Source organism: Cynocephalus volans, chromosome 7 (genome assembly GCF_027409185.1).
Source record: "Cynocephalus volans isolate mCynVol1 chromosome 7, mCynVol1.pri, whole genome shotgun sequence".
NCBI lineage: Eukaryota > Metazoa > Chordata > Mammalia > Dermoptera > Cynocephalidae > Cynocephalus > Cynocephalus volans.
Window position 1 is genome coordinate 55842480 of NC_084466.1, and position 1153433 is coordinate 56995912.

The following is a 1153433-nucleotide window of genomic DNA, read 5'->3' on the forward strand; positions in this document are numbered from 1 at the left end:
GTTTGCTTCATAGAATGAGTTTGGGAGATTTGCGTCCGTTTCAATCTTTTGGAATAGTTTGTAAAGAATCGGTGTCAATTCCTCTTTGAATGTTTGGTAAAATTCTGCTGTGAATCCATCTGGTCCTGGGCTTTTCTTTGTTGGGAGCCTTCTGATAACAGCTTCAATCTCCTTTATTGTTATTGGTCTGTTCAAATTTTCTATGTCTTCACGCTTCAGTTTTGGGAGCTTGTGTGTGTCCAGAAATTTATCCATTTCCTCCAGATTTTCAAATTTGTTGGCGTATAGTTGTTTATAGTAGTCTCGAATGATTCCTTGTATTTCAGATGAATCAGTTGTAATATCGCCTTTTTCATTCCTAATTTTAGTTATTTGAGTCTTCTCTCTTCTTTTTTTTGTTAGCCATGCTAATGGTTTGTCAATTTTATTTATCTTTTCAAAAAACCAACTTTTTGATTCGTTGATTTTTTGAATTGTTTTTTGGTTTTCAATTTCATTCAGTTCTGCTCTGATCTTAATGATTTCTTTCCTTCTGCTAACTTTAGGATTGGATTCTTCCTGTTTTTCTAGTTCTTTAAGGTGAAGTGTTAGGTTGTTCACTTGCCATCTTTCCATTCTTCTGAAGTGAGCATTTAATGCAATAAATTTTCCCCTCAATACTGCTTTTGCAGTATCCCACAGGTTTTGGTATGATGTATCATTGTTTTCATTAGTTTCAATAAACTTTTTGATTTCCTGCTTGATTTCTTCTTGGACCCATATGTCATTAAGTAGAATGCTGTTTAATTTCCATGTGTTTGTATAGTTTCCAGAGTTTTGTTTGTTATTAATTTCTAGTTTTAATCCATTGTGGTCTGAGAAGATACATGGGATAATTCCAATTTTTTTGAATTTATTGAGACTTGATTTGTGACCTAATATGTGATCTATCTTGGAGAATGATCCATGTGCTGATGAGAAGAATGAATATTCTGAGGTTGTTGGGTGGAATGTTCTGTAGATATCTGCCAATTCCAATTGGTCTAGAGTCTTGTTTAGATCTTGTGTTTCTCTACTGATTCTTTGCCTAGATGATCTGTCTAATATTGACAGTGGAGTGTTCAGGTCCCCTGCTATTATGGTATTAGTGTCTATTTCCTTCTTTAGGTCTAATAGAGTTTGTTTCATAAATCTGGCTGCTCCAACATTGGGTGCGTACATATTTATGATTGTTATGTCTTCTTGATGGATCAGTCCTTTTATCATTAAGTAGTGTCCCTCATTGTCTCTTTTTATGGTTTTTAGTTTAAAGTCTATTTTGTCAGATATAAGAATAGCCACTCCAGCTCGTTTTTCTTTTCTGTTTGCATGGTAAATCTTTTTCCATCCTTTCACTCTTAGTCTGTGTGAATCTTTATGGGTGAGGTGGGTCTCTTGTAGGCAGCATATAGTTGGGTCCTGCTTTTTGATCCAGTCAGCCAGTCTGTGTCTTTTAATTGGGGAATTTAAGCCTTTAACATTAAGAGTTGTTATTGAAAGGTGTTGATTTATTCTTAGCATTTTATTGGTTGTTTGGTTGTCTTAGGTGTCTTTTGTTCCTTGCTTTCTGATTTACTGTTTGGTTTCTTTGTTTGTTGGTTCCTTAGGTTGTAGATAGTGTTTTTGTTAGCTTGTTTTCTCTTCATGAATGCCATTTTTATTGTACTAGCGGGTTTAGATTTTTCTTAGGTTTTTATGGCAGTGGTAGTTATTTTTCAGGAACCAAACCCAGTACTCCCTTGAGGATTTCTTGTAAGGGTGGTCTTGTGGTAGTGAACTCCCGCAGTTTTTGTTTGTCTGAGAAATATACTATTTGCCCCTCATTTCGGAAGGATAGCCTTGCAGGGTAGAGTATTCTTGGCTGGCAATCTTTGTCTTTTAGTATTTTGAAAATATCATCCCATTCCTTTCTAGCTTTTAGGGTTTGTGATGAAAAGTCTGATGTTAACCTGATTGGGGCTCCCTTATAGGTGATTTGACGCTTCTCTCTTGCAGCTTTTAAGATTCTCTCTTTGTCTCTGAGTTTTGCCAATTTGACTATGACATGTCTTGGAGAAGGCCTTTTTGGGTTGAATACGTTTGGAGATCGTTGAGCTTCCTGGATCTGAAGATCTGTGATTTTTCCTATACCTGGGAAGTTTTCTGCCACTATTTTGTTGAATATGTTTTCAATGGAATCTCCATTTTCCTCCCCTTCTGGAATACCCATGACTCGGATATTTGAGCGCTTGAGGTTGTCTGATATCTCTCTCAGATTTTCTTCCATGTCCTTGATTCTTTTTTCTTTCTTTTTGTCTGCTTGTGTTATTTCAAACAGCCCATCTTCAAGTTCAGAGGTTCTCTCTTCAACTTCGACAAGCCTGCTGGTTAAACTCTCCGTTGTGTTTTTTATTTCGCTGAATAACTTCTTCAGTTCAGCAAGTTCTGCTACATTTTTTTTCAGGACATTGATTTCCTTGTATATTTCCTCTTTCAGATCCTGTATACTTTTCCTCATTTCATCATGATGTCTAGCTGAGTTTTCTTGTATCTCATTCAGTTTCCTTAGAATTATCACTCGAAATTCCTTGTCAGTTATTTCAAGGGCTTCTTGTTCTATAGGATCTAGAGTATGAGATTTATTAACTTTTGGTGGTGTACTTTCTTGATTTTTTGTATTTCTGGTGTCTTTTTTTTTGGTGTTTATTCATTGTGGCAGGGGGTTTCACAGTCCACCGGTTTAAGACTAATGACTAACTAGGATGTTGCTGTGGTTGCCAATTTGGTATGGCTCCCGCCGTGACTGCTCAGTTGGCCTCTAGTGTCTTGTGTGTGTGGTTGCCTCGGGTCTTGGGCTTCTCCGGGGATCCACCTTTCTGGTCAGCTTGGACTCTGCTGGGCTGGTGGATCACGTACCACAGGGTGTGTGATCTCTGTTGAGCTTTCACTTCCTGTGCAGGACTTCTCCCCGTTCCGTGTGCTCTGGCCCAGGCTGTTAGATCGTGCAGTGGCGACCCCACCGGGTGTGTGGTTTCTGTAGAGTCTCCGCCTCCCTGGCCGCACGTCTCCCCCCTCTGTGCACACTGTGCTGGGCTGGGGTGTGTCTTCTGCACCCCTCGTCTATCAGCTGGGCCTTCAAGACCCTTCTCAGCACCGCCTCGCCCAGGAAGTCTACCAGGTTTCTGCTAGGCACAGACGACCGGTCTCTCTGGGTGCCTTTGTAGCACTGTGTAGATCTTTCTCGGGTCTTGTTCACCTTTGTATCCCCCCGGTATAAACCGAGTCTAGTGCTCTCCGGCAGGTTCAAGCGGACCTGGGAACTCTCCTACCACACTATTCCCAACCAGAAATTCGTTAGGCTTTTTTCCAAACTGGTGGTCGCAGAGATGGTATCTGCCTCCCAGTAACAGGAAGTTTACCGGGCCGGAGTCCAGGGTGTGGTGGAGTGACAGTCGGCCCGCCCGTACTTCCTAGCCCTCCCAACACTGGTCGGGACGCCCCACACCCCCAGCCCTGCCAGAGAACCGTGGAGGGAGTGGGAGAGGAGGCCGGCCCGCAGGGTGCGGAAAGCCCCGCGCCAGGCCAAGCAAATGGGCTCAGTGATGGCCGAGCAGGGCGGAGCTGCCCGCACCTGGGAAAATGGAGGCAGCACCGGGGCAGTGAGTGGCCTGGTGGTGCAGGCGGGAGCCGCATGGCATCCACCCCCCGAACAGAGCTGTGCCAGGGATCACTCACAGTGCTGTGCCAGGTCGGGCGCTCGCTCTGTCTCTGGTTTGTTGCCTTCCGTGTTCTCGGCGCTGCCGCCTCGGGCTGTTCAGTCGCGGCGCCGCTCGGGCGCTCCCAGGAATCTTCTTTAATGCCGGCCTGAAACCTCGAATCCTGAATAGGGCAGCTGGCCGCCTTCAGCGCGGCCCCAGCCTCCGGGATCCTGGCTGCATCCACAGCAGCCCTGGCGCCGTGTTCCCTGTTTCAAGACTCGCTTTTGCAGCTAAGAAACAGTTCTTTTCCTGCTCCACACTTCAAAGCTGTTGCCTGTAAATGAGGCAGCCTCTCCTGCCAGGGGCAAAGTGGCGTTGAGCCCCCACGACCGGCCAGCAGCAGCAGTCCTCCCTTAAGAGATGGCCAGAGGAAGGTCCACAAGTTTCCCAGCTGCCTGAGGCCCAGTGGCCACCTTTTCCACCTCAGCTACTCCGCGCCAGCCGCCGCAGCCGCCGCCATCTTGAAACTCCTCAATTTTACTTCTAATCAGCTATTCTGTTTTTTCCAACATTTCTGATTATTCAGATTTCTATAGAAGAGATTTGTGGTTTTCTCACAATGACAAAACCATACATCCAAGACAAGTTACATTCTGCAGATACAGAAACTTAGCAGGTACGAGAACTGAATCTCTTTAGACTGATATTATTGCTAAAGATTGACAATATGAAAAATGATTTTTTGAACATATTATAAGAACAGTTCCCTGGGAGGAAATAAAAACTACAAATACATAACATGAGTTTGTGAAATATGCCAAAGTCAAACAAATATTTCAGGTAATGTTTCTATGCTTTTATCTTTTTATTTTATGGGTTTCTAAATATGAATGAGGTCATTATTTTTATCCTGAATACAGCAAAAACTGATGAGTAAAAATACATATCATGATTCAAATAAACATTATATTCTTTAACACTTTTGAGACAGTAAAAATTATTTTGCTTCACTCATTTCTCTGAAAAAAATGTTTCCATGTATTTACTACATTGAAATCTATGTTAATTGTGTTTGGACAATGGCTTAGATCATGAGTTAGCAAATATTTTCTTAAAGATTTCAATTATCAGTATTTTAGATTTTTCAGACCATAGGATCACTGTTGCAACTCCTTGATTCTGCCGATGTAGTATGAAAACATTCCTACACAATACATAAATGAGTGGGCATGGTTGTGGTCAGCAAAATTTTGTTTATAAAAACAGATGCTGGTTTGTAGGTCATAGTTGCTGATCCTTGATTTAGATGAATGAAATCCAATAGAACTGTCTGTGCTGATGAAAATGGTCTACGTTTCAATATAGATTATTATAGTCTAAAAATAGTCAACATAAAGGGCAGAAGCCACATGTGACTGTTGGGTATTTGACGTGTGTATAATGCTACTGAGAAACTAAATTTTAAATTTTATTTCAATTATTTTAAAAATAAATGCAAATTACCACATATGGCTAAGGACTACCCTAATCAAGCAAGTATAAGTGTAAAACTGTATGTTAAACATTAATGAACAGTACAATGTTTTTTATTATTAGAATTATTTCTATTTTTATTTAAATAAATTTCATAATTTTTAACTCAATCTCTTCACTGCCAATGTGTTGCAATCATTTTCAACTTGTAGACCTCCACTTCCACAAACATGTAAAAATACTGTTTATTAATGGTAGATTATTTTGTTTTTCCTTTTTCTGAAAACCAAGGAATTTTTATGCTGTAGAATAATGAATGCTATTGTGGACAAAGGTGACTGTAAAACAAAATTATATTTCATTGTGATATATTTAAAATAAGCCCAGTTTCAATTTAAAAAATCCAAATAAAATTAATTTAAACAGTAACATAATTCTAGAATCCAGAAAATTTAATTTTGATTAATACAGGGCTTAACCTTGCATTCAAAGTTCTAATATCTTTCTGTTTGTTCAAGATGCCCTTCTGATATATTCCTTCTTTAAAACTTTCCTGATGGTATCAAGAGAACTACAGCAGTACCAGGCATCATCTGAAAACCTGAAAATATGGTTTCAGAAAAGGAGTGTGTCATAAAATGAACAAGGAAAATTAATCCCAAGGATTTATATTAACATATTTCTTTTTATGTGCAAATAAGCAAATATGTCTTTGAATACTTTAAGCCACTGTCAAGAAGAATTGAACTACTTGTGATTGGACTAGAACAATTGTAATTCCACCCTTAAGTTGAGGCTGTCCCATATATCCTGAATCCAATGGAAGCTAGATACTTGAACAAAATTTGGATGTGGTTAAGAAGGAAGAAGAGACAAAAATGTGTTGATGATAAACCAAAATTATTTGCAACTGAAAGACTGGGAAAAAGAAAACAGAAATGCTGCATTATGGAGTAAAATTCAGTGTTAGGAAATAGGATGGGGAATAAGTAATGTCAGAAAAAATAGATTTCTTATTTTGATATAATTAGGGACTAGCGTTAATCCATTTGATGTAATAAAAGTTGGCTTAAAAAAATCAGTTGACACCATGTCTCGAAAATCTTACTAAGCTATTAATTGGAATTGGCTTGGATATGAGCACTGTCCCATGGACTGAAACTAACTAACAGACCATAAACAAAAACTAATGATAAATGGCAATGCATTGAGGAGAAGCATGCAGCCAGTATTTTAATTTTAGAAAAATTTGTATCTGCATGAATACCACAAAAATTTAATTTTCTTATCAATGTAAATTATAATTGAGTTTTTTCAAAGAAATTATAAATGCAAGTAAATTAATTCAAATAATTTTTACATTGTCTATTTTTATTGCTTTCATTTTTGGATGCTAAAACTTGTGATAGAAAAGAAGCTAGTGAGAGATTACATACAGGAATTTTTCCTTTTTCAGAAAATGCCTGCAGCTGTGAACTCCCCTGCAAGGCTTAGGTTTGTGGTACAGTATTTATAGTTTAAAAGATATTTCTCTTAAATGACTTTCCTGATGCGAATCAAAGTGTGGGTACCTTTGAATGAAGAGATTATTTAAACCTGTCAATTTTCTTGAAGTTGTTTTCTTACACTTTTACATTTTGGATTACAATTCTATTGCCTAATATTATGATTAAATAGAATGTATGTTTCTCTGACCCTTGTTATTCATTTAATTAGTAATGCCAAATTCACTTGGAAAACCTAAACAAAAGATAATCTCTGCCTTCATGATGATTATAGACAACCAGAGAAACAGTTTCTTGGATAAATTCCTAACTTATTTTAAATTTATTTTACAGTTTCTTGCATAGTGCTTTTCATTTGTCCAGCACTGTTCTTAGCTTTACAGTATCTCATATATGATAAAAATTAACAATTATATTGCTCTTTAATAATAGTGTTTTGTCATTTAGAGCAATTCAAGCCTTTCATATTTTTCCCATTCTCTTCCTAAAATTTTCCAGAAAGCAGGATTTCACTAGTCAGTCATAAAACTCATGGAACAATTTACTGAAGATTAGATGACAAAAGACACCATGGAACCATCAGACCATTCTCATATCCTTGGGACTTTTTCACATTAGAGAATAACTTCTGTTTTCTTCAATCCACTATTATTTGAGGCTTTTGGTTATATGAAAGAAAAGTAATACATATTTCAAAAGTAATATCTGTTTCAAACACACACACACACACACACACACACACACACACACACACACCACATATATCCACTCACACATAGTCTAATTTATTCCAAATTAAAATATCAAAAAGTAAATTGAAATATTTAGTGAATGGCTCCCATATTCAAGGTCACTCATGATCCAAACCTGGCTCGATACTCAACTATCACATCTTAATCAAATGCCTGAAGAAGAAGGTGAGAAAGAAGAGCCATGTGGTAAGTAGTGAACGATAATTTTAAAACTTAAAAATTTTTTAAAAAGGAATATATGATCATATTTGGTTTTGTTTTAATTTTTGTGTTTTATGTTTGTTTTATATTGCTTTGACTTTCTTGGTCCAACTACATTACCATGTTCAAAAGAGCCCATCACATTTAAGTTTTCCTAAATACAAAAGCCATGGACAAGGAATAACTAGATTTACTTCAATGTACTATTTTAGTGTAATGAGAAAGGAATTATTATAAAAATGTTTTCAAATACAAGGGAGATATTCTGATTTTGCCAATTCAGCTTACTAGTACCATTATTTTGAGAGGAGTTCCTTAAAAGACATGGATATAATGCAATCAACAATGTACAAATTATCAGAACAATGAACTAAATTATAATTACACAGTTTGATATTTTGATGTGTTCTTAGGAAGGAGAGCATTATTAGGTGATGCCAATTGGGTAAGCTGTAGAAGTAGAAAAAAAAAGGGATAAAAGACAAAAAATAAAGAATTTAAATAAATAAAATTAAAACCTTTACATAATGTGTAACAATTCCCAGTTTTAGTCAAGTGTAATAATAAGAGTTTTGCCTTTTCTGAATGCAAAATAGATTTCTCATTCACTTTCTGACCAATTCCTTTTATCTGGTCAATTCACTCACTGTCTGGTCAATATAATTGTACAGCACACACAGCATAATTGCTTTATAAAGCAACCACACATAGTAATAATGCATAGAATTGTGGTCAAAGTTGATGATGGGTTCTTACATCACAGGGACAGGTATGGTACCAGTTTCTGTCTTGGCACCAATTTTAATTGACTGCCACAAGTTCTCAGGCATGATTCTTAGTACTATTTTCTTAAAATAAATAAAGGGTTAGACTATTTAAAATTTAGGGAAACTATCAATATTGCTTGTTTTTGTAACTTACTATTTTGATATAATTTCAAATGTAAAGTTTTAAGTATCTTTCAAGGAGTTTATATATATACCTTATCCTGATTTATTTTTTAAAATTTTGTTCCATTTCCTTTATTTTCTAGCAGATAGATTGATAGATAATTTGGAGACATTCTGCCTACTTATTCCAAAATATTCTTTTGTGATTTGCTAAGAATATCCCTATTATTGCTACGATAGTATTATTTAATCCATAATCCATATTTAACTAAAAGTTGTCCCAAAAATCTCCTATTCTATGATAAACATTGTGTTAATGTCACTTTATTCTTCAAAAATATGTAAACATTTTTGAACCTTTCTTCAACTTTTTTAAACCTGATTTTTTTAAGAGCATAAACCATTATTTTGTAAATATGTCTACCAATTTGGCTTTGCTTGATCTTTCCTCATGATTAGGCTCATGCTATATATTTTTGAAAGAAAAACCACCACCATAATGTGCTCTTCTAGGTATACCATACCAGGAGGCAAATTATAAAGGTATCTTCCAGTTTTGATGATATCAAGGTTAAAATTGGGCCTACTAGTTATCTACACAGTAAAATTACACTTGTCTTTTTATAAATGATCATTTCTGGGAAGTGTTTGAATCTATGTTCTTTTACTCATCAAAATTGCATGCAGTAGTTTCAAACTCCATTGATAATCTTCTAAATTTTGTATTTTTATTTAATATGTTAATCTAGTAGAACTTTCCTTTTCTTCCACTTATTCATTTATTTGCATCCTTATAGATTTGTAGATTTAAATGTTATCCAGAAGTTATAATCCATTATTTATTTTAATGTATAAATTGTTTCTAGTACTGCCAGTGTGAGACTCGTGAAACTATATCTTCTGTTGTTTTAATATGTTTCCATTATGGCTTGAGGCCTTTTTTCTCTCTAGAATAAATGAACAAGATACTCCAAGCTCATCTTATATTTTTCTCTACCTCAGCCCTTCAATCAGCCTTTTCTTCAAGGAACCATGTCGTGTTATTGCTTCTTGGTCTTCTACTGAAAAGATTACATTTACAGACAACATAACATACATATATATATTCATAAACACATTTGTGTATATGTACTATATTTATAATATATGTTATAAAATATTAAGTTGCTATCTGTAATTCCAACTAGGTATTACAGTGTATAATATAGCCCTCCCCATTTTTATATTTGTAACTCCATTTTCTAATAAGAGGAAACTGGCTCAGGTATTCATAAAATATTTGTCTATTAGCACATGTCTGGAATACAAAGAAATCAGTTTCAGAATTTTTTAGTAATTAATTGGAGTTCAATATTTATTTATAATTATTTATCTTAACTAAAATTTTATTTAGTGAAATGCACAAATCTCAAGTTAGAATTTAATGAGCATTGAAAATTAATAGACCTATGAAATCCAAATTCTTATAAAAACAGAGAACAGTTTTAATAGTTCCATCATATCTCCTCCCCTTTAGCGAGGCAATCACTATTCTGATTTGTTTTCAAAACAGATTGGTTTTACCTGGTTTATACCATTATTTAAATAATCCCTCAGTGGGTATTCTTTAGTGTCTAGCCTCTCCCTCAGTGAAAAATCTATGAGATTCAGGCCCGTAGTAATATGTATTATTATTTTCCAATGAATAGGTACTATTCTATTTTATAATATGCACACATATGTTTATTCATTTTCTTCTTGATAAGTATTAGATATTTTGCCAGCTTTTGATTGTTATGAGTACAGCTGCTGCTCGTGTATGTGTGTGTGTGTGTGTGTGTGTCTATATATGCATATGTATATATAAAAGTAAAATTTCTGTGTTCATAGGGTTGGTGTATGTATTACCTTGTAAGAAAGAAATCAACCAACTTTTTTTAAAGTTGTACTTTTTTACATCCTTATCTTCTATATATTTGATTTCCAGATTTGATTTCCAGTTACTTTACTTACTTACCTTCACATGGTATCATTTTAATTTTGGTCACAACACTCATTTTAAATTAATCATCTCCTTTATGGCTAATAAAGTTGAGCACCTTTTTCATGTAAAATTCTTTGTAAAACGTATTTCAATCCTTTTTTTTTTTTCTTAGCAATTTATTTATTTTTTTCCTTGCTAGTTGACTTCTAAAAGTTTCTTATTGGTTCTGGATACAAGTCCTTTCTCCAACTTATATTTGAGAACATTTTTCGCCCAGTCTGTGAATTTTCTGCTCATTTCCTTACTGATGCCTGCTGAGGAGTAAAAGTTGTTGATTTCAAGAAAGCCTAATTTATTAAGCTTTTTCTTTATGATCATTGCCTACTATGTCCTGTCTAAATTTTTTTTGTCCACTCAGAGATAGTGCAGATATGTTCTATGATTTTTACTAGAGGTCTATGGGGATGCTGGCCATATCGACTCCAACTTTGGGCTTCAAATCTCTCATTTGTCCTCTCTGCATCCTTTTCCTGCACAGGCTACTTAGCAAGTTTAGGCAAACAAGGAATGAAATGCTATGTTAGTTTAAGATAATGAACCAATCATTCTGGATGATGCAAGTAACTCTCTGGATGATGCAAGTAACATTTAGTCTCCCACATCAACAGACTGTTTCTCTTTGGCATAGTTCTGTTTTTGTCTCCAAGTCCCTCATAGGCTCCCAATTCCTTCTAGACAGCAGGGCGTGCAGCTGTTCAAATGTCTGGATTACCACCCACCCAATTCTTCCCGTATATAAATTACCTATCAATAAACTCTTGATAGTAGTGCGCACAGTTGCCTGCCTCATTTTTTGGTCTTAAAACTCCTTCTTAGTTCAGAGGCTATTATACCTTAGATCCCTCCTCAGACAATGCCTTATAATTTTAGGTTTTAAATTTGTCCACCCATATCAAGTCAATTTTGTACATGGTGTAAAGTAGAGGTTCAACTTTTTTGTTTGTTTTGTTTTTTATGTTTTATTTTACTTTATAGTTGTTCAAACACCATTTGTTAAAAAAAAAAAAAATACTAAGAAAAAGACCTTTAGATTTAACATCAGTTGGTTCTATAATTATGCTTTCATTTGGGCAGTTACTACTACTAATTTTTTTCTGAAAATATTGAGATTGATGATCTGAACAAACTTTGCTCAACCATTATGGGTTTTATACCTAGAATTTATTTCATTTTTTCTTAGTGGAGTACTCAAGACTTTTAGATGATATTTATTCTGTTCACTCTTCTTGGCTGGGCCATGGTTGACCTGAATCAAGCAGATTAATACATATTGCCACATTTCTCTTATGACATATAAATTCTAGTCATTTGCTCAGCAAGGGAGATGGAACTTAATGTGTTCTAACTGTATTAAACTAAGGACAGGTGTTGGATGAAGAGGAGAGAAGCTTTCTTCCTCCCAGTTGGATCTCAAAACATGTCATCACAAAAGCCATTTTAGGATCACACCAACATCCTGACAGCAGTGACAACAAGAGGGGAGAAACCTAGTCTTTGATGACATTGATGAGACAACAGATTACCTCACACATGAAAATGATTCACTTGTTCTAATCTCTTAATCATGTTCTAATCTCTTAATCACTAATCTAGACTCAGATTAGTTTCTGACTTTTGCAACTGAAAACATTGTAAAACATAAAATCTACCAGTCTTTTCAGAACCCACATTTCACATTTTAGAGAGAAACAAATTTTGTATGCTGTGTTAATATATGCACAACTCGTATGTGTGTGTGTATGTGTGTACAATTTAGGATAAATTATGTTTATTGCAGCTCTATGTACAATAACCAAGAGTTGGAACCTGCCTAAATGTCCATCATTGGATGACTGGAAAAGGAAAATGTGGCATATTTACATATGGGATAGTATTCTGCCATAAAGAAGAATGAAATATTGCCATTTGCAGCAACATGGATGAACTTACAGAAAAATGTGTTAAGGGAAATAAGCCAGCAACAGAAAGAGAAATACCACATGTCCTCACTCATAAGTGGGAGGTAAAAAACAAACAAACAAAAAGACAAATAAATAAAAATAGAAAAAAAGACACAACAATGCAATAATACATTGAACTTTCAAAAGATGAGAACAGAACTCGGTTTACCAGAGGTAGGAAAGGGGGAGTACATGGGGGTAAGGGAGTTGTTGGTAAAGGGCCATGAAAATTGATTAAATGGTACAATGCTGAATATACTAATTATCCTGACTTAAACATCACATATTGCACACAAGTATTGATATTCAAGTCAGTACCCCATGTATATGTACAATCAACTAGGTTTTGATAATAAATAAATAAACGAATAAAATTACAATTAAAACTCAGAAATGATGAAAGAGGTTTCCCTTCATATTTTCAAAAGACATATTTTATCTTTAATAAAGGAAATATTCATTTTTTCTTGCAAATATTTTTGCTGGCATAGGAAAGCATTTCAGGAAGAATTGAAATAATTAACAGAAAATATATTTCTCATCACTTTCTTTATGTGCTTCTTTCCTTTACACAATACTTATTAAAATTTTGTTATTTCTGAGTTGAATAGCTCAGTGAATTTTTTTTTCATATAGTGTCTAGGCTTATTTACACCATGAAAATTATGAACATATACTCAGATTTGATCAAACATAACCAGAGGTGAGAAAGGGAGGAAAAGAGGGGGTTTAAGGAGAAATTTGTAAGGGGCCACAAAAGGTGATTACATTGTGTAATGATAAATACAGTAATAAGAAAATAAATAAAACAGTATAAAATGAAATGATAGTAAAAACCATTATTTTTAAAAACAAACCTTCTTAGCTATTATAAATACTTTAATTGTAAACAAGGATAAGTTTCCAAAATGAGACACTGGACTTTAAAATAAAAGTACAACAATTTTCAATAATTTGAAACAATTTCAACAATTTTCAACAATTTCAATAATTCAATTTTCATTGTAACTTAATATTGCTGGCTAAATTACCTAGGTTAGGGAGATATGACCTGGAAATATTCATTTAATTGTTTTGATGAAACAAGCAGAATATTACATTAGATGCATTGAAATCAAATGAATTAACAGAAATTGTATTGAAGTAAAAATTACATTTGAAATGAATATATCATTAAGTAAATATGCACAAATTTGCAAATTCATGATAAAAGTGATCATGACAGAATGAAAAGTTTCAATACATCTACTGTAAGACAAATCTGTATGCTGTTACTGTAAGCTAAATATAAGAATAATCTACAGAACAAACTCTGTGTGTTCTGCTGATGAATAGTCTTCATGGAAAATTGTAAATTTTATTTTACTATATCTTTTTCAGGCTGAATTAACCATTAATGAGACATCATATTTTTCATGTTCTCTGGAGGAAAATGTATGTTGTTCAAGATATTAGTTGATTTGGAGTTTATGTAAAATAAAAGAAAATATCATGTACATTTTTCATGAGAAAGGAGATGCTCAGTCTCCCTGGGTTCAGGTTTCCGGCTCCTCCCCTGGGTCTCAAATCACTTCCCTAGGACTCAAGCCCCACCTCTTGAGTCCTGAGCTACAGCGGCTGGTAGCATTTATTTTCAGTACCAACACGTAGAGATTAAGACCACAGGAGACAAACTTGTGTAATCTCAGTGTCTGAGCATGATCAGTAAAAAGGAGTTTATGCTATGAATGACCTTCCACTGGAGGCACAAGAGAGTACCGAATATATTCAGTGCATATTTGAATTTGACCAATAAGTGTGCTCCAGAGAGACCAACTGAGCATGTGAAGACTAGGTTACATAATTGGTACCCACCCCCTTAATTGCACATTCAGAGCATGAATATGTATAGATAGCCAAACTATGAAAGTTGAATCCAAGAAGAAGGTGGGGCTGTTGTTCACTGTCTTTGGAGCCAGCCCGTACTTTCCCTTTGAAGTGTGTATTTCTTACTTTTTGTGTTAAACTTTTTAACAGGCTGCTGCTCACTCTGGAGCCAGTCTGCATTTTACCTCTGAAGAGTGTATTTCTTACTTTTGTATTAAACCTGGTGTGGTTACTGCTCAGTCTCTGAAGCTAGGCTGCCCTTAGCCTGTGAAGTCTGTGTTTCTTTTGCTTTATATCAAACCTGCTTTCACTTTCTACTGTGACTCTGTTCTTTAATTCTTTACTGTGACAGAGTCAAGAACCTGGTAGAGGACAGGGTGGGTTGAAGCCAGCTATCAGGCGTCCCCAGACCCTCTCCTCTGATATCAGTAATACTTTGTTCTACTTTTTGTTAACAATCTTAATATTCTATTTATTTTGTAATTACCAATCTTATCTGTAAATTCTAAGGTTCGAAAGGCCAAAGCAAATCACTTATAAGAAGTCTGTGATCTTTCATTAAAGATCACAATTAAAAGGATTTATGGCAAAAGAAAAATTATATTATCAGAAAATATATTTTCTAGATTTTGCTGAAGACAAGGTTTTTTTTTCAGTTTAAAGCATTGTATCAACTTTATTTTTTGTGTAATAGGGAAATTGTGACAGTTTATCACAACATTTTAATTCTGATCTTAATTCACTTCATGTGTAAATGCACAAGTGATAAAATTGAAGTGATTTTGAAAAAGTAATGTTTTATACTGTGCTCAAAATTACAGTACTGAGAAGTTTTAATTGCCTTTGAATTTTTAGTGAATGGAATTTTAGTTTAAGAATGTTAACATATTTCTGAAGTTGAGCGAACTATTATTATTCACTTACCAACAAATAATAGCTGTGTGGTTTTCTCACCCCTGAGAACTAAATGATTGCATATACACATAAGGGGCCTGCATTTTAGGCTAGGAACACAGACAGCAATTTGTACAGAAGAAAGAGGCAGCTCTTAGCCCTCCCTGTCAGAGAAAATCATTTTGGGAACTTAATTGGATGAATCTTTATTGTAACTGTTTGGTACATAAATAAATATCTTCAGGTGGAAGATAAGCCCATATTTCCAGTTTTGCAAACTTAGGATATCACCATGATCTTTGGTCTTAAATCCTTTGAAATATAAACAAATACATCTGGAATTAAATAAATCTCTGAATTTTATTTTTTATTATTGTTTAATGGTAAATTAAAATCTAAGTCTTGTTCTTTCAGTCCAGATCCCATGTTTCAGCAAGATTTATTCAATAAACCCTAACTGTAGATGTATGCAATTCTTTTCTTATAATTCCACACATGGGAGCTAAGTCACATTTTCAAATTTGGGGTTATGACATTGAGGAAAGAGATGTGTCCTTCCCTTTGTCTTTCACCCTTTCTAATTACCAAAATCTGAATGTGATGGCTGATACATGTGGACAGTGGTATGGAAGCTTCATGAAGAGGATGGCTGAATAGCAAGTTTGAATGTGCCTGGTCCCTGCTCTGATTTTTTCTTTCTATGGAACAAACTACCCCCAAATTTTAGCAGATAAAACCAGCAACTATTGTATTACATCTCATGATTTTATAGTTTAGTGATATGAGTAGCTCTGCTGGCCAATTCTTGTGCTCCACAAGTTTTTGTCTGTGTTTAGTATGTGATGTTCTGCAGGTGGTTGGATTTGTAAAGAGGATGCTTTCATTCATATATTGGCCTGGAAAGCTGGGTACAGCCCTCTTTCCATATAGTCTCAGTGTTTCTCTGCATGCTTTTTTTAGCAGGTAGCTGGCCCTCTCACACAAGCATTGTTAGTTCCAGGAACAAGTCATTCAAGACTAAGGAAGTGAAACCTGTCAGACTTTTAACACCAGGGCCTGGAAACTGGCACAATATCCATTCTGCTATATTCTATTAGGCAAATCAGTTACAGAGCCCAGTCCAATTGAAAGGGAGGAGAGAGAGAACACATCACTTGATGGGAGGAGTGTTAAAGAATGTGTTGCTAGAATCTCTGTGTTAGAAGAGCCTCCCCACTTAGTCTGCATGAATCTGACTTTTATGTTAGACAGAAATAATATTTTATATTTAAACAGCTAAAGTTATGTGTGGTGTCGTTGTTATAGTGGGGTTTTTTGTTATATAGGATTGATGTTTTACTCTTAAGTACTATATCTTAACCAAATATTAAATTCAGAGATAGACAACCTTAATTGAATGTTATATATTTACTTTTATATCTCTAATTCGGACCACTTTGCTCACTCATTTTGTAAATTATTTTCCTCAAAAAAAGAAACTCTTTTTCCTCAAAATCAAAAAATACATATATGTACGACTTTTCATAAGTTGGGCATTTTGCTCTGATCGCATGTCGCAGACAGATTATTTCATTGCCTCCTATTTTCTTATAATAATAATAGTGATAAAATCTCACTATTGGTAATGTTCTCAGTGTTATTAATATTATGTTGATATCAGTACTAAACCATTAAGTTGATAAACACCTTAATATATTTGACAATACCTAAAATATTTGATCATAATAAGTTTTAAACAAACTTTTCCAAAAATGTCAGTAACAAGCATTTTTCTTTTCTTTTCTCCCTAGAATAATGTCTCACATTTCTTTTAGATGCCATATTAAACTTATGGATTTTATGCAGATAAACTTTTAGGACTTGTGGGAGTTTCTTTAGCATGGTGAAGATCAAATGTTTTACATTGACAGAAAAGCTAGAGATAGAAAAGGGCAAAGTTTACAGACTTTCTCATTCTATTTCTATAGCAAAAATGAAGAATTGAGGTATTAAGGTGATGTTCAAAAGGTTTATTTCATGTCATTTGAAGAAAAAGTAATAACGGATAGAAGAGTAAACTGTAGTTCAGGAGAAAGATACAAAAATAAAAGGGTTACAGGCTTTTTGCAGCACTTCAGAGAAGTAATCCTTCTTTTGATTGCTTGACATTCCGGAAGAAAATATTGTGCATGCAATTTTATGCTAGTATCTGAGCATCTATTTTTATGATAAAGACGTTTTCCAAGCAATCAGAACTTCTATAAAAAAAAATAATATAAAAGTCATTTTCCATATGAATGGAAAGTTAAACATATCCTCTATAGACTTGTCTTAAAGCTAGTACCAGAAATTTAGGCACACTTATAAGGCCTAGCCAAAATGTAGAAAAAATAAGACAGATGTCTATATATACACATTTTTTGTTTTTTGTGGCTGGCCGGTAAGGGGATCCAAACTTTTGACCTCAACCTTGATGTTGTCAGCACCATGCTCTAACCAAGTGAGATAACTGGTCAGCCAGGAAAACAATCTTGATATGGCAGTAATAGCCATCTTGAGCTCTTCTGTAGCATTTGCATTTTTAGAATACTCCTATCAGGAAGAAATGTACATATGTATAAACTGAGGTACAAAATTGAGGTGACAGATCTAAGACCACCGTGCACTTAAAAATGAAATACTAATCAAACAATACTAACACCCAAAGACTGACATATAAACCAGTATAAAACAGAACAGGATGTTGATGGGTATGGGGAACAAGCTTTTAATATTGGTAACCTAAGACTGGATCTCTGTTTTAAAAGTCATGTGTCTACAAGGATCATTGCATATATGTGTTTTATGAGTGAGCAAACTTGAGATCTAGGTTATTTATTGTACTTTGATATTACTAGAATTTTGTTACTGTTATAATAATTGCTCACGAGATAGAAAAAAATGCTGTAGAGACTTAAAACAGCAAATGTACTGTCAATGAGGAAAAATTATGTATAATAAAATTCAGGATTTTGATGTCCTTTCACATTTTAAAATTTCATAAGGTTTTCCAAAATATTTTACTATGAACAGCTTCAAACATAAAAGTAGAGATAATTAAAAATGAATTATCATGAATACATTATCTAGATTTAACAGTTATTCATGTTTTTGCACATTTATTTCTTAAATTTTTCCTTCATTGTAGTGTTTTAAAGAAAATTCAAGATATCATGATATTTGATCTACTAATACTTTAATATAATTTTTGAAAAATAAGGATGTTTTCTTACATAACTACAATGTCATTATCATGTTGAAATAAATTTAAAATGTGTCTTCTGCATCTCCAAATTAGTAGCTATGTTAAAATTTCTGTAAGTGCTCCCAAAATTCTTTTCAAGAGTCTCTGTGTTTTCATGGTGAATAAACAAGATCTATACATTGAAATTAGCTGTTCTGTATCTTAAATAAATTTCTCTTTATTTTCACTGTTATTAAAATTGCATTTTTTGTTCTAGTTTTAGTTTGAGTCCACATGATTCTTATTTACTTTTTTACTTCCTTTACTAATTTTGTAATTGTGATGTAATTTAGATACTATAAATTTGACCCCTTTAAAGTGGACAATTCAATCCTTATCAGTATATTCACAAATATATGCAACCACTACTAAATAATTCCACCACCACCCTGCAAAGTAAAACCCCTTAATCACCACCAGTCTTTCCTCAGTTTTTCCCTTTTCCCAACATCTGGCAACCATTAATGTACTTTCTATATCTATGTATTTTCTCACTCTGTATATTTTACGTATATGAAACTATTTAATATGAGGCCTTTTGTGCTGGATTATTTTACATAGAATAATGTTTGCAAGGATCATTTATATAGTATCAAGAATCAGTACTTCACTTTTTATGGCTAGTATTCCATTAAGCAGATATAACACATTTTTTCTATTCATCTATCCATGGATAAACTTCAGAGCTGTTTCTACTGTTTTGCCTATTATAAATAATGCTTCCATAAATATTGATGTTTAAGTTTCTGTGTGAACATCTATTCTTAATTCTCTTGATAACATACCTAAAATTTCTGGGCCATATGGAATTCAATGTTTCACATTTTGAGGAACTGAGAAACTTTTCCAAACTGGCTGCATCATTGCATATTCCCAACAGAAATGTATGATGATTCCAAATTCTCCCCATCCTTGCCAGCAATTTTTATTGCTTTCCTCAATCTTTTTTATAGCCTTCTAGTGGAAGTGAAGAAGTATGTCATGACATTGAGTTGCATTTTCCTAATGATTCATAATGTTATACATCTTTCTATTGCCCACTTATATATCCTCTCTGAAGAAATGCATATTTAAATTCATTTTAAATAGGGTTATTTGTCTTTCTTATTATTTTTATTTTTTAATTTATTTTTTAATTGAAACATAGTGAATTATACAATTTATGGGGTAAAGAGTATATGCAATGATTGAATCATTATTATTAGCATGTTCATCATTACAAATCATAATTACTCTTTGTGTCCATTAGCCAATTTCCCCCTAATCCCCCACACCCTTCCCTCCTCCTTCCTCACCTCTAGTAACCATAAGTCTGATCTCTCCTTCTGAAAGTTCAGTGTATTATTGTGGGCTCTCTCTCTGTCTCTCTCTGTCTCTCTGTCTCTCTCTCTCTGTCTCTCTCTCCATCTCAGCTCTCACTTGTGAGTGAGGACATGCAGTATTACCCTTTCTGTGCCTGATGTATTTCACTTAACATAATTTTCTACAATCTTTTTATTGTTGAATTGTAACTTTTTATTATTGAATTATAAAATAGTAGCTCCTTATATGTTTTGCAAATATGTTTTTCCATTCTGTGGGTTACATTTTTCTTTCTTCCTTTCTTTTTCTTTTCATTTTCTTTCTGTTTTGGCAGCTGGCCAGTACAGGGATCAGACCACAGACCTTGGTGTTATCAGCATTCTCCTATCAACAAAAATAATAGTTGAACAAATAGAATAAAAATAAATTATAAATTGAACGTAAATTTTAATGCTTTAAAATCTCACATTTGAAGAGTGTACTTATGAGAATAAAAAGAACAAACAAAGGTTGTAAAGTATTATGCAGATCCCTGATAATGTTAAACATGAAGAGGAGCCATGTCAGAATAGCCTACGTTTTACCCTGTCACCCATACTATATGTAAACCTTTTGGTTAATATTGCACTTCTGCAACACTTGCAACTTCACAAATTTCAGGAAGTAGACAAATGAAAAAATGTTCCAATGTAAATTTTTAATCTCATGTTTTTTTTAAAAAAATGAGTTAAAATTTATATACATAAAATTAACCGTTTTAAAGTGAATATTCAGAAATACCATTTAGAAATTCTCAATGTTGCACAATTATTACCTTTAGTTAATTACAAAATATTTTCTATCTCTAGAAACATTTGTATACTATTGCCATCTTAAGACTGAGTCATTCAATCCATGTACATGGGATATCTTTTTATTTATTTGGGTCTTCTCTAGTTTCTTTCAGCAATGTTTTGTAGTTTCCAGAGTACCAGTCTTCCACATGCTTGATTAAATTTAAATCTCATTATTTTAGTTTTATAGATGCTATTGTAATTGGAGTTGTTTACTTAGTTTCTTTTTCAGACTGGTGTTTAGGAACGTAAGCAATTTTATTGATTAATATTGTACGCCACAACTGTGCTGAATTTATTTTTAGCTCTAGTAATATTTTTGTGTAGATTACTTGAGATTTGCTATGAAAGGGCTATATTATCTATGAATATAGATTGTTTTATTTATTCCTTTCTAGTTTGTATGCCTTTTATTTCTTTTTCTTGACTAATTATTCTGAATAGAACGTCCAGTACATTAAATAGCATTGGTGGTAGTAAGTATTCTTGTTTTGTTTCTGTTCACAGGTGGAAGCATTCAGTCTTTTATAGTTGACCGTGATGTTGGCTGTGAGTTTCTTCTAAATGTATTTAATCATTCTGAGGTATTCTCTTTAATAGTTTTTTACTTTTTATTTTTTATCATGAAAGCATGCTAGATTGTGTCAAATGTTTTTTCTGCATTAATTAGGATAATTATGTGTTTTCTTGTTTGAGCTATTAATGCAGTGTGTTTAAGAGTATATTTATTAATTTCCATGTATTTATGAATTTTCCAACTTTCCTCTCATTGTTGATTTCTAGCTTCATTCTGCCATTGAAGAAGATGCTTTGGCTGATACCAATCTTTTAAAATCTATTGAGACTTTTTGTGCCTGACTTCTTTCACTTAAAATTATTTTCTCCAAGTTCATCCATGTTGTTGCAAATGGCAGAATTTCATTCTTTTTATGGCTGAGTAGTATTCCATTGTGTACATATAACATTTTCTTTATCCAGTCATCTGTCAATAGACATTTAGGTCAGTTCCATATCTTGACTATTGTAAGTAGAGTTACAATGAACATGGGTGTGCAGCTATCCCCTTGATAAGATGATTTCCATTCCTTTGGGTATATACCCCGAAGTGGGATAGTGGGATCGCTGGATCATATGTTAATTTTGTAGTCCATAAGTGGGAGCAAAAAAGAGAGAGAAAGAACAACCACAAAAATATATCAAGTTTACAGAAGGAGAGAATAGATCTATGGTTACTAGAGGTGGAAAAAGTGAAAGGGGATTGGGCTTAGGGAGAAATTAGATAATGGACACAAAGAATAATTATGATTTGTAGTGAATAACATGCCAATAATAATGATTTGATCACATATTGTACAAAAATACTGATAGTCAACTCTATACCTCATAAATATGTATAATCAATTATGTTTCAATTAAAAAGCTAAATAAAAATAACTAATAAAATAAAATAAAAGATTATGTCCAGGATGTATAAAGAATTCTCAGAAAAAAAAAAAAAAAACGAGCTAAGAAAAGAATTGAAGAGGATTACCAAAAAAAGAGATATACATGTGGCAAATAAGCACATTAAAAGATGTTAAAGATCACGAGAACATGCAAAGAAAAACTCAATGAGATATGCACATTATTAGAATAATAATACAATTATTAGAAATGGACACAAAGAATGATAACATTTTGTAATGAAGAATGTGCTAGTTATCCTGATTTGATCATGGCATACTGTACACAAGTATGGATACTCTACTCTGTACCTCACAAATAAGTATAATCAATTACATTTCAATAAATAATAATAATAATAATTAATTAATTTCAAAATCTATTGAGATTTATTTTGTGGTTTACTGTGTGATCTGTCCTGGAGAATGTTTATTGGGTACTTAAGAAGAATCTGTGTTCTCTTGTTATCTGGTGAAGTGTGCTATATAAGTCCATTACATCCAATTGCTTTACAGTTGTATTAATTATTAGGATGCCATAAAAAAACAGAAATTGGCCAAAGGAAGATACCAGATAGTGTGGACCGCATAGACATTTGTGCGTGAAGATTCAACCAGGAAGGTATATATGATTGGCATGATCAAATAGATTTGTATGATGATGTCATCTCTCCATCTGCAAGTATTGGAGATGCCCCAGAAGACTGAGATTACATGGATACTCCCCCACCAACTGTTGGTGATGATGTGGGCAAAAGAGTGGCACCAAATGTTGTCTACATGTATAGTAGAAAGAGAATTGCATTACATATTGGAAATCTAACATGGTATGCAACAGATGAAGACTTAACTAAAGCACTTCATTCTTTGGGAGTAAATAATAGTTTAGAGATAAAAATTTTTTGAAAATCGGGCAAATGACCAATCAAAGGGGTTTGGATCTGAAGCATCATCAAAAAAGTTAATAGATCTGTTGCCTAAGAGAGAACTTCATGGTCAGATTCCTGTTGTAAGTACATGCAATAAACAGTTCCTCAGTCAATTTGAAATGCAGTCCAGTAAAACTGCATAATGAGGATAAATGTCTGGGGAAGGTAAAGCTGGTCCTCCAGTAGGCAGTTTAAAGTGCAGCATTTCCACAAAGTGGTAGAGCATAGGGCCATTTTCCAGAGGCTGCTTCTGGTTGGGACAGATTTCCAGGGCCATCAGGACCAGGAGGGTCACCCCCACCTTTTCCAGCTGGACAGACTCCACCACATCCACCCTTAGGTCCTCGAGGCCCAGCTGGTCCATCAGGTCCTCCACTTGTTGGTCAGGTTCTGCTTCTTTCTCTAGCTGGACTTCCAGCTAGACTTGTTGGTTGGTTGGTTTTTGCCTGAACGACATTTTGGGTAGCTTCCATTGGGTCCATTTCCTCCTGGCCCTCCACCTCCAGTTCCAGGCTATGGCTCTCTTCTTGGTCCACCACCTCTACAACAGGAATCATTTCTACCTCCAGGTTTCCTTTCCACCTTACTACCCTTTGCACTTGTTCCTACTCTGCATCTTCCTGGACCATCTCCAGGTGCCCTGCCACCAGCTCCACATGTGAACCTGTCTTTCTTTCCTCCACCAACAGTGACATGCCTACATCAGGTAGCTGCGGTTCTCCACCATTGGATCCATATGGATGACCTCTACCATATGATAGGGGTGACTATGGCCCCCTAAACAGTGACCTTCATTGTTTCTTGTAACAATATTTGATCTAACATATATTTTATCTATATTAATATAGCCACCTAACCACACTTCAGTTGCCCCTTGTAGGGAATATATTTTCCATACTTTCATTTTCAACCTATTTTTGTCTTTGGACAAAAAAATGAGTCTCTTATAGACAGAATATAGTTCAATTTTTTAAAATTCTGCTGTCAGTCTCTCTTACAATTGGTGAGTTTAATCTATTTACACTTAAAGTGACTGCTAATACGAAAATACTTCTGCCATTTCCTACTTATTTTCTATGTGGCATATATCTTTTGTTTCCAAACTTGTCCAATGCACTTTCTGTATGTTTAGTTGATTTTTTTCTAGTGCAACATTTTTATTTTCTCATAGTTTCTATATGTTTTCTTTATCTTTAATTAGTTGCCATGGAAATTAAAATTAACTTAAAATTTACAACAATCTAGTTTAAATTGATACCAATTTATCTTCAATAGCATCCCCAAATTCCTTTTCTACACAGCATCATCCTTCCTCACTATGCTTTTTATTGTCATAAACTACATTTTTATACATTGTGTGTCAATTAAGATAGATTTATAATTCTTGTTTTATGCACTGTGCTAAATCACATAGAAAAAAAAAGTAGAATGACAAAGAAAAACTGTAATACTGGTTTATATATTTACCTAGGCAGTTACTTTTACTGGTATCTTTATTTCTTTGCATGGTTTCAAGTTTATTCTTTTCAGCCTAAAGGATTAGCTTTAGTATTTTGTTTGTGGCAGGTGTACTACTGATGAACTCACCCACCTTTTGTTTAACTAGAAATGGCTTAATTTCTCCTTCTTTTCTTTCTTTTTTATTTTGGCAGCTAGCTGGTATGGGGATCTGGACCCTTGACCTTGGTTATAACACCACACTCTAACCAACTGAGCTAACTGGCCAGCCTCTCCTTCATTTTTGAATGAGTAGTTTTTCCACGTATAAAATTCTTGGTTGACTTTCTTTTTTTCTTTCAGCACTTTACCATGCCACATCCCCTGCCTTCTAGTCTCCATTGTTTCCGATGAGAAATCAGATCTTAATCTTATTGAGGACCTCTTGTATGTGACAGTTCACTTCTTCCTTGCTACTTCTAAGAGTTTGTCTTTGGTGCTCAAAATTTGATTATGATAAGTTATGTTTTCATATAGCTCTCTTTGAGTTCATTCTACTTAGAGTTTATTAAACTTCTGTGTTTAAACTTACATATTAAATCAAATTTGGGAAGTTTTTGGCCAATATTTCGTTAAGTAATCTTTCTGCCCTTTCCTTTCTCTCTTCTCTTTCTCAAATGAATATAATGTGTATATTGGTATATTTGATGGTATCTTACAGATTCCTTAGGAACCATTTACTTTTTTTGATTATTTTTTTCTTTCTACTCCTCAGATCGATCATTTCAGTCCTTCTGTCTTCAAGAACACTGACACATGCTTCTGTCTGCTGTTGGACTCCAAAATTATTTTTTTTTTCATTTTAGCTCCAGAATTTATATTTGGTTCCTTTTAGTAATTTACTTCTCTTTATTTGTATTTTCTATTTGTTCAGATATCTTTCTCCTTATTTTTTATTTGTTTTTAGTCCACAAAATTTTTTAGACAGTTGAGAATATTTAAGACATTTTATTTAAATTATTTTTCTTGTAAGCCTAATATCTGGGCTTCCCCACTGACAATTTCTGTCAATTAATTTTGTTCTTTTGAATTGGCCATAGTTTCATGTTTCTTTTGTATGCCTTATAATTTTTTGTACATTTTGAACTTTACAATGTGATAGCTCTGAAAATCAACTCCCCTCACACCAACTTTTATATGCTGACTGTTGAATACTGTAATCATTATTTGTTTATTGACTATTCCAAATTATTTTTGCAGCAGGTGTGTTTCTTATTGTATGTGGTCACTGAAGTCTCTTTTCTGTTACTTTCATGGACAGGCAGTGACCTAACAAATATCTCTTTAAATGCCAGTAACTGAAAAGAAAGCAAAATATATTTATGTTCTGTGTAGACAGGATCGGACACAGACCCTCCTTAGCTCCCTAAACTGTGTCTTAATATTCATCTCCTACTTATCCAGAACCCAAGAATCAACCATTGGCGCGTCCAGGATATTCTCAGATCTTTTCTGAACATATGTCTGCCCGTGAGCATGCGCATTGTACTCTGGAGTTCCTGGTACAGGTAGCAATCTTTTAATTCCATTATTTCCCCAAGAATCTTCGTTCTTAGACTCCTCCTTCCCAGGCTTTCAAGACTATCTCATGTTTTCTTCATTCATTTTGCATTGTCCCAGGAAGTTATGGGTAGTAAATATCTTAAGTTTTTTCAACAGATGCTGCCCAGAATCCACTCCAGCCCAAGGATATGGGAAAAGAAAGGATTCAGATTCTGGTTCCTTGGGTATCCACTGGTGATGTGGGAATGTACAATGACAAATTTTTGAGAGCCAGGCCCATATTGCCCTCCTCAATGACAATACCGACAAGCCATACCAAAATTAGGTGCCTCTATCCCGATATCTGTCTCTTAGTTAAGACATAGGAAATGATAAATGCATAGGCAAAAATGACATAAAGCTTACTTTCTCCTCAATTTTATTTTAAGCATTTAGAAGTATAGAACTCAGCGGCATAAATGACAGTCAGGATGTTGTGTGACCATACCACTATCCACTTCCAAAACACTTTATTAAATGAGAAATTCTGCATCCACTGAGCAATAATCCCCCATTTTTCTTTCCCTCAGCCCTTGTTACCTGTAATGTACTATGTCTCTATAAATTCATTTAGATATTTTATATAAGTAGAATTACATAATATTTGTCTTACGTCTAGCTTATTTCACTTAGGATAATGTTTTCAAGGTTCATGGACGTTATAACATGTAACAAAACTTCATTCTTTTTATGGCTTAATAATATTTTGTTGTATTTACATAGAAAAATTTGTTTATTCATTCAGCTTGATAAATACTTAAGTTGTTTCTACTTTTTGACTATTATCAATAATACTCAATAAACATTCACATACAAGTATCTATTTGGATCAGTATTTTCAGTTCTTTTGTTCATATATATATAGGTGTGAATTTGCTGAGCCATATGGCAATTCTGTGTTTAACTTCTTGTCTTTTTTCCACAGTTGCTACATCATTTTACATTCTCGCCAGGAATGTATGAGAGCTTTAAATTTTTCTCACCTGTGTGATTTATAATTATTATTATTATTTTTTTTGAAAAGGAACTTTTAGACATTCTAGTTGGTGTGCAGTGGAATTTCATTGTGACTTTGATCTACATTTCCTTACTGACTAATGAATGATATTGAGCATGTTTATGTGTTTATTGGCTAATTAATATCTTCTTTAAAGAAATATTTATTCAAATCTTGTTCCTATTTTTTAATTGAGTTGTCACATATATGGATTGCAAATATTTCCTTACATTTTGAACATTGCCTTTTTACTTTCTTGATAATTTCCTTTCATGCACTAAAGTCTTTAATTTTGACAAGTATAATTTATTTTTTTTCTTTGTTGCTCATGTCTTTGGTGTCATATCTAAAACTTCATTACCAAATCAAGGTCATATGATTTATTTCTATATTTTCTTCTATGAGTTTTATAGTTTCAGCTCTTATATATAGTTCATTGAGCCATTTTAAATTAATATTTGTATGTGATGAGAAATATGGGTCAAACTTTATTCTTCTGCATGTGCAAATCCAATTATCTCAACCTCATTTTTGGATAGCAAATTTTTCCCCATTGAATGGTTTCGCACTCATTTCAAAAATAAATTTTCCATAAGTTTATTTCTGGATTTTGATTTATATTTCATTAGTCTTTATTTCTATCTTTAAGTCAGCCTGACAATGTTTTGTTTCCTGTAGATTTGTATTAAGTTTTGAAATTGGTAACAGCAAGTTTCTAACTTTGCCTTTCCCCCCCCAAGATTATTTTAACCCATCGCAATTTTATATAAAATTAAGTATTAGTTTCCATTTTTTCAAAAAAAGACTATTTGAATTTTTGCAGGGATTATATTAAATCTATAGATTGCTTTAAATATATTGCTATCATGACAATATTAAGTTTTCCAATCCATAAAATCAGGGTACCTTTCCATTTATTTACTTTTAAATTTCTTCCAGCAATGATTTGTAGTTTTTATTTTCAGTCTTTCAAATCCTTGGTTACACTTAGTGCTAGATATCTTATCATCTTTTCTCATTTTTGCTATGTTGAATGGAATTGTTTACCAGATATCCTTCTAAATTTTATTCACTATGGGCACATTCAAATATAAATCAATTTTTGCATATTAACCTTATACTCTGAAACTTAGAGGAATTTTTTTTAGCAAATGTAGTATAATTTTTAATGGATTTTTTTGGATATCGTATATATAGAATTATGTCATCTGTGAATAGGGATAGTTTCATTTCTTTATTTTCAATTTAGATAGCTTTTATTTCCTTTTATTTTGCTGAATGAATCTGGTGAGAATTTCTAGCACAAGGATGAATAGCAAAGTTGGATATGGGCATTTTTGTACTTTTCCTGATTTTACCATTGACCATGATGTTAACTACATGTTTTTAGTAAAAGCCCTTTAACATGTTGAGACAGTTCCCTTCTATTCCTTGTTCTCTCAGTGTTTATAGGATTTTCTTACAATCTTTTTTATTTCTATAAGTTTGGTATTAAGAGCTCCACTTTCATATTTGATTTTAGTTATTTCAATTTTCTATCTGTTGTCTTTATCAGTTAGCTAAAGCTTTGTCAATTCTGATAATTGTTTTGGAGAACCAACTTTTGATTTTTACTAATTCTTCCAAACTTTTTTTTTTTTTGTATTCTATTATCTGATTTTTCTTTATTTTTTATTTCCTACCTTTGGTTTTAGTTTGCTTTACTTTTTTTCAAATTTGTCAAGTTGTAAAATTAGATGATTGATTTTACATTTTTCTTTTTATTTAATGTAGGCATTGACAATTCTAAATTTCTCACTGAACATTGGCTTCACTGAATCCCATATGTTTTAGTTATATTGTGTTTTCCTGTTCATTTATATCTGTGTATTTTATAATTTTCTTTGTGATTTTTTCTTTTACCCATTAGTTGCTTAATAATGTGTTGTTTAATTATGCAATATTTGTATTTTTTTAAGTTTTCTTTCTGTTATTAATTTCTAGACTTTTCTCTTTGTGGATTAAGAATGCACTCTGTACAACTTTAATGTTCTTAAGTTTATCAGGAACTTGTATTGTGACTTAACATTTGGTCTATTTTGGAGAACATTGCCTGGGTACTTAATAATATATATTCTGATGTTATTGGCTGGAGGGATTTATATATGATTGTTAGGTCTATATCATCAGTAGTATTGTTCAAACCCTCAATTCTCTTGCTGATCTTCTGCCTAAATGTTATCTTCATTATTAAAAGAGTTGTATTTACATTTTCAACCATTAGTGTATAACTGCCTATTTCTTCCTTCAGCTTCATATATTTTGGGGTTATGTTGTTTACTGCATATATGTTATAACACTTTATTCCTGATATTTGGCAACCTCATTGTTTATTGTGTACTCCAATGGTTGCTATAAGTTTCTGATTAGATTCCAGGATTCCAGAAACAGATTTTGTCAGTTTTTTACCATTTTAATAGTTGCTTCAGCGGAGGAACCAAATCTTAGACCTTCCCTTCTCCACAATTTTTGTGACATCACTGAAACGGTGCAATTTTAAAACTATGTATTATAATAAATATAGATTGCAATTCAAAATTTAAAACTTGCCCAAATAAAATCATGAAAAAGAAAGAAGAATTTTGAGGCAAACATTATTTTAGAAATAGGCCTACAACCGCAAAACTTATTTTTCAGCCACAAATCCTGGCTTATACATTTTTCACTCTAAGCTTTGATTGGGGCAATTGAAGACAAAATGGTTGATAATGGGAATTTTACTATACCTCTCTTAATAAAATATCTCTAAAATTTACTAGATTACTTTAAAATAAAGTAAATTACATTTTTGATGAAACAAGGGATGATTACAATTTTCTTTTTAGTTATTTTGTATATTCATAAAATACCATGAAAGATGGAGGACTAACACAATTCTAATAAATGACTCCATGGACACTAAGCAGGATATAGAGTTCTCCAAAAGCTTGTTATCAGGAAGTCTTATGCCAAGGGTATATAAAAACCTAAATTCCTGCCTGTGTAGGAGGGAAGAGGAGAGTAGTAATTATTAGGTCAAATTGTCTCAGAATATTAGAGAGAGAAAAAAATGCTCCTAAAGATAAAATCATTAAATTAAATTCAAAAAAAGTTGTTGCACCATTCCACAGCATGAAATATTCTGAAAATAATCTTCTAATAAAATCTTAAGGTGCAGGAAAACAAACAGATGTAAAACTAAACACACACATGCACATATACAAAATGAAAAAGAAATAAAAAGATTAATAAATGTAAACTATACCATTAGAATAATTTTCATTCTTTAAGAGAATTTTATTCTACTGAAACAGTGGGCAAAAATTGATAAAGACTACATTTACAAAAAAATTGAGTTGACATAAAAAAGCCTAGTTTCAACTAAATTTTATTACACTACTTTTTGTTTTTACTGCTCTCAATGGAATGTATTGTCTGTGATGTCAGATCAATTACAGAAAATAATGTCATATTGGTTTTGAACACATAAATAATGACTTCTTATGTACATCCTCTCTGGAAAAAGTAATAAATCTAATTTAATTAAATTTAGCAAAACAGAATGAAATCATCATGAAATTTAAAGATGTAAAAGAACATTTCTTTAAGTATACCATATTGTTGCAGACCTTTGATCCTTGTAATATGTTTTACCCTCTGACATTTCTTCTTCTTCATTTAATTAATTGTTTTTGTTTTTAAAACTGAAAGGAATTTTCTATTCCCAGAATACTTTTTTGGCCTTTATCTCTTTATGGAGAAGTTTCTCCTTTTCCTTCTCATATCTATTGGGCCTATTTCCATCATACACTTTGCCTGGCTGTTAATATGATTTTTATTTGTCTTCTTCATTGAAAAAGAGGAGAAGGTCTACAGGATACTTGATTTAGTAGTCCATATAACTATCATAGGTTATCAATAAATTTTAATTGAATGATTAAATATAAGTAATAAAATATGCTTTAGCATTTATCTTACTTCTAGCAGAAATAATTATTTTTCTACTGAGTAGTCTATTTGCTATATAATATTCAGGAGGCCTAGTTTTCTAATTTATATTTTAAATTTGTGTTATTTTTATGGTATTTTAATAGGATTTATAATTTTTCACCATATGAATAATTTTGTCCTGCTAGGTACCAAGGATTGTTTTATAAAGCATCTGAAATAAGGGTAAAACTTTTGGTAAGACCAGAATTGGTTTCAATGTTATTCTAATCACTGTGGCCAGGTGGCTTGCAAACACAAGGGAGGCTAATTATAACAATGACCCCAGAGGCCTTAAAACATAATGGGAAGCAGGATAAAATTCTGCTTATTCATGTCATGGAAAACTGAGAAAGAGCAACATGTTTGGATCACTATACCTCTTCATTGTTGGTCAGTGGGAGTCTGATGATAGGATACTGTCTTCAAATAAATTCACAAGACATCACCACTTGAAGGTAGTAGAAATCAACCACATATTTAGATTTAAAGTGGAATACACTTTGTACTATTTCTTTTGTGAGCAGTACATTAGAAATAACACAATATTTTATTTACATTAATTCTCAACTTGCAAAGCACTTTAGCATGCATTTATTTATCTTTTTGGTATTCCTATAAAATAATAGAGATAGGAATTATAATTCTCAGTTTGTGGAGCAGGAGACTAATAGTCTAATGTAGTAAATGTAATGTTCATGAGAAGTCTCATTCTAGGTGAAAGTCTAACTTGCTCCTCCAACTCTTAACTCTTCCCCTTACATGCAGAACTCAGTTTGGCAGAATTTGTCACAGTGTTTATTACAGCCTGTAACCAGAAGTTTTCATTATGTAATGTGAGACAAAGCACATAAAGTTTTGTATACCATATTGATTATTTTTAACGTGTAAAATTTTCTCATTTTTGAAAATATTTAATACATGGATTTCTTTGAGTAGCATGAGCATTTTAACAATTTTAATGCTTCCAAACAATGAACATAGGGTATCTATTTGTTTGTGTCCTCTTCAGTGCCTTTCATCAGTGTTTTATGGTTTTCATTGTAGAGATATTTCACCTCTTTGGCTAAATTTATTTGTAGGGTATTTATTTCTCTATCTATCTATCTATCTATCTATCTATTTATTTATTTATTGGAGCTGTTATAAATGGGATTACTTCTTGATTTCTTTCTCAAATAGTTTATTATGGGCATATAGAAACAATACTACTTTTTGTACATTGATTTTTGTATCCTGCAACTTTACTGAATGTGCTTATTAGTTCTAACAGTTTTTAATATATGATACCATTTAAATTTATCTATGATGTACCTTAAAAACCACACATATAATATAGCATTTCTGGAACTCAACTTCCAGGAAGATGGCAGACTAGGAATGCCCAGGGCACATTCCTCCCAAAGAAGAAGATGAAAATGGGACCACTGCTACAGCCGCTGCAGTCACTGGAGCCATTGTTTAGTACTAGAACCATTGTACATTGTAGAACAGCTCCCTTCAGAGCAGCGGACATGTGGGCGTCCAGTTGCTGCAGCAGCAGACTCCACACACACATGGGAGGTAGCTGCCACCACTGCCACCATTACTACCACCACAATTTACTGCAGCTGCCACCAAGGACACTGCAGATGTAAGGGAGAAGGCTACATCCACTGGCACCACGGCCACTGCCGAAGTAACCCTGCTGCTGCCAAGGACATCAAAGATGTAAAGGAAGTGGTTGCAGCCAGCAGGGCCTCTGCCACAACCATGAAGTAACCCCACTGTCACCAAACACATTGCAGATGTGAGGGAGGCAGTTGCAGCTGCTGGTGCCACTGCTGCTCCCAAGAGATAAACCCACTGCTGCTGTAGAAACTGCTGATGAGAGTGAGGTAGTTGCAAACACCAGAGCTGCTGCCGCACCCACGAGGTAACCCCACTGCCACAAAGAACACTGCAGAGGACAGGGAGCAGTTGCAGCTGCTGGCACTGCAGCCACCATAGCAAAGTACTCCTGCTGCTACTGCAGACACTATAACTTCACAGGCTACCAGTGTGGACACAGGAGAACCCAGATATATAAAGCAAACACTATTAGATCTAAAGAAAGAGACAGACCCAAATACAATAATAGTTGGGGATCCGAACACCCATCACTCAACATTGGAAAGATCATTTAGGCAACAAGTCAACAGAGAAATGCAAGATTTAAAACACACTTTGGACCAATTGGTCTTGGCAGATATCTATAGAACATTAGATATAACAACCACAGGATATGCATTCTTCTCATCAGCTCATGGAACATTCTCCAGGATAGACCACAAGTTAGGTCGCGAATTAAGTTTCAAAAAATTTTATAAAACTGCAATTATTTCAAGTATCTTTTCAGACCATGATGGATTAAAACCACAAATCAATAACAAACAAAACTCTTGAAACTATACAAACACATGGAAATTAAACAACATCCTCCTAATGATCTATGGGTCCAAGAAGAAATGAAATAGGAAATCAAAAAAATTCTTGAAATTAATGAAAATAAATACACATCATACCAAGGCCTGTGAGATACTGCAAACACAATAATAAGAGCAAAGTCTATCACAGTAAACAATTACATCAAAAAAAATAGAAAAATTTCAAATAACAACCTGATGCTACACCTCATAGAACTAGAAAAACAAGAACAATCCCATCCCGAAATTATTAGATGGAAAGAAATAATTAAGATCAGAGTAGAACTAAACAGACAAACCATTAGCTGGGGGGTGGGGGGGAGAGAGAGAGAGAGAGAGAGACCCTAAAAATAAAAATGAAAAAGGAGACATTAAAACTGACAGTGATACCACAGAAACACAAAGAATCATTAGAGACTATTATAGACAACTGTATGCCAACAAATTGAGGTGATTCTAACAGTATTTTTGTTATATGTTTTCTAGTTTGCTATATCGGTTTTCAGCTATTAACTGGATGGCAAATATTCTGCAATAAAACATTTACTGATTAAAAAAAATAGAAAATCTGGAGGAAATGGATAAATTTCTTGGCACATGCAAACTACCAAGACTGAACCAAGAAGACATAAAAAACCTGAACAAATGAATAACAAGCAATGAGACTGAATCAGTGATCAGCAATCTCCCAACAAAGAAAAGTCCAGGACCAGATGGCTTTACTACTGAATTTTATAAGAACTTGAAAGAGGATTTAACACAATTATCTTCAGACTATTCCAAAAAATTGAAACAGAAGTCATTCTCCCAAACTCATTCTACGAGGTCAACATCACCCTGTTACCAAATCCTAACAAAAACACAACATAAAATAAAACTATAGGCCACTGCCTTTGATGAACATAGATGCAAAATTCCTCAATAAAATATCTGCAAACAGAATACAGCAACACATCAAAAAAATTACACAGCACAATCAAGGAAGATTCATCCCAGGGATGCAAGGGTGGTTCCGTGTATGCAATTTGATAAATGTGATACACCACATCAACAAATCAAGGACAAAAACTATACCATTAATAGACTAGGCACAGAAAAAGCATTTGACAAAATTCAGCATTCTTTAATGATAAAGACTCTCAGAAAATTTGGTATAGAAGGAAAGTATCTCAACACAATTAAAGCCATATAAGACAAACCCACCAATATCATCATGAATGGGAAAAAGCCTTAAGAATGGGAATGAGACAAGGATGTCCACTCTAACTACTCCTATTTATCATAGCATTAGAAGTACTAGCCAGAACAACCAGGCAAGAAAAATAAAAAAAAGCATTCAGATTGGAAAAGATGAAGTCAGATTGTCCCTGATTGCAATGACATGCCCTTATATGGAAAGTCCTAAAGACTCTAAAAAACAAACAAACAAACAAACAAAAAAACCTCAGAGTTGATAAAACATTTTGAGTAAAGTTACAGCATACAATATTAAGATGCAAAAATCAGGAACATTTGTAAACTCCAACAACAAAAGAGCAGAAAAAGAAATAAAGAAAGGTAGCCCATTTAAGATTGTCACCAATAAATAAAATAAAATCCCTAGGAAGAAATTTAACTAAGGAGATGAAAAATGAAAAATCTCTACAGTGAAAGCTACAAATCACTGTTGAAAGAAATTAACCATGACACAAAAAGATGAAAAGGTATCCCATGCTCTTGGATTGGAAGAATTAACATTGTGAAAATGTCCATACTTCCCAAAATGATCTACAGATTCAATGCAATCCCCATCAAAATACCAATGACATTCTTCACAGAAAGAAAAAAAACAATCCTAAAATTCTTACTGAATAACAAAAGACTGCAAGTAGCCAAAGCAATCCTGAGCAAAATCAAGTCATAAGCATCACACTACCTGCCTACAAATTATGCTAAAAAATTATAGTAACCAAAACAGCATGGTAATAGCTAAAAAATAGAAATATATCCACATACTTACAGCCAACTGATCTTGGACAAAGGCAATGAGAACGTACATTGAGAAAAAGAGTACCTCTTAATAAATGGTGATAGGAAAACTGAACCTTCACATATATAGAAGAATGAAACTAGACCCATACCTCTCACCACATGCCAAAATCAACTCAAAATCACTTTAAGATTTAAACAAAAGACCTAAAACAAAAGCACAGGTGAAAAAAGAAAAAAATAAACAAAGTATTATATCAAACTAAAAAACTTATGCACACCAAATGAAACAATCACCAGAATGAAAAGACAGTCTACAGAGTCTACAGAATGGGAGGAAATACTTGCAAACTATACATCCAACAAGGAACTAATATCCAGAATACCAAAGGAACTCAAACAAATTAACAGTAAAAAAAAAAAAAAAAAAAAAAAAAGCAATTAAAAAATGGGCTGCATAGACATTTCTCAGAGGAGAGGATATACAAATGGCCACAGACACATAAAAAAAATGCACAACATAACTAATAATCAGGGAAATGCAAATCAATACCACACTGAAGTATCATCTCATCCCAGTTAGACTAGCTATTATCAAAAAGACAGAACATCAAATGTTGGCAAGCATGCAGAGAAAGGTAGATCCTTCTACACTGTTGATGGGTCTGTAAATTTGTACAGCCATTATGAAAAACAGTATAAAGTTTTGTCAAACTACAGATAGAACTACCATGCAAGCCAGTGATCTCACCACTGGACATATACCCAAAGGGATGGAAATTATCATTTTGAAGGGATGCCAGCACTCTTATGTTTATTGCATCCCTGTTTATAATAGCCAAGATGTGGAACCAACATAAATGTCCATCCACAGATGACTAGATAAGGAAAGTGTGGTATGTATACATGATGAAATACTACTCAGCTCTGAAAAAGAATGAAATTCTGCCATTCACAGCATCATGAATAAGCTTGGAGAAAATTATGTTAAGTGAAATGAACTAGACACAGAAAGAGAAATACTGCTTGTCCTCACTCATAATTGGGAGCTAAAAAATAGGTAGTTGGGAAAGAAAGAAAAAAGAAGGAAGGAAGGAAGGAAGGAAGGAAGGAAGAAAGGAACAACTGTTACAGTAATACAATGAACTTTCAGGAGAGAACTGTGGTCACTACAGGTGGGAAAGGGAGAGGGGGAGGTGGCTTAGGGAGAAAATGTTAATGAACACAAGGGATGATTATGGTTTGTAATGATAAATATATGAATTATCATGATTTAATCATTACAAATTGTACACAGGTATTGATATTTAACTCTAATTAAATCACTGAACAATTGAAATCATAAAACCTTTGAAGGCATGTAATTTATATAATTTTTTTTTTAAATACTGTTTTCAAATAACGTCTTTTTATCAGTTAATTCTTAATTGCTTAAATTTTCAGATAACCTGAATAAACAGTTGTTTTAAATTTCTATTTTATTGTGTGGGGTGTCCAGGGCCTTGGCCGTGCCCCACCCCCCTGACATGGACAACCAGCCCAGAGAGGACAACCGAGCTACGGCAAGAAGGACCCTGGGTTCCTGAGTTGGGGCAGTGGGGGTTGAGGGCTTTGGCCACAGCCCCCTGACATCTCCACCCAGCTCAGCTATGACCAAGCCACTGCTGGAAGCCCCCTGTTCTCCCTTGTGGGAATGAGGAGGCTGCCACAGGCCTCAATCCCGCCCCTTCCTCCTTCTTCCATCCCAATTCCTTCCCCTCTCCTCTCTCCCCCTCCCTCCCAACTGCTCTGCAACAACACTATAGAATGTAAAATAATAATAATCTTTATTTTTAAAAAATTGTATTTTATTGGGTAGTTGTAGAGGAATAACTTGAGGAATTAGTCAAATAAGTGTTTTTAGTTTTTCTTATCTCTACTTCCTTTTTATTTTCCACAGTGTGTTTTATCTCTTAGAGACTCTTTTCAATTACATCAAATGAAAATAGCAATATGTATTTCGAGTTACTGATTGAAAATTCAAGTAAACATATACAAAGTTCTTAGGCAAATGCCTGACTCAATAAATGTCAATTCCCTTTACCTTGGTGTTTTTTCAAATTTTTTTAAAACATTTATAACATTAATTTTAAAAATTGTGAATACACTTAAAAATAGTTTTATGTGTACTGCATTTATAGTGTTTAGTTAAACACAAATTAAGTGAACACACGAATACATTATAGACAATTCATATCTTAAGGCATAGAAAAAGCCAGTTAAAACAAGAGATATATACATGGCATTTTCAAAGTGGAGTTCTATTCCTTCATAACATGAATCAGTAGAGATCTGTCATTAGAAAATGGAATTAAAAAGCCATCGATAAAGTCATGACATTTGATATCAATGTTTACATTTCAGTAGTGGCACAGTAAGGCTGAAATGATTTAGTTCATGGACACAAATATGAGAATCACGTTACCATGTGATGTCAAAATATTGCATTATTACAGGTATTTTAATCTCTAGTAATTTATTTTATCACTTTTTTATGTTTTCTTGAACTTCACCTTGATTTATGATTGCAGTAAACTATGCTTATCATCTTACTCTGATATTTCAGTACATAGTTATTTGAAATTAACATTTTCCACATATTCATTTGTATAGAGAACTGGTTTGATAGAGGGCATTTATGTGGAGTGTGTGTTTGGTTCCATTGATTACAAGCTGAATATAGATTACATCTTTTCATAACATTTTCATTTTCATTCATAACTAAGATTTCTTGAGCAAGCCAAGGAATAAAATTTAAGTAAAAGAAAAATTATTCAGTAGCAAATTTCAGATGTGAAAAGGTTAGTTTATTTTTTCTCTAATATTTCTTCTGTCCAGATATGTAGTTTCGACTGACCCCTCTCCATTCCTTAAGTATCTTAAAGAAAAGCATTTTGAGATACATGAGGAAGTTATTCCAAAGAAATTTATTTCAAATCCTCTAAAATTTAATTGTAAGTTTATATTTAAAAATCTCAGGTTAAGTTTTCTTATTCAATTTGTCATTTTTATTTAATTTTTTAAATATATGGATGATTTTAGGTTTCTTAAAATGCACTGCTGTTTTGCTGATGTCAAGAAGTTCTAAATCTTACAATTGAGAAAATATAAACAAAGACAATTTTTATTAAAATGACTTTTTAAAATTTGCTTTCTTCAGGAAGGAGACAGTTCCAGAAATATTTTTTTAAATTTTTACCTATTTTTAAAAAATATTAATTATTTTAATTTTTAATTAAAACATAGTTAATTGTACATCTCTGTGAGTACAGATTTGAATATCAATAGCTGTGTGCAATATGTGATGCTCAAATAGGATAATTCATATATTCATTGTTATACAATGTAGTTCTTTTTCATGGCCCTTTACCAAATCCTCTCTTACCCCTTATCCATCCTTCTTTCCCACTCTGGTAACCTCAGTTCTGTTCTCTCCTTTTGGAAGTTCAACATATTGTTGTGACTGATGTGTCTTTCTTTGTTTTTTTTCTTATATTTCTTTGTTTATTTTTTAGCTCCCACTTATGTGTGAGGACTTGCGATATTTCTCTTTCTGTACCTGGTTTATTTCACTTAACAAAATTGTCTCTAAGTTCATATATGTTACTGCAAATAGCAGTATTTCATTATTTTTTATGGCACAGTAGTATTCCATTCTGTAAATATACCACATTTTCCTATCCAGTCACCCAGTGATGGACATTTAGGTTGGTTTCCTGTCTCATCTTTTGTAAATAGAGCTGCAATGAACATGGGCATGCAGGTATCCCTTTGACGTGATGATATCCATTCCTTTGGGTATATACCCAGCATTGGAATTGCTGGATCGTATGGCAGTTCTACCTGTTATTGTTTCAGGAAACTCCATCCCATTTTCGATAACTGCTGCACCAATTTGCAGACCCACCAACAGTGTAGGACGGTTCCCCTTTCTCTGCATCCTCACCAGCATTTACTATCCTCTGTCTTTTTGATAATAGCCTGTCTAGCTGGGGTGAGATGATGCCTCAACGTAGTTTTGATTTGCATTTCCATGATGATTACTGATGCTGAGCATTTTTTCATGTGTCTGTTGGACATTTGTATATTTTCCTTTGAGAAATGCCTATTCATCTCCTTTTCCCATTTTTAAATAAGGTTTTTCTGAATTATTAATTGTTCGTTGGGTACATAGTTTACAAATATTTTCTCTCACTCTATAGGTTATCTTTTCATTCTATTAACTGTTTCTTTTGTCATGCAGAAGCTATTTAGTTTGATATAACCCCGTTTGTTTATTTTTCTGTTTGTTGCCTGTACTTTTTGGGTTTTATTCATAAAGTCTTTGCCTAGTCCTGCTTCCTGAAGTGTTTCCCCTATGTATTATATTAGGAGTTTTATAGGTACACTGGGTTTATCAGAATATTCTCAGCTTAAATGAATGACCCTTGGCAGGTTTCGCAGAATCAGGGTTAGAACCCTAGGCTTTAAGGAGGATATGGGGTGCTCAGCAGCCTCTCAGCTAAAGTGGGTGACTCAGTGACATCACTGAGGCTCTGGACAGAGCCCTATCTTCTGGGAGAGGGATTGGGATATTCTGTACCTTCACTATTGAATTGGGCAACACAGACTGGGGTCACTAGAATTGTGTGTGGGACCCTATACTCTCAGAAGGGACACTGGTATGGTTTGAATCGCCATTGTTGAAGCAAGGCACTCTGGGCAAGGCGTTAGCAGTTTGGGGTGGGAACGTTTGCCCCAAGTGGGATGTAGGGGCTCTCTGAAACTGCTCAGCTGGTGTCACCTCTCTGGGTGAAGCCATTGTAGTCATGGAAATGCAACTGTGGCCCTAAGAGTGTTCCTGAGACACTCTAAATCTCCTCAAGTGAGGTGGGCTGCCCCACATGAGGTCTCTGGAGCTATGTGTGGGCTGCTGTGCCCCCAAGAGAGATGCCAATCCCCCTGAAACCTCTTTGCTGGGGTGAACAGCTTTGGGAGGGCTCACTAGTGCTGTAGGTTTGTTTCTGTGCCCAAGAGAGGCATAAAAGTCCTCCACTCTTTCTTTGTGGCTGCAAAAATTGTATGCGCACCTCACAAAAGAAGGTGTGGTTTCTTTCAGTGGCTATAGGCCCTAATTAGGCAGCTGTCTGACTCTGTAAAGTGTGCATGCTGACCTCCTCTGTCCTGAGGGTAGCATCCTCACTGCACCGGACCACTTGTTCACAGGGTGCAGGATGCTGCATTTACATGGATGTGGGAAGCCTGCTTCAATGATGTGGCCTCAGGAAAGAGGGACCATTGCTGGGGTCAGAGTAAAATGTTCTCAGGGGTTGGAGACAATCTCACAGGGGGTCGGGGTGGCTTCTCAGGCATCCTTCCTCATGTCAATTCAGTCACATGTGCTCCCAGGAGTTCCCAGCAGTAGACACATGGCTGCATAGGTCATTCCTGAGAGAAGCATTTTGGTTCCCTTTCCCCTCCTCGTGGCTATAAGTATTGTATGGGCATCCCCCCAATGTAGGCAGGGTCACCAGCCATGCATGAAATACCTGAATAGGCTGCTTTCTAGGTCTGGTGGGTGCACACACTGACCCCCTCTGTCCTGCAGGTGGCACCCTCGCAGCACTGGGCTGTCCGTTCCCAAGGCACAGGACCAGAGACAAATCAAGGGTGTTGGCACAGATCCAGGTCACAAGATCACAGCAGTAGTCTGGGATGCGGAGGTTAGGGGTGGCTCCATGAGTGCTCCTCCCCAGGGCAATGTAGCCATGCATGGCCCCATCAGTTCCCAACACCTGGTGCATGGCCACAAGGGCAGAGAAGACTTCCTTGTCAGTTGGGGTGCTGGCCAGCTCACCTTCCTATGGTCAGAAACTCCTCCTGAGTTCTCACTGCTCCAGCTTGGAGGATGGGGTGCTGGAGGCTGGGGAATTTTCTTCCATTCTCTTGGTGACTATCCTGGGTTTTTGCACTCACCAACATCTTTAGTACTCTGTTGATGTGTTCCAGGTCTCTCCTTTCATTTTTTACCTCTGAGTGTAGCTGCAAATTTGATGTATCCACTGTCTTTGTGGGAGAGATGACCAATGTATACTTCTAGTTGGCCATCTTGTTCTTCCCCTCTAAACTACTAAGATATAATACAATAGTTTTGTTTATTTGAATTCTTTGGAGCTGAAATACTTTGGCTCAGCAAAGCAGCTTGCCACAGTTTTTAATCACAATATTATTTCCTAGGTTGGAATCTTTGTTTGAAATTTTTACTATGTCAAATATTATATAACATCTATCAGCCATAATATGTGAAATAACGGAGATGACATTAAAGTTGGGGTTTTTCTGTTTAAATGTGCATTTTATTTTCAGAGAGAATTTATTTTCTACTTCTTTTAGCATTCTCTTTTGAAAGTCAATTTATCACATTTGATCTCAATTGTTTATTATTTAAAATATTTGCTATTATTGTTTTGACACCTAATGAAACAATCTTACAAAACTGAAAACACTTTTACTGTATCTCATATTCTAATTTAATCTCAAATTATCATATTTCATCTTGCTTGGAGGTATTTTCACTAGTTTTAAATATGGTAGGTTTGAAAATGAAAAAAAAAATTAAAAATTGGTTTATCTTTTATTATTACGAATTTTATCTTCCTGAGTTTTGAATTCATGTACATCCAAACTCTAATTAAATGCATTTCTAATATTTTACACTCAGAAGGCATGCATTTTGGTGCACAAAACAAACCGTTTGAAAGATGAGGTTTGTTTTAATAGAAAGTACATTTCCACCATCAGGGACCTAATTATTTATGCATAAAGAGAAAGTTACAGAATCAATACAGATACACTGTTGGTAAATAAAGTCTTAATTTTAAAAATTTGATACAAAGTAGAGTTGAGATATATTCTATAGAAGTAATGTATCACTCTGCCTTCATAATATATATTTCTGGGATTGCTCATCATTGCCTTTCATGTAGACTTTTCTGAGTGTAGAGTAGCAATTTTGTGTGTGTATGTGTGGAGCAAGTAGGACTTATTTTTTTTTAATTGTATATATTTGCGGGGTACAGTGTTATTTCAATACATGCATGAATTTCTCAGGATATCTCAGGATAGATATCATACCCATTATGTAAACATTTATCGTTTCTCTGTGGTGATTATGTTCAAGATCCTCTTTTCTAGCTATTTAGAAATATACAGTATAATATTATTAGCTATAGTAAGTCTATAGCACCAGAATTTATTCTTCCGATCTACCTGTAACTTTATATCCAGTAATCCACCTCTTCCCCTCCCCTCCACACCCCTTTCCATCTCAATGTCTAGTTAATTATTATTCTACTCTCTAAAAAGTAGTAATTTCTAACATCATTCATGTTATTTTTTCCTTACCTTTTAGAAAATAAGGCATAATTGCATATAGTGAAACACACAGATCTTAAGTATTGTATTTTGATAATTTTTGCAAATATGTCTACTCTTGTAACCCACAATCCTATAGAAATACATTTGTCACCCCACAAAGTCAATTTTTCTCCCCAAACTTCCATTAACCATTACCATACAGTCTCAATTAGTATTTCAAATAGTGGAAATACAAATAGAAACACTGTTTAAAGATACGTTTAACAAAATTATATAACATAAACTCTATAAAACATTTTTTTCTGTTATGCATAAGAATAATATAACACTTGGAAATACAAATAACATTCTACAGAACTTATTTTAGTTTTAATATGTCCTGATTAATGGAAGGTAGATGTTCACATATTTTTATTCTTTGAACATATGCTTGAGTGTTTGTGCAAATCATTCAGATTTCAAAATCATTTTCTCTTCTATAGTCTTGAGTATTTTTAAACTGGTGTTTTGAAATATTATTGATTTTTCATGTTGATCTTATAATTGACCATCATCCTGAGCATCCTTAATAGTTCTAATAATTAGACCTTTTTTTTACATTTTTGTTTTTCTTGCTAGATGAATATGTTTTAAGCAAATTACTCAGAACATTTACTGATAAAAACATGAATTTCACGTTTAAAAAAATTAATAGAACAATGAACAAAAAATACAAAGTTAAAAAATCAGTCTAATTTCCTAACTACTTTTACTGAATTACTCCTTCTCCCCCTTTAAAAATCCATTTACTCTTCTTAAATTTTGATGGGTCCCCCAAATGATAATATTTTAAATTCAACTGTAGTATACTTAACAAACAATACAGTACATTACCGTCTGATCTTTAACAGTCATCACACAATACAAACTATATCTATAACTTCAAGACTCTTCCTGGATTAAATGTTGTACCTTAGATTCCAAACATTATTAATAGTTATAAATAAAATATTTTACACACAGCTATAGACTTTTTTCTCTGTGTAGGAAAACCACCTTATCAAATAAAAGTGTAATACTCAGATTAATACTAAATTTCCTTCCTCTTTGGAAAACTTGGAGCTAGTGTTCTTCAGGTTGATATAAAATACAGTTATGAAAATACTATCATCAGCCATTTGGAATTTCAACAAGCTTCAATTGTATATTTAACTAATAATGACTTATTTTGAAATTTAATAGAGGTTAGGTTTGCTAGCAAGATATTTTTTCCTCTGATCAAATAAATATTTATTCAATTTTTCTTTCATTTCTTTCTAGAAAATGTGTGCTTTAGTTGCTTAGCAAAAACACAAGCATTCCAATTTTCCTGACCCTCTATTCTCCTTACACTGTCTCAGCGAAAGAAAGAGTAAGAAACAAAACCACAAATCAAGATAAATAAAGTACAGTAAAACAGTGCTTTTCTGAGAAGGTCAGAGTACGAAGTAGCCTCTTCACTTACAGAATAAAGCAGTTATTCGATGTGAGGAGCACAGAGTGTTTGGTAAAAACTCCTCTCTTTCGGGCTTTACCTGCTGGTATGTCAATTTAGAATCAGCCCACATTTTTCATTGATTTAAAGAATATGAATGAAGCACTGTGCTAGACATTTATTTTTCTGCATTCATTCATCCCTCAAGCTTTCAACATTTAACCATGCACCAGTCATATTTTAATATTTGAGATCATCTCTGTTATCTGTCTGAGAAACTTGCAGTGAAGTGTGGGAATATTGTCAGTACAATGCAGTATGTGCTACATTACAGATATAGAGACGTACTGGAGAACAGCCCATGGAAGATTCGGTCAGACTGTACGAGACAACACTTAGAAAGATAAAATATTAAAGAGTGACTAAGATTTCCTCAGGAAAAGAAAAGAGAGAGACAATATCTCTGCTTCTGTGATTTTACAGATGTGAAGGAACTACAGTTTCTTACTTCAGAAAATTAATCCAATTAAATAAATGGCACACAGGAAAAGATAAATCTTTGTTTTATCAACATTTCCCTGTATACCCCATGCCATATTTTTTTCAAGGATAAGATATCACACAGTTATACTATTTTTTATGAGCCTTGTCAAAGAAATCTCTATTTCGATGATTTTCCTTCATTTTTCCATTCCCCAGATCTATGAATGTAAAGCATATTAACAACTCAACTGGAAAATAGAGATACGAATGAATATTACCAAGTTATCACCTGAAAATGTTTTCTTTGAAATCTTAGTGGAATTTGGTAATTTTCATTATTCTCATGTACTGAAAAAAAATCTCTCACAGTCTTCTATTCTGATAAATACTCTTATTTGTGCATTTTCTTATTTTTCTTCTCTTATTTTCCACCTTTCTAATAAACATGGACATTCCACATATTCAGTTGTGCAGAACTTTAACTCTATTTTAAATCTTATCTCTGCTCAAATATTATTTGTATGTGAGGTTTTCAAGGGATTTACAGCTCTGAGGGACTGGCTCCCTGGCTGAGAAATGAACCTGGGATGCCTGGGTAAAAGTTTGGAATCTTTAAACATTTGACCATAGTCTGGACAGCCTCAGTTGTTTATTTTCACTTCCATTTCTACACTCTATCCTGCATTATAATTCATTTACTCATTCATATATTCAACCACTTTATTGCCATTTTTCTATTTTTTTTTATTTTGAAACAGTTTCAAACCTATAGAATAGCTGCAAGAACCATGCAAAGAACACTCATAACTCTTTTATCCCAGATATCACAATTATTAGCCTATTATCTTTCCTCTCTTCTTCTCACCTCTCTCTCTGTCTCTCTTTGTCTCTGTCTCTCGGTCTCCTCCCTTCACAGTATAGAGAATGATAAGTTGTTATACTCAGACACACACACAGACATATATACACACACACCTATATGAGAGAATGTTTCTCTCCAGTCTTTCTTTGTCTTTCATGTCCTTGACTGTGGGCTTACCATTCTGCAGAATGACTCTTTATGTGTTTGTTCCCAGTGTTTTTTTAGGGCCAGACTTCGGTAATGCCCTCTTGGAACACAGCAAAATATCTTTATCTCTCAGTGCATTACATCACATGAGTGCTAATAAAACCATGCTCACCACTGGTGATTTACTCTTAATCAGTAGGGCTGTTTTTGTCAGGGTTCTGCATGTATAGTTATCATTTTCCCCATTATATGGCATATGTTTGGGGGAAGATATTCTGATAATACTCTTACCACATGCTAACATTTTCTGTGCTCTTGAGAAATATCAATGGAAAAAACATAACCAAAAAAATCCCTGACTCATGAAGGTTATGTTATGGCTGAAGAAAGGGAAGCCTGCAATATAAATGAGCAAATTGTTCAGTATGTTTTTAAGTTATAAAAATCAAGATAAGTGCAATTGGTAGGTACATGGTGGGTTTTCAAGGATGAGTGGCATTTTTCTGTTGTATTTTTTTTTAATTTATTTTTTTTTGAACAGTTTTAGGTATAATTCACAAACCATGCCATTTACTTATCTGAGGTGTAAAATTGGGTGATTGTTTATATTCACAGGGTTCTACAAAGTTCACTGCAATTGAGTTTAGAACATTTTCATCACCACAAAAGAACCTCCATAGTCATTAGCAGTCACTCTCCATTTTTCCCCAAACACCCCTTAGCCCTATGCAGCCAGTAACCTATTTTTGGTCTTTGATACTAAATATTCCATAAAAAATAAATTCATATAATATGTGTCTTTTGTAACTGTCTTCTTTTATGAAGGAGCGTGTTCTGAAGGTTCAGCAATGCTGTAGCATGTATCAGTAACTCATTTATTTTTGCTTATGAATAATATGACATTGCATAGATATATTACATTTAATTTATTCAATCATCAGTTTATAGACATTTGCTTTGGTTCCAATTTTGACCATGTATAATTCTGCTATAAATGTTCTTTTACAAGTTTTAGTGTGGACATATGCTTTTATTTCTCTTGGCTATGTATGTAAGAGAAGAACAGCTAGCTAATATGGGAGCTCTGTGTGTTTGAGGGACTTCCACATATTTATCATCATGGCTGCACCATCTTATATTACCACATACAGTCTAAAAATGCTTCACTTTTTCCACATCCACACCAACCCTTAATACCATCTGTCTTTTTATATTATGCAGATCCTAGTGCATGTGAAGTGGTATCTCGTTTAGATTTTGAGTTGCACTATCCGAATGGCTAATGAGGTGAATCATCATTTTAGGTTCTCATTACCAATTTGCATATCTCCTGTGGGGAATGTTAATTCAGATACTTCTCACATTTTTTTTTTAATTGTCACATCTTTTTATCATAGAGTTGTAAGTGATCTTTTCACATTCTGGTTACAAGTCCCTTATTATAAATATGATCTGGAAATATTTTCTTACATTCTTTTGGTTGCTTTTTACTTTCTTGATGATATCTTTTTAAGAAAAACATTTCTTCACTTTAACAAAGTACAATGTATCTCTTTTTTATCTTTTGTCCCTTTTGCTCTTGGCATCATATCTAAGAAGGCTATGCCTAAACCCAGGTCACTAAGATTTATCCCTGTGTTTTCATCTAAGAGTTTTATATTTTTATCTCTTATATTTAGGTTTATGATTTATTTTAAGATACTTTCTGTATATGGTGACAGAAAGGAGTCCAACTTTATTCTTTGCATGTGGTTATCAGTTGTCCCAACACCATTTGTTTAAAAGACTATACATTCCAATTGAATTGTATTGGCAGTATTGTAAAAACTTAATTGACTGTGAATATGAGCATTTATTTCTAGACTCCCTCAAAAACAGCTGCTGCAAAAGCTAGCTGGGATTGCTATGAATCTGTAGATCAACTTAGGGATTATTACCATTTTAACAACATTAAGTATTCCAATTCATGAACAAGAGTGTTTTAATCACAAAATGATGTTGAATTTTGTTCAAATGCTGCCTCTGTATCTATTGAGATTATCATGTAGCTTTTGCATTTTATTTTATGTATATAAAAATATAATTATATGTTATTATATTAATTGATTTTTGGATGTTAAATCAGTGTAGCATTCTATATTTTGAAGATTTTGTGAAGAATTAATCCTTATTCTTCTTAATTTCTTTTTGAATATTTGATAGCATATCACCAGTTAAGCTTTCTGAGACTGAGTTTATTCTTTGCAGGATAATATTAATTCATTTTCTTTAACCTATATAGTTCTATTCTGATTCTGTAAATTTTCCTGACTCAGTTTTGGTAGTTTGTATCTTAGGATTTTGTTCATTTTACCCAGGCATATTCCTTGCTCATAATACGGCCTTGTAAACATTGTTTCCCCCTCTCTCTTAAGTCAGAGTAATGCCCCTTCTCTTCCTGCCTTTGGAATTTGAGTCTTCTTTGTGTTTATTCTGGTCAGGTCACCTAAACATATGTTTTTTTTTGTTTGTTTGTTTTTTTAACAGAACCAACGTTTGTTTTATTCACTTTCTCTATTTCTGTACTCTCTTTTATTAATTTTCTTTATAATTTCTATTATTTCCTCTGTTTTAGGTTTAGTTTGCTTTGTATTTTTCAGTGTTTAATGTAGAAGTTTTAGTTATAAATTCGAGATCTTATTTTCTTAAAATAGGCACTTGTAGCTTTAACTTTCATCAAAGCACTGCTCTAGCTCCATCCCATAAGTTTTGGTGTATTGCGTTTTTGTTTTCATTCATGTCAAAGTATTTTATAACTTCCCTTTTGATTTTTTCTTTGACCATTATCATGGTGTTTTTAAGTGTACTGTTTAATTTTCATATATTTGTAAATTTCCCAAAATTCATTATGTTACTGGTTTCTAATTTCATTCTTTTGTGGTCAGAGAATATATCTGCATGCCTTAAGTACTATTAAATTTGTTAATGCTTGTTTTATGTCTTAGTATGTGATCTATATTAGAAAATGTTCCACGTGTATTTGAAGAGAATATATATTCTTTTTTTCTTTTTGTTCTGTAGAGTGCCTCATGTCTATTACATTTAGTTGGTTTATTGTGCTCTTTGAATCTTCTACTTTTTTGTTGTTCATTTCTGTGTAGTTGTTCCATCAATTCTTAGAAGTGGGGTTTTAAAGTTCCCAATTATTGTTTTGGAATTGTGTATTTCTCTCTTCAATTCTCTCAGTTTTTGCTTAATCCATTTTGAGACTCTATTTTTAACTGTATATATGTTTATAAATACATCTTCCTAATGGATTGCTATTTTTTTCATTCTACAAGTAACATTTTTAAATTCTATTTTGTCTCATATATAATTTGCTTTCTTATCTTGCAGTTTGCATGATTTTCTTTTTCTACCCATTTGTTTTCAAACTGTTTGTATCTTTCAGTCTAAAGAGTGTCTTTTTGTATGCAACACTGAGTTGGCTTTATATTTTAATCCAATCTGAAAACTACCTTTTCCGTTCATAATTGATGTAATTATTGATATAGTTTTATTTACATCTGATTTTTTTAGCTGTTTTATAAATTTCTAGTGTTTTTCTGTGCATTTTCTAAATTTTTTGTTTTTCTGTACATTTTCTAAAGCCATTTTTTACACTGAGTAAATATTTTCTACTGCTTAACACTTTAATTCCTTTAGTGACTTTTTGGCTATAGTCTTTGAGTTATGTTCTTAATGGAAATATTATAGGTTTTACAATATATATCCAATATTATTAAAATCTATTTTAGACTTATACTAACCTTATTCAAGTGAGATATGTGGATGCTACTTTTATATACATCTATTTCCTCATTTCCTTTATTGTACTATTATTCTAATGAATATTACATATACAGATATATATGTTAAAACACCAATATAAATTGTTACTAATTTTACTTCACATAATCTTATGATATTTAAAGGAGATGAGAAAAGAAAGGAGAGAAAATATATATATTTTTGGAGATTCCTGTTAACATTTTTGTTTGCCATTTCTGGTTCTCTTCATTTTTTTCTGTGCTTTAAAGTTACCATCTGATGCCATTTTCTTACTCTAATATATATGTACTCCTGCCAATCTCCTTGGCTCTGCTTTTGTCAAAATATGTTATATTTACATATATTATTGTCCCAATACCAATAACTTATGTTGTTGTATGCAATTATTTTAAATGAGTTTTAAAGTAGTAGAAATATGCCATTAAACAGTTTTGTACTTACCTTCATGATTACCTTACTGAACTCTGCTTTTTGTGTAGATTTAAATCGCTGTCTGTTGTCACTTTGTTTCAGCCTGAAGAACTTCTTTTCATATTTATTGAAATAAAGGTTTGGTAGGAATTAATTTTCTCAACTTTTTGTGTATTTGGAAAGGTCTTTATTTTGCCTTTATTATCTTTAACATAGGTATGCTGTATATACGATTCTTGGTTGACAGTTTGCATTTTTCTACCCTTTTTAAAAAAATTTCAGTACTTTGAATATGTTGTCCCAAAGGCTTCTGGTATGCATTTTTTTCTCATGAGAAGTAATATGTTAATCTTATTGGGATTCTTTTGAAATTGATGAATTATTTTTCTCCTGCCTCTTTCAAGATTTTTGCTCTGTCTTTAATCATTTTCACTATGATGTGTCTACATGTGAATCTCTGATTTATCCTACTTGAAGTTGATTGAGATTCTTGGATATGTAGATCAATATTTTGTATATAATATTGGAAGTTTTCAGTTATTTTTTCTAATTTTTTTTCTGCTCTTTTTTCTCTCTACTTCAGGTATGTTGATGTGTTGAATGGTTTCTCACATTTTTTCTGAGGCTCTATTCATTCATACTTACTTTTATTCTCTATGCTATTCAGATTGCAAATCTCCAATGCTCTATTTTCAAGTTTGTTGATTCCTTTGTCTGCCAGCACATATCTATACTTGAGCCCTTCCAGTGAATTTTTCACTTTGGTTATTATACTTCTTAATTCTAGAATTTTTATTTGGCTGTTTTTATATTTTCTATCTCTTTATTGATCGATATTCTCTATTTGATGAGACACTCTCATCATACTTTATTTTTGTAAGCTTAGTTTATTTTAGTTCTTTGAACTTTTTTGTAATAGTAGCTTTGATGTCACATCTATTAAATCCAACAAACGGGCTTTCTGTAAGTCAGTTTCTATTACATGTTTTTGACTCTGTTTATTGGTAACACTCCCTTGTTTTTCTGAATGTCATATAAATTTGGTGCTCGAAATGAACATTTTAGGTAACATGTAACAGCAGCTCTGTATACTGACTTGCCAACTTTCCAGGTTTTTGCTGTTATTGGTTGTTTGCTTATATGTTTGGCAACTTGGATAGACTACTTGAATGATGTTTACTACCTCCATAGTTTGTAATTTCCAATGTTGCTTCTCCAGTGGCACATCTTTGGATATGTGCACAGCTACCTTGAAAAGTCAGTGGTTTTTCTAGGGTTTTTTGTTTCTTTCCCTGGTCTTTCTTTTAAGTTTTCTGATTCTATTTATATCACACCCAACTACTCATCTCTACTGATTGCGGGTTGCTCACTCTATTTTTTTATTTTTATTTTTTGGCAATTCCTTGGGTAATAAATTGCTTTATATTCTGGTAGAATTAAGCCAAGATCCTTGTAGGCATAATATTTGGGGCCAATTTTTGAGTATTCCAATCTTGGAAGGGTCTTCTAGTTCTGGAGTTTTTTTTTTTTTTGTTTTGTTTTGTTTCTTGATTTTATCTTAAATTTCTAGATGTTCTATAGATTGAAAAGTTGCTCTCATGGAGCTACCATCCAACTCTTAGTTGCTAATCATCAACATAGCCATTGTTTTCAACAGTACTCTTAGCCTTAAACTTAAAATTCTGTTCCTAAGGAAGTCAATCTCTGAAGGAAGAGCTTTAGAAGGTATGGCTTTTTGGCTGGGAAGAGGGTCTGTGGAGCTACTCACACTGCCATTAAGGAAGTGTTATATAAACTTTTATAAGTGTGATATGGCATATTTCATTTACTAAATAAAATGTGCAAAGAATCGAAAAAAAAAAAAAAATGAGGAAACTGGCCAAACAAATATATTGAGAAGTAATAGTCCAAGTTAGGGAAATATCAGACATGAAGACCCCAAAATAGTACCGTTTCTGGTGTACCGAAAATATATCAAGGGCCCCTATGTTGATGGAAAGAAGTGACCAAAAATAAATAGATATTTAGCTTTTTTTGGTGATGGTAAAATGAATACAATTATTTAGACATTTTTAACCACCATCTCTGTACCAATGTTTACCAAACATCTCTTTCTGCACAGAAAGTTCTTATTAAATTACCTCCATTACCTGAAACTCAATATGTCTAAAATTATTTATCTTATTTTTTAAAAAAATAACTATAGGTTATGAGGGTGGAGTAAAGGACAGGAGTAAGAACTTGTTTTCTATTTGTCATGTATCCTATTATTGTACCTTTCTATTCCAATTTTTCTTAATTCCGAAACTCACTGTACACTTTCAAGTTTTTGCAGTGATCATGATCTATTATTTCTCTTTTGGGAGAAGTCACAATGAACAATTTATCTCCAGTCATTGATATAAATCAATTGATTTCCAATCATCTCAAAAATATAAACACCAAAATTGATTTTCTGGGCAATTCAATTCATCCAATCTTATCAAAAGTTTGGACTTTGCAAAAAAACAAAAGAAAAATATATGTATCTATAAGTTACCAGACATCAGTGTTCCCTGTAGTGGTGCATGGTCGAAACTATTTAGTTTATGAAAACTTTAGTTTGCTATTTATGTAGCAAAATAAATTGTATTAAATCATATGCAGGCTCCAATAACATAGAAAACTGCAAAGGCAGCTTATTCTGGTACTACAGATACAGAGATGTGTTTCTCCAACTCTTTGGGAAGACATAATATAATTGGTTTAATGTAGCCAAAGAAAAAAAAATTGTTACATAATAATAGCATGTAACCCAACCTTATAGTTTTATAAATGAAATGAAAATGAATTGTGTCGGGTCCGCCGCCGGCCGACCCAAACAGCGCTAGCCAAGTTCTTTGGCGAGCAAATGGCCTGGATTACTCCTTCCCTCCTGTCCCCTTTGGAAGGAGACAGGGGAAGAGAGCCGTGAAGAGAGGTGAGCACACCGCCGGCCCCAACCAGCTCTGTTAAAGGACACTCAGATGCGGCGGGGGTTTGGTCGAGCAGTTCCGTTTATTATCACACAAGCACTTGCTTTTAAAGGCAAATAGGGAAGGGAGGTTTTTACATCCTCCAATCAGTTTAAAGGTGACAAGAGCATGCATCCTATCTCAATGCCTAGCTATCACAACCACGAGTGCAGAAGCTCATATTTGGCCAATAAGGGCTAAGGCAAGGTTCCCGCAGACACTCCCACCCTGTTTCCTCCTGGCGCCGTCTTAGGCTGCCAAGTTAATACGCCCTGTGGGCCCATAATGGCGCCACTTGTAATGTCACTTAAGGTGGTGTTAGTTTTTAAGGCCTGACATCTCCTCCTGTCTGTTTCAATAACGCAGCTGGAGGCGGCTAACCTTCCCAGCCTCACCTCCACTCCCTCTGGTGGCTGTGCCTGTCTTAGGTTGTTTCCCTCTGGAAATCTTACCCATCATTGACTATCCAGCCAAGCGGGGGCAGGGCAGAGCCTTACAGATTGGTGTTGATTTTTTAAAGGGCTATATTGACCCAAGGGCTGTCAGGACTTTCATTATGGGCCACCTCCTCTACCACCTGGGTGAGCATCATGAGATAAGTGGTGTTGTGCCTTATAAGGGACACAACCTGGCAAATGGCATAAGTCCCCAAGATGATTAGGACAAGGAAAATGGCTAGGGGGCCCACCAGGGAGGACAGCAGGGTGGTGAGCCATGGGGAACCTGAAAGCCAGCCTTGGAACCAATTACTATTGGCTTCTTGCTCTTTTTTTGAGCTTTTCTAGCCCTCTCTAAGCTTAGCTAGGGAATCTTCGACCACTCCAGAGTGGTCAGCATAGAAGCAGCACTCTTCTTTGAGGGCAGAGCATAATCCTCCTTGCTGTAAGAACAACAGGTCTAGTCCATGTCGATTCTGTAAAACAACTTCAAAAAGTAATGTTAGCGATTTTTTTAAATGTGATACAGACACCTCCAAGCGGCCAACATATATGTCCATTGCCTCCCTAAGGGAAGCTACCTGTTGATGTGCCAAGGCTATTCCGGCGGTCCTAGTACCCACTCCAATAACTCCCAAGAGGGAGCTGATAGCCACCGCAGCTGCCCCTGCGGCCTGCTTGCTTTGGGTCTGCTTATTTTGGGTTTTTGGGGGCGGTGAGATTTGCCACAGTGCTGCAAAAGGGTTTGTTGGCACCTACGCAGGAACCTTTGCCAAGGACCCATGGAAAGGTGAGTCCGGGGTTCGTGGCATTGGGCAATGCTACTGCTTGATTTATCTCTGCCTGCACATGGCACTCTTTTTTAAAGAAGGCGCAGAACTTGATAAACAAGTTTGTGGGGAGGACAGCCTTACAGAGCATTTTCCAATCTTGGATCATGCAGGGTTGGTGTGCTAAGCCCTGGAGGATGGTTTCTGCCCATGGGGAATTGGGCCCATCCTCTGCGACAGCCTTTTTCAGCTCTTTAAGGTCATGAGGTTCCCAAGGGTACCAAGCAGCCAGCCTATTTCCACCGGGGGCTTTGTCAAATTTGGACCTACAGTCCTTTTTCCAATGTAATCCTTTTTACATGGGGGGGGGGGGGGGAGCAAGGTGTGGTAGGGGTTTTTTTGCCTTTAGCCTTGGGACATTGGCTTTTAAAATGACCTTATCTTCCGCAATCAAAACATTGTCCCTTGAAGGGTGGGGAAGTATTGTTTCCTGAGGGGATCAGGGCGGTAAACGCCTTGAAGGCTTTGGTTAAGTTTTGTGTCTGAGCCTGCAAGGCTGAGGATAAAGTCCTGGCCTCGGCAACAGCCTTTTTTAGTTCTTTTGCAACATTGACCGGATAGGCCTGAGGGGCCGCTTCCCCCCACAGGCTGCGGATGGCTGGGGGTTCGCAGCGAGCCATTACAGGAAAAGCCTGAGGCTCTGCCGGGGATGGTTTTAAAGGTGGGCTAGCCTCCTCCACTTCTTCAGGTGCCACTTTCTCTCCTTCGGCTAAACTTTGGCGGGGTGACAGGGTAGAGGCATAGGTATCACTCAGTGGCTCAGGGCCTTGCATTGGCAGCTTTGTTTCCTTTTTTCTCTCTTCATCGAACTGCGCCCAATCCCGTTCTGCCTCTTCCTGATGCTCGGGATGGAAGCAAAGCTTTAGGGCAGAGATGGTTGGGTAGAAACCAAAGTGGGGGGTTAGCCCGTGACTAATCTTGTTCTTTCTGGCCAGGGTCTGAACCCGGTCCCAAGTCTCATAGAGAGCAAGTTGGACAAAGGTGCCCAAGGGGCCACCTTCACCACATGACGCCAGGCATTGGTGGCCATGGAGTCAGATATTTCTAGGCCTCTGCTTTTTAACATGTACATTAGAGGCTTGCAGACTGTCTCGTCAGATATTTCTAGGCCTCTGCTTTTTAACATGTGCTTTAGAGCTTTGCAGGCTGTCTCGCCACTCTTTCCACACACGCCTCCCATGTTGCCCCATGGGGAAGGGACAAAGGGAGCAACAGGGCAAAGAAGTGCGGGGACTTCCCCCTGTTATGGTACTCACCCTGACATGCAGGCGGATTACTTCATGGTGACTACCGCGGTTGCAGGGGCCACTCCGCTGGTTGATCACCCTTCGTCAACCTTCTTTCAGGACTGAGCAGCCAGGGGCCTCACTCGCTCGCCTTTCACCCACGAGTTTTAAAAACGCCTCATAGGGGCACCACTCTGTCGGGTCCGCTGCTGGCCAACCCGAACAGCCCTAGCCTCATTCCTTTTGGTGGGTGAGCAAATGGCCCGGATTCCTCTTTCCCTCCTGTCCCCTTTGGAAGGAGACAGGGGAAGAGAGCCGTGAAGAGAGGTGAGCACAACCACCGGCCCCAAACAGCCCGGTTTAAAGGACACTCAGACGCAGTGGGGGTTCTGTCGAGCAGTTCCATTTATTATCACACAAGCACTTGCTTTTAAAGGCAAATAGGGAAGGGAGGTTTTTACATCCTCCAATCAGCTTAAAGGTTACAAGAGCATGCATCCTGTCTCAATGCCTAGCTATTGCAACCACGCAGTGTTCACTAGTGTGGAAGCACATATTTGGCCAATAAGGGCTAAGGCAAGGTTCCTGCAGACACTCCCACTCTACTTCCTCCTGGTTCCGTCTTAGGCTGCCACGTTAATACGCCCTTGTGGGCCCATAATGGTGCTGCTTGTAATGTCACTTAAGGTGGCGTTAGTTTTTAAGGCCCAACAGAATTGTAGCATTTGATATCATCAACAGTTCAAAAACCCCTATTTCTCTAGACTCTCTGAAATGAAAGGTTGTTCTGACATAAAATCATAAATTTAAAAATTTACCATGATGTAGAAATTATAATTACATTGACATATATTTGAAATGTTTGAATTAAACTCACTAAAAACTAGCCTGGATATTTTACCATGTCAATCATGAGTTTTAGCTTCTGAAACAAAAATGTGTTGTTTACAGATCATTCATTTTCAAAAGTAAAAAAAAAAAAAAAAAAAAAAAGATACACAAATCTATGTGTACCTCCCTAGCTTGAGTTCAGATTAATATATACCTTTGACTGAGGACAGATTCATTTCTCCTGTACTAACACACAGTGCTATTTCTTCTTTTAAGAGTAGCTCCTTTCATTCCACAGCTCCTCCTTTCTTTGCTGCCTAGTTACCTCTCTGCTTTTGGCAAATTTTTTTTCTGGGCCTCATTCCCAAATTCCCTCTTCTACACCCAATAATCTGATGTGCTAGTGCTGATCATGACTGTTTTGTAGCTGTTAAACATTAACATCTTATCATTCCTTCAAAATGATTATGCTTCCCTTGTATGAGGTCTCAATGCCAACATTTTTATCTACGGATCTTTTAAACAGGTACGTTAACTTATTCTAAATAGAATGGGATGTATGGCTGACAGTGAAACTCCAACAGAACGAGCCTGACAACACACAATGCTGGCACAGAGTAAACTGTCCGACAGGTTCTTAGAGCAATTAACAATACAAACATGTAAATGTCTTCTCTTGTTCAATTAACACAATATGAGTAAAGTAGCAGCCATTTCAAGACACTGCTGGAAAGTTAAGATACTGAAATGAAGAGGAAGCTGTTTATTTTATTTTATTTCTTAGTATCGAAAGGGTCAGCCATGACATCAGGCTTTATACAGAGACTTTATAGTGGTATTTCAAAAGCATTTGACTTTAGGCAGTTTAGTCAGCAAATATATTTTTGAAATATGGGTTACTTAATATTAAAGAGTCACAATTTTGAAGAAGGAAAACACTGCATTTCTTCTAATATTCTATTTATTTTAATTTTATAACACTGTGAGAAAATTGCTCCTATTTGTCTTGAATAGGAAAGTGAGTTCCTTGTAGTTAAAAATGTCATAAGGAATAAAACCTATCTTAATGTTATTTCTTATCAGCTTAAAATAAATAGTTATATGCAATATTTTTCCAGAATAAAATTTTAATATTTTATGAGAATATTAATTTTTCAAATTGATCTTCAATTTATGCAAAAGTAAATAAAATGTAAGAGTCTATTAAGAATACTTTTTTTTCTATCAATACATCTACTTATCTATCTCATTTATTTATTGCTTCTAATTTCTGGACTCAGAGTGGTAGTGACCATTAGTTGACCTGCTCTCTACTTAAATTTGCCTTTCTAGTATAAAACACTGAAAACCTAGCATTTTAATAGATAATAAATACATTCTTTCAGTAAAATAGTTTAACGATAGAAATGAAGACCTAAATCCAATGATTCAATATTACTGATGCTGATTATTCCCGCCATTAACCTTAGCTTCTTTATACTTAAGTACTATCGTCTTTTTAAATAACAAATATGTTCAGCAGAAAGACTACTGCTCAATATGAGTTAATGCAAAGCTCTGTTAGTCAAAGGCTGTAGGTTTTGTGTGGACTTTCGTAGAGAGTGAACCTGACATTTGTGTTTCAGTTGTCTTAGTTGATGTATAGCTTATTTTACATAACATCAGATCATGTTTAACTTATTATTTCACTTGTATGAACTTGAAATAACAATATTTGACTTAGTAGGTATCTAAATTTTATTTTTTCTCAATTCTGTACATTTAATTTATCTTTATGAAAGAACATATAGTAAAATTTAAACTCTGAGATTGGTATCTTATAATGAGAGACTGAAATAGAAAAAGAAATATAGACACTTTTTGTCTTTTCCAGCTTTTTCCTCTTTGTCATTATTTAAAAACTATGCAAGATCTAAAGAAAATGTGCAAATGTGAATGTATAAGTTCATATCCTTTCAACTATATTATAAAATTCTTTAAAAGCAAAAATACTAAGGATTTTTTTGTAGTATATCTTAAATAGCTATATTTTGCAATATTTAATTTCATGGATTTTTGACCCTTTGCCAGGAAAGTAATGTTTAAGAACATTAAGTGTGCCTATAAATGGAAAAGATATTCAGTAAATAGTTTTCAGAACTCTTTTTCTGTTTGTCTCACTGATATTTAGATGAACTCTGTATAAACAAGGTTGCATTTTGTATCTATACTACATAAGTGTGTGTAAGTGTGTGCATTTTCCTATCACCCACATTCAATGTTACGTATCATCGAAGACTGATTATTTGTTATGAATCAGTTGCTCTCAAAGCATACTACTTGACGTAAGAAATTGTGCTTCCACTTAGCATATGATTCACAAGACAATGTTGCTGCATACTAACAATGAGAAAAAGTCAAATTACCTACAAAGTCATATTTTTTGGTGCCCATCAGAAGGCTGAGGTAACAAGGCATACAATTAAACTGAATTCCAAAGAGTGACAGTCACTTCAAAAAAGACGAGCTATTCAGTTTCATGACTGGATGAACATGTGAGGAAAAGAAAGGAGGAAACCATGCAAGTGGATAAAAATACATCAGCTAAAATTTTAACAAATTTTTAAAGGTCAAATATAAGTTTACATGTCATTTTAGAATTGCTGGGACCCTCTAAACCCAAAGGCGGTCATTCATAAGCTCTTTTTCATGGGGCTTCACTTGGAGCTTATGATAAAGAGGAGAGAAGAGTCAGGAGAGAGGGCCTTAAGTTTTGTGCAGGTATACAGAGATGATGAGGTGCCTGAGGAGACATTAGCAAAATACTACTTTTTGTGTGAACTCTGAATCATACAAAGCAAAAGATTTAATGTGCTGGGATGGGGTAACAAACCCTGTGACATCCAGTGTCTGTGAAAGATCTATAGCTTCTGAGGAATAAGTAGAAACAAACAAAAAACAATGATCTGGAGGGACTGGGAGGAAACCTCCTTCAGTAACAATCCTACAAGACTAAATAGATACCTGTTACTGTTGGAGTAGAGGTGGGAAATTTTCTCTGCTTCACGAACTGACAGATAAATACAGCACTGCTTCCCACAAGAGGAGACACAAGAACCCTGAGATGGCTTCATCTTTTAGGCTCCTAAACCAGATTAAAACTGAGGTCTGATGAGGCAAACAGAGAACTACTCTCCTCCTATTACAAGTCAAACACTAGGTATCCAGCTTAAGTAATCTACCTCAGGGAGTAAGACCAAAGAGATAATTGAAGAGATAATGACCAAGAATGTCCAAAAATAATGAGTAAAACAGAAAGAAAGGGAGAGTGACAGGGAGAAATACCCCAGATCCAAGATGTCTAAAGAATACCAAATGCAAACAAATATTTTTTAAAAAACGCACCTAGGCAATGTCATATCAAACTTTGGACAACCAAAAATTAAGGAGAAAATCCTGAATATAACCAGAGAAATAAGAACCACAAAATCAATAGAAGGAAATATAAAATTGCAACAATTTTCTTTTCAAAAAATATGTTAGCCAACAGACAATGGAGTAATGATGTGAAAGTAATGGCAGAAAGTGAAAGAAAAGAAAAACCTTTAAACCACAATTTTGTAGTCTAAGATAAATTGCATAAACAGATAAATATAGGGATTTCTTAAACAAACAAAAGCTGCAGTAATTTATTTCCAGCAAACATGCATTATAACAAATGTTAAAGAAAGTTCTTCAGGCTGATGGAATATAACAGATGGAAATCTGGGAACCAGAAATAAACATGAAAAAGTATTAAAAATAGTAAAAATGAAGGTAAATATAAAAGTTTTTCTACAAAAAAACACTTTAAATACAATTGACTGCAACATAAATAACAATGCATTGTAGGGTGCAAAACATAAATAAATGGTTTATTTCTGTAAAACACAAAAATGAAATTTATGACACCATCAACTGTAAGTTTAAGAAGAAAAAAAAGTAAAGTGTATTTTTGTAGGAATCCCATACCTGACATGATAAAATATTATTTGAAAATAATTTATAAGTTAAACATACACAGTATAAACCCTACAGAAACTCAATTTTTTTATAGCATAAACCAATTGTAGAGACAAAATGAGATTATAAGATAAATTCCTGAAGTAATTCATGCTACCTGATTCTATTGATATGAAATTCTTGAAAAGTCAAAACAATAAGTATGGATTTCAAATTAGTGGATGCTGGAGTCTAAGGGAAGGACTGCAAAAGGCATCAGTCAGGTTTTTGAGTTTATAGTAATTTTCTATATCCTGATGTGGTGTTGACTACCTAATTACATACATTTGCCAAAACTCACCAAATTGTATACCTAAAAAGGACTCAGAAAGTTACTAAATTAACGTCAGGCACTTAACCATAAACTCAAGTTCAAAGAAACAGAAGCAATATTAGAAACAAAAGCAAAAACAAAACTAGGCATATCATATTCAAACTGAAGAAAACAAAGAAAAGTAGAAAATATTGAAGGAAGATTTAAAAAAAAGAGAGAAAACCCTTACATAGAGAGAAACAAGGATAAGAATTTTATCAGACTTCGTATCAAAAGCCATGCAAACCAGGAGTGTCTATGTAAGCATTTCAATTGTTAAAAGGAAAAGAGATCTAGAAGTCTATATCCAATTAGTGTACAGTGAAATTATCATTTCAAAGTGAAAGAAAAATATAGAATTTCTGAGGAAAAAAAAAAAAAATGAGGGAAGTCATTTTCAGTAGACCTGATCTGGAAGAAATGTTAAATGAAGTTCCTTAGGCAGGAAAAAAAAAAAAAAAAAAAAAAGTCAAATTTAGAACTACATAAGGTTAAGAAGAGGGCTGCAAAATGAATAAATGAAAATAAAATCTCATGTTTTCTATTGTTTGTTGATCTAAAAAGTAACTGTGTGTTTAAAACAACTTAGTTATGATATATTGGGTGTGTATGACCTATGGATAAGTGATATAAATGACAGCAAAGTCACAAGGGGTGGGAAGAAGGAATTGAGAATAAACTCTTGGCAGTAACTGAGTCTGGCTTCTGGCTTGAAACCTGTGTGTGATTTTTCATGCTTGACCACAGGCAAAGACAAAGGCTTTCCCTAGCAGGTCTCACAGGGGAAAGCTGCCCTCCCACAGCAGACTTGGTTCACAGCCAGTGCATGACAGTCTCTACAGAGAGTGGCAGTCAAGGACCGAGCACTGTCTGGCCGGTCATGCTCTTTCACACATTTACATTCCTAGTCCCTGTGCCTTCAGTCCTTAGGCTCTTTATCTGCAGCCTTGGACGGAGTTCTTCCTCCGGTGCCTCTGCTGAGGCCTGAGGCCTCCTGATGGGGACTGGGGGACTTGAAGATGCCTTTTCCCACTTTGACTCAGTACCTAGTACTTTTCTACCCCTATCTCTTCTTCTCATAAGACCCCTACCTCAGGGTCCATGAAAGTATGCAAGCTTTTGTTCAGGGCATTCTCAACAGTGAGACGACACCCCTCCGCATCATACACTCCACTGACATCTGTGCTGATACCCCTGCTCCTCCACTGATGTTCCTTCCACGGTGTGGGGAATAAAACGGGGGAGTTGGGCTTCCTCCCAGTTTTAGTGTCTTGCGTATACCAACCTAGTGATAAAAAGTTTAACTCTTTCATTTTTGGCTTGTTGCTTTAATTGGCTACTCCAACACCCAGCTCCCTCCCACACAGCTCAGCTGTGCTCCTCACCGTAAGCGCACTGCACATAAAGTGTTACAATGAAATCTGATGGGTCACATACATAAATACAGAATCTAAACTATAGAACAACCACTAAGGTAGTAATTAAAAAGAGAAGGATAAATTATACACAAAGAGAAAATATAGAATAAAGTCATATAAAAAGTTGAAAGCTTCAATTGGTTGATCAAACAGGTAGAATATCAGTTAGGATAGAGTTGACCTAAAAAGGACTATCAGTTAATCTTGATCAAATTAACATTTATAGAATACTTCAGCATATAGAATCCACATTCTTTTCAAGGATTCATGGACAATTTACAGAGTTAGACCACATTCAGGCCATAAAACCCAGCTTACAAAATAAATTTTAAAAAATCATATAAAATATTTTCTGATTAAAATAGAATTAATCTGGAAATTAATAATAGGAAGATAACTGAAAAATTTCCAAATATTTGAAATTAAATGGCATACTTATAAGTGACCCATGGTTAAAAAAAATAAGTCTCAAGAGGAAATTTAAAAATATAATTGTAATTAAGTGAAAATGGAAATACTCCTTAAGAGAACTAATTGGATGTGGTTTAAGCAGTGCTTGGAGGGAAATTTAAAGTATGATATGTGTATATCAGAAAAGAGGTGACATTAAACAATTAAAATCATTAACTTCCACCTCAAGAACTAGAGAAAGAAGAGCAAATTAAATATTAAAAACAAAATAAAACAAACAAACAAACAGAAGAAGAATGAAAATAGTAAGAGAAATAAATCAATGACTGGCCAGTTAGCTCAGTTGGTTAGAATGTGGTGTTGATAACACCGAGATCCAGGTTTTGATCCCTGTACCAGTCAGCCACCATAAAAAGAAAGAAAGAAAAAAAGAAACAGAAACAAAATGAAGAGAAAGATAAATCAGGAATCACTAAATAACGGAAAAAATAGAGAAAAATAAAACGAAAAGCTGGTTCTGAAAAGATCAATAAAATTGATGAAACTATAGCTAGCCTAGGTATGACAAAGTCAGAGAAGTCATTAATTCCCAATATTATAAATGAAAGAGGAGTCATCACTCTTAACCCTATGACATTAAAATGATAATAAAGACATATAAATAACACTGCTCCACAGATGTGATAACAGATGAAATGAATTACTTCCTTGAAAGACCCAACCTACCAAAACTCACTCAGAAATGGATAACTTGAATAGCTATCTCTCTGGTAACTAGTTGAATTTGTAATTTAAAAAATTCAGAAAATGAAAACACAAAACCCAGTTTGTTTTATCTGTAAACATTTTATAATTTTTTTTTTAAGTTTGTGAAATTTTTAAACAAATTTTAAATAGCTAGTTTTTATTTAAGGATAAAATAATGCCATTCCTGAATAATTTCTTGTTGAACACAGAAGAACATGTAATACCTTCCAACTCATTTTATGAAACTAGCATTAAGTTATTAACAAAACCAGATAAAAACATTATAGCAAAATTAAACTGCAGACTTGGCATTTCTTATGAGCAGAGAAAAAAAAGCTCAATAAAATTGGCAACTTGAATCCAGTGAACTTATTTTTAAAAAAATATTGTAATAGATTAAAAAAAGATTTTAACAAAATTTAATACATATTTATTATAAAATCTCTCATTAGAAGGAAATTTCTTTAATGTAATAAATTATATATACAGAAATCTTACATCTATCATAATACTTAATGACAAGACCTCAAATGTTTTGACCCTGAGATCGAGAACAAGAAAAACATATCCTCTCTCAAAAATTAAAAAAAAAAAAAAAATGCAATAGCATCCAAAACAGAATTTTTAGGTTAAAAAAACAACAAAATATATGTAGAATCTTTGAAAGTTACAAAATGTTGGAGAAACAAATCAAGAAAGATCTAAATAAAGAGATATTTCATATTCATGGATTGTAATAATCAACATCGTTCAGATGACAATTTTTCTCAAATTGATCAGCAGACTCAATGCAGTATGAATCAATATCCCAGTAACCTATTTTGCAGATGTAAACAAACTGACTCAAAAGTTTATGAGGAATGGCCAAACACCAAGGAAAAATCTATACCATATAGAAGAATAAGGTTGGAAAATTCACACTACATAACCTTCAGATTTTTTAGCTACAATAATCTGAGTGCGATACTGGTGAAAAAGTAAACACATAGATCAATGAGACAGTATAGAGAGCCCAGAAGTATGACTATACATATACAGCCAAATGTTTGGGGGGTTTTTTGTTTGTTTGTTTTGGTTTCTTTTGGCTTTATTTTCTAAAGGTACAAAACTAATATCCTTATATCTTTTGGAGCAAGATAGTCTTTTCAAAATATGGTACTAGAACAATTGGATGACAACAGTCAGAAAAAAAAAAAAGAAAGAAAGAAAAAGAAAAAAAAATCTTGACATATACCTCACACCTTTATCAGTATTAAAAATATTAAAATATATAATCCGTGTGACTTTGGGTTTGGTACTGCAATTTAGACATGCCAAAAACACAATTCATGAAGGAAAAAAATAATAAATTAGACTTTAATCTACTTAAAACATTTGGTCTGTAAAAGACTATATGATTAATCACTTGTGTCTAGATATGCAAACACTCTAAAACTAAACTATGATACAAAAAGCAATTATTATTTTTTTAATCACAAAATTTTTGAAAAAAGCATAAAAGATACAAAGTTGGCAAAGAAGCAAGCAAAAATGCTGAACATCATTTGTCATTAAGGACACTCAAACTGAAACAATAATACATCGTTACATTCATTAAAATAGCTGAAATCCAAAATACTGAAAATAGCACTCCAGAAGGATGTGGAGCACAGGAACTTTCATGCATTGCTGGTGGGAATGCAAAATGTCAGTTCTAATTTGGAATGTTGTTTGACAATTTCTTATAATGTTAAACATACAATACACACAATCCTAAAATCACTCTTCTAGATATTTATCCAATAAATTTAAAAACTTTAGTCCACATTTTACCCTACCAACAAATGTTTATAGTAGCTTTATTCATAATTTAGAAAATCAGGAAAAAACAAAAATGTAGTTTAATAGGGTAATTAATAAACAAACTCATTTAATCTCTAATAACTTTGTGACTTTACTATTGCTGCCATTATTATAATTATTTTCTATTTGAAGCCACTTAATTGGCACATGAGAGCTAGTTGCTAAATATTCAAAAATTGTTTAAGACTGTTAAAAATTGGTAGCTTGAAACCACCCAAACAAGAAAATTTACCATTTAGAAACTGAGAAACACTACAAATCAACCCCTGCCCCAAGCAGTTGTACAGCATCTGGTAACATATTTGCCTAAGGTGCAATGATATTAAGTACCAGAGTAGGATTCAAATGTAGCTCTATTTGAAAGTAAACTTAAGAGATTATAAATTTCACCATCTCCTCTAAAAGCAAACTAAGGTCATGGGCAAAGAGGAGAGGCTGTAAGGGTGATCTTTTGCACCAAAAAATATGATTCCACTACTTAGTAATCAGAGGACTGGAAGAGGACTCTTCTCCATGAACATGTTTTTCTTCAATTTGGTGGTATGGTGCAATAAAAAGACTGTGTGTTTTGCAGTTCTAACAGAGTGTCATACTTCCGGCTTTTATTTCCTCAAAAAAAAAAAAAAAAACTTTATAATGTTTGGCATAATTAACCATTAAGAAATGTTAAGTGATTTTCCTCCAAGAACAGGAAGAAAAGGATGCACACTCTGACCACTTCTACTCAACATTGTACTGGCCATCTCAGCCAGAGCAATTAAGCAAGATAAAGAAATAAAAGTCATCCAAGTCAGAAGGGAAGAAGGTAAATTATCTCTGTCATATATTAGAAGCCTTAAAAACACCACCAAAAAACTGTTAGAAGTAATAAACCAATCCAGTAAAGTGGCAAAATTCAAAATCAACAAACAAAAATCAGTAGCATTTCTATATACTAACAAAAAATATCCAGAAAAGAAATCGAGACCAATTCCATTCAGATAGCTATAAATAATAATAATCAAATAGGAATAAATTTAACCAAGAAGGTGAAAGATCTGTACACAGAAAACTGTAAAATATTGATGAAAGAAATTAAAGGTGGAACAACAAATGGAAAAGTATCTCATATTTATAGATTAGAAGAATCAATATTGTTAAAATGTCCCTACCACCCCAAGCATTACACAAACTCAATGCAAACCTATCAAAATTCCAATGACATTTTTCACAGAAATAGAAAAATATTCCTAAAAATCATGTGGAAACACAAAGACCCCGAATAGCCAAAGCAATCTTAAGCAAAAACAAAAAAGCTAGAGGCATCAAACTTCCCATTTCAAAATCTTCTAAAATGCTATAGTAATCAAAACAGCATGGTGCTGGCACAAAAAAAGTACATACCAATAGAACAGAGTAAAAAATCCAGAAATAAATCCACACATTTTCTGTCAATTGATTTTTGACAAAGATGTCACTAACCAAAAATGGGGAAAGTATATCTCATCAGCAAATGATCCTTGGAAAACTGGATATCCACAGGCAGAAGAATAAAGTTGAATTCTCATCTCATACCATATGCCAAAATCAACACACAATAGGCTAAGGACTTAAATGTAAGATCTGAAAGTGTGAAACTCCTGGAAGAAAACAGAGGGAAAAGTTCCATGACATTGGTCTTAGCAATGATTTTTTCAATATGTCCCCAAATCACAGGCAACAAAAGCAACAAATAAACAAATGGGATCACATCAAACTAAAAAAAAACTTCTGCATGGTAATGGAAACAAACAGTAAAGAAACAACCTTTGGAAGGAAGACTATATTTGAAAAACATACATCTGATATGGGGTTAATACACAAAATATATAGGGAACTCAGACAACTCAGTAAGAAATGAATTAACCAGATTAAAAAAATAGGCAAAGGACCTCTACATAAATTTCTCAAAAAAAGGTATATAGCCAAAAGGTCTATGAAAAAGTGCTCAAAATCACAAATCATTAGAGAAATACAAGTTAAGACCACAATGAGATGTCATCTGACACATGTTAGAATGGCAATTATCAAAAAGACAAAAAATAAGTGTTGACAAGAATGTGGAGAAAAGGGAATCCTCACACAGTGTTGGTGGGAATGTAAATGAGTACAGTCATTATGGAAAACAGTACAGAGATTAGTCAAAAAATTAAAAACAGAACTACCATGTGATTCAGTAATCTCACTATCTCACTACAGAGTATATATCCAAATGAAATGAGGTCAGTATGTTAAAGAGATATATACACCTCCATGTTTATTGCAGCATTATTCACAATAGCCAAGATACGGAATCAACCTAAGTGAATGTGCCACACACACACACACACACACACACACACACACACACACACGTACAATGAAATAATATTCAGCATTAAAAAGGAGGAAAATCCTGTCACTTGAGACAACTTGGATGAAACTGGAGGACATCATGTTAGGTGAAACAAGCCAGGCAAACAAAGATAAATACCACATGTTTTCACTTACATGTAGAGTGTAGAAAAGTCCAACTCATAGAAATAAAGTAAAATCCTGTTTCAGAGGCTGGGGGATTAGATGGAGAGATGTTAGTCAAACGTCACGAAAATTTCAGTTAGGAGGAAGTTCAAGATATCTATTATATATCATAGTGACTGAAATTAATAACAATACATTGTATATTCGACAATTGCTAAAAGAGTAGATTTTAAGTGTTCTCACCACCAAAAACAAGTATGGGAAGTAATGCATGTGTTAAGTAGTTTGATTTAGCCATTTTATGTGTATAATGTAAACACATATAAAAACATTATATAGTATACCATAAATATATATCATTTTTTTACCTTCAGTTAAAAAATTATAGACTCCAGATAACTCTATGATGTTTGGAAAGTCTCTTTAAAATGAAATGGAATAAAGAGTCTGACTGCATTTAGTGTTTGACTTCTGATAGCTTGTAAGCCCTGTCTCTCTTTCTTCCTTCCCCCTCTGGACCACATCTGGGCAAGCTGATAAAAAGCCTGGGTGCTCTTTTGGCACTCATAGGAAATTCAGACCACAGAGGCCCAGCCATCACATGGGAAAAAACATTCACCCTAGTTTTAACCTTTTATCAGTGTAGAAATCCAATCCAGTCTCTCCTTTCTTTTTCAAACCATTTTTGGATCTTCTTGGTGGTTATCCCACTCTCTCTCAAAAATGTTGTTGCATTATTTGTAAACTTTTTCATACCATCTTGGTGCAGGTGCAGTGTCGTCAGTCTCTACCTGCAAACCAAATGAGAATGTGTGTGTGTGCATGTCATTTATACACATTTAGGGTAAATATAGAATATAGTGCATGACATATAATAAGTAATTAAAAATATTATCGTAAGTAATTTAATGTTTAGTTTTGCATAAAATAAAAGACAATTAAATATTTTTATATTATTAAATATTCCCTAAGTGGAAAGAGTCGTGATTTCTTTTCACATACATTTTATTTAGAAAAGCTTGTAGATGTTTGAGAATAGACAATAATTTCAATTCACTGGATCTTTCCAAGTGCTATTGGCTTGTTCATCTCATCTGAGGCCATGTTTTGTTTGTTTGTTTTTTGTTTTTTTACCTTGTTTCCCACGTGTATAAAATAATTTTATCTGTGAATCTGAAAATTAAAATCTTTCTCACCCAACATAGATTCCTTTGAAAACTAATAGGAAATAATTGGAAAGAGAGACAGGGGTTCTTCTTTACTTTTCTCTGATCCTCCCTGTTTGATATCTTTCCCTAATGACTTGAATTTATTTTGATGTAGGTTTGTGACCACATGCTAATTTACACAGCTCAATTCACTCACATGTAGCATATGGGGGTAATAACATATTGTTTTAGACACATTTGTTTTCAAGGTCTCATGGTTTATATATTCCCAAGACCAACTTTCTTAAACATCAGGTTGTAATTATTTTCACTAATTCACAAATTATAAAAGTGTTTTTTTTCTATGCCTTAACATCATGTAGCTCCTACTTAATAGCAGTAGATCCTAATAATTCTAGTAATATTAGAAGAGAACAAAAACTCACAAAAGTAGCTTCTTGAAAGAGAATATTCCTGTGGTGAAGTTTTTAGAATGTGTAACATTTATTTATTAGCTTATCAATATTCTGTGCATATCCTCTGGTTTGTTTATCTTGTTGTCACAAGGTTAGCTACTTTAGGAATTAGTGTTTGGTTAATACCTTCAAGGAATATAAAATATTACCTTACACATAAACTGAATGTGTTTATGAGCACATCTAACACCTTTTCCATCCCCCTCCCCGATCTAACACCCTATCCATTCCCCAACTCCCATTGTTTGCAAGTAAATGTAAGACAAAAATCAGTTTGCCTGTGACTTTTAAAATTTAATTCAGAAAGAAAGGGTATTTATTTAGTGGAAATATATGTATTATCTGAGGCAAACTTTGTGATAAATATAGTAAATATATATATTCTGTTTGTTTGTTGTAAGTAGAGGTAAGTCCACACCTTTGCAATGAAAAAGGAATTAATTTTTGATGAGGGAAGCTTTCCAATTTTACTCTACTACCTGACTTGCTTCAATTGAAGTATTTCTACTCCTATCGCCTTCGCCCTGCCACATGTTATGATATTCCCACCTAGATCAAAAGCAGAAGCAGAAGCATAACATTGTCCAGGGCAGCCTAATTTTGCATTGGAAAGTGCCATTTTGAAGTGTCTTTCCTATTTTACTTTTTTGACAGTTGCCACCTTAACAGAAACCAGTATTAGTGCAATGGTGGAAAAATAGAAAATGCCATTTTCCTCATGTAGGTACCTGAATTATGTGCTATCTTTTCCATTTTTCAATGATGTTTCAGATCATTACGCTTTTTTCCCCCCTCTGGGATCTTTAAAAACTATATTGTGATTTGTGTGCCAAATGCGTTAACTAGCAGGGGGTAGAACACAACGATATGATTTCATGATGCTGTGCTCTCTCTATGCACTCCCACTAAGGCTTCATTTTTTCTTCATTCAGATCTTCATATTCATGGGAACAGCGAGAGGAGGTTTTTATAAAATGAAGCTTCCCGAGAAATATTAGTCGTTTTCAGCCATTTTCAGTGTTGGTCAATTATTTAATGATTAAATATTCTCCATTGACTGTGAAACTTTTTGTACAAGATTTCACAGTAGGATAATGGGAAAACAACTAGATTCTGGTTCTTCTGATTCACAATCCAGTTCTCTTTTCCCACATGTCCACTCTGATCACTTTTTATGCATTTATCTGCTACTGATAATCAACCTTGATATCAATAGGGTAATTCATATACTACAATAAAATGATAATTTTGTCATCATGTCTTCCCTAATAAATTGTACTACCACAAAAACAACAACAACAAAAAAATAGAGATAACATTTTAAAATCTCTAGTACTTAGAATGGCCACACTTATACAAATGACTCAATAAATATTTGGTGATCTGAATAAATATGCTATATTAATGACACATTTGTAATGGGTGTATTAAAATGAAATAAATAAATTCCAGATGTAATGAATACATACTGTAATTTAAGTCATGCTGTTTTTGTTCCTCCTCCTACTTAATATTACTATTATTATTACTATTAATAGTACCACCATAAAATCAATAACAAATTCCTAATGCTATTTGGGTATTTCTAAAGGCCATCTTGTAGGCAATATAACATTGTAAATTTTTTTGATACTTGTATCAGAAGACAAAAATACTCAGTCTTTATTAATTCTATTCTATGGAGATCTGTGATGTATTGATTTAGAGGTTATAGTGCTTATAATGCAGATACATAAGAGGCAATAAGTGAATATCTCTGATATTGATAAATAAAATGCCAAAGTAAGGTTTTCTCAAACCTTGATTCCCAAATTATACCTAGTTAATATCAAACTTAGAGATATAGAAGTTTACTTCAGTAGAGAGGAAACTATTTATCTTTTATCTGGGAGCAAAGAAAAACTGTTTGTTACATTTTAGGGCAAACATGTGAATTCAGTCATGGCAGTGCAGTGGTCTCAATGCAATATGATGGGCAAGGACAGAGTCTAGTGTGGAGAGTAAGAACAAGGATTTGGACCATATAGCCACAGCTCGATCTCCGCTTTGCCACTTCCTAGCTATTTATTTTTAGTCTTACTGTGTGTCAGTTTCTTCAGGTGTTTTAAAATGGATGTAATAATGAAATATATAAAATATATGAATGTAGCTATAGTACTGGAAAAACAAACTTTAAGTGTATATACATATTTTATGAGTAAATTTGTTTTTAATTGATTTTCAATTGTTTTAAAATGTTATAGTAAATAGTTTTATCCTTTTAAATTTTATAGCATTTTATTTGTTCTTGAATTTGTGATCATGATAATATGAAGTGGCAGTACAATTTAAAGAGAAGCGCATATGCTTTAGAATAATTATTTGTTTAGTGAATGTTCATTAAATTTTTACTGTGTACTAGACATCTACTAGAAGGTAAGCATTGGGAATTCAAAGGTGGATTAAACAGCCAAAATTTTTTTTCCAGGTACTTATGATTTACCAATGGACAATTAAAAATGTGTTTAATATTACCTGATTTAATTTTAAAGTTAAACGAGGAAATAAAGATCATTACAGAGAGGCAAACTTAATCTTGTCATTGATCAATATCTTTCATATTGCTAAAATTTTGGTATTTATATATCTTAATTCATCTCATAACAACCTTGCCAGGAAAAAATTATCCTAGCACACTAATAGATTAAGATACTGAGAATCAAATTGAAGAGATAAAGTAATTTGCATAAGCCAACCAAGTATAAGGCAAATGAGAATTCAAATCCCAAAGCCTCTAGCTTTTTTGAGGGTAAGTAGATGATTTGTGTAAACTTCAATAAATTGTTTTAACAGTGTGTGATTCTCATGGACTTTTTCAGGCTAGTGCATAATTCATGAATCGTGAGAGTCTAAGTCAGCTGTACATCCATGTTAAAAGGAAATGTTGCTTAACAGAAAGACTAGAAAATGCATTTCATTATGACTATGTCTGCAATTAGCATTCCGACTTCATGCCTAATCTCAGACAAAGTACTAATACATTATGATTTTGTGCCCATTTACTATATAATAAATTTGGATATCAATACTGGTCCCACCTTGCAGACAGTTCATGTAATTCACCAAATGAACTTCTGTTAAATGCTCAGAAGGCAGTAAAACCACATGAAGTTAGCAGAAATAATCTCTGAGTTGTATTTTCTCACCAAGAATGAGTATTGAGTGATGCATATACTATAAGCAATCATTATAAAGACACTAAATGCTTACCAGTGCTCACATTACATCCATTTTTATTTTGAAGACAATTTAATTTTCAAGCAGGAAAAGTAGAAAGAAAGAATGGGGGGGCGGGAGAGAGAGAGAGAGAAGAAGGAAAGAAAAAGGTGAGGCAAGGCAAGTCAGGCATACATTAAAAGATCAAGCATCCAACAAGGCATTAATATCTATAATATACAAGGAACTCAAGCAATTACACAGGGAAAAAAACAACCTAATTAAAAAATGGGTGAAGGAGCTGAATAGATATTTTTCAAAGGAAGAAATACAAATGGACAACAGGTGCATGAAAAATGGTCAACATCACTAGTCATTAGGGAAATGCTACTTTACTTGAGATACCACCTCACCCCACTTAGACTGGCTATAATCAAAAAGACAGTGAATAACAAATGCCGGCAAGGGTGAGCAGAGAAAGGAACACTCCTGCACTGTTGGTGGGACTATAAATTAGTACAACCACTATGAAAAACAGTATGGAGCTTTCTCAAACAACTACAGATAGATCTTCCATATGATCCAGCAATCCCACTTCTGGGTACATACCCAGAGGAATGGAAATCATCATGTTGAAGGGACACCTGCACTCCCATGTTCTTAGGAGCTCCCCTGTTCATCAGAGCTCTATTTGCAATAGCCAAGATATGAAACCAACCTAAATGTCCATCAACGGATGATTGAATAAGTAAACTGTGGTATATATACACCATGGAATACTACTCTGCCATAAAAAAGAATGAAATTCTCCCATTTGCAACAACACGGATGAGCCTGAAGAAACTTATGTTGAGTGAAATAAGCAAAACACAGACAGATAAATATCACATGTACTCACTCATAAGTGGGAGCTAAGAGAGAAAGAAGGAAGAAAAGAAAGATCACAGTGGTGTGTTTGACTTGCAGAGCGAGAGAACATACCTCGTGCCACAAAGTGGAATGGGGGGGTGAGAAGGGAAGGAGGAGAGTGCTTGGGAATAATTGGATGGAAGACACTGGGTACAAATGCAATTTGTGGTAATGGGCATGCTGCCAGGATGGATCTGGCCTTCACATCTTGGGCATGAGGGGTGACAATCAGCTTTGGATCTCATGAATATTCATAGCCAGTAAAGAATGAAAAAATAAAAGATAAATAAAAAATGAAGGACCAAGCACCATGATAGCAGATTACAGCACTACATAGAAATATAGAAGAACATGAAAAGATTAAAAGATGCACTCCAGTTACAGGCAGGGGTCTATTGTGTAGCAGATTTACAGTCAAAATTCTAAATCTAAACCTGCATATAAAACTTATTGTTCTTGACCTTGATTAAATCTCCTTATTTAAACTTCAAATTCCTCATTTTAAATGTTGGGTGATTATGCAGTCTGTGGAGCTGCTGTGAAGGTTAGAAAGAATGAGACAGCTGTAAAAGTCATTGAGCCATCGTGGAGCACACAGTAGAGGCTCTATAAATGCTTGGTCATTTATTTTGAAATCAAATAGTGACAATTAAAGAAGCTGAAACTTGGAAAAATAAAAAGGAAGACAAATACAAACAGAGAGAGCAATTAAGAGAAAAGATAAAATCCTGTTTACTTTATTTTTTTGACAGCTAAATTTAATGAAACTAACTAAATGTGATTGCTCAGAGCAGGAGTTGGTTGATGGATATAAATGTGCCCTGGGTAAAAAATCCTAGGATTACTCACGTTGTAGACCTTTTTCAGCATAGCCTGATCCGTTATACATTAATAATAGTATAATATTATAATTAAAACAATAATGTAATAGTAATATAATAATAATCTCAATAACTCTGCATAGTCATCATCCAGAAATTCAGGGAGTTTCCTTGTTTTTATCTATGGGGAAGAAAAGAATAAAAAGAATAACAAATCAGAATTTTAAAAAACATACATCCAGTGACATAGCTCGTAATCCTGAGGCTCTGAAAAAAATGAAAGTAGTTTTTAAAGTTTGTTGATATGCAGATCTGTCAAAGACTTTCTCACTGATCCACTTTCCTCTTAGTGATGTTATGGGGGCCAGTTGCCTAATTATCCAAGGGATTAGAAACGGAAGCATTTGAATGGTTTAGATATTCATTGTCTCTGCTAAATTTCTTTAGAGCCAGTATTCTTATCCTGGTAATTATAATTTGAAGAATAAAAGCCTAGAAACCTAGTTTTTTTTATCTTTCTAAGTTTAAAAGAAATACCTAGTCAGTTAAAGGGACCACTAGTCTCTTAAATCTCACACTATACAGCCATAGGAGTATTTACTATTTATTTAAGTAACTATAAAGAGAAAATTTTTGATATTTTACTTGAAGGTTTAGGGTTCAGAATGTAAACTTAAAGTACATTTTGAAGATTATCTCATCTGAGTTTCTCTCCTAAAATTACATTAACATAGTTTTGTCAATTTGCCACTTTCAGTAGTTACTGTTTAGGGTACATTGTTCTTATTTTAGAATCTTGATTATTCATTTTTAATCATGCTATAGAGAAGCATATATAAAATTAGGAAAAATAAAGAAGCAGACTCTCTGTTATGTACCACCCATATTGCTTCAGATTATTAAAGTGAGGAAAACAGAAAATAAGGAAAAGAAAAAAAAAAGCAGGAGAGAGGGAGAGGGCTTGAGTAATAGAGAGATTGATGGAAGAAGGCGGGGGGAAGAAAGGAAGGAAGGGACTTAACAGACAGAACTAAAACTTGATCTTCTTTTTCCTCTCTCTTTTTTTTTTTCTCCCTCCTCAGAGGTAATCCATATGCCGAAGTACTATGTATACTTTTCATACTTTACCAAGAATTATTAATTATGAATTAACATTTGTTAAAGAGGAAGGGATGATGCATCTTGTACAGAAAAATGCATTGAAATAAAAATCAGGTATCTTGAATTACCCTTTCAAAATTTTTGTTACCTAGCAAGCTTGATAAAACCAAGTCAGTTAACCTCCCCACCTCTATTTCCTCATCTGAAAAGTAATGGGCTCTGTGTATGCTTTTACATATCTTTCACAGCTCTAAAATAATATCATTCTAAGTTCTTAAATTGTATTATCCCTTATCAATTGTAAAGAAACACAAAGTACAAAAAAGATTTGATTGTACTTCCCTTGTGCATAATCCAGAAAAGATCCCTAATAAAAATATTTTCTTATTGGGCATTAGATTATTTGTATTGTAACTTGAGAACATAGTAATTCTACATATAGAATCAGGATTATGGAAATCTATTAACGTGTAGCATTTGCACATGTATTATATATGTGATGTTTAAAACAGGGAGAGAATTTGCATTGCACGTATCGACATTTAATAGAGAATATGTCAAGAAGTATTAGCCATGATGTTTGCTTGTGTAATATATTCCCAAATCTGTGTAGTTGTGTGTAACCTCACAAAATGCTTGAAGCAAACTAATTTATGATCAAAATTGGAATTCACAGAAATCTCTAAAATTATAGTTCTGTCTTTGCCATATTACATTGTCATATTGTGCTACTTGCAAATCATTAAGTGAATTCACAGTTCTTTGCCTGGTAGCCAAAAGCTTAATTAAGTTAACTCCTTATCGCAGAGAAAAGTGTAGACCATTAATTAGCATTCTAACTCAGAATAAAATGAACAAACAAAAAACAAATTGCAAAACCTCACTCACTCATTCTCTCTGTCTGAAATATATACAAATTGCTTAATCTTAAAATGATAGTGATTAGAGGATTAATTTATCAATTAAATAAATCTGAAGAGATAACTTTTATCTCTTACATATAATAATTTAAAGTCATTTAGATAAGATGTAAAACACACCTATTTCAAGTAATGCTTGACTATGCTTTAGAATTTTAGGTGATAATGTATTAAAATATTTTTGAAAAATAAGTTAAAAAATATTTCTTTAGAACGTTGTTATATTTCTGTGGGCCTTGCTTGTTTCAACAAAAATTTATACAATTTAAACTTATGCACTCATTTACACACAAAACTGTTCACTATTTAAGTATTTAAGGAGTACACTGTACTTGATTATAGTAAACTTCTCTCTTAAGGTTATTTGACTTCCCAAATATTTTATTATGAAGAACAGCAGATGCATGTTTTCTGGATTAAAATACTTGGATGACAATGCTATCCTTTCTCCTCAATGAAACAGCGCATTTTGCCTTATGATTATAAGGAAACCTCATTCTAATGAAACAAATGTCAGACATATGGAGGATATGGAAAATTACTATAGAGATTTGGTGGGTCCTGATGAATCTATCTAGTACAGGAAAATTAAACAGTACCTGATTACTATTTGCTAAGACTGGGCTCATCTATGCACACATTTAATTTATGGTTTTAATTTACCTTTAATGTAAAATATAACTTCCAGGGATTTAATATATCACTTGTTCTTAATAAATCTGTCATGAAGGTGAGTTAGTCTTACATGATTTTTGGAAGCAATCTTGGAGTCTAACATAAGTTCAACTAAATCACATTTTTTAATATTTGCTATATGCATAAAATATGCCTGCAATAATGCATCAGTATTTAGTGGTGACATTTGCTTTGAATGGAAAAGAGCAAAAGATTTTAAAGAAAGGCTACATCCCTTAGAATTTTCTATATTAGCATATTTTAGTAAGTCAGGACACATGACTGTTGAAATGGCTAATCTTCTGGATTTTCAATTTTAAGTTGTTGGTATTTACAGAAAAGAACTCAAGGAGCAAAATCTAGGAGGATGAAAAATAAATGACATGCTATTGTGAGACTCAAGTTCAGAAGTTAAAATCTCTTAATCATGTGCTAAAAGTTCACAAGCATCTGCTTCATCTGTTCACATACATGCTTTTAACCATATTTGGATTCATTAATAATTTTCAAAAATCCTTTCTTAATTAGCACTTCAAAAATATTTTAGCTTGGTTTCCTTTTTAAGTATTTAAGAAAACATTTCACAAACCCAAAATTTTAAAATAAAAATTAAAAAAGAAGAAAAAAATAAAACAAGCCTCCGCACTGTGATCAAAATGCTTCACTGGCTTATCTTGCTTCTGTAAGATGAATAAGATTAGAAATGTAATTTTTTTACTCAGCTTTACTTTTATTTATTGGTCAAGCATGTCTGAGATATGCACCATGTCCTTCTTCTGCTAACATTTGTCCTTTTCTTTGTTTATATCTAGAAAACAAACACATAATTTCTATTAAAACTAAAAGTGGCAATTGGGAAGCCTGAAACTGAAAACTTTTTTAATATTTATTTTCTTTTTTATTTAGAAGCTGTTGTGGAAAATGTATCTAACTAACTTGATTTGAGTACTGAAAGAAAAAATTACAGATACTGCTGAAGGGCCTAGAAGGTAATAGGTAAGTTCTGCCGCAATTGTGAGCAGAGGGACATCCATTATTGGCTTTTAGTGCAGATTCAAGGTAAAATGACCTAGTGCTTACAAGATACAAACACTTTAGTAAAACACTGCTGTTTTTCCAATTGAATAAACAAACAAGTAAGTAAATAAATAAATGGAGGCTATATATTACTTGGGACATAGTTTGTCTTCGTCATTTTATCCTCCATTCTCACTATAGTATAAAAAGAAATTAAAATAGAATAATATAAATACAAAATATAGGATACAGGATTGCAAAGAGCTTCCAAAGAGACTGCAAATTGAATTACAAACAATGAATGGTTCATTGGACTTTGGCATCAACTTGATGAACTTTTTTACATTTAGTTAGGACATAATATTTTCTTTAAAAATATAGTGAAATGTTAGGTAAACCCCAAAGTAGTAATAAATGTAAATTCTTCTCAATTGCATGTGTTTATTTTAATATATATTCCACCGATGTCTGGCCTTAAAAACTAACACCACCTTAAGTGACATTACAAGCGGTGCCATTATGGGCCCACAAGGGCATATTAATGTGGCAGCCTAAGATGGCGCCCAGAGGAAGTAGGGTGGGAGTGTCTGCAGAAACCTTTCCCTAGCCCTTATTGGCCAAATACACGCTTCCCTGCTCGTGAACACTGCATGATTGCAATAGCTAGGCATTGAGACAGGATGCATGCTCTTGTAACCTTTAAGCTGATTGGAGGATGTAAAAACCTCCCTTCCCCATTTGCCTTTTAAAGCAAGTGCTTGTTTGATAACAAATGGAACTGCTCAACAGAACCCCCCACCCCCACCCCCGCCAGGTCTGAGTGTCCTTTAACGGGCTGGTTGGGGCCAGCAGCTGTGCTCACCTCTCTTCAAGGCTCTCTTCCCGGTCTCCTCCCAATGCGGACCAGAGGGAAAGAGGAATCCAGGCAATTCACTTGCCCACCAAGGGAGAAACTGATAACAAGGCTAGGGCTGTTTGGGTTGGCTGGCGGCGGACCTGACACACCAAGTTTATGTTTTATCCATCAGTTTAAAAGATCAATAGACTGTATTTGTTGAAGAATTGTGGTTTTACTAATTATATAACTTCAAGCTTGACAATACATTTTTCACTTAACAAGAAACAATTTAAAAATTGAGAGAAGTGTATAAAGAATAAAATGTACTTAGGCATCTCGTAAAAGGACAATGTAGAGACATGGGTAGGGATACTAGACCTATCTGGGTGTAAATTTCAACTCTTTCTTCTTACATGAACTTGAACAAGCTATGTGGCATTCCTTTGTCTTAGTGTCCTCATTTGCAAAATAGATAGAATTTCTACTTCACTGGATTAATGTGATGATTATATGAATTAATATATGTGAAGAACAGAGAACAGAGCTAAGAATAGTATAAATGTTTGTTATTAAGATATGGAGTATTTTTCTTATTATAGTAAATATGAATATAATGTTTTCCCAAATGTTGGTCACTAAATGTTTGATTATATTCTGTTTTTCTAAGTTACTTGTTTTAGTTCCTATCTTATTTACCTGTAATTTTAGTTCTCTTTCTACATGAGGAACTAAAAAAATGTTGACACAGCATTATTTAAGTGTATTACACATAGAAAAAATTAACTGCAATAAGACAAAATTATATATCTACACAGAAAAGAGTTATATATATATCATTTACCGAAACTAAATATTATATAATTGTTACTTTTCTTATCAAAATAACAGATAACTCCTTATATACTATAGATAAATTATATCAAAGTTTCTATGTGGAAGTCAAATATAGTTTAAGAAAGGGGAGGATGTACTATAATAATTTTCAAGGTAGGAGGAAGGAAAAGTGCAAGCACATTAAATTATGCATTATAAATTCAACCTTATCTTCTAGAATTGTGATAATAACAATAACATATTCATAGGGTACACATTACTTATTTATGCTTACATAAAATACAAGCTTTCTTAAAAAGAAAATAAATGTTCAGTATATTACAATTAATTGGGATATAAGAAACTTAGAATATAAATTTAAACTGGAATAGGCCAGAGTAAAAGCTGAATCCATATTGATCTCTATGAGAAAACAAGGTGTTGAGTAGTGTTTTTCCCATTGAAACAGAACTGGGACCAAGGAAATGCCAAGACTAACCCACGTTTATAAATTGTGAAGTCAGTCGGAGTCAGGAGATTTCATTCGGACTCAGAGGTGGTCATGATTCTCAAATTTCCAGTCTCTACAAAAATACCAGGGAGGACAAAAGGATAGAGGGTAGGGTGGAAGAGAGGAAGACACAAATGCCTCATCACTGGATCAAGTTGTGAATGATATAGAATCTAAGCTTCCATATGGTTGTCTTTCCCATTAGCCAAGTGTATATATGTGTGTGAATATGTCTTCTCTAAAAGAAGGACTGACAATCTGTCCGACAGATCTTTGCTTAAGCCAAAATTTTGCTGACCTTCCCCTGCACATCTCTGATCAACAGGGAAGAGAGTTGGAGAGCCATCGCAGAGCAGTGCGAAAAGGGTAAGGAAGCAGCCAACATTTCTACTGTGTTCGTAGGACAGAAGGAGTACGTTTTCCATAGGGTAAGTGGACACCCCAGTAGAGCTTGGGCTGCCTCTGTGTTAGTTCTCCCAAGAAGGTTGCCTGCCAAATGATGAACACCAACAGCACGAGCCTGTGGGAGTGACTAGGTAGTAGGAGGCAAGTGGATTCGTTGATAGGTAGATCAAGCAAGAACTGGGTCTCCAGAGCCAGGAACCCCAGGACCCTTCAAAGAACTCACAAATGAAAACTTCCAAAGAGCCAGCTTGGGAATTGTGCCACAGAGAGGACACTGATGCCAATCAGTGTCAGCCAAAGAGAAAGTCAAAAATAGCAAAGTGCAATAATGCATGTGCCAATGGATGAAAGACACTTTTTCTTTACAACCTTTCCCGTTTTTCTTCAAGAGTTTGGAAGAACACAGTCTTAAAGAGGGAAAATAGAAACACGTCCTCCAAACTACAATAAATTCCTTCGTTTTATTCCTACCATTTAGACTTTCAGATTAAACATAAACTGGGGTCTGGATATGAATAAGGGGAAAATTAAATCAATTTATCCTTATAGAAACTGACCTTTAAAAACCTTAAAGTCTCCACAGAATTATGGAATCTGCTCAAGATATCGTTAAGAGATAAAACACAAAGATTTGACAGAGCATGATTAAATTTAGTGAATGGAATAAAATAAAATGTTTCATTTATACCCCTCTGGTTTGAGACCTTTCAATACACTAGCTCAAATATTTATAACAGTCTTTTACAGTTGTGTTCCTTCTAATAGAGATGTATTCCTTTTAATATAGTGCAAAGGTTTTATTAAAGGTGTGTGTGTGTGTGTGTGTGTGTGTGTGTGTGTGTGTGTGTATGTCTTTTACATATTAAGTCATATACATGTGAAAGCCTCTATACATTTAAAAGAAGTGGTACAAAAAAAAAAAAAAAAGCATATGTGGAAATGAAATTCAACTAATGGTTGCCCTTCTTTCTGGTGCCATAGATATTTCACAGATGACAATGTCATGCCTAATATAATTTCCCTACATTATATTAGAAATGGACGAAGGAGGCAATAAATAAAATGTAATTCTGTCTTTTTGTTGAATTGGAAAACATGGGAGGAGCACCAAGAAAAGCTAACCCCCCCCCAAAAAAAAACAAAAAAACCCTACCTATTTAGGAAATATTTATTGGCAAAGGAAAACATGTTTCATAATGTTTGAAAAGGTGACTCTTTTAAGTAATATTTATATTATTAATTATTGTTTTCTTTAAACAGTCATCCTCAAACCAAGTGTAAAAATTTATGTCTATAACCCACATAGCATGCTTTCTCAAATTGGTCACCTAGAACATAAGCAATAGCACTGTACTAGGAAACATTTACTTGGATAAGTTAGTTGCTTTTCAGAATATTCATTGAGTCTAAAACTTCTATTACTCCTAATTTAGATTACTTCTAATCTAAAACTTTAATTACTTTTGTTATCTTATTTATGTGTAGTCGACTATTAAATAAAAGTCATGGTTATCCTTGAATGTACATATCTACGTATACACACATATGTACATATACATATGCATATATATAAACATATACATGACATAGTATAAATGAACATAAATTGTTCATTTAAATTTTAGGCATCAGAATTTTTGAATATCAGTCTTAAAATTAATTTTATTCTGATGTAATTTTTCATAAATTATATCCAATTTTGCTCAGTGATTTCTAAAACTATTAGCAATAATGTTGGAGAAATTATAAATGGGACAGGACAGCTGAATATGAGAAAAACATTGTTCACATTCCGAATGTGACAGAATAATCTTTAAAAGTCATAGTTTTTCAAAATATACTAATCCTTTATTTCATTACATCAATATGAGTAATTTGTTAGCCTACTGCTCTTTGTCTGAGGGAAGATGTATAGGAGGTGGCCTGAAAGTGGGTTTCTAGAGATTTTACAAAGAGTTGAGGGACGTGCGGGTAAGGAAATATAAAGGACAATCCTAGAGAAAGAGAAAGAGAAAATGTTTGAAACCTATTTCCTCATAAGAGTTTAAAAATGATGGAAAATCTTCAGGATCTTTGTAGGATATGACAGTAGAATGGGTATCTGAGTATGAATAAATACGGTCTTATTCATTTCAGTGGGATACACTGGGCTCTTCTGTCTGAAGAGAAGCAGCCCAAGTTTATTGATCAGAATAAATATAGGATTGGATTAATTAAATAATTTAATGCTAGGAAGATTAAAAATACAAATAATAGGCAAGTATTAAGTATAATTTACTTTATTTCTTATTATGGTAAAATATCTACAACATAAGATTTGTCATTTTTACCATTTTTAAACATAGGGGTCTATAGAATTAATTGCATTCACATTGCTATGTGACCATCACATGTATTACCAGAACTTTTCATCATCCTAAACATAATCTCTGTACCCACTAAGTAATAACTTCCCGGTATCCCTTCCGCCCATGGTAATTGTATATAGTTATGCAGCACAATGTGATGTTTGGGTACCTTTATGCAGTGTGCAATGATCATATCAGGGTGATTAGCATATCCAACATCTCAAACTTTTGTCACATCTTTGTGCTGGAAACATTCAAAATCCTCTCTATTAGCTACTTGAAGTTAAACAGTAATTTGTTGTTGACTGTAGTCTCCCTATAGTACCATAAAATTAGATCATATTCTTCCTGGAAAGAGAGAGGATAGACAAAGGATACAAAACATTAAGTTCAAATTCTAACAGAAAGTGAAAAATATTTGCTTAGACCAACATAAATTATTTATGCACGTTGACCAATAGCATTAAATTATTACCTCTATCTCAGTATTCTAAAAAGTATATGACTTAACAAATATTTTTTTAAACAATTTTATTTATATTTATTTTTGTGGGCTACAGTGTGTTGTTTTCATACATGCATATACTACACAATGATTCACATAGTAGAGATAGCATAGTTTTGTACCCATTAGTCCACCACTTCTCCTCCCACCTCCACCCCTTCCTCTCTTGTCCTCTGGTAACCATTATTCTACTCTCTACTTCTATGAGAATCACTTTTATTTTTTTTTTATTTTTTTATTTTTTTAGATACCACATATAAGTGAGAACATGCAGCATTTTTCTTTCTGTGTCTGTCTTACCTCACTCAATATGATGGTTTCCAGTTTCATTCATGTTTCTTCAAATGATAGGAAATAATTTCTTTTTATAGCTGAATAGCATTGCATTATGGATATATACCATTGTTTTTGTTGTTGTTATTGCTGTTGTTTGTTTTTGTTTTTGTTCTTTTTATCCATTCATCCACTGATGGGCATTTAGACTGATTCCATCTCTTGGCTTTTGTGAATAGAGTTGCAATCAACATGGGAATGAAGGTGTCATTTCGGTATAAGGATTTCATTTCCTATGGGTATATACTCAGTAGTGGGATAGCTGGGTCATAATGTAGATCTATTTTTAGTTCTCTAAGGAAACTCCATACTGTTTTCCACAATGGCTCTACCAACTTACATTCCCTACAATAATGCAGGGTTCCCTTTTCTCTGCATCTTTGTCAGCATTTGTTATTTTCTTTTCTGTGGTTAATAGCCACTCTAAAAGGGGTATGGTATGGCTTTAAATTGCATTTCCCTGATAATGAGTGATTTTGAGAATTTTTTCATTGCTTGTTGGCCATTTGAATGTCTTCTTTTGAGAAATGTCTACTCGGTTTCGTTGCCCATTTTTATTTTATTTTTTTTTTCCTGCTGTTGAGATGTTAGAGTTTCTTACATATTCTGGGTATTAACTCCTTGTCTAATGTGTAGTTTACAAACACTTTCTTACATTTTATAGTTTATCTCTCCACTTAGTTGATAGTATCCCTTGCTGCGTAGAAGCTTTTTAGTATGATCTAGTCCCATTTGTGTATCTTTGCTTTAGTTGCCTGTGCCTTTGTAGTCCCATTCAAAAAAGCACTGCCCTCTCCCATTTTGTGTAGCACGTCCCATGTTTCCTTGCAGTAGTTTCATAGTTTTGGGTCTTAAATTTAGTTCTTTAATCTGGTTTGAGTTGACTTTTGTATATGGTGAGAAACAGAAGTCTAGTTTCAATCTTTTGCATGAGGATATCCAGTTTCCCTGGAATCATTAGTTGAAGAGGCTGGCTTTTCCTCATTGTATATTTTTCGCACCTTTTTGGAAAATCAGTTCCTTATACATGCATGGGTTTGTTTCTGGGCTCTCTATTCTGTTGCATTTCTCTATCTATATGTTTTTATGCCAGTACTGTGCTCTTTGGGTTACTATAGCTTTACAGAATATCCTGTAGTCAGGAGGTTCTCCAACTTTGTTCTTTTTGTTCAAGAGTACTTTAGCTATACAGTGTTGTCTGTGGTTCCATACAAATTTTAAGATTATTTTTTGTATTTCTGTGAAGAATGTCATTAGTTTTTTGACAGGGATTGTGTTGAATGTGTAGACTGCTTTGGGTAATATGTACATTTTGATGTTAATTCTTTTAACTCATGAATGTAAGATATTTTTCCATTTATTTGTGTCTTCAATTTTTTTACCAGTGTTTTATATTTTTCATTGAAGGAGACTTTTACCTCCTTGGTTAAATTTACTCCTAGATATTTCTTTTTCTTTTTTTTTCTTTTTTTTTTTTTTTTTTAGTATCATTATGAACAGGATTAATTTTCTTTTATTTCTTCTTCTGGCATTTCATTATAAGTACATAGAAAGGTTACTGATATTTCTGTGTTGTTTTTATATCCTGCCACTATAATGAATACATTTTTTAGTGTTTCTTATTTTTTGGTGGAGTCTTTAGGGTTTTCTAAGTATGTGATCATGTCATGCTGCAAACAGGGATAGTTTGACCTCTTTCTTTCTAATTTTGATGCCCTGTATTGCATTCTCTTGCCTCATTGGGTTGGCCAGAGCTTCTAGTGCTGTGTTGAATAAGAGTGGGCAAAGTGGGTATTCTTGTCTTGCTCCATATCTAAGATTAAATGTTTCAAATTTTTCTTGGTTCAGTATGATATTATCTGTGGGTTTCTTGTATATGGCCTTTATCGTATATTGAAGTACATTCCTCCTATCCCTAGTTTGTTGAGTGTTTTCATCATGAAGAGGTATTGGATTTTATAAAATGTTTTTTCCGAATCCATTGAAATGATCATGTGTTTTTTTTTTTTTTTTCCCTTCATTCTGTTGATGTATTATGCTTATTGATTTGCATTTGTTGAACCATCCTTGCACTCCTGGGATGAATCCCAGTTGATCAGGGTGAATAATCTTTTTAATGTGCTGTTGTATTCTGTCTGCTAGTATTTTACTGAGGATCTTTGCATCCATGTCCATTAGGGATATTGGTCTATATAAACAAAAAACAAAGAAATAATGCTGGAAGCCACGAGGGAAAAGAAATACATGACATTCAGCAGAACCACCAAATGTCTCTCAGTGGATTTCCCTTTAGAAACCTTATAGTACAGAAGACAATGGTATGATATATTCAGAGTGATGAAGGAAAAAAACAGTCAGCCAAGAATTTTCTATCCTGCAAAACTAACCTTCAAATATGAAGGAGAAATAAGGTCTTTCCCAGGTAAACAAAATCTAAAGGAATTCATTCACACTACACCTGCCTTACAAGACATGTTAAAGGAAGTTCTTCAGTCTGAAGGAAGACGTCACTAATGAGCAGCAAGAAAACATTTCAAGGTACAAAATGGATTAGTAAAGTAAGTTCACAGACACCTCAGAATACTGCAATTTCAAAAGGAGGGGGTGAATAAACTGTTTACTTCCTTGGTATGAAGACTAAAGGACAAAACTAACAAGACACTAACATATACAACAACCATATAAGAGATAGGCAATATTAAAAGATGTAACTTGAAACAACAAATTGTCAAAAAGTGGGGTATGACACCAAAGCAAAGAATTTTTATTTTTCCTTTTTCTTATATATCAAAGTTAAGTTGTTATTAGTCTAAAGTATTCTGTTATAACTCTAACATGTTTTTTGTAAACCACATGGTAACCATAACTTATAAAATGTGTACTAAAAATAAATAACAAGAAATCAAAATGCACTGCTAGAGAAAATCACCAAATCACAAAGGAAGATAGTAAGATTGGGAAAAAGCAAAAAGCATCAAAAAACACAACCAGAAATAAAGTAATAAAATGGAAGTACCAAGTCCCTATATATTGATAATAACTCTAAATTGAAATGAATTAAATACCCTAATTAAAAAACAGAGAGAGGCTCAGTGGATTATAAAATGAGAATCAATAGTATGCTGCCTACGATAAACTCACTTCACCTCTAAAGAAATACACCAACTGAAATTGAAGGGAGAAAATATTTTTCATGCAAATGGAAACCAAAAAAAGAGCAAGAGTAGCTGCACTTATATCAGATAAAACAAATTTCAAGCCACGAAAGTAAAAAAGGATAAGGATGGTCATTATACAATGATAAAAGGATCAATTCAACAGGAGGATATAACAATTCTAAAAGTATACACACCCAACTCCAGAGCACCCAGTTATACAAAGCAAATTACTATTAGACCTAACAGGGTAAATAGACACAAATACAGTAATAGTTGGGGACTATTAACACCCCACTTTTAGCAAAGGATAAATCATCCAGACCGAAAATTAACCAGAAAACATTAGAATTAATCTCTAATCTAGGCTGATTGGATCTAACAGACATATGTAAAGCATTTTATCCAACAGCTGAAGAATACATATTCTTCTTAGCAGCATATGGGACATATGACCATATGTTAGGTCACAAAAAAAGTCTCAACACATTTTTAAAAATTGAAATCATATCAACTACCTTGTCCAACCACAATGGAATAAAACTAGGAATTAACAATAGAAGAGACAGGAGAAACCATATGAGTATATGGAAACTGAACAACATACTACTAAACAATAATTGGGTCAAAGAAGAAATCAAGAAGGAAATTTAAATATTTCTGGAGACAAATGAAAATGAAAACACAACATACCAGAACCTACAGGACACAGCAAAAGCAGTTCTAAGAAGGAAGTTTGTAGCATTAAATGCTACATCAAAAAAGAAGGAAGACTTCAAATAAACCACCTAATATCACACCTCAAGGAACTATACGAACAAGAAAAAAACAAGCACAAAATCAATAGAAGGAAAGAAATAACAAAGATCAGAATGGAATAAATAAAACAGAGATTAAAGAAACAATATAAAAGATGGCTGAAGCAGAGCTGGTTTTTCAAACAGTAAACAAAATTGATAAACCTTTAGCTACACTAATGATGAAAAAGAGAAAGAAGATTCAAGTAAATAAAATCAGAAATGAAAAAGGAGACATACAACAGATACCACGAAAAACAAATGATTGTAAGATACTACTACAAACAGCCATATGCAAACAAATTGGAAAACCTAGAAGAAATAGATAAATTCCTGGACACATTTGACTTACCAAGGATGAATCATGAAGAACTAGAAAACCTAAACAGACCAATGATGAATAATGAGATTGAAGCAATAGTAAAAATTCTCCCAACAACAACAAAAACATCAGAACCAGATGGCTTCAATGCTAAATTCTATCAAACATTTAAAAAACAAGTACCTATTCTTCTCAAACTCTTCCCAAATATTGAAGAGGAGGGGATGCTTCTAAATTCATTCTACAAGGCCAACATTAACCTTATACCAAAACCAGAAAAAGATAAAACAAAAAAAATATTGTACTCCATCACAACAGCTCATTCTACACATATTCCCACATGTGACAATTTCACCTATTAAATGAATTGCCAATGACTAAAAAAGAGGCATAAATTAATCTTAGTTCTTAAATTCAACCTTTACTTATAGGCTATTCATTCATAGACAAGTTATTTATTTATTTTTCATATTTTTGGTGGCTGGCCAGTACAAGGTTCAAGTCCTGGACCTTGGTATTATCAGCACCATGCTCTAGCTGACTAAGCTAACCAGCCAGCCTTCTGATAGCCAGCCTGTTTTCATATAATCTCATCTGCTTGGTAGCCTGGTTTTCAGTGCAATAAGGAATTAAAGGGTGTAATTTACAATTGGACAGGCTGCTAAACACAGTCTATATACATAAAATGATAAATAAGAACTGATATTATTTTCATTTTGTTTTGTTTTAAATATGAAAGACTAACAGTGACAGCATAAGATACCCAAAAGTGTAAATACCTATATCAACATATGATTTTATGGAATAAACCATAGCATAAGACAGCAACATAACGAAACAAAATAAGTAATTAAATTCTAATGGAAATAATTTTATTTTATACATATTTACCAAGGTCTTGTTAGTGTAATATTTAATTTCTATCTATCACCTTACAAATATGCATACACAAAATCTAACAGCACAAACTCATGATCTGATTGCTACCACATATATGCATCAAAACTTCTCTTGAGTATGTAAACATTAGAATAATTTTTATCATAAAATCTCTCATTTATGTCATTCATATTGTGAAAAGCTCTCCTTCCTATTGGATATTACCCACGTTACTATGATAGAAGCAAATTATAATGTTGAGCAGACTTTCTGATACTTTGAACAGTAGTAGGACTGCTTCAGGCCCAAAGGGAGAAGATTGATTTTGCACACCTCAGACAACTTCAGATGGATTCTCTGAGAATATCAGGATATAGTGACCATTACTATGGACACCTAGCAAATTTGTGTGGAAGAATGGAAATGGAAGCATTCTCTAAGCCATTCAGTCTAAAATGAAAGAAAAAAAAGGAAAAAAGTCACAAAAGATGACAGCATATTTCTTTTTGGAACAAATATAGTCTGTGGAGGATCATTAACAATAACTTGAAACCACTTTCAGAAGTGCTGAAGTCCCATTTTAACACAGTTGTAGACTATTATTGCAGTAGACATTTAAGTTGTACACATTTTGGTTCTTGAAGATGAAACAATTTCTTCAGAATATTTATTTACGTAGACCTATTCATGTCCAAGTAAAGCTGGAAGTTCCTCGCTGTCCTATATTATGATGGCCATACTCAGAGTTTTACAAATTTCAACGCAGAGATGGTTTAGGCAAAGGTTAACATTTTATATTTTAAGAGAAATTATGCTCTAGAATCCTGGATCAATTCCTACTTGGCGATCCCAGCTGGACCTCTTCTTACTTGAAATTCTAGCCCAGAGCTCTAAGCTCTTAGGTCCTTGCTGATTCTCCCTAAGTCCCATGTGACCTCTTTAGTCTCCCTGAATCAATAGTTCTTCTTAAGCAGAGAAAATAAAGCTCCCGGCCAAAAAAAGATAGAAAGACCAAAAAATATGATAAAAGAACTGGCACATCCTTCTTTTATCAGATTCCTTCACTTCATTCACTAAAACTCACACACTCAGGTCTTTTTTTAAAGTCAGAGAATCATGATGGGAAGGAGAAAAATCAATAAAATCTCCTTTTCATTGTAGATTAGGTATTATTTAACATCCTGTCAGTGACTGCAGGTCTACTTCATCATTACATTTTTGTGGTGTTTTTACTATGCTTTAGTCTTTTCTCAGAACCCTTTTTTTGTATGTCCATTATACTATGTGCCCCCCGCCACCACCACCTTAAAGAAAAAGGAATGCATTAGGTGAGTTTGGGGCCAATTTGTATTTTACTTTACCTTGCATCATCTCATTCCTGGGATAATTGTAACATTCAGGTAATGTCTAGTGGGTTTAAACTATTATTTGCTGTAAGTGGATATGGTAAATTCCCTAAATACATCATTTTTTTTTTGGCAACATACTGAACACTGAAATACTTTGTATTAGAACTGTTTTGTGTTGACACTGGTATACAATTACAAAGTCAGTTCATAGAAGTATGGCACACTAATTTAAAAACATGAGCTATGATTTGGCTGTTTTGAATGTACATATGTGGGTGTGTACATGTGAATATCTTTGTGTTCGTATGTATGTGTGTGTGTGTTTGTGTTTATATGAGATAGTATACATATATGTTATAGTATACATGTATAGTATATACTTGAAAAAAGTCATGGAATAATTCATATTATCTTTTATTTCTATTTTTTCACAAACTTTTAAAAATAACCTCGTGTATACATATATATATTTATATATATACAATTTTTTAAAAATTTTGGTAGTGGTAAATTGTAACGGTAAAGGTAATATTAAAGAAGTAAAAAATATGTCAAACTAAATTTGAACTGAATGCTGTACTTAAGTTTTGTATGATTTATTTTTCTGAAGTGTATTGCTACTTTTTCTATATAAATTTCACTATAAAAATGTTAATCAAAGGTATAACATGTCATGTTATTTTTAGGTTGATACAAAGTTTTAAGAAAGTATGCTGTAGGTCAATATAATTGTAGGTCAATAAAATTATAAGAGAATAAAACAAAGAGCAATATTTTATTTTTAAAATCAGTGTAGCTTCATTTTTCTCACAATAAAATACCACACTCTCATCCTAAAAATTTCATGAAAGATAGGAATATAAATTAATGTATAATTTACTCATGCTCCAAAGTTTAACCTTGAAGAGAAATAAAATTTATTAACATCTTGTTATATATGTTTACAATTATATTTATCTGTTTAGCTTTGTACAATGTGGATAGCTATACACACGTTTGTACCCTTCTTGTTTTAACAGTTTGCTATTATTATCTTCAACATGAATATATTTAGGCATACATCTAATAATTATATAGATTACCAAAGCAAGTTACTCAGGAAGAAAAATACCTATTACTGCAAAAATGAAAGCGTTATTTGAATGTTCTCTCCAAATGACTAATTACCCCAGCCACTTCTCTTTTACAGAGGATGACAAATAGCTCATGTTTTTTAAGGTCAGTTATATTACTGTTTTGGCAATGTTTTATTAACACTAGTCTTAAATATAACAGAAAAAAATTTTACTACTGCTATACTAAAACAAAAACAAAAGGAAATATTTTAGAGATGTAAACCTAATGGTACAGAAAAATTGACGTCCAGATGCAATAAAGGATCTGCTTCCTACTTTGGTTAAGGAATTAGTCAGCACATATAGCAGGTTCAACCTCCGTTTACTAAAATTAAGTCTTCTTACCAAACCCTATTAAAACACATGCCTCATAACAATAGGCATATAAAAATACAAATATGAAAATTACAATTAAATCTTTAATTAGTTTAGAATTCATTACATAGTTTCATGAAATGCTTCTCATGTTAGTAGCCCAAATCACTAAAATGTCCCATTGAAATGTCCCATCTATGATTAGTATATTCAATAAGAAATACTGTCAACACACATATCTGTCTCTTTTTAGATGTTGCAATGCATTTTATTTAAAATGTATCGATGCAAGTGTAATAATAACAATTTGATGTCAACTTTCTCATAGACTATTTTTCATGCAAAGGTGATGGTAGAAAATTAAATTTTAGAGAATGAAAGGGAAATACATTTTTATTTAATCTAGATAAACTAAAAGAAACTGTTTTTTTTTCTGTTCATTTTTAATGTGAAAAGAGGGAAATTATATGACTACAAAGAATAATGTTCTCTTCCTACTGGAGTAACTCTAAAAAACATATAACCCGCACCTGGGTTTAAATATCAATCAGAGAATACAAGGGTACTTCAAAAAGTTCATGGAAAAATGCAATTAGAAAATAATATGAATCATTCCATGAACTTTTGAAGTACCTTCATATGAAAAGCAAATAAAAATAATTCTTTAAAAATAAACCAAAAATAAATATTTACCATACCAGTTTCTGTTAAACACAATAGGAAGATTAAGAGGGTCATGTGTGATGTTCAGTAAATAATGTCTTTGGAAAGACTTGATATGTATTCCTGCATAATTTGGAAAATTTATATCAAAATGAAAACAGCCATGTTTACTCCTTTTAATTTGTGTATCTGAAGTGATAATAACTGTAATAATAATGATGATGATGATGATGATGATGCTGGGTATTTGCCTATAGTGTACCAATAAAGCATGATGTAAAATTTTAAAAATATTTTTACAGTCAATTATTCCTAGATGTTCAAAATCCACAGCAATATATTTCCTGATGGCTTTTTGAAGAAAACAATCTAAGGAAAAAATCTCCTTTTTTGAAGGAAAAAAGCTAATAATATGTAAATATCAAAGACATTTATGTTTCCATTGAATAAGATTATAATTATGACATAGCACCTAAGCTCGTGAATATTCAATTTTTAGGTTTCTGTTTGTATAGGTGTGCATGTATGAGTGAGTGAGTGTGTGTGTGTGTGTGTGTGTGTGTGTGTGTGTGTGTGTGTGTGTGTGTGTGTGTGTGTGTGTGTGTACATGCATATATATGAAGTTAACTATCTGCTTCAATGTTCTGGTGTCTTATAGCACAAAAATTAATTGCTACATGTAGAAGTGAAAAAAAAAATGACCGTGATATTTTTGCTTACTTTATGGAGTTGGTGAGAATGCTGAAACATAATATACCCTACCAGTCTGTTTTAATGAGGTAAGAAGCTAAACTTTACTACCTAAAAATGATTTATTGCATATTTCCTAGAGTAATATGCAAGTTCAAATCTGGCCAGGAATCACAGAAAGTTAGGATATTCTATTACTTTTATTTAACTATTAGTGATTTCCTTTTCTTCCCAAAAAATTTCAATGAGAAAACATATTATTGTCATACACGGCATTTTTAGAAAAGTTGTATGAAAAGAATTAAACATTTAACATTTGGTTTAAAGTTGTAGTTGTATATTCATACTTATAGAAAATATTTTATCTATGTGAAATTTTATTCACTAAATTCCTGCTTAATCATTTTCAGCTTTGGTGTTTTCATATCATGTGCCATATTCTATGGGCCTTTTCCCCCCCATTTTTTTATTGTGGTAAAACATATATAACATATGGATTGCCATTTGAAGCATTTTTAAACACACGATTGAGTGAAATTAACTGCATTCACAATGCTGTGTAACCACTAACTCTATTTCCAAAACATTTTTGTCCAAAACATAAACTCTGCACCCATTAAGCAATAACTTCTTGTTATTCCCCCCGCTTCCCCCCATGCCCCTCCCCATTTCTGGTAACCTCTAATCTACCTCTGTCTCTGAAATTAGTTTTTTTTTCTTTTTAATTTATTTTTTCTTAATTGGCCCATGATAATTATATATATTTATGAAGTACAATATGGTATATGGGTACATTATATAGTGTGCAATGATCATATCAGGGTATTTAGCATAGCCATCACCTCAAACATCTGTCACCTCTTTGTGTTGGCAACATTCAACATCTTCTCAACTAGCTACTTAAAGTTATACAGTAATTTCTCATTGACTATAGTTCTATATCCACCGACCACCCTCTCCCCAACATCCCTCTTCTCTCAATTCAGTAGGTTTGAGATGGGGCCTGGCAATTTATGTTTCTAAAAGTTCTCTCGGTGATAGAGGTGGCATAGATAGTACTGGCATGGGACTCACTGCTTTAGGATAATGTTTTACATCTGTTTGTTTCTTGTGATTGTAGAATACCAAGGGAACAATGAAATTTAACTTTTTGCCTTTAGCAAAACAAGTGTGGGAAGATCCATCTCGAACAAAATATTGAGAGATTGTCCCTGTCCTCTAAAGGAGAGAATATAAAACTCTAGGTACAAGCAGCATTCCCATCTGTTTAAAATAATTTATTCAGTTTCCCATGTTCATTGAAAAAGATATTTTCTGGAAATATGATTCCTAAGGCACATAGAAAAATTACATTTACCTAATTATGTCAATTTTTTGAAATAAAAGTCTTACAGAAGTAGCAAGTTCAAGTTGTCTCAGTTTAAGAGGAAATTGTAAGTTGCTTACTTTAAAAATAGAAAAAGTGTAGCTGATCAATCAAATTTAGAAAACTCTATGACATGTGAGCTTCTTAAATGTTTTTAAATTGCATTCTGAATTCAAAGTATTTATGAGATCAGACTTTTTAAAATGTACATATGCTTCCGGAAATTTTGAAAATATAGTTAATATACATTGGCATTAGCCACACATCAACATTTTATTTCATATAGAGTGTATGGAGATGTCTTAAGCATAAATCCTTAAAGTCTTTGAACGTTAGATAATAGAAGGTATATTATGACCTTTGTAACACATCAGCATTTCATAATGGTATACAGAATTTTACATATATGTATGTACAAACACACAGTTCTGGAAAACAGATGTAATGATTCCAAGGTGATGATATAATATTCATCCATGGGAATAAAAGTAATTGCTACCAAATTTAACATGTAACTCCAATATATGTTTTGGATGAGAAAATAACTGAAGAGGATAAAAACTGAAGAATGTTTTGTTAGAACATAAACCCTAATTAGATGTGACAAAGTTCCTTGCAATTTTGTTTTTATTAAGTTAAATGTAATATTTCTGTCAGAAATAGGATGAAAGATGTTCATTTCAGTATGTACAGTGGACTTTGAGCTATATCATTGATTTGAAATTCATCAGAAGTGTGAATCATGAACTCCATTTCTTTCCCATGGCATAGCACATCAACCTTGCATGTGATTGATCATTTTTATTGCTCTCTGTAGGAGCAGACACAATAATCCCTGAATGACGTGCTCTATTCTTGGAATTGCTGACTCCATTGGTAGAGATGCATTATGAGAACGATCACTTGAGAAACTGTATCTGAATTTAATATCTTTACATTAGCTGAACTAAGATTTCTCTTGATAATGAGAAAAAGCAGTTTAAACAAATCTCTTTATTACAGCAGTTGCACATTTCTATCTTCCCTCTTATCAATGATAAATTGTGAGAAGATAAAATATGTATTTATTGTCTTAAGATTATGGCTTATTAAGTAAAACAAAATTAAGTATATGCAGACAGATGTTATTGAACTTGGTAAACTTTAGTTATTCTATTTAAATAAAGCAAGTACAGGGATAGAAATAATTCTCAAACTGCTTCTTGTATTATCACTAACTCTATGTTTTGATTTTAGAAATCTTTAATTAAGCTAACTTATTATTTTCACAATAACTCCCTTGATGTGTATCTGGACTGATTCTATGAGGAAAAAATAGATCATTTTTCAACATTCCATCGGGGAAAATTCATTTTTTCTTGGTAGATTGACAAGGGGAACAAAAAATAATGCATCCCAAGTAATCATATGTATCAGGAACTCTACATATTTTAAAGACACCAGATATTCTTAATTTTACTAATGTGTACTGGCAAATGAAATTCAAAAGGAGCATCTGGGGACTTCAAATGACATATTGAGGAACCAATGACAGAGTCACCTGCCTTAGAAGTTTCCTTAGAACAGTCCTACAGCCAGCACTCCCTTTCCAAATAGTAAAATAACTCTTATGGATAAAATATTTTATAAAATATATTTACTTACCATAGAATGTTTTAAAAATTAATCTGACAAAAATGAACAAAAGATTTTATGTTTATCAAAGATCCATTTCGTATGGATCCAAAATTTAGGGTTGATGATATAGAGTATTTTGCTTCACACAGCAAGACCCTTCATTTGTTAGTGCATACTTTGGATTTCTGATTTATTTTTGTTTTAAAGTGAAAAAGGAAGAGGCTTCATTTTTCTTGAGAAAGAACATTGCTGCTGTTAGCTAAGTGTGGCTATCTCGTATCATTTTCACATTTATTCTAGAATTGTTTTCAAGTGGTGTTTTTAAATTAAAAAAAAAATTACCAATTGATTTCTTAAGAAGAAAATTTGTTCTTTACCAACAGATATTTTAAGTAGAAAATTTAGTCTTTAGAAGTTACTTTGATTAGCAAAACTCAGTGAAAGATAAGAGTTTTCCAGGATAAATGAGGACAATTCTATCAGTTGCTTCCAACAGAATTTTAGAATTAGTGTTCTTTATGATTCCTTATAGAAACTATCAAGAATTGAGGGTATGGTCTATATGATTGTCCATAGGTCATTTTCAAAAAGTATGGAAAGAGAAGGAGAAATTAGTAGCATGTATTGATTATCTGCCCTGGGCAAAGGATCTACTTTTCATTTACTGAATGTTAATTAATGATAATGCTGATATATCGTCAGACATTCATTTTATCATTCATATGGGAAATTATGTTATCCCCTTATTACAGTACAATTCCTAAAAAAGAAACCCTCTTAGAATACTAGAATTGTGAAACACAGATAATACCTGATTTCTAATCTCTTATACATTTTTTTTTTCCTTTTTCTATGCAGTCAGTGATTCCTGAGAAATTATCTGAAAGGTGTGGGGCAATGCCTGTGCTTTTTTTTAAAAAAAAGCTTCTATTGTATACGTAAATAAATGCAACTAACATATTCTGCTTAAGGTCTCTTGTATCATAGTTTTATAGATTTCTGGTCTTATTTTCCCTCCCTCTGAACATAACACAAGGATGAGAAAGTGCATCAAAAATTATGTAAAGACACAGAATATCACAGCTTATTGTCAGTCAAGACCAAACAGGAAGAATAATCACCATTAATGGAAGTTAAATTCCATAGCAAACATCACTCAGTGGAAGCATAATTTTCTCCTATTCTTTTAACAGTGGTGTTCCTTTAACCCTGCCAAAATGTAGGGGTAGAATGTGTGCAGACGAAACACATATTTCTAACAGTAAGCTGTATTGAAAAAACTTTCCTCTTAAATAGACTTTTTCCAATATGTAGCTATAGCGTCATACAATGGCTTGTATTACAGAAAATAACACTTCAGTTGTCATTTTCATTTCCACATGGAGGAGTGTTATATTCCAATAATATAAAACGTAAGAATGATGTCTAGTCCCTTTTATTCATATTTTGTAATGCCACCTAATTTCCAATTGGCATGATATATTTTCATTTAAGGGAAAATATTTATGTAATTAAATTCACAGAAAGACAAAACTCTGCTCTAGTCCTCCGATCATCATATAAGTGATGTTATGGGGAAATTTTCATTGTTTGTTTGTTTGTTTTTTAACTATTAAGAAAAACAGAGAAATTTAAATGGTTAAGTTATCTGTGTTTCCTCTGACAGTCAAAGTTCACCCACATTCATGTCATTTGATAAAATAGTGCATGAGAAAAGGTAACAGAGTGTAGCCTAGTTTATGGACAAATCAAAGTGTTTGAAGTATGGACAAATCAAAGTGTCCCATGAGTTGGTGTCTAAAGTATGATTTTTATTTGTTTTAAGAGGCCTGCTGACAGACAGAATCTTCTGCCTCTGAGCTCACTGACAGAGCTCCAGCAGGATGGAAAACATATGCAAGCGTGAACTCAATAAAACTTCAACAGTGTCTAGAATGTGAGAGAAATACTTTTAAGTGTGCATTTACAGTCAAGAATGCAACCAAATCATGCACATCATGATCTACTTCACAGGGCAAAAACACTTTCTAAAGCAAAGATCAAAAGATACCAAACCACAGTATGAAATTATTTTTTAACCTAGTAAGTAGAAATTAAGCAAATTAAAAACAGAAACATTCTAATGATCACAGTAACATTTTAAACGTAGATAGGCAAATCTACTTATGACATGAACCAGTAAAAGGGAACATTCTTTTTCCTTAACAAAATTTCATATTATTTTTTAATGTAGTAAAGTATATATTTATTTTTGGTGATGGTGTCCATTTGTCAAAATTATCTCAGTTCTGTAAATGAATGTATTTTTGTAGTGATTTCTTTCTGATCATACTCACTCATTTTGACAACTCCATGCGTTTTTTTCTGATTATAATGACTTCACTGAATACTGTGTAGTTCTTGTGACTAAGCAAAAAAAAAATAAAAATAAATTAAAAAATGATGAACAGAGTATTTGTAGAAGCCATTCTGAACACCTGCTTAGAGAACTAGCACATTTTCAAGTAAAATGTTTACTAGAGCCATAACAAAACAAAACACTAAAGTCAGTGTATAGTTGGATACTGGGAGGAAACAATTGAGAAACTAAGAAAAATGCAGACTAGTGCTGAACACTTAGCTGGGTAGTCTCATTCACAGTACTTTTGGGGATTTGGTGTATAATTTGTCAAACTCAGGTAATAGAATGGGTTGAATCTGACAGGCAGTCTTCTTGTGGTACCGAACAATAAAATAAGGTTATTCACACATTGACCCAATTTCCTTTTGGAAATACAGGCATCAAATCCTGCTTTTTTCTTAGAGAGGACTGCAAGAAGGCTGAAGACAGATCATAACGTCACAATTAAACTGACTATTTGCCCAGGAGTCAAAAGTCACATGAGTTATTGTGGCATTGCATTGACAAGGAAGAACAGTAGTTCAGGTTTGTGGGAAGGCGGGTAATATGGGAATGTTGAAATACAATGGTAATATGTTTTTTAATGTAGAATATCAATGGCAAATATATAATATTCAAATTATCAGTTTAAATGTAATACATTGTACCTCACTGGCTGATGTAGCCTAAAATCTTCTGGTTACTCCTGTATTTCAGAAAAAAGTGTTTATGAAATTGTTTCCCAGAGTGGAGAATTCGTCTTCTTCCAAGATTGTGGTTGAGCTGGATGATGCAGATATAGTGCACATATGAGGGGTCTTCAAAAGGTTTGTGGAAAATGCATATTAGGAAAAAACTATGCATAGGCTGAAAATTTTTTGCAGCAAAATGTTATAACATGTCTGAACAGAATCTTGTTTGACACACTAAGAAGGATATCAGTCTTAGAATATCCCCTAGCAGAGAACATAAACTCTACTAAAACTAAAGAAAGAAATAAACGTCACATTTATGGTGAAGCTTGGATTGAAGAATGGTGAAAACATTGAGGCTTTACAAAAAGCTTATGGGGGATGATGTCCACAAAGATCAGCAGTTTACAATTGGATAACTCGTTTTAAGAAAGGACCAGACAATGTTGAACGTGAAACTGATAGCAGCAGACCATCCACATGAATTTGCAAGGAAAAAATTAATCTTGTTCATTTCCTAATTGAAGACGACAGACGATTAACAGCTGAAACAATAGCCAACACTATAGACATCTCAATGGGTTCAGCTTACACAATTCTGATAGAAAAATTAGAGTTGAGCAAAAAAACTGGTGCTCCCAGATCAGCTGCAGACAAAAGCAGATATTCAACAGAACTTTTAGACAAGTGGGATATGATTCTGAATCACTTCTTCAAAGAATTTTAACAAGAGATGATGCATAACCAATAAAATACTGAAGACAAAGCACAATCAAAGCCATGGCTACCAAGAGGTGGAAGTGGTCCAGTCAAAGCAAAAGCAACCAGCAAAGATCAAAGGTCATGACAACAGTTTTGGGAGATGCTCAAGGCATTTTGCTTGTTGACTTTCTGGAGGGCCAAAGAATGATTGCATCTGCTTATTATAAGACTGTTTGGAGAAAGTGAGCCAAAGCTTTAACAGAAAAGTGTCAGGGAAAGGTTCACCAGAGACTCCCTTTTCACCATGACAATCCTCCTTCTCATTCCTCACATCAAACCAGGGCAAATTTGCAAGAGTTTCAATGAGAAATTATTGAGCATCTACCTTAGAGTCCTGATTCGGCTCCTTCTGACTTTCTTTTGTTTCCTAATCTTAAAAAATCTTTAAAGGGCATTCATTTTTCTTTAGTTTATAATGTCAAAAATACTGCATTGACATGGTTAAATTCCCAGGACCCTCATTTATTTAGGGATGGGCTAAATGGCTAATATCATTGATTACAAAAGTATCTTGAACTCGATGGAGTTTTTTGTTGAGAAATAAAATTTTTATTTTTTATTTTTGTGTTTTAATTTCATTTTCCACAAAATCTTTGAAGTCTTCTCATACATGGAAATCTAGTATAATTGCTAAAATTGTGTTGAGATTCAAGATATAAAAATCTCTGGTTAAGCACCGTGTGATACAACTGCATGAATGATAAAATGTTCTACATCTGTGCACTGCATTACAACAGCCATTAGCCACATGTATCTGTTGAGTACTTAAAATGTGGCTGGTTTAATAGAACTGAATTTTTAATTCAGTGTAACTTAAATTAAATTAGTTTAAAATAGCTGCATATAGCTAGTGGCTACCTTTTTGTGCAGTGCTTCTCTGGACCATAACGATATGGTAATTAAAATGAGCAACTCATCGGATATCTAGTTAAAAGACAACCATTTGGCTGCGAATTTGGTCTTTTATATATCTAAGTTTTACTTCTGACCAGAAGTTCAAAGGCAGATAATCAGGTATTTTTTTCTGGAATTCATTAATTCAATCAGAAGCCCAGTTACTTCTCCTCTTTTGAGTCTATCCTTCTTATGGCATACAAGTGTGGCTCTTCATGAATGTATGATATTTTCAGAAGCTCCAAGAATCATGTCCTCATTTAAAATATCTTGAACCAGACAGGAAAAGATAGGGTCCTCTCATATCTCATTCTTTGTATTAAAAAAGAAAACATTTTTAAGAAGATATCTCACAGACTTTAATTACATTCTATTTGTTTTTACAGTTCACATGGGCAGAACTAGCGGTGAAGGTTAATGGGAATGTAACTGTCTGACACTTTTAGACTGAATCATGGGAGGCAGGCTCATGCAATGAGGAAAAGGAGGAAGAAAAATGGTGAGTAAGGCACCAACAGTTTCTGCCAGGCATGATACTAGTCCTAAGGAAAATTTCAGCTGGGAAGGGGAAATGAAAGTAGAAAAAAATAGAATATTCTGAAATATATGCCTCAGTGAAATGTAAAAATGTACCAGGGACCTCTAGAGGTAAACAATGATGAAAGATGTGTTTTTAGTATTTGACAAAAGGATTTGAGAAAGGCACAGAGTATATATAGCTCATTTAGACCGAGGCATGTGGCATGCAGTGAGGTATTAAAAGATATGAACCTGGAGGGCTTGTTAAAGGTTAAGACATCTGAAGCATATATACCATAATACAAATTTGCATATTACATGGTGGGGAAGTGCTGAGCAATTATCAATGGGATTGATATTATTAGATTTTTTATTGATTGCCATAATATTTAACTTGTACCAGAAAGGTAAAGTCTTACAGAGACTTCTCATGTTTACAAACACCACCACACCCAAACTGGTATCACGCCCTACTTCCCAGCTTTATTTTACTCCACAGCAATGATCACTTCATAATATATATCAAACCTTTTGCAATATGCTCATGTCCCTCCTGCCAAAACCTCCCTGGCTATTTATTTTACTATCCTCTTCCTTACTTAGCTTATTCTAGACACACTACTTTTCTTTCTGATCCATTCATGTGCCAGTCATCTCCCTTTTAGGGACATTTAAAATTGCTGTTCATTTTGCTTGAAATTCTCTTTCCTTGGATATTCCATGACATCATTCTTCAGGTATTTGAGAAGTTTGCCTCAGAGAAACCATCCATGAGCAACACATTTAGTGTTTCAACCACTACCTCCCTCCACAGAAAATTCTATACATATTTCTATTTTTTTTTTACATAGGATATTTCTCATTGAACGTAAATATTTCAATCGATATTCTAAATACTGCACTATATGAAAATTGGAGGGTTGGAGAGAGATTGGATAAGGGGCATAAATAATTATTACTGTTTGTAATAGTGAATATGCTAATAATATTGATTTGATCAACATATGTTGTATACAGGTGATGGTAGTCAGTGTTGTACCCCCAAAACATGTATAATTAATTATGCTTCAATAAAAAATAAAAGGCAAAGAAAAAAATTGAAAAAAAATTCTATAAAGTGCAAGGATTTTGTCTATTTAACGCACTACTACCTACCCATGTCAATTAAGCACACAGTAGACTCCTTATAAATATTACTTGAAAGAATATATTGATGTTTTATAGTAATCTAATTCCTGTAACTATCTCTCTCTTACTAATATGGTCCTTCAGATAGAGATGTCATGTTATTGGTTTATTTCAGCCTTAGCATTTCCTGTTTAAGATCCATGCAAAAATTGGCAGACCCTGCACACTAATAACATATGGTATCATACATGTTCCAGCTATGAGCTTCATTTGGTTCTAATAATATTGACTTAAAATATGAACTATTAACAAATACTTAATTTATTTTTAAATCATTATTTTTAATGGATGAATAAAAATTGTATATATTTAAGTTGTACAACAATGTTTTAAAATACGTATACATGTGGAATGGCTAAATCAAGCTAATTAGCATATGCATTACTTCACATGCTTATCACTTTTTCTGTAATGAGATATTAACCAATATTTTTAAATAAGCATATTTGAATTTAAGATCCATATAAGTAGGGAAGCTAGCCCTACTTTTTCACATAGAAAAAATCAGGTAATAATCAACTATTAATTTCCTACTTTACAGATATACTGTAGTTAAAAAGTAGCCATAGTCCTCACTTCACTGTCTTCATTTATATTCCTTGACTTTCTTCATATTTTAGTTTGCAAACTTTGGTATAATTAATCGAAAACTTGAGAATAATGCAAAAAATTACTTTTCACTAAGTATAGAATCTCTTTACAGGAATTGGTTTTAATTACTTCTATTTGACAAAATATAACTATTTGTTGATAGAAGAATTTTACTCTTATTGCATTAATGTGCATGTTTTGATAATATTATAATTATTTTCTGTTTTTCTATTCAGTATATTAGCCAATTCAATGAATTAATTAACTTCAACTCTCTAAGTTAATTAAATCTAAAACATTACAAAAAGTCCTGTTGTCTTTAATTAATAATTGGCCTTAAGAAAATCTGGATAGGAAAAAAAAAAGCAGCAAAGCAAATAAGACTGGGAGTCTGGAAAGCATGAATAGAGGTTGATCGACTTGAAATTTTCTTCAGCAATGGTATCTTTCAATATATTTTAGAGGTAATATAATGCTATGGCAGGTTTTAAGAATAAGCTGAGAAGACATTGAAAGGAATTTGTTACCTTGAACCACAGTGAGAAAGTAAGTTATACATTCACTCACCCAACAAACATAAAGGAAAGCCTACTCTTTTTCTGGCTCCAATCCAGGCTCAGCCACTCTATATTAGACATTTTCTAAACCTTGACTGTGACTCCAAAAATTTGAAAATAGTCAAAGGAGAAATTTATATTTTATTCATTTTCATTTTTAATTGATAGATAAAACTGTATCTATTTTTCATGTACAATATGATGCTTTAAACTATATATACTTTGTGAAATAACTTAATCTAGGTAATATACATATATGCATTACCTCACATAGTTATCATTTTTGTGGTGAGAGTACTTTACATCCACTCTCACAGTATTTTTCAAGAATACAATGTATTGTTAACTATAGTCACCCTGTTGTACAACAGATCCCCAAAAGGAGTGCATTTACATGGTTAAAGTGTATATACAATGTTTGAAATTTGTTGATGTCATTGCTCTAGTAGAGAAGATAAAAGGGTAATTCAAGAGAGGAGCTTACATTTATAAGATCTAATGTTTTCAAGAAGGTGAAAGTAGGTGATTCCAAAGCTCGTGAAAAAGGGATAACCTCTGACTTGAGTTAAGGGACACGGGAAGGAGGGTAGAGTGTGAATGAGATTCAGGTGGTTTGATACATCTGGTTCTGGGAAGAGGAGGTCTTTACTATCCAACTTAGTTCCTATCTGTTATCAATATCTTTGTAGATACCTATTGCAATATCTATATATTGTAATATAGGGAAACATAAGGCATATCATCCACTAAGTGTGGGAAGTGATTTAAAGTACTGGAGGATTGAGGGGAAAAGAGATGGTATAAAAATAGGTGTTGTGAAGTATGAGAGAGCACACATCATAGTGAAGGGAGTAGGATGGCTGGACAGTGTGAAGGAACTATTCGATATCTTTGGTGATGAATTAGGGGAGGTTACTCAACATAACTGTGTGATTTGTTTTTTCCCAGCTGTAAACAATTGCTGAGATTCTGGAGTAAACTAAGCTAATAGTAATATTAATAATGATTACTGCACCATGTGTTGTATTAAACACTTAAAATACATAACAATAATGTGCTCAGGTACAATAATCAATCCAATATCACACACGATTTTGTGAGATTGAACCCACAAAAATATTTGGGTTTATCCAGTGTGAGAGATGGAGGGAAGGAGGGCCAAGATATTAAGAGTGTGGAAATGGAGTAAGTCCTAGAAAAAGTAAATAATGAAATATAAGTAGGTAGTGGGATACGTTATATCTAGATATCAGACATAGCATGGTTACTAAGAAGCCAATATTAAAGGGTCTTTTTTGTTTGTTTTTGTTGTTGTTATTTCCTTCAAATGAGTGACTGATGTTAAGTACCAAAAAGGTATCTGAAAATGAGGCAGTCAAGTACCAATGAGACCAGAGACAGTAGGTAAAGAAAAAAGAAAAAAGAAATAAATAAATAAGAAAAGAAAAGAAAAGAAAAACAGTGGGAAAGGGGTAATGATCAACTATGAATCTGAAGGAACAACTAAAATCATCACTGAGTGTGGCACTGATAACATGATTGGCCACTAGTTCTTATTGTCTTGTAAAAAGTAATGAAAAGTGACTTTAAGAGGCCAGAACGAACATTGAGAGAAGCATGAATATTAAATAAAAGAAATAACTGTATTATAAGTCTTCAATTTAGAGTCTCGACTCCATGTTACCTGTAGAATGCCTCTGGATGTTCTTTTTTTGCACTGCCTAGAGCTAATCCAATTTTCCTCATTTCTATAGCTGCAAACAGACACAAGTTCTCAGATGATATTTATGTCATTGCCTATAAATATGCAATAATACCTTTCATTTCCTGGTGTTTTCTTTTAAGGATACATAATTCAAAATTCTAAAGATGCATCCTTCTCTATTTTAAGCAAACAAGTGCAAATAGTCAATCTTCAGTAGATTTTTTAGCAATATGAATAATGTTACTCTTGCATTTATTTTCAAAGTTTTCTTTTCAAGTTATCTTTTTTGTAAGTGCATATTGGGTTCCTTAATCAATAAATAATTTTATAGAAACTCATACATCTGTAAGTACCATATAACACAGAAAAGAAAAAAAAAAGAAATCTTTGTAATTGGATTAAGTGTACCTGCCAGAATTTTATATTTAAAATTCAAAATTGCTTTTTAGATCAATAGCTACAGGGTTTAATATTGTTCAAAAAGTAATTACTTTCTGTAAATCTTTGTCCAAGCTATCATGTAAAACATTTGTCTGATCATCATGACAGAAAAATGTCTTCAAAGGAAATATATATGTTTCATACAATGGACATTTTATCTACTGTCATAGAAACCTCTTCTTTTTATTTCTTTCAGAAGTTTTAAAGAGAGAATCTTTAAAAGAAACGTCTTTATATAATTGCAAATAATCACTTTTACTTAGGTCATCTTGTATAAAATAGAAATAGTTTTGTCAGTCTTTTGTGTTCCCCATCCTTTTTACAAATGAGGTTTTATATTGAGCTCTACTGAATATTCTCCATTTATAACAGTTTTAAAATGTGCTTTTTTAACAAAGTATAACCTGGTTCATAATTTGCACATATGTAATATGTTTTTTTTTTCTTTATTTTGCTCCCAGGATCCCTATTAACATGCTTTTATTCACTTCACTTCATCTATAGAGTTTGTATGCTTGATATTTTATCATTGATATGTAATAAAGTTAAATCTATTTTGTATTTCTTATCCTAGACTGATATATAGTTCCTTTTTGATTTATTCAACTTTAAACTTACTCTAGCCCTCTGGGCATACTAACTTAACTAAAAACATATTGACTAAACATCAACCAAAAAGCACTTTCAATTCTCCAAAACAGCTCAAACTCAGCATTTCCCACTCACTTCTTTAAGGTCAGGTTCTAAGTTTATTTTGCAATGTTTATTACACACAAATAATGTTTCAGTTGTATTCCCAAGATGCCATTTTATTGTGTTCAGTATCTACTAACATTTGTAGAAACAAAAATACACATATTGTATCATTATTTCCTAAATTAGCATACCACACTTTTATGTACAAATTTGTAAATAAATATCAAACAGTAAGTTTTCTCTAATGAGGAAAAATGATTGTAGAGAAAACTAAATTTCTAGAATGGGTAAGTCAATGACTAATTAATTTTTGTTATACAGCTCCATTTCTGTAGGTTTCTCACCAGCAGATTCAACCAAACATGGATCAAAAATTTAAAAAAGAAAAGAAAAGAATGGTTGTGTCCATATTGAACATACATGCACTTTTTTTCTTGCCATCATTCCCTAAACAATACAGTAAACAACAATTTACATAGTGCTTACATAGTATTAGGTATTATAAGTAATCTAGAGATAATTGAAGGTATACAGAGGATGTGCACAGGTTACATTTACATATATGTGTTCTGTATATGCCATATTGACAAACCTTTAAGTGATACCAAAGCATTTCAAGTTTATTTAGGGTACAAGATACAAAGACAAAAATTTCTAGGTGACAGGGAGTTGTTGGGTAGCAAAAAAAAAAAGAGTAGAGATATACTGGCTGAATATAAACACAGACAGTTTACAATTGGCAGGTCCGACAAGACCAAGAAAAGCATTACAAAGATGGTAATCCACTCATAAACCTGCCAGTACTATGGCTTCACGCCTCCCTACCTTTTTCCAGCCCATTGAATTACTGATCCTATAATGTCCATTATTAATTCAAGCAAACTTCCAACTTGATCTCAGAATGGTAGATATTAAAACAAAAGGCAGGATCTAAGGAAAAGTTATCTACCTTCCTAGAACATTGTTTATATGATTAAAAATAAACAAGTGAAATAATCTGCTTTAAGAGGAGGCATAAATTACTCTAAAACATAGAAGTCAGAGTACATAATGATCAATTATAGAAAATTTATAGAGCTTAAAAATGACAAAATGTGATAATAGTGGGGATGTTTAGTACACATATCTCAAGCATCAAAAATCTAATGGACAAAAAGAAGCAAGCATATAGATACAGTGAAAAAAATGTAATTTAAAAAATGGGTAGTCTAGGTATATCTCAAACTCTCTATCCCACAAACAGATAAAGGTCTATCTCTTCTAATGAACATCAAACACCTTAAAAAAACAAACAAACACACAAAAAAAACCCTCACTATTAGGCCATAAAGAAAACCAGAATAAAATCTCCAAAAAATAAGTAGTATAAAATCTTTTACTCATCCCTTATTCAGATAGGTAGTAAACCCTTTGTCCAGCCACTCGGGGCTATGTGGAAATCAAGCATAACCTAATATTATGTTTGATTCTGTGTTAAATAAGCTCAATAGAAACTTAGAAGATTTGAAGCATAAGTAAAAGAAGAATTCAGGACATCCAGGACATTGGGAAAGAAAAAAAAAATAAATGTCCCGAAATCACAAAACATAAATGAGGTAGATTTTCCATGGTGAGATTTCATTTGCTCGTTGAGAGAAAAAAAAAACAAAACATAGGAGAGCAAAATGAAAGTATGGAATAGGGGTGCAGAAGATAAGAAGGCACCTTTCAGGCTTCCTCATAAATCCTGCAGAAAGTGGAAATACTCAAAAAAAAAAGAAAAGAAAAGAAAAGAAAAAAATGAAAAAAATGCTGCATTGTCTCCAAATGATAGCTTTGGAAATGGATTTGCCATTCTCAAGCATGTCTAAGTAACGTCAGGGAAGGAGTCATCACACAAGAAGGCCTGAGCTGATCTGGGAAATGAACATTTCAGAAACGGATGGACAAATGACCAGGGGACCATCCCAACACATTAGCACTGCAAAAGACTTTGGAACTTTGGCAAATAGTAAGAGAGTGAGAAGAATGGAAAATCTAAGAATGTGTGAAATTAAAAATTTCCATCACTTCAGTGGAGAAACCATAAAAGCAAAACTAGCTTGAATCATGGAAAACATAATAATTTTTGTGAACACTTTATGGACTTCGATTATTATTTATTACAGATTGAAAAAGACTTTTATATGGTGCTTAAACTATGCTATGAATTGATTAGACACTTTAAAATTTTAACTCTCATTTTGATGCAAATGTTTGATCTTACAAATATCTGATGTTCAGAAGGTAGATGTCTTCTCAAAAGTTACTGCTAATTTCGACGGTGTCATTGAACTCTGATGAGATTGAATTAAAAGAGTTCTGTGGAATATTTATAATCCTGACCTGGTGCAACAGCCTGGAGAAGGAAGTGAAAGTGGGTAAATAAAAGCTTTTAAACAATTTCAGGACACCGTGTTCTCTCAATTTCCTGGAGAATATCTAGAAAGAGAAGCAGAAGCAAGAGATTTTTTCAAAACACTTTATTTTAATATCTTCTTCTAGCAGAAACTAAGCACAGTAAGCTAGGGAACATAAAGAATTATCACAAAATTTAAAGTATCTGCTATAAATGCACAAAGTGCATTGATCAAGCCAAGTTTGGCCTAATTATGTAGTTTATTTGACCAGCAAAATGTTAAATAAATGAAAGAAAAAGCAGAAACTGAAAGTAATGTTTTGAATGCTTTATGCAGAGCAGTCATGTCACAATTTTCCTGTTCTGTTTTTCTTTCTTTCTTTTTTTTTTTTTTTTTAATGTTTTGTTACCAAGTTTACTTGTTTCTTTTATATACCTGGTCGTTCAAAAATGGTTTTGCCCACCCTACTTTGCATGTTAACTGGGAGTTTATTTCCAAAGATTATGTATAAATTATTTGCATTTTTTGATTGAGACTTTTCAAAGAATCTGAAACTGTCAACAATTTGAAGGGTCTAAGATTCTACCACTACTTTCATAATAACAAGTAGTAGCACAGTTTCATAGATGTCAGCAAAGACACAAGACTCCTGTGTCAAGAACAAAGGATTTTATTCCTCTCAGCAGAAAAGGAAGCATGAGCTTTAGGTTTTCATCAGCTCCTCTTACCTCCAAAAGTAGATGCTGCACACACAGCAGATTTGTGTTAGAGCTGAGGAACCTCAAATTTAGGAAACCCCATCTTATAATGGGAATGCTAGCAAATCTACCTAACATTTTCCCTGGAGAAAGACATTAGTTTTCTTGTCTCAGTCAAGAAAAAAAAAAATCTGTTCCCTACCCTGCCATTATTTCTACCTGCCAAAGGTGTTTGCTGTACTGAAATTCTTGAACAGTTGTTGTCAGTGTCTCTGAATAAAACTCACAAAAATGCAATAACAGGGAGAGCTATCTCCCAAGAGAATCAATCTGCCATCCATGTGAGGGTGGCCAGCAGCACAGACAGAAATACAAGACTTCATAAAAATTCTAAAGATTGGACTTCTTGGATTTGCCAAGACAATATTTCTAAGAAAGCCTTTAAAAATTTAGGAAAGTGCAAGCACCCCTGTTTTTCATTTGCTTATGCAAAATATAGTCATTTAATGGTAAATTAATTCATTAAGGAAAATAATATTTATACTATAAAACTTAAGATGCTTGGGGTCAACACATGTAATACTCTCTGGTAGAAATAGTAGGTATCCAGATGCTGAAAAGGGACAGTGACTTGAAGGGAAAGGTGGGTCATAATTCAGGTTCCAGTTGTCACCCAGCACAAATACACTTTACTTCCATCTGTCCCGTGCAACCGTCTCGCCAGCAAGAACGACGCGGCACACACAGGATCCTTCTGCAGTAAAGCTTTAATGCGTCTTGAGAGGCAGAGCACAAGCTTATCGGGGCGGAGACCCCAAGTACAGAAACCCGTTCCCTTTTATAGAAAACTGTCCCTCGCCTAGGACGTGTCCCTCTCTGACTGGCGGTCGTGCATCAGCCCAGATGACGCCACGGGAGAGGCAGAGACTGGAGGTCGGGGAATTTCCCAGCACATGCGCTCTAGACTTGTTTTTGCCGATTGTCAGTGTCGGCCGGCGCCATCTTGTAATGGCGATTACGGTGTAACGTGGGCAGCTCCCCACATCCATCCATTAAACAGAGGATTGTCTGATGATGAAAGAATCACCAGTGGCAGGAAGAACTGCTGTCTGCCCCTGTGGCTAAGGTGGGTGGGGGGTGCCACTTATGAGAAGACACTCACCCTTATGGGAATGAGTAAATAACATGTGAAGAAGATCATGAATTTGTGAGTAATCAGGATCACCTACATGATAATCATGGAATCTGGATAAAATAGCACCTGAAGGACAGGTGTATGGAAATCGCTATTCAAGAAAATACTATTTGAAACAAAGATTCAAGACCAAGAAATTGGAAGAGGACTCAAAGTTGGAAAGAGGACTAATTGCAAAATGTTCACCTGGAAATGAAGTAAATTTGCAAAAATAGTAAGAAGATTCTAATAGAGCCACAAGTCAATATACTGTACAAATCCATTTAAATTTTTAATTTTCTGAATCTTCCACTTTTTCAACATTGCTTTCAGTAATTATTCAGTTACTCAAACTGAGAAAATAGGTTACAAAAATCTCTATCTCTTTATTTCTCTTTGTCCACTTAAACACAAAAACACTCATGAAAAAACAAAAAAAGTGTGGCAAAAGTCTCTATATACCAGAGCTGGGAATCATAAGATGAAACAAAATTTGGTAATTTTCCAAAGTTGAAAATTTTAAAAATGCTTTTGAGCTCTCTGCTCTTTCTGCTTCCATAATCTTGCAATGTGAGACCCCTAGGTCATGGTAGGCACCACCAGATGGACTTTGGACTTCCTAGCCTCAGAAACTCACAGGAGGTGGAAAAGCAGCAGAGACCACACACCCGGTGGTACCACCCTGTGACCCAGCAGCCCGGCCGTGTCCAAGCTGACCGGAGAGGTGGCTGCCTGGAAAAGCCCAAGACCCAAGGCAACCACACACGCAAGGCACTAGTGGCCAACTAAGCAGGCACTGAAGTAGCCATACCAAATTGGCAACCACAGCAACATCGTAGTCAGACAATAGCGTCAAACCTGTGGACTGTGAAACCCCCTGCCACAAGGAATAAACATCAAAGAAAAGATACCAGAAATACGAAAAATCAAGAAAGTACACCACCAAAGGGTAATAACTCTAAAGCTCTAGATCCTATAGAACAAGAAGCCCTTGAAATGACTGACAAAGAATTTCGAGTGATAATTCTAAGGAAACTGAATGACATACAAGAAAACTCAGCTAGAAATCATGATGAAATGAGGACAAGTATACAGGACCGGAAGGAAGAAATGTACAAGGAAATCAATGCCCTGAAAAAAAATGTAGCAGAACTAGCTGAACTGAAGAATTTATTCAGCAAAATAAAAAACACAACGGAGAGTTTAACCAGCAGGCATGCGGAAGTTGAAGACAGAAACTCTGAACTTGAAGATGAGCTGTTTGAAATAACACAGGCAGACAAAAAAAAAAGAAAGAAAGAAAAAAGAAAAAAGAATCAAAGGCATTGAAGAAAATCTGAGAGAGATATCAGACAACCTTAAGTGCTCAAATATCTGAGTCATGGGTATTCCAGAAGAAGAGGAAAAAGGAGATTGCACTGAAAACATATTCAACAAAATAGTGGCAGAAAGCTTCCCAGGTATAGGAAAAATCACAGATCTTCAGATCCAGGAAGTTTAAAGATCTCCAAACGTATTTAACCCAAAAAGGACTTCTCCAAGACATGTTATAGTCAGATTGGCAAAACTCAAAGACAAAGAGAGAATCTTAAAAGCTGCAAGAGAGAAGCATCAAATCACCTATAAGGGAGCCCCAATCAGACTAACATCAGACTTTTCATCACAAACCCTAAAAGCCAGAAATGAATGGGATGATATATTCAAAATACTGAAAGACAGATATTGCCAGCCAAGAATACTCTACCCTGCAAGGCTATCCTTCCAAAATGAAGGGCAAATAGTATATTTCTCAGATAAACAAAAACTGCAGGAGTTCACCACCACACGACAACCCTTACAAGAAATCCTCAAGGGAGTACTGGGTTTGGTTCCTGAAAAATAACTACCACTGCCATAAAAACCCAAGAAAAATCAAAACCCACTAGTATAATAAAAATGGCATTCACAAAGAGAAAACAAACAAACAAAAATGCTATCTACAACCCAAGTAACCAACAAATACAGAAAACAAACAGTGAATCAGAAAGCAAGGAACAAAAGACACCTAAGACAAACAAACAATCAATAAAATGCTAGGAATAAATCAACACTTTTCAATAACAACTCTTAATGTAAAAGGCTTAAATTCTCCAGTCAAAAGACACAGACTGGCTGGCTGGATTAAAAAGGAGGACCCAAATATATGCTGCCTTCAAGAGACCCACCTCACCCATAAAGATTCACATAGACTAAGAGTGAAAGGATGGAAAAAGATTTACCATGGAAACAGAAAAGAAAAATGAGCTGGAGTAGCTATTCTTATATCTGACAAAATAGACTTTAAACTAAAAACCATAAAAAGAGACAATGAGGGACACTACGTAATGATAGAAGGAATGATCCATCAAGAAGACATAACAATCATAAATATGTATGCACCAAATGTTGGAGCAGCCAGATTTATAAAACAAACTCTATTAGACTTAAAGAAGGAAATAGACACTAATAACATAATAGCAGGGGCCTGAACACCCCACTGTCAATATTGGACAGATCATCTAGGCAAAGAATCAGTAGAGAAACACAAGATCTAAACAACATTCTAGACCAATTGGACTTGGCAGATATCTACAGAACATTCCATCCAACAACCTCAGAATATTCATTCTTCTCATCAGCAAATGGATCATTCTCCAGGACAGGTCACATATTACGTCACAAAACAAGTCTCAACAAATTCAAAAAAATTGGAATTATCCCAAGTATTCTCTCAGACCACAATGGATTAAAATTAGGAATCAATAACAAACAAAATTCAGGAAACTATACAAACACATGGAAATTAAACAGCATTCTACTTAATGACATATGGGTCCAAGAAGAAATCAAGCAGGAAATCAAAAAATTTATTGAAACTAAGGAAAATAATGATACATCATACCAAAACCTGTGGGATACTGCAAAAGCAGTATTAAGGGGGAAATTTATTGCATTAAATGCTCACCTCAGAAGAATGGAAAGATGGCAAGTGAACTACCTAACAGTTCACCTTAAAGAATTAGAAAAACAAGAACAATCCAAACCTAAAGTGAGCAGATGGAAAGAAATCATTAAGATCAGAGCAGAACCTAATGAAATTGAAACCCAAAAAACAATACAAAAGATCAATGAATCAAAAAGTTGTTTTTGGAAAAGATAAATAAAATTGACAAACCATTAGCATGGCTAACAAAAAATAAAAGAAGAGAGAAGATTCAAATAACAAAAATTAGAAATGAAAAAGGTGATATTACAACTGATTCATCTGAAATACAAGGAATCATTCAAGACTACTACAAACAACTATACGCCAACAAATTTGAAAATCTGGAGGAAATGGATAAATTTCTGGACAAACCCAAGCTCCCAAAACTGAGCCATGAAGACGTAGAAAGTCTTAACAGACCAATAACAATAAAGGAGATTGAAGCTGTTATCAGAAGGCTCCCAACAAAGAAAAGCCCAGGACCAGGTGGATTCATAGCAGAATTTTACCAAACATTCAAAGGGGAATTGACACTGATTCTTTACAAACTATTCCAAAAGATTGAAACAGACGCAAATCTCCCAAACTCATTCTATGAAGCAAACATCATCCTGATACCAAAATCAGGTAAAGATATAACCAAAAAAGAAAACTACAGGCCAATATCCTTGATGAATATAGATGCAAAAATCCTCACTAAAATACTAGCAAACAGAATACAGCAACACATACATAAAATTATTCACCACGATCAAGTGGGATTCATCCCAGGGATGCAAGGTTGGTTCAACATATGCAAATCAATAAATGTGATACACCATATTAATAAAATCAAACACAAGGACCATATGATCATCTCTATAGATGCTGAAAAAGCATTTGATAAAATTCAACATTCATTCATGACAAAGACCCTCTATCAGTTAGGTATAGAGGGAAAGTATCTCAACATAATTAAAGCCATATATGCCAAACCCACTGCCAATATCATCCTGAATGGGGAAAAGCTGAAAGCTTTTCCTTTAAGAAAAGAAACGAGACAAGGATGCCCATTCTCACCACTCCTATTCAACATAGTGTTGGAAGTACTATCCAGAGCAATCAGAGAAGAGAAGGAAATAAAGGGCATCCAGTTTGGAAAAGATCAGTCAAACTCTCCCAGTTTGCAGATGACATGATCCTATATATCAAACAGCCTAAAGCCTCTACAAAAAAACTCTTGGAGTTGATAAATGATTTCAGCACAGTAGCAGGATACAAAATCAACACACAAAAATCAATAGCATTTCTATTCTCCAATAGTGAACATGCAGAAAGGGAAATCAAGAAAGCTTGCCCATTTACAATAGCCACCAAAAAAAAAAAAAAAAATACTTAGGAATTGAGTTAACCAAGGATGTGAGAAATCTCTATAATGAGAACTACAAACCACTGCTGAGAGAAATTAGAGAGGATACAAGAAGATGGAAAGATATCCCGTGCTCTAGGATTGGAAGAACCAACATTGTGAAAATGTCCACACTAACCAAAGTGATATGCAAATTCAATGCAATCCCCATCAAAATTCCAATGACATTTTTCTCAAAAATAGGAAAATAAACTATCCAGACATTTATATGGAATAACAAAAGACCATGCATAGGCATAACACTACCTGACTTTATACTATACTATAAAGCTATAATAACCAAAACAACATGGTACTGGCATAAAAATAGACACACTAATCAATGGAGTAGAATAGAGAATCCAGAAATCAACTCACACACCTACAGCCATCTGATCTTTGACAAAGGCACCAAGCCTATACTCTGGAGAAGAGACTGCCTCTTTAGCAAATGGTGCTGGGAGAACTGGATATCAATATGCAGGAGAATGAAACTAGACCCATACCTTTCAACATACACTAAAGTCAACTCAAAATGGATTAAAGAATTAAATGTACACCCTGTAACAATAAAACTTCTTAAAGAAAACATAGGACAAACACTTCAGGAAGTAGGACTGGACACAGACTTCATGAATATGACCCCAAAAGCATGGGCAACCAAAGGAAAAATAAACAAATGGGATTATATCAAACTAGAGCTTCTGCACAGCAAAAGAAACAATTAACAGAGTTAAAAGACAACCAACGGAGTGGGAGAAAATATTTGCAAAAATCCATCTGACAAAGGATTAATATCCAGAATATACAAGGAACTCAAACAACTTTACAAGAAAAAAACAAGCAACCCAATTAAAAAATGGGCAAAAGAGCTAAGCAGGCATTTCTTAAAGGAAGATATACAAATGGCCAACAGACATATGAAAAAATGCTCAACATCACTCAGCATCCAGGAAATGCAAATCAAAACTACACTGAGATACCATCTCACCCCAGTTAGGATGGCTAAAATCCAAAGACTCTGAGCGATATATGCTGGCAAGGTTGCAGAGAAAAAGGAACTCTCATGCATTGTTTGTGGGACTGCAAAATGGTGCAGCCTCTATGGAAAGTGGTATGGAGCTTCCTCAAACAATTGCAGATAGATCTGCCATATGACCCAGCTATCCCACTGCTGGGAATATACCCAGAGGAATGGAAATCATCAAGTTGAAGGTATACCTGTTCCCCAATGTTCATCGCAGCACTTTTTACAGTAGCCTAGAGTTGGAACCAGCCCAAATGTCCGTCATCGGATGAGTGGATACGGAAAATTTGGTGTATCTACACAATGGAATACTATTCTTCTATAAAAATGGATGAAATACTGTCATTTGCAATGACATGGATGTAGCTAGAGAGAATTATATTAAGTGAAACAAGTCAGGCACAGAAAGAGAAATACCACATGTTCTCACTTATTGGTGGGACCTAAAAATAAATAAATAAATTCACACACAGAAAAATATAATTGCGGGGGGAAGAAGACATAACAATTACAATTCCTTGAAGTTGATACGACAAGCAAACAGAAAGGACATTGTTGGGTGGGAGGGTGGAAAGGGAGGAGGGAGGGAGGTTTCGGTAATGGGCCACAATAATCAACCACATTGTATATCAACAACATAAAATTTAAAAAAATAAAAAAATAAAAACACTCAGAACCATGAAAAAAAATATATAAATAAAATAAAGCTTTTGAGTAAAAATAAAAATATAAATATAAGGTTAAGAAAATTTGCAATGCATTGGTAATATAGTTAAAGTGCTACAGATTCATATTCAGTGAGATAAATCATTGCTATATATGGAACATCTACAAATGCAAAAAAGCATATCAACACCATAAAGAAAAATGGTTAAAGAACATCAGCAGGTAATTCAAAAAACAAGAAATTTAAATATCCAATATATATGAATATATTAAATCTTATTATTTATGCAATAAATACTATTTAAAAACAATTTATTAGATCAGCAAAGATGAAATGGTTTGACAAAGAACTTTTAGTGACAACCCCATAAAATATCAAACAACCACTGGCTAGAGTGTAAATTTTACCATAATTCTGGAGGTCATTTTTATAAAGTGAATACACTTATCACAGGTTTTTAATTTGTTTTAATTTTATTTTTTTACTTTAGTTTATTTGATAGAGTACATGAATGGGATGGTTTGAGTTATAATGGTGTAGGAATAAAACTGAGGTTCATAGTGTTAGTTATTGGAAGCAGTAGTTATTTTATTATTATATATTAAATTTAAAATGTTTCTTTCATGTGATCCAAAGTATTTAATAAATTACACAAAGATATACTCAGATGGAAAGATATTTTAAAATAATGCCTGTATTTTTATAGTATTTCCTAAAATTCAAGGATGTTTATGGCTTTTAAACAACGTCCACCATTAGGTTATTGGTTAGGTATAGCACAGTTCATTCATGCAATGAAATTTCACCATTACATTAAACTTTGTGCATATGTTTTAATATGTTGGTACTGCAATGTTATTGTTATTAGGGTAAAATACACATACACACACAAAAAAACTGTGTTTGTGGGTGTATGTGTGTACATCTGAGTGACTAAACACTATTTCTCCAAATGTCTTGGAAGAGAGCTGACTATGCGTTAATGAACAGATAGGGACTAAAATAAAAGACAAAGTCATAATGCAGGGAGCAATTTTACAAGTACACACTTTGCTATTTCATATGTGATTTGATTCCTTCTCCCATCTTACCATGAGTAGCAAATGGACGAAGTAGTTCAAAAACAGTGCCTTCAATGTGCATAGGAAGCCATTTCTCTCATTTCAGTCCATCCACATTCATTCCAAATATTTCTGTGAAGGTGGCCAGGCTGCTCTGGAACCATGACTGTAAACACAGGATAATCAATAGGTATTGCCTGTGATTTTTTTTTTAATTTAATTTTGTATTACCAAATACAGTTCTTCTTTCTTTTTAAATTTCTCATATTAATTTTTAGGATTATGTAAAACCTGTGGATGTACAGGTATAATTTTAAAAAGCATTTCTTCCTCCTAAATTCCTTTGGGTATAGCAGAGTATCTAATGTATATTGAGGATGTTTGAAATAACAATTATTTACATTTGGACAATTACTATCATTTAATGGAGGTATTTTTTAGATTTCTAAAATATGCATTATTTTTGTAATTAGTTACATGTAATTAAGTACACATATTATATCTGTGCTATTTTAATAAAATGATATATATCTTTGAAAATACCAGAAAGGAAAACAATTACCTGATAAATAACAAATTGGATATTTGCAACATATAATAAAATGTGATGTTTTTATTGTGATGTAAATAGGAGCTATGCATATGATCTACACAATCCATACATGAATGCTAAATTTCATAATGTCCACACAGTGGTGCATTGGACTTGCAGAAGGAGAGAACATTCCTTGGGATACAAAGTGGAGTGCGTGGGGGGGGAACAGCCGGAGGAAGATTGGGGATAATTGGGGGGGGGACATGGGGTACAAACACAAATTGTGGCAATGAGCATGGGGCCAGTATGAATCTGGCCTTCACATCTTGGGCAAGAAGGGTGACAATCAGCTCTGTATCTCATGAATATCCATAAGCAATAAAAAAAGGAATGAAACCATAATAATAATAGTAATAATAATAATAATAAATTAAGCAACAAGGCACTATGTTGCTCAAATTTCCAAAGATTTTGTTTAAAATGTGAATACTCTATATCAGATGAAGGAAGCTCTCATAGAGTCAGAGATGCTATACATAATTACAGCATTTATGAAGGGTAAAACCTTTCATAATCAAAATTCTTTGTAGTATGCTTTGGCCCAGTATTTTTATTTCTATAACTTCATGCATTCTATAACTAGGTATATTGAACATGACATATGGTAAAAGATAACCTAAAGCCATGAGAAATTTTAAACAGTGCCATGTGCAATGGTAAGAATTGATTAAAACGATAGCCACTATTATAAGAAGAACTAGCATGTACTGAGAACTTTCTATTTTAGGTGTTCCCACATGTACTTTACAAATATTGTTTAATTAATAAACATAAGTGTGTATGGGTATTGATAATTATTTTTATTTTACAGAAAGGAAAACAGGTTCAAGGAAGTCAAATTACACACTGAAAACACTGGTTCCAGTGTCAAAAGATCATCCTAAGCTTGTAAGACCCCAAAAGATCTGCTTTTAAGTATCCCATTACAGTACCATTCTTTCATAAAACAAAATGCAGTACAATTCTAAAAGTTATTTTACAAAAATATTTAGAATAATTTCCATAGCACATCAAATACAATGAAACAATTCTAAATATAATATATTAAGTATAATTTTGTGTGTTTGTATGCAGAAATATGTCAAATACTTTTGTTATTCTGATTGCCAGAATACATTGTTTTAAATATTATTGTCATAAAACTCATAATAGGATGAGATGTTCTTTAAATGTATAAGTAATATTAAACCTAAATAAAACAATGTATACAATGAATAAAAGATCAAATGCCAAAAAGTATTTGAATCAACAAAGCAATTAGCAAATTATTTCAACAGTGAATATTTATTCCGCTAATAGGGCTAAACATTTGTTTAAAGATGATGACCTAGTTGCAATAACATCATCATTGCATGTAAACAGTGTGATTATTTTCACAAATATTGTAGAATTACACACATTTTAAACTTCACAGCAGGACTCTATAATCATGGCAGAAGGTCTTTCTAAAACGAACAGTATTTCTTTCCCAATAGAACCACAAGCAGACAAATGAGGATACTATGAATAATCATGGCTTCCATAAAACAGCAGTAATGTTAATTTAGTATTTTTAAGAATTATAGCTCTTGAGGCAATTCCTGAGAAAAAAATAAACAGAATTAGCCTGGAAGCCATTGCATAGTACAAAAAGCTGAATAAAAATGTTAGTACCAGAATAAGAAATGTATTATCTGCCAATTTTTTAATCTATGTATACATTTTTGCAACTTTATTTGTTAACATAAAATGTTATTGAGGTATAAAACTGTATATTCTTTCTGACTTTAGTAAAAATAGATGGATTTTCATGGAAACTATACTGTGTGCAATATATATATATATATATGAAGTAAACAAAAACTGCTGTGGTTAACATTTTGCAAAGTATTTTTTTAATCATGGTAAATTATCTTTTAATTTAAGTACACAGATATTTCTAACATGTCATCTAGAGACCATTTCACCCACCGCCCTGTTTGTCCTCTAGTCTCTTCAGCAATGATTAGGCACATACCTTTTCCTCCGGAAAAAGAAATCCATAGTTTGTTGCCTTTGCCAATAACAAAAATGTTGGAGAGCTGGGAAGCAAATCTGTTGTCTTTGGCATCTTTCACATGAACTACATCAAAAGGACCAGGATATCCCTCTCAGTTGGTGATCATACCAATTCTTCCCAGGTTAGCACCTCTGGTCACCATACACAAGTTACAAGTGTCAAACTTGCTGAAATCAGTGATCTTGCCAGTCTCCAAACCAATCTGAATGGTGTTATTCACTTTGATGAGGGGATCAGTGTAGCCAATGGTGTGGTAATTTCAAAGACAACGCTTCATTCTTCATTCCTATCTTGCAAATATTTGTTTGTTTTTAAATTCACATGTTGGTAAAGAAAGGTCACTCTTGCTCAAAGCAGAACTTAATTAAAATGTACTTATATTCTCCACACAAAAAAATTTTCTAAGCAAGGATTCTTGAAGGTAAAGTAAATAACAACACCAAATTAGAAGATAAACTAGCAAGTGAAGAATAGTGCCCCTGAATGAGGGAATTAATAAAATTTCTCTTGATTGTATAATGAAGTCACTTTATTTAATTATTTTTATCATTTTCTTGAAAAGATAAGGAAATGTGCCATGTAAAAAAAAAATATTTTACTATCAACAACTCTGAAGGATCTTTAATTTTCCTTACTTGCAATCTAATAAATTAGCCTGCCACTGTTTTATTGATTCTTGCAGAAGATAGCATACTCTTGGGTCAGAGAAAATGGACATTATTATTTATAGAAATAGCAATAACTAGAGAATCAGTATTTTCTAGTGCCAGTTTCTAAAGCCCTAATTCTCACAGACTGGCATGAAGTACATGGGGTGATACCAGCATCTTCAGTGGGTGGCATTACATAAGAGGAGCCACCCCATTTTTTTACACATGACAGTAAGTATGCCTACATTTCCTTATGAAGGGAGATACTACCTCTTTCTTCCAAGCTGTTTGCCATACAAATACATTCATGAAGACAGTTCACAGTAAAGGTAGTCAGTATCTCTCACCGCAAAAAGGGTGAAACACATGAATCCATAAACTGTTGCCTCCTAACTCCCATAAGCTGAAAAAAAAATTCTCATTATTAAGATTTCGCATTAATCAATGAATTACATTATGTGTGAGCCTAACATTTTCGAAAAATCATTACAAATTTATCAAAAAGTCCATATTTCTTTTGAGTTCATGTTATCCAAAATTAAAGTATTACATTTATAACTTTAATAAATAAATACATTTTCTATTTTACATTTATTTTCCATGATAGAATATAATAATAATGTAATAGTACACATGATGGAAAATTGGCAGAATAATATACTAGGCAGAGCATAAGACTGGGTGTCAGAATATATGAAATATTGGCCAGCTCCAGCATGAACTAAAAATGTATCCTTTGACAAGTCACAGAGTGAGGCCATGTTTTATTTTGTTTATGTATAAATCATGAAAAATGTACTAGGTGATCTCCAAGGATCTTTTAACATAGAAGAGTTAATAATAAAAAATATGAGGGCCTGCCCGCGGCTTATTTGGGAGACTGCGGTACTGATAACAGCAAGGCCATCAGTGATATAGTGATGGCCGGTTAGCTTACTTGGGAGAGCGTGGTGCTGACAACACCAAATCGAGGGTTAAGATCCCCTTACTGGTCATCTTTAAAAAATAATAAAAATTAAAAACTAAGTAAATAAAATAAATAAAAAAATATGAAGTGTTCTAGATGTTTACAAATATCTGTTTTTTTCCCCCAATGTAATTTGTTTCATTTCAACTCAGTAAAAATGTATGCTATATAAGTAGGTTAATATGCATACACAGAGAAGCAAGATATGAACACTTTCTTCCAGGAAATTTAATATATGGTGAAACAGAACTGTCATGTAGTTGCACAGGTTGTGCATTATGCAAAGCTAGACTGTGACGTGAATGGGATTCCCTAGATTTCTACATTTTGAAACCTGAACTCCTGTATAAACCAGTCTATATCAGTTTTCTATTGATGTATAAGAAATTTCCATAAACTTTGCAGCTTAAACAACACATATTTATTGACTCAAATTTTTCCTGGCTCAGGGGTTCAAGATTAACTTACCTGGGTTCAACTTTCTCTGTTTTAGGGTCGAATTACAGGGCTTCAGTCAAGGTGCTACTTGGATCACGGCTCAGTCAGCTCAAATGGGAAAAATCTGCTTTCATCCTCTGTCAATTTGTCAGCAGAAACTGTGGTTGTAGAACTGTGGTCCCCATTTTCTTCCTGTGTGTTGACTGGAGCCAGCTCCCAGCTACTGAAGGCTGCCCACAGTTTCTTGTCTTTAATCCTCTTTTTAAGGCCTTTCACATCAGGCAGCTTACTTCTTTAAGCCAGCAAAGGAGAAGGTTTATACCTCCAGTCAGTTAAGACAGCATCTTATAAAACATAACTTAATCACAGGAAGGAAGGACATCCCTTCACTTTAGGCATTTAGTGTAACCTAATAGGTGCGTGACTTCTCATCACCTTTGCTGTATTCAGTTGATTAGAGGAACATCACAGGTCCAACTCACCATCAGTAGGAGAGGCACAGCAGCATGGAAAACAGGAAAGACAAATTACTGTGCTTCTTATGAACTAAAGAAAAAAATGCACATATGTTATTAATACCAAGAGTACAGTACCTTTCAATATAATAAGCATGAAATATTATTGATATTAGTTGAAAAGTTGAAAGGTTTTCATGCACATACACATAGCCACGCACACACATAAATGTATATATTTCTAAAATACAGGAGGCATGCTATAAAAACTTCTGCAAGAGAAGCATGTATAAAGTGAAGTTAATAATATCCTACACTTGATCTTAGCCAAAAGGCCGAGAAGCTATGAGGTTAATAATATTCTATTTGAGGTTGTAAAAATAAAATAAGATAGCACATGAAAACAGGTTATTAAATTGACTGGATTATTGAATGTATAAGCAAAAAGTCACTAGCGATGACAAGCATCATTATGCTTTCTTTGAGAACACCAGATTTCTTCATGTCCAGGATAATAGCTTATGAAGCAACCATGGTATTTCCAATCAATTTTTAGTACTAAAAAGTACCCTGGCCAACTGAGTTTGACAAATTTGTAAAGGCACTTCATAGAAAAAGGATAGCCTTCTCAATAAAAGATACTGGAACACTTGTGTGTCAACATACACAATAATGAACCTCAATACATACCTCACACCATATATTAATTCAATATATTAATTCAATATAGACCACAGACTTAATTGTAAAATATAACACTATTTAACTTCTAGAAGAAAATAAAGGAAAAATACATGTGATTTGATGATACAGTTTTTAGAAACAATGACAAAAGCTCAACCCATTTTTAAAACACTTTTTAAAAAATCTGTTAAAAATTGAACTTTATCAAAATTAAAACAAAACCTTTGCTTTATGGAAGACACACTTTCTGAAAGTATGAAAGACACACTGTTAAAAGACAAGCCCCAAAGTATAAGAAAATATGTAGAATCACATAGTTGATAAAGAACTCATCCACAATATATAAAGATCTCTTAAAATTAATCAATAAGAAAACAAACAAAAACACTATTAAATATGAACAAAATGTCTGAACAGACACTATCAAATAAGATATATGATTGGAAAAATAAATGATAAAAAATGATAGAATATGTTCAACATCATTTGTCACTATAGAAACAAATTAAAATCACAAAGTGATATCACTGCTCATCCATCCAAATGACTGAAATCTAAAGCACTGGAAATAACAAATCCTAAAGAAGATGTGGAGCAACAGGAACTCTCATTAATGACTGTATAAATGCAAAATAGTGTGTCCTCTTCGGAAGACAGATTGTCAGTGTCTCATAAGTTTAAACATAGACTTACATGACCCAGCAATTACACTCTTATTTAACACAGGTAATTTAGAAATTATGTTCACAGAAAATTTTGTACATAAATGTATATAGTAGCTTTATTATAATATCACAGACTAGAAGTGACCAAGATGTTCTTCAATCAGTAAATGAATAAACAGTACATCTATATAGTGGAATATTATTCAGAGATATACAAGAACTGAGCTATTGATCACAGACCCATATGGATAAATTTAAATGCAATTTGCTATGGGAAAGCAGCCAGACTCACATAGCTACATATTGTAGTTTCCATTCACATAATGTTCTGGATAAGGCAAGATTATAAGGATGAAAAAAGATCAGTAGCTCCCAGGTATTGGGAGAGGAGTAGGTTGTCTGTAAAGGGAATGAACAGAGGAATTTTTATGGTCATGGATATAAAATTACATGTATTTCTTAAAACCCATAAGATATGTCCATCCCAAAGAGTATAGTTTGAAATATGAAAATTAAATACACACACAGGATGGTGAGTATCACATGGTGCAACGCATAGTCAAAGATTAATCTAACTGTCCCATAAATTTAGAATAGGACTTTACTGAAGGACATGGGGGAAAAGGAGGTGACTTATTTAACTTTGGAAAAATATTGATTTGACTGTAAATTCTAAGGCTAAAAACCAATAGAAACTGTACTATATCTGGTAAATTTTTTATCACATGAATAGAATTTAGCCATTCTGTAAGTACTTTATGTGAATACTAAGGTTGAGAAAAGGAAATAAATGGAAAATAATGACAGCCAAGTTTCTCACTGTCAGAAGAAGTTAGAAATAAGCAAGAGAGGAAAACTAGAATGAATTCTATAATAATAGATTAAAGACTGAGACATCATTATGTATCCCTGTTAAGTTTAATAGACATGCAGATATATCAATACAGAAATGACTACAGATATGTGTATATACATGTTTTTTTTTATGTATATACATGTATTTCCTACCTCTGTCTACCAAGAGGGACTTAAAGCAGTGACACGCCAGCAGCAACAAAAATATGCAAAGATCAGATCTTGGTTCTTAAATACCAAAGTTTTTCAAACAATGACTGATTCCAGGGTGGGTGCAAGGAAAACACAAGGTGAACATAGGGCATATTGTAGTGTCAGAAAATGCTCAGTAACAAAGAGTATGGCAGGTCTAGAGAATACAGGCACCAACTTGAAAGAGTTCCCAAAAAGAGTTGCCAAAACTCAAACAACTTGTGCAATAAAATAAATTAGCTTGTATTGGATTATAACACTGTATTAGTTTTATATTACTACCACAATACACTAATACAAATGTAGTGGCTTCACACAATACAAACATCAGTTCTGCAAGTCAGAAGCCCAAGGGGATCACTGGCCTAAAACTCAATCACTGGCAGAGTTGTACCTTTTTTAGAGACTCTACGGGAGAATCTGTTTCTTTGCCTTCGGCTTCCAAAGGACATCCACTTTCATTGCCTGGTAGTCCTTTTCTTTCATTTTTCAAAGCCAGCAATGTTGCATTCTTCTGACAATGCTTCCTAAGTCTTATCTCCCTCTTACTACAGAGGAGGTAAGTTTATTTTATTTTTTTTATTGAAACATAATTGATTGTGCATATCTGTGGGGTACAGCATTAAATTTCAATAACTATGGGCAATATGTGATGATCAAATCAGGATAATTAGTATATTCAACATTACACAATGTAATCATTTTTTGTGGCCCTTTACCAATTTTTTGCTAACCTCCCTCTCCTTCTCCTGTTCCCACCTCTGGCAGCCTCAGTTCTGTTCTCTCCTTTTGAAAATTCAATGAATTATTGTGATTGTTATATCTTTTTTATTTGTTTATTTTTTAGCCTCCACTTATTAGTGAGGACATGCAGTGTTTCTCTTTCTCTGCCTGGTTTATTTCACTTAACATCATTTTCTCTAATTTCATCTATGTTTCTGCGAATGGCAGAAGTTCATTCTTTTTTATGGCAAAGTAGTATTCCAGTGTGCATATATACCATATTTTTCTTATCCATTCATGTGTAAATGGACATTTAAGTTAGTTACAACATTTGGCTATTGGGAATAGAGCTGCGATAAACATGGGTGTGCAGGTATCCCTTCGACATTATAATTTCCATTCCTTTGTGTATATATCCAGCAGTGGGATTGCTGGATTGTGTAATCTACTTTTAAAGACTTATATAAGAAGAATGGATGTACTGAGATAATCCAGGATAATTTCTTTGTCTCAAGATCTGGAACTGTAGTCACATCTGCAAAGTCCATTCTGCCATGTAAAGTAATATTCACAGGTTTTGGGAATTAGAATGTGGACAAGTTTAGGGAGCCATTGTCCTGACTGCCATGAACACAAATTACAAAATAAATATACATGATCCATACTGATATAAATAATTGAAAATATAAATAAATGGGGGAGAAAAGAAAATTTTTCCTTATAGAAGAATTTCAAATAATATATGTAGCTGTTCCCCCTTCTAGGACAGAAAGCCTTTCTGTGGGCTGGACTTAGTGACTCATTTCTAAAGAATAACTTTACTGAGGAAAATGTAATGTCTTTAGAGTGAAGAAGCCCATCAGACACTACTTTAACCAAGTGATTAAGTTAATGTCACCAGTGGTATCATATTTATATCATGCACCCACTGATATAATATGCTAAGAAGGCATTTAGCCTTGGTGACATCTTCTCCAATACTCATAACTCTAGTATAAGCGTGAGAAAAACAGTAGAAAAATCCAAATTGAGATCATTCTGCAGGCCATTTGACCAGTACTTATTAACACATTTATGTTTTTGAAAAATAAGGAAAGACTGAGGAACTGTCACAGACCAGAGGAGACTAAAGAGACATCATAACTAAATGCAATGAGGTATGCTGGATTGGATCATGGTTTCTATTGATCAACATCCTGTCTGCTAAAATAATAATAGCTAACATTGATCATGTGCCACCCATTGCTGAAGCATTTTTCATGTTCTAGTTCACTTAATATTCAAAACAATCCAATATATCTCATTAATGAGTTGGGAAACTGGACTGAGTTTATGATACTAATAAAAATCAGAGTTGTGAATTTAACTAGAGCTTTTTGACTGCAGAGTGAGTGCTCTTTATCATGTGGCTACACTGCCTCACTCTCCTATGAAGGACCTTAGTCCAGATGCTGTGGGAGTGTAGCTCACTCCCAATAGAGTCCTCTTTCCTCTGTCTTCTAGTAAAGACATTTCCAGCTACATCTTCTTACCTGCAATTATTTCTTTACACCAGTTTTATTGAAACATAATTAGCATGCCATAACAATCTCTGTTTTTTAAAGTTTACAATCACATATTTTTTAGCATATTAACAGAAATATGCAAACATCTCCACTGTCTAATTTTAAAAGGTTTTAATCACCCACAGAAGAAACCCCATTGCATTCTCAATCTTTTACCATTCCCCCCAGCCCCTGGAAACCACTAATCTATTATTGTCTCTGTGGATTCTCATATACAGGACATCTGTTATAAATAAAATCATAAAATATGTGGTCTTTTGTGACTGGATTTTTCACTTAGTATAATGTTTTCAAGTTCCATTCATGTTGTAGCATGAATATTTTTCTTTTCTATTACCTTGTAAGAGTCCATTGAGAGAATGTACAATTCAATATTGTTCATTTACTCATCAGATGATGGACATTTGTATTGTTTGCACTTTTTAGCTTTGATGAATAAGGCTGCTATGAATATTCATGTGCAAGTTTTGTATAAAAATATGTTTTCTTTTGTCTTGATATATTGTTAGAAATAAAGTCACTGAGTCATGTAGTAACTCTATGTTCAACAATTTCATGAATTGCCATTTTTTTAAAGTAGCTGAATCATTTTACAATTTCACCAGCAATGTATGAGAGTTCCAATTTATCCATCCTCACCAACACTTATTATTGTATTTTTTATTGTAGCAACCTAATGGGTGCAAAGTGGTATTACACTGGAGTTTTGGTTTTCATTTCTCTGGTGACATACAGTATTGAGCATCTTTTAATGAGCTTATTGGCTATTTCTATATATTCTTGGGAGAAATGCCTTTACAAATTCTTAGCTCATTTTTAATGGGATTATTTGAGTGCTTTAAATTTTTGAGCTGTAAGATTTCTTTATACACTTTAGATTAAAGTTCATTCTCAGATATTTGCAAGTAGTAGTATTTTCTCCCATTCTGTGGGTTTTCTTTTCACTCACACTCTTGATGGTGTTCTTTAAAACACAAATGTTGTTCATTTTAATGAAGTAAAATATACCTATTTTTTAATCTTGCTTTTGTGCTTTTTGGTGTCATATTTAAGAAATTTTTGCCCAATACAAAGTCACAAAGATTTACTCTTCTGTTTCTTCTAAAAGTTTAGAGATTTAGCTTTTATATTTAGATTGATGGTTCATTTTTGAGTTAATATTTGTATATAATATAAGGAAAAGTTTCAACTTTATTCTTTTTTAAATGAATATTCAGTTGTCCCATAACTACTTGTTGAAAAGACTATTCTTTCCTTCATTGGATTGCCTTTGAATCCTTGTCAAAAATCAGTTAACTATAGGTGTAATTTTTTACTAATGTCCTCTTAATTATACTACATTGAGCTATATATCTATTTTTATCAAATCACTACACTCTCCTTATTAGCATTGCTTTGTAGTAGATTTTGAATTTGGAAAGTTTGGATCATCCAACTTTGATTTTTTCAAGACTGTGGTGGTGATTTTTGTCGCTCACATTTCTATAGGATCGGCTGGTCAATTTCTTTCATAAAGGTACCTGAGCTATTAATAGATATTGCATAGAAACTGCAAATTGATTTTGAGAGTATGTCCATTTTAGTAGTATTAAACCTTTAGATTCATGAATATGGGATATGTTCTTTAATATAGATGTTTAAATTCTTTCAAAATTGTCTTCTAGTTTTCAGGGTAAAAATTGAACTCGTTTTTGTAAATATTTCAAATATCTTATTTATTATGCTATTGCAGAAGAAGTTGTTTCCTCCATTTGATTTTCAATTTTTCAGTGATATTGTATAGAAGTGTAATTAGTTTGTATGTTGATACTGTATCTCATAAACTTTCTGGACTTATTTATTAGTTTAATAAGTTTTGTAAAGTGTTTAGTATTTTCAATGTAAAAAGTCTGTCATCTAAATATAAGATAGTTTAACTGTTTTTCTAATCTTGATGCCCTTTATTTCTTTTACTTGCCTAATTTCCCTGTAGACCCTTCAGTACAGTATTAGGCAGTAAGTAGTTGCAAAAGTGGACATACTTGTCTTGTTTCTAAACTTAGGAAGAAAGCATTCAGCCTTTCACCATTAAGACTGTCAGCTGTTTGTTTTTGAAGATGTCCATTATGAGGTTGAGAAAATTACCTGCCATCCCTACCTTGTTTTTATCATGAAAGATAGTGTGTATATATATCTAGTGTGTGTGTGTGTGTGTGTGTGTGTGTGAGAGAGAGAGAGAGAGAGAGAGAGAGAGATGATTATGTCATTTCTGTTTTGTATTATATTAATATGATGTATTATATACATTTAGTTTTGGATATTAAGAAAAACTTGCAGGCCTGGAATAAATCCCACTTGGTCATTATCTTAGTCAAGGTTCTCCAGAAAGCAGAACCAATAGGATGAGTATATGTATTCTCGTGAAATTTATTTTAAAGAATTGGTGTACACTATAGTGAAGGCTGGAAAGTCCAAAATCTGCAGAATAGGCCAGCAGGCCAGGCACCCAAGAAAGAGTGCAGCTCAAGTTGGAAGACAATGTTCTGGCAGAATGACCTCTTTTTCATGGACAGTCAGTGTTTTTTCTATTAAAACCTTCAACTGATTGGATGTGGCCCACCCACCTTATGGAGATAATCTTTATTCAAACTCTATTAATTTAAATGCTAATCTCATCTAAAAAAAATTTTCACAGAAACATTTAGAATAACATTTGACTGAATATCTGGGTACTATGGCCTGGCCAGATTGAAACAAAATTAACCATCACAATAATATTGGATAACACATTTTTATATGTTACTGTATTTGGTTTACTAGTATTTTGAGTATTTTGTATCTATGTTAATAAAGGATATTAGTGTTTTCTTTTAATGTCTTTGTCTAGTTTGGGTGTCAAAGTATCTATGAGCTCATAGAATGAATTGTGTCATGTTCCTTCCTCCCTCCCATTTTTTGGAATAGTTTATGAATAGTATTAATTTTTCCTTAAATAATCTATTTGGGCTTGAGCCTTCACACTTTGTGTGAAGTGTTTTTTGGTTTTTGGTTTTTGGGTTTTTTACTGATTTTATTTCTTTCTTTTTATAGTTTATTCAGGTTTCTTATTTCTTCTTCAACCAGTTTTGGTGGTTTAGTTACTTCTAAAATTTTTTCAATCTCATATAATTTATCAATTTTGTTGCCATAGTGTTTTTCATAGTGTCCTTTTATACTACTCTATTTTTGTAAGGTCAGAAGACATTACCTCTTTGTGTTTTTGAGATTTGAGGTTTCTCTATTTTTTGTTTTTATTAGCTAAATGTTCATAAGTTTTGTTGAACTTTTCAAATAACCAACTTTTAATTTTGTTTATCTAATATTTTTCTATTTTGTACTTAATTTATTGCACCCTAATTTTTTATCATTTCCTTCCTTCTATATACATTAGGTTTAATTTATTCTTCTAGTTTCTTAAGGTGAAAGCTCAGTAGTTACTGATTTGAGATCTTTCTTTTTCTTAATATAGATAAATAGGAATTTTCCTCTAATCACTGCTTTAGTAGCAATCCATATCTTTTGATATATGGTGACTTCCTTTTATTTATCACAAAGTACTTTCCAATTTCCATTATTGTTGCTTGCTTGCTTTTATTTTTGTGTTTAGTTTGTTTTTTGATACATTGATTATTTAGTGGTGTAAGTGCTCTTTAAATTTGTATGTTTCTTAAATATGCTTCTCATTAATTTCTGATTTTATAACATTGTAGTCAGAAAATAAATTAGATGATTTACATACTTTTATATTTATTGCAGCTTTTTTGTGGCCTTACAGTTGTCATATGTCAACCTCTCTGAATTGTACCTGTGAACAACCCCATGACTGACTTCAGATAAAAGAGAAACATATTTTCTCTTCCTGTGAAGAAAGGACAGAAAATGATATATCACTTCAATCTCTCTCCTTCAACATGTTCTGCTTCCATCTCTTACTGGCAGAAGATAGTTGATTATCTACTAATGACAGAAATATTTCAAAGATACACATTTTGCATGGTTAGAATTAATTTAGAATATAGTAGTAGTGGGGGTTCTTTTTGTTATTAACTTCTGGATTAATACTACAGAATTTGAATTTCCATTATGTATTCATATTATTGTTACTATCAAGTTTTTCAAAAGGTATTAGCTCTTTTTATTCCCCTTTAAGGTAGCTGGTATATTAAATGAAATAATTAAAAAGAATTAGAAATTAGAATAAAGTTTTGAAAAATATTCTAAAATTACTAAAATGACAGAAGAGAAATCTGAGAAAGAAGAGCAAGGAAGAAAGCAAACAGAAGGAATAGAGTCAGAAACAGCTCTGGCGTAAAGATGGGAAATTTAAGAAGGGTGAAGTTGCCTACAAAAAGCAGAAAAGACAAGGAAACTGAGAACCGAAAATAAGTTATGATGCAAAAGCAGCTGACAAATCACAGACCTGGGAATATAAATATTTTATCCAAATTAAAATTTTTTAATCATTAAAATTCTGTTCAACTCTATCTACAGAAGATTAGAGAGCCAGTTAAGCAAAAGTGGTTTTGACCTAACAAATGTTTCCATATAAAAATAAAGCATTTTATAGCAATTCGACATTAATTTACAAGTATCTATTATTTACCATAATTGACCTTGAGAATAAAAAATTGATTGACATGCACCTTGCTTTAGAATAGCTTACAGTATAATATTAGTGCCTAGATAAAACAATAAGTATTTTTAAAAGAATACTGAGCACTATTACAAAAGTGCACAAAGGATTTGTTTGTGTGTTTTCAGTGAACATAAAATTTATCAGCCATATAGAGATGGAACAATAATTATAAAATGGGAATGTCTATATAAATCTGCAACTAAATGTGAAACTTAGACAGAGTTAAACAAAATCAAAGGAGTTAGGAAATACAACTGTGTAAGTGACCACAGAGTACATTTGTTCAGAGGAAACACGTTGATCACATAGGAATAATGGTTCATTACATACTTATATTGCAGAATATTTACTGGACAGTTTTATTTTTAAAAATATATAATATCTGAAAATATATCTAGTGAAGAAAAAATTTTTTAAAATTTTATAAATGGATTGTTTCAATAGACATTGTAACACTTTAAAAATTGTATTTGTCACTCACTTTTCATCTGAGAATTTCAACATGCTTACTAAACTATTAACAGATTATAAATATGAATAGAAAATACAAGTTCGAGTTCACACAATTTTTCTGATTTAAGGTCCTGAGCAAACAATTCACTTTCTACTTTGTAATATTCCGTGTTTATTTCCCATAAAACTTTTTAAATTATTGTTTAAGTTGGTGAATTATTCCTTCAAGAGATATCAGAAATGCTCAGTTTTCTTCGGTTCATATTTCTTTTTTAAAAAAAATGAAGATATAGGCCTCTTCAACTTTTATAATTTTGTAGAATTTATGCAGATTAACCTAGATATATCTCACAGAATTTATTTAATATAAAACTGGATTATAATTAAAAAAACAAAAATAAATGGGTTCCACCCATAATATTTATTTTAGTAGTAATGTGAAGAGACATTTACTACAAAGTCCATGTTTTATTGTGGACAAGATAAGTTGATCTCTGGAATATTGTCATCATTCAGTGATGAAATATAATGATTTATTATATATTCCTTCCTTGTTTTAAATATGATATCTATTTTATGATATTCATTTTAGAAAATACAGACATTATAAGTAATAACATATAATTTGCCTGTAAATACAGGTATCTCATATTTCTCATGAGAAACCAGCAGAAGCCAATGGAAAAGAGTTCACAAGTTTTTGTGAAGTCCCTTTGACTCTGGTGCTTACAGAGCTTTTACTCTCACACACTGGCTCATACATGGCCTTTATATTCATTAATGTTTAGTAGACCTACTATTACACACTTGTATGGCATTCTGCCCTTTCCCTTGCACTCTGCCGTGGGTGAAATACTCCACACCCCAGAGAGAAGCTTGACTTCTCCCTTCCAGGAATTTGGGTGATTTGGTTGCCCTACAATCTGTCCTCACTGATGTGTTCAAAGAAAGTTACGATTTTTTAGTGTTCTCCTCATTTTTTTCCTGTTAGATGGGAGGAATACTCTTTCCAGCTTTCTACATCCAGGCAGAGGTGGAACACGAACCTTCAGAAAATTAAAGTGGAAAAACACTGCTGTAAACAAATTGAAATAAAGCCTCGAAATTTGTACAACCTTAAAATGAACTTCAAGGATTACAGCAGATAAGATTAAGGCATATGTAAGATATAGTTCAGTATTTCTGAAAAATTTCAGAAGGTGCCAGACTGTAGAATTGCAGACTTGCTGTAAAGAAACCTATTAATCTGATGCCTGTCCTTGCTTAAAACCCTCCATAGTATGCTCTCAATGGATAACCTCCATACTACATATGACATGTTCTATGAAGTCCTTAATGTCAGGCTCTTCATTCCTTCAGTCATCCATGACTTTTCCATTCTAATTAAGACATGCTTTCATACTTGTTCTTGAATCCTGCCTCAAGGCAACCATGTTGTTACCTCTGCCCATGTTCTGAGTCCCATGATTCAGAGAGGTCTATTCTACAAAATATCAAAATAAGATTCAATAATCAAAACAAAACAAACAAACAAACAAAAAAACCCTTTTATTCTCTCTATTCTTACATTCTTACCCTGCTTTAATTTTTACTTATGGCTCCTGTACCTAAAATAACACTATTTATTTTTTATTTCTTAATTGCCCCAGCCTAGGACATAATCAGTTGCTTGTAATGACTTAGCACATATTTGTTGAATGTAGAAATATGAATATATTAATGAAGAATAAATGAAGGATTAAGAATATTATTATAAATGCAAAATATATTGAAAATTTCTATTTTTTCCCATCGTGTTTAATATATCATGAAATATTCTGGTGAGACCTTGGAAAAATTCTCTAAATGGGACAGTATATCTCTATAACACTATCTGGTAATGGTTTTTCATTTTATTTTACAAGAAATGAAAGAAATTAATGAGACATAAAAATGAACTTTCAGCAAAGTACATATTTCTGCTGAGATGTATTTGTAATAAACAAGAGTAAGTATAGTCTGTCTAAAGTTCCTTTTTTACAAAATCCCATTTGCTTGAGAATTGCAATAGATTGATTATCTGTCCATCTACCTATCAACGTATTCATCCACTCACTCATCCATCTATGCATCTATCTATTGACCGAGACAATCTTAATGCTCACTGCCCCCCAGTTTTGCTAAAATTTAGAAAGATTTCTTTGTGGCTATAGTCCCCTGACCTCCCTTTTCGAACATTTATGTTAGAAAACTTGCAATTGTAAATTATTTCTTTACTAACCTCTTGCCAGTCTTACAATCCAGGAAAGTCTTTTTCATGGACCTGTAAGCTATCCCTTTGAAATGTAATCATCAAGAAAGTTAGCACTCCTATCTGCCAGTCTCTGTGGGATAGAAGGAGCCTAAGTTAGATTAGTGACATTTGCCAAACACAGATGTTTAATCATATTGACCAACCTCCCCCATCTTCAAGTACATTGCCAGTAGTTGACCTCAACACCTAAAAAAATTTCTTGTCATTTTTTTTTTTCAGAGTAGTTAACTTTCATCTCTCTCTCTCTCCTATTGCAATAGTGCTAAACAAAGTCTTCCTTATCTGTTTAACTTATCTGGTTCAATTTTTCCTTGATGCTAACCAACTAGCTCTTGATAAAGACTGACTGGAATTAGATCCAGATGACCCCATTTATGTGACTTTGAGAAAGTTTTTAATCTCTCTGTGCAATATTCACTCACCTCCATCACACATTCTACACAATTATTGAAAATCAAAGTTGTGCCCCACATGTATGCATAGTAAAAACTAAAATAAATAAATAAATAAAATGAAGAAAATAATGCACTTGTTTCAAAGACTTGTTAAAAGAAGTGAAAGTGATAATGTAATACACTTATAGCAAATAATTTTTTTTTTTTATTTTTATTTTTATTTTTATTTTTATTTTTTTAAATTTTATTTTGTCGATATACATTGTAGCTGATTATTGCTTCCCATCACCAAAACCTCCCTCCCTTCTCGCTCCCCCCCTCCCCCCCGACAATGTCCTTTCTGTTTGCTTGTTGTATCAACTTCAAATAATTGTGGTTGTTATATCTTCTTCCCCCCCCCCCCCGGTTTGTGTGTGTGTGTGTATGTGTGTGTGTGAATTTATATATTAATTTTTAGCTCCCTCCAATAAGTGAGAACATGTGGTATTTCTCTTTCTGTGCCTGACTTGTTTCACTTAATATAATTCTCTCTAGGGCCATCCATGTTGTTGCAAATGGCAGTATTTCATTCGTTTTTATAGCTGAGTAGTATTCCATTGTGTAGATGTACCACATTTTCCATATCCACTCATCTGATGATGGGCATTTGGGCTGGTTCCAACTCTTGGCTATTGTAAAGAGTGCTGCGATGAACATTGGGGAACAGGTATACCTTCGACTTGATGATTTCCATTCCTCTGGGTATATTCCCAACAGTGGGATGGCTGGGTCGTATGGTAGATCTATTTGCAATTGTTTAAGGAACCTCCATACCATTTTCCATAGAGGCTGCACCATTTTGCAGTCCCACCAACAATGTATGAGAGTTCCTTTTTCTCCGCAGCCTCGCCAGCATTTATCGTTCACAGTCTTTTGGATTTTAGCCATCCTAACTGGGGTTAGATGGTATCTCAATGTGGTTTTGATTTGCATTTCCCGGATGCTGAGTGATGTTGAGCATTTTTTCATATGTCTGTTGGCCATTTGGATATCTTCCTTAGAGAAATGCCTACTTAGCTCTTTTGCCCATTTTTTAATTGGGTTGCTTGTTTTCTTCTTGTAAAGTTGTTTGAGTTCCTTATATATTCTGGATATTAATCCTTTGTCAGATGTATATGTTGCAAATATTTTCTCCCACTCTGTTGGTTGTCTTTTAACTCTTTTAATTGTTTCTTTTGCTGTGCAGAAGCTTTTTAGTTTGATATAATCCCATTTGTTTATTTTTCCTTTGGTTGCCCATGCTTTTGGGGTCGTATTCATGAAGTCTGTGCCCAGTCCTATTTCCTGAAGTGTTTCTCCTATGTTTTCTTTAAGAAGTTTTATTGTCTCAGGGTGTATATTTAAATCCTTAATCCATTTTGAGTTGATTTTAGTATACGGTGAGAGGTATGGATCTAGTTTCATTCTCCTGCATATCGATATCCAGTTATCCCAGCACCACTTGCTGAAGAGGCAGTCCCTTCACCACTGAATAGGCTTGGTGCCTTTGTCAAAGATCAGATGGCAGTAAGTGTGTGGGTTGATTTCTGGATTCTCTATTCTATTCCATTGGTCAGTGTGTCTGTTTTTATGCCAGTACCATACTGTTTTGGTTATTATAGCTTTGTAGTATAGCTTAAAGTCAGGTAGTGTTATGCCTCCAGCTTTATTTTTTTTGCTGAGCATTGCTTTGGCTATTCGTGGTCTTTTATTGTTCCATATAAATGTCTGAATAGTTTTTTCCATTTCTGAGAAAAATGTCTTTGGAATTTTGATGGGGATTGCATTGAATTTGTATATCACTTTGGGTAGTATGGACATTTTCACTATGTTGATTCTTCCAATCCAAGAGCATGGAATATCTTTCCATCTTCTTGTATCCTCTCTAAGTTCTCTCAGCAGTGGTTTGTAGTTCTCATTATAGAGATTTTTCACATCCTTGGTTAACTCAATTCCTAAGTATTTTATTTTTTTGGTGGCTATTGTAAATGGGCAGGCTTTCTTGATTTCTCCTTCTGCATGTTCACTATTGGAGAAAAGAAATGCTACTGATTTTTGTGTGTTGATTTTGTATCCTGCTACTGTGCTGAAATCATTTATCAGTTCCAACAGTTTTTTTGTAGAGGTTTTAGGCTGTCCAATATATAGGATCATGTCATCTGCAAACAGGGACAGTTTGACTTCATCTTTTCCAATCTGGATGCCCTTTATTTCCTTCTCTTCTCTGATTGCTCTGGCTAGTACTTCCAACACTATGTTGAATAGAAGTGGTGAGAGTGGGCATCCTTGTCTAGTTCCTGTTCTTAAAGGAAAAGCTTTCAGCTTTTCCCCATTCAGGATGATATTGGCAGTGGGTTTGTCATATATGGCTTTAATTATGTTGAGATACTTTCCCTCTATACCTAACTTATAGAGGGTCTTTGTCATGAATGAGTGCTGAACTTTATCAAATGCTTTTTCAGCATCTATAGAGATGATCATATGGTCCTTGTGTTTGAGTTTCTTAATATGGTGTATCACATTTATTGATTTGCGTATGTTGAACCAACCTTGCATCCCTGGGATGAATCCCACTTGATCGTGATGAATAATTTTTCGTATGTGTTGCTGTATTCTGTTTGCTAGTATTTTAGTGAGGATTTTTGCATCTATATTCATCAAGGATATCGGCCTGTAATTTTCTTTTTTGGTTATATCTTTACCTGGTTTTGGTATCAGGATGATGTTTGCTTCATAGAATGAGTTTGGGAGATTTGCGTCCGTTTCAATCTTTTGGAATAGTTTGTAAAGAATCGGTGTCAATTCCTCTTTGAATGTTTGGTAAAATTCTGCTGTGAATCCATCTGGTCCTGGGCTTTTCTTTGTTGGGAGCCTTCTGATAACAGCTTCAATCTCCTTTATTGTTATTGGTCTGTTCAAATTTTCTACGTCTTCACGGTTCAGTTTTGGGAGCTTGTGTGTGTCCAGAAATTTATCCATTTCCTCCAGATTTTCAAATTTGTTGGCGTATAGTTGTTTATAGTAGTCTCGAATGATTCCTTGTATTTCAGATGAATCAGTTGTAATATCGCCTTTTTCATTTCTAATTTTTGTTATTTGAGTCTTCTCTCTTCTTTTTTTTGTTAGCCATGCTAATGGTTTGTCAATTTTATTTATCTTTTCAAAAAACCAACTTTTTGATTCATTGATCTTTTGAATTGTTTTTTGGTTTTCAATTTCATTCAGTTCTGCTCTGATCTTAATGATTTCTTTCCGTCTGCTAACTTTAGGATTGGATTGTTCTTGTTTTTCTAGTTCTTTAAGGTGAAGTGTTAGGTTGTTCACTTGCCATCTTTCCATTCTTCTGAAGTGAGCATTTAATGCAATAAATTTTCCCCTCAATACTGCTTTTGCAGTATCACACAGGTTTTGGTATGATGTATCATTGTTTTCATTAGTTTCAATAAACTTTTTGATTTCCTGCTTGATTTCTTCTTGGACCCATATGTCATTAAGTAGAATGCTGTTTAATTTCCATGTGTTTGTATAGTTTCCAGAGTTTTGTTTGTTATTAATTTCTAGTTTTAATCCATTGTGGTCTGAGAAGATACATGGGATAATTCCAATTTTTTTGAATTTACTGAGACTTGATTTGTGACCTAATAGGTGATCTATCCTGGAGAATGATCCATGTGCTGATGAGAAGAATGAATATTCTGAGGTTGTTGGGTGGAATGTTCTGTAGATATCTGCCAATTCCAATTGGTCTAGAGTCTTGTTTAGATCTTGTGTTTCTCTACTGATTCTTTGCCTAGATGATCTGTCTAATATTGACAGTGGAGTGTTCAGGTCCCCTGCTATTATGGTATTAGTGTCTATTTCCTTCTTTAGGTCTAATAGAGTTTGTTTTATAAATCTGGCTGCTCCAACATTGGGTGCGTACATATTTATGATTGTTATGTCTACTTGATGGATCAGTCCTTTTATCATTAAGTAGTGTCCCTCATTGTCTCTTTTTATGGTTTTTAGTTTAAAGTCTATTTTGTCAGATATAAGAATAGCCACTCCAGCTCGTTTTTCTTTTCTGTTTGCATGGTAAATCTTTTTCCATCCTTTCACTCTTAGTCTGTGTGAATCTTTATGGGTGAGGTGGGTCTCTTGTAGGCAGCATATAGTTGGGTCCTGCTTTTTGATCCAGTCAGCCAGTCTGTGTCTTTTAATTGGGGAATTTAAGCCTTTAACATTAAGAGTTGTTATTGAAAGGTGTTGATTTATTCCTAGCATTTTATTGGTTGTTTGGTTGTCTTAGGTGTCTTTTGTTCCTTGCTTTCTGATTTACTGTTTGGTTTCTTTGTTTGTTGGTTCCTTAGGTTGTAGATAGTGTTTTTGTTAGCTTGTTTTCTCTTCATGAATGCCATTTTTATTGTACTAGCGGGTTTAGATTTTTCTTAGGTTTTTATGGCAGTGGTAGTTATTTTTCAGGAACCAAACCCAGTACTCCCTTGAGGATTTCTTGTAAGGGTGGTCTTGTGGTAGTGAACTCCCGCAGTTTTTGTTTGTCTGAGAAATATACTATTTGCCCCTCATTTCGGAAGGATAGCCTTGCAGGGTAGAGTATTCTTGGCTGGCAATCTTTGTCTTTTAGTATTTTGAAAATATCATCCCATTCCTTTCTAGCTTTTAGGGTTTGTGATGAAAAGTCTGATGTTAACCTGATTGGGGCTCCCTTATAGGTGATTTGACGCTTCTCTCTTGCAGCTTTTAAGATTCTCTCTTTGTCTCTGAGTTTTGCCAATTTGACTATGACATGTCTTGGAGAAGGCCTTTTTGGGTTGAATACGTTTGGAGATCGTTGAGCTTCCTGGATCTGAAGATCTGTGATTATTCCTATACCTGGGAAGTTTTCTGCCACTATTTTGTTGAATATGTTTTCAATGGAATCTCCATTTTCCTCCCCTTCTGGAATACCCATGACTCGGATATTTGAGCGCTTGAGGTTGTCTGATATCTCTCTCAGATTTTCTTCCATGTCCTTGATTCTTTTTTCTTTCTTTTTGTCTGCTTGTGTTATTTCAAACAGCCCATCTTCAAGTTCAGAGGTTCTCTCTTCAACTTCGACAAGCCTGCTGGTTAAACTCTCCGTTGTGTTTTTTATTTCGCTGAATAACTTCTTCAGTTCAGCAAGTTCTGCTACATTTTTTTTCAGGACATTGATTTCCTTGTATATTTCCTCTTTCAGATCCTGTATACTTTTCCTCATTTCATCATGATGTCTAGCTGAGTTTTCTTGTATCTCATTCAGTTTCCTTAGAATTATCACTCGAAATTCCTTGTCAGTTATTTCAAGGGCTTCTTGTTCTATAGGATCTAGAGTATGAGATTTATTAACTTTTGGTGGTGTACTTTCTTGATTTTTTGTATTTCTGGTGTCTTTTTTTTGGTGTTTATTCATTGTGGCAGGGGGTTTCACAGTCCACCGGTTTGAGACTAATGACTAACTAGGATGTTGCTGTGGTTGCCAATTTGGTATGGCTCCCGCCGTGACTGCACAGTTGGCCTCTAGTGTCTTGTGTGTGTGGTTGCCTCGGGTCTTGGGCTTCTCCGGGGATCCACCTTTCTGGTCAGCTTGTACTCTGCTGGGCTGGTGGATCACGTACCACAGGGTGTGTGATCTCTGTTGAGCTTTCACTTTCTGTACAGGACTTCTCCCCGTTCCGTGTGCTCTGGCCCAGGCTGTTAGATCGTGCAGTGGCGACCCCACCGGGTGTGTGGTTTCTGTCGAGTCTCCGCCTCCCTGGCCGCACGTCTCCCCCCTCTGTGCACACTGTGCTGGGCTGGGGTGTGTCTTCTGCACCCCTCGTCTATCAGCTGGGCCTTCAAGACCCTGCTCAGCACCGCCTCGCCCAGGAAGTCTACCAGGTTTTTCTGCTAGGCACAGACGACCGGTCTCTCTGGGTGCCTTTGTAGCACTGTGTAGATCTTTCTCGGGTCTTGTTCACCTTTGTATCCCCCCGGTATAAACCGAGTCTAGTGCCCGCCTGCAGCCTGCTCTCCGGCAGGTTCTAGCGGACCTGGGAACTCTCCTACCACACTATTCCCAACCAGAAATTCGTTAGGCTTTTTTCCAAACTGGTGGTCGCAGAGATGGTATCTGCCTCCCAGTAACAGGAAGTTTACCAGGCCGGAGTCCAGGGTGTGGTGGAGTGACAGTCGGCCCGCCCGTATTTCCTAGCCCTCCCAACACTGGTCGGGACGCCCCACACCCCCAGCCCCGCCAGAGAACCGCGGAGGGAGTGGGAGAGGAGGCCGGCCCGCAGGGTCCGGAAAGCCCCGCGCCAGGCCATGCAAATGGGCTCAGTGATGGCCGATCAGGGCGGAGCTGCCCGCACCTGGGAAAATGGAGGCAGCACTGGGGCAGTGAGTGGCCTGGTGGTGCAGGCGGGAGCCGGGTGGGCAACCACCCCCCGAACAGAGCTGTGCCAGGGATCACTCACAGTGCTGTGCCAGGTCGGGCGCTTGCTCTGTCTCTGGTTTGTTGCCTTCTGTGTTCTCGGCGCTGCCGCCTCGGGCTGTTCAGTCGCGGCGCCGCTGGGGCGCTCCCAGGAATCTTCTTTAATGCCGGCCTGAAACCTCGAATCCTGAATAGGGCAGCTGGCCGCCTTCAGTGCGGCCCCAGCCTCCGGGATCCTGGCTGCATCCACAGCAGCCCTGGCGCCGTGTTCCCTGTTTCAAGACTCGCTTTTGCAGCTAAGAATCAGTTCTTTTCCTGCTCCACACTTCAAAGCTGTTGCCTGTAAATGAGGCAGCCTCTCCTGCCGGGGGCAAAGTGGCGTTGAGCCCCCACGACCGGCCAGCAGCAGCAGTCCTCCCTTAAGAGATGGCCAGAAGAAGGTCCACAAGTTTCCCGGCTGCCTGAGGCCCAGTGGCCACCTTTTCCACCTCAGCTACTCCGCGCCAGCCGCCGCAGCCGCCGCCATCTTGAAACTCCGTAAGTTGTCCTATAGCAAATAATTTTAATGAGGTAAACCTTAACTATTATATATGAAATTTTCTATCCAAGTCTCAAGTAAGGTAACCTAAAGTTTTATTCAGGTGTTATTATGCTACATCATTTTTTCTAACTTAAACAGTGAAAGAAGTATCATGACTTCTGAGTCTGAAGTGTTGTCCTCACCCCCAACAGGACAGTCACCTTGTCATACTTATAAAGACTCAGACCAAATTCATTCCCACCTTCTTTCCAAGTATTCTGGATCCCCAGACACCAGGATTTTAGAAGTACTTGGACCTAATTCAGTGCAGATTATATCTAATGTATGGGGAAATAAAGAGAAAATACATTTTTAACCATCTCTAGGCTTCTTAGTTCCTTAGAACTCATTTTCTTTGTGTTTATAATAAAAAAAAATAAAATAAAAAGGTCTGCAGTTAAAGATTCTCTATTTTTTTTTTTCCATATCTGAAACACTGCCTTTCTCAAAATCAGGGTACATAGACAAATACTTAAAGGACACAATGAGAGATGACTAAGGGTAAGGGAATCCCTTTAGTTTTATGGGAAATAGCAAATGTTTTGGTTCATCAAACTAGAAGAAGATCAAAATGGGGTCTGTTCCTGAAACTAAGCTGTCCTGTAATTTTCTTTTTTTTTTAAACCGGTAAGGGGATCATAATCCTCCGCATGATATGGTCTGCAACACACTCAGCCAGTGAGTGCACTGGCCGTCCCTATATAGAATCCGAACCCTCGGCCTCGGCGCTACTAGCACCGCACTCTCCTGAGTGAACCACTGGACCAGCCCTGTAATTTTCAAACATACACCTACTAATATCATAAGGTTTCTTTCTCTTTATAATACCTGTGGAACTAGACTCCTTTACATTTCAGGACCACGATACTGATATCAAAAGAGAGAAACAGCTTTGTGTGATCATATCCCCATGTTTTCCTTCTTAATAAAAATAATGATGGGATTTACTTGAGTCTACATTTATTTATCATTTGCTTATACATTTGTTTTTGCTTAAATATTTTGGTGCATTCTTTAAAGTGTTTATTTTTACTCCTTTTTTTCTGAAGCAGATCTGATATTCACCCTCAACATTTTTCTGTTGAATTAAAATATTGGTTTAAATTATAGAGTGTCTAAAGATCCTTTTATGAAAGTACAACTTATTTTGAGAATTATTCTTGCTTGGTTAGATATTCACACAGTAGTTTAATTGGGAGGAAGAAAATAAAATGGACATTAGAAGTTATTTCCTTGAATTAACTACATCCTACCAATGACTGAAGTTTTCTGGAAGGAGTATATACCCTACTAAAAAACTTCAGTTATTCATGAGAGCAAAACAATTTATAGATATCCATTTTCTTTCTAACAGCAGGGATCAATTTTTTTTCTTCAAATCTTTTCAGATATTTGACCAAGAAAAAAGGTTGACTTAGAAAGTTTATTTCATGATGGGAATAGAAAACTTGCCATTTCTGTCATGAAAATTACAATGTGAAAAGCTACAAAGAGTGTCCAGAGTCAGTGGATCATATCTAAAACTTCCCAACCTCTGTAGAATTTATTTTTAAAGAGTGTATATGGAATCTCCAAGCAGCATTGACATTTTTAGACCTTTATTTGTTTTCTCGTTTGAATCCTCAAGGATATGCAGTGGTTTGCTGTGCATTTGGTTAGTCAAGTGTTATTGTTAGCCTCTGTTTTGTTGTTTCATAGGGGGATTTTTGTTCTAATCAAAATAAATAGGCTGTTTTATACCAAAAGTGATCTTATTGACAGATCCTAAAAATGTTAAATGAGCAACCTATCCTAGAAATGTTGTGTTCTAATTTAAAATCATTACAACACTGGAGTCTTGACATGAAGTTATTTGTTATAATTTCTTATTTGGTTAGTGTAAGCTAATTCAGGTATTATTCTTTGATTTTGGCTTTATTTAAAATTATTAGCACAATAGTTACATTCATAGTTACAATTTACTCTGAAAAAAACTATAGCACAAATGAAAACTGTTTCTATTTTATTTGATTTGACAGTTGCTAAATTGGTACTTAGGTATTTTAGTATTTAACAGTTATGAGTTTTTCAATAGTTTCTCTAACTTATCACAGTCATTATATATTATTTTTCCTAGGCATGAAATCATTCTAGTGCTTGGTTTCTTTTGTAATTCAAGCTCAATCTTCCCCACCAAGTAAAACCAAGTAAAGTCTTTTGAATATTATTTTTGCATGTTTGATCATTTAAGACTTTGCTATAAGTATTCTTATTTTCATTTTTAAGATTACAGATGGAGGGCAGCCATAGCTGAATGTATATTACCTAAAATATGTGTCATATTTCCTTCTAGGAAATATGAGCTATTATTTTTTGTGTTATTGGAAAAGTTTTGTAGTGACTAGGAGTGCACAGTCCAGGAGCAAACCATCTGGGTTTGAATCACAGCATTATCTCTAATTACAGTTTTTGACATGTTGCAAAACCTTTTGTGCTTCAGTTCCATCATGTGCAAAGAGTAGAAAATGATAAAATCTATTTCATGGGGATGATACAAGGTACCCTGCATCAATAAGGATTAAATAATTGAATGTAGGCACACTTAGAATAGTGTCTGGCACACATAAAACACTATGTTAACATGACGTTAATATTATCATCTCATTTTGTTCAGTTGACATTATTGGAAACTTATTTTATAGTGTTAGCTTCCTTCCTATTCACAGTGAAGGAGAAACATTTTTAAAAGTATATTTTTTACATAAAGAGAAAAAGAGGAGAGAAAGAAAGAGATAGAGTGTGGGAGGAAAGGAAGGAAGAAAGGAAGGGAGGAAGGTGTGAAGGAATTGCTTTAAAAGGGTATAGACATCTAAAGCCAGAGCAAATAAAATAAATTATAGTCAACATAGTTTTCTATGAAGTAGGTAAATTCTCACAAAAACTCTATATATTATTAAACAAGTAACTATCATGTTATTAGTAAGGGTAACAATTGATAAATTTTTGGTCATTTTGATACTCTTGATCTTGAGTATTCTAGCCTTTGTTACTCAGAGTTCTCCAAAATTCTGAAATTCAAATACATCCATAAAGTGAATATGTATAAAAAGCAGAAAATCAGAAAACCACTATATGAAAGAGAATGACCCAGTTAAAATTACTAAGGTCATCTTCCTTGAATTGTTATAACAACTAAGACATAAATTGAAACAATATGAAAGATAAAGCTTTATATTATGTTTTCTTAATTAAGAATTCTTTTTTCAAATCAAATTTTATTTATTTTAATTTTAATTATTTATTTGCTTTTTTACTAGTTATGAATATTCATGAGATACAAAACTGATTGTCACCCTTTGTGCCCAGGATGTGAGGGCCAGATTCATACTGGCTATATACTCATTACCACAAATTGCATTTGTACCCCATGTCCCCCACCCAATTATCCCCAACCTCCTTCTCCCTCCTCCCTGCCCCCACTCCACTTTGTAGCCTAAGGAATGTTCTCTCCCTCTGCAAGTCCAATGCACTACTGTAAGGTCTTTCTTTCCTTCCTTCTTTCTCTCTTAGCTCCTACACATGAGTGAGCACATGCGGTATTTATCTGTCTATGCTTTGCTTATTTTTCTCAACGTAAGTTTCTCCAGGCTCATCCATGTTGTTGCAAATGGGAGTATTTCATTCTTTTTTATGGCAGAATAATATTCCATGGTGTATATATACCACTGTTTCCTTATCCAATCATCCATCGATGGACATTTAGGTTGGTTCCATGTCTTGGCTATTGTAAACAGAGCTGTAATGAACATGGTAGTGCAGGTATCCCTTCGAAATGATCATCTTCATTCCTCTGGGTATACACCCAGAAGTTGGATTGCTGGATCATATGGAAGATCTATCTGTAGCTGTTTTCTCTATACTGTTTTCCATAGTGGTTGTACTAATTTACAGTCCCACCAACAGTGTAGGAGTGTTCACTTCTCTCCATACCCTTGCCAGCATTTGTTCACTGTCTTTTTGATTATAAAAAGTCTAACTGTGGTGAGGTGGTATCTCAATGTAGTTTTAATATGCATTTCCCTGATGACTAGTGATGTTGAGCATTTTTTTATGTACCTGTTGGTCATTTGTATGTCTTCCTTTGAAAAATGTCTATTCAGCTCCTTTGCCCATATTTAATTGTTTTTTAATCCTATAATTGCTTGAGCTCTTTATATATTATGGATATTAATCCCTTGTCACATGCATAGTTAGCAAAAATTTTCACCCACTCTGTAGGTTATTTCACTCTGTTCACTGTATCCTTTGCTGTGCAGAAGCCGTTTAGTTTGATATAGTCCTATTTGTTTGTTTTTCCCTTAGTAATGTTATAGATTCAGGTCTTATACTTGTCTTTAATCCATTTTGAGTTGATTTTAGTATATAGAGAGGTACATATCTAGTTTCATTCTTCTGCATATGGATATCCAATTTTCTCAGCACCACTTGTTGAAGAGGCAATCTTTTCCCAATATAGATTTTTGTTGCCTTTGTCTTATATCAGATGGCTTTAAGCCTTAGAAGTGATTTCTGAGTTCTCATTTCTACTCCACTGGTCTGAATGTCTATTTTTATACCAGTACCATGCTGTTTGGGTTACAATAACTTCATAGTATAATTTGAAGTAAGGTAGTGTTATGCCTCTGGCTTTATTTTTTTTGCTCAGGATTGCTTTTGCTATTCAGCATCTTTTGTTGTTGCATATGAAAGGTAACATTGCTTTTTTTCCCCCCATTTCTATGAATAAAGTTATTGGTCTTTTGATGGGGATTGCATTGAATTTGTAGATTGCTTTAAGTAGTATAGACATTTTCACAATACCAATTCTTCCAGTCCAAGAGCATGGAATATTTTTCCATCTTTTTATGTCTTCTTTAATTTCTTTCAGAAGTGGTTTCTAGTCTCATTGTTGAGGTCTTTTACCTCTTTGGTTTAATTGATCCCTAGGTATTTATTTTACTTTTTTGTGACAATTGTAAATGGGTTTACATTCTTTATTTCTCTTTCTATTAATTATTTCATTATTTGAGTGTAAAAATGCAACTGATTTTGAGGCATTTATTTTGTATCCTGCAACATTGCTGAAGTTATTAACCAGCTCTAGGAGTTTTTTTGATAGTCCTTAGGTTTTTCTATAAATAGTATCATGACATCTGCAAATAGGGAAAGTTTGACTTCATCTCTTCCAATCTGGATTCACTTTATTTCTTTCTCTTGCCTGATTGCTCTGGCTAGTACCTCCAGTACTGTGTTAAATAGTAATGGTGAGAGTGGGCATCCTTGTCATGTCCTCAGATTTTCTCCATTGAGGATGATACTGGTGGTGGGTTTGTCATAAATGGCTTTTATTGTGTTGAGATATTTTGCTTCAATACCTAATCTGTTGAGAGTCTTTATTATGAAGGGATGTTGAATTTTGTCAAATGCTTTTTCAGCATCTATTGAGATAATCATATGATCCTTGTTTTTGAGTCTGTTGATGAGATGCATCACATTTACTGACTTTCATATGTTGAAGCATTATTGCATCCCCGGGGTGAATTCCACTTGATCATAGTGTATAATTTTTTAATATGTTGATGTATTCTGATTGCTAATATTTTGTTGAGGATTTTTGCATCTCGATTCATCAAGGATAATAGCCTATAACTTTCTTTTCTGTTGTGTCCTTATTTGGTTTTACTATCAGAGTTATGTTGGCCTCATAGAATGAATTTGGGAGAGTAGCTTCCATTTCAATTGTTTGGAAGAGTTTGAGGAGAATTGATATTAACTCCTCTTTAAAAGTTTGATATAATTCAGCTGTAAAGCTATCTGGACACAGATTTTTCTTTGTTGGAAGATTGCTAATTAGCACTTCAATCTCCTTGCTTGTTATTGGTCTGTTCAGGCTTTCCATTTCTTCTTGGTTCAGTGTTTTTGTTTGTAGGTATCTAGAAACTTATCCATATCCTCCAGATTTTCATATTTGTTGTCATACAGTTGTTTATAATAGTCTCTAATGATTCTTTGCATTTCTGTGGTATCAGTTGTAATGTCTCCCTTTTCATTTCTGATTTTTATTATTTGGGACTTCTCTCTTCTTTTTTTTTTTTTTTTTTTTTTTTTTTGTTAACCTAGCTAATGGTTTGTATATTTTATTTATCTTCTCAAAAAACCAACTTTTTGTTTTGTTGATCTTTTCTCTTGTTTTGGGGGTCTCTATTTCATTTAGTTCTGCTCTGACCTTTATTTTTCTCCATCCACTACTGTTAGGTTTGGATTGTTTTTGTTTTTCAAGTTCTTTGAGGCGTAGTGTTAGGTCACTTATTTGAAGTCTTTCCATTCTTTTGATGTAAGCATTTATTGCAATAAATCTGCCTCTTAGTACTGTTTTTTTTTTTTTTCAGTATTCCACAGGTTTTGTTATGATGTGCCTTTATTTTCATTAGTTTCTAGAATTATTTTGATTTCCTGTTTAATCTCTTCTTAGACTTGACAATTTTCTCTTGCTGCTTTTAGAATTCTCTCCTTGTCTTTGAGATTTGCAAATTTGACTATAATGTGTGTTGGACAGGATCTTTCTGGATTGAATCTGTTGGGAGACCTTTGAGCTTCCTGGATTTGAAGGTTTCCATCTCTCCCTACCCCTGGGAGGTTTTCTATTATTATTTCCTTAAATAGGTTTTCTATACCTTTTCCTTTCTCCTCCCCTTCTGGAATACCCACAGTTCAGATGTTAGAGTGCTTGTGGTTGTCTGCTATCTCTCTTAGATTTTCCTCATTATTTTAAACACTTCTTTCCTTTTTTTTTTTCTCTGCTTGAGTTATTTCAAAAAGACCATCTTCAAGATCTGAAATTCTTTCTTCTGCTTGCTCTAGCCTGCTGCTTAAGCTATCTGTTGTTTTTATTATTATATTATTATTATTATTATTATTATTATTATTATTATTATTATTATTATTATTATTCCAATAAGTGAATCTTTCATTTCTAGGAGTTCTGCTGCATTCTTTTTTAAAGTATTAATCTCTTAATAAATTTCCTCCTTCATATTCTGGATATTTTTTTCTTGTTTCCTTGTGTTCTCTAACTGAGTCTTCTTTTATTTCTTCAAGCTTTCTTAAGATCATTGCTTGGAATTCTTTTTCAGACATTTCAAGGATTCCCTGTTCTATCGGGTCTAGAATTTGAGCATTACTGTATTCCTCCGGTGGTGTCATATCTTCTTATTCATTTAAAGTTCTAGTATTTTTTCTTTGATTTTTGGTCATCTAGTAGAGGACTTGTTTCTTCTGTTACTCTTGGATTGACTATGAAGATAAAGACTTTCTCCTCTATTGGCAGGCTCAACTGTTGACTCTTCTTATATCAATGTAGTCTAGTGAGTGTCTAGTGAGTCTAGGCAACAGTCTAGTTGCCTGTAGAGTGGCTGTGGATGCTACTATGGTGGTGAACTGTCCTTGTGGTGACAGAAGTTGTGGCAGTATAGATATTATACCACCTTGGTTCCTGTTTTAGCTTTCCCTGTCTGCAGATTGAGCCCCTCTTGCTGTGCAGGTCTCAACTCACCTCAGTGCCTGCTGGACTGTGTGCACTTCTATCCCCCACCCCCCAGTGTCTTAGACTGGACCCCGGTGCCACACGGGTCTTGGCTCACCTCAGCAGCTGCTGGGCTGTGTGTGCTTCCCTTCCCTTCGGGGTCTTAGATTGGACCCGGTGCCACAAGGGTCTGTTCTAAGCTCACCTTGATGGCGGCTGGGCTGTGTGTGCTTCCCTCCGGGCCTTAGACTGATCATATCTAATTTTAAATGCCTTATAGGTTAATTTGTTTGACACCTCTCAGTACCTTAGGAAAAACTCCATTGTCTTTTTAATGATATGAACCTATATTGCTACATTCAAGCCTGAAACTGGGTCCTGTTCTGACCCTGAATTCTAAATCAAAGGACTTAATTCTCTGTTGAGCACCACTCTGGCCATCATTTTCCTCACCTAGAAAATGGAGCCTTTAGTTGTTTGTTGATAAGAATAACTTACATAATGAATAAATATAAATCCACTTTATTTAATTAAAATCACTTTCCCACTATTTATTAATTATAATACTAATTAATAATTACAATTATCAGTTAAATTTATGATTATGCTAGACATTCAATAAATCTTTCCAGCCAAACTCTACATAATCTCCTCCCACCCTTAATTTCTCCTGTTACTAACATCTTGTATTATTGTGGTTCATTTATTATAATTGATGAAACAACATTGATGTATTATTAAATAAAACCCACAGTTTACATTAGGGTTTGCTCTTTAGGTTGTAGAGTCCTATGGGTCTTTGATTTCTTGCATCAGTTTTGTACTTTTATTCATGCATATATTGGGCATGTTTGTTAGACTTATACCTAAGAATTTCAATTTTTATCTTGATTAAAATGGTTTCGTACTTTTAATTTCAAATGATAAATGTTCCTTTCTTCTATATGAGGAAGCAACTGATCCTTTTTTATTAATTTTGCAACCTTGCTATAATGGATTATTAGTTGCAGAAGGGTTTTTTTCTTGACTTTCTGGGATTTTCTTCATTCACAAGCATGTATTTGTGAACAAGGACAAATTGATGTCTTTCATCAAAATCTGTATAATTTTTATTTCATTTTCTTGTCATCTCATAAACTAAGAAAGTGAAGTTAGCTAAGTAGAAGTGTGAGAAGGGACATACTTAGCTTTTTCTTGATCTCAGCAGGAAAGTATGTACTTTCATCACCAATATGATGCTAGCAGTAGGTTTTGTAGGTGTTCTTCATAAAGTGGAGGAAATTCTCTTTGATTTCTAGTTTCCCGAGATTATCATGAATGGGGGTTGGATTCTGTCAAATGTGTTTTCTGTATCTATTGATGTGATCTTATGGTTTTTCTTCTTATCCTGAAGATATGGTAAACTACATCAATTAATTTTCAAATGCTGAACTAGCACTGCATGCCTGGAAGAAACCCCACTTGGTTGTGGTTCATAATTATGTTGGATTTGATTTTCTAATACTTTATTGAAGCTTTTTGCATTTATGTTCATAAGATATTGGTCTGTAGTTTCCCTTTTTTTTGTAATGTCTATTTTTGGTATTAGAGTAATGTTGGCCTCATAAAATGACATAGCAGGTATTTCCTCTGCTTCTCTTTTGGGGAATAGATTATACTGAAGTGGTTCACTTTTTCTTTAATGTTTGGTAGAATTCACTAATGAAACCATTTGGGCTCACTGCTTTTCAACTTGAAAAATTATTAATTAATGATTCAGTTTCTTTAAGAGGTATAGACATATTCAGATTATCTATTTATCTTGGTGTAGATTTTGTTTATGTGTTTCAAGGAATTGGCACCTTTTAATCTAAGTTACTAAATTTGTGCCAATAGAATTGTTCATAGTATTCCGTTGTTATTTTTTTAATGTCCATGTAATAAGTAGTGATGGACACTCAGTTTTAATACTAATAAATTGCATCTTCTTTGTTTTTTCCAGGTAAACATGGTTAGAAGTGGATCTTCTTAATATTTTCAAAGAATCAAGTTTTGGGGCTATTGATTTTCTTTATTGTTTTCCTATTTTCAATTTCATTGATTTCTGTCCTGATTTTTGTCATTTATTTTTTCTTCTCCTTACTTTGGATGTAATTTGCTCTTCTAATTCTTGTTCCATAATGTGGAAGCTTAGATTATTAATTTTATATTTTCTTTCTTTCTTTTTTACGTTGAACTCCTATTTATTTTTTAGGAATTTATTTTTTAGCTGAAATGTATTGATTGTACATATTTATGGGATACAGAGTTATATTTTAATACATATATTCAGTGTGTAATGATCAGATCACTGTAGTTAGTAAATTTATAACTGTGTTTTTTATCATTGCTTTGTGATGAGAACATTTGAGCTCCTCTCTTCTAGCCATTTGAGAATGTACAATGAATTATTGTTAATTATAGATGCCTAGCACTTCTGTGCACAAATCTTATTTTTCCTAACCAGCTGCAATTTTGTGTCTATAAACCAACTATCCTTCCTCCCCCAATGCCTTCCCACCTTGTAGTAACCACAATTCTACTCTTTACTTCAAAAAGTTGAATTTGCATTTTTTTTTTAGCTCCCACATATGAGTGAGAACATGCAGTATTTATCTTTCTGTGTCTTATTTTTCTGAACATAATGTCTTCAGACTCATTCATGTAGCTACAAATGACAGAATTTCGTTCTTTTTATGGCTGAGTAGTATTCCATTGTGTATATATACTACATTTTCTTTATCCATTGCTCTGTTGATGGGCCTCAGGGTTGATCTTATATCTTGGCTATTGTGAATAGTGCTGCGATTAACATGATGGAGAAATATCTCTTTGGTATGCGAATTTCCTTACCTTTGGATAAATACCCAGCAGTGGGAGTGCTTTTCCTCTAAACAATGCTTCTTTTGCATCACACAAATTTTGGTAGGTAGTTTTTTTTCTATTTTCATTCAGTTAGAATATTTTTAATTGTTCTTAAGACATTATTTTGACTCATGTGTTATTTAGAAGTGTGTTGTTAATCCCAAAATACTTCAGGATTTTCCAGCTATCTTTTTGTTATTGATTTCCACCTTAATTTCATGTGGTCTGAGAGTATACTTTGTCTGAGAAAGTGTTTATTTCTCTTTAACTTTTGAAGGATAATTAAATTTATATACAGAATTCTAGGTGGGTTTTATTTTATTTTATTTTAAAATTTTAAATATTTCACTATACTCTCTTCTTGATTGCATGGTTAATAAAGAGGTGTAGTTCATATCCTTCTCCTTTGGTAAAGTTTTTATTTTCTTTGGCTTCTTTCAAGATTTTCTTTTTATATGTTATGCAGTTTGAGTATGGAATTCATAGGTGCAGATTTTTTGGTGTTTTTCTTCCTTCCTGGGTTTGGAAAATTCTCATTCATCATTACTTCAAACATTTCTCTATTCCCTTCTCTCATTCTTTTCCTTTTGATATATATTACATATATTTCTCACATTTTGTAATTGTACAACAGTTCTTAGATAATGTAGTCCATCTATTTAATTTTTTTTCTCTGCATTTCAGTTTTTTGCAGTTTCTTTTGACATATATTCAAGCTCAATAATTTTTTTTCCTTGCCCATAGACAGACTAATTATGAGCAAATCAAATACATTCTTCATTTCTGTTGCAGTGTTTTTTATTTCTAGCATTTTCTTTTGATTCTTTGTTAGAGCTTTTATTATCTCTGCTTATATAACCTATTTATATATGTTGTCCACTTTTTCTACTAGATCCCTTTGCATATTAATCATAGTTATTTTAAATTTATGATATAATTCTAAAAATCTCTGCCATGTCTCAGTCTAGTTCTGAGGGTTGGTTTGTACTTTCAGGCTGTTTTTTGCTCTTTACCTTGGATTGTAAAAAGCTAGACACTGTGTGTAAAAGAACTGATGTAGAAAGAACTTTATTGTAAAGTTTATGATTATCCGACCAGGAATTAGGCTGTGTTTACTGTTTGTTGTAGCTGTGATGTCAGAGGCTAAAATTTCCTATAGCGCTCTTGTTTTTGTCTCTCCTCTTATCTTTGGGCATTCCTAGAGACTCCTTAAATAGGGTCTGAAGCTTACAGTTCCTTTGGCTATAATCTCTTGCTTTTATACAGCAGCCCTACTGATTTGGTGAGAAGTTGTTGTGAGGAGAGAAAATGTCTCCTATCTTTTGTCATATGATTAGCTCTTAGTCTTTAGTGAGCTTGAGTTTTATATTTCCTTTCCCCATTTCAAAGACTAGAGGAGGCTGGAGTGAGGTATTTTCCTTCTCTCATGTGGTTTATGCTTTGCTAAAATCCCAGTCAGTTAGGCTCTTGTGAAATAGTTTCCCTTGAAGACAGGTCTTGCTAGGGAGAAGTTGCAGTGCTGGGCATATTTCAAAATGATTACTTTTGCCTTCCTCTGCCTGAAGCATGAAAGTATTTTTCTTTGATTTTCACAGTGAGAAACCGGTAGGGCTCCTGGAGGTAATCTCAAAAAAGGGGGAATCCCTAAGATTGGGTCCCCTAAGAGTTTTTAACATTCTAGCTAATTTCCAATGAGCCTCCAGTAATTCATCAATTAAATTTAAAAGTGTTGCTATTGATACTAGCTTCAACTGCAGGCTTCTGCTCCTGAGCTTCTGCTCCCAATAAGCTGTGATTCTCTGTAGCCACCTGTCTGTCTCTTCAGTTTAGGGACATAAGTTTTCCCTATAGCCTAATTATCTGATGTATCTAAGAAAAGTTAGTGATTGTCAATTTGTCCAGCTTTTCTCTTGCTTGAGGATGCAAGAGACAACCTCGATCTCTTTACATGCTGAATCAGAGAATGAAAGTTTCCCCGATTGTTCAACCTCAATAAATGATATTTCCTACAATAAATAATTTCATTTATATAATAACATAATAATTTGTCAAAGCTTATTAGAAATTCTGAGATTCTATATTCTAACACAATCATTTTATTGATCAGAAAATGCAAGTGTAGGGTCAACACTACATTTGTGGCAAAACTACACTTACAACTTAGTTATTTTGTGTTCTAACCCAGAACTCTTTTTTCCTAATACATAAACAAAATGGGCAGAAATGTATGGCTAAGAAATGACTGAAAACTTTGATTACGGCTGTGTTTTCTGAGTGAGAGAATATTAGAGGAATGACAGAGTGACTTTGAATCCAGAAGAACTATCCAGAGAAAAGGTAGAATTAATTAGTTGTGATCAGTGAAATTAGCAAAGTTGTTAGGGCACAGGGCTCTCAATGAGATCAACTTATTCCCTTTGTCTTTACACAGGATAGACAGAAAGAGAAAAGAGGTAATAAATTTCAAAAACTCAACATACATATATGTCACTTGATGAACTGAATGGTATTTGACTGAGAAATCTGAAAAATTAAGAGGGTAGTATAAACCTGATGCATAGAAAAGACATATTGCTCTGTGTAAAAGGTAACAATGACTTATTAATGTTGAGAAGAGATAGAAAACTGTGCACTTTGTGTTTGAATAACCTGGTTCCTGACATTCTTAAGAGGAAAGGTTGTTTCATGCGACTTTACATTTTTATTATGCATTTTATCTTCGGGAGTATAGCACATCTAATTAATGTACCATGATAAATGGAGTTTCTATATCATTAGAACTCACTTATAAAGAACGAAAAGGGACCTTCCATGTGCAAACACAGAAAAGTTAATCCCTAGCTATAAAAGGTTCAACTCCTACAAAGTCATTTCACTTTGCTCATACATTTTATGAGAATCATTTATAGAACAGTCAGGCAATGGGAGAGAAACTGCAAAAAAAAAAAAAAAAAAAAAGGAAAGTTTTAATTGAGTTATTCAACCTTCAATTCAGGCTTGTCAGACTATAAGAAGAGAAATCGAGATAGAAATCCTGAGAGGGGATTTCTTACTTTTAAAAAAAAAGAGCCTAGAAAAACCCAAGTGGATCTATTCACTCTTCTGTCATGGTGAGAGAGAAAACTTGACAATTATTATAAATTTTTAGAAGAGTGAAACACGCAGTGGTGTTCCATTATACTTAGAATTCAGAGAGTCAGCTTCTGTAGCCAGTAATCTATGCAACATTTATAATATGCTTATTAACAATGAGCTTTTATTAAAATAGTATATATTTGATATAGAGAAAAACAGAATAAAGGCAAGCTGAGAAGCATATTTGGAAAATACATCTTCTAAGTATTCTTTATTAGTCACTGCATGGAAGATATTTCCAAGAATTCATGATAGGGAAACTTCATGATATTTTATTTTCATCAGAGACATTGATTAAAACAGTTGATTGAATTCTCCAGGGATAGGAGAGATAAAAGTCTTCAGTTGCTATGTCTGTACAAGTTTACAAGCTAGAACATTATTACCTCAAAAGATACTTTGTATAAAACACACATCAGCCATAATGACTAATATGCCTGTCTGTATGCTGCACTTCTCTTACCTTTCTCTATTATTACTCATATCCAGTAAAAATTTCCTTTTTTTCATTTTAACTGCATTTGGAGGTGAAAAATACAATAGAATTCCTTCATGCATTGGCAGAAAACACAACGAGATAATTATCTATTGCACAAACTGAAATGAAGAGCAAAGGTTCAATGTCACATAAGATTTTTATACATTTCTTGAAACCACTTTTAATAGCTACTTAAAAACAATTTTTTTTAAATAGATAGCTACTTAAGAAACAAACTACTTCTTAGTAAAGCTTGAAGTGAAACCTATCTTTCCATTCCAGCATTTCCCTGCTTTTTACTTTAAAAAGTATACATATTGGGATCTGAGATCAAATTGGAAGAAAGTAGTGCTGTAATAGACAACCGGTTCTGCATATATTTATTTTAAATTTTAGATCTGCCTTACTAGACTGTTTTTTGAGAATAGAGCCATAACTTATTATTCTAGTGCCAAGAATATAAGATCCTGTATATGATGAATGTGTATTGAATAAATGAGTTAGTAAGAAAATGAATGCATAAAACTGGCATAGCACTCTTTTAAGCAAAATAAGAGAAGATATTATGAAAAGAGAATTTTGGTCAGATAGATAGAATAGGAATACAGTTGCAATTAAATTTACAGTATTAAAGATAAACATTATAAAGTCCTATACCTTCTGAAGTTTTGGAATAAGATACTAGAATTAGATATATACAAAAGATGTTCACTGAAATGGATTTTTCCTGTTCCATAGACAGAATAATTTTCTCTCTTGGCCCCTATTGTAAGCCCTAGTTTTCAGAGATAACTATAAAAAATAGGAGGCTAATAAATATTTGTAGAATGAAGGGATAAGTGAATAAATAATAAGATATAATAAGTATTAATTTCCCCTGACCTTGCTCAGAGAAATAAATAACTCTCAATAAATGTATAAATTTTCCGTAGCTACTTATCCTGGAGGTTAATGTCTGCAGTTGTTTAAAAAGAGCAGCTCTGAAGTCAATAACTAACTCAGAGCACTTACCTTTGTGGTATTCAAGTTGGGGTTCATATTTAATTTTTGTTTATGTTTTATGCATGTCATGATATATATGGCATTTGCATATTTCTCAACTGGTAATTATCTTTTGCTTATCATATTTTAGTTGTAGTTACTGAGTGGGTAATTGATGATTTATTTGAGAAGAATTTTGGAATCATCCTGAGATAAGAGACATTCAGTTTTCCTAGGCTCAGATTTCAGGAAACACCCCTGAGTTTCAAGCCACTCCCCAAGGTCTCAAGGACCTCCTCTAGGCCCTCCTCTAGAGGAGAGTTACTGTTGGTTGTTAGATCTATTTTCAGCACCAACATGGGAAGACCACAAAGGGCTGAGTTATGCAAATCCAGTAGCTGAGCATGCTCAGTAAGAGGAATTTGTATAGGCTTATATGACCCCAGGGATCAAGCATGCTCAGCGGAAGGAAGTTTGTCCTTTGAATAACCTTCCACTAGGGGTCCTGAAGAGCACAGAATATCCTTGAATATGTCTGGATTCATGTGATAGACTCTGACCAATGAATATGCCCTAAAAGGAGACCAAATGAGCATGTGCAAGACTATGTTCCATAAATGGGAACCACCCCCTTAGTTGAATATTCATTAGACAGCATGGATATGTATTAGATAGCAAAGCTATAGAAGTGGAATCCTGGAAGAAGGTGGAACTGCTGCTCACTCTCCTAGAGCCAGCCTGCACTCTGAACTAAACTTGTGTATTTCTCACTTTTGTGTTAAACTTTGTGTAGGCCATGTTCAGTCTCTGCAGCTAGGCTGCACTTTCACTCTGAAATCTGTATCTCTGATTTGTTATGTTAAACCTGTTCTCACTTTCTCTTGTGACTCTGCTCTTAAATTCTTTCCTGTGGAGGAGTCAAGAGCCTGGTAAGAGGACAGGATGAGTTGAGGCCAGCTATATTAAGCCTCCCCAGACCCTCTTCTCCAGCATCAACACTATAATGAATAGTTTATATTTTTAAGTCCTAATGCCTTAACACAATCTCCACATATGCTGAAAGTTACTGAAGCACTTTCAGGAATTGAATCTTAGAACGGATAGAATCTTACATTTATGTGTATAGATTAATCTTTAATTATTACATTTGAAATATCTAGTGAAGGACCCCCACAGATCCAAATTTCAAATTGGGATTATGAATCTGAAGCAGAGGAAGGAGAAGGAGGAGGAAGTCTCCTAAATCTTAAACACATGAGAACTAATAATAGTGTTTTGCATTTGCCGATGGAATGAAATGTTTTCCAGATGTAATTTCTACTTTATTATTAGCTGACATATTAAAGGCAACCTTCTTTCAAGACTTACTTTTAAATACACATATTTTTTAATGCTTGATTTTTTATTGATTCATATTACTCATTTGGCAAAGAAGATTTATTATGAAAAATGAGAAAAGAAATAATAAATGACACAATATAATATACATTAACTATATAATTGATCATATCTTTATAACGGGAATTTTGCCATATTGTATTCTGGAGACTTATTTTCTTATTTCCAAAAAGATAGAAAAATGATTTTTGGAAGTTAAGTTAATATCATTTAAGTCTCCTCCCAGGCTGGGTTCAAAAGCTACAAAGTTTAAATTAATAAACAATGAGTTAGGCCCTACTGGCCACTGCCACCAGAGCCGTCCCCAGCCCAGGCAAGTGTGAGTGCATGCCAACCAGAGAGGCACTCATCCTGGAGAGGCCCAAGACCCATGGTGACCATGCACACTCAGGCACCAGAGTGAACAAGCAGGCACTGAGGCTGCCATGCCAAATTGGCAGCCCCAGCAGGATCCTAGCCAGACAATAGTGTTGAACCAGTACACTGTGAAGTCCCCAGCCACAATAACTAAACACCAAAGGAAAGATATCAGAGATGTGAAAAATCAAGAAAATACACCCCCAAGGGGTAATAACTCTCAAGCTCTAGATCCTGTAGAACAAGAAACCCTTGAAGTGTCTGACAAAGAATTTTGAGTGAGAATTCTAAGGAAACTAAATGAGATACAAGAAAACTCAGTTAGACCACACAATGAAATGAAAAGTATACAGGACCTGAAAGAAGAAATGTGCAAGGAAATCAATGCCCTGAAAAAGAGTGTAGCAGAGTTTGTCAAGCTGAAGAATTCATTCAATGAAATAAAAAAACCATAAAAAGAGAAATTAACCAGCTGTCTAAAACAAGCAGAAGAGAGAATTTTTGACCTTGAAGATGACCTATTTGAAATAACACAGGCAGACAAAAAAAAAAAAAAAGAATTACAAACATTGAAGAAAATCTAACAGAGATATCAGAAAACCTTAAGTGCTCAAATATGTGAGTCATGGGTTTCCAGAAGGGGAGGAAAAAGGAGATTGCATTGGAAACATATTCAACAAAATAGTGGCAGAAAACTTCCCAGATATAGGAAAAGACACAGATCTTCAGATTCAGGAAGCTCAAAGATCCCCAAACTTATTCAACCCAAAAAGGTCTTCTCCAAGACATGTTATACTCAAATTGGCAAAACTCAAAGACAAAGGGAGAATCCTAAAAGCTGCAAGAGAGAAGCATCAAATCACCTATAAGGGAGTCCCAATCAGACTAACATCAGACTTTTCATCACAAACCCTAAAAGCCAGAAAGGAATGGGATGGTATATTCAAAATACTAAAAGACAGATATTGCCAGCCAGGAATATTCTACCCCACAAAGCTATCCTTCCAAAATGAAGGGCAAATAGTATATTTCTCAGACACACAAAAACTGCAGGAGTTCACTGCTACACAACCAACCTTACAAGAAATTCTCAAGGGAGTACTGTGTTTGGTACCTGAAAAATAACTACCAAAACCATAAAAAAACACAAGGAAAATCAAAACCCACTAGTAAAATAAAAATGCTAACAATTAAGAGAGAAAAAAATACAATTGAACATTGGATTGTTCAATACTTGTACAATCCAAGTAATGAACAAATACAGAAAACAAACAGTAAATCAGAAAGAAAAGAACAAAAGACACATAACACATCCAAACAAAAATCCATAAAATGCTAGGAGTAAATCAACACTTTTCAATAACAACTCGTACTATAAAACGATTAAATTCCCCACTGAAAATACAAAGACTGAAAGACTGGATTAAAAAGAAGGACCCAACTATATGCTGCCTTCAAGAGACTCACCTTACCTATGAAGACACACATAGACTAAGAGTGAAAGGATGGAAAAAAATATAGCATGCAAATACAAATGAAAAACGAGCTGGGGTAGCTATTCTTATATCTGATAAAATAGACGTTAAACTGAAAACCATAAAAAGAGATAAAGAGGGCCACTACATAATGATAAAAGGATTCATCCATCAAGAAGACATAACAATCAAAAATATGTACGCACCCAATGTCAGAGCAGCCAGATTTATAAAGCAAACTCTATTAGCCTAAAAGAAGGACATAGACATGAATACCATAATAGCAGAGGACCTGAACACCCTATTATCAATATTGGACAGTTCATCTAGGCAAAGAATCAGCAGAGAAACCCAAGATCTAAACAACATTCTACACCAATTGGACTGGGCAGATATCTACAGACCATTCCATCCAACAACCTCAGAATATTCATTCTTCTCATCAGCACATGGATCATTCTCCAGGATAGATCACATGTTAGTTCACAAAGCAAGTCTCAACAAATTCAAAGAAATTGGAAAAATCACATGTATTTTTTCAGATCACAATGGATTAAAATTAGAAACCAATAACAAACAAAAATCTGGAAACCATAGGAACACTTGGAAATTAAACAGCATTCCACTTAATGCCATATCATTCCAAGAAGAAATAAAACAGGAAATCAAAGAAATTATTGAAAATAATGAAAATAATGATACATCATACCCAAACCTGTGGGATACTACAGAAGCACTAATAAGGGGGAAATTTATCGCACTAAATGCTTGCTTCATAAGAATGGAAAGAGGGCAAGTATACAACCTAATACTTCACCTTAAAGAACTAGAAAAACAAGAACAAACCAAACCCAAAGTTAGCAGATGGAAAGAAATCATTAAGATCAGAGCAGAACCTAATGAAATTGAAACCCCAAAAACAATACCAAAGATCAATAAATCAAAAAGTTGGTTTTTTGAAAAGATAAATAAAATTTACAAACCATTAGCACGGCTAACTGAAAAAAGAAGAGAGAAGAACCAAATAACAAAAATTAGAAATGTAAAAGGTGATATTAAAACTGATACCTCAGAAATACAAGAACTTATTAATAACTACTATAAGCAACTGTATGCCAACAAATTTGATAATCTGCAGGAAATGGATAAATTTCTGGACACACACAAACTACCAAAACTGAGCCAAGAAGATGTAGGAAGTCTCAACAGACAAATAACAATAAAAGAGATTGAAGCTGTTATCAGAAGGCTCCCAACAAAGAAAAGCCCAGGACCAGATGGGTTCACTGCAGAGTTCTACTAAACATTCAAAGAGGAATTGACATCAATTCTCTACAAACTATTCCAAAAGTTTGAAACTGAGGCAATTCTCCCAAACTCATTCTATGAAGCAAACATCACCCTGATACCAAAACCAGATTAAGATGCAACAAAAAAAGAAAACTACAGGCCTATATCCTTGATGAATACAGATGCAAAAATCCTCAATAAAATACTAGCTAACAGAATACAGCAACACAGATGCAAAATTATACACCATGATCAAGTGGAATTGATCCCAGTGATGCAATGTTGGCTCAAAATATGCAAATCAATAAATGTGCAGCCCCATATCAATAAAATCAAACACAAGGACCATATAATCATCTCTATAGATGATGAAGAAACATTTGACAAAATTCAACACTCATTCATGATAAAGGCTCTCTACAAGCTAGGTACAGGCAGAAAGTATCTCAACATAATAAAAGCCATATATGATAAACCCACTGCCAATATCATTCTGAATGGGGAAGACCTGAATGCTTTTTCTTTAAGAACAGAAACTAGGCAAGGATGCCCACTCTCACCACTCCCATTCGACATAGTGTTGGATGTACTAGCCAGAGCAATCAGAGAAGAGAAGGAAATAAAGGGAATCCAGATTGGAAAAGATGAAGTCAAACTGTCCCTGTTTAGGGGGGGGGGGGGGACTCTGGTAGTTGATAAATGATTTCAGCAAAGTTTCAGGATGCAAAATCAACACACAAAAATCAGTAGCATTTCTATTCTCCCATAGTGAACATGCAGAAAGAGAAATCAAGAAAGCTTGCCCATTTACCATAGCCACCAAAAAAAATAAAATACTTAGGAATAGAGTTAACCAAAGATGTGAAAAATCTCTATAACGAGAACTACAAACCACTGCTGAGAGAAATTAAAGAGGACACAAGAAAATGGAAAGATATCCCATGCTCTAGGAATGGAAGAACCAACATTGTGAAAATGTCCATACTAACCAAAGTGATATACAAATTCAATGCAATCCCCATCAAAATTCCAATGACATTTTTCTCAGAAATAGGAAAAAAAAAACTATCCAGACATTTATGTGGAATATCAAAAAACCACGCATAGGCATAACACTACCTGACTTTAAACTATACTACAAAGCTATAATAACCAAAATAACATGGTACTGTCATAAAAACAGACACACTGATCAAAGGAATAGAATAGAAAATCTAGAAATCAACCCACACACTTACAGCCATTCGATCTTTGACAAAGGCACCAAGCCTATACACTGGGGAAGAGACTGCCTCTTCAGCAAATGGTGCTGGGATAACTGGATATCCATATGCAGGAAAATAAAACTAGACCCATACCTCTCACCATATACCAAAATCTACTCAAAATAGATTAAAGAATTAAATATACACCCTGAAACAATAAAACTTCTTAAAGAAAACATGAGAAACACTCCAGGAAGTGGGACTGGGCATAGGCTTCATGAATACAACCCTAAAAGCATGGGCAACCAAAGGAAATATAAACAAATGGGATTATATCAAACTAAAAAGCTTCTGCACAACAAAATAAACACTTAACAGAGTTAAAAGACAACCAACAGAGTGGGAGAAAATATTTGCAAAATATACATCTGACAAAGGATTAATATCCCGAATATACAAGGAATTGAAACTAGTTTACAGCAAAAAAAACCAAGTAACCCAATTAAAAAATGGGCAAAGGTGCTAAATAGGCATTTCTCAAAGGAAGATATGCAAATGGGCAACAGACACATGAAAAATATGCTCAACATCACTCAGCATTCAGGAAATTCAAATCAAAACCACACTGAGATACCATCTCTCCCCAGTTAGGATGGCTAATATCCAAAAGAAAGTGAACGATAAATGCTGGCAAGGTTGTGGAGAAAAAGGAACTCTCGTTCATTGTTGGTGGGACTTCAAAATGGTGCAGCCTCTATGGAAAATGGTATGGAGGTTCCTCAAACAATTGCAGATAGATCTACCATATGACCCAGCTATCCCATGGCTAGGAATATACCCAGAGGAATGGAAATCATCAAGTCGGAATTATACCTGTTCTCCCATGTTCATTTCAGCACTATTTACAATAGCTAAGAGTTGGAACCGGCCCAAATGTCCATCATCAGATGAGTGGTTATGGATAATGTGGTAAAGCTACACAATGGAATACTACTCTGCTATAAAAAAGAGTGAAATACTGTCATTTGCAGCAACATGGATGGACCTAGAGAATGTTACATTAAGTAAAACTAGTCAGGCACAGAAAGAGAAATATCACATGTTCTCACCTATTCGTGGAAGCTAAAAATAAACAAATAAATACACAAATAACCTGGGGGCGGGGAGGGAAGATGACACAACAGTCACAATTCCTTGAAATTGATAAGACAAACAAACAGATATGAGGTTGTTGGGAGGAAGTGGGGAGAGGGAGGGGGGAGAGAAATTTTGATAATGGGCCACAATAATAAACCACATTGTATATTGATAAAATAAGACTAAATTTAAAAAAAAGACCTGCCCCCCAAAAAATTAATAAACAAGTGCTTCATTAAATCATGAACTGAGTTTGGCATCCTCTTTAGGTTTTGATTTACCCAAGGCTGATACTGTTCTCAATGAGTTTGATTCTAAGCTCTAAATATAAATGATTAATCACATTGAAGATATACATCTATATAGTCTATTTTCTCTGTTTACACTAAGATCCATTGTTTTATCACCACAGAAATAATAAGCCTATTTATTCACAAGCATTGTATTCTATGATGCATCTAGGACTAATGAATGAGTACTTGAACAATGGGCAATTTAGAAAAACAATATAAATTATAAGATAGCATTATATTTGAAGCTCTGAAAATCTGATATATTACTTTCTTAAATTAAATTTATGGGTATTTCATTTTGAATCATCATGAGCCTTGGCATTTAGATTGCCAGCTATTCAAAATATCTTCTCAACTCTTTATTAAGTATTCTATTGCCCTGTGGAGGCATGAATTTAGTAAAAAAGGAATAATCATTGCTTAGAATCCTTAATGAGTACATTGCAGAACAAAAATGAAATGAGACAACATATAATGTTTTCATCCAGGGTTTTTTCAGTCATCGTAATATTTTCTGGGTGAAAGTTAAAATTGTGTATTTTTGAGGTTTTTAAGTAGGCTTTATTTTCTAGAACACATTTAGATTTACAGGAAAATTGAGAAGGTAGTACAGAGAGTTTCCTTATATGAGTATCACATACCTATTTCCTCTATCATTAACATCCTAAATTAGATAATACATGTGTCACAATCAATGAACCAATATTAATACATTGTTATTATTATTATTAACGCAAACTCATAAATGAGTCTGATTTCATTAGTTCGTACTTAATGCTATTTGTCTGTTTCACTATTCTATCCAGGATATGATACCACATTTACTTGTCATGTCCATAGGCTCCTTTTGTCTCTGACAGTTTCTCAGACTTTCCCTACTTTTAAACACCTTGAAAGTTTTGAGGAATATAGGTCAGGTATTTTGCAGGATGCCATTATACCAGAATTTTTTAAATGTATTTCTCATGATTTTACTGGGGTTGTGGTTGTTGTTTTTAGAGGAAGATCACAGACATGACATGCAAGTTTTATCTCATTATATCAAGGGTACATACTATCAAAATGAGTTTTTTACTGCTCATGTTGACCTTGATAGCTGGTTGAGGTAGTCTTTGTCAGGTTTCTTGACTGCAATGTTTTTCTCACCGCCCCACCTCCACCCTCCTTCACATTGTACTCTGGAGGGAGCTCACTGTGCACAGTCCACACTTAAGAAGTGGAGAGTTACACTCCTTGAGGGTAGAATTATCTAAATTATTTTGAAATTTTTCTGCATAGAAGATTTTTGCCTTCTTTCTATTTATTTTTAATCACTTAGTTATATCAGTATGAATTTATGGATATCTATATTTTTGGTTACAATCTAGTACTAAATTATTTATGTTGCTGAGAGGGTTCCCACTTTGGCCAGGAAGGTCTATTAGTTTGTTCCTATGTCTGTTTAACATACTCCTTCCTTTTAAAATAAAATAGGTTATTACTTTTTGTTACCACAAGACACATCAGGCTTATTTTGTATATCTCCTTTCCAAATCTTAGAATAAGCTCTTTCTCCAAGGAGTCATGGTTCTCTTTATTGGAGAATGGTATTAAAAAAAAAAATCTAGGCACCAGGTATGCTCAGTATTACTGGGTTGTGAGGGTTGTCATTGCAACTAGGTGCTCTCACCTAACAGAGTACAAAAATATATGCATGTACACTAACCTGTATATACAAATATTTGTAACCATCTGTATCTATATTAAGTTAAACAGGAGTTAATTATACATATATAGAAATTCATATATATTATATAATATATAGACATGCTCTGTTTATATTCTTTCCTCTCATTCCATTTAGCATTACTATCATTTAAAATTATTTTTAAATTGACAACATTATTATCATTCATTTAACTTACCTATATGCTATAATCACTCATTATATTGTTTCTGTTATTACCTTAAATGGTTATCATTTAGATCAATTGAGAATAAGAAAAATAAAAAGTTTTATTTTATCTTTATTTCTTCTCTGACAGTCTTTCCTTGTTTACATTGATACAAGTTTCTAACTTCTGTATTTTTTCTTTTTCCTGAAGTTCTTCTTTTAACCCTTCTTGCAGGGCAGGTCTGCTGGTGATGGAATAACTCAGATACATATGAAATAAAGATCTAAAAAGATCTTTATTTCTCCTTTAATTTTGATAGATAATTGCACTGGAAATAGACTGTTAGGTGGTGATTATTTGTAATAAGACAAAACTGGAATCATTCTTTATCAACAGGTGAATGAATAAACAAATTGTGGTGTATGCATAAAGTAAAATAAATGAGAATAAAATGAATGAACAACTGAAACACACTAAAACATGAATTAATTAAAAATAATTAGGTCAAATAAGGAAAACAGACAAACAAATATATATGCTATGTAACTCCATGTATAAAATTATCTAGAGCCTGCAAACTTATCTATAATAACAGAAAGAAGACCAATCAGTTCTTGGGGAGTGATTGTGGAATGGCAGAAGGGTGAGGATAAAAAGAGGCATAATAATACATTTCAGTGTAATGGATATGTGCATTATCTTTTTTATAGTAATAGTTTTAAGGATGTATACATATGTGAACACATCAAATCATGCATGTTAAATATGTATAGTTTATTGGATGTCAAATACACTTCAATAACAAACTGTTGAAATATTTTTACTTATTTTAGATCACTATTAACAGAAAGTGTGTTAAAATGGATCAGGATCTGTCACATCATTATTTAAATTTTTCAGATTAATTTAATTAATATGAATATAAAAATACAAGATTGCTTACAGTATTGAAACATGAAACCAGAGTTGAGAACAAAGTTCATAAAAAAGTGCTTTAGAATTAGGTAGGCTTAAATTAAGCTTAGAATCAATGCTATCACTGATCTAACTGGGAAAGGATGGGCTGGTAGTCATTGTTCATTGGTAAATTCAAGAAAAATTTAAGGTTAATCAAAGAAAGAGCATAGTGAATTAACTCAGAATTTTGTAACCTGTAATACATTCTGAAATTCATTCTGAAGATTGGATATTGATTATTTGAAAAGTATATGTCTTTGGAGTGGAGGTCTAATAACATATTTTAAAGCAATTCCAGGTGTACAACAGTATATTGGTTGATATTTTATCTTTGAAATGATATTCTAAACTATATTTTAGAAATTGTTATATTCAGCATGAATAATGGCTATAAATGTATTTTTAACACTGAAAATTTTTAATGTGTAATGTATGAGTTTATTCAATAAAATTCAAATCAAACTTTGAAATAAAAATAGCATTTTCTAAAGTAAGTATTAAAAACCCACTTATATTTAGCTTTAAGTACAGTTTCAAATGGAAAATCTATCCCATAACCCCAACTCAATTTTTAGATTTTTCTCTTTCTCAAATGCATTCACTGTTGATATGAATATTATCTGACTGGTCTTACAGGTGGGATGGGGAATGATATATCATCCATTCAGATAAAAAAACTAATTTACCTCTGTAGTTTATGAATCTCATTGAAGTTTTTCAAACTCTTGACATTCTCAGAAAAATTAAATTCTGCTCTCCAAAAATGTTGTTTCGTGAGAAGAGTAGCAAATCTCACCCAATAAGAATAGAATTTCAATCAATTCTCATCACTTTTGCATGTGTATGTGTTTTTTTATTATCACAATTACACTGAATGTTAACAAAGATATAAGAACACATCTAATTAATTGTCAAATAAATGAACAAATTTCAGACAAGACCCTGTTGAGAAAAGGTGTGTAGAAGTGTGGAAACTGCAACCCATAATTCCTAACTTCCAGACTAGATATTTGTATTGTTCCACATTACTCTCTACCACATATGATATAAAATTGCAGACTTTCTCATCCCCCCTTCTTTTTGCCATAAGAAAGGTAAGAGGGGTGTCCTTTAGGACAGTTAGGGTCATTTGAGAAATTTTTCCATATCATCACAGATACAGTTGGTATGTTTTGAATATTTTAAATAGTGATGACTAAACACTAGGTTACTTTAAGCATATGAAAAAAGAGGCAAGGTGTGAAAATAGCAAATTGTGTTTTATTTTTATATTTGGGAAAAAAGAATAACTGACTCTAAGGTAAATACTTCAAATGGAAATGAATATAGCAACTATAAATAAAACTTTTGATTAAATTTTTTTCTTCATAAAATCTAGGAACAAGCAGGAATATAACATTTATAAATGTCCTTGGACAATGTCTCTTACTTTTTATTTAATAAATCTGAACTCCCCAACATCTCTTCAGTTGAAACCTGTTGGACTTGATCTTGGCGTTACCCCAACATCGCCTCTGCTGATGTTATTGTCATTATCATAAGCAGTGATTTAAGTCTTTAGTGGGAAAGGACATTCCACATAGAATTTATAAATTACAGAGAGTATATTTACATTTCTGTAGAATAATACTGCAAAAAAATAGTAAATGGTTAGGAAAGTAATATTTTTAGTCCATAGAATATAGTTTAGAATATGGCATTAGGTAACTTCCATGTCTTCATTCTTGGGATAACCTAAAACCAAATCAGGTACAATTTTATTCTTTATTATTTGAAGAGCTCAGGGTTGAAGACAGGGATGATGCACTAGAGAATCCCTATCCTTTAAAATGTGTCCCCACCTAAGGAAATAATAAATACCTGAAATATATGAAAAGCAATCATTTAGCATGTTAAAATCTATGTTTTTTCAGTATAGCAACAAAATCATTTAAATTATTAATGAGCTTGAGTACCTATAAACTCATATAGAAAATCTTTCACAGTTTTCACTTAACTGCTTTAATCTATTTTAAAATTTAGCACACTGGAGAATGGCTTGGGTAATAGTTACATGGACAGGAACCATTAAATGTATTTTCCCAAACTTGTATAAATTGTCCTCTCCATCTAATATAAACATCTATTACATTTTGCGTTTTAGTAGTTCACTAATGGATGCTGTAATGTTAGCATGGTAGACAATTTTATAAATTCTAAGCCCAGTTAACTTTTCATATGAATCAAAATTGTAAAAATTCTAATCAGCCCTTGCCTTTATTCTGTCTTTCAATGACAGATATAGATTGTGGTTAAAAATGATTGAGGTGGGGCTGACCCCGTGGCGCACTCAGGAGAGTGCGGCGCTGGGAGCACAGCGGCACTCCCGCCGTGGGTTCAGATCCTATATAGGGCTGGCCGGTGCGCTCACTGGCTGAGCACGGTGTCGGCGACACCAAGCCAAGGGTTGCGATCCCCTTACCGGTCACAAAAAGGACAAAAAAAAAAAAAAAAAAAAAAAGATTGAGGTGAGTTCCAGTCAAGATGCTAGAACAGATGGTCCCCAGCATCACTCTCTCTCACAAATCAACCAATTTACAACTATAAAAATGTAACAACAGAGAAGCTGAGGCTGCTGGAGCTCAGGGGAAGAGGAGGAGAAACCTACAGAGTTCATGAAGGTGGGCAAAACCACAATGAGAGAAAGAAAAAAACTACTCAGAGCATTTGGGACTGTGGCTGCTTTAAGCCTGGAGCTGCTGAGCACACGGAGCAGGAACTGGCAGAATCTGCAGCTGTGTCCTTTGAATGGAGTTGCTTGGAGTTGGCAGGGGAGAAGGGGGCCTTGGTGGTCCCCAGGACAGCAAGACCACTCATAGGGTTCCCATGGACCCATGCAGGACTGAGGAGCCAGAACAGCTGAAAAAGGGGAGCCATTCAGAGGCCAGTGAGTCATTGCAAGGTACTGATGCATGGCCCATCCCATGGGAAGTGTTTTGAGCATGGGCAGTTGGGTAGACACGCACACTGGGAGAACATTGGGAAACAACCAGGACAGTGGATCTGCCCCAGTCAGCACAGGACCACTGAGAGGAAACTGGTCAGGAATGCAGAATTGCATGGGGTACAGTTTGATGAAAAATCTCAGGCCCAGATCAGAGTTTTTACACAACCCATGTACACTGGGTCTCTAGAGAGCTGCAAGTACCTATAAGGTCAACCATTAAACTCTGAGCTGCACAAAAAGGTTTCCATAGCGAAACAGCAGCAAAGCAGCAATTTAGCTCAACCACAAAGCTCAAGTACTGGTTCCCACAGGAAGTTCCTCAGTTTTAAAAGTAAGCAAAGGACAAAAAATTAGTTCCAGCCCAGGCACACCACCAGCACCTTGGGGCCCACCAGGGGACCTGAGGCTTGGAGCCAGGGACTGGACCCCCACCCACAAACAGACACACTGCTGGTGCCTCAGGGTCTGCCCAGGGGCCCAGGGCATGGAGTTGGGGACCAGTCACCCTCACCCACAACCAGGAACACTTCCAGCACCAAGGAGCATGCCAAAAGCATACTTCCATGTGGGTTGCCCTTCACAGCCACCACAGTAACCATGGCTGCTGTGAAAGTGGCTAGACATCACAACCACCACACAGATGGTCCACCAGCCACTGGAATGCATTGACACAAGGAGAGTCAGCAGCAGAGACCAAAGAAGAGAAGAGGATGTCTCTCTCCACAAAGCCCATTCCAGAGTGACAGAAGAAGCATCTGCTCTATGATAATACTGGGAGAACTGAACACACCTCTCAGCATTGGACAGATGATCTACACAACAAATCAACAGAGTAACCTTTACTCTTTCAGAGGAAGAGAAGAAATCTAGGGTTACCAGTGGTGGGAGCAGGAAGGGAGAGGGGGGATAGGGAGAGATTGGACAAGGGGCATAAATAATAAGTACAGTTTGTAACAATATACATACTGGTAATATTGATTTGATCAACATATGTCAGCATTGAATCCCAAAAATATGCATAATAAATTATGATTCAATAAAAACAAAAACAAAAAAAAACAAAAAAACTAATCCAATAAAAGCAAAAAAAAAAAAAAACAAAACAAAAGAAAACAAAACCACAGGACGGGTCTGGGAGTTAATCTGCACACCAAAACAGTCCAAAAATTATATCAGTAAATAAATAACATGATCAAAAATAAATAAATAAATAAATAAAAAGAGTGAGGTACAAATGAGCAGTGGAAATTTGATTTTGACTTTTACTCAAAAACAGAATATGGCTTCCTGACAGCAATATTTATAAAAACAAGTATACTACTCCATTACTATATGGAAACTAACAAATATAATCTATAGTGCTATATGTTTCTGAAATTAGGCTATTAGGCTATTTTGTAGATTTGTGAAATTGTTGAATAAGATATTTTTATTTCTACCATTAGTCATTTTTTTATTTCTACCATTAGTCAAGGGGAATTACTACATTTGTGAAGATGATATATTTGTTAGAGCTATGTCTTAAATATAAATGTCTAAATTTTACATTAGCCTTTGATATCTTCTGTTTTATATTTATGACTATGTATATTCATGATGAAACACTGTAGTCATACCTTTAGGTAAAACAAATTTGACATTGATAATGGCCTAAGGAGAAAAACAGAATAAAAACGACCAATGTAATCAACAAGGGAGCATCATTTCATTTCACAATAATCAAATAAGAAATTTTTGAGCCCATCACTGAAGCCGGAGCTAAAGTGTGCATTCTACCCACCACTGGAGGCCCAGCCTGAAGACCTGGAAAGCCCGTCCCACAGTCTGAGCAGGAGCTAAGGTGAACGTCCCATGCAGGTACCACAAACACCGTTTCTGCGCAGGTGGTCTGCCACACCTACTGCCACCACAAGGATGGCTCATGACCAAAGAAGTAGCCCAGGCCATCCTACAGGCAGACGGCTGAACACTCAACTGCACTGATACAAGAAGAGTCACCAGTGGGGCCTGTAAATAAAGGAGGAGGAAATCTTTCTCCTCATAGCTCAGTCCGGAGTAATAAAAGAAACAAGTGCTCTACCATATGACCAGACATCAACAGAAAGATACTAGATCAACAAATAAACAAGAAGATATGACACCACTAAAGAAATACAGTAATTCTCAAGTACCAGAACTCATAGAGCAGGAAACCATTGAAATGTCTGAAAAGGAATTCTGAGCAACGATCTTAAGAAACGTCAGAGATATGAAAAGCCTCAATTAGAGAACACAACAGAACAAGAAATTTTTCATATAAGTGGCTTGGTGCTTGTTGTCTGTGGAATCTTGGTTAATAAATTCAATTAGAGAGAGAGAGAGAGAGACAGACGAGAGAAGAAATCTTCAGAATCAGCAAAACAGTAAACTAACGCTAAGTGATCAGAATCTAGAAAGGGATGGTAGATGTCACAAAATATTTATATTTTCTAAGCCATGCTAACATATATAGGCTTTAAAATGTACTGTGCTTCACTCTTCTGGTTTTCTCCCTCACCATCCAAAGGTTGTCTGGTTATTTGTTGCTGCAAAACAAACATGCTCAAAATTTGCCAGTTTGAAATAACAGCCTTGAAAACACGTTGGAATGGTGAAGTAACGACCTCACAAAATATGCTCCTACATGAAAACAATGAGAACGCTGACAGAAATTGTCAAAATGAACTTTTTCGGAATTCTGAAAATTAACCAAAGGCTAAGTGAAAAAGTAGTTATTCCAGAACATTGACTGAATTGTAGTAAGGACAGGAATTGTTATGTTGTTTTAACTCCCCATATTCCCATCTGCCCATCCCCACTCCATTGTAGCTTGAATTTAGCAGCCTTACAACGATGGCTGTTGAAACCAGCAGCCGAACAGCTATTACAGAGGACAGAATGGCTATGAAGGTTCTAAAAAAATCCTCATCTACAGAGATTGTCACTATTTGGCCTGTCTGGAAGTTTCCTGGAAAAGTTGTATTCACAAAGTTTGTTTATATGGGCAAAAGAGCTCTTTCACTGAGAAATCCTAACCCAGGGCATTCACAGAAAATAATCAGTGGTAATTGTTTAACATCATAGCTGCTTGAAGTAAATATACTAATTAGGGCAAACAAGAAGCTTGCCAAACAACTTAAAATCTGGAAAATAAGGTCCTATAGAGACTGCAAAAGTGCAACATATTTCAAAGAACTAGATAGTCATAACTCCTACCTCTCCATAGCCCAGCAATAAAAAGGATCAATGCACCTGCCCCCAAAGGATCAATAGAGATTTAATGGGGAACCTGGGCTTCTGCCATGATTTAGCCATAACAAGGCAATGCACCCCACTGCTAGAACAATGTCAGGAAAGAACAATTAAAACTGAAAATTTTAATAAGATTCAGAGTCTAATAACATAAAATATACAGGGTCCAATAAAAAAATCTACCACTATACCAAGAACTAGGATCCAAGATTGAATTTAAATAAAGAAATACATTTATGCCAACACTTAAATGCCTGAGAGGTTAGAAATATCTGACAGAGATTTTAAAGCAGTCATTGTAAAATTTCTTCAGTGAGCAATTATGAACACTATTGGAAAACAAAAAGAAAATACAGAGAACTTCTTCAAAGAAACTGAACATATGAAGAATCAAATGGAAATACTAGAACTGAAAAATGTAGTCATCAAAATAAAAAAATCTCAGGTTGGGCTCAACAGCAGAATGAAGGTGAGAAACAACAGCAACAGCACAAAGGAAAAAAAAAGACAGTGAACTGTAATAGAACAATGGGAATTATGCAATCTGAATAATAAAGACAAAGCAGACAGAAAAAAATGAACAAGCCTCAGGGGCAATAGCAAAAGATTTAAAACTCATGTGGTTGAAAGTCTGGAAGGACAGGCAAAAGAGAGAGAAGCTGTAAAAGTACTTGAAATAATGACTGGAAACTCCAAATTTGGCAAGAGACATACACCTACAGATTAAAGAGATGGAGTTACCTCCAAACAGAGTAAAGCCAAATAAATCCATGCCAAGACATATCATAATTATTTTCAGAAAACTAAAGACAGAGAATATATCTTAAAAGCAGTTAGAAAAAAAATGAAACTTTACTTATATGGGAAAAACAAGTTCAATTTCAATAACAGTATATTCTTTATCAGAAACTATGGATGCCAGAGATAACTAATACTAGTTTTCATATGCCAGAAGAAAAGCACTGTCTGTCCAGAATCTTTTGGTCTATGAAAACACCTTTAAGGAATTAAAGAGAAATTAAGACATTTTCACATAAAGGAAAACTAATAGAATTTACGGCCAACCAATCTACCATGAAAGAATGGCTAAAGAAAGTGCTCTAAACTAAAAAGCTAAGCCTGAAAGAAGAAATCTTGGAACAACGAAGAAAGAAAGAACACATTGAGCAAAACACAAGTAAACAAAATAGACACTCATTTTTGTCTTGCGTTTTCTAAATTATGTTTGATGGCTGAGCAAAAATCATAGCACTCTCTAATATGGTCCCAAATGTAAGTAGAGGAAATATTTAAGACAATTATATTATAAAGTGAGGAAATAAAGGGACATAAAGTGAGATAAGATTTCTATACTTAACTTGAAAGGTAAAAAAAAAAAAAACACACAAATAGACTGTGATAATTTACATATACATAGTGGAATACCTAGAAGAACACATCCCCACCAAAAAATAAAATAAAATAAACTACATGAAGAGATGTAATGATGTACAGTGTAAAAACACTATAGGTAAATAAAAATAGAACTCTTAACTATGTTTATAGACCACACAAGTAGTTCTCTTTCAGTAAAGTTTCATGAGTGCTATTGTTGGATGGAATATATTCTATACACGACAGTAAAAATCTGTTGATAGATAGTGTTGCTCAGATCTTCTGTATTCTTGCTGATTTTCTATCAGTTTTTTCAGCTGCTGACAGAAAGTTGTTAAAATTCCCAACTATGATTGCAAATTTGTCTATTTCTTTTTTCAGTGCTATCTTTTTTTGCTTTTAATAATTTAAGGTTCTGTTGTTAGGTGACAATGCATTTAGAATCATATGTCTTCCTGATGGTTTAATTATTTAATCATTATTTAATGTCCCTATTTATTTCTAGTTATTTTTGTTACTTAATATTAATATAACCATTTTCTTTTTTCTTCTTTGGTTTTTGCATGCTATATCTTTATTTATGTATTTTTTTATCAAACTCTTGTTGAGTTTGAGATGAGTTTATTGTAAACACAAGACAGTTGGGTTATACTTTTTTTAAAAAAATACGTTCTGCTGATACATGTCTTTAGATGGCTAGTGGGCCGAGCCCGTGGCGCACTCGGTAGCGTGCGGCGCTGGGAGCGCAGCGATGCTCCCGCCGCGGGTTCGGATCCTATATAGAAATGACCAGTGCACTCACTGGCTGAGTGCTGGTCACGAAAAAAAAAAATAATAATAAATAAATAAATAAATAAATAGATGGCTAGTGAGTGTATTTAGACCATTTGCATTTAAGATAATTATTGATATAAAGACACTTATTCTGCCATTTTGGTATGTTTTGTGTTTGTTTCCTCTGGTTCTCTTTCTTCTGTTTTGCTTTCCTTGCATGCTAGTAAGCTAATTAAGCATCTTTTTTTTTTATCCCATCCTGACTTACTTGTAGTGTTTTAGATTGTATCTCTGTATATTTTTGCAGTGATTTCTATAGGTATCAGAATACATGACTTACATAGTCTGCTGTTATGAACATTTTACTAATTCTACTAAATGGTACTATTTTGGGTCAATTTCCCTTTGTTGCTTCTAGATATCATTGTCTGGGTTATCAAATGGTATTATATTTTTTTGTAAACAAATATGGCATAAAAATATAATAAAAAAGATTATCTAATATATCATATGTACCTATATTGCAGATTTTTCTGTTGTTCTTCCTTCCTTCTTAATGTTCCATTTTTTTCTTTCTTTCTTTTTTATCATGTCATTTCTGTTTAAAGAACTTCTTTTAGCCAGTCTTTCAGGATATGTTTGCTAATGACAAATGTTTTTAGTTTTCCTTTAAGAATGTTCTTATTTTCCTTTAATTCCTAAAGGATAGTTTTGTCAAATGCAGAATTCAGTATTGACAGACATTTTTTTCAACATGTGAAAAATGTGGCCCTTCCTCTTTGCCACTGTGGAACCTGCAACCATTTGAATTGATGTTCCCCTTTTTGGTAATGCACTATTTCCCTCTGGTTGCTTTCAAGATAATTTCTTTCCTTCTCATTTTCAGGTGTCAAATTATACTGTGTCTTGGCATGGATTTCTTTGTATTTATCCTGTTTGAGTTCAGTTAGCCTCCTGGATATGTAGGATTGTGTCTTTTGCTGAATATGAGAAGTTTTCAACCATTTCCTGTGTTCTTCTGATATTCTTTCAGCTCCATCCTTTTTCTCCTCCCTTTCTGGGATTAAAATAATACACTGTTGGATCTTTGTTTAAGCTCCAAAGCACCTGAGGTTTTCTTTTCTTTTTTCAGTCTGTTTTCTCTGTGTAGTTCAATTGGGTAAATTCTACTGATCTCAAGTTCCTTCCTTCAATCATAACCACTATGCTATTGAGCCCTTCCAGTGAGAGCTTTTCTTTTCATTTCTCTTTATTTATTTATTATTATTATTATTATTATTATTATTATTTTTGCAATGTTATTCTGGTTAGCTTGGTTTACATGGTGCTGACGAGGTTCCCTTAGGTCCCTGTGGGTGATGCCTGAGGAATCAAAATAAATTTCTCCAGTTTGGGCCACTGAATTTCTCTTGGTGGGGAAGGTGAATCTTAGACCTATGACAGTAAAGAGGCTTTTCTAACCTGGCACTTGCCAAGGAGAAATTTCCTCCACAGGTGCCCCCAGGCAAATAGACATCTCTGGATGGGTTGTGGTAGTTCAGATATACTGGAACAAAGAGGCTTCCCTGGCTAGATCTCTTTTTGTACTGGGTTCTTTCTTGCCAGTGTTGTCTGGCTACCATCATGTTTCCCAAAGGAGACAAATGTTCCAGGATCCCAAGGACAAAAAGCTTCTTGGGCCAGGCAACTACTATAGCAAGATTCTCCTTAACCAGTGCTGCCCAATCACTCTTGTGTCTCCCAGCAAAGGAGGAATGTCTCATACTCATGGGGCTTTTTGACCTAGGTTGATTGTTGTGGTGATATCCATTCCCCACTGGTTTTTCCAGCATTTTGAGGCCACTTGTTATTTCAATATTTTTCTTAGTGATTCCATTTCCTGCTCCAAATCAGTCTGCAGTAGACGGGGGCAATGTTGAGGAAAAGGAAATCTTAAAGCCTAAAGGGAAGTACGGTGCTTTAAGTTCCTAGTTGCCTATTATTAGCAGATTTCCTAATCAATGCTCCTTGCCTGTGGTGCCAGGCTTCCTTGGTTTTGTTGACGGGGGAGGACAGGCATTCCTGTTTGATCTAGGGGAAGAATGAGCCTACATGGGCTTCATTCTGTTGCCAGGTGGTGGGTAGGGGAACCCTGGGTCTGGGTTTCTGTTGGGTCAAGGAACTTAAGACACCCCGACACTGCATTGTTTCTCCATTCCTGGAGACCAAAAACCAGTTTGCCTTCATCGTGATTTTTCACAAATATTTCTTGCATAAGAGTGAATAATGGATGTACTGATTGGCCTATTAGTAGCAGCTACTTTAAGTATTATACAAATTGAAGATTAGGGAGAGAAATGTTGTCTGTAGTTTTTTTATAGCACTACCATTTCATATACATAAAAATTTTTACTACACTAAAATTGCTTCAGTAAAGTTTTATTAAATTATAAAATACATATAGTATATCTTAACTGTACAGCTCAATAAATTATCACACTTATGATGCACATGTTTAATCCCAGTAAGACTAAAGAAATAGAACATTAACAGTATTGTGAACTACACCCATAATTCTCTTGCAATCACAATTCTAAAAGGTAAACAGTATAATGACTTACAGCAACCTAGATTAATCTAGACTGTTTTTGAATTTTACATATGAAATAATATTACATTTATTGGTTCCTACATGGAATTTTTTCTAAATATTATGTTTGGCTAATATGGCCATTTTGTTCAGTCTAGCTACAGTTGATTTTCATTGCTGTTAGCATTCAATTTTTTAATATGGGGCAATTATCTATTTATTTATTTACCAGTTTTACTAATGTACATTGGGATTTCTTTTGACAGTTTTCTGCTATTAGGAAGAGTGCTACAATGATACTCTTGAATACTCTTTGAATGTTTACCTAGGATAGAAATTGCTGGTGCACAGAATATGCATATTCATCTTTGATATATTATGCCTAAGATTTATACCAATATTTATTCAAATTCTGCATAGCATATAACACCTGCCAATGTCTTAGGTGTATAAAGAGATGTACATTGTGCCCCCTAATTTAAGTAAGATATGTAGAGATAGAGATAGATATGATAAGGCATATATTTAAAACTTCAAAACATGCTATCAGTAGAAAATAACACTCAGGCAATAATAATTGGCTATTAATGACAATTTTATCATCATTAATAATATCCACTCTTAAAAACACTAATTTGTGTTCAGTGTTCATTAACTTTATTTATTTCCCATATATTATTTCTAAAATGGATGGTGATTATGTAGTGCTTTGCCTATTTTGTAGGTGGAAAATAATGAGGATATGTGAAATTTAGTGTTTTACTGCATTCTCTCCTTATTTTACTTGTATATTAGACCTTTACACCACGTCTCATATGTCTTTTAGTTAAGCATGACTCTGTTTTCTCCATACTTTATTCTCTATATTTATTTATATATTTTCATCTGATCTATCCTCCAGATTACTCCTTTCCTATTTTCTGTTTAATTTGCCATTAGATTTATCTTATGACTTTTAATGTCAGTTATGCATTCTTCAATGTCTTCCTATTTAGCTTTTTTCCAAAGTTTTTAGTGTTTTGCTTGAATTTTCCATCTAGTTATATAATTTCCAATGCCTTTAACCACAATTATTTTAAACTCCTTACCTAACTCTAAAATCTCAGCTTCCAACTGATTTTTCAATTGCTTGTTTTTCCATTTTTATCTCCAGCATGTTATTATAAAAAAAATTCAAGCATACAGAAAATGCAGACTTAAAAAATATAAAAGTATCCAGAACTTTTTTCAAAGTGATTGTATAATTTTTATACTCCCACCAACAGTATGTGAGACTTTCAGTTTTGTTATATCTTGATCAACATTGGTTTTGCTCATGTTTTCAGTTTTAGCCATTTTTGTGGGTGTGTAGTGATAACTCCTTATGATTTTAATTTGTATTTTTCTAATGGCAAATAATGTTGAGAATTTCTTCATACACTTATTGGCCATTTGTTTGTCTTCTCTATGTATGTCTGCTCAAATATTTTGCTCATTTTTATTAGCTTGTTTTTTCTTTCCTTTCTTTTTTTTTTTTTTAATGTTGGATGTACTTTCTATGACCTGAATTCCAAACTTTATGAGATATATGATCCAGAAATAATTTTCCCAGTCTGTGGCTTGCCTATTTATTTACTTAATGATTCATTTTGATAATCAAACATTTTTAACTTTAATAAAGTTCTATTTATCAATTTTTCATTTTATATATGTTACTTTCTCCTGTTTGAGATGCATTTGCCCACCTCAAGACACTAAGATATTGTCCTAAGTTTTGTCAATAAAAGCTCTAAAGATTTAATTTTTACCCTGAGATCTTGATACATCTCAAGTTATTTTTTACATAGTGTGTGTAGAGATTTATGTTCATTTTTTTCCCCAGTATTGATATACAGTAATTCCTGTTTCACTTGTTGAAAACACTTTACCTTCCCAATTGTCTGCTTTGACATCTTTGTCAAAAGTCAAATGACCATAATAATGTGTATTTGTTACTCTACTCTTTCCAGTTCTCCATTGACTAAATTGTTAGTTCTTATGCCAGAATTAGATTGCTTCAATTCCTGTAGCATTATAGTTAGTCTTGATGTAGAGTGTTGTAAATCCTTAAATTTTGTTCTTCTTTTACAAGATTATTTAGGTTATTTCACGTTATTTGCATTTTTATATAAATTTTATATTCACCTTGTTATTGAAAGATTCTGATGGGATTATAATTGAATAAATATATAAAATTGTGGAGATGTGACATTTTTACAATTTTAAGACTTCTAACCCATGAATATACTATATCCCTGAAATGATTTAGGTCTTCTTTACGTACACTCAGAAATGTTTAGAGTCTTCATCTCTTCGACAAATTGTTTTTTTCTTTTCAGTGTAGTTGTTCTAATATATACTACAACTATCCACTGTCTACTAGTAGTAACAGAAAATTTAAAACTATTAAAACCATTTACTCTTCTCTTCTTGCTGTAAATCCAACACATCATTGTTTCATTTTTTTGTTTTAAAACATTTTATACTTTTAAAAAAGAATGAAAAAGAAAAAAATGCAAAATAAGATTGTTTTTCCTTCATGCTTACCCAGACATTTACCATTTTTAATGCCTTCCATTCCTTCCTGCAGATCCAGATTTCCATCTGCCATCATTTCTTTCAGTCTGGATAACATTTAGCATCACCTTTTGTGGAGATCGGCTGAAAACAAATACATTTAGCATTTTTATTTTAACTTAGAAAATGTCTTCCTTTTGATTTCATCTTTAGTGATGTTTTTGATGGTTATAAAATTCTGGGTTTACAATTTTTATTCCTTTTCTTTCATCCCTGTGTTCTAGCCTTTATTGTTTCTAATGTAAAGTTGGTGGTTTGGGAATTTTTATTCCCCTGTTTGTTTGTTTTTATTCTCCTGTTATGTTTTTTTCTGATTACTTTTAAAGATAAAATGTGCTGAGGCATGGCTTTTCTTTTTTCATATTAGTTTTGCTAGGTGTTTGTTTAGTGCTATGGTCTGAATATGTTCTCCAAAATTCATATGGTGGGTGTTGGGAACTTAATATCCAGTGCAACCGTGTTGGGAGGTGAGGCCTTCTAGGAGGTGTTTAGGTCATAAGGGTAATACCGTTATGAATAGATTAATGCTGCTGTAAAAATGGCTTGTGAGAGTGGATTCACTGTCTTCAGCTGTTTTGCCATGTGAGGACACAGAGTTTGTCCCTTTTGGGCCTTTCTGCCTTTTTATGTAAGAACATAGCAAAAAGGTCCTCCTCAGATGCTGGCAACATTGATCTTGGACTTTCTAGCCTCCAGAATGGTGAGAAATAAATTTCTGCTCTTTTTAAGTTACCCAGTCTGTGGCATTCCATTATAGTAGCCCATACAGACTAAGATACTGAGCTTGTTGAATCTGATCACCAAATTTTGGAAATGTGAGAACATTGTTTCTTAAAATATTTTTCTGTCTCATGTTCTTTCTGTGTTTATTCAGGACACTAATTACACATAGATCCAATATTTTTTTTTTTTCTGTCCCACATATAACTAAGGCTCTGTTCATGTTGTTTATGCTTCAGCAAACTTTTTCCTCTTTATTCTTCAGAGTGATTATGTCACAGTCTACTGTCATTCTACTTCATTGACTTTTTATTCTGTCACCTACACTGTGCTATTAAGTTCATCGAGAAAATCATATTTTTCTTTTTTTTTATAACTTACATTAAGCTCACTCTTTTTATATCTTTTATTTTTTAGCTGAAATTTCTTTTTCATTTCTTCTGCACATATACTTCTTTTCTCACAGGCATGTAATAAAAACTGCTTTAAATAATCTTTTCCTAATTCCAACATTTGAGTTATTTTCATATTCATCTCCATGAATTGTCTTTTTTCTTGAGAAAGGGTCATATTTTCCTTGCTATTCTTGGATGAAGTGATTTTGATTAATATCCTAATTTGACTAAATCTTTAACTCTTGAATGGCTTTTCAAATTGCTTAGCTGCTATGCTTTGAGATTGCCCTGCACACATGTGGCTCAAGGATCAGAGATTAGGAAGTTTATACACAGAATTTGAGGTGATTCCATTTTTTTCTCTGTTTTTGTTTTGTTTTGTTTGTTTGTTTTGTTTGTTTGTTAATGTGATTCCTTTTTTAATTTTCAGTGTCTCTGGTTTTTCCAAACTCTATCATCACGTTCATTGGTCCAGAAAACTGCAACTATTATATCAAAGTTCTATGTAACCTGTGCATACTTACCATAACCTGTACTCAGGCAAAATGTTGGAAAAATGGGAGAAGTAATTCTATATCATTCTTTCTTCTCAGTATTTACTCTCCCCCAAAATCTACTTGCTTTAACAACTCTCTTATAGCATTTGCTTCCATATGTATTTCAGAATTTACTCTCATTAACTATGGGGGTTATGGTACAGTGAGAACTTGCTTGGTCCTGTAGGAGTCAGAGCACTGAACATGTGTTTTGCTGCTACCATTCCTATTAATTTCAGTTGAATTTCTGACATTGTGTATGAAATGTGTAGTGAGATAATTTGAGACACTAGATGATGTTTTATTAATCCTAAGAGAATATTCTCCAGATTTTGACATCTAATTTTACAAAGACAGATGTTGTCCATCCAATCAGAGATTGAATTGAATTAAACCTGCATTTTAATCTTTGTGAGAACTAGTTTATTTTTGGTTTCTCTTTACTCTCAAGCTGTAGCACTTTGTGGTCCCAACTACAAGCCTAGTTGTTTACTGAGGCCTCTGCCTCCTTTTGTGCCTCACCTTCATTTTTGTTTTCCCATTCTGTTGAGAATAATGAAAGTGTTGCTGATTTTCTCAGGCATATAGACTCTACTTTCTGTTCAGCTTCTCATCTTCTCAACCCCCAACTTAATATCAGCAAATATGTTGGAAGACGGAAAGAAAAACTGTGGATCTCTTTCTCACCTTTCTTCTCTTCCATCATATCTCTCCTGCCGGTAGTGTCAAACAGAGATATTTTTGTATTACTGTCAGCCTTTTTAATTATTCTCAGCTAGAGATTTTTTTAACAAGCTATTCTTTTATTTCTAGACATTTTAAATTTATTAAAATAACTTTTAAAATCAACAATTTTGAAAGAATATGGATTGACAGAAGGAACAAATAATGATACGTGATATAGACAAAATTATAGAACTTACGTGCTAAAATCACTCTACATTTTATTTTATTTTTTGCATTTTTTCCTTTCCTTAGATTTTATTTTGGAATAGATATTAGTCAGACCCCCATAAAATTAATTCAGAATGCTTTAAATAATTTTAGGTACAACACAACCAAAGCCATCACTATGTAATTATTCACCAGTCTTACTAATCAATGCATGTCAAATGTAGAGGTTTATAGTAAACAATTTGTCACAGCAAATGTGCCCCTACTTAAATTGTACTGTTTTTCCAACATTCATCTCTTTTGTGCCTCAGATGAAGCAAATGCTATTGAATACTAAATGCTGGGCTGGAAAAGAAAAAAAAAAAGGTGATTTATGTTCCTAAACTGTATTATTTAAAACTAACTAAACTTTTATTCAAGTGTATTAAGAAAATCAATTATTCTACGGACAAGTTATCATTTTAAAAGGAGTTCAGTGGAAAATGTTTAATGTTCCCCTAAACAATGGTTCTTAATACATTTTCAGTCATGTAAACATGGTCAGGAATGTTGTCATGTGAAATGACACATTAAAAAAAAGTAAACATGTAAATGTTATAAAGAACTTCTTTGTAAAATATTTATTTTTAATATTCTTTATTTTCTATGTAAATGAATCCAAAAATGCATTTGATGAAATATCTGTTTTAAAGAAGATCTTAATATTTGGTCCTTTAAAATATTCCTAACCAACAAAAAAGTGAGATTTTTTTTTTCACAATTTTAACCAGATACATTACGCTAAGATTTTATTTAAAAATTGAAAAATATTCTGGATAACAATTCAGGATTTGCATCAGTTCTAAAGATATATGACCTTAATTGAATCCTGGGTGAAGTTAATCATAAAGTGGAACTTATTAGGCTGAGAATGAGGAAAACAATATATTTATCATAGATCTGCGTTAAGCAAGTCACTACAATTCTCTGAGTCTCCATAGCAAGATATATTTTATTTAAATTATCATTTAAGATGTACCTTATTTATTAAACTATGAAATCACTTTTGTAGAATAGTTTTTAGTTTATTTGACCAACTTCAGTTTCTTTATTTGTAAAAGAAAACAGTGTCATTAAAGCTATTCCCCCTTGACCATAAGGATCAATAACCAAATTAGGGTCATTAAGCCCCGAATTTCACTATTGTGACAGGGGCATGGAGAGCACAAAATGAACAGGGCAAGTCACAAGTTCAAGTTCAGTAGAAACATTGCTCTTTTGCAATGTTGGAAGTATTGGTAACTTATGAACTGAGACCTCCATATAAGGAAAGTCTGCGTTTTTGGAAGAAACAGTGAAAGTTTAACAGCATAATGGTGAAATGAGACATTCCGACTTTTATTCATTGATTTCATTATTTATTTAAACTTAGTGTGACAGAGTGCCACATAAGAGCCACTAGTTCAGAGAACATAGCACATCTTGCTGTAAGCTTTTCCATCATGCAAGCTGTTGATTTCTAGCTGGTACCATAACTGGGTATTCAGTAAGTCATTCCACCTCTTACAAGGCCAGCTGCTTCTTGTCTATAATCCTGTAATTTCTAATTCCTAAAAATCCAATAAAACCATTAGCAGCAGTGTAAATACATGCTTGATCACTGCCCTTCTAGGCAAAAATGAACTGCTTGACCTTTATCCACCAGAATTTACTGGTCCCTCAGAGCCGCCCATTAGTTGAATTTTAAAGATATATGTACATTTTTAATACAGTAATGTAAGTAAAAAAAAATAAATCACATTTGATAAAATTTACAAGAACATATTTTTGGCAATAGACAAGATAATACTGAATTATGCGAAAAATAAGCCAAAGATATAAGTGTATAGTCTTAAGCATAGCAAAATGATAATGACACGAATCAGTGAAATCATGTTCAATTACACTGATCAAAAGAGAAATATATCTTAAATATATAATTAGATACAATTATGTATGTGGCATATTGGCAAAAATAAAAACTACTCTCTCATATATTGGTGCTTGGAGTGTATTCTAACGATCCCCGAAGGAAAAGTGACATATCTATAAAATCATTTTAATATGTGTATGAATGTAATTACACATACAAATACATTGTGGACATAAAGATATTTATTGCAGGTTTGCTGGTAATAGCAAATTATTCTGAAAGAGCCAAAGTGACTATCAAGGAGAACCCTTTAAAACTAATTGTACAAATCAGAATTAGACAACTAGAGCCTGCTTGTTTCTGTAACATTTTATTGGAAAACAGCCACACACATTTACTTACCCATTGTCTGTGACTGTTTTCTTCATACAGCAACATTTTTTAGTGGCTGCAGCAGAAACTTTCTGATCCACATAGCCTAAAACATTTACTAGCAGACCCTTTGTGACCCTTTGCAGTATCATAGATACTATGCAGCGCTGAGCTCTACAAATCCTGCAAGGGACCAATCTCCCTGACATATTATGAAAAAACAAAAAATGAAAAATTAACTTAGTATGCTAAAATATACTCACATATTTACATACTTGTAAAATATACATAAATATGTATATTGCTGACTTTCAATTTTGTATAATGTGCCTGCAATATGTATTATTTAAAGAAGTAAAACTTTTTAAAAACCAATGAAACAAATTTTATTCATAAAAAAGTATACTGAAGGATAATTAAATAATAATTTTTTGATATTAGGATGTCATTTTCTGTCTTGTTGGCTTGTTTTACCTAATTCCACTACAGCTAAATGATGAACACTTTTAGTCTATTCATTGATTCTATGGTTAGTAAGATTCCCATAGACCATGGATTAAAGAATTTTTATGTGCATACATCACACTGCTTGCTACTATTACAGGAGAAATTTTTGGGAGAGAGGATTCTCAAGTTGTTTGTAATATCATCACAAATATGTATCACCAGGTTGAGCAAAAAAGTAGCAGTTTTGCCTGTACAATGTGGCTGCTTTATCCATTATGAATGTCATGTTACACAAGCAGGTCTGAGGTCATGTCATTATTTAATAAGTCATGAACTGCTTACAGTAATCTCCACGTTTCACCAAAAAAGATAATCTCCTGTTTATTTATTTATAAATGAAAATTGCTACTTGTAAATAAATTAATATTGTTTTCAGTTCCCTTCATTTTCTCACACCTCAGTTTTTTTCATTATTCTTCTGCAATTGTCTCTGCTTAATTTCTTTTTTGAGACCATTTTTACACATAGAAGAAAAAGTGATTGAATGCGTGTGTACGTGTGTGCATGGGTCTGTGTCTGTGTGTGAGATGTGTCTACATACATATATAAATGTACTTCAAAAAGTTCATGGAAAGATTTGTATTATCTTTTAATTCTATTTTTTCATGAACTTTTAAAAGCAGCTTCGTTAGTTCATCTTAAGAATTTTTTATAGCATTAGAAAATAGATTTATAACAAGTAAAATTATAAAGTAATGAGTACTTTTTCTGGTAACATTAGAGAATGATATATTACAGAGCTAATACTATTTCATTCTTACTATACCCAGAAAGAGCATTTAAAGCCAGTATACCAGAAGACAGACTGCTGATAAGTGATCTTTATATTTTAAATTATGTCTGTACAGTTTATACATTTGATTATAATTGGGACAGTTATTTCCAAGATTGTAAATTAGTTAATGGGTTTCTTTTTAAAATCTAGTTAATAATTAGCTTATTTATTTATATAAAAGTCTTGAAGAATAATATCTGGATTTATCAATAATTTTCCTTAACTCAACAGAAGCTATAAATAAGTGATGAAATATATCTAGTTTTACCATATATTTTTAATATAAAATTCCATGTAATTTTGCAGTAATACATAAATATGATGATATCGAATATTTTTCTTTGGAAAATATCGTTGCTTAAAATCAGAATCATTTTTAATTACATATAATATTCAAAGTAATTAAAACCTTTATATGTATTTCCATTTCATTTGGGCTAAATTTTTTAAAGATTGAGTATTTCCCTAAAAACATTTATCATACTAAAAGGTTAAGTGAGATACATTTCTACTTGCATGCCATACTGGCTAGCCATTTTTAAAAAATTATTTTTATATCTTTTCATCCAATTGTGAAAAAGATTTAAGAATTTCATCCCGAAAGAAAGGTATCCATTGACACATCTCTGAATGAGAGAGGTGAAAAGGAAGATTCATTACATAATTGCTATTGTAACTTAATTCTCCATGCTTCATCTTCATCAAATGACATGGGAATAACACTGCACTGCTTAAATATGATAGATTATTTGATAATATCTTTGCTTCTTATTTTTTCTTTGGTCCTTCTTAATTTTTCTCCCACAAACTTCCTAATCGATGTCCTCTATACTTGCTATTCTTCAATGCCTAGCAAACATTTTCTTAGAATAACAAAAATATTTCAGAATATTGGACAACCACTATATGCACACTCACTCCAAGGAATTTTATGATACGTAAAGTGTGCCAACACACAAAAAATGAGTTTAGTTGTTGGGAACTTTCTGACAATTGAACAAAAACAAACAAACGAAATTACACAATTAGCTAAGACGAAAGTGCTTACATGTATTTTTCCAACAGAAATGTTTATATAATTCACTGAGTAAACAGAACATTTTATTTTACCTTTGTTCAATAACTATGCTTTGTTTTGGATCAGTTCTATTTAGAAATCAATTTAATGTTTTCTCTATTCAGATAATTCCCAAGGGACAATTATATTAGATTGAAATTGTTAAATTTCACATAATAACAAAGAAAAGTAATTTGCAGGTGTGATTTGCCAATAGCCATTAAGAGAAAAACTATGCTGTCCATAATTAACTCACAGTCCTGAATATTTTCAAAATGATTCTCTATTAGAGACTCCACAAATTACTGGGCATACATCTTAAACTCTCAGAAACAGCTACTTAAAATCTTAAATGGTGACCATAAATAATATTTTCTGTTTCTGGCTTTAGACATTTAAATGTGATAATGTTTGAAAAATTACTTGTCAAACGTAAAGAGTTACGCAATTTTTTGTTGTTATTATTATGGCTACAGTTTCATGATCCAGGTTAGTATGAAGATGATCTTGAATGATTCAGACATGACCTAGTTGAAGCTCAGATACAAAAATCACAAATTTCTACTCTAGTAAATCTATATTTTTCTAAAATAAAATCACATCCCCCCCAAACACTATCAAATAATAATTTGTATTTTGTTTAATACTGTTCATATACTATGTGTACTGTTCATACATAATTGTAAAAGAAATGTCACTTGAAGAAATCACAGTCCCGGTTTTTGTATCTCATAAATGCAATGTTAAGAATCGGTGACGCTGTTGGTTAAGTAAAAAATCCTAAGTATTTTAAACTACAGGGGACTAAATGTAATGCCTATAAAGCCTTTCAAAGGACACGATCAAAGGTAAGGGTAGACACCGAAGCTTTATTTTCAAGGTCTGATCTCTGTGCTTGTCATCAGATGTCAGGGGTCTCTCCTGTTACTGTTCCCACTACAGCCACTGCCCAAACTGCCTCAAACCGACAACATACAAGTCTACACAGAGGAATGAATTATATAGCTGCTATAAATGCTCTCATTTGGGGGATTTGTATGTCAGCTGCCATTATCAAGGAGGTGTCTTCTATTTAATTTCGGTTGCCCAATCTTGTAAAGTATCCCTAATTGGCATAACTTCATTCAGGTAAAAGGAATTCTGGGAAAAATTAGACTGTACAAAAAATAATATCCCCACATTCTACACCTCATTTCTACTTAATAACACTGAGAATCATGAAGAGAAAATAGTCAATATCAGAAGCTCTCGTATTGGAGAGAAATAAATATCAAACTAGTCCATACATTTTCAACAATCCCTGGTATCATCAGTCACCCCAATAATCAATTAGCCAGAAAATAGACCATGTTTGAACAGATCATGTATGAGACAAATATATTACAAAACATATCTCATATATCAGTAATAAAGAGAAAAATTAAATATTGCACAGGATTTATTCTAAATATGTATATTTGATATACATAATATTTGATTTATATATAGACACGTGTAGATATAGATTTGATTTATCCTTTACTTTTTTCTAATTCTATTTCTTTTGTTCTTTCTTTTTATTAACATCTCCATCATTTGTAATAAAGAAAATATTTTTCATCTGTTCTGCTTTCATATTTTGTAGAGAAGTAATTCTGTTCTTCTATTTTTTTGCTATAAAAATATTTTATGATGTTTGAAGTCAATAGTTTTGTTCACGTTTTATGTAAAATTAATTTTCTTGTTTAGAATAAGGAATTTTCAAAATAGCCATTTTTGTTTCACAGAATCTCTTCTGTCATATTTTTAGATAATGGTCCAAATGGTCCATCTTGGCTTTTCAGATTTTCTGGCTCTATCATCCTTCTCCCCCCCCCCTTTTTTTTCTTTTCTTACTTTTTCATTTGTTTTTTTACTCTTTATCACATTCAATTTTGTTTCTACCCAACACTTTCTCCTTACTCTGGGTTCCCATGATGGAGCATAGCTCTAGCAGCCCAGTTTCAAGAGGCCACAGGAGACAGACTGCTTCGGCTCTGTTAGTCCCCAGGGCAAACTGGGCTTTCAGATGTTATTGGAATGGACAAAATAATTCCCTCCTCACTAGTTCATGTCCCCTGTTTTCTGGTCTATGAGGCATTTTTTTACCCTCTACTCTCCTTTGTGCAGACATGAGTAACACACATCTTCTAGCTATTTATTTGTCCCTAACACCCCATTTGGAGTTACTTTAGAATATTTGTCACCTAGTATAGTGTTGACACTGTCTTTGAATCCAAGCTTTGCGACTTTATTGCTCTGTGTATTTTTAGGTCAGGATTTGCAGTGAGTAAAATAGTGTGCTCTAGTTATTGCCACCACCTTCCCAGAAACTACATATTATGTTTTTTTTTTAATACAATTATTACTGGGATTGTTTTTCTATTAAATTATTAACTAAATCATTTCTTGCATTTAATAAATGTAATGATTTTTCCATAAAACTGTATTAAAAAATCTGAGTATTTTAATGTATGTATGTATGTATGTATATACATGTTCAATTCTATTTTCCCTTATTTATTTGTGTTTTATAAGTGAAAACTGTATTGTTTCTCACCATACTTTTTAAATTTGATTATGAGTCTATTCAAATTATGCAACTTTTGTTCTATAATTTACCTTTTAGCAAATAACAGAGTAAAGTAGGTGATAATCTTCACTTTATTATTTTACATTTCATCCATTTTGCAGAGGGGTCCTCTTAACTTTTTAATAATAATTAATTTTTGTTCTCAAAATTTAGTCAAGAATTAAACTCTAATTTTTTTACAAAGAATAAATCTTGAATTTCGTAATGTGTCATGATTGATTTCTTGTTACTGTTGTTGTTTTCTACTCCATTATTTTCTTTCTTTTGCCTCATAAAGTCAATTTGTTATGTATTTTTAACCTCTTTCTAATTCCTTAAACAAAATTTTATACCTGTTTATGTTAATTTTTTTTTATTTTCTAGACTACATTTTAAGACTTCTAAGACATTAAGTCTTAAAAAATGTTTTGACTGTTTTTGTTTTTGTTTGATAATATTAATATAAATAGAACTAAAATTGTATAAACCTTTATTTTTAAAGTGTGAAATTCAAGTAATATCAAATTCAGTTAATACATTGCAAAGGGGAATTAATTACATAAAATTTTGAGACGTTGGCAAGGATACAATGTGATGTTAAAATACTACTTATATATAAGAAACACTTAAAGTGGACAAAGATGATTCAAATTTTATAAACGCTGCATTTATGGAACGCCAAGCAAGTACTTCATTTTTCCTTTTGCAGTTGCCTCTATGAAGTAATGAGCACACAGCAAATTCACTATTATTCTCCTGTGAAATTGACACTGCTCATCTTAAATGCTGCTTAAAAAAATCCATCGAAACTTGCATAAATTACAGAGTCCTACTGTTTGAAGATATGAAAATAGAACTCAGGAATTCCTAGAGTTTAATTTTAAATTCATTGCTCCCAGATGCACATCTTTCTGAACAGTCCATTAATCAGAAAAGCTAGAAACTATTCATCATAGTTCACTGTAACAATTCTTTCATATGTTCCCATCTTTGTTGGGCTATACATTTTGAAAATTGCTTACTCTTGGGCATTTTCTCTATTTGAAGATAAAATACCATGCCATCAACCTAAAATCTCTTCTATAATGATCTGAAAATGTGCTGTTCATTTTTAAAACACTCTAGCAAGCTGACAAGATCAAATAGTCAGCACTTGAATCATCATTGGCTTGAAAGATTTGATTATTAAAACATGCTTTCATCATTAAAAAATTCATTCAAATATATAAAAGAAAAAACATTTTTTGTACTAGAAGAATAAAATGATATGGTAAAGATTACATGTGAGGCAACTAATTGCTCTGACCCTTTAGGCTTTAAAGGTAGCATGGCAGAAGCAGGAACCATTAGACAATCAGGTAGATCGTGATATTCCACTGACTACATAACTTCCCATACTAAGATACTAGGGGAGAAACTTTTGTTGCATTATATCTTCAATCTCCAGTCATGTTGTCTCTTACCTCTCTGCTCTTAACAATCCAGAGTCCAGTGTGTTTGTGGGCGGGGGGGGGGGGGTGGCTAATGGTGCAGGCCCTTACTAGGTATCTTACAACAATATTTGTTGATGAAAACAAGCCCACGTTATTTGGTGACAAACACTGCATTTTGCCCCACAGATGCTTCTTACACAGGACACCAGACTATGCAGATACAAGTCTTCATTCTGGAAAATGTATATAGTTGTTACATCCTTGCACCACTGGCTTCTGATTCTGTTAGGTGCATCTGGTTAACCACACCTCAATTCATTGCCATAGCTGTAAGGTGGCCTTGGTAACCAGTATGCAGCCTGTACAGTGGAATTCAATATTTATTTTAAGTGTACGAAATTGCTGAGTCATAGAGAGACAACTCAGATACCATGTAGCCACAAAAAAAAATTAGTCATAAACCATTAAAAGTGTTTCTATTTTATGTCAACAGTTATTTTTGCAAGCAGTTATACAGCAGTAGTATTATAAATGTTTTTATATAAATATTTGACTAAAGAACAGTTTTGTTTTTTGTTTGTTTTTAATATTCCATATAAAAATGAGGGCAAGCCACTGTACTGTAATTCTTCTCAAACTTTTTCATATCATGGAACACATGGTAAATAAAAATAATGGTATGGCATATTGGAGCAGTCTGCCAAGACTGACCATTGCTGCTCCAGAGTCAGTCCAGATATTCCAGTGCCTAAAGATAATCAAGAACTCTGCTCACCTGTCACCTATTCACAGCATCTCACTTGGAAAACTTTACTTACCTTTTGTGAATCACTTATCTCTTGGATCTCCTTATCCTGGGTTATAAAATGGGTTAAAACACACAAGTATATCTATATCTTAAGGAAATAAATATACTAATATCAATATTAGTATACATGGTTTCAAACAAGACCAATATAGCACTAGAATAGTACAATATTAATGTTACTGTTATGTTAATATTATGAAGCATAACTTCTATTAAAGTTGTCTGGATTCATTTTAAAAATATACCTTAATAAACATTTTTCCTTTATTTTTCAATAATGTTTTATTTCAAAATAGATACATAGAAAAATTGCAAAGGTAGTACAGAGAGTCCTCATATACTCTTATGAAGTTTTCCCTTTAATTCAACATCTTACATTTCTATGGTACATTTATCATAATTAATTATTCATTATTCTTAACAAAAGTCCATATCTTATTCAGATTTCATTCATTTTTACCTAATCCCCTTTTTTCAGTTTCAAAATCTCATCCAAGATACCACATCACATTCAGTGATTATGCATCCTTAATTTCTTCTTTTTAGTAACAGGATATATTACATATGCTTACCTGAATAAATTTTCATAAAATATACAGTGTTGTTTTGTATAATTTTTTTATTATATAAATAATATTTTGCTACAGATATTCATTTTTACATTTATCACTGATAATTTTTACCGTATTCCTTTCCTTGGTGTTATTACTTCTAACTGTTGTATTCACATACAATTTTACTTACCTGTTTCCCCAGTGATGAATAAATATATAGCCTGCAACTCTGCTACACCAAAAACAAAACAGTGAATGTCATTGTTTGTATCCCTTTATGGATTTGTGTTAGAATTTATCTGGAATATATACACAGAAGTGATATTTCAGGGCTACACATTTTCCTTCTGCCTACCTTGACTAAAGTCTTCCTGGTTGCTGTCTAGAGTGGTTTCACTTACAGTACACTGTTACCAGCACTTTCTGTATTCCAGGTGACAATTGGCATTATCTAAATATTTATCAAATGAGGAAAGTTTCCTTTCATTCACAAGTTTATCAAATTCTTAGAAAATAAAGAAACAAATTTTATGGGTTTTTTTTTTTTTTTCCTCTTTTAGGCTAATAGTAATTAATTACATTGAAGAGTTTTCAAACATTGAATCACCTTTGCATATTTTGGTAGACAAAATGACACGCTAGATTCCAAACCCCTGTGAACTCACTCTTTATACTTCCTCAGTTTGAGTGTGTGATAGATTTTATTTCTGTGATTAGTTTATATTATGTAACAAAGGAGAAGGGATTTTGATGTAAATTCCCTAATCAGTTAACTTTAAGTTAGAGGATTATCCTGACAGTGTTTGACTTAGTTGGGTGGAAGATAATTCTTGGCAGACCTGACTAAATCAGTTGGAAGTCTCTAAAAGAGGGCTTAGGCTTTCCCTGGAGAGAGAGTGAAGGTCCACCATGAACAGAAGCTTCCTTCTGTGACTGTGCGGTTCCAGACTGCCCATGACCTTCGCTTCCTGATGGTCTCCCTGAAGCACTTGGACTTGCTTAGCTACCTCTCACCTTCATCGAGTAAGCCAGTTTCCTGCAAAAAGGAATGAATAAATAAGTATTCGGTAAGTCAATAAATATTAGCTGGTTATATAAAGTGTATAGATGATTCCAAATTTTCTCAAATTAACAGAAATTTTGGTAATTTATTGAATATATATTTGCAAAGATATTAATATTGGCAATCCACTGATATAATACTTTCTTAAATGCACGTTCATTTCCCTTTTGGTTCCTGTTTTCATATTTTGCATTCAAAGTTTTTACCATATGAATCAATCAGCATTTTAAGCAAATGGCTTTTTTTCTCATTTGTAAGTGTTGTTTTAGTCATAATCTCAAGATAGTAACTATCAAATCTATTCATAACTAAATTAATCGAAATTATTTCATAATTTTAAGTAAAAGTAAACAAACCATTTTGAAACTCTTCAGTGTTTTCCTAGCATATTTTTTGTACTATGTAAAACAGATTTACATGGAATATAGCAAGAACCGGGACAATGTGATTGATTTAAATACTTACAAACTAACATATTATTCATCAGGCAAATTACATGGGAGTGTATCAAGAGGACAGAGTCAGAGATAGCAAAATGACACTAGTTTGCAGTGCTTCCTTAAACATTGTTGTCAAGTTTTCCAATCAATATTCTATATTTTTCTTTCCTATTCTCTTATCAACATTATACTAAAAATCTATTACAAGGTTTTAAACAAGAAACACACACAGACACAAAAAATGGTGATCATGATAAGATTTCTAGATTTTAATATTTAAATTATCATATATTATAGAAAGTGGTTAAACTTACTGTCTCTTGCTTATATTCCGTGTTTATGTTCTTATATTATATACATGATATGGCATTTAAGCACTTTTATATATGTAAACACAGAGAAGTATTTTTTATAAATATTTATAAAGAAATAGTTTGATTATTCAACTACAGTAGTTTATTTCATTTGGCCTATTTTTCTTTCAATTTTTAAAGTTCAATGATATTTCCTAAGTTTAAAATTACAAACTCTGGCAGTTGTGCCTGGGTTTTATTTATAACCTCACCACTTACTTCCTGGTGACCTCTTGTATGTCATCTGTAAAATGGAATATTATTAGCCAATTGCATGAAACTAAGGAAAATAAAATATTTTAATGGTATGCAAAGTGCTTAGCATATTAACCAAGTCATAATATCCTCAATATATATTACATAATTTTAGCAGTTTAATGGTAAAATGTGTTCCTTGTTTAATTGATGCACATGTAACAGAAAATAACAAACTTTTATATCACATAATTTGTATTCACTCCTAGTCCAGGGGCCATTTGAAAGTATTCTTAAAATACAAGTATAATGTGAAAAATTAATCTTTATTTTCAACAGACCTTTGCATATTTGTGAGTGACTGATAAGAAAATAAATGTGCCTGTTCATTTAGAATTTTTAGTTTTATTTTTTGACATCTTTGAAGAAAATATTCTGGGAAATGATTTAAGGAATGATTGGTAGAAATTTTTAAAAAGTTGTATAATAAAATTGTTGAAATGTATTCCATAGTATATTTTTTCCAGATATAGTTTTCATTACCTCCCTTTAAACTTGTTCATTTCTTTTAAGCAATTTGTTTTCTACGGAAGTATAAAATTATTAGTTCTCTGTGTTCAGAAGCTTACTTAATGTGCTATGCACTCCCATATAGCCTTTCCCTAGGCTATTTATTATAGCACCAGCAGATGAATTTTAGATGTCAGTTAATGATGCAAGACGGGTCACAGTGATGACTTTTATTGGAAAATGGGATAGCCTAAGAAAATGAAAATCTAAATCTATACAATTTATACGGAATAGTTAAATGACTTTCTAAATTTTGTTCAAATGTTAAAGACTGCAGCAATCGCAGATTTTAATGAATACTTCTTTGTGAGCTTCCAGTATATACTCTCATATGTGTGTTTTGCCTGTTTGTGTACATCTGCTATTTCTACCTATTTTCATGTTTTAAAGAGTAGGATTCTTTGGGAATCACATTGGTCTATAATTTTTAAGACATAAATTATGAACTTGTTTGTAATTATGAATGATTGACTACAAGCTAGTTTAGCATTAGCCAGTGAAGTCTCAATTATTACTAACCTACTGCATCCCCCAAATCAGATCACTCTCTGAGCCCCAGCTAATCCTACTGCAAAAGGTCAACATCAAACAGAACATAATAAGGTGGGGAAGTTTTTGTACCTCGGCTTTGGTATATGTAAATATTTAATATACTAATTAAAATATAATTTGAATATAACTACACTTATGGAGAAACTTATTTTGACTAATTCACACTGTCATCAGTAGATGGTCAGTATCATTTAAATCATACCCTGCAATCAGAATGCATATCAAAAATAAGAGTAGAGGGCTAATACTTCTGAGCATATTTTATGTGAGAGATGTTCCACGTTGAATTATTATTCACAGTCCATGAGATGTAGCCATCATTTTCCACTTAATAGATGAGGCAGGAAAGACTCAGAGAAGGTGATTAACTGTTCCAGTGTGAGGATTGATTCGAACCTTGTTACATATAATTTCAAGGTCTGGGTTCTTCTGGTATGATACTCTGCCATCCCAAGTAATTGGTCAAAATATGCAGTTGTGAATATTTTTTTTCTTTCTAAACTCATTTTGTTGATATGCATTTCACATATAATAATATGTAGCTGTCTTGAATGCCTATATATATATATATAGTAGACATATGTATACATATAACCACCACCATAATCCAGGTATAGAATACTTCCATTAATCTGTCCTTCTTCAGTCAATTCCCACAGCTCTTAGCCCTAGACACACACTGAACTGTTTTCTGTTACGCTAAGTACGTTTCGTCTCTTCTGGAATTGCATGCAGACAGATCATACAGTATGATTGCGTCCAGCATCTATTCAAAACCTACTGTACATGCAAAAAAAAGGAGGAAAATATGATCCATAACCAGGAAAACAAATGAATAAACAAAGAAAATTAAAACAGACCCAGAAATAACATAAATAACAGAATTATGAAATTAGCAAATGAGAATTTTTACTGTACAAGAATTTTCGGTGGAACTCAGAGCTTGCAGCCATGCTATAATTTTCTATTCCTAGATCTTGGAACTAGTTGATGCTGCAAAAACCACTGCTGTTAAAGTTTTACAGTCTTTTAAAAAAATAAGAGATAAGCTATAATTTGAAAAAGTGCAAATAAATAGTAATATCCAATCAGTTATAATATTCATATATTTGTAACTTTACTGTCACATGGATTGGTTGTTTTTTTTTTTTTTTTCAATTTATATGTGCTGTCCACAAGAAAATAAGTTTATTACTAATCTAGAAACACATTTATTTATATAAATATTTTGTGTAATGGAAATATGATAATGAATATAAAATTTTAAATTTATAGGCCTTTCAAAAAAATAACTATATTTGCATTTCTCCTTACTCCAGTCTCCATGCAGTCTATATTCTGCATAAAAAATAATTCCTGATTCAAAGAATTGATTGAGGTTGCTCTCCATATTTGAACATCGTTTCTGAGATTAGAAACGATGTTCAAAAACATTTCCTTTTAAACATTGTTTCTGGGGTCGGCCCGTGGCTCACTGAGAAGAGTGTGGCACTGGTAGCGCCAAGGCCGCGGGTCCCTATCCTGTATAGGGATGGCCGGTGCACTCACTGGCTGAGTATGGTGCAGACCACATCATGCCGAGGGTTACAATCCTCTTACCAGTCAAAACAAAAAAACGTTGTTCCTGTAGTGAAAGTTATCAATCTAATATTTCATATTCTTAAAATTTACTGTATTATTACTTTACTATAAAATAAAAATTTATTAAATAATTATGAGTTTTAAAAGTTCATTTGAGACAGCTCTCTTTAAATTAAACACTTATCCAACTGATATACATTCTATTAGTATACACATAAAGGTCACTAGAATATTTGTGTATTTGCATATTCCAATATGTTTGATAATTTATTTCAATATTGAGTATACACACACACGTACACTTATTTTTGAACTCATTTATTTTTTTCCTTTTCTATATTGTTGCAAACTCTGCTCTTATAATTCTATCATTTGAATATTGTAGACCACATTTTACTTTTCTGTGTATGTATTCTTATAGTTATTTAGTATAATACATTCCAAATAAGAACTTATTTTCGATATTGCTGTTTGTACGACAGTGTAAATAGGACTTATCACTGAAAATTCATGGATTTCTAAAGATATGATTTAAATACTACTTATTAAACATGCCCTAAGAGAAAATTATGAAAAGTTAAAATCCTTAAATATTATTTATTATAAAGTACTCTCCAAATTATACATTTCAATCGTTTAGCCTAAGATAGTCTTCATTTATATTATTGTACTCAAATCCATAGTGAAATCTAACAAAATATTTCGAACATAGTTTTCATAATATACCTTTTTCTAAGATGTTTTGCATTGGACAGAAGAGGCTATCAAAGATATAATGAGTACTTATTTATTTTGTCATGCTTTTCTTTCCTACATTATCTACAGTACTCATATGTATAACAAAATCTCCTCTAAATCCTGATGTAAAGGTCTTTTGAAATATTTTCCTACATTACCATAAAACAAATTAGCAACAAGATTGCATCACATGGTGATATTGTTTTCCCATCAAACTGTTTATCGTCCTTTCAGTCCACGAAACTTTAGTGCCTTTTCCCAGGAGAAAGCCTTTAGCAATGTAGGAACACTTCAGAGCACAGAACAGAAGAATTATAAAACTGTCATAGATGTCAGAATATATTGCAATCAACGGCAGAGTAGCATTGCCTGGAAAACAGCCATTTCATCTGAGGAGTTCTTTATGGTCTGCTAGATTGCATTGCGTTTAAACAAAATAGAAATGACATTCCTGCACAAAATAGTTTAATCACTCAGTACATGGTTAATTTTTCTGACATACCCTATTTCTTCATTTCATAATTTTTTTATTATTATTATTTACTTTGAATTCAAAAGAGTATGTGGAAATAAACTTTATTTTACCAAAAGGGATGTGAACAAAGCAAGAAAGGAAGGGGGGAGGAAAGCCCCTCCTACAAAAAGAAAACCAATACAGACTTTCACAAAGAAATTATGAAAAATAATTTTCAAATATTAAATCTAAATAATTATAATAGTGTGTGTGTGATAGAGGAGAGAGATGAAGACAAGGGAAGAGAGACAGTAGAGAGTAGAAAATACTAAAACAGCAGCACTAACAAGTGAAATTGTTAACCAAAATTCATCTTGCTAATTTTCAAGTCTTTTATCCTGAATAGGGACCATTTTGAATAGACATTCAGAATATTGAATATAGTGTTTTTGTTAGCATTTTTCTTTCTCCTTCATTTACATTATTTTATTTTTCTTTTTTCTATTATTTAACTGATGCTCACATTTCAAGGCATTGGACTCATTTGGTCTGTCATTAAGAAATGCTGGATTCAGGATTTTATTATTTGATTATTGAGTGTTTTGCACACTCTGAAGCAAATTAGTATTCCAGCTTTGCTGCTCACTGCTAGACACTGTACGCAGATAGAACACATTATGCGTTAGACCAGTTAAGAGGTTTTAAATTAGATTTGTGACTTGAAAGTTTGAATAAGAAAACTAATAGAACACAAAATGAGGCAGAGGGAAAATTAGATTAATTATCTACATCATTCACTGTGAATGGTTGCTGATGTACTGTGCTGTTGAGTGGTATTTTGGTATTAAAACATGCCTTATTTGCCTACATTAAGTTGCCATAATTGTTGTAAAAACACATATACATATTTACTAATCATAATATCTTGGAATATTTTTAAAACAAAAATAATATTCAAAGAGGTTATTCATATTATCTCTCTCTTTCTGTCTAATTAGAGATGTTTGCATTTGTGATTAATCTAAAAATTCATTTTGCATATTTTCTCCATTTAAATAACTTCTCTAACTTGTTAATTCAAGATACTATATACTAAATGTGAAGACATATATTTTCCCTAGTCATTTTTATTCTCCAACCCCTTCCCCCCCAAAATGTTATCTTCCACTCACCTGGAGAAAATGCCAAAGAATATTGGCACCTTCAGTATGGCACATTTCAGTGTAATAACAAAGTTTAAACTCTCTCGATCTATTTCAGAGGCTACTTCCTCTTCCTTTAGTAGTCCAGACAAATTAAACCACTTCTCCTGAAAATCTGTTTCAGATACCTTCAATCCTTATGTCACATATGCATTGGTGAGCCTGTGTGTGTGTGTGTGTGTGTGTGTGTGTGTGTGTGTGTGTGTGTGTGTACCTTTTGCTCTTGTTTCAGTCTTCTCTTAAGGCAATGACATTGATATTTAGTTGAAATAATTCCTGCTCATACATAAAACATTCCTGAATAAACATCCACCTGTTCCTGATAGATGGCATTGGTTGCTCATTCTATGTGACAAGGTATATTTTAATTTTAAATATTCATTTTTTACTACTCTGAACCTTAGTAGGGTGAGATTTCCATAATGCCCTGAGATTGTAAAATAGTGGGAGAAACAGAAAAAAAAAGGCTTGCAATTTTTGCTTGATAATGAGTGAAGCATGACAATTATTAAAGTAATTAAACATAAACACAAGAGAGTTCCTAGTTAATATTTTATTTAGAATTTTATGGATTAATTATATAAGGGCAGAGTAAGGAACATTCTGCTTATCCCTGTAGAAAACAACTAAGTCAATTATGAATTATCTCGCATTCTTTTAAATATGTCTGTGTCTCTATGAAATTTAAATATTTTGAGTAATGAGATTTATTTTCAATTAAATTTCAACTAATTATGGATAAAATGATAAATTACTGTTTACCAACAAAAGTGAGGTAGAAAAACGTGAATTACATAGATTCTTTTAGGTAGAAGTAGAGCACATGTGGAGAATATAAGATCATCAAATCAGACTAACACAAAGCAAAAATTTTACCCAGTATCAAGCTTTACTTTTTAATTTTAGGTAATGATTAAAGACAGCATGCAAGAGAAGAACCAAGATGTGCCTTTACATATCCCAGGTTTTTTCCTGCCTTATTAGGATGCATACAGGCCAAGATTAATATATTTAAAAATAAGTTTTATATGTTTCTCTGTTATATAAATAAAGGAGAGAAGTTCAGTCTTGAAATATATCCACTCTATACTAAGAAATTTGCACAGCACATGTGATATTTCTTATAAATTATGCCTCAAAAATCCATGATTCCGGGTTTGTTTACAGTCAACAATTCTGCAAAGAATAAGTATATGCTGGTGACAATGTTTAAATACATTAAAAGAAAGTTACCCACTGGCATGCTGTTATTCAAAAATATAATAATAACCTATTTTTTAAAATATTTTTCTCACTCATTGCTTCAAATGTGCAATTCAATCTGTTTGGAGCTCACATGCTGAGAACTATCTACATATTATAGAGAAAACTATATTAATATTAATTCAAATAATAAATATCTTACGACCAGGAAGAAATGCTCAATGTCTTGCACAAACTAGACTTGGAAACAGTATCAGGTGGAGCCAAGATAGAGCCTAGAGCCAATGTGTAATATGAATAACGTGATAAGCACGGATCTACGTATGGCCTATGAAAGAGGAACCACAGAAGATACACAAATATAATTTAATTTTATATTTATCCCACCATGAGTGCACACAGAAGACAATGAATCAAGAAAGCAAATAACATAACTGAGTTATCTACACTGAAGTCTTGATTATTCAGAAAATGAGTAAAATAATTAAATAATTATGGGAACAGAAATAAAATGGAGCATGAGCAAAATGGATCAAAGGGCTTGAGAAGGACATCCATATAAATAGAATTGTTTTCCCTATTTTTAACGTAAGTAATCTGAGATTCAGAAGATTCCTACAGAAATGATCCTAAGGCTAATATCCAAAATAAGATAGTGTAAGTAAAGGAGCAGCCAAAATATCACTGAGGGTGTATTTGCATTTATCTCTGTTTATTGCCAATTCTATTTCTATGACATGTGCTTTACTTGGAAACCTATACATGGAGCTTTTTATTCTTTTCTCTAAAAGTGTCCATTATATGAGTATTTCCTAGGAGAAGAGACATACCTGAACATTTATTTACCTTAAATGAAAATTCTAGACTGGGCAGCTATTTTTTCTTTTCTTGCCATCCAGGTAAATGTTTGTTTTATTATATTTAATATTGGCACCAATCTTGTTGAAAGAATGATGCATATTTTTATCATCACTTTTGTTAAAAACTAACAAAAAAGTATTATAGTACTGGGCATTACTTGCTCAGATGACCACAACAAACATTTATCAACATCAGCATATGATAGCAGGTATACAAGGCATCAAGAAACAAGATATTTAGTCTAGCACATAGCCTCAGAAAATAATGTACTAAATTTAATTCAGGAGAAGCACTTCCAGACTGGCAAAGTAAGGACCTTCATAAACCCTCTCACCAGTGAAACTATTAAAACTGCTGACAATTAATAATGATAATAATAATAACAGTATTTGTGGAATTTTCCTAAGAGCACCAAACAAAGGAAGAAATATTGAGTCAACAACAAAACATTAGTGAAGAAACTTCATTTGTTTTTACTAGGTCTCAGTTAGAACAATGAGAATACGTGGACATGGAGTCACTCCCCCCTTTTCAGGTCCGTGTGATGGAGACTCTACTACTGATGGGCACAGGTGAGAAGATGGGGCTCCCTCTCCCTTTCAGCTCCAAATCTAAGGCAGTGAGTTTTTTTCTGGTATGGGCAGACAATAAAAATTTATTATTTGCCTCCCCAGATCCATGTTACTGATGATTTATACCAAGCAAGCACAGCAAGATAAAACAGAATAGTCTGCCCAGGCTATACTCATAGGGTGGAAGACTACTCCAGATGCAGCAGGTTGAGAATCCCAGATCTCTTATCATTCCCTCACAACTTGCTCATATGGCAGATGTTCCACTGTAGGAAAAGCAAGCCAAGAAACTGGGCTATCATCCATGCTGAGTTCTCTGCTTTTAGAGTAGGAGTGTCACTCTCAGACAAATGGACCACTGTCCATGCCTCTAGCTCTAAAATGGAAGCACATTAGTTCTTCCTAGTAGCTTTCCATAAAGGGATTAACTTTATTTGAAGCAGAGTTGGGGAACTCTAAACATAAAGGCACTGTTGGAAAATGGATATTGGTGATAAGCAATTAATAGAAGACTGGCAGCTCCTTGATAGCAACAAGTGAAGTGACAGACCAGGTAGATGTTTATCAAAGAGAACCAATGAAAATACAGTTTAAAAGATCCTTGTAGTATTAGGGCAAGACTACCCCTGCAAAGAATACTGACTTAACTGAACAGACTGTGTAACAATTTATGCATCAGGACCTTGTCAAAAACAACAGAGTGATCAAGCAATAATCACTGGAAGTAAACAGCTGAATGTGATACTAGGCTAACCAGGCAGAACATCCTCCATAGAATATGGGGTATCAGGAAGATGGTATAACTTCTGAGGTACAACATCATAGGCTCTATACTGCAAAGGAAATATAATTCACTGAAAGTCTATTAAAACAACTATAAAAAATAAACAAACAAGCAATAACAGCAAGTCAGCTTTCAACAAAAATCATGAGACATAAAAAAAAAAAAATAAGAAAACAGAAAAGTGTGACTCATTCACAGAAAAACAAAGCAGGCAACAGAAACTGTCTTTGAGGTGGCCCAAGTGTGGTACTCAACAGAAAAAACAAAGACTTGGAAGTGCTGTTATAAATACATTCAAATACTTAAAGACTGAAAACTTGCAGATTTCCTAAAAAATTTGATCAACACTTCCATGCAGCTCAAGTGACTTAAAGGAGGATATACATACAGAGATCTACAATCATACACATCATAGTGAAAATGATGGAAGACAAAGAGAAACAGAAAATATTGAAAGTGACAAAAGAAAAATGATTTGTCACATACAAGGCACTCCAATAAGATTATCAGCTGACTTCTCATCAGAAACAATAGAGGCCAGAAGGCATTGGGATGGTACATGTAAACAGCTAAGAGACAAAATAGCATTCAGCCTAGAAGCTTGTATCCAGCAAATCTATATCACAGAAACGAAGGTGAAATAAACATGCTCCCATATAAACCGCAACTGAGAGTATTAATTGCTACCAGGTATTCCACATTAAAAGAAATTCTTCGGGATTAAAGCAAGTGACCCCAGATAGTAATTTGAAGCAACATAGAAATGTAAGTGATCCCACATAAATCCACATAGAAAATCAATGTGTTACAGAAAAGATAATTATGTAGGTAATTTTAAAAGACAGTATGATTTCATATTTATTATTATTATTATTTTCTTAACTGATTTTAAAAACAGTCATATAAAAAATGAGTATATAATTGTATTGTTAAAGTGATAGCATTATGAAGTATAATATATTTGACAATGACATTCCAATGGAGGCAGATTGGATCAAGCTGCATTGGCGGAAGAAAACAACAGAAGTTGGTAAGAAAATTCAAAAAAATATATATAAACATTACACCTATAAATACCTACAGTGAGGGAAAGAAAGAAAAGTCTAAACACTCTCTATACCCTAAAACATAGCATTCCAAGTTGAGGTACTGAAAAAGATACTGGCAAACTAAGCTTAAAAGTACCAGAAAAAAAGAAATAATAAATATCATAGCAGAAATAAATTGAAGGGAGAATAGTGAAACAATTAGAGAAAATCAACAAAACCAATACTTGGTTTCTTGAAATTGTCAACAAAATAAGTAAACCTTATCCAGAAAGAGAGAGAAAGGAAGGAGAAATTCTCTATAGTTCATTTTATTTAGATAAGTGAATCACTATTGGCCTTACCTGAAGAAAAAGGAATACAGAAGGATACAATGAATAACTGGAAAACAGAAAATTAAGTAACTTAGTTGAAATGTAAAAATGCCCCAGAAAGGCATAAGCTAATGAAGATTACACAAGAAAAAGTACACAATCTGAATACACATATAACAAATAAATAAATTGAACTAACAATGTTCACCAATTGATAATCAAAACGTGTACCAAGAAATTCAATGGGAAAAACAGTTTTATCAATAAATATTGCCGGAACAACTCAATATATATATGCAAAAAATGAAGTTGTATGTCTTCCTAAGCATATAACAAAAATTAAGTCAAAATGGATCAACAACCTAAATGTAAATCCTGAAAATATAAAACTCTTTGAAGAATACATAAGGGGGAATCTTAATAAACTATGGCTAGGCAAATCTTTGTTAGATTTGAAAACAAAGCAAAAGATACAAAGAAAAAAAATGAATAAATTTTGTTACAACCTTACTTACATGTGTGCTTTTAAGTACCCCATCAAGAAAATAAAAAGGCAATAGACAAGATAGTTTAAAATAGTTACAAAGCTTACGACTAATAAGGGATTTGTATTTAGAAGATATGCAGAACTCTTACAACTCAATAATAAAAATATTTCATAGAAAAGTAAAATATACCATGTAAAATGACAAAGAATCTGAATACATATGTATAAAGAACCTATACAAATATCTAGTAAGCACTCGATTACTCAACATCTTTAGATATTAGGGAAATGCAAATCAAAACCACAATGGGCTAACACTTTACACCCTCTATGAAATAGCTGTAATCAAAAAGACTTTTAATAACAACTGTCATTGAGAATGTGAAGAAATTGAAGCCCTCTTCAATGGATGGTGAGAATGTATAATTACCAAACACTTTGGAAAATAATTAGTCAGTTTTTCAAAATGTTAGACATAGAGGTACAGTGTGACCCATCAATTCAACTCTTAGGTATATACTCAAAATAAATGAAAATGTATGTTTATACAAAACATGTACACAAGTCTTTATAGCAGCATTATTTATAACAGCCAAAAGTGATAGCAACACGTGTTTATCAACTAATTATTGATTTAATAAAATATGGCATATCCATATAATGATATTTTATTCGGTAATAAAATAAGTAAAGCACTGGTACATGTCACGCATGGATGAACTTTGAAAATATATGCTAAGTGAAAGAAACCAGTCAAAAAAAGATACATTATATGATTCCAATTATATAAACTATTCAGAAGAGGCAAATTTATAGAAATAGAATGTATATGAATGAATGCCTATAGCTGATACTGAGGTATAATGGAGAGTAACTGATAAGGAACACAGAGCTTCTTTTGGTTGATGAAATTGTCCTAAAATTAATGCTGATTGTTTCATAACTGTGTGAATACATTAAAAAAGCATTGACTTGAACACTTTAAATGGGCTAATTGTTATATTATGTAAGTTATGTCTCTATAAAGCTGTTAAGAAAAATAAAATTAATTGGAACTATATTGGGAAAAGCTTTTGTGATTGTGTGATAACTTAAAAAAATTAAAATAAACATGAAGAAGAAAGAATTGAAAGATTCATTAGATAATATCAATTGAGTTAACAAAATATCATAGACGGAACATTAACTTAATTTCAAAGAAGACTGAGAGAAGACAAGTACAAATCTGAAAGCAAAATCTTGACCTATGTATTTTGTTTTATGTACTCTTTAAAACATTGTAAAGATACTGGCTGTTTTCTCATAATGCAAATTTAATGAAAAATTTGCTTTTTGTAATGAGTATTTGCTCGAATTAAGAGAGAAAGCTACATGAATGGAATACCCCAATCATATAGAACCTAGCAAAACTATTTCTTATGTATCATAGACTATCAGCAATGCTTACAGTATTTACTTATCCTTAAATCAGATGTTGATCTACAAAGTGAAATTATCTAGAAGAGTAAAAAATAAGCTAAATCAAATTTTATGCTGATAAAAAACAAATATGAAATGTCCATTGTACTTTACCTATTTTGTTGAAATATAATTTTAAAAATCCATGTAGATTAACTAATCTTGGGTGTCCTTCATGTTTTTCTGCATCTACCTAACATTGTATTCACAAAAAAAGTGTTAAAAGCATCCTTTTTAAACATGTGTTCTAAAATACATGTGACTGATTTTAAGGATGCTGGTTTGTTGTGCTATTTTTGCAATGCATGCATCTATTGAAAACTGATGCATTGCATTCCTTTTGTAGGCTAAATGACAGTTGTTTCCATGCTTAATGTGGAACCTATTATTTACCTGTCTTCTACATTCCTCCTTCTGATAACTTTCTAAATTATGTTTCGAGAGGCAAAAAAACAACAACAAAAAACAAAAAACAAGCTTTTTAATTAATACTTATTTTTCACTCAAATGATCATTATTCAAAGAATGTTTTAAATTTTCAGGTTCAATGATTCTAATAACAAATGTGATACTGTAAATGTATTGCATACAATTAAAGAAAAAGAATAATAGTCAGTGTCTTAGTCCATTTAGACTGCCATAACAAAATACCGCTGCCTGACTAGCTTAAAACCAGTTGTAGAGGCTGGGAAGTCCAAAATCAAGGCAGTGGTAGATCTGGTGCGTGGTAAGGGTCCACTTCCTTATAGACAGCCTGTCCTCACTCTAATCTCACATGGCAGAAGGGGCCAAGAGTCTCTCCGAGGCCTATTTTATTACAGCACTAATCCCAGTCATGAGGGTTTGGCACCTCCAAAGGTCCAACCTCCAAGAACTGTCACTTTGGGGAAAGACTTCAACATGAATTTTGGGAGGACAAAGACATTCAGACCATAGCAGTTAGATACATTTTTTAAAAAATTCGTACATAGACTTGAGACAAGATAAAGCTAAAAATATGAGGTAGAAAACAAACAAAAAAAAGAATTATCATGTTCGTATTATTTTAGAATAGATTTTGGTATATCATAGTACTTCAACGAATCTGTAGAAAAATCGAATTAAAAAATAATACAAATCTTTCCACAAACTTTTTGAAGTGCCCTCACACTTATATATAAAAATATAAAATATATATTATTTGTTCATTCTGAGAAATCCTCAAGGTTACAATTTAAATTTTTTATTACTTAACTTTGTGAACAGTATATGCCACATAATGACTAGTCAATAAATATTTGCTAAAATAATGTTTTTCATTCTAAAAATAGATATGGAACTAGGAAATGAAAATTTTAAGCTGCTATAAGGATATGTGGTAGTATAAAAAAAGTCCAGTGTTTTTTCTCTGGGTTTAATTTCAAGATATATAATATGGTAAGTTCTAATTGTTGATCTATTTTGGCATCAATTACAAAATAAAATTTCTATATCAAATAAAGCTTTCTCATCTAAACTGTGAAACAGTCATCTGTTTGTGACCTTCATTAATTTATTTGTATTTTTATTATTATCTTAGGTTGGAATAATTCAAGCTTATATGGGTTCAGAAAAGGTGGGTCATATTCTTCTGCTATTGATCTAAAAAAGAAGAAAGGAAGGGAAAAAAGCGAAGAAGAAAGACAGAATAGAATAGAAGTAAATCAATAATTTTACACCTCAATAAAGATTTGGGAGAAATATGGTGACTGTACGATACAAAGAGATAGAATACAAATGTTACACCTCTTCTGTTTTCTGCTGGAACAAATCGGGCCATTTATACATGCCCATATGCTTAAGAGGGAGTATTTTAATGGCCATAATCATTATATAGAGTCATAAAATTGTTAAGTACTCATTTTTCAACTTAATGACTATTGAAAATACTAAGAAAAAGAAGGAAATAATAGGTTCTTTTTTTTAATGACTAAGAAAACCTCCTCTCAAAATCTGTTAAACTGATTTTTCTTCAAGGTTTATGAAAACAAACTAAAATATTATGTTTTCTAATAAAATCAAATTCAATATGTCACATGAATTTTTGTCCATATAACTAACTAATATGTTATTATATGTTAAAGCTCATAGATATAGATATGCATTGGCCTCCTGTTGGTATTGCCAGTAATCATATTTCCTGACTAGAGGAGTAATTCTCTCCACTGTAGGAAACAATCAAGAGATGGAAGTCAAAAAGCAGATCTTAAGGTGTAAAGTCACTACGACATGTTTTGAGTAGTAGGGTCAATCTGTGCCTGAACACAGTTCTATTTCTAGGATTTTCAAGTCATCTGAGCCAATAAAGTTTCCTTTTGTTTTACTTACATGGAGTTAAATTTTGTTCACTGGTACTGGCAGAATTCTGACTCTGAAAATCAAGCAGTACAGATTTTACTGAAAACATATGAGAGAGGGAGTTCCAAAAAGACGAAAAGGATGACATCAATTGGTTTGGGGAAACTAAATAGGAAAAAATAAATAAAAATAGAGGCATAAGAGGGGGATGGCATAGCTGGTTACCAAAGAATATTTTGGAGTATATGTGAAAGAGAAGAAAAGGATTTAATGTAACATTTTAAATTGAATTTTGCACTATTGGGTGTGATATAACACTATCCTATGTAATATCCACTGAAGTATTATTGAAATCATTCCACAAAGTGGCAAGATTCTGTCTGAGAGTCAGAGTATGAGAAAGAAGTAATTTACCTTAAAAAAATAATAATAATAACTCTGATACTTGAGTCATTTTGGGAAGTACTTTAAGACTGATGACACTGTTAAAAAAAAAAAAAAACTACTAAACACAAATGGAATGGGAAGAGGATTACAAAATATTTCATGATGACCATTCTTTTGTTTAAACAAAAGAGGAACCAAAAGCATATTTAAATGGTTCTAAAGGGAACAAATTGTAAAGCAGAGATATTCAGTGTATGAAAAAGCCCATTATGACTAAATTCACAAAACAAGAACATTTACTGTGAAGGTAAATGCACTATATATTATTTATTCAACTGCATTTAGCCACTGTCAAAGATTTTTGGAATTGAGCTAAATATATCATACACTGGAGAATTCTTTAATTTGAAATTCTCATATACTTCAAAAAAGATAAGGGTGAAATCCAAGGTAAAACTCCTTTTATATTATTTGCTATTCTGCACAAGAAGCAGGAGGAGTTTTGCATATTCGTATAACTTTTTGCATGAATATTAAAAGAGACTTTTACATTGATATTGTATTACCTCCAGCAAAGTCAAAAAGGAAAATTTGAAAATGGTTAATATTTAGCTTCCATGTTGATCATTACCAGGGAAGGTTATTACCTGACACTGAACAAAGATACATCTTCCTAACATTCTGCATTATTGTCATAGCCAGTTAAAAAGTATAAAAGAGCAAAACTGTAAGAATAAATAATAAAAGAAAATAAGTGCAGAAAAGGATAAAAGGCCTGTTTTCTTATGTTGGGTTTTATTTCTAAAACATCCCCTCCTAACCTTTATGAAGGCAAGTAATTTACATGAGGCATATTCAGGGATAACAGGGTAGTAATATATGAAGTATGGATTTCTGAATCTGGTATGAAGGATATTGTATACTTAATATTTAAACAGCTTAGTCTTTCAGCCACAGAACGTATAGCTGTGGTGGAATATATGTGTTAAAAATCAGGCAACCCGAGTCCCCCTAATGTTGTTTCTTTTTTCTTTTTTCTTTTTTAAAATTATTTAAATGATATGGAGAAAATTATAGCTGTCTGGCTCTCCTAATACTAAAAAAAAAAAAAAAAAAAAAAAAAAGTTTTGGTAAAGCAATTTGAATAACCTTCTGTATGGGCCAATTTGTCACTAAAAACTTTGATATATTGCAGTTTAGAAGATGAAATTTATCTTAGATACTACTGATAAAGCAGCAGAAAATGACATTATGTTAAACTTGCTTCACTAGTTCCCATCAAAAGAGTCTTAAGGGGATTTAAGGTAACTCTCAATCTTCGAATCCTTTCTAGAAGAAAATCTGTCAGAACTCTGTCATGACTTAGATATATTTCCCCTTCCTAAGGAAAGTCCCCTGCCTGTTCAGTAATGCAAGTCCCAAGTGGAGCCATAAATCTTATTGGAAATAGAAGTTGTACGCTGAACCAAGTAGAAGACTTGTAATGTGTGTTTCTTTGGACTGGAGTATTGTATGGTTATGTAATTTATTTATTTATTTATTTTTTATGTGTTAAGGTTAATTCTAGGTGTCAACTTGGTTAGATGAAGGAATGCTTAGACACCTGGTAAAGCTACCTTTTTAGGTGTGTTCATGCAGGTGTTTCTAGTATGAGAGTCTGAGTGGCCTGGGTGGGAAAGACCCACCCTCAATGTGGATGGGAACTATCCAATCTGCTGGGGGTCTGGAGAGAACAAATGACAGAGCAAAAAGATGAAGCTCTCTCTATCCACTGGAGCTGGGATACAGTCTTCTTTCCTGTTCGTGGACATCAGAGCTCGAGACTCTTCAGCTTTTGGGTTCCAGAATTTACACCAAAGACAACATCAGCTTCCCTGGTCATGAGGCCTTTGGATTTGGACTGAGCCATGCTACCAGCATCCAGTTTATAGACAGTCTATGGTGGGACTTTTCTTCACAATTGCATGAGTTGATTCCCCTAATAAATCCCTCTCATATAATTATAACATCCTACTGATTCTGTCTCTCTGGAGAACCTTGACTAATACATTACGGGAGTTGTTGACACAAATGTGTTTGAACAAGTACAATTTTTTTCCCCAAAGAGCAACTTCAGAAAAAAAGAAACAAGACCTCCCCATATTTATGAAGAAGTGATTGAAATATTATTAATAATATCTTAATTATTTAACATAACTGAAGGCTTAAAGCTTCAATACCAAATGCTGAGACCAAAAGACACTAAGGGGAAAACTGTTAGAGTAAGACAGACACTTAGGACTCATCTAAAGAACACTGGAGCTTGATCAAAGTCTGTTGGGATAAGTTTCAGACAATCTCAGTTGCCATTAAATGACCACAGGCTTCTTGGACAGAAGAATCTCTTTGGAAGAGTTGGCCTTTGTAGCCCCACAGTCTTCTGTCTTGCATGACATGTAAGACATGCACACTCAACAGATCACACAGAATCTCAAATGAATCTATAGTATTTTTGCACACTGGATGAAGCCAGGAGGGTGTAAGGGAAGTGCGGTACTGATGGTTAATGGTTATGTGGACTGAATGAAGCAATTGCATAGAATATTCCAACCCTTGTTATTAATCAGGAAAAACTGATTATTTGGTCCTGTTGAACCTCTCTCTACATGTCATGCTAGTCTAGGTTTGTCAAAGTCTAGTCATTGCAGAGTGGGTTTTCCATCAGAAATTGGCTGAGCTTAGAGTCACAATTCAGAATTCAATTATCTACAAATGAGAATGCATGTATCCTTTTAGAATTGCTGTGATTTTTGTCTTTTTGCAGCTGTTTCCTTCAAGGTTCCATGACTTTTGTCTGGCTTTTATTTTCCTTATATATTGCAATATTCTCATAAGGTAGATTTGGTACCTTTAACAAAAATGAGTCGAAAAAGTATTTTGCTTTCATATTTTATTTAGTTCCAAACTTTCCTGTTAGAAAATACTGATAAAAAGGTTTTGGAAGTGAGTTATCGTCCCACTCATATATCATATTTACCCAATTAAGAAGTCAGTAACTACATTTGAAAACCTATATATCTATGTAGGAACACAAATGCCCCCCCCCAAAAAAAAAGAAAAATGAAAGAAAAGATTATGCTCTGAATGTTTGAGTTTACATAATCATAAAAACAAAATAAAACAAAGCAAGAAATAAAAACTTCCCTTTTACCCTATTATTTTACAATGGGATTTTGTTATCAGAGGGAAAAAAGTATCTTCAAAGTAGACTTTAAGGTATATTAGTTCTTTGTGCATCTTCATAAGTGCATATTTTATTTCTCAAATAAGAAATACTTCTAAATACATTAAAGTGGCTTACAATAGTTTCAATCTTCCTGGAAAATCGTGCCAAGTTAAATTATTAGGAAATGAACCCTATAAAAATATCACTTACTTATTGGATGCAGATAAGATTTGAGAATAAAAAAACATGTTGCTTAATATAAAATGTCAGCCCAATAAATCGTCATCCATAAATTTTCATAAAAGGATTATGAGGAAGCAACTCATTTTTATGAAACAAAAGCAATTATATATTTGAGCCCTTATCAAATCTCTTGTCAAATTTACTTGTCAGCATCTTGTATATGAAAATGCTTAAATTTAATCTGATAATTTGACCCTTGTTTTCCTAAACTCTTGTATGAAGATATCCCCCATTCCTCTCCCTTGCTTACATGCTCCCAATGTTGTCTCTGTACATTCATCTCACCAGGGGGGACAGTGACTATTTACTCAGCAGAAATAGAATCTGAGTGGAGATTTCCCTCACTGCATTCTTTTATTTTCAGTGTTTGTCTGTTATGTACATTAGGGAAGAATGGTAATGTCTGTGACTATAATATGCTATGCATTAACCTCAACCTACCTGTTGGAAATCAGTACCTGTAAATAACTTCAAATGTTTCCAGTAAACTATATTCAAGTGTGTTAAGAAAATGGAGTTAGTTTAGTCAGGCCCTCTCACCTCATATCCAGCTCGGTTTGACTGAGCACATCCATTGTAAACAAGTTATGTACAAGCAGTGTTAGTGCACATACACGCCCATGCATCCCTTGGCTTGTTGCCGCTATTGTGTACTTTTGGTATATAAGGCAGCAGCTCTGAACCGCTGGCAATGGAGCTCAGTCTGGAATAAAGCATGTCTACCTTGCTATCGGCCACCAGAAACTTGTTTCAACTACCTGACTCATGCGACCTTCAAAGGATGGGACAGAAGGATCTGTGATCCAGCCCAACAATTGGCGTGGTTGTTGTTAGGATTCCGAGCAGGTAAGGGAGACAGTAGGCCCTTGGGAGTAGGAGGAAACCTGGCTACCCTCCAGTGTGTGGTATCTGGTGGCTGCTTTCCTGTTGGCCGGGGTCTGGCTGTTGCTCACTGTACTGCTAGTCAACATGGACCAGGCACTCCATGAAGCAACATGGCTTCGAGATTTGCAGCAGAAAGCAGACTTGTTGGAAGCACAGGTACTAGTCCTGGGGGCTGAAGTGCAGCAACAGGTCACTCCTGCTTCTGACACTGTGGACAATGATGAACTCGAAGGTGAGTTGGGTGAGACTATGCGTCCCCTGGCATGACCTATTATGTGTCATAAACTAAAGCATGAACAGTCCACAGGACAAGGCAGGCAACCAGTAGACAACCCACACGTGACCCAATTTACTACTTATGTTCCTTACATTCAAGCTGAGTTGGTGGACCCGGGGAAACAGTTTCGCCAGAAACAGGGCAACCCCCTAGCTGCTTGGCTTTAGCAGCTGTGGGACCTAGAAGTGGATGTGCTCTGGCGAGGAGATGGAAAAGTTGGTTTCCATCACCATGCATCCATCCCTGCAGCAACAGTTCCAGAACAGCCACAGACCAGGACAGGATAACCACTGGGATGAATGCAATGGACTGGGTGAATGCAGCTGTCCAGACCGCATGGACGAATGCTGGGGAACTGCCTGAAACTGTGAGTACATGGCAAATGTATGCCAAGCTGGTTCAAATAATTCGGGAGCTGGGGATGTGGCGGTCCATGTTTAATGTGAACACCCACGACCCAGACAGTTAACGTTTTACTGGCAGCATGAGAGACATAGTGCTGCAAAATGCTCCGTCAACATCCTTTAGGTCACTGATGGCCATACTGGCCCCATATGCTGTGCATCCTGTACATGAAGTGACACCTGTGATGGCCAGTTTGGGTGAAGAAGAGGGGAGGAGACAAACAAAAGAGGTCTGAGAGGTGGTGAATACTAAATCCCCAAGAAATGCTCAGGATTTTACCCTGAAGGGACTGAGCAAGACCAGCCATGCAGATGTGGTTTGACTTGCTTACAGCAGGAGTTGATAGGGAAAAAAATCGACCGGCAGCCAAATGTTTTCCTCTTTGCCTTGTGGCAACAATTGCACCCTGAACAACATTATACCAAACTTCCAAAGGAGGAATATAACAAGGTACACCCAGTGTATTTGAAGGATTTTATGGCTATGCCCATGGAAGCAGATGGACTGTTCCTTTTTGGCTAGGGCCCAGGCCGAGGTGCTCATCTTTTGGGGGCAGATGAGGACTGAAGGCCTTCTGTTGAACTGGCAATACATTGGTCAGGGATAATTGTTCAGCATGTATTAGCGTGGGTGGATACCAGCGCAGAATGTAGCCTGATACATGGTAATCCAGATAAGTTTCTGGGGACCACAGTGAATATGGATGGCTATGGAGGACATTCCATTAAAGTCAAAGTCGTGTCTTTGCCACTGAGCATTGGATGATTCATCCCTTGTGTTTATACTGTGTATGTATCCCCAGTAGCTGAAAACATCTTGGGTATAAATATACTTTATGGACTATACCTGAAAATGACAGTTGGAGAATTCCTATTGAAAATATGGATGGGAAAGCCTGTGCTGCAGGGACATGTCAAGCATGATCCACAGGTGTTACCCAAGCCAAGGTGTGTGGTTAATGTGAAACATTATTGCCTTCCAGGAGGACATGTGGAGATAGGTGCCATTGTATTGGAGTTAGAAAAGTTTGGCTTCATCCGTCCTGCACATACTCATTTAATGCCCTGGTATGGCCAGTGAAAAAGCCAGATGGTAACTGGATGATGACTATGGGCTATCAGGAACTGAACAAAGTAATGCCTCCTTTGCATGCAGCCATACCTTCAGTTCATGACTTGATGGAACAGCTGATGACTCAGCTAGGAATTTATCATTATGTACTGGACCTTGCAAATTTTTTTTTTCTTTATTCCAATCTCAACTGATAGCCAAGATCAATTTGCCTTCACCTGGGAAGGAAGGCAATGTACTTTTCAAGTGTTGCCCCAAGCCTACATGCATAGCCCAACCATCTGTCATGGTTTAGTGGCTGGGGACTTAGCCAAGTAGACCAGGCCCAGCATGGTTATAATGTTTCATTATATAGATGATGTCTTACTAACCTCTGATTCTCTTGCTGATCTAACCAAGGCTGCTCCAACACTGCTGGGTCATTTGGAACAATGTGGGTGGGCTGTATATAAGGACCTTACCCTTTGGATATTTACTTGGAAATATAAGCAGTGGATGGTAGGCCACCAAACCCTGTGGGGACAAGCCAGTGGCAAGAGTTATTGTAACTGGGACATGAGAAGGAAGTAGCTCTTTTCAATGTCACAGGACATTCCCCCTTAGCCAGTCTAGGCAATGAGAAAGCCGATGCATTGGCTGAGGTAAGATGGCTGGAGAGAGCTCCAGCCACTGATGTAGCCCAAGGGTTAAATCAATGAATGCATCATGCTGGTTGCAAGACCATGTGGTTGATGACTCAAAAGTGGAACCTGCCCATAAAATGGGAGGATGTAGTGAATGCCTATAGTGTTTGTCCAGTACGTGCTCAAGAGAGTCCACATCCCTGGTGGGTGCCACATACTGATGGGCAAATAACCAGTGGAAGTGTGCCCCTGACTTGATGGCAAGTGGATTTTGTGGGACCACTTTCCACCTCAGAGAATTTCAGGTACATTTTTTACAGCCATTTATACAGCTGTAGGACTCCTGTTTGTATGGCCCTGCAAGACCCCAAATCAGGCAAGCACTAGGAAGGTATTGAATAGCATTATAACCATGTACAGTTAACCCCTGGTCACAGAGAGTGATAATGGAACCCACTCTACTGGACATGAAGTACAGAAATGGGCTTCTCAGTTGTCCATTCCATGGAAGTTACATGTGCCGTATCATCCCCAGGCAGCGGGAATGATCAAATGGTGCAATGGACTTCTGAAAAGGGGACTAAGGCTATCCGCCCAACCTCCATGCCTGAAGGGGTGGACATGTTGGTTATAGCCAACAGTCGGATCTTAGATGAGAGACCCCACGAGGCGTGGCTCTCTACAGTGGAGGCTTTGTTGCAAAAAGCCGCAGCACCTGTTCCTGCAACCATTCCTTCCAGGATGGTAAGCAGGCATGTGTTCTGCCAGAAGGACAAGAACTCACTCTATTGGTTGCAGCAAACATTTGTCTTTTTACCCATAGTATTGTGGCTGCAGGCACCAGTCGACTAGACACATATGTACATTCGTGTGGCCAATGTGCTGGCTTGCTGAATATGCACCGAGTTTCCTACCAATGTGGCTGCAGGATTCCTGTGAAAAATCACCCCGATGGCTAACCAGACATGTGCTGAGTGGGGTTTTCATGGTTAATAGTTGAAAGGATAGAGCTACGGGGACAAGCATCGAGGTGTATAGAACATACAGTAAGCATGGAGGTTATGTGAATGCAAGCGTCAGCCATCCTCACTCAGGGAACATCACAAAAGATTCTGAATGTGTAGATTGTATGGCAAGAGACCTTGAAGGGGTGGGGTATGAGGAAAGTGGAGATAGTTTAGTCAGGCCCTCTCGCCTCATATCCGGCTGGGTATGGTTCAGCAGATCCATTGTAAACAAATTATGCAAGAGAAGCGTTAGTGTGCACGCGGGCCCATCTACCCCTTGGCTCGTTGCTGATATTGTGTACTTTTGGTACAGAAGGCAGCAGCTCTGAACCTCTGGCAGTGGAGCTCGCATCTGGAATAAAGCACCTGTTATTGGCTGCCAAAAGCTTTTTTCAACTACTTGACTCATGTGACCTGCACAGGACGGAGCAGAGGGGTCTGTGATCCAGTCCAACAACATGTAACATGTATCTCCCATGATAGTGGTTTAACCTATGCTTGGATTGAGAACAATAGCATTCTATTACTATGGTTCTCTCACTTTAAAGGGTTCTGTCAATATAGAAACCAACATATGCCAACTGGAGTTTAAAGTGTAGTGCTGTTTTGTTAAGTATAATACTACAAATGAGGGAATGGCTTAAGGCAGTAGAGAATGCTAGATTTGTCTTTGACCCTTTTTATAACCAACTGTGCCTAACTTTTAGCCATTCTTAGGCTATCAGGTCAATCACAGTGATAGTAATTCTGGGATTAGCTTCTGTGCTGCAAACCTGCTGTGTTGTGCCATGAGGACTTAGGAAATATAGTTATATTGATCATGTATACTTATTTTTCATATGGTTTTACATTTAACAGGTGATCCTTTGACCCTCCCAGTTGATTTTGTCTAAATAAACCATTTTCTTTATGACAATATGTTAGTATAGTGGTTTGAAATTCCTAAAAGCAGAATTTGAGATGGAGACTTAGTGCAAGTTATTTATAGAGATAACACTCTGTGTTAAAACTGTGAGGGCAGAGCAGGAGTAAAAGTCAAGCAAATTTACAGTTTTACCTAAAGTTAAAATCAGCCTGATTGCACAGGGAGATGTATTAATTATACCACAGAGTTGTCCCACTTTGAAATAAAATATTTTGCAACCTATTATTAATCATTCGTTGACTGTGGATAGCTGAAGGTGATTTGAGACACGAGACTTACTAGGCATTTCTTTCCTCCCAAGACAATTCTCTGGAGAAGGATGCCCTGGGAGACTTTAGCAGACAACACTCTCAGAACCTGAGGCATGTGTAAGAAGTCTGGTTAAAGTAATTCGAGTGGATTACTCATTTGTCCACTACACATGGATTCCAGCATTTCATTTCATGTTGTTTTAATCTAGTGGAATCATTATTTCCACAGTTGGCAGCAATCAGCATAATAAAGGTCCAGAATTCAGCCACAAACACCATTACTGACGCTGTTAGACTGGCATCCGCAGCAGGGATCAAGCGTGAATACAATATAAGATTTTGGTCTTTTGAAAACAACATGTGCTCGTGCGTATCAGGGCCCCAGCAGGAGATTTATTCTAGGGGCTCAGAGCAGATGGTACAGTTGCCAGTTGACCTTTATGGAACATTATTCGTTGCTTCACTTTACTAAAATAAAGAGGAAGGAAAAAAAAAATCAGCTTTCCCGTTATCAAGAATCAATTTAATCTATCAATTATTTGTTATGTATTTATACATAAACATTGAAATAATTCATATTTTCCTCAGAATGATACTTTATAAGAATTAAATTCGAGGTAGATAATATTAGGGTTGCCAGAAAAAAATAGAGGATTTCCCAGCTAAGTTAGAATTTCAGATAAATGACAAAAAATTTTTTGGTATAACTTTTCCCATGTCATATTTGGTACAAACTTATACTAAAACTTATTCACTGTTTATCTGAAATTCAAATATATCTGGAGACCTGTATTTTTACTTCCTAAATCTGACAACCTTAAACAATAGCGAGACTGCTCAAAATAGCGTATTCTTACATCACAATAGTATTTTATAATTTCAAACAAGAAAATGTTTTTTTTATCATTTGTCCTGTATTTTTCATTATCAATATGTATATTAAAGGTTAAAGTATGTTTACCAAAAAACAAGAAAAAAAGCACCAAAATATATTTTAAGTGTTTGCTTGAATTTGCTCTTAACTTCCTAGAAACATCAAATGTTAAACATAAATTTTTTCTCACATACATGTGAACATACACACAACTTTTCATCCTCATTGAGTTTTAAAAGACAACTGTTTGGTGGGGTTATGGCACCAATTTATAAAAGATATACAGGAAGGAAAATCTCAGCTCCTCTGCAGTGCCCATTGAAAACACATTGTGTTGCTTTCACTGCTGAGCAGAAAAGTGCCGCACTACTAGCTGTAAGATTGCTTGGAACTGGGGATATCCATCACACTGAGGAACCCCACCAGTTGGAAGGAAAGAAAAGCTTCTTTATGTGCAGTCTCCCTCCAGGAATGGAAGAAAGGAGTCAGTTTTTCTTATCCACCCTTTCTTCTTCCTTTCATTTTTGTGTTATTGTTCAAAAATTTATATCAGCAGTTATTCTCTTATCTACTCACACACACCATTAACAAGATAAAGTGTTTGTATGGGTTTCTTATATGCAACACCACTTTACTGTTATTCAATAAAAAGTTTGTGAGGGAAAAAAGTGAAAAATAAGATGAAAGTTATCTTGAACAATTTAAAATTAACAATAATAAAATTTCTAGCCAGCCAAATACAACCTGATCTCATTTTAAAAGAGAATACTTTTGATTTGTTTGAAACAGACTTCTCTGAAAAAGCTTTACTAAGTCATCTAGTTTAAAGTGTATTTCACAAATAATTTGAATTAATTCATTGCTTAAGAACCTTGGAACTGAGAAAAATAAAACAGATATAAAAAATTTCAATAATCCTTTTACAATACTGGGCATTAACTAGAATTTGATTAAAGTTTTTGATTTGTTACTTTTTACTTGTTGGTTTATTTGCTTCTTTGCTAGTTTTTCAGCTTTGGCCTTAAAGAGTTATACAAAGTTTTGAAAAGTTATACAAATAAGTATAAGTTTCAAATTTATACAAAAAAGTTGAAGGAAAAGTAGCAATAATAATTCAAGTTGTGGAAATAGAATCTTTACTAATGGGGATTATCAGAAAATTAAAGAATAACATTGTACACTCTGTCTTCACTGTGGGGAAATAAAACCAAAGCTCCAAGAGAGAGTGACATCATGGCTTCAGGGAAGCATGCTGGGAGTAGGGAGCATGTGACAACTCTTGGAGACATAGGTTTCTTGCAATTACCTCCTCCCAACTTCTCTAAGAAGCATTACCTGGCAAAAGGCAGTTGTAAAATACTGGTAGATACAATTTCAAAAAAGCTGGGTGGATGGATTTTGACTGGACTGTGAAAGCAAGTAGGTGAGTCCTGATTTTGACATCAATGGCTCTTTACCTCAAGGTATAGCTGTTCCATCTGTTTCTCTCTCTCTCTCTCTCTCAGGATATACAGGCTAGGGAGTGGGATATAGTATCTTAGCCAAATAACATTGAGTCAAAGTACCTGATGTTCCCAATGAAATACAATGAGGGGAAACAGTAAAACATATGAGGAACACAAGTGTTATAAAAGAAATAAAGCATGGAATACAAACATCAAAACTAAAGGAGAAACAGAATTAAGTGGCCTAGACAGAACAATAATTTCAATGAGCATAACACATAACACTGAAGGGAAAAGAGAGTACCAGGGCTATAAGGCTGGAATGAGCAATTGTAAAGAAGAAATAATGGAAAATATGGGACACAATACTTGCAATGGTTAAGTAACAATAACTATAGCAACAACTACAAAAATCACCAATATGTGTTCAGCAGTAAAATGGATTCTGCTAGAAAATAAGTCACTGAGCTGGAAGTAATTCAACCAGACATTATCAGAAAGGAAGAGAAAGATGGTAAAATAAGAATAAAGTTAGCAGATTTGCAGCACAGATGTAAAAATGCTAAAAACAAATATAATACCAGAGTCAGAGGAGGGAATAAAACAAAATTGCAGAATAATATGAACGTAATGTTTAGAATTGTCTAAAAGTAAATAAAAATATGGTATCTCCAATTAAAAGTAAACATAAGGTACCAAAAGGTACTAGGAAAAATAAATTTAAACATATTATAGAGAAATTACATTGCATCAGAACCTCAAACAAAAAGTTTGTAGTTACCATGGAGAATCTTTATTTATAGAGCAACAAGATATATACTGTCATCAAATTTCCTAACAGCAACATTCAAAGACAAAGAAAAGGAGTTGCTGTTTCTAAAATATTGAATGAAAAGACATTTAGACTAAAATTTTACACAACAAAATTAACATTAAAATACCCTGAAAAGATAAAAAAAAAAACAAAAAACTTAAGCATTCAAGTCTTCAGAGTACATACCACACAAAGATCATCTCTAGAAAAACCTTTGAAGATATATCTGAGCCACATAGTGATTCTTCAGTCTAGGTGCCACACTTGTTCTTTCATAAATTTCACTGTATTGCTGGGGATAGAAGTTAGCAAACTACATTTTCCACACTCCTTTGCCAGGCTCCTGGTTTGTTGTTCACTAATGTAGCTTGGTTACAAACTCACTGACAGTCTTGAGTGCTTCACCAGCTTCTGCAGCATAGCCATCTGAGAAATTCAGGAATGTAAATTTTCCTAGGGTAGCCACTGCTTCCTGCAGTTTTAGATACCTGCTCCACTTTTCTTCGCAAGCACTTTCATCACATTTGTTCCTAATTTCCAATTTTAAATTCAGCTGGTTAAAGCACCATAATTGCTGTCTGCTTTCGTGATTGGACATTGACCGAAACAATACTTCAGCAGATGTATGGAAACAAAGACAAATAATAACTTGTTGTCTAAAAAAGTGAAATCATCTAAATCTTTAAATCCTAAGAGTGAATATTGTACAAAAATATGAAAACGGCAGAGAAATAAAAGGGAAAGGTTAGAAGACACTAAAAGCATTTTAATTTATTCTTGGAAGGAATACAAAGGTGAGATAGAAATAATTAAGAAAAAGGAGTAGATAAACAAAAGTATTGGCAATAATAGGATAAGGGTAGCCACCAGAATAATAACTACAATTTACAAAATGTATATCAGCATAAAAAAAAAGTGGATGGTGAGAAAAGATGGAAACAATTTGTAAAGGTTTGTAAATGGAAAACATGATACAAAATGGCCAAATTAGTTCTGGCATAACAATTATTTTCATAAACATAATTGAGTAAACTATAGATCAAGAACAAAAACTATCACATTTTAAAAACTCTTGTTAATATATTTAAAATAAATCAAGAACTGATAAAAATAGAAATTGGAAAATAAATAGATAAACCACTGTGAAAGAAAGAGTTCAACCAGACCCCTTCCCACAAAAAAAGTCAGTTAAGCCAAAGAAACACATTTAAATACAAGGACTTCTTTGTGTTTAAAAAATGAGATAGAAAAACCATATATTATGTATGTATGAACCAAAGAAAGAAAATACTATAAGCCAAACACATATGCCATGATAGAGAGCATTTGAATAACAAAATTCAAAACTTGAATTTATTTATGATTGATATGGAGAAAGAGAGAACTTTAATGTAGTACCTTTGCATTTAAAAGCAATGCATTTGGGTATGCAATTATTTCAAGAAGATGAATATCTGTGTAAAGACAATTTTAAAATGTGGTTAAAAGATTAAAAGGGGCCAGCCCAGTGGCTCTCTCAGGAGAGTGCAGCGCTGGTAGCGCTTCGGCCACGTATTCACATCCTATATAGGGATGGAGGGTGTGCTCAGTGGCTGAGCGCGGTGCAGACCACACCGTGCATAGGGTTGCAAAAAAAAAAAAAAAAAAAGTTAGAAGGACAGTATAAGTAAAGACACAGAGTTCTCATTTTGTGGAATGAATTAACACAATAAAGATGGCAGTTCTTCTCAAAGTAATTTAAAAGTCCAATTCAGTTTCAATTAAATATGTAATAGATTTTTAATTAAAGAAATTCTACAAACAGATTTCAAGAAAAAAAGTTCAGGAATATCTATGAAAATTGGAGATTTAAAAAACTGAAGAGGGAAAATTTGCTCTACAGATGTTAAGACATGTTACAAATGCACGGTGATGAAAATATGTACATACGAGGGTGCATCATAAAGCTCATAGAAAAATACAATTAAAAGATAATATGAATCTTTCCATGAACTTTTTAAAGTACTCTCATACATACACATGTGCATACATATATAAATAAACAAAAAACACAGGCAAACAGGCAACACTGGGAAAAGAATGGAAAAGTAGACATTAGAACACAATGAAGTATTCAACACAAGGCATGTCTATATATGAGAACACAACACATAATCAAAGAAGCATTACAAATTCATGAGGACGTTATTGTTTTAAAACTGTGCAACTACATGGACTGAACCAAATGTGTTTTTATGCCATATACAAACGGTTCTTCCAGGTGGACAAGACCTGTCTGGAAGGACAATAAAAATGTGATAGGAAAAAATATAGAAAATTATCTTTGTCACCTTAAGGGGAATAGTTCAAAAAGAAACCCAAAAGTACAAACCATAAGAAATATTCCATGTATCTGAATTTATTAAAAGTAATTATATCTGATTAATGTAAAATATTATAGATGTTACATTCTAGAGAAGTAAAATTCTGGAACATGGTACATTCTGCAGAAGTTATATATAGAATGTTAAACCAACAGGTACTTCTACATATTAACAAGAAAAATGCAGAAATACAATACCAAAAACAACACACGAACAAAAAAACCCAACAATCTTAGGTTCTGGTTTTGTTTGAATATTTAGACTTTCTTTTCTTTTCTTTTTTTTTTTTGTAAATCCACTTTGTAAATCTACACACACACACACAGATTCACACAAATGTTAATTTAGCTGCTTAACATCACTAGTATTGAAAGAAATGTCATTTTGAACAATCACAAGATTCAGTTAATACATTTCAAATTGCCTAAATGTAAAAGTAAGGTAACACCAAGGTCTGTGGGGATATGGAGAACATGCCTTACATGAACTTGTATAGCTACTCTGTAGACCAATGTGGTAATACTTAATGAAATAAAAAATGCTCCTTCCCTGTGAGAAATCAATTATTTTGCTCCACATGTACCACAGCAAAGCTCTCACATGGGCTCCCAAATATATATATGGGACTTCATTATAGCCTTACTTGTGGTAGTAGTAAGACAGTGGCAACCTAGATATCCATGAGCAAAGAAATGGATAAGAGCAATGTGTTGGGTGCTAAGATGGTAGAGTGTGAAACACATACAAATTCTGAGTTAGACTGTTGGCAATATGGGTAGATCTGGAAAACTGTATGGAATAAAATAAGCAACAAATTGAATGCAATTTCTACCACTATAACAAGAAAGGAAATTAAAACATAGATATATTAAAAGACACTATTTATATTTTCAAGAATACTTAGCACTGTCATATAAACATTAGAGTGGGTATCTCTGGAAAATTTCTCTAATGGGAGAGGTGACGGGAGAAAGCAAACAAAGAAATAAAATAAAAATAAATGTGCCTTTTACAGATAAAAAAGTGCTTTTGAAATGAAGTGTATGATGAACTTAACACTGTATTTAAAATAATATTAGCGAATAGTGGTTTTATTTAAAATGTGCATGAATGCTTTATACTGATATTTAAAGTAATTAATAACTAATGTATTTTTACCCACAGTATTCCTTATTGTTAAACATGAATAGATCTACATAAACCAATAAAAAAAATTAAGGAAACAAACTAAATTTGACTTAACAGTCTTTGATGTACTTTTAGGAGCGAGCTCACTTTCACATATTTTAATTAATATGTATAGTGCTTTGATTGTAAAGTTTTTAAATAAATAGAGAAAATTTTTGACAATAGCATTTGCTTAAAAAGAAGTGATTCATTTGTTAACCTAACAGTTTTAACTTAGAATAAAGGCTATCATATGCTTTTTATTTATTTATTTTTATTTTAACTTATACATTGTAATTGCACATACTAATGGGGCACAATCTGTTCTTTTGATACATATATACATTTTATACTAATCGTATAATAATTGGATCAGGGTAGTTAAACCTCACGTGTTTATCATTTCTTTGCAGTGAAAACATTCAGGAACCAGTCCTCTAGCTATTATGCAATGTACAAAAGTAAACTGTTAATCATGGTCACCCTACTATGCAATAAACACGAGAACTTATTCCTCCTGTCTAATTGTAGTTTTGTACTCGTTGGTCAGCCTCTCTGATTTCCCTCCCCCTGCTATCATATACTTTTACAAGTAATGAAAAGGTTTTTTAAGGATGTTTTATTTTATTACATGTAAAACTCCTATTTATCAGTCTAATGATGTGTATGAACAGATGAAATTATTTAAAACCCCACACTACATATGCAAAAAAGACCTAAAACGACAGCTGCTTATTTACAGAAAACTTGTTTCCGGTAAAGAAATATTTTACTTTTATAATTTAATGAAAAAATAGCAGAATCGAAAACAAATTGTTTTAGAAGTGAAGGAACAGATCTAATTTCATGTGTCTTTCCTTAGAAAAAATTTCAGTTTCAACTTCCTCATCTTATGACTAAACATTTTTTTCTTTCTTAAAAACTAATGATTTTAAAAATTAAAAAAAATTAAAAAACAGAATTGAGATGCACCATTCTGTTTAGTCAACAATGCTTTAACATACATGTACATAATATGCTTTTATCCATTTATTTGTTTAACTGATCATTCAAGCACATATATATCACTATTGATAAACATTTGATCTGTTCTAATTTCAGTGATATCTTCCTTAAACTCATCTTTCATATTACTAACAAGTGATTTGTTTCACTCCTCTATACACATTTATTTCCCTCCTTCACTAACTGAATAAAACAGTATTTTACATGTAAAGAAAGGCCCTAACATAACTCAGCACTACTATCTCTTCAGCTTTCTCTCTCCACTTTCTTTTCCTTGAATATTACTTGTTTGTGTCTGGCTACATTCACCACACATTATAATGCACTGGTGTTTTTCTTAAGCTGTTCTCACAGACAAGAATCTCTTTTCCACCTATTCTTTCCCTTGATAACACTTCCATGTCTTTGTAAAATATAAATATACTATCATACATATGTATCTTTCCTGTCCCCGTTATTCTGACTTTAGTGTCCCAACCCTTGTGTTTCCTAAGACTTACCTCTTATTTCATAGTCACTTTATTTGTTGCTTTGTGTTGCTTTGCCCCCCATGGATTTGTCACCCCACTTCTCCTGGGTGACAGAGATGCAAAGGATTACTCAAAGCCCATTTCTTCTGAGCAGTGAGAGGCCCCGAAGCAGTTAAATTCCCTGGAACCCTCCAGCAAGAGGCATCCCTTCCTCGGGAAATTAACCCCAAATTAGGGTTCTCTTCCTGCATTTATTTTCCAGACCAGGAAGTTACAGGAAGAGAACATAGGTGGGATTATAGTTTAATAATATAGGCTGGTAACTTTCAGTGAAACAAATCAGATGACATCCCATTAGACAATTAAGTGATCTTACAGCAATTTCTCAGTATCTTTACATAACAATCAGTAACTAGTCTGTCCTTGAGCCAGCAACCTTGCTGTGCCACAAATCTTTATCTTACACCAGATACTTATAGCCTGAGGAAAATTTCCAGTCCTCCGCAAGGTCAATATTTGAAACTGCAAGACTTTGGAAAACCAGGACCTGTGAAGTACGTATGCTTTTTAGTATATTCCACACTTATTAAATTTACATTATCAATTTATATGTCAATATCCCACACAGGGTGGTAATTATCAAAAAGAACAAGGCCTTTTCTCATCCATCTGGGTATTACTACTGGCAACATATTGCCTAGAAATAAGAGTGAGCAAAGTAAATATTTTGTATTTAATTGGTTAATCCATATGTTAGGAACATGGCAGATACAGTCAATAAATCCACAGAATCCTGAATAATAAAGTCCAAGCTAATTTTTAAAAAATTTATTTATCAATACATCATAATTGTACATATTTTGGGGGTACATGTGATATTTTGACACATGTATACAATGTGCATGTATATGTGTTGGTAATATTCTAAATTTTATCTCCTAGCTATTTTGAAATCCATAAGTTATTGTTAACTATAGTCACCCTACTGTGCTAACACTAGGACTTATCGCTACTATCCATATTCTTGTACACATTAACCAACCTCTCCCTATCCCCTTCCTTCCCTTTTTAGCCTCTGGTAGACACTATTCTACTCGCTACTTCCTGTAAAATCAACTTTTTTAGCTCCCAAGCTAATTTAATTAATGCTCCAGCTTACAGGTTGATTTTCAAATGCAGCATGCAACTATACAAAGGAGCATTATACAATTAAGTTGACTATACTCGTGAACAAGCAAGTGTTCTTAATCACATCATCTTTTAGAAACAATTTGTATATCCTTTATGTTTTTATAAAGTGCTTGGAAAAGACCATCAAAGATACAAAACCACATTAGAATACACTTGCCACTACAATGTGCTCCTATAGATGAACTATAAAAGTACACTGATTTGGCTTGGACATAATCGAAATTATTATATTTTCTTTTGTATCATTAAAAATTCATAGTAAAAACATAAATTTTCTTGCAATGCTGAGCTATCTGTCTTATTCAGATATTATCATTGTTTTGCTCTGTTCGACAATAATTAAGTACATTGGCAGTAAGAGATATAACAGTTGGATTTCTTTAGAAGATTAACAATATGAACAGTACAGCTAAGAAAGGAATTTTCTCACAGATTCCAGAAATATCCCACCTTTACAAGTCTATAGCTGAGGAACCTGGAGAGCTGCCCACTCTTTCCTACCTACCACCAAATGGCCACTAAATCTTCAATGTATGCAGAACTTTCCAGAGCGTTTTTTTTCCCTACTAAAAGAAGAATGTTTATTCTTGTCACATTACCTCTACCTTGCATCTGTCATTTTCCTCTATTTTCCTCTAATTTCTATCTTTGCTTTTAGTATCAGTTTCTCATTTTCTTTCTTTTCTAATTCCTTTTAATGCTGGCATCTATTTTCATACATGTCTATTTAAAAAATTAGAAATTTGAAATGCACTTTGCAATTGAACTTCAAATATATACTCTTTAGAAACATAAATTTTGTAATGTTTACTAAGGAGATTATTTATTTGCTGTCAATCTTAAACATTTAAATATCATCCTGGTTTTGATTAGAAAAACAGTAATGTTATACGGAAAATTTGGTCTTCATGACCTAGGGATTCCTCCAATTATATTCTTATATTCTTAGTGTCTAAGAATTTTAATTTAGTTATAAGTGGTTGAGAACTAAACATTTCCTAAATTTCTAATTCATTGTGTTAGTACCATTTCACATTTTCTTTTAATTTTCAAGTCCAAAATATAAGGTGTATATATATTTTGTAAATGTATTAAGTTTTATTCTAGAGTCAGATTATATCAAAGACATCCCAACTATCTAGATAAAGGTAGAAAATTGAATTCAAAATATTGATTTGGAATGTGTAATATTAAATACCAAGATTTTCAGTTGAATTTTTCAGGAATTATAAGTGTTTGGTTTTATACAAATAATCAAAGCATGCACGTTGGTGTCTTGGGTCTCTTAGATTTAATTTGTGTGTGTGTGTGTGTGTGTTTGTGTGTGTTTTCTTTTTTTTTTTTTTTTTTTTGCCTTTTTCGTGACCGGCACTCAGCCAGTGAGTGCACCGGCCAGTCCTATATAGGATCCGAACCCGCGGCGGGAGCGTCGCTACGCTCCCAGCGCTGCACTCTCCCGAGTGCGCCACGGGCTCGGCCCATGTGTGTGTTTTCTTTGAAGCCTGCACTGCAACACACATTTGTATTTGCAAACACACAATTGCAAATAGATATCAGATTGATGTAAATGGCAAACCATTTTCAGATCATTTTGTTTCTCTCATTTGCTACAACATTAAGCATTATACTGTATTTATAAGGTATATTGCAATGAAAAATCAACAAAAGAATGTTGTTCCTTGGGTACTCCTCAGGAGTCATTTGTATATTATATAAAAGTGTTTCTTTCTTAATAGCTATACTACAAGTGATCTTGTGATTTTTTTAATCTGTTTTGTAACAAACTTAAATTTGAGACTAAATAAAAATTTTCATTTTCTACAGTTATGAGAAGATACCAAAAAAGAAAAAGACTTTCTCCAAGAATGTGGAGGAAAGTTTACCATACACTTTCACCAGGGGAAGTTAAAGTGAACATATACACAAATATACATATTCATAAATGTTATTTTAAAAATTTGATTACGGATTGATTTTATTGCAACTTTTCCAAATAAATATCATTCCCTGGTAGCCTCTTGACTATGACTTTCATTAAGAAATCCCCAAAATGCTCTTAAACTAAATTAATACATATGAAGTCTCACATTGCATAGATCTATATTAAAATTCAGTATTTTTGTTTTCTGTAACACATATTATGCTGGTAAACTCATCCAGTGAATTCTTATTTTTTAAAATTCAACTATTTTTTATGCAGTCTTATAATTTCTATTTAGTTATTTTTATAGTTTCTGCTTCTCTGTTCCACTTTTCTTTTTTCACTTTGATAAGCATTTTCCATTCCCACCTTTGCATTCAATGAGATACCCTTGTACCCTTACAATGAATCATCCTTTTATTCTTAAGCTTGTTTATTCTTGTTATTTGTACTTTAAATTTTTCTTTTCAATACTTTCCCATAAATCTTCATTTAGTAACACAATAACGCTAATCCTTATTGAGTGTCTGATATACACTGAATATTATTATAACTACCCTATAATCTATCTATGCTATATACTATACTTGATGTACTGTAACATATACTGCACTGCAAATCATGTAGTCTATATTGCCCTAGTTTTCCATATGACAGAATAGTGTAACACAGTCTTGAGAGGCAAATACCTGAGTTTATGTTCTGGCTTATTCACTGCACAATAGACAGCTCGGTGACAAATACAGATTCACTTCCCTCCATAGAAAGAATATGTGTGTGTGTGTGTGTGTGTGTGTGTGTGTGTGTGTGTGTGTGTGTGTGTGTGTGTTTTGCTAGAAATTGGTTGCCATGCTAAGCAATATATTTTATCATATCTTCTCATTTCTCCTATCTTATAGATGGGACTCTGGATTTAGGTCTGTCTCATGTAATGTGTGTCAATTCCTGGTCCTGGCATCGAGTGTATCATGTGCTTTCTTCTTGCTCACTTCCTTCCTGCAGACTGTACACTCCATGGTATTACAGTCAAGTTGAATCCACATGATTACAGAGTTACAACATGGCATCAGCTAGTAACCATGACTCCTACTTCCTGGAATGCTTCCTAGAAGAACTACGTGACCAGGTACATTTTCATTGGATTTGAGATTTTAAAAATCCAACTTTTAATTTATTATTTCACTAAGACTCTGGACTGGCTGGTTATAGCAGTTAACCAATACTAATTCAACTATGACTTTTTACAAGTTATTAAGCCTGTACTATCCTAATACTAACTATGCACAAAGAAAAAGTGAGCTACCATTTGCTGGTCAATTGACCAGCAAATCTCTTGGATTCTCTTCAAACATTCATAAAACATGGTAAGTAGAGATTAAAACAATATTATGGATGTAACCTGATTATTCTTTCACAAATTCTAATTTTAAAATACTTTAAATATACTAAAATATCATAAATGAAAACCACCCCAAATTCTTGTTCTTAAATGTACTAAATAATTCTTAATAAAAAACATAAATACTACTCAAATACCACTTTTTTTTTTTTTTTGCTATCAAGAAATTTTTGTGGTAAGTTAAAGAAATTTTAGCTTATATTGGCAGCACAATTAATGAAAAACTGCAGCATATCTTGATTTATTGCTCATTAATTGAATCTGTTCAGGCTTATCCTTCAGGATGATTGAATCTGTAAGTTATATTTGCCTTAATTGAGGCAAGTTTTACACAGATTGGCTATGTAGCATTTGACATGCAGGATGTGAAAGGAGAGGACAGATCTTTAGAATCCAGACAGTAAAAAGGATGAGAGTAGGGGGTCTTACCCAGGCCTCAGTGTGAAGAATGTGACTTTTATTACCAAGGCTTTGAGTTAACCACTCTGTAAGACTAGGTCTATGATGGACACATTTTTTAAGTTTATCATCATCTGAAAATGTCTTCATTTTGCTGTCATTCCTGAGGTATAGTTTTGCAGGATATAAAATCTATGGTTGACAATACTTTTCATTCAGCATTTGAAAAAGGTTGTGCTACTACTTCTGCCTTCATGGTTTCAAATGGGAAATCTGCAGTTTCTTCATTGATAGTCCCTCACAGTTAATGTGTCATTTCTCTCTGGCTGCTTTCCAGATTTTTTCTGTCATTGTTTTTCATAATTTTATTATCTGTCTGGGCAGGAATTTGAGAGATTTATCCTGGTTATGGTTTGCTGAACTTTTTTGAATCTTTGGTTTATTTATGTCTCCAAATAAGAAATATTTTCAGCAAAAGTTCTTCAAATACTTTTTCGTGTCCATTCTCTTTCTCCTCTTCTCTGTGACTCTAATGATAAAATGATGGATCTTTGTTTTACTCCATTGTCCTTAATCCTTTATTCACTTTTTTTCAGTTCATTATTGTTTATATTATGTGAATTATATCTATGTTTCCATAGGTTTACTGATTTTTTATATATTTCTTTTTTTAATTTTATTTTTTTTTATTGTACATGTTTATGGGGTATAGTTTGTTGTCTCAGTACATGCATATATTGTATGATCTAATCAGAATAGTTAGCATGTCTATCACCTAAACATCATTTCTTTGTGATTATAACATTCCAGATCCTCTTCTCTGGCTATCTTGAAATATACAATACAACTTTGTTAGCTATTATCACCCTATAGCACAAGAACTTATTTGTCCTAACTATAATGTTGTAACTTTGTACCAGTCAACCAAACTTTCCTTGGCCCCCCTTCCCCCTCCCTTTCCCTGCCTCTGGTAACTTCTATTATGTTCCTGTACTTCTTTCTTTTTTTCTCTTTTTAATCTGTTTTTCTTGACTCAACTGTATATATGTACAGAGTGCAATGTGATATTTGGACACATTCATACTGTTTGCAATAATCAATCATATCAGGGCACTTATTATATTATCACCTCAAACATTTGTCATTTCAAGAACATCCAACATCATCTTGACTAGTTATTCAAAGATATACCATATTTTGTTGTTACCTGCAGTCTCCCTATATTACCATAGAACACTAGATTCTGTTCTTCCTATCTCTCTACTATTTTGTATCCACTGACCACCCTCTCTCTCTCTCCTCCTCCCACTTCCCCTCACCAATCTCTAGTAGCCACCATTCTATTCTCTACTACTATGAGATCAACTTTTTTTGGCTTCCACATATGAGTAATAATGTGGTATTTCTTTCTCTGTGCCTGACTTATTTCACTTAACATTTAACATAATTTTCGCTAAGCTCATCCATGTTGCTGCAAATAGCAGAATTTAATTTAATTTTTTTATGGCTTAGTAGTATTCTGTGTGTGTGTGTGTGTGTGTGTGTGTGTGTGTGTGTGTGTGTGTGTGTGTGTGTGTGTGTGTGTGTGTGTGTGTGTGTGTACACACGACATTTACTTTATCCAGTCATCCGCTGAAGAACATTAAGGTTGGTTCCAACTCTTGGCTGTTGTGAATAGAGCCGCAAGAAATGGGAGTGCAGGTATCCCTTTGATATGTTAATTTCCATTTGTTTGGATATATACACAAGTGGTAGGATTGCTGGATCATAGGGTAGTTCTATCTGTAGCTGTTTAGAACCACAATGAGATATCAATTATCCCACCCCAGTTAGAATGGCTATTATCAAAAAGACAGAAAATAACAAATGCTGGTAAGAATGCAGAGAAAGAACTCTTAAGCATTGTTGGTGGGAATATAAATTAGTACAGCCATTATGGAAAACAGTTTGGAGATTTCACAGGTTTACTGATTCTATCTCCATCATCTCCAGTCTAATATTGAACTAATTGAGTGAGAATTTTGATTTGTACTTTTGTTCTAATAATTTATATTTGATTCCTTTAATAACATTTATTTGCTGACTGTTTTTTTCATTACTTTCAAGAGGATTTATAATTGATCACAAAAAAATTTTAATAACAGTTGCTTTAAAATTTTTTTCAGATACATCCAACACCTGATTCACCTTAATATTGGCATCTGTTGTAATTTTTTCCAATTTCTTAGCAAGATGAGTGATTTTGATGTTAGATAAGACAAATTATTGATGATATCATAAACTCTGGGTCTTATTGGGGGGGGCTTGAAACAACCTTCATTTATTTATTTATTTTAATTATGCATTTATTTTTAATTGACAATTAAAATTGTGTATATTTATCATCTAAAACATGTTTTGAAATTTGTAAATATGCTGGAATGGATTATTAAATATGTATTACCTCAAATACTTACCATTTTTTTTGTGATGAGAACACAGAATCTACTCTTAGCAATTTCCAATAATACAGTACCTTGGTATTAACTATATTCATCATGTTGTGCACTAGATCACTTAAACTTATTTCCCTTATATAACCGAAATTTTGTAACCTTTGATAAAAATCATCCTGACCATCCCCCATCCCAGATCCTAGTGACCACAATTCTACTTTCTACTTTTTTGAGTTCAACTTTTATAGATAACACACATAAGTGAAAATATGAAGTATTTGTCTTTCTGTGCCTGGAGTATTATGTGCCTGGACTTAACATAATGACATCTAAGGTTATCCATGTTGTCATAAATGACAGGATTTCCTTCTTTCTTAAGGTGGAATAATATTCCCGGAGTGTGTGTGTGTGTGTGTGTGTGTGTGTGTGTGTGTGTGTGTGTGTGTGTGTGTGTGCATGTGTGTGTGTGTTTATGTAAATATATGTCACTTATTTTTTTAATCAATTCATCTGTTGAGGGAAACTTAGTTTGATTATACCTTGGCTGTTGTGAATAATGCTGCAATGAGCATGACATGGGAATGCAGATATCTCTTCAACATACTTATTTTATTTATTTATTTATTTATTTTGGATATATACCTTATGGTGGGATTGCCAGATCATATGGTAGTTCCACTTTTTAATTTTTTGAGAAATCACCATAGTGTTTTCCATAATGTCTATACTAATTTTCATTCCAAATATAGTGGGCAAGAATTTTGCTTTTCCACATCTTCACTAATGTATTATCTTAGATCTTTTTGACAGCCCCCTAACAGGTGTGAAGTGATATCTCATTGTGGTTTTCATTTTCATCTCTCTAATTATTATTGATTTTGAACATTTTTTCATATATCTTTTGGCCATTTGTCTTCTTTAGAGAAATGTTTATTCAGATTCTGTGCTCTTTTTAAAATTGGGTTATTTTCTTAACACTGAGTAGTTTGACTGCCTTATATTTTTGGATGTTAACTCGTAATCAGATGTATGTTTTTCAAATATTTTCTCCCATTCTGTAGGTTTTCTCTTCACTCTGTTAATTGTTTCCTTAATTATGCAGATACTTTTTAGTTTGTTGTATACCCATTTGTCCATATTTGCTCTTGTTGCCCATGCTTTAAGGGTCATACTCAAAAACTCACTGCCTAGCCCAGTGCCATGAAATTTTTCCCAAATGATTTCTTCTAGTAGTCTTACAGTTTGAGATCTTACATTTAAGTCTTTAATTCATGTTGAGCTTATTTTTTGTATATGGTGTGAGATAAAAGTCTAATTTCCTTCTTCTGCATGTAGATACTTTGTTGTCCCAACACCATTTATTGAAAAGACTGTCTTTTATCCTTTGTGTGTTTTTATCACCTTTGTGGAAAATCAATTGACCTAAATGTGTGGGTTTACTTCTGGGCTGTTTTATGTTGCATCAGTCTACATGTCTGATTTTATGTCAGTACTATGCTGTTTTGATTACTATAAATTTGTAGTATATTTTGAATGCATTAGTGTTATGTCTCTAGCTTTGTTCTTTTTGGTCAAGATTGTTTTGGCTATTCAAAGATTTTTGTGGTTCCACATAAATTTAAGACTTCTATCCATTTCTATAAAAAATGTCATTGGAATTTTCATAGGAATTGCAATTAATCTATAGATTGCCCTGGGTAGTGTGTACATTTTAGCAATATTAATTCTACCAGTTCATGAATGTGGGATGACTTTCATTTATTTGTGTCTTCTTCAATTTCATTCATCTTTGTTTTATAGTTTTTGGTGCAGACATCCTTCACCTTCTTGATTACATTTATTTCTAACTAATTGTTTTGTATTCATTGTAAATGGGATTATTCTCCTGACTTCTCTTTCAGATAGTTTGTTGTTAGCATAGAGAAACACTACTGATTTTTGTACATTGATTTTATATCCTTCGACTTTACTGAATTTGTTTATTAGTTCTAACAATTTTTTGGTGAAATCTTTAGGATTTTCTATACATAAGATCATGTTGTCTGCAAACAGGAACAATTTAAGTTTTTTCTTTCCAACATGGATTCCTTTTATTTATTTTTCTTGCCTAATTACTCTGGCTATGACTGCAAGTACTATATTGAATAGAAGTGGTGACAGTAGACATCTTTGTCTTGTTCTTAGAGAAAAAGCTTTCAACTTTTCACCACTGAGTATTGAGTTTGTCATATATGTCCTGTATTGTGTCAAGGTGCGTTTCTTTGATACCTAATTTGTTTAGAGTTTTTACAATAGAAGAATGTTAAATTTTATCAAATAAGTGATATTACTATTGTCATTAAATTTTCATTAAGAAAATTAATTTTACAGATGAATATTGCAGTGGATTAAATGGCCCCACAAAGTCATTGAAGCTTAATCCCCACTATAACTGCTGAGGGTGGAAAATCCTATTGTGGTAATTGAAACATAGGGCCTAGAAGAGGTGATTAGATTATGAGGACCCTGCCACAGACAATTATTTAATGGTGGTCATGGGCACAGTTCTGAGGGTTGTAAATGGAAAGTACATGAAGAGCTATCTCTCTCTTTCTACTCTGCCATTCTGCCATGTGATACCCCTGCATCACTGTCACCACCACCAAGTTCTTCATCAGATGTGCTCCCAGGACTTCAGACTTTCCAGCCTCTGAAACTGTAAGCAATAAATTTCATTTTCTTACAAATTAACAAGTTCCAAGTATTTTGTTGCAAGCAACAGAAATATATTCTGAAAACTTTTTTAACCACAATTGAAGTAGGTAGTGTGCAACACACAATTTCAAAATTATTTCTGTGGTTCTATGCATAACATTCAAAATCCAGTAATTTTATGAAATATTTACTTATTTAATGGGCAGTGTCTTAAGCACAAGGATTCTATTCAAGGTCTCCTATTTGTTACACTGAAAATCTGTGCAAATAAGCTTAGCTCCACATATTATTATTTAATAGAATATATTAATTATTTGATTACTGTCCAACATAGGTAATATTCTAAATTGGATTAAATTCTCAATAAAGTGATTCTTTATATACCATGCTAGTATTCAAGAATACTACGTGTGATAGTTTAAAAGTAAAAAGCCAGCATCTAATAAAATATATGGTAAAAAATTGTTATGTCCTTTTGAAGACTTGACTTCTTGATCATTTTGTAATGCCTCTCTGCATACCTGATAATTTTCCTTGATCTGAAGTCTTCTCTGTGTGAAATTAATACAGCTACTCCACAATCTTTTGATTAGCATTAGTATGGTATATCTTTAACAAAATATGTGCAGGATCTAAATTTGAAACTTATAAAACAAAAAACTCAGATGAACTAAATCAAAGAGCATCTAAATAAATAAGGAGTCATTGACTTCATGTCTATTGACAAAAATATTCAGCATTTATAATATGACAATTATTCTTAAATTAATTTGTATATGTAAGACAATTTCAATGAAAATCCAAGAGAACTGTTTTACAGATACTAACAAACTGATTCAAAAGTTTGTATGGTAAGCAACAGAAACCCCAAATAACCCAAAAATTCTGAAGAACAACAATGCTGGAGGGTTGATACTACCTGACTTCTAGACTTAATATAACTTTACTTTAACCAAGATACCATGGTATTATTAAAAAGAATAAACACAGAGATTAATGAAACAAATAGTGAGCACATAAATGGAATCACACTAATACAGAAAGCTGATCTTTGCCAAAAGTACTAGGGCAATTCCGTGGAGAAGTGATACTCTTTTCAACATTCTAGAAAATTTGACACCATGTGCCAAAATATCAGTCTAGAAACAGATGACAGATCTTATACCTTTCATAAAAATTAATCTAAAATACATTACAGATCTAAATATAAAACACAATACTGTGAAATTCCTAGAAGAAAACGTAAGTGAAAATCTATGTGATTTTTTGATTTGGTGATGTGATTTTAGATATAACACCACAGTGATCGTCTACCAAAAAAAAAAAAGATTATGTTAAGAGTTTATTGAAATTGAAAACTTCTGCTCTGCTATAAACACTGATAAGAGAATGAGAGCACTAGTCACAGCCTGAGAGAAAAAAATTATGAAAAGTATACAATTTTCTCCTATAACTTAACAACAACAACAACAAAAAAAACAAATTGAAAAATAGGCAAACCATATGATTAGACACTTCAAAAAACAGGATATACAGGTGACAAATAAGAATAAGAAAAAATACTCAGCATCATGTGCCATTATGGAATTGCACATTAAAACTGAGATACCATGAGATACCATGACACATGTATTAGAACGGCTATTGTATTAGTCCATTTCTGTTGCTTACCATAAAATACCTAGAACTGGGTAATTTATAAGAGAACAAAATTTATCACTAACAGTTTCAGAGGTTGGGGTGGTCCAAGGAACACGATGAGGATCATCTTTGGTTGTGGCTTTACAGCACTCCAGGGGTCTCACATGACAGAAAACGGAGGAGCAGAGAAAGAGAGCTCCTGGTGTGCTCCCTTTTTAAAGCCCTCAGAGCCAAGTCCCTGACCACCATTATTAGTTCATTCACTATGGCATGGTCCTACAGTCCAATCATCTCTTCAGGTCCCACCTTTCAATTACCATAGTAGGATTTCCCACTCTCTTTACACTGTCACAGTAGGGACTAAGGTTTGGGGGATATCAATCCACAGCACCTGTAATTCATAAATTTGACAATAATAAATCTTGAGCAACAGGAACTCTCCTACATTACTGGTAGAAATGCTAAATGGCAGAGCCACTTTAGGAGATGTGGACATTTTATTCCTTTGTGAATAAGTGTCTTTATCTGTTGTCTTATGCTTGACCCACCTCTACATTTTGAGAGCAGTTAACTTGTTTCTTAAATTTGAAAAGTTCATAGATGGAAAGGAAGTATGCCTCATGAAGGGTTATAGTCAGATTCTTCCCTATTCCTGATTTAAATGATGACATTTGGGACTATTGGCCTGATGAAGTTTAGATAAGTTTTCAGATTTTGAATTGATGCCCTAATGGGTTATGACTTTTGAAAATCCTGGGATGGGTTGATTCTATTTTGCATGTTGAGAGGGCATGAATATTGGGGGCCAAAGAGTAGACTGTTGTAGGCACAGCGGACCCTCCAAAGATGTCCATATTCTAATTCCTGGAGCCTGTGACTATATTACTTTACAAGCAAAAGAGACTTTTTGGATGTGATAAATTAAGAATTTTGAAATGAATAGATTACCCTGGATTATTTGGATGGACCTAATGTAATCACAAGGATTCTCATAAGATAGAAGAGGGTGACAGAGGTCAAGGAAGGATTGTGGTAACAGACGCAGAGGTTGGAATGATACAATTTGAAGGAAGAATCCACAAGCCAAGAAATTCTGGTGTCCTCTAGAAGCAGGCTCTCTCCTAGAGCCTCCAGAAGGAATGTGCTGCAGCTGAAACCTTGGCTTTAGGAATTCTGACATCCAGAAATATAAGATAATAAATTTTGGTGGATTTAAGCCACTAGAGTTATGGTACTTTGTTACAGCACCAATAGGGGACTTTAAAAAGTTTGTGCAAAAATAGAATTGAAAGATAATACAAATCTTTCCATGTACTTTTTGAAGTACTCTTGTACAGTGGGGGAGGAACATCTCAGGACTACAGGGACAAAGAGACTTTCTTAGGCATTTGCTTTAGTGGGTTCTCTCACAACCCCCATAGCCTCTGAAATGATATGGGGCATAAAGAGCACTTTGCTGGTGGTGTTTATTGTGGTATGAACCTCCCTAGCAGTGCTTCTTGGCTCCTCTGGTTTCTCTGGATGTATTAAGGATGTCTCAGACCCATGCGCGTTGCTTTGTGTTGCTTTGCCCCCCACAGATTTGTCACCCTACTTCCCCTGGGTGACAGAGACACAAAGGATTACTCAAAGTCCATCTCTTCTGAGCAGTAAGAGACCCCAAAGTGGTTAACTTCACTGGGACCCTCCAGCAAGAGGTAACCCTTCCTCAGGAAATTAAGCCCAAATTGGGGTTCTCTTCATACATTTATTTTCTAGACCAGGAATTTACAGGAAGAGAACATAGGTGGGGTTATAGTTTAACAATATAGGCTGATAACTTTCAGTGAAACAAGCCAGATGACATTCCAGTAAGGCAATTACATGATCCACCAACAAATGCTTGATCTTAGCAAACATTCCTTCTTTTAGAAATTTCTCAGTATCTTTACATAACAATCAGTAACTAGTCTGTCCTTGAGCAGCAACCTTGCTGTTCCACTGCCACAAATCTTTATCTTACACCAGAGACTTATAGCCTGAGGGAAATTTCCAGTCCTCCACAAGGTCAATATTTGAAACTGCAAGACTTTGCAAAACCAGGCCCTGTGAAGTACATATGCTTTATAGCATATTCCACACACGGAAACTAAGAGCCACTTGTTATGGAAGGGTCCTTCTTGCTAGTGCCACCTGGTTACTTTACTATCTCTCAGTCAAATAGAAAAGTCTGAGACCCAGTGGACAATGAAAGCATTTTGTCTGGTCTCTTCTTTTTAGCAGGGCCAGTTGTGTCACACTTGCCTGTTACCAGAGGCACTCCCACTTGATCTAGAGAATAAATGAACTTATCCGGGCTGCCTTTAGGTGCTGGGTTGGTGATTGCAAAAATATTGAGTGAGAGTCTTCTCCTTCTGGTGCGTGGAGGAACTTGAGATAACTTTTAATTTGTTCTTCCAGTTCTAGGATGCCAAACCAGTTTGACTTCCTTATACCAACCACAAAGTTGTCCTTTGATTGCGTTTTTGCTTTATTTCCATGATTTTTAGGTGTACTTAGCAGAGAGGAGCAAGGAGAAAGTAGTGTATTACATTTTGGCTTAACCAGAAGTCCTTATGGATTCTTATCTTTTCTAATAAGTTCCTGTAGGTTTTAATAAAGCATTTAAGACACTTATTTTAATATGCATAGATTTAGTTAAATGTATAAGTAAAATATATTTAAATAAAGTTTACCACAAAGAATATAATAAAATGTTCAGAGACGCTCCTTCCCCACATATTTGGGAATGCCCTTGCACCAGCAAATCATACTTTGCACCTCTGATGTACTACATTAGAAGTTCCACAGTGTGAGTAATGACAAGCTCAAAACATGTTATCTTTTCTCATCCCACTTACCACAACAACTGGAGCATGACCTTTTTTAATAAGAATATATTTCAATTCAGTTTAAATATCAGCACTGTATCTTTATTCTGGTAGCCTTCTGTCTGCATGAATGCATTCAAAATAATTCACATTACTCATTAAATATATTTATATTATGCATTTTTTTCTTTACAAGTTTGGTGGAACATCATATACAGTGACTATGAATTATCTTCAGCATTTTGAATGTGTTTTCAACAAATATTGTGGAAAATTATTTTTATTTTCATGAATTTAAGGAGAGTTAGGACACTTCCAGTTTAAGGTGGAACCCTGAAACACAGGTTTAGTTCCTGTATCTCTGAGGATTCTCTAAATCAGTAGTTTGTAACTAGGGTAACAAACTTGAACATATTTAAACATAAATTTATATATCTATTTTCAGTAACCTGAAAATTATCTTTCTTTTGATTATATATGCACGCAACAAACTCTAGTCATGTTAGCAATATTTATGGCTTCTATTATCATTAAAAATCACAGATAGTTTCATATCACATTTTAATTATTGCAGATACATAGAAATTTAATTACACTAATAACCTTGAATTATCGTGGATGTTATATATGCCACTCAATACTTTTATTCAGTGCATGAGTGGAAATACACATATATTGTTACACAAAAAAATACTTTAAAAATATTTGTATTACTTCTTTTCAATGCAATTGTTTTTTGTTGTATTCCTATATATATTATTTCATTAATTAAAACCATTATTTTGAAATGTCCATAGGCTTCACTAGCCTGCCATAGAGATTTAAGGAGTAAATACATGAGGATCACCTTTCTCAAAACAGTAGAAAATATTTTTTAACATAAATTCAAATTTAACGAAAATGGAAGGAAAAAAGGGATATTAACAACACAGTATTAGGAGCTAAAAAGCTGATGGACATGAAGTAATTTAGAAGAGGGAAAGGATCTCAATATGAATCAGAATGAAAAGCCAAAAGATAACTCAATTTATGTACAAAATTTCCCCCTAAATTCAGGAATTGTCAGTGTTAGCTGCTCCTGAAAATGGAGTGAATGTAGAGCTAAAAAGAATTGGTTAAGCAATCTATTTAAGAAGAGATTGGATAAACTTATCTCTTCCGCCACTCTGTGGAACTGGTGACTATTCAGAGCAAATGTGGCAGAAGTCTACAGCTTTACTTTCTGAGGAAGGCAAAAGAAAGGGACACTGGAATAGTGCAGTAAAGGATAAAATTTAAAGCAGAAGTGAAGCATTCTCATACTATAAATGAGAATAACACATGAAAGTTTACATCCAGTAATGTTCACAGGGTTTCTGTATTTGAATTCACCAAACAAGATCATAAGATTAAATAGGCATGGCTGAAACACTTATTTAGTGAAAGAAAGCATGCAGGATATGCAGGGACATGGCATGCACTGCAGCACATGGTGCATTCCTCATGCCTCCCAGACATGTCTTCCCAGTGTCTCCATCACACTGGGACCCAAATGGGAGACAAGGCAGAATGTATACCTTTGTTTGTGTTTGTGGTTTTTATTTTTTATTTTTATTTTTTATGTACTTATTTTTATACTTTTATATTGAAACATAATTGATGGTACATATGTATGGGGTACTGCATTGAATATCAATACCTGTGTACAATACATGATGCTTATATCAGAATAATTAGTATATTCAACATTATGCAATGTAATTATTTTTTGTGGCCCTTACCCTTGGATTGAAGCCATTAGCATTAGGATTCCTTCAGCTTTTATACACTACTAGTCATGTGCTTTCTAAAAGGTACATGACAAGCTCCCATACCCACGTGTAGCTGCATATATTACTCTTCAATTGTAGACTACTCATTAGTTACATGCTCCTTAACAAACAGTATCTGTAACCAGGCAAATTTTCTTGAATCAGTACATAACTTCAGCAGAATCCTCATTTGTCTTTCTTTAGTTTTGAGTTTATGTTGCAAAAAAGTTCTAGGGCTAAATCCTTAGGCATCCTTAATGGTAAAGGCAAGCTAAATCAGTTAGCAAACTTTTAATTAAATATATTAAGTATAGAAACCTCTAGCTTACATCTCACACTCATCTAATGGACTTTTAGATGATAGACCTATACTTTCAGTGATAAGAAGGACTGCAAGAGTCTTCTGGAGATATCCGAAAAACACAAAGGAAAAGACCAAAGGTACCAACATTAATTTCAAAGAAATCATCTGTTGGGATAATATAATAATTTAATCAGGCCCCTTCACCTTGGGTAAGGTTGGGGTGGTGTGGCACATTCTTTGTAGGCAAATTGTGTGTGGGGTGGAGTTAGTGCGCATGTGCGTCTGAGGTGCTCGACTTGGCTGGCGTTTAGTGCTTTGGGCGTCCGCACCATCCGCAGCCACCCTCTCCAACATACGGCTTCCAAGGACTTTTTTGCCGGACCCAGGCTGCCCTGCCCTGTGAAGGGTTTGTGCTCCAGTCAGGGATGGGCTTGAGAGGTCTGTGAGCTCCAGACCCAGCCCTAGCTCGACAATTGTCCCAGTCGGCAGGATCACCGGCAGGTAAAAGAGCTCAACAGTATCACAGTCACATGAACCTCCAGAGAAGACAAGCTACATCTATATGCATAAGGCACGCAATCAGCTTTTGATGATCAGTTATCAAATATAAGAAAAAGCCAAGGATAAATACACATTTTACATAAATCTTTTAATATGAAAATGAGAAACCAAATCACACAGATTTTAAAAAGTATATAAAGTTGAAAAGTTTATAAAATACATTAATATTTGCACGGAGTTGAAATAATGCAGAAACAAATAATAGAATGCAGTGACAAAAGAATATTCTGAAAATGTAACGAGTTTTTGAAAATCGAAGACATGATGGAAGTGCATTTGGGGCCTTAAACCCATTTTACTCTAAGTAAATGTAATTTGTAGAATTACTAATTACATTAAAAGTAGAGTAATTTGGGCCCTTAATCCCATCTCACTGTTGCACTCTTTTAATCTTACTAGTAGATAACTCTCTGTGATTTAGAAGTGAAACCCAGTATTTTTAGGAAATTATTTCTCATATTGTGGCAAAGTCTGCATATTTGCCTCTGCCCTCTAATCCAGCTCTTCAGAACAACAAAATTATTTTGTTCCTATAATAGGAACAAGACCCTCTATGTGTTCAGCTATCCTAAAGCTCTCCAAACATAGTCATTTGGTTTTCTATGGAAACTTTGTTATGTAGGCATGATTGATTAAATCATGGTCATTGGTGATCAACTTAGCTCCTCTCCCATCTCCTGAGGTTGTGGGGGGAGCTGAAAGTCTCAACCTTCTAATCATGCCTATGACCAGTTCCCACCAGGAAGCTACTTAGAGGCTGCAGCTACCAGTTGACTCACTAGCATATGAAAAGATACCTATCAATTTGGAGATTCCAAGGGTTTTAGGTGTTGTGTGCAAAACAAAGGGGAAGAAATCACAATATCACACCTTGTTTTATAATTAAATAATTATTAAAATTAAATTTATAAATATTGGATCAACTTTAGTAGATTGTATTAATATTTGATATATTCTAAATGAGTCTAGAATTACCTTCTCTAAGATGGTAACCAATACTCATATGTGGCTGTTAAAATTAAATTAATTAAAATTAAATAAAATTAAAAGTAGAATTCTTTGGTTGCACTAGCCACATAAAGTGCCCAGTGGCTTTTTTATTTCTGGACTGTTCAAGTATAGCAAATTTCCATCTTCACAGAAAGTTCTTTGAGGGTACTTCAAAAAGTTCTTGGAAAAATAGAATTGAAAGATAATATAAATCTTTCCATGAACTTTTTGAAGTACCCTTGTACTGAAGAATGTGGATCTAGGGTACGGAGTGAAATAACCACACATAACAGCAACATGTTGTTTTAAAATTACATTGGACTGGGCTTTTGAAAATATGAATTTTAATGCCAATTTTATTTATCTATCAGAGTACATCAGGATTCACTCAATGCCTCCCAATATTTGCATTTCTTGACCTACAAAAATGAGAATGGATTGTTAGGTGATCTATAATGTTACTTTTAGCTATAAGATATATCATTCTAGAAAACCATTATATACTTTAGAAAAAAATTCAATATAAATTGGGCTGAACTTTAAATTATATGTGTATTCATGCTGCTTACATATGCACATATATATATATATTCTGTATTTAGAGTCACTGTCACTTAGTTGTCACTTACTGAGTGTAAGAAAATGAAAAGAATAATTTGAACAGTGGTTCTCAAACTTTATATATATAAAAGATAACCTGGATGGCTTGTTAACACGCACGAGATGGCCTCACCCCCAGGGTTTCTGATACTGACCTATTGAAGTAGGTCCCAAAACTTCCTTTCCTCAGAAATTAGCAGAGTGACACTTTGAGAACCACTGACTTACATAATAAGTTATGCTCACTTAGGCTGTTACAAAAAGAAAATAAAAAGACAAATTAATCCATTAAAAAACAAAACTAAATAACACTGATAATATTATATATATAGAGAGAGAGACTATGTATTATATATACTTACTTATATATAACATCATATATAATGCTAAGATGTGAGAGATGTATAAAATGTTCAGTAGTACTTCAGACAAGGGAAGATCATTTCTGAATAAAGAATTTAGTGGGATCATATTTCATAGCAAAGGCATCAATTCAACAAGATTTCAGAAGAGGAGTAGAACTTCACCTAATAAGGGTGGAGATAATGGAAGCATTAGAAAAAATAAATAAATAACAAAATTTTGGAATATGAGTACAGGGTATACAAAAATGATTAGCTAGGAATTTGAGGACAGAAATTTACTTGAAGGACTAATTGAAAAAGTAAGAATAGTTTCTATCCCAATTCCCTGAGACCAGGCAAAAATAATACCACAAAGATGAGGAATATCAGGCCAAAATTGCTTCACACAAATTTTAACAGTCAAAAATGATTTTATCTAAGTTATTGCAGTAGAGGAGAGAGATTGAACTCAATTCAGGTGAAACAAAAATGAGGGGTGGGAATTTAAGCATTAGGGTGAACTAGTGCAAAAGTACTGGAGAATTTAGGGGAGAGGTTAATCAATGGGATGGGTAAAGTACATTGAGTTATTGTTAATTTTGTAAATGATCTTCTCTTTAATATGGCCATTTATGTGTGCTATGTGTTATCTTATATGTGGAAAACAGGGGTGTTGTCCTTTTAGATGTTTACATTTTAAAGAGATAGCGGCCAGCTCCTTGAGAAAGACATTTCCTGGGTTGCAAAACTGGCAAGAGCCTAGAGATTTATAAACATTTCAAAGAGGCATAAAAAGAATTTCCAATTGTAAGTTTTCTAAAGTAAATGCTCTAAGAAAGAGGAAGTCAGAGGCCTAAAGTCAAGAAGATGTCAGTCTAAAGCTTAGCCCAGCTGAAGGGAATATAACACCATCTTGGTCAATGAAAAACTTAAAATTTGGAGTAATCTGAATCTTCTTAAGAGTGTAGGATATAGAAGACTGTAGTAAAATTGTACCCAATTTCATCCCACTTTTAAATTCTTAGCAGTTTCCTTGTAAAAAGTCATCCAGAAGAACATTGTATAAAATCAAACAGAAGTTAATAAAACATTGTCCAAGAATGTTAGGTGACTAATCCTTATGTGTCATCTTGTCTAAGTTTTCATTCTTCCCAAGGTAAAACTAAGTTTTTAAGCATATTTCCTCAAAGTCAAGATTATAGTAATAGCTGAGTTGGAATCAAAATTTAAGTCTCCTGTAATTAACTAGCAGAAGCAAAAGATCCAACAGAGATGAGTTTGTATTCAGAGTTAGCCAATCGTCATGTTCATGTGGGAGGGGAGAGGTGAGAGAGAAAATGAAAAGATAAACAATGCCTTGCACTATGTGATTCAAATGGGAGCTGAGAAAAAGAGAGAGAGAATTCAACCCCACTAAACATGGTATTTAAGAACGTTCACGTACAAATTTATAAAACAGTATAATCTTTATCATGAAATGATGTACTGAGTCAAAACGCTGATCATTTTATTGTTTTAAATTTGCCTTCATAACAAAACATAGCTGGATAACCCTATATTTCCCTTGGATATCAAATTCTTAGGCTATTAATTTTCTTATCAGGGATGTTTTTTCTATTGGCAGAGCACATTATCCATAGAGTTTCTCTATGGGTTTTCTTTCAAATAGACTTAAAAATTATAAGTTATATACAAATTATAAACACTGGTGTTAACTGTGAAGTCTTGTGGATCAAGGAAGTCTTAGATAACAAGCTTCAGGGACAAAGACTGAAAAATACCTGAGAAAAACTGCTCTTTATACATGTTCAAGCTGATTCCTTCTGCCGATCAGGGATGTTTCTTGTATGGACTACAACTTGGTCAGATTGTTTTAATCTGTGTCCCCAACAGCAAGACACAACAAAAAGCTACCAAAACACCATTTGGACTAGATCAAAGGTAATGTTGTGCTGAGTGTCATCAAGGTACTGACAGTACAACACTGACAGTTGTTCCTCTGCTTACTAGAAGACAAAATGTCAAATTAACTGATCTTTCTTTAGCCTTTAAAACCTTATGAAGGCTTTCAATAGCAAAAGTTTACAGCAGATGTTCTGTACAACAGATGAGTTCCTGGAACAATAAGCTATAGTTTTTAATGACAATAATTCCCTTCTGTCTTTATGTTTTTTTCTCTTGATCAAGATATAGGGTTTTTCCTCTTCCTTTGAATGTATGTGAAAATTGTGTGTGTGTGTGTGTGTGTGTGTGTGTGTGTGTGTGTAGTAGTAGCTAAAGGTAATTCAAAAATACAATTATGTCAACTGAGACCTTTTAATTTGTAGCACAAATTAATATCCTTTGGTTTATTCATTATTTTACATAATGGCTGAAAAACAAATCAACAGTGAAATATAGGTTTGAAATTTAGAAAATTCAGGAAAATCATTCTGTTGAGCAAAGGAACTTACTTAAATATTTAACATATTACAAATTTCTTAATCTCAACTAATATTTATTAATATTTTGAAATATATGCCAATTGAAGATTTTAACTTTCCAAAATGCTTGAAATATTCCTTATGTTTCTCTCAGAGACCTGGTTTATATTGATTAGCCTTATCCAGTCTCCTGACACCACTGCTTATTCTTAAAATGATAAGTTACCAGCACATCTATCGTCACAAATATATATATATATACCTATAATATGCATATATATGGAGAGTGAGAGTGTGAGAGAGTGCTCTGAACTAATAATAAATGTATTGATATCAATTTGAGAATAAAATATGATGGTATCACAAGATTTGCATCATTAGTGATGGTTATATATATGGTTAACTCAACATAAAATAGTAACTATTTTCTATCAATCCTTAGTTTAATTGAAAAGTTTCAAATAGAGTCTCTGTTGTTATGCCTATATCTACTTGAAAAGCTCCCATAGAAATCAAAAGAATATTATAATATTCCAATAGCTGCTTAAATTTCTACTTTTTCAGGCTCATTATAAACATTGTCATCAAGATAAAGATAGGTTGTTTCCTTTTTTGTGTATGTGACATTTTCCAGGCTTCAAAAAAAATGTCATTTCCATGCAAATTACTCTCCTGCAAAATTCATTAAACCCTTTCTACTAAGAATCTAGCTGGCTCTCAATCCTCTCAGTTATCTATGAGAAATCTTGGAAGGGTCAAAACAGCAGAACAATGTAACTCTTTTTTAATATAAAATATGAAAAAGCAAGACATTATTCAAAGTTGTATTTTTGTGATGTGAGAATGTTACAGAGGCAGACTACTAAAATATATTCTTCTGTGTTAGAATATTTAATGTAAGAACTGGTACAAATTAATTTTTATTACAGAGTCCATATAACAATTTCATTGATCTTTTTGCATCTGTACTTCCAAGAAAGAGCCTATTTACATCTTTTCAATGACCAGTCTAGCAAGCGTTGTTTTTTCCATTTGTGGTAATGTCTGCTTTTCTAAGGACTGGAAAAATATCAAGTGAACTAATTGTAATCCTCACCCATAGCAATGAAAGCATAACACTTTCCTAAAATAATAACCAGGTAATATTTTGCTTCCATGGTATAATTATCATATCTAAATCATCTTTTCCCAACCATTTTTGACCTATGAACACTTTTCACAGAAATGCGTAATTTCATGAACAACTTGGGGATATTTAATCATTTTTCTATGAGATATTACTCAAAGAAGCCATTATAAATATAAAAATGACTTTAGCAGCATATTATTAAATGTCATTATAAAATTTATGTAAACATTATACTTAGTTATACTCATTACACATGAAGTCCCATTATGTTGTAAGCCATTTAACAAGTGATAAACACTGTGATTAACTTATTTTAATTATGTAAGCAAATACGATCTGTAGATAAGTGGACATAATATGACATAATCCATTTGGAGGCTATCATTTATATAATCATGTTGTAGCATCAGAAATATAAATAAATCTCATTCAGGGCCCACTATTTATAATATCTGAATGCTTTATTTTTAATAAGTTTATTGTGTCATTTTATAATTTCTGTTTTATGCTTAAAAATGGAGCTCAGGCTTTCATTTATTAGCATTTCCCTGTGAGTAGTACATAATAAGTAAACATAGTCTTACCTCTTAAACGATAAAATGGTAAATTGGAAAAATCAGCACTGTATCTTTTTTATGTTTATTTTGCTAGAAAAATTACTTTTAAGAATTAAAGTAACTTTTAATAAGTAATTTTGAAAATTTTATTAGATAATTGTGTCTCAGAATGGACAAAAATCATCTGGAGGAATATTGGAGAATTATTAATATTTTTATGCTAGTTGTTAATTTACATTTTATTACTTGTGTTCTTTTTGCTTTCTGTGTTAGTCCATTTCTGTTGCTTATCAGAAAATACCTAGAATTGGGTAATTTATAAGGAAATGAAATTTATTGCTCACAGTTTCAGAGGCTGGGAACTCCACAATTCAGGGAATACATCTAGTGAGGTGACTCTAAAGCAGTGCAAGGGTGTCACATTGTGAGAATGGCGGAGCAGAGAGAGTTCCTCACACCCAGTCCTTTTAAAGCCCTCTGAACCACACCCCTGACCACCATTATTAATCCATTCACTATGGCATGGTCCTGCAATCTGATCACCTCTTAAGGCCCCACCTTTCAATTGCCATAATAGGATTTCCCACCCTCTTTAGACTGTCAAAGTGGGGACTAAGTTTTAGGGGGACATCATTCCACAGCACTTTCTCTGCTAATCAATGATGCATTTAAAAAGACAGAATACACCTGCTAAGTGATAGACTTTGCTAACTACTTGTTGAGGACGATTATTTTTTCTCTACTAACTGCTCATTTGTTTATTTTTACTTCTTTTTAAAAAATTTGTTGAAACGGCATATGTATTTATTGTGTACAATATGTTGTTTTGAAAATAGGTATACATTGTGGAATGGCTAAATCAAGCTAATTAACATATGCATTACCTCATACACATCACGTTTTTATGGTAAGAACACTTAAAAACTATCAGCAATTTCAAGAGCACAGTACTTATTACCAACTTTAGTCTCAATGCTGTACAACAGATCTCTTGGACTAATCTCTGCTGTCTAACTGAAATTGTGTATCCTTTAACCAACATTTCTCCAACCTCCCCCACCCACTCATTTGTTTCTTGATGCACTCCAAGAGGAATTTAAAAGTTCCATTTAGGAGCTAAGAAACAAAGAAAGAAAGACCACAATAAAACATTGAACTTTCAGAAGGAGAGAACAGACCTATAGTTACTAGAGGTGGGAAAGTGAGAGGGAGAGGGGGATAGGGAATAATTGGGTAAGGGACAGAAAAAGTAATTACGATTTGTAATGATGAACATTCTAATAAATATTGATTTAATCATCACATACTGTACACAAATACTGATAGTCAACTCTGTAGCCCATAAATACATGTAAGTAGGATGGTAAAGGTTAGCTGCCTTCATGTTTCAAAAATCGGATGGGTGAATCCCTTGGATCCCTATTCCAACTGTTTACTCATTTAGACAGGTTAGATCCTCATGTCCACACCAGTAAGATGGTCATCAGAGCAGCAAGCCACCACCTCAATTTTAGCAAAGAAAGATAATTTTGAAATTACCATGAAAATAAACTTTGCTGCCTTCAAGTTCAGTGTTTCTTCAAAAAGACTCATCCACAAAGGTAAGATATCTCACTCTTTCTCCTCTTCCACCTTCTTGTGTACTTCCGTCACATATTTCTTACACATAATTTGGTACATTCTACTTGTAGAGCTAGAGCTGGGGTCTGGAGCTCACAGACCCCTCGAGCCCATTCACAAACCCTTCACACACAGGTCTATGAGTCGGGTAACCAGCAGAAAGGTCCTTGGAGCCTCGGCTGAAGTAGGAATAGTCTTATTCAGCACACACACGTCTAGGAGCTAGGCAGTACAAAGAGAAACAAAGAAACTCAACTGCTACCGGCAAAGTCCAAAGAAAAACTGAGCAGCTGCCAGCAGAGTAAACATGCTCTATTTTTAGACTCGAGCTCTGCTGGCCAGCTCTGCTTCACAAACTGAAGCACACACAATATCAGCAAACTAAAAAGATACATTGGTGTACATGTGCACTAACTCCACTCACACACAACTTGTTTACAAGAAATGTGCTGCTCAACCCACAACCAGACCTGAGCTGAGGAAGCCTGACTAAATTACCCTATTTTCCCCACAATCCACCCCTGCAGGGACCCTCGCCATACAATCTATACATTAAAAATCTCCCACGATGTTCCCTTAGTGAGGATAAATGACCCATTTATTTATACAACATATTGTCTGTTAGATATGGCATAAGGCTTGTCCTGTAGTTCTGTAGTTCTGTCCTTTAGTTGCATGTGTCCAGTTGGTAGTCATCATTGGTGTGATTTTCCATGGGAATCTTATAGTCATACTGACGTGAAGTTCAGTGCATATTCAGTAGATGATCATGCCAACGTATGTATGTGCCCAGTTGACTCTGGTGCAGTGCCTGCAGCCAGAACACTATGGGCAAAAAAACAGAGAGGTTATTGGTATCAACAGGGGAAGTTCTCACCCCACTGGTAAGATATATGCCAGTTTGCCATCCTGAGAAAGGATGGTTGCAGGAATAGGTATCATACCTGGTTTGGGGCCCCACAAGGCCATACAAACAGAAGGCCAGTAACTCTCTGACTTTGGCAGTGGTCCCACAAGATCTACCTACCACTGTGTCAGGGGCACTCTCACATGAGTCACCTGCCCATCAGGGGCACCCGTCTGCTCATCAGGAGCACATCTGCCCATCAGTGGCATTTTTTCTCAGGTTTATGTGCCACCAGGTGAGCTATTGAAAACCCGGTCCTGCAGCCAGCATGCTGCATTCTCCAATGTAGCCACCCAGCTATATCAGCTGCTGAGGCTCTCTCCAGCCATTGTACCTCAGCCAGCTCATCAGCTCCATCATTGCCAATTCAACATGAGGCCTCTGGTCCTCCTTGCCTGCCCCCAAAAGATTAATCCCTTGGCCTGCTCCCTAATTGAAACTGAACAGTTCATCTGCCTCCTCGGGACCCACCAAAACATCTTTTAAATCCATTGAACATACCTTGCTACCTGTTTCCAGACATTTAGCTAAATGCTGTTCAAGGGCACAATTGCTGCCGCAATGCAAACAGAACCACATTTGGCTGCCAGTCAGTTTTCTTCCTCTCAACCCCTGCTGCAAGCAAGTCAAGCCACATCTGCTTACGGCTAGTCTTGCTTGGTCCCTTCAGGATAAAATCCTGAGTATGTCTTGGTGGTTTGGTCTTAGCCACCTTTCAGCCCCCTTTTGCTTGTCTGCTATCCTCTACATCACCCAAGCTGGCTATCATGGTCATTACCTCATGTATAGAATGACCAATATATGGGGCCAGTATGGCCATCAGTGACCCAAAGGACGTTAATGGGGCATTATGCAGCACTATTTCTCTCATGCTGCCTGTAAAATTTTCATCGTCTGGCCCACGAGTGTTCACATTAAACATGGACTGCTGCATCCCCAGCTCCCAAATGATTTCAACTAACTCAGCATATATTTGCCATTTACTAACAATCTTGGGCAATTCTCCAGCGTTTGCCCACATGGTTCTGGCAGCTACACTCACCCATACCATTAAGGAATGACTACCTGGCCCTTGTACATATTTGTGGCTATTCTGCAGTTGGTGCCTCAGGGACAGGTGCATGGTAATGGAGGCCAATTTTTCCATCTCCTCACCAGAGCATATCACACTATCCACCTCTAGGTCCCATAACCACAACAGCAACAAGTAGCCAGGGGCTCCCCCTGTTTCTGCCAAAGCTTTCTCCCCAAGTCAAGTAATTCAACCTGGGTATATGGGACATAGGTGGTAAACTGGGTCACCTGTGGATTGTCCACTGGTTGCTCACCCGGTCACATAGGCTGTTTGTGCATCATTTTCTGATGCATGACAGGTCATACCTGGGGACACACAGTCTCCCCCAGCTCACCACTGGGTTTGATGTCTTCCCTGGTGTGAGAAGCAGGAGTGGTCAGTTGCTGCATGTCATCCTCCAGGACATTCATCCATGCTTCCAACAACTCTGCTGTCTTCTTCAGATCTCAATCAGTTTGCAGCAGAGTGAGCAACATCCAGGCTCTAGTCAGTGGAAAAGTGGCCACTGGGCCCACATGCTCAAGGACAGCCACATTTTCTCCCCTCCCAAGGATTTTTCCACTGTAGTGCCTGGTCTACGGTGATTTGCCGTGCAGCAAGCAGCAACCATATCCCAGTCAACAGGAAAGTGGCCACAGGGCACAATCTGTTCAAAAGAAGCCACATTTACTCCTTCTCCAAGGGCTTTTTGGCTCCTGAACCTGCTCGGAATCCTGCCAACTACACCAATTGTAGAGCTAGAGCTGGAGTCTGGAGCTCACAGACCCCTCAAACCTGTTCACAAACACTTCACATGCAGGTCTATGAGATAGGTAACTGGCAAAAGGGTCCTTGGAGCCTTGGTTGAAGAAGGAATAGTCTTTATTCAGCACACACATGTCTAGGAGCTAGGCAGTACAAAGAGAAACAAAGAAACTCAACTGCTACTGGCAAAGTCCAAAGAAAAACTGAGCAGCTGTCAGCAGAGTAAACATGCTCCATTTTTAGATGTGAGTTATGTTGGCCAGCTCTGCTTCACAAACTGAAGCACACACAATAGCAACAAAACTAAATAGATACATTGGTGTAATGCACACTAACTCCACCCACACACAACTTATTTATAAGAAATGTGCTGCTCGACTCACAACCAGACCTGAGCTGAGGGAGCCTGACTAAATTATCCTATTTTCCCCACACTACTTTTTCTAACAAAACATTCACATATTATCAAGCATGCCCAACTGTAATAATTATATGTTTATATAACCTGTATATTTTATATGGTCACCACATCATATCTTTTCTTAATAGAATTTTACAGTGTTCTCTTCTATTAACTACTATATGGTTTACAGACTTAGGGCCCCTCTGCCACAAGTGAAAAGAAATGACTATTACATAGAAATACAGTGCTCCTGTCTAGTGTGCTGATAATAAAGGATGAAAACAGAGCCTTAATTCTGGAGACTACTCAGTCTGGTAAACAGCATAAAAGAAAATACTAAACAGTTTTTCTCAACATCTGACTTTTGGCTCACTTGCATCAAATCAGAAGGGAAAATTTAAAAAAAAACAAACAAAAACTAGTTTTGAATTCCATCATGAACTGAATGAATCTGGGAGTTGGAGCTCAGACTATTAACAAAACTATCATATTATAATGTACACTAAAGTGTGAGAAACATTAAGGTAGGGATTACATATTAAGGTATAGATAGGTAAATAAGTAGCAAATACTGTGACCACATACCTTCCCTATAGTTAGAATTTAAAATTTATGAAAATAAATGAAGCAGCAGCCAGAAGAGAAGGGTGACTTTTGTACAGATTACCCGTAGTTTCTGAGTCTGAAGACGGAGGCCTCACTAACTTTGGTATTAGATGTTATTTTTGTGTTTGTTTGTTTCTTTTAGGAAATGCACCAAAATGGATTAATAGATGAACAAATATAGCTCAAAGTTAGTTCTCTTGGCAAAATTGTGAAAATATTATTAATCAGAATGAAAATGATATGTGTACTGTATTAGGAATAATATTTTTTTATACAGTTAAGTAGTTGTTTCCCTGAGGGTAGTTTGTTTGTTTGTTCTTTGTGAATGGGAAAACATGGGATTTTTTTCATTTTTGTGTATTTTCCTTTCCTCCTTGGGAATGTGGGTAATAGAAGTGAGTCTGAACTTTGACAGCTTTCTTAATTGCACACACATTTAAATTATACTGACTTATAGTTGAATTGACCATTTTAATATATGTTCTTTATCTCTACCTTAAGAATACTTGTTCTTAAGTCAGTGCTGTGTAATATTAATATTAGGCACAGTTTTCCAATCACTCATGTTTGCATAGTATATATTTTGTCATCATTCTACATTGTGTTTGTGTGTGTAGGTTTAAGGATTATTTCCTTGCAGTAACATATAGTTAGTTTTAACACTCTGCTTTTCAGTTGGGGTATTATTGAGAAAATAGAATGGTTTGGTCAGTGCACTCGCCTTGGGTCCTGTGGTCCAGGACATCCTTTGTAAGCAAATTGTGTGTGTGTGTGTGTGTGTGTGTGTGTGTGTGTGTGTGTTAGTGCATATGCACGCCAATGTATCTTTTTAGTTTTGTTGCTATTCTTGTGTTCTTCAGGGTTGTGAAGCAGGCTGGTGGGCTACTACTTTATATAAAATGTGAGAACTTTACAAAAGTTTGCTTGCTATTATCCCTGACATACACTGTACTCTTGTTTTCACCTGTTTTACTTTCATATATTTAATTTTCACATATTCACACTGCACTGTCATTTTATTTATTTATTTTTTTGCTCTTTAAAATCGATAGTCTTTTGCAGAGATTTAACATCTCAACATTAAAAAGACCTTTATAGTTACTCATATATATTTATATAACTGTGAGTAATATACCCTGTCGTTTTCTCCGGTATGGTTTCCCTTTAGTTCAAAAATTGTTACCAGCAGACTGGGCTTGGCTTGCCCTCTCCCACTAAACAAATGACTCAGAAGTCCAAAAGTTGGTGCAAGGATGGGAAGGTTTATTCAGATTACCAGTACTCAACTAAATGTTTAACCAGCAAACAAAGAGAAAAGAGGAGCAGAGGAGTCCACTTTATCCTAGTTGCAATGGGTGGGGCCAACCTATTCCACTGACACAGTAATTGATAAAAGCAGTTCTCCCCACTGTTGTTGACACAAAGAAGAAAAGTACCACCCTGAGTTAAATCAGAGAAACAAAGTATAGCCAGAAGCCCTCCAGGGTGCACCTATTACAAATAGCAGGAGAGGGCTCAGAAAACCAAAGAAAGGTAAAGAAGAAAAAGGAAGAAAATAGGGAGAGTAAAAGAGAATAAAGCATTGTCTTGTCAGAATTTATGCTGGGGGCTCCAGGAGACACTTACCAGCAGCAGAGTCATGGGGGCAAAATAGTCCCAGTGGCTACTTGCCTCTTGCAGCTAGGGTCTTCTCTGGTGCCCAAAGCTTTCCAATTTTCACTGGTGCAGATATTAGAGCAGCACTTGGGCTGCATGGTGAAAGTCTCAGGGCCATTCCCAGCACCCAGAGTCCCTTTACCTCCTGGCTTGTACCAAATTAGCCTCTTGGGTAATAGAAATGAACAATGCACCCAGCAGTAAAGTAAGCAATACTTTATTAAAAGAGGAGATAGACTTATGCATAAAGGGTAGCTGTAGTAAAGCTAGACCCCTGAGTGGAGGTATTCAGGGTCTTTTATTGTGAAATGAGTTAAGGGGTACAGGTCAGTGTGACTGGAGGTGGTCCATTCTGTTCTTCCTGGTTGCATCATGGCAGCATGCTGTTTTAGGGCTTTGGTCCTTGGGTTTGCTCAGTAGGTCCAAGATGGCAGTGGTGTTCGTTATTGACACTCCAGGAGGGTCATTGTAGTAGTCACCTTGAAGTTTTGTGCATATGAAGGAATGCCTGAAGGGGTCTTAAGGTTAATCTGTAACTTAATTTTTACAGTTGCAGTAAACAAGACTTGGGGAGGGGTTTTGCAACTCAGTGAATATCGGTTCCCCTTTTATCTCAATTTATTTTATCAGGGTGGACCATGTGGTAATCATGTGCCCTGGGTTGGGGGGGGGGTGTCTCATGACTGAGGAGTGGAAAAGTAACAAAGTGTCCTCTGCATGTGTTGATTAAAAGGATCAGAGACTGGAAGGAAGACACAGCAGACCAGATGCAGGTGAAGAGCGGGGGGGCCACTGCTCTCTCAGGCAAGTAGCGCCGACCCAGCGGCTGTTACAGCTTTTATTACATTTAGCAAGCTTGTGCATGCGAGATAAGCATTAATGCATAAATTCTGTTATACTTTTCTCAAGAGCAGAAGGCCGTTACCTCCCCTCTCAAGCACTTGGTTATCTATAATGCACCTCCTGGGAACATCCCAAGAAAGTGTTCTCATAACTTCAAGCGTTCTCAAGGATTATTTGCAATCCTTGACATTTCTTGGTTAACTCGTTTGCGAGTTCACCAAGTGAACACGTCCTTGGGTGCTGACCACAGAAGTCCATTAACCATTTCATTCAGCATGGAAAATGGAGTCAGTTTGGTTCACAGGCCTAGCCTTACTCTGTTTCAAAATCATCTTTGAGCCTATCTTGAGTACATTCAGGTTTACTTACAATACATTCTTTACCATTTAATCTGTCCGAAAATGCTTTTGTGTCACAGTTCTTTTGGATGATAATTTTTCTTAAAACAGAATTTGAAGCAAACAATTCATGGTTGATTGGAGAAACTAGAAGGCTTGCCTCAGTTCTCCTGCCACACCCTCAGCCTTTAGCAGCCTGGCACAGCTTCGCCTTGGGATGTGGGTCCTCCTCAGCACTCCTCCAGCTCACGCTTCTGCATTGGGGCATTTCTCTAGCAAATAACCTGTGCCTCCCACAATCATGGGCATCAGAAGACCTGGAGTACCTGCAAAGTTTCAGTCATTTCTTCTGACCTATCTTTGGACTTCTGCAGGCTCCAAATGAGGGGTCTCTCTCAGCTTTTGCCCTGCACCTAGTCTTTCTTCTGAGGACCTGGTAAATGCTTGCATGGAAGGTTTGGCAAGTGAGTACAGACTCTTTATGTCTGGGGCTCCTAATGATTCTGAGTCATCAGACTGGTGTACACTCAAACATGAAAAATTCATCTGAACTCAAATGTTTTCTTTTTACCCTGTGATTATTGCAGCTTTCCCTTCTCCTGCTGCTCCAGCAAGGATGAAAGTCAGCATGGGTCTCTTCAATGTTAGGAGGGTTTGTTGCTTCTCTGGATTTTAGTACATGTGTTTCTTTGAGCCCTCAGTTCTATAATGGGTTTTTAAAACCTATGATTTTGTGCGTTACCTAGTTTGTAATTGTTATTCTCATGTGTCTATCAACACTCCAATTGAAACAAAAGTCCAACTAGCAAATACACACACACACATTCCAGATTATTTAATTGGTAGGGAATAATTTAACTAGCATATTTATGAGTACATATTTTTGGAAAAAAGTCCCATGTTAAAATATTTTAATAGTATTATTCATTAGGAATAAAACACATAGTCTTATTCTAACAACAACAACATTAGAAATTTAAGCAGTAAGAATATTATATTCTGATAAAATAGATTAAATGTATCATGTGAATTATATTGATTGATATATTTATTGATATAAATTAATTTTGAAGTGCTATCTAAATACCTTTTACATCTTATTTTATACTCATATCTCTATAAATGTTGCCTCAATTTAACTGAATACCATTTTAAATATAAAAAAGTAAATCTATCCAAAATACTTCTGTGAATTTATCATTCTAAAATAACATATTCACTTTGTTCTTATTTACTGATATGCAGTGAAGATAATTTCAATATCTCAAAGAGTTCTGAATAAAGTTGAATGTCAAACCCATTATTCTCCACACACAAAAAGAATTGTTTTATTAAAATACGAGTATGTAAAATATACATGGCATTGACATGTACCATTGTATCTTGAAAGTAGATAACTTGTATTGATTTCACAGATAGGACTTTGAACTTTGGACTTTTGACCTGAAATAAGTTAAGGCTTTGGGGATGAAATGAATATATTTGAATGTGAAAAGACATGCGTTTTGGGGGGCCAGAGGAAGAATGTACTGGATTGAATTATGTCCCCCCAAAACTCACTGACATTTGAATTGTGTCCCCAAGTTTTACGTATTAGAAACTTAGCCTCCACTGTGACTGTTAAGAGGGTGGGAAATCCTATTATAGTAATTGAAAGGTGGAGCCTTGAAGAAGTGATTGGATTGTAGGACCATGCAGTAGTGAATGGATTAAAAATGATGGTCAGGGGCATGGTTCTGAGGGCTTTAAAAGAAGAGAGTCTGTCTTTCTCTCTCTTGCTTCCTCTCACCGTGTGATCTACTTGTACCTGCCAGCTGCCTGCTGCTTTCCGCCATGACTACAAGCAGCCTGAGGTCCGCACCAGATGCAGCTGTCCCAGAATCGTGAGCCAAATAAACCTCTGTTCTTTATAAATTACCCAGTGTTGGGAAAATAGAATAGTTTGGTCAGGGCCCTCGCCTTGGGTTCTGTTGGATGTGGTTTAGCACATCCATTATAGGCAAACTGTGTGTGTGTGTGGAGCTAGTGCGCATGTGTGCCTATGTATCTTTTTAGTTTTGTTGCTGTTCTTGTGTTCTTCAGAGAGAGAGAGAGAGAGAGAGAGAGAGAGAGAGAGAGGAGTTTTAGTGAAGCAGGCAGACATGCATCTGCCTCAAGCGTCCGCCTGGTGCAGCCATGCTTTTCCAACCTATGGCTCCAAGGACCTTTTGGCTGGTTACCTAGCTCATAGACCTGTGTGAAGGTCTGTGAAGACCCAGCCTGGCATGTGACGGGTTTGTGACCCAGTCTGTGAATGGGCTTGAGGGGTCTGGGAGCTCCAGACCCAGGCCTAGCTCAACAATCAGCCCAGTTGGCTTCAGGATTACCAGCAGGAAAAAGAGCCTGACAACTGGCATGGTCACCTAGCTTTACAACTGGTGTCATGAACAGGATTAAGAGCCAGGCAACACAACTGGTGCAGTGAGGATTCCAGGCCTTAGCCTAGCCAGACACCCAGTCTCAGGAATTCTGTATAGCAACACAAAACGGACTAAGATGGAAAATTGCTACAGAGAGTGGGGTGAATAACACTCAGTTCATGATGGGCAGCTCAGGTCTCATGGCAACTTGATGGCCCATAGTCAAGCATTCAGTTTCTACTAAAGCCCAATAACAGGCTAAGAGCTGTTTCTCAAAAGGAGAGTAGTTATCTGCAGAGGATAGCAGGGCCTTGCTCCAAAATCCTAAGAGTCTCCACTGTGATTCACCTAATAGGGGCCTGCCAAAGGCTCCAAACCGCATGCCTTTCTGCCACTGACACCACAAGGACCATTGGGTGCACTGGATCATATGGCCCAAGGGGCAGAGCAGCTTGCACAGCAGCATATTTTCTATATTAGTCCTTTTATGTCGCTTATGAGAAAATAACTGAAACTGGGTGATTTATAAAGAAAAACAAAATTTATTGCTTATAGTTTCTGAGGCTGGGAAGTCCAAAGTCCACCTGGTGGTGATGACAGTGACCCAGGGATCTCACATTGCAAGATGGTGGAAGCAGAGAGAGCAAGACAGACTCTCCTCTTCTTTTAAAGCCCTCAGAACCATGGCCCTGACCACAATTTTTAATCCATTCACTCATGCACAATTCTACAATACAATTACCTATTCAAGGCTCCACCTTGCAATAACCATAATAGGATTTCCCATCTTCTTAACAGTCACAATGGGGGCTAAGTTTCTAATATATAAAACTTGAGGGACACAATTCAAGCTTCAGGGAGTTGGGGGGGGACATAATTCAATCTACTACATGTGTTTACAGTATTACCAAGAACCTGGATTTAATTTATGATTCATCTGTAGCTGATTTTCCTAGGATTTACTTTATATGTTCAACCAGCCTCCCTCCTCCCCCACATACATAGCTACTTATATAAATTTCTCCTTTGGTTTGGTTACTTAATGATTATGTTTATTTTGTCTTCTCTTCTTAAACATTTTAATGCATATTTCTTAATATTAGACTGTATGACATCAAGTAAAAACACAATATTTACTTTTGAATTATCAATCAATGGTAGCTTACTTACACTGCAGCATACATTCTTTTAATCTTGAAAAAAGTATCCCTACAGGCTGCAATTCAATTACATATCACATATAATTTAATGTAAGGAATATTTTGAATACTTCCCAAATCCCTGGAAATACAAAAGTACATGTGTCTCCTCCTGTGAACAATCTCACATACCATTGTAGTAAATAAAAATATGAATGACAAAAATAACATAATAACAAAAACATGAACAAGAACAAACTAACGTGATAGAATACAGTCAAGTGTGGACATATCACGTGGGTACAAGGGAAGTTTATCATTTTATAGGATTTAATAAAGATTTTAATTAATAGATAATATTTACCATTGTGATACGGGTATTGCTTATTTCTACTCTGTGACTCTTCTTGCCTGTTAGACTAAAAGCCACCACACTGAGCCTAATCTCATATATTAGTGGTAGGCAGTTAGTCAGTCATGAGCAGGTAGAGGAAAATGGAGAATTACACTTCCCCATTATTACATTCAAGTTCATCCCCTACAGGGTAACTTAGCAGAAACTCCATCCAGAATCTACCCCTTTTGTGGGCAACTTAACAAAGAAAGAGCCACAATCTGACCACAAGGGTCTGCTAGGGACTTTCCAGGTGGAAAGACATGCACAGAAGGAAAATTCTGAGACTTTAGGTAACCTTTGAACATGCTAATAGTCATTAGGTGTTTATACATATATAATCCAAAAATACATATCATTATAACAGACTGAATTATGGGTAAGGAGATGGGCAGTGGGAAAAAGTTTATATAAACCTAGCCTGTCAATCAAAATGTCAATCACGTCAGCTAATACATATGCAAAATTAGTAAGATAAAACCCTAAATCTGTGTAATGGGCCATTCTCTCCTCAAGGAATTAGCCCGCTTCTCCCTTGAAGTGTATCTTCCTTTGTGCTCATTAAAGCTTTGCTGTTGCTTTTGACTTGAGTCTCTGATTCGTCATTGACCTGGGAAAAGGATCAAGACAAACAGGACTCTCGTCTCCAGTATCACTAGAGCAAATTTATTCTAGACACATGAGTCATTCTGGACTACAAATGGTCTTGTGATCTATCGCCAGGCCTAGAAGAGGCTTATCTAGAGATTTTGTGAATTTAATATTTGTCAGTGCAGATATTTTTCTTTCATTATTAAGCTGAAATGATGTGAGCCTTGATTATAATGTAATCATGTTCTTTGTTGTTGGATACAATTTTCCACAGGAGTGTCAGTGAACAATGCAAGAAAGAAGGAAACAGGAAAGAGAGAACAAAAGTAGAAGGGAATACTGAAGTCAGCTGATGGCTGAATTGGACTCCTTGCATCCAGTTTTATTTTGAAACTATTTAAATACTTTCTCAGTTTTTTTAAACCTTACACACACTGGAATAGTGAAAGATGTTTACAAACAGCAAGACAAGGCACACTTTTTTATCAAAATTTGTTTATGATTTGGAAAACTCTTTTTTTAAAATATAGAGCACAGTTAACACAAGATAAAATTAGTTTCATATTTCTTGAGGATGCCGGTAATGATCCTTTCCACTGACACTGATCTTTACTAGCCAGGAACTTCTTGGGATTTTAGAGCTTTTGAGGTAAGGCCAGGGAATGAGTATTTTGTTTGTTAATGTTTACCTCATTGGGGATTATAGTCTATCTACCATATGATACTGAGGATTACCCCTCATTTCTAAATAATATTAGTCATTTCATCAATATGGTTTTCAGAGGCAGCAAGATTCCATGCCAATAAATGCACATTCTCTTCACTTCTGGATAAGATGGAATAACAGAAACTAGATTTATTTTCCTACTTCAAGAAATTATAAAACAGAGAAAATATACAAAACAATGATTCACAGGACACTGGACAAGAGAGAATGAATGACAGAAACCCCTGAAAGATGGGAAACAGATAGATGAGTCCTGCTCCTGCCCCATTTAACTGCTTTGAGTTCCCAGGCTACAGTGCAGGAGCAGGTAGTCTTACAGAGCCAGACAGTCGGCTGCAGGTGACTAGAGTTGTTATTCAGGGTAGACCAAGGCAGCTAGATTTATCACTACAGAGAATAGGAGACGAGAGACATAAAGGAAGAATGAATGTTGGTACACAAACCAGATGGCAAGTAAGACAATTTACACTATCTTGAAGATTCTTTTTAGTATTAGGCACACTTTTACTTTGGACAGCAAGAAAAAAGCTACTTTGTAAGGAACTTATTTTTTATTTATTTATTTATTTATTTTTATTTTTTGATACTTCTATATGAAACATGGGTGAGTAAATGGGCTAGGAAACTAACACGAATTCCAGGTGACATTAAGGGTCCACTTGGGCCTAGTGATTAAGAATTTAAAGTTAACAAGTCAGCACAGTTATGTGTTGTTATTTAGACATATTCAGATGCTGGAGTGGGCACCAAATAGGTAGAGAATTTTAGTGTAGCCAAGAGAGTACTCATAAATAAGATATAGGCAAGGGAACTGAAGGCATAATCAAGAGAGGTTTACTGTTTTTTAGATGCTACCTACCTTTTCTCTATTTCTTTTCATAATCCAACTTCTTAAGTGACTTATACACATTCATAATGGCTTTAATTTATCTCTTTCCAATAAGTATTTCCATCCTCCCCATTAGTGAATCAGCTAATCCAACGATCATCAATGATTTCCATGTTGTTAAACCTTGAAACTATATTTTTGACTTATGCATTGTTTGAGCACCATTCACACATCCAGTCATTTCCTCACTTTCTTCTCTGGATACCATGACAATACTCTCTCTTTTCCTGAACACTCAGCTCCCGACCTTTTATTTCTTTCTGATTTAAAGCCGCTCTTTAAGTTATTACATCTACATATTTGCTTTTAACTAGCTTTCGTGAAATATGAGTCTCAGATTTATTTCTCAAGCTTGGAATTCTCCTGTAAGTTTCAAATTTATATGCATACCCACCCTATTTTAGAAATCCATTTTTGTATCATAGATTGCTGCCTAAAAGAAGTATCCTTTATATATGGTTGGGGCTCTGCAATATTCTAAAGTAAAGGGCTCAGAAGCAGTCTTAAAAGCAAAGTGTTCCTCTGACCTTCTCCTGCCCGCCTGTCTCTCACCTTCATTCTCCCCTGAAGCAAGCCATAGAAACCAGAATCCCTCTTTCCCAAGGTGGGTCATAGAAACTCAACCCCCTTTCCCCAAAGCAGGCCAAAAAAACTAAAAGTACATGCTAATCTTTCTCCCTGTCTTCCTGCCTTAGAGTTGGCCATAAGGAAATTTTCTGATTTACTTCATTTGATGGTAGATCTTAAGACCCCCATTCCAGAAAGTGACCAGCCTCATACCCTGGAGGAGTGAATGCTATACAGACAGGTCAAGGAGAATCTGAACAGCCAGGCCTGGTTGGATTTCCCCACTCAGTCTATAAGCATTAGATCATATTTTCTTGTCTAATCACATATCTACATGGCTGTGCCTACTTCATAGAACCTAAGCGTAAAAATGAACACTTTTCCTATTTCTTTGGGTCTTCAGTCTGAAGGCTCCCACATCACTTAAAACTATGATCAAGTAATATTTGTTATGCCTTTTCTTCAAATTAATCCATGTTTATCAGGTGATATTTCAGAGAACCTTCAGGGCATTAAAGAGGATGTTTTCCCTTGCCCCTAGAATATAATGATGCAAAAGATTAAAAGTAAGTAAAAGCGGGAAAAAAGGCATAGTATAAAAATTTAAGCAAAAAGGGATTTCATTAATATCACATAAAATAGACTTTCAGATAAAGTATAGTATCAGAGAAAAGATGGATATTTTATAATAGCAGAGGCTCAAAATATGTTCAGAAATGTTAACAGATTAAAGGGAAAAAAAGACAATGTTACAATCAATAAGACAGGCAAGGAACAGACATGTTGAATGATTGCGAAGGGAATGAATAAACTATGTTGTGATGTAAATATTTTATACCTTGATTTTGATGATTGTACATTTACAATTGTAAGAGTTCGCAGAACTGTACACTTTCAATTTTTACCTTAATAATGTTGAAAAAAAATTTTTAAAAATGATCTTTGTTTTTATCATGACAGATTTTATGTGTTAAGGTTCAGGTTCATGTGCATATTTTTTACTGTTTAAATTATGTTAACATTTAGAGGAAAAGTGTGGTTTTCTATTTGTTTTTGTGTTCAGTATTGTAAAGTTATATTTAGAGAAAATGTTTTATTTTATTTATTTAAATATTTAAATTTATGACACAAATTTGTTTTTTAGTTTGTGTTTTCTTCGGTAATAACTTCTCATTTAATCATTTTTTCCTACTGTTTTTAGTTTTTTTCTCTTACTGTTCAAGATGGATTCTCCATACACTGTTTAAAAATTAGTTTTCCCTCTTGTTTAAATTAAATCATTTAAGACCACACTCCTTACTCTAATTAGTGCATTAGTTGTTTCTAAATTTCACACAGTGGTTTTGTTCTTAATTCCAATTAGTTTTAATTTCCATAATGGTCCCTTATTTGTCTAACTCATTAATTATAAAAAATATTTTTAATTACATTTAGGATATTTTAACTATTTTCTAGCTTGATGGAGTTTGGAGGTGTTGTCCTCTCCAAAACTCATGTGGAAATTTGATCCCCAATGTGGCAGTGTTGGAAACTCATTGAGTCATGGGGGTGGATCCCTCATGAGTGGATTAATGCTCTCCCTGGGGGGACAGGGGAGTAATGAGTGAGTTCTCACTTGATTAGTTCCTGAGAGAGCTCATTGCTTAAAAAGACCCTGGCACCTTCTTCCTTTTTCTTGCTTCCTCTCACCATGTGATCTGCTTGTACCTGCCAGCTGCCTGCCACTTTCCGCCATGAATAGAAGCAGCCTGAGGCCCATGCCAGATGCAGTTGTCCCAGAATCATAAGCCAAATAAACCTCTTTCCTCTATAAATTACCCAGTCTCAGGTGTTTCTGTTATAGCAAAACAAAACGGACTAAAACATAGGTATTATATTGTTTTATTTTAATTGTGCTCAGAAAAGTTTGGCTATATAAACTGAAACTTGGTAATTTGCTGGCTTTTGCTATTTGGCCTAAGATGCTTTCCTTTTTCACTAGTATTTCAGATATAATTAAAAATAACAACTGTTTTCTATATCTATTTCTCAAGCATTCCAAATATGATAAAAAAAAAAAAAAAAAGCACACGTTTTCTAATTACTGAATACAGGATTTTATGAATGGTCATTAGATCAATCTTTTTAATTGTGTTGTTCAAATCATCTATTATTGTCAAGTTTTATATGATATATCGATTACTTGTCATTTCACCAGTGATTGCAGTGGGGTTAAGAGAGAGAGAGGAAGAAAGAGAGAGATTGTTGTATTTGTTGCTAACACATCTATTATGGTTATACTTAATTAATACATTGTAATCAATATGTATCACCATGTAATAGTGCTCTTTATCCCAAAACTTTTTTTTTTCCTTTTTTTTTTAAAGTGTATATGGTCTTTCTTTTCTCCCCCTAGCTGATTGTACATAGAATTTTATTTATTATTATTTGTTTAATTTTTATTTTTTATACTTATTTTTGGTACCCTATTTATGCTCTTGATATATCTTTTATTTAGCATATTATTAGAATCTTTTAAAAATCAAATTTTACTATCCTCTATTATTTTACTTGTTAATTTATTTAATTTGCATTTGTTATTTCAATATACTTAGAATTTTTTAATGTCACTTAATGCTTGAGATTTGTCTAGATTTTCAAAATAAAATCATGGATTCTTTGCCTTTATTAAGGTTTTGTTTTCCTATCTTTAATTTAAATTTTATGGGCCGGCCCGTGGCTCACTCGGGAGAGTGCGGTGCTGATAATTTAAATTTTATTTTTATAACTGTTTGAGAAGTTATACATTTCTATCAGTATCTTATCTCCTCCATATTGGGAGCATAGGTAGCTCTACTTACATTGAATAGTTACAAAATTTGTGAGAATCCACATCTTTTTAAAACCAAACAAAAAAGTAGGCATTATTCAAGAGATTTAATTCAAAAACAAATTGTGCATACTTTTACCTTTAAGATATTACTTGTGCCCGGTCCCAGTTGAGAAAAAACAAATGCATTTTTATATGTATGTGAGATGCCTGATCTGTGTTAAGGATGTATCTTTGAATATCCAGAAATAAATTTTTCTGTGTGCTGTAGCTGCTACACAGTACCATCTTTTTGTGAACATCTTCCATTAGGTAAGGAAGGGTTAGCCTTCAATTGCCATGTGATTCATCTCATGAATCTTGTCTTTTTTTGTTTTTTTTTTTTAATGATGTGCACTACTGGACTAAGGTACACCAGAAATTTCAAGGTATTCTTGATCTTGTTCTCGGGAATTTGGAAAATGTATCTGTTAAAAATATGTATTAAAGTTATATAAAATAACTGAAATATCTCTGAAAATATAGTTTTAAAAGAAAATGTTTCATTCTTCTTGTTTTTTAATTAAAATGCTAGCAACCACTTATTACTGAAAGAAGGTAAGTGCCCCTCTCCCGTAACTCAGCAGAAAATGTGAAATTGTTCTTTGTGGTTGCATTTAGCAATATTATTATATAATATTATTATATAATTTTCATTTCTCTCCTTGCTTTGTTTAAAATACAAGCTAACAGTATGTATTTTGGTAAGTTAGCATAAAAGCAAACATTTCACAGGATATAAACAGTTAAGGAAGACTTCATTCACTGTTGCAATAGTAACACCAAGGTCAAGGGTTTGGGATTTGGATCCCTGGACAGGCCAGCCACCGAAAACAAACAAACGAACAAAAAACTATTATAGTATTGTAATAAAGGAGAGGGCCAGAACTAAGTCTAAATTTAGCAGAGTTTTTAAGAGCTGGAAGAGAGGCATAATAGTCTATCTATGTTTGCTAATGGGTTTCACTCAAAAGAAAAATAAACTTTTGCTTATCTTTATGAAGGGAGGTAGTTTTATAATTTGGAGCAAAGCACCCACCGTACTTAGGCCCTCCCACAGAAAATGAGATAGAGGTGCTATTTTCTTTGCTGATTTCATTTCAAAGGCTCCCAGGTCTTTGATGAAAACTTTCCTGGGCTATAAAACTGACAAAAGACTTTTTAAAAAATTTACATATATCTCAAAGGGTCAAAGAAAGAATTTATAATTACGAGTTTTCTAAAGTAAATAGTGTAAGGAGAGGGAGATCAGGCAGAAAGAAACCTGGCTAAAGTCTGGTCAAGCTAAGGGAAATGGTAAGGCTGCCCCGGTCATTCAGCAAAGAATCTGGTAAGGATAATAAAAGCTTTAGACAATAATTTTGTATCAAGAAGGAGCTGTGAGCATCTTCGTCAGTACTTAATTAAAACTGACAAACAAGGCCAGAAAGTTTCATTCATAAGGAGGTCAAAATCAGAATTGTTGCATATAATCTCAATACTGTTAGGAATAGTCAAAGACACCCTAGCATATTTTTTAGTAAATGATATGGTCTTTCCAATTCAGCAATACCACAAGGCACACAGATGATGCTAGCTAGGTTTATTAGTTTTTAAAAAGCCATTGATATTACAGTATGGGCGACTTTATTACCTTTTTGTCTACAATGAAAAATGTAATGACTATGATTGAAGAACATTCTTTACACTATACATGTATCAAGATGTGGAATAAAAATAAGGAACACTTTTATAAGTGCTTTTGGATTCCAATAATAAAGCTTGATCTATAATTAATTTTCAGAAGACTGGCTTAAACATTGATATGTGGATGCTAAAGCAATTACTACACTTATATTTATTTTATTTATATGTAAACAGTTCTATTCTGAGGTGAAAAAGAAGGAAGAAAGGGAGGAAGGTAGCTAAACAGGGTGTGTTTAAAATCTCATTTGCAAAATATATTCATTAGAGACAGATCCATTCTACAAAACTTTCCATTTATTACATCAAGCTTTTTTTTTGGTAGAGAGATGATTTGATCAAACTAATAGATATTTTTAAATTATTCTATTTATAAAAACAAAACCACCTAGAGGGGGCTTCTTCTTTATTATTTCCATCTCTAAATGAACAGTCTCTTGAAGTATTATTAAATTTGTCCCAGATGCAAAAAACCTCCCATACAATAAAGATAAATTAATGCTACGTAAATGCCTATAATCCCAAATAGAGCTATTTTTATGCAAAGAGATTATACATAGCAGCATTGAATGGCCCCCCAAAAATATTTTCAAAGTAAATTAGTTTAGGATTGTGAATAATCTGCTGTTGAAAAGTAAAAATTCTAAGAGATATCATTAGTTTCAAAGCTATATAAAAAAAATATTATACTATTTTCTATGACCAACATTTGTCTTGTAACAAGTGCTGCAGTTAAATGCACTTATACACTAAGGCAATCCTATAAAAGAGCTACTTATTAGTTGTCTGAAAAATATTTACACAAATAAATATATTTCTTCCAAATCCCTCTATTTCTTAATTTGAAAATTGTTTAATTTGACCAAAGAGAAAAGAATTAAAACACAATAAGGAAATGCATGCATTCTAAAGAGAATTTTGTATTTGTTTTTGAATTGCTTTGAAAATATTAAATATCGTGTAAGAAATTTAGTTATATTCTATAATTTATTCTTTTACGAAAGCATATCCATTTATGACTGACTTCTAAAATATGTTCTGTTACTTAAGTATAAAACAAATACTTAGTTCTAGAAAGTATTTTAATTGTATACAATAATTTGATCGAGTAATAAGTTTAAGCATTTAGAAACCCCACTCCATGGTGACAATAATGGTTATAATTATCAATATTTTGATGTATATTTTTTAGGTATTTTCAGATGCACTTAAAGTGTATGATTACTGGGCCGAGCCCGTGGCGCACTCAGGAGAGTGCGGTGCTGGGAGAGTGGCGACGCTCCCGCCACGGTTCGGATCCTATGTAGGAATGGCCGGTGCACTCACTGGCTGAGTGCTGGTCCCGAAAAAGACAAAAAAAAAAAAAAAAAAAGTGTATGATTACTGAGAGGGAAAAGGAGAAATCAAAGTTTGTTTTTAAGAAATGCATTTCTATATAATATTTTGTTATATGATTTCACTTTTCTCTTAACAATATTTCATAGATAATTTTTCAAAGAAGCGTACATAGATTTAAATGGCTTTTAATAATTAAAGAATATTTTATAATACATATTTGCCAGAATGTATTTAAGCTATACTCAATGATGGATAAATATAATATTTATAATCTTACATAGCATTGCAAACATTTATTTTGTAAATATATTGAATCCCTCTGAAGCAAATATATTTCTGAAACATAAGCCTTCATACATGCAATTGTTAAATCAAGGGGATACATAGTTATTCTCATTTTTTTAACAAATATTTTTTGAGTGTGTACTGCAAGCCAGGTTCAGTTTTGAGCACTTGAAAGCGAGAGAGAGCAATTCTGGAGAGCATGTTTTTAGGCAGGTAAATTAAATGTTTTATATTTTATAAAATAGGAGATCAACTTTATTTTTGTGCATTTACCATCCAAAAATATCCTAGCATTGTTTATTGCAGTGTCCATCTTTTCCCCTGTAATCTGCAAACCACCTCATTCATGTAAATGTCTGCTTCTAAGTTCTATATATTTTTTTCAGTAATCTCTTTATCTACCCTTTGACCAGTCCCGTAAGTATTATAGATAATAGAAGATTTTGACATCTGGTGGAGCAAATCCTATCTCAATGTTATTAAAATAACTTACATTGAGAATATATGTTTAAATATTTTCACTTCCCCATGTATCTTTTAGGCTGTTCCCTGCATGTCAACTTAAGAAGTGCTTTATTTACTCTTCATATCATAGTTCAGTTTTACTCTTTCATAGTACTCATCAAATTATCTTCTCTAAATATTGATTTACTTGTTTAAAAATCACACTTACTCCACTAGAACACAATCTCCATAAGAACAGGGACCTTGAGTGAATGCAGTCACTGCTATCTACCTGTAGCTACCTCACTAAGAAAGATCCCTCACACATAGGAGATGATAATAATTGTTGAAGGCATAGATAAATACATAAGTTAAATGCTTGTGAAATATAGTCCACAACTTCTAAATACGTATTTTTTTTTCTGTGTGCTCGAATGCTTTAACAAAACCCAGCTTCTCGAAATGTAAGCAAATACAAACACCACTACTGTTACTAATACCAACAGTGACAAAAATAGTGATTTTAAAAAATTTCCTTAAAGTATTTCAACAACTGGACTAAGAAATTTATAGTGAGCATCAGCTTATCTAATTCTCATTATCACAGCATTCTTATGAAGTGTGTGGTTTTGTTCCCTCTTTATTGGGAAATAATATATCAGCTAAAAAAGCACATAAGCCCTAAAGGTACAATTTAATAGACAGTTATAAGGAATTTACTGTTAAATCTAGAAATAGAATCTTACCTGTATTCTAAAAGCCTCTTAAATGACTATCAATGGTCAAATACTCTACCTTCCCTCTAGAAGCAAATACTATTTTGACTTTTGTTTTAATTTTCTTTTCTATTCTTTTACATAAGTATGCATCCCTAAATAATATAGGTTTATTTTGCCTGTACTTTGAGTTTTCTATGATTGAAATAGTAGCTTAGTTGCACTATTTAGTTTGCTTCTTTCATTCATTATGGTTGTGAGAGCAAACCACAGTGTTGCACAATGATTCTATTTCACTCTTTGTCATTGCTCTATAGTAATCCATTACAAGACATATCTCAATTTATTAGTCCATTTCATAGTTGATAGTTGATGGGCATCTAGTTTGTTTTCACTTTGAGGCTTTTATGTACAAGGCTTCTATAAACATTACTGTGTATGAATCCTGATGTCCCTATATATGATTTTCTGTAGGGCATATAGTCAAAGTGCTGGGAGATATTTCAACTTTTCTAGATAATGTCAACTTTTTTTTTCCATATCAGTTGTAGCATTTACACTCCAAAATGTGTATGATTTGTCTTTATTACACAATCACCAATATTTAGTATTATCCAATTTTCATTTTTCTGTCATTCTGAAGCAAATCTAAGGGAATCTCTAAGGGAAAATAATAAGTTATTATTTTCATTTTAAGTTTAATAATATTAGGTACCTTTTAACAAATTGCCCATTTATACATTCTCTTTTGAAGTGACAAGTATTTTGCTGATATCTATCTTGATTTATCTGTTTTGTTTATTGTTAATTTATTGAATTGCGTTATATACACTTGATATTTTTCCTTTGTTGCTTCTATGAGTGGAAAATAATTTTTCTAACTTTCTTCAATGATAATTTTGATAAGCCAAAACATTTCATTTTAATTTTGATAAGCAAAAATGTTGTCAGTCAAAAGTATTAAGCATTTTCTTAATAACTAGTAATTTTTATATTGTGTTTTAATATATTTTTTGCTCTGAGATTATGAGGATAGTAATCTTTCCTACCTTCCAAAAGCTTGATAAGTTTTTAAAAAATTGGTATTTATTCTCTTAGTAATTGAAATTTGTATATAATATAAAGTCTGATTTCCATTTTTTTGTTTATTTACTACCCAAATATTCTTTTTAAAAATTTTATCATTGTGGCCCAATTCCACTTTCTCCCTAACTCCTTCCCTCCCTTTCCCCTTTCCCCTTTCCCACATCTTCTACCCAAATATTCTCACATAGTTTATGGAAAACCGTGTTCTTTCCCCTCTATTTTGCATACCACCTCATTCAAATATAAAGTCTCTGGAAGTGCATGGGTCTGTTGCTGAGTTCTGTATTTTGTTTATCAATTTTTTAATCTAACCTTGTACCCATAACTAGTAGTTCTAAATAGCTTTGTAGAATGTCTCAACAGCTGGTAGAAAAAAATCCTTCAAAGGCATTATTCTTCTTCAAGAGTATATTTCCTATTCTTGGTCTCTCTTATTTTAAAATATATTTAAAATCAGCTTGCAATATTCCATTTTTAAAAAATGACTATTTTGTAATTTATTTAAACCTGTGAAATCATTTGGACAAGAAATTACATTTTTATATTTTTATTCTATTGAGTATTTTATTCTATAAACATAATGTATCTTTGACTTTGAAAGCTTTTCTAATAAAAACATTTCAATGTTATATATATATATATATATATATATTTTTTTTTTTTTTTTTTTTTTAACGTCTTAGATATTTGTTAGATTTATCTCCTGGTACTTCATATTTTAAACTGCTTTTGTCGATAGCATTGTCTTTTTAAGATTAATTTCACTTTCTAGTTTTTGGAAGTAGAAAGTAGTAGTTGCTTATAGATAAAAATATAATGATATATGTTTTTTTTACATTGCTTTGTAACCTCTAGCTACTTGCCATACTCTTCTTAAATCTAGTAAATATTTCTAGCTAAATTTGGAATTTTTCTTAGGTAAAAAATTATATCATTTATGAACAGTGACAATTTTGTTTCTTTCTAATAATCTTTATAATTTATACATTTTGTTGGGGTGCAGAAAGCTATTATCCCAAAATATGTTGCTTTGACATGCTTAAATAAAGAAGGAAGCTCAGGGTCTCTCTGACCTCATCCTTCCTTCCCATCTTTCAATCTTGTCACTCTTTAAGGAACAGTGTGAAGCTGTTCCCTTACCTGAAAAGCTATTTCCTGGTGTTTCCATAAAGAGGCTTATTGAATTGAGTCACTATTGAATTGGTTACACCACTGGAGATCCTGAATTATCTCCGTCTAGATGATGAGTTCTTTGAATTGACTGTATTAAAAAAAAAAAAAAAAGTTTTAGACAGCTGTCATACATACCTGTAAAAAAATAACATAAAAAATAGCCCTAAAAACTTTCTGGGCAAGACTAAAATACAGAAATCAAATTTAAAACAAGCTAAAATCCTTTGTATATTCTAACTGACTGCTTTTGATTCCCTGCAGGACTTGCAAAAGAAAAAAAAAAATTCCTAGTCAGGCAACCGATGTAAATTTCCTTAAACTGTTAGCATCCAGGAAACCAACTAACAACATTTGAGTTGAGATTAAATTTAAAACAGTTTATATCTATCACAAAATTCCTTTAATTTAGGGAAAATGCATGTATTATTATTATTTTTTTTTTTAAATTTAAAATTGTGGTTTATAACGTGTTAGGAACTTTTGTTGTGTGTTTAATTTCTCTCCCGAGGTAAATGAACAGACCCATTGTGACTGGCATACTGAGTGTTGCCAGCTTTCAAGGCTCTCTTTGGGGGTGACTATGGATCCTGAGAGGGCTTCTTTGAACCTCTTTAGTTTTGTTTGAACATATTTTCTTTTAGACCTCTCTATTTCTCCCTGTTGGTTTTTGTTTCTCCCCATGGGAAATTTACAGTCAACTGAGCCCCTTTTTCTTGAACCTCTACTATCTATGTGTACTCCCTCTGTCTGCTTCTCTTGTTGGCATGATGTCTTCCAAAAATTTCTAGCAACTATGAGAACAACTCTTCTAGCCTCATGAAAAACACAGCCAGGGTGCCAACCAACCTCTCTTTGTTTGGGTCTACTGCCATTCTTTTGAAGCCCAAAATGAAGTTGTTAATGGATTCAGTCCTACTCATTAATGATTTGCTTGTAAAATCCTGTGGTGAATTTCTATGATTTTATCTTGTCTTGGCATTCATTTTCTAATCTTTCTCTTTGTTTCCGCTGACATATCCAAACTCCTTTGTGAAAAAGCTTCCATTTTTTTCTCACCAGCTTACTATACAAGCCCAATATGGTCTTCTTTTTCCTGTGCCAGCTCTGCCTCCTGTCCGTGCTAGGAGGGACAATGTCCTTTACACATTATTTTTGCAGCTATGTTCTCTATCTTGGGCTCCACATCTGATATGTAAATCCAGATGGGCCCTGGTCTTCATGATCACTCTGAGTGCCATGTGGACCCAGGATGGCTAGAATAGACACCTATGTCCAATATCTCAAAATATTGGCTAGAACTGATTGATACAAATTTAGCTGGGTTTTACTTTAAAAAAAAAAAAAAGATTTAATTAAGTGGCTAGCTTTGTTTTCAATAAACAATTCAAATATAATTGTTAAAAATAAGAAAATTAGCTAAGTGTAAATAAGATAAATGCATATACAGAACTTGTCATAGTTTCAAAAATCTTTTCAGTAGTTCAAAATATTAAAATCATGTTATGTTAAATTAAGTAGTAGATAATCATAAATTAGTCATTTTAAAGCAAGTTAAAATCCTAAAACTATTATTAAATATTATTGTAAGTTGGTATACCTTAATGTTTCATTTTTATGGGATACATAAAAACTAAATATATTTAAATCTATTTTAAAATTTTAAAATCAAGTCTCTTCAGAAATTAGGAAACGGTTTTCACTTACAAATATTGATTTTAAACTATTCAAAATTGCTTGCTTCCAAGGTTTTTCACTAAAAATTAGAGGTACTAAGAACTGAAATTTTAGTTAATATATGTAACATGGAAAAACCATTCTGTGTGCAGAGTGCACAAAAAAAGGAGGATGTGAGGGAAGTAATACACGTTTTAGATTAGAAAAAGGTTATAAAAAGACATGAGAATGTCGTTTATGTTAAAGAAAAATAAAATCTAGTTTGGGGGTATTTAGAGATTGTTTCAAGTTAAATAAATAAAAATAAATATTGTGCACAACTCAATAAATATAGTTATAGAAAAACAAGAATGAAAATCTGGTCTTGCATGGGCAAAACTGATTAAAATTAGATGAATTTATTTATAAATTTATATTATAATTAGCTTTAGTATTAATAGTACATTGCTACAAAAATAAAATTTGGTTATATCTTTTAAACAATATTTTTATGTAGTATTGATAAAAGAAGGTAAAAGATTTATGTTCACTTTTTGATTAAACTGCAAAAAGAAGAAATGAGGAGAGATAGTGATAAACATATTTTGTGTCTTTATTAGGTCTTTTATTTACTTTGGAAAACTGAGTTTAAGTTTTTTCTCAAAATATACATTTCCCCTCCCAGCATGTTAAAATAAAATTTGTTATGCCTTCTCTCCATATTAATCTGTTAATTAGTAGATTTTTCAGAGAACCTTCAGGTTTTTGAAGGGGAAGTATTCCCCTAGCCCCTACAATTTTATATTGCCTACTCTCACTAGCTAGGATGTTCAATAAAATGTTGAGAAGTTATAATCATTAATATCCTTGCCATATTCCTGGTGTCAAAGAAATACAATTCAGTGTTTCACGATAAAGTATTATATTTGCTGTAGGTATATGTGTGAAGCTCATCCAAGGTTTCAAATAAATCCTATCAAAATTGGTTTATTTTTCAAAAATGTTTAATATAAGTTATCTTGGTTAATTTTAAAATTCATGCAGTTGGAGGTCATTTTCTTCTATCTAACTTTTTTCTTTATATGTTCTGTTTGAGTATGTTCTGTTTATTGCCTTGAAATTTCTTGTACTTAGATGGTTTTTGTTTTCTCATGCCAAAACTATGGTGTACCATTTTAAGCTAAATTATTAGATTGAAGAGTCTTTTGACATATTTGTGATAAGTAAATCATAAATACATTAAATGTGTAACTTAATAGTGTATCCTCTATGAATGTATTGGCAAACTATTAGAAACTGCCCTATGTCTTATTCACCCTTAATTCTTTTAAAAAATATGAATTTTCAGATATTTATTACACTTAGTTTACTTGGTGAATTAAAGGGAAGTAAATATTAGTTTCACTGATATCTCGATAAACACCAGAAATCAACATTATTCCTTCTACTCACTATATTTTGTTCCAGAATATTTTTGTTATTAGGTTAATATCAATACTCAAACTAATATTTTTTCATACCATGTAGTCTCTATCTATGGTTGATTTTAGTTCATGTTAAAAGTTATGGAAATGAAAAGATGAATTAGAATCATGTAAGAATGACTAAAATTTGTGAGCTAAAAATGAGACAAATTATATACTTTTTAAAACTTAACATATACTACCTATATATAAACAATCAAATATTTAACTGTTTCCAGAAAAAAATCCAAATAGCAAAACTTTATCCTTTACAAAAGTCATTTGAGTAATGAAAAATATCTGGTACAGAACAAATAAAACCATTTTAGTCATGGGTATTTAAGAAAGTTCAAAAGAGAGAAATCATTTTTAATCTGCAGTATATCATCCTCATTATAAAATTTGTGAAGTTCAGGCTGAAATTAATTTCAATAGTTATTTAAACACATATATAAAGTATATTTGTTTTGTTAATAAGTTATATAGATAAAATAAATATATCATATACACAGAAAAAGAGAGAAGAAAACTAATATGAAAAAATTGATTAATTGGTTTATTTTCTGAGAACTTAAGTTTCATTAGTATAACCCACTAACAGAGATAGGTGAATTAAAAATCTGAGGTGGTACAAGGAAAAGGTCTGCGTGGTGGAAATCAATTGAAATAAATAAAGTAAACATTAAAGCTTTTGCAGAAATAGCCTTTATATGGTCACACTTCAAAGCATTACTTTAATGTATAATATAATGCTTTTATACTGGTATACTATTGGTACTATTTCTCAATGTATATGAAAACCAACAAAAACTAGCAATTCAATAGTTACCATTAATCAGAAGTATTAAATTACTTCAGCTCATAAGTCAGAGATCTACATTATTGTGACTTATTTTTTAACATGGATTCAAATAACCATGGATCTAATTATGCATTTCAAATAATTTAAAATATATTAAAATTAAGTATATTTACTATAGTGTGTTTAAATTATTTGATCTGTTCATCAATATGGTCAAAAATATTTGATATAATATACTTAAAAATATCCAACTTAGGTAAAATCAGTGCACAAATACCAACACTGCATTTTTTGTTCTGTGTACCATGCCCAAGGGTAATTTAAAAAGGGCTTTCCCTTATAAGTGTAGAATTTTTTGTGTAAATATTCTTGTGTTTTAAAACTTTGAAATTCCTATCAGGAAGGCATGACTACCAATATTATTCTGACATGATAGACTTTAGCAGTATTTATCAGTATCTACTTTTCCTCCTCTACCGGTCACAGGGAACCCTAAATTTCTCAGCCCTGTTACATTTAGTCAGAGATCTGTACCTATTTTTTGCCCAAGGACATTAGTAGAAGTGATTTATGTCAGCTCAGGGCCGCGTTAATTAAAACTGTGGGCAAAACCTTACAGTCTCCTCTTTCTTCCTGCCACAGTGAAACTGAAGGAGGCGTTGTTGAGAAGTCAGTACTGCCAAACCGTAGCAGCCGAGATAAATGAATTTCTGTGTGGAGGATGGGAGTCTTTCCCAGAATCAGTCAGGCTCACAGTGGTGTTAACATGTGTGAAAACAAGTGTATGTGGTGTTAACATGTGTATGTAGTCTCACTGCCTTGGCACACAGTATTTATTTCCATTTTTGTCTTTTTGCATTCCCATGTTTCCTTATACTTTTTTCAGTTGTTAACTTTCTTTCAAAGACCACCTTCTATTCATTGCTAATTTACAAATAATATTAATTTTTATACATGTTAGAGAGAAATCAAAATAGGAATTCTTGAAAAAAATCTTTTATGCAAGTGTACTTCAAAAAGTTCAGGGAAAATGGAATTAAAAGATAATAAGAATCCTATAAACTTTTTGAAGACCCCTTGTTTATACTTATTGATGTACGGGTGATAACTCTCTGTAAAGCATGCATCATCCTACATGGGGATGAAGAGGAATATTCTCACTATTCGATAGTGGTAAACACATTATCCTACCAGAAATGTTCTTTTGTTTTTAAACATTTTTAATACGTATATAAGTATGTTTGTTTTTTAAGTGGTTAAAAAGCAGGTTTTCCTCAAAATGGTTTAGAGTTATTAGCATGTCTATGCATTATTGGTAAGCATGTGCTGTTTACCACTTATCAATGAGCCAGTTGTGAGAAATTTTGGTGCCTCCAAATATAAACAAGTAGCTACCTTGCCCAAAAGATAAACACCTTCTATTCCCTAAAATTGTAAACATTTTAGATAGTGCAAGCAAGATCAGAAATGTATTGATAAAAAAAAAAAAATAGTAAAAGTAGTTAACTTATAGAAGTGATGATGCAGTGTCATGCAACTGTGGATATAACCAATTAGAATGAGGCTGATGCCACTATGAATGAAAAAAAGTGAGGTTGGCCCAAAGCACGCACTCACCAAAACTGAGACTTTGGAGGATGAGAGAGCACATGGCCACTAGATGCATCAGCTGGGGTTCAATGATGGTCTAGGCACGGTGAAAAACTTTTACTCCCATACCCTTCTTGATTGCTCAAAGCTTGCTGATGGAAATACATAAACGATAGCTGTTAAAACTGAGTTTTATTGTGTCTTGGTATTGACTATTCTTCAACAACGCAAATCCAGGTCATCATTTTAATATTGAGATATAATGCCTCAGAATAAAATACTTACACCTGTAAATAGTCTACATTTGAAAATGTAAGTAAATATGTCAAATTTAGTTTGTAATTTAACATTCCATTTATGTGATTAAAATCTGACCAAATCAATCCAGTACTATATTAGAAATTCTGGAAATCAAGTAAAATTCTGGAATTTTGAAACACACACTAAAGAATTAATTCTATACCCTCATTTTTAAAGAAGAAAAACATAAAAACAAAACAAAACAAAACAAAACTTCTTTATTTGGAAAGAGATAAATATAAGAAAAATCAATGATATGTTGAGATTTTAGGAAAGGACTCCAGATCCCCTCCTCCCACTTTTTTGCGTCTATGTACACTCAAGGGCATCAAGTAATCAATTGTATAGCAAATATGCATCTTTTTGAGTAAACCAGCTAACTGAGAAAGATATTACTGCTTTCAAGTTTTGATAATTATTCTATAATTAAACTTGCAATGTATGTTCAAATGAGCACATCTCAACTTTATTTTAACCTATGATCCATTTTCGTAAACATCAAACTCTTATGTTCTCCATTAATGTCATTTGAGTTTCAAAATAAATTAGGTATTGTCACCAAGAGCTTGTCAAATCAATGATAATATTAGTAAAAAAAAAAATTATAATGTGAAAGATAAGATCATTCTGTGCTTAAGGTCTGCTTGTTTGGCAGGAGGTTCACTGTCCCAGGAAGTAAAGAAGTTTAAACACAATGTAGGTCATTTTCAATGTCAAATCTGTTTTACTCTTTAATTTCCAAGCTAAATTTTTAATGTGAAATTTGTTTGACTTTGTATTTCTTAGACTGATTGACAACAGATATTGGTCCTTCGGTTCATTTTTATTATTTTGTCCTTGGAAGTTAATACTTATTCACATGTCCATAATAAAGTCAAATGCATCAGAAATGCTTCCCTCTATTATTTTAAGAAATTATCAGCAGTCTTCCTGCATTAGTACACCATCTCTGTTTTGATAAACTTGGTGTACTGCTATGACAAACGGATTAAACAGCAAATTCTGTTTAATTACAGGAGATATGGTATATCTAGGCTTCTCAGACAAAAAAAAAAATGTGTGTCTAGAAACAATATATTTTGCATGATGCACCAAATAAGCAGAAGTAGCTGAGGAGAATTAATGTTACAGAGGCTTTAGAAAGAGTGAAAAAAGAAACAAAGAAAAGAAGGAAGGAAGGAAGGCTATCTTTTCACGAAATCAATTTATACATCAAAGATTTTCCACATCCGAGCATCTTTTTAAGTAAACCAGCTGAGGAAAATATTACTACCTTCAAAAGTTACTGTGACAGCTGATTTGATAACCAAGAAGGCTACTATGTGACCAACAGACAAAGGGATGATTCATGACCCAGGCAGGACGGGGCGGGACAGGTTGGAAATTTATCATGCTACTCAGAATAGCACACGATTTGAAACTTATTGTTTATTTCTGTAATTTTCCATTTAATATATCAGACTACGGTTGACCACAGGTAACTAAAATTAAGGAAAGTGTGAGTAAGGAGGGGACTACTATACTTCGTTTTCAAATTATTTGATTATATTAAGGCTTAAACTGAAGGAAGTGGGCCTGCTTTTATAGCTAATGGTGTTGGCACACATCACCATAATTTTTTGCTTAAAAATATGAAAATATTTTAAGCAATTTTGTAGTTAAGATAATATGATGACCCATAATCAATAGAACATATAGTAATATTACAATATCAACCAGAGAGCAGAGATGCACTAGAATTGGGGCCTTCTCTAAATGTAAAACTATTTAAATAAAATAACACCATAAAGTGTTTTTCTGACACTGAAGGAATTTTTTTTTTTCATCTTCCTCCATCTGAAATTTTTTTTTTAATTTTATTTAATTTTGTCAATATACAATCTGATTGATTGTTGTGACCCATTACCGAAACCTCTCTCCCTCCCAACAACCTCATATCTGCTCACTTGCCATATCAAGTTCAAGGAATTGTAATTGTTCTGTCTTCTTCCCTCCCGCCCCCAGGTTATTTGTGTATTTATTTATTTATTTTTAGCTCTCACAAATAAGTGAGAACATGTGATATTTCTCTTTCTGTGCCTGACTCGTTTCACTTAATATAATTCTCTCTAGCTTCATCCATGTTGTTGCAAATAGCAGTATTTCATTCTTTTTTAGAGCAGAGTATTATTCCATGGTGTAGGTATACCACATTTTTCATAACCACTCATCTGGTGGTGGACATTTAGGCTGGTTCCAACTCTTGGCTATTGTAAAGAGTGCTGCGATGAACATTGGAAAACAGGTATACCTTTGACTTGATAATTTCCATTCCTCTGGGTATATTCCCAGCAGTGGGATAGCTGGGTCATATGGTAGGTCTACCTGCAATTGTTTGAGGAACCTCCATACCATTTTCCATACAGGCTGCACCATTTTGCAGTCCCACCAATGGTGTATGAGAGCTCCATTTTCTCCACTGTCTTGCCAGCATTTATCGTTCACAATCTTTTGGATATTAGCCATTCTAACTGGGGTGAGATGATAGCTCAGTGTGGTTTTGATTTGCATTTTCCGAATGCTGAGTGATGTTGAGCATTTTTCCATGTGTGTGTTGGCCATTCGTATATCTTCCTTTGAGAAATGCATATTTAGCTCTTTTGCCCATTTTTTAAGTGGGTTGCTTGTTTTTTCTTGCAAAGTTGTTTGAGTTCCTTGTAGATTCTGTATATTAATCCTTTGTCAGATGTATATTTTGCAAATATTTTCTCCCACTCTGTTGGTTGTCTCTTAACTCTGTTAATTGTTTCTTTTGCTATGCAGAAGCTTTTTAGTTTGATATAATCCCATTTGTTTATTTTTCTTTTGGTTGCCCATGCTTTTGGGGTCATATTCTTGAAGTCTGTGCCCAGTCCTACTTCCTAAAGTGTTTCTCCTATGTTTTCTTTAAGAAGTTTTACTGTTTCAGGGTGTATATTTAATTATTTAATCCATTTTGAGTTGATTTGAGTATATGGTGAGAAGTATGGGTCTAGTTTCATTCTCCTGCATATGGATATTCAGTTATCACAACACCATTTGCTGAAGAGGCAGTCTCTTCCCCAGTGTATAGGCTTGGTGCCTTTGTCAAAGATCAGATGGCAGTAAGTGTGTGGATTGATTTCTGGATTCTCTATTCTATTCCATTAATCAGTGTGTCTGTTTTTATGCCAGTACCATGATGTTTTGGTTATTATAGCTTTGTAGTATAGTTTAAATTCAGGCAGTGTTATGACTCCAGCTTTTTTCTTTTTCTTTTTTTTTTTTTTTCTCACAATTGCTTTGGCTATGCATGGTCTTTTGCTATTCCATATAAATGTCTGGATAGTTTTTTCCATTTCTGATTAAAAATATCATTAGAATTTTGATGGGGATTGCACTGAATTTTTTTTATCACTTTGGATAGTATGGACATTTTCACAATGGATGAATCCCACTTGATCATGGTATATAATTTTGCATATGTTTTGCTGCATTCTGTTAGCTAGTATTTTATTGAGGATTTTTGAATCTATATTCATCAAGGATATTGGCCTGTAGTTTTCTTTTTTGCTTGTATCTTTACCTGGTTTTGGTATCAGGTTGATGTTTGCTTCATAGAATGATTTTGGGAGAATTGCTTCTGTTTCTATCTTTTGGAATAGATTGCAGAGAATTGGTGTCAATTCCTCTTTGAATGTTTGGTAAAATTCTGCTGTGAATCCATCTGGTCCTGGGCTTTTCTTTGTTGGGAGCCTTCTGATAACACCTTCAATCTCCTTTATTGTTATTGGTCTGTTCAGACTTTCTACGTCTTCATGGCTCAGTTTTGGGAGCTTGTGTGTGTCCAGAAATTTATCCATTTCCTCCAGATTTTCAAATTTGTTGGTGTATAGTTGTTTATAGTAGCCTTGAATGATTCCTTGTATTTCAGATGAATCAGTTGTAATATCACCTTTTTCATTTCTAATTTTTGTTATTCGAATCTTCTCTCTTCTTTTTTTTTGTTAGCCATGCTAATGGTTTGTCAATTTTATTTATCTTTTAAAGAAACAACTTTTTGATTCATTGATCTTTTGTATTATTTTTTGGGTTTCAATTTCATTAAGTTCTGCTCTGATCTTAATGATTTCTTTCTGTCTGCTAACTTTGGGTTTGGATTTTTCTTGTTTTTCTAGTTCTTTAATGTAAAGTATTAGGTTGTTCACTTGCCATCTTTCTATTCTTCTGAAGTAAGCATTTAATGTGATAAATTTCCCTCTTAGTACTGCTTTTGCAGTATCCCACAGGTTTTGGTATGATGTATCATTGTTTTCATTCGTTTCAGTAAGTTTTTTGAATTCCTGTTTGATTTCTTCTTAGACCTATATGTCATTAAGTAGTATGCTGTTTAATTTCCATGTGTTTGTATTGTTTCCAGAATTTTGTTTGTTATTGATTTCTAATTTTAATCCATGGTCACCTGAAAAAATACATGGGATAATTCCAATTGTTTTAAATTTGTTGAGACTTGATTTGTGACCTAACCTGTGATCTATCATGGAGATTGATCCATGTTCTGATGAGAAGAATGAATATTCTGAGGTTGGTGGATGGAATGTTCTGTAGATATCTGCCAAGTAATTGGTCTAGAGTGTTGTTTAGATCTTGTGTTTTTCTGCTGATTCTTTGCTTAGATGATCTGTCTAATATTAATAGTGAGTTGTTCAGGTCCTCTACTATTATGTTGTTACTGTCTATTTCCTTATTTAGGTCTAATAGAGTTTGTTTTATAAATCTGGCTGCTCTGACATTGGGTGTGTATATGTTTATTATTGTTATGTCTCCTTGATGGATCAATCCTTTTATCATTATGTATTGGCCCTTATTATCTCTTTTTGTGGTTTTTAGTTTAAACTCTATTTTATCAGATATAAGAATAGCTACTCCAGCTCATTTTTCATTTCTGTTTGCCTGGTAAATCTTTTTCCACCCTTTCACTCTTAGTCTATATTAGTCTTTATAGGTGAGGTGGGTCTCTTGAAGGCAGCATATAGTTGGTTCCTCCTTTTTAATCCAGTCAGCCAGCATGTGTCTTTTCATTGGGGAATGTAAGCCTTTTACATTAAGACTTGTTATTGAAAAGTGTTGACTTAATCCTAGCATTTCATTGATTTTTGTTTGGATGTCTTAAGTGTCTTTTGTTCTTTTCTTTCTGATTTATGGTTTGTTTTCTGTATTTGTTGGTTCCTTGGGTTGTAGATAGACTTTTTGTTTGTTTGTTTTCTCTTCATGAATGCCATTTTTATTATACTAGTGGGTTTTGATTTTTCTTGGTTTTTATGGCAGTGGTAGTTATTTTTCAGGTACCAAAACCAGTACTCCCTTGTGAATTTCTTGTAAGGGTGGTCATGTGGTAGTAAACTCCCACAGTTTTTGTTTGTCTGAGAAATATACTATTTGCCCTTCATTTCGGAAGAATAGCCTTGAGGGGTAGAGTATTCTTGCCTGGAAATCTCTGTCTTTTAGTATTTTGAATATATCATCCCATTCCTTTCTGGCTTTTAGGGTTTGTGATTAAAAGTCTGATGTTAGTCTGATTAGGGCTCCCTTATAGGTGATTTGATGCTTCTCTCTTGCAGCTTTTAAGATTCTCTCTTTGTCTTTGAGTTTTGCCAATCTGACTATAACATGTCTTGGAGAAGACCTTTTTGTGTTGAATATGTTTGGGAATCTTTGAGCTTCCTGAATCTGAAGGTCTGTGTCTTTTCCTATACCTGGGAAGTTTTGTGCCACTATTTTTTTGAATATGTTTTCAATGCAATCTCCTTTTTCCTCCCCTTTTGGAATACCCGTGACTCGGATATTTGAGTGCTTAAGGTTTTCTGATATCTCTCTTAGATTTTCTTCAATGTTTTTAATTCTTTTTTTTTTGTCTGCCTGTGTTATTTCAAACAACCCATCTTCAAGGTCGTAAGTTCTCTCTTCTGCTTCTGCAAGCCTGCTGCTTAAACTCACTGTTGTGTGTTGTATTTCACTGAATGAATTCTTCAGCTCAGCAAGCTCTGCTACATTCTTTTTCAGGGCATTGATTTCCTTGTACATTTCTTCTTTCAGGTCCTGTATACTTTTCCTCATTTTATCATGTTGTCTAGCTAAGTTTTCTTGTATCTCATTTAGTTTCCTTAGAATTATCACTCAAAATTCCTTGTCAGACATTTCAAGGGCTTCTTGTTCTATAGGATCTAGAGCTTGAGAGTTATTACCCTTTGGTGGCGTACTTTCTTGATTTTTCATATTTCTAGTATCTTTCCTTTGATGTTTAGTCATTATTGCAGGAGATTTCACAGTCCACTGGTTTGACATTATTGTCTGGCTAGGATGCTGCTGGGGCTACCAATTTGGCAAGGCTGCCTCAGTGTCTGCTCGGTTGCCAACTGTTGACTCGGGTGCATGGTCACCTCAGGTCTTGGGCCTCTCCAGGGAGGTGTCTCTCTGGTCAGTGCACCCTCGGCTAGGCTAGGGATGGAGTCAGGCGGCAGTGGTGAGGCTTACCTCTTGGGTCACACTGGCACTGCACTGCAGGGTGTGTGGTCTCCACGGATCCTGGGCCCCTCCCACAAGGCACCTCTCTGATTGGCACACACTTGGCCAAGCCAGGAATGGAGTCGGGTAGCAGCAGCGAGGCTGGCACTGAAGGGCGCATGGTCTCCACGGATCTTGGGCCCCTCCACTGTGTGCCTATCTGATCGGCGCACACTCCACTTAAGGAATATTTTAATTCCCATGGTAACTTTATGCAATAATCTACCATCCTTCTATATCTGAAGAAGACATAGGAGAATATGAGATTGGAATCAGAAACTTGGAGGGAAAATCCCATTTTTCCACTCGCTAGTTGTTCGATTATATATATCATTTTACTTTTAAATACTCATTCTCCTCTATCATATGTAGGTGCTGGGGCATAATATATACACAGATTTTGAGAATTAAGTGGTAAAAAGTGTGATACTACTTCATATGTGTATAAAGTCATATCTATTATTTAGGCCAAATTAATCTTCCTAGCATCAGATGCTGATAGTAAAATTCCAACTGTTTATCACTACTTGGTTATTTTATAATTATATTAACATTATTTTTCGGCAGTTGGCCAGTAAAGGGATCTGAACCCTTGGCCTTGGTGTTACAAGGCTGTGCTTCACAGTAACATTAATAACTTTTCTAAAGTTAAACTCTGTGTTCTCACCTATGTTATTGTTTCTCTTGTATAGTTGATATAATAGTACACAACCCACTTTCCAGAGTTTCCCATTATTGAAAAACATTTTCCAGTATCCTACCCATCTATTCTCCCTTTCTGTTCTGACTCTAATAATAGAATTTTTTTGCTATCCTTTGCGCTTGCATTATTTGCAACCTCTTTAATTTTAATCATACTGTCCTCACTGTTTACCATCTGAAAACTCTGAATTACTTTGCAAAACATTGTCTTAGCTTATAGCATAGTAAAATGATCTGTTTACATGCTTATTCCTTTTAACAGATGTTAGCTCTCAAAAGCAAGAGTGATATAGATTATTAATTTTTGTATCCCCAGTGCTTAAAACATTGCTTGGTATGTAGTTGTAATTCAAGAAAAACATGCTGAACTAAATTAATTACTTAATACTATTTCTCACAGACATGGTTAGAGATTAGTTTTCTGGTTTATGAAAATACAGCCCAGTTTTATTTGGGGCTCTCCTTTAATTTAATCTAATATTTAAATTAAAATGCCATCCAAGAAATTTATCATACATTTATCTATTTTTAGACTCCTAAGATTTGGACATACTTATCATAAATAAATTGTTTAAATGAAATGAGGTGTTTTCTTTATCCTCCCTTTCTTCTTCCTTTTTCCTTCTCTCTTTCTTCCCTTTCTTCCTCCATCTCTCCCTCTTTCCTTTCTTTCTCTCTCCTTTTTTTTTTTTAAGTTCTAAAGCCTCTTACCTGTTTGTTTTCCTACGCTTACTGGGATATAGTTTACCTTTCTGTTAAATATGTATACTTTCTTAAATGTCTTTTCCTCCAGATGTCTGCTCAATACCTCATATTATCTGGATATAGTATTCTTGAATTTTTATTTTTATTCTTTGTGGGTGTTCTTCAAAATCGCTATTGTTTGTTTTTAATTCAAGTTAAATATTAGATTATATATTTTCTCTTTTTCTCAATTTTTTTCTGAATTACAGTTATAAATTCAGGATTTTGGAGCTCTCTTTCATATGATTTTTTTTTTCTTGTGATATCTTCATATGGATACTATGCACATTTTTGTGTTACTGTAATTTTAATAAATTGTATTTTGCTATATTAGTTATTAGCATAAGATTCCCATGAAAGAGGCTGAAAGCCAGGATGGCTGACCAACTTAATCAGTTTAAGGGCTTGTTCCTTTGTTCTTGTAGACATGGATTGTTTCACTAATCTGGCTGTATTGTGTAACCACACCTTTTGTACTCTCAGTACTTATTTATTTCAGGAATACTATATAATCAGTGCTTAATTCCCTGTTCACTCATTGGCTGTCTCTACCAAAAACTTCTAAAATGACTACTCCATTTCTGAGATCTTCCAACTCTATGCCCCCCAATCCCTTACCATACCTTCTTTTTTCAACTCCACCAGCCAGAGTGTCCTGGTAAATCTCAGCTCTGCTCAAAGCTTTTCACCTTTAGGCTAGAGTTCTTTGTTACTCAATTGAAACATTTACTTCATATTGACTGCAGAGATCCAACAGATCTAGACCTCCTCTCTTCTCCCTCTATATCCCTTTATCACTTTGTGGTTTACTATAGACTGGTTCTGATGCTATCAGTAACTTTGACTGTAACTTCAAGTAAATTGGAGTTTTCAGTTGTCCAAGTTTCCTAGTTTTGCTAAAGATGTAGTTTGTGGGGTTTTTTTGTTTACTTTCCTTTTGCTGTTTATGATTTCCAGGAGATAAATGGGAAGATTAAAACATGTGCTTCCATCTTATTTCTACCCCTCCTGCTAATATGTGAAATATCTTAATTTCCCAACCATTTCTCCAAATGTTTATGTATTTAAATGACAAACTTAAATAATCATAAAAATCAAACCTGAGTGTACAAGGGATAAACTTAATATCCACAAGCTGAAAAATGTGTTTGAAAAGAGTAAAAATGTGATTTTATAATGCTGGCAAATATCTGTTCTTTTTTATATTTAATATTGTCTTTATCAGGTACCTAAATATTTATATTGTTTTAGAAAGTGCACAGATTTAAGGTACTATTGAATGCTGATACACAGAGTCATATTCATGGAAGAAGTAACCTCTTAAAACCATGAGTTTCTCCTGTAACAACTTGTCTATAATACACGGAAAGAATAGATAGGAGTGAAAATGCATATACACTGGGCAAAATGATAAATTTTTCAGATTTCAAAGTTACTGTTTATTTGCCAAATTATTATGAAGCACTCATGTGCATACAAAATCTAATAGCAAAGCTTGTAACAGGTAGATGTTTATGTAAAAACTGCAACTTAGCTAAAATATCAATCTATCAATCAATAAATAACAATGGTGTAAGCAGTTCTCTGGTATGTTACTGTCATTTTGTTAAACAGGATAAATTAGTAAAATAACCACAGTGGAATTAATTTTCAGTATCTGCATGCTACGTTAAGAACTATGTTGTATTGCATAAATGACGCTTAGTGTGAAATTTATTGTATGAGATAATTTAATTTCTTAAATTAAGTTTCCTTTAAGGACTATCTTATTACTTGGTTATTTCCCCAAGCACCCAATGTGAGAAAAAGAAAAAAATTATTCCTTAAATTCATAAGTACAGAATTAAAACATATTTAATGAGTTGATAAACACATCTAACATGGATCTCTTAGATAATTAAACTTCATTTTGGTTTTATAATTGTCATTTGATCTTTCAGTTTTCAATTTTTTTTTTCCTCAATCTAAATGTACATGATATCCTTTTTCACAAAAAAATTCACAATAATTTAAATTGTTTTTTAAAAACAATGAAACAGTGAATTGAAAGGTGAAAAACTTAATGAATATTTTATAATGTCCTTAAACTTCCAATTAAAAAAATATCATTATTATAATTACAGTCATGCATTGACAGGGATATGTTCTGAGAAACACGTCCTTAAGCATTTTTTTTTTGTTTTGTAAACATCATAGAACATGCCAACACAAACCTAGATAGTATAGCCTACTACACACTTATAATATTATAATTATAATAAGCCATTATAATCTTATGGGACCACCACAGTATATTTGGTCCATTGTTGACCAAAATGTTGTTATGCAATGCATGACTGTATAATTGTTACTTATGTTACAATTATGATCTTATATGGAACTTAAATAAATGTTCAGAATAATCAAAACAGAAAAAACTTAATTTTCTGAAGTAATTTTTCAGCATCCCCGAGGATGCTTAAGTAATGTTTACTCCACCCTTAACATTTGTAATAATGTAGTAGAAAAAAAGCTGACTATACACTAAGATATAATAAATTCATTGTGCTTAGAAGGAAAATTTGCAGCACTTTTTTTCTGATTTCTATCTCTATCATGGATAGTATAAAAGTCTATAAGATTGCTAATAACATGTATCTTTTTTCCTATCGTAGTGAGGAATATTGTAATTCACATTTGATACCTACTTTTGTGGATTTACATCAGTAATGGGGGTAAATTCTGCTTCAGTCTCACTTATTCCAACTATATTTTTCTCTGTCTCATCCAAAAAGGCTTATGTGAGGTCAAGTGACTGAGTGAGACTGACTTCATGATCAGAAAATTTTTTCCTCTAGTTTATTTTTATAAATAAATATTCTCAAGCTTTGCTATTTTAACTTGTTTAGTAAGAGATTCCATATGGCCTATGCCATAACTGATTGAAACATGTTAATGAGTCACATTTCCACACTCAAGTGGCCTTAATACACAGTGCCATGCAATAGAGCTAAAAGAGTAGGCCACAGAATTGTTGAGCATTAAGTTACCAGAGAATTTTTTCTCATCACTTTCATTTACAACAAAGGATAGAAATTTAAAATTCAGAGAAATGTCTTCCCAAATTTAAACCTTAAATTTGTGTCCAAGCTGAAGTTGTTACAATTATTATCAGTATTATTATCAATATTATCAATATTCTGATTTTGTATAATGGCATTATCAATGATTAATATTGATTGTGTATTGATATATATTCAAGGAACTGTTTTAGGATTTTATAAATAATTTTCACTTAATCATCACAATGATTATTGCAATTATACAATTTGTCAAAGGAAGCCAGCTTGAAACTAGAAGAGCCAGGATCCAAACCAAGGCAGTCTCATTTAATAACCCCTGATTTTTAAATGCTGGTAAAGATCTGAAGAAAAGAGCTCTCTCCTATATTCTTGATGGGAAAGTAAATTGATAGAGACATTATGGAGAACAGTACGGAGGTTCCTTAGAGAACTAAAAATTGAACTACCTTTGGGTATATGCCCAAAAGAAATGAAATCAATATATTGAAGAGATACCCTCACTACCATGTTTATTGAATACTATTCACAATAGTCAAGAGAAGGAATCAGCCTAAATGTCTATTAGTTTTACTTAAAAGAAATTAATAAATAAAACCTGAGACACACACACACACACACACACATACACACACACACACACAATGGAATACTATTCACCTATGGGAAAAAAAAAAAGAAATCCTGTCATTTGCAGCAACATAGATGGAACTAGAAACCATCATGTTACATGAAGTAAGCCAGGCACAGAAAGACAACAAATACCACATAATCTCACTCATACGTGGGATCTAAAAAAACCAAAAAGCAGTTTTCAAAGAAGTAGAATAATCGTTCTTCACCAAAGACCAGGAGGGGAGGAGGTGGACATGGTGGATTAACTGGTACAAACCTAGGCTATCTGTGCTAAGTGAATCATTGATTGTACATTATGCACATGTATTGAAACAACACACTGAACCTCACAAATAGGTACAATTAAATATTAAAATTAAAAAAACCTGTTTTTAACCACTAAACACTATTAAATAACAAGCAGTTATTATGTATTATATGATAAGGTTCTTTTTGAATATCTAAGTAATTTAAATTAGACCATAAAGAAAATTTAACAGTTGTGCTCTTAATAAAATTGTCATTTACTCTTATTTGGTTCTGACCACAGCCCTATAAAACAGATTTTACAATTAGGCTCATATTTACAGATAAGGAAACCAAAAAATATGGAGGTTAAAGAATGTGCCCAGAGGGTCAAGAATTTGCCCAAGATAAAAAAGCTAGTAAAAGGTAAAGTTGCCATTGAAAGCTGGTCTAGGACTCCAGAATACACATTCATATTCATTGTTTTTATGACACATAACCTAGAGAGTTGACACGGCACAAGTGACACCTTTTAAGTTACTGACAATGTGATGCAACAATATGGGGATTGTTACAAGGAAATATAAGACTAAGTGTGGAGGTGAGATCAGCAGTAAATATACTATTTCAAACTAATGTTAATTAGTTTGCAGATTCTCTGTATTTTAATGATTGTGTTCATTGATGTAACACAAAGCTCTAAGGTAAGGGTAGAACTGTATGTTGTGTTGTGTTGGAACGAGTATATAAATTAAGAAAATATTACTGGTTAATTCATATCAGGATCAGCAGCTGGTCACTTTGCCTTCCCTTTGTGAAATCTGCTCATTTGTTTTAAGGACATGACATCGCTCGTAACAAAACACTTCTTCAAACATCACTCACTATGTGGCTTTCTCTAAATAAATGTCTGTCTCTCAGTGCTTAGTATTATATGAAATATATTTTAAAATATTTAATTTACATGAGTTCTACCTATGTACATCTCATGTCATTTTAATCAATTTCATAGTTCACTGTTACATACAATGTTATTAATTACCATGTTATAAAAAAGAATTATAATTTTTCCTAAAATAATATTCAGAGAAATTACTCTCAATATTCTATTTACAGTGTGTGTGTGTTCGTGTATCATGTAACTTTGTAAAGAGTTGAAAATTATAAATATATGTATGAGAGTACTTCCGAAGGTTCATGGAAAGACTTGTATTATCTTTTAACTTTATTTTTCCATAATACCTTGTGAAGTACTCTCATAAACACATATAGGTATATATACGCATATTTTAAAGAACTAAAGAATTGAGATGAATTTTGCTTCTTTAAGAAAGCTGTTCAACATCTCTTTCTTCCCTTACTTTTCCTTCCAATGGGGAAAAGTGTTTAGATTTCAAGGAAAAGGAGGCTTCTACTTACATGTTGTTTCATTCTATTTAAAGATGCTTAGTTATTTCCATTCGGAGCTATCATGGCATTTTCACACTATCTCATCAGCTAGTCAATAAAGAATTATGCATAGAGCTATAATTCCTTTTAAAAAAAACTTTTGCATTTTTTTTTTCTAAATTGAGCCATGACTCATACTTTTTGTAATGTAGGCCTTGATTTATCAAACTCAAACCCAGATGTTTGATATTTTTCCATACAGTTTTTTAGCATTACATCTGTCTTACAATTTGGGTCAGGAGTACGAAACCCATGGATACTTAAATAAATCCGATCTGCAATGATCTTTTTAACATTTCTTATATGGAATGAAATACGAAAAATTTTAATATTTTAGTAAAGCATTTTTTGTAATGGCTATGCTAATTGTAATTTGAGGAAATTTTTGTGAAGTAACATACATATTTTTTTCAGAATTACTCTTTCTTTAATGAACTGGAAAGTTTTGCTAGTCAACTTACTAGTATTTTGCATTATTATGGTTATGAACAATTGTACACTCTATGCTCCCAAAAAGAAAATCAAACAAAAGTACATAAAGAAAAAAAGAATATAAAAGAAGAAATCAGTAAAAAAGAAAACAAAAGTGCAATAGAGAGAACTGACAATGCTAATTGATTGATCAAATTGATAAATTCCTGTAAAATGTGACCAAAAAAGAGAAAGGACCAAAGTTCCTAGACAGGAACATAGTAACATTATTTTTAATTGTCTGCCATTATTTTTGACTATATAGAATAATTAATTCCTCAAGAACCCTAAATCCCACTGGAAAAGAATAGAAAATCTAAATTGTTACATATATATTAAAAACAAATCTATTATTTTTTAAATTAGAAAAAAAAGCCAAGATCCGGATAGTTTCTCTAGATTTATTCTATATTTTTTTAAAAAAGAAATAACATAATCTTGTAATTTTTTTCCAGATTTTAACAAAGAACTAATTTTATGAAGCCAACATAACCTTCATACCAAATGTTGACAAGCATATTACAAAACTAAAAAAAGAAAATTTCTTATCAATATATATTATGAACATGAATGCAACTCTGTTGAGATTTGTTTTGTTTGTTTGTAAGTATTCTTGACAAAAACTGTCAAAATTATCAGCAGTTGATGAATAGGTGCTCTCAGCGACAGGGTTTTGATACCACTTTTGATATCAGGCATAAAAATGCTTAAACACTCTCAAAATACGTTAATGGACTTTTCTCTTTGACATTTCTACAAGCAGACTAAAAATGCTTTAAGAGAAGGTATTTATCCTGTCTAGGTTTGTTTGCAGAGAAAGTTTAGGGTACAACAAACCTATGTTTTATAAACTGGTTTTTTCAAGCATTTTATTAGAAGCATTCTAGTGTACGTTTATGATGGAAAGATATAAGGCACTTTAACATTTGTGTCTTCCTGCTTCCATATCAGCAAAATGACTCAAGGTTGAAAAAGCAGTCAATTCTGAAAAATAATGTGTTTGCTGAATAATGACAATGCTTTAGTGTAGAAGATGAATAGAAGATCCTTGAATGTTCAACCTACGAGAAACACAGATAATACTTATAATTTGATGAAATTGCTTTTACTAAGGCCTGGGATTTTTTAAATTATGTCTGGCTACCCCCAAGTCGATGCTGAGTAGATAACTTGGAGAAAATTCAACACTGGAAAAAACTGGACTAAGTAACTATTAGCTTCCTTTCCATAATAAGGTCTCTTTATTCTGGGTGAGTAAACTGTTCTGAGATTCATTCAGCTTTCTTAGCAACAGCAATGGCTCCCACTCAGTCTATTGAATCCCTGGAAGGTTGGCCTGAAGCAATTAAAAAATAATATACCAATCATGTCCTGGCCCTAGGATTTCTGCTGTTCAAATGATCAAAGAGATTTGGTAATAATGTAATGTGATTTTTTTGTGTGCCAGTTGGCTATTTCTATGACGAGAAATATCTAAATATGTGATGAATTGAAAATTTTGTATCATGACATTTGGATATAGCCTTTCTACAGATGGAATATGACTTCAAATGATGTGAACTAGCATCATAAAACACAATGTTTAAAACAGAGACTAGCGTTTGGCAAAAATGGAAGCTGACCTTTGGAGACAATTAAGGTTTATGTGCTTAGATCTCATCAGTCTCTCATGAACATATATTATTTTACTATGTGCCCAATAAAGAAAAAACTTGACTATTTTAGCTATGTATATTGTGCCAATAAAAATTAATACTCCCTGAATTTTATGTTGAAGTGCATTATATATTTCCTGAATTTTAATAGACCTCACTTCTGTGAAAAAAAAGTATTATTACTTTATATTAAAAGCAAATAAGAACTTAAAAGAATTGTGCATAATCAAGAATGAGTTTGTTCCCCAGAAGATATGTGGCAATGTCTGGAGATACTTTGGGTTTTCAGCAAAATATGAGGATACATCAAAAAATTTGTGAAAAAATAGAATTAAAAAAAAAAAAACAAATCTTTCCAGGAATTCTTTGAAGTACCCTCACATGCTATTGGAAACTAGTAAGTAGAGGCCACCAATACACAGGAGCATCCCCCACAATAAAGAATGATTCTGCTCCAAATGTCAATAACTGAGATGTTGAGAAATCCCAACTTAACATCAAAGCAGCAAAAAACATTATCATACTGTTTGCTAATGTGTTTAGTTTATCTTTTAAAAAATCTTTTAAAAAGACAACTCTTAGTTAATATTGAGAGACTGTAAAATAAGCATGGAGCAAAGGAGTTGAACACAGTTCAATTATAGGCAATTTTAAATCTTGGGGAACACTATTTTTGTAATACACATGAATAGATAACATAGAAGAAAATGTTAGTAGAAATAAGCTTTTTTCCAGAAAGGAGAGGACATAAAGATATAATTTATCAGAGAAGGCATAGGTCCCACAAATTTAAATGGGTTAGGAAATTGCTGATTAGTGTTTACCACTATGCTAAGATTCAGCTGATAATTTTCCTCTTCTTCCATTATAGGTAATAGTACATCAGCATGCCAGTAGACAAAACCACAATCATCTCTGGAGTACCCCAGTTCTCAAATGGTCTCTTTAAGTGTTGGGAGTTCTATTTAATTTTCATTTGTTTTAGTTATCATCATTTTGTCCCATAAGTCCTGGAATAATTAATTAGAAAACAAATCTCTTCCTCAACACCCCTTCAGATTTTCTGATTCAATGTCAGAGAAGAAGTACTTCTTCTATATCCATGTTATTTCTTTCCCATCTAAACTAGGAATTCATTGTTTTAGAAACTGAGTATCATTTGAACATATGAAATCCACACATTACCCATCTGATCTCTTCACCAGCAAAATAATTTGGAACAAATATAACGCGGAGTAAATTCCCCATGGTTCTTCAATAATTTTAATTTTAGGTACAATGAAACATCAAATGATGTGATGAAAAATTACAAAAGTTCAAATAACTTTAAATTTACAAAGGAGATCAACACAATAGCTTTTTAACAAAACATATTAGTCTGCTAAATACCACAGGCTGGGTGGCTTAAAATAAATTGTTCACAGGTGTAATTAAAAATATAAAATATAAACTATTGTATAGTTCCTTAGCGGGGCTCCTAATAAATGCCAAAGAAAGATTTACACAGGGAGAAGTCAATGGCTTTAAGTGTAATAAGGAAGAAGAAAAACTGGAGAACTTGGAGTAAGCCCATAGGAAAGAAGGAAAAGTAGTATGGTTGCATAGTACGATATCTAAATTTTAATTATGTTTAGTGAAATCATTTCTAAAGAAAAATATGAATCATGACTGTAGAAACCAGTGACTGAGGAAAAATAAGAAAAAAGTCATTGGAAAATATGACATCAAAATCCTAACAGCCAAAAACGCAGAGACCAGAATGTTAGAGGGTTTTCCATCACCATGAAATGTACCAGCGACATTGTCAGGGTCTGATGTGTCATCCATATACACAAATCATTAATAAATTGGAGGATGGGGATTTGACTAATCCAACATTGATAACAGATGCTCACAAGCTATTACAATTGTTATAAATAATGCTTTCCTTGTCTGTATAACTCGTTGTGGTACAATTTCTCTTTGACATCATAAGGCTAAGCCTGGAAGGCCATTGACTTGGTCTGTTTGGGCTGCTATAACAAAATACCTTAGACTGTGTAAATAATAAACAACAGAAATTTATTGCTCACAGTTCTGGAGCCTGAGAAGTCCAAGATCAAGGTAACAGTAGATTCAATATGGGCTTGTTCTCTGCTTCATAGATGGCAACTTGTTGCTGAGTCCTCATGTGGCAGAAAGGATCCAGGGAGCTCTCTTAGAACCTCTTTTATAAAGGCACTAATCCCATTCATGAGGGCAGAGTCCTCATGACTTAATCACTTCCCAAACCATCATATTGGGTGTTAGGTTTCAATATATGCATTTGAAGAGGGGGGGAAACAAACATTCAGACTATATAGCAGCTGTGAATTTAAAGCTTAGGTCGGTTTCTTTCAGTCCAGCTGAATTCCTTTTATAATATAATGGATATGATTGAAGAGAACTATTTTTTTTTTCTGATTCCTAATAATTGGTCATGATATAATTTCTCATATTTTTTTGTCTCCACCCAGATTTTATTGGATAAATTGAAGTGGCCACCTCAAAAGTATTCTGCAGATTATGTTTACAATGGTTAAGCATTTCCTACTATATATGAAGTTCCTTGATAATACAGAATCTGATTTAGATTTCTTCTTAGCATCACCACATTTGAAAAAGAATGTTGAAAATAGCAGACATTTAATAAATGTTTTGCATGAAGAGAAATTCTGGTAACAGCTGATTCATAGATGGCGAAAATCATCAGAACAGAAAGCAGGTGCAGTGCCACACTAAATACAATTATGGAGATTATTTCATCTGATTACAATCATGATGGCTAATGTTTAGTTATATCCATATAATTTTAGTAAATAGAGTTGATGACCATATGGCAGAGTTTTGACTTACTGACTATGAAATAACACACACACATACACAGATATATTCCTGTGATCATGTTGGGTGCCTCTGCTTAACGTACAGATGTGTCCCTCTACATTTATAGGTGTGTAAACATAGCTCAATATACATGAAAATTTGAAATTGCAAATTAGTTTAAATAATTATTTCTATATAAATAGAGATATTCTAATCTTCACCCAGAACAAAATGATTTACCACTGAGTACATCTCATACCCTATTACATTTAATTGTTTTATGGATCATTAGCTACTTGTGCAATGGGAGTAGGGTTAATTGTCATTAGCAATTGAGGATCAAAGTGAACAAAGATAAAATTTATCCAAAACAGAAAGCGTGTTTTACTTATAGGTATTTTACTTACAGATATTTTACCTACGAGAATTTCATATATATGTGTGTTTGTGCACACATAAATATTATGGATTTTTTATATATGTATATGCAAGTGCACCTGTGTGCATATTTAGTTTTTAAGGCCTCATAATAGGGATTACTCACAATTAAAAAAGAGGAAAATTATTTTTGCATTTCTCAATAAGCTTGGAGTTTAGCATCTCCCAATTTGAAACCAAAGACTGTAAATGTGAAGAAACAGCAAGGAATTTCTATGGGAAAGTGAAGGAAAGACTGGAAATGAAATGATCTTAAGCATTTTATTGTGGTACCCGTTACCTTAACAATCAGTGCTCAGGGGGTATTATGAGACTAACTAGGCAGTGGCCCAGATGTCTCTTCCTCTCTGGCTACACTGCACTTTGTGAAGCAGGTAGGAGTTATTTTGAGTAGCCTTCTAAGCTACTTAGCCCTCAAGCTAGGCTACATTGTCATAAATTCCACTCACAACTTCAAAGTGGTTCTGAGAAAGACAGAATCAAGTTATATTTATAAATATAAGCAAAAAAATTTAATGTTTAAATTTGCAACAACTAGCCTGGTGTTTTCATAGTAGCTCCTATGGTTAGGGATTATTATTCTAATTTGCAAATATGAAAATGGGTTCAGAATGTTTATTAGTACGTCTCAAGCCACATAACTAGTAAATGGTAGACTATGAAACGAAGTAGGGATCTACTTGCCTCTGATGACTGTACAACACTTTCATTCACTCTGTCAAGTACAAAGTCATATTACATAAAGACAGAAGGCAGCTAGAAACAAGAAATTCAACACAGAGGGCAGGTATAGAATCTGGATAGGACCCTTAGTTTTAATACAGAGAGTTACTGTGATTTAATTTCTTATTAATTTGAACAACAAGAAAAGTAAAAGCACAAAATTCTTCTGTTTCTCAAATTCCACCTCACTACAGTTTGTTTCTCTTTTTCTTATCGTTAGTCCTCATCCCAATGTCTTATCAGCAACACCCTAGTTTTTATCAAGGAAATTTGATAAAGCCAAACAGACTCGTTCTTAAACTTGCATTTAGTTATGGCCGTGATCTTTCTGTAACGGCAATTTTCACTTTAGAAGAGTCATGCTCATAGGAAGCCACTCATGCTTAGGAAAAAGATATTTACTATGTTTTATTATCAATAGTTATGTAAAGATAAAAATAAACATCAGGGAGTTTAACTTAAATAATCATCACTATTACTAAGTAGTAAACTTGAACTAACACATTCACACTTATTAACTTGAAGCCAGTCTGCTTACCTCTACAGGATAGCTAACTGCCAAATAATTCTCTGCAAATGGAAATGATGATGTCTGAGTATAGTTCTAAAAAGGTTTTGAGAAAGGTAGATACATAAAAAAGTTGAAGAAGTTAATTCCTAATGACTAATATTTTTTGAATGTAATCTGCCAAATTATCCTGATAAACCTTTCTGTAAAATTTGATAGTAATTATATAATAGTTTACCAATATATTTGGAAATTATATTTTGGCCAGTGATGTCAATGGCACCTTTGATTGGGGAATACTCCATGTGATATACACTTTTTTTTTTTTTTTTTTGTCTTTTTTGTGACCAGCTGCACCGCGCTCAGCCAGTGAGCGCACCGGCCATCCCTATATAGGATCCAAACCCGCAGCAGGAGCACTACTGCGCTCCCAGCGCCGCACTCTCCCGAGTGCACCACGGGGTCGGCCCGATATACACTTTTTAAATAAAATCCCTAACTCATAGAAAAAATAATTATATTCTAAGAAATTTATCTATTAATATGATTAAAATTTCATTTTCATTAGATTTGTATTTTCCTTCTTGAACACTTCTATTAATTTCACTTTCACTTTTTAAAAAATTCTTAAAAATAAGAAAAATGAAACAAAATCAAAATGTCCCAAACACAATAATATTAGGATTTGTGCCTTCATTTCTACAGTGAATTACATAGATTGATGGCACAGAAAGACCCGCTCCAGGTATGTGAGGTATTTTTTTGTTTCATTTTTGATAGCTTTAAATGCTATGTCTTCAAATTCAAAAACCTTTTCTTCTGTAATGCATAACATGCCACTAATACCATTGAGAGTGTTTTCCATTGCAGATATAATAATTTTCATCTCTAGAAGTTTAACTAGAGTCATATATATGTACACATATATGTGTATATATAAATATATAAATCTCCTTCTTAGTTGAGGCTGTTATAACAAAATACCATAAGTTGGGTGGTTTATAAAGAACAGAAATTTATTTCTCACAGTTCTGGGAGGTAGAAAGTCCAAGATCCAGGTGATCTCATGAGGGCTCTCTTCTAGGTTCATAGATGACTTCTTGTTATGTCCTTACATGGTGGAAAGGGAAAGGCAGATCTCTGAGGCCTGTTTAATTTGAGTACTAATCCTAATCATGAGGGTCCCATCCTTATGATCTAATCAACTTGTAATATCATCACTTTGGGGGTTAGGATTCAACATACAAATTTGTGGGAAGGGGGACACAGCATTCAGTCTTTAACAATCTTCCATATCACAATGATAATGACTGTCTTAATGTCTGTGTTGGTAATACTGAAAATTGTTGAACATTCCAAATGTAAATTAAAAGAAATCCTTTGAGTCCGCTACATCATCTGCCATAGAGTGAGGACAAATTTTTTATTTACTTCCTCTGCTATAGTTGCAACAAGTGTGAGTATGCTGAGTGTTGTGGTATCCCTATGTCATCCCTTAGCCTACCTGTTCAATGACTGGGTTGAAGAAACCATAGAGTGGTTAGGATGAGGAGTTAATTTTTTTAAAAAATTATTATAATAATTCAAACATTGTTCTTATTTATTATTATCAGTGTAAAAAATTTATAATGCCAGAAAAGTACTAGATAATAAAACTTCAAAGTACAGAGCCAGTCATCTTAATAACTTTTTGGTAAAAGGTGGTATACATAGAAATAAGTAACACGGTTCCATTGCTGCCCTGTCAAAATAATGGAATATGTCATTGAAATAATTATAGCATAAGATCTGGACTTCAGGATAGAATTGCTAAACTTAAATGTATTTGTAATAAAAAATTTGTGTTCCAACTTTAACTGTAACAAATTTGCTACTTGACCTTGGCAAGCCCTTTAACAAATATGTCTTCATTTTCTGACCTTCCTTAGAGTAGAATAATAATTTTTTACATAAAAGAACTATTGTAAGACTTAACATGATTTATAAGGAAGCTTTTAATAAACACTGAAATTTATATGCACTTACGAGAGGATTATTATTTAAATGTTTGAATTAAGACACATCAAATTCTATGTAAAGAGTAGTTTGTGTGCAAATAATAACTGAATAATAAGCTGCAATCAGCCTGTTGTCTCAAGATGGTGCCTGCTAATTCTAACGCATGCTGTCTTGATTGAAAGAATATTTTACGCTGTTTCTACTTTAGATGGTTTTACTTCCTTCCATTTCTGTTGCTCTAGCAACTAAAAAAATATGCATTTAGATTATCCTATATAAAGTATAATTAAAAGTGTGGGCAGGAAATCTCTAAAGGGAAAATTGGATATATAGTAGCATAAAGATCTTTGGGGTTTTTTTTTCTTTTTTTTTTTTGGTTTTAGTTAGATACTTTCTCTTTTTTCAAACTCTATTAAATATTAAGTACCCTAGCATGTAAGAATTACTATGTCCTAGGGACCAAAAGAACTGAATTCTTGCTTCAACCCTATTTAAAGGTACACTTATAGTCTAAGCAAGTTATGTAAATTCTGACTTTGTTTTCACATCTATAAAAAGAGGGATTGCATTGTATAACTTTAAGTATCTTCTAATTAGGATAATTGTATATTTGGGATAATAGTGCATACATCCAAAATTGTGAGGCTTCAAACTCGTTCATACTAGATAATATAACTTTTTATTATGGAATATTCCAAGTATAAAGAAGTAGAGAGAATATGAGAGTACTTCAAAAAGTTCAGGGAGTCATATTATCTTTCAATTCTATATTTCCATGAACTTTTTGCCTTTTATACCAGTAATTCCCAATGTACAGTCATTTCAGTATAGATAATAACAAACTTTTGGGCAACTTTGGTTTACCTATATATCTACTAGTTCCCACCTTTCAACTTAATCTTTTAAAGCAAATTCCATAAATCATATAATGGTATCCAAAAAATATATTGGCGCATAGTCAGAAAATATATAATAATGATATTTTTCTACCCAAAGATGAACAATAATGACTTAGTTAAAAGCCATCAGTATTCAAATTCCTGTTATTGACCCATGAAGTTTTAAAATTACTTTATATTGTCTAACTTAGAATCTAAATAAGGCTTATATATTCTGATCACTTGCTATATCTCTAAAGTATATTCAATTTTCAGGTTTTCTCTCCTTATCTTCAATTTGTTTGGGAAACTGGATAATTTGCTCCATGGAGTTACCCATAGTCTGAGTTTTTTTTTTTTTTTTTAAATTTTATTTTTATTATTTATTTATTTATTTATTTATTTATTTTTTAATTTTATTTTGTCGATATACATTGTGGCTGATTATTGCTCCCCATCACCAAAACCTCCCTCCCTTCTCCCTCCCCCCCTCCCCCCCAACAATGTCCTTTCTGTTTGCTTGTCATATCAACTTCAAATAATTGTGGTTGTTATATCTTCTTCCCCCCCCCCCCCGGTTTGTGTGTGTGTTTGTGTGTGTCTCTGTGTGTGTGTGTGTGTGTGTGTGTGTGAATTTATATATTAATTTTTAGCTCCCACCAATAAGTGAGAACATGTGGTATTTCTCTTTCTGTGCCTGACTTGTTTCACTTAATATAATTCTCTCAAGGTCCATCCATGTTGTTGCAAATGGCAGTATTTCATTTGTTTTTATAGCTGAGTAGTATTCCATTGTGTAGATGTACCACATTTTCCGTATCCACTCATCCGATGATGGGCATTTGGGCTGGTTCCAACTCTTGGCTATTGTAAAGAGGGCTGCGATGAACATTGGGAAACAGGTATACCTTCGACTTGATGATTTCCATTCCTCTGGGTATATTCCCAACAGTGGGATAGCTGGGTCGTATGGTAGATCTATCTGCAATTGTTTGAGGAACCGCCATACCATTTTCCATAGAGGCTGCACCATTTTGCAGTCCCACCAACAATGTATGAGAGTTCCTTTTTCTCCGCAGCCTCGCCAGCATTTATCGTTCATAGTCTTTTGGATTTTAGCCATCCTAACTGGGGTTAGATGGTATCTCAATGTGGTTTTGATTTGCATTTCCCAGATGCTGAGTGATGTTGAGCATTTTTTCATATGTCTGTTGGCCATTTGTATATCTTCCTTAGAGAAATGCCTACTTAGCTCTTTTGCCCATTTTTTAATTGGGTTGCTTGTTTTCTTCTTGTACAGTTGTTTGAGTTCCTTATATATTCTGGATATTAATCCTTTGTTGAGTTTTACTGATTTCATTCCTAGTTGTCATGAATATGTACTTGTATACCCTGTATTCCCTTCATTTTGATAATTAAAGTGGTTTTGTAATCAGATTTAGGTTTGATTTTCCAGCAAAACGACTTCATAGTTTGGCTTGTAATTTTCTCCCTTTTGTGGTGTTAGTAGTTACTGAGTTTCATTGCCTAAATGTTAGAAATAGTGTTGCAATAGTTTTTTTTGCCTACTTTCAGTATACTTAGTATCAAATCCTAAAAGTGGAATTGTTGTGTCAAAGTAATTTCTCTTTACATTTTCAAATTCCATTTCATAGATGTACATTTTTGCATTTTCATCAGCAATGTGTGAATATTCCTGACTCCCTACCACAAAGACACTAAAGTATGGTGTGACTCTGTTCAATTTTTTAAAATCTGATAGGTAAGAAATTTTGATAAATATACTTTCGATGTGCATTTATCCATGGCAAGAGTAAGTATTTCTGTTTACAGGTCATTTAAATATATTTTTCTGTAAACTAAAGTAATTTTCTGTTGAGTTGTTGGAATTTTTCTCCTTTAATTTTAGGCCCCTTTAATATTAGTATATTAATGCCTTATTTCTAACATAAGTTGCAATTATTTTCCACTAATAGCCATTTTATGTTTGCTTCCTCATAGGGTGTAAAGTCCTGGTTCTTGGACTTGTTTATTTGTGTGTATATGTGTATGTATACATACCATTCCAAAAGCCCGCATATATGTGCACGCACCTTTATACACACATTTATACACGCATTTATACACACACACATCCATTTATATATGTATATATATTCATAAAAGGACGTATCTTTTTATAATAATGTGAGAATTTATAATTATAAATTTACAATTCTCATGTTATTGAGGGTTTAAACATAACTAAGTGGTGAATGTGTTCAAATGAATTTTCTCCTTCTATAGAGATGATTATGTGAGTGTTTCCTTACAGATATTAATTTGATGGAATATATCAATGTGTCTTTAATATTGGAAAACCTTTGGATTCTGAAATAAATCCCACTGGATCATTAGGTATTATTTTTAATGTTTCTAGATTCCATCTGCTAATAATTTATTTAAGATTTTTTTCATCAGTTTCCTTAAGTGAAATTGTCCTGTAACGTTTTCGTATAATATGTTTGAAGATTAATATCGTAGTCATTTATATGGAAGAATTTTGAAATTTGGAATTTTGTACGTTTTCATCCTCTGGAGGGGTTAGAGTAGCATACAATTACATAATATTTAGTGCTTAAAAACATGACAAAATATCCTATTGAAAATATCTGGGCCTACTAGTTTTTGTGAGTGAGCTCTTTAGCTACTATTTTATTCCTCCTTTGTTTATTGGTCTTATTTAGATTTCTATTGAAGAATCATTAGCTATATGTTATATTTTCTTAGAAAATTATATATTTAAATAGTGTTTTCAAGTGTATTTATACATTTGCACAAAAAGTCTATTTTTTATTTACTCACTTTTGATGATTATTTCCTCTTTTCATTTCTAATTTTGTTTCTTTTTTTTTTTTTTTTTTCTTTTCTTGCTTAGATTGTCTAATGTCTTGTCTACTTTAGGTTGTTTTTTCATTTTTTTAAATAATGAAGATTAAATTTTCACAGATTAGTCAGAAAACAAACCTAAGTTTGAATACTGACTTGGTTACTTACTTGGACTTTGTCAAATAATTTAATCTCTTTAAATTTTCTTTATCTGTAAAGTAATAATACACATTGTGAGGGTTTAAAGGGATAAAAAATATAACATTCTTAGCTCACAAATATATACAATCTTACCTATCATTATTATTAGTAACTATTGATAATAATTAAAACAAGAAAAAACATTTTATCCTACTGTATATTTTTAAATTATTTTGGCAGAATCATTTATTAGTTGTACTAAGATACATAAAAATTGTCTTTTTTAGAACAGCTGCAGAGTTAATAGAAGTAGAGTAAATCACTTAATAAAATTGGCATTGCTAAAATTATGAACATTATAGCTCTGAATATTCAGACCTATAGTGGGTCACAATAATTTTGTGTGTAAATCTAGACTATTTCCCATGAAAAGAACATTAATTTTATAATTTTAAGTTCCCACCTTCTTTTTTTTTTTTTTTTTTTTTTTGCATAGCTATCATGGATCATAAATAGAGAAGAAATGAAATTTTTTTAAAAAAATTGAAATGACAAATGTTGACACTAGAAATGACTGATATAATCTGCTTATTACAGGCTTCTGGTCAAGATAGAGGAATAGATGGTCCCCAGCATCACTCTCACCCACAAATCAACTGATGTACAACTATTAAAAAGCAACTACAGACAAACTGGGACTACTAGAGCTCAAGGGAAGAGTAGGAGAGACCTACAGAGTTCATAAAGGCAGGAGAAGCCACAATGACAGAAAAAAAGGATTGCTCCCACCATTTCCAGCCCTAGCTGCTTCAAGCCTTGCACTGGAGCAAGGAGCTACAGCAACAAAAAAAAGGAGCCACTCAAAGGCTGGTGAATCATCTCAAGGGACTGGCACATGGCCTGCCCCATGGGAAGTGTTAGGAGTATGGGTGGTAGGGGATATGGGCCCACCTAGAGAACAGTAGGGCACAACATGGACAGCTGATCTGCCCCCCAATCAGCACAGGACTGCTCTGTGTAGACTGGCCAGGACTATAGAACTGTAGGGGGAGCAGTCTGCTGAAAAGACTCAAGTCTGGGCCAGTGTTTCTACAGAACCCAAATGTACTGGATCTCACAAGACCTGGAAGTTCCTACAAAGTCAACCATTAAAACCTGAGCTGCATGAAAAGCCTTCCCCAGGGAATCAGCAGCAAAGCCACAATTAAGCTCAACCACAGAACTCAAGTGCTGGTCCCCACAGGAACTTCCATAATTTTGGAAGTAAGCAAAGGACAACATATTAGTTCCAGTGCAGAGTTTAAGTAGTGGGAACAGCAAATAATCCAACACAGAACTGAAAGAGAGAACAAAATACGTACAGACCAGAGAAAAAGTTTGATGTTAACTAGTAAAGGTCTTACTTCACCAAAGAACACCTATAAAACCTAGAAGGACCAGAAGCCCCCTTGGTCCCCAAGCCAGGGAGGGGGGAGGGCCAGGGACTGCAGCCATGCCTCACAACCCCCACAATGAACTGCTACAGGAAATGCCCAACACCCACAACCAGCTCAGTGACAACCACCAAGCCACTGCAGGAAACACCCTTGGCTCCTGAGCTGGGCTGGTGGGGGGCTGAGGGCTTTGATCACACCCCCCTGACATCTGCATTCAGCCCAGCAATAACCAAGCCACCACTGGAAGGCTCCTGGTCTCCCATGTATGAATGAGGGGGGTGCCACAGGCCTCAACCATGCCCCCCCTCTTTCCTCCTTCCCCTACCCTATTTTCTTTTCCCTTCCCTTATCCCCCTCCCACCCAACTGCTCTGTAACAACAACTTAGAATCTAAAAACAGATGGAGCCATGAACCTACTCCTCTTCGTGAATCCAGGCACACCGCAGCTGCTATGGGACCCACCCGGGGTCCTGATATATGGAGTAGGGACCGAACCCTCCTCCTGCAACCAGGCAAGGAGCATGCCAAAAACTCCACTTCCATGTGGGTGGACCACCACAGCCACCACAATAGCCACAGCTGCTGCAAAAGTGGCTAGACACCACAACTGCCATGCAGATGTCACGCCAGCCACTCGAGTGTATTGACACAAGGAGAGTCACCCATGGAGATCAAAGAAAAGAACAGGACGTCTCTCTCCACAAAGCCCATTCCAGAGTGATAGAAGAAGCATCTGTTCTATGATAATAGTGGAGGACCTGAACACACCTCTCTCAGCACTGGACAGATCATCTAGGCAACAAATCAACAGAGTAACAATTACTCTTTCAGAAAAAGAGAAGAAATCCAGAGTTATCAGAGGTGGGAGGGGGAGAGAGATGGAGGATCGTACTTATATAAAGAATAAGTACGATTTTTAATAACATATATGCTCATAATATTGATTTGATCAACATACGTCAATGTTGAACCCAAAAATATGTATAATAAATTATAATTCAATAAAAAAATAAAATAACCTGCTTATCACATTATTATGCAGTTAATGTTTGAAATATTATCAATGTCTACTTTGAATGAAACAGTGACCTTCACAATACTTTGTAAGGAGTAAAAAGGAAGAAGAAAACAGAAAAGCAAACGGATTCAACATATTAAGGAGAAAGAAAAATGTTTATCCTTACTCCACAGCGTCTTAGAAAGGGAAATAGATTTGCTACTTCTGCAGAATCAAATGCTAAAAATTACAGTATCTTATTAGAATTATCAGGAACTCTAATCAATATAGAAATTAAGAAAGTTCAAAGTAAAGCTAACTTTATTTCAGTAACCAGTGTAGCTTTATTTTAATAAAATTGCATTATAAGTTTTATATTTGCAATATGCGAAGAACAAAATTAACATGGAGAATGTGGTTGTGCATATCTGCTTGTGTGATGTGCATGGGGAGTGGCAGAGAAAGAGAGATCTGTAGAGTTTTAGAAAACTTCAATATATTAATAAATTATAATTGTGTGACATTTAAGAGCATTTCTTAGTGCAAATTTTCTTTTAATAGTGGGTAACATAACTGCTAGTTTATGTTATTTATTCAACAACAGTTTTTGAGTTGCTACTATGTGCCAGTAGGATATTGAGATCTGGCTCTATTAATATAAAGATAGTAATATTTTATGAGCAACCAAACATACAAGTAAAAGTAAAATAAAATACAAGCATTACAATTGTCAAAGTTTGAATACCTTGGGGCTATTTCTAACAGCTTATAGTCCCATTGCCAGATAGATAGATAGATGATAGTTAAAGTTATCTCAGCCTTTACTAGAAAACTTATAATTCTATAAGTAAACTTTCTATATTTCCATTGTTAAAAATAAATCTCCAGAGTTTTATTTAAATGTGAAATACAATGAATAAGAAATCACAATAACTATGTTCTGAATATAGTAAACAATTTAATATGCCTTTCACAAATGTTCTTGTTACACGAGTTCTTACTGCAGTAAAATGATGTCTTTAAAAAAAGAAAGAAAGAAAGAAAGAAACGCTTGTCCTCTGATTCTGTGTCTACTAAGCAATGGAACCTAGCAAGTCTCTGAGGCCCAGGGCACAAGATTTGTGTGTGAGACTAGGGGATGTGGTATCATTTGTGATAAGGAAAAGTGAGAGGGACAAGGTAAGAGGAAAGGGAATACACACAGGATATAACTTTGACTTTCAGAATAAAACTCTTTATGTAATTTATTTTACCCGATTTCTTCTTCCCTTTTTCCCATTCCAATTATCTCTCTTATTCAACTCCTATTACAGTTATCAGCCACTGGCAAAGTGGCACACACGAATGATGCCTCAGAGGCAGAAGCTCATACTCATCCCAGGATTGCCCAGTAGTCCCTCGAAATTTTGTGGTTTGAATTCCCAGAGCACATTGGCCTTACAATAGGAGCTGGTGACCCCAAAATGATAAGTAGAGGCAAAATGTCACAATTGCTAATGGTAACTTTACTTGCCCAAGGTCAGAACAACCCAGTTATGTGTTTATAAATCCCTGATGAGCAATCAGACTGATTTTCCCTTTCTTGTGAATGAGTCCGAAACTCCAAATGCCTTGTAGAACCAGAACTGTAAATTAGAAAATACAAATCATCTTCATGGCAGCAATGTCTTTAAACTTAAGTACTATACTGAGCATTCTTAAGACTATTAAAGTAAGCAATGATTTGCTTGAGTAAAAGTAGCTAAAAAGAAGAGACATTGCAGGCTTTCTGGGATTTCTTTCTGGGATCTCCAGTTCTACAGAAATAGTAAACCAAAGTAGAGAAAGTCGCGAGAGGTAGATGAATTGGACACAACTTAGAAAATTAGCCCAATGAGGTAGGTGTAATTATAGTATTAATCAAATAAATGGGTTGAAGTTTTCTTATTCCTGTAATATGCATCCGCTCACTTAGAAAATTCTTAATCACCATGGATTTCATTCTCACCTAGCAAAAATAGTGATTACTAATTAGTAAGTAGCTCTACTGCGCAGGTGCTTAATTAAGGATGTTTGACACTATCTTTCTTAGGCATAGAATCTTGATATTTTATGATCAGTACTAAACAGTCAGCAGCTGCAGAATTCTGGACGTCTCCATCCCTCAGCCTCACCCTAGGCAAGTAGCTGAAGGGTTCCTATCAGTCATTGTAATAGCTATAAAGGATTACATGCTCAGTATGAGACATGCATTTTACATGCATTTATTTAATTCTCCAAACTTCAGGAATTTTCTACTATTTTTCTATAATTTTTGTTATGCAGATGAAGAAACTGAGGCTTAAAATATCTTGCACAATCATCTGAAGTCACATTGACAATAAATGGAAAGTAGGTATTTGAAAACCAGGGTTTGAAAGGCCAATGTCTCTCTAGTATAAAATCATGATTTTCTCTGTTTTACAATCAACCTAAGCTTGTGGATAAAGTATGCATTACAATAAAGAAGAAATTCAAGTGTTGTGTTGCCAGGATAAAAATTTATAGGCCTTCAGTAGGGGAAATGTCTGACTTCCTGACTTATCTCAAAATTGCAATCACTGTATAAAAAGCTCCCACTAAGACAGTAAAATATTGGATCCAAACGAGAATTTATAAATATTTAATGAAATTTATGGAAGAAAATAAAATGAGAAGGAATGAGAAACACCCAACTGGCAGATTTGTATACATATATACACACATATAAGCACATATACATACATACTTTGGCATGTATGTGTACACTCACACAGCCTTTTAATGTAATGTTTTGGTATTGTCCCATTTGACTACAATATAATTTGGTAATTACAAACACAATTACTGAATTAATTGATGGTCTACATTGCAATACACAGCACCCAAGCTAATTAACTAAAATAAATGAATAAATAAATTAGCAGATTGCATATTGCTACATATAAAATCTGTAAGTTTCTATTCTTTCATTTTATCCAGTGAAACTTCAAAAGGTTATTGGAAGTAGGTGCTAAAAAGGAAACATTTTGTTTTAAATTATTATGTGTTGTTTTGGGGAAAAATAGATGTATGTGTCTAAAAATACAGAATATTGCTATTTAAAAGCATAGAGAATAATCTCTGTTAACAAATTACTGTATTTTCATTTTACTTACGTTGTGAGACACCAACGCTGCACTGGAAAATAGTTGCCCATATTTCTGGATCGTCGATGACTACATCATTTTATTTTAATACCCTTATAGTTTATTTTTAATGTAATGGGGCATTGATATAAAGGAATGTACCATGCTGTAAAACATAAATTTATAAGAAAGTACATCTCATGTCAACTAGAAATATTTGGGGTAAACAGTTTTGAACTGTTTTTTTGAACTGTATTTTTTTTTACTGCTCCCTCTGCATCTTATCCTTTGAAAAGTTTCTCCTCTACTATGTATACACCATTGTATGTTTTCTACATTAACTTGCTATCCTAACCTTAAATTAAAGTAGCACTTGTAAAAGAAAAAGACACAAATTTTAAGTAAAAATTGCGTTACAAAGCACCTAAAGCATTCTACCCTTGTAAAAAACGTAAAGATTTTCTGAGAAAAAAAACCACAAAAAAGAAACTCTCTATATATTTTAGCATATTTAAATATACTGTATATAATTTAATATATTTTCTTAGAAAACTATTTCTTGTAAAATAATTCTCATTATTATTCTGAAATTTTGAAATATCATTCAGACATTTTGATTTAATAATATCTAAAATTTCAAAAAAGACAATCATTTGAGACCTGGACATGCCATATTCTGAGTTTAAATAATACATGTTCTTGGTGATTCGGTGTGCTGCATTGGATTAGTCATATATTTCTGTATAATAAATCATTCCAAAAGTTATTTGCTTAAAACAAAAATATCAATTTGTTATTCCGCATATTGTTGCAGGTTAAAAATCTGAGCAGGCAGAGCAGGCATTCCCAATGTATAAAGCCTTAGGTGGAGGATTCAATATCAGGTGGCTGGTAGCATCTGAAGTTTCATTCACTTACACATCTGGTGGTTGGTGTTGGCTCTAGGCCACGACTCTAGGTGATTACATATGGCCTTTTAATGTGGCCTGGGCTTCCTTACAATGTGTTGGCTGGGCTCCAAGGGCAAGTGTCCCAAGAAGGAGAGAGAACCAGGTAGAGGCAATATTTTGTTTTCAGTTCCATCTTTGGAAGTCAAGCAGCATCACTTCTGCCATATGCTGTTCCTTAGGTAGTTGCCAGGCTCAGTGAGAAGGAACAAAGACCCCAACCTCTTGGCAGAGGCCTGTCAGCATCACACCCAAAGATTATGTAAGGTGGTATACATCATGCTACCATAGTTTGCTTTGGGGATTACAAAAATTCAAATAATGCTAATTTATTCTCTCCCACAAAACCCCAGTGTTTTTTCTCATTATAATATCAGCTCACAGTCTAGGATCTCATCATGTAAATAAAGTTTAGATGAAGCTGCATCTCCTTTGCTGCAGTGCAGGAGTACAGCTCTGTAAGTACAATTCCTTGCGTTCTGAAGATAACTTGAAATTAAGAGAAAAGTGAGTATGTCCTCCACACCCAATATACAGAGGTTGTGCAGTCATGGCATAATTGCCACAAGCACCTCTATTCAATGAGGGAGAAACCTGAAGGAACCTAGTAGTCACTGGTCTACAGAAATTATAAAATTCAACTGAGAAAATGATGTTTGCTCATTACTTGATTAGTATTCAGTACAACTTCCTAGGAATAATTTTCCACAGCTGTTTGGTACACATTCTGGTTTCTTGGATATATTCTGAGTCATCATTTTATCTCCATCAAAAAAAAAAAAAAAAGGCAAATGTTTGTAGCCTCAATATTTTTCTCAGTCTGCTTCTGTTTGTTATTTGGAGTCCAAAGCCTCTTTTCATTTTATACTATCTCCACTTTTTATTCTGATCTGGTTGTGGTTCTGTATGATTCTTTTAAAAACTTTGCAGATTTTCTATGGAACTTATAGAAATTTATTCTATTTTAAAAAGTCACACAAAAATATTTGGATGGAATATACCTTTCTCTACCTTGGGCTTCTTATAACGCTGTTGTAGGCTGGCACCATTAAGGTTCTTAGAGGAACTTATCTTTATTTGAGGCATCAACTTAAAATCTTCTCTGATCTTAATAAAGACTTCTACAAGCACACCCTCAGCTTGATTTTTAGATTATAATTTTCAACAATACCCTTGGTGTAAAATTACCTCTGGCACCATTTCATAATTTTAGCATCATTTACCATCTGGAGAGGCTAGGGATTAGGAAAAACATTCATTTCAGACACAGAAAGCCATAGCACCTTTATGTTTATTCACTCATTCTTTAGTTTATCTCTCTGCTTTCACATTTTACTAGATAAATTTAGAAGAAGCAAGACTACATCTTCAACACTCTGCCTGGAAATCTCCTTAGCTACATCATCAATTTCATTGCGTGATTTTTTTTTTCTTTTCTTTTTTTTTTGTTACTACAGATGATAGTTTTGTCAAATTTTCTACCACTGCATAGTAACACTGATAAAATTCTCAAGTCTCATCAGTCCTTTGCTAACATGCTCTCCAAGATCATTTCAACCTTCACCAGCCAGTTGATCTCAAAGTTACTGATTTGAATTTTAGTATTTGTGCATGTGTGTGTATGTCTGTGTGTGTGTGTGTGTGTATACATATGTCTGTTTGTGGAAGAACCATACTCAGCTGTGTGGCAGCATATAATATTTGTTATTTTTCAATAAATAACATATTAACCTTAAACTTAATGACTTAAACGGCAATAATCCAACATTTTTTATTTTAAAATGCAGTTGGACATAATTGCGGGGTACAGTATCTTGTTTTAATATATCCATATACTGTACAAGAATTCACTTAGAGTAGATGGCATATTCATCACCTGAACATTTATATTTTCTTTGTGGTGATTACAGTCAAGAGCCATCTTTCTGGCTATTTAGAAATGTACCATATAGTAATTCTAGCTGTAGTCAGCCAAGAACACCAGAACTTATTCTACCTATCTACTTGTAGCTTCATGCTTGTTAATCTAACATTTCCCCTTCCCCCATCTCCCTTCCCTTTCAGGGGGCTGGAAATCATTATTCTATTCTCTACTTCTATGAGAACCATTTTTTAAAAATTTGTTCTGTATTCCAAATATGAGTGAGATCGTGCAGTATTTGTCTTTTTGTGCCTGGCTTACTTCACTTAACATAATGGTCTCTAGTCCATTCATGTTGCTGCAAATGACAGTACTCCATTTATTTTTTTTTTCACCTTAATAGTATTCCATCATGTATGTATACCACATTTTTTTGCCCATTCATCCATTGATGGGCATTTAGGTTGATTCCGTCTCTTGGCTATTGTGAATAAGTGTGGCAATGAATATGAGAGTGCAGGTGTCTCTTCAGTATATTGATTTCATTTCCTTTGGGTACACGTTCAGTAGTGGGATTGCTGGGTAATAACATCGCTGTAGTTTTAGCCTTTTTAGGAACCTCTATACTGTTTTCCATAATGGCTGTATTAATTTTACATTCCCAGCAATAATGTAGGAGAGTTTCCTTTTCTCTGTATCCTTGCCAGAATTTCTTATTTTCTGTCTTTTGATAATAGCCATTCTAGCTAGAGCAAGATGATATCTTCTTGTGATTTTTATATGCATTTCCCTGATGATTAGTAACGTTGAGCATTTTTTTTTTTTTATGTGCCTGTTGGCCATTTATATGTCTTCTTTTGAGAAGGGTCTGTTCAGGTCCATTGCCCATTTTTTAATTGGGTTATTTGTTTCTTTGCTGTTGAGTTGTTTGAATCCCTTATGTATTCTAGATATTAGCCTTTGTCTGATGTGTAGTCTGCAAGCACCTTCTCCCATTCTGCAGGTTACCTTCACTTTGTCAATAGTGCCCCTTGCTGTGTAGAAGCTTTTTAGTTCCCATTTATGTATTTTTCTTAAAGTTTTTGTTGACTTTATTTATTTATTTATTTATATTATTTTTCACATTCTAAGATGTTGTTGTGGAGTAGTTGGGGGAGGGGGAGAAGGGAAAAGGGAGGGAGATATGATGGGAGGAATAAAAAGGAGGGAGGGTGGGCATGGTCAAGGCCTGTGTCACCTGCCTCACTCCAGAAGGGGAGCCCAGTGGGCTTCTGCTTGTGGCTTGGTCATGGCAGGGCTAGATGTAGACTTCAGAGGTGTGTGGCTGAGGTCCTCAGCCCCACCCCAGGATCCTGGGATGCTTCCAGCAGTGACTTGGTGGTAGTTGCTGTGCTGAATGCAGATGTTGGGGTGGCATGGCTGAGGCCCTTGGCCCCCCTGCCATGGCTGGGGAGCCCAGGGCACTTCCAGCAGCAACCTGGTGGTCATCGCTGGGCTGGATACAGACATGGAGGGTGTGCGGCTGAGACCTTTGGCCCTCCCCTTACCCCAGCTTGGGAGCCTGAGGAGCTTCCAGTCCTAGGTCTTATAGATGTTCTTTGGTGGTGGCAGAATTTTACTGGTTAATATCAGAACTTTGTCTCCGATCTGTGGATATTTTGTTTTTTCTTTCAGTTCTGTGTTGGATTACTCACTATTCCCACCACTTAAACTCTGCACTAGAACTAATTTGTTGCCTGTTGGTTACTTCTAAAATGGAAGAATTCCTGTGGGGACCAGCACTTGAGCCCTGTGGTTGAGCTAAATTGTTGCTTTGCTGCTGATTTTCTGTGGAAGGCTTTTTGTGCAGCTCAGGATTTAATTGTTGACTTTGTAAGCACTTCTGTGTCTTGTAAGGTCCAGTACACTTGGATTGTGTGGAAACTCTGGTCTCAGCCCGAGATTTTTCAGCACACTGCACTCCCTTCAGTTCTATGTTCCTGACCAGTCTCCACTGAGTGGGCCTGTGCTGATTGGAGGGCAGATCAGCTGTCCAAGCTGTGCTCCAATGTTCCCCTAATGGGCCTGTCTCCCCCACCCCCTGCACTACAAATACTTCTCATAGGTCAGGCCATGTGCTGGTCCTTTGTGATAACTCACTGTCCTCTGAGTGGCTCCTTTTTTCAGTTGTCCTTGGCCCCTCATTCCTATGTGGGTCCATGGGAACCCTGTTAGTGGTCTTGCTGTCCTGAGGCCACCACGGCCCTCTTTTCCCCTGCAGCCTCCAAGCAACTTCATATGAAGAGCACAGCTGTGGTTTTTGCCAGCTCTAGCTCTGTGTACTCACGAGGGACAGCCTTGAAGTAGTAGGAGTTTGAAATTGTCAGAGTGGTCCTTTCTTTCTCTCATCATGGTTTCTCCTGCCTTCATGAAATCCATAGGTCTCTCCTCCTCTTCCCTTGAGCTCTCGCAGCCCCAGCTTGGCAGTTGTTGCTTTTTAATTGTTGTAAATTAGTTGATTGTGGGAGAGAGATACACTGGGTACCGTCTACTCCTCCATCTTGATTGGAAGTCTCCCCCACTTATGTATTTTTGCTTTAGTTGCCTGTGCCTTTGTTGTCTTGTTCTAAAAAGGGCTGCCCACTCCCATTTCATGTAGTGTTTCCCCTATGTTTTATTCTAATAGTTTAATAGTTTTAAGTCTTAAATGTAGGTCTTTAATCCATATTGAGTTGATTTTTATGTATGGTAAGAGGTAAGTGTCTAGTTTCAATCTTCTGCATGTTAATATCCAGTTTTCTCAGCACCATTTATTGAAGACCTTTCTCCGATGTATATTTTTATGGACAAGGAATTCAAGAAGAACACAATAAACACTGCTTTTGTGAACACTGCTTTTTTCTGCTGCACAATGCCTAATGCCTCATTTGGGAGACTTGGAGACTCAAGACAGCAACTGTCTAAAGACTTGCTCACTTAGAAATTTGGTGGCTGGCAGCAAGTGTTGGTTGAGACACTAGCTAGAGCTGTTAGCTGAAATACAAGAGACAGGCAGAAGCTGTATTATCTTTTATAATGTTTTGTTACCATTTAGCTCCACAAATCATGCAGGATTATTTCTGCCACATTCTACTGGGTAAGGCAGTTACTATGTTCTGTCCAGTTTCAAACAGGGTAAGGGGCATAGACTCTCCTTTTGATACAGGTGTATCAACCTCATAATGTAAGAAGATCATGTGGAAATGGATGTATAACTATGTGGTCATCTGTGGAATATTCAATCTGCAGCATCCAGTAACATAACTTTATTCAAAAAATAACAAGAAACTGAGGAATTAGAGAAGTGATGAAGAGGAACTCATAAGATTGGCAAGTTATGCAATGAAATAAAAGAAAGTACCTTTAATCACACCAGTATTTCAGAACTTATTAAATTATGAGTTAAATTTTTGTAACAATTATATAAATTATGCCTTTTTAAGGTTAAGGAAAAATGCATAGGCTAATATGTGCATACTTAAATTGATCACAATAAAATTTTACTCTACCAATTGATTCCAGCTACTATATTAAGAGTGGCAAATCAAACACATATATTTTAATAAAGGTAAAGGTTCGCAAGTATGTATGATTTATATATGCTTACTAGTAATTGGTCACAAACTGGGTCTGGGCAGCAATCATGAATAAAACTAATAAAATTAGATTATCTATGAAGTGGTTTGATTGAAATCTTTTTTCTGTAAGATATCAATATAAATCATCATAATTCACTTCATTCTGTGCCAGTAGAAGTTTCCATTCTGTGTAACAGGGGTCACAGTCTTCAGCTAAAGATTTGAGGTAGTAAGAGTAAAGCAAGAATAATAATAATGCATACCAAAAGTTTAAAGTGATATAGGAACTTTGTTCCTTAATCATTTACTTTTACTGTTTACTTTTTATTTCCTGGTGGCTAGAGAAAAGACATTATAACTATAGTCAGAATAAATGCCAGAAGACAGAAACGTAAGCTATTTGCCCCCAAATTTTCTGGTAAAAAGACCAGAAAATTTGGATGATGTAAGGTCTAAAATTTTATATTCTTGTGGAAAATGTAAGCTGCAATACAATTTCCCATGAAGTCTGTATACTTGTATGCATACATACCTAGAGATGGAACCTCCCACCCTCCAAAAAAAATAAAAGTAACAAGGAGTAAAGGCAATAGATTTACACTCTAGGTGAACTGCAGATAAAAAATATTTTCCCAATGAGAAGGCCTCATGTCGGGTCTGCCGCCGGTCGACCCGAACAGCCCTAGCCTCGCCTTTTGGTGGGCGAGCAAATGGCCCGGTCCCCGTTGGAAGGAGACGGGGAAGAGAGCCATGAAGAGAGGTGAGCACAGCCGCAGGCCCCAACCAGCCCCGTTAAAGGACACTCAGACGCGGCGGGGGTTCTGTCAAGTAGTTCCGTTTATTATCACACAAGGACTTGCTTTTAAAGGCAAATGGGGAAGGGAAGTTTTTACATCCTCCAATCAGCTTAAAGGTTACGAGAGCATGCATCCCTCTCAATGCCTAGCTATTGCAACCGCACAGTGTTCACGAGTGCGGAAGCACATATTTGGCCAATGAGGGCTAAGGCAAGGTTCCCGGAGACACTCCCACCCTACTTCCTCCCCGCGCAGTCTTAGGCTGCCACATTAATATGCCCTTGTGGGCCCATAATGGTGCCGCTTGTAATGTCACTTAAGGTGGCGTTAGTTTTTAAGGCCTGACAGCCTCATTTTTCTTGCAAGAAGCTTTAACAATACCTATCATTTATTGCATCCTTGGCACTTAAGATAGGTGAATGGCAGGCAGAACAACGTCAAGTAACCACTGTCATTACCATTATACTCATTCATCAAAAGCATATGTGTTTTGTGCATATGCTGAATGAAAAAAAAAAATCCACTTTTAAGTGTAGATTAATGGATAATTTTAACTACCTCACAGCTTTTCCAGTGAATCATCTCATGCAAGAGATTAGAACTTAGCATAAACTCTGTCATTAGTGTAATCAGTAGAATTGCATCATATTGGCTGCTTATTTGTAAAATATGTCGCAATTGGAAACTGTAAAGAAAAAAAAAAAAGGCCCCTTGTGCTTTGTCTCCCACAGGTGCTCAAGAAGCCTTCAGACAAATCATGAATGCAGGCCAATGGGGACGGGGTAGACAAATGTCTGGTCTATACAGCATTTTGTGTTCTTCCAGAAGAGTGAGCAGAAGCTTATTTTTTACCTGGCTTATTTTTTTTTGCTGGAATATTTTAAAATTTTTCACAAGTGTAGGGGGATAGAGTTATTTCCATAATGAGTGCCTAAAAAGGTATTGGTCAAGTTGGCAGTTTAAAAATATTTGTTTTTTACCTGCTGACTTGCCAAAAGTCTCAAAATACCTTTTTCTAATTTTCCCAAAATCCATGTAGAAGTGTAAATTAGAACTGTTTGTTCGAGACCTGCTGTGTACTGTGATATCAGTGGTTATTTCAAAGTCTGGCATTAATAAACATTCAAATCTATTTCACATTAATAATAGTTCTTTAACCTTCACAACAGGCCTCAGGAATGAAAAAGAAAAACTCTGTGATGCTGACTTTGAATTTGAACAGAGGACATTAAAATTTGAAGCTAAACTCTGTAGTGGGCAAATTTATATTTAAGTAGCAGTAAAATAGCACATTAAGGAAGATTTTCCTGCTGTTATTTTTTTTTCCCTTTGCTTATTATTATCCTCCCAGTGTTCCTACACATACTGAAAGTACAATATACATGCAGATGTGAGCCATTTGAGAGTAATCTCAATAAAGAGGCAAGAGTCTTGGACAGTCCATCATACTTACTTCACCCTCATGAGCCTAAAAGGAATACAAAGCCGAGGGTCTTACTCAGAGACTGTGAAACTGACTGAAAACAATGAATCATAAATAACCTTCCATATATTAAATATTTTCCAAAATAAGTTAATTTTATATCTTGATATATGAGGAGGAATATCTGCAGTTAAAAGTATGTGGAAAGCAACATTGATCAATGTTGCCACGATGTCCTGTGTTATCTAGATATCAAGATGTATAAGGATAAGAGACACTAGTATTTACTGATGACTATATGGATTAGTCATCAGTTCAATTGAATCAATAATTTCATTATATGTGTGTGGAATACTTCCAAGCAAACACACTGTGAAATGCCTCAGCATCAATTGAATACAGATAAGAAGGCTTGTATGGCATTTATGTAATGTTTCAAATAGAAACCACATTGAGAAGCTCTTCCCTTTCAAAGCTGTATAAAGCAAAAAAGACCCCAATTAATGAAATATTAAAGTAAATTGATTTAAGCATATAAAGATTAAAGTTATCAAAACAGTAGTGTTACTAGTTTTCCTAAGCTCCACTTGGCTCAAGTATATTGTGTATCATTTTTTCCTCAATCACTGGGATTTTCCCTCCAGGAAATATTCCATGGCTTTCACAAAATGGTGGGTAATAGCTCAGTGTTAACTAGTACACTAATGTAAATTAAAGAGTCTAATATACCATCTCCATTCAATTTGAAGCATCCATCAATATGCTTTCTAAACTCTTGATAAGGGTAAATATTTTACTCTATGACATAAATGAATTTAGATTTTCTAAAATTTATGGCTAAGCCCTGGATTTCAAAGCTACACAAAATTCGAATTTGTGTTGAGATATGTGGTAGGCACAATAATGTGGCCCCCTGAAAGATATCCACTTACTAATCCCCCAAAGCTCTGAATATGTTACTTTACATAGCAAAAGGGATTTTGCAAATGTAACTAAGTTAAATGATCATGAGATGTAGAGATTATCCCGAATTACCCTGGTGGGAAGAAAGTAACCACAGTGGACTTTTTAAGAGGTAGGCAGGAGAGTCAGAGTCAGAGACGAAAATGTGAAGATGGAAGCAAAGGTCAGAGCGATATGACCATGAACCGAGGAATGCCCTGAGTCTCTAGCGCCTGAAAAGGCCGCCCTGCCGACACCTTGATTTTAACCCTGTAAAACCCCTCTCAGGCTTCTCACCTCCAAAACTGTAAAATAAAAAATTGGTTGTGTTCTAAGCCATGATTTTTGTGGTATATTGTTACAGTAGGACAGGAAACAAATACAGGACACAAAAAGGGTTTATAAAATGGGAATAAATGATTGTTTTAATTGTTGATCTGCCTTCTCCTTCGATTATTTCTTCTCATACTGTTAAAAAAAATCAAGTCTCTTAGTAGTAAAGTGATGGGAAATGGAGAAAGGCCTTTTTATGATCGTGCTTTACTATTGAGCATATTCAGTATTTGTTGTTTCCTTTACCATCAACCTATTTCAAAGTGGCATCTAAAATTACAGCATTTACTCTTCCTGATCACATTTTTCCCTTACATCAGTCACTTGGGCTTCTGTCCACTGTACTCTATGAAAACTTTCTCATAGTCATGAAATCCAATATGCTTTTCACAGTATTTGTCCATTCATCTTCTCTGGAGCACTAAATTAAAATGTTCTTTCTCTCCTTGAAATTCTTTTCTACCCTGGATTCTATGACATGAGATGTTCCTGACCCTTCAATGACTTACCACCAGTTTTTCTCCATTTTCATGTATGATGTATCTTCCTTTGGTCAAATATAAGGGCGGGTATTTCTAAAGGTTCTGTATGCAGAGATGCTTTCTTTTTGTTCTACACCAGAAGATTCCAATTTATTTAGTTAGGCTGGTTGGGCCTTTTTGAGTGTGTCTATTGGTAAAATCTATTAAATAACACCAATATATAAAATATATAATTATTCAATGCATGTCTGTTTTGAAAATTCAACAATATAAAGCACAGATTGAAAAATTATACCCCTTCTTGTATTGCCTTTAACATCTCAATCACTGTCTTCCTCAGAGAAACCCGCAAGATCATTCTTCATGCTTTCATGTATTTATTTTTCTTGTTTCTGTTTGCATTAGTTTTTTCCATATTTATGGACTCATACATCCAATTCCACCACTTGCTCAGGTGTCCAATCAAAAGTGAAAATTTAATACACCAAAAATTGAATTTTTTTTAAACCCATTTCTGAATTTCTTATCCGTTAAAGTAACCATGTATTCCAGTTTATCAAGTTTTGAAATCTCAGAATTGTGTTTGACTTTTCTTTTTCATATCCACATTCAACAGTTTATGTCAGCTCTTAAAAATGACTTTTTTCTTCTTCCTCTTGTTGATTTATAAACTTCAGCTCCTTATTAACTCTTGCCAAATTTACATCAATACTTCCCTTTTTCCTCCAATTTCTATACCTTCCAATTTATCAGTCTCTAAAGGCCAAAGCTTATTCCTAAGAAAGAACTTTGAACATTTTTCTCTCCTGCTCCGAAACCACAGGTGGCTCTTATTTTCACACATAATATCTCGAGTTCCTTAGCAGTCCATCCAAAGCCTTCTGTAATCTAATCCTAACAGAAGTTTCTGGTACAGCGATGACTCTCTTTCTTAGAAAGATTGAAATGGACAACTTAGTATTCTTTAACATTATTCTTTCTGTACCCCGTGTTGACTACAAACTGCAGTGTTAAATAATAGCCTTACAGAGACTGCTTAACCAGCTCACACAATTGTGCAAACCAATTCTTGGTAACAAATCTATACACACATAAAAACACACACTCACAAACACACACATAGAGTCTTCTACAGGTTTTGCTTCCCTAGTCAAACCTCGATTGTCACATTTTGAAATCTGGAGTTTTTTACTCAATGTACTGAATATTTTAATTTAAATTTCATATTGATTTTAAACATAATGCAACCAAAATTTACAGGAATTTTTACAGAAGAGTTTAGATCATCATATCAAATATAGAGTTAATCACAAAATATTTTATCAGAGGCAAAATTATTTCTAAAATCCAATTGATAATAAATAAAAATAATTTGGGAAGAAAATGCAAACTATCATGCTTTGTTTCTAACATCAGCCTCACTATAAACAGTTTTGTGGTTCAGATCCTCTAAATAAATGTAGATATTTGTATAAACACAGACACAGACAAACACACACATTTTTATAATACAGTCATATGCTATATAATGATGTTCGTTCAATGATGAACCACACATACAAGTGTGGTTGCATAAGATCACAATGGAGATAAAAATTCCTATCACCCTGTGACATCGTAGCCATCTTAATATCAAAGCACTACACATTACTCAAGTGAGAACATGAGACTATACCATATAGACTAGCTGTATAGATGGTTATACCATCTAGATTTGTGTAACTGCACTCCACGAGGGTGTTATCTACTATCGTGTTATCTTTCAATGCTATTTTTCCACATACTTTTCAGGGAAATTTTGTATGATGTTCACAAAATGATGAAACCTAAAGACACATTTTTCAGAATGTATCCCTATCATTAAGCAAAGTATGACTATATATTTGCATGTTTATAAGTTTAGTTTCTAACTCAATTGTTAGAATATTTTAGCTTGCTTAGATGCAATTATGAATTTGATATGTATTTATGCAACAAAGTTGACTTCAGTCAGAAAACATCTTTTTCCAAACACAATGTGTTTAACAGCAATTTTATATTATCACTATAAAAATAAACATTATTTTCAATGTTGAATTATTAACTGAGTTTAAAATAGCATTCTCGATAATAGTAGAAATATCACCTTTCACAAAATAAATTTCTAAATTTTACTTTGATTCTATTTGTTGGATGAAGAATTTTGAACCATTTCACTGTTGTAAAACTTGGGGCATTTAACTATTTGCTTAGTTCTTACTTTGTTAAAGAGTCATCCCTTTAATAGCTATTGTTTCACTTTTCATACTTACACAAGAAAACCTGGAAACCGGTAAGGAATAAAATAAATTTAGAACTAGTCATTTCATCTAAGGAAAAAGTCATGTAGCAAAGAGTCACATTTAGCAGTAACTCACACAGCTTTGTAACTTGTCTTCATTGGGAGTAGTACTTCTAGAATAACAATTTATTTTGAAAGGGACACTTAATCTTATTCAGTGAGTTTGTGTCTTTTAAGTATCATGTGATCAGTGATAACATTATAAATTCAAAGGTGAATGGTGAAAGACATACGTAAGTTAAACATTTTTATCATTTCTTGAAAAATGGAAGTTTAGTATTTCATTTTTCTTTAAATATATATTTTATTCTTTCTTTGTGCCCCAAGTGTTAATTACAAAAAAATGTTGCTAATAATAAACTTAATAAATAGCTTTAAATATACTGATTACTATAAATATCAAATGACTCAAGAACATATGTTCCTGTCATTCTCTATACTTTCTATTTAAGAAATACTTAGACTATGTTACATTACTTGTTTTCCATTCTTTTTTGTTCTCCACTAATACCCTCCCTTTCCATTCCCTAACTTGGGGACTTTGCAGTTTCTTGCTTCTAATGGCACAATTAACTTGTTAATGAAGAGGCTATTAAGGTCAGTATCATCACATATTTTCCCCACAACCATCCAAGATGTTAAAAAACTAGGAGAAAACTTTGTTTTACCAACCTGGAATTTTTAAAATGTTTTTCTTGAAATGTTTGTCAAGCCCATCACAGATTATTTTAATACAAATAGCCATACTATATTAAAAATATATAAGTCTGAAAAAAATGTTAAGTTGGATGAAAAATTAAAGTCACAAGTATAATATAAAAATGTCAGAAAGCAAGGAACAAAAGACACCTAAGACAACCAAACAACCAATAAAATGCTAGGAATAAATCAACACCTTTCAATAACAACTCTTAATGTTAAAGGCTTAAATTCCCCAATTAAAAGACACAGACTGGCTGACTGGATCAAAAAGCAGGACCCAACTATATGCTGCCTACAAGAGACCCATCTCACCCATAAAGATTCACACAGACTAAGAGTGAAAGGATGGAAAAAGATTTGCCATGCAAACAGAAAAGAAAAACGAGCTGGAGTAGCTATTCTTATATCTGACAAAATAGACTTTAAACTAAAAACCATAAAAAGACACAATGAGGGACACTACTTAATGATAAAAGGACTGATCCATCAAGAAGACATAACAATCATAAATATGTACGCACCCAATGTTGGAGCAGCCAGATTTATAAAACAAACTCTATTAGACCTAAAGAAGGAAATAGACACTAATACCATAATAGCAGGGGACCTGAACACTCCACTGTCAATATTAGACAGATCATCTAGGCAAAGAATCAGTAGAGAAACACAAGATCTAAACAAGACTCTAGACCAATTGGAATTGGCAGATATCTACAGAACATTCCACCCAACAACCTCAGAATATTCATTCTTCTCATCAGCACATGGATCATTCTCCAGGATAGATCACATATTAGGTCACAAATCAAGTCTCAATAAATTCAAAAAAATTGGAATTATCCCATGTATCTTCTCAGACCACAATGGATTAAAACTAGAAATTAATAACAAACAAAACTCTGGAAACTATACAAACACATGGAAATTAAACAGCATTCTACTTAATGACATATGGGTCCAAGAAGAAATCAAGCAGGAAATCAAAAAGTTTATTGAAACTAATGAAAACAATGATACATCATACCAAAACCTGTGGGATACTGCAAAAGCAGTATTGAGGGGAAAATTTATTGCATTAAATGCTCACTTCAGAAGAATAGAAAGATGGCAAGTGAACAACCTAACACTTCACCTTAAAGAACTAGAAAAACAAGAACAATCCAAACCTAAAGTTAGCAGACGGAAAGAAATCATTAAGATCAGAGCAGAACTGAATGAAATTGAAAACCAAAAAACAATTCAAAAGATCAACGAATCAAAAAGTTGGTGTTTTGAAAAGATAAATAAAATAGACAAACCATTAGCATGGCTAACAAAAAAAAGAAGAGAGAAGACTCAAATAACAAAAATTAGAAATGAAAAAGGCGATATTACAACTGATTCATCTGAAATACAAGGAATCATTCGAGACTACTATAAACAACTATACGCCAACAAATTTGAAAATCTGGAGGAAATGGATAAATTTCTGGACACACACAAGCTCCCAAAACTGAACTGTGAAGACGTAGAAAATTTGAACAGACCAATAACAATAAAGGAGATAGAAGCTGTTATCAGAAGGCTCCCAACAAAGAAAAGCCCAGGACCAGATGGATTCACAGCAGAATTTTACCAAACATTCAAAGAGGAATTGACACCGATTCTTTACAAACTATTCCAAAAGATTGAAACGGATGCAAATCTCCCAAACTCATTCTATGAAGCAAACATCATCCTGATACCAAAACCAGGTAAAGATATAACCAAAAAAGAAAACTACAGGCCGATATCCTTGATGAATATAGATGCAAAAATCCTCACTAAAATACTAGCAAACAGAATACAGCAACACATACGAAAAATTATTCATCACGATCAAGTGGGATTCATCCCAGGGATGCAAGGTTGGTTCAACATACGCAAATCAATAAATGTGATACACCATATTAATAAACTCAAACACAAGGACCATATGATCATCTCTATAGATGCTGAAAAAGCATTTGATAAAGTTCAGCACTCATTCATGACAAAGACCCTCTATAAGTTAGGTATAGAGGGAAAGTATCTCAACATAATTAAAGCCATATATGCCAAACCCACTGCCAATATCATCCTGAATGGGGAAAAGCTGAAAGCTTTTCCTTTAAGAACAGGAACTAGACAAGGATGCCCACTCTCACCACTCCTATTCAACATAGTGTTGGAAGTACTAGCCAGAGCAATCAGAGAAGAGAAGGAAATAAAGGGCATCCAGATTGGAAAAGATGAAGTCAAACTGTCCCTGTTTGCAGATGACATGATCCTATATATCGAACAGCCTAAAACCTCTACAAAAAAACTGTTGGAATTGATAAATGATTTCAGCACAGTAGCAGGATACAAAATCAACACACAAACATCAGTAGCAGTTCTTTTCTCCAATAGTGAACATGCAGAAGGAGAAATCAAGAAAGCCTGCCCATTTACAATAGCCACCAAAAAAATAAAATACTTAGAAATTGAGTTAACCAAGGATGTGAAAAATCTCTATAATGAGAACTACAAACCACTGCTGAGAGAAATTAGAGAGGATACAAGAAGATGGAAAGATATTCCATGCTCTTGGATTGGAAGAATCAACATAGTGAAAATGTCCATACTACCCAAAGTGATATACAAATTCAACGCAATCCCCATCAAAATTCCAAAGACATTTTTCTCAGAAATGGAAAAAACTATTCAGACATTTATATGGAACAATAAAAGACCACGAATAGCCAAAGCAATGCTCAGCAAAAAAAATAAAGCTGGAGGCATAACACTACCTGACTTTAAGCTATACTACAAAGCTATAATAACCAAAACAGTATGGTACTGGCATAAAAACAGACACACTGACCAATGGAATAGAATAGAGAATCCAGAAATCAACCCACACACTTACTGCCATCTGATCTTTGACAAAGGCACCAAGCCTATTCACTGGGGAAGGGACTGCCTCTTCAGCAAGTGGTGCTGGGATAACTGGATATCGATATGCAGGAGAATGAAACTAGATCCGTACCTCTCACCGTATACTAAAATCAACTCAAAATGGATTAAGGATTTAAATATACACCCTGAGACAATAAAATTTCTTAATGAAAACATAGGAGAAACACTTCAGGAAATAGGACGAGGCACAGACTTCATGAATACGACCCCAAAAGCACGGGCAACCAAAGGAAAAATAAACAAATGGGATTATATCAAACTAAAAAGCTTCTGCACAGCAAAAGAAACAATTAAAAGAGTTAAAAGACAACCAACAGAGTGGGAGAAAATATTTGCAAAATATACATCTGACAAAGGATTAATATCCAGAATATATAAGGAACTCAAACAACTTTACAAGAAGAAAACAAGCAACCCAATTAAAAAATGGGCAAAAGAGCTAAGTAGGCATTTCTCTAAGGAAGATATCCAAATGGCCAACAGACATATGAAAAAATGCTCAACATCACTCAGCATCCGGGAAATGCAAATCAAAACCACATTGAGATACCATCTAACCCCAGTTAGGATGGCTAAAATCCAAAAGACTATGAACGATAAATGCTGGCGAGGCTGCGGAGAAAAAGGAACTCTCATACATTGTTGGTGGGACTGCAAAATGGTGCAGCCTCTATGGAAAATGGTATGGAGGTTCCTTAAACAATTGCAAATAGATCTACCATACGACCCAGCCATCCCACTGTTGGGAATATACCCAGAGGAATGGAAATCATCAAGTCGAAGGTATACCTGTTCCCCAATGTTCATCGCAGCACTCTTTACAATAGCCAAGAGTTGGAACCAGCCCAAATGCCCATCATCAGATGAGTGGATACGGAAAATGTGGTACATCTACACAATGGAATACTACTCAGCTATAAAAACGAATGAAATACTGCCATTTGCAACAACATGGATGGACCTTGAGAGAATTATATTAAGTGAAACAAGTCAGGCACAGAAAGAGAAATACCACATGTTCTCACTTATTGGAGGGAGCTAAAAATTAATATATAAATTCACACACACACACACACACACACACAAACCGGGGGGGGGAAGAAGATATAACAACCACAATTATTTGAAGTTGATACGACAAGCAAACAGAAAGGACATTGTTGGGGAGGAGGGGGGGAGGGAGAAGGGAGGGAGGTTTTGGTGATGGGGAGCAATAATCAGCTACAATGTATATCGACAAAATAAAATTTAAAAAAAAAACAAAAACAAAAAAGAAATATCAAGATTTGTAAGACCGAATATGTTCATAATAAATTTAAAAATTAAAAAAAAAAAAAAAATGTCACGGATAGTCCTGAACAAAAAAATATTAAAAACAATTGTTTTAGTCTGTCTTTTGGTCCACAGCTCATTTTGCTTATAGCTTCTTGATTAAACATACCAACTATACTTTTTAAATTTAATATCCCTTTGCAAATATTTGACTACTCCAACAAATGTAAGCTCCTTGAAAAACAAAAGACAGCTTATAATTACCTGTTTTGGTTATAGTGCTTTGGACATAGTAGTTGTATAATCAATTGACACAGATTTTAAATAAATTATTTCATTGAAAGTTTAGTATTATGTCTCAAGAGACTGGATTTTGTAGTCACTTATTTCCTCTTAAACACAAAGATTTATCCTTACTAGAGTGAGTATGCTAATGTTGAGAATGCTTCTAACATCCTGTGTCTCATCTATCTATCTATAACACAGATATAGATATCTATACATAGATCTGGATATCTATAGATCTAAATATCTATCTAGATATCTATCTATAATAAATAAGTAATAGCTCAATGAATCGTAAATATAGGTTGCAATTAGGGAATTAGGTAATGAAAATCTATTTTCTGAAAACAATTTTTTTTTTAGATTATTAATGTTGTTGCCTTATTCCTCCATTTGCACCTAATATATTATGTTTAATATGGTAGGTGTTCAAATATTTAGTATTTCCAGCATGGTATTAATACACAGAAGGAAAATATTCTAACTTAATTGCATAAATTAGAATAGAATCTATCTTAATCATTAATGTTAGAAGCAATATTTGGTCAATTAATCAAAAAAGTCAATTAAAGCATAGAATTATAAATAATGACACATACATGATTCACACATTTTATTTTATGTTAAATCTTATAAATGTACATTCACTGTGCAATCTTGCATTGTCAAGAGTGTTTCCCTTAGAGAGTTGTGTATTTTACTTATTTTTGTTAATTTTTTTTTACATAAACAATACCCATACTGGGTTACCTATAATTTCCGGTTTTTGTCTACAATACTTAATAAAAAAAGTAATATTTTATCTTTCGACCACTTACATAATTTTGCCAAATGTTGACCTTAATTTTTATGGAAATGATCATTCTATTTGCAATTAAAATTTTGTCTTGCTAAAAAATGTTCAATTATAAATGGAATTATAGAAACAGTTATAACTGACAAACCCTGACCTGAAAAAAATATACAGCTAACTTGTAATAGGATACAGGTCAACAGGATATAGCAGAAGTGCGCATGGGGTCATGAGTGTAGGAATTACTGTCAGGTGCATCCATCAGTAGATTTTCTAAAAGGGGATGAAGATAAATATTTAATAGTGAAAGCTAATTAAGCCAGTGATCTTGTTAATTTGGGGTAGCACTGTTTATAGCGATGGAACATAATTCCCTCTGGCCCCTAGAGATGACATTTATTATGATGCAATGTATAATAAAGATGTTCAGTAAATGTTTGGTGACTTGTTTTAAAATTATGTAATGGCTATTGACACAGTGTATATATACCAGAGACATGTATTCTTTAACACATGTATTCTTTAACACATTTCTATAAGTAGAACGTCTATCTTCAAGATTTTAGGATGACAAGCAAACATAGCCATTGAGAAGTATTGGATCATAAGTCATTTGGACTTCTCTGTCATTATCTTACTTTTACCACTGTTGTTAATAATTAAGACAGACAAAGGCTCATTCAGTGGACACACAGTGAATCATTTAATTTCTTTTCTATAATAATCAAGGTTCTAGAGAAGTAACAAAAGAATACATCAGGAAAGAATTTGAGAAGACAATGGAAGAAAGCCTAAATTTCTTAAAATTTCTATACTCAGCCAAACTATCATTAAAATATTAGAAAAAAAATCAAGGCATTTTCAGACACATTTGAGCTGAGAAAATAAACTCCATTGCACAATTGTGAATCTAATTGCATTTAAATATTTTTTTACCCTCATTATTAAAAGAAAGTAACAATTTCTTTGGAAGAAAAAGGAAGACAAGTGTTTCACAAATTAAGGGCACAATCTAGAGGAATAGTAAAAAGAAATTTCAGAATGGCAGCATAGTAGCTAACCTAGCTGGTAATCAGTCAGACTGAACACAGATACCTGGAACTTCAGAAGAAATGTAATCAATAAAAGTAACTTATTGAAAAATGATGTGAATTAATAGAAACATAGAATGAAATAAAAATTAGTGTAATACAAAGAATTACAATTAAAACCTTCAGACAAAAGAGAAACTGAACAAGAATAGATAATCATCATAGTATATTACTACTGCAGTATTCCTTTCTTCTTTGAAGTTCTAGTAGCAGATCTTTTCTAATTTCACTGTAATTGTTTATCACACCCTTATAAATTAAAAGCATTCTTGGAATATGATAAATCTGAGAGGCTTTGCTTGTTATCTGTGTGATATATATTTTCAAAGACTTTTTCTTCTTGCTTTGTAGCTGTAATACCATCACAATAGTCTCTGAGCATAACAAATAAACATCTTTCAAATGTCTGAAGAACCCTGTTGAAGTCTATAAATTCAACTTGAGTTTTCAGAGGTTTGAGTGTATTGGTGGAAAAATTTTTTCAAGAGATTATTCTATACACAATTTAAATTTGCATGTTTTTTAGATAAGACCTTATTAGCTAGGATACTACATCCCTTAGCTTTCATATAAGCAACCCCAAGATTTTACAAAGAGCTCTCATAATTTTTTTGAGAGTGGAATTTTCCTTTCTTTCTTTCTTTTTTTTTTTTTTTTTGCTTGATTCACACTTTTGTGGAGGTGGTAGCTGGGGTAAAAGATAAAGGCTTGCATGACTCCCTGACACCTGCAACCAGCCAAGCCGTGATCACCATGCTGATGCAAGAAGCATCTTGGGCTCCCAAGCTGGGGTGGGGGTTGGGGGCTGAGAGCCTTGGCCACAGCTCCTCAACACCCACAACCAGTCCAGTGATGACCACTGAGACACAGCTGGAAGCCCCCTGTTCTCCTGTGCTGGGGCAGCAGGGGACTGAGAGTTTCAATCACACACCCCTGATATGTGCATCCAGGCTAGCAATGACTGAGCCACCACTGGAAGACCCCTGTACTCCCCTGCAGGAATGAGGGGGCTGCCACAGGCCTCAACCATGCGCTCTCTCCTTCCTCCTTCTCCCACCCTATTTTCTCACCCTTCCCCCACTCCTCTCCCTGCCTTTCAACTTGTTCCTTCACAACAACATCTTAGAATGTGGCATAATAATAATAATAATGATAATGAATAAATAAACTAAAAAAGAAAGATAAGGAGTTGGAGTTTGCAAACTTTCCAAATTTGATGAAATTCATTAATCTACAAATCCAAGCAGCTCAATTAACTCCAAACAAGATGAACCCAAAGAGACCCACACTGATACACATTATAATCAAACTAGAGAAAGCCTAAAACAGAATCATTAAAGCATCAGAAACCTTGGAGTCAAGAGCCAATAGGATGATATATTTCAATAATCAAAAGATAAAAATCTGTAAATGTAGCATTTTATATCTAACAAAATATTTTCTAAAAAAAATGAAGGAGAAGTGAACATCTGCATGATACTGGAATAGTAGGATTCAGTTCCCAAATCCCCAAAGAATCACCAATTTTAATAACCACCTGTGAAAGCGAATACTTTTCTGAAAGCCCATGAGTCTAGCCAAGAGTTTACACCACCTAGATGGAACAAAACACTAAAACTAAGAGTAGAAACATTGAAGATAATAAAAAAGGATATTTTCATCTTATCTAAGTCACCCTTCTCCTAAGGTATCACAGCTTAGTGCCAAGAGAAGTCCTACGAAAGAAGGCTTGTGATTTCTCCCATGGACAAAAGTGATATTGAAATAAATATCCAGTTTCCCCAGCCTTGTGGGATGCTATCCAAAAGATTCACTTCTTTCTCACCCCACCCACAACACTGAGGGGATCATTGTGGCTGAATAGTTTCAAGACAGGTAGAAGCAGAGTAAATGGGTGGGAACCCATAGCAACCACTGCACAAATATCAATACCCAGCTGATGTCCAGTTGTGGACTCCAACAAGCGACCTGCCCATGAACCCTGTAGAATATCTCACCTGCAGATGTCTCCCCACACAGCTACCCAACCAATACCTCCAGTGCTCCAACCTCTCCCATATCTGGCTCCTCTACAGACAGCATGTATGCTCCCCCCTCAGACAGAAAATGGATATCAGCTTCCATCTCTGCTGGACTGTGAGAAGGTGGACAACCTTGAACACTTCAGGAGATTACACGAGGGAAAAATAAAAGAGAAGTTCTCAGCCCCTGGACTAGCTTTGTGGGATCAAGGGAAGGTAGCTAATTCTAAGTCTTTCCCTCCAAAAGGGAAGAAGAGGAGTAGAGTGAGGATCTCCAGGAAATGTCTGAGAGAGCCCTAGTATCTAGCCTGACTAGGTGAACATTTTTCTCTACCAAGGAGAGTCAGTAAATATTGGAGATGTACAGCTTCTTTAAATGCCAAGATAGCAATGCATGACTTCAAGAAACGCAAAAATATCAAGTCATCATACAACCATCCAAAAAAAAAAAATCCAAAATAAAGTTCTAGTTGATGACCTCAGAGAAGTGGAGATATATGAATGACATATGAAGAATGCAAAATAATTGTCTTAAAGAAGCTCAGTAAGCTCCCAGAAAACACAGATAACTAAAGAAAATCAGAAAAACAATATGTGAATGAAATTAGAATTTCAACAAAGTTCTAAACTAATATAAAAATAACCAAACAGAACAGAAATTTTAAATCTTAAAAATACAATGACTGAAATCCATAATTTAATATAGAGACGTAACACAAGACTTGATTAAGCAGAAGAACAAATCAGCAAACATGAAAATTGATCATTTGAAATTATCCAGTCAGAGGAAGAAAAAGGAAAAAGAAAAAGAACAAAAAGAGTGAAGAAAGCCTATGGGACATTTGGGACACCAACAACTGAACCAATTTACACATTATGGGACTTTAAGAAGGAGCAGAGAGACAGAAAGGGGAACTACATTATTTTTTAAAATAATGACAGAAATCATCCCAAATCTGGGAGGAAAACAAGCATTTAGATCCATAAAGCACAAAGAACTCCAAATAGATTGAACATAAAAAGTCTTTATCAAGACACATTAAAATCTAATTGACAATCTCAATGCCAAAGAGAGAATTTTGAAAAGAGCTAGAGAAAAGATGTACATCACTTATAAGGAATCACCACAAGTTTGTCAGCAGATTTCCTAACAGAAACCTTGAGTGACAGGAGAGTGTGGGATGATATATCAAAAGTGCTGAAAGAAGAAAGTGCACAATCAAGAATACTTTATTGAGAAACCTGTCCTTCAGAGATGAATGAGAAAAAAAGCCTTTCCCAGACAAACAAAACTGACCCTCTTTACAAAACATTGTAAGTGAGTAATTCAACTTGAAATAAAGGGATTTTACTTAGCAACATGAAAAATATGAAAGTATAAAAACTCACTATAAGTATATAGTCACATTCAGAATACTATAATACTGTAATGGTGGTGTGGACATCACTTTTAATTCTAGTATAAAAGCTAAAAGACAAAAAGTATTATAAATAAAAATAAGTATAGCTACAATAATTTATTAAAGTATACACAATATAAAAAGATGCAAATTGTGATGTAAATAACAAAATATGCATGGAAAAAAATAAAGTTTAGATCTTGCAGAAAATAAAAAATGTAGTTATGAACCAAGATTGAAATATTACTGGATTTTTAATTTATGCATGTATTTACTTTTACCACAGATCTTTATATCATCATACAATTTTCAGTTACTTTCTAGTGTCCTTTCATTTGAATCTGCATGACTTCCTTTAGCATTTCTTCTAGAACAGGCATAGTACTAATAAAGACTCTGCTCTTGTTCATCTGGAAATGCCTTAATTTTTCTCTTTTTTTCATTTTTTAAACCCACAATTTAGAATTAGAAAATTAAAGGTAATATATCCAACAAAAGAAGTCGGAAAAAACAAATAAGAAGCAAATAGCATTGACCTAGAAAAAATGAGTGAATATCAAAAAGGCAAAAAAGACTCAGTGAAATTACGTTTCTCAGGAAAATCTTATAACAAAAATAAAGAATGCATAAATAAGTAACATTAAGAATAAAAAGGTACATAGCCTTATGTCCTTTAGCAGCCACTCAGTGTTGTTGGGCAAGCACACGTACTGCCTAGTCTCTCTCTCTCTCTCTCTCTCTCTCTCTCTCCCCCTCCCCCTCTCTCTCCCTCTCTCTCTTTTTTTTTTTGTCCTGAGCCTGCATATTGATAAGTGAAGAGTAGCCTTTGCACATTATAAGAAAGTAGAACCACATAAACAAACGATGTGATCAACCATCTCATGTTTCACCTGGATGTTAGGTCGATACTTCAAGACTCCACAGATACTTCAAGACTCCAGTGGTGTGAAATACATATCAAGTCCTATGATGACCTTTCATTCACTTAATAGCCTTCTCCCTGCACTATTCAGCAAGCCTTAGCTACTTACCAGCAGCTATGAAAAGGAATCACTTGATAAATGATTACAGTCCCTACACTAGCTGTTATATCTACACAGGAGAGCTGATCAAGCCAACTATGGTGTCAGAATACCATTATACCATCTCCTGAATTGAAAACAATACATGAAGTGCTGAGTGAAGGCAAATGTCATACTTATCATATATGTGTCCCTTCATGGTTCTTTTCTATTCCCTTCTATTACATCAAATGATGCTTGCATATATTCCTATACAGTTTTCATCTGTCAATGGGATTCAGCATACTTTCTTGGAAATATATGGTGAAGACTGCTAGTTCCCTACTAAAAATAAATTCTCCCTTTCTATCTTAGTAATAGAAATCTAATTTTACTCAAATATCAGTATAAACAGCTTTAAAAATGTGTTTCCTAGTCAACCTTATACATTCGTATTGCCATGTGGAAAAATCTTGCCAATAAATTAAAAACAGCAAGTATTGTGTTGGAATGTTAGAAAAGCTCTTTAGATAGGTGGCAGAGAGTTTATGTATACACATTTTTCCCTCCCCACTTTTTCTTGTTTTCCTGTTTAGAATCTACAAGAATCAAAGTGAACTTGAGAATCGAAGCTTGGGCTAAAGACTGTGGAGCATAAATCAAGTAAGATATTTGTCCCTGGTAAACAAGGAACTATTACACCAGATCTGGAATTCCCCTGGACTTTTGCAACAAATAAATAAATTCTGTTTCTATTTTTTTTTTTTTTCTGATTTTTGTTACTGGAAAGCAAACACAATTCTTATCAGATATACAGACTAATTGTTTACTAGCCAATCGACTTTAATTTCAGATTTTTTTGTAAACCTTAGAAACTACTTTTTCCTTCCTTAAAATAAATTTTCTCTCATTGTTCACCTGGAAAAATACTTTTAAATCATTTTGGGCTCTGCTGGGATACAACATAAAATATAAAACCTTTCCAGATTGCTCTTTTTCACTGAAAGCCACATTTATAATTACCTTCTCTTCTTTACTGTCATCAGTTTACAGCACTTACTACTATAAATTAATGAGCTGTGTGTAAAAATTGAAATGATGTAAATCACGTTATCCATTCTTTATATCTAAATGCATAAACATAACAATTTATTTAATCCACACATGCACAAGATATTGAGTCCATATTAAATTCTGATTTTAATGTGAAAAAAGTCACCTAGAGAACTGTCCTTACTTAAAGTGTCACCAATAGTAAATATGTATAATATGCATTAAAATATATTTAGTACATAATATTTAATACACATATTAACTAAATTCACACTCACACCTGTGCACACATACACATCATTATCATCACTGTCCCTATAAATAACTAAGATTTTGGTGCGAATCTCAAAATAATAATACCTAATCATAGCTTATTCACTTCCAATCATTCCTAAATCTGAACCCAACAAATTTAAAATGGTAATTAACTACCTACACTGTTCATGTGGTTAACCACCTCAATTTACAAATGACATTTAATCAAGGGAAAATGTGAAAGAAAAATAACATTTGAGTATATTTCTTTCCAGTGTTTATTATCTTGCACAATAAAGTACTTAGGGAACTTCATACATGAATTCATTCACCCATGATTTGCCAGGATCTGACTGATGAACATTTCCACTTGAAACTTATCCCATGATCTCACCAGTACAAATCAAATTTACAATCTTACTCCGCCAAACTAGCTCATCTTCCATTTTCTTAGTTTCTGTACATTGTTAGTTTTCAAACTCTCAGCCTGTAACATGATGAAATATGTTTCTCAAATCAAGTTTGTTACTTAGATCAAGTTTGTCTATCACGTCTAACCATTTTTCATACCCATCGCTTAGTATCCATTTCCATTGATACCAGTCCCCTGTCACAATCTCTGTACTACAAAAATTTAATATTACTTACTTTTGCCATACTACCTGATCTAGAATTTAGAACATATCTCTATTGCATAAAGATAAAATTTCTCTGGCTTAAAGGGCTTTCATAATTTCTGCCATGTAATTTGTCATTGTTTTGGGAGCCCCCAGCTAAAATGGGGATCCAGCTCCCCCGTGGCTAGAAACCCTGCTAGCCTCATCCCTTCGAGGGAAATGAAAGGGAGCTGGGTGTGACTGTTTACAATGTACCTTTCATGGGATACTTCTTCTACCTGGTACACTCCCTAACACATGGTTGTCCAGTGCCTCACACCGGAAACTTGTTTCTTCTGGCAGATGCCCTGTGGCTGTTGTCCACCTATGCCCAGTTTACACTGAGAGCCTGACCTTCAATTATCCCCAGCAACCTCTGAAAACCATTTCTGGAGTCTTTCCTCATTCTTCAGATGGAAAGTGCAAATTCAATCCACTGTCACAATAGGAAACAATTTCAGAGATTTTTATTTACAGATCCTGAGCAAGGAGGCTGTAATGAGTCGAGAGGGCAATTCTCTGTCCCTGGGTTTCACATGGCAGGAATAAAGAGTCAGGCAGAAAGAGAAACAGCCTGCATCAACTAGAGTTATATGTAGGGAAATAGCGTGTGGGTCACTTTAAGATAACAGGTAGATGCCTGAATGGTCTGTTTAAGGGAAGGGGTAGAAACATGGGAATCCCAGATGTAACCAGGTAGTAATGTCTCTGAAGCTTCCATGTGACATTTTTTTTTTTATCTCACAGTGTATGCTGCTGTTTATTATGGTTTATAGCCTCAGATGCCTTCTTTTAGGTCTATTTGTCTTTCCAGTGATGATCTCAGATCTTTGTGTTTTCTTCAATTCTTATTTCCTAGTCATTTTTTGACATTAAGATTCATTTTTCATTGTTATCAGCACTTCCTCACTGCTTCTAATCAGTTACTTCTTTCTGCAGATGATGACATGTGAGTGGTTTTATGCCTCTTTAATGGAATTTAATGTGTGGGTTTTGTGAGCCTATCATTCAGAGGCTTCTGTCTTTCAATGTCTATTTGGTTGTTTTGCTTTACTGTTTGTCTGCCTGTTTGGAAGTTATCAGATGTTCACATACTTGTTTAGAAGAAAATGGCAGAGTCAATACAAGATAAAAATATATTTTACTTAACAATAGGAATAAGAGTGATATTAAATTCATGGACATATACTGAACACTTTTTAAGTTGTGTTAATTTTTCCAAGTACCCTTAATAATATCTAATGAAATCTTCACAGTGGTATTTGAAAATAAGTATCATGATTATATATTTACAAAAGAGAAAACTAAAACTGAGAAGTTCACCATAGCCAACCTACTCTGTAAATGGCAGTGCAGAAATATATACTCAAGTCTTTTCAACCAGAGAGCCCATTTTATTCCTACAATGAAACTTCAAGTTCTTATCAGCAGAGAGGAAAATCTTTGGTTCAAAAATAAGAGAAATTATTTGAAAGTCATGTTGAAGAAGTGTTTCCTCATATCACTACAGTAGCACAGTAACTTGAAATCCTGGGAAAGAGGAACATGAGATACTCTATATTTAATATAACAAACAGACCAAAAGAAAGTATCAGTCTCCTTTGCACCAGGATTTTCAAGGAGCTGAAGTTTTCTCAAACAGAGAGTTTCTCATTTCTGGAAGCTATAGCAGAGCATAATACGCAAATCTTGTGGACACTGCAGCAACTTAGAGGTATAGACATTTTTCATTTGTTTCAAAAGTAATAACCCAAAACAATTCTGTAATTTTTGATGGAAAATTTAGAAATATGATGAAGATAAGATCAGTGCATAATTAATTTACTTTGTGGCTAATAGGCACAGGTTGATTGCACTTACGAAGTCAATCACAAATTAGCAAGATAACCCTTACATAATTAACCTAGTGCAAATACAAGGATTAATCAGTCCTTCCCATCACTGACAGCCTTGTTTGCCAAAAAAAAAAAAAAAAAAATACTGCATAATCTCACTGATATACGGAATTTTAAAAAGTCAACCTCATAGAAACAGTAGAAGAGTGGTTGTGAGGGGCTGGGGCTGGGGGAAATGGGGAGATGTTGGTCAAAGGGTAGAGGGTTTCAGTTATAAAATGAATTAATTTCTGGGGATCTAATGTACAGCATGGTGGGTATAGTTAATAATCATGTATTTTATATTTGAAATTTGCTAAGAGAGTAGACCTTAAGTGTTCCCACCACAAAAGTAAATAAAAAAATGAAAAGGTAACTCTGTGAGGTGATGGATGTTTTAATTAGCTTGACTGTGGTAATCATTACAATTTATATGCATGTCAAAATATCATATTATGCACCTTAAATATACACAATTTTTGTCAGTTATACCTCAAAAAAGCTAGGGAAAAAATTCCTCACATCAAAAAACCAAATGACAACAAAAGAGAATATGAAGGAAAATGTATAACTTCTGCTACTTTTCTAAGTGATTTTTAAATCACATATGTGAGATGGTATAAGTAAACACATTTTTAAAATTTCTGTTATGTCTATTGTTGATATTGGTATTCTGCTGGAAATTTCAGATCCTTATCAAAATATGAATGTAATTTTATGTAATAAAGCATAAGATTAGTAATTAAATTTGTAATATAAATCTCAAATATACTTGAGAGCACTATTAGTCATTTACCTGTGTAGACAAAGTCAAAATTGGGGAAAGTAACTATTAGATATTCACATGTTGAGATATAGAAAGTGTAGTTGATTTGTGGAGGAAACACCTGCTTATACATTTTATTTCCCTTTGTTAATTATTAATTTTGCCTCATTTAAGTAGAACCAAAAGGAGACTTTGATGTAAAGTATTCTTCTTAAATTTCTCATTTATGGCTGAAGCCAGCAGCCCCCTTTACCTGGAAGCAGGCAAGAGAGCACACCTGAGGTCCTAGGCAAGAAGCCAAGGGTCACAGCCCCCTTCACCTGGAGGCAGGCAAGAAAGCACACCAAAAACACCACTTCTACATGGGTGGCCCACCACAGCCACCACCAAAGGCATGGCTGCCAAAAAGCAGCTCAATGCCACAGCAGCAGCCACAACCACTGCCCAGGCTACCCACTGGATACATGACTACATTGATGCAAGGAGAGTTATCAGCAGAGATTGGAAAAAGAAGAGCCCACTCCAGAGTAATAGAATAAGCAACTGCTCTACCAGATGATGAGACATCAATGTAGAAATACTAGAAATGAAAAACCCCAAGAAAATATGACACCGCCAAAAGAATACAGTAATTTTTGAATACCAGATCATATGCAGCATGAAACCCTTGAAATGAGTGAGAAGAAATTCTGAGCAACAATCTTAAGGAAACTCACTGAAGTATGAGAAGACACAGTTAGAAAACATAATGAAATGAGAAAAAAAAAATCCAGAATATGAAGGAGGAAATTTACAAGGAGATTAATACCTTAAAAAAGAATGTAGCAGAACTCATGGAATTGAAAGATTCACTTTATGAAATAAAAAACACAGCTGACAGCTTAAGCAGCAGGCTAGAACAAGTAGAAGAAATAATTTCTGATCTTGAAGATAGTCTTTTCAAAATAACCCAGGAAGACCAGGAAAGAAAAAAAAAAGGAAAATAGAATTTAAAAATAAGATGAAAATATAAGAGAAATAGCAGACAACCTTAAGTGCAGAAACATTCATATCATGGGTATTCAAGAAGGAGAAGAGAAAGGAAAAGGCATGGAAAACCTATTCACTAAAATAATAATGGAAACTTCCCAGGTATAGGAATATAGGGAAAGATACGTACGGACCTTCAGATCCAGGGGGCTCAAAAATCCCCAAATAGATTCAACCCAAAAAGATCCTCTCCAAGACACATTATAGTCAAACTGGCAAAGCTCAAAGACAAAGAATCTTAACAGAAGCAAGAGAAAAATGTCAAGTCATCTGTAAGGGAAACCCTATCAGACTAACAGCAGACTTCTTAACAGAAACTCTCTGGTCTGGAAGAAAATGGGATGCTATATTTATAATACTAAAAGAAAAAAAAATGCCAGACAAGAATATTATACATGGCAAAACTATCCTTCAGAAACAAGGAGAAAATAGCATATTTTCCAGACAAACAAAAACTGTGGGGGTTCACCACCACATAACCAGCCCTACAAAAAAATCCTCAATCAAGTCCTGGATCTAGAATCTGAAAAATGATAATCACTACCACAAATAAACAAGTAAGAAAAAAACCCACTGGTAGAACAAGAATGCAAATGAAAAAGAGAAAGAAACTAAATCTTACCAACACAATAAGCCATAGTGACGATGTAATAATACCCCTATCTTATTTCTGATTTTAGCAATTTTGATCTCTCTTTTTTCTTGGTTAGTCTAGATAAAGGTTTGCAAATTTTGTTGATCTTTTTAATGAATCAGCTTTTGGTTTCATTGATTTGTCTTAATTCGCTTTTTCATATATTTCTGTTGTAATCTTATTTCCTACTTATATTTGCTTTTGGTTTAGTTTGCTCTACTTTTTCTATTTTCTTAAGGCAGAAGTATACATTACTGATTTGAGTTTTTTCTTATTTTTAATATTGATGTTTACAAGTACAAATTTTCTTCTGAGCACTGTGCAAGCTCTGCATCCTTTAAATTTTGGTATGTTGCACTTTGATCTTTATCTCAAAGTAGTCTCTAATTTCCCTGCAGTTCTTCTTTTTACTTATTGTTTATTTAGGAAAGCATTGTTTAATTTCGATGTGTTTCTGAGTTTTCTAGATTTCCTCCTGCTATTGTGGTCAGAGAACATATTTTCTATGATCATAGTTTTTAAAAAAAGAAAAGGAAAAGAAAAAAATTTAAACAAAGTTCATAGAAAGATTTCCATTGCCTTACAATTCTATTTTTCCGCAAGCTTTTTGAAGTGACCTTGTGTTTATATTCTGTTTTATTGATTTTTTAATGCAATTTATGTTGCTAAACCTAGATATTTAATTTCTGTTCTTGTTTTATTTTTTTATTATGTGGACTTGTTGATTTGCTTAGAAATTGATTTGCATTTGAAAAGTTTATTCATCTTCCTATGTTGAAATTAAATTGATATCTGTATGCTTTTGGAAGACTTTACACAGATTTTTAGAGATTATAAAATGAAATATGCAAATTTTAATGTTTTACATCTCCAATTTTTGTGAAAAATTGAAGCCCTACTTTTTAGAGTATTTTGTTATTCATCTGTCATTCAAATTATGTATTTGCTATTTGAACAAATAAATGTGCATATCCTTAAAAAAAAATTCTCCTTTACAATCTCATTCTCATCTATTTTCCAGCCATTAGAAAGGCAAACAAACAAACAAACAAAAAACCCAACAAAACAAAACAAAACACAATGCACCTATACCACAAAAATCACTGACCAGGGCTTGAATTCAGAAGTTTATATCTGTCCAGGCGTAAGCACTCAGCATCACTGAAGAGATACTTTCTATATGAATAAAAACAGATGCCAATTCCCTTTGATGAGCTGAATATAATATAATATAATTCAAGCTTTAAAAGTAAATCACAACAGGAAAAGGACCAAAGAACAAACTTGTAGAAATATGTTCCTGTTGATGACATTTACAACTCTTAATTTAGTTTTGTTAAATTTATGAAATTTTCTTTACAATTATTTAAACCTAGTTGGATTATTCAATGCTGTAACTAAATTAATTTTAACCTGTTGTAGTCGAATCACGGTTTGGGATGTCCAGACTACGTTAGAAAACAGGTTAAATGACAAGTTAAAGTTGGAAGTTCCCTGAAAAATAATCCAGTATTGAGATAGGAGATGCTCCGTTTCCCAGAGTCTTGGTGTCAGGCCACTCCCCTGAGTCTCAAATGACTCCATAGGACCTCAAGCCCCTCCTCTGGGTCCTGAGGTAAAAGATACTGTTGCACATTATACCTATTCTCAGCACCACATGGGAAGACAGAGACCACAGGAAGCAAGTTTGATCAATTTCAGTAATGGAGCACTCACAAGAAAATAGTTTCTCCTTTAATGACCCTCCACTGGAGGTGCCAGAGAGCACTGAGTATATTTTAAGTATACTCAGTATATATGCTAGAATTTGATCACTGTGCAGGCACTGAAAGAAATAAACAGAATATGAGCAAGGCTAAGAGTTACATAACCAGGAACCACCCCTCTAGTTAAATATTCATAGATAACATGAATGTGTATAGACAGCCTACTGTAAATGTAGACTCCAGGACCAAAGTGAGGCTACCATTCCCTCTTGAGCGAGCCCACACTTTGCCTGTGAAGTGTGTATTCTTTACTCTTTACATTAAATTTTCTTTAACTTTCTGCTTAGACTCTACTCCTGAATTCTTTCTGGCAGCAAAGTCAAGAACCTGGTAAGGGACAGGGTTAAGATCAAGTATTTCATCTCCCCGGGTCTTCTCCTCTAGTAACAGAATGGTATACCTTCCATTCTGAACTTGACAATGTAACAATGGCTTTTCAGTTAAAATTTATTCTCTGTTTATGTTATTTCTTGTTCAAGTAAATTTCCATTAAGTAACATCTTATTCTGTTTTTTCCTATCTGCCTTTTTAACATTATGGCACAGAAGTTACGAGTTGTGTGCCTAAGGTGTTTTTGCAGAACCTTTAGAGTTAGCTTGGCCCAACACACACCAGGATAGTCTGGTTGAGCCTGCATACCTCTCTACAGAGCCTGCGTGAATGCCATAAGAAGGCCAAAGACTCCACCTCCAGATCCTGCTAAGCTTGCCATTTTTCTGAACATGCAGAGGTATACAGATGGCTTGCACATGTGCAGATCACTAGGGAACTCTCTTGAACCTTTTAACTAAACATGATCCCCAGGCCTTGCAACACCGCTAACCACTTTCCCATGAATAGACCTGCTTTCCTACTGAGGACAAGACAGATTTGCTTGGCTGGCCCACGAATAAATCGTTTTTTTCTGTTGCAAAGATCCCTGTTTTGATGTTTAGCTTTCTGATTGCTTGTGGGCAAACTCCATCCAGTTTGGTAACAACAACATCCTAGAAAAGTTAAATAATCTGTCCAATGTCACAGAACTGTGTATTATCCTAAACCAGCACCTTATAATTCCTTTTACTTTGTTCTTTTCATAACATCATGCTGCCAAACAAAGCTATTCCTCTGCCATGGTTAAGAGATTTCAATTGTCAATCTATAGTAACAGTGTAGTTAAGAAAGTATTTTGATTTGCAAAGTCTTAAATGGAAGCAATTATTCAATTTTCTGGCAACATGTATCTGCATATCTAAAAGTATAGTCAAGTCCTGAGGGTGCTACCTCATTCATTATGAAGTGTCTAAAGTAAAATTTATTCAGAATAAGAGGGAAAGATAAAGTTGTAAAGTACAATGTATTTTTACATAATGTGTTTTTTTGTTAAATGCAGTTTTTGATCAACATAGCATGTCAAGTCATTTTGGGGTTTTTTTTGCTATAATACATTTTAGAATGCAGTAAATTAAGGCATTGATATCTACTTAGAGACATATTAAATTGCCATTATCACTACACCCTTTTCATGTCATTAATTTCATTACACTAGGTGATAAGAGTGTTTTTCCATATCGAGCAAAAATCAATTAAGCTACATTTATAATCCACAATTCCACTGTTACTTATAGAATAAATATATGTACAATTTGTATCACTATGGTGAAACTCAAATTAGAAAACATTTGCTTTTCTGATAAAATGTGATAATTTATTTAAAAATGTATATCTAATCAGTTATTAGAAAACTTTCTAATTTATTTCAAATCTCTTTGTTAAATAGGAAGAATGGCAAGTAGAAATAGAGATGATCTCATATTGCAAAAAGAATCATATCTATTCTGCATAACCACTGTGGATGCAGAGGAGTAAATCTCAAATAGGCCTAATCCCAAATGAAACTTTATTTAAGGGAATGGAATTCATGAATACTAGCATATTGCTCTAGCACTTATGTAACAGCTAGTGTGTATCCAAATAATTATATCAGCAAATACTATTTAAATAAAACATGCATATTTAACAGTAGGCATGCAATAAAATATTCTTATGAGCACTACACCAGTGAAAAAGAAAGTAAAGTGATCTTTGGAGTCACTGAACTAAATACTACTCTTGACAGAAATGACTTAAATTTTTAGTATGATGGATGCCGTCAATAGAAGTTTGAGAAGTGCTAATTTTTGGATAAAGTTTTAATTACCAGTACTCTCATAACATTTTCTGCATGTGTACATTTTTTGAGGTTGATCTAGAAGCTAAATGTAATCACAGTTTCATTTACCTGCAGCAAATATACAAATCTGATTATCACGGTAATTTTAAAATACACGAAAATACCATCATAGCTATTTGGTGAAATGCATGGAAAATATGTTCTGAGATACATTGATAATAAGCTTGCCTATAGTGTACAATCCTATTCATCAGTGTGTTTCCTCAATATCTTAAAATACTGTGTTTCTAAGGTTTTTGTTTGCTAGCATTAGAACAGTAACATTTATTTACAATCCAAAATTCACAAGAAAATTAAATAAGTGTAAAGAAATTTAATTTTTAAAATTATATTTATTAAACTTATAGTTATTGAATTATATATAATTAAGATAAGTTGCTTTATCTTCAAGTGAATACCTACAAAAGGAAGTTAGGGCTTTGCATGAAATTCATGAAAGTCCAAACCAGGGTGCGGGGGTGAAGAAAGGTCTTACAGAAACCGACTATTATATTTTTTAAAAGAAAGTATGCTTTGAGTATCAGATTATTGAATCAAGGCATAAGTTTCCATTTTTTCTTTATAATATCTTATTTTGTGTACATAGGTATTAAAAAATCAGCAACTATCAATCTTTTTTGAGTTAAAATTTGTCATGACTAAAAACAAGAACCTGGACCAGGTATTGTGTTTTTGTGGAAAAATTTCTAGCATCCTTTGAAGAAGGCATTCAAAGTTTAGATTCCTTAAAATGGAAGTAAATTCTAGTTACAATTTTTATGGTTGTTATTGCTTTATAACATTACTAAACAGGAAAAATATTTTAAGATTAAAAAGTGAAAATGTTAGATCCTGAGAATATGAACTGAATGTACAAGGTCATTTAAGTGTGAAATAATTTACTATGTTTAGAAAATGCAGTAATTTCAGTATGAGTATGACATGCATGTTGGCTTGTGTTTGAAAGCATGCATACTGTGCTGGAGCTGAGGATTCAATGAAAAAACAGAGATCTACTAGAGACAGATTATGACCGACATGGTATACTGTGCTAAGAAGTTTGGACTTTGTCCCCAGAGCCCCAAGGAAATAGTAAATGATTCTAAGCACCAAATTAATATATGAATATAATCAAGTTAGCTTTTTTTTTAGTTTTATTCTTTTATAGTTGTTTTTTTAATGTATTCACTTTTAACACAATTTAGAGAAAGCAAAACATAAACTAAAATAAAGTCTACCTTGATTATTTATTGAGTTGGACTTTGTTAGAGAAGAAAATGAAATAAATTACAATGAAGCAATTGAATCTTTTAAATGTCATTAAACAACATATATTTGATACCACAGGAACTAAAACTTACCTCAGATTCTGATATACTTCAGGCTATCCATATGCTTCTTTTTAACAGTTCCCTTCAAAATAGAAACAGAGAATTTTATAAATGATTCTGCAGACAATAATATACTTTAATAACTAAAATTATAATATTAAAAATAATAAATAACATTGTTTAGTTGCTTAATATCTGCCAGGCACAGTGCTAAGTCCTTTATATCAATTTATATACCTTTAATCATTACAGAGAAGAACCGTAAGAAGATGCTCACAGAGATTTAGTCCCCCTGCATACTACCTATTATCCTGGCTGAAATAAAAACACAATTAACCTTTTCTCACGATGAATACATTTGTGTATAATTGCACATTCTGTAGAACAAAATTGTTGCATTTATACTTTAGTAGACTTTCTTCATCACCATTTTATTTTTATGGCTTAAACTTCTAGGAAATCCAGCAGTCTAGGTAAAATGTTAAAGCATCAATTTCACAGCTTGAAGGATAAAAAATGGTGCAGGAACACAGGACAAGGTCCCCCTTCTTCCATGAGAGAATATTAAAATTTTGTATTCTTTTTTCTCTGCATCAGGAAGCTGCTAATATAAGTGCATTTTGTCATCTTACTTTAAATCCCATTTAATTTAGATTTTATATTAATGCAATAATTAAATACTTCAAAATATTTTAAATTGTTATTTAAACATCACACACACACACACATATATAAAAGGTATAAAGGGATTTTATATATATATATATATTGTAAATTTAAATATATACATAATGGATTTTATCTGTGTGTGTGTGTGTGTGTGTGTGTGTGTGTGTGTGTGTGTGTGTGTAAACATCCATTCATTTAAACATCCATTCAAAAATATAAGGTATGGGCCAGCCCCCAACCAGCACCAAGGTGAGCCCAGCAGCAATGGTGGATCCACATTGCTAGAGACAGCCACATCACCCTCCTTGGACCCGGAGGGGAGCACCAGCCCCACCCCGCCCCATACCCTGAACCACACCATGCTGAGGTGAGCCCAGCACTAGCAGTAGATGTATGTGTCTAGAGGCGGCCCCACCCCCCACCTTGGACCTGGAGGTTAGCACCAACTTGTGGGGTCTGACCCGCCAAGGTGTGCCCAGCAGAACTGCGTGGCACTAGGGGTTAATTTATGAACACAGATTCTGGAACAAGACTTAAGGTGATTTAACATAACCACTACTACACTTATAGTCAAGCAAAGGCAAGTCACCACCACAGTAGCAATCAGGGCCACTCCACAGACAATTTCAGTGTAACAGAAGAAGCAAACCTTCTACTAAATGACCAAAGGTCAATGAAAAATTACTTGAAGTATAAACAAGAAGAAATGAAACCACCAAAAGAATACAGTAGTGCTCCAAAGTCAGACTCCATGGAACAGGGAATCCTTGAAATGTCTGAAAAAGAATTTTCAGCAACGATCTTAAGAAAACTTGAAGAAATAAAGGAAGACTCAATTAGAGAACACAATGAAACAAGAAAAAATATCAAGAATATGAAGGAGGAAATCTACAAAGAGATTAACAGCTTAAAAGAGAGTGTAGCAGAACTTCTAGAAATGATTCACTCAGTGAAATAAAAAACACAACTGAGTGCTTGAGCAGCAGGATAGAGCAAGCAGAAGAAAGGATTTCAGAGCTTGTAGATGGTCTTTTTAAAATAACTATGGCAGACAAAAAAAAGAAAAAAGAATTAAAAATTATGAGGAAAACCTAAGAAAGATAGCAGACGACCTCAAGTGCTCTAACATTAAAATAGTGGGTATTCCTGAAGGGGAGGAGAAAGGAAAAGGTATTGAAAACCTACTCAAGGAAATAGTAACAGAAAACTTCCCAGTGTAGGGCAAGATACAGACCTTCAGATCCAGGAAGCTCAAAGGTCCCCAAACAGATTAAACCCAAAAAGATCCTCCCCAAGACACATTATAGTTAAATTTCCAAAACTCAAAGACAAAGAGTGAATTCTACAAGCAGCAAGAGAAAAGCACCAGGTCACTTATAGGGGTACAACCATCAAACTAACAGCAGACTTCACAACTGAAAACCTACAGGCCAGAAAAAAGTGGGAAGATATATTCAAAATACTAAAAAAATAAAACTACTAGCCAAGAATTCTTTATCCAGCAAGGATCTCCTTCAGAAATGAGGAAGAAATAGTGTATTTACCAGATTAAAAAAAAAAAAAAAGTTGTGGGAGTTCATCACCACACAACCAGCCCTGCAAGAAATTCTCAAGGGAATCATTCATCTAGAATCTGAATAATAATGACCACTATCACAAATACACAAGAAAGAGCAAAACCCACAGGTAAAACAAAAATGCCAGCAAGAAAGAGAAATAAGCTAAATCATTTTACCTTAAATTCCCAACTAACATTGAAGAAGAGAAACAAAAGGGGAAATAATGATCAGAAGATATTTAAACCATCTAAACAAGAAGCAATTAAATGACAGGAATTAAGCAACACTCGTCAATAACTACCCTAAATGTGAATGGACTGAACTCCCAATTCAAAAGACACAGACTGACTGATGGGATAAAAACCTAGACCCAAGTATATGCTGTCTTCAGGGGACCCATCTCACATGTAGAAAGACACATACAGTAAAAGTGAAGGGATGGAAAAAGATATACCATGCAAATGGAAACCAAAAATGAGCAGAAGTAGCTATTCTTCTATCAGACAAAATAGGCTTTAAACAAACAAAAAAAAAAACATAAAAAGAGACAAAGAATGCCACTATATAATGATAAAAGGATCTATCCAGCTAGAAGACATAACAATCATAAACATGTATGCACCCAATACTGGAGCACCCAGATATATCAAGCAAACACTCTTAGAACTAAAGAAAGAAATAGGACCTAATACATTACCAGTGGGTGATCTAACACCCCTCTCTCAATATGGGACAGATCTTCCAGGCAACAAGTCAACAAAGAGGCACAGGATTTAATTTACACTCTAGACCAACAGGACTTGGCAGATATATGCAGAGCATTTCACCCAACAACTAAAGAATACACTTTCTTCTCATCAGCTCATGGTACATTCTACAGGATAGACCACACATTAGGTCACAAATCTAGTCTCAGCAAATTTTAAAAAATTGAAAACATTTCAACTATCTTTTCAGACAACAATGGACTAAAATTGGAAATAAACAATAATCAAAACTCTGGAAGCTATGAAAATACATGGAAACTAAATAATAGGCTCTTGAGTGACCTATGGGTCCTAAAAGAAATTAAACAGGAAATAAGAAAATTTCTAGAAACGAATGAAAATAAAGACACATCATCAGTGGGATACTGTAGAAACAGTACTAAGAGGCAAATTTATTTCAATAAATGCTTATATCAAAAGAATAGAAAGACTCCAAAGGAATGACCTAACACTATGCCTCAAAGAACTTGAAAAACAACAATCCAAACCTAAAGGTAGTAGATGGAAAGAAATAATTAAGATCAGAGCAGAACTAAATGAAATAGAGATACAAAAAAACAATGAAAAATATCAACAGAATGAAAAGTTGTTTTTTGGGGAAGATAAATATACAAACCATTAGTTAGGTTAACAAAAAAAAAGAGGAGTAAAGACCCAAAAACCAAAAATCAGAAATGAAAAGGGAGACATTACAACTGATATCACAGAAATACAAAGAATCATTAGAGACTATTATAAACAACTGTATGACAACAAATATGAAAATCTGGAAGATATGGATAAGTTTCTAGACACCTGCAAAGAACAAGATTGAACCGAGAAGAGATAGAAAACCTGTACAGACCAATAACAAGCAAGGAGATTGAAGCAGTAATTAGCAATCTTTCAACAAAGAAAAGTCCAGGTCTGGATGGTTTTACAGCTGAATTCTACGAAACCTTTAAAGAGGAGTTAACACCAAGTCTCTGCAAACTACTCCAAATAATTGAAACAGAAGCTACTCTCCCAAACTCATTCTATCATGCCAACATAACTCTGATACCAAAACCAGATAAAGACATAGCAAAAAAAGAAAATTACAGGCCAATATCCTTGATGAACACTGATGCTAAAATCCTCAACAAAATATTGGCAAGAATAATACAGCAACATATTAAAAAATTTATACACTATGATCAAGTGGGATTCATCCCAGGGATGCAAGGAGGGTTCAACATATGAAAGTCAATAAATGTGATACATCACATCCACAAACTCAAGAACAAAGACCATATGATTATCTCAATAGATGCTGAAAAAGTGTTTGACAAAATTCAACATTCCTTCGTGATAAAGACTCTCAACAAATTAGGTATAGAAGGAAAATACCTCAACACAATAAAAGCCATTTATGACAAGCCCATCACCAGTATCATTCTGAATGGGGAAAAACTGAAGGTCATTCCCTTACGAACAGGAACAAGACAAAGATGACCACTTCTATTTAACATAGTACTTGAGGTACTAACCAGAGCAATCAAGCAAGAGAAAGAAATAAAGGGAATCAAGATTGGAAAAGATGAAGTCAAACTCTATTTGTAGATGACATGATACTATATGTAGAAAAATCTAAAGACTCTATTGAAAAACTCCTAGAGCTGGTTAATAACATTAGTAATGTTGCAGGGTATAAAATAAATGCCCCCAAATCAGTAGCATTTATATACTCAAATAACGAATTAACAGAAAGAGAAATAAAGAAAGTAAGCCCATTTACAATTGTCATGATAAAATAATATACCTAAGGATCAATTTAACCAAGGAGGTGAAAGACCTCTACAATGAGAACTAAAAACCACTTCTGAAAGAAATTAATGAAGACCCAAAAAGATGGAAAGATATTCCATGCTCTTGGATTGGAAGAATTAACATTGTGAAAATTTTTATACTACCCAAAGTGATCTACAGATTCAACACAATCCCCATGAAAATACCAATTTCATTCTTCACCAAAATGGAAAAAGCAATCTTACCTTTCATATGGAAAAACAAGAGACCCTGAATAGCCAATGCAATCCTGAGCAAAATAAAATAAAAGCTGGAGGCATAACACTACCTTACTTCAAATTATACTACAAAGCTGTTGTAATCAAAACAGCATAGTGCTGGTATAAAAATAGACATTCAGACCAGTGGAATAGAATTGAGAACCCAGAAATCACCCCTCAAGCTTATAGCCATCTGATATTGGTCAAAGGCAACAAAAATCTACATTGGGAAAAAGATTGTCTTATCCACAAGTGGTGCTGGGAAAATTGGATATCCATATGCAGAAGAATGAAACAAGATATGCATCTCTCACCATACACTAAAATCAACTCAAAATGGATTAAAGACTTAAGTATAATACCTGAAACTGTAAAAATACTAAGGGAAAATATGGGTGAAAAACTTCAGCAATTATGTCTGGGCACGGGTTTTATGAACATGAGCCCGAAAGCACAAGAAGCAAAAGAAAAAATAAGCAAAAGTGACCTTATCAAACTAAAAAGCTTCTGCACAGCAAAGGAAACAATCAATGGAGTGAAATGACAACCTACAGAGTGGGAGAAAATTTTTGCTAACTATGCATCTGACAAGGATTTAATATCCAGAATATACATAGAACTCAAGTAATTATACAGTAAAAAACCAAATAACCCAATTAAAAAATGGGCAAAGGAGCTGAATAGACATTTTTCAAAGGAAGGCATACAAATGGCCAACAGATATGTGAAATAATGCTCAACCTCTCTAGTCATCAGGGAAATGCAAATTAAAACAACATTGAGATACCACCTCACTCCAGTTAGACCGGCTATAATCAAAAACGTGATGAAAAACAAATGTTGGCAAGGGTGTGGATAGAAGGGAACACCCCTACACTATTGGTGGGACTGTAAATCAGTACAACCACTATGGAAAACAGTATGGAGTTTTCTCAAACAACTACAGATAGATCTTCCATACGATCCAGCGATCCCACTTCTGGGTATATACCCAGAGGAATGGAAATCATCATGTCAAAGGGATACCTGCACTCCCATGTTCATCGCAGTTCTGTTTACTATAGCCAAGATATGGAACCAACCTAAATGTCCATCGATGGATAATTGGAGAAGGAAACTGTGGTATATATACATATACACCATGGAATACTACTCTGCCATTAAAAAGAATAAAATACTCCCATTTTCAACAACATGGATGAGATTGAAGAAACTTATGTTGAGTGAAATAAGCAAAGCATAGAGGGATATATATCACACGTGCTCACTCATGTATAGGAGCTAAGAGTGAAAGGAAGTAAGGAAAGAAAGACCACTGTAGTGTGTTGGTCTTACAGAGGGAAGGAACATTCCTAGGGCTACAAAGTAGAGTGCGGGGGGAAAGGGAGAGGTGAAGGGAGGTTGGGGGATAATTAGGTGGGGGACACAGGGTACAAAAGTAATTTCTGGAGAGGGTATGCTCCCAGTATGAATCTGGCCTTCAGGTCATGGGCACAAGGGGTGATAATTAGCTTTGTCTCTCATTAATAGTCATAACAAATAAGGAAATAAATAAATAAATAAATAAAACAAAATGACCAAAAAAAGCCCCAAAATATAAGACATAATGGATGTTTTTATATCCATTCATACTTTATATTTTTGTTTTTTTATACCTTATATTTTTGAATGAATGTTTTATATATATGTAAAATATAATATATATAATATATATAATATAACTTATATATAAAACATTCATTCATACCTTATATTTTTCTGTGGTGTCTAATCCTTAAAGACGAATGCTAAGTGATTCATCTTTAAGAGAAAGCAATGGCCTATGGAAACTTTATCCTTGAGCCCTGCATACGGAAGCAAAAAATATGAATTTGAAACCATCTAAATAGTTCTTTCTGTGGGTCCCAATGCCTTCCATTTTTTTCTAAAATTAGCACTGTTCTGTGCTGTCATCTAAAGTGGCTTTACCTTTGTTGCTGTTTTCTACTTAAAACTGTCTCATACATTTCTCAGTGCTAAATCTGACTCTCCAGATGTCTACTTTGACTTTTCTCTTGAATGTCTCAAAGGTATTTTAGGGGAGAAATTAATTCCCTACTCCTGATACACTTCCTTACACAAGAGGTTTTCAAAAAGTTATAGAAAGATTGCATTATCTTCTAATTCCATTTTTCCATGAACTTTTTGAGGTACTCTTATATGTGCATAAAGTGCCAGTAATGGAAAACGTTCTGACCTCATTCCACCACTTTATTCTCTTCCGAAGCAATTTTTCGGATTGGTAAACCAGGGAAGAAAAGACGAATCATGCACTGACCAGATCCAGCTTTCTTCCTGTTGGTAGCAAGGAATCATCAAGGAACATGTTTTCCACTCTGCCGCATTCCCAGTTCTTCACTATATTCTCTTTTCATTGTCACAAAATAAAATAGAAGGTAAAATTTAGACTCAGGTATAGCAATAGAATAGAAGTGGATTTTTAGTCTTCATTTTGCTTTAAGATCCAAGAAATCACGAGGAAGCAAAACAAATCTCGCATGGAAAGTAAACACATGTTTAAACCCTGCAAGCCTTAGCAATCAACGTGATTTAACAGACATTACAAAGTGACACATTCTACCTTCAAAAGGTTAGTGCTTTAGGCTGTCAAATAGAATAAGACGTGAATTGATTAAATGAGGGTAAACTAATATAAATTAAAAGTTCAGCTTTAGCCATGATATTAAATCCTGTTCAATCTGTCCATCTCCAATTTTTGTAAAACACACTTTCAAAAGTAGAGAATATGTATTTAAATTTAACCCTAACAATAACGGTCGCAGTCCTATTCTAAAGACTTTAAAGCAGCAAGGATACAAAAGTATTGCAAGGGCATAACATTCCCCACAGGAGATCTAAGTAGTTGCTTGTGGTCATCCCGAGCTTTCTACTGAATACATCTGTCCTCCAAGATGTCCAATATCCCTCCATCTGCTTTGTCAGCTATATTCTTAAAGGCACAATGTGAAGCATGGAAAGAATATTAAAACCTTGGGTCTTAAACAGAAAATTCAGAGAATCAAATAAAACAGGTAGAAATGATGGGAAAGATTTCTAACCAATAAAATATTTAAAAGAATAAGAGTTAATCATCAAAAATTTAATACTGATTACACACAAAAAGTCACAAAATAAAATTTGTTGAAGGTAGAAGTTTCATAAAGCACATGGGGATAGGAAGGGTGGGTGAGTTATAATATTTTATTAAAAAAAAAACAAAACCTAATGTATTGAGCCAGTTGATTTGTCATTCGGTTTGATGACTAGAGCTCCAGTCTTACTATTTCAATTCCACTAAGAGTCAATTTCCGATCCAATGTTATATTTTGTTATTAATACAAAAGAAAAATATTGTGCCAAATCTGGTACAGTATATGAAGACTCTTTCCTCATAGAGTTCATCCTGTCAACAAAACCCTCAGTCCAAATCAATAAGTAAATAACTTCAGGAAAATATAGTTGGAAATGAATTGAAACAGAGTTAAAGTGTAAAGGACAAAAATAAATCCTTTTACAATGCTGCGAGTTTTCTGCTTTATTTCAATCATCATAGAATGCACCTGCACATAACTCACTTAAAATTGTGGCATTTGTGGATTATAGCTCTTTCACACACGTGAAATACTGGTTTAAAAAATGCACAAACTTTATTTTATTTCATTCCTCTTTTAAGAGTTCTTCGGGCATGAGGGGTGACAATTAGCTTTGTATCTCATGAATATTCATAATAAAAAATTAACTCTTCTTTCTAAATTAAAAAATTAAATAAAATAAATAAAAATAAAAATAAATTGGAAGTGGCTACATTTTCTGTTTCTTCCTTTTTTTATCCATCAGCAGTCAATTGACATTATGAAATATTTGTATTTTAAGACATGAAGGGGGGAGTAGATGGTTTTCTAGGTATTTTGTGAATAGGAAAAAAAGGATAATGCAGCTTCTTGAATGGTTCATGAGAAACACACTCGAAAGTCTTGTGTATGATTTATAGCCAAGTAGAGAGTTGGTGCATTCATCTGGTTGAGGAATGGTCCACAAAAATGAATTATCCACAGGTTGTCAATTTTAGGTAGGGAGGAGCAAGAAAGGAGAAAATAAAATTTTATTTAATAAGCTAGGATCTCAGACAGCTTTCCTTACTTAATAAAAACCTGGCTTTAGTAGATGTTCTTATAAGCCAATTGAGGAAGGTTGGAATAAATGGTAGACATCTACAAGGAAAATAAATGAATTGAATTGCATACTGCATAAAATTGTGAATAGATAGTCTTGAACAGAATTATATCATTGAAAATTTTACAACTAAATATCAATATAAGTGTGATGGTAAAATTATAATCTGGGTCACAGTTTGCATAACCTAAATGAGAGTGCCAAATTAGGCCAAGTTGTAATAGACTGATAGAAGTCCTCATCCTAACATGTTTTTCATAAGACAGGATTGATTTCAGTAAATAAAAAAAAATAATTAAAAAAATTTTAAAAATATAATTATAAGAGGAGAATGGAGCAGCAACATTTTATAAGAAGTTCTGTCTCAAAGGTTGCTACGATAAGGTGAAAATCTCTTGTGATAATGACATACATAGAACTAGAATGTAAATACTAAGGAGATTACAGAAAAATGAGAATAACATGCAAATTATATTCAAGTCAGAGTGTTTTCAGTAACAACCAACTCACAGCAATTTGGTTTTTATTATATCTGTACAAGGGCTCTAGAAATGGAAGGATTCTCATATTCATGGTGTAGCTAAGAGTCCTATTCTGTAAAAGTAACAGGGTGTATGTATAACAAGATGTCACATGAAATGAGATTTTGTATGAGGTGCAGAGGCTTTGAAGAATAATCTTGATTTCTGTCACTGAGGGAGGAAACTAGATAGAGACAAGAGTGGGAGGAAGAAAACTGGTTATTTGCAAATGGGACAGACCAGTTCCCAAAGGATGTAGGCCTGCACACGTGCAAAAGTGGCCACAGAAGACAAAGGCAATTCTAACCAGGGAGCCCCTCTCACCTTGGGCACCATTTGGTTGGTCCAATGAGCTCTCACCAGCTAGGGCGCCAATCACTTTAACCAGTAGGACATAGACTACACTCAGGGCTCAACCAACGACCAAATGACATGAATCCAGCTAAGAGGACTTTAACCCCTGGTGATGTAACCGTTGGGGCTCTTGAGCCACTCTCTTGCTTGAGCCTGCTCCATCCTCTGGCGTGTGTTCTTCTTTTGCTAAATAAAATTGCTCTTTGCTTTTCACCTCTGGTGTGTCTTGCCCAATTCCTTCTTGTTCGAGACACCAAGAACCGGATTTAGCCAGTGGAACCTGGAATTTCCTATAACATCACTACTAAGTTGTGTGTCCTCTTTGAACTTGAGTATGTTTTCATCTAAAATGGAAACAATGATCATTAATTTTCAGCATTTAAAATAATACAAATATTAAAATCTCTAGGTTTTTCTAGCTAGGTATTGAACAGTGTTACATACTACTATTATTCATCAAATTGGTAGATTGCCTTGTAAAAATAATTATAATGTTGAAGAACTTGGCAAGGAAAACTTCAGACACTCAGAAGGTTGGAAAGTCAGGAAGTTTATTACACTAGCAGGACCCAGGCAAACTCAAATTCTAAATCCTGGGACCTTGAGTGCAGGCAGGGTTGCAGTTTTACACTTTTTTTAGGCATGCATGCAGGCTTTTTAATTGGTCCTGTCTGTATCTAGGCAAAGTTACACAAACGAGGGCAAGTAGGTGTACAGAAGTAGACAGTGTGGTTATGGTGACCACAGACCAGGGTCTTTAGCAGGTAGCTAGACAGAGGCAGGATGTGACACATTTTTACAAACTAGGGTCTTGGATGGGCAGTTTCTCCAAAGTAGGCAGGTGGCAGGGTTACAGAAATTGAAGATGCAAACAACTGATCTGACCACTAAACCAGCTCTCAGGGGCTTTCTGCAAATAAGGACATTCAGCTACAAGGCTACATGGACAAAGGGGCTTAGTAAAATCTACTTTTTAGACCCCAACAATAATATATTTAATATAATATAGTAATATAAATAATTTTATAAGCATTTTTAAAAATTGTAGCACTCTCAATTATAATGTAGCTTAATATTTGGTCTTTCACATTTTGAATACCAAGTTATTAAAATTAATATTTTTTCTAAGGACTAACTTTTGTTTATTATTATGTTATTTCTTGTATGCCAAATGATGGAACTTTTAGGATTTATTCCAATCCTGTACTCAGATATCAAATTTTAAACATGTTCCTTACAATTTTTTAAGTCCTACCTCTTCTTAATTCCTACCTTTGAATTTAAGTGTATCTTCAAGGCTATTGCACTTTCGTTTAAAAAAAAAAAATTAACTGAAGACTGAACAGTACAGTGAGCAGTGATTTCAATTTGTTACACTGTGTGCATAATCACATTAAACTGCCAAAGTCTTATTTAGATCTTATATTACATAAAATAATTTTGGTAAATTAATGCTTTTATCCAGTCTTTGTCCATACTTCCAATGATTTGAACAAAGCCTAAAGTATTCACTGATCAAGCCAAATGTGTATTTGGAAAGGAGTAATAAGAAACGTCCTGTGTGGTGTGTGTAGCCATGTGCCAACATGAATAAATGTGTGTGTGTGTAGAATGGTAGTTAGACTTTAGAATTTGCTTGAGGGCATTAGTTTGAATAAATATTTATTAAAAGTAAACTGCTTCAATTGATACTTGTTTGCATAAGTTGATCCTTAGGGGTTAGGTGCTTAAAGTCTCCTTCAGGGATATTGCTTTGCATAAGCTGTTTGCATTTAGATTCCCTTCAGGAGATGTTAATTGCCTGAGCTGTCATTAAAATGTGGAGATTTAGATCCTGTTAAAGTAATACCCTGGAGTGTGACTGAGTGGAGCTGCTCAGGTGAATTCGAATAAGTTTGAATCTTGGAGGTTTGCTCTAGGATAAGTGAGTCAGGGAGTGAATTGTCTCACTCCAACAGTTAAAGGTAAGCTCCATGCAAGCAGACATTTTGTCTTGTTACTGGTTGCTGGGAAAATGGAATAATTTGGTCAGGCTCCCCTCACCTCAGAGCCAGTTCAGGTTGGTTCAGTAAGCATTGTGTTTGTGGGTGGAGTAAGTGAGCCTGTAAGGTAGCACCACTTTGGCTGGTGTTTTACTGCCTCAGGTGCCTGCCCCGTGTGGTCATGTTTTTCCAGACCAGCAGCTTCCAAGTACCATGTCGCCAGTTACTTAGCTTATAGACCTGCGTGAAGAGGTCTGGTAACCCAGCCTGACATGTGAAGGGTTTGTGACCCAGTCTGTGAATGGGCTTGAGGGGTCTGGGAGATCCAGACCTAGCCCTAGCTCAACCATCAGCCCAGTCAGTGCATGATTACTGGCAGGTAAAAGAGCCGCAAAAACTTGCGTGGTTGCCTAGCTTTACAATTGGCATCACAAACAGGATTAAGAGCTAGACAGTTGGTGCTGTGAGCAGGATTTGAGACATTAGCCTCACAGTAGCCTTTGTCATAGCCAGACACTGGTTTTTCTCCACACTGTAATGAATATACCTAGTTTATGGAAGATACTTAATTACCTGTTAGAGTGGACTGATTTTTAGCAAACAGCATTTATCTCCTTGACTGTTATGCATTTATGTAATAAAATTTCTTGAAAACTGAGATTTTATATTTAAATATTCTTTATACCCTGAAGTGCGTGTCAGATCTACTTCTGGTGACTCCACCCTTCTATGTTGATGATGAGGAGCACATCCATCATTTTCTTTCTTCTTGTTTTCTCCAATATCCCTGACCTTCATGGCTAATTTTATGAATCAACTTCATTAGGCTATGGTACCCAGTTTTTGGTCAATCAATAATTCAGTTGTTCTGTGAAGATTATTTTTAATGTCATTTACATTAAAACCAGTAAACTTTGAGTAAAGCACATTACCTTTCATAATGTGAGTGGATCTCATCCAATTATAGTCATGTGTCACTTAACAACAGGGGTACAGTCTGAGAAATTGGCCAACATCATAGAGTGTACTTACACAAACCTCCAAGGTATAACCTACTACACAACTTGGTTGTATGGTATAGCCTATGGCTCCTAGGCTACAAACCCGTACAACATGTTACTGAATTGAATACTATAGGGAATTTTAATGAGAGGGACCCTAGCCAGAAAACAGCCATCTTTGGTGTAACTAAGACCAAGCAGAAAATTACAGTTAGCCATTAACTTGAGAATTGATAATCATCAATTCCTAAAGTTAGCAGAGGAAATAAGAAACTGACCATTTGTCTGAAACTATCTGGAGATGAAATCATGCCCCAAATGGATCTTTCTCAAAGGTTTATTTCTGTTTATCTTTCATTACATGCTCTTATGAGGCACCCACGTTCTCCTGACTGCTCTCCTGACTGCATCCCACCCTGCTATCATACGTGCTGAGCTGTGCCCTGCTCTGCTGCAATGGCTAACACAACACTAGACTTTCTTACCCTGCTGCAATGGCTACCGGACCCAGACCTTTTAACCATATAAGGGCACCCCTTTACCCCACTGTAAAAACTGGAAGTGTAACAATATAAAAGAGGCAGCCCCACCACACTCAGGGATCAGCCTTTGTGACACAAGTCCACTGAGCTGTTGCCAGCATCAATAAATTCCGCTTCCTGCTGCAAGCCTCTGTGTCTTGCCTCTCCTTGAGAGTTTGCTTTAACAAGGCTGTAACACACTGTAATACTTACATTAATTTACTTTAGATGTTGTGCACATACTATTAGGAATTGAAACTAAGTTTGCTTGTTTTCCTTAACTCCCTAATCAACTGCAAACAAAGGAAATCCAAAAGAAAGGCAAGGTACCCTAGCTGATTATTAACTCACCTTCTTGCTTAAAGGAAAATTGTATCCTCATTAGCTAGAGATCTGAGTAAGGTATTTTTGTGTTCCAGTGATGCTTAACTGAGGTTATTGTGATTGAGCTCTGCTCAGGAGATAAGGACTCCAACCCCCAAATAACATCAAGAGTTTGAAGCTGACCAGTCCACCAACTGCAGGCACCATGACACCAAAGCACCCAGTCCATCATGGGACCCTGATATCTGACTGAGATCCTTTGCTGATCTCATGGCTAGCCTCCCCCTTTTCCTGCAAGACAAAATCCTTACCTTACCTTCCCACCTCTTCCTTTTATAAACCCCATAACAGGCATCAGAAGGTGGAATGATCACAGCCTCGTCATCCCCCAGATGCCAGTTATCTGAATTCACCTTCCAATCCTTGACTAACTTTTGGACTTTTGTGTCATTTGTTTAGTGGGAGAGGGTAAGTGGAGCCTGGCTGCTGGTAACAATAACACAAAGTATTTGTTATCTCTAAACATGTCTAAATATAGAAAGGGTACTATCAAAATATGATATAAAAGATATGAAATGGTACACCTGTATAGGGCACTTACCATGAATGAAGCTTGCAGGACTAGATGTTGCTCTGGGTGAGTCAGTGAGTGAGTGGAGGGTGAATCTGAAGACCTAGGACATTACTGTACACTACTGTACACTTCATAAACACTGTCCACTTAGGATACACTGAACTTATAAAGAAAGAATGAAGTAATTGCACTACAATGTTACAACTATGACATCATTAGGCAGTAGGATTTTTGAACTCCGTTATGATATTACAGAACCACCATAGTATATACGGTCTGTTATTGACCAAAACTTCATCATGAAGCACGTGTCTATGGTTGAAGAACGTAAGAAAAAAGAATGAAGTCCCTTGAAAAGGAAGGGATTCTGAATCCAGACTGCTTGTGAACTCAAGACTGCAACATGAACTACTGTTGGAATTTTTGCCTGCCCTACGAATTTCAGACTTTCCAGCCTTCACTGTCACATGAGTCAGTTCCTTAAAATAAATCTCTCAAGCTCTCTCCCTCTTTCTTTCCCTATTCGTCTTATTTCCTCCCTATTCGTCTCTCTAGCTCTTTTTCCTATTGCTTATGTTTTTCTTAAGAATTCTAACACACTTAAATGAGTTTTGGCAGTTTCATCTCCCTATGTAGCAAGTGTGAGCATACTGCAATATTTTATATCTGTTCATTTTTGTAAAATATAATTTAATCTGTATTGTAATCTAACTTTGACAAGACCTAGGGAGGTGGTAGGACAAATTTATTTTTGCCCATGACAACTCTACCCAACCCCTCCATCCCAAATTAACAGAATAAGGCATAATAGCCATAAAGAAATCCAGGATCAGGCCAGTGCACGTTGTTTTTGTGTCTACCATCAACTTCCATAATCTAGCTGCCCTTCCCCCGCCTTCGTCTGTTCAATTAAGCAATACATTGGGACCAAAATACATTAAATTTTTCAAACGTGAAAATTGAGAACTATTTTATATAACAGTAATAACTAAGGTGAATAGAATAATGGCCCTCAATGATGATCGTGTCCTAATGACTGGAGCCTGTGAATACATTGCCTAATATGAACAACTGAAATTCAGGTTGGAGATGGAATTAAAGTTTCCAATTGGCTGACTTTAAAATTAAAGTTTCCAATTGGCTGACTTTAAAAGAGGGTGATTATCCTGAATTTTTCCTGTGGGCCACTATATTCACAAGGGTCTTTAAAAGTATTACAGGGAGAAAAGCAGATCAAAGTGATGTGATATGAAGATTCAACCTGCCATTGCTGGCTGTGAAAATGGAGAAAAGAGCCCACAATCCAAGGAATGCAGTGACTCTAGCAGTTGGGAAAAGACAAAACAACCAAAAACAATACAGGCTCTCCCTAGGACCTGCAAAAAAGAAATGCAGCCCTGCCAACACTTTAATTTTAGTCAAATGAAATCCGTGTGTCAGACTACTGACATACAGAAAAGGAAGAGTAAATTTGTATTGTTTTTATCCATTAAATTTGTGGTGATATATTATAGAAGCAATAGAAAGCTAATACAATAACTGTGGTAAAATAATCATTATTATAATAATATAAATATAAGTCATAATTTTTGACAAATCTTGTGTACTGTATGCCAATTCCTATATCTTTGCAGATCCATTTTTATTTCCATAACTTATACAACTCTTTTAACTAGTTCTTATTTCTTTCATATGTCATATTATATTTTTAATAATCTAACATTTGATAGATTATTGTTATTTACTTGATAGTAATACACTGGAAGTTTTTGAGCCTATAGACAACATTTAAAAGATTAGAGGAAGTGTATTTTGGCTATTGATATTTTAAATTTTTGTACTTTAAAATTTTTGTATTGAAATATTTTTCAATTATTAAATCAGACATTTTGAAAGTGTTCCAGCCCTCAAAATATGGTATTATATTTTTTACATCATGGTGTAATTGACTGCCTTTCAATAAACATCAATATATCAGTTATAGTTACTGTATGGAAGAGTACTAATTGTTCCCCTTATTTGTTTACTTTTTCTTGCTTAGTGATAGGACCCATGATATTTATGTGGGCACATTCTGGGTAGTCATCCAGAATAATGACAATGATTCCCAGTTTCTCTTGTACCCTTTTGTGGCCTTGTAATTAAGATTTTTGCCAATTGCATTTAAATAGAAGGGTTGTATACAACATCCAAGAAATGTTAAAAAGAAAAGCAGATTTTTTCAACAATTTTTCCTGCCTGCTTGCTGGAATGTGGTCAAGATCTCTCAAACTTGAACAGCCTTGTTGGACCATAAGGTCAATGCCATTTGTTAGGGAGGGCAAAACAATAGGATCAAAGGAAACTTTGTCTCTGATTATGGTTAAAGCTACCCTACCAGCTCTGTGATTGTTTTTTTATAAAATTGATTCATGTCACACACAGGAACACTTATTTGAGGTGTCCTTAATCTTGCAGCCAAATAGAACTTCTGTATTGCACACCACTAAGGACAACTTCAGATAGATAGAGAGAACATATTGAGGTCTATGGACATTTCACCCTTCATTTCACAGTAGATAATGTTGATGAAGAAGTTCCCTGGAGTTGTGTGAAGAAGTTCCCTGGAGTTGTGCATTGCAGAGACACTGTTGCCAAATCATATTTTAAAACAATTAAATTATTACAATCAGTTCTTACCTTGTTATGTAGTGACATATTGGACATTAAACAAGATTTGCTGGACTCTAAGAACTCATCAATCCTATAAAATTTTAGTGATTGGATTCCATGATAAAAATGACTTTGAAACTCTCTAGCTTATGCTCTGTATTTCACTGTCATTACTGACCTGTAACTCTTTTAAGATACAATTTGCTCTTCTTCAACTGCCCTAGGACCTAGAATAGCCATTGGTGAATACCCCATAACTGATATACATCTCCAGTATCAATCTGCTGTTGGCAGGTTCACTTTCCTAACAGAACAGATCATCAGGCTTTTCTGTTATGTTCATCACAAGGAAAAGCATCAGTACTTTGCTCAATACTGCTTTGATAGAAACTCTTTTTCCAGTATATCTAATGGCATAAATGTTAAATATTTCTATGACTGTGTTTGCTCCTCAATTGCTATCAATGTTGAAGTAAAATAATTACAAAAACAAAACAAACAAAAAAAACCCCAGAATCTAAATCTTCTTCACACTCCCATGAATATAAAATCATCAGTGTGTTCACTGAGGAAATTTAGAGATTATTCAAATACATATACATTTCCTCCTCCCTATTGGCAATTTTGCTTACCAGAGATTTTAATTTCATGCAATCACCGGTTATTGTGAAATGATATTTCCTTAATGTGACCTTTGCTGTTTATTTTTATGCAAACATGTTTTTAACAAGAATTAGATGGACAAGAATCTAAAATAATCAGAATTTATGCAAAAAGAATGTGTTAATATTTTGCTTTTTTAGAATATAAAATAAGTATTTGGAACTTGATATCTTGGGAATTTTTCTTCCCAAACTTTCCGTAGATTTTATATTGCTGGCATCAGAAAAAAATAAAAAATACTGACACGAATTCATCCTTCACTTTCAAAAAGGTTTTTCTGATATCCTTAAATCTCTCAATACTCTTGTGAATAACACATCATGGCCTTTATTACCTAAGGAAGCTAGAGAAGCTATCAGCTCTACAAATAATACTATATTTTGTTAACAAAGTGCCTATTATTTTCCAAGCTCTGAATTTAACACTTTCCACTACTTACTTTAATTATCTTTCAAAACATATTATGTGGTACATATTTTTATTATCATCACCAGAGAGATGAAGAGAATCACAGCTTAACAGAGACAAACATGTGCTTGAGGTCATATAGATTAAATATAGTGCTGGGATTTGAATACAGGCTGACTCTAGGTCCTTTTTTTTTTTCCTTATTTTAATATGTCGATATACAATGTGGTTGATTATTGTGGCCCATTACCGAAACCCCCCTCCCTCCTCCCTCTCCCCCCTCCCACCCAACAATGTCCTTTCTGTTTGCTTGTCGTATCGACTTCAAGAAATTGTAGGTGTTATGTCTTCTTCCCCCCCCCCCCGTTTTTTGTGTGTGTGTGTGTGTGAATTTATTTACTTATTTTTAGCTCCCACCAATAAGTGAGAACATGTGGTATTTCTCTTTCTGTGCCTGACTTGTTTCACTTAATATAATTCTCTCAAGGTCCATCCATGTTGTTGCAAATGGCAGTATTTCATTCGTTTTTATAGCTGAGTAGTATTCCATTGTGTAGATGTACCACATTTTCCATATCCACTCATCTGATGATGGACATTTGGGCTGGTTCCAACTCTTGGCTATTGTAAAGAGTGCTGCGATGAACATTGGGGAACAGGTATACCTTCGACTTGATGATTTCCATTCCTCTGGGTATATTCCCAACAGTGGGATAGCTGGGTCATATGGCAGATCTATCTGCAATTGTTTGAGGAACCTCCATACCATTTTCCATAGAGGCTGCACCATTTTGCAGTCCCACCAACAAGGTATGAGAGTTCCTCTTTCTTCCCAACCTCGCCAGCATTTATCGTTCAGAGTCTTTTGGATTTTAGCCATTCTAACTGGGGTGAGATGGTATCTTAGTGTAGTTTTGATTTGCATTTCCCAGATGCTGAGTGATGTTGAGCATTTTTTCATATGTCTGTTGGCCATTTGTATATCTTCCTTAGAGAAATGCCTACTTAGCTCTTTTGCCCACTTTTTAATAGGGTTGCTTGTTTCTTTCTTGTAAAGTTGTTTGAGTTCCTTGTATATTCTGGATATTAATCCTTTGTCAGATGTATATTTTGCAAATATTTTCTCCCACTCTGTTGGTTGTCTTTTAACTTTGTTAATTGTTTCTTTTGCTGTGCAGAAGCTCTTTAGTTTGATATAATCCCATTTGTTTATTTTTCCTTTGGTTGCCCGTGCTTTTGGGGTCGTATTCATGAAGTCTGTGTCCAGCCCTATTTCCTGAAGTGTTTCTCCTATGTTTTCATTAAGAAGTTTTATTGTTTCAGGGTGTATATTTAAATCCTTCATCCATTTTGAGTTGATTTTAGAATATGGTGAGAGGTATGGATCTAGTTTCATTCTCCTGCATATGGATATGCAGTTATCCAAGCACCATTTGCTGAAGAGGCAGTCCCTTCCCCAGTGAATAGGCTTGGTGCCTTTGTCAAAGATCAGATGGCAGTAAGTGTGTGGGTTGATTTCTGGATTCTCTATTCTATTCCATTGATCAGTGTGTCTGTTTTTATGCCAGTACCATACTGTTTTGGTTATTATAGCTTTGTAGTGTAGTTCAAAGTCAGGTAGTGTAATGCCTCCAGCTTTATTTTTTTTGCTCAGCATTGCTTTGGCTATGCGTGGTCTTCTGTTATTCCGTATAAATATCTGGATAGTTCTTTCCATTTGTGAGAAAAATGTCATTGGAATTTTGATGGGGATTGTATTGAATGTGTATATCACTTTGGGTAGTATGGACATTTTCTCTATGTTGATTCTTCCAATCCAAGAGCATGGGATATCTTTCCATCTTCTTGTATCCTCTCTAATTTCTCTCAGCAGTGGTTTGTAGTTCTCATTATAGAGATTTTTCACATCCTTGGTTAACTCAATTCCTAAGTATTTTATTTTTTTGGTGGCTATTGTAAATGGGCAGGCTTTCTTGATTTCTCTTTCTGCATGTTCACTATTGGAGAATAGAAATGCTACTGATTTTTGTGTGTTGATTTTGTATCCTGCTACTGTACTGAAATCATTTATCACCTCCAAGAGTTTTTTTATAGAGGCTTTAGGCTGTTCGATATCTAGGTCCTTCTTATAAACACTTCAGCAAGAAACAGGAGCAAGCCTGAAAACTCAGCAGAATGCTTAGAAGAGGAAAAAAATGTTATCTAGTAAAATAACTTAGTGGCTCTGTTGACTATACAAGTAATATACATGTTTTATAAAATAGGTTACCATAAAGAAGTAATTAATATATATCAGTGTTTAGCAAAATATGGCCATAGGGGAAAAAATGCCCCATTGCCTGTTTTTATAAATTAAATTTTGTTGGAAAGTAGCCACATTCATTACTTAAGTCTTGTCTATGGCCCTTTTATTTGCCACAAGGGCAGAATTTAGTAGTTGTAGCGGTCACCATACCAAACACAAAGCCTAAAATATTTGCTATCTGGCTCTTTATAGAGAATGTTTCCAAACATTTCATATACATTATTACTTTCCATGTCATATAAGAATTCAAAGAAGTTATTTCAGCTTTTATAATAAGCTGTGAAGCTAAAAGACATCTTTCTAAACATCAGTAATAAAAGTAATTGAACAGTCATATTAAAGAATGAATTATCTTCCTTGTCTTCTTCTAAAAAACAATATTGAAAACTTTTTGTCATGTAAGGAGATAGGATGATGCAGTTATATGGCAGGAAATACATTATACAGATATATCCAGAAATTTGTCTTTAGGATGTTATGTTATGTTATAGAATTTGTTTATTTGTTCATGGTATATTTTTCTCTCTCAGATTGGAACGTGAACTTCATGAGGGCAGGTTTTACAGTTCTTATTTACCACCTTATTTACAGCACAGGATGAACACTTAACCTGTAATAGCTGCTGATTTATATTTCTTGATGAGGTGAATACATTTATTTAAATACATTATACTCTACTATATCCAGAGGTAAAATAAATGAAAAGACTGAATTTTACAGAAAAGATTAGACACTACCAATGTACTCTATAAGAAAAGAACATTCTAAATTAGTGAAGAAATTAAGAAAAGTAATTTCTAGTACTACTTAAAATTAAAGCAACGTAAAGTTAGAAGATTTAAAAAAGAGTTATCCCTGGAAAGAAGCTTGTTTGGAGTAGTAAATTAAACAAGGACATATATAATATATAATATATAATATTTAATATATATAGGCAAGAACAATAGATGTAAGAACAAAACCAGATAAAGAAAGCCAAAAAGGATAAAAAATTTCATTTGAAATCCAAGAACAAAAATCATAGATCTGTGTTTTCCCTATAAAATTTAAAGACTGAGCAGTTATTCAAGGAGTTCACAGAGCTATCCCAGGTAATTAAGCATACAAATCTTTACAAAACAAAAAGCTGTTTTTTTCTTAACAATCACAGAATAATAATTAAAAAATCACAATAAGAAATCCTCTATAATTCTAGACTCACAGAACGAACAAATCAAGGAAGCCCTTATCTTATTATACTTACATCAAGAATATGCACATACTTATGTTCACTTGCATAGACAGGAAGGTTAATTTAGAAATTAGAAGTGGTCTTATTACAATATATATTCAAACTAATAGTATACATAAACTTGACTTTACAGAAATATTAGAAAAATGTGACCACATTAGTTGTTTCAATTTTCTACTTTGCATTGAATATGAAAAAAAAAAAAAAAGCTTTAGGAATGATTGAAAGAAATGAGTGCACTTCAGTTGTTACCTGGGCATTCATTTATCTGTAACTTAATGAAAATGAGCCTGTTATGCAAATAGAAAGTTTAGAAAACCCGGGGATGGGTGGGCAGGGGGGGGTGGTGCATTTTTAAGGGTGACTTTCTTCTTAAAGAAAAAGAAAAGGGAAGAGAGAATCTAAAAGGAACACATATGTTATTGATTTGCCTTAAACTCAGGTCACCAGAAGACAAAGCTTTCCACAGGACTGAATAATAACGTTATAAGCTTCAAAGTAAATACAACCATTTGTTTGATGAGCCAGTAAAATCCTGGGGTAATTATATTTTGTTACAATGTTCTCTCTGTTTACTTGATATTGCATTTTATATAATGAAACATTTCCTGTTGCACTCCTAGATTTTGTCTCACAAAGGTATCATCAACATTCTGCATTTCATATATGTATTTCACTAAAGTATGTATTGATCCTATTTATAAGTTATGCAACCCTATACAATTCTAACACCTGATTTAAAGTGAAATATGCAAAATTAACAGACCTTTTTTTATGTGTAGAATTTTCCCAATTCTTATTAAAAAACAATTTTTGTTCTCTTTCTAACATACTAATATTTTCACTTGTAATTTGAAAACAATACCAAGTACATGCAAATTAATTCAGGACGTAGGAAAGTTTAAAACATATATCTTATTAAAACATTCTGTGTATATAGTTTACTATTCTTAATTTTACTCATTTTCTTAGAAAACAAGCAAAGATCCACATTTTCAAGTTAAGACGAGTAGCAAAAAAAAAAAAAAAAAATGTGTGTTAACTGTCTAGGAAAGCCATGGAAGGATTATTTGAAAACATTTTAAAGATACCATAAGCAATATATAACAAAGTTCATTGATTTTGGATAAAGAAAATATAGAACATATTTGAGTTTCTTTTAATTGTTTATAATTTGTGGTTTATAAGATATAGTGGTGCCTATTATAGTTTTTTATTAAAGCCTGAAAATTATGGGAAAAAATCAACAGGAGGCAAACTATCACAAAATTACCCCTTATTTCAAAGACATATCATTTTAATTTAGACAAAATTTACCCCAATTTCTTAGCTGCCTTCAACAACTCATCACATCAATCACGATATTAGTATTTGATTTCGAGAAAGGCTTATTTTTGTAACCCCTGACTTTGTGTTCACAAAGATAGATCTACATGTGTTTTTACATGTATCTTTATGTACATCTGCATGTTACATTGGCTTGAAATATTTAGTCTATTCTGTAGATTCATATCTTTATAAGGAAGTCTTTTATACACTATATTTCAGAAAATCACTATTAATAACTGTTTAATATTTATCAAGAAATACACGAATCCTAGGCAATATGCTAAGAGCTTTACTCTCCCTAAAATATGTCAACTACCAAGATCTGGCCTATATGAGTATTATCAGTTATTACCATGATATTGCCCTGTTGAGGTTATATTGATTGTCTCATATAATAGAAAAGGGCAAATAGTCTAGTTTTTGATGAATCATAGACAAATACCAGGCTTTCCCATTTCAGTGAATTTTGTTGGGTATTCTTAGTGAATTTCCTTGGGGCCTTTGGGGATATCTCTATGTGGTTAAGAATGAGTTGCTTCTCCTTGAGACTCCATTTCAAAGAAGCAGATATGTAGCTGAATTTACGATAAAAGCAGTCTTTGTGAAGTTAGAGTATAGACTATGCCACTGGTTATCTTGGGTTTACAGTAATTAACAGTTTTAAACCTCACATTCCTCATCAATTAAATAAAATTAATGTATTAGATGAAATAAAATTTATAAAGCTCAATACATTGATGGCACCAATATGCAATAAATAAAATGTTACATATTATTATTTAGAACACCTTGTCCTCCATCATTTTAACCCCGAATCTACTTAAACATATTTTTTGCTTAAAAGAGAAAAAAAAAAAAGCAATAAAATAGTTTCTAATTAGCCTCCACTTTTTTCCATGAAATTAACTTCATTGAAGGTGGGCTAGTATTTCCAAATTATATATATAGTTCTACATTTATGAGTTAATATACTCAAAAGGGACCATTCAGTATTGTGCTTGTTTGAATTTTTGAGGGCAGGGATAATAATATATTCCCTTTTACATTTTTTTGGAGCTGCATGGTGCCAGGTCCACTGCGGGTTCTCGATATACATTTCAGTGCTGAGTAAAGAAATTAATGAAAAATTGTTTAAATAAGTGATTTCCAAATTTCATTTTTACCAGAGACAAAAGAACGTTGTGTTTATAAGCAGTAGCTCTGGAGTCAGATGCCAGAGCCCAAGTCCAAGTTCGTCTACTCAGTAGTTTTGTGACTTTGGCTGAATTCTCACTGCTATACTCATCAACTTTTTACGCTTCAATAAATGATCCTCAAATCTCAATTGCTCACAAACACAAATCTTGGCTCTACAGCTTGTCTACGGCTATGCCTCTGCTCTGTTCAACCGGGTTCAGGCTCAACTGTGTTTGACTTCAGCACCTACATTGTGTGTCGGTCTGATCCACATACAGAGTTTCTCTCTGGAACTCAGCCTGATTGCAAGAATTCAAGAGGATAAAAGAAAACATGTGATGATGCCTAACACTTCTCCTCAGGACTGGCACACTATTACTCCTCCCCACATGCTGCCGGTTAAAAAAAATCATGTGGCCCAGCCCAAAGTCCATGAGTGCAGAAATATAATTCATCTCCCTACTGGAAGGCACAGAAAAGTCCTAGGTCAATGGGTATGGATATATTCATATATTAAAGGAGAGATGGAATGGTTCAATCTCCAACACGACATTGATGCAGTTTTCTCCTTGATTACATTAACAAAATTAAAGAATTAGTAGGATTATTGTGAGAAAGAATTAAGATATACTTAAAGTACAGTGACTGGGAGAAATCAAATGCCATATTAATATTTCCCATTAACATTATGCCTTATTATTCAATGGCCTCAGTGATACCATGTTCTTTCTGTTTGGCTCACATAACTACTGAACAGTTTCTAAAATTTGGAGCATGTGGTACATAGTATTTAAGATGGCTCCCATGATCCCTACCTTCTGATATGCATATCCCTGTGTAGTCTCTTCTTTTCATGGATGGGTGTGCAGTGTACATGTTGCGAGGAGTTATGATCTGGAATAAATTGGCATCTTTTAGCCTACCTGATAAAAGGAGGTGATATCTAAGTTCCTGATAATATGGCAACATAAAATATGCATTCACTTAATCTTTACCAACTTCATTTATAACATTTTTTCACATAAATTGTCATGAGGTAATAGTATTTAATACAATGTGTTCTATAGAACTATAGGACATAGTATTTAATATACTATGTTCTATAGTCATACCTATTTTACATATTTAGAAATGCAAACAATTTTAAATCCCAAGAGATTTTAATATGAACAAAGACCAAAAATGATAAAAATGTATTCCCAAGCTAGTGTTCCTCTCCGTCCACGATGAGTAAATTGTGCTCATTTATTTCAGAATTACATTTTTTGCACATTTTCTTATTTATAAATTCTTAGTGTTTAACAGGATCTTAGAATTTAGCTCATCTAAACTTGCAGATAAATGACGATCTAACTTGTGCTTGAGTATTGAGAATTCAGTACATTATTAGAAATGGTTGATTCCTACAGCATGGCCTCACCTAAGATTTCTCTAGACTAAATATCAGAATTCATTTAAATATTAAAGCTTTCTCATAGTCTATACTCCAACACGGGGACATTTCTAAGTTTGTCCTTCTCACTCTGGAATGAATTTTTTCCTACAAAAGAATATGACGATCTTGCTGTTCTGATGCGTAAAGTTTCTATTACATAACTCTTGGTTTTGGTTTTTGAGGGCATTTTATTTGCACATTTTTCACCAAATTTTTGAGAGAGAAGAAACTGTATCTCTAACACTTTTACTTTCCTTAGAGAAATATTTCCTTAAAACTCTCTTTTCAGTTGTACACTAATAGTTGCATGCGTATGGTGCCATTAATGGTGAAATGACAAATCTTTATAAGTGCCCTTCTGAAGAGGCCCTGTGCTTCCTATCGTCTCCTCCAAATATTCTGCACGTATTTTGGCCTTGCTGTATTTGGAAAAAAAGAATGGCCTCTGAGATGAAGAACCACCTATATCCAGAGTACCCAGCTTCCAACAGAGTGTGTTTTATGGGGCAAGCACAACTATGTTCATGAAAAAGGAGTGAATATTAATCCACACCATAAAGTATGCAAAAATGTTTGAACATATTTTTTCTGAGTTAACCTAATGTGACATCTGAGTCCTCATTCTGCAGGGCTGATGAGGAATTGGATATTAATTTCCACTTTAAGCTTCTCTTTTTTAGTCCCAACTTCACCTTCCAGTGTTGTGTCATACTGTAGGAATTTTTTTTTTCATGTCAATAATATGGGGAAGCACGTGCATCTCTGTTCTCATATGCTAATGAGGTATCATTTGTTGCTCTCCAAATAGTGCTTCTTTCATGTGTGCCGAAGACATGAGAAATGCTGTGTGCTTACTGTGTTCTCACAAGCATTGACTCATCACATTGCATCTTTCTAATTTACTAGGGGGTGCAAGCAGCACAAAGGTCTCTCCTGCTTTTGGAACCACACCCTTCAGTCTTCTCCATCAAGCCTGAGGAAATCTCATTTCTTCAGTGGAAGAAAGCCTTCTACTTTCTCAGGTCCTTCATTCAGAATATCCTCTATCTTCACACTTTCTCTTTTTTACTTCATCAGCAAATATTCTGCCTTAGGTCTTTAACTTTCGATAACGAAAGTCAGAAAATCTTACAGATTACTTTTATTTTCCACACTGACATCTCTCCCTCAGCCAGTACAATGCCAAGTGATTGCTTGCTTGAAAGGTGGGAGTGAAGGGATGTGGGTGAGAAAAAACGGAAAATTTAATACAAAAATTAACAAAAATGTATACACTTCAAAATAATATTCAGAGCACTTGTTTTTTTTTTTTTTTTTTTTTTTTTTTTGTCTTTTTTGTGACCGGCTGCACTGCACTCAGCCAGTGAGCTCACTGGCCATCCCTATATAGGATCCGAACCGGAGGCGGGAGCACTGCTGCGCTCCCAGCTCTGCACTCTCCTGAGTGCACCACGGGGTCGGCCCCAGAGCACTTGCTTTTGAACGAATCTAGTATTCCCCTTAAGTTTTTTATTGAAACTTAATTTCAAGTATCTGTCTTTGGTGTACACCTCTCAGTGTTCCTTGAATATCCCCTGCCTTGAATACTTTACCTCATTAAGCTATTTCATTCATGACTCTGTGTTGTACATATTTTATTTGTTGCTTAGTTTATATCCTGTGGTTCATTTTTGTAAGTCGTTTTTGTAATCAGTCATTTAAAAATATCAGCACTGTTGACTGAATTCAACTGGCAATTCCAATCTTTGTTGAAGTAAACTATCCTTTGGTGGTTACTTAAATCCTCTCTCGTTACAAGTCTCAGCCTCATCTTTTCAACATCGGATTATAAAACTAGTATAATCTTACTCGTTTTTCTTTCATTCTCTTCTGTTAAAATTGGTAAAGTGACATTCCTCTTTTTTAAGACCAGTTTCTTCACTCATTCCTTTATTTTTGTGTTGTTTCTCTGCATCCTTTTTTAAATCATCAGTCTCGGCTACAGCACACATCTAAGCATGCAAACATGGTACCCCCACTTATAAGTAAATTAGAACATAAAATGCGTTAAACAATAAACCTTTCTTTGTCCACAAATATCCTCCCACCTAGAGGCTTTTATCAGTTACTTCACTTTTCTACTCCTTTATCTTCCTGCCACCTCTCGATCCTGTGTCATCACACATGTATTATGAGTGTTCTCTCACAGCTATTCTCCTTCAAGTCACACAGTCTTCCTACTTTCAAATTTGATAAACACTTCCCAAGGCTTCCTAACCCCTTCCCTTCTTTATTTTTATTCTTAGAACTTACATCTAACATGCCATATATTTTACATATTTCATATTTTTCTTGCTTTTTATTGGTCTCCTTTCTCTAGAATTTAATTTGCATAATTACAGGAATGCTTGACCTTTTTCTTCACTGTTGTTTCTCCTGTCCCTGAAGAATCCCTAGCATAGAGTAAATTTTCAGGTTGCATGTTATTTTTTTCTGGAATGATTGAATAAAGGCACATTACTCTGTTTTTGTATCAGTAGCTTCTTAAATTTCTGATTATTGAAACATTGTCCTCCCTATTGGCTTCTAAGACAGTACACTATTTGATTTTTCTTCCTAACTCATGGACTTTTCAGTGTCCTTTGCTGAGTTCTTGCCCTTTTATCTTCTTTTAAGGTTTAAGGCTATAATCTGAGCACTATATCTTTCTATATATTCTCTCCCTTAGTAATTTTGTTTATATCATGATTTTAAAATTTAATTAATACTGACAATTTCACATTTATATTCCTATCACAGACCTTTCCTTGGTTCCCCAAGCTCATGTATCTATCTGCCTACTTCAGAATTCTACTCATATGCTTTCTAGATATCTCAAATTTAGCATGACTATGATAGAAGCTTTGATTTCCTTCTTTCTAATCTGTTCCTTATCCTTCATTCTCTAGCAGAGTAGGTGTTATCACTGTGTACCTGCTGGCAAAAATGAGGACCCTTAGAGTCCTCTGTCATTGCTCATATTCTCTCTCTTATCTGCCTGATCTATCATCAGAGGCACATAGCATGATATATTATTATGAGGTTAAATGTTAAGCTTCCACTTGTTCTACACTAATCATATTTCAACTCTGTTCACTCCTCACCATCTTAACTGTCAATTTACTGATGCAACCTACATTGCCTTTAATTCTGAACCATTTTAATTATTTTATTACTGTTTGTACACCTCTTTTCCTGTGTAACAGATATGAAGAAAAGAATTACGTGAATACTCAAGCACTATGTATGCATTGAGTCCCGGACAGATGGCACTTCAGTAATTTCTCCTTTAGGAGGAGCAAAACTGAATGTGGCAGCCACTTCCAAAGTAATCCTTTCCCTTTTATTGTAAAGACAAGGAAGTTTTACAAGAAAATTCAGTTGATTTAAGCATTACAAAGACACAAGGATATCAGCAGAATTATGGCTAACAAATGGAAAACTAGTAAGATCATTGAAATAAGCACAGTGACATTCCATAATGCAGTTTGCAAAAGGTTAAGTTGATCCACCGACAAAAGCTTGATTTAGCAAACACTCTCTCTCCCTACAGCAATATCTTTACATATCAATCAGTAACTTGCCTGTCCTTGAACCAGCAACCTTGCTGTGCTACAGTTCTTTATCTTACAGCGGAGACTATAGCCTGGGGAAAGTTTTCTGTCTTTTGCAAGGTCAACATTTTATATGTACTTTTAAGAAGTTAGGCTAAACCTGAAACTACAAGAAACGAGGCCCTGTGAAATATATTTGCTTTATAAATATTGGTATATTCCACAACTGTTCCTTTTCCCTATTCTGCCTTCTCTTTACTCAGAAGCTAAATGATATTTCAAAAATATAAAACATATTATGTGTTCTCCATCTGTTCTATATGTTTAAATAGTTTCTCACTGAACTTGAAAAAAAATCTAAATTCTTTACAAAAGTTTTCAAGATCTTTCTAGATATGATCTGTGTGCCCTTATCTTGTGCCTCCTCTGTACTGCATGTACTTCAGGTATGTTGTTCTTCCAGCAAATATTTCTCAAAGAGAGAAATAATGAAAATATTTCTTATAATAATGTATTTTAATAATTATCTTATTATAATGATAATTTATATACCATTTAATGGGTAACCTCTGCCAAGGTAATTTTTTTTTTCATGAAATATTTAACAGTCCTAAAGAGTAGCCCTGTTTAGTCATATTTGTATGTAATGGGACTAAGGCTCAGAGAGATCCAGTTAATGGCATTCAAGAAGAAAATGGCTCAGGCATGGTAGGAATTCAAAGGCTTATGTAGTAGTGTATGATTATAAGCTTAAATTCCAAACTTCTACCTCTATGGCAGTCAATATTATTGAAAGAAATTTTGGCCTTCGTGCTCCCTCACATCCTCATTCTTTGTCTTTCATAATCAAAGTAGAAACAAGTTCTTCTTATGCCTTGATATTCACTAATATGTGAGGGTTATTATAAATATTTAAAAATGCTAAATTAGGACTTTGAAAAACATTCCATGGCAAAATCTCTCATACCCCTTCTATCAATGTACTGCTATAACTTGATTATCCAGCATGTTGAATGAAACTACAATGGTAGTTAATCAAATATTCTGGTTAAATTAAAGTTTATTCATGTTGCCGGAAATGGTTCTGTTGCCTATCATTCTAAAGCCTTTAATAGAAAAACAGTAACTTGAAAAATGCAAATAAATATTTTTGTATATTACGAAGGTTTTTGTAACATACATTTTTCCCACTTCTCAACGTAAATGAGTACATAGCAAAAGCTCCTTGAGTCTAGATGTCCAATAGCTCTTACTAAAAATAATTTGATTTTTCTATTCTGATAGGCTTTACAATACAGTCACATTTTACAGTAATGATCTGTACTGTGGTATATTATAGAACTTTCTATGAAATCAGAGACATCATGAAATGAATGGGATCTCGATTTTAGTTTATGTCTACACCCAGTGAAGAATCCACCTCTGAAATAAGCCTGACAAGTGACTGTTCAATTTTTACTTGAAATCTTTCAGTTTGTACATATTTTACAATTGCAAGATTATAAAATGATAACTTTAATTTTTTTAGTATTACATTTTGCTGGACAGCATACCAGATAAGTTATTATATACATTGCATCAATTAATTTTCATAACTTTCAACAAGATAAATATGATTAATTATATTTTGCATAATAAGAAATTAATTTCCCAATATCTTATGTTTTTAGGTGGAACTTAGAAATTATGTTCTGTATACAGTTTTTCAAAATATGGTTAAGTAAGCCAAAATACTGGAGTAATATACATACAATAAGGGTTTCTTAGATACAAAATAATGGCATTGTGATTAATTATGTTATTGATAATTATAGATTTCTGGTTGAGATCATTCATATGTTTTCTTATTTTAATAATATAAATCTAGGTAAGAAATTAGAGGATATAAAATGCAAGACCAAGCACATTTTTTTTCCCTCTCTCTCTTAATACTACATAAATAAAAGAATACAAGAACTGAAGGAATTGGGAAGTAGGGATATCAACAGATAACAGGTTTCAACAACTGTTGATAATTAGTGACTAATGAAGCAGGGAAGGAAAGATATAACCTAAACTATAAGTCAGAGGGACTGGGGCAGAAACAGAAGCACATCATCCCTGTAGAAAACCATTTAAGCTCATATCTTAGAAATGGCATGTATATATATATAGAAGCAGGTGTGTGAAATGGGAAAGAATAAAAGAAGATTCACTGGCATCCCCCCATGCATTCGCATATACTCTGTCAATACAAGTATTCCCATTTAATTTGACCCATAATTTTTCACCTCCGAAAAGGTGAGCTGATTAAAAAAAAAAAAAAAAGGTTAGATTTTAAAAGCTAAAAAAAAAAATATGCCAGGCCAAAAAAAAAAAAAAAAAGAGATACCATATGTTCTCATTCATATGTGGAAGCTAAAATAGTTGATTTCATAGATGTAAAGAGTAGAATAGTGGTTACTAGAGACTGGTAAGGACAGGGAGAGGGAGGATGAGTAGTTGATGGCCAATGGATACAAAACTGCAGCTAGATAGGAAGAATAAATTCTAGTGTTCTTTAGCACTAATATAATTTCAAATAGCTAGTAAAGAGAATTTTGAATGTTCCCAACACAAAGAAGTGATGAATGTTTGAGGTGATGGATATACTAATTACACTGATTTGATCATTGCAGATTGTACACATGTGCTCAAATATAACAGTGTACACCATACATATATAAAATTATTGTCAATAAGAAAAAATAAATTTAATAAATTGTAAAAAAAAAGAAATTGACTAGAAAAAATTGAACAGCTAGTATCCTACAACAAAGACCCCTGTATTTAAGAATGCAGACATCCCAATGTTTAATTGTTGATTCTCTGCCTTTTCACCCTAAAAGGCAAAGCCTCCTAGTGGAAAAGTATAACCACATCACTTAGCTCCTAATCATCTAAGTACTTCGTCCCTAAATCTAAATGAACATGCAGTGCTCACCGTATATTTGAATAAGCCCAGCAATTAGAACATGGAAACCCAGATAAAGAAGCAAACAAACTATAATATACAAAATACTCTAAAGAAAACAAATAATTCAAAGAAAGGAGCCAACAATAATAAAGAAAAATTCTAACAGGATGTTGCGTCAATAATACAGAATAGAGAGGCACATAAGAGAAATACTCAAGGAATAGAAACATGATTTTGGACAATATAAAAATCAATAGAATGTTTGAAAGAGAAGTAAAGAAAAATATATCAAAATTGAGGAAATAATATAAAGGGTGCAAAATATGAGAGAAAAATTATAAACATAGAGGACTAGTTCATAATAACATAAAATTCATGATAAAAATTATAATTTACAAAATAAGCACAAAATAATTCAAAACTGTATTGAATTATGCACATATGAGGGTACATATGAGGGTACTTCAAGAAGTTCATGGAAAAATAGAATTAAAAGATAATAACAATCTTTCCATGAACTTTTTGAAGTACGCTTGTATATGAACAAAATAACTTACATTAATATACACTATTTCTAAATTAAAGGAAAACAAGGAGAAAGAAGTGTTCCCCCAGATACATAAAGAACATATCACCACCTCTGTAATAATAAGTACAGCATTATTTTTCCCCCAAAAGAGGAAATAATATCAAGCTGATACCATTTTTCTGAGCTTCGCTGTGTGCTAGAGACTGGAACAAAATCTTCCTTAATAAGTTGCTTTAGATATGTTCTGCTGAATTAAGAAAATAAGCCTGAAAGTGGGAAGATAAAGGAACTAGAAAATGTCAATATAACCCAGAGGGTATTGGAAGAATTTATCCAGGAGCCCAAAAAACGATAGAAAGAAGAATACCATACCTAGTGGAGTTGTCTGGGCAAAGGTTTAAGAAGACAAAGAGCAATTCTAGAGACTCGGTTAGGTCTTTGAGCAAACTGAAGTAACCGGAAAACAAAATGTTATAAAAAATAAATTAACAATAGTGCATTCATTAGTTTTCAAGTGAAAATACGTACCTGACAGTAACAGTAAACGGCATCTTTTCATTTTCGACTTTCAGAATCATACAAGATATTAGGCTGCAAACTGGTTGCATAAATGACACATTTAGTTGAAAGATACGGATTTTAGTCATTAATGCATTTCAAACTTTACTTATTGGGATATTGTGTATGTGTGTGTGTATATATAGTTTTCAAACTTTCTCAAAAAAATCCAAAGATATGAATTCATATTTCTGGATGTCAAAAATGGACTGGAATATAATAATTGCTGTTCTTTTTAGTTGAGACTTGCATTTTCAGTTCTCCATGGTCCTCCACACTGTTGGCCACCTGTAACAAAAGTAAAATGAAATTTGCCACTAATATTATGCTTAGTTTTATATTGTCAATGAAACAGTTAAAAATGAATTCTTTTCACACTTGAGTATATTAACTGTTGTACAAATTACCACAAACTTGGTGGCTTAAAACTGTAGAAATTTATTCTCTCACAGTTGCGAAAGCCAGAAGTCCGAAATCAAGGTGTCAGCAAGGTCAAACTCCCTTGATGGCATCAGGGGAGAATCTTCCATTATCTCTTCACCTTCTGGTGGCTCTAGAAGTTTCTTGTCCTGGAGCTAAATCATTCTCTGTCTCTATCTTCAAAAGCCCTACTCTCTGTGTATCTTAGTCTCAAATTCCCTTTGCCTTTCTTTTATAAGTATACCTGCTGTTGGATTTAGGTACCATATTAAATCTAGGATGATCTTATCTTGAGAACATTAACTTAATTATATCTTCAAAGACCCTTTTTTCCAAACAAAATTGCATTCGAAGATTCAGTGAGAAAAATATGAGCAAACCTTTTGGGGGCCACCATTGAGCCCATTATGACATGCTAATATTACAAAAGAAACTATTGTTAGAGTAGTGTTTCAAGAAAATGGGAGACATATTACTTGAAGGAAAAGAGATCACTTTTACATGTTTAATTTTTAAAAGCATATGTGCATTAAATGACTACAGCTTGAGTCACCATGGAAAAAATATAACTCATGTACAGAAATAGACACTAATACAAAATTTAAAGCCTTGATAGAGAACTAAAATTACAGTCATAAAAATAAAGTTTGAGCTACTTCAAGAAAATTTAATTGTGTATTAAGCAAAATCATTTTGATAGATGGTGACTGTATAAAAGAGTGCCTATTGAGTACAGCAAAAATTATTTGTCCTAAACATAAGTACAAACACCCATTTGTTGATGGAAATTCAACTACAAATATTCTAAACTTTGTTTTATGAAAATATGGATAAAAACTTCCTGCTGAAATTCTGTGGAATAGATTTAAAAAATAGACATTTCTGATTGCAGCTGATGACCACATAGACATAAAAAATATTTTAGGTCTATAATAATTATTAAAAATTTTTATGTGGTCAAAAACCCTTGGATATGGTGCCTTAAACTCAATATACTGATGTGACTTATTGCATGCATTTGGAAAAGTCTTCATATAGATTGATCAAAATAATACTAATGGAGATAAAAGGTAAGCAAAATACAGCCCACAGGCCAAATCTGGCATGCCACCTATTTTTGTAAATAGACTTATTTACATAGTCACACACCGTCATATATGTATTGTCTATAGCTGCTTTCCTGCTGCAACAGCAGAAATTTTACTGTAACAAAAAACATATAGCCCACAAAGCCTAAAATATTTAGAATGTGAAACTTTATAGGAAATGTTTTCCATCCCCTACTATGGATCAGCACTTTACAATACATCGTTCTGAGATAGTGGAAATATGCTCTGTCAGTGCTGTTCAATAAGGTTGCTACTAACCACATGTGGCTACTGAGTATTTAAAATATAGCTAGTGTGACTGAAGAGCTGAATTGTTATTTAATTTATTTTAATTTAAATTTAAATAGCCACTTATAACTAGTGGCTACCCTACCAGACAGTGCTGCTGTATAGATATCATTCCAGCTATGATAACTACTAATATAATTTTTACTTAAGAAACTTACATACAACATGGTAGCATGTTTTTTAGCATACAGGCTTTAAATAAATTCATTGCACCATTCACAAGTAATCATTTTGTGCTTGGAAGTTAAAAAGTGAATGGAAAGTCCTTGACTACAACAATTAACAGTGTTACAGATCTTTAAGGTGTCACGGAAATAATGTTTTTCTAGGTATGTTACATGCACAGTGTGGTGGATTGCCATATTACAAACAGGCAGTTGGTATAAAATGATGTTGAAGACATTTTTTTAAACTGTTGAAAGAAATAAAGTTGTCCCTGTCATTTCAGTGAAAATACATGCTTTATTGAAAAGGTGGGTCAAAATTAATTTAGCCCTTTTATTTTTTGAAATAAAACCTATCTAAACAGTTCGAATATTCCTTAGTAATTGCCTCCAACTACATAGAAAATGTACATAATTCATTCTTAGTGAAATGGTTTCTTTGGGAAACTCATTTGGCAAGGAATAATCTGACCCAATTTCTCATACAGATATAAGTTTTCATAAATGAAAATAATATTCTGAACTATATTCCTATAAATTGTGGAATTAAAAATTGAATTTTAGAAAATGTTCTCTGATTTGCTACTTTATGAAAATGAACTAGCATTGTTCAATTCATCTCTCTGAATGAGTTCTGATAGTGTGAATGAAGAGTTTCAAGTGGATGTTATTGAACTACGATAAAATATGATACTGAAAATTAAATATGATAATGTTGGTGTATTAGAACTCTACACATACTTTGGGACATGTTACTATAAATATAAAAACATTGTGAAAACATTATATCTGTTTTTGGAAGCACTTACAATGGTGAACAGCTGTATTCCACTGTAAAATTGAACATAATTAAATATTTTTCCATGTTAAATGATGCAAAGTTGGCTTTTTATTGCAAACTACAACCCAAAGTATAAAAATGACATTGAGGTTTCTTGGTAAAGAAGAAAAGTACACAGGTATCTGGAAGCATATAAAAGGAGTAATAGATTTGAAAAAATATATGTACTGCCTTTGAATGTGTCTAGTGTTGATCTCGAATGTAAAATGCAACACTAAATATCATATACATTATAATTTTATACTTATGTAAAAAGTTACATATTTTATGTATATAATATTACATATATCAAATAATAATATTTAGCCAAAAATTTTAGTTTTATTTATTATAGTTAATTTTTCTTATTTCTGTTCTACTTATTTATGTTTATTGCATAGCATTTGTAGGTATTTTAGTTTCTGACTCTACAAGAAACAAAATTTCAGTATGTTTGGAGACAAATGTAAATAATTGAACAAGAATACATAAAAGTATAAATGATTGCAGTTGGGAGATTTAAAGAATGAAGAGCTATGTTGAGAAGTGTAGGAGTGCAAATATCCTTATCTAATGAAGATGATGGAAAGGAGGTAGTATCTAGGATTGCCAGAATAATAATTAAAAGTGCAATAATATTTGTATTTTAAATGGTGATTAATGGAGGAACTAAAAATAGTGTTATTAAATTAGAGACAAGGATTTTACCTGTGGGATGTTAAGAGTGATAAATCCTTATTAATCATATTGATTGGAATAGGAATCAATTGAGAAATCAAGAAAAATTAGAATAAATATAGTACTTAGAAATATGGGGGAAAACCCTAATACGGAAGTCTTTATTAAAAAAAGTTAAATCAATTTTCCTTGGAAAGCTGACTTGGGCTTATGAGGAGCAGGTGACAGATTGTTGCTGTTCATTATAATTGTTTTCAGCAGAATTTGATTGATTAATATTGCACAGCATTGTTCTGATAAAAACTATTTAGGAGATATTTGAAATTTTGAATAAAAAACTACACCAGAATAACAAACTACAAATTTGGAATTTGATAAATTTCATACTTCCTATTTCCGTGAAGAATCAAGAATGGGGGAGCAAGAAGTAAATGACTTCTTTTTCCCTTTAATAGCCTTTTGCCTTTATTTGTAATAAGTATATGTATATTGTGAAATCAACATTATAAAACACCAACTGAAAAATTGTTTATTCTTCATTTAACATTTTGATCTCATAAAACTAACATTTTAATTGGGAACACAATTAAAAATGTACTACATTAAAGTTTTATAAGCATTTTAGCCAAAATACACCATAGTGTGGAGTTACCTAGCAACAGCACCTCACCTGGCCAAGGTCAGATCAGGCAATATTTACTTGAGGAAGCCATGTTTCATGTTAACTGTCTTGGCAGAGAATTCCTGATCAAGGAGTCATATTGTGTATGACAAAACACTCTATCTGGAAGTTACTGAGCAATTCTAGACATATAAAGCCACCAGTAACCCTCCTGAAAGGTATTTCATAACCAAAATGGAATACATCTGTGTGTCAGTGGCCTTTAAATGTTACCATTTGTACATTTGTAGGATCCCAGTTAGTAAGGGTGTCTACTATGACGGTTTCTAGACAATGAAAAATAAAATTTATAGTCATTGCAATTCTATTTTTAACACAAAATTACAGAGAAGTCAGGAAAAGTACATAGAACTTTTATTTTTCTTAAATCTTTTGACAGCAAGGTGTAGACAATACCATATCAACCCCTAGTTAAGTATATGTTTGCTATAAACAAGAATATTCTTCTACAATACCACATTATAAACTTCAAAATCAGGAAATTAGCATTGACATATCACTACTCTCTAACCCTCAGACTACATTAAAGGGTTGCCAATTGTCACACTGATTTTTTTATAGGAAAAGAACCTAGTTCAGAATCACACACAGTAATTGGTTCTCCTGTCTCTATAATCTCCCTCAGGCTGGAGCAGTCTTTATTCAGTCTTTGTCTTAATGATCTTGATACTTTTGAAGACGAGAGGCCAGTTATCTTTTAGATTGCCCCTCAATTTGGGATCATCAAATATTTCCTCATAATTTGATTCAGGCTATGCATCTTTGGCAAGAATATCATAAAAATGACCATATGTTCTTTTTATTGCCCTTGATCAGGTGACATATGATATTAATTTGCCTAATTATCAATGTTGTTCATCTTAATCACTTGATTAAGGTAGTGTTTGACAGGCTTCTCTATCATATGATTGACATTTTCTCCATTGAAACTAATATGTATTCAGTAGGAAGTTGCATTCATATTATATAGATAGTCTATTCCTCATCACACTTTAAATTTGTTTATTGATATGTTTATGGGACCCATGATTTTCTATTTCATTCAGTATATCAGAATGTGGTAATATAATTATTTATTTGGATGTTCAAATTATTTCTGATTTGGTCAATGGGAGAAGCTCTTTCAAGTTGGTTCCTTTGTTCGTTTGACATGCTCCCATAATTCTTTGACCACTTTATTTCTAAGAGCAAGAAGATGTTCAGGATTCATTTCGTACTTTCATTATCTAACAGAAGACTCAACCATTTCTACAAGAGCCTTGGTTTCTTTTAGCAGAAAATTATACTTAGATATAAATATAGAACTGCATTCTAATTATGCTCATCATTATTGATAAGTCACTAATAACAGGCCCTCTCAGTGAATAAACCTGACGAATATACATAGGAGTATATATACACACATCTATACACACAGTTAAGTTTATCTAGCTCTCTAGCTGTTTATCTGTCTATCTATTCACCCAACTACATACTGAAAATCATGCCTTCACCCTGATGTATTCAATTCAACACCACAAGATCTGTTCCAATATTTTCCTTTGTGTTTTTGTAACTTCTCCACTTGAAAAAAACCGGCTTTCATTATCATTAATATATTTAGTTATTTGATTAATCCAGTATCTAATTTGTCATCTCTGCTATCACCCCTCCCCTGCACAGATGGCTTCCACTCCCTGATGGAGCTATGACTTCCATTCTGGGCCACCCCCACCCCATATGCATGTTCTCCTCACCTGTTAGTTAATGACATATTAGGTTTTTTTAATGTATAAATAACATTTGTTTTTACATCTTTGATAGTTACCATAGACTTCAATTGATTCAAAGCTATTCAATTTTCTACCTCAATTAACACTAACATGCATAGAAGTATTTTTTTGAATGAATGTCATGCATAATTAATACATTATAGACATCACTGTCCATGTGTCACACTGTAGTGATGTTATTTTTACCCATTGAAAAGTGTACTGGGATACTGTAATATCAAAAACATACTTAGTGTATTTCAAAAGTTTCAAAAGTTAGTATGATTACTTGGTATTTAATTGGGGCACACATATTTCTCAAATATTATTAATTGTATTGATAGTTTAGGTTTGAAACAGAGCCTTAAATTGTTCTTTATATATATATATATATACACACACACACATAAATATATGACACTTTTAATGTTTGTGTGTGTATATGTGCGTGTATGCAATCAAAATTAGAGCAGGTGAGAGAATTACCAAGACTCCCGTTTCTTTTAAAGAAATAGGTTTTGTGAGACTGTAACTGCTAGGGGGTAATTGGATGAGGGACATAAAGAATAATTCTGATTTGCAGTAATGAACATGCTAATAATATTGAGTTGATCATCACACACTGTACACAAATACTGACAGTCAACTGTGTACCCCATAAATACGTATAAGCAACTTATGTTTTGATTCAAAAAATAAATTATAAAAAAGAAAAAAAAAGAAACTTTAGTCAAATATACAATTTAGTGCTCAGAAATACACTGCAAATTTGTGACACTGTCTTCTTAGATTGTGTCTAAAATCTAACTCATTTCTTATCAGTGTGCTATGGACTGAATGTTTGTGTCCCCCAAAATTCATGTGTTGAAATACTAATCCTGAATGTAATATTTGGAGGTGGGGCCTTTGGGAAGTAATTCATTTATAGGCTAGAGTTCTCATAATGAGATTAGTGCCCTTATTAGAAGAGAGAAGAGGTAGCTTGCTTTCTCTCTCTGTTCTTGGCCAAGTGAGGATACATGGAAAAGTAGACTGCATGCAAACCAGGAAGAGGTACCTCACCAGGAATGGAATCTGAGGGCAACTTGGTCTTAGACTTCCCAGCCCCTGGAACTGTAAGAAATAAATGTTTGCTATTTAAACCACCCTGTCCATGGTAATTTTTTATAGCAAGCCAAGCAGACTAAGACATAGTATAATATCTTTGAAATGTGTTATATGGAAGATATAAATAAATCTTCAGTAATAACCATGAAAAAAAGAAGTTCATTGATCAGAAAGTGAGCATAGTATGTTGGGTAAAAGCATTGAATTCTTATCAAGGTATACTGGTTAAAAATTTCAGTTCTCCTCTTATTGTTCATGTGTTTTTGGAAAAGTTACTAGAGTAATTTGTTTTTTTTTAATTCCCCATCTATAAAACGATGCTTACAGAGTATGTACCCCACTGGGTTATGATGAAGATAAAATGTGTTATTAGGTTTTAAAAAGTCTGGCATATAGTATGCACTGTGTGCTAGCTATTATTATTGCAATATAAAAATATTCTTTTCCCATAGATGATATTAATAATATGTATTCTCAGAGAACTTAAAGTCCTTTATTAAGTTTTCACCTTTCACAGAAAATCTCTGCTTATGCCTAACAATATTTGGAAATCAAATTGGTCATTCCCAACTAATTTACTTATATATGCTAAGACATGTGAATGTTACCTAATTTGATTTTTCTCCTCTATGTCGCCTTTACTCTCTTTAATGAATCTCCCTCCAGCCAATTTGAACAAGAAAATTGTTAAGTGGCAAATATTTTAGTGAGTTTAGTAAAAGAAACGCATAACTGTGGATATCTGGGGAGAACAGCTTGTATTTGCCAGCAAACTAGCCAGAAGGCACATTTAACAATTTTTTCAATCCTTTTGCATTTGACAAGTAAAGAATACCCACTGTTTCATGTTTTCCAAAGGAAATGTCCTCTTTTATTCACTCTTTCCCATGGCTCTGGGTAATAACACCTGAGTAATAACCATTTTCTCCTCTTTCTGCCCTGCTTGAGCTATTCATCAACTTCTATTTTTTGCTCTCTCCTGTTTTGGAGGACAGATGTCCTTGATTTGAGTGGACTAGTGCTGATTTCCCATATCAAAGGCTACTCCACTGTCTATCTCCTTCAACGAGACTTCAAGGTAAACTTTTATCCCTCTTCCTTGTGGACCATCATTACTGAAACTTACATTTTTAATGCTACAGGCCTGCTGACCACCACATTCGAAACTGAAAGAACGGCAATGTATGCAGAACTGTTTCCCACTGTGCTTCTGCTCACTGCCTTGAGAAATTGAGATCCAGTGTAGAAAGTCATGGAGTTTTGGTGCTTCATTTTGAATGGGAGCTTTGTTGTTTTGGCACTTGAAAAGAAAAACCTAGGCAGAATTGTTAGTTTAAAAAGTTGGATAATACTAAAATTCTTTAAAAACAAAGGAAAAAATAATATATTATAGAAACACTATAAGCCAGTAATGATAAAGCTGTCCTTGGGTGTGAACGTATAGAAAAATCTTTGATGTACTGTGCTTGGTTACCCTCAGAAATTTAATTATGATGAGCTCAGCTTACATTATTTAGGCTCTTCTTGATAAGATCATTTAAATAACCAATCAATTGACGGTAGCACATTTTAAGACCCAATGTAAAGGTCTAACCAGAACAAATCATTATCAGAATTAATGTCACGTATCCTCTTATAAAGACCTTTCAAAGCCCCTGACACAAAAGATTGGCTCTCTTCAATAAGTAGGTGGATACTTGTTATATCAACCAACAAATAAGAACTCATTTGTTTTATCTGTTTTGCAGATTTAGGAACTAATTTTGAAAAGTGGATAAATTTCAAAATTGGGTACTTAGCAAAGGTGGACAATATTATAGAAAGCCACCTTAAAAAGACAACAAAATTGCTTTCTATGGCAGAGGATGAAAAACAGAATCATTCAAAGGGCAGATAAAAAGAGACATATGATTTTCCATATATGTAGAGATTTTCAAGCCATACCAATCCTTGAAATGTTCTTCCCAATAAACACAAATATATACTCAGTTTAAGGTGGTCTTTAACATTAATGAGAAACAGTATATCATAGCAGAGCAAAAAAAAAAAAAAGAAAAAAAACTAAAGAACAAAACACGATTGAGTATTAATGCCATGATTTCTGTTAATTTAATCAAGAATTTTATTGTGAATTTACCATGTTCAGACACTATGCCTGGCACTTATGGTGCAACAGTGATTTTTTTTTTTTTTTTAAATCTGCATCTAAAGAAAGTACACTACAGTATGACACTGGGCAAGTTATTTAAACTCTGAAAGTCAGTCTCCTAGTGTACAAATAGAAGTATAATGGTACCCTATCTGGTGGTTGAAAATAAAATAATTCATTTCCTTGCCCATAATCAATGATCAATAAATGTTACCTATAATCCTATCATCATTGTCATCATTGTCGTCATCATCATCACCACCTACCACTATTGTCATCATTGTAGGAACTCTATTTCAAAATGAAAAGAACATAAACTTTAGAGCCATTATTTAACTTTATGAACAATCCTTATTTGTAATCTGGAGCAATGTACTCGGCACAGTGGCTACTGGAGTTCAATTAGATAATATTTGGAAAATACCTTAGAATAATATCTAGTACAATATAACTTCTCAAAAAATGGTAGATTCAATTATTATATCTGTCCTCTGTTATTATAGACAGCACAAATGATAATGATTAGAATTTGTATGAAATGATTGAAATGGATTTCCATCTTTTAGAAAAATGTTCTAAAGGACAAATGTTATTAACTTTTTCCATCATAATACATGCGAGACCATCTCTAAAATATTTGCTGAATGATTAATTTAAAGACCTATATCATATGCATTTATTAAGGTTCTTGTATGATAAACAATACCAACAAAATTGTTTATGAACATAAATGAAATGTAGAGAATTTTTCAGATCACAATCTTCTTAGGTTGGTCTAGAATTTGATGATATATTTGGTCCTTTATTTTTCTAAAAGTAATAGTGGACTTTTAGAATTGAAATTCATCCATCTAATTGTACATTAGTTTATTCATTCAAGATATTTTGTTTTTGATATGGCCTATATTATCCTAGTAGTAAGATACAAAGGTAAATAAGACATACTTTTGCCCTTAAAACAGATATAGTACAGCTGGAGAGGCAGGTATGTGTATGTATTTATATTGCTTAATTATGTGACAACCATTATCATTTAAAAAGTATATATTTTGGCACCATACATATATTTCCTTTTTTATGCCCATGTCATCCACTGCAAGAGCCAGATAAATCGCCCAGCACAATTGCCTTCATTTCAGGTCTAGACTGAGGCTGGTTGACTCTTCCATATCTGCTTTGAATTCTCTTTCTCAGTGGCTTCCTTTACTACTGGTCTTATATGGCTTCATATATTAACTCCTTCTCTGTGCTTAGTGAGGTTTATTTAATTTATTTTGGATTCTAAGACCTGAGTCTGTTTTTGCACATTTTTAGGTCACTCTATGGAAAAGTGGCCTTTTATCATACATTAAGCCTGCCTATTTGAGTGATTGTGCCATACATCCCAAGTATGCAAGGAAAGGAAGAGCAAACAATAATATAAAAGTCCAGGGAATAGTTGATTTACATCTTATACAGAAGGTGGATTCTAAGGACAACATAAGAAGCAAGGGTTGTGTTTAAGTAGAAGCCAAATTGGAGAGAGACATATTACATCTAAATGAGTCCAGTACAGCTGATGCTTCCTCCAGCACCGGAACAAATTTAACAGCACATGAAAAAATTATTGGTAATATTAAGAGTGATCAATATACCACCCGTGCCTCTGTGCCACACATTATATTAAGCATTGTACATATATTAATCCACACAATTTTACAGTAATCTTAAGAGCTATTTACTCTTCCCCAGCCATCTATGTTATAAATGAGGTGAGTTTGGCAATAGTGATGGCATGTACAGCAACATTAACCAGATATATGGAGGCTCTGAATGAAAAAAAAAAAGAATTACTGCTTATAAAATTTAGCAAAATGTGGTTATATTCAGCCATGTCTCCCATAACTGGGAGGCAGTGAGTCTAGTAATTCTAGCAATTAAATGCAACTTGTCCAGAGTAAGCCTTCTTGGGGACCAATTCCAGTTCTACCACTTGTTCTGTGGGTTGTCAGCCCAGTTATTTGATGTCTCTTATGTCTGTTTTCTCCTCTCAAAGTGTTGTTGTGAGAACACATCAAATTAGTTCACAGAAAGCAGTTAAAATTGTGCTTGGTAGTTAATAAGTGAAATCTACTATTATCAATTAATATTTATTATTATGTATGCATCTTTCTATAAATACTACAGGGAAAGTTTTTTTTATCTCAATATACTGTGGTCAGTTATTTGTTCAGAACAATGTTGGGTTAAACCTGAGCCCAAATACACAGGCTGAGTGTACTATAAAAGTGTAAAAACACTAGGATTTTTAAAATTATTAAATCTTTATATCATAATAGCAAATAAAATATTTTGCCAAACATAAAATTATTGTGACATACATTGTAGGTAATTTTATTTATGACATCTGCCTGGTGTTGACTTTCCAGGTTTTGCAGAGAGATGATATTTGACCTCCACCTTATTACAGTGTGGATGGATAATTCATGTTAAAAAAAAAATCTAATAAAATAATACTCATAAAGAGATATGAGAATCCCCAAAATGAGAAGTAAACTTATCTCACCTCACCTCTATTCACATTAATAAAAACCCAAAACAAAACACTTTTATCTCTTTTTATACCTTCTGCTCTTAATTCTTACCATTCTTAACTTCAAATAATATTTGTTCTATTCTTTTTATTTACCCACCTAACATAGTTTTATTTAGTTTCTGCTCAAAAGAATGAGAATTTATCTCTCCTGCATGTCTCTCTCTGCCTGATTTACTTGTTATCTGTACACTATTTTTAGACTTTTAATTAGGGGTCAAAACTTACTTGTGTCCACGCAATTAGTCAATCGTTTAGGTCTTTTGTTGAGCTCCTGCCCTCTCTCACATCCAGCCTTGAGCCTACAGCTGCCTGGGCTTATGCTTGTCAGACTGGCTTTCATTTTTATTTGTACAATCTGGTATTTCCTTCCACAGAAGTATCCATTAAACTTGGGCCCACCTAAGTGCTCAGAAGAATGCAGGAGAAATTAAGACATAGTCCCCACAGTTGAGGAGTTTACAACTTGGTAATACAAGATTAGCAAAATCACAACATAGGTAACAAGATGGTTCTTCGTAGGTTGCCTGGGGAAATTTCCTCTCTGTCACCCTCCCAGTTGCATTTAACTGCTAGAGTTACAAGACTCACTGCCTCCCAGTTACGGGAGACATGGCTAAATATAACCACATTTTGCTAAATTTTATAAGCAAAAATTAAGCAGTAATTCTTTTTTTTTTTCATTCAGAGCCTCCATACATCTGGTTAACCTCAGCCTTTCTTACTCACTGTCTACCTAGCCTCATTTTTCTCATTTTTCAAAATCCACATCTTTCAAATTGTACCCAAGTTTCACAATACATATGTCCTAAGAAAAATTATCCAAAACTTGAAAATAAGAAAGGAGTGCAAGTATTCACCATGTTATATTGGAGCAGTGTCTAATAGGTCTTCCCAAAGATTATTTAATTCTCTAAGATAATGTACCTGTTTTGATGTAGAATTTATTATTGGCTACATTCCAGAGATCGTTAAGTTACTTGCTACCTTGTAGATTTCTTTCTGGTAGAAGTGCAAATAATTTCTGTCTAGTAGATAAGATAAACTCAGAATTAGAGTTGTATCGCCCTGGAATGTTGTCTCTGACTTAGCAAACTTATATCAGCATGACTTTCCTAACTAAGTTGTAAATATGTGCTCCTCAGATGCCTATTGAACCATATTTACCATCCTGATGGTTTTCTCATAATTAAGTTAAATAAATATTTGACATATATTAAAAAAATAAAAATAAAAAGATGTACCGTTAACCAGGAAATTTTTGACTTCTCTTATTTGCTTATGTTTCTTCTCTATCTTTGCTTAAATGGGTTTATAGTATTATTTTTGTTTTAATTTACAATTGCTTTATTATAATTTAAACTGTTCTTGAGGAGGAAATAGAGAAAAGTGTGTGCACATTTCTTATTCTTGAAGTTTATGTCTTTCTACAATCGTTAGTTATACAAAAAAATGATATACATTTAGGGTAATACCAAAGAAGCATTCAGAAATAAATTATTATTTAAAAGTTGTTTTTTTTTCAAATTCTCTATTTTACACGAATAATGTGAATGAGATATTTATAGGACCTTACTCAAGAGAAGTCTTATCTGTTGCCAGGAAATATGGGAATGTTTTAACATAGCAATGGATTTTATTGCTATCGAGATTTATATGCACTTTAATTTCTTTAACTTACTCAAAAATGTCTTATATACTCCCCTAAGTATTTCATATATGTGTATGTATATGTATACATACATGTATGTATAAATACATATATATTCTCAGTTATTTTATGATTCTGTAATAGAAGTAAATATTCTAACTTTAAAAAATAGCTATGGAATTTCTCATGTCAAAAGTATGTTTGTTTATGTTTTATAGAAAACATCTTTATCTCTAATGCTTTGTAGAAATGTCAGCTTATAACAAAGCAACTACAAACAATCCAACATGTTTGCATAAACAAATATGTCTCTGTTTATATACCTATACCCTTCCTAGGTGGTTTCAGAGAATATATGCCACATAAAGAGATGGATCTATAAATATACCACATGGAATATAGCCAGGTTAAATCAGTACAGTCTTATCCAGTGTGTGTTACTAATGATTACTAATTAATAATGATTTTAACAACATTACGGTTAGAAGCCTCATATAAAATATTCATATTATAATTGTATATAATAGTCTTTTGAAAATACTATGACATTTCTAAAGCATATGCATTGAGCAAAAAAACAGCAGACAGGGCACTTTTCTGTGGAAAATATGTCTTTTTTATTTTTATTATAAATAAAGGAGAAGTGTTTCAATCAGCCAACTTCTAAAAGGTGAGACTGAGGTCATCCGTGAAAGTAAAGCAACAGTGTCTCAAAAACCAAACTATACCACTTAATAAACTACTTCTCAAAAGGAACATGGGTTATTTAGCATTATAGAACAGAAGTATTAAACACAAACACTCCCATCTGTGTGTTTCCAAATGCATCACAGAATAGATGGGTTTTTTTTTTTTTCTGTGTCTGTTTTGCAGTTCCCATTCTTTTCAGAAGTTTGCTTCATGTCCTTAAGCAGGTCCGAGTTGGTTGTTAAATTCCAGGGAGCATGCTGTTTTTGATAGATCTTAGAATTCTGAACTTCACTCAATATGGCTGAAACCCTTTCCTTACTGATCTGTCTCCTCATATATCTTACTATGTCCCCATGCTAATTTGGAGTTGGATATACATTGGAGTGTGAAAGAGATGAGTAGTTATTGATGTGAAAGTTTGCTGCAATGCAGTGCACCTTTTTTTTTTAGCAGTTATCGTTTTTGTTTTTTTTCACACAGCAGCATATTTCCAAACTTTAAAAAATAAAATAGTTCTTATTGGAAATGAATATCCTTGGTAGATAGTAAATAATTGGTTTCCGTCAACAGCTTCTATTGCCTTTCATAACAGTTAAATTTATAAAGTTTAATGTAACAGTATACCAAAGGTGTGCTTATATGCTAATAGCAGTTGAAAAGAAAGCTGTGGTATTAACTATTTGTGCTATTGGCTTTGCATCAATACATAATCGTGATTTGTATGTTATTAGCATTTTGCAAAAACTCAGGACAAATTTCTAGAACAAAATGCATATAGCAATTAACTACTGCAAGAAGGCCCTTGCCATTATACCCAACTTTCACTGTTTATTTTCTCTCATTTGTGATTAAATAATGCATATTATTTAACCTGGAATTGGTGAAGTATCTAGCAGTTCAATATGTAGACCATCTAAAAGAACAGTCTTTTTGGTTTCCTCTGACCATGAAACCTATTATTTCAGCAGCCCAGAAGTTCCCTAGGTCAATGTTGTGAATAGTGTAGTCTTGAAAAAGGAGTCTCAATGTATACCAAAATTATCATGGGGGGTTAGTTTCCATTTTAGCTATTTGCAATAATATTTATTTTTGCAGCACAATCCTGACACATTCTAAACAATGTACCAGACTTAAGCCCTGTCCCCAATATGTGGGATATGTTGTGTGGATTTTGAGTTTCTAATATTCTTAGAAAAAATATTTTCCAAGTATTTCATATGGTCAAGTTCCTCTGGGAAAAGTTGGGTATTTACTTAATAAAGACAATGATACAGATCTTCACAGGATTCTTCTGAATCACACTGAAGCCACTATAGAGCTGGGCTTCACTTTTTAGAATGGATAGTAAGGTTGATTTTCTTTAACATAGACCACTAAAATTTATTTTGAAAAGGCATTTTTTTAATTTAAAAAATTCACAGTATAAAATCAGAACTTTGATCACATTATGAAAGATATTTCTGAAACATATTTATTATTACAAATGAAAATAAACTAAAGAAACACTAAGACAAACTACAGACATATTTAATTGTTAACTATATGTGAATTTGAGATTTTCTAAATTTTTTTCTTATCTATAAAGCATGACAATCTCAACTCATACTTGTATGGATAAATACAGGATTTGGACCTATTTGTATTGTGTTTCTGCTATTTAATAGTAACTTTGAGAAACAAACTTACCTGTTCTAGAATAATTTTTATCTGTCAGTAAAATAATTAAACTTATCTCAAACTGCTGTTTAAAACCTGAACTATTCTATTTACAAAATAAGATAACACAGATAAAGACTCTTTACAAGTTAGGCATAGATGGAAAGTATCTCAACACAATTAAAGCCATATACAGTAAGCCCACTTCCAATATCATCCTGAATAGGGAAAAGCTGAAAGCTTTTCCCTTAAAAACAGGAACTAGAAAACGATGCCCATTCTTACCACTCCCATTCAACATAATGTTAGAAGTACTAGCCAGAGCAATCAGAGAAGAGAAGGAAATAAAGAGCATCCAAATTGGAAAGGATGAAGTCAAGCTGTCCCTTTTTGCAGATGATATAATCCTATATATTGAACAGCTTAAAGCTTCTATAAAAAAACTCCTAGGGTTGATAAATGATTTCAGCAAAGTTGCAGGATACAAAATCAACACACAAATATCAGGAGCATTTCTATACTCCACCAGTGAACATGCAGAAAAAGAAATCAAGAAAGCTAGCCCATTTACAATAGCCACCAAAAAAATAAAATACTTAGGAATAAAGCTGACCAAGGATGTGAAAAATCTCTACAAAGAGAACTACAAACCACTGTTGAAAGAAATTAAAGAGGACACAAGAAGATGGAAAGTTATCCCATGCTCTTGGATTGGAAGAATTGACTTAGTGAAAATGTCTATATTACCCAAAGTGATCTACAGATTCAATGCAATTCTTATCAAAATTCCAGTGACATTTTTCTCTGAGATAGAAAAAGCTATCCAGACATTTACATGGAAGGAACAACAAAAGACCACACGTAGCCAAAGCAATCCTGAGCAAAAAAAAAATAAAGCTGCAGGCATAACACTACCTGACTTTAAATGATATTACAAAGCTATAATAACCAACACAGCATGGTACTGGCACAAAAATAGACACATGGATCAATTGAATAGAATAGAGAACCCAGAAATCAATCCATATGCCTACAGCCATCTGATGTTTGACATAGGCAGCAAATCTACATACTGGGGAAGAGACTGCCTTTTCAACAAGTGGTGCTGGGAAAACTAGATACTCATGTAGGAGAATGAAACTAGAACCATACCTTACACCATATACCAAAATCAACTCAAAATGAATTAAAGAATTAAATACATATCCTGAAACAATAAAACTCCTTAAAGAAAATATTAGGGAAACACCCCAGGAAGTAGGAGTGGGTGCAGAATTCATGAATAGGACCCCAAAAGCACAGGTAACTAAAGGTAAAATAAACAAATGGGATTATATCAAACTAAAAAGCTTCTGCACAACAAAAGAAATAATCAACAGAGTAAAAAAAAAACAAAAAAACAGAGGGGGGTAAAATATTTGCAAAATATACATCTGTCAAAGAATTAATATCCAGAAGATACAAGGAACTCAAACAACTTTACAGCAAAAAAACAAATAACCCAATTAAAAAATGGGCAAAGGTGCTGAATAGGCATTTCTCAAATGGGGGTATACAAATGGCCAACAGACACATGAAAAAATGCTCAACCTCACTCAGCCTCTGGGGAATGCAAATTAAGACCACTCTGAGATACCATCTCACTCCAGTTAGGATGGCTAACATCCAAAAGACTGACAATGATAAGTGCTGCAGAGGTTGTGGAGAAAAAGGAACTCTCATACACTGTTGGTTGGGCTGAAATGGTGCAGCCTTTATGGAAAATGATATGGAGGTTCCTCAAACAATTACAGATAGATCTACCATGTGACCCAGTGATTCCCCTGCTGGGAATATACCCGGAGGAATGGAAATCATCATGCTGAAAGAATACCTTTACCCCAATGTTTATTGTAGCTCTATTTACAGTAGCCAAGAGCTGGAACCAGCCCAAATGTCCATCATCTGATGAGTGGATAAGGAAACTGTGGTACATCTACACAACGGAATACTACTCAGCTATAAAAAAGAATGAAATACTACCATTTGCAACAACATGGATGACTTAGAGAAAATTATATCAGGCAAAACAAGTCAGGCACAGAAAGAGAAATACGATGTTCTCACTTATTTTTGGTTGCTAAAAATAAATAAATAAATATTCACACAAACAAATAAAGGGTGGTGGGGGGGAGAAGAAAGAATAACCACAAGAATTCTGTGGACTGTTTAAGTCAAGTGAACAGATACGATGTGGGGGTGGTGAGGGGACGGGTTGGAGAGAAATGGGTAAAGGGGCATGAAAATCAACTACAATGCACTTTGAGAATTAAAATAAAAAAATAATAAATACATAAAATTCTAAAAAAAGATATTACATGTAAAATACTTAACAGATAGCTATTACTTAAGGTTATGTAATATACATGCATATGTAGAAGATACACAAACATACACATATTTTTTCATATTACAAGAAGGATTTGAAGAAATCTATGAAAAAAATACTGAACAAAGAATAAAAATTACTGGATGGGAGATTCAGTTCTGGCAAAGCTGGAGAAGCTTGTATATTACTAATTCTTCCATAGATAACAAATAAAAACCTGGAAAAACATTTTTCAAAAACAACTTTACCCAAATACTGAACAAATGCACGAAAATAAGTGTGATGGCAATCTAAATATTAAAACAAATATTATGAATTATGCTTGTGTATATAATATTTGTATACTGTTAAAAATAAACAGTAAGTTTGGAGAATTTACAATACTAAATTTTGGCATAAGAATATAAAAACGGAAAAAAAAACAGAGGTCCAGAAATAGATGGTATTTATTTTGGTCAATTGATTTTTGACAAAAGATCCTAAGAAGAGGAAGAAAATAAGTGATGTTTGTGTTCATGATTTTTTTTTTTTTCCTACCTGTGAGGGCACTCTCCACTCCACAAAACATGAGGTTCGTGAAACTCAAAAGAAAAGTCCCAATTTTATTTGCTTTAGGAGGCAGAGGACAGAGTTCAGGAGTATCAGAGAAAAAGGCTAGATAGGGAGGCAAAATCTGGTAAAGAAGGCAGCTATGAATCAGAAATATCTAAAAATCTGCAACTAACTCCATCTAAAATCTTGGCTAGTTCTTGAATAGTATATGTGCAGGGGAAACTCCAAGAGGCCCTGTGGAAAGAAAAAACTCGAAAGCTGAAAATACTGTGGACTGCAGATTACAACTGGTGCCTACTGAAAATCAAACAGAGTTTGAAATTTGAGTCTATTCAAGTAGTATTTCTGCTAAAACAAAAATCAATGTTTTGTAAATGGTGCAAATAGAATCCAAAGGCCCCACAATGTATCATTCTAAATGTATGATACACAATCAAAATCACTACACATTTGAAGAAAGAGAAAAATAAGACATATACTCAATAGATAAAAGTTTCAATAGAAAATTATAACAAGATGACAAAGAGGTTGGAGTAATAAACCAAGAACTGTGATTCCAAAACCTGATAGGCACATTACAAGAAAATAAAATTACAGACCAATCTCTCTCATGGCTGTACATACATTTAACCAATGTAATTCATTCACCATATTCACAGAATAATGGAGAAGAAACATGGTTTTTCCAAAGATGCAGAAGAAATAAAAAACAGTATTTGACAACATCAAACATCCATTCGGCATATAATCTCTCAGGAAATTAGGGACAAAACAAAACTTACTGAAACTTATAATACTCACTCTTAACCGGCCAAAAAAAAAAAAAATCTACAACAAACTTCGTGGTGCTGCTTAATAATGAAATATTGAACACTCTCTTCCTAAGATCAGTAGCAAGACAATTCTCTCTCTCACCATTTTTTTTTTCAGCATTGCAGTGTTGGTCCTAGCCATTGAATATGATGAGTGAGAGATACAAAAGACATAAAGATAAAAAAGAGAATGAGGCAGTCTATATTCCTGGATAGTGTAATATATAAAATAAAATAAAACAAAATTCATAAATTAACTGCTACAACTAATAAATGAATTTAGCAAAGCAAAGAAGCAGGTTATAAAGTCTATAAACAAAAAATAAAGTATTGAATTTCTATGTTCTAGCAATAAGCAATTGGAAAATAAAATTTAAAAATCCATTTACATTTTAAAAAACAGCATTTAACAACATTAAAATAGAGAATTTAGCAAAAGATGTGTATGACTTTTTCATTGAAAACTATAAAACGTTGCTGAAAGAAATGTAAGAAAATTTAAATAAGTAAAGAGATATGCCATGTTCACGAATTGGAAGTTTCAATAATGTTATATTTCAACCTTCTACGAGTTAATTTTCAGATTTAGTGCACCCCCAATTATAATCTTGAAGACGTTTTTACTAGAAGCTGACATGCCAATGCTAAAATAAGGGGATCAAAGGACCCAGAATAGTAAAATAATCTTAAAAATGAATAGTGAATTTGGAGATTTTATAATACTAAATTTTGGCAAAAGAATATGAAACTGGGAAAGAAAATAGAGATTTAGAAATAGACAGTATTTATTTTAGTCAATTTATTTTTGACAAAGTATCCTAAGCAAAGAGATGGATAATAGAAAATCTTTTAAAAAATAATTGGATATCCAGCTAGGAAAAGTAAACCTCAATCCCTACCACATGCTGTTCATTAGTAATAATTTGACTTGCACCAGGGTCCTGAATGTAAAAGCAAATGTTATCATGCTTTTACAAAAAAATAATAAAATTAAATATAAATAGGAATTTTCAAGACCCCAGAACAAAAATGCATAGAGTGAAATGCAAAAACCATACGAGAAAAACTAAATTTTCCTTATCTAAGATATTATGTAAAAATTAATAAGCAGTCCACAGAGTAGGAGAAAATATTGTTTGTGTTTGTGTGTGGTAATATAAATGAAAAACAACAGGTAGTCAGATTATATATACACACACGTACAATTTCTACTATTCAATAATTAATATTATAAAATGGACAACATATGAGTATTGACTTCACAATGGAAGATAAAATACAGTACTCACATAAAGAAGTACTCAGCATTATCGTCATCATCGGAGAAATGCAAGCAAAACCTAAATGAGATAAGTCTATTCTTCTATTAGAATGGCTAAAATTTAAAAAGTTTGACTGCAGCTAGTGTTGGAGACGGTACGAAATGATCAGCACTATCAAATATTGCTGATAAAAAGATAGAACGACACATTGGAAAAGTCTGTCAGTTGTTTACAAAGTTAAACACACACCTACCATATGACCCAGCAGATTTGTTCATAAGCATCACCAATGTCAAACGAAAATTTATGTCCACGCAGACTACTATTAGAATGCACATAGCAGCTGTGTTTATAAGAGCCTCAACCTGGAAACAACCCTAAAGCCCATCGATAGATGATGTGATAAAGCAATCTTTGTATATTAATACACAGCAATAAAATGAACTTCTAAATGACTGATACATATAACAACTTGGATGAATCTCACTGTAAAAAAAAAAATCAGACAAAAAAGTGCATGCCGTGTGTTTCCATTTATATGAAATCTAGAACAGGCAAAACTAATCTCTTTGGGAAAAACAAACAAACAAAGAAACAAGCAAGCAAACGAACAGAAAAGTCGTTTCCTTTATGGGGAAACTGGGAATAGCTAATAAGAAACTTTCTGGGGTGATATAAATGCCCTCTCTCATAAAAGAAGTGTGGGTTACATGCATGTATGCATTTGTCAAAATTCACTGATTGCGAGCTTAATATTTCTCATTTCACTCTGTGTAAAAGTTACCTAAAAGTATCTGTAAACAAATATTTAACAGTAGCTTATAGATTTGTTTTTCACAGTGATGTAGGTTAGAAATTCTGAAACTACCTTCTATATATCATAGCCTTGAGCAAATAAATATATTGAGAACAAACAATTTGTACTTTCTTGCTGTTATGGAAGGAAATATATTCAGTGGGAAAAGTTGAGAATACATGCTGTTGTCTTGGATTAGAAATGGAGGTTATCGGTAAAAACGAAGTGTGTGGGAGGGTGGAGAGAGACATCTCAGTCATGCCTTCTAAGAGGGACTAGAGGCAATGTCACAACAGTGACAGTGAACACACCTAAAACGAAGACTTCAGTTTCTAAATAGCATCTTCTATTGAAAGAAGCCAGATGCCCTTGTAAAAATACTGATTTCAGGGTTGAGTCACAAAAATGAAAAGTGATCCTAAAATTTCCTGTTGTTCCAGAAAGCAAAATGTCCTCAAAGAATGATGGTAAGATGGTGATAGAAATGCAAGAATTAGTTTAAAGTGACTCTCACTGGCCAAGTCTGGGAGGATTTGATCATCAAAATAAATAGTGATATTTAATGATTATTACTGAATAAAGTAAGAAGCTATAACATCACCTACTTAAATGAATAAAGGAATAAATAAAACAATGGGAAGAAAAGAAATGTTCTTCCTTATAGCAAAATGCTAAATAATAAACATAGAAGGTCTATGGGCCAAATGTGTCCCCCAGAAGTTCATGTGTTAGAAACAATCTCCATTGTAACAGTGTTAAGAGGGTGGGAAATCCCACCATACTAATCGAAAAGTGGGGTTTTTAAGAGATTATTAGATTGTGAGGACTGCGCCCTTGTGAATAGATTGACCTATTCATGGAGTAATGTTCATGTTTCTGATGACTTTATAATGAGAGGGAGTGAGCAGGTTAGCACTCTTGCTCAACCCATTATCGTCATGAGACACCCTATGTCTCTGTGAAGAGTCACCACCCACCAAAAAAGCCCTTACATGATAGCATTATTTTTATATAGTTTTCTTATCTTGATAACTGCTCAGGGATATGTAAGATAATGTCCTTAGTAAAAAATGCTCATTGTACTTATGATTAAAGGGTACACATAATGTCTTTAACCTATGTTGGTTTAGATGATATGGGCATGTATGTAAATACATATGATTGATAAAGCCAAAAGGAGAAAGTATAAACAGGGAATGAATCTGTAAAAGGTATATAAGGATTCTATGTAAGCATTTGAGAAATTTTCTGTAAGTTTGAATTATATAAATTGTAAAATATCAAAGTATAAGTAAAGAAATATTAAAGACAAAATTTATGAGAGAGGCAAGAAGACGAGATAAAGAAAACCACTGAGGTGGTTTCAAAGTCATAGAGATGCCAAGTTCTCAAATGTGGTGCTTCACAAGTGTACATTTTACTATTTTTCATAACTTTCATATGTGTTTTCTACACTTTTATATACCACATCACATATTACACATCTAAAAAATTGGGGAGTGTGAAAACATTCAGATGAAACAATTTTTATATCCATAATTTGATGTTTCCTGTTAATGACCTTTATTTTATTATTATCAGCACCACACTCTCCCGACCTTTATTTTATTATATACCACAGCAAAGAGCCACTTTAACACTCAGTAGCATAAAATAAAAATATGAATAATTAATTTTAAAATGCAGATTATAGAAGAGACTAACATTTTTGCTCAGAGGCATCTGAGGACTGAAAAATCATTCCCAACATCACAGATACTCATATCGGGTGTCTTCCCTGGAACATTATGTTAGTTTCCCAATCACACAATTTTACATATTCAAATTTGAAATATTTTTGTATTAGCTTAGATTTTATTTCTAAGGGCTCTTTTTTTTTTCAGTCAGTGGAGATCATTTGTATTTATTCTTACTTTCATAATTAATTACCATTCAGCTTCACTGAGCAGCTTATAATAGTAGTGAAAGAAAGAGACTCTATAACTCATCTTAATAGACTGATAAATAACCACAAAGTTAACTGGATATGCTATTGAGAACACTAGAGTAGTGTCAAAATGTTGTGGACTGGAAAAAAACCTGGAATTAATCTCCTAATATCAATATTTGAAATTGATGATTTTTGAAATTTTGGGTGGCTCTTTTGAACATTTGCTCTATTGAGAAAAAGGTTTTCAGTAATCACTGCCTGATAAAACATCATAGGTATATGTGACTGCTTTGTTTGTGGCTTATAAAGAGGTATCAGTTTTCAAAGGTTTTGTAATATGGGATTTACAGTAAACTTTCTGTCAGAATTTTCACTTAATTGATCTATATAACCAAAACAAAAATAGTCATTTTCTTTCTTTGCTGCTGAAGTAAGTCATTTGAAATAAAAAAGGTGATACATGTATTGATGGTTGGACCTTTCTTTAATAATTATATCTAAATTGTGGTGAGTAATTATATTGGAACTAATTTGATTTTAGTGAAAAAAATACATGTTTATTAAGATGTTTAACTCTTTCTAAATAGAGAGCTTTTGGAGGGATAGTGAGGAAGAAAGCCAACTTTTCAAATTCTGTATATAAGCATCACTACACTCTGCAATTGAAAACAAATGTTTATTTTTCCATTCTAAACCCTATCATAATCAGGTTATTCCATCTGAATTAACACGCCTCTTCATTTTGGGCCCCATATGGCTAAAAAGCAAGTTGAAGTCTCACTATGACAGGTAAGCAGAAATTAATATTAAATCAGCCTTAAGGAAAATAGCATAACTATAAATAAAAGTGAAATAGAGAATGTTGAAAGTTTATTTCAAATGTCTCATAAAATATTTCAATAGTAAAAATGTAGACAGCTGCTTTAAATAATATTTGCAGATGATCATTGCAAATATCTAGTGCTTTCTTATAAACTGATACCTCTATACAAAGTAAGATATCCATTGTAAATTACAGAGATTGCTTATTATTTTGACTCAAAGCTTATGGTTGTTTTTTGTTTATTTGTTTTTGTTATTTTATCTTATTATTTTTAGGCCTGAACCATGGTAAAAAAAAAACAATAATGAAACACTAGAACACACCTCACTCTTCATTTAAAAAACATTAATTTTTATAATTTTCATCTTTGGTATTAAGTAGAATCAATAGTTATATAGTCTTCATAATCATCTCAATAATGACTCATTGAAAAAAATACACCTAATTTAAAAATTACCTCAGATTTTTCTTCATCTCATCATAGCTAATAATCATATGATGTTGCAGAGCACATACATCTCAACTCTCAGTATAACGACAGAGTAATCAGGTCAGTGGTCAGACTCAAAGAATTAATATCTGTGTTGAGACTGCAATTAGAGCCCAACAGATATGTGTTGCTTAGTAACCATCCATTTGCCAAATACTTCCTCTCTCCCTCCCTCCCTGCCTTCTTTGATTCCTTCTTCTCTGCCTGCCTTTCTTTCTTCCTTTCTTCCTTTTTTCCTTCATTTCTTCCTTCCTTCCTTTCCCCTCATAAATGCATAATATAAAAATGGAATTTGCTATAAGTGTTGCTCAAACTGGTCTTAATTATATGAATTAGTACATGAAACATATTATTCAATTAAGTGATAAAACCAAGTTTGAAGGGAAAAACACAAAATAGGAAAATAGTCAAAACTTTATTTTCAATTGACCCAGAAATTGTTTTTTAGGAAATTTTCCAAATAAAAACACAAAATTTTATTTAAAAGGAAATGCATAATATCACTGTATTAGTATAAAAAAGCAAGGAAAATAGTGAAAAGCAGTAGTATTTGGGTAAATACACTATATTTGCTATGCATATTTACTATATATTTATATGTTACTACAGTTTTGGGTAATATGTCATTATATGAGAAATGTTTACCACTGAGTGCATAATAAAGAAAAAATAAGTACAAGTGTGTCAGTGTATGTGTGTATATATACAAATAAATAAAATCAAGCAAAATCTCCCTTCTCCAATGGTATGTTTAGTATAATATAATAAAATATAGTATAGTGTAGTAAAGTATAGTAAAAGTATAGTTCAAATTCTAGTAGCACAAGCTTTCACCAACATAATTGGTAAAAGTCTAGAGCTTACCCAGTAGTCTCCTCACGCATTATGCTCTCTAGAGTGCCTGAAAAACCAGAGAAAGATTCTCAGATTCTCACACATTATGAGAACTTCTTATACAGTGGTGCAGAGCTACCATGTTCATTGCTCTTAATGCCCTTTTGCTTTACTGAGTATGGTCCTGGTAAAAAATGCATTGTCACCATTGCAGGCATCAATCACTTTTTTATCACTATGCTCATTACATTGACTGTGGTATTGCCTGTGTTATTACTATTGAATTCTAAATACCTGACATTTACTGTGCTTTTCTGTCTTGATGTGTTCTTTCCAAGACAGACCCCCATATCCTAGCCCCTAAATACACAGCACAATTATTTTCTAAAACAATGCATTACAAAGTGTGGATTATGAGACATTAATGAGCGTGGAAACAATTTTGTAGATAATTATTCAAAATTTTAATTAAAATAGATATCAAAGAGAAAATAGAATAGTGCTTTACAGTGAGCAATAGTAAGATTAATTTGTGAAGCTTTTGTGTGCTAAAGTGTGTTTTTCTTGCCAAAAAAATTCTATGGCCTATTCAAGTTAAGTAATGAATAATAATAATAATAATAATAATAATAATAATAATAATAATTTACCAACCAATGACTCAATAAAGGAATTAAAAGGAAAATAAAAATATTTTGGTTATAAATGGCAATGGAAACACAACATACCAAAACTTATGGGATACAGCAAAAGTAGTTCTAAGAGGGAAATGTATAGCAAAAAAAAAAAAAAAAAGGAAAATCTGAAATAAACAACCTAATGCTGCACATCAAGGAACTAGAAAAACAAGAAAAAATTAAGCCAAAGATTAATAGAAGAAAGGAAAAAGTACAGACTAGAGGAGAAATAAATTAGAGATGAAAAATAGAAAATAATAACAAGTAAAGAGTTGGTTTTTTGAAAAGATAAACAAAATCAGTAAAACTTTATCTAGCATAAGGGGAAAAAAAGAGAGGAGACTTTGACATAAAATCAGAAATGAAAGAGGAGATATTAAAACTGATGCTGCAGATATACACAGGATCATAAACTATTATAAACAATTATATGTCAGCAGATTGGGTAATCTAGAAAAAATGGATAAATTTCTTGACACATCTTACCTGCTAAGATTTAATTATGAGAAATGGAAAATCTGAGCGGACCAATAATAAGTAAGGATATTGAATCAGTAATAAAGTTTCCCATAAAGATAAGCCCAGGACCTGATGAATTCACTCCTGAATTATACCAGACATTTAAATAAAAATGAACATAAATTCTTCTAAAGCTCCTTTAAAAAATTAAAGAGAAGATAATACTTTCAAACCCATTTTACAAGGCCAGCATTATTCTGATCTGAAAGCCAGATGAGAAAAGTATATAAATAAAGAAAAATATAGGGTATAGAAAAATATACCAATATCTCTGATAAACATAGATGCAAGAATCCTCAACAGAATTCTAGCAATCTGAATTTAACAGCAGATTAAAAAAAGCGTTCACAATAATCAAGTCAGATTTATTACAGGAATGCAAGGATGGGTCAATATAAATAAACCAATAAATGTGATGATAAACAGAAGAAAGGACAAAAACCATATGGTCATTTCGATAGATGTAGAAAAGGCATTTAACAAAATTTAACTCCTTTCATGACAAAAATCTCTCACAAATTAAGTATAAAAGCAATTTACCCTAACACAGTAAAGGCCATATATAACAAACCCACAGTTAACATTTACACTCAACAAGGAAAAGTTGAAAGCTTTCTCTGGACTGGAAGTCCTAGCCAGAGCAATTAGGTAAGAAAAAGAAAAAGGCTTCCAAATTGGGAAGGAAGAGTTAAGTTTTCCCTATTTAGATGTGATATAATCTTATATAGAGAAACCCTAAAGACTACCAAAAAACTGTTAGAACTAACAAACAAATTCAATAAAGTTGCAGAGAACAAAATCAACATACAAAAACTAGTAGTGTTTCTGTACACTAACAGCAACCAATCTGAAAAATAAGTCATGAGAACAATCCCACTTATAATAAGTACTTAAAAAATAATAAAAATGAAATACTTAGGAATACATTTAACAAAGGAAGCGAAAGTTTGCTACACTGAAAACTTTATAGTTTTCAATGTTTTATAAAAGGAAGAAATTATAGGTTACACACTCATAAATAGTAATATATCCCTTTTTAAAAACATTTTTCATAATTTCTTATTTTTCTCAAAATAATGTTTTATAAATAAGTAGAAGATAAATAAAGGAATGTTTTACTCTCAAAAGTCTAGTGTTTTTTTTTGTTTTGTTTTGCTAGGCACAATATGACCATAGCATTTTAACAAAGAAAATTAACATTTAGTTTAATTGTAGCAAAGGAAACTGGCTGGTACAAACAAACACTGTGGTAATCATTTTGTTTGACACAAATCCCTTCTTGCCATGCTAAATCACTTTCCATTACATTTTGAAAAAAATACTTGCTTAAAGTGATGCTGTTTAGCATTCACATCTAGACAGATCCCATAATGATGCTGATTGATATCAGAGAATCAGACTGCTTTGTCAGTTTGAATCATCCTAATGACAGTAATACCACTGGAATGACTCTGCTAGTGACAAATGACAAAACTTTGTACTTAGATTGTGACATGGAAATATGTAGCTAATAATTTGAGAAATACTTATCAGTACCTCTTGTGTGCCAGGTATTGTTTTAAATGTAGAAGAATTTTGCCTAATTTGCTATTCTAAGTGGTCCATAGACAAATTTTTTGTTATTGCTGTTGTTGTTCAGAATTAAACTATAATTTAAATAATTTAAAACATATATAAAAATAGATAAATATGATTTTATCAATATACATAATACCAAAATGTTGAAAATACTCCAAATATAAATAACAAGGAAAAACAAAGAAAATAGAAAAATAAAGATGATAAGAAAAGTCAATAAAAGGGGGAAATATCAGAAATAGCAGTGATTATAAGATTAAAAAAAAAAAAATTTGAATAATGGACCAAGAATTGGCACCATCAAAAGTTAGTCCAGTCATGCTCTACTCCTGTCTATCCAGTCACAATTCCTTATTGTACCCAAATGTGAGGTAACCGTTATTACCTCTTTGAGGCATACACCATTAACTCATTATCATATTTTTAAGTGTAGAAGCATAAAGATCTCTGGTATTAATAACAATAGCACACATTTACTATACATTATTAGGCACTGTTCTAACCACTTCCCAAACATTAGTATTTTTCTACTTAATAATAGTCCTGAGATTATTCTTTTGAAGTTCAGGGTAAATATGTATGTGTGTGTGTGATGTGTGTGTTTTATATAGACATGTTATATTCAAGGCCAAGAATACATTCATATATTATAAATAAGTTATATTTAACATAGAACTTATTCTGTATGATATCTATTAACTAAAATATATTAAAACTTATTTTAAATGTAAAAACAAAAATATTTTTCTAAATAAGGGGAGACTCAAAATAATTTTTTAGTATTACTAAACTCTGAAACATTAGATATTTAACCAAGTTTTAATTCTTTAATTAAAATATACAATACAATTTTAAAAGCATATAATTAGAAGTGTTATTTTTGCAAATAACTGTTTCATTCAAGATATATAGCTGTACAGTAACAATTTTATTGTAATTTTTTATTGTAATGCTAATTGTGGAAGGTGCACAATTTTAAGCAAACAAACAGACAAACAGAACACTAATGGTAGCTCTTGTATGCATATAAAAATGAAAAAAGAATAAAACTTGAAGAAAAAATACTCAGAAATTTTTACTATCATATTCTCATCTGCCAAAAAGAGTGAAGCTGAAATGTTCACTATCTACATACTTCTAATTTATGAACAATAGGTCAAGTATAAGAATTAATAAATTGTGGCTGACACTGAAGGCTTAACCACTGTAAGTTATAGAACTAAGTCCTTGGGAAAATCAGAATACTATAGGCTTCTCAGAAAGAGGGTTTTCCATTAGAATAACAAACCTCATTATCTTGAAGAAAATGGTCTAAAGGTTCAAAAATGTAATTCTCTCTTTTTCTATTCATATAGAATAATAATAGGCATTTTTTAAATTGTAAAGACAAGCATGGTAAAAATGTTTTCCCATCAATATTTATAAATTTAATAATTTCTTGTCTCTCTGATATGTAGTATTTAAGAACACGAAGAGCCAGCAAGCTTAAATTTGACAGTTACTTATTCATATGAAATACTTTTGGTCATAATCTCCTAAATAACAATCTACATTCATCATAGCAAAAATATAAACATAATAGAGAAAGACAAACAAAATCATTAACCACAACCCCATTAAATAACACTTCCTAATCCAAATGTGAGCATTATTTTCATTCATCGAAGATGTACTAAATTTTTACCAGGTACCAAGGCTGTAGATATACTAGAAGACCCTACTTCAGACCCTTAGAGAACTGTACCTGTCTGAGTAGGAAAAAAGAGAAAAAGAGAGAGAGAGAGAGAATGAATTTCAAGCTGTGGTTATCTATCAGGGTGTGTCTGGTTAAAACACTGTTTTGATTTCTGAAAACATCTAACCCATTCAGAGGATGGTGGAAAGAATACTGACCGTGATTTGTTCTTAACCAGCTTATTTCTCAAGTTACCTGGCATGTATCACCTATAATAGATTTGTCTGGTGGGTGTGAGTAAAATGTGTGAGTAAAATGAGTATTGGAATCCACATCATTCACACAAATTGAAGCCTCTGAGTGAAGCTTCCAGGGATTTGCACTTGAAACATAAACCCCAAGAGATGTTATGAGCACTGTTTGAAAACCACTGTTCAAGGTATTGCTGAAGGCTACAGATTGTTACTGGAATAAGAGAGTGCAGATAGGAAGATAAAATTGCCCCAATTAATGATAGATAAAATGATGTCAGTCCTCTTTGTTAGCTTGGATAAACAGAATCAAGAGAAATCCATTTGTATATTTGAGCATATATGTGTATTCTAGTTTATTTTTATCTTTTGGTGATCAAATACCAAAATTTAAGAGGTTGGCAAAATCACAGGTTATTTTCTCTGAGATTTTAATGAATGATAATGTAACAGTTAGAGAGTTTTTACTTACAATATGTTGTATTTGCTTTCATTAGTAAAGAATTCAAGGTTGTTGTTTTTTTTTTTTTCAAGTGTACAGACAATATTTTGTACTTATCATATTTGAAAGATATTGTTTTTAAGCCCTTGGGTTGAAACTGCTACAAAATGAATTGTTTTCAGTTTGTCCTTCATATAAGTTTGTCATATGCATCATTTCTGCTCTTTGCCAGAGATGATAGCTTCCTATCCAACTCTTTATTCTCCTTTCTGGGAACACAGCTTGATTACATTTCTTACCTTACATTATAATCAGGTATATCAATGAGACTAAATTTTAGCATATGGTGTGTCAGCAAGTGGTATGTTCCACTTCTGGGGTTGACTCATTAAATTTTTTTTATGCATACAACCCCATGCTCTTGTTCCCTTTTAGTTTGATGAATTGGAATCAATATACAGGGTGATCTTGCAATCCTAGTGTTTAAGCCTAGGACACTGGATGACTGTAAAGAACAGCAAAACCACTGTTACATGCATCCATTAAATACTGCTAAGTGAGCAAGAAATATGCTTCTCCTTTGCTTGAGGCACTGTATATTTGACAGCATGTTTATTATGCCTACTCCACCTAAACTACACAAATAGATTTATTAGAAATTCAAGGATCACATAATATTTTTATTTTAAACAGTTTTGTATTCCCTAGACTAATATTAATAAAATATTTCACATAGAGGTTGAGGATAATGAAACCCTGATAAGGAGCTCTTGCTTTACTCACAGGGAGATCTGAAAAAAAAGCATTGGGCCAAACAATACAATAAAATCAAGGTGGACAAACTGCAAATCTGCAGATTTTCTTGAACATATCACGTTTCCGAGGTTGTAGGACAAGCACTTGACACAAAATATAAGAAAAGACTGGCACCTGCAGGGAGAAATGAGACCAGAGCACTCACCCAGGGCAAGATTCACCCAGAAATCAGTAAGAAGAGTTAAGTAAGCTAGGGTGACTGGTGAGTACTTAGAGAATGAGTGATTACTGACAAGAGAAGATGTAACTACTGGGGTCTGTAATTTTGGGGGAAGGGGAGGGATTCAAACAGTCTTTCTCCACAAACTCCACTAGGCACTCACAGAAAAGACCAGGAGAGCCCCCAGAAGTCTCTCTCATGGTACATAAGTAAGGCAGGAGAAAAGCAGCAGCTGTGGCAGGGGTGTGAAATCCCACTGGGACTCTTTTCTCATATCTCTCCTATAGAACAAAAACTTGATCTGTAAAGTCAAAGACAGCAACGACTGTAACCTATAGGGCACGGATGAAAATCCACTGCACTAGAAAAAAACTAATGAAAACAATGATACATCATACCAAAACCTGTGGGATACTGCAAAAGCAGTATTGAGGGGAAAATTTATTGCATTAAATGCTCACTTCAGAAGAATGGAAAGATGGCAAGTGAATAACCTAACACTTCACCTTAAAGAACTAGAAAAACAAGAACAATCCAATCCTAAAGTTAGCAGACGGAAAGAAATCATTAAGATCAGAGCAGAACTGAATGAAATTGAAAACCAAAAAACAATTCAAAAGATCAATGAATCAAAAAGTTGGTTTTTTGAAAAGATAAATAAAATTGACAAACCATTAGCATGGCTAACAAAAAAAAGAAGAGAGAAGACTCAAATAACAAAAATTAGAAATGAAAAAGGCGATATTACAACTGATTCATCTGAAATACAAGGAATCATTCGAGACTACTATAAACAACTATACGCCAACAAATTTGAAAATCTGGAGGAAATGGATAAATTTCTGGACACACACAAGCTCCCAAAACTGAACCGTGAAGACGTAGAAAATTTGAACAGACCAATAACAATAAAGGAGATTGAAGCTGTTATCAGAAGGCTCCCAACAAAGAAAAGCCCAGGACCAGATGGATTCACAGCAGAATTTTACCAAACATTCAAAGAGGAATTGACACCGATTCTTTACAAACTATTCCAAAAGATTGAAACGGACGCAAATCTCCCAAACTCATTCTATGAAGCAAACATCATCCTGATACCAAAACCAGGTAAAGATATAACCAAAAAAGAAAACTACAGGCCGATATCCTTGATGAATATAGATGCAAAAATCCTCACTAAAATACTAGCAAACAGAATACAGCAACACATACGAAAAATTATTCATCACGATCAAGTGGGATTCATCCCAGGGATGCAAGGTTGGTTCAACATACGCAAATCAATAAATGTGATACACCATATTAATAAATTCAAACACAAGGACCATATGATCATCTCTATAGATGCTGAAAAAGCATTTGATAAAGTTCAGCACTCATTCATGACAAAGACCCTCTATAAGTTAGGTATAGAGGGAAAGTATCTCAACATAATTAAAGCCATATATGACAAACCCACTGCCAATATCATCCTGAATGGGGAAAAGCTGAAAGCTTTTCCTTTAAGAACAGGCACTAGACAAGGATGCCCACTCTCACCACTCCTATTCAACATAGTGTTGGAAGTACTAGCCAGGGCAATCAGAGAAGAGAAGGAAATAAAGGGCATCCAGATTGGAAAAGATGAAGTCAAACTGTCCCTGTTTGCAGATGACATGATCCTATATATCGAACAGCCTAAAACCTCTACAAAAAAACTGTTGGAATTGATAAATGATTTCAGCACAGTAGCAGGATACAAAATCAACACACAAAAATCAGTAGCATTTCTTTTCTCCAATAGTGAACATGCAGAAGGAGAAATCAAGAAAGCCTGCCCATTTACAATAGCCACCAAAAAAATAAAATACTTAGGAATTGAGTTAACCAAGGAGGTGAAAAATCTCTATAATGAGAACTACAAACCACTGCTGAGAGAAATTAGAGAGGATACAAGAAGATGGAAAGATATTCCATGCTCTTGGATTGGAAGAATCAACATAGTGAAAATGTCCATACTACCCAAAGTGATATACAAATTCAATGCAATCCCCATCAAAATTCCAAAGACATTTTTCTCAGAAATGGAAAAAACTATTCAGACATTTATATGGAACAATAAAAGACCACGAATAGCCAAAGCAATGCTCAGCAAAAAAAATAAAGCTGGAGGCATAACACTACCTGACTTTAAGCTATACTACAAAGCTATAATAACCAAAACAGTATGGTACTGGCATAAAAACAGACACACTGACCAATGGAATAGAATAGAGAATCCAGAAATCAACCCACACACTTACTGCTATCTGATCTTTGACAAAGGCACCAAGCCTATTCACTGGGGAAGGGACTGCCTCTTCAGCAAGTGGTGCTGGGATAACTGGATATCGATATGCAGGAGAATGAAACTAGATCCATACCTCTCACCGTATACTAAAATCAACTCAAAATGGATTAAGGATTTAAATATACACCCTGAGACAATAAAACTTCTTAAAGAAAACATAGGGGAAACACTTCAGGAAATAGGACTGGGCACAGACTTCATGAATACGACCCCAAAAGCACGGGCAACCAAAGGGAAAATAAACAAATGGGATTATATCAAACTAAAAAGCTTCTGCACAGCAAAAGAAACAATTAAAAGAGTTAAAAGACAACCAACAGAGTGGGAGAAAATATTTGCAAAATATACATCTGACAAAGGATTAATATCCAGAATATATAAGGAACTCAAACAACTTTACAAGAAGAAAACAAGCAACCCAATTAAAAAATGGGCAAAAGAGCTAAGTAGGCATTTCTCTAAGGAAGATATCCAAATGGCCAACAGACATATGAAAAAATGCTCAACATCACTCAGCATCCGGGAAATGCAAATCAAAACCACATTGAGATACCATCTAACCCCAGTTAGGATGGCTAAAATCCAAAAGACTATGAACGATAAATGCTGGCGAGGCTGCGGAGAAAAAGGAACTCTCATACATTGTTGGTGGGACTGCAAAATGGTGCAGCCTCTATGGAAAATGGTATGGAGGTTCCTTAAACAATTGCAAATAGATCTACCATACGACCCAGCCATCCCACTGTTGGGAATATACCCAGAGGAATGGAAATCATCAAGTCGAAGGTATACCTGTTCCCCAATGTTCATCGCAGCACTCTTTACAATAGCCAAGAGTTGGAACCAGCCCAAATGCCTATCATCAGATGAGTGGATACGGAAAATGTGGTACATCTACCCAATGGAATACTACTCAGCTATAAAAACGAATGAAATACTGCCATTTGCAACAACATGGATGGACCTTGAGAGAATTATATTAAGTGAAACAAGTCAGGCACAGAAAGAGAAATACCACATGTTCTCACTTATTGGAGGGAGCTAAAAATTAATATATAAATTCACACACACACATACACACACACACACACACAAACCGGGGGGGGGGGAGAAGATATAACAACCACAATTATTTGAAGTTGATACGACAAGCAAACAGAACGGACATTGTTGGGGGGGAGGGGGGGAGGGAGAAGGGAGGGAGGTTTTGGTGATGGGGAGCAATAATCAGCTACAATGTATATCGACAAAATAAAATTTAAAAAAAAAAAAAAAAAAAAAAGAAAAAGAAAAAAGAAAAAAAGGAACAGGAAAGAGAACCTCTACTCCTGTGGAAACAGCAGATATAAGTGTTGTCTCAGAACTACTGGGCAGGATGCACCATGAGACTTAAAAGATACAGTGGTTGCCTATGACTAAGATGTAATCAGAAAAAACAGGGAATACCCTTTACCCCCACCACCTGCACAACTAGGCTAACAAATAAATTGCAACAGTCTGACCCTTTCAAAGGTGCAACACAACACAGACAGATTTGTTGAAGAAAACAAACAAATAAATAAAAACAAACAGAACCAGACTCTCAAACCAGTCTCCCAAACCAGTCTCCACCCTTAGCACAAGGAATAGGTAAGGGAATTTGAAGCTCTGAAGCACTGAGTTTCAACATAAGAACAGGAAACCTAATACCTAGCACAGCTCCTAATTATATTAACTTCAAAGCCCCAGAGGAAGAAAAGATATGACTATTAGTAAATATAAAAACTGATCAACCCAATCTCTACTGTCGTACGCAAGATGTCAGATTTTCAACCAAAAAAATATAAGGCATACTAAAGTCAAAAAAATAAACAATGCTAAGAGACAAAACAATCATCATATTCAGAGTCAGATGATACAGACGTTAGAACTTTCTCACAAATAAGACACATTCTCAGGCATATTCATATTCAAACTTCTAGGAACAATTAGAAATAGAAAATTTAAAATGCAAGCAGAGAAAAAGAGTTATTTAATACAAAGAGACACAGATAAGAATTATAGCAATCATATTTTCAGAAACCATACAAGCCAAAAGATAGTAAATTGATATGTTTAAAGTGCTGAAAGAATAAAAAAAAAAATGGAAAGATATCTCTTATTCATGGATCAGAAGACTTCATATTGTTACGATGGCAATACTCGCCAAATTGATCTACAAATTTAGTAAAATTCCTCTCAAAATACCAGATGAATTTCTTGTGGAGACTGACAAGTTACTCTTAAAATTCACATGCAAATGAAGCATCCCAGAATAGTTAAAAGAATCTTGAAAAATAAGAACAAAGTTGGAGAACTCACACTTCTTGTTTTCAAAACCTACTACCAAAGCTACAGTAATCAATATTATGTATTAATGGCATACGGATGGACAAATGGTCAATAGAATTGAATTGGAAGTCCAGAAACAAGCCCATATCTTTACGGTCAATTTTCAATAAGAATCCCAACATTATTATTGGGGAAAGAATAGTCTTTTCAGAAAATGGTGCTAGGACAGCTGGATATACACATGTAGAGGAATGAATTTGTACTTCTATTTCATACCATTTAAAAATTAACTCAAACTGGATCAAAGACCTAAATGTAAGACCTCACACTAAAATCTAAGAGAAGAAAACATAAGCATACAACTTTGTGGCTTTGGATTAGGCAATGGTTTCTAAGACATGACACTTAAATCACAAGCAACAACAGCAACAAAAAGATAAGTTGCACTTCACCCAAATTAAAAACATTTTGTGATTCAAAGTACACTACCAAGAAAGTGATGACAACCCACAGAATGGGAGAAAACATCTGTAAATCATATACAGAGTATATAAAGAAGAAGATATACAAATGGTCAAAGAGTACATAAAAAGGAGCTCAACATCATTACTTATTAGATAAATGCAAAAGAAAAACACAATGAGATACCATTTCACTCCTATCATTATAGCCATAATAATTTTTTTTAAAAAATTAAAAAAGAAAAGAGAAAGTGTTGGCAAGGATGTGGGGGAAATTGAAATCATCATACATTGCTGGTAAGAATGTAAAATTGCGTAGTTGCTTCAAAACACAATTTATAGTTTCTCAATAAGGTTAAATTCTCTTGGGTTATATACCTTATTTCTCAATAAGGTATATACTCCTTCGACAGCAGAGCTAAAAACAAAACAAAACAAAACAAAAAGATTCCTCACACATAAACTTGTACTGTAAAGTTCATAGCAGCATTACTTATAATAGAAAGAGAGTGAAAATAATCCAAATTTCAATTAACTGAAGCACAGAAGATAAAATATAGTATATACATATAATGCAATAATATGCACCCATATAAAAGGACTGAATTACATACTACAATATGAATGTATTTCAAAAACAAAGTAATTGAAAGAAGCTGACCACAAAGCCATACACTGTACAATTTCATCTACATAAAATGTCTCAGAACTGACAAACATATATAGAAAAAGTAGATTAATTGTTGCCAGGAGTGGGGAGAGGGGCTGTGGAGGGACTGCTAATGCATACGAACTTTCTTTTGGGGGTGATGAAAATGTTCTGGAATTAGGTAGATATGGTGGTTGTAAAACATTGTGAATATACTAAAAAACACTAAATTATATACTTTAGTAGAGTGAATTTTATGGTATGTGAGTTATACAAGTACCTCAGTTTAAAAAAGGCATTGACACTAAGAGTAAAAGAATAAACAAAAATAGACCATATCAACATAAAACAGAATAAAGCGGAAATTTCTGTATCAACATCAGTGAAAGTAGATTTTAGAAGAAGGACTTTTATTAGGCTTGAAGTGACTATTACTAAATGATTGGAGTTAATTATCAAGGAATATGTAAAAATACTGATATGTATGCTTCTCCAAAGAGTTTGTAATATGTGTAGCAAGAAACCACAGAAATAAAAGGGGAAAATAATGCACAAATATATTTTAATGCTTCAACACTAGTTTCTCAGTAATTAATAGAAAATGTAAAAAGTAGACAGAAAATTAGTAATATATAGATGACCTATCAATCCCTATCAAAATTCTAATGGCATTCTTTACAAAAATAAAAAAAAAATATCTTAAAATTTGTATGGAATCACAAAGACCCTGTATTGATAAAGCAATCCTGAACAAAAGGAAGAGGGTTGGAGGCATCACACTTCCTGACTTCAAAATATATTATAAAGCAATAGCAACCAACAGCATCGTACTGTCATAAAAACTGACAGACCAGTGGAACAAAATACAGAGCCCAGAAATAAATCCACACACTTACAGCCAACTGGTTTTTGACAAAGGTGCCAAGAATATACAGTGGGGAAAGGTCAGCCTCTTCAATAAATGGTGCCAGGAAAACTGGATATCCATATGTAGAAGATTAAAACTAGACCCCTATTTCTCACCTTACACAAAAGTCAACTCAAGATGGATTAAAGATCTAAGTTTAAGATCTGAAATTTAGATAGAAGAAAACATAGGGGAAACACTACACGAAATGGGAGTGGGCAGTGCTTTTTTGAGCCAGACTACAAAGACACAGGTAACTAAAGCAAAAACATATAAATGGGACTACGCTAAACTGAAAAGCTTTTGCACAACAAGGGACACTATCAACAAAGGGAAGAAACAATGAAGAAACAATCTTCAGAATGGGAGTATTTGCAAACTACACATCAGACAAGGGGCTAATATCCAGAATGTAAAAGGAACTCAAGCAACTCAGTGGCAAAAAACAACCCAATTAAAAAATGGGCAAGGGAATTGAACAGACATTTCTCAAAAGAAGACATACAAATGGTCAACAAGCATATGAAAAAATGCTCAATGCTCAGAATCACTCATCATCAGCGAAATGCAAATTAAAACCACAATAAGAAATCATTTCACCCCAGTTAGAATGGCTATTATCAACAAGACAGAAAATAGCAAATGCTGGTGAGGTTGCTTAGAAAAGGGAGCACTCCTACACTTTTGGTGGAAATGTACATTGGAACAGCCATTGTGGAAAGCAGTGTGGAGATTTCTCAGAGAACTAACAATAGATCTAACCTTATGACCCAGGTATTTTACTGTTAGGTATATACACAAAGGACATAAAATCAATATATCAAAAAGATACCTACACTCTCCTGTTCATTGTAACACTATTCTCAATAGGCAAGACATGGAATCAACCTAAATGCCCATCAATGGATGAATGGATAAAATAAAACTGTGGTATATATACAAAACGCAATACTATTTAGCTATAAAAAGAAATGATATCCTATCATTTGCGGCAACATGGATGGAACTGAAAACCATGATGTTAAGTGAAAAATCAGACACAGAAAAACAGAAATTTAATGATCTTGCGCATATGTGGAATCTAAGAAAAAGTGATACTCATACAAGTAGAGCATAGAATAATTGCCAGAGGCCGAGACTAAAGTGGGGTAGTGGGAAAAGAAGTGAAAGACTAAGGGGTACAAAACTGTGCTGTCTACCCTAAGTGAATCATTGTGCAGTATACACATGCATTGAAACAACACACTGTACCCCACAAATATGTACAAGTAAATGTTAAAATAAAACGTTTTTAAAAATTTCAAAAAATAAACATATAGATGATCTGAAAACCAATATTAACCAACTTGACCTATTTTTTTTTTTAATAGAACACTCCACACAACATAGAAAACCACATTCTTTTCAAGTGGACAAGGAATAGTCACCAAAATCTCCCATATCTGGGCCCATAAAAATTTTACAAATTGAAAAAAAAATACAAATAATGCACAGTAGATTCTCAGACCATAAAAATTAAAAAGAAATCAATATCTTGGAAAAAATCACAAAAAAAATGGAAAACAATACACTTCAAGTAACACATGGGCCAAAAGAAATTTCTAAAGAAATTAAAATATATTTTGAACTGAATGGAATAGAGAACACAGCATTTATAATTCGTGGGATGCATCTAAGATAGTGTTTATAGGGAGATTTATAGCATTGGATTCTCATATTAGTGAAGATGAAAGATCTTACTTAACCTAGGAACGTAAGTTTCCACGTTACAGATCAAGAAAAAACCAAGCAATGAAAACCCAAAGCAAACAGAAAGAAGGAAATAATTAGTTTAATAGTACAATATAATAAAATTGAAAACAGAAAAACAACAGAGAAAATCAGTGAAACCAGATGTTTCTTCTTTTATAAAAATTTAATAAAATTTGTACTATTCTAGCCAAACTGAACAAGATTGAAAGAGTAAACATTATTACAGATCCTGGAGTCATTAACAAGAGAATACAATAAACAACTATATGCACATAAATTGACAATTTAAAAAAAAATGGACCAGCTTCTGGAGAGACAAAAGCTACTGACAGCATGAAGATAATACTATTAAAGATGTAAATTTGGAATTACAACCTTTCAACAAATAAACCACCAGTCCCCAGTGATTTCCTGGGCAAATTCTACAAATACTTAAAGAAGAAATATTACCAAAGTAACACCATCTATTCCTGAAAAAGAAGAGTAGGGGACACTTCCAAACTCATTCATGAGTTCAGCATTACCTGCTTACCCAAACTTGATAAAAACTTTAAAAGAAAGGTAAATTACAGATCAATAACTTTTATGAATATCAATACAAAATTATTAATAAAATATATGCAGTAATAATAGAAAGGAAACTACATCATGACCAAGCAAGTTTTATCCCAACATTGTATGACTGTTTTAGCAATCAAAAAGCAATCAGTATGACCTACCGTATCAACCATATTAGTTTAAAATAAAAAACACAAACACACGTACACATATGATCATATCAATCACAGAAAAACATCTGGCAACATTCAACATTCATTCATGCTATATCTTTGCATTGATAGATATCCAGTGAATGTATTTTAAATGAATTAGTACAACTGCTCATTAAAACGATATCAGCAGGGGGAAAAGCAAAGAAACAACTTCTGCAAAGAATAATTGTAAAAAGAGACAGAAATTAAAGCCATAATTTTGATCTCAGGGTTATGAAGTATAAAATAAAACCACAGAAGCCAAGAGGGGGGAAGATTTTAGAATAAGGGTGACCAAGAGAGATGAGTGTCAAATATCTTTAGTAATGAAAGTCAAATAAAACAAACTTGAAACTTAGGAAATCCATGGCAATCCTCGTAATACAATTTTGACAACCTAAAACACAAAAGACTGAATCAATAATGAGGCAAGATATAGAACGAAAATTATAGAATTTTGATATAAAAAGGAAAACAAAATAATATGGTAGTTAAGTGATGATTAAAGTTTTGATTTGGTTGATTAAAGTTTATTTTCATTTTTTCATTTATTCTTTTCAAAATAAAGGTTGTGCATATTTGAAGGCAGGTGCAACAGAACTAGTTTGGAGATTGAGATTGGCAGGAAGTGAAGACTCTTGCAAAATGTAGGAAATCTTGGGAATGATAGTAAAGGAGGAACATACACAAAACATAGACAAAGACATATATACATTCTTATTGTGATAGAAAGAGGAGAAGAAGAATAAATACCTGATAGCTTTAATTTTATTAAATTTGTGGAAATAAAATCTACTGAAAGAAAGTAGGAAGATAACCTTTGAAAGCATTTTAAATATTTTAGAATTTCCAAATACGCTTAGGAAAAAAAATCACATGATAGATAAAATACCTCTCAAAGGCAGTGTGGTTTGAAATTATCATGAGTTTTTCTGGAGTAGACCCCCCTCATGAAGTTCTAACAAAACTTTACTACAATGTCTAGTTCAAAGAATAATATAGGAAAAATAGACTATCTAATCTAATGTATTTATTTTAGTGAAAGGAGACTTTAAATATATATATTTGTGTAGCATCTTGATTTCTACAGAAAGCAATTCAGGTAAAATATTTTTAGAGCTATTTCTTCAATAAGAGAAAGAGATTAACGGTATAAGTGTTAGTTTCAGGACTGAGATAAAGGACTGCATGATTTGAATAATATGTTTGTTGAGAGACAGACAGCTATTTCACTGTTTAACCCATTATCTTTCATGTCTGAATACCCATCCAATGATTATTTAAGTAAAATTGATGCTATACTGAATTATTTTTTGTAGTGTAGGTGTCTGTAGTGTAGTAAAATTGATGTTGATAGTAAATTAAATGGAATCAATGCTCTATTTTATAAAACAGCACTGTATTTACTATCCCTAAAGTAAACTGAACTCTTTTCTACTAAAGATACACAGAAAATACTTAATTTTAAACTATGTTCTTATATTATAATACTAAGAAAACTATATTCATAATTAAATAAATGAGTGTATTAAAGTGACTGTTCATGTGTTTTATATGTATTCAGAAAACATTTTGTTTTTACATTAAGTTTAAATGTATAAAGAAAGCTTTTATCTTACCTACTCTGTTGGAATGTATTCATGCCTGATTATAGTGGTGATGGATTATTTAACACCATCTTCACAATTCTGGCATGTTCTAGCCTTACTTTAACAACATTCATAATGAGAAATAATTAAGATAATATTGGACTGTGCCACCAGCATGGCAACCTACAGCTTTAAGTTATCTTACCTAATCACTGCACCAGCAAGAGAACAGAGGCTGTATAATGTGATCTAACTGATGCAGGATTTTTTTATGCAGTTGTGATAAATCATTCCTCTCTTTCTAAAACATTACCTTGTTAGCTAGCAGCTAAAATGGTTCCAGTGTTCGTATATCACACTCAATTCTGTAGTCCTTCTTGGGGAATTCATTTCATTGACCAGTTATGATTGAGCAAAGGACTATTGATTCAGACCCCAAAGGTTTAAGGTAATAACTTTTCACAGACCTTGTAACTAATTGCATTGTCACAATTCATCACAGGATACCACTCAATATTCATCATAAAGATTTATGCATAGAATAGAATGGACATAATATTCATGCTGGCCCATATTCAAAGTTATAGATCTAGACCAATGTGGTTTTATTTATCCATGTGAGGTCCCTTTAATAGTGCAAATCCTCTGTTAAATCAGTATCACACTTATAAAGACTATTGGCTACCCTCCTGGCTATCTGTCTTCCATATCAACATAGCATAGCTTCCATCTGCTTTTAATTAGAACAGCTATGTATTGATTAGAGAAAACAATTACATAAAATACTTATACATAAGCCTATAAATGATGTAAAGTTTTTGAACAAATATGAAGGAATTTATTTCTCGAAACTTTTTAGATAAAACGAAACATAATAAAACAGAAACAACAACAAAAAATAACTTTATCCCAAATCTTACTTCATTCTGGATTAGCCTCAATTGGATAGACTAACGTAATGTATGGAATTGTTCTAATTTTCAGGGATAGGAACTTTGCTGGGGAAAAAGGTTAAATTTTATTATTTATATCAAGGTCAAATAACTTTTTTTAACCTTCTCAATATGCTGAAGTAACAAACCCCAAACTTCAGTGGCTTAAAACAGCACAGGCATATTTCTTGTTTATGCTACCTTCCCAGTGAGGGTTGCCTAAGAGCACACCCCCAAATTCTGCTTCCCTAAGTAACCACCACGATTAGATGACTTACAATAATTCCAAGCAATTGTACAGGAGACTTCTGTTTTCTCACTTTCCCGCAACACATTTTCCATCCTCTTAGAAACTCTTCCTTGTTTTCTTCTACCAGCCTATAACCATTTGCTCAGAATACATGCAGGTTGTGAATAAAATGAAATGGACCTATTTACCACTCATCTGCCATTAATTTCCTGCCACTGGAGAGTGGCCATTTCTAAAGCTACAGTTCTCTAAATAATCAGCACTATTCTTCCTGGAGTTGCCAAAAGCAGCTTTTGAATTCAAAGACCATCAAGCAAAATCTTGCTTAGCTGTGAAAATAAGCCCGGGGATGCTCTACCAAGCATATAGCCAACTAACTAAATCATTTACTAAAATCCACAACAAAGAAGCTTTCAAATAGAAAAGCAACTGGGTTGGAAACTTTTCCTCAAGAGCAATAGTAGCAACAAGACAAGAGAAAATAAATTAAAGAGGTACGTGCACAAGTTCATAGAACCAAAGCAGTGAGAACATTGTGATGTGTTATAGTTCACTGCTAGTGCTCAATTTCAAAGTGTGTACAATGGAATATTGCCTGAAAATACTGTTATTGTCCAAAAGTTATTTATGTTACTTCACTAGAAATAAGTATTGGTATCATTGAAAATGACAGTGTAAATAGTAATTTATGCACTGAAATGTCTAAGCATGAGGCTTTCTCGCTTGTGCAGGCTTGCCATAAAACGGATACAGAACTGATTGCCATAGCTGACAGATTGTTTTAAAGAAGAAAAGGTATGTTTCTGTTTTCATCAAATGTAGAACATAAAAGCCTTGATGCACCCAGGAAGTGCAACTGACTATCATGTGGTGGGTAAAATAAACCCAATTGTAAAAAATAAATAAGTAAAAATTAAGTGTATATCACTTTTGCTAACTGACAGTTATTATTTGTGAGTAGAGGAAAAACAGAGAATATGACAAGCCCTATTATGTAAAGTAACACAGAATATCGTTAAAAGAAATACATTCACTCCTGGAGAGGCAATATAAAAGAGTGACTATGACATAGACTTGGAATCAGAAAGCCTATGTTTAAAATCACTTTCCTTTAACTAGGGAGAAATTTTATGGAAGTTACTTTAACTCTCTAAGCCTAAGGGTCTTTATCTGGTAAATGGGGTAGTAATCCCTCTTTCATTATTTGTGAATATTTAGCAAAATGCTATAAAGTCCAGAATGTTGATGAAAAGTCAGTGATATTTATTATAAAACAGTACAACAGAACAGCCATTCTACTAGGAATCAACAAAACTTGGTTCACCTAAGTTAGGACATTAACTCAATCTTGGCCTTTTCACATCTCTAAATCTTACATTTTCCATATCTATGAACTGTGAGGGAAGAGGGAAGGTGGATAAGAACATTCGTTCATTTCATTCATCCATCCATTCATTCATTCATTCAGACTCTTTTACTGATCACTTTCTATGGGCTAAGCATAGGGTACAATGACTGCAAAGATGTGTAAGGCAAAAAGCTCTCTTCTCCAAACACAGTCTGGTGGGGAAGTCAGAAAAGCAAAAACAGCAAGTACCATGCAGCAGAGTAATCACCTTCACAGAGTACTGCTGGAAATGCAGAGAAAAGATGAATTAAAACTTCCAGGAAAAGCCACAGCTTGCTTAATCTATGAATGCTATATGTACAGGATCTTGATAAATATTATGTATAAGTGTATATACATATACACCCCCCCATATATATATATATATATATATATATATATATATATATATATATATATATGTAGCTGAGGAAGATGGGAGTTCAATTACTTTTCAAGAGGAAGAACAAATACAAAGTCAGGGATGAGTGAATGTTCCTGTTGAATTAGCAGGGTAATAGTGAGCTAGCTTAGTGCCATCACTGCTGTGCTGAGCAAGTCCCATCCAGTCTGGAGGTCTCATCTAAAAAGGCAGAGTGGAGAGCTCTATCACAGATTCTGGACATGAGCTTCAAGTTGGAGACTGGATAGCTATTCATGAAAGACTTTGTGAAATGAAATCAAAGCTTAGTCTTGGGAGCCAAAGAGAAAGGGATAATACCGTGGGTGACAGTGTTCTCCCGCCTTCGAATGTTTTGGAGGGACTCTAGGGTTTTGATCAAAAATCAAGAGTCAATATAGCAAAACGGACACTTGCTAAATGTTTGAGAAAGAAGCTTTAGCCACAAGGGCAGCCACAAAGCCAGGAGGATAAAGCACCTCTGAATTCACTGGAAAGATGAGCAGCCTTGTACTTCCAGGTCACACTGCATTCCTGGAAAAAGGGATATAAGAAAGAGATGTTCATCCTGTAGGTGCCAGCATGGTTACTGGTGATGGGCAAGACTGTGAATACCAAGGAAAATGATAAAGTCACATCTCTGCTTTTCAAAAAATTATTAAACCTAGATTTTCTTTTAGACCACGACCTTTGTCTCTTCTCAAAACAGACAGTATGTAACTAAAACAATTGACTTTATCTCAAAAATAATGTTTAAGAAAAGAGGTAGGTAAGTTATTTGCATTACTGATGAATTCCCATTCTATCACAAATTGATAAGTTTGATTAACAAATCTGTTCTGAATCAGCTCTTGTTTAAAATCCAGCTTATCACTTTTTCTTTATTCACTTCATCAGCTACAAATCAAAATTAAGACATAGGTTTTCTTTACAGTATGAGATTTCAATTACCACTCATTCTCTCATCCGAAGGGAACATGATTGTGATGCTTAGCAATCTTAGTAATTACCATGCAGGAGGAAAGGTGAACTATTCTGAGACGATCCTTGGAAAGGGTGCAAATTTGTAATACACATCTCCTGCAATATTCTGAGAATTTTAAAACATCATACCGATTTTGTTTTAAACTTTAGAGAAAGGAAGGTTGTGGTTTGGAAATGTAAGAAAAAAAAAAAAAAAACAGTTTCTTTTCTGAAGCATGTGATAGTGTAACATCCCGCTGACTAAACAAATCATTGGGAAACTATAAAATCTCACATTTTAAATGCCATATGTAATTAATAACACACACTAGATTTCAGTCAAGTAAAGTTCAACATCACAATTCAACATACCTTCTCTTTCCTCTTTAACACTGTACTGACGATATCTCCCAACATAATCATTACCTTTCTCTGCTCGTGTAGATTTAAAGATGTTATGTTATCAACATATTCTTAGAATTAGTCTCTACCATGAAATAAATTAGGGTTTTCCTAGCATGTATTATTTCACGTGACTTCCTATTTTTTTTTCAACTTTGAGCAGTAAACTTAAATCTTTAAAAAAATAACTCTACTAGGAATTTTGTGTGCTTATCAAACACTTAGGGAAGATACTTGAATCAAAGAATGACCTGTCTGAATTAATTACTTGTTGCAGGATAATATTTTAGGGATGTGTGCAAAAACGTTATTAACAATATTAAGAGAAAGTTGGGGGCCAGGAGAGGAGCAAAGCTAAACAAATACACACATGCACACACACGTTTTAAAATCATGAACCATTTCTCTATTGCACTTTACTATAATAATTAAAATCTTTAGCTTACAGTCATACTGCAGTTTAAATTGTTCTCTATATAAAAAAAATTTAAATGCATAAATTACAAGGCCTATTCTCACTCATAATAGCATCAGTTCCCGTGAACTTTCCTTTACTTTCTATCATAGTGCATGATCCTGTCTGTGCTCCTAAATAAGTCCAGTCCTCTATGTGTGCACGATAATTCCATCTCTTGTCACCTATGTCACCTAACCAAGGACATCATGCTGATAATATTCTGTTCTTTTTCATTGTTTACCTTTTCTATCAGCATGAAAGCAAACTGTTATGTCTATGATTTTAAAGAACAAAGGAACAAATAAAAAATGTCTCGACACTCCTACCTTCTTCTACCTGTGCCAAATTTCCCTATTTTCATCTATAGCCATAATCCTAAAAATATTTTTTTCTAGTCACTTTCTTCAATTTTTTTCTCACCCTCCCCTGATCTGTCATTAGTCTTCACATTCTGAACCCAATGGCCAAATGTCAGTATTCTTCTTAGTGAACTGTCAGCAGCATTATTCTTTCCTACTTAGAAAGGTTCCTTGGTTTCCAGAGTAGCATGTATTTCTGGTTTTGCTCATAGACCTCAAACTGTTGCTTTTTAATCTTCTTTGTCAATTCTTATTATCTTGGGCCTTTAAATTTGGAGTTCTACAGGCCCCGGTCCTTAAGGATTTTATCTTTGCTATCTGTAGTCATTCACTTGATGATCTTTCTTGGGGTCAAGGCCTAAAGCGCTAACTGGACAATGACTTTCCATATTTACATCCCAGTGTGGACCTCTGAGATTGTGATTTCACAAACACCACAGAGTGAAAAATACTGCTCATGAGTTAGGTAAGAAGAGAACTAAACATTGACCAGTGGATCAACAAGAGGAAGCCTTTACATGTACTATTTGAGTGTACAGGCAGGGTCAAAATTCTACTAAAAAGAGATTCAAGAGAAAATGGGAGGAAAATAATTAGATATAGAAAGTGCTGAAAAATATGTCAAGGAGTTTTGCTATAAAGGGGAGTAGCGAAATGGGGAAATGCCTGTAAGGCTCCCCAGGGTCAAGAGAAGGTTTTTATGGTGCAAAATCCTACAGAATATTTCTGCTGTTGGTAATGATCAACTAGAAAGATAAAACTTGACGACAAAGGAGAGAGAGTGGGTAATTACTGGAGTGATATCCTTGAACAGGTGCCAGAAGAGGGAATCTAGTATACAAGAGGTGGGTTTGATCTCAGATAAGCACATGTACAGCTCATCAGTTTACATTAAGGGAAAGTAAAGTGCAGATAGAGAGAGATGCTGCTTGGTGAATGTGTTGGTTTGAATAGGTGTGATTATTTTTGCTCATTTCTTCAAATTTTCAGAGCAATAGCGTATGATTTCGATGTGTGCTAAGAGGTCACTTGAATCTATTGAGCACAAATTTAAAATTAGAATAGTCAGAAATGGTTATGTTTTATCCTCCAGCCCGGGTCTGTGTTCTGTTGCGAATGTAGAATTGGCAGATATTATTACTTAATCAGTTTTGAGGTTTTGTAAAATTAGGTGGACCACCTGCAAATTAAATATACATGATCTGTTTTTGTTGAAATTGATGTTGGAGGTAGAGTCTGGTGGTCCCAATAGTCGGCCTCAACCCTCCCACTCCTTTTATTAGGTTTTTGACTGACTCTGTCACAAGAAAGAATTCAAGGGCAGAGTCACAGTAGAAAGTAAGAACAAGTTTAATAAAATAGATAAGAAATACAGTTTCCACCGAGAGAATGCAGCATAGCTCCAGAGACTGAGAAGGGCCCACACAAAGTTTAACACAAAAGTTAGTTCAGTACAAACATCAGGTCTAACACAAAAACAAGAAAAACCTACTTTTAGTTCAGTACGAAGTACAGGCTGGCTGCTTGCTGAAATTAAGTTAGATACAAAGTAAAGTACACACACCTCAGCTAGCTAAGTGTGAAAAGTGAGCAACAACCCTGCCTTTGGCTGGGATTAGGCTTTTATGGTTTCTCTGTCTAATGAATATTCAATTAAGGGGTGGTCCCAGCATATAACTGGAAATGTTATATGCTCTCTGATACAGAATGTTCTGTGCTCTCTGTAGAGAATTCCGAGCCATTAGATTGCATAAGCCAGTCCCCTGTGGTTTGGTTATCCCCATGTTGGTGCTAAAAATAGATCTAACTGGCAAAAGTAACTTTCGTCAAGGAGAGCTCAACAGCCTCAGATCTGAGGGACTGGCTGGAAACCCAGAGGCTTGTCCTGAAACCTGAGCTCAGGGAAAATGAGCACCTCCTGTATCAAAATGAAACTAATTATATTTAAATGCTTCACAAATTCCAATGAAAAATGAAAAAGTGATTTCCAGGAAGTATGAGTTGATATCATGTCTATATCTTGCTTAACGACTTTAAGTTTAATTGAATAAGTGAGATTGATGAGACAGAAATATTAAGCATCCACTATTTGGGGGAAAACAATAAAAATCTCTGAAAACTAATATAAAATAGTCACCAAAAAATTACAAATAGTCCTTTGCAAATGTCAGTTCATTTCTACTTTGCTTTTTTTGAATGCTATTTTTTATTATATCTATTTTTACTTTTTAAAAATCCTATCCATTTTACATATGTTTTTCTTTAGTCTATCACCAAGACTTTCATGAATTCTATGATGTCTTTAGGTTTTTCCAAAACATTGCTCCATTTGTATGTCTTTGTTAAATAATGTATTTATTATAAGGTAAACATATAGGTGTGTTTTAAAGCAAAATATAATTTAATGTGACAAATTATGATGGTCACAACACTCAGGCTCTACATTAAGAATTAAAAAAAGAAGTATATGTGAAATAATTTGTTTAGAAGGCATTTCTATCTTCTAAATGCCCTTATAGAAGCAATGACCAGTTGTACAATTTGTCACATTTGAGAAATTATTTTCACATATATTATCTTCATTGATCTTTAAAATAATAGTGAACTACATTTTAATCTCAATTTCACAGACAACATAATTTCAGTCTTTCTTTTAGTTACAAAATTAATAGATTTGGACTCAAATTCATCTTCTAACCTCAGAACTCTTTTTGCTAATATTACTGAAAATTAGAGTTGGTCCTTATCTGGATTAGATAGTTTTAAAGCTGTTATTTTTTTTTCTTACTTGAATCTTAAACTCTAGTTCTATATTTCTAAAAATTTCCAAGAGCTCATGAGTCATTACAGAAAATTTGGATTTTTCAAAGAGTAGACATTACACATTTGAAGGCAAAACAGGGTCAAAGAGTTCATCTTCTAGAAACTTATCTAGAATCTTGCAAGTAAGCAATGACTTACATTATTTTAAATTTGTTTCAACAGAGATGGCACCATTAGGTTATAAAATATGTATTTTTATTTTGAATTAATCATTGAGATTAACATAATATTTTCAGGGACAAAATGGACAGATAAAAATTTTTGAATGAAAAACTAGAAAACATGCCAATTACAGTCACCTGAAAAGTTGTCATAAGTTTTTCTGTTAAACAAAGAAAAGTCACTAATGTCATCTTTGAGCTCATTTTAAGTGGCATCCCATCTATATCCATGCCTATACTCGTGTTTGTTTGTAAAATGCAGTGTATATATTATCCATACAAATAATGCAATTTGGGAGCTTTTTAGTTTCAAGCTAGTTATAAATGCGTGAATAACTTATTTAAAATATTTTAGACATATTGAGTTGACACTATAAGAACAACTTTCTTGACTTAATAACAAGTGATGCTTTTCCTGTATTTCTAAGTCTAAATGTCCCTTACGTAATTAAGTTTTTCAACACGTAACCAAAAGCAGTGTTAATGGCTTTTTACAGTTAACCAATCATCTATTGAAAATCTTTGTCATCCTAACATTTATTACTATTTTTGAATATGTTAAGAATTTTAGCTACTTTAAAAACTTTTGAACTATGCTATATTTATGCAACTTTCCCTAAAACCTTCTCAATGAAGATAAAAAATCTGAGTAGCATGATTTCAAAGTTCACTCAGAAAATTATTTTTTGTATAAAATTATTAAAATAAATTAGATAACTGAGCCAGAAATTGAGTAAATCAAAATTATTTTCAGTAAATTAGAACAAATCATGTTTTTTCACTAAAACTGATTTTTTAAAATTCTATTCACTCATTGCTTTCTTCTAAAATTATTCAAAATTTGTAACAATATAGGATTCTCCAATTTTCAATATTGAGTTAATTCTGATTTTCTTAAAAAAAACAAAACGATCTTGATTCATAATTCCAAGTTTTGGATGGCTATTTTCTTGTTTACTTTTAGCTATGGAGGCATGTAGTAACTTAGATTGTTAAAGTATTAAAGGTATTTTGTGTCATATACTAATAGACTTAACTCAGTTTATTTACAGAATAATAAACCGATGTCACATATACCTGAATAGCTCTTTCTGTGGCCTGCCATTTGTCTACTGCTAATCTTATATCACAGGGACAGGACACATAATCTTTAATATGGAGGGTTTTTGATACTTCATGTTAATTACCATTTTTTAGCTTCAATTCTAAATTGTGATATTCTTTCTTCTTTTCTCTATATCTGTCCACAGAATCTGTGTGCTCCACCCAAGGAACTGTAAAGTGATTCACAGCAGAAGAAAAGTGGATTTAGTATAACTTTTATACTGAACTTTTTTTTCTTCAATTTCTAGTTTTATTTCCTGTTTTTTCCAGTATGATATGTTACCCACCATGGCCAGGCACTTGTCTGTTTTTGTCATCATTGTATCCTCAGTGCTCAGCACAGGGTCTGGCTCTGAGAAGATGCTCACATTAAATTCATTTTTTAATGAATTAATGCAAATCAGAAACAAAAACATAGTCCTATTTAAGCAGGCATTGATCAATCTCATTGAGAAAGTACTTGAAATGAGATCTTACTTTTTAAATATTTTGTAAATAAAGTCATTGGGTAATTTGATTGTATATATGTAAAATTTATACTTTCCTCTCATGTCCAAATAAAAATAGTTTTAGAGATTTTGAAATTGCACAGTTAGGTGATTCAGGAAAAACTGGCTCCTTTACACTAATTGAACTCAAAGTAAATCAAAGTAATATGTTTACACCAATAAATACAGTTTTAAAAAACACTTAAAAATGTATATCTGTGGTTCAAATCTCAACTCATGGAGCTGATAGAAATGGAAGGTGTGCCTACTTTGGAAGGAGGAATTGTTGGTTTTAGGCTACAGGAATATTAATTCAGATTAGGAATGTTTTTACTTTTAAGTAAATCTCCAGATACTACCTCTTGTGAAAAACACAGTGTGGAAGCAAGAGCAAAATTATAAAAAGAAATAAAAAAGAAAACTACAAAGGTTAGTTACCTTATCCCAGTACATACATCATACAATTTGATAATTTACAGATGAATGCAATAAATATACTATATATTTCTACTTTTTCAATTGAGTAACAGGGTGTGGGGAAAATAGGATAATTTAGTCAGGCTCCCTGGACATTTCTTTGTAAACAAGTTGTGTGGGTGGAGTTAGTGAGCATGTGCGCCAATGTATTGTTTTAGTTAATTGCTTTTGTGTGTTCTTCAGTTTATGAAGGAGGCTGGCCAGCAGAGAGCTCACATCTAAAAACAGAGCATGTTTATTCTGCTGGCAGCTGCTCAGTTTCAATTTCTCTTTGGACTTTTACCCGTAGCAGTTGAGTTTCTGAGTTTCTCCTTTGTACTATTTAACTCTTAGACATGTGTGTGCTGAATAAAGACTATTCCTACTTCAGCCAAGGCTCCAAGGACCTTTTTGCCAGTTTCCTAGCTCATAGACCTGCGTGTGAAGGGTTTGTGGAGGGCTCTGTGAGCACCAGAGGGAAGGGATGAAGAAATGGGTCTTAACCACAGTCCTATGTTACCCAGGGCTCCCTAGCTGACATTTTATTACATCTCATGCAACAATTTGGAAATGTTGAAGTACCCTGCCTTTAACATATGGCAATAGAAATAGATAAGCTAATTATGCTTCTATAACTCCAAGATTTTATGTTCCTATATAAAAATATAGTATTAGAAAAATATGTAAGAATAGGTCTCCCAATGATGTAAAAGACATTTTAACAGTTGCTTATAAGTCCATTTGAAGATCAGAAGTAGATGGCCCAGGAAAAGTTCGGTTACTTCCATGTTTCTGGGACTGAGTTACACAGAGGGACTACTTTAAGTTCTCTTAAACAATGACATATTTCCTCAGTTCCCCATATCTCTATACATCCTGAAAGACTAGCTCACACTAATAAATATATATTTTTTTCTTTTCTGGATTTAAGCAAGATTGTGACTTTTTATTTATTTATTTTTTCTTTTCTGGGACATTATTAACTAACTCCAGATAACCAAACTGGTACAACAAATTCCCCAAGGGGGAAGTTCAGAAATAACAATCTTAGCATCAAATCCCTCTTCCATTTACTTAAGCAAACTTCTGGCTGCAGCATACAACAAATGTAAAGCAAATGAGTAAATATATACAGAAATGAAACAGCCACACCAAGCAAAACATACCCTCTTGCCCCCAATTTCATGGGGAAGTTCTCCATGATTTCATTTGGTAGCTGAGCTGTGTTGCTATGGAGCTGCTGCTCACTGCCAACTGCTGCTCCTAAATTGCTCTCTGCCTTTCTCATTGCTGTTGCCACAGAAAGATGGTGTGCATTAATTTATATTTGCTGTTTTAGACTTATGCTCAACTGTCCATCCCCTGTAATGGAGTACTTCTGCTATGGGAGAAAAATGTATTTTTAATATTCCTTTCTGACTTTTAACTGAATCCCCAGCACATAATAAAATATGTAATACACCTAGATACTATCCATTTTTAAGAAGATTTATTGCTATTCCATTGTTTAGAAGAATTTTCTGTACTGCACACTTCAATATTGTATCTTCGTTGGAATCAATTGGGAATATTAATCAATCTGGTTTACTGGTCCAGGGGAGTTGGCAAGTGGTCAGGGCGAAATAGTGACAAATTCTGAGAATCTAGACGTGTTTATAAAATAGTATCGAAAGACTTCAAGACTGATTTTCCCCAATTCACCAAAAGACTGCCATTGAAATTACCAATAATTTGTAAAATTAGAAATATCCTGCATTATTACTACAATGGAAGCAAAAATGTTAAAAAAAAAATAGAAAGAATAATGGATTATTCTTAAATAAGAAAGTGAGTATAAGCCAATGTCAAAGGAAGATCCAGTTGACAATCCCTGTATTTGCAAAACAGCAGCAAACCAGGTAATGAGAGGACAATGCCTTTGAACAGAATTCTTCTCTTTTGTCTTCTCCCTCTTCTTCTTCCACTCCTACCCCTTTGTTTCATTAAGGCAAACTGAAAATTTCAGGTGTCAAGATAAAAATACCGAACTATTTATGCTTTGTGCTTTATAATTCAGTTTAATGTTATTTGCTTTGTGCTTTCTGCCTGTGGGTAGGTTTTCTTAACTATCTGATTGGTCTGAGAGCCCCATAGTTACTATAGTTCACTCAGTTTGGGCCACAGAACACAGGAGGGTTTTATCAAGCTGAACAGCAAGCATGATCAGGCAACCTTTCCAAGGGACCAGACATGTTTGAGAATTTTATCACCCAAAAGACAGAGATTGGCATCCAATGAAGATATTTTTTTGCTTTACATGGTGTTGATGGACACATTTCTACCAAATATGTGCATAGAATTATTTAACAAAAGATCAATAGTCATTATTTCTAAAGTGGTGTTTGTGCAGATGATGTAATGTGTCCTTTTAAAATGTGGATATGCACCTATCACTTAAAGGGGCATACTTGTGACAGTTCAGTATTTAAGAGTAAAGGCTGTGAAACAGTAATTGCTATTTAAAAACTCCAGCTCTGTATATTTGTCTGAGTTGTGTAGAAATTCAGAAATAACAGGATATCTCTATTTCTATCTTTATATCCATATATCTATCATCTATCAAGGTACCTAACTGAAAGAGAGAAAGAGAAGGAAACAAAGAGAGACAGAGAAATTTACTCTAAGGAATTGGCTCATGAAATTGTGGAGGCTGAGGCATCCAAAATCTGAAGTTGGCAAGCTGGAGACCCAGCAGAGCCAATATAATAGTTCTAGTCTACGTCTGAAGGCCTGAGAACTGGGAGAGCAATGGTGTATGTTCCTGTGTGAGTCCAAGTAAGAATGCAGGAGAAGACCTGCCAGCTCAATGACGGTCAGGCAAATGAAAAGAATTCTTTTCATACTCAGCCGTTTATTCTTTTCAGGCCTATAACAGATGGGATGAAGCTCATGCTCATAATACAGGACAATATGCTTTACTCAGTCTACTTATTCAAATGTTAATCTCATCCAGAAATACCCTCACAGACACTCTTGGAAATAATGTTTAACCAAATATACGGCCATTCTGTGACCCATTCAGGTTGACATTTAACCATCATATTTTGCCTCCTAGTAGCTTTCTGACTTTGGGGAAGTGGCTAAACTCAGTCTCAGTTTTTCATCTTGAAAATGGGTCTAATTGTTTTACCTATCTTATAGGGTTGGTTTCAGGTTTAAATGAGATAATACATGCATAGCACTAAGGATAGTACTGGCCAAATAGCATATGCTCTATAAAAATTAGTTAATATAATGATTTCTCAGTGATATTGGTCAAAGTATAGTAATGCCAACTATTTTCATGAGAGAAAAAAATGTTGTATCTGGGTTCTCCATCTCCAGGTAGAAAATTATCCTGAGTTTTTCCATAACAGCATTGTAGTGTGTATGTGCTTTTGAGTAAATCTCAGATATCATCTAGCTCCCATTTTTTTTTTTTTTTAACTTATGAGGTTGAGTGATAAATGGTAAGCCTAGTGCAGAGGAAGAAACAGTACCTAACCCAGAATTCCTAGTTATCACTAGGTTAGTAGAGTAAATCTTCTAAAAATTGGATCATATTGGGATCTCGTCTTCCCAATTCAGTGGCTAAGCAGAAACTGAGATTCTGTGCATTCTCCCACTGGATGCTAATGTCACTGTTCTGTGGACTGCGCTTTGCATAGCAAGGTGCTAGAGGACCTCATTACAATGTCAGGGAATGTGGAACTTAATAAGTAAAATCTTTCAGTGACAACTTATCTGAATATATTTAAAATGTATTTATTTCATATTAAAGAAAATAATTACTTGTCCATTAAACATAATAAATAAATTACTCTGTGAAATATTATATTTATGGCATGTTATATCACATTTATAAAATAAAAATTAAAAGTTATTACTCTGTCATGAAGACAATTCTGTCATTTATCCTCAAGTTACATTATTTACTTAATTTGGAGGAAGACAAATTAAATATGATTAAAATAATACTACTCTCTTCTACCAGAGTATCTTCCTTTTCTATTCATTATTCCCCACCAATGTATTAAACAAACAGAATTATTTTCCATGTAGTAAGAAATATCCTGGTAAAAATAGTTATTACTAATATGTATTTTAGATTGCGATATCAGGGAAAGTCTATCTGAGAAAGTGATGTTGAGCTAAAGAATAAGTGAATGTTATGGGTAAAAAGAATGGGAAGGAGGAGACGCATAAAGAAAGGGACTTTCTTTTCACTTATCTTTATTATCTGCTTTAAATATTTTGATGGATACATATTTCAAAGTTATTTTACTTCCTTTATAAACTTTTTATAGACAGCAATAACGTGATGTCTGTCTTCTAATGAAGAAAGCCGTTTAAATCTGATAAAAGGTAGTGTCACATCAAACTTTCTTTGTGGGAATGTGTCATCTGTCTTTATTTTTTCCCATGTTACTGTTGATTTACAGGAATTATTTTAGCCTCTGATCTCTTGCATATCACTGGCTGCTATAATTTAGGCAGGGTTATTTATTTTCCCAATTAATGATGCAGAAGACAGTTCCTCAACACTTTGCCTACTTCAGGATGCATCTGATCTATTCACACTTTGCTATGTGGTTTTCATTATTTTGAGGGGGAATAATTACTTAATTAGTAGACTAGATAAAACCATTTTAAAATGTCAATTGCTGCAACTTATAGTTAACTTTGAAAGTTGCTTTTCTCTGTTTTAATAACTATTATAAAAATATCAAGTATAATTTTGTTAAATGTTACACTTATTCATAATGGAATTGTATATTGGTGGGGCTACTCAGCAATATATAACACAAAATTAAAGAAATATGTTCCTTTATCTGATTTACTTTATATTACACTCATGTTAATAATATTATTGCCAGAGGTTTTTTTATGTATAACATACATTTCATCAGATATTGAGGTGATTACTATATATTTATCTAAAATATATTTACTTACATTTGAAATAATGTTTAAAGGTTTACTATAGCTTTGTTAATCAAACATGATTATGTATTTGGAGAAAGAATATCACTGTACAGGCCTCATTCTTGATTTCCAGATGCTTAAATCCAAGTGTCTACTTGACACTTTTATCTGATGTCCTACAACTCAAACTCGACATATTTAGATGTAAGCCCTAAATTCTCCACCCCTAATCTGTTTCTCATTCATATATTGATATTATGATGGACATAATCTTCCTCTATGTCACCTAAATGAAAACCCTTTTCTCCACACATCATATTTAACAGTGACCCAGTAAGTTCCACTACAACTTATTTCTTTTTCAGTCCCACATTCTCAGTGCCAGCATCCACTGTCTTCCTCCTCCCCAGGGATTTATAGTTTTTATTTATTAAGTTTTGTCCAAATTAACACTGCTCATAAAAGATTGACTACTATTTTAACTTTTGCATCCTTTTTTTCTTATTTTTTATTATTTTTTATGGCAATAACGCTTAACATGAGATCTATCCTCAACAGATTTTTAAATGTACAATATGGTATTGTTAACTCTGGGCACAATGTTGTATAACAAATCCCTGGAATTTATTCACCTTGCATAACTAAGACTTTATACTGGTTGATTAGTAGATTAGCAACTCCCCATTTCCTCCTCCCCAAATGAGTTTGACTATTTTAGATACATGTAAGTGAGATCATGCTAGAATTTGTCCTTCTGTGACTGGCTTATTACACTTGGCATAATGTTTTCAAGTTCATCTATGTTTTTATTTATTGCAGGATTTCCTTCTTTTTTAAGGCTGAATAATATTCCATTGTATGCCACTAATCATAAGGGAAATACCAATCAGAACCGCAATGAGATATCACCTCACACCTGTCCAGACGGCTATTATCAAAAAACAAACAAACAAGCAAAAGACAACATGTGTTGGTGAGAATGCGGGAAAATTAGAACACTTGTACACTGTTGGTGGAAATGCAAAATTGTTCAGCTGCTATGTAAACAGTATGGAGAGTCCTCAAAAACATAAAAGTAGAACTACCATAAGAAGCAATGCCACTTCTGAGTATTTGTCCAAAAGAACTGAAATCAAAATTTTGAAGAGATAATAGCACTCTAATGTTCATTGCAGCACTATTTACAATGGCCAAGATCTATCCATAGACAGATGAATAGATAAAGAAAATATAGTATATACATTCAATGAAATATTATTCAGCCTCACTGTCTTTTATAATAGATTTCTAACTTATTTCTAAAGATTTCTATCCAATTTCATTATTATTATCAACAAAATTGTGAGTGGCCTTTCTGAAACAAATCATATTAGGTTAACTTCTGTATAAAGTAGTTCTATGCTCAACCATTTAATCTACAGGTTATAAAGTTATTCTTCTTAAACAGGTTTTCGAAGCCTCCAGTGTCTGGAATTTGGCTTTCAATGTATTTTCTTAGCCTCATTTCTGTTCTGACTCCATGACACTGCCATACTGACCATTCAAAATCCTCTAAAAACATCCCCAAACCTAGCCCTCTGCGTGGAGTGTTTACGTAAACCTCATTCGCCCATCCTTTTATCTTTCTAAAATTATCTTTTCATCTTTAAGGTTTTGCTTAACTAGGTATGCTTATCCTTCCACAACTTCCTGTTTATTACCTGCAAGAATTGGCAATCCCTCTTTTGTAGACAAAGACACACTGGCCATCCCATAAACTTCTGAAGGATACTTTGATAAATTCACTGTGGTTGGAGAAAAAACAATCTTTCCAAGCCCTGTGGAGATTGTTCTCTTTTCATGGAGTTCTTTCCCTGGCCTCAATAGTTTATTCACTCATATGTGCTGTTCAGTACTCAGCTGAAGGTTGGAAGAGAACCCTCTGCAGGTATCTGTAACTGTCTCCCTGCAGCTTTCTTCTTCCTGGTACTCTGCCTTGGCAATTCTATCTCACTTAGTTTTCTCAAATAATGAACTCTGTCTCCTCAACTCAAGTAGTTTTGTAGCTTGATAACTGTACAAGTAGAAAGTTGCGGCATTTGTGGAGATCACTTCCCTACACTTCCTGTTGGTCAGTATCTGAAAACCGTTTTCTTGTGGATATGCCTGCTTTGTTATTTAAGTAGGGAGGCTTAATTTTACCTCTCATTCAAAGATCCCCCTAGAAGCAAACATCTACTTGGTGTTCTTCCCTTTAAGCATTTTTGGACTCTTACAGTACCCAGGACAAGTGTCTAAGAGTTAAATAGAACAATTTGTATACAGCAAAATAGCTGTTTCATGGCTCTGAGAAGGCAACAAAATATGGATAATTTAACCAGAGAAATGGAATTCAAAATAAAATGGAAATTATAGAAATAAAAACAGAGTAATTAAAATTAAGAACTCATGAATTTTACAGCATATCAAACAGAGAAGAAGAACTTTAGTAGCTTGAAAGTAGTCAAGTTGAAACACTGAACTAAAATAATTAAAAAGTACAATTTTGAGTATAAGAGACTTTGGGGATAAAGTGAAATGTCTGTCAAACAAGTAACGGAAGTATTAGAGATGCAGAGAGTATATGGGATAAAGGCAACCAAAAGGGGTGACATATCTGCCCAACTAACCTTCTATATTTTTATTTAGCTGAATATGTACAGAATTTTTGCACTTATTTTTTGTCATATGTTTATATATGGGCCGTTAAAAATAAGTTATATAAAGATCAGAGTTTAAGAAGAATAAAGATGAGAATCCTCAGATAAGAAAGGGACACCTGCACTCTCATGTTTATCACAGCTCTAGTCACAATAGCCAACATATGGAACTAACCTAAATGTCTATCAATGCATGATTGGATAAAGAAAATGTGGTATTATACACACAATGGAATGCTACTTAGCCATACAAAAGAATGAAATTCTGTCATTTGCAGCAGCGTAGTTGAGCTTGAAGAAAATTATGTTAATTGAAATAAGCCAGGCACAGAGAGATAAATACCACATGTTCTCACTCATATGTGGGAGCTGAGATAATAATAATAATAATAATAATAATAATAATAATAATAATAATAGTGAGAAGAAGGAGGAGGAGGAGGAGGAGTTGAAGTTTTAGAAGTAGAGAATAGAACTCTGGTAACTAGAAGCAGCAAAGGGGAGAAAAGAGAGGGAATAGTTAATGGAAAGAAAATTACCCCTAAATACGAAAAATAAATTCTAGTAGTGTAAAGTAGATCAATGCATCTATAATTAACAATACTTTATTATATGTTGTCAAATGGCTAAAAGTGTGGAGCTTAAATGTTGTCTTCACAGAGAAAGTATAAAGTTTTGCAGTGATGAATTTGCTAACAACCCTGACTTGATCACTACACATTGTATACACATATTGAAAGATAACTCTGTACCTCATAAATATGGGCAATCAATATGTTTTATTTAAAAAATATAAAAAGAAAGTATATACTGAACACTGAGCTAGATAAAGAAAAATAAATTCATACAGAGAACGTGGTAGTTGTGTAGAATAGAGTTATTTCACAACTGGACCGGGAATACTCTGTCCTCATCTTTGGGGACCTCCGTATTTCTGGCTTAGACTCTTAGCCAAGGTAAGGGCAGAAGGGCTCAGCATGCTGTTTAAAGTTTGAAACTCCCCTGGCAACCCTCAGGGCCAATTTTTTTACTGATGACTTTTTTACCCTGCATAATCAGTTAGGTAGCCTGGCTTGACCAGAGAGGCATAGATGACTACACTGGAATCTTCTGCCTTGAGCATTCCTGAAACACAGAGTTTGGTGATTCAAACTGGAGAAGTGTGTCCGTGTATGAATAAGTACCCTAGTGAGCTTGAGCTGTGATATTTCTAAGACCTTCTATGCTTGCATGCCCTCTTTCTTTTGCTGTACATAATTTTCTTTGCTTTAATGAAAAGCCTTAGGTATGCACCCTTTATAGGTTCTTGTGAGTTCTTTCAAATGTCCAAACTTGTAAAATGTTTGTAATAGTTAGAATATAAAATATTAAAAATGAAGAGAAAAAAATCTTTAAAAATACAAATAAAAATAGACAGATAAGGATCATATTTGACTGATAGCCAATCCCTTTTCAGAAAGAGTAGAAGAAAGTAGAAGTGAGTTGAATATTGTTTTTAATGTGATAAAAAACATGTTTTCTGAAATTTTATAAAACTAACTATTTTTAAGGTGCTGGGAAAATAGAGACATTTTCAAATGCAGAGACAAAGTGATTTTTTTCCCCCAGGTTTACTCTAATAAATATTAGAGATTTTTCAGAAAAAAAAAATTGAACCAAGAAAAATGGTATCCACTGGAAAAAAAATAGTAAACAGAACTATAATACGTATATCAATAAAGCCAACTGTGAACTGAATAAATGAATATTTTTTACTTTGGACATATAAAACACCATGAAAGCAAAGTATACAGTAATGTTACATTCATTCACTATTAAAATGCAGTTAGAAATGCTGAATAGTTATCCTTTAAAAAATATCATATGTAAACATATGTGTTAAAAATGTAATATAAATTATAGTAATGTGCTAGTCATCTAATTTGCAAAATGTGGTTTCTGTTTTTTTTTTTAATGTAAAACTTACAAAACAGATAAATCTCTAGAAGAACTAGTAAGTGTAAGAAAAAAATTTTAAATAGACCAAAGGGACATAGAGAAAAATATGTTTAAATAATAAACTGACACTATGAACTATTTTTGTATTTAAATACTCAGGTAAAACATATTTTTCAGAAACAAGTTATTGCTATTGCCTCAAGAAGTAGTAGAAATCCTAAGTCAATAACTATTAAATACATCACAAAAATAAAGTCTTTCTGTTTTTAAATATGTCATTTTATTTTCATATGTTAATATTATGTTGAGAAGTGCCTGTTTAAACATCTTACCTGCTTTTATTTACCATTTGTCATTTTTTTCCTTAATCAATTTGTAGGAGTTATTTTTCTATACTGAAAGTCCTTTGAAGGTTATATGTGTTGCCAATTGATGGAGTTTGGATGTGTTGCCCCCACCAAAACTCATGTGAAAATTTGATCTCCAATGTGGCAGTGTTGGAAACTGATTAAGTCATGGGGGCGGATCCCTCATAAATGGATTAATGCTCTCCCTGGGGGAGGGGGGAGTAATGAGTGAGTTCTCGCTCTATTAGTTCCCATGAGAGCTTATTGTTCATAGGATCCTGGCACCTCTTGCTTCTCTCTCTTGCTTCCTCTCACCATGTGATCTGCTTGTACCTGCCAGCTGCCTGCCACTTTCCAACATGAGTAGAAGCAGTCTGAGGCCCATGCCAGATGCAGCTGTCCCAGAATCGTAAGCCTAATAAACCTCTCTTCTTTATAAATTACCCGGCCTCAGGTAATTCTGTTATAGCAACACAAAATGGACTAAAACAGAAAATTGGTACCAAGGAGTGGGGTGTTGCTATACAGATACCTGAAAATGTGGATGCAGCTTTGGAACTGGGTAATGGGCCAAGGTTGGAGGAGTTTGGAGGACATAGAAGAAGAGAAAAAGATGAGGGAAAGTTTGGAATGTCTTAGAGACTTATGTGGTGGCGAGCAGAATGCTGATAGAAATGTGGACAGTAAAGGCCATGTGGATGATGAGGTCTCAGATAGAAATGAGGGACTTACTGGGAATTGGACAAAAGACAACCCTTGCTACACCATAGCAAGGAACCTGGCTGCATTGTGTCCATGCCCTTGGACTATAAGAAAAATATAACTTTAACATGCACATTTGCTTCTGTACAAATGCTTGCTAAAAACGAGAAAACATAACTAATGCCATTTTAAGTAAGGCAGCTCCTAAGGGGATATGCAGAGGCCAGGCAAGTCAAGGCAGGCACAGGCACGCTAAATTCCAGGAAGGGAGTAATCACCACCCGGTTCCAGGAACTGACCAGTTCCTTATCTAGAGGCCACCTGGCCACAAGGAAGATAAACGATTGGGAAATACGCTATTCCTTTTCAGTGTGCCAGCCTGCTAAAGCCCACCAATAAATCCAAAGGTCACCTCTGATAACCTGTAAACAGTAAACAACTCATCCTGTTGCCAAAGTCTGTCTAAAAATCTGTATAAAAAGTGCTTGTGTTAAGAGCTCGGGGTTGCTCCTGTCCAGGAGACTGAGTGACCCCAGCATGCTGGAATAAACTCCTCTTGCTTGATTGCAGTGCTCTCTGTCTCGTGGTCTTTGTGAGGTGAGCCATCCCGACGTGTGGGATTTGTGCATGGTGCACAAATCTTACAGGACTTTGTGGAAGTTGGAACTTAAGAGTTGTGAACCAGAGCATTTGGCCAAAGAAATTTCTATGCAGCAAAGCATTAAGAATAATGCATGGCTACTTTTAACAGCCTACTCTGAGTTACGGCAGCAAAGGCATGATGTAAAGCCAGAACTTAAAATGGAAGCAGAGTGTAAAAGATTTGGAATATTTGCAGCCTGGCCATGGGGTAGAGAAGTGGAGAGCAAGAGAACAATGCAAGGGTGAAGCAGATAAACTGGTTGCTAAAGACATTATCTTGGAGGTGAGGCAGCCAGATGCTAATAGCAGAGAAAATGAGAAGAAAGCCCTGCAGGCATTTGAGGAGTCTAAAAGGGTGCCCCACCCATCACAGACTCTGAGGCCTAGAAGGACTGTGTTATCCTGGAGGACAGACCTGGAGCACAGCTGCCCTTGGGATCCTGCTCCCTGCATCCCAGCTGCTCTGGCTGGAGCTGCCCCAAGTGTGGTTCATGCAGCAGCCCTGGAGAGTAGAGCCCCAAAACCTCAATGGTGTCCACATTCTGTTAAGTCTGTAGTCCGGCAGGACATGAGAGCAGTGGAGTCATGGCAGCCTCCACCCAGATTCCAGAGGATGTATGGAAAAGCCTGGAAGCCCAAGCAGAGACCTGCCACAGGGGTGGAGCCACCACAGAGGTCATCTACTAGAGCAATGCCAAGCAGAAAAGTGGGGTTGGAGCCCCCACATGGAGCCCCCACCAGGGAAATGTCTAGTAGAGCCAAGGCAGCAGGGCTCAACAGGACCCCAGAACTCTGGGGCCACTGGTAACGTACAATGCAAGCCTGGAAAAGCCACAGGCACCAGTGTGGCCCACTGGGCTGTGCCTGGCAGAGCTGTGGGAACAAGGCTGCTTGATGCTTTGGGGACGCAGATGCCCAGTTGTGCCCAGGATGCAGGACTTGGAGTCAAAGAACATTATTTTGGAGCTTTAAGACATAATGTATGCCCTGCTGGATTTCGGACTTCTTTGGGCCCTGTTTTTCCTTTCTTCTGGCCTATTGCTCCCTTTTGGAATGGGAACGTGTACCCAATGTCTGTTCCACCATTGTATCTTGGCAGTAGATAAATTTGGTTTTGTTTTTTGCAGGTTCACAGCTGGAAGGACTTTTGCTTTTGGTCTCAGAGGAGACTTTGGACTTTGGACTTTTAAGTTGGTGCTGGAGCAAGCTAAGACTTTAGGGACTGTTGGGATAGAATGATTGTATTTTGTATGTGAGATAACAAGAGTTTTGGGGGCCAGGGGCGGAATAGTGGAGTTTGTATGTGTTTGTACCCTCCAAAACTCATGTGAAAATTTGATCTCCAATGTGGCAGTGTTGGAAACTGATTAAATCATGGGGAAGGATCCCTCATGAATGGATTAGTGCTCTCCCTGGGGGAGAGGGGAGTAATGAGTGAGTTCTCGCTCTATTAGTTCCCATGAGAGCTTATTGTTTATATGACCCTGGCACCTCTTGCTTCTATCTCTTGCTTCCTCTTGCCATGTGATCTGCTTGTACCCGCTGGCTGCCTGCCACTTTCCACCATGAGTAGAAGCAGCCTGAGGCCCATGCCAGATGCAGTTGTCCCGGAATCAAAAGCCTAATAAACCTCTTTTCTTTATGAATTACCCAGTCTCAGGTAATTCTGTTATAGCAACACACAATGGACTAAAACACTAATATATTTTATTACTATGTGTTTTGCATTTTCACAGACAAAAATAATTCTCGATAGAGTTCTTAATTCTATTGTTTAATTTATAATCTTCCAATCTGATTAACACTTATATTGTGCTCAGTTTAAGAAAATATTCTTACCTGAGGTCATAAAGACATTGAAGCAATTTACCTTCTACAATCTTTATGGTATATGAAAGCTAAATACCTACTTTTCATATTTTGGCACACAATTTACTTGGAAATAATTTTAATGTATTTTATGAGTTAAGGTAAAGGTTCAATTTTTGTTTTCCGTATGGATATTCACTCCATCTAGTGTCAATCCTTAAAAGGACAATCCATTTCCTTTCATAGGATTTTATAAAATTTGACAAAAATCTAGTGACCACTCATACGTGGGAGAATTTTTGTACTGTATTATGTTCCATTGGTCTATCTGTCTATCATCCAGTCAATACTTAATTGTAGTTTTATAGCAATTTTTGCTATTTGGTTAAGTAAATCCTTCCTGTTTGGCTCTTTTGCCTCCACATAAATTTATTTATTTATTGTTTTTTTTTATTGAAACATATTGGTTGTACATAATTGTGAGGTACAGAGATATTTCAATACATGTATACAATGTGTGATGATCTAATCAGAGTAATTAGCATATTAATCATTGAAACACAATAATATCTTTGTGACATGAACATTTGATCTTCTCTCTTCTAGTCATTTGATAACGTGCAGTAAGTTATTGTTAATTATAGCTGCCAGGCTACACTGTACACAAATAAAAGTTATTTTTCCTATCTAGCTGTAATTTGGTGTCCATTAACCAGCCTCTCACTCTCTCTGCTCCCTCCCCTTTCCTACCTGTAGTAACCACAGTTCTACTCTGTAATTCTAACAATTCAACTTATTATTTATTATTTATTTGTGTGTGTGTGTTTTAGCTCCCACATACGAGTGAAAATGATGTATTTCCTCTGTTCCTGACTTGTTTCACTTGACATCATTTTCTCCAAACTTGCCCATACTGCTGTGAATGGCAGAATTTCATTCTTTTTTATGGCTGAGTAAGTATTCCATTGTGCATATATAGCCCATTTTCCTTATGCAATCATCTGTCGATGGATGTTTAGCTTCGGTCCATATCTTGGCTATTGTAAATAGAGTTGCAATATATATGGTAGTGCAGGTATCCCTTTGATATGATGATTTTTCATTCCTTGGGGTATATACCCAGTAATGGGATTGCTGGATCATATGGCAGTTCTGTCTGTAGTTGTTTGAGAAACCTCCATAATGTTTCCATAATGGCTGAAGTAATTTACAGTCCCACCAACAGTGAAGAAGGGTACCCTTTTCTCCACATCCTCTCCAGCATTTGTTATTCTCTTTTTGATAACAGCCACTCTAACTGGGCTGAGAAGATATTTCGATGTGATTTTGATTTGCATTTTCCTGATGATTAGTGATGTTGAGCATTTTTTTCATATACTTGTTAACCATTTATAGTTGCCTTTTGAGAAATGTCTATTGAGCTCCTTTGCCCATTTTTTAACTGGGCTATTTAGTTTTTTACTATTGAGTTGTTTGAGTTCTTTATATATTCTAGATATTAGTCCCTTGCCAGATGCAGAGTTTGCAATTCTTTTCTCTCATCCTGCAGGTTGTCTGTTCACTCTGTTGATTGTTTCTTTCTCCGTGCAGAAGCTTTTTAGTCTGAAAAAATCCCATTTGTTCATTTTTGCTTTTGTTTCCTGTGTTTTTGAGGTCTTATTCACAAAATCTTTGCCTATTTCTATGTCCTGGAGCATTTTCTCTGTGTTTTATCTAGAAGTTTTATAAGTTTCATGTCTTACATTTTAGTCTTTAATCCATTTTGAGTTGTTTTTTTATATGGCGAGAGATAAGGGTCTAGTTTCATTCTCCCACCCATGGATATCCACTTTTCTCAACACAATTTATTGAAAAGGCTATCATTTTCCCAGTGTATGTTCTCAGCACCTTTGTCAAGGGCTTTGACTGTAAATATATGGGTTGTTTTCTAAGTTTTCTGTTCTATTTCATTGACCCATGTACCTATTTTAATGTTGGTACCATGATTACTATACGTTTGTAGCATACTCTGTGTAGAATTCTTTCCTGTCATTCATAAGTTAATTTCTTCAGTAATCTGTTGCTATCTTGTGACATTTTTATAAATTTAACTTTTAAAATTATTTTGTACTAAAACTCAACATATATTATATATTGTCTGCATACAGATGCACTTATCATTAATTATCATTGTTTATTTGTAGTTTATCTGATGTTTTTTGCATAAAATTATGCCATGTTTGAATAATAGTTTTTATGCTTCTCTGTTTTCTTTTTCTTATTTGGGCCTTAATGCAGTTAATAAAATCAGATGATTATATTAATGTATCCAAAAATGCATTCAATAAATTTTAAACCCACTCCTTATAAAAACTTTAGAAAAACCTACAAATCAAAGATAAATTTATTAACATGATAAAGGAAACTACAGAAATTCCACAGCAAACAACATCCTTCATGGTGAAATTATAAAAACAATTCTCCTGAAATTGAGAATGAGAAAAGGATGCTTGTATTAGCATTTCTATGAAACGTTATATCAATAATGGGATACCATTTGGTAATATTTCACCCAAAATTTTGCACATATGTGTACAAGATATATTGAAATACTTTAATGGCATCAAATTTGTACTGGACTCAGATATGAATTGGGAAGTGTTCTCTTTCTCTTCTCTGGAAGAGTTTTACATAATGTTTGTCTTAAATGTAGAATTCATCAGTAAGGCTATCTTTGCTTAGTAATTTCTTTGTGAGACTTTGTAATTTTCAATTTAATATTTTAATTAATAGATACAGGAGATTTTATGTTTTAGCAAGTTGTCTTTTTCTTGAATTTTGTCCACTTCATCTAAATTTTAAATTTTTTTTTGGCAAAATATTTGATATATGATTCTCCTCTTATTTGTGTCTACTCCCAGCTTTCTTGATGAGTCTTGGCTGTGATTTATGAATATCGTTGATATTTTCAATGAACTATCATGCAGATTTATTAATTTTATATAATAATTATTAATTACTGCTAATATAATTATAATTTCCTTTCTTCACTTTTTGGGGGGGTTAAATATTCTATTCTCTTAAAAATTCTTAGAATGGAGGCTTAACTTACTGATCTTCTAGGTCTCTAGTTAAAACATACGCATGTATTTAAGATACTGCATACCCCATTCTCCCATCAGCAACAGTCAAACAAAAAAATTCTACATGACTTTAAATATCCACTCTTGACATTTACTGTATTGTAGTAATTTGGTTCTAAAATTTTGTAACTTTCCATTACTTTAAAATTGTATTAGAGAGTTGCTTAATTTTTAATAAATGAAGATTTTCAAGTATCTTTTATACATTGATTACTTGCTATATTTTAGTCTGGTTTGGGAGCAAACTCGATGATATTTTACTCCTTTAAAATGTACTTAGATTTGCATTATGTTTCACTTTATGGTTATTTTTCACATATCTTCCACTGGAACTGAAAGATAATTTGTATATATCGGTTTGGAGTGCAATATTCTCTATATGTCTATTATGTTATTGCTTATTATAACAAATATAATAAGTAAGTTAATAAATGTTATAATAAATAAACAAATAAATAATATTGTTTATTATAATAAATAAAAGTGTATATTTTATGATTTATTATTGCTTGTTAAGTCAATCACAGAAAAACTGCACTAACATTTCCTACTCTGGTGCCATATTTACCTATTTCTTCTCTTACATTTGTTCACTTTTGTTTTATATTGTAAGGCTATTTCATTAGTTATACACAATTTTAAAATTCTTAATTCTTTGTGATGAATTTTAACATTATAAATTTCCCTCAACATCTCCAGGAATATTTGTTACCTTAAAGTTTACTTCAACTGGTATCAGTAGAGTTATACAATATACAGCCATGCATCATGTAAGGACGACATTTCAATCCATAATTGGCCACATGTAAGAGTGCAGTTCCATAAGATTATAATGGCTATACCATACAGCCTAGGTATGCGTAGGCCATACCATCTAGGTTTGGGTAAATACACTACTTGATGTTATCAAAACAACTAAATTGCCTAAGGACACATTTCTCAGAAATTATCCTCATCATAAGTAATGCATCACTGGTTGTATATATTTTTTCCTTTTAGTTTGTGTTTGCCTGTTACATTTTGCCTTGTTATACTTCAGTATTTTTATTCTAATAATTTAAGACTGTCTTTAATAAGAAATGATTATGTTTCTTATCTAGCATAACAATATTTGATTATGTTTCTTATCTAGCATAACAATATTTATCTTTAAATGGAATAATTAGTCCATTTGCTATTATTATTTTAATATTTATGCTTAAATCTATGATGCTACCATTTTGTATTTATTCTACCTTTCCATTTCTCTATATTCTCAGTTTTATGAATTGAATAAGTGTTATTATTTTGTTTCCTTCTTCAACTGGATTCTTTGTTATATATACTTTATTTTCTATTACTTGTTACCCTAGAGATTGCAACATGAATCTTGTCTTAGAGTTAATATAAAATAATATTTTAACCACTCCCTAGAAATGAAAATAACTTTAAAAACTTTTATCATCTGCCAAACTATACATCATTGTTTTATAGTTTAGTTTGATATGTATTTGAGATTTTCCCAATACATTGTCATTATTTTATAGATTTAGTTTCATTCAGTATTCACTTAACCTAGAAATTAACACTTTTTCTTGTTCATTTTTTTTCTGCTTATCATATGGGACTATTTTTTGTCTATAGAGACAACATTTTTTATTATTTCCTTTAGTCAGCATTGGTCTGGACAAATATTTTCAGGGTTTTTTTTGTTTGTTTGTTTTGTTTTGTTTTTTCTTTCTTTATTTTGTTTGTTTATTTATCTCCTAAGGAAATATCAATTTCATCTCTGATCTTTGTTTGGGCTTTAGGTATAGAATTATAGATTGAAAGTTATTTATTTTCCAGCACTTTCTGCATACCACTCCATTATTTTCTGGCTTCCATTGCTTATGAGGAGACAGCTGAAGAAAATATGTCTTTTCCTTCAGTTGTTAAGGTTGTCATTTTGTTTCAGTTTTTCTCAGATATGTATGTCTAGCAGTGGTTGTCTTTGTAATTATACAGTTGATATTTTTGAATAATCTTGAAAATTCTAAATCATTACTTCTTCCAATATTGCTTCTGCCTTATTTTCTTTCTCTCTTTCGGAGACTATAAAGATATGAGATGTTTTTCAACATTTTCTGTTGTGTCTTTTTTGTCTTTATTTTATTTTATTTTTCTCTTTTTATTTTAGTCTGAATATATTCTTTAGACCTATATTCTAATTCTCATTTAATTCTTTTTAGTTTAGTCATTAGGCTTCTATACCCAATTTTTGGATTCTAAATTTTAATTATTGTATTACTCGGTTTTATAATTTTAAAATATTTTCAAATTTTTACCCCAAATCACCAGTTTATAAAGCACTTGATCATCATTTTATGTTGTGTTTTTAAAAATGGGACATTGTGTAGATTTTCTGTAAGTGTATTTTATTTGCTTATTTATGCTTTTTCTTGTCTTTCAGGCAAGTGTTGTCTCTTCATATGTTTGGTTATGAAATACTGTAAAGATATCTTGAAGCTCTGAATGATGTTTCTCTCCAGAAGAGAGAGATTTTTCCTTTTTGCAGGCATCTATGCTAGGTACTTATCAATTGCCATAGAACTAAACAGTTATAGAAATAATTTAAACCTAGGTTTCAGTCCCCATGAGGGATGGACTATTTCTGGTTTGCTCTTATTCTTTACCTACATACTCTTAGGAACACAAATAATTCTGTGGTCTTTATATTATAGATCCTTCTTTTTGGTGGGACTTGAACTAAATTATTAGCCTCATATCCTGAAATTCTTTTAAAACACTGCTCAGATTTTGATGTTCTCAACCCTGGGTTTAGGCAATGGTTCAACAGAAATGTTCACAAATGGAAATGTTGCATACAATGATATCTGACTTTCATTGTTTTCTAAGATCTGGTACCAACAAGTCTTTACTTACAGCCACCTAGTCTACTATTGTTAGCTGAAGAACATCTCTATAAAGTGGAATATACAAAGATGATGGGATATTTGTTCAGAGGCAAAGCAAATGAACGAAAATTATTCGGAAGCTAATGAAGGAAATACTTGATTTTTTATGGATTGTAAGTCAGGAAATGGTAAACCATTCAATAATGTTACTGAGACTTCTGGTTACATGGAAAAATAGCAAGTTAAATGACTAAATCATGCCATGCACAGTATAAATTGTAGGCCTATTAAAAATTAAAGGCACATCTGGAAGGATGTAGAATAAAATAAATGGTAATATTTATACAATTTTTAGGAAGAGAAGACATTTTTAAGTACGCACTCATACACATAAAAATAAAACTTCAAGGAAACATTGACATAGTTAATGACATTAAATTTTAAAATGTTACATGTATCTAAAGCCAGTACTGACAAGATGTAAAGGCAAGCCAAAAACATGAAAATAATTTTTGTCATGCATTTAACACCAGAACATATATCCAAAATGAGAAAAATAAACTGTAGGAAAATGTTCAAAGAAGAGGAATATGCAAGTCATAGGAGGATAAACATGTAAGAGATAATGAATATCATTAGTACTTACAGAAATTTAAATTAAAGCTACAGGACACTATTCCCTGTCTATCAGAATGGCAAAAGTTAGATATTAAAAATTTTGGTAAATTTTAGAGAAATGAGAATTCTCCTGTGCTGCTCATAGGTATATAAAATGGATATAACAGTTTTAAAGACAATTTGATATTTTATGGAAAATTTGCAGATGCTTTTACCCTATAATTTGGAAATACCTATTTAAGTATACATCTTTGAGAAATTTAACCATGTGTACACATGAACGTATTTTATCATTGCTTCTGATAGAAAAAAATAGAAATAATCTAAATGACCATCCAACCAGAATGAATAAATAGATTTTGATATATTCTAGAGTACCTCACTTCTTCTGATACCAATTTCAAATTATAGCAGAGTTAAATGAGGATTCTTCTAATTCTCTTGGAACACACACCAACAACCGTGCCATACTTTACATAAATTTTTTAGGAGACCTGTCCAAATAAGAAGAATATAGCTAGAAGTGACTGTTTCTCTTGTCCCATGTCATGTCTCTAACCAGGAAGAAGCTCTTACATGTCATGCTCTTTACTCAAATTTTTATCTTCCATGCAGCTTTGGACATCCACTAATCAATGCATTAAGAAGTAGACATCCACCCATACATCACTATTTATAAGACCAAGTTTTCATATCACATTTTTTCCACATCAGCTCATTTTACTTTTTTAAAATTGACCAGACTAGACATGTGAGCATCGTGAAACCTGTTACATGTTAAGATTGTGGTGTGTAAGAAACAGTGTAATAGAATTTATTCTCTCTCCATTTCAGTTGTCTTCTCCCTTACCTGCTAAGTCTCTGTGGATGATTGTATTCTCCATCCTTTTTCCTATGCTGCTTTGTCTCATTTTAACAGACTCTGAGGTATGAAGACAGCTGGAGCTGGTGATGAGAGATGAGGAGTGATAGCAGAAGATTTGCTCCTTCTCCATTTTTACCTTGTAATTTCTCTGTTAAAAAAGCAGAAGCAGACACTTACCAAACCAGGAGATTATATATATTTATATATATATATATATATATATTAATTTTTTAATTATAATGATGGAGAAGGGGAATGGAGGTGATTGTTCACAGTAGACAACTGCATTTTGACATAGAGAAGAAACAGATGAAAGAAAGGTAGGAATTTGTGTCAGCAGAGAATACTTGTTCTGATTGCTTCTGCTTCTTCTGATGCCAGTTTTTGGTGTTTCTTTCAGAGTGATTTTTTTTTTTATATCCACCATTTCCTAGCTTTTGATGAATTTCTGCTATGCTAAATCTTTTTTCTAAATCACCTTTTGGTAATTTGGGTCCTCCTTTTATGCTAACATATATTATGAAATATCTTCCATAGAAATGTTTCCCAAAAGAGAGAGAGAGAGAAACAGAACAAAACAAAACAAAAAAGAATATCTAAATGATTTGAATTTAAAGTTTGTGGTGAAAATGGGATGATGTGATTTCTGGTCCTTTCTCATTTAATGAATTAAATACATCAGCAATGATGTGTTTGTAAGGCAGAGCCGGCCGAACACTTTTTTTTTTCTCATCTGAGTCACTTCCTGATGCCAAATGCTGCTCAAAACTATAAAGCCACAGAAAAATGCAGAGACATGTCCTGACCACAAATCAGTTATATTGATTTGACACCAGTTGTTATTTTTAGATTTAATTTTCCATTTCTCATTTTTCTCAGGGGGATTACAATATAAATTGTACTTTTTATTAGAAATGATTTTGGAAATGCTTCAAAATACTGGTTCTAGTATTAGTGGTTAAAAAAACAGCTGTGTTATTTAAGACAGGCAATTAAACCTATTTGGGTCATTAATTCTAAAACAAAAACTTTGTGCTTGATTATCTCAAAGTTACTTCCAAACTACTCTGTACATTTTCTTTTCTTCTCTTTCTTTCTTTCTTTCTTTTTTTTTTTTTTTTTGCTTCACCTAACATGGCTTAATGCTTGAATTTCCCTTAATTTTAGATATTTAAGGTTATATAAAAGACAGTACTTCTCTATTTTTTAGTTGAATGTTTAAGTTAAAAAGTAATGAATTGCATGCACATATTATTTCTTTCAAATAGTAAAACACTTTATTGTTTTTATAATTATTTTTATTTTTCCAGAAGTATATGTCTAAAAATTATTGTTATTTTCTTCACTGTATTATGTAAGTTCCAAACCTTCATAAAGTGAAAATATTAAGTTATCTCAAAGGATCAGAATGCAGACATGGAGGCATTTTGAAAACAAAATTTATAATCTTAATGTATTATGCTTCCCATTAGATCATCTACTAAATAATTCACTTGCAAATAATCATAGAAAATTTTAGCAATAAGATGATTAAAACATAATATTTTAGAAACATAAGAGAAGTTTTCCTTGTGTAAATGATTTGGACACACACCTCCTGTTTAATAGCTTGGATTTCTTACATTACAAAATTGCATTGCATCTATGTAATTTTCCTTTTTGGCACAGAGGACAGGTGTTACACAGATGGAGAGACAGTTGTGGTTTTATGGGACCTTCCCTCGCAAGTATATTAGTATTTGTCACTCACAGGGGTCCTCTTTCTAAGAAAAGCAATCTTATGTGCAATTACTGTGAAAAAAAAAAAGACCTTTATATCTGAAAAAAAAGTGAAGGCATATTTTACCTTTATTGTATGTGGGGTAGGAGTTGAGGGGAGTTTCTTGGAACAGTCTAGCAGTTGATTGTATAAGAAAGTGGTTTCTTTATCACACATACGAGTACTTATGAAATATAGGTTGCAGTAGCAACACATCTAGTTTTAAGACAGAAAAAAAAAGGCTCTTCTCACTGCTATCTGCCCACACACAAACAAAAGGAGGAAAACCTGCCACATAAACAGATGAAAAGCTTCTGATGACAGAGATACAACTAACAAGATGTTTATAGAAATGGTGATAAATACTGAAATGAAATCTACAGTTCCATTTATCTGCCTGCAAGACCACAATGCAGACCACCCTTTCAGTTAACTATGTCAACAGCAAGGTTTATAAAAGCCCCATGGGCAGGAGTAGGTGTAGAATAATTACTACAAAGCACTCCTCAGTGGTACAGTTGCTTGAGTAGAATAGATGAATTTTGGGATTTGATTAGATCTTATTGTGCCCATAACCCCTGAACCTCTCAAGTTAATTGAAAAGTTCAGTAAATCCATTTGATAATGTCTGTGCTATTATTGGTAAGACTATCAGAACTACAAAATCTTGCTGACAATTTTTTAAATTTGGAATTTTATATTTTGCATCATATTCTGGATAGAATAATTTTGTTTTTGAATGGAGATAAATTTGAATTATTAGATATTAATACATTTTTTAAATGTGGTGTGGTTATTAGTATCCTAAAACTCTGGTCGTTCCACAGGAAAATTATACCTCAAAATACCCTGCCTCTTAGAAAATCTGTTTCTTAGCAAAAGCAAGAACTAATACTTTTGACTGAACATTTAACTATTCTTGTAATATTTTTCATGTTAAAAATAACAGAATTTGTAATTAATTTATGTTTTTGCAAAAGAAATTTGGGAAAAGGGTATTCATATCAGTAGTAAAAATAAAGAATAAGGGGAAGCCAAGTCATGGAAAATCCCTGGGCAGCCTTTCCCCCAACCACACAGAAGGAAGAACAAGTCCGCGGTGACTGGGAGGACCCACACTGCTTCTGTGGAGGTGGTCCACAACAGCCACCATCACAGCTTCTACCACTACAGGGATGGTTGCCACTGCAGAATTAGCCACAAACACCATACAGATGCCCTACCACATATTTGACTGCATTGACACAAAGAGAGTCAACAGAGTTACCTGGAAAAAGATGAGGAAGTCTTTCTCTTCAAAGTCAACTGCAGAGTAATAGAAGAAGCAACTGATCTACCAGATGGTCATGGCCAAACAACAACAAAAAAAGAAATAAGAGAATATGACACTGCCAGATAAATATAGTAATTCCTAAATACCAGACCCTACAGAACAGGAAAACCTTCAAATGAATGAAAAGAAATTCTGAACAACAATCTTACAAAACTTCATTGAGGTAAGAGAAGACTCAGTTAGACAACATAATGAAACAAGAAAAAATATCTAGAATAAGAAGGAGGAAATTCCAAAGAGATTAATACCTTAATAAAAAAATGCAGCAGAACTCCTGGAACTGAAAGATCCATACAATAAAATTTTTTTAAAAAATAATAAAATAAAATAACTTAGAGCTTCAACAGTAGATAAGAGCAAGCAAAAGAAAGAATTTCTAATCTTGAAGATGGTTGTTATGAAATAACAGAGAAGGACAAAGAAAAAAGGGAAAAGGGAAAAAAAATTTAAAAATGAAGATAGTATAAGAGAGCTAGCAGGCAATTATAAGCACATAAACTTCTGAATCGTCGGTATTCAAGAAGGGAAGGAGAAAGGTAAAGGCATTTAAAATCTATTCAATGAAATAATAACAGAAAACTTCCTAGGTATAGGGAGAGATGCAGACCTTCAGATTCAGGATGCTCAAAGATCCAAAAACAGATTCAATACAAAAAGATCCTTTCTGACTCAAACTGGCAAAGCTCAAAGACAAAGAGAGAATACTAAAAGCAGCAAGAGAAAAGTGTCAAGTCACTTATAAGGGATACCGTATTAGAATAACAGCAGACTTCTCAAACGAAACTCTGTAAGTAAGGGAAAAAAACAGGATGACATATTCAAAATACTAAAAGAAAATAATTGCCTGCCAAGAATATTATAAGCAGCAAGGCTATCCTTCAGAAATGAGGGAGAAATAGTGTATTCCAGCAACAAACAAACATTGTGGGAGTTCACCATCACACAACTAGCCTTACAAGAAATTCTCAATGGAGTCCTGCATCTGAAATCTGAAAAGCAATAATCACTACCATGAATACACAAGAAAGAATAAAACCCACTGGTAAAATGCCAATGCAAATGAGAAAGAAAAATAAACTAAATCTTACCACTTCAAAAAACAACAAACATTGAAGACAAATAATAAAAATGGAAGAAAGGAACAAAGATATTTAAAATATCTAAACAAAAAGTGATAAAATGCTAGGAATAAGATATACTTCTCAAACAATTCTAAATGTAAAAGGATTAAATTTCCCACTCAAAAGACACAGACTGAGGGACTGGATTAAAAAGCTAGATCCAACTATATGCTGTTTTTAAGAGAGTCATATCACTAGTAAGATGCACACAGACTAATAGTGAAGGGATGGAAAAAGATATACCAAATGGAAACCAAAAATAAGGAGGAGTAGCTAATGTTATGTTGGATAAAATATAATTGTAACCAAAAACTATAAAAAGAGATAAAGAAGGCCACCATATAATGATAAAGGGATCTATCCAACAAGAGCACATACCAATCCTAAATATATATGCACCCAACACCAGAGAACACAGATTATTAAGCAAACACTATTAGACCCAAAGAAAGAGATAGACCCCAATACAATAATAGCAGGGGATGTGCAAACCCCTCCCTTAACACTGGACAGATCATCCAGGCAACAAATCAACAGAGAAATATAGGATTGAAACTACACTTTAGATAAGTTGGACCTGACAGATATCTACAGACATTTCATTCAACAACTACAGAATACACATTATTTTCTCAGCAGATGGGACATTCTCTAAGATAGACCACATGTTAAGTCACAAACCAATTCTCAACAAATTTAAAAAATCAAAATGTATCTTTCCAGACCACAATGTATTAAAACTAGAAATTGATAACAAGTGAAACTCAGGACATTATGCAAGTACATTGAAATTAAACATTAGGCTCCTGAGTGACCTGAGGATCCAAGAAAAAATTAAACAGGAAATCAAAAAATTTCTTGAAACTAATGAAAATAAAGACAACATATCAAAGCCTGTGGGTTACTACAAAGCAGTATGAAGAGGGAAGTTTATTGCAATAAACATATCAAAAGAATAGAAAGATTTCATATAACCTAAAGCTACACCTCAAAGAACTAGAAAAACAAAATCAATCCAATTCCAAAATTAGTAGATGAAAAGGAATAATTAAGATCAAAGCAGAACTAAATGATATAGAGACCCAAAGAACAATATGAAAGATCAATTAAACAATAATTTGGTTTTTTGAGAATATAAATGAAATAGATAAACCATTAGCTAAGTTAATAAAAAAAGAAGAGAGAAGGCCCCAACAACAAAAATCAGAAATGAAAAAGGGGACATTACAAATGATACAGCAGAAATACAAAGGGTCTTAAAGATTCTTAGAAGCAACTATATACCAAAAAAAATTGAAAACATGGAGGAAATGGATAAATTTCTGGACACAAGCTACTGAGACTGAACCAAGAAGAAACAGAAAACATGCTCAGACCAATAGCAAGCAATGAGATTGAAGCAGTAATCAGCAGTCTCCCAACAAAGAAAAGCCCAGGACCAGATGGCTTTACTGCTTAATTCTACCAAACCTTTAAAAAGGAATTATTATCAGTTATCTTCAAACTATTCCAAAAAATTGAAACAGAGTCCACTCTCCTAAACTCATTTTATGAGGCCAATATCACCCTGATACCCAAATCAAAGACATAACAAAAAAAAAATAAAACTACAGACCAATATATCTGATGAACATAGATGCAAACATCCTCAACAAAATACCAGCAATGAGAATACAGCAACACATCAAAAAAAAAAAAAAAAAATTAAACACCATGATCAAGTGGGATTCAACTGAGGGAAACGAGGATGGTTCAACATACCCAAGTCAATAAATGTGATACACTGCATCAATAAAATCAAGGTCAAAAAACATGATTATCTCAATAGATGCAGAAGCATTTATTTTTGACAAAATTCAACACCTCTTCATGAGAAAGGCTCTCGACAAATTCGATACAGAAGGAAAGCACTTCAAGACTATAAAAGCCATATGTGACAAACCAATCACCCATATCATCCTGAATGGAGAAAAGATGAAAACTTTCCCCTTAAGAACAGAAATGAGACAAGGACACCCACTCTCACCACACCTAATTAACATACTATTAGAAGTACTAGCCAGAGCAATCAGGCAAGAGAAAGAAATAAAGGGCATCCAGATAGGAAAAGACAAATTCAAACTGTCTCTCTTTGCAGATGACATAATCTAACATAGAGAAAAACCTAAAGACTCTACCAAGAAATTCCTAGAGCTAATTAGCAATTTCGATAATGTTGTAGGATACAAAATCAACACCCAAAAAACTAGTAGTGCTTTTATTCTCCAGTAACTAACTAACAGAAATAGAAATCTAGAAAGTAAGCCCATTTACAGTGGTCACAAACAAATAAAATACCTGGGAATCAATTTAGCCAAGGTAGGTGAAAGATCTCTACAAAGACAACTACAAATCACTACTGAAAGAAATTAAAGAAGACACAAAAAGATGAAAATACATTCCATGCTCTTGGATTAGAAGAATCAACATTGTGAAAAAGTCCATACTACTCAAAGAGATCTGTAGATTCACACAATCTCCATCAAAATACCAATGATATTCTTCACAGAAAGAGAAACAAAAACAAAACAAAAAAACCCAAAACAAAAAACCACAGCACTAGCACGTATATAGAACAACAAAAGACCACAAATAGCCAAACAATCCTGAGTTAAAAAAAAAAAAAAAAAAAGACATCACACTACCTGACTTCACATAATACTACAAAGTAACCAAAACAGCATGGTACTGGCATACACACACAGACCAACAGAACCAGAATAGAGAACCCAGAAATAAACCCATGTACTTACAGTAGCAGGCAGCAAGAACATATATTAGGGAAAAGATTCCCTCTTCAATAAATGGTGCTAGGAAAATTATACATCCATATGCAGAAGAAAGAAAATAGAACTGCACCTCTCCCCATATACCAAAATCAACTCAAAATGGGTTGATTAAGACTTAAGTATAAGACCTGAAACTATAAAATCACTAGAGTAAAATTTAGAGAAACACATCACAAAGTTGAAATGAGCAAAGATTTTATGAGTTGCAACAAAAGAGAAAAATCAGTAAATGGAATTATATCAAACTAAAAAGCTTCTGCACAGCAAAGGAAACAATCAACAGAGTGAAAAGACTGCCTTCAGAGTGGGAGAAAATATTTGCAAACTATACATCTGACAAGTGAGTAATATCCAGAATATACAAGGAAATCAAAACAAAACAAAACCCAATTAAAAAATGTGAAAGAAGCTGAATAGGCATTTTTCAAAGGAAGACATAGACATACAAATGGCCAACAAGTACTTGAAAAATGCTCAACATCACTAATCATCATGAAATGCAAATTAGAACCACATTGAGTTGTCTTCTCACTCCAGTTAGACTGGCTATAATAAAAAAGCCTGAGAATAACACATGCTGGAGAGAACATGGAAAAAGGGGAACTCTTCTACACTTGGAGGGATTGTAAATTAATACAGCAACTATGGAAAACAGTATGGAGGTTTCTCAAACAACTACAGATAGATCTACCACAAAATCCAGCAATCTCACTTCTGAGTATATCCCTAAAGATATAGAAATCATTACGTCGAAGGGATACCTGCACTCCCATGTTCATTGCAGCTTTGTTTACAAAAGCCAATAGTTGGAAGCAACCTAAATGTCCATGGATGGATGACTGGATGAGGAAAATGTGGTATATTTATATCATGAAATATTACTCAGTCATAAAAAAGAATGAAATTCTGCCATTCACAGCAACATGTATGAGCTTGGAGAAAATTATATCAAGCGAAATAAGACAGGCACAGAGGGAAAAATACCACATGGCCTCACTCGTAAGTGGGAGATAAGAGAAAAGGAAGGGAGAAAAGAAAGATCACAGAGGTGTGTTGGATTTCAGAGGGAGATAAAGGAATTAGGGTTGTTGGGGTGGGGTAGATGGGGAGGGAAGTTGAGGAGAGGTTGGGTGAGGGACACAGGGAATAATTGCAATTTGTGGTAACGGGCACATTGATAGTATTGATCTGATCATCACTTCTTGGGCATAGGCATTGATGGTCAGCTCTGTACCCCATGAATATGTATAATCAATATTTAAAAAAATAATAACATAAAGAATAAATACCAGATCAAAATATTTGCTAAAAAAAAATTCAAACAAAAAACATGAAAAGAAAAATGCTATTGTTCTTTATCCACAAAACACTCAGTCTTTATTCATGTTAAATAGTAAATAGTTCTTAGTATTTTTCCTGGTCACTGGAGAGAGAGATGGAAGCAAGAGCATAATTAAAATCTAATTAAAATAAGAAAATAAAACTTCACTTTAATAAGAAGAGTAATTTTTTCATATTCTCTGAAATATATCTAGCATAAATTTTGACACCATGCGGTTATTAAAGAGAAACAATAGTAAAAGAAATAGTTATGACAATTCAAATTCAGTTCTTTTTTATAGTTTGTAATTCATTGGAGACATATATGATTGCAAATCGCAATTTGGTAATTTTTAAGTTAAAAAATGCAAAAAAAAATGCTTATGTGTAAAGAATAAAAGACTAAGTAAACTAATAGTCTAAATGGAGCAATAAAAAACATTTTGCTACAGATATAATTTATGTGATGCGGGAGTACAGGTATTAAAGCTACAATCTTTAATGTAATCTAAGAATCATTATGAGATCAGATAAAAATGTGGCTCCAAAAATATGCTAGGTTTAAATAAATAACATTATAATCATGTTAATAACCAAATATATTACAATTAATTTTCATTTTAATAGAATTTTCCATTTTCCTGTGTCTGGTCTCTGATTCAATTGTTCAGTATCTAATATGAAAAAAATAATCACCAACTCTAATCTTTAGGTTTCTCTTGCTATTTCAGTGATGGAGGCAACTTGTTAGTGCTGACACTGTGTGCTTAATTAAAGACAGGGCACCTAATCAAAGTCAGCATGGAAAAGGTATAGTTTTATGCATCTTCAGGTTAACCTCTCTGAATAATAATTAGCATGTGAAAGCATTTAGTACCAGTCCTGATTCAGAGTAGGTGATCCATAAATATTACGTTATAAGAATGTCTGTTTGTTCTGAAATTTTATTTATAGGGAATAATATCAAAGGTCACACAATTTGAAAAATCAGTTTGTATACATAATTAATCATCTCAAGTTTAATTACTAATCCTTCAAACATCAGAAAAATTTGGTATATGACAGCTATGACTGATGGTTAAAAAATTGCAAATATTAATTATTTCAGTAATATTATGTAGCCAGCATGTTCAACCAAATCTAAATTTATATATTAAATGTGGTGTTAAGATAAAAAGTTATTTAAAAGACTGAATTTGCTATAAATATTAAACAGCAAATTAAATATTTAATATGTCTCTAAAACTTAACTTTATTTTTGGGGGAATATTTTGAAATGCTATAATCAATCTAAAGCACATTTTTTTGAAGTTTCAAAAGTTCTGAAGCTATTCTTTGTCAAGTAAAAACTATTTTACAAATGGAAATCGAAAAATCAAAATCAAATATGCTCAGAAAGTTGACAATTAATGTATAAAAAACACACTTAATCATAACTGCATTTTTTATTTGACCCACTCTGCCAGAATATCTAGGAACATTTCCCTATGTCAGAGACATTTTTAACATTAGAAATATGAGTGCTCTTTATTTTCCTGAATAAAATAAACAATAACAGATTGTGATTATTATTTCTAGGATATGGTACAACAAGGCTCTAAACATACAATAAGGGAAGATACATGTAATGTACTGCAACATTTCTATGGGAATTCTTTCAATCCTAGAGTTATTCTTCCTTATTCTTTAATCTTTTAGTTAGTGAAATTACCTGTACATCAGTGCTTGATAAGTTAAGGACATTATGATTGGATGTTTCATTATGATGGCCCAATATTTCTGCCTTGAGTAAGGTAAAAAAAAAAAGAGGCAGAAAACACTGAGCCTTTGAAACATAGAGCTTGGCTAATGTTGCAAAAGCAAGGTTTCAGAACTACTCATCCTTAAAAAGAAATTAACCTCATCCTCCTGCATCGGAGGAATGGATAGGGCTGAATACTGCTTAATATGTCATGAATTGAGAAACATGGGGAGAACAGGGCATTCTTTGAATGGACTCTGTCACTTAGTATCATCAAAATTCCATGAGCCAGGGAAGAAAGCCACCCTCTTTTGGCAAGGTACTAAAACTCCCCAATAAAACTGCTTTTTCTTCCATATACATTTTACACAAATGTTCTGGAGAGACTCTTGCAAATAATTCACTCTAAGCCTGTAACTTTGTAGAGCATGGCCTGAGGTGCTCTAATAAAAGGAATTGCTTGTATAAAATGAGCTGGTATTCATTAAATCAAGACTGAAATCCAAATGCTATCTTTTATTTTTTTCTTTTTAATTAGATCATTTTCTATTTGTATCAGTTTCTTTGCTATTTAAATATTTCCATACATGCCATTGCCTCTAATACAATCTTCACAACAATGTGGTACACAAGAAAAATATTTGTTGTACCTCTACTAAGTCAATAGGGGCAATAAATCTCAGCATGGTGCAGTAATATCTGCCACTCTAAAGAAATTCAGGCTTTATTTTCACATATTTCCAAATGTAGTTAATATTTCATAAACTTCCCAATTGTCCAACTTGCCTAGACAATACGACTCGGAAACTAAACTGAACTCTGAGAAAAATGTAAGCTTTTTACTTGTAAAAAGCTTTAACCTTGCCAAAAACAGTACAAGAAATGTCATTTTTCACCAGGCTATAGCCAGCTTCTTATGGATCTCCACAGAACTGTTCCAATTCTCTTTGTCATGGAACTGAGAAAATTGAAGCTATTCATCAGTCCCAAAAAGTAGCATGCTAGGATGTGAGACTTTCAATGACTTTGTTTTGACCTTGATTTCTTGGGAGATTCAGCATGGGTGAAAAAGACTGGCTGATGAAAACTTCAAGGTCACTCTCAGATAATGGAAAAAAATTGTTGACTAATATTGATAGATCAACCCTAGTTAAATTTGAGAAATTGTAAATAGTGTGAAACTAAATTTTCCTAGTGGCAAAAGATATTGTGAAAAACAATGTTAAAAAAATGGTAATATTTATTTATTTAGCTATTTCTAATTACTGATCCCTTTATTCTTTTTGTTGATTTAATTATAATGTTTTACTCTGCCAAATGAATTTGTATGAATATGCTTGAGTCCATTAACAGTAGAAACTAACCTTCTGAAAATGGATGAGTGAAGTCACTTCTTTCTGAAGAATCAACATCATCCCAGAAGTCATCAAACATCATCATCTTTTGGCATAAGTGATCTTTTGATATCTTAAATTCTGAGAACCTTAGAACCAATCCTTCTATCGACTAATAGAGTGTGTTTAGACAATAAATAAAATAACACCTGATTTTTATCAACCAGTATTGGGAGAGTAAAGTTATCAAAAGTAATGAGCATACCAAGTCAGTGATTTAACAAATTATATTTATTTTATTGAAATTTTGACCTGGCAAGGATATAGTATTTTCTTTTGTTGACAGAATAGTGACTAAACATTTGAAGGCTTATAGAGAAAAATTGCCTAAGACTCTCTCATCTCCCATAAATATTCTTTAACCTTGGAATAACTTTCTTAACACAAAATGATGAAAGTGTTTTAGCTGATTAATGTCATTTCTCCACTTATATTTAAAGTATTTTTAGTTTTATTTCTCTCTTTCTGCTCATAATTTACAAAAAAAACCATATTTATTCTATGCAATACAAAAAGCACTTAGCATTTTAAAGTGTTACGATTACACATTGTTGAATATTCAGGGACATGTTTTCATTTTACATAAATTTGAATGTAAAGGACATGACCCCTAGGTACTACAGAGCTAAGACAATACAAAAGAAGTACATCCTTGCCAGAGCAGAAATTGTAAGTCACGTTTTATAAAATATGACCACTGATGATGCATTCTGAAAGTTGAATTTTAAGTCTTACATTTTTTGAGTTGGACTTGTTTTATTCTCCATGGTAAAATAAATGCATTAAACATATAGTAAATCAAAAATGGTTGGATGAATGGATGGAAAGAGATAGATAGGCAGGTAGATAGATAGAAGTTATCATACTCTTATCTAATTTGAGTAGATCCTTACTCTATTCCTATTCTGTATAAGACTCTGTTTAAGAAATAGTAACAACCAATATGTCAGTTGGGTTTTATTTAAGTTAGTAGAGGTAATTTTTTTTAATTCATTTTTTGTAGAGATATAAAATTATTACTCTTAAAATATACTGTTTTCACATTTACTTCTTGATGTTTTTACAGCCATCTTCTATACGAATGAGTCATTTCATTACAAATAAAATTTTTCAAATTAATACAGTTAACAGGTAACAGATTTGAGCTAGTTTTTTCACTGCTTCTAGAGTGAAACATGTTAAAAATATAGATACAAAAAGACACTAAAGTAAAATGCTCAGTAATATGTTAACAAATCATTCCCTATGGAATGTTACTATCACTATATTTAAGGGATTCTCTCTCAAACACAAAATTTTACTTTGAATTTCACTGACTCAAATTGATAAGCTTAATGAATTTTTTAGCACATGTATTGCATTTTACCCTTTAAACTGACACATTCCAAGTGTTTGTAGATTTGAGCTATAAACTCTGATTCTCAATCAAAAATTATATTTTTTAGGGCTACAATAAAAACTTCAGTACATGAGAGTAACCGTAGGTATGCTTTTTATTTGCCATACAGGTGTGATATAAAAATAAATGTGCCCAAATAGCAATGTTATTTTTACTTCAATGCAACATCATCTCAGTATATTATTCACAAACCATCAGATTTTATTTATTTAACATATACTATTTGCCTTGCATATTAGCATATGAGAAAAAAGTAATCTTTGTAGTTTCTTACAAATATTCATCCACATATACTCAAGATAAAGTCATTCTATCACATTTGCTAAAATGGAAAACACCTAGGTGATACAGAAAAGGACGTTTAAAATGTTAAAATTATTAAACACAGAAAACAATTTGAACAAGGTTGATTTCTACAAATCACTTATTAAAATGAACAAGATGAATGTATATGTTGTTAGAAACTCTAATACAGGTTCCCATCTTACAGTGGTTCGACTTAAGATTTTTCAACTTTATGATAGGTTTATCAGGGTATTATGTGCATTAATTTCAACTTAAGATGGCTTTAATACTACATAACTCCATTGTTAAGGAGCATCATTACAGTCTTATGACGTGATGTAGTCATCTTTCTTGTGACGAAAAAAGGACATAGCAGGATGGTGTGTGATTTCATCATGCAACTCAAAACAGTGTGCAATTTAAAACTCATAAATTGTTTATTTTTGAAAGTTTTTATTTAATATTTTCAAACTACAGCTAACCATGGGCGACAAACTGCAGAAAGCAAAACCTCTCACAAGTGGGGATTATTGTACCAAATGTAAAGGTCTGTGAAATGTGATATTTTACTATCTAGAACAAATAAATTATTTTCTTGTCTCTAGGTTTTGACATCATTATTCTAATTCTGTAGCCCCTTCACACCTTTTAGTCATTATACCTTGAAGAAAATAAAGGATCTACTCCAGGTAAGAGCTGCAGGAAAGCACAAAATCTGAGTGAGAAAATGTAGGAAGTGGCAGTTAGTTAAGATGAATTCAGTGTGAAAGAGCACGATACTTTGTGTGCATGTTTTTCAATATTCTACAATATTTTTGCTGTAACGGGGGTGTTATTTCTAAAGCCCTTTCAGGGTTGAGGAAAAACTTTATTGTGTCCATTTATACTCTATATATAGAGTATAAATGGACACAATAGCAAGAATGAGATCTGGAGCCAGAAAAATGTATGGCTGTTTTAGGGAGAAGCGTGTGATTCTAGTGCTGTGAGACCACGCAACTTACCTACAGAAGCTGGTAGGCTGTGAAAGGTAGCAACAGGCAGGCTAAGGGGTTGGTTTTTATTCTATTGGCAATAAAACAGTAGACAATGGAGATTTTTAAGCAGGGGGTTGCCAAAAACGAGTCTAATTTGTGTAAAAAAAAAAAGAAAGAAAGAAAGAAAGAAAGATGACAGTATGATGGGTACTGTATTACAGAAGAGAGACCGAGGCAGGAAGTTGAGTATGAATACTGCAGTAGTTCAAAGACAAAATGAAAAGGACTCTCCAAGATAGTGTCACAGGAGCTTGAAGGAATGGCAATGGAATATAAAGAGTTGAATGACATGTGTGGGAAATTCAAATCATTAAAATAAATTGTTTAGTATAATACCTAGTCCAATTGATGTCCATCAATTCAAAAAATGTCATTACATTATATTGCAATTAATGAAATTTTCACTTCTCTTAGCATGAGTGGAAAAAGAATATCTCTAGAAAGTGCCCTAAAATTGCAAATTTTGTTAAATGTTAAACAGGCAAATCTGTCTCATATACTCAGCTCTCCTTGTCTGTGTGCGCGGGATTCTACATTCACAGATTCAACCAACCCCAGCTTGAAAATACTCAGAAACATTTTTTTTCAGAAAATTTCAATAAAAAACTTGAATTTGTTGCATGCTGCGTACTACGTTGGATCCTTGTGAATGAAATGATGTGTAGGCATTGTGTTAGGTATTCTATGTGTATTAGTCCATTTTCTGCTGCATATAACAGAATGCCTGAAACTGGGTGATTTATATGAAAATAAAATTCATTTCTTACAGTTATGGAAGCTGGGAAGTTTAAAGTTGAGGAGTGCATCTGGTGAGGGACTTCATCTTGGTGGGGGCTCTGTACAGAATCCTTTGGCAGCACAGGGTATCACATAGCAAGAATGTTGAGAGCACTTTCATATGTTGTCTTCCTCTATTCCCTGATAACCCATTAACCCTTAATCCATTTACGAAGGCACAGTCCTTACGATTCAGTCACCTTCTAAAGGCTCTGCCTTTCAAATACCATATTGGGGATAAGTTCCACTTGAGCTTTGGAGGGGACATACATTCAGACCATGGTGACAACTAATCTAGAGATGATTTAGAACATACCAAACTATGTGTGTAGATTACATGCAAATATTACATCATCCTATATAAGAAACTTGAGCATCCCTGGGTTTTGGTACAAGGGGTGGGTCCTGGAATCCATCCTCCATGGACACTGAAGGACGACTGTATGTAACTGATATGCATTTATATTGTTTGTGTGTGTATACACACATGCTATATACATATATATTATATACTTTATGTACTTTATATGTATTATATGTATATATAATACATACACTAACAGTAGAGAGTTTTTGAAACTATGAATTTTTCTGAATTTTATTTTATTTTTTTGGTGGCCGGCCAGTATGGGGAATGCTGTAGGAATTTAAGAGAATGGACATTATCTCCTTTTTAAAAAATTTCTATTCATTTTTAAGTCATTTGATTGTCTTAATTAGGAAATAAAACATATCCAACAGAAAGCAAAACCTTTTCCATTATGGACTCTCTTTTATTATGTGTGTATATGTTCTTTTTTCCACTCTCTCTCTTTTGAGACATGCTATGTCTTACTTGGGGCTACTAAAGAGAGAATGCCAAAAACAAGAATTTGAAATAGGAATGTTTGCAAAAGAGGTGTAATGGGAAGTAACAAAGAGATAACTGAATAAATACAATTCAGTATTATGCTATGTACAGAATTTTAGAAGCTGTATCTTTTTTTTTTTTTTTTTTTTTTTTCCGTGACCGGCGCTCAGCCAGGGAGTGCACCGCTCATCCTTATATAGGATCTGAACCCGCGGCGGCGGGAGCGTCGCCGCGCTGCTAGCGCAGCACGCTACCGAGTGCGCCACGGGCTCAGCCCAAAGCTGTATCTTTTTATTTAAAAGTTAATGTTCAGGGAATCTGACATCAATTTATATGCAAACCTCAAAGCAAATGCAACTAAGAGAATATTATTTGCTTTTATCTTTTTTCACTATATTTTTATTGATCGATACTAATGGAAGTAGATAACATCAAAAAATTAAATTGAATAAATCATGATCATTTGTATTTCTACATGCTTTAGAGCATTAGAAGGAAGAACATTTGATGAAAGTTCACTCTTAATTTGTTCAAGGGGTAATAAGCGAGAGTAATTTGAAACATTAAATATGTATAAGTATAATATATTTGGTGTTCAATAAGTAGTAAATATTACACCAGCTACAGAGTATAAAGCAATAGGTGGGACACAGTTTATCCTACCAATGATCTTATATTCTAATTAGTGAGATCTTTACATACATGTGACTGCAATACAGTATGCTATAGTATGGCCAGTGGATTACATACTGAAATATTTCCACAGAGCTTTTGGAAAACAGCCACTTTCTCAAGTCCCCAGAGGGACTCATCACTACCTTCCCACTGCCATCCACCTACTGGGAAAGGGAGCACTAGTAGGAACTAATTGAGAGGACATACAACATGAGCTCCAGCTCAGGCATCCATCTTCCCCACATCTTGCAAAAATTATTGACACCATCTTCACCACCTGATGTTAGACTTATGGTTTATCTAAATTCAATCTGGATTTTAAATTTGCTTTTATTAAGGTTAGCCACAGACTCAATTTTGCTGTCTCTGAAGGACACATCTTTGGTTTATCTCTTTTGCTACTTTTCTGCAGTATTTGAAATAGTTGACTATATTATTTTTCTCCACAAAAAGAAGCCCTTAATTTCAAATATAATTTATTGAATTTTTTCTTCTTTCTATGTGAATGCTTTTTAGTTTTCTTTGCATAATCTATCTAGTCAATGTTGATATCTCTTACAGTTCTATTTTAGTCTCTATTATCTTTGCTTCCCAATATCATAACCAATACAGTAAACTATGCCAGACAACATTCTGAAGTTTTTGGATAAAATTTCTCATTTAATTCTCATAACAAACCTAGGAAGCTTTTCTTATTATCCCTATTTTATATAGAAAGAACCTAAAATTTAGAAACATGCTTAAGAATGTGCAAATACTAAATGGCAAAGATTGGTTTCAATAGAGGATTTCTTGCAGAAGGGCAAATGTGCAATTCTTTCATTTATCTTGCATAAAGTCCACCTCTCTCAGAGCTAGTATTATGTTCATTACCGTTAAAAGAAGCCAAAACTCATATAGTGCTCAACATATGCCATTTTCATATACCAAACTCTTGTATGTGTGTTAACTCACAACCGTGTATGTACTCACAACTCTTGTATGTACTCCTCACAACCGTGAGGTAGCTACTGTTATTATTCTTGATTTATAGATGAAGAAACAGAGGCACTTAAATGTGCAGTAGGCAACACAGCTATTAAGAGGCAGAATTGATATGAAAGTTAAGTTATGCAATTCCAGTCTGTACTCTTTAGTAACTACCCTATACAGCTTTATAGGAAGTATAGCCTATATTCAACAGACATTTCAAGAGCAGAATTGCAAAACTGTATTCATATTTGCCTTCTGACTCTTACTCACCTCTTACCATAGAAATTGCTTTCTAGTGTTGTCTATTTTAGTAATGGCAAAACTATCCACCCAAACTGAACTTCGTTGTTAATTATCCGTAACATTTCAATACACATTAAAATTAAGCAGTGATTCTTATTTATCTTTAAAATGTGATGCCTCTAATCCTTATGTTTCTGCACAATTTTTACCATCTAGTATAGAGATCACCTTCCATTCTCCCCAATTATTTTGAAGCTTTTTCCACTTAGTGGACACTTCAATTTATATTTCATTTATCAAAGGAAAAATATTTTTTAAAAATGTACAAGGACGGAGCAAAAAATGTTCTTGTTCCTTTGTAATTATATGTAGCATTGTAGGAACTTCATCTTTTATTAAATTAAAGTTCAGTGAAAGAGAGAGATAATTATCTAATGGGTCAGAAAAACAGTTTCCAGAGACTACAAAAGAGTCAGAGATTTAGATTTAAGGATGTCAGTTGGTCTCTATTACTATTCAGAAGTGCCAGAAAATCAAGTTAAGCCTGCTCTTAACTCTCCACAAAAAAACAAACAAACAAGCAAAACTATTAGTCCTTGTCTTTGTCTTCCAATACATATTGTTTTACTTCTACATCAATACTTTTTTTTTTTTATGCTGGTTTATGCTACCCCTGTAATCACAGTAGCTGGGTCACAATGACTTTAATAATTGTTTAAAAGAATAAATGAGACAACCATAAAACCTAAACATGGTCACCTTTGTAAAAAGCTTTACTCTCTTCCACATTTTATATTTCATCATATATTTTCAACCCTTCAACAAATAATTTCAAGATATGTTCCAGAGATTATCGAATGTTTATTAAATTGAATTTGGTTACATTCAAAAGTCAGGTTAGTTCATGATTCCTGTCATTAGTGAGACAATGTTTTTGAAACCAGTTAAACACAACCGAAAGATTGCATTAGATGTTTAGGGGGTTTTTTGTTTTTTTTTTTTTTAGACCGATAAGGGGATCGCAACTCCTGGCCTGGTGTGTAACTACCCTGGCACCAGCCATCCGTATATAGGATCCTAACCCACGGCCTCAGTGCTACCAGCGCCGCTCTCTCCCGAGTGAGCCATGGGGCCGGTCCAGATGTGAAGTCATTTTTAAGTGATATTCTTCAGAGGAATGAACTTTGAAGTAAATAACGAAGAAACTAATATTTTAGAAGACTATTTTATCCTGTATTTGTTATTGATATTTAGATACCTACTTCCAATAGCAATATTTGTGAAGACACTATGCAGGTGTGTGTTTGCTGTGATTATTTTCTTTGTTTTCTGACTCCCAATGTCACTGACTTAGGTGAGATAATGATGATTGATCCAGATCTGAAGTGTGCCAAAAGTAGGGGCTCCAAGTCAGATTACATTAGTTGTAATGTAATTACAACTAATGTACTAATTAGTAATGTAATGTACTAATGTACATTAATTTGTGAAGTTTACAGCTCTTCCAGCAAATGAAGAGTGCAAAGAATATACAACTTAGGAAATGCAGATTCAGGATATCTTCTAGTTCTTCAGGGATGAAGGCACAATTTTGGCAGCCAATGCAGTTCATATAGAGTTCTCCTGATTTTAACATCGTATTGGATTAGCCAAGGCAAGGGGCCAAGTAAGCATGCTAAGTCTTACAATATTAAATATACAGAGTGATTGCCTCACAGTTATATACTTTCAAATTCCAATTTTTATTGCTGTAAAAGACCTATAGAAGTCCTGATTATTGTTTAATATAGCTTTTAAATGAATTCACTTTTTATGATAAATTTTAAATATTTTACATACTGTAATGTAATATTCTTTTTACTGTTATTACAAAGCATAAAGGAAAAATATTTTGGATTATTATCTTGCAACATGTTAACGTCTACATTACTATCTATAACAAGCTATGTCCTTAAAATTTTATTTCTAACATGAAATCATTTACTTCCACATTAAAAACATTTTGTTAAATACCTCCTGTATACCAACCCTGTTCTAGTGACTTGGAATACACAAATATACAAGACAGACATTTCTTATGAAGCTTAAATTCAAGTGGAGTGAGACGAAATAACAAAGGCAAAACTTAATAAAAACAAACATATAAATAGTTTAGATACTTATAAATGCACTAAGAAAAGAGAGAGAAAGATAACAAGAAAATGATTGTAATGGTAGAGAGTTCTGGGGTCAATATTATAGAGGGCTGTTAGGGAGGAGGTAATATTGATATTGAAAACTAAAGATTAGGAGGGTGTAATGAGAAGAGCAATCAAGGAAGAGTTAGTGAACGAACAGTAAGCAAATAGAGCCTAAGTTGGGAACACATTTTCCACATATGAAGAACGGTAAGGCCACCAGCACTGAAGCACAGACAGTTGAGTGTAGAGTGGCACAACATGAGATCAGAGGAGCAGACTGGTCCAGCTCTCTTAGGACCTCTTAGGATGTGGTGAAGCGTTTTGATTTTAATCATATATTAAACAAAATTCATAAGAATGTGTAAAGCAGAGAAAAGATAAGATGCTTTACATTTTAAAGATATTATGTAACTGCTCTGTAGAAAATGGACCAGAAGTTCCTCATTACAAATTCCTTTCTGGACTGTAATTTAACTCATACAAGCTTAAGAACTATTTAAGACCAATCATATGGATTAAGTCCCATCTACAGTAGTGAAGTTTCCCAAATATTTAATAGTCTCACAATGACTACAGACACTTCTGATTTGTAGGTCCTGTTTTGACAGCAATGGTTCTTACATTAGACTGGAATGTTAGATTTAGAAAAGGGACTATGTGTGCTAAGTGTAATGAAATACAATAGCACCATCCCTCACTAGAATCCTGTCCACTAATTCTACTTGGTTATTGCTTGTGAAGAGTAAATGGATTTATCTTACTTTTTATTTCTTCCATTGTGCAAATGGGTTTTAAACTCAGTTGGCTACACAGGTGCAGCAAGTTATAGAAAAAGAATGAAGTATGTTGGTTGTAATATAATGAAGTGTGTTGGGTATAATGTAACTAGGGAAAATTGCCTATTTATGACCATAAAAAAATTCAAGTATATTTTTAACACATAACAGGGAACAAAGAAAATAAATTTGTGTGCAGTTTCAGTTTGTGACAGTATATTCACAAGGGATGTTGACTAAAATGTTCATTCCCTTGATTTCTTACATGAAATTGGGCAATGTTTTGGGAAAGTCCTGCAAAAGAAGGATTTAGCTCCAGAGTATCAGCAAATAATAACTTCCATAAAATTCATCTGGTACAAGGGAAGAAATCATATACTCACAGCCCCATAGAATTTTATGGCAGGATGTAACTGTTAAGTTGATTGAGTTCAAAACTTTCAGTTTTTAGGTGAAGAGTCTGAAGAATTATTTCTTAGTATTCTCTATAATACACTATTTTAGTTTCGTTTTCTATTTTTTTTTTTCTTTTCTTGGCAGCCGGCCAGTAGGGGAATGCTCTCCCAAGTAAGCTAATCAATCAGATAGCTTACCTTTAATCAGAACATCTGAAAACGTAGAGGATACTTGCGTTAACGTCTCCTAGTAAATATAAATGGAAAAAAGGGAGTTTTGAATAAAATATAAAATAATATTTAGGAATTAAAATGATGGGAAGAAATCTTGGTAGCCCGGGTAAAATCTACAAAACCAAATGTATGGGTAACTAAGTATTTAACTGTGAAAGAATGTCAATAACCTTAAAGTTTATCCACTGAAAAATCTAAAAGTAATATTGAGCATAAAAATCTATATTCCTCTATGAAAGAATATTGTACATTTACAACATATAATAAGAAGAAACAGTCAAAGCAAGAGCAAGAGTTTCTTACCAGTTACAATGCCACCAAATTCTCCTCACTTTTATTCCAGAATACCTACCTCACAGCCTTGTTATGATGATTCCATAAGTTAAAATGCATTCAGAACTTAAAACAGTATCAGGCTTATAATAATGTTTGAGAACTTACTCTGTTTTTTATTTCAATAGTATCAGCAAACAGTATATTAGAATATCTATTATTTATGTAATTTTGTGATGTGGTTATATATCTATATTTTGTAGTGATTTAAACATAAAAGAAAAATCAATTTTTATTTTAGATTATCCATTTCAGATATAAATGGTAATCCAAAGTCACTTAGTAAACATCAATCATGATTTGCCATTATAAAATCTTTTAATATATTTATGTTATTTGAAAACAGTATCTCACTTAACAGTCATAAATACCTTGCCAGATACATAGACATTGTATTATTATTTTCACTTTCTAAATAAGGAAACCGAAATTCAAAAAGCTGGTATGTGGTCCATTTCCCATACCTATCAAGGTTTTTATACTTTCTGGTTAACTTTATCAAAAATAACGTTATGCTGATTTTTTAGGTATAAAGGTCATAGGAGAACCGTTTCTGTAGGCATTTTTTAGCATTTAGGAGGTCACTTAAGAGGTCTTATGTGGAATAGGTCCAGTTTTTGAACTGGAATCACTAATATGAAAATAAGCCCAGAGATTGTGTGGGAATGATTTTGATGAATGTTACGTCCTCCTGTCAACTCTTCAATTGACCTAAAAGGTATTGGGCTACTTCTTGGTCATAATGACCTTATCTCAGATACATTCTAAAAAGAAAACAAGCAAACAAACAAAAAATTCAAATACTATCTGCAGACATTATAAAATTGCCATATCTTTTGAAAACAGATGTCTTTTTTTCCTATTGTTGTTGTCGGGCTTTAAAAACTAATGCCACCTTAAGTGACATTACAAGTGGATTAACGTGGCAGCCTAAGACGGCACCGGGAGGAAGTAGGGTGGGAGTGTCTGCGGGAACCTTGCCTTAGCCCTTAATTGGCCACACTCGTGAACACTGCATGATTGATTGCAATAGATAGGCATTGAGACAGGACCCTTAAGCTGATTGGAGGATGTAAAAAACCTGCCTCCCCCATTTACCTTTAAAAGCAAGTGCTTGTGTGCTAATAAACGGAACTACTCGACAGAACCCCCGCGGTGTCTGAGTGTCCTTTAACCGGGCTGTTTTTTGGGGGCCGGCGGCTGTGCTCACCTCTCTTCACGGCTCTCTTCCCCCGTCTCCTTCCAAAGGGGACAGGAGGGAAAGAGGAATCCCGGGCCGTTCGCTCGCCCACCGACAGGAACGAGGCTAGGGCTGTTCGGGTCGGTCGGCGGCGGCGGACCTGACAGTTGTCTGTCATGAATTATTCTGTTTAGATCAAGTATAGCTAATATTCGTATTTTTATTTTCGAGTTTATATTAGAATTGCACAAATGTTTAAATCTATTAAAAAGTAAAATTTCTGTTAGCTAATCAACAACTTGATCCAGTCTCTTCCATTGGATGGGCCTATTTGTTACATAAATAGAAATTAGAGGTAGACAAACAGCAAATTCTAGTTACTTCGATTCTCAAGCAGCTCAGAACTCAATTTGCATCAGAAACGATATGGTATAGCCTTCTAACAGCCTTGTAAGAGTGAATTAAGTTTTTACCACAATTAATTTGCATAGTCTTTGAAGTAGGCTACACAATTCCCCACTTAAACAATTGATATGATAGAGAAATTTCAGAAAAGAAACATAAAACAAAGTCAAACTATGAGAGAAGCTGATATATCAATGAACAATGAACAAAATACATGACATGGTACTCATAATTCTCAGCACTCATCAAGAGGTCAAGTTCAGTTAGACAGCTTTGAGGTCTCCTGTCAAATCTGATTTTTTTTAAAACAGATGTCTTAGTGTTTATTGTATCATTTATTGAGTCTATACTAAAGTTCAATAGAGCAAGAAAAAATATTTTCCAGTTAGAAACATAAAGAACAATATGAGAGCTAAAATGTTGAATTTGTCTTTTTATTAATAAAAGGGAGTAAAATAAAATAAAAATCCTTATATATTAAATCATAAAAAACATGCATTGTGTGTTCATACATTTTTTTTTTAAATGCCATCTTGACCCAGTTTTGAAACCCTCGCTAGTGTTCAGTCAATTCCCTCTGGAGGAGCCAATTAAGTCCACACCCCAGAGGCTTCCTTTCTCAGGCTCCAGGGCACTAAATCCCCACTTTAATCAGCCCTAGGCCAGGTACCAGATACTTAGGGATAGAACTTGTGCCCCACAGCCTAGAAAATTATTCAAATTAGCCAATCCACAAGGAAACCTGCAGTAACCCAGCTGACTCCACCTGCTTACCATAGATAAGCTCCCCTATAGATCTGACTTGCTGTTACTGTGTCCCTTGGTGCAAGCCCCAATGAGACACTGCCTGGCAGATTTCTCTCTTTTGGAGCTATAAATAACAAAAAGGAAAAGAAAATTCCTTTCATCTATCCAAGTGTCATTGTGTTGTGTCTAACCATCAAAAGAATCTTTAATAAGACATTGTGGTATGGCTAACTGAGTGCTAGCTGGACCAGGCCACAAAATACATAAATCCCAGTGAAGGCTCTGTCATTCATTGGGTAGAAGATGCAGTGCAGATCTGATCTTCAGATTGAAATGATCCTCATTCCTGATTGAGGCCACATTCTATGAGAGAAAGGTGACGCTTGCACCACTGCCTCAATTACAGCTAGTAGGAGGAAATTATCTTGCTCTAATATCCAGAATAGGGTTTCCTCTTAGTGTATATAAACACCCATACACAAATGCATTTAGAGAAAGAACACATCAACTTTAATGCATTACCAAATAAATTTTATTGCCTCTCAAAATTGAGGTGTCATTGAAATAGAAGACTCTTTAAGATTTTATGAAGTAATACAAGAATGATTGAATCAAAAATATTGGAAACAATCTAAACACACTTTAATTAATGTATAATATTAACGCAAAAATTATTATTAATATCTAATTATTTTCTACAAAGCACCTTCTAGAAGGTAAAGTGTGGCCCAGAGACTCTATTATACAGATACCATCAGCATTAAACTTTTTCATGTACTGCCAGGTTCTGATAATACCCTTTTCGTTTTTTTATGTCATTCATGACCCATGTGGAGAGATCTTCTAATTTTTATCTATTAGCATTCTTTTAAAAAATGATCAGGTGCTTCATCGATACAATTTATTTTAAGAAAACATATGAAGTGTTTTGCTTAAATAGTTTTGCTTCCCTGTAATATAATCATAAAATGGCTTTCACTAATTCATTACTCTGAGGGAATTACTTCCATGTTTCTTCATAGAGATAGATGCCATTGTGTCCTAAATTCCTAGGAATTTAAGTATTGTATCCTGAATTTTACTGTTTTTGTGGTCTGCCTATGGAAGGGCTGCTCTTTTTCTCTCTACTTGCCATAAAAAAGTATTAATTTGCACATTTAATATAAACTGAGAAAATAATAGTCATTACTATAAATATTAAGACAGTGATACATTCTTCATAAATATGGATTCAAATGCCTTATACATAAGAGTGAGCATCAGCAATTCTGTTTTCTGTTTGGCTTTTCAAACTACACAACCCATGGTTTATTTTGCTCAAACTCTAAGTGCTCTAAACTCTTCGAGTCTCACTCACTGTACTTTTGCCTTGAAGGTGTTTCCCAAGCCAGGTGAACTACAGACTCTGATTTTCATGATCTCACAGGTCCCAAGGCCTACCAAGTTAAGTAATCTAATATGAAAACAATCACATTAAGCTGGCTCCCCAGATGGATATACCATCAGTGCAGTGGGAACTAGAAATGAATGGCTCTTTGTATGTTCCAGGAAACATTGAGCTGATAATTTTATTAAAAATGGTCGCAGAACTTTAGTGTCTGAATGGGTCTAAGAGAAGCAAATCCAGATTTTCTCAGGATGGAGTCCCACAAATTTTAGGGGTCACAAATTTCTTATAGAGTCCCAGGGAAAACAACTCTCTCTCTCTCTCTCTCTCGTACACACACACACACACACACACACACACACACACACACACACACACACACAAATTAGGAAATATGCATAAACAGCCAGCAACAAACGGCAAAATAAGTCCTGAAAAAGATAAATCGTTGGCCATTCCTTTTGAGGGATTTGTCCCTTTGGTGGGAAACATGGCAAAAAAAATCTATGTCATAAGTCCTATTACTAATGTACTTAATTCATAGCTAATGAATAAGACAAGAAAAGCAAACAAAGGGTAAACAGATTGGAAAGGAAGAAAAAAAAAATCCGTCTTTGTTTGCAGATGACATGATCGACTACCTAGAAAAATCCCAAAAGTAAACCAAAAATTCCTCCTGGAAGTAATAAATTATTACGACAAGGTTACAGGATACAAAGTTAGTATACAAAAGGTATTTCCTAAAAAGCATCAAAGAACAATCAAAACATAATTTACGTTAGCAACAAAAATATGAGGGTATCTCGTAAAGTTTGTGTAAAAATTGAATTAAAAGATAATATGAATCTTTTCATGAACTTTTTGAGGAACCCTTATATGAAATACTTAGGAATAAATTTATCAAAATGTATGCAAAACCTATATGGGAAAAACCTTGAAACTCTGATGAAAGAATCAGAGAAAACCTAAATAGATGAAGAGATATTCCATGCTCATGAATAGGAAGTTTCAATACTATTAAGATGTCACTTCTTCCCAACTTGACTCAACTTAATACAACTTGCTTCAGTGCAATCCCGATTAAAATCTCAGCAAGTTATTTTGCAGATGTCAACAAACTAATTCTAAAGTCTGTATGAAAAGACAAAAGATCTAGAACAGCCAACACAATACTAAAAAAGAGGATAAAGTCAGAGGAGTGACACTACCTGATCTCAAGACTTATTACAAGGTTTTAATAATGAAGACAGTGTTGTATTGGAAAAAGAACAAATAGTTCAGTAGATCTGTATCTAGAGCCCAAAACAGATCCACACAAATATAATATTAGCAAAGAAGCAAAGGAAATTCAGAGGAGTTAGGATTATCTTTAAACAAATGGTGCTATAGCAATTGGACCACCACATGCAAGAAATTAATTTAGACTCTGATTTTCCACCTTTCACCAAAACAAACAAACAAACAAAAAACACAAATTAACTCAAAATGGATTATAAATGTGAAACACAAAACTATGAAATTTCTAGAAAATAACATATGAGAAAATCTAGGTGACCTTGTGTTTGGTGATAAAATTTTAGATGCCACACCAAAAGCACGTTCCATGAAAGAAAAACGTTGATAAGTCAGATTTTATTAAAATTAAAACTTCTACAAAAGACACAGTAAAGAGAACAAAAAGACAAGCGATAGATTGGAAAACACATGTAAAACACTCATCTCATAAAAGATTTGTATCTAAAATATACAAATAATTCTTAAAAGACAGCAATCAGAAAACAAAAAATCCAGTTAAAAATGTGCAAAAGATCTGGGCAGAAACTCATCAAAGAAGATACAGTTATGCGTCACTTAACAACATGGATGCATTCTAAAAACTGCACTGTTAGGTGATTTTATTGTGCCATCAAAAGTACTTATACAAACTTAGATGGTATAGCCTATTACACACCTAGGATATATGGTGTAGCCTATTGCTTTAGGCTACAAGCCTGTACAGCATGTTATTATACTGAATAATGTAGGCAATGTTACACAATGATATTTGTATATTTAAGCATATCTAAATGTAGAAATGGTATGTTAAAAATATGGTTTAAAAGGTCAAAAACAGTACACATCTGTAGGGCACTTACCATGAATGGAGATTGCACGGCTGGAAGTTTATCTGGGTGAGTCAATGAGTGAATTGTGAGTGAATGTGAAAGCTTAGGATATTACTGCACACTACTGTAGACTTTATACACACTTTACACGTAAGCTACACTAAATTTATTGAAAAAATTTTTCTTTCTTCAATAATAAATTAACCTTATCTTAACATTTTTTATTTTTTAAACCTTAAAATTTTTAACTTTTTGACACTTTTGTAATGACACTTAGCTTAAAATACAAACACGTACACAGCTGTACTGTACACAAATATTTTCTTTCTTTGTATCCTTTTCTATAAGCTTTTTTTTATTTTAAAATTTTTATTATTATTTTGTTTTACTTTTTAAACTTTTTTGTTAAAAACAAAGGCAAACACACACATTAGCTTAGGTCTACACAGGGTCAGGATAATCAATATCACTGTCTTCCAACTCCACATTTTGTCCCACTGGAAGGTCTCTAGGGGCAATAACATGCCTGGAGCCGTCCTCTCCTATGATAACAATGCTTTCTTCTGGAATAACTCCTGAAGAACCTGCCTGAGGCTGTTTTACAGTTAACATTTCTTTTTTAATAAGTAGAAGGAGTATACTCTAAAATAATGGTAAAAGTATTATATAGTAAATACATAAACCAGTAACAGTCATTTATTAACATTATCAAGTATTATATACTGTACATAATTGAATGTGCTATACTTTTATACAACTGGCAGTGAAGTGGCTTTTTTTATGCCATCCTCACCACAAACACTTGAATAACACATTGTGCTAAGTAAGACATTATGATGGCGACGACCTCACTAGGAAACAGGAGATTTTCAGCTCCACTATAACCTATGGACCCACCTTTGTACAAGTGGTCTGTCATTGATCAAAACGTTGTGATGTGGTGCATGGCTGCATACAGATGGCGAATAGGTGTATGAAATGATGTGCAACATCACGTATCATTAAGGAATTGCAAATTAAAACAACAATGAGATACCCCACATACCTTATTAAATTGGCTAAAATTCAAAACACTAACACCAAATGCAGGTTAGAATTTAAAACAATAGAAACCCTCATTCATTGCTAGTGAGAATATAAAATGGTACAGCTAATTTGGAAGAATTTGGCAGTTTTGTACAAAAGCAATTATACTTCTACCATGCAATCCAGCAATAGCGTTCCTTGATATTTACTCAAACGAATAGAACACTTATATTATGCAAAAATCTGCATACAGATGTTTATTGCATCTTTATGCATAATTGCTAAAACTTGAAAGCAGCCCAATGTCCTTCAATAAGTGAAAGAGTATATATTTTGTGGTATATCCATGCAAGGGAATATCATTTAATGATAAGAAATCATTGAATAATAACAATATCAAGCCATGAAAATACATGGAGGAACCTTAAAGGAATATTGCTTAGTTTAAAATGCCAGTCTGAAAAGGCTACGTATTTCACAATTCTAACCATATTACATTCGGAAAAGGCAAAACTACGAAGGCAATGAAAAAAAGATCAGTGGTTGCCAGGGTTTGAGGGTGGAGGAGGGATGAATAGGTGAAACAAGAAATTTTTAGGGCAATAAAGTGATTTGGTATGATACTATATTGGTGGATATATGACATTTTGCATTTGTTAAAACCCATAGAAATGTACAACACACAAATCAAATCCTTATAGGAGCAGTGGACTTTAGGTAATAGTCTATCAATATTGGTTTATCAATGATAAAAAATGTACCACACTAATGCAAGATGTTTATAATAGGAGAGGTATATGGAAATTCTCTGTACTACCTGTTCAATTTCCTGTAAACCTAAAACTAATTGAAAAGTAAGTCTTATTGATTAAAAAAATACTTAGAACAACATACTCTAATACATTTTAACCCTTTACCAAAAGTTCACGTGAAGACTGTGTATAATTCCTCTAAGTATAATTTAATAAATATCACATGTAGTTATCAACATTCAAGAAAGCCACTTAACAAATTTAAATTAAAAATTTATAATATATCATAAAAGATCAAAGACTTATAAAAGTATACATATTTTAAAATAAATTTATCTTAAAAATGCATTTAAAGCCACTATTGAAAACTTTAAAGGCAGTATTTATAATACCTAAATACTCCCTTAACACAGATATGGAGAGAAAGATTACTCATTCTAATAATAAATCCTAAAACAAGAGAGATAAAAAAAAAATAGGAAATCAATCAGTCCATGAGAATACTACAAAGACAGTATCACCTTTCCAGAATGTTCTTTTAACTAGGAATGCAAGGACAGTTCAATATGAGGAAAGTTTCAATAAATTCTGAGTGTCTAGTAAGAGAGCAAATCCAACTGTTCCTCATGAGAGAAGTCAAAAATACATTCCACAAAATTCCACATTGTATTTATCTTTTAAGGCCAAAATACGGCCTTAAAAATCATCAATAAGAGCATGATTCACTGAAAATACAAACATTATTCAACAGCATTGATATTTCAAGATAAATGCTTAAGATCTTATATTTATGTGATACATAAGTTTTTTCAAAGTTTTAGAGTAAACTTATAAATCCAGTGTAAGAGCCCATAACCCATATTTTTTAATCACTTACATCATAAAAAAACCTACACTATCAACACTTAAGAGTACTGATTCTCAGTTTTACTTGTTATATATATGTATGTACTCATTCTAAAAATTTGAATATTTTTGCTGCAATAGAATAATGTTTTTAATAATTAAGAAAAGAGCATAGGTTATTAATAAGTGAAAATCCAACTGTAATATTCATAATAGAAATAACATTTTGATGAAAATATCATTAATAAATGTTAAAATTTTGCTGCAATATTGTCAGAGTTTTGACTGTTTTGCCCAATGACATATCTTCATTTTTCTAAATTAATGCCTTGCAAATAGTGTGTGCACACTAATTTATATTGAACGAGGGAACTGATTATTTATCAATGCCTGGCAATATTAGCCAGTTTGATGTTGATTTATATATTAAGTGGTAATGTATACATGGTAGCAGCCAATGTATTTGGTTAAATTTTATGAAATTGTCAATGTTTTATCTCTTCTCACATCTTGATACTTATATTGTGAATAAGTTGGATGAATCTTCTTGTTACATAATGAAATAATGATATGTAGTGCATTAGTCTGTTTTGTCTTGCTATAACAGAATACCTGAGACTGGATAATTTAAAAAGAAAAGAGAGAACATTCCTTGGGCTACAAAGTGGAGTTGGGGGGATAGGGGGAGGGAGAGGGAGGTTGGGGATAATTGGGTGGGGGACATGGGGTACAAGTGCAATTTGTGGTAATGGTTACGCTGCCAGTATGAATCTGGCCCTCACATCTTGGGCATGAGGGGTGACAATCCTCATGAATATTCATAACCAATTTAGAAAAAAAGAAAAGAGGTTTATTTGGCTTACGATTCTGGGACAGCTGCAACTGGTGCAGTCCCTCAGGCTGTTTCTACTCATAGCGGAAAGCAGCAGGCAGCCGGCGGGTACAAGCAGATCACACGGCCAGAAGAAGCAAGAGAGGGGGAGGTGCCAGAGTCTTTTTTATTTTATTTTATTTTATATTACTGGTTGTGAATATTCATAAGATACAAAGCTGATTGCTCCCCGCCCACCTTCTGCCCTAGATGTAAAGGTCAGATCCATACTGGCAGTCTTTTTAAACAACCAGCTCTCGTGGCAACTAATAAAGTGAGAACTAACTCACTACCCACACCCTTCAGGGAGAGCGTTAATCCATTCATGAGGGATCCACCCCCAGGACTCAAACAGCTCCCAACACTACCACATTGGAGATCAGATTTTCACATGAGTTTTGGGGGGACAACACATCCAAACTCTATCATGTTGTAATCACAAAATCACATTAAATTGATAGTTTGAGTTCCCCCCAGAAAAATGACCATGTGTTCTGTTGAAATCAATCAAGCATTTCATTTTTTCTTTCTTTCTTTCTTTCTTTTTTTTTTTTTTAATTCATCCCTCTCTTGTATGCTGGACATCAATACTGTAGCTCCAGTTTTACTTTCTGGACCCGGCCTCTAAACTTTTCAATAACTAGTTTTTTCAAAACATGGGCTCCCACAACAAGCTTTAAAAAGTAGACCAGGAGAGAGTTGCAGACTCTCTCATTCGTTGACTATTCAGAGAAGCTTCTCCAAGAACTGGAAGCTAATCAGAGCCTAGCAACAGGTGAACACAAATGTATCACGTTAAGCATTATCGGCAACCATCTTTTCTTCATGTTGATCTGAGAAAAGAAATCTCTTAACAAATACACTGAGGGAATAATGAAACACATAAGCCAAGAGAGCCAGAGAGAAGGGATGATGTATTAGTCTATTTCTATTGCTTATAAAAAAATACATGGAACTGGGTATTTTTTATATATATATAAAATATTTGTATATATACATACATACGCACACACACACATACATACATATACATACATTATATATATTATATATATATATATATATATATATATATATACCGTTTACAGTTTCTGAGGCTGGGGAAGTCCAAAGTTCAGGAAACACGTCTGGTGAGGGTCTTGGTGGTGGTGACAGTGACTCAGAGCATCACACTGTGAAATGGTGAAGAGAGAGACTAACCTCATTCACTCTCCTTTCAAAGCCCTCCAAACCACACCCATGACCACCATTTTTCATCCGTTCACTATGGCTTGGTCCTACAATCTAATCACCTCTTCAAGACCCCACCTTTGAATTATCATAATAGGATTTCCCACCCTCTTAACACTGTCAAAGTGGGGGTCAAGTTTTTTGGGGGACACTCAATCCAAGGCAGATGAACAGCATCTGATTTCTTAATGCTAGTTCTTGCTGAGCTCAGTCTGTATTCCTGCCTGATTTTATGAGATTCCTTCATATCCTCATAATAAATTATCTCTTTCTCCTTAGGCTAAAGTTGGTTGTCTTCATTTGAAATCAAAGTCGTCCTAAGTTTTTGTCATTTCAAATAAGGAACCTGACAAAGCACAAAAGAGCCTGGAGGCTATAATTAATTAAACTCCACTGTATCTACTTTGCTTCATGTCTGACAGTTATCTAAAATAGTGCTTTAATTATTCATTGATTAGCTTTTTGTTATTGAATATACTACCAAGAAAAGTAATTCCATATAAAAATGGTGAACTCTTAAATAAATCACTGCAACTAGTGTTTTATAAAGTTGAGATATTTTCCTTAATGCCTATTAACATTTAGTATTAAAATATTTTTCTCATGATACTGGAATGACACATGTTTATGTACAAGCAAAAGTGACTGCTACTGAGATGCATCATTAAAATTTATAACAATTTACAGCAAGATTGCATTTAGAAATGATGATAAACACCTAAAAATTGATTTATTGGATTTACAAATCATAGATTATAAATTCTGCTTTCTGAAATCCAACCAGCAATGATGAAAGAATCAGGAAAGTCACAACATAAGGAAGAAAGTTTTAGACTTGTTTTGGGGAAAAATAATCTGTGTGCCTGAGTAGATGTGATAGACAACCAATGAGTAAATCAACCAAATAATGTTAATTACACAGGAAAGTGTATAAGGTGGATTTATTATTTAAAAAGGCTATAGAAGCACAAACAAAACAACAACAAAACAAATTTAGCCCATGAGCATGAAATAAGGTTTAAAACTATGCCCACTCAGATCCCGAAGAAAGAACACTTTCAGTTCATTCTCTTTCCTAAGGTTCTATATTCAAATGAAGTATTATGCATCCTGTAACGCTTAGTAAAGGTATGAAGCATAAAATCATATCCATAATATCACAGAAAATATGTAAAAACTAAATGTGAGTGAAAATTAAACATTTATTTGATTATAAAATGGAATTGTAGATAATTTACATCTTTAAGTTTGCTTTTCTGTTATTATTTTAATACTGCTTTCAATACAGTAATATATTTTACAAAATTAAGCAATAGAATAAAAAGAAGGAAATTTATATCTATCAAACACCAGTTGTATATTGGCATTTTTTTATAACAATCTTATCCATAAGTTTTTATTGTATCCTTTCTCAGAAAATGAGAGTTAGAGATTTTTTTTTTTTTTTTTTTCCTAGAGCACAAACTAATAAAGAACGAAGCCAGGTGGCAACTCGTATTTTTCTAATTTCAAATTAGGTGACCTTTAAACCACAAATCTTTTTCTTTTGGAAAGCATACCTATCTAAATTTAGACATTTTAATACAGTTTTATGATAAAGTCAGAATGAAAATGGAAAAAACCCACACAATATGAAACAGAAGAGGGATTTATCACTTTCACTACATTGCTTTTTTTTTTCTTTTTTTTATTGAATCATAATGGATTATACATATTTTTGGGATTCAATGTTGACGTATATTGGTCAAATCAATAGTACTAGTACATATATTGTTACAAATTGTACTTATTCTTTATGCCCCTTGTCCAATCTCTTCCTATCCCACTCTCCCTCCCTGCTCCCACCACTGATAACCCTAGGTTTCTTCTCTCCCTCTGAAAGAGTAATAGTTATTCTGTTGATTTGTTGCTTAGATGATCTGTCCAATGCGGAGAAGTGTGTTCAGTTCCCCCAATATTATCCTAGAGCAGATGCTTCTTCTGTCACTCTGGAATGGGCTTTGTGGAAAGAAACATCCTATTCTTTTCTTTGGTCTCTGCTGGTGACTCTCATTGTGTCAATGCACTCAAGTGGCTGGCAGACCATCTGTGTGGTGGTTGTGACGTCTAGCCACTTTTGTGGAAGCCACGGTTACTGTGGTGGCTGTGGTGGGCCACCCACTGCGAGGTGATGGCACTGGTGGTGTGCCTGGTTGTGGGCAAGGGGTCTGGTCCCTGCATTTTCACTACATTTCTGATTGAGAAAAGGACAAAGAGCATTGAGAAAAGAAAAAAGAACTACAACAATAATGTTGTAGTTCTATGTATTATTTTGTTAGTACCACTTTATAAGTTGATAAGATTTTAATTTTTTGGCTGAGGTTTATTTTAAATTCATTTATTTTTAAAAATCCACTGGATTCCTATATAATTTTTTCAAATGGCACATGCTCTGCCATCTAGATCTTTATATTACTGCAAATAACAAAACAAAACAAAATAATGCTAGAGTAACCACTTTTGAATATTGGCCAAGTAAAAATTAGTCACAAAATAGAGCTTACAAATTCTCTCAGAATATTTCAATATAACTATATTTAAAAAAAGAACAGATATTATTTTAGCTGTCATATTTATGGTAAAAAAAAAAATCACTGACCAATATTGCCTACTTGACAATAGGAAAAAAACCAAAAAAACTAAAGAAACAAAATACTTCTTTCAGTTGTCATAAAATAGATCTTTTTTATCAGCTATATAATTTAACTGCGATTGTCTATTTTTAGTTTTAAAATTCCCATTACTCTGGTTTTATATTAGCATTGAAACATGCTATTTCTCACAGCATAATTTTTAAAATTAACTTAATGGAACAGAACTTACTTTATATGTGATTGAAAGGTGTATGTATCTAAAAACGGACACCATTCATTGATTTCACTGTTTTCTATTTGTACTTCATAAAAATTTTAGTTTAGCTTAGTTCTGTTGGTTTGGTTTCATTTATATGTTTTTGTTTGTTTCTTACCTAAAAGGGAACCACTCCTTTTCCACATGTTCCACAATTATAGCTTCTGTCATAAATTGATAATGAAGATGTGTGACATCCCAAGTCACTTCAGAATGTCTACTGAACATGCCTCCTTTTCCTTTTGCTTATCAGAGTTTAACTACTACAGAATGTATATTTTCATCCTATTTTCTTATTCTTTATTTGCACAGCACATCAAACTCAGCAATACTAATATTGAACTCTAATTTGTAATCTCTTTCCAGCTGATATTGCCTTAGCACTTAATATTACCCACGGAACACTGAAAAAAATCTGAGAGGACAGGGCTGGTATGGCAAATTTGAGTTTCAGGCATACAGGGGAAAATGGCACCATCCTTTTGTAAAGCTTTAGCTTCTTCTGGAGTTCAGTATAACAAGGAGGTCAGATTGTTGGCCTTCAAAAGGACATGCTGAGACTTTTGATTTCACTTCTCTGGTTCTTGTCTACTAATAAATCTCTTGACAACATCCTACTGGGTAACAAAATTCAGTGACAACTTTCAGACATGTGTTGCCAAGATTTGGAGTGCATGTAGTTTTCATCTGGTGCAATTTAAGACATGACCTTAGTTATCTTTCTTCTCTTTTTAATTGTGATAAGAACACTTAACATGAGGTCGACCCTTTTTAGAGATTTCTGAGTATATAGTACAGTATTCTTAACTATAGGCAAAATATTGTACATCAGAAACCTAGAACTTATTCATTTTACATAAATGAAACTTTATATTACCATTATATTAATTTTATATAAACCTTTGATTAGCAAGTCTACATTTCTCCCCACCAGCACCTCTTGGGAACCTCCATTCTACTTGCTGCTTCTATGAGTTTGAATATTTTAGACACCTCATGTAAGTGACTTTCTGTGATTGGCTTATTTCACTTAACATAATGTCCTGTAGTTTATTAATGTTGCTGCATATTGAAGGATTTCTTTCCTTTTTTAAAGCTGAAGAATATTTTATTGTATGTATATACCACATTTTCTTTATCCATTTATCCATGAAGATTTAGGTTTCTTTCACATCTTGGCTATAGTGAACAGTGCTGCAATAAACATGAGAGTGAAGATATCTTTTTGAAATCTATTGGCCATTTGTTTATCTTCTTTGGAGAATGTCCACTCATGTCCTTAATCCATTGTTTAAACTGAGTCATTAGTGTTTCTGCTAGTGAGTTGTAGAAGTCCTTATATATTTTGTATACTAACACCTTATCTGATATAGGTTTTGCAATATTTTCTCCCATTCTGTAGGATGCCTTGCACTCTGTTGATAATTTTCTTTGCTGTGCAAAAGCTTCTTAGTTTGATGTAGTCCCACTTGTTTATTTTTACTTTTGTTGCCTGTGCTTTTGGTATCACATCCAAAAAATCACATCCAAGACTGATGTCATGATGTCTTTCTCTAGGATTTTTTCTAGTACTCTTACTGTTTCAAGTCTTAGGCTTAAGTGTTTAATTCATTTTTAGTTGATTTTTATGTATGTTGTAAGATAAGGGTCCAATTTCATTATTTTGCATGTGGATGTTCAGCTTTCCGAGCACCATTTGTTGAAGAGACTATCCTTTCTCCGTTGTGTATTCTTGGCACCTTTGCTGAATATCAATTGACTGTATATACATGGACTTAATTCTGTTCCGTCGATCTACCAAATTCACGGCATTTCTTAAAGAAATAGAAAAAGTACTCTAAAATTCGTATGGTACCATAAAAGACACTGAATTTCCCAAACACTCTTGAGAAAGAATAACAAAGCTGGAAGCATCATACTTCCTGACTTCAAAATACATCACACAGCTACAGTAGTTAAAATAGAATGGTATTGGTATGAAGACCCTTGTCTTATTTAGTATCAGGTCTGCCACCGGCTGACCCGAACAGCCCTAGCCTCGTTCCTTTTCATGGGTGAGCGAATGGGCCCGGGATTCCTCTTTCCCTCCTGTCCCCTTTGGAAGGAGACAGGGGAACAGAGCCGTGAAGAGAGGTGAGCACACCGCCGGCCCCAAAAACAGCCCGGTTGAAGGACACTCAGATGCGGCGGGGGTTCTGTTGAGCAGTTCCTTTTATTATCACACAAGCACTTGCTTTTAAAGGCAAAAGGAGAAGGGAGGTTTTTTTTACATAATCTTATCAGCCTAAAGGTCAAGAGAGCATGCATCCTGTCTCAATGCCTAGCTATTGCAACCATGAGCGCGGAAGCGCATATTTGGCCAATAAGGGCTAAGGCAAGGTTCCCGCAGAAACCCCCACCCTACTTCCTCCCAGCGCTGTCTTAGGCTGCCACATTAATACACCCTTGTGGGCCCATAATGGCGCTGCTTGTAATGTCACTTAAGGTGGCGTTAGTTTTTAAAGCCCGACATCTCTCCCTTTCTGTTTTAATAAGGCAGCTGGAGGCGGCTAACCTTCCCAGCCTCACCTCCATTCCCTCTGGTGGCTGTGCCTGTCTTAGGTTGTTTCCCTCTGGAAATCTTACCCGTCATTGACTATCCAGCCAAGCGGGGGGCAGGGCGGAGTCTTAGAGATTGGCATTGATTTTTTAAAGGGCCGTCAGGGCTTTCATTATGGGACACCTCCTCTACCACCTGGGTGAGCATTACGAGAGGAGTGGTGTTGTGCCTTCTAAGGGACACAACCTGGCGAATGGCATAAGGCCCCAAGATGAAAATGGCTAGAGGGCCTGCCAGGGAGGACAGCAGGGTGGTGAGCCATGGGGAACTTGAAAGCCAGCTTTGGAACCCCTGGCGGTTGTAAGGGAGGTACTTGCAGATAAGGAAGGCATGACTTGCATGTGTGTACAATCCTTTTTAGCTGTGAAATAGGTATATTTGGAAACCTGGCATGTAGGCCTCGCCAGTTTACATGAGTTAAAGTGTGCAGTTGGCTAGCACTATCTACTGTATATATTTTAGGGCCCTGAGAGGCAAGAGTGTCTGCCTGGGCATTTCCAGTGGCTAGAAATCCTGGCATCCCTTGATGACCCCGAAGGTGTTGCACAAAAATAGGGTTATTGCGGCCTTGTAAGGTACTCCTTACTTGTATCATAAGGGAGGAGATGGGATTACAATCTAAGTGAATGTGGGCTCCCGGAAGCCCAGGGAGAAGATCGGCCGCATATAAGCTGTCTGTAAAAAGGTTAATGGGGTCTGGCACCTTTTGCAGGGCAAGGAGTATAGCGAGCAGCTCTTTGTATTGTGCTGACCCATCACAGGGGTGAAAATGAGTAGCGGGGGCCACCTGTGATGTGGTGCATGGGGGGGTTGTAAATAATTACAGCAGCCCCTGATTTGCCACTGTCCGTGAAGACATTGTAGGTGTCTACCAGGGGTTTGGCGACAAAAAGCTGTGGGTTAGTCCATGACAGCTCTTTGAAGGTGGAGACCCATTTATTGTTGCCATAGTGGCAATCAACAACCCTGAGATAGCCTTCTAGAGACAGTGCCAGCCAGTTTTGATATTGAGCTAACCATGTAAAATCTGCCAAGTGGAAGGGGACGACAATTTTCTGTGGTTCCTTTGCAAAACATCTTAGTGAGCATTCCCTTCCTTTCATTATTAGGTCAGCAGCTTGGTTCAGAGTGGTGTACACCCGGGGGGCCCCTCCTAGGGATAAGTGTACCCATTGGAGTGGCTCCCCCTTTTGGGTTAGGGCAGCCATGCATGTGGTGTTAGCGGCTATGAGCCATAACTCTATAGGGGACTCAGGGTCATAGCGTTTCAACTGGGCGCTGTTTAGGAGATCTTGGATTGACTTTAAAAGCTGACGGCACTCAGGCAGGAGCATGAAGGGGGTGCTGGGGTCCAAAGCGTGCAACAGGACAAACAGGGGAATGAGCTGGCCAGTGAAAAGGGGGGATCCATGAGCGTAGCCAATTTATTTCGCCTAGAAGCTTTGGTGATTGAGGGAGAGTATACGAGTTTGAGATGGTTAGCTGAGGCTTTAATGGGCTTGACTTTACTAAAGTTAAAAGTGTGCCCAGAATTTTAAATGGGGGTATGGTCTGGACCTTATCTGCTGACACCTGTAACCCCCGTTTAGTCAAGCAGGAGAGAGTTAGGCTGAGCGCATGAGATAAGTCCGTGGGCGTTTGTGCCCCAAGAATTACGTCATCCATGTAAAGGTAAAGAACTACATGTGGCAGCTGTTTTACAGGATTAAGCAACTGAGAGACAAACATTTGGCAAAATGAGGGACTATTAGCCATGCCTTGGGGAAGCACCACCCACTCAAACCGCCTATCGGGACACTGAAAGTTTATGGAGGGGATAGAAAAGGCAAACTTTTCACAATCATTCGGGTGCAGTGGAATGGAGAAAAAGCAGTCCTTGACATCTATAGTTACTAGGTATAAGTTGCGTGGTAGAGCGGGGGTCCATGGCAGTCCTCTCTGTGGCGTGCCCTGAAGGATCATTCTTTTATTGACCTCTCTAAGGTCTTGTAGCATTCTCCACTTTCCAGAGGCCTTTTTGATTACAAATACTGGAGTATTCCAGGGGCTAGTGGATGGGCGAATATGCCCTGCTTTGAGCTGCTCATCGACAATTTGTTGTAGGGCCTGCAATTTATTATCAGGAAGTGGCCACTGCTCTACCCAAACTGGGGGCCCATTTACCCAACAGATGGGGGGGCACCAGGGGAGCAGTGGCCTCTAGGATTGGGGGTGACCGGCCATCTGTTTATGAGGGGTTTCCGGGAACTTGACCCTGGGGAGAGGCAGATGGCTTCTTAGGTCCCGAAAAGTGGGGTCCCCCCTATAGTTTGGAAAACAGGGGAGATTAAACTGTTGCTGATACTCCTCCTCATCTAGGATATCTTCATAAAGGGCCTTATGGTCAGTGGTAATGAAAGCGTCTGCTTGGCCTAGAACATCTTGGCCTAACAGGTTGGCCGCCAATCTGGCAGCAATGAGAGGTTTTACTTCCCCTTTTGTGCCATCAGCATCTTCCCAGTGAAGGATTTCATGGGTTTCCCACGTTGGGGTTTTTCCCCCTACCCCCAAAATTTGGGGGCCTGGAACTAACTTCCAGCTTGAAGGGACTTCTTCCCGTCTAAGGACTGTTCGATCCGCCCCCGTGTCAACAAAGCATTGGAACTCTTTGCCTTGAATTTTAAGATTCATTTTTGGTCTTAAACCAGGGACTATAGGTATAGTCCAATGAGCCTGGAGTACTGGCTGCCTGGTAGGGCATGGAGGTGCTGGCTTTGTATCCCCTTGGGGTGACGGTGCTGGGATAGCAGCCTGTTGGATTCCAGTACTAAATTGATCTGCTGTTCCAGACAGCATGGCAAAGCTGATAGGGATGGGTGGGTTGGCTGCTTGGTTTATCTCTGCCTGTACATGGCGCTCTTCTTTAAAGAAGGCACAGAATTTGATAAACAAGTTTGGAGGGAGGACAGCCTTACAGAGCATTTTCCAATCTTGGGTCGTGCAGGGTTGGTGTGCTAAGCCCTGGAGGATGGTTTCTGCCCATGGGAAATTGGGCCCATCCTCTGCGACAGCCTTTTTCAGCTCTTTAAGGTCATGAGCTTCCCAAGGGTACCAAGCAGCCGGACTATTTCCACTGGAAGCTTTGTCAAATTTGGACCTACAGTCCTTTTCCCAATGTAATCCTTTTTTACATTGGGGGCAAGGTGTGGTAGGGGTTTTTTTGCCTTTAGCCTTGGGACATTGGCTTTTAAAATGACCTTGTCTTCTGCAACCAAAACATTGTCCCTTGAAGGGTGGGGAAGTATTGTTTCCTGAAGGGATCAGGGCAGTAAACGCCTTAAAGGCTTTGGTTAAGTTTTGTGTCTGAGCCTGGAAGGCTGAGGATAAAGTCCTGGCCTCGGCAACAGCCTTCTTTAGTTCTTTTACAACGTTGACCAGATAGGCCTGAGGGGCCGCTTCCCCCCACGGGCTGCGGACGGCTGAGGGTTCCCAGCGAGCCATGACAGGAAAAGCCTGTGGCTCTGCTGGGGATGTTTTTAAAGGTGGGCTAGCCTCCTCCACTTCCTCAAGTGCCACTTTCTCTCCTTCGGCTAAACTTTCGCAGGGTGAGTATGCCGGGAGAGGAGGGTACAGGGTAGGGGCATAGGTATCACTCAGTGGCTCAGGGCCTTGCATTGGCAGCTTTGTTTCCTTTTTTCTCTCCTCATTGAACTGCGCCCTATCCCTTTCTGCTCCTTCCTGATGCTCGGGACGGAAGCAAAGCTTTAGGGCAGAGATGGTTGGGTAGAACCCTAAGGGGGGGTCTAGCCCATGACTAATCTTGTTCTTTCTGGTCAGGGTCTGAACCTGGTCGCAAGTCTCATACGAGAACAAGTTGGACGAAGGTGCCCAAAGGGCTACCTTCACCACATGACGCCAGGCATTGGTGGCTGTGGAGTCAGATATTTCTAGGCCTCTGCTTTTTAAAATGTACTTTAGAGCCTTGTAGGCTATCTCATCCCTCTTTCCACACACACACCTCCCATGTTGCCCCACGAGGAAGGGGCAAAGGGAGCTACAGGGCAGAGAAGTACAGGGACTTCCTCCTATTATGGTTCTCACCCTGATACGCAGGTGGATTACTTCACGGCGACTACCGGGTTGCCGGGCGCCATTCCGCTGGTTGATCACCCTTCGTTGACCTTCTTTCAGGACCGAGCAGCCGGGGACCTCACTCGCTCGCCTTTCACCCACGAGTTTTAAAAACTCCTCACACGGGGCACCACTCTGTCGGGTCCACCGCCGGCCGACCCGAACAGCCCTAGCCTCGTTCCTTTTCATGGGCGAACGAATGGGCCTGGGATTCCTCTTTCCCTCCTGTCCCCTTTGGAAGGAGACAGGGGAAGAGAGATGTGAAGAGAGGTGAGCACACCGCTGGCCCCCAAAACAGCCTGGTTAAAGGACACTCAGACATGGCGGGGGTTCTCTCAAGCAGTTCCATTTATTATCACACAAGCACTTGCTTTTAAAGACAAATGGAGAAGGGAGGTTTTTTTACATAATCTTATCAGCCTAAAGGTCAAGAGAGCATGCATCCTGTCTCAATGCCTAGCTATTGCAACCATGAGCACGGAAGTGCGTATTTGGCCAATAAGGGCTAAGGCAAGGTTCCCGCAGACACCCCAACCGTACTTCCTCCGGGCGCCGTCTTAGGCTGCCACATTAATACTCCCTTATGGGCCCATAATGGCGCCACTTGTAATGTCACTTAAGGTGGCGTTAGTTTTTAAAGCCTGACAATTTAGGCTATTCATCCACAGCATTCTGCTGATTGTAAAACATGACCCATAATAGTAAGTATACCTTCTGTGTTTTATTCTGGAAAAATAATATGTAGCCTGTAACAATCTTCAAAATATCACCTAAAGTCTTACACTAAAGCTGTTGGAAAGGCAGTATTTCCTGGAGATAAAGAGCAGATCATATGCCAATTACTGAATCTTTGCCTATTTTTGTTATTTTATATCATGAAAAAAACACAGGAAAATATCTTTCCTGTTTTGTTATCTAATAGGCTAGTAAGAACATATTAGTGTTTCTTTCACCTGATTTCATTTCTGTGGAAACAACTTATTGGAAACTTTTGGCTAAAGAAAAATGGAGAATATTTGTCTTTATGTTTAAAAGAATAATGACCATCAGCTAAAAGTGAGGATTTAATAAGGAAAAACCCTGGGGGTGTGGGAGAAGCAAAGAAAGATATTGGAGAGAGGAAGAAATGAGGGAGAGTTAAGATTGGTTGAGGAATTTTTAAGTGTTAGGAACTGTTTGTTCTAAGTCCTTTGTATGAATGATCTTATGTTTATAATAACCATATAAGTTAGGTATATTGCTGTTGCCATTTTACACTTGTAGAAACTGAGCCACAACAGTGTTAAATAATTTGTTGAAGGTCACACAATAAATAAATTTGAATGTAGGCAACATGATCCAAAATATGACCATAGTATGGTCCATAATGATGCTATTTATATCAAATCCAAAGTAATGATATAACCTGAGGCAGAATTTACTGTAAACAGAACTGAATTATTTCGCTAATATTATTTAACAGTTTATGTCAAGTTAATATTCAAGAAGTGTATTATGTAATTACTATTTGATAGCCAATAAGAAATTATGGTTATAAATTTGTGGTTTATAAAATCATAGTGATGGTGGTTGGTGTATTAGTTTGCTAAGGCTACACTAACAAAATACCACAAAATAGGTGGCCCAAGCAAAATTTATTTGTCATAGTTTGGGAGGCAGGAAGCCCAAGATTAATGTGTAGGCAGGCCGAGTTTCTTCTGTGGCCTTTTACCTTGGCTTACAGGTGGCCACCTTCTTGCTTTGTCCCCACATGGCCTTTTCCATGGGTTCCTGAATTTCTAGTGTATCTTCCTATTGGATTAGAGCCCCGCTTTTATGACCTCATTTAACCTTAATTACCTCCCTGAAGGCCTTATCTCCCAAATAGAGTTACGTTGGGAACTAGGCCTTCAACCTATGCTTTTGGGGGGACACAAATCAGACCATAAAAGTTGGCATATAAATATTTTATTTATGTATACATAAATATTTTGCAAAAATCATATATATATACACACGGTATATGGTAAATGTACATACAAAGGAGACTATAAATACATATTCATTATTATTTATTTTGTTTTTATTTGGCTCTTGCTTTTCTGTTAAGTAGGAGATATTCCCAATTTTACAGGAATTATTTAGTGATAATTCTGACTGGATCACTTCAAAATCTCTTATAAAGTTTTCACAAAAAATATTCTTTTCTTTTAAAGGTCTCATAAGTGCTAAATTTACTGCATAATTTCCAATAGCCAAATAATTTGATATCTTTAAATAAATATAGCAAAAGAAAAAAAAAAACCTTGTTAATTGTTGGTGTGATACTAGATTGACAGGCAATGTGATTCTAAGAATTCCACCTTGGAAATATGTGAAGTTACCAATTCAAAATAACAACAGTCAGGGTATTCTGAGAGAAAGAGAATATCAAATGAAAACAAATCTGGATTTAGATAATGATTTTACTCAAAAGAATTACTGCAATAAGAGAGGGAGTTTATTGCAGCAGGGAGAGTACACTGATGATAAGATCTTCAAGAGCCTCAGAGATCAGACAGAAAAAATTTCTTTTTTTTACAGGGAGGTGTTAAAAGTTCTTTGTAGAAGAACCCGGTATGGTGAACTGGAATGAGCTGGTAGCATGATCGGATGGTTGAGCAGGAAATTGCTTTCCTTGAGGTCAGCCTATTTTCCAGACTGGTCGTTACGGGGCGGTTGTTCTGTATACCACAGCTGACTAAGACTCAGGGTAGGTCAATGTGAAAGAGACTGGAAGAAGGTTAAAGCCTTAACTGAACTTTGGTCAAGTCAAATTTGCAGGTATTTTGTCCATGCTGGTCAGTGAGTACAAGTAGTTCAGTTAATCACTAATGAGGCAAAAAAAAAAAAAAAAAAAAAAAATAGAAATTAGGATGGTCTGGGACTAGCCTTGGTATAGGTAAACATTGGTTTTATGTAAGTTCTGTGAGAAGAGTGGTTTTTTTTTAAGGAAGCCACTTACTTCAATAGGGTGGGGGAATTTCTTAATCTTGCTGTTTTCCAGTAACACGGGGCTCAGGTAGTTTAGCATTGTCAAGATCAGTGTACATTAGTTAATGTCACCCTGAGTTATTGTTTGTCTTTTAATATTCATACATATTTTGGTATATGCAACCTTCTGTTAGGATAACAAGGAACTTCATAAATAGTGCCGATAATGACGTATTTATCATCATAATCAGTTGAAAAAGTACTTAGAAAGCAGATAAATGTCAATTCTTAGCCCCATTTACAAGAAATGCCTGAAGTCAAATCATATAGCTGTAGTAAAATCAGAGGTGCCTAAATAATTTGTGCATTCATCTCACTTTGGGCATAGAATTGAATGACACTGGGTTCCCTTCCCCTACAAGGAATATGGGCTTAAAAGTTTGGGAGGAGTTGTGAATATGTGCATCTGTTACTTATTTTGGACATATGTGTTAAGTCATAGGGATTAAATATCACTTCGGTTTCTGGAGTAAGTCATTGGAGTTGTTGCTAGCGGATTTTGTCTCCCAGGTCTCCTGCCAGTTCTCTTCCAACAGATGATGTGATCTTCCTTTTAATTTTTGTTATAGTTCTAAGAGAGATAAAATCAAATTGCTGTCATAGTCTTTTAAAATCAATACTAACAAGGGATTGTATTGACATTTTCTTATGAAAATTGTTTGTCTTTGCTCCCTGTGCCTATTTTCCATTCAAGAGTATAAATACCAGCACAACCCGGGCCAAGCCTCTTTCTGCTGTTGTGCAAGAATCAGGAATATTTTCTAGAAAATGTAGGTTCTGTGTGTTAATAAATCAAATTAAAATACTTTAGTTTGGTAAGTATCTACTTGGTCAGTAAACTTGTAAAATGTATGTCTATCTTAATGTACCTGAGGGTATTTCATCTGTAAGTCTTTAATTTCCTTACAGAGCAAGATAATTTATAAATGCTCCCCTAACAAGAAGGTAATTGTTGCCTGAAATAATGTGTGGTTTTACTATTCTACATTAAAATCTTCTTTTTCATGGCAAAAGTCCATACTCTCAATAATAAATAGTAACTAACATCGTAATTGAGCAAAGACCTTTTTAAACTAAACATTTAAAAAAATCAGTAAATTCCTAAAATTAAGTAAGGGATGTTACTCTATATTGCACAAATTATTAGTGTGTTATTTGATTCATCATGATTGCTTAAGAAGTTGATACATGTATACATATATTTGCATATAGTTTATATGACATAAAATTTTTCTATGGAGAAATGTAAATTTATTAATACCTTCCCAGTAATAACTAAGGCAAAATCCTGAACTCCTGAACTTATCTAATATTGAACCCCCATTACACACACCTGCAAACTGTAGAAACAAAGCCATTTAAGGCAGCTGTAGCCCATTCAGACCCAGATTCAATCATTCTAAGAGTGGATTTCATTGCATTATAAGCATATAAATATAAACTTGGAGTAAATATAATCACTAATATGGAGTATTACCACAATTGTAAATATCTTAATCCCTTTATTTTATTAAACACTAAAATTTGTTTTCACTATTTCAGTCATATATTCACCACTACCTTCAGTCTCTGTCTTCTCCATCACAATCCCTATAAAAGTTCAGAGGCAAAGGAATTAGAAAAATATTAGTTAGAAATAATAGAATATACCTCAGTAAAAAGTCACAGCATGCTTGAGACATTTATATATTTTTCTGTATCACTGTGCTCTAACGTCAAAACACAGTTGCCTGTACAGGGGTGAATTCTGCATCAAATCCTTATAACTTCCCATGGAGATTATGAATTGTACCACTGCACCATAACAAGCAATCTGCGTGGCATTGTGGTTAGTTGATTGTTCCCCACCATGCTGAAGTTTGTTACATTTATCTCACAATACCAATTAAAAGGAATTTGTGTTTAAAACTTAGAAAATTTGTTTTATTCTTCTACATGTGAATATCCAATTTTCCCAGTACCACTTGCTGAAGAGGAAATACTACTTCCTGGAATGTTTCCCCTATGTTTTCTCTAAGGAATTTTATTGTTTCAGGATGTATATTTAATTCTTTAATCCAAAAGACTGAGTAATGATAAATGCTGGTGAGGTTGTGGAGAAAAGGAATCTTACTACACTGTTGGTGGGACTGCAAAATGGTGCAGCCTTTATGCAAAATGATGTGGAGGCTCCTCAGACAACTACAGATAGACCTGCCATAGGACCCAGCTATCCCACTGCTGGGAATATACCCAGAGGAATGGAAATCATCATGTCGAAGGGATACGTGTATTCTCATGTTTATTGCAGCACTCTACAATAGCCAAGAGTTGGAACCAGCCCAAATGTCCATCATCAGATGAATAGATAAGGAAAATGTGGTACATCTACACAATGGAATACTACTGTGGTATTTAAAAAAATGAAATACTACCATTAGCTGCAATATGGAAGGTCTTAGAGAAAATTACATTAAGTGAAATGAGCCAGGCACAGAAAGAGAAATACCACATGTTCTCACGTATTTGTGGGTGCCAAAAACAAACAAACAGACAAACAAACATAAATGGGGTGGGGGAAAAGACAATCAATCACAACAATTCCTTGAATTTAAGACAAGTGAACAGATCATATCTATGATGTTCATGGGGGGCGGGGGGAGAAAGGGGGTAAAGGAGGAATTGGTAAAGGGACACAAAAATCAACTACATTATATATTGATAAATTAAAATTAAAAAACAAAAAAATTTTAAGCTAATTTAGTTGACTCTAGATGTAACAAAGTGGCTCAGATTGGTAAGCGTATTTGTATGTGTTTGTAGCTCTTAAAGTTACTACAAAACCACATTCTCTTGGGTGTTATGATCTTCCTTTTCTTTCCTTTATTTCTTCCTTTCTATCCTTTTTCTCCTCTTTCTCCTTCTCCCTCTCTTTCTGTCTTTCTTTTTTGTCAGTTTAATGTGTATTATTTCCAAACCCCAAAGCTAGAAACAAATAAATTCATGGCTTATATAAGTAGTTTTTATCATAATTCAATTTTTTTAAATATGAAAAAAAAGAAATTTCTATGTAGAAAGTTAGAAACACTTCTACAAAGAAATAATAAAAATAAAAATAAAAGCTGTTTTTCTGGAAACAGAAGTACTAAGATTACTGAATAGCGATAGTAATTCTGTCCTCCTTCTCTTTGTTTCAGTTCTACATCTTTGAATAAATTCTCCAATTTACCTGTAATTCTCTTTTTTTAACACACAGGAAATCACAACAATTCTCAGATAAGCAGCCTTCTGACCAATATCTCCATTAAAGTTATAGTCTCCATGTTTCCCTTTCTAATTTCACATTTCATACCCATCAGTCACATAAATTATTACTTTATCTAGTTGGACAGTCTGGGGAAAAGTAAAGAAACAGTAAATAAAATTAAAAGTACATATTTGTATAATATGGCATGTCTAAAAACATGCACATACAGACTTTTAAAAAAATGTTCTACAGTTTATTTGCAGCATTTTTACAAATTGTAATAGAATAAAACAAAAATTGCAAATATACTAAATTACGTCTAGGATAAATATTAATATGGATTAATTTTTCAAAAATATGAGTTTTCCATATTTTTAAAAATAAGGAAGGAACTGACCCTGAGGTTATTTAAAGTCACTTTAAAAAAAATCTGTACTCAAACAATATTGTGCTTACATTACTTTCCATAAGCTAAAAAGTATTTTTTCAGTGCTAGAAATTTGAAACATGACTACATATTCATGTTTTGCTTTACATAAGTAAGTTTATCTATAGCATCACAGATGCATTTCAACTAAAATATTTTTTCCATAAATTATTACTCCATTATACAAAAGGCTTATTATCCATTGGATAATGTTATAAAGGCAAAAGTGACAGTAACATATTTATTTTCTTGTGTTGATGCACCAAAGTAATAGATCTTTCCTAGCAATATGTGTGTAATGGTAAGGATATAAGAAATTTGATAACAATATGAAAAAAACAAATGACAGAACTTGGATCATATCTGTGCTATTGTGTGCGGAAATAAGTCACGCTAGCCATTGGTTTTCTCTACACTATGTTTCTTCACTTTAAGAAACAATGATTTACACATATATATTTCACACTTTTCTAGAATAGCTCAATTTTTTTGTTCAATACTCTTTCCCATTTGCACAAGTTCATGGCAATATATATGAAGAACTAGCTATTTCTCAAACTAACACCATATTCCAGCTTGCCCTGGAGAGAAGTGCACTTCATCAATTTGGCAAATGCCTACGTGGGACACATTTGTTTTCTGATAGTTTGATTTATGATGGAATTACATACAGTGTTTTATCTTATGCTAACTATTGCTATAAATAAATAAAAGCAATAACATGATTGCTAACAGTAAACATGATCACAGTTGAGAAATATGTTGGAGCAGGCAACATCTGTTTAGAAAAGGCTGACTCAATCTTATTTGCCTTTTCAAAAGGAAATTATGAAGTATCCCTGCTTTATCACTTAGCAGTTTCTGAACAAAATATATTCTTGAAATTAGTATGTCATAATGGGTAGAATGAAAATTAAAATATTAATATAATTGAGGTAATGAATAATTAAGTCCTTAAAAAGAAAAAAAAATTATTGACCCGGTGCACAGTGATAGCAATCCAGGTAATAGAACTCTGTTGGAAATATTCTAAGCACTCCCTTAGCAAAATCATTATAGACTGGCCTGCTGCTTCATATAATTTTTGTGATAAGCTACTGAAAATTTAATTGGCTTTAGCTTTAAAATATTTCTTCATAAAGTAAGTACAACAGATGAATAAACCTCTTTGATTCATTTATTTATAGCAACTTAAAGAAGCTCATTAACACATTTCCTTTGCAGATATTTGTATTAAATAGAACTGTGCATTGAAATATTGCAAGGATCTTTTAGAGCCCATCTTCTCTACCATAAAATCATGTTTGCGGATGAAAAATTTGATTAAGTGAATTAAGTATCCACTTAGTTTGCTGCTAGAAATAGCAAGTACTGTTTTTTTTTTCTCTCTTATTGAGATATAATAGAGGCTGTTACTGAAATTTATAGCTTTCTCAAATCATGTTCTTAAAAAATCTTTAAAAATGCTATTTATTCCTTATATTAGGATTTTTCTTACTATTTTTTTGATCTGAGAATTGACCACACGCCCATATTTTAAATGTCATAATTTCATTTACCTTTTCCTTTTACTGGAAGTTTCCTTGCTTATTTTAAGTGGTTCTTTTATATGAATCATGTGAAACAAAGCTCTAGAAAGAGGCATGCCCAAACTTTCCATATAATTCAAACTCAGACCTCAGTCAATAGGTTTTATTAAACAGAATTTTTAGCACTATCTTGAGCAGTGGCATATAAAATGCCTTTGTCCGCATATCCATGACACACCTCAACGTCTTTCCCTTACAACCTGTTTCTTTACCTGAAACCCAAGTTAGTGCTCATGTAACTACCATGTATTCATTTAGCTTCATGCCCTCATTCCCTGTGATTTTTTTTCTCTCTTTATTCCCCTTTGCAATTATATGTGCAATATATTTTCTCAGTGGTGACAGTTGCTTTTAAACACATTCTTTTATATTTTTTCATAAATATTTTTACCTCAAAAAATTGGTAGGATAAAATAATAATTAAATTTATATCCAACTTACACATTTTGAATAAATAATAGGATGGGGCACTTTCCTGAAAATAGGATTTTAGTGTGTGTGTTTCAGTGTGCATGTGTGTTAAAGAATCAACCTCTGTGCTATCTTTTGTTTTTATCCCTATATTTCCATTGTTACTTTTACCATCTTGGGTTAGACACTTAGTGCTTTTTATCTCTTACTACTGCAATCCCATTTTAACTATTTTGCATGTGTCTAGTCTCTTCTAGGACCAACTCACTGGGAGTTATGTTACCTATTTGTGGTATAGAGTTCAAACTTCTTAGCTAGATTGCAAGATCTTTCACAAGATCCTTTCAATTCATTGTTTCCATCTTTTCTCTAAATACCAGTGTATTTAACTTTCAAGTCCCTTTCAACATATTTGCCTATGCCTTAATATTTTAGTTTTAATTTCATTTCTCAACTTTATATACAATTAATAAAATTCTTCAAAAATTACTTACAAATCAAATCAAGCAAGATATTGAAATGTCTATAAAGTAGTTTATACAATATCTTCCCAATTACTGAGGGTATGTGTATACGTGTGTATGTTTACTTCTTTATTCTTTTTTCATGTATATATTCAGGAAGGGTATTATTACATATATATTCTAAATTCTGGTATCTCAGGATGATTTTGTATTGTTTTCATACATGACCCGTAACTTGAATTAGAAAATTCGGGGCTAAAAATCACACTTGTGAACAATCTATTGATACAACTATATATATTTCAGTATCTATACTACTGGGGTTTTTAAAAGAGATTTTTCTGTTTAAAGTCATCCAGGACAATGGCAGTTATTATGATGCCAAAAATTATTTGTAAGTATAGACCCCTTTAGATCTCATCCCAGATTTTTTTGATATTAGAAAAAAATCTCCCTCTCTCTTCTTTCACTCTTTCTCCCCCTTTCTTCCTCCCTCTGCCCCTCCTACCAGACTCCCTTGCCCTCTGTTCTTGTCCCTCTCTTCATTTTGTACAACCATCACCCCCATTCATCTTCACAACTCTTCTAATCTTGCAAAACTGAGACTCAATACTCATTCAACATCAACTTCCCATTCTCTCCTCCTCCCACCGCCTGGTCAGTCTACTTTTCATCTTTATGATTTGACTACTCTAAGTGAATAATGTAAATAAAATCACACAGTCTTTTTTGCTTGGTTTATTTTACTTAGCATAATATGCACACAGTTCAACCATGTTGTGATATGTGTCACAATTTCCTTCATTTTGAAAGATAGTATTTTATTGTGTGTGTGTGTGTGTGTGTGTGTGTGTGTTTACATATGTCACACTTTGCTTATCCATTCATCCATCCATGGACCCTTGTGTTGCTCCTGCATTTCAGCTGTTGCGAATAATGTTAATATGAACATAGGTGTACAGATATCTTTTTGAGACCCTTCTTTCAATTCTTTTGAGTGTATACTCAGAGTTAAAACAGCTGGATGTTATGATAATTCTATTTTTAGTTTTTTGAGGAACAAATGTACTCTTTTCCACAACTGTACCATTTTACATTCCCACCAACATTGCAAAGGGATCCAATTTCTCCACATTCTCATGAAAAATTGTTTTGCTTTTGTTTTCATTTGTTTGTTTTGTTTGTGTTTTATAGTAGCCATCCTAATGGGTGAGAGGTAGTATCTCATTGTGGTTTTCATTTGCACTGTCCTAATGATTAGTGATGTTGAGCCGCTATTGATGAGCTTATTGGCCATTTGCATTTCTTCTTTGGAGAAATGTTTATTCAAGTCCTTTGCCCATTTTTGAACCAGATTGTTTCTTTATTGTTGACTGTTAAGTATTCTCTTTGTTATCTGGGTATTAATTCCTAATCACATATATGATTTGCAAATATTTTCTCCCATTCTGTTGGTTGCTAGTGTCTTCTGATGAATTTTTTTAAATGTTCATAAATTTTAATTTTTCTATTTTTTTTCTTTTGTTATCTGTGCCTTTGATGCTATATCCAAGAAATCATTGCCAAATTCAGTGTCATGAAGCTTTTGCCCTGTTTTTTTCTTTTAGAAGTTTTAAAATTTTAAGTCTTACATTTAGGTCATGAATCTGTTTTGAGTTAATATTTGTACATGGTATTAGAAAGGGTTCAACTTTATTCATTTCCTTGTAGATATACAATTTTCCCAGTACCATTTGTTGAAAGGACTATCTCTTCCCCACTTAGTGGACATCACAGCTTTTAAAAAATCATTCAACCCTATATGCAAGGATTTATTTCTGGACTCTGTATTCTGCTCCATTGGTCTATTTGTCTGTCATTATGACAGTACCACACTATTTTAATTTCAGTAGCTTTGAAATAAGTTTCAGAATAAGGAAGTGTAAATTCTGCAACTATCTTCTTTTTCAGTATTGTTTTGGCTACTTGAGATCCTTTGAGATTTCATATGAATTTTTGAATAGGTCATTGGAATTCTGGTAGGCATTGCATTAAATATGTAGATAGCTTTGGGAAACATTTGCATTGTAACACTATTATCTTCTAATATATGAATATGGGATGTATTTTCACTTGCTTATGCGTTTCTTTTTTCAGAATTGTTTTTAGTTTTCATTGCACAAGTTTTTCATCTTAGTTAAGTCAATTTCTTAGTATTTTATTCTTTTTGAGGCTATTGTAAATTGAATTGTTTTCTTGATTTCCTTTTGAGATCATTTATTGTCAGTGTATTTTTGTGTGTTGAGTCTATCCTGCTACTTATTAGTTGCAACAGTTTGTGTCTGTGTGTCTCTGTGTGTGTGTTAGCTATAGGTTTCTACTTATGAGCATATGATCTGTGAACAGAGATAATTTTACTTTTTTTTTTTCTATTTGGATGCCTCTAATTTTCTTTTCTTTTTTTTTTTTTTTTATTTGTTTGCCTAATTGCTCTGGCTAGGACTTCTTGTATTACAATGAATTGAAGTGGCAAAAGTGGGCATCTTTGCCTTGCTCCTGATCTTATATAAAAAGCTTTTTAGCTCATCACCATTGGGTATGATGTTTACTGAGGGTTTTCCATTATGGCTTTTATTATGTTTAGGTATTCTCCTCCTATTCCTAGTTTGTTTAGTGTTTTTATCATGAAAGGATGCTAAAATTTGTCAAACGTTTTTCTGTATCAATTGAGACAATCATATGGTTTTTTTCTGTCATTTTTTTAGCGTGGGGTATTACATTGATTGATTTTTGTATGTTGAACTATACTTGCTTCCCAAGGGATATATTTTAGTTAGTCATAATGTACAATCCTTTTAATATGCTGTTGAATTCAGTTTGCTAGTATTTTGCTGAGATTATTTGTATTAATGTTAATAAGATATATTGTCCATGGTTTTCTTTTCCTTTAGTGTCTTTGGTTTTGTTATTAGGGTATTCCTGGTCTCATAGAATTAGGAAGTGCCCCCTCTTTTTCAATTTTTTTGGAAAAGTTTGAGAAAAACAGGTGTTAGTTTTTCTTTAGATGTCTTGTTGTATTAACCAGTGAAGTCATCATGTCTAGGGCTTTTCTTTGTCATCAGATATTTGAGTACAGATTCAGTCTCCTTACTATTTCTAGATCTATTCAGATTTTGTATTTCCTCATGGCTTAGTCTTGGTAGGTTTTGTGTTGCTAGGAATTCTTTCATTTTATCTAGTTTATCCATTGTTAGTGTACAATTACCCATAGTACCATCTTCTAATCCTTTTGGTTTATGTAATATAGCTCATTTATATTCACTCTTGCATTTCTAATTTTAATAATTTGAGTCTTCTGTCTTTTTTTCCATAGGCCATCTAACTAAAAGTTTGTTAATTTCATTGACCTTTTTGAAGAACAAACTTGGTTTTTCAGTTCTTTCTATTGTTTTTTTATGCTCTGTTTCTTTTATTTCTACTCCAATCTTTATTATTTTCTTTCTTCTGCTAACTTTGTGTTTTGTTTGTTCTTATATTTCTATCTTTTAAAGATAAGTTTTTGATTTGAGATCTTCCTTGTTTTTTAATATAAAAATTTACAGCTATGAATTTCCTCAACAACACTTTTTGCTGTGTCCCATGATTTTTAGTATGTTATGTTTTTATTTTAATTTGTCTCAAAGTATTTTCTAATTTTTCTTGTGATTTTGTCTTTGATCCATTGACTGTTTAAGAAAGGGTTTTTTTAATTTCCACAAATTTATGAATTTTCCAGTTTTCTTTTTGTTATTGGTTTTTAACTTCATTGTGATGTACCTAGAGATTACACTTATTATGACATAATATTTTTACATTTATTAACACTTTATTTGTGGCCTAAGATATGGTCTATTCAGGAAAATTCTGCTTTAGATTTGTATATCACTAATGCTCTCAGTGGTTAACATTTGCATGGCATATCTTTTTTCTGTCATTTCACTTTCAAGCTATTTGTGACTTTGGATCTAAAGTGAATCTGTTATAGATAGAAGATAGTTGCAACATCTAAAAAAAAATCTATTCTGCCAATTTCTGTCTTTTGATTGAAGAGTTTATTCCATTTATGTCTAAAGAGATTACTGATAAGGGGGAACTTACATCTGTTATTTTGCTAGCTATTTTCTACATGCTTTATTACTTTTTAAACCCTCATTTCCTGCATTGTTGTCTTTTTTAAGTTAAGTTTAGTTGATATTTTTGCAGTGAAACATTAACATTTTTTTCTCATTTCTTTCTCTTGTTTTTTGTACATTCTGTAGCTATTTTCATTGTGTTAATATTAAGATTGTGTTTTTTAAAATTTGATTTTATTTCATTTGTATTTTAGGCCACAGCACAAGTCTTAATACATTGAAAAGACTAAGGTCATAAAAATAATAGAAAATATGTTCTCTGACCACAATAACAGAAGAAAAATTGAAAAATTCACAGATATGTGGAAATTAAACAACACTCTTGTAAATAAACATGGGTAAAAAGAAAAATCACAGGGAAATTAGAAAGCACTTTGAGATACAAATCAAAGTGCAATATATCAAATTTATAGGATACAGGGCTCATGCTGTGCTTAGAGGACAATTTATACACATGAACGCCTATATTAGAAATAAGAAGAATCTGAAAGTAATGTAAACTTCTAACTTAAGAAAATAGAAAAAGTTTTGTTTGCTCATTTGCATTTTTGTTCTACCAATGGGTTTTGTTCTTTCTTGTTTATTTGTGGTAGCAACTATTACTTTTCAGATTCCAGTTGCAAGACTTCCTTAAGGATTTCTTATAGCGCTTGTCATGTGGTAGTGAACACCTGCAGTTTTTGTTCTTCTGGAAAATACACTATTTTTCTCTTATTTCTGAACAATATCCGTGCTGGGTGTAGTATTCTTAGCTGGCGCATTTTTTTGTTTAGTATTTTGTTTTTTTTTGTTTTTTTTTTTTTGTTTTTTTTTTTAATTTTATTTTGTCGATATACATTGTAGCTGATTAATGCTCCCCATCACCAAAACCTCCCTCCCTTCTCCCTCCCTCCCTCCCCCCCAACAATGTCCTTTCTGTTTGTTTGTTGTATCAACTTCAAATAATTGTGGTTGTTATATCTTCTTCCCCCCCCCCCCGGTTTGTGTGTGTGTGTGTGTATGTGTGTGTGTGAATTTATATATTAATTTTTAGCTCCCTCCAATAAGTGAGAACATGTGGTATTTCTCTTTCTGTGCCTGACTTGTTTCACTTAATATAATTCTCTCAAGGTCCATCCATGTTGTTGCAAATGGCAGTATTTCATTCGTTTTTATAGCTGAGTAGTATTCCATTGTGTAGATGTACCACATTTTCCGTATCCACTCATCTGATGATGGGCATTTGGGCTGGTTCCAACTCTTGGCTATTGTAAAGAGTGCTGCGAGGAACATTGGGGAACAGGTATACCTTCGACTTGATGATTTCCATTCCTCTGGGTATATTCCCAACAGTGGGATGGCTGGGTCGTATGGTAGATCTATTTGCAATTGTTTAAGGACCCTCCATACCATCATTCATGAAGAGAAAACAAGCTAACAAAAACACTATCTACAACCTAAGGAACCAACAAACAAAGAAACCAAACAGTAAATCAGAAAGCAAGGAACAAAAGACACCTAAGACAACCAAACAACCAATAAAATGCTAGGAATAAATCAACACCTTTCAATAACAACTCTTAATGTTAAAGGCTTAAATTCCCCAATTAAAAGACACAGACTGGCTGACTGGATCAAAAAGCAGGACCCAACTATATGCTGCCTACAAGAGACCCACCTCACCCATAAAGATTCACACAGACTAAGAGTGAAAGGATGGAAAAAGATTTACCATGCAAACAAAAAAGAAAAACGAGCTGGAGTGGCTATTCTTATATCTGACAAAATAGACTTTAAACTAAAAACCATAAAAAGAGACAATGAGGGACACTACTTAATGATAAAAGGACTGATCCATCAAGAAGACATAACAATCATAAATATGTACGCACCCAATGTTGGAGCAGCCAGATTTATAAAACAAACTCTATTAGACCTAAAGAAGGAAATAGACACTAATACCATAATAGCAGGGGACCTGAACACTCCACTGTCAATATTAGACAGATCATCTAGGCAAAGAATCAGTAGAGAAACACAAGATCTAAACAAGACTCTAGACCAATTGGAATTAGCAGATATCTACAGAACATTCCACCCAACAACCTCAGAATATTCATTCTTCTCAGCAGCACATGGATCATTCTCCAGGATAGATCACATATTAGGTCACAAATCAAGTCTCAATAAATTCAAAAAAATTGGAATTATCCCATGTATCTTCTCAGACCACAATGGATTAAAACTAGAAATTAATAACAAACAAAACTGTGGAAACTATACAAACACATGGAAATTAAACAGCATTCTACTTAATGACATATGGGTCCAAGAAGAAATCAAGCAGGAAATCAAAAAGTTTATTGAAACTAATGTAAACAATGATACATCATACCAAAACCTGTGGGATACTGCAAAAGCAGTATTGAGGGGAAAATTTATTGCATTAAATGCTCACTTCAGAAGAATGGAAAGATGGCAAGTGAACAACCTAACACTTCACCTTAAAGAACTAGAAAAACAAGAACAATCCAATCCTAAAGTTAGCAGACGGAAAGAAATCATTAAGATCAGAGCAGAACTGAATGAAATTGAAAACCAAAAAACAATTCAAAAGATCAACGAATCAAAAAGTTGGTTTTTTGAAAAGATAAATAAAATTGACAAACCATTAGCATGGCTAACAAAAAAAAGAAGAGAGAAGACTCAAATAACAAAAATTAGAAATGTTTAGTATTTTGAATATATCATCCCATTTTTGTCTGGACTGTAGAGTTTCTGTTGAGAAGTCTGCTGTTATTCTGACAGGGGCTCCCATATAGATGCCTTGAACCTTTTCTCTTGCTTCTTTTAAGATTCTGTTTTTGTCCTTGAGCTTTGCCAGTTTGAGTATAATGTGTCTTGAAGAGGGTCTTTTTGGGTTGAATATGTTTGCGGATCTTTGAGCCTCCTGGATCTAGAAGTCTGTCTCCCTCCCTTACCTGGGAAGTTTTCCATTATTATTTTGTTGAATAGGTTTTCCATTCCTTTTCTTTTCACTTCCCCTTCTGGAACTTCTGAATCCTTGTGTGCTTAAAGTTGTCTGCTTTCTCTCTTAGTTTTTCTTCATTTTTTAGTATTCTTTTTTTCCTTTTTTTTTTTTTTGTCTTCCTGGGTTATTTCTAAAAGACTATCTTCAAGATCAGAAATTCTTTCTTCTGTTGGTTCTAGCCTGCTGCTGAAGCTATCAGTTGTGTTTTTTATTTGGTTGAGTGAATGTTTCAGTTCCATTAGTTCTGCTACATTCTTTTTAAGGTGTTAATCTCTTTGTAAATTTCCTCCTTCATATACTGGATTTTTTTCTCATTTAATTATGGGCCTTCTTGTATCTCAGTGTCTAACTGGGCCTTCTTGTATCTCAGTGAGTTTCCTTCTGATTGTTGCTTGGAATTCCTTTTCAGTCATTTCAAAGGTTTCCTGCTCTACAAGGTCTGGTATTTGAGAATTACTGTATTCTTTTTGTGGTGTCATATTTCCTCAGATTTTCATATTTCTAGTATCTCAATGGTGATGTCCGGTCATCTGGTAGAGCAGTTGCTAATTTTACCACTCTGGAATGGGCTTTGAGGACAGAGACATTCTCTTCTTTTTCCATTCTCCACTGGTGGCTCTCTTTGTGTCAATGCAGTTGAGTGGCGGGCCACCTGCATGGTGGCTATGGCTATGGCTGTGGCATCAAGCTGCTTTTGTGGCAGTCATTGCTGTGGTGGTGCTTTGGTGGGCCTCCCATGTGAAAGTGGTGTGTTTGGAGTGCTCTCTTGCCTGCTTCTGTGCAGAGGGGGTTGCTACCCTATGCTCCTGCCTACTACTCTGGGTGTTGCTCTCTTGCCTGCTTCTGGGTAGAGGCCAAGATTACATTTAATCTCCTAAAGTCATAGCACTCTAATTTGAATTTTTACCAGCTTAACTTCAACAGCTACAAAAAATCTGCTTTTTTTTAGCACTTCCATTCCCACCTTTTTCAGTTTTTGATGTCATAAAGTCTTTATACACTGTATCGAAAAAATAAACTGAAAAAAAATTAATACATTGATCACTTAAAATCTGTAAAAAAGAAAATTTTGGGTTACAAACCAAAGTTTCACTAATACTGGAATTAAGCTAATATATATATATTTTTTAATGTATTAGTCTCAAATCATGCAGGAAAAAAAGTGGAGTTGCAAACCATAGTTACAGTAATACTTGCTTTTATAATTCCTCATGAATTTACCTTTACAGAGATCTTTTTTCTCTTCACACAGTTTTGAACGACTGTCTAGTGTCTTTTCTCTTCAACCTGCAGGACTTATTTTAGCATTTTTTTTACAGGGCAGGTCTAGAAGTAACAAATTCCCTCATCTTTTGTTTATCTGGAAATGTCTTAATTTATCCCTCCTTTTTGAAAGACAATTCTGCCAGATATAAGACTCTTGGCTGACACTTTCTTTCTTTTATTACCTTGAATGTATCAACCCACTACCCCTGGCCCCAAAGTTTTTGATGAAAAATCTGCTGATAGCATTATTGAGGGTTCCTTGTATGTGATGAGTCTTGCTGCTTTCAAAATTCTCTCTTTGTCTTTGTCTTTGAACAGTTTGATTATAATGTGTCTCAGTGTGGGTAACTTTAATTTTATCCTACTTGTAGTTTATTGAGCTTTCTGGATGTTTACATTCTTATTTTTCATCAAATTTGGGGAGTTCTGGGCCATTATTTCTTTAAACATTCTCAATGCCCCTTTATCTCTCTGTTCACTTTTTGGACTCTCACAGTGCATAACTTGATCTGCTTAATAAGTTGTACAAGTCCCTTAGGTTCTCTTTACTTTTCTATATTCTATTTCCTTTGTGTTCCTCAGACTGGATACTTTTATTGTTCTATATTTAAGTTAATTAATTGATTTTTCTGTTTCCTCAAGTAAGACTTTGAATCTCTCCAGTGAATTTTTTATTTCAGTTATTACACTTTTCACGGGTGGGGGTTTCTTTTTAGGTTTTCTATCTCTGTTCATACTTCCAATTTGTTTATATATCACTTTCTTGACTTTCTCCATGTCCTTTTTTTTTTTTTTTTTTTAGTTTCTTTTAACATTTTTAAGACAGTTGTTTTAAATTCTTTATCTAGTATATCTGTCATCAAGTCCTTTTTATGGACAGTTTCTATCATTTTATTTTATTTTTTGAAAAGGCCATACTTTCCTTTATTTTAGTACATCTTGTATTTTTTTCTTGAAAACTAAACATTTGAATCTAATAATGAGGTAACTATGGAATTCAGATTCTCCCCATTCCTCAAGGTTTGCTATTTGTTTTTGTTTTTTGTTTTTGTATTTTTGATGTGCTAGGCTGTGTCCATGCCAAGACTTAGCTTGAAGTGTTAATCTAAGGTTTTCTTAGAACTTTTCTGAGCCTGCACTTTTCCTGGGCATGCACAAAGACCTTTTAATTTCTCTGTATTTGCAGTCGTTTTCCTAGTCTTCCACATCAGTCTTTCAAAGAGGGTAAAAAAAGGGAAAGATGAAGATAAAAAAGGTGCCACCTCTTTAAGGCTCCTAAAAGTCACTTCAGCCATAGGGAGAAGGACTTCTAATAATGGGGGGAGGTGCAAAAACAGTGGCTGCCTGCCTCTTTGCCTGTACCTCTGTGACCAGAAGCAGCAATCAGTGATCAGAGAAAAGACCCCTGATATTTGGATGACAGGGTTCATTTTATCCACCCTGGCTCCTGCACACTGTGTGTAATCTGCTCCAGGAACACGTGCACAGCTACCTGTCTTGGAACTGAGAAAAGAGGAATGGGTAGCTGCTACTGTGCTAATGCCTTAAAGGATCTTAAATTGAAATAAACTGAAATTTTCCATTTAGGTCTTCCCCTGGAAGTAGTAAGCCTTCAAAAGCCTCCAGAGTTGAAGAATAGTTATATTAGACAGATTGTGCCTGATGTATTTGCAAAATTTCAATGTGGAGTATGCATAAAGCAAATGTACTTCACAGGGCCTGGTCTTCCAAAACCTTGCAGTTTCAAATATTGACCTGGCGAAGGACAGGAAATTTTCCCCAGGCTATAGTCTCTGTTGTAAGATAAAGAATTGTAACACAGCAAGGTTGCTGTCTTAAAGGACAGACAGGTTACTGATTGATATGTAAAGATACTGGGAAATTACTGTAAGAAGAGAATGCTTGCTAAGATCAAGCTTTTGTTGGTGGATCAACTTAACTTCTTGAAAATTGCATTATAGAATGTCACCTTGCTTGTCTTACTGAATGTTACCAGCTTCTATTGTTAAACGTGTTAAACTATACTTAGCAAAAACCCCACCTATGTTCTCTTCCTGTAACTTCCTGGTCTGGAGAATAAATGTAGGAAGAGAACCCCAATTTGAGGTTAATTTCCCAAATGGAAGGAATGCCTCTATCTTGAGGGTTCTGGGAGACCCTCAAGAGGGTCTCTCTCTGGGAGAATCCTTTTTCAGGGCTTCTCACTGCTCAGAAGAGATGGGCTTTGAGTAATCTTTGGTGGCTCCATCACCCAGGGGGAAAGGGGTGACAAACCCATGGGAGGCAAAGCAGCATTTCAAAATGTCATTTAGGTGGGAAGCTAGATTTCTGGTGCTTCCTACTCTACCATTTTCTAAGAATTCTTTCTCCATATTTTTGTATTTTTTTTCTGTATTTGTTTCACTTTTTCTGTCATTTTCTGTTATTTTCTTCCTTATTTTTCCTTCAACTGTATTATGAAAACTGTTCAATTTGTTCTGTACATCATGAATTTTATTTATCATCAGATTTGCTGTTTTGTTTCTCTAAAATGGAAGATTCTTCACACATATTTTTTTCAAAGAAATAGTTCTGATATACTAGAATAGAAAGAAAATAATATAGTCAATGTTTCCATAACCAAAATCCTCCTTAAGAAATAAAATATTACCAAGGCAATTTTATTTTCTGATGTATTATGCCATAATCATATTTCCCTGTTTTCACCCACCCAGAAGTAAGCATCATCCTGAATTTAGATTCTTAATGCCTATGTATATCTCAATAATTTTATTATGTATGTTTACATTATAAACATTAAATCTAATTAATATTTGAAATAAAACTACTAGAATGGCATATGGCTAATACAAAATGCTTGTTCTCGGAGATATATAGTAATGCAGCATGAAGGTTCCTTCCTAGGGAGAAAGGGCAACATTTATATCACAGAACTAGTTTTTTAAAAATGTCCTTTTACTGTGTTAGAAATTCCAGGCACTGTTGTGTGATTATACATATATTTTACTCTAATCCATTTGGTCTGGATTTTTTTCAGTAAATTATTGAAGCAATAATTTTATTGTATGCCTTTAATAAATAAAAATCATGTGTGTCTCTCCATTTCTTATGAGTCAGATCACTTCTTGCTATAATGTGTCTTCCTGTTTTCCAATGCCCAATCTTGTACTCCCAGACATAATATTCTATTTATTGTTGGTCTGGAAATGCAGCTTATTTTCCCAACAATAAATTTAAAAAATGATGAGCTATCTTTTTGTACATACTCCAAGGATATCATGATGAGCATAATCTCTTGCAGTCTTTATAAAATGTGATTACATTTATTTCTTTTGTCCAGAAAAATACTAATTATGCAAATAAATATAACAAAGTGATTTCAAAAATTGCCAATGTTTAGTACAAAATTTCAGGCAGAGTTTTACTGTTTGTATCCAGGTTTCTTTTACTTTTATTGTAATCGCTTTAAGCTCACAAATACAAAAAATAGGCTCAGATGCTTCACTTAATTAACGTGTTTGATTAAGATGAGGCTGGATCTTACTGATCCTGGCTCAAATTTACTAGTGAGTGAAATATGTAGAAATTAAGAAGGGGAGCCTATAGCATCTACACAATGGGCCATTCATTTTTATATTCTTCTATGGTCACATGATCACACAATTATATGTAAATATAATTTAGTCTTTCATTTATTTAATTGTTTGGAATGAGACTTATCTTTGCTTATTATTTTGGGTAAAACAGAACAGAGAGAAAATTCACTGTAAAGTATGATACTACATAAAGTTTGAATGTAAGATACATTTTTTTCATGATGCTTTTGGTGGCACCCTTTCTCAGATTAATATCTTAAATGACCTAAACATTAAGCACTAAGGTTTTTAAAATGCTTCATATACTTACAAATTAAAAAAAAAAGTCACTGAAACTGGATTATTAACCCAAATCAGTGACGAAATATCTGATTTAAGTTTAGAATTTACCCAAAGAAAGAATGTCAATAAGCAGTGATGAGTTCCACGAAGTAGGCACATAACAGCAAATGGAACAATCACTCAAAATGACACATTTCAAGCCCAAAAAAATGAGAGATCTGTGTCAAATGTGTAGAAAATGTAGTTTAAAACTCCTTAAGGTAACTTTGTCTTCAGGCATGGCATTTTAACACAATGTCTGAAATTTATAAGTAATACAAAATTTGAGTAGTCAAGTCAGAGACTTCATGTCAAGTAGAACACAAGCTCTGCTATTGATTATGCTAGACCAATGTTATAATTCAAAAAAAGTCTACAATTGATAACATGCGAAAAGAGGTACCTGAAAAGTAAAGCACGGTAATTCTAAGAGAAACATAGTCCCTCAGAAAAGGACGCTGTGAGATTTTAAATGAACAGGCAATGTCAATCAAGGTGCCCCACATCTTTATAATAGTTTAGATTTCAAATACCTATTAAATAAAATATGGGTACTATAAATTATACAATAAATTATACAGTAGATTATCTAAGACCAAAAATTCCAAATGTCAGGTAATGTCTAAGGGATTGGGATTGGGGGAAAAAAATAAAAGAATGCAGTATGTCACCTCTGGACATATTTTAAGTTAGTGATGGGGTATTTAAATGAATTCCAGTGTAGTGAAGGAAGTTACAATAGGCACGGTATGCATTTATATTTAGATATATTTAAAATATAAATACATTTATATAAAGTTATAAATTGTTCATGTAATTTAGAGATTCTTATTTTTATTATAAAATAATGTTATGTAACAGCTTGAGAGAATGCTGAATCTTGGAAAGAAGCTTTCTATTTATATTTTTTAGGGTAGGAGACTTATGTTTAATAAATGCAAACTGTGTCTCATTCCTGACTTTAGAAAATGAAATCTTTTCTATTCTTCTACTTTACATGGGCTCCTCTGGTTTTTTAATAGTATATCTGTTACACTACTGAGTGATAAGTAATTAACAACTTAGACATGGCTCATCTGATGACTAAAATCATAAAAATACACAGTGCTGGCCCCTTCTTATATTTTTTCTTTTTACCTTATTCACTTTTTCAGCACAATTTGAGCTCTAGTAGGTACAATTCAGAACACATCCTAAATGAGGTAAATTGTAATTCTACACACCAATCATTTTCATTGGAATTTAATTGGTCTGTCAGTAAGAAATTTTTGTTTTACTAAAAGACACAAAGAATATATTTCTTCCTTAAGTAATTATTTAAGACCATTATTAAAGTGCTTATATTTATGCATAAATTAGTATTTGAAATAGTTACTTGTTAAAGCTAAAATTCTGTTTTATCTGAGAAAATGGGGAAAACACAAGTTTTGCTTTAGATACAGATGACAACTTCTGCTAATTGCAGAAAGTGATGAAACTGAGTCATGCAGATTATAGAAAACATAGAGCAATCCATAGACTCATCAATTACAGAATATAAAATATAATGTAATAATCTTAATTTCTTCAAAAGGGAAACTATCTCATTTAAAATGTTGTCTTAAAGGAGTAAAACTGTCCTGATTTAAATTATATTATCTTCCTCTTGTTTAAATTTGGTAAAATTTCTTATGAGAAAAGAAAGAATCTAAAACTCATTTGTGGTAGAAATTGAAAAGCAAAGGAACTTCAACTGACCAAAATAAAAAATTCTGACCTAGGTAATTTAAGGACTAATTTTATTTACTTCTAGAGTTTCAATGATTGAACCATAATCCTGATTTTGTAGAATTTTTTTTTTTCTTTACTAGTGAGATATCATAAGTTAAAATACCTATCCCAAAACATGTTAAGTGTATTTGGATTCTTGGTTTGTCTTTGCATGAACTTCCAATAAACTAATTTATTCATAAAATTCATAAAGTTGAATGATCAACAACTTTAAAAGATAAAACTAAAAATAAAAGTGATTCTAAACTTTGAAGGCCTCTAGTAACATAATCAGTTTTTTATCTAATAAACAAAAAAGATATACAAAAGATTCCGATCAGGAGAATTAAACTATAAACATTGTGTTTCAACATGATTAATTTGACTAGATTGACATAGATAAGTGATTGTGTATATTTGTGTGTGTGTTCATGTGAGGGTACAAATGAAGGTGGTTAATAAAAAGTCCCCAAAACCCAAACTGTTCTTGACAAAGGCAAACATCTCGATTCCTTATAGATATTATGTGTGTGTGTGTGTGTGTGTGTGTGTGTGTGTACACACACACACACACACACACACACACATATATGGAAAAATATATACATATATATTTTTTGCCATGTGGTCCTGACCATTTTACTGTATTGAATTTCATGATTTGTATGTGATAAATAAGTATTTCAGAATGCTCGACTGGATAATTCCCTTTTATCCTGACAGTCCACACAAATAGCAATAAACTTATCTGATGTTTGCTGCTTTCTTTATGTCATTTGGAAATGAGTTACTGTTGTACTTTCAAAATAAATTGAATTCTACTCTTTTAACATGGATTTGAGTAGTCTGGTACTTTAGCTTTTTTCTGTTATGTTGCAGAATATTATTAAGTCCAAAGTGATACACTATAGGAACAGTGCCATATAAATCCTGATGCTACTGTGGAATCTGGGATTTGTCTCCATGGACACTGAGCCAAGCTAACACTCAGGGGTTTATAACTTAGCATTGACACTGAGAACTGAGGAACTAAGTGGTCTTTATTCAAAATAAAGTGACTATAAATTAAGCAAACATTGTATATATTTCATAAAGAAGTAACATCAATTTTTCTTTACAGCAGCACATTGAAAGGAGTTTATTGAAACTACCAGAATTTCTCCAAGGAGAAAAGGTGATTACTTTCTCCAATTTTACTGCTTAAAGGTTAAAAATTTTGATGCATATACTAGCAATCATATATGTTAATGAATTAGAATGCAATCAATATATGATGAATAATGACAGATTATTAATCTAGAGTAAAATTAGGAGCCAGTGTAATAAGCATCCCTATTGACTTTGAAATAGTAAAAACCCTCCAGATGTATCTACATTAAAAAACAGAAGAACAAAATATTGGTTTAAAGTGAAAAAAACCTAACCAACCAGTTGACTCAAATTATACAAAAACTGTTGTTAAGAAATTGTTTTTTCCTGGATTTTATTTGAGTACGGTAACATAGCTTCCCAATGTGGGTTGCTGTGAAAATCATAAGTGAAGATTCTTATGTTCTGGAAAGGAAAGCATCCTGATTAAATTTGTGAATCTGCCTTGCTTATTGTCTCGCTCACCAATCGACCTACTCACTCATTCTGGAGAGCTTCACGTAGACTTGCTTATATATGGCATAGGTGTATTAGTCCATTTCTGTTGCTTATAACAGAATACATGGAACTTGGTATTTTATAAAGAAAACAAAATTTATTGCTTAGAGTTTTGGAGGCTGGGAAGTCCAAAGTCCAGTGAACATATCTGGTAAGGGTCTTGGTGGTGGCAGCAGTGACCCAGGAGTCTCACATGGCAGAAAATGGCAGAGCAGAGAGACAGATCAACCTCCTCATTCACTCTCCTCTTTAAGTCCTCAGAATCACACTCCTGGCCAACATTATAAATTCATTCACTACTCATGGTACTACAGTCTAATCGCTTCTTCAAGGCCCCACCTTCCAATTACCATAACAGGATTTCCCACCCTCAACAATTACAGTGGGGGTTAAGCCTCATTGATGTTGTATGGGAGGAGGGGAACAGTATTCAGTCTACAGCAGTAGGTAACGTTTTATTCCATCAATGGATTGACATTTGCTTCTTATTTTTCTCTGACTTGATGTAAAGTAAATAACAATCTACCGATGATATAATCATTGTCTAATTGCTAATTAAATGTACATATGTTACCATAGCAATTATATTTAATTTCCAATAGAATAAGATGATAACATTATAAAGATCCTTATGCGATACTGCCTTGTATTGAGTGATCCCCCAAAATTTGACCCCTACTGTACAGTGTTAAGAGGGAGGGAAATACTATTATGGTAATTGAACGGTGGAGCCTTGAAGAGATGTTTCAATTGTAGGACCATGTCATAATGAATGGATTAAAAATGGTGGTCATGGGTATGGTTTAGAGGGCTTTGAAAGAATAGTGAATGAGTAGGTTAGTCTCTCTCTCTCTGCTATTTTCTACCATGCGAGACCCCTGCATTGATGTAAAGGCACCACCAAAGAAAACTCTTACCAGATCTGTTTCCTGGACTTTGGACTTTCTAGACTCTGAAACTGCAAGCAGTAAATTTCATTTTCTTATGAATTACCCAGTTCAGTGTATTTTGTTATAAGCAACAGAAACAGATTAATACAGATATGCAGCATATGATAAATTTGCAAAAACCATTTCATCATATGCAACATGACAATCATAAGGAATTCCTTGAAAAATAGTTCTAATAAATGCTTATAAAAGCTAATAAACCCTCCCCCCAAAACTCCATTTTACACATACTTGTACTTGCAGCACTCATCCCTGTATTTCTCCACTATATCAATATATTATTTTGATTATTTCTGATTTGACCTTTATTTGTCTGGACAATTTATTCAAGACAAGAATTCTAAATCCTTTTGAAGTCTTTGTAAATATTGGGTAAACTTTTTCATTAGGCTATTTCAATAAACCCTTATTCCATCTATCCTGGGTATTGTTTCTTGTTTCTCACCAGTAAAACAAGGTTCTGCATTAGTAGCACACAAACACAACCTAAGAAAGAACAAAAACCTTTTAATAAAAAGATGAAAAAAAGAAAAAAGAAACTTTTGAAGTCTGCTTACTTTAAAATAGGAACAACAATAATTATTGATGTGTATGTCAGAGTTTCAGTCAAGGCTTGAAACAGAAGTAACCAAATGTGACAATATAAAATGAAAATCTGTTGTCTTGCTATTTTCAGCTTTAGTAGCTGAAGAACATATTGGAAAATTTTATGTTGTTGAAGTGGAGGACACATTTAGAGACAAATTTCTAGCTAAATCACCAGAAATCATCTGTTGCTTTGTTTAAAACTGTACTGAAAAGTCCAACAGCCTTATAGCATGAGCTCATTTTTTAGATGGAATAAAAAATAATTGCTAATATTTAGCAAGAAAATAAGTATATTAGGTTAATCTATGGACTGATGCTAGCATTATTTACATTACTAAAAACTCTAAAAGTACTAACATCAGAAATTTGGTACCAGATTCCCAGTTCAATTGTACATATTCATAATGCAAATTTGCTTGTGGACATCTTGTAATGTAGCTGCATGCATTCCTCCTAAAATACAAAGCCATTGAATTATTTTCTGTGTTCTACTTCTCTTGTAACAATTATGACAAAGTAGCACATAAAGTTGAACTTCTTTTTTTGTGATAATGCTTTCAGTTATTACATATATAATTATATCGACTTCTTTCTTTGCATTTTTGTTAAGAATTAAATAATAATTTCAAGTACTACAAAATCAGGCCCAGGAATAATCGCTTGCTGTTTTTTTGTATTGCAAAAACAATTTAATTTAATTTAATTTACTTTTCTAACAAACAGAAATTAGAAAATGTCAACACATGATTATCTCTGTATGTTCACAAATGTCAGTAATTATCTACTCCATGTATTCACTTCATCCGTAGGCTTGGACATCTTCCTAGTTACAGTCTCCTTGGTTCTAACTAGTTAGTAATCCTATTATTTTCTTTATATCACAAACAAGTGAGGGACTAAAAATGCAAGAGAAAAAGATGATCTCAATGAAACTAGTTTTTTATAGGCAAGAAAACAACTAAACAAACTAAAATAACCCCCAATTTAATAAAAAAAAAAAAAAAGTGAAGGAATTTCTTTCTTTCCCTGAGACTGTAATAAAGGACATAAATTTGTGGAAATAGTTATATCTGTTATGTAAGAGCCAAGAAATAGTATTTCTATCCAGGCCCTGATTTCAAAGTAAAGAAACATATATAATCAATTGCATTTTGCGGTAAGGAAGATGGATATACTACAGTGAAAGAGTTGAAGGGAACAAAACAGGTTTGAAGCAAACTCTGTGAGATAAATAACAATTTTCTTCATTTTATATAAGAGGAAAATGAGGCTCTGATCTTAAATATTATTCTTTTTAAATATTATTCTGAAGCTCATGTAATCAGTAAGGGTGAAACTTCAATGCCCATTCAATTTTTAGTATATATTATCCAGTAGGAGGATGCTCAAAGTATGAGGATTTATTCATGGAGTAAAATTCCTTTTTTTCAAATTTCACAAATGGAGCAGGTTAAAATCCTGGCAGTGATGTGGTGAGGATATTGCTGAAGTGGAGTGGAGTGAAGTAGAGCTGTATAGAGCATTGGAACACAAGTTATTTGAAAACAGAGGACAAATAAAATGAACATGTATTTGATGGAAACAAATTTAATGTTGCCAGGATGAAAGAGGGGACAACCTGAACTATGTACAAAAGTCCCCAGGCTGGGGAAAGGTGGGTGCAGCTGGTCACTTGATAATGGTTTGATAGATTTAAGATTGACTTGAAGAGAAACGTTTTTTTTATGCAGGGTGAGTACAGGTAGAGGCTCTGATAAGAAAGACAAATGGATGTACTCTTATGATCCTGAGACAGGGCAAATGTGGGAGTTTGAGAAGCATCAACTCTAAGGAAACTTATGAAGAAAGCAGAACAAAAAGGTGATTACAAAGTGAAGGAATAAATAGATAGCAAGCATTTTGGAAAGTTATAATTCAACATTTAATTGTTTAGGCCATGTTTATCAAAAGAGAAAACTGATATTACTTTTTATTGTTGTTTTCTGTATATTCCTCTTCTGGACATAAATAAATCTCATGTAACAAGATATGCTATGTACAATGCGAATATCATTGAACTTTCACAATGTGAAGTACTGCATGCTCAATTAGACCTATAAAGAATGGCTTCAAAAGTATCACTGAGTAAAGTATATGATTTTATAGCAGGTAATTTAAAAAGATATTACATGATAAAACAGTGTTAGAATAAAAACCATATGACTCCTTTTTTTAAACAGAAATTTCATTTTAATAATCTTTGACTATATCATCAGATATTCACATATGAAAATTATCAAGAAAACAAATATGTTTAAATATCTTATAAGCCAAAGATACACGAATAATGAGTTTTTATATAGAACAATACCCAAGCAATTCAAGTCAAACTGCTTTGGCTAGAATCTCATTATATTTTGTTACATCACTGGGATAAACAAAAATTAAACAAGTTAACTTTAAGAAATTAAATGATGGAATTTTACATAGTGAGGTTCATGAAGATTAGTTAGTATTCGTAACACCTGAAAGATGTAAGCTGCTTTACCTAATTTGCTTTGACTTTGGGTCAGTATGATACATACTTTTTTTTTGCTTTAGTTTATCTTAATTATATTTTTGCAAAATACTATATGTTTATGATAAGAAAAAAAAATGACATAAAAGATTACAATAGAAAGCCAGTTTCAAGCCATTTTCTTCCCCAACCTCAGTCTGACGCTTCAGAATTTACTTCTTTTAACTCCTTTTGGTTTTGTTTCTTCTGGTATTTTCCTCAATAACTGTATAAAATAGAGTTATACCTATTTATTTAACAGCTTTAGACAATATCCACTGCATATCTTATGAATACTGAGAATTTAGATAACCTACAGCATTCCCTTGACCCAATGCCTGACAAATAAATGATTCCTGTTTTAGTTGTACTTTTGGTGAATGTCGTAAACTTATATACTTAGATATTACACCCAAACATATATTTTTTTAGCAATAAATATTCAACATTTCTCTTAACTGTCAAGATTTTAAGATAAACATATGCTCCCTCTATATTCTTCCACATTTTATCCTGGAATATTAAACTTTTCTGAATAGTTATGTTAATTTCACATTAACCCACCACATTTTTCCTAAAATCATAATAAAATGAAAATATAAACTTTGAAATCACTGTTTCATTTCTACTATTTTCCTTTGTTGATACTGTAAAGCCTGATTTAGATCCCCTTCTTTTCTTTTGTAAATGACATTTATCTATCTATCTATCTATCTATCTATCTATTTATTTATTTATTTATAATTGACAAATAAAAATCGTGTACATTTATTGTGTACAGGATGTTGTTTTGAAATATGTATATATTGAGGAATGGCTCAATTGAGCTAAGATTTGCATTACCTCACATATTTATCTGTGCTTTTTTTTTCATGAGAACATTTAAAATCTACAAACCTAACGACACTAGAGATAGGGGAGGAGGAGGGAGGGAGTTTGAGGAGGGATAGGTTGGGTAAAGACCATAAAAATATTACAATTTGTAATAATGAATATGCTAATAATAAAAAATAAAAATTAAAAAAATCTACTCTCTTAGCAAGTAGATAACCTTTTTATTTTTAACATTCTGTGAGTTTTTAGGATCTCTTTATCCTCAATATTTAAAATTTTACAATAATTTTCTGGTTTTGTTTTATTTTTCATAACAGCCATTCAGTATAACCTTTAAATCTAAATATATCTGCTTCATAGCTGAACAGATTTTCTACTTTTTTCTTAAGGTGTCTTCTAATGTTTTTTGTTTTCCTTTCTCAAGTATCATATTAATTAGGTTTTTGGTCTTTTAGGTTATATTTCTTACATTTTCCACATTTACCTTTTCATTCAGCTTTTAAACAAATTTCCTCAAATGTGTTTTTAGCATAATTTTTGATTTTTAATAACATATATATTTAATATATTAGTGCATTAATATATATAAAAGTATATATACATGTGTATGTATATTTTTTGTCAGTATATGTTGAATTAGAACTGAAAAACTGTCAAGATAGCAAATTTTATGTTGCAGATATATAAAACCACAATAATATTTCTGAAAGGACCATGCAAATAAGCTTACTAAATCAAATACGGTTAATCTGTAGAGGTTTCATTATATTATCATTGATCCCAATTCTTCCTACTCTTATAGGAGAAAACTGGAAAATAATTATAAGGACAACAATATACAATTATAAATCATTTCCCCCATTTTAAAACAGAACAAAAATGATAGCAGTTATTTACACATAGAATACAATGAAAAAGTAAGTAATTCATCTGTAAGGAAAGCCATGGTAGGACATGGTGGGGGGCGGGTGCATGCTGATAAAAAGAGAAATTGCCTATTTGTAGGGGTTTGAGTATGGCTATGGAAGAAAGAGGAGAGAAAAAATTCCTTTGATGGATTTGATCCTGCTACCAGTTAGGTACTGCACGTCTTTCACAGCTTGCTATGGATCATTGCTGGACAATCTACAGCAAGGAATGCTGGGCATTTATTTACTTTGTTTGCAGTGAGGGAAGAATTTGATTAATTCTCTTACCAGATCCGTTTCTTTCTGTGTTGGCTCTTTTCTGTCATTCAGTGTTTCTCTTCCCTTCTTCATTTTGCTAATACTACTTTTCTGCCCACCCTCATTTTTTATAAATCTCACAGGGTCATAGTTTAACATTTATTTCTTATTTATTCTTTGCATTTTAATCTGTTGGTGTTTTCAAAATATATTTCTGAATCTCATGTCATTTTACAAGAACTGCCTCCTTACCGACTTCATTTTTCTTACTCATTCTGCTTAAAAGCCAAAATATCTTTAACAATTTGGATAGGTATTCACCAAAATGAAGTTTGACAGGTTAACAGCTTTTAATTTTTTGTCGTCTTAAAAATAATAAGATAATTCTACAACTCTTCTGTCTACAGACAAAAATGTTTTTTAAACACAGATTATTGTCTTTTCTTTTGAACTGCTTCACAAAACATCCCTATAACTATAAGAAGGTACCAGATTCAGTATGATAATCACTTCTCTCTTAGCTAAAAATGAAAACTTTCTTTAGTATCTACTGAATTATCTAAACTGCTACCAATTCTATGACAAAATCATAGCAGAATGTAGTCATGACAGCAACACTGTACAAGTTAGGCTACTAACATCAACATAATTAAAATCAGAAGAATTGAGTTTTAGTTCATACCTTTTTGTTATTTGCTTAGAAGATCTTTTCTAATTTACTTAAGTTTTCTAAACAAATTATACATTTGCTGATAATGATGTGTACCTGACCTAACTACTTCAGTTAGCCTGAAGAATAACTAAACTAATAGTTTTGAAATTATTCAGTATACTAGAAGAAATGATTATTATTAAATATTATTTAGGGGATTTGGTAGTTACAGTAAATAGACAGAATTGTGAAAGATTAAACTCTTGACTGACAATATCTGAAGAAATTAATTTGAAAGGTTTGGAAAGAATTTGTACCGAGATGAGAAATTAGGCTAGAAGGAGTTTATTGGCACAAGCTGCGTGGCAGAGGCATAGGTACAGGACCTAGCCCAACCTCCCCCTGGGGGCTGGGCTTATATTTCTTCTTGGGGTGAGTGGTGTTCAGATTGGCCGGGGCTTAGGCTAATGAGGTGAATGTTAAACTGTCCAATGGGAGCTGCTAGGGCCTTATGTTAATTAGGTGATTTTTCATTTACAATTATTGGTTCCCTTAGTATATTAAGCAGGGGTTCAAAGGGACCAATCGCATGGAGTTCTGCTGTGGTTATGAGTTTCTTTGTCTTTTTATTTTACAGGGTAGTCCCGTAGTGGAGGAGCCACCATTGTGAGTATCCTTGGGTGGTGCTATCTTAAGTGGTCCCCTCTCTCCCTAACCTAATATAATTGATATAAAATTGAATTCACAACAAGAAGCTCTTGGGAAAAAATGCAAAACTTACGTTCCCATAAGCCTGTTTTGTCCTTGAAGTAACATTTTGCCTTTGAAACAATGTTTGCTTGTTGCACTGGTCTGGCCTCTAATCACTGCTTGCATTTTTGGCTTCTGTAGTTTGCTTATCTTCCTAGACCACGTGAATGCTGAGAAAGCAAAACTAAAACCTGGAGAAGTTTGCCTGTATAAGCCCTGTGGGACCTGGGCTCGAGGTCCAGATTTTGCAGGAGGTAGCCATCTGGACCCACTAGCATAATAAACTCCTGACTCTCCAACCCTCTGAGTGTTGGGTTGCTTCCTTGCTCAGTCCATTTCTACAACAAAGCTATCTGCAGAGTGTTACGTTTTCTCTATACTACTGAACTAAATTTTACTGTCTATCTTGTCATTTTCATTTTCTACCCTCACCCCTCAAAGAAAAATAAGAATTTCAATTTATCTATTGATAACAAGTGCTGGTTGTGTCTAGTGAAATTCATTATTGCTCTGATTTTTACATAGTTCCTTTCAACTTTAAGTTGTCATCCTCTTGTCATGTCCACTTTTCTCCTGTAGACCAGATCACTCTGATCTGTACTTTGATTCCATATTCATTTCTTTATTGTCTTTTGTATACTACATGATGACATGAATGTCTATCATGGTGAAGAAAAAAGGGTCGTTTTGATACTTTAGGATAAGTGAATTTAGGGTCTCGATGCATATACAGAAATAATGTACATTAAAGGGTAAAATTAGTTTTGATTAAGTGGAAAATTTAAAAGATATTAAATGTGTATAGATAATAAATAATTATCAAAGGGAAAAATCAGAGACAGAAGAAAAACTGTACCATACTAAAGAGATTAAAATCTGCATTTTTTTCATGTTCAGTTTTCCTCAATGCTTACAGAAAATATTGCAATAGATCTCTTGCCTACTATTCATGAAGTTGCTTTAAATTGTCCATACAAAAAGTTAACACATGTATAACTCTTTTATCTGTGTGAAATGTGCATCGCTAATTCATCTTAATAGGGGTTATAGAAAATTTAAAATATCTGCATGCATTACCCTTATTGAGCTAAGTAAGATACTGATTGTGTTACTCCTCAAGTTGACAAATTCCTGTATGATATTCTTGAGCTTGATAATCTTAGGCATTTAGTAAACACAATAGTTTGAGCACTTATTTTGTTCCGAGCATAAAACATTATATTTATATTTCTGGGAGAGTTTCAAAGGTATTCTCAAGACCTATACAATTTCAGTCAACATCCTCATCGATACTTGGAATTTTCAAGAATTCTAATTTAACAGTAATTGAGGTATACAATGATATCCTAGTGTTGCTTTAATCTTCATTTTTAAATGCCGGTTATTTTGAGTGTTCAATCATGTGTTTATTGAATCTTTTGGTTTCCTATTCCATAAGTTGCCAAGTTGCATATATGAATTTGTTCGTGTGTGTGTGTGTGTGTGTGTGTGTGTATGTGTGTGTGTGTGTGCGCGCGCGTATAATCCACTTTCTATTATGGTTTCTGTATCTTTGCTGTTAAATTTAAGAAATTATTTGTGTATGTTTACACAAATTCCATGCAATTTCAATTCCAGGTTTTTTTTTTTCTTTTTGAGAAAACTTAAAATTGCTCTTAAATTTATAAAGTATAAGCATGCACAAAGAGCCCAATCAATTTTTTAAAAGAAAATAAAAGTAAGACATGCTATAGCATACTGTATATAAAGCCATATTTGTTAAAGGTTGGAACACTCAAGAACACACAGACAAGCCAATTGAAAGAATAGAGAGCTAGAAATAGGCCACGTATATATAGCCATTTAATATACAGTAAAATGTCACCATAAATCACTGGGGAAAGATGGAGAGTTTAACTAGATTGTATCAGGAATCTTACCTCTCCCTATAAAGAACAAAGAAAATCAAACATGGCGTACAAGGATGAATCCTAGGTAAACTGAATATTTAATTTGAAGGTTAAACTGTAAAGTTAATAAAGAAACATTAACAAAACTTTGTTGTGTTCTAGATGGAGAAAAAAATTGTAAAACTTTTATGGTACAAATGACAAGGCAAAATTGGTAAGCTTAATTACATCCAAATCAAGGATTTCTCTTTATGAAAGGTATTATTATAATTTGTAATTTAATTTACTACCATTACAGAATGCAAAATACATTTCAAAAAAGTGATATCAGTTATAACAGCAAAGATTGTGAAGTATCTAGAAACAAAAATGTGCAAGGAATTTATGTAAAGATTGACTCAATATTTTAAATATTTTTTTCTTTCCAACTTGATATGCAGATTCATTACAATCAAAATTGCCAATTTTTGAAAGAAAGTTTGACAAGCCTTTTCAAATGAACCTAGGCCCAAGAAAATGTAAATACCTTCTTTAAGAAAAGGAAAGAATAGGGGCTTGTCCCAACAATTATCAAGATTTGTAATAAAGCCATTGTTCTTAGATAGCATATGTTGACACAGGGATAGTAAAATTAACTAATTGAATTGAGTGGAGATCTTAGAAACAACCCCTCACTTACAGAAGCTTGATTTATGAGAGAACTAGAGTTACCCATCATCAATGGATAAAATTATAATAATTTCAAAAATGTATGCTATTTTTTATAGTATGCATCAACTTATGAAACCACTTTGTTTATTAATTGGTAGATGTAGTTAAGCAACAATTCTGTAACCAATAGATATGTTTGTGGATTGTCAGAACTGTATAATTATTAAGTTGTTATATATATCAGAGAATGGTACTAATAAATCAGGCTTGTTCTTTTAAATAATCTGGAAAAATTGAAGAAAAGATTGAGGTAGAACTGATGAACTCTTCTGCTGTTTAGTTCTTTATTTGAATAAAAAGAAAAGTATTATTGGCCATTTTTAATGTAGGTCATGTGGGTTAAAAGGACTTGCTAATTTCAAGCTGCTCTTTTCTCAGTGTCTATTACGAAGTAGACCTTTGGAAAATAAATTCATATGATCAGACAAGTCATCCTCATATTAAGTGGTGAGTTTGATATATTAAGACTGCATATTTTTATTTCCTTATCAGAGTACCAAATCCTAGACCCCTTATGATTACATATTAATATGCAACCATAGTGCCATTCCAGCTCTGAGCACTAAGAAAAAAGCAGTGAAAAAAAGAAAAATCACTGTCTTCATGGGTTAACATTCTAGTTGGTGAAATAGAAAGCAAGCCAAATTGTGTAACAGTTATCTATCACTACATGATCAGTTATACCTAAAGTAAGTGACCTAAAACATTTATTATCTCATAACTTCGGTGGATGAGGAATTTAGGTGCAGCTATTTAGGGTGCCTCTGGCTCAGGGTTTCTCATAAGGCTGCTATCAAGATGCCATCCATGGCTGCAGTCCAAAAATCCACTTCCAAGCTTACTCACATTACTATTGGCTGTTAGCTGAAGATATCATCCCTTGCAATGTGAGCCCTACTACAGGGTTACATACAAAACAGCAGCTTGCTTTGCCCAAAGCAGGGTCTCTGAGAGGTAGAAACCACCATATTTCTGTAACCTAATCTCAGAAAGGGCATTTCATTGCTTATGTCACATTCTACTTGTTAGAAGTCAGTCAATAAATTTTGCATACATTTAAGAGAGAAGGGATTACACAAGGGCAAGATTTCCAGGAGTGGGGTTCATGGGATCATTTTAGAGGTTGCTTCCATCAATAAGTAAATAAATAGTGTTAAGGGTTAAGGAGAAAAAAATAATAATAATACAGGGAAGGAGAGAAGATGTTTCAGGAGGAAAAGTTGAAAGTTTGGATAGATGAGAAGGCTGCACTGACAAAATAAAATTTGAGAAAAGTACGGGAGGGAGTGACACATGTGAATGAGTATGTGAGGCAAGACCTTTCCAGATGGAGAAAATGATAAATAAAAGAGATCCTGATAAATAACAAGTCAGTAATAAGAAAATAAAATGAGCACATAATGAGAAAGTTAAAATTATCCCTCCTGTTCATTAGGCAATGATAAAAGACTTAGACAAGGCCAGCTCAAAGTTGATGTAAAACAGTACTTCGATAAGGAAATACTCTGGATGTAAAGTATAATAAGGAACCACCTTGTTTAGTGACTACTGATTTCTTATTCCCTAAGGAACTTTGTTCCCTAAAAATCAGACCATCAGCAACATTGCTATTTGAAAGCATATGAAGGAATGAAGCTCACCATTCTTGCCTGGGTGTCTAAGTCATTTTGATATAGAGGAGAAGCCTCAATTTTCAATCCAGGTGCAGAGATGCAGATAATGGTTTTCTGGACACAACATTCTAGGCTAATTTTGTAGTTTTCATGGAAACAAGATCCTGGTGTCACTTTCCAACCCAGATCTCATATTGAACCCTTAATACAAAGCCAAGTTTTGTTTTTAGCCTATCAAAACACCATTTCATTTAGATTTCACCTAAACTCCACCTGACCTAAATCCTACATACTTTCTCTTTCCTTTGTGGAGATATCTTATGGCTCCTTCAGTGTGCAGTCTGTCATTGAGATAAATCCATAAGTCTGATTAACTTTGTAGGACTGCAGTGTTGTCCCTATTTGTCTTAGGTTGATTGTGCTGGAAAGATAATGAGCCTTGAGTGAAGGGTAGAGCAGGACAGAGAAACACCTTTTCCCTATTCCAGGGTAATAAAGGGTCTATCCCAGTGGGGGATACTTTTATACTGCTGGCATTGCATTGCTAATGTCATTTAATCTCATAGTAGACAATTGGACAAACTATTAGAAGAGTGTGGTTGGACATATTTTGGATGGGTAATAGGACAAGAAGTTAATTTTCAGCCTCGGTTACATGGTGGGATTGGAATTAATTTAATGTGCTATGTGCCTTCTGGGGGTAGGTTCTACATTGTCCCCTTTGGGAACAAGCATAATAAAATAAGGAGAGGTAGCTGGTGTTTTGAAAGCAGCTGATGGAAATAAGAGCAGGATTGCTAGAACAGGCTTCTGCTCTTTTAAAGGAAATAACTGAACCCTGGATGAACAGAATTTGTAAGCAGCAGGTAAAGACTACAATGCTAAGTATGGATGGGGTAATGACTACTTACCCCGAGCAATATTGCTGGCATCTTGTCATTGCTCTGTTTTTCTGATTGCATTTACCTAATCTACTACTGCCTGTGAACACACAGGATTCAGCACCTGTCCTACCAGCAAAAGCAACAGGTTGGGGCTAAAGTGCCTGCAGAGCCAATTCCAGCTTGCCCTCAGGAACTCTGTCTCAAAGTTTAACCATTTGTGGGGAGTGGTTAGGGGTGACGAGGTGGGGCAGAGAATATTAGCAAGTCCATTTGGAAGCATAATTTACCTGTGTCCTCCAACCTACAATTTACCAACAATAGAATGTTTTATAATAATGATGAAGATTGGATGTGTTATCCTGGAAAGTTGATCTCCAATGTGTCAGTGCTGGAAACTGATTGTGTCATGGGGATGGATCCCTCATGAATGGATTAATGCTCTCCCTAGGGGAGCAGGGGTACTGAGTGAGTTCTCGCTCTATTAGTTCCCGCGAAAGCTTGTTGTTTATAGGACCCTGGCACCTCTTTTCTCTCTCTCTTGCTTCCTCTCTCTTGCTTCCTCTCGCCATGTGATCTGCTTGTACCTGCCAGCTGCCTGCCACTTTCTGCCATGAGTAGAAGCAGCCTGAAGCCTGTTCCAGATGAAGCTGTCCCAGAATCATAAGCCAAATAAACCTCTTTTCCTTATAAATTACCCAGTCTCAGGTATTTCTGTTATAGCAACACGAAACGGAGTAAAACAAATAATTATTATATTATTCCATTTTTTTGGCTCCCCTGTCTACCTCTCTATTAGTTTTGAATTTGTGTGGAAAGAATATTATCAATTGACAATAAAGGGCCCCAACAGTTTCCTCTAGAAACCATCCCGTTTTCCTATTCCCTGTCTTTTCCAACCATCTGGAAAATGTTATCTATATTTGCTATCTTTGCTTTCTCATTTCTCTACTGATATGGATTGAATTGTGTCCCCTAAGTTTTAAGTCATTGAAGCTTAATCCCTACTGTAACTGAGGGTGGGAAATCCTATTATGATCATTGAAAGATGGGGCCTTGAAGAGGTGATTAGATTCTGAAGACTATGCCTAAAGAATGAATTAATAATGGTCAGGGACATGTTTCTGAGGGCTTGAAAATGAGAGCACGTGAGAGTCTTTCTCTCTCTGCTCTGCCATTTTCTGCCATGTGAGACCTCTGAATTGCTGTAAAGCCACTATCAAAGGAGATTCACAGCAGATATGTTCTCTGGACTTTGGACTTTCCAGTCTCTGAAAGTGTAAGCAATGAATTTCATTTTCTTACAACATATCCATTTCCATCCATTTTGTTATAAGCAACAGAAGTGGACTAATATATCTTCCAACATATTCCAAATTGGCTTTCAGCATCAAAACTCCACTAAACCATTTTTAAAGTTTACAATTCTCTCCATGTCACTAAACTTTCTTACCCAAAACTCTCAGCATTTGGAAAGTTTAACCATTCCCTCCTTTGTGATATGCTTTCTTTTCATAGTTTCTATATACCTCATCAACAAATTGTAGTTTCTTTTACTGATATTTCTTTCTTTACCCAACCTCTAAAATATGAGAATCTCAAGTTTAGTCCTCAGTCCTTTTCTTCTTCTATGCTCCCTAGATGACCTCATCTAGTCTTATGATCTTAATCTTAAATGTAGTTTACAGACACACACGCGTGCACACACTGTGAAGCGTTTATTTTTCCAGACATCTTTCATTAGCTCCTTCAGACTCAAACTCAATTAAGCATCTTTTTGTCACATTTATCTAAATAAGAAGTACCTCGGGTTTATTATTTTTGTAATTGACTATCTTCATCACCTCCAAAGAGGTTCATATTTCAGTTTTTTCTGTCACATTAAATGGTATCCCAGTCCACCCCGATCTTCAATTTCACTTCAAATTATTCTTTTCTTTGTTAACTGCCCGTGTGACACAGCACCCTGATACACATTTAATTCATGTACAGATTCTATAAATTCACTTCAAAATGCCATCAAGTCTGTCTTGGAAAAAAGTGCAACTGTGAGTCCACTTTTGTGTTGCCATAACAGAATACCTGAGACTGGGTAATTTATAAAGAAAAGAGGTTTATTTGGCTCATGATTCTGGGACAGCTGCATCTGGCAAAGGCCTCAGGTTACTTCTAATCATGGCAGAAAATGACAGGCGGCCACAGGTACAAGCGGATCACATGATGAAAGGAAGCAAGAGAGAGAGAGAAAGGGAAAGTGCCAGGGTCTTTTAAACAACTGGCTCTCATGGGAACTAATAGAGTGAAACCTCACTCACTACCCCCACCCCCCAGGGAGAGCATTAACCCATTCATGAGGTATCTGCCCCATGATTCAAATAGCTCCCAGCACTGCCACATTGGGGATCAGATTTCCATATGAGTATTAGGGTGACAGTAACATCCAAACTCTGTACACCTATCGGATCTCTCTTCAATAATTCTTGTTTTGCTTCAAACAATCCTATTCACTGGGCTCATTTTTTTTTTTACCATGATGCTAATATAATCTACTTAATATCTGATCTAATATACTCATATTTATGTTCCTATAATTCTTTAAGGCCTCCCTTTATAACTTACAATTCATTTCATAGAAATCAGAATGACAACATTAAAAAAAAAGAAAAGAAGTCAACTCATGCTATTCTCTCCTTAAAATCATCCTATCACTTCCCATTGTGAGTGGACACTCTGATAGTATTAGCATGGATTTACAAATGTTTATATTAGGGTCTACCTTTTCTTTCCATTTTCAGTTTCATCCATTACTCAATCTGTACCCTGTGTTCTAGCAACTGGACTACTCAATGCCACAAATGAGTTTGGTCATTTTTTTCTTCTTTTTTTTGGCGGCTGGCCGGTATGGACCTTGGTATTAAAAGGCTGTCCTCTAACCAACAGAGCTAATTGGCCAGCCTTAATTTGGGTCTTCTTTAATGCTGCCCTCCTTTCTCAATGAGGAAAAGTATAAACCAAGTCCTTCAAGGTCTACTTCAAACACCAACTCTTCCATAAAGCCTCACCCTTCCCACCTGCTCTTGCATGCTCTCTTTTGTTTACACCTTTCATAACTGTGTAGTTAATAAATAGATGGGTATGTAGCTATCTTTTCTTTTTGTTTTGGACCTCTGGAGTTTTAATACTTATTAATTTGTATATCTCCAGGTCCTAGCACAGTGCCTGGTTAAAGGTGTATATTTTAGAAATGGTCACTGAATCACATTGAGTTAAGAACATTATCAACTAATAACTGAATGATAAATTTTGGTAAATTACCCTTGGAGTTTTGTACTCACTAAATGCCATTGTCAATGCTTTAATCTTTTTACTTTTGAGTGTTCATGCCCCAAAATGTTACTGTATAATTAACAAAAACAGATTTTTCCCCCACAGGTTAGACAACTATGAGATAATTTTCATATCAATTTTTCAATTTATTAAATAGCACAGTTATCATTATTACACAGGAAATTTGAAATAGTGCTATTAATTTTCTTTAAAAGCAAAATGTTTGGAGTTAGTCTTTCCTATTTAGTACCATGGTAAACATTACTAGTCAAGTTGTGCATGAATAAGGAATATTCATATTCAGTACTTAAAATTCATGAAGTAAGCATATGTGATTGTTATTATTAATGTCATTAGCATTAGTCCCAATAAAATTTCCAACCATGCCACTTAGCCTGCAGCATATAGCTGAATAAACAGGTCTACCACACTTTTCTTCCACTGACCACAAATTTTCCCTCTCTAGTTCAGTATAGCATACACAGAAAATGCACATTGCTACCTCATTACCTAGATGGCTTTACTTACAAAACTAAGAGGAAAATCTTTGTAACACATGGACTGGTTAGCATTAATAGGTTGCACAATCACAGCTATGGTAATGGAATGGAACAAAATAAGAAAAACAAATAAATTATAGATGTACACCTTTAAAAGTTTCATGATGGAAATATGATGCTTTAGAGTGAGCCAAAAGAAAAGAGAGAATCTGTACAGTTAGAAAGGCAAGGTTTCCCCATGCATAAAATGGCCTGAGGGCTGTACTACGATATGTCACTTTAAGCAGTCACATAACTGCTTAAGCAGTGTCTTATTGCTTCATCATGTAATGGTTTCAGTCTGTGAAACACACAGACTATTGCCGAACAATTTCAAACTCTTCGATTATACTTTCTCACTATCATTTTCCCCATCCTTTTTTTGTGTGTGTGCAGTTTCTCTTATCTTAATACGTTTGCCTTAACCTCAAGAATGCATACAGAATGCATCCAAAGTTATTTTCCATAGGGCTTGATCAAAATATAATTTGTGAGAGAGATTTTTAAGATATTTTATAACACTTTAGCTGAATTCTGAGGAAGAAAAGATAGAAAACTCTCCTCCACAAGGATTTCATTCAACCCACTTTTTAAACTTGATCCATAATTTGATCAAATGCTCTTGGGCACTATTAAATAGTAATAATGAACTTCACCTAAAGCCCTTAGTAATTTTGTTCCACATTTCCTTCTCTAATTATCCACTATTCCCTATTTATTATTACTTCATTCCTTGCCTTGAGGCCGTCTGAAAATACTAAGAATGATAAATTAAACAATACATTTGGCACCAAGTTAACCTGTGGGGAGGGTTATAATTTAATGGGTTGTCTTCTGAATTAATTATTTCTGAATTATTTAATTGCAGTTTCTAAACAAATTTCTTAGAAAAGGTTTCATTAAAACTTGCAGTATATTTCTAATAAAAACCATGAAAAAAATCACAGGTCTATCACACCTATCTATTCAAGCTAAATTTTACAGTAATTTTCTTATCTTTCTGTTGAGATTTACTGGTTATATTTATAATTTTACAAGCAAGCATTATCTTCCACAGAATTTAACAATATTTTCTTTAATATCTCACCAGTGCAGACATGAAATCATTGGCATTTTGAAGCTAATGCCTTTTTCCCCCTAAGTAACAATAGTCATTGACTTTTATATTAAACTTATGATCTTACTATATATGTAGTTTTTCGATTAAGGATTACTCTAAAAGATTGTGATCATACATTGTACAGTACTTACCCCCACCCGTCTCATTAAAACTGTTTGATAAAAGCTGTTTCTCTCAGCCAGAAATTTTATCATTTTTTTGTAGAAAAAACTGTCACTTAGAAGAATTCACATTGCTAAATGTTGCCCAAGCTATTGTGGTGTGAAATTTAACCCATAATGTAGTGTTTTTAGTTTTCCTCTTGGAGAGGCAGAACTCTTATGGAAGTTTCCCACAATGTCGACAAACAGAATCTTCTCAACCATTTATCAGCAGCAGCAGGTCTAGAGGAAGTGGAACAGCTCATCTGGTCTTAACCCCTGGAATTTTCCCAAATTAATTCCCTGCTACATCCAGCCCACAAAAGCCTTCTCGAATTTCACGTATGAATGGCTGCAGTGGTGATCCAAAGCTCTTTACAACCTCCTTTAATACTTTGAACTGCTGGACAGCTGCTTTTTAATGCTTTAAAAAGCTCAGTGGTAGAAAGAAAGTTTTCACTGAGTGTTACGATATTATTCAACCGTAGTCTTAAATTTTCAAAAGTATATCAAGCTCTTTAATATATAATGTGTTCTTTTCTTTTTCATATTATTTAATCTTAACAGATAGTAGACTGAGTTCATTGTGTGTTGTTAATCATTGACTAGTTTTATTCTTATACAAAGAAGAATACAGTTTCTGTATATCTCAAAAGTACGTATAATTTAACGAAGAAAAAAATATTTAGGAAGGCAAATGCATTTCAAAAAGAAAGTGGAATTCTCATACAGAACATATAGGGAATACAAATTGTTACAAGCACTTTGGAGTACTAATGTCATTTCCTATTAAATTTAAACATGCATGCATGTAAATGACCTAGCAATTTAATAAATGGGTACCCAAGTGTACCAACAGAATTGGACAAGAATATTCATAGAAATGTTTTGTATAAAATGTCCAAACTGATAATAAAGATCATTAGTAAATTAGAAAAATACAAATTGCAATATGTACTTGTAATGGGATACAGTGTCATAATAAAAATGATATAATTACAGCTTTACATGAAAAAATATGGCTGACTATTACAAACATAATATTGATTGAAATAAGCCAAACACAAAATAATATATTTACTAATTTATATAATATTCAACAATAGGTAAATCTATCTGCAGTATAAAAGTCAGGACAGTGATTACTTTCCAGGAGAAACAAGTGGGTATGATTGGATATGGGCACAAGGGGTGTTTGGCAATATTACTTGACAAAGTTAGTGGTAACACAAATATGTTTACTGTAATCATTCAATTGTATACTTATGATTTGTGCACTCTTCTATATATCCATTGAACTTCAATTGGTAAAACAATTAATTTGGCATGTAAGATATACTTAAAAAATATTAACAGCTATTTTTTGACTATTAGCAACACTTTTATTTCCTCAATAATCTACTTTACAAACTTCAATTTGATTCATTTCTCTCCCTCATTTCCTAAATCTAAACTGTCATGAATCGTTCGATTTTTTGCTTTGAATTTTTTTTTAGTTTTCCTGAATGTGATCAAATTCAATCTTCATCCCTATTGCTAGTCCCCTGAGAGATTCCCTAATTCAAGCTTAAACAAAGAGACTCCTCCAGATGGATTTCACTGATTTAAATTTCTTTTATCTGCCTTAGACACTTTAGCATTTGATACCTATGAGCACGTAGTTTTTTAAGTGACTTTGATTACCTACCAGAAAATGATTAAATTATTTTGCCTTGTTTTGGAAGCCCTCCGTCATCTAACCCTTACAATTTCATTGTTATTTACTAAGTAAGGTTTTCTGGCACAAAGTGCCTTCTCCAGAAAGATTTTCATTCTCTGTATTTAATGGAAAATATATTCTCACAGCAGTTTCTTTTCTACTCTAGATGTTCCTTCATTTTCTTTTCTTTCTATATTTACCCTTACTTCACCTGTTCTCCAAAGGTATCTTTGTTTCAGTTATTTCACAAAGTTCTGTTTGATTATACTGGACCTAATGATTTCCCCTTCTTTTGTAACACTTCTACAATTCTGGCAGAATGCATAGTATAAGGACTAATTACATTCTCATTTATTGATATTCTACTAGTATTATGCACCAGGGTCTGTACATAATAATACACATATGAAGATGTGTAGGAAAGTTCTATGTCCTACTTGTTAGAATCACAAAGTCATGTATACATAAAGATAAGGAAACACATAACTAGAGTACACTGGAGAGTTAAACCTTATAATATGTTTTAATATTATGGCACATAGGACAGAAAGCAATATGAAATTTCTTAGAAAGGACATTGAGGGCTTCACAAAGAAGGTTGTAAACTGAGTTTATAAGCAAGAATAAGAACTTTTCTATTTCTATGAGTGAGGAACAGACATTGAAGTCACTGAATTTAGTATGCGGTAATTTTTTTTCAGACCTCTTTGGTAAAACTTTTGATGATTATAACTTTAGCGCATCATATTGGATGTCTCCCACAGTATTTGAAGACATTTTCAAGCCTAGTAGGTTCTCAACAGATGTTTTTATTTGAATAGTTGTATAGATTGTAGTCATTATGAATGTGAACTGTAAATTCAGGCAGATTCCTGCTCTAGTTCTCCAGCTGCATATTTTTAAATTCCCTGAACTTCAGTTTCTGTTTCTCTTAAATGGAGATCATAATAGTACTTATATGTCCAAAGATACAATTGCCCTTAATATAATCCACTTAAATGATGGATTTAAGTATATTAAGCACTTATGGTACCTAAAACATAGCAAATCCACCAAAATTTTTTCATTGTCAATGGTATTATGTTTGATTTAGCCTATATATATATATATTTCTATATATATATATATAGAGAGAGAGAAATATATTTTCTATTTAGATTGGCATGAATCTCTTACTTTAGAATACGGTATATAGAGAGCACGTTTAGAGATTCAAAGCTTTTCATTAATTTTTATCTGTTTTCATTTGACCATGTCTAAGCTATTTCTTTAAAAACTAAAATAAGAGTTTGCTAACTCTTAAGCTGTAGAACAACTAGTGAGAAAAAAAAAATTAATGGGTGGTTAATACTGCCAGGAATAAGCAGCATCTGCTTGTAAAATATGTGCATTCAAGGCAAATATTATCAGCCCCCAAAGTCAATTGATTCTTTCTGAAGAATTTTTGAAGAAAATGAAGTTTGAACTGCCTTAAAAGTGTACACAGAAATTTAATGGTGAAGAGATAAATATTCTATTTTTATCTAAATGGTTTACAATTATATTCCCCTGGGGGCAAAATATTATTTATAAATTAGTTATTTTATTTTTCTTTTAAATACTATCCCTCATGTAAATAGTAACATTCTACTTTAAAAAAATATATATATATACATACATGCGGGGTACGTTGATTTTCAATAATTGTGTAGAAAGTGTGGTGGTTAGATCAGTATAGTAGCTTATTCTTCATTACAATACACAATCATTCTTTGTGTCCATTGACCAATTCCTCATTAGCCCCCCTCCCTCTCCCCCTCCCCTCCTCTTTTCCACTCTAGTTTTCTAAAAGTTCAACGTATTACTGTGGTTGTTGTTTCTTTCTTTCTTTCTCTCTGTCTCTCTTTATTGTTCATTTGTTTATTTATAGATTCAGCTCCCAGTTATGAGTGAGAACATGTGGTATTTCTCTTTCTGTACCTGGGTTGTTTCACTTATGATAATTTTCTCCAGGTTCATCCATGTTGTTGCAAGTGGTAGAATTTCATTCTTTTTTATGGCTGACTAGTATTCCATTATGTATACATACCACAATTTCCTTATCTAGTCATCCATTGATGGACATTTAGGTTGGTTCCATCGCCTAGCTATTGTAAATAGAGCTGCAATAAACATGGGAGTGCACATTTACCTTCGACCTGATGATTTCCAGTCCTCTGGATGTATCGCCAGGAGTGGGATTGCTGGATCATATGGAAGTTCTACCTGTAGGTTTAAGGAACCTCCATACTGTTCTCCATATGGCTGTACTAATTTACAATCCCACCAACAGTGCAGGAGGGTTCCTCTCTCTCCACATCCTCACCAGCATTTGTTATTCTCCGTCTTTTTATAACAGCCAGTCTGATTGGGATGATGTGATATCTCAAAGTAGTTTTGATTTGCATTTCTCTTATTATTAGTTATGTTGAGCAATTTTTCATATACCTGTTGGCCATTTGTATATCTTCCTTTGAGAAATGTCTATTCAGCTCCTTAGCCCATTTTTTAATTGGATTATTTGGGATTTTTTGCTGTAAAGTTGTCTGAGCTCTTTGTATATTCTGGATATTAATTGTCAGGTGCATGTTTTGCAAATGTTTTCTCCCATTCTGTAGGATGTCTTTTCACTCTATTGATTGTTTCCTTTGCTGTGCAGAAACTTTTTAGTTTGATATAACCCCTTTTGTTTATTTATTTTTTTCTTTTGTTCCCTGTGCTTTTGGGGTGTTATTCATAAAGTCATTGCCCAGTCCTAAATTCTGGAGCATTTCCCCTATGTTTTCTTCTGGGAGTTTTAAAATTTCAGGCCTTACATTTAGGTTTCTAATCCATTTTGAGTTGATTCTACATTTTAAACATAAAAAATTTGTATTGTGTGTATATTAATTTTGCTACTGTATTGGATATATTTTAGTAACTCACAAAATCTTTTATAATACACACATGTAGAAGAATATATTTTATTATTTTCTTAATTGAAGTATTTCACTTGCAGCAGATCTTAACTAAGGGATTTATACCCATGTGTTACAATTTCTTTAAATGTCGGTGAAATTTCGAATCCTTAAGAAAAATTTGTGAGGGAGAAGTAAAAGCATTAAAAATAAATAAATGAAAAATAAAACCTTGTTTAAAAGTCTGCTTTAACTAAATGCTGGTTTTGGGGGTTTTTTTTGTTTGTTTGTTTAACCAAAAATGTAATAAACTAATGATATTTCTATGCACAAAAAGACTTTTAAATTAAGAAAATGCATATAAATATACTACAGGTTTTAGAAATTCCATCACCCATGCCATTTTGTATACATAATTTAAATAGGTTTTAACTGATTAAAAAAAAGAAAATAACAGTGTGGCATTTGCAGATAATTATCCTGAATTGCTGTGTTAATTTTGAAAAGATATTCCTAATTGTTTTATGTTCATTGTGTTTGAAATAACAAATGTGGAATTATAGGTTTATATTTATTTATTGTATAATTATTCAAAATTGTTTTCAGTCACAGCTACCTAGCACATAAATAATTCCCTAAAATTGAAATCTATCAAAACAAATCATGTTCATACCACTTTATTTATTTCTAAGCAGTGTCAAATCTGCATGTATAATAAAAGTTGCTGCTTCTCCCCAAATTTAACAATTAATTATATAAATGCAGATTTTTCAAACAGTTGTTTGATGCATAATTTTTATTGCATTTTATAAGAATACAAATACTATAAATATATTTTAGCTAATACTCCTAAATAGTCACATATAATATTTTGTAAATATAATGTGTACTATTAGCTTCAATTCAACAGAAAGAGATGCATTTATAAATAGAATGCCCTGTTATTAATGTAAAAAATGATAAAATGCAACCTTCTTATAAAATTAGTTCATTATATTAAATCATATTTTTTAACAATCATTGATACTTCTTTATTTCAAGATCACGATATTAAGCCTTCTATATTTTCTTAGTCAATGTCTACATTTAGTTTTCATTATTATATGTCAGCTACCTGACATAGCATGCAAATTGAATGAATGACCCAATTGTTTGATTTATTCTGAAAAAAGCATTATATTCTTTTTAAATGGGAAATTAAAAGCCACAAGAAATTTTTGTTGTATTGACACATATTTTTATAACTGAAATATTATGAGTATGTAAATAATTCGAGTCATCTATATTTTATGTGAATTTATTTTAAACATAAAAATGGAAATATGTTTTCTTCCTGACTACTATCTATATATAGATATGGAAAGCTACATGAGATACATACATAAATATTCATGTTCCATGTGGGCATAATATAATATCAAGTAAACATTAATGGTAATTATATTTATAATATATATTATATAAGTGTAATATATATTTATAATTATATTTATATTATTCATATTTAGTTAAATTTTATATGCCTGTGTGTATGTGTGTAAAATCTTTTACAAACTTGAATACTAAGCATACTGGATTTGCATTTAAGCTTTGGCATTTATTAGCTTGCTCAACTAAGAAATATAGTGTAAACTTTTTTATCCTCAGTTGCTTGATCTCAAAAATTAAGCTAATGCTATAGGGAGGATAATTAAGATCAAATATATAAAATTCTATGCATGCAGTTGGATATATAATTACATTTAATAAATTTTGTAGCCATACAAATGTAAAATGTTGAAATCTATATAGAGAATGCAATATATATTTCAAATTGATATATTTCCAAAATGTTTAGTATCTAAGTACTACATAAGAAATACAAATAAAAATTGTTTACTTCAAAATAGTCAAGGTATATGTATCGTGTATATAGATAGATAAATATATGAGGTATCTTTTAAAAGTTCACAAAATGATTCATTTTATCTTTTAATTCCATTTTTCCATGAACTTTCTGAAGTACAATATAGTCTGTATGTGCTGCTATAGCAAAATATATGAGACTGGGTAATTTATAAGGAATAGAAATTTATTTTCTCACAGTTCTGGAAGCTGGAAAATCCAAGATCAAGGTGACAGCAAATTTAGTTTTCTGGTGAGGGCTCCTCTCTGTGTCCAAGACGGTGCCTTGTTGCCACATCTGGAGTGAAAAAACTCTGTGTCCTCCCATGGTGGAAGGCAGAAGGACAAGAGGGATGAACTCCCTTCCTCAAGCCATATAGAAAGGTACCTAATCCCATTCATGAGGTCTCCATCGTCATTATTTAATCACTTCCTGATTAAGACATGAGGTGATTAAGAGACTTAATTACTATTACATTGGTGATTAAGTTTCAACATGAATTTTGGAGGAAACAAACATTTGAACCACAGCACATAGGTAGCTATAGATACAGATATAGACATAAATATAGATATAGATATAATCAGCTAAAATGTCTTTAGTAATTATTTTTGTAGAGATACAATAAATAAAGTAATAAAATTAAGATGACCTCTATGAATGTATAATATGTGCTAATTATAAGGATCAAAATCTAGGGACTAAAACCTTCATTGGGAAAGTTGTGTTATGTAGATTGTACTTCTTTATATCATGCACCAATTCCAACCTCCTTTTCTTTTGTATTGTAATGCATATACAGAGAATTTTGACTGGCCTTGATTAGATAATTATAGCTTCGTAGAGCAGATCAAACATGATAAATTTTCAAAATCACAACACACCAATTTTGTAATGAGTCATGGTAGTTTATGTCTATCTGTGATAGTACTCCCTGTGACATTGTTATAATCCTTGACTTTTAGAACATTAATGGAAAGTATTCTTTTAGTGGATGAAAACAATGTAGAGCGAAATAAGGAAAGTGTATATATAATGATCAATTTATTTTGTAGGTCAAGTCTTTATAACATTCACCATCTTTATTTAGTTCCAGTTCTTATTATCTAACTGCAATTAAGAAATTTTATTAATGAGGCAAATACACAGTTACTAAAGTTCATACCAGGAATTCAAAGCCAAGTTTCTCTCCATTATACCATTCACAAGAAGTTGCAATCTAATGGGAAAGAAAATGTTGGTACATAAATATGCTTAATGCAAGAGTGAATATGATACATTTCTTAAGAAGAGAGCAAAAAACATGTCGTAAGGGTAGAAAAGAGAGAGAGATTGTATATGAAATGCACTATGAGGAAAAACATATTATTAAGAAGTCATTTTAATAATGAACCTGTATACTTCTACATAGGTGTCTTTTTCATTGTCTACAGAAAATATTTCAATATTTTAAAACCATTTCTTTTAAACATTTTTATAGGCCAATTCCAACTCTAAAATATAAGGCAACTATTGATTTCAACCTTACACTTTCAGCTGCACACAAAATCTCTATTTCAGTTAATACATTTTCTTTATGACAAAACAAAATCATGATCATTGTAGCATCGTTAGAAAATGCAGATAAATATATATATACACACATATATGTGTGTGTGTGTCTATCTATCTATCTATCTATATAAATTACCCAAAACACTATAGCCAATAAAAAGCACAAAGTAAAAATCTCATAGCTTTTAACATTTAGTGGTTTGGTATAATTCTATGCTTTACAAAAATTGGAGCTTGGCAACTATATTTTTTTTCAGTTATCTATATATTTTAAAATACTTTTCTTCCACATGATTTTAATGCTTGTACATATATACCATGTTTAATTTATGCACTCTTCTATTGGTTAATTTCAAGTTGTTGACAATATTTTAGTATTTTAAACTTGTTAGAGCTCCTTCTTACTATATGCATGTAGGAAAAGGTAATTTAAAACCACTTTAATCTTTCAAACACTGTATACAAATCTATAAACAAATGTGTAATGTGCATACTTATGCATTTATTTTTTATTTTTATACAGTTCTGAAATGTAAATCATTTATTAATTATACATCTTATAAATATTTCTACATTATTAAATATAAATCGATCTTTTTACAATAAAATTTTATATATTTATCATGTACAACATGATGTTTTAAAATATGGATACACTGGGGAATGGGTAAATTGAACTAATTAACATATGTATTACATCACATACTTATTTTTTGTGGTGAGAACACTTAAAATCTACTGTCTCTGCAAATTTCAAGAAAGTAACACATTGTTACCAAGTATAGTCATCATGTTGTGGGATAGATCTCATAAACTTATTCTTCCTATCTAACAGAAATTTTGTATGGATCAAAGCATACTTATCTCCCCAACCCCACCCTACCTCCAGACCCTGGTAACCACCATTCTAACCACTTTTTCTGAGTTTAACGTTTTTAGATTCTATACATAAGTGAGATCATGCAGTATTTGTCTTTCTGTGCTGGACTTATTTCATTTAACAAAATGTCCTCCTGGTTCATTCATATTGTTGCAAATGATATTGTTTCCTTTTTTTTTTTTTTAATGGCTAAATAGTATTCCATTGTGTACATATACCACATTTTCTTTAACTGTTTATTTGCTGATGGACACATAGGTTGATTCCATATCTTGATGCTGCAGAATTAGTGTCTAAACTTGTTAAAGCTTCAATTGTGTCCCCCAAAGTTCCACATATTGGCAAGTTGGCCCCTACTGTGACAGTGTTGAGAGGGTAGTAAATCCTATTATGATAATTGAAAGGTAGGGTCTTGAAGAGGTGATTAGATTGTAGGATTATGCTGTAGTGAATGGATTAAAAATGGTGGTCAGGGGTGTCCCGAAGTGGACTAATACACTTGGCTATGGTGAATAATGCTGCATGCAATGAACATGGGAGTGCAGATATCTCTTCAACATACTGATCTGATTTCCTTTAATCATGTACCCAGTAGTGAGATTGTGGGATCATATGGGAACATTTGTATACACTAACAACAAACTATCTGAAAAAGAAATCAAGAAAATAATTCCATTTACAATAACTACATAATATATAAAATATTTAGGAATAAATTTAACCAAGGAGGTGAAAGACCTTTACACTGAAAACTATAAAACATTGATGAGAGAAAATGAAGAGGGCACAAATAAATGGGAAGTTATTTTGTGTTCATGTATTGAAAGAATTAATACTGTTAAAATGTCTGTACAACCCAAAGCAATCTACAGATTCAATGCAATCCCTCTCAAAATTCCAATTACACTTTTCACACAAGTGGAAAGAACAAATTCCAAAATTCATGTAGAACCAAAAAAGACCCCAAATAGCTAAAGCAATCTTGAGCAAAAAAGAGCAAAGCTGGAGGCATCATAGTACCTGCTTTCAAAATATTGTATACTGTAAAGCTATAGTAATCAAAACAGCATACACTGGCATGTAAACAGTCACATAGACCAATGGAACAGAATAGAGTGCCCCCAAATTAATCCATGCATTTGATGTATTCTTTTTCTTCCCTATTTTAACATTTACTTGTACATAGTTGTGGGGTACATGCACATACTGCAAGATAGCATTGTTTTGTACCCATTACTCCACCACTTCTCCTCTTCCCTGCCCCCACTCCTCTTCCAGCCTCTTGTAATGATTATTCTACTCTCTACCTCTATAAAAACTGTTTTCTTTTAGATTCCACATAAGAGTGATATCATATGGCTGTCTTTCTGAATTACTTCACTTAAAATGATGGTTTCTAGTTCTATCCATGTTGCTGCAAATGATAGGATATCATGTCATATAGCTGAATAAAATTTTGTTGTGTATATATACCAGTTTGTTTTTTTTTTAATCCATTTTTCCATCAATGGATATTTAGGTGGATTCCATCTCTTGGCTATCGTGAATAGTACTGTGATAAACATTTCATATTTTTTTAAGCATTATCTCCTCAGTTGTGACAAATTGATAGCAAAGCTATTATGAAGCTGCAATGAAGGACAAGTTTTTAAAATAGTGACCACTGACAGTTATACCTATGCCCGTGATCCTGGAACAGTGAAGGTTTAGAAACCTCCCTCCCCTTCGTTCTCCAGAAAGCAGCTTATTTCAAAGAACCACCCTTCCCCATACGACTTAGGCAAGACTTTCTTTGTTTACTTGAGACAAGGCCAGACAGGATCTTTAAAATTATCTTTCTTTGCCTTGTAAATGATTAACTGGACTGTTTGTCTTCACTGATCAATCTGTAAGAGATGATTGTTAATCAGAGTTTTATTAAGCTTTTTTCCTTCCTCCAAACAACTGAACGTATGAGGGTACTTCAAAATATTCTTGGAAAAACAAACTAAAAGATAATATAAATCTTTCCATGAGCTTTTTGAAGACCCCTTCCTCATAGGCCCATTCTCATTCTGAGTTAGCATATAGCCCTCATGAGAATAGGCTGGCTTCAGGGTAAAACTCTTTCTGATCCCTCAGATCATGGAAACTTTTTATTCATTTCACTTATCCACACCCGGTTTTTTCTAGCCTTAATTTTTTCTAGTTCAATTCTTTGGTTCTTTCTAGCCTTAACTCCTCTCTCTCTATAAAACAACAACAACAAACAAAAAAACCCACACACATACCACCTTTTGCCTGGTTCTTAAGACACTTACAGATCTATGGTCACAGTCTTCTTTTTATTGTAATAGTCTCTTTCCCCCCTTTGCAATAATTCTTTTGAATAAAGTCTCTCCTTCGAAGTCCAGACCTGTTTTTTTTTATTTAACACTAAGTCTGAATGAGATCGATAGTCTTGAGCAGAAAAATATTCATGTAGAGAGAGCCACCAATATTTTGTTACATTTCTGTTTTTATATGTAATTTTATTTGAAGAGCTAAAACAGAGAAAATATTAAGGAGATCAAAATCTTGAACAAATAAAAATGTATGTTATAAATAAAATAATACAGAAAATAGCTTTTTATAACCAAGCACATCAAAGTAAAAACATAAATTAACTTTTTTTGCATTTAAATGGAAATAATGACATTATCGCTTCATGAGAAACACAGACATGTAATACAAGGGTATGTCAAAAAGTTCCTGGAAAGAATTGTATTTCCTTTTAATTCTATTTTTCCGTGAACTTTCTGAAATATCCTTGTACATGCATATGTCTGGCTCTCTATATAAATTCTGATGCCATAATAGCTCAAGGAATATGAGTATAAAGTAATTTCAGTGTAGATTAGTTAATCTGCCAAAGTAAATTTGAAATGTATCTACATAAAGAGGAAGTAAAAACTCAAGTGTATCAGAAAAGATGCTTGCTAAGTGGCATAGCAAAGTCAATGTGTCCATAAAATTGTAACTGAAAATTAATCAAGCTGTATATAAGATCAAAATAAAAAAGATATAACTTTGCTTTGATAATTTTTCTAAACTTTAAAATAAAACTACAATATTATATTTAGAATTTTCCTGGTATACTCCTATTTTAAGACTAATGGACAAAAAAATACTGGGTATATAGTTTGTTTTATAGCTTAAATTTCTTCAAACTAACGATCTTCCCAATATGATTTAATCCTGTATTTCCAGAAATCATCCTTATATTCACCACTGTTCATCCTCCATATAAATTAATTATGTTATCAAAAGACTTAGATTATTTTAGTGCATTTCTAATTCAGGAGAAGAGAATAGATATGAGCAATTTCTACAAATGACAATATTTGCATTCATATTATCCAATTTTGCTTTAACCAAGTAATCAGCATAGTATTTTGTTTCAGCAACCACAGATTCTAATTATAGCATCTTAATGAAATAGATTACAACTTTAAAGGAAAAAGGACAGAAGCATAAGACATGTTTTAGTCAGCAATGTAACAGTGGATAATCCTTGGGGCAGAGGTGGGGGGACATGCATTTCGTCTTACTTTAACTTTATTACTGTGTGTTCTATGGAGACTTTCACATTGAGGAGATGCAAGTAGCTGTGGCTCAGTAAAGGTACATTAAAAATTTCATTATGATTTACAGAGAATGGAGTTATACTTTACTCCATAAATTCTTCTATGATTGATAATATTTCCTTTACACACAAAATATGTGATTTCTATCGTGTACTGTTTTTATATCTAAGTGTTTAGGTATAACATTCTATAGTTATCAACTTTTAAAAATAATCTTACTTTCACATATGTTCGTAATTATTTATCTGCATATTATGAAAATATTGCAGTTACTTAGTGTTAATGCTTTTGTGAAAATATGTGAAAGTAATTTCCCGTGATTATAATGTAAATGCAGGTAAGGAATATGTAATAAAAAAATTCACACTCAAATTTATTACTAAATTGTGTCTTGGAAAATCCTCACCAGCCTATCAGCTGATGCTGAGGCTGGTTACTAAAACCTGCATGCAAAATCTGTTTCTCTCATTACTTCTCCTTCACTATTGTGTTGTTTCCAAGCTAACAAACCATGATTTCATTTCCCAGAGAACAAGAATCTTTTTCTAGGGAGCCTTCTATACTCCAGTAAGCCTCATCAGAAAACTAATAATCAATGAAGTGTGTACACATAAAAATCTCTAAAGAATGCTGATAAAGTAGTGCATTTTTACAGCTTGCCTGTCTTCAGAGAAGCTTTACAAATGAAACCAATTGCTTTCTCCACTGGGAGTTCTAGATGGTAGAGATCAAGGAAGAGGCTAATATTTACCATCTCACAAATTAAAGACTACATGGTAAGTTTAGTGTCAGAAAGCTTTAATTATTTTTCCCTGCTTTGTAGTTTGGATAGTTTAATCCAGGTTTCCCTGCAGCTGACAACATGGAGTGAAAAACCAAGCAGAATGACAATATTTACTGAAGCAGATAATGTAGCTCAAAAATGCAGGGACTATTTTTTGAGATGTAAGACAATGTTTTGCATCCCTTTAACCACGCAACTGAGTAAAAACTTCAATATTCATCTAATGCAGAAAACACAGTTGATGGTATAGTTTTTTACATGTTTGATTGATATAGAAAAGATGTAAAAATGTCTTGACATAAAATATACAAGATTTTAAAAATTATATCATTTATACTGAATTTACAGTATATACAAAGAATCAATGTGTATTTTGAATGCAATATTCAGAAAACATTTATTCTAGAAGCAAAGATCTGTAGTCTGTATATCACATTTAATTTCATGACTGTTTACATATATTCCTATTATTTTTATTATTGTCTTTCACAGATAATATTTTAGACAGTTTAGGGAAGTAAAGAAAGAGAATCCAGATGGCATTTATCTGATTCTAAGAAACAGATTTTTAAGAGCTTACAAGTGTGATTGAGTGTTGTAAATTCTCAAGTGTAAAGGCCTAATTGTTAAGAAACCTGAAAGCCTATTAGGGACAGACCCATTCCTATACATATAATAGCAGAAAGAAATTTCAAGAAGGTACTTGGCTTGGCAATTTGTTTTTCCATACAGTCTCTATTTAGACCCACCATGAGTCATGAGTTAGATTCATGATCGCTTAATTTTGCCTTTGTATTTTTTTCAGTATACATTATCACCAATTCACAAAATTTTTCTTGAGCCTTTTATGATCTTTTGAGGGTCTTCATCTTTTATTTAATCTCCAGTACCTAACGTAATGTACTTATTTCTGGATGTGCCATTTATTCATTTATTCATTCATTCATCAATCCATCAGTCAATGAATAATCGTTGATTATCTGTTACGTGTTATGCTGCATATTAGACCTTGAGAATTTAAATATAAACTAAATTCAGCCACAGCCCAAGAAAAGCTTATTGTGAATTAATTGCTACTAATCTCAAAATCCTCCTTGATTTACTTTCAGAACATGCAATAGAGTCTTTAACAAGACTTACTGCATTAGTCAGCTTTGCTATAGTTACAATCTCAGTGACTTACCGCAGAAAAGGTTTATTCTTTGCTCATGTTAAAGCTAGTAGCTCTGCTCCTGCTCTAGGTTTTGTTCTCATTTCAGGATTCAGACTGAAGAAGAAGTCCCCATTTGGAACATGACATTCCTGTAATGAAGGGTAAATTGCAAGAGAACTGGCAAAAAACACACATGGTTCTTTAAGCTTTGCAAAACTGGCAAAACTTACCTCCTCTCCTGTTTTACTGGCCAGAGAAAGGCCTATTGCAAAGCTTGATGGTAGGGTAAGGATAAAATCTCTGAGTTATGTGAGAATAAGCAGTAAGTAGGGATGGACAAATCTTTCCAGCAAAGGGAATAAAAGACTGCGAGTAATCACACAGCCTGCCAGGTTATCCAAGAGCTTGCTCTTATGGTCAAGTGATTTACAGAAGTGTAATTTTGATATTTCATAATGATATTTCTAATTAGGCAGTGATCACCCATTATTTTAAATATTTTAATCCATTACATTTTATTCCTCAGGTACCATTTTAACCAAATCCCTCAAACTGAGTTCTCATTGTTTGTAATATACACTTTAAAATATCAGGAGATAGTAGCACTGCATACTAGCTTGTATTATGAAAGAGGACATAAAAATTAGCAGAGAATAAGTTTTGGTATTTTGCTTAGGAAACAAGTTCTATACTACTACACATAATTCTTTATATATTAAAAGGATCATTACACATGCTAAACTATTTGTAGCATGGTTTTATATAAAATATTTCTAGGTAAGATGCCTAACTTTTAAAAGCAAAATGTTTACTTTTTATATATACCTCTATATATGAATAATTTTATTCCATGAAAAATGGAGTTTCTGTTTCAGAGAAACTTATCTTCTTTATTCCTCTCAGCTAGTTAGAAGCCTAAGGAAGAGAAAAATCCTATGAACAGAATGTTTTAGGTGAAATACAGCTGCAGGGTAGAAATTTCATTATGATTCTATTCTATTTTCATCGCCCCACAGGAACACATATACTTAATTCATCAGAGCACCCTTATCTTTGCAACACCCCCAACATCTACATCTAACCCAAAACCATTAGTATGGTCAGTTATAGCATTTATAAAGTGGATCCAGCTTTGAAATAGAACCGTGCTGACAGCATGCCCTATATGCTTCTAAAACATATACAGAAAAACTGCACAGCATGATGTTTCTCAAAAGAATAACTATAGCCTCTTTATACACCTAAAATAAGAAACCTATGTTCATGCTGATACAGTTAGGTAGATTCAATTCCCATTCATAAGGTGATGTATTGATTTAAAGATAAAATATATAACAAGTTCCTCATTTGGAAGAAGTCATCTCCACTGCCAGCAATTGTTAAATAATCTACCTCATGCAGGTAGAATCCAGTCACTCAAAAAAATTCCAAATTAGCTTGGGAAAAAATGCAATGGAGAGAAAAGTTTATGTTCCATTGTACATTCTCTTGACACTAACCCACATATATTTACTTGTCTCTTTCTGTCTATTTTTCTTTTCAGTTTTCAAACATTTGGAAAGGAACATGTTTATCCCTCTAGTGAAAGAATCTTAAGTAATAATTTTATTTTACAAGCCCATGTATGACTTCTTATATGTCTTATGCTATTCTCTCAGTTTTGAAAAACCTTCTCCTTTTTTGAACATGATGCATCTTATATTAGATTATTTTTTGTTTTATTTTTCTTTCTCCTTTATGAATTTTCCCCTTGTTTGTACTCAGTTTCCTTCATGGGTATGTCTTTCTGTGCTTGTTCTTTAAATGGCATTATGTAACCAAGTCCCCCTGCCCCCACCCATTTGGTAAGTTTACCTATAATAGCAATATGAGGAGGAAGAGCAAGAGCTAACTTTCATGGAGCATTTGCTTTGAAATTGGAACCTTCCAAAGATAGCAGAATAGGAGGTCACCTACTTGAATCCCTCCACAACTACAAAAATTCTGCACCCACCCATGGACAAGAGTCTTTCTGTGGGATCCTTGGGATTCAGTTACAGTCCACCTCAACCATAAACTGGGACAGTACACCCAGCCCAGGGATCTATCCAATGATCCAACAGGAGTCTTCCCAGAGACCTGGAGAAAGCCACACCCATTAGTGCACCTGATAGCAAGCCCACTGTTTGTGAAACCTGAAGCAGACCTTCATTCCTGCTCCACAGACCAAGGTCCTGGAGACAGTCCAGTCCAACCACAGACCAGATAGGAACCACACCCTAGAATGGGGCAAACATGACACAGACAAAGAAAACTCATAGTTCCAATAACCAACAGCAAAGAAATGGAGATACATGAATTGCCTGAAAAAAAAATTCAAAACAATCATCTTAAAGAAGCTTAGCAAGATGCAAGAAAATACAGGTAGACAACTAAACAAAATTGGGAAAACAATGATGAACAAACTAAAAAATTTAATAAAGAAATGGAAAACATAAAATAAAATCAATCAGAAATCCTGGAGCTGAAGAATACAATGACAGAGCTAAAACTTTTAATAGAGAGTTTCAACAGCAGACTCAATCATGCAAAAGAAAGAATTAATGAACTCAAAGAAAGGTCATTTGAAATTAGCACCTAATTAAATAAAGCAAATATTGGACATCATTTATTTATTAACATATTTGCTATATATCTATAAATGAATAAAGGAATTGCTATTTTTTGAAATGTTTTAATTTTTACTCTATGTTTATATTCAAATTGTCCCAGATTTGGCTCCCATTTCCTTGTGACATTCCCTAATCATTTCTTTTTATCACTTTCTTTTTTTCTGTCATAACAAAGTATGTCAAGCTCTTTCTGGACCAGCCCTCTCTCATCTGAATTAATCCTTTTTTTTTTTTCAGGAGCCCTGGTATAACCATTTACTTTTAAAGTAAGAAATTATATTTTTTAAAAAAATCACAGATGAAGGACTGTTTACATCAATCAACATGAAAGAATCTTCATTGTTAGATTTTTGAAGAGCCTTGATTAATATCACATGTGGCCAACTAACATATACTGACAAATTATTTTGGATTAACAGTGATAATTTGGATTTTCCCTGTACCTCATCAGGAAGAACACAGTACCCTTTGCTTGATTGTGCTAGTATGAATTTGAAGTTTCCCAGCACACTTGGGCCAATTTCCTCAACAATCAAATGGGATATTCTTCTAATTATCACAACATGGCATTAGTGTCTTATGTAATAGGCCTGTACTACTGTGGAGGGAAAGGCGGTATTTCAAGATTATGAGCCACAAAGACAGACCTTTACTTTCTGCTCATGGTGCCAAGTATCTAATTGTATCTAATTTTACATTTTAGCTTTTCTGTTTCAGACTGGATTAGTCATTCAAGAAATAATGTGAACAATGTTTTGTTTCTTTAATATTATTTACTCATTTTTTATTCCATTTCTCTATTCATACAGTTTTATTTTTATAAAGGTTGCTCAACAGAATCACCCTTTATTCCTCATGCCTGCCTGCCAAAATGTATTCTTGGAGGTGTTGGCGAGGGTGGGAAGTAGTGTCTACTGAACTTCAAATATTTTCAGATTCATTTAACCTGTTACTATTTTAGGACTTTGAATTCATGTTTAGCATGTCTCTTTCATTCATCCAACAAATACTGATTGGGCCATGCGCTTTTTAAGCATCTGGGACACTAAGATGAAAAATACACACACTGCTTTCAAAGAGTTTTAGAAGAGAGTAACACATTGGGCCGACCCCGTGGCGCACTCGGGAGAGTGCGAGCGCAGCGACACTCCCACCGCGGGTTCGGATCCTATATAGGGATAACCGGTGCACTCACTGGCTGAGCACGGAGTGGCCGGTCACAAAAAAGACAAAAAAAAAAAAAAAAAGAGAGAGTAATATATCGGTGGGTAATTTTTATATTGCCAAGGAAGCTACTAAAACAAGACTTTCCCTTGTACTTTACCCAACTATGAAACTGTATAAAAGCATGAGGTAATCTCAGGCATGAATTAATAGGCAGCACAGATGAATATGAGCCTTGAAAGAAGGAAAATATAGAAGGCTAGCTCCATAATCACCCTGGCATTTCTGCCATGGGTCAGGAAGTTGAAACACAAGCAGAATGGCAGTATTTCTGAATGGAAAACAGAAAAATCAAAATCAGGGTGTGCTACAGCAGTTGGAATTTGTGAAACAAGGTACTGAAAAATAAGGGCCTGCACAATGATTAAACCTCATAATCAACAGGTGATTAACTGTGAACACTTAGCCAAGAGTTGTTCTGTGTAGGATCAGGGCAAGACTGAAAAGCTTAGCAAACATCACCTGCTGCAGGTCTGAGAACTGAACAGAGTTGGGAGAGACTGGAGTCCTAAAAGCCTAAGCAGAAAGTCCATGCAGGCATACCTTCAGAGTAGGTATCTGCACTGGTTATTGGCCACTACACAGAAATAAGATCAAAACTGAAAGATATTCATTAATAAGGAATAAAACCAAACCTGATGGGACTTAAAGGATTTGCCAATAATTTAGCTGCCAGAAATAAAAATATTTAATATCTCTTCTTAGAAGCCAAAATAAGCCAAACTCTCCCAAATGTTCCTTAATGTTCAAGATAAAATAGCAGTAATAATGATAACAATAATAATAACAATAACATCTATTGGATGTGTAAAAAAAGCAGAAAATTATGACCTATAATAAAGAAGAAATCGGCAATTCAAACAGATTTTGAGATGATTCAGACTTGGTATTAACAAGCAAGGGCATTAAAGAAGCTATTATCAATATGTAGAAGGACTTAAATGGAAAATATAATAATAATTAAACAGATGGAGAATATCCTCAGAAAAATGAAAACTACCAATATTAACTGAAAACTTCATTATCTGAAATTTTAAACAAAATCATTACAGGGGCTTCACAGCGGTGTGGAGACTGTAGAGACAGGTTAGTGAATTTGAAATAAAATTATTATAAGTGGTCAAATCTGGGAACAGAGAAAAAAAAATGACCAAGAAGAAAAAAAAAAAAGATAAACTCAGTGACATTCGGGAAAATGAAAGGGTCTAACATGAATTCAATGACATATAAAAAGAAGAGGATATAGGTGAGAAAATGGGATAAAAAATATTTCCAGAAATAGTGACTGAAATTACTCAGATTTGGTGAAAAACATAAATCGTATGTTCAAGTAACTTAGCAAACTCAAAACAAGATAAATGCCAATACAATCATGCTTAATCATACATAATTGCAATAAAAAAAAAAAGCTTATGAGGACATTTTCAAATCAACTAGAGTTAATCAAATAGACACTTTTTATATAATGGAGTAAAGATATAACTGGCATCGTATTTACTAGTATTAATAATAACAGAAGTCAAAAGACAATAAAACAACATCTTTGCGGGCTTACAAAATATGTATTTGCAAGATTAACTAATACTAAACAACAACAAATATGTGTGTGTATATATACACACATTATTATTATTATTGAAATCTTCTAATCATCCACAAACATCCTTAATAAAATGTAAAAGAGATCTGCAGACTGGGAGAAAATATTTATAACACATCTATCTGACAAAGAACTCATATCCAAACTATATGAAGTTTTTTACAATAAGGTAAACAACCTATTAAAATAGGCAAAATAACTTGAACAGACCTCACAAAGGAAACTATATAATTGGATAAATAAATGCTAGTTTCCACGCAATGAGATTTTGCTTCATACCGACTAAAATTACAAAGACACACAAGACAAAATGTTGCCAAGGACATGGAGAAACTAAACTCTCATATATTGCTGCTGGGAGTATAAAATTGTACAACTGCTTTGGGAAAAAAATGGTATTTTCTTTTAAATTTAAACAACACTTAGTTTATGCCATTTGACTTCTAGGCATGTACCTAAGAGAAATATATGTACATACATTTCATTAACTCCTATGAAAGTTTACTAGTAAATGTTTTTCTACACATTTGATATGGATCTAGTGGCATCTAGTTCATACTAGTATTAAATTGTCACTTTTATATCTGTAACTATTCTTGTTTTAGTTATGTTTCAAGAGGCATTGTTCATTTCAGCATTTTTCGGTTAGTATCCACACCACAGCTAACATCTGAAGGATTTATACGAGGAATAATATGATTGAAATATTTAGATATAACCAATTTGAAAATATAAATTAAATTTTACTTAAGGCAAGAATTACCCAACCACTATTATCTCTCAAGGCACTGTTTGAGAGTATAATATTAACTGAATGCTACATATTGAATTTAAAAAATAATATGAAGAGTGAAGGAAATATGTAATTTAAAACAACATTATTGCAAAGTCTTAACCATTACAATTTAATGTGTATGTTATGCCTGGGTATATACAACAGTTTCAACTAGAAAAGAATTCCAAAACAATGAACACCCTGAGCAAAATAATTTATTTTGGCAATGTATATGTGTTTATTTCATGAAGCCCATTCAAAGTATCATGAACCCATGGCTTTCCAAGATCATGTAGCATAGTAGGTTTTCATGATATAGTTTTTCTTTGGCTTCTTGATTTTGATGCCATATGGGAAAAATGCAATAAAAAGAGAAAGTGTAAGGAAGAAGGAAAGAAAGGAAAAGGAAAGAAAGCCTGATGTCTGTCTACACAGACATTGATTAAAGTCTCTGAATATTCATATCTAAGTAGAAAATTATAAACTCGGCTGGTCTGGAATTGGGCTAATTATTTTTCTTGCTAGATTTTAAGTGGGTTTTTTTTGGTAATTTTTGGTAATTTCTCTCTAAATTACTAAGCTAGATGATTAAAAAAGTGGATTTTCTAAGCTCCAGACTAATGCATTTGAATGAAAGCTAGCTTCTTTCTCACACCTTACAAACCTATTTCTCCTATTGAATCGCCCATTTTATTTAATGGAATATAATATGTCATTCACCCCAGAAAAATCTTGTAATCATACTTGACATCTTTTCCAATTTTTCTTTATCCAATCAGTCATAAATTATTCTGTATTTCATATTTTAAAGTCTCATGACTTTAAATATCAACGGTTATAATCTGAGTCACTACTTAATTTACTATTTTCATAATATTAATTTATCTCCATAAATTTATCCTCTAAAATAAAAATCCGGTCTTGAATTTTTTTTCGTCTAAAATGTTTGATGGCTCTACACTGTGTTCATGATAAAAATCTAAATTATTTCGTAGATTATAAAGGTCCCTTGAGATGCAGGCTCTGTCTCTTCAGTCTACCTAACAAACGAAAGTTATCATTTGATTTAATTTAGTATCTAATCTTATTCTTTCCTCTTTCTGGATCAGTGCACACACATGGACTCTCACTCATTTTTCTTTACCTGACTAGCTCCTACTCATTCAAGCATCAATTCTAATTAATTCCTTAAGAAAACATTCCCTAACAGCCCCTAGCTGACTTAGAATACCTTCATAATTTTTCCTTAGTCCTTCATGACTTCATTTGCATAACACTTCTCAAAATATATGATAGCTCTCTGTATAATTGCTGTCTATGACAAACTCTAAAAACTTTGAGAATGAGATTCTGCATTTTATTTCTGACTCCCTAGACTCTGTCCCCATACTAGGTAAACAGTAGTACTCAGTAAGGTGGTTTTGAAGTAACAGAGATATGACAGGATAAATAAAGGACTGAATATATAGAATTTTACAAAAAAAAAAAAAATCAGTCAAAGTAGAATTCCGTTTAGGCTAATGGCAAACTATATACATTTGATCATCTTTCTGCTGAAGACTTACCAGTACAATATTAGCTAAAGACAAAGGATGACATTAAGCCTGGCATTGAGAGCTGCTATTATCATCTGGGGCGTTGTCAATTCAATATGGACAACCTATATACTTAGGAGCTAAATGAAATTTTGACAGTCTTGAGAGTGACGGGAACTGGAAATCAGAATCAATGAAGAGACTCTGAAGGACGTGAAACACTACACCTTGGAAGTAATAAAAAGCAGAGACATTTCAGATACTTATAGAGAATTTTAGCTCAACTCATACCAATCTCTAAAATTGGAGGGACGTATTATATGAGGGTACTTCAGAAAGTTCATAGAAAGATTTGTATCATCTTTCAATTCTATTTTTCCACTAACTTTCTGAAGTATCCCTGTATGCCTCAAGTTATTTCCATAAAAATTTTACTGTACAAGATCCATCACACAATAAAAATAATTAGAAAAATAGAGAAAAGACCACAAAAACAACGATTAGCATAAATTCCATAAAATACAAACACTTCAGGGTATCTCCAGATTTTACGGTTAGTTAAACAATATTGTTCTAGAAAAAATGTTTAAAATGTTAAAAAGGGAAATAGAAAGAATAATGAATTTAAAATAGAACTGGAACCTATAAAATCAAACGGACACTCTTGAATGAAACGATAATATAAAGCAAAAGAAAAAAATCAAAAATGTTTTTAATCACAACCAGATTTGAAAAGAGAATTACTATAATGGAAGGTAAATTACAATAGAAAGATAAATACCAATTACAGAAAAACAATATGATAGCAAATGCATCAAAGTATTAAAGATTTAAAGAAGCAAGAAGGTCTAATATAAATGAAATTCAAGCCCCAAATAAGAGGAGCAAAAGTAGCAGAAACAATTGCTGAAGATTCAAGGCTGAGACAAAAAGTGATGAGATGTTTTCTTCAAGAAAGCAACAATTAGATTGATAGTCACCTTCTCAACAGTAAGAATAGAAGACAAAAGACATGTTTTTAAGATAATAACTGAAAACTTAGAATTCAATATGCAACAAAATATTCCTCAGGAACAAAGGTTATATAAAAACACATCTGAATAAACAATAACTAAGATAATTTGTCAAAACTAGTCCTGAACAGAAAGCAATGATAAAGGTAGTATGATGGAAATAATCCCATACAGAAGTATAGGAATACAGAGAAAATGAAAAAAACAATAAAAATCACCCAAGTTTGGTAATGGTGAACTTGGTGGCTCAGACTAATTATCTCACAATAGTTATTCCACAATACTGCCTAGTTGAGAGCAACTAGAAAAAATTCTTAAAAATATAAAGATCTTCTTGAAAGCTTCAGTGAGCCAACAAAAACAAACAAACAAACAAACAAAAAAGTGAGGGTTGTGTCGCTAAGATTTGTAAGAACAAAGCCTGCAGAAGTCAGCCTGACAATAGATTGCTTTTTCCTTAGCAGTACCCACCAATTTTGGATAAGGCAGTAAGTGTCTTAAAAGCCAAGAATGCCTATTGATAGAATATTAAATAAATCATGAACTTAGTGTAAAATCTGTATTCGTCCTCATGATTTGAATTGGGCTGTAAGAAGAAAGGTAAACTGAGAAGAGAAAACAAAAAAGCTCCCCATAGGGATGGAAGTCCAGTTTGCATTATTATTTTTATCATTTTATAGATCACCCATTTTACTCTTTGGTATATACCTAACAGACATATGTGTATATGTGCATCAAAAGACATGTACAAGGATGTTGAGTACTATTGTTTGCACTAGCCCCAAACTGGAAATAAATGAAATGTCCATCATACATAGAAAGGAGAAATAAATGTTGGTATATTAATACAACAGTATACATTATAGCAAAGATAATGAATGAACTATAGCTACACAAAACAACATTAATGAATTTCACAAATATTATATTGAAAACAGAAGCCAGAAGTAAGTCATATTAAAATTAAACCTGTGTTTTCATTCATCTAAAACAGGCAAAAACTAATATCTCCTGTTAGTTTTAATAGGTAATACCTATTGATTATAGTTCACAGTTAATAGGTAGTTAAAACCTAAGGGAAATAGAGAGAAGGTAGCAAATTGGAAAACCATAAGAAGTTCTTCTGGAGTACTGATAAGGTGCTACCTTAGGACAGATAGAGGAGTACATGGGGAGATTCACTGGGGGATAATTCACCAAGTTTAACAATTATGATTCATGAGTATTCATTCATAATTTATACTTCAGTAAAAATTGTTTTAAAATGCATGATTTAATCCCTAGAGGAACCAATTAAAGAACAGCATAAAACTTTATAACTTACCTCAAATTTATAGAGGACAAAATGAAATGATAGAACTTTTTTAATCAAAAAGATAACCAGAAAAAAAAAAAAAAGGAAATGAAAAAAATAAAAAGTACATAATAATACGGTGAAATTAACCAGCCTCCAAATAATTGATTAACATTACAATTAAAGTAAATAATTATCAGACTGGATAAAGAATATTAAACACCTAAATTACAATGTGTGCTGTTTATAAGAAACACATAGAGCATATAAGACAAGACAGTGTGAAATAAAGCAGGATATATCATGCTAACACAAAAAATCAAGTGTAGTTAAATTAGCTTAAGACCAAGGAAACCTGAAGCTCAACGTTTTAAGATAAATAAAAATATTTCAACCTATGAAAAGAATTATGTTACATAAGCATATACATTCTCTATATAATTTTCATACAGAAAGATATAATAAATGCCCATTTTTGTGCATCCAATAGCCTATCCTCTTTTCGGGCCCGTTAGGTATGAGGTTTCTATAAGAGGCATCTGGCTCCTATACATTTGCCTGAAACTTCCCCCAGAGGCCCCTCAGGTGGTCTGCCTAAGGGAGGAACCTCCCTAAAAATGGCTTTGCCTCATGTGATTTGCCTTCAGTTTTCTCAAAATTTCCAATGTCTGGAATATCATAAGGCACTTAATATTGAGTAAATATATGAATGAACATTGTGATGTTTATTTAGTATTTGAATTCATCTATTAAATATTATATTTTAGAATAAAATGGTAGCCTTATACCATAAGGTATTCATAGTTAATGTTCAACTTACATTACAGATAATCAGCTTTATTGATTCATGGGAAAATATTAATAATTAAATATCTCTTAATTTTTCAACTGATTGCTCTATACATTAAATAAAATTTATTTGATGTTCAGATTAAAGTAACATTTAGTAATATTGCTTAAATTTCCATCTAGTGTCAAAATACCACTTTTGATCCAGAGCATGGATTTGTGCCTGTTTCCTGCTTGCACATGCTAAGTTGCTCATGTAAAATGAGAAATAAACTTAGAGATGTAAACTAAGTCAATTTTGTAGCATTTATTGAGTATTTGCTGAATATACAGTCATTGTGGGGACTAGAAAGATAAATCAAGTATGGCTGCCTTCTCTCAATATGTTCATCATCTAATTCTGTCAAGCTGTTATATACTTTAGAACTGACAGGTTGATTTCAGTTAATGAACTGATTACTAGTCTGCAATAAACCAGATAAATTTAGCGTACAATCATTCTATTGAATTCACTACTCTTTTTTCCAAGCTGTTTTGTAGGTTTAGATACAGGCGAAATCAAAACTGAATCTACTTAGAGACAAATAATTTAACTATAGAAATTCGCTTCGATAAATATTTGTATGCATAGTAAGTGACAGGTGCTGTAATAGAAAGAGTTCAATGAGTAAGTCAAGGAGCTACCCTTTGTTTATAATGGTAAGGTGCAATAACAATGAAAATAAACTAGACAATTTTTAGTAAGTTAGACTGAAGAATCAGCCAATGTGTTTTCACCTCCACAGTCTTCTCTGTGTGGCTCTTCTAGCGCAGGTTACTAGGCATATCACTCTTAGAGCCCCAGGGAAGGATAGTCACAGAAGAAATGTCAAGGTTAGTACAGATTCAATTCTTGATTTCTGTTTCAGAATGATGCTTTTGAAACTGGTGACAGAGATAAGAATTTGAGAAAGAAAAAGTTTTTCACTGTCCAAAGACAAAATTTTTCAAAGCCAGATTCTGGAAGTCTCAGGGCCTTTTATAAAACAAAACTTAAAATGGGCAAAATACAAGATAATGTAAATCACTTTCTCCACAATAGGCAAAATAAAATTAATTCAATTAAGAGGATAAAGAAAAAAAATTAGAAGAGCAGTGGGTTAAGACCAATTTCCTAGTACCCAGAATGGAGTAAAAGAGCATTAAAATTCTCCTTTGTGTTACCTTTAATTCAATTGAGAGGATAAAGAAAAAAAATTAGAAGAGCAGAGGGTTAAGACCAATTTCCTAGTACCCAGAACAGAGTAAAAGAGCATTAAAATTCTCCTGTGTGTTACCTTGTAAGGGAACCTCTTCCTCCAAGAACTCTGAGCTATTTATAGCTCCTCCCTACAAATCCCCAGCAATCTAGCACCCCAAGAAGAAAGAAGGTGGAAAACATGTACATTAACTGAGAAAGCCCACAAAATGACTTGGTTTTCCCTTGATTACACTGAAGTTTTCTCTTCTCAGGACAATAAGGCTTGAGATAGAAACTAAGTAGTAACCACCAGACAAAGTTACTTCTCAAGAACAGCCGAGTTTATAGTCTGTGAAATTTATACACTACTTGGTTAATAATTAAAGAAATGTGATAATTGCTTGCAAAGAAATAAACTGGGTAATGGAATGGAGAGTACTGGAGAGGCCTATTTCAGCTAGGTTTTCCAGCAGATTGTGTGCATAAGGACTCAGTTGTAAGCAACAGAAGCTGACTTTGACTGAATACATACAAAAAGGGTATTGGCTAATTCAGAATTCTTGGAAAAGTTGAACTACTAGGTTAAGACTTAGCTTCCAGAAACAAAACAAAACATAACAACAAAACCGGCAAAAGAGGCCTGAAGAGGAAATTGAGAATGCCAATCAGTTCTAAGCTAAGGAACTAAACTTGACTGCTTCATCTGCAAGCATCAAAGCTCTTCCACAGAACAAATAATAATTGAGAGAACTGCAGGCTAAGGAAACTGGAACCCTCAGCTACAATCTTTGCAAAACAAACAAAACAAAACCCAAAGAAATAAACCTAAAAAGATTCTAAGCAGCAGCTTTTGCACTCTCATTTTGCTTATTTCTGAAGCATATTAATTAGGTTACAGATACCAGCTGCTGCAACACACATGAAAATATAACAAAAGCTCAAAGAAGAAGGCGGTTTTCCCAGGCATAGCAGTCTAAGTAGGCCTGGGCTGGCATGATAGCTACATGGTTTCAAGAAACCAAACACTGTTTATCTTGCACTCTGGTCTCAGTATAGGGCTCCTGTGTCATGCCTATGTCTAAAGAGACATGAAACATAGAAAAGGAGGATATCTTTCTTTCTTTTCAAGGGCACTTCTCCTTACATGTCATTTGCCACTTCTAATCACATGCTCCTGACTTACCACAAAGGAGTGTGGACAATGTAATCATAAGGTATGCTATGCCATGTGCCCAGATAACTAGTGTTACTACAGAAGAAAGGGAGAGTAGGGAGGTGGGAGGAAAAGCATTAACAATATTAGGCATGACAAGTGTAATGTGGGTATGTTTAACTGGTGGGATTGGGTCACATACCTGTGACACGTATTCAAGGCAACTGGGAAAAGTGTGTGTTCTCTTTTCTATATAGGGAAAGTGGAGATCACAAATAAGAATTTCTCAAACAGCAAATGTGTGTGAAAAATTCTGAGCAGCTAGAAAGAGTGGCAAATATTTACCAGGTAGGGGATTCTTAGGGAGTAATATTTGCAATGAGACTTAGAGGAACAGAATGAAGCAGCCTTGAAAACTTGTGTAAAGAACATTCTAAAAAGATGGTACATCAGAGCAAAGGATGTAAGGTAGGAAAAAGGCTTAGAATTTTTGAGACATATCATGTCAATCATGGTTGATAGAGCATAAGTAGCAAGGTACAGAGTAACAGAAAATAAAGTTGGAGAGAGAGACTGGAGCCTTCATGCTAGGGTTAAGAATATAAATTTATTCTAAGGTAAAGCACAAGCCACTGAAGGTTTTTTATAGGGAGTGACGTGATCAGATTTATTCTTTAAAATAATTACTCTGAATTTGGGTGGGAAATAGATTACGAAGGAGCAAGAGAGGAAGTGGAGGAATTACGTAAGAGAGTATTACAATAATCTTGGTGGGATGTGATGGTAGTTTGCATGAAGGAAGTGATGGAAAGTAGAAAATTAGATGAGTTGGAATTATATTTTTAAAATAGTATGAGAATGTTGAAAAAAAAAAAAGAGGAATCGATGAAATCCGTAAGGTTTTAGTGTAAGCAATTAAATAGTATTCTTTACTTTGATTTAGAAAATTGCAGAGAAAAAATTTTGTGCAGGAAGGATGAAAAGCTTCAGTTAAAACAAATTTTGAGATATTTGTCACATTTCCAATAGGAGATATAGAATACATATATACTTAAATATATGTACATTTATCTGATGATTAGGATACAGGCATGTTTTGAAGATGAAAATGTGACATTTACTCACATAAATTGGTATAACTCTAGGATTAAGAGAGATCACCTAAAGAGGACAGAGTTGAGAAAAAGGAGAAGACTTTTTAAAAAACAGGCACTTAGATATTACAATGCTTACAGTTTAGATGGAGGAGATGGTGTTAGCAAAGGAAAGAGAGGCATTGTAGATAAGCAATATAAGGAGAAATATCAAGAGAGTCTGGTGTCCCAGTACTGAACAGACATCCCTAAACCAACAATGCACTTAGATAGAAGAAAAAAAAAAAAATCGATGTGGAAAAGAATAAGTCTAATTGCTAAAATCATCTTAGACATAATCTGCAAATTTACTGCTTTTGCAAAAAATTATTGAAACTTATCACACATGAATGAGATGACTGAAACAAAGTAGCATTCTATAAAATTTATACCTATCACATTTCTGATGGTTTTCAAATTGTAGCTTTATACTATTATTTTACTGCACTTAATTTTTTTTTTAAGTGTATATTATCCTCATTTTTTGTGTAAACTCTTTCAGTAGGATTTTGGCAAATTATATTTCAAATCCATAAATATGAAAACTCTTAAATAAAAGATATTCATGAAATTGCTCTAAAAGGATGCTTAATATGTACTATATTAATTTTCTAAATCAGGCCATGAATTAGATATCTATAGTTGTGTAACAAATCATCCCCAAATCACAGCAGCTTAAAAGAACAGTTATCATCTCACAGTTTCACTGCATCAGGAATTGGTTATGGCTCAGGGTCACTCACAAGGCTACAATAAAAGTGTCAGCTAGGACCATAATAACCTTAACACTTGACTGGAGAAGACACTTTCGAGCTCACTCAAATGGCTCCTGGCTGAACACAACATTTCAATGCCATTTGAGTCTTGATATAGAGCAGCTCACAATATGTCATGAGAATTCCCTCATAGTTAGTAATAGATCTGCAACATAACCAGTGCCACTTTGGACAAGCCCAAGTACAAAATGGCACGGCCCACCTTCTCCCCTCCCCTCCCTCCTTCCCTTTACGAGAAGCCTCCTGACTTAAACAGAAATCCCTTTTGCTTCTGCAACGACACAGTTCTCCACCCTGATCCACATTAGCATAATGACCCTCCTTGATGGTATCAGCCAGCCCTTGGTGCACTATATAAGCTCTACCACCCCCATGCCTGGTGCTGTCCCCTTGTTAAGGCAGCCCTGGGCTGCCTGCTACTTTGAGCACAGCCCAGCAGATTTTCACCTTTAATAAAGCTTGAATGGTACCTGGCATCTTGGCTCACTTTCTTTCAGTTAGCAAGAGAGAGAGTGAAAGAGAGCAAGAGAGGGTGAGACGAGACAGAAGCTAGAGTTTTTTTGGAGTTGAATCTTGAAAACAACATATCATTATTTTTGCTGTATTTTATATTTGTGAGAAGTGAGTCTCTAGATCCAATCCACATGTAAAAAGGAAATACTGCACAAGATCATTAATGCCAGGCAGGAGGAATAATTGGGAGTCATTTTAGAGACCGCCTGCCATGGAGCAGTATTTTACCTGATTTGGTCAGATATTGTTATTGTTTTTGTTGTTGCCATGGTTGCTAGTGGTGTTTTAATTTCATTCCTTACTTCTTAAAGAGTTACCCATCTGTGATTTAACATGATGTTTTTGACTGATGAGAAATGAGTTTTCTATTTCAGACTCTCCAGTATAATTTTGCTTTTTTTCATAATATCCAAGTGGATAGGGTTTAATGTATAAATGGATCATGCTAAAATGTTTACTGTTTTAAAAGCTAACTTAATTCTAAATTAAGATGCATAGATTATAACATTTAAATCATAAAGCCTACTATAGTCTAGAAATAAAAGATGATTGGTTGAATAAGAATTTGCATGCAATTTTCAGATGGATATATAAACCTTACTTGGAGATGTAATACGTTGACAGGTCTCAACTCTTCATGAACAAAGATAATCAAAAGAAGCATGTGGCAGAATCCTGAGGTTTGCTAATCAGAAATAAATCAGTTATTCCTGATACTAAGACTAAACATTTTTACATTCCACTATGTTGTTCTGAAACAGTATGCGAAGATGGTGTCCAGAGGCACCATCAACACATCAGCCAGAAAAAAACAAACAAACAAGCAAAACAAACAAACAAAAACGTTGGATTTTCTGCAGAAGATATATGCAATCAAAGAGGTAAAAGTCACCAGAAGCTTAATTTTGCCTATACTCCCAGGTTTGAACAAAGATTGCTTTTTCAGTCCCTGTTTTTGGACAAAACTAATACAGGGAAATGTCTTGCCCATGAAAAACAACTTATTTATTCTTATGCTAACATTACTAGTGAAGGTGGATACCTAAACAAATAAGATTTAAATCCACAGATAGGGTGGAATGTACACAAAAGCTTACTGCAATCTATATAAACAAAATTGTGATTATTGGCAATAATGATTTATATGTTTATGTTACTTTATACTCAGTTACAATAAAGAAATAATTTTCTGGATAAAACTCTAAGATAAATCAGTTCAAGTAGTAAAAAAAAAAAGAGCAAATACTATGATTGAATGAGCAAATATTTTGTTACTTTTTCTGATCAGCAATAACTTGAAAAAAAATTTCTTTAATATATTTTATTTTGTTATTACCCCGTGAACTTAAAGTTCCACTTAGCCCTTTACTGTACTCTCTAAGGATCCACTATGTTTTCTTTATGTCCTTTCATAGATCACTCTGATATTTTATCTTTTAACTCTATGTATGGAAAAGATATTGCATCATATTATAAGACATGTGTCCCAATCTGTGTTCTGTGTGTGAGATGTTAACAATGTTTTTTTGAGAAGAAAATAACAAAGATTTTGTGGTCAAATAATTTTGATAAATTCTGTTGTGCTGCTGGAAACACTTTTCAGTTACATGTTGAGCTGTTCACTGAAATTATTTACACACTATCCTATAACAATAATCAACCTGCACCGAGTAGACTTTGGTTCAGAACATAAAGGAAAGAAATGGGTGTTTGTCTATACAACTAAGTCTCTTGAATTTTAAATTAAAAGATTATTTTTTGTTACCCATGATTAAAAAAAGACTGGATTTCCACTATTTAAAGGATATTTATTGCATGGAGACATAGTGTACATTGTCTGATGGAAAAGGTTTCTCAAGATGCAGGTAATGTGTCTATCCAGTTAGAAAAAATGAAAGCATTGGCCAATAATAACTTTTTCTGTATAATCACTAATTTTCTTTAAATATTTAACCTAGAATTATTGTTAGTACAAGCTAGGGTTTATATTCTGTGTTTTTATTTTATTTTCCTGTCACAGGAACCTTATAAGTAAACTGTTATTTTAAATATAAAAAGTTATAGAAATATGTTCTACTATTACAAAGTATCGGGAGGAGAATGTGTTCGCTTATAGCTATAGATGAATCCGAAAAAAAAAATACATTTTGAGTGCTTTTATTGTATAAAATGTTATCGTTCAATTTGTATTATTTAATCCTGTGATAATACAGTATGAAATTTCTATGTTCATTTTAGAGAGATGGAAGCAAAAAACACTTTTCACTCAAAATCATTTAGTTAGTGGGTGGTTAGCCAGTATTTGATTGTTATGCATCAAAGAATTCAATATCAAACCAATTGTCTTTGAGTGCAATATTCTTTCTAGGGAAACAAACATAGCTCCATAAAAGTAATTTATGTTTTATCTGTGTTAAAAGTATTTTTAAAAGTTAGTAATTTAGTGCCCTTTCTGCCTGCATTACCAATCATTTTATTATAATGATACATAAGTATATTATTATAATATCAAAAATTATGGATTAATTAATACTTATTTATTATTAATGAATTTAAAACTTAAATGTTAAGCCAGACAGTATATGGTATAGGAATTTTTTTTTTTTTTTTTTTTTACCTGTAGACCAAAGGGTATGTTTGTGTACTGTGGACAGAGAGTGTGAAATAGAGAGAGTTCAGTATCCATCTTTTTTTTATAAAACTAACAAATAAAAAACTCATACCATCAGCTTTATTAGAGTTTCTTCATCATAATAGACCAGTAAAATTTGGAAAAGGAAGCAAATATCTACCGGCTTTTAAAAATTGTGGCATAATATACCATTTATTCATTTGTGCATTAATTCAACAAATCCTTAGATTGTCTATGCACTAAGAAAATGGGAAAACACATCAAATTAAAAAAATAATCTAACACACAAGTTAATAACTAACTGAAGTTAAGGATTCCAAAAAGTGATAAGTTCTAGGAAAAGAATAAAGCTGAATAATTTAATGAAAAGCAGAGAAAATGTGTCTCACTGGAATGGACATTTCAGATATTGTTGTCTGAAATTCCACTCTTTTAGATGGCAATTGATTGAAGTCCTAAAATATGAGATGCTCCCTGAAAGTCTACAGGAAAAGTGTTTCGGAAACTAGGAAAGCTCCTACAAGAGCCACAGCAGAGGGAAAACATTGGGCAAGATTGAGAAATAGCAAGGAAATGCAGTTGGCTGGAACACAGTGTGAGAATTAGAGTAGCAGGAGATGAGCTTAGAGAATTCAGAGAATTGAGACCATATTGAAGAAAGCAATTGAATTTTATTCCTACTTTATTAGAAATCCTTTGGTAAGTCTTAACCTGAGGAGTGACTGATAGGATTTATGTTTTTCATGTCCACTCTGGCTGCTATGTGGAGTATGGAGGCAGGCGAACAACCTAGGAGGCTACCGGAATGGTCTGAGAAAAAAGATATCAAGAGGCTGCCTTAATGAACTTTAGATGATACAGAAAAGACTGGGCAAAGAATAGCTTTGATCCCAGAGGGGGCTGTGGGTGAGGGGAAAGTGGGGATGCAGTCCAAATGGTCTATACTGAAGCTGTTTAGACTGAAAATCCTAATTAAATTATGTGATTGACTATTGCAAGTTACTGAAATAATTTTAGGTTGTTTATGCCATTTTAAATGAAAACTAGGCATGTACTCATAGAACAAATTATATTCACCTTTAAACCATAGCCTCACTACAAGCTATTGACAATAAATGAACATTCACATTTTATTCCGTCTATACATTACTTGAAATAAATGCACAAAAATGACAATACGTAATCTCCAATAGGACTCTAATCCTTTGCACTACTGTCATATGAGGTATTAGCCTATTATATCCTTGAGATAGAATTCTCATCAGTGCCAAAGGCTGGCAGGTATAATTCAGCATATCAATTCTACAAAACTAAATAGAGGTCAGAGAAAGTGTTTTTTAAATATAATACAAATATCCTTGCATTTGTATTTATAGTCTCCATGTTACTGTAAGATATCTTTGGGTTCACAATGTTCAGCTCAAATATATTTATCCTGAGCTCCTAAATTCAGAGTTGAAATTAAACCCAAAAGGACTTGTTCTTTGCAGAAAATTACATATTTCATAAGATATACAATGAGAATTTACTTGGCTGTATTGATTTTAAAGGTTTTTGGCTGCACAAATCATGTTTCTTCTCAGAAACTAGTGTACAATAGAATAATACATAAAAACATTAAGATAGTTTTATTTCTTAAAATATGAAAAACTATTACTGCTCCACAAATACAGTAGCAAGTATAAATCTATCAGAATTTTTTTAACCTTTCTGATACTTCAAAGATCTTTTAAAATTGATACTACCTAAGTAAATCTATGTTATGTTCTGTTTCCTGATAGTCCTGCTTCTTAAATATTCCTGGTTTTACTTTTTTCACAAAAATTAAAGCCATCAATTGAATTCACCTTGAGTTAATAAAAACCAAAATTTAATGCTCCAAATTTTTGTTCTTATATTAGCACCATTTAAAATAGTCTCACTAACATCGGTATAATAAATTCTGTTAGTTATAGTCTGCTGGTGGCATATAAGGAACAGTAAGCAAGCAATGTAAGATAAACCAAATTTCAAATTGATTAGAATGTTTTGGGGTGATTATTATAGTGGTAGTTATTTTTCACTTAGACATGTACACCTTTAGGTGTAATTTTTCAAGAAGCTTTGTTTCTTGTGCCCCCACCACCTATCGCCATACATGATTATGTTTTACCTTTCAGGAATAACCTCACTCATCACTTCCTCTATGAAATATTTTTTAATCTCTTGAAGTAAAATGGTCCATTGTATTCCTGCAGTAACATGCAACATTTGTATTTTAAAATCTATAGCATTTAGTTACATTTGGACAATTATGTTTTTTTGGTTTTTTGTTGTTTTCTTTCCAACTAGATTGTAAGCTCCTTCAGAGCAAGGCATATAACTTATTCATTTCTCTACCTCCAGAAATTAACTCCATTTCTGGTAGATGACCATTGAGTTAAAAAAACCTTATACTTACATCCCTTAGTTATGTGACTAAGCATAAAGTATACATTAAAATGGTGGAAATTTTTACAATTTCATTAGAAAAGAGTCAGTACATGACAGACAAAGAATCCTGAAACAATTTTTGTATACGTGTTATTGTGTCTTTTTATATTTTCTAGTCATAACTCCAACTATACTTTAAACCTCACCAGTTTTTTTTTTTTCTTTCATGAGTTCAGGAAAAAAAAATTTTAAATAATAAAATTTTTAAAAAACCCAAACCTCTCTGCTTATCTATTGTGATCATGTAACCCCACTGACTGTAATTCCATGCGTGAAATGTCATCACCATTAAAATAATACAATTACATTTATTAAGCACCTGGGAATTTAAAGAACTCATGGCATTTATGTATTTTTTTTTTATTTAACTGTTTGGGGTTGTGGGGGGTTTTGTTTGTTTTTTTTCTTTTGTTTTACATTTTTGTTTTTGTTTTTGCTTGATTTGGGAATTGTGAACATTATACCTCTGATGAGTTAACATAAACAGACTAAGTGTGACATACAGTGGTTATATACACATAATCTGCATTAGGCACAAGACCAAGCTATTAAAGTATTTAGTTCTTTCACACATTCACCTTTATAATGAAGATGCAACGTATTTCAATGCTCTTATTTGAATTTGACTAGAAGTCATGTCCTTAAAAATCACACACATTCTGTAGATCAGAGTATCTTATTTACTAAATTAAACCTCTTAGTTGTCAAGGATAGACACTAGCATCGTAATTATTGTAATCATAATAAAATAAGAGCTGAGGGAGCACTAAGACTTGCAGAGAAAGTGGCCACTTGTACACTAACTGCCTCTTTTCCTTTGTTCTAAGCTCTTAAATTTTTCTTTCCCTTTATCTTCCTAATAACAGAATAAATTGGCATTGTGATTAATTAAAATACATGTTTCAAAAATTACTTTTATGAACTGCATCATTATAAAGTGTTAATGAATTATTTCAATAAATTTTAGATTACTACTGTAAAATAATTTCATAAAATATTTATGTTGTTTTATAGAAAGATGTCTCTTTTTAAGAGGAAATAATACTTTGATTAAATAGTTTCACAAATAGCTTTCTTTAGATTTAAGAACTCATTAATGAAAACCTTCATTATTTTTATTATTAATAATTAACATCTCTTAAAAACTTATCTGTGCCAGGATTTCTTTTAAGCACTTTGTATGTATCATTTATGTAGTCCTATTAAACAAACAAACACAACATACTTATGAGCTCTGTCCTATAAATATTGTAATTCACAGATAAAAATATTAAATCTTAAAGAGGTTAAGTTCTTCTCCAATGTTACAGAGATTATAACATATAGCAAAGCTTTTAAACCAGGCTGTTTTAGTTCAGAGACAACAGTGAATATGTTAGAGTTCCTGTCATAAATGGCACATTGTTTTTTAGTGGAATTCTATATACATTTGAGCATTTAGGTCATATTTTTAAAGAATTATAAAAAGGATGATGGATTATTAATCAGTTGTTTAACATTCGTGATTGGAAAAAAAATTAATAATTACATAATGACTTCCAGTTTCTTAGGTATCAGAACTTAATACATCTGAAGTAGTCAGTTTCTGCTTTTCAACTGTAAAGATAATTCTGTAAACCTTGCCTGTCCAAAATCATCAAAGTACAACATGAAAACAATAAACAGCTACAGAACATTGTCTTTACCTATGAAGCAGACAAGATTCTGAACAACACCATCTAAAGAAAGGCCACTAAGTGTAGTCAAATCAAGTCCATAGGGAGGAATGCTCTGAAGTCTCAGGGATTTGGCAGGGAGACGTGTTGAAGCGGTGGGCACGCACAGTGTGTGTCAGAGGTCCCCTAGACCACCCTCAGATTCACAATTCCCTAGAAGGACTCATAAGTCAGAAAAGCTGTTATACTCACAGTTATGGTTTATTAGAACAAAAAGATACTCATTAAAATCAGCAAGGTGAAAGATGCATAGGATACAATCAAAGAGAGAACAGGTGTAAGCTTCCCTTCATCCACTCCTGTTGGAGTTATAGACAGTGCTCAATTCTCCCAGCATTATTGTGTACCAACACATACAATATTGCCACCAGGAAAACTAACCTGAGCCTTGGTGTCTGGGTTTTTAATTGGAGTTCGGTCATGTAAACATATAGTGCCTGTGTTACCAACCTTAGTTACTGTCTTCAGCGTCCAGTCCCTCCAGAGGTCAAACTCATTCAGCATGGCCAGAGGACCCCACCATAAATCACATTGCTATCATAAACTATCTGGCATGTTGTCAGGAAACAGGTGTGCAAATACACTAATTTTAAGACCTTAGAAGTTATCTCCCAGGAGTGAGTCAAGGGACAATCTTTTCTTTGGAAGGTGTGGGGTTTGAATGTCCCAAGTCTGCTGAGTTAGTACTTTACTGCACAGCAGGCAAAACCAATAATCCCTATTTTGGAATAAATTAATAACTTATTTGCATGTTATAGGAGGCACCTTGATACCCATTTTTGACATGTAGATACCTATTTTTGACAGGTAGAGGAGAGAACTAAATTAAGACAAATCAAGCAGATACAGTTTTTAAAATGTAGGCTCTCAATGTGTTGAAGTATAGGAAGTTCTGTGGGAGGAAAGTAGTCAAATGTTGTCCAACAGTTTGAGAGAAGCTTGTACGAAGTAACCACACACACACACACACACACACACACACACACAAGCAAACACACATAAATCACAAGCCTGTCTGATGTAAGATTTCTCTGTGCACCATAGTTAGGTCATATATCTAAAACAGAATTATACTCTTAGGATAAATTGCTGATCAATAATTTTGTATAGAAAATAGCATAAAACTCAATCTATCAGCTACTTATTTTTTTTCATCTTCCCTCACTCACCCAGGTTTTTCCTCATGTATTTATCTAAAGATAAAAGATTGAAAAAGATTTTGCTTTATTTAAAGCAAACAAATAAACAAAATGCAATATAACTACATAGTAATGCTGGAAGAGTATAAGAGGGAAAATAAAACCCCTAAATATCTGTAAAATGACATCTGTGATACAGATGTGCATGCATGAGCATGGATACATGCACACATATGCACACACCAGAAAGATTAGGGCAGGGAGGAATCAAAAAATATAAACAAACATTATTATATAAAATTAAATATATTAAAACAAAGGAGTCCTTTATGTTACAAGACTTTAGGGAGAAAAAAAAACTCTACAATTAAATGGTAAGTCAAGAAAGGACTAAAATAATTGAAAAGCAGAAGTAAAATAAGAAAGAGAAACTAAGGTCAGAGAAATTAAAGTCACATGGGATACATGTGAAAGGAAAATAGACACGGTTAACAAAAGCATTGTTATATTTATGATAGCTACAAGAAAACTGAGCATACTAAAAAAATCTAAAAAAAGAACAGATGGTTTATGAAAAAAATTAGGAAGAAATCAATAAATGCTGAAGAACCAAAACACTCAAAATATGAATATTTAACACCTCCCAGAAAGAGAACAAATGAAAAAAAAGCAATCAAATATATAATTCAATATAATATTCCAAAAATGAGGAAAAAACAAGTCTTTAAATTAAAAGTTCAAGAAAAAAAAATGGTAAAGTTCAATCAATACTGACATACTGTCTGAGGCAGTTAATCGACTCAAAAATAAAGAATCCAAAAAGCAGCCTGGAAATCTTCGAGTCAACTACGGGAAGAATAAACCAGGCTTAGTTCTGATTTCTTCATAGTTACATTCTCCACAAGAAGACAACTGGAGCAAATATCAACAAGATTTTCAGGAAACAAACTGTGACCAAAAACATCAAATTTAGCTAAATTGCTATATTAAATTTAACTATAAGGGCAATGGACAAATACCATCTAAGAATACCAGACTCCAAACTCACATATTTTTAAAACAAACAAATGATGTCTCTAGAATACAGTCCACAAATACAAAGCCTTCCTGATATTTGTGTGTGTGTGTGTGTGTACATGAAATAACACAAACAAAAAAAAAAATCTTTTTTGGTCTGAATTATTTAAATTGCCTATCCTTTGTGTCAAGATCAATGTCTTTTCTGTTTTCACCATTGTAACTAGCACCCAGAGAAACTCCTAGAGATGAAAATCAATTATTTTATAGCCATGTGAATTTAATGAATAATTGCTTACAGAAATGCACCAATTATTTCAAAACATTATCAAGATTCAATATCAACACAACTGGTATTATAATTTGTTCTCCAAATAATATTTTGAGAGTAGGTTAACACTCAAATGTTCAGTGTTTTCCAGATTTTCTAGGGAAAACTAGGACATATGGTAAATCTAAATATTATTTTGCATTCATTTTTACAACAACCTTATGAATATGTGTTATCATTCCCATTAGATAAATGAGAATCCTGAGCCCTACAGATGAATGATTTATTCAAAGTCTGAGTCAGTTGTGGCAACAGAATTCCAATCCAGCACTAACTGATCCAAGTATATGCACTTTTTCAAAATAGTCTTAATGTAGATGAACAATTCATTCAAGATAATAGATTTAATTTAAAAAAACAAAGTGATCTGATATAATTTTCTGTTTATTTTTTATTTCTCCTGAAAAGTCAAAGATAGAGTTATGTGCAAACAAATGTTGCATTTTTTTCTCCAAAGCAGTATAATATATTAAAATAAATGTACAAGTATATGTAAGTATAATTGTTTAGGTATCTGCAGTTATGTGTTATTCAGGAAAAATAGTTAATAAAAAAAGTTGCATGAAAGATTGGGTATTTAAATTTATAGTGTGGAATACCTTAGGGGAAAGTCCATTCCAGCACAACATTCTTGTTGGATTTGGCAACTATTTGTTTTTATCATTTAAGCTTAAACAAGTCAAATCTCTGATTGTTCCGAGAGTGGAGATATCTGCTCTATTTATTCAGCAGTCCCCCCACCCTCCACTTGATAGAGCTCTCAAGGCCTGCCCTATAAATATAAATATACATATTTTTTAAAAAGGAAATGAAAAAAATGTTTAAATTCAATTTGGTTAGGAAGGAAAGAACTTCTGCAATGTGACTAAAATTGAGATATGAAATTGGTCAGAAATCACTGGCCTGTCTTTTTTGTGGTTTTTTCCCCTAAGGGATACAGTCATGTGTACAAGGGATACAGCTTTTTGAGTGTTTCATTCATTTCAAGCATGTCCTTCAAACTCTGCAGCCTTTTTCTGTCATTATCAGATCAACATTCCAGCTTGCAATACTGTGGCTATATAAGCAAGACAAATAACTATTCTAAACAGCAATATCCACCAACATCACCAGATCTATAAAATGTCTTAGAAAGGATAGATGGAATCAACTTTATTTCTTGTTCAGATTGCTCACAGGGCTGGATATCAGTTTGTTATTGTAAAGTTATTGTAGTGTAACCTTTTCAGACAAAAAACATTTCCTTAATAAAATCAGAAGTGCACAAATGAATATTTCACAGAGCTTCAAAACTGGGCAGGTTGAATGAATGGGATAGAAGGAAAGCTAGTATTAAAAGATTGCCTTGCACTGAAATATTTTTATCTCAAATCTAGCTCTTTGAACATGTAATGGTACATAGTTTAAATTTGCAGCTCCATACATACATACTTTCTGCTGCAAACAAACAGCAATAATAGATAAAATATAAATAGTGGTAACGAAAAATACATAAATGTCCTAAAAAACAAAGAAACAAAAAAGCAATATCTCTAAGTATTAGGAAGCTTAGAGAAACACAAAGCAAAGCTCTCTGCTGACCCTTTGGGCTCCGAGTCCAGGGAGAAAATGGTAAACAAGAGTGTGAATGTAGCATATTAATAGAAACTAAGTTTTTTCTAACTTATACGGTGCTTCAAAGTTCAATTCCTGAAGCCCATAGAATCTGAAATCACAGTAAAAATTTTTAGGGACTAAATGTAGATGCACAAGGGCCAACTCTGTGGCTCACTCGGGTGAGTGCGGCACTGGGAGCGCAGCGGCGCTCCCGCCACGGGTTCTGATCCTATATAGGGATGGCTGGTGCGCTCACTGGCTGAATGCAGTGCAGGTGACACCAAGCCAAGGGTTGCAATTCCCAGCAAAAACAAACAAAAAAAAGTAGATGCACAAAACATATGAAAGCTGCTGCATCGGAAGACAGACTGACACAAAACAAAAGTTACCCAGTCAAAACTGTCCTGCCTATGAAAACTATGGAAAACATGCAGAAACTAATAAAGCTAATGTCCTGAAAGATAGCCAGCAAATGAACAATCAGAACGGGTATCTATTTGAATGAAGTTATCACTTTGAAACTAACAATGGCTTTAAAATAAGCATTGTTAGGATGCCCAAAAAAATAACAAAGTAGTGAGATAGAGTTGATTTAATATCTTCGCAATCCTAGCTCCCTGCTAGTGTGCCTTTCTATACTTCAGAGATAAAATAAAATAAAATAAAACAAAATAAAATATTACCCAGATTCCCTTGTGGCTAGTGATCCAGATGGGATGTAGGTTTTGCCAACCAGGTGTAGTTGCACAGACTTGAGTCAAGGATTGAGGTAAGTTGGACAGGCAGCATCCCTTTTGATAATGTGGATTGCAGCAGGTGCAATGTGTCTCTGATGATTAGTTCAGGTGGTGGCTGCCCTAGTCTTTGATCAAAAATAAGGTGTTTATTCCTGTAGCCAAACAAAGTATGTAGTTATCCTTGATCCTGTATAAATGACTGAGATGACAAGATCCTTGTGCCAACACCTGGGACGCTTCCTTTCTGATTTCCTGAGAGTACTCAAGGTTGTGATTCTCTCCGTGGATTATTTCCTTCAATCACTCTGGTTCTTCAGTTTACATTGAAACAAGGAATCAAACACAGACACACATATGTGCACACACATAAAACAAGCAATAATGGCAAAGTAAAGTTTTGAAGAAAAAAAATGAGGGGGGAATAAATAATTACTCCTCTAATTGCAAAAAAATACCATTAAAAATTGAGAATTAAAAGGTATGGAATATATAGATGGACCAATATCAAAAAACATAAAGGACAAAAGTAAACACAAATAACTACAAAAATGTTTGCACATCTTGTCTTTTCAAAATAGTGGGGAGTAATTATGGACTGTTTAGTACATAAGGAAAGACTACAGTAGTCCCGTCTACTCCGTGGGGGATACTTTCCAAGACCCCCAGTGGATGCTTGAAGCTTCAGGTAGAGCCCAACCTTATACATACTATGTTTTTTTCTATATGAACATATCTATAAAAAAGTTTAATTTATAAATTGGATACAGTAAGATTAACAAGAATAGCTAATAATAAAATATAACAATTATAACAACATGCCAGCATCACTATTCTTGCACTTGGAGCCATTATTAAGTAAAATAAGGGTTACTTAACACACGCATCGTGATACTGCCACAATTGATCTGAAAACTGAGGCAGCTCATAAGTGTCTAATGGGCGGGGAGTATCTATGGTTTGGATACTCTGCATAAAGAAAGGATTTACGACCCGAGAGGGACCACGTGAGATTTCATTACACTACTCAGAACACGCAATTTTAAATTTCTGTATTGTTTATTTCTGAAATTTTCAATTCACCATTTTTGGAGTACAGTTGACCAGAAGTAACTGAAACTGCAGATAAGGGGGAGACTGCTGTATGCATTGGCTTTCTGGGAAAAAAAAAAGAGACAGATTGGGATAATTCCTTATACTATCCACCAAAATAAAGTGCAAAATTTTATCAAATTGAATTTACAATATTAAACAGTACAAGTATTACAAAAAATCATGGGTGAATTCCCTTAAAGCTAGGAGAAGAGAAAAGCATCCTAATTATAAATAAAACCCAAAATTCAATAAGAGGAAAGTGTGATAACTGACTCTCACAACAAGAAAAATAGTTCTGACTGCGAAATATACTATAAGCAAAATTTTAAAAAATATATGAAACCCACAAAAATATTTGCAACATATATCACAAACATATGGCTGATCTCCTTTTTTACTTAAAGAGATCCCTAAACTGAGAATAAAATAATAAACATTTTTCTAGAAGGCAAAGCACAAAGAAGCAGTTCACACAAAAAGAATAAATATGGCCTTTGACAAAAGACGCTCAAATTCTCTCTTCCTTTTTTTTTTTTTTTTTTTTGGCAGCTGGACAATAAGGGGATCTGAATCCCCGAACCGTTGACTTTAGTGTTTTAACACCATTCTCTAACTAACCAACTGAACTAACTGGCCAGCCCTCAACTTCTCTTAAGAGTTTATAATAGGATATAACTTCTTCCTCCACCAGATCAGTAAAAATATAAACCTTTTTCAAAGCACCGGTGCGAAGGCATTTGACACTCTCCTCCATTTCAGGGGAAATGCAAAATAAGGGTGATCTGGTTATGTTTATCCATATTACAGAGGCCTTTACCCCTTGACCCAGCAATCACATTTATGAGATAAATCCTACATATACCCTTGCCCATGATTAAAATGTTGTAGTTAAAAAACAAACAAACAAACAACAACAAAAAACCAATTACAAAAACAACAAAAAACCTATAATTTTCATATTTTTGTAGCAAAAGATTAGGAAAAATCCACATTATTATCAGGTAAGCTATGGTTGTCTACACAATAGGATTTTGTGCAGCTCTTTGAAAAAAGTGAGAAATACCTCTGTATATAGAGAACATATTCTAGGATATATTGCTGATATATATATAAAAACATAAGTATATATATATATGTTTACATATACACACACAAAAAAAGAGCTAATTAAGAAGATTATATTTTCCAAAGTTTGTATAAATTAATACTGGAAAAAATAAGCACTACAATAAAAAACAAAAACAAAAAAAATACCTAGAGTGCAAGGGGATAGAACAGATGCATATAAAGGTAAAAGCAGGATTTTTCTCTGTATATATTTTACGTAATTAAAAATTTCTTTTTTTTTTAAATTTTATTTTGTCGATATACATTCGTAATTAAAAATTTCAAACCACAAACATAGACTGTTTTTCTAAAAAAAAGTAGACCTAGTATGATTAAAAAGAAAATACTACAGATGTGTGTGTGTGTGTGTGTGTGTGTGTGTATGTTTCAGATACACATGAATATGTACGTGTTCAGATATACAACAAAAATTCTTTTAGTGGACTGCAAATAAATTCCATAGGTATCTCAAAAAATTTTCAAAACGGAAAATAAATTAGAAAGCAGTATTAATTTAAAGTAGTTAAAAGCATTTAGTTTTGAAATATACAACCCAAGTCTTAGCAACACATGAGCAACACAATAAAAATGGCAAAATATTTGCAAATAAGTGCCAACGAAAACCCATAAAGTTAATAAAAAGTGAACTTTAAGATTATTTTATATGGTAAAGGTAGTATTTTCTTATGTAAGTCTGTAAGCTCAAGTGTGTAAGCTCAAGAAAAGAACATCAAAGTAACCTTAACTGAAGTAAAAGGAAGAATGTAACAAAGACTACAAATTAATGTAACAGAAAACAAACAAAAAATTATTAATAGAGTCAATACACAAAATTTAGATTTTTAAAAACTAAAATAGCAATTTGACATCATGAACTACTGATACAGGTGGAGAAAGTACGGGTGGGAGAGGAAGAGAAGAGGGGAATGGTTTTCTAGACAAATACACCTGATGCCGGTCTATGCTCTAGAGGGGCTGATAAGGAGGAGTTGTTTGCTGAAAACCTGTAAGGACAGTTTGTATAGCTCAGTCTGAGGGGCATCAACGTTTAGGTTTCTGGGGTAGGAAAGAAGCTTAACTAAAGTTTGATTAAGTAAGTTTAATGAGCATTGTATTCCTTGATCAGTGGCTACAAATGGTTCAGCTTTGTCTTTGTATGAGACAAAGAATGAGAATTTGGAGGCCCTGTGTCTGGCCTGTCACAGGTAAACCAACAGGCATCCCGAGTCTTATCTAAGTCATAAGAGGAAGGGTGGTTCTTGCATCAGCTGTTTCCCAGAACACAAAAGGGTGAGGAAATTCTTTAATCTTCTCTGTTTTTCAGGATCATAGAGCTTGGGTAAAGTGCAACACTGTCAGCTGATGAGGGGAACATAGAAAGATTAATTAATTTATACATAAAAATATTTATTAAGAATCTATGTTTCAGCTACCCCTCTAGGCAAAGGTTATATAGAAGTCACCAAAACAGAGAAATACTCTTCCCTCATGGAGCTTTCATTTTATAAGGGGAACATACAGAATAAACAGAAAAATATATAAATATAATGTAGTTTAATATAATAGTACTGGGTCCTGTGAAGACAAACAAAGTGGGATATAGAAAAATGGGAGGGGAATTCAATTTAAGATGGATTAATCAGGAAACATCTACATATGAAGGTGATATTTGAGTAGAGATATAAATGCCTGTAGGGAATAAAACCATAAAGGAAGATTGTTTTAGGCAAGGGAACAGCAAATGCAATGCCCCTGGAGCAGAACTGTACGCACAAGTCTGAAGTGATGGAGCAAAGTAAGGGGGGAAAAAATGAGGGGATATATCCAGAGGACACATTATGCAAGATTGTATAGATCTTGGTAAAGATTTGAATGTTAGTTTAAATGAGATAGGAAATAATTGGGGTAAATTAGGCAGAACAGTCACACGGATTGACTTGTTTTTAAAGAATTATTTTGGCTGCTGTTTGAAAGAAGACAAAGACAGAAACAAGGAGATAAGGTTGAAAGCCTTTAAATTAGTACAGGAAACAGATGGCAGTAACCTGAACTATAATGGTAGCAGTAACTGTAAAGAAAAGAGTTAAGAAAAAGTCCATTGCAAGCTATTACTCAAAGTTAATACATAATGGCAAAATGATGGTAATGTGGTAAAATAATGGCAAGTAAAGAGCAGAATCAAAGATGGTTCAGATTTTTTATTTAACATTTGGATGTATATAAAACTACGAGCTGTAGGTGTTGATGATAGGGTGACAATTCAGAATTCTGCTTGCAGCATATTATGTTTGAGATGTTTATTAGACTGCCAAGAGAATATTATCCAAAGGATATCTCCTTTTTAGATGACAATATTTAACTGTCAAGCATAAAGGTATTTAATGGAAACAATATTCCATTTGGCATTTAGTTAAAATGTCTAGAAAAAAAGCTAAATTTTTTATTCATTTGCATATAGACAGTATTCATATATATTATATTGAATGAAATTAATGAATGGGAGACATGACAGAAAAAATGTCCCAGGAATAAGCCCAGCATTCAACTCTTTTAGAGAAAATGATGAAATAATTATGATAATGCTATGATGATGAGGAAGATATTTTTAAAAACGTGTAATGCAGCAGTATGGAGTTCTTTGCCCCTTTCTTTTGTTTCTCTCAGATTATAACACCTATGTTAAAATTACATTGATAGAAAGTCAACATTATTAATAGGAATGCAGTGGATTGAATTTTGTTCCCCCAAAACTCATTGAAGCTTGAATTGTGTCCCCCAAGTTTTATGTATTAGAAACTTGGTCCCCACTGTCACTTTTAAGAGGGTGGGAAATCCTATTATGGTAATCGAAAGGTGGAGCCTTGAAGAGGTGATTGGGTTGTAGGACCATGCTGTAGTGAATAGATTAAAAATGGTGGTCAGGGGTGTGGTTCTGAAGGCTTCAAGAGAGGAGGAGAGTCTGTCTTTCTTTCTCTTTCTGCTTCCACCATCTTGCAATGTGAGACCCCTAAGTCACTGTTACCACCACCAGATGTACTTTGGACTTCCCAGCCTCAGAAACTGTAAGCAATAAATTTCATTGTCTTAATAAATTACCCAGTTCCAAATATTTTGTTATAAGCAATGGAAACAGACTCAAATATTTTGTTGTAAGCAACAAAACTGGACTAATGCAAGTAATATTTCTTTTTCTTATATATATTTCACTATGAAGCATCTAAAGGAACCCTGGAAGTGATCCTAGGCTGACAGGCTGTTAAAATTCAGAATTAAGCTCATAAGAACACTTTATATGAACTGATAGGTAAACTGATGCAAAAGGTTATATGTGTGGGTTTATTTGCATGCCCTTCCAGAAATTTCAGTACAAAATCCAAGAGTAATAGTAATAACAATCAACAGCTAACATGTATTGAGTCCTGAACGATGCCAAGCTGTTTGCTAAAAGCTTTAGATGAATAAGAACATTTAATCTTCACAAAAAATAGTTATTATTATTGTTCCCTTTTATCAGCTAAGGAAAGTGAGCTAAAAAATGGCAGAGACAAAATTTGATTTCATAATTTTATTCCCTGCTTTCATTATTGTGAGGAAAGTGGAGTTGGTTTGGTCAGGCCCCCTCGCCTCACAGCCGGCTGGGCTGGGTATGACTCAGCACACCCGTTGCAAACAAGTTATGTAAAAGTAGAGTTAGTGCGCACGTGGGCCCTTGTGCCCCTTGGCTCATTGCTGCTATTTGTGTACCTTTGGTGTGGAAGACAGCGGCTCTGAACCGCTGGCTGTGGTGCTCACCTCTGAGGAATAAAGCATGTCCACTTTGCTGGCGGCTTCTCCATTTTTCTGTTGACTACTTGATTCAGGAACTGCACAGGATGGGGCTGAGGGGTCTGTGATTCAGCCCGATAATTATAATGAAGACAGAATGAGTAGGAAAAGAGCACTGTTCTTAAATACAGTAAAACTATGAGAAAGAAAAGGGAATAGCAAAATCATAAATTAATTGCAGTTAAGATTACACCAGAAGATTCTTTAATTTTTCTTTTTTTGGAATTGAAACATAATTTATTATGCATATTTATGGAGTACAGAGTTGACTATCAGTATTTGTGTACAGTATGAGATGATCAAAGCAATATTATTAGCAAGATCATCACTCCAAATTGTAATTATTCTTTGTGTCCCTTACCCAATTACTTCCTAATTCCCTTCACCCTCCCCCTTTCCCACATCTGGTAACTATAGGTCTGTTCTCTCTTTCTGAAAATTCAGCATTTTGTTGTGGTCTTTTGGTCTTTCTCACTCTTTCTTTCCTTCCTTCCTTCCTTTCTTTCCTCCCACTTATGAGTGAGCACATGCAGTATTTCTCTTTCTGTGCCTGGAATAATAGGGTTGATCCTCTACATTTATTTAGTGCTTACTACGAGTCAGGCAGTTTCCTAAGTGCTTTACAAGCATTAACTTCTTTGTTCCTCATAATTACTCCATCAATTGCAGATGACATGATCCTATATATCGAACAGCCTAAAACCTCTACAAAAAAACTCTTGGAATTGATAAATGATTTCAGCACAGTAGCAGGATACAAAATCAACACACAAAAATCAGTAGCATTTCTTTTCTCCAATAGTGAACATGCAGAAGGAGAAATCAAGAAAGCCTGCCCATTTACAATAGCCACCAAAAAAATAAAATACTTAGGAATTGAGTTAACCAAGGAGGTGAAAAATCTCTATAATGAGAACTACAAACCACTCCTGAGAGAAATTAGAGAGGATACAAGAAGATGGAAAGATATTCCATGCTCTTGGATTGGAAGAATCAACATAGTGAAAATGTCCATACTACCCAAAGTGATATACAAATTCAATGCAATCCCCATCAAAATTCCAAAGACATTTTTCTCAGAAATGGAAAAAACTATTCAGACATTTATATGGAACAATAAAAGACCACGAATAGCCAAAGCAATGCTCAGCAAAAAAAATAAAGCTGGAGGCATAACACTACCTGACTTTAAGCTATACTACAAAGCTATAATAACCAAAACAGTATGGTACTGGCATAAAAACAGACACACTGACCAATGGAATAGAATAGAGAATCCAGAAATCAACCCACACACTTACTGCCATCTGATCTTTGACAAAGGCACCAAGCCTATTCACTGGGGAAGGGACTGCCTCTTCAGCAAGTGGTGCTGGGATAACTGGATATCGATATGCAGGAGAATGAAACTAGATCCATACCTCTCACCGTATACTAAAATCAACTCAAAATGGATTAAGGATTTAATTATACACCCTGAGACAATAAAACTTCTTAAAGAAAACATAGGGGAAACACTTCAGGAAATAGGACTGGGCACAGACTTCATGAATATGACCCCAAAAACACGGGCAACCAAAGGAAAAATAAACAAATGGGATTATATCAAACTAAAAAGCTTCTGCACAGCAAAAGAAACAATTAAAAGAGTTAAAAGACAACCAACAGAGTGGGAGAAAATATTTGCAAAATATACATCTGACAAAGGATTAATATCCAGAATATATAAGGAACTCAAACAACTTTACAAGAAGAAAACAAGCAAACCAATTAAAAAATGGGCAAAAGAGCTAAGTAGGCATTTCTCTAAGGAAGATATCCAAATGGCCAGCAGACATATGAAAAAATGCTCATCATCACTCAGCATCCGGGAAATGCAAATCAAAACCACATTGAGATACCATCTAACCCCAGTTAGGATGGCTAAAATCCAAAAGACTATGAACGATAAATGCTGGCGAGGCTGCGGAGAAAAAGGAACTCTCATACATTGTTGGTGGGACTGCAAAATGGTGCAGCCTCTATGGAAAATGGTATGGAGGTTCCTTAAACAATTGCGGATAGATCTACCATACGACCCAGCCATCCCACTGTTGGGAATATACCCAGAGGAATGGAAATCATCAAGTCGAAGGTATACCTGTTCCCCAATGTTTATCGCAGCACTCTTTACAATAGCCAAGAGTTGGAACCAGCCCAAATGCCCATCATCAGATGAGTGGATACGGAAAATGTGGTACATCTACACAATGGAATACTACTCAGCTATAAAAACGAATGAAATACTGCCATTTGCAACAACATGGATGGACCTCGAGAGAATTATATTAAGTGAAACAAGTCAGGCACAGAAAGAGAAATACCACATGTTCTCACTTATTGGTGGGAGCTAAAAATTAATATATAAATTCACACACACACATACACACATACACACACAAACCGGGGGGGGGGGGAAGAAGATATAACAACCACAATTATTTGAAGTTGATACAACAAACAAACAGAAAGGACATGGTTGGGGGGGAGGGGGGGAGGGAGAAGGGAGGGAGGTTTTGGTGATGGGGAGCATTAATCAGCTACAATGTATATCGACAAAATAAAATTAAAAAATAAAAAAAAAAAAAGGAAAAAAAAAAATAAAAAATAAAAATAAAAAAAAATAAAATCAGCCATTGAAAAGATAATAAATTATCCACAATTATACAATTTTAAGTGGCAGAGTGAGGGATGTAAAATCTGAATTTTACTTTCAGTGCTTGTGTGATGAACCAACACTTCCTAGGGCCTGTTCATAGATAAGAGAGCTGAAATACGGGGATGTTAAGGAACTTGATCAAGGTCCACGGTGGAAGAACTGTGACACCACTTACTGTTAATCTCAACTCTCCAGTGCCTTATAGTGACAGCAGCGGATTTAAGGCTCATGATACAAGAGAATGTTAAATATCATCTATACTTTCCTTGACTCTTCGCCATCAACAGAGAAAGCACAATTAAACAGACAGGTCTTACACACTACCGTAAAGTCTAGAAATGTCAAAATTTGTGGAAAGTCAGTTTTAAAACAGAGAGTTTCTCGCTAAAATATGGAGCTTTTTACAGAAGATTCTTGGCAAGAACAGTACTTGGAACATACAGTAGCAATTGTTTTAGCCCCTGTGTTTTCTGTTAGAGATCATCTGTCCCTAATTAAAATCTACATTTTATCAAAGCTCTTTGAATCTTTTTACATTGGGCAAAAGATATTCCATGATTTTTTTTTTTTTTTAACATAGAAACTGTGAAAGAGAAGGGATCAGAAAATGTTAAGCCATCAGATTTCACATCATCTGTCAGTTGTTGGTTGCCTGAGGCAACAGGCAAGCTGTTATCCTGCCTCTGATTTTAGTTTATTGTATTTAACTTGACTTGTTTTCTGGGGTCAATAATTAAGTTTATGTGTTGTTATTAAATAAAAATAACATTATTTAATACTCTAGAAGGAGGCTAGAGGATGATTTGAGTGATGGATCATTTGACACATGATTTGTCCCTCAAATATTGATATTTCTGATGTGGAAACTGGAAATCAGGCTGAAAAATAATATATATTTAAATGGCTGTGATATTTGATTTCTATGGTAACCTTCTTTAGTCAATGTTGTACTGCTAAACTGAGCTCTTTTCCAGTATGCTATAATGTATAATGTTCACCCATAGTTACTGATTAAATAATAAGATTTGAAGTCAGTAAAGTGTTATATCAAAAACAACTGATTTGTTGCCCCTTGCTAATAGGTGGCTTGAATTCAACTTTTTAATTTAAGAGTTTGTGTGTACATAAAACATTTATTTGTGTCTTCTTAATATTTTATTTCAACTAATTATACATAGCATATTAAATGTAGCTATTACTCAAAGAGACAATCTCTACTGACTGATTACAATGTAACCTCTTTGTCCTTTTAATACATTCCTAGAAAGAATGACTTTATAAATGAGCAGTATCTACATGTCTTCCGGGTTTTTTTGACCTTTTCTATTGGTTAAAGTCTGTTTTGCTTGTTTGGTTGGTTTTTGCATGTTATATGAGCAGATGTTACACTATTTTACATATCACAAAATAGCATTTTAATAAATATTTTGTTAAATGAGATTAATAAATCATAATTATTTCAAATTTTCTTGTGTTAAAATCTCCTTAAGCCTCCCATACTGGAAGTGGCCAGATCATTATTTATAAACCAGTTCCATTAAAAAAAAAAAAAAAGTTTACGTTTGGGTTAAGGAGTATCATGTTGGTTATGACACATGCCAGATGGAGAGACAAAGATCCAGCTGAAACTGTTCTCACATTGTGTGTGTGTATGTGTATGTGTGCATGTGTGTGTGTGAGAGAGAGTATGTGTGCATGCATTTTTGTGTGCTTCTGTAAACTAATCTTGTTTCTACATTTCCACATTCCTCAACAGCAAATGTTGTGTCTTAAATCTGATTCAATTCAAGCAAATAGAGAGGATTAAATATACAAAGCATTTTTCCAGGTGTAGCATTACATCTGCAGGAACCTTTTTCCTTGAACTTTTCATTTTGTTTGTGAATCAGAAACTCAAATACAAGTGAATTGGAGTGAGTGTTTGTGTAAGTTAAATACTGTTAAACATTAGGATATGTTCAGTTGCAAATGACACAAAAGGCTCAAACACAAAAACAAAATAAAACAAAATAAACTCTACAAAGTATTAGATGACGTAATAAGAAGTTCCTGAGTGGGAATTTCTCCAGGCCTACTTGGATTTCAGAACTCAATGATACCACTAGAACTTCAGTTATGTCCTTTTCTCAGATTTCCTTTCCCTTGTGCTGGCCTCAGCCTCAGTGACATGAATTAGCATTCTCTCCAGCCCCTAAAACTACTCAGCCTTCACAGGCAAGAAAAATAAAACAAAACAACAGCAACAACAACAACAACAAGAAAAAACAAAATCATTGTGGATAGAGCTTCAGTAAAGATCTCATTGTATCTTAGATTTAATTGGGTCTCTGATCTTCCCTCAATATATCACTGTGGCCAAAGGAATAAAATATTTTCACTTATCAAGTCTGACACACAGATTCATCCCTGGGCCAAAAGGAACCAAAACAATGATGTTGTTGTACCTTGAGTGTAAGAATTTTTCAGGAGCATTTTTTTGAAGACATAGAAGTCATGTTTTCTAATCAATTGAGTGCAATTAAACAAATATTAATTGGGAATCAGCAGCATGCCTAACACTGTGTCTGGTACTTCATTGGATAAAAAGATGAATAATAAATAATTATAAGTTCCTCATTTAGTTTAAGAGTCAGACACTCTAAGACTAGATGAACTGGGATGAGTATTAAAAGTGATACAAAATACTTTGGGAGTTTAGGAGAGAGAAAATTTATTCTATTATAATTTACTATCAAAAATTGCACATTACTTTGGAGGGATTAAGTACTCAAATATTTTATTTACTGTCCCTATATAAACAATGTGGTCAAGCATAAAGATGTGACAAATAATATTTAGTACACAGTCCAGAATTGTTCCCTATAACCATGAGTGTTTAAATACCATTTGGTAAAACTGTATTTTATTGTTAGGAGCTAGGTGTCTATCTCAAATGCACTAGTGAGTAGTAATCTTGAAAATTAGAGAAGTGATTTTAGTTCTTCCAACTGTACCAGTACACTAAATTTTAACCATAGACTTCTCCAAAAGCTTAACTTTAAGCAAGTAAATTTAGTAGCATAAAAAATAAAACCTCATTACTGAAAACACAGATGTAATGGAAAATTAAGTGCCAGGCTAGTCAAAGGCAATTAAAAGACCTATTTTGGAGAATGAAAGAAATGAAATAAATTTCTTTCATTCAGTAACCACTGAAGTGTAGAGGAGGAATTGACAAGTACAGTAGAAGTCACTTCCCCAGGGGGCATAGGACACAGGGACTCAGAGCCAAAAATAGATACCTCAGTCTTGGCTCCATTCTTACATAGCTACAAGACTTTAGAACATTTACATTACCTCTCTGGTCTGCTTACCCGTCATAATATAGACACTCAGACAAAGGAATCTTCAAGAGCCTTGTGGGTATTCCACTGATCATCTAAAAATTAGGAATTGTGAGAAAATAGATATGGTTGGTATTGATAAAGATATAAAGATGCTTGAGGAGAATTATCACCTGAAGATAAAAATATTCTAAAAATTAAGTTAATGTCCAAGACAAACAACAGGCAACCAAATAAAGCTCATAAAATCCTACATATCCATGTTAGTATTGCTTTGTTAAAATCACCGTCACACTTGTCTGATTTTCTACGCAATATCTCACAGCTTCTATAATAGCTCCATTCCTATAAATGTTTAAAGAGTAACTGGAGATAAGTGATATCATTTAGCTGAAAAGGCAACTTGAAAATCTAGGCTAAATGTAATGTGCAAAACTGAAGCATTCCAAACAGGAATGTAATTAGATTGTGCTATCCACTCTAAGAGGACTATACTTGAGGACAATCTCAGAATTTCTTTAGGTAGATTTTTATTCAAAAGTGGTATAAATATATAAAAACCACACGCTCCAAATTTAATTGATAGTGAGTGCTTAATTCTTTTCTGCTTTTGTATTTTGTTTTGTTCTTGGAAAAAATCAATAGCATTGCTGAGAAGAATGTGTGAATTCATTCATTTAAACAGATCTTTAAAGGGCATGCATAGTAAACATAATATGCCTAAAAAGTTCAAAGACAGACTGTCAGAATATATTTAAACCATTGACGTTACTGGGAATATTTTTTAAAAGGATTTTCTGCATTTATTTTTTCTAAGAAAGTAGTTGGTGAAATTTAGATGAGGTTGCCAGGTCATCTATGATGCTTACATCATCCAGACTGATGCAAGCAATTTAGAACATATCACAGTTATCACTATTAAATAGTATTTGATTACACAGGATCTCTGAATCCTGAGTGTTACATGTTACTAAAATACTATTTCACAAGTTTCATTATTGTAATATATCTGATTATGCTGCCTGTAATATGTAGGATAACTCTTAGCTATCCTTCAGGTAAAAGACCTAATTCGAGCCTGTATTTTGACTATAGCAATATAGCATTTCCATATTTACAGTGCATGGGCTTATATGCTGCATTTCAATGTTGCTTATTGGAATTTGAACTAAGCTGTATGTATCTAATGGCTGGCAGTTTTATGTTGTGTTTGACGCAAAATTTCATTGTTTTTCTGAGAGCATCATTTTGACATGCAGAAATCCAGTCTCTATCTACTGAAGAAAACAATTTGACTGCAATCTTTAAAACATACAACTCAGAGTTTTTGTGTTGACAGAAAATCATATTAGATGTAGTTGGCACCTGCTAAAATATCATTTCTGTTTTCTACCTGTGTTTTGTACTATTAGAGGGGAAAACATTTGTCTTAGGCCTGAATAATAAGAAAGTATATTTTTTCTTTGAGTTTTACAAAAGTAAACACAATTAAATAATAGAAATACACAGATTAATCTAAGTAAATCTGCTTTTCCATTCAAACATGCTACATCTTGAATAAAATATACTCCCACATAAAGAAAAACTTGTCTAATGCTATCAATTATTAAGACATACTGTGAATTAGATGTCGTGCACAGCGATAACATATATTATACAGTGGTTAGTGCATCATAAATAATTTCATGTCAATGTGCTCCTCACTGTACGTAAGGTAGTTATGTGTTTATAAGCCAATTGAAACTTCATGATGATTATCAGTAAAGTGGGAGATAAAAAATTCAAAGGGAATGGAGAAAAATGAAGAATGAAAATACCATGAAAAACATAAATATACTGTTAAATGTTTCTGAAGTGGTTTTGAACTTTGAGATTTTAAGAGAGCTGCACAATGCCTTTATTTTTTTCCTCCTGTGAAGATGTATCATAGGCAGTATATGCACTGTGCTATCGTACTCTTATTTTCAATCACTAATGAACATGGAAACTGTGAGGACCTCCAAATGGATGCTATACCAGCTTAGTTACAAACATATGAGCACTGAAATGAGGCATCTTGTTCTTCACTAGTGGAGAAACTGTCCAAAGAAGATAAACAAGTTCTCAACCCACCTTAGATGCAGAGTCTCCCCATTTGTAGCTCTTATTTAGCCTAATACTGCTAGACTAGAACAAAAGACAATACCCCTGCATATTAAGAGACCGGTGTACTTACAGAGAGACCCGAAACCACTGGGAGCTAAACATGGTTTATTGCAATGAGAGAGCACCATTAAACAGGATATACATATAGCTGTGTTCCAAAGTTTGAAAGCTAACTCTAGAATTCAGAAAATTCAAACTCTTTCTCGATGAAAATTTTAATTAAAAAATAAATAAATAAATAAAATGATTGTCCACCCTGTTTGTAAAGATAAAAGAAGGCCTATAAAATACATTATTGCAACTATTGGTAACACTGAATATGGATTGTATATTAGATGGTATTATTGTGTCAATGTTGAAATTCTTCATGAATCCTATGAGATATAGAGGTGCAGAATTGTGATATCTGCAGTTCACTCTCAAAATATTGAGCATGTAATAATAATGATATTATAAGAAGTGGGTGTTTATATGTGTGTATGTGTCTATTGAGAGAGAAAAAAGGAAAATTTCTAAATAAATATTAAATAAAATATTAATAGGTGATGAATATACATATTTCAATTTTTTAAATAAAATGTGGAAAAATAAAACTAGTTATTTTTCTTTTGTGAAAATGTATTTTACCAGATTTTTAATAGGCTATTAAGACCACTTTATTTTATGAAGAACAGTAATTATTTAAACTTTTCCTCATAGCCTTTGAACAGGGCAAAAAATAAATAATAATTTTATAGAAAACTAGTTTTTCTATATTATATTTTAGCTGATGAATTTGAAATACTAATAGCATTAATTGACTTCTCAAGCCAAACAGTATACTTAGAACCCCCAATTTTTCTTTTGTCATCCTGGCAGCAAGAAAAATCCCATTTGTCTCTTTTAAAGATTTGGGTAAATGGACTTTTACTAGCCTAGCCATCATCTATTGACTGCAAACCTGGAAAATTATTATCTATGTTGTCATATGAAAATAATGTACATTATTCAGAAAGAAACATTCTGATTTGATAAAGAACAAGCAGCCATATACAATTAAGTTGATAGAGTTATTCTCATTTGCAATGTGAAAGATAGCTACCTTTCAGTAAATTAAAACTAACATTCCTGCTTAATCCCATTGTAAACCTAATTGCATTTTTAGAATCTAATGCTAGTGTAATTGTAATAAATTTTATGAACACTTGATATGATTATGTTTTCTTCCCTAACTTACTTTAATTTGAGTTCAAATTTATTTGAAAGGAAAAAAAATATGAAGAGCACAGAGACCAAATTCAGCTACCTACTCTTTCATCTTTTAAATATGTACTAAATGTCTACAATTTATAAAGTCTGAGCTGGTTTCTGGGGACATGAACATAAATTACACTTAGTAATTGATCTTATGTGGTTCATGGACATTAAGGAAATAGATTTATCAATGTGACTTTACTTTGTAAATTACTAGGTTATTCAGTTGTTCATTCATTCATTTATTTGTACTGTTCACTATAAAGTAAAATACGATTGTGTTAGTCCGTTTCTGTTGCTTGGAACAAAATACCTGGAACTGGGTAATTTGTAAGACAACAAAATTTATTGCTTATTGTTTCAGAGTCTGGGAAGTCCACATCTGGTGAGGGTCTTCCCTGGTGGTGAATTCAACAATGCAAGGTATCACACTGAGAGATAGTGAAAACAGACTGAGAGAGACTCTCACATGATCTTTTAAAGCCCTCAGAACCACACCCATGACCACCATTATTAATCCATTCACTAGGGAAGGGCCCTCTGAATCTAATCACCTCTTAAGGTCTCCACCTTTCAATTACCATAATAGGATTTCCCACCCTCAATGCTGTTACAGTGGGGATTCAGCTTTGTTGAGTTTGTGGGGCATTCAATCTACAGCAATGATCATGTTGGGGGTCTTAAGAATAGTGCACATGGAGTGGGAAGAGGAAGAATATTCTTATTAAAATCCATGAAATAAATAATCAACTTTATTTATCAAATGCATATTTTGGTATTTTATGTAAAATAATGGGCATATAGTTATACAAGAGGTCTTCAAAGAGTTCATGGAAGGATTCATACTACAGTTAAATTTAATTCTTCCATGAACTTTTTTGGTTGTTGTTCTTGAAGAGTTTTTATTCTTATCAAAAAAAAAAAAGAGTAAATAAATAACAAATGAGGAAATTAATAGTAAATACATATAAATGAACACAAACATTTTAGATAAATGTTACCTACAACAAAAATCTAGAGTCTCTAAGATTCTTCCCTTTCCCTTTTTGCTAAGTTTAAATCCATCGGTAAGTCATGTTGGTACTATCTTCCAAATATATCCTGAGTCTGCATTCTTCTGCAATTTCACAATGCCCACCCTAACCAAAGATACTTTCAAGCTCTTTCTTACTCCAGCTTCTTTGTACTTGCTATTCCATCTTCTTGGAATTTACTTTCTACAGATCACCGTGTGGGTAGTATCTTCTTAACCTTTAGGTCTCAGCTCAAGTGCCATTTCTTCAGAGGAGGCTTCCCTGTCATTCTATTGAAAAAACACTTTAACCTAGCACTGGTTAACACATTCTAGTATTTGGTTTAGTTGTTTTTGTAATTCCCATCATGATTTGCCTAGAATAATACAATAATTTCTGAAATGCATCACATCTGCTTCTCCATTTCCACTGCTACCACCCTGGTCCCAGTTGCTATCTTCTCTCAGCTATCAGGACACAATAAATTCTCCACATAGGAGCCAGGGTAAATATTTACAGACCACTTTACTACAGGCACAATTAAGATGCTGAATTCCTATCAACTCCAGAAGAGCCAGAGATAGAAAATGGAGATAATTGTTGTTTAAAACAAAACAAAACAAAAACAGGAATTGTGAGGAAATGTGCTGCTGTGATGCATCTGTGGTAGGGAGAGGTGGAAGAAAGAGGAGGCAATGTCTCTGTTCTGGAGCAGTGAGCAGTCCAGCATGGCTAGGGGAGGAAAAATGTGGGAATTCTGACTTTGTTTCTCTCTACCACTTCTCTTCCTTTCCATTTTTTTTAATTTTAACTTCTCAATTTACATTGTAGTCTATTTTCATGACCCTTTACTCTTTCCTCTTCCCCCCCTCCCCTGATAAATCATATCTGTTCACTTGTCTTAAAAAGTTCAGGGAATTGTTGTGATTGTTGTGTCTTCTTCCCCCCCCAAACCTATGTTTGTTTGTGTGTTTATTTATTTATTTATTTTTAGCTCACACAAGTGAGAACATGTGGTATTTCTCTTTCTGTGCCTGACTTGCTTCACTTAATATGATTTTCTCTATGTCCATCCATATTGTTGTAAATGGCAGTATTTCATTCTTCTTTATAGCAGAGTAGTATTTCATTGTGTAGATATACCACAGTTTCCGTATCCACTCATCTGATGATGGACATTTGGGCTGATTCCAACTCCTGACTATTGTAAATAGTGCTGCAATAAACATTGGAGTACAGGTACCCCTTCAGCATGATGATTTCCTTTCCTGTGTATGTATTCCCAGCAGTGGAATAGCTGGGTCATATGGTAGATATATCTGTAATTGTTTGAGGAACCTCCATACCATTTTTCATAGAGGCTGCACCATTTTGCAGTCCCACCAACAATGTATGAGAGTTCCTTTTTCTCTGCAACCTCGCCAGCATTTATCACTCTCAGTCTTTTGGATATCAGTCATCCTGACTAGAATGAGATGGTATCTCAAAGCAGTTTTGATTTGCGCTTCCCAGATGCTGAGTAATGTTGAGCATTTTTTCATGTGTCTGTTGGCCATTCATATATCTTCCTTTGAGAAATGCCTTTTCAGTTCCTTTGCCCATTTTTTAATTGGGTTATTTGGGTTTTTTGTTTTTGTTTTTTTTGGCTTTGAAGTTGTTTGAGTTCATTGTATATTCTGGATATTAATCCTTTGTCAGATGTATATTTTGCAAATATTTTCTCCCACTAGGTTGTCTTTTCACTCTATTTTATGTAGAATAATGGGCATATAACTATACAAGAGGTCTTCAAAGAGTTCATGAAAGGATTCATACTATTGTTAAATTTAATTCTTCCATGAACTTTTTGACTTACTCTTATATATGATTTTATTTTCTATAAAATACTTAGCAGGTCCCCATAACTTAAGATGTACTTAATATTTTAAAATTGTTAGAAAAATTCACTTGGGCCGAGCCCGTGGTGCACTTGGTAGAGTGCGGCGCTGGGAGCGCTGCAACGCTCCCGCCGCGGGTTCGGATCCTATATAGGACTGGCCGGTTCACTCACTGGCTGAGTGCTGGTCACGAAAAGGACAAAAAAAAAAAAAAAAAGAAAAATTCACTCAAATAATAATTTTCTGTGAGATGAAGGCATAAAGGTTACCCAAAGAAGTTTAAAGAAAAATTTTCTTTATTAGTCAAGGAGATATTACAAAATGCCTTCTATTTTCAATAGCACCATGAAATACTTGAGTTTCTGTCTAGATGGTTTTTACCACACTGTACTGTGTGTTCTTACAGTCTGCTTAAAATACATATTTACTTTCACAAATGTATTTTTCCCCCATTGAAATCATCTAGTTAGTATTGCAATATGGAGAATTTTACAAATAATAATTGGTAAGGTTTAACTGTCTTTTTGGTATTTCATAATTTAAAAGGCATTTTAAAAAGTAACATCAGAGTTGTTTTGTTGAAATAGAACTTCTGACCTTGGCTTTATCTTCACTTTTAAAAATAAAGATTATTTAAAATAACAAAATTTCATATTTTTTATTTTTTGATGTGCATAATTGCTTTTTAAAAAAAATTAGCTCAGTTGGATATAATAAAATTCTATCAATGTATTTTTCTCTGGAATTAGCTCATACACAATAGGTACCTTTTAACCTATTTAATACCAAAAGAGTTATCAGACTCTCTAAATATGACACACATTAGAAAGTAATAAAATTCTATAAAACAGTAAAGGATGGGTTAATAAAATAGAGCTTTAGACTTGTATTCCACAATGAACAAATTTCCGTATTTCAATCATTAACATTTTTCCTTTTATATCTTTGAGATTCACAATTGGCACTTATTTTGGTTTGCCACTATTTATCTGAGAGTTAAACAGTGCACGTTCACTGGAGACATTACAAAAATTAACCCCATTATATAATCCCCACATAAACACTCAGGGAATTACAAATGGCACATGAATCAGCAATGTCATTACTAATAGACCTCCAGAGTATGCCAACATCTCTGCAGAAGCACCTGGAATCTCACCAATAGTATCTTGCATTATACATCCCACAACACCATCCCTAAAAATGAACAGCATTTTAAAAATTTAAGGGAAACTCCCTGTATAATAGATATGAGGAAGCCCCAGAGCAGCTTTCAACTATACTGGCCTTTGTGAGTGAACCTGTTAGACAAGGCTTCTTGTACATACATCATTGTAGTTTTGATCATCTCACAGTTTTTCCCAACAATAAGGAAAAGACAGTGATCTGATCCAATGGCAAATTGGATCTGATCCAATGGCAAGAGCTTTATGAAGTAGTTGGGCACCAGTCCTTGAGTCAATAAAGATATCCTAAAGCAACAAAAATACCTAATCCTTTTTCACACTTGGGGTGTTTCAGTGTGAGACACACAAACAACAACAAAGCCAGTGAGGAAGAGCGTAAACTGAGATATACACCACTGAAACTACAACCAACAGAAACCCTGGCTAATTCTAAAGCAACAGAAGAAATAAGCAGGGGAACAGAGAAAAGACAAGCTGAATAAAAAGATCATCAGACACCTAGAATTGTTGTTGGGATATTTCGGATTTTTACTGTAGCCTGAGCAAAAGTGATTTTACTCTTTTGATTTTGGAACTTACTGAGCCAATTTCCTGTGCTTTCTTGCTTTTCTGGGCATCTTTACAGTAATGCTCTATCACCTGAAAAAACCTGATTTTTTCTCTTTGTCTTTCAAACTTCGAGCCAAATAACACATTCACCATAAAAACTGTTTCAGGAAAGTAGTCTGTGCTGAATAAAATATGTAGCTAGTCCAAGCTGATCAGTATGTTAAGAAAAAAATGCATACACACTGATGTGTTAAAAAATATGATAATGCTAAAGATAGAGGAGAGGGCTAATGCAGGGTTAGGAAACAATACAATATGCTAAAAGTATATACCGTAGAAATATAGAGAATTTTTCTTGAGTTTATTATTCCTGTGTGTTATTTTCTATGGCTAGAATGTGGGAAGTTCTTAGTGGTTTCTGTAGGCAGTTTCACTGAAAACAGTACATCTGAAAAATCAGTGGAATCTGGTTTTCAAGCCAGTGAGATTCTTTTAGATTAGTACATTTCCAATGTAGTTACAGTGCAGAGTACAATATCTCTTATTGATAAAAATGTGTCTCTCTCCTATAAAATAAAGCATTCCAGTGTATGTAGCCCAGAATCTGAATTTGGATATTTGGGGCTTAACTCATTTTCTATGAATAGCTATTTTTAGTCATTAAAAAATGTCAGTCATTTGAGAAATGTGGTAATGCTAGAAATGACAGAAACAAAAAGAAAATTAAATGCTTAGTTCTAATTGGAATTCTATCAGTATTTCCAACCATTAGTGATCTGACTCTGACATTTGATTTCCTCCTGGTTTCAGACAACCCAGAATTATATCTTAAAGGAATAGAAACATGGAACTATGGAGAGCAGAGGTGATTGGAAGATTTTACAACGACTATGAAAAGATATGTGTATTGTTTCCAGGAATGTCCTGTGGGGTTCTTTAGGGTTACAAATAATGGCTAAGCCACACAGATGTGAAAATAGTTTTTTGTTTTTGTTTTTTTTAAGACATTTATTTCTGTGTATGTATCTGTGTGCTTCTGTGCTGCTATTTGAAAGAGTATATTTGGCATTTCTAATGCCCAACTGTAGATGAAAATTTACCAAAATTTTCCAAATTAAGATGGAAAATACCCTCTTCTTATTTCAGGTTTATATGATTTGGGTGAAACTGTACCTCTGGTTCTTGGATGAAACGAAAGTATTAATTGTGTTGCCAGGTCATGAGGAACCATGTCTACATAATAATAATTATTATTAATATTATTATATGTATTTCATTATAACAATGAAATATATAATAATATCAGTATATTTCAAGAGGTCTTTAAAACTTTTAAAAAGTTACCACTGTGTATAATTAAGTTTTTCACATTTATTTTTCCTTTAAAAATACCTGAAATAGTTCTATTTACATTTTATTACAGTGTTGATTTTTCATGTGAATGTTGATATAGTATTTTGCTGACTAGTTTATTTTACATTATCAGTCACACAGTTACATGTAGACCCAGGAAAATTTCAGCCCTTGTTATCTGAGATTGATTTTATTGAGAAAATTTTTAATTTTTCTACTTATACATAGAACTATAAACATTCATATGTAGTTCTCTGTATAATGCTAAGAATCATCATTACTCCTTACAATGGAGATAAGAGTTTCCTTGCTTTATGATGGGAGGTTAATGCAAGATACAATAAAAACATTCTTTCTCCAGTTCCTCTGTTACTTTGTAAGCTTTCTCAATCATTCTTGACCTTTCTTATATTCCCTGCACCCAGCACAGTTGTGATACACTTAATGGGCATTTGTGGCATGTATAAAAGTTTTCCACATAAGGAAAGCTATTCTGCATGAGTGTGAGAGGGTTTATATATTAGCAAAACTCTTAAGGTCTGAAGTTAGATTTATATTTTAATTTCCAAAAGAATCTAAGAGGAAATAAATATAAAGCTGTTGTAACTCCACTTTTTTGAGAGGGCTTTCCTGTGCTGTATTTGATGTCCTTCAAGGAAAGATAATACTCCCTTGCTTTGAAGTCTTGCTAAAAATGGTCTAAAATCCTGAAATCAGGACCCACCATTCATACTTAATTCATAATTCCATTACTCTTCCATCCACTTGTATCAGCACACTACATAAAAAAGTGGGGGTTCACTTCAATTTTTACTAATGATTATTGTCCAAGGTACTAATGATTTGGATTAAGATATGAGCAAAGATAGTTCTTTACCCAAATCTTACAATGGAATTAGACTTCATAATTACATGAATTAAGGTACATATTACAGAACCACCATTAGAGTTTATTAGACAAGTAGAGGTTGATGTTTTCCCCACAAAATATAAAGCCCCAAGTAGGCAGCCAGGACTAATTCAATGGTTTCATAATAACAAAAGGGATGCAGGTTTTCTCTTTTCAGTTTGTCATCTTCAGGCTGTGGCTTTTACCCTCATGCTCACAATATGCCCGCACCATCACAGACATCACGTGCATGTCCCAGGCAGAAGCAAAAAATAATGAAGATCAAAAAGTCAACGTTCCTTAAGGAATTTAACTTTTAATTAGGAAAACAATAGCTTCCTTTAACCTCCATCCAGTAGATTTCTACACATGTTACTGTCCAGAACAGAGTTAGGCACCCCTAACTATACAGAAGACTGGCATTGTCATTATGAATAAAATATGATACATACAGAAATAATACTAATAGAGGATATCAGGAGATAAATGGTGACAAAGATTATAATTTTAATCAATATAATCTATATAAACAGGCATTAAATAGTTATAATATAACATTCTTACCTAAAACCTTGGTCCAGGTAGTTTTCCACAAAGTAAATAGGTCCAGGTCAAAACAGCTGGACATCAGAACTGCCCACACCAATAGGGCAATTTTTAAATTAGGTGAAAGAATGTTATCTCTCCTTTTTCCCCTTATTTTATCTTTTTTTTTTCTTTTTTTTTTTTTTTTTTTTGCCACTTATAACACGATTACATTTCTGTGATTTACTCCAGTGATGACAGGCAAGATATCAAAGCTTTAAAGGTGGAGCTACTTCCTCTTCCCTTTGCTCAAATAATATATTTTGGAGGATTTTACAGATACTCCTAAAAGTTTTCCTCCTGATTTTTTGCTTTGCGTCCTGAAAATCACGTCCTCAAGAGGAAAAGACATTTTCTTTGATCCTGGAGGCTATTTCAGTATTTTGATAGACAAAGTTCTTATACATTTTTTTCTAGAATTCTGGTCTATCTACATATATTCAGGTATTAATGAACTGAGATAATCCTGTCCCTTCAGCTGTGGCCACAATTCTCATCTTGTGCTGTGTTCTGCACTGGCAACTAGAAGGACTAATCTCTAGTTGCTCACAGTGGCAACATGCCTGAAAATGCACTTTTATAGATTGGAATTTCTTTCTAGCTTCACTCATCTACTTCTCCGCTGAAGCTTCCTGAATCTCTTCCCAAATATACTACTTATGTTTGTGTCTAAAGTAAAACTGCTGCCTTTTTCGAATTTTTGTTAATATAGCAATTGTCCAATAGCACTAGATACTTTATTTTCATTGGCTTCTCCAATGGGGAAGATTCTTTAATTACAACATTGTCAAGCCATTAAAATCTGAAAGTGGATGGAAATGGTCTGTATAGACAGCAAACAGATTTCTTTAGGCAAGAGTATTTTCAAGAGCATATGGAAAATCCTATGAGAGGAGGAATATAATTCTCATTCCGATGCTGTATTAGTCCGTTTATGTTGCTTATAACAAAATACCTGAAACTGGGTGATTTATAAAGAAAACAAAATTTATTGCTTACAGTTTCTGAGGCTGGGAAGTCCAAAGTCCATCTGGTGGTGACAACAGTGACCCAGGAGTCTCACATTGGAAGATGTTGGAAGCAGAGGGAGCAGAGAGAGAGAGAGAGAGCAATACAGACCCTCCTCTTTAAAAGACCTCAGAACCAGTCCCATGACCACCATTTTTAATCCATTTACTACTGCACAGTCCTGCAATCCAATCACATCTTCGAGGCTCCACCTTCCAATTACCATAAAAGGATTTCCCACCCTGTTAACAATCACAGTGAGGGCTAGGTTTCTAATACATAAAGCTTGGGGAACACAATTCAAGTATCAATGAGCTTTGGGGGGAAATAATTCAATCCACTACAGATGCATAAGTATGCACACAAAGAGTCTATGAGGACCAGGAAGCTAGCATTGACCTGACACCTTGATTCATTAAGGTAGTTAAAATAAAGTAGCAGAGAAACTCACGGCATTATATTGGGAGAGATATTCACCTCTCAAATACAGTCTGACTCAAACATAGTATGACTCAAATACAGTCTTACCCAGTAGAGTCTTATTAGAATACATCACCTGCCTATGAAAGCCCTGATGTGGATTAAATTTATCTCCAATTGGACCTAGTAAAACTTCAGCCCTATATAACGTCTATGTGAGAGGGGCCTTGAGAGGGGCCTGAGTATGGAAGGAGTCAGGACTAATGTCTGATATGGCTCCACATCATTGCTAAACACCATGCATTCATAGGCTCAGTCTCTGCTAGAAAGAGGACAGTGAGCATTACAAGCAGAACAAGAGACAACTAAATTATTATCTTTATAAACATATACCTCACTTGTTTTCATTGCAGTTCAAGTTCACACACACACACGTATACACATTTGCAAACATACACTGCATGTATATACCCATATATATAACCTGAGAGATCGATACATATATATGTTCTCTAATTTTTAATACTAATTCTGAGCACTATGTATGTGTGTATGTATATACGCATATACATTGAAATATATATTCTCTAATTGTTAACACTAATTCCGAGTGCTGTTAAAAGCAGCATTTTTAATCAAATTCTGATTTTAAAAATGTCTTGTTTCTTTTCAGATATTCTATAGTAGTTATTAGTTTCCAAAACCACACTCTTATGTATCAAAAAATCAGAGCTGAAAGAAGTGAAAATGTGGCCTAAAGTCTAACCTACTTCGTCACTGCATTATACGTCCTCTTGGGATTTTTGTCTGTATTTCCCAATCTCATTACTCACATAAACTACCAAAACTTGTTTGATGCAAGGAGATACAAAGATTTCCAACTTAAATTAACATTTCTTAATGCCAAACAAACTTATATAATACTTTAAACTGGTTATAATACAATAACAACAACAACAAAAAAGTATCCTGAAAAAATGTGCTATTAGTGTGAGTATACTCAAAGAGCCATGTGAATTCGTCTATGTGATGAACGCCATCCTACAAAAGACAAACAAGAGCATCTTGGAACTTAAGCAATCAGGTAGACATAGCAATGGAAGAGATGTTGATTTTTTACTTTTCACCTTTATTTGGATTTTTGTAGAACTCGTCATCTGTTTATTTTTTTTTCTTTTTCTGGTCTTGAATAAAATAAATATTTTTTCGAGTCCAATCCCACATTTCTTCCATCCAGAGTTTTATAGACAGTTTAATCTGAAAGTGGCCTTTGAAGAAACTGCTTATCTAGTGAAATGCTCCAGCCCTTTTCGGAAATAGTCTCAGAATCTTTGTAAATGTCAAAGGAGAGCCACAAATCTCAAACAGTTGCCAAAACTAGAATATCTCTGAATGTCACAGTGACGCTTGGTACGTGCCGACCATACAGGGCTTTTGCGTGTCAAATTCTGTCAGGTTCATCTTAAAGAAGCAGAACATTTTAGGAAAGGATTCAAGAGGTTTAAGGTAAAATAATACATTGTGCTTGGGTCAACATTTATTGAAATTGGACATCATCAAGTTGAATAGAGGAATGTTGCTGTCTTTCAATTATAGGGAAGTTTTAAAATGATTGATATTTCACCCCACAAAGCTATGATTAGCCACATTTTGATGCCATATACTTAGTAATCAGCTATTTCCAGTTTTTATTTTAAGTCACTGGTGATTTTCTGATATTTTATTGAGTGACATGGGTTAATTCTGTACTCATCAAGAGGTCTTCACATGTGGGGATATTGTGTTACTATAGCAGCAAGTTAGTATTTCTAATAAAAACTAGGGACCTTGTTGTTATTCCATACCATGATCCAACAAATTTAAGCCATGGCACCATTTTAACACTTAGATTTATAGAATTTCACAAAGAAACAGGTATCTACTCTAATGGCTTGTTACTGGAATTGAATACCCAAAGCTATACTTTCTTGGAAAATGCATTTTTAATTTATTTTTAAATTGAGGTATTACTTTGGACCATAAACATTTTCTCCTCATTGCAGGTTTTATTGGGTTGCTTTTGTTTGTCTGCTGTTTTAAGTATTTATTCAAATATATATGTTTTTTGAAAAGGCCATATTTTATATGAGTATATTTTGATTATTTCTTTAGGTTCTTTATTAGTGCTATTACAGAACATCCCAAATTTATATTCTGGCTTTCATTACTTTTGTGTCTATTTCTTTTCTATATTTTACTTTCTAAAATTTCAACTGAACTCTTTCTGAAAGAAAACTGTATTACATGCAATTTTAAAATGAAAACTTATGTTTCCCCTCATCTATCTCATTTCTGATTTTATTCTCTCTAACAAGGATGTCTTTCAACCCCTCACATTCTTACTTTCCCCTATAGAAACCATTGCCTTCCTTTAAGGCTTATAATGATGGCTTTCCTGCAAAAAAAGAAAAATTTTGATCCCATAGGTTTCACATAACCTTTCTTTGAAATGAATGTCTATATTGTACAAATGGCCCCTACCATTCATCAGTTAGAATTAGATCTGATTTATTTTTTCTGTAGGGCAGGAATCAATTCTTGAGTATCTTTATATTCTACCATAATGCAGTAAATAATACCTAATATAGTACCCAGCACAGAGGTTAGCATGTAATAGCTGTTCAATATAGTTTTGAAAGAATGACTGGTTGCCTTCTTTGTGGGCATATGCCTGCCAGCTGAGGCTGTATTTCCCACCTTCCCTTGAAGTTGCCTCTAGTCATGTGACTCGCTTCCTGACAACAGAGTTGAAGCAGAATTATCGAGGGAAATTTGACATTAACTTTCTAAAAAGAAAATCCCTTGCCCATACAATCTTTCATCCACCCAGGGAAGAGAACTAGAATCTCTTAGAAGAAAATAGAAGAACTATTTATTAGAAGCAACCAAATAACTGAAAAACACAGTGTCTTTTTGGACTTAGAATGCATATCTTAGAACCATTGCTTGAAAAACTATAACAAAACCTTTTTTGTTCTTTAACTCTTATTTTTTGGGTATCTCTCTCTCTTTATTTTTCTTTTCTTTTTTATTAACATTAGCTTAACCTTAACCTAACTAATTTATTTAATAAGATAGATTGATTTGAAGTATTTGAGAAAAAATATTTTCTATTTGTTTAACATCTGTATACACAGATGTTATATATCCTGGTTCACTATCATGTACTCAGAGAACTACATAGAATTATCATATTGGGTTTTATAACACATACACATAAGACTTGCTGATTAAATATCTATAAATAAGCCAGCCTATCGAATATTAGGAAACTATAGGTATAGATTTTGATTCCACCTTGGTTGGAAATATGGTGATCTTTAAAATTATGCTATAAAATTTCTGGAAATTCTAGTTATAATTACCTATTAGCTATTAATATCACCAATTTTATAGGGGGGAGGTCAAAAACATTTTCTCAAACAGTATTTTTGTTGGAAAATAGGCAGTGATTTGGGAAGTTTTTCAAAAATTAGGTATTGAATTTGTTTTTTGGCACTTAATATCATTGCATTTTTACAATGTTCTGTTTTAATGGTACATAATCAGCTCATTGATATTCATCTTTTAAATGCTTTATAAATATTAACAAATTAGTCTTAACAAAAACATAATTGATATAATTATAAGATGATAAACTTGAACCAGTGGCCTAATATTTTATTTTACCACAAAGAAAAGATCTTGGGCATAGGGTATTACTATTAATCAAGTAATGCCCATATTATGAACTAAATGTTGGTGTTCCCTCAAAATTCATACACTGAAATTTCTAATCCCCAATATAATGATATTAGGAGGTGGGGCCTTTGGAAGGTTTTAGGCCACGATGGTGGAGTCCTCTCGAATGGGATTAGTGCCCTTATAAAAGAGACCCCATAGATCTCGCTAGCTTTCTGTTTCCATCATGAGAGGATGCAATGAGAAGTCAGCAGTCTACAAACCAGAAGAGAATTGTCACAAGAACACAACCTAGCTGGCACCCTGATCTCAGACTTCCAGCCTCCATAACTGTAAGAAATGTTTTGTTGTTTATAAGCCACCTGGCTTATGATATTGTGCTTATAGCATCTTGAATGGACTAAGATGATCTGCTTTTTAATGAAGTATGAACAAAGAAAATATAACAAAGAATTCTTTTTAGTTTCTCACACACATGCATACACATATGCGCATCAACAGATTACTTGAGAAGTCAGCAAAATAAAGTGGAGAAATAGCTACAAGTATAACAAAAATAATTTTTAGAAAAAATTTAGTTCTGTATATTTCTGCTTGCAAAAATAACAGATATTCATAAAATTTTGTATCCAGAAACTAGGTACTTAACCTGAATTGGCTGGAGGGAAAAGTAATGATTTTTTATGAATGGTTTGCTCTATTTAAGGTTGTTAATTTGTTACAGAAAAGTTGCCAAGGAAATGCCAAACACTCAGAGAGATGGAGTAGTCAGGAAGATTTATAAGGTGAACTCTTGTTCTGAATTCCTGGGCTCCCAGTGCAAGGAAAACTGGGGTTTCATATCTTTCTTGAGCAAGCATGCAAGCTTCTCTATTGGCTCTGTCTGTATCCAGGCAGAGTCACCCAGGTTGGGGGCTTCATAAAATGAGTGAAGGGATTCATTAAGCAGGGTTATAGAGGAAGGAAATGTGGTTGAGGGGCTTTTTGTAAACTGAGCAGACAGCTTCTCTGAAGCAGGCAAACTGCAGAGTTACAGAAGCCAGAGATGCAATCAACTGTTAACCCTTAACACAACTCTCATGTGTCCCTTACAAGCAAGCACATTCCAGCTGCAAAGTCAAACAAGTAGGGGCTTAGAAATTTAAATTTGGGGGTCCTCTTCAAATTAGCTTATTCTCTCAACCAATAGTTCTTGAATCATGTTGGAGGATTACCAGAATACTGGAAGAAGTAACTCTTCTCCTTGTCTGCAAGGTAGATAAAGCCCAATTCAAACTTCCTTATTACCTGGCAATTGAATGTGAATCTGTCTGATTCCGTATGCAACTTCTAAAAGTGGAGTGATATCACTGAATGAGAAGAACCCAGAAGTTGGTGAATTATCTAATACATAATGTTACTGGTTCAAATCTTGACATGATCTTAATAACAAGGATGGAATAAGTGACTGCCTCAATAAAGTCTTGAGAACTTCTATCTCAAAATTGGCACCCTAGTTGGAATTAAATCAGTGAAGGGTCTTACTGAATAAACACAATATCTAGGATGTGATGATCATTTTATTTGTCAACTCTCCAGGCTACAATCCTCAGTTATATAATCAAAAACTACTCTAAGTATTACTGTGAATATATTTTGTAGATGTGATTAAAGCCCATAATTAGTAAAGGACTTAGTGATTTTAGTAAGGGAGATTACCCTAGATAATCTGGGTTGGCCTGATGTAATCAGTTGAATGGCTTTAATAGTAAAGCTGAGGCTTCCCTGGTGATACAGTATGGATATGTTGTCTCCCCAAAGCTCATGATGAAATCTGATCCCCAATGTGTCAGTGTTGAAAGCTGAGTCATTGGGGGTTGATCCCTCATGAATAGATTAATACCCTCCCCAGGTGAAGAGCAGATAGTGAGTGAAAGCTTGCTCTGTTAGTTCCCACGACAGCTGGTTGTTTAAAGGACCCTGGAACCTCCCCCCCCCTTGTTTCCTCTTTCCATGTGATTTCACATGCACTGACTGCCTGCCACTTTCTGCCATGACTAGCAGCAGCCTGAGGCCCCTGCCAGATGCAGCTGTCTCAGAATCATGAGTCAAATAAAACTCTTTTCATTGTAAATTACCCGGTCTCAGGTATTCTGTTATAGCAATACAAAAATGGACTAATGCACCTGGTGAAGAAGAAATTTTTGGAAGGATGGATACTTTTGGCTGTAACTGAGTTCTGACATGCCCTTCATGCTGGCTTGTCCTATGGAGTTTGGGCTGGCCTAACTGGCCCCTATCATTACACAAGCCAATTTCTTGCAATAAATGTCTTAACATATATCCCCTACTGGTTTTGTTTCTCTGGTTGAACACTGACTGGTACAGATTTTGGTACTGGCAGTGATGCTAGAGGAACAATGTCTCAAGTATGAATTTTATGAATTGTCTCTAGGTCTTCTGGCACAGGCTATCTAATTCAGTCCATTGTAAAGTCATTAATGATTCTTTTTACATTGGTATGGTAAAGAGACTACTGATAATTCATGTCATGATGTAGCAATAGAGATACATGAAAAAAAGTCACTGGATAATTCTAACCAAATGACATGCATTTACTAACTTAGAACATTTCAGTCATGCTAAAGATTGTAGTGTGGTTGGCTAGCTGCCAGAAAACCTTAAGTTCAGGGTAGTTGGGCCTCCTTAAGGAAAGACCACATTACACTGCTAAAAATTTATACTGTTTGTCTTTCTCCCAGCCTTCCTTAAAAGGATTTAGACCCATGTAACAGGGTGACTGTGCATTAATTAAAGGAAAATATTCAGACTTTTCAGGGATTGATGGGCACTGGCTCTTCTCTGACATTAATTCCTGGAAACTCAAAATGTCACTGTGGTCACCCAGTCATACTAGGGGCTTTAGTAGGTCAAGGAATCAATGAGGTTTTAGGTCAGGACCATCTGACAATGGTTCTAGTGGCTCTTCAAACTCATCCAGTGATTATTTCTACATTTCTGGAATTCATACTTCAAATGAAAATACTCATCAACTGGCAAAATCCCCACTTAGGTTCCCTAACCTGTGGCGTTAGAGCTATCTTGGAAGGAAAAGCAAAGTGGAAGCCACTAGAACTGCCCTCACCTACCAAAATATTAACTAAAAGCAATACCACATTCCTGGAAAGATTGCCAAGATTAGGGGTACCATTAAGGACTCGAAAGATGCGGGGGTGGTAATTTCCAGCACATGTTGTTTTTTTTGCTTGAGTGATAAACAGATGGATCTTAGAGAATGACAGAAGAGCAGAGTAAACCTAATTATGTGAAGACTCCAATTGCAGTTGTCATTCTGGATGCTTCCATTGCATCAGAAATTAACACACCCTTGGTACTTGGTATGTTGCTATTGTTCTGGAATTTTTTTATATATCTATTAGTAAGCCACCAGAAACAGCTTGCTTTCAGCTGACAAGCCATCACTACATCATCACCATCCTATATTAAGGATTTTTCAACTATCAAGGCCTCTGGCATAATTCAGTTCACAGACATCTTGATTGCCTTTCCCTTCCAGAAGATATTATGGCATTTCATTACATTTATGCTGTTATCATGATTGTACCTGGTAAACACCAAGTATTAATTAGTCTAGGTGTATTGGTAAGATATATTGGTGTGTCAGAAGATGGGATATGAACCTCTCAGTAAAATTCTTCTATCTATCTCCGTAAAATTACAGTATTCAGTAAGTAGTCCAAGGCATAATGAGGTAACCCTTCTAAAGTGAAGAATAAGTTGCTGTACCTGGCCCGTTCTACACCCGAAAAGGAGGCACAACACCTATGGGCCTCTTTGGATTTTGGAGGTAACATATCACTCATTTAGTTTTGATACAGCAAACTATTTCACAAGGAACCCAAAAAGCTGCTAGTTTTGCGTAGGCCCCAGAACAAGAGAGAACTCTTTGCAGCAGGTCAAGGCTGCCATGTAAACTGCATTCCTATTGGTGATTAAAATATTTGAGGTACAAAAATAAAGTAATATTTTTGGGAGATCATAAAAGCAATAACTTGTTCTAAATCTAACTAATGAACAGTCAATTGTAGAATTTTTCCTGTCGTAATCTGTTTATGTCAATGCTTCTGTATACACTTCAAAAGATAATTAAAAATGCAAATCAATAATACATGTGTTACTATTATTTCTGCATGTGGTATCTCATAATGGGCAGGTGACCTTATACTTTTTGTATAACTATACCCAAATGAATGGCAGTTGCTTTCCACCTTCTACTTGTGAATTTAAAAATAGACAATTTATTGAAATACCACTTCTTTTTTTCTTTGTAATAGGTTCTGATAAGAGAATGCTCATTCTGTGTGACTTTGAACAGGGCCTTTACTAGCAACCAGACTTTCTTGCAGTACTACTGTTTACTGACATTAAATAACATGATCAGGGGTCAATCTAAAATTCAGGAATCAACCTATTTGAAATACAGCAGCTCTCTATACAGCAATTATTCCCTTTGGTGAATATACAGTCTTTATTATTCCATAAATTTTTCTTAGCTTAAAACATAAAATCACTTATGTATATTGTATCATTGTAGATAACATTTTGTGTAGGATTTTCCAAAAGGCACTTTGACATATCTCATAATTTCTAGTGAGTTAAAGCATTAATATTGCAAGTCACTCCAACATGCTACACTGGAGTGTGATGAAGAGAGAAAACTAAAAAGAAAACTACAAACAAATCATACTATTATAAATTTCATAGGGAAGAGTTCAATAAGTAGAGATGAAATTTATTTTAACAAGAAGATTCATAGAATTTGGTAACTGCTACATTTGCTTTTCCAATATGCTCAGTAATGAATCCTTTTCACCATTTCTCTAGGACTTTGGGAGAGGATACAACATTCAAACACTTAAATTTAGATAGCATATTACTTATATCAGAATTGGAATATTTTTTTTTTACTAAAAAAATGTTAATTTTTCATTATAAAAGTTATTTTTATTATGCATGCATGTCTTAGTCTTTGCCTTGAAATTATATGTTAAATATAAAATACAAAGAAAACAATATAAGGAATGTAAATATCTTCAAACATTTTTATTTATTTATAAATACAGGGAAATTATTGAAGGCATTATTTCATAATACATAGTACACAGTAGCTCAATCTTTAAGTATGTGTTTCACTGCCATTGTTACAAATTTATTACTATGATAAGTCTATCTACCACATCTGAATTCCTAATTGTCTTACAGGGAAATGAACCCATTGGTGCCAATAGAGTATTATGGAAGAAAAGAAATATATGCTATAAAAAAGAGGTATCATACCATGTTCATAAGCCTTTTCACCCTGCCTCATATCTCCCTCTGTACTTTTTTGGTGGAATTCAATTATGCAGTATAAAGAAGCTAGAAAAAATATTCAGCATTCTGAGATGAAAACAGAGATCTTTATCTTAATCTTGCTATATGAATGCACAAAGGGGTGCTAAGTGAAACGTAGCGTGCTGACTGATTCAACTTTCAATTACGAACACTGACTTCATGTAAGCCCTCAATTGTCCCCAGCAACTATATTTAATTCCCTTTTCTTTTTAGTGTCCCTGCTTTCCTAGAAAATGATTCCACACTCTACTCTCTCTTTTATCCTTCAGCACGTTTTCCTCCGTTATCATTCTCAGCTGATGAATTGGTCTCTTACTTCAAGAACAGAATTTCCACTAACTCCTTCTGCATCTCCGTCTCTATCTGTATGCCCTGCTGTTTCTGCTGTTATTATAGAACTGTTCATTCTCCAATTTAATTTAATCCACCCACATGTGCAAGAAATCCCATACATTTGAGCCTATGCAAGGAATTTTTCTCTTTCTGAATCATGTTTCCCCTCTCTTCTGGATCATTCTCTTCTGCATATAAGCATACTGCTATTTTCCCATCTTAAGCATTTTTCCTGCCACCCATGTCTTTGCTAGATATGACTGCATTTCTCTTCTTCTCTGTACAACAGTCTCATATATATGCTGCCTTCATAAAATTCATTTTATATATAAATACACAAATAGGTTAAAAGTAAAATAAAAGGATAAGACATACCATGCAAATACTAATGAAAATAAAGCACAGTGGCTATATTAATATTAGAAACAGTAGATTTTAGAATAAATATTTAGCAGAGATAAAAAAAGGCTCATTTCAAAATAATAAAGCAATTGATTCACCAAAAACACATAATCTTAAACATTTATGCTCCTAATTACAGAGCTTCTATATTCAACACAGAAACAATCTGATCATAGTCCTCCCTACCTCATCTGAGGACAGCTCTCACCTTCCAAGACATTAGTAGAAATTCTTTGGCAGGATTTTGGATCCTTCATCTACAACTAATGCATCAAAATATCTTATTGTTTCTGCTTCCAAAATATATCCATATTTCAAATGCTTTACATTGCCATTACGCTTTTACCTTGGTTTGGCCTACCATTTTCTCTTGCCAGGATTATTGTTTTAGTCTTTTATTGCTTCCGTATTTTCCCCTTCAACGCCAAAATATATCTTCAATTGTATTTATTATTTGTCTCTTCCCACGTGAATATGAGTTTCAGGAAAACTTGTATTTTTTTTTTTTTCTTTATTGGATTTTTATCTTGTACCTAAATCTCCAATGGCAAATAATAAGCATTCAATAAATATTTTTTGAATGTGTTTGTTTAAATATTATTTTTATTTTCTTGAGTGTATAGATGCAGTTAGATGCAGTTCCATATGGGGCTAAATGTTGGATTATGTCCTTTTATCTCTGTTATTTTCAGAAACCTGTCTAAAACTTATATTGCAATGTTCCTAGGTACAAACTGGAAATTTTTGTTCTGTCTACACAGCACCAAGGCCTTATACCAAGTTGTGTTCTCCAAGCTCTGAATTATTCCAAGATTTATCATTTAAAAAAAAAATATTTAGAAACATTTTCCCCAGAGTTTTCTTTTTTTCTAATCTGTAGTGGTCACACTGTTGCTGATACGTAGTCTCACCCGGGGAGAGAATGTAATTGTTTTTTAGTATATTTGTAAGTATCTATTGTGGTTTATTTCATAGCATTTTGTTTCTTACAGTTTTATAATTACTTGTCATAAATGAAATCCTATAGGTTTAAGACTTAACCAGGTACACAGAGCCTCCAAAGCTTTAACAGCTACTTATTACATATAAATGTACAACCAGTAATTGGTAGATGATTCAGGTAGCCTGATAATATTGAAAAGGAAGATCAAGGCAAACCAATACAAAAGAAAAAAAAGCATATCAAAGAAAAACAAAATTTTACAGGAAACCAGAATTGTTTAAATGTCTCAAATTAATTTGTGCAGAAATAGCAGCGAGGGGGGGGGACAAAGAAACACATTAAAGATCAGAAAACAATACTTCAAATTACTGATTTCTTATTACAAATCATGGAGGATAGAAGGAAGTGACACATTATTTTCTAGGAGCTGAAAAAAAAAGGTACTGTCCATGTATGTTTCTGTATTTGATATATCCTTCAGGAATTAAGGTGAAGTGAAAACATTATCAGACACAGAAAAACTAAAGAATGAATTGCCAGCATACCATCTCGAAAGAATTTCTAAAGAAACTTTTCAGGCAATAGTGAAATGATAGAAGAAGTCTTGGAACATGAGAAATAAAGACAGGACAACAAAAATGATAAATATCTGGATAAGTCTAATGGAATTTCCTTCAGTTTTGTAAATAGTCAGTTGAAAGCTAAAACTATAGAACAATATTCCTTATGAGTATAGACACAAAAGTTCTAAAAAATACCAGCAAATAAATTCCGCCAATATATGAGGGTACTTCAAAAAGTTTGTGGAAAAATAGAATTGAAAGATAATAAGAAGAGTTCCATGAAATTTTTGAAGTACCCTCGTTTGACGTATTAACACACTGTGAACATACAGGGTTTATACTGAGAATGCAAGCCTGGGTTAACATCTGCAAATCAATTCAACCCATCATAACAAGTCAAAAGAAAACAAACAAAAAACAAACAAAAAAACATGAACATGAAATTGAAATAGAAAAAGGCATGTATCAAGAGTTAATATTAATTCCTTATAAAAACTCTCAGCAAACTAAAAATAAAAGATAACTTCCTCAACCCAACAAGGAATTTCTATAAAAATCTACAGTTTACTTTGTTTCTAATTATGAAAGATAAAAGGTTTTATTCAGAGGATTGGGAACAAGACAAAAATACTCACTTTACCTCTCCTACTGGAAGCTCTAAGCAATTTAATAAGGCAAGAAAAATAAAAACAAGGTATATTTTTAGAAAGAAAAAAGTAAAGCATTACATGTTCACAGAAGACATGATTGTCATTGTAGAAAATCCTAAAGAATCTTCAAGTGTACTATTAAAATTAACGTGCATTCATCAATATGACAGTATACAGTTCAATACAAAAATCAGTCATATTAATGTAATTTATCACTAAACATTTAGAAAGACAACTTTTTAAAAAATTATACTATTTATAACACCCTCCAATAATAAGATATTTATGTAGAAATTTAACTAAACATGTTAAGGAATTTGGGTATTTTTTTCTAAACGTGATTTGAAGGTTTAGTAGAGTTTGAGTAAAGAACTTTTAAAATTAGAGTTATATGAAGATCATTCTAGTTGCTGGTACATTATAATCTGTCAATGCTCAAGAAACATGGGACCAATTGGGTGGATATTGATCCAATAGAGGCAAAAGAGGACATAGACCTAGAATGGAGTAATAAAAAGTGGTGAAGCTTAGAATATGTGTTGAATATAAGCATCAAATTTGCTTATAGATTGAAGGTAAAAGAGTAATGAAATATAAACTGAGACATACGACTAGCTTTGCTCTTCACTGAAATGCAGAAGACCATGCAGGAATCATGGGGTAGGGAAATACTTAAAGTCACAATTTTGGACATGGTAAGTTTGAAATAGTTATTTTCAAAGATCCAAATGGAGAGGTAGAGTACAGCATTAATTATGTCTAGAGACCAGTGGAGAAGTCAAAGTAATCATGCTTAGAATGAATGACCACACATATAGTTGAATACAAAATCTGGAGATGCTCTGAGAGTTTGTATTCAGAAAGAGAGAATAAAAAAATCAGAAAAGATGGTGCAGAAGGAGTTGCCAGTGAAGAAGGAGAAAGCAGGGTCGTGCATCACTTCAGAAACACAGTGAAGAAGTAATTTTTATAAATATAGATGTGTTCATATATAAGTGTAAGTACAAAGTATCAAATACTCATGAGAGTTTGAATTAACAACTGAGAACAGGACAATAAATTTTGTAATATTAATAATTCTTGATAAGAAAGTGTTCTGTGTTTGATGTTTATTAATAAGGTTATAGAAAGGGAGGAAATAAAAACTGTATGGGCTTTTTAGAAGATATTGTTATAAAGTATAACAGAAAGAAAAAAGAATGGAGAAAAGAGAAAGTAAATGGAAGGGGACATATATAAAAGACAGACCTTTTTGTTTGTTTGTTTTGTTTTCTTTTGTTTGACTGGTAAAGGGATCACAACCCTCGGCACGGTGTGGTCTGCACCGCGCTCAGCCAGTGAGTGCACCAGTCATCCCTATATAGGATCCGAACCCGCGGCCTCGGCGCTACCAGCACCGCACTCTCCCGAGTGAGCCACGGGGCCGGCCCCAGACTTTTTAAAAACAAAAAAAAAGAAGAAAGATATCACAGAATGTTTGAATGTTGATGGGAATGGGCAGACAATGGAATGGAAAAAAAATAATAATACTGAAAAGTGCAGGTGTAATGAGCAAACAAACCACCGGAATACAGTAGAGTGGATGAGATCAGATGAAGAAGCCGAGTGGCTATTATAGCTTTTGATCTTATGATCTATTCCTACGTAACGACATACTCCAAACTTACTGGTTTCAAATAGAAAACTACGTATTATATTTCATAATTTTGTGAATAGGAAATTTGAGCAAGGCCAAGAAGGACAGTTCTTTTACTCTTGGAGATATTGACTTAGATTACTTGGTGATGGTATCTGGCAGATGGGCTGATGTTGAATTCTCAACTGTCTTCTACCTCATCTTTGGTGTTTTACCAAATGGTCCTAAATATAGCTAGGACCATTGACTAAAAAGCCTGCATGTAGCCTGTCCAACATGTCAGTCTCACAGTAATCAACAATTTTAAGTACTTTATGACATAGCTCAAAATATACAGAACTTTGCTTCTGCCACAACTTATTATTCGAGCAAGTCTTTGCATTCAACCAGATTCAAGGGAAAGAACATTAGATTCACCTGTTAATGGAGGCATGACAAAGGTTGTCCAGTTATTTTTAATCTATTGTAAACTTATGTAAGAGAAGGGAGAGCTCATCCATTAGCTATTGATGGTAGGTAAAGTAAGGGTAATGAGGGAACAAATGACAAATGAATGGGTAATTTGGTGGTTGGGAGAATGAGGCAGCATTTTTCTGAGAGTTTTTATTATTTTCAGGCAAAAGAAGCAATGTCACACCAGATTTTAGTAGTCATTAAATATTAGAAAGCTTAAATCTATTCAAGAGTTTATTTGAACTGTTTTACTTTCTTCAATTTAAATGTTTATTCACTTTAGTAGATTTTTCTATGAAAAGATAATATTAAACATTGCATCCAAAATCACTTCATGTTTTAAATCTACAGGCATTTTATTTTCTTTTGGAAATACATTTTTTATATTTATGTTAAATATTGAATTAATGGGTAAGTTATAGTTTATTTGATACATATCAGGTTTTAGCTTACAATACCTTCTGGTGAAAAACATTCTTTTTTTCCAAATTTAAACAGAACAAAATAGAAAAGTTGAGCTCAGACTACAAATTACCTGCCATACAATCGCACTGTTTCATAAGGTCCATTTTAATTTCTACAATGGTGTGTCTGTGTGGGTTTGTGTGTGTGTATATGTTGATGAAAGTAAGAGCAGAAATAAAAGGAGAGGAGTGGTCAAGAAAACCTGAAATGCTGGAAAGAGAGTCGAACTGAGTAATATGTACAACTGGCCAGCATCATCAAGAAAAGGTTAAAATAAGTCAGGGAAAGGAGAGTGAAGGGAAAACCACAAGGTACACTATTACTCACAATTTGTCAAATATTTGTCGTGGCTAAAGTCCTTTTCACTTCTCTGAAGTAATTAATATTTTAGGTGAAAATTGGCAAAAGAGAAGGAATAGGGATGGTGCAACCAAGTTAAGTGATCTGGTGAGATCTACTTCAACATAAAAGGTAAGATAAACAGTCCACCATTACCATCATTACAACACTGGCATTAGTAAAATGATAACAGTTAAATAAACTGGAAGTTTTATGTCCACTATGATAAAATCAAGGAACATTATTTCTTTTAAAATTAATGACACTAAAATTATATAATACATTCATTCAAATGATAGATTTTGAACTAAAAATGAACTTGATCATTAAATTTGGGTTTCTGACTATCAATAAGATTGATTCTCACCATAAATATTCAAAAGGAAGTTCTAATGCCAATCTAAGAAAATACTGAGAGAATTTAAAAATGTATATGACTTCGCCACCAAACTACAAATTGGCTCTCCGTTGCTGTTTGCGTCCCATCTGTGAAAAATGTAAAATACAGCTGCTACAGAATTAAATACTTTTCCTCCTAATTTGCATATTTATTTCACTAGAGAAATGATAAAAAGATTTAAAAAAAAAAAGCACTAAAGCAGATGTCATTGAGAATGACCAACTTTTACAACCCAAGTAGTAGTTCATAAAACTGGCACAAAAAAATTTGAACAGTATGTTCTTCTTTGACTAAATCACTAAATGAATGATGTGACATACATAGAAAGACCGAATAACTACATAGCATAATGTGTGTGTGTGTTATGTGTGTGCATGTGTTTGTTTTCTTCTAACATAGAACTGTACATAAATCAAGGAGATTGAGGCTATGCTCTCTTAAAAGTTAATAAACAAAGCAAACTCATAAAGCCAACAATTGATCTTCTAATATTTTACCTACAAATCCTTTATACTAGTGCCAGTTCTTACAAAAACAGATCTACTCATCTCTTTCTCAAAAAGCATCTTTCTTGTTCAAAAATATTTGGGACCTCCTCATTAAAATATATTCGTTAGGCCAGTTTTTTAACATGATCTCAAAATACCTACTGAAATGAGGTGCCAATATATTGTCTCATTCCCCACTATCTCGTCAACTTCCTTACCCACAAGGCCCTCTCACTTTTTACTCATGTCATTCTTTGTGGTCCAGTGTTCTTCCCCTGCTGTTTCCTTTCAAACCACTCATCATTCAAAGGTCAACTCAAATGCCACATCTGTGAATAGTCCTCTAATTTTCTTCACCCTGTCAAAATTCACATTTTCTTCTGATAATCACAACTTTTTTTGTTTATTTCTTATCATATTTAGATCATTTATCTCATATTATTTTTAATTTTATAAATCTGCTTTGAATAGTAAATAAGACCACATCTTTGTAAAATATCTGTGCCCCATATTCTCACGATTGCTTATATAGAAACGCTCAATACATATTTAATGCAACAAATAAATGTATTCATAAGGAATAACTGTTACCTGCACAAAAATGATTTATTTAACAGCTGAAGGAGAAGCTAATAAATGGAAGATGGAAGAAACGTTACTAAATTTACTTTAGCTAAATTTAGAAAGTAGGATGTTTACAGCCAGGTCTTGCATCCCCGGCCGCTTTTTGGTAATGTGTATCATATCTGAAAAATTTTTTTCCTAATTCTTTTATTTATTGATTTCAGACTATTATAAACTTTATTGCCAATTAGATTTCTCTAATAAAAAGATAAATAACTATAAAAATGTTTTAAAATCCTTGATATTCTTTTGCTGTCTTTAACTTGGTGATTTTAAGTTATATCTTACTGAATGATCAATATTGAAGTATAAAATGTTTTTAAAAGTGATATGATTTTGACCTATAGAATGTGCCAAACACTTAATTAAAGTATATATTATCTCCAGTGAGGTAGAAAGTTTTGCATTTAAATCATGCTTTCATTTCTGAAGCAACTGGCTTTGGAATACTTAATCTGAAAGTTGAAGTAAAACCTCTGTAATATTTTCTTAAGAAACTTTAATAGTGAACAATTTTTATCCCCATAAAAACATACTTCATTAAAAAAATATACAATGGAAATTACATAAAGTTAACTCCAGAGACTAAGATAGTTATGCTAGGTAAGTAACATTAGTCCAAAAAGAGGCACTAGTTCAAAAAGAGATATTTCTAAAAAGTACTGGGAGATATTCTTAAGTGACTTTTTACATTAGCTTGGAGTACAATCTTAAAACAAGTTTTCAAAATGTTTGAAGCAATGGTGTCTGGTGAAGTTTGAATGGAACCCCTAAATGTTCATGTGTTGGAAACTTAATTGACAATGTAACGGTATAAAGAGGTGGGGCCTTTAAGTAGTGATTAATACAATTATCCTGGAAGTGAGATAGTTCTTGAGAAAGTGCATTGTTATAAAAATGAACTCTCTGCTCACTCTTGTGGTCTGTTTTCTGTCACTCACTTCTGCTTTCTGCCCTTCTGCTATGGGATGGCCCTTCCCAGTTGTCTGTGTCACGTTCTTGGCCTGTCCAACCTTCAGAACTCTGAGCTAAATAAATATCTTTTCCATCTAAATTACCCAGTGTCAGGTATTCTGCTGTCGCAGCAGAAAACGGACTGAGACAATATCTTTGCTGAGATAAATGCATACATTATTTGAAAGACAATAAAATATCTTATATACTTTGTCATACAAAACATTTCTGCAGTGCTTTGCATAGCATGGATGTTTAACCTGCTTATATATTTGTTTCTTCAGCTCATTAGTGCATTCAATACTGTGTTTAATATAGTGAGATATAGGAAACATTGTTTGAAAAATAATTTTTGGAAAGCTTTTTAGGAACAATAAGGAAAGTTAGGTATGTTTATTTTGGTTTACCGTCAATAATAATGGCACTTTTGGAATTGCTAAGCATTTCAAATTTCAGTGCACTATAGCTGGTAATAGAATAGTGTAAAACACCAACTATTAAGGCTTCAGGTTTATGTTGCATTTCTGGCTTTAAGACATACATCTGAAGTCAATAAGACGAGAGGCTCCTATGGCCAAAACTATTAATGATTGTTTTAAAAAATATAAGATTTCTCCTTATGTGTAAAAAAAGAATAATTGAAAGTATTTTTATGAGATTACTTATAAAAACTAATCCTTACAATAAAGCAAAGTAGTAAGCTTAACACATTTATAAATTTGTCTTGCTTTTATTTGAAAAAAGTAATCTTCAAATTAAAAAAAGAATATACATAATTCAAACTTATTGTAAAATAGAAGTATAATGAAAGTAAATTAGATCCCCAAGGAATCTGAAAGGCCAGATGCTTGGCACACGCTACACTCAAAAGAACCATCTATCATTTATTGCTCCACACCTGACCACTCTTTTAAATGATGTTTCCTGCAATTTGATTCTCGGTATTTGGAACGGTGTGCTTCACTCATCGCTCTTACTACTGTCTTAGATATTTCACTAATTTTATGGGGGCAAAGATGATACATTGCAATTTTTTTCTTGAAAACCCTTTACAATGTTATTTTTGTAATAAGACATTTTTAAAATGTCTGAGTTTGTATGAAGAAAAATTTTACATAAAAATAAGTTTATAGAGAGAGAATTTGAGACCTCATTATTAAAATGACAGTCCCAAGAGAACATTGTGTTGTTTGGGATATAATGCACTCAGTTCTGGCTCATTGTTCCTTAGGTAAATTGAAATTTTGAACTCTGGAAAAATATTTAAGAGAAAACTCACTCCCTCCGTTTTCCCTATTAAATATGAGATAGAATTAAATTTTCTATGTTTTTATTCAAGAGCTCAGTAGTATACAGGTTTATAATAGTTAAGAATGTTAAGCCATTTAACAAAATATTGTCGTAAATGAACGGTGTGCAAGACATTATACTAAGTTTTGCACAGGACACAAAGGTGAAAACCACGTGGTTGCTACTCTCAAAGAGTTCGAGGTTCAGTAAAGAGTATCAGTCACAGAAGCACTGAGACAATTGGTAACTTTAGCAACAGCCAGAATGGGAGACAACACAGGAAGTAGAAAAGAACTGTTGTGTGAAGATCAGAAAATGCCTTAAAAAAGAAAAAAGTAGCATCAAAGAGAGGATCTGATTTCCATAGGTGGAGAAAGAAAGAGGTGATAAAACTTTTGACTGAACTGTTTAAAAACTCAAACCCTTCTCTCTATATATTTATACCCAAATGTCAAAAGTTTAAAATATCACCCCAGATATTAGAAAGATATCAAGATCATACTTATAAATTACAGAAGTTTTAATTTTCCATTTAGAAATAAAAGTAATAAGAGCTAGATGAAATAAAATCATGGCAAAAACTTAACCTATCTTCCAAGGGCTTATGCTTGACACCTAGGGGGGAAAGAATGAATTAGAATGCAACAAAATATAAAAGAATTGTTTTGCTAAAAATCCCTGTAGGGAAAGCACTGCTTCAGCAACAACCATGCCGGCAATTTCAGTAGCAATTGGATAGAGAAGGCTGGATACCAAACTCAGATACACAGGTGTAAGAAGTTAACAATCTTGTCATAAAATAAACAGGCAAAATCCATTATTTATTGATTCATTTGTTAACCCATTTTTTAATGTGAGAGCTATGTCCCAGGAACTGTGTGCTAAACATACAAAATACTATAGTCCAGAAGATGGAAACTCCTGCTGCTGTCCCAGACTCTTAGAGTTCAGTGACAAAGATGACATTTTACAATAAACTATAATAAGTGTGATGAGAGCTAAGACAGTAGAGATAAGTACAAGAGACAAAGAAACCGCAGAGCAAGGAAAGTTTGCCTAGCCTAGAAAACATTCTACAGTAATAAAGGATAGGCTGATACCATCAGAGTAAGTTGTGTTTTTCCAGGCAATGAAAAAGATGATGTGTGTTGGAATAGTTCACCCAAGGAGAGAAAATCACATTTGCAAAACCTATATGGATGGATTAGATTATAGGGAGGAAAAGAGAAGTTGAAAAGCCTATCTGTGGAGGTTTCCAGAGATCTGATCCTGTATTCCCTTGTAAAGAAAGCAAAGTGAATCACAAAAGGGTTTACAAGCATTGGGTTAGATTAATTGCTATGTATTTTTTAAACCTTGAAAAGCTTCAATAAGAAAATTTAAGAACTTGGGAAGAGCTTGGGTTCTCAGGCTAGATTCTTCAACTGGGGTAGAAATTCCAGGCTCCTGGTAAGTGTGTGGTGAATGTACACAAAGCTAAGAAACTCCCTCTGCTTTAAAGTCTCTTCTTCCTTGTTGAAGTGGAGACAATTTTGGGTCCAGACTGATATCTGAGGCTAGGTAGGGAAACACTGACATAGGGAGAAAAAGAAGGGGCCCAAAACACTAAAATGGGGAGGAAAGGAAGTTGTTCTCACTTTTACTGCTTTTAAGAGTCCCAGTAGGGTTCAATGACAAGACCTCAGTTCAGAGTAATTATACGAATAACTTTAGATCAATTCAACCTTAACCTATCGAAGCTTTTCTGTAGAAGTTTTGTCTTTTCCTCCACCTTAAGATTAGGGAACTGAGAAAGTTGTCAAGCATAAGTCACATACGATGTTTTGGGGGCTGTGCTGTCACAGGGCACACAGGCCCAGCAGCCTGTCCCTTTTACAAAACTAAACCATTCAAAAGTCAAATGTTGGTGGAAATGGAAGTCAGTTTCTATTCAGGAATACTGATGACCTGAGGAGGGATGTTGGGCTAACTCATCTCTCTGGTAAACCTGAAGGAGAACGTCCAGGCTAAAGCCATCTCAAAGACTCAGATTTACTGAGGGGTTTTAAAAGAGGGGGCTGAGGAAATGGAACGTGGGAAATGAAAACCAGGAGGGAGGGGGACATGCAAGGAGCCAAGTGTAAATTCTCTCCAAGGTTCCCTCTGGTTGCAGCTCCTGTCTTTGCTGTTATCTCAGGGTCTGGGTAGTATGTGCAACTCTGCAGCTTCAGGCTGGCTGGAAAACAACTCTACACTTATGTGAATAGTGTCATCTCGCCCCATAACCAAGGTTCAAAATATCAAATAACTATGGGAAAAAAAGAAACTCAGAGAAATGCATGCCAAGAAAAAAAACTGTGTCCATTTAAAATTTTGCCTGCAGCACATATGGTTTTAGGTCCCAACATGGCTTCAGTCCTGTTCATTTTAACAGTGTCAGAACCAGCCTAGACCTTGGAGAATCCTGGGCAGCGAGCGCAGTTTAGTAATAAATCTGTATCCTGAAGATGCTATCTCTCCAAGACGTAAAAAACAGGATCCGGGAAAGGAATAAGAAATGATTCAAGAGTGGAAAGGTCTTGGACCCTCCTCCCCTTCTAACTTGATGCACGATGTAAGCTGTGATTGTTTCTCTGAATCTCACTGGTGAGTAGCTCAGTTCTGTTGAGGCAGCATTTGCTGGGGCATGGATGTGGGGCTGGATTCTATCATTCAAAATCAAAGGGACATCTGAGCAGACTATATTCCTGGGGTTCAGCCAGCTATGCTTCAAAGCATTCTCCCAGTATGTTTGGGGGGGGGGTCTTACTCCACTTTTGGGAATCCCAGTGTTGGCAATTAGAGCATTGGGTTGAAGAGGGCTCACCTGCACAGATGACTGTGGCTTATATGAGTATCTTAGAAAGAAGGGGGAAAACATTCAAGAATTATAGAAAATAGAGAAGTGGAAAGAAGCAGAAAACATGCATGTATTATAAGAGATAGATTGAGAGAGAGCAAAACTGGACCCAAGAGAATAATTTAGGAAAAAACTTCAAATAGTCAATTATGTTGATTACCTGGACCATTATAATGTCAAAGAAACAGGATAGAATTCTTTGTGATTTTAAACTCTGTGTTGATAATCAATTCAAATACTGATCCTCAGTTCCTTAAACACTCCTCCAGGAATAATGACCTGAATTCTATCTCTTTGGTCATAGTCATAATTCTGTCATGACCAATAACTGAAAACTCTCCATATTCTCATTTCAAAAATCCCACTTGGCTGACAACACCAGACATCTATCCAACTCACTCACTCTTTATATTTCATCCCGACTTTAATAATCTTCCAATCTCATCGAGACCTGCAGAGCTCGAGGAAAAAAATAAACCAGACTTATCAGAACACCAGTCTCAATGGCCAGCTTTCACATTGTATTTTTCTAATCTACTCTGCATGTCATATGTATCCATGATTATTTTATACTTTCTCTTCTCTCCTCATACTTCCAACGTCTCCTACCTTTCTTCAATCTCGGACTATTTTGTTATTTCCTATTTGATTAAGAAACTAGAAGCAATAACCAGAGAATTTACATTCATCAAATCCACTCGCTTCTTTACACCTGTGGCTATTTACTGTTTATTTATGGTGGAAGAACTCCTGGGCACCCACCAAAGGCCAGCCTCCCATTTGTGCCCTAGAGGCCAGCCCCTTTCACCTACTTAGAGCCACTATTTCAGCAACCTGTCCATTCTCTCCTATGTCAATTTCTCTTCTTATTAGATCAGCCTCATCAAAATACAAATATGCTTTTATATTCTTGTTTCAAGAAAACTACCTTTTGACTTCACATCCCTCTCCACTTATCACTTCTGCTCATTACTGTAAAATTGTCTAATATGTTGTCTATACTAAATGCTTCCGATTCTTTCCCCCATTCTCTTTTGGAATCGATCCAAGCAAGCTTTTATCTCTACTAATTTATCAAAAATACTTTTGTCAAATCTTTAATAATCACCACTTTGCAAAATCTAATAATGATTTCCCATTCTTCTTAAAAAATATTCTTCATTTCATTTCATGGACCCCATACTTTCCTGATTTTCCTCCTATCTATTGTCTCCTTCTTAGTGTTCTGATACTTTCCTGTACCTGTCTCTTCTCAGGCCTTCATTCTAGGATATTCTTCATCTCTAGAAGCACTCACTTCACCAGGGGAGGAACAAAAGTTTGTTTACTATCATATACACAAAAATTTCATACTTATATGAAACTTTTTTTTTTGTACATATATGCTGTGTCTTACCATGTCGTTTGGGGTGCATGACAGACAAAAGGTAGATTTGTTCATGGACTACCACAGAGACCATGAATTTATAATGATATCAGTCTATAAAAAATTATTGCCATTAATGTGTCTTTTGTAATCTGCAGCAGCAACAATAGCAGAACCTTGGGAAAACTTCAAAAAGATTGTCTAATTTTCAGGATCATCAACAACAGGTATGATTAATAGAAAGCTGAAACAGCAAAAGAGACAAATAGGAAATAAAGTGACATCTAAAGCCAGACTTAGTGTGAAGAGAGCAGATACATTCTGGGGATTTGAAGAGCCAATGGAGACATATCTGATATGTAAACAGGGACTCTTGCTAACACTATATACTTTATTTTTTTAACATATAATTGTATATATAAGTGTCCAGGAATATATCCTGTGGGATCCTATAGATTAGATCTTAAATTTCTAAACATTAGTAAAGCAAATACAAATGAATTTATGATAATTGATGTAATCTCTTGATCAGCAGACTAGGGTTTACACTGAAGATTGCTATGTGTGAATTTCTACAATGTTGATTTCTTGACCTAAAGTCATCCAAATGCTGATAAAAATAGAGTGTGCATGGTGAACTTTTGCAGATTAACTAGGACTGGCTCTAGATGCCTACCATCTGGTGCTAGAAAGCATGGATGCATTAGCTGTAACAGCAGAGAGAATGAAATGCTTTACACAATCAGATGGTAAAAAGGCAATAATGATCTCTACATAATCGATGTATGATGTGGGGTTGACAGAATTCTGGCAGCTAAAGACCAAAAAAATAGCTAGAGTAATTCTCCCTTTAGAAAGCTTCCAAATTAATATTGTTGGGACATTACAATGTCCAACCGGGAACAGCATGCACTATATTCCATTGAAAAATTAGAATTTTGAAACGTGGTTGTTCCTTTTATTTTTAACTAACTGTGGGATTTCCTGGCAAGTCAATAGACTACCCTGGAACTTGTAAAAATATAATAATATATAATAAATTCATGTGCAGACTATTCTATGCCTGCCAACCTAAAAGAGTATAAATTAAAGAAGAGGTAGGAGATGTAAAAAGAGAAAAGCAAATTGAAGAACAGTGGATGAATTTCAGGTTCTTAACAACATTAGGGAAATCAGCTTTTTCTAATACCTCAAGAGAAAAAAAAAAACATTAATGATGGACGAAACGGCAAGACAGTTTTTAAAAGAAGTACATATAGAAAGATATGTAAACCAATCAGTAAGATTGAAAAGAGTTCTAGAGAAAATAAAATTTATCTAAACACATGCAAAACTCACACAGAGAAAGAAGATCAAGTTAACAGTGAAGGTACATATAGGAATTAAATAAATTCTGTTAGCCTCTAAATACATTTGTTAATAAAGTATCCATAGATTTATACTTTATAAGTCAGACGTGTTTATAAAATTAATAAGAACTGTAAATATTTAAAATATTAAACCAAAAGAATGCAAGATCTTTAAACATGTATGCCAGACCCAAAAATGAAAGAGAGAAAAAATAACCATGAGAATACTATAGTAAATTAGTTATAACCCTAGCAAACAGAAATAATGAATAATTGGTTACGAAATGTGGTCAGTGAAAGGTACTTATGATTATAGACACAGGAAAAAATTAGCTATTCTTTCTGATAGCAGCTTCAAATAACCAACTCATTTCAAATAACATGACTTGTAATGAATAAAGAAAAAAGAGCAAAAAATTATTTCATGTTTCACTATGAAAGGACTTATGACTTAGCTACAATATCAGTTTGTTAAGCATCATCATAAGGGAATAGTCTTAAGGGGAATATACAATTAAAAATAAATTCAAGTGGTTTTGAACTTGTGTTAAAAAACTATGAGTAGTTTCCAAAAAAAAAAAAAAAGAAGTTCATAATTTAAAAGGCATCTTTTTGGGCCAGCCCCATGGCTCACTCGGGTGACTGCGGTGCTGGTAGCACCAAGGCCACGGGTTCAGATCCTATATAGGGATGGACAGTGCGCTCACTGGCTGAGTGTGGTCCTGACAACACCGGGCCAAGGGTTATGATCCCCTTACTGGTCAAAAAAAAAACAAAAAAAAGTATCTTTTTTTTTTTTTTTTTTTTTACTTTTAAAGTATTAAGATATTTAAGGTGTCAGGACAGGTTAGACAGTTGGTCCTAAAAAGCTGAAACATACAACTTTTGAGGCATCTCATGCCTACAATGCATAAAAGGACATAGAGTATAGATGGTGAAGTCATAATGGAATAAACATTCAAAATAGTAATTACAAATAGAAATGGCTTATGTAGATTTTGGAGGTGGATATGGAGGCAAGTGTGCATGCAGAGCCAGAAAGTCAAGACACAGGAATAGGGAAACAAAACAGATTGATCCCAAGACAGCTGGGAAGGTTTCCCATAGCTATGGCTAATAGTCATCACAGAATTTTCATGATCATACCAGATTTGTAAGAAACTGGGTCTACTTATTAGGATCATGATCATACGGACATCACCACTTGTCTTCTCTTGAGTTGGGTGGATCTATGCTTTTTACCTTCTAATATGTTTTTAGGAGTGAAACCTGCTCCCCCCCCCCCCCCAGTTCTTACTGGAAACCTAGGAGCTGAATTACCCTAGTTGAAAATGGGTGGTAATACCTTTTACTTAAAGTCAACTGACTGTAAATGTTAATCATAGCAACATCTAAATTTGTGCTTGACCAAACAACTGGGTACCATAATTGAGTGTGACCTCCTATCACAGGTAGATTTCTTCTAGCTTTTGTCTTAGGAACTTACTGAAGGTTGATACACTCTGTTAGAAGACCCAGAAAATCATGACAGTGCAGTTAAAAGACTGAAGTGTACAGCCAGTAGGAAGGTTCCTCAAAAAACTAAAAATAAAACTACCATGTGATCCAGCAATCCCACTGCTGGATATTTATCCAAAATAAAGGAAATTAGTATACAGAAGAGATATTTGCACCCCCATGTTTATTGCAGCACTATTAACAATAACCTGTGTAATCAACCTAGGTGTCCATCAACAGAAGAATGGATAAAGAAAATGTGGTATAATTACCCAATGGAATGCTACTCAAACATACAAAAGAATGAAATCCTATTATTTGAAGCAACATGAATAAGCCTAAAAGAAATTATGTTAAGTGAAATGAGTTAGGCAGAGAAAGATAAATAGTGCATGTTCTCACTCATATGTGAGAGCTAAAAAGTAAAGTTGAACTTATAGGATTAGAGTAGAATTGTGGTTTTTAGAAGCTGGGAAAGGGATTGGGGGGGATAGGGAGAGATTGGTTAATGGATACAAACTCACAGCTAGAAAGGACAAAATAAATTCTAGTGGTGTATGGTAGTGCTAGGCATCTATAATTAAAAATAACATGCTGTATGTTTTCAGATGACTAGAAGAGCTCAAATGTTCTTATCACAAAGAAATAGCACATTTTTGTGCTGATTACCCCGATGTAATCATCACACATTGTATACATGTATTGAAATATAACTCTGTACCCCATAAATATGTATAATCAATATATTTAAATTAAAAAATAAATAAATAAAAATCTACAAAATAAAAGACTGAAGATTAGAATATCTGAGGCAAGGCAAATATTGTGTTTGAAAGAAACAAAAATCAAAAAAACTCATCATTTTAAAGCAAGACCTGATAACATGGCACGTGAATAGAGTTTTAAGGTTCAAATAATCTTTCCTCTAATTGGATTACTCAATTTCCCCTCCTGCAGCAGGATCCAAGTGCATCACAAATGATTTACAATAGTCTGTGGATTATGAAGCACCCTATCCTAAACCCCACCCTCCATGTGCAGGGAAAGTAAGGTGCCTGTATTTGAGAATTTGCATTCATTCATTTGCTACATGCTAAACAAATACACAGGCAAATGCCCTGTCTAAAATATGTCTCTCTAAGGGACATCAGAAATTGATACCCACCTCTGAGAAATTATTTTAACAAGATATTTTCAGCCAGGTAGATGCTATGCCCCTTCAGTCATCAAGTCTAAATCTTTCTTTACTTCAAAAATATTTTATTCTATTATATTTTCAAATTTCTCTCTCGTTTATATTATTATTTTATTCAGACAAGAATTGCATTTGTTTTGATTTCTCTCACATGTTGCTCAATGTGTTTTCAATTTTACTCATTTGTTACTTCTAATGAAGACTCTACCTCTATAAAATTTTACTTTATTATTTGTTTTGTTACAGGTTGTGTCACTTACTATTATATTTGTTAAATTTAGACAACTGTATGGATATTTTTTCCCTATCTTTTCACCTACTCTCTGAATGTTGATAGTACAGTTATTTTCTGCCTCTTTACTATTCTTACATTTTGTGTTCTTAGGAAACAAAAACTCACCATTTTTTAAAAAGACCTGATAACACGGCATGCAAATTGAGTTTTTAAGGTTCAAATAATCTTTTCTCTGATCAAGTTAACCACTTTCTCCTCCTGATCCAAGTCCATCACTGATGAGTTACAACAGTCTGTGGATTCTGAAACACCTTATCCCAAACCCTACCCCACCCCCAACTCCAGCTTCATGAGGGCAGGAATCCAGAGGAGTTTTTCTATGGATTCATGAGAACTGCTGCATGTGCAAGGCAAGTGACAGAGCTATGGCAGCATCAGCAGGGAAGATGAGAGGCCCTCTGCCCTGGATGCAGTTGGCTGTGAGTTTGAGTTCATATCAGAACTAAGGATCATGAGAACTTATGTTTACTGGTTTATTAAAAAGGATATCATAAAAAATACAGATGAACAGCTAGAGGAAGAGATGGATGGGGCAAGATATGGATGCCACCCTCCCAGCACCTCCATATGTTCATCAACCCAGAAGCTCCTGTAGATTTTTATTTTATTTTTCTCTTATCTTTCTTTCATGAGCTCCACCCATTTCACAGTTGTTTTATGTTTTCTACATTGAACCCTAACATCAAAACTTCTCAGTTTCTTTGTTTTTCTCTTACTTTTCTTTCTTTTTTATCCTCACTGTCTTTCAAGAAGAAAATCATAGTATCTGTAGTTTCTGATCAATGGAGAAAACATTCCCTAAAATATTGTATTTTCAAGGGTAATTTATCTTCTACCTGCATTCTTTTCTTCACTCTTCTCATCTCTTTCTCTGTCTCACACACTTCTTGATACATAGGTACTACAGAAGTTTGTTTCTAATTATTATAGACATTGTATATTTTTGCTAGATGAGAAAATATCTCAAGGTAAAAGACAGGTGGTTTATGGTACTGATGCAATTTTGTGGTTTTAAACACTTCATCATCAAATCGTTGAGATGGCCCTGGAACACTTTCACTACTACTTTTAGCAATGATGAGGTTGGAGTGGCTCAATCTATATTATATTATATCAAATGCTGTTAGTATTATTATCTGGTGTTTGCTGTTTTCTGTTATCCTTCATTCTACTTTATTTTTGTCACTTTTCTCTGTCAGAAGGATTCACCATAGATGCATATCCCTCTGTCAGAAGGATATATCTTCTTTTTAGAAGGCGCAGAAGGATGTACCATAGTCTTAGTCATAGGCTGAGAATAATGCAGTTTCTTCAATTTCACTATCTTTCACATTATTGTGATCAAATCTAAAGGGACACATAGATCAATCTGAGTATTTCTATTACCATAGCTCACCCATGTTGCTACATTTAGTTATTCTAATTACAGCACCAGTGAATAGTCTATTCAACACTGTGTGACTTACTTTTGGGGAAGTACAGATACTTCCCAAGGTCTGCTAAGATATGTACTGTCTCTCAAGATTCTGTCCTTGGTCCCAAATTCAAAATATTACCAAATAAGCTCCTTAACATTTTCCTTGAGACTGTGAATAGAGATTTACTTCAAGATATAAATATTTCTCTTTAATTATTCTTGTGGAAAGTTTTCATGGCTTAAAAAAATGGAGTAAAATAACATAATTCCATTATATTTTCCAGAACCTATACTTTAAATATTTATTTGTTCACTTATGGATGTATCGTCTGTCTCTATATAGACTGCAGGTTCTTGGAGACTGGCACTTTATTTTATTCCTTGCTCTGCAACTGGAATCTAGTAATATGTTCTCTATGTCTGAGGCATTCAATGAATAGTTATTGAAACATTAAAATACAAGCATACTTCAAAAAGTTTGTGTAGAAGTAGAATTAAAAGATACTATGAATCTCTCCATGAATTTTCCTGAAGTACCTTCATATATGCTATATCACTTAAACTACTTTATTAAGTCTTTACTCAATACATATAAGAACACATTGAACAATTTACTTTGTATTATTATAAAAATATCTATTATTTTCATAAGTCTTTAGATTTCTAAATCATAATTACATAAAAATAATCAAATAAAATGTGACCATGCTAACATGCACAGAAAGGCAATAGAAACTTTAAAATGAGTAAAAAAAAAAAAAAACTACATAAAATAATGGTAGACACATTTTTATTTTGTTATGTTGCATGGATCTAACATTCTGTCTAAGGGTTCTTTCCCAAGTGATAGTTTTGTATCCAGTATTGTTTTTCATGTTGCTGAAAACAACTTTTAAGTGTGAATTTTAAAATTTTTTTAAGTAACTGGCTTGACGATCCTTAGAAGCAAGTGATTCTTTGGTCATAATGACTTTAAACAATAACAGGTTTTTTATAAAGAAATTTCTGTTTATAAATCTAAAGAGTGTAAACTTTGAATAGTTTTAATACCATAACATTTTAGTAATCGAAGCACCATATGCACACGGTTCTTCAGAGAAGGTGAAACAGACCTGATTTTTCTATGTTTAACTTTAAAATTTTTCCTCTTTATAAGACTGGACAAATTGTAAAAAAAAAATTAAAATTGATTTTATTTATTACCCTCACTGTTTGCTACTCATGGCTGACATAATTTCCCATGGTGTCTTGAGAACTTTTAATGTAGATCACTTCCCAGAATATTTGAATGTTTTGTCATTTGTTAGCACCTCCATCCAGAAGGTATAGCTGCATAGTCATCTGTTTCCCAGGAGCTGAAGGGATGGACTCTGGTTTTTTCATAACAATATAGAATATTTTACCATTTTTCCACCTAATTGACTTAATTCTTATCTTTTCCTGCTGTGTGAGTAAACCAAGTGTTACAGGCTTAACTGTTTCCCCCCAAATTCATATGTTGAAGGCCTAACCTCTATTCCTTCAGAAAGTGACTGTATGTAGGAATAAAGACTTTAATGGGATGACTAATTTAAAATACAGCCATGAGGGTGAGTTCTAATCCAATCTGATGAATGTTTTTATAAGAAGAGAAATTTTTGATATATAGAAACTAGGGATTTGTGAGCACAGAGGAAAGAAACAGAGAGAAGAGGCAGAAGGCAAGCCAAAGGACTCAAACGAAATCAGACCCGCTGACACTTTAATTTTGGATTTCCAACTTCCAGAACTGTAAGATAATAGATTACTGTTGTTTAAGTCACCCAGTCTGTGGTATTTTGTTATGACAGTTACAGCAAACTGATACACTAAATAATTGCCTAGCTGTACAACTTTGCTTGTGTGTTTACATTTTAAATGTTTAAGTAGTGTCTGCTCCTATTTCCTATGCCTTGTGAACCTCATGATCCTCTTGAAGAAGTAAGAAATGCAAATGTTAAAACTTTATTGCTTACTCTTTTACTATCTAGCTGTGTGATCTTATGCAAAACACTTAACCTCTCTGGGCTTTAAAGTCTAAATCTGTCAAATGGGAAAAATAATGCTAGGTCAAACTATTTCCATTACTATTGTGTTTTTATGACATTTGATTGTTTTTGCTAAAGTTCTTGATAGTGTACCTGGCAACATAAAAATGTAATATTTAAATGTATGCAACTTGCCTGCAATGCCCTCTCACCTTTCTGTTTATAGGGGAGAAGAAAATAATTTTCCCTTCCCTTCTAAGTTCTGGACTGGGGCCCCTGTAACAAAAGGCAGATTAACAAAAGAAAGATAAACAAGTTTATTAACGTACATAACACCTGAGAGTAACCAGAAATGAGTAACTCATAGAGGTAACTTAGAACTCTGGCTTATACAATTCACTGTTCACATCCTCAGATTCCATCCACATCTATGCATCCAACCAACCATGAATCAAAACTATTTGGCAAAAAAAATTAAATAACAATACAATAATAAAAATATTACAAATAAATACAGTATAACATATTTACATAGCATTTACTTTGCATTAGTTATTATAAGTAATCTACAGATGATTTAAATTATACAGGAGGAAAAAAATAAAGTATACAGGAGGATGTGCATAGGTTATATGCAAATAACATGCCATTTTATATAAGAGACTTCAATATCCTTGGATTTTGGTGTCTGCAGTGGGTCATGGAATCAATCCCCCAGGAGAACTGAGGGATGACTATATAGCATTTTCAACAAAAACAAATTTTTAGAGAAGTTACAAGACAAAGGAAAAGGACCTTGAGTCTGTAGGGACAGAAAACTATGGGATGACACATATATATGGCAAACAAATGGGAGATAAAGGCTAGCTAGTACAGTTTGTTATGTAGATTTCTCTGGTGCTGTCTCTATTCTCATAAGGGTCTAAAGTTGTCTCTTATGATTACCTTTTCTCCTTCATAATAGAGAGGAGAAAAGGAACATCTTTGTAAATCTGTGTTCTGCTTTTAGGCAAATATAAGAACAACAAAGAGCTTTTTTTGTATTTGCTTCTTCTCAATTGTCTTCAGATCGAAATAATCTTTATGTCTGAGTGGCATGTTTTGAGGTGCCATATTCTGCCACCCTTCACAATCAAGTATTATTTTATAAGGATCCATTTTAAATCTTATCCCATATTTTATAACTTTTCCAAAAATCCAAAAATGAGCTGTCTCTCCCATTGTATTTTCTTCTCCTTTGAAAATATTCTGTTCTTTACTCTCCTACAACTCCTCCATTGCATTATAATTTATTTGTTTATAACACATTTTTTTCCACACAAATTTCATAGCTGTAAGATAGCATTAACAGTCTCACACAGTATAATTATCTGTGAATTCCTGGTATAGCTGCAGTGTTTGGAATATATTAGATGTTTAATTAATAAGTAAATAGGTGAATAAATGAAAGTGAATTAAATGTGATTTAAAATTGTGATTTATAAGAAAACCATTAAAAAGATAAGGGATATTTATCAATATATGGCATTAAAACATGAAGTTTTTTCAGATATTTTTCAGAATAAGGTAATATTATGACTCTTATACAGATATAAAAATAAACACGTTAATTTTTTATTAACTCATTATTCAATGACCAAACTAGGCAGATGTTATACTTGTTTCAAAAGAGAATCCAAAGAACAGACATATTTATAATGAGAAATATTGAAATGAATATACAAATACAGGCCAAGTTTTTTTTGTTTGTTTGATTTTTACATGGAAAGATGAATTATTCTTCCACTGGACAGCATTCATTTGCATATCTATATACAAGAATCATTCTGTTACTCTATCAGTAATCAACAACTACAATATTGTAAAACAACTCTCATGTAAATCAATGTATGGTTTTCCACTGAAAAATTTTGCATACAATGTCAAGGCTACAAAACTATCAAAGACTAGCTGGATTTTTCTCTCTTTAGGATCAAATGATGGGTGAATTTTAGCTGGAGGAAAATTTAACATTCCTGGCTGTGTTGATGGGCACCTTTTCTGTGTATAATGCATTGGAATAATCATTTGAAAAAAAATTGTACAAGGGGATTTTGCAAGTAATGCCAGCAAGGTCAGTGTCAGCTTAGATTAACTGTGGTTTGGTATCTGTCAACCAAATTAGTGCTACCTAGGAAGGAAGTTTAACCTGAGCATTCAACACTTCAGGAAGGTTTTTCCTCATGAATCAGCAATTTTCTCCACCCTCTTTCTTCTCTTCAAGGTCAAAGGGCTTTTACTATCCCTTTAGGCTTACTTTACCTTCCAAGTGGTTTATATCCTTTGGTAGCTGAGCAGTAACTTGTTGTTCACTGTATTTGACAGATCACTGATGAATAACAATTCAATGGGATTTACAAGGAAGCATCATGTTAAATGTGTGTGTGTGTATGTATTTTACATAAAATTTTAGCAGATGTAGGACACAAGTCTTTTTCAAATACACCATTTTTATCATACTGAAATGTGTAATGTTTTATTAAAAGGGAATTTAGAATGCATCTCAACTGAATTGCAATTTGATCACAGAATCCATACTTGAAGGATATGATGCAGTTGAAGGAGAAACTTAAGCTGATGTGTGTTCACACAGTTCTGACAATCTTTCCCTAGATGTTAAGCAAAAGAAGAACATTTAGGAACAATTTTTTGAAATCTGTCATGCTTTAAAGCGCTTTATAAAACTGAAAGGTTTAGAATATTGTCTGTCAATGATAGTATGGGAGGAACAATTAAATATTAACATGATTACAACTTGTAATTGTTGACTTCTTTCTCCATGCAAGTGACAATCATGAAGGTGCATCTCATATCAAGAGAGAAATTTCTACAGGTTTGATGAGATGCTCCAGCTGAAGCTTCTTCAGGATCCACTGTAGAGTTTTTTGTTTGTTTGTTTGTTTGTTTTTTAGGTTCATTTCTTTTATTAGGAATAAATTGTCATGTTTCTTGGAAAAGGAACTTTTATTTTTTATTTTATTTATTTTTTTAATTTTATTTTGTCGATATACAATGTGGTTGATTATTGTGGCCCATTACCCAAAACTCCCTCCCTTCTCCCTCTCCCCCCTCCCAACCAACAATGTCCTTTCTGTATGCTTGTCGTGTCAGCTTCAAGGAGTTGTAATTGTTGTGTCTTCTTCTCCTCCCTGGTTTTTTTGTTATTATGTGTGTGTGAATTTATTTATTTATTTTTGTCTCCCACCAATAAGTGAGAACATGTGGTATTTCTCTTTCTGTGCCTGACTTGTTTCACTTAATATAATTCTCTCAAGGTCCATCCATGTTGTTGCAAATGGCAGTATTTCATTCGTTTTTATAGCTGAGTAGTATTCCATTGTATGGATATACCACATTTTCCGTATCCACTCATCCGATGATGGACATTTGGGCTGGTTCCAACTCTTGGCTATTGTAAAGAGTGCTGCGATGAACATTGGGGAACAGGTATACCTTTGACCTGCTGATTTCCGTTCCTCTGGGTATATTCCCAGCAGTGGGATAGCTGGGTCATATGGTAGATCTATCTGCACTTGTTTGAGGAGCCTCCATACCATTTCCATAGAGGCTGCACCATTTTGCAGTCCCACCAACAATGTATGAGAGTTCCTTTTTCTCCGCATCCTCGCCAGCATTTATCGTTCAGAGTGCTTTGGATTTTAGCCGTCCTAACTGGGGTGAGATGGTATCTCAGTGTAGTTTTGATTTGCATTACCTGGATGCTGAGTGATGTTGAGCATTTTTCCATATATCTGTTGGCTATTTGTATATCTTCCTTAGAGAAATGCCTACTTAGCTCTTTTGCCCATTTTTTAATTGGGTTGCTTGTTTTTTTCTTGTAAAGTTGTTTGAGTTCCTTGTATATTCTGGATATTAATCCTTTGTCAGATGTCTATTTTGCAAATATTTTCTCCCACTCTGTTGGTTGTCTTTCAACTCTATTAATTGTTTCTTTTGCTGTGCAGAAGCTCTTTAGTTTGATATAATCCCTTTTGTTTATTTTTCCTTTGGTTGCCCGTGCTTTTGGGGTCGTATTCATGAAGTCTGTGTCCAGTCCTACTTCCTGAAGTGTTTCTCCTATGTTTTAAACTATACTACAAAGCTATAATAACCAAAACTGTATGGTACTGGCATAAAAATAGACACACTGATCAATGGAATAGAATAGAGAATCCAGAAATCAACCCACATGCCTACAGCCATCTGATCTTTGACAAAGGCACCAAGCCTATACACTGGGGAAGAGACTGCTTCTTCAGCAAATGGTGCTGGGAGAACTGGATATCAATATGCAGGAGAATGAAACCAGACCCATACCTTTCACCATACACTAAAGTCAACTCAAAATGGATTAAAGAATTAAATATACACCCTGAAACAATAAAACTTCTTAAAGAAAACACTGTAGAGTTTTAGCTGAGGACTTGCTCTTTCAGGACAGCACTAGCCAAAGACTAAGCATGATGGTCTACCATGGGCTGGCCAATGTGGGACTTTTCTATGGAGGAATCTTTGTACTGGAGCTCTCCGTTCAATTCACTGGGACATTCACAGAATTATTCTGCAGTCTGAGGCCATTCCTGCCAATTCTGCCTTACTTACTCCTATCCTTTTACATTTGTCAAACTTGAGTGATCCTTAGGTTTTCTATGCTTAGTGCCTGCTCCCTCTTCTCTTTATCTTTCACTAATGTTGCCTTAATAAATATTTTGCACTTCCAATTCAGTCTTGGCATCTGCTTCCTAGAGACCCAAATAGGTGCAGTGCATGTATACATAGAAAGCATCATTCATATTATTACTACATATTCATATTATTACACACATGCACACACACACATATTTTATACATTTTAACTTAAACTTTTATATCAATCACGATGTAGGTGTAACTACCTTCATGATACAGATAAAAATATTTTACACTCAAAGATGTATAAATATCTGTGTTTGTGCAAAACAACAAATATGGGACTATCTATTTCATACCCTAAACATTGTATGTTATTATATGCTTTGGGGAATGTTAATAGATTCTATCTAATACAAACATTTTTTTGTTTTTTACGTAAAGCATCTCTCTTCCAATAATAACATTTGATTTCTAAATGAAGGGTGGATGAGGCCAAAATCAAACAGACAGGAGCCAAAGACTATACTTGTTTATGTCAGAAATATCTATGCCACCGCAAATGAGTAGGAGAGTTGGGGAGGAGATAAAGACTGGAATTGTCCTTTCAATTATTCTTTGTTGTCAGTCTTCTTTTATTTGACTGCTGCTTTGAAAAGAGACTATAACACAAGGAGTACAGCTTTGAGAGGACATCAATCCGGCCCTGTTCCTCTTCCACATTTTTTTTTTTTTTTTTTTTTTTTTTTGTATTTTGAGTGACTGGCACTCAGCCAGTGAGTGCACCAGCCATTCCTATAGAGGATCCAAATCCGTGGCGGGAGCATTGCTGTGCTCCCAGCGCCGCACTCTCCCGAGTGCGCCACGGGCTCGGCCCCTCTTCCACAGTTTTACCCTTCCAGTCCACATGGAAATAGGCAAAATGAGAAAATAGCTGAAACATTTATATCTGTGTGTGGTTAAAAAGATCCTATAGTGAAGCAATTATTTTGTAATTTTCGTACTTCCAGGATGTTTAATAGCTTAGAAGCTATATAAACAGGTTGTTTTATCCTTTTTTTTTGTGGCCTTGAGTTGCACAGTTTAAATTTCCTTTGTATATGATGTGTTCAAATAAGAGTTATGCAGGAGTAATGACCAATGTTTCTTAATTAAAGTGGGAGGGGATTGTCAAATGCATAAAAAAGTCTTAGGGAAGGATTATGTTATATGAGAGGGAACTTTTAATAAAAATTATTAAAGAGGAAATTCCCTTCCATCAGTTTTCACTCTGCTTTTCTACATCAATCTCCTTCAAGGTTTAAGGCTATTGCTAATTCCTCTCCACTTAATTTTGTCTTCAGCTATTCTTGTTATACGTATGGAAGTACTCTCTCCTAGACAGGATGTCCTTCCATCTTTTCTCTTTTGAGTTAATTTCTACTCATCCTTATGGAATAATCCTCATGCCCCATCCTAACACCTCTTTTCTCCTATGTCAAGTTACTCTTGTTTTTTCCTATAATTCTCTTTCCATTAGGCTTAAAACATTCAAGAGCATGCCTTTTTCATCTTGCTTCTCTAATATCTGACATGGAGTAGTCAGTAAATTCTCAAATTCACATTTAATTACTTCAGAGTCTTTTACTATTTTAAATTTCCATCCTTACCATTCAATTAATTATCTGTTATCCAGATTCTGCTTTATTCAAACTAGTCCATTTACCATGGAAAGTGTACCTGAGAATAATTATTTAAAAACATAACCTAGTCAAAATAATCCATATGCCGATCAACTGCTTCCACTGTTTTCTTCCTGACTATCTTTTTTATTTCTTTCCCACCTTTCCATATGCCACTGATTTTTTCAAAGCTAAGGGGAACTTTCACCATCTCCATCTCCATGAATTTCTGCTTTCTATTCCAGATCATAGAGCTTTTACTTTTATTTTGCCTTCATGGTCATTATTGTTCATGTCATTCATTGGTATTAGGTCTTTTTCTCTCTTTTGTTTTTTGGTCATTCCTTGCATTGTTCTTGTTGTGCTGTTGGTCTTCATAGTAGTGTGCATTTGAGGGGTGTGTGTGTGAGTTATACTTAATTATATACTATAAACCAGAAAGATTTATAAGAGATTTTATCCAAGTATTTTTAATTATTGCTACATAGCTAGTGCAGATTCTGTAAGGGAAGAACATTTGTTTCTTGTGAGGAAACTCAATAGGTACACCAAGAGCAGAGGGAAAACGATGAAGTTTGGGCTTTGGCTGAGGGGAGGGGAGAATGTGCAGAGGAGAGCTTGGCAGTGGAAAGATCATAAAAGCTTCCCATGTAGTTTAACTCCATGTGAGATGTTTACAATGAAGTGAGAAAAAGAGAGAAAAGGGATATTAGCCAAGGTGGCATGAAAGAGCAAAAACCAAGCCAGGAGCATGAATCATTTTGCCAATGAAAACACTTCTCTTTTGTAGAAAGTCATCATCTATAGCCAACAACAGTACTGATGCAAAGAGTGATGTGTTCCACATTGTCACTTGGAATCTGTGCGCAGCGGGGCAACAGGGGATTGCAATGAGTGGGTTCTTAAACCAGCACAGAGGAAGGCACACAGATCAAATGCAGAGCAAGTCAGGCAACTTCACAAATGACAGAGTGCTAATTGGCATGTGAGAACATGAGGGAGGTGGCATTGTTGATTCAATCATAAGAAGTAATTTTTGTTTAATTATGTGCATATACACAGATTAATGTTACTTAAAGAAATATTTAATAAGATTTCAAAACTGGGAAAACATCATTTAACTTGTAACTTTTTTCTGTAAATATATTAGTTCCCCAAATATATTCTAACTTAAGTTGCTGGTGGTGTTATTTCTGTGCATATGCAATGGAAAGAGTAAAGACCAGTGGTTTTGTGGGGTTTTGGTCTAGCTGTATTGCTAATGATGGGATTTTGGATAATTTACAATAAAAAGAGATTATAACTGTTTTAGTCAATTTTGTGTTGCTATAACAGAAATCCTTGAGATTGTGTAATTTATAAAGGAAAGAGGTTTATTTGGCTTAAGATTCTGGGACAGCTGCATCTGGCATGGGCCTCAGGCTGCTTCTACTCATGGTGGAAAGTGGCAGGCAGCCGGCAGGTACAAACAGATCACATGGCGAGAGGAAGCAAGAGAGGAAGCAAGAGGAAGCAAGAAGGTTCCAGGGTCTTTCTTAAGCAACGAGCTCTCATGGGAACTAATTAATCCCCCTTCCCCCAGGGAGAACAATAATCCATTCATGAGGGATCCATCTCCATGACTCAATCAGTTTCCAACACTGCCACATTGGAGATCAAATTTCCACATGAGTTTTGGAAGGGACAACACATCCAAACTCCATCAATAACATTCTCTGCATCTCAATAGACTAATTTAATAAAATAACATAATATAGAAATACCTTGAAACCCATACCATTTAAAAGAATCCCAGAGCTTTCTGTTTTTCACAAAAACTAGCCCAGTCCCATTTATATAATAGGTAATGTGGCAAGGATTATTGAATGATTGGCAAGAAAGAGTGAGATAAATGTTATAGCTAAAAATATATAACATAGCAGGAAACAAGCAGGCTATTTGAAGTAACTAGGAATGGTCCCCATTAATCCAGAGTGCGCATCCTGGATACAACACTTGAGATACTAAAATATTACTGCATTACTTCATTAAGTAACTAGATATCTAAGAACTGGTTCACTATGACCAAACCCCAATGCAACACACAAGCTAAAAAAATATTAATGCATAAACTAAATGCAAACATGTTTGATTGAGACATTATTCTAGTAAATAACTGTATCAGCAAGTTCAAGTTAAAGACCAGTTGATTTCTTGGTAGATGTAATTTGGGGCCTGGGGCAGAAGGGGAGTTAGATGATCTAAATGAAAGTATTTTTTCGTATAAATTTTTCCTCTCAACAAATAGAGAAATTTTAGAATGGATAATTGAAACTGAACATTTAATGTGTGCAAATTTTCTCTTATGGGTAAGTTGGTTAAATTTTTATTTTCAAAGACTCATTAATGAGTTATACTTGATATAATACTGCAGCTAAGTGGCTATAATTTTTGTTTGCTACTTAGCATTATTCATATGGCCTGTCAAATCTGATGGCAGCACATCTCAGTTTGATTTCAGGTTCTTGCTGGCCTCTTCAACAGCATGTGCAATGCCATCTATCCTTCTAGAAAGGTCAGTTGGTCACAATGCATGATAAGGTGTATCAGTTTTATTCACAGAGGATGTCATTTCCTGATCTCATTCCCCTTCTGAAGTATCTTGGGGATATGGGACCTATAGTTTCCTGAGGTTGAGGGAACTACATGAGCTAAGAGCGGGAAATCTGCTATCTTTTCAAAGAGCGTAAAACTTCTTGACTGACATTATGTCTTATCAACATTTCTGTACTGCTATTTATCACACAGACATTTGACTTTCTGAACTGATTTGTTTTACTGGGAATTATAATTGCATATTTTCTCCTACTGCTGCCAAGTATAAAACTCAGTGATGCAGCATTATTAAAAATCCACATCTCATTCTATCACCAACTTTCATCCTAAGTTTCTGACAAATCTTGATAATGGATAAACATATGCAGCCATTCAGTGAATACATAACAGGGCCTGGGCTAGATGAGACACGGCAGATTACTTTCCACACTTCAAATTATATGACTTTACTAATGCCGTTTACCACAGTCTAGACAAATTAGAATTCCCTAAGAAAGGAGAAGAAAAGGAGAAAGAAAGAAATCACTTTGACATTGCAAGATAAGGTTACTTATGGTGACTGAATTAGACACATCTAGCAAAAGAAGCCTGATTTTCCTTCCCTAAATGTTAAACTTGACGATGTGACCACAATATATTTAGATGATCAATTAAGAATTTTTCAGCCACGAATCCCAGCACATTAGTGATATAAAATGCATTTGTGTGAAGTTTTCTTTTACCAACTGTGCTTTTATTTCCTTTTGCTGCCATTGGTTTAAAACATAAGCAGTTCATTTGGTGTTTTAGAAAAAAGGTGGTCAGATATTTAACTTTATATTTAATTAAATACAATAGTAAAAAGTTACTTAATTGCTTAGGATTTTTCTTGACAGTGTCAAAAATAGCAGTGTGAATAGGAATATATAATTTACCATATGCAGAATAGAGATTTCAGTGGTTGGAGATTGAAACTGTTTCACAAAATAGAGAAGATGATATAGGAAAAAAATAAAGAACAGATGCTTAAGTAAGAATAAATAAACCATTTGCTTAGTGAGGGTGGTTACCAAATTAGAATTCAAGTCATTAAATTGAACTATTACATGCTGCTATTAAAATTTATGCTTACTTGGATATTAAAAAGAAGATTAGACATGGATTAAATGTTTTATTATGTTCTCTGGCATTCCTCCATAATTTGCATCAGGTGAGAAAGCTCATAAAAAAATGTGCAAACCTACTAGAGTCTCTCTGCAATGATTTGTCTATGTTTTGATTTTATAAATATCTCAAGATTTTGCCATAAGATCTCAGTTCTCAAAAATAAAATTAAGTAAATGTTTACTATTTATTAAATTCCAGATGTGCTATCTTAACTAATAGTCACCATATTAAGGTTAATACACTTATACTTTTTCTATATACAAAAATAATAATCATAAAAACTACAAAACAAAAAAACAATAATTCTGGGACTCAAAAAGTATATGTAATTTTTCATTCTTTTTAATAATTTTTTTGCATTCTTTTCTATTACTAACCTCTTGGTTTCAGCATACATTACATTCTCCTTTTTGTGAACTTTGGCTGTCCACTACGTTAGAATTTGTATCATTGAGATGGACTGGCAAGCTCACTTGGTTAGCTTGAGGTGCTAATAAACACCTAAACACCAAGGTCATGGGTTCTGATCCCCATGCTGGCCAGCTGCCAAAAACAGAAGGAAAAAAAAAAAGAAAAAAAATCAAATCATTGATTAATTTTAGCATCTTTCATATTTTGGGATAAAAACTCTCAACGTTTTACTCTAGCAAATAAATTCATTGTCTATCCAGTCAATGTCATCTCTTTATTTAAACAGAGTAGAGTGAATGGATATATTTGATCTGGAATCCCAAATGACCAGGACTTCTGTCCATTACCATGCAGGCCACGATGGAAAAAGACACAGTGAAGTATAGCAGGATCACACCGGGGATGGTGCAGTCAGAGGGCAGCAATATCTGTGCTGCCCATGCCACCAGGGCTCCCACTTTTTGAGGATTCACAAATGATTCCTACAGACTGCCCTGCCTTTTTCCTCAAATGCAGTTCTGCTTAAAATCCCTGACTTTGGGGCAGACCATGTGCTGAAGAGGGCCTTCTTTCACTGGAGGATATAATCAGGGTATGACAGAGACATGGGATATTTTGCATTCTTAGGTGCTAAGGAAAGTGGATATTTTCCTCCAGATCTTACAGACTAGATTGTAGAGCATTGGGGAGCACTGGGAACCACAAAAATTGCCCATGATCTCAACTCTGCCTTCAAAAATCAAGGCAGACTAATGAATTTTAACGTAACAGTATGAAAACCTCAGTTATATGGTTTTTGATCCCATATTGCAACCTACCTTTTGCTACATTTGTCAAGTTTTGATGTAGCATCAAAGCCACCATTAATTACCTAGAAAGGTTATTAAAATTCTTCTTTTTTCAAATTTCATGTACACATATGGTCTGATTTTTATGTACTTCATTCAAAATAATACATCACAAGTGATTGAAAAGCAGAAGCAGTTATGAGATATTATTGAAGTTTTGAAAAAGGTAACTGATACTTTTTTCACTACATTTCTTTAACTTTTTGAATATACACTTTTAAAAAATGTTCTTTATTTAACATGTAATGGTTATATATTCATACCTAACTAATTTATAAATGCTTTTTAAAATCTTCCTAGTTTGACTTTCTAAGGTAATATTGCAAGGGGTGGCCTCATTACTGCTGGGTGGTAGTGAAGAATCCATCTCTCCCTAAGGCCTTCTGTGACACCACCCCAGCAGGAATTGGGACAGGTGCCTGGTTACTGCTGGTGGATGTAAAATTTGAGTCTCTCCATGTATTTTACAATGACACCTTGACAGGGTGATCTCCTTAATACCAAGAAAGGATGAAAGTCCTGGTTCCCAATCTAGCTTGTTTGATATCACCTTGGAGAGCAGATTGGTGTGCCTCAGTTAAGCCTGGCTAGGGTGGACATATGGGATTCCCTCTTGGCTTTTGCTAACTGAGGCAGCATTACAATTTTTTTCTATGTTGTTTGGTTGGTGTACTGAAGTTATTGTCAATAAGTTTTCTGTGTTGCTAGGTTGTTCTTTCCTAGACCATTGGCTTCAGACAACACACTTGGGACTTTTTATTTTTACTATGTCCACGTAATACTAACTGTGTGGCTAACATCTGTAGCACCAGTCTGAGAAATGAGAGGCAAAAAGAGAACCCAGGGGACTTGCCACAGTGTCCTTCCTCATGTCCCAAGATCTCTAGCTGGTCCACCTTCTTCTCTCCATATTTCAGAGTCATCTTATATTTGTTTTCTATATAATTTCCAGGGTTTTCCACCGTGCTTAGCAGGAGGAATTATGTGTACTCTATATTTCTAGAAGCAGAAGTCTCAAAATTATTTTTTCAAGTACGATATATCACAGCTCTTATTTCTCTTGGATTCTTGACTGCTAAAAAACATCATATGTCATTGGGAATTTATGATAATTGGGGTGATACGATACCCAAAGGTATAATGAGTATAAGATGTCTAATTTTTGAAATGAACTCCCCAGAAACCTATGACATATGTAGTCAAATTAAATAGTTTGTTTTACAATAATCTGAACAGCATGGGTTGCATAACTACCCTTCTTGATCAGAAGACCTCATAAATAATAGAAATTATATAGGAAGATTTGGATATAGGAAAGGAATCTATCACAAACTATATTTAGCTGGATCTTGAACTGTAAAATTACCTGAGATAAGGCACTGTGTTGTCAGAAATTCTGAACATAGTCATAAAAACTGAAAGAAAAATCAGCACCATGAAAATATTAATTTTACAAGCTAGTCTTTATATTATTTAGGGGGTAAAAACAGTAATTTGGTAGAAAATCAGGTTTTAAAAGTTAAGGGATCTGGAGACTATTCTTTGACCAGGTTAAGTAGTAAGTTGCAAATTTAAAAATATTTGGTTGGAAATTGAACTGTATGTTTAATCTTAATTTAAATAAATATATTCAAATATTAAGTGCCAAAATATTTAATTTCTTACTAATCACTTAAGAAAACTATATATTTTACTTACTTTTTTTTTATAATTCAAGCATTAGAAACACATGAATTTCCATAAATTAAAACATACAAAGTTTAAGAAATTAGAAATGCTAAATGGATCTGGTTACATCCTGATTTCCTCACAAAGAAATACTTTAATAAATTCTTCTAAACAAAATATTTATATATTTTTTTAAAAAATTAAGTAATAAAATAAAATAATAAATTATATTATTTTATGCATTTACTTATATATAAAATTTTGTAATTATGTTGTTATTAAAAACAGTGCATTAATACAGTATGTTTTTGATGCTATCAAAAGTTTACTATGAAAAATCAGTATTGAAATATTTCCTAAATTGTAAAATGAGTTGCAAAATAGTTTAGGTAGAACTTCTTTTAATTATCAAATTTCTCCCAGATATCACACTAACTTTTCTCTTTTCTGTCATACTAACTTTTCATGTCACTAGCCTCATCAGTCAATAAGAAAATATGTTCACTCTAACTTGAATGAGGTTTTGGATATTGTATTAGTCCATTTCTGTTGCTTATAACAAAATATTGGGTGATTTATAAAGATAAACAAAATTCACTGCTTACAGTTTCTGAGGCTGGGAAGTACAAAGTCCATTTGGTGGTGGAGACAGTGACCCAGGGGTCTCACATTGCAAGATGGTGCAAGCAGAGAGAGCAGAGAGAGAGAGCAAGAAAGACAGACTCTCCTCGTTTTTTAGAGCCCTCACAACCATGTTCCCAACCACCACTTTTAATCCATTCACTAGAGCATGGTCCTACAATCCAATCACCTCTTTCGATTACCATAATAGGATTTCCCACCCTCTTGATAGTCAAAGTGGGTGCTAAGTCTCTAATATATGAAACTTGGGGAAAAAATTCAAGCTTCAGTGAGTTTTGGGGGGACATAATTCAATCCACTACAGATACAGATTACATATATGATGAAAACACCATGCATACATTGTTGCTAGAAAATAAAATGGTACATTTTCTAAGTTTTGTGAAAGATTGTGAATGCTGGTAATAAATTAACTGATCCTGTTGTATACACTTACATGTCTAGATATTTCTATCAGTATTTGTTATTATGTTGCACTACTTATAGTTGAGTATTGCTTTTAAGGCTTCTGGCAGAGTGTGGTAAATTTTTGAATATGTCTGGTTATAGCTATTTCCCTGAAACCAGCATTTGTGAAAAAAACACACTGGGCGTAAAAAGCAGACAAGGAAAAGCAACAATATTAGCATGTGGAGATCAAACCACAAAGCCCATTGGCTGTCTTTCCAAGGGGACTAACCATGACACATTAAGATGTCATGTGACAGGGAACAATTTAAAATTAAGATGCAAACAAAAAGACTCATTTTATTCAAGACACTTAAAATCTCATTTCCTATTGCCCTTGAGCAGTCAGAAGCCAATGTAGCCAGGAAAAAACATAGCTGTAACAATAACACCACTTTGGATAGAGGGCTTCATTTAGAAAAATGTAGGACTGTAAGATCACACAGTCTCAGCCAGGAATATGCAACTCTCTCAAGACACAAATGAAAATGCTTATTTCCTTAAACATGGCTTTATAACATGTGTTAAAAAAGACAAAAACAATAACAAAGACAAGCCATCAACGTAGATGCCATGTGAAAAGTCAAGGTGGGGTGTCAAGAATACTCACTTGCCACAACCATCATGTGTTTCCTGTGGAATCAGAATCTACTATGCAAGCAATATTCTTTGACGCAGGGGTCAACAATCTTTTCCTGTAAAGGATCAGAAAATATTTTCAGCTTTTCAGGACCTATGGTCTCTGTCTTAACTACTCAACTCTGCAGTTGTAGGGCCAAAGTAGTCTCAGACAATATGTAGATACTGAAGTTGTCTGTATCCTAATAAAACTTTATATATGGATGCTGAAATTTGAACTTCATATCATTTTCACTTTACAAGATAATTAGTCTTCTTTTGATTTCTTCTTCATGTATCTAAAGATGTAAAAGCCATTTTTATCTCTTGGCCTGTGCAAAATAAGGTAGTAGGCCAGATTTAGCCTATAGGCTATAGTTTGCTGACCCCAGCTTTAGGCATGTTAAAATCATATATACTCTTTTATACCAAATATGGGTTGTATTATCCACAGAAAACTCTCATAGTTGTAATATTTAATTAAGAACCAGTTTAGGTATTGTTACATAAAAAATATCTCTACTAGATTGATGCCATCTGATTATTTTTGTTATTTGTGGTTCTCAAAAGTGTTAAAAAAAAAAAAATCACAGGTGTACTACCTTTGCAGTATTAGGTCTTTTCAGGCTTATTGTGTCCACAAATGAATCACATTACAGATTCATTCCTGAAATGCTGGCTACAAAACAACAGCAACAGATAGCTTATAAAATTAGATGTGTATTTTATATAGGCTTTCAAGAAGTGATGGTATTATAATCACATTTTAGTTAGGAATGTTCACTTTAGCATCAGTTTCTTTGGCCAGGGATAATATTGACAGCTAGAAAGATCAAATAACCATAGAAGAACTGGGACATGAGAAAGTCATGCAGGCAGTTTTGCATTTGTTAGATTTGATTTTAATCTAACATACATTATTTTTTTGTTATTAAAGACATGTATACATAGCAAAGAAAAATGTATGCATATAAACTGTATGAAAATGGAAATCACCCATAATTCCAACAGTGATAAATAACCACAGTTAAAAGTAGGTTAATTTGTTTGTTACTTTTCTGTCTAGCTGTCTAACATTCCTCCAAATATATTGATTATACTACATTTATAGTTTTGAAAGAGGCTCTCTTTACTTTAAATATTTAAGCATTTGTTCTCATCATTTTATAAATATGGAATCAAATTTTTCTATCTACGTAAGAGTACCTATTATATATGTGCAGTCTTATACAACTATGACCTTATTTTTGAACAATATGGTAATTTCTAATATTTTGTTATTTACAACACTGCAATACACTACATGTACATGTCTTTTCCTTCAACAGGTTTATATAGTGTGTATTTGTTGAAGAGTAGTATATGACTGAAAGATTAATAAGAGTTTCTAACTTTCTCAAATTGTTTCTTTGTATCCTTTTTGCCAATATGATAAAAAAAGAAAAAAAACCGTATATCATTTTTGTATTTTACTAATGCTGGAAAAACAGATATTGAATGAATAATTTTTCTTTTCTAATGAGATCTTTTTTATGTATTCAAAGGACATTTACATTTTCTACAAATTCCACATGCATTATATTTTACAAATTATAAAAGACTTAATTGATTTGGTGAGTGTACAAATATGTTAATACATTAAGAATCCTAAAAATTCAAAGTACTTTCTAGATAGTATCTAACTTTGGCACTACTCCTGTATTTGGTTTAGAGATAGTTTAAATTGATTTTGATACTCAATATGAGGCAAACTATCTCTAAGTTTTATGAATAATCTTGAAGCAAACACCAAAAAACATATAAACAAACAAACAAAAAGGTGTTTATAAAGAGAAAACCCCTAATCTAAGAAAACTTCACCAGCCACAACTCATATAAAGAATACATTTAAATTTAACAGGAGCAGTATATCAAATGACTGATTGACATCTCTGCCAACATCAATTTATGTGTTCCTTTTACATGCATAACACCAAAGCAGATCAGAAAATGCCATCAAATAACACTAATGCTTTTTAAGCTAGTTTTAAAGATGGCTTTAAATCTCATTAGCAGCTACTGACGAGAGGGATACTGAACCACATTAACTGTAGATGTAACGTAGGGGACAATAGGTCAGACGTGCAGAGCAAAGTCCACAGTCTGATTTAGAGATGAAACAGCAGAAGGCTGCTGACTGTAGCTTCTTCCTTTCCTTCAGAACCTGCGTTTTAAGATAAGCAGAACTAAATTCAGTATTTGGGCAACGTTGTTCTTTAAAATGATTAAGTATCTAAAATACTCAGCTGAATATACATGAACAAATAGAACTATTGTTGTTGGTGGTGGTTTTGGTGGCAATGTGTGTGTGTATATATGTCTGTGTGCAAATATGTGTTTTTTGTGTATGTTATCTAAAATCTGGCTTTACGGTTAATATACGGTATACATTTTTTCTAGTCTATACAATTAAGTTATTTCAAAAACCTTCTGTTTCATACATAACGTTAGAATGTTAGCTATTTAATGAAGCATATTAGAATGTGAAATTTCCTCTCTTCTGTTATACTTTTCGATTGCCTCTCTAAAAGGAGAAGACAAAAAAAATACAAGAAGCCAAAAGAAAAGGTTAGTGCTTTTGATTCAAATGGTCTTGAGAGTGGGTGCTCCTACATTTAACTGAATTAAAAATATCAAACAAGTATATGTGAGACAGAGCATAATAATTGATTTTAAGTGATAACTGCTTTAAGTGAAATTTGGAAGCTTAGAAATGCTAATATTTACAGTTTAATACTCCTTAAACACTCTCAATGGCAACAGAAGAAGCGAGTGAATATCATTGAACAGATTAGCACTTTTAAAATGGAAAGATAAAATATTTATTTTATTATTGTGTTATACTTATTTCAATGGCTATTTCAGTTTAGAAAAATAAATTGGTGCGAGTAAACCTTGTTAGTTACAGTAATGTTACAGGGACATATTGCTTGATGTCACTGTTTTTTCAATAATGTCCTATCATGATTTATTTGTGGTCAATCTATAAATTCTTAAATATGTTTAGGCAATTCCATCTAGTTTTATTTATACATTTTGTTAGAAAAAGAGCTTATTTAAAAACAATGGTGTTGCATTCATATCCAAATATTTTAATATTTCAGGAGGTTTAATTGGAGTCTGCCTTGTTATATACAATAAAGCAGTATGAGTGTGTTATGTAAAGCAGTATAAGTTTGTAATAATATAATATTTGAAGTATGGAATTCTCAGGAAAAAGTACTTGGAGTTAAACTAAACAAAAAAAGGTGTTGAATCCTTTATACTAAAACTATAAATATTGCTGAGAAAAAAATATTGAAGGCCTAAATAAATGGAGAAATATACCATATTTAATGAACTGGAGACTTGATGTTTAAAATATGACGTTTAAAATATGACGTTTAAAATATCAGTTCTCAACAAATTATCTATAGATTTAATGTAATCACAATAAACATTCTGCCAGGTACTTTTTTCAATATAGAAATTGACAAGCTAATTATAAATTTCTATAGAAATGTAAATAATCTAGACTAGACAAAGATTATGGAGAAGAAAAAGATTGAAAGGATTTATACCACTTGACTTCAAGTTATTACAAAGGTAAACTAATCAAGACAGCACAATATTGGCAAAAGGACAGACATAGGTAAATGGATCAGAATAGAGAGTCTAGAAAGATATTCAATTAAATATTTTCAGACAATTTTCAATAAAAGTATTAAAGAAATTCAATTGGAAAAGGGAAGCCCTTTCAACAAATGATGCTGGAAGAACCAGATACTGGCATGAGGAGTATGGGAAGGGGAAGGACATTAATCCATATGTTACATGCTTACACAAAAATTAACTCTCAATCTCTAAATACATAAAAAATGTAAATGTAAAAGCTAAGACCTTACAATTTCTAGAAGAAAGCATAGGAGAAAATCTCTGTGACTTTGTAGTAGACTCAAGTCAACCCAAACTCCCACTTCTTAACACTACCAAACTACTGAAAATAAGATTTGGTGCTTCTAAATCATGGTCTAAGAATGAGGATTAATATCAAACTAATTACTAGGCATACTAGAATGCAATAAAATGGCTCAACAGCATGAGAAAATAGGGGGTCAAATGTGATTGATGTTACATCCATTTTTCCCCTTTGTTAAACACAGCACTCAATAAATAAACTATTTATTTTTAATGCCTGATGTTAAAAATACCCACTTTAGTTGAGTTGTACCATTGGTTGTACAATGTAACATATACATAGACTAACTAGTGCTACTTTAGGCAGGCTACTCTAAACAACGTTATTTAGTTTTCTTTAAGTTTCATTTTAAGTTCCTCTATTCTGTCAACTGTGCTGAATTTCACCTTCTCTCTCCTACCTCAACATATCAAATAAAAATAGGCATCTCTCTCCTATGTCCTATGTCCAATCACATTCTACATATGCCTCTGTTAGAAATTTAAGGTCACTGTATTAAATTGTTATTTTAAATGTCAGTTTCCTTCTCACTGAAGTGAAAGACCTGCTCTCTGTTACAAATTAAACCCAGTGTCTGGTGAAGTGACTAATATAATATTCATGTCCAATAAATATTTATTAGGAAAATATTTATTCTTTTACAAATTATTTATATTTTTGTGATTTTCTTTCTTTCTTTTTTGTTTTTTTAACTCTCTGCTCTCATATTGAAAATGTTATTGTTTTTCCCTCCTACTTATTTTTTCCTTTACTTTTTCTGCCACTCATATATAGTTTTGTTAGTAACTACAAGTTTCTAGATAAAACAAATTTCTGTTGTCTCATCTTGCAAGAAGACCATGAGATGTTAAAAGGCCATATCAGAGAACAGCAAATGTGCAGGACATTATTTTAGTGTATATTGTGAATTGTACTCTAAAGTGATAAGTAAAAAGGTAATGACCTGGTTCTTAGATTTTGATCTATGAGAAAACCAATTAATGATAAGCTGTACATGAGGTATGAGATATCTCCCACAGCTAAGAGAGGGATTGGAACTAACAGAAAAATGGAACATATTCTTTCCTTCAAACCTGTAACATATCTCCATGTACAAAATAAAGGATTTATCACACATGTGAACAAAACTCTGTAACATAAAAATGAAGGATTTAACACAAATATGAAGAAAAAATCTATAAAAATCTCTGTTAAAATCTGTAAAAATTTAGGGAATCTAGTAAACCTTCAAAATCTAGTAAACACAGACATTTGAATATAACAAATGCAATAAAAGAGCCTCTTTTCAGAGGTTAAAGTAAGGTGAATAAAAAAAATGTATTTTAAACCAAAAAAGAAGGTTTCTAGCTACTGTAGCCTTTGGCTGAAATAGGTATAGGAAAAAAAGAAACCAGGAAGAAGTTAACAAACAAAACAAAGCAAACAAAAAAACCTCATTTATTTTTATTTTCTCTTTTGGGAGTTCCAGTAGGATTGTTTAGATTTGAGTTAGATGTATAACTTAAGGTCCAACCTAAACAAAACATAAGAGGAAAAATTCTTTTTTCTAGGTATGTAAAGAGGAGGAATACAAATTGACATAGCATCTCTGGTTTTTCTCCTACACTTCACGTGTGCACATGAGTTGGAGCAAGTTATCCAATTGCTGAGTATGAGAAGGTAAATTCTCAATCATCTAGGGCTTTGCCCCTTATTCCATTTTATCTCATAAAAACTGGTCTTTGAAAAGAGCAGACATTGCACTGTTCCTTTATGGCACAAACACTATAGGGACATATTCTGCCGCTGCAAATGGCGAATGCCTGGCCCAGTTCAATGTTGTTAGTGGGTAAATCTATCTTAACTTGGAGTGTTCACTTGGGCTATGAAATAAAGCTCAAATTATTGACCATCAAGGTCATGCTTATTAAGGATTCCATCCATATTGCTATATTTGAATATCCATGACTTACAGAGCCAGAGGACCTCAATTTTATATCTTGTTCTTTTCTCTTATTATTTATTATGCTATTCTGTCTTCTTTTCTGTAAAATGAGGCTCAAAAAATGTTCTGAAATAGAATAGCATATATATGTGAAGAGAAATCTGTAAACAGTACTGGCAAATAAATATTCAGTTCATTACATTATCTTACTAGAACTGTTTTTCTAATCAGAATCATAACGAGTAGAATATAAACACTTAATGAGTATTTTTAAATATTAGTAGCATTTAGCAAAGCTGATTAAGATAATAAAATGTGATCAGACAGTTAATTTTAATCACATAACAGTTTAAAATATATTTATTTGAAACAGAAGTTAGAATATACTTTATAATAATGGTGAAATTATAATTTTCCCCATAAATGAATCTAAGGGTATATTAATATATCATATAGATATTTTCCTAGCTAAATAAATAAGCAAAAAATCCTTATTCACACTGCCGATATCACACCAATTTCTCAACTCTTGCATTCATCTTCCTTAGATGCCCTGTTTATCCTTTTCTACTCCTTTTCTTACCTTTTAAACCAGACTCCCCCAGAATTACCTTCCATTTTTGTAATTATATTTGACAGTCATTTTAGCAACAAACATAAACCACAGAAAATATTTCTTCTGAACTAGAAATAATGTTTTTAAAAAAATTTACCATACTCTTGATGAAATAGTTTGAGGAAAAGAGCTTCCAATGAAGAAGTGTTATTTATTCACCCTTTTTTCATCTGTCAATCTTACCTGTACGATGATTGTACTGATGGTGTCTCTGCATCCGTGATGATATCCTTAATCCCAGCCTTCATTTAAAATGTCATGCCAGGCTGGCCATTTAGGTCAGTTGGTTAGAGCATAGCCTCATAACCCCAAGGTCAAGGGTTTGGTTCCCCATGTTGGCCAACTGCCAACAAAAAATGAAAAAGAAAAAAAAAAGAATTACAAAGAGAAACTTACAATCCATAATTATATTGTGAGAATTTAACAAAGCTCTTATGATTTATATTAATAGATCATGTAAACCAAAAATAGTAAGAATATAAAAATAAATATATAGAATACAGAGGCTGAATATAAAACTTCACGCCAAAGTAAAAGGATTGGTATAATGAAAAGGTCACAAAAGAAATCCAATCTGAATATCTTTAACTGTAATAAGTCTTTTCTTACAAATTAAACTTCTATTAAGGATATTTTTTTAAAAAAATCTAAACCTAAAAGGCAAATTACTGGACCTTAAGAGTTATTTTGTAAAGGATTATATCTAATTTTAATAATTTCTTATAATTTTTAAAGTATTCTCATTAGCAGTCTTTATTCAATGCGGGATCCCAAAGCAATGCATGGTAATTATTTCCAAGACACTAAAAGTTGACAAACAAAATCCAAAACTGAGTCTTTCAAAATCCAAAACAGTAATTGGTCACATCAATTTAAATTACTCATGAACCCTAGTTTTGTGATCACAAACTAACTCTACTCATTTCAAATGGTGCTAATGAATTCTCATTAATTTATTTATTCATTTTCAACAACTATTTATCAAAGATTTACTGCTAGAAATTGATCTCTCCTTAAAAGAAGTTACGTGCAGTCTCACTGATGCCATCAGCATTTTGCAGCCACATACAGTGAAACAGGAAAATTTCTATTCAGGTTCATTAACATATCAAAACAGTGTATAATAATAGGGGATAAAGAGTGTCATGAAATGCTAATATTCAAGATTCAGTTTCTCTTTTTACTATCTGTTGTCTCAGTTTACTTCTAAGTGAGTCCTTATATTTTCCCAGAGGGCCAGAAATGACCACTGCTTGGAGTCAGTGTCTGGCTCCAGGTAACTATCATGGACCTCTGTATTTCCTCTCTTCCTCTTCTGACCTGATATGATGTCAGAGAAGCAGTGAGGGCCAGAGGAAGGTGAGCTTTCGAGGCCATTGTAAGCAACTTGGACCTAAATCTAAGAATAAGATAAAGTCATTGACAGCTTTATACAAGATTATTGATTCCTATTAACATGTTTTGAATTATCAATATTACAGAAATTTGAAAGTATGTCAAATTTTCTACATGTGTGTTTCTGTACGTCAATGAGCAGGAACAAAGTAGGATGTGTTGAAAACAAGCAAATGATTTTTAGTTTATTTACCTTTAACAGATTGGTACTATAATCTGCACTTCTTGATTGAACACGGGCATTAATTTCTGAGGCAACACTGGAATCTAGAGATCTTACTTACCTTCTACTGTTTATCTGACTTTGGACTAATATCTTACCAGAGCTTCTTATTTTATTTTTTTGGTGGGGACTTTACTTTCCTTGAAATGTTAGGCAAAAGCCACATGGCAGTGGTGTGATGAGTGAAATGACTGATGTGGAAAATGGAGAAAGTATAGTTAGCAACAAAAAGAGGAATAGGTGGGCATGTGAGGAGGGAGTTCCAGGGGGGCTGAACAAGAACTTGACCCTGAGGTACATTTGTGTGAATATGTGTGAGTGAGTGTGTGTGTTTTAGGAAGGGAGAGACTTAACCACATTTTAGTGCTGATGTGAAGGAATTAGTATCTAGTCAAAGTTTAAAGGTAGGAGAAAAAGAGGAGATAATATGGAGAAAAAGCCCTGAAAAAACTTTAGGGAATATATATATATCATGTAAGTATAAGAATCAACTCAAATAAATAATATTCCCCAGAAATAATTAAGTCCTTTCCCTAACCATGCTCTCTTAACACTTTCATTGCATTTATGAATTTTTGTGATGTTTGTTTAAACATATATTTCTTAGGTTAATTCGTAAACTCTTTGAAATTTGGGGATTTATTTTACTAATCCTTGTTTACCCTAGAATTCATTATCTTTTTATCAAGTTGTAGTGAAAATGCTCTGTGAAACTTTGTGTGTATAACTATGATATTTATTACTGTTCAAATCATTAAGTAATAAAATACGAAGTGCTTAATTAAAGAATCACTATTGTCTTGGGTACCTTTAGGACTATATGTTTCCATTCAATGATTACAGGAATTATCTTAGGCTAGAAAACATAAAGAAAAACCACATTGCAAAGATTGCTCTAATACTTTTAACATTTAACAGCTTTCTCCTAATTTTGTTCTCATGTGCCCTAATTTTAAGATGAAATATTATAGCATATTACTGAGATTCTACAGTGGTGACATGGCCAGTCTCTTCAACCAGTTGTGCAATCTAAGCACCCGCCTTCCCAAAAGATCTTAAAACTGTTAGTTCTTAAGCATCAAACTGGGGAGAAAAGAATTGGAAGCATTACATGGTCTTGTTGCACTTGGTGTTTGAATTTGAGAGTCAAGAATATGTTCTCCTGTGCCAGTTACCAGTTGGGCTTACAATTTATGGTAGTATCTGAGCACTCAGCTTTAAGTGCCATCACTGGTCTTGTGAATAATACAATGACAATACAGTATCTGCCAATAAGGTCCAATCATTTCATTCTTGACAACAAATTACAACACATCAATTTCAAACTCTAAAATTGTCAAAATTAATTAGTTCCTGAGAGCATCATGCAATTATTTAGCTAATGTCCAGTGTGATTTGCAGGTCTTAAAAATTTTAAGAGTTAAAGTTTTTCACCTGAGTTGGAAGTGAAAATAGTCTTCACATTGTAACAAATGGAATTTTTTTTTCAATTAAAATAACCATTTTACCCATTTAAAATGTTTTTGTTTCTTAATATAGAAAATTATTAGTTTTCATAATTAGGGCTTTCCCGGCAACATCTAAAGCAATTTACAAATAAAAGATTTTAAACTTTGTTCATACTTTTCAGATGCCCAAAAAAGAGTTGTGATGGTTATATTAACCGAGGAATCAAAAATTCAGTGAGAAAGTGAGCTTTAAGGGTTAGATTTTGTGAGACCAAAAAAAAAAAAAAAAAAAAAAATCCCTTTTTTTTTTCTTATAGAGATGTCTGACAATATGAATCTCACTGAAGATTGTCAGGAGCTTTATTCATATTCAAAAGTCGATCATATCATGTGAATTTCCCTGAACTGAAAGTGAATTAAAAGGAAATAGCCTCCAGGACAGAACAAGGTACCTTAGGTGTCTCATCAGCAGTCTAATCAGGAATGTGACCCACTGGCAGTTCTAAAGCAGCTCTCACAATTGCTTCTGGAATTTGCTGCCAGTAGAATAGCATTCTATCTTGAATTCAGGTCCTGTGATTGTCACATAACCAGAGTGATTGAAGTAGAACACCAAGTGCAAAACAGTCAGTTAAATGTCTTCCTTTATGATTTGATAACACCCGTCCACTTTGTTTATGTTTTTATACTATCCATCTTATATACACTCTCAGGCAACTGTGCAATTATTGCAGAATAGGAATACACAAAGTGATATAGGACACATAATTATTACCACAGTTTAAGTTTATATTTTTAGAGCATATAAGAGCATGTGAAAATTCCTCTCCTGCAGATGAAATGTTCTTTGATATTCAGTTTTAAAAGGGTTATTAGCTCTAATAAAAACTTCAAAACTAGGAAAACTTCTATAAAATATCCCATCTATATAGTGTCTGGCAGACACGTGTAGAAATAGATTTTAGAAATCCCAAGAAAAGAGGCAAACCTCAAAATCTTAAAATGTTCCACAGCATGGAGAAGATGCTTAACCTGTTGGTAAAGTGTCCAAACATGTGCCACCACCATGGAATTATTAGGCAGAATTTTGTGGTATGTGGAGGACAAGTAAGATTCCTAGCACAGTGGTATGAGATTCCAGAACCTCTGGCTTTAAATCTTTTGAGGCAGGGAGCGAGGTGCTTAGTTGATTCACCCATCTTATTTGCTCTTCCTGTTTCTTTCTAAGTTTCCTCTAAAAAGGGAATAAGCGCAGATTAAATAAACACATAGTAAACTAAGGAGGAAAAAAAATTGCTTATTTTCAACTAAGTTGAGATAAGATTTTTTCAACAATGAACTAATAACTACTGAACCCCTTTTCTGTTTCCAGGAACTGTACTGAGCACCAGGGATACAAGAAAAAAAATAAAATAAAAAGACAGAAACAGTTTCTGCTACGATGGATTTTTCTGGAGTGCAGACAAGTAAGATAGTTTTGATAATATTAGGTGATAAATGCTAACTTTGAATTTCAGGGTGCTATGGGAGCATTTAGCTCACCCAGATCTGGAAAGAAAGTGGAGATGGAGGGACGCCTGAAAGGACAGAGGAAGGATGCAAGTCAGCTTCTTCAATAACTCTTGTGTCTTTCTCTGCTTGCACCGTGTTCAAATAATACCAAGGACCTTTATGCTCCCCTCTGTTAAATCCTTCCTACTTCTCTAAAATATTTCTTTTCTCCTTCCTAAATTAATCAAACGTTTTTTGATATTAGCTGGCTGTTTCACTGATTATTAAATTGTGTATTTTGCTCATAGGTGTGAAGCCACATTAATCACTAATTGATGAGAGGAAGGACTCATAGAGACAACATTTACACCTCTGTAATCACATTCTTCTCCCTCAGGAATCTCATCTATCAGAGAATAAATTTTCTAAATTAGCTTAAGGACTCCTATGATCCTCTCTATCCAACATTCCAATCTTTTTTGCAAATGAAATAGAGAAAAAAAAAACATTATTATGGAGAGATATTATAAAATGCAATAAATATGTAACAATTTAATCCTTAAACAAGAAATTGGAAAACATACAGGATCTCTTGTAGTGTCCTTGAAGCCTGAAGTTGGGTCTACTGAGGATATAACCCTAATCCAAATCTACAGCAATCCTTTAAACGATAGTCAGTGGAAGCTCATAGGCTGTGCCAGTATCTCTGTTCTCCAGAGTTTGAATTAACATGTAGTTCTGACAACTGAAATTAAGATCAAAGACCTCAGAGGAGATCCTTGGACTCCTGTGTGTCCCTGGAGTACAGGATTCTAGACTGTCAGTGATTTGCTCTTAGAGATTTAACTTTCTGCCCTGATCTCGGCTCCATGGTCTGATTAGTTACCCTGCCTTACCCCAGTCTTCTTTTACCACTGTAGCCTATTCCTGAATATTGCTCCTCCTCAAATCCTTTCACACACACACACACACACACACACACGCACGCACGCACGCACGCACGCACACACACACACACTTCAGGTCATTATAGCTTTAATTTGAAGCTTTAAGGAGGGCTGGATCTTGCTCCCCTCATTTTCCTCCCCATTCTACCCTGCACATACTGTCAGGGTCCTTATATGAAATCATCTATTTCTCAGAACCCCATTTAAGCTTATCTTCTCCATACCCTCTTTTCTGGAACTGTAAATCCTTATATAGCCCTTTTTGACTATTTATACATAGTTGATTGTTATGTGTCATTTGCATAATCTTACCTAACATGATTTACTGAGTGCTTTTTATGTGCCAGAAATTTCTAAAGACTTTATAGTCATTTTTCTTTTTCTGTAATATATTTCTAACAAATAGTACAGGACCCAACACATAAGCCCAATAAATACTTGTTGAATAATTTTATGACATGATCCCGATTTGCAGGTGTAACATTGACTCAGACTGAGAGACGTGACTGCTATGCAGCACTCTGGTTCTCAGTTTCCTTTCTCGAGCTAGGACTTGCAGCTACACTTCTTATCTTGGCTTTCTTTGTCAACTACTCTTGGGTTGTTCTTTTGCCATTTCCTTTGTTTAAGCTCACACCATGACAATATTTTTTCCCTTCTTTTCATGATTTTATAATCAAAAGTATCAGAGATGCAATCATTTGTCTTAGTGGAGCTCTGTCTTGTTTCCATGAATCATGATATTGTTGTGAATTATATTCTGTGAATCATAATATTGAAAATATTAGCTGATGAATTTTCCTTCTCAATAGCACTAGCTGCATTCTCATCATTAAAACTAAGCTAATTCACCCAATTTTAAACATTTTTTTTTTTTTGGCAATTCACTGTATAGAAATTGCAACTCAATTAAAAAAGTATAGACTGAATGTCATTGTCCTGGAGAAGAGAGTAAAATAAAGATCTAGTGGGAACAAAAACTCAACCTCATGACTTTGAGTTACAAAAAAAGTTCTTAAAAGCTGATTGAATGAAGCTAAAGTAATAAAATACAATAAATGATAAGCATCAGTATAACTTTTTAAATAAGTTATCTCCAATTACTTTTCTTTATTATAATTATTCACCATTTATAACTTTTTATTTATTACTGCATATTATTTGAGCTCTTCAAGGATTGCATGCATAAATATTTTGTTTGCAGAATATTGTATAGATTTTTGCAGCATAATTATTGATTAAAAATATAAAATTTCATGAAAGGGTGAAATAAGCTCACCAAAGGATTCTAAAGAAAACTCAATTGCTAAAGTATTTGATAGTTTCATTGGTTTAAATTAAAATAACAGATAACTTTCACAGTTGAGTCAGATATTTTGTTTTAACTTCACTGTATTTTATAATTCAATGGTTCTATAAATTTCATGTATGCAAAAAGTCCTAAAAAAACTTATCAGAATTCTTGTTTCTAAGCCTTGTCACCCAAATACAGAATCAGCAAGTCTGTCTGGTGGCCTAGAAATCTGAATTTTCGACAGACACTAGACATAAATGTGACATATGTAATCCAAGTATCACATCTCTGAAATATGAATTAGTTAGAAGGGCCTGTAACAAGGAAAGAGAAGACCAAAGTTATAAAAGTTACTTTAATTTTACTAGTCCTGTGATCATCAGAAAATCCTTTTTTTAAAACTGTATTCTCCTTGCCCATAATATAGAAGAATAAATCAAATTTAAATTTCTAACAAAAAATAAATTATTTTTAAGCTTTGAATTTTTAACCTAATCTATGGCATCAAATTGTTCATCTCTAGTGATCTCCTTTGCTATAAAGAATGTGAATTCAAGTTGTATTTCATCTATAAGAAATAAGTCCCTGGATTTTGTGGATTTTACGTAAGAGTAAGTCTATCCATTGGCTGTCTATGATTTGGAGAGATTAAAACTAATGATAAGACTCTTTGGAATTATTAAATAGAAACACTTATTCCAAAAATTCTAATTCATATTATGGTACAGAAAAAAAAAATCTGATTAGTCCAGATTTTACTAGGCAAAATGCAATTAAACACTTTTTTTTTTTCAGAATGGGAAGAAAACATAAAAGAAAGCAATAAGCATAAGCTAAAAGAAGAAAGGCTGTCTAGCTTCTTAGATTTATCCTAGGGTTATGCTCATTCAAGCCCAATTTCTAAAATTACATCTGTAGAACGTCTCTATAATAGCATGTAAAAACAGCAATCCAGAGACTTTTAAGGAGCTTTTACCAAAGACAACCTGGTTGTGATCACAATAATAATCTATAAGGCTACCAATAATTGTAAAAAAATATCCAGATTATAAATTCAAAAACAAAGGATGGTCATGTCAAGTTTTAGTTTAACAACAACAAAAGAATCAGTTAACAAAAGTACTGGGAGTTTAAGTGTTCCTAATAATAATATGGAGTATCTTTTATCTATAATAATAATAGTATCTTTTATTATGCTCTCCTCAGTATCAAAATATGCTTATAGTATGTCAGTATTACAATTAGAGAAGTTATCAGTAGAACAGAAAAGGTGTGATTATCTACTTGCAGAGACATCACAACTAATGAGTGTCAGTCCCACCACCGGAATCTAGGCCTTCTTTCACTGAACCATGCTCCCACCTTAAGCCTCTAAGAGTTAAGAAGGAATTTTTACCACCCAGTCTAATGTAGCTCTGTCTTAATTACAATTTCTCCAACAATCTTCATTTCTTTCGTGGTACACATCATGGTAATTTTTTTCCTTTATGTATGACTAGAAGATGTACTCCATAAAAATGGTACATGACCTATCTGTTCTCTGCTGTATTATTTTGAAGTCTGCCTAGGAAGGAGTAGAAACTTATTAGATTTGTTGAATGATTAAATAGCAAAGGGAAAGTCACTATTTCTACTTCTTTCTTTTCTTTTTCTTTTTTTCTTCCTTTATGTCTTCTCTTCCTTCTTTTCTTCTTTCTTTCTTTCTAGGTGAACAACCTAGCTAATTTTTATTCACAATCTTATTTGGTTTTTACAAAGCACAGTCATGAGAAGATACATGTTGGGTATGGTAGAGGAGATTTGGTGAATGGGTCTGCTTATAGACATCAGGAACCACGAAGAGTCTGAGATGTTACCCTGCTTGTAAGCTCACAATGTAGACTGCTACTGATTCATAGATGTTGACAGAAGCCACAAGACTCCTGGATCAGGGAGAAAGGACTTTATTAATCCTGGTACAACAGGCAGCATGAGCTTCAAGTTTGCATCAGTTCTCCTTGTCCCCTAAGCCCCATGGAGCCTAGGTGATTCTGCACACACAGTGGTGTGTGTCACAGCTGAGGAACTCCAAGCTTAGGAAACCCCAATCTTATCAAGGGCTGTGGGCAAACTTGTCCCAACTTTGCACCAGTGGGAGACATTATCTTCATTTTCTTCAATAAGAAACAAATACACCATTTTTCCCAGAGGGAAACATGATCTCTATATTCTCAAGTTTGTTCGCTCTCCACACATCCTTGGAAAGATATTCTGGAACAAGGTTATGTCGGAGGCCGGCTCCGACGAGAACAAAGGTAACCTGAAAGTAGAAGACTGCTGGGAAATAAAGACAGAGAAAAGCGGGGATCGAGGGGGCTAAGAGCAGGGATGCTGCTCACTAGCAAGTTTATTCAGGTTACAATCTTATTTATATCCTTCTAGCTGAGGTCTACGTGAAGGAATGTAACAAACAAGCTTTTTCAAAAACAATACAGGTGGCCTTGGTATTTCTTTGTTCCCTGCTCTCACGTCAATGGCTCATAAACATCTGAGGAACATGACGTTTATGGCAAATACCAGATCTAATCTCAAGGTGTATTTCTAGGCAAGAAGCACGCATACACTGACCTGTGCATGACCCTTAGCAAGGACACCATTATTTCAGATCTCCCTACTTGCTTGTAGGATATGCAAGAGAGACCCCTTTCAAGGCCCTCTTTAGCACCCCGCAAGCTAGTCAGGCCTGCACAGGTCCCCACAATTCCCCCTTTTTTATTTTATAAATGCATATAATCTTTGTCCTTATCTTGGTATAATTGTAATTTTTTAACAGCAACAAATAATTTCGTGAAATGGGTCAAGACAATTTTACAGCCAGTGATGAGAGCAAGAGATACAAGGATTACACCAAGGGCCAATATTCCTAAATAGATCAAATGAGTACTTAATGTTGCAAGGTCGGGAACTGTATTTTAAGATTTTGAATAAAGTGTTGTTGGTATATATTGGAACACGATCATCCTCCCAGGTGACTGGATGCAGCAAAGGTGGGCTGGGGGCATAAGCCCAGTAGTTGTCTCCCAACACCGGCACAAAAGGAAAAAAGATGATCCAGAATATGGAGCAGAGGTGCGCCAGGGAGTGTAGTGTGAGGATCTTCCGATCAAACTCATTCCTGCGCCGAGGCGTTATCTTCAGCCTCATCATTTTTCTGTGTAGTCGAGTCACCCGACTTTTGGGCATGGCGGACACACCGCTCCGGTAACCAGCGAGGGCTATCAGCGTCTGTGGGAAAAACACAAACATAACCTCTCCCCCACATTAGTACTGGATCAGGCCCGTGGAGGGCCCCAGTAAGAGGGTCCCTCCATGTGACCAAAGGGTGAGAAACAGCTTTTGGATTCCAAAACTATTCTGCTGCAGAGCGTCCTTCTGCATTGATTTGCAAAAATTTAAAATATAAATAGCATGAGCAAGAAGAGAATGGGGAGACTTGTAGTCCAACTCCCCCTTTTTTATTTTATAAATTTGATTTTTGATTGTCAAATGTGCACGCTCAACAATCCCTTGACCTTGGGGATTGTATGGGATGCCTGTTTTAAGGGCAATATGGAATTGAGAGCAAAATCGGAGAAAGGAGCGACTGGTGTAGGCAGGGCCATTATCAGTTTTAAGATGTTTGGGTGTGCCCATCACTGTAAAACAGGACAACAAATGAGCTTGTAGCATAAGCAGCAACAGTTTCCAAAACAGCATCAGTAAATGGAGCAGTAGGTCCATACTGAGCACAAGCCATTTTTAATTCTTTTAACTGTTTGTAAGGCAGAGGCTCATGTACACGACGAACATTACCCTGTTGATCTCTTTGTTCAATGACAGGGTAAGCCCCCAACGGAGGACGATAACCCTCCAAGTTTTCTCCGTTTCTGGATGCAGCCCTAAGGGCTAATTGTAAAGGAGAAATGACATCATCCAGTGTCGGAGGGGGAGGTGAAGTCTTAAGGACACGAAACTCTGTTCCTTGAGTGTCTAAAGCCGGAGCCACAAGGGGAATTCTAGTTAAAGGAAGAGGGTCAGATTGGTTCTGTACATCTTTAGAAGATTCTTTTTGTAAACCCTTTACACATTCAGCAATTGCCTGAATTTCTTGCCGCAAGTCTCTAAGAAAAGTAACAGTATTGCCCCCCTCCATGGCAGCAAATATTCCCTCGTCATGATGGTAACGGGCAGCCTGTTCTTCAAGATTTTCCCATTCCCGAGGAGAAAGTTGCTCCTCACCCTTAGGAGCCGAAGCTTCTAGATCAGTAAGCACTGGCTCCTGAAGGGGAACATCATCTAAAGCTTCTAAAAATTCTTGATAGGTTTGAGTCTGGCATATTTTATGTAAGGCTTCCTTAGGGGGGTCCTACGACATGTCAGAGGGTAGAGGAGCAGAAGGCTGTATGGGCTCCTCATACCCTGGCGGCCCTCTGCCAGACAGGGGAGGGGGCATTCCAGGCGGTGGAGGTAATGGACACGATGGAGGGGCCAAGTCAGCGGAAGAGTGGGAGCGTCTGATAGAGCTCCGCGCAGCACGCCTCCATCTGTCTGCCTCACTTTCAGTAACTAAACAATCTTTAATTAGAGACCATAATGTAAAAGCATCAATTGGAACAGCTTCCGGCCCATGAGCCTGATAATGCCCCTGAATGCGTTTACCAACTTTCTGCCAAGTTTCAATATTAATTGTGCCGGACTCAGGAAACCAAGGACAAACTTGCTTTATAAAGGCAATAAATTTAGACAGCTGTTTAGTTTCAACTTTAACACCTCTCAAACTAAGAGAACTATGTAACACTTGAATAAACAACTCAGAACTATTAGATTGCCCCATTGTTGATAACCCTCGATTGTAACAACAATACCGAAACCACGAATTAAAAACAATTGCATGCACTCACCTTTCCTGTGGTTCGGGCGGTCTTCAGTGTTTTCAGGTCCCTGTTCGGGCGCCACTTGTCGGAGGCCGGCTCCGACGAGAACAAAGGTAACCTGAAAGTAGAAGACTGCTGGGAAATAAAGACAGAGAAAAGCGGGGATCGAGGGGGCTAAGAGCAGGGATGCTGCTCACTAGCAAGTTTATTCAGGTTACAATCTTATTTATATCCTTCTAGCTGAGGTCTACGTGAAGGAATGTAACAAACAAGCTTTTTCAAAAACAATACAGGTGGCCTTGGTATTTCTTTGTTCCCTGCTCTCACGTCAATGGCTCATAAACATCTGAGGAACATGACGTTTATGGCAAATACCAGATCTAATCTCAAGGTGTATTTCTAGGCAAGAAGCACGCATACACTGACCTGTGCATGACCCTTAGCAAGGACACCATTATTTCAGATCTCCCTACTTGCTTGTAGGATATGCAAGAGAGACCCCTTTCAAGGCCCTCTTTAGCACCCTGCAAGCTAGTCAGGCCTGCACAGGTCCCCACAAGGTTATCAATGCTTCTTCACAAGAAATGCAGAAATGTGAGAGATATATGGATAATTGTCTCCCAAGAATAACCTGACCAGATAAAAATATTCCAGACTTATATGTCCTCTTATTTTACTCAGGATTATTTTCCTCTCAATTACCATGAATTGGTCTGCATTTTGTTTTCTCCTAAAGTTACCTAAAATATGGCCTAATATGGTACATAAGCTTTTATAATGATGTTAGACACTAAATTGAACAATGTTATTGTTTGCATGTTTTAAAAATACTTATGTCTCCTTTTCATGTTTTTTTTCCTCTTCCTCATTATGTAAATATGATCTTTTTTACTTATATCTAGTGTTTAGTCTGTCTGAGATAGCTCTTTCCAATAGACCATGTCACTTTCTATGTTTTATGCTCAGATATGTATGAATAAATAATCTTAATACACATTTCCAAAGCCAATGTTGGTAAAAAGCTTTGTAGATGAAAAACTGTTGATTTAGTGCTAATGGTCCAAAAATTTGATCAGAGTATCTGAGAATGGTATTGGAGTTAGAGAATATGCTGGCCACCAGTGAAAGGAGATAGTTATTCAAAATGTTGGTAATATACATTCAAAACATACAACCAAAACAAAAATTTCCAGTACTGTATTTCTCATACAAACTTACCAGTTAGATTACAATGAAAGAACTAGTAACTAAAATGTAAGAGAGCTTATCCAATCGGTGGTACAGGTGCTCATGCACGTAAATGAAATCTAAGACAGCCTGGAATATATATAGTTCGAAAATACTATGCCAAAGGATATGTGAGTATTTTTTAACAGACTACAGCTTCCCTACACTAGAGATTCCATTTAATGAAGAAAGAGAGTAGTTTGATTGAGTTAGTGAAAATAATATGAGCATATCAGAAATGAATTAAATTAAAAAGTTTTTTACAGTAAAGGATGTTGGGAAACTTCTAAGGTCAGTGAAATTAAAATAAGGAATAAGTCAAAATAGAATTTACCTAGGTCTACCTTAAATCCTTATAATCTAATTAAATGAGTGCAGTTAAGTGGTGGAAGAGGCAGAGTGTCTTAATATAAGATAATGGTAATATTAAGGAGAAAAATATACATAAAATGGAGAAAATATATTAAATGGAAATGATTCTATTTTGTATGTTAACTAATAAAGAGACAAAGTTTAAAAAACAAAAATAGTCACCTAATAGAGTAACTGCATATCACTAGGAAATAAATTATTAAATTAGGATTTATGGAAATAGCAGATTTATATATCAGTTGGTTAATTATCAATATGCCTTTTGGTCAGAAAGTTTCAGTACTACAGAGAGACAATTTCAGAATACATATAAGAATCAGTTACTGAGCACCATGAGGTTTTTTTGTTTGTTTTTTTGGTTTTTTTGTATTTGTTTTGTTTTGTTTTCCTCTGGTAAATAACATAAATGTGGCTATAGGCTAGTAAAAAGGAGGGTGCAAATGACCATTGTGAATAGCTTATATGCAAGGACAAATCTACATTAAGAAATTCCCATTGCCAAGGAAATGACTATCCCTTTGCTTTCAAAAGATGAAACTTGCAAAAATAGTCATTAAGTTTTTCCTGTTCACATCACAGTCAAGGGTGACTATAAACCTAGTACCCCAATAGAGTCCAGAACTGTAACAGGCTTTCTAAAATGCAAAATAGAAGCAGCTTCGATGGAACTGGAAACCATCATGTTAAATGAAGTAAGCCCAAGCACAAAAAGAAAACAAATACTGCATAATATCACTAATATATGGAATCTTTACAAAAAGAAAAGAAAAAAAAAAGAAGATGTAGAGAGTAGAATAATGGTTACTAGAGGCCAGGGGCATGGGATGTGAGGGGAAGGAAAACTTCTGATCTAGTAATAGGTACTAAAATATGCTATCTACCCTAAGTGAATCATTGTGCAGCATCTGCATGTATTAAAACAACATACAGTACCCCACAAATACATACAAGTAAATGTTTTAATATTTAAAATTTTTAAAAGTTAAATTAAACAAGGTAATCTCTAACTTTCCTTGCAATTGAAAATAAAACTTAGGATGAGATAATTCATAGTTATGTTGGTAGTTGTAGCTGACAGCAAGATTTGAAAAAGAGTAATAACTGGCAGGAAAAGAATGTGAGTATTCTATAGCTAAAAAAAAGTAAAATAGAAACAGATTTGTATTCTGCCATTGTACCTTCTAATTTCCTTTTATATGATGCATAATTCTTTCAATTATTTTAAATGATTCCCTTTACTTCTATACACTGAAAGCAGGCAGGAACTTTTACCTGTCTTTTCCATTGCTATACAAAAAACAAGTATCCATTTTACAGAATTCAGTTTGTTTTTTTAATATGCTTGCTTTGTTTTAGACCTACAGCAAAATGTATGTATGTAAAGTATACACCTCAATGAGTTTTGACCAATGCATTCATCCATGTAATGCACATCTCTGATGAGATATAGCAAAGTTCCAGAAAGTTATCCATATCTCTTTCCAAGCAATACTTGCCCCTTATCTTTACTGCTCTGAATTCTATCATTATATACTTTTGTGATTTTCAGACCTTAATTTTGGAAAGGGACCCACTAGTTAGTACATCTTTGCATACAGCTTTTTTAGCTCAGCATAATATCTGAGCAATTCAACCATAATTTTGCATGCATCAGATGTGCATTTCTTTTTATTTCCCAGTAGTATTTCATTAAATAGCTATTTCAATATTTATCAATATCTGGTTGGTGGATTCATTAGTTATCTGTTGCTATATAACAAATCACCATACACACAGTGGATTAAAACCACACACATTTATTATCTCATAATTTCTGTGTTTCAGGAGTCCTGGCATGGCTTAGCTGGGCCCTCTGCTCCAGGGTTTCTCACAAGTCAGCATTCAAGGTATCATCTAGGTCTGAGGCCATGGTTGAAGATAATTCAACTGAAAGGATAGTCTTCTAAGCTCATGTGGTTGCTGACACAATTCAGTTCTCTGGGGTTGTTAGACTGAGGGCCTCCATCCCTTGCCAGGAGTTGGCAAGAGGCCACATTTAGATCCTTGCTTTGTGGGCCTCTTCAACATGAAAACTTACTTTATCAAAGCCAATAAGGCAAAGAGTCCGTAATGATGTAAATCACAATCTTATGTGGCCCAATCATGGAAGTGACATTGCATTATCTTTGCCATATTTTATTGGTTAGAAGCAAGTTACTAGGTCAGCTCACACAAAGGGAAAGGAATTACACAGGGAATAAATACAAGGAGGAGGGGATCATTAGGGATCTTCTTAGTGTCTGCCTCCTACAGTGGACATTAGGATTATTTAAAGATAATAAATATTGTTAGTTTTGGTTAAATTGAAAAAGTCTTTATTTCACTGTTATCATAAAAGGGATTATTCACAGGATGCAGAAATATACACACACACACACACATACATACGCATGCACATATATTTATTATTTGTAAGAAGTGAAACTAACCTCAAATGAATTTAAAAGAAAAATAATTTATTAAAAAATTGAGGAAAAAAAAAAAAGAACAAAACATCCAAGAACTATTACACAATTACAAAAAGTATAATACGACTGCCACTGGAATGAATAGCAGAAGTAAAAGAGAAAATGAAATAGGAGAGATATTCAAAGTGATAATGACAGAGAACTCTCCAAAATTAAGGGGAGACAATGAATCACAGATCAAGAAAGGAGAGAGAACACAAGAAGGGTAAAAATTAATTAATTAACTAACTAATTAAAACAAGAAAGCCAGAGTTAGTCATAAAATTTGAATTGCAGGAAACCAAAGTTAAAAATAAATCTTTAAAGAAGGCACAGAAGAACTCTGTACTCATGGAGAAAAATTACAAGAACTACAGTGAGCTTCACATTAGAAACCACGTAGGCAAGAAGAAAATGAGTAAAAATACTAAAACTAGCAAAAGAAAAAAAAAAAAGAATTTTTTACCCAGGTAAGTATCCTTCTAAAGGAAAGGAGAAATAAAGACTTTACCAGAATCCTGCCCCCTCCAAACAAAACAGAGAATATTCATTGCGAGCAGACTTACCTTTTAAGAAATGCTAAAAGAAATTCTTCAGGAAGAAGGAAATGATGTGGATCAGAAAATGAGAGCTATGCAGAGAAATGAAGAACAGCAGAAAAGAAATAAATAAAAATGAATAAAATATCTTATCCTTAATTGATCTAAAAGATAACTGTTTGCTTAAAATAGTAATAACATTGTCACTATAGCATATGAATAAGTAAAATGAAAGACAACTATGTTATCATTGGAAGGAGAAATCGGCAATACTCTGTCCTAAGGTATCTGCACTACCAGTGAAATGGCATAGTGATATTTGAAGATGAACCTAGATAAGTTTAAAATGCATATTGAAAACTCTAGGAAAACCACTACAAGTTTTTAAAGTGTTATTGTTATTCTAAGAGAAGATATAAAATCCTTCATTAAAATTACAAAAATCAGAAAAAGAAGAAAGATGAACAAAAAAATGCAACCAATAGAAAACTGTAACAAAAATATTAGATATCAATCTATCTATATCACTAGTCCATTTAAATATGAATAGTCTAAATACATGAATTAAAAGGCAGAGATTGTGACTGGATAACACATAAATATGTATCTCTGTGCTGTCTAAAAGAACCCCCCCTTGAGTATATGGAATCAAATAGCTTAAAAGTACTGGAAGGAGAAAGATACACCATGCTAATACCTAATACCCACATAAAAGGGTTGCGGGGAAGATTCAATTAGTCAATTAATGTAAAATTCTTAAAGAGGTGCCTACACAAAGGGACCAGTCAGTATTAGCTAGTTATTAACATTATCATTATCATTAAGTTACTATTTTCATAATTACCTTCATCATCATGTGATATGCTCAACTTATTTATAGGACACAAGCTCTGCCTTCTTTCACTATTAGTCAGGTCAAAAAGTCTCCAAATTTAGAAGAGCAATTAGTTGCGGGGAGTCAGAAAGAATAACACTACTGTGTAACATGTCTCCAGCCCACAACCTGTTAATTAAATCTTGTTATTAATTCATTCTACCTTACCAATTTGAAGGGAAAAAAAAGTCTACTTTTCATTATAACTTATAGCCATCTAAGTTAAGATTCTTGTATCTGGAGCTGTTGATCATTCCTTGGTATTCACTGTGCCCATAAAATTAAAATTTCAGAGTTTTGGACACTGTCATATCATGCTATCAAGTAAAACAAACCTCATTGATTATGTTGCTTTATAATGCCATCTTTGGTTCTGTGTGGAGAATGGTGGTTTGAAAAAACGGTGTGAGCCAAGTCACAGAGGCAGACATTCACTGATTTAGCTACATCCCTGTTTGTAGAATTGTGTGTTTTCAGCTTGGGATATGTAGGAAAATGAAAGAAAAACTGAATTGCAGCAAAACTAAGAATGCAGTATCTTATATGCATTTAATCTGTTAATGATGTATAGAATGTATTTCGATAGAAATGGTTAAAAGTAAGGAAGACTTAAGAGGAGTGAGCTTTTGAAGGACTGGATAGTTACTTTAGTCATGAAATGATAAACAATAGTTATAATGATTAAAAAGAAAAACAATCAGAAGCACTTATTGACTGATAGTCAACAATAATGTATTACATATTTCAGAATAACTAAGAATAAATTTCAAATGTCTTACCATTTTTTATGTGAGATGATGGATATGTTAATTAGCCTTATTTAAACATGCCACGTTGACTATATATATCAAAACATCACACTGTACTCCATAAATGTATACAAGCATGATCTGTCAATTTAAAAAGTCCAATTTGATTAGGATCGGATCCATGTTATTATTGACAGAAATGGTTAAATCATAATAAAAGTATTGAAAAAAGATTGAAGACAATGTGTTCATTGCGGGATTCATTGACTTTGAGTTTGTATTAGTATATTCAAATGCTGCCACTTGCAGTTTTGGATGCAGTTCTGGAAACTGGTAAACATGTGAGGATAAGGGAATTCAAGTTAAAGGCTTATAAGTGATTAAAATGTAGATAATCGTTAGAGTTGTGAAATCAGGTAAAAATTGTTAAAATGGAAAGCAAATAAGACATCCAAAAGATAGTTTAGTAAAATATCCTCAGGGACATCTTCATTTGGATATGGGAGTAACAAAAGAAGAAAATATGGGATTTAGAGAAGTGATAAGACAATGGCAATAGGGTATAACTTAGTCCAAGAGACTAGATATTGTCAAGCAAATGTATCATGTGATACAGAAAAGTCAAGGATGCAAACAAAAAGAGAAACAATCTATCTTCAGGGAAGACTCTTATGAAATGTGGAAAGTCAATATTTTGAAACTTATAAATTTCTGTAAAGCTAGTGTCCATACAGCTAAGGGTGTATAAAATTTTTCTGAGGGGAGAGTGGGATCATGCAGTATAAATACTACCCTATGCACAGAATAAAACTTATGGAAGAATAAAACAGAGTAATAAAGAGATAGTTAGTGGATGTAAATATCTTTTACATATAAATAAAATCAGTTACGAAATACAAAAGAAAAATATTATTTTCCCAGAAACCCTTGGTCAAATTTCCCGATTAGCATCCTGACGTCCTTTACTTTTCACCATATAGTTGGTATTATTTTTCCTTCTTTCTTGGTAATAAAAGATGAAAATCCACATTGTGACTATTAATTCTAGTTCTCAAATAAATTCCACCAATAAGAGTATCAAAAATGTAAATTTCTCATTATTGAAACACTGGAAATTAAAATGCTTAATAATTTCTTGTGTCAATCTGTTGTTATTCAGTGATACTATTGGAGAACAGAAGATTTACACAACAAAGCCATCTCATATGAAACATTAGATATAATTGGAAGTCATAACAGTTAGCAATTTTTATTTAATAAAATTCAGAAGCAGGGTAAGTATACCCTCCCACTTTGAAATGCGTTCTGGATTGAGTGACAAATTCTGCGGATTGGCCCTGTGAAAGTTCAGGTTTCCAGCTTTACTGAACGCTCAGGGAAGAAAAGAAATTGCTTTAGAGGCATAAACAAATAACAGAATGATAGGATTAAAATCAACAGTATTTATTCTTTAGTAATCAGAAAAAAAATCCTTCTAAAATATTCTGTGTATTAAATGAAATCACAAATAAAGGGGCAAAAAAATAATCAAGTGCATTTTATTATTATGAATGAATATGGCATTTAAAGCTACATATGCCTTTCAAGTCAAAAACTTCCTTAGTGATCCAGCCAAATATTTTCTATAGATGCACTGTTCAAATGTAATATCTCAATACAGAATTAAATATTGTATTTTATTAAACAAACAACAAAAAAGGAACTGAGTATTTTACTGCTAGATTTTCCTAAAAACAATGGTTGACCAATGTTCAGTGGTGATGATTATAATAAAAACAAAAATCAGTACTATCTTTACCTGTTATGTTGGTGTGAGGACTTGTGATTGTATTAATTACATTTGAACTTCGAATTTATATTTACTGATTATCAGCACAAAGTCACAAAAACACTTAGGAAAAGTCAGAACTTTTTTTGGAAATTATAAAAAGCTAACTATCTCAAATAACTTTAACAAAAAAATATCATTGCAGATTACTGAATTATTTATTTATTTTTCTGAATTAGATTCATGGCATATTCCTGTACTTTTATGTATTAACATGACTTTCTTTGTAATTAAGCCATTATTATTATTATTATTATTATTATTATTATTATTATTATTATTATTATTATTATTAATATCTAAAGGTGCATTATTTTTGCCCTTCGCTTCTAACTTCCCCCTACCATTCTTTGGCAAGGTGTCTGGCTGTCTAATATGAATGGCTGAACATTTCTTGTGAAGAATGGAATACAGTGTGCTGTAGGAATTGCATAAAGAATCCTCAGTGAAAGGAAAAAAGGCTGTGGGACCTTGGATGTCAGTTTCAAGAGAGACAAAATTATCGGTGTAACAATCTCTCTTTCACAACTGACATATAAGGTCCCAGAGTCCTTTTATCCTATCATGAAGTATTTTTCATGCATTTCCTACAATATGAAAAAACTATGAGTATAACATTTAGACATTTTTGCTGTACATTAAAGGAAACTTGTAAACTCTGTTCTAGGTCAATACCTCAAAATTAATTTTAATATTAGATTAAAATATTAATAGAAATGAAATTTCCACACCATAGCAATAAATAAAGGTTAAAATTAAGCCTGTTCAGTAATTTATTATTTCACCAGAAACCAATAATAAAGTAGCCACCTGCTCTTGTGGTATAGCAGGCACCAAATGAGGTATGTTCTTTTGGGTACTCATTTAATGAGGTGTGGTTATCACTCACAGAACTGCAGCAGAAATACTAATGACATGCACTAGTGGCCTGAAGGACTAAGCAAGCTCTTCAAAGTGGCATTTACCATGGATTAGCTACAATAACTGTGTCTCAATAAGGCTAAAATGTTGAACAACACAGTACTAGAGGAGTTACCCTAAATCTGTTTGAAATCATATAAAAATGCTGCTCAGTCAATGGGGCCATTGGCACAGGACCTTACTACACCTATCCAGTAATTTCTTTTCAATGACTCATTTCTGCCTTTGACCAAAATAGTACTAGTTTCTAAGAGTCAAGCAAAAGAGTATAACAATACAGATTCCCCTCTTCCATGAGCATGGTATATACGAGGATACTTCAAGAAGTATGTTGAAAAATAGAATTAAAAGATAATACAAATTTTTCCACAAACTTTTTGAAGTACATTTGCACAACTTAATTTATTATTAGGCTTGTGTCTTAGTTCATTTTTGTGTTGCTATAACAGAATACCTAAGACTGGGTAATTTATAAAGAAAAGAAGTTTATTTGGCTCATGATTCTGGGACAGCTGTACCTGGTGCAGGGCTCAGGCTGCTTCTACTCATGTTGGAAAGCCAAAGGGCAGCCTGTATTTGCAAAGAAACCACATGGCAAGAAGGAGCCACAGGAGAGAAAAGGATGGTAGGTGCCAAGTTCCTTTTAACAACCAGCTCTTGCAGTAACTAATAAAGTGAGAACCCACTCACCTCCCCACTCTGTAGGGAGGCCTATTTATGAAGAATTCACCCCCATGACCCAAACACTTCCCACAGGGCTCTACCTCCCAACACTGCTACATTGGGGATCAGATTTCAACATGAGCTTTTGGGGAACAAACATATCCAAACTGTGTCAGCTTGCTTTCATTTCTCTCAGCAATATTTTGTAGTATTGAGTGTCTTGTGCATATTTAAATATAGTTATCATAAAATATTTCACATTTGGGATGCTATTATGTATAGTACTTTTAAATTTAAAGTTTATATTTTACTGCTAGTATATGGAAGTATGATATCTTAATAGTGGTATTGGTTAAAGAAATGTATATACTTTTCATAATTCATTAAATGATGCACTTAAGATAGTGAATTTTATTGTATGTAAATAAATGTCAATAATGTTGATTTAAGACTAGTTCTGGTAACATATTTACTGCACACGATTTTGTGGATAAATAAGTGAGATAATGCATGTAGTATGCTTATCACAGTCCCTAACAAATATACACACTGGACAAAAATTTTCTATTACTATTTTTGACTTCTGTAATTCAATACATTTTGTTTACTATAAATTAAATTTTTATTGCAATACACACACTTGGGAATTCAGACAGAATATCATCTGAGTATAGAAACATAACATATTGCTGGACAGTTCGTAATATCTTAACTCTATCAATATAAGAACTGTGCAAAGATAGGGGATATTACTGGTTTAAATCTTCCAGTCTGAGTCCTTTGAAATTATTGTTGGTTAAATGCTTTTAGTTTTTCTGATCACACTTCTTTCTTATTTACCCAGAATTAAGCTGTAGTTCACTTATAACTTTATAATAGTCATGCTCAGCAAAATATCATTTGTTTGTTTTGCTCACTTTTTTCCTCAAAGTTATTTGCTGACACAAAATATCTCCTACACTTAATCTTAGAGCAAGATGTGTGTGTAGTGATGGTCATCAGATTTTATTGTTTCCGTGCACTTCACTATTTATTATTACATCAACTATCTCTTCTCTTTTCATCCATCATATTCCTGGCAGTAAAATTCAAATTCCTGTAGGGGTGTACTTATCTATATGCGATATTAATTACAATAATAAAATAGGAATAATAGTAATAGTTATATATAATGTATCATACGTCAGGCAGTTTTAAGTGTTTTACATATATAGACCATTTCATGTATAAAACAAGTAGGAAGTGTACCCTATTTACTCCTATTTGTAAATGAGCTGGTAGGACAGAGTGATTAAGTGACTTCCCTAATTTCTTATAAACCTTAAGCAGGCTCCAACCAAGGGAGTCTGAGTCCAGCAGCCAGGATCTCAAATGTTATATTCTCCTACTAATCAGAATTCTCTTTTCTGATAAAATGAGTAACTTTAAATTAGTTGCAATTAATTATGGGACTTAAATGATTCATAGTCAAATCAACCTATTTTATAATTTCAAGCAAAAAAAAAAAATGATGGATATGAAGGTTAATTCTAGGTGTCAACTTGATTAGATTAAGGGATGCTGTGTCCGGGAGGGTGTTTCCAGAAGAGATTAGCATGAGAGCTTGAGTGAACTGGGTGGGAAAGATCCACCCCCAATATGGGCAGGAGCCATCTAATCCACTTGGAGCCTGGAGAGAACAAAAAACTGAGAAGAAGACTTTCTGCTGGAGCTGGGATACGCTCTTCTCTCCTGTCCGAGGACATCAGAGCTCGAGACATCAGCTTTAGGGTTCCACGGCTTACACCAAGGACACCATGGGCTTCCCTAGGTTTGAGGCCTTTGGACTTGGACTGAGTGACACCACTGGCATCCAGTTTGCAGATGGCCTATCGTGGGATTTTCTTCATGATCGTGTGAGCTAATTCCCCTAATAAATCCCCTCTCATATATTTATAACATATCCTATTGATTCTGTTTCTCTGGAGAACCCTGACTAATATAATGAGCATGGCCTTGGACTCAGGCATTCACCGGCAAAATATATATATTATCACTGGTAAAAATACAAATAGGCATCAAATCTGTTATGTAATGTTTTTAGATTAAAACTGGGGAAAGGACAGGATGTTATGAGAAAAGGAGCAAAAATCGCAGTCACTCAGATCAATCCTCATTGTGGGTGGATACTTTGATGTGATCCAAGTAAATTCCTCTCAGATCACATGTGATTTCTACTTATGGTATTGAAATCCAGTTTGATTCAATATGCTACATCTGAATTGTGCAAAAAGATACAGGTATGTTTTCTATTTTCTACAAGGTATTTAATTAGTGGCCAATTTGTGCTCAGTTTTATTACCTTTTTTATTCATAAAATGAATTTTTATACAGCTTTTAAAAAGTCAGCAGAGGTAAGGCTCTGACTCCATCGTCAAATCCTAGGCTATCCAATGTGTCTTACATGGTTTAATGATGCTCTATGTTAGGGGTTTCTAGAAATAAAGCCACTGGGAACAGCCTGCAGCAATGCAAATGTAGTACAATAAACACTTACTCTACATTCATTCTCCTATTTATTCACTTTTTCTGAGGACCACTAAAAACTGACCCTCCCCCCAATTTTTTTTCTTTTGTTTAATAACTTAAAAAATACTGTGTTTCTTGTGAACTGTTGCATAAAATACAGCATCTCTAATGACTGGAGTAAATTTACAAAAACAGAATTAAATTTAGATAGATGGACTTTGTTATTTGCAATTTTAGCTTTTTGGAATGAACCACATATAAAGGGATAATAATAATAATAACAATAACAACAGCAGCAGCAACAGAAAGTCACTAAAGAATGACTTACACACACACAAAAAGAATTAAGACCAGTAACTAGATCTGAAAATGTCATCAGAAATCAAAATCAGAAAAAATACTTAAGTATTTTTCAAGCAATGAAGCAGAACAAAGGGAAAATTAGTAATAGTTACTTTTTAAATATCTATGCCATAATACATAAGAAGTAAATATAATGCTATTGCCCCTCTACTTTAATTATTGCCAAATTTGTTCAGACTCTTCAATATTTTACCCTGAAGGAAGCCCTTGAGGTCCTAGCAGCCATTTTGAGATTTTTCCTTCTAGCTATTTTCTTCTGTCTCTCTTCAAAAATTGGGAGCCATCCAATCTTAGTCTTTAATTGGGACCTTAATTGGACCTTTGGTGAACTAATTATGGATAAAGTAATTATAGTAATTAGAAATAAATTAGAGTAATAATTAGTAATTATAAATAAAGTCAATCTAAAGTACATTTGAAGTATACTTACAAGATGGATGTTTAAAGTGACAGTACCACCTCAAACGTCTTGTTGGATTATGCTCTGTGCCTCACATTTTACCTGGGTTAGAGTTTCAAGAATTAAAAATTATATAATTATATAATTATACAATTTAAGTTATATAGTTTAAATTATATAATTACATATATTTCTTACAATAAGTTTAATTATTAATCTATTCTCCATTCTTTAAAAAAAATTAATATATGTTGGCCATTTGTGGAACAGAGAAATCTTTTATTTTCCCTAAATTATGTGAGTTTATTTTATAAATTACATGGAAGTAAATAGTAATAAGTACATTTGCATTGTCAGGGCTATTGAAATGCATGCATAGGTCTGACAACAACCTATTCTGAAGATAATTTTAATTAATTTTAAAATATGAAATCTATGATTATAAAACCTTTTAAGATCCCACCATAAAATTCTCTTGAGCCATAAGTGTTGTAACATTAATTAATTAATTAATTAATTATGAAGATACACGTTTGGAGCCAGGTAATTTGCATGCATATAATATCCATCTCACTTAATCTTACAAAAAAACTTACAGGGGTTGGGATGCAACTAATGGTGTTAATATTATGCCCATTTTAAGCATGATGAAACTTACGTTATGAATGTTTAAATAACTAGCCCAATATCATACAGCTAAAACAATAAATGGAAGAGTGAGATTTAAGCAGAGATTGATTCAATTCTAAAAACAAAAATCTTTGAAAATGTCATACCATCATTTTTATAGGTGAATTACTGAAAAGAGAAATAAAAGCCTACTCTAATTAGTTTGGATCTCTAAATACTTCTAAAAATAAAAAATAAGTAGGAGTGGATACAGACTTCATGAATAGGACCCAAAAGCACAGGCAACTAAAGGAAAAATAAACAAATGGGATTATATCAAACTAAAAAGCTTCTGCACAGCAAAAGAAACAATCAAAAGAGTGAAAAGACAACCAACAGAGTGGGACAAAATATTTTCAAAATACACATCTGACAAAGGATTAATGTCCAGAATATACAAGGAACTCAAACAACTTTACAGAAAAAAAAATAATAATAATAATAACCCAATTAAAAAATGGGCAAAGGAACTGAATAGGCATTTCCCAAAGGAAGATATATAAATGGCCAAGAGAAACATGAAAAAATGCCCAACATCACTCAGCATCCGGGAAACGCTAATCAAAACCACTTTGAGATACCATCTTAGTATAGTCAGGATGGCTAATGTCCAAAAGACTGAGAAAGATAAATGCTGACAAGCTTGTGGAGAAAAAGGAACTCTTATACACTGTTGGTGGGACTGCAAAATGGTGCAGCCTTTAAGGAAAATTGTTTGGAGGTTCCTCAAACAATTACAGTTAGATGTACCATATTACGCAGCTATTCCACTGCTGAGAATATACCCAGAGGAAATTATCATGCCAAAGGGATAGATGTACTCCCATGTTTATTGCAGCACTATTTATGATAGCTATGAGTTGAAACCAGCCCAAATGTCCATGATCAGATGAGTGGGTAAGGAAACTGTGGTATATCTACACATGGAATTCTATTCTGCTGTAAAGAAGAATGAAATACTACCATTCGCAACAACATGGAAGGACTTAGAGAAAATTATACTAAGTGAAACAAATCAGGCACAGAAAGAGAAATACCACATGTTCTCACTTGTTTATTGGAGATAAAAATACATAAATTAATAAATCACAAACAAAGGGTGAAGACACAACAATCACAACAATTCCTTGAACTTGATGAGTGAACAGATACGATGTAGTCGCGGGGAGGGGAGAGAAGGAGAAGGGAAAGAGGAATGGGTAAAGGGTGACAAAAATCAACTACAATGTATATTGAGAAATTAAAAAAATAAACTAACAAATATATATATATATTTTTTTCTTCTCTATTGCTGCTTATTTAAAATGATAAAATTAACCATGTCTTATCATACCTTTAAAATGATTACTTCTAATATTTGAATCCCATTTTTAGGTGTGTCTCACTTATTTTCTAGCTTTCTAACCACCAAAATGCCTGTTACTTACATTTTAAAATTTTCCCATATAAACCTCCTTCTCATAATTATACATCTTTTCTAATGAAATAGAATATAGTATTTGATTTTAATTTAATCTATGTGTGCTGAGAAAACACAACCAAAATAGCCAATCCATTTATTACAATTGTCTTGACTAGAACTTTGACAAAAATGATGATGATTAAATTAACTGACATGCATTCTACTTCATCGCTTAACCTATATTTTAGTTTCTTTCTTGACACAATTTTTAGGAAAATAGTTATTCAACTCCCAGCAGCTATCAAAACCTGGCTTAGCGACTTGCAGCTGTATAATATTGAATTGCAGTTTCCTTTTCTGAAAAATGAATAAAATCCATATTTAATATTTGCTGAGAGTTAAAATAAGAGATAGTATAAAAACTATCTGACTCTATGTCAGGCACATAGTTGGAATGGATGGTAATAAATGGTAGTTGCAATTATGAAAAGACCCTAGTGAAGTTTTGATGAGAATGCTTCATAGTGATTATTTATAGCAATAAAACACACTCCCAGATGCTTCTTTGTACATCACCAAGCTTTACAATACTGCTGATTTAATTGAACTTCAGGGATACCACTTCTTTTAAACTTGATTTTAGCTCATGTCCCTGAGGTAAGAGTTACTGATTTCATTTAAAATCATGAAATATACCAACAAGAAAATGTCTGTGGTTTCTTATTTGAATGGCTATTGGCATCATAACTAAAGAAATTAAAAAGACCTAAAAATGCCAAAGGTTAATTCATTTTTTTTTATTTCAAAGTTTTAAAAATGAGACATTTAAGTTCTATTTCTATGACCTACCTTCAGTCTCACTGATAATTTCCTTAGGTTTGTACAGGGTACTGATGAGCACATCAGAGGCATTCTTTATTTCTCCTACTGTTTTTATGATTTCTATCATTTTTCATTTTTTTCTTACTTCCCATCTCTCTGATAAAATTATCTGATCTTGCATTTTATATATCTTTTCCATTAGAACCTCTAATATTCATCATAGTTATGTCAAATTTCCTGTCTGATTTTTGCAACACCTGTGTCATATCCAAATCTGATTCTTATGATTGCTCTGTCTCTTCAGACTGTTTTTTTTTTTTTTTTTCTTTTCTTTGTGTACATGTTGTAATTTTTTGCTGAATGCTAAAAATGTTGTGTAGGACAGATGATACCAAAGGTTTTTTTTTTTTTTTTTTTTTTTTTTTGCGTTTGTTTGCTTTTGTTTTTGTTTTAATGCTTAGAGGCAAGAATACCTTCCTTCTGCTAGATTTTTAGATTGGAGATTTGTGTAAATCTAGTCAGGAATTGAGCTGTGTTCTATGAATGTTGTTGCTGCTATTATTAATATATTTAAATTTTGTTTTTGCTACAGGTGCTAGAAACTTAAATTTTTCTAGTGATACCTTGTTTTAATCAAGCCATTTGGCATTAGGTCCCACTTTTTGAAGCTCTCAGGAGAGAGCAAATCTTAAGTAACTCTTGCAATTGTTTTCTACCATTACATTTACTCAATGTGCATACATGGGATGGGGGAAATTGAGAAAGTGGGCAGCTTTCTCTGATCATCTGTCTAAGGCATGTACTGTAGACCTGGGTCTTGGAATTCACCTTCACAAATATTCTTTCCATTCCTTCAGACATAATTCTGGACTTAATCTGTATGCCTGTCCCTCCCTCAGGGTGAACTTTTTTTCTGTCCTCACTCCTCCCCCAGCTCCAGTGGGTTTCCACTAGTGTACTCCAACTACCACTTGGATGTCCTTCCCCCTGCAGAATAATGTTTTTCCCCCTAGGGGAGGTAAAAGGTTTCAAGAGCTTTTTGTTGTTATATGGAGTGTACTAACATTAATAAAGCAAATGCATTTTACAGGGCCTAGCTTCCAAAGCCCTGTAGTTTCAGGTATAGCCTAACTTTTTAAAATTACACATAGAAATGTTAAGCTTGAGAAAGACCAAAAAACTGTCCCCAGGCTAAAGTCTCTGTGGTAGACAAAGAATGGTAACACAGCAAAATTGCTGGCCCCAAGGGCAGATGTCCTTGGTGCAGCTAAACCTAATGACTGTTGTAATGACAATTATCTTACTGTTCTTTTGTAACCACCTATGTTCCTTTTCTTTAACTTTCCTGCCTGAAGAATAAATACAGAGAGAAGACCAGAGTTCAGTGTTAATTTTCTGAGGAGAAATGCCTCCTTCTTAAGGATTCCTGGAAATTAACCCCTTTGGGGCTTCTCACTGCTCAGAAGAAATGGGTTTTGAGTAATCCTTTGCATCTCTGTCACCCTGGAGGAGAGGTGACAAGTGGTGCCCCATGTGAGGCATTCTGGATCCACAGATCAGAGACTGACCTGCCAAGGCTTGGAAAGTAAAGGACGTCTGACATTTATATTTGTGCATCCCAGTAAGGGAATGCTCATCCCAATAAAGGGAATCACAGGCAGTTCTCAATTAGCTGTCCACACCCATGGCAGGTTAAGGTAGGTTTCAACCTGAAGGTTTTTTTCTTTTTCTTTTATTTTTAAAATATGGAAAGTTCTTTAACAAAAAGGGAGACTCAACATAAATTACTACTTCAATGTCTCCTTAAAGCAGCCAGCTATAAAGTAACTGAATGGCAGCTTATAAAACTGTTAGTGGCTATTAGACAACTATATCCTTGGTACCCCCAGGAAGGGAGTCTTTAAATAAAAATTTGAAAATGAATTGGTCACTGGTTAATTTATACAATGGGTCTTGTCAAGGCGTCCCACCTAACTGTTTGGAATCTATGTCAAGTCACTCTGAGACCTATTTTAGATCTCAAGAAAAAACAAAGACATATCTATGTCACCAAAAAGGGATAAAACAATCTTTGCCAGTAACTGAACAAACTTTAAATTGGACAATCTAAAGTAAAAAAGGTTAATATTTCTTTGCAATGTTGTTTTTGTTTGAACATGTTTTCCTTTCTTATCTGCACAATGCTTCTTTTCTCTCTTAAAGCAGGGGTTCTTTTCTTAATCTGCATGTGCTTCTCTTCTTCGTCAAAGATTTTGAGGTTTTATGAGAAATGCAGCCATGACCCCAACCAGACCTCCTTTTGGGTTGCTGCTTTTCTCCTGAAAACCCCAAAAGTCAAATGGCTTCACCTGTTTAATAGCTTAGCCCTTAAGCTCAGTAACCTATTTGAGATAGAAAAACTAGCCTAAAATCTACCTCTTTTTGTTACCTTGCTTTCTCTAAAAGAGGGTGAGGCCTCACAGATAAGCTTGAACATTCTTTAGAAGCACAATTTAAACCTGACAGTCCTTTTATACTAGCAAGTTTTCTATTTTATGTGTCTCATTATATTTTAAGCAAAACCTATAAAATCCTTATTGTTTCTGTTTATGTCTACATATATATGTACGTAAATGTATGTTAGGTCTACATTTTCATGTCTATATATGTTTGTATTGTCTGCATGTGTGAAGATTAATTCTAGATGTCAACTTGGTTAGATGAAGGAATGCTGAGAAACCTGGTAAAGCAATCTTTACAGGTGTGTCCATGAGGGTGGTTCCAGCAGAGATTAGTATGAGAGTCTGAGTGGCCTGGGTGTGAAAGACCCACCCTCAGAGTGGATGGGAACCATCCAATCCACTGGGGGTCTGGAGAGAACAAAAGAGAGGAAAGAGGTGAAGCTCTCTCTTGATCTGCTGGAGCTGGGATACACTCTTCTCTCCTGTCCGTGGACATCAGAACTTGAGACTCTTCAGCTTTTGGGTTCCAGAACTTATACCAAGGACACCATCATCTTCCCTGGTTCTGAGGCCTTGAACTTGGACTGAGCCACGCTACTGGGATCCAGTTTATAGATGGCCTATCGTGGGACTTTTCTTCATAGCCACATGAGCTAATTCCCCTAACAAATCCCTCTCATATAATTATAACATATCCTATTGATTCTGTCTCACTGGAGAGCTCTGGCTAATACAGCATGGTACCAAATTGGCTTATAAATAATGTGCACTCATTAAATAAATAAGTATACTTTTCTAGTTCATGTGACTTTAATTTTCTAAAATTGTTCATAAAATAGATGTTTTCAAAATTTGATTTAAACCTTTTGCCTAAATTTGTTTTTTGGTCAACACATTTTGTGATATGTTTGATACTTGTTTAATTTGCTTGATGAATAAATGCTGTAAGAAAATTGGCTTCTGGGCTTCTCCCAAAGCCCTGCGCATGTCTTGTTGTTAGCTTGTGTTTGGTTTTAAGCCTCTAAATTCTGGGCACTAAACAGAGAGCCATGGTGAGATCATAGGACATAATATTCCACAGCACATGGACTATCAGCTACAGGACAAAACCCAAAATTCATCTCCTCCTTATCTCAGCTCTGCCTCCTGGCCATGCTGGAAGAAACAAAATCTTTTAGAGATTATCTTTGTGAATGCTGCCCTCTGCCTTAAGCTCCACATGGCCTCCCTGGATTCCACATGGCCCTAAATGACATGTGGGTACTTGGAACCCAGGATAGCTAGCAAAAGCGGACCTATGTCCAATATCTCAAAGGCCCTAGATAACATTAACTGATTAGGGTGTAGATTTTATTTTATTTTTTTATTTTAATTTTAATTTTATTTTTATTTTTTTTAAATGTTTTATTTTTATTTTTATTTTTTTAAATTTTATTTTGTCGATATACATTGTAGCTGATTAATGCTCCCCATCACCAAAACCTCCCTCCCTTCTCCCTCCCCCTCTCCCACCCAACAATGTCCTTTCTGTTTGCTTGTTGTATCAACTTCAAATAATTGTGGTTGTTATATCTTCTTCCCCCGCCCCCCCGGTTTGTGTGTGTGTGTGTGTATGTGTGTGTGTGAATTTATATATTAATGTTTAGCTCCCTCCAATAAGTGAGAACATGTGGTATTTCTCTTTCTGTGCCTGACTTGTTTCACTTAATATAATTCTCTCAAGGTCCATCCATGTTGTTGCAAATGGCAGTATTTCATTCGTTTTTATAGCTGAGTAGTATTCCATTGTGTAGATGTACCACATTTTCCGTATCCACTCATCTGATGATGGGCATTTGGGCTGGTTCCAACTCTTGGCTATTGTAAAGAGTGCTGCGATGAACATTGGGGAACAGGTATACCTTCAACTTGATGATTTCCATTCCTCTGGGTATATTCCCAACAGTGGGATGGCTGGGTCATATGGTAGATCTATTTGCAATTGTTTAAGGAACCTCCATACCATTTTCCATAGAGGCTGCACCATTTTGCAGTCCCACCAACAATGTATGAGAGTTCCTTTTTCTCCGCAGCCTCGCCAGCATTTATCGTTCATAGTCTTTTGGATTTTAGCCATCCTAACTGGGGTTAGATGGTATCTCAATGTGGTTTTGATTTGCATTTCCCGGATGCTGAGTGATGTTGAGCATTTTTTCATATGTCTGTTGGCCATTTGGATATCTTCCTTAGAGAAATGCCTACTTAGCTCTTTTGCCCATTTTTTAATTGGGTTGCTTGTTTTCTTCTTGTACAGTTGTTTGAGTTCCTTATATATTCTGGATATTAATCCTTTGTCAGATGTATATTTTGCAAATATTTTCTCCCACTCTGTTGGTTGTCTTTTAACTCTTTTAATTGTTTCTTTTGCTGTGCAGAAGCTTTTTAGTTTGATATAATCCCATTTGTTTATACTCACCAAGGTCAAAACAATAAAAGTTATTTACATAAAACTAATGAACTGATTAAAAAAATAATTATAGGTTTTTACATTTTTATATTGAAACATCGTTCATTAATGTCTTATTTTCCAGATGTGAGAAAACTCTCTTTCTTAAGCTATCTATAACTGACAGCAGTTTGGTAAAATGTAATTTAAAACAGAGATAAAAGCATTTGTTTTCTCCCTAGTTGATCCCCCCAAAATTTAAAAACTTTCAGTACCTTTATGATTATTATGGCAATGTGGATATTTTTGTAAGTTCAATAAAAATTGACTCTCTCTTTTTAACAGGATATAATTTAAAACTTTGGTTATAAGATAGCATGTCTCTTCTAAGTTCCTGACCCCTCTTCATGTTGCCCTAGTTTGGCCTTACTGCTGTTTCATCTTGCTGTTTCATCTTTCCCCCTGACGTGGGACATGACAACCTGGGAATGAGTCTTCCCAGCACCGAGGGATCTATACAAAAAAAAAGTAAAAGCTTTTCAATCAGAAAATTGATCATCAATGCTTTTATGAGGAATGCTTTGATCACAAAAGGGAGAAATATTACCTTGTCTACAAAAGCTGTTCTCTAAAGTTTCACAACCTTAAGGGGGTGCTAATGATTTGTTCCTAAACAAAAGATTTGTAATCGGTCAAGAAATTTTACAAATATTAGATGCTTTGGAAGAAGTGATGTCCTGGATGGGTAAATATCTACAAACTCTCTGGACTCAAAATCAACTATTACATGGAACAGAACCCCATTCCAGAGTTTCAACAACTGGCAATTACACCCCAATTCACACTGCCAGGAATGATGCTGATGCAACAGCTCTGAGAGATGACAACATCATTAGTTCCCACTTGGGATAAATTAAAAAGGACTTGCCATGCTAAATGATACTAACTTTGCTTTAGCAAAATGTTTTTGTCTTAACTGTGAAATCTTGATCTATAGCTTTTGCTTTTTCTTTAAAAAAAAGGGGGTGGGGCATGTATGGAGTGTACTAACATTAATAAAGCAAATGCATTTCACAGGGCCTAGCTTCCAAAGCCCTGTAGTTTCAGGTATAGTCTAACTTTTTAAAATTACGCATAGAAATGTTAAGATTGAGAAAGACAAAAAACTTTCCCCAGGCTAAAGTCTCTGTTGTAGATAAAGAATTGTAACACAGCAAAATTGCTGGCTCTGAGGGCAGATGTCCTTGATGCAGCTAAACCTAATGACTGTTGCCATGACAATTATGTTACTGTTCTTTTGTAACCACCTATGTTCCTTTTCTTTAACTTTCCTGCCTGAAGAATAAATACAGAGAGAAGACCATAATTCGGTGTTAATTTTCTGAGGTGGAATGCCTCTTTCTTGAGGGTTCTTGGAAATTAACCCCTTTGAGGCTTCTCACTGCTCAGAAGAAGTGGGCTTTGAGTAATCCTTTGCATCTCCATCACCCTGGGGGAGAGGTGACAGCATTTCCCCCACTTCACTCCCCCCAGTTGTAATGGGAATACACCTGGGCCTTCATGCTGCAGGCTTTAATGACTTTCTCATTGCAAAGTATGTTTTTTTTTCTGTAGTGAAGATGGGGGAGATAAGTCAATGTAAAACACTTCAGTGGCCGCTGTCAGTACCACCAGGGAATTTTCCTTGGTTTCTGCTGGATCCTCTTTGTAAGAACTCAATGCATTCCCTTGAGGAAAAGCCTCAAAAGCATGGGAACTCCCATATGTCTTTAGTTTCAAAGGTTCACACTCTCATCCTAGCCCATACTTGACCATTAGCAATTTCTTAAGAATTTTGTTTTCTCTTCCTACCAGCTTATACGACATTATCTACCCAAGGTAAGCAGATGCTCAGATCCTGTTTATTTCTGCTGACACCTGTCCTCTAGATTTGGAGGGAATTATTTACTTGTAACCTCAGTTCTGTGATGGGGTCCACAAGAGTTATTAACTTTCAAGTTGTACAGCATTTTTCTTTTTGTAAGGGTGATGCTCTTACCATCTTTATATATTTCTGAGTCAATATTAGAAATTTGTAGTAATTTTTGAAAACTATTTTGTATCTGGTAACCTTGCTAAAGTATCGTTAATTCTTAAATAATTTACATGTAGATTACAATGGGTAATCTAACTAACTATATCTTCTACAAATAATGTCACTTTATTTATTCCTACTTAACCTTTTACATGTTGTTAATTAATAAGTAGTTAATTTAATCTTACTGTACTTTCCAGGACCTTTAGAGCAAGGTTTAGTAAAGTAGTGATATTAAGCATTTGAGACTTCTGTACCTCATTTTAAATGGGTTAATTTTAAATTTTCTTTACTAAATATTATGTTTTCTCTAGGATTATTTGGATGTTTTACACTAGAATAAGGCAGTTCTCTTTCATATAATGTTTATGTAGCATTTAAGATGCATGATTTTTTTTTCTTGAGCATCTTAATTTGGTGACTTGCAAAAAAATTTTCTAATTTTAAAGAAATGGCTATTTCTAGTTAAACTGATCTTGTCTCTGATTTATTATCTACTTTATACATTACTATATTTATTTCACTAGTATCCTTCCTCTCTTCTGGAGAATGTACACAAAAACAAATTGCTGCTAGAACATTACTAGAAGCAAAAATTCTCTGTCTTCATGTGTGGGGGCAAGAAACTTTTTGAGCCAAGCATCCTACAATACCAAATAGAGATCGGCTGCTGCTAGGACAATAACAGAGACTTCTCTTCTGTCCAAGACCCACAACTGATGTTGGCAAAATTTGTCTGTACCTCAAAGGACAGGGACACTTAGTCTGTTCTGTTTTAAGCACGTAGTATCTGGCATTAAATTTTTTAAAGATTACAATTTGTACAAAGGTGCTAGATGGAAACAATCCATTATCAAGGGATTTATGAGCCAAAAGAACTAGACTCACAGATGATCCAGATATGGTAACTATTATACAGAAACTATATAATAATTATAATTGATATGAAAAAGTAGAGAAGAAAAAGAGGGAAAACTTGCATGAACAGATGTAGATTTTCTACAGAGATAAGAATTACAATATAGAGTCAAACAAAATGCTACAAATGGAAACTACAATATCAAAGATAAAAAAAATTATTTTGATAAACTCATCTATTAACTGGACACAGGTGAATAAAGAGTCAGATCAATATAAATTATTTGAACTGAAATATAAAAAAGAAAAAAGTGGGGGAAAAGACCCAGAACAGATCATAAAAGAGCAGTCAAAATATTTTAAATTGTTTTACTAAAGAAGATATACAGATGGAAAATAGCACATGAAAAAAGTCTCAACATAATTTGTCAGTAGGTAAATGCTAATTAAACTTACAAGGAGATATCACTACATATGAATGGCCAACATACACACACACAAACTGACAATTAGGGGAAGGGAGCAAGATGGCAAAATAGGAAACTTTAGCGATTCTCTCCCCACGATACGTGAATTTGGACATCTATCTACTCAGAGAAAAACATTCACAAGAGCTAAAGAAACCATGTAAGAAATCACAGTATCTGGTTTTAGCATAACAATAAGAAAAGACTCATTGAAGAGGGTAGGAAGGACAGAATTTCACTGCCGGTTTTACCACTCCCTCAACCCCAGGAAGTGCAACACAACACAGGACAGAGACAAAACCCACTGAGGGGAAAGAGGGAAATGAGGGCAAGACTTTAATGGGACCCCAGTGGCAGCTACCACAGTGAGACCCAATGCTAGGTAGAACTCCATGACCACTGATCCAGGCCAGGATTGCAAACAAATTACCTGATATCATTTTGGCACCAGGGGGAGATCCCATGGCCCTGATGAGATAAACTAGTGTTCTGGCTGCATTACCACCAGTCAATTGCAGTGGCCTCAAGCCAGAAATAAACCTCAGGGATGGGCAGGCCCTAACAGATGGGCCTTGGGTATCCCTTGTACTGTGTTGGTCCCAGCAGATGTGGACTTTGAGTCCTAGCTTTACAAAGTCCAATGTAGACATGGGACTGCCTGCCCCATCCCTCACCCAACCTCTGGCAGAAGAGCAAGAAGAGAGATATTGTCTGGTTACGGAAAGGAGAGGAAGATAGATGTCAGAAACTGCCTTGCAGCCAAGGGCCAGGCCTACCATGGTGAGGCCCAGAACCAGGCAGAAAACTGTATCACCTGACCCCAGGCTGGTAACTATGGAAGAAACACCTGAACCTGCTCCAGCCACAGACAGAAACTCACAAACCCAGCAGTAGTGTACCTACTCTCTTTAGGCCCTCTGCTAGTCCATCAGGACTGGAGGAACAGAGGAAAAATGGCAAGCCTGAGCATAGGGCACCATCTACTGTTGAAAAAAGGGCAACACAACAACTGTGGACTTGTCTGAAGTCTGAAAGAAGGGGCCATCAAGTGCTAAAACAGTGGCAGTGACCACAGGCTCAGGGTACATAGCCAATCTGCTTAAAAGTGCTGGGAAGATAGGTGCAACCAAAGCCAGACAGTGAAGACTGTGATCAGTACATAATTCTTCAATGCACAGATGTGATTGCATGCCCTCAAGCATCAGGAACACTCAGGGAACATCATTAAACAGACAAAACAAGGCACCAGAGACCAACTCTAAAGTGATACATTTGTGTGACCTCTCAGAGAGAGAATTGAAAATAGCCATTTTAAGGAAACCCATGAGCTTCAGAAGAACACAGAAAAGCAACTCAGTAATCTATAAGAGAACCTTAACAAGGATATAAAAATAATTTTTAAAAAAATAAACAAATTCTAGAGCTGAAAATTCAGTAAAGCAAATTGAAAGTACATTAGAGGGTATCAACAGCAAAATTAATCAAGCAGAAGAAAGAATTAGTGAGTTCAAAGAGAGGCTATTTAAAAATACACAGGTGGAGAAAAAAGAAAAACGAAAAAAATATGAACAAAATCTAAAGGAACTATGTGACAGAGTCAAAAAAGGAAATTAAATCTTATTAATAAAAGGGGTCTTGAGAATGACAAAGGGGAAGAAAGTTTATTCAAAACAATAATAACAGGAAACTTCCCAAATCTAGAGAAAGATACAAACATCCAAGTACAGAAAGTCAAAGCTCACTAACCAGATTTAATCCAAATATGTCTACCCCAAAAATTATTGTAATCAAGCTCACAAAGGTCAAAGACAAAGAGAAAATCCTCCAAGCAGCAATAGAAAAAAACAAGTAACATGTCAGGCAGTCTTAATTCACCTGGCGCACTATTCAACAGAAATCTTACAAGAGAGAATGAAAGGATATATTCAAACTGCTAAAGGAAAAAAAAAAAACCAAAAAGCCAAACAAGAATTTTGTATCCAGCTAAACTTTCCTTCAAAAACAAAGGAGAGAGAAAGATTTTCCCAGACAAACAAAAGCTGAGAGAAATTATCACAACTAGACCTGACCTACAAGAAATGCTAAAGGGAGTTTTTCCAGTTCAAACAAAGAGACACTAAGGTGCCACAAGAGAACATCTGAAGGTATAAAACACTGCTAAGAGTAAGCACACAGTCAAACAGAATATTTTAATACTGAAAACATAAAGCATGCACCATTTATATCTCTAGCAGAAAGACTAAAAGTTAATTGGTGAAAATAATAACTACATTAATTTGTCAAGAGATAGGCAATATAAAAAGATGTAAAGTTAAACATCAAAAATGCAAATGTGGTCAGTGGTGGAAGGCCAGGATGAAGATAAAGTGTGGGATTTTAAATTTTTTCTTTGTTTTTTATTTTATTTTATGTTATCATTATACAATGTAAACATTTTTTTGTGGCCCTTTACCAAACTTGGTAAACCCTCTCCCTCGTCCCCCTTTCCCACCTCTGGTGGCTTCAGTTCCATTCTGTCCTTTTCAAAGTTCAAAGAATTATTGTGATTGTCATACTTTTCTTTCTTTTTTACTTTTTCTTTTCCTTTTTTTCCCCCCAGCTCCCACTTATGAGTGAGTATATGTGGTATTTCTTTCTGTGCGTGGCATATTTCACTTAACATAATTTTCACTAAATTCCTCCATGATGGTGTGAATAGCAGAATTTTACTACATTTTATGGCAGAGTAGTATTCCATTGTGCATATATTCCACATTTTCATTATCCAGTCACCCCCCTGGTGGACATGTAGGTTGCTTCCAACTCTTGGTTATTGGAAACAGAGCTGCCATAAACATGGGAATGCAGGTTTCACTTCGACATGATGATTTCCATTCCTGTGGGTATACACCCAGCAGCAGGATTGCTGGATCTCATTCATGATAGTTCTATCTGTAGTTGTATGAGGAAATTCCACACTGTTTTGGACAATGGTTGCACTAATTTACAGTCCCTCCAATAGTATAGAAGTGTTTACTTTTCTCCACATCCTCACCAGCATTCATTATTCTATGTCTTTTTGATAATGGCCCGACTAATTGGCATGAAATGATATCTCAATGTGGCTTTGATTTCCATTTCCCTGATGCTTAGTGATAGTAAGCATTTTTCATTTTTTCATTTAATCGAGTTACTTGATTTTTACTGTTTAGTTGTTTGAGTTCCTAGTATATTCTGGATATTAATCCCTTGTTGAATGCATATTTTATGAATATTTTCTTGTATTATGTAGGTTGTCTTCCCACTCTGTCAACTATTTATTTTGCTGGGTGGAAGCTTTTCAATTTGATATAATCTCATTATTTACTTTTTTCTTTTGTTGCCTGTGCTTTTGGGGTCTTGTTCATAAACTCTTTACCTACTCCTACTTCCTGAAGTGTTTCCTCTATTTCTTTTAGATGTTTTATAGTTTCAGATCTTATATATAATTCCTTAATCCATTCTGTGTTGATTTTGATAAGAGATACAGGTCTGGTTTCATTCTTCTACACATGGATGCCCAGTTTTCCCAGCACTACTTATTGAAGAGTCATTTCTCTCCCCAATGTATGCTCCTATTGTCCTTGTCAAATATCAATTGGCTGTAAGTATGTGGGTTGATTTCTGGGTTCTCTATTCTTTTCCATTGGTCTGCGAGTCTGTTTTTATGCTAGTACCATGCTGGTTTTTTTTACTACAGCTTTGTAGTATATTTGAAGTCAGTTAGTGTAATGCCTCTGGCTTTATTTTCTTGCTCAAGATTGCTTTGGTTATTTAGAGTCTTTTGTTGCTCCTTATGAATGCTAGGCTTATTTATTTATTTATTTTTCTATTTATGTGAAGAATATCATTGGTATTTTGATCAGGAGTTCACTGAACCTGTAGATCACTTTGGACATTTTCACAATGTTAATTCTTCAAATCCAGGGGAATGGGATGTCTTTCCATTTTTTGTGTCCTCTTGAATTTCTTTCAGCAGTAATTTTTAATTCTCCTTATAGAGATCTTTCACCTCCTTGGCTAAATTGATTCCTAGCTTTTTGCTTTTTTTTTTTTTTTTAATTTTATTTTTTGTTGACTATTGCAAATGGGCTTGATTTCTTGACTTCTTTTTATGCTAGTTTGATATTAGAGCACAAAAAATCTGATTGTTGAGTGTTGATTTTGTATCCTGCAACTTTACTGAAATTGTTTATCAGCTCTAAGATATTTTGTAGGGCACTTGGGTTTTTATGTAGGATCATGTCATTGGCAAACAGAGACAGTTCAACTTCATCTTTTCCAAGCTGGACACACTTTATTTCTTTCTCTTGCCTGATTGCTCGGGCTAGTACTTCCAGTACAATAATAAGTAGGAGTGGTGAGAGTGGACATCCTTTTCTTGTTTCTGTTCTTAAGGTAAAAGCTTTCAGTTTTTCCTCATTCAGGATGATATTGGTAGTGGGCTCGTCATGTATGGCTTTTACTGTATTGAGATACTTTCTTTCCTTCTGTACCTAATTTGCTGAGAGTCTTCATCATGAAATGAGGTTGAGTTTTGTCAAATGCTTTTTCAGCATCTACTGAGATAATCATATGGTTTTATCCTTGCTTTTGTTGATGTGATGTATCACATTTATTGATTAGCAAATGTTGAACCATCTTTGTATCCCTGGGATGATCCCACTTGATTATGGTGTATAATCTTTTTGAGGTGCTGCTGTATTCTGATTGCTAATATTTTGCTGAGGATTTTTGTGTCTTTGCTCATCAAGGATATTGGCCTATTGCTTTGTTTTTGTATGTGTGTCTTTGTCTTCTTTTGGTATCAGGGGGATGCTGTCCTCATAGAATGAGTTTTTTGGTAGAATGACCTTTGTTTCAATTTTTTGGAATAGTTTGAAAAGGATTGCTGTTAATTCTTCTTTAAAAGTTTGGTAGAGTTCAACAGTGAAGCTGTCTGGTTTGGGGCTTTTCTTTGTTGGGGGACTGCTGATTACTGCTTCAATCTCATTGCTTGTCATTAGTCTGTTCAAGTTTTCTATTTCTTCTTGGTTCAGTCTTAGCAGTTTGCATGTGTCCAGAAATTTATCCATTTCCTCCAGGTTTTCATATTCATTGGCATAAAGATGTTCATAATAGTTTCTAATGATTCTTTGTATTTCTGTGGTATTAGTTGTAATGTCTCCTTTCATTTTTGATTTTTGTTACATGGGTCTTCTCTTTTCTTGTTTTAGTTAGCCCAGCTAACAGCTTGTCTATTTTGTTTATCTACTCAAACAACCAACTTTTTGTTTCATTGATCTTTTGTATCATTTTGGGGGTTCTCTATTTCATATATTTACCATGTGACCCACCTATCTCAGTGCTAGTTTTTACTCAAGAAAAAAATAAATATATTATTCACACAACAGCTCAGTAAAGCAAATGTTTATAGTGGTACTATATACAACCACAAAATACAGGGAGGAGAAAAAACACAATTCCTTTCACCTGATGAATGAATGAACAAATTCTGGTACATGAATATGGAATACTACTGAGCAGCAAAACAAATAACTATGTATAGATACAACTATGTAGGCAAATCTTGAATTCGTTATGCTAAGTAGCAGAACCCAGACATTAAAAGCTACAAACTGGATACATTTAATGTATGAATACATTTGTATGACATTATTTAGAAATCAAAATTATGGGAACAGAGAACATTGCATGGGGTAGTAGTCTCCGGAAACTTGGATGGGAAGAGGGTTTGACTGCAAATAGAAAGCATGAGAGAATTATTTGAATAATATTTAGTCTTCTGATTATGTCAATGATCACATAACTGAATGAATTTTTTAAAAACTCAGGATACAACAGAAGTGAATTTCACTGTATGTTAGAAAAAAAAGCCAAATAAAAGTGTTTGTTCATTTGTTTGTTTTCAGCAAACAAATGTGAGAGAATTTAGTGCTAGCAGACCTACATTATAAGAAAAATTAAAAGAAATCTTTGGGCATCAGGAGTATAACAGCTATCAAAAATGTGATTATGTATTTAAAAATATAAATAAGCAAAATCCAGCAGTGGGAAAAATAATGTAAATGTTTATAGAAATGTTTACTGTTTTTAGTAATTGTATTAGGCAGTGTTATGTAGAGGGACAGAACCAGTAAAATATACATAAATAAGTTTTAATAGGAGAAATTAGCTCACAAAATGACAAACGTGAAGTTCCAATAGATAGGCCACCTGCAAGCTGGAAGATAAGAAAAGTCCAAGTCTAAAAATCTCAAAAACCAGGGAAGCCAACAGTGCAGCTCCCAATCTGAGGCAAAAGTCCTGGAAGTTCTTGCAAGGCCACTGTTGCAAGCACTAGAATCCAAAACCTGAAGAACATATAGCCTAATGTCCAAGGGCAGTAGGAGAAAGAGATGTCCTCTGCAGGAGAGCGAGAGAGAGTTAGAGCCAGTGTTAGTTTAGTATCCCCTTTTTTCTGCCTCCTTTGTTCTTGCCAAGCCTCTAGCCAATTGTATAGTGCCCCGCACACACATTGAGGGCAGGTCTTTTTTTCTCAGTCTGCTGGCTCACATGTCAGTCTTCTCTGGAAACACCCTAACATATACAGTCAGAAGCAATGTTGTACCACCCATGTAGGCATCACAAATCAGTAAAGTTGACACTGAATTATTAATGATCACAATAATTTTAGAAGATAATTGTCTCTATAAAGCAAATATAGTAACATATCCATTGCTATCCATGCTGTACATTGGATCCTTGAACTTGTTCATTGTGTAACTTAAAGTTTGTACCTTTTGACCAACATGTCTATTGTGGTAATCACTGCAAAATGTATTCATATATTAAATCATGATGATATGCACCTTTAATATATACAATTTTGATCTATTAAATATTTTTAAATATAAAAAAGTTAAAAGATACTGTAATGTAATTTTTTAAAAAGCAGATATAGTAATCATCTATGATGTGTTTTATAATATATGCAGAAGTAAATTGTATAGCAATGTAGCACAAAGGATGGTAGGGAGAAAATGGAAGATGCTAAGTGTAAACTGCTTATTTTCTATGTAAAATGGTGTGTAATATTATTTGAATGCTGGCTGTAATAAAGTTGCATACTGTAAACATTTTAATAGCCACAAAAACAATAGTGAAAAGTAGTTAAAAAGTTGTAAACCAGTAGTGGAGATGAAATAAAATTATAAAGTAATCTTCAATTAATTCTGCAAATGGCAGAAACTAGAAACATTAACTAACAACTAAACAAAACAACAGATGGCACACATAGATAACAATGAGAAAAAATGATAGATTTAATCCCAACATTTTAATATTTACATTAAATATAAATGGTTTAAACACCTAAATGTCAGAAATTGACAGATTGGATAGAAAAGTAAAACCCAACTTTACTGTGTATAATAAATGCAACACAGTACAAAACAATACAATTAATGTAATAAAAAGTTTAAACAGAAAAGGATGGAAAACATATGTTATGAAAACTTCAATCAATGGAAAACTTGAATACCTACACTAATGGCTAAAAAGTAGCAGAAATCAAGAAAGTATTACATAATATTTAAAGATCACTTTCTTAAGATATAACAATCTTAAGTGTATATACTCCTAGCAAAAAGTATAAATACACCTATGTGAATCACAAACTAACAGAATTAAAAGTAGAAACAAATCCACAATTATATTTGAAGCCTTCAGCTTGTCAGTATTTTGTTAAAAAATCTGTGCATCTATGGTCACGAGTGAAATTAGTTTATGTTTATCTCATACAATTTATTTTACATTATTAGGAGTGTAGTTATATTAGCCTCAAAGGTTGAATTTGGGGTATTTCTTCTTTCACTTTTATTTTAAAGAGTTTTCATGATATTGGAATTATCTATTGCTTGAATGTTCACTAAAATTCACCTATAATACCTATGGGAACTTAGGGAATGGGAGACATTTGTTTAACTTCTGATTATGTTTATTTAATAATTATATACACTTATGTGATAATCCTATTTCCTCTTGAATCAATCTTACATTTTATTTTTAAGAAATTTTTCAGACCCCTCTACTAGCCAGCTACCAAAACAAACAAAAAAAGAAACATAAATTTTACATAACTTTTAAAATTTATTAACAGAAGATTATTCCTAATTCCACATTAAGTATATTTTTGTAGTGTCTTAGTAATGATTCTTCTTTACATCTGATATTATTTGATCAACTTTCTTTTTTACCTTTTGGTAAATACCACCAAAGAATTTCTGTTTTATTAATCGTATTAAAGTATTTACCTTTGATATCACTGGAAATATCTATTTTGTGGTAATTACCTTCTTTTTCTCTTCTCCCTCTTTTAATTCTTTGCTCTTTACATCTATTATTATATTTTTGTACCTTCTGAAAATACTTAGCCTACTCAGATTGTATCTTTCTTTGTTACTAAAGAAAGCATCTGATGTAAAATATTTTACTCTAAATACAACCCTGCCTATTTTGATTCATTTTATTTATTTATCTATGTGTCAGAATGCTGGTCAGAACTCACTCTATCCTCATAACTTTCAGAGCCCTGGCTTCAATAGTCACAATCTTTCCACCTGCATAGGTTGGTTAGCAACTGAGGAAAAGAAAGGGACAAAATGCTATGCTATAAGACTATATTATAAGATAAGGGAAGTGACTCTAACAACCCCAAGGCTGCAAAGTGTCTGGGAATTTTCCACATCTACAGCCTTTCTCTCTTTGGCATAGCTCCACTATTGTCTCTCAGTGCCATATAATCTTCAAATCTTCCTTTCCAATCCCCTGGGCTTGCAAAGAAAGCAGCTGTGCAGTACTTGGATTGATACTGCACCCAATCTGTTCCGTGTAAGGTAAATACCCATCAATAATAATAAACTCCTTATAAACTATATGGAGTTGGCTGCTTTGTTCTTTGGTCTCAGTATATCTTCTCAGTTTGGAGGACATTATACTGTTAAGTCACACTCAGATATCTATTATTTTCTTGTGGGTTTTGTAATTTCCAAACATTTTTTTTTTAATCATTATTTTTTAGTCTTCTTGCAGCATGGACTCAGTAACACCGATCCTTGAAATTTGTCAGACTCAGATTTATGGCTTAGTATACAAACACATTTTTATAAGTATCATATGTATGCCTCAAAGTGTATGCTTCAATTGTTTGATACATGTCCGGAGAGCAAATTTATTAATTATACTCTTTAAACTTCTTTTTTGTTGTTTTTGATTTGAGCATCTATCAATACTATATAGAAGTATGTTAAAATCTCTCAATATCTCAATTTGTTAATTTCTCATATAAAAGAGCTGTAAAATTTTCTTTTTGTATTTAAAGCTGTTATTTCTTACATAAATGTTTATAACTTATATCTCCCTGTAAATTGAGATTTTCATATTGTTTGTTACATCCTTTAATCTCATACTATTTTCTGTTTAAATCTATCTGAAATTGTATAATTATGTCAGTTTTATTTGCTTTTATTTTCATTGTAAGTCTAATATGTGTTTTATAATTTCAACATAACTGGGTCTATTTAATTTAGGTGTGTGCCTTGGAAGCAGAATACATATACATTTTGTGTTTTGTTTACATGTCTTAAAAGAGTTTAGTTGGATTTGTTCTTTGATCTTATTATGTGCTTTCTATTTGACATTCTTTCTAAAATCTTTTGGTTTTTTTGGGGGGGTCTTATTTGATTCAGTTTTTCTTAATTCTTTGTTCTCTTTACATTCTTTTAATGTTTTATTAATTATGACTATTCTTTTGTTGGTTAGCATAGTTAATCACATATGCATACTCAACCATATCTAGTGTAATTCAATATTTTTATCACATCCTAAAATATACAAGAATCTTAGCATATTAAATTTCAGTAACCTATTTCTCAATTTACATGTCTTTTCCCAGTATTTTAGTTATATCTTGATTCTCATCAAAAGTTCAATTTGTTGTGTTTTCTTAAAGGAATCAGGGTTTATTTTAATTTATCTACCTATCTCATGTCTTCACTTAATATTAAATTGTTAAGTTTAGATTTCTACTTTTGACCATCTTTCTCTTTTGTAAAGTATGTCCTTTAAAAGCTACTTTACTGATAATCTATTGGAAATAATGCTGTATGTTTTACTTTTTCTTAAAATATATTTATTTACATTTTGTTAATGAAAGATAGAGTAGTTTAACCATCTATAAAATAAAAAATTGGAGGCTATTTTCTCTAAGAACTTTAAACAAATTTTTTTGTCTCCATTGTGCTGTTGATTTATCTGTTCTAATTCTAATTGCATACTTATTGTAGACATTTTTCTCTCTTTGACTACTTTAATGTCTTCTAATTTTCTTCATAATATTTAGTTTCCAAAGGTTTATCTATGTGTTAGTTAACTATTATTTATTCTTGTTTGAATTTGGTGAAGTTCTTGGATCTGTGGAAAGATGTCTTTGAATAATCCTGTAAAATTTTATGTTATTTTTTCAGGTATTTCTGCTTCCCCATTCTCACTTTCATTTTTTATACAACTTTAATAAGTTATATGTTGCATCTTCCCATTCTGTCTTTTATTTCACAACCTCTTCATACTAGTATTCACACTGCCATCTCTTTTTCTGTCTCTCTTAGTGACATATTGGATAATTTTTTCATATCTCTATCATCTCCCTCCCACCTTTGGTTCACTAATTTTCTATTAATCTTTGTCCAATCTCCTATGCATATTATAGCTTATCATTTGCATGATTTTAACTATGGAGTATTTTAATGCATGTTTTAATTTCAGTTGTATGATCCAGCATTGCATATTGATTCACTATTATTTTTTTTTTTCTAAATTTTTGGATGCTTTTTTTTCAAATTATTTTACCACTTTGCATACAGTCTTCTATTCCTTGCTTATAATATTAAATTAGTCTCTTACATTAGTAAACACATTAAATTTGTGCTTTATGGTATTTATCTGATTATTTGGTTGGTTCTCTATAGATTTTGTATGTCTTATCCTATGGACTCTTTTTTTCCCTGATCTCTGCTTTTGGTGCATTATATTCTACATGGTTTATGACTTTTAAAACATTGGAAGTGACTTGTATTCTTGGAGCTTTGTGGGATTACTGTGACACAAGTTTAAATTACGTTATTTAAAGAGAGAATTTGTCTTTGTCTTTATAATTTTTGGTTATTCAATGTTAGTACTGATTTAGAGGACTACAATTAAATTTTCATTTTAAAGAGAACTTTTTTTTCCTTTTTGGTTCATTTAGTTTTTTCTTGGTTTGTATATTTTTGCTACAAAGAAGTGGAATTCTGAAGAACAAAAATAAGGTCCACTGGTTATTACCCATTCTCAAAGAAAACTTATTTCTTGCCTCTTCTCGATACTAAAAAGTCAAGACACACAGGTTTCATTATTTCCCAATTCTTGAAAAAGAGTTTATTTTTGTTCATATTTATATTAATCGTGTAACCCATATTGTTCACAGCTTGAGAGAGAGTTAGAGTGTTTTTTTTTTCTGTGTGTGTGTGTGTGTGTGTGTGTGTGTGTGTGTGTGTGTGTGTGTGTGTGTGTGTGTGTGTGTGTGTGTGTTGTGGAAGAGGAGGGGGATCTTTTGTTAGATTCCATCTTGGACAGAATTTAGGCTTTATCTCTGTCCATTGCACCCCATGCAGCCATTATCCCAGAAGCTTAAGCTTAAGTTCTTCCATGACTCCTTTAATTTCCTCTTTGGACTCTACCACATCTTTACTTTGTCACTTTTCAGCAATTAATACAAAGAAGTTTAGTTTTTACAAATGGCGGCTATTCCAAAATATCTAGTTTATGTAGTGTTAGAAACAAAAATAACAAATGAATTTTCAAAATTATAAAACAAGCATTTTAAAACTGGAAAATGTTTATATTACAGATATTCTTAAAAGAGCAAGATTATTTTGGTAGCACAAACTAACCTCAAAGTGCAAGTCAGTTTAGAAGTTTGTAAGGGAGTAATAAAAATCCAACTGTCACTTTTTAATTTATACCTCATTTTTTGCCAGCTTTTTTGAGGTATATATAATTGACAAATAAAAATTGTATATACTCAAAGTGTATAACATGATGATTTGGTATATGTATATGTATACATTGTGAAGTGATTACCACAGACAACACATTCATGGTACACTGTTACCATTGTGTGGGTGTGCATGGTAAGGACACTTAAGATATGGTCTTTTAGCAAATTTCAAGTAAACAATACAGTATTATTAACTATAGTCACCATACTATACATTAGTTTGTATCATTTGACCAACATCATCCCATTTTCCCCCCTCTCTTCTCCACACACACAAGACCCCCCCCTCGTCCTGACACCACCCCTGGCAACTGCCATTCTACTCTCTGTTTTGATGAGTTCCACTTTTTTATATGCTACATATAAGTAGGATCATACAGTATAATGAACTTGGAGGACTTTATGCTAAGTGTAAAAAGCCAGGCACAAAAAGACAAACACTACTTTTGAAATCAAATTACCTAGGGGAAAACGTAAAATATGAGTGTTTTCTATTTTTTAAAAAAATTATTTATTTTAATGACAAATAAAAATTGTATATATTTATTGTGTATCGCATGTTCTTATGAAATACGTATACTTGTTAAATAGCTACAATAAGCTTTTTAACATATGCATTACCTCACATACTTATTTTTTATGTGTGGCAAAAACACAAAATCTAGTCTGGTAGCAGTTTTCAAGAATATGTCTTCTGTTTTTAAAAGATTTAATTGCTGAAGGTAATGGCTCTGAAAAGAGCACATTTTCATTGCCGGGGATGTTTTTCCATAGCAGAAACTGTTCATCAAAGCAGTACAAGTCCTGAGGGATTGTGTTAATGGACCATGTTGCCACCAATAAACACCTTGTTGAATTGGTAGTTATTTCAGAGAAAAAGGAAGTCACTCTGAACCTTTTATAGACTGTATGTTTTAAATGTACTGTGAAATGAAGGATACATAAGCTTAGAGTAATTTTTCTCATTTTGCATACTTTTATGACTCAAGATAGTGTGATAGCAAGGAAAATAAATGTAAAATACACATGTATAGAAAGCCCATCAAGGATGAGATTCCCAATGTGAATAGATAACATTTTTATAACATTTTTAAAGTATCAATTATTTCATGATAGAAATAGAAATATTTTATTAATGAATGCCTAATTTCAAGCAGTTATTAAGCTGCTTCTTGCTGTAGATTATGTATCATCAGGGGGTGTCACTTCTCTTTTACATTTTGTATGTAAGTTTTATTATTGAGGATACATTCAGAAAATCGTAATTTTCATATAAACAATAAATCTCTAATATCTAAAGGAAAAATAATAAGTTAACATGTTTACACTAAAGTAAGATCTCATAGAAACCACTTTCTGGATTATGACCATTTGATCATCTTCCATTATGCAATCTTTTCATGAACATTCTAAATTTTAAAAAAAGATAAACATTACCACCATGTTCTGTTAAATGGGATGTTTTGGTACATGTAAAATTTAATAATTTTCCTGCACTTTAGTTATATATTTCAAATATATTGTAAATTGAAACCTGGGTGGGGGGAGATTTTTCAATAGAAATTATTTATTACTGAGGAAAAGTAGGAAAATTTTTCAGTTTATTTGAACAAAGTTCATAAGCATTTCAAAGTTATCAATATACCTATATATTATGATAATATAATATACATGTGAGAATTTATAAGACCAAAAACCAGTCACTGTTTACTGAAGAGACTGAATGTGTTCATAGGCCAAAACTAAATTTTCTTCTCCTGGGATGGCTCTTGTATTAGTTTTCTATTTCTGTGCAGCAAATTGCTACAAACTTAGTGGCTTAAAACAACACCTATTATTATATCACAGTTTCCAGGGGTTAGGATTGTAAGCGCAGCTTAGCTTGGTCTTCTGCTCACAGGCTGCAAAAAGGTGTCAGTGTCAGCTGAGCTGCTTTCTCATGTGGAGAATGAATTTTGGAAGAATCTGCATTCAGGTCTATTCAAATCATTAGTAGAATTGATTTCCCTGTGGTTGTAGAACTGGGGGGCACTGGTTCCTTATTGGCTGTTGGTTAGAGGCTGCCCTTATGTCCAGGAGGCTGCCTGCATTTGACCTCCTTGCCCTTTCCACAGGCATTTTCCTGACATCTCTGTTCAGTTCTTTAAATCCAGCAGAAGAATAGCTCTAAGGTGATCTGGCAAGATAAAGTCTTATAGGCGTGCAGTAACCTAATCAAGGGAGTGACATCCCATCACTCTTGTCATGTGCTATTAGTTAGAACCAAGTCCCAGGTTCTGCCCACATTCAAAGGGATGTGATTATATAAGGGATGACTTATTGGGGATTACTCTACAGTGTGTCTACCCACAGCTCAGTTTAACTCATTTGTTTTTGTACTTAAACGACTGCAGCACTAAATTTTGTTAGATATCATGGGATAATTACTAGCATTCCCTCAACACGACTCTTCTGAGATCTTTTAAGTAAGTGGCGAGTAACTACTATGCATCTCCAACTTTGTACGGTAAAGGAGTGATCAGAATAATAATTAAATATGCAATAAATGTAATCTATTATTATATTTATATTTTTATTGATATGTACATTGCATTTGGAAGATCAGTATAATAACCAAACTAGTTTTCATGAGACCCACAGTAAACATACTATAATAGGACAAATAACAAGATTGGGGTGATAGAAAAATTAGCAACCAAAGACAGAAGAAAGTCAGAACTTCCTACCGAATTAGAAACATTATGCATGCATATGTTTCTTCTATTCTAAAGGGCTTCAAACAGTGCTCATTTGTTTAGTTAATTAATGTAGACTTGAGAGGTAGAGAGAATATTTAGTCAAAATGATTAAAAGATGGAGTTTCAGAAAGACAGATAGGCAGCATGCCCATGAGTGAGATTTTGCACCTGTCCTCCAGACATTAGTAGAACCGTGAGAGAAGATAATTTCCCTGTTCTTACTGTCAGTTTACTAGGGAAAGTAGGAAGGCATGACTCAAAAACAGGCAAGGAGAAGAGTGGTACTCTGTTAATTATGTCCCAGGTAGTTGTAATCACTCCTAGTTAAAATCTGTCATGCCGACATTATTCTTTCCTAAGAGATTTTTAACAGGCAGTAAAAATAAAAGAAGGTCCCAAGAATAAACAACTCAAACCATCAAATTTGATGTCTTACCCAATTGCTAACAATTCTTGCAATTTTTCAGAGGTTCTTTCTTACTCTGTCCTTTATACTGAAGAAAATTTATTCTGCATCGTTAGTTCCTGGACTACTGAACTTTTATTTTTGACTACATTCATTTGTTGAATTATTAATTGTCACCAGTGTGGTAAGACTAGATGTTATATAGACAATGAAGAGAGATCCCTAACTTAAATTTGCTTGTGGAATTGGAGACAGTTGATAATTATCATGTTATAAATGAGCTTAGTCTTAAAAGAAGAATTGGAGAAGCAAATGTGAAAGCCTACAGAAAAGCATTCCAGAAAGAATACCAGTGTGCAAAGCCATGGAAACATGGAAATGCATAATGCTTTTTAAAGGAAATTTTAGAAGAAGTGTCTGGAAATAGGATGAGTTTTTGAAGATGTGGCAGGAGAATGAGGCTAAAGAGAGAATCTGGGATCCAATATTGATGGTTTTGGGGAGATAAAAGTTTGAAAACATAAAATTAACTAAGTTTTACATTTTTCAAAACATCTTAGGGCATGACTTCAGGCTGGGGTGTAAATAATGGGAGTCATTTAGGAAGATGGTATAGTAACACAGGTGAAAAAAATAAAAATCTAATTGAAAGAGGTATCCATCAGTATGAGAGCTACCCCTTCCCTTCTCTCTCTAATCAGTCTTTCTTACTTCCTCCTCTTCATTTGACAATGGTGATTGGGTGAGAAAGCAACTTTGTGATAGCAACTGGCGCCCAACAGCTAATTACTCTAAACCAACTTTAGTAGATCAGGAAGTCTGCACACTGCTTTCAACTCTGCCCCTAATTTCACCTTCCGAAAACACAAGCCCAACCTCCTTTTATTTTAATTCTTAAATCTCCGCCTCTAAGAGAACATGGATCACATGTAACATATGTGATGCCACAATGCATATGCTTGCTCACCCCATTGGAATATGCATAAGAATAACCCAGCCCTTGTTGAATACATATGAGTTCCTGCAGGTAGACTCTTAAGAGTCGTAACTCCCACCTGCTTGAGGAGCTTGGTTTATTTGACATCTTAAGGCCAATTTTGCTTCTGGCTTGCACAACCCACAGTAAAACTCCTTTCTGTTAATGCTCATATCACTGTCTTTTGTGTTTCTATTGGCAAACACAATAGACAAGGACCCTGCGGGTGTTTCCCAAAACAACAAATATGAGAAAGAGAGGACTGATTTGGAAAATTTTTAAGGGATTTTTTTTTTTTTTTTTTTGACCAGTAAGGGGATTGCAACCCTCAGCACAGTGTGCTCTGCACCACGCTCAGCCAGTGAGCGCACCAGCCATCCCTATCTAGGATCCGAACCCGCAGCCTCGGCACTACCAGCGCCCTCCTCTCCTGAGTGAGCCACGGGGCTGGCCCAAAGGGATAATTTTTAACATAATTCGGTGACTAATTAATGTCTGGCAAAGGAAGCAAAATTTCCCTTGAACTAGACTTCCAATAAGATACCTCCAGCCACATGTAGTTATACACATTTAAATTCATATTAATAAATATTAAATAAATTAAAACATTAAGCTCCTCAGTAGCACTAGCCAATTTCAAGTGTTCAGTAGCCTCAAGTGGCTAGTGGCTACCATATTGGAAAGCACAGATAAACAACATTTCTATTCCTGCAGGGAAGTTCTGTTGCACAGCAGTACTATACCATGAATCCCAGATATTTATTATGGACTATCCGTGTTTGTTGGGAGAAGCACATGAAAAAAAGTCAATCTAAGAAATAACATAATAAGATGAGTTATAGATGGACTGTGTTTGAGTTAAATGTAGGTATACAAGTGTTTTCCACCACTCTCTGCTTTTACCAATAATGCTTTGAGAACATCCTTGTTCACATATTTTTCTATTTAGATACAAAACTGTAGGTTAAATTTCTAAGTGAATATTTGCTTTCTGCAAGAATATGTACATTTACAATTAATAATGGTTGCCAAGTTCTCCTCTAATTTATATTATCTAGTTGTATAAGAAACCTTATCGCACACAAACATGCTTAAACTGTATAATATAAAAACAATTAGTTTTATCCCAATCTAAGTGTAAAATGGCATCTTATTTTAAATTCATGTTTATGTAATTATGAGCAAGTCTAAGCAACTTTTCATATATTTATAAGCTAATTGTGTGTTTTTCAGGACTGACTTTTTAATATTTTAAGCTTTTTTATATATTTTTTATTGATATGTAAGGACATTTGTAAGACATTTTTATACATTAGAATATAATGTTAGTCTTACAAATTAAAAATCATTTTTTTCTAGTTGTATATTCCTTCATTTACCTTCAAAATGTTAACTTTATTGATACTTTCTTTATAATTTCTGAAGTACAATTCGTGTTTACATGTAATATCACCCATGTCTCCTTTTGGAGTCTTTGTAGTTTTTACGTTAAAATCCTTGATCCATAACTTTATTTTATAATACATTTATTTTAGTCTAAGAATTGGTAAAACTTTTTAAAAAAAATTGTACCTATAGAGCCATGTGAAAAAAGGAGAGTATTAAGGTGCTTCCTTAGTTTTTCACTGTGTTTTTGTTGATCTAAGGGACTAAAACATAGCCTTCATGTGTTTGAATGCAAAGAAAAAACAACAGAAATCTTACATTTATAAATGAAATGTCAGAGTACTTTAAGATAAATTAAACAAAAAGTCAGTAATACCCACTTTTCTCAGTACTACACTGATTGAAATAAATTACCCTGTCATTACAATAAGTCAAAAACAAAATAATAAAAGTTTATTTTTTAAAAAAAGCATAATTGTCATGAACCCTGAAAGAAAATAACCTAAGAGGATTAACTGATACAATCTTCAAAATTGAATTAGTTTGATTGAAACTTAGTCATAAAGAAATTGGGAAATAAAGGTGAATTTCAGCTATTGGAGAAATGGCTCATATGACAGAAAAAAGACCAAAGATGATATGTTAGAAAATTACTCATTTAAGGTTGTTTATACAATATGCTCCTTAAGTATCAATTAATATCCATTAAGAAGACAGAAATTGCACCAATAATACCAGCATATCTTGCAGAACCAGTTGTAAAACAGGCTTAAGTGTTTTATTTCCAGCCAAAGAGTTGTATGGAACTCCCATTTTTTTTTTTTTTTTTTTTTTTTTTTTTTTGACTGGTAAGGGGATTGCAACCCTCGGCATGGTGTGGTCCGCACCACGCTCAGCCAGTGAGTGCACCGGCCATCCCTATAGAGTATCCGAACCTGCGGCCCCAGTGCTACCAGTGCCACACTCTTCCAAGTGAGCCACAGGGCCTGCCTTGGAACTCCCATTTTTAACTCAGAGCCACTGTTGTAATCCCTAAAAGTTCTGGGCGTTTCTTTTTTCCAGTACACAGGCATTCTTATAAATGTTTGTTGGTTCCTTTGAAAAAATTTTTGAAATAATATTTACACTATATATTTGCTGCAATCCTGCAGGGTTCTTTTTCAGGAGGGACCAGCCTCCCTTTCAATCAATGCCCTGTGTTGGTGAACTGACTTCGGTAAGAAACTGTGTGCAAGTCCATTATTTGTAATTGTAGTGACTAGTCATATTTTTGGCTACCAGGCCTACAAGGCTTTTTCTCCCTGTTATTCAAATCAAGTAATATACTAGTAGGCTGTCGATCTATTTGGTTTCTTGGGAGATCATGATTACTTAGGTGCTGCCACAGAGATCCCTGTGGGTCAAAGTTTTCTGATTACTAGTATGCCATTGATGTTCTTCATAGAAAATTTTTAGAAGATGTTTTCCATGAATATTTTCATGTTCCTCCACAGCTTGGACTTTCCAAATAAGGAGGATGTTTGAATAGCAAAGGCCTTGGAAGCTAGAAACAATATCACACTGAAGAAGTGTACAGAATTTTCCCCCTAGAGCCATTTCCTTATGTTCACGTTGAGATAAACTTCAATTATGGGTCAAGTTGCAAAAAGGGATGGTTTCATGGGGTCATGAGAAGAATAAGTGTCCTGTTGCTAGTGTCTGCCCCAGGTGGGATTATTACAGTGTTTTCAAGCAAAGGAAGGCTAATTTTCTGAGGCACAAGTGGTCAAGGTGCTTAAATGGGCAAGGGAAGTTTAAAGTTATTAAGAGGTTCAAGCTGTTAGTTTCTTCTAAGTCCAACCTGCTTAGAGGTTTAAGTTCCAGTTAAATAAAGTGGAAAATGAGCTAAGAGGCAGTAAATTGATAACTGCCACAGAGTACGATTGATTTTTGAAAATGAAGCAACTGGAAATTGAATTATCGTAGATATAAAGGTTTGAATAATTCTGTGCCAGGAAAGCAAGTTGGTGATTTGATTATTTGGCTCAGCTGATATTTCACTGCATTCCTATTGATTATGAATTTCAATTTATCAAATGCAATGTCTTTCTTTGAACCATACTGTTACATACATAATCCTTATCAGCGAGGCACTTTAGATACAATTGTTATTTCATGCCTAAAACAAAAATTATATTTTAATATCATTTAGCATAATAAGATATAGTTTGATACAGACTGATGGTATGTGCTTCTGTTTCAACAAAATGCTCTAACTGAAGTTAATATTCATAATAAGGTGTGAAAACAAATGGTATACCTAATACTATATATATACTTTTTGTGGAAAACAAAGAACACACAAAATTAAGTGATTGACCCAAAACCACTGAATGGTCTAAAAATTACTTCTCATCTGCTGACTCAACATTAACTAATATATATTACTTCTTATATGAGAGCAGCTATTTTCATAAATAATTTTTATTTTTCTCAACCATGTATTACCAAGGACACTGCTATATATACAATGACATATTAAATCATGTAAGAGTTATCCAGGAACTTTTGTAGTTTGTGGTACTATTGAACCTTTAAAAAAATTATTTATATGATATAATCACTTTTATTTCTATAATTAGTTACAATGTATAATTTGATTAGGATTATTATAATATGTAATTCTACCTCTTATTGCCCTATTGAAAACAGCATCATTGAAGATCAATCATACCAAACTATAATCCATTTGAATTTTTATCATTATGAAAAAATAAAAATGGAAAAAGCTACGTGTAGAAATGTTATTCAAATTATTTATATTATCATTTTTTATGATGAATTATACAACATAGTCACTCTAAACAATTTTACCTTTTTATTATAATATTAAAAAAGTAATTTAAGACATCACAAAGTTGTTATATTAAGCCTACACTTCCAAGATTATTTTGTGGCTACAAAACACTTGACTTTTCAGTAATGCAATTTTTATGATGTCCCAAAGAATTTAGGATAACAAAGAACTTAGCTATGTTAGAAAGTAGTTGTCAATGTGGCTAGTTGAATTAATGATTCAAATGAATTAATTTGTTGCGGACCACTTTTATTATATCAAATAAATTGTAATACACAGACACATTTTATATTCATATGAATTGTTGTAAGTTTGACCACAGCATGCAGGGCGACGGATACTAATCATGATATTACTGTGTTGTATATTATATGATGCTAGTCTGGGTCTCAATGTCCATGGGAAAATAGATATATTCCAGTGTGTATAGGAAACATATATACATTTTATAATAGGTAATCGGCTTACCAAAGATTGGAGAAATAATGATTTCCTCTTAAGCCAATTGAAAACAGAAGAACATTTCAACTCATCTTTTCACTCCATCTGCCATTTTCATGCTTTATTGCATCAAATGTTTCACTTCTCAGTCATATTTTACTTACAAAATATTTTCCATATCTTTCTATATTAACCCAAGAGCCCTGGTATCTCCACTGCTTCTTACCTAACAGAATAAAAATTTCCAGAAAATTTTATCTAAATGCTGTTCTTCTATCTTCTCATTCATGTGTGACATCAATTCATTATCCTACTAGGAAACAAATGAATAGCAGTATTCCAACAAAATAACTTTCTGCTGTGAGTATGCAAAGACCTCTTCAACTTGAGGTTATATGCAAAGTAAGGGGCTGGCAGGTTAGCTCAGTTGGTTAGACCATGATGCTGATAACACAAAGGTCCAGGGTTCAATTGCTATACCAGACATTTGGCTAAAACAAAAATGTTATATGCAAAGTAATCTAGCTGTTTTGTGTATACCCTTTCCTTTGGTCTCTATCTTTCTTTAAATATTCAGCCAGCACCAGAGCACAAATAACAAGCTAAATTGTGGTTAAATTCAATAGTATTTTTGACTGATATGATATTTTTAAAATCATATTTTTGATGGACTACCTCTAAGCTAATGTGACTAACAGTTACAATCATGGCAATAATTTGTGTTTATTGCAAAGAAAGAAAGAAAGAGAGAAGGCAGTTTTCTCATACTTTGAACATCTTCTGTTTATTGTCATCAGCTGTGATCACATGCTCATCCCAATGGTTATTTCCCTGAGAGATGCATGTACATGTAGGTAAGTGAGAAGAAACTGTAGTCCCTGGTGAGGATTTTAAATCAAATCCAATACACTTGAAAACATACTTGTTTCTGGACTTATCTTCTAGGACTTAGAGTAGGGGAAACATGAGCCACAGAGTATGTAAATGTTCACTTCAAGCGTCTATTTATGATATGGTAACAAGTAACATTGTTAATCCAAATTGAATTAGGATTTAATTTTCTATGTGAACCTGACCATAGTATGGTCAATTTTCTAACTTCAGTTAAACTTAAATTTAATACAATAATAATGATAATAACAACAACAATAGTGTTAATTATAAACAGATAATAAGCCAAATATTATGCAATGTTTTCCATGAATTACAAATATTTCATTTATACTCATTATCATGTTATTTACCAAGAAACTGAGAATTAGATATATACAATAATTTGTTCACAATGATCATTTACAAGTAGAAGTACTGTCATTGGCTAAATTCTTTAACAGTTGAACAGTTCCACAAGCAGAGTACATCCTTTTGTTTTCTCAGCACAGGGAAGGTAAAGCTTGGGAAGGGCAGGTGTAATTTGTAAGTGTAGTTATTAAGTGGGTCATTTTACACTTGAGAAAAATATATGTTAAAGAGACCATGTGGAGTATACATAAAGCAAATGTATTTCACAGGACCTGGTTTTCCAAAGCCTTTCAGTTTCAGGTTTAGCCAAACTTCTTAAAAGTACATATAAAATATTGACCTTGCAAAAGACAGGAAATTTTCCCCAGGCTATATAGTCTCTGTTGTAAGATAAAGAATTGTAACACAGCAAGGTTGCTGGTTCAAAGACAGACAAGTTACTGATTGATATGTAAAGTTACTGAGAAATTGTTGTAGGGAGAGAGAGTGTTTGCTAAGATCAAGCTTTGGTTGGTAGATCAACTTAACCTTTTGCAAATTGCATTATGGAATGTCACCTTGCTTATTTCAATGGTGTTACTAGTTTTCCATTTGTTAGCCATTATTCTGCCAATATCCTTGTGTCTTTGTAATGGTTAAATCAACTGAATTTTCTTGTAAAACGTCCTTGTCTTTACAATAAAAGGGAGAGGCTAACTTTGGAAGTGACTGCCACTTTCAGTTTTGCTCCTCCTATGGAGAAATTAACTGAAGTGCAGTCCATCCATGCCTCAATGCATCCATAGTGCTTGAGTATTCATGTAATTCTTTTCTTCATATATGTTACACAGGGAAAAGACGTGTAACAAAACCAAATGTGTATCAAGCTTACCAAGCTAAATTTAACATATAAATGGAATATGTAATATACCTTGAATCCCTTCATTTAAGGAGAAGACAAATCAGACTAGTTCCTGTGACTTGCTAAATTGGGTTAAATACCTCTATTTCAGAACAATAATTCACACAAAAAAATTGTTTTCTGTCATTATATTTATATGGTGTATATATTTTTATATACAGGTATATTAATGAAACTTCAGCTGATACAAGGTTTTTAGAGTGTGCATCATGGCTGTCTTAGAAACCATCAGTAAGCAATGCTTATGTTCTGCATTTTTAACTAGTAATAATAACACCTATGTACCAAGCATTGTATTAAGAGCTTTACATATCTTTACGTATATTTTCATATTCAGTTCTCAGAAAAAACCACTCAAGGTAGGTTTTATTATCACCATTTGGAGATAAGGAAACTTATGTTCTGTGAAGTTACATAACTTGTCCAATTCCTGCAGCTGGTATGTAGCAACCTGGATTTGAACTGAATTATTTCTCTGAAAAAGACTTTGATCTTCATAAGCACTGTATAACACTGCCTCTTTTAACTGCTTTGAAGCAAATTCATTGTTAATCTGACAAGCGTATTTTTTTCAAAATTATGAATCATATTCTCTATACACAGTCACATGCATAAATATAATTCATAACACATATTACCATAGAAATTTAGTTTATTTTAAAAAGAAGAATTACATTTTATTTATACTTCATGCAGTTCCTAGATTACCTAGACTTTCAGTAAATATTAAATTACAACTATAGATCATTTAACAATAAAATTTTTATCATCATGTAGTTAAAATCAAAACAGAGAATTCACTTTAATGTTGCTATACACAAACAAATTCTCTCTCTCATTTGGTTTTGATCCACACATGTTGTTGCTGTACAAACAGAAGGACAGATGTTGCAAGATAATTTACCTTTCTAGGTAGACTTAATTTACACTATGTGGAGTGAAAATGTTTGACAGAGATCTTTAATTTGCCTGCTATATAAGAATATAATAATCAGAAAAAAAAATCCCTGTCTTTAGATGACAAGTCTTTGCACAGTCTAATCTAGAATACCTGCAAGGGGTAATGGTAGTGGTGGTGGGGAGGTGGTGATATGGCCTGTTTTATAATACCATAGCAATTTATGATTCAATTTAAAAAAAAAAAAAAAAAAAAAAAAAAAACACTTTACATCTGAGGTTCCCCAGTCAGTAAAGTCAGAGTTTATTTCAGGCATAAAAACACTTGGTCTCTGTGTCAAGAGAACGCCACATTGCTTTCAAGCACCCCTGGCAGTTTATAATGGAGAGCTGTTGGCAATGATTATGCAGGCAGATGCTTACCTATACTCCTACAGTGTACGATCTTGGCTTGATGACAAGGTGAGGAGAAGGAGAAGTTGTCACAGAATGGGGGCAACTGGCAGCTGGAACCCTAGTGGGGAAGGGTAAACTGGTCACCCAGGGCTGCTTGTTTGACTGTAGCAGATCTCATCAATCATGCCAACATATGCAGCTGCCTGAAAATAAACAGGCTTCTCAGACAGGAGATGGAATGAGGCAAATTAAAGGACCAATAATTTAAACAAATCCGTTCCCCATTTCACAGGAAAGATGGATGGATAAATTCTGCTGATATACCCAGATTTTTGGATAATTGATAAAAGTCAGTGACACATACTAGTGTGATAAATTTAAATATGTCATTCTGAAACACAATCTTTTTTTAATTTTTAAAAGTTATCTTTCTTAAAAATATAGGTATGACATATTTTTAAAATATCAATTATTATCTTTTCTTGGATTTTTCTAAATTTATTACTAATAAACATTGTAGCCAACATCAGCATAGTAGCTCTAGGTATCCTACTGAAGCATGTGTCCTGTTCTGTCCAAAGCCCCAACTGAAACCAGTGGGAATCTGGCTGTAACCATAATTGCATCATTATACTTATAGTATAAGACAATTCTTTTTATTTTAATTTATTTTCCTCCGTCCTACTAATCTGTTGTAACTGATCTTGAAAATATTTATCACAATATTGCTTTTTTTATTACTTCATCATTTTGCTCTTTCATTTACTGCTTCTATTTTGATCTATTTCAACTCCATCATATGCATATACATTATATATGGTTACATATATATTATGTAAAATGTCTGATTTTTTTTTTCTAATTCCACATAGTTCTGCAGCAACTTCCTATTTCACAAGAAAATACATCACTTGCAGTCCTTTCCTTTTCACTTTAAAACAGACATCTCCTAGGAACTCTTGACTTTTAATCACCAATTCCCTGAGGTTAAGTGGTGATGAACTCTACTATTAGACACTTAGTAGTTTTTACTCCTTGTTATCACAACTCTTCCTTGAGTCTATCCTTCATCTTTAATCTAATTTAGATTTATCTAAAAGGATCAGAGAGCTCAGGTCCTTTTTGCTGATCGGCTTTATATTTATATGTGTTTATTGCTACCCAGTGCCCTACAGAGAGCACTGGGGAGGACAAATGGGACAATATTGGAAGGTGGGAATTTTCTTTTTCAACTCTGACAGTGGTGCAGAAATTAGAGAAAGACAAAACTAGCCTGAGGTCAATGTAATTCTCTCATCTCTCCTAACACAGGTGGCGTTACAGCTGCTGTAATGTCTGCAGGGGAATCACTGTGACTGGCAGCCCCTTACACAGCTGGCAACCCCATGCGGGGATATGAGAATAGGTTTGACGTTGCTAAATGGGAAATGCCCACCTTGTCTTCTGAATGTCTTCTTTTCTTTAATGTGCATTACAAGACAGTTTGTTGTTATTGTGGTTTTTTTAATCATGGCTGAGTTCAGATTTCTCCTTACCAGTAAACTGCTGAGTGATCTGAGATCTAATTTCAACAGCTATCTCCACCTTAGGGACACGGGTGTCTCTCAGAAATGAGTTAGCTAAAGATTTTTAATCATTTTTTTTTAAGTTAACAGGTTTTTTTTTAACCTCTTTAGAATTTGTAATAGTTTTTGATACACCATAATAATATACCCCCAAGAAAAACAAATTGGATTTTAGTAGTTGTGTTTCACAGTAGCAATTATTATGTAAAACTAGGAAAAGCTGGCATTAGGAGAAGGGGGAAAAATATAAATTTAGTAACTAGAACATTGACAATGACATTTTGCACCATTCAGGTAATACTCAGACATCTGGGTACTCTAATTTTATTTATTGTTTTGGACATATTCCTAGTACATATATATCACAGATACTTTATTGCTTACATTGGATTTCATCTTTCTGTCAGATGGTTACTATAGTCATTTTAGAATCCCTGGCACTAACTGATAAAAGCACGACAGCCAGGTTTTTTTTCAGCCCTCTAATTCAGTACTGGTGGTAACCTGGGTTCCACGTATCTTCACAATTTTCCTTTGACTTCAAAGGATGCCCATGGTACGTGTATACTGTAAGCTTCATTAGTTCTGAAAGTGGTGCCATATGTCTACAACAAAATTGGCACTGTGGACATAACCCAGGCACAGGTTAAAATAGTTGCTCTTATGCCTTGCACCATGAATGCCTTGTACATCATTTCATATCTCAAAACACTTCAACATCAGCCTTTTTGCTACATTTTTTGTGACATATAATAAGAGCGTTACAAATTGGCTCTAAGCTACAGTGCATGAAATCCCACCATAATTAATTAGTGTTGTTATGGCAACACCTTTTATAGCATTTCTTGACACCCAAAGGATGTAGTGGCATGGGGTAAACTGTCTAAAAATCATTTTGCCAATTTTATTCTTAACCACTCTCATGCTGCTTTTTCCCCTTTTTATTTAAGTCACTTTTTCCCTCCACTTGGATCCCTCCCTTTTTGCAGGAATTGAGTAGTCAAACCTCACCCAAGCAGCAGGTCTTAGTATCAGTCTGCTTGTATGAATACTGAAAAGCTAGTACTAGCTTTCTGTCATGCTAAACAAATGCAGTATGTCTTTTAGTTAAAAATAACTTTTTTATTTAGCATGATTGTATACATCATGGAAACAGCATGCCACATTTGACTGCCGATCATCATTGCCCTGCATCCACGGTGCACCACTGGGAGAAAAATAGTATTTTTTTTTTTTCTCCTTATAACAAAACCTATTAAACTAACTATGCTTGTTAACATGTTTGTTTAAAAAAAAAATGAATCAGAAGGAAACTTACAGACCATTTAGTACAACCTCTCTAATTTATAGGCTGGGAGAAAGGGAAAAAGAGATATCCAGAGGCCTCATGAGTAGAACTGGATAACCAGGACTTGAACTAATGTTTCCACATTCCTAACACCAGCTTTACCCCAAACTACAAGCTTCCTCTTTTACATAGTTCTAACACATGCAGCTTCCTTCTATAAGATGTAAAATAAACTTGAGGAGGGCTATTTCAAGACTCACTTAAGTGCATGACTGTCTTGCTTGGTCAGTGTTAGAAAGGGCACACTAATGATTTGATGCACCGGATATCTCTCTCTATACTAAAGCAAAGCATCAATTTCAAGTGGAAATGGGTATGAGAGAGCAAAGAAAGTCTAAGAAGGCATAAACATTTTAGCATTGGGAAAGTATAGCTATGAGTGAAGGATAGAAACCTTGAAATATTGGAGCAACATGGACCTCCAGACAAAGGTAACGCGTGGATGCCGGCAGATCTCTAAGTCTAGGAATCTGGCAATATGTAACACACTGTGATTCAGCCAATCGTCAGCATCAAGGAACAAAACTATAGAATCCATGGAATTGGGATTTAGAGAGACAAGAGACAAAAACCTTAACAAGTGTTCTTGTATTATTAGGACCTGGCAACATGTCAGAGCTGTATAGAGTGTTGATAGCACCAGCTCCATAATTTGGGGGGGCCCAATGCAAAATGAAAATGTTGGACTCCTTTTTCAATCCATAAGGATTTTAAGATATTAACAGCAGAGCATTAAACCAAGCGTGGGGCAATTCTAAGTATAGGGAAGATGGGAAGCTGGGAAGCTGGGAAGCTGGGAAGCTGAAATATACATTTCACAAACTTTCTTGTAGCTAGAATTCTGGGCATAACTTTCATTCTGCCAATTAGATACATTCATAATTGATTAAAAGGGCAGAAGTAAGGCCAAAACTTTTGAATTGGGCTGCCAGTAAGCTGTTTGACCTGTGTTCCTTGAATCAAAGCTGTGGGTCTCCACTCTCCAGCTTCCTCGGTGTTAAGAGACAGGTGTTACAGTGGTGAAGTTTTAGTTCTGTCAAACACAAGCATTTATCAGAAAGGACCCTGGTTAAATTTTATTCATATGTGCAATTTAAGCACAGTTACGTTCGTTTTTAAGCAAGTCGAGAGTGTGGCCAAGTGGCATAGCATTACTCTCATTTACCACTTTTGACATAGTGATTAGAATGAGGAGTCAGTAGGTGTGCTGGGGTTCAGAATCATGTAGCCACCATCAGCAATTACATAGGATAATTCCTTGAGTTGTCTGATCTTGATGGCAATCATTTGACATGCGAGTGGCCACTGGAAAGTGTTTAAAACCCTTGAGAGAATATAATGCACCGGGGGAGCAAACACAATAACTATAGGGAGAATAATAGCCAAGGATTGAAAAATCCCTCTGAGCAAGATTGATTTTCAGGAGCCAAGATTTAACCAACTGACTATATCAGTGGGGAAGCAGCATCTACCTGCTGATAGACTTGTAGATCTGATGACAGACTTGTATTTGTTTCTTAAGATTCTTTAAATTTTAGGCAACAGTTTCTAATTTATTAACATAAAAAACTTTATTAACAATAAAAGCGCAAGCTCCTCTTTAATAAGAACTTCTATTTTGAAGTTACATTAGGGTAAATTTTTTCATATCAAATTGTATTGCTTGAAGGGAATTCAAGGTATTTTTCCATGAAAACAAAAGAAAAACAAAGGTTAATATTTGAAGCAAATTATGATCTTTGAGTTAAGAGGGCAAGTAGCTGACAAGATTTACAGATTTGAGTTTGAAGCATCTTTAGATAATGGAATGAAGATGACAGATGGCATGTGTCTGGTTATGTCATCAGATAGTGTTCTGGTGAACTCTCAAGTGACCTGTACACTAGCAGGCATAAAGGTTGTCCACATATAATTTGTTGTAATAATTTTGGGGAGGGTTAAAGTAATGCAGTTTCAGCTTGCAGGACTAGGGTAAAGGACATCTTTAGTTTTTAGTTAAACTAGAAAAAAAAATCAGGATTTAATCCCGTTTACAGGGAGATAACAAAAATCCTCAAAAGAATGAACAGGAATAACATTTGATAATGGGTGTGCTATGGTTTTCAACTGAAATGCAATCTTTCTATACGAGTGTACTTCAGAAAATTAATGGTAAGATATGTAGTATCCTTTAATGCTATTTTTCCATGAATTTTTGAAGTACCCTAGTAGTTACTCTCATTTTAATCAAATTACAGTTGAGGAATTTTTTTACAAAGTATAATTTTATTAAATTGATTATTTATATAAGCACAGTAAGAATAGTGATTCTAAGCTCATTTTTAAATATATTTTAGTCAGAATGTTGGTAATATCTGAGGGGCTTTATTGACTTTTTTCAGTCAACCTACATTTTATTTAAAACTATCTGGTAATTAGAAATCTCAGATTAGACTTTTGAAAAAACTCTTGATGCTAAAAAGCCAAACCAATGATTTGCCTACTTATGTCCTATTACAGGAATAGATTCTTATTGAATTTATGCAAATTCAATGTCATGAAAATAAGAATATTTAATAAGAGTTCCCAAATTCTGGGATAATCAGGTAGGGAGACAAATGTTCTATTTTTAGTTTTATCAAATTGTTGTGAGTTATGGACAGCTTAAGAGACAAAAGAAAAAGGGTTCCTTAAATCTGAAAAACAATACATTAGAGAACCAGCAATGTTTCAAATAAAAAGTCATTAAAATTATAATTATTATCATCAGTTAATTTAGTCTCATATAATTAATTTTTGTTTTGCTTGATATTTAATTAGCAGTTTTATGAATCCATTAGTTTTCCATTAGAGTTTTGGAAATGCTTACCCAGTCCAATAGTATGATCTTAAAGTTATCAGAAACCTGTACTTGTCAGTATTTTTTATAAATCTTTTCAACTTTGTGTCATGTAACTAACAGGTAAATTTGTTTGTTTTGGTGATGTTGGGGAAATGGAATAATTTGGTCAGGCTCCCCTCCCCTCTGAGCCAGTTTAGGGGTGGTTCAGAAAACACTGTGTGGGTGGAGTGAGGGTGCCCGCATGGCAGCACGGCATTGCCTGGTGTTTTACTGCCTCGGGTGCCTGCCCTGCAGCCATGTTTTTCCAGACCTGCAGCTTGCAAGGACCGTGTGGCCAGTTACCTAGCTCATACCTACATGAAGGGGTCTGGTGACCCAGCCTGGCATGGGAAGGGTTTATGACCCAGTCTGTGAATGGGTTGGAGGCGTCTGGAGCTCCAGACCCAGCCCTAGCTCAACCATTTGCCCAGTCAGTGCAGGGTTACCGGCAGGTCAAAGAGCTACGACAACTGGTCTGGTTGCCTGTCTTTACAATTTGAGTCGTGAACAGGATTAAGAGCTAGACAATTTGTGCTGTGAGCAGGATATGTGACATCAGCCTTAGCCTTAGCCTCACAGTAGCCCTTATCATAGCCAGACAAATTGGCGATGTTGGCAGGATTATGAGACAAATTGGCATAGTTGGGCAGGATTATGCCACAATTGGTGTAGCCTGTGACAGGACTCTGAGCAGGTACAGGAGCTAAAAGCCCTTGGAAAGAGGAAGAAATGTGGTTATTTGTAACTATTCTGTGCCCTATGGCCACCTTTCTGTTGACTGGGACCAGGTTGCTGTACCCTGTACTGCAAGGCAGCATAGACCAGGTACTATGACAGAAAACCCCTTGGCAGGGGGAATAAATGTGGCTGTCTTTGAGTGTGTGGTGCCTGGTGGCCACTTTTCTGCTGACCAGAGCCTGGCTTTTGCTCACTTTGCTGCAAACTGACCGAGAGCTGAAGCAGAAAGCAGAGTTGCTGGAGGATGATGTGGAGCAACTGGAAGATATGAAGCAGAAAGCAGAATCATTGGAAGCGCAGATAAATGTCCTGGAGGATAATGTGCAGCAACTGGCCACTCCTGCCCCTCATACCAGGAAAGATGACCAATCCAACGGTGAGTTGGGGGAAACTGTGCATCTCCTGGCATGATTTGTTGTGCATGAGAAATTGAGGGCTGAGCAGCCTATGGGACCGGATGGACAACTTGTTGGCAATCCACAGGTGACCCAGTTCACCACCTATTTCCTGTATACCCGGGTTGAACTGCTTGACTTGGGGAGACAGTTCAGGCGAAACATGGGGAGACCCTGGCTGCTTGGCTGTTGCAGTTATGGGACCTAGGGGTGGATAGTGTAATGTGCTCTAGTGAGGAGGTGGAGAAATTGGCCTCCAACCATGCACCCGTCCGTGAGACAACAGCTGCAGAATAGCCGCAGATATGCACCTAGACGAGGTAATCACTCCTTGATGGACTGGGTGAATGCAGCTGCCCAAAGCATGTGGGTAAATGCTGGAGATCTGCCCGAGATTGTTACTAAATGGCAAACGGATGCTGAGCTAGCCCAAATCATTTGAGAGGTGGGCATGCGGCAGTCCATGTTTAATGTGAACACTTGTGGCCCACATGATGAAAATTTTACAGGCAGCATGAGAGACACAGTGAGGCAAAATGCCCCGTCAATGTCCTTTGGGTCACTGATGGCCATACTGGCCCCATACATTGGTCATCCTATACATGAGGTAATGACCATGATAGCCAGCTTGGGTGAAGTAGAGGAAAAAAGACAAGCAAAGGGGGTCCGAAAGGTGGCTAAGACCAAACTCCCAAGAAATACTTGGGATTTTATCCCAAAGGGACCAAGCAAGACTAGCCATAAGCAAATGTGGCTTGACTTGCTTGCAGCAGGGTTTGATAAAAAGAAAATTGACCGGCAGCCAAATGCAGTTCTGTTTGCCTTATGGCAGCAATTGCACCCTGAACAGCATTTCACCAAATGCCCAGAAACACGTAGCAAGGTATGTTCAGTGGATTTAAAGAACTTTTTGGTTGCTCCCAAGGAGGCGGATGAATTGTTCCATTCTGATTAGGGAGCAGGCCAAGGTACTTGTCTTTTGGGGGCAGGCGAGGACCAGAGGCCTCATGTTGAATTGGCAATATATTGGTCGAGGACAAATGTGCAGAATGTTTTGGCACTGGTGGATACAGGCACAGAATGTAGCCTGATATATGGCAATCCAGATAAATTTACAGGGGCTTCAGTTCATATAGATGGCTATGGAGGACATACTACTGAGGTCAAAGCTTTGTCATTGCCATTGGGCATAGGAAGATTACCTCCTTGTGTGTATACTCTCATATATCTTCTGTAGCTGAATACATCTTGGGTATGGATGTACTTTATGGTTTGCACCTGCAAACAGTTGGAGAGTTTTGGCTGTGAATATGGACAGTAGAGCCTGTGTTATGGGGATATGCTAAACATGACCCACAGGTGTTACCCAAGCCGAGATGTGTACGTAATGTAAAGCAGTATTGCCTACCAGGAGGACATGCAAAGATAAGTGCCACTATATTGGAATTAGAGAAAGTTGGCATTATTCATCTGGCTCAGAGCCCATTTAATGCTCTGGTATGGACCATGAAAAAGCCTGATGGTACCTGGAGGATGACTGTAGATTATCAATATCTGAAAAAAGTAGTGACTCCTTTGCATGCCGCTGTGCCTTCAGTTCATGATTCGATGGATCAGTTGATGACTCAGATGGGGACTTATCGTTATGTATTGGATATCGCAAATGCTTTTTTCTCCATTCCAATCTCAGCTGATAGCCAAGATCAGTTCATCTTCACGTTGGAAGGAAGACAGTGGACCTTTCAAGTATTGACCCAAGGTTATCTGCATAGCCCAACCATCTGTCATGGTTTGGTGGCTGGGGACCTAGCCAAGTGGACTAAGCCCAGCACAGTTACAATGTTTCACTACATTGATGACATGTTACTAATCTCTGATTCTCTTGCAGATTTAACCCAGGCAGCTCCAATGCTGCTAAGTCACTTGGAACAATGTGGGTGGGCCATGAACACAACCAAAGTGCAAGGACCTAGGATGTCAGTCAAATTCCTGGGAGTGGTCTGTCGGGTAAGACAAGGGTCATCCCAGAAGCTATTATAGATAAGATACAGCCATACCCTTGACCCACAATGGTAGCTCAGCTACAGATGTATTGGGGACTTTTGGGGTATTGGAGAGCTTTTGTACCCCTTATGGCCTAAATGGAATGCCCACTATATGCATTGACAAGGAAAGGAGCCCTCTGGGATTGGACCGAGGAAGTTGAACAAGCTTATCAGGCTACAAAAAGGGCAATACAGCAACTACAAGCTTTACACGTGGCTGATCCAACTAAGCCATTTGAGTTAGATGTACATATAACCCAGGAAGGGTTAGGATGGGGTTTGTGGCAGAGACAAGACCTATTCTGCACATCTGTAGGATTTCAGTCTCAGCTCTGGAAGGTTGCTGAAGTGCGCTACATCCTAATAGAAAAGCAGGAAGCAGCTGTGTATTCTGCCTTGATAGCCACTGAAGCTATCACAGGAACTCCCAAAGTCCTAGTAAGGATGACATACCCCATAACAGGTTGGCTGTGCACATGGGCCACCAACCGAAAAACCATTGTAGCTCAGACTCCCACTTTGTCTAAATGGGGAGCATAAATAGAACAAAGGAGCACTGTGGCAATGAGTCCTCTGTCGAAAGAGTTGCAAACTGTGCTAGGCCCTGTAGAGGTTGTGGAGGAAACTTTGACACAACCATTACCCCTAGAGGTGGAGGCTACACCTTTCCATGAGGATATACAGATAGCTCTAGCTTGGGACTTTCAGCATCGTGGACAGCGGTTGCCATCCAGCCCTTAGCAGATACCATGTGATATGAAAATGGTACAGGGTAAAGCAGTCAATGGGCTGAACTGAGAGCAGTATGGATGGTGATAAAGAATGAGCATAGGTCATTAACCATCTGTGCTGACAGCTGGGTTGTGTACAAAGGTTTAACACTTTGGATTTCTACTTGGAAGTATCAATCGTGGATGGTAGGCCACCGACCCCTGTGGGGACAAGCCATGTGGCAAGAGTTATGGGAAATGGGGCATGAGTAAAAAGTAACTCTTTTCCATGTCACAGGACACTTCCCCTTAGCCAGTCCAGGAAATGATGAAGCCGATGCCTTGGCTAATTGTTCTGGCTGCAGGCACTGCATCAGAGTCACATGATCAATGTATCGGCCTGCTGAATATGCATTGAACTTCCCATCAGTATGACTGCAGGGTTTGTGTGGAGGATCACACCAATGGTGACTATTAACTAGACATATGCAGCTGACAGTTAAAAGAACTGAACTGCAAACCTTAAGGCATACTGAATGGACAGTAGGTTATGTAAATGTAAGGGTCACTTATCCTCACTGAGGAAACATTGTGGAAGATTCTGAACACATAGATTGTACAGCAAGGGATCCTGAAGAGGTGGATTGTTGGGAAAATGCAACAATTTGGTCAGGCTCCCCTTACCTTGGAGCTGGTTTAGGGGTGATTCAGAAAACATTGTGTGGGTGGAGTGAGTGCACCCACATGGCGGCGGCGGCACCACTTTGCCTGGTGTTTTACTGCCTCAGGCGCCCACCCTGCGTGGCCATGTTTTTCCAGACCTGCAGCTTCCAAGGACTATGTGGCAGTTACCTAGCTCATAGACCCACGTGAAGGGGTCTGGTGACCCAGCCTGGCATGGGAAGGGTTTGTGACCCGGTCCGTGAATGGACTTGAGGGGTTTGGAGCTCCAGACCCAGCCCTAGCTCAACCATTGGCTCAGTCAGTGCAGGGTTACCGGCAGGTAAAAGAGCCACGACAACTAGTGTGGTCACCTAGCTTTACAATTGGCATCATGAATAGGATTAAGAGCTAGACAATTGGTGCTGTGAGCAGGATATGCGACATCACCTTTAGCCTTAGCCTTGCAGTAGCCCTTGTCATAGCCAGAGAGGTGACATGCAACATTCAAAGATAATTAAAATTATGACTGATGATAACATTATAATAGGACATATAAGATTTTTTAGGAATATTATATATATTTTGAAACTTGTTATTCATATAAATGTAACCAAAAAAGGTTAAACATTGTCTGTATTTGAACATGGCTCTCATACATTTTAACATATCAAATAAGCATAATTTGTTTTGTTTTGTTTTTTTGTCTTTTTCGTGACCGGCACTCAGCCAGTGAGTGCACCGGCCATTCCTATATAGGATCCGAACCCACGTGAGTGCACCGGCCATTCCTATATAGGATCCGAACCCCCGGCGGGAGCATCGCTGCGCTCCCAGCGCCACACTCTCCCGAGTGCGCCACGGGCTCGGCCCAAATAAGCATAATTTGTTTAACATCTCTCTTTGTCTAAGGAGAGAAAATAATAGTAAAAAAAAAAAAAAAAAAATTCTAGGAACCTTCTGAAAACTCTGTAAATTTGTTCACTGTTAAAAAAGACAATTTAAAATTTGATTTTGGGAAGCAGTCATAAAAGTCAAAAGGTTTAAAATACTTGATTAAATAAGATTACAGGTCACTGTGAAATAGCACTAAAGTAACAAAATATTTTAAAGGCAAATAGAGGTAGTAACATAGTTGAAAAATCTCAGTTTTTGTTTTTTACTTTTGAAAAGACTCACTTTTTGTAAAAAGTTAAAGAATTAAGAACGGATGCTATGAAGCATATAAGAAATTATATTTATAAAACATAGAATCTTTGTTTTGGAGGCCAATGACTTAGTAAGTACAGAACAAACACTTTAATCAAGAACAGACCAGCACTCCAAGAAAACGTCCTTCTAACAGAGAAAACCCAATTCTAGCTTTGTATTAGTACATCAAGTGAGCTTATTTTTTTAACACTATAAATAATATCTATCTTATTTTAGTAGTTGGACCACATATAAATTTCATTTTTTGCAGATCTTCTAAACTTTTTATATTCATTCAGTTTCTATCTCACTCATATTTTCTTTTTTATTCTGAAAGAGTCATCTTACTTTATGACAAAATTGCTTTTTTTCCTTTAAAGAAAACACGTCTTATATAGTTTTGCTTATTAAAAACACATCCTACTTTCTTTGTACATTTTTCATATACATTTGTTTATTTTCATCCTTTTTATATCTATTAGTTTAAATCACATCTATTAGATAGGTTTCCTAAGCCTTAGTAACTTTCATATTTAGTGAATATTAGGAAGTACATGATTTTATAGGTTTTGAATAGAGTATGTTTTTGCAATAGCAAAAGACAAGCTTACCAACAGATCCAATTATCTCCAATTCCTCTTTAATAAGAAGTCAAAAATACATAAGCTTAAACCTATTTTCTATAATTAATGTTTTAGCTTATCTTACTTGAAATTTGTCTAGATATTTAATAAATATCTATCTTTTAATTTAACATAATTTTAAGATTTCAAGTTTTCAGAAGGATTTTGGAAACTCTCTAAGTGGACATTGTAACTAAATGAAAGCACTTTCATGTCCACTTATTTTTCTCATTGACAAATTTTGTGACAGAGATAACATGTTCTTATTTGAATAGCAAAGTTAATTTGAATATCTGTTTTTACTAAAACACTAATAATCTTATTTATTAAAGATTACTCAAATCATATAAACTTGAAAAGCATTTGGATTAGTGTCTTTCCTTTTTGAGAAAATATTTAATTTATCTTAGAGCTTATTTTCTGGGCCAATTAAATAGAGTTTTTAAAAATATTATTTTCTCCCATTCTGTAGGTTGACTTCACTCTGTTGATTATTTTCTTTGCTGTGCTGAAGCTTTCTAGTTTGATATAATCTCATTTGTTTTTTTGTGTTTTTTATTTTTTTCTTTTGTTGCCTGTGACTTGGGGGTCTTGTTCAAAAAGTCTTTGCCCAGTCTTACATTCTGAAGTGTTTCCCCTCTGTTTCCTTTTAGGAGTTTCATAGATTCAAGTCTTATATTTAAGTCTTTAATCCATTTTGAGTTGATTTTGGTATATGGTGATAGATACAGATGTAGTTTCATTCTTCTACATACGGATGTCCAGTTTTTTCAGAACCACTTACTGAAGAACCAGTCCTTTCCCCAATGTATGTTCTTGGTGCCTTTGTCAAAGATCAGTTAGCTGTAAGTATGTGGGTTGATTTCTGGGATCTTTATTCTGTTCCACAAATCTGTGTATCTGTTTTTATGCCAGTACCAGGCTGTTTTGGTTACTATAACCTTGTAGTCTAATTTGAAGTCAGGTAGTGTTATACTTCTGGCTTTATTATTTTTTTTCCCCTCAGGATTACTTTAGCTATTCAGGATCTTTTGTTGTTCTATATGAATGTTAGGATTTTTTCCTAGTTCTGTGAAGAATGTCATTGGTATTTTGGTGGGGATTGCATTGAATCTGTACATTTCTTTGGGTAGTATGGACATTTTCACAATGTTAACTCTTCCAATCCATAAACATAGAATGTCTTTCCATCTTTTTGTGTCCTATTTAATTTCTTTCAGCAGTAATTTGTAGTTCTCATTATAGAAATCTTTAAGTTCCTTGGTTAAATTTATTCTAAAGTACTTTTTTTTTTAGTAGCTATCATAAATGGGCTTGTTTTCTTGATTTCTTGTTCTGCCAGTTCATTGTTGGAGTATAAAAATGCAACTGATTTTTGCATATTGATTTTGTACCCTGCAACTTTATTGAAATTGTTTATCAGCTCTAACAGTTTTTTTGATAGAGTCTTTAGGTTTTTCTATATATAAAATCATGTCATCTGCAAATGGGGACAGTTTGACTTCATCTTTTCTAATATGTATGTCCTTTATTTCTTTCTCTTCCCTGATTGCTCTGGCTAGTAAAATAGGAGTGATGAGAGTGGGCATTCTTGTCTTTTTTCTGTTCTTAAAGGAAAAGCTTTCATCTTTTCCCTATTCAGGATGATATTGGCAGTGTGTTTGTTATACATGGCTTTTATTGTGTTGAGATACTTTCCTTCTATACCTAATTTGTTGAGATACTTTACCATGAGGGGATGTTGAATTTGGTCAAATGCTTTTTTATGCATATATAGTGATAATCATGTTTTTTGTTCTTGTTTTTTTTTGATGCCATGTATCACATTTATTGACATGCATATGTTGAACCAGCCTTGCATTCCTGGGATGAATCATACTTGATCATGATGTATAACCTTTTTGATGTGCCGCTATATTCTGCTTGCTAATATTTTGTGAGCATTTTTGCATCCATGTTCATCAAGGATATTAGCTTGTAGTTTTCTTTTTTTGTTATATCTTTGTCTGGTTTTGATATGATGGTGATTCTGGCCTCATAGAATGAGTTTGGCAGCATGGCCTCTGTTTCAATTTTTTGGGATACTTTGAAAAAGAATGGTAGAAATTCTTCTTTAAAGGTATAGTAGAATTGGGCACTGAAGTCATATGGCCCTAGACTTTGTCGGGAGACTGCTAACTACTGCTTCAATTATGTTACTTATTATTGATCCATCAGATTTTGTATTTCTTCTTGGTTCAGTCTTGGCAGTTTGTAGGTGACCAGTAATTTATCTGTTTCCTCCAGGTTTACAAATTTGGGGGCACAAGGTTCATAATAGTTTCTAATGGTTATTTGTATTTCTATAACATTAGTTATAATGTCTCCTTTTTCATTTGTGATTTTATTATTTAAATCTTCTCTCTTCTTTTTTTGGTTAGACTAGTTAATGGTTTGTGTATTTTGATTATCTTCTCAAAAAATCAGGCTTTTGTTTTGATGATCTTTTGTATCATTTTTTGTCACTTTTTTTACTTAGTTCTGCTCTGATCTTGTTTCTTTCTGTCTATTAATTTGGGCATTTAAGTGTTCTTGTTTTTCAAATTCTTTGAGGTAGAACATTATAAGTTCTTTATTTGGAGTCTTTCTATTCTTTTCATGTGTTTACTGTGATTAACTTCCTTCTTAGTATGTCTAGGAAGAATATTTAGAATATACAAGGAACTCAAACAACTTAACAGTAAAAATACAAAGAATCCAATTTAAAAATGGGCAAAGGAGCTTTGTTTTCTCAAAGGAAGACATACAGATGGCAAATAGATACATAGAAAAAGCTCAGCACCACTAATAATCAGGGGAAATGTAAATCCAAGCCACATTGAGATATCATCTCATACCATTTAGATGGGCATTATCAAAAAGACAGAGAATGACAAATGTTGGTGAGGATGTGGAGAAAGAGGAATCTTTACACACTGTTGGTGGGACTGTAAAATAGTACAGCCTTAATGGAAAATAGTGCAAAGGTTTCTCAAACAAGTACAAATAGAACTACCATATGATCCAGCAATTCCACTTCTGGATATGTTTCCAAGGGAATGGAAATTGCCATGTTAAAGGGATACCTGCACTCCCATGTTTATTGCAGCTCTACTTACAATAGCCAAGATGTGGAACCAACCTAAATATCCATTGACAGATGACTAGATAAAGAAAGTGTTGTATATATACAATGAAACACTACTCAGCCATAAAAAATAAGTGAAATTCTGCCATTCACAGTAACATGGATGAAGAAAATTATGTTAAGTGAAAGAAGCCATGCCCAGAAAGAGAAATATAACATGTCCTCACTCACAAGTGTGAGCTCAAAAATAAATAAACAAAGAAAAAAAAAAGAAACAACAAACAATAATACATTGATCTTTCAGAAGGAAAGAACAGTACTATGGTTATTAGAAGGAGGTAAGGGGAAAGGGGAGGGGGGTTGGGGAGAAACTGGCTAATGGACATGAAGGATGAGTACATTTTCTCATCCTTCCTGAATATGCCAACTGTCCTGATTTGATCATTATATATATTGTACAGAAATACTGATAGTCAACTCTGTACCCAACGAATGTGTATAATCAATTATGTTTAATAAAATACATAAAATAAAATATTATTTTTAGTAATACATCTGGAAGCAGAATAATAATACATACAAATAACATATACATCTATAAACGTATTAAAATTTATAGACAGATACAGAGATTAATGGCTTCTGTTTTAAAATTTTAGCCATGTGTCAGGCATAATAATATAAAACTTACTAGCTAGATCCAAATTGTGTCTCTGGCAGTTAAAGTTACCTGTTCAAATGGCTAAAACTTTTTACTAATACTTGTGGAAAAGAATTTTAGGATTTTTCTTATGCCAGTTTATTTCTTAAAAGTTTTACTCTCTCTTTTTTCTCTGATAAGTCATTTCCCTAAAGCATGTATTTTAAAGATTTAAACATCTCTAGGGCAGAGAGAAAGGATGCTAAGTTTTTTCTTTAAAAAGGAATTTGGGGGCATATTTTCCTATTATCTGGAGTGAATCTTTTTGGGACTGTGGACTAAATTTTAGGTAAGTGACTGAAGAAACTTTCAATCTATTTACAATTAGTCCTAATTCTCTTTAGCTGTAGGCAGTTCCTTTTATATTAGCTCAAAGTTTTGTGCAGAACAAGATTTAAATTTTGCTGTTTCAGATACTGCCGGCTCATTTGAAGATTTATTTTTTAAGAAAGTTGGTGTTGAAGAAGTTCAGATGGAAGAGATTAGTATATCTAGATACTTTTTCATTAGCATGCTGCTGAGATTTCTTTAGAGAGGTTATTAATGAATATTTTATCTTTTCGAAAAGTCTTATACCAATAAAAAATGTATGTTATTGTTTCTGAGGCACTTGGAATTCCCATTTTTTCTCTCTAATGTGTCCATAGAGGAATAATTTTATCTAGAATAAAAATTTTCCACTGTGGCCACTGTAATTCTAAGTTATTTTCCTGAGGTATACCCATTTCTCTAGAAAGGTTCAGGTTCTGGGTCCATAATTTCTAAACATATAATTCATCGTTGTTCCAAACAGAGAAGTACCAGGCTCCTTAGATGCTGACAAACCCAGAATACCCTGTCATTCTTAAATTTATCTACCTGAGGATTCCAGCTGGACCCGGTCCAGTTCCTGTGGAACACGCAATTTGACCTCCAGATCCAATCAGAAATAAAGTTACTCAAATAAACTTGGAGAGCTCAGGAAACAACCTGCAGAACTCAAAATTTGGGAAGAACTTACCCAGAACCTCTGGAAGCAGCAAGAAAGCAGTGAGCACAATGTTCTCAGTCAATACCTTTCACATGGTTCCTCCATGCTCCTGGGAGCTACTGGATGTCTCTTCCAAATTCCACATGTGACACCAAACTGAAAAAGAAAAATATAAGGCACAATAAAATTTTAAAGATTTTATATAAGTAAAAAACAATTCATATTTGGAGTGTACCAGACCAAGAGAGGTTTAGTGTTCTAATAACAAATTATTAGGGGGCAAGTATTTATTAGGTAAATCCAGAAGAAAAAAAAATTAAATTATTTTATTGCTTTGCAATTACAAAATTGCTCCTTTTAGCTACTCTATTGGATAGTCTCTAGTCATATAAGTAGTTGTGAATTGGCTGTTTGTTATTGGCTAAGGTTACATTTTAGTTTTTGTTTAACATAGCATTTATCAGAATGACATGCTATAGAGTGAATATACTGCAAAAACTCATTGAAACTTGATCCCCAGTTTAGCAGTTTTAAGAGTGTGGGAAATCAGACTATCACAGTGTTGAAAGGTGGGGCCTTTAAGAGGTGATTGGATAATGATGACTATGCCCTTCTGAAAGGATTAATCCACTCACAGAGTAATGGGTCAGTGGTTTAGTGGGTTGTCATAGGGCTGTCACTAGTGACTTTGCAAGGACAGCATGAAAGAGTTCTTACCATCTTTGCCATGTGATTGCTTGTATTGCCACAGGAATCTGTAGAGAATTCGCACCCAGAATAAGGCCCTCACCTGAAGTGCCCACTAGACCATGGACTTCCCAGTTTCCAAATCTGTAAGAAAAATAAATTTAATTTTCTTATAAATTACCCAGTTTCAGGTATTATGTTATAAGCAACAGAAAACATACTAATACATGACCCAAGTTGTTTTGCTTATGTTTGCAATTTAAGCAAAGTTAAGGTTATTTTTAAAGCTTTGTTGGTTTTGTTTGCTCAGAAATTTTTCAGGCTCAGTGTTCATTTTAACTGTACTTTAACAGGGGTAACAACCCCCCTACAAACACACAGTTACCTGTGCCATCCTTACTCACATTGATAGCAGGATAATATTTTGCTTCAAAACCACTTACTGATATTTATCTTCTAGTTTTACTCTGAATGAGAAGATGTCATTATGAAAATTACCTTAAATCCAGGAAAACACATCAATGATTTCAGCAAACAAAAGGTATTTATATTACATGAAATAAATGTATTTGTTATTCAAACACTTGCAAATTGTGGTTTTAACATCTTTTTTGAGTAAGTAGCTGGTCAAATGATTTAACGTCGTCAACTGATTATTTAACTAGAACCCACACATTGACTATGTACAATACCTACACAGGTTATAATGAAACAAACAGATGCTGAATAAACACCATCATGTCGATATTCACGAAACTAGAGAAAACCGTTACAATTTCAAAAAGTGTTTCAATTCTCTATATTTAATTTGCTAGCAAAACAAGCTTTAATTTTGACAAGATGTTTCTTTATTAAAATAGCATGATTAATTACTACAATGTAAATAAAACATTTAGAACTTCAAATTCTGTTCATTTAATTCTAATAGTCTAGACTAATAAGTAGTTAATGTCAACATATATTGAAAAAGATGACAATCAATTCATTGATAAGTATTACTGCAAATTATGTCAGAAAGTGTATAGAAATATTTGTAATGCATAATTAATTTAATAACTATTTAGAATGAAGTAAGAATATAAAAAATAAATTTCTATGTACTTTAGGTAAAAATTATTTGAATTCCTATTACTGGACCATTTTGGAAATATAACTTGTTAGACTTTTGTAAATATTGTTAGTTTGCTTTTAACTTGGCTGAGTTTTACTTTAAACTTAAGAAATTAAAAATGATGATACTAATATCAAGGCATTAACTAGGAATCTGCATGGTTAAAGCAGTAATAAGAGACATAAATATCCTTCCTCAGATTTAACTATTTAAAAATAAGGCTACAAAGCCCATAAATTTTATCCTGATTTGATAGCTTCATAAAGATAAATGTTAGTCTGTCTTAGTTATTCTGTAACTTTATTTCTATTTAATGATAAATTATTTTATTCCTGTTTTATCTTTACTTTGAAAATGTTTTTACATACAATATTTTATTTTACTTTTGCTGCATTCTGATAAGACAGATAGAATCTAAACTCCTTATTGGTGGCCAAAATTTGAGTGAATTTGAGCTTATTTTTAGTTGTGTAGGGAAAAGAAAGTATGTTGATGAAGGGAAGACTCTAGACATTGTGGTGAGAAAATGTGTACTAAGTCTTAGTTCTACCTTTGAGTAGCTCCAACATCTAGAGGTAACTAGTTAATCTTTCCATGCCTCAACTTTCTTTTTTAACAAAGCAACATCATAAATAATCTCTTTACTACTACTCTCTTTAGTACACAAAACTATCTTTTAAAACTAAATTGATGTAATTCATAAATAACTGCTTTAAAAAATAAGAATACCAACCCAATTGCCTTTGATTATATTTATTACTATTCTAATAATAACAGACATTGTTTTCAGTACTAAATAATCGATATCATAATTTATTTACCAGATCAAATATGGAAAAATAATTTAAATCTGAGGTAGAGAAGCAGAGAGGTGAAGTGTATAAAGTCAGAGATAGACCATTACCTGAAACCTACTTAGCAATCCTTTTCACAAGATCTCATTCAAGTATAGCTTACTCTGCTAACTTTCAGATAATTAACCAGTGTCATAGTGTTTCATAAGAACCAGGAACATATTTTTCTTGAAGCCTGTTAACTTACCTTTATTGCCAATATAGCTGCCTCCTCTCCTAGACCGTGAAAAAATTGAGAGTAAGAATTATAATTTATCTATCCATTCATCGTTCTTTCTCTCCCTCTCCCTTTCTTCCTTCCTTCCTATCTTTCTACCTTAGAATATTCAGTAACTAGTATAATGCTTCACTCTGGGACAGTGCTTCTAAGACTTTAATGTGTATTAGAATCATCTGGACATGATTTTAACAAGCACAGATTGCTGGTGCAGCCTCAGAGTTTCTGATCTAGAGTTTACAGGTTATCACGTCTAATAACTTTCCAGGTGATGCTGATGCTGAATGTATTGGAACTACACTTTGAGAACTGCTGCTCTGTCACATAGAAAGTGGTCAATAAATGTGTTGTAAGAGCAAATTTAGACTCATACGCTAGTATGCCCCCATTGCAATTTTTTCCATTGTTCCTGGAGTTTTTGATCAATTTGATGGTCAACTCTAATCACTGCTCTTAACAATTTACTAAAAGAGGACATTAAATTCAATACATCTGCTCTCCATGTGGGTTTCACAGCACCTAATAAGACACTATCAGCCCTAAGTTAGAAAAATGGATATATACACAAGATCTATGGTAAACTATTAAAATTATCCTCAAAAGACCGTGAGTTTCTTGAGAAATAGCCACAAGAGATGATAAATCTAAACTAACAATTTTCACATTCTTACTTTTACTTATATGTTTGAATTGTCTCCCTGTGAAACTTGAATATCAGGCTGGCAACACCTGCTGTAAGTTTGTTGGTTCTTGTTTACTAAGCAAAGCTGTTGATTTTTGCTTTTTAAACAGCTCATTCAGTAAGCAGAGAGAGAAAAATGTGAATTTTATTAGAGCAGGGCTAATATATTCATTGCTAACAATGCCAAGAATATAAATCACATTTTCAAATCTTCAATGAGAAGCCAATTGCTAAATATTTATTTTTATAATTTTTATAATTTATCCATTACATATAAATAGTAAGCTGATCATTGAAAATTACATATAACCTGATCCTATGATTGAAGTCATAATATTCAACAAGAGTACTCAAGCATAGAGAATCATATGAGAACCAATATTCAAATTCCTGTCAAAACTTTCATTAGAATCATTAGTTCGTTCTAAGAACTATTAAAAAAAAACAACACATTTTGGAACTTCTAAAAGATTTTTTTGTGAAAAATCAAGATAAACACTTTTTAAATCTTTGCTCTATTTTTTTTCCCCGTAAACCCAATGTTGCATTCTAAATGAAATTTCCATTGGTTCTTACTCTTTGAGAAGAGCTTACTGTCTTTTTAAAAGCTGATTTCTTATTTCTCAAATTGTGCTGCATCATAAACATCTGTAAGGCTTGTTAAAACACAGAGTGTTAGGCACCAGCATCAGTTTCTAATTCAGTAGGTCTGGGCTGGGGCCAGATAATTGGCATTTTTAACTAGTTCCTCTATGATGCTGATAATGCTGGTCCAGGTTTGAAAAAATAATAACTGATTTAAATATAAATGAGGGCACTTTAGATTTTGTTTTTCATCTTTGAACAAATCTATTTTTTTAAATAGAAAATTAAGTGTAACTCATTCCTTTTCAAGTATTTTTAAGATCACAATTATGCCAAAGACAATTTTAAACTGAAATTACAATTTGTGAGTTTCAAGTCTATTAGCCATGATTTTGTAATAGTTTTTCTGTCCCAAATTGAGGAGAAATTTTACATCTGCAAAAATAACATAATAACTGCAAATATCCTTACATAAATATATATTTATTTTAGAAGACTTGACTAAATTATCAATCTACACTTAAAAAACAGATTAAGATTAAAAATTTTAAAAAATATATATCTTATATATTTTTATAGAGAGACAGAAATTATATGTATATATAGAGAGAGACTTAAAAATAAACACTTTTAATAAAATAAATCAAAATCTCACAGAACATTTTTATTACAATCGGTTATTGCCCAATTCCATTTAAGTCCAAAGAGAAGGGAAAAATTGAAAATGTTAGGATTTGAAACTTGGAAAATGTTCCAATTGAAGAAACTACATGGAAGTTCTTTCCTGTATAGAACACTATTTCAAAGTACGGCAAATGACAACAGCTATATGCCACCATCATAGAGTTCTGCTTGTAGGCATAGATTATGGAATTCCTCATATAGGAATATTTTAACTACAGACTAGAAAGCTGTTACCTTAGAGGTTGCTGAAGCAAAATGATGTGATATGGGTCCCTAACAATTTGACTAGAATGATTCAGAGATTCACTCTGAGAGATACATGAAGACGAAAAAAGGACATTGTTAAAAGGAGGTATTTATTAGTCCTGGGGAGCCAATAGTGAATTGTTTTTAAAATCAAAGAAAAAACTTTTCAGTAAAAATGGTCCTAATATCAAAGTTTTATAATAGAAAATATCCCTGTAAGTGTGCACCATTTTTTCCCTCTAAAATCAGTGTTACGCTTAGGAAACCGGGCTTGGGTTACATGATCAAGGTGAAAGACAAGTGAACCTAACTGCCACAAAATGAGGACTTCAGGGTTTGACTGCCCGCTGGAACTTCTATAGCAGCATTTTAATGTTCTAAATTATTTATTCGTTCACTACTAGGCAATTTCGACAACAAATTTTTAAGCAAAGAAGCTTAATATCAATATTTTTCCAAGTGATGGGGCTCAGAACATGCTACCCCAAAATATGGCACCTTGGCATACTGAGTATTTTAAGCTGAAGGAAATTAATAAAATAGCAGAAGCAGGAAGATCTCTCTAACCTTCTTCTACCCTTCGTCCATAAAGCAAGTTTCTATGGTTTGGATATGGTTTGTCTCCATCAAAACTTGTTAAAGTTTGATTCCCAATGAGGCAGTATTAGGAGGTGCTTGGGTGTGATCTCTCATGAATAGATTGATGCTATCCCTCTCATGGATGAGTGAGTTCTTCCTCTGTTAGTTTCTGTGAGATATGGTTAAAAAGAGTCTAACATCTCCCCTCTTTCTCTCTTTCTTCTTTTGCCATGTGATCTCTTTGCAATGCCTACTCTGCCATGAACGAAAGCAGCCTGAGGTCCTCTCCAGATGAAGATGCCCAATCTTGGACTCTCTGGTCTATAGAATTGTGAACCAAAAATAAATATTTTTTTTTCTAATAAATTGCTCCGTCTTAGGTATTCTCTTATAATAATACTGAACAGACTAAGCCATAGACCTTAAAATCTAGAAAGAACAATCTGACCTTCTCCACTAAAGCAAGCCATAAAATCTGGACAGAATTCTGTGATCCTCCCCTAATGCATATTATAACAGCCTCATGTGAGAGAGGTGTCTACCCTATACCCAGAGGAAAGGTAGTCCTTATCTCTAAAGACATGAGCACTCAGAGAAAAATCTCAACAAACAAGCCTTGCTAAATTCACTCCAGCTTATTACAATTAGATTATGCTCCTTTTTTCTAATCATATTTCTTTACAACTGTCCACTTCATCAAACCTAGCTATAGATACACAGATTTCCCTGGCCCTTTGGGTCTTTATTTCCTTATGAAGGATCCTGTGTTTCACAAAACTTATTAAGTAAATTTGTGTGCTTTTCTCCTCTTAATCTGTCTTTGTCAGCTTTATTTTCACACCCAGCCAGGAACCCTAATGGGTTGAGGAAAACTTCCTTCCCTATACAAACAATGAAGAAAAACTGTGAAAATAAATGTAAAACAATATATTTTCATCTGGGAAAGTTATTAGTGCATTTTCTGGTTAAAGAAGAGAAAAAAATAAAGAGAAGTTACAAAATTTTTTAAAAAATCATTTAGATCACCATGTTTAATTATTGGTAACCTACCAATATCTCTGGTTTCGGGATGACACTGAGAGTGAAAGTACAATTTCCATTATCTCACAGGACTGTTAAAGAATGATACCAAAATATAAGAAATAAATTTTTTCATATCTAAGCAAACACTTCTTAATAGAACAGATATAAAATGTTTAATGGATTATATCATGAAATAATAATTGTTAATATATATATATATAGACATAGTAAAAAGTTATTTATAGTAATAAAGTGAAAAGCTCTTTAAGTCAGCAATTAGAAAACCTGATCTTTTTCCTACCTTGTTTTCTAACTTACAACTTAAACCTATTTTATATCACTTAACATTTCTGAGTCTCAGCTTTCTCGTATTTAAATTACATACCAGATAAATTTAAGACCATTGGAACTCTTTAATTGTAGAGTTTTTGGTTTGTTTGTTTATTACCTGTTAATATATAAAGCATTAACTAATGCAAAGAATACTTTCTACAAAGTAAAACGTTTTGGACACGCTGAATTCAAACCTAAAATGAATAAATAACATTTGAGTGAAGTAGAGGAACTTCAGCTTAATTTATCATCTGCAGGATGATCAATAATCCAAGGCTTTGAGAGGCCAGCTGCTGAGACACAGCATGAGAGCATGGCAGAGTCAGCATGACTCCTAATAAAAAGGAATTTAAAGTGAATGGGAGCTAGTAGCTGAGTGGGTAAACAGAGGTGGTGATCAGCATAAGAGGCAGTTTACAAAGGGAAGACAAACAGATCAATAGAAAGTTAGCTTAACAATCAGGGAGTAACTATAGGAAAGGGAGTTCTGAAGGAGTTCAAAGGCATTCAGGTAGTTGATGTCCTTGACATTTATAAGATCCAAAGGGATGCTGCAGAGAAACTAACAGAAATCAAAAGAATAATCAGATGTAGAAAAGCTCTGAAAAGAATTCCTGCAGAAGAGCATGTAAAAGGTTCCCTCTTTTCTTCTGTAATAAAAGACAAAGAGCTAGGAATAATAAAAGCAGATTATTTTCATTCTGGTGAACAAAACTGAAGATGAAACCATTTTCAATATCAAGTAACTCGAGAAGAGACTTGAGAAAAATGAAAATAAAAAACAAGGGTATTTCCATCTGGAAGTGGACTTTTTTTTAGGAAAAACCTTTATCTCCTCTGCATTTACCATTTATTAAACCTCACAAGAGTGGTTTTTAATTAGTGTAAAATCAGTAATTTCCTGGTTCTGAGCAATTTGTATTCATGGTTTAGTTTTCTTGGGGTGTAAATATGTTCTTTGATGGTAGACAGAATGTCTCCTTTTCCCCAAGAGCAACTATATGGTCCAATGATCTAGAAGAGTTTGCATTTAGGGGAAGAGCTCAGTGTACTGTTACACCAGTTCATTTAGTTCATTTTTCCCCATTTGTGTAGAAAAATACTGTCCTATTTCAATTTTTTTTTTTTTTTTAGTATAAAAAAGATTATATTCTAGACTGAGAGGTGACATAGACTCTCTCTTTGACCTTTCTCTAGTCGGGCTCATCTAAGTCCGTAAGGCTCCTCCTACCTTAAGCTCTGTCCTTGGCCCATTTAATTCAGTTTTCCCAAGAATTCTACTGTGTTAGTTCATCGAAAATCTCCCACCCTTGATATCTGATCACATCCCTTATTTCTTATCCTCAATATCTCATCGCTCTGGATATGTTCATAAAATCCTGTTGTATGGGACTAGCAAGCATCCTCCTAACGTTAATGTTGCTTCTTAGTAATTTTTCACTTACTAACCCCACTTTCTTGACTATAAACCTCCATTTGTCCATGTTGAGTTGAGTTTATCTCTCTCCCCCACTGAAAACTTCATTGCATTAGTCCCCGTACCTGTTGAAATAGTCCTGAATAATGTTTGCCTTACTGTTTTTAACGAGTCATGAATTTTTTTTTAATAAGTCATTCACTTTTCTCTTAGAGATTTTTAAATAATGATCTATGGACATACACATAGAGTTCTCTAGCCAAAGGAGGGGAACAATAATTCTATTCATTTGGAGAAACACACTGTAATATACAATTCTTGACATTGAAGCTGAAGTTGGTTCTCCATACTCCCATCCTATATTTAAATCACAGGACACAGGTAGGTAGGCCTGTGATATACAAATAGCTGCATGGGAGAAGTATCCATTCTTTTTTCAATATTACAGACATTTACTAATGTCTAAAATTTATAAATACATATTTATTAATGCAATAGGTTAGGTACTATGAGAGAAAAAAGATGAGTATATTATGGCTAATATTAATAACATTTTCTGTTTTGTTAAATATGAGCTGCTAGGTGGCAGAACATCCAGGAGATGTCCAAAAATATAAACGGAAATTGAGAGCTGAAATTCAGCATTTGAAGCATTTATGTATGTAGTTTTTGTTTTTTCTTTGTTTGCTTTAAATTAGATTTGGAGAATTTCTCCAGAAAGGGAGTGGTATATATTTGAAAAAAAAAAAGCTTGAAAGGAGTAATTACCTCTTGGAGATTAAATAAGTTTTGGTGGTGATGACCTGACATGCTATTTCTGATGACATGTGTCTAAATCAGAACCAGACCGACAAAGGTTTTAAAATTCTTGTGACAGAACTTTAACTTTATTTTGCAGGCAATAAAGAATTACAAAAATGTCAGGAATAGAAGTAAAAACATCAAGATGACTACCTTTATGAAGAGATTAAAGCAGTGATTCTCAATGTGTGATTCCTGGACCAGCAGTATCAGTACAACCTAGGAACTTGTTGGAAATGTTTAGTTTGGAACCTCACCACAAAGTTGCTAAGCCTGAATTCTAAAGGTGGAAGCCAACACTGGATTAAAAGTACAGCCCACAGCACACACAATTCTAATGCACATTTGAGCTTGAAAGTTATGGGATTTAAGAAAAAAAAAAAATGGAACTGCAGATAATCCAAACTGGAAACATATCAGTTTCATTGCCTGACAAAGAACATAATGTAGATAAAGCAAGTTTGGGGAGAAAAGATGAAGCATTTGCATGAGGTTACTTCAGAAAGTTTGTGGAAAATTTGGCTTGCATTTTCCCAATGGTTAGTGATGTTGAGCATGTTTTAATGTGCCTGTTGGCCATTTGTATGTCTTCCTTTGGTAAATGTCTGTTAAGAGCCTTTGCCCATGTTTTAATCAGATTATTTGTTCTTTTACTGTTAAGTTATTTGAGTTCCTTTTATATTCTGGATATTAATCCCTTGTTGGATGCTTAGTTTGAAATATTTCTTCCATTCTGAAGGTTGTCTTTTCATTCTGTTGTTTTGTTTACTGTGCAGAAGTTTTTAGTTTGATACAATCCATTTGTTTATTTTTTTTCTTTTGTTGCCTGTGCTCTTGGGGTCTTATTTATAAAATCTTTGCCCAGTCCAGACAGTGAATGACAAATGCTGGTGAAGATGCCAAGAAAGGGGAACACTTCTACACTGTTGGTGGAATTGTAAATTAGTACAGCTTTTCTGGAAAACAGCATAGAGGTTTCTCAAATGGCTACAGATAGAACTATCACATGATCCAGCAATCCCATTACTGATATATACCCAAAGGAATGGAAATCATCAAGTCAAATGAATACCTGCACTCCCATGCTTTTTGCAGCTCTGTTTACAATAGCCAAGATATGGAACCAATCTAAATGTGCACTGATGGATGACTGGATAAAGATGTGGCATATATGCATAATAGAATACTATTCAGCCAGTAAAAAGAATGAAATTCTGCCATTTGCAGCAACATGGATGAACTTGGAGAAAATTGTCAGGTGAAAGAAGCCAAGCACAGAAAGAGAAATACTGCATGTATTCACTCATTAGTGGACGCTAAGAAAGAAAGAAACAAACAACAAAAAGAAAAAAGAGAGAAAGAAAGAAAGAAAAAGAAAAACAAAGAAAGAAACAACAAGCAATAATACACTGAACTCTCCAAAGGAGAGAACAGAACTGTGGTTTCAAGAGGAGGGGAAAACGGCAGGAGGAGGGGGTTAGGGAGAAATTGGTTAATGGATACAAAAAAATGTACATTTTGTAATGATGAATATGCCAACTGTCCTGATTTGATTATCACATATTGTACACAAATACTGATAGTCAACTCTGTACCCACAAATATGTATAATCAATTATGTTTCAATAAAAAGAAAAGTTTGTGCAAATTTTGAATTAAACGATAATACGAATCTTTCCATGAACTGTTTGAAGATCCCTTGTATTGCACTTTTTCTAGTTTTAGGTAACAGCAGAATATCCATGTGGAGATGCCTAAAAACGTGCTGGAAAAGACAATTTGTAAGTCACAATAGGATCAAAGCTTAAAACAGCATTTCACATGTATGTTTAGAGGTGATAGATATAAAAGCTAAGTGAAAACTTACCAATGAAGGGGAACTGAAAATAAATGTAAAAAAAAAAATTTGTACTATTTCAGGGAAGTTATCAGTGACTTTCTCATTGAAGAAGAGAAAAAAAAAGAAAAAAAAGTATAATATTAAAAGAAAAATAGTTTATATCACCACATTTAAATATTGATAAATACCAATATTTAAGTAATTGGTAACCTATCAATATCTCTGCTTTTATGATAGCACTTGAGAGTGAAAGTATAGTTTCCATTATATCACAGTACTGTTGTTGGGAAAATAGAATAACTTAATCAGGCCCTCTCACCTTAGGTCAGGTTGGGGGTGGTGCAGCACATTCTTTGTAAGCAAATTGTGTGGGGGGTGGAATTAGTGTGCTTGTATGGTGCTGTGGCTTGGCTGGCATCTGCCTCAGGCATCCATGCCACTCACAGACATGCTCTCCAACCTATGGCTTCCAAGGTCCTTTCTGCCGGTTACCTAGCTCATAGACCTGCATGTGACGGGTCTGGTGACCCAGTCTGGAATGGGCTTGAGGGGTTTGTGAGCTCCAGACCCAGCCCTAGCTCGACAATTGGTCCAGTCAGCAGGATTATGGGCAGGTAAAAGAGCTCGACAACTATTAAAGAATAATACCAAAATATAAGAAATAAAGTATTTTTCTATTTTGATATTTAAACAAACACTGTTTGATGGTACAGACATATAAAATATTTAACGGTTTATATCATGAAATAATGGTGGTTATTTATATATATATATATAGTAATACATTATTTATGGTAGTAAAGTGGAAAGCTTTTTAAATCAACAATTAGAAAATCTAATCTTTTTTTCCTAGCTCGTTTACTAACTTATGAATTAAATCTATTTTATATCACTTAAGAATTATAAGTCTCAGCTTTCTCATAATTAAGTTGTAAACTAGAAAAATTTAAGGTCTTTGGAGCTCTCAATTTCTAATAGGCTTTTTTGTTTATTAGTCATTAATAAATATATCATCAACTAATGCTTATTATAGTTCCTATAAAGTAAAATATGGCTCAGGAGGTAAATCTAATGATAGAAAGAAGTTTCACATCCCCTTTGAAGATTAGAGGAGATGAAAAAATTCTGGGTAAAGAAATAAAACATTTAGGCATATGAGAAAAAAGCAATTCTTTTTAAATGAAAATAAAATTATGAGTGAGCTGAGAATGAAATGAGTTAAAAATTATAAACTGTTATGCAGAAAATAAAATGACGGTTGGGGCTAGAGAGCACAGATTTGGAGTGGATTGAATTTTCATTCATTTTTTTTATAGAAATACCAAGCAATCCTGGAGCACTAGTGAGAAAAATAAATAACAGTAATTCCATAGGTTATCAGTCCTTGAGATTGATATTAGTCAGAAAACCGAACATTTTGAAAATCTAGTGTTTGACCCAAACCTAGAACTTTAGCCTTCCTAGCACTCCCATATAACATGTGGCTAAATTGTAATAAATGTGAATTAAAGACACTTCAGTTTTGTTTCATATTAATACTTCTAATTCTTCTTGCTTTTCTTAAGATAACAGCTTTCATTTTGTGTTGTATGTTCGTATATTAACACCTTGCTGCAGCACGTATACCTCTCCTTTAGACCTGATGGCCACATTTCATTTCTTCACTGTAGACCTGCAATACTTCCTAAGGATTTGTTTCATACTAACCTCTAAATTCTGTCTGATATCCTCAATAGACATTTACATTATCTGTAGCTCCTGAGTTGGCAATCCTGTGTGATATTATAAAATATATATTCAGTCTTCATCCCCATTTCCTGGCATGCAACTCCTAAAATTCTTGGACTATCCAAAGCGATGAGTGTCTTTTTGTTTACTAATGAGTTGACTAATGACTGGCAGGCCCTACATAGTTTTAGAATGGGGGCTGGTCCCTGGAAAGGCCAAGGCAGGATGAGAAGGATGGGACTCTGAGCCCCATCCTTAAACCTCCTGAGACAGGAGCAGGGCTAAAGGTTAAGTTGAGCACCAGTGGCCAACGATTTAGTCAATCATGCCTATGTAATTAAGCTTCCATAAAGACCCAAAAGGACAGGGTTCACAGAGCTTCTGGACAGCAGAACACATAGAGGTTTTCAGAGGGTGGCCCAACTGAGGAGGACATGGAAGTTCTGTGTCCCTTTTCCCATACCTCACCCTATGCCTCTCTTTATATGTATACTTCGTAAAATTCTTTATCATAAACCAGTAAATGTAAGTGTTTCCCTGGGCTCTGCAAGCCACTGTGACAAATTTATTGAACCCAAGGAGGAGACTGTGGGAGCCCTAATTTATAGCTGGTCAGTCAGAAGCACAAATAAAACAGTTCAAGGCTTGTGATTGGCATTAAAAGTGGGACTCAGTCTTGTGGGACTGAGTCCTCAACCTGTGTGATCTGATACTATCTCAAGGTAGATAGTGTTGACATTGAATTGGAGGACACTCCACTGGTGTCTGCTGCAAAACTGATTGCTTACTTGGTGTGTGGGGAGAAAATCTCCATACATTTTGTCATGGAAGCCTTCTGTATTGATTGTTGTTGAATGAGAGTATAGGAAAAAATGAAGTGGATTTTTTTCTCCTTCAGTCACCTTGAGACTGTTGTATCCCAGCCCTGCAGCAGGGAAGATTCCTTTACCTAGAATTTCTATGGTAAAAAAACATTGCTGACTGTGTGCAGCCTGGGAATGGAGCTAGAGAAAGCCAAGAGGAAAATCACTATGAAAAGGTTACATAATCGTAAGTGTTGATAAAGTCAAGTGACAATGAATTCAATGATTTTTTAAAATAATATTTATACTTTGAGGAGAGAAGTTTTGGCTAAAATTGAATATAGTAGAAGAGTATTAACTTTGAGAATGAGGGTTAGTAAGGCCAATTTGAGAACACTTATTAAAAATTCCTGAAGATGATGATAGGATGGAGCATAAAGAAAATAATTGCCATATGTGAAGTAACTTAAATGTTCTAAAACATATGGAAGAGTGCTCTAAAGATTAGTAGATAGTGACAGTGAGGTGGGGGACAGATTGGCATACCCCATATTAAGTATTTTCTAAGAGGACAGGTTGTTAGGAAAAAGTGATGAAAGTGTGGTTTGATGAAATGTAGTGAGAGAAGATTAATTTCTCTACTACTTCTGACACCCATGACTCGAGGAGAAAAGTGTTGCTACAGAAGAGGAAAGTGACAGCTTTGAACTCACCACATGATCCCCTTTTTGCCCTATTTGGATAATTCCAGTTAGTCTTAACTTGTTTCTTCCTGGAAGGCACCACCCAGATACATTCACATAATTCAAGTGTTCTTCTCTGTTTACTCTTGACAACTCATTTTGCCCACATTAACTTTGTCCCTAGCATCCAACTTAGAGCTTGGAACACAGTATATAATAATAATTTTTTAAAAAAATTGGTAATTAATGACATGAAATTTCACTGAGACTCATTTATGGGATTCACAATGATTTAATTATGTTGACCTTGCACAGAAAAGATAGGTGTAAATAAAAGCTGAATCCATCAGTTTTGTCCAGTAGTTTAGAGAGTAATTTGCATTTTTGCAAGTTATAAGATGATATAAAGGAAAAATACACGCTGGTCTAATGTTGCTAAACATACCTAATGATCTGAAATCACAGAAATGTATTGCCTTCCCTAAAGCTGATTTTATTTCTAAAAGAATTTGTGATGAACAGTCAGATATATTCTTTTCAAAAACTAAGATATGATTATTCTGTACAACAGAGTAAATATGATAAAATAAGAAAATGACTACTCTTAGATATCTACTCATATCAGAGAAGAAAAGAAAAATCAGAATAAAAAAACGTAAGGTAATAGCTAATGCCTAGAAAGGTATTCTAGTAACTGGGGTTTTCAAATGGATTGATTCATTGCATCTGGAAGTGATGGATACAAAAGATATGTTGGAAGAAATCTCTACAATATATCAAAATTTGTAGAAACATAATACTTTACACAAAACTACTTAGACAGCTACTCTTCCAGAACAACAAAGGTATTTAAAGTAAGAATATAAAACATATAAGTCAAAAAAAATCCACAATGAAAATTTACTACAAACCTAACAAAAGCAGATAGAAACACTGTACAAGAACTCTTAGAATTAGCTCATCTCTGATTTTTTCTTCGTATGATACAAAAACACAGTCAAAGCAGAATTTTCTAACCTTCTAAAATGACAAGAAAATTGTGCTTACAATATTTTGCTGTCATTTAAAATAAGATATCCCTATTGCCTATTTTGCCATGGCTTCTGAAAGTTTTCTTGTCAAAAGTGAGTGTACTCATAATGTCAAATAAATAGACCACAGAATCTCAAAGCTGTACATAATTTTAGTGAACATGGAGTTTAGTCACAACATTTTAAAGGTGATGTGGCTAGAGTCCATATGAGGTGTCAAGCTGTGTGCATGATAGATATCGAACTGGTACCAAAATTAGGAACAAAACTTGGTAGCTCTAACTTCCATGCCAGTGCTTTTTCCCAGAATGTTACGCAAATATGTTCAGGTTTAAATTAAAAATACCAAGAACCAGGGAAATATCAGTTAAAATGATAAAAGCAATCAATAGATGCCAACATCAGGTTGACATAGATGTTGAATCTAATTTAAAATGTAAATCTAACTTAAAATTAGATTTCAAATAGCCATGATAAAAATGCTTTATCCAGCCATTTGAACACAATGGAAATAAATGAAAAAAATGGAAAGCTTCTGCAAAGGTATGGAAATTATCAGGAAAGAAAGAGAAGGTATAAAGAAAAAACAAATGAAAATTTCACAACTGAAAAAAAAATGCAATAACAAAAAGTTTCCTGGATGGGTTGAACAGCAGAATGGAGTAGAAAAAGGAATACCAAACAACAGTGAACTGAAATACCAAACAACAGACATTATTCAATTTGGACAACAGATGGTAGAAAGACTTAAACATAAGCAGAGCCTTCGGGACCTGTTGGAATACAATAAAAGATTTAATATTCATGTCTTCAGGGTCTGAGAAGGAAAGAAGAAAGTATGAAGGGCTGAAAAAGTACTCAAAGAAATACTGGCTGAAAACTTCCCAAATTTGGCAAAAGACATACATCTACAGATCAAAAAGCAGAATGAACCTCAAGTAATCAAAATCATCACTTTGCCAATAGGGGAAAAGCAATTAGAAAGACACTGGGTATTACTCATAAGAAACAATGCAAGTCAAAAAGAAATTGCACAATTATTTTCAAGTACTTGAAGGAAAAGAACCATCAGCCCAGAAACCCATACCCAGTAAAAATATCCTTCTGAATATTTAAGGAATAGAAGCATATCTTTAAAATTACCAGACAAATTTATTTCTTGCAAAAGCATTACCAGGTCTACTTGTAGGGTTAATTTTCCCATTAAACATGTTTATTGTGCCATGTGCCTGTCCTTGTGGCATGAAGTTATAGAGTATCTATCTAAGTAATCTGTGTCCATTATTAGTCTAGTTTCATATTTGGTATTTGTGCACACACATGTGTGTATGTGTATGTATGTGTATTCTGTATACCAAAATCTTGCATAGTGACTGTTACATATTAGGGGACTCAGTGAACATTAGTTGAGTTAGGAAATTATTTAAGATATGCATTTATCTCAACAGAACTTATGTTGCATTTAAACTACAGGTGTAAGTCACAGGCATCCTCATTGCCACTAAGACTTGCACTTTGAAGTCTCTGTCATTTAACAGAACTATGCAAGAGAGTTGATTGTTCCAAAATATGCTGCTGCAAAATGTCTGTCACCTGTTTTTCATTTGTTTGTTTGTTTGCTTATAACCTGAGAGTGGCTTTTCTTTCTATGCATATCACTAGAGTTTTAAAATTATTTTGGGGGTTAATTAATACAATTGACAACTATACTTAGTAACAACATCTTATATGATAGACACTCTGCTAGGAGCTAGAATGATGATGGAGACTAGAGTTACAATGAGGATTAGAGTTATAATGGGGATTAAAATGACTGGCACCATCTCTGCCTTAATGAAGATGATGACCTTCTGAATTTCACATATAATAAAATACAGGTGCTCTCAGGCTTCTGTCTTTGCGGTATTGTACTCAATGCATTACCACTATGCTATTATTCTTTAGAGTAGAAATAATTTTTGAAATCTAATTTTCATTATATAGAAACTAGGATACTGTGCAGCTCTTGTGCTTACTGCCATCCATCTTTCCTCACTAAATTACACAGAAATATTCCGACAAGTACAAAAGACTCAGTAAAGGATATACCACCATCCCTAAACTATTTTTCAGCACAGCTGCCGAAGACCAGGTCCAGTCGAGTTGTGGGTACCCAAAAAGGGAGAGGGAGGGTCAGCGAAAATACCAAACACAGGCGGAGACCTCAATGTATCAATGCCGTCAGCGTGTTGCAGCTGCAGCTCAGTAGAGCATGAGATAATGCCTTTTATTTAGATGTTTCTCTGCAGGGGGGTTTTGGGTACTATATTTATTGTATCAGCAAGCTTAAATCAATAGTCCAAAAAGAAGGGAGGAAACTTTTTTAGACGTCAGCACATCTTAGGTGATCAACTGGTGCTTCTTTTTCCTGGAATCAGGTTATCAGATTCAAACCATCCCTTCACTGTCTTGAAGTTATCTTGTGACCTTTTCCTGTTAGCAAGCTGTGGTTAATATCCACCCTGTTAACAGGGTGGGAGCCAAATGTAAAAAGAACAGTGAATATTTGAGCAGCATTATCATGCACATTTTAAGGTTATGCATTGGCTGTGGCCCTGTAATCTTGATCTAAATGTCAAAGTGTCGTTGTGCACAGCACCATCCCTCACAAAACCAGTTACATTTACCTCTTAGGTCTAATTTTGCAGGTTTAATAATTTTACAGCATATATTTTTATCCCAATATCTAATTATTTAGATATTAATGATTATTTAATGATTACTACTTAATGATTTATTTAAAACTGGACACCACCAAGTAAAGGGAATTCTACAGTTTTATTCCCATATACTTAATTTATCCTAATCATATAATTTCCCATTAATGCCAACCATTCTCTTGCCATTAATATAATCTCCAGTAAATGATGTTTGCCAACTTACATTAGGCTGCAGCTCATATGTAGTCATGAGCAGTGCTTTTGAAGCATATGTTGGTGTGGTCAATGTGTCATAAAGGGATAATTTTAAATTGTTCAATTTACTCGGATCCTCTGTGGGAATGTTTAGTTCAATGACCGCATAATCATTTGTGTTATTTTTATAATCTTTTGGGAATTCAGAGAACTGTCACACTAACCAAAATATCGAAAGAGAAAGCAAAAAGCAGGACCACGAAGCTGAGGCAGGAGAACTTACGGTTGTAGCAAGTGCTTGTAGCTGCGGCCTTGCCAACAGCTCTCCCTCCGGCAGTCCTGCCAACTCATAGAGGGCAGCCCAAGCTGACTCCTTTAGGATCCTGCCATGGCGTGGACCGCGCCATCAGCAATTTCTATGTATATTCTAAATGTTGCAAAATCAATCTAACCTTTTGTCCTGAAATAATCAGTTCCAGGTTTTAAATGGTGTGCTTCTTAACATACCTCTCACTAACCCTTCTCCCCACTACCCTTTCCAGCCTCTGGTAACCACTATTCTACTCTATATTTTTATGAGATCAACTTTTTTAGTTTCCACATATAAGTGAGAACATGCAGTATTTCTCTTTCTGCTTCTGGATTACTTAACATAATGTCTTCCAAGCACATCCATGTTGCCACAAATTACAGGATTTCATTCTTTTTTATGTCTGAAAAAAAAGTGTGTACACACTTTCAGTTATCAAGAAGAGAAGATTTTGAATGTTCCTAATGCAAGGAAATGATACTTGTTTGAGACAATGGGAAAATAAAAATCAGTTGTTGCCAGGGTTTCAGGGGAGGAGGGACAAAGAAAGTAATGAATAGGTGGAGCACAGAGGGTTTTAGGGCACTGAATCTAATCTGTATGATACTGTAATGGTGAATACATGACATTACACATTTGAAAAACCCGTAGAACTGTACAACACGAAAAGGGAACCCTAATGTAAAATTGAGTTAATAATAATATATCAATATCAGTCCATCATTGTAACAAATGTACTACACTAATGTAAGATGGTAATAGTAGGAGAAACTACTTAGTGGGTGTGCTGGGTGGGAGCATGTTGGTAGGGTACTGTCTATACTTTCTGCTCAATTTCTCTGTAAACCTAAAAATGCTCTAAAAAATATTCTATTATTTAGGAAAAAAATTGTGAATTCCTGACTCTAGCATACTCTGATTAGAGAAACAAATCACTTTTCAACAATATTTCTACCTTTAATGATTGTGTAGATTTTGGCTGTTATCTAAAGACTTAAAAAAATCAGGCTTTTTATCTGACCTTGGGCAGCTTTAATGACAGTATGTAGCACGGTAATTGAACATCTTTTGAAATGCTCCAGTTCTATGCCTTATTGCCGTATATAGTACTCTCTGTTGACACATCATGTTTGTATAAGTGTGGCCTCTGAATAACATTAACCTAGATTCAGATTCAAGTTACCTGACTTACTGATTTCTAAAAATTACTTGAAAAAATTTTACTTCTCTTCCCTGACCCTCATTTTCCTCATTTCTAGAGTGAAAATAGTCATAGTTATTGTATCTCATCTCATCTATAACACCATTTATTATAAGTGATGTCATTGTTTATTTACCACTAAGAAAGAATAACTACTACCAATTAATTGTGACAAATCATCTATAGTAAGATGCACTCTAATTTCAGATATGTGCCTTATAAAACAGACAAAGTGAAACATTTCACATGTCTGTTAAATAGTAATAAAATATATGTAAAATGTATAGCATGGTCTCTTAGAGCTTTTGGATGTTGGTTTCTTTTCTGATTTACTTTCAGTAAGGCTCTTATTATAATAGTTTTGATGATCAGATTAAGTGTGTTTTACATGCATGATAATATTCTACAAATCCACTGCCAATTCTTTTGCTTACTGTTGCATTAAATGATCAGAATCTATGAATATTTACTGAAGCACTACTATTAATTTGCCACGTGATTTTAGGGAATTAACTTAATTTTCTTGACTCATTTTATTAATTAGCAAAATGATTTAGCTTACAAAAATTTTATGAGGTTTAAATTATAGAGTCGATTCCAAAATAATTTCCAAATATGATTTGTTAAATAGCAATGGAGAAATGCCTAAAGCAAAAGAAATCTAGGTAGCTTTGTTAATTCAAAAACATCTTTACCTGTGAGTGCCACTGAATGAGGAATCCTCTCAAGAGAAAGACAAAGGCAAAGAGCTTGAAAAATCCTCTCATCCTTTATAAGTAAAATCTCCAGAGCAGTGGTTTGGGCAGATGGAAAATTTTTACTCCCTGTGCTATATCTGTTCAGTTGATAAAAAGAGGACTTTGAACTCTGAGACTGTCACCAAGCTTTTTATGAAAAATTTGCTTAAAGTAAATAGTAAAAGTAGCAAAGCAGTTATTAAAATTCCACCCCGATCAGCTATGCTCCCAGTTCCAAAACTCAAAACATAATGCTCACTGATTATTCAGATTATGTTTAAGTCTTTTGTGTCTGTGTGTGTGTTTGAAGTACACCACTATAAATAACCGATCTAGCTGAGAAAATTACAAATCTTTTCTTGTAAATTCTAATCATATTAGATGAGTTGAAGTAAGATCCAGCAAAAATCCTTGCAGTGACATTTTCATTGAAACAAGCTCTAAGTACTGAATTTTGAGCTGTATCCAGCCACTAGAGTTTTGTGGATATAAAATATTACAGTTAAGCTTAAAACCACTGCCTGTCAATCATCTCAAAAGCATGCTGATCTATATAATTCCTGTACATTTTTTTTTAAGTTTGATATGTTAATCTACTCATTGAGGCAGTCTTTTCTAAAACACTTTAAGTCTCTTTTGAGATCTATTTTGCCTCTTTTTTTTTTATGAGATTCCCATTCACCTGGGATTTTCAAACAAATTAGCAATATGCACTAGAAGAAAACCTCAACTCACAACATCTATTTATTTGACAATCTTGTTTGATATAACTGTGTAGTAGACACATGAGGTTTTGCCATTCCATTTTTTGCAATTTAAAGAAGTTAGGGAGTTCAAAAACTACAGTTAATTGTCTCTATTGCAGTTGGGGTTCTGGATATGAATGAATTATTATTATTATTTTTTTTTTTTGAGTTATAGAAGGCAGAAGTGTAGCAGGAGCACTTTGCTGCTGTTTCAGCTGGAAACAAGGCCATGAGAAGCGAGTGTTTAAAGGCATCCAGACTCACCTTTGCACGCTCTAATGACAGGTGTGTGAGCATCTGGAGATAGATGCCACAGTGACTGAGGCAGCAGAAGAAGCATCTTTATCCCTGAAATGGAGCAAAAATTGTTGAGAACACTGACTTTCTCTCGTCCACACTTCCAATAATTTTAAGTCCCTTATATTGAATTCCTTTCACGGGGAACACTTATTTCTTTTCTTAAAACCTGACTGCTAAGCTATTAATGGAGATACATTTAATTTAAAATTATTTTCTTAACATATTTAGGCATAAAGGAAAAATTAAAGAGAGCTGACATACATATTTAAAGCAAGAATAAAAAAAGTAAAAAGTCTAGGGAATCAGTTATGTTTTAGGGGAAAGAGTATTCCCATGTACCTATGAAAATTTTATTTGTTGTTAAAAGATATAAAATAGTTCTTGACCCAAAACTTATAATCATGTCATTTCAAAAGGGAATAGATTATATTATCGAGTCATTTAAATTCACAAAAAAACTGAGATCCAGAGAGCAGTGTGATTATGTCAGTATTGTGTAGTTAGTGTCACAGGCATGAATAAAACATGTCTTCTGACTTTCCCTAAAACTCGTTGAGCCTCTACAAAAATTCCCGACTTTGAAAGTTTCAGATCATTTCACCTGAAAAAGAGGAGAGAGTAGGCAAAATGAGCAACCATGAAAATGTTTATTAATTTAGTTAACATTTAAAAATATATTCATTAAGTTTCTACTAGGTGAGAGGCACTTTGCTAAATGTTTTATTAGGAAATCAGAAAAACTAAAAGCAAATGAGTTATGCAAATAATTTTTTTAATTGTCAAAAGAGTAATAGAGAAAACACATAAATTAAAAAAAGAAATGATGAGATAATAGAAGTAATCGTGGAAAGTGGAAACAAATAAAAAATAAAGAATATAAACAAATCTGAGCTGAGTCTGCCAAGAATTGTAAGCTAGATATCTGAAAATACTTATCAGGAAAAAAGATGGAAAAAACTACATACTGAAAAAAATGGTAAATAGCTGCAGATAACAGATATTTTAAAGCATAATTGTTAGTGATGAACAAATACAGGCCATCCTCACTTAACACGACAGTGCAGCACCATCAAAATGACTATGCAAGATGAACCCATCCAAAGCAATCTTAGTAAACAACAGGGAAAATTATAGTTGCTCTATGACCTTTAAAAGTATTCGTCAAAACATCAAACATCCCTTTGTGGTCAGTTATCAGTATATAGAAAATTTAAGAATAGCAAAACTAATATTTTTATACATTGTTATTTAAAAGATTAGAAACATTGAGAATCAATGTGTTATATTTCTTTATAAAAAAAAGTTCCAGAGAGCTTTGAACATTGTTCTCCTTCTAATTCACATTACACAAATTATAATGTGAAGGAAAATTTTTTTTCTCTATATGTTGGCCAACTGTCATGCTCATTTATAAGTGTGGATCAGTTTCTAATATTTTATCCTTTGCATTTTCACTGCTGTGGAGTATTTCTAAGAATCCCATTGATATGAGGTTTCCCAGGTGTCACTTCTACGAAATCTTCAGCTTTTTTGTTACAATTGCTTTCCTCATTGATGTTAATAAATTCACTTTCACTCAGTTCATGTGTCTGCATATCTGGAGTCTCTGAAGTGATGGGAATATCAGTATTTCCATGACCAGCTATTTATTGTATTACTTCAATTACATTCCATTCAAATTTCACTTTTAGCATTATCACTTTCCATGTTTTTGCTATGTTCATATTTTTGCTTGCCAACCTTGCCTTTCTATTACAACTTTCAAAAGAAAAACAATTGGAAGACTTTTGTTACCGGATTTTATGACTTATCATAAAGCTACGGTTGTCTAGACAGTGAATATTGGGGTAAAGATAGGCTTATACGATAACAGTGAAGCAGAATAGAGAGCCCAGAAGTAAAGTCACAAATAAATTGGCAGTTGTTTCTCCACAGTTACCAAGGCAGTTCAATAGAGAAATGATAAATTTCAAAACGAATTGTGCTGGAAAAATTGGGTAACCATAAGCAAAATAAGGAACTTCACCTTTTTCCTGTGCCACATTCAAAATTAAATTAAAGTGAATCATAAAAATAAATGCTAGAAGTAAAACTCTAAAACTTATATAGGGAAACAGGGGAATATCATCGTGAACTTAGAGAGGGCAAAGATTTTCTGATAGTACGCAAGACATTCAATAGCAGTATAATTGACTTTATTAAAATCCAACTTTTGTTCCTTAAAATACATTGTTAAGACAATAACAAAATAATTTATACAATCCAAAAGTTCTCAACATATATCTACAAAGACTTTGCATCTAGCGTACGTAAAAAAACTTCCACCCAACCGTAAAACAAACAGCCCAATTAAAAAATTAGCAATAAAAGTGAATAAAACAGCATAAATTTGAACAGGCACTTTGGTAAAAGCACTTGGATATAAAAAAAAATAAGTAAAGTGCAAGATGTTGACATTATTAGCCATTAAGGAAACTGAAATTAAAACCACTGTGAGATTTCACTGCACACGTGCTACAAAAGGGCCAAAATGCAACAGACTAACCATAACAAGTTATGGGAAGGATGTGGAGGAGCGAGAGTTCACATTCACTGCTAATAGATTTATAACAGGATACAACCACTCAGGAAAACCATTTAGCAGTTTCCTAAAACTTTAAGCCTACATCTATTGTACAACTCAGCCATTTTACTCCAATGCACTTATTAATGAAAAATAAAGGCATATGTACACATACACTTTATTTGTATTAACCAATATTGGAAATAACTCAATGTTTACCAATAGATGAAAGGATAAACAAATTGTGGTATACCTATTCAAAAGAATATTACTAGCAATAAAAGAAATAAACTAGGGACACACATAACAACATGCATGCATTTCAAAATGATTACACTAAGTGAAAGTAACCAGAAAAAAGTTTATACTGTATGATCCCATTTAAATAAAACTCTAGAAATGCAAACTAATGTTAGCTGACAGAAAGCAAATCAATGCCTGTAAATGGGGGGATGAAGTAGGAAGAAATAAGTTATAATGGTATGCAAGGAAACTTCTGAGAGTGATAGCTATGCTCATTTTGTTGGCTGTAGCACGGTTTCACAGGTGTATACATATGCTAAGACTCATTCATTTGTACACTTTAAATATATAGTTTATCATCAATTATACCTCCATAAATCTGTTTCAAATGTAGAACAAGTTTATAAAAGTAGCAGTAGAATGAGTCCTATAACAATGTAGTGTCCATAAAATTTAAAATGAATTTCAAAAGGACAATATACAATTTATAATAACAAAAATAAAACTAAAGCAAAAAACATATTAATGATTCATGATAGCTTATAGAAAAGAGAGCAGTGTAAAAAATTTTAGATTAGTAATTATACATCAATAAATATATATATATATTCATATATGAAAGAAGTTTCTTTACAAATTAATATCACAATTATCATAAAGTTGAGAATATATTATACTCAATTCCAAAATTAAAACATGACAATAAGTAAATATTTCTAACTTGGAAAATTTCTACTCTTTCCAAATGTTAAAGGAAGTAGCCATAGTGATGAGCATTGCTGTATTTCTAAATACACTTAAAGTTTATTCAACAAATATTTATTAAATGCCTGTTCTGTAATGGGCACCTTGCTGGGGGTCAATGGTGCATGGAATTGCTATAGTTCTCACTTATACTGAGATTTTATTCAAGTGCAAAAAGCATAGAGTTAACAGACTGCTATTCTTTCTGCCTGGAGTTTCATTCCTTTTGCTTTTTGCATAAGTTGTTAACTGCGACCTTTCTGGTTTGGACTTGAACATCATCACTTCAAAATAAGCTGATCCTGAATACCAAGTCTCACCTACAGTTCCCAACTATACATGCTCTTTGTCCCTAGCACTGCATCTTGGTTGCTTCCTTAATTTGCTTGCCTTGTTTGCTGTATTGCAAGCTCCACAGGGACAGGAATTTGTAGCCTTAGAAACTAGCACATAGTATGCACACAATGGATTTTTAAAAAATAAATGTATAAAATAAATCTAAACACATAAAATTAGCAAGAGATTAATCAATCTCAGAGAAAGCAGAGTACATTGTGATTTTGAAAAATATTGGAGAAAATAGTGTAGCAGTCAAGGAACTATGTGGGGAGGCATATATTTATTTTCAAAACAGGATGATTCCTGACCAAATGTACTTTTTTGCCTTCAAGGTTAATTTGAGGGGGAAAAATAAACAAACAAAAAACAAAACTTGCTTCAAAAGGTACAGCATTGAGTAATTACAATAAATGCAATAATAGATATGACACTTTTTTCTCATCAGGTGATAAAATAAACCAAAATGTACTTGTGACAGATGAGGGTAAACTCTTAACTGGAGAAGTACTTGGATACAGAACTGAGAAACTCTTCTACACAAATATTCTGATGTTCTTCTAACTTCAAGATTTCTAAAATTTAAAAGTATAACCACATGCCAAATGCTTCACAGATGAAATATGCATTATGTTAGAGATAGTTATGATTAAATTCTGTAACATGAATTTGTGAACTCTAAAACAAAAGTATGTCTCTGTGGACACATCTCCATCAAGTGTCTCTAAATGCTTATTTCTTTAATTCCTGCACAAATAAAATTTTCAAAAATTCTAATCTTTATATACAGTGATTATGAACAGTCTGTGAATTTTATTTTAATGCATTTTTATTATAATATAGTCATTGAGTCTATAAGTATGGCAGTCAGATTTCATTTTCTAAAAGTGTGTAACTGATGCTTTGGTAAACTACAATATTAGGAAATAACTATTATACTCATTTCACGTGCAACTTTTACATACACATGCACATACTTCCATGTAAGCATGCAGATACTAAAAACAAAAGGTCTATTTGTAAATTAGACCTAAAACATACACACACACGCACACACTTACATGCAATCTGTACAAAGTCAGAGTCTTTGTTCAGCAGAAAATCCTGTTTTGTTAGAAAATAGATATGTATAAATATTGAAAACCAGTGGAAAGTCAAATGATACAAAAAATCCAAAGGTCAAACAATGAAAAATGCTTTTGCTGCACATGGAACTGATTTTCTCCTTAAAGTAATCAAGCAAACCTTAAGAATTGTCAGATAACTATCACAGTTTCAGTTTAACACATATTTGATAGTACTGTAATGAGTCATGATTATGATTTAACTTTATTTCAACATATACAGTGTTTAAAAAATCTCTATGAATAATTGATAAAACATAAAGATTTCTAACCGTACTAGTCTTAACTTGGCTTTACCCCGAGGGGCTAAATGAGATAATCATAGGAATTTTGGAAAAATAGAATATATTGGTACATATTTTTCGTAAATAGTTAGGTTTTCAAGTTATGCATTCGACAGTAGAAGTTGGAATTTCATATGACTTAAAGGCATGCACATTTATCTATTCTGTGTAGCTACCACGTTTTAATTGAGACATATGGGAAGTTTCTGATTGGGCTCTTTAATAGTCCTAACAGCTTGCTATTCTAAAGAAAAATTAATTACAGTAAATACAGCAGTATTAGTGGCCTAGCACGGTATTACTTGAATGACTGGCACAAAGATACTCCATTTCACAAAATGAATACTTAATGATTTTCATTGTAAAATGATGAAAAGACGTATCTCAACAGCAGCAATTTGCATTATAATAAATGTTGCCTTAGAGGTGGGTGAGATAGAGTAAAAACTAGATAATTTTATGCTTATTTCAGTGTAAACAAATAACACTGATGGATTTTGAAATAAATTTTGCCTAATTTTTGTCTTACTTTCAAAGTGTACTTTGAAAGATTTGGCCTAATAACAAGTAGTGAGAGCAAAAATACTCAGATTCAAGAATGCCGAATAATTATTTATTTTTTATTTAAAGAAAACTATATAAATAATCAGAAATCACTGGTGTAGTCAGCATGGGATAAAATTTTCATTTCCATTTTGTAGGGAGACTACTTGCACAGAAAATTCTGCCCTTTGTAGGGGACTTTAGTTATGTATAATCCATCAGAATACAAAGAAAGATGCCAACAAATAAGGAATAAATAAAATTCAACAAGGGTGGATTTATTCCTACTAGATTTAGTAAAGAAATTTGGTATGAAAAAAATCATAATATCAGACCTCAAAGGTACTGTTATCTGGCATGAGATTTTACACAGTTTGGAATATATGTGAACATATTCTTATCTATGAGGGTACTTAAAATTTGTGGAAAAAAATGGAATTAAAGATGAAATTAATCTTTCCATGAATTTTTTGAAGTACCCTCATATTTTCCTAGATTTCCTTTTGTATTTTCTTGTGAATACCTTGAATATAGGAACTAAGCTTTAATCATGTTTATGATCCGAGAATTTTATGATATTTTGTATCCAGGCATTAGAAGACATTGAGAACATGTTTGTTCTCAAGTCATCTACTCAATCTGGATACTATGACTAGGAAGGTAATAAGCTGTCTATTTAGTATTAAATATTCATCTGTATAAGTATCTAGGGTATTTGGATGAGGGATATCAACTACCATTTCTTGAGCATCGATTGTATATTACCGATGCATTACTGAGTCACTGATAAAACAACACTTATGGGGTAGGCATTGATTTATGTCCTGGGAAAATAAAGAAATTTACAAAATGTAAAAAAAAAAAAAAAGAAAGAAAAGAAAAGAAAAAGCTAAGAGTAAATTTCAAATGTTCTAACCACAAAAGAATGATAAGTATTTTAGATATTGGATATGTTAATTTGCTAGATTTAATTATTCCACCTTGTGTACCTAAACCATACATTACTTTGCACCCCCAAATTATATTTAACATAATTTGTCAAATAACAATTAAAATAAAAAAACAAAATAAAACGAGGAACAATAACTAAAAACTCATAGACTAGCAGCATGTAGAAAAGATAAATGAAAACTCTTTAATAATGCTTAACAAGTGATTTGAATAATTAAAGCAATCAATAATCCAATAGAAATATGTATATAGCAGTAACAGGCGGTTCACAGGAAACATATAACTAACTTATATTCCTAAAATGATAACTTCATTCATAAGTAAACACTAAATTAAACAATGAGATCTCCATTCTACCTATTAAATTACAGAGGTTTACAGTTTTAGTGAAGAGAAAAGGTAAGATGTCTCATATGAACTTGAATGAAATGTAAATTGGTCCCCCCCCCCTTTTTTTGGAAAAATTTGGCAGTATTTCTCAAAACAAAGTAAGAAACTGCATTTATAAATATTTATACCGTTAATATATTAACACATTTTTAATTTCTAGTTACTATGGCTGAAATGTGTCCCTCAAAATTTATATATTAAAAATTTAATCTCCATTGTATCAGTGTTAAGGGTGGAAATCAAACTGTGGTATTTGAAAGGTGTGGCCTTTAAGAAATGAGTAGATTGTGAGGACTGGATCCTCCTTAATGGAGTGATTCATTCATGGAGCAATGGGTGTGGTTCTGACGGCTTCATAAGGAGAGCAAGCAAGAAGGTTAACTCTCTCTTGCTCAGTGCATTCTTGCCAAATGATAAGTTGGCCTGGAATCTATAAAGTACTCACTAAGAAGAATGTGTTCCCTGGACTTTGGACTTCTCAGCCTCCAAAACTATAAGAAATAAATTGTATTTATTTGTAAATCACCCAGTTTCTGGTATTCTGTCACGAACAACAGAAAATTGACTAACACACTAGTTAACTAGTATGTTCATTTCAGAATAAATTATACTATCATAGAAAATAAGAAGGATAAATTTTCTTAATGCCTATCAATATAAGACTGTATAAAAATGATAGTATATTTATACAATAAAATTATATTCAGCCATTGAAAATAATAAGCTTAATGTGTATTGAAAGACAAAGAAAGTTCTCTAAGAAATTTCACCAAGTAAACAAACCAAACGTTTTTTTAATTTTTTTTTAAACAATGACAATAAGTAAATATTTCTAATTTGGAAATTTCACTTTCTTTTAAAATCACCAAGTCTTGCATGTTTGCCTCTCAAAATGGTATGAACACCAATCCATTCATAGGCTAAAAAATTAAATACAAAAGGTTTACAATAAAAGGTAAACATCTCTCTCACTCTAGATCCCTATGCCTTCAGAAAGAAAAGTTTTATTCCAGCTGCAATTATTTGTCTCATGTGTCCCCCAACTCCATAGTCTCACTGTCTGTTTGATTCAATGAATAAAAATCTAAGACCAAGTTTTGCCACTTGAAAAATAGAACTTTTTCAGCAATCAAATAAAAGTCACTATTTTTGTTACATAATTTAGCTCCATCTCTAGTGAATTAAGTATGTGACTTCATCTTAGTAGTTGGATAAATGACTGAATGGGGTCCATGGCCTCAGGATCCACTGCAGTGTATTAAACTGTGGGGTTATGGCATACTTATTAACATTCATACAACTCTGTGGATGGCTGTGCAATATATATATTCAGTCTATAAAGGTTAACACCCAATAGTATCATCAGTGGTGGCTCACCTATGGTATTCTATTGACATTTAGGACCATAAACTTCTGCTTAGTCTTTCAAATGTTAAAGAAACTATTCCTGGGTGTGTGTGTGTTGCTGATTAAACTACCTCAAATGTAGTCTGAATATAGACCTTACATTGTATTAATGTGTGTGTGTGTGTGTGTGTGTGTGTGTGTGTGTATCATACGTTGTAAGACAATTTTAAATAAATGATCATACTATTTTCAATCTCTAATATATTTTCTTGAAACAAATATATCTCGAAATGAAAATATGTTTTCTTTTCTTTATCAAGTTTTCTGCCGAAAATTTAGGTAGGCTCAGCAGAGTTGCTTAAAGAGAAGTTTCACTGGATTAGGGTTGGAACCATGATTTTTTTGAACTAAAGACAGGAAACTGAAGATAAGGGATTTCCATGGATGGTTGACAAATGTGTTCTGCTTTACTGGAGCAATGGAGCTTTAGTTGTTTTCAAAATAACAAATAATGGGAATATCCTGAAGAGCAACCTTTTTATATGCTTGGGCTAGCAATCATCTGTGGAAAAACTTCAGTGCCTTCAGGGATTAAGAAGAGAACTTGCTGGCAAAGTGGTTCATTCCTGAATTGTTCCAGGGACAGGATGCCGTGGAGAAGAGTAAGACAGAGAAAGGAGACATCATGAGCCTGCACATAAGACAAATTTTCTGGTGCAATAAAATAGTTAAATATTTTCTAAAGAATTTCTGGGGCATGAGGGAATTCAGATTAATTGTGATATACCTTTTAAATGTTACAATATTTGTTGTGGCCGTTTAGCACACTCTGCATTAGTTTCTGCAGAAGGATTAGTTTTTACAGAAAGATGTTCAAGGGGGTTGTTGACCAGAAATATACATCTCATGTGTCTTGCATAGTGTATTTGACTGTACACAGATATGGAAATATGAAAGGAAAGAAAATAGTAGTATACAGAGCTTTTATTCCAAGTAGTTATTTCTCCAATGAATTTTTTACTTTGTTGAATTTGCTATATTATCTAAGGGGTCCAAAATATAAAGCTTATCAGTTTACACTGTTGATTGGAATTTTAAAACATAACTTTCACTGATTAAATTCACCGAACACAAGGTATGTAATCCAGAGAGGCAATTCATTAATTTACATTGAGAGATAATACAGGAGGTAGGTCAGACTTTTGTGTTTGTCTAACCACTAATTTATTTTCCCTGTAGACAACTTACATGAAAAGAAAAATTATCACTAGGAGATAGCTGGATGGGCATGAATATAAGCCAAAGGAATTCAGATATTGAATTCAGATATTTTGTAGCAAGAACTCTGGTAGCATTATAAATCTATCTCAACCCATTTTAACATCACCCACTCAGATGCTCTGACTTAAAACTTTGGTATAATCAATCATTCCTCTTTTTCTCCTTATAGCTCATTATAAATTCACTACCTTTTAAAAAAAATTTATCTGTAAAATAATTCACGTACCTGATCACCTCTCGAAGTTTCTGCAGTCTTTATTTCATTAGTATATAATAATTGTACAAATGAATGGAATACATGTGATAATTTGTATATGATGTGTAATGATTACATCAGGGTAATTGGGATATCCATTTCCTTGTACATTTATCATATTTTGTGTGGTGGAAATATTCCAAATCTTCACTTTTAGCTATTTTGAAATATGCAGTAAATAATTGTTAATTAAATGTGGAGTATACTTACATTTATAAATAAATATATTTCACAGGGCCTAGTTTCTTACAGTTTCAGGTTTAGCCTAATTTCTTAACAGTACATATAAAACGTAAACCTTACAAAAGACAGGAAATTTTTCCCCAGGCTAGTCTCTGTTGTAAGATAAAGAATTGTAGCACAGCAAGGTTGCTGGCTCGAAGGACAGACAGGTTACTGATTTCTACGTAAAGATACTGCGAAATTGCTGTAAGGAGAGAGAATGTTTGCTAAGATCAAGATTTTGCATTATAGAATGTCACCTTGCTTGTTTTACTGAAAGTTACCAGCCTATATTGTTAAACTAGAACCCCACCTATGTTCTTTTCCTGTAACTTCCTGGTCTAGAGAATAAATGCGGGGTGAGAACCTCCATTCACGGTTAATTCCCCAAATGGAAGGAATGCCTCTCTACTGAGGTTTCTGGGAGATTAACCCCTTCGGGGCTTCTCACTGATTGGAAGAGATGGGCTTTGAGTAATCCTTTGTGGCTCTGTCACCCAGGGGAAAAGGGGTGGCAAATCCATGGGAAGCCAAGCAACAGAATGGTGCCCCACATGAGGACTTCTTGCTCCACGGATTGGAGACTGACCTGCCAAGCCTTGAAAGGAAAGGAAAAGGACATCCGCCACTCATCCTGGCAAAAGGGAGTTCCTGGTAAGGGAGAATCACCCTGATAAAAGGAGGTGTCACAGGCTGTGCTTGGTTATGCGTCCATGCCTATGGCAGGTCAAAGTTAGGTCTTTTCAACCCTGAAGGCATTTTTTCCTTCTTTTTACTTTTAAAATATGGATATTTCATTAACAAAAGGGGAGACTGAACATACATTACAACTTCAATGTCTCCTTAAAGCAGCTAGCTGCAAAGTAACTGAATGGCAGCTGATAAAACTGTTAGTGGATATTAAACAACCATGTCCTTGATACCTCAAGGAAGGGAGCCTTAACATAAGAATTTGGGAACAAATTGGTCACTGGTTAATTATGCAATGGGTTTCATTAAGGCTTCCCACCTAACAACTTGGAATCTATGTCAAGTCGCTCTGAGACCTATTCAAAACCTTAACAAAAATCTAAGACATATTTATGTCACCAAAAAGGATAAAACTTAATCTTTGCCAGTGACTGAGAAAACTTTAAATTGGACAATCAAAAGTAAAAGAAGTTAATATTTCTTTACAATGTTGGTATTGTTTGAGCATGTTTTTCTTTCTTATCTGCACAATACTTCTCTTCTCTCTTAAAAGCAGTGGTTCTTTTCTTAACTGTATGTGCTAATCTTTTTCACCAAAGACTCTGAGGTTATATGAAGAAAAGCAGTCATGGTGCCAACCAGACCCCTTTTGGGTCTACTGCTCTTCTCCTAAAAACTTCAAGAATCAAATGGTTTCATCTCTGACTGGTGGCTCAGCCCTTAAGCTCAGTAACTCATTTAAGAAACAAAAACTAAAATAAAATCTACCTGTTTAACTAGATGGTCTCAAATTTTTTAGCATCCAGCTGGTTATCTTAAACAGACTTCTAAATCTTCTTCTGTAAGACTTGTGCACTGTGTACAAATCACACACGTTGGGATGGCTCACCTCACAAAGACCATGAGACAGAGACCGGTGCAATCAAGCTAGAGGAGTTTATTCCAGCATGCTGGGGTCACTCATTCTCCTGGACAGGAGCGACCCCGAGCTCTTAACACAAGCACTTTTTATACAGTTTTTTTTAGACAGACTTTGGCAACAGGATGAGTTGTATACTGCTTACAGGTTATCAGAGGTGACCTTTGGATTTATTGGTAGGCTTTAGCTGGCTGGCACACCAATAAGGAATAGTGTATTTCCCAATTGTTTATGTTCTTTGTGGCCAGGTGGCCTCTAGATAAGGAACTGGTCAGTTCCTGGAACTGGGTGGTGATTACTCCCTTCCTGGAATTTTGCATGCCTGGGCCTGCCTTGACTTGCCTGGCCTCTGCATATCCCCTTAGGAGCTGACTTACTTAAAATGGCATTAGTTATGTTTTCTCGTTTTTAGCAAGCATTTGTATAGAAGCAAATTGCGCATGTTAAAGTTATATTTTTCTTTACAATCCCCCCTTTTTCTTGTGCGTATTTCAATCATGAAATACTTGTCTCTTGTTGATTTAATGCTTGATATTGTTGTCTTAACATCATAATTTGAACAGTACTAACACGTTCTCTAACAAAAGCTAGCAGGCGATTTAAAGTTCAGGGACCGAAGGTCAGAAGCAATATTAAAATAATTAGTGGTCCTAACAGGGTTGACACGAGGATCGTGAGCCAGGGGGAGGAGTTGAACCATGACTCAAACCAGCCCTGATTTTGTTCTCTTTCTCTTTTCTTTTTGGCTAGGCCTTCCCTGATTTTGGCCATGGAGTCTTTCAACAACCGAACCAAGACACAGAAATCTTGGGTCCCTTTTAGGACCTGTAAGCTAACACAGGGCGTGACCCTAGTAGCACAGGCCCACCATCCTTCTGGAGGGGGCAACAGATATGTGTCATTAGACCACTGGGTCACGTTAAGAATCTGGTTGCACAGCTGGCTGTGGGAGGAGGGTATCTTTCCCACACATGTTCCTTGCCCCGTAACAGCTGACAGAGTGAGTTTGACCTGTGGTTACTGCCAACGACAGTTGGAGACATCAGTTGTAGTATTAATTTTATTTCTGAAGGCTATCCTTCATAATATGGGGGAGCAACATTATAACAAAGCCAGCAGGAGCGGGTAGCATTGGGGTTGGTACTATTTAAGACCTTGAAGGCTTCAGAAATTAAGCGGAATAACCCAGGTTGTTTTTGAGGCTTACGCTCGGGGGGCTGAGTTATTTCCTTTGGTGCTGCAGCCTCTGACCCTGCAGTGGGGACTGAGGGCTCTGGTTGGGTACCCAGGGGTGCTGGGGTAGTCTTTGGTTTGACCCCTGGAATTAGGCATTTATTTGGGCCTATGGCGGTATACTGGATTTCTATTTTTAGCTTGATGGTAAACAACAGCCTATCATCATACCTCTCTTTAAAAAAAAACCTTAATCCCCACATATATCCTTTGTCCCATCCACTAGCCTTTTTCCCTGCTTCTGTGAAAGACACTCTGAGGGGGTGACACCACCCACTGCAGGTAGAGACCTGTGTCCACTGAAAGTTGCTGCTTCCCGATCGGCCTGCCCACCCTTCAGCAGGGGGAGAGGGGTGGGTATAATCAGTGGTTACCTTTATATAGTCCCAGGAGGATGAGGGATGCCAATATGTGTCTCCCGTGGTCTCACAGCCCCAGTTTTTGCAGAAATAATCTGGGTTACGTATACTTGGGGGCTTTAGTGGGCTGGCACACCAATAAGGAATAGTGTATTTCCCTTGTGGCCAGGTGGCCTCTAGATAAGGAACTGGTCAGTTCCTGGAACTGGGTGGTGATTACTCCCTTCCTGGAATTTTGCATGCCTGGGCCTGCCTTGACTTGCCTGGCCTCTGCATATCCCCTTAGGAGCTGACTTACTTAAAATGGCATTAGTTATGTTTTCTCATTAACAGAGTTGATAAATGAGAACTAGAATGACAACTTGAGCAGACACAAAACAAGCATTTGTACAGAAGCAAATTGTGCATGTTAAAGTTATATTTCTCTTTACACTTCTAGTCTCATCTATGTTTTTCTTCACAAAATCCTATGGTAGAATTCTATGCTATTTTCTTAAAAGGAAGAAAATATTCTCGGCATCTTCTTGAAAAGGCTTGCATACTTTGCTTTGCAATCTAAATTCGTTACCTTGCTTTCTTTAAAACAGGGTGAGACCTCACTGATAAGTCTTTTAAAAAAACACAATCTAAATCCAACTGTCCTTTTCACTAGTGAGCTTTTTTATTACATTTTAAACAAAACCTATAAAATCCTTATTTTTTCATGTTGTTTATGTCTGCATGTATGCATGTGTAAGCTATATGTTATGTCTACATGTTCATGTCTATATGTGCATTGGTGTTGTCTACATGGTACCAAATTAGCTTATAATTAATGCATGCTAATTAAATAAATAAGTATACTTTCCAAGTGCACATAACTTACACTTTCTAAAGTTTTGATAAATATATCTTCAAAATTTGATTTAAACATTTTACCTAAATCTGTCTCTAGGACAGTAGGTCTCCTCGTTATCTCAGCTCTGCCTCCTGGCCATGCTGGGAGAAACAATGTCTTTTAGACATTATCTTTGTGAATACTGACCTCTGTTTTAAGCTCCACACAGCCCTAAATGCCACGTGGAAACCTGGGACCCAGAATGGCTAGTAAAAAGATGTATCAAAACTAATTGCCTTTTTGATAAATTAGACTATATGGGAAAGCATTGTCAGTACTGACATGCTATAAATATATGTTCCAAAATATTGTAAGGTTCTTAAAATCTGTGTCTAAATATAAATGCTACTGGTCATAATCTTGGTTCAATTATAATTTTAAAATGTTATGTCTTCAAATATTTCATTAAAAAACTCTGTAGGTACAGTTTCCTGACAAACTTTGAGCTCATACCTTTAAACCAAATTTACAAAATTCTAATGAAAACACTAATGGGTTTATAAAATTGCTCACCAAGGTCAAAACAACAAAAGTTAATTAGTGAACTAATTAAAAAAAATATGGGTTTTTACAATTTTCTTGTTTTAAAGCACTGCTGGTTCTCTTAATGCTTTGTTTTCCAAATTTAAGAAAACTTTCTCTCTTAAGCTATCTATAACTAACAACAGTTTGGTAAAATATCATTTAAAACAGAAGTAAAAGTATGTGTTTTCTCCCTATTCGAGTCTCCCCAAATTTAATAACCTGAAGTATCTTTACGATTGTTATGACAATGTGGCTATTTTTATTAGTTCAGTGAAAATTAACTCCCTCTCTCTCTTTATAACAGGATATAATTTAAAACTTTAGTTATAAAATAACATGTCTCTTCTAAGCTGCCAACCCCTCTTTCACTTTGCCTTAATTTGGCCTAACTGCTACTTCATCCTGCCGTTCATCTATCCCCCCAATGTGGTACTAGACAGCCTGGGAATATTCTTTCCCAGCTCCGAGGAATCTATGCAAAAAAAAAGTAAGACCTTTTCAATCAAGGTATTGATCATCAATGCTTTTGTGAGGAACTCCTTGATCATAAAAGGGAAAATAACATCTTCTCTACAAAAGCAGTTCTGTAAATTTTCCCGGCCTTAAAGAGGGTGCCTGTAACTTGGATGAGACATCCTGTTCCTAAACAAAAGATCTGTAATTAATTAAAGAATTTTACAAAAGTCTAAATGCTTTGTAAACAGTAATTTCCTGGATAGGTGAACATTAACAAACTCTTTGGACTAAAAATCAACTATTATATGGAATAGAACCCGGTTCCAGAGTTTCAACAACTGGTAATTACACCCAATTCACAGCACCTGAGATGATGCCAGTGCAACCACCCTGAGAGACTATGACATCATCAGTCCTCAACTGAGGTAAATTTAAAGGACTTGCTATGCATAACTTTGCTTTAAATGCTTTTGTCTTAACTGTGCAAACCTGATCTATAACTTTTGCTTCTTCTTTTAATTAAATAAATAAAATGAATAAATAAATAAATAAATAATCAGTAAATAAAGCAAATGTATTTCACAGAGCCTAGTTTCTTGCAGTTTCAGGTTTAGCCTAACTTCTTAAAAGTACATATAAAATATTAACCTTGCAAAAGACAGGAAATTTTTCCCCAGGCTAGTCTCCGTTGTAAGATAAAGAACTGTAGCACAGCAAGGTTGCTGGTTCAAAGGACAGATAGGTTACTGATTGATATGTAAAGATACTGAGAAATTGCTGTAAGGAAAGAGAATGTTTGCTAAGATCAAGATTTTGTTAGTGGATCAACTTAACTTCTGGGAAATTGCATTATGGAATGTCACCTTGCTTGTTTTACTGAATGTTACCAGCCTATATTCTTAAACTATAACCCCATCTGTGTTCTTTTCCTGTAACTTCCTGGTCTGGAGAATAAATGCGGCATGAGAACCCCAATTCTTGGAAATTGGTTAATTTCCCAAATGGAAGGAATGCTTCTCTCTTGAGGTTTCTGGGAGATTAACCCCTTTGGGGCTTCTCACTGCTTGGAAGAAATGGGCTTTGAGTAATCCTTTGTGGCTCCATCACCCAGGGGAAAAGGGGTGACAAATCCATGGGAGGCAAAGCAATAATTAAAGTCACCCTATTGATCTATTGAACACTGGGACTTACTTCTTCTATCTTATTGTAGTTCTGGAACCATTAACCAATCTTTCTTAATTCTTTCCCAGCCTCTGGTAACAACTATTTTACTCTCAACCTCCATGACGTCAACTTAATTAGCTCCCACATATAAGTGACAACATGTGATATTTGTCTTTCTGTGCCTGGCTTATTTCACTGAACATAATGTCCTTCAGGCTCATCTATGTTGTTGCAAATGACAGGATATCATTATTTTTATGGCTGAGTAATATTCCATTCACAATTTTTAAAAGTTTTGAAAAATATTTAACTGACACATAATCATTGTACATATTTATGGAAGTAGAATTGTAGTTACCAGAGATTTAAGAAAGTAGAGGGGGAGTGGAGGATGAGGAGAGGCTGGTAAATGAGTACAAATTTGCAGTTAGATAGAAGGAATAAGAAACATTTTCTTTATTTAGCCCTATTTAAAGTCACCCTCATATCCAGGTGAACTATTGTTACAGACTTTCAACTAGTTCCTCATGTAACACTCTCAGTCTCCATCCCATCTCTTCAGTTCATTTACACAGCAGCTGATTTACATTATAAATCACTCTACAGAGTGATCTATGTAAAAAGTAAAACATCATAAGACTGCTGTATATGCACTTCAATTTCTCATTGTCTTTATAATAAAAATCAAAATTTTTACAAGAAACTCTAAAAATCGAACTTTTATCACTCATTCCCTCATTCAATGTGTTCATTCACTCTGCTTTTGCTACTCTGCTATTGCTATGTTATATTAGACATGGCACTCTGACCAATGCATTGATTATCTGAGAGATTTGTAGCATCCACTGCATTTATTAGGCAAACAGAGCACTAGGCACAAGATGGTCAGATTCCTCCAAACTGAGCTAGTGTCAACCTCCATCTCACTGAGGTTTTGACGTGAGAAAAGTAGCAGGAGATGATCACTTCTGATGTCTCATCCACTTCTCTTACCACTGAATCTCAACAAAAGCTTACTTCCTCATCCTGTATGGTTAGAAGTTATGTCATAATTCCTATACACTTACTTTATTTTATAAACTCTGTAGTCTATAGTCATCCAGCCTTGTCTTATATTGCTAGTGTCCAGCTTTAAGCATTCCAACAAAATCTATTTCTCTCTTAATAAAGTCATACTTATGTGAATTAAATATTTGCTTTCAAATCTCCTGAGGACATTTTTAAAAGCCTATTAAAAAATTAACACCCAAACACCAACTACTTATAGGCTATATCTTTTTAACTATAGAAGCAGTAAATTCTATATATTAATTGGGTGAAAATATTTGGGGTAATTATGAACAATTAATGGTGGATGTGGTTAAAGATTAGGACTATTAATTATCTCTTTGTTGCTGCATGACTTTCAAGGTGTTAAATATTTTCATTAGTTGACAATATAAGCATGTAGAGGAAAATGTAGTTATGTTAATATTTGAAGCTTCTGAAAGCTGCAAGTGAACAATGTATACTAAGAAGCAAAGGGCAGCTATTTAAGGAAAAACCAGAGTGGATGATTAACCAGAAAATATCACAAACTAAGTGGTACAGGTAAGAGAATTCTACACATAAAATGGAAGGCAATAGCTAATAGCATCAAAGCACTTGAAATAATAGTGAATGGTCTTCTAACATTTAAACATGCTGGTATTTATTTAATTTAGAATACATGGTTTTGGCTAAATTTCCATGATTGTATGCAAAATTACTCAGGTATTCATGTTCTATAGTGTCTGAAAGCCTACAAATTTATCTATGATAAGCAAAATTTCCAAATTTGCGCTCTAACCTCAACTTTTACTCTGTATCATATCTCTGATTTTACATAGATGAATTGCTAGACCAAAATATATGTACGTATTGAAACTAAACTCTCACTTTGTTTCAAGTCTTGTGTTATTCTTATAATTTCATATTTTTTTTTAATAAACAGCATCACTATTTATCATCTCAGTTTAAAACCTTAGGACACTTCTTAATTTTCTCCTCATTATTATTATCTTATTAGTTACCAACTCTTCTCTGTTCCACCTACTCTACTTGAGAATTTATGAAAATATACACACATGCACACTATAGCTACGTATACTATCTCTAGAATCAAATTAACTGTGTTTAAATGCAGTTTCAGCCACTTACTAGTTACATGACCTTAGTTTAGGCATGTTACTTAGTCTGTTTTTCAGAATTCTTCTCTGTAAAATGTAAACAATAGTAATAGCATTTATCTCTTGGTGTTATTATGAGGCTCAAATGAAATGATTCATGTGAAATGTTTAGTATTAGCTAAGTTGTGAAATTTTTGCTGTTGTTATTATTTACATATTTTCACTGGAATCAGCTACTTTATTTTCCTGTTCACTGACAATACACAAAGTATCCCCACTACCTCTCACCTGGAATATTGCAATACCTTACTTGTTTTGTGTCTGCTCAAGTTGTCATTCTAGTTCTCATTTATCAACTCTGTTAATGAACATGTAAATGTTATGCTAAAAAGTGTCTTTAAAATGAGACTCAAAGATCTTAAAATAGTACTCAAGGGTCACAGTGATTTGGGCAAAAAATACTTTTCTAAACTTTTGTTCTCTTTGCACCTTTTCTAAGTTCCAGGCAAACCGGAAAACCAGTTTGCAATTTCCTACATGTATGTCTTTGTATATTAATGCTGCTGAATTTACTGGAATTACATTTCCTATTATTCCTGGTCATTGAAATCTACACTGAATGTTGTGATATATGCCATTCTTATTCTCCTTTAGGACTAAATTATTTATTCCTCCAGATGTCGGGAGTAAGATTTCAGAGTCTTCAGCTGCAAGCCCTCCTGACTGTCTGAGTTGCAATGTCGAAGATCATGACCCCTTCTTGGGGTAGACCACATTCAGTAACTCATCAACAAAGAAGTATAAATGCCCAGCCTTATTGCTCCATCTTAAGAGAACAATGCAGGGCCATCCAAGCTCCAGAGATCTCCTGGATCTGGTCGACAGTTTCTTGAGATGTTGCAGCTTTGCTTCTTCCTCCATCTATTCTTGTTTTCTTCCCTTCCCATCCACAGTATAAATCCCAGTAACATTTCTCAATAATTACTCTGCACACTGAGATCTGTCTTGCAATCTACTATTCTGGGCAGCCAATCTGTGTCAAAGCTGTATTTACCTTCAAAGGCCAACCTCCAATGTTACCTCCTATGTGAAATTTCTCTTACTCCCATCACAAACCAACTCCGTCTTCCTTGATTACAGAGTGCTCTGTATTGTTCTTTCGATATTTGCCACATTCTTTTTATATTCTAATAATGAATTAGAAGTATACAAATACTTCTAATAACTAAGATAAGTCTGGGTTTATACTTATATACACTAAAGCTCCTAGATCAGTAATAATTTTATTAAATTATTATTTTTTGCTTATTATCCAGTTGAAGTCTTTCAAACTATCACCAGAGCTCTGTATTCTTTTTATGTGTAATGCAATAGTAATTAGAACTATATTTTATTTGTATATATGCACTTATATGTGTATATTATATATGTGTGTGTGTTTTATAAAACAAACTTCCTGTGTGGTAACTGAACTAAAATAAAGGTATGTTTCTGTAAGAAGGTATTCAAAAACCAGCAACAAACAAGCAGAAAAAGAAGTCAAGAAAGCAAACCCATTTACAATAAGAACCAAAAGAATAAAATACCCAAGAAGAAATCTAACAAAGGAGGTGAAAAATCTCTACAATGAGAACTACAAAGCACTGCTGAAAGAAATTAAGGAGTACGCCAAATGATGGAAAGATATTCCATGTTCCCGAACTGGAAGAATTATCCCCGAAAATGTCCACACTACCCAAAGAAACTTAGAGAATCAATGCAATCCTCATCAAAATACCTGATAGTTTCGACATGTTGTCCCCCAAAAGCTCATGTTGAAATCTGATCCCCAATGTGGCAGGTTGGGAGCTGTTTGCTTCTGGGGGGGTGGGGGGAAGCTTCCTCATGAACAGAGGAATCTTTCAGGGAGGATGGGCAGAGTTAGTGAGTGAGTTCTTGCTCTATTAGTTCCCACGGGACCTGATTATTTAAGGGATGCTGGCACCTTCCCTTCCTCTCTGCTCTGCCATTCTTACCATGTGACACCCTGCAATGCTGTAGAATCACCTCACCAGATGTGTTCCCTGGACTATGGACTTCCCAGCCTCTGAAACCATAAGGAATAAATATTGCTCCTTTATGAATTATCCCATTTCAGGTATTTCTTTTAGAAGCAACAGAAACAGACTAATATAGAAAATTGGTACCAGTGGAGTGTTGCTTATAACAAATACTTAAAAATGTAGAAGTGGTCTTGGAACTGGGTGTTGAGGTCAGGCTGGAAGAATTTGGAGAAGCAAGCTAATGAAAGCCTAGATGATGGTGGGAGTTCGGAAAACAAGGAGATGAGGGAAAATTTGGAACTTCTTAGAGACTGGGTAAATGGAGGTGAGCAGAATATGTACAGAAATATGAACTATAAAGACCATTGTAAGGAAGTCTCAGATGTAAATGAGAAGCAGCTTTTTGGAAACTGAGGCAAATATGACCATTGCTATGAACTAACAAGGAACTTAGCTGCATTCTGTTTATGCCTAAAAGTTTTACGGAATGTGAAAATTCAAGGTACTGACCCCAGAGTATCTGACAGAAGAAATTTCTAAGCAGCAAAGCATTCAGGAAGCTTCAGGGCTACTTGCAACATCCTACACTGAGTTATGGCGGAAAAGCCATAACATAAAGCCTGAATTTATAACTCAAAAGAAAGCAGATGACAATAAAATTGGAAAATTTTCAGCCTGGTCTTGAAAGGAATGGTGTACTCTAGTGACCATTTCCTCAAGAGGTTAGTTCAGAAGAAAGGTATTATCAAGAGAATGGGAAAAAGACATTAAAGGCATTTCAGAAATCTCTGAAGCTGCCTCTTCCATTACAGAGCCAGAGGCCTAGGGATATATAATGGTCTTAGGGAATAGACCTGAGGCATCCTCCATGGGCTCGTTGCCCAGGGCCACTTAAGGAGGCTGTTTCTAGCATCAGCACCCTGGCTACTTTGGCTGCTCCAGCTGTGGCTACATTGGCCGCAGGTATGGCCAGACCTGCAATTTCAGAAGCTACAAGCCAGAATCCTTGGTGGTGTCCACATGGTGTTAAGTCTTCATCTTACAGAATGTCAGAGCTCTGAAGCCTTGAGAGCCTCTACCCAGATTTCAAAGGCTGTATGAAAATGCCTAGGGATACAAGAAGAGATCTGTCATAGGGGTGAAGTCACTGTAGACAGCCTGCACTAGAACAATGCCAAGCAGAAAAGTGGGGTCTGGAATGCAGCAGAAGAACACTACCAGCACCCTGCCTAGTGGAGTTGTGAGAGTGGGGCTGCCACTAGGACCCCAGAACTGAAGGGCTATTGTAGTGCAACACCTGCCTGGAAAAACCACAGTCAACAGTACAGTCCAGTGTGCTGCACCTGACAGAGGCATGGGGGAGGGGCTGTGCAAGGCTTTGGGAGACCAAATCTTCACTGTGCACGGGATACAGGACTTGGAGTCAAATAAGATTATTTTGGAGCATTAAGATTTAAAATCTGCCCTGCTGGGTTTTGGACTTGTTTGGGTTCTGTTTCTACTTTCTTCTGGCCTATTCTTGCCTTTTGAAATGAGAATGAGTACCTGATGTCTGTTCCATCACTGTATCTTGGAAGAAGATACATTTGTTTTGTTTAATTTTTTATTTTTACAGATTCACAGCTGGAAGGAGTTTTGCCTTTGGACTCAGATGAGATTTTGGACTTTGGAATTTTAAGTTGGTGCTGCAACAAACGAAGACTTTTGTGACTGTTGGAATGGAGTGATGGTACTTTGTGAGAGTGATGTGAGTTTGGGGGGCAGGAGTAGTATGATAGAGTTTGGATTTGTTGTCCCTCCAAAGCTCATGTAGAAATATGATCCCCAGTGAAGCAGGTTGGGGGATTTGGGGGTCATGGGATGTGGATCCCTCACGAATAGATTAATACCCTCCCTTTGGGAGTGGTTAATTAATGAGTTCTCACTCTATTAATTCCCATGAGAGCTGGTTGTTTGAAGGACCTTGGCACCTCCCCTTCCTCTCTCTCTGCTCACCATTCTTGTCATGTGATACCCTGCATTGCTGTAGAATCATCTCACCAGATGTGTTCCCTGGACTGTGGGCTTCCCATCCTCCAAAACTGTAATTGATAAACATTGTTTCTTTTTTTATAAATTACCCAGTTCAAAGACATTCTTCAGAGAGAAAAAAAAAAAAAATTCCTAACATTTACATGGAACAACAAAACATGCCAAATAGCCAAAGCTATCCTGAGGGAAAAAAGAAGCTGGAGGTACTATACTACCCAACTTCAAATTATACTACAAAGATATAGTAACAAAAACAACATGGTACTGGCATAAAAACAGACACATGGACCAATAGAACAGAATGAAGAACCCGGAAATCAACCCACATATTTAAAGCCAACTGATCTTTAACAAAAGCAACAGGAACATACACTGGGGAAAGGACAGCTTCCTCAGCAAAGGGTGCTGGAAAACTGGATATCCACATATAGAAGAATGAAACTTAACCCGTACCTCTCATCATATACCAAAATCAATTCAAAATAGATTAAAGACTGAAGTATAAGACCTGAAACTATAAAACTCTTAGAAGAAAGCATAAAGGAAACACTTCAGGATGTAGGACAGGGCAAAGAGTTTATGAATAAGACCTCAAAAGAACAGACAACAAAACAAAATTTAAAAAATGGGATTACATGAAACTAAAAAGCTCTGCACAGAAATGGAAACTATCAACAGAATGAAAAGAATGGGAGAAAATATTTGCAAACTATACATCTGACAAGGGATTAATATCTAGAATATGCAAGGAACACAAATAACTTAAAAGTAAAAATAAATAAATAAATAAATAAATAAATAAAAATTAAAAAGTCTGATTAAAAAATGGGTGAAGGAACTAAATAGACATTTCTCAAAAGAAGATAGACAAATGGCCAACAAACGTATGAAAAAATTCTCAACATCACTCACTACTCATCAGGGAAGTGCAAATCAAAACCACGTTATACTGGCTATTATCAAAATGTCAGAGAAAAGCAAATGCTGGCCAGGATGCAGAGAAGGGGGAACACTTCTACACTGTTCGTGGAACTGTAAATTCGTACATCAGTTATGGAAAACAGTATGGAGGTTTCTCAAACAACTGCAAATAGAACCACCATGGAATCCAGCAATCTCACTACTGGGTATATACCCAAAGGAATAGAAATCATCATGTCAAGGGATACGTGCACTCATATTTATTGCAGCTCTGTAATAGCCAAGATATGGAATCAACCTAAATGTCCATCAACAGACAACTGGGTAAGGAAAATGTAGTATATGAATGCAATAGAATACTGCACAGCCATGAAAAAGAATGAAATTCTTCCAACCATAGCAACAGAAATGAGCTTGGAGAAGATTATGTTCAGTGAAAGAAGCCAGGCACAGAAAGAGAAATACTACATGTCCTCACTCATAAGTGGGAGAGAGAGAGGAAGGAAGGAAGGAAGAAAGGAAGGAAAGAAGGAAGGAAGGAAGGAAGGAAGGAAGGAAGGAAGGAAGGAAGGAAGGAAGGAAAAACAATGTGTTGAACTTTCAGAAGGAGAGAAAAGAACTGTGGTTATTAGAAGTGGACAACAGGGAGAGGAAGGAGGCTTAGCAAGAAATTGGTTAACAGAAACAAGGAATGATTATGTTTTGTAATGAGGAATATGCTAATTATCCTGATTTGATCATCACACATTATATACAGGTATTGATATTCAACTCTACTCCACTAATATGTATAATCAATTATTTTTCAATAAAAATATGCATCTTTTTTTAAAAAAAAAGGTGTTCAAAAATGTGTTGTATTCATCAAGGTTAGGAAAATATACAAAAAAAAATCTTTAGTTTAAATTTTAAGTTCAAATTTCTGTTAAAAAATTTAAAATTAAAATTCCTATTTTAATACCTCAGTAAGTCTAAAACTGCAAAAAAGTTCTGGAAGATAGACAAGAATATTTTAAACATGTTATCATATTTACTAACTGATTTTTAGTTACTTTTTTATAAATTTCTTTGACATAAATTTTACAAATTTTGGGAAGAATTTTCTGAGTTGGCATATAATCACTCCATTCTTTATATTTCCATAAAATTTTGTTCATCCCTTTATTTTAGCATCTATTACACTTGCAGAATAGTCCTTAGGTTGAATCAATTTTTCTCCATTAACTTGGGAGATACCTATGGTCAAGAGTTTCTATTTTCATCTGTTCTATCCCAAATGATGACAAACTCAGGTCCTGGAAAATATTATATGTTCACTATAAATTTGTTGAATGCGTTTTTATTGTCCTACTTTTATTAGAAATCATACACACATACACATACTCACACACATATCTATATGTTTTATACCCAAATATTGAAGATATGCCTATTGTTTAGAACGCCTAAGCATTGGTATTAGAAATGTAAAAAGGTGACTCACATCTTCCTGTGTCAATAATTTGTAAGTAATTCACTTGTTTTAGCTTTCACATTCTGCTTAAAAGTAATTTAGACAGACATTTTTAAAAGTGTTAACTGGATTACCCCTTACTTAATTAAACCACAATATATAACAAAATATAACATGATCATTGCTTTTTATTCAGTAGATATATTAATCTTTCTCAAAAAATATACAATATTTTATGGAAAAATTAAAATAATGTTGACAGGTATCCCAATTTAAAAATTCATCAGCTGCTGTGAGGAATTACAAAATTATCCTTTTTAATGTATTGGAAAAGTTGCAGCATCTAAATGTTGCTTGAAGAAATATAACTAAATATATATTACTCAGTTGAGCTAAATTTTTTATATAAATGGCAGAAAGAGCCTTGAGGATATATGTAAACTATTTTTAGAATAGGGAGAATGCTGCAAAAAGCAGAAGTAAGCTATATTTGCAAACTAAACGTTAGACAAGAGTGAACATGCTAAGAAAGTACTTTGAATTTACCCTGAAGAGGAAAAGCCCAGAGGCAAATTTTAAGGCAAGAATAATTGTGGGACATCTTTTCTATTATTTTAGTATAATGACAAAAATGCTAAACGTCTGTTTTTCCATTCCATATGAAAACATGTAAGGGCATTCGTTAATGTGAACCACTCTCAGATAAGATATAAGAAAACTCACCAAAGAGCATTTTAAAAACCTGGAAAGAAAGAGTAAGCAGAGTCGATGGCATATTTTCCTATTAGATGTCAAGACTTATAAGACTGTAGTAATTAAGGCAATTGGAACTGGTGTAGGGATAGATTAACGGAACAGAATAGAGCATCCAGGCAAGAAAAACTCCACATATATAAGGAAAGCTGATTTATCAGAGCGAGTTTGTAGATTAGAAAGTTGATGGAATATTTAAAAGTTATGAAATATTTAGTTATATGGAAAAAGTAAATAGAATAAGACTCCTACTTCATACTGTAGGGGCAAACTTCCTCTTCACCCTGAAGTTTTATTAACAAAAATCACTGACAAATTTAGATCGATATGTATGAAGAAAAGGCAAAACAAATTATATTATGTAATGTTCTGGGAGGTGAGAAAGCTTGTGCAAGTCACAAGAAAGTAATGTCTCGTCTTCCCAATGTTGTACAGCTGTTTATATACTCATCTCCACTGGGAAAGGGGAGATGCGGGTGTAAAAGTAAATGGTTCTTAGAGAGATTCTATGGACCTAAAGAACATACAATGGCCTGGGACAGTCTATTTGGCCTACAGAGCAGACAATGACTAGTAAATGATTCTCTTCAAAACTGAATGGGACCCAAATAGAAGACTTTGGTCTGTAACAATAGTCCAGGTGCGTTGACAGACTCCAGTCTTCCTTCCTAGGATATGAGTTAAGTTCATAAAAACTCAGGGAAGACCCAGAGGTAGTTGTCTCTTCTTTGGTGGGTCCAGACTTTAGTCAGATAAGGGAATAGCTTTATTCTTTGCTTTGCAGAGTAACAGAGAATTGAGAGACAGGAAAGGGGAAGGTCAGAGAGACCAAAGTTTACTTCTTTATTCTAGTGTGTCCGAGCACCATATTCTGGGGTAACAGTTCTCTGCACCCCAACATTCCCCTGTCTAAAGCTTCCTTAGAAGGTTCACACATTAAAAGCTCAGCTAATGGCTGAGGAGAGGAAAAAACTGAATTAGTAGCTTAGTGGTAGGGAATCTCAATTAGTCTCTCGTTCTCGGGAATAAGTTAGTCCCATTAAATAGTTGTTTCCCATTCTGGGAAGTGACATTGCAGATGGGTTCCAATCAAGTCTAGGTCTCCATATGATGTAAGTATACAGGAATTAAATGAGAGTTTTTCTGTTTTGGTTTTTTTTGTTGTTGTTTTTATAAAAATAAAAGTAGGAAAGGTTAATGTCTGGAGCAGTCTATGAGCTAGTTTTTCTAGAGTCTCTGAGTTTGAGTAGGTTGGTAATGCCAATCTGACAGATTTTTCTGGACTGCAGTTTGCATGTACAAAGTTTGTCTAAATATAAATTGTTAACAGTGACTCTTTTCCTCAAAGGTGAGATCATTTCTTCCTGTGGGGCCTTTGAAAAGGCAGCTTTAATTTCTAATGATTTGAAGTCAGAAGTGAGGAAGAAAAAAATAGTCTGGAGAGTCAAATCCTAATACTGGATAAGATTAAAAATTCAGGATTCAGTCCATGTAATAAAAACTCAAAAACAATGAGCAAGGCTAGAATCTAATAACAGGCCTACTACAGTTTTCTCCTTCTAAACATGATTCTTCTCTCTCCAAGTCCCACTATTTCTACCAAAGATATTTATAACAAGACTAATTCACTTGCAAAATAGGTTAGTGTCTGGTTAGGTTATTTGCATAAAATGCAGCAGGAATAATGACTTATTAAATAGGCTCTTTTAAAGTCAGCTTTGCTGCGTCTTTTATAAGGAATATGAGATTAGACCTTTAAAAACCTCTTGGGGCTTAAGAAGACAGGTCATGGATTTGACTCACTCTGTTTACCTGTGCAAGTTGGGTGAATTCCTCTCTTCTAAAGTTCCCCAAAATATCAAAGTTCCTAGGCCTGTCAGGAAATGACATTCCTTACTTACTGCAAGACCAGGAACCCTGTAATCAAGTACACAAGGCATCAGTCCAGTCTTTCCAAGGGGATTTTTACAGGCTCCATAAAAGGTCATTCTCAATTCCTTAAATCAATGTGGTTATGTCTGAAAATATGACTTCCAATCAAAGCCTTAGTAAAATAACCAGTGTCTCCAATTTTGTCCTATTACAAAAGAAAGAAGATTATTATTGAACTTATATAAATAACTATATTGCCATAAAATAAGAATACTCATGGATATCTTCAAAATCCTGGAAGGATCAAGTAAAGGAAAAAGTAAATGTTTCAGTTTTGCTTACAAAAGTATACTTTATTAAATAGCCCAAAAGAGAAAAAAAAAAAAAAAAATCCTTAAAATCTGGAAAATGAAACATAACAAGAATAAGCAAAGTTTTAAATGAAAAAATGTTGAAGAAATCATTTTAGTCCTTATCAGTTCAGTCTCCTGTAATTATTTCTTGTTCTGTTTGATGTTAAGTTAGCAATTTGACGAGTCCAGTTTTTCCATGGGAGTTCTAGATTTTTTTACCCAGTCCAATTGAATAATCTTAAAGTCATCAGCAGAGGGTTGTATTTCAGAGTACCTGTCAGAATCTTCTTATCCTTTCCACGAACTTCTTTGAGGAAACAACACTTTAGGGTTTGTAAACACCTTTTTAAAAACAGTATCAAAATAAAGCAATTTGCTGTGGCATGGTTACCTATTACTTAATTTAACACACCATGACTTTTAAAACTTCAAATTATTGAAAAAAACTTTTGAAACTATGGTAAGTTTACTTATAAACATTTATCCCATTTTCCTAGTTTACTCATTCTTAACAATTACATTTGACTTGTTCATACTAAACAAAGCTAGCCATTTAAGCTATTATTATTATTTTTTTTGACAAGAGCAAAACCAAGTTAAAACTTGTTATTATCAAACAGTATTAACCAAAGCCTTTAAGATACTGTACGTAGGTACCCTTCTCCTAGCTATTCTGGGTTCCAAGTACTATTTTGACACCCAGTGTGGTCATGAAGAGAAAGGCCCATCTGGATTTACATACCAGGTGCAGAGCCCAAGACAGAGAACAGAGCTACAAAGATAATGTCTGGAGACTATGATAAATTCCAAGAAATTTAAACCTAGACATATATTCAAACTTAAAAAAAAAAAAAAGACAAAGGGAAAGTCTAGGAAGAAACCAGAGTAAAAAAACCCCTACCTGTAGATGTGATAGGAACAAAGATAATGATTCCAGTGGTCTTCACACCATGCAAGCAAGGATTAAGTATAGTGAAATAGAGTGTTGAGAGAGAAAAAAATGAAAAAACAAAAACCAACAACAACATAGAACTCTGTATCCAGAATAATTATCATTCAAAAGTGAAAGAAAAGAAGCCTGTCGGGCAAACAAAAACTGAGGGGATTTGTCTCTAAGTGAACTTGCCTTGCAAGAAATGTTAAAAGAATTTTTTTCAGAAAGAAGACAAATTACAAAGGTTATACACTTGGATCTACACAAAGAAAGGGGGAGCACCAGAGAAGAAATAAATGAAGGTAAAATAAAAACGTATTTTTCTTATTTTTAATTGACTTAGTAGATCAGTTTGTTCAAAGAAATAATAGCGAAAATATACTGAGTGATTATAGCATATAGATAAGTAAAATGAACGACAGCAATGTTACAGGGGATGGGAAGGAGGAATTGGAAACAATCTATTATAAGCTACTCCTGTTACCCATGTAGAGGTATAATATTATTTGAAAGTGGACTTAGGTTAGCTGTAAATGGTCATCGAAAATTCTGTGGTAAGCACTCAAAATAAATTTAACAAGGTAGGTCAATTAATATGCTAAGAGAGGGATAAAATGAAATCATGTAAACTGTTTAATTGAAAAATTAGTATTGACAATTTTTATTAAAATTAAAACTGTGATAGAATAAATATGCTAAGAGAACTAAAATATGAGGGACATGATTAGAGACAATATTTGCAAAACACATATCTGATAAAGGACTTGTATCCAAAATATATAAATAACCCTTAAAACTCAAAAAGAAAATGAACAACCTAATTAAAACATGGACAAAAGATCTAAAGAGACACCACATCAAATAAGATAAACAGATGGAAAATTAGCATTTAAAATGATGTTCAACTTCATGTGTCATTAGGAAACTGCAAATTAAAACAACGAGATTACATGCTATACCTATGTGAATAGCTAAAATGCAAAAAAACTGACAGTACCAAATGCTGGGGCATATATGCTGCAACAAGAACAGTCACTCAAGCTGTTAGGAATGCAGAAAGGTGCAAACACTTTAAAAGAACGTTTGACAGTTTCTGCAAAGTTAACACAGTCATACAATATGATCCAGCAAATCTCCTTGGTGTTTACTCAGTTAAATGTATTACTTATGTCCTAACAAAAATGTAAACATGAGTGTTTATAGAAACTTTATTTAAAGTTGCCAAACTGGAAGTAACCTAGATGTCCATCAGTAGGTGAACAGATAAACTGTGGTACGTACATACGATGGAGTATTATTCAGAAATAAAAATAAATGATCATGCCATGAAAAACAGAGAAACCTTAAATGCATATTGCTGAGTGAAATAAGCCAGTCTGACAAGGCTACCTACAATATGATGCCAACTATATGGCATTCTGGAAAGACAAAATCAACAGAGACAGTGAAAATATCAGTGGTTGCCTGGGGTTTGGGGAAGAGGGGAGGAGTAAATAGGTGAAGAGGAGGGTGAACTATACTGTATACAAAACAAAGAACGAAGCTCAGTATAAACTATGGGCCTTACCAGCATCTATTTATTAATTGTAACAAATATGTCACACTAATAATGCAAGATATTAATAATGAAAGAAACTGTGGGGATGGTGATGGGCATAGAAACTCTGTATACTTTTTTTTATATCTGGTGAATTTTCTTTAATTTTAAGACTGTTCTAAAAAATAGTCAATCAAATAAAAAACAATTAGCAAACCATGTTTATTATCTAGAAGATAAATAGTCACTGGACATAAGATATTTTAAAAAATAAGTTTAAAAAGATTTACAATAAGAGCTACATTTTTTTTTTTTTTAAAGAAGAGCAATAATAGGGCTTATCTCTGCCATGAACCTTTTTCTGACCTTTATAACTATTTTTTTTTTCCTATTTCTGATCCAAGGTTTTGGTGGCTGTGTGCTTTTCTTACAGTCGTGTTACATGATTTTCGTTAATCTGTATAATTAATTGTATGTGCTGCATACTTTTCGACACATTTGGATGTATGTGTTCTTCTCTGTTTCCAATTCATCCTCTTCAAAAATGGCAATTCCTAGTTAGTAAAACCTATCTTTTCTGCAGCCCCAGTGATGCCAACTATTGACCCATTAAGTTCCCTGATTCGTTAGCTGTCTTTTTACTGAGGAATTGTTTTCATGTTTGGCTCCCCCTTCACATTTTTTAAGAAAACTAATTGTGACTTGTAGATTTTCAGCAGTTATTTCTCAAGAAGTAGACATTTTCTTTATATCAAGGGGAGGTCAGTCATCAGATATGGTGGTTAGGAACCCAGGCTGTGGAACCAGGACATCTGTCAAACATTTGATTCTTTCTGACAATGATTATGTGACTTTGGTAAAGGAACTAAAGTCCTCCAAGTTTCTATCCGTGCCATCTGAACATCATGAGTCAGTGGCAGAAAAGCAATACCATTGCAAACGGAGGTCCTTCATAAGAACATAACCTGCTCCCTTCCCAGTACATACGTATCATTTCCTTTAATAAAAGAAATACCATGTTTAAAGTGCAGTGGACACTTCTTAAATTAAATGAACTATGCCTAACTCTCTTTGAATTTTTAAATTACCTAATGGTTGATATTTATCTGTGAAAGTTTCCTGAAGTTCTTATTTTTCTTCAAAGTAAAATCTTTTTGTTGATATTAATTTCCATTCTCTCTTTCAAGAAGTATTAATTAGGATTCCATTTTTAAAATTCATTAAATTTCTTTGTTTTGTAGCCTGGAATAATAATCTATCAAGCCCTATTTAAAACTCTTACATAATAAATAAATTTAAGGTTCAATTACAAAAATATTAATCCTTAATTGCTACTATATTCTAATGATTAACACATGAAAGCCTGTTGTCTCTGACTTAAAAAAGGTCATTATGCCCAGAATGATAAATTGAACATTTTATCATTCTGTAAGATAAAACCCTATTAAAATGTATCTTTTATTACTCATTAATAATTTCATGACATCAAGGTGCATTCTGGCTTTTTAGTTTGCAAACAGGAAGAAGAAATTGATAAACCACTGCAACTACAAATATATTTGAGTATTAACTAAAATGAGAGATCATGTCAAAAATGTCTGAAGTAAAATATGGAAAACTACATCAGGGAGTAATGGATTCTAAGTAATAAATAAATTATACTTGCCTCATATATAATATAAAATCTGAGTATATGTTACAATAAGTTTGTTTAAAAAATTAAATTTATGAACTCTTTAGTTTGTTATACACAAATAATATCAAAACATTTTATTCATTGGTAAAAAAGAATAAAAAAGAAAAGCAATCATAACTGTCATGAGAAAAAAAATTAACCACTGCTTAAAAATAAAACTATTATATAATGACTCTTTAAATTATCAAGATGCACTATTTGCTAATAATGATATATTTCAAGAATAACAGAGTTAATAATGTTGAGGTATGAAGTATGAGTACGTTTTAAATAAAATGAAAGAGCTTTTCAATATATAAACAATTTTTTAATTTTACTGTTTTCAGTATTTGAATGTTGACACGTGAGGGTACTTCAAAAAATTCATGGAAAAGTAGAAATTGAAATATCATATGAATTTTTTCCATGAACTTTTTGAAGTTCAAGCCTTTCCAAGTGACATGTAGTCATTGTATATTCATGAGAGAAATATAGACATATGTAAGTTAAGCATGAACTATTTCTCAGCATTCTAAACTCAACTGTGCAAGGAAAATGAACATATTTTTTTCTATAATCATTTTCTAGTCCTTCTGAGATCCTCACCCTACTGAGTAGTATTGGAATAAAAAACTAACTTGAGTAAATCTGGTAATCACAGTTCAATTCGGGAATCTAAGCATTCTCTTTGGTTAGTTCAGCCTCTTGTTTAAAGATCTATGTTTCCCAACATCCTTGCCTTTCTCCTGGTTCCTGACATCTTTAGGTATGGGGAAGGAGGACTTGCAAAAACCACATGAAGATGGTAAAAGGTAACTTCCAATATTACATACATATTAGCTGCTAGTATTGCCCTTGAACTCCTTGCTTTCTACAGGGATGATCCTTTTCTACCTGCTACTGTCATTTTAACATCTTCTTGAAAGATCCCCAGTCAGGCTCTGCTAACTTTCGCATGAAATTCCTGAAGGCATATGGGAGTTCTGAATTCGAATCACACACTCAGAAACCAAGTGTTGTCAGCTAGACATAATCCAGACTCTAAATGTGCTCTTCTTAATTTATTTTAATCCCAGGTTGACATTTGTGCATTTCCTAGTATTTCAAACTTTTATCCTGGAAGTATTTTCAATTTTTAAACTCCCCAGGAAGCGTATGCAGAAAGAGAAGACTGCAGCACATGTGTCTCGATATGTTCTTATCCTATTTTTCTCTTCCTAATATACTATATAATAGGCTGAACTGGAAAGGGCAGGTTATCAGCACACTCTGTGATATAAAATATTTCATACATTTCTACTGAACAAAGCATGAAGCCAGGCTTCTTCAGTAATGGACAAATTGGCAATGCTATAATCAATACAACATTATGCTACAGAGATGGTTAAAATTAAACTAACAAGGCAGTAGTTAGAAACAAGTTTTCTTTTTTTAAAGTTCCACGTCTGTTTTCTATTATCCCATAATAGAAGAAGAGATATGCTCTATAAAAAAAAAAACCTGCATGATCAAGTCCATCAAACATAACTATTATATTTTTACTAGCACTTAAGAAAATTATAAAATTTAAGAAATCATTTTTCTTTCCCAGTAAAACCTAGATTTAAAACGACTGTCTCAATTCAAACAATTGCATTTGGTCATCAAAATATAAATGCCTTATTTCACATCTGCTATACCAGCCTGATTGAAAATTTCCATTTTCCACATCCTTATCATGGCAGATGGATGTCATGTGATGTCAAGAGAAGAAATCATGCCAGAAAAAATACAAAAAAAAAAAAAAAGTATATTGACATATTTTTAAAAACATTAGTTTGTTACTATGTCAAAGTCATTTTCTACTGAATAACTTATCCACAGATTTTGCTCCACCTTTTAAAGATAAAACTGGTAAAAAAGTTAGCATGAGGGAAAAATAAAACAATTTGTCATCATTAAAAATATGTAAAATTTGACTTTTATAATTATATTTTATTTTATGCATCTGATGCTTCAGAATAAAAATTAAACCAAATAAATGTTCACATATTGAACTTTTTTTTTTGTATTTAAGCTGAAAATACTGCTATTCATAATGGTAGTCTACAAAGAGAGCTAAAATCAAAGGATTTCTGAATTTATCTTTTTACTGCTATACTGTAAATATCTACTGCTATTTAGTTCTTATTGATTGATTCTATGTAACATAGTTTCTATTTAACATACATTTCTGTTCATTTGTAAAAAGCTTTCTGTTTCGGCAGAAGAGACAATGTGCAGTTTCTAAGTAGAGACAGAAAAAAGAGATTTGCAGTCAAAACCTACAATAAAAGTGTAATGTTTCATGTGTCATAATTACAGGCAGCCATTATATCATGAGGAATAAAACTTATTTTTCTTTTTTTCAAATTACTCATAGTGTTAATCAGCCAACATATGCTTTCACAAATGTGTAATATTTCATACAGACACAACACACACACAAACACACACAAATACAAAAGTTGAAAACTCTTTGTTTTTAATAATTCTTTATTTTATAAAATACTTAAAATGTATAATATAATGTAATGCAATGCAATATAAGATAGATCTCTTTTTAAGTTGTTCTAATTTTTACCACGCATATTAGAGTCTAGATAAAATTCTGTTGAATAAATTTTGCTTTCTTTTTACAATTAAAAGTAGCATGAAATATAGAGAAAGAAAATCAAAACATTAATTGATATGGCCTAAGAGGAAAGAGACATCCACTTTTGGATTAAATAAAGCATAGTAAAAAGAACATGGTAAACAAAAATAGGAGATCTTCACATAACACATACATTTACAGGTTTCTGCATGAGTTTCTAAATCATCTGGAACACAATTACTGGATTGTGTGGTAACAATATGTGTAATTCTGTAAGGAACTCCCAAGTTGTCTTCCAAAGTAGCCATGCCATTTTGAGATGTCTGTAAACTTTGAATGAAATAATACATTTAAGTGCTTAGTATAATTTCCTTTTTAAGAGATTTGTTAGAGTATAATTGATAAGTAAAGCACTGTATATATATATATACATGTATATATATACATATATATATGAAATACAACATGGTACTTTGATATAAGTACTCATAATTATATCACGTCTTTCTAACATGGAGTATATCCTCACTGAATGGAAACTTTTATACTCAGCATTATTCCTCCTCATCATCATTTTCAACATTATCATTACTTTCGACATCATCATCTCAATAATAATTTTTCACATCATAAATTTTAACTTGCAGAATAGTTGCATACCAAACTCTGACCCCACTTCCTATATTTTTGAACTAAGAATTTTATTGTTATTAATAATACATTCTGACTCTGTGCCTTGTTTCACATGTATCAGAAGTCTGTCACCTCACAATGAAAACTCTGATGAGCCTTGACAGGCTGTGTCATACCTAAGATGTGTGCTCCAGAGGATGGCCACCTCTATTAGCCAGTCTGACTCCTCACCTGGCTCTCACAAAGCCACAGATTGCTTCACACCGTTGCTCATTCTTTGAGGGTTAAAGATTTTCTACCACTGCCTAGGAATCCTTAAAAATCTACATCTGTTTCAGAAACCTCAAAATTAGGTTCTACAGATGGAGTCTTATACCTGTTTCAGTAAGAGTTTATTTGTTGTACTCTTTCTTCCCTATAACCCAATCCCTTTTACAAAGCAGACTTAGAAGGACATTGTATAATTACCCTCAAATTTCTTCTTGGCTTGGGCTCAGATAACATTTCCATATTTTACTTACTGTATAATATTGAAATTAACTTTCTTATACTCCTTTTAGATATCTATAGAAAGGGGATATAATATTTTTTACCTTCACAGACTGTTATATGGATTAAATGAATTTGTAGATCGGAAAGAGCTTGTCAAGTAATTAGAACTCCATTGCACATATTATTCTTCCACTCATCTTCAATTTAAGGTGTGCATGTCTTACTGTAAATTCAAGTGTTAAACAGAATGATACTGTTAGAATGTATTGCCACTGCTTGTGGATTTCAAAAGTGAATTTGGCATTTGTGGAATTAAATTTTTCTTTAAAGTCAACTTTCTTTTCTAAAACAGCTTTAGATTTGTAGAAAAATTGCAAGACGTTACAAGGAGTTCTCAAAAGTCCCACACATAGTTTGCCCTATTATTTACCTCTTAAATTAGTATAATAAATTTTTTACAAATAAAAAAAACTATTCATACATTATTAACTAAAGTCCATACATAATAATTCATACTTTATAATAATTTCATACTTTATAAATAATAATTCCCCACTTTCTAACATATGTCCTTTTTCTGTTCCATGATCCCATCTAGACTGTCCATTGAGTCTTCATGACACTTTAGGCAACTCTTGGCTTTGAGTTTCTTAGACTTTCCTTGTTTGTCATGTCCTTGACAATTTTGAGAAGTGCTAGTCAGGTACTTTGTATAATGTCAATCAATTGGGATTGTTTGATAAATTTATGATTAGACTGGCATTATTGGTATTGGAGAGGAAGACCACAGTGGTGAGATATCATTTCCGGCACATATCAAGGACACATACAGTCCAAATGACTTAACCACTGTTGGTGCTAACCTTGATCATAATGGCTGAGGTAGTGTTTGTCAAGTTTCTTCACTGTAAAATTACTCCATATTTTTGTACTGTACAATCTGAAAGGAAGTCACTATGCACAGCCCACACCTAAGGCGTTGGAGTTATGTCCCACCTCTTAGAAGGGAGAGTATCTACATAAATTTTTCAAAATTCTGCATGGGGGATTTGTCTATTCTCCACCATTCATTTATTCATTCAATCATTTATTTGTATCATTAAACACATATATGGCAATTGTACCATCAATAATAAATACATGACAATCAGTAATATTGTTTTATTACTTCAGTTATAATCCAATTATGCTTTATTTATCTTTTGCTCAAATTGTTCCATCTTTTACCACAAAGGGTTCTCCAAGTTAGCTTCTATTAGATTTACCCCATCAGTGTATGTATATGTGCTTTTGTGTGTGCTCTGTGCGTGTGTCAGCACATGCGTGGTTTAGCACTTTCTCACTTTATGGAACTACAAGATGCTCCAGATTCATCTTTCATGTTTCCTGTCTCTGTCCTGAAGTCAGCCCTTTTTCATGATCTGGTTTCCTAAAGATTTCTGCTCTAGGTGTTCTTGTTGTCATTGGCTTATCATTAATTCTAGGTCCTCTCAGATCACAGAGCAAGGAAATGTATGTGTTTATACTAGCCTGGGTATATACACACATTCATAAATATTTCTGTATGTAACTATATTTATCTATATTAAGATAATCATGAATTCTTACTGATGTCTCTAACTCTAATTCATTGCCACACAGATTTTTCTAACCTGTTTCCCTCACTTGTCTTCAAACTCCAACTCCAACAGTAAGGAAATTGCCTCTTACAATCTGCCATCGCTTTACTGAAATGATCAACTCCAGTAAACATGCATAATAGTATGAGAATAGTTAACTCTTTCCCCCATGAGATACATCTTTAGCAACTAAAATACAGTGTTCATAAACAGTGTGAACATCAATTTGGAGGGTGTCTTTGGCCCTTTGTTAAGTGGTGGGTCATATCTGAACAGTTGAAGGCCTGAATAGAACAAAAAGACCTGTCCCTGAGCAAGAGGAAATTCAGCAGACTGCCCTCAGACTTCACCTGTATCACTGGCTCTTGAAGCCCTTAATGCACATTTTGGATTTTCCAGCCTCCACAACCATGTAAACCAATTTCTTACAATAAATCATATATGTATATATGTACATAAGTGCATATCCTATTGGTTCTATGTCTCTGGAGAACCCTGAGTAATATGAATATATTATTTTTGCTTGTTTGTTTTTTTTTGTTTGTTTGTTTGTTTTTCTTTCTTTTTATTTTACAGATTTTGTTCATTTTAAAAGTTACTTATGTGAGCCATGTGTTCCCCTGCCCCATTCGGTGAGGTTGTTTCATTCATTTGTAACACAGTCAGATCCTCTTGTTACACTATGCATTCCTTCCTGGTATCCTTCAACCTTCTCATTTCTTTTTTTTTAACTGCTTACAGTAATTTATTCTTTGTGCAGTAATTTTTACTGGGTTTTGAAAAATGCAAGGCATCATATATCCACCATTACAGTATTATACAGAATTGTTAACACTTCCCTATTATACAGATGTAACACTTCATCTCTCCAAACTTCAAGCCCCTAAAAAACCACAAACTGATCTTTTTACTGTTTCAATAGTTTTGCCCTTTCCCGCATGTCAAGCAGTTGTATCATGTAGTAGGTAGGGTTTTCAGACTGTATTTTTTTAAATGGATATATGGATTTAAGGTTCCTCATACCTTGTTTGGCTTGATAGCTCATTTCTTTTCACTGCTAAATAATATTTCATTGTACTGATGTACCAGTTTGTTTATCCACTCACCTACTGAAGGGCAGCTTAGTTGTTACTTAATGGTAAGAAACTAGATATTTTCCCACTAAGATCAAGAAAAATCCAAGATGTCCTCTCTCATACTTCTGTCCATCTTTACACTGAAACGTAACTGATTATACTTGTTTGTGGGGTACAGAGCTGAACATCCATATCTGTGTACAATATGAGCTGGAACAAATCAGGATAATTAGTATATTCATCATTATACAGTGTAATCACTTTTTGTGGCCCTTTACCAATTTTTCACTAAATACCCCTCCCCCTCTCCCTTTCCCATCTCTGGTAACCTCTGTTCTGTTCTCTCCTTTTGAAAGTTCAGTGCATTGTTGTGATTGTTGTATCTTTCTTTCTTTTGTCTTTGTTCATTTTTTTTTCAACTTCCACTTATGAGTGAGGGCATGCAGTATTTCTCTTTCTATGCCTGGTTTATTTCACTTAACATTATTTTCTCTAAGCTCATCCATGTTGCTGCAAATGGCAGAATTTCATTCTTTTTTACAGCTGAGCAGTATTCCATTGTGTATATATATCACATTTTCGCTGTCCAGTTGTCCATCATTGGACATGTAGTTTGATTCCAACTCTTGGCTATTGTAAATAGAGCTGTAATAAACATGGGAGTACAGGTATTCCTTTGAAATGATGATTTCCATTCCTTTGGGCATATTTCCAGCAGTAGGTTTGCTGGACTGTATGGCAGTTCTTTCTGTAGTTGTTTGAGTAACCTCAATCCTGTTTTCCATATGGCTGTACTAATTATAGTTCTACCAATAGTTTAGGAAGGTTCCCCTTTCTCCACATCCTCGCCAACATTTGTTATTCTGTAGATGTCTTTTTATCAAGTTGAAGCTTCCATTTATTTTTACTTTGTTGAGAGTTTTATCAAACATTGTAGCTAGATGTTGTCAAATCCTTTTTCTGCATCAATTGATATGGTTATACAAATTTTTTCTTTAGTCTATTGGTGTGAGAGATTATATTGACGGATTTTCAAATTAGCTAAATTTAAAGTGATTATTATGTTTAATAAGCCTTGCATACCTGGAATGAATCAATGTTGATTGTTTCATGTAATTCTTTTTATGTATTGTTATTCAATTTCCTAATATTTTGTTCAGAATTTTTGCGACTATGTTAATGAGAGGCATTGCATTGATGTATAGTTTTCTTTTTTTTGTAATGCTTTTATCTAGTTTGGGTATTCAACTAATAGAATGTTGTCCCATAATCAGTAATAGAGGTTTTTCTTTCTTTTTTTTTTTTTTCTGCTTCTATTCTCTGGAAGAGATTCTAGAGAATTGGTATCATTTTTTTCTTTGCTATTTGGTAAAATTCAGTAGTGAAGTCATCTAGGTTTTGAACTTTTTTTGGAAGTTTGTTAATTATTGATTAAATTTTGTTATAAATATAGGTCTGTTTAGATTGTCTATTATCTTGAGCTTTGATAGTCTTTGTCTTTCAAAAAATTGGTCTAATTAATGTTTCAGATGTGTAAGCATACAATTCTTTTTTCTTTTAGTTGGCATAGTTACACCATTCCCCCAGAAAGTGATTATTGATATAGTTGGATTAATACCTTTCATATTTGTAACAGTTTTCTATTCATTGCACTTGTTCTTTGTTTTTTTATAATTCCTAGGTTTTTTTCCTGCCTTCTCTAGTTTTAGCTGAGCATTTTATGATTTCATTTTATCTATTCTCTTAGGATGTTACAGTACTTTTCAAGAATTTTTTAGTGGTTGTCCTATAGTTTGCAATGTGCATTTAAACTAATTTGTATCTATTTTCATAACACTACAGCACTTTATGGATAGTGCAGGTGTCTTAGAGCATCCCCAATTCCTTCCTGTCATTCTTTATGATATTGTTGTCATTCATTTAAATTATCTATATGCTGTAATCTTCCAATATATTATTATATTATTACTTAAACAAACATCTATTATTTTAAATCAATTAAGAGTAAGAAAAATAAAAGATTTTGTATTACTTTTATTTGCTCCTTTAATGCTCTTTTTTCCCTCTCCCTTTCTTAAATGTAGATATGAATATCTGAACTACATAATTTCCTTCTGCCTGAAAAAAACCATTTAAAAATTTTATAGGGCAGGCCTGTTGGTGATCAATTTCCAGTTTTTGCTTATCTGAGTAAGTTTACTTCTTGTTTACTTATGCAGGGTAATTTTAGTGCATTTATTATTCTCTGTTGATGCTATTTTTTCAGCATTTTAAATATTTCATTGCACTCTCTTACTGCTTGCATGGATTCAGACACGAAGTCCACTAGAATTCTTATTTTTATTTCTGTTTTAGGTAATGCCTCCAACCCCATGCCTTCTTTTAATACTTTCTTTTTGTCTTTGATTTTCTGCAGTTTAAAAGTGATATGCCTTAGGTATATACTTTTTGTTATTTATCCTGCTTTAGGTTATTGAGCCCCTGGTTCTGTGTTTTAGTTTGTGTCACCAATTTTGGAAAAGTCTCAGCAATTGTTACTATATGTATTATTTCTTTTCCATTATCACTTTTTTTTCTGTTTTTGTTTTTTGTTTGTTTGTTTTCTTTCTTTCTGGTATTCATGTTAATGTGAATTTTACATCTTTTGAAACTGTACCACAGTTCTTAGCATTTGTATATTCTGTTCAGGATTTTTCCTTGTATTATTTCTTTGTAGTTCATTTTTTTGAAGTGTCTATTGGCATATCTTTGAGCTCCCTAATTCTCTCCTCAGCTCTTTAATTCTACTAGTTTTTCTCCCACAGCATTCACTTTTGATTCTTTCTTAGATTTTTTATCTCTCTGCTTCCATTACCCATCTCTTCTTGCATATTGTCTAGTTACATTCCGTTAGAGACCTTAACATATTAATCATAGTTGTTTAAATTCTCTGCCTGTTACTTCCAAAACCTGTGGCATATCTAATGTTGGTTCTGGTGCCTGCCTTGTCTTCTTACACTTTTTTTTTGTCTTTTATGGTGTTTTTTGTTGTTGTTGTAAGTCAGACATAATGTATTAGATAATGGGAAATGAGGTAGATGGGTCTTTAGTGTGAGGCTCTAAGTTATTCTGACTAGGGATTCTTTTGTGGTTAGTGTTTGCTATAGCTTAACAGTCAGAGTTATCCAATCTCTCTGGTTTCTTTGTTTTTGCCTCCACTGTTATGTTTGGTTTCCCTAAGTACTCTTACTTCAAGTGAGTCTGATTCTTGCAGCTCGTTCAGTTGTAGTCCATTGTTAAAATGGGATCTTAAAAGTGTTCATGGAAAAAATTCCATTATCTTTTAATTCATTTTTCTATGAACTTTTTGAAGTACCCAAGTATTACATTAAAGCCCTATTTGCATGGTGGTAAAATATTGGGGAAATGAAACACTATATAATTGTACGATTGAATATTAATCTTTTAGTGGGCCTGTGCCCATCAACTAGGGCTTGAACAATTTCTTTCTTTCTTTTTCTTTCTTTTTTTTTTAAAGTTACTCTCTCCAGTCTCCTGAGGTAAGACATGAAGGCTAGATGGGTCTGTAGTCAAAGAAATAATTTTCATCCAAGTGGGATAAGGACCTGGTAAGGTCTTTTCCCCTGATGAGTAGGTCTTTGTTTTGAAGAACAATTTGGAAATATTTCACAATGATTAACTTTCTCCTTCCCTTGCAAGAGCCATGAAGGAATCTTTTTCCAATTTTCACTAGAACCTGAGGGGGTTGCTGGAGGTTAAATCCACATAAGTGTGCCCCCCCCAACTGTTTGCCTCCTTGCAGCTTTTCACTCTCATGCTAGTCTACAGTCAGTCTCTGATAATTTGTTAATATCATTTAAGTGTTTCTTCCATTATGGCTCCAGCAGCCCCTGCTCCTGGTAATCTGATCTCAACTGTAACTCTCTAAATTCACCTATTTTTTTCATATTTCGGGGTGCTGGTTTACCCTGAAACCTCAGTTCTTTGATGGATACAAGACAAGTCATTAATTTTCAGCATGTTAATCTTTATTTCTTATTGAAAGATGAGACAGATAAAGACAAGATCTTTTCATGTTGGAGCTGAAACAGTATGTCCTGAATTGCCTTTTTAAGTGGTATTTTAATATTACTTGCAAGTATTTAAAAATAACTTTTTTTACTCATGATAATGTTATTCAAATTCTGTCACAAAAACAAGCACTGGAAAATTAACTTTATTTCTGTAATGCTTGAAATTATGCATTAATTGATTTGCTGATTTATACCTTATTTATTTAAAACTTCTTCTATTTAAATATAATGCTCCACTGATTTATTTTTTGGATAAATTTTTTCATAAAACATTTAGTCATTCTTAACATATAGCCATAAAAAAAAGTTTATTTGACATCCTGAGGCAATTATGTCACTTAAAAAAAGAGTAAATTTTAAAGAAAAAAAAAACAACTCAGTCATACAAAAATGTTTCTAGCAAGGATTGCACTATTTTTTCTTGTTCAGATATTTTACAAATAAAATGAAACAATAGAAAAAAACATGTTTGGGTAACATCTGCTTTCTTCAACTTGTGTAGTATAAAACAAAGGATGTGCTAGATTATTTCTCATTAATTGTTTCCATTGTGTCTAAATTACCCTGAATATTCAATGCATTTTATTCTACAGTCTCTCATTAAAAACAAAGCAGCTAAAGTCTGTGGGCCATCATTTTCTATGCTACATTTAATATGCAAACTAATTTTGAAAGGCAAGAGGCACCTGCACCACAGATTTCAAAGGAATTTGCATAATAAATATAGTACAGACTCAAAGTTTGCCTTGTAGAGGGCAATGACAGATGTGTAAGCAGTTTTGTGTGAGAGTCCTGCATAACAAAATTTGCTTTAGAGTTGAATTTCAGGGTCAGGGTAGGACAAGCAATCTATTATAGGATAAACATTTCATGTAAGCAAACATTCTATATTAAAGCATCCAAGGCTTATCCTCGATGCAAACTGTGGTGTAGGGTTACTCTCTCATTTTATCAACAAATCTTGGATTCTCTACTGGAGTATTTGACTGGCTTAAATTTGAAGATAAGAGCGTGTAACTGCTTTTCAACCTAACAAAAGAAAGATGACTAAATTCTGATACTGTCCTTTTTCCCATTTAGTTTATTTATTGTGTTTACTGTTATTTATTCTGCCTGAAAACTGTATCAAATCTGTTTTTGTGTATGTGATTGTGATGGTCATAAATATTAATAAACTAATAATAAAATAGTACTGATCAATAAGAAAACAATTTTGTTTAGAAATGCATGTATTTACTGGCTTTTTCTCCAAACTATGGAAATACACAAAGCTAATTGGCTAACAAAGTTCACTTTGTAGAATATCCCGGAGGAAAACTCCTTTCTTTCAAAAGTGTTTTATAAAGTGATTCGTTTGTGATTCAGAGATTTATTAACCTCACTGTTATAGCCATTGAACACCTGAAATAATGAATACACAATGCCGTACCTTTATCTAATGGTAGCTCCAGTTAAATTATAAATCATAAGCCAGAGGAATTATACAGAAAACATTTACTTTTCCAGAATAATGCCCATGCATATTGAATTTTAGTGGTGCCTTACAAGTGGAATCTTAATTCCAAAACAGAAGGCGTCTTTCCACATTCGCTCAGCTGGCCATCTCTGTGTTTCTTCTCCTAGAACACCATGAAGAGTATTTGCTACAGAATGAATGTCACCTCAAAACTCATTGAAACTTAATCCACTGTGATAGTGATAAAAGAGTGGGAAATCCTATTATGGTAGTTGAGAGGTGGGGCCTTAAAGAAGTGAGTAGATCGTGAGGACTGTGTCCTTGTGAACGGATTGATCCATTCATGGATTAATAGGCATGGTTCTGATGGCTTTTAAAGGAAACAACTGAGAATATTAGCTCTCTCTTGCCCTTGCTATTTTGCCATGTGATACCCTGAGTCACTGTAGTCACCACCACACAGTCTCTCACCAGATGTGTTCCCTGGACTTTAGATTTCCTAGCCTCTGAAACTGTAAGCAATAAATATTGTTTCTTTACAAAGTACCCAGTTTCAGGTATTTCTGTTGTAAGCAACAGAAACAGACTAATACAGTCTTCAATAGAATAACTATTTAAACATAAGTTATAAGACTTTTAAAATACAGGATGTTTAAATGTAAGGACAAATTTTACTGGGTAAAGAAGACAATGTTTTATCCTCTAGATGAGAGACATTAATCAAGTGATAGAAACTGGAAACACAGTATATCAGTACGAATTAGTTTAGCTGATAATTACAGAGACAGAAAATACAACAGCTTGAACAAGATAGAAGCTGATTCTTCTCTGAGATCAATGGCCTTAAATAGGCAGTAATGGCAGTACAAAATACTCAGAGAGCCTGACTCCTTCCTCTTTACTAATCTTCTAATTTTAGAGTTGAAAGATCCATCACAGTGGATATCTGAATAAAGAGGATGTACATGGTAACAAAGAAGCGGGAGCCCCATTCCTACTCCAGCTGTCTCTGAAGGGCCATGCATGGAAATTGCCACATGACTTTCTACTTATTTCTTAGTTGAATATAATTTAGTCACGTAGTAACACTTAGCTTCAAGGGAGGTTGAGTAATGTAGTTTCTATTTTGGCCCAGTTAAAAATTTGGGGTTAAATCACCTATGGAGGAAAGTGATTTTGCAGACAATCTCTATCCCTTATCCCCACACTTACACGAATGTGCTACTAAACAAAAATATATACATACATATCCATATACACAGTTATTCTCAAGCAAAAAGAAAAAAATATATAACGAGGCCTAAATCCATTTATATTTTCCCATAACTTGTTTTCAAAACTTCTAGAATAAGTATTGATCTCTCCTTCTTCATTATTACCCATTCACCCTTATCTTCAAGTTGTTATTTAACTCTTTTGTGTAACATGTCTCTTTTCCATTAAAATTGTACAGATCATAAAGTTGAGTGATCACAGGCATACCTGTCTTTGTATTCTGAGAGTATCTAGCATAAACATAAGCACACAGCAGTCACTCAGTACATATACACATATAAACACAAAAATATTTAAGTGTGTATGTATGTATCTATACACACATATATATGACATTGCATTAAACATATATTAATAAATAACACATTTCAAGTAATGAATGCAGATTGACATATAAAAAATGGGCTTGATGATTTGTGTAATTTAGTCACTATGTACTTTTAAACTATCCCTTGGTTTGTAGAATTAATAAAGCAAACTATTAAAATTATATAGATATGATTTCTGCTTCTGGTCAAGATGGAGAAACAAGAACTAGATTTATCAGTAGACTCCCTGAGATGAGGAGGTAGACTAGAGATCTAGAGATAACAAGAGGTCTAGAGTTTGCAGGACTAAGTATCACAAATGAGAGACTGGGAAAGACAAAAAACTCCAGAGATTTGCAGAGGATCCCCCTCAAGTATTCAGCTGAATACCATGAGCACATTACTGTGAGGAAAATATCCAAGACCAGGAAAAGAAGAGACAAGAAATGCTGAAGCTAACAGTGCTTACACAGGGCTGGAAACAGTGCTAGTTCCCATCAGTGAGACTGTAGAATCTCATTTATAAGAATTTTGGTAGAATAAAGAAAAATATTTGCCTCAGTAGTGGTGAGTAATTTGTTTTAAGTAGAGCACTTCCTCATTCCCATGGGGGAAAAAAATTATATCAGCAACACCTAAAAGCAAAAAAGATATTTCCAAGTAACTTACTTTATCTAGAATAAATTCCAAAAATATATAAAAAAAATAAAAAATATCCAACAAGGTAAAATTCACAACACCTGAAATCCAACAAAAAACTACCGGTCATGCAAAGAAACAGGAAAATACAACCCAATGAAAAGATAATTAATTGAAACTGACCAAGAATTAACATAGATGTTAGAATCAGCATACAAGGCAATCAAAGCAATTTTTATAATTCTATTTTGTATGTTGAAAAGTTATTTAGAAACATGAAAGATACAAAAAAGACGCAAATCAAACTTCTAGAGATGAAAAATACACTATCTGAAATGAAAAATACACTATCTGAATTGAAAAATACAATGGCTTGAATTAATAGCAGCCTAGACAATGCAGAAGAAGAAATTAATACATTTAATCACATGGCAACAGAAACTATTCAAAAGGAAAGATCAGGAAAGTAAATAATTTTTAAATTCCCACTGATGTAGAACTTCTACATTCAAAACCAAGAAAGTCCTAGTACAACTGTGATTTATTAGTCACCATAGCACAGAGTGGTAGTGTGGGGGAAGCACATTTTTTTAAAGTCATAATGGCTGGACATTTTCCAAATTAGATGACAGTATTAACTTACAGATCCAAAAAGCTTGATGAATTCCAAGAATAAAAAATATAAAGAAAATGACATCAATTCACATTATAATCAAATGCTCAAAACTAATGATGAGAAGAAAATCTAAAAGGAGACAAAGAAAAAAAGATGTATTCTGTACAGAGAAGGAAAGATTAGGGAGCACAATTATTGTTGGAAACAATGCATGCAAGAAAATAGCAGAGCAATCACTTTAAAGTACGAAAATAAAAACAAAACAAACAAGCAAGACACCTGCCGACTTAGAGTTCTATACCCACACAAATGTCTTTCTTCCAAATTTGAAGGTAAAATAAAGGCTCATTCTTGATGAAAACAAAAAAAATAAATTAAAAAAAAATAAAAGAAATGTTAAAGGAGGTCCTTCAGACAGAAGAAAATGCCATGAAATAAAATGTGTATCTGCACAAGGAAATAACACAGAAAAGGATAACTACATGAGCAAATATATGACTATTTTCTAGGTATTTAAACCTCTTCAGAGTATAAGTGACTATTTAAACAAAAATAACAACACTGTAAGGTAGAGTTTATTACATATGCAAAAGTAAATTGTGTGAAAACAGTAGCAAGCACAAAGGTTGGGAGAAGACAGAGAAAAGCATGCTGCTGTAATATTCTTACACTGCGTGAAGCAGCGTAACACTCGAAGGAAGACTGTAACGAGGTAGTGATCTATACTATGAAACTCAAAGCAACCACTCAGATAAAAAAGCAGAGTTTTAGCTATTAAGCCAAAAAAAAAAAAAAAAAAGAAACACAATGAAATTATTAAAAAGTAGTCAAAAAGAAGTCAGAAAAAGAAAAAAGGAAGAGCAAAGAACAGATAAAACAAATAGAAAAATAAATGTCAAACTGATAGTTTTTAACCTAACCATATCAATGATCATATTAAATGTAGTTTACAATTATATGGAAAGTTTAGGTTGTCTTTATAAGTAGAGCAGCAGAGTAGTTCTTTTGCTCAGCTGCTTAAAGTAGCCGAGTACACAATATTTTACAAATTTCACAACTGGGGTTCCTCATTATAGGATATACTGGTTAGACTGACTAATTCTTTGATTATTCCTCTTTCTCTTTTTTCCTGTCCCCACATAGATAAAAATTATTTTAAGCATTGAAGTAGTCAAGCAGCAAGTAAATAAACAGTTAAATAATCTAAATCATTAGCCCAGAGCAAACTCTGCATAATCAAATGGTGACTGTACAAAAACATTTAAAGACTGTTGTAATTTCAACTCACATCAGCATTCTTTTTTAGAATCTTTTTTTGATCCAATGGTTATCAAACTAGTATATGAGCACTATCTGTGAGATCACAGTACTTAATATGGGACCAGCATCATCTTTACCTTTATGATTATATCGATTAGTAGAAGATTGTGCTAAGTAAGATATAATAAAATGGACTGATACCATAAATAAATGTCTAAAGAGATATTATTTAAAAGTGACAAACATCAGGTAAGGGAGCAAAATATGGGAATTTAAATATTTCTGTAAATATTTATATGTACTGAGAAATTGTAATAGAATGTCCAGTGACTCCCAGTGTAGTTCTGGCATTAATCTAATAGTTTCAGTGTTTGGGTTGGGTAAGTGTCAGCTTCCGTGAAGAAATCGGCTCAAATAATGACTAAGCTTTTGCCTATGAGATCCTATGGCAATTTGAATAAAATCCAAACCTCATGCTACGTCCACAACACAAAAAGGTTTCTGTCACATGGCCAATATCTTTACAACAGAATCGCATACTACAACCCCTTCCCACATGTTCTGAACATTGGCCTAGTTTTTAGTCCCTCATTGTGTCTTTAGGGCCTTGCATTTGATATAATGTCTACCTGAAATGCCCTTCTCCAACATTTCTCCTGTATTACGTTTCTCTTCTTCATCTCAGCTCAAATATTGCTCTACAGAGAGACCATCCTTGGGCTCCCTATATAAGTTTCACCTCCGTCATTCTCCTTACAATACTCTGCTCACTCTCACTCATCTCTATTTAACTGATAGTTTTACTTTCATTACCAACTTTTCAACATTACTCACTAAAATGAAACCACCAAAAGAGTAATTTCTCACACACCTTCGTCAAGCACTGAAAAGAGTTCTTGGCATAGAGTAGATACCCAATACATGTTCGGTGAATGAATGATTAGCTACAATGTCTAGCATTTTGTTATTTGAAGATTTTATAAGACATCATTAAGTTTAAATTTTAGAGTATCTTTCTAATCCTGGGAATACATTTAAAAGTCTCAAGAAACATTGTTCCATTCATAGATGAACCACTATGTTTGAAACACTCTGATATTTCTCTAGAAAAGTAATTAGCATGTAGTCATGTCCATATGCATTATAATTTACAGTAAACATAAAAAAGTCTACTTTGAAGCATGCTCAAAGCAATTTTAGAATATGTTAGCTGTGCCTACAATATATAATCATATAATAAAAACTGAAAGCTCGTTTGGCTTTAAGAGTCTGACTGAGAAAATAAAGTGTCAAAAATCTGAGAAAATCGGTATATAGATGACTATCACTGAAAATCTTGAGGATAGTTATTAGCTAGAAAACCCTGGAGCGGGGCGGGGAGGAAGAACACACTCTAAAATTGTAGTTAAAGAACATCATTAATAAGAATTGAGGGAAAAAGTCACATTTAATAAACTTGAATCCAAACATTTCAGGTAAAACATACATAAATACAAAACTAAATATCTGAGCATGTATGCCCATTCCCTAAAAACTCCTAGTGTTAGCCTTAGGAAACAAGTGATGTGATGCTTTAATTCAACAGTAGTCTTCTATGATTCATATATTTATGTCATGTGACCACAAGTAAAACACATTGCAAATACACTGAAATGAAGTAATTGGTAGTGCCTGAAAATATACTTACATCATAAATCTTGGAATTTCAAGCAAAAATCAGAAGGCCTGAATAAACTAGGTGTGCTGAAGATCTATATGTATTTCTAATTTTGCACATGTTGGTGGTTAAACTTTTAAAACTATAATATTGCCTTGCATTTCTATTAAAATTACTTTAATACATACATGCATACATATGTGTGTGTGCACATGTGTGGCCTATTATGTTACTTCTTATTGAATACCTTTAAAAGATAATTGTTTGGGTTGAAAGGTCAAGTGAAATAGTTATATAGGAGGGGTCTTCAAAACGTTTGTGTAAAGTTATTATCTTTTAATTCTATTTTTCCACCAACTTTTTGGAGAACCCTTTTATCTGTGCCATGGTGTATTCATTATAGATAATTTTCATAACCAAAACTACTTGAACAATAAAATTTGAAGATTTTAGTGACTCTGCAATGATATTAAATATTTGTCTTTTTCTAAAGGAGAAAGCATAGTAAAATATGTGACAGAAAATTGGAATGTCGGGTCCACCGCTGGCTGACCCGAACAGCTCTAGCCTCGTTCCTTTCGGTGGGTGAGCAAATGGCCCGGATTACTCTTTCCCTCCTCTCCCCTTTGGAAGGAGACGGGGGAAGAGAGCCGTGAAGAGAGGTGAGCACACCGCCGGCCCCAACCAGCCCGGTTAAAGGACACTCAGATGCGGCAGGGGTTCTGTCAAGCAGTTCCATTTATTATCACACAAGCACTTGCTTTTAAAGGCAAATGGGGAAGGGAGGTTTTTACATCCTCCAATCAGCTTAAAGGTTACGAGAGCATGCATCCTGTCTCAATGCCTAGCTATTGCAATCATACAGAGTCCAGGAGTGTGGAAACACGTATTTGGCCGATAAGGGCTAAGGCAAGGTTCCTGCAGACACCCCCACCCTACTTCCTCCAGGCGCCATCTTAGGCTGCCATGTTAAGTCACCCTTGTGGGCCCATAATGGCACCGCTTGTAATGTCACTTAAGGTGGCGTTAGTTTTTAAGGCCCGACAATTCCCCCTTTTTATTTTAATAAGGCAGCTGTAGGTGGCTAACCTTCCCAGCCTTGCCTCCATTCCTTCTGGTGGCTGTGCCTGTCTTAGGTTGTTTCCCTCTGGAAATCTTACCCGTCATTGACTATCCAGCCAAGCAGGGGTGGGCTGGAGCCTTACAGATTGGCTTTGATTTCTTGAAGGGCCATATTGACCCAAGGGCTGTCAGGGCTTTCATTATGGGCCACCTCCTCTACCACCTGGGTGAGCATTACGAGAGAAGTGGTGTTGCGCCTCATAAGGGACACAACCTGGCAAATGGCGTAAGGCCCCAAGATGATTAGGACAAGGAAAATGGCTAGGGGGCCTGTCAGGGGGGACAGCAGGGTGGTGAGCCACAGGGAACTTGAAAGCCAGCTTTGGAACCAATGACTATTGGCTTCTTGCTCATTTTTTGCACTTTTCTAGCCCTTATCTAAGCTTAGCTAGGTAATCTTTGACCACTCCAGAGTGGTCGGTGTAGAAGCAACATTCTTCTGTGAGGGCAGCACATAATCCTCCTTGCTGTAAGAACAACAGGTCTAGTCCATGTTGATTCTGTAAAACAACTTCAAAAAGTGATATTAGTGATTTATTTTTTAAGTGTGATACAGACACCTCCAAGTAGCCAAGATCTATGTCCACTATCTCCCTAAGGGAGGCTACCTGTTGATGTGCCAAGGCTATTCCGGTGGTCCTGGTACCCGCTCCAATAACTCCCAAGAGGGAGCTGATGGCCACCGCAGCTGCCCCTGCAGCCTGCTTGTTTCGGATCCGCTTATTTCGGGTTTTGGGGTGGTGAGATTTGCCACAGTGGTGCAAAAGGGTTTGTTGGCACCTATGCAGGAACCTTTGCCAAGGACCTGCGGGAAGGTGAGTCTGGGGTTGGTGGCATTGGGCAATGCTACTGCTTGATTGATCTCTGCCGGCACATGGCACTCTTCTTTAAAGAAGGCACAGAACTTGATAAACAAGTTTGAGGGGAGGACAGCCTTACAGAGCATTTTCCAATCTTGGATTGTGCAGGGTTGGTGCGCTAAGCCCTGGAGGATGGTTTCTGCCCATGGGGGAATTGGGCCCATCCTCTGCAACAGCCTTTTTCAGCTCTTTAAGGTCATGAGCTTCCCAAGGGTCCTTGTTCCAATGTAATCCTTTTTTACATCGGGGGCAAGGTGTGGTAGGGGGTTTTTTGCCTTTAGCCTTGGGACTTTGGCTTTTAAAATGACCTTGTCTTCCACAACCAAAACATTGTCCCTTGAAGGGTGGGGAAGTTTTATTTCCTGAGGGGATCAGGGCCGTAAATGCCTTGAAAGCTTTGGTTAAGTTTTGTGTCTGAGCCTGCAAGGCTGAGGATAAAGTCCTGGCCTCGGCAACAGCCTTTTTTAGTTCTTTTACAACATTGACCGGATAGGCCTGAGGGGCCGCTTACCCCCACGGGCTGCAGAAGGCTGGGGGTTCCCAGCGAGCCATGACAGGAAAAGCCTGCGGCTCTGCCGGGGGTGTTTTTAAAGGTGGGCTAGCCTCCTCCACTTCTTCAGGTGCCGCTTTCTCTCCTTCGGCTAAACTTTGGCAGGGTGAGTATGCCGGGAGAGGAGGGTACAGGGTAGGGGCATAGGTATCACTCAGTGGCTCAGGGCCTTGCATTGGCAGCTTTGTTTCCTTTTTTCTCTCCTCATCGAACTGCGCCCAATCCCTTTCTGCCCCTTCCTGATGCTCGGGACGGAAGCAAAGCTTTAGGGCAGAGATGGTTGGGTAGAACCCTAAGGGGGGGTCTAGCCCGTGACTAATCTCATTCTTTCTGGCCAGGGTCTGAACCTGGTCCCAAGTCTCATACTTTAGAGCCTTGCAGGCTGTCTCGTGACTCTTTCCACACACGCCTCCCATGTTGCCCCATGAGGAAGGGACAAAGGGAGCAACAGGGCAGAGAAGTGCAGGGACTTCCTCCTGTTATGGTACTCACCCTGACACACAGGCGGACTACTTCACAGGGACTACCACGGTTGTGGGGGCCACTCCATTGGTTGATCACCCTTCGTCAACCTTCTTTCAGTACTGATAAGCTGGGGGCCTCACTCGCTCACCTTTCACCCACGAGTTTTAAAAAAATGCCTTACACGGGCACTGCTCTGTCGGGTCCACCACCAGCTGACCCGAACAGCCCTAGCCTCGTTCCTTTCAGTGGGTGAGCAAATGGCCCGGATTACTCTTTCCCTCCTCTCCCCTTTGGAAGGAGACGGGGAAGAGAGCCATGAAGAGAGGTGAGCACACCACCAGCCCCAACCACCCGGTTAAAGGACACTCAGACACGGCGGGGGTTCTGTCGAGCAGTTCCATTTATTATCACACAAGCACTTGCTTTTAAAGGCAAATGGGGAAAGGAGGTTTTTATATACTCCAATCAGCTTAAAGGTTACGAGAGCATGCATCCTGTCTCAATGCCTAGCTATTGCAATCATACAGAGTTCAGGAGTGTGGAAACACGTATTTGGCCGATAAGGGCTAAGGCAAGGTTCCTGCAGACACCCCCACCCTACTTCCTCCAGGCGCCATCTTAGGCTGCCATGTTAAGTCACCCTTGTGGGCCCATAATGGTACCGCTTGTAATGTCACTTAAGGTGGCGTTAGTTTTTAAGGCCCAACTGTGGAAAAAGTATTTGTCAATACAAGTAGCTCTTAATTGAAAACAAAATTTAAGTAAAAAGATATTAAGACAGCTACCATGTTCTTAATGAAATCCTGGAGGTTTTAAGCATAATCAAATGAAAAGGAGAGGGAAAAATTAAGACTGCCTTTATTTAAGTATAAAAGTTACATCTTAGGCATACAAATTGGACTAAATCATTTGGGTTACATTTGAATCAAGAATTATTTCTGAAATAAACTGCTTCTCTCCTTTGAGTTCCTATCCATCAAACAGACCCCATAATTGGATTCTACAAACAACAGGTTTGTTTGATTAAACTGAGCTATTTCAATAGGATCAATGAGACAAAGCTTCTGCTATTTTGCATTAAAGAATGTGGTTGGTAGTAATCCAAAATTCCATGTAATTGAACCAAAAGGCAAAATAATTCATACGTATATCTTACTGAAAACCTTGAGTTTTCAGTCAGGTGTAGTCTTTGGTTATTAGCATCAGAAAAAATCAAGAAGTTTAAACAGCAGGAAACAACTGCAGTTAATATTTCTCAGAGATTTATGAAAACTTAATTTATTAAGCAGAGAAGAAATCACCTCTACAATATTTATTCATGTTTGTCTAAGAAACAGTGTTAAGCTAAGATACTCTCAATAAATAAATTTTAATTTTCAAAGCAACCCAATTTTTTGTAAAATAGCTTAATAGAACATATATATATATATATATATATATATACACTAAAGGCAATAAATAGCAAGAAATTAGGCCAATAAAAGATGCTAATAAAAATACCAGTACATGAAGAAGAAATAGTTAAATGTAAGAAAAAAAATATTACTTAGGAGCTTTTTAAGCTGTATAAATTAAATTACTAGCACTATAGTAATATAATATCAAATAGTATTCTAGAATTATGAAAATAACTGACTCCAAAGCAACTGACTTTCCCAGAATAAAAGTTCTTGACATTATGTAGTTTTTTCATGGGCAACACCTAAGAGAGGGACTAATGTAAGAGAAACACGAGAAGCAGTTGTTCATAATGAACATTTAAAAACTGGTGAAGACAATGATGAAACATGGGAATTTCAGTACCAAATACTTTTTTTTTTTAAGGAGACAAAAATGTAGTGTGAGAAATACAAGGCTTTTCTTTCTGCAGTTTTTTCCCTCCTTCGGAATTGATTTTACTGGAAGTATTTAATTTGCTTCATAAAAACTAGATGTGTTTATTTAAGAGGTAAGCAGGGATTATTCTAATTTAAACAAGGACATTTGGTGATTTGTAGAAAGCAAAATACTTTGGGTTTAAGTTACTGTTGAGAATATAATACAAATTGAGAAGTTTATCAAACACAAAGATGACATAACAAGATTTCATTTTGAACAACCGGGATTGTCTTACTAGCATACTTTGAGAATAGCTAAGGGAATATGGGTACAACCTTTACAAAGCCCATTAGAACTAATCCTGACATCTCTGAAAGGGTCCCTACAGCGAAACTTAATCATATTCATGGACAGAAGAAGTTAAAAGTATTTTGTATGTTTTTCAATTGTTCCATTTCTAACATATGCACACATGTGCACACAGTTTTTTTTTTTGTTTCAACTAACCCAACCAAAAAAAAAGTCAAAACAAGAGGAAGAAAGATAAGAAGGCAGTAAGTGCTTTGGGGACAGAATTTTAATATGTGCCTCATCAGATTATGTTTAAAGACAGTTAGATATACTATATCATAAGACTTATTTTTTCCCCAATGAAGTATATATAGATTTGGAGGTTGAAGAAAATTTCCTTTTGCAGGAATTCACCCATGAACATCCATTAAGTAATCCACGGTCATTTCATAATGCTAAAGTGCTTCCCAGTTAGCATTATTTAAAAAATACTTTTGATTTTTTTGTTTTAATAATACTAATTTATCTGTTTCATTATTGGAATCATTTTTAAATACACTAATTATATAAACCAAAATCATACAGTAGTAAATTGTGTGAAATCAAAAGTAAAATGCCACGTCTTCCCATAGTCATAAAATATATTTTGAAGAATTTTTTGACATGTTGTCTCCATATGTATGATTATATCTTTGCACATCCACACGCAGAATTATTTCTTTGTCCCACAAATAAAATTATATTCTACACGTGTTGTTTTCTTAATGGAATGATATATAAAACACGTTTTTATTACATTATATGGAGAAATAACTAATTCTTTCCTGTTACAGATTTCATTGAATGACTCAACAACATTAGTCACTTTCGATTTTTTTGTTTTCGTTTTCTGTTGAATGTGTTGATATGTTTTTTATGAATTGATTAATTACACTTTCAGTATCTGTCAGACGTGTAAAGATATCAATCTTCTCATTCTTGACATGGTGATTAGTTTATTGTCTCTTTCCCTTCATTCTTTCATCCTTCTATTTTAATCTGTTTGGCCAGAATTTTGTCAATTTTATTATCAATTATTAAAAAACAGCTTTTGAATTCATTAATATCTATTTTCCTCTTTTCTATTTCACTGATTTCTACTGTATTCTTCATTTTTCCTTCTTACACCTGGTTTTGGATTTGATTTTCACTTATTTTTCTAGTTTCTGAAGCTGGAAGCTTTAATAAATCATTTGAGACCTTTCTTTTTTTCTAATATAATTTTCTCCTAAGCACTGCTTTATGTACACTGTACAAAATTTTTATAAAATGTGTTTTTATTTTTATGTGTTTTTCATTTTCAATGAAAAATATTTTATAATATTCCGTGTGATTTCTTTTTTATGCCTGGGTAATTTAGAAGTTTTGCTTTCTTTCCAAATACAATATTTCAAATATTCAAGATATCTTTATTTTATTAATTTTCTCTTTTGTACTTTTAAATTTATTGTGACATGGTTACATGGCTCAGAATATGGTTTATCTAGGCAAATGTTTCATATTCACTTAAATGACTATTCTTTACAGGTTAAGTGTATAGCAATTGTCGAGTTGATTGATCTTTTGTTCAAATCAACTATAGTTTCCTTGATTTTATGTTCACTTGTTCTATCAAGTGGAGTGTTAAAATCTCCAAATATAAAAGAGTGATCTATTTATCTTTTAAGTTTTACTTATTTTTTGACTATGCACTTTGAAGTTATTTTATTAGGTACATGCATATTAAGAAGTTTTATAATCTACTGAATGGAACCTCTTTATCATTATATGATGACTCTCTTCATTCCTGATAATATTCCTTTCCCTAAAATCAACATTTTCTGATTTTAATACAGCAATTTCAACTTTTATTAGATTAGCATTAGTGTTTTACATGCTTTTTTTTACCCTGTATCTTAACTCTATGTCTCGTAGACACCATGTAGTTGGGTTTTGCTTTTTTAATATATAATTGAAAATATTGCCTTTCAATTGAAATGATTAATTAATTTACAATTAATGCAATTATTGATGATGTTGAATGCAAATTTATCTGTTTTTTTCCTCCTATGTGTTTTATCTGGTTTTGGTCTTTTCTATTTTTGATTAATTTGTTATTTCCACATGTATTTTTTTTTTTTTATCTCCAATTGTGGCTCTTTGTGCATGCTTTTTTTTTTATACAAAAGTGGTTGCTCTAAAGTTTACAATGTATATCTTTATATTACCACAGAGTGCCCTTAAATATTATATTATTTAATGTATAGTGTAAGAACCTTATAACAATGTAAGTATGTTCACACAGCCTTTATCCTGTTTTTATATATTTAACTTCTGCATATTACAAACTCCATGATGCACTGTTTATATTCTTGTTATTAGGAGTCTATTCTCTATATTTTTAAACTTCTTATTTAGAACCAATTGTAAGCTTAGAAAAAAGTCAAAATTGTACAGAGAATTTTCACAACCAGATTCCTCTAACATAAACATTTTCAAAGCCATAGTTTAATTTTCAAAGCCAAGAGATTATTTTTGATACATTATTATAACTAAACACCTTGTTCAAATTTTATCAGATTTTCTGCTATTTATATCTATCATCCCCAAGTATTCTTCATTCATTTGAGTAGATATACATTTCCAGCTTGTATCACTGTCCTTGTGCCAGAAGGATTTCCTTAAACATTTTAGTAATGGTGCTGTGCTAGCAGTAAAGTCCCTTGGTTTTTATATGACTGAAAGGAAAAGTTGTCTTTTCCCCCTTGACACCAACAACTTATATTGGGAACAAGGTAATCAAAACAGGATAATCAAAACTGGTGAATCAAAAGGGAAGAAATTGAAGGCTTATGGCCGTCCATGCCCATAGAAATTCTCAAATAAAACTGAGTATCTGGTTTCCAGTTACACATTCCACATGTAAGGTGGGCGGAAGTCACCACTTTGTCCTAGCAACAAATAAAAAAGCTGGATAGACTGAAAAATCAACGACTCTTTTTTGTATCCATAAGAGAGGAAACAGGGCAAACTGCTGCCTACAAGACAAGTGAATATAGGAAGTCATGGTTTATCAGAGCAGATACTCATATGCGGAAAACACTGCAGGAACCATTGCTGGAGTAGGAAAATCTGAACTGTAATTGACAAATTTCTGGGGTTCACATCTTACCACTGTGTTCTTAAAGGCCTGCCTACAGTAATTCTTTTTATGAAGTATAACATGACTATCAAGAAAAAAATTACAAGACATACTAAAAGGCAAAAAATAAGATTTGGAGAGAAAAAGAAAGCATCAGAAACCAGACATAAAAGGAATATTGGAATTACCAGCCAAGAAATTTAAAACAACTATGATTAATATGCTAAGTGCTCTGATGGAAAAAGCAGACAGAATGCAAAAACAAATGAATGATGCAAAGAGGTAGATGGAAATCCTAAGGACCAAAAGGAAATGCTAGAGATTAAAACCAGTGTAATAGAAATAGAGAATGACTTCAATGGGCTTCTTAGTAGACTGGACATGGATGCAGATAGACTCTCTGAACTTGAGGATATCTTAATAGAAATTTCTAAAAATGAAAAGCAACCAGACAAAAATTGAAAAATATAGAGCAGAATATCAAAGAATTATAGAATATCTATCAAAGATGCACATAATGGGAATACCAGAAGAAGAAAGAGAGAAAAGACAGAAGAAATATTTGAAACAATAATGACTGAGAATTTCTCCAAATTAACATCTGACACCAAACCACAGACCCAGGAAGCTGAGAGAACACCAAGAAAGATAAGTGCAAATCTCTCTCTCTCTCTCTCTCTATCTAATCTATCTATCTATCTATCTATCTGTCTGTCTGTCTGTCTGTCTGTCTGTCTGTCTGTCTGTCTGTCTATCTATCTATCTATCTATCTATCTAATGTATATATGTATGTATGTATGCATATTTATATATATATGCATTCAGCCATATTATTTTCAAACTAGATAGAAAATCAAAGATTAAAAAAAATTCCTGAAGAAGCTGGGGTGAGGGAACACCTTACCTATAAAGGAGGAACAAAAATAAGAATTACATCAAACTATTCCTCAGAAACCCTGCAAACAAGAAGAGAGGACTGGAATAGTTAAAGTGTTAAAAGAAAAACCTTGCAAACCTAGAATTCTATACCCTGCAAAATTAGCCTTTAAAAGTGACGGAGAAATATTTTTTCAGACAAACAAAAATTGAGAGAATTTGTCACCAATTTATTTGCATTTCAAGAAATGTTAAAAGAAGTTCTTTAGAGAGAAGGAAAATAATATTATAGGTCAGACATTCAGATATGCATAAAAATAGGAAGAGTATCTGAGAAGGAATAAGTAAAGGTAAAATAAAAACTTAAAATTTTCATCTATAATGATCCAAGAAATAATGGTTAGTTCAAAATAATAATAGCAACAATGTATTCGATTATATACATTTATGTATATATATGAGAGTACTTCAAAAACTTCATGGAAAGATTTGTATTGTCTTTTAATTTTATTTTCTATGAACTTTTTGAAGTTTGTATATATATGTTATATATATATATATCACGTTAACTTTTGAAGTGCTCATATATATATATATATAATTTTCTGTTCCTTCTTAGCATACCATGACATGCTAAGAAAGGAGAGAAAATGGGAAGTATAATTCATATGCTAGGAAAAGAAAGGAGATAAAATGTAATAATATAAAAGGCTCAATTAAAACCAAAAAGGCATAAAAGAGTGGGAGACAAAAATAGAAACAAAAGACAAGGGCAAGAAATAGAAAAATGTCACCTGTCCTCCAGGGTGACGGAGATGCAAAGGATTAGTCAAAGCCCATTTCTCCAGAGCAGTGAGAGGCCCGAAGTGGTTAGCCCAGGAATAATTCTTTGAAGAGAGGAAAGATCCCAAGAATAGCCACGAATCAGGTTTTCTCTCCGTTTTTATTCTCCAGGCAAGCAAATTAAAGAAAAGGAGCATAGGTGGTTACAAAAAGAACAATGAGATAATCATTGCACTTTCCCATCATAAGGTTTAGCTGCACCAAGGACAGCTGCCCTTTGAGCTGGCATTTTGCTGTGTTACAATTTATGTACCTACAACAGAGACTTTAGTCCTGGGAAAGTTTCCTGTCTTTCCCAGGCTTAACATTTCTATGTGTTAGGCCTTGTGAAATACATTTGCTTTATTAATGTTGGCATCCTCCACAGAAAAAAGTAACAATTATGGTATTTATTAATCCAACTATATCAGTAATCCCTTTGAGCATCAATGAGCTAAATGCACCAATAATAAGACAGAATGTCAGAGTGACTCAAAAATGATGCTCAACTCTATATTATCGACAAGAAACCAACTTTAAGTTTGAAGACATATGTAGATTAAAAGTAAACTCATGAAGAAAAATATACCATGCTAACTCTAACCAAAAGAAAGCAGGAGTAGCTATGTTAATTTCAGACAGAGCAGACTTCAAATCAAGGGACATTATCAATGATAATGAAGGGCATTCCATAGTAAAAAGCTGGTTAATTCTCAAAGAAGACATAATAGTCTTTAATGTGTATGCACCTAATATCAGAACATCAAACTACATGAAACAAAAACTGAAAGAACTTCAAGGAGAAATAGATTAATTCACTATCACAGCTGGAAACTTCAACACCTCCTTATCACAAATGGACAGATCCAGCAAGCAGAGAATCAGTAAGAATAAAGTTGAACTCAATGACACCATCAATCAACTGGATATCATGAACGTTTTTAGACCACTTCATCCAGCAACAGCAGAATACACATTCATCTCTAAGTCAAATGGAACATTCACCAAGATAGAGCCTGTTCTGGGCTGTGAAGTGCATCTTAAGAAATTTAAAAGAATAAATCATACATTGTCTGCTCTTAGCCCATAATGCAATTAAACTAGAAATCAATAGGCGAATGATAATTGAAAAATCCTAAATTACATGGAGATTAGTTTGTTTATTTGAGTTACTGTGTTTGAGTTCTGCTGTTTATCTGAAATCTTTCTTTTTTTAGTGTAGGCATTTACTGCTATAAACTTCTCTCTTAGTACTGCCTATGCTACATCCTATAAGTTTTGATATGTTGTGTTTTCATTTTTGTTTGTTAAAATACATTTCTTTTTTCCTATTCCCTTTTCATTTTCTTTTGTGGCCCAGTGGTTCTTCAAGAATGTGCAGTTTAGTTTTACATATTAGTGAATTTTTCTATTTCCTTACCATTAATGATTTCTAGTTTCATTTTATTTTTTGTGGTCAGAAAAGATAATCTGAGTGAATTTTGATCTTCTTAAATTTTTTAAGATTATTTTGTGACCTAAAATGTGACCTATTCTGAAGAATGTCTGTGTAGGCTTGGGAAGAATGTGTACTCTTCTGCTGTTGGACAGAAAGTTCTGTATATGTCTGTTAGATCCATTTGGCCTATAGGTTTGTTCAAGTCTGCTGTTTCTTTATTGATTATCTTTCTGCTTATTCTATCCAATACTGAAGTGAGACACTGAACTAAACTACTACTATCACACTGTTAATTTCACCTTTCAGATCTGTCAATACTTTATGTATTTAGATGTTCTGATGTTGGGTGTGTTTTTACAGTGGAGTTTAATTTTTCAAGCTTAAAGTAATTATTGGTAGATGAGGGCTTATGTAGCCATTTTGTTCATTATTTTCCATCTGTTTTATAGTTGTTGTTGTTTTTCTTGTCTTCCCCTCTTGCTGTCTTCCTTTGTTATTTGATGATTTTTGTGTGTTCATTTGCTTTGGTTCTTTTTGTGTGTGTGTCAAATATAGATTTTCTTTGTGATTGCCTTGAGGCTTACGTAAAATGTATTTTAGTTATAATAGTCTATTTTAAGTAGACAAAAACTTACCTTCAATTCATACAAAAATTCTACATTTTTATGCCCATTTTGTATTCTTGTAATCAGAGTTTCCTTCTTTTTACACTGTGTATTCATTAGCAAATGTAGTAATTAACAAATATTTTATGTTTTATATTAGGGTTAAAAGTAATTTAGGCACCACCATTACAGTGTTACATAATTCTGTATTTGTCTATATATTATCTATGCACTGACCTTGCAAAGATAGGGCTAACATCAAGATCCTGCTGATGTAGCTAATTGTCAAGCTACATGACCACACCAGTTGTTGAGTAAGGCAAATCATAACTAAAGCCAAAATATTTCATTATTTTAGTTATACTAAGTTTCCATTTGTATTGATAGGGCTAGGGCTCAGACCCTTCAAACCCATTGTACAGACTGGGTCCCCAGACCCCTCACACACAGGGAAAGATCCCAGGAGCTGTTGGCAGATGACTCAAGCTCAGTCCTCAGCAACGGCAGCAGCAGCTTACAGGTCCAGGAGCTTACAGGTCTGGTGGTGGCAGCAGCCTCTCGGAGGGCCCTGGGGTCACTAGCAGCAACAGCCTCTAGCAGCAGTAGCAGCCTCCCCATGCATCCCCCCCCCTAGCATCGTGGGAGTGGAGGGTGCTGTGGATCAGAGCCACTCATCCTTTATACTTAAGTCCATAACCCAGGACACCTGGGTGCACATGCACAATTACATTAGACAATAACCAAGGAACACCTGGGTGCATGTGCATATTTACATCAAATTTTTGGCAAGATTCTGAACATCTGAGGGGCTCTGACCATTTTCCTATATTTTCTCAACAGATGTTTACCAGTGAAACTTATGTTTTCATATACTTTTGCATTGCTGTTTAATGTGTTTTAAGTGCAATCTGAAAAAATAATTTACACATATCTTTTACAGCAAGTCTAGTTGTGACAAACTGCCTCTGTTTTTGTTTGTCTAGGAAAGCCTTTATCTCTGCTTCATTTTTAATAGACAATTTTTCCAGGTGTAGTATTCTGTGTTGACAGATTCCTTCTTTTAGTTCTTGGAATATATCATTCCACCTTTCTGAACTGCAATGTTTCTGATGAGAAAACTTCTGATAATATGCAGTTCCAGGCCGGCCTGTGGCTCACTTGGGAGAGTGTGGTGCTGATAACACCAAGGCCACAGGTTCGGATCCCATGTAGGGATGGCCAGTTGGTTCACTTGGGAGAGCGTGGTGCTGACAACACCAAGTCAAGGGTTAAGATCCCCTTACCGGTCATCTTTAAAAAAAATAAAAATAAAAATAAAAATAAAATATATATATGTACATATATATATAATGCAGTTCCCTTATGTGTGACAAAGTGGTTTTCTCTTGATGTCTTCAAAATTATCTCTTTGTACTTGATTTTTAATCATTTGATTGCAATGTGTGTATTAATCTCTTTCTATTGCTTATAATAAAAATACTTGGAACTGGTTAATTTGTAAGAAAACAAAACTTTTTGCTTACAATTTTGGAGGCTGGAAAGCCCAAAGTCCAGAGAACCCTTATGGTGAGGGCCTTCTTTGGTGGTGGCTTTACAGTAATGCAAAGGTCTCACATGGCCGAAAATGGTGGCATAGAAAGAGAGAGACTTTCATGTGCTCTCCTTTTAAAGCCCTCAGAAGCACACCCACAACCACCATTATTAATCCATTCACTACAGCATGGTCTTATAATCTAATCACCTCTTCAAGACCCTACTTTTCAATTACCATAAAAGGATTTCCCACTCTACCAGCAGTCACAGCGGGGGCCAAGTCTGCAATATCTGAAACTTTGTGGAACACAATATAAGCTTCAATGAATTTGCGGAGGACATTCAATCTACAGCAATATGTCTCAGTTTAGTCATCATTCAATGACTATTTTGAAGTTCTTTGAGCTTCACGAATTTAAATGGCCATTCACCTCAATATTTAGGAAGATTTTGCCATTATTTTTTAAATATGCTTTTGTCCCCTTTATCTTTTCTCTTTTATTGATTTTTATAATGATATGTTGGTTTGCTAGATGCTGTCCCATGAATTCCATAGACTTTCTAAACTGTTTTTCATTTTTTTTATCTCATTTTCTTCTTACTGTATAATTTCAAATGACCTGTTTCAAGTTTATTGATTCTTTCTTCTGCTCTGTTAAGTCTGCTGTTGAGCCACTCTTGCATCTTTTATTTTATTCATTGTTTTCTTCAATTTGAAAATTTCTGCCTGGTCTTCTTTATGATTTCTATATTTTAGTCAAACTTCTTATTTTTATCATATGTTGTTTGTTTTCTGATTTTTACTAAATTATTTATTTGTGCTCTCTTGTAGCTCACTGGCCTTTTTATTTTTTTATGTTTTTTTATTTTATTTTTTTAAAAGATGACCAGTCAGGGGATCTCAACCCTTGGCTTGGTGTTGTCAGCACCACGCTCAGCCAGTGAGCAAACCGGCCATCCCTATATAGGATCCGAACCCGTGGCCTTGGTGTTATCAGCACCGCACTCTACCGAGTGAGCCACGGGCCGGCCCTCACTGGCCTTTTTAAAAAAAGGTAATTTGAAATCTTTTCAGGCAATTCATAGATCTTCAGTTCTTTGGGGTTGATTACTAGATATTTATTGTGTTTAGTAGTGTCATGTTTCCTTGATTTTTTTTAATGTTTCTCGTAGCTTTGTGTTTGTGTCTGTATGTTTGAAAAAGCAGTAACTTCTTTCAAAGTTTATAGACTAACTTATGTGGGGAAACATCTTCAGCTATGAATGAGCATCAGAGCACCAACTGGGTGATGTGCACAGTGTGGCTGGGTCTTGCACCAGGTCTGGTGATGTGCGGCAGTGTCAATTTGGGGAGTTGTACAGTGGCACCTTTTCCTGTGGGTGGGTGCGTGAGTAGCAGTTGCACCAGGTTCCATGGTGGTGGCTCCAACTTTAGAGTGGTAAGGTACAGTGGCAGCTTTGACCTTGGGGAAGCATAGCAGTGAATCTGACTCCAGGGGGTAGGATTCAGCAGTGTGGACTCTGGTCTGCATTATCAGCTGGGGTCTCCATCATCAAAGACTTTGGGGGTCCTCAGCAGCCAGTGATGTGGTTTTCCACAGCAGCAGTGAGGGCTGCTGTTGTCCTCAAATCACAGTCTGCTGGGATCCTTTTGCTCTTTTTTTCCCCATGGGCAAAAATTATCACTGAGGGAATTCCTCTTGGCACCAAACTATAGCAGGCTAGGGATGGGATGATATAGGTAAAATGTTTCCTACACTTTTCTATGTAGCCACCCTCAGTTTTTGTGTTCTACTGTATTGATACATATTTCTAATTGTACCACATAGCATCCTTAGAGCTATTTTTACTCATGAGTAGTTGTTAAATCATTGTTTTTAAGGGGGGAGGAACAAGGGCTGGGATATCCTAGTCTGCCATCTAGCTGATGTCACTCTCTAAAGTTGCTCTTTTAAGAAATTTGCAATAATATGTCTCCACCTTGAATGTGTAATAACAATAAGCAAACTTCCCTTTTATGAAACACAGTAAAGTACTGGGAACCTACTACCGAAATTATGGTCTGGTTACTTTCGAGCACCGTTATCTTTGTTTGTTATTTTTTAAAACTTTGAATCTTTTGCCACAGTGAAAGAAATTTCCTGCACCAGTAGCAACTGAAAAATGCTTCAGTGTAACTACAGTGTTATATTTTGGATAGTTTTCTAGCATATCTGAAATCTTTCAACAATATAAGATTGTTTATTGAGTCTACCAAGTACACATCTTTGCTCATGAGTCAGGTAAGTTATAGGTCTGAGAGCATGGCATATTTACTGCAAAGGAAGGCTAACTCTCCCCCCTTCCCCCATTTTCATCTCTGAGAAATGCAGCCAGTCCTTCAGGGAAAGCTCTTAGGTTGCTATCAACAGAATGGGCAGTGGTACTTTGCCTAGCAAACCTCATCGTTATGTACATAACTCTTAATTACAAAAAGTAATCATGGAGTTAAAAACCTATAGGGAAATTAAAAGATCTACAGCAGAATGCCCTTATATGGAGATCTGCTTTACACAGATTAAATTGACTTATGTTACCCAAACAGTCCTGATGATTTGGAGTCTGTCTTTTTAGCATTGCAGACTATATAGTTGTAACTATATAGTTCATTGCCTTAAAAAGATATAGACATGTTCAAACTGAATAAAAAGAATTCAAAGAGTACCTGATTAAGAGATAAAAACCTACTTAGACTGATAATCTCTTGAATAAAGAAGTCTTTATGTACACACTTTATCTTAACCTAACTTCTGTTTCCATGTTCTCCTTACCTAGTGTTCTGTAATCTTTAACTTTTATTCTTCCATTTAAAGAATAAAGTTCCCACTCGACAGCAAAAGGGTCCTGCAAAAAATGTTTTGTAATAAAATTACAAAAAAAAGTGAAATGTAGTGGCATTTTGAAATGCATATTCTTAATGCTTTCAAGCTTAATTTTGTAGGCAAAAATACAATTTCTGATCACTTTTGGCATACCATGAAGGATGTATAAATATTCCCACCTTGAAAAATTCATAGTTCAGGGCCCTGTCCCCCTCTCCCTCACCCCAAAAAGTCATGTGAATAAGTAGCAACCCAAAGGGAAAAATGGAAGTGTGTGCATCTTGCAATGGGACTACTTATGGGTGAGCAGTTAAATGAGCCTCTGGGAAAGAAGCAAACCTTTCATAGTGGTGATAATACCTGAGCTGGCATTTAAGGTTAATTAGGACACTAAGTGGATGGTGGAAGAACATTTCAGGATATTTCCTTCCATTGTAATGCCACCATTTCACACAAATAACTTCATTTCCACTCATTTCTCTGATCCTCATTAAAATATTCTTTCTTTAGTGCTAGGTCTCAATACTAAGGCAGATTTCTACGGGCAGCTTGGTGCTGTTAACTTGCTATAAAGGCTAGCACCTAAAACTTTCCAGGACTTGACTATACCATTTTTTAACTAACTCTCTCTTCCAGTTCAATTATTTCTGTATTTTTCATATATTTTATCGCCTATGAATATCAGGAGGTCAGCTTCCTATTATGGGAACAATTATCTGATGGTACCTCTGATCTTGAAAAAATTTATTAATTACCTGGTCACAAATGCCATAGGGCCCCATAAATAACTAGTTGTTTTCTCCATACACACTAAGTCACATTTATTTTGGCCATGTTGCCCTGATATACTTTTAGTACTAAATTTCACATTCTTTCTAGCCCTAAGCCCTATGGCTCATGTTACTCACTCTCTTCTTCCCATTTATAGTTCAATTTTCCATACAATAAATGAGCAGTATACTCATATGTATACATATGTATATATATATATATATATGTGTGTGTGTGTACACTATATACACTATATATATTTTCTTTCTTTCTCTTTTTTTAAAAAATTTCTCCTATTTTTAATAAGTAAACTGCTTAACCACCCAATACTCCCCCACATACACGCACACAGTCAACAGCATTATATCTAGAAAAAAATAATCCTTAGTAACATAGATATTTGTTGAATGAATTTTAAAAAGTGGATTATGTGTTTGAAAATTTAACATTAAAAAATAAGTTCAAACTTTAGGTTATTTCTAATCAATATGCATAGTTTACATAATTACTGGTTTTTGAAAGCCCTCTCTCTGAATATTTCTCCAAAAACACCATGCTTGCATATCTCAAGATGTTACCTGCCAAGCATATATTTACAGAGAGTGAAAAGTGTGTCATTGTTTATTTATGCTATTCATCTGTGACTGAAAAATGAGAGAGAAACTAGAGTTAGACAATTTTTGAGACTCCATTTGGCTACGAATATGGCTACAACCAGGTTATAAATTCCAAGTGATGATAACGTGTCTAACTCTTTTTTGTACAAGAAATAAAGAAGGGCCATACAGAGATGTTCCTGCAATTAAAGGATGAATCTTGTAACCTATCAGTATGATTTCTGACTCACCTGTCTTTATTCATTGTGCTTTTGAAATTATGTGATATAAGTATTCATCTTTTTTTTCTCTCAATATTTCAAATTCTTCAAGGGCAGGAGATGTGATTAATAAGTATAACAATTTTATTTATTAATATGTATAACTAACTTTAGCATTATGTACCCTAAAATTGCTCATTTGTTTTATGGTTGCCACTTCTTTTCTTATAATTTCTGGTTGACTTGAAACAAGCTTTATAAATTTCAAAGACCAAGCATCTTTCAGGAAACAAATGACAGTCTTAATTTCTCTACATGTATCAAGATATATTTCTCTCATTTTTAACAAACAGCCCTGACCAATATCCCTATTTTGCCCATCACCTAGTGCCACTGCTATTTTGAAGTCTCCTCCACTGATTGTATTTGCATTAAAATTTATAGACATATATATGTATATACATATAATATCTATATATAAAATCTCTATTAAAAATGTGTGACATGATTTTATTATGATTTTATGATGCATTCAGTTATTTTCCCACTATATAGACAATGTGAAATTTCACCCCCCCCCAAAAAAAAGCAGGTAAAAATTAATATTGGTATCCTCGGCACCTGCGTTACCTATGATGGCTGATAACCAAGCTCCAGGTATGTTTCACATAGGAGGTCACACATCAAATTAATCTGGTAGAATGACTGAGTGAGAAAGTTGATGCTGAAAATTATCTATTATGTTCCTGTGTGAATGAGCATGTAATACAAGCCAGAAAAGAAAAGAGTCTCTAAGAAATGTTAAAACATTTTTCAGTGCCACAAAAAAATTAAAGTAAAATGAAAATGAAAAAAGATAACTGAATTTTGCGATTGGAGGTTGGGTATCTTTTTATATATTAATTTGCCATATGTGTTTCCTAGTCTTTGAAATGTTTGCTTGCTTCCTTCATTCATTCTCCTCCCTAGTTCCTTATGCTGCTTTTATTCATTTGCAGAAACTATGTATTTTTGACATTAATTCTTTGATGGTTATATCCTAGTTTATAACCTGTATCTTTACTATCTTTAGGTGTGCTTTATTTTAATCTGGTCAAATTAATCAAACTTTTTTTTACATCTTAGTTATAAAATTCTTTTCTACATCAAGTCTAAAAATTATTCACCTACATGTCCTGAGAGTTTTAAAAGATTGTTTTTGCCAAACAGAACTCTTATCCATCTGGATTTGAATAAATATATTTCTTTATTTATGTATCTATATATCTTGGAGTAAATGATTAAGTAAAACTGATGAAACATATTAGTATTTAATTCAAGTAGTGTTTTAGAAATAAAGTTAATCTGAGGTAAAAAAAAGGTAAGATTAATACCAACTGATGTTCATAAGACATAACAGAAAAGAAACGTTTGCTTCTTTGTATAATTTTGATCACAGAAACATATTTTCTGCATATTTGGAAGAAGGTCAACTAGCTTTACAGTCGTTACAAAGAAAGAAGCACACAAGTTTCAAGGTTGGGTTGTATAGCCTCCAAACTCAAGTGTCAATGCCACTTAATGACATGTAAATAAATGATTGAGGGGCAAGACTAATTTGGGAATGAATGTAGGCAGCACTTTGACACAGACAGCCCCAGGGAGACAAGTTAAAAAGGCAAGTGGAGACAAAAGCTGAATTTGGAGTTTGCTTAAATATGTACTTCCAGATATGAATATTTTTGAAATTTGGGAGGTCCTGTAAAGCAGTTGGTTTTCCTGTTGACTCTAGATAGATCAGTGACATTAATAAATCATGTAATTGTATAGTCAATTTGCTTTACTTGTTTACCAAGTAGTCAGTCTGGATGTATGAAAGGAAGTGTGGGGAAAAAGCAGAGTTCACTCTACTGGTATTTGAGGTGAGCTAATTTGGATGAGAGAAAAAGAGCCCATAGTTGTAGCATGTGGCTTAGATTGTTCTTGTGACATTTCCTTAGGATTGTGCCCACCCAGAGGCTAAGCATTATTGCAGAGGCAACTTTTCTCTGTTTGTCTCTCTTTTACAATCTCTTTCAACTCCAAATTATTTTAACATAATTGTAAGATTGGGGCCAGGGTTAGGGTAACCCTGGACTTTGGACTTCCCAGTCACCAAAACTGTAAGTAATAAATCTTGTTTTCTTATAAATCATTCAGTTCCAGGTAATTTTGTTATAAGTAACAGAAACAGACTAATACAGATAGTCACTATCAGAATGAAAGATTTTTATTGAGGGGCAATATAGAATAATGACTAAGTGTGGACTCTTGCACCTCCCTCACTCACTTCTGAGCAGGGTAACTTGGACATGCTGCTTAAACACCTTGTACCTCAGGTTTCATGTCTGTAGAATGGACGTAACAGTGACCCCACTTCATAGGGTTATTGTAAAGAGCAAATGAATAAATATATGTAAAGAACTTGGAAAAGGGTCTGGCATTAATTAATAAGAATTTAATAAAAATTAACAATTGCTATTAAAATATCCAAATGTATGCATACATAAGAGAAAAATGAAAGGGGGAGGTTGATTGATTTCACTATAGTTAGGAGAGGAGAAAGAAGAAAGAGGATCATACAGATCTTACATATGAAGGCAGGATTCATACAGAATATATTTATAACCACGATAAATGTCAATATGACATGTTTCCTATCATTTATTCATCTATTCATTCATTTATTAATTTCACAAATATTTAATTTACTTCCTATTGCCAAGTATGAATATTCTGTGTTATAAAAGTTAACTGCTTTACACAGAAAACTTCCTTGTCATTATGGAGTTCTGGATTTAATGGAAGAGACAGAACTGTGCTGCCCAGTACAGTTACCACCAGCCACATGTGGCTGTTTAATTTTATATTTAGATGAATTAAAATGAAATAGAATCAATAATTTAGTTTCTCAGTCTCATTAGCTACATTTCAAGTGCTCCATAGTCTTACTGTGGCTTATGACTATGTATCTAAGATCTGTATGAATGATAAGAGCAGGTTAACAAAGTCACCAGCCTATGGAAGTTCATTACAGGAAGGGATAACATCATTCACAAATTCTAGGCATAGAACTCAGAGAAACTGAAAATAAAAAGGAGGTCCTTGAACATAAGCACAGTAAATGAGAGAAAGAGTGTTGAGAAGTGAATTTAGATATGTAGAGAGAGACTGGACTAGATCGGTTGGGGGCATGTGTGCCAGGGTTAATAATTCAAATTTAATTAAAAGTGCAATGTGAAGACAATGAAAGTTTTTAAGAGATTGAGTTTTGAAACAAACAAATGAACAAATAAACTTTCAAACTGAGTTTTTAAAAATCAGCAATATTCTATTGTTAAGAAATTAAAAATGGTATGGCATCACTGAATATCATATAATGGATAAAACACCAGGCATATGAATATAAAGGTAAGAAAAAGGCATTGGTAGCAATATTATTAATATGAGCTGAAACCCAAGGCAACAGAAAAAAGATAAAAGGCAATATTTTATAATGATTACTATACAGTGTGCAAACCATCATCTGTCCTAAAATGTTCTATATAAAGCATTGCTGAGTATGGTAAAGAAAACTCTGGAATACATACACATACTCACAATGTTGAGTCACCAAAGAATGTGATGGCATTTGGAGACACAGTTTTTAAAGAATAATTAAAGTTAAATGAGGTTAATAGTTGTGCCTTAGTCCAATTTGACTGGTATTCTTATAAGAGGAGGAGAATAGGACACAGACATGCACACAGAAGGAAGACCGTGTAAAGACACAGAGAAAAGAAGTCCAGCCCATGTACAAGCCAAGAAGAGAATCCTCAAAAAGAAATCAATCCATGGATCCCCATATAGGCCAGCCACAAAAAAAAAAAAAAAAAAAAAAGGAAAGAAAATAACCAATCCTGCTGACATCTTGATCTTAGACATCGAGCCTCTTGAATTTTGAGATAAATTTCTGTTGTTTAAGCCATCTAGTCTGTGGTACCTTGTTATGGCAGCCCTACCAAACTAATGCAGCGCTTAAATACACTCAAATTTAAAAGAAATTCAGGACCTATCATGCCCTAATTATTTCCCCAAATCATAGAAGATATATATTACAAATATATCTTTATAAAATTAGAAGTTATCATAAAATACATTCCACCTACAAGTCAAAAACAACAAAAATCTTGACTAATCTTTATTGTCTAATTAATAGTAGAAGTGATTATTTTAAGATGAATAAAATATAATTTTTGAATTGGTCCTTTCCATTATTTTTTTGGATGCTCAGAATAAGCTTTCATTATTGTTCAACTATTATTTCTGACACTGGGTTTCTTGGTATGACCCTTATGAGCGCTCTCCCAATCTCACCCACACCTCTTAGTTTTTAAGCTGCCTCAAATCTAGTTTAGAAAAATAATAATAACGATAATTTATTTTCTTTTGTAAGCTTAAAATTCATGACAGACTTGATATTGGATATTTGAAGCTGTATATCAGCAATCCTATAAAGCGAATGCATATAACATTTTTACTAATGAAACTCAGAAATATCACATCTTTTTAGAAGACATAACTTACAATTAACTTATAAATGAAAACAAAATAAGTAATATAACAAAGTCCATCTTTTTTTACAATATGCTATTGTTCTCCTTTTCAAAAATTAATTCATTTAATTTTAATGGGCAAGTAAAAATTGCATATATTCGTGGACTACAACATGATGTTTTGTTACACGTATACATTATGGAATGGCTAAATCAAGCTATTTAAATTGTCTTTCTTTTGAATGCATTTAAGCAATAGTCCACTGACATTATTGAATTTTCTTAATTGGTGTATCTTCAGTGCTAGAAGTTCACATGTAGAAGGAATTGGTGTCAAAAGGTCTGCTAGTTCTTCCTTAAGCCTCTGGGAAGGAATCTATAAAAACCAATTCTAAAGAGATTTGGAATGAGAGAGTAGTATCACCTTGCACAGGAAATATGCACTGCCCCACATCCTACTATCCACCTCCCCAAATCATAAAACTGCTGTCTTTTCACTGAAGATTCAAGTCATTCATGATTGAATCTGAAATAATATAATTTCACCAGGTGTCTACCCTTTCAACAAAATACATAAATGGATTAGCAAGATGAAACAGAATATATCACTACAGAGATTCACAACTGGAAAAAAAGTCACTGAGAGTTCTTATCTTTACCATTCACCCAAATTTTAATTAAGATTTGCCTCCTAACTTGAAAGATGCTCATTTGTAGCTCAGGTGCCACATCATTCTTAATTTGCTCTTGCTTGCACTTCATATGCTAAAAAGCATTATCATTGTAAAATAAACTAAGAAAGAAAAATAAGCAAAAGCATAGAAGATGATTTCACCTTTTGGTTTTCATGTGAGTAGAGCAAATTACTAAATCTGTAGTTGCCAAAATGTGCACATATTTGTTAAAGGAGCAGCTGGTAATGTTGTATACAAGCTGCTCTGCAGAAATTAATTGTGAATATTAAGAATAATCCTGACCTGGGTCACAGCTGCACTAATTTATTTCTTCTCCTAGGCATTTATCAGGCTTGTCTCTTCTTGCAGCTAACTGAAAAGCAGGAAGTCTCAAAGTTCACAATGAAAAATTTGCCAGTATATTATGAACCTATACAAGCAAGACATCTGTTTAAAATTCCATGCTTTTGGTCTTTTCATGATGTAGTATGCCAAATTATGAACACCATATGAAGCATAAAATTGCTCACCTCACCTTTCTTTGCAGGTAATTAAAGAAAAAAAAAAGACTCATCTAAGTTACAAATTAAACAAAATTCAGTAATATGTGTTCAAAAGGTAGAGATAGTTCTAGTGATAATAATAATTTGGTGTATGAACAAAAATTTAGTATGAAATATCTTGTCTTACGGTGGCAATAAAATCAATATGAAAAAATTATTACTGGAGTAATTGTCTAGTTTTTTAAAAATATGTTTTTTAACTTCATTTGTGATAAAGCAAGCACCAGTATTTTTTTCAAACAATGGTAGATTTGTTAGAGGAACATAATTTTAATTTTGCTATTTTTTGATGCATAACAAAATATAATATGCTGACTTTCAAACTGTGAAATTCAGCAATACTTTAACATTGTCTTAATTTCTTCATGTGTAAAATGAGAATTTTAACAGCAAGCTGATAGAATCTTTGTGAGAACCAACAATAATAAGTGTAAAGCATCTGGCATACAGTAATTCTATACATTACAATTATGCTGCTTTTAGGAGGCATTAGATAATCATGTTTAAGAGCACAGTCACTGATTTCATTAAGCACCTAAATCCTGCCCCATGATACTATATTTTTCTTGTCAATTTGCTCTTTGATTTCCCACATTTAAAAGAAAATAAATATTACTATTCATTTTTAAAGTATACAACATGATATTATGGGATACATATAGAGAGTAAAATGGTTACTATAGTGAAGCAAATTAGTATCCATCACCTCACATAGTTACCCTTTTAATATGTGTGGCAAGAGAAGCTACAGTCTAATCATTTAGCAAAAATCCCAAATACGATACACTATTATTACCTGTAGTCCACATGCTGTACATTAGATCTTTAGATTTGTTCAAAAGTCTCTAGACTTTTGTTCCCCCAACCTTCCCCCTGAAAATCACTGTTTTATTCTCTATCTATATATATGTCTTTCTTTCCTTAAGATTCCACATATAAGTGATATCATGCAAAAGTTTTCTTTCTGTGTCTGAATTATTTTACTTAACATAATGTTCCCCAGGTTCATACATCTTGTGGTAAATGGCAGGATCTCCTCCTTTATTAAGGCAAAATAATATTCCAATGTGTGTGTATATATATATGTGTGTGTGTGTGTGTGTGTATTCACACACACACACACACACACACAACACACCACAGTTTCTTTATCCATTTGTTCATCGATGGGCACTTAGGCTGTTTCTATATCTTGGCTATTGTGAATAATTCTGCAATGCACATGGGAATGCAGATATTTATGAGGTGGTGATTTCATTTCCTTTTGGTACATGCCCAGAAGAGGAATTACTGGATCATATAGTAATTCCATTTGTAATGTTTTTAGGAACCTCTATACTGCTTTTCATAAATGCTGCACGAATCTACACCCGACCAACAGTGTACAAGTGTTCCCTTTACTCAACACCCTCGCCAACACTTGTTATCTATTGTCTTTTTACAATAGCCATCCTAATGGGTGTAAGGTACGAGGGTACTTCAAAAAATTCATGAAAATAATGGAATTAAAAGATAAGATGAAGCTTTCCACGAACTATCTGAATCACTCTCACAGTAACTTATATTAGTTTTGGTTTACATTTGTCTAATGATTAGTGATATTAAGTGTCTTTTCATGTGCCTGATGGCCATTTTGTTGTCTTCTTTGGAGAAATGTGTATTCAAGTCCCCTATGACATTTCATAATGCTCATTCCCTCTTTTACACATTCTTCATTTATTTTCAAATTCTGAGCCCACAAACTTCCCTCTCTGTTTGGTATGTAACGGTACCATTATTACAGTTTTAAAAAATGACATTAGGTGGGCTCTCCCTCAACTGTTCACTTCCAGTCTCCAAAATTGTCTGTGTTCTCACTTCTTTCTTCTTTCATTTATATCGTTTTGGAATGTCTGTCCCTCTATTTTCTTATGACCAGTACTTCAACTTGAGTTGTAACCTCTCCTCATTTCTCCTCTCTGATGACCCCATTATGCCTGCATTTAAAGATTTTAAAGTTTAACTGATTTTGAAAGAAATTCTCTCCAAGCTATAGTGAAACAACTGGTGTCACTTAAACCTATAACATGTATGAACTTACAACATTTAAATTAATCCTATAAAATGTAGAACCAAAAATAATCAACCATGAAAACTATGGCAATCAAAGATAAATACTACGACAATGGCAAATATAATAATACAATAAACACAAATCAGAATGACAACAGAGATAAGGTAATATGCAAGTGCATATTTTCCACATTTTTCTGGCTGATGTGTTGGCCCTTTAAAAACATCTACAGTGAATGAAGCTAATGAACAAGAACTTCTTGTAATAATTTTGAGAGGGACTGTGAAAACACTAAAAACAGTAGAAATAATTAATAAATATTGGGACAAAGGAATTTTGAAGGAGATGTACAAGAAAGAATAAATTAATTATTTTTTTCATTTTTTATAATGGTAAATAAGAAGCATGAAGATATTATCTTTAGTTAAAAATTAACCAATAGAAATAAAATAAGAATATGGACCTTTTATAATTGTAGAAAGAAACATGCACTTAAAAGCAAAATAACACAATGAAAAGGCAATTCATATAGCAAAGCCAGAAAACAAACGGCATCATTAAAAACAGGAAAATGAAAATTTTAGTCCCATATGAAAGACTAGGTACACATGCTTGATTCTTATGATCCATTGGCAAACCACACTGCAAATTAAAATATAGGAACTCAGAAAGGAATGAATTTGGGCAATGACAGTATCGTGGAAGAAGAAGGCTGGGGAAACCAAAAATGATAAATTTTTAAGAAATTTATGGAAGATGGAAGACTGAAAATGAGTAATATGAAGTTGGAATATTAAAATGTGGGGAATAATGCCCTCATAATATACTATGAATACATAGCAAAGGAGAACAGAGACTGTGGGAAGGAATGTAAAAAACAAAGCAAAACAAACAAAAACAACCACATTAGGCTCAAATTTAGCAAGTACTAGAGGAAATGTGAGGAAAATTAATAAGGTCAAAAATAGGGAAAATAAGTTAAATTATTGTACATAGCATGATCATCCTGGTGAAATTCCACAGACACACTCAGATCTACGGCAGTGTTTACTCACCCCCAGGCAAATGTCCACTGTTGTGGGTTGAATAGTGTGCCCCTCAATTCATGTTCACCTGGAACCTCAGAATATGATCTTATTTGGAAATAGGGTCATTGCAGATATAGTTAGTAAAAGATTTCCAGATGAAATGATCCTGAACTTAAATGAGCTCTAAAGCCAATGACTGGTATCTTAGTGAGAGAAAGGAGAAGGAGATTTCAACAGAGATACACTCACAGGTAAAAGCAGGTCGTGTGATGGTGGAGATGAGATAGAGATTGGAGTTATGCTGCTGCAAACCAGCGAACATCTGGGGCCACTAGAAGCTTGAAAACACAAGGAAGGATTCTTCCTTAGAGGCTTGAGGGAACATGGCCCTGCTGACACCTTGATTTCATATATCTAGTCTACAGAACTATGAAAGGATACATTCTTACTTTAATCTACCCAGTGTGTGATAATTTGTTATGGAAACCCTAGGAAACTAATACATCCATGGTCCATCATAATTTCACTTTTGGAAAAAGAAAAAAAAATTCTCTGAGATTTTTATCCTTCTCTCATCTCATTTTCTGTGGTTGAGATGGTGGACCAATTGACCCACTAAGTAGATCGGATGCCTTTCATTTCATCATCTACAAAATTAGACAAATGATTAGCTGGCTCAGGAATGTGCTCTACTTTTATGGTAAGCTATAAACTCACTCTCACACTCCCCAGGAGAATGTTTCATGTCACTTTCTCTAGTCTGAAATATTGTATTCCCTCCTCCCCACTTCACAACTGATGATTTTTCATCCTACCATGTCAAACAAATAGAAGGCATTTGGAGGGAACTCTTACCTTCTCCCTGCACAAATACTGTAGACTAGTAATTAGTGTTCTCATTCTTTCTCCCAAGTCAGTGGAGAAATCTGTCCTCCTTCTGTCAAAGACTAGTATCTACAGTGTCCTGAATGCCATCCTCTCACTTTGCTTTACTGCACCCTGTCTCTACTCCTTACGAGCATGCTTTTCTGCCCTTTATCCTTCAAACACAGCAAAACATAACACTAAAAACATGCTTTGTCCCTACATCATCTTCCAAATACAGCCCATTTTCTCTATTCTCCTTCATTGGTAGTCTTCTCCAAACCCTTTCTCTTATTCCTGAACTCCCATTCATTTGCTGATCACTCAGTCTTCTTTCAATTTCCTCTTCTTAGCTCTGCCAGCTGCTTGTAATTTGTCCTCTCAGGAACATTTAATGTAATTGATTTTGGTTCAATGACTAGTAACTCCTTCTCAGGCTTGTTTAAATTACTCCTCCTTCTTTACCCAAACCTGGAATGACTTGGTGATAACTACTTTTTTCTATTTCTGCTTTCTTCATAACTAATTATATCCAAATATAAACATGTAGTCCAAGTTGCTCTTATATTTACTCTAGCAATCTATCTGTAACCTCCAATTGAAAGTCTTACTATATCAAACATAACTTTTCAGGATATTTTTGTGGAAAAATTTCTGTCATCTCAGAGTATATCTAGTACAGAGTAGTCATTAGATAAATTTTTTGAGTAAAAATGTGATTCCTATAATGAATATGGACTGTAAATTGAGATTTTTAGTTAGTAAGATTATTGGGCAAGTTTTAATAGTCACTAATTTGAGACTTTTAGGCAATGCTTACATTTTCTGAAACATCATGGGTATTCTAAACTAATCACCAAAAATATTGTCTCGTGTAATTGTTGGTGTTGCCCAAGGCTACTGCTATTAGGCAACCAATTTACCACTGTTTGCATAATTTCTAATGAGGAACTCTAACATGAGCAGGTAATCTCTACCTCATCCTCTTCCTTGCCACTTCTTGGATTTATCATCTGCTTCATCTATACCCAGGAAGGGGATTTGGGCCATAATCCCAAAAGACACTATCCTGAACACCATAATTCAGAAGGTTGAAATCCCAAAAGTTCAAAATCCCAAAAGTCTAAAATCTTGAAAATCACAATCCTGAAAGATCAAAATCTTAAAAATATAATTCTGCAATAAATAACAAAAAAAATATTTAAAAGGCGTTTATTTACTTTTTCATATTTGAGAAACATATAAAAACACGTCAGAATGGTTCATAGGCTACTTTACACAATAAATTAGGCAATAATTACGTACATATTTTTTGCAAGCATAAATACTCAGATATATTAACAACAATGACATGATTATAATGGCCATGAGCAGACAAACCTCATTCATGAAGAAATAGGTCAAAAAGCAAAATGTGTAAATTCATATCACTATGGTTGGTAATTATGTGCATCTAATTTTATAACTGTGGTTACCTGAAATACTGTGATGGACAATCTAAGTCTTTTGCAGAGATCAATCAAAAACAGCGAGGGGTCAACACCACATGTGCAGCCACCCAAAGAATTCAAATCTGGAGAAATTTTATTTTTCACAAATGCAGATGTACAAAAAGGACATCTCTTCATTTACTGAGGAACTTTCAAGGTTTTTACATATAGACAATGCTTACACACAAAATCAACATTGTGATAATGCACGTTCATCGAGTTAAATTTGCAAAAAATGCATAAAATCGATTAGAACTTTCTAAAGTTTTTACACTATTTATTTATTATTATTTTTATTTATTTTTTTCCAGTACCTCCAGTATTGGAAATTATGCAAAAATGAAACAAATAGCATGGCAAATTGTAAAAAAAAAAATAATAATAATAATGCTGACAACTTAAAACAGTGCGGAAAAAAACCCCAAAAAACTAAAAAGAAAATTTGACACATGAAAAAGTGTTTTTCAGGAATATATTACAGGCAACTGCATAGAGGTAGTCTATAAGAGCTGGTGAACTTTCACAATCATTAACTATAGTTTGAAGTCTTGCATCATGATGAATAGCTGCCTTTTTCTCTTTCAGGGCATGGTTCTTCTCAGAGGATTTGTTCATATTCATTTTCCACGTGCTGCTCTTACACACCAACATGAGCATTCATGCTTATGAGTGTCAACCCGGCACCATACACATCTCCTTAAACCATACTTAATTTCCAGATAAAGACAGTAACAAAATACTAGTGCTGCCTAACTTCATGTAACTAACATGATGCAACTATCCTGCGTAAAACAGGAAACTCATTAATCCCTTCTCCAGAATTCAGCTTCCAGGATTACAACATTTGGGAATCTAATGTTTTGGCATTGTGATTTTTGAGATTTTAGACACTAGGGATTTTAGACTTTTTGGATTTTAATCTTTTGGGATTCAACATTCAGGATTATGACAAGATTGTATCAGGATTATGATCAACACCGCCCAGGAAGACACAACATTTTAAAACTTCTCAGATTTTTCTCCTCCCCTATTTAATTAGCTATTCAGGAAAGACTAAGCCTACTCTTACCGTCAGTCAAAAATTCAGATCCAAAATCTGAGATTCAGATTCAAGACATTAAACTTGGATCTGTATTACAAAATAAATACTTTATTTTATTTTTTTAAAAAACACTTTCTTGGTTTTTTAACTTATCTCAATAATTTGATAAAACTTTAAAAATTCTTTTATCAAACCCTTTAATTAAGTACTATATTTCATAATAAAAAAGTAAAGTTAAAGTATAGTCAAATGCAATGACCACTAAATGCTCCTTAAATTTTGTATATCATAGTTTTTTTTTACAAACTCCTCCCTGTCTAAATACTTTCTGTTTACATGCTTATATGTAGAGACATTAAATAATAACACAATATTTTAAAACATATTAAGATATCCAGATAATGTTATGTTTATTACTCTACATTTAGAACTGATCCTTCCATATGGCAAACATAGCATCACATGAATATGACCAGAAGTATTTCTTTTATCCTGAGTCAGAAATATAATTTACCTTAAACACACAATATAATTGATCTGCTATTATAATCAGCAATTTTATTCTCAAAATATAATTATTTTCCCCATATAAGTAAATATTTAGACCATAGATTTAAAGCTGTTGAAACTAAAAAGTGCTGATAATTTAACAGATTAAGAACCAGAGTCAGCAATCCACTGGCCTTGCCAGGTTAAAACTTCTTCGTATAATTTAAAGCAGCTAATAGCTTTATGATGTACGTGAGAAAAGACAACAAATCAGACTTGCACAGTATTGCCAAAATCTTTCAGGAGATCCACACCTTAAGGACAGAAGGATAGATGTCTTTAGTGAGCTAGGTTGATTACAGAGGGTCAAGCTAGATAAATAAAAAGGGCATAGCAATATTTACTTTAAGATATATATAAGCCACATCTTAAATGCTGAAAACTGATTTTTTAGTTTAAACCAAATGTAAGTGACTTTCTGATTATCTATTTGACCTAAAAAAGGTCGACTATAAAAAATAAAGTATTTTAGGCTCACACATTTGCCCATAAAAGGAACATGCACTGTTCTTACATTAAGGCCTAAAAGATTAATCACTGAAACAGGAGAATCACTGAAACAGGAGAAGGAGAATGCTGATGAAAAGAGGACACGATCTTTTCATACCCACAGACGGTGGAAAACCACAGGACAGTGGGCATGGTGCTAAGTGCCTTCTGAATGGGTACCACATAAAACTTTATTATCTGACAGACAACCCCTCCCAAGAATTCACATGAACTAAGCTCTCTGCACAGTGAGGACACATGGATAAAGAGTAAGTAAATATAAAATGATGTCAAGCATAATTTATTCATCATGTTAATAATGATCCTTGCCATTATTTACCATATTCATGTGTCCTCATAATATATAATTGTAGAGTAATACCAATGATTAAACGGGGAGTAGAATTAAAAACCAGGTTATTACAGACACTGTCCTAGTGCTTTATTTTTCATGCTGTATAATGCTGTTTTATATGCTAGATCCTTAGTTCAATATTTGATATGCAATAATGTCATGTTCCTAAGATACAATTTATTGACTTCAGATATACGAATGCAGGGAAAAGGGAAAGGTTTCAAAAATATATTTGTCCCATCCAGTTCATGACACTCAGTACAAGCTTTTAGGCATTTATTTTAGGCATTTCAGGAACCTGAAATCACCACAGTTTCTAATGTGAAGAAGATCTGATGTATTGGTATGGAAGTCGTCTCTAGTTAAGCTACCTTTGGCCAAAAAAGTAAAGTTCTTTTACGTGATATTGTAATAGTTTTAAAATTAAAGTGTAAAAAATTTAAAATCTCCATAGTGCCTAGAAGAATGCTTTAAAAGCTGAAATCCAATCTACTACCAACTGGGAAGTTTTACTGGAAAATCCATTACCTTAAGAATGTGGAATAAACCAAGCTAGAAGGCAGGGAGAATGAAGCTATCAGGCCAAGGTAAGCATTAAAATCTTGAACACACCTAACCTCCTTAAAATCAATATATTTGTGTTGGCCGTTGACAGCTTCCTTTAAAAGATTTTTTTCTCCCATTACATTTATTTATTTTGTGTTGCATTTATTTGTATACACAGAGTTGATATTTTTAACGTTTTTGTTTGTAGACAGCAACTACAAAGAAGAAAAAAAATCTATTGAGAGTATACTTACAAATCAGTAAGGATTCTACAATTGGGAGTGTCTGCTAATTGGTTTATGTTTCATTCTCCATAAACTTAATGTTCCTAATAAAAAACAACAGATATACTTTTACAATCATGAATAGTTTATTATTAGTTATTATAGTTATTATAGTTATTATAAATACATTGTTATGTATTTATACGTCACCTTATTTCATAAAAGATTTTAGGTTGTTAAATGTACTTCATTATAAACCAACACAGAGCATGAAGAAAGCATGAAACACCATCTTTTATATAAGCATAAAAACATCCTGCTTACGTCCTTTAATCCATCCCGTCCTCAAAATACTCATCAACATCCCCGTGTTGAACTAGAATCATTATTGATGTTCTTTTTTTGTGATTTTAAGTAGAAAAATGGTTAACTTCCTAAATATTTGTAAAACTATAAACAAAGAGGCTTAAATACAAAGTATTAAGGCTATTCTTGGGCTCCTTACAGTAAATGGATTAGAGACTCAGAACAGCTATCTCTTTGTAAGGCACAAATCCTGATTTTTGGCTGCTGTTAAAATGTCCATTTGTGCTATTCATTCTAATTTCTCATATGAATAATGCATAGTACACATTAGAAAATGAAAAGAACATTAATAATAGCAGGGGAGTTTCTGAATTCTATCAGTCATCAAAAATTTTAATTATATCAGAGCAGAACTCCGTTATTACTAAAAAGATATATATCTGCTTTATCTGTTTAGAATTCACAATGAATTCATTTCTATTAATTAGTTATTATTTAGAAAATTATATCGTCTATTTCAAATAGATAACATGATCTGTGCCCTTACATTGTCAAAATTGTCATCAAAATATTAAAGCAGCTCAATTCATTCAGTCAAATATTTAGCTTGAGTTTTTAGTCATAGTGACCAAATGTGTGTGTGTGTGTGTGTGTGTGTGTGTGTGTGTGTGAGCTAACCCTATATAGTAAAATTTGTTTATATGATGGTGTGATCCATAAATTAGAATTACTTATTACCCTAGTTTTATCTCCATATAGCCAGATTACAATCTTGGCATTATATAAGTAGAGGTAGGATTAAAATCACTTTGCAATTATAAACACAATCCTAATATTCTTTTCTACACTGGGGTGAAGACATTATGGAAAAGGTCCAAATTCAGCCCTCTGTTTGATTTAATTTAACTATCGTAGTGATGATGCTTTTATCACTGATACAATAACCCTTGTATAATTAGACTTTATATGATATTCCTTTTATCACATTCCTTAACCTATTTCTAAGTCTATAGATTTAACAGTTAAAGATCTTTGAATAAATATTAAACAGCTAATCATTATTGCAAAACGTATTTATATTTGCAATGTGATATACTAAAATGTAATATTAGTAACTAATGTTCATTTTAGAATATATATTGTCTCTTGCTTTCTTAGGTTTCCTTTTATCTTTACTATCTCTCTTCGATCTCAAAGTCTTTCTCAAGATTTCTTGACTATACTTCTCTCTTACTTAACTCTGGGTGTGTCTTTTTCTTTATGTATGTTTTCTATAGTTATCTCTCGATTATTCCCACAATTTATCTATGCATTTCTCTTACTTATTCTCTTTCTATACTCTGTACTAATGTTTCTCAAATTATATGCAAACATCCATATATATATATATATATAGAGAGAGAGAGAGAGAGAGAGAGAGAGAGAGAGATACAAATACAGATGTAGATATAGATGTAGTTATAGATACAGGTATGTGTAAATACTAACAAAGACTCATTGTCCTTTGTATATATGTGTGTACAAGTACATATGCATGTAGGTATATATAAGTTTGTGTCTGTGTGTGTGCATGATAATGAAGGGGACCATGAGAATACGATGATGACCAAGTCACTTCTCCATATATTCTGAACTATGTAAGTGTAAGAACTTAGGTAGTGATAATACTGCCTACTATGGGTCAGTTATGTCCCCCAAAAGATCATGTGTCAGAAACTTGATCTCCATTGTAACAGTGTTAAGATGGTGGAAAATTCAATTACGTATTTGAAGATGGGGCTTTTAAGAGGTGATTAGATTGTGAGGACTGTGGGATTGTGCCCATGTGAATGGATTTATCCACTCATGGAGTAATGGGCATTATTCTGATGGCTTCATAAGACAGAACTAACTTTCTCTCTTGCTGAGGCTATTCTCGCCATCTGACACCCTGTGTCACTAAGGAGAGTCAATAGCAAGAAAAAGCCCTCATCAGATATGTTCCCTGAACTTTGGACTTCCCAGCCTACAAACCTGTAAGGAATAAATTTCATTTTCTTATTTTGTCTTAATCCTGCCGACAATGCCAATTGTAGAGCTAGGGCTAGGGTCTGAAGCTCACAGACCCCTCGAGCCCATTCACAAACCCTTCACATGCATGTCTATGAGCTAGGTAACTGGCAAAAAGGTCCTTGGAGGTTTGGTTGAAGAAGGAATAGACTTTATTCAGCACACACACATCTAGGAGCTAGGCAGTACAAAGAGAAACTCAGAAATTCAACTGCTACCAGCAAGGTCCAAAGAAAAACTGAAACCGAGCAGCTACTAGCAGAGTAAACATGCTCTATTGTTAGATGCCAGCTCTCTGCTGCCAGCCTCCTTCACAAACTCAGAACACACAATAGCTACAAAACTAAAAAGATACATTGGTGTACGTGTGCACTAACTCCACCCATGCACAACTTGTTTACAAGAAATGTACTGCTCAACCACCCCCAGCCAGACCTGAGCCGAGGGAGCCTGACTAAATTATTCTATTTTCCCACATTTACAAATTACCCAGTTTCAGGCATTAGGTTATAAGCAATGGAAAGCAGAGTAATACACTTCCAGACCACAAAGTTCATATGTGGACCTAATGGCAATGGCTGCATAACTCTGGAGATCCTGGACTTGGAGCTATAGTGATTGAATGGAACTTTGGGTTACATTCCTTACAGGAGGGTAAATATGTTCTATGTGTGAGAGGAAGAGAGAAAAATTTTACTATGCAGTCACTAAATCTTTTTCTCTTTTTCTTCTATGTATGTCATTAGACAATGATTTGCAGCATTTCTATTTTTATTTTTTTATTTAAATTTTTTTTTTAGTTAGTCTGGGCCATGTGGCAGAGATCTGGTCCATGCAATATGGAAGTGAAACATCACTTTAATGCATGATACTAATATACCCCTGTGATCTTCTATGACTTGTAGTTTATCTTTCTGAATATAGATGATCCAACATTGATTCTGTGGACCAAGAAATGGAAAAGCCATACAAGAGAACTGTGAGTCCCTGAATGACTGAGTGAAGCAGTTATTCCAGTGATTCCTATGATCTATAATGAACTATGATGTGAGAAAAAATAGACATTTATTATGCATTTTGGAAGTTTATGTGCCAGTGACTATGAAAAAAATGTGTGGGATTTTATGTTTTAGTTTTATCTTTGCCTTTTATTAGGATTTATAGTTATTCCCCTTGTAGAAGATAGAATTCCTTGCTAAAAATTTCCTAACCTTTCAGTCAGGAGAAAAGAAATACTATGATAAAAGTTATATACAGATATATATAGTTGAATACATATTATATATTTACCATATATACATAAATCAATACTACCTTAAAAACCAAATAAATATTTGTTTTAACTTATACGACAAATGGAGACATTTTAAGTGAAATTCCTATAGGAGACACATTTTAGTGACTTTTTATGTCTTATGCTTTTCTCAGATTAAATTTATAACTTCTTCTTTCTATGGTCTTAACATTTCTGTTTCTCAAAATGTATATGTTAAAATCCTACCCCCAAGGTTATGGTATTAGGAGGTGAAGCCTTTTGGCTCTCTCCTCAGGATTGGGATTAGTGTGCTTATAAAAGAGACTGCAGGGAGCTAGCTAGTCTCTTCCACCACATGAGAACAGACACAATGAGAAAGCACCATCTGTAATCCAGAGAGAGGGCCCTCACCAGACACCACATTTGCCACCACCTTGATCTCGGATTTCCCAACCTCCAGAGCTGTGGGAAATGAATTTCTTTTGTTTATAAAATATTCAATTTATAGTAGTTTGTTATAACAGCCCAAATGGACTAAACCACTTTCCTACCCCATATTCCAACTTGTTTCTATCACATAAAAGGCACATCAAAAGCATATTTGACTACCACCACTCCTCTCTCCCCCATCACCACACATTTTTATAAGTCATCAGCTTTCTTAATGCCCTGATTTTTCACATCAAAATTAAATGGTTATGTCATTAATGCAAGTGACAGCACCATACATTTTTGAGTTTGTGAAAACATTTAGTGTCATCACTGTAGGAGCCTCTAATGAGAATGCCAAATCCAAAGAAATTAGAGCATGCCATAGGCATCCTACTTAGTCACAGATAATTTTTAGAGAAGACTCCAAAATGCAGCAGCTTACATTGCCAGTTAAGTGGGAATGCGTTTCCAATTAATATGTGAAAGCTCCTTTGATGGGAACATCAACCACAAAATTGCCTGGGACATCCTGTGATTACAGTCATATGTGGAGTTAGGGAATTTGGCACCATAGGATATATATCTATATAAATATTACTTTGATCATAAAATGCAAATAATTTTGCAGTATGGTAAAATATTAGGAGAAATTGTGGCAGAGAATTGATAAAGGTAGCAGGGAAGCAACTTTGACTCATCCTGTGAAGAAGCTCAAGGCTTTCGGAGACACTTAACAATTCATATTCATGAGAACGTCAGTTCACACACCTACATCTCCCATCGTAACAAGCAATGAAATGTATGAGTAGCCAAAATCTCCATATGCCTGAAAATAAAAAGAGCACAAAATACCAAAATTGCCACTTAAATTAGTTTTTGTGTCTCATTATTATAAATTATGCTCTTTGAAATATAGGGACCAAATTAGTTGATTTTGTTGGCATTTTCTAACATTTATTAAAGGCCAGCAGTTGGAAGTGTTCATGAAGATTACAGAAGAAAATCTTTTATGTTTTATATTGCAAATATATGTGCAGCCATTTTTATCTTCAGTTGCTATGAGCCACAATCAGTGAGATTCACTCTGTGTGGTTGATTCTGACAGTTTATGATCATGAAGGCTGTACTCCATTTCAAGTAGGAATAAGCTGGATCATTTAGACATTGATCTCCAACAGAATTACACAAAGCTCTAGATTAAAAGAAAATACAATATTGGAACAAGAAGTGGTATTTTCTATTGATCCATTGCAAAGATGCTGGATTAATTTCAGGAAAATAATGAGGAAAGAATAAGCATAGACTTCAAAGTATGTTCAGCTCTGGGGTAAGTTTAGCATGGAAAGCTAGAGTCAATTATTTTAAGAAGTGAAATGATGTCATATAGTTAAAGACAAAACAAAACAACAACAATAAAAAATTCAAATTGATATTTTTAAAACATTTTTTGAAAATCCAAGTTTTCTGTGGAAAGAGTTAAAGCAATTATGTTTGTCTTTGGTCTCCTCTTTCCTGTTGCCTATAGCAATTTTCTGAACAGTAGTTTTAAAAAATCTCAAAGCAAATGCTATGCTAAAAAGTATTCCAACAGTAAGAGAAAGAAAATGAAATTCAAACTTAAAAGGACACTTCATTTTACCTGAGAAATCTAATACTTGAAAACTACTATCTCAGATAAACCACAAGAGTTTACAAAAATCAGGATATTTGTTTGAAATACTGTATTCCTTTTAATCAATTTCCAATCCAGAAAACTTCTAATTATTTCTTACACATTTTGAAATATAAAAGATTACCTCCAGAGCATATATTATTAAGAAAACAGCCTAAGTCAAGAAATAAAAATATAAAATGTAAGATAATATTTTAGCATTGTGACCTGTATTATAGATTCTACAAATAATTCAATGAGGGGCAAAATTTATATGAAACACTTGATTGAGCAGAGTGGCATACTCCAGATTGAAATCATTTCTTAAACATTTCCCAATCATTGAGATTAAAGCCAGAGTATGCTAGAAAACTCATCATTCTCTCTGCCACCGTGGCAAACTGAAGTGAAAAAAATGGGCCACTTACTCAGATAAATGTGTCCCAGAAGGCTATTTTAATGAGAAAAAGTTATATTTTTGGTCTATATTATCCAAGTAACTGTAAACATCAATAAATCTCACTAAAGAACTGTGCTCTTCTCCTTTTAGTCTAGGGACAGGCTATAAGTGGTACGATTTGATGAAGACTAGCCACTCTTTGGCCCAGAACTGCCAGAGAGTTTGAATTTTTGCACATAATGCCCCCCAAAAATCAATACAGAGTATATGGCACAACTAATAATATGTGAGAAATCAAATAACATACACATACTCAAACACTCTAAAAGATCCTCATTTCTGTCACATCATGGCCAATAGGGACCCAACATGGATATAAAAATCACAGTGAAAATTGCATGCAGAGAAGGTCAATGAGAGAGTATACACACAACATTTAGCACGATGCCTAACAAGTACACGAGAAACCTGTTCTCTCTTGCTGCATGTTTCTCTCAATTTTTCTTCTTGCTCCTTCTCCTCTAATTTTAGTTTAAATGAAGTTTATTCGCAGAAAGCATGGATGGATTAGGCCTAAAAAACATGATAAACAAACAAATCTAAGTTAAAGAAAAACATCATGATTATTTCAATAGCTATTAGAATGTATTAGCCAAAATGTATAATCCATTCCCACAGTAAAAAATAAAGTAAATTGGAAGTAGGGAGAAAAAAGATAAAATGTATGCAATGTAATGAAACACGAGATTTTCAAGCAACATTTAATTTTATATGAAATACAGAAGTGCTGGTGGCATTCCTACTATGCACGGTGTATTTTGCACCACTACAAATTCACAGTTTCCAAATTAGCTGTTTGACACAATAATGAGTTCATAACAGGCAATCTTTTTCCTCAAAACCACTATTTCAACTATCCATTATTCTCCTGGAGACTACTTGCATTCAACATTTACTACTCACTACAAGCCAGTGGCACTGCCTACTTTTTTTTTTTCCCAAAGGAAATAGAAGCTCTGACCTGGGGATTCCCTACATTCTCTTTAGGAATCTTGTTCCATCAATGATCTCCTCTTTATATTATAAACCAATCATGTTTAACTCTCTCCTTTTCCCTCCACTTACAAGCATGCTCTACAGTCTCTCCTTGTCTTTATACTGTCTCATACTATCAACATATCTCAGTCCTTTCCTTTATAGCCAAGCGTCTCAAAACAAGGGCTAATATGTAATAGCATATGTCTTCACCTTTTCAAAGCACTGAAATCTGATTTCTATGTTTATAATTGAGGTACTTTCTACTACCATTAGCAATCATTTGGTATTGACAAAATTAGTTAGATATTTTAGTTCATTCAACTGACCAATCTTTTTTTCTTGGCCTAGGACATCACTTCTTAAATTGATCTGTTTCAATTGCTTCTGTCTGATAAGGTGCCTGAGGTTTAAATTTAGTGGGTTTTTATTTTATTTTTTTTGCATGGGACAGAGGCAAAAGTGTCCTAACTCTCAAGTTACTAAGCTCTTCCAGGCTTCCATGAGGGATAATGAGAAAAATATTTCAAGACCACCTGAATATCCAGCATACCAATATGTCAGGACCCCACTAATTACAAACCTGCCTCTACTCGCCTTCTCAGAGGCATCCCATCTATTCCTGTTGCTTGAATGACCATCTTTAGCTGCAACAACAGTAATTACTCTCCCCTTCCTGACTCCTCACTTACATATTGCATTGCCTACACTCTACATCTTTCTGCAGACTTCAGTGAGCACCTCAAAATCTATATGTGAAATCAAGCCAAAAGATTCACTACTTCCTCTTCTTCCCAACTTTTAAAAATTTATTTAACTTCCTAATTTCATCTCAGTGAAAAATACCAGAATCTACTCATTATCTCAAGTAAGAAATGAGGAAGTCATTTTTACTTCTTCTTTCTAAATCCCTACTTTCAAATTGTTTAGGAATTTAGCTGCTTTTATCTCTTCAATATGTTGTTTTTTTTCTCTGTGCCATCACTACCAATGTTTTCCCTCCTATCACAAGCCTAATAAATTTATGCTGAAAGTTTCATTAGGACTATTAGTCATTAACAGTCACTAACATTCTTACCTTCAAACACATTTTCCACATTGCTGCCTCCATAATATTACTCAATGCAAATCTCCTGATTAAAATTTATGATAGCTCCTTAAGAACACACACACACACACACACACACACACACACACACGACAGCACATCAGAAAGTTTATGAAAGAATAGAAATACAAGATAATACAAATCTCTCCATGAATTTTTTGAGGTACCCTTGTATTCTGTACTGTAAGATTTTTGTAAGGTTTGCAGTCTACTTTAACCTGTTTTTTCCCTGTAAAATCTCTGGACAATATAATCTGACTCCGTTCTGTGTAAAAAGAGAAATGTGCTGGATTTTTCCTTCTTTCACTTTGTTATCATCATGCAGATTTGAAAGTGGCTTTCATATATAAACAACTAATTACATAGGGAATTCCTGTTTACATCTGTAGTTTTCCCCACAAAACCCCATTATCATCTATCATTTAGTATTGTAAAGGAGAACATGAAACATTGCTTGATTTTATATTATTTTTTGTTTTAATTTTACCTAGATGCTTATACTTTCATTTCCTCAAATTAAAAATGTAATTCTTTTACTGTAGATGTGGGTTTGCTTTTTTATTTATTTTGATTGACTGTATGAAACAACTTAAATTGGTGGTGTCAAGTCCTGTATTTTTAACCCAATAGATATTTTTAAAATTATGTTTTTGACATTTGTTTTTCCTGTAGTTTTTGCTTCTTCTTTAAAAAAATTATGTTAATGTACTGTTTTTTTTATACATAGTTGTTCATTTGCACTTTGTTTAGTTCAAGCAGCTTTTTATCTAAACTTTTATCTTTGAAATGCATTCTGTTTTGTGTTCGTTTTCATGTGTTTTATATCTCAGTAATCCTGTTCCTATCACTTCTCATTCTTGCTTTCATTGAATATTTTAGGAAATTTTCTAAAATTTTATTTTGAAACTTTCAAAATATTGTTTTCACAAATATGCCACACCTTAAGTTTTCATCATGGTGGAAACTTTTTCTTTCACAGTATTTTTTTAAATGCCATCTTTTTATATCTTTAGTCATTCTTAGATGATGAAAATTCTTATTTAGTTGGCTTTTGCCTAAGCAGTCTATATTTCTGAAATTATGCATTACTCTCACTTCCTGAATAAGAAAGGGACAAATTGCCTTCACCCAGCACAATTAACACTGTATAGCTGGAATTTAACCAATAATAATATTGTTGAAGAAATTAAATCAATAAAAATGAAGTTGAACACTGTATAGCAGGAATTAAACCAATAATAATATTAAGTATTTTCCATAATTATTCTCTGACACTGAGAGTCAATGGACAACAGAGACATTTTAACATTGGATTTATGATAATATCATATAGTTGGTTCTTGTTTATCAGATCCAAGCTATATTTTATTTGAGCTTCTGAAATGAATGTATAAAGAGAATAATGAATTACTGATTTATTACACATTAGTGCTATCTATGATTAAACATTTTTGGCCCCATATCTATATATTTTTCTTTTTAACTAAATCATTAATTTAGTAAGTCTAATTCACACTGTATTTTTAAATGTTAGATGTCCTTCATCTATTTATTTGAAAAAAAAAAAAAACTAATGCTTAGGTACATCTTTTTCTTTGTTTTCATGGATATTTTAGTAGAATGCTAGGAAATCCTCAATAAAGAATACTAACCAAGCACATTTTTTTCATAAATATTTGATGGTAAAATAAAGAATCTCAATATCATATTTGACACAGTTTCTAAAGCTTTAAAAAAATTATTAGATTGATTTTGAAAACAAAAGCAGATATACATTTACTCAGCAATTGTCACTTCATGTTTTTGGCAATTATATTTTCCATCTAACTGGTTATTTATAAATTTTGACTCTGTTGGGACAAAAGAGGAAAAAGATTTTTCAATATAACTACAAAGCACAACCATTCTCAGTTAAATTTAAAACTTCTGCTTAGTTTTTTTTAAAAAAATCATGTGTCTGGGCAGTTAGCTCAGTTGGGTAGAGTGCCACCTTGTAGCATTGAGGTCAAGGGTTTGGTTCCCTGCACTGGCCAGCTGTCAAAAAATAAAAATAAAATTTCCAAATTTTGCTCAGTTACGGTCTCATTATAACTTGTATAATAAAGTTATTGTCCTTTACATATCTCTCAATGAAATAAAATGCCATAAATGTTAAACTATAAAATTTGTAGGAACATGGTAGTTTTATATAGCAGCCCCAGATCTCCTGCCCAAGATTCTTTAAGCTGAGAGACTTCCCACTATATTGAGGTTAAAACAGTAGTGGTCTTTATCGTGTCATGTTTTCTGTTTTCTTTCCATTGGTACTATGGAACAATTTTATTCCATATGAATAATAAATCTGTCCTATGTGTTTTCAAATGTTTGCCATGCACTCAGTTTTGATTTTTCAATTCTGCTTTTTTAGTTGCACCATTATCCAAGCTTGACTAAATATAATTTCTTTTGACACTAAAACTGCAGGTAAGGTGTGGGTAATATAATTGTAATGCTAATACTTGCACTACATGTATTGCTCTATGATAGTCAGTAATAAAAGCATGCTGAAGAGTTGTGAAAACTCCTCATGGCTGCATTATGTTGTGATCTTTGATAACCTTTATTTCTAGATGAAAGTAGTTTGCAGTACTGTATCAGCTATAATGAGCACCAGTAAACAAGCTGCTTTGACAAGGGTGAATATAATTCCAAGCAATAAAATTGGATCTATGACACTGTATCTTCTATTCTTCATTTCAGAATCATTAACTATTATGAAGATCAATCTCTTTGACACAGTACATTTCTAACCACATTTATGCCAGAATACATACTCATTAGCATGTTTGAACTCCATAGCTAAAATGACAGGGTTTTCCCCTTGCTTTGTGATATTACACATAATCTGAAAAGCAGGCTTTGAGCATCCTGACAACCACAGGATTTAGGATACATTTTATTCTCTCTACATATGTACATATGTATGCCCACCCTCTACATGCAGTGAGCATAATAAATACATGAACAAAACAGCAATGTTTATAAAACTTAAAACTTTAAATAAAAGCAATACTTTTAATATACTATCCTTAAATAGCAGTGCATAGCAGTACTAATATTTTTCTTCCAAATGTATAATTGTGAAATTTAATTATATGCATGTGTGTAGATAGATATGACAGATAGATATAGAACCAATTACTAGGTTTATTGCCTAAAGAGTTTGCTGTTGACAACTTTAGAAAGGTCATCTACTAAAATTTATAAATTTCCTTTTAAGTGCCATCACCCAGTAATGTTTTTTACAGCTCCAACATTATTTCTTTGATACAACACATTGTAATACATTTAATAATAAGGAACAAAGAAAGAAAGTATCACCAAGGAAAATATAGCAAGCAATCAAAAAATATATTCTCAGGCAATTCAGACTACCATATTTTCTTTATTTCTTCCACTAGAGATTATATTAGGTGTTTAAATGTCTTCTTTTTATAAGTAAATGAATGAATAAACAAACAAAAAAACAAGCCAAAATAGTCAAATATCTTCCCAGCCCTTTGGTTTACTTGGGTGAAGATAATGTATATCACTTCTTTAGAAGGAAAGTGAATGGCAATTTTGAAGAAAGGTAGGTAGTCGGGTGTGGCTTGAATACGTGTGAGCAGTGGGGGAAAGCAAGAGAAGAAAGGCTAGTTGAGAAGATCCTTGATTTGCAAACCAGGGAATTAATCTGGTATTTTCATTTTGGTGATGGCCCATAACAGTAAATTAATCTGGGAAATGACATGATTATTTTATTACCATTCTGGCAACTGTGTGGAGGGAAGAGGGATGCTGGCAAAGGAGATTGTTAAGGTGGCTGCTGCATGATTTCAGAGACTTCTAAGTGAAGTGGAAGTTCGGAAAGGACACTTAGTCTTAAATATTTTAAAAGGGAGAAAATCATCAAAGGAAATACATTTGAGATCTCCTTTTAGTGGGAATGTAGCCAGAAGTTTAAAGCTAGATTTAATCCCAGACCTGTGACATACTAGCTGCATTATTACGCCAAGTTATAAACCATCAATATCACTATTCTAATATTTCAAATGGATTGAGAATATCTGACTGATATGCCCTGAAGGGGTATTATGTGAATTAAGTGAGTGGATATACAACTAATACAGTTTTTTTCCTGCAATGACAATATAACCTCAATGTGGTTAACTTGATTCAGTGGAGTAGAGAAACAAATACATAAATTTCTGCATGATCTGGAATCTAGGAGATACTAGCAATTTCTTTGAATAGTAACAGCAAAAGCCGGTCAAAAAAGAACAGTTAACATCAGTGACTCAGGAGTACAGATATTGATTACTGTAACCCTGAATTTAGAGTAAAGAAACAATGCATGCTTAGAAATTTCATCAAGAAAAAGTAAGAAAATACTCAATGGGCAAGAGCATTGGTATATCATGGGTTTGTTTTACATTCAAAATAATTCTTTTGGAGTTAACCTCTTAGTAGAATTTTGCAATACCAAATCATGAAATGTAAGAAACATGACACATTACACCACCATGTCAAGTTAAAACAACTTTTAAGTAAACTCTCTCCTCAGTGATTTAATTATATTTCTGTTTGCCATTTCAACTTTATATCTCCCTCTTCTCCCTTATAACTGCTGTACTAACTGCACAGGACTGTAAGTGGTGAAGACAGATCCATACCTAACTCCTCTTTGTCTCCTTTAGATAAATACTACTTTGCATACTGCCTTGCTTAGAGAAGATGTGGTAAGATCAAAAGTTGACCAAATGAATGAAAGATGTATATGTATTTTTCAATAAATTTTGACATTAAATAATAAATGTATATTCCTGACAACCATATTTGCTTAATTCTAAGAAGTGTTCATTCTAATGCTCTCAATTTAGTAACAGCATTTCAAGAAAAAAAGTACTACATTCAAGTTCGTATTGAAGTCACAAATGTTAATGTTCAACGAAAATATCTTTGAGGAATTATGATATTTTACCTTCTCATTCTTTTTATCTTAGGAGACCATAACTTTTAATAAATGGATGAAAATGTCAGAATCTTCACTATGTAAATTATACACCATAGCAGGCATGTATACAAAACTGAACAGTCAAGATGCATTCTTTTGGAACATGGGAAAATGTATTTTCCATGACTTTGCAAAAGGGGTACATATATTATTCTCTGATATTACTTCCTTGGAAATTCAATTTATTCTAGAAATTCATATGGCTTCTGAAAGTTTTTAATACTAGCAGTAGTTTATAATGTGTAGATATTATATTAATAGCTCCCCTGTTTATCTCCTTGCACTGAGATTATCTCATCTGCATTGGTCACTGCAGAGGAGTGATGTTTAAAAACAGTTGTTTATGGAGGAGAAGAAGTATCTATGCACTTCACTACACCTTAGAAATAACAAACAAACATATGGTATAAGGTATTCTGAGAGATTCAGAACTTAACTTAATTGAATATAAAATAGGAAAACATCAACACAAAACTAATGGCCGTACCATAAATTTCATGGAGAGGTTGTGTTCCAAGCTATTAATAAATAAGACTGAAGTTTAATTCTGGGAATGCAGAGCAGAGAATGTCACAGAGTCAGGTCAAGAACAAAGACCTATCCAAGAATGCTATAAAAAGTGAGAGATTCTCCAGATAAAGATCAGCATTATTAAAAGTCTAGACCAAAGGGAGAGAGTAGGTTTGATATCTGAGGATCATTTCTGACAAAAGATTTTTACCTTTCTCAGAAACCAGATGCAGGAAACCCAGAGAACAAGTTTCTTTCTGGGAATGGAGATACCATGGAGTCAGATTTGAAGGATGGTCAATTACTTAAAGTGACACATTCTGCCCCTCCTTCTGCCACTACATATTAGTAATAATTCAGAAAAACTTGATCCTGGTGCTTATGGACAATTCAGGCATAGAGAAAATGCCAGTAACCCATATCCCTATCTTATTTTTGACTGGAAAAAAGCCTAGGAATAGATGGACAGCTGGCCCTTGTGATTATTAAGAGCACCTGATAGTGATGGATCTGTTCATTGTTAGGAATGTGAGGCCAACAAGTTGTCAAGATTAAGCATTATATCATAACAAGGAGTGTCAGAAACAGAAAGAAAAAATTATTATTTAGTTCTCTGTAAAAACATTATTTCAAAAAAAAAAAAACCTTTGTTTGCTGTTATTCTGCTTATTTGCACAAAGAAAGCCATGCATTTTTTTGGAACTTTAATAAGTTGCAAAAGTATGGCTCAAAGATGATCAAAAGGACAGAGGAACAACCTTGGTAGAACAAAGACTATTCTGTCAGAAACAAAGGTGAGTAAATAATGACATAAATAAATAACACCAATATCAGGCCCATAATAGGGAAATATGAGAAATTCTTCTGACTGGATAAAATAGAAATTATTGCTAAAATAAATATAGCAATCACCAAACCATATAATATCATGCAATGAGCATCACCTTTGAAGCACAGAAATTACTTCTTATAATTAGACTAATTATTTTTTACAGTTAAATAATGTTCTACAGGTACAAAATGACTTTATGCAATCCTATTTTATTTGATCCTCCTGATTCTTTCAAACAGGTGAAATCATTAACAATATTATTTTTGAAATAATGAAATTGAATATCAGAGTGTTACTGACTTTGCCCTGTGTGTACAACTCTCAAACGAGATGCATTGCTTTAAATTCCAGTGATTTACCATTGAAACAACGTGTCTATTAACAGTAAGTCTATATAGGATCAAAATTAGAACAAGCTGAGAAATCATTACAATTGGAAAAAAATGAAGCTCAGAGAAATTAAGCAATTTGTTCATATTTATATGTCAAGTTATCATCAGACCTCAGATTAGGACTTAACTCACTGGAATTAATCCTATTTTCAGAGCAGCTTTGGAAAAGTAAAGGAAAATAAAATGTTGCTTTATACGTTAGTAATAAACTAAGTTGTCCTCTAAAAGGACAAAATGTTTTATATAAAATGTGCATTTTGCAACTATTAAAAAGTACTTCGCTGGCTTGGTTGGTGGGTATCATTTATTATATTAAATAATTAAGATAAATCTAAACAAAATATTACTTGCATATAAAATTTAACTGCCAAATTAAATTACTCATGCATGTCAAAAATTTCCAGAATAAATAATAAAACCCCACTTTGTAAAGAAGTCTTACAATTGACTAATAGGTTCGTATAAGAAAGATCCAGAGAAACAGGAAACCAAACAAGTATTTACTTACAAAATCTCTAGTGAGTATTGTCATCAAAAGAAACACCTACCATGTTGTGGCTGTTTCCATGAGGTTAAATGCACCAATTAGTACAGGGAAATAGAAAATTTTAGCAGGCTGGAGATTTATAAGCTTGTGTTCAGTGACAGGTTTTCTTCACCCCCTCCTCCCAAATGTTCAGCTTGCAGTCACCTTCCCTGTTTTCTGTTTTGTTTTCTGGGAAATGTAACATCTTGTCATGTCTGCTGAGGAGGTAACATTTGCATCTTAGTCCTGATGCTTTATGCCTGGTATAAGTATGGAGAGACCTTTATTAATAAAACATTTCTGTCTTCTCTTTCTCTTACTTGTTCTCTCCCTGGGGAGGGAGGTTGGCAGTGGGAGAGCCAACTGCCTGAATGGTGACTTTGGAAGGAGAAACTGGACATGTGCAGCCTGGTCCCTCATTCTTTCTTTTCTCTTAAGAGTTTGCTGACTGTTGAGAAGATGAAATCTAATCCAGCAGCCAGTGTTACCAGGACCCTTCTTATGCAGATAAAGCCACATTTTCTATACTAACTTTATCAATAATAAAGGTAATATTTTTGTCCTTACCAACTTTAATTATTGTCAGATTTCTCAATTGGAGGAGCACAAATACAGAAAAATTGGATGGTAATTACAGGGATCTTTAAACACTCAAAATTTGTTACATTGATCTGTGTGCCTCAGAAATTGGACAAGGGAAGTAAAATGTACGGAACAAAATATAAATGGAGTGGTCGAGGTTTTTCATGCAGCTAAGTCCCTGGACTTGACTATGTTATTAGGGACCGGTGATCTCGGTGGTTTACAAACGTCTAAATTTGGTCATATGACTGGTTTTACCTTATGTAAGAGGCTCATTTACTGTTGCTGTCTAGGTGAATGGCCACAAGTCACAGATCACATGTGATACTGACTTTAGTTCAGCACAGCATAAGCCAGCATTTTTTACTGGAAAGTAACAACTTATGGCAGAGAGGGATCCACATGGATATCTTAGTACAAAGTTACAGGGTTCAGCAAAGGCATGGGACCACAGGTAAAGGCTTCACGTAAAGGTGCAGCTGCCATATGGATCTCAGCAAAGTCAGTGCCCAAAGTGTCCTCTGACAGATTCTGGCCGACTAAGTTGCCTCAGCAGATGCTAGCCTACTTAGCCCTGGCAAACAAACTCTCGATATCCACATGCATGTTCTTAGTCACATTATGTGAGTTTTAAGATGTAACTTGCTGCAGGACGAACTTATAAAATCAGGTACAAACTTTGTTATATGAATGAGGACAGTGAATTATTTTAGCAGATAGTGTGTCCTGAAGACCTTAAGGTATATAGTGGCAATTGAGGCCATGGGAAATGATTATAGGTAGACAGGTCCTTTGGGCATTACATTGTGAAATAATATTTCTTCTTTTAAATACCGGGGCACATACATTCTGTGGTCTCAAATTGGCTCTGCATTTGTTTACTGACTTCCTTAGAAGGTGAGGTTCTTAGGCATAATACATGGCTTATCAAAAGGCAGTGGTTGCAATCAGTAGCCCTGTCAGACACAGAGAACACAAGGCATATTCAGAACCTTGGCATTTCCTGCCCAAATGCTTCTCGATCTACTTTTAAGACTTGCACAGAGCTCTTCCCTGGATCCCTGTCCCTGAGCGAGCAAGGCAATGGGTGCAGATATTCCTGAATCTAAGACATAGCCAAGTGGTAGCTGTTTATTGGTGCTGGAATAAAAAGCAGGTGGGTTGAGGGACAGAGGAATGTTACAAAGGCCAGGAGCTGGTTTAGCCCACAGGCCCACATTTTAGTTTATATTTCTTAAATTCTGATCATTCTAAATTTGGCCCTTTCCTTTCCTCCTCAGGTTCCTCTGAGAAAATTAAAATATAATGCTGTTTGGGTACAACTGTGCTGTGGGATAGAGAAGGGACAACTGGTCAGAGAAAGTTGCCAAGCTCAGATTTGGGGGGTGAGAAGAAAATTTGGGGAAATGGTATGTCAGACTATTTTTGTACTCTTTGCCTGGGTTCCATGAATATTAGGAATGGGTCTGAAAATAATCCTCATTCGGCATAGGACTAAAGATGCCTACACATAAAAGTATGTCGAAGTTACGTGAGTAGGTAACGTACCTACCCAATTGCTTTCTGTAGTGCTAGAAACCAATGGAAATAAAGGTTTAGAATACACCGAATAAGAAAATAAATAAATAAAGTGACCATAAATAATTTTTGTTTAACAGGGATGTCAGAATAGTTAGTGTCTCAAATGATATTTTCAGAAAGGAGGCAGTAGGGATTGGTGGCTCTCTCCTCAGATACAGGAAATGCAAAATGCCAAAATTAGCATCTGTTGGGGGGATATTTTTTCCCCAAAGTTTGAGGGAGTTTTAGTTTGCAGGTTATGGATTCTGAACAACTGGCATCTACTCAATGGCATCCTGACAACTCTAAAGCCAAGAATATTTTCACCCTTTAGATCCTACACACTCTCATACCACTGAATCACTATTAAGTCTAGGCAACACCAAATACTGGGTTCTAGAAACATACTTTTTATTAGAATATCTGCATTAGAGGCTTGAAATTGGAGTGTTATCTAAATTTTGTGGGTATTTGATCCACTGCTGTGATGATTTTGCATGTCCTATTAACTATTTTTTACTTTTATAAAAAGCAAGGCAACTATGAAACATAAAATTTAATGAATAAAACTTTTTATGCTCTGAGCAAACCAAGAACCTATACCCAGGTGCATTTCATACTGCAACTGCTTAGGGAATGACAACTTGACCCAGGTGTTAATCACTCTTCTACCTGATTCTGGGCAGGGTAAGAAATTGGGAAGAATGTATTTTGAACTTTGTTGAAAGACTAGTTTCAGAATTTAAATCCAATCAGATTTTTTTTAACTTTACTTCTCCATGAGAATCTGATAATGGAATAAAAAATAGATTAGAATCTGTGCCATTTTATCTTATATTTAAACTTCCAATGATTGTATTCAACAATGAAGTTGTGCATAACATAGGGTAGAGAATAAAATAGGAAATGAATTACAAATTTGCGTATGAAGAGTTCTGGAAATTCATTAATATACTGCTCTGATGCTTTTCAGCATCTTCTGGGATTAAAACATCTACATATCAGTGCCCCGTAGTCCTGGGACCAACCAAAAAAATAAAGGTTTATACTGGGAATTGGCTTTACAAAGGTGGAATCGGCCCTGTTTGACAGAATATTGGCCTCCGAGGTCAAAAGAGAAGAGGAATAGCTCTGATAACCACAAACGCAACCTTTAAACTGAGTGTATTAAAAAGTCTCACTTAACTAAAGGCGTAAGCCACATGTTCCAATATTATCTTTAGTAGGAATAAGGTGATATTTGACCCAAATAACGTACTCCTGTATTTACTTCTCAGTTTGTTGGAAAGAGTCTCTTGTTAACAAGGCAGGGGAAAGAAGTACTCATGGCCCAACACTATCTTTGTTGGTCATTTTATTTAAACTAATTAAACTTTTTATTCCAAAATATATTTAAATTTTTAGAAAATTAGCAATAAAACAACTAGCTCCCAGATAGCATTTACCCATTTCACCAAGGTATAACATTATTCCACCTTTGTTTTATTATCCTCCTGGTCTGAATCTCTATCTCTCTTCTCTGTCTCCTTCCCTCTCTGTGTGTGTATGCATCAGTATAGTAAAGTAAATAACAACCTTTGTACCCATTCTGTTCCTCTATTGTGTGGTTAATATTTTTCATTTGTGAATAGGAATAAAATGGAGGGCGGAGGAGATACATGAAGCTTGTGTGAATATTCTGTGTTGTATCAAAGCAAAAATTGGACTGGACAAAATTAGATAGGCAATGAAGACTTCAACACTATTGCAATAGGGCAGAGAGGCTGAACTTGAGACTGAGTTCAACTCCACTGAAAAAAACTAAATGGCTAGAGAGTTTTTAGGAGTTGAGGTGGGAAGAATCTTAGGCCATCTGTATTTCTTAACTGATTTTACCCAAAGGAAAAGTAAGTTTTCTTTATCTTTGTGTCAGAAGGTATTTTTTCTTACATTTCTTTCTGCCATTATACGCAGTTACACACATATTTACTTGTTTGCTTATTTGTTTGCTTATTTATTTATCCCCCCTACCTTTTTACACAATGAAAGCATACTATATATACTCCTTTTCACTTAGGATTTTTTTTTTTCATTTCAATGTACCCTGGAAAATATTCCATAGCAGTTCATACAAATCTTCCTCATTCTTTCTTATATCTGCATAGTATACCATTGCATAGAACAATCTTCTGTTTGGTAATTTTTATTCTTTTGGAATTAATAAAATATTTGCAACAGCTTTACTTGTGTGTATATGACCAATGTCACAGCAGTTTGTTTTAATGAGGGATAAAGAAAGCAATTATTTAATCAACATGAAAGCTACTGCTTTCTTTTATGTTATGAAAGAAGGTTATCAGAACTGAACTGCTATTCTACTTTTATGATAAATAAAGCTATTTTCTAAACAGACATGCATAAAAAAATACTTTATGTAAAATATTACAAAATTAAACTTGATAATATCCTGAACAAAAAGTAGACTCATGGGTAAGTGTGTGTGTCTGTCTCCATGTATGCATACATACATATAGAAATGTGGAGTCTGAATGCTTATTTAATAAATTAAATTACACATTATCTAAGATTTCTGAAGTATTTTACAATTTATTCAACTAGCTGGTCAATAGCTAATGAGTAATATGTTTTATGCTACTGTCCTTGGTTCTTAGGTATTTACAATTTGGTGTTTATAATCCACTATTGCTTAGTTTGGTTGTCTATGTCAGTACTTGAGGAAGAAAAACTCAGTTGAAATTGTTGTAATACAATGAGACAATGGCTAATGGGTTGATAGTACTGCACAGAGTCATAATTTTAACTTTCAGGTGTCTAGTGAAACATAAGGTGATCTTGCTTATTCTTATTTTTACTTTTTCTTTTTTTTTTTTACATAACCAGGTAATTAAAAAAGAGAGTTATTATAGTAAATATCTAGAACTGTGTTCATGACATAATTTACCTCCAATGTAGTTATTAATATTGAGTTTCCATCATTAGTCATAAAATAAATTCAAGGAAGAAAATTGATGCCAAGCTCATCCAATTACATTAATGATTTTTATCAGTATCTTGGGAGTTATGTTAATAATATAATTCTCTACAGAAATAGTTACCCAAAGTAGGGAAGTTAGAGTCTAATAATATTTTTTTAATTGCTCAAAGGGTGCTCACAGAGAAAATAAGAGTAAAAGCCCTTTCCATTAAACAATATTTCAATGTTTGAAATATTTTCCCTTAACAGTAATGTCTTATTTTGTATTAGTTCCTGTGTGAAATACTCTCTTCATTTCATTTTTACAGCTATCTGATGAATTTGCCTGAGACAGTTCTGGATTATGCATATTGTCACAATGTAGTTATTAAGTTATATATACTATATGTGTGTATTTATATATACATATATAATTATATACATGTATTTATATATATTTGGAAAGTCTAGTAGTCTAGGAATATTTGCTCCTCCAATTCAATAAATATTCAAGATAATCTTTAAAACTTGGAAATATCTTCAGAATATGCTCAGTGGAAAAGACCAAACTAACCAGAAAATAATGATAAAACTCTTTTAATGTGGCATAGATTATATGGAAAAATGGAAGGTGATCCATGAATAAAGGCCATCAAATAGATTTTTATATGATAAGGCATATGACAGAATCACCGATCATCTGGATATTAACTCAAGTTTACATTAATTCAATGGTAGATAGTGAACAGAAAGAATCTTTGTGCTTTGCTGGTGTTTTAGTTAAAATAAATAAATAAATAAATAAATAAGTAAATAAATAAATAAATAAAGAGCTAAAGGAAGGCTCCTAAATCAATGACATGGGATCAATGACCCATCATACATCACTGATATATAAGAGAAAACGGTAAAGAAAAGTGATTTAAAAAATCCCACCCATATATATTTTGTATTATGCTAATAAAAGCAAAACTTAGAAAAACAAAATTTTATGAAACTTGGAAATTTAGAATAAAATATATTATTGCCAACAACAAATAATATTACATTTCATTTTGTCTACTTTATGTTCACATTTCTTCATTAAAATTGTAGTGAAGTGAAATGTAACAGCGATTTCTCTTAGCATACAATCTTACAATAGTCTGAAAATGTCTGGGTATGTGTAAGAATAAACATTCTCAAGTTCTTCCAGTGTTATAGCAGCCTTTAAATAACAAATAATAATGGCTAACATTACTGATCACCTACCACGTGACAGACACTGTGTTAACAGCTCAGCCCTTATCTTCCCATTGACATTTTAAAGTAACTCTGAAATGTTCTTGAGCCACAAAGTGAGAACTTCTAAATTATGATAGTAGGCAATGAGATATTAATTGTTTTGGGATAAGTGAGGTGAGAAGAGATATAAGAAGATCTATCATTTAGTATAAATTAAAGGGAGATTTAAATTAGAAAGAAATGGAAAAGGAAGCCTTTTAAATAATCTAAGATGAGGGTACTTCAGAAAGTACATGGAAAGATTCATATTATCTTTCAGTTCTATTTTTTTACACACTTTTGGATGTACCTTAATAAAAAAAAAACAAGAATTAAAGATGCTGATAATAGAAAAATTACAGACACAAATGGAACAAGAATTATGAAAGTAGACTTGAGAAGGGTTGGACGCTGATTCTGGGCAGACATCCAAATGGGAGATCTTCAAAAATGCTGATGAAAATGTTTAACTGTGATACTCTTAGAGAGAGGTCAGCAATACTTAGAATTGACTATTTACCAAAGGGTATTGTGGGGTCTTAGAAAGGGATGAAACAAGTAAAGAAAACATTTTTGAGTAAAAAGAACAAATCTTGAGAACAGAACTTTAAGTGACACTATTACTTAAAGGAGATAGGAAGAGGAAATAAGAGTTACTAAAGCATACAGAGAAAGAATGTCATATAAGAGAAAAAATGAAAAAAAAAAACCATGAAATTCATGGAATACAAAGAAAGGAGTTTAATAAGGAGAAGAAGGTGCAATGTCAAGTTAAGAAAGAGCTCAAGAAGGTGAGATCATTTGACTTTGATGCCTTAATCAGTTATTCAGCGACTTTTGTATATCACTTTTTTTCCTAATTTGGAATGTATTTGAATTTAATTTTTATTTAAAATATTAAAAGATGTTTGTATGTGCATTTAATGGAGAAATAACCCATAGCTTACATTTGATTTTCGTATGATTCAAGATCCAAAATCTAAAGCAGGAGAGATTAATTTGGGGAATGGATGAAGTAAATACTTCTCCCTACTTATATGTAGGGAGAGAGGAAGAAGAAAAAAGGAGAGTAAAAATATGGAGAAATTGTTTTGAGGTGGAAAGAAGAAAGGTGAGGAAAATTACATTGGGAGCTTAGATCCCTGGAAAATTGGAAGTGAGAGAACCTACAGAGTAAAGGCGAGGTTTTTGAGTAGAGCGGAAAAGTAAAGAGAAAGTAAAGTGGGAAAGTAAAGAGGATATGAGAGAATTATTTAATAAAAACCATCAAAAATAATTATAAAACATCTAATTTGGAACATGGCTATGTTCATTTTTCTTCCTAGTAATAAGAATTGAGAAGGACAACTATTCTGGAAAACAGTGATTTAAAGGAAATCCAAAGTCACAATATGAACATGGAGTTTTGTTTGTGGAAGTAAAAGTAACTTGATAGTAACTTTTGACTTGAATATTAAACACTATGAAACTTCAGTAAACAAAGTGGACTTGGGCTACTTTGTATCATTGTCCTTCAATTCAGTAAACATTTTAACACTCAAGTTGTTACACTATATAACAATCTTACATTAAAGAATGTCCAGCTTTTTACTATTTTCCTTGCAAGAAAATGTTCAATATTATTTAGCTAATTACAAGAAAAGCTTATTACATGTTGTAATTTTTCATTTAGCTATTCAATGAAAATTTTGTTGGTAAGAAGCTATAAAATTAAAGAAGACATAAAGATAATGGAGGATAATAAAGATTATATTTTCAGATAGTTGTAATAATATAAACTAAATCTATAATGAATAATTTTAAATTAAACTATCTGATGACTGATGGCTACATAATAGTGAACAAATACAAGTGCTTATAATTTAATATGTTAATTTTCTAGATTAGATTGATTTCCTGTTGGAAATAACAAATTATTAGACAATTAATATCAATACAAAAGGGTATTATATTCTAAACATGAAGATGCTAAAATAAACAGTGAAATTTATCTAAGCATTCCTTGTATTTGCTTGGAAAATATCTATAAATGTAGAAATATATAATAACTTTTTATTTAATGCATTTTTCTTAAAAAGAGATTGTGGAAACCATCTTACTGGCACTGCTCACTACAAGACTACAACTACCATCATAGAATTATTAGCAGTATTTTCGTAGGCAAGAAAGCATAATCTACATCATTTATTAAATTAAAAAAAATGCTTTGCTAGATACACACACTTCTGAAATACCAAGTAACCAAACTCATTTTGAAATATTTCAGAAATATTTGATTACTATCTTGTAAGAGGGAAGAAAATGTGAAGCACTGTTGAGTTAAATACACATTCATGGGTAAAAAACAAACATTTCATTTTTCTTATAACAGAGAATTATACATATTTTAATATAAATAAAACTTTTAAAATCTTAGAATGCTTTATTCTTTGGGAAAAATCAAGCACAATTAAAACATATATATTTAAAGTGTGGAATGTATTAAGTATATTTTATCATTTTATGCAAATTTATGTTTCTATATCTCTAATTTCCCCAGGAATATTTCTCAGTTTCTTACATTAAAGACAAATTTCTTTGTCAATATTTTTTCAACTGGTGTTAGGCTATGTATAGTACGTAGAAAAGCTTTAATTAAGCTATGGTCTTTTAATTAAGCTATGGTCTTTAATTAATCTATGTAGCTATGGTCTAACGGAAAAATGGAAAATCACAGAAATTGTGGATGTTTCGGTACGAAGTATATTTAATAAAAATAAAGTTAGCTATTCATGTTTTAATAGAATTTTAATTAAGAATTTTCATCTATAAGTTCAGTATTTTCTATCTGATGTTAGAGAGTTGTCATGGGATCCCCTAGCTAAATGGGGGCTCCAGTAGCCGAGTGTCTTGTAACCCTGTCCTAACAGGAAATGAAGAGGAGCTGGACATGGCTGTTTACTGTGTGCTTTTCACAGGATATTCCTTTTACCTGGAGGACAGTCTAATGCCTAGCTGTCCAATCCAGGACCAGGAGGTTCCTTACATGGGAATCTTGTTTATACTGGCAGATGGCCTTGTGGTTCTTGTCTGACTCATGCCCAGTTTATGCCTGCCTGACCATTGCTCTGGAGCTGGGAGCCTGACCTTGAGTTCTCCCCGGCAACTTGACAAAACCTGGTCTGGGGCAGACCCTTGCCTTCAGATGGAAGGTGTAAATTCAATCCACCACCATAAAAGGAAACAAGTTCAAGATTTTTATTCAGACGTCCTGAGCAAAGAGGAGGTAATGAGTTGAGAAAGGAAGGAATGAAGAGCCCAGAGAGAGAGAAGCACATGGCAATTAGAATTGTATATAAGGAAATAGGGTGTGGGTCACTTTGAGTTCATGGGCAAATGACTGAATGGTCCCTTTCAAGGAAGCAGGGGGAAAGCTGAAGAGTCCAGTCTGCTAGGTCATCCCTCAGATGACTCTCAGTTCTTATCTCTGTCCACCAGCTTGAGCCATTTGGGTGTGGTATAGAACTGGAAACTGTCAAGGACGTCTGAGCCCTGCTTCTAGTATGACAAAGTTAAACTTGTACTAAAATGGATGTGGTGGCAACATAAAGATATAAGAATTCACTACAAGGAGGAAACATGTTTCTGAGAAAAGACGACTGATTCCATTTAAATTATTCAGTTAGAATAAAGGTTTAAGTCATTAATGTGAATGAATAAAGACCTAAGCGAAGATTAAATTTCAGCTCATTAATGATTTTGAATTGTTAGTAAAAGCAAATTTAACCATAGCTAATTGTAGTAAGAAATACCTCTCTAAATCTCTAAGAATAATGTAGAACATGTAATAATAAATAGATAGCTAAATACATACATGAAAAGAGATATACATGCATACTTCCAGAAAGGCATACATATATTTGTAGGACATCAGTCTTTATGACATTTAAAATTCTCGAATATATAATAATTAATATCCTAAATAATTAATAATCTAAATAATTTCTATTTCCTTAATTTTGCTGGTTTGGTTTTCCTCACAGAAAACCTTTCTGTTCTTTCCTCATCTAATCCAGGTAGTGTTTGAAAATCAATTCCAATTTATCTTTGATATGAAATATGTCTCATTCTTTTTGACTCTAATCCCTTCCATATAAAATCCAATTTTGCACAACATTCTATCTAAACTTTAAGAACATTTTCACACTAAGAGATAATCCAGAGTAGTGTTTTCTTAGATAAAATGAATAGGCCATTCAATCATATTTTTCAATATGAAACACATCTAACACTTTATATATGGAGTTAATATTTACCCTATTAAACATAAGACAAAAATAATGAAAATATTAACATGCATGAGTTCAAAGATCTAATTGCTTACAAAATCTAGGTGTCAATAATACTCAATTGCCATTTCAAAACCTATTACAAATTGAAGGCAATACTAGACAAGCAAGAATAAAAAAAGGTTATAGCAGTTCAAGGAGCTTGCAGTTCCTTCCAAACTGCTTGTTTTTTACAATGTAATAGAATCAACAAGTCTTAATTTTAAATTCATATATATATATATATATATATATATATATATTCTCTGAAACTTTATTTACACAGATTATTTTTATTTTTATTTTATTTTATTTTATTTTTATTTTTTATTTTTTAAAAGATGACCAGTAAGGGGATCTTAACCCTTAACTTGGTGTCATCAGCACCACACTCTTCCAAGTAAGCCACAGACCAGCCGAGATTATTTTTATTTTAAAAGAAAATTCAAAATATAACTCTTGATATTGTTAGCATTTTATAAAGTCTAGATATATTTTCAAATATCCTTTTTTGCTCTATAAATCTATTTATTATATCTTAAGATACCTAATATTATTGATTATATACATAATTATATACTGGTAAAAGTATCTATTTTAATAGCATAATTTAGAAAATCTTATGTAACTTAGTTATTTCATATATATATATATATATATATATATATAGCAAAGTTATTAGAAACAGTGGCACTTTATTAAACTGTTTCTCTGAAATACATTTTCAAAAAAATTTCTATTAATAAGAGCACATTACAATTATTTCTGTATATAAAAATTATTTCAGCATATAAAAATGCAACATCTCTTGTTAGCCACACATTTTCCAAACCATCCAAAACTTCTCATAACTACTGGGTCACAGGCAAAAGGAACACGTACATGTCCATAGCAAACAAGGTATATCTCTTGCATACAAAACGCTGGCCCTCTTACACCAAGTGGAAATAACTCTAAGATTCCATTAACATTTAGAACTCTGTTTCAGTCCATTTTGTGTTGCTATAACAGAAATACCTGAGACTGGATAATTTATAAAGGAAAGAGGTTTATTTGGCTTATGATTCTGGGATGGTTGCATCTGGCACAGGCCTCAGGCTGCTTCTATTCATGGCGGAAAGTGGCAGGGAGCCGGCAGGTACAAGCAGATCACATGATGAGAGGAAGCAAGAGAGAGAGAGAGAGGAGGTGCCAGTGTCCTTTAAACAATCAGCTCTCGTGGGAACTAATACAGCGAGAACTCACTCACTGCCCCTCCCCCGGGGAGAGCATTAATGAACCCAGGGGGGTGCAGATGTTTATATGCCCCTCTTCATAAGAAAGGGGAGATGGGGGTGTAAGAGTAAATGATTTTTAGGAAAACCAATGGGCCTAGAGAACATATAATGGCCTGGGACAAAGTCTATTTGGCCCACAGAGCAGACAATGGCTAGTAAATGATTCTCTTCGAAATACTGAATGGGACCAAAATAGAAGACAGTGGTCTGTGACAAAAGTTAGTCCAGGTGTGTTGACAGACTTCCGTCTTCCTTCCTGGGATATGAGTTAAGTTAATGAAAACTCAGGGAAAGGACCAGAGATATTTGGCTTCTGCTTTGGCGGGTCTGGACTTTAGATAAGTGAACAGATAAGTGAACAGCTTCATCCTGTGCTTCAGAGAGTGACAAAGAATTGAAGGACAGGAGGGGAGGATGTCAGAGAAACCTTGAGGCTGCTTCCTTATTCTAGCACGGCAAAACATCATATTTTGGGGTAATACCTTTCTGCACCCCAGCACTTGTAGGAATGTAAACCCCTAAGTAATATTGGGAGAAAAAATTGATAATATCTATTGAAAATAAAATTTATATCACCTTTAATCCAGTGATCATGCTTTGGAGAATTTAGGTCATGGTAAGAATAATAAGCCCTGGAATGTGTACAGGAACATTTATAACACATACTTTATAATACCAGAAAAGCATAAACAACCTTAAAACTCAGTAACAGGAAAATAACTATTATTTATATTATATAAATATATAAATATTAATAAATAATAAATCTGTATTAGTCAGGGTTCTCCAGAGAAGGAAAAACAACAGAAAATATTTATACACACATACACACATGCACATGTATATACACATATGCACACATATATACACACAATAGGCATATTATACATACATGTGTACATCGTATATATTATACATATATATACATATATATATATATATAAATAATAGAAATTGCCTCACATGATTATGGAGACCAAGAAGTCCCAGAATATTCAAGATGGAAAACCTGGGGAGCCAATGGTGTAACTCCCAGTCTGAGTCTGAAGGCTCAGGAACCAGGGACATTAATGTCTGAGTGCATGAGAAGATGGATGTCTCAGCTCAGAGAGGGTGCTTCCTCCTCTGTTTTTTTTTTTTTTTTTGCTCTTTTTGAGCCATCAACAGATTAGATGATACTTACCTCCACTGGTGAGGATAATCTTCCTTACTCAGTTTACCAATTCAAATGTTAATCTCTTCTGAACATAACCTCAAAGACACACCCAGAAGTACTGTTTTACCAGCTATCTGAGCATTCCTTAGCCCTGTGAAGTTGACACATCAAAGTAATCATTACAAGTTGAAAAAATTGTATTTTAAACACACTGTAAAATATTATAATCTGCTAAAAGGAATGAGTTAAAAATATGTCTATTGTCCAATAGCCATATACATGTTAGGACAAATAAGAAAGTCTCAGAAAAATATATATGATAAATTGTCATTAAAAATACACAAACCTTAAATTTGAGAATAGAGAAAGCTGTGGAAATATATAAAAACTGGGTTTTTATTATCACTTCCCTTTGTGAGTTATAAGGATGATAATAATAAAAAGGTAAAAAACACAGAAAAAATAGAAGTCATTGATCCAAATGAAGATGTAGTAATTTAATAAATTTGATTTATTTGTATCTACTTTGAAAAAAGTCTTATAGTCTTATTTCTTAATTGCATCTTAACATAGTGCACGAAACATAGTAGACATACAACAAATCAATTCAACTGAAAATGAATACGATAGAGAAAAAAATGCACAATACTTTCCAAAATTAAAATATTAAGTCTCTTAATTGTCTCTTTTGTAAAATATTTATTTAATTTTAGGAGTTTTAGCAAATAAAATTAGGGGAAAAACATATTAAGCTTAGAGAAAAGAGCCAAACTCTTCTAAAAAGTAAAATCATAACCTTAATGTTTTCAGTAATGAAAAAGCAAGGAAGAAAATAAGCATTAACCTAAACATATTAGGAATCAAATCTGAGAACTAAAAGTGAACTCAAAATATGCATTAAAAAGGAAAGAAAAAATAAAAGTAATAAATAAACAAACATAAGATAAGTGAAAAATTTTTAAAAAGGTTACAAAATTAAGAAAACTTTGGAAAACATAATCTAAAGTAAGAAAAGCAAATATCAAAATTTTTGAAGCAAAAAGTAATATAACACAGTTACAATTAAAATTGTAAAAACCTGATATATACATTTCTACGTTTGTAAATGTTAAAATGTTAATTACCTGAAAAATTATCTAATAATGAAAAGATTATGCAAATGTACCCCTCAGAAAGTACAAATGTTGACTAATCCATTTCTACTACCTGTGGACTCACCATGGGGCATAGGGAGATAAAAGAGGCAGTGAAGATATCTTAATTTGGGTTCCCCAATTGTAGAGGCTTTGAATGGAACTCACTTAAAAGTGATTTATTGAGGGAGTGGCCTCAGCAGAGTTCTATATGGAAGTGAAAGAAGCAGCCTAGGATAGGAAGAAAAGCTGTGAAAAATGTGGTTTCAGCTGAAGTCTCAGCTTGATCCTTTGGAGAGTAATCGAGTTTGGATGTGTTGTCCCCTCCAAAACTCATGTGGAAATTTGATCCCCAATGTGGCAGTGTTGGAAACTGATTGAGTCATGGGGGCGGATCCCTCATGAATGGATTAATGTTCTCCCTGGGTGGGAGGGGTAGTGAGTGAGTTCTCGCTCTATTAGTTCCCACAAGAGCTGATTGTTTAAAGGACCCTGGCACTTCCTCTCTCTACTCTCTCTTGCTTCCTCTCATCATGTGATCTGCTTGTACCCACTGGCTCCCTGCCACTTTCCACCATGAATAGAAGCAGCCTGAGGCCTGTGCCAGATGCAACCATCCCAGAATCATAAGCCAAATAAACCTCTTTCCTTTATAAATTACCCAGTCTCAGGCATTTCTGTTACAGCAACACAAAACAGAGTAAAACAGAGTTCCAAATGTTAATGGAATCTTAGAGTTATTTCCACTTGGTGTAAGAAGGTCAGCCTTTTGTATGCAAGGGATATACCTTCTGGGGTGGTTGTAACCTTCCTTGAATTTCCAGGTGAGACTGTGCCTACTAGTCCTGGGAAACTTTCCAGTGATGAGGGCAACTGTGATCTCTTAGCAGAGAATGCTTATGGCAGCTGAGAAATTTGTGAACCTGTATAGTAAAAGGGATGTGCATCTATGTCCAGCCTGTACTAAAAGAGGCTCTGTTAACAGGGGTTTTTTAAAACATCTATTTTAAAGCACCAGGAAAATTATAGAGTTTTTCCAATTTTTAAAATTTAACAAATAAATGTTATTCAGAAGAATGTATTTTCACTATCTAATCTCAGGCGTGTTTTACTTGAGTCAGAAGAAAGATTAACTGAAGAAAGAAGTATCTGAGCTTTAAAGAAAGAGAGGCTAAGAAAATTTGGGAATAAAAAGGAGATGGATTGAAAAACAAAAACAATTCATATTTTTGTGGAATCAGTGATTAGAATTGAGTGGAGAAGAGTGAATGTTATGATTATGAAAAATGAAAGAACACTGAATTGAAGAACTTTCAGAAATGAAAAAGCCAACAGCAATGTCTCTGCACTGTTTGAAAGAAAACAAATTACTCTGTTTATCCATAGAGAGAACTCATTCTCACCAACTTAAAGCAATAAAAGTAATATTTTCTAAGATCTAGGAGTAAGAAAAATACTATAATAATAAAAAGAAAAAAAGGCATTCTGCTGTGTGAAAGAAGCCTTACGCAAGAGTACATGCTATATGATTCTACTTATATGAAACTCTAGAACAAACAAAACTAATATACTGTCGTATAGGGAAGGAAAATAATTTTCTCTCTACCCTCCGTACTTCTTAACTGGAACAGACCCTTGCAACAAAAGACACATTAACAAAAGAAAAACAAACAAAAGCTTAATAACATGTATATCTCCTGTACATATGGTAGATAACCCAGAGAAATGAGTAAGTCTCTAGAGTAGATCACAAAAAAGTGGCTTTGACTTCTCCCTTAAATACCGCCCTTCTCTGAAACAAAGAAAGAAAGGTGTGGAGAAAGGCCAGGTTAAGACGAGATGTCTAGGAAAAGCACCATATTACAAGCATAAGGTTCGTTATCCAGATTTAAGTTTTTAATTTAAGATTTAATGCCTTATTGATTAAGGCTCTCTATTGAATTAGTCATTTTTTCTCTTCGTGTAAGGGAAGACACACTCACAAATGGAGTTTTATATTAAAGATTTAAATTTCTTTAACAAAAGGGTAACTTTTCAGAGCTTCTCTTCTATCTGCAGTTTATCCGAATAACCTGCTCAAAATAATCCTTATATGAAAACGGTATATTTTGGGCTGGCACATTCTGTTCTCCTACAGTCATATTTTGGGAGGAGTGTTCTGAACTCTACCAGTTTGAAAAAGTTAAAACCGGTTGCATATGTTTCTGTGGGGGCAGCAACTTACTAGATAGGGCCATAAGCAATCATCATGGACTGGTAATAATGTTTTATGTTCTATATAGGTGTTTGGATGATATAAATTGCATGCATAATCCAGTTATATATACATTGTCAAAACTCAGCATATGTTTATAAAACTTGTCTGTTCTATTGTATATAAAATAGAATAGTGAATTCTAGTTAGTAATATGCATAACAAAAGATTTAGAAAGAAGTATATTGATATCTGAAACTTTATTTAAAAATTTAAAAGTTAAGTACATTGTCTAGAGATAGAAAAATGTATAGAGGGATGTTCTGTGATAGGACAAGTACAAGGGTACTTCAAAAGTTTATAGAAAAGTAGAATTAAAAGACAGTATGAATCTTTCCATGAACTTTTTGAAGTACCTGGTATAAAAAAAAATGTTGAAAGTAGAATCATGGTTCTGTGCATATGAATATTTACTAAAAAATCTTAACTTCTTTGTATGTTTAGAAGTATCCATAAAAAAACATTGTGATAAAATGCTTCAAAATTGTTGAAATATTCATTTTAAACTTTAAAAAGGAGTTTTAATCCTAATTTCACATTCCAATGTAACATTCAGAAGAGAGGAGTGGTCACTCATACTTGCCACATATTTTCTCTTTAAAAAGGAATGCTCATTATAACACAAATGAATTTTTAAAAAATTAGGATCCGCCTTTGACAGATCCCTTTAATGTTTTGGAACATTACTAGAAAAAGAGGTTTATATTTGTATTAGTCTGTTTCTTTTTCTTATAACAGAGTACTTGAAAGTGAGTATTTGTAAAGAAATAGAATTTATTTCTTACAGTTCAGAGGCTGAGAAGTCCTAAGTCCAGGGAACACATCTGTTGATAACCTTCTTCTACAGTGACAACAGGGTATCACATGGCAAATGGCTGCGCAAGAGAGAACTAACCTCCTCACTTGTTCTCCTTTTAAAGCCATCAGAATTACACCCATTACTACTCATTAAACCATCAATGAATTAATCCATTCACAAGGGTACAACCCTCACAATCTAATAACCACTTAAAGAACCACCTTTCAGTTACCATAATAGGATTTCCCACCCTCTTAACACTGTCACAGTGAGAATTAAGTTTCTAATACATAAATGTTTAGGGGACAGATTTGACCCATAGAAATATTTAATCTTCAAAATTTCTAGCAATTTGAACAATAGGGCTATGCACCTTAAGATATCCCTTAGTGGATTGCAGAACAATACAATATGCTGAATTTGGCAATTGTGAAACACATGAAACAGTGGCTGATTTTATATACTTTATTGTGTAGTATTTGAGCTTCAAAATTGGAGTCCTGCCATATCTACAGTCCTGGGAGTTAGGCATACTCCCAATATTAAAAGACTTTATAATGTAGTGCAAAATCTGGTTTAAATTCCCTTCACACTGGGGAGAAAGATTTGTTGAACTTTTAATCTATCGCCTAAACTTTCTGATCATCATTTTATTCACCTGTAAAATATAGTTCTCAATTTTTAATTTGCATGGTTATATAAGTAGTAAATTAAAGTACTTAAAGCTCTAGTATGTCATAGGTTTTCTATATAGTTTTACTTATTTTTCCATTCTATTAATATAAAGTAATGACACAAAAGTAATCATTAAATACAATGTTAATAAATTAATGTTTAACACAATGTTAATTAATTAATGCATACCTTTAAAAATTTGCATGGACATTTCTATTTAATAATTTGAGGTCTAAGTTTCAACAATATTGTCTTTTATGCTAGAGAGTGTGGTGGCTTTGAGAAAATGGAGTTATATTTTCTGACAATCTAAAATCATCTAAAAAATTACCATAGCAATACATTGAGATGAACATAAAGGTATACCAATGACTATCTCAGCCACTCCAAGTTAACATCTTAATTTTGTCAATTATGTCATGAATATCATTATTACCTAGGCTGTGTCTTCTCCCTGCTAACTTTCATAAAGGGAAAACTCATACCACACCCACCACACATACCACACCAAAACAAAAAGAAACAATAAACAAATGCAATAAAGCATACCAGAAGGGAAAAAAAAAAAATCTGTCCTCAGAAGACCTTTCCAGTTCAGCTGGTATGAGTTGTTTTTCTTTTCTCCAAGGCAAATTAAAGCATGTTTTAAGAAGGGACGCAATTAAAAATTTATCAACTCACTTGTCTCTATTTGGGGCAAAAGACACAAAGGTGATAACCCACTCAGCCAAGCAGTAAGAAAGTGCTGATGTGTTTAGTGTGGATATAAAATGACTCGGTCACAGCCAATGTGTTTGAAGTGACTCCTGGTACTCATCTTTTCCTGTCAACCCAAGTCCAGTCTTTTAGGGACACATTTCTCTCCCCTGTAAATCATATGCAACAGGACTAATCTAAACTGAAAGTTATTCTGTACCTTTAGCAATTAAGGAGGAAAAATGAACAAAAACATAGGCATAAAAATTGTTTTTTCTTAGATTAAAAGAAATAAAACAAAAGAGGACATTACTAGCCTTAATGTCTGGTCAGTCATTCCTAACCATAGAATGAGAACACTCATGACTCTCAGGAATGGATCTGTTCTTATTTTACAAACAAATTTCATTACAGCCAACTTGGCAGTTTCCAAAATCTGTAAAAGTACATTAACAAATGTATGAAATATAATGTGTAATAATTAAGAATAAATATGTTCAAATTATTCATAAAACATAAAATAGTCCATGACTTAAAAATAATTAAATTAAAACATGAATTAAAAAATTAAGTTAAAACAGTGAGATCTGTGTTGTTGTTGCTGCTGCTATCTTTTGGTTTTTTTTCTCACCTGTCATTGCTGGCTGTGTTCACTTCTTCATCACTATCCTTTTGCTGACAATGAATTGTTATATTTAGATTAGATTTTTTTTTGTTATTTCATTGCCTACCACTAATAATTTGGCTGTTGTTGTCTCAGCCAATCAACTTCATTCAACTTTTAAAGAACCATTTTTCATTTTCAATTATCTTCACTGATATCCTGCTTCAGCAATCCATTCTGATAAGGCATATCAGGAACATGGCATCAACTACATCTGTCAAACTTACAGATTCTTAATACAACACCTCAATTTCTGACTTCATATTCATATTCTTTTTCTTCCCTACTTTCACTCTGTTCGTGCTTACTCTTTGTCCTCTTACGTGGTCAATTTTTTTTTTTTTTTTTTTATCCCCCTATTTCCTCTAGCAACATTCTCTGGGCTTTTTTTTTTTTTTTTTCTGTTTTATACCTAAGACCCATGGTCCATTACTTTAAGCAATTTATTTCCAGAACCTTTAGTTGTCTTCATCTCTTTTCTTCCAGGCATTCATCCTGGAAACGTACAGAACTTTAATTCTATTCAGATGACAAGTATTTTCCATTTCTAAAGTTAGGTTATTAAGCAATATTAAATGAAAATATAAACATTGGTATGACTAGACATCCATGGTTTCTAAACTCAACCAGAATATTAAAGATGTTTATTCATCTCTTTTCTTATACCTGGCCATTTACTTCTCTGTCCGCATCTGTCACCTCAGGTTTTTAACCTTACTACTTTTTCTTGTCCTTCTCAGCAAATGAAATGATTAGTCAAGAGCCTCTTTAACTCCCCTTTCTCTTATAATGAATCACTGTCTTCATTTATTCTTCCTTTCCCTTCCTGTCCTACAGAAACAAGCATTCCTCCTTTACCCATGCATAATCTTTCAAACCAAACCATGGATGCATCTGTCCTTCCTTATCTGAGACCCTCAGTGCACACGTCTCTCTGTCTAAACTTTAGCATTTTGCAGGTTCTGGTCACGATGGTGGAATAGATGATCCCCAGTGTCACTCCCTCCTAAAAACCAACCAATTTACAAGTATTAAAAAGCAATGACAGCTAAGTTGGGGCCACTAGAGATCAGGGGAAGAGGAGGAGACACCTATGGAGTGCATGAAGGTGGGAGAAGCCACAATGAAAGGAAGAAAAAAAAGACTCCAACCATTTCAATCCCCAGCTACTTCAAGGCTGGAGCTGATGAGCGCACAGAGCAGGAACTCGTAAAAGCCACAGCTGTGCCCTTCAGATGAAGCTGCTTGGAGGTCACAGGGGCGAAGATGGCCTTGGTGGCCCCTAGACCAGCAAGACCTCTAATAGGGTTCCCATGGACCCACGTAGGAGTGAGGAGCCAGAACAACTGAAAAAAGGAGCCACTCAGAGGCCAGTGAGTCATCACAGAGACCAATGCACAGTCTGCCACATGGGAAGTGTTTGCAGCATGGGTGGTGGGGGAGACAGGCCCACTGGGAGAACACTGGGGCACAGCAAGGACAGCTGATCTGCCCCCTAATAAGTGCAGGACCACTCAGTGAAGACTGGTGAGGAATAAATACAGAACTGCATGGAGTGCAGTTTGCTGAAAAGACCCAGGCCCAGACCAGAGTTTCCACACAACCCAGGTGCACCAGATCTCATGAAAACAAGTACCTACAAAGTCAGCCACTAGAACCCAAGCTGCACAAAAAGCCTTCACCAGGGAATCAGCAGCAAAGCAGCAATTTAGCTCAACCACAGGGCTCAAGTAGTAGTCACCACAGGAAGTTCCTCCATTTGAGAAGTAAGCAAAGGACAACAAATTAGTTCCAGTGCAGAGTTTAAGTGGTGGGAACAGCAAATAATCCAACACAGAACGGAAAGAAAAAACAAAGTACCCACAACCAGAGACAAAGTTTGATATAAACTAGTAAAGGTCTCACATCACCAAAGAACACCTATAAAATCTAGAAAGATGGACTTCCCCTGAGCTACCAAGCCAGGGAGAGTGGAGGGCTGGGGGCCTCAGCCATGTCCCTGGCACCCAAGATGCTGCTGGAAGCCCTCTGGTCTCCCCTGCAGGATTGGGGAGGGTGCCACAGGACTCAACCTGCTGCTCCTCCTTCGTCCTCTCCCACCCTATTTCCTTCCTCCTTTTTCTCTGCCCCTCTTCCCCAACTGCTCTGCAACATCATAGAATGTAATAAATAAATAAATAAATAAATAAATAAATAAATAAACTTAAAAATCTAAACTTTTGCATTTCAATCTGTCCTGATTTCTATGATGTTGCTACCTTCCAGCTTTCAGCCTTACTTTTCGGTCACTTTTTCTCCTATTTAATATTTGTTTTTCTACCTTCTGAATCCTAAAATTTTTAAAATTAGAAATTCAATATATCTTACTAAATTATCAAATGGCTCATGTAGAAACACTATTGGTAATTTATAAGCCCAAATGCAGCATGTTTTTCAGAGATACAAAATAGTGCAAAACATATGGCATGACTGATAATACTCTGGCAAGAAAGATTCATCAGAATTTAATTACATTTTTATTTGCAAAGAGTGAGATCAATGCGAAAAATGAGAAAGAAGAAATTTAAAATATTTAAATTATAATTTTAAAAATCTGTCAAAAGACTGATATAAGGTGAGCCAAGCTTTAAAAACAATAAATATAAAAGATGCCATACAAAATAATAGAAAGCTGCCACCAAACATCTCCTTACTGCTATTTTAAATGATCGCATACACTAAAATAATTGGGGGAGGGGAATAAAATTTATATTATTAACTCTGGAAGCTGTGTGCATAAGTCAGAGACCTAAAATTAAAAACCCTATGTCAACAATATACAGTGTTATGTTCAGTATAATTAAAGTTGTAAAGAATAATCACGCCATGGCCTGAGACAGGGTTGTAAGATTGGAAATATGCAATGAGGAAAAAGTCCAACTATTCAATAATACAAAAAGAATTCAATATTAATTACTCAGCCTGAACCCCAATTAAAAGATTCTATTGTGATCTTGACTTCTTTCTTTAACAAATTAATTCTAGAAACTGAACACTAAATATAAGAATCTGTGAATCTTTGTCAATGGTACATTCTGGCAAAACCTGCAAAAATTGTTGTTGTTATTGAGCATTTTTGATACTGTAATTAGTATGTTGAGCAATACAGAAATAGTTTGACGAAAGAAATAGTTTTACTAAAGAGTAAAAGCTGACTTAAAATTAAGCTATTGCCTGTAATTTATATTTTGTTTGGCTGCAACTTGCAGTGATTGTTCAGTGACTCACTTCATAAATATCTGCCTCTCTTCAATGCATTATACTTTTCTTCTATGGTACATTGACAATGTGAATGTGGAATAACTAACAAAAACCCTTACTTCTGTTGACCCCTACTAAGAATATCTAATTGGATTTTTCTCTTTATTTCATTTTCACAATATGTTAGGCATTCCGTTTTCTCTTGCTCAGCATGAGCATCTCTGTGTTTCTAATCTTGCCTGTAAGAGACAATGGATCATTAGTTAATGACTGCAGTTACTGAGATAGCATTGTAGATCAATGGAAGAAAATGAGGCCAGTGACTACAAACGGAAAAGAATATACTCTTGATAAATATATGGTACAAAATACTTAGCAAGTTGAAGGTCCAAGTAGCAAAAAAGCATGAAATAGTCTTGTTGGCATTAATAGTCAAAGAATAGTTGAGATATAAAAATGAAATATATTAAACTGTTTTCAGAATTGAGGATTTCAAGGAACATTAAAACATTCATTTAAAAAAAATATGTTCTTAAGAGTATATGCATATTTAAAAGTCAAATGAGGAAAAAATGTGTAGATAGTTTGCTCTTTTTTAAAGGTTATAGTTCTTCAATTTTCTATTTGGATGGTTATAATCTGACATAAGCAGATGAAAAAAATAAAAATAAAAAACAGTTCATTTTGAAAACTCCTGCAGAACATACAAGCATACAATTCAATAAGTAGAGCAGATGAAACAATCATGTCCCTGCTTATGGCCAAGTGACTAGTGCTATTCAGGAATATGAACCATGTTAGTTTTTTAAGCACAAAGGAGCTTGTTTATCTAAAGGTTATTCAGCCATGTGGGATATCTTTCTCACGTTCCTTTGTTTTTGTTTTTTTTTTTTACTCAGACACTATTAGAAAATGAGTTTTGTATATCTGCTATTCCTTGTTTCAATGTGTAATTTTGAGATTTTTATCACAAATCTGGAGGGTACAACTCTCCTGCAGTCATGCTTTGTGTGTGTGTGTATGCATGTGTATTGTAAATCTCATTTTGTATCCTAAGCAACTCTCCATTTTTATTCTCAGTTGCTCACATTCATGCATATGTTGCTTTTCATGTATGAGGGTGTCTGAAACTTGGCACCTACAGTGAGTTGGTATATACAATATGAAAATTGAAGAAAACTTAGTGTAGCTTGTCCATGCTCATTACTGAGATTTATTTATACGCCTTGCCATATTGTGAAAGATAGAATTTTATTCCTAGAACACAGGATATACCTATCCACTTGCTCCACAGAGGATCCATGTTAGAAACAAGAAACAAATGATTTTAAGTGTCAGATTTGGAAAATAATCTAAAAATGATAAATCAAATTTTACTTATTTTTTCAGCGAGGAAATAGGCCTTTCTATTGGTCCATTTTCTGTTGCTTATAGTGGAATACCTGAAACTGGATGATTTATGAGGAAACAAAATTTATCTCTTACAGTATTAGAGATTGGGAAGTCCATGATCCAAGGGGTACAACTGGTGAGGGCCTTCTTCTGGTGGAAACTTTCTATAGGGTCCTGGGTTGACCAGGGTCTCACATGGTGAGAATAACAAGAGTTCATCAATTGGCTCACTTGCCCTCCTTATAGAGCCATGAGTGCTACTCCCATTACATCCCCCTCAACTATTAACCTATTACTCCACAAATGGATTGATCCATTCACAAGGGCATAGTTGTCATGATGCAATCATGTCTTAAAGGCCCCACCTTTTGACACTGCCATAGTCTGATTTCCTACCCTCTTAACACTATTACAATAGGAATCAAGCTTCAAATAGTTTGGGGAGGGAATTCAATCCACAGCCTTTTTCAGAATTCTTAAGTGAGGACACGGTAAATGAGAAGATCCTCCTTCAGTGCAAGCTAATTTACTCTGAGCTATTTGTAGTAAAACAAATTAGATTAGATAGATGCATAGAAAGACAGACAGAAACATAGATAGATAGATAGATAGATAGATAGATAGATAGATAGATAGATAGATAGATAGATAGATAGATAGATAGTCACACAGCATAGAAATACGAGTTTTAGATGAGGCATGAATACAATCAATACTGAATAGAAAAAAAAGAACATTGACTAGTCTGGGGTACTTGAAGAGAAAGATTGGCCAAAATTAATTACTGACTCTTGGTCAACTTATCCACATAGTGGGGATAAAAGAGAGTGGATAAAGACAGATGCTGTGCCTCAACTATTCTTTTGGGGCTGGCTGTGTTGTAAGGGCCTACACTCTAGTGGCACAGTCAGATAACTTTCCCTTGACTCAATCAAGAGAAAGGGACAGGCTAATAAAGCTCTGCTGCATTCACAGAGGCACAGCAGACTTGTTTTTCCCTTCCACCTGGGAAATCTAGAGAGACAGGAAATAAGAGAAATGGAGTGGCTACTTGATTTTGCAAGTGCGTGGAGAAAAAATGCTGCTGTTGGAAATGGCATATACTCCCAGAGTATGAATATCTCTCATAAATCAGATTGTGTTTTATACACCTGACAAGTGCCAAAGTTACAAAGCTATCTTATGACAGTGTCGGGTGACAACTTTTCTGTCTCCCTTATCTCGCCTCTCTCCAACTGCTTCAACCTCACTGGGGTCACAGCCCTTAGCTAAATGGATGGGGTGGGGGTTGAGAGTCTAAGAGAGAGACAGCACCACACTCTTTTTCCTGCTAGAAGCCAACAAGCAGCATGGCTCAAAAGAGAAAGGGCAGATCTCATTTTAAACAGGGGTGATGCTTTGATTACTATGAGAACAGGAAGCATGTAATCACGGAATTGAAAACGTGTTGTTTTTTAATGCAACTATGAGACCATCTATAATAAAGGGAAGCCAAAAAGCACAGGAATGCCTGTGTTTTCAGCTAAGAGTAAAGGTAAAACTTTATCATTAAGCAAATTTTTAAAAGACAACGGGAGAGAAAACTTAAGATGCTTTCTGATTATATTCATGAGTTCCCGTTATTCAATGTGCAGTTTACAAACCATTTGTGCCTTCAGCAACAAAAATGTGGAAATATGTATATTCTGAGAATATAATATTTATAGCAGTCCATTAGACTCAAGTGTGTGGTAAAAGAACTATTGTTTTATTGCTCAAATTTTATCTCTAACTCAGCCTTAGCTCTCTAAATGGCGGACAGCATATGCTAGTCAATTTAATGTGCTTTCCTACCAAATAAGTCTTTTTTTCAGGCATTCAAGATACAATTCAGTCTTTTAAAAGTAAATAGTCATTTCACATTTTTTTCTCCTTTTCTGCCTTTCTCCCTGGTCTGATTTCTATTCCCAGGAATTGAGGGGAGAGTTGTTTTGCTGTGCTTTGACTTGATGAGGTGTAGCTCATTTCAACTCATATTTGAGTGTGTGCTTCTAAGCCATCTGCATCTGCCGCTCAAATATGTACAAAAGCTAATGTACCCTTCAGTGACCAACTTTAAATATTTTGTGTTCTCTCTGGGATTCAAGTCCCCTTCAGGACTGCGAGTTCACTGATCCACTTTTAGTCAGTCTGCACAGTTCACTCTGTGAGACACAGCGATTCTTTGAATGCTCTCCTCTCCATACCAGGGCCACATGGAATGGGTACTGCAAAGACATCTCTTCCAGGCCTCCTGCTCACCTGCCAGGGCCATTCTACAGTATAAACCAGATGTTGGAGAAAGAAGGTGTCTATGGCTTTCGCTATGATTTGAACGTATGTTTGCATGTTGGAACTATGAACCAATGTGATAGTATTAAGAGGTGGGGCTTTTCGGGAAGTGATTAAGTCATGAGGTCTCCACCTCCATGAATGAATTACTGCTCTTATAAAAGACACTAAGGGAGTTCCCTAGTGCCTTTTGCCTTTCCTCCATGTGAAGACACAGCAGCAAGGCGCCGTTTTGAAGCGGAGAGCAGCACTCACCAGACACTTAAAAGCAAGGATGTGGATAATTAACATGGAAGCCTTGGGGAGAGGAAATATGAATAATTGACATGGAAGTCTTGGGGAGGGGAAATTAAGACACTGGGAAAATCATGTTCAGAATCAGCTCCATAATCCATTGTCTCAATCTCAGGGCTTGTGTGTCCTGCAGAGAGAAGCAAGGAATGTGATCTGGTCTAACCTCCTTGTAAACATGCTAATGACAAATTTCTTGTAAAACACATATTTACTATCAGAGACTCTTTATCTATGCAATGTACATGGTTTGTCTTGGATTGCTTATGGTAAACAATTATAGAATATGAGAATTAGAGAGCACGGCTTCCTGGAAAAAGTCATGTAAACTATGTAACTATGTGAGTATAAAATGAAGATGTTTCAGGGCCGAACCCTGTGGCTCACTCGGGAGAGTGCGGTGCTGGGAGCGCCGAGGCCACAGGTTCGGATCCTATATAGAGATGGCCGGTACGGTGTATGGAGAAGTGAAACATCTCCATTTCGTATACGTAACCGTTCTATTCTGGACAGAGCATCTCTTAATATGGCAATAAAAGACTCACTGAGGTAAATTGGTAGTCTATCACTGAGGTAAATTGGTAGTCTAAAACTTCCCTTTATTTTGCACATGATAATCAGTCATTTATATCCTTGAAATGATTAGGGAAGGTATGTACTGGATAAGATCTCTGACTAATGTGAGTCTGACTTGACAATTCAATCCTTTCTGTTATTTTAGATTCATAACTCACTTTTACTCCCCAAATATAGTAGGTATCACACAGTATGATTTCTATGCATATAGCATGGTAAAAAAAAAAAAAAAGAAAAAGTAAAAGTCATTATGTTATTTATTTAGCTAAAATTTGATTATTTCTAATAAATAAAAGAGCTTATAAAGTTTTGCAAAAATAGAAAATGAATGTACTTTGTTGAGCATTTATTATAAAGCAATTACATTACTCAAGAATTTTTGCTTTTTGGCTTTTTCTCTCAAATTGCATTTCAAGAAAATGCTCAACATCACTAATTATCAGGGAAATGCAAATCAAAACCACAGTGAGATATCATCTCACCCCAGTTAGACTGGCTATTACCAAAAAGACTAAGAATAACAAATGCTGGTCGTTATTCAATGTGTGAGGATGTGGAGAAAAAGGAACTCTTCTGCACTGATAGTGGGACTGTAAATTAGTATAGCTATTATGGAAAACAGTTTGGAGATTTCTCAAACAACCACAGATAGAACTGCCGTATGATCCAGCAATCTCACTTCTGGATATATACCCAAAGGAATGGAAATCATCATGTCAAAGGGAGACCTGCACTCCCTTGTCCATTGCAGCTATATTTACAATAGCCAATATATGAAAGCAACCTAAATGTCCATCAACAGACAACTGGGTAGGGAAAATGTGATATGCAATCACAGTGGAATACTATTCAGCCATTAAAAAGAACAAAATTCTGCCATTTGCAGCAGCATGGATGAGCTTGGAAAAGAATTGGTATAAATGAAGTAAGCCAGGCACAGAAAGAGAAATACCACAGGTTCTCACTCATAAGTGGGAGCTAAGAAAGAAAAAAGGATGAAAGAAAGAAAGACCACAATAAAAACATTGTTCTTTCAAAAGGAGAGAACAGACCTATAGTCACTAGAGGTGGGAAAAGGGGAGGGAGAGAGGGGTTAGGGAGTAATTGGGTAAGGGACACAAAGAATAATTATGATTTGTAATGATGAACTTGCTAATAATATTGATTTGATCATCACATACTGTACACAAATACTGACAGTCAACTTTGTACCCCATAAATATGTATAATCAAAAATAAATAAATAATTTATAAAAAACAAAAACAAAAAATGAATTGCATTTCAAGAAATATCAAACTTCCAAAAAGTTAATAGAATAGCCAATGAACACACATACATCCTTCACCTGGATTTACCAGTTGTTAAATGTTTTAAATGTTTGCTTTGTCTCTTTCTATAAATATTTACTTTATTTTGCTGACCTTTTTAAAAGTAAAAGATATTATGAGGTTTTACTTATAAATATTTCAGCATGTATTTCTTAAAATTATATTTTTATATAGCTGAACTATCATTATTATAACCAAGAAAATGAACATATATACAATAATGTTATCTAATACAGAATCTACATTTAAAATTTCCCCAATTTCAGAGTGATATCTTTATAGCCGCTCTTAGTTTCTACTAGTGAGTTTTGAGGACTCTCTCACTTGTGGGCAACAGAAACCTAATTCAAACTAACCAAAGCGGCCGGCCCCGTGGCGCACTCGGGAGAGTGTGGCTGGCGCTCGGTAAGCAGCAGTGCTCCCGCCACGGGTTCGGATCCTATATAGGGATGGCCAGTGCGCTCACTGGCTGAGTGCGGTGCGGGCGACACCAAGCCAAGGGTTGCGATCCCCTTACTGGTCACGAAAAAGACAAAAAAAAAAAAAAAAAACTAAACTATAAAAAAGGAAGGTATTGGCTCACGTAACTGATTAGGTAGGGACAGAGTTCAGGCAGAGCTCTATCTAAGGGCTGAATATCATCCAGTCTATCTCTTTCTCATTCTCCCCCTTCATCTTTTCATTTTACTCTTTTTTCTGTTTCATTCTCAAGCAGGATTTGTTTAGGTTGTACAAGTACAGCTGACATCATTCTTACAGTTTGGAGTCCAAACGAAAAGAATGCTTCTCATGGAATAGCTCCAATCATCTCAATAACTTACGGGTGTTTCCACTGGTCAAGTCTACCTTATGGTCAGAGGCTCATCCTCAAATGATCATGTTGTTGAGGCTTGTGGCACAGGTCCGCACTTTCAGTCACGCATGAAGCTAATTCAACCTCAAGCATAAATCAGAAAAGGGAAAGGAGTGGTTATTTAAAAGGGAAAAATGTTCAGATCATTTAAAAAGCAATGGAAAGTATTAACACAACCTTGAGCTGAGAATTTAAAGATGATTAAGTATTCTACATCAAGAAGCTCACACTGTAGTAGAGGAGACAAACATAAAAATAAATGCACATAATACTGTATTGCATACCAAGTACAATAATAAAGATATAATTCAAAGTAAAGTCAAAGCACAAAAATATTCATTTTGATGATTTTTTTAATCCAAGACATCTACTTTCATGTACAGAATAAATAAAATACTTATTTCAGCCTTTCATTCAAGCAAAACATAATTATGCAATTATCATTTACTTTGGTATGGGAATTGTTTTGGATATTAAGTGGCTGAAAGACTCTAGAATAGGCTGCCTCAAGGTTAAAAATTAAAAAGTCCATTATTTCAATTTTCTTTTGAACACCTATTTTTTTGAGCCATTTTACTAAGCCCTGGAATAAAAGATGCTTCTTGCTGTCCAGAAGCTTAAAGTTCAGTTAGTCTGCAGCAGAAAATTGCCTCAGTTATGACGCCTTTTCTTGTTCATGGGCACCCAGGGCTTATTCTTCAACCTTACTTCCTCTGTCTCTTGTTTCCTGATGATGTCCTGTGTGCTCTTCGTACCCATTTTGGTCTGATTTCTATGTGATAAATATTCTTTAGACTTTTGGCTAACTAAATTCTGCCCCCCTCATTTTTTTTTTTTTTACCCAAATTCTTTGGGTATGCACTTTGCTTTTTTTCCCCAAGTGCAGTCGAGTTTTTTGGGTTTTTTTTTTTTTTTTTTTGGACCAACTGGAATGAATGTTTTTGGGTGATAATGTTTTTAATGGCTCAAAGCAGAATTAGTAATATAAATGTATGATTTCACACCTTCACAACAATGACAACAAATTCAAAAGTAATATTATAATGTTCGTAAGTGCTTTATCTTGGGCATGTTAGCCAATTGGTCTTATATATAAACTGTTTTCCTGACCAAATGTTTACTGTTAAACACACTATTTAAAACAAAAATTGTCATTTTTAGACTTTTTGTTGCTAGAAATAATGTTGTTTTGCACACTTTTATACATATGTGTTAATGTTCCACTCTATCAATTTCGTTGGAATAAATTTTTAGAATAGTAGGATAAAATTCATAAAAATGTGAAAGGCCTTCTTATTAATATTGCAAATTTCTCTCTCAAAACATGCACTAACTTTCACTTTCACCAGTAGCGTGTAAAAGTGTCTTTTTTCTGGTCCTTCATTATTTATAATTTGTTTCAAATTTTTGCAAAGTTGGAAAGCAAGACATGTATTAACTAGTTTCAACTTCCTACTACTTAATTAGTATTGACAGCGAACCTTTATAGGTATATTAATCCATATTAATACATTCGGATTTCTTCTTATAATAAATATTTATTGTTATTTTGCCTAATGAATATGTTAGAATGTTAGGGTTGATCTTACCAATTTATATATACATTGAATAATTTATAAATACTAATCTATCGTCTAACTTACTTATGATAAATATTTTTCCATTTTACTTTTTTGGCTGTTAAACATATTTTGTTTATTTGTTTTTTAAACATGAACATAAATTTACTGATAATAAATTTACTCATTCATGTCTAATTTTCTTCATGTCATGGTATGCTACTTATAAGAGGTAAACTGGTATTTTTACATCTAACAAAAATATATGTGTATATGTATGTGTAAACATCTTGGCAAAGAATGAAAATATTGTGTTTATATAATAAAAAAAAACTGGGTTTACTGTAAACACATCTAATGACAGATGATAGATAAGATGAGGAACTCAATGTTTCAGGATTACAGAAGTAATTTATCTCTATATCTCATCTACCACAAAATTGTCACATTAGTATTTTGGCCAAAGTAAAGGACAAATTATCTTAAAAAAAAATTACCCTTATTAAGGAATTGAGTTATGATTGGGTTGACAAGCCTTTCAGAAGCCTTTTCAATTATCTTCATTGTGTTTTTAGTTATAAAAATCACTTTTACCACAATTGCCCCAAATAATTTGAAATTTGACAAAGTTATCCATGTTAATGGATGTTAACAATGTTTAGGTGGATTGTCTACCTGCAGTTGTTTTCTTCCTGCCAATTCAGCCATATAGTCCTATAAACAGTGTGGTCAAATTGTAAGAGACCAAGAGGATTTGACAACTACCTTGTGACCCCTTAAGCACCCAATTTAGTGTTTTACCTTTTAGACCCTGTGAGATATCTACATAAGAATGAAGGTTGGTAAACAAAATACACTTTTTTTTCTTAAAATTAAAAATAAGCCACATATTCCTGAATAATTGTTGGTTCTAGACCTGTCTGCTTCTATTCAATTTAGCTTCATAGCACTTAGGCACCTGGAAATTAAACTTCCATATCTAGTACTCTAACACTGCTTGTTCTGAGTGCTAAAGACAACAGGAGACTGAGTTTGGAAAGAAAATTCCAGTAAATCCCAAGCTTCCTGGATAATGAGAGAAAGATGAAATAATAATCTCTGTGTTGTCAAAAAATAATGCTGGTAGAGCACATTAGAATGTGCACCACCCAGGTTTCTGAGATAAAGCTGTAGATAAAGAATGAGGAGGACAAGGTTTCTGCTGAATACTTAGGCCCTGGAAAGGTGAAGCCCATTGTCAAGCAGGAGTCTCTGATCTCTCTGCCCTTTCCTGTGCAAGTTGCGAGTCAGACAATTGAAAGAAGATTCTGGAAGCCTTATGCAAGGTAGACATACTTTATTCTTTAGATATGAGCTTCACAGACATGCTTTATTCCACTAAAACAAGCTCAGGCTCTGCCCTGCTGACTCTCCATGCTCTGCCAACCCCTCTGTTGCTCTGCTGACCAGCGGTTCAGAGCAGTTGTCTCTTTTATATTACAAGTACACAATAGTGGCCACAAGCCAAGTGCGTAATGTAATAACAACAAACATGATGAATCAGTAAAGGGGCACACATTGCAATTACACTACTCTTATACAACTTGTTTCTAACAGCCATGCTGAATCATGCCCATTTGTAACAAACAGGAGGAGAGTGAGCCTGACTAAGCTGTTTTTTATTTTACACTGGTTTTACTTTCCCTACACCTATCAAGTGAGTATCTTATCCACAGTGCAGAGAATATTCTCAAACATATTACCTCAATGACTGAAAACATCAGTCACGGCATAACAGATTGTTCTTTGGGCCAAATTGATACATCATCCTCACTGCACATTTTAGAAATGGAAGATACCTATAACTATAATCAGCCATTTGAAAGTGAAAAAGCTCCATTTTTTATCTATAAACACAGGATTTGGAGTAGTGCCACAGAGCAATTTCTCAAGCAGGCTTTGTACAGCAGCCTTTGAAAATCCATTCCATAATAACTAATGTCTTTAGAAACCCAAATTTGCATCAAAGGAGACATTTGTTTACTATAAACTCTCCTCATGATACATTCTTAGCTGTCACTATCTTTCCTGTCACAGACTCTTTGAAGTGCCAATTGTTAACAGCTAGAAGCTTTCAGGCTTTGGAAATTTGCTATAGTGTTTCTTATCAACTCTTTTTTCTGAAAGATCAAAGCGACTATTCATATGGAGAGTTCATATGTTGTAGATGTTCAAAAATTCATTTAGCTTGCTGCTGTTTTATTTCACAGCTAATATCTAATAACAGAGAGGCTGTAAAATTATTTACATAAATATATTGTACACTCTTCCACAGAATGCACATGAAAATCTGGAAACTAATTAAGGAGAGAAATTTCAAATATTCTTGTCTTTTGAAGAAAGAGACATAAATGGAACTCATAGACAAGGCAATCAGAGACAAGAAATTAAACTTCACTCGGATTTGAAAGGGCATTTAAAAATTGTAAAAATAGTATTTGTTTAAAATATACAAAGTGCAACTTGAAATTACTTTCACTCATTAAAACGCAATCAACTGTTTAGTAGCTTTTATTGGAATGTCACTCAGGATATGTCACCTCTAAAACTATATAAGTTCACTAAATGGGATTTTGCACAGATTTTAGGTACATGCTCAAGTTCATTTCCAAACACATATTTTGGCTTTACAATACTGACAGGAAATGTGGCTTTCATGGTTTCCTGTAGATTGTTGAAACTATAAACTGTTCCAGGAGTTACCATATGTGTTGGCATCTCTCTCTAATCCGATTTTGAAGGACAAAATAAATCTAATGTAGAACCTCTGAATATGAGATTGTAGTGCTTCATAAAAACCAAATTTAAAAAATAAAACAAGTAAATTTCGCACAGCTTATTGTAACCTCCAAAAGCAAAGAGATTGAGATGGGGTTGGGGGAAGAAAGAAACAGAGATAAAGTCTTAAATTCTTATTCTTCTGGATTAATAACAGTGAAATTGTGGGAGTACAAAAGATTAGAAAAAAGTAGTAAATATTATAATGCAATAATAGAACAACAGCAACCAATTTTGACTATGCTTTGCTTTCTTAAATAAGTACTGGCCCATATCATCCGAGTGACTGAGAATGGTTCATATGAACCTTACTTGTCCCATATCGATGACCATATATTTCTGTGTGGAAACCCTGACTAAAGGAATATGAAACATATTCTGATTTTATGCTTTATTTGTGGAACTAGGAAAAAATTACCTTTTTCTAAAGCAAATTCAAAAATCTCACCAGAAATTCCAGAGTAGTGAAAATTTAGAAGCCATATTGTATACTGACTATGGAACCATTTTAAATACTGAATGAGGTCTAAATATGAATCAGCAACCATTATTAGGCATTCAAATATGGGTGAGATAACCAATACTATTTTACATCCACCTCCCTGCAATCCTCCTTAAATAAACAATGCTGCTGTGTTAATAATCTATGGAAGGCAGATTAAAAGGCAGAGTGAGTCATTAATTAAGCTGAAAGGAATGTAAAACACAAGGGAACATCTAATACACTCTAATAGCTAATCAAGTGTTAAATTTCCAATTTCTGTGTTATGAAGTGTTGTGCTCACCCCTCCCTTTCTCCTTGCTCCACTTCTTTGACTTTGACTCGCTGCTCCTCCACCTCACCGGCCAAGAAAATAAAACAGCAAAATTAGAATTTAAAATCTAATCACTATAAAAAAAGGTTTCCATGAAATCAAACAAACAAACAAACAAACATTTTAAATGCTGACAAGATAAATGGCATTCCCAATCTTTGAAAGACATAAAAAAAGTATCATTAACTTTGTGTTTTCCTTATCATTATTAGTTTTATTTAAATCATTTTCATTTGTTTTCAGGACATCTCAGTAAATAAAAAATGTAATTAATTTATCAAAATTTGACCAAATGACTAGGAGTTAAGAACTTGGTGTTTGAAAATGACAGATCTGCATCTGTATTCAAATCCAGGCTTTCTGAATTTAACATGTTTATATGTATGCTCATAACTTTGTTTTCCCCCTATTTAAAAGAGAACAATACCATACATCAGTCCTGAATTAAAATTTATATAAACAATATTTTTAAGAACACTGTGATAGGTTGCATTCTTTTTTCACAAGTGGTGAATTCCTCTGTTGTAAGGAAGACTTACCTCCCTTCCCTTATGACACCACGCTGGTGACATGAATTTGCTTTCTCCTGGGAAAATTGAGCAGAAATGATGTGTAGCAGTTGTAGGCAGAAGTTTTGAGAAGTATCATGTGGTTTTCCATTATTTGTCTTCTATTCTCTTCCACAAGATTGGTAATACTTCAGATAGAGGTAGTCCAGAATAAAGGTGAAGCAGAGCAGAATTACAGCCAACCTACGCCGGACACATGGCATGAGAAGGAAATAAACCTTTGATTTTGTAAGACAGTGAAATTTTAAGGTTGTTACTGTGGCATAAGATAGACTATCCAGAAAGACATAAACACTTAGCACAGTGCTAGTGCATAGTAAGCACTGAAACTATGATTATTAATAATAACAATGATTTTGCCTCTGATATTTCAGAAGAAGAAAGTATATTTAAAATAAAAAAAGTACTGTCTAGATTACAAAACCTGTTAAAAAAGCACAAATTGATTCTACGGTGTATGGTGAGATCAGCACAGATTAATCCTAATATTAAATAGTATTTTGTAGCTGTACAGGATTTACCAATTAATTTCAGATACTTCACCTACCTCATTTTAGCAATAAGGAAACTGACAACGACTGAGTTGAGGGATCTTCCTAGTATCAGATCTAGGGTACAGGTCAAATTACTCTTAGATGCAAACTATTAGCACTGGCCTACAACTAAAATATAACACTTTGTATATATTTAATGGAAGAGACAGAGAGATATCAAATAACATACTTGTGAATAATTAAGAGAAGATTAATTCATTAATATTTACTTTTTAAGTTAGGGAAGTAGGGAACACATTTTTGAAAAGCATAGTTTATATGTCTATAGATCCTCTATCTCTTCAATGTGGTTTCATAATATGACACAGCATACAGCTACATAACCACACACGAGGAAATTTGGGATAAGAAATAAGTAGGTTAGGTGTTTCATTTTTCCTGTGTGGACAAAACCAAAGATACCTCGGTGAAATCATGTAGCCCCTCACTGGAAAGACATGACTGATGGTGAAGATTTGAGGTCTAGATGGAGGAGCTTGCTGCAGAATTATTCTCTTACCCCCCCCTCCCAAAAAAGAAAGAAAAGAAAAAAAAGAAAATGTACACAAACCATATATTTAATGGCATTGGAAAACTGAGGAACAGCAAAGACTGAAGGATTTAAAGCTTCATTACAGAGGAATTGTGGAGAGATGGGAACATGATCTACAGTAAATTTTATAGGGTATAGGAATAGGTTTAATGCCTGGCCAAAAGGCTAAGGGTTCAGATTGCATGAAAATGGGCAACTACTTGGGAACAAAGAAATCAGCAGAGCTGGAGTAACAAAATTGAAGACCTGAGGAGCCTCGAACTCCTGACCACTTTCCTCTTCATGTGAGGTATCTGTAATAGTCAAACTCATAGAAGCAGAGACTATGGTAGGGATTGCCAAGGGCCAGGGTTGGAGAAAATGAGTATAAAGTTTCAGTTATGCTAGATGAGTAAATTCTAGAAGTCTGTTATATAGTACTTCAAAATTAAAGATGGTAGATCTCATTTTAAGTGTTCTTACCATACACACACACACACACACACACACACACACACGTACACACACATACAGACATATACTAAATTCTGAATCTTCACAGGCCAAAGGCAAAAAGCACAATTGAAAATCTCTGAGCAGCAGAACAGAATTTTGCGCAGAGGAGACAAACATGAATTAGTATTCAGTACACAGAAAAGTGTGGCGGGGTGGTGGTGTTAAGTAGTTGAGGGAGGAAGGTCACCTTTGGAAGTCCTAGAAGAAACCAAAAGGAACTGGGTAAACCTCACCAGAAGTGCAACATTAACTCAACACAATTCACTTCCTGTTAAGACTGAGGTGATCAGATATGGCAGCTTTTCTCTGGAACAAGGTATCATTTGAAGCCTGCATACTAATTAAACATCTTTAATGTGTAAGTTATATCTCACAAAAAGCACCTCTTATTAATGTACAGTTCAGTGATGTTAGTTCATTCCTACAGTTGTGCAACCATCAGATGATGCTAAATTCAGATAATTAGGCAATTTAGGTTTAAAACATTTCCATTATCCTAGTGAATTCCATCACACCCATTTTCAGTTGATCCTTGGTCCCACCCTCAGCCCTAAGCAAACACTGATGTGCTTTCTGTGTCTATAAGTCTCTAAAAATTTGCATTTTCTAGGCATTCTATATAAGAAATGGCTGGTTTTAATCACTTAGCATAATGTTTTGAGGTTTATCAATGTTGTAGCATGTACAGTATAAGCAGTTTGTTCCTTTTAACTTTTGAATAATATCTTCTCATGTGGATATACCATATTTTTAATACTTTTATCAACTGATGAACATTGACAGTGTTTGACTCTTGTTGATAATGATATTATGAACATTCACATACATCTCTTTATGTGAGCATATTATTATTATTTCTCTTGAGTAGATTCCAAGGAATATAATCACTGAGTTTTATCCAAAGTTTAACACTTCAAGAAATTGACAGTATTTTCCATAGCGGAAGTATTATTTTACATTCCCATCAGCAATACGTGAGGTTTCCAACTTATCTGAATCCTCACCAACATTAGGTATGTTGTATATTTTGATTATGCACATTCTAGTGAATATGTAGTGGTATTATACAGTGGTTTTAATTTCATTTCTCTAATAACTAATGAAGCTGAGAATCTTTTGATGTGTTTATTAGCCATTTTTATATGTTCTTTAGTTTCTATAAGTTTTTATACATAGGGTCAACATTTAGTCAATAATTAAAAAGCTGTAATGAGATAGGACCATGTGACTATATAAAGAGAAAAATAAAAGGGGAAAAAGAAACAGAACCATGAAACTGGAGTTATCAGAATCGGACATTAAATATTTATTAATATGCTCAAAAATTTTAAGTATATTAGAGAAAATTATTGTTAAGGCCTTTTACCAGAGGACTGGGATTTATGAAAGAAGCAAATGAAAAGTTCATAATTAAAACAGATAATATCTGAAAGTAAGAACTGAATAGATTGAATAAATAGTATACATAGAAAAAAAGATAATTTGGGAACTGAAAGTACAGAGAGAAAAAATACAGAGAAGAGCATTAAAAAATATGAAACACAATGAAAAAAAATCTACCATATGTGTGTTTGGAGTATAAAATTGAAGAGAGAGAAAATGAGACAGGAACAGTATTTGGAGAGATAATGGTTGAGAATTCTTTAAATCAGATGAATAACAACAATCCAGATTGAAACAACTCCATAAACCATGAGCAGAATAAAAATACAGAAAAGCACATATTGTCATATGATAGTCAAAGTGATGAAAACTAAATACAAAGAGAAAAATCTTAAAAGCTTTCTGGGAAGAAAGATAAAAGAAGAGCAACAATATGATTAATAATTGAATTATTAAAAGAAATAGTAAAAGCCAGAAAATTTTGGAATGACATTTTTAAAGTGTTGGGAAAAGTGACTGTCAAAATAGAATTCTATGTTTAATGAAAATAGTCTTCAAAAAGACGATAAAATAAAGATGTGTTTATTGATAGATACAAGGTGAAAGATGTAGCATGCAAATATTAACCACAAGAAAGTCAGTGTATTCTTTTCAAATATGCATGGGATGCTTACAAAAGTGAACCAAACAATAGACCATAGAAGATGTCTTAACAAATTTCAAAGAATTAGAATGATGCAGACTATGATCACAGTGCAATTAAACTAGAAATTAATAGAGAAAAGTAACTGGTAAACACCAAATTATCTGGAAATTAAGCAACATAGTTTTAAATATTCCACGAATCACAGATAAGAAATATCAACACAAATTAGAATGTATTTTGAACTGCATGATAATAAAAATACACTATATCAAAGCCAGAGGAATGCAACTAAAACAGTATTTAATAAAAATTCGTAATAATAGAAAAAAATGACAAAAATTAATCAAAACTTGCATATAAACAAGTTAGTAAAAAAAAAGAAAAAAAGAAAATGGTAATTAAATCCAAAGAAATCAGAACAGAAGAAAAATGTATTAAGAAAAAAATATAAACAAAAGGTAAAGCACGTGTACAATTAAAAAAAATATATTGTAGCCAAAATTTGACTTCTTAAAAAGATAATAAATCTGACCAACCCCTATTAAGCTAAACACAAAGAAAAAAGTGGTTAAAACACAATTCTAAATACCATGAATGAAAAAGGGACATGACTACGTATTTTCAGACAATAAAAGCCAAAAAGAATATTTTGAAAAATTTATGCCAAGAAATTTGTGGACAAATTCCTAGAAAGTCAAATGATCCAACAATTCTAGTCTCAGTTATATAGCCAACAGAAATAAAGACAGGTTCTAGAATGTTCTTAACAGTGCTATTTGTAATATTCCACAAAAGAAGGAATCTAAATTCTCTTCAATAGTGGAGTAGATAAAAATATAGATAAATTTTCAAATAATAGAATATTATTCAGCAATGAGAATGGAACATCCTATAACTACACAAACCACGTCGATGAGTCTTAGAAACATGATGCTGAGCAAAGGAAACCAGACACAAAAATGTACAGACTGATTAAAATGGATTAAATACAGGCAAAGTTAATACAAGGGGTTAGTAATAAGAATAGTCATTATCAGGACTGGCTGGTTAGCTCAGTTGGTCAGAGTGTGACCTTCTAATGCCAACGTCAAGGGTTCAGATCCCTGTAGAAGCCAGCCACTAAAAAAAAAAAAAAAAAAAATATAATAATCATTATCTTCAAATGAGGCACTAGAGACTGGAGTGTGTAAGGGAAAGACTTCTGGGATGCTGAAAATGTTCATCTTATTATGTGTGCTGATTACTTTGTTTTATATACTTTGTGTTGGACAAGTACACTTATGACTTTATGCCCTTGTCTTTATGCATATACTTATATAAAAATCGTCCTTAAAACATTTCAATATAAAATATTTATTTATGTAAGATAATTTTAATTCTCAATTCCTCTGATGTTTAAAGAGAATTAAAGTATTCTAATCACAAAATCATAGACCCCAGGGAATAGCTAGTATTTGATATATACTAATTACAAATGCACAATTAGTGTGGATTGTTAGCTTTGCAATTACTGTAATCAGATATATCCATCCAAAAAAAGTCAAAGTACATTGACTGAATTCTGTTTTGCACTAAAATTAACATAGGCAATGACATCTATAACACTACAAACCATTGGTGAAATTAGTGGTGTCTGAGATTTGTGTTTGAATAGAAATTCTTTAGACAGCCTTGCACATATGAATTATAAGAATTAAGCAAGAGCAGCTGGGGCTCTCACCCTGAAGCACTGTTCATTTGTGTTGCCCCCGATTCTCCCAGAACTCTGCTGATCTGAGTAGGGCTGATTCTCCCCAAAAGTATTGTTTGATCTGCCTCTAGTCAACCTTTTATCCAAGGTATTTATCAAAATGATGAATGATAGCTTATAAGAATAAAGGGTATGAAGGCTTATGAACTTTCTTGCTAATAAATATTGTACTTTTGGAAGAATTTGGTCTCAGATTGACTTTCATTGTTAACATATCACTTGGTAATGAGATGATGGGCTCCAGGACATACAAGGTAGTGATAGCTGCTATACTGGATAAATTTCAGTGGGTAAACACAACCAGGCTTTATCTGTAGCCAAAGGCAATGAAGTTTCTATCATCTTCAACATGTAGCTTTCAAGGTTGCTGTGGATACTATCATCAAAGAAAAGGAGAGGATGTGATAGATGGTGCAAAAGTCTTTTAGGAGTAGACTTAGAAGTAAAATAGATCAATTTGGTCCATATTCCATTGATCGGAATATAGTCATATGGCCCCATACAGAATCAAATAGAATAGAAAATATTATTGCATACTGGACAATACTATGCACCATGAAGAAAAGCAAAATCCTTGATAGAAATATGTATCTCTCTGCTCTGTTATGCCCTCCGAACATTTAAGATCTTTGGAGCCCCTTCTTCCAACATCTATTTCACGTTTGCTCCTCTTCAAGAAGAAAACATCTTGAAGTCCACCTAGTTCTGTTTCCATTTGTGCAAGTACAGGTGGCCAAAATTTGTTTTAATGATCATTAAACAGACTTTCATGGGCAGTCTTACAATATCTTTTGTAATACAATTTCCTCAAAAATTTAGTTGTATTGTTATCAATTTTCTTTATGTGCCAGTACGACACTGAAAGTTCTTTTTTGAGGCATATTGCTTGTCTGAAAAATTCCATTGCTTTTCTAACTTTAATATCTTTCTAATGACTTAATGGTGACTATTTTGTGACTCTAAAATAAAATGTGGAAGAACCACATTTTAAATTTTTGCCACTGGATTGATTCTTGCTGGGCCTTGTAGCTCAGATATTTCATACTTACAATTTACTCTTTGTGTGTCTGTGTGCGTGCATACATGTGTATTTTAATAGATTTTATTATTTAGAAAAGTTTTAGGTTCACAGTCAAATTGAGAGGAAAGTACAGAGACTTCTCATAAATGCCCTACCCCCACACATGCATAACCTCCCCCATCACAAACGTTCTTCTCACCAGAGTCACACAATGTTCTAATTGATTAACTTAACATCATTTTTAGCTAAAAACAATAGTTTTCATTAGAGTTCACTCAGTGTTTTGCTTCCTGTGGGTCTGAACAAATGAATACTGACATATATCCATCACTATCGTATCATATAGAATAATTTTCACTGACCTAAAAATCTTTGTGCTATACTTTTTCTTCCCTCTCTCCCTCTAACCTATGGCAACTAATCTTCTTTACCGTCTCCAGAATTTTGACGTTTTCAGAATGTCATATAATTGGAATTGTACAGTATGTAGCCTTTTCAGATAGGATTCTTTCACTTAGTAATATGTGTTTATCCATGCATAATCCATGGTCTTCCATGGATTGATAGCTCATTTCTTTATACTGATGAATATTCCATTGCCTGGATGTACCATAATTTATTTATCCATTCACCTACTAATAAACAACTTGGCTGCTTCCAAGTTTTGGAAATTATGAATAAAGATATAAACATCCCTAAGTAGGTTGTTCTCTGGACATAAGTTTTCCATTCCTTTTAGGTAATTATTATAGAGTGCAATTGCTGAATTGTATGGTTAGAATATTTCTAGTTTTGTAAGAAACTGCCATATTGTCTTCCAAAGTTGTTGTACCATTTTGCATTACCCCAGCAATGAATGCTCCACATCCTTGCCAATATTTGGTATATAACTTACCCTTTGGGTACTAGAATTATTTAATATTGTAATTTCCCATCTTGCAAGACTCCAAATTTCTGGATAGTTTTCTATTTTGATTTACAGTAATGCTGTCTTGAAAACCAAGTGATGTCTCTCAACTACATCTTTTTCAAACATTTTACTAACTGCTACCAATAACAATCAACAAATATTAGTAACTTTCTGTTTTTCAGTCTACTCCAATAGAGCTGTAGGCTTGGTAAGCATATGGTCTGCCTCCCAAGTTATCCATCAGTTTTAGCAAATATTTTGCCACTAGACAGCATAGACAGTTTTTGGAAACAGTAGTATCCCAATTCAATATACAAAGTTCAGTATTAGTTAAGGTAGGTGCAGATGATGAAACAGACATGCCCTAAAACTTCAGTGTTTTGCCACAAAAGTTTATGTAAACTTTGGTTGGTGGAGGTAGGAAGTGTGGGGAGTACTATGCTCACTGCATTTATTCGAGGACCCAATATGGCAGAAAGTCTGTCCTCTTCAATGCATAGCTTTCAAAATCACCCTGAGTTTCTCTATATAGCTGATGTTAAGAAGAGAGAGGGTCAAAAATCACATTTGGGTTTAGGCTTAATTTTGTTTTTCAAACGGCTTAGCATGCTTTGTTTCTACTCACAATTCATTGGCTGAAATGTATTCACGTGGCCCCAGCAAAGGCCAGGGGACAGTCCATGTAGAGTAACCAGTCTACACATGGAAGCAGAGCAGAAATCTGTACTCTACAGCGAGATATTTTCCCCCAAGTCCCTGCTCACCTCCAACTCCCAGAGGTTATTGATATCTATCAAAAATGCCTTGATAATTTTTCATCAGTCAAATAAGATGAAACTGAGGGTAAGCTAAATGCTTGAAGTGCATTTTGTGTGGTCTTACCTGAGGGCCTGACAAATGGCAGGATATAGTTGCCTCAATGCTTTCTATGTCATAAGTTGAAAGGAATATAAGAGCAGTAATGAGTCACATTCTATATAAAATAAAGACAAACACATTGCTTAGAAGTACAATTCTTTCTAAACCTGAGTTCAATATGACATTTTATCATAAAAAATTCATAAAAAATACTTCTATGGTAAATAGGAATGCCATTGCATGTTTTTATAATGTCCCTCTCTGGGCCTGCTGTAAAACGAACAAACAAACAAAAAAACCCATTAATAAAAGCATTGAAATATGTGCCAATGTTCTGACTTTGCTCAGTGGAAAATGCTAAGCCACCTCAAGCTGGTACACGGATCTTTCAGGAGTCCTCCATACATTTTATTTTTTCAAGTGAATGTTACTAGCGGCAGTGAACTTGAGATGATAGGTCCAAAAAATAACTGAATTACAGACAGCCTATCCACACTTAAGTTCAGATACACATGGTTTAAAAGTCAGCTGTTAAAAGAATTAACACTTTGTTTTGAAGGTCGGGTATTCTAAAGTAGACTCTGTTTTAATAGAAAATCTTTCCACTTCTGCGTGAAATTGAGCCAAAGAATTGCCATAGTTAAAGGAAACATTTCCCCAATGTTACTACTCTCCTCTGTCCAAAGAAGGCTAGAATAAATTAGAGCCTGATAGTCCTCCTTTTTTTTAAATGAAAACTCAATTGAGTTTTTAGGGGTATTTTAGGGGTACAGCATGGACTACCATCACCTGTGTACAACATGTGATGATCAAATCAATATTATTAGCTTATTCATTATTACAAATCATAATTATTCTTTATGCCCCTTACCAATCCACCCCCAACTCCCACTCCCTCCCCCCTCACACTTCCTGATTTGTTCTCTGCTTCTGAAAGTTCATGGTTGTGGCCCTTCCTTCCTTCCTTCCTGTCTTCCTGTCTTCCTGTCTTTCTTCTTTTTCCCCTTCCTTCCTTCCTTCCTTCCTTCCTTCCTTCCTTCCTTCCTTCCTTCCTTCCTTTCTTTCTTTCTTTGTTTCTTTGTTTCTTTCTTTCTTTGTTTCTTTGTTTCTTTGTTTCTTTGTTTCTTTCTTTCTTTCTTTCTTTCTTTCTTTCTTTCTTTCTTTCTTTCTTTTATTCTTTATTAGCACCCACTTATGAGTAAGGACATGCAGTATTTATCTTTCTGTGTCTGGCTTATTTCACTTATTAGAATCATATTCTATTAAAACATAATGGATTCAATGTAAACATTTACTGATGAGTTAGAGGACTTAAATTAAAATTATACTGTCATGAGCCACATAATGATGTTTCAGTCAATGACCAGCTGCAGTGATCTCATAAAATAATAATACTGTATTTTTACTATACGTTTTCTGTTTTTAGATATGCTTAGATACACAAACACCACTGTGTTACAATCACCTACAGTACTCAGCACAGTAACATGCTGTACAGGTTTGTAGCCTAGGAGCAACAGGCTATACAATATAGCCTAGATGTGTTGTAGGCTATACCATCTGGGATTGTGTAAGTACACTTTTTGATGCTTACACAATGATGACATCACCTAATGATGCATTTCTTAGAACATTTCACTGTCATTAAGCAACATATCCTGAATAAAGTATTTTTAACTTTTTTGTGGGGAGGGTGCATTGCCAAATGCATAGATAAAGATATGTACACATATATATAAATATAACATACACACACATGAGGGTACTTCAAAAGTTTATGGAAAGATTTGCAGTATATTTTAGTTCTGTTTTTCCATGAACTTTTGGAAGTACCCTTGCATATATATACACACACACACATTATACATATAAATATACAAATACATATACATATGCATGCATATAGTCATCCATTGTTATTCATGGGGAATTGATTCCAGAACTTCTGTGGATGATGATAAGAAAAAGTCTGTACAAATTCAGCACAGATACAATTTTTTAAAAAAGAAATTTTGATTCATGGCTTTTTGAATCCATGGATGTAAATCCCATAGATGTGGAGGGCCAATTGTATATAATATTGTATATATATATTATATGTGTCATATGTACACATATATTATATATTCATACAATGTATATGTATTACATATTATGTCTTTCTAACTGCTAAAGTAATATATGACTATTGTAAAACATTTAGAAAATATCAGAAAAGTACAAGGAAAGAATATTTCTTATTATTCATAGTCAATTTATAATCACTGTTGAGTTGACATTTCAATATACATTATTCCACTCTTTTTAATGTACCTGTCTCTAAATATATCGATATAATTATAAAAAGCAATAAATATTCAAATAAATATCTGTTGTAAATGTATATAAATTATTTATATATTTTGAAATAATTTTTAGTATTTTCAATATACTGCAAACATTTATTATGTCAAAATATTCTCATATAAAATAAAATTTAATAACTATACGGAAGTCTGTCATATTGCATAACACATCATAACTTCAACCAGTATCCTTTTGACAATTTACTTATGTCTATTTTCCCCATATCAGGCATAGGAAAAATGCACTCAATAAATACATTAATTAAATATTGTAATAAACTTTCTGTGAACATATCTGATTATGTGTTTAAAGTAAATACTTAGAAGTGAAACCATTGATTCCAAATATATGAACAACATAAAAAATTTCAATTCAGGCTTTGTCCTATACAAAACCTTTCACAATAAAGCAAACATAAAATTGATTAGGTAACATACTATGCATTTTACAAACTTCTCTTATAGTACAAACATGGCTTAGATCTAGTAACCATCAGAAACTAACACCGTCAAAAAACATTGCCTGAACATGCACTGTATAGTATAACCATGTAAGATAAAGGCTATAAGTCTTAAGAAAGGATATTAACTATCCTGCCAATGATAATGCTGGTGGTAATAGGAAAAGACAGATTTGAATAAAAGGCAAAATGTTATTAAACTCTGGATTTGCTCAGTGATGCTTGAACTTACAGCAATAAATATAAAGTAGAAAAAGTACATTTATTGCTGAAATTCCTGGAAGAAACATATTTGCTATATGTTATTATTAAAATAATAGTATCGGGCCGGCCCCATGGCGCACTTGGGTGAGTGCAGCTCTTGGGTGCGCAGTGGCACTCACGCCGCGGGTTCGGATCCTATATAGGGATGGCCGGTGCACTCACTGGCTGAGCGCAGTGTGGGCAACACTAAGCCAAGGGTTGCATTCCCCTTACTGGTCACAAAAAGACAAAAAAATAATAATAATAAAAATAAAATAAAATAATAGTATCACTGAGGAGAAAATGGTTAGGAACTAAAAAGTCCAAAATTCTCTCATTCTTAACTTTTTTAAAAATACATTTTGCCTTTTTACATCAGAGATTTTGTAATAGAAATTTTCTTAGAAAAATAGTTTGTATTATGAAAGAGAACTGTACTTATTCCCAAATTGACTCTCTAAATCAAGGAACCAAATTGTATTCATACCATTACTAGTAATACTGAGATGAGCCATTTTTCTGGATTTTTTCCTTTTGCTTTTGCTTTCTTGAATAATATAATTTTGAAAACATTAAGTGTTGAAAATATCTCAGTGATTTAATTTGCATTTCTTTGATTACTGAGGTCCAACTTTTTTAATATATATATGTATTCGCCATTATCATCTGTGCTCTTGTAAATATATTGTAATTTATCCACTATTCTGCTTAGTTGCTGCTTTTTTAAGTGAGCCGTTTTATCTGCATTTTTGGTTTAGACAGGAACAAAATAAGAAAATGTAGGTAACTAATTATAGTAGCTAATTAATTATAAGGGTAACTAAATATAAATTATTGGTAAATATGGAAGCATTCAGTGTATACGATGTAGGCAAAAGCACAAGTTTACAGGATATGTGTTTGATTTGTTATTGTGATTTCTCAGATGACAAACAAATGTTCTTTGGCAAAATAAAGAAATAATAATGTTATTATGTGTATGGACATTTCTTCTATCAAATGTTCAGACATGATTAAAAATAGCTATTCCAGGAGTGGTGTCAGCATGATGTTGGAATTGGAAGCCCTGAACTCTACTTCTCCTCACAAAAACACTGATTCAACAGCAATATAAAGATCAACTTTCTTTATGAGAAATCCAGAAACTAGTTGAGAGTCTCCTGTACCCCAGGCAAGTGAGAAACAAGCCACATCCAAACCAGTAGGAAAAGTGGAGACACTTTTTTGCCATTAACAGTGTCACATTATCAGGAGAAAACCCCCTGCTTCCAGCTTTTCCCTGTGGAGCAAAGGAATTAGACTGACTATCTAGTCTTCCAACTTTTCTTGATGTTACCTGAGATAGTGTCTTCAATCTTGCCTGTCTCAGAGAGGTGACAGGATCTGGCATACTCTAGATGCCTGGGAGCTGCTAACAATAAAGACAGCAGTTTGGATAAGCATAAAAGTTTTAGTGATCAGGTTAGTTGATGAAGATCTTTTCCTACACAAGGCCAATACACAAAGACTGAGAGAAATGGCAGTTTTCTAATGTGTAGATATCAACACAAAGAGGGAAAATTAAAGAAACAAGGAAACAAGATCCAAACAAAGGAACAAGACTAAACTCTAGAAATTGACCTTAATTAAATGAAGATATATAAATTACCTGACAGATAATTCAAAATGATCATTATAAAAATGCTCAACTAGCTCAGAAAAACCATGCACATTTATGTGGCACTTTGTCTTAGCTCTTCTGACCCAGTTCCTTCCTGTTCCCCAAAAGACTCTGATTAGATGCCAGGCATGAAACTGTGATTGAATGGCAATGGAACTACCTGAAGTCAGCCAGGTTCTTTCACTAAAGCATAAGAATAACGTAAGAAACTCAAAAAACCAAGCTCACAAAATCACATTCTGAAAAAGAAAAGAATACACAAAACAGGATTCCTTAAGGATATAGTGTGGTTAAGAATCTCTTTTGAAGTACTGTTCAATTCTAACTTTATTACTGAGCCAAGCCTAACCTGCGTTTATATTTTCTCAACTCTTCACATTCCTTTGCTTTAAGAGACAAATTGCTTTTTGATTCCTGTACAAGATTCTCTTGTTTGACTGGAATTTTTTTGGCATTGTCAATGAGATTATTCTAAAAAGAAATAAGTTTTATTGACATATAATGGAAAGACATTAAATTGCATGTATTTAAAATGTCTATCGCTTAATATGTATTTACACCACGAAACTGTCACCACTATTGAGATAATGAATACTTTGATCACTCCACAAGTTTCCTTTGCCCCCTTTGTAATTCTTTCCCAATCTCCCTAGAATTCTTCCTAACTCATCCTAAGGCAACCATTTATCTTCTTTCTGTTACTACAAATAAGTTGGTTGACATTTTGTGTAATTTTATACAAATGGAATTATATAATTTCAGCTCTTTTTTGTGGGTATCGGGTATCTTTTTTTTTTTTTGGCTTATTTCCTTCAATATAATTCATTTAGATCCATCCATGCTTTAGTGCATATGTATGTTTCTTTTTTTTGCAGAGTAGTATTCCATTGTATAGACATAACACAGTTGGTTTATATCTTTATCTATTGGTAGGCATTTCAGTTATTTCCAGTTTGGGGCTATTACAAGCAAAGTTGTTATGAACCTTAATGCACAAATCTTGTATGGACATATGAAATATATAATGATTGAATCATGAATCATAAAGTAGTTGCATGTAAACTTTTTAAGCAATTTTCAAACTGCTTTTCAAGTGGTTGTGCCATTTTAAATTTCTGTCAGCAATTCATGAAAATTATAGTTTTTCCACATCCTTTTCAACACATCATATCATAAGTGTGTTTAATTGTAGTTATTCTAATAGTTGCATATTGAAATTTTATTGTGGATTTTACTAGTATACTCATAACCACTAGTGATGACCAGTACTGTTTCATGTGCTTATTTGCTGTCTGTATACCTTTTTTAGTCACTTTCTTTGATTAACAGACCTAGAAATACAAAATTTTATGCTGGTGGTCTGGTAGGAAGTCCAGAGGTGTTTATCACATACCATTTAGCAGATAATTTAATATGTGAAATATAATACATGTTTATTTTTTGGAGACTTTTCATGTCATAATTTCAAGTGTTTCTTTAGATAATGAAAATAAGCTTTTCAAACACCATTGCTCACATATAAACATAATTAAAATATGCAGCATCATGCCAAAGTTGCTCATTACTTAAATCAATCATTTCTTCAGTTTCCAACAGAGATTAACAGCATCCTATGAGCATAAAAGGAGATCTTAAGTGCAAGAGATAAAGAACTTCTATAAAGAACCAACACTGCTGATAAACAAACAATGAATATACATAAATAATTCAAGAAAAATATAAAACTCAGAAGTGGAGAAAAGAAATCCTGAACCAAACCTAAGAGCACAGATGGTGCAGTGGATTTATATTGATGAGTCCAACTAGCTATCTGTTGAAAAACAGGGATAATTTTGAACTCAAAGTTGTTTGGCTACTGAAATTTAGTTCTTGTCCTCAGCATTCTTAGAAATGTCCATAGTAATTGATCTCTTTGATCATATGTCATATACGTGTCAACTGACTAGAGCCCCACATACTTGTACAAGTCCTTTTAAGAAACATTATTCTTTTTCCTGTGCAAGAAAGTATTCCAGAAGTTCTTTTTATAATTAAAATAACAATTTCTAATTTTTGAAGTAATTTTCACATTGTTCTAATATTTTCTTAAAGGGGCAAAAGGAAAACTTCACCCATAAATGTTCATTAATATAAATCACTGAAAAATTTAGATCAATAAGACGAAAAGGCATAACAAATTTGACTATATAATGTTCTGGGAGAAAGCAAAGCACAGGGAAATCCCAAGGGAGTAAAGTCCCAGGGGATACAATGGGCCTGGAGAACATGCAATGGCCTGGGACAAAGTCTATTTGGCCCACAAAGCAAACAATGACTGGTAAATGATTTTCTTTAAAATATTGAATGGGACTGAAATATAAGACAATAGTCTGTGATAAAAAGTTAGTCCAGGTATGCTGACAGACTCCAGTCTTCCTTTCCGCAATGTGTTAAGTTAATGAAAAGTCAAGGAAAGGACCAGAGTTAATTGTCTTCTTCTTTGGTGGATACAGACCTTAGGCAGATAAGGCAACAGCTTCATCCTGGGCTTTGTAGAGTGACACAGAACTAAAGGATGGGAGTGGGAGAGAGGTCAGAGAAACCTGAGGCTGCTTCTTTATTTCAGCATGTCAAAGCACTATTTTTTTTTTTTTTTTTTTTTTCGGTAACAGCTTTTTGCACCACAACACTGTATTACATGGCTGCTGCAGATTTGGGGGGTTAGCATATAGCATTTTTTCCCTTGCTGCTTCTACAATAAGCAAGAAGCTAGAAAGGCAACTCATTTTTCTAGACTTCCTTGAAATTATAGATTGCTGCATGATAAAGTTCTGACCAATAAGACTACAATGGGAGTCTAAGTTCAGGCTTGGGAAAATACTTGCTTCCTTATAAAAGGGAGAAGTGCTGATTTTTCCCTTCCTCTTCTTTCAAAGTGGGTGTGGTTCTCGGACCTTTGGAACTCATATGATAATCAGTCACAAAATATTTAAGGGCAAAAGGCCAAAGTACTAGGGACAGTGGAGGAGAAAAACAGAAATGACCCAGATCCTCAATGGTAATATTGGGCTGCTGAATAAGTCCCAGATTGCCTTCATGAAGAATCCTTCTTAAGTAACTGTATGGCTTAAGGCACTATTATTTGGGATCTCCATTCTTCCAACTATAGCATTTCTAAAAGAACAATAGTTAGAGATTGGTGTGGCTTGGATAAATAGAGAGAAGAAAGGAAAGAAAGAAGGAAGGACGGTACATATTGGTAGAGTTGATACAAACTACTGATTGGGAATATAGCTAAAAGATAGTGAAGGGTTTCCTCCTGCTGCCTCATGTAATGTGATTTTATGGCATTCTGTAAGTTCGCTCACTGAACCTGCTACCTCATGTTAACTGACATCTTGACTAACTGGAAATTTCTAAACTGTGGCAGCAAGTTCTAATATTCTCATATAATTCTGGAACTTCATTTTAGTAACTTAATGCTGCAGCTAAATAAATTCTCCATGAATATTCTTTTGACATGGTGATAACCTCCTAATCTCTCCTTGAGAAGAGGTCAATGTAAGACAGACCTGGAAAAGAGGGATGCTGAGGCTCCGCTGTGAGAGAATCAGCAGTAGGAGGCACTCGTCCAGGAGCACAACTGCAGGAAAGTGCACCCATGGACACCAGGGACTAGGTGGACTCAGAAATTTCATCTCTTTTCCAGAAACCCCACGGCCTCCTCCTCATCATATTATTTCAGCCTAAATAAAGCAGAAACATCCTTTAATAGAGATTTTTGACCAACTGTGCTCTCCTATTTCCCAACCTGCTGGTTACTACTTACTCTCTATTAAAGCTGTTATCTCATTAAAGACTAGTAATTTGAGAGCCAATTTTCATTTTAGGTCACTAACATAACAGTTAGTAATTTGCCAATAGGCAATTTGTTTGCAAATTCTTCAAAATAAACTTTTTTTTTTGCAATCTGGACTACACAAATTTTATTTTAAATTCTCTAATAGCGAAAAATAAATCTTTTAAATAGACTTACATATATTTGACATTTTTTGGATTTGTGCAAGGTATTGTCTAATATTAACTTTTTAAATAGAAAATGTTATCTACATCTTTTCTAACACATTTTTATCTATATTATTATTTGATTTAGATATTATTAATGATGACTGAATCTCATTAACATTTCTCATTTCTTTTTGGAGTATATTCACGGGTATACATATTTTTAGTGTGATTGTGCTTATAATGTAATTATTTTATTATAGTCGTAGTAGCATTTAAACAGCATTTAATATATGCCAAGCAAGAGTTTAGCACAGGTTATAAGGTTCACCTCACTTAATCCTCAGAACAGCTCTGTGACTTTGTTATTATCAATTAAACCATTAAAGATGTGAAGAAACTGAGTCAGAGAGATATTGAGTAATGGTCTAAAAAGACTTATAGATAATAAAGGTTAAGCCAAGACCAGAATTTGATTCCAAGATGTCTGATTCCAGGTTTACTCATGTAAAATGATGTATAAATGCAGAAAGGCACAACATATAATAGGCAAAATTGGCTGCATAACTCTCAAAAAACATCGACATTATTTGCTTTAGATTGTTCTTCTTTCATCCATTTATCTTCACTTAAATCTATTTCTAGGTTTACTAACAAATAGCATATTTGCTGTTTAAATTGGAGTTGACTGGATAACTATGCAGGATTTTAAATGTCAAATGAGAGTCTATGGAAATAGATTGCAATTCCAATCTCTGTACTAAAAGTCTTCTGTGGAGCTGTAAATGAAAAAACAGGTTGTAAGAACATTGTTTTAGCACCTGTTTTATTGCCTACACTTGATGTGATTAGTGTATTTAAAGACAGCCCTATTGGTTATACCATATGGTTTGCAATCATTAGTGTAATAATAGATGTACCATTTCAAATGAAGCTCAACAACTGAGCGCTATTGTTCCATTATGCTAGCATAATAGGGTGTTTTCAGAGAGTTGACTGAGTCCCAGTTTTGAATCTCTGACACACTTAGGTTTCCTAGGAGAAGAAATATTGGATAATAAAGGAGCAAATTTGCTACTGTTATTTGATTTAGATATTAGTAAATATTTCGAAGCTGTTTTTGACACAACTGACCCTAAAATAATGATATTTTAAATAAGCTATTATTAAGGATGACAATGAATCTCATTAACATTTTAAAAAGTGAATATGTGCTATCTTTTGTGTACTAAAACTGGGTTTATTGTGAAAGTTTAATTATCTTTTTATCCACAGTATATACAGTTGTTATTAAAATAAGAAAGATGGGAAAAGTACAATAGGATGTAAGAAAGTGACACAGGTCATTATAAACTATGGAAAAAGTTATTTTGAAGACCTTGAAAACATTACTTTTGTTTATAGGTTACTCCTAAGTGACAACACCTATAAGTTAATCAGTGATTCTATCTTCTCACTTAGTACAAGCTACAAGAGGCAACAAGCAAAACAATATAATATTGTAAGGAGAATAAGAAGACACTGGTTTCCAGTGCTGTTAACCAACACTTACATATGCGCGCACCCACACACACACACACACACACACACCCACCCACCCACACACACACCCACACACACACCCACACACACACACACACACACACACACACCCACACACACACACACACACACACACACACACACACTTATACACAGACACATGTAAAGAACTTACATTTGTGGCTATGCATGATATAAATGTTTCTAAATGTAAATTTCAATTTGAATGTGTATTTATTATTTGTCCACAAAACCAAGACTAATTTCCATGATAAAAAAACTGTGAATGGAAAAGTGAAAAAAAAAGTACTCCAAGGGGAGCTTAGTGCCTATATTTTTCTCCAACACGTAAAACATGTTTATGTAAATTATAAGTTCTAGATTAAATTTCTCAATTTAAATGTTTCTGATTTTTTTTTTTTTTTTGCATGAGAGTCTCTTTGAATTAACAAAGACTGCAACAAAAGACTTAGGGTTCCGCTGTCCTGTGATGCAAGATGTATATTCAGCTTTTTCTAATTCGATGACACGCAGTAAGAACTATAAAACCTTAGTATTGCTACACCTTGCCATCACCCCCACCCCCCAACCTGTGCTGCTTTGCATTTCCTTCGTCTATTTTATATCTGTGGAGGCCAATGCTGTCACAATATATTTGCCAATTGATGCAGCTTGATTTACCACCCATGAAAAAACAGTCCCTTGCTCTGATTTATGTGTTCTCTGCACCACTTTTATTTGCTGTTATTTTGGTATTGGATGTGCCCTTGTCATTTGGAATGTTCATCATACACACTAAAAGAAGACCTGTGACACCCACTAATTTCCCTGTTTAGGCTGATGCCAGTGCTCCAATTGCTCTCCTTCAATTACTTTGTTATTTTGTGCTCTGAAAGTGATAAGTTTATGCTGACTTTTACCACATTTAGCTCATTCATGGAGACATATAGTGGGAGGCTTGCTTTGTATGATGTTAAAACATTCCATAAGGTTCATATAATCAGTAAAGTGAGCTAAAATAAGAACCATCTATTGTACAACACACTTCTATGGTTTCTTTTATGCTTTATGACAGATCCCAACTTAACTTTCTCTGGGCACAAATTCCTTATTCTAACTTTGTTTCTATTGTGCCCCTGATCCTTACCCCTTCTCTGCTATATGTATCTATATAGAGGCTCTGCATTTTACAATACCAATAGCTGTCAGGAGTTCTCTGTGTATCTAAGTCGATGGAAACATATGAGCTGTGAAGACTGTATGGACACATGTTAGCTTAACACAATTAGCTTTTATCAAGAATCAGTTAAGATATTTTTCTCAGGAGCAGCTTAAGTCCTGCTAACTGGGGAATGATTAAGTAAATGTGAAAATTCTAACTAAATGAAATATTATGTAAATGTTATAATTACAATTATAATGAATATATAAAAGAAAAAATGTAAGTTAAAAATATAAATTAATGTAGATTTAAATCCCAACATTTAAATATTAAAATATTTTATAATACTGGGTAAAATATGGTTTATCATAAGGGTCTTTAATCATGTTTATAAAGTTTTTTAAATCAAAGTTTCATACAATAAAATGCACAGCTTTTTAAAACTGAATAGTTATATGATATATAATAAATGTATTTATGTATATAAGCACATGCCAATTAAGATATAGAACATTTCTATCAATTCAGTAAATTCACTTTTGCCCCTTTTATATTTATTACCATAACTTCTGGATTAAACCACTGTGCTAATTTCTAGAAAGTTTACCTGTTCTAAAATTTCTGATAACTGGAATCATATAGTCTATTCTTTTTTGTCTCTGGTTTCTCTTGTTCAAAATGTTTTTGAGAATCATTAATGTTGCTGCTTGAAACTTGTTGAGTGATATTCCACTGTTTCACTTTATCACAATTTAATTATCTATTTATTTATGGAAAGTCATTTAAGTCATTTCAGTTTGGGGCTATGAAGGATTAGCTGCTATGAACATTTGTTTACAAATCATTTTATGGGCATTAGTTTTCATTTCTTTTGGACAAACACCTAGAAGTGTAATTGTCCTGTAGTACAGTCAGTGTAGGGTAAACATTGTATGAAACTGTCAAACTGTTTTCTAAAGTAGGTTTCTTGTTTTGTTTTCCTATACTCTGTTGGAGTTCAGGAACCACCACCCTAAAATATGACTGCAGGAGACCAGAATATGCCACCCCAAAATATAACTCTTTGGCATATTGAATATTTCAAAATGATTGCACTGAGAAACTACACACATAAGAATAGCTCTGAAAAGCTGCCCTTTTGTAAGGTAAATTTATGTCTATAAAGGATATTTTCATTAGTAGTCTGTACCTGGAAGAGAGCTACTCAGACAATTTTTATCACCTGAGAACCTTTTATCTGGGTAACAAGGCAACTTTTATTCATCATACATTTCCTCTCCTCACTCTACCATAATTTCTCTCTACCATCCCCAAGAAGCCTCAGTCCCTTTCTATAGCTAAAGATGCTATATAAGATTTAACCATCTAGCCACCTCTCTGAGTCTCATTTTGGTGGGGCTCCCATGAATACATGTAGATGTTTGTAGTTAAAAGTGTTCTTTTCTCCTGTTAATCTGTTTTATGTCAATTTAATTCATTGTCCAGTCAAAGCACTTAGGAGGGAAGAAAGACACCATATTTTGCTCCCTACATTTTTCACCAGTTGCACAACATCCTCCCCAATACTTGGAGTTATCATCCTTTTGATTTTATCTATACTGGTAGAAATGAAGTGGGACTACATTCTAGTATTCATGATGTATAAGCCATTTATATGGTGTCATCTGAAAAGCAGATTTTAACTGAAAAAAATGTTTATTTTAATTAAAATGAAATCCAAATTATCCATTTTTTCTTTTATTGTGATTTTTGCATTCTAAGAAATCTTTTTCTGTCCTAATATATAAAAAAAATCCCTCTGCTTTTTATGAGAAGCTTTCTTGTTTGAGCCTTCCTACTGAAGTCTCTAATCCATTACAAGTTCATGTTTTTATACATTGTGAGGTTTATAAATGTTCCATATGAAAATCTAGCTGTTTCAGTAACATTTATTGAAACATTTGTCTTTCTTGGCTAAATTATTTTGTAACTTTCTTGAAATCAATTGGCTATGTAAGTGTTTAATCTTTCTGGACTATTTTCTGTTTTACTACATTTTTGTTGACCTGTTCATTGATTATTATGCCAGTTTTGCACAATATTGATTACTGTAACCATGTAGTCATTTTTATAATTTTGGTACTATAAGTCTTTTGACTTTGTTATTTTTTTCTTGAAGATTATTTTGGCTGTTTGATTACCTTTGTTTTTCTGTATAACATTGACAATTTGCTTTTCAAAATTTCACACTTTACAAAATTTAAGTCAGAATATAGTTAGGCCTTGACTATTCAATACAAGTATGCTAAGAATTCATTTGAAGTGAAGTGTTTAGTCCATTTACATTTAGTGTAATTACCTATATGGTGAATGTTTTAACACTTCCATTATTATTTTTCTTTTTTTCCCTTTTCCTTTAATTAGTTGGTTAATTGAGTGTTTTTACTCTTTTATTCAGTCTTCTCCATTAGCTTTTGCTATGCCTCTATGTTTTTCTTCCTTTATAGGTTTCTTTTTACATCTTGGATCATTTTTATGACTTGACCTGTGATGTAAGAAACTTACAACAATGAATTTTTATTTACACTCCTATGCTTTGTGTTACATTTTTAAAATTGTACATGCACATGCACACACACAAATACACTAAGTTGGAGTTGTAATTTATATGTAAGTGTATTTTTATATATAAATTAAAAACTGAACAATAACCATTTTTAGTTTTGTATTGCTTAAAGCATACACTTTGTACATGTAATAAAATATTTTAAAATACTTTAAAATATTTACTACCCACTTATTTGTCACTTGTAGTTCTTTCTTTCTACAAATGCCAATTTTCATCTGCTATCATTTCCATTCAGAATAAAGGACTTTAATTTTTTATTTATTTATTTTTAATGTGGAGATGTTGATGACACATTTACTCAGCTTTTATATACTTGAAATGTCTTATTTTGCTCTGAATTTTTGAGGATACATTCACTGGATATTGAATTCTTTCTCCTAGCATTTTAAATATGATATTCCACTGTCTTCTAGGCTCCTGTTTTTCTAATAAGAAGTCAACTAGTGTGGTCACTAAGTCATTTTATTGTTTTCTTGAATTTAATAGCTCACTCTCTCTCTATTTTTTTTTTTTTTTTGCTTTACTATTTTTATTTGCCTATTATTCTCACTATCTTTGACTTTCAGCAGTTTGAAAAGCATGTGCCTAGGTGTATTTTGTGTTTATTAGTTAGTTTGTTTGTTTGTTCCATTTTGCGTTATTCTGCTTGGTCTTTGGAAACTTACAGTTGATTTTATTGTTCTGTTGGTTAATTTTAGACTAATATTCCTATATTTCTGTGTACCCTATTCTATCTCACAGGCCATTTGTTTTTTTAAAAATACTTTTTACCTTTGAATAGAATATTTTTAGTTTTACAGAAAAGTTGGAAAGGTAGTACTGAGTATTCTAGCACACCCCAAACTCAGTGACCCTACTGTTAAGTGCTTACTTTACTATGGTTCATTTTTCAGAAGTAATAATAAATTCAATCTTCACGTTTTTTTTTTCTTTTTTTTTTTCTTTTTTTTTTTTTTTACTTAAACTAATGTCCTTTTGTTTCAGAATCCCATGCAAGATATCACATTACATTTAGTCTTTGGCTTTGTAAGGTTTCTCTAGACTATGGCAGTTTCTGGGCTTCCCATGTTTTTGATAAACTGGACAGTTTTGAGGATGACTAGTCAGATTTTTGTAGAATGTCTTTAATTTTGAGTTTATCTGTTGTATTTCTCATCTTTAGACTAGAGTTATGAATTTTGGGAGTGAGATCACAACACTGCCACTCTCATTGCATCATATCAAGATTACATGAGATATGTATTTATCACATGTGACTGATAATATTAACCTTGTTCACCCAGATGAGGAATTGTTCCCCAACTCTCCCTCTGTTCAAAGTGTACTCTTTGGTAGAAAGTCATTATGTGAAGACCATACTTTATGAGTGGAAAATTATATTTCATCATCTGCAGTGGGAAACAATTTATTCTAATCATCCCTCTCTCTGTTTCAACGTGTGAATGATTTATTTTGATCTTTCTTCAAGTCACTACCAATTGTTTCTTTTGCTCTGTGCTGCTATTAATGGCATACAAAATACTTTTAATTTCAGGTATTATATTTTCTTTCTGAGGTTTCCACCTGGTTCTTTTCAACAGCTTCTAAGTTGCTCCTGAAACTGTCATTACTTCACACACTATATTTTTTCTTCCTGTAAAAAATTAATATATATTTAACTCTTTTTGATAATTTTTATTAACTATCATTTATTTTTTTGCATGTCCAATATTTTTGTAGTGTTCTAGACCTTGTGTGTCATGTATTTTTATTTTTTCCCTTATTTATTTCTTTATTTTTATTTTTTGAAACATAATTGATTGTACATATCTGTGGGGTACAGCACTGAATATTGATACCTGTGTGTAATATGTGGTGCTCAAATCAGGATAATTAGTATATTCAACATTACACAATATAATCAGTTTTTGTGGCCCTTTACCAATTTCTCTATATTTGTCTGTTAATACTATTGAGTGTTTTTCTACCAGGCAACTAAAATACTAGCAGATAACCTTGAAGTTTTCTTTTCTGGTCACTACTTGGCCAAATCCCTTAGTACTTGGACATGATCCTTGTCTTTAAGGCATAAAACTTTTGTTGTTGCATGGAACTCCTAAATTATTTGCCATGTCTTTTCTACTTGGTGATACTTGAACTACAAATATTGTCTTTGATTTAGCAGCAACTGAAATTTCTTCCTTGCTTTTTCCATCTTTCCCTATAGTTCCTATTGTCTTACTCATGCATGAATGTTTCAAGTTCACCCAAGTATTGAGAGGAATTTATATGCAGATTTAGGGGCTTCATCCTCTGTGGCTTCCTCCTTTCTTGTATTCTCAATTTTTAGCTTCTTTGCCAGTCCCAAATTATCATTTGACTCTTCAGGTTAATACAGCTATGCTTTCATGCTTGAGGCCAGATTTTCCGAACTATTCAGACTTGGGAATTTCCTCAGGGGCAAAGTCACTATTTTATTCAGTGAAGTTTTGTTTTGTTTGTTTGTTTGTTTGTTTGTTTGTTTGTTTCTCTCTCTCTCTTTTCCCCCATTAAGGTTAAATAGTCCAGCTTCTGCCTGATGTTGGTCACTTTCAAAGGCCTCAAAACCATTTTTAAAAATATATATTTTGCTCAGTGTTTGTAATTATTGTAGATAGAAAGGTTATTCCCATACAAGCTATTCTGCCTTTTTTGGAAATTAAAATCTATATCTTTACTATATTTTGTCTTAAATAAAGACAGACCATTTTCAATGGACGAATGGGATATGTAGTTAATTATTGTATATAGAAATTTACATTCTTCACCATTAAGACTAACTTCTATCACACATTATATTACTAGTTTACATTTGGAGAAACTGAGGGTCTAATACATGAAGTTAGTTGCTCATAAATAAAATGATATATTAAGAGTTATGGTTGAGATCACACACAGGTTTATTTGACTACTAATAATGCATCTATGAAAAATATAAGAAGCAGCTAAAGAAAAGCATCAGAAGCAAGTGACATAATATTCTGCAGCTATTCATACTGTACATATTGGACAGATTAAGAAAAGTGAATTCATACTAAAAACTCTGACTGTTTAAAATTTAGAAATATCTTCAATTAACCGCCATATATATTAGACTTCAGTTTTCTTAACCAATTCAATGAAAGTATAAGTAATATTTATTTATGGCACATTAGCTAAAATTGATTTAGAAAAATGAAAATGATTTAATGAGAAGACAAATAGCTCTATATTTTTTATAAAAGTCCTGGTGAAAACACATATTAAGGAAAGGACAGACTCTTTAATAAACAGTGCTGGGAAAACTGAATATCTGTATGTAGAAGAAAGAAACTAGAACCCTATCTCTCACCGTAAATAAAACTCAACTCAAAATGGATTAAAGACTTAAATGTAAGATCTAACTATAAAACTTCTAGAAGAAAACACAGGGGAAATGCTCTAAGATGTAGGACTGGACAAAGATTTTATGAGTAAGTCTTCAAAAGCACAGGCAACAAAAGCAAAAATGAACAAATGGGATTTTTAAGCAAAAAATATGGGATTTTAAAAGCAGAGGAAACAATACACAGAGCTAGGAGACAATCTGCTTAATGGGAGAAAATATTTGCAAACTCTGCATCTGATGGCAGACTAATATATAGAATATACAAACAACTCAAACAACTCAATATTAAAAAAAAACAAAAAACAAATAACCCAGTTAAAAAATGGGCAAGTGAGCTCAACAGACATTTCTCAAAAGAAGACATACAAATGGCCAAAAGATGTGTGAAAAAGTGCTCAACATCACTAATCGTCAAAGAAATGCAAATTAAAACTATGATAATCTCACCACAGTTATTATCCAAAGACAGAAAATAACAAATGCTAGCAAGTATGCAAGGAAAGGGAAACACTTTTATATATTGTTGGTGGGACTTTAAATTAATATAGCCATTATGGAAAACAGTATGGAAGTTTCTCAAACAGCTACAGATAGAACTATCATTTGACCCAGCCACCGTACTACTGGGTGTACACCCAAAGGAATGGAAATCATCATGTGGAAGGGATACTTGCACTTCCATGTTTATTGAAGCTATATTTACAATAGCCAAGATATGGAACCAACCTAAATGTCCATCATCAAATGACTGGATAAGGAAAATGTGGTATATATACACAGTGGAATACTACTCAGCCATAAAAAAGAATGAAATTCTGCCATTTGTAGTAACATGGACGAATTTGAAGAGAATTATATTAAGTGAAATAAGCCAAGTAATGAAAGAGAAATACTGCACATTCTCACTAAAATGTGGGAGCTAAAAACAAAAACAAAAAACAAATAAATAAATAATAAGTTGAAATGTTACCAGAAGAGAGAAGAAATGTGGCTACTAGGGGAGGGAAAGGGGATGGGGGAGGAGGGAAGTGAGAGATTGGTTAATGGATACAAAATTACAGCTAAATAGAAAAAACTAAGTTCAATTAGTGTACAGTTGACCCAGGAATCTATAATTAACAACAATTTACTGCCTGTTATCAAACAACTTGAAGAAAGGAGATCAAACACTCACATCACAAGGAAATGATTAAGTTTTGCAATGATAAATATGCTAATTACCCTGGTTAGACCATCACAAGTCGTATATATGTATTGAAATATAACTCTGCACCTTATAAATATGCACAATCAATATATTTCAATAATATATTAACTTTAAAAATGGCATTTTATTTTAATATAATAATAAATTTATTGGCCATATATTTAAAAGTATGATTATAACACAAATGTGAAAAACACATATCCATAAAATATAATATAAAACGTGAGCAGATGATATATTTAGTTATCAGAAATACAAGAAAAACTTTGTATAGACTAGAAGAGATTTAATAGTTATATACATACACAAGTATATTTAAATAATTTATGAAATGGCCAGAGTCTTCCGCTGATTAGCTGTGTGAACTAGTTCAATTACCTTAACCTTTATGATCCTCAATATCTCACATGAAATGCAGTACAATGAGAAAACAAGATGCAGTACTTGAAATCTAGTGGAAAAATAGACAGGCAATTACAATAGGATACAAAAATAGTGACACATAATATTTACTTAAGGATCAGAAAAGCCTACCCAGAGTAAATAACATCTATTTAAAATGTGTCTGATTTAGGTCAGCAAATGAGGGAAAAGGAGTATTAAAGACAGGAAAAAGAAATTTTGTACAGTGACAAGAAAAACATAATATAAGTTTAGAAATAGAAAAATAGTTTGACCTTGCTGGAGTATATAGCACAAAGGAAGAGTGTTTGAAAAAAAGAGGCTAAAGAGAAACAGTAGTCCTTAGCCAGATTTATATAAAATCTGAAATCCTTACTATATCTCATTAACAATTTAACGATGGATCTAAGTGCAACTGGATGATGTATTAGTCCATTTCTTTTGTGTATAGCAAAATACTTGCAAATGGCTAATTTATAAGAAAACAAAATTTATTGCTTACAGTTTCTGAGGCTGGGAAGTCCACTGTCCATCTGGTGGTGGCGACAGCGAACCAGGGGTCTCACATTGCAAGGTGGTGGAAGCAGAGAGATAAGAGAGAGCAAGAGAGAGAGAATCAGACTCTCCTCTTCTTTCAAAGCCCTCCAAACCATGCCCCTGACCACCATTTTTAACCTGTTCACTACTACAGGGTCCTACAATCCAATCACCTCTTCAAGGCTCCATCTTTCAGTTACCGTAACAGGATTTCCCACCCTTTTAACAGTCACAATAAGAGCTAAGTTTCTCATACATAAAACTTGGGGAACACAATTCAAGTTCCAGGGAGTTTGGGGGGGATGTCATTCAGTCCACTAGAGATGCCATTCAATAGCATTAAGAAAAGGTAGAATAATATCAGATTCAACTTTAAAAATATCATTTTGACTACATTGTAGAAAACATATTGGGAACAGGAAAAGAAAACTTGTAGCTTTATCATTAAAATAACATATATAACCTGCCCATCCCAGCAACTATCATAGAACAACTTAAAATAATAAAAGTTTCCTATGGCTCTCATTTACTTTTTAAAAATCAATTTCTTAAATTTAGCCAAGATGTGACCTCTGCTGAAATCGAATACATTACTTATGTCCATTGAAAAACTCAATACATACTGTTGGTAAGGTGAACTCTCTGCTAGGAACTATTTTTCTTCTTTTTACTTCTTCATACTCTTATCTCATTCAAGTCCTACCTCTTCCATCAATCCTTCTTTAACTATTGTCACTCGCATGTCTATCAATTACTATCTAGATCCAGGTCATATAATACCATAATGTTTAGGATGGTGTAACTGGAGACATTAATATTTTACTTTGTTGAAAATTCCCTGTTTGGAATTGCTATAATAACAATAAATGGTTCCTTTCACCAGCCCTTCCTGGAAAGTTTTGTGTTTGTGTGGGTGGATAGGAGTAGTGTTTCATTTTTCAGGATTTTTTTCTTTTATGCCTTTTTTACATATAAAGGGTTCTATCGTTGGACATTCTATTTGATACTCTTGTTGGAATGAGCAGGATTGAAGCCATGTTGGGACCTAAAACTGCCTGGGCTGTGGAATGGGGGGAGATTTTAAAAGGGACAGTTTTTTTCTTTCCACTCTTTCTTCCCATCCCCCGACTTTCTTATCTTGCTTGCTAAGTAGCAAAACAAGGATGAGAAGCTGATTAGCACTTTGCAAAGGTAACAGTTCTTTCTTTGAGACTTGTAAAGTTTTGAGAAATGATCAAGGCCAATTGACTGGAAGCTGATCTTAGGCACCAGCCAAGTACACTGGTACAAATCAAAATCTTGCAGGGTCCTGAGATAACAGCAAAGATGAGAACAGAAACCAGACAAGGCCTTGATGAGACCATATATGTGACACACAGAAACGAGTCCCTTGTAGCTCATATCTTCTTCTCTACTGTTTTTCACCTCCCACATTCCATTCCCTCAACCCCTCCTTTAAAAATCCCTCAATACTTTTATTTAATATAGTACTGGAGGTATTAGCCAGATCAATCAGGCAAGAGAAAGAAATAAAGGGAATCCAGATTGGAAAAGACAAAGTCAAACTGTCTCTATTTGCAGATGATATGATGCTATATATAGAAAAACCTAAAGGCTCGATAAAAAAACTTCTAGAGCTAGTTAATAACTTCATTAATATTGCATGATACCATATAAATGCCCCCAAATTGGTTGCATTTACATACTCAAAAAATGAACTAACAGAAAGAGAAATAAGGTAAGCCCATTTACAACTGTCATGACAAAAATAAAATAGCTAGGGATCAATTTAACCTAGGAGGTGAAAGATCTCTACAATGAGAACTACAAACCACCACTGAAAGAAATTAAAGAAGACACAAAAAAATGGAAAGATATTCCATGCTCTTGGATTGGAAGAGTTAACATTGTGAAAATGTCTATACTACTCAAAGCCATCTACAGATTCAATGCAATCCCCATCAAAATACCAATGACATTCTTCACAGAAATGGAAAAAAACAGTGTTAACTTTCATATGGAACAACAAAAGACCCGGAATAGTCAAAGCAATCCTGAACAAAAAAATAAAGCCGGAGGCATAACACTACCTGACTTCAAATTATATTACAAAGCTATTGTAACGAAAACAGCATGGTACTGGAATAAAAATAGATACTCAGACCAGTGGAGTAAAGTTGAGAACCCAGAAACCACCCATCAGGCTTACAACCATCTGATATTGGACAAAGGCAACAAAAATCTACACTGGGGAAAAGACTGCCTCTTCAAAAAGTGGTGCTGGCAAAATTGGAAATGCATATGCAGAAGAATGAAACTAGGTATATACCTCTCACTATACTAAAATCAACTCAAAATGGATTAAAGACTTAAGTATAATATCTGAAACTGTAAAATTACTAAGGGAAAATATAGGTGAAACACTTCAGGAACTAGGTCTGGACACAGACTTTCTGAACGTGAGCTCTAAAGCACAAGCAACAAAAGAAAAAAAAATATGGGACTATATCAAACTAAAAAGTTTCTTCACAGCAAAGGAAACAATCAACAGAGTGAAATGACAGCCTACAGAATGGGAGAAAATTTTTGCTAACTATGCATTAGACAAGGGATTAATATCCATAATGTACAAGGAACTCAAGCAATTATACAGCAAAAAATCAAATAACCCAATTGAAAAGTGGACAAAGGAACTGAATAGATATTTTTCAAAGGAAGACATACAAATGTCAAACAGGTACATGAAAAAATGCTCAACATCACTAGTCATCAGGGAAATGCAAATTAAAACTACATTGAGATACCACCTCACCCCAGTTAGACTGGCTATAATCAAAAAGACAGTGACAAATGCTGGTGAGGGTATGGAGAGAAGGGAATGCTCCTGCACTGTTGGTGAGACTGTAAATTAGTACATCACTATGGAAAACAGTATGGAGTTTTCTCAAACAACTACAGATAGATCTTCCATACGATCCAACAATCCCACTGCTGGGTACATACTCAGAGGAATGGAAATCATCATATTGAAGGGATATCTGCACTCGCATGTTCATCACAGCTCTGTTTATAATAGGCAAGTCATGAAACCAACCTAAATGTCCATTGATGGATGATTAGATAAGGAAACTGTGGTATATATTCACCATGGAATACTACTCTGCCATAAAAAGACATGAAATACTCCCATTTGCAACAACATGGATGATCCTAGAGAAACTTATGTTGAGTGAAAGAAGCAAAGCACAAAGGGATGAATACCACATGTCCTCACCCATAAGTGGGAGCTAAGAGAGAAAGAAGGAAGGAAAGAGAGACCACAGTTGTGCATTGGACTTGCGGAGGCAGAGAACATACCTAGGGCTACAAAGTGGAGTGGGGGGGAAAGGCAGGGGGATGGAGTTGGGGAATAATTGGGTGGGGGACATGGGTTACAAATGTGATTTGCAGTAATGGGCATGCTGCCAGAATGAATCTGCCCTTCACATCTTGGGCACAAGGGGTGACAATCAGCTTTTAATCTCATGAATATTCATAACCAAAAAAAAGAAAAACCCTCAGTAAATCTTAGTCTTTGAGATGGGATAGCCTACCATCTCCTTCAGCTGAATACATCTGTTTTTCTAAAAGCAATTGTTTGACTTCTGAGGTTTTTTTCTTTCCTTCTCAAACGGGTGGGCACTGTGTAACTTCATCTACTTCTATGGTTTTATCAACCATCATGATTTTAAATTCTAGGACATGCATTCTACAATATCCTAAATATCTGTGCTCAAAAATGAATTTCAAACTGAACATCATTTTTCTCTCCAAATTTTATCTTCCTCACTGATTCTTTTTATTGTAGAATTATATGAGCTACAAATGTGGATATCATTGTTTATTTTCTCAAATACTTCAACCCGAATATCAAATTTATCAACTTCTGTTGATTTTTTTCTTTAGAACATCTGATGAATTCAAACCTCCTTCATGTTCATTGTCTTACACTATGTGCTCATTATTTTCTGCCTTAACTATTCCTCCTGATTGCAAGCCCCCATTTTTTCCTCAATTCATTTTGTTTTGTTTTCACATAACCTCTCAAAGGTCTCACTGCCAACATTTATACTGCCACCAGACTGACGTTTCTAAAATAGAATTTGCATCATGTCTTTTTTTCTCTTTTAAATTTTTTAGTTGGGGTTGGTTTAGTTTAGGGTAGAACATTCACATGCATGTGTGTGCACACACATATAGTTTTAACATGACCTCACTTCTGACTATTCATTTGTCAATTCGACATTGTTTTTCCCCAAACATTCTAGCTACCTTGAACAAACTAAAGGTCTTTAAATATATGAATATATATTTCATAAGCCTGTAGTCTTTTCCTTCTACCATATCTTTAACCTTATAATGATTTTTTTTTATCCTCACTAATGAAGAAGGGAGAAAGAAGAGCTTACTCCTTCTTATTATGTAGCCTTCACAGAATGCCATAAAACAATACTGTTCATATCTTATCAATCAGTATTTAATTACATAGACATGCTTATCTTTAAAGAAGGCTGGAAAATATAATCATTAGTCCTGACTGAAATGCAATGAGTTTTTTTTTTTTTTAATAAAAAGGAAATTTAATAATGGATACAGAAAGAGGTAACTAGCAGCATTTCCATAATTTACTCCTTTGGCTGCATAAATATTCAGAAATATGCACTGATCCATGTAATAGCAGAACATCCTCTTCCCTGAGAGAAAAAAATCAACCAATTACTGCATCTAGCTCAAATTCTTGAAACTCTAAGTGAAGTAAGAATCTATTTGTCAGGTCTTCATGTAGCTATTTGTGGTATAGCAAACTATAAATTAAATGCTAATTAAATTGCACCTCACGCATAGAGGACAGCAAAAAGAATCCCTACAGTGAAAATTCCCATGTGAGGAAAGAAGATCAAAAACACAGAAGTCCCTACAAATTAAGTTTCCGGGTAGAAGTGGAAGAGACTCCATGAACTGGAAAGGGAATAGGATAATTTTTGGTCCATTTTGCAGCCTCTCCTTCCACTCACTGGGAGGGACTTGCTTGTCCTCAACCTCTCTGCCAATATCCGAGGTGGGCATGGGAAAGTACACGCTACTTATGGGGTTCACAGCTTTGGCAGTGAACGTTTTATTAATCTGAGTGAAGAAGCTCTGATGCTCTTTTAAACATTTAACAGTCTTGATTTATTTCTGGCCAGGATGGTGCTTCTTTGTCACTATAATTTCATCAAAAATCCGATGAGTTTCTAGTCTATTTACTGTTTATAAGTTCCACAGACAATTTTGACAGTCACACCTTTTATAAGATATTGGTTTTAAGACTTTAATATCTTTATTAATATTAATTGAATGTATACACAAGGTTTCTAGAGCAGAGGAGATTATTATTATTTACTTGCTACAGATAATAACTGTGGTGTTCCCCTGTGGCCCATACTTATACAATGAGGTCATGAGATCTCAACAGCTGGCACCTTCCATGTACAGGATCTTTATTGTAGGAAAAGAACCCTGATAAAATTAATCTTGGTGTTTATATAGGAGAAAAAGTTGTCCTTTCTCCCTATCCCTATTGCCCTTTCTCCCTGTATGGGAAGGGTGTGGTTACTCTAATACATTGGAATGTAAGTCTCCCTTGAAAAAAGATAAAACCAATGTCCCCAGCTTTATAACCCACAGTGTCTCATGGTCCCAAGTTTTATCCTTGCTATGGTTTGAATGTCCCCCCAAGCTCATGTTGGAACTTAACCTCATGTAGTGGTGAAAGGAGGGACCTTTAAGATGTGATTGGATAATGAGGACTGTGCCCTCAAGAATGGATTAATCCATTCATGGGGTAATGGGGTTGATGATTTAGTGCCTTCTCATGGGTATGGTTCTGAGGGCATTATAAGGAGAGCAAGTGAGAAGGTTAGCTCTCTGACAGGCCATTCTTACCATGTGATACTCTGGTCACCATGGGACTCTATATGGAGTTCCCACCAAGTTCACCAGATATGTTCCCTGAACTTTGGACATACCAGGCTTCAAAACTGTAAGAGATGAATTTAATTTCCTTATAAGCAACAGAAAAATAACTAATACAATCCCTCCTTTAAATATCCTTCCCAGAAAGTAAAACTCTCTGGAGTTCCCATTAGCTTATCTGTCATAAATTAACTTCGAGGGAGCCCAGGTCCTAAGTTTCAATAAAAATTCCTTCAAAATTCCTAACAGTGCAGAAGGGTAAAACATATTGTCTTTAGTTTCGCAGATTTTATATTTGAACATTACTATTTCATATTACTTGCCTGTATATTCTGCTTATCAATCTAGCCCTTGAATTAAGTGTAGCTATCTTCTGACCATTTAAAACAATCATTTGAATGAAAAACCAACACATCAACCAGTTTCTTCCTCAAAAGACTTATAACCTTTTTATGATTGGGTATCACTCATATATCTTAAGGCTGTAATTTCACCCCACCTGTTATAAACCTTTAATTTAAGGAACAAAAGAAACATGACTTTTTCAGCCTTCAGAATTCCAAATTGCAGAATATTCATTCAACTTGGTTTTCGTGCTATGAGTAGAATTCTCTTGTCAGTCTCTGTTTTAAGACTTTCTGGCTTTAATTTGGATGACATGGAGAGAGATCCTGAGGCTCTGATAAAGTATCAATTTATTTAAACTAATATTTGTGACTGCAGTCCAGGAAAACACCACCAATTTGCCTTGGGGAGTGCTTTCTGAAGAACCAGCAGAACTTTAGCATATTTATAATCTCAGAAAAGTGAAGAGTGAGGGGGAAAAAGGGGGACAGCCCCTTAATCAGTACATTCGTTTTACCTTTGGTTGCACAGCATTACATAGGTTAGAGATTGGTTCTTTGTTGCGTCCCCAGTACAGATGTATGCATAAGGGTCAAAACATATATTTTCAGTACTCCTAAGTTAATACATAGACTCTCTAGGGGTCAATAGGTCTGTTTTTAGATTAAAATAGTCTTATGACAATTCTAGAACGTGGAGATGTGGCTGTTGCCGCATTCCAGATTCCCCCACGGCTTTTAGGAATTTAGCTGATTTCTGGTTTACCAATCTGATCTTATCTGTCTCATAGGTGTTTAAAGATAAAAAATTGCAAACACACACCAAATTTTATCCTGACAGTTATCCGGACAACTTCAGAAATGAAAGCTCAAAGACCCAGGGGAAAATTGTCCATTTTTATGCTTAGGTTTGATAAAGAAGAAACAGGTCTGTAGACATGTGATTGAATGAAAAGATCTAATGGTGATAGACTGAGGGGGGAAACCCAGCAAGGACTTTCTGATGAGATTCTTCTTGGCCTCTCTATATAGCCTTCTTTTCTCCTGAGTATAGGGTAGAACCCCTCCTGGAATAAGAGTCTTATGACCTATTATCATCAGATGAGGTAGGTCAGGGACTTTCTTTATGACCAGCTCCTACAGAAAGGTGGGGGAAGGTTAGGGTAATATTTCTAGGTTTTATAGCTTGCTTTGAGGGAGAGTATTTCTAGTTTCTATGACCCTTCAAGGGGAAGAAGAATTCTAGTTTCTATGACCTGTTTTGGGAAGAAAGGGGACAAGAGAAAAAAGGGCAAGAGAAGTTCAGGAAGACATTTTGCTTCTGAGGCCCTTTTGATGTTCTTCAATTCAAAGTACTCAGAATGTCAAAGTGCAAGACTTTGGGGTATTGTTATCTAAGCCCCAACAATAGGAATGGAGGAAGATTTCCAAGATATAGCAAGTTACCTGTAAAATGTTTTATTACAGTTTAGTAAAGCTTCCCAGCTTTTCAGCCTACAAAATTTATTACCACTGCCTCTACTTGGCTCAAATCTTCTATTTAGCCAAATTTAATTTTAAAGTTTTGTTACTTTAAACACTTCACTTTCAGATAAAAGATAAAGTATCAGTTAAGATTAGGTTTGGGGCTGTTCAATTAGCTCAGTTGGTTAGAGCATGGTGTTGTAACACCAAGGTCAAGTGTTCGGATCGCCATCCCCATACAGAACAGCTGCCAAAAAAAAAAAAAAAGTATACAAGATTAGGTTTAGATCAGAGTAATACAGACATAAAGATAGTAGCATGAACATGCCAGTCAGGAAAGTAGTTCAAGGCTGGTGTGTTGGCTCCATGAGGTAACCAGAGACACAGATTCAGTCTCTTTTTGGTAAACCTTCATGACCTTCATCTTCAAGGCCAGCTCCTGCGCTAAGATGGCATCTGGTGCTTGAGGCATTGAATTTGTATTCAAGGCAGCAGCTATGAGAAAAAAAGGCGAAAGCTTATTCTTTCCCTTGCACACAGTTTCACTTTATGTCATCGGCCCTTTCAGTTACATCATGCCAACTTTCAAGAAGACTGAGAAATGTGTTACTATAACAGTAAGCATTATAACCCTGAAAAAATTTAAGCTTTCCTTATTGAGTAGAAACAAATCCAGCAGTTTCTTCCACAATTAAAAATTAAATTCTGTAAAACTTGAGGAATTTCAGAACTATCTTCCATTTTTTTTTAATACCAGACTCCATGGTTAAATGCAAGAATTTAGCAAATTATGGTTAGGCATTTGTTGATGTACTTATTGCTTAGAAACCTAAATTTGTATTCTTAATATTAATTATTATTTTTTAAATAGGTTATTGCCCAACAACTCATTTGTTACTTATTTGGTTATGCATTTATGGTCAGTTCTTGTTTAGGCTAGATATGTAAACTTCAGAGTTATCAGCATGTGAAGGATAATTTTAAACCTTGAAACTGAATGGGATAATCATGAAAAAGAAAATAGATAATGAAGAAAAGAGGTATAAGGACTGAAACTGGGCACACTATGCCATTAGAGGTCAGAAAAAATTAAAGTTCTTGATGTGAGAAAAAGATAATGAAGTAGAAGGAATATGGAGAGAGTGGTTCCTTCAAGTGACATTCAAATTTATTAGGGAGTGGCATTGAAAGGGCAAAAGGTATGTCCTGAATATTTCTCAGTGGATTTGACAATGCAGCAATTATCCTGACAAAAACTGTTTTTGTGGAATGCTGAAGACAAAACATTTCTGGAGTAACTCAAGAGAAAATGGAAAGAGGCAAATTGCAGGCAATGGATGTACAGAAAATTTGTATGAAAAAAAAAAAACAGAAAGAAGAAATGTTAGCTGGAGGGCATTGTGGAGCCAAGAGATTAAATTAGGGCATTCTTTTCTTTCTTAGTTAGGATATATTAGAGTGAAGGTAATTGATCCAGAAGGTAGGAAAACAGTGAAAGCAAGGAGGTGATTGCCGGAGCCATGTTTATGTGGAGACTGGTAGGCATGGGGCTTGGTATACAAGTGGAGGAGTGGGTGGAAATACATAGTTCATCCATCGAATATAATTAGATTCAGACACTAGGACATCAAAATCTGTCCAAAGTGAAATATGCCTAAAATTGTGCCATGTCATTATACTCATTTCCTAGGGCTGCCATAACAAACTGCCACAAACTTTGTGGCTTTAAACAACAGCAATTTATTCTCTCAGTTTTGGAGGCCAGAAGTTTGAAATAAAGGTGTGGTCAGGGCCATGCTCCCTCTAAGGCTCTAGGGCAGAGATTTTTTCAGAATACTTCCTTGCCTCTTCCTATCTTCTGGTGGCCCCTGCAGTCAGTCTGTGGCACACCTTGTTTTACAGCTGCATTACTTTAACCTCCACCTCCATCTTCAATCGTGAATCTTTCCTCTCTGTTTGTACTGTTCTGTCTGTTATAAGAGCACTTAGATCTAAATTCACCCTAATTCAGTATGATTTCAACCTTTAACCTTAACTACATCTGCAAAGACTCTATTTCCAGTAAGGTCACATTTTGACGTTCTGGGTAAACATGAATTTGGGGGCATATACAACCCACTAAAGTCACTTATACCCGACTATCATTTTTACTATTCTTTTGATAGAAAATATTTTTTCCATATCAAATTTGGTAAAAAGAATATTTACCCCATTTGTAAGTATTACTTCCTTATTATCATAACTGAGGTGCCATACTTGCTGCCAGGACCCTGGTAGGACATTTATAAGGAAATAATATTCATTCCTTGGAGTTAATATTTTGTCGGTTTCATTAATTATAGCAATTGTGTGCAAAAGGTCATCTTTTAATTGATGTGAGTTTAGTAGTAAATAGCAATTTCCAACAATGGAAATGAAGCAATGTTTTCTGAAATAGATCAGTCTGATACAATTGAATAGATTATCTAGACCTTATTTATTCTTGGTTGAGGATCCAGCAGAATGTTTTCAGTAGTGAAGAACATTGAAATATTCTCTTTTAATGACAATTCTTTTCCAGCCAACATCTATTAACTAGGATAATCAGCATCCTTTGCAAATGATGTTTCTAAATGTTGGTTGCTGCACACACACACAAACACAAGCACACTATATTGTATAATGTACGATGTGTAACATAGAATACATAAGATGTATATGTAAGTTAAGTCCGTTTATACAAAGATTAGAAAAAATCCAATATCCATTAATGTATATAACCCTTTAACTAATATCAAGTATCTTGAGTAATTTATCACAAAAACTCTGAGAAACCAGTTAACATTGAGTATACACTGTTATATTGGAATGAAGGTTTGAAGCAATTGTTTATTAATCAAGAAAATTATCCCAGACTTTTAGTTAGGAATGATCTCCTTTTTCTTAACATGGAAATTATAATCCATAGTATAAATACATAATGTTAAATATATACATTTATTTTTTGCAAACTTTATTTTTTCAATTTAATGTTTAAACTCTTCAACTGCAGTAAGTAGCAAGATTCTATATTTTATCCTGCATTCCTTTTAGCTCCAAAGCACTTACAGAGATATAGCAAGTTCTGAAGAAAAACAAACACTTATTTCTAAAAGTGTAAGAAAAGAGTAAATCATTTAAAAATGTATACTTAACACCATTCAATGTACTGTATTTCAACTGAGCTTGGAAATAGCCTAACCACTTCTATAATTTCAAGATAATAAAAATATATATGGCTCAGATTGACATGATACTACTTGTTAAACTAATTTAACGTAAATTAATAAAACTAAGACACCCTTCTAGGCTATTAAAAAGCCTGGTATAATTAATTATAGGGAAAAAACTGTTTAAACATGTTAACATATTTTCTTTCAGAAATGTTGTATAACTAAAATTAGGGTTAAATGGAGACAATTTGTCTAGATAACCAATATACAGAAATTTTCCCGCTAATAATATTTTGAATTAGGTGACAAGGACATTTCTATAAGCAATTCTAATAATAAATACATATATTGAAGGACTAAAAGGAAACATATTGCACTTGGTAAAATTAGGCAACAAGCCTAAAAGAGATATAATGTGCTTTTCCTCACCATTTGCTTTGCTCTTATTATATAGTCAATTTAGTCAGAGATACATAGGGTGTTCATTTACAGCAGGATACTAATTTCTTTAAACCAAATAGAGTAATTTTGCTATCAAAGAGAGATAGCAAAATAGAACTTTATTATTGGCCCTTTGAAGAGAAAGAAAGAGAGAGAGATGCAAAACCTATGAGCCAAAAGACATATACAGGAACTCTAGGAAACATGATATTTTTTTGAAGGGCAACTTTTCACAGATTTCAATCACTATCTCCCTTAAGCCAGGGAATTCTCATTCTACCAGCCAATGAATTACCTTGACTAAGACTACTTCTGGCATTTTCTCAAGTACCTGCAGTGCTCATTCTGGCTGTACTATATCCAACAGTGTGGGCAGATGGCTCCAAAAATTGACTAATGCAGACAGCAGTGGTCTCTTTTGACATGTTGTGAATGGGTGATACTTCAGACCAAAAATAATGTTATTTTTTTTTCTTTTCCCAATCTCAAATGTGAGAAGTTCTTATCAAGTGTTCTTCATAGAGGGTAATATCTCTTCCTTTTCAGAAATCCTGCTTCTTTTCAGAGTTAGTGACACTATGCTGGGGAAAAAATCCTTTTAAGCACTATATCCTCAGGACAGAAAGAGGCTACAAAGTCAAGGTACTGTGAAGTAATTATATATTATAAAAATGCATTTGTATTCATATGGTTTTATGGATCAAGATATTACAAATTTCAGTAGTTAAAAAAAAGCCAGACAGTATTTTCTTTGAAAAAAAAAAACAAGTCCTGAAAAACTAAAATGTGCTGTACAACTCTCCACCTTGACAGTGTATATCAACAGCAATATAATTGACATAAATTAAGTTTGACATGTAGCTCAAAGAACGCATAAAAATACACACTTCTGCTTTCATAGTGTGTATGAAGGTGTGCATACAATCATAATAGAATAATCTATAAACTGCATTCCATTTATTTCTTTAATCTACAAAATTTACTGAGAGACAAAGAGATTAAGGAGTGGTCACATCTATGCAGAGATGTTATGAGACAAGTAGAATCACATGGTTAGATGTATTTATGAGAAAATGTGGGAACAGCAAATGAGGTTAAGGATTATATAATTTCAAAATAACCTCATGTAAAAGGCCCTAAGAAGTCAGAAAAAACAAAAACCATAAATCTGTTCTTCAAAACCTCTTTTCATTTGACTTCAAGGAATAAATTACACATACATTATTTGGTAAAAAAATAAGTTAATCTCTTTTTTATTTTCACATTTTAAAATCTTTATAACTTTTTTAGAATAATATAAAGAATTTACAATGTCAGTAGCCCGATCCATGAGTAATATCACAAAAGCAGAGACATTGTTCAGAGTCTCAGCATCAAATATCATTCAAATAAATAATTAACAAAGAGTTACAGAAAAAATATCATACATAATGCACCTGAGATTTCTCCAGCAGTGTATGCAAGAGGTGTCTTTTTAAAGATTGTCAAAATTAAGCAAAATCTATTCAAAAAGTATAGTTTTGAGTTACTACTGCATCAGAGAAATTTGAACTTTCCACACCTATATTTTCAAAAATGATGCAGTGTTTTTCAGATCAACAGTAATTAGTGAATGAATAAAGAAAAATCTCATTCCTCTGGTGAGTAGAATTTAGGAGTAAATGAACCTTACTTAAGTAAGGCTTAATTCAATACTTCTAACTGAAGTCACCTTGAAACAAAGTAGCAGTAAGCAATTGGGATCCTCTGAAGACAGTGAAGGAAGATGCAGAACACAGAAACACAGAAGTCTAGACACAGTGAGGACTATTGCAATTGCTGATCTACAGTCTCATGTCTCTGAGTTCCACTTCCCTATCACCAGCATTCTATCTGCTTATAACCATTCAGGTACCCCTCTGTTTCTTGACAAGAGACTAAGCGAGTCCAGTCACTTCTTGGAGACACCTAGACTATGAAAGATTCTTACCAACGTCCTGCTCCCTTGTGTTCATTACAGCACCACCACTCTCCACAGAAGCCCCTCTTTTAAGAGTCTGAGAATTATGAATGTTCAATTGTGTCTATTTCCCATACACTCGATTTAAGCCCAATATTTAATATTCATTTAAATAGTTTATTTATATTTTGTTATTATAAAGAATGTTGCTATTAAAATTCTTGTGTATGTAACTTTATGTTAACATGAAAATTGTCTCCAGGGTATATACCAAAAAATAGATACACGGGATCATAGGGTATGTATCATGAAGTTTAATAAGATAAAGAAATCAGTTTCCCATACCAACCAGCTGCCAAAACAAAAAATAGATAAACAAAATTATTTTTCAAGGTAGTTGTGTGAAATTATATGCTCACCCATAGAGTTTACGATTCCTCAGTACTCCGTATCATTATTGATATTTAGTATTGTCCAACTTTTTATTGTTTTGCCAATCAAATGAATGGAAAATTGGGAAATTTAAGAAATCATGAGGTAGCTCTTTACATTTTTCCCAAAAAAGAACCTCAAATATTTGCAATAACTCTTATATAGGTAGACTAAATATATAAGCTTTTTAAACAGAATGGCAGTTATTTTGTTGTTCTATTACATGTGTGCATGCATAAAAATACATATATAGTACATCTATATACTCACAAAGATATAGGTATACACTCAACACACAGATATATGTATTCAACATTTCATATCTGAACTTAGAAATAACATTTTTTGTTTCTTTATAGTCCCCATGGAATTCAATTCTTACGCATTCTCTAAGGCAGAGGCAAAAGATGAAGAAATTACGCAAGATATCAAGTTGAAAAGACCCAACACAAATATTACTTTCAATTTTATGAAAAACTCAAAGAAAACATTTAAATTTTCCCAAGATAAATAAAAGATACATGAATATAACTTACCCTAAAAGGAGTTTAAGCATGCAAGAGAGAACATGAGAGTATTCATCTGGTAAGTTGGTCAATCATAATAATAGCTTAGATTTTTTGTAGGTGTCAAAATTTGCAAAACATATTTGCATAGATTTTTAACCATCATGATACTTGAACCTCTGAGTTATCAGGAGGCTTTTAACATTCCCCTTTAGAGTTAAGGAAACTGAATTTCAGACAGGTTAAATGAGTTTCAGGATCACATAGTTTATAAGTGTCAGTTTAAATCTATCAACTGTCTATCAAGTGTTATTGAAATATAATTTACAAATCATAAAATTCACCCTTTTAACTTGTAAAATTCAGTGGTTTTAAGAATATTCAGAGTTGTGCAATCATCACCACTATCTAAATGTAGAATGGTTTCATCACCCAAAAGAGAAACACCATACACATTAGCAGTAACTCACTATTCCCTCTGCCACAAGCCCCTGGAAACCATTAATCTGCTTTCCATCTCCATGGATTTGCATATCTGGAGCATTTCATATAGATGAAATCTTACAATACATGGTCTTCTATGGCTGGCTTCTTTCACTTAACATAATGTTTTCAAGTTTCAACCATGTCATAGCATCTATCAATACTTATTTTTATTTTTATTGATGAATGATATTTCATTGTAGAGATATATCATATTTTGTTTATCCACTCATCAGTTGGTGGATATTTGGATGCTTTCTACTTATTGGCTATTATGAATAATGTTGGTATGAACAAGTTTTGGTGTGGATGTATGTTTTCATACCTAGGAGTAGATTCCTGTGTTACATGGTGTTTTGTACTCTTTTCTGAGGTGTTCAGTCAGGTGTGGCCACAAGAAGAGACAGAGGAAAGGCACAGGAAAAAAACGTTCAGCATACTCACAGATCCTAGAGACAGGAGGTGTGGCATGCAACACCACACACACCATGCTGGGCCACTTGGGGAAGACACCAGGGTGGTCAGGTGGCAGAAGACAGGAGGAAGAGGAAATCACTGCCTTTATTGGGGTTTCACAAGAAGGCAAGACAAGGCAGGTGAACAGTTTAGAATGGCATAGTTTGAATAATTTTGGCAGGATTTGGGCTTTTGTGTTTCTTAACTGCCTGACACCTGGCCCTGAGATGATATCGCCCTTTGGGGCGTACTGGGGAGAGATAGAAGAGGTGGATTGGTTAGTTTGCACGTGAAAGATATGCTCTTGGCAAGGCTCTTTGCTATCTTCAAGAATTGGCTGGCCCTGGAAGGGGCAGTTTCTTCCCAGCCAGAAAGGGTGATTTTGTTTTGTTTTGTTTTAAGATGTCAAAACATCACAATATATATAAAAAAGAAAGTATGTACATAAAACAATACATATGATAACTGTTTTTCAAAGTGGCTGCAACATTTTACAGTTTCACAGCAAAAAAACAAATACTGTAATTTTTTTATATCCTCACCTATTTTATTGCCTAACTTTCTTATTTTAGCTATCCTAGTGGGTATGAATTGGTATTTCAGTGTGTTTTTTGACTTGCATTTACCTAATGACTAATGATGTTGAGCATTTTTTCACATGCTTATTAGTAATTTGTGTATTTTCTCTGGAGAAATATCTATTGAATTTCTTTGCTATTTTTTAATGGAGTTATAAAAGTTTTTTATATGTTCTGGATAAAGTAACCATATCAGACATGTGATTTGCAAATAATTTATTCCATTCCATTGGCTTTCCTTTTATTTTATTGATTATTTTATTTACCAATATTGCACTCTTGACACTAGGAAATCATTTGATCCTTAAACAAAGGATGTTTTTTCCATTTGTTTGGATCTTTATCTTTTTTCAACAATATTTTGTAGTTCCCAGCTCTAAGTCTTGCTTTTCTTTGTTAAATTTATTCCCAAATAATATGATTATTTTTATCCTATCGTAAATTAAATGGCTTTCTTTATTTTATTTTTGGATTATTCATTGCTAATGTAAAGATATACAGTTTCTGTGTGTATACTGATTTTATAAACTGAAACCATACTGAACTTATGTATTAGTTATATTACTTTTTCAGTAGATTCCTTAGTATTTTCCGTATAAAGGATTATGTCATCAATGAATAAACATCAATTTTCTTTTCCTTTCCAATCCAGATGCTTGTATTTACTTTTCCTAACTAATTGCCTTGGCTAAAACATACAGTACAATGTTGAATATAAATAAGAGCAGACATCCATGTCTTACTCCTGTTTTTACAGTGACAATGACAATATCCTTCACCAGTAAATATGATGTGAGCTACAAATTTTTCATACATGAAATTTATCAGTTTGAGAAAGTTCTCTTTTATTTCTACCTTGAGATTTTTATGATGAAATGTTTTTGGATTTAGTCAAATGCTTTTTTCTCCTGAGATGACCATGTATTTTTTTGTCTTCTGTTCTACTAATATGGTTTACTACACTGAGTGTTTTCTGATGTTAAACCAACTTTGTATTGCTGCAATAAATTCCATTTGGTTGTAGTGTATAATCTTTTGTATATGTTGCTGGCTGCTTTACTAGTATTTTTATGGTGAGAAATTCTGCATCTGTTTTCATGGGGATATTGGTTTGTAATTTCCTTCTTTTTTTTGCATGGGATTTTATTGGTAGAGTTTGAAGCAATATAAAACTGGCCTCAGATATTGGGTTGAGAAGTTTTTTCTTCTCTTCTATTTTTTGGAAGAGTTTGTTAAAGATTATTGTTAATTCTTCTTTAAAATTTGGTAGAATTTCCTAATGAAACTGTTGGATTTGTGCTTTTCTTTGTGAGAGGTTTCTTGTTTTTGTATTTATTAGGTCAGTTTTTTACTTATAAGTCTATTTATATTTTCTATTTCTTCTTAAGTCAGTGGTGGCAGTTTGTGTCTTCCCAAGAAATTGTTCATTGCATCAAAGTTACTTAATGCATGCATATATGCAGTTATGATTTTAATAATATGAGCTTCTTCCCTTCCCTTCTGGTCAGTGTTACTTAAGGTTTATCAATTTTATTGACCTTTTCAAAGGACCAATTTTTGATTCTGTTGATTTTCTTTATTGTTTTCTATACTTCATTTCCTTTATTTTTCTCTAACATTTATTATTTAATTTCTTTTGCTTGCCTTGGGTCTAGTTTGCTTTTCTTTTTTTTCTTTTTTTTTTTTTTCTATTTTCTTACTGTGTAAGTTTAGTTTAATGATTTGAGATCTTTCACTTTTTTTAACATAGACATTTACACCTATAAATTTCCTCTAAGAATTGCTTTAGCTAAATGACATAAGTTTTGGTATGTTGTTTCTTCCTTTTGTTCAAAGGATTTTCAGATTTCCCTTGATTTCTTCTTTGACTCTTTTGTTATTTTGGAGTGTTGTGCTTAATTTACAAGTGTTTTTCAGTTTCCTGAATTTTTATTTATTTTTTACAAATTTCATATTTAATTACATTTTTATGAGAAAGCATACTTTCTATAATTTCAATCTTTGTACATTTATTTAAGCTTGTTTTATGGCCTAACAAATGCTTTATCCTAGAGCATGTTTCACATGCTCTTGAGATAAATGTTTATTTTATTGTTGGTGGGAATATTATAAGTTAGTTGATAGTGCCATTCAAGTCTTCTATTTTACTGTTGATATCTGTCTAGTAATTGATTCTATTATTGGAAGAGTTGTATGAGCTTTTATTGCTTAATTGCCGATTTTTGTTTCAGTTCTGTCAGGTTTTGTTTCATGAACTTGTGGTTGTGTTGATTGGTAAATATATGTTTATAAGTTTTTAATCCTCATGATGGATCGAACTTTGGCTATTATAAAATGTCCTTTATCTCCAGTAACAATTTTTGTATTAAAGTCTATTTTGTCTAATATTGGCACAGCATCTCATCCTCTCCTTTTATTACTGTTTTCGTGATTTCCTTTTCTCCATCCTTTCACTCTCAACCTATTGGTGTATCCAAATATAACATGTGTCTTTTGTAGACTATTTCATTCAAATCATTGCTTTTTGGTTGGGATTATTAATTCTTTTAAGTTTAATGTAATTTGTTGATAACATATGGTTAAAGTGTGCCATTTTGCTATTTTTTAAATGTATTTCTTGTTGTTCACATTTTCTGCCATTACTGCCTCATTTTGTGTTCAATAGATATTTTCCCATTGTACTATTTCACAGACTTTGTGTTTCTTTTGATGTATTATTTGGAGACTTTTTCTTTCCTTAATAGTAGTTTCCCTTGGGATTGCAAGCAATATCATGTTTTACAACAATCACAATCTAGTTAATGCTAACTGGATTAATGCTAACTTAATTTTAACAGTATACAAAAACTTTGCTCTGATATAGTTCTGTTTCCTCCTCTGCCTTTGTGCTATGATTAACATACAAATAACCTGCTTACATATAAGCCATCCAAACAGTTTTACAATTATTCCTTTATGCACATCTCTTTTAAATCAAATGGAAAGAGGAAAGCATTATAAACAAAAATATGTTTCTGCTCTCTTTTATATTTACCTATGTAGTTTCTTTTACCCATACTTTTTATTTCTTCATGTGGATTTGAGTTATTGACTTGCATCCTTTGAGTTTAGTCTGAAAGATTTCCTTTGTTGTTTCTCATAGCACAGGTCTGCTAGTGACAAATTCTGTTTTTTAATTTATCTGGAAGTGTCTTAATTTATTCTTCCTTTTTCACAATTCTTTTATTTATTTTTTTGTTGAAAATTGAACATTTTAAATACTCTAATATGACAATTCAGGAAATCAGATTTTACCACACCTCAGGACTAGCTGTATTTTCTATTTGTTATTGCTGCTGCTGCTATTTGTTAGGTCTTTTTTTTTTTTTTTTTTTTTTTTTTTTTCTGGACTAATTCTGTAAAGTATAGTCTTTCTTGAGCGTGGCCACTGAAGTCTTTGCTTGGTTAGCTCACTAGTTCATTAATGACTAATCACAGATATTTTTTAATTCTGGTACCTGTAAGTCTTCCACTGTTTGCTGAGGGGCTCTGTGAATGTGTTAAGTCATATCTTCGATGCTCAGGTAGGCAAGTTACAACTCTGCCTTAGCCTCTACTTCTGCTTACACAGGTCCAAGGTCAGTCAGAGGTGAGATATTAGGGCATTCTCAGGTTTTTTTCCTGAACAGGTGCATAGCCCTCTATAAATTTACATCCTTCTATGTCCTTGGATGGTGTTGGAGTTTTTTCCTATGAATCTATTGTCCCAGGATTATTCTTCTATGACTTTTGAACAGCTGGTGTTTGTTCCAAGTGGCAGTAATGCATCAGACACTGCGATGTTAAACAACTTTCATTGGTCGTTTTTGACAAATGCCCTATGGGTAAGACATTCTTCACTTAGAAAGCTCTGAGTCAGTTTGGAGAAAAGCCCTGCAAAGGAGCTTTTACAAAGAGCTACTAAACCAATCAAATAGTGACAAATTTTAGGGGTTTAGGCTTTTGGGGGAACTCCAAAACAATCTGTCCTATCCAGGGGCTGCTGAACTGCTGCTTTCAACAGCTACCATGTTTCCTAGGCTGCTGATTTTCAAGCCTGCTACAGAACCGGTGAGAGGAGAATGGGAACATGGAAAGCAAAAATACAAAAAACTCTATTTCTTTTCAATATTTCACTGTTATTTATTTATTTGTTTGTTTATTTATTTATTATTTTATTTTATTTTATTTTGTCAATATACAATGTGGTTGATTATTGTGGCCCATTACCGAAACCTCCCTCCCTCCTCCCCGTCCCCCCTCCCTCCCAACAATGTCCTTTCTGTTTGCTTGTCATATCAATTTCAAGGAATTGCAATTGTTGTGTCTTCTTCCCTCCCCCCCCCCCCAGTTTTTCCTGTGTATTTATTTATTTATTTTTAGCTCCCACAAATAAGTGAGGACATGTGACATTTCTCTTTCTCTGTCTGACTTGTTTCATTTAATATAATTCTCTCTAGGGCCATCCATGTCATTGCAAATTGCAGTAAGTGAGTACTGGGTTTGGTACCTGAAAAATAACTACCACTGCCATAAAAACCCAACAAAAATCAAAACCCACTAGTATAATAAAAATGGCACTCATGAAGATAAAACAAACAAATAAAAAGTCTATCTACAACCCAGGAAACCAACAAATACAGAAAACAAACAGTAAATCAGAAAGAAGGAACAAAAGACACCTAAAACATCCAAACAATAATCAATAAAATGCTAGGATTAAATCAACACTTTTCAATAACAACTCTTAATGTAAAAGGCTTAAATTCCCCTATCAAAAGACACAGACTGGCTGACTGGATTAAAAAGGAGGACCCAACTATGTGCTGCCTTCAAGAGACCCACCTCACCCATAAAGACTCACATAGACTAAGAGTGAAAGGTTGCAAGCTATTAATTTAATAGCCAAGCTTTAAAAAAATTAATTTTGACATCTTGTTAGTATTGCTATTGCTTTTATGGAGATGCAGAATTCACAGATCTTATTTCACAATTCTTAAAGTGCTTAGTGCCTATATTTTAATTTTATGTTTTGAATATAACTTGAAGACTTTTGCTATATCACATCAATTAGAGGAAAATGCTAGTAAGTTAGGTTGGAAAACTGGAAGAATACTCATGGTGACAAAAATAAAATTGCTTGAGAAAGTCATTTGTATTATGGACACAACCCGAACATTTCTGTTAAACTATCTTTGACTTAAATTCCAGTCATTAACACAAAGACCTTGAAATTTATCATGATGTACATAGGTTTTCTTATGTATAATGGGTTAATAATATATTCTAAAAGATTCTTGAAAACATTCAAAAATATATTTTACTAAATTGAAATGTTGTTTATGATTTTTCAAATATAGGTAATCTGATTAATACTAAGAGATCATAGAGCAATTTGGTCCAGGAATCTTAAAGAAATGTTGATATTTGCATCTAGATTTCATGTCTCCTAGAAGTAGAAAAGTTTGATTCACCTCAGTAGCCTTTAGTACAAATATGAAACAGGTAAAGGATAAAAGACTTTAATTCATGTGGTAATGCTTTTTTTTCAGCCAAATATTTTGATTTATAAAATATTTATTTAACCATGTTAATATAAAAATATGATTCAACTTTTGTTAATTAAAATACTAAGTGCCTTTAGGACTCTGTAAAGTTTTACAAGCTCAGAGACAGGAAACTGAGTTATCACTGTATTTTCAATCTGAGCTTTTCTGAATCTGCTTACAAATTCTGTGATATTGATGTGACTTGTCTCGAAGCTGGACTTCAAAGAAAAACCAATGTCATTAAGAAAAAGATATAATTTTTCTCCTTCTGCTTATCTTATGATCAGGCAAACTTTTAAACAGCTCTGAATTAAAAAAAAATGTTTTTGAACTGTTATTTTTTTCTTTAAAGAAAGATTGAGCAAGACTTCAGAGAACCTGTCACAAAGGCATCATACCTTGGGTTGAAAGTGTGATTTCTATAGACCTCAGTTCAGCCCTCCAGGATAGATACAGATGTATCTCCAAATGGATACAGTACTGCCTTAGATATAATCATTTATTAAAAGTAAAAGTAGACTTGCAAAGACAGGACTTAGAAAGCAGAATTTAAAGCACCCAGTGCCACTAGACAAACTATCAATATTGACTTAAATTATGTTCCTCCAGTGAATCATAACCTCAGTGTCTTGTTTGCACTGGCTTTTTCCTTCTGCAAAAAAACCAAACCAACTCTAGAAAAGTCAGCATTTCTATGCAACTTAGACAATACCAGGAAATTTATGTAGTCCATTTTGGTTCTGCATTACGAACCTTATGAAGAAACGGATGAGAAAATGAGGAATAAGGAAAGGGGAGGAAAAAACCTAAACAAAATTTCCCTTCAACCTGTAAAGATTTGTCTAGGTACCTGGGTATTTTTTAAAAATAAGATAAATTCAGATCTCACATGTAAAAAGTTTTATTTGGGACTCTCGTGAGCACTAGTATCCTGTTCCTCTTCAAGCCTAACTTTGGATTTTTATTCATTTCTTCCTTTTTAAGTAGAAATTTAGTCTCTCCACAAACTAGCTCCTCTGGCTTATAGATACTTCATCTTATTCTGACCATCTCTTGCCTATCACTAGCAATAGCCAATTACTCACAATGCATACAAATGTTTCAAATATATTTTTAATTTAAAAATGTGTAAAACTATTGTAAGAAAAAATTTTTGCCTGCATCCCCCTTATCAAATCTTTTACAGTGCAGCCAAAAACCATCTGCAGCAAGTCAAAGCTGCAACTCTGAACAACCAATTTCTTCTCCCATTCTTTCAACTTCTATAAAGGTTAACAAAAGACTCACTTTTTCTAATAAACAAATCCTAATAAACGAGTGACATAAATATTGCCTATCTGAACAATAGACACCCTAGGATTACTAAACACTATTGCTTCCATTTTCTCTCTTGGTTATGGTTTAACACACACATGTGAGATTTCATTTTCATCATCAACATCATCAACAATATTAACACAATTTTTGCCACACACACACACACACAAAAAAAAAAAACAGGGAAAGCTTAGACTTTGCTATAGAGATATAGTAAATATTCAAAAGACTCAAGAAGTTTAAAAATTAGAGAGCGAATAGATAACATTTATGTGAATTAAAATGAGAAACATACTATGAAAAGGAAGACAAGACCCCAGTAAGCTGAATTTAAGTAATGCATTTAGGCAAAGTGATTTTTAAGCTAGGTTTTAAAACATGAGGAAGGTAAAAGTAGTAATATAATAGTAATATATAATAATAACAACAACTAGTATATTTTAAGCTGGGCAGACTTGGAAAGTATGCATTGTGGTAGGTAGAGTGACTGTTTAATTCTGACCAAGACCTGGGTTACATTATAAAAGTATACCAAAGTTTGATTAAAATTTCTTTACCTTCTACATAATTGATTTTCCTTATTAGCATAAAATATGAATTTTAAAATGTCTCCTTCCATTCTCCCTTTTTTGGCTCAATTTCCCAGTGTCATTTTTAAATGTCTATACACTTCAAAAATTATACTTGTTATTATAAAATTCCCCTTTTGGATATGTCCATACTTAAAAATGTAGTATTACGAATGTATTAAAATTCAAGCAACAAATAAATGACCAATGTTTTCTTTTAAAATAAAGGCTGAGGACTCTGGGTGAAGTGAACAGACTTGATACAATATAAAACATTTATTATGAGTACTGTATAAAAATTTCTTAAAGTCACACACTTAAGGTAATTTTTCATATTTTAGTCATTATTCTAAACAATTTTTGATAGTTTTCGCAAGTGATTTGAATATAAGTGGCCAATTTTCTCCATCCAACTTTAAATGGTGGATGAAAGAATTGGTACATTTAAATTAATATTGATCCAGGAGACCTGAGACCTGTGGCAAGTGCACACCAACCAGAGTGGCACCCCCAGAGAGGCCCGAGACCCTCAGTGACCACGTGCCCCAAGGCGAAAGCATGAACGATCAGGTAGGTGCCACTGCTGTAGTACCTCCCCCCAAGCTCATGCAAGTGCATGTTGATCAGAGAGGTACCCCCAGAGACACCTGAGAGCCACAGCAACCATGTGCCCCGAGGTGCCCGCATGGGAACAGAGAGGCACTGCTGCTGGACTCCCAGCCCAATCCAATCCCCACAGCCCAGAGAGGCCCAAACATTCTACCCACAGGCACTGAAGCAGCCATGCCAAATTGGCAGTCCCAGCAGGATACTAGCCAGACAATAGTGTTGAACGAGTGGACCATGAAATCCCTTACCACAATGACTAAACACCAAAGGAAAGATATCAGAAATATGAAAAATCAAGAAAGTACACCACCGAAGGGTAACAACTCTCAAGCTCTAGATCCTTAGAACAAGAAGCCCTTGAAATGACTTATAAGGAATTTCGAGCGATAATTCTAGGGAAACTAAATGAGATACAAGAAAACTCAGCTAGACAACACAATGAATTGAGGAAAAGTATACAGGACATGAAAGAAGAAATGTACAAGGAAATCAATGCCCTGAAAAAGGATGTAGCAGAGCTTACCAAGCTGAAGAATTCATTCAACAAAAGAAAAAACACAACAGAGAGTTTAACCAGCAGACTTGCAGAAACACAAAAGAGAACTTCTGACCTTGGACACAGGCTGTTTGAAATAACACAGGCAGACAAAAAAAAAAAAAAGAAAAAAAAAGAAAAAAGAATTTAAAACATTGAAGACCATCTAAGAGAGATATCAGACAACCTTAAGCGCTCAAATATCTGAGTCATGGGTATTCCAGAAAAGGAGGAAAAAGGAGACTGCATTGAAAACATATTCAACAAAATAGTGGCAGAAAAATTCACAGGTATAGGAAAAGACACAGATATTCAGGTTTAGGAAGCTCAAAGATCCCTAAACATATTCAACCCAAAAAGCTCTTCTCCAAGACATGTTACAGTCAAATTGGCAAAACTCAAAGACAAAGAGAGAATATTAAAGGCTGCAAGAGAGAAGCATCAAGTCACCTATAAGGGAGCCCCAATCAGACTAACATCAGACTTTTCATCACTAACCCTAAAAGTCAGAAAGGAATAGGATGATATATTCAAAATACTAAAAGACAGAGATTGTAAGCCAAGAATACTCTAGCCCACAAGGCTATCCTTCTGAAATGAAGGGCAAATAGTATGTTCCTCAGACAAACAAAAACTGCAGGAGTTCACTACCACACGACCACCCTTACAAGAAATTCTCAAGGGAGTACTGGGTTTGGTACCTAAAAAATAACTACCACAGCCATAAATACTCATGAAAAATCAAAACCTACTAGTAAAATAAAAGTGCTAACAAAGAAGAGGGGGAAAAAAAGTTTATCTATCACTCAAGAAACCAACAAATACAGAAGACAAACAGTAAATCAGAAAGAAAGGAACAAAAGACACTTAAAGCATCCAAACAAAAATCAACAAAATGCTAGGAGTAAATCAACACTTTTCAATAACAACTCTTAATGTAAAAGGAATACATTCCCCACTCAAAGGACACAGACTGACTGGCTGGATTAAAAAGGTGGACCCAACTACATGCTGCCTTCAAAAGACACACCTCACTTATAAAGACACACATAAACTAAGAGTGAAAGGATGGAAAAAGATATATCATGCAAAATAGAAATGAAAAATGATCCAGAGTAGCTATTCTTATATTTGATATAATAGACTTTAAACTAAAAACCGTAAAAAGAGGTAAAGAATGTCACTATATAATGATAAAAGGATTTATTCATCAAGAAGGCATAACAATCATAAATATATATGCACCCAATGTTGGAGCAGCCAGATTTATAAAGCAAACTCTCTTAGACCTAAAGAAGGAGATAGATACTAGTATCATAATAGCAAAGGACCTAAACATCCCACTATCAATATTGGACAGATCATCTAGGCAAAAAAATCAGCAGAGAAACACAAGATCTAACCAACATTCTAGACCAATTGGACTTGGCAGATATCTATAGAGTATTCCATCCAACAACCATAGAATATTCATTCTTCTCATCAGCACATGGATCATTCTCCAGGATAGATCACATGTTAGGTCACAAATCAAGTCTCAACAAATTCAAAAAAAATTGGAATTATCCCATGTATTTTTTCAGACCACAATGGATAAAAATTAGAAATCACTAATAAAAGAAATCCTGGAAACTATATAAATACATGGAAATTAAACAGCATTCTACTTAATGACATATGGGTCAAAGAAGAAACCGAACAGGAAATCAAACATTTTCTTGAAACTAATGAAAATAATGATACATCATACCAAAACCTGTGGGATACAGCAAAAGTAATACTAAGGGGAAAATTTATCATAAATACTAACTTCAGAAGAATGGAAAGATGGCAGGTAAAAAACCTAATACTTCACCTTAAAGAACTAGAAAAACAAGAACAACTCAAACCCAAAGTTAGCAGACAGAAAGAAATCATTAAGATCAGAGCAGAACTTAATGAAATTGAAGCCCAAAATGATAGAAAAGATAAATGAATCAAAAAGTTTGTTTTTTGAAAAGGTAAATAAAATTGAAACACCATTAGCATGGCTAACTAAAAAATGAAGAGAAAAGACAAAAATTAGGAATGAAAAAGATGATATTACAACTGATACCTCAGAAATACAAGAAATCATTAGTGACTACTATAAACAACTATATGCCAACCAATTTGAAAATCTGGAGGAAATGGATAAATCTCTGGACACACACAAATAACCAAAACTGAGCCAAGAAAATGTAGAAAATCTGAACAGATCAATAACAATAAAAGAGATTGAAGACGTTATCAGAAGGCTCCCAACAAAGAATGGGTTCACTGCAGAGTTCTACCAAACATTCAAAGAAGAATGGACACCAATTCTCTACAAACTATTCCAAAAGATTGAAATAGAGGCAATTTTCCCAAACTCATTCTATGAACCAGTCACCACCCTTATACCAAAACCAGATAAAGATACAATAAAAAAAGAAAACTACTGGCCAATATCCTTGATGAATATAGATGCAAAATTCTTCAGTAAAATACTAGCTAACAGGATGCAGCAACACATGTGCAACAATTATACACCATGATCAAGTGGGATTCATTCAAGGGATGCAAGGTTCGTTCAACATACACAAATCAATAAATGTGATATACCATATCAATAAAATCAAACACAAAGACCACTGGTTCATCTGTATAGATGCTGAAAAAGCATTTGACAAAATTCATCACTCATTCATGATAAAGACTCTCTACAAGTTAGGTATAGACAGAAAGCATCTCAACATAATTAAAGCCATATATGATAAACCCACTGCCAATATCATCCCGATGGAGAAAAACTGAAAGCTTTTCCCTTAAGAACAGGAACTAGACAGGGATACCCACTCTCACCATTCCTATTCAACATAACATTGGAAGTACTAGCCAGAGTAATCAGAGAACAGAAGGAAGTAAAGGGCATCCAGATTGGGAAAGATGAAGTCAAACAGTCCCTGTTTGCAGATGATGTGATTCTATATGTTGAACAGCCTAAAGCCCCTACAAAAAAAAAAAAACTCTTGGAGTTGATAAATGATTTCAGCAAAGTTTCAATATATAAAATCAACACAAAAAAATCAGTAGCATTTCTATTCTCCCATAGTGAGCATGGAGAAAGACAAATCAAGAAAGCTAGCCCATTTATAATAGACACCAAAGAAAAATAAACTACTTAGGAATAGAGTTAACCAAGGATGTGAAAAATCTCTATAATGAGAATTGCAAACCACTGCTGAGAGAAATTAGAGAGGACACAGAAGATGGAAAGATATCCCATGCTCTCGAATTGGAAGAATCAACAATGTGAAAATGTCCATGCTACCCAAAGTGATATACATATTCAATGCACTCCCTATCAAAATTCCCATGACATTTTTCCCAGAGATGGAAAAAAACATCCAGACATTTCTATGGAATAACAAAAGACCATGCATAGCCAAAGTAATTCTGAGCAAGAAAAATAAAGCTGGAGGCTTAACACTACCTGACCTTAAACTATACTACAGAGCCATAATAAGCAAAACAGCATGGTACTGGCACCAAAACAGACACATGGACCAATGGAATAGAATAGAGAATCCTGAAATCAACCCACACATCTACAGCCATCTGATCTTTGACAAAGGCACCAAGCCTATACACTGGGGAAGAGACTGCCTCTTCAGCAAATGCTGCTGGGAGAACTGGATATCCATATGCAGGAGAATGAAACTACACTGGTACCTCTCGTCATATACCAAAGTCAACTCAAAATGGATTAAAGAATTAAGTATATATCCTGAAACAATAAAACTTCTTAAAGAAAACATAGGAGAAACACTCCAGAAAGTGGGACTGGAAACAGACTTCATTAATATGACCCCAAAGCACAGGCAACCATTGGAAAAATAAACAAATGGGATTATATCAAACTAAAAAGCTTCTGCTCAACGAAAGAAACAATTAACAGAGTTAAAAGACAACCAACAGAGTGGGAGAAAGTATTTGCAAAATACACATCTGACAAAGGATTAATATCCAGAATATACAAGGAACTGAAACAACTTTACAACAACAACAAAAAACAAGTAATCCAATTAAAAAATGGGCAAAGAAGCTAAATAGGTATTTCTCAAAGGAAGATATATGAATGGCCAACAGACACATGAAAAAATGCTCAACATCACTCAGCATTCAGGAAATGCAAATCAAAACCACACTGAGATACAATCTCACCCCAGAGAGGATGGCTAATATCCAAAAGAGTATGAATGATAAATGCTGGCAAGGTTGTGGAGAAAAGGGAACTCTCATACACTGTTGGTGGGACTGCAAAATGTTGCAGCCTCTATGGAAAATGGTATGGAGGTTCCTCAAACAATTTTAGTTAGATCTACCATATGACTCAACTATTCCACTGCTGGGAATATACCCAGAGGAATGGAAATCATCAAGTCGAAGGTATACCTGTTCTCCAATGTTCACTGCAGCACTATTTACAATATCTAAGAGGTGGAACCAGCCCAAATGTCCATCATCAGATGAGTGGATACGGAAAATGTGGTATATCTACACAATGGAATACTACTCTGGTATAAAAAAAGAATGAAATACTGCCATTTGCAACAACAGGGATGGAGCTAGAGAGAATTATATTAAGTGAAACAAGTCAGGCACAGAAAGAGAAATATCACATGTTCTCACTTATTTGTGGGAGCTAAAAATAAATAAATACACAATCTGGGGGGGGGGAGACACAATGATCACAATTCCTTGAAGTTGTTATGACAAGAGAAAAGATATGAGGTTGTTGGGAGGGAGGGGGAGCAGGAGGGAGGAAGGAGGCTGGTAATGGGCCACAATAAATAACCACATTGCATATTGATAAAATAAAATTAAATTAAAAAAATAAAAATAAAAATGTACATAAAAAGATAATATTAATCCAATCTTTGTCTTTTTCTTTTTTGGTTCATTTACACTTACCATTTGTATTTCTACTATCATGGATACTGGATATTGCACATTTGTATTATTCTTTCTTGTTCCTTTTCATATATGCATTCTTTGGTTGGTAAATATAATTTCACTTTGATGTATACTAAGGTTTTATACAGAATGCTAAAACGTATTATACATAACATGGTGTATGATCAAATAAGGAAGTTCCCTGTATTGATTCAGAAATGTAATTATTGTCAAGCTTATTTGTACTTAAACTTTTATACTGTACACATCTGGCTTCAGTTACAAAATTTCTTCAGTGTCTTTGAAGACACTTTGTTTTATTAGTTAGAATCCAGTAACTATTCAAATTAGGCAAGGAAGATTTTTTTCTTTTTACCTTTGTTTTGCTGTCATTGCACAATGTAAACATTTTTTGTGGCTCTTTACCAACTTCTCCCTAATGCCCTCCCCCTCCCCCTTTCCCATCCCTGGTGGCCTCAGTTCTGTTCTCTCCTTTTGGAAGTTCAAAGAATTATTGTGATTATTGCTTCTTTTATCCGTTTGCTCTTTCTTTCTTTCTTTCTCTCAGCGTTTTTGTCTTTTGTACCTGGCTTATTTCACTTAACATAATTTTCTCTAAGTTCATCCCTGTTTACACACACACACACACACACACACACACTCCACATTTTCCATATCCAGTTGTCCGTCAGTAGACATGTAGGTTGGTTACAACTCTTAGCTGTTGTAAATAGAGCGGCAGTAAATGTGGAGTGCAGGTATCCTCTTGACATGAAGGTTCCCATTCCTTTGGGATTGCTGGATCATATCTGTAGTCATTTGAGGAACCTCCATACTGTTTTCCACAAAAGTTGCACTAATTTACAGGCCCACCAACAGGGTAGGAGGGTTCCCCTTTCTCCACATCCTCACCAGCATTTGTTATTCTCTGTCTTTTTGATACTAGACAGTCTACCTGACATGAAATGATATCTCAATGTGTTCTTCATTTGCATTTCCTGATGCTTAGTGATGTTGAGCATTTTTTCATGTATCTGTTGGCCATTTGTGTATCTTCCTTTGAGAAATGCCTATTCAGCTCCTTTGCCCATTTTTTAATTGAATTACTTGTTTTTTTACTAAGTTGTTTGTCTTCCTTGTATATTCTAGATATTAATCACTTGTCAGATGCATAGTTTGAGAATATTTTCTCTCATTCTGTAGGTTATCTGTTCACTCTATTGATTGTTTCTTTTGCTGCGCAGAAGCCTTTTAGGCTGAAATAATCCCATTGTTTATATTTTTCTTTTATTGCCTGTGCTTTTGGGGTCTTGATCATAAAATGTTTTCCCAGTCCTACTTCCAGAAGTGTTTCCCCTATGTTTTCTTCTAGTAGTTGTATCATTTTCGGTATTATATATGTCTTTAATTGATTATGAGTTGATTTTGGTATAAGGCAAGAGGTACAGGCCTAGTTTCATTCTACATATGGATGTCCAATTTTCCCAGCACCATTTATCAAAGAGGCAGTCCTTTCTCCAATGTATGTTTCTGTTGCCCTTGTCAAAAATGAGTAGGCTGTAAGTATGAGGGTTGATTTCTGGGTTCTGTTCTGAGTGTCTGTTTTTATGCCAGTACCATACTGTTTTGGTTACTATAGTTTTGTAGTATAATTTGAAGCCAGGTAGTATAATTCCTCCTGTTTTTTATATTATTATTATTATTATTATTATTATTATTATTCAGAACTGCTTTGGCTATTTGGAATCTTTTGTTGTTCTGTATGAATGTTAGGATTGTTTTTTTCTATTTCTGTGAAGTAGAGAATGTCAATGGTGTTTTGATATGGATTGCATTGAATTTGTAGATTCCTTTGTGTAGTATGGACATTTTTCACACTGTTAATTGTTCCAATCCAAGATCATGGAATTCCTTTCAATCTTTTTGTGTCCTCTTTAATTTCTTTCAGCAATGATTTGTACTTCTTATTGTAGAGATATTTCACCTCCTTAGTTAAATTTATTGCTAGGTATTTTTTAATTTAATTAATTTATTTATTTATTTGGGTGACTATTGTAAATGGGCTTGCTTTCTTGATTTCTTTTTCTGCTAGTTCGCTATTGGAGTATTAAAAAACTACTGATTTTTGCATGAAGATTTACAGAAATTATTTAGCAGCTATAAGAATTTTTTGGAAGAGTCCTTAGGTTTTTCTGTGTATAGAATAATGTCATCTGCAAACAGCAACAGTTTCACTTCATCTTATCCAATCTGGGTGCCTTTTATTTCTTTCTCTTGCCTGATTGCTCTGGCTAGTACTTCCAACACTGTGTTAAATAGGAGTGGTGAGAGTGGGCATCCTTGTGTTGTTCCCATTCTTAAGGGGAAATGCTTTTCTCCATTTAGGATGATATTGGTGGTGAGTTTGTCATTTATGGCTTTTATTGTGTTGAGATACTTTCCTTCTACACCTAATTTGCTGACAGTCTTTATCATGAAGGGATGTTGAATTTTGTCAAATGCTTCTTCTGTGTCTATTGAGATAATCATACGGTTCCTTGGGCAAGGAAGATTTAATAGATTGATCTTTTAACATAAAGGCAAAAGGAAAGCCACATAGGAAATTTCAGTTCCCAAGAAAGTGACAAGTAGTGACCTTTACTACTCAAAGTTGATGAGAGGTTAGTATTGTGAAGGGCATCTAATAACAATTGTGATTTTTAGTAACAGGACATAGCCACTCCACAGGGAAATAACCAGATTTCACTATCCTCCTTCCTTCAGGACTATTGCCACTACTTGTAACTGGTCAAACTCAACTAGAAGCTAGGGAGCAAGGAAGTCCACTGACACGGTTTACATAAGTCAGCTTCCTGGAGCAAAAAGCAGGATGAAGAAATGTGAAAAGTAGATCTGGGCATGGCAGATGAAAGATATCCAGCACACTTGCTTAGACTGTTTATTATGTCCAACAAAGTTTCACCTTTCTTACTTATTTCATGGAGCTTCAACAATGACATAATGCCAAATATTCTCCAATCGAATCAATTCTAGAAAGAAAAAACTATGTTTCTCATATTGTCTTCTTATCGTACTTCAGTTTTGTTGAATAATCTCTTTGCTTTCACCCCCCTCCTCCCTCCAAAAAGTGATTTTTCAGAAGCTTTTAATTTTTCTGACTCCTGAAATTTGGAATCCTACCTTTTCAAAATTTTATTTATACCTGGATTTTCACTTCTTCCTACAGAGTCAGTTTATATGGCATCTTCTTCAAGATACTGTATAACTCTGGAAATAGAAATAATACAGGTATTATGGAAATAAGGAATAACTTACTGAAATGTGGAAGCAGCTGGAGAAGTAAACTGGAAGGGGGGCTCATTCGATCAAAGGAATAGTCACCAATTGATCCCTCTGAAGTACCGATCATGACTGAACCAATCAGAGACCGCAAGGAAATCTCTAGAAGCCAAGCACATCCAGCTGCTAAAGTTGACTATGAAACAGAACTCATGGTAAGGTCTAAGGGAAGCTATAACTACTGCGTAGCTACCATCTCAAGCTACAATTCTCCAGGAATTGCTGTGTGTGTCTCTCACTGCACTAACAATGACAACATTTAGAGAATAGTGGCTGGTGCTTCATTCCTACTTTCCAAATGTTGCCAAGTTCAACTATTAGATAAGTATAACTAGTAAGCAAAAGGAACACTATGAATCACAGTTGCTACTTAAGCAAGTTGCCTTAGTCTGGTTCCAGTTGTTAGAACAATTTACCATTGTTGGGGTAGCTTATGAACAACAGGAATTTTTTACTCATAGTTCTGGAGGCTGGGAACTGAGATCAAGGTACAGCAGATTTGGTATCTGGTGAAGGCCTGTTCCCTTCTAGCTGCATCTTTGGGTGCTAGAAGTTCCTTGGGACTTCTTTTATAAGGGCACTAATATCTTTCATGAGGTCTATTCTCTCATGACCTAATCACCGCCAAAGCCCCTACATACAAATATAATCACCTTGAAGGTTAGAATTGCAATATAAGAATTTGGGGGAGATGTAAACATTCAGACCATAGAACAAGTTAATGTAGAAAAATACTGTATCATTATTTCCTTTCCCATTTCTTTCTGTCTCAGCACATAATTTGATTTCTTCATAACATTTATGGCCATCTGAAATTATCTTATTTATTTATTTCTTTACATGAGGAGAGGTACCTATTTTGTTTTGTCCACAGATGTCTCCCCCTACCTACCCAGTAAAGTACCTGGCTTACAGTAGCTTGTTGTTGTTGTTGTTGTTTGTTTGTTTGTTTTTTAATGAATATGCTTTGAACTAAGTAATAATGAATGAATGTATATATGGACATTTGTGAATCAATCAACCAAATCTAATTAAAATTAATCTATAGTATAGTACTTTAGGAGGTGAGGTAAGAACTACTTTAACTTTCAAAATTATTTCATACGAAATAACTTGTAGGCTTAATAACATTTAACAAATTGCCACATTCCAATAAATCATTCTTTGTTCCCCTTCTGTGTTTTAATCTATGGACTCATGTTGAATTTCGTCCATTTTCTTTCAGTCACATCCTTTATTATCTATTCCACTTTGTATTACACCTTTTATATTTTATCCCATCGGTGTCCGTGAATTTTTCTCTGTTCTTTGTCAATTTACAGCTACAAAATGTAAAAAAATTAAAAAATTATGTAAGCTCATTTGTTATAAAAGTCCATATGTTGTTGTCCTTATCTTTAGCTTGGGTTTTGCAGAGCATGGTTTAGTTAATGCCAGTTTTTCTGGAAACATATTTTGTATAATTCTATTATGGACAAAAGCTATATATAAGAAAAAAAGAAAAACACAGATTCAAAAGGGAAAAGGTTCGAGAGAAATATGTTGCAAAAATTACATTTCCTCATTCCTGTATATTATTCACATTTTCTTTTCTTACATTTACACATTCACCTACTGTCTCTGTATTCTCTTCCATATTAACTCATTTTCCTCATTTCTATATATCAGTGCCCTCATCTGACCCAGTAAATAGGATGCTCAACAGTGTTCTAAGGCTGTATCTTAGCAGCCTGAAAGAATCAATTCACTTCTCTAAGGACCTATTTTACTCCCAGGAAGTAACACAGGCTCCTGGAAGATGTGTGGTTAAAAAACAAACAAAACAAGAACTTTGTTTTTTATTAAACCATATTTTTCTCCAATAGTATAAATGATTATAACTAAAAACAATAACATTTGAGCCGTGAAAATAGCAATAATCTATATTTTCCATTAAACTTTGTTTAACCTAGTATACTAGGAATCATAGCTTTTAAACAATGCTAGATCATATTATCTGCTATTTCTGTGTAGCTGTTGGGATTTGTAAACTTGAACATTATCTCTTCTCAACATGCTTATCCCCCAAAATAAGTACAGAGAAGCTAATGAAAACAAGATCAAGTTTGTAGATATCTACCAATGAAAAATAAATGGAAATAAAAATTATCCCCTGATTTTCCTCTCAGATATCAGAATCCTTTCAGAAAGAAAACATGGAATGTTTCCTACGGCAATTACAGAGCTTTCTGGTCTTTACTTTGAAGGATGTCTGGAAGGGGCTTCTGACTTAAAAGATGCAAAGTTTAATCAAACATCACCCCTTCTATGATATGTGGATCTGTGAATCCCAAACAATGTTTTGGTGTTAAATATTAAGTTGCTGAGTCACTGACTCTAAAGTAGAGCTTATTTTTGCCTTGTGCAGGGAGGATCTTTTTTTTTTTTTAGAACATAGTTAATTTGATAAAATCTATTAGACCACATGACAATCTAACTTAATAACCCAGCTAATTAGAGCCAGAAATAAAACATTTATTTGAGATGCTTGAAGGATATGCATGAAAACAGTCACACACACATACACATAAAGAAAAAAATATATACATGACTGTTGAGTAAGCTAACATTAAGAGTTATGGAAGACCAAGGACCACATTTTTATTATATGCTTTCAAGTAGGTAGGCAGAACTAAAATTAATTCCCTAGGTTCTTCATTTGTGGCAGTCACATGAGCTATCACAATTATAGCATATATCACAGTGTCCAAGCATAGTTAATGATCAATGTCCTCTTCTTTCTTTCTTTTTTTTGCTCCTTCCACAAATTTTTTCTGAAATCCTATAATATATTCAGGTATCTTTCTAGACTCTTGGGAATCAGTAAAGTATCTCTGAAAAGGAACAAAATATATCCCAGTAGGATGAGACAGATTAAAAACATATATTCATATATATGAGCACACATATATATGTGTGTGTATGTGAGTACTATATTAGAAAATGACAATTGCTGTGGTAGGGGTGTGTGGCAATTTTAAATTGGGGTAAGGAAAAGTATCAATGAGAAGTTGACATTTGAATAAATATCTAAAAGAAGTAAATGAATGAATTATGTAGATATATGAGAGAAAACATTTTAGGCCCTGAAATGAGAGCAACTTTGAGCAACAATGTGCTCTTGTGATTGAGGCTCAGTGTGGGAAGAGGAGAAGGTTGGGAAATGAGGTTATCGAGGCTGATATCAGACCAATAGACAAATGCAAAGTAGATAGTAGACCAATACAAAGACTTAACTTTGAGTGAGCTGCACCCCCATTGTAAAGACTTGAACAAAACAGTGATAGTGTGAGATATCCTATTCAAAAAGAAGACTTTGCTTTTTGTTTCTGTTTTGGGATTAGAGTTTATGGGAAAAGGTGGAAGCAGCAAGATCAAAAAGAAAGTTGAAATAATCTATCTGAAATGTGAGTGGAGCAGGATGTTTATAGTGAAGATGGTGAGATGTGGTAGAGTGTGAATATATTTTGAAAGCAAAGATGACAGGATTTGTGGATGTGGGCATGAAAGTAAAGAATGTAGAAGTGAGAGAAACAAATGAGGCAAGAATGACACTCTGGAGTCACTGGAAGAAAAGAAAATATTGAAAACAATTGAAGAAATGGAGTAAATGGAGTTTACCATTGGACATACTCCATTTTTAAAATGCAGGTGGGGATACCGAGTAGAGAAATTGATCTATGAGTTCAGACTTTTTGAGGGAAATCTGGTCAGGATATTTGGATATGTAGAAAATATTTAAATTCAAAGTCCTAGTTGAAATCTTTGAGTGAGAATACAGACGAAAAAGAAAAGAGATACAAGGGCACATCAATGGCAAATGCCAACATCCGGAGGTTGAGGGCATGAACATGCTCCACAAAAGAGCCTGAGGAGTAAATCTTTGATGTAGAATTAAAACCAGAAGAGAATGGTATTTCAGAAACATAGTGTTAAGTTGAGAAATATGCAGTTATTCGTTGCATCAATTACTGCAGATAAAGGAACAGAAATTAAGACCAATTCATTGGATACTGAAACTTGCTCTACCAGCAAGTGAGAGTCAATTGTATGCATTTCTTCACACTCTTTGTCCATCGTCCTCACATTGAAAACTTGAAATTAGATATGGTTGGAGTATTTATAACATGGAAATAAGCAGACTCTAAGAACTAGAGATTTTTTTCTACATCTAAGAGGCATTGTTAAAAGCTAACCAGCACTCCACTAGGACATGATTATTGGATTTAGTAATGTGTAGGTCACAGGAGATCTTGACATTAAAATTTAGTAGAGTGTGAGGGAAAATGTCTCAGTGACATGGATTCAAGAAAAGAGGTTGAACGGAATTGAAACCAGTGAGTATGCATAACTCATTCATGGAAAGTTTTCTGTAAAAAGATAGTAGCTAGAATAAAATATGTGCCAAGAGAAGGTTTGATTTTTAAGGGGGAATTTATAACATTATTATATGCTGATGGGATTTATTGAGGAGCTAGAGAAGAGATGTGATAATAAAGAAAAGGGAAAAAAGTTTCAATTATAACTTTGTGAAAGGGACAGAAATATAGTGCTCAAGCGGAAGAATTGCTTAAAAAGCACAAACTTTTCATCCATGACAATAGAAGAGAACACAGAGTATATGGTTAATATGCATGGTGAAGAAATTTCATTTTAGACAGCTTCTTTCCCAGAAATAAAATCATCAGCTGGAAATGAGAATGGGAAGAAAGCAGCTAGAGTTATGAAAGCAAAGGATGAGGTGGAAAACAACAGGTTAATGAATGGCTGGAGAAATGTAGAAGGTCCCTGTTTTAGTCCGTTTTGTACTGCTGTAACAGAAGTACCTGAGACTGGGTAATTTATAAAGGAAAGAGGTTTATTTGGCTTATGATTCTGGGACAGCTGCATCTGGCACGGGCCTCAGGCCGCTTCTACTTATGGTGGAAAAGCGGCAGGCAGAAGGTAGGTACAAGCAGATCACATGGTGAGAGAAAGCAAGAGAGAGAGAGAGAGGACGTGCCAGTGTCCTATAAACAACAGGCTCTAGTGGGAACTAATAGTGCGAGAACTCACTCATTACTCCCCCCTCCCCCATGGAAAGCATTAATCCATTCATAAGGATCTGCCCTCATGACTCAATCAGTTTCTAACACTGCCACATAGGGGATCAAATTTCCACATGAGTTTTGGAGGGACAGCACATCCAAACTCCATCATTCTGCCCCTGGCCCCCCAAAACTCATGACACTCTCACATACAAGATACAATCATTCTATCCCAGCAGTCCCAAAAGTCTTACCTTGCTCCAGCACCAAATTAAAAGTCCAAAGTCCAAAGTCTCATCTGAGACCAAAAGCAAAAGTCCTTCCAGCTGTGAACCTGAAAAACAAAACCAAATTTATCTACCGCCAAGATACAATGGTGGAACAGACATTGGGTATACATTCCCATTCCAAAAGGGAGGAATAGGCCAGAAGAAAGGAAAAACAGGCCCCAAACAAGTCCGAAATCCAGTAGGACAGACATTATGTCTTAAAGCTCCAAAGTAATGTTCTTTGACTCCAAGTACTACCTCCTGGACACAGTTGGGCATCTGGTCTCCCAAAGCATCAGGCAGCCTTGTTCCCACAGTTCTGCCAAGCACAGACCAGTGGACACACTCATGCCTGTGGCTTTTCTAGGCCTGCGTTGCATGTTACCAGTGGTCCTGAAGTTCTGGGGTCCTGGCGGCAGCCCTGTTGCATTGGCTGTACTAGACATTTCCCTGGTGGGGACTCTCTGTGGGGGCCCTGCCCCACTTTCCTGCTTGGCATTCTCTGGTAGATGGCCTCTGCAGTGACTCCACCCCTGTGGCAGGTCTCTGCCTGGACACCCAGGCTTTTCCATATATCCTCTGGAATCCTGTTGGAAGCTGCCACACCTCCACTGCTCTCACATCCTGTCAGCCTGCAGACTTAACACAATGTGGATGCCACCAAGTTTTTGGGCCTCTACTCTCCAGGGCTGCTGCATGAACCACACTTGGGGCCACTCCAGCCAGAGCAGCTTGGATGCAGAGAGCAGGATCCTGAGGGCAGCTGCACCCCAGTTCTGTCCTCCAGGATAACTCAGTTCTTCTAGGCCTCAGGATCTGTGATGGGTGGGGCACCCTCCAGCCTTCTGAAATGCCTGCAGGGCTTTCCTCTCATTTTCTCTGTGATTAGCATCTCCTTGCCTCACCCTCAAGATAATGTCTGTGGCAACCAGTTTATCTGCTTCACCCTTGCATTGTTCCCCAGCTCTCCGCTTCTTTGTTGCATGGACAGGCTGCAAATTTTCCAAATCTTTACACTCTGATTCCCTTCTGAATCCTGGCTTTACATCATGATTTTGCCACCATAACTCAGAGTAAGCTCTTAAAAGCAACCATGCAGGTTCCTTAATGCTTTGCTGCTTAGAAATTGCTTTGGCCAAATGCTCTGGTTCACAACTCTTAAGTTCCAACTTCCACAAAGTCCAATGGCATGGACACAATACAACCAAATTCCTTGCTATGGTGTAGCAAGGATGATCTTTTGTCCGATTCCCAATAAGTTCCTCATTTCTATCTGAGACTTCATCATCCACACGGCCTTTAATGTCCACATTTCTATCAGCATTCTGCTTGCCACCACATAAGTCTCTAAGACATTCCAAACTTTCCCTCATCTTTTTCTTTTCTTCTAAGACCTCCAAACTCCTCCAACCTTTGCCCATTACCCAGCTCCAAAGCTGCATCCACATTTTCAGGTATCTGTATAGCAACACCCCACTCCTTGGTACCCATTTTCTGTTTTAGTCCGTTTTGTGTTGCTATAACGGAAATACCTGAGACTGGGTAATTTATAAAGAACAGAGGTTTTTTGGCTTACGATTCTGGGACAGCTGCATCTGGCACGGGCCTCAGGCTGCTTCTATTGATGGCAGAAAAGCGGCAGGCAGATGGTGGGTACAAGCAGATCACATGGTGAGAGGAAGCAAGAGAGAGAGAGAGAGAGGAGGTGCCAGGGTCCTATAAACAACAAGCTCTCATGGGAACTAATAGAGCGAGAACTCACTCATCATCCCCCCTCCCCCAGGGAGAGAAGTAATCCATTCATAAGGGATCCACCACCATGACATAATCAGTTTCCAAGACTGCCACATTGAGGATCAAATTTCCACATGAGTTTTGGAGGGGACAACACATCCAAACTCCATCAGTCCCCCTGGCAGGACTAAGGCTCCACTTGATGCTAATAGTCGTGATATTAAAATAAAGCCAGTAAAGAAGACTATAGTTTTCTCCAGCAACAGTTGACTCCAGGAATAGGTGAAGAATTGGATCTAACAGTGGATAAGTGTAAAGCAAAGCATGGCTGTGATAAGGGAATTAAAACTGCAGAAGACATTAAAATTATGAACTTAGGAATCAAAGCTAGTTAAAAAGGGAAATGAAGACATGAGGAAGATGAAGGGAATTCAAAAGGCAAAAGATTTCAATGGGGTCAAATATAGTAGATTTGGAACCCTTTAAGGGTAAGCTGAATACATAAAATTTTTAAAAAGCCAGATTCATGAAATTGAATCTATGGAGTTGTTAGGGAAAAGGAGGTCTAGTTACTGAAACTACATTATTGAAAAAAACCACTATGTGTTTTTTGCAAACACCAAGAATTATGACAGAAAAAAATTTCAGTAAAATTATGAGTAAGGAGCTAAAATTTACAAAGATTGATGGAAAGTGAGCTGGATCAGAAAATGACTGTGAAAAGGAGAGGTAACTAAAACCACGAGATACCATTTTACACTCTGCAAAATGGCTGTAATAAAAAATAAAGATAAAGTTGATGTTGATGTGAAGAAATGGAACTCTTATGCATTGTTTGTGGGAATGTAAAATGATGCAACCATTTTGCAAAACAGTTTGCCAGTTTCTTAAAATATTAAGCATAAATTTACCATATTATCAAGAAATTCCACTCCTAGGTTCATACTCAAGAGAAATGAAAACCTATGTTCACATAAAGATTTGAAAGCAAATGTAGATAGCATAATTATTCAAAGTAGCCAACATGTTATAAAACCTAATGTCCATCAACTGGTGAAGAGATAAATAAAATGTGTACATCTATATAATGAAGTACTCTTCATCAACAAAAAGGTATGAGATACTGATACATGCTACGTGTGTAAACCGGAAGAACATTATGCTAATTGTAAGACAGACAAAAGAGATTGCTTATTTTGTCATCCCATTTATAAGAAATGTCCAGAAAAGGCAGAGAGAAAAAAAATAGATTAGTGGTTAACTGAATCTGGAATAAAAAAGATTGTTAACAAGCCTGAGGAATCTTACTGGAGAGAAGAAAATGCAATGGATGCACACACAGAAAAATTTGCTGAATGATTACTAAAAACCATAAAACCATATACTTAAAATAAATGAATTTTATAGTATAAAAATTATACATATATTAAGTTGTTTGGAAATGATAGCTATGTTCTCACTCATATGTGGGAGCTAAAAAAAAAAAAAAAAAAAGCGAGCTCTCCAAAGTAGAAGATAGAATTGAGGTTACTAGAGGCTGGGAAAGATAGGAGAGGTTGATTAATGGATACAGAATTACATCTGGATAAGAATAAGTTCTTATATTCTATAGTAGTTTTTGGTGTCTATAATTCACTTTAATTTATTTTATATTTCGAACTTGCTAGAAGAGGGGAGTTCAAATGTTCTCATCACAAAGAAATGATAAATATTGGTGATGGATATGCTAATTAGCTTGATTTGTTCATCACATAATGCATGCATGGATCAAAATATTACTCTGTACCCCATAAATAAGTACAATTAAAAAATAAAATTTAACGGAATGTCTTCATCAAGATGGCAAAATAGATGGTCCTCAGCATTGCTTTCCCCCATAACTGATCAATTTACAGCTATTAAAAAGCAAAGACTGACAAACTGGCACTGCTGGAGATTGGAGGAAGAGGATGAGAGACCAACGGAGTTCCTTGTGATGTGGTGAGAGAGAGTAGGGACCACTCCAACCATTTCAAGCCCCACCCACTTCAGGGCCAGGCCACTGAGTGGTGGGAATAAGTTGCCGCACACAGAGCATGAGCCAGCAAAAGCTGCAGCTGAACAATTTGTGTGAAGTTGCTTGTACTCTGCAGGGGAGTAGAGAGCCTCAGAGTATACCATACCAACCCTCAGGACAGTGAGAACACTGACAAGGTTATTGTGGACCCACATAGGAGTAAGAGGCTGCAGCCAACCAGAGAGAGGAGCCATCCAGAGGCCAGTGAGTCATAGCAAGGGATCTATGCACAGCCCACCCCACAGGAAGCTTTTGGACTCCAGGAGGGAGGCTGGCCCACCAGGGGAACATGGGGGTGCAGCATGGGGAGCTGATATGCCTTCTGATGGGCACAGTCCCAGTCAGTGGAGACTGGTCAGGGTAATAAACTGCAGGAGAATCAGTTTACTGGAAAAACAGTCCCAGGCCAGAATTTCCACACAGCCCAGGTGTCTTTGACTTCACAAAACTCAGAAGCAATTAAAATGCCAATAATTAAAATTCCATCCACACCAAAAGCCTTCCCCAGAGAATCAGCAGCAAAGCAGCTATTTATCTCAAGCACAGAGCTCAAGTGTTGGTCCCCACAGGAAGTTTCCCCTATTTTGGAATTAACCAAAGGACAACAAACTAGTTCCGGTGCAGAGTTTAAGTGGTGGTGGTAGCTAATAATCCACCATGGAAGTAAAAACAAAACAAACAAACAACAAACACAGACAAGAGACAAAGCTCTGATATTAACCAGTAAAGGTCTAACACCACTACAAAACACCTATAAAACGTAGAAGAGGTATCAGTCTCCTCAAATGTCCAGGCATCAACATAAAGACACAAAGATTGAGAAACAACACAGAAATATGACACCATGAAAGGAAATAAACAAAACACCAATAATGGACCCAGAGGTACACCAGATTTATGAAATGTCTGAAAGAGAATTTTGAATAACCCTCTTAAAAATGTTCAGGGAGTCATAAGAAAATACAGGTAGAAAATTAAAAGATAAATGGAAAACAATCCAAGAGCAGAATGAGAAACTTGACAAAGGAATATAATCAATAAAATCAATATATAAAGAATACATTATCTGCACTGAAAAACTCAATAGAAAGCTCCAACAGCAGACTAATCAAACAGAGGAAGGAATCAGTGAACTCAAAGATAGAACATATAACTTTATTCAATCAGAGGAGTAAAACAAAAAAAATAAGAAAAAACTGAAACAGTAATAGAACATGTATGGGACTCCCTAAAGTGAAATAACCTCCACACAATTGGTATCTCTGAAGGAGAGGAAAATGAAGAGATATAGAAGATATATTAAAGAAAATAATGGCTGAAAATTTCCCAAGGATGAAGACAGATGACAGCATCCAAGTATAGGAAGCTCAGAGGTTGCCAATCAAATTCAATCCAAGGAGGAGCACCCCAAGGCACATCATAATAAATTATCAAAAACCGAAAACAAAGAAAGGATACTGAAAGCAAAAAGAGAAAGGAAACACATAACATTCAAAGGAGCCCCAATGTGTCTCTAAGCAGAATTCTCGTTAGAAACCCGACAGGCCAGAAGGTAATGGAATGATACATTCAAAGGTCTGAAGGAAAAAGATTGTCAGCCAGGAATTCTGTATCTAGTGAAACTCACCTTCAAATATAAGGCAGAAATAAAGTCTTTCCCAGACAAACAATAGCTAAGGGAATTAATCAACACTCAACCTGCCTTCAAGAAATGCTAAAGGGAGTTCTTCAATCTGAAAGAAGATGACATTAAGGAGCAACAAGAAAATATTTGAAGGTACATAACTCATTAGTAAAGCAAGTTCACAGACAACCTCACAATTCTCCAGTGTTGTAAGGGGGTGAATCCTTAGTGTGAAGACGACGGGGCAAACCTAACACGTTAATAACATATACAATCACATAAGAGATAGACAATATTAAAAGATGTGACTTGAAATAACAAAATATCAGAAAGGGCGAATGGGAGTGACATGGGATGATGCCAAAGCATAGAGTTAGGTTTGTTTTTCTTTTTTCTTAATTATAAAGCTAAGTTGTTATTACTCTAAAATAATCTGTTATAAGTATAACAAGTATCTTGTAAGCCTCATAGTAACCATAACATAAAAACTTATGAGACATACTAAAAATAAATAGCAAGAAATCAAAGTATTTCTTGAGAAAACTACTCAATCACAAAGGAAGACAGGAAAACTGGCCAATGGAACAGATTAGAAAATCCTGAAATAAACCCACACATTTACACCCATCCGATTTTTGACAAAGGGGCCAAGAATATATAGTGGGCAAAGGACAGCCTCTTCAATAAATGGTGCAGGGAAAACTGTACATCCACAGGCAGAAGATTAAAAATAGACCTCATCTCTCACTATATACCAAAATCAACTCAAAATAAATGAAAGATCTAAATTTAAGACCCAAAACTATGAAACTACTAGAAGAAAACATAGGGGAAATGCTACACAAAATGGGAGCAGGCAGGCCTTTTTGAGCAAGACTGCAAAGGCACAGACAAACTAAAGCAAAAATACACAAATAGAACTACATCAAATTAAAAAGCTTCTGCACAGCTAGGGATGCTATCAACAAAATGAAGACACAACCTACAGAATGGGAAAAAGTGTTTGCAAACTATATATCAGAAAAGTTGGTAATATCTAGAATATATAAGGATCTTAAACAACCGAACAGAAAAAAAAAAGCCAATTAAAAAATGGACAAAGAACTGAACAGATATTTCTCGAAAAAAGACATATGAATAGCCAAGAAGCACATGAAAAAATGCTCAACATCACTAATCATCAGGGTAATATAAATTAAAACCACAATGACATATCTCACCCTGGTTAGAATGGCTATCAACAAGACAGAAAATAACAAATAGTGGCGAGGATGCTAAGAAAAGAGAACTCTCCTACATTGTTGGTGGGAATGTCAATTGGTATAGCCATTGTAGAAAACTTTATGGAGATTCCTCAGAAAACTAAAAACAGATCTACCTTATGACCTAGCTATTCCACTACTGGGCATGTACCCAAAGGAAATGAAATCAATATATCAACATGGCACCTGAACTCCCATGATAATTACAACACTATTCATAGTAGCCAAGAGAGAATCAATCTAAATGCTCATCAACTAATGAACGGATAAGAAAACTGTGCTATATATGCACAACAGAATACTATTCAGCTGTAAAAAGAAATTATATCCTTTCATTTGTAGCAACATAGAGGTAACTGGAAACCATCATGTTAAGTGAAGTAAGTCAGGCATGAAAAAACAAATACCACCTGATTTCACTCATATGTGGAATAATAATAATAATAATAATAATAATAATAATAATAATAATAATAATAATAAAGTGGTTCTCATGGAAGTAGAGAGCAGAATAATCATTACCAGAGGCCAGGAGAAGAGAGGGATGGGGGGAGGAGAAGTGGTGGACTAATGGGTACAAAACAATGCTATCTACCCTAAGTGAACCAATGCACAGTATATGTATGTATTGAAACAACACACTGTACCCCACAAAAATGTACAAGTAAATGTTAAAATAAAAATAAATATAAAAATAAAATTTTTAAAAACTAAAAAAAATGATAGCTAAAGTGGTTTTAGAAAGGAGGGGTAGCAGTTGCTTTTATTTGATGATATGAGAATTAAGACTGTTCTGATTTTTTGTTGTTTTTGTTTGTTTTAAATTTTTTCTAGGTTTGAGTGAAGTGAGGAGCAGAAGGGAGATTTGTGTGAAAGCAGCAACAAACAAGGGGTATCTCCCCTGCTTCTAGCTCCATGCTGTGGAAGAAAAAAGTCAGTTTTCGCTTGAGAGATTCAGTGTCCTTAAGGTAGGGAAAGGAGTCAGAGAAAGAAAGTAAACATTGAATAAAGAGCTAGTGATTAAAAATATTTCTAAGGGTGCACTAGAATTGTTTTAAGAGCTCAAAAGACATGGGGATTGGATGAGAAAAGGGACGCACAGAACTTTAAGGGAGTGAGAACCAGGAATAGCCAGTGAATCCTGCCTTACCTTGGTAATTAATACAAACCAGTACAAAGCTATCATGAACTGTGAAGGCTCTGAAATTTTACCCTGCATGCAAACTGACAAGTTAGCCTGCTGCAGTTCTGTGGATGCTGGCAGAAGATACTAGATTCCAGTGTCAGAAACAGAGGACTTTATTCCTCACAGCACAGTAAGCAGCATGCCCTTCACATTCACGTTGGTTTATTTTTGTCCCCCAAGTCCCACAGGAGGAATGTAGAATGATCTAGGTGGAAATTGTGCATGTAGCATGTTTGCATCACGGATGAGGAACTTCACTCTCAAGGAAATCAAATCTATTTTTTATATTTGGCTACAAGTTAACCTACCTAATCTTTGCCTTGGAAAAGACATTACACAACAAATTTTATCAGTGCACCTACTCACATGACATGCAGAAATGCAGCAAATGCCTGGAGAATCTCCCAAAAAGGGTAAAATAAAACTTATCTTGTGTTTTTAATCAATTCTGATAGTAAAACAGTTAACTATTGGAGAGGTACAGAGAGTAGTGTAAGGGATGCTTGCTAAAATCACATAAGAGTTTGGGGTCCCCCTCCTTCCAGATTTAGGGAATCCGAAGCAGAGAGGTCTGATGGAAAATACCCGGAGCTCTGAGGTTCTCTTTACTGCATACAAGATACAAATTTACACACTATACAGTAAAGACTGAAGAAGGATTAGATTATTATTTAAAAAATGCTCACTGTCTTTTTCTCAATTCCGTGGGAGATGAAACTTCCTCACTCCTTTGATGATGGATTAAGCTTTATAAATTTCTTTGACACAAATGGCTTATTAATAGACCTAAGAGGATACAAGTGACACTTAAGTAGACACAATAGAACCTACATAGCACAGTGGAACTGTGCTTGCACAATTGATCTTGCTCTTTTTAGGTCTCTCCCTTCTCCAAAGGAAGAACATAGACAAGCCAGTTGAGGACAGCCTACATGAGCCAACCCCCAAAGGCAAAACTAAGTTTAACTGAATCATCAGAGCTACCCCGCTAGGCTAGATCAGCCAACTGCCCACCCATCTGAAGATAGATAAAAGTAAATGATTTTGTTTTTATTTATTTTTTGTTTGTTTGTTTTAAATCATTGAATTTAGGGTTTTTTTGTCAATAACTAAGTGATAAACAAAAAAGGTATGTTGATTGAAATAAAGGTAAATATTTTTTGGAATATGGAATACCAACGGGAGCTGTAGTTTGCCATGGAAATCACAGAAGTGTCTACATGTTTTCTCATGTGACAAATAGTCTGGGAGCAGGAATTTTAGAAAGGGTCCAACAGCCTAAATATGCCTTCAGTGATCCAGGTTCTTTCTATTACAAAATCCTTAGCTTTCTCCAGATTGTTTCAAATTGGCAAAGTCCTGCATAACAATGCACATAAAATTATATTGTTATTTAAAATTATTAATTATAATGCTTAACATTATTTAAGAATCAATAATTATATAATAATAATAATAAGTGAGGCTGTAATTATTAGACTTAATGACATGGTAAATAGATTGATTGACATAATTACATTTTCATGTACAGCTTGCTCTTGACACACAAACCCTTAACTTAGCAATAATCTGTGTAAGAAAAGGAATATTATAAGAATTAGAATTTGGGCACTATGCATTTTTGTTTTTGTTTTTAGTTAAATAGTTATTCAATTTGAACATAAAGAATTTGATTAATGTTTCAAGATGTATATTTAATTCTTTAATCCATTTTGAGTTGATTTTGGTATATGGTGAAAGAAAACATAGGGGAAAAACTCCAGGAAGTAGGAGTGGGTACAGACTTCATGAATAGGGCCCCAAAAAGCACAGGCAGCTATAGGAAAAATAAACAAATGGATTCTTCTGCACAGCAAAAGAAATAATCAACTGAGTAAAAAGACAACCAACAGAGGGGGAGAAAATATTTGCAAAATATACATCTGACAAAGGATTAATATCCAGAATATGTAAGGAACTCAAACAACTTTACAGTAAAAAAACAAATAACCCAATTAAAAAATGGGCAAAGGAGCTGAATAGGCATTTCTCAAAGGAAGATATATGAATGGCCAACACACACATGAAAAATGGTAAACATCACTTGGCATTTGGGAAATGCAAATCAAGACCACTTTGAGATACCATTTCACTCCAGTCAGGATGGCTAATATCCAAAAGACTGTGAATGATAAGTGCTGGCGAGGTTGCAGTGAAAAAGGAACTCTCATACATTGTTGGTGGGACTGCAGAATGGTGCAGCCTTTATGGAAAATGGTATGGAGGTTCCTTAAACAATTACAGATAGATCTACCATATGACCCAGCCATTCCACTGTTGGGAATATACCCAGGGGAATGGAAATCATCATGCCAAAGGGTACCTCTACTCCAATATTTATTGCCGCTCTATTTACAAGAGTTGGAACCAGCCCAAATGTCCATCATCTGATGGATGGATAAGGAAACTGTGGTACGTCTACACAATGAAATACTACTCTGCTATAAGAAAGAAGGAAATACTACCATTCAGAACAACATGGACAGAGTTAGAAAAAATTATATTAAGTGAAACAAGTCAGGCACAGAAAGAGAAATACCACATGTTCTCACTTATTTGTGGGAGCTAAAAATAAATAAACACAAATAAATCGGGGGGGGGGGGAGAAGACAGAATAACCACAAAAATTCCTTGAACTATTCAAGTGAACAGACATGATGTGGTGGGGGAGTGTTGGGGGTGGGGAGTAACAGGTAAAGGGGCATAAAAATCAGCTACAATGTATATTGAGAAATAAAATTTAAAAAAAGAAAATAAATAAAATAGTTACAAAGAAAATAAATAAATAAATACAAATTTTTTAAAAAGAATTTGATTAAGAAGTCTGTTCCTTTGTAGGTGTGTAGAATAATTAATTTATTAATATTCATATATATTTATCTACTATCCATCATATAAACAGTGATCCACGTGGAACCTCTACAAATAAACAATATATAAGGAAACAAACAAATGTATCCTATCCTGTAGTCTACACGTGAATTGGAAATTCTATTTTTTGCAGAAGTGATAGTTATATAGTAGTTTATACAGTTGAAATACTAATCTTTTTATCATCTTTTACCTAAGTAAAAATATAATCTGAAATGAAAACAGGTGACATTTATTCTTTATTTTACATAAGCAACTATATTTTGGGTTCCAAACTAAATATTTACTTTTGGAAAGGAAAGAAAGAAACAAATATTTTATGTCAGACATAGAATTATGATGTCATTTAAACCTCATAAAAGTCCATTAAGTTTAACATTCTATTTTTAATTTGAGTGGTGGGAAAGAGCATAACTTGTAACTTGGCCAAAATCAAGAATATACATTTTTCAATATTGTCCCATGAATCAATACACATTCTACATTTTTATTTAAAGATACTTCTTTTCCTCACCAAAAACACACACTAATTATGCTACACTTTTTGCAAAAACATCAATTGGCTCTACTTCCCCCCCAAAAAAATTGAGAAAAAGGGAATTAAAAAGATATTGAAATTATACATGAGCGGCTTTCTTAATATTATCATTATTGTCACTTCATTCAAAAAAGCTAAACTAATCATTGTACCTGCAAATTTGGCTATTTTTCCTTTTTTTGTTTATCTAAATTTTATATTATTTTATAATAACAAAATGTTAAGAGTTCTAGGAAATTAATTTTCCTTCATATAGGTGAATGATATCAGATTAACTGAAGGAAAGTACGAAAGACAATGGTTCTCAGAATAAAATTTCTAGTTGATGGTGGAAAGAAAAAAGGTTTTGAAAGCAAAAAAGTATTTGTGTGTGTGTGTGTGTTTGTGTATGTGTATAATTTTTGGATGGAATGTTTTTACTATATTCATACATATTCAGAAAATGTATTTGCATAATTTCATCATGGGCTAGAAGTGGAGATAATCACAGATAAATTTAATATCAGCTAAGAAAAATGTCTACCCCTAGTGAAATCATTAAAACATTAGTTTTCTAAATAATAATCTCATCAATTATAACATTATATTTCACTACATTAACTATATTACGCACCCCCCTTTTTTTGGTACTTGACTTACTCTATTTTTGTATCCAAATGAGACCAATGAAGTTACTTTTAAACCTCTTACAAATTTAGAGTAAAAAGGCTATGATAATAGTAGCCCAATTCTCATTGTACTCTGTAAATTCTTGTGTTTTATCAAAGCATCATTTCTTGTCCAGAGGAATGTTAAAGGAACTACGAGCTTGGAGTAAACATAAGCTCCCCAAGAGGGTAAGTAAATACAACAGTTGCAGATGTGCAGCATTCTGAGAAGTGAACTTGTGCTGCTAGATTTAAGTATGTGTGAGCCTCGGAAATCTGCATCATGAATGAACAGAAAGGATAATGAAAAAAAAAAAAAAAAAGGTAGACAGTGACCACAGCAAAGAGATGAAAAGATAAAATTGAGCAGTGGTAAAAATGCAATGCCCTTTAAAGCAAAATTATGTAAACCACTTCTATGATTGACCTTAAACCCTCTCAAATTGGGTTCCCTGAAAAGCTCAGTTCTTGCTAATTTATTGTTTTGCTGCTATTCTTTTTCCAATCTCAGTATCTTTTAAAGCATCGAGTTAATTTTTACATGTTCAGCAATGTATACCAAGACTAGCCCACTGCAGCTGTGATTTATAAAATATAGTTACCTATCCAGCTGCAGTTTTTGGTACTGTAATTATTGGTTCTTCCAGTTAAATATATTTCAACATTATAGCTCCCTTAAGGTTTAGTGTGACAGAATACTAAAAATTGTCAGTTCTTAGTAAAGAGTTACACACATGACAGGTGTTTTGAAAATTTAATCAGGACTGCAAAAATACTTAAAAGAGGATTAACAAAAACAAAATTCTTAATTCAGCAGTTATTGCTTCAATATTATGCTTCTTCAACCTAATGGACATTACCTTATCTGAAACGCAAAAACATCTTGCAAGTTTGAAATCAGATAATATATCACTGACTGGTGACTTTGCAAGTAAAGAAAACAGGGAAGGCACAATATTGACCTTTTAGTAACATTTATCTTGTGATCCTACTTCAGTTAGCCAGCACTGACATAGAGTCATTATGATGTTACAGGAAAAGCTGCCTTTTAAAACATTCTTTCCATCTACTTATTTCTTAAGGAATTCACCTACAGCATCTAATAAATCTTCCTTCTTGCTTACTGAATTTCCTTAGGCTACAAATCACCCTTGGGTTCATTTGGTAATAAGCATACTATATACATCATAATATTAAAATTGCTGTAGAATAATCATAAAAGAAGAAGTAATAAGATAATTAGATGAATGCAACTTCTATTATATAACACCTGCTATTTAACATGTGTAACCCATAAAATTTGTAAATTAAAAAATCACTGTAAAATTCTCCACTTTTCCCATTGCACCAGCAATGAATTTCACTAAGGGTGAGAAGACCAAGAGTACCCTTTAAGGTTTGTATATCCCACTGTTACGTTATTAAATTGAAGTATCTTTCTCCTGTACTGTGTCCTTATGTGCATCTTCTCCCTTTGCATTGGCTTTTCTTCCTATGGTTCTTAGACTCTACTCTTGAAACAAAATTCCTTGCAGTACTGTTTTCTTGCTTCAATAGTAATTTCTAGGAATCATGCTTTTGAAATTGCTAATTGAAATATTAAGGTGTGTTTTAGCTATAGTTAAGAAGAAAAATTATAGTATCTTGTGCCAAATACTGTTTCTTTGGGTTTAATTTTTTTTCAGTGCTAGATTAATGAGGTAAGGATAGAGAGTCAGAAAAGAATTAATAATTTAAAATAATCCATAACATACATTGTTCTTCTTAGTTCTACTTTCGTCACTTTTAATGGCTAAGGGAAGGTGTATTTTTTCAGATCTATTTATACTTTGAGAGTGAAGCTGTTGCAGGATTGAAAAAAAGATCATTCATATCTTGGGATCCATGCTTACTTCACTTTTGTTTAAATTAACATTGAAATCTAACATTTATCCTCAAACTACTGAGAATCTAGAAAACTCCACATAAAATATCAACCACAGAAATTTGTATAACGAACTGTAAAGGGTACCTCAATGTCTATTTCAGAACTGAGTTGATGCATACAGAAAAGGTCAAACTAAAAATAACTAGACTGAATCAGTTATAAGTGTAGTAACATATGCCCCATTTAATAATGAACTCTAAATTGGCAGCACATTTTAAATAGTTCTATGAATGCTAATTCTGATAGGCAAGGGTTATGAACTACCTGTCGACTTGCACCCAACACAAGGTCAGGCAGTTATGAGCTAATGAAACCCTGATGTACCAGAAGGTGAATGACTGACGTGAGTGGGCTAGTGGGAAGAAACTGCTGTAGCGCGGTAGCACATTCAGAATGATACGGTGTCCTGAAACAGAAACGACTGTGATCCCATCTGTTTTATAAAGCCTAACTGCTGAAGTTAAAACCTCACTATGTAGGCAGCATATTTCCTAGGAGATACTTTTTTTTATATCCATAAACATTCAGATGTTACAAGTGCTAAACATTTTCAGATTCTCCTTACATATGCAGTTAGCTGTTTCTAAAAGGTTTCATTAAATATTTTTGACACGTGAGCAACAATGAAGACCTGCATGTGGGGATTGTAGATCTGATAATCATTTTTACCCAAGAGCAAATGCAAAATTTCTGAAAGTGATGATGTCCACAAAGATTTGTTTTAAAAACTTCGTGCCAATGATAGCAATCAAATGGAAATATAATTTATGCTTGTTAACATTCAGAAAATCCAAGCAAGCCCTAAACACTAGAACTCTGATAAAAGCTAATGCCATTAATGTGAACATACTTTTAAATTATTTGTAAATGTATATTCCATCAACTCTGCACTTTTATCATATACTCCAACCATTTGAAACTCATGAAAACAAATCAGTTTTGTGTTTGTCTCTCCCTTTTGCAGGACCTCTTTATAGTCCTAAAATGTTTTTCTCCCTCATATAGTTGGCTTAATTGTACCTTGGAAGTAAAAGATAACAGGGAGTTCCCATCAAGATGGCTGAGTAGTCAGTTCCTGATGTCACTCTCTCCCACAGAACGATCAATTTGCAACTGTTAAGGAGCAATGACAGAAGACCTGAGATCTGCACTGGAGCAGGCAGGAACCGTGAGCTGCAAGACCCTAGTTCACGTTGCTCCCCTCTGCGTAGAGAGAATTTAGAGCTTCTAGCCACATACGCCCTGAGACTGCCAGGCTGGAGAAGGCAGGCAGGGTAAGACTTCCAGCCCAAGCCTGTCCCCACTGCCAGGAGAGACTTAGGAGGCTTGGGGGCCCCCACACCCCATGGCCATGGTGGCCCATGCCAGCCATGCCAGAGAAGGCAGGCAGAGTGGAACTTCCAGCCCAGGCCGGTCCCTGCTGTGGGGAGAGAATTAAGAGGCTCAGGGCCCACACACTCCAAGCCAGCCATGTGGGAAAAGGCAGGTGGGGCAGTACATCTGGCCCAGGCTGGTCCCCAACCCAAGGAGAGACTTAGGAGGATCAGGGCCCTCTCACTCCGAGCCAGCCATGCCAGAGATGGCAGTCAGGGCAGGATCTCTGGCCCAGGCCAATCGCTGCCCCTGGGAGAGACTTAAGAGCCTCAAGGCCCCCCATACCCCAAGCCAGCTGTCCCAGAACAGGCAGGGGCAGTGAGAACCCCAGCCCAGGCTAGTTTCTGTTGACCAGAAGTGGCAGTCCCTTCAGGATCCAAGCCAGACATCAGGGTGAAACAAGTGGACTGTGATACCACCAGACACAATGACAAAACACCAAAGGAAAGACACCAGAAATATGAAAAATCAAGAAAGTACATTGCCATCAAAGGAAAATAATAACTCTCAAGCACTAGATCCTATAGAACAGGAAGTCTATGAAATGACAGACAAGGAATGTAGAGTAACAATTCTAAGGATACTAAATAAGATACAAGAAAACTCAGACAACACAATGAAATGAGAAAAAAATATAATGGATCTGAAAGAAGAAATGTATAAAGAAATAAATGCCTTGAAAAAGAATGTAGCTGGGCTTGTGGAGCTGAAAGATTCATACAATGAAATAAAAAACACAACAGAGAGTTTAACCAGCAGACTTGAACAAGTACAAGGGAGAATTTCTGACCTTGAAGACAGGCCTTTTGAATTAACACAGGCAGACCAGAAAAATGAAAAAAGAATCAAAAAAATTGAAAATCTAAGAGACTACAGACAACCTTAAGCACTCAAATATACTAATCACGGGTATTCCAGAAGGGAAGGAAAAAGGAAAAGGCATTGAAAACATATTCAGTAAAATAATATCAGTAAAATTCCCAGGTTTAGGGAAAGTCACAGATCTCCAGATTCAGGATGCCCAAAGATCCAGAAAAATGTTCAACCCAAAAAGATCCTCTCTAAGACATGTGATAATCAAACTGGCAAAACTCAAAGACAAAGAGGTAATCTTAAAAGCTGCAAGAGAGAAGCAGCAAGTCACCTATAAGGGAGCCCCAATCAGGATAATGTCAGACTTTTCATCAGAAACCCTAAAAGCCAGAAAAGAATGGGATGATATATTCAAAACACTAAGGGACAAAAATTGCCAGGCAAGAATACTATACCTAGCAAGGCTATCCTTCTGAAATGAATGATAAACAGTATATTTCTCAGAGAAGTGAAAACTGCAGGAGTTCACTGCCACACAACCAGCCCTACAAGAAAATCTCAAAGAAGTACTGGGTTTGATACCACAAAAACAAACATCACTGCCATGAATACTTAAGAAAGAACAAAAACTACCAGCAAAACAAATATGCTAAAAAAAGAGAAAAAAAATAGTTTATCTATCACCCCAAGAAACCAAAAAATACAGAAGAAAAACAGAAAATTAGAAAGAAAGGAACAAAAGATACTTAAGACATCTAAACACAAGTCAGTAAAATGCTAGGTGTAAGTCAACACCATTCAATAATAACTCTAAATGTAAAGGGATTAAATTCCCCTTTCAAAAGACACATACTGACTGACTGGATTAAAATGATGGAACCAACAACACGCTGTCTTCAAGAGACTCACTTGACCTGTAAAGACACACATAGACTAAGAGTGAAAGGATGGAAAAAGATATATCAGGCAAATAGAAATGAAAAATGAGCTAGAGTAGCTATTCTTATATCAGATAAAATAGACTTTAAAGCAAAAACTGTAAAAAGAGATAAAGAAGGCCACTACATAATGATAAAAGGATCTATCCATCAAGAAGACATAGCAATCATAAATATATATGCACCCAATGTTGGAACAGCCAGATTTCCACAGTAAACACTATTAGATCTAAAGAAAGAGATAGACACTAACACCATAATAGCGGGGGACCTGAACAACCCACTCTCATCATTGGACAGATCATCTAGGTAAAAAATCAATAGAGAACCACAAGATCTAAACAATGCTTTAGACCAATTGGACTTGGCAGATATCTACAGAACATTCCATCCAACAACCTTAGAATATTCATTCTTCTCATCAGCACCTGGAACATTCTCCAGTTTAGACCACATGTTAGGTCATAAAGCAAATCTCAAGAAATTTAAAAAAATTGGAATTATCCCACGGTATTTTTTCAGATCACACTGGATTAGAATTAGAAATCAATAATAAATGAAATTCTAGAAACAGTACAAACACATGGAAATTAAAGAACATTCTATTTAATTACTTATAGGTCCATGAAGAAATTAAACAAGAAATAAAAAAATTTCTTGAAAATAATGACACATCATACCAAAACCTGTGGGATACTGCAAAAGCAGTACTAAAGGGGAAATTTATCACATTAAATGCTTACTTCAGAAGAATGGAAAGATGGCAAATGAACAACCTAATACTTCACCTTAAAGATCTAGTAAAACAAGAACAGTCCAAACCTAAATTTAGTAGATGGAAAGAAATAATTAAGATCAGAGCAGAATTAAATGAGATAGAAACCCAAAAAACAATACAAAAGATCAATGAAGGAAAAAGTTGTTTTTTTGAAAAAGTAAATAAAATTGACAAACATTTAGCAAGATTAACTAAGAAGAGATAAGATGCAGATAACAAAAATTAGAAATGAAAAAGGTGATATTACAACTGATACCTCAGAAATACAAGGAATCATTAGAGACTACAATAAACAACTATATGCCAACAGATTTGAAAAATCTGGAGGAAATGGATAAATTTCTGGACACATACAAACTACCAAAACTGAGCCAAGAAGATATAGAAAATCTGAACAGACGAATAACAATAGAAGAGATTGAAGCTGTTATCAGAAGGCTCCCAACAAAGAAAAGCCCAGGAATAGACAAGTTCACTGCAGAGTTCTACCAAACCTTCAAAGGGGAACTGATACCAATTCTCTACAAACTGTCCCAAAAGATTAATACAGAGGCCATTCTCCCAAACTCATTCTATGAGGCAAACATCACCCTGATATCAAAACCAGGCAAAGATGAATCAAAAATAGAAAACTACAGGCTGATATCCGTGATGAATATAGATGCAAAAATCCTCAGTAAAATACTAGCTAACAGAATACAGCAACACATACACAAAATTATACACCATGATCAAGTGGGATTCATCTCAGGGATGCAAGGTTGGTACAACATACACAAATCAATAAATGTGATACACCACATCAATAAAAGCAAAGACAAAAACCATATGATCATCTCTGCAGATGCTGAAAAAGCACTCTACAAAGTTCAGCATTCTTTCATGATAAAGACTCCCCACAAGTTAGGCATAAATGGAAAGTATCTCAACATAATTAAAGCCATATATGATAAGCCCACTGTCAATTTCATCCTGGAACAATTTCAAACAGGAACTAGACAAGGGTGCTCACTCTCATCACTCCTATTCAACATAGTGTTGGAAGTACTAGCCAGAGCAATCAGAGATGAGAAGGAAATAAAGGGCATACGGATTGGAAAGGATGAAGTCTAGCTGTCCCTGTCTGTGGATGATATGATCCTATATATTGACCAGCCCAAAGCCTCTATAAAAAAAACTCCCAGAGTTTATAAATGATTTTGGCAAACCTGCAGGATACAAAATCAACATACAAAAGTCAGAAGCTTTTCTGTTCTCCAATAGTGAAGATGCAGAAAAAGAAATCAAAAAAGCTAGCCCATTCACAATAGCCACTGGGAAAAAAAAATTTACTTAGGAATAAAGCTGACCAAGGTTGTGAAAAATCTCTATGAAGAGTACTACAAACCACTGTTGAGAAAAATTAAAGAGAACACAAGAAGATGGAAAGATATCCCTTGCTTTTAGATTGGAAGAATTAACATTGTGAAAATGTCCATATTACCCAAAGTGATCTACAGATTCAATGCAATCCCCATCAAAATTTCAATGACATTTTTCTCTGAGATGGAAAAAGCTATCCAGACATTTTAAGGAACAACAAAAGACCACACATAGTCAAAGCAATCCTGAGCAAAAAAAGTAAAGCTGGATGCAGAAACTACCTGACTTTAAACTATATTACAAAGCTATAATAACCAAAAAAGGATGGTACTGGCATAAAAAATAGACACACGGATCAGTGGAATAAAGAACACAGAAATCAATCCATAAGCCTACAGCCATCTGATATTTGACAAAGGCAGTAAATCTATATACCAGGGAAGAGACTGCCTTTTCAACAAGTGGTGCTGGAAAAATTGGATACTCATATGTAGGTGACTGAAACTAGACCCATACCTTTCACCATATACCAAAATCAACTCAAAATGGATTAAAGAATTAAATATACAACCTGAAACAATAAAACACCTTAAAGAAAACATACGGGAAACACTCCAGGAAGTAGGAGTGGGTACAGACTTCATGAATAGGACCCAAAAAGAACAGGGGACTATAGGAAAAATAAACAAATGAGATTATATCAAACTAAAAAGCTTCTGTACAGCAAAAGAAAATTGACAGAGTAAAAAGACAACCAACCGAGTGGGAGAAAATATTTGCAAAATATACATCTGACAAAGGATTAATACCCAGTATACATAAGGGACACAAACAACTGTATAGCAAAAAAACAAATAACTCAATTAAAAAATGGGCAAAGGAGCTGAATAGGCTTCAAAGGAAGATATATGAATGGCCAACACACACATGAAAAAATGCTCATCTTCACTCAGCATTCAGGAAATGCAAATCAATACCACTTTGAGATACTATCTCACTCCAGTTAGGATGGCTAACATGCAAAAGACTGAGAATGATAAGTGATGGAGAGGTCACAGTGAAAAAGGAATTCTCATACAGTGTTGGTGGGGCTACAAAATGGTGCAGCCTTTATGGAAAATGGTATGGAGGTTCCTCAAACAATTACAGATAGATCTACCATATTACCCAGCTATTCTACTGTTTGGAATATACCCAGGGGAATGGAAATCATCATGCTGAAGGGATACCTATACTCCAATGTTTATTGCAGCTCTAGCAAAAAGTTGGAACCAGCCCAAATGTCCATCATCAGATGAGTGGATAAGGAAACTTTGGTATATCTGCTCAATGGAGTACCACTCTGTCATGAAAAAAAAAAGTGAAATACTACCATTTGCAACAACATGGATGGACTTAGAAAAAATTATATTAAGTGAAACAAGTCAGGCACAGAAGGAGAAATACCACATGTTCTCACTTATTTGTGGGAGCTAAAAATAAATAAATAAATAAACAGAGACAAATCAAGGGGGGGGAGGAGAGAATACAAAATAACCACAAACTTTCCTTGAACTGTTTAAGTCAAGTGAACAGATATGATGTGGGTGGGGGGAGGGGAAGTAGTGGAGAGGAACATTTAAAGGGGCATGAAAATCAACTACAATGTATATTGAGAAGTAAAATAATATAAAATATAATAAATAAGTAAATAAATAAGTAAACGAAGTAAAAGATAACCTCAAGAAAAAAGAGAGGTGGGGGAATGATGTTTACAATATTAAGACAAAGAGAAATGAGATGAAATAAAATAAATGCACACACACCCAACACCCACTTGCACACACTAAAACTAGTGAGTGTTTGGGGTATTAAAAATATTCATTTTATCATTCCTTTAGGAAATCTTAATAACTGTGGTATGGCATAACACAATAAGGGTTTGGTAAAATTAGTTCTTAGCCAAGGAATGACTTTATGTTGAAAACTAGTTTCAATATAACTAAACTAGGTTTAGTTAGGACTTCAAAAATTGGAGAATTCCTACAAAATTATCAATCATTATATCAATCCTGGGTTTTTCTTCTAATACACCAGCTATAATCATGACAATAAATTATAATAATCCCTATAACCACAACTGAGCATATTTTCAATTTACTAAAAGAATGCTTTTAGTAGTTGTTAATTGCTATTCGTTTGTAGGACAAAGTTTATACCTTACGACTAAAGCAGGGACGACCAAACATATTTCTGGTAGGCCCCTACTATATGTTTGACACCAGAAATAAAATGCTGAACAAAAACAAAATGCTAACTTACATGAGGATTATAGTTTAGTTAGACATTAAATAATATGAATAAAAATGTAATTTAGATAAATTTTTAAATATACAATTTTAATAGATTTAATCAAATGATGGCATGACTTACTGTATAATTATAAACTGAGCTCCTTTCTACAAAATGTGTGGTGTTAGGCAGCAGAAAACATGATTCTACTATAGAGTATAACAAAAAAAACATGACCTAGTTTAGAGGATCAAGGAAGTTGTCCAAAATAAACTAGTACGTTCGCTACTTTCTAAAGTAATGCAAGGAGTTAATTAAACAAATGGATGTACTAAAATAAATCTGCTCAAGAAAGAACTAGTGTGCCAACTCTTCATGCGGATGAGGAAAAGGACGTGTTCCAGGAACTGAAAGCAGGCCAGTGTAAGAGAAACAAGAGTGGCTGGAAGATACTGGAGAAGCTGGAAAGGACCATACTGTGCAAGGCCTTGCCAGCCAGTTTGAGAATATTGTTCTCTATCTAACGTCCAATGAAAAGCTATGAAAATATGTTAGAGTGTTAGAACCATGTAAGTCAAATTTAGACACAAACATGTGGATATAAAAAAGACTTAAAGACATAGCAAAAGTGGACAGTGAGAAAGAGGGTCAGACTAAGATAAGACTGTTTGAGATGTTTGAGTTAATAATGGAAACTTGAGTGGGACTGTTTGGAAATTACAAAACCAGAAGTCATATTAGAGTGGGTTGAATGGTGAGTGAGAAGTAAACAATTGCAGAAATAATATATGAGAATTGTAGGACGTTTAGGAAGAACAGGAAAACACCAAAAGGAGAAACAAATTAAATACTCCAAATTCTGGCCCTTTTCTTGGAACTTAAAATCTTGTATTTGCCATAATAAATGTCTTTGTACTTATGTATTTGAACCATTTTTTTCAGTTTCCTCAGATTACATTCCAAGAAGTGAAATTGTAATATTAATTTTTTAAAAATTTAATACTAATTGTCATATGTCCTTCAGAAATTATTACTAATTTAGGTTATCAGCTGCAGTGAATTCACATTACCTACTTCACACTCACAGTAATACTTGGTGTGATTATCATTGTGACTTTCACTAATTTGAAAAAGCACAATGTTATTGCAACATTCTTTTAAATTGCATATCTTTAATTTTAGTTTTAATTTTAAGTTGCATAGCTTTTAATTGCATATCTTTAAATTGTTTATCTTTAATGGCTGAATATTTTTTCCTATATTTATGTGCCATATTTTCTCATTCTTTTTAATGGTGATTGCTGCTGACCCACCCAACCTTGCTATGACTTGGTGAGCTTGACAGAGAACTTCCAGGTCTCCCATACACTCATGACTCACGTGATGTCCATGGTCGTATGCTCTAACTCCAGGTACCTATAGCATTTTAGAAGGTGTTTTTTTCTTGTTTTATTTCATTTCTCTTTGTTGCAGATGACTAGAAATAAATTGCTACATTACCAGGCATTGGCTTTGAACACTAGACAGGTCAGATAAAGACTGACAAATTATCCTTCAAATAAAAGAGCAGAAAATGTTCACACTGAGCAATTAGCCACTTGATCCATATACACCACAGTAAAAGAACCACCAGTAACTTTGCATTGTCTTGTTTTTCTACATGATGCAATCCTTTATTTTCCCCTTTTTCTTTTCTGTTGTTCTTGATCTTCTTAGTATGGATCACCGCTGGTTGAAATCTCTATAATACCAAACTGCTATTGTATGACTTCTGATTTTTTTAAGAAGTGGTAAATACATTTTGTTCACATATAAGACCACCACCATGAGGCCCTCTGCTCATTAGATTTTTAGTTAATTGACTACACAGGTTTCTAAATGGATCAACATTTCAATAAAAATTTTAAGTTCAAAAATAAATTTTAGATGCATTTATCAAAGATGACAGGAAAGAAAAAGAAAAATATCTTAAAAATCACCAATTTTTTATGCATTTCCAAATCTAGTCAGTATACTGAATTTTAATTTGGTTCAATGAACTGCCACTTTTCCCTATCTTTAACTTTGATTTTTGTCATTGTTTTACTGACACTGCCATCTAAGAAAAAATAATAAGTAATTTTGAAAGACTTATCAACCAACATTGAAATGATTTATTTCACTTCTTTTAAACATGAAGAAAGGTTTCTTCTGGTTATACATTACATATCACTTAAGAGCATGCTTTTATTCCAACGATGAAAACATTTCATTTTCATGCCATAAAACAATAAATATAATATATATTCTTCCATGAATCAAATTACAATGAAATTAAATTGTAGATTTGTAGGCTTAACATCTCGCTGTTGTTGATTAAAAAGGTAAAGATCAACGTTAAATATTTATTAACTATATAAAATTCAGATGAAGTTGGAAGTGGTTATTTTATTAATTTAATTTTTAGCATTTCCATACCTTCAAATATAATTTTTCATCAAAATTAAATTTATAAATTTTATAAATTAGAGTGACTTTGGTTGAACTGGAAATGGAAGTCTGGAAACTCTTGCTAGGATTCTCTCACTCTTCAATCATCTATTCATTCTAAAATGGCCATTCTTGAGGATGCATCTCCAAAAAATGCAAAGAGCAAAACAAAAACAAACAAACAAAAAATAGAGCAATATAAAAACTACTGCATTAAGGCATAGGTAATAAGATAATGATTGGACAGAGACTGGATACAAAAGTAAATAAATTCTACAAGAAATGAAATATATTCTGCTTTCAAACATGTATTCCATATAAATATGTATGAAATCCTAAACTGCAAAAGTGAGAACAGGGTTATATTACACAAATGAGATTCCACTCTTAGGATGTAAAATATTGTAAAATCATTAATTATGATACAAATTATTTTCTTTTCTAACCTTATATGTCAGTTCAGGTTCTTCAAGAGGCAGACACCAAGGTAGAATTAGATATGCAAGAGACATATTGGGAGACATGCCTATAAAGAATAGACTGGAGGGAGGAAGAAGTAGGCAGGGGAGATTTCAGACCATGTTGCAAGGCTGATACCTGTGAAAAAGGGAGGAAAGGAAGGAGGCTCCGGGGTTCAGACTGCAGCTCAACTTAGTGAAACGCTAGCATGCCCCAGAGCAGAGAATGCACGTTAAGGGAGTTTCTTGTGGGACATTGATTGGACCCAAATAATTTTCACCTCAGCGTGAATGTTATGAAAGATCCAAAGACACAGCAGCTGGAGGCTGTCTGCCCTCCACCCTCCCATAGAATTATCTAGAAGAGAGAGCTGAGCAGTTTACTTCTGTGGCCTCATCACTCTGGAAATCACAAAGACAAGACAGTATTATTTAAAGGAGCAGTTCTGAAACACTTTGGTCCCAGATCCTCTCTCCACTTATAAAATCATTAAGAAGCAAACTTAAAGAGCTCTTATTTATGTGGATTCTATCCATCTTTACTGTTATAAATTAAAACTAAAATATTTTTTAAATGCATTTATTAATTATTAATTATTAATATGACCCCCAAAGCACAGGCAACCAAAGGAAAAATAAACAAATGGGATTATATCAAACTAAAAACCTTCTGCACAGCAAAAGAAACAATTAACAGAGTGAAAAGGTAACCAGCAGAGTGGGAGGAAATATTTGCAAAATATATATCTGACAAAGGATTAATATCCAGAATATACAAGGAACGCAACCAACTTTACAGCAAAAAAGAAATAACCCAATTAAAAAATGGGCAAAGGAGCTGAATAGGCATTTCATTTCTCAAAGGAAGATATACGAATGGCCAACAGACACACGAAAAAATGCTCAGGATCACTCAGCACTCAGGAAATGCAAATCAAAACCACTTTGAGATATAATCTCACTCCATTTAGGATGGATAATATCCAAAAGACCAAGAACAATAAATGTTGGTGAGGTTGCAGAGGAAAAGGAACTCTCCTACACTCTTGGTGGGACTGCAAAATGGTGCAGCCTTTATGGAAAATGGTATGGAGGTTCCTCAAACAATTACAGATAGATCAACCATATGACCCAGCTATTCCACTTCTAGGAATATACCCAGAGAAATGGAAATCATCATGCTGAAGGGATACCTGTACTCCCATGTTTATTGCAGCTCTATATACAATAGCCAAGAGTTGGAACCAGCCCAAATGTCCATCAACAGATGAGTGGATAAGGAAACTGTGGTATATCTACACTATAGAAAAGAATGAAATACTGCCATTCACAACAATATGGATAGACTTAGAGAAAACTATATTAAGTGAAACAAATCAGGCACAGAAAGAGAAATACCACATTTCCTCACTACTTGTGGGAGCTATGAATAAACAAATAAGTAAATAAACAAACAAACAGATAAATAGATATACAAACAAATAAGGGGTGGGGGGGAAGAAGACACAACAATCACAACAATTCCTTGAACTTGTTAAGACAAGTGAACAGATATGATGTAGTTGGAGGGAAGGGAGAGATGGAGTGGGGAAAGAGGAATGGGTAAAAGGACATGAAAATCAACTACAATGTATACTGAAAAGTTAAAATAAAAAAATAAAATGAAAATGATTTTATTTATGTGGATTCTATCTTTACTGTTATAAATTAAAACTAAAATATTAAAAATATGCATTTATTAGTTAATTTTAAAAAATAATAAATTCATCGCATTAACATAGATAACATTTTTATAAAAAATGTTTTTCAAATGAAGAGTAATCAGAAGAATAGCATTATTTTACTTAAAAAATGTTTCTAATGTCTCATCTTATTGTAGACAGCTAAATTCTCATATCAGCTTCTACATGCAATCTGTTGTGAAATGTCATTTTGAGTTTTGTAATTGAAGAAAATCAGGACTCATATATATATGCAAATTAGAAAAAGGAGGACTTCAGGAATCAAATGAAAGTGTCTTTGGAGGACCTTATGAACACCTCAGGAAGAACTGATCAAAACAAATACATCTCACACTTTAACTTTGACAGTATATTTAATTCATGAAAGTTATCTTGCAGATGTAGAGTATATCTATGCTAAGACTAAGACCCAACCAAAAAAGTCACTGCCATAATGAATTATTTAACTCTCCTAGCTAAAAAATTTCCCAATGAACACCTTCGACACAACATGTAAAATTATCTTGTCATTAATTGTCTCTATCTTCCAGAAATGTTATCTTCCTTTTTTTTAGTTTTCCAAAGTACTTAGTACATGTAATGGGATTCTGGTAGTTTTAAATAAGCATTTAATATTGATATCTCATATGTTTCATCAAAGTATCATCAGATTAAGCATGTACATATTACAAGCTATATGTTATGTTTAAAATATTACATTTTTTGTTCATTATTCTTTTGCTTGAACAGGCATGCTACATTTTAACAATGACATCTGTGGGGAAAAAAGGTGTTTTAATTAATAATATAGTATGCCCTATTGTTTTATTTTCTAATCAGGCTTCAATGACAAGCAGTGACGTCTAATTGTATTGCTTAACTGTGTTGTAATTTTCAACTATTAATAGTAATCTGATTTTCCTTTATGTTAATTATATGACATTACTTTATATACATGGCATTATGTGAATTGGTTTCTTCGGTATTTCCATTTTACTGAATAATTTAACACACAATATTGCCCTGAATTAGCATCCTTTGAAGACAATTCTTTCTTGGAAATAGCAGACTCATAAAGTCTATAATAGTTTGTTTAGAAAAGAAATAAATATGGAAAGGATGATAATGCCCTATATCAATACTGCCCAATAAAACTATAATGTGAGCCACATATATAATTTTAAATATTCTGCAAGCCAAATTAACAAAGTAAAAGAAACTGAAGAAGTACATTTTATAATACATTTTAATTAACCTAATATATCCAAAATATTTTCATTTGAACATGTAACAAATATAATAATTATTATTGAGCTGTTAAATTTTATTGTACTGTGTGTGTATTTTACAGCTACAACACATCTCGATTTGAACATAAAGTTTTCATTGGAAATACTTGATCTGTACTTATATTTCATAAAATTTACCATTGAAGTAAATTTATAAATTGAAGTTGTTCTACAGATATTTAAAAGTTTTCCAGCAACTGAATTAGATGGAGTATTAGTTTTTAAATTCAAGTTCATGTAGTGTAATTAAATTAAATTTTAGAAGTTAGTTCTCAGTCACATGAGCCACATATGTCTAATGGCTGCTACACTGGACAGCCTAGTTTGATGCCACAAATTAAAGGTTATAATTTTATTGTTTATAGACAGTGTGTTTAATGGCATTTGAGTCAAATACTGTCATTGGTATGGAGCTAGTAACTTCCCAATTTTGTGATATATTTAAATAATTTAACAAACATTGTTATTGTTTATCGACATTTGGCGTAATTTTCTTGAGTAAGAATATTTCTTATTTTATCTGGGAAAGATTTTCCCCTTAAGCAAGCTCATTTTTCCTTGAGCCAATGAGAGAGGAAGAGAATGTCAACTTTTCACGGGAGAAAATTAATTCACCCAAAGCTGCCAATGGGGTGATGGGTGATTGATTATTAGATCTGGATATCATATTTTCAAAATGCTGATCCACTGTGAATTTTATAAATTTTAGAAGTGTTTGATGGTTTGGTAAAAAGTTCTGGTGTACTGAAGAGTCAAGATTATCTTATGACCTTAATTATGTCTTATCATTTTAATGTTTTTAATGAGTATGTAGTCATTTAGCTTATTTATTGTCAATAATAAATATCCTTAGAAAACCTGGAATTTTGAATGTCAATGATAATGCTGCCTTCTGAAAATAGTTTCTTAATATCATTTTTTAAATGTTTCACAGAGATAGAGAGTTTACAGCTAATGTATAGGTATATATAGTAGTGCGCTCTAGAGCTACATCTTCCAATATGGTAGCCATGAGCTACTTGCAGCTATCAAACACTGGAAATGTGACTTTTCTGGATTTAAAAATGTATTGTAAAGATATAATATACACTGAGTCCCAATGAAAAAAAGGAACGTACAATATTTCATTAATAATTTTTATTGATTGAACATTGGGTTGGTAATGTATTGGAAATATAGATTTTAGTAATAAAATATGTTACTAAAATGAATTTTACCTGATTCTATTTACTTTTTAAAATGTGGCTACTAGAAAATTTAAAATTATTTGCGATTTTCATTATATTTGTGTTGGATAGCACTGATCTAGAGGGTTAAAATATATTTTAAAATTCACTGAGCACATCCTAGTTCTAAAATATTGCACTATGCGTATTACTTATATAGGCAGAACATGATTTAATTCTGTACACAATTAAGATTAAACAGTTTCTGAAGGCTTACATGAAAATGTATTTTTGTATCAATTACAGACATGCCTTCGTTAAGATCTATGTCTTTATGCCAAATGTAACATATGTAACATAAAACAAACCCAGTAAACGAGAAGCAAGTGCTTACCCTTTAAGATAATTAGTGTAATTTTCCTTAGTCTGCTTCTGGGTACTGAGACATTTTGTGTTTTCAGGTGATAATAGAGAAAATGATGACATGTGTATGATCCATATCTGTGAAATTAGCTTCAAATATCAGCATTGTTAAAGAAATAAAATGCATGTCCTTAGAATCTGAGATGAAAGCAATTTACAAATTTGTAATTGTCCCCATCTTCCTAAATCTTCTAGTGCTTTTCCCCCTGCTTTTCATTATAACTAGCCATGTTGTGAAGACACAGTTTTTTACCTGTGTTAGCATTTTTGAAAAGCAAAACCAAAAGAATGTCTACATTAATTCCAGGTATTATTATGACTATGACTAGTATCTCATTAGAACGCTAAAACTAGGAGATTTTAGCATTCACAGACTAATGCAATACTAATTTAAATGATGAGAAAGCAGAGACATCATTTATTTTTATATACAAATATTATTAAGAATTAACTGTGTGCTAAGGTTTGCCCTATGGTGACAAAATATTATCCTTGGCTTCAATGAGATTTTAGTTCATTAGAGAAATAAAATGTAAATCGGAAAATTCAGAATACTATGATAAGCACTATTATAGAGGGAAGACCAGGTTGCTACAGAAGTACATAGTAAACACTCACAAGGGGAGGTGGGTCAAACCAGGGAGGGAGGGAAACGGTTTGGTTAGGCTTCTTCCAGGAGAAGGTATCTTGAAAAGCAAGTGTTAGTTGACATGTGTATTTCAATCAAGTCAATGTCTATTAAGCATGGAGAGACATAATTAGAGGAAAAGTTAGTGTTTGCGCCCTCCTTAACCTGGAGGAGCTATGAGATCCAGGAGACATAATTAGTTTGGGGAGTACTTGTTACCCCAGGGTTCTTTTTAGTGGTCATCCCAAGGCCTACATCATGTGCCTTAGATAGATGTTGATAATGCAAGGTATAGTGATTTTTGGCCTTTTGCTTATTTTCCTTTCTTTGTTCTTGACATTCACACTAACTGAAACAATATCTGTCCTACTTTTTAGTGTTGAGAATCAAAATTTGAATATACTTCCTCCAAGAATCTTCTGATAGCTAATCTAAGCTAATTACTATTACGTTTTTAACACACATTCCTCTCATCTGAAATACACATTGTGTGTAATAACTGTAAATGACAAAGAACTTATAAAACACTGTACAAGGTGCTTCACATTGTATCTTAGTTAATCTTCCCAACCATTCCATGAGATAGAAACTGATAGAATCCCCATTTTACAGAAAGGGAAATTTAAGAATAGAGTAACTATCTCATGCTTATGCAACTAGTACGTAGTAGAACTATGACTCAAATATAAATCTTTACTAATATGTCTCTTTTTGTCAGATATTTGTGAAATTATTATAGTGTATATTACAAAGAATATATATGTATGTGTATATGTATATTTGTAAAGTGCTTCAGAAAACTTATCTTTGATTTCTCACCATTTTACTTTGAATTCTCTAGACCTCAAGAAAATCTCAAGAAAAGCTCAAAAAAGAGCCAAATTAGAACCTAAAATAAAATAAAAATTGTATCGTACCTTGACAATAATATTAACTATAGATAGCATAGTGTTTTAATGAGAAAGACTAAACTATTCAGTTTGAGAAATCAGACTGGAGATGTTATGTCATGGCACTTTCTGGATTAGAACTGAAACAAACAAACAAAACAAACAAAAAAAATAGAGCAATAGAAAAAAAACAACAACAAAAATATAGAGCAATAGACTTTAGCCTGGAGAGGTAAAATCCTGTAGTAAATCCTGAAACTTACAGCTAAAATCATGACCTAAATCTTGTCACCAATCTCGTCCCGATATCACCCATTTATTATCTTCAGTCTGCTAGTGACCAAGACCCGTACTTTAAGAATATTGATCTAATTTCTAACATCTTTTCTACTAATAGATTTGTCATGGTATTAATTAAGCTAGGGGATAAAATAAAAAAGAACATTGGGAATGCATGATAAGTCCTACCCGTTTCTTGTAGGTTGCTTAAAAAAGGAAAAATCGGCAAGTGCCTTTGGATGAATCAATTAGATTGTTGCTCCATAAGCCAAGGGAAGAAATCAAGGATGTTGACATTTCTGTCATTGAGATATACAATAGGTACAAATGACTTCCAGTTGCTTATGGCATTTGTTTAGATTTTACTAGCTAATAATAAACTTTAAGAAGGTAGAAATCATTTGAAGACAAATAAAATCAATGTTGAAGCTCTTACAGACAGCTTACAAAAAATGTATTGTTAATGATTTTTGGCATAGTTGTTGCTCATTTATAATGACCAGTCAATTTCCATTTTAAATCATTAGACATTATGCTGCAAACTGTGTTCAAGTACAATAGAAACTCTGACTAGTAATATCTGATTTCCATTGTAGAAAATGACTCAGTAATGCCTCCTGACCCATTAGAGTCACTTTAGTTTATTTTTCAATCTCTTCCTGTCATAAGGTCAAAATGTATGTGATTTATGATACTTGCACCTTCCCATCTGAGTGCTTTAATGTGACACCTTGAACTATCTCATTATATGTAACAGTCATACCAAGCCTATCAAAACATATTCCTGGAACTGACATCACATTCCTGCTGTGTATACAAGATTTGGCTGTTTGTACTGAATTAAGTACTTGTGTTTTCTAATGTGGGCACAGAAACAGAAACCAAATCCTTATCTAAACATCACTATACCAGAAATGTAGTTTTAGAGAGGACATGGGCCTTAGTTATAATACAATGTGACGTTTAACCTGCAGATGAGGAAAGTAATACCTGGAGATGTTAAATAAATTTAAAGCTCTGTCATGAGGTAATGACAGAGAAAGTATTAGAACAGGGCATCCCGTTTTCCAGCATGAAATTATTTGCATTCATCGTGCCTTGTTACATAGACCACAGCTATGGTCAAGGCATCTGTATGTGGCCACTGGTCACTATAGGCTCAGCCTGTACACAAACACTATCTAGACCTCCAAGGTCTTGCCTCTTTGCACTGATATGCAACACTTACACACTGGGGCACATGATGTGTACAACACTTGCTGCAGGATCGAATGCTGTTTCCTTAGCTCTACCTGCAGCAACAATTGGTGTTCCAGATATAAATGTAAGACTAACTAGGAAGTTCACTGTATCAAGGTCTTGGGGTTCTAGAAAAAGCTTCTGTAAGACCTGATACCAGAGCTCCCACTTCTAGATCTAGCCTAGTTGTCAACAAAGATCTTAGAAACCCCCACTCCAACTTCCATGCCTAGATTTAGCTTTTAATCTGGAAGGACACATGAGATATCAGGAATTCAGTGAGTCATCAGATAAGGTCTGTGCCCTATAACTATTCCATTTCCCATTTGTGGACTCTACTTTTTCTTAGCAAAAGAGAATGACACTCCACTCTCCCCTGTCCCCTGCCTTTGTATTCTGAGAATACTTTTGCTGAGCTCATATCTTTCTTCTCCTATTTGCTTATCTAAGACTAACATCTACCCAGCACATCTCTGCCTGTAAACACAGTGCCTAGTAATTTTTGTATGAATATATATGTATGATTACATTAGTGAAAGTGGACGAAGTCAACTCCAGTAATGCCAATAGTAATAGTAATTTTAATAATTATAACCACGATCAGCAAATAATCCTCAATTGTTTGGCAGTCAGGGAGTATTCAGGCTAAACTACCATTTTTTTTTTAAGTAAAAACTTAAGAACTGATAAAAGGCAAATTGGTGGGTAGTCCAGAGTATATAGTTAGGATTAGATTCAACTATATGCAAGAGTAAACTCAAGTTAGCAGTGTCCTGAACTGTCGGAGGCCGGCTCCGACGAGAACGAAAGTAACCTGAAAGTAGAAGACCGCTGGGAAATAAAGACAGAGAAAAGCGGGGATCGAGGGGGCTAAGAGCAGGGATGCTGCTCACTAGCAAGTTTATTCAGGTTACAATCTTATTTATATCCTGTATATATTTACAGTGGCTGTACTAATTTACTCTCTTACAAAAATGTATAAGAGTTTCCCTTTCTCCACTTCTAGAATATCTGCAACATTTGTTATTTTCTGACTTTTTGGTACTAACCAGTCTGATGGGGTTGAGGTGATATCTCATTGTGATTTTTATTTGCATTTCCCTTATGATTAGTGATGGTGAGCTTTTTTTTTTTTTTTTTCATATGCCTGTTGGGCATTTGTATGTCTTATTTTGAGAAATATCTATTCAGGTCTTTTGCCCATCTTTTAAATCAAGTTATTTACTTTTTGCTCTTGAGTTGAGTTGCTTACATGTTTTGGATATTAGTCCCTTGTCAGGTGCATAGTTTACAAATACGTTCTTACATTCTGTAGGTTATCTCTTCACTTTGTTGATTGTCTTCGTAGCTCTGGAAATGCTCTTTAGTTTGATGCGATCCAATTTGTCTACTTTTTGATTTTGTTGCCTGTGCTTTTGAAGTCTCTAATGCCATCAAAAAACACCTGCAAAAGCTGATCAAGATGGCCATTTTTTCAAATGCAGAGGCATTAACATAAAGACACAAGGATTGTGTAAGAACAAATATGACACCACTAAAAGGAAACAACAAAGCTTCAGTAATAGACCCAGAAGTATTGAAGATTTATGAAATGTCAGAGAATTCAGAATATTCTTTTAAAGAAATTCAGAGAATCACAAGAAAATATGAATAAAAAATTAAACAAAATTTGGAAAACAAGCCAAAAGCAGAATGAGAAAAATAAAACTAATCTAAAAAAAACAAATAAAAATTTTAGAAATAAAGAATACATGATCTGAACTGAATAACTCAGTAGAAAGCTCTAACAGCAGACTTGACCAGAAAAAAGAATCAGTGCACTCAAAGACAGAACACATAAAATTACTTAATCAAAGCAGCAAAAAGAATAAAAAATGATGTAAGCCTACAGGAATTATGGAAAACTATCGAGTAAACTAACCCACACATAGTAGGAGTTCCTGAAGAAAGTAAGAGAGAAAAAGTACTAGGAAACAATTAAAGGAAATAATGGCTACGAATTTCCCAAGTTCTGGAGAAATATGACGGCATCCAGATTTAGGAAGTACAGAGGTCACCAGTCAAATTCAACCCAAGGAGGAATTCCTGAAGTCACATCATAATCAAGCTTTCAAAAATCAAAAGCAAAGAATACTGAAAGCAGCAAGAGAAAGGAAACATATCATACTCAAAAGAGGCCCAATACAGCTTTCAGTGGATTTCTCATCAGAAACCCATAGGCCAGAAGAAAGTGTGATGATGTATTCAAATTGCTAAAGGAAAAAGACTGTCAACCAGGAATACTGTACCCAGCAAAATTGTCCTTCAAACATAAAGGAGAGATAAAGACTTTCCAAAACAAACAAAAGCTGAGGGAATTTATCAATACCAGAACTGTTTTTGCAAGAAGTGCTAAAGGGAATTCTTCAATCTGAAAGAAAATGCTAGCACGTAACAAGAAAACATTTGAAGGTGTGAAACTCACTGGCAAAGTAAGTATACAGTCAAATTCAGAATACTCTAATAAAGTAAGTATGATGAGTAAACCAGTACATTTTAAGTATAAAGATGAAAAGAGGAACCTTCTTAACGTAACAGCAACTGCAGCAATTGTGTAAGAGACAGGAAATATGAAAAAAAATTTTAAAAAGAAATGGAAACAACAAAAAGTCAAAAGGTGTTGGGGGGAATGATGTCAAAGTTTACAGTTTGCTTTTGTTTCCTTTCTCTTCTTTTACAACCAAAGTTAAGTTGTTATCAGTTTAAAATCATTTGTTATAACTATAAGAAGATTTTTGTAAGCCTCACGGTAATCATAAAGCAAAAACCTGTAACAGATACACGAAAAATAAATAGTGTGAAATCAAAAACTACTACTGGCGAAAATCACTTAATCACAAGTAAAGATGCTAACAACAACAATAACAAAGGTAAAAAGATAAATGTGATTGTGTTTTTTATCCGAAAATATTGGCAAAATAGATTTAAATCATAGAACAGATGCTTTATAAATAGTAAAAGCCCAAAGATAACTTATAGTTCAGAATTATAGTCAAATATGAACAGTAATCTGAGCAATTTGATAAGATTATCTCAGTGTTACAGTAATGAGCAGAGAGTAGAAAAATTGTCCAGGGCATATTTCTTACTTTTTAAATGAAAGATATCAAATATGCCCTCCCTCTTTATCTTTTCATTCTGGTGGATATCTCATGCCCTTAAAAACTACTTTTATTTTCATCTGTTAACCAATATATTTCTCCAACTCCTCCTTGGTTGTTAATAAAATTGTTTTATTGTCTAGTATGATACAGCATGGCAGTGCATTGATATTTTACTCTGACAGTATTAATAATTCATAAGAATTTATTAAACTAGTAGGTGCACAAATTATGTGAATTTTATATCAGAAATCCAAAAATATATGAAAATAGGTCAAAGTTTTAATAATGAAAGTCTAAGTGAGGAATTATTGTTTTTTTCTAGACAATAAGCAAGTATATTTGACTACTATTTGCCAATTGAATATTTTATTACAAATTGAAAATTGAAGGAGTTTTTTAATAAAGTTAATTATCATTATAAAAGTTTATATGTCAATTCATTTGCCACTTATTATGCTAGCTAATTTGTATATACTTGTACTGATTGCAGAGGAGAGAGACAATGCTTTGGATGTATTATTCAGTCAACAAATTTTACTGGGTTCCTGTTATAAGCCAAGGATTGTACTGTGCTCTAAATATGTGAGATAGTAGGATATCATTTGTTTGAATTTATAAAATTATAAAACTGTCTCAGTTTTTATAATAAAGTGATCATTAAAGTGCTGTGTGAGCAAGAAAAATAACTACAACAAAAAGAATAACTATACTTGAGAGCATTTAGAAGAACTAGTCAGAGAACCAGAGTGCTGTTTGGAAGTTAAGTTGGAATGGCTCAGGTAGAGAAGGAAACAAGGATGTATACAAAACAGAAGGCACTGCAAGTGGCCTGGGTATATACAGGAACATGGCATCCTTAAAAATTGGGTTAGGAATTTCTTTTGACTAGATCTTAAGTTATAAGGGAGATCTATACTTCTGGACAAAATGAATTTACAGGGACAGAAATTGTTCTCTAGCCTTAAGAAAGTAAAAGACCAGACAAAATATATGAAGAAAAAAAGTCCTTAGGGCACTAGATGTGAGGCAACAAAGGACACTAATGCCTGAGAGACATAAAACAAATGTGGCAAAACTTTATGATTGTCCCAGTTTGTAATATATAATACCAGGCTGTGCTACAGAAAGGAGTGACACAGGTAGTAGACTTCTGGCTCCATGAACAGAGTGGATAGAGCTGAGAGTGTGGTGAGACCAAAGAGGCAGGGTTCTCAGAGCAAAGTACCATAGAAGAGATAGCCGTACATGTGGAGAAATACTGGGAACTTTTGAGTCCCTTTGAGTATTGAGCCCAACACTACTCTCCACATGAATGTGAGAAAATGGCCTGAGACTGAATGAAAAAGCACCTGAAAGGATTAGAGATTACAATCTCTAGCACTTACACAGGACTGAGAATAGGGCCTGTTCTTTCTAGCCAGAGTGGAAAATCGCAGAATTTTGGGAGCAATGGATAGAGTAAGAAAGATTATATTATTTAAAGAGTGGGAAAACTAGTCATAGACCAAACTTGGTTCTTCTATCAAAGTTTAAAATACAACTCAAAAAAATAAGACTTCCTATGTGAATTGATCACATCCCAGAACAAAAGTCAAGAATACACACACAAAAATATCTAGTGCACAATAAGGTAAATATCAAAATTACTAGCATCAAATAAAAAATTAGAACGTACACAAAGAATAAAGAAAGCATTATCCATGAGTAGAAGAAAAAAATGAATCACTTGATATAACACAGAACAGACATAGATAATAGGATTAGTAACAAGGATATTAACTCATTTATTGTAACTATTTCACATATTCTAAAAGGTAGAGGAAAGATTAGACATGTTAAGTAGAGGTATGGAAGATATAAAGTGTACCACATCAAGAGTCTAGATATGAAAACTATATGTCTAGGATGAAAAATATACTGTACGGAATTAACAGCTCAATAAACATGGCAGAAAGAAAGACAGTGCACACATATCAATAAAGCCTATCTAAGTAAAACACTCAGAGGAGAAAAAAATAAGTAATAAAGGAACAGAGCTTTTTGTGAGCTATGGGAAAACTTCAAGCAGCACACTTGAAAGAGGTCAGGGAAAACAAAAAATATATTTGAAGAAATAATGGCTGTAAAGTTTCCAAATTTAATGAAAACTGTAAAAAGAGATTCAAGAAGTTCCATTAACCCAAATCACAAGAAACATGAATAAAGCTATGCGGAGTTACATCATAATTCAACTGCTTTAACCAGCAATAACAGAAAATTTTAAAAGTAGGCAGAGAAAAACGACAAATTACTTACGAAGGAGCAAAGATGAAGATAAAAACATATTTCTCATCCAAAACAATGTCAGCTAGAAAACAGTAAAGCAACATTTTTAAATGACTGAAAGGTAAAATAAAAAAAACAAACAAAAACCTGTCAACTTAAGTTATTTTTTGCCCATTTTGAGGAAAAAAATGACTTTTCCAGACATAGGAGAGCTGAAAGAATTCATCACCTGCAAACCTGCAGAACAAGAAATTTAAAGGAAGTCTTTCAGACAGAAAAAAAAAAAAAAAAAAAATATATATATATATATATATATATATATATAGCTGACATGTTTCTAGATCTGTGCAAAGGAATGCAGATCACTGAAAGTTGTAACAACATTCATAAATACATTTAATCTTATTGATAAAATTTATTTGAGAGAATCAACTGTTTAAATATCACTAAAATGTATTGGGTGCTCTATAATATATATCGAAACAAAATGTGTGATAAAGCACAAAGGCTGGGAGGGGAAAAATCAAAGAATACTGATGTGGAATTCTTATCCCATACATGAAGTGGTATAATATTACTTGAAGATAGACCTTGATGAAGTAAAGATGTATACTATAAATTCTAAAGCAACTACTAAAATAACACAACAAAGAGTTATGACTAGTAGGCCAACAAAAGCAATAAAATGAGATACGAAATAATCCAAAAGAAGATGGAGAAAGAGAAAAAAAGGGAAAAAAGAACAGATACAAAAAAATAGCAAGCATGACAACGATATCCTACTCTAAAAAATTTATTGAAAAACACAAATAGATTTATTTTAATAACCAAAACCACTAAATAATTTAAATGCCGCTTGATGAATGTAGAAGCACAATATGGTACATTTAAACAATGGAATACTACTCAGAAATAATATAATAAACTTTTGATATGTGCAACAACATGCATGAATCAAAGTAATTATATTTGGCAAAATAGCACAGACAAAATTAAGTATATAGTGTATGATGACATTTATAAAAAATTCTAGCAAAGGAAATTAATATGTAGTGACTGAAAGTAGATCAGTGGTTGTCTGGGTATGGAAACGTGGAGGATGAAGAGAGGGAGGGAGAAGGAAACTTTGGAGGGTGATGAATATGTTCATTATCTTGATTGTGATAATGGTTTTACTGGTGTTTTCATAAGTCAAAAAGGATCAAAATGGTATACTTGAAATATGTGCAGTTTATTGTGTGCCATTTATACCTCAATGCAGTTGTTTTTAAAAAGGTATAAAGGGGGTGATGCGTGGAGATGAGCCTAAAGGTATAGACTGAAGAAAAGATTGTGAAAGCACTTTGAATGCTATGGAGTGTTAACTTTACTCATTGAGACGTTGTATTTCAAGCTGGAAAGGCAAATGGGCATGGCTATATACGCTTTCCATCATCATTTTAATAGGGGTTAGTGTTGCTGTCACGTAGTGGAAAGATTGTTCTTAGTAAGAAATTCTGCAGTTCAGAAAGTAGTTTAGAAAACTATGGCCTTGGTAATAGGAAGAAGTATATCCAGCATTTCAGGACTGAGAATGGTAGTGGTTTTACTCATTTCTCCATTTCTCTCTTCCTCTACTAGATACATAATCCTTCACTAAAACAGCCAGGAAAAACAAATCTCCTGTTGTTTGTGACCCTATAATACTATTTGCTTTACTTTTACAGGAAATTGATATTTTAATTTATGTATTTGATTATTGTTCCTAAAACTCTGAGGGCTTACTTATTTCTGATTTTTTTTTTTCTTGGTGTCCACCAAAGTGTCTATACAAAATCTGTGCAAAAGAGTTGTTTTAATAAGATGAACAAGGTTGAATTGCTCATTATCTTAGAAAAGGGATAATTACATTATTATAAATTCATCCTGACATAAAAATTACTGTGTAGTATCCTTTCTTTAAGGGCAGATGAAATATCTTAGAAAAGGGTAAAGAGAAAGTATAAAATTGACTTATTTTCTTACCAAATTTATCAAATGTTAACCCTGTTTTGAAATATTTCCCACTTCGTAACTACAGCAAAATATTAGTCTCACTCTCACTCCTCTGTAGTCTATGAAATGGAAAATATTTCAAAACAGGGTTAACATTTGATAAATTAAGTAAGAAAATAAGTCAATTTTAACAAATTTAACCCTCACAACAGTATTTAAGCTATTTGTTATTAGCCTTCCTTCAGAGATAACTAACTTGAAAGTTGGAGCATTTATATATAATTTCCAAATATCACAAAGCCAGAAAAAGAGACTAGGTTAGGATATGAACCCACATATACTCAGTTTCTTCTTTATTCTAAATCGATGTTTGCAAAACTTGGTTTCCTGGGTCATTAATAACCAGATAGTTACAATGAATTTTATACAATAAGGTTGACACTTTCATATCAGTTTTTGGGGAAAAAAGCTGAAAGTAAATTGGGCATTTGCATATTAAAGGCTCAGATCAATCCTGAAGAAAAATAAATCTGCTGATACTCGTTTAACTCAGCAGTGAATAAACTTGTTTGATAACAGAGTCTTTTATAAAACATTATTTAATATAGCATGGATTATTAGTTTGATGCAGCACATAGTTTGAGAACATCGATGTTGCACCATTTCATCATAAACTATTTGAAAATCACCAATATATAAACCATTGAACATTTAATATTTCAGCTGACAAGGAAATCATCATTAATTATCTGTAGGTGAAATTCAAAATGCTGATTTTAAGAAGTATAACTTTTTAAACTTTTGACAAACATGTCCCATTCATCACTTCTTCAACTAAGAGAAAAAAGATCACAGACCACAAATGAGATAACATTTCAAGTAGAGAGAAATTATTAAGAAAGCCACTGTCATTAAGAAGTCAAGACAGGAATGAAAAGTTTCTGGAGCATTTGAGATATTTTGGTGGTATAAGATGGTTTGCAGTGAGATTTTTGTGGGAAGTGAGGAAGTAGAGGAAATAAACGAAAATGATGCTTTTGCCAAGTCTGGAAGGAAGAACTGGGATTGCCCAAGGTCTCATAAAGAGGATCACTTTTAAGATGGGAAGATTCGAAGATGGATATTAACAGAAAAAGCGTTCAGGAGAGAAGTAAAGATTAAAGATACAGAAATAAATAAATAAACAAACAAATAAATAAAAGAAGCTCTTATCTTGTAAGGGTCAAGAGTTAGTTGAGTATAAATGGTAGTAAATCCTACATGGTGAATATACATCAATTTATTATCTTTGGAGAGTTATTTAGCAATATAAAACAAAAAACTCAAAATTGATCATACCTTTGACCCATACTCTACTTTTAATAATTTTATCCTCAGTAAATAATCCATAAAATAGAGATTTTTGCAAAAATGATTGTCACATTGTTATTTAGAACAATTTCCAAGTGTGTTTTTGGTGAGAGGAATTTTCAGTTCATTTTTATACTTTGTTAATACACAATTTATTAATATTAAGTAATACTAAATAATCAACATTTTAGAAACAAATAATTGTCCTCTAAATAGAGATATACTAATATTCTATTTAAAACTGATTTTTTGCATGTATAGTGAAATCAGCTTTTAAAGAGGCTGTCACCCTGGATTTTAATTAGATCTTTTAGCATTTTCATTTTTATTTTAATTATCATTTTAATGTTAATTCTTACTTATGTCTTTGCAGGTTTTTCCTGATAATGCAGCAATAATTTTATTAATTTATCCTCATCCTAGGGATTTAGTGATGTTTACAGACTTAGAAATTGCCATCTCACATCAGTCAAGGTTGCAAAATCTAGGTTATCTATGAATTTATTCTTTAACAGGACATAGAATGTTCCAACCCTATTTATTTATAAGCTAGTCAGGCTGATATCCTTGGTCATTAGGTCAATAGTTACATTTCTTACATAAGATTTGCTGCTTTATATAAATTATATTTTTATATTTTGAAATCTGATGTTTTACTCCAAAATGTTTTGGGTGTTTTTGGTTTTTGGTTTTTTAAGATTTATGTGGTTAAAAGTACCTAATCCATGGTTCTGTCGTTATGATTTATGGTCTCAGTTTGTTGGTGCAATCGGAAAGTTGTGTTTGTCTTATCAGTATTTCATTATAATTAGCAGGGTCACATGGAGGTTTTTATGTACATGGAGATGAAGGATACAATCTGAATTGTTAGTGATTTTCTTTAAGCTACGTGGCCAGTTCATCACTTTGGAACACAGTTTACCATTCTCCCCCAGCACAGTTATGGAGTGCGAATGTCAATGCCTCTCCCTCCAGTCTTCCCTCCCAACAAAAAGAAGTCTTTACTCCCTCACCATGATTTGTCTACCGCAGGAAACACTTACAAATAATCTGCTATGTAATTTCTATGCTAAAATTATTGCGGATTCTAGCAAGTTACTAGGTTACACATTTTACATAATAAATCCCATCTGAGGTAATGCTTAATCTCAAAGATAACATGGAAAAAAAATTTAGTTGGAAGAATTTTCATCTTCTTGGGCAGGAAGAATTTTGTACCTGAAATAACACTGTGATGGCAGTCACCCACTGTATGTAAATAATCAAAATGATGACTATTTATGGGGAAAAACAAAACAGAAAAATATCGTATTCCAATTTTAGACTTATTAGTCTGTTTTCTCCATTTTGGACAAAGTGTCATGTCAGGAAATTGACTGACTAGCTTTGAATTTGTTGGGTTTTGTTTAATGGATAAATGTTGTGATCAATTTTATAAGACCATGAAATTGTATTGTTACCAAATGTCATGCTTATGTAAATCCTCCGGAAGTCTTCTTTCTAATGATAATTATAGTTCCAGTGTGCTAAGCACCTATTATATGTCAGGCACTGAGGATAGACTATTTAATTAATTTTTCAGATAACCCCATGAGAAAGTATTACTATCCCCACAATGTGGATAAGAAAACTGAAGATAAGGAGGTTAAGGAATTTGATAAAGGTCACTTAGCTAATAAATGCCAAAGCCAGTATTTGAAGACAGGCTCACTGAGTCCAAAGTCAGTGTGTTCTCCCATTATATTTTTCTGCCTGCCACTGTCTGGTGAAATTAATCCAAAAAGAGATAGGAAGGAGATATGGGAAAGAAATGAGCATTTTAGTCTTGGGGATACTTAGAGGCTAGATTATAAAAATACGTATTTATACACACACATACATATATATACTCATATACATTCATAAATATTCTTCAAATGTTGAATTAAAAACATATATAAATATAGAGACATATATAAATAAATATGATTCTCAATTTTTAAATGTTCAGAAATAAATTGAACCATCATTAAAATATTTACAGCTGAGTCTGAGTGTTTACTTGACTATATACTGTTTTGTTTGGATAAAACTAGATATCTTACTATGCCACAAGAGTGCTTAATATTTGACTAGTCTAAAACAAACTGATTTTTTTAAGACAGCGTTGCCAAATTTTAGTACACTCTATGATCAGAAATATGTCTGAGATTCAGAAACCTTTTTCAATTTTCTCACTTTCTTCGATGTAACAAGATTCCATAAAAAGCATATGCTTACAAAGTGTTGATTACATCAAGCTGGGTGAGATGGGTAACACCTTGGATGACAGTACCATATTAGAATTAAAAATGACATCAAAAATTTGGAAAAATAGCCATAAACAAACAGGATAAAATTGTGGTGGCTTATGAAGAAAAATAAAAACAAGCAAAACACACTGAAAATAAAATATCATTACTTATTTATGCCTTTACAGAAGAAAAATATCCTTAATTTGCCTTTAATGTAATGAGGCTGCTTTGAATATGTGTGCAGGCCTTTTGTAAAAATTGACAAGGGCATTTGAAAGGGGGAGTAAATGTTTAATCCTTGTGATTTCAGTTACTTTGTTAATGCAGACCTCTCCCCCACCCCTAGTGATGGTCATACTGGCACCAGCAAAAGACCCCTCACCATGCAAAATTCCATGAGAACACAGTTCAGCAGAATATCATAACTTCTTCCCATATTAGCTAATGTAACTTGGATTATCTTTTCATGATTCTAATTTTGGTGGCCGAAAAAAAAGGAGAGAAACAGAGTGCTCTCTTTTGTCATTGTATAAAAAAGGCAGTAATAATATTAATAATGCTAGCAGTAGTTAACATGTATTGAGTGCTTATTATGTCCTGGTGTCCTTTATGCATTTTCTTATTTTTGCCCCATAACAATATTTTATGTTGTCAGCACCACTTTACAAAAGTGGACACAGGTTTAGAGAGATTAAGTAATTTACTAATGTCACAAACTAGTAGGTTTGGAGTCACAATTCAACACAGGTGTGTTTGGGCAACAGTGCCTAAAATTCAAAAAGAAATTTTAAATCTTTCCTCCTGCCACTGCCTTCTCTGGCAGCTTCCCAAATTTATTCTCTCTAGGGTTTAGGGATTTGGGTTATCTGGCTTTCTTCAGTTGAGATCTTTCAGACTTTGAGGCTTTTTAATATTCCCAAATGACTACTCCCTAGTGCTGTATACTGACAACCCAATTCTTTGTCTGGGTACATTCTACTCTGTAGCAGTGAATTCCTTTGATTGGACCGCCTGTGTAAAATTGGACAAGAGCATTGCCTTATCCTGTTAAACTGAGCATTTTTACCCTCCCCACGGCATTAAGGAGAGAAGCGATCCCTTCTGCCTTGAGGTTTTGCCTCTTTCTTACTTGTTGTCCTTCAACCTGATGCTACCTCATCTTGAGCATTAAAAATGCTATTCACTAGCCCCTTGCAACCAGTACATATTATCCTTCTTCCTGGAATGATTTATATTAACTGAGAAAGTATAGGCCTAAGAAATCAATAAATTCAAGGATTACATGAAAAAACAAATCCTCCTAAAAGGTTTAGGAAATGGTAACACTGAATAAACATTAAACATACGATCTCAAGGAAAAACTTCAGAGGGTAAATAAATGAATATCTTAAGACATGTGGATGGTGATGGCTACCTGGTCCAATTTGTATTGAGAATATACAAGACATCACAGGCTAAAATTAATTAGTTTAATATGAATATTATGGTAATGGCCAGCAGAGAGTAATAACGAAGCCTATGGGAGGGATACCTATTTAAGCTTAGGAACTGCAGAGGAGCATTCCTTTAATACACCATGTTGGAGCCAGATCTTTTGATGAACAACTTTAATATCTATGTATCTGATCTATCTAGCACACTGATTTCTTAATCATTTGATTTCATCATTAATGATAAAAATATAAAGTTTAAAACTCTTGATTGTGATATGCAGAAGTTAGAGTAAGAAATCAATGTAGGGATTATCAATAATAATTTTTAAAAGTTTTGAAAGTTCCAACTTTAGCCCAGCGTTACCTTTCTGCATGACTCCATTAGTATGAATGACTTGAGTTCTGTCAGAATAAAACTAAAAACTCTCAGACTATTTCTAAGGCTATTTTTCGTTTCATTAGCAAAAACAATTCTGAAAAACTGGTAGAATTTTTCTCCCCCATCTCCATATTATGCACTACACTCACTGCCTCACTCTTGATTTCATTATTACGGGGAACTTATTTCCCCCTGTGGGTAAGCTTATGATTTCCAAATTTACATCAGAAGCTCAGGCATTTATTTCAGAGCTTCAGACCAGGAGCTCCAATTGCCTCGTCTACATGTCTCCCACAAACTGAGAATGTTCAAAACTAAATTAATAATTTTTCTGTCACCAAATCTATTTCATTTATTCCTCTTCTCACTAACATCCAATCAAAGAAAGCTACTGTTTGTTTCTTTTAAACAGCTATTGATTTTGTCTGTCTCATTCCTTCTCTACTTTCTCTAGATCAGCAGTCCTATCTGTAAGAGTTTGCTAATAGGTCTCACTTTTCACATAGTTAAAGAAAACTTATTTGAAAAAGTCAAACTTGAGCAAGTAAATTTTCCTGTTTAAACACTTTTAATGGCTTTTCATTGTTTTGGGGTTAAAGTAATCTACATATTTCATTGACTACAAATTTTGTGTGACCTGATGCATTTCTACATCATCAGATTTACCTAGTGTTATTGTCCCTCCTTCTTTTTTTTTTTTTTTTTTTTTTTTAGCTATGGCCTCATTCATCTTTTTTCAATTTCTTGAACATAAAATTGTTATTTTTTCCCCAGGTTTCTCAAACATGCTTCCTCTCTGAAACTTTTTCCTATCTATTGTACTCTTTCTTTTGTTGTTGTTTTTACCTATAAATGTCTATTTAACCCTCGGATCTCAATTTAGATGTCACTTCTCCAAGACACTCTTCACTGATACCTAGTGTTCTTTTTACAGTTGCATTTCTGTTCATTCATTTAAAAATATTTATCAACTGCCATCTATGTGCTAGGTGCTGTTTATTTTTTTAATGACTGCTATAAGGATGGCAACTAAAAGGTGTGCAAGTCATAGAATCCAGAAGAATACTTTACCCATAAGTGCCAAGTAAATACTTATAGTATAGATATTTGGGTTAACAAGAAGTTAGTTGGGAAGAGATGGAAAATGAGGGCATTTTAGGCAGAGATAATAATATGAGGAAATCACAAACACATGTCTAATTAAGGATATGCAGCTGACTTGTGGCTCAATATGACAGCAATATGTTCCTAGTAGACAAAGAAGTGCATATAGCAAACATACCCTATGGTTATCAAGTACATAGGGTGACAAGAGGAAGAGGAAGAGAGGAAGAGAACTAGAGGAAAAGAGTTGCAGCAATATCTAAAAAGTCATCTGAAAGTAGGGGGTTGTATATTTGCTTAATCTCTTCTATAAAATTTTAAGAGAAATTTAATTTGATGGGAAATATCAAGCAAAGAGCAGTAAATTAAACACAAGAAGGAAATTTAATTCATGGAGAAAATTATAATTGTGGCAGGAAAAGGTGAAAATTAGAGCCCAGATAGAAAGATTCCTTGGCCAGAAATGATAGAAGAAGAACTTTTCTTTGTGCAATTGATGGGAAATTAAGCATTTTGCTATTGTTTCTATCAGTTCCTTGGAAATAAAGAAACTTAGAAAAGTTCCTTTGGAGAAATTTTAATATCCCTGTAAAGAAAATAGCTGTGTGCTGAAAGGAAAGAGCAAAACCATAAGAATAATAAAGGTTAGGAATAGCCCAGGGAGGAAATAGAATAGAAAACTAACAAGAAACCCAAAGAAAGCAACAGTAGAGCAACCCTGAGCATTGGATTGAGGCTGGGAATCACAAATTAAATTAATGTGTTATGGAAGACTCAGAAAATAGACAATTATGAGCAATTCTTGAATTTCTCCCCCATTATCACTTTGGTATTGGTAGGATTTTTACAACTTTATGTGATCTCTTTTAGTCATCTGTGCAAATGGAAGTGATTCAAATGCTTTCACAGAGGTGTTATTAGCTAAATTAAAACTCACAAATGCATGATCAAAAAGAAGAATAAATGTGAAAAGTAAAACATAGATTCCCTCTTTTCATTTCTGAAAAGCTGCAGAAGGTACTATATGGTAATGAGTCTGTGGTCAGAACTCTATTATTCCATTAAACATGAGTCATAGTTTCTTTTCAGCACATCTTAATTTCAACCTAAATATTTTCTGAAAGCTTGGTATGTGTTCTAAAGAAAATGAAGTTTGTCTTATTCATGCTTGGGAGATTTGCATGTACTGTATGATTGACACAGAAAGAAATATTATGTTGAACTATTTTATGGCAGACATGCCCAAGGCAGTTCAGATGAGAGAATTAATAACAATGCAGGAAAAAGAAATTCGTTATTAAAACTTTGTTAAATGGAAGTATAATTCATTAAGGATTATATCATAATAAAAATCCATCATGTCAATAGGGATTTCCATGGCCTTGCTTAGTAAATTTTAAATGACTTTTATGCTCTGAAATTGTGCAAAGTTAAACTACTTTTGCCCTTAGATGTGAGATATTTTATGAAGCACTGAAATAACTAGCACAAAGTCTATAACCATTTTGAAATCCTCAGGCATTTTAACATTTCAGAGAAAAATGATAAAATCATATTCAAAGTTATTTACAAAGTCTTTCTTAATAATAAAACTAATATATTTACATTGGGAATTTTGAAAATTAATGCAACCTCTTGATTTTAATTGTAGTTTTTCCTACACATTACTATGCAAATGTTTTTCCATAGCTGACATCTTACTAAACGTAGCAGATATGAATTTTACATTCATATGAACTTAAGTGTGAAATAATTATAGCTTTCTTTTCCTTTATAAAAGACTTTCACTTTTAACTCTAGCTTTTTTTTTTTTCCTGCCTGATAAAAGAATATTTGATGTATTTATTTCAGATTTATACTTGGTCCTTTTGGAGTAAACTGAGCCGATTTAAGTTTCTTTCTTCCTCAGTAGGCTAACATCTAACTTTGGCCCTCCAACCTCTCCGGGCATTGGTAGAAAAAGGTGAGTGGTTCATGACCTCTCTAGGAAATTGATAAGACATAAGTCCTTCTGTCTCAGATCTTATTTCATGGCAAAGATCCTTTTAAGTCTGCAGTATCTCAGAATCATACTCATGCCATTTGAAACAGTGGGAAAAACAACATATTGCTTCTCACTCCCAATTGAAGGGACTTTCCACATGATGGCCCAAGATACAAAGTGGTACTCCAGTAAGCACTGCCTACTGTATTCTGCCTTGTTACGGTACTATGGAGATGTTGTTACTAATTGATGCCATTTCTTAACTCCAGATGGAACTTGCTACATGTAGACAAAATCCTCAGGTATTTTGTGCCCTGGAGTTCTACACTGAATAGCCAGCTATCTTCTACTTTCTGATCCCAAAACTTAAAAATTTGGCCATTCCACTCAGAATAGATATCTTCCTTGTGGAATCACACTGATGATTCTAGCTATATATCTTCTTTGTGTATTCTCATGGTTTTGCTTCCTCGTGTCATTCCAAAGCTAGCTCAAAAAAAAGTTGATCAACTCTGAGTTGAGGAACTTGTGTTCTTCCAACAGTTACTGCTGATTTTACACAATTTACATTTGGCATCCTCCAGGTTTTATCTATATTCAGTTTCAAAATACTAATCATAGCAATTAAAAAATCTCAGTTTTCAGGAACTTATTGACCCTGCTATTTCTGTAAAGATTATTTACATTACCTTTGAATCACTGAATGCTTCTAATTCAAAGGAGCAATAAGGTTAAAAATGGTATTGGTAATGATGCTACAATGAGGTCATTTTGGTAGAAACAAAAATAGCAGTTAATATTTTCAATATATGTGAAATGTATATAAAATTTCGTACATTTTTACTCAGTTAACATTATATTATAAAGCATCCCTCAAGTTGTTTGCTTAAATACCCTCACGAGATGATATATCTGAAATGGTAACTGAGTCCGTCACCTCTTTGGCAGCACTTCAAATTCTTTCTGCCTCGACTGCTCTTGTTTCACATCTGTGAGGACTCACATGAACTTTATACAACAGCAACTTCTTGCCTCAGTTATGCTCTCCTCCGTTGCCTCCCATTCTTAGGCTTGCCTATTAATGATATTAAGAGACCACGCTCAGCACCTCTCTAGGAGTGGCCCTAGGACAAGATTGCAGCTAGATTGCTCACCAATTTGATGGCAATAAAAACTTAATTGATGGTGGTCAGTGAGGTGGCGACAAACCCTGCCGTAGAGTGGCATCAGAATTACTACACTTTTTGCCTGAGTGAGGTTAATTATGATGAGGTGCAGGTAGCAGGTAAAGCATTTTGAGAGGTAACTGTGACACATTTCATATTTCTTTTCATGTTTTTTTATATCTTATCAAAACATAATATTTTAATATATTATGGAAACTTTGAATTCTCATTTTTCCCTTTAGAGTTTTACAGTTGTTGTTTCAAATTTTGTACTGTACCTGGATCTGAAATATAAAATTTGTCTCTCAATGGTGTGTAGCTGTTGCTTATTCAGCTCAGTTTTTTAATGTTTTTCATTATTATTTGCTTTCTTCTTTTCAAAAATATTTAAAACTTTTTTTTTTTTTTTTTTTTAATTATAAGGTTGGCTTCCTAAGGGTTGTCACAGGTTCTGCATGGCTTGTGGTCAGCCAATGATTTGGACAGAGGATTTGATCAACTACCTCAGGCCAGTGAGGTTTCCACCCTCTGCTGATCCTTTGTGTGTAGTTTCAGGAACAATTCAAAGTTCAGCCAGTTCTCAGCTTTGCTTCTTCCTCTGAGCTTTCTGAGGTCTCCCCTACATATGTGCATCATTTTCTAGTTTGACAGGAATAGGTGAAGAGCTTCCCCTGCCCTTGTGTTATTCTCTCATATTTATACCCTCCCCATTGGTTTTTCATTTTGTCTACTGCTTGCTCCAACTGAGACAACAATAACAAGCTTTCTGAGCTGAGGGGTTTTGCTGTTTGTTCGCTATCAAGTTTATTACTTGCAATGACAATGACAGCAGGTGTTTACCCTCCACTCGAAATCAAGCCTGTCTCCTCTATATGTAAAGTTCCTGGTTTTCCCAGTCAGCCTTGAAGTGAGAAAAAAATGCTGTTCTGGCCAATCCAATGGGAGAAATTGAGGCTGGGAGGGTTCAGAAGCTTCAATCAGGAAGGCCACACAAGCCTGCTATTCTTCCTTGAATATATTTTTTTAAATGAATAAACATTCTACAGTTTATCATTTGCCTTTGGTGAACTCCTAGAGCCATAAAATGGTTGTTTTAGATTTTCTTTTTTTTTTTTCAGTTTTATTCTTGATATTTTGGGAGATGATCTACTAACCTCTGGATTCTGCCATGTCAAGACGTTGAAACTCCCTATTGACTTTACTTTTCATCATATTCAAGAAACAAGAAATCTTAAATGTTAAATAGCAAGAAATTAATTTGAGTCAATTGAAACACAAGTTCTATGATTCTTAAAAGAAATGTGAATAGAAAAGATATAAGATAAATATCATTTCAACTCATTGATCATTTTATTTAATTTACGTTACTATAATCTCACTGATGCATTCATCACCAAGAAATCTGCTTATTAAATTTCCTCTAAAACAATTTGCTAATCTTGAACCCATCGTGGAGTGTAGCAGTTGGATTGTTGGGGCAACAGCATTTATACGGTTCCAATTCAGAAAAGAAACATCTGAAAACACAGTCATTTGTTGAGGTTGTCAAAAAGCTCAACAAATTCAGTTTTAGAGATCTAATTGGCTTTTTTTTTAGGACTCATGAACTGGATTCAATATACAAAATAGAAGGAACTCCACTGAGCATAGCGGAACTTTTGGTTTTTGTAAAGAAACTTGAGCAGGGATGAGGAATAGCATAGTGCAAAGAGCAAATTATAACATGAGGTTACATGGTTACGTCAAATTAATTTCCTTGTTGGGTTAAAGCAGAAGGGACTTCCTTATCATGCCAGCTCCTATTGACTGTATCCCTTTGGATTGGTTGCTGTGAATCTCTTGTTTTGGGGAAAACTAGCCCCAAAACAAAAACACAAACAAAAATTGATGATGGGGCATCTATCATGAGTGATTTTATTCTAGTTTGGTCTAGTCTGTTGGGGCCTAGTGTAGGAGCTCAATCCAAAACAATGGCCTCCTGTAAATTTTATTTAACAAGGCACGTGGAACAACGTCACTTCTGATATATGCTCATAGTCGCTGTAGGAGAAGTGGTAAACAGAAATGCAAAAAGGCATAAGTTCGATAAAAAATAGAAGAAAAACATAGTGGAAGAAAATGCAAGTAGAAGTGAATTGTTCAGATTCATTTTTATGGAAGCTTTCTTTTGGGAATGCTGTTTATTTAGATGAAGTAAAATATGTTCCCACTCTTTTAATTGGCCTTAAAGTCAGACTCTTATTGAACATTTGTAACTGAACCATAAAGTAGATTAAGCACAACTGTGGCACATTGGAGCAAATATGTATTTTCCAGGAAATCAAAGAGTTCAAAAAAACAGTCAAATTTCTATCAGGAGATTTCCTTGGCATGCGTCTGCTTCCCTTTAATGCATATATACAACTGTAATTTGTGCCTCACCACTTCAAGCTTTTAGTATTACATGTAAAATCCTAAAATACAAAAATACAGAAGGCATAACTTCCTATTTATTTGTGCTCATAATGGATATCTGAAGGTTAACTCACTCAAACAAAAACTGCCCAATTAAATACAGTATGGCATGTATTACATTTAAATCAGTTATTTCCTATAGTCTCAGGGTTTAGGTAAAAGTGAAAGCATCAAGCATCTTTGTTCCAAAGAAGGCATACAGCCATTCATATTTTATAAGGTAAATACAAACAATATTACTGATAAAACTTGAAATGTAAATTCTTATAATAATCAAGTGAGCAACTCCCACAATTTTCTGGAAATTTTACGATTTCCTGAGTAAAATGCATGGTTTTCATTTATCCTGGTTTCCGAGAGGGCAGGACAGAACTTCACAAAGATTCGCTCGCTTTTTTATCCCTCTGCAGTACATTCATTTTTTTAGGACCTCCCACTCTAATTTTTAGACTGGCTCTTTATAAGTCAGATCCCAAGGGGCTAGAGTACAGTTAATTCCTTTCATACTGTCAATCCACTACCAATAGGATGTCTTTTCTCAAGTGTTAAATGTTTACAGAAACAACTTAAAGGTCAAAAACAATACCATTCTGAATTGCAATTGAAAGTGTGTCCTTCTTATTCACTTGTTTAAAATGGTCTCTCTGGAAGATTTGTTTTCCACCAGGACTACAAAATCATTCAAATCAAAAGATGACCTTAAATTTCTACAATATTCCTTTTCTCTTAAAGGCAGCATCTAGGAAGGTTTCTTTTTTAGAAGATTTAACTCATTCAGTAAAGGAAATATCAAATTGTCTCACAAGGCTACTGAGTGGAGACATTAGAAATAAATGTACACTTGGCTTTCATTTTCATATTCCTCACTCCTTGCCTTTTTTCTAAAGAGACTAAATAAATAAAAAAGTAAATATAGTAGTCACTCAGAGTAATTTATGACAAGGACTCTAGGAACACATTCAACTGATGGTTTTTTTGTTTGTTTGTTTTTTCTGTTTTCGTCTGTTTTTGTGTCAGTGTTTTGATAGTCTTTTAACTGTGTTGACTAAGATTCCTCCATGAAGTAAGTAAAAAGAGATTTATTTCTCCAAGTGGCAGGCTATTTCTCTATTTTAAAATGTTTAACATTCACAAATAAAAAATGTACAATAAATAAATTGCTTATATGTAAATCACTTGACCTCTGAGATTGTCCTAAGATCTCCATTAGAAACATGCAGTGTTTCCTTAGGGGAAAAATATCTGTGCTAAATACCAGCGGCTAAAATAGTGAGTTTGTGGTCGGCAGCAGTTATGTCTACCATGCGTACCACAAGTACCTATCATTGTACTTTACCTATAGTAACTGCCTCATGAATGAAAAAGTAATGGAATGTTTGGTTTCTTATATTGTTAATAACTCAATTAATATGAGTTTTTTCCTTACAAAATACCACAAAATAAATTTAAAATGATTTAAAAGATTTTAAACCTTCAAGAATTTTAAGAATGAGAAATGGGGAAAAAATGATTTAAAGTTTTCTCTATGAAATATTGGAAGCTGGAGAAAGTAGATGGATAACTGGCAGTGGGGAACATTTGAACCCTAAATCATAGAAATGGGTGGAACATTCTATACTAATCAGGCTGCTCAGCACTACAGAATTCTGGAAAGGTGGGACTAAATGGTGGAACCAAAAGCTGGAAAATAATATTTGAAAATTTATTAAAGAACAATCATATATATGATTGTAATCTTACTATTCTTTGGCCAATGTGATGTATGTGGTTGCTGGGTTATGCCCTTAAAGAGAAGGTACACATCCCTGATTCCTTTTTTACCCTTTATGTCCAGAGAAATGTACATAAAGTGGTGAAATACCTTGATCCATGAAGCCACCAAACTAATCCAGCATGAAAAAGAAGTAAGCATTTTTATTCCGTATATTTCGGATCTCCCCCACTGCACTGAAACTTATACTCACTTATATAACCATGAAAAAAAATGGGATGTAAAATTTATACAGAACAGTCGAAGATAGTGAAAGTGTTATTTTAGAGACTAGATCATATTATTCAAATCATATTAGAAAGTAATGGAAAAGCAGTTTGTCTGGGTAGATTGCGCTCAGATCCATGAATTTCTTAAAATCCAAACAAAAACATGTGGAATTGATGTGATAAGGAATCAGGAACCACAGAAGTTTCTTAGATAGCAAAGTAAGATGACAGAAATTATGTATTAGGAAGAATAATTTTATAGCGATATGTTATTATTAAAATATTTTGGATGAAAAGAGAGTTTGAATTAAGAAAGTCAGAGGATTTTGTAATTTAGAGAACTGAATAGTGATACTTTCATTTCGGTGGATGTTACTGTGCATCAAATATGTACTGGATATGACTTCTAGCATCTTTTATAAAATTGACATGTTAGGAAAAAATGTTGATAGAAGGGGTCTGATTAATATTATTTAGACATGTTTGAGGTGAATGTGGGAATTTTAAATATGTATATATTATAAACAGTTGGAATAAAATTAAATTTTGAAAAGAGCAAAAGTCAGAGAAGTTAAAACTTGTATTAATAACTACATGACAGCAACAATTTGATAAAAAAATTCTAGAGATTACAGGCAGACTACATTTTTTTCAGAGCATAGTGCAAAAGAAGTAGCTCTCCATCAGTTCTTCTGTCTGTCAATCCCTACTTTTCTGACTCTACATTAAAAGAAGTTGAATGGCACCAAATGATCTCCCAGCATACACTTAAATTGAACCTTGGCACACCTATGCCCTGAACCTTTTGCATCTGAAGAAGACACACAGATAGTAAGATTTAGCATGCTGATTAATATGAGGGGTTAAGACCTAAATTACTCTTATGGTCATATCTACTAGTCCACCATTGCCTCAAAATCCACGAACAGAGTGTAATCACAGTGAACCTTCTAAGGACTTCTGTATTTTGTAAATGACTTTATAAAGGAAGGCTCATGTTTTGTGGGTTGGGAAAACAATATAAATAGAGTAAAAAACAATGGAGTTTATGATTAATATTTATCTTATGGCAATTAAATAATTCTGTTGGCCAGCAGAACTTAATTTTTAACAACAAAAATACCATTGAATTTAGTTACTAGTTAAGGGTGATAATTTTATAAAGACTACCAAAATACATCACTTTATGTTTAGATGAAAAAATACCAACAACTTCTTACATAGATTACAGAATTTTCTCCCACATATCATCTACTGAAATTGCTTTAGATTCAACTCCAGATAATATTTATGAATTTAAACTATTCAGCACTTTTAATTTGTCTAGCTGAAATTTTCTCAAGTATCCTTTGGTTTAAGTGAAAATGAAATTCTTGCTTTATTTTCCTACAGAGATTAAAAATGTTTCCAGTTTAGTTATTCTTCTATGCAGTAAAATTTTATACATATTATTTACTTACATAGCACTGATTAGTATATGACAGACATACCAGCTACAGGCAATAAATATATAGTAAAAATATATGTATTGTGATAAATATGAATTAAATATTCTCACCATATTACATACTAAATAAAGACCTCAGAAAAACATAGTTTTCTTCAGATCCACATCAAAAATTTTATGTAGATAGACTATGATGAGTAAAACAGCTATGTTTCAAAAGGTTTTCAAAAGAAAGTTTCTACTTACAGTCAACTGATCTTTGACAAAGGCACCAAGAACATACATTAGGGAAAGGACAGTCTCTTCAGTAAATGGTGCTAGGAAAACTGGATATCCATGTGTAGAAGAACAAAATTACACCCATATTGCTCACCATATATCAAAATAAATTCAAAATGGATTAAAGACTTAAGTATAATACCTGAAACTATAAAACTCCTGGAAGAAAACATAGTGGAAACACTTCACGATGTAGTACTGGGCAAAGACTTTATGAATAAGACCTCGAGAGCACAGACAACAAAAGAATAAATAAACAAATGGGATTATATCAAACTAAAATGCCAGTGAAAAGACAACCTACAGAATGCGAGAAAACATTTGCAAACTACACATCTGACAAGAGATTAATATCCGGAATATACAAACAGCCCATAACTTACAGCAAAAAAACCCCAAGTTATCCAATTAAAAAAAATAGGCAAAAGAGCTGAACAGACATTTCTCAAGGAAGACATACAAATGGCCAACAAGTATATGAAAAAATGCTCAACATCACTAATTATCAGGGAAATGCAAATCAATACTACTTTGAGATACCACCTCAACCCAGTCAGACTGGCTACTATCAAAAAGACAGAGAATAACAAATGTTGGCAAGGGTATTGAGAAAGGAGAACCTTCTGCACGGTTGGTGGGACCGTAAATTAGTACAGCCATTATGGAGAACAGTATGGAGGTTCCTCAAACAACTACAGATAGAATTACCACATAAGCCAGCAATTCCACTACTGGGGATATATCTAGAGGATTGCAAGTCATCATGTCAAAGGGATACCTTCACTTCCATGTTCATTGCAGCTCTATTTACAATAACCAAGACATGGAACCAACCTAAAGGTCCATAAGTGGATGACTGGATAGGGAAAATGTGGTATATATACATAATGAAATACTACTTGGCCATAACAAAAAATGAAATCTTGCCATTTGCAGCAATGTGGATGAGCCTGGAGAAAATTATCCTAAGTGAAACAACCCAGGTACAAAAAGAGAAAAACTAGATGTTTTCACTCATAAGCAGGAGCTGAATCCACAAATAAACAAACAATAGAGACAGAGAGAGAGAAAGAATGAAACAACAATCACAATAATATGTTGAATTTTTAGAAGGAGAGGAAAAAACTGTGGTTACTAGAGGTGGAAAAAGGAAAGGGAAGGGTAGAGAGAGGGGGATTAATGAGAAATTGATTAATGGACACAGAGCATGATGATGTATTGTAATGATGACTAAGCTAATTATCCTGATCTAACCATTACGCGTTGTACACAACTATTGAAAATCAACTTTGTATCCCACATATATGAATAATAAACTATCTTTTAAAAATTAATTAATTTTTTAAAAAAACTACATTAACAATTTAGCATTTTTAGTTTCTCTTATTACAAAGTAAAGTTTTTCTATAGTGATATAATTGCAACTAAGCTAAAAGTATATTTTTCAGTTCAATAGGTTTTTTCTTGAACCTATTGGTTTATTTAAATTTAAGTACAGTGTTTTGAAAGACACTTTCTTTTTCTGAAATAACCCCAAGATGAATATTGTGAGTTAATCATTCAGCAAATAAATATTTATTGAACATCTTCTAAGTATTGCATAAGCAATGTTAATATAAGAGATTAAGTTGCTGACTGCAGGAGTTTATGTTATCTTTTAAATAATCCAATAAGGTAATGTTGAGACTAAAATATACAGATATGTGCTAAAAATAAGATAAAATACAATGTGAGAATGGATTAATTGACTAGCTGCTCTAAGCAGAACAATTACAAATATCCTGAGGGGGAGCCTACTTTGTGTGTTCAAGCAAAGAAAAGCTAGTGTGGCCAGACACAGTGAATAGGAGGTAGGAAAGAGCATAGAAGATGTTTGCAGATAGTTCAGGGCAAGCTAAAGTAAGACTTACAGGAAGTCATAAAGACTTTGGATTTTATTTTAATATAAAGAGCATCTGCTGGAGAGTTTTAAACTGGACAGTAACATGACAGGATTTAATGTGTAGAAAAAACAGATTAACTAGCTGGGGACAAGAATGATCCAAGGGAAAACAGTTAGCAGACTACTGTAGAAATTTGGAAGAGAGATGGTAATGTCTTGAACCAGGAAGTGGTAAGAATAAAATTTTAAGATATATTTTGGGAGTAAATTTTATAGAACATAGTGATAAATTGGATGTGAGGTAGGAGGGGCAAGGCAGAATAAAAGATGATCTGATGGGCAAATGGTTACACTTATTAAAATAGTCAAAGGTTATGGGAGATAAAAGATGGGATATAGTGGAGAGGAAGTAAGTCATTAGTTCTTTACGCATTGTGTTAAGTCTCATATGCCTTGTTAGTTAACCAACTGGAAATGCTAAAATGGTAGGCCTATGTTTTGGAGAACAATATACCTGGTTGGTAAAAATGGAGCATGAGGTAGTAATTAGGAATAGCAACGGCCACTCCTAAACCAATTGCATCCTGCTTAGAAAATATTTTTAGGGAAGCTTTTACCTGAACGTCCCATGAGACGCTTTGAACATTTTGCTTAGTTCTGAGCATGGAGAACAAGAAGCCTCAAGCCATTTTCTGTTTGCACTCTGCTTGTGAATGAAAATTGTACTCAACTGCAAGAGTACTGAATGACCACCATAGCATCCCCAAAGACATGAAACATAAGTGGTGAAACCAGATAACAAAGTTGTGAACCAGGTACTATACAAACTAAGGCTCCAAGAAATTGAGTAATTGTCCTTGGGAAATGCTGACAAATTATCAAATAAGTATGAAGCATACTTAGTGGATTCATTCTTGTTATAGAATCCTTGGTAAATTTTCAAAGCCAATGTCTTTAAAAATTTGTAGGGATAAATAAAAGATGGGCAAAACCATTTTAAAGATTTGCATTTAGAGTGAAAAATCAGAAGCCATAGTTCTACATTTGTAAATGTGAATAACGACAGGAGTATTTAAAAAAAAATAATAAAACAACAAATCTCCCCTAATCATCTCCCAGTAAAACTTTTACAGAAGTTTTTTATAGAAATGTAAAGTTTCTATGTTTCCATCAATTCTGGAAATTTACTGTTTAATTATAAATTAATTCAACATATTTAATTTATGCAATAGCTTTTATAGACAGGATTTTTTTTTAAATGGCATGCTTTCTTAATAAATAGAATTAAGCTAAATGATATTTTGAATTCTAAAACTGTAAGTAGTTTCAAGTCAGAGCACTTTAAAATGAGAAAGTGTTGTTGTTGCCCACTTACATGTTCCTTTTGTTGGTTTACATGGGGTGTTTCTCCTAAACTTAATATTGTCAAGTTACTTATTTATAGCTTTCCCAGGTGAATCCCAGCCTTATACAGAGTATGATACCCCATGAGGTTTGCTATTTTTGAGCATTGGTAGACTGAAAATGCTAAATGAGTCCATTACCAACAGTAATAGAGAATCATACAGTGCACAATGTCCTAAGGTCAAAGTCAGAAATTTTAAAAAGAGGAGCTTTTTCAGTTTATTTTAAAACTCTTGCATATCATTTTATATTTTCTAGAAGTTTCAATAAAGATGGTATGTGAGTTACCTGCGTGAGTTACTGAAGTAAACTTTTTTTTTTTTTTTATGATTTGATATGACACTCTTTCTTACGGTGTAGCTGGAGCTGTGTGTTTACCGTTTTTATGCCATTGTGAATCTATATATTCTTCATTTCATCACTCCCTTGGTGCTGCAGTTTATTTTTCAAGTTAAATAAAAACACTAGCAAAGAAACAAAGAAAGTACTGTAATCTTCTGACCCTCATACTGACAGTTCCATATATTTTGAAGTAAATAAAGATATGGAATCAGGATTATGAAACAAGCATGCACTTCAGAGAGATGTTTTATAAATTTATTGCTTGACTGTGTAGTGCAACTGCCATAGTTTTTGATGGACAAGGACATATATCTGGAAAATGAAACAAAGATAGTGGCTCACTGTAATTCACTGTAATTCAAAGATGATAACTACTAGAGGATACAATTGTTCAGCAAATGTGAGATTATTGGTTTCCTAGGGATTTATTAATTTGATGTATTTTAATCCTTGCCTGCTGTAAAAGAATATTGTCACTTGGATGATGGGGCCTCACTCATTTTGCAAAGCATTCTGATCATCTTTTTCATTTATATCTAGAACTCATCTGGCAGTTGGAAAAAGGCCTTGGCTGCACAGCAGTCAGTCACCTACAATGAATGTAAGAACCCACGTCCAGGCTTCAAATGTCACCACATTGCCATCTTACTGCGAATGACTGAAATTTACTTCCCGTTGTTAGTGGTGCTGAAAATTGCCATGTGTTTCTACAGTTTATAATGTATTGTCTAAACCAAAACGCTTCCTAGATTGAATTGACCTTTTAGAAAACAGCACTTTCATCCTTAAAATGCAGGGCTGTTGCAATATTTTATTTAAAAAGGTTATTTAGTTATAAAACTTTGGGAAAAGGTAAGAAATTAGAACTGAGAATTTCTCTCCATATAATGCTTTGCTGTCAAAAAGTAGAAAATAAGAGACCATTGATCACTTAACCACCCAAATGCTACATTGAAGAGTACACTGGAAAATCCACATCTTTCCTGTATCAATATAAGCAGTGAATACCTTTTCTATTCTATACTTTTAATTAGCATGCCATAATCTTTATATTCATTATATGATATTCATATAATATATAGGATATTCATATCATAATATTCATTATCAAAAAGGATGGAACATTGTTAAGTCTGTTTGACCACTCTAAACCAAATACAAGTCTTAAAAAAACTAATGCACAGCACAGAATACTTCTTCATTGTGTGTGTGTGTGTTTGTGTGTGTGATAAAAGGCATAAATAAAAACACTTAGGAAGAAATCTTAAGAGTGTTTAAAAAACAATTATTTCACCAGGTGAAAAATATAAGTAAAGGGACAAAAGATTGACTAACCAAGTAATTTAAATGAACTTGACTATATGTAGTTGTATCACCAGTAATGGTTCAACAAACTACAAGAAAAAATACAGCAAATCATCCTGATGCATACAGTCAACTTAGAAAAATATAGACAAATTGAAAAGCTTCTCATATTCTCATGTTTCTTTTTTTCCTCTTCTTTTCTACTCTGTTGTTAGCCACGGTATGAGCAAAAAAAAGATGTTCCATGAATCAAATATTTCGGATAACAAAATTTCAAAGGAATTTTAGAAATATTTTAACACACTCAGTATTAAAAGAAAGGTTAATTATTTTAATATTTTATTATGATTATGGTTATGATTATTTTGATGACTGGTCTCCATGGGGATCTGAACCCTTCACCTCGGTGTTATAACATGCTCTAACCAACTGAGCTAACTGGCCAGCCCAAGTAAATTATTTTTAAATACCTTTTAATATTTAGGAGATATTTGAGAACTTCTTAGTACAGTACTTTAGGTTATTGTTATAAACATAATTACCATAGAATCAGCTATCTTGGTGCTAACATTTAGCTGTGTTTTATCAAACTTCCAATTTCATTTTTATTTCTTTCTTCAGCCTTTGGATTAAATCTGGTTTGATCCTGTGTTTTAGAGTGTCATGAATGCATTTGTATCACATCCAGAACTCTGGTTGTTATCCTTGTGGAAGTAGAGTTGTATCTCCCCGTTTGGTTTTATTCCAGAAGCACAGAGAAAACATGGAATTTAGATGAAACTTGATAATGGTCAAGTTGATGGAAATATTATAATTGTGATTTTTAGTAAATATTTGATAGAAGAACTTATTAAAAATCAATGTAATAGTGGTGGTTTAGATAAATTAGATGATAGTTAATAATACAACTGATATAATTGTAATTTATAATTTGATTTTTTAAAAATTTGTATCACTGTCAATAGAGAAGTCCATTCTCATTCTTTTGTTAGTTGCCATCTTTTTGTTTTCTGGTTTACTTTAAGATCTATTTTTGTCTTTTTTATGTAGTGTCCTTGTTCTAGGATATCTCTGCATGAAGACTTGTTTCAATCATTCTGATTGCAGTAATTTGTTTTCTGAATCTGATGCTTGCTTCAAAGCTGAAAAATTATTAGGCATTATTTCCTCAAGTACTTCCTTTCTCCAATTCTCACATTAGCTCCTTTTTGATCTCTTTGTAAAAGACGGACACTGGTCTTTTCATTCTATACTCCATGCCTTTTAATTACTCTTTCACATCTTCTATTATTTTTCTTTGATCTTGTGCTACACATTTGGGTAATTTCTTCACATCTAGCTTCCATTGTGTTTCTCTCTAGAGCTTCTTAAAAAATTCACTGAGTGTTAGGTTTAATAATTAAATTTTAAAATGTAGAAATCCTAGTCTATTCTTATTTAAATAGTCTGGCTAATTTTTATTTCAATTTATGAATCTTATATGAAACATACCATATATAAAAAGTATACAAGGAACAAAATCAATCTTGAACGCCTTCCTCACACTGTATACCATAACTAATTCCAGATGAATTGCAGATATACATATGAAAAAGAAAAGGATAAATGTTTTAGAAAAAAATAAAAGAATATCTAATAAGCTTGCATTAAGAAAAGCACATTTAAACCAGGACAGAAATTCTAGTCTTGAAAGTCACATAATTGGATAATGTTAAAATTAGTACACCTATTCATAAAATGCCACAGTTTGAGAAGATTATATAATGAGCTAAAGAAAATTAATAATAAAAAAAAGAATGACAGCACAATAGAGAAGTTACAACAAACATTTCATTGAAAATGATACCCAAATGATCTATCAACATGTACTCAACATTGTCATTTATCAGAAAAATATGTTATGTACACACTAAAAAATAAATACATATTTCACTTCTAGATTAAATTGAGTATTTCATGGCAAGCTAATGCTCTCACTGAGAATAGCTAGAAAAACTGGAAAAATTACATAAATCTTATTTTTGAAGACATCAGAAAGTTACAAAAGAATAGAAGATGATGAATCATTCCACAATGAAGGTGGAATCTTGCAGAATTGAGCCAAACATTTGCACCTTCCTTTTTACAGAGGAAATTTACCAATTCTGTGAGCAGGCTAGAGGCTGAATGCCTGGGTGGATCTCAGGCAAAAGGGAAAACTTGAGCAGAGAAAAACCAGAAATGCTTTAGTCAGTTACACAAGTAACCACTCTGCTCCACAAGACATTGGGAAATACTGGAGCTCTTCTGAACAGAATGCTAAAGAGCTAAGCTAAAACCATGCTAAAAGAATGGGGGAAATGCTTAGAGTGCTTGGGTGCCAAGTAACTGCCAAGTTCTCATTTGTAAGCTGTGAAAAACTGAGCCCAAGAAGCATGAGAGAACCAGAAGTCAACTTATCAAAACCTGAAATGAGCAGTAACTTACTTCAATCCCTGATTGAATTAAAGTGATCATCCCTTCATTTTACATACTTAATAAAAGAAAGGTGAATTCTGTCTGAAGAAAGATAATATTATTGGAGTCTCTAATATCCTTTTGATCACATTTTCTATAATTCATTAAAAATTTAAGTCATTTAATTACACAGGACCACATGACCAACATCCAAGAGAGAGAAAAAATACAGCAGACATTAGAAGAAATCCAAAGGTGACCTCAAAATATTACAAGTAGCAGAAAAGAACTTTAACATATCTATGATTAATAGGTACAAAAACAAACAAAAATATAGACAATATGATGAAAAGACAGATCATCCAACAAAGACATAAAATCTTTAAAAAATAAAACAGACATATGTACTTGCAATCCAATTTTAAAAATAGAATATCATTAGTACATAGAATTCCCTGTGTGCCCCTCCCAGTTGTGTCTCTCTCCTTCCAAAGATGTCATTGTCATCATGTTCTCTGTTATCATTGCTTCCTTTTTACTTCCCATGTGTTTACTGCTAAACAATACAATACTTAAATTTAGCTAATGTTTGAACTAGATATAAAGGGGATTATGCATCTTTTTTTATAACTTCATTCTATTGTTAAAATTTTTTATTTTGAAATCAACTTTTTCGAGGTACATAGTTATCATTTATTTCCATGACTGAATAGTATTGTTTAATTAAAATACTACAATTTATGTATACATTTTCCTGTGATAGCTATTAGGTTGTTTCGAATATTTATTTTTGTGAATCATGCTGCTATTAATATTTTTGTACATATCTCCTGGAGCATAAGAGCTTCTCAGGTATACACCAGAAAGCATAATTGCACAAAAGTATTCAGGATATGAAACAGGAAATTTATAAAGAGATTAATGCTTTAAAAAAAAAGAATGCAGTAGAATGCCTGACACTGAGGGAGCCATTCAATGAAATAAAAAACACAAATGAGAGCTTAAACAGCAGGTTAGAGAAAGAATTTTAAGCAGAAGAAAGAATTTCTGATCTTGAAGACAGCCTTTTAAAAATAACTTGGTGGACACACACACAAAAAAAAGAAAAAAGGAAAAAGAATTTTAAAAAATGAAAAAAATCTAAGAGAGATAGCAGACAACCTTCAGTGCACAAACTTCTGAATCATGGGTGTTCTGGAAGAGTAGGAGAAAGGAAAATGCATTGAAAACATATTCAATGAAATAATAGTGGAAAACTTCCCAGGCATAGGGAGAGACATGGACCTTCAGATTAAGGAGTCTCAAAGATCCCCAAACAGATGCAATCCAAAAGGTCCTCTCCAAGACTCAATATAGTCAAACTGGCAAAACTCAAAGACAAAGAGAGAATCCATAAAACAGCAAGAGAAAAGCATCTAGTCACTTATATGGGAGTCCCCACCAGATTAACAGGAGACTTCTCAACAGACACCCAACAGGCAGAAGAGAATGGGATGATATAATCAAAATACTAAAAGAAAAAGATTGCCAGCCAAGAACACTATACCTGACAACACTATCCTTCAGAAATGAGAGAGAAATCTGTATTTCCCAGACAAATAAAAACTGAGGGAGTTCACCACCACACAATCAGCCCTATAAGAAATCCTCAAGGGATACCAGAATGTGGAATTCAAAAAACAGTAATCACTTCCATGAATAACTCAAGAAAGAACAAAACCCACTCTAGTAGAACAATAATGCAAATGAGAAAGAGAAAGAAACTGCATCTTACTACCTAAAAAAAGCAGCAAACACCGAAGACAAAAAATAAAAATAAAAGAAAGGAACAAAAGATACTTAAAACATCCAAATGAAAATTGATAAAATGCCAGGAGTAAGGCAATACCTTTCAATAACAACCATAAATGTAAATAGATTAAACTTCCCACTCAAAAGACACAGACTGCCTGATAGGATTAAAAAGCTAGACCCAACTATATGTTGTCAACAAGAGACTCACCTCATCAGTAAAGGCACACACAGACTAATAGTGGAAGGATGGAAAAAGATATACCATGCAAATGGAAATGAAAAATGAGCAAGAGTCATAAAGTCAGATAAAATAGACTTTAAACCAAAAACCATAAAAAGAGGCAAAGAAGGCCACTATATAATGATAAAGGGATCTATCCAGAAAGAAGACATAACAATCAAATATATATATATATATGCATCTCTATATATATGCATCTCTCTATATATGCATCTCTATATATATGCATCTCTCTCTCTCTCTCTCTCTGTATGTGTGTGTGTGTGTGTGTGTGTATATATATATATATATATATGCATCCAACACCAGAGCACCCAGATATATAAAGAAAACACTATTAGACCTAAAGAAAGAGATAGACCCAAATACTATAATAATGGAGGGACTGAATATCTACCAACATTAGACAGATCAGCTAGGCAACAAATCAACAGAGAGAGACAGGATTTATTTATTTTATTTTATTTTTTGTCTTTTTCGTGACCGGTACTCAGCCAGTGAGTGCACCGGCCATTCCTATATAGGATCCGAACCCACGGCGGGAGCATCGCTGCACTCCCAGTGCCGCACTCTCCCAAGTGCGCCGCGGGCTAGGCCCGAGAGACAGGATTTAAATCAAACCTTAGACCAACTGGACTTGGCAGATATCTACAGAACATTTCATCCAACAATTATAGAATATACATTCTTCTCATCAACCCATGGAACATTCTCCAGTAGAGACCACATATTAGACCATTAATTGTCTCAACAAATTTTTTAAAAATTGAAATCATTCCAAGAATCTTTTTAAAGCACAATAGATTAAAAGTAGAAATCAATAGCAAGTGAAACTTTGAAAACTGAATAAACACATGGAAATTAAACAACATGCTCCTGAACAACCTACGGGTCTGAAAAGAAATTAAACAGGAAATCAAAAAAATTCTTGAAATTAGAGAAAATAAAGACACATAATACCAAAGCCTGTGGGACACTGAAAAAGCAGTAGTAAGAGTGCATTGTATTACAATAAACATTTGCATCAAAAGAATAGAAAGATTTCAAGTAAATGACCTAAGGCTATACCTCCAAGAACTAGAGAAACAAGAACAATCCATTCCCAAAATTAGTAGGCAGAAAGAAATAATCAAGATCCAAGCAGAAATAAATGAAATAGAGACTCCCAAAAATGATACAAAAGATCAATGAAACAAAAAGTTGTTTTTTAGAGAAGATAAACAAGATAGACAAACCATTAGTCAGGTTGACTAAAGAAAGAAAAGAGAAAACCCAAATAGCAATATTTAGAAATGGAAAGGGAGAAATTACAACTGATACCACAGAAATATGAAGAATGCTTACAGACCATTATAAAAAACTATACACCAACAAATTTAATAACTGGGACATACTAAACCAAGAAGAAATAGGAAACTTGACCAGGCAATAATAAGCAATGAGATTGAAGCAGTAATCAGCAGTCTCCCAACAAAGAAAAGTCCAAGACTGGATGGTTTTACTACTGAATTCTACCAAACATTTAAAGAGGAATTAATACCAATTGTCTGTAAAATATTCCGAAACATTGATACAGAGGTCATTCTCCCAAACTCATTCTATGAGGCCAGCATCACTCTGATACCAAAACCAGACATAGATACAACAAGAAAATAAAACTACAGGTCAATATCTTTGATAAATGTAGAGGCAAAAATCCTCATAAAATACTAGCAAACAGAATACACCACCACATCAAAAAAATTATTTACTGTGATCTAGTGAGATTCATCCCAGAGATGTAAGGATGGTTCAACAAACACAAGTCAATAAATGTGAAACACCAACAAAATCAAGGACAAAAACCATATGATTATCTCAATAGATGCAGAAAAAGCATCTGACAAAAGTCAACATCCCTACATGATAAACACTCTTAGCAAATTAACTATAGAAGAAAAGTATCTCAAAACACAAAAAAGCCATATATGATAAATTCATCCCATATGAGAAAAAGCTAAAATCTTTTCCCTTAAGAATGGGAACAAGACAAGGAAGCCTGCTATCACCACTCCTATTTAACATAGTATTTGGAAGTACTACCCAGAGCAATTAGGCAACAGAAAGAAGTAAAGGGCATCCAGATTGGAAAAGATGAAGTCAAATTGTCCATTTTTGTAGATGACAGAAAAACCTAAGGATGCTGCCAAACAAAAGAAAGAAAGAAAGAAAGAAAGAAAGAAAGAAAGAAGGAAGGAAGGAAGGAAGGAAGGAAGGAAGGAAGGAAGGAAGGAAGGAAGGAAAGAAAGAAAGAAAGAAAGAAAGAAAGAAAGAAAGAAAGAAAGAAAGAAAGAAAGAAAGAAAGAAAGAAAGAAAGAAAGAAAGAAAGAAAAAGAAACTGGTAGTGTTGATAAATGATTTCAGTAAAGTTGCAGGATACAAAATCAACACACAAATATCAGAAGCACTTTTATACTCCAACAATGAACTAGCAAAAAAAGAAATCAAGAAAGCAAGCCCATTTACAATAGGCAACCAAAACATAAAATACTTAGGAATCAATTTAACCAAGGAGGTGAAAGATCTCTACAATAAAACTACAAATCGCTGCTGAAAGAAATATAAAAAGATACAAAAAGATGAAAAGACATTCCATGTCTTGGATTGAAAGAATTAACATTGTGAAAATGTCCATACTAGCCAAAGCAATCTACAGATTCAATGCAATCCCTATCAAAATAACAATCATATTCTTCACAGAAATACAAAAAACAAAAACAATCCTAACAGAAGCCATGGAACAGCAAAAAAAAAAAAAAAACCCTGAATAGCCAAAGCAATCCTGAGCAAAAAAATAAAGCTGGAAGCATAATGCTCCCTGATTTTAAACTATGCTACAAACCTATAGTAACCAAAACAGCATGGTACTGGCATTAAAACAGAATAGAGAACCCAGAAACCAACCCACGTACTTACAGCCAACTAATCTTCAACAAAGGCACCAAGAACATACAATTAGGAAAAAGACTGCCTCCTCAATAAATGGTGCTGGGAAAACTGGACATCTGTATGTAGAAGAATGTAACTAGACACATACCTCTCCCCATATACCCAAATCAATTTAAAATCCTACTCAAAATGCACACATCAGTCATCACCCCTGCTGTCAATAAGAGCAGAATCTTATGACCATGTATTTATACTATGATTTGCCATATAGAGTTTGTGGATGACTGTTGCTGATATATCAGCCTCAGTAACTGTTTCTGTATATTGCTTGCATGGCAGAGTTTTCAGAAAGTCCAGGATCATTCAGATAAGCAGTATTAAATGGTATTTTTATCAATTCCCATTAAAAACTGTGTATACTCTTCAATTAAGCTGATTTAGAACCTTGAAAGGTAACCTCTAGATGTCTGAAGCTAATTTGAATCATCTAATAACTGATTTCATTCCTTACCAAAAAATCTGGCAAGAGGCACCAGACATTTAAAACAAGTGTTGAAAATATCTAGTATGAAAATATCACAAGTGAAAGTATCACAAAACAATGTGTTGTGAATTACCTGTTATTGAACAACTTTTACTCCATGATAGACACACATAAAGCAGACATGCCTGAGCCTTGCCTGACATTTCACAGTGGTAGATAAGCAAAACCCTAAATCAAAATTGACGATTAAAAAAAACAAAAACGAAAACAAAACCCGAGTCATGGCTGAGTGACAAACTCCATAACCAATGAACCAATACAAGAAGTTCAAATATACCAATCCAGATAGCAGCAGAACAGCTGTGGTAGGCAGAGTCCTAAGATCTCCTCCAGTGATTCTTGACTTTGTATAATTCCCTCTTCTTTTAGTGTGGGTAGGGACTTTAAATTAATTTTGATGGATAGAATTTGGCAAAAGTTATGGGCTGTAACGGTCATGGTTTTGGTACACAGTGTGTGGCAAAGGTGAAGGGATTTTATAGGTGTCATTATGGTCCTAGATTGGTTTTAAATTTATCAATGGAAAGATTATCTTAGGTGAGCCTAATTTAATCAGGTGAAATCATTAATACAGCATCCAAGGATCAGAGATAGAAGTCAGAGACTCTCCTTCCATGGGTCCTACACCTGCAAGGAATTAATTCTGCTGACAACCCTGTGGGCTTGGAAAAGAACCCTAAACCTCACATGAGAATTCAGTCCCATCAGCCCTGAAGAGCAAGGGACCTAGAATTGAGACCACAAGCAAAGGAAACAGTGAAGCCATGACAAGACTGCTTGATCCATGGACCTTGTGTGATAATAAATGTGTGTTGCTTTAAGATTTAAGATGCAAAATTTATCATGATTTGTTATCCACAAACAGAAGAACTTTTTTTTTTAATTGAAAAAAAATCTAGATACAGGCTCATTTCAAAAACATGCTTTACTTTTGTAAAAGAAATGGTACAGTCTTATGTATATCCATATAAATACAGTATAGTAACCTACCGACATATTGCTCGAAGTGAAGATCAAAAATTCAGATTTACAGAATGAGGGATAATACTATTAGGAGATTACAAAAATGACCACAGTAATCCTTTGGAGGATGGAAGCCAATGCCAATTGTGTTCTTCTTCACTCACATTATTGAGGAGTGTGTTTCTAAATAGGGTTTCAATACAAGAAATATTTGATTACAGCTTCTTCTGTGTCTGAATTCTTATAAATTCTCTCTAATGTTTTGTGTCTCACACACACACACAAACACACAATACTGTAATCTTCATACTAGAAATTGTGAGGTAGTTACTGTTGTTGTTATTATTAGTAGTAGTATTAATATTATTTTTATCATCATCATCATCATCATCATCATCATCATCATCATCATCATCTCCATTTTTTACTCACACAGATGAGTCACATTTACTTAGGAAAATTGCCCAAGCTCAGAGAATACAGCATAGCATAGCTCAAATTTAAAGTCAAGCAATCTGGGGGTTTCAAGATGGCGGCGGCTGCGGCGGCTGGCGCGGAGTAGCTGAGGTGGAAAAGGTGGCCACTGGGCCTCAGGCAGCCGGGAAACTTGTGGACCTTCCTCTGGCCATCTCTTAAGGGAGGACTGCTGCTGCTGGCCGGTCGTGGGGGCTCAACGCCACTTTGCCCCCGGCAGGAGAGGCTGCCTCATTTACAGGCAACAGCTTTGAAGTGTGGAGCAGGAAAAGAACTGATTCTTAGCTGCAAAAGCGAGTCTTGAAACAGGGAACACGGCGCCAGGGCTGCTGTGGATGCAGCCAGGATCCCGGAGGCTGGGGCCGCACTGAAGGTGGCCAGCTGCCCTATTCAGGATCCGAGGTTTCAGGCCGGCATTAAAGAAGATTCCTGGGAGCGCCCGAGCGGCGCCGCGACTGAACAGCCCGAGGCGGCAGCGCCGAGAACACGGAAGGCAACAAACCAGAGACAGAGCGAGCGCCCGACCTGGCACAGCACTGTGAGTGATCCCTGGCCCACGCAGCTCCCGCCTGCACCACCAGGCCACTCACTGCCCCAGTGCTGCCTCCATTTTCCCAGGTGCGGGCAGCTCCGCCCTGCTCGGCCATCACTGAGCCCATTTGCTTGGCCTGGCGCGGGGCTTTCCGGACCCTGCGGGCCGGCCTCCTCTCCCACTCCCTCCGCGGTTCTCTGGCGGGGCTGGGGGTGTGGGGCGTCCCGACCAGTGTTGGGAGGGCTAGAAAGTACGGGCGGGCCGACTGTCACTCCACCACACCCTGGACTCCGGCCCCGGTAAACTTCCTGTTACTGGGAGGCAGATAACATCTCTGCGACCACCAGTTTGGAAAAAAGCCTAACGAATTTCTGGTTGGGAATAGTGTGGTAGGAGAGTTCCCAGGTCAGCTTGAACCTGCCAGAGAGCAGGCTGCAGGCAGGCACTAGACTCGGTTTATACCGGGGGGATACAAAGGTGAACAAGACCCGAGAAAGATCTACACAGTGCTACAAAGGCACCCAGAGAGACCGGTTGTCTGTGCCTAGCAGAAACCTGATAGACTTCCTGGGCGAGGCGGTGCTGAGCAGGGTCTTGAAGGCCCAGCTGATAGACGAGGGGTGCAGAAGACACGCCCCAGCCCAGCACAGTGTGCACAGAGGGGGGAGACGTGCGGCCAGGGAGGCGGAGACTCGACAGAAACCACACACCCGGTGGGGTCGCCACTGCACGATCTAACAGTCTGGGCCAGAGCACACGGAACAGGGAGAAGTCCTGTACAGAAAGTGAAAGCTCAACAGAGATCACACACCCTGTGGTACGTGATCCACCAGCCCAGCAGAGTACAAGCTGACCAGAAAGGTGGATCCCCGGAGAAGCCCAAGACCCGAGGCAACCACACACACAAGACACTAGAGGCCAACTGAGCAGTCACGGCGGGAGCCATACCAAATTAGCAACCACAGCAACATCCTAGTTAGTCATTAGTCTCAAACCGGTGGACTGTGAAACCCCCTGCCACAATGAATAAACACCAAAAAAAAGACACCAGAAATACAAAAAATCAAGAAAGTACACCACCAAAAGTTAATAAATCTCATACTCTAGATCCTATAGAACAAGAAGCCCTTGAAATAACTGACAAGGACTTTCGAGTGATAATTCTAAGGAAACTGAATGAGATACAAGAAAACTCAGCTAGACATCATGATGAAATGAGGAAAAGTATACAGGATCTGAAAGAGGAAATATACAAGGAAATCAATGTCCTGAAAAAAAATGTAGCAGAACTTGCTGAACTGAAGAAATTATTCAGCGAAATAAAAAACACAACGGAGAGTTTAACCAGCAGGCTTGTCGAAGTTGAAGAGAGAACCTCTGAACTTGAAGATGGACTGTTTGAAATAACACAAGCAGACAAAAAGAAAGAAAAAAGAATCAAGGACATGGAAGAAAATCTGAGAGAGATATCAGACAACCTCAAGCGCTCAAATATCCGAGTCATGGGTATTCCAGAAGGGGAGGAAAATGGAGATTCCATTGAAAACATAGTCAACAAAATAGTGGCAGAAAATTTCCCAGGTATAGGAAAAATCACAAATCTTCAGATCCAGGAAGCTCAACGATCTCCAAACGTATTCAACCCAAAAAGGCCTTCTCCAAGACATGTCATAGTCAAATTGGCAAAACTCAGAGACAAAGAGAGAATCTTAAAAGCTGCAAGAGAGAAGCGTCAAATCACCTATAAGGGAGCCCCAATCAGGCTAACATCAGACTTCTCATCACAAACCCTAAAAGCTAGAAAGGAATGGGATGATATTTTCAAAATACTAAAAGACAAAGATTGCCAGCCAAGAATACTCTACCCTGCAAGGCTATCCTTCCGAAATGAGGGGCAAATAGTATATTTCTCAGACAAACAAAAACTGCGGGAGTTCACTACCACAAGACCACCCTTACAAGAAATCCTCAAGGGAGTACTGGGTTTGGTTCCCGAAAAATAACTACCACTGCCATAAAAACCTAAGAAAAATCTAAACCCGCTAGTACAATAAAAATGGCATTCATGAAGAGAAAACAAGCTAACAAAAACACTATCTACAACCTAAGGAACCAACAAACAAAGAAACCAAACAGTAAATCAGAAAGCAAGGAACAAAAGACACCTAAGACAACCAAACAACCAATAAAATGCTAGGAATAAATCAACACCTTTCAATAACAACTCTTAATGTTAAAGGCTTAAATTCCCCAATTAAAAGACACAGACTGGCTGACTGGATCAAAAAGCAGGACCCAACTATATGCTGCCTACAAGAGACCCACCTCACCCATAAAGATTCACACAGACTAAGAGTGAAAGGATGGAAAAAGATTTACCATGCAAACAGAAAAGAAAAACGAGCAGGAGTGGCTATTCTTATATCTGACAAAATAGACTTTAAACTAAAAACCATAAAAAGAGACAATGAGGGACACTACTTAATGATAAAAGGACTGATCCATCAAGAAGACATAACAATCATAAATATGTACGCACCCAATGTTGGAGCAGCCAGATTTATAAAACAAACTCTATTAGACCTAAAGAAGGAAATAGACACTAATACCATAATAGCAGGGGACCTGAACACTCCACTGTCAATATTAGACAGATCATCTAGGCAAAGAATCAGTAGAGAAACACAAGATCTAAACAAGACTCTAGACCAATTGGAATTGGCAGATATCTACAGAACATTCCACCCAACAACCTCAGAATATTCATTCTTCTCATCAGCACATGCATCATTCTCCAGGATAGATCACATATTAGGTCACAAATCAAGTCTCAATAAATTCAAAAAAATTGGAATTATCCCATGTATCTTCTCAGACCACAATGGATTAAAACTAGAAATTAATAACAAACAAAACTCTGGAAACTATGCAAACACATGGAAATTAAACAGCATTCTACTTAATGACATATGGGTCCAAGAAGAAATCAAGCAGGAAATCAAAAAGTTTATTGAAACTAATGAAAACAATGATACATCATACCAAAACCTGTGGGATACTGCAAAAGCAGTATTGAGGGGAAAATTTATTGCATTAAATGCTCACCTCAGAAGAATGGAAAGATGGCAAGTGAACAACCTAACACTTCACCTTAAAGAACTAGAAAAACAAGAACAATCCAATCCTAAAGTTAGCAGACGGAAAGAAATCATTAAGATCAGAGCAGAACTGAATGAAATTGAAAACCAAAAAACAATTCAAAAGATCAACGAATCAAAAAGTTGGTTTTTTGAAAAGATAAATAAAATTGACAAACCATTAGCATGGCTAACAAAAAAAAGAAGAGAGAAGACTCAAATAACAAAAATTAGAAATGAAAAAGGCGATATTACAACTGATTCATCTGAAATACAAGGAATCATTCGAGACTACTATAAACAACTATACGCCAACAAATTTGAAAATCTGGAGGAAATGGATAAATTTCTGGACACACACAAGCTCCCAGAACTGAACCGTGAAGACGTAGAAAACTTGAACAGACCAATAACAATAAAGGAGATTGAAGCTGTTATCAGAAGGCTCCCAACAAAGAAAAGCCCAGGACCAGATGGATTCACAGCAGAATTTTACCAAACATTCAAAGAGGAATTGACACCGATTCTTTACAAACTATTCCAAAAGATTGAAACGGACGCAAATCTCCCAAACTCATTCTATGAAGCAAACATCATCCTGATACCAAAACCAGGTAAAGATATAACCAAAAAAGAAAACTACAGGCCGATATCCTTGATGAATATAGATGCAAAAATCCTCACTAAAATACTAGCAAACAGAATACAGCAACACATACGAAAAATTATTCATCATGATCAAGTGGGATTCATCCCAGGGATGCAAGGTTGGTTCAACATACGCAAATCAATAAATGTGATACACCATATTAATAAACTCAAACACCAGGACCATATGATCATCTCTATAGATGCTGAAAAAGCATTTGATAAAGTTCAGCACTCATTCATGACAAAGACCCTCTATAAGTTAGGTATAGAGGGAAAGTATCTCAACATAATTAAAGCCATATATGACAAACCCACTGCCAATATCATCCTGAATGGGGAAAAGCTGAAAGCTTTTCCTTTAAGAACAGGCACTAGACAAGGATGCCCACTCTCACCACTCCTATTCAACATAGTGTTGGAAGTACTAGCCAGAGCAATCAGAGAAGAGAAGGAAATAAAGGGCATCCAGATTGGAAAAGATGAAGTCAAACTGTCCCTGTTTGCAGATGACATGATCCTATATATCGAACAGCCTAAAACCTCTACAAAAAAACTGTTGGAATTGATAAATGATTTCAGCACAGTAGCAGGATACAAAATCAACACACAAAAATCAGTAGCATTTCTTTTCTCCAATAGTGAACATGCAGAAGGAGAAATCAAGAAAGCCTGCCCATTTACAATAGCCACCAAAAAAATAAAATACTTAGGAATTGAGTTAACCAAGGAGGTGAAAAATCTCTATAATGAGAACTACAAACCACTGCTGAGAGAAATTAGAGAGGATACAAGAAGATGGAAAGATATTCCATGCTCTTGGATTGGAAGAATCAACATAGTGAAAATGTCCATACTACCCAAAGTGATATACAAATTCAATGCAATCCCCATCAAAATTCCAAAGACATTTTTCTCAGAAATGGAAAAAACTATTCAGACATTTATATGGAACAATAAAAGACCACGAATAGCCAAAGCAATGCTCAGCAAAAAAAATAAAGCTGGAGGCATAACACTACCTGACTTTAAGCTATACTACAAAGCTATAATAACCAAAACAGTATGGTACTGGCATAAAAACAGACACACTGACCAATGGAATAGAATAGAGAATCCAGAAATCAACCCACACACTTACTGCCATCTGATCTTTGACAAAGGCACCAAGCCTATTCACTGGGGAAGGGACTGCCTCTTCAGCAAGTGGTGTTGGGATAACTGGATATCGATATGCAGGAGAATGAAACTAGATCCATACCTCTCACCGTATACTAAAATCAACTCAAAATGGATTAAGGATTTAAATATACACCCTGAGACAATAAAACTTCTTAAAGAAAACGTAGGGGAAACACTTCAGGAAATAGGACTGGGCACAGACTTCATGAATACGACCCCAAAAGCACGGGCAACCAAAGGAAAAATAAACAAATGGGATTATATCAAACTAAAAAGCTTCTGCACAGCAAAAGAAACAATTAAAAGAGTTAAAAGACAACCAACAGAGTGGGAGAAAATATTTGCAAAATATACATCTGACAAAGGATTAATATCCAGAATATATAAGGAACTAAAACAACTTTACAAGAAGAAAATAAGCAACCCAATTAAAAAATGGGAAAAAGAGCTAAGTAGGCATTTCTCTAAGGAAGATATCCAAATGGCCAACAGACATATGAAAAAATGCTCAACATCACTCAGCATCCGGGAAATGCAAATCAAAACCACATTGAGATACCATCTAACCCCAGTTAGGATGGCTAAAATCCAAAAGACTATGAACGATAAATGCTGGCGAGGCTGCGGAGAAAAAGGAACTCTCATACATTGTTGGTGGGACTGCAAAATGGTGCAGCCTCTATGGAAAATGGTATGGAGGTTCCTTAAACAATTGCAAATAGATCTACCATACGCCCAGCCATCCCACTGTTGGGAATATACCCAGAGGAATGGAAATCATCAAGTCGAAGGTATACCTGTTCCCCATTGTTCATCGCAGCACTCTTTACAATAGCCAAGAGTTGGAACCAGCCCAAATGCCCATCATCAGATGAGTGGATACGGAAAATGTGGTACATCTACACAATGGAATACTACTCAGCTATAAAAACGAATGAAATACTGCCATTTGCAACAACATGGATGGACCTTGAGAGAATTATATTAAGTGAAACAAGTCAGGCACAGAAAGAGAAATACCACATGTTCTCACTTATTGGAGGGAGCTAAACATTAATATATAAATTCACACACACACATACACACACACACACACAAATCGGGGGGGGGAGGGAAGAAGATATAACAACCACAATTATTTGAAGTTGATACAACAAGCAAACAGAAAGGACATTGTTGGGGGGAGGGGGGGAGGGAGAAGGGAGGGAGGTTTTGGTGATGGGGAGCATTAATCAGCTACAATGTATATCGACAAAATAAAATTAAAAAAAAAAAAAAAAGAAAAAAATAAAAAAAAAAAAATAAAGTCAAGCAATCTGGCTCCAAAGTCAAACAAATTCTTATGATTAATATAATACTATTTTTACCTTCTGAACAAACATTTAAAATGTTGAAGAAATTGAAAGTTGTGTTCCAGCACATTTAACAATGTGGATGATCAAGATGAGTGAAATTGTTTCAGTCCAAAATTACATATAACTCTAAAGGAACTGATTTTTCTTGACTCCCTCTTAAATTTGCACTAAATGCAAAAGATAATTGATATGATTGCCTGGTGTTGCCTCTCTGGTGTTAGACACAGGAAACAGAATTAGAGAATTGACTGCCAGAGGAAAAGAGCAGAAACAGTTCCCTTGTTGTTGTAACACTGGTTCTATATCTAATTTTATGGGTGAAATAAGATTTTTATAAAAATTCACATTTTCTTCAAAAAAAAACAAACATGTTTTTCTAAAGCTCATCCCTCTTCATAAATGTTTTCCAACTGAATTTAGTTTTCACTGAAAGTCATCAAAGGAAAGCATCAAAACCACCTTGTGTTTCTCCAATAAAATGCTATTCTCTTAGCCTTTTTCCTAAATTGGGAAATGTTTGAAACTGAACCACCAGTAACAAACCAAATGTTATAGTGCTGAATACTGAATACAGAGAGAGAGAGAGAGAGAGAGAGAGAGAGAGAGAGAGAGAGAGAGAGAGAGAGAGAGAGAGAGAGAGAGAGAGAGAGATGAAATAATGTCTTCTATTTTCCCTCATTCCATTTTATTGCACTGGTCATATCCTAGGTCTGACCATATTTCTTGACACCATTGAAGGAATTTCTAACTACAGTTTTCACAGAGGACATGATAGCTTTTGAAAAGATTCCATGATGTGGTAGGTTTGAAGTCTTCTTTCTTGTCTACGTATTTCTTCTGGGCTTAATCACAGCTCTTCTTGTACTGCTATTTTCCCTTTCATACATTTCTGCTTAAGTAGATTTTGAAGCATGAGTCTTCTCAGATTATTTCTTAAATGAATGAAATCCCATAGTGGGAAATAATTAAATCCAAAACATCACTTTAGGAATAATAAAGCACATCAGAAAACACGATTAATTAACTCTTTCATGTCATCGGTTACCATGTCACTGTTGACGTGTTCCAAATAGCATAATCATCTATTCATTTTTCCCTTTGGGACAAGAAAACCAGACAAGGCTTAATAAATTGTAATGTAACATATTGATGAGGATAATGTACATCACTGAAAAAAAATAATAATGGAGAGTGTTAAAAATCCAGAGGACAACTTTTTCTTTAAATCACACACACAAAGAATTTAAAGTGAAAGTTTAGAATTACATGCAACATTCCCTTTATTTCAGAAGATGCTGTGTATGCTATATTGTTTATAGCTGCTTCTGTGTCAAAGTCTATTTTATGGGCCTTTTAAATGGTTACTATGAATATTGTTTGGAGTTTTGATGCTCTTTGAGTATAGGTAGTGTCTCCCTCAACAACTTTAAAGTTTTCTGAGGACAGGAAGAATATTGTGTGTATCTGTGATTGGCCCCAACACCCTACATGGTACTTTGCATACTGAGAAACTCAATCATTGAGTGTGGAGCTGTTGTTTGTTTGTTTGACCTTATCTACTACATCCATTTGATATTTCATAGTGTTTTAGTCCGTTTTGTGGTGCTGTAACAGAAATACCTGAGACTGGACAATTTATAAAGGAAAGAGGCTTATTTGGCTTATGATTCTGGGACAGCTGCATTTGGCATGGGCCTCAGACTGCCTCTATTCATGGCAGAAAAGTGGCAGGAAGATGGCAGGTACAAGCAAATCACATGGCGAGAGGAAGCAAGAGAGAAAGATAGAGACAGACAGACAGACTCTCTTCTTTTAAAGCCCTCAGAACCACACCCCTGACCACCATTTTTAATCCATTCACTACTGCAGGGTCCTACAATCCAATCACCTCTTCAAGGAACCAACTTACAATTACCATAATAGGATTTCCCACCCTCTTAACAGTCACAGTGGGGGCTAAGTTTCTAATACATAAAACATGGAGGATACAATTCAAGCTTCAGTGAGTTTTGGGGGGACATAATTCAATCCACTACACATATGCTCAACATCTCATAATTGGCCTAGCGCTTTTATGTTTCATTAAATTTTAATTCTTAATACACAGTTTCATAAATGGAGGACAAAAAAGCCTTCATGTTAGACTAACACAGTGCATGAACACTTCAATCCTTCCACTCCATTCAGCCTAGATTCTAGAGAAACACTTCTAATCTCAGCTTCTGCAGCACAGCTGAGGACTTAAGTTCACAACTAGAAATGTATGCTTATCTGGACTATATTACTCAGTAGTTACTACAAATTTATTTCAAGGCCACAGAATCCTTATTGCTGCAGATATAAAGATAGTTATCTTATTTCAAAAGAATTTCTCATTTAGGGCAAAGAATATGTTTACATTACTAATTGACGAGAAATAATTTTCAAAGAACACATAATTTTATTTTTAAACCTACTTATTTTAATTGACAAATGACAAATTGTATATATATTATGTATATGGTTTTCTTTTAAAAACGTGTTTCAAAATTAAGAGGAATAACTTATTGAATAATTGCAAAGTTGGAATTTTAAAAATCACTATCTTTTTCTACTTTTATTTTAGTCTCCTTTTCAATTAGGAGTATTATAAGCCTTAAAGAGAGGAAATATAAAGTGAATATTTTTCTGTCTCTCTAAATGTGGATGCAAATCTCTGAACCATAATATTAAAAAGAAAAGCAATTTTATAAAAAATTGCTGTTGGACATACTAAAGTAACATTTCGTCTTCTAAAATTATAAGAATAAATGTGATAAATTCGCATTTCATACAAGAAACAAGCAAAAGCAGGGCATTCAGTTATCTTTTATTCTTCCCACTTTGTCCTGAGACATGCTGGCACTTTAATATTTATTTATTTATTTGTGTTTTTTTCCCCCAGAATTGAAAGACAACAGTATGAAGAAGAATTTAAAAAGCAGCCAATGAATTTGATTACAAGAAAGAATAATTCCAGTTTTCTAGAACTTTTAAAAAAAAAGTTGTTTAATGAATTGTATATAACAAGATATGGGCAAACCAAATGAAAAAGACATTATCTGAATAAGAGGAACAATTTCAAGATGAAGCTTCATCATAAATCAGAAAAATAAACCAAAAGGTAACTATACAAAGAGGCTAACACTTTCCCTCATTCTCTTTTAAAAAAAAGAAAAGAAAAGAAAAGAAAAGTTATTTCAGTACTCCAACAATTACTCTCTGGCTTAAGTCCCAGCTAATCTCTTCTCTATGTAACTCTAGTAATACTGTTCCTTGTTAATCTCACTTCCATCAAATTCAATACTTTCTCTCCTTTCTTCCTGCTTCAAAAAATCATTATGACATTTCCATTAGATTTTAAAATAACTGAATTATGCTGCTTAAATTTTCGCAAACTCTTATTTTGGTCTTATCAGAACTATAAGCTCAAATGATTCTAATGGGGGAAAAAAATGACACTACCCATTTTGGCAGACTAACATTATTAGGATATATTATTATAATTTTACTACTTGAACCAAAAATTTCATCACTCCACCCTTCCTCAATGTAGTTTTGAATTAACTTTCCTGTCTCATCTGTGCTCTTATATCTGTGCTCCAGAATGAAATCTTGAATTTCTCCTTTTCTCCTAAATTTATGTCTGTTAGTCTCTGGCTCTAGTTTTTTTACCCTCTCCAAGATGCAGAAAGCCTGGTAGTGACTTAGCGTTCATTTAGCTGAATCTAAAGCAACTCTTAAGGTATCAGGTAGCAAACAAGTCTTAATAAAGTGTTAGGCAGAGATGTATAGAAATCAATGGGTAAACAGTAAAATTATGAGAATGTACAATTTAAATAGCAAGACAATATTTGGACAGGAAATTATTTGTCCTTAGTCTACCCAAACCATGCATTGGCATTCTTTATAAAATTCACCTAATGTTTATTTGCAAATTGGTGAAATCTTCATTATTGGAAAGTAGAGTATTTTCTTAATTATTAGATGTAAAGTTTTATAAAAACATATTATTTTGATTTCAGGTTTTTATTTAACTTATTTGGTACACAGTATTAATTTGTATAAGTGAAGTAACATATAAAAATATAAAAGCTAAAATATAATTAGACATCATAATTAAGCATTTTATTTTTGCAATTTACTAATACTCTGTAGTTCATACATCAGACAATATTATAAGACTGAGTAAAATGGAGATGACATTTCAACTCTTCCTCTTATTTCAACATCCTCTACAAGCCTGCTTCTAGACCTGTGGAATAAGCAAGATGACAGTTCCCTCTGGAGTGTATCAAAACACACCAGAGCAATAAAAACTATGATAGCAAAGATTAAGGTTTCTGACCCCAATTGTGGCATGTCAGCTTTTTAGAGAGCCACTGGAGAATGGCCTTGCATCTGCCTCCCTATCTCTGTTTAGTCAGTGCACAAGGCGTATCACAAACATTTGAAGCTAAGAAATCTTTTGTTCAGAACTGAGCTCTAGGGATGATTTAAATCTTTTAACCCACTGGCCAATTTCGCCATCGTGGAGGGTTAATCGATCATTCAGTCAATAAACTTTTGAAGCCTTGAAGGAAAAAGTTACAGAAAAGTTACATGGAACACGTGAAGGGCATATTAAAGGGACACAAATATGTTCTTATTTAAAAGAGGTTACAACTGAATCATGGAAATACATGATACATGTAATCAGAATACATATGTCCATATTAGGAATAAACTGACAGTTGACATAGCCATTTATTTCCTATTGCGTTTAAGACACTATGTTAGGCATAAAAGCCGATTAGATACACAGCTTTCCCTCACAGATCCTTGAACTAGAAATAAGAAATGGATACCCATGTATAGGACAGAATATAGTAAATGCTAAGTGACGTAAGAAGGGTATGAATTAGCATCACGGGAGATCACAGGAGAAAGTGATTCTTTTCATGAAGACGAATCAAGGAAGACTTGCAAGAGAGAGTAGGATCTGAACAAGGCTTGAAGAACAGGTAGAATTTAACTGTGGGAACTGGGTTAAAGAAAAGACCATCCACAAAGAGAAAAAAAAAAGTGGCAGCAATAAAAGGAACTTGCATGGTCTTACCTTAATTCTGTAGAACAGGATTTCTAAAACTGTTCTTCTAGAACATCAATATCTGTTGAGATATAAATAGATATTCTGTTAGAAATAAGAGATTCTCTGGAAGAATTAAATTTGTGAAAGATTAAATGCTCTTTGATCAAGAGATCTACAGGACTAGTGTTCATGAAGTAGAGACTATTACTATGAGACGACTACTACTGCGACTGCCATCACTGCTGTCACCACCGCTGCTACTACTAAATAGGACTGGGAACCACTGGGATAAGAGGGTGAGGGGCTATGGGTTTCTGAGCCAAGTAGCCCAACTGAGGCAGTGCCTTGTAAAGGTAACCAGCAGTGTTTTGGAATAAAAACAGAACAGATAAGGTGATGTTGCTAAAACAGAGGTCAGATCATGTCACTTTTCTAATTAACATTTCGCAGCAGCTTCTCATCTCATTTAGAGTAAAACCCCAAATCCTTATTTTGGCCTTTAAGGCCCTAGGCCTAGTCTCTATCATCTCTCTGTCTTTATCTCTGTTTTTATCTCTCTGTCTCTCTCTCTGTCTTCCCATTTTCTCTTTCTCTCTCTCATCTCTCTCTCCCTCTTCTCTCTCTCTGTTGAAATATTGAAAATATTGTTCCAGCCAATAAAATTTGCTCTATTGCCAAATTTTGTTATAACTAACCACTCCTCTGTAACTTACATATAACTTTCAGTCCTCTTACCCTGATCAATTTTTGTTTCTCAAACTTAACACCCTCTCATTTTCAAATATTTGTTTGTTTTTTTGCTGTCTGTCACCCACAGTGGAGTGCTCCATTAAAGCATGGACAGATTCACTCTAGCACCTACAACAGTGCTAGGCATGTAGTAGTTACACAGTAACTACACAGGGAAAGAACTGAGTGTAGAGAAAAATAAAAATGTGGTGATTAATCAAAAAGTAATAGTGAATGTGAGAGGAAAGAGTTTGAACTTGGGAAAGAATAGAATAGACAGAAAAAAGATTAATGTTTAATCACAAACAATTATTTTAAGCATGTGTTGTAGTGGAAAGGAATGGACTGTGAAGGCAGATGGTCTCTGGTTCAAATCTTAGACTCCAATGAAGTTAGTTGCATGGCCCTATGCAAAGTACTCATCTCTCTGAACCTCAGTTTTCTCCCATGTAGAAAAGGGGAAATGTTTTCTTTTCAGATTGCTATAGTTTATAGAGAAAATGAAAGTCTAGACTATGGCCTAGGTTTCAGTACCAGCATCATTACACAGTCACATATTTTAACATTTTTTAATAGGATTCAATGTTTTATGTGTTCAGTCTTCACATGTAGATTTTAAGTGCAAAATAATACACAGACTTCATGACTTTATAGTTTCCATATCTTAGTATGGTCCTATTATTTTCATTATTTTTCATATGATTCAGAAAATAAAGTAATAATAAAATTCCTCATTTCTTGAGCATCAATGATCTGATATTAATTAATATATTAACTCCACAATATACCTAATATGTTTAACATATTAGAAACCAGGTTCATAGTATTAATATAATTTGTCCGTGGTCACATGGCATATAAATAAAAGAACTGGGATGCAAATTCAAATATTTCTGTGATTCAAATTCATCTCATGCTCTTTTCATATACTTATTATGACATTTTAGAGTTCATTAATTGATATATATTTCCCTAGGTGAGGTTCATCTCTGTTTTATGTTTTCAAACTTTAGCCTTCCCTTTGCTTACCACATTTTACACATATACAAAGTTGGCTATTCATATTACCCCTTTCTGTACAGACTTCCAATGACATCCTATTACACAAAGATTCAAAAACAAATGTTAGATTGTGACCTTTAAATGTTTATTCCAAATTGTTGTCTTTATATATCGTTTACCATCTAAGTTTATGACTCTTTGAACATAGCTACACAAATGTTATCTGTAGTACAGAACCTGTGCTCCCAGAGTGTGAATGGGTCTTAAATAAAAGAGTGTAAATTAACATAATTCGGAGAATTTTTTAAAATTTCTGTTAAATTTTTTTCCTACTTATTTACCTAAACAGATTTTTCTAAGCATGGGGTTCCAAGCAGGAGAATTTTTAAAAGATTTTTTAGTTATTTAGATATACTTCTCTCTTCACACCTCACAGTTGGAAGCTACCACCCCAGAGAGCAAGGTTTTTCAAGATATTCTACTCTCTATTCTCAGTGTCTTGCTTCATGCCTATGTGGCAGCAGCATGACTATCAATCATGTGCTCTTCTACTTGGTAAGAGGGGAAGAGAAAGACAGGGAAAGAGATCTGACAAACCTCTTAACTGTGAGAGTTCAAAGTTAAGAGATGAGTTAAAACCAGGCTTGAGTCTAAAAAAAATACTGAAAATATGCATTTTCAAAAAGAAAGGGTAATGGTTTTCTAGGTACACACTAGATGAAAATAGCATAAGCAAAGTGTATGTAAGATTGAGATGACTATTCAATAGAGGGCAGAGAAGAAAGTAATAACACATATATATGTAATTAATTTAAATAGTCATAGTGATATTGGTAATAAACATAACTTTTCTGCTATTCTTTTTCGTCGTTTGAACATGGCATCATGGGATTTGAAATTCAGTGATTCCCACATTGTAAATGTCTTCAAGCTTAAATATTTAAAATAAATTTGCACACTTTTTATAGTACAGCATAAAAATTACTATCTCAGTAAAAAGTACAACTATCTAGTATCCTGTTGCATAAATAATCTATGATTTCTGGCCTTTATGTCTTTTTACAAGTTTTGTCAATCTGGATTGATCCTCAATCATCTGGCCTCTTACTACAAAATTCGGCAAAGTCCGCCTCTTTAGTAACCTTTCCCTGACCCTACAACCTTGGGTTAAATACATCCCTTGTGCTCTCACAGCATTATATTATCTACTCCCACCTTGCTAATCACATACCATGGTACGATTGCCAGTTTACTTGTCTCACTCATTTTCCTTCAAGATACCCTACTTGAAGGAAAGACACTTTTTATTACCACTGCTTGAAGCATAATAGTTTCAGTGTTGAGAAGGAGAATTCAGACTCCAAAGTTGAGAAATCAAGCTTGAAAACTTGTTGCTATAAATTGAATGTAATGGGAACCTTGCTAAAGGGAAATAGGGGGGAATTAGTCCCACTGAGTTGAATGGAAATGTGAGGGAGGCAATACACACCTTTTCTCTGATGTTGCCATCTGCTCTGATAAAGAAGCCTGGAACATATATAAATGTCTTTTCCGGTATACAAGAAATAAAATACTCAAACAGCAATAAAACTGTAATGTGAATTCTCAATTTATACCTGTTTAAGTTTAGCATTCTTTCAAGTAGCTAGATAGGTTTTTATTTTTCTTTGCTTATAATATACAATGTACATTCATTTTAATTTATCCAATGCTTATGGGGAAAATATTATACAAATTGATTCTGAGAGCACTCGCCTTCGGGTGGATGATTCTTCTATATCACACAAGGAGCCAGAACTTGTTTGCTAAAAACTCTATAAAATTAAGATATATAGATTATTTGAAATAAAATTTGTCTCAAAAAGCAAATATATATTTTTTATTTAGTTTAGAAAATAAAGCAAGAACAATAAGCCACATGCATACATCATACTGAGTGTTTCTGAAGGATAATGTGCAGATTACATACAAGGTATTACTGTCATTAGGTTTAGTGCCTATTTTTGATGTTTTCTCTCTAATAAGTATGTGTTCACCCTTTAATAATATTGTCATAACCTGTTTCAGTATATGGATATTGAGTTCACTTTGTCCCATTATGGCACCTAATTTGATATTTAAAAGTTAAATAAGCTTTTTTTTTTTTATCTTATCAGTGTTTTATCATACAAAAAAGTATAATAAAGAGCCTCCCCTGCTGCTGCCATCCCACCTCCAAGAAAATATTGTGGGTTAGTTCTGACTTGGTTAAAGTCAATTATGAGGTAGCAGTTTTGTATGCAGGACACCAAGCTCTAATAAAGGCATTTCTAAATATGATAATTATAAATTTATACGAAAATATTTATTGGGTTCACAGAAAATCCTTTATAAAGTGGAAGATGCTGTAACTGAAATACAGCCAGATTTGGTAACAGCATGCAAACAACCTTCAGAGTCAAAAATCATTTAAAAATGTCTAATCCCATAACTGTATCAAAGCTGGCAGGTGCTCACGACACAGAACATTAATTCAAGGGGATTTTTAAAGATAACCTTCTGTGCCCAATATGTTAAGAGCAATGTGTCTCAGGATAAAAATACTATTTCTCAGTTAGTAGGAAGGATGAAGGTATAAAATATGAGCAAGAGGTTATTTTCAACCCCAGAGTTAAGTATACAGTTTTCATTAATCTTCTCTGTTTAAACTGATGGAGTGGAATCTGGGCAGAAACATGAAAATTAGATCAGAATTATTTCAGCTCATATGCAATAAACAAAAATGGCAATAATCAGAATGATGAATCACAATCAGAAGGTACTTAATGGATGACAGGAAGAGCATGGTCCTATGAAATACTTATGAACACCTAGATAAAGACTTGGAAGGACAGTGTTGGTAAAATTCTCTGCTCTTGCATCCCAAGTTTCGCAACGGTACAATGAGCTGCATCCCATCCTAACAAATTTCACAGTGCCATGCACACCAACTTAACAATTTTTTGTGAAGCCTCCAACACTTACCCGTGTCATCCAGTGAGTTCCGAATCACTCCCTTAATAAACTAAAATTCAACAAGGGAAGAGGTTTATAGAAAAGCAAGGAAATACACTGAACAAGAATAAATGGCCAAAATGTGAAACCTACATTTGATCTCACTAAAAAATGGCAAAGTGACATTAATCTGATTTAAACTTATAAGAGTCTATGGATCAAAGAGGTAAATGATTTTCTAAAATTATATTATCCCTTCATATGTATCCTTGATTACATGAGCTTGAAAATACCAGATTAAAAATGTCACACAAGAAACCTGCAAAAGGAAGATCTAGGGAAACAATACGGCATTGACTAGTGATCCAAGGAAAAAGGAGCTAATAGTTTAGAAACTATTTCTCGATGCTTCTTCTAAATGTAGACAAAATACTCATCCATCAGAAGGATTCTAGAAAGAGTTTGATAAGCAAATCAAATTGACAGAAAAGTACTTTCTAGTCTTCTAATGTTTCCTAGAAGTAGACCAAGGTGGATAAGTGTATGCAAGATGTTTAAATTGTATTTCATCTGGCAAACTTAGATTCACTCTTGTGACATACACTCAATAGTATATAAGGTCTTATTTCTACCTCTGCTTTACTCCCTTCCTTTTAAGCCTACAAACCTTGTCAGTTTCCTCAACTGTCTTTTGAATATTTTCAATTTTATTTTCCAGTTTTTTGAGCCTAGCTAGCAAACCCAAGACTGGAGCAATCCAACTAACTGGCTTTTGTTGTTGTTGTTGTTGTTATACCTGGGCAGTTGAATTTGACTGGAGAAGATCACAGAGCCTTCAGATAATTGTCTTCACAAAGTAATAGACTCTAAGCTCAACAGGGCCATTTACCCTGCTCATCAATTCTCTGTTCTAAGATCATTCTCCATTTTCCATACTATCTAATCAAAACATTTATTATCTCCTCAGTCATCCTACCTTGTTACTTTCCAACTCATCCTCATCTGGAAATCTCGTGTCCTACTTCACAAATAGGAAATATGGAAGTATTCAGATAAGAACCCTTTCAAATTCTTGGCACCTCATCTACAAAAGTGACAGTGTATTATAACAAATTTATTTCTATCATTGTGAGAGTAAATATTGCATTCTAACTAAGGTTAACTCTTCTACTTGTTCTCTGGGTCCAATGAACTCTCCCTTAGGAATTTCATTCTAATTATTAGATTTTTATTCTGCTTTTTTCCCATACTTTCTTTCTTTCTCTATTTGCACTTTTGAAAAATCCTCATGTCTCTCCCATTTAGTGTTACATTTCAATTTTTATCTCCCTCTCTATTCTGGGTCATTGTTGAGCTTCTTAAAAAAAAAAAAAAAAAATATATATATATATATATATATATATATACACACACACACACACCAAATCTCTGCATCTGTTTTTTTTTTCATCTATTGTTCAGACCATTGCATTATAAATTTCATCCCTTACTCATCCACCAAACAAGCTTCCAGCAAGACTATTAATATATTCTTTTTTTTTACATCTAAATAATGTATCTATTCTCCAGGGAGTATCTGATACTATAAACCATATCTCTTCCTTGAAATCAAAATTTCCATAACTTTATCAATGTTAAGCCTTTCTAACCCTTCTTCTATCTCCCTCTTTTAAGTTCCTTCTCAGCCTTCTTACATATTTGCCTTGCAGAACTCATCTGTGCATGGGACATTATAATCTGTGTGCTGATGACACTCCATTGACAGATTCTGCAGAACCTGTCACTCACTCAGTTCACCTGATTCTCTTAGCACACTGGCATGGCATTCTGCACACTAAACTATGAGTGGATGACAATGAAACATTTAGATTCACTTCCAATCAGAGATCTTGATTCTACTATCTCCTACAAATTAAATTCATATGAAAGTCTTAGAACCCTAAGATTCCTCTGGTGGGTATGATTACTGAGACATTTTGTGGTATTCTGTCTTTGTTTGGCTTGAGCAATAAGCAGAAGATTAAATCTTAAAGGCAAAAATTTAGAAACTTGATGATCTTGTGCTAGGGAAGAAAGTAAATAGATAAGTTTTAGACCAGGAACATATATTTATAGTATGTGTAACTAATGCAATTTATAAATAAATAATTTGAATAAATAAGCAAAATAGGCACAATAGGCAAAATACATCAGCAATTACTTCCCAGAAAATACAAATTGCCTCAGCATGCAAAAATGCATACCATATCGTTACGTAAATGAGAAACCAAGTTAGGATCCTAGTGTACATTAATATCCAATACATTTCAGAAGTTTAGATGTCTGACAACACCAAATGTTGGCAAGGATAGTAAGCAATGTCACACTGGCATTAATCAATTCTAATAGTAGGCATCTTCTCCAAGGAACCTTCACTCATAAACACGAGGAAATGTGCACAACATATTTGAAGTAGTATTGTTCATAATATCAAAGGAATAAGAAAATCCCAAATGCTCATCTGTATTAGAATAGATAAATAAATTGCAATGCATTCATATGAAAATATTGTGCAACCATGAAATGAATGAAATATAACTATGTACGTCAATATGGATGAATCTTGAAAATCATGCTACTCAAAACAAATTTATATAAGAAGCTTATCAATAGGAAAAACCAAATAATATACAGCTTTTGTAAATTTGTGTGTGTGTATGTGTGTATACCAGAAAGAAAATCAAAATTATTAAATTTTGTACACTATTAAATTTAGCATAGTAATTATTTCTAGGTATGTCAAATAAAGGAAAATTGGAATTGTTGAGAGTACACAGTAGGCTTCAAGTATAGTCATATTGTTCTGTTTTTTAAGCTGAGTGGTGAGTGGGTGAATGCTTTCATTTTATTAAAATTCTTTAAATTATATGTCTGTTAGTCATTCATTTTTTTAATTTACAAAGTTTCTTTGTTGGAAGAAGAGACTGAACTTATTAACTAGAAGAGAGTCTGAAGTTTTTAAAAGATGGCAAAAGTCTCTTGAGACAGGTAGAATAATCCCTCAAAGATGCCCCTGCCTTAGTCTCTGAAACCTGTGAATATGTTATGTCAGACAGCAAAGTGAATTTGCATATGTATTAAGTTAAGGGTCTGGAGATCTTGAGATTGTTCTAGATCATTAGGGTGGACTCAGTGTAATCACAAGGGCCCTTAAAAGTGGAAGAAGGAAGCAGAAGTGAGAAACAGAGAAAGTTAAAACTATGGAAGAAAGGCAGAGAGATGAAAGTCTGTTGGCTGTGAAGATGGAGTAAGGGGAGACAGGTCAAGGAATGCAGGCAGCCTCTAGAAGCTGGAAAAGGCAAAGAAACAGGTCCTCCTCTAGAGCATCCAAAAAAGGAACACAATCCTGACAACACTTTGATTTTAGTCCTGTAAGATCCATTTCAGACTTCTAATGTCCAGAGCTCTAATATAACAACGCTGGATTGTTTTAAGCCCCTAAGTTTGTGCCAATTAGTTAACAGCAGCAATAGGAAACTTACTCTACAACCTACAGCATATTTATCTTATTGTAGGCCTGCTTCATATCTAAATGACCCTTGGGATCTGCTGGAAAGACAAAGAGAAGGAATTACAGTAAGTGCTGCTGTTACTACCACCATAACTCCCACCCCTACTTGCTTTGTGGTTGGCTTGTGCAAGGCATTTTACAAAAATTGACTACCTATATTATGTATTTAAGTGCAGCAATAAATCCATAGAGCCAGAATCATTATTCCCTTTTCACAAATAAGGAAACGAAGGATCCAATGAATGAAGAGAATTATCAGCTATTAAAAGTCACACTGCTGGTTAACTTGCATATGACTAATATTTAAAACATAAAATAAGTTTTACTTGTGAAATAACAAGAGATAAAATAAGGTACATAAATGATAACTTGATTATCTATATAATATGTATTCATTATTATGCACACATTGTTAAAATTAATATAGCTATAAATATAAATACATATGTAAGTATACGTATAATTTCACTGAAGGTTTCCTATATGATGTGTCAACATTTACAAAAAACATTAATCTGTTGAAAATTCCTAAAAATTTTAGCATGTATCCTAATAAAAGTTCACAACTCTACTGGACTAGTCTTCTTCAATATCAAACCTTGATGGGCCGATCCTATGGCTCACTCGGGAGAGTGCGGCGCTGGGAGCGCCAAGGCCGCAGGTTCGGATCCTATATACGGATGGCCGGTGCGCTCACTGGCTGAGCGCAGTGTGGGCAACACCACACCAAGGGTTGCGATCCGCTTACCGGTCACAAAAAAACAAAACAAACAAACAAACAACAAAAAAATATCAAACCATGATAACAGAAGAAAAAGAAATATTTATGAATTGTTCTTACTATTCATAATCAACTTACCTTATGCATATATTGAATTATACTGAATATTGATTTACTCATAGCTCTAAAATTCATTCAACTGAAACACTATGGGGGCATGTAAGCTAGGTACCTGAAATATATTTTTCATTTTTCCATAAGACTCAATCACTACGACATTTCAGGTTTAGGGTTCAGGTTGGTCCCACACTTAAGTTCTACTGAAGTGATGGAGGAAGTGAATTAAAAAAATGTCAGAGAAAGGAAGAAAGAGAGAGAGAAAGATTGAGGGAGGAACAACATTGAACATTGAAGAAAAAAACATTAAGTTGCTGGCAAATATTTTTCAATTACAGCATTTATTTTTTTCAGGTTTTATAAAAATGTCAAATCAAGCACCAAGGAAAAAGGTTTACAAATGTAGAACTCTTAAAAAAGTAAGATCAAGAACAGATCAAAGACAGCATAAAAAAAGATGAAGTTTAAAAGAATGGATAGAGATCAACTTTCCATTTCACTGTTAGAGTCAATTCAAAGGACACTTTCAACCTTACACAGAAACATGAATTGATTTTAATGGCATCTACGGAAAAGAATTTGCCTCAAACTGTCTAACAAAAAGATTCCAAGAAAGTAGTTATGCCTATAATGTTGTTATGTATCTGTGCCTCAAAGCTGGGACTGTATATTAAATGATAGAAAGTATTTGAAGATAGAAAAGTCAGTCCCAACTCAGAACTCTGGTATAAAAATCCTTCTCTATCATCAACCCCTACCTTTCAGCCAGTGAGGTGTGTCAGTTTAAAAAGCACACAATATCATGTGTCTAGAGTTCACACTTCTTAGAGACAAACTAAGTTCATCTGAAAGATGCAGGTGTAGGAGTTTAATCATAATATGGAAAATGGATGTTTACTTGTATTTGCTTTAAAAGAAGTTGGCAAATAGTTATAAACATTTACAAAAATAGAGTTGATCTAAATTCAACATGTACCTGCAGCTTTAGAAAAGTTCACATGCCCCGTGTTTATTCACTTACTCTAAACTTGTTTTTACTTGAATATACTTGACTAAATACTTATGAATTTTTAAACAGCTGGGATCAAATAAACATTGAAAAGTAAATAAAGGCATTTCTAATACTAGAAAGGTGATATGATGGATTTGCACTCTAGCAGAGAATCCATGAATAAAATGTATTCTCATCAAACAAGACTCTCTCACCAGTCCACTCTGTGTGAGAAACTTACATTCCATAATTGAAGGCTGAGACCTTCCTTTTGTAGATTTTACAGTACGTGTAATAGAAGGTAGTCTGTCTATTTATGCTTTTGAATATTAATGTACTGAAATACCTCTAAGTATAGTACATGACACTTGGATGTAGCAGTTTTAGCACAGGCACAATTGACCTTGGAATAATTTTGTTCATACCTTGAAATATTAAGTATTTACTTTCTTATTTTTAAGTTGCCATGTTATATACAGACATCCTTATCCCATTCCTGAGCCTCCCCAAATACGAATTTTCACATGCCTGGCTCCAGCGCCACTGGGATGAAGGATGCAACGAGCCTACTGTGGACAGATGCTGGTCAAGGGTTGGGGAGGGAAGCAAGGGGAAAGAAATAGGACAAGGGTTGGAGACACCATAGAGTTCAGATCTGTGCAATGCATAGCTGATGTAATGCAGAATAACAGTCTTTACATTTAAAAAAAAATTTTATCAAACCATTTTGTTACAGGTTCATCAAAACAGCTGTATCTGTTAGAGACCATCAGAAAATAGATGGCACTATCAAAAGGTAATTAAAAAGAGTTTAAGAAAGGAGCTTTCACACCTATGTAGGCAGGGTTAAGGGAAATGACATGGGATGCTGGAACATTCAAGAAGGAGCAGCTATGCAAAGCTCCACCACAACTCTGAACCCATCCAGTCGTTAAAAGCCAGAGGAACTCATTTGAAGCTGTAGATAGAGGGCAATTTCTAGCAGCAAAGAAGGTGGAGAACAGTCGGGAGTGGATGTGGGATGAAAAATAATATATAGTACATGTCATCCCATTTGCCCCTCAGGATACATTTCTCTTCATCTGTCCATTAGTTCTTGTATTATAACTAGTTGGTATCAATGTAATTACACTCCTACCCAAAACCTACATCGAAACACTAGCCACTCTTTTATATGATAAAAAGGGAAAAGCAAACAAAAAAACAGGAAGGGCGAGGAGAAATTCTAATAGTTAATAGAAAGCATAGATTATCATTTTAGCAAGAATAGGTTGTGCTCTCCTATCCTTGAATTTGTTTGTTTTTAAATTTGTAGGATCATATAATGCCATGCTCATGATGGGTGGTTTGGATCTCATAGTCAATACGCAGCCTGTGGTCAAGCATTCAGTTTCTCCTAGGGTCCTATAGTAAGTGTGGAGCTGTTTTTCAAAGATAGAATAGTTGTCTCCTGAACAGAACATGGCCTTATTCCAAAGCCGTAGGGGTCTGCACTGTGCTTATCCTCCTGAGACTTGTGAGAGGCTCCCACAATATTCATATCTCCCAGTAACTTCCAGTACCATAAAACTCAAGTAATTAGCCATTTTTCCGGCAGTTTGGATTTGCAGTGGAAAGATCTTACACGGATGCATTCTACGTTCTTTCAAAAACAGTATAAGAAGTATATTCTCTTGGTAACTGCTACAGCTTCCGTATTCAAGGAAATATACTATTTTCACCAGGAAGAGGAATCAGATGTTTTTAAGCAGATTTTCTTGAGCAAACCACAAAAAGGGTTCTTTTTGTTTGTTTGTTTGTTTGTTTTATTAGTTTCCACCCCTGTTCCTGCCTACCCTAAACCTTGCTTGGCCTTTCCTTATTATTTTCCCAACTCCTTCCCACAAGAAAGCACTCACCTCATTTTCATGCAAAACATGAGGACGCCAATATAATTCCTGAAATAGAAGCCTGCACATTCATTTAAGAGATTTACTTCTTTTGCTCTCCTCTCTCAAAGAGAACTTGTATATTGTATGAAGGCGAATGCTCCACTTCTCCAGGAAGCGACTTTATTTTAGTATCTTATTTTATATTGTGAAGTTCTGTACCAAGAATTTTGGTAAAGTACTTTGAGAACTCTTTGTGGAGTGACGATTTTAGCTGAGGTACAATTCACATTAGATTTTCTGTATTAATTAGAGCAAAATGATTGGCAGAGCTAGGATGATATGATGTCTATTTTATGCACTGCAGCTTGAATAAAAATGGTTGGCTATGCAATAAGGAGAAGTAGGGGTTATGTTGTGAAAATTCACTTCACCAATTTGAATATTTATCTTATTGCAGGACTCCCGGGGGATTCCAAGTTTAACTCAACATATGGTCTGTAAATTTAAAATTAAATTTATTTGTATAAATTTGACACAATAGGAGTTAAGCTCAAATGAAAGATATAAGCATATGGTGGATTTACCACTAATTGAGAAACTTACACTTTGAGAAGTAAGTAGAAGAGGAGTTCGGTAGTTTTAGTTTCATTTTTATTACTATAAAAATATAACTGAGCAGATTACTTATGTTTTTTCTTGGTTGCTGTTGTAAAGCATAAGTGAAAAAAAGTTTTTTTGTTTTTTTTTTTACTAAAGTGCATTAAGGGAAATAACTGTTCTACTTTAAAAATAATTAAGTAGATTTGTATATATGTATATATTTTCATATACAATTATATGCATATATGTATTCATACACACATGCACATGCACACATCCAACAACAGATATTCCCCTTTATCTCTGATAATAAAACACTAATTTTCTCTCTGATAGGAAATTCTAATATCAGGAAAGTTATGCCCCTTCTATTTTTCTAAGGTAGCAGTCCATAACTCCTGCCAGTGACTGTTCTAAATTAAATCACATGACATAATTTTAGCCAATGAGATGTCGAGGAAGAATGCTGGAGCTTTTTTTTCCTTTCATTAGAAACACAAAAGGCTGTGAATAGAAAGCTTTATTATTTTTGTTCTCCTTCCTTCCTTGAATGTGAACATGGTGCTTGGCTGCTTACGTTCATCCCACATTTACTCACATGTGGGTGAGTAAATGTGTACAGTGTCCATTGGAATACAAAGCAGGAGATTTGATGGGCTGTATTTTGGGTGTCACGTTCTTCACCTTGCCTGACTACGTGTTGCACGTAAAGGTTTAAGCCTTGGAAGCAGATCTACTTCCACAGGGTGAGAGTAAAGAAGGCATATTTCCTTTTGAAAGCCAATCTTTCCTTTGAATTCTATTCCTTTATGCCTTCTCAGGAATTGTAGACTATTAGTTATACTTCCTGTTGTCTGTATAATCAATAAGACCCTTTCAAACTGCTAATACATGATTACAATTAATCCTAGCTTATTAAAATATAAAAGCTCTCCATCAAACATATATCGCTTTCTGGTATCAGTGCCATGTTTTTCATTATAATAAACTGTATCCTCTGTTTCTCTTTTCCCACCTTGTATTAGTTTCCTGTTGCTGCTGTAACAAATTACCACAATATAGGGGCTTAAAACTACACACATTGATTATCTTGCAATTATGAGGATCAGAATTCCAAAATGGGTTTCATGAGGCCAAAATCAATGTGTTGGCAGATTGTATACCTTCTGGAGGTTCGAAGGGAGGATCTGTTTCTTTGGCTCTTCCAGCTTCTAGAAGCTGCCCACATTCCTTGGCATGGGCCCTTTACCATCCTCTAAGCTGCAACAAAGAATCTCTCTGAACTTGCTTGCTTTATAACATCTCCTTCTCTTACTCTGACCCCTATAAATCTCACTCTTACAAGGACCATATGATTACATTGGGCTCACATACCAGAATAATCCATGATAATCTTTCTATCTCATGATCATTAATTTAATCATATCTGTATGGTACCTTTTATCATACAAAGTAACATATTCACAGATTCCTCAGATTGAGACTTGGACATCTTTATTGAGAGACAGTATTCAGCCTATCCCACACCACCTACTAACTCTTCAATTTTCTGTAACCTAGTTTCCACCCCCATCACTGCACTAAAATCACCCTGACTAAATTCACTCTTATATCCAAAAAAAGTTTTTAGTCCTTACATTATTCGCTGCATTCACATGAGTTGACAACTGTTTCTCAGGAAAAGTTTTCCTCTTGAAACACTCTTTCTTTGGCTTCATTACACCACCTATGGGGATGGATTTACTGGTCCCACCTTCACTTTTTAAACGGGATTATAGCTCGTAAATATGGCTAGTGTGTTTTCTTCTGGTCCTTCCCCTTTCTACCTGACTGCTCTCAAAAATATACAGGTAGATTTTAAGCTGCATAGATTTTGTTGTAAATTAAATACGGAATAGAATGGTTTAGGGTCGTGAGCTTTCCAAATGAGGATGGGAAGGAAACACTTTTATTTCTGCTTTTTTCTTTCTTTTTTTTAAGAGATGACCAGTAAGGGGATCTTAACACTTGACTTGGTGTTATCAGCACCACACTCTCCCAAGTGAGCTACAGGCTGGCTCTGGCCTCTTCACTTCTGCTATGTCCAGGCTACTTCCTGATTTCACTTTATAACTCAGCAAGGTCTCCCTGCATCAAGGAATAGCACTGGATAACCTCTATCAGATTTCTGCAGATACTTGTATAGCCACCACACAAAACCTAGGCTCTAAAATAGCTGTTTTTGAATACTGAGATTCTAGGAGATCTGTTTCCTTTGTGCTATTTCCCTGGGCTTTTCCTTCTAAACCAGGAGTATGTGTAGAATTTTACTAAGACAGCAACGGTTAAAGGGTTGTACAAAAATATTCTTTTTTCTCTGCCCATTTCCCCTGAATCCTCTGTGACATTTGTGAGGAGAGATGTGAGCCCTGTTTTTTTTTCTTTGTTTTTTTATCTGCTATTATTTCCATTTCTAGCCTACAATCTGGGGTGGGAGATGAGACTTTTTTTTCCTTGCTTGCTGTGGAAATTGCTTTTGGTATATCAATGCATATCTAAGAACAAGAGAGCTGGATATCTCTGTTCAAGTTGCTGCTATTTTGAAAATATAAGGGTGCTTCCAAAAGTTCATGGAAAGATTTGCATTATCTTTTATTTTTACATGAACTTGTCGAAGTACCCTTGTAACACCACACAGTGAGATTATATGTGTGTGTGTGTTTGATTTTTGCTGTTAAAAAAAAAAAATGCATGGAGAAGGAAATGAGGGAAATCTCATCAATCAGAAACTGTTTCTATCTTCAGTCCTTAAACGTTACTGACAGGTTCCCTTTTATACATGGGTGTCACAAACCAGGATAAAACTTCTCCCCTCAAATGTTTCAGAAAGTGTTTAGGGCTCTTCAGGGGAGAGAAACCCTAGGGCTCACAAATAAATTTATAATACTCATTTGTGATGCAATTCATATATGCAATTTGTAAACAAGGGGGAAACAGTAAAATATATAATTTTAAAAAGATTCAACTTACATTTTAAAAGTAATTGGAGTTAGAAAATAAGTTAGTGTCCGTATAAAATATACGTACATAGATATTTGAAAAGAAAGAGTGACAGTATTTGAATAGAGGTTTTAGACTTTAGAATAAGTGAAGTAAAATTATTTTATGGACAAGCTGATTTCCCTCATTACCGCCTGACCTGGAAATTACAGAAAAATGTGATTTGATAAGCTGGACCTTCCATTCCTATTCCTAAAGGTACACTGTGGCTCCGAAGTTTGTTACACAGAAGTAAAATGACTCTCAGAGAAACAGGAAAAGCACACACACAAAAAAATCTTTGTTAGAAAAAAAAAGTCACTTTGTGTTGGAAACTGGTATTGCCATTCTAGGAAACTTTAATCCAACTGGCTCTGTGTGTGAAATAATGAGCCCAAGAGTCAGCAGAACTTTTCTCCTATAGCAAAGGTCACAGTCTTTGGTTGTCCACACTAGAGCTGTTTTGGCTTTCAGGATACATGTGCCTCATTTGAAAAGCCTTTCTGTGTGACGGCTGCTGTGTTTCCATCTGTCAGAACACAGCATATTTCAAGGATGAGAGTGCCACAGTAAAATGCTGAATTTGGACAAGAAAATTAAAAAACATTATTTTATGGACAATTGCAAAATGGCATTTGGTCATTTCAAGTAACATCTCAGTAGGGTTCCACTTCAAGGGTATTGTCATTTTAGACATTAATTAAATACATTTTTTCCAAAATGCAATATTTCAAAAAAAAAAAAAAAATGCCAGGAAAACCAATTAAATGGTGAATTTAAATGATCATTAAAATATGCAAGAATATTATATTTTTAGGGCTAGCCAAATAGCATGAATAGATGAAAAAATAAATAACATTATGTTGCACCGTAAAAAGAACTGAATAGAATCTCCTGCTTACAACTATGTCCTTGCTAACTAATCCCTGCCTCTGTCACCACCATTACCTTGCACGTAATCTTAAATTTAACAATTTGAGAAATTTTTCTTTGGGTCTGGGGCGTCCATCTCTAGTATAATTGTTAAAATACAAATGTAATGCATTTGTGAAATATTCTCTTATTATCACCCTGAGAGTAATTAAAAAGGGCAGCAACCTCAGAGCTATTTACAGTTTTGGGAGCAGAGGGGCATGATAAAAATGCTGAGTGTTTAAAGATCAAACAATGTGTCTTTCTCAGTTTTCCTGGAGAGCTCACTGCAATTGGGACAACCCTTCAGAAGCAGCCTCATAAAATGGTGAAGAGTGTGAGTTCTAGAACCAAGTCACCAAGGTTTGAATCTGGGCTAAAATCATTATAGTTCTGTGAATTTGACTATACCTTTTAACTTCTTTCTGCCCTAGTTCTTTTGTAAAATATGAATGATGATAGTACATAACTTACAGGGATATTTGTAAGTATTTAATTATATTAATAAGTACAAATCAGAACAGAGCATGGCCCATTTTCAGTAACAAGTGTTAGCAAGTGTTAAAAAAAAAATATTCAATGCTTAGTGATACGTAAATACTTATTCCTTAGAATTTGCCAAGAACATAAGGCTATTTTTTTTTTTAATACTCATGGTAATACTTCCTGCAAATATAACCCCAGTAATACTCTGTCTGGCTAGTTTTACCTATGTTTGTATATAAATCTGAAATTTTTGTGTATGTTTTAAAAATCAATGAATACTTACTAAGTTGTGTTTGTGTGTGCCATTTTAAGGTCTCAGTAAGCATCTGAACTCCACAGACTAGTATAAATGTGGACATATGGTCTTATCCTTTTATGATATATTAAACATTTTTATTTTGGTTTAACAGTTTTCAATTAATTTAGCTCCTGTATTTTCATGAAACTCTCATCTACTCACAGCCAAAGCATGTACTTTACATATAATTATTTCAAATTCTAAGAAACATGTAAAACTTTATAACATCATAAAATATACTTTTTGTGTTTTTTACTATTTAATTATATTGTCCTATATAACTGGAAAGAAATAAAACCAGTAAGAATAAAATAATTTTCAGTCACTTCCCAACAATTAAACCATTGTACTCTTTAATTTTTCTTATTTTTAATTCAAATGTGATATAATAATTTTATTTGGAAAAAGAATCTTAAAAGTGTAATTATAATTGTGATCTGCAATAACTTTAAGGCATTTCTAAAATTGGTGCTGGTAGGTAAAATATAATTTTACTAAGTATTGATGAGGTTTTCATTCAGTGTTTGTTATTGAAGTTTGTGGCTACCTTTTGGGTTTATAACAAAGGTTTTTCTTCAATGAAATACAATAAATAATTGCAATGAATACTTCACATTCATTTATTTAATGCTGATTTACTTAAATTACTGTGTTTGTACTGTATTTTATACTTCCACACTCACTTTACCATATTAAGTTTTGCACTTGTACATGTATTCCATATTTACCCCAGTTATTCCTTATATTACAGAATAGAATTTTTGTAAAAATAATCTCAAAAAATAGTCCTTCTTATATTTAACCATCTCTATATCTAATATATAAGCCTATGCTATCCAAGGTCTTGGCTAAGTTTTTAAACTTATTTAGAGAATGGGGCCATGTAGGGGTAAAACTGAATGACTTGGGTCCCAGCAACCCATTTAATCTCCACAACTAAGTCATGAGGAAGGCTACATAGGATTTGAGAAAACTGAGGCAAAGAACAGCTTAGTGATTTTCAACTTCAATCCAGTAGAATAAAGTGGACCTATTTAATTAAACAAAAAGAGAGAATCCAAAAAAACTTTTCAATTAGAATATATCCAGCAGGAGGGCAAAAATTAATACTAGCATAAAAGTAATTACAATAAATGTTAATAGGATGCATTAGTTTGCTAGGATGGCCATAACGAATCATCACATCCTTGGCAAAACAACAGAAATTTATTTCCTCACAATTCTGGAGGCTTGAGGTCTGAAATTAAGGTGCCAGCAGAATGGTGCTCCCTCCAAAGGCCATAGGACAGATACCATCCCTGTCCTCTCCCAGCCTCTGGTGGATGCAAGCATTCCTTGACTCGTGGCCACATCACTCCAATCTCTAATCCCATGGTCACATTATCTCTTCTCCTTCTTTATGTCTTTTCCTCTATGTGTCTGTCCCAAAACTTCCTCAGGATCTCTCTTATAAGGGTACCTACAATTGTATTCAGGGCGTAACTGGATAATCCAGGATAAGCTCCTCCTTTCATGAGCCTCAATTTAATCATGTCTTTGGCTATGCAAAGCAGTATTCACTCTTTTGTTATGGAGGATAATATTCACAGTTCCTAGTATTAGAATAAGGGCATATCTTTTTGGAGGCCACTTTTTAGCCTACTACCCATCAATCAAAACAGATATTACATAAGGAAAAATAATCTTAGAATATGTTGCCCATAGAAATTCACTGAACTAAAAGATACATAATTCTGAAACTAAAATGTTAGAGCCAGATATGGCAGGCAAATATGAATCACTAAATAACTTGAGATGGAAATTTTAATATCAAATGACCTATAATTTAAGTTAAAATTATCATGAGTAGTAATACTTTAAATATGTATAAATGGAAACTATATTAAAAAGCTATAAAAGTTTAAAACTCCAATTTAATATATAGCCCCCAATTTTAAAAAGAACAACTAAAAAGTTAGAGAGGTAAAAAAACCAAATAAACTATTATAGTTGGATATTTAAAATTTACGTCTCACTAAGAGATATGCCAATCATGTAACATAAAGGAAATACATATACAAAATTAGAATAATGTGATTAATATAGTAGAATTCAGAAAATAAGTAACAGAAGGAACTTTTTTATCTTGATCAAGTCTGTACGTTAAAAATTAATACAAATATAATTCTTAATGGAGAACTTGCTAGAAATACTTTCTTTAGGATTTGAAACAAAATAAAGGTTCTCACTTTGGTAATTACTGATAAGCATAGACTTAAAATTTATAGCCAGCAATAGTACTAAAAAACAGGGCTGGCCAACTAGCTCAGTTAGTTAGAGCACAGCCTTGTAACACCAAGGTGAGGGGTTAAGATCCCCAAGCCAGCCAACTGCCAAAACAAAAAAAACAGAAAAGTATTAAAAACCAAAAAGATGTAACAGTTATAAGGATTAGTAAGTAAAAATCAAAGTGTTATTTTTCAAAGAGGAGATGATCACCTGCATAAAAAACCTAGTGGATGAAGAGACATTTTAGAACTATGAAAAATCTTGCAAATTTCTTCTATGTAGATCAACCTACAAAGCCATTTGTATTTTCTGCAACAACAATGGTCACTTAAAAATATAATAGAAAATAAAGTATTCTTCATAACATCAGAAAAAGAGATAGTATAAAACTTCTAGAAGAAAACATAGGGGAAACATTTCAGGGCATAGGTCTGGACAAATACTTTATGGATAAAACTTCAGAAACACAGGAAACAAAAGCAAAATTAATAAATGGGATTATACCAAACTAAAAGCTTCTGCACAGCAAAGGAAACAATCAACAGAGCAAAAAACACAACCTGCACAATGAGAGAAAATGTTTACAAACTATGCATTCAACACAGGATTAACATCCAGAATATACAAAGAATACAAACAACCCAATCTTAAAAAAAAAAAAATCTGATTAAAAAATGGACAAAGGAACAAAATAGACATTTCTTGAAAGAAGACATACAAATGGCAAACAGGCATATGAAAAGATACTCAACATCACTAATCGTTAGAGAAATGCAAATCAAAACCACAATGAGATCTCACCCCAGTTAGAAGGACTATTATCAAAAAGACAGAAAATAACAAATGCTGACTAAGATGTGCAGAAAAGGGAACTCTTACGCATTGTTGTTGGGAATGTAAATTAGTGCAGCCACTATAGAAAATGGTATGGAGATTTCTCAAACTACAGGTAGAACTACCATACAATCCAGCAATCCCACTTCTGGGTATAAATCCAAAGGAATGGAGATCAACAAATTGAAGGGACACATGCACTCTCGTGCTTATCACAGCTTTAGTCAAAATAGCTAAGAATTGGAACCAACCTAAATATCCTCCAATGAATGACTGTATAAAGAAAATGTGGTATGCATATATAATGGAATATACTGTGTGTGTGTGTGTGTGTGTGTGTGTGTGTGTGTGTGTGTATGTGTGTATATATACGTATCTTGCCATATATGTTAATTATATGTCTATATATGTATGTGGCACGATTCTAGATTACCATGTGTTTCATACCTTAGAACTTTTTATTTAAACTAATGAGTATACTGAGATTGGCTGGCTGCTCCTAACTGCACTGAAGAAATTGGGGGAGAAAAGGATGAGCACATCTAAATCCCAGCTCAAAACCTGAATAAGCAACTTGAAAGCTTCTGTGTCTTCCCTGAAAGAAACCCTATCTCTGCTAGCTACAAAATTGAAGTTCTGAAAAACAAACAGTCTCATCCTTTGAGTGGATGGATCAGAAAACAAATTAAATTCTCAACCATCCCAACAAGGTGTCTTCCGTGAAAATGAAGGCATCGAATGGAAAGAAATATGATCCTGAAAATTGCAACAAGAGCATATGGGCAGATTCTGGTGAAGCCAGAGGCATCAAATTCCTAAATCCTTCTGAATCTTCTTTTTCAGTAGTAGTAGCCTCCACCACACCTGGCTGAAAAGGTTAACTTTATTTTGCTTGGAGAAATTGTAATGGCCTCCCTTGAGATAGTCTTTCAAGGCACTGCTGATTTTCCTCAGCACTTCTCTTTGAATGAGGTAAGAAGTGTAACCTGTGAGGAGGTAGACTGCACACCAAAGAACTGCATGATTCTTTCCAGTTTATAAAGACAGAAATCTGGGGAATATGTCTGGGAATGGATATCAAGGGTGAAAGATAATGGTGGAAGAAACATAAAGTTGGGTCAGGCTAAATTTTTGAAATGGGCCAAATAAGCAGAGGTTCTGAATTCAGTTTTGCAGCCTGAAAAATTAGAAAGTGTTCTAATGGTTTAGTTGGTTGGCTCAAACATGGACCAAAATGTGGTCTATATTAAATGAAATTGAAAGCACGAACTGGCTTGATACACTGCAGAGGAAGATATAATTGGATCCCAGCGTAGCAGGAGATAAGTGGCAGGATTTAACCACCAAAGAAAGGGGGCCACGGTTACCATAATGGACAGGAGACAGAAAGCAGTAATCAGAATAGTCCACCTCACATGGACCTATGGCATAGACTAATTGATTATGGTTTCCCTAGAGGAAAAAGAAATGGGCAGTCTATAAAATTCTTACTTAATCTGTGTAATGGAAGAATCCTAGGCTCAGTGAGTAAAAGTCTAATTTGGATACTCAAAACAGAGAGCCAAGACTTGAGCCAATTTTTAGACCCAGAGCTCCTTGAATGGAGTGGATGCCAGATCCCCTAGAGGAAGAACCCAGCTACACTGCCAAAAATGTATACTGTTGATTTTTCTCTTGGCTTCCTCCAAAGAAAACTATCACCTTTTACCAGGTTTGCCATGAATTTAGTAAAAGGAAATATTCATATTTTTTGAGGATGACTATACATTGGCACTGAATTGCCACTCATTCCTGGAGATCCAAATGATACTGCAGTCCATAATTCAGAGTGGGGGCTCATGAAGTTCAGGTGATCAATGGAGTTTTATCTCAGGTCCATCTCACAGTGAGTTTGATGGGTACTGGACCCATCCTATGGTTATTTCCCCAGTTCTAGAATGTACAATTGTAATACACATACTCAGCACCTGGCAAAATACACACATTTGTTTCTTTACCTGTGGACCGATGGCTATTATAATAATTAAATTAAAAAAATTAAAAAAAATAAAAAAACCTTGTGGAAACAACTGGAGCTACCTCTACTTAGGAAAAGTAATAATCCAAAAGATAGATCACATTTATAAAGGTGTTCAGAGGTTAGTACCACTATCAAGGGTTTGAAAGATGTAGGGGTGCTGATTCCCACCATATTTCTATTCAACTTTCCTTGTATAAAACAAATAGATCTTGTCCTGTGCATATGTGCATAAAACAAATAGATCTTGGAGAATGACAATAGATTTTTGAAAACTTAACCAAATGGTGACTCCAGTTGCAGCTGCTACTTCAGATGTGATTTCATTGTGTCACCAAATAAATACAACCCCTGGTACCTGATATGCAGTTATCGTTCTGGAAAATGCTCTTGACACCTGGTAGTAAAGACCATAAGAAACAGTTTACCTTAAGATGGCAAGGCCAGCAAGCACTTTCACCTGCTCCAGGGGTATCTCTAGCCCTGTGCCATAATTTAGTCTGCAGTGACCTTTTTCACTTTTCTTTTCCACAAGACAGTACACTGTTGCATTATTTTGATGATACTATGTTCATTAGATCTAGTGAGCAAGAAGTAGAAACTACTATAGACTTATTGTTAAGACATTTGCAAGTCAGTGGGTGAGAAGTAAATTCAAAGAAAATTCAATGGACTTCTACCTCAGTAAAATTTTCAGGGCCCATCGGTGCAGGGCATGTCTAGGTATCTTTTCTAAGGTGAAGGATAACTTTTGATATCTGTTCCCTCCTACAACCAAAGAAATTGCCCAATTTCTAGTGGGCCTCTTTAGATTCTGTAGATGACTTATTCTTATTTGGGTATGCTACTCTGCCACTTACCAAGTGATCTGAAAGGCTGCTGGTTTTGTGTGGGGCCCACAAGACAAGGCTGTGCAACAGGTCTAGGCTGCAATGAAAGCTGCTCTGCTGCTTGGGCCATAGGATCCAGCAGACATTGAAAATCAAATTGGTAACACACTCATAAAGAGATGCTGCTCATTCTCACTAAAAAATAAAGAAATGGAAGTAAAAAGGCAATAGGATACCACTTTATAAATATTAGATTGGCAAAAATAGAAAGTTAAATAATATCAAGTTTGGGTAAGAATGAAGAAAAAAAGAAATACACTTGTCCTGTAGTTAAGAGTGTAACGTGGTCAGCCAATTAGCCATCTAGAGTGAATTCCAGAGTAATTGTTAAAATTAAGCATACCTGGAACCTAAGACAACTTGTTATAGGTCTCTGTTCTAAAAAAAAAATTGCACTAATCTTTGGAAGAAAATGCATTTGAACATTTATTGCATCACCGTTTCTGGTAGAAGGAGTTGTAGACAACTCAGATTCTTATCACTAAAGCAACTAGGTGACCAAACGTGAAGGGTGCAGTGTTAAAAGTATGAAGTTGATGTACTGTCAGAAGCACCAATAGATCTTATAGAACATACTGTCAATAATAATACATAAGAAAAAATAATAATCTCCGCAGCACATCATTTCCATAAATCAAAAATACTTACAAAGACAAAGAAAGATGATATATTTTAGAAGGGTGCATATATCCAAGGACACCAAACACATTCAAAAAGTTCCCTGTGTGATGGAAAGGGATAGGATTGGTGAGTGCAGACAAAGGGGGAAAAAGAAAAATTAAAATAAAGCAAATGATGACTGATGACTGATAGTAGTATGCAATTATCTGAAGACCTGATCAACATAAATGTCAATATCTGAGCACACATAGAAAGAGAGAGAGAGAGAGAGAGAAGGAAAAAGAGAAAAAGCAAGAGACATACTCAAAAATTGCTGTTAGAAATTTAAAAATTGATAGCATATTGCTATATTTAGCAATATACATTAAGATTTTAAATGTGTACCATTTATCCAACAATACATTTAGATCTATTTATCAGAAAGAAATAGGGCTGTGGCTGAAGCTTGTGGTACATGACATTCATCAACACACTATTCAGAAAAGTGGAAAGGTTAAAACAACCTAAATATACACAGATATGTAATTGGTTAAATATGGTAGAGGTTAAATAATATATGAAAGACCTATAGAAAGCAAAGCTTATAAGTTATGTTGTGTAGATACTGACACAGGGAAAAAAAACTTGTATTTTATTTTTATTTTTTAAAAAAGATTACAAACTACAATTAGAAGAATACACGTGTACACATAGAGAATGATTGAATCAATGTACAGAAGTAAAATTTTGACAGTTGTTTTCTCTTAATTACAAAACTATACAAACATGTATTAAGTAGACAATGAAAAAAATACAGCTATTCAATGAAAAAAAACAACTTGGGCACTTATCTGTTAACAAAAATCAGGAGTTACTTTAAGATATAAATAGTTATTGTATGTAAATACTTTTAGAACAAGGACTTACTCTTACTTCATCAAAATTAATAATATCATTATTGTGCACTGCAAATCCACATCCTTTTCAATAGGTTATTAAATACCTACGACACTATTATGTAATGAGGGCACTAAGGGGAAAGTTACCCCAGCCTTAGAGAAGCTCATGGCAGCTACACAACATGTTTGTTAATGGGTAAACTACACAATGCTACGAGAAAAAGACTCAAGAGAGAACCATGGTCCAAGTGTTTTTCAGTTCTGGAGGCATTATTATGCCCTATATACCTTTATCTGTGAGGCAAAATAGTATGAAATTGAAATAATCTGAGAATGATTACGGCTCAATCTCAGATAAACCAACCTGCCTATGGGACTAGCCTGCTTGAGAATGGTCTGCTTTCCACATTACAGTGTCTAAAGGGCAAAGCATCATTTGCTGACAGATATATAGAAATATATGTATTGGAAATGAACTAAAAGCAGTCATCTGTTGGAAAGTTTTATGGAATCTGTTTAATGAGAAGTGATTCCCAACTAATTATCCAAGATGTTTGGAAAACCGTGTGCTCTCAAGTAAGAGAACTTGAAAAGGCAAAGAAGGGGCAAGGACTCCACACAAATGGGCCACAGAGTAGAAATGAGAAATCAGGAGAATTTCTCTGCAATGGGCAATAAACAGAGTGTGCTGAGAATAAAAGACTGATGCTGTAAGCCTCACTCAGGTGCATTGGATGCTGGCTCTCTGGTAAAAGCATTGGTGTCAAGGTTTACTTCATGAAGAAGAGTAAATTATTAATACCAACCAAAGAGCATCAGTAAACATTTCCGAGAAATATGATTACTCAAACAATGCCCTACTATATTCCATATCTCAAAAAATCCCCAAACATACGAGAACCAATGAATGAATACAGTAAAACAAGAAAGATAATGTACTATTTCATTTTTTTTCCAACATGTTGACAATATGAAAGTGTTACCAAAAGCCAGGTTTGGCTTGCCCTCTCTCATTAAACAAACGACCTGAAAGTCCAAAAGTTGGTGCAAGGATTAGAAACTTTAGTCAGACAACCTGTAACTGGAAGATGACCAGGCTAAAATCAATCCACCTTCTGATGCCTGATCTGGGGTTTATGAAGGGGAAGAGGCAGGAAGGTGAGGTAAGGATTTTGTCCTGCAGGCATGGGTTCAGCAGAGGGTCTGAGTCAGATCTCAGGAGCCTATGATGGACTGAGTGCTTTGGTGTCATGAAGTCTGCAGTTGGACTGGTCAGCTTCAAGCTCCTGATGTTATTTAAGGGTCAGAGTCCTCATCTCCTAGGGAGAGCTCAGAGACAACAACCTCAGTCAAGCATCACTGGAACGTAAAAATGCCTGACTCATACCTCTAACTGATGTAGATGCAATTTTTCTTTAAGCAAGAAGGTGAGTTAATAGTCAGTTTAGGATGCTTCAGCTTTTCTCTTGGATTTCCTCTGTTTGTAGTTCATTAGGGAGGTGAGAAAAATAAGAAAACTTAATTTCAGTCCTTAATTGGAGGTGTGCAATATCTACAGTAAATCAACATAAGTGGGTGTAATGGGAGGTAAACAGAAATAAACTTTTGAGAAGGATCCTTTTGGGGCATGATTTCATCTCCGGGCAGTTTCAGCCATATGGTCAGTTTCTCATTTCCTCTACTAACCTCAAGGAATTGATGATTATCAGATCCCAAGTTATTGGCTAACTGAAATTTTCTGCTTGGTCCTGGTTACCCCAAAGATGGCTGTTTTCTGGCTAAGATCCCTTTCAACAATATTACTCAGCAAGAAGACTCTCCTAAAGGGAACAATTGTAAGCATTTTTTTTTTTTTTCGGAAACAAACAGAATGAAATCTGTTTTCACATATCCTAAGGTAAAGATAGGAGTCTAACCCTTGGTTTGTCTATTTTTTCAGACTGTATTCAAGGAAAGTCAATATTTTATTTTTGTGAAGTATCGTGTTTTCAGTTAATAACCATGTTGATGCTGTACTGCAAAACTAAAATCCATACATCCATATATCTCTAAATTCAGTTCTAACCAGCAATCTTCAAAACTTCAAATAAAACTCATCTCCTTCATTTAACTTTATTGGACAGTGCCTAAAGGGGATTATCAAGTTAAAATATATGAACATGTAACAAATGCCTTTTAATTTGTTTTAATATGTGGTCTTCTGTAAGATTTCTAAGACTTATTTGATTACCTTTTTTGTAAATAAAATCTTTCGTGGGTTCAAGATTATGTATATGGTCTATGGTGTACATAGCATATCATCTACATATATCAATTCTTACAATAACATAAGAGCCATATGTTTGCCAGTTTGCAGATCACACTCAAGTACTCTGATTTCACAAGGTTTTCCTTGGCACTAATTTAAACATTGGTGTCTAAATCTGACATTTGTATGAATGGTGGGTTGCACTCCAATTTTATTGACCTTTTTCTTGTTTTGATGCTCACTGGCTCATCAGATGCCATACTGTCAAAAGAAGAGCACTAACAATTTCCCTGCTCCTCTGTCAATTAGTGTATCTTCTGCAAGAGTATTGCTGATCATCCATGAATAGTTTTTTTTTTTTTTTTTTTGAAAAAGACGGAAGCAGCTTTTACTATATTTATATCTGACAAAATTTTGCAGGGAACAACCCTCATTGCACAGGTCAGGCCACGGGTGGGTAAATCATTCCCCAATGTGGAGTGGACAAGAAGAATTAGGACTGGAGTGGGCACCAAGTCTTTGTAAGGGGAGCTTGGGAATCCTCTAGCTCCCACTGCCTGACTTTCAAGGAGCTACAAACCACTGGACCACAGTGCCCTATTTCCCTTCTCTTTCTCACTCTCTGTAAGTGTCGGGCTTTAAAAACTAATGCCACCTTAAGTAACATTACAAGTGGATTAATGTGGCAGCCTAAGACTGCACCGGGAGGAAGTAGGGTGGGGGTGCCTGCGGGAACTGTGCCTTAGCCGTTATTGGCCAAATACGCGCCTCCGTGCTCCTGGTTGCAATAGCTAGGCATTGAGACAGGATGCATGCTCCCTTGACCTTTAAGCTGATAAGATTATGTAATAAACCTCCCTTCCCCATTTGCCTTTAAAAGCAAGTGCTTGTGTGATAATAAACGGAACTGCTTGACAGACCCCCCCCCCCCCAACGCCGCGTCTGAGTGTCCTTTAACTGGGCTGGGTTTGGGGCCGGCGGTGTGCTCACCTCTCTTCACGGCTCTCTTCCCCCATCTCCTTCCAAATGGGATGGGAGGGAAAGAGGAATCCGGGGCCATTCACTCACCCACCGAAAGCAAGGAGGCTAGGGGTGTTCGGGTCAGCCGGCGGCGGACCTGACATGTAAGACCCTCATAAGCAAGAGGGCTGTGGTTCCAGAATAACTGAAAACAAAATACAAACACTAAGGTAGGAAAACATGGAGAGTCTCGAGCTCCTTCAGCAATGCCAGGGAAGAGGGACCATCTTTGGTGGTTAATGACATCGCTCATCCCATTCAGGGCAAAGGCTCAGTAGCTCTGTATCTTTCCAGTTGTTTTTTTTTTAAAACAAAACTTCTAAAATGACCAGGGCAGTGCAGGTCTATGGATACCCCAGAGAGGAGTTCCTGGTATAGGACAGGGAGGAACAGAGCTGTACCAACTCCCACCAGGTCTTCCCCAACATTAGCATGATCAAATTGGGCAGGGTGGAGATAGGGGAATTGTACTTTTGGTAACAGTGGGTGCCTCCTCCTGAAGCCTCCTCTTGGAGCCTTTGGCTGAACAGGCTTCCCTGCCTGTTCTCAACTCCTCCATGAAGGGAACAGGGAAGCAGGTTGTCTCTAGAATCCTTTCTCCCTCACCTCTGCACTCCAGGCTAGAGGCTTAAGGGATTCATGAATAGTTCTTAACTTGGCTGCCTACAACTTTTTATAACCTTTATAGCCTTCAGGGAGCTATTTGTTACTTCATTTCCTAATCTTATGAATTTATATACTAGTAAGGCCAAAGGCTACTTCTCAGCCCCAGGGTAGCTAGCTGCACATACTGTCTTCATTTTTTTACCAAAGCTGCCATTCCCTCTGTTTAAAGCAACCACCACTTTATATATTCTTTTAGGGCCCATTTTTCAAGACTGGCTCATTTTTGTTATTGTTGTTGTTGGTTATAAAGAAACCTATTACTAACATACTATTAAGTCTTGCTGGAATAAATTAATAATAATAATAATAATAAACATTATGGAGAAGTGGTCATGGGAATGACACATTAATTTTTAAATGTAATGTTAAAAATACTCTGAATTCCTGAGAATTTATAAAGTCTCAGCCTCTGGTTTTTACCTCCTGATTTCAACTTCATTCAAGAAAAGTTTCCTTTAAAAGAATTTAGCTTAGAAATATTGAACTGTTTAGGTGGAAGTGACACCCAACCAGTTCCTGAGGATGTTTGGAAAATCTTGTGCTATCATGTATTTATAGGTAGATATAGAGTTTACATTTTTCTCAAATCTTTTTTTTAACTCTCACCTTAAACAAAGTTTTTATTTATCTCCTGTTTATATTCATCCTTTTTATCTATGAATGTCCTATACTGAAGAGATTGTTGAATATCCCCCAAACAACAAACAAATTATTTTAGGTAGTAAAGGACCCTAGGCTCACGTGGGTAACTTAGATTTCCAAGGATCTATTTCCTAGGGTTTATTCTGTTTCTTTGGCCCTTTGCCTTGCTATAAAGGAGTCTTATAAACAGCAAGCATATCAGTTAGGGTATATTTGTCTACAAGATAAACAAACAAACAAACAAACAAACAAAAAACCCACCAAACCTGAATTACATTAGCTTAAACCACAGGGATGTTTAATTTTTGGCTGACAAAACTTGAAGAGAGTGGCCCCAGTATACATTCAGTTGCTTGATGATATTAGAATTCTGGGTTGGCATCTCTGCAATTCATTTTGCCCTTTCTTGACTGTTGAAAGTTGTATGCAAAGCTCTAAATAGTATGTCTTCCTATAATAGTGTCCCAAGTAGGAAAGAGGGGAAAACAACTTTCTTCCTGCCAGGCTATTTTTATCAGAGAAGAAAATTCTTCTTCAAAATTATGAACAGACTTCTAAATTTTTACTGGCCAAAATTGGGCCACCTGTACACTCCCATCCAGGCGCTGGCTAAGATAAATGGTATTATCACTATTGTTTTTTTTTAAAAATTTTATTTATTTATTTATTTATATTACATATTATTTTACTTACTTTATTTTTTTTTGCAGCTGGCCAGTGTGGGGTCACTACTGGTTTTAAAGAACCATGATTCATACCCACTAGTTGGTGTGTGAGCTCACCACTTTTCTGGGTGTACCTTCTGATACCTGAACTTAAATAAAATTGGTTTTTCAATAGTTAGGAGAAAAGGAGAATAGCTGTTGTGTGGCTAATCAATATTGGTCATTATAGGCAACTTGACCTACATTTGGAAAATATCCATTGGAAGACCATGTTGACTTCCTTAAAATACTATTTTGTTTTTTTACTCATTTTTCAAAATACTGTTTGTTTGTTTACTCATTTATATAGATAAAAATTGTATGCATTTAAGGTGTAGAACATGATGTCCTATATACATACAAGTTGTGAAATGATTACTGTGGTCAAGCTAATTAATATATCTGTCTCTTCGTATAGTTGCTTTTGGTCATGAGAATTCTTAAGATTTTTTCTCTTAGCAAATTTTAAGTATGCAACATAGTATAATTAACTATATACCAGTGTGTGTGTGTGTGTGTGTGTGTGTGTGTGTGTATATTTAACTGTATATTATTACCCGTGCTGTACATTAGAACTTGTACATCCTACATAATTTAAACTTTGTACCCTTTAACCAATATCTCCTCATACTCTTCCTACCCCGTATACCCCAATAACCACCATTCTACTGTGTGCTTTTAATTAGACGTTTTTATATTCTGCATATAGTGAGATCATGCAGTATTTTCCATTTGTGTGTGATATATACACACACACACACACACACGTGGATAGATAGATAGATAGATAGATAGATAGATAGATAGATAGATAGATAGATAGATGTATATGTATCAAAATTTCTTTGTCCATTTATCCATCAACAGGCACTGAGAAACTTACGGTGCTTTTGTGTCTTGGCTATTGCAAATAGTGCTGTAATAAACATGGGAATGTGGAAATCTCTTTAAGATACTGGTTTTATTTCCTTTCGCTATAGTCTCAGAAGTGGGATGGCTGGGTCATATACAGCTTTATGTTTAATTTTTGGAGACACCTCCATACCATTTTTCATAATGGCTCTACCAATTTACATTCCCATTAATAGTGTCCAAAGGTTGCCTTTTCTCCACATTCTTGCCAACACTGGTTATACTTCATCCTTTTTATAACAGCATCCTCACAGGTTTGAGGTGATGTCACTGTGGCTTTGACTTGCATTTCCCTGGTGAGTAGTGATGTTGCATACCTTTTCATATATCGGTTGGCCATGTGTATGTCTTCTCTGGAAAAATGTCTGTTCCGGTCCTTTGCTCATTTCTTAATTGTTTTATTTGTTTTATTTATTTGTTTGGTTTGTTATTGAGTTGTGTGGCTTCCTTATATATTTTGGATATTAACTCCCTGTCAGATATGGGGTTTGCAAATATTATCTCCCAATTCATAGGTTACCTTTCCATGTGGTCAATTGTTTCCTTTGCTGGGCAGGTTTTAGTCTGATGTGGTAGCACTAGTTTATTTCTGCTTTTGTTGCCCATGCTTTAGGTGTCATGTCTCAGAAAAATAATTGCCGAATCCAACATCAGGGAGCTTTTTTCCCTGTTTATTTCTAGGAGTTTTATGGTTTCAGATCTTACTTTTATGTCTTTTATCCACTTTGAGTTGTTTTTTGTGTATAATGTAAAATAAGAGTCCAATTTCATTCTCAGCATGTGGATATCCAGTTTTTACACCACTATTTGTTGAACAGATTATCCTTTTCCCATTGTATATTCCTGGCACTTTTCTAGATAATTAATTGACCATATATGCATGGGATTACTTTTGGGCTCTCTATTCTCTTCTATTTGTCTATGTGTCCATTTTTATACCAATGCCATGATGTTTATTTGTTTAATCTAGAATTGTAATATAACTTGAATTCAGGAAGTTTGATGCCTCCAACTTATTCTTTCTCAAGATTGCTTTGGCGATTCTGGGCTTTTGTGGTTGCATACAAAATTTAGAAATGTGTTTTCTGTTTTAATGAAAAATGTCGTTGGAATTTTGATAGGGATTGCATTGAATCTGTAGATAGCTTTGAGTTGTATGGACATCTTAACAATATTAATTCTTCCAGTCCATGAACATGTGATATCTTTTCATTTATTTGTGTCTTCTTTAATTTTTTTCATCAATGTTTTATAGTTTCTAATATAAAGATCTTTAATCTTAGGTTAAATATATTCCTAAATTTTATTCTTTTTGATGTTGTCTAAATGGGACTTTTTGTTTTCTGTTTTGGATAGTGCACTGTTGGTATAAATAAACACTCCTTATTTTTGTATGTTAATTTTGTACTGTGCAATCTTATAAAATAATTTACTCTAACAGTATTTTTTTAAATGAAGTCCGTAGGGTTTTCTACATGTAGGATCCTATCATCTGTAAACAGAGAAAATTTTGCTTCTTCCTTTCTTGTTTAAGTGCCTTTTATTTATTTTTCTTGCCTAATTGCTCTGGCTAGAACTTCCAGTACTACGTTGAATAAAAGTGGCGAGAGTAGACATACTTTCCTTGTACTGGATCTTGGGGGTATGATTTGGGTTTTTAATAAATTGGTCTTACTGTGTTGAGGTAAGTTCCTTCCATACCTATTTTGTCTATAGTTTTTATCATGAATGGATGGTGAACTTTGTCAAATGCTTTTTCTGTGTTTACTGAGATAATCATGTGTTTATTTTTCATTCTGTTAATGTGATATCACACTGATTGATTTTCATATGTTGAGCCAACCTTGCATCACAGGAACAAATCCCACTTGGTCATGGTATATAATATTTTTAGTGTGCTATTTAATATGTTTGGCTAGTATTTTATTGAGGATTTTCACATTGATGTTTATCAGAAATCCTTACATGGAGTTTTCTTTTCTTGTAGTGTTTTTGTCTGGCTTTCTTATGAGTGTGATGCTGACCTCATAAAATGAGTTAGGAAGTGTTCTCTCTTATTCTATTTCTTAGAAGAGGTTATGAAGGATTAATATTAATTGTCCTTCTATGTTTGGTAGAATTTACCCATAAAGCCATTTAATCATGAATTTTCATTGGGAGATTTTTGATTACTACTTCAATTTCCTCATTTGTTATTGGTCTATTCAGGCTTTGTGTTTCTTCTTGATTCAGTCTTGGTATGTTCTGTGTGTGTATGAATGTATCCCTTTCATCTAAGTTATATAATTTGTTGGCATATGATTGTTCATCTCATTTCTCTAATTTTCTTTACAGGAAATCTTCCTCTCTTTCCTTTCTATTTCTTGAATTTACTACAGAAAAGGTGTTTATTCCCGTTGTTCCACTTACACACTTGATCACGGCAACGATGTCCACAAAGCTGCTAAATCTAATAGTCGTTTCTCATAGTTGCTTATCCTACTTGAGTATCACCAGCATTTGAAGAGTTGCTGACTCTCTTGGACTTTAAACACTTTCACTTGGCTTTCAAATTATCCCAAGCATTTTGGGGGGTTTGTTTTGTTTTTCTGTTTTGGTTTCTGTTGTTTTGCTTTTCTTCTACTTCTCTCACTTATCTTTGTCTTTTTTCTGATTCTTTCCTGTCTGCCAATTCTCTAAAATTATATGTTTCAGTATTTAGTACTCTGACTTTTTTTAATCATCACATGCTCATTTTATGGTTGTATTTAGTCTATTAATTTAAATGTCATCTATATCTTAAAGCTTCCTAAATTTTTATCTTCAGTTAAGACCTATAGTGGTCTACTCCACCATTTCATAAAGGTGTCTAAAGGGTATCTAAAGCATTAAATGTCCAAAATGAGCACTTTATATTTTCACTACAACATGTTTCTTCTAAGTCAGTGTTTCCCTTTTCAATAAAGAAAAACTTCAGTCTTTCAAATTTCTCAGTCAGGTATTCAACTCCTATCTTCTTACTCTTAACATTTGATCCATTAGTGATTTCTGGTCTCTTCTCCCTCCTTCTTTTGCCAATTCTTAGTGCTTTCTAACTTCCTAGTATGGGTATAAATGCTCCACAGGTGTTAAATCATTTAATTAGTTACTATTATTCTGTTTTTACAGAAAAAGAAACTCAAGTAGATAATTGTTTAAAAATAAAAATAAAAGACCATAGTCTTATATACATTAAATGTCAGGACTGGAATTCCAATACATGCATCTGAACTAGAGGCTGGTCATTTGACCCCTGCACAATCTGAATGTGATATAATCAAATCTTGCTAATTCTCATCACTTCTACTACTTCAGTCTTGAACTAAGCCATCATCATGTTACCTGTGAACTGCTGCAAAATCTCCTTTCTGGGCTTACTTGCTTTTATTATTTTTCCTGGTAAATCTGCCAAAACAATTCTCTTAAAATATAAGTCAGATTATGTCACTACTCTGTTTGGAAGAATTCAATGACTCCCAATTCATTAAAAAAAATAAAAATACAAAGTTTTCCTGTTGGAAAAACTCAAGATTAAAAAATTATTTTGTGCTATGCAGTGCCTTTGTGGCTAACTGTGCTTATCTACCAGGGCCCCCAGAAGTCAGCCCAGTTAATAATCAGCTGCCTGCTCAACTCATGTGAATTCAGAGAAACCGAAACTTAAAGATCCCACCTAACCTTCCTATAAAAAGCCTTGTAAGATTCAGGACGGGGTCCCAGGATTTCAGAATGTGAGTTCGCCTGGGTCCCACTAGTGTAATAAACTTTCTGACTGTCCAACCGCCCCCCCCCCCAAAGTGTCTGGAGCTTCCTTGCATGTCCATTCCATAACAGACACATGATGCCCTGTATGGCCTGACTGTTAATTCTCTGACCTCATTACCTACCAGTGTCCCTTCCAATCATTTCTTTATAGAACACTGGATTCCTGAAGGATTCTCAGATACTTTCTACGTATCCACAAGGCTGCCTTTTTTTTTCTTGGAGTCTTGGCATAAGTTCTCCCTCCTTTCTGAAATAAACTTTCTCCAGTTAACCTCATGCATTACTCTCTCTCCTCCTTTATCCCTTATCCAATTGTTATTTACATGGTGAAGCTTTTCTTGCCAACTGCAGCAAATATTTCACCCCTTACCCTTCTTAATCCCCTTCCCAAAGGTTTGATAACCAGGCAAGCCAAAGGTGTAAATGCCAGTCCAAGGGTTGAGGAGCGATGTCCCAGCTCATGCAGACAGGCAGGAAGCAAAAGGGGTGAATCCCTTGTTTCTCTGCCTTTTTGTTCTATTCAGGACTTCGATGGCTTGGCTGATGCCCACTGACAATGGGAGGACAATCTACTTTACTGAATTGACCTATTCAAGTGCTAATATCATGAAAACACCATCACCAATCTTCCCAGAAATAATGTTTAACTTGGGCACCCTGAGGTTGACACATAAAATTAACTATCACAATCACTACTCAACATTCTTTGTTTTACTTGCCTTGCTAATTTTTACATCTCTCTGAATAGAATGTAAGTCGTGTGCAGGCAGAGATTTTTGTTTGTTTTATTCACTCCAATATCCCCAGGGACTAGAAAAATACTAGGCACATTATATATACATAGTAAATATTTGCCGAATAAAAATGAGTAAACAAGCATTTACACCTTGGTTCAAAAGTTCAAAATCATACTTGCTCATTTTTTTTCCAAGATAGGCCTATGAAGGAAACAAAATTTCAAGGTAGTTATTCAGAGGAGCTGCAGGCACAGCTAAAAAGCTGTCCTTTTGTTGAAGAGATTTGCATTTATAGAGGAAATCTATATTAGTGAAGTAAATAGTGGATTCAAACACACTTTCTCTGAGAACCCCTTATCTGCCTTATCTGATCTAGGAAAGATTATCTCACAGAAAAAGAAAACTAAAGGTTTTATAGAGAAAATTTTACCAAAGGCTATCATATATTCTTTCTGAGAGCTGCTAACTGAGAAATTTCATCTGCATAACAAGGTGGTCTTTGCAGATCGTGTGTTTCCTCTTCTCACTCTTCCATAATCTGTTACCACCTCTCCCCAGGAGCCTACAATCCTCTAAAGTTTTCTATGTGGGATAAAACTCCAGTCATCTGGCCTTTCTTTGAGTCTGATATTTCATATGGCTCCCTTGCATACTTGCATGTTAATAAGTTTGTATGCCTTTTATCCTTTTAAACTACCTATTATCAATTCATTTTAGCAGACGTAGACCCAAACCTTCAGAAGGAAAGTTTGGACTTCCCTGTACTTATTAATTCTCAGGTTATGACTAATATGGGATTCTTTCTTATGATTCTGATATGGTCAGTATGTTTCTGATTAAAGTTAAGACACTAGCAATATTTTTACTTTGTTTTCTTCTCATTTTATGAATGTTTCATAGAACGATTGTTGTCTTTTTAGAAGAAAGTTTATTTTTTTCCAATTCTCTTAAAAAATCTTTGTTTATAAACCATTTACAAATTAAACCCAGATTTTCTAATTTGTAAATCAATGCCAATATCTAGTTCTAACTTTAAATTTCCAGCTTCATCTCACACTACCTTTCTTCTTAAACCATATATTAGTGCCAAACAAACTGCTAATTCTTATACAAACTATTAATTTTTAAATATTTTTTTCTAGTCCTTCCTAAAACCAGATTTGATTGATTTGATCAAATTTACCTTGGTATGTAATTTCTTTCTCATCCTATTAACACTTTTTAAAAAAATCTTTTCTTTGATGAATCCTTGTTTGAAATCAAAAGAATGGAATCTCTTCCATATTCATTTGTAGCACTTTGTCTTTATACTCATTACTAGCTATTGCATTATTATTTTTTCTGTCTATTTCATGAAGCTAACCTTTGTGAGAAGACAGACTATTAGGCCTCATGGCCAGCATCAGCACAACCAGGGTAAGCCACTTTCCACCCTCTTCCCCCTTGCCTCTCCCTATCTCATGTTAATCAACTTTCCACCCTCTACCCCCTTGCCTTTCAAGAAAAACTGGAATTTGTGCAAAACAGATTTTTATGCAAAAACAACCACCCAACACCCTTCCTCTATGTCAAATCTTATAAAACCTTTTTAGTTTGCATGGGGGCGAGATCTGATCTGATTCAGTCTCTCCTCAACACTGGTGGAATAAAGCTGTTTGGCTGAAATGGCACCTAGCTCAGTTCTCCTTCTCTTCACAGCCTTTCCAAACCTAACACAGACTACGTCTCAATTACAGCTGCGTAACCAAGGCTATGACATTAACATAAGGTAGATACATTTTATCTATCTGTGATCTGTGTTATTGACAGACTACTTGAATAATGTATTAATGTGCCACCCTTTTTGTTGGCTAAAGAAAATCTTACAAAATCCATTAATGAATTTTTTTATTCCATCTGATGGAGTTTGGATGTGTTGTCCTGTTGTCCCCCCCAAAACTCATGTGGAAATCTGATCCCCAATGTGGCAGTGTTGAGCTGTTTGAGTCATGGGGGCAGATCCCTCATTAATTGCCTAATGCTCTCCCTGGAGAGTGTGGGTAGTGAGTGAGTTCTCACTCTATTAGTTCCTGTGAGAGCTGGTTGTTTAAAAGACCCTGGCACCTCCTCTCTCTTTCTTGCTTCCTCTCACCATGTGATCTGCTTGTACCTGCCGGCTGCCTGCCACTTTCCACCATGAGTAGAAGCAGCCTGAGGCCCATGCCAGATGCAGCTGTCCAGAATCGTAAGTCAAATAAACCTCTGTTCTTTATAAATTACAGAGTCTCAGGTATTCTGTTATGGCAACACAAAAATGGACTAATACACATTCTTTCTAATTTTGCAAGTTTTAAATCTAAAGGAAAATCACTTTAAAAATGGATTTAGATAACATTTATTTGTAACACATTATTTAGACATAATAAAGGAAAATGAAGTCACAGACAGGTTAAATTCTTATTTTATTAGAATTGACCAAAATTGATTATTATTTAAATATAACATTCTTACTAATTTTCTGAAACCAAAATAGATAATGAAAAAATATAATCACCAATTATTAATGTTCTAGTTACCAAAGTATAAAATTTTAATGAATGTCTTCTTGGGAAACTTTATATAAAAAAATAGGGATACTTAACAGGAATATGTTTGAAACATATTTAATGTGTTAAGTAATAAAACTCAGTATATTTTCAATAATAGGTTTTAAAGAAAACTTCAAAAAACGTTAGGTATAATTGATTAAGTTTCAATTTCCTAACAGAGAAATACTTTATAAATTGTTAATCATGCTTTCAAAATAAAATCACTTTATAAACTCCATTACATTGAAACCTTTATTTATTTATGTTCTCTATATCTGAAATTTTAACAGAAATATCCATCTTCTGAGCAATACCATTATTATCGGAAAATATCCATGTTCTGAGCAATACCACTATTAGATAGTCTGCCACATAATTCATTTAACCATATTCATTGGCCATGCTACCAACAGTCTGTAGGCACATATTCTTCTTTTCTCTCTTTTTTTCTTCCTTCCTTCCTTCATTACTCTCTTCCTCACTTCCTTCTTTTCTTTAATATGTATTGAGAATCAACCTATTTAGGAGAAGGCTCTGGGCTACAATTAATAATACAATATTGTACAAAACTGACATAGTAATTTTCCATCATGAATGTTCTATTTTAGTACAAATACATACATTAATCAAATAGTCATATGAAATTTTTAAATTATAAATGTGATAAATATTAGGAGGATGGGGGTTTGTAATTCTATCAGAGTATATAATAAGGCTATTTGACATAGATAGAAGATCTGAGAATATATTTCTAGAGAACTGAATATGGAGGTAAGATGTGAAGGAAGGTTAGGAGTTAATCAGATAAAGGAAGAGAAGAAGTATACTCGAAGAACAGAAGCAAAAAGTTAAAAATTATTGTGACAGAAGAGCATGTAATTCTTTACAAAATTTGGAAAAGTCATAATGCTTGAGCCAAAGAGTAAGAATACAGTGTAAAATAAAGTACAAGAGAAAGGTAGGGTCATCCCATGTGCAATACCTTCTAGTGCATGTTAGTATGCTATATTTAATTCTAAAGTAAATGAAAAGGAATTGAATGGCTTTAAGCAAGAGAGTAAGGGATGAGTATTCTGCTACTAACCAAAAGTTGACTTTGTTTAATTAGGAAAAGGGGTCCTTTCTTCAAGACAATGTCATTGCCCTTTGCTGGAAAATTGTCAAAATAGTTACATAAATGACCAAGACTACTGAGTTAGGGAAACTCACAAAGTCATCAAAAACACAAGCTGCACAACTATAAGCAGCGATTTCAGACGACTGGAGAATTGTTTGTAAAAATAGCATTATATCTAAGGGAGAAGAGGACATTAGCAAAGTTTAGAATAGAAGCAAAGAGATGGTTGGTTGGGAGGTTATTGCAATATTCTCTACAAACATAATTGATTTGTGTCTAATATTAAAAATGGAAAGAAAAGTAGATGGATATATAATTAGGAGATAAAATTGACAGTGCAATGTTATAGATCAGATGTGGGGAGTGATAGAAAAGTTGTCAATGATAATTTTTTGGTTTCTGGTTCATCTAAGATGTGTACCATTTATTGTGACAAGAAACACTGAAAGAGAATTGACTATGGGGAAGAAAAGGGCAAAACATGATTTCTGTTCTTGACATTACTTTGGAGAGATTCTGAGAGACTCAAATAATAAGATCAAGAAGAAACTGCAAATATAAATCTAAAGCTCAGGAAAGGAAGTTCAGCTGAATATAAAATTGCAAATGTTTTACTTATATATTCATAGAAATTATAGTTGTGAACTTGGAAGAGACCACCTTGTGAGAGAGTTAGAAGTGAAAAGGATTAAGGGTCTAGCACTGTGAGGAAAATAAGATAATTTGGTCAGGCTTACTGACGTTTCTTGGAAACAAGTTGTGTGTGGGTGGAGTTAGTGCACATGTGCACCAATGTATCTTTTTAGTTAACTGCTTTTGTGTGTTCTGCAGTTTGTGAAGCAGAGCTGGCTCTCAGAGAGCTCGCATCTAAAAATAGAGCTTATTTGCTCTGCTGGCAGCTGCTCAGTTTGTCTTTGGACTTTGCTGGTAGCAGCTGAGTTTCTGAGTTTCAATTTGTACTGCCTAGCTCCTAGACGTGTGTGTGCTGAATAAAGACTATTTCTACTTTATTTAGCCAAGGCTCCAAGGACCATTTTCTCCAGTAACCTAGCTCATAGAACTGTGCATGAAGGGTTTGTGAATGGGCTCGAGAGGTCTGTGAGCTCCAGACCCTAGCCCATGCTCTACAGGCACGCAGGGGTTGTGGAGCAGTAAAGAGTTCCTTGAGAAATGTGGTTGAAAAGTCATAAATAGAAATCAGGAAAGTATAAGAGAAAGTGTAACAATAAGCAGTATCTTTATTTTATTAGATTATTTTGTTGTTGTTTGCTTGTTTGCATCTAATGTAAGATTCTCCAATATGTTTAAAATAATCTTCACAACCATTTTCAACCTTAGTGAGCCTTATATTAAATACTTTAATTATTGTACTATACTACAGTCCTTTTAAGGATGTCAGATGCTAAGGTTATCAAAATCAAAAGAAATATCAAATAGTACTTCATCCACACTTTGAAAAATTGTTAGAACATTGCTACGGAGAGGAGGAAAGTGAACTGATGGCAAAGTTTTTGATACAATATTTGGAGAGTCATGGATTACCGCTCTACTAACAATTTCTTGTTCTGTAGTTATGAAATGTAAGATTGGGAAAATAAAATAAACTTTATTAATTGCATCTTAAGTAGCAAGCTAAAAATCCATGGAAAACTGGGGAGAAGAATGAGGCTGGACCGTGAAAGGTGGAGGTGATGAAAGGGTTCCTGTAGTTAAAACAGGTGTCAAAGCCATTTTAGTAAAACCTCACAATCTTGGTGCAATTCTGTGATGCAAACATGTGTAGAAGCTGCCGGATCTCGGTTCACCCCATGGTGTCGCTGCTCTTGTAAAGGTCAATAAATAGAGCTCTTGCTGCTTCTCCTTGTCCTTCGGTGCTTGGGGTGCAGGCAAAATTATTCAAACAGCTCTTTGGAAATTTAAACCCACTGTATTAGTCTGTTTTGTGCTGCTATAACAGAAATACCTGAGAGTGGGTAATTTATAAAGAAAAGAGGTTTATTTGGCTCACGATTCTGGGACAGCTGCATCTGGCACAGGCCTCAGGCTGCTTCTACTCATGGTGGAAAGTGGCAGGGAGCTGGCGGGTACAAGCAGATCACATGGCGAGAGGAAGCAAGAGAGAGAGAGGAGATGCCAGGGTCCCATAAACGATCAGCTCTTGGGGGAACTAATAAAGCATGAACTCATTCATCACTCCCCCCACCTAGGGAGACTACTAATCATTCATGAGGGATCCACTCCCATGACTCAGTTTCCAACACTGCCACACTGGGGATCACATTTCCACATGAGTTTTGGAGGGGACAGCACATCCAAACTCCATCACTCATATAGAAATCATCTTAGGCTGAAGCTGACTGTACTTGGGAATTTATAGTGACTCTTACATGTTAACCTACAAATTTAAATTAAAAAACAAATTTTTAAAGTGATCTTTAAAGTTTTCTTTAAAGCTGTTTTAAAGCATTACGTGCTTATGAAAAAATTTTAAAATAATGGTTAAAGAATCAAGAATTAATTCACACTTCTATCATCCAAGATAATCGTAGTTGAAAATGAATATGATAAATCCTACTCTTTATTCTATGCAATTATGTGTATATTTAGATAACAATAAATACATTTTGTATCCTGAATTTTTATAAATACAATATGAAATATATATTCTTATTTTATCAATTACTGTATCACCATACTCCCAACATAGCCATTGTTAATATTTTTCAGAATTCTAATAAATTTTTTTAGCAAACATCATAAACATTATCAAACATAATGGTTAAGAACATGAGTTTTGGTATTAAAAGAAGTGTTCTATCTATACTCATTATTTTTCTCTGTACTAAGTAGCTTAGAAATGTTACTTTTCCTCTCATTACTTTGCTTTCAATATAGTTTTAATTCACAGAGAAGACAGCTTTGTTATGTGTCTGTTATTAGAAAGAATAATTCATTATTCTCTTTATAAAGGTGCAATGTCATTACCTTTGATTTTCACTGATTTTGTATAAAATAAATAATTTTAATGTATTTGTTTGCTAGTTAAGTACAGTGTTTTTAGGTTAGACTTTGATATCTAAATCTAATTTTCTGAATTCATGCATATTTTATTTTACCATTTTTGTTTTGGGGAGTATGTCTTCTTTAAATTTTAAAACACCATTCATAGCCTATGAAAATTAGCCTTTATTTGTCATACCCATTGCTTACCATTTCTTACTGAGTGTATTCTATGCAAAATGTTATACATAGTGTCTTGCCTTATAAATACTTTGCATATTTGAAATATATAGATATATCTGTATCTATATTTATCTATGTATGAAGGTACTTCAAAAACTTCATGGAAAAATAGAAGTAAAAGAGAACATCACTTGTCGGGTCTGCTGCCGGCCAACCCGAACAGCCCTAGCCTTGTTGCTTTTGGGGGACGAGCGAATGGCCTGGGATTCCTCTTTCCCTCTGGTCCCCGTTGGAAGGGGACGGGGGAAGAGAGCCATGAAGAGAGGTGAGCACAGCCGCCGGCCCCAACCAGCTTGCTTAAAGGACACTCAGACGTGGGGGGAGGGGGTTCTGTCAAGCAGTTCCATTTATTATCACACAAGCACTTGCTTTTAAAGGCAAATGGGGAAGGGAGGTTTTTTACATAATCCTATCAGCTTAAAGGTCAAGGGCATGCATCCTGTCTCAATGCCTAGCTATTGCAACCACACAGTGTTCACGAGCACGGAAGCACATATTTGGCCAATAAGGGCTAAGGCAAGGTTCCTGCAGACACTCGCACCCTACTTCCTCCCAGCGCAGTCTTAGGCTGCCACGTTAATATGCCCTTGTGGGCCCATAATGGCGCCTCTTGTAATGTCACTTAGGGTGGCATTAGTTTTGAAGGCCCGACAATCAGTCTTCCCATGAACTTTTTGAAGTATACATATATATATATAGCCTACACGTGTTTGTAGTTTCTTCAGCAGAGAAAGTTCCTTCCAATAACAAATTATATTAATAATTTAATTTGAGTTCTTTTATTTACTTATTGATTTATTCATTTAATATTTAATTATCAGATCCATTTATATTACCTTTTATTATTTGTTATAAGTAGATATCCAATTTCATTAGTTTTCATTTAGATGAGCTATTGATGCAGAAAATTTTTGTTGAAAATACACCAGAGATTTAAAAGTTTCCCTTATCAATTAAATACTTAAATACACTATGGTCTATTTCTTTTTATTAATTTTCCATACAATTTAATTATTTGATTGCACTTTAATTATTATGTCTTTGTATTATATTTTAATCTCTGGCAAATGTCTTGATAATACTATTTTTTCTTTGATTGTTTGATATATACTATTGCCCATTTATTCTACACAATGAACTTCAGTCATTTGTCAAATTTGGGGTGGAAATATCCTTTGGTGAGACTGAATTTATTTGGTAATAATTTGTTAAATAACTTTATGATAATTTAACTCTTTATAAAAATATGTCTCAATTAGTAACATGCTAAATCTTTCCATTTATTTATCTTTTTAAAAATTTCCCTGAATAAAATTTTGCAATTTTCTTCAAAGAGATATGTAACATTTCTTGGTAGGTTTATATCTGTTTTGGTATAGATGCTATTTTGAGAGAAATTTTTTCCCTTATATTTTTTAGCTGTTTAATCTTGTACACCACGGGTTGTAACAGGAAGTGTATAAGTATAAATTGCCTAAACCCTTATTGACAAGGTTCCAGTGTCAGTTCTCCTGCTTTCTGCTTGGGCGAAATCACATAATCTCTGAGTATGAGTTGATGCGTCTGTAAAGTTGAGGTGATATAATAATAATAATAACCACCTCACTGAGTTGTAGTATAGATTAGATGAGTTTATATTATGCAAAGGGCTTAGTAAAGTGCATATCTTCTATGAAGTACTCAATAGAAGTTGGGAAATATCTAAGTAAATCTTTTTTATTTGTGTGTGTATATTTTCTTATTGAACTGCATAATGATAAATCTTTTAGCTATACATTTTTATTCAATTTTATGTTTAATAAATATTCTCTTATCTCTAAATAGTAATGTTCTGATTTCTATTCCGAACAATTATACCTTTTATATCTGATTTCTATGTAGCACTATTTATCACTAGAGGTTGTGTAAAATGTGATATACAAGTATACTCGTACTACTTTGAATAGTGCCTTTTCATTTGGGGTTCTGGCAAGGGAAAAAACGGTACAGTGAAAATGAGTATTTTGCAAAGGTTAATTCAGAGACTATTTATAAATACATGGGTTAGGGACAGGGAAACAAAAAGATACAGTGAAGTACCAGGTCTAGTAAGAATGTGTGCTTATACCACCATTACCACTAAACAGAAAGTCATGTTGAGAAATACAATCCTCCTATAACAACTCTAAATGGACAGAACCAAGGGAATATATCCCAAATTAACTCTCCTCTCTCCTCTAGAACTTTTGCTGGCATTACCTTTGGATAAATCTCTAAAAGTAAGACTGAGGATAAAGGAAATTTTGAGGTTGTTCATTTGGGTTGACCTCAAAGGGCACAGACCAGAAGGTGTAAAGTGGAATGTATCCAGTTGAGGGGCATTGTTGTCAAATCCTGACCTTGTTTAGTATGTTTCCACTCTTCCTCAGTTAAGTAGTATATTAAGATAAAGGTTCTTTATGAAAGAACTCTTATTACCCTATTACTATTCAATCATTTTTAATTAATCAGGAATAGATGTTCAGTTTCTCCAAACTCGTCTGGGTTTGTTCATTAATTTACATGTCTTCTGAGGGCCAGTTACAGACTTAGCCCTGGCAGGTGCCCAATATGAATTAGAAGTTAATTCAGAGTTAGTTCCTACCTTCATGGAACTTATGGAAATTTGGTGAGACACAAAATAAGGAAAGAAATCAAACCTATACATAAATGATTTCAAAATGTAAATTACTGCAAACAAACAAACACATAATGTCATGCAACGGAAAATGATTTTGGTAAAAGGTGAAGGAAGAGTGTGGAGTATAATTTAATATGGTGCTCAGGGAAGTCTTTATTAAAGAGCACATTTAAGCTGAAACCTACAAGATGATTTAACAACAACTAAAGCAACTAAGACAAGAACCAAGAAAAAAGCATTTGAGAAATGTCATGCCAAAATTCCCAGATGGGGAGAGTTTTAAGGGAGCAACATAAGACATGAAAGGCTAGTGAAGATGGGGTCTAATGCACCAGGCCAAAAGAAAAGGAATTGAGTTAATCAGATAAGTAGGGTCTAATGCTGTACAGCCTATAGCTAAGAAAATTAGGTTGTATTATATAAGCCACGGAAAACCATTTTCCCCTTATTTCTCTAACACTTTATATCCAGTCATTCAGGAAATAAAATTTAGCATTACCTTCCAAATATATCCAGTACCCAACCACATCTATGACTTCTACTGCTACCATCTTGATCCCAGATACCATGACTCAATAGCTTCCCACTGCCTCCCACCCCACTTATACTCCTACTGTCCTCTACAAAGCATCAGGGACATCCATCCAAGAGTAGGAGTAAGAGTAAGAGAAAGAGCAGTTCAAGCTACACCTTTCTCCTTACTTTTCCAGCCTCAAACTTTACAAACAAACAAGATTTTTATGCAATTTGCTTTTTCTTGCACTAACTACACTGAAGCTGAGATAGTAATTAACTTATGCAGTTTTTTCTTTTTCTTTTGTTTTTGGCTTTTCTCAATGCTTTCAAACTGTTTGAATGGGTAGATATAATCTGTTCTTTAAAAGATTGAGTTAACTGAAAAATAAGCCAAGTGGTTATGAAGGTTTATTTGAAGATTATTAAAATATTTTGAATTTTCTCTAGGCTATTGATCTATTCAGCTATACATAATGTTCAATAACTTCTGGAGTTAAGGTTAATTGTTCACTATTGAATTCTAGTTTTATTGCAATGCAGCCCGAGAATGTGGACTTAAAGTATTGTTTTCGCGTTAATTTTGGATATCATTGCAGTATTTTTCATTAATTTTATTGTGGAATAATTGTATCTTCGATTTAAATGCAAAACTTTTTACAAATCATTTTATGTACCTCTATATAAATCATTTTATATATCTACATTATTTTATATATTATAATGTCAAATAAGCTTAATGAATTATATTGTTCTAAGATATATCTTTATGCATTCTAAATTACTGTACTTGTTCTTTCAAAGGCAGTGTAACTTATTAAAATCTTTCTAAATGATTACTTATGTTATTTTTCTTGTTCTCATTACACACTTTACCTTACTTAATTCCATGTTTTGTTACTTGAGGCAAAAAGCTTCATGACTATCTTATAACTACTGGGGCTACAAACTAAACATTTTATCTCATGTAATTTTTTTAAGAAATGTATTAGGTATCTTGAAACACCAGAACAGGATTTTGTGTTCTGAACTCATCTCTGACAGGTTTTTTTTTTTTAATCGTGGAATGGAACTCCAATTGTATAAACAGTTTGATTAATTTTGTTTTATGAATATCATCCTTTCCTGGTTTGCATCATTACTGAAGGCTTCATTTAATTTTTATACTGAAGTTCACATTTAATGAGTTTTTCACTCCCATGTTGAAAAGAAGATTGCTGGTGTACTGTTGTCATATTTCCTATTCTTCTTTCCCTCCATGCAACTTCATTTCCCATACATCACATCAAATGTTTTTAAATGATCCTAAATTATGAATAAGAAAATCAGAAAATGAAGAAAAGACCTATCAGTGATAATCAGCCTTCTAAATAACATTATTCATGTTTTGCCATTGTTCTCTCTCTGTTGTTTCTTAGTATAAAGCATATTTTATTATGGAAAATTTAAAAAAGTCACTTACTAGCCAGTCAAATCAATTTATTATTCATCTTTAATAGATATCACTTTAAATTCAGAAAATTCTAATACTCTGAAAATGTGATTTGGTCCCTTTTCCCTACTTTTATCATAGCAATTACATCAACATAAACCACAATTAGATGGTTCAACATGCAGTAGACAAATTACTGACTTCCATTAAAGTCAGTTTATGACCCTCTTGAGCAAGGCATCTTTGCAGCAAACTATTGTGAGACACAATTTGAGGCTTCGCATTTTTCTGCTTCAATTGTACTGGAAATCCCCTTAGGTAATTCTATTTGTGCTACTTACATAAATCAAGATACTTCTGTGATATGGGTGTATATTACAGTTTCTTATGCTTATTACTTGGGGGCTGATGCTTCTGAAACATTTTCTTAACTGCAGTGTCAACTGACAGCTTGCCTTTAGGGTTTCTTTCTTTGAGGAGCAATGACGTGAGGTTGTATTTTATTTTTGTAGCCTCAGAATGCATTTGTAAATTGATTAAACTAAAATGCCTATATCTTATAATTTTAAAAAAATGAATTTCTAATGGTCTTTGCCAGAAAAGTTTTGGGTTTTCAGTTACAGAGTTTTGGTATAATGCATAAATATTAATTGATGTAGCAATTTAGATATCTTAGAAACACAACAAAGTAAATTATGATCCAAACTCAAAAGGAGGCAACAGCCTTTAGGGAGATTAATCAAGTATGTTTTTTAGGACTTTTACGTTTTTCTTTCAGGACTGAAACAGAGACACTATCGTTTCTGTTAACTAAAGCACTGCCCCCTGCATTTGAAATATTCTAGACTATGATGGATACTATAATTGATAAAAATTATTCATTTAAGGATGTTCTTGTGCTCTGCACATGGTTTATACTCTATATCTACATAATTATTTATCATTACTCAAGCATATTTTACAAAATGCAAGAAAGCAAATACAAATAAAAGAAGAGTGTATAAGTTAAATTATATCTTCTCCATGGAATGTAGGATACGTACAAATAATCAAAGAAACTGGAATACAAATAAAACTGGAATATAAGTATACAACCAACAGGATATAAAAATGGAACAAATTGGGAGAAGTAAACAAAATTGATTTAAATTAATGAAACTATAGAGTAAATTTTTATCTCTGGCACAAAAGTCAAGGAAATTGTGTTATATATACACAATGGAATATGGCTCAGCCATGAAAAAGAATGAAATTCTACCATTGGCAACAACATGAATAAGCCTGGAGAAAATTATCCTAAATGAAACAACCCAGGTACAGAAAGAGAAATACCTCATGTTCTTACTCATAACTGGGAGCTGAGTCCATAAATAAACAAATGAACAATAAAAAGAGACAGAGAGAAAGAAAGAAAGAAACAATAATCACAGAAATACTCTGAAATTTTAGAAAACTGGAGGTGAAAAAGGGGAGAGTAAGGGGAGAGGGAGGTGAACTAATGAGGAACTGGTCAACAGACACAAAGAATGATTGCATATTATAATAATGAATAAGCTAACTATACTGATCTAACCACCGCACATTCTATACAATTATTAAAAATCAATGTTGTACCACACATGTACATATAATAAAAAATTTAAAAAATGAACACTGTCAGCCACTGAGAGAGATTTGAGTTAGCTTTGCTGCAAAGATTAGTGAAAAGATTTGGAGGTAAACCAAAGTGTCAATAGACAGTAAATGGCTAAAGCAAATGTGGTATGTATATCCAATAAAATATTATTCAGCCTTAAAAAAAGAAGGAAAACGTGTCACTTGCAATAGCATTAGTAAATCTGGAGGACACTGTGCTTGGTAAAATAAGACAGATGTAGAAAGACAAAATACTGCATGATTCCACCTCTATGAGGCATCTATAATAGTCAAACTAATAAAAGCAGAGAATACAGTAGAGTTGCCAAGTGTTGGTAGATGCAGAAAGAAGGAGTTATTCAATGGGTATAAAGTTTCAGCTACGCTAAATGAATAAATTCTAGAGATCTGCTGTACAACATAGAGCCTATAATTAACAATACTGTGTTGAGCTCCTCAAAATTTGTCAAGAGAGTAGATCTCATGTTGTGTTCTTACCATGAAAGGGGGAAGTGTTGAATGTGTCTATTACCTTGATCATAGTGATGGTACCACAGGTATTTGCATATGTCCAAACTCACCAAATTTGTGAACATTAAATATGTGCAGTTCTTTGTTTATCAATTATACCTCAATAAAGTTATTTTTAAAAAAAGAAAAAGAAAGAATAAGAATAAAAGACAGAAATTAGAAGCCCAGAGAAAAATATTGCATGAAGTGCTGTAACTCACCAAAGCATACATTTAACACTAAATAGGAGTTAGTAATATGAGAAAAGAGGTGCAAAAAGATAGAATATACACAGGGAAGTTTGGAAGGAAGCACTTTTCTAAAATCAAGGTGTAAGCTGAATGAGGATCCACAAATCTTTCATAATATCATTATCAACATTTATCTTCTATTAAGCTTTTGAACACACAGCTTTGACAAGGATATTGTTTACAAAGTACAGTCATCCCTCAATGTCTATGGGGGATTGGTTCTAGGACCCCTATGAATACCAAAATTTTCAGATGTTTAAGTCCCTTATGCAAAATAGCTTAGTATTTGCATATAACCTAAGCAGATCCTCCTGCGTGCTTTAAATCATTTCTAGATCACTTAGGATACCTGATCCGATGCCTGCACATCGCTTTATTTGTGTGTATTCAATGAAATACTGTGTGCACATTAAACTCAGGTTTTGCTTTTTGTAACTTCATGGACTTTTTTTTCCCAAATATTTTTGTCCTGCAGTTGGTTAAATCCATGGATGCAGAACCCATGGTATGGAGGGCCAACTGTTTTTGCTATTTTTGTCCTATGGAATTTATTTTAATTTAATGAGAATTGTACATATTCTCTCTTGCTATTCAACAGTTTAGAATTTTATTAACTAATGTCAATATAGATGCTATTAACACCTGATCAGATGGTCAGTTTTACCCAATTATTCTGTTGTTTACTTAAAATGTTCTGATTATTTAAATTTCTGCTCTGGAAACTATAAAATGAAAATCATCTTAATGCAGATGCCTCACTATATTATGATATTGCAAGGACATATGGAATATTCAGTAAATGCACAGAGCTCAATTTAAATGTTTTAGAGTTTCACAAAATCTGAAATTCTACATTGTCAAAGGCCCCAGTGTGTTTTAGTGCTGGATAAAAGCACTTCTGAAACCAACAAAGCCACCTTCTTTTATCTATTGATATGATGCTAATAAGCTTTCAAAAATATTATGTACCTGTATGTCAAATACTGAGATATGATACTGCACCCTCAATACATTCTTAATATTAGTTGACTGATAAAGTCACTGCAGTTGGCATTTATTGCCATGAACTATAGTACTTCACTTTATCACTCAGACTAGATCACAATGTTCCAACAGCTACAATCTGTTAACTCTCATCCAAATAGCTAAAATGCCCTTAAAGGAAACATTACTTGCCTCTGAAGGTTCCCTAGCAATTTTGGAGATTTTATAAACTTTGGTAAAACTCAGTATCAGCTATTGGATTGATATTGAATTAAATGAGAAATGGAGACAGAAAATTTTTCTTTTCTTTTTTTTTCCCCACACAGGAAATGGGGCTATGTAGTCTACAATATTTCTAAAAGTTGTATGTGTATGAAAACAAAATATTTCAGCTCCAAAATATATTTCTTTGACATATTTCAAGGTGGCTAATTCAGAGAGACTGAAAAAACAGGATTAGCTCGAAGGCTATTTCTTTGCAGAAAGAAATTTACATCTGTATATGGAAACAGCCAGGCTTCTTCTGAGACACGCCTCCTCCAGCTAGTGTATTGTTTTGAGCAGCTGTGAGACTATCTGAAGTATTTTTATTTGCATACTAGATGTCTCTACTTAACTTTCACTTCTGACTTCCTTCTCTCACCTGTGACAACACCTCCTCCCAGAACTTCAGAAAAACCTAGTGTCAGGCCATTGTTCTGGGTTTTCCACCTCCCCCCACCTTCTCTCTCATGAACACTGCTATATAAGCTTTGCTACTCCCATGGAATTTGGGACATTACTCCCTTGTGATTCCCCCATGCTATGCCTCTTTCCCAGCACATTAAATAATAAAACTTATTATGCCTTTTCTTCCCATTGATCAAAATTTGTCAGTGGTCTTTATTAATGAAACTTTGAGGGTGAAGTTTCCCTTTCGCTCCTCCATATGCATATTTCAGTAATAATAACAAATTTTCTTCCATTGGATCATCCATTCAAACTACCAAAGCATAATATGCTCATTGCAATGGATGACAAAAAGAAACACACAATAAAATTCAGCACCACCCTCTTCTCTCCATTCTCCTTTTCCTCTTCACAAGAAAAAAATATTAACTGTATATTGTGCATATTTCCAAGTAATTTTCTATGTCCATGAAAACGTACATATATGCATAAAAGTTCATTTTTATAAACATGTCATCTATTAAGCACATAACACTGTACTTTTTTACTTTTAAAGAATATTATGTGTATATATAAATCCAATTTTTTTCTTTAATATCTGTACATTATCAGATATTTATTGATATACCAAGATTTATTTAGGCATTCTCCTGTTTATGGTTATTTAGAATGTTTTTATTTTTTACCACTTCAGAGAATTCAGCAGGAAATATCATTAAATATATATCTTTATATGCTGGAGATTTTCTTTCCATATATTTATTACATAGTGAGATTGTTGAGTCATACGGAATACATATTTCAATTTTAGATTCTGCCAGATTATTTTGTAAAAGGTTATTGTGATTAGCACTTTCATCAGAAATGTATTTGAGTGCTCACTTTGGTCACCTTCAAGAGCATTGGATGTTCTTAATCTTTAATTTCCAACATAATTAATGGAAATTGTTTATCATTGATTAGCTTTTCCCTGATTAACAAAGTGGTTGAACATTTTTTCATACACTTATTGAAAAATTGAATCAACAACCTCATTTACTCTGTATATTCTTCTCATAGTGTTATGGAACAGACGTGGCAAGGAAGCTCCAGATACTCAGGGGGTTGGAGAGTCAGGAAGTTTATTACTCTAATGGGACCCAGGTGAATTCATGTTCTGAAATCCTGGAACCCTGCCCTGAATCTTACAAGGCTTTTTATAGGGAGGTTATCCGGGCTCTTTAAGTTTTGATTTCTCCAAATTCATGTGACCTGAGCAGGCAATTGATTATTAACTGGGCTGACTTCTGGGGGCCCTGGTAGAAAAGCACAGTTAGCCACAGAGGCACTGCTCAAGCACAAAATAATTTTTAATCTTGAGTTTTTCCAACAATAGCCTTTATCACCTTTTTTATTTTGTTATTATTTTTTTTCTTAATTGTAATATCTACTGGCATATTAAAATATTATTTCAATCTTTTTATTCTTTTATAAGTTTCACATATTTTCTCCTAGTTACCTTATATTTTCCTTGCTTATTCTTCCATTTGAACATTTTAAATTTCTTGTACTAAAATGTATTATAGATTTTTTTCATTTATATTTCCTGTTTGTAAAATGTCTTTCTAATCTTTTTTTTAATTTTGATTTTAATCTTTCTGGGATTTACTTTTACATATGGTACAAAAGAGTGGTTTAACTTGATTTTTGTTTAGAAAGATAATCAATAATGCCCACCTTATAATTACTTGTTACTTTAATCTACACATTTTCAAAGTTTTGTATTCTTGGGTATAAATTAATTCCAACATGTGTATCATAATAAAAGGTCAATATGTTTTATTATGCATTATTCCTTTTAGCATGTTACTTAGTTCTTTGCATTTTGGGTTCTACAGTCCTGAAAATATTTACTACTCTTAAATAAAATCTCTGAATTACTAGCCACCTGTCATTCTGAGTTTTGTTTGTTTTTGGTGTTGTTATTTGGGACATGGGAAGAAGTAGAATGTGTATATGGGTGTGTGTGTATGTATGTGTGTGTGTGTCACTCATCGGCTTTTTCTTTCTTTCCATTTGAACTGCCATAGATTCTGACAGTGTGAAAGGTTATGCCCCACTCAGACTTTTATCAGAAGGTTCTGTTGGTCATGTTCTTTGTAAAACTGTAAATATCTTCTGGCTACAGTAGCACAGGTGATTTTTGATGAACCAGTTCAAGTATTCTCTGTGAAAGTTGTAAAGTACAAGGTTAAAAGTTAGAAATTTTATTAATTTGTCAGGAATTGGATCTAGGAAACTTTATATTTTTGTTTGTTTTGTTTTGTTTTGAAGTAGTATTGGAAATACAAAAGCATATTATTTGCCTGGATGTAATCTACTGCATTCCTGATAATAACCAGAGGGTGTAACATCAGCATTATTCTTTACTATGAAAATAAATACCAAAAAAAGGGGGAGAGGACAAAATAGACAATTTGTTAACTAATGATCACACTTACCATCACTTAATGCTTAGTATCCAGCATTTCTTGTTTTATAACAATAACCTCACATGTTGAAGTTTAAAGTGTCTTCTCTGAAAAAAAAAGCTACAAATTCCATGTGATCTTTTAAGTCAATCCTGTTGTTTTTCTTTCTTTCTTTTCTAATGTAACTAATTTTCATTTACTTAGTTTTTTCCTGAAGGCTATTTTTCTAAGAAGATGATCAATTAATGTGGATGTTAACTGTTAATAAGAATGAAGGAACAAAGTTTTCCAAATATTCAACAAGTTCAGGAACATAAATGGCTGTATCTTCATACATTTTTTTATGCTCCAGTAGCATGACGTCTACCACATATACACACTACAGGTAAATCAGGCCTGAATCTTTTTCTCTATACCTGTGAAATGGCCATTATAGGTATTGTTCCTGAAATCTAACAAAAACCTATTTCCATGTCAGAGACCCCTGACTAAGTCAGAAAGTATTCGATTTTCAATCATTTGTTCTTTATGCTTTCTCTTACAAGGAGAGAGAATGGTGAATGCCTTTCTGCTAACTGCCTTATTCAGTAGACCTCCCACATTCAGTAAGAGATGAAGGAAATCACAAAACCAATTTTATACATAAGAATCCATTTTACTCATATGTCTTTGCCTACCATCTAAAGGTTAATTACTGGTGAAAGGGACCTTAGCCAGACAATGGTCATCTTTGCGGTAACTAACACCCAGCGGAATACTTCAGTTAACAATTAACTTAGGAACAATACTATTGTAACCAGTGACTTGCTGACTCACAATTCCCCTTTTTTAAGTCATAATCATTCCAAGGTCCTCACTGACATCATCAATTCCTTGGGGTTAGCAGAGGAATCAAGAAACTGACTGCATGGCTGAAACTGCCAGGGGATGAAATCATGCCCCAAAAGGATACTTTGCAAAAGTTTATTTCTGTTTACCTCCCATTACACTTTCTTATATTGATTTACTTTAGATGTTGCGCACCTAAAATTAAGAATTGAAACTAAGTTTTCTTATTTTTCTCACCTTTTCTAATTGATGGCCAACAAAGAATTCCAAGAGAAAGGCAAATCACACTACCTGATTATTAACTCACCTTCTTGCCTAAAGTAAAATTGCATCCACATTACTTAGAGGTATGAGTCAGGTATTTTATGTTCCAGTGATGATTGACTGAGATTACTGTCATTGAGCTCTCCCTAGGAAATAAAGACTCTGACCCCAAAATAACATCAAGGGCTTGAAGCTGACCAATCCACCAGCTACAGACTTCATGACACCAAGGCACCCAATCCATCATGGGACCCTGGCATCTGACTCAGACCCTCTGCTGCTCCCATGACCACCCTCCCCCTTTGCCTAAAGGACAAAACCCTTACCTTACCTTCCTGCCTCTTCCCCTTTGTAAGTCCCAAAACAGGCATCAGAAGATGGGATGATTTTAGCCTGGTCACCCCCATGTGCCAGTTATGTGAATAAAGCTTCCAATCTTTGCACCATCTTTTGGACTTTTGAGTCATTTTTTTTTTTTAGTGCAAGAGTGCAGCCAAACTTGTTAAAAGTAACATTGGCACAATCCTCTCAATTTTTTCTTAATTCCGTAGGATTATCTTTATTTTCAAGCACCTTTCCACTTAACCAGAACTCATAAATTTACTAATCCAAAACATGTTAAATCACACTTCCTTTTTACTATTTTATTCTAATCTCTTTAAAAGTCCACACCAAAATAGCATATCTTTATTTGATATATGAAGTTTTATTCTGTAATAGTTATAGCTAATACTTCCAGTGTTTTAACTTTGTTGTGTCAGATTGTACTGATACAATGATAACTTATATATGTCTATTTTAGTTAATATATAAATAATATAAGTTTAAATAAACAAAATTAAAGAAAAATATGTTTAAGTAGAAAACATTATAATCTTGTCTCCTCCTCTGAACATAAGCTTTCGAAAGATCACTTCTACCATTCTTTCCCCACAAAATTTTGGCTTTTATTTCAACATTTATTTCAATATCTGCCATCCTGTGACAATTTTATTAAGTAATAAAACTGTGGAACTAGTTACGTTAATAATCTACAGTAAATTCTGGTTTGTATCCATCCACATAGACCAACTAATAAAAACCAGGTGACATTTAGCTAGTCTGTATTTCATGTCTTACTTGTAATCGTGACCTGTAAAGGAAAAATATAATATGATCTTCTAGTCTCCTTCATATTCAGGTAAGTATCCCCAGAGAGACTATCCTTGAGGCAAAATTCTAAGTTGTCTTCATGGCCTTGGAGAATTTTTCTGTAGTACTCTCTTAACATGACTAATAGATTCTTTTCTAAAAAGCGTCACATCAATTTTTGTATAACCTACTTTATGCTTTAAGAAATTATATTGTTTCTAGCTTCAGAACATTTTAGCCTAGTATTTTTTTCTATTTCCTAATTATATCTCAAATTTTTCATCCAAACACAGCAACTACAAAATTCTTCTTTTCATATTTTTCCACCTCACTACTGTACATAAAATGGAAAGAAAACAATTTACTTTTTTGATTCATTTTATTAAAGCATACATTATAATAGGAAAGGAAATAATTTAAAATAACATTGTCTACTTGAACAACAATGCCAGAGAAATCACAGAATAAGCCTTTCTGCTGAATAAAACTTCAAGACAGAAATGCTGCTCTACAAAATGAAAATCCACCTAATTGAAATCCTTGGGCAGCTGGTGACTCTAAGTGAAAATTCAATATAATATTTTTGCCTTTAGTTCTTCCTATCTATTTAACAGACTAAGCAAAATGTACAGTGCAATCTTGCATAAAGGAAAAAACATAAAAATCATTGACTGAGTCACCCTGTGGATTTGATAAATTATACATCAGGATTCAATACCAGGAGAATTCTCTCCTTGTGTCCTTTCCTGGAAACAACTGATAGCAAAATAAAAAGAGCTTAAGGGAAGCTTGACTTTTTCTTCTACTTGATTATAGTCTTTAACCTCTTCATCTCATCTTGATTCTAGGATCCCTTACTCTTTTTACATTTTAGAACTTGGTACATATCCTTCCCATTTTTTTTTAAAACATTTTAAAAAGAGTTTATTTCTGATATGCTATTCTATTTATCACTTTGTGGCATTTTCTGGCTGTGGAAAGAATAACACATGAAATTTCACTACTAACCTTTAGATACTTTCTATGACCTACGAAATATTTTATTTATTTTTTATTTTTTGAGTATTTATTTTTGAGTGTTTTTTGTTTGTTTGTCTGTTTATTTTGATTAGCAACCCTACAAGTCAGGTAAGAAGTGTGTCACAAGTATGATATTAGTAGAAAATGGTAGGACATTAAGGAAATCTCAATATTGGGAAGCAGGGAATTGATTAATTGTATTGGTTCCAGTCCAACTCCATCATTCTATCATAGTCCAGTAAAAATCTGGACAAATATCTTCTGTTTCAGGACTTCTATGCAAGAGTAGTTTCCACATAGAGAACATTTTCACTGTATTTTTAAAACATAAAATCATATTTTATATTATTTAGTATATAAAATCACTACTAAGTGAGAAACATGTAACTTGAAAAAATATGTACTGAACTGTGATTTAAAGTCAAAATCTCCTTCAGAGAAACAAAAGCACATTACTTGATGGATTTACATGTTCTAATATTTTTAATCATTGACTTATGATTTTCAGTCACCCCTTATCAATGAAAAGGCTCTCTAATTTTTGACACAGTAGAGGTCTTCAGTATCAAGTGCAGGCAATTGTACTGTGGCTTGTAGCACTCCCATGCAGGTTGAAAGAGCATGCCTTCATTCTCACTGGAGCAAGTGAACTGTTCCCAAGGTGAACAGGGTCTTTCCTTATATGTCTAAAGAGCGATAGAGAACACAAAACAAAAGACATCAACAACAGCCAGGAGTTCTCTTCTCTAAAATGTTCCTTTAATTCAATGGCACAATTTCTGAATACTCAGATCCAATCTACAGTTATATTCCCCTGTACTTCTCTTTGTTTCTTTCCAGGCTATTTCTTTATACTAGAAGATTAATCCATCTCTTTCTTGCTCATAACTCATGTTAGTGGATTCACTAAAATTAGGCTCCAAAAGCCAAATCATTAACACTTGTGATGATATGATGTTCATCCTCAATCATTTGATTGAACATTTACATGGCTTTAAAGTATTTCAGGAACTACTCTCCCTCCTCCCCTATTTAGAATGCTTTATGTAATATTATGTGGTGTAGATCATGGATCTGGCATATTCCCTTCATTACTCCAACTCTGTGTTAAATTCTAAAATCTCTATAACAATAAAATATCTAATAAAATCCACAAATATAACAAAATGTGGTAAGGAGAGCTGACATAAAGCATTTCCAACAATCTAAACTAGCTATGTCACTGCAATTACCCCAGTAGTTCTCTCCTTCGTTTTGTTTTCCTTCTTCCACATAAGAATCATGAGCTAAGAGAAATGTCTTTCTATTCCCAGTTTACAATTTAAGATATCATGCTTTCTCAACATCTTTGACAGTCCATCCTGTCAAATTGCAGGGAATAAGGTTCAGTTTAACCCACAGATGATTGAATATCATCTTTTCCTGTTTTTTACGGGAATGCCTTTCCTAGTTCGCTGTTTGATAATGTATCTCTGCATATTCACGAGTTTTCCTTTTCTTCAAGATCTAAAACACACTACACATAAATGCAGAGGATTTTTTTCTACTTTAAATAAAAGGATATGCCACTTGATATTTAATATCAATCTAACAAGTTTGGTTAATATCTTTCTTATTTAGTTCTAGAGAAAAATAGAGAAAAAGTTTGACACAAAGAACATACCTTATTTGACTTCTTGACTCCTCCCATTAAGTCCTCTTCTTCTAGACACTGTTACTGATACAGCCATTTTCTCTCTTTGCTGTTTTTCCAAAAGGCTGCTTCAATAAAAGGTAAGTGCAAGTATCCCTGTAACTTATACACCCATGAGGCCTGAGTATCACAGAGAAAGTTTGAAGGACTGTGAATTGTTTACCTCCTCTAGATTGTTATTATTATTGAAGAAGGGTACTAAATTAGTTACCTGGTGCTTGCCTTATGAATAATTTATGATTGATCTTTGTTGCTAATTGTAATCAGAATTGACTCTGAGGGTCTGTAGTTTTTGAGGCTGCAATTATTTTGAAATAGTATTGTAGTTAGAAAACTTATCTTAATCAAAATATTTGTATCATATTGACACAATGTATACAAGTATTTTTATGGCTACTGCTGAAATTCCAGATAGTTTTTTACTCCTAAAGCTGCAGGCTTTCTATACTTTATGCTGTGATATGGGTTCTCAAATGTCAAATTCTGTTTGTCTTCAGTTCTCTCTTTAGCAATAAATTCTTCACTGCAAATATGATTGAGGTAGATGACCTTCGATTAAGCTCTCTTTCTCTGCTGCTCTCACTACAGTGCCAGCAACATACTGGCAGCAGTGTAAAGGTTTGAGTAGCAGTGCTTTCCTCACATGTGATAAAACAGATAATAAAGATCAGCTTTCCATAGTGCTGACTGGCCAATACTAGTTTTAAAAGACACTAAATGAGCTCTTCACATGTTACCAAATAAAAAGAGAAATACTAAGAAAGATAAACACGAATTCCTATTTTTATAACTATAGCAACCATGTTCTAATGAGGAAATACATGATCACCTAGAAAAATAACAATATATCAGATTTATAAAAACAAATCGAATGATGTTAAAATGAATAATAATGTTAGTGGTGAGAGTAGTATAGCCAATATTTAATGAAGGATTTCTACAACCATTGCAGTGTGTTATTTTATATACATTATATTACTTCAACTTCACCGTAATACCTCTAAGGTATGCATTATTTGTTTCTTTTTAAGATTCAAAACAGGTTATCTGAATTATCTAGTTAAAAATTGTCACAGCTGTCTACACACCCAGGTCTGTCTGTCACATCGTGTTCTTAGTCATTACTCAATACTGCTTTAAGCCACTGTTACCAGAATTTATAATGCTTCATGTTCTTCTCTTGAATGTTCTATTTAATCCAAGCACTACTAGTCACTAATATTAAAACTTCACCTTTTATGTTATAGGTATTAATATTTTTCTTATAATTATGTGCTATATTGGAATACGATACATATAATCTAATGGTATTTTCTATATATTTTTTTTTCTTTAAGTAGTGCCGTCAAGGACGCTCAGCACACATTAAGTTTTTCCAACAAGCTTTAATGCAATGCTCAGACTTCATGATAATACAAAATGTTGTTTCTGAAACACTGTTAGGAAATTTTCAGTAGCTGGAACATTCATAAGTCTATACTAAATGTCTTCCATTTATGCCTCCCTGTCTATTCTCCCTCCTCACCCTCCTGCCCTCTGACCTGATTGCCTGTACTTCATGGATTATATTAACAGAATTATTTTGCCCTAATAGCTTTTGATTGTTTTAGCCCATAGGTAATGGGGCAAGTGAGATTAGTGTACTTTTTAAAAAATAGACAATTTTTTAAAAGCACTTTTAGGTTCACAGCAAATTGAGCAGAAAGTCCAGAGTTTCCATACACCTCCTGCTCCCACACAAGCACAGCCTCTTTCACTATCAACACCCCGCACCACAGTGGTACGTTTGTTATAATCATTGAACCTACATTGACACATCATTATCATCCAAAGACCATAGTTTACTTTAGTGTATGTTCACTCTTGATACTGTAAATGCTGTGTGATTTTGACAAATGCATAATGACTTGTCTACCATTATAATATCACCCAGAGTAGTTTTACTGCCCTAAAAGTCCTCCCTGCTCCACTTACGCATCTCTCCCTCTCCTGACCACTGGCGGCCACTGATCATTTTACTGCCTCCACAGTTTTGCCTTTTCCAGAATGTCATGTGTTGGAATCCTACAGTATATATCCTTTGCAAATTAGCTTCTAGTAATATGTAAATTTCCTCCATGTCTTTTAGTAGCTTCATAGCTCATTTCTTTTTAGCACTAAATAATATTCCACTGCCTGAACGTATCACAACTTATCAATTCACCTACTGAAGGATATATATTGGTCACTTCTAAATTTTGGCAATTATGAATAAAGCTACTATAAACATCTATGTGCAGATTTTGTGTGTATGTAAGTTTTTAACTCATTTGGGTAAGATACCAAGGAGTGCATATGCTGGACTGTATTGTAGAAATTAGTGTATTTTTTATTTTGGTTCCCTTTGCACAAGCCATGAGATGTTACAAGATGATGTCTACAGCTTATGATTACTTCCTTCATCCCTTCAGGTGTATAGGTGCTAACAGCTCTGCCACTTTTAGCCCAGATTAGGGCACTATCTTAGGTAAGCCCTTGGTAAGTAAGCACTCTTCCTTTTTCTTCTGTGCCCTCTCTTTCTCGTTTTGACACTAACTAATAGAAAATCCAAAGCAGATAAAGACTCAATGCCTGCTCTTCAGCATTTTGCTATTATTTTTACATGTGGAATATTTAGACTAAAATATTGCAAAGCAAAAATGATGTCTTACTGGACTTTTAACAAAACAGTCTGCAGTATGAGCTTCTTTTTAGTATAAAAGCCTGGAGGGATGACAAGGGACATGTGTACCACAGTTTTCTCTCAGTGAAGATATCTAATATCAAAGGTTGTTCTCTCTGTAACAAAATGGTAATGAAGACCCTTTCATAAGAACTTTCTCTGTGGCATGTTTATTCTAAACAGTTAATTACAGTCACCACATTTGTTACAAACAGCATGTTGACAATTATTATTATTATCTACATTTTATACATTAGTAAACTGACGGTTCTTTGCCAATCAAGAAGTTGAAATGGAATTTAAAATTAGGTCTAAATTCAAGGTTGTGCTTGTATTTATTTGAATTCTACTCTCCGTTTGTAAAACCTACCTAGGTAACATTCTGTGCAATGTTTAAATGTCCTAGTTTAAATTGCAGGCCACTGTACTAGGAGGCAAACCATGCTTGGGCCATCTCTGCATTCCCTTTCCCTGGTTCTCCAGTCCCATGCTCACCAGATGAGCAAAGCAGGTTTATGGCTGTCCTTCCACCACTCTGTCCTCCCTGTGCAGTAATACTGAGGCAGTCGCAAAGGTCAAGCTCTCTGCTCCCCCTCCCAGAAGATGGTCTACCACCATACATTCTACTTTCAGGAAACCATCTCTCTTTTGCACTAGAATAACAAATTAATTCTGGAAACTGTAGATGGAAAACGGATTGCTTTAGAAAAGCTATATATCTGATGTTTCAGCAGTCTTGAACCAAATAAAGTGAAACATGTGGGGGAGATTGTAAAGGCACACAAATAGGCTATGATTATAAAATGGCAATATTGATAAGTCTCTGAAAACAAATTTACCAAAGAGTATTGAAGGCTTAAACTAATATGAGAATAGAATAAAAATGATAACATCAGAACTATATAAATCAACAAAAGACACATTTAAAATGTCCATGGAGAATCAGAAGAGACACTTGTCTTCTGCATTTATTAAAAAAATATTGGTGTTTCTCTTTTCTTCTTGAATATTCGGACTTATTTTGTATTTGGTTTCTCACTTAGATACCAACCATAGGTTTGAACTAGACAAACAGTATAAAATTCTGATGCTTACGACACATTTGTAGGAGAAACAGAGGTAGAGAAATAACTGTCTTGCCCAATTGTTACAAAAACAGAAACAGCACATTTATTATTTTTCTCTCAGTCTAAACTCTCTAATGTTTAGATTATGCTTTTAAATACACCAGTGAAAAACCTAAGAAGCATAATTAGTCACGTTTTCTAGTGATACTTGTAAATCTAACTCACACACACACACAAACACACACACACACACAAACATAAGCGATAAAAGAGAATTAAAGATGCCCAGATTACAAGAAAACTAACACTAATAAAGAACTTAAGACTGGAAGTCAGCAGGTTATATATAACTAGTAACTGCCAAATGCAAAATCAGGAAAGAAAGTCCTAATGAGTAAACAGAATAAAATAAGGTAACACACAGTTAAATCAAATAGTAGACTAAGAAATGAGTGCTAGTTGAGACTTTATTTGGATTTGGGGATCAAACTGTTGAACCATGCAATGATTTAATTTTAGCTTGTGCAGTGAATGGTTGTAATTATTAGCCTTGGTGGAAGGAGAAACATAATCTATATTCTGAGATTACAGGACAAGTTCTTTTAATACGCTGTACATCTTATGTGGAATTGCTTAATATTAGCTGATAAAAAAGTGGTCACTCTTTCGTGATTTATGGCATCTCTCAGAAATTTATTTTACCATGGCAGCTGGATACAATATTTTTGGGCAACTGTAACTAAAAATATGTTGCCCTCAACTAACCCCAAATATGGATCCCGGTAAAATAATAATAATTTATAATTCAAAGATTTATTAGCTCCGTCTCCTAAATGGGCTATCATGTGTAGAATAAAATGCTTTCACTAGATTTGTGTTAGTAAGCAGGATATTATTTCGTGAATTAAATTCATCCTCTATTTGTATTTATTTATTTATTTTTTATTGTAACATAGTTGATGTACATATCTGCAGGGTATGGAGTTGAATATCAATACCTATGTGCAATATGTGATGCTCAAATCAGGATAATTAGTATATTCAACATTATACAACGTAACTATTTTTTCATGGCCCTTTACCAATTCCTCCCTTAAGCCCCTTTTCTTTCCTCTTTCCTCCCTCTGGTAACCTCAGTTCTGTTCTCTCCTTTTGAAAATTCATCGTATTATTGTGATTGTTTTATCTTTCTTTTTTTATTTTATTTGTTTATTTTTTAGCTCCCACTTATGAGTGAGGACATGTGGTACTTCTCTTTCTGTGCCTGGCTTATTTCACTTAACATAATTTTCTTTAAGTTCATCCGTATTATTGTGAATGACAGTATTTCATTCTCTTTTTATGGCAGAGTATAAATATACCACATATACCATTTGTGTAGATATACTACATTTATTTATGCAGTTATCTGATGATAGACATTCAGGTTGATTCCAACTCTTGGCTACTGTAAATAGAGCTGCAATAAACATGGCAGTGCAGGCACCCCTTCTGCATGATGATTTCCATTCCTTTGGGTATAATACCCAGCAGTGGAATTGATGTATTTTATGGTAGTTCTATCCATAGTTGTTGAGGAAATACCATACCATTTTCCATAATGGCTGCAGGAGTGCCCTATATTTCAGATAATAATAATAATAATAATAATAATAACAACAACAACAACATGTTTACATAACAGAAAAAAGTGACTTTTTAAAATTATATTTGTTATAAATTAACCACAAATCAGGATTTCTACCACTTTCAAGGTTTATGTTGTATTGGATTGCAGTAAAGGCAGAAAAAAAAATAAGCATACAGTTACTATTAATGACTATGCATTCTGGATTAGTTTCCAACTCCTTTTCCTTAAACAGATGTAACCTGGATCCACATAACGCACATCCATAGATATTAAAGTGCACTTGCAATTACCAAGGGTTTAACCCCAAGAATCCTGCAGAAGCAGGATTTCTTTCAGCCAAGATTCTCTCTCTACTAACTCTAGATTACACTTTTATATATACCCATGAAATGCATAAGAAGCATAATTATTCATGTTTTCTATTGATGCTTATAAACAAAACCAGGAACACTAAATCTTGAGTCTTTTAAATGTATTACATGCCCCACTCACAGCCAACATAACATATTAACTGGTTAGTAGCTAATATTTACAAGAAATTTTTTTAATACAAATTTTTAAAAAAATTTTTAATTTATCAATGTGCAATGTAGTTGACTTTCGTGTCTCTTTACTGATTTCTCTTTCCTCCCTCCTTTTCCCCCCCTCTCACCCATCAACATCATATCTGTTCACTTGTCTTAACAAGTTCAGGAATTGGTATGATTGCTTTCTCTTCTTCCCCACTCCCTCCAGCCCCATTTGTTTGTATGTTTGTTTGTTTGTTTGTTCGTTTTTAGCTCCCACAAATAAGTGAGAACATATAGTATTTTTCTTTCAGTCCCTGACTTATTTCACTTAATATAATTTTTTCTAAGTCCATCCATGTTGTTGTGAATAGTAGTATTTCATTCTTTTTATAGCAGAGTAGTATACCATTGTGTAGATATACCACATTTTTCATATCCAGTCATCTGATGATGGAAGGACATTTGGGCTGGTTCCAACTCTTGGCTATTGTAAATAGTGCTGCAATAAACATTGGAGTACAGGTATCCCTTCGACATGATGATTTCCATTCCTCTGGGTAGATTCCCAGCAGTGGAATATCTGGGTCATATGGTAGATCTATCTGTAATTGTTTGAGGAAACTCCATACCATTTTCTATAAAGGCTGCACCATTTTGCAGTCCCACCAACAGTGTATGAGAGTTCCTTTTTCTCTGCAACCTTGCCAGCATTTATCATTTTAATTTATCATTTGGATATTGGCCATCCTAATGAGTGCGATGGTATCTCAGTATGGTTTTGATTTGCATTTCCCAAATGCTGAGTGATGTTGAGCATTTCCTCATGTGTCTATTAGCCATTTATATATCTTCACTTGAGAAATGCCTATTCAGTTCCTTTGCCCAGTTTTTAATTGGATTGCTTGTTTTTTTGTGGTAAAGTTTTTTGAGTTCTTTGTATATTCTGGATATTAATCCTTTGTCAGATGTATATTTTGCAAATATTTTCTCCCATTCTGTTGGTTGTCTCTTCTCTCTGTTAATTGTTTCTTTTGCTGTGCAGAAGCTTTTTAGTTTGAAATAATCCTATTTGTTTATTTTTGCTTTGGTTGCCTGTATTTTTGGCATCATATTAATGAAGTCTGTACTCAATCCAACTTCCTGGAGTGTTTCCCCTATGTTTTCTTTAAGGGCTTTTACTGTTTCAGGGTGTATATTTAATTCTTTAATCCATTTTGAGTTGATTTTGGTTTATGGTGAGAGGTATGAGTCTAGTTTCATTCTCCTGCATAGAGACATCCTGTTTTCCCAGCACCATTTGCTGAAGAGGCAGTCTCTTCCCCAGTGTGTAGACTTGGTGCCTTTGTCAAAGATCAGATGGCTGTAAGTGTATGGGGTGATTTCTGGATTCTTTGTTGTATTCCATTGATCTGTGTGTCTGTTTTTATGCTGGTACCATGCTGTTTTGGTTATTATAGCTTTGTAGTATAGTTTAAAGTCAGGTAGTGTTATGCCTCCAGCTTTTTTTTTTTTTTTGCTCAAAATTACTTTGGCTATTTGTGGTCTTTTGTAATACAAACATTTTAAGTCAGGAACTCCTTTTCAGAAAATGTTGAATGGTATAGCACCCCAGAATAAGAAAAGAATATAAAGTCTGTAAGACACAATTCCTCCCATAGCAATGTATTATAAATGTATTATAAGAGTTTCTTGGGAAGAGCCTTCCCCAAATGCTGTGAGATTTCACAGAGAAATAAATTATATTAAGTTTATTAGATTGATTTGTTTTTTTAACTTACTATTAAATTGGTGTTTGAAGAAAGGAACAGTGGTATTTTAGGAAAGACATTATGGACAGTGTTACCTTGGAGCTTTGAAGGTATAATAGGATTTCAAAGGAAATGAGTAGAGTGAAACCAGACCTTAGCAGTAAAATAGCTTTAGGTGTGCTGAAAATATCAAGTAGACTAGGCAGATGATGCATAGAGTTTATTTCTCCATTCATTAGACATATCCAATACCTATTATGCATCATGTACTGTATTAGGTTTCAGGCTTATACGGTTGAGCCAGGCTGACCAAATTCATGCTCTCAGGAAGTTTACATTTATTTGGGATATTAAAAAATAAGTAATACGTAAATACATTAAATAGTTGCACATTGCATTGACAGCTGAAAAAGGAATTAATTAAGGACAAAAACAAAACTAAAAAAAGTTTGACTATCATATTTAGGCTTGGGGGAATGACTTCTCTGATAATGAGATATTTATGGTGAGAGTTAAAAGATTATCACGAGATTATAGGTGAAATGGAAGTCTACACAGAAGCAAATGCATGTGCAAAAGTCCTGGATCTGGTAAAAACATGGCATAATGGAGGGAATTAGGGCTGTTGGTGATTGCAGCATGAGATTAGGACCAAAATCACACAGGGCTTTCAAAACTATGTTGAGAAATTTTAATTTTATTCAATTTATAATAAAGCCATTGACTAATTATAAATAGGGATGGACATGATCTGAATATGATCACTCTGGCTATCCTGTAAGGAATGGTTTGGAGGGTGATAAGAATAAAATCATATAGATAGTTAGAAAGATATATGTTGTCATAGTTCAAGCAAGGAGAGGTGATGATCTAAAGCAAATTGGTAGCAGAATATGTGAATAGAAATCTACTGGTGAATCAGGTTTGGGTGGTGAGATAGAAGAATTAGACAAATAATAAATATAGGTTTCTGGATTCAGCAAACAGTAAAATTGTGGTATCATTTATTGTAATGAGAAACACTTGAGTAGGGGCACAGGTATAATTTTGAAACATTTTTATGAAGACTGTAATACATTTTTTTCATATAGTTCTTCAGTGATATGCAATCTGTATCAAATTGTTATGGAACACTTTGAAAATATGTACAAGTTCATATATCAGGTGAAACCACATTTTAATGAAACATTGGTTTACACTCATTATAATCTATTAATATTGAAATTTGAGAATTTAAAATTGTATTCTAGTTTTATTTGAATTGTATTCCATTTTTTTAGTCCGGTAGTAAATAAACAGATTAGCCATGATTGCACTACGATATTTCTGATTTTTTTTCTCCAATATTAGACATGAAGAAATACATGTAATAGACAATAAACATATATTTGTTTAAAGAATAAAAGAAAAAGAGCAACAAAAATATAGAATTCCTTAAGGAATATACATGGGTTCATCTTTTTGATCCATAATAAGAATACTATTAATACATGGCTCTGAAAAATGAGATAAATTCAAAGTGTCAGGAGGAATATAAAATGCCTCAATCAAAATTAAAGCAAAGATTTCCTATAAAACTCTTCAGTTTCTTCTAGCAGCTGAGACTGTATGTTCTAGTTAGACACACACTCCACCCATACACTCTACTATCAGGTTCACACACACGCCCTCTGATGATATTCAGTCTGCTTAGAATATCCTCTTGTGTTTTCCAGTCTGCTTAGAATATCCTCTTGTGTTTTCCACTTGTCAAATATCTACAGACTTCCAATATTTAGCTTTGTGCAGTCTTCTTTCACCTCGTGGATTAAACTGAGTGTTCTTTTTTTGTTCCTCCCTCCTATCCTGCATGTATTTCTACCAAGCCTCTTATTTCACTTTGTTTATGAAATATTATATATTTACAGATGTAAAGTCCATAAATTTTTTGAGAGCAAAGCTGTTTTTATATTCTTATTAGTATTCCTAGAAGCAGGTATAGTGTCTAGAACATTCTCAAGGTGCAATAAATGTTTGTTGAATTAGTAAATGATGAAGAAATTTGGCTGAAAAAAGACAAGAAAATAACAGCATTTGCAGAAGCAGAGTGGACAGTGCTGACAACTTTGGACAGTATCAAATTTTGCAAATATCTTCCCCAGAATAAAGTCAATTTGCTACAGGCACTGGATATGGATGTTCAATTTCATTTTTCTTAGAGTAAAGGGCATATTTCTATCTCTCAAACAAATTGGTGCAATTACTGGAACCAGACAGAATTACACTGCTTTCTATTGTATGTGCTCAGTTTCCCAGAATATGGAATATACCTTCAGGGATTTATTAACAACTTTCTACAGTCAGACTGTTTTAATGTTATGAATGCCCTGGACACTGAATCCTCAAGGTATAAAAGGAGTTTTATTTGCAGAAGTTTTTGCATAGTGTTCATAATTGTGTTAGGAATAATACAAAATTTAACTCGTAAATGTTCATTGGTCTCTTTTCGTTTCCTCAAATCCTCTGAAGAATATGCTGACATTGTCTTATTTGCCTTCTAATCCTTATCCTGGAATATTGGAATAACAAATCATGAATGGGTAGGAGGGGGATGTTGGGGGAAATATTTGAGTTAGAGAAGTAGAAATATAGAACAATTTCATACTTTTATGAGTAAAACATAACTGCCAGAAGAGAGAAAAACAGAACAGAAAGTAGAGAGAAGTACAAGCAGAGGGTGAATACAGATAGAATACACATGGAGTTGCAGAGTTTGGTAGGGAAATTATTGAGACTTTGTGTTATCTGCACACTGTAGAAAGACTCAGTGCAATGATGGAAAAGACGAAAAAAATATTTCTGAGAACAATGAATGTGTTTCTCTTCTGGCAGCATTTTCAGAATACACTTTTCAGCAATCCCAATTGTGTGATTATTACAAACATTGAAGAATACAGTCAGCCCCAAATCTTAGTCTGATGAGAGAAATGAAATACACTTACAGATTTTCCTTCCTTCCTTTTTTCCTTCAGTAAGGAGACCTAGCCAGAGAATGGCCGTCTTTGGGGTAACTGAGACCAAGCAGAAAATTTCAGTTAGCCATTAGCATAGGTTTATTTCTGTTTATCTCCCATTTAGCCCTCTTATGTTGATTTATGTTAGATGCTGCATACCTAAAATTAAGAATTGAAAACAAGTTTTCTTGTTTTTCTCACTTTTTCTAATCAAGTGCAAAGGATTTCCAAGACAAAGGCAACACACTCTATCTGATTATTAACTCACTTTCCTGCTTAAAGGAAAATTGCATCCACTTAATTAGAGGTACTAGTCATGTATTTTATGTTTCAGTAATGCTTGACTGAGGTTATTGTCATTGGGCTCTCCCTAGGAGATAAGGACTCTGACCCCAAGATAACATCAAGGATTTGAAGCTGACCAGTCCACCAACTACAGATTTCATGATGCCAAAGCACCCAGTCCACCATGGGACCCTGGCATCTGACTCAGACCCTCTGCTGATCCCATGAGCAGCTTCCCCTTTTGCCTTCAGGACAAAACCCTTACCTGACCTTCCCCTCTATTCCCCTTTGTAATCCCCAGAACAGGCATCAACAGGTGGGATGATTTTAGCCTGGTCATCTGCCAGATGCTGGTTATCTGAATAAAGCTTCAATCCTTACACCAACTTTTGGACTTTCGGGTCACTTGTTTAGAGTAAGAGGGCAGCCAAGCCTGTTGATGGTAACACTTCCTTCTTCCCTCCTCCTTCCCTTGTCTTTCTCTTAAATGAATGAATACACACAATGTTCTTAGAAGAGGACCTAACATATAATAAGCATTCAATAAATAATACACATTATTACATTATTATGTGCCTAGAATACAAGCGTACTTCAAAAAGTTCATGTAAAAATTGAATTAAAAGATAATACAGAATTTTCCATAACCTTTTGAAGACCCATTATGCAATGTAAGGAAACTTTCACAATCCTAATTAAGAATAAAGGAAACATTACAACAGTTTGATCTTTAATAATCTTTGGTGACAATCCATACCATGATAAATATCATGACAAATCTTAAAATAAACATAAACAAGTTATCTCTATTAAAGAATTTATTTTTTTAACCTGCAGAATTTGATAAGATATAAGCATTTAAATACTTAGAGATGAAATATGTATATTATATATATTATATAATAGAGTAGAATATATATTACTCTATTTAATACACATACACATATACACAAGTGTGTATACATGTGTATATATATGTGTATGTGTGTATCAACTAAAATGATAGAATTTCTTTTCTTTTTTTTTTTTTTTTTACCAAACTATTGAAAAGAAATAGTTAATGGATCAGAAAAAATGGTCAATCTCTCTGACAAGTCAAATATAAGTTTTTAAACTGGGGCTTTTTAAATGGCTAACATTACTAATCATATGGCTCACTTATCTTTTCTGTCTGTACTCTATCTCAATTTGAGATATTTGATTTATCATTTAAGACTAGCTCAAGGAAAACATTCTTCATGAAGTCCTGCCTGTAACGAGTGTCTCCTCTGAAAGCTTATAGCTTTATAGACTGTCCCTCACTTGTAATTAAACAAATACCATCTGTATACACACACACACACACACACACACACACACACACACACACACACACACACACACACAATATTCTTATCTTCTAAACAAAATTATAAATTTCTTCAATGAAACTAATTTTTTTACATATAGCAAATAACCACTGTCTGGCATATGGTAGGCATTTACCGAAAAATTTAGAACTCATTTAAAACTTACTCAATTTCTCAATTTCCAAATTTAATTAGTTAAAAATATCTGATCACTTTCACTTCTCCAACATCTGTCAAAGCAGATTCTTCATCTTCATTGCTATTGCCATTGTGTTATATTTTTATGCCATCATTTCTCACAAGGGCTATTTCTAGACACTAATTGGACTCTCTATCTCTTTCTAGTCTATCATCCAGTACACAGATGACATTCTAGAATGATAAAGGTATCATTCTAAATTGTAAATCTGCTCATATTTATTCTCTCATACCTTTGTTAATAAGTATGCTTCTTTTATTAGGAAGATGTAAGATAAAAAGTCATTTTTCTCTCAAGCATTGGAGCAAGTTGTCTTTTCTGCTCCTGGGTAATCAAGCGACTCAGGTCCTTTTGACATTGATATTCACTGTTTATCAGGGCACCTCTTCTTTCACATCTTTGTTCCTGACATCAGGAAGGGAGAAAAAAAGAATGGAGACTAAGCAGCTTTCTTTTAAGACTTGGCCTATAATTTGCACACATATCTTCTCTTTACTTCCTATTGACCACAACTTATTCACATGGACACACCAAATGTAAGCAAGGTTAGGGAATGTAGTCTCTAGCTGATGGGTATTTCACTTTTAATAAGGAAAATTTGCTCACAGCTAATCACATGAAAAGATGAATAGCTTTCTTCTTATACAAAAAAGCATATACCACCAAATAGTCACACACTCTAGGAAGATATTTCAATGTACCATACAGGTTCAGCATCCAGCTCAAGGTTGTTCCAGGATCTCTGGATGAGTAACAGTCCACACCATCAAATGTGGTTCCTCATGTTATGGGAAACTATACATTAACACATGGATATAAGTGATCCCCTATATGCTCAATTTATAGCAGTAGAGTAGGAGCAGAGTAAATGCATTAAATTCTTCTTTCAGAAAACTGGAAGAATGAGGAACACATAATGTTTGTTATTCTTTAGTAGTTACCGAATACTGCTTGGAAAAAATTGTAAGAATCATTCTTTGGCAACTACTAAGTCCATCTGCCACCTTAGTTCCCACTCTCTGGGAATAATTTACTCTGCTCTGGGTTTATGGTCCTGGAATTTGCTCTCTGGAAGGATTTCCTTGTTCATCATTTTCTGTGGCCACCTCTACAGTTGGCATTAGAAAATATTGCCTTATTAAGGTCTTCCCAGCTTTCTGCTTATACAGATTTGGCAGCCCTGACTTTTTTGGGAGGTTTATGGACATCTGTCAGACAGGATGTACTTTCTTTGGCAACACACTTCAATTTTGTAGGCTTCCTATTATATATTTCCAGTTAGTTCCTTGTACCATTACCTATAGCCAACTACTTCACCTAGACATGATTTTTAACTCTGATCTCTGTGTTCACAGTATCCTTCTTTCCTTCAGGCTATTTGTGATTACATTGATGTGATGTGATCTGAGCCAATATTTTTCATGAAAATGGAACAACCTGAATCTGATATTTGGTACTGGGCTAATTCTCATTATCACTGAGTAGCAAAGGATATAAATGGAAGCTCTAAGACAAGTTTGAGGTCTCAATTATAAATCATGCTGTTGGAGGTTAAGAAGAAGTTAGTCATTTCAACACTGCAAAGCCCCACATAATAAACTCTCAATCAATTTATATTGTAAACCATGAGCAGAAAGAACCCTCTATGGCAAAACTGTTTTCCTTGCCATTTGTGCTTCAAATGGTCTAATTCTTTTCTGAGTTCATAGTTCCCGTGATACCTTACTAAGAGTTACAGGGCAAAAACCAACATATAAGGATATTCTGACATTTTATAACCATTTTTAGAGCTACAGATTCTGTAGAAATGTGTTCTTCCAAACTGCCGTGGGAGGCTGTTTAACTTATGATTTCCATGGTGCCACCAGGATCAAAAGATTTGCAGCTTGCAATATCTATGTTCTTGCTGTCTGGCTTGATTACTAAGCCAATGTTATATACTTTACAATTTTCTTTAAATGCACCTTACTTTCAGTTATTTATTTTTTTCACTGCAAAGTGTATGAATGAAAATTCTGTAACTAATAGCCCCCTTTCCTTATATACAGTTGCTTAAAAAAAATTAATATCTTTCTCACATAGCAGTTCGTGGATTGGTGAATGGTCTAGAAAGATGTAGGCTGCTCCTTCCCAGAATTATCCAAGGATGTGGATTTCTTCTATCTTCTTGCTTTGCTTTTGTCTCAGGTATAGCTCTCATTCTGGGATTGCAGCTGGTTCACTATGGCCAGGGTAACATTATAGTCCTCAGGAAGGGGGCAAGGGAAAGAGGTAAACAACTGTTTTTTTAAGGCCATGATTTGGAAGTTGCACATGTCACGTCTTGCTCATATTTCATTGTCAAGAACCTAATTTCATGGGTATATCTGGCTGAAGGGAGGCAAAGAAATATAATCTTTTAAGTTGTCAGCTATTAGTCCAGATTAAAAGAGGAGAAGTTTCTATTACTAAAGGAAAGAAGTGGGGAGTAGATATTTGTGAGATAATTTAGCAGCATAGACTTAAATACTAGTCATTTCCAATCCATTAGCTCCTGACAAAGATCACAGAATAAAATACAAACTACTTAGCATGCTATGCTAACATCTCCATGACAATTTTTTTAAAATAATAAAGTTGGAAGTGCAAAGTAGGTTGTCTTATTCTTATATAACAATGAAAAAGCAACAACAGCAACAACTTAAAGCTCTCTAAAGTCCACAAACAATTCCTAAGTACAAAGTGTCTTAATGGGTTATAATTGCTAACTACATGAAAATTTCTTCATTGGAGTTTGTAGAAGTAATGATGGAGGAACAAAAAAATATTCTAGGTATGATGTCTTCTATTTCAATGAGCCATTTATTAAAGCAATTTGCCACCCAAAATTATTTTTCCTCTCTGTCACACACATGAGGAAATCAGCCATTATTTTCTTAGTAGTGTTAAGATGTGAGCAGCTCTCACTGTAACCAAAATATTTAACTTGTGAGCAGAAAGTCATCATTTGGAGGGTCAAAGCAGGAGAGAGTTGATTTAACTTGTTCTTTGATAATACAGGTTAATGTAGTGGGGGAAGTATAAAATTCCTTTGGTTTGAACAGATTTGCCTTAAGATATTAAAGTTTGTTACATTCCAATATCAGGCAACGAACCCTGAAATGTATGTGGCACAGTTCTATTACAGAATGATTCTTTGCTGTGAAAAAAGGGATCATTCTGCTTTGTTATTAAGAATATTATGAATGCCCCTCGAGGAGCTGAAGGTATGATGCTCCAAATTTATCTTGATTTAGAATACATAATTGATGTTCCTGACTTACACTGTTGTTTATATTTTTAAATTCTCTCCATTGTACTTTTCTTTAGATTCATATAGATACGTAAATAAATTGATAGACAGATGTAGATGTTAATATCTCTATATATTCTATTTAACACAGGTCTAGAATTTTAACCAACTTGAATTATGTGGAAATAAGATTTTTGAATATAAGCCTGTCTGAAGTCACTGGAATTAGTGTAAAATCATTAGATTTTTATGCACAATTAACAGATGAAGTTCAAGATTAATTATAAAATTAAGATAAATTTTAATGAATAAATAATTTATAAAATAATTATAAAATATATTCAATTTATAGTTTCAAATAGTAATCAAATTTAGTTCTCCCAGGACATAATGAAATTCTAATACCAAAAGTATAATACCTGATTCAAAGGAATTTTATTGATAAGTTCAATAAAAGAAGACTTGTGAGCTTTATCAATCAGCAACTACATCAGAGACAACTGCATCCTGGCAAATTTAACTTTTATTATTTGTCTACATGCTGTGTTTTTAAGGCATAGAGTACTTGGACTCTAATCACTTGCATGGATTTTGAGGGTTTTTTTTAGGAAGCATTCTATCCTGTCATTATTTCTGACTACTTTGAATGGAGAATAAAAAATGACAAGGATAATTATATTTGTAATTAATTTCTATTTTTTACAGTAACACATATTTTAAATGCAAACTTGTGTTTAAAAGCTTTTGGTAGAAAACAGCATTACTCTAGCTCTTCATTTCCTATTCTGTGCACCGTGAAAATGTATTCTGCCCTTTGAGTCCACTGCTTTCAACCCTTTTAAAAAACTGTTTGGAGAGGGGCTGGACTATATTTTCCTGTTTATTTATAATGTTAATATGCTGATAACTATTCATTTATAATATTTTAATATCATCTGTTGACTGTGTGATCCTCTGCATTCATTCACTTTTTTTCTTCACTTACATCAAGGTTAAAAATATTCTCCAGGTTCGCTGAATTGAGCATTATGTTATAATTCTGTTTCTGTCTTATTTCATTACCTGGGAATGATTTTTGAGCCTAGGATTGATGTTCAGTATAAGGAAGGACAGTTGAGTTATTTGAAAGAAGTGTAATAATAAAGTGATATTTATCTGCTTTGTTTTGTAGAACTAAAAAAATAAAAATTGCATTCCCATTCAAGGATTTTCCTCTCCCTCCAAAATAAGCAAACCTAAAGCCATCTCATGAGTTCATTCATTCGGTGGGTATTTATTTGACTAATGTGCCAGGCATTGTGCTGCAGTCTGGGAATTCAAGGGTCAATAAGATGCTTTACCATGTGGTAGCGGGTACAGACAATTAAACAGGCAATTTCACACTAGTGTGGAAGTATAACAGTGTTTTATGGGAGCACATAAGAACAGCATCTGTCTCAGAAGTATGGGGTCAAACAAGGGTTAGCACCGACTGCAGAAAGAGATGTTTAGGCTGACATCTGAATGATCGGTAGGAGTTAGCCAAGTTAATTTGGGAAGGAAAGAATGGCAAAGTAGAAGTGTGGGAAGACCTGAAATGAGATATAGGAGACTGCATACAAAGAAATGAAAGAAGTTTAGCGTGGCTGGCTTGTAGTGGTATTCAGAGGTGATGTGGGGAGAGAAGCCTGAAGAGGTAAGTCAGACTCTCGGTACCTGAAAATGAATGTAAAGGTATATAAATAGTTATTAAGGAAATAAGTACTCCTCTGAGGTGAAGTGCATGGGTTTTGGTGGAAGAAAGTGTTAGTAAATGTATGAGATATTAGAAGGTAGTTGATGTAATTCAGGCTAAACACAAGGGTACTTCAAAAAGTTTATGAAAAGATTTGTATTAACTTTCAAATTTACTTTTCCACTAATTTTTAAAACTGCCCTTGTATGTTGGAGGCCTCTCATGGAATTGTAGCACTGGAGACAGAAAGATTAGACAGATCGGCACCATCATTTTAACAATGCATAATTAGAAAATTGGGTAAAATAGGAACACTTTTTATTGTTTCCCCATTTTCAATTATATAATGCTCAAAAATCAGTCAAATTTCCATCTCATATTGCCAGCAGCAATTGGGTAATAAGTTTACCTGGGTCCATCGTTTAATCTGTTAATTCCCTTGACCTGATTATCGGAAGAACAACTTTCAGTAGATGGTAGTAATGGGATATGTGACATTCACTTTCTGATGGTCACAATTCTCTAAGTGTGCTTCCAGGGGGTCATGCTTCATTAAGCATATTAAATGAAATCAGCAATTAATAAACTACAATGTCCATAGTTTGTAACTACAAATTAACAATTTTCAACCCAGTCCCCAAAATGTCATATGCAGTTTCATAATTTTATGAAAGTTCTCTTACGAACAATATTTGATTTAAAAATGCAGAAAGTAAAAATGCTTCTGACAAACAATAAACTACTCAAAAATACTGTATCACTTAAAATATCAAACACAATATTGATAAGGAAAATATGAATTAAGATGAATATAGTAAAAAAATTCAGTTTATTATGGAATGGAACAAATAAATCCAGAAACTTTCATTTTTAGGAGGTCCTAAATCTCTGCTTAAGCATCACTTCCTTCCACAAAGTTATCCTCATGATAAGAAGTTATAGAGCAATAGATAAATTAGTAAGAAAAAGACTTGCTTTTATTTAGCATCTACTATATGTTTACACATAATCAACAGGTTTTGAGACAGGAATTTAATGTATATTTGTGTTATCAAATTCCCATTGAAGGAAAATGAAATCTACACTAGTCTATTTAGCACACTAATGAGAGACCTGACAATCCCAAAGAATCAGTAACTACCCTAATATCACAAAATCAACAAGTGGCAGAGCCAGAGTTTGGAGTCAGATCTGATGGCCTCCATTATTCATGTGCTTTCCACTGTTTTCTTTCCTGCTGCTCAAATTTTTTAAAATAATACTTCAATAAGGCAAGAGTTGGAAGAACAATATTAATGGGGTTTTGGGGCTTTTTGATTAACTTCCTTAATTTTGTGTGCCTTAATTCACTATTATTTGCATACTCACTATCCATTTATTAATTCCTTCATCAAAAGTATTTGTTGAATAAATTAGTATAATACACTGCCCCTACCTAAAGGAAACTTTAAGTCTGACTTGAAAAGTTAATTAACAATGTGAGACAAGAATAAAGTGCTATCACAAGAGAGTACATCATTAACAGTTAAAGACATTGCATACATACAAATGCTTTCGAAATTAAGAAAAGGACAAGAAAACTGTGCCTAATCAGACATTAGAAAACAATTTTAAAAAGCAGAAATTGTACAACAATAAATATTCCGCAACCCTCTCCAGGAATACTCTTGTAGAATTAGCCTGCTAAATGATTCTGAAATACTTTTACCTTTTATAATTTATCTGTCTTTAGAGTTTAATTTACATTGTGTGTTTTACAAGTTGGATTTTGACATTGCTTGCTGCCATCATTGAAAGTCGGCCATGAACTGCAGTCTCAAAAGTGCTGATAATTCAGTCTCAGTGTAATATGTGGTCTACTTCCACAAATTCACCAGGACCTTCACTACAAGTATGCTGAATCATATGCTCCAATAAAACACAACCGTCCTTCCTGATCAGACAATGTAAAACAGAATGGAATGCTCTAGAACAGAAGAGAGCACACATCCCTATAAAGGTATATGGTAAAGCCAATCGTGTGGGTCACAAACATTTGCATTTATTTCACTCAAATATTAATACCATCATAAACTTCTAATCTTTCCCATTTCCTTTTGTTAATCTGTAACTTACAAAGCTAATTCAATATAAAGAATTAAATTTGTCAAATCTGATTTTTCATATACTAATAAAATAATATAGCAGCAACTCAAATTCTCATGAAATAAACACAAGGCTAAGAAGAACAACTTCTTTTAATTAGACAATAGTAGAAGAAGAGTACTTGAGATGACCACTGGATGAGAATCTCTCTATCCTCTGCATTTTGGCTTCACAGACTTTCTGGCTAGGTTTCCTTGTGTAAAACAACAGAGAAGAGAAGTACTAAACAAAAAACAAAGGTTAAAGGAATGGCAGACAAAAGAGGAGTCGGTTTTAAAATCTCGGAAGGAAAAGTTGAGCGCAGTACCCCGCAAAACATGTACAAGTAAAAGCTCCACCCCCACTTGGCCACATAAGAACACTTGGTCCTGGAATACTTTACTACCAAGAGATAAAGAGCCCATGACAGGCTTATCAGCTTGAATGGGAATATCTTTTCCTGTTTCAAGCTGAAGGTATGCTCTTAGTACTGCTTGAAGATGTACTTTAGTGTCCCTCTGACACGCTCAGAGGGGGTCCTCCCACTACAGCAGGAGACAGGTGCATGTAGGCAAATTGTCTTGCGTGGGCTGCTAGCAGTGAGGGACTGGCCCCGCACTATTGGAGCTGATGTTGTTCTGCCATTTTTCTGTATGAGTGATGCATGGTTCTATCCAGTGCTTGACTGTGTAGTGTTTTCCTTGGGGACTCCGATACTGCGATGCAATGGGCAGAAGTGTTTAGAGTCCTCCCCGGGACTGATAATTGGGTGCCTGATGTTCTGCCTGACAACTGGATTGTTATACTCACTATATCATTTAATCCCGTCTTGAAAACACCCCTAATGATTAGCCATTTTACCAACATTTTAGTAACAGGGAAAATGCTTGGGAGAAGGAAGGCAACTTTACAAACTTCACTAGAGAGTAAATGATAAAACTGGCATTTGAACCCAGCTCTGTCTTATCCCAAATCATGTCCTTGTCTTACTAGGTTATGACACTTAATCATCAATGAAATGTCGGCCAAGGCATTTTGTCCTAATCAGTAGAAAGTGTTCGTACAATATGAATGCGTATAAACGTATTTAATAAACATATAATACTGATTTCCCATGTGTTTCAATTAATGATTTTTATTAGATATATTTTGGGGTTCTCCTTCTTAGAAATACATCCTAGTACTTATTTTTATTCTTGATGTAAACACCAGACAGAACATGTTAAGGGTTGGTACAACATGAGAAGTTTTTGAGGAGACACAGATTTCACTGATGAAAGGTCTCTTGTTTTAATGACAGATCAATTCCGTGGGTTCATGGTTCTGTATCAGAATGAAGTCAAACTCCTTCTCATTTGACCAAAAATTACCGTGAAAATTTTGTTGTTAACTATACATTTATATTCTCACTTCAACTTTGCTGAATATATGCTGGCACTTGGCATAAGTCTGGCTACCTCGGCTGTAAATATCATTCATTCCTCTTAAGTTGAATTGGTGCCAGAGTCTTGGTTGAAGTTGTCCATTACTGAGTTAAACATCTCCAGTTCTTGGTCTATGCAGGACCTCATCAGTCAGCACAAGGATTAATTTCACCATTTGCCCTGATTTAGTCTACCCTGCCATCTCATCAAACTATAAATTCTTGAAGAACCCCACTCATGTCAGAGGGTTTACCAGATTGCTAAGTATTCACCCACTGGATTTAGGAATGACTGAAATTACTCAGCAACTGGTAAAAATTATTCCCTTAACTACCATATTAATCAAGGCAATTTTTTTTTCTTAATGTATTCAAGAGCTTAGTGTCTATTTGTCCACTTTCTAGAACTCCATATAAATAACAGTTTATTTTTTCACTCTTTTGTGTTTTCATAGATTCTCTTTTTAAATTCTATACTACTTATTGTTTCCTCCATCTACACTTGCTTATCTCACTTGCCTTCCTAACCTTCTTGGTGTATCTTTACCTTTTAATTTGTTTCCTCTTCTTTCACAGAATCTCTTGCCCCACATTTGCTGTGGCAAATCCATGCATATCTTGTTTAACAATCTTCCTCACAAACTCAGAAAATATCCAGGCAATATGAACTCCCTTCTCCTTTTCCCAGAGACATGTGGTTTACTTAGAAGTGTAAACTGTACCTGCTCCTGTCATTATATTTCTGGGAAGAACAGATTCTGATTCTTCAGACCCTGCTGGCAAATTTTATTGTCTAATCCTAACAAAAATCTCCCACCTGCTTTTCTTTTGGACTTTTTCCATATTTATTTCAAGGATGCCAGCAAAAAAGAAAGAAAAAATACTTGTTCTACTTGCCACCAGAGTCTTCAAGACAGTTTAGTTTCTCATAGATAAATTTAACTTAATTTTTTCAGATTCATCATACAGCTTATGATTTTAAATCATAGAAAAGAAGTTTTAATAGTTCAAATCTAATTTAATCAGGGAAATCTCTTGAAGTCTTTTCCAAATGTATTCTAAAAGATTTTCCAAAGATTTTTATCAAAAAATAGGCTTAATATTGGAATAAATATGGTTGATTTCACCAGTAAATATATTTTAGGATTTCACCACAGATCAGTTTAGAAAATTATACACTACAAGACACCATGGGTGATAATGAACACATACTGCATGCTTTCTCTTTAGGCTGTTCACAGTGATGATCTACTAAGATGACAATTTAAAATTTGACAGCATGCTGTACAGAGTCTGCATCCAGAGAATCATCATTCATTTTCTCTTCCTTAGAACAAAAATTCTGGATTTCTTTTTTTTTTTTTTTAGATTTCTTAATTAAATTTTAAAAAGACTATTATATATCAAGATAGCTTGTGTTTATTTTAAAATAGCATGCAGAATTACCAATTTGGAAATGGAAAAGGTGTTAAATATGATCTTGTCCAATCCTTTATTTTTTACATGATGAAAATAAGGCACAGAGCTAAGTGACACAGGAAGTAACTGGCTTTTTATTTGATAAATTCTGAAAATCTAGGTCACTGTTTTTAAACAAAACTCAATTCGCTGATATTTCTAATTATCTTTATTTTCTTTTGCCCATTTAAAACCAAAGTAAATATTTTTATAATTGTACAGTGTCATGTAATTCATTAGATATCACTATATAGAGCATATCATTAATTTCTTAAGAAAGAATGGTAAAGTATTAGCATGATTTTAGGTTAATGCTTCTCAGTCCTAAGTTTATGAATTGATTATCCCAAATATTTCAAATTGTCGAAAAAAACTCCCTAAAAGATTATTCATGATTTCTAACAAATTACGTTTGGATGATAGTTGCCTTTTTTTCTATATTCCTTTTCCTATTTTCCTTTTTTCAATTATTTAGTGGGTGATATTTGGTTGTTGGCATATAAAGAGAGTCAATGAATCCTTGCCATTTTTCAGTAATGGTACCTTGGGATTCTTTGGAAATGCGATATTAGCACAATTGAATTAATGGGTGTGCTGTAATAGGTACTATATCCAATGGATACATGCAGAAGAAAAGTATACTAAAATCTAGTGCAGAGTGAGAAATATTTAGAATTACATTTACAGTTTCACTTATATTTACATATATAAATATATGTATGGTTACATACATATATAACCAACCTTGTTTGGTTATGTAATTCACAAGCCTGGGTCTGTAAGATGCTTTCTTAATGTTATATGCATTAATGAACATGAGGAATTCTAATATTTGGTGATTTTTGTAACTTAGAATTGTAAGTATATATGTAGATATTTAATAACTACTATATTTATCAAAAAGCCTAAATATTGTAGTGCATTTTTTACATGAAAAAAAATGAAAATGGCATTCGTTAAATTATCACAGAATGTTGCACAATTCATTTTTGAAACAATAATTTTGATTTTAATAGTAATAATTGACAGACTTTGGATGTGTTGTCCCCCTTAAAATTAATGTGGAAATCTGATAACCAATGTGGCAGTGTTGGGAGCTGTTTGAGTCATAGGGTGGATCCCTCATGAATGGATTAATGCTCTCCCTGGGGGGCGGGTAGTGAGTGAGTTTTCACTTTATTATTTCCTGAAAGCAGGTTGTTTAAAAGACCCTGGCACCTCCCCGCTGTGATCTGCTTCCTCTCCCCATGTGATCTGCTTGTACCTGCTGCAGGCAGCCTGCCACTTTTTCCACCCCGCCATGAATAGAAGTAGCCTGAGGCCCATGTCAGATGCAGCTGTCCCAGAATCATAAGCCAAATAAACCTCTGTTCTTTATACACTACCTAGTCTCAGGTATTTTGTTACAGCAACTAAAAAATGGACTAATACAATAATATTACTAACACTTGTTGAATTCTTATGGTATGCCAGGAAGTGTGCTACTCACTGTTAATGAATGAGTTCACTTTCATCTCAAAATTACATTGTTATTCATGCACTATTATTGACTCACACTGTACATCTGGGAAAACAGGCTTGTGAAGTTAATTCTCTCAGTTTAGATACTTTGTAATGACTGGAGCTGGGATTATAACCAGCAATATGATTCAGGGTTCATGATCCCGCATGCATGAAATGAAAACTAATGTAAACATATCTCTTCCTTATCATTTCATAAAGTCATGTTTTTTTCAATGAGCATGTATTATTTTAAAATTGAAGGGAAAAGATCAACAATGATACAACAAACATGTCCCAGAGAATAAAAAGAAAACTTGCTCAATTGATCATAGAAATCCAGATATTTAGATTTAAATTGAACATGTGTATTGAACAGATGGCACTGTGAAATTGCTCTTATTTCTCTTTGCTAAACTGCCCTGAGTTTGAAGAAATAATAGATTTCAAAAAATTACATAGCTCTTGTCAGAAAATAAACCCACAATTTCAAAAGATGTTAGTGAATATGAATTGTTTTATTTTTTGTGGCTGTGTTTTAGAGTGCAAATCTCAAGAAGTGTGTTTATTATAAAGTATCTACATCTTCGGTATGGCTTAGTTTCCTGAGGTGCTGAAGATGAACTATGACCACTAAAAACTCACTGTAAAATAGAGGTTTGAGGAATGAGCTAATGTGTTCCTGTGACCATAAGTAATATGTAAATGTACAATTTAGGTTTAGGTCCACTTGGTTCTGTAAATTCTCCTTCACGAAATTGCTTTCTTTCACTAATTTCTGAAATGTGTCCTAGCACTAGTTAGTAACAATAAAAATGGAAATATAATTGAGATTTGGAAATAACTAAGTTCACTTCTCTGGTCTTAAAATTGCTTCTGAATATCAATCTTTATTTATTGAGCTGATCAGAAATTATCAGTGATTAGCATTCTGCCAAGACTCTGCTGTCAGAAAACAAATTTCACTAATTGTTCATAAAGAATACAATGACATAAAAATAGTACATGGTATACACAAATATTGGACATCTAATGGTTAGATATTTTGTAGTTAAGAAATTTGTAATTGAAATATAAAATAATAATAATCAAATGGGATGTTTTAAAATTTACCAGACACACACACACACAACACACATTTCATATAATAAAACATCTGAAAATAAAATTACAAATACATTTTGACTAAATTTTTCTTAAAGTATAATTCAGATTGATAGAGACACCCTAAATTCATGTCATAAAGACCTACAACATGTGTTAATTATTTAAATGTGTTGATTACAAAGAAAAATTCTACCAGGCCTGTTAGGATTGACAATGCTAAACTACATAATAAAAGGCTTTCAGAGAAAGGAACTAAACATGGAGACTGCAAGAGAGACAGAGAGAGAGAAATAAGGAAACAAAGTGAAATAGAGCTTAGCGTTGTGCATGTGTGTTTGCAAATAAGGAAAGAAAGAACCACATTTCCTGCATTTCTTCAAACTAGTCCATTGCTCATTCCCAAAGCTTTCTCCTGCTCAATTTATATTCTCTAAAAAACGTAAATCTTGTTACCATGATATGAATGTTAACAAGTGCTCCAGGCACCTTCCAGAAAATACCACCAAATTAAAATCTCAAGAAGGAAACCCATTTCCTATCCTCGCATAACTCTACCAACTCTACATTCCTAACTGGTAGTTCACATTTTAGTTTTAACCATTATAAAGCTTTGCTTTTCTCCAGCAGCCCTGAAGAGCTGTTATAGAGAAGCAAGGATTAAAAGACATCATGCATTTTATAGGATCTCAGGTCCAATGTATTTGGAGGCAAAATGGTAAGAAAAAGGGGTAGTGGGGTAGTGGAAAAGGCAAGAATGCAGAAAAGGCAACTATTAAATTTTTAATGACCTGGTGATAGGTCCTTATTAAATTAACATATTTATTTTCAAATAAAGCAACAAAAACATGAGAAGGTGCTTATGTTTCACTCACTTTTTAAAAGATATTTTTGTATAGTAGCTCACATTTCTTAACTCCAAAATGTTTTGGTTTTTTTCTGTGCTTTTTCCTGGGAAAATGATGAGAAAACCTAAGTGTGCCAGGTTATCAGAACACAAACAAGCATAATATTAATATATAGTAACAGAGATACAAAATAGTATCCATAAAGCTTCAAAATGGTATTTTGAGAGTGCCTGCTTTTGCAAAGGAATCATTCCTAATAGTAGAGAAAAATATTCTTTCATATTTTCAAACAGAATAAATAGTAATCAAGAGCTGAGAATTTTTAAAATAAAAAGTACATGTTCTGGATTGGGAGTATTGTTTAAGTATGAAACAATATAACTCAGGTTTGTGAACCTGGTAGGAGGAAGTCTTCACAAAAGCAGAATACAATCTCCTATTATGTTTTTGGCTATATAATTATTGTTATATTTCCTTTACAGTATTGAGGAAAACTGAACAAATCTGAAAGCACCACTGCTTATCCTAGAACCTAAAGACTGAATTTAATGTAGGTAGAGGAATCAGTCAGGGTAAAGAAGATTAAATGCATTTAATTCTAAACTTAAGGATTTAGTATTCTGTTGATTTTAAGAGGGTCACCTGCCAGAGAAATCTGACATCTTCCAGCAGTGTTGGGGACACTTTCCCAAAGTGCAGTAATGACAAATGGCAGCCTTTCACTTAGGAAATCTGCCCATTGGTTCAAATAGAATAAGAGAATCTCAGATTTCTTTGAAGAAGTCACCGAACCAGGACACCTCTACCAGAACAGATGTAGAGTTCAACGTCAGCCCTTTGTAAAGTCTTTATACTCTGGCTTTATATTTCTTCATGGGTTTATATTTCAGATTCATAATTTTCTTGCTTAAATGCGAGCACTGACATCACCTTTACAGGTTACTGTCTTCAAATCTCAGACTTGTATAGCAAGAAAATCTTTAGAAAATATTTTTTTAAATTATCCAAAATGTATTTAATGTTTTTATTGAAGTAACCCAGGCCCAAAGAAATGAAGGTAAAGAATTGTGTTAATTTTTTAAGTTCAGGCACAGTATAACTGAGTACTCCTCTCAAGGTCTCACAAGGCTGCAATCCAGGAGTCAGCCAGGATGCATTCTCATTGGAAGCTACGCTGGGGAAGAATTGCTTTCAAGCACTATCAAGTTGTTGGTGGAATTCACTTCCTTTCAGCTGTACTTCTAGGACACTGGCTTTTTGCTGTTCCTAGGGTTGCCTGCAGTTCTCTGCCACATGGGATTCTCCAATGTAACCACTTACTCTGGTAAGCCACAAGTAGAATGTGGCTCCATTCTGCAAAGAGGAAGTCATATGCTGTAACGTAATCACAGTAGTAACATCCCATCATCATTGTCAAATGCTATTAGTTAGAAGCAAGTCACAGATTCCCTCCACACTAAAAGGGAGAAGATTGCAGGAAAGCATAAACACAAAAAGGTAAAAGTCTTGGGTGTCACATTAGGTTGGTCCTTCACAACCATTTAAAGTCAGAGTATGCTAAAGGAAAAACTTTAAAAGAAGTGTAGTTCTCTTGCAAGCCACACTGCTCTCTCTCCCAGTTTCCTGCTTGTCTTCATAATCCTGTTGTTCTTGTGGCCATTACAATGGATTTTAATTGAAAATTTTCTCAGATGTTATTTGGAATCAAAAATCACAACATATCTGAAATTTTTCCCTATATTGTGACTGTAAGGTAAATTTTTGCAAATTGGTTTTGTCTAGCTCTACATTAAAGGAGGAGTATGAGACAGAGTAGGGGTAGGGGAAAAAGTAAAACAAATGAAATAAATTAGGCTCAGGTTGTATTTATTAATCTATTTCAATAAACATTCACTTTTATGTGCACTGAAAATCACTGAAATTGAATCAAGAGAATATTACCCTTGTTCCTACTATATTTGTTCATATTGTGGTAGTACTAAAAATAAGATGCCCCATTATAAGGTTTGAATTTGAAATTCACTGACATATGGCTGAGGACTTATGGCAAGTCCTTTAATTGCTTTGAACCTCATATTTCTGTCAATAAAATGGGGCAATAATGTACATTCCATAAAGTCACTTCAACGATTAAATGTTTCATTATTGAAATGTTTGTTTCATTATTTTTTCCCATTATGTATATTTTTTCTTTGTGTGTATATTGGAGAGGCTGAATTACATTAGTATTAAATATTTTTTCAGCTTCAATTTTTCATAATTCTATAGGGATAAAGGTTAATACCCAGTATCTCCCTGGGATTGACAAAGTTCTGCTGAAACTTCTCTAACCACATCAAATGTTTAAAGTGTGTGTTTTCATAGAAACTAAACAATGCCAAAATAGGGATTGGGGCTATCAGAATTATATTTGATAATGTTTTTCATTTTGAAAATGAAACTGACTTGATTCTGAAATATCCATTAATGTATTTTTTGTGTTTTCAATTTTTCTTTTTCTGTGCAGAAAAATATTTGACTAATTATGTCTTTGGAAAGATACATATAACTTCTAGCTTAATCAGTTATGTCAAGGAATACATTAAATTATTGTACTATATAACAGAAATTCTTTAATTTTAATTTGTAATGCTCAGAAACTGGCTCAGAATGTTTTAGTCAAAGGTAATGTACTTTTAAAAAATATGTATATATTTCTTAATATGTATGACTTTTTTTCTGCCCATTTTCGAATTCTTTGAACCTCTGTAGACCAAATAGCCCCAATGACAAACCTTTGACTGATTTAATTTTCCTCTAACTTAATCTTGTATAGTCCAGTCATACCTTGTTTTTCCTAAATTTTGTCAAAATATTTGGAAGCGTTCCTGAAAATAAAGTCTTAAAAGTTATGGCTTAAAATAATGAACATTTTCTTTGAATATGATGCCTCATCCCTATTAAATCCCCTGAAAATCATTTGCTGTTTTCTGTCAACTGTGTTTTGCCTGAAAGGAAAAAAGTAATTATTATGAACAGGATTAGATTAGTTTAGGAAATATTTCCATGGCACCCCTGTAAGCATTTTAGTTGACTTTGAAACTAAAGCAAAAATAAATTAGCTTTATTTCCCTTCCTGATTGTGTAACTTTTTTGCTCCCAGAGCGTTTCTACATGGTGACTGGTGTTGCTTACAAGGATATTGTGTTTCACTGGGCACCAGAAGTATTCTTTTTTAACCCTGTTACTTTCATAGATGATTTGTCCTACTGTAGAATCATTAGGGATATTCATTAAACATGCCACTCTTTTGTACGGAATCAATATTTTTAAAATAAAAGGCACAGTTTGTATTTAATTTCAGTCATGTTTTCTTTTAGGCTTTTGGTATTTTGTTTTTAATATGCTAGAGTAGCTCCTCATATAATGAGATGGCACCGTGTGTAATGAGCTACTGTTTATTGTTATTCCTGGCAATGGACCATCCAAGGGCAAGGCCCGTTAAATACAAGTGCATACATGAGATGCTATTTAAACCTGCAGTGACGGCCTATTTGAGCAGAGGAAGAATAATATTTTGTCTTCTGTTTAGTCTCTGAGCAGATTATATTGGTTCCAGCCTTTCTGTCTAGAGACCTGAATCTGCTATGCCTGGTGATTCTTTCCCCTGCAAGTGCACTGATATTTTTCAGTCCTCACCACTTAAAAGCACAAGGCAGAAAACATTTATTTCTTATAATGTTAAGTCAAATAAAAAGAGTAGAACCAAACTTAAAGGCAGCTTAATCCAATCCACCATGAACTCAACTTACACTATGCTAAAGCACCACAGGTTTTTCAGTTGAACATCTCATGCTTAGTCAGCCAATTGATTATTTGGTTTCACTTTGGTTACTTTGTCCAAGCATTATAGTTTGTCTTTAATTTGGGCTATCTGAGGTATAAATACTTTTAATATATATATACTTTTTAAAAATTGAACACAATGTCAATTGACTAGACCTCAAGAACACTGAAAATACTCAAATTATTTTATCGATGAGAATTTGACCATCTATCTACCAATTGACTAAGCTGAATGAGGTGCATTTTTTGGTAAATTTAAATGAGCAGGGCAGAAGGGACAAAATAAAAATCATTTGATTTGAAAATAAAAAATTCACAGAAAAAGTTCTATTTATAATATTTAAAAGTTTGTATAATGCCGTTTTGTTTTTTGTGGATTTGACAAAATGGTAAAAAGTAAAATCTGATTACTGTCAGTTTTGACCTGGTGAAAAATAGAAAGAACAGGGGGATGGATTTTTCTGATTCAATAAATTTGACATCACATAGACTCAGTGCCTTTTCAATATACATACAATTAAGTAAAAACTTATTCTATTGATAATCTGTTAGGGAGCATCACATATGGGTATTCAGCACAAATCTTAAGTAATATTTAGCATCCCTAATTCTAGGAGTCTCTCAACTAGAAGCTTGTAGTTGATAGTTTCTAAGATCCATTACAGGTATAAAATTCTATGACCATAATCCTATTATCTGTGAATATTCTAGGGAACTTCAAAAAGTTAGTGGATAAATAGAATTAAAATATAATATGAATCTTTCCATGAACTTTTTGAAGTCCCCTCATTTTATACATGAACACAAATAATCAAGTTGGATTCTCAATCTGAAGGCATCAGAGCTTTTTTCTCCATAGTAAAGTGGTTATTTGTTTAAAAATCTCAGTGAAACACTTTGAAATGAATACAACTTTAATTTAGTTCTTTAAGGAACAAAACAAGAATGAGCAACATATGCAAGTTTTATAACATTTCCCCCTGGACTTTCACAAACACAGGCAAAAATAGATGTCTTATTGGTTAATTTTAAGCTACTGACTTTCATCCTACATACCTTAATGTTGGTGCTATCTAATGAGTCAATATAAAATTTAGGGCATTTTCATAATGCTTATCAGAATTTCCTATTAGCTTCATCCAGCATCTTTCTGGACAAAAAAAAAAAGTGTCAGAAATATCTCGTATATAATATCTGTCCTCTCAAAATGACTATATATTCAATTTGTTGCAATACACATTTAATTACAAGCTATGCACAAAGGTAAACACATATTGGAGCCTCGCATACAATATGTGTTGAATAGTATTACTTACTGATAAGTATTATGTAGACAGTGACAAATATGTAAGTATTTGAAATTCAGTAAAGAGGATAGGAGCCTCATTGCCAGGAAGTGAAAATGAGTAATGAAGGTTTTTTTCTTATTCTTTTTTAAAAATATAATATTTCACAATATTGTTTTTCCTTTTTATAGTATTTATTAACAATATAAAGTTTATTATTTTGTTTGAAAAATTATATTTCTTTTAGATTTTGGAAGATGTTAATAGGATTATTTTTCATACTGCAAAAGTTAGGTCACAATTTAGAATAACTGTAAGATAATTTTTTTTGAGAAGATCAAGGGGTTATAGAGATTGAATAAGTAAATACAAAGGTAGATAGAAGAAAAAATTACCACAATTACATAACATCAAGAATAGTGCTAGCCATATTAAATGATTTTTTCATTTGTAATGCAGTAACTATACCTTTATTGGGAGATAAGGAAAGGCATACCGACACTGAAGATTAAAAAAAAAAAAATCAACAGTGCTGCTTTTGTGTATGTAGTTTCTAATTACAGAAATTATAAATAAATGCATTTTATTGCTATTAATGTGGACAATTTATAAAATTATGATGCAGATATGATCAATTTATTTCACCCACTTTTTCCCTTCCTGAGGCAAACATAGTTGTTCTGTATATTTTTCATTTCATTTTGTGTAGATTTATATGATATACACACAGAGCATATTATAACATAAATTCGATCATATAATTGTGTTTTTTATGGTTGTAATTTTTCATTTATTATGATAGTTTGTTTATATTAGTGTCTCTCTTAATCACTAACTTTAAATTCTGTAACGGAACAAACCAAGTTTCTTTTGTTATCTTTGTATGCACAGGCTTGAGTAGCACATGTCATGTAATAGGTAATCAATTATTACATGTGAATTTGAGGAAATAAATGAAACATTGGGATGATAAAAAATATATATACATATAATACTTGTATATACTATACAGAATATATATGTCTTAATATGTCTTAAAGTTCTTTCAAGACACTCCATAAATGTCTACAGAATTTTCTTAGCAGCTGTGAAATTTTACATATAATTGAACCAATATAATTTATTTAACTTTTTGCCTGCTGCTAGACATTTAGCTGTTCTGATTTTTCACAAACATGGTATGTTAAATATCTCAGAACATGAAACTTTATACCCCTGCATATATATTTATGTAAAAATAAGGATGAAATAGAATTACTTAGTCAAATTTATACATATTTTTATTTTGGATAGATACTGACAAATTGCCTTCCATGCAGTTTTACCAATATCCAAGTACAATTTAATTTCATCACTATGGCATAAAAATACCCTTTTACCTTGTGTTCTCTAAAATACTTGATACTACCCATCTCTTTAATTTTGTAAAAATGATGTGTGAAAAGCAGTATCTTATTGTTTGTTTAATAGGAAATCTACCGATTTCTAGTGAAATAGAGCACCTTCCTATGTTTACTGGCCATTTGAATTTCCTCATGTTAAGTATCAGTTCATTTTTTTATGCACTGCTTTATCGGGCTAAAATTCTTTTTCTCATCTGGATTTAAGATTGCTACATAGTCTGAATGCTAATCTCCTCAAAGTATTCTGAAAATGATTTTATCAGTCATTAAGTGTTGTACATCTTTTAAAAGTTTATAAAACATTTTGAAAATAAATATATCCCATTTGGTGTGAAAAAAAAATAGGAATACCATCCACAGGTCAGAAAATTTTAAAGAATTCCTCAGAGACAGAAAATAGAAAGAATCTTATATATGGAAAACAAAACCAGAAGAAATTACAGCTCAAACATAATGCTGGAGAAACATCCAGGGAGGCAGGAGGGAGGCCATTCTCAGTAGGGGGACCAAGGAAAGACTTTGTGAGGAAATGACACATAACCAGATTAATGAACGGCAGACTGAGCCTTGAAGGGCTAGAGGTCAGTCCTCAGGAAGGGAGAGGTGTCACTGTCATGTGCCCTTGGAGACATCCCAGCTTGGCTGACTGTGTTCTCAGCTTCCTGCCCTTCCCTGGCTTTTACCCACTTCTCAAACTAGATTCTTAAACATTTCTGCTGTTTCTTTGAGGGCCAGATATTTATCCGATAAATTTCTCTCTTTCTGTTTAACCAGCCAATCACGAGTCCTGGCTTATCACTTATTTAATGGTGCCTGGCTCATTGGGCCTTTAGTACTTATCCTCACAATTTAAAACCTTCTTTATGAATGTTTCTATGGAGGGAAGGCTAATGCTTTTGAAAAAGAGATTGTAGTGCAGTGTAGAGAGAAATTATTTATAAAATTATTTTTAGATGAGCGGACATCTATCAATCCATCCTGGATGTAGCATCAACACCTCTCCATAGGTCTAGAAGTTAATTTCAATCATTCCCAGATGTGTCACTAGAGTTAATATAACCATGTGTGTGTGTGTGTGTGTGTGTGTGGTGTGTGTGTGTGTGTGTGTGTTTTATGTACTAAACACATTTCAATTTTTCTAATTCTTTCTAAAAATATAAATTTTGGTTTATAATTTAGAAGAGGAATGCACTGTAAGCCGCTAGATCCTTGTAAGCTCATATACATTATTTCTTAGGCTGAAATGAAATATTCTTTTGAGAATATCCTGTGTTTCCCTATATTCCCTATATTGTCTATGTTCTATTACAAGTAGAATTATCAAGAGAATAAATTTTAGTAGTTTCAACAGCTAACGCAAATTATTGCTTTTTCATTGAATGTTTTAGAAGAGTAATGAAGAGATACGGCTTCTGAAAATGAAACCATGCTTATCTCTATAAAAAACACTTCTTCTCACTGTCTTCCTGTTGTCATGTTTCCTAAACGTATGTCTTTGAGGCTGATCAGATGCTCCCGAAGTCCCTTCCTTGTCATTCTTCCTTCATAAAACTCATCACATTTGTAATTACTTGTTGATTATCTGTGTCCCCACTAGACCATCATTACAAGAAAACAGAGACAATGTCCAATTTTCTCATCTCCGTTTGCATTGCACCTAGAAATCTGCTTGACACGTAGGTATTTGTTGAGCTGAATTGAACATAACAGTACCACCCGTGGGGTACTTTGCTTAATCTTCTTGATCAGTATTTCCTAGCTAAGAAGTACTCATATAAAACTGCAAAATCAGGAGGTATAGATATGCATAGTACAGATTTACCAATATAAGTCTTCTAAATCTTTATTTGAATCTACCAAGACCGTGCCTACTGGCACATAATTGATGCTAAATAAGTTTATAAAATGATGTATGATTTATTGAATGACTGCATAAATAAATACTTGCACATAATAGTCAATGAGAGAAGAGGCCAATCATGAGACATTGTCCCTGTATTGAGCCCTTTCTGCCACTTACTGGTTATGCCCTAGTTCAAATTATTTTAACAAGGTTTCCTCACATGGAAAATAAAGGTAATACTTATGTTACTGGGCTGATGTAGACTTTTAATAAGATTATGTCTGTGAAAGCCCCTAGCAGTATGCCTAGTGCATTAAAAATACTAGGTACACATTCTGAAGAATATGTCCATTATAAGAAATACCATTCCTATTATGGATTAAAAAATATAATATTTGTTTATTTTTCATTTATATTTGAAAGGAAGTGTAATAGTCCATTACTGCTGCTTATAACAAAATACCTGGAACTGGGTAATGTATAAAGTAACAGTATTTATTGCTTACAGTTTTGGAAACTAGGAAGTCCAAACTCCACGGAACACATCAGGTGAGGGTCTTCCTTAATGTTAGTTTCAGTGATGCAAGGTAACACATTGGGAGATGGTGGAAGCAGAGAGAGAGAAACTCGCATGTGCTCTCCTTTTAAAGCCCTCAGAACCATGCTCATGACCACCATTATTAATCTATTCACTATGGCATGGTCCTACAATCTAATAAGCTCTTCAAGGCCCCACCATTCAATTACCATGATAGGATTTTCCACCCTCAACAGTTCCACCCTCAACAGATGATTAAGTTTGGGGGGAACATCCAATCCAAGACAGGATGCAAGCTGGAATTTTTTTTAACAGTATGTAATACTTAACTTGCATAATTCCCACAAATTTGATAAAATAATATTTTTCTTAAGATGTTTAGAAAATGCTTTAAATTGCATCTTGCAAGGGTTATTTTTCTCTCATGAAACTTTTTTTAAAACTTCACCTTGCAAAGTTTTCTAATTATGTAAGTTCATAATAGAACATAGTATTTCTAAGCATAGACATGCTCCTGATTCTTTTTTTACCAGAAACTAAATTTTCTCGTAACTTTCCTTTCTCCAAACATCAATCATTTCTAAAGGCTACTCATTGATTTACTTATAACAGTTTGACTGATTGAAATACTGAATATCAAGGTTGGAAGCAATATGCACAGGTAGTATTTGATTGCAAAGCTATTGTTTTATAATTAAAGCATTTATTGTTTCAATGTCACATAATATTTCAAGTTGAAGACACTGGGCCGACCCCGTGGCGCACTCGGGAGAGCGCAGCACTTGGGAGCGCAGCAGCAATCCCGCTGCGGGTTCGGATCCTATATAGGACTGGCCGGTGCGCTCACTGGCTGAGCGCGGTGCGGGAGACACCACACCAAGGGTTGCAATCCCCTTACCGGTCACAAAAAAAGACAAAAAAAAAAAAAAAAAAAAAAAAAACATTGTTAATATTTTACTGTTAAAAAGGATACCTAAAACAAACTGGCAAACTTGGAATTATCTTTTTTCCTTTATCTCCAAACTTCTTGAAAGAGGTATGTGTCCACTCACTATTCACTTACAACACAAAATTTCCAGTGTGCCTTCTAATTGTCACCCCAATGTAAGTGCTTTTTCAAAGAGCACCAATGCTCTTACGAGTATCAGGTCCTAAAAGATTTCACACCTTTCTGTTTTATCTAATGGTGTTTCAAAACTCTCATTGAAATTCCCTTTGTATTTACTCCTGTGTTATTGCAATATCCGATTCTCTTCCTAAATATGTAATTGTTCATTTTTTCATCTTCTTTTGGAGTTCAAATTCGGTCAACACAACCTTAATCTCTTTTGAACGTCTTCACACAGGAAAGATACTTTGAGAGATACTAGCCAGGTCCAAGAGTTTACAATTCTATTTTTAAGGACTCTATTTCTTGTACTACTTTCTAAAAGTATGTGTTTCCCCAGGTTTATTTCTTAACTTTTCGCTCCTCTGCTCTGAACAAATAGGCAACCTCTGCTTCGAAATTCACCTCGATGGAAACTCAATTGGTATTTCTAAGCTTAATGTTTAAACACATTCTTTCCTAACTGAAACCCTTAAACCTGCTGTGCCTCTGAAACTTTTAAGGTTACTGCAAGTTAGGTAGACCACATGAGACTTCTCACAGTGTTCTGAACATGTCTGGTGAATTTTCTGTTTTCATTTATAATATCCTATCCACCAAATAGAATAAACCCGTGTGAATAAATCCAGTCTGTTCTTCAGCACCAGAATAAAGCTACATTTTCCATGAAGCTTTTGTGCTTTCACTATTTAGTTACAATATTTCCCAGCCTTTGTAAGGTGCTTGGATGATAATTCAAATAAAATACTGGAGGCCCCTGTTCTTGTAAAATGCATAATCTCCTTCTTACTATCAAACCCAGTCGGAAGAAACTCCTCCTATCTGTTCTCAAACTTGGTATGGGTTTCTCTCTTGTGACATGAATCCAAACCTATTTTCTTTGCAATGCACTGAGCATAGTAGGCATTCACACAGCATTTGGTATATGAAAAAAGTGTCCAATTTTAGACACTGTCTGAAACAGGAAACAGATTGTTCAACCTGTCTGAACATTTGACTGTATAAAGCAAATTAAATAAAAACAACAAAAAAGCTCACATCTGTGGATCTTGATGAGTGTGATACAATAGAGAGTGAAATAGGAGAAAGATAGACTGCCATGGGGTCAGGAGCAACTTGTTTGTGGTTTGGAGGAAAGTAGAGAAGAGAGCCACATACAGGGGGCTGCCTTACTGCCAACACATTTTCAAAGAAGAAAGCTTGTTGGATTTGTCAGAATCTAATATTGGTAACAGTATGATCCCAAGATTCAAAGACACAAACCTATTTAATTTCCAAATAGCAGGTAACATTGAGGATATACGCCAGGAGAAAGTCCTCAGGCCCATGACTGATATTAATTGATGAATTTTAGTCTTTAGGAAGGAGATTTTGAGAACTGAATAGAGCACCAAGCCTCAGGACTAGTGTACTGAGTATGCAACCAAGACAGGAACTAAGGCATTATGAATTAAAGCAAAAACCCAATGATCAAACTCTAGATCAAAAGTATATGGATGTTATTAAAACAAGATATATGCCCAGTGTGGGGACACTGGGTGATATTTGGGATCTAATACCAGCAGCGGTGGTTTGATGTTGAGCCTATGAAAGCTGAGCTATAGTTACTAAAGTCCTTCCTGTCAAATGTCAGAGTCTATCTATCAATCTGAGATTGCTGGCTGAGGGCAAGTTTTTCAAGGATAAAATGAAAGGGATACACAGGTAACAAACAACAGGGAAAAATCATTGATATATTTATAATCAAAGTAAGCAAATATTCTACCTAATAATCTTTAGAGAGTAAATATTATGTAAATTCAACATAAAAGTTTTTGACATCTAGTATAACATAAAATTATTTTTATTATTTGGTCAATAATTAAACAAGAAAAATAATTGTTTTGAATAAAATGTAATGTTTCAATTGGAGTACATTCATGTAAGGGAGAATAAAATATAAGTATATTTTTATTTCAGAAATGGAGCAAAATGATCTTACAGCTTGTTCTAATCTTTTTTCCAATTATGTGTGTTATAATAGAAAATAAATAATTTAGCTTTCTATTAATATTTAGAACTACACCAAAGAAAGTTTAAAATAATACTGTTTATCATTTTTGCACTTATTTTGTGTCAGGGTCTAAGAGTTTTTTCCTACTCTCACTTAATCCTTCTTATATTCACATAAGGCAGATAGCATTGTTCCCTGTATAAAAGATGAGAACTTTGATACTTAAATGGATTAAATAATTTGTTCATAGTCTAACCATTAGTAATTGATAGAGTTCAATTCACTAAGCATCTAGTAGATTTCCAAAGTCCTGGTATTTAAAAAACATACTACTAAAAACAAGTCAATGGAAACACTCACAGCACCTTAGAACAGGGATGCCATAACATTCATCACAGAGAATGAGAGATTTTGAAAATATACCAGTGAGAGTAGTCTTCAAGAGAACACAGGCTTAGTCCTCAAGCAAATACTGAGGTAAAATTGTGATTTACCTTCAAAGCTGGACTATATTAGCACATTGGCCCAGAAGCCAGGAGAATTTTTTTGTTTTTCTTTGCAGGGGTGAACAGATACTGGTGAGAGAAAATCTGGGTAAAGGGTAAGGCTATATTTTTCGCCTTTACCAGAGGTTCAGGTAACATTACTTCCACCTCCATAACCTCTTCAGTAGCATGACTTAATGGGAGTCTACCTTACCTATTGTTACAAAACAACTTGATCTTGCTACCCACTATGGTATGAAATATGTCCTCTTTGAACAAAGCCTTGAAAAATAAGAAAGCATAAAATATTATATAAAAGTTGACTAACAGTGAAGAGTGAAGACCTTTCAGAAAACTTAGTGATTATCTACTTTGGTGAAGGAATCAATTTAACTGAAGAGGTGAAAGATCTCTACAGTGAGAACTACAAACCACTATTGAAAGAAATTAAAGAAGACACAAAATGATGGAAAGATATTCCATGCTTTTGGAATGGAAGAAGTGACACTGTGAAAATGTCTATACTACCCAAAGTGATCTACAGATTCAATGCAATCCTCATCAAAATACCAATGACATTATTCACAGAAATGGAAAAAACAATCTCAGCATTCATATGGAACAGCAAAAGACTCCCAAATAGCCAAAGTAATCCTGAGCAAAATCATAAAGCTGGAGGTATAACACTACCTGACTTCAAATTATACTACAAAGCTATTGTAACCAAAAAACCATGGTACTGGCATAAAAATAGTCACTCAGACCAGTGGAGCAGAATAGAGAACCCAGAAATCACCCCTCAGGCTTACAACCATCTGATATTTGACAAAGGGAACAAAAACATACATTGGGGAAAAGAATGCCTCTTCAATAAATGGTGCCAGGAAACTTGGATATCCATATGTAGAACAATGAAACTAGACATGCACCTCTCACCACATACTAAAATCAACTCAAAATGGATTAAAGACTTAAGTATAAGACCTGAAACTATAACATTACTAAGGGAAAATACAGGTGAAACACTTCAGGAACTAGGTCCAGGCACAGACTTTATGAACGTGAGCCCAAAAGCATAAGCAACAAAACAGAAAATAAACAAATGGGACTATATCAAACTAAAAAGCTTCTGCACAGCAAAGGAAACAATCAACAGAGTGAAACGACAACCTACAGAGTGGGAGAAAATTTTTGCTAACTATGCATCTGACAAGGGTTAATATCCATAATATACAAGGAACTCAAGCAATTATACAGTAAAAAAATATTTAAAATATGGGCAAAAATATTTAAAAATTGGGCAAAGAGCTGAATAAACATTTTTCAAAGGAAGACATACAAATGACAAATAGGTACATGAAAAATGGCTCAACCTCACTAGTCATCAGGGAAATGCAAATTAAAACCACATTGAGATATCATCTTACCCCAGTTAGACTGGCTATAATAAAAAAGAATGAGAAAAACAAATGCTGGCAAGGATAGGGAGAAAAGGGAACACTCCTACACTGTTGGCGGGACTGTAAATTAATACAACCACTGTGGAAAACAGTTTGGAGGTTTCTCAAACAACTACAGATAGATCCTCCATATGATCTAGCAATCCCACTTCTGAGTATATAACCAAAGGAATAGAAATCATCATATCAAAGGGATACCTGCACACCTGTGTTCATTGCAGTGCTGTTCACAATAGCCAAGATATGGAACCAACCTAAATGTCCATTGATGGATGATTAGATAAGGAAACTGTGGTATATATACACCAGGGAATACTACTCTGCCATAAAAAAGAATGAAATTCTCCCATTTGCAACAACATGGATGAGTTTGGAGAAACTTATGTTGGGTGAAGTAAGCAAAGCACAGAGGGATAAATACCATATGTACTCTCTCATAAGTGGGAGCTAAAAGATAAAGAAGAGAGAAAGGAAAGAAAGAAAGGACTCTGCAAGTCCAACACACTGTGGTGCACTAGACTTGCAGAGGGAAAGAACATACCTAGGGATACAAAGCAGAATGGGGAAAATGGGATGGGGAGGGAGGTCAGGGATAATTGAGGGGATAATTGGGTGGGGGACATGGGGTATAATCACAATTTGTGGTAATGGACATGCTGCCAGTATGGATCTGGCCGTCACATTTTAGGTACTTGTGGTGACAATTTGCTTTGTAACCCATGAATATTCATAACCAATAGAAACAAAACAAAACATTTTAAAAAAAGAAACATAATTAAATTAATATTAAGCAGTATGATATATAAAGTAATTTTATGTACCTATGTACAAAATTTTGGAGGTAACAGTTCTTTACATAGTGGAAAGAAACAAAATATAAAAATTAACTGGCTTTAGTTTTAATTAACTTGTGAATATGGAAGAAAGGAAAGATAATTTTTCTAATAAATGTAGGCTCTACTCATGAAAGGAAAGAGATTTATCCTAGTCATACTATTGTGAGCTATACAAGGAAAAGCATGTTACAAATATAAATAATGCTTATTCCATTATATTATGCAATTTTACCAAACACAAGTTGTACGTTCATTTGCACCTGTGGTTCCAGGAAAATAGGCAACATAGTGGTTTACATACATTTCTAATTCCATTAGTGTTCTTAAACATCCAAGCCAGAAAGATTACTTAGAACTGAAGACTTTACAAGAAGTATAATGTTAAAACCAGAAATGCAAATAACTGTTTTTTCCCCTTGGTACTTTGAACAAAACCATTAAACAAATCAACAAAAATCCCCCTTTGCTGTTGAACATTTAATTAGATTGAGCAGCAGGCTTTCTTAGCCCAGATAACATTCAGAATCATTTCTGACTATGTCTAGAAAAATTGTCAGAGGTTTATTAATTACATAAATGCCTTTTTTTTCTTTCCAACCTCATTTAACTTTACTTATGTGTTGTTGTCCAAAACATGCAGAAGTTTAGCTACATGAATCAGAATATAACTAAGTTTTTTATAGTTCACAGCCTAGTGATTTTCATGTTTGGTTATCACATAAGCTGCCAAAAAGTAACAGTATTGATTATGAATATGAATTTATAGGAAAAAGAGATGATGATGAAGCACACATTGCATAGGCTTTGGTGTCAGAAACAACAGTTGTGGAGGCCAAGATCTTTGTTTACCAACACTATAATTAAATTAATATTAAGCAGTATGATATATAAAGTAATTTTATGTACCTATGTACAAAATTTGGAAGTAACAGTAGTTCTTTACATAGTGGAAAGAAACAAAATATAAAAATTAACTGGCTTTAGTTTTAATTAACTTGTGAATATGGAAGAAAGGAAAGATAATTTGATAAACTCCTTAATTTCTGTAAGCCTCAGTTTCCTTACATAAAAAGCAGCATAATCCCACCTCAGGGTTGTTTTGAGGATTAAAAGACATAATATATGTAAATCAGCCTGCACAATGTTTGGCTGATGGTGGGCACTCAAAATGGATACATCCCTTTCTCTGGGATGAATTAAAATGTTGAGGGAGTATATGCTGATAAACTGGGTCTCATTTGGATTTCGAAAACTGGTGGTTCATGATTGTGATTGACTGAGGGGAAAATCTTCTAACCAACTCTAAAAGTGCTGCAGACAATGACATCTATACAGCTGCTATTCCTCTGTATACACGTGTGGTTTGCTTTCACTCTTGAGGATAGATTAAATCTCAGAGTAATTATCTAAAACTAAGCCTGCTCTTGGGCACCAGATTCCATGCCCTTTTACCAACTCATGGTCATCCTCCAAATCTCCTTTCTCTTTCTTAGATCACCAATTTTTTTTTTTTTTTTTCCCCTTGGGTGCTGGATCATTCCCACTGGCACACATCTTAAAACAGCTTTGGGCATTAAAATATCTTAAAACGTGGACATTCCATCTTAATTTTAAAGTCACCTCTTGATCATAGTGGCTTACCTAGGGTGGGGCACTGGAACAGTCTGTTCAGAGGGCAGACTATATCAGGGAATGATTATGTATAGAGTTTTTAAAAGATAAGAAAAACAGTAAAAAGTTTTTTATTGCTATATTTTTATGTTCTGCTAACTTTAAACAATGTCAGTGATAAAATGCTCTCCCCCAACAACAACAACAAATGTTTATAGGCTGAATTTTAAACAATTTTTCTAATTATTGTTGAATTTTAATAATTATATTATATATATACATATATATACATATATATACACACACACACATATATATACACGTATATATATATTTATATATATATACACACACACACACACACACACACATATATATATAAAGTGTTCCCACACCCCGCTTATCCATGATCTCCATTACTTGTGGTCAACTGTGGTCTAAAAATATTAAATGGAAAATACCAGAAATAAGCAATTCACAGTTTTAAATTGCCCAGCTTCAGAGGAGCGTGATGAAATGGCACGCTGTCCTCCTGCTCCATCCAGCCTAGGATATGAATCATTCTCTGTCCAGCATCTCCACACTGTGCATGCTGCACACCCCTTAGTCACTCAGTAGTCATCTGGATCATCATATCAACTGTCGCAGTATCCCAGTGCTTCTGTTGAAGTGGCTTTTATTTTACTTCATAATGGTCCCAAAGCTCAGGAGCAGTGATGCTGGCAATTCAGATATGCCAAAGAGAAGCTGTGAAATGCTTCTGTGAAGAGAAAAGGTGGGGGAAAAAAATTAAAATAAAATAAAAAGCATGCTGAAGTTGCTAAGATCTAAGGTAAGAACGAATCTTCTACTGAAGAAATTGTGAAGATAAAAGAAACGTGTTCTAGTTTTGCTGTTGCATTTCAAACTGCAAAAGTTATGGACACACTGCTTGATGAGTGCTTATTTAAGATGGAAAAGGCACTAAATTTGTGGGTGGAATACATGAGCAGAAACGTGTTCCGATTGACAGCAATCAGGTTAGGAACTAGTCATGTTTTCAGGCGTCCACTAGGGAGCCTTGGAACATCTTCTCCAGTAAGGGACTACTGTATTATATTATATTATGTATATAATATATACATAACTTCAAAAAGTTCATGGAAGAATAGAATTGAAAGATAATAGGAATCTTTCTATCTTTCCAACTTTTTGAAGTACCCTCATACTTATACAGAAGTTAATTTCTAAAATTCCAGTTATACGGTCTTTACCGAACATGTAAAAAATCAGGTACGCACATTCATTTTGAGAATTAATTAATGAAAGCTTGGCATTGTTTGAGTTTGCTTCAGGTGAAATTCATGTCTCCTACCACAGTGCTCTAATATATTTCTTAGTTTAACCAGGAGATTTAAGGTGAACAATGAGAGCGTAATGATTATAAACATGAAAAACAGAACTCAGGTTACTTCAATTCTGTCACTCTATATACAAATATTTTCTAAGACTTGCGTAAGCTCTTTTCTTCATCTGCTTTATTTCTATTCTTTGAAAATTTATTACAGTGAATAAAAAGCATTAATTCATTACTTATTCTCTTTTTTATACTATAATATTTTTTAATCTATTTAATTATGATTATACAAGAGTATTTCAAAGAGGCCATGGAAAGATTGATATTATCTTTTTTATTTATTTATTTTTTTTAGGGTATTCACATGTTATTTTTATTTTTTAAATTTTTTTCTTTTCTTTTCTTTTTTAAATTTTAACTTCGCAATATACGTTGTAGTTGATTTTCGTGACCATTTACCAGTTCCTCTTTCCCACTTCCCCCTCTCGCCTCCCCCACAACTAGGTCACATCTGTTCACTCGTCTTAACAAATTCAAGGAATTGTTGTGATTGTTGTGTCTTCTTCCCCTACACACTCTATTTGTTTCTATGTTTATTTATTTATGTATTTTTAGCTCCCACAAATAAGTTAGAACATTTGATATTTCTCTTTCTGTGCCTGACTCGTTTCACTTAATATAATTCTCTAGGTCCATCCATGTTGTTGCAAATGACAGTATTTCATTCTTTTTCATAGCAGAGTAGTATTCCATTGTGTAGATATACCACATTTTCCGTATCCACTCATCTGATGATGGACATTTGGGCTGGTTCCAACTCTTAGCTATTTTAAACAGTGCTACAATGAACATTGGAGAGCAGGTAATACCTTTGACTTGATGATTTCCATTCCTCTGGTTATACTCCCAGCAGTGGGATAGCTGGGTCATACAGTAGATCTATCTGCAATTGTTTGAGGCACCTCCATACCATTTTCCATAGAGGCTGCACAATTTTGCAGTCCAACAAACAATGTATGAAAGTTCCTTTTCCTCCACAACCTCGCCAGCATTTATCATTCACAGTCTTTTGGATATTAGCCATCCTAACTGGGGTGAGATGATATCTCAGTGTGGTTTTCATTTGCATTTCCTGAATGCTGAGTGATGTTGAACATTTTCTCATGTGTCTGTTGGCCTTTCGTATATCTTCCTTTGAGAAATGCCTATTTAGCTCTTTTGTCCATTTTTTTAATTGGGTTACTTGTTTTTTTTTGTTGTAAAGTTCTTTCAGTTCATTGCGTATTCTGGATATTAATCCTTTGTCAGATATATATTTTGAAAACATTTTCTCCCACTCTGTTGGTTGTCTTTTCACTCTGTTGATTGTTTCTTTTGCTGTGCAGAAGCTTTTTAGTTTGATATAATCCCATTTATTTATTTATCCATTGGTCACCCATGATTTTGAGGTCATATTCATGAAGCCTGTGCCCAGTCCTACTTCTTAAAGTGTTTCTACTATGTTTTCTTTAAGAATTTTTATTGTTTCAGAGTGTATATTTAATTCTTTAATCCATTTTGTGTTGATTTTAGTATGGTGAGAGGTATAGGTCTAGTTTCATTCTCCTACATATGGATATCCAGTTATCCCAGGACCATTTGCTGAAGAGGCAGTCTCTTCCCCAGTGTATAGGCTTGGTACCTTTGCCAATGATCAGATGGCTGTAGGTGTGTGGGTTGATTTCTGGATTCTCTATTCTATTCCATTGATCAGTGTGTCTGTTTTTATGCCAGTACCATGCTGTTTTGGTTATTATAGCTTTTTAGTATAGTTTAAAGTCAGGTAGTGTTATGCCTCCAGCTTTATTTCTTTTTATTTTATTTTATTTTGTTCTTGCTCTGAATTGCTTTGGCTATGTGTGGTCTTTTGTTATTCTGTATAAATGTCTGGATAGTTTTTTCCATTTCTGAGAAAAGTGTCATTGGAATTTTGATGGGGATTGCCTTGAATTTGTATATAACTTTGGGTAGTATGGTAATTTTCAAATTGTTGGTTCTTCCAATCCAAGAGCATGGGATTTCTTTTCATATTCTTGTGTACTCTTTAATTTCCCTCAGCAGTGGTTTACAGTTCTCATTATAGAGATTTTTCACATCCTTGTTTAACTCAATTCCTAAGTATATTATTTTTTTGGTGGCTATTGTAAATGGGCAGGCTTTCTTGATTTCTCGTTCTGCATGTTCACTATTGGAGAACAGAAATGCTACTGATTTTTTTGTGTTGATTTTGTATCCTGCTACTTTGCTGAAATCATTTATCAACTCCAAGAGTTTTTTTGTAGAGGCTTTAGGCTGTTCGATATATAGGATCATGTCATCTGCAAACAGGGACAGTTTGACTTCATCTTTTCCAGTCTGGGTGCCCTTTATTTCCTTCTCTTCTCTAATTGCTCTGGCTAGTACTTCCCATACTATGTTGGATAGGAGTGGAGAAAGTGGGCATCCTTGTCTAGTTACTGTTCTTGAATGAAAAGCTTTCAGCTTTTCCCCATTCAGGATGATATTGGCAGTGGGCTTATCATATATGGCTTTGATTATGTTGAGATACTTTCCATCTCTACCTAACCTGTAGAGAGTCTTTATCATGAACAAATGTTGAATTTTATCAAATGCTTTTTCAGTGTCTATGGAGATGATAATATGGTTTTTGTCTTTGCTTTTATTGATGTTGTGTATCACATTTATTGATTTGTGTATGTTGAACCATCCTTGCATCCTGGGATGAATCCCACTTGATTGTGGTGTATAATTTTGCATATGTTTTGCTGTATTCTGTTAGCTGTATTTTATTGAGGATTTTTGCATCTATATTCATCGAGGATATTGGTCTGTAGTTTTCTATTTTTGATGTATCTTTGTCTGGTTTTGGCATCAGGATTATATTTGCCTCATAGAAAGAATTTGGGAGAATGGCCTATGTTTCAATGTTTTGGAATAGTTTGTAGAGAATTGGTATCAATTCCTCTTTGAAGGTTTAGTAGAATTCTGCAATGAACCTGTCTGGTCCTGGGCTTTTCTTTGTTTGGAGCCTTCTGATAACAGTTTCAATCTTTTTTATTGTTTTTTGTCTGTTCAGATTTTCTATATCTTCTTGCCTCTGTTTTGGTAGTTTGTATGTGTACAGAAATTTATCCATTTCCTCCAGATTTTCAAATTTGTCAGCATATACTTGTTTATAGTAGTCTCTAATCATTCCTTGTATTTCTGAGGTATTAGTTGCAATATCACCTTTTTCATTTCTAATTTTTTTACTTGGGCCTTGTCTCTTCTTTTCTTAGTTAGCCTTGCTAAAGCTTTGTCAATTTTTTTTATCTTTTCAGGAAACCAACTTTTTGTTTCACTGATCTTTTGTATTGGTTTTCAGGTTTCTATTTCATTTAGTTCTGCTCTTATCTTAATTATTTCTTTCCATCTACTAACTTTGGGTTTGGATTGTTCTTGTTTTTCTAGTTCTTTAAGGTGAAGTGTTAGGTTGTTTATTTTTCATCTTTCCTTTCTTTTGAAGTAAGCATTTAACACAATAAATTTCCCCCTTAGTATTGCTTTTGCAGTATTCCACAGATTTTGGTATGATGTGTCATTATTTTCATTAGTTTCAAGAATTTTTTGATTTCCTGTTTAATTTCTTCTTGGACTCATATGTCATTATGTAGAATGTTGTTTAATTTCCATGTGTTTGTATAGTTTCCAGAGTTTCATTTGTTATTGATTTCTAATTTTAATCCAGTGTGATCTGAAAAAATACATGGAATAATTCCAATTGTTTTGAATTTGTTGAGACTTGCTTTGTATCCTAACATGTGGTCTATCCTGGAGAATGATCCATGTGATGATGAGAAGAATGAATATTCTGAGGTTGTTGGATGGAATGTGCTGTAGGTATCTGCCATGTCCAATTGGTCTAAAGTGTTGTTTAGATCTTATATTTCTCTATTGATTTTTTTGCCAATGTTGAGAGTGGGGCGTTCAGGTCTCCCTCTATTATGGTGTTAGCGTCTGTCACATTCTTTAGCTCTAATAGTGTTTGCTTTATAAATCTGGCTGCTCTGACATTGGGTGCGTATATATTTACAATTGTTATGTCTTCATGATGGATAGATCCTTCTATCATTATATAGTGGCCTTCTTTATCTCTTTTTATTGTTTTTGCTTTAAAGTCTACTTTATTGGATATAAGAATAGCTACTCCAGCTCATTTTTCATTTCTATTTGCATGGTATATCTTTTTCCATCCTTTCACTCTTAGTCTATGTGTGTCTTTACAGGTGAGGTGAGACTCTTGAAGGCAGCATATCGTTGGGTCCATCTTTTTAATTCAGTCAGGCGTCTGTGTCTTTTGAGTGGGGAATTTAATCTCTTTACATTTAGAGTTATTATTGAAAGGTGTTGATTTACTCCTAGCATTTTATTGATTTTAGTTTAGATATCTTAATTGTCTTTTGTTCCTTTCTTTCTGATTTTGTCTGTCTTCTGTATTTGTTGGTTTCTTGGGGTGGTGGATAAACTATTTTTTCTCTTTATTGCTAGCATTTTTGTTTTACTGGTATGTTTTGTTCTTTCTTGAGTATTCATGGCAGTGATGGTTGTTTTTCAGTATCAAAGCCAGCACTTCCTTGAGAATTTCTTGTAGGGCTGGTCATGTTATAGTGAATTCCCAGTTTTTGTTTGTCTGAGAAATATACTATTTGTCCTTCATTTTGGAACAGTAGCCCTGCTGGTTAAAGTATCTGTGGCTGGCAATTTTTGTCCTTTAGCATTTTGAATATATCACCCTACTCTTTTCTGGCTTTTAGGTTTTCTGATGAAAAGTCTGATGTTAGTCTGATTGGGGCTCCCCTATAAGTGACTTGCTGCTTCTATCTTGTAGCTTTTAAGATTATCACTTTGTCTTTGAATTTTGCCAGTTTTACCATAACATGTTTTGGAGAGGATCTTTTTGGGTTGAGTATGTTTGGGGATCTTTGGGCCTCCTGAATCTGAAGACCTGTGACTTTCCCTATACTTGGGAAGTTTTCTGCTATTATTCCATTGAATATGTTTTCATTGTTATTTCCTTTTTCTACCCCTTCTGGAATACCCATGATTTGGATATCTGAGTGTTTAAGTTTGTCTCATCTCTCTTAGATTTTCTTCACTTTTTAAAATTCTGTTTTCTTTTTTCTGGTAGGCCTGTGTTAATTTTAACAGCCTGTCTTCAAGTTCAGAAATTCTCTCTTCTGCTTGTTCTATCCTGCTGGTTAGACTCTCTGGGTTTTTTGTTGTTGTTGTTGTTGTTTGGTTGGTTTTTTTTGTTGTTGTTGAATGAATCCTTCAGCTCCACAAGCTCTGCTATATTCTTTTTCATGGCATTGATTTCTTTGTACATTTCTTCTTTTAGATCCAGTATATTTTTTCTCATTTCATTGTGTTGTCTAACTGAGTTTTCTTGTATCTCATTTAGTTTCCTTAGAATTGTTGGCTCTAAATTCCTTGTTGGTCATTTCAAAGACTTCCTGTTCTATAGGATCTAGAGCTTGAGAGTTACTATTTTCCTTTGATGGTGATATACTTTCTTGATTTTTCGTATTTCTGTTATCTTTCCTGTGGTGTTTAGTCATTGTGGCAGGGGGTATCACAGTCCACTCATTCCACCCTGATGTCTGGCCTGGATCCTGAAGGGACTGCCAATTCTGGGCAGCGGGAACTAGCCTGGGCTGGGGGTCCCACAGCATCTGCCTGTTCTGGCACAGCTTACTCAGGGCATGTGGGCCCAGCAGCTCTCAGGCATCTCTGGGTGGTAGGCACTGGCCTGGGGGTCCTGCAGTGCCTGCCTATTCCAGTGTGGCTGACTCGGCGCGTGTGGGTCCGGCGGCTCTTAGGCTTTTCTGGATGGTGGGCATTAGCCTGAACTGGGGGTCCTGTGGCACATGGCTCATGCCTGTTCCAGCATGTCTCTTGGGCCTCTTGTTGCTGCTTTTTAATACATGCAAATTGGTTGATTTGTGGGAGAGAGTGACACTAGGAACTGTCTACTTAATTATCTTTTAATTCTATTTTTCCATGAACTTTTGAAGTACCCTTGTATCTACAAATTTTCCTTAGAGACAATTTTTTTCTGTATACTCTGCAATCTGCTAGTAAAGCCATCTAGTAAATTTTTCAGGCCTTTTTTTTTTTTTTTTTAGTATATTTTTCAGGTCCAAATATGCATTTGGTTCTTTTAAGAATAGTTTCTATTTTTTTGCTAAGATTTTTCAAAGTCTTCATTTATTCATTTTTCTTTAAGTTCTTGAAAATCTTTCTTAATAGCTTTTTAAAAATAATTGTCATTAACATACAACATCTGAATTATTTCAAAGTAAATTTCTATAAGTGCTCTTTGTACTATGTATGGGTAATTTTTTTTTTCTTTATCTATTTAGTTTTTATTTTATTCTGAATACTACAAAAGATAGGTTATAGGTGCTCTGTTTGTTTTTTAAATTAATATCTTACCCTGAAATATGTTGATTTTTTGTTTGTAAAGGTCAACTTGACTAAATGTGAGATGTTTTTGAGACATCCAAGTGGTATATGCATATAGGAGTTATAGCTATATATTTGGAAATTGTCATTGAGTTGGTGACAGTTGAAGTCATGGATATATAGACAAGAATGCCTAGGGTGAGAATATAGAAACTTTTAAAAGTTTTCCCAATAAAATCTTAAAGATCATCAGCATTTTACTGGCCAGATAGAGTAAGCTTTAAAGAAAACAGAGAAAGTATCTGAGAAAATAGTTATAAAAAGGGTGTATGGTGTCATAGAAGCCAAGGAAAGGGAACGTCTGGAGCAGCAGACTGGCCAACATCTTCAAGCAGAAGGTTAAGTTAGATAAAACCAAACAACAATGCCTAGGTGTAGTGACATGAAGGCCACTGGTGGTATTACAGGGAGTTATTGCAATGGATAAATAAGGGGGAAGCCAAGCTGGGAGTGACTATTCAGTGGTAGCTGAGAAAGAGACAGTGCTCATAGGCCACTATTTCTAGAAATTTGACAGTACAGGGAGAAGTCAGAGCAGTAAGGGGAAGGTGTAGCATCAAGATTAGTATCTGAAATGAGAATTAATTATGCTTTAGATTAAAACAAAAAATAGTTGAGAGAAAGCCTCATTTATTGTATTGGATTCCTGTTGTGTTGGGACACTTGTAGGGTATACAATTCAAATCTCATGTAGAAGTATTGATCTTAGTGGAAGGAAGGGATATTCTTATGAATCACTCAGGAAGAAGGAGGACGGATGCCAGAATAAAATAGAGAATTTGTGAAAGCACTTTGGGCATACATGGTGGTCAAAAGAATGTATCTCACATAACCCATGTATGGGGAGTGTAATTGACAAGGCACCCAGCTGCTGCACCATCAAATCCATCACTGTGTTTATTCTAAGGTCACACTCCCTTTGGGCTGCTCACAGCCAAAGATGGAACATAGTCATATAAAGGCAGAGATGTTCCTAAGAGACATAGGACTCCAATGACCACTGCCTTTGGCTCAAGGATGTCCTCCTGGTCTGGTAGTCAGGCTTGCTTCCTACTAATCTTCCCTCCCTCTTTTTTTGGTTGATGTCTGTTAAAATTGCTCTGCAGTTTGATGATTCTCCCAGCCTTCCCAATACCTTCTTTATTTTCTCTCACATAGGTGTTTCCTCTAATAGAATTCTTGCATACTTAGTTCCATCTCCTTCTCACATTAAAACAAATGGTACTAGGCATGGTCCAAGAACAGGCATTAGTAATGGGGGGGGGGTTGGCGTCAGTTCATGTACTAATTAGCAGGCTAAGGAGACATTATGTTCATTAGTAGGTGGGGCAAAGAGAGTCTCTGCACATAGTCCTGCAACAGGTAGTGGCCCAATTACTAAAGATTTTAGTGATGGTGACATGAAAAAATGTCCCTGTGGAGGCAGGTGTTACGACAGATGTGATGAAAAATATGGGGGGAACAATACCTACGATACCTACAAAGAAAGATAGTTTCTGCTAAATTGCATTAATGACCTGAAGAAAAATAATGAGAGATTTAAGATTCATAGCAAGCAGTTAATGGCCAAATGTGAGAACCAAAAAGCTTTAATAGCTAATAAACAGGCTCTTATCACTGGTGCTGGAAGAGCAGAAACAGATGAGTAGCGGGCTCTGAAGTCCTAATAACCTCAAGTAGAAAATTTTAAGTGTTCAGCCAAGAAAGATCTCTTATGCAAAGGTTAAACAAACCCTCACAGAAAAAAACTCTACATCCTGAAAACAGAGACATTTATATCAATGTACTAAAAGATGTTGTCTATCTGACACCCCTATCATGAGTTGAATTGTTTGCTCCAGAAATATATGTTGAAGTTCAAATCTCCAGTATCTCAGAATGTAATCTTATTTGAAAATAGTCACTGAAGATGTAATTAGTTAAGAGAAGATGAAGACAGACTGCAGTAGGACGGGCCCTTAAGCTAAGATGCCTGGTGTCCTCAAAAGAATAGAAGAGACATAGACAGGAGAGGTGAGAATGCTGTGTAACGATGAAAGCAGAGGCTGAACTACTGAAGCTATAAGCCAAGGAACACTAAGGATTGTCAGCAAACCACCAGAAACTAGGAAGCAGCAAGAATGAATCCTCTTCTACAGGTGTCAGAGCAACCATGGCTCTGCCAAAATCTTCATTTTGAACTTCTAGGTTCCAGAACTGTGACTCAATACATTCCTATTACTTTAAGCCACCCAGTTTGTGGTATTTTATTACAGAGACCCCTAGAAATTGACACACTTCCCTAGATAGTTTTCACATGTGGCTCTTGCTTCCCTAGTAAGAGCCAGCACTTCTGTGTTGGAAGATGCTGTAGAAGATGTGCCCCCCACAAAGTAACATATACCTCCTCAAGAGCTACTTACACTTCCTCATGGCTGCCAGGCCTAAATACAGGATTAAATCTCAGCATAAACTGGCTGGGATCACACTGAGACTATTAGTAAAGAAACAAGACTATATACCTAAATAATAGAAAGGATTAATTAACATGTACTAGCAGGAGCAAGGCAGTATTCCTGGGATTAGATTTGAAGGGCATTTGTTCAAGGGGTCAGAATGTAAGACTAGATAATCACGAATATGTTTACTTGGGGACATTTTCTCAGGACAAAATATTTAACATCCCAGCAAAGACCCCAGAGGATGGGACAAACTCATTGCTGGGATTGGTCTTAGGAGTCTGGGGAAAAACGGTGAACTCTCAGAATACAGAAATGCCTGAGATGCCCTGGAAGATAACAGAAGAAGGATTTGTAGAGTAAGGGAAGTGGGTAGGCTGGTATTGATATATTATATAGGCCAGAAGACCCAAGAAAGGATCATGTTTCACAGCAGACTTACCAAAGCCATCAGGAGCATCCCAGTGAGATGGGCACCAACGTCAAACAGAAGGTTGTTGGCTTTCCTCTGCAGGCTATGGATGATGGTAGGAGAGGCAGTTACCAGGTGGGGCTCGTTAACATCCAATGAGATAATGGGGCCCTGAAGTAACAGATTTCAAAAGGCTTCAATTACTGTCATGACCAGAAAGGTCAAGAAGACAACTAAAGCATCTGAGATGGAAGGAGTAATGCAAATGACTAATAAGGCATAGTGTCACTAAGAGAAAAAGAGATGGACATCCAGTAAGGATGCTCTTTAATGTTTATAATTATTATTTTTAAAAAAGAGAGAGAGAGAGAGCAAGAATGGAGAAGCAGGAGGCTGAGCGCAGTCTCCTCTGTAAAAATTCTTTATTAATTGCTCAGTTTTCAGACCTGAACCAGTATTCATATCCAGAATCCACTGACTGAATAGATGGCCAGGTTCCTAGGTGGAAGGACCCAGCAACACTTTGGCATGGGTGTTATATACCATGATGATATATAACATTATATACCATGATGATACCCTGAGTTATCCCCAAAGGGACCTATGGACTTGTGTGCACTGGGAAAAATGGAAATTGGGGAAATAACCAGAAACTTTGAGGACTTTTGGACACAGAGTTAGAATTTATACCGATATTTGGAAACATAGAGCATTGTTACAGCCCTTGTATTAGACTAAGGGCCTATCAGGACTAGGCAATAAATGGAATTCTGGTTAAATTCTGGCACACAATTAGCCCTTGAATTTACAAACCCACTCAATGGTCATTTCTACAGTCCTCACAGTCATGATTGAAATTGATATACTAGATAATTTTGAGCAATCCCCACAATTGTCTATGAAAAAAGAGATATTGTGTGGAATGTCAAATACAAGTCTCTAAAAAATGGTGCTCAGTATTTATGAATAAATAAACAAACAAAATATCATATGCTGGGGGTATTAATGACACCATTAATGATCTAAAATATACAGGATCGGTGGTCCCTATCATATCTCTATTTATATTGCTCTATTTAAATTAAAGAAACTAGATGGATTTTAAAGAATGAATATAGACTACCAGAGACTCAACCAAGTGTTGCCTTTAATTTCAACCACTATGCAGGATGTAGTATCACTGCCAGAACAAATTAGAATGTATGTGACCAGTAATTTAGTGAATGCATTCTTTACCATTCTAATTAGAAAAGAAAATCAGAAACCGTTCACATTGACAAGGGTTAGAAAATAATGTTTATTTACATTTTTGCCTTAAAGCTATATTAATCTCCCATTATTTGTCATAATACAGTCTCAGAGATCTAGACCAACTGGAAATTTCATAGAACATTACACTGACCCATTACATCAGTGGTATCATACGTATTGGGCAGGACAAGCAAGAGGTGGCTTTGGTAAGAAATATATATTAGTCTGGGAGATAAATTCTACCCTAATAAAATCTTGAAGATTTATTCCTCTCTTGATCTCTGTTTCTTGGAAGACCCAAACTAACACACAATATAAAAGTTACCATAAAATTATAAGAGAATATTATCAAGAAAATACGAAAATTTGATTTATATATTACACAGTAAGAAAAGAAAAGGATACAAGAATCAAATTGAACATTTATGTTATTTACTATCCTGACCACTTTACATGATGTTATCCTAACTATGCAGCTTCTATGGCACCGTGACTTCACTCAGAAGCAACAGAAAATGATTTTCAGTATCATCTTGAAAGCAGCCACCAAAATATACATGTATTTATTTACTTAGCGAAACAATTAAATTGAAATATTATCTAATATATGACATTGATAAGTATGGGCAAGTGAGAGGGAACTACTCAATATTTCTTTACAACTCTACGGAAGATCTCTTTGTTCCCTTTTTAGCTAAGTAAAGTGTTTCAAACTTTACGAAGAGAACAGCTTAACCTGTTAGACCATCGTTGAGAATTACACTTGTCAGTGCCGTGAGTGAGCAAGTATGAATCTTCTGTAATTGTTTTACAAGTTCTGCATACGAAAAACATCTCTTGAGAGCATACTGATGATATCCAACTACACACTCAAGCTCTTCCAGCTCTAGAAGAGTTCATTTATTCTTAGGTTTGTTAATTGATGCATTTTTGCAAGATTGTCAGGCTGTCCCAACTATTCCAAAAGAAAATCTCTTTTTACAGAGTCTTAAGAATGAGCTCAATATCTTTTCCACAAGATGACTATTTTATTCTTATCCATATTTATTATCTGGCCTTTGTACATTTTGTCACTCTAAAACATTTTGCTAACATGATCTCATTTATCATTTATTGCCTCTCTTATGTTCTTTGCTACTGGCAGGACACTGACTGAATGTGTACCTTTTCAAAGTAACTCATGCTCCATGAGGCAAAGTGCCAAATATCACTCCCCAGGTTACCATCTGGTTTTCAAAATACTGATTTCCTTCTCTGAGCTTGATCCAAGAGTTCCATGATGTTGGTGGCTGTCTACTGATCTTCCCCATGAGTGGGAGGCCCCCCCAAGGTTCCAACCATGGTGAACGGTCATGGCTTTAAAAACTGGCACAGGCTGTGTCAGTAAAGGGAGATTAAAGTGTAACCTTGCTGTTTCATACTTCACTGCTAATACCATCACCATTTATTAAAAGGATTTTTTTCTTTGGAGGTGAACACTGCTGTTTCTGCTATAGCATCACATACGTGTTTTTTCACGATTTTGTGGTGTGGAAGAGTGCACACAAAATAATAAAATTTATGGGAAATACGAGATACTTCAAAAAGCTGGAAAGATTTGTATTATCTTTTAATTCTATTTTTCCATGAACTTTTTGAAGTACCCTCAGACATGTTTGGTGGGAACCTATGCAACTTTGTAAAGAGCAACTTTTTAAAAACAAAGACAATACCACAGTTAAAAACACATGTTAAATTACCAATGGCCTTCCTTTAAAAGCAACATCAACCACTTGATAGTTTGATTGAAAATTTAGAAAAGGAGGATTGCAGCAGCTGAGTTATACAGAAAAGAACAAAATGTACAAATACCATGGGGAACCCCTAATAAGCACTCCTAGGATAGAGTCTGTTGCCCAAAAAAAGAATGAGCAAAAGAAATATTGCCAGATGAATGGCATCTTAAGCAGCAGATATTCCTATGTTATTTGTGGCACTAAGCAGTGGTAGCCTAATGTGGGTTCAGCTGCCCCTCGGTGGGGCAATATAGAAATGTATTAGGGAAAAATCACAAAAGAACCAACCCACTTTTATTCCCTAAGTGTTGAAACTGGGAGTTTTTCCAGATGAACCAGAGAAAGGTTAGTGGTCCTACCTTCGCATCCGTGAGTCTTCATGAATACGGTTGTATTTTCAGGAGGTACCGTTATTGGACCACATTATGAGTACCACATTTCAAATACTCCTAGAAGTAATAGAAAAAAGGGAAATATTCCAATTAGGTATAGAATCTCATAAAAAGATGCCCTAACTAAATATTATCCTTAATATAAATAGCCAATATTTGTTCCTTCCCAAAATCAACCTCTTGCCTGATCTCACTAAAAAAAACCTTCATGTAAAGACATTAAGATAAACTGAAAAAGACGATGTTGTATTTGCATTGAGGACATAGAGAATTGGTTACAATATACATATCACTTGTTATAAATTTTACTGCAAATTTAATATCAGTTTTATAAAACATTAACTTGTGTTTTTGAATGTATTGATTTAAAAATGAATCCCAATTTCAGAAATACTAAAAGAAAAAAAAAGGAGTCTTCAAAAGAGGAAATATGATAATTGCTAAACTGTTGTAACTGCAATAAAATCCATTTCATAATTTTATTACAATGAAAATGTATACAAATCATCACATTACATTTTTCCAAATATAAAACAAAAAATATAACCATTTATGGCATTTTTCTATAAATTAGTAAATAAAGAGGCCATAAATCATTAATGACATACCGTTACTTTTGAATTTATTTGTTCTGATTATAAAATTAATATGCATCATTGTATACAATTTGGAAAATTTTTTAAAAAATGAAGACTGAAAACAAAAAGAAACTTAACCATTATCATATCAATTAAAATTAGGTGGTATTCCCATTATTCCTTTTTCTATTGTAAATAAATGTTTTTGCATATTATACGTTAAGTACAATATTATAATGTAATTTTATATCTTAGTTTAATTTCTTAACAATCCCAATAAAATAGTTTTATATAGACATAAGAAATTATATAACATCTCAAATAATTATAAAATTATAATTAATCAGTATATATTTAAATCACCATTACATAATTCCATCTTAAAGTTTTGACATTTTGTTGAAGTCTTCTAAACACACGTCGTATAGGTAGAGGATGATAGGTGGATATATAGAGTACTTATATCAATCTGTTGTCTGTCATACTTACAATCTCCGTTCCATATGTCTTTTTTATGAGTATCATCGGGGGTTGGAAGCCTTAAAATTGCATTTGCCATCTAGGACCTAGTTAGTGAGAGAGGATAAGGCTGCACCTGTGAACCAAACTGGCTCCATTTTCCCTGAAGAAGACATTTTGCTACTTTTCCACTCCTCAGTCATCAGACCCCCAGGGTGCATGATTACCCCATGGCCCTGATGAAAGTGACTGAAAGAGATCAGTTGGGCATGACTGACTTGATAAAATAAACTGAGATAAGAAGGAACAGAAATTCACTGAGTTGTAAAATGCCTCCCCCAAGTCTTGTTAAAATATAACTGTTAGCTTTGTTTAAAACTTATCATTATCTACCCATTCTTTTTTTTCCCCACAATTGGAAAAATTAAGTTACAGATTAACCTTAAGATCCTTTAGGGATTCCCGCATGTGCAAGAAGCTTCAAGGTGACCATTATAATGACCCTTCTGGGATTGGGATAATGAACACTATCACTATGTTGGACCTACTGAGCAGGTGTGGGGACCAAATTCCTAACTGAGCATGCACCCATGATGCAACCAGGAAGAACAAAATAGACCACTTCCAGAGGTGCAGGATAATAACACTGGCCTGCACCCCCTACCCCTTTCTCTTTAAAGAACCCTGACAGCTCCCCTCCAGGGGGATAGCTTCTCTGTAGCTACCTCCCTTATGCATAAATCTATCTCCTCTTTCAATAAAGCATTACTTGCTTTACTTCTGGGTGCATTGTTCATTTCTATGACTTTAGGGATCCAAGAGCCCAATTGGTAACATTAGTATTGATTGGCCAATAAAAGACTCTTCTTATCTTATCCTCTTATCTATTGATAAGAAGAGAAGAGGGAAGCCATTCTGCTTCTTGCTCTAGTAGTGGTAGTGGCAGCAGCAGAGACCAATGACTTAAAGTAACCATGGCCTCAAGCACGGTGGGTTTTCCCAGGAGGGGCAGTGGGTGAGATGTCTGGCCAGTTGCAGTTGTGCCTCTGACAATGTGGACCCAAATATGGACTCCGGGGAATTCCAGAGGCAGTAGCAACTTTCTGATACCTGAGTAACTATTTTTGGTCTTTTGCTCCTTCATTCTTTCCAAAAATGCTGCAATTACTCTCCTGTATCAAATTTTCTCTACTTGATATATCAAGGGTGGATTCTATTGCATAACTAGACATTGATTGATACAAATAATATCATCCCTCTATTCCTGTATTACTGGTCACTCAGACAGGGACTAGGTGATCAGAAGAAAAAAAAAGGAGAGAGAAGTGAGATAGTAATGAGAAACAAGGGCAGAATAGACTGGGTGGAATTTAGGGGAGGAAATGTGGAAGAAATATTGGGAGCAGCTGTCTGATTTAGTGCCTTTGGCTTGAATTCTGCTTAGTCTTATATCAGAATCACAACACTGTTTTCTTATTGTTTTGATTTGCCTAGTTTAAAAAAAAAGTTAAATTTTTAATGTTTAGCCTATATCACTTTGTTTACTTTTATTTATTTATTTATTTTTGCTTGTGTACAGCATATAGCTGGTTCTTGATTTTGAGCCAAACTGTGTTGAGAAAATAGAATAATTTAATCAGGCCCCCTTGCCTTAGGTGCACTTGGGGGTGGTGCGGCACATTCTTTGTAAGCAAATTGTGTGGGGGGGTGGAGTTAATACACATGCGTGTTGCCCCAACTGGGTTGGCTTCTGCCTTGGGCGTCTGCTGTACACAGCCATGCTCTCGAACCTATGGCTTCCAAGGACCCGTTTGCTGGTTACCTAGCTCATAGACCTGCATGTGAGGTGTCTGGTAACCCAGCCTGGCATGTGAAGGGTTTGTGACCCAGTCTGGACAACGGGCTTGAGGAGTCTGTTAGTTCCAGACTAATTCCTGTTTTCCAAACTGAATTCCTGTTTTCGTTTTACAGGTGAGTTATGTTGACAAAACTGATATATTTGGTCTTAATTTTGTCAAATTCTTTTTTGTAATTATCATGTGACTATTTTACATTTGCTGAGTTTATCTAGTCTTCTTTTTTAAAAAAATTGGTTTGATGTTTAGAAAGATTGATATTTTTGTTCAGTAGTTAGCTTTGCTAGCTTTGTTACCTTTTTTATCTACCTTTTTAATGCTTCTATAACCAGCTTTC

General features: G+C 34.0%; 1 pseudogene; it reads right to left on the reverse strand.

The window, feature by feature from the left end:
- Positions 1 to 123001: 123001 nt before the first annotated feature.
- On the reverse strand, positions 123002 to 123161 carry LOC134382900 (U2 spliceosomal RNA; annotated as a pseudogene).
- Between the last annotated feature and the right edge of the window lie 1030272 nt (positions 123162 to 1153433).